Source organism: Geotrypetes seraphini, chromosome 6 (assembly GCF_902459505.1).
Source record: "Geotrypetes seraphini chromosome 6, aGeoSer1.1, whole genome shotgun sequence".
Taxonomy (NCBI): Eukaryota; Metazoa; Chordata; class Amphibia; order Gymnophiona; family Dermophiidae; genus Geotrypetes; species Geotrypetes seraphini.
In genome coordinates this window covers 214,939,249-216,092,681 of record NC_047089.1, presented here as the reverse complement: position 1 = coordinate 216,092,681, position 1,153,433 = coordinate 214,939,249, and the positions used below count along the sequence as shown (strand labels likewise).

Sequence of the window (1,153,433 nt, the reverse complement as noted above, 5' to 3'; positions counted from 1 at the left end):
AAAATCACACTGGTCATTCATTAGAATCTCAGCTTTAATTAGCAAACACCTGTTTTCTGTTTAACGTTACACTGATATATACTATATGCAATTTGCTTTGTTTAGTGTAAGCAATTAGATAGCCACGACAGTAATGGTTAATCTAATTAGAACACAAACGCTCTGGGATTCAGCCTTCAGCTTCAAGATCTTACATACATGATTTCAGCTATGCTCTCTCATATGCGGAGGGTGTTGGTGTAGAGCAGTGTTTCTCAACTCATTCCTGGCACAGTACTCTACACCAGTGTTTCTCAACTCGGTCCTGGAGTACCTCCTTGCCGGCCAGGTTGTCAGGATATCCACAATAAATATGCATGAAAGAAATTTGCATATAATGGAGGCAGTGTATGCAAATCAAGTTAATGCATATTCATTGTGGATATCCTGAAAACCTGACTGGCAAGGGGGTACTCCAGGATCGAGTTCAGAAACACTGGTGTAGAGTACTGTGCCTAACTCCAAAACTCTTTGGGTTTGCTCATTTTGAAGCAAGCCAGTTGTAGGATCCCCACCACTTGCAGATGAGGGGTTGCACTGGGAGTGCGTGTCTAAGGGTCAACCTTTGGGCCTATTTAGTTTGTGTCTTCTATTAAAAACTCCTTGACTTTTTGTGTCACGTCCAGCATGAAAGCGAATACTCAAAATAGAAGTTGTGCCCATACCCCTCAAGCTTCGCCCTCAATCTGAAGGGACAAGGAAGGAGGGAAGCCCCACTCAAGAGATTGGCAACCAGATGAGGAACAGTGTACAAGATTATTCTTATTGGAAAGAGTCTGTGTGGAAGTGGAATCCAGAAAGGAAATATAATAATAATAATAACTTTATTTTTATATACCGCCATACCACAAACAATTCTAAGCGGTTTACAAGGGAAGAGACTGTATACAGACAGCGACATTACAGAGAACGTTCAAAATTACATTGCCATGCTAAGTTTAGTCAGGTTTATCTGGAAGTGCTTTGGAAGTACATCAGGTTGAGGTACATCAGGTTGACGTGGGGTCAGAGAAATTTGTCAAAGAGATAAGTTTTTATTGACTTCCTAAACGCTGGGGGAGCAGGAGGTCTACACATGCAACAGCGTGAAAAAAAACCCCCAAAAAACCAGGACTTCATGAATCTGTTTATTCTGTTTTAGATAAGTTTGTTGTGCAATGCTTTGGACAGATCTGATTTGGGGAAACAGTCTCTAGGTTTATGAAATAAAAATAAAATTAACATGGATCCAGTTGTTTTGCTTCTGTAAAGTAAGAAAGAGCATCACTTTTTTCTCATTATTTCCTTCATTTAAAAAAAAAAAAATCCTTTCAGTAGTTGACCTTCAGAAATGATGAGAAGATTCATTGATTTCGGACTCTTCTGTGGTATACAAGAGAAAGCCTCCTGTGACTGCTTCTGGCAAAACAGCAGACTGAAATGAGTTAGCATTTTCCTTGGTTTCCATACTAACCACTTTTTTCCTAACCTAGGAGTCCTTTTACTAAAGCGCGCTAGCCGATTTAGCGCGCTAAACGCTAACACGCCCATTATAGTCTATGGACGCATTAGCGTTTAGTGCACGCTATTATTTAGCGCATGCTAAATCGGCTAGCGTGCCTTAGTTAGTTGGTTTATTGGCTGCAGCAAGAAACATCTGTGTGAAGAAAAGTCAATATTTTAAGTATTCTTGACTCAAGACTATAGCCACGGGTGGGCCCATGTGGTGTCTTGGCACCCAGCAGTGGTGCACCTTGACAGTACTGGCTCCCAAGTTCCTGCATCCCGGCAGCAATTCCCACAATCTCCCCTCTGCCACATCCCACCTGCTTCTGTCACAACTTCCTGTTTCTCTGCCTGGGTGGAAAGAGGCAAAGGGGAGGCTTCCAGATTGGTGGCAGGTTTCATGTGGGAATCGCTGCCACTACTGGGGATCTGTTAAAGTGAAAGGAAGAGATGTGGGTGGAGAGGGATGAGGGAGGGAAGGAAGGAGACATTCTGCAGGTGGAGGGAGAGAGAGGGAGACCTGTTGGACATGGGGGGAGGGAAGGAGAGTAGAGGTACAGCAAAGGGGTGGAGAGGGGTAAGAAAGAGATACATCTTGCATATAGGGGTAGCGTGCAGAGAGAGGGGAAGGGATGAGGGGTGAGAGAGGAAGAAAATATTGAGCATAGGGGAGGCGGAAGAAAGATGTTGAACCCAGGACACAAGAGAGGGAGAGAGAAATGTTGGACATGAGGGTGGATGAGAGGGAGGGAGAGATGTACAGGAGATGGAGAGGGGAGAAATAGAGCACACCAGTGCAATTGTGGACACTAACGTGCTTAGCACCCCCAAAATCCATTAGCACACTTTAAATAATAGGGTTCCAAAGTTAGAAGGGTAAATGCTTTGACTATCAGGCCCAAAAGCGACATAAAACATAAACAGCACACAAATAAAATTAATTTTAAAAACATGTTAAAATAATAACCCTCTTTACCTATCCATCAAGCCTCCTGTCTTGCTCATTATGACACTCTACAAGAAAAAAATAAATCATCTTTTTTTTTTGTAATATATTTTTATTATTATTTTATAAATCATTTTGTCAATGCTAGTTTCCTGAATGTATGGCAATTTTGCACATTTACTTAAAGCAGAATTCCAGTTCTGTAGTGCCATACAGGATATGGTGTGTCTCTGCTTTTCAATGTACTTGACCTCAGGTCAAGAAGACAAAACCATTAAGAGATATCATAAGAATCCAAATAAACCCCCTAGAGTGTAACATTTTGATCTGTCTCTAAGGTAGCCTTTAGAGGCAGATTCTATAAAGGGAGTTTAAAGCTAGGCGCCTTACTTAATTGGCAAAATGCCCTTGACAGCCTCAATAATTGGTTAACAAAAAAAATTAATTGGGCGGTAGGCACCTATCACAATGTGTCTGGCAGTCCCTAAGTGGGCGTTTCTATGGGTGGAGCTGAGTTAGGCACCACTAAGCGCAATTCTCATTAAATTTTGGCACCTCAAATATAGGCTTAATAATAAATTAACTGATGCTGGTTCTGGTGAGTCCTATTAAAGACTTGTTCGACAAATCTCTGGAGACGGGAGTGGTTCCTGGGGACTGGAGAAGAGCGGATGTGGTCCCTATTCACAAAAGTGGTCACAGGGATGAAGCGGGAAATTACAGGCCGGTAAGCCTCACTTCGGTTGCTGGAAAAATAATGCAAGTGTTGCTGAAAGAAACAATACAGTATAATCCCATTATACCGGACTCTCTTATAATGGAACCTCGCATATAGCGGACGAGGTCTGCTGGTCCCGTCCGAGCGCCATTATAAACATACAGAAAATCATCAGATATAGCGGACTCGCATATGACGGACTTTCGGATATACCTCACCTACATTTCAGGTGTCTAAGTTTTTACATAGGCACCGCTAGCCGTAATTCTGTAAAGGGTGCCTAAGTGTGATTGACAGGTGGCGAGTGCCTGTTTTTAGGCCGATTCAGGCACAATTTATAGAATCAGCTGCTAAGTAGGGTTATCAGATTTTACTCCTGTATAATCCAGGCCCATAGCTCCGCCCCCAGGCCCATCCAGTTCCACCCAGGCTTGCCCTGTTCTGCATAAGTCACGCCCCGTTCTGCCCTAGCCTCGCCTCCCAACCCCGCCCCCCTCAACCAGTTATCTCATCATCGGGACCGCATGCCAATAAGGGAGAAAAAGCAGGAAGGGACAACTCAGACACAGGAGGGGACGACCACACAGCAAACAAAGGTGATAACACAGGAGCAGTAAAGGATACCGTAATTGAAACTACAGGGAAGGCCAAGAGTAGAAGGTCCAAAAAGGTAACACGAAGGGAACTTAGATGTATGTATACGAATGCTAGAAGTCTGGGTAACAAAATGGGGGAACTAGAGACAATAGCAAGACATGACATATTGGATATCATTGGCATAACAGAAACATGGTGGAATGAAGAAAACAAATGGGACACAGTACTACAGGGATACAAACTGTATAGAAGAGATCGCGTAGGGCAGAAAGGTGGAGGTATTGCTCTATATGTTAAGGAGGGAATAGATTCTGTTGAAATGGTTACAACAGAAATGAAAGAGAAGCTTGAATCACTCTGGATCAAAATTCCTGGTCAATATGGCGCAGATACGAAAATTGGCCTTTACTATCGTCCACCAGGACAGGCAGAGGAAACTGACTCAGAAATGATGGAGGAAATCAAACAAGAATGCAAGACAGGCAATGTAATTATATTGGGAGACTTCAATTTCCCAGGGATAGACTGGAAACTAGCAACCTCCAACTGCGGCAAGGAAGCCAAGTTCCTGGAGGTGCTAGGGGATTGCTTCCTGGAACAAATGGTAAAAGAGCCGACAAGAGGCAACGCCACCTTGGACTTGGTCCTAAATGGCCTCACGGGACCGATAACAGAAGTGGAAGTCATAGTTCCACTGGGAACGAGTGATCACAATGTAATCAACTTTAAACTTGACATCGGGAAAGGGAAACATGCCAAAACCTTAACCACCACCTTGAACTTTAAAAAGGGTAAATACGATAGCATGAGAGCCATGGTAGAAAAACGACTCGAGAAGATGGTGGACAAACTTGAAATGGTTGATCAGGCATGGACCCTACTGAAAAATACTATCACAGAAGCACAAGATCTCTACATTCCGAGGATTTCCAAAGATCGAACAAAGAGCAAAAGAGAACCGGCATGGCTTACCATACAGGTGAAGGAAGCCATAAAAGAAAAGAAGGACTCTTTCAAAAAATGGAAATGCATAAAGACAACCGAAGCCTGGAACAAACATAAAGATGATCAGAAGAAATGTCACAAGGCGGTGAGGGATGCAAAACAGGAATATGAGGAAAAAATAGCCCAGGAGGCCAAAAACTTCAAGCCCTTCTTTAGATACGTGAAAGGGAAAAAACCTGCAAAAGAGGCAGTGGGACCCCTGGACGACCAGGGAAGAAAAGGGTACATCAAGGAAGATAAACAAATCGCAGACAAACTAAATTCCTTCTTTGCGTCCGTCTTTACGAAGGAGGACACCTCAACAATACCTGAAGCGGAGAAAGTGTTTGCAGGAGAAATAGAAGACAGCCTCACCACAGTTGAAGTGGACTTAGACCAGATATACTATCAGATCGACAAACTTAAAAGTGACAAATCCCCTGGACCGGATGGGATTCATCCGAGAGTCTTAAAGGAATTGAAGTTTGAAATCGGAGAGTTATTGCAAAAACTTGCAAACCTGACAATCAGAACTGGACAGATACCGGACGACTGGAGGATAGCGAACGTCACCCCAATTTTCAAAAAAGGATCGAGAGGGGAACCGGGCAACTATAGACCTGTTAGTCTTACGTCTGTCCCTGGCAAGATGGTTGAAGCACTGATCAAGGATAGCATAGTCCGGCACTTGGACGCATACGACTTGATGAAACCCAGTCAACATGGATTCAGGAAAGGGAAATCATGTTTGACTAATTTACTCCAATTTTTCGAGACCGTGAACGAGCAAATTGATAGTGGGAAGCCGGTGGACATAATATACTTGGACTTCCAGAAAGCGTTCGACAAAGTTCCACACGAAAGACTTCTCAGGAAACTACAAAGTCATGGCATAGAGGGGGATATACAAAGATGGATAGGCAAATGGCTGGAAAACCGAAAGCAGAGAGTGGGCATAAATGGGAAGTTCTCCGACTGGGAGAAAGTGACTAGTGGTGTACCCCAGGGCTCGGTACTTGGGCCGATCCTTTTTAATATTTATATCAATGACCTGGAGGAAGGAACATCCAGTGAGATCATCAAGTTTGCAGACGATACAAAACTATGCCGGGCAATCAGATCGCAGGAGGATCGAGAGGAACTCCAGAGCGACTTGTGTCGGTTAGAAACATGGGCGGAGAAATGGCAGATGAAGTTCAATGTGGAGAAATGCAAGGTAATGCATTTAGGCAATAAAAATAAGGAATACGAGTATACAATGTCAGGTGCAACTCTGGGGAAGAGTGAACAAGAAAAGGACCTGGGTGTACTGATAGATAGGACCCTGAAGCCGTCGGCACAATGCGCGGCAGCGGCAAAGAAGGCAAATAGAATGTTGGGCATGATAAAGAAAGGAATCTCGAGTAGATCAGAGAAAGTTATAATGCCGCTTTATAGGGCAATGGTCAGACCACACTTGGAATACTGTGTCCAACATTGGTCCCCCTACCTAAAGAAGGATATAAAGCTGCTGGAGAGGGTGCAGAGACGAGCAACAAAACTGGTGAAGGGTATGGAGAAACTGGAATACGAGGACAGACTTATAACACTAGGATTGTTCTCCCTTGAGAAAAGGAGACTGCGTGGGGATATGATCGAGACCTTCAAAATACTGAAAGGAATCGACAAAATAGAGCAGAGAAGATTATTTACATTGTCCAATTTGACACGGACTAGAGGACATGTAATGAAGCTGAGGGGGGACAGGTTCAGGACTAATGTCAGGAAGTTCTGCTTTACTCAGAGAGTGGTTGACACCTGGAATGCTCTCCCAGAGGAGATTATGACAGAATCGACCATCCTAGGCTTCAAGAGCAAACTAGATGCATATCTCCTTAAGAGAGGCATATAAGGATTTGATGGACTATAAATTACGCCAGGTGTACACCTGGCAGGGCCTCCGCGTGTGCGGATCGCCGGACTTGATGGACCAAAGGTCTGATCCGGAGAAGGCAGTTCTTATGTTCTTATGTTCTTATATCACTCATGCGATATCACTCATGCAATATCATGTGATATCACTCATCGGGACTCATGCGTGTGATATCACCGCATTGCATCCGCACAGGCGCAGATGCCCTCCCAACGCAGTCCCAAAGCGGAAGCTCTTCATAACCCGGACAAAGTGCCAGATTTCGAAAAGTCGTCCGGACATGTCCTCTAAAAAGAGGACATGTCCAGGTAAATCCAGACGTCTGGTAACCCTACCCCTAAGGGCCTGCATGGACAATGAGAAACTGAGGGCTAGATTCACTAAGATCACCGATCATGTTTTGATCAGTTGGCCAGCCTTCTCCTACCCGATTCGCTAACCTTTTGCCCGATCCGATCCGCGCATGCAAATGGGGGGGAAATGGCGAGCAAAATAGGAAGGCAGCGATTCACTAAACTGGAGAAAGAACACCAATTGGGCTGGCCGATCCAAAAAGAAGCGCCTGTTGAGGACCAGTCACTCAAGTCCTTGCCGACTGTCCTGCTCTCTGCCGCCCTGAAATCCCAGTATAAACACATCTCCTGCTCTCTGCTGCCTTGTCCCTGCCAGCTCTCCTGCTCTCTGCCGCCCTTCCCTACAGTGCGAGCCCGTGGTTTTAACGCACGGTTTTAACCCGCGGGTTAAAAGTGTGTTCTGTTCCATAAGTACAAATAAAAAAAACAAAAGGAATTGACCCCAAAATATCCACAAAGAAGAAAATCCAGAGAAAACAAAAAAAAACTCTGTGGAGTGACGATGCTCCTAAATTGACTATTTGAAAGTGTCAAAGTTCCAAAGGTACACTGAAATCATCCACATAAAATAATTCCATCCACATAAAAATAAATCATCCACATAAGAGCCTTAAAGGACCTAGTCCGCTAGGGATACAGGACCCAACACAGTCCGCGTTTTGACAAAAAGTCTTCTTCAGGGGTCCAATTGTGTGGTGAGCCAGGAATTTTGTTTTCCGTCTTCACATGTTTCTTACAGGGCTGTCCCGGTTTCTCTACTCTTTTTTTCAGAAGCCTAAAATCGAGTTCTGTTCCAACCCCCTTGTTCTGACCTTGTGCGGAGAGCCAGCGCATTGCGCGGACCGCATCTACAGGCAAAGAAGATGGTCTGCGCAGGCGTCTGGATCGCTCTGCAGCGATCTGTGCAGTCTCTGTGGGGCGTGCCTCCGATTGCATTAATTTGCATGAGGAGGTGTAGTGAGTCGGTCGCCCGGGAAGACTCGGCCACGGATCGGATCGGATAGGTTAGTTTAGTGAATCTAGGCCTAAGGTCACTTTTCCTCTATTAAGCATAATATAGATCTCTTGGGAAACAAGGTTTCTAGAAATCACATGCACTGCACTGATATTGTGCAGATATTTAACATTTCAATTGAGCAGAGCTTTGAACTAGGTGACTACCTGTCATCCAGCACTATAATCATCGGAGCAATAAAACAAAGCTTAACAATGTTTCTAATCCAATTATCATTTTAACAATGTGCTTGATCTTCAAGGTGTGATTAGTATTCAAAGCAACAGCTTCAGAAAGCATTTCTCATGCAAGAAACAGAAGCTGAAGGGTCTCTCTGCAAGATCTCTGTGATTTTTGTCATCCCAGCTGTTACTCCATAAAGCTTGACGTATCTCAGCACGCTCAGCTGCACACCAAGGAGCAGAATGATCACATCTTCTCGGGAGCAGTCCACAAGGCAGCCCTCAGTCAGCACTTCACTGTCATGAGTCTTTCTTAAGCTGGAGCAGTTGCTGTTGGGGAAGACCATGAGGGGAAAGCACTTTTGTGTGGGTTATGCTAGTGCAGGGGTCTCCAACCTTTCTCACATCAAGGGATGTAAAGTGGTCACAAGAAAGCTCAAGGGTTATCAAAACATTTCAAGCTTTCACATTTGACTTTTAAAATAAAATCATTTTTCTTATCTTTGCTGTCTGGTGATTTCACCTTTCTAATTATCCTGTTCCTCCTTCACTTCCTGCCATATATCCATCTTTCAAATTTAATTGTATTCAATTTTTCTCCCTTCTTCTCTATCTAGTTTCTATCTTTTCCTTCCTTTCCCTTTCCCTTCCCCTTCCCCTTCATCCATAGGCACAGTCCTGATCTTGCTTCCCTTCCCTTCCATGGGCACCACATCCTGCTTTTTGTCTCAACCGTCCTCTCCTCTACACTATTTTTCCCTTCTTTTTCTTCCCTCCAGCATTCCTGAACCCTCCCTTCATGGTCCTCATCCTCTTATTCTCAGCTCCTTACACCCACCCATCTCAGCCCTCTAAACCTGCTTCAAATGTTGCTGCACTGAAGACATGATGCTTTTCTGTGCCACCAGTGGCCTCTCTGCACCGTTCCACCCTAAAACAGCAAGTTCTGTTAAAGGAGGTGGGACGTGACACTGCAGAGAGAGACCTCAGGCGGTGGGAGAGGAAGCATGCCTTTGGTGTGGCAGCACTTGAGGCAGGTTCAGAGGGATGAGGTGAAAGTGGGAGGATGCCAAATTGGGTTGGGGAGCCACAACAGAAGGTTTGTGTGTTGAAGACCACTGCCCTAGTACCTTCTTGAAAGCAGGGCTGGCTTAAATCATTCGCCAAACTAGGAAGTCACTTAAAGTGACAAATTTCCAGTGGGAGGAAAAGATCAACTGCATTCAGTGCAAAACAATAGATCTTGACAACCAGAAAACTCAAAACCCATCATGTAACTCTACCCAAAGAGCAGACGGATAATTTTCATATAAATGGTTGTTGGGAAGTGCCCTAATTACATACCGAATGCCCTAGAAAGTTTAATATTAAAAAAATGTGATGTCTATCTGTGCATTTATACAGCACTGGATTTCAATCCAGTCCTTGCCAACACTTAGTCAGTCAGGTCAAGATATCCAAAAGGAGAAAGATTTGCACACAAAAGAGGCAGTGTATGTAAATCTATTTCTTGCATATTCCTTGTGGAAATCCTGAAAGCCAGATTGGTTAGGTGTGCTCTGAAGACTAGGTAGAGATAGGGTTAACAGACATCCGGATTTCCCTGCACATGTCTGGGGATCCGGACAGCTTTTCAAAACCTGGCACGTTGTCTGGGTTTTGAAAAGCTTCTGACAATGAGCGACGCTGGGACGGCATTCGCAGATGCGCAGATGCAATGCGGTGATGTCATGCGCATGCGCGTGACATCATCGTGTCACACCAGTGAATGCGCGAATGCCGTCTGGCGTCGCTCATTGCTTGTGTGATTTGAGGGGCTGGGGTGGGCCTGTGGGCGGAAAGGGGTGTGGTCGGCCGGAACAGGGCATGGCCCTGGGTCCGGATTTTCTGTTTGGAAAATCTGGTAACCCTAGGTAGAGAGTCAATGCTGTACAGGATTGTTCTGGGATAGGTGATTAGAATAATGATGATTGTTGAGCTTAATCCTGAAACTCTGAAGGGGTGGGCTTAGGGGTGTGAAAGATAATTAAGTGAGGGTTACAAAAGTGAAAATCTGCCAGGGCATATACACTTCTCCCTCATTCGCGGGGGATAGGGGCAGAGCCAGGCCGCGAATGGCAAAAAACCGCAAATATCTGGCTCTGACCCACCCCCACCTCCCTTCCGCCTTCCTCTGCTATCCCGGCCTTACCTGGTGGTCTAGCTGGTTTTCGGGGCAGGAGCGATCTTCCTACGCTCCTGCTCCGTGCAGATAGCCATTAGGAAATGGCTGTGGGGAGTTCCCGTACTCTCTCGACCGGCAAAGCGCACTATCCCACAGGCCGGAATTCAGCTCCTGCGCACTACCACGGACAAGCGCACGCCCGATGCCCGAACTCAAACGGCCAGAAAACAATTGCTCCCTCGTTCCCCGTGCCGCTGATGCCTCTGTGTCTACAGCAGAGCGAATGTCCCGAACAATGAGGCCTGCACAAAATGGAACACAAAGCCCAAATGGCTCATCCAGCTATCCTGCACAACACAGCCAGATAAGGCCGGGATGCCGGGGGGGAAGACAAAAATATGGGGGGTTTTTTTCCTCCTCCCCACCCAAAAAAAAATTGCGATTATGTGAAATCGCAAGTAGGGAAACCGCGAATGGGGAGGGGGAAGTGTAGAGTAATCACCTTGCACTGACTCTGCTTGAAAGCACAGGTGATTATGAACCTGACAGCAGTGATGTGGTTGTATTGGGCTCTCAAGAAGGCATCAAGGCAACCTACATAGAGTGACCATGATTAAATCTCAAACATGAATGAGCATGGAAAGGCCAGGTGTTTAGGAAAATGGTATAGCTAGTTTTGGGAGCTGTTTGACTTATTAGAAAATTTGGTAATAACACATAGAAGAGAAATCCAGGTATTGGATTAATGATCTCGTAAGAATCATAAAGACAGATGGCAAAGCCTGATATAGTTTACCAGAAGTGGTGGAGGCCTGTGCTTGAAATTCTGGGCATTCTTGGGACTGAAATGGAGGGCAGTGCTCAGAAAGAAGTTAAACGTTTCAGTAAGGGTGGGAAGGGAGTTGAGGGTGGGAAGTTGAATTGGGTTGAGTTTTACAGTGGTAGATTGCCTCACCTGGGTGGGAGAGGGAGACATGCGATCTGCCCACCCAACTGGGGTCCTGGCCCACCCCAAATTGGGTATCTAGTTATGCCCCTGCTTTTAAGCATTCAGGTGAACAAGAAAGAAGTACCATCCATGTCCTACACATGTGAGATCCTATTCAACACTCCCCTCCTCAGCTGTTGAGACTTCTTGCAGAAGCAACATCTCGGTACTTTGTATTATATATGTTCACTATATCTACTCCCTGGAAGCAAAGCTTTCCAGCAATTTAGTATTGAATTTATAGCCACATTAAAAGTGAGTGGCATCCACTCAGAAAAGGTACACATGTATTTTAAAAGCTTCCCGAGGCTTGTGTTTAATTTAAATTATAATATTCTTTGTAAGTTGCAGATTACTTGGCCACACAAACCGACAGTGCAAAGTAATGAAGAGAGAGGTTAGCTTAGTAAATAATTAGGGCCAATGGTTTGTAAATCACTGGTTTAAGGAATTTGAAGCTCTATATTTCCCTTTGAAACAATGAGACTAGTTGGAGTAGTACCAGGGATACGACAAAAATGTTTCAGTCCTTTCAGCCTACTAATAAGGGCTGGGATGAGATAACAGTGAACCGAGAATCAAATAAGACTTGTATTTTCCAGAGCATTCAAAGGCCCAGAGGATGTTGCAATTATACCCAGGGCTTCTATTCTTTGGTGTTGATAAATTGTAAATTTGGGTGTTTATTTTCTAGAAAATAAGTTCTTTGAAGTTGTTTTCATTTCAAAGGTGCTATTGACAGGTATCTACTCCACTGGAGTCAAACATGTTCATTTGTGTCATTTAGGTGTGCTAAGTGCAGAAAAGGCACAAAAAAACTGAGTGGAGGATACAAGACAGGACAGGGGAGGGGTGACACAGTACTAAGGGATGTGATGTTTTCCTGGTATTTATTCAATAAGGTCCAAATTCTATAAATGGTGTCCCGTTTGTAGGCAGCAGTAGGTGTCCTACCGCTGTCTAACCAGCCAATTGGGATGGTTCATAGTTAGTGGCGCTCGAAACACCAGTACGCCAACAATCCAGCGCTGATATTTCAGCGCAAGAAAGAAGTGTGCCGCAGAAAAACTTATTTTTAAAGAGCTCCAACGGGGGGTGTGGAGGGGGAAAACCCCCCCCACTTTAATGCATAGTGTTTGCGCTGCTGTTTGAGGGGGGGGGAGTTTGGGGGGTTGGAACCCTCCATTATAGAGAAAACTGAACTTTTTCCAGAAAAGTTCTATTTTCTCTATAATGTGGGGGGTTGCACCCCCACACCCCTCCCCAACAGCAGCGCAAACACTATGCAGGCCACCTACACTGTAGGCGTCTGTCGCGGATGCAGGGAGGTGCCTAGGGATGCTTAAGCTTACCCAAGGCTGGGCATGGGCGTAGTTCTGCCCAGAAGTGGCCTTAGGAGAGCATAAGCAGCCCTAGGCATCTCCCTAGGGCCGCAATAGGCACCTGAAATGTAGGCCAGCAAATTGCTGGCCTACATTTCAAATAGATGCGGCCGCTAAACTGATCACGGCAAGGAAATCTCCCTGCCACGATCTGCTGAGCGCCTGCAGCGGGGAACCCAGAACCCCACTGCCACAGGGGTTCCCTGCTACTGTCGCTCAGCGGATCGCAGCAGGGAGATTCCCTCGCCGTGATCAGCCCAGAGGCAACGTGATTCTCTAAACGGCGCCTGGGACATGGACGCTGGTTAGAGAATCGGGGTGGTTAGGTGGGGGTTAGGCATCTGTTTATTGGGTAAGATGCGATTCTGTATAGGACGCTTGTGTGTGATTCTCAAAAGCCACTTAGGCGGCTGCTGAGACCAGGCGTCCTATACAGAATCAGGCCCTACGAACTAGATTCAGTACATGGGTTGACCTGGGTTAGCCACTGTTGGAAACAAGATGCTGGGACTGATGGATCTTTGGTCTGTCCCAGTATGGTCATTTTTTATGTTCTTATGTAAATGTGGCTCAGTTAGGCACCATTATGATCTGCGCTAAGCTAGCTAACTGTAAAGGTTACTCTGTGCAAAGCAACCTTTATAGAATACTAGTTTAACATGCATTTTGGGCCTCATTCTATAAACAGCACCTAGTCCAGGGGTGTCCAATGTCGGTCCTCGAGGGCCGCAGTCCAGTCGGATTTTCAGGATTTCCCCAATGAATATACATGAGGTCTATTTGCATGCACTGCTTTCATTGTATGCTAATAGATCTCATGCATATTCATTGGGGAAATCCTGAAAACCCGACTGGATTGCGGCCCTCGAGGACTGACATTGGACACCCCTGGCCTAGTAGGTGACTATCTCTTAAACACCGGGGTCAGTGCAGTTGTCAACCACTAGGCAACATTTACAAAATCTTGCCTAGTGGCGCTTAACTTGACCTAGACGTCACGAGGCACCCTAATGTTAGGCCAGCGATTTCCTGTCCAAATTTACCGGCATCTATCACAGACACCTAAGTCATACCACACCTATGCTCCACTCCCTAACCACATCTACTTTGCAGGTAGGTGCCATTTGGCATCTCGATTTAAGGCGTTGATTGGCGCCGCTCCGATTTCTGCGTGGAGCTCTTAATCAATTGGTTTTTTATAGTTCAAATAGTTTTATTGATTTTATAAAAGAAGAAATACAAAGCCAACAATATGAGTGCTCCAACAAGGAACACAGTATAACAATATCATTAACAAATGTGAAGTGCGTCCATAATTAAACAAGAATCACAAATGAATAAATGCATCGGAAATAAAATAGACATGAGAGAAGACATAAGTTCAAGAAAAGGAGATAAAACACATTAGGAGACATGTTCTGGTTTTTTAATTTATTTTTTTAAAAAATAAGCTTTCAATATTATGGTCAATTACCAGGCCAATTAAGCTCATTAATCAATTTTGAATTCCATGCGGAACTCAGCTAGGCGTCCCCTAGCCTAAGCGCCATTTATATAAGGTTACCAGATGTCCAGGAAAACTCGGACATGTCCTCTTTTAGAGTACTGTCCAGGGTCCTGGACAGACATTTCAAAACCCAGCAGTTTGTCTGGGTTTTGGAAAGCCCCAACGAGCTCCGTCCGCATCTGGAAGGCATCAGGGAAGAAGAGAGTAGGTTTGTGGGGTGAGGCTGGAACCTGAACTCGGAGGGAGTGGGGTGGAACAGGGTGGGGCCATGTGTCCGGATTTTTGCAGCCTGAAAAAATGGTAACCTACATTTATAGAATCTGGCCCTTTGCGTCTAACTTTTGGCATGAACACTTATGCCTGCCAAAAGCTACTGTAAATGCTGGTTTCCAAATGACGGTGGTTAGGTGCGCAAATGCAGACATTCTATAACATGGCACACCACTGACCTGCCCATGCCTCTCCCATGGCCACATCCTCTTTGGAATTGCTCCTTGTAAAATTTAGGTGGGTATAAGAGAGTGACGTGAGGACACAGATTCATCCCCATCCATTCACCATCCCTGCAGTAAAACGCATTTTTTAAAAATCTCTGTTCCCTCACTTCCCCACAGTCTTAATTTTTTTTTTACCTGCATCTCCCCGTTCAAAGCAGAAAGATGATTTTATGCAATTTTATGGACCTAAGGCATTGCAAATAGGCATTGCAAATAAACATTTAAAGCCTATAGTGTTTATGTGTGTAGGGGGGTATTCTAACTTTTATTTTGATTGAAAGAACATAAATAAAAGTGCAATTTGTGAGGCATGCTAGGATCCACATTGCACACAGAAAAATGTCAAAGTGCTACTTTATTATGGGGGCGCTAGTGAGCACCACAGTAAATGGTAGCGTAGCGACATAGCTCCGCAGCCCAGATCACTAAAAAGCTTCTTTTTCCGTTGATAACGGGTCCCTGCAGAGGTGACAAATCGGTCGTCCGTGATTGTGAATGATGTCGGCTTCTAAATCTGGCAAGCGTAAGAATGTGGAGCCAGTTTCGCCGCAGAAAACCGCCGCCGCGAAGGAGGAGAATGACTCGCTGCAGACTGTCATGGTGGAACTGCGCACCATGCGGGAATTGCTCACGGCCACTAATCAAAACACGGAGGACATTAAGACCGACCTTGCCTCCCTCACAGTGGAAATGGCAGTATGCCGGTCTCGTCTAGACATGGCAGAACAACGGATTGAGGTAAACGAATCTAATATTAAATCTATACAACGCCAGCTAAAGAAAATTAACATATTAGAACAAGAGCTGGAAGATGCCCAGAACCGCTCCAGAAGGAACAACTTGCGAGTTCTGGGGGTGCCTGAGACGAGAGAAGGCAAAGATGTGATTGCTTTCTTACAAATGCTATTACCAAAGCTTCTTGGCATTGAATTCAAACATGATCTGGAAATAGACCGTGCTCACCGAGTACCGACGAATAAACTTGAAGTGGAGGCCAAATATCCTCGGCCTATAGTGGCTCGTCTCCTGCGTTACACACAGGTAATGGAGATCATGCGCCAAGCGAAGTTACACCACCCACTAAAGTTTGAGGGGCACAATATCCTCATAGTCCCTGATCTTGCAAAACAGACTGCGAAGAGACGAAAACAGCTATTGGAATACAGACCTAAACTCAAGCTTATTGGAGCCAAATATTGCATGTTTTACCCTGCCATCCTTCGGGTCACTTACAACAACACTACGAAGAATTTTACTCACCCTCACGAGCTGGCAGATTATTTGGAGACACTCAATGGCTAAAGTAGGCAAAGTCTTCTTTACCAAAAACAAGCACAACAATCAAAACTGAAGACCAGCATAAAGCGGAGTTCTTGCTAATATCACAATACCGCTCTCAGAAACCTGTGGTGGTTAACCATCACAGGTTTCTGAGAGCGGTATTGTGATATTAGCAAGAACTCCGCTTTATGCTAGTCTTCAGTTTTGATTGTTGAGATTATTTGGAGACCCAAGCTCCAAGCTCTATTGATTCAACTTGATTTTGTTCATGACCATCCATGTTGTTTCTCTCTCAGTTAGAAGTTACTACTACTGGTTATGACACTGTTTGCAGCCCCTTGTGATTCCCGCTGCGACCATAATTCTGTATCTTTGCTTGCAGGATTTATTCCTGTATCATATAAAATACCCACGACATTGTTTATTGTGCCACTGCAGCCAACTCAGATTACACTTTATGGTTCTTTGACATTCACTTTTAGAATTTTCTGGGTTGTGTTGAGCTGATCGCTGTCTGCCTTTGTGGCCTCACTATCCCTGTCTTTTTTGATGATCCTGAGTCTGTTATCTTCTCCTTACTCTGATGGGACAGATCCTCATGACCTACATGATGCGGTTTTTATTTTGCTTTCTTCAATACTTTTGATTATGTGCAACTCTATGAATATATTGCTGACTCCTGCTTTCCCTCAGAACCAGTATATTATTCCGATGACAACCATATTACATTGTATACTGTATGAGCCTAGTAAATATTGCCTTTATCACTGTATTGCCAAATTAGTTGATAATAGCAGAGCCTTGTTCCCAGCTAGCTACTTCTTTTCTGCAATATTACTAATGATTGGGCAGTATTGCATTTCCTACCTATACATTGAGATTGTTCCACATGATGATTATCTGCTGCTTTCGCTAGACAGTAGTGATAATTGATCTCAGTTATAACTTTGATGCCTCATATACTTGTACTTGCTGATTTATTATGACACTAACTTTTTGCTCCCTTAATGTGAAGGGCCTTAACAATCCTGTTAAGCAACAGAAAATTTGGGATTATATATTCCGTCTTAAACCTGATATTACACTATTACAAGAAACCCATCTGTCAGCTAAAGATTCTGCTAAACTTAATTTTTCATGGGCTATTCCAATTTTATATTCTCCTGCTGTCGATAAAAAGAATGGAGTTATAATAATTATCAAACGACGGAAAGATATTAAATTGCTATCTCATTCCACAGACTTAAATGGTAGATGGATTTCATCTCATCTGGATATTAATGGAGTAATTATTACTTGTCTCAATGTCTATGCCCCCAATATTGATACTCCTGATTTCTTTGATGACTTGGCCATGCAACTTTCTGCCTCTCCTGATAACCTCTATGTGCTAGGGGGAGATTTCAATTTAATCCTTGATCCAGTCTGTGATCGAAAGTCCCATGCTCCATATAAAAGATCTCATTCTTGGTATAAACTGCATGATTTGATTATTCAATATGATTTGGCTGACCCCTGGAGAACTACTCACCCCAAAGATAGTACATTTACATTCTATTCACCGCCACACTCAACTTATTCTAGAATAGATTACTTTTTAGTGAGTGCTGCCTTGACCACATACCTCTCCTCTGCCATAATTAAGGAAATAGCTATATCTGATCATGCTGCTATTTTACTACACTTTCATAATATCACTAGGACCACTCCCTACAAACAATGGAGATTTAACAACTCACTCCTACTAGAAAATGAATTTGTGGAATATATATCTGCAGCAATAACTGACTTTTTTATATTTAATGGTCCTTCTTCCACAAATTGGATAAATTTATGGGACTTTTTTAAGGCGTTCATTAGGGGTGAAATAATCTCAAAGGCGGCATATATGAAGCGTGAGCGAATACGTGCTACAGAGGAACTAGAATTTAAGATCAAACAGGCGGAGGATTATCATGTGGCTCACTCTGCCGATTTCGCTGCTTTGATGCGTCTTCGGTCCCTTAGAGTGGAGTATAATACACTTTTAAGCAAATCTGCATCACATACAATTTTGCTTAAAAATGCCTCGTATTATGCGGAAAACAATCACTGTGGACATCAGCTAGCTCAGTATCTCAAAGGTAGATCTTCTAAAACTTACGTCGCCGCTCTGCATGGTGATAACAATGCTGTGATTACTGATTCAGCTACTATTGTCTCCTGTTTTCATACTTTTTACTCCCATCTTTACACCTCAGAAGTAAATGACTCTTCTTGTACAAAGCAATTTCTACACTCTCTCCCCCATACACCAATTTCTATCACTCAACAAAAAGATCTCTCAAGTACATTACAACGGGACGAAATAGAAATAGCCATTCGGCAGCTGGCTAAAAACAAGGCTCCTAGTCCAGACGGACTAACGGCTGAATTCTACCGTACCTTTTTACCTCACTTATTGTATCATATTCATGCCTTCTTTACGTCTATAATCCAGTCTGGCGAAATCTCAGGTTCCTTTACGGAGGCCACCATAATTGTTCTTCCTAAACCTGACAAATCCCCTTTATTGGTAACGAATTATAGGCCTCTTTCCTTAATCAATACTGATGCTAAGATTTTTGCAAAAGTTATAGCTAACCGTTTACTTCCCAGTCTACATCATATTATCTCTCCTGATCAAACAGGTTTCATGCCAGGGCGCTTATCCAGCGACAACACTAGGTTGCTTGCAGATGTTATACATCAGTCAGGTATTGGCTCAGATCCCTTGCTAATTATGGGTTTAGACGCCGAAAAAGCTTTCGATCGGGTAGAATGGAGTTACATCTTCCAAGTCTTGCAGTGGTATGGATACCCGTCGTATTTCATATCCATGATTAAAATATTATATTCCTCCCCTACAACTAAACTGTTTATTAATGATCTATATTCTGCACCCTTCCGCCCTAGTAGAGGCACTCGACAGGGTTGCCCACTGTCCCCTCTTCTTTTTAACATCGCCCTTGAACCTTTGTTGACGGCGATCCGTACGAATGATAATATTACGGGATTCCGAACAGCTTATGCTCATGTTAAATTATCAGCATACGCTGACGATATCCTTTTATATGCGACTCTATCTTCTATCCCTTTTATTCTTGAGACGATATCCACTTACTCTGCTATATCGGGATATAATCTTAATTTATCCAAAACAGAAATAATGCCAATACATTGTCCCGATGGTAATGGAGAACTCGCTCAATATGGTTTCACTTGGACCCCTACTAAACTTAGGTACCTTGGTATTTACTTTGGTCCTACACTAGAAGATACAGTCGCATATAATTTGGATTTCCTAATTTCCAAAATCAAACGACTTACATCCCAATGGTCACCCCTCAAGCTTACTTGGTGGGGACGACTGGATACTATAAAAATGATGCTGGTGCCAGTGATTAACTATACTCTTTCCATGCTACCTTGTCTACTTCCAAAAACAGAATATAAAAAGATAGAGAGAACTTTAGTTTCATTTCTTTGGAATGAAAAAACCCCCAGAATTAGTCTCCAAAAACTTAAATGCACTAAACAAAACGGAGGTGTAAACTTTCCTAGTATATTTGATTACCATGTGGCTTTTTTGCTACGTCAAAGTATGGTGTGGACTGTTCCTTCCCAAGTTGCTTATATTCCACTATGGGCTACTCTGGAAGCGAGAGGTGATTCCCATTGCTTGAAACATGCAGCTCCTATGTTAGATCTTCCGAACTTGGAACAAAACCCAGTGGTCCTGTCCACCCTCACTGCTATTAGATCTTTTGATAGTTTGACAGAGACACCATGGTCATCATCATTATCTACACCGATTTGGAACAATCCATGTTTTAAGATTCAGAACAAAACAGTTTCCTGGAAATTGTGGCAGTCCCTTGGATTATGGTGCCTCTCTCATTTGTTTGATGGTAGAATTTGGTTCTCATTTGAGGATATTTGTAGAAAATATAATTTACCTCCTTCGCAATTCTTTAGATGGCTTCAGTTGACCCATTGTATTAAAAAGGCAATGGAAACTAAATCATTTACGTTAGATGTACCCTCCTACATCTCGACCTGCGTCTCTATTGCAGCTACAGGGAAAAATGCCTCCAATTGGTATAAATTACTCCAAATGTACAAATTTATCCCTGATGGGACCACAAAAGAAGTAAAGAAGTGTGGCTCAGAGAGCTTTCTATTGAATTAGAGGAGATTGACTGGGTTCATTTATGGTGTTCTGCTAGTAAAGCATTACACTCCGCCTCTACACTTCAGTCTGCCTATTTTTTACTACATAGAGCCTACTGGACACCTTGCAGACTGGCTAAATTGGACCACGCTGCATCTAAGTTATGTTGGTCTTGTAAGATGTATGATGGTTCTTTAAGACACATGATTTTTGAATGTCCGATGTTGGATAAATACTGGAAGTCTGTATGGTTAGATATATGTGATATACTTCATATCAAGGAAGACTTTACCTACGCTATTCTTATTTTAGGAGTATCTGCCTTTAGGTCTACTCTGTCGGTTACTGAAGGCATACTGATACGGGCCCTTCTCCTATTGGCTCTACGGACCATTTTCTCCAACTGGAAAAATTTAGCTGCTGTCTCACCTGCTCTATGGTGGGCCAATCTTACCATAACTATTAAATATGAATCTCTGTATGCTCGTAAAAATGGCTCCTTACATCGATTTCATGATGTGTGGGATCCTGTATTACAATACTGTTCTCATCGCGAATTATCCTACTAGGCTTACATTGGTTGTTTTTCCTGCACTTTAATTTACTGTTATATTGTTTTTCTGAGGCTCCTTTTTTGCCTAAGCTTATATTAGGTACCCTTAATGAGTGTTATAGCACAATTGTGAAACGTTTATTTCTGCTTGTATGATCTGTCTCCTTCTTATCTTACATATGTACAGATGATGGTTGACATGTGTTGTGATTTATAATGTTGAAATCTGTTTTTTTTTTGTACTTTGTTATAAATATACTCAATAAATTTTATTGAACTAAAAAAAAAAAGTGCTACTTTATGCTGATATTTGGATTTCTTTCTTTTTTGAATATGAGCCCCATTGTTTTCACTGCTCTTTCCCTTATTTTTCATGTGAAGTTAGTATGGTCCCCATTCCAAACTGAGCTGTGATTGGCACAGCAACTGGACAGGTTCTGCCACTACTTTCCTTACTCCTTCGCTCCGCTGTGCAGTGTCTATGTTTGTCAGTGTGACTAGCCAGGCTCCGTGCCTGCCGTTGTCCCTGTCATTTTCCTAGTATCCACCAGGGGAGCCCTAGAGAGACCCAGGTAAGATCCAGCTGAGCCAGAGCAGGGCGTGGCTCCCCACATAAAAAGCCAGTAGATTTCTCTAGGCTGTTAGAGAGGGAGGAGACATAGGTCTCTTCTTAAGGAGGAGGTTTCAGGCTCAAGCCAGGGTAATGCTTTAGACATGGAAGAAGCTGGGTCCACACCAGAGTTTGCAGCCCTAGTTCAGGGAGAGTCGATGGAGCTGCAGGAGGAGCAAGTTGCAGAGGAATCATTTGCAAGTACTGAATTAATGGATGTGAGTTTGGCTACCAAACAATAAACTAAACTAAACTAAACCTATATACCGCATCTTCTCCACAACGTGGAGCTCGGCACAGTTTACAGGAGTTGGGATAGAACGGAACTCCAATGGAATTATAGAAGTAAGTATAAAGAGAGGTTAGAGGGCTTAGTGAACCAGAGAGGGAAAGAAAAGTTACAATTTAGAGAATAGCCAATACTAAAGATAGTGCTGTACTTTTGATTTGCTGAATTGTTGGGACACTTGAATGAGACTGTTTTTGACTACTGCTTATTTTACTGAGGATATTTTTTTCCTTTGCATTTACTGCCAGAATGGTGTGATTTATAGTGGCAGCATTAAAGACTCAGTTTTAAAAACCCCAAGTGTTTGCTTTTGACTTAGTGTAGGGGTGGGGCACCAGTTGGTGCCTGCATAAGAAACTGAACAGAAACTGTGGATTTTTGATTTCTATGTTTTTTTCTCAGCCCAAGCTTGTAGGAAGCTGAGATTGTCTTTTGTGGGAGAGGTTTGCCACTATCTGGGAGGGAATTTTAAAAGATGATATTTGAGCTTTACTAAGGCAAACCTTAGGCAATTCTCCCGGCCCTAGTATTTCTTTTGTTGCTGGAGGCTTCCGTGTTTTTTCTTTGATGGTTTAAATGCTTGGACTGCTACAGCTAAGGAGCTGGACTTGCCTGTTTCCTGCATTGGACAGACTAGGGAAAAGAAAAACTGTTTATGAGAGAAAGTAAAGTTTTCTTTATGAGCAGGAAAATCCTGAAAGCTGTGCAGGAATTTTCTCTTTTGCTTTATTTTGTCTGAACTTGAATCTATTGAAGCGCTCTGACACATTCTGACAATTAAAACTCTATTGAGAACTTTTACAGTAAGAATTTTGTGTTTGGATTTTTATCTTATTTCAGTCCCTGCAAGGCAACTCCTTCCTGAGTAGCGCACCTAGGTCAGTTCATGCTATGGCCACCAGGGGCACTGCTTTTCACTCCTTAAAGACCCCAATGGTGGCTACATCAGCGACATGTTCCTCTAACACCAGTAGTACTGTGGCCAAGGGAGCAGAAAGCAATATCCAAACTAAACTAAAGCTTAACTTTATATACCGGGCTATCAACCTAAGGAAGGTCGGCTCGGTTTACAACAATTAAATAAGAATTGAAAAAAGAAAGAACAGAGGTTTCAAAACAAATTAATTTTCAAAATGTTTAGCAAATAAAAAAGTTTTTAGAAATTTATGAAAGATTGGAAATGACTGGGGCTCCTCAGAGATAAGGGGAGTTCATTTCATAGTTGCGAAAGTTTAAAAGCCAGAGATTGACTAAAGATTTAAGTCCTTTAATTCCTTTTCTGGAAGGAAGGGTAAGTTTGAATTGTTGGATGCCTCTTGCATAGGAGAATAAGGGAACGAGGGGAATAAAAATATCATATAAAATTTTGAAAGAGATACAAGCATATTTGAATTGAATTCTAAGATAAACCGGGAGCCAATGAAGACTCACGAGCAAAGGAGGGTCACATGGTCAAATTTACTTTTTCCAAAAATCAACTTTACAGCAGTATTCTGGATTAATTGTAATCTTTGGAGACAGATTTTTGTAATGCCAAAGTAAATAGCATTGCAATAATCTAGTTGGGATAATATGATTGATTGGACCAAAACAGAGAAACATCTCCCACAGTTTTGGTTTCTACGTGAATCTACTCCTACTACTGTTATTCTTCTTACTAATAATAAAAGAGAATGTGGAACCAATGTTCTGGATGACAAAGTTTATTGATGTAAAAATAATGGTTAAAAATCGAGAAATATAATAAGTCAAAATCACTGCTGTGCAGAAGGATGCATATCCAAACACGACACAGTCTGTGTTTCGGCTATAAACAGCCTTCTTCGTGGCTCCAAACTTATGAAAGTAACAGTCCTACTTGAAATATGAATTAGATTGCAATGCAGACCACTGAAACAATAACATCCAGCGCTCACTGTACTGCCATGATTTTAACTTATTATATTGCTTGATTTTTAACCATTGTTTGTACACCAATAAACTTTGTCATCCAGAACACTAGTTCCACATTCTCTCTTGTTTTTGACACCACCTTCTTCTGTGGAACCCTTGGTGGTTTTCGTTGTTGCTGATTCTTCTTACTAATATCATTAATTCAGGAGAGTCAGCCCTAGTTATAGAAACTGCAAGAGCTTTCCAAGTCAAAAGTTCACAAACCCAACACATAGTAGAGGTAATAGAGGGGCAGAATCTGAGAGGAATATCAATTTGTCGACTTGCTGAACCTTTTTTCTTATACAGTAGGCAGTCATTGATCTTAATCAGTGATAGAAACTCCAAAAATTTCAATTGTTTCTTAGATATGTCCTTTGGCATTGACTCCAAGGCCTCTTGAAAGTTCACAAATCTTAAATGAAAATGCCTAGCAGTATTTTCTATCTGTTCAGCCTTTCGTTACACTAAGATCTTCTTAACTAAATTAACATTGATTTCTGTAATGTCTTTCACCTTTAGTTCCAAATGTTCAGCCTTGTTAGTTACCTCTTGAAGCTTGCAGGACTGGTTAGTCACAAACAATTCCATGTTGTTGTTTTTTTTGCCATCAGGAAAATAATCTTTTCATCTTCATCAGTGCTACCCAGACTGTCTAGGATCTGTGGAGGCTTCTACATAGGGAAAGAAGGCAAATGCTTCTCCCTCCATATTCGCTGTGATAGGGATTAACAGAACTGCAAATACAGAAAAATCGCAAATAACTTTTTCATATGTTATTCGCTGTTTTCTATCATAAACCTTCATGAATATGGTGAGAGACCTGGCCTGTTCCTGAAGGAGAGGCAAAACACGGTGAAGAAAGTGCTGGGAATCAGCGATTTTCTCTGTAAACGCTTGGAATCAGCAATTTCTCTAATCAAGTTGATGTAATTTGGGGGGAGGAGCCAGCAAGCTAAAAAACGTGAATAATTGAAACCATGATTGCTGAAACCGCGAATACAGAGGGAGAAGTATACGTGCCAATAAACCTGTCACCAATTAAACCTCTGTAACAAGGGACTAGGCAGACGTCCTTTTGGGGGGCGAGGGCAGCTGGGAGGAATACATGTCCTCTCATCTCTTGCCTCCCTCCCCCTGCCCGGGAGGCATTTTTGCTGGTGTGGATGACAGAGTCCACCAGCCAAATGTCTTCTGCCTGAGCTTTTGCAGTGCTGTTTGAGTAGCACAGAAGTTGGCAGGGTGCTTCAGCCGCCGATGCCGGCACTCTCATGCACGCTCAGTTCATACTACTAAACTGATTATGCGTGGAAGTGCTACTGAGTTTGCCAATCAGGCAGCATGAGAGGTGGCTTGGGCTTGGGCAACCCTGTAAGCTCTTCCTTAACTGTACAAGCCTCGAACACTTATGATTTCAAAGTGTTTGAGGCTTGTGCAGATGAAGACAGAGCTTGCAGGAATGGGGCAGGGACAGCAACAAAACTTGCAGGGACAGCATGGGGAAATTGAGTCTCCTTGTCATTCTCTACCTCAGACCCAGGCTCTGATCAACAATATTCTCCAATAATATCATCCAGTGATCTCTAAAACAATAGCCGGTGTACAGCCCTGCTGCATAGTAGAATGATGCAGGGACAGGAAAAGAATTCTCTGGGACGGGAAAGTGATTTCCTGTGGGGACGGGGAAAAAATTTGTCCCCGTGTCATTCTCTAGTCTGAGGGGAGCCAACATGGCTATAGGAGTCCAAAGATAACCCTTCCGATTCTTAGGCACTGCATAAAAGATAAAAGTGCAATGGAAAACCCCCCAAATCATTAGCATGAATGGGCTCCCATATAATGCATGCCACCATCTTGCTCCCCTCCCCCAATTACTTTCAATTCATGATAGGTTTTAAAGCATCACCACTTCAGTCTGGACTGGCATCACTGTCCTGTTTAGTGGCCTTCTTCCAAAGCAGCTGCAGCTGTAGCAAATCCGCATAACAAAATTCAGCCTAGGGCCTGTGAGCCTTCAAGCTCTGAAAAGTTCTGTGGCACCCCACCCATGTGCTAGAGGAAGGGCAAGTTACTGTAGAGCCAATCAGAGTGTGAGGGCTCATCATTTCCACACTATGTAGAGTGAATTTTCTGCTTGGGGATTGGGCTAAAGATTAAAGAGGGATGCTGAGACTGAGACAGGGTAGGATCAAGAGGGGGAACAGAGTATTTCTTTCTCCTTTTCCCTCCTTGTTGCCTATAGGCACCCAGGATGGAAATCCAGCCCTAAGGCAAGGATCTCTAGGCCGTTAGGGTCTCTTGGTGCTAAATGTATTTGTTCCAGGAAAACCTTTTTCACTACGAATGGCAGGTTTTGCTGCTGAGACATTGCATTCCTTTGAATTTGTATTCTACTACAGTTTTTCTGTACTTTTGTTGCACTAGCTGTGAGACTGATAGTTTGGCTTTGTACTTTTCTCTTTAGCACACTGTCAGGCTCATAATCATAAAACATAGACGTCCAAAAAGCATCCTAACTCAGCCTGGATGTCCAATAATTGAAATAAACTAAATATATAAGCCCACGTGGTAACAGTCACCAAAAATATAAGCAACCGGGACGGAAAGAGAGGAAGTGAGAAAAGTCCCTAAAGTTGGCTCGATCCTGTCTATCGCTCCGCGCTGCCCACGGATCTGGGAAGTTAGAGAAAAGTAAACGATGCAACACGGCGTTATTATTACTAAGATTAAATGCTAATCCAGAATAGTAAAGAGGAAATAGAGAACTGGATGCCTTAGTGCTGGCGCTGAAGCAGCGGACAGAAATATAGTCCGCAAAACGCTGGCCGCGTCGGCATATCTTGAGACAAGCACTGTTTAAAAGAGGCATTTCTAGAGACAAGTATTGCCTAAGATAAGTGGCTTTTGTTGTCATTTTTTTCTACATACTGGATAAGTGGATTTATTTTTAAGAAAATGGAGGGATAATGAAATGATAAAGTTGAAGACACTGGTGTTATTTGTACAAGCTAGTATTTAAACATTTATTATAAAATACTATAAAAAACGACAAAAAATAGTGATAAGGGATAAAATAAATGTTAGCACCAGGTCCTGGAGCCAATGATTGGAGCAAATAGGAGCAGTACTACGCTGATTTCCCCAGTTTGTGATTGTACAACTGTGCATAGGCTCCAACTCTGAGGCCTTTTTGATAGTAGACTCACTTTTCTGGTTGAGTGGTGGTACATATATTGCTTATATTTTCAATAATTGAAATAGCCAGGATGAGTGTGGTAAAGGTGTGTTATGGGTGGGCTTTGGGTGGTCTCAAAGGCGGGTTAAACATGGACGTCTTGCAGTGAAAATCAAACATTTTGCAAGACATTCTGGACGGAACTTATACGTTTGGAACTAGACCCATTTTAGAAGGGTACAAGTGTCACAAAGGTGCCCAAACTGATCAGATGACCACTGCATGTATCAAGGTAAGACATCCCCACACAAAAATGAGAACAAAAAGGTACATACCTGTCTCTACAACAGCAGCATCTGGTATGGGGAAGCCTAGTAGAGTTGCATACTGGTGTCTTAAGTAGCCTGGTGGGTGGACTAATGAACCATAGAGAGGAGGACCCAGACCCATAAGCCATTCTAACCACTAATTATATTCTAACTATATTTATGGTAGAACATGTGAGCTTACCCAAACCCTACTATACTGTCATATAGGTGCCACCTGAAGCTATAAGTGCTATTGGGGTGGTACACAGGAGGGTATAGAAGTTTTTGGGAGTTTTTTGGGGGGGATTGGGGGACTCATCCTAAATTATAAGGGGGTTATGGTGAGATATACAGCTGGCACCCTTTATGTGAAGCACAGCAGTGCCCTCTAAGGTGTCCCATTGCTCTGTCGGGATGACTATGTTGCCAGTCCGTTATTATGCTGGTCACACCCACGTCCAAATGGTCGGGATTAGGATGTTTTCTACCTGGATGTTTTTCTGAATGAAAATGGGGTATAAAGTTAGATGTTCTAGCGGCCTAGATGTCTCGGTGGCCAAGATGTCTAAGTAGACAATTTTTTTAAAAAAATTATATTTAGATGCCCATTTTTGTACCTCCAACTTTGGACGTTGAACTAGAAACATCCAAGTTGGACTTAGATGGGGTTTTTTTTTTCGAAAATGCCCCTCTGTGGATACTATCAGATGCAGATTCTGCTCTTTGACATCTTTTGACATAATACATCGATAGAGTATTGGTGACTTCTGAAATAGGCAGTTATCTGCCAAAACACGGCTTCATGTCTGGTCTTATCTGTCAGTGCTTTGCTAATAAAAGAGTGCTTTATATTTTACACTCATGTACAGGAAAGTTCTTGGTTCACTCCTACTTCAGTGTGTTCTTTGGTTTTGCTCTGTATTTTATTTATTTTTCTTTGTCCATCAGAGTTCTGTACGCAGAAACCCTGCTGAATTGAAAAGTGAAAAGTCAGGTTGGGCAAACTGGATGGACCATGTGGGTCTTTATCTACCGTCATCTACTATGTTACTATGAAAGGAAGTAGGGTTGCTGTTGGATTAGGCAGGGAGTAGGAAGGGACCAGTGAGCTGCTGCTTCACTAGAAGCTTGTACAGTGACCTGTGATATCCCTGGGGGTCCTGTTGAGAAAATACAAGTAGGTTGGGAAGCAGAGGAGGAAAGGAGACAAGCTGGAAGGTGGCAACACAGAGTAAAGTGGCTTCATGATATCTACAGCTTTTTTTGGAAGGTACATATTGGATTTTCTACTGAATGTTGAGTGGATAAGCGGGAGGTGGGGAGGCTGGAAAGGGCTAAAACAAACATGAGAAGAGTTGTATTTGTTAGTACTCAAAATTTATTGTTTATTGTTCTCCAATGAATTATTTTGATTAAGAAAAAAGAAGGTGCCCTGATCGCCCAACCCTCATAACACTAGAAGAACACCGAAGCGCCATTGTTGACTGAGAACTAAAGGAGTTCCTTTTATTCTCCTGGCATTAAATCCCCTTTCATCCAGTGCTTTGCTCCTGAAGAAGGGGGCCGTGAGCCTCTGTAACGGAGCTCGGTAGAGCTGAAAATCTAGCACGGACTTCAGAAGTGAAACAACTCATTATGGACATTATCGCTATTGGAGATAAGTACTCCAATATTTTTTTTGATGAATTGTGAATTTTGTCACGGACATTTATAAAATCATGCTTCAGTGGGCTCTATTGCACTAGGACAGGGGTAGGCAATTCCGGTCCTCGAGAGCCGGAGCCAGGTCAGGTTTTCAGGATATCCACAATAAATATGCATGAGATAGATTTGCATCTCAAGGAGGCAGTGCATGCAAATCCATCTCATACATATTCATTGTGGATATCCTGAAAACCTGACCTGGCTCTGGCTCTCGAGGATCGGAATTGCCTACCCCTGCACTAGGAGATAGGATCTCCTTTTTGATTATTTTTGCGCTATACTACAGAGTAAAGTCTCATTTTGATTGGGTTCACGTTGTGTTGACTTCATTTACAGCACTTCATTTAACTAGATCCAGGGATGTATTATGCTTAATATAACCCTTCTGGGTTTCCAAGCTTACAACTCGCCAAACAAAAAAATGTGTTGAGCTGTATATACTGAGGACCACAAAAATTGATATGCTGGTATGCAATCTTTCACATAAACTTATCTTTATCTATTTCCTTATTGTGGACTTCTCTGTGGGATGAGAAGATTACTGCACAGGTCCTGGATCTGTTGGGCCACCGCATGAGCGGACTGCTGGGCACGATTGACCTCGGGTCTGACCCAGCAGAGGCATTTCTTATGTTCTTATATTAGTTTTTTTTGTACACTGTTTTCTATTCTTTTTGTTTTTGGGTTCTTATCACTGGAAGAACACACCATAGGGATGGCATAAGCTTGGTTTTCTGTTATTTGATACATGTGTACAAATTTGATTTTAAATGCATAAAAATGTATTCATGTGCACAGTGAAATAAGCATAAATAAATAAAGCAAACCAAAATGAAATATAAAAATGTGATTGCTTCCCCTTAATACTGTTTTTTCTTATTTCTCTCTTATTTTACAAGAGAAGAATGAGCTGCCGGGAGAGCTGTACAGCAGAAGCAAGGCTATGGTCATGAAGAGCAATAACAGGACAGAGAAAGTTCTAGAAGTGAGGACAGGAGATGATGTGCCTGGCGCAGACACAGAAGCAGCTTGACCAAAACTTGACCAAGTGTGAAAGAGGCAGACGGGCAAAGAGACAAAGCTAGAAACTAGTTTTCCCTTGAGATGCTTTCCGCATCTTTGTTTTTGCTTGTTTTTCCTTGCATTTAGATTATATTGGCTCTGTGTTATTTTAGAGACCTCGTTTAATTCCACTCCCAGGTGGCTTCAAATCTGCAACAGCAGGCAGCAAAAGCCAGAGCACTGATGGTGTTACATTAGATTATCTTAATATTTCCTACTGTGCCTGGGGGCCATCTTCACTATAATATGGTGCAATAATAATATACTGTAATATAAAAATAAATAGATAATACTACAAGGGAAAAACAAACATAAAAAAATGTCATTTATTTAAAATACTATATTTTTATTCCAACTTCTGGAAATATTCAATCTTAGCTTTACGTAGTGGCTTTAAAAAACAACCTAATAATGTAATATAAAAAATGTTTTTTCTAATGCCATCAAGACGGTAAACATTTTAACAACAAAGGAATGAGCTGAAATCTGAGCCAGAAAGTGGTCTTTTTGTTATATGCCTAAATCTACTAGGTTTCAAGGCCCTTCTACTCTGCAGTGCTCAGGTCAGGCTAGATAAGCATAAGCAGAGGAGGACACAAATTTGAACTTATAGTTGATAAATCTGATTATGATGAGTTATTACTCTAAACAAAGCTAAGAACAAATTGAAAGATCTTTGAATTAGGCTCATAATCGTTTAGTACCCCAAGGAGCAGTCATGATAAATCTAAGTCATCTGCATTTTCATAGAGCATTGGTTCTCCAACCTGTCCTGGGAGAGATCCCTGGCCAGTCAAGATATCTCTAATAGAAACATAGAATAAACATGCAGATAAAGGCCAAATGGCCCATCCGTAGTAACCATTACCTTTTTCTCTCTCTAAGAGATTTCATGTGCCTATCCCACGCTTTCTTGGATTCAGACACAGTCTTTTGTCTCCACCACTTCTTCCGGGAGACTGTTCCACACATCTACCACCCTTTCTGTAAAAAAGTATTTCCTCAGAAAACGCCTGAGCCTCTTAACTTCATCCTATGCCCTCTGATTTCAGAGATTCCTTTTAAATGAGACTTGACTCATGCGCATTTACGCCATAAAGGTATTTAAACATCTCTATCTTATCTCCCCTCTCCCACTTTTCCTCCAAAGTATACATAATAAGATCTTTAAGTCTGTTCCCATATGCCTTATGAGAGGAGACGTGATAAGCTCTGGAGTAATCTAAGGAAATACATTTTTACAGACAGGGTGGAAGATGCATGGAACAGTCTCTCAGAAGAGATAGTGGAGACAGAGACTGTGTCTGAATTCAAGAGGGTCTGGGATAGGCATGTGAGATCTCTCGGAAAGAGAAAGAGATAATGGTTACTGCGGATGGGCAGACTAGATGGGCCATTTGGCCTTTATCTGCCATCATGTTTCTATGCTTTTAAGACCACACACCATTTTAGTAGCCTTCCTCTGGAATGATTCCATCCTATTTATATTGTTTTGAAGATGCGGTCTCCAGAATTGCACACAATATTCTAAATGAGGTCTCACCAGAGTCTTATACCTCCATTTTTTTACCTCTCCCTAAGCACCTTAGCATCCTTCTAGCTTTCACCATCACCTTTTCAATCTGTTTGGCTACCTTAAGATCATCACACACAATCACACCCAAGTCCCACTCTTCTGTCATGCACATAAGTTCTTCACCACCTAAATTGTACTGTTCCCTTGGGTTTTTGCAGCCCAAATGCATGACCTTGCATTTCTTAGCCTTAAATTTTAGCTGCCAAATTTCAGACCATTCTTCAAGCTTTGCTAGGTTTTTCTTTATGTTATTCACACCATCTGAGGTGTCTACTCTATTGAAGATTTTTATATCATCCGCAAAGGGGCAAATCTTACCTCACAGCCCTTTAGCAATATCGCTTATAAAAATGTTAAAAAGAAAAGAACCTTAAGGCACACCACTGGTAACATTCCTTTCCTCAGAGCAATCTCCATTGACTACTACCCTCTGTCGCCTTCCACTCAATCAGTTCCTAACCCAGCATGTCACTTTGGGGCCCACCTTGAGGGCATTCAGTATATTTATTAGATGCCTGTGTGGAACATTGTCAAAAGCTTTGCTAAAATCTAAATACACCACATCTAGCACACCCCCTCTATCCAATTCTCTGGTCATCCATTCAAAGAAATTGATCAGATATGTCTCACAAGACCTATCTCTAGTGAATCCATGTTGTCGCCTGTCCTGCAATCCACTGGATTTCAGAAATTTCACCATTCTCTGTTTTAAAAGTGTTTCCATTAATTTGCTTACCACAGAAGTCAGGCTTACCGGCTTGTGATTCCCTAATTCTTCCTTACTTCCACTTTTGTGGAGAGGGACCACATACGCCCTTCTCTAGTCCTCCAGTACCATTCCCGACTCTAGAGTAGCATTGAAAAGGGTCAGACAGTGGAGCCACCAGAACTTCCCTAAGTTCTTTCAGCACCCTTGGATGTACATCAACTGGCACCATTGCTTTGCTTACCTTTAATTTAGCTAGCTGCTCACGAACACAACCCTTTGAAAATCGATCAGGGTCTATCGCTCTTCCATTTCTATTTGCATTTGTCTTCTGCGGTCCCACTTCCAGTGCTTCAGCCATGAACACAGAACAGAAATATTTGTTAAGCAATTCAGTCTTTTCTTTATCAACTTCTACATATTTCTCCCTTTCACCTTTGAGTCTCACAATGCCACTTTTGCCCTTCTTCCTATTGCTGATTTATCTAAAAAAATATCTTGTCTCCCCATTTTACCGTGTCAGCTATTTTTTCTTTCCTTTTGTATCTTTGCTTTCTCGAACCTTCTCTCCCATGTCAGAAATGACGTCAGGAGAAGGCTTGTGGGTACGCGCCTGGCCCTTCCCTTCGTTGCGGCACCAGCGGGGCTGTAAGTATATATAGTGGGTGAGTGGCGGTGGTAAGCAGACGGGTGGGGAGCAAGTGGACGGACAGACGGGCAAGTGCCGGACCGGGATAGGGAGGAGGAATCGGCAGCGGGTCGGCTTGGGGGCAGGCAGGCTTTGGTGCGGCTTTGGGGGATGGCAGAAAGTAATTAAATGCAGCTGGTACAAGTCGGCTTGGGGGGAGCGAGGAAGTGGTCACTAAGGACATAGGAAGGAGGCACTGGGGGCATTAAGGACATAGGAAGGAGGCACCAAGGACGTAGGAAGGAGGCACTGGGGCACCATGGACATAGGAAGGGGCACGAAGGCCATAGGAAGGAGGCACTTGGGCACTAAGGACATAGGAAGAAGGCACCAAGGACATAGGATGGAGGCACTGGGACACCAAGGACATAAGAAGGAGGCACCACGGACATAAGAAGAAGGCACTGGGGCATCACGGACATAGGAAGGAGGCACTGGGGGCATAGGAAGGTGGCACTGGGGCATTAAGGACATAGGAAGGGGCACTAAGGACATAGAAAGATAGCACTGGGGCATTAAGGACATAGGATGGAGGCAATGGGGCACCAAGGACATAGAGGGAGGCATAATGCACAAACAGAAAATTTGTGAGGATTCAGCAGCTGGCAGCCGCAGCAGTTCCTCCTGTATTTTAATGCCTATATTTTAACACCCTATATACAACTACAATAAGCTCATAAGCACTGTCATACTGGGACAGACCAGAGGTCCATGAAGTCCAATATCCTGTTTCCAATAATGGCCAAGTGTTAGTGAGAGTCTCATATCAGTACCCATTTCTTCTCTTTTGTGGGAGCATGAAGTAACCACAACTGTTTGTTGTTCTCTTGGAAAGGATTGTGGTAATGTGAGCAAGGGTGGTCTGGAGCCAGGACAAACTGGAGCCATACAATGAGTGCAGGTAAAGGAACATACTGCTTATTATAAGTTTCAGGTAGGGGTCCCCTCCTGACCGTAGTGGTTGCAATTCACACATAAATGGTGGTGGCAAATGCAGTTGGGCATCACTGCTTCTCTCTGGGCCTCCTTAACCTAGTACAGGGATAGGCAATTCCGGTCCTCGAGAGCCGGAGCCAGGTCAGGTTTTTAGGATATCCACAATAAATATGCATGAGATAGATTTGCATCTCAAGGAGGCAGTGCATGCAAATCCATCTCATACATATTCATTATGGATATCCTGAAAATCTGGCCTGGCTCTGGCTCTCGAGGACCAGATTTGCCTACCCCTGACCTAGTAGAACCCTGGGCTTTTATTCTTCCTAGACCAGGGGTGTCAAAGTCCCTCCTTGAAGGCTGCAATCCAGTCAGGTTTTCAAGATTTTCCCAATGAATATGCATGAGATCTATTAGCATACAATGAAAGCGGTGCATGCAAATAGATCTCATGCATATTCATTGGAGAAATCCTGAAAACCAAACTGGATTGTGGCTCACCCGTACTCTGCCACTGCGTACAGCACCGTAAGCTATGGAAGAATAAAAGTGATTCACCTGATGATGACTCTCCTTCCCCCTCCCATCACAACCCCTTAAGACACCACTTGGCTCTGTAAATGTCCTGGGAACAGTATGGGAAGCAGTAGTACACATTTCCCTGATGTGAGCGCATCCAGACACTTAGGCCCGGATTCTCTATAGGACATCAATCCCGGGCGTCCTATACAGAATCGGGCCTACACCCGCCTAAAGTTAACCCGATTCTGTAACCAATGCCATATTGCAGACGCCAGTTACAGAATCGGGTTTAACTTGCCCAACATCCCTCCCCGGCCCCCCCCCCCCAACGGCCCCCCGAAGTTCGCTGGCAGGAGGGTGCCCAACCCCTCTTGCCGACCCCCAACGGCCCTCCCGACCATCACGGCAGGAGGTTACCCAACCCCTCCTGCCGCCCCCCCAACGGCTCCCCCCTAAGATCACGTATTGTGGGAGGGGCCTTAGGCACCTAGACCAATCAGGTCCTAGGATCCTGTAGGTTGGGCAGGGTAGGGGTGGGCCTGCCTCATTTGGACGGGGGGGGGGGGCCTGCTGGACGGACGTGCGAGGAGCCGTCCGGTCTAACTTGCTGGTAAGGTCAAGGGAGATTCCGGGGTGGTGGTGTTCACTGGGGGGGTCCGGCAGGAGGGGTTGGGTACCCTCCTGCTGGCGATCTTATGGGGGGCCATTGGGGGGGGTCAGCAGGAGGGATTGGGCACCCTCCTGCTGGTGATCTTAAGGGGGAGCTGTTGGGGGGTCGGCAGGAGGGGTTGGGTACCTTCCTGCCGCGATCGTCGGGAGGGTCGTTGGGGGGTCGGCAGAAGGGGTTTGGTACCCTCCTGCCGCGATCGTCGGGAGGGCCATTGGGGGTCAGCAGGAGGGGTTGGGCACCCTCCTGCTGTGATCGCTGGGGGGAGGGGAGTCTTTTGCGGCCTTAGCCGGGCCGCTATACTAATCATAGCAGGGAGATCCTTGCCGCGATTAGGTACAGCAGCCGCGTCTACTTACCATGTAGGGCAGCATTTTGCTAGACTACATTGTAAGCATCTCCCGTTCTGCTAGGGAGACGCATAGGGCAGCCTAGGTTCACTTAAGGCTCCCTGAAGGCGCCTTCAATATAGGCGTCCTGCCTGGGGAGCATTTTCTTTTTTAGAAAAAGTGCCTCCCGATTGGCTGATTAGACAGCTGTAGGACGCCTACAGCTGCCTACAATCAGGAGCACTTTGCAGAATCAGGGCCTTATAGCCCCCACCACTGGAGAGGTTGCTCCTTCCCCGTCCCCACCATAATCTGCTTCAACATAGAATAATTACTTTTCAGTGTTGTTTCTCCAACTTCTGAATCTCTCTATCAAAGCTGCCTTCTTCCCCTTCCCAGGGTCCTCTGCAGAGCTTTCTTGGCCTTCAGTGACCTGTGCCTCAGTTCTTTCAAAGGCACAAGCTATTTTCTCGTCTTCCAGATAGCTTTGCTTTGCTCCCTGCATGTTCACAGCCTCAGTCCTTTCCAGCAGGTTCCTGCTTGACCTGGCTTTGCCCCAGATATAAGCAGACTGAAGGTAGCAAGGGACATGGATCACAGAGAAAAGCAGGGCTATGATACTGTATGTGACCTTAAAGGATTGACATGCTACTGCCCCTTTTTCTCACTTTATTAGAGCTGACACAGTTCACACTTTCACGTTTCCCCATAGAAAAAAAAAAAATCCTCCTGAATAACAACTCATATGTACAGATAGGTATATCTCTGCACACAAATGTATTTCAATGCATAGGCCACGGCCTCCCCCCCCAAATTGGCAACCGGAGGTATGGCTCTCTTGACTCCCCCACCTGCCACCGTAATTTAAAACTTTTGGCAGCCAGCGGCGTAACGAAGCAAGCTTCCTGTCCTCGGCCTGCTCCAGAAATGTTCTTTCTGTAGCTTCCTGCCCACGTGGGAAGAGACCGGAGGCTTGCTTCGTTACGCCATCGACAGCCTAAAGTTTTTAAATTACAGCAGCGGGGAGGTAGTAGGTTGGGGAATCGGGAGCTGGGGAGGGATTGTATCACAGGATCCAGCTGAGAGGGAGGAGGGTGGTGGTTGCTGGGGTTGGGAAGGAGAGAAGGACAGATGCTGCACAGGGGGAGGAGGGGCTGGGAAAGCAAGAAGGACAGGTATTGGAAGGGATTTGGGAAGGCAGGGAAGGACAGATGCTGCATGGGCTGGGAAGATAAGACCACATCAAACATGTAAAAGAGTATCGTGACTCGACACGGGCCGTGTGTCAGCTAACAAGCCTTTTTCAAGGGTCCAGTTGAAGCAAGTAGTTGATTAAAGGGAATTGATTGCAGTCACGAAGAGTCCAAAATGAAGTTTGAGACACAGTTGTATTGTGCATCAGAGCCCAGCACTCGTCTCAAACTTCATTTTGGATTTTTGTGACTGCAATCAATTCTGTTTAATCAACTACCTGCTTCGACTGGACCCTTGAAAAAGGCTTGTTAGCCGAAACACGGCCCATGTTGGGTCACGGTAGTCTTTTACATGTTTGATGTGGTTTTATTGTACCCTTGTCAGAAGATATCTCTAAGAAATAAAGGAAAGTCAAAAACATTGTGGTTTTCCACAGGTTGTTTTCTTTTGAATTGCTCCTTTTTCTGTGGAACATTGGGTCTTCTTGTTTCGTGCTTTACAGGGGGTTGGGAAGGACAGATGCTGCACGGGCAGGGGGTGGTGGTTAGGAAGGGAGGGAATGTGATGCATGGGTGGGGTAGTGGAAAGGGAGGGAAAAAGAGATGCTGCTGGTGGGTGAAGGAAGAGAACAAGAGAATTGTTGAGCATAGGTGTGTGGAGTGGGAGGGAAAGAGAGATGGTATACACGGGGAAAGGAAGAACGAGGGAAAATTGTTGGACATGATAGAGGTGTGAGGAGGGAGGGGGAAATGTTACACTAGAGGGAGGAGAGATGTTAGATTCCGGAGAAGGGTGATGGATGGAAGGAGAGAAGAGAGAGCTGCTAGACCAGGGAATGGAAGGGAAGAAGAGAGATGCCAGACTGCAGGAAGGAGAGGAAGAAGAGGAGAGATGTTAGACCACAGGAAGAGGGAGAGAAGGAGAGAGAGATGCCAGACCATGAGAGAGGAGAGAGATTGCAGGCTATGGGAAGGAAAGGAAAAAGATGCCAAACCATTGGAGGGGGGAAGGGGAAGACACAAATGTCTGACCACAGGAGAGAGAGAGAGAGGGATGAGATGGTGCATTGGGATGGAGGGGGAAGGGGAGACAGAGGGAGGAGATAGTGCACAGCAATGGGTGTGGCAGGGAAGCGATAAGAAATGCTTCTTATTGATAGATGGGAAGGGAAGATATGGAAAAGTAGATATGACTGTAAATAGTTGCAAAGAGAAATCATTCCTTGTTATTTTCTTTCTCATCCGAGCTGAGCAAACCTTTGTTTGAAATTGCCTCTTCTGGCCTGGACTGGCTTTGTGGGTGAGTGGAGTGTGTGTGGAATGAGAGGAACTGAGATGCCTTTTGGCCTTCTAGCTTGTTGGTCCTAGCTCTGACCTAACAGTCCTTAAAAAGTTTTAATACTAAGCTGCCCTGATGTTCACCAGGCAACAAGGGGTTACAGGAGTTTTAGGTACATCAAATAAGGTAGAAAATCTGATCTACATTGATTTTGCTGATGTAGGGGACTTGGACTCTAAGGTGCCCCTTGCATGGTATTCTGGAATATCTATTTCCTCATTCTTTATGTGCTAAAGCCGGTGTTCGATAACAGTGTTTCATTCACCTGATAAGAATCAGCATGCGCATCCTGCTTGTTTTTCCACTGCTGAAGAGCACAAGGTCTCCAATTTTTGTCTCTTACACACACACACACACTCTGTCACAGTCTCCCTCTCATCCATGCACCCATCCATTATGTTTCACTCAGGGACAGATTTATATTTTAGGCATCCATAGTTCATCGGAGATAGGATCCTTCCCAGTCGCCCCTGCCCAGATATTCCCCTTTCTTGGTTGTCCCTTTACCTTCTAGTCCAGAGTTTCTCAAGCTGTGAGTTGGGACCCCAAATGGGGGGGTCACAAAACCTATGTTTGGCATCGGGACCTAGGTGGGCTCTGCCTAGGTGCATCATTATTCTTCTCCTCCAGATGGGTCACACAATTTGATTTGACTACAATCATGGTGTCTCAGCCACAAAACAATTGGGAAGCACTGTTCTAGTCCCTGCTTTGCTTATGGAGAACAGCTGGTCTTAGCACCGTAGAACCGAACAACAGAACAAGTCATTTCTATAAAGCATAACCGATAAATTCGATGAGGTTCACAAAATTTTACAAATAATACAAAGAAAATTGATTAACTTGCAAACAAATGTGTCTTCAGTTGCTTTCGAAAATTATTGTAAGACATGGAACTCAATAACAAAGGTTTCAGTTCCTTGTCCCAGAAAGCTGCCTGATAAGAAAGCAAAAATTGGTGATATTTTGTGAAACGACAGCCTTTGACGGATGGAAAAGTGAAAAGGTGGTGTGAACTGCATGAATACTTGGATGGAGTAAAGGAAAATAATTCAAACAAGTAAATGGGCGCCATGCTGAAGAGGACTTTGCAACAAAGGCAACCAAATTTAAATTTAATTCGAGCCTCCACAGGAAGCCAGTGCAATTCTCGATAGTAAGGACTCACATTTTTCAATCCGTAGATCAGGCGAACTGCTACGTTCTGTTAAGAAAATTGAGCTTGGGACATGTGGGCTTTCAAATGCGACCAGCCTAGTGAAGTCCCACCCACTGTCATCATGACAACCTGCGCGAGTGTTGAAGTATCACATGGACTCTAAGCAGGTGAGAGCTTGCAGGCACCATGCTGCATTTTTTTCACTGTTACCGCTGCTGCCGTGGCGCCAAAAGCAGTTGTTCCCCGAGACAAGCAACACCGTAGTGGATGGTTCCGATTGATGCAGTGGTATTGAAGCTCTGGTGCTATGTTGCTCATAGACGATATACACTCTCACCTACACCAATACTTCACACACATATCTCTCTGACCTTGTTCACACACACGCATGGTAAATGTTATCAGTTAAGAAGCATTTATCCCTGCCTGCACTAATATAGGAAAGTATAACTTCCAGATATCACCAGTTCAAACTTGACCATCTCTATCCTTTGGCTATAGATTTTGTGTTACAATCCATATGTCATTTCAGTAGTCCTTCTGGTATCTGCTTCAGTCCTCTCGATGTGCCCATGGTGGTACATTCTCCAAGAAAGAAACAAAGTGGGATCTGGTTTTAAGAAAGGTTAGGACAAGTTCCTGGAGGATAAGTCCATAGTCTGTTATTGAGAAAAACATGGGGGAAGCCACTGCTTGCCCTGGATTGGTAGCATGGAATATTGCTACACCTTGGGTTTTGGCCAGGTACTAGTGACCTGGATTGGCCACTGTGAGAACGGGCTACTGGGCTTGATGGACCATTGGTCTGATCCAGTAAGGCTATTCTTATACTGAAGGCTCCTTTCCAGTCCTTATACACATAGCTTTAATCTCTCATTCTTACACCGCACCCTTTCTCACTCTCTGTTTTTCATGTGCTCTGCTCTTCTTCTATTGCCAACCTTTCTACTGCTTCTCTCTCTCTTTCTCATATCCTTTTCACAGTCCAATGGAGATATCATTCTTTTAGTCTTCAAATATTTATTTGGATTTCGTTCACACCCTTTTCAGTAGTAACTCAAGGTGTGTTATATTCAGGTATACTAGGGAAGTGTCCCTGGATGGCTCACAATCTCATTTTGTATCTACTACTATCATTTCTATAGCACTGCTAGATGTACGCAGTACTGTACATTAAACCATTCAAGAGACAGTCCCTGCTCAGTAGAGCTTACAATCTAATCAAACAGACAAACAGCACAAGTAGGGGGTTACAGAATATCTCAGGAATGGGTACTTATACAAGCAAGTGGGGATTATGAGTTAAAAGCAACCTCAAAAAAGAGGTCTTTTAGCTGGGATTTGAATACTTCTAAGGATAGAGCTTGACATACTGACTCAGGCAGTCTGCTCCAGGCAAAAGGTGCAGCAAGAGAGAAGAAATATAGCCTGGGGTTGGCAGTTGAGGAGCTGCAGAGTGAATGCACTTCTAAGTCAATAACATGTTTAATGGAAAAGTTATTTGTATATTGTTTTGTTTTATACTGTTTCTTTTTGGTATTTTTATCTTATGATTATGTTTTGCTTTTTTTTTTTTTTGGGGGGGGGGGCTGGTTGTAATCCACTTAGGAACATTACATTACATTACATTGGTGTCTTCTATCCCGCATGAAAGGGTCTTTATGTTGTCTCTGCAGTGGTTATCTGGCCACTTTTGATACCTTTTGGCCACTTATACCTGTCTTTACATTACATTAGTGATTTCTATTACATTACATTAGTGATTTCTATTCCGCTTGTGCCTTGCGGTTCTAAGCGGATTACATTAGAAGATGGCTGGACATTTCCAGGCGATGACAATACAATTATTTGTATAACTTTACAAACTTTGCAAACCTAACTTTACTTAACTTTTCGTACATAACTTTACATAACTTTACGTACATAACTTTACATAACTTTACGTGGAGTTACTTTGTGTTACTTTACATTATCCTTACCGTGCTTGCATAACTTGCATTAAGTTTACATAATTTATCTTACATAATTTATCTTACATAACTTTACAAGACTTTACGTAGAGTTATTTTATGTTATTTTACCTTATTATTCCAGTACATTGCATAACTTACATTACATGATATTACAAAGCATAACCTTATGTTATATTACAACGCATAACCTTATGTTACTTTACATAATATTACAACGCATATTCTTATGTTACCAAAAAATCGTCTGTTCCTAGGTTGCTATATCTGATTTTTTCGGTATTTGGGGAGACTGTGTTTCTAGATATGAATTGGCTTTACGCCCGATGCAGCTAGATTAGATGTTGCCTATGGGGACGAAGTTGCAGTTGGTTGTGAGTTGCAGTAGGTTATGAAGGGAGAGAAGATGATGGTAGATTATAATATTGGGATGTGTTTTTTGAATAGTATGGTTTTTATATCTTTTCGAAACGCTTTGTAGTCCGTTGTTGTGGTCAGCAGCTTGGATATGGTGGGGTCAGTTTTCGCGGCCTGTGTAGCAAGTAGGTTGTCATATAGCTTTTTGCGTTTTGTGCCTTTGAGTGAGGGGTAGGTGAATGGAGTCTGGGTTCTCCTTACTCTAGTTGAGAGGTTTCGGGTTAGGCGGCTGTTTAGGTAGAGAGGTGCTGTTCCGTTTAGTGCTTTGAATAATAAACAGTATAGTTTGAATTGAGTTCTTGCTTGTATCGGTAGCCAGTGTGAGTCGAGATAGGCATTAGTGATGTGATCGTATTTTCCTAGCGAGTAGATAAGTCTGAGTGCTGTGTTCTGTACTGTCTGTAATTGTTTGGTCATGTAAGCGGGGCAGGGTAGATAAAGGCTGTTGCAGTAGTCTACAAGTCCTAGTACAAGTGATTGGACTAAGATCCTGTATTGAATTTTGTCAAAGAATTTTCTTATTTTTCGCAGGTTGCGCATGGTGTAGAAGGCTTTTTGGATGGTTTTGTTAGTATGAGTCTGCATTGTGCATCTCCTGTCTATTGTTACTCCCAGGATTTTGAGTGCTGGCTGTATTGGGTATGTGATTGCATTTGTCGTCAGATCAGTTAAGGTAGGTTCTTTGTCTTTTTCTAGCAGCAGGAATTTGGTTTTATCCGTGTTCAGTTTCAGTTTGTGGTTGGTCATCCATGTTTCTACCGTTTCCAGAGTTATTTTCAGTCGTCCTGATGAGTTGGGGTCTTGGGTATTGAAGGGGAGAAGGATTGTTATGTCGTCTGCGTAGCTGAATGAGACTATATTTAGGGAGTCTAGAGTGGTGCCCAGTGAGGATACGTAGAGGTCTAACTCACAACCTTTCAGTTCTAGGTGGTTTACAAGAGTTGGCCTGGGCATTTCCAGGGAAAACACATGGTTAATAGATGTAGTATGTGGAGGGTCGATCAGGTTTAGTTAGATCATTTGATAAATTTCTTGAATAGAAAGGTTTTAAGTTCTTTCCTAAATATTTTGTAGTTGGGCATTATAGTTAGCAGATTGGAGAGGTGGCAGTCTAGTTTCGCTGCTCTGGTGGCTAATAGTCTGTCGTATATTTTTTTTCTTTGTAAACCTTTGATTGGGGGGGTAAAGTGTGCATGAGTTCTCCTTGGTCTGAATGTGTTTTTCCTGTTTAGGCGGTTGCTCAGATAGCTTGGTCCATTTCCATTTAGGGCTTTGAATAGGGTGCAGTAGAATTTGTATTGTATGCGTGCTTGTACTGGGAGCCAGTGTGAATCTCGGAAGGCGGTGGTAATGTGGTCATATTTTTTCAGTGAGTAAATCAGTCTAAGAGCTATATTTTATGTACGTTTTTATTCTGAACTTTGTGGGGGTGCAGTCGGATCAGTGAACATGGGGTGGGGGAGTATGAGAGGGTCTTTATGTTGTCTCTGCAGTGGTTATCTGGTCACTTTTGATACCTTTTGGGCACTTATACCTGTCTTTTCATCGTCTAACTCACAACGTGTAAGTTTTGCCTAGGCAGTCTCGTCAAACATTCGATTCCTGCAGGACCACTAAGTCTAGGTTTGCCCACATCCCACCCACATCCCGCCCTAACCACTCCTCCAAAAATGCCCCCTTTAAGCTCTGGGCGCACAGCGGGATTCAGAGGCCTAAAATGTCCCTGGATACATCCAAAAAGCTGTTTCAATTATCGGCACTTGGACGACCTGTCTTTTAGATCGTCCAAGTGCCAACTTGGACGGGTTTTTAGACGTATTTAAATTTTGACTATGAGCTCCATAGTGTTGAAAATGACCTCTGAGAATGTTTTTTTCCTGCCTGGTCCTAAATGTACTCCTTTCCATGTAGATTAAAAAAAACCTATTTGTGGAACAACCCACAGAGTTTTGGCCACATTAGGGAAGCCAGTTTTCAGATGCTCAGGTAAGATGGATATAATGCTTTACTTTCTCATTTTCCCACCACACAGGATTCTCTGATCTTGTTCCAGGATTTATCTTTTCACTTTCACAACATTATGGATCCTCTGAGCTTGTCCAAGGTTTTTACCACCTTACCACCTTACTTTCCCAGGCTTTACCTGGGGTGGATGGAAACGTACATAGATGGATCAGAAACTGGTTGGCAGGTAGGAAACAAAGGGTATGGTTGAAGGGCCACTACTCTGACTAGAGGAGGGTCATGAATGGTGTTCCGCAGGGCTCGGTGTTCGGGCCGCTGTTATTTAATATATTCATAAATGATCTAGAAACAGGGACGAAGTGTGAGATAATAAAATTTGCAGATGACACCAAACTATTTAGGGGAGCTCGAACTAAAGAGGACTGTGAGGAATTGCAAAGAGACTTGAACAAACTAGGGGAATGGGCGACAAAATGGCAAATGAAGTTCAACGTTGAGAAATGTAAAGTATTGCATGTGGGAAGCAGAAACCCGAGGTACAACTATACGATGGGAGGGATGTTATTGAATGAGAGTACCCAAGAGAGGGACAGGTGGTGGACAGGTCAATGAAGCCGACGGCACAGTGCGCAGCGGCTGCTAAGAGAGCGAATAGAATGCTAGGTATAATCAAGAAGGGTATTACAACCAGGATGAAAGAAGTTATCTTGCCACTGTATCGGGCGATGGTGCGCCCACACCTGGAATACTGCGTCCAGTTTTGGTCACCATACCTTAAGAAGGATATGGCGTTCCTCGAGAGAGTTCAGAGAAGAGCGACACGTCTGATAAAAGGGATGGAAAACCTTTCATACGCTGAGAGATTGGAGAAACTGGGTCTCTTTTCCCTGGAGAAGAGGAGACTTAGAGGGGATATGATAGAGACTTACAAGATCATGAAGGGCATAGAGAGAGTAGAGAGGGACAGATTCTTCAAACTTTCAAAAAATAAAAGAACAAGAGGGCATTCGGAAAAGTTGAAAGGGGACAGATTCAATACAAATGCCAGGAAGTTCTTCTTTACCCAACGTGTGGTGGACACTTGGAATGCGCTTCCAGAGGACGTTATAGGGCAGAATACAGTACTGGGATTTAAGAGAGGATTGGACATTTTCCTGCTGGAAAAGGGAATAGAAGAGTATAAATAGAGGATTACTGCTCAGGTCCTGGACCTGTTGGGCCGCCGCGTGAGCGGACTGCTGGGCAAGATGGACCTCAGGTCTGACCCAGCAGAGGCATTGCTTATGTTCTTATGCTTCTCCTTCCCGCCCCCCCCCCCCCCTAGGATCCTCTGAGCTTGTCCCATATTTTAACCCCCTCACTTCCCACCTCTGTGACTCCTCTGAGCTTTCCAAGGCCTTCCTGAATGCTGTTACTGTTTTTCTCTCTACTTGCTGTTGTTGCTTTTTTCCTCAATATCTCACTGAATACAGCTTAGGATCATGGTGGGCTTGTGTAAAATAGAATTTCTGACCCTGATATAGATTGTGGGCCCAGTATTCAAAGGGGTTTAACCTGGCAGGAGAGGCTCCTGTGGTGTTGCCATATTTGCTAAGTCAAAAAATCGGACACTTGACCCTGCCTATGCCATACCCTGCCCAACCCACAGTGCCCTGCCCCCACCCCTGCCTCAAGCTAGTCTTACCCCTAAACCGCTTCACTCCGCCAGCACATCCTCTCTCTCTCTCTCCAGCCCCCCCCCCCCAACCTGGGCCATCCCGGAATTGGATGTGGCTTTTGTGAGACTCCCCTGTCCCTAGTATCTTCTTTGTCATTGCAATTTAAAAACTTTGGGCAGCCGGCAGCATAATAAACATGATCCTTCTGCCTTGTGACACTTCTCTTTTAGTCTTTTTTTCTCTTTTTCTTTTTTCTCTCCTTTCCTTTTTCTTCCTCTTATTTTCCCCTTTTTTCTATTCATTAGGGGCTCCTTTTACTAAGGTGCGCTAGGGCTTTAATGCGCGGGATAACGCACGCTACATTGCCGCACACGCTAGACCTTAATGCCAGCATTGAGCTGGCGTTAGTTCCAGAAGCGTAGCGCGTGGTAATTCCCTGTGTGCACTAAAAACGCTAGCGCACCTTAGTAAAAGGAGCCTTAGGTCTTTTTTAAAGACTAAAAGAGACATGTCACATGTTTGTGTATTCCTAAAATATCTTGTTTTCCTCAGTTTACAAAATCAGGTATTACTTGTTGCAAATTCCAAGTTTTATATGTTGGTGACCTTACATACCGTATTTGCAATGTTTAATTCAAGTTTTGTTCATTTAATTCAACGTTTGCATCATTTTCTTATTTTTCAAAAGCTCAAAAATTGATGTGCATGTTTCCTTATTGCTATTTCATAAGTCACTATGGGGTCCTTTTACTAAGGCGCGCTAGCCATGTTAGCGTATGCTAAATATTAGCGCGTGCTAAATGCTAACGTGCCATGTTGATTGATCCTCGATACATATTAGCCCTATGCAAATTTGAAAAATGGTACGTCCTCATTTAAATGTTCTTTTAGATATGGTGTTTATACCTTTTATCATTGTTTCATTTGTTACTAATGTTGTTTTATTTGTTTATAATATAAAAGGTTTAAATTTGCTTGTCCATCCACATGCACTTCTTAATGTATTTTTTAGATTTTACTTTGCATGGTTCTGTTCACTTCTCATTATAAATTGTCATGTATGTTTTTATATGGTTTTAAATTAGTTTCTTATCTAAATGTTATTCATGATAGGTTCATTGTGTTATACTTGTTTTTTTTACATGTTGTTTTTTTATTATGTAATTATATAATTGCATTCTATATTTTAGATTCCTGAGGCAGGCCTTTTTAGGCCGAAACACAATCGTGTCTCGTCAGTGTCATATTATCTAATAAAGGAGATTGGGCACCAACCGGTCACCTTCTTTGTTTGTTTTTTTTGCCTTCCAGAAAAATGTCCATGTCATAAGCCCTAGTGCTACCCTCTAATAGGCCCCCTTGAAATTTAGATGAACTGCAGATGAACAGCATAGATGGATAGGTTTCGAAAAAAATAAAATTGGAATTGTTTGGTAATAAAAACACCCATCTGCCTCTTTATGCCCCTTTTTGAATATTTATCTTTTATGAAATTGAGCCCCAAACTGTTGGGGGAGAGGTTGGGGGGTCCAGCTTGATTTTATTAATCTCACGTAAACATTTACTGTGTCATTGCTAGAAAATGACATAAGGACAAAGTTTGTCCCCATACTTACTCTGTCTCTGCAGTCTTTGCCCCCATCCCCACCCCATCCCCATGGGTTCTGACCCTGTCCTCGCCCCTTCCCTGCAGACTTTGTCTCCATCTCTGACCCATTCCCACGAGCTCTGTCCCTGTCCCTGCCCCATCCCCGCAGACTCTGTCCTCATTTGCACAGGCCTCAAACACTTATGATTTTATATTTAAACTAGTCTTTAAGCCCGTTACATTAACGGGTGCTAGAATATATGTATGTCTGTCTTTCATTCTTTCTTTCTCTCTCTCTCCCCTTGGCCGCTTTCTGTAAATTAACGGGTGCTAGAATATATGTGTGTGTGTCTCTCTATTTCTTCCTCTCTCTCTCCTTAGCCGCTTTCTTTCTTTCTTTTTCCTTGCCTGCTCCCCCTGTCCATTCTCCCTTCCTTTTACCTCCCCTGTGTCCACCACCACCCCTTCACAGCTCTCCTTATGCAGCAGCAGCCCTTCTCCCTTTGTTTTACCTCCCTCCTGTCCAGCAGCACCTTCCTTCTCCCCCTGTCCAACATTAGGCCTCCGTTCATTTTTCTTCACACCCCCCTGTCCATCAGCACCTATTTCCTTCTCCCTCTGTCCAGCAGTAGGCGTCCCTTCCTTTTTCTCCCCCTCCTCCTTCTTATCCCTAAGATACACTTACCTTGCTCTGCCTCTGATCAGAGGTTCCCGACAGCCGCCCAGTTGCACCCATTGGAAACGTTCCCTCTGCGGCATCCCGCACCCCTCCTGACGCGACTCCCGCTGTCTTTCTTTCTGTCTGTCTCTGTTCCTGGCCCCCTTTGTCTGTTTGTCTTTCTGTATATCTCCCTGCCCTTGTCGTTCTTCTTTTCTTTCTGTCTCCCTTCCTTCCTCTGTCTGTCCAAAGCAGCATTCCTTCCCCCTCAATTTCCCTCCTCCCACACCAGTTCCCTGTGCACCTTCCCCTCTGTCTTTCTTCTTGTAGCGTTTCCTCTATCCCCTTTCCCTTCCCACAGTCGCGACTACAAACGCGGGCCCGAGACCTTTGCCGCCACCCCCCCACTTCCCTTCCCTTACCGCGGGCCCGACTGGCGATTTAAGCAGTGTGTCAGCACTCTTCACACGCTGCTTCGGGTCCTTCTACTGCCCTGATTTACTCTGGCATGTCCGGAGCAAATCAGAGCAGTAGAAAGGCCCGAATCAGCGTGTGAAGACTGCTGACACGCTGCTTAAATCGCCAGTCGGGCCTGCGGTAAGGGAAGAGGGGGGGGGGCGACAAATGACTCGGGTCCCGTGCAGCGGAAAGTTGCAGGGCTCCTCGGTGGGGGCGCTGAGTGGCCGCGAACCCTCTCCTCCCAGACCCCCCCCCCCCCGGAGGAACGGAGATCGGCGGCTACAGCCGCTGGCTTCGGCGTCTTCTATCCACTGCGGCCAACCCTAGCGGAAACAGGAAGTAGTCAGAGAGGGCGGGCCGCAGTGGACAGAAGACAGCAAAGCCAGCGTTAGTGCAGTGTAGTGCTTTTCTCTTTATTTTTAAAAGCAGGTGAGCCGGCGAGAAGGAGGAGGTGGTGGTTTTGGCAGTGAGGAACAGAGATCGTTGGTGGCGCGAGATGGAGAGCAGGTGACGTAAAACCCGCGCATGCGCACTCGTGTTTCCGCGACGGGATCAGGGAACACGATTTGTTTAGTGCGCATGCGCGGCCTATCATTTTATTATATTAGATTTTTTAATTAAAGTATAAAAAGGGACAATATTCTGTAACAACTGTTTATAAACTACAAATAGAGCCTTCTGTTTCAAACTGTTTTTGGTACAACCTTCCCAAAGGCTGAGAGCCGGATTCTCAAATATCACTAGTAAAATCCAAAGGGTTGCTGTAGCGGCCGCAAATCTAATGATTCTAAAAAGACGAGCCATTCTCAAAAAAACTGCACAGGTTCATCAAATTTACATGAGATCAGTCGCTGGTGGTAGCGATCGGCACATGTGCAGAATAATCCATAGAAAGAGGCATGGCTAGATGGGAGGGGCAGAGAACTACCAGCAATGCTATGTTGTGTCAATTATAGATGCCCCTGCTATTGGATGGAGGGGAAGGGAGGGGAAGTGCAATCGTTGACTCATATAAGACTCACCTTTAATACATGGATCTAATACACGTGCTCGAGATGTATGCTTTTGAGATTTTTTCCCCATCACTATATTGCTATATTCTATGTGAATAGTGTGGAGATGTTGTTTTTTTTTTATTATCATGACCCACAGCTAGAAACACATGCCCAAGTACGATACCAGCACCCTCCAGACTAGCCGGTAATTTTTGGCCATTAAAAGTCGGCGCTTCTTTTGGAGAATCACCCGGCAATAATAGAGAATTGTCTGGAATGCTCATTTAAATATTAATGAGCCCATTTTACTACTATTTTAATAGTAATGATCTCATTGTACTACATTTGCATGGAAAAGTTGGAGGCTGCTAGGAAGCTAGGAAAAAGATCATGGTGAGCCGTTCTGATAATCGGGAGGTAAAATACTGGCAAGTTAAACCAGCTGGAACCAATTTGGCGACCGTCTTTAAAGGCATGGTAAGTTTTGAGAATCTGGCCTTCAGTTGCCTATGTTTTTACATCATCTTGGAAAGTAATTGGATTGTCTCTCAGACATGGGTGTAGAAGAGAGCCTACACTGTGTAATGGATGAACAGGAAAATAAGTGTCTATTAAATGTTGGAAATGCTGCTTGATGTCAGCAATTGATGAATAAATCTGTTGCAGTAACAGTAAAATGCTTGAGCAGCTAGGCACTAGAGAGTTGCGCAGGGACAGAAATCCCACCCATCCCCACCCGTTCCCGCCAGGATCCTCTTCATCCCAAGAAAAATAAGAAAGTTCTTTACCAAAGAACACTACAAGATCATTGTACAATCCCTCACACTCAGTACCTTGGATTACTGCAACAGCCTCTACCTACCATGCCCAAACAACATGATAAAAAAACTACAGACCGTTCAGAACACAGCTATCAGACTCATCTACTCTCAGCAAATTTGACCACATCACCCCCGCCTATGTAGACTCACACTGGCTGCCGATAAAAGCAAGAACTCAATTCAAGTTCTATTGTCTACTATTTAAAGTAACCCATGGAACTGCCCCCTGTTACCTAAACAACCGCCTATACCGCTACCACTCATCCAGATCAAGGAGAACTCAAAACCTATTCACCTTCCCCCCCTCATAATGGTATCCGACGTAAAAAACTATACGACAGCCTTCTAGCGACACAGGCAGCGAAAATTGACCCCACCATCACCAAACTAATGATCAACACAACAGACATCAAAATGTTTCGAAAAGAAATCAAAACATTTCTATTCATAAAACACGTCCCTACTAACTAATCTCCTCCCCTTTCGCACAAGCTCTCCCTCTCTTGAATAACACATTAGTCAACTCCAGAACCTTTCCTTCCAAAAATATTCTTATTCCTAAATAAGCATCTACCTCACTATCCAACAAACTTCTTACGTCATTGTTAGGTAACTTCTCGTCTGAAACCCGTATATACTGATATTCTCCACTGTACCCGTTATCACTTGATTCTGTTATAACTGTTATCATATGATTCTCTGCTATGTAATTCTTATTATTGAATCCTCTACCACACCATGTAAAGTACCTTGTATCACTGTTATGTAATTCTCTAGATAATCTTTGTTACGAAATTCTCTCGGTAATGTCCAGATCTCTTATAATTTGTAATCCGCCTAGAACCGCAAGGCACAGGCGGAATAGAAATCACTAATGTAATGTAATGTAATCCCCACCCGTCCCCTTCAGGATCCTCTCCGTCCCCACCTGTCCCTGCCAGGATCCTCTCCGTCCCCACCCGTCCCCGCCAGGATCCTCTCCGTCCCCACCCGTCCCCGCCAGGATCCTCTCCATCCCCACTCATCCCCGCCAGGATCCTCTCCATCCCCACCCGTCCCCATCAGGATCCTCTCCGTCCCCACCCATCCCCGCCAGGATCCTCTCCATCCCCCACCTGTCCCCACCAGGATCCTCTCCATCCCCAACCGTCCCCGCCAGGATCCTCTCCATCCCCACCCGTCCCCGTCAGGATCCTCTCCGTCCCCACCCGTCCCTATCAGGATCCTCTCAATCCCCACCCGTCCCCACCAGGATCCTCTCCGTCCCCACCCATCCCCGCCGGGATCCTCTCCATCCCCCACCTGTCCCCACCAGGATCCTCTCCGTCCCCCACCTGTCCCCGCCAGGATCCTCTCCGTCCACACCCGTCCCCGCCAGGATCCTCTACGTCCCCACCCGTCCCCGTCAGGATCCTCTACGTCCCCACCCGTCCCCGCCTGGATCCTCTCCGTCCACACCCGTCCCCGCCAGGATCCGCTACGTCCCCACTCATCCCCGTCAGGATCCTCTACGTCCCCATACGTCCCCGTCAGGATCCTCTACGTCCCCACCCGTCCCTGCCAGGATCCTCTCCATCCCCCACCCATCCCCGCCAGGATCCTCTCCATCCCCACCCATCCCCGCCAGGATCCTCTACGTCCCCACCCGTCCCCGCCTGGATCCTCTCCGTCCACACCCGTCCCCGTCAGGATCCTCTCCGTCCCCACTCATCCCCGCCAGGATCCTCTCCGTACCCACCCGTCCCTGCCTGGATCCTCTCCGTCCCCACCCGTCCCCGCTAGGATCCTCTCCGTCCCCACCCGTCCCCGTCAGGATCCTCTCTGTCCCCACCCGTCCCCGCCAGGATCCTCTCCATCCTCACCCGTCCCCGCCAGGATCCTCTCCATTCCCACCCGTCCCCGCCAGGATCCTCTACGTCCCCACCCATCTCCATAAAAAGCAGCAATTACTTCTGACATGATCATCAATTCCACAGTTTCTTTTGTGCTTGCGCTGCTGTTTTCCTTCTGTGATCTCTTTGGTGGAACCCTTTTTTTGTTTTCTGTTCAGATAATTAACTTATAAATCCCCTCTTTTACTAAGGCTGACGTGTTCATTATATTATATGGACGAACCCTGCTTCCAGAGCCTCCCATCCCCGTGGGAGTCCCGTTGGCTAGAAGGGGGTCCCTGTGGGAGTCCTGTGGGTTAGGGGGGAATTCCCGCGGGAACCACGCGGGACCCGCAGGATTCCTGCGATCCCTGTTCCCATGCAGACCTCTACTAGGCACAAGATGGAAGGACGTTGCAGATGGTAAGAGTCTGAACAGCGGACAAGGACTCTTGTTGCCACATCAAAGGCAGACAAGACACAAATGCTGCCATTTAATAGCGGTTTATTTACCCCTTTTGCAAAACTGTAGCATAGTTTTTAGTGCTGGCCACAGTGGTAACAGCTCCGACGCTCATAGAATTTCTATGAGCATCGGAGCTGTTGCCACCTTGGCCAGCGCTAAAATCCACGCTATGTTTTTGTAAAAAAAAGGGGGGGAGGGGTTAAATCCAAAAACAGCTTTGGCAGAATTTTTTAATCATTGAATTCAGTTGCCTGTTGTCTAAGATGTGTTAAGTTTTAACATATTGATACCGGTCTTAAGATTGTAGAGAAAAACGCGGGGGCAAAGTTTGTCCATGACCATGCGGGTTCTGTCCCTGCCTCGTCCCCATCCCCTTGGGCTCTGTCACCCTCATCGCCCTGTGGTTAACCACAGATATCCAACCCCCGTGTCATTCTCTAGTTATTGCAAATGACAGCCCATCCCTAATAACTTTATGCATTGTCTTCCTGCTAAATACTGCTTTTAATATTTTTAACTTTGCATTTTATCAGCCTAACAAACCCTTCTCCAAAATGAGTTTTGGAAAACATGTCTTTCTTTTTACCAGAAATGGGAATGCATACTAAATCATGCTAATTACAACATCGTCAAATTTCCTTTTTTGCTCAATCCTGCTGAACTGTTTTGCTAGATAAGTGATTTACTGAGCAATAATTAAATATCAGAGAAAGAATCAGAGGACAGATATGGACATTTGATAGCATTCTGTAAACAGACTAAATGAGCCCACACAGAGGTAAAAGGCATTAATGTTTCCATAAAATCTCCTCAGAGGTCTGAAGAGAATGTTATCAGATGTAACACCAGGCAGCAGATCAAGGAGAGATAGATGCCTTATACCCTCTGTCAGAAAAGCTCTTCATTTAGGTTTTTTTTTATTCAGGCTTGTAAGAGGGAGGGAAACAGAGAGAGAGAGAGAGAAATGGAGGGAGAGACCAAGAAGGATAACAATTTTCCAAAGCTGACAGAGAAAATGCTTCCATTAAAAGACAGAGCGGGAAAAATTCAGCTGAATCCTGAGGTAAAGAGGAAAAATGCCAGGGCAGTATAGTAACCTACTAGATGAAGGCAGATAAAGACCTGAACAGTCCATCCAGTCTGCCCATTAGTTATACTCATTAAAAAATACATTAATTTGTCTCTTTTATTTGATATTTCTGGGCCACAGGCTGTAAAGTCCGCCTGGTGCTGGCTGTGGCTCACTGGCTGAGCTGCTGCCTCTGCACGCAGAGGTTGTGAGATCAAATTCTGCTGCTGCTCCTTGCGACCCTGAGTGAGTCACTTAATCCTCCCGTACCCACTGCTTTGAATGTCCGCTCTGGAATGCCAACGTGACATAAAGGCAGTATGCAAGATCCCCATTCCCTTTCCCTAGGCCTATCCGACCATCCCATTGATTGCAGGATACCTGCCGTAAAGCCATTTTCAGTGAACAGACCACAGAGGTCTGCTCAGCACTGGCCTTGTTCACCCACTACTGAAGCTGTCATCAAAGCCCTATTCCAGCTCATTATCTGTCCCCTGGGAGAACAGTATAGAAAATTGAATAAATAATTTTTTTTAAAAAATCTATAAAGGGTGCCCATCTTGGAAATTCTTCTATAAAATACTCTTCAGAACATTTTTTTCCACACTGAATTTTGAATGCCATTTACTGAATCCAGCCCATGGAGGGGCATAATAAAAAAAACACGTCTAAATCCCCTTTTGGCCTAAGGCCTTAAACGTTGAAAGTAGAAGCAGGGAAAATGTCCATTATTTAAAAAAAAATCATCCAAAAGGAGTTTTTTTACATTTTATGATGGATCAATATGTCTGATTACTATGACTCATTATTAGAACACATCTCCTGTTGGGTGTACACCCTTTTCTTGAACTAATGTTTTCTCATCTTTTTCCTTTTTATGCATTTATTCCTTTGTGATTATTCTTTCATTGTGGATGCACTTCACATTTGTTAATGCTATTGTTATCCTGTGTTCTTTTGAACACCCATATTGTTGGCTTTATATTTCTTCTCATATATAAAATCAATAAAACTTTTTGAACAAAAAAAAAAAATAATAGCCTGCCTCTGCATTCAGCTGTTTAAACGCCCAGACCACCACTACGTTTACACTAACAACAAATAATCAACCTAAAAAAGGCCTAAGTCCCAAACGCCCAAAACAAGAGCTTATAGGCGAAGGAGGAGCCAGTCCTTCGCCTAAAAGCTGGATTCTGTAACCAGTGTCTGTCAAAAACAACACCGGTTACAGAATCCAGCCCCCCCCCAACAACAACATTGGGGCAAGAGGGAGCCCAAGCCCTCTTGCCCGAGCCACGCCCCCCCACCCCCCGCCGATGACGATCGGGCCAGGAGGGACCCCAAGACTTCCTGGCCAGGTGACCCCCCTACCTCCCACCCCCAAAAAGATCCAGGCAGGAGGGATCCCAGGCCCTCCTGCCCCAGCGCAACCCCCCCACGACCGCCTCCCCCCGTACCTGAGAAACGTTGGCCAGACAGACGGGTCCCAAACCTGTCCATCCGGCAGGCCAGCCATCCCTCGAATGGCTGGCCTTAGGGCCTTATTGGCCCAGGCAACTCAAACCCCCCGGAATCGGCCCAGTAGCCTTAGGCCCCTCCTGTGGGTGGGGACTTAGGCACATGGGCCAAACCTAAGGCACGGGACCCGTGAATGATGTCAGAGAGAGGCGACGCCGACGCAGGCAGCAAGTTTGTAATGCTGCTCATGCAGGAAAAATTAAAGAGATACGCGGGAAAGGAAGGGGCTCACACGCGCTGCGGGGGGGGGGGCAGAAAGGTGGGAGAGGAGAGAAGAGGACGGGTGCCTGTGCCTTTTACAAAGATAATGCTGGGGGCCAGGCTCCCGTCCCCCCCCCCCCACACACACACACACCTTATTACGGCAGTGGAGGGAACATTGGTAGGGACAGTTGGCCCTTTTGTCAGCTTGGAGCAGAGGTAAGCAGCAAGAATCTTAAAATCTACAAGTTCTGAGTTACATACAAATCCGACTTAAGAACAGCTTTAAAAACATAACTCGCTCTTAACCCAGGGACTGCCTGTACTGAAGTAGAGGTCTGCACGGGAACGGGGATCGCGGGAATCCTGCGGGTCCCGTGAGAATCTCACCCTAACCCATGGGACTCCCACGGGGACCCCCCTCTGGCTCACAGGACTCCCATGGGGACCCCCCTCTAGCCAACAGGACTCCCATGGGGATGGAAGGCTTTGGAAACAGGGTTCATCCATATAATATAATGGACACGTCAGCTTTAGTAAAAGAGGGGGTTTATAAGTTAATTACCTGAACAGAAAACAAAAAAAGGGTTCCACCAAAGAGATTCCACAAGGAAAACAGCAGCGCAAACACAAAAGAAACTGTGGAATTGATGATCCTGTCAGAAGTAATTGCTGCTTTTTATGGGGACAGACGGGGATGGAGGTAATTCCTTGCGGGGATGGGGGAGACGGAGAGGATCCTGGCGGGGACGGGTGGGATTTCTGTCCCAATGCAACTCTCTATACTGAAGATGCCATCTAAGCATTGCTTAATTTGTTTGGTTTTCTTCTCTTTCCATACAGGATTCCACTGTATTTAGTTGTATCCCACCACAAGGTTAGATACATCATTTAACCTGCTTTATGTATTGCAGGTATTAACCCCCCACTTTTACAAAACTGCAGAAGCGTTTTTAAGCGCAGGCCAGCTCGCTGAATGCTCTGCACTGCTCCCGACACTCATGAGGAGGGGGAGGGGGGACAGTTATGGCTGTGTTCTGACCAGTTAAGATTTTAAAAAATTATTGAAAACAAAATTGTTTGTGAAATGTCCAAGGTTTTCAGTGGCACAGTGAGTTATTTAAAGAGCAGTTGTTTTTAAGCTTTTGTTTTGTGATGTTTATTCCTAAATGTTTATGTTCATACTCTGTAAACTGCCCAATTGTAGAAGGTATATCAATTTTTAAAATAAATAAACCTGAGGCAAGACGGACTGGAACTCGGGAATGGTCCTTGTTGTCCCTTCTGTGCTGCACAATATTATTATTATTATTTTTATTTTTAACCACTTAGGGTTCAGTTTTTTTTTTTTAAAGCTTGTTCAAATTTGGGTGCTATGTAAGGTAAGGTGCAAAGTGTGAATTCTATGACAGCATCTGGGCACCCAGATTCCATTATAGAATAGGGCATAAGTTGGCATTTACACATTAACAGGCGCTATCACTTAACCACATGTAAAAGGCAAGTGTAAATGTTAGCATGTTAATTTTGCATTTGAGTGTGTAACTTATAGCATTCTATAACTTAAGCATGTAAGTGTGGGACCTGCCCATTCTCCGCCCATATATTCTCCCTAAAGCAGTTGCACACTATGGGCTGGATTCAGTAAATGGCATTCAAAATTCAGTGTGGGTGAAAAAAAAAATTGTTCTGAAGAGTATTCTATAGAGGAAGTTCCAAAATGGGCACCCTTTATAGATTTTTTTTTTTAATTATTTATTCAATTTTCTATACAGGGGAGCTCAGAATGGTTTACATTAGGGATCTCAAAGTCCCTCCTTGAGGGCCGCATTCCAGTCGGGTTTTCAGGATTTCCCCAATGAATATGCATTAAAAGCAGTGCATGCACATAGATCAAGTATATTCATTGGGGAAATCCTGAAAACCCGACTGGAATGCGGCCCTCAAGGAGGGACTTTGAGACCCCTGGTTTACATGAATTTATTCAGGTACTCAAGCATTTTCCCCTGTCTGTCCTGGCAGGCTCACAATCTATCTAATGGGGGGGATTAAGTGACTTGTCTAGGGTCACAAGGAACAGCAGGGGCTTGAACCCACAACCTCAGGGTGCTGAGGCTATAGTTTTAACCTACCACTGCGCCACAATCTCCCCCACAAAGGACTGGGATCGATACTCAGCTTTGAGTATGAGGATTTACATCAGATGAAACTAGGTGTAAATTGCAGGGCACAAGTTGGACACATATCTGCATTATTCTATACACTGCATACATCTTAAGGGAACGCCCAACGCCCCGACCCACCCATGTCCCTCCCATCATTAAAAATATGTATATACAGCCTACTCTAATTGAGGGGGGGGGTCTAAAAATCTAATACTTATAAAGAGACCTGCTCTCGATTCTTTTATAAGCCTGTTGGGACTGAGGGTACCACAGTGTGTTCAACTCTTAACACTAGCTATAAATGCTGGCTATTTCCGATTACGACTGGGGTGGCCATGCAGATAACTCACAATTGGAAAACTTGTGATCGGCTTAGGGCTCCTTTTACAAAGGTGCGCTAGCGTTTTTAGCGCACGCGCCAGATTATCGCATGCTACCTGAAAAACTACCACCTGCTCAAGAGGAGGCGGTAGCGGCTAGCACGTGCGGCAATTTAGCGCACGCTATTCCGCGCGTTAAGGCCCTAACGCGCCTTTGTAAAAAGAGCCCATAATTTTTCTTTTGTGGGGGGGCGAGCTTATGCTTAAGCTATAGGTATGAGATAACGAATGCCGACATACTAGGACATTCTAAGATATTTAACTTAGTTTGGGGTCTATTGACGTCTTTTGTACAATTGTTATGGTTCTTTTATCCTTCTTTTTGCTGGTATAATTCAGGGGGGAGGAAGGGGAGGGATATAACTTTAGTGTGATTCCTTGATGTAACTGTGGGGTGGGGGAGGGCTTATATTGTTGCAATGCTATTGATCAAATTTAAGTGCTTAGTTGTTATTGCTACTGATATGAATATTGTGTTCCACTTTTTGTTAGTAATGGAAAATCAATAAAGACTTAAAAAAAATAAATAAATAAATACCACTAGCTAAAGCGTTTATGATACTGGACCAGGTGTGCAATCAGTTAATGGGAACCTTTTTCAATCAATCAAAAGTTCGCCTTGGCATTTCCTATAATGTTACACCGAAGTTCTGAGCCGGGTTAACCCACAAACATCACAGTGCTCACCTGGAGATTAATTTACTTAATTTTTTTGTGTATAAAATATTTTTATCATTTACCAATAATTAATAATAAATAAATTTGACGGTACCCAAAGTGCCAAGCGCATAACAAGCTTTAAAGAATCCAAAAACATTAAATAATGTACGATCATTAACAAGAATGGTCCAGTTTCAGGTCAATACCTGGGAATCAGTAGCGGTCATTGGAAGTAAAAATTCAACCATGAGGACTTATCTTGAAGAAACCGCCCATGTCCACCAAACAAAGGAGGTCCATGAAAGGGAGTGCCTCAACCGATCGCCCTACAGAGCCCCGTGCCGTTTCCTTCGTCAGGGGCAAATTCGGGGGCAGCTCCCGCTGTATAGTAATCCAGTGCTGCTTCTTTTTCACTTTTCTAGATCCATGCAGAAACAGGTGCTATGCTATAAATCAGGGGTCTCAAAGTCCCTCCTTGAGGGCCGCAATCCAGTCGGATTTTCAGGATTTCCGCAATGAATATGCATGAGATCTATATGCATGCATTGCTTTCAATGCATATTCATTGGGGAAATCCTGAAAACCTGACTGGATTGCGGCCCTCAAGGAGGAACTTTGTGATCCCTGCTATAAATGAAGGTGTTTGTTTTTCCATGCTAAAATAGCACCTAACATTAGGCTCCATATATAGGATTCCTTCATGTATGGGTTGTGCTCTGAGACCTGGATTCTCTAACTGGCGCTGATAATCGCCCAAGCTCAGTAAAAAGCACCATTTAAATGACATTTTAAACTGAGTTTCAAGGTTTATATTGTCCAGCCGTGGAGGGGGGGAGGGAGGGGCGGTCCGCCCCAGGTGTGGTCTTTGTAAGGGGCGCAAGCACCCGTCCTCTTCTTGGCCCCCCACTACTCCTTCCCGACCCTCCCCCCCCTACTGCGTGCTTGCGCCCCTTCATTTCCTTCATACCACTAATTTTCCTTGCGCGAGCAGCATTACCAACTTGTCGCCTGCGTCAGTGTTGCCTCTCTCTGACATTACTTCCGGGCCCTGCGCCCAGGAAGTGACGTCAGAGGGATAGCTGACACAACGCGGGCAGCGAGTTCATGCTGTTGCTGGTGCTTGGAAAACGAGAAAGGTATGAGGGAAGGGAAAGGGGGCCTCTGCACAACAGGCGGGGGAGGGGGGGAAGATAAGGAGAAAAGGTCAGAGGAGGGGTGCCACTCGCCATCGCTATGCCACTGCTATAAGCACCTAAAAATCAGAATCGTGCCTCCATAGGTGCTTCAGGTCACCTAAGGCTACCGTAGGCGTGACTAACGCCAGAAGTGGATTTAGACATCCTAAAGCGCCTAGGAGGAGCGATTCACATCAAAGATAGATGCCGAAAATCTAAGCCTGAAAAACCCTGGCCTATATTTCCATCACCTACCTTTGCCGGAAGCACATTTCTGTACCTGGTGTGGGCGCTTTAGGCCGCCTAGCGCCACTTCTGGCGTTAGCCACGTTATATACACACCAACAAATGCAAGCCTTCAAGAATCTTAGCGGCTAGCGCACAAACGGAGTTCCTCTTTAGGCATTACGATTATAGAATGCAGAGTTTATGTATTATTTAAGCAGAACATGTACAAATTGTCAAGCCAAGAATTTTTCCTGAATCTGAGAGGGGGAGAGAGAGAGAGAGAGAGAAAGCGAGTGAGTATATAAAGAACTGAAAATGTGAGTGGGAGGGAATTTGGAAATGCCACATCAATAATATTTTTGTAAATTAAGTGCACGAACACACTGACACAAATAATCCTCATTAGAACGCCAGTCAGTAAATGTTTTCTCCCTCCTGCACCATGTATAACAATCTCTTTTATTACTGATGCAGGAGCCAGAGAAGAGAAACTATTGCAAATTCTGTTTGCTAGTACGCAGGCAGTTGTTTAATATACCATCATTTATTCACTCCTAGGTTTAGAAAAAAAACCAAAACAAAACAGGGGAGGGGGACATTTTTGTTAGCATAGAAGACCTGACTACAGAGACTCCTGCACAGCCATGTCTGGATGCTACAAAAGTTCCTATTTCATATGAAGGGGGAACATGAGGAATTTCTCCCTCTCACCCCTTTTATGGATTGCACCCATAAAAGAGAACATGCAACACATATCCTTTTCAGGTTATTTCATTCTCCTGCTTTTCCAACTGTAGCTTTCTCCATTGGGGTATATTCTTAATCCTCTCAGGACCTTTGATGTTCTAATACTGCTGCTATCCTGCTAAAGGTTGATGTCTTAGGACCTCTTCTTTTCTCTCTATACCTCTTCCCTTAGTGTCCTGATCTCCTCTCATGGCTTCCAGTATCATCAATATACTAATGATTCCCAGATCTACCTCTCTATATCTGAGATTTCACCTAAAATCCAAGAGAGAGTCTCAGCCTGTCTGGCTGATATTGCTGCCTGGATGTCTCGCTGCCATCTGAAACTAAACCTGTCCATGACTGAATTGTTCCTCTTTTCTCCTAAACCCTCTGCTCCTCTCCCTCCATTTTCCATTTCTGTAAATAATACTGTTATCGTTCCTGTCTCCTCTGCTCATAACCCTGGCATCATCTTTGAGTGCGACCTCTCATTTTCTACCCACATCCAACAGACTGCTAAAGCCTATCGCTTCTATCTCTACATCATCACCAAAATTTGTCCTAAATGGGATAGCAGTTGTAGCTTTCTTTGTTAGGGTTACCAGATCTTTGTCCAGAGAAACGCAGATACATGGCCCCACCCCATTCTGCCTCTAGCCATGCCCCATTCCAACTCTAGGCCCACCACCACAAAGCCTCGTCTTTGTGTTCCAACCTCTGGGCCACGTATGGAGGGTCTCTGAGCATGCGCAGATGCATGTGACATCATCCATGCATGCTCAGAGGCCCTCCAGACGTGGCCGGGAGGTTGGGGGCTTTCCAAAATCCAGACAAACTACCGGGTTTTAGAAAGTCCGTCCAGGAACCCAGACATCTGGTAACCCTATTCTTAGTCCCCTGCCAGCCAAGCTGCTTCCCGCCAAGAAAAATGCAGCATAAATGCACAAAGACCCTGTCTAATTTGTGTTGCTGATAGATCTACCCCTTGGAAAAAGGAAGTTCATGTCAGGAGTGAAACTAGCAAAGTCAACAGTGCAGCCTAGATAGCAGCTCTACACCTTTATAACACTTTTTTTTATTGTTGTTGTTGGAAGACGTAGTGGTGGTATTAGGGGAGGAAAAGGAAGGAAAAGGCTAAATCAAAGTGCAGAGATGCCAAGGATGGCTCATTCCAAAGAGTGTGATTTACTACTCCTATGAGTGGGAGTGCAGGCTAATGAGTGTGTTTCTCATGGTATAAATTTGGCATGATGGTAAAGGGTCTGAGGCTTGAGGAAGACCAAGTATTGGCTTCACACACATCTAAAAACGGATTCCTGCATCTTGAGTGACGTTACATATTTTAAACTCAATTATTTCAAGCACTTACCAGCATTAAACCACATACACATCTTTGGAAATAATTCCTTTGTATTTAAAGATCCTTTAAGAAGCAATGTTCCTTAATTTAAAACTGATCATATACAGTAGACGCCCGCTAATTTGCGGTATGCAAATTGCACTCAGTCCTTCTTGGTATTTTCTGACTGCCTCTTCCGGTCAGAAAATACAGGGAATGACTGAATCCGTGAATCATCCTTCTGCACAGCCGTCGATTCCAATCAGCCTTCTGCACAGCCGATTCCTCCTCCTCTTCCTCCCCCGGTCAGCCAATCAGCCGGGTTTTAGAAAGTCCATCCGGGAGCCCGGACAGTCCTCTAAAAAAGAGGACATGTCTGGATTTTCCTAGATGTCTGGTAACCCTAGCCCAGTGTTTCTCAACTCGGTCCCGGAGTATCCCCCACCTTGCCAGTAAGGTTTTCAAGATATCCACAATGAATATGCATGAAAAAATTTGCAGAGGGTTGGAGTAAAGGGTCAATATTCTGACTGGCGGGGAGTCACGAGCGGTGTGCCACAGGGATCGGTGCTGGGGCCTTTACTCTTTAACATATTCATCAATGACCTGGAAAAGGAGGCTAAATGTGAGGTTATAAAATTCGCAGACGATACCAAACTGTGCGGCAGAGTTAGGACCAGGGAGGAGTGTGAGGACATGCAAAGGGACCTGGACAAGCTGGAAGACTGGGCAAACAAATGGCAAATGCGCTTCAACGTGGACAAATGCAAGGTCATGCATATAGGGAAAAAGAACCCGTTGTTCAACTACAAATTGGGGGGGGTATTGTTGGGAGACAGCAGACTCGAGAGAGACTTGGGTGTGCTGGTGGATGCATCACTGAAGCCATCTGCACAGTGCGCAGCAGCCTCGAAAAAAGCCAACAGGATGCTGGGAATCATAAAGAAGGGCATAGTAACCAGATCACGGGAAGTCATCATGCCATTGTATCGAGCGATGGTGCGTCCACATCTGGAATACTGCGTTCAGTTTTGGTCGCCACACCTCAAGAAGGACATGGCGGTACTTGAGAGAGTCCAAAGGAGAGCAACGAAATTGGTAAGAGGGCTGGAACACTGCTCATACGCCGAGAGGCTGGATAGGCTGGGGCTCTTCTCTCTGGAGAAAAGGAGGCTCAGGGGAGATATGATAGAGACCTTCAAGATCATGAGGGGCATAGAGAGGGTGGATAGGGACAGATTCTTCAGACTGAAGGGGAAAACAAGTACGAGGGGGCATTCGGAGAAACTGAAGGGAGACAGGTTCAAAACAAATGCAAGGAAGTTTTTTTTCACACAAAGGGTCGTGGACACTTGGAATGAGCTACCGGAGGAAGTGATCAGGCAGAGTACGGTACAGGGATTCAAACAGGGATTGGACGGATTTCTGAGGGATAAAGGGATCGTGGGATACTGAGGGAGGAGCTGGGATGTAACACAAGTATAGGAAGTTAACCAGGTAATGAGTATAAACCAACCAGGTCGTGCATGTGCAAGACCGGAGGGCTAGGACTTCGATAGGAAGGCAGGACTTAAATGGGAAACCAAGGTGGCAAGGGAGCCCCTTCTGATGATTCAGACAGGTCTTGACCCGGCAGAGGCACTTCTTATGTTCTTATGTTCAAATCAAGTTTATGCAAATTCAATGGGTGTATCCTGAAAACCTCACTGGCAAGGGGGTACATAAGAACATAAGAACATAAGAAGTTGCCTCCGCTGAGGCAGACCCTAGGTCCATCCTGCTCAGCGGTCCGCTCCCGCGGCGGCCCATCAGGCCCATTTCCTGAGCAATGGTCTATACCTATCTATACCCCTCAATCCCTTTTTCTTCTAGGAATCTATCCAAACCTTCTTTGAAACCATTTAATGTTTTCTTGTCTACAACAGCCTCTGGAAGCGCGTTCCACGTATCCACCACCCTCTGAGTGAAAAAGAACTTCCTAGCGTTTGTTCTAAACCTGTCCCCTTTCAATTTCTCCGAGTGCCCCCTTGTACTTGTGGCGCCCCTTAATTTGAAAAATCTGTCCCTGTCTACTTTTTCTATGCCCTTCAGGATCTTGAAGGTTTCTATCATGTCTCCTCTAAGTCTTCGCTTCTCCAGGGAGAAAAGTCCCAACTGCTTCAATCTTTCGGTATATGGAAGTTTTTCCATTCCCTTTATCAGTCTAGTTGCTCTTCTTTGTACTCCCTCAAGTACCGCCATGTCTTTCTTGAGGTACGGTGACCAGTACTGGACGCAGTACTCCAGGTGCGGCCGCACCATTGCACGATATAGCGGCATGATGACTTCTTTCGTCCTGGTTGTAATACCCTTCTTAATGATACCCAACATTCTGTTTGCTTTCCTTGAGGCCGTGGCGCATTGTGCTGATGCCTTCAGTGTTTCATCTACCATCACTCCCAGGTCTCTCTCCAGGTTGCTGACCCCTAGTGATGTTCCCCCCATTTTGTATGTGAACATCGGGTTCTTTTTCCCCACGTGCATGACCTTGCATTTCCCCACGTTGAAGCTCATCTGCCATTTTTCGGCCCACTTTTCCAGCTGTGTTAGATCCTTTTGAAGATCTTCGCAGTCTTCCCTGGTTTGAGCCCTGCTGCATAGTTTGGTGTCATCTGCAAATTTAATGACCTCACACTTGATTCCCGCCTCTAGGTCGTTTATGTAGATATTGAACAGGAGCGGTCCCAGCACCGACCCCTGCGGAACTCCGCTCGTGACCCCTTTCCAGTCTGAGTAGTGGCCCTTTACGCCAACCCTCTGCTTCCTGTTTGCCAGCCAGACCTTGATCCATCGGTGGACCTCCCCTTGTACCCCGTGGTTCCATATCTTTTTAAGCAGTCTCTCGTGTGGCACCTTGTCGAAGGCTTTTTGGAAGTCAAGGTAAATGATGTCTATAGATTCCCCTTTATCCACCTGACTGCTCACCCCCTCAAAGAAGTACAATAAGTTAGTGAGGCATGACCTACCCTTGCAGAAGCCGTGTTGACTCGGTTTTAGCTGCCCATTTTTTTCGATGTGCTCACAGATGCTGTCTTTGATCAGTGCCTCCATCATCTTTCCCGGGACTGAGGTCAGGCTTACCGGCCTGTAGTTTCCCGGGTCTCCTCTTGCGCCCTTCTTGAAGATGGGCGTGACATTTGCTATTTTCCAATCCTCCGGGATCTCACCGGTTTTTAAGGATAGGTTGCATATCTGTCGAAATGGCTCCGCTATTTCGTTTTTTAGCTCCTTGAGTACCCTTGGGTGAATGCCGTCTGGACCTGGCGATTTGTCGTTCTTTAGTCTGTCAATCTGCTTAAGTACATCCTCTTGGCTTACTTCTAAATCGACCAGCTTATCATCTTGGTCTCTTATTACGATCTCCTCGGGTTCCGGAATGTTGGTTATATTTTCCATTGTGAAGACTGACGTGAAGAACTCATTTAACCTGTCAGCTATCTCTTTCTCTTCTTTTACTACTCCCTTTCTGTCACCATCGTCCAATGGTCCCACTTCTTCTCTCGTCAGTTGCTTCCCCTTGACGTATCTGAAGAACGACTTGAAGTTTGTTGCTTCCTCTGCAAGTCTCTCTTCGTATTCTCTTTTTGCTTTTCTAACCACTCGGTGACACTCCTTCTGGTGTTGTTTGTGCACTCTTTGGTTCTCCTCTGTTTGGTCTTTTTTCCATTTCCTGAACGAGCTGAGAAACACCGCCCTTGCCAACATGAAAATACAAATGGTTCCCTTTACATACCACAGCAGCAGCTCTCTCCTTTCCTCAGCCACAGTTTTATTCACCAACTGTAGAAGAGGATGCTTGCAGCAGGATGCTGATGAATTGTAAGAAACTGGACAAGATAACAGTGAGAGAGTGCAGAGGCTACATCTTTCATTCCACAGTGGCTGCTCCTTCCTTCCTGCATTCAGTACCAGCAGGTCAGAAAACAGAGGATAGTAGCAGTCAGCTTTTTTAAATTGGGGAGGCTAGTTTCAAGTCAGATCAAATTATTTTTCTCATTATTTTTTTATGTTTCAGATATAAGTTTATTGAAAAATTGATATACCTCTCGCCAATTCTTCTCCTAAGCAGTTTCAGTCATCCAATGTTGACTAAAACAGGGAGAAGATACAAAAGTAGAAAATTCAAGACGCAAGCTATGGGAATGTTATCTATTTCATTAGAGAAAAAATGTCAAAAGGCAAAAATAGTCATCCTGTGTGTCCCAGGCCTGCCTCTCAACCTATATCCCAGCAGTAGTGCTGCCCAATTTGCCGAGTCAAATCGATTCACTTCGGTGAATTGATTCAAATCGATTCATTGTCCCAAAAAATCGGACTTAACAATTCAGCCACCAGCACCCCCCACCCACACCACCCCAGTGAGACGCTGAGGCCTTCTAAAGCAGCAGTAGTGGCGATGCTCTGAACAGGCTGCTTTGTGGCCTGCCCCTCTGCTGCATTACTGATGAAATAGTCAGTGTCATGGCAGAGGGAAATCCTAGTGAGGCAGGCCACGAAGCAGCTCATTCAGAGTGCTGCCACTGCTGCTGCTGCTTTAGGCAGCCTCGGAGGTATGTCAGGTCTTATGGTGGGAGGGTCAGTGGGGTTCTGCTGCACAGGGGGATAGGAGGGGAGGAAAGATGCTGCACGGGGTGTTGGGAGATGAGAGAGAAAGATTGGGATGGAGGAGAGGTAGGGAGAGATGAAACAAAGAGATTGAAAGGGGTGAGAGGGAAATATCCTGCATATGGCGTAGGGGAGGGAGAAATGCATGGAGAAGAGAGAGGGAGAAATGTTGGACATAGGGTGGAGGGCAGGGAGAGATGATGCATAGGGAGAGAGAAGGAAATGTTGCACATGATAATGGAGGGGAGGAAAGGAGAGATGCTGCATGGAGGGGACTAGGTTTGACCCAGGGCACAAGGCAGGGGGAGAGAGAGAGATGGTAGACAGTGGGAAAGAAACAAATGTTGGATGTGGCAATGGCAATAATTTTATTTTGTGATTACAATATATCAGATTTGAAATGTGTATCCTGCCAGAGCTGGTGTTAGATAGCGAGCTTGAGTTAGGACCTAACAGAGAAAGGAAAAGTATTTTTTGTTTACATCATAGCACCAGCATGGGAATAGAGAGGGCAAAGGGGGATGGGGTGGGTGGAAATACCACAAAATAAAACCACCAGGACTTTTGAAAAAACATGCCCAATTAGGCGGGAAAAGCGAACTGAATTGAATTGAATTGAAGCGAATTGAATTGAATTGAAAAATCGATTCAATAAGTCGAATCAAATCTAAAACTTTTTCCGTGCATTGGGCAGCACTACCCAGCAGTAGTGCTGCCTAATTCACTGATTTGCATTGATTCACAGATTTACTTTGGTGAATTAATTTGTTTCCTTAAAAAATCTGACTCACCGATTCAAGGAGTCCTGAATCTCCTCCGGGTCTCCTAAAGCAGTAGCAGCAGCGGTGAACAGGCTGCTCCTGGTCTGCCCGTCGAGGCCTTCCCTCTGCTACATCACTGATTACATCACTGATAATGCAGCAGAGGGAAACCCTGGTGGGCAGCCTGTTCACCACTACTGCTGTGGTTAAGGTCTCAGGGAGGGAGGTCAATCGGGAAGTGCTGGGGAGGGACAGATGAATAATTACTTCACCAGGGATGGAAGGGAGAAATGGAATTCCCTTTTCCTGTGTAGAATCTTGCCGCGCCAGTTGTGTCAGCATCGAATCTCACTGTGTCCGGTATTGGTAGCAATTCCCACACACTGTCTGCCACTGACCCGGAAGTCTCTCCGCAGCATAGGGGAGACTTCTGGGTTAGCAACAGGCAGCATGAGAGTCACTGCCAATACCGCGACCCAAAGAAGCAAACTTTGGAGTACAGGAGAGGAGGGAAAGTTGATGGCACAGGTGGAGGGGAGTGTGAGAGGAAGGAAAGATGGCATGGGGAAAGAGAGGTGAGGGGAGAGGATGAAATTGCACATAATGGAGGGGAGGAAGGCAGAGATGGTGCATGGAGGGGGATAGAGAGATTTGACTTAGGGCACAAGAAAGGGAGAGAGAGAAGTGTTGGACATGGGAGTAGATGAGAGAGAGAGAGAGAGATACACAGGAGGTAGAAGGGTAGGAGAGAAGGAGGGAGATGTATCCAGGAACAGAATGGAGTGATGGAGAGATGGCTGGAAATGGGAGTGAGGGAACAGAGTGGGAGAGTGCAGCAGGGAAGAGATAGGGAGATGTCTGGCTACAAGGGTGGGCAGGAATTGCTGGGCTTTAAAGGTGGAGGAAGATGCTAAGAATGGTAAAACCCTGAGGGGATGAGAGGGTGGCAAGGAAAGGTGTGAGAGGATAGATATAAAAGAGAGTAGAAATATGGTAAGGATGGGGAATGGGAGAGAAGATGGAAATTTGATAGGTAGGAGAAAGAGGCAGAAAAGAACTAAAAAGGAATGATCAATATGTCTGAGGCAAGTGTAGTGAGGGAATAGACAGGAGAGAGTAGAAAAGACAAATGGATAGCAACCACTTGAAAGAGAATTAGCAGACGACAGGAAAGCAGAAACTGGAACCAACATGATGGAAAAATAAAACATCCATACAACAAAGGTAGAAGAAAAACAATTTATTTAACTCTTTAAATGGAATATTGTTAATTTTGTGCTCAGAATTTTGAATTTTTTTGCACAGAATTCTTGCAGGAGTAAACAAAGAGGTAGAAAAGAGTAAGAGAGAGAAATCTTGGTGGAGGGGATGGAGACATACATGGATAAGAGAGAAAAAAATGTTGGACATAGGATGGAGGGCAGGGTGAGATGGTGCATGGGGAAGAGAGAAAGAAATGTTGCACATGATAATGGAGGGGAGGAAAGGAGAGATGCTGCATGGAGGAGAATAGAGAGGTTTGACTCAGAGAGAGAAATGGTAGACAGTGGGAAAGAAACAAAAATGTTGGATATGGCAGTGGAAGGAAAGGTACAGAGATGAAAGATGAATGGGGAGCATGGGAAAAGAAGAAAACATCAAATGGGTAGGAGACCCTGGTGAGCAAGTTAACAGAAGACAAACAGAAACCAGAGACCTGGGACCAACACGATTTGAATAATAAGATGACCAGATAACAAAATGTAGAAAAAATAATTTAAGTTTCTATTTTGTGATTACAATATGTCAGATTTGAAATGTGTATCCTGCCAGAGCTGGTGTTTGCGAGCATGAGCTAGGACCACACCACACCACAGCACCGGCAGCGTGGGGTTAGAGAGGGCAAAGGGGGGTGGGATGAGTGAAGAGGTTAGAAAAATAAACCCACCAGGCCATTTAAAAAAAATTGCTCAATTGGTAGGAAAAGTGAATCGAATTGAAAAATCAATTCAATAGGCCAAATCAAATCAAATTGAAAAAAGTTACCCTGAATTGGACTGCACTACCCAGCAGTTGCAATATTGTCTCTAAAAGTACCCTATCAGGGGTAAAAGAGATGCATTGTAAAACCATTCTTAAATTTCAGAAGGATTCTTCAAATTATAAATGTAAAGGCAGATTATTCCATAATGTAGGGGCCAGCAAGCTGAAAATTGAATTTCTTACCCATCCTTGGACATAATCACGGTGCTATTCCCAGATGTATGGAATCATGAGCACTGAGCAGTCTCACTGTTCCCGGATGTTTCTAACTGTAATAGACTGAGGAATTCATCACTAAGGAGTGTTACTGAATCCTCTGTGCTCTCACTAGTGTATCTCTAGAGAGCAGTGCTTACTGATTGGCATTTCTTTCAGTATGGAGGCCTGTGTCCTCTGTTCGAACTCTGCTTCTTGGTACCTGCCAGGAAGGAGTGGGTATCTTTCAAATAGGGTAGAAAACTCAAGAATCTGGTAACACCTTGGGAGTGCCTATTACCAGTGAGAAGGATTTGATGGCAGCAGAAGCTACCCCACCCTCCCCTGATTATATAATACATACTCTGCCCAGAGACAATATCTTTCTTAGGTCTCATCTCCCACCTCTGATCCATGCCATCCAGAGAGATGCCTTCCTGTCTGGCTGAATAAATGTAAGATCCTCTTAGCCTTGCTGAACCACCTTAGATAAACACTAAAGGGTGGACTTGGTAGCGAGAAGTGGGAGGTTTGGGGTTTTGGGAGCCTCCTGGATTTACTTCCAGCTCCAAATGAGAGACTATTAATTGGAAGTAAAGTGTGCAGGAGCCAGTAAGCCTGTCCTGCCTTGACCTTCAAGGGTTTGGGAAGCCCTCTGAATATCTTCTATTCTTGGGGAGCAGGAAAAACACATAGAACTTTTATCTACATAGTAACATAGTTAATGATGGCAGATAAAGAGCCGTGTGGTCCATCCAGTCTGCCCAAAAGTCTTTTTTTTTAAAAAAAAAAATGTCTGCCTTAGAAGTCTGCCTGGCACTGTCATTAGGTTCCAACTACTGAAGTTGCTGTCCAAGCTCACTCCAGCCTTTCTAAACCATCCCAACCATATAGTCATATACGGTACATTGATCATGCAAGTCTGCTCAGTTCCGGCCCTAGTTCTTCAATTTATAGCCTTCACTTTCTGATTAGAGATCCTCTGTGTTTGTCCCACACTTTTTTGAATTCCGTCGTGAATTGATAATGATTGTGGCTGTTAGGCAGATTGGAAGGACAGTTCAGGTCTTTGCTTGTATCTGCTGAAAACTCAATTATTTGCCAAAACCTTCTTATGCTAAGGTATATTTTAGTTGATAATCGCCTTTTAGAATTTTTCTGACGTGAATGTATGATTTAAAGCTTGCTTGTATTTCTGAATTGATTGAATTTGTGCTCTATCCCTATTATAACAGGGACGATTAACGATGTTGTTTAGACATGTCTATGTTATATGTGATAATTGGAGGGGAACATCCATATCACATACAAAAACCACCAGTTAGGTTGTGTTAACTTGCCAAAAACTCCACTTTCTAATGGAAATTACAGACAAAAGCTGGATAAAGGAAAAAGCCTCAGAAGTCACAAGATGCAAAGAACCACCAGGGCTATGAGTGAGAGCTAGAACTAAATCTTGGCTCCCCCCATGCTTCGATCATCAGCCAGAAAAACCCTTAACACGCTACAACGATTGTACTGTGTATCAACAAAAGAATTCAGTTGGACAAAAAAGAAGCAAAAAAGATCTGAACTTATCTTTATGCTGTATCGCTGTTCTTAATGCTATCGGCTCCTGTTATCACTGTCCATTCCTGGGCCAAAGCACAGCTGAATTCTTGAGTGCTGCCACTGTAATGAAATAGCCGATGATGGCCAACGTTTCACGATCTGAATATCGTTTCTTCAGGGCTCTGAAAATGCAGGAAAAATGCCTGTCCTGCTTTCAGTACTAAAGTGGAGTTTTGGGCAAGTTAACACAGCCTAACTGGTGGTTTTTGTCTGAGTTGTATGTTTTATTTTACCCCAGTTCCTCTATTGTTGAAGGTAGTTTGTGATATGGAAACCGCATAGTTGTATGCGGTATATAAATTTTTAAATAAATAAATTAAAACTATGTATATGTTACATGTGCAATTGCCACCAGTTTCTATATAGATCACACAAAGTTGGGCATGCAATTTTTGGCACAGATCGCAGTTCTGCATGTAAACTAATTAGCTAATTAGGTGCTAACAACCAGTAATTAGCATCAACTTACATGTGGATCTGCCCTATTTTATAACATGCCTCCCTAAAGTTTATAGTGCACAACCCCAAAGTGAGCATGGTCTTGGGGGGGGGGGGGCGGGGGTAGGTCGAGGGCATTAGAGAAAATTAAATAAATAAATTTACAGAGTATGGCTCTCAGTGCCTAACCATATTTATTTAATTTGATTTTTATCACATCCTCCCAGAAGAACCCAGAACGGGTTACAAGTTTACATACATAATAAAACATAACAGGGTACAGTGGCGTAGTGAGGGTAGGAGGTACCCGTGGTGGTGGCAAACCCCCCCCCATGCCATCCTCTCCAACCCCTGTCCTTCTCTGCCCCCACACCATGCTCGCACCTTCCCTTCCCACCCCCGTACCTTTTAAAATCTTCACCAGAGTGAGCATAACGGAACATATCATAACATAACATAGCATTTTTATCTTGCAAAACCTTTCAGATCCATGTGGCTAACAATTAAAGAACAGCCGAACAGAATAGCAAACTACCAATGATCTAACATTGATCTTTACAAAATATCTTGCATGCAAGGTTTCATGAGAACTTGCTGAATAAATAGGTCTTTGATGATTTCCTAAAATTCATGCAAGATGCTGATGGAATAAGAAGATTATGAATAATTGGATCCCAGAGCGCTGATTGATAAGCAAGAAGTCGATTGTGCTGTCTTTTATAGCGGCAGCCTCTTACAGAGGGGAAGTCAAACACGGCTGAAATCCGCGAGGAGCGTCTTGAGACAGGAAAAATAAAATGTTCCACCAAATAATGGAGGGCCATGCCGTGCAAGACTTTAAAACATAAATAGCCTAGTTTAAAAAGCATTCTGGCCTCCATGGGGAGCCAATGCAGAATCCTATAAAAAGCCAAGATAAGTTCTGATTTATTCAGTTAAAGATCAGGAGAATAGCTGTATTTTGCACTAAGCGTAAACGATCAAGATTTTTGTGTAAACCTCCTAGATGAACAATGTTACAGTAGTCCAAAATGCTCAGTACCAATGATTGAACTGTCTTGGGCCAGGCTATTATACTGGATGAATTAAATTATGTCAACACTCTTTATATTTGCTTAAGTAAGTGAAAAGGCTACAACTTATTCAAAGCACGGCAGCCAAACTGATATTTGGCAAGGGTAAATACGATCATATCACACCTTTGCTGAGAGCTCTTCATTGGCTTCCGGTTTATTGGAGAATCCAATTTAAATGTGCTAGTGTAATATTCAAAATCTTGTATGGGTTTTTTTTTTCTCTCTTGGTTACTGTCTCTTAGCTCTTGAGATCTATCAAATGTTAGGAAAACTCCAAAATATAAACTTGCCTTTCCTTCTGTTAAAAGAATCAAAACTTTTGACAACTAATGTCGATCTTTTGCTTTCCTGGTTGCAAAAATTTGGAATGAACTTCCTTCAGAAGTTAGACTTCTTCCTTATTTATGAACTTTTCGGAAAGTATTGAAAACTTGTTTCAGAAATTCTTAACAGATTCTTCTATTTTAAATTAATGATCATATAGGTTGAGATTTATAATTTAATACTCCTTCTATGTTCTTTAATTATTTAGTTAACCGAGTCGAGCCCTATTGGAGGGATGAATCGGTATATAAAACCAAGGATTGGATTGGATTGAAAGCACTGTCATTGGAAAATAATCTGATTGCCCGGAGTTTCCAAAGTGCATAAAAGCATTTCCAAACTAGACCTGTTTTGTCATCGATAAGTCTGAGTCTAAATGGAGTTCCAGTATTTTGATAATTGAAACAATAGGATAGGGGATTGTGTTTATCGTTAAGATTTCTTCATTGTTTTAAAATGGGGAATGTAGAAATGATGGAAAAGATGTAATGGGATACTGTATGTAATTGAGAAGTTAAAGGGATGATGATAGTAATATCAGCAGCATAAATGTATAATTTTATTCCCTTATCCGATAGTTTTTGTCCAAGTAAGACAAGGTAGATGTTAAAAAGAAGTGGTGAAAGAGGGCAGCCCTGAGGGACCTAACAAGGATTGCTCCATGCTCCTGAGTAAGATATGTCAAAAACGGACTTGTTAGGTTCTGGATTGAAGGAAATCCTTAAACCAATTGAGTACATTACCTGAGATGCCAATATTGTCCAAACAATTCAATAATATGCTATGATCCACGAGATCAAAAGCGCTATCAAGGTTGAATTGTATAATGAGGGCTTGATGACCTTTTGAAAACAAAGTTAGCAAATAATCCAACAGAGATGCCAGAATAGTCTCTTTACTATGTAGGGAACGAAATCCAGATTGTGACTCGTGCAGGCTTGGAAACTGATCCTGCGTAAGCAGCTTCTCTGGCATGCTTTCCCTCTGACATTACTTCCTGGTCCCGTGACCCAGAAGTGATTTCAGAGGGAGCCAGGCCAGCGCAAGCAGCAGGCTAGAGTAGTTGCTTGTGCTGGTGAAGATTTTAAAGAGGTATGGGGGGAGGGAGGGCACAAGCTTTGGGGGGGGGGGAAGAGAGGTGCCAGCACCCCCACCAAGATGGCGCCCAGGGCAATCTGACCCCCTTTACTGTGCCACTGACAGGGTATAGTAATGTAGAGCATGACAGTATATTTTAGATCATGACATGATAGGACAATACATAGGGGAGCATGATAGTACTCAAAATGAATGACATTACTTAATAGGATATGACAGGATAAAACCTTATACAGCATGGGGTGGTGATGTTATGAGTTTGGTATGACACTGCGGTAACTAATACAGCTTGACAGTATATTATAGTGCCTGACAGTATGATGTGTTATGATGCACGACAGTACATGGTATGGCAGACAATACATGCAACTTGTTATAAAATGAAGGGCAAAGCCTGGTTCTGCCTGTGTTTATCCATCTCCAATTCACAGGAAGTCTACGGAAGCCCAGTTGTAACCAAACACTCTTCACATGCCATCATGTGCATCAGACCCAGACAATGCCCTGCTGTTTGAGTTTTAAGAGTGGAGGTGATTTAATGGCTGGTTATTATAAAGTAATTTATAAATCCTGGCAGGGCTTGCAACAGAGAGGCATTTCTGTATGACCTGGGTGATTACCCAGCCTTAAGGTATCAAGGGGCTATCAGACAGCTGAGAAGCAGAACTTGAAAGGCTGGGAGGCAAAGGCTGGTGAGCAAAGGCCTGGTTGAACTTGGCAGCAAGCTCCTCCACTTCAAAGCATGGAGAGTGGGAAAGGGGGAGAGGATAACATAAAAGATGGAGGTAGAGACAGAAATGAGAAAGTTAGCCATGGTACTATTAAATGAAATGGGGACGAAATACTTGAGAAATAAATGAAAGTGGGCAGGAAAATGGAAAGAATAGGGGCAGAAAGAAAAATAGGGCCAGATCTTTTGTGCCAAAGGTCCATAGCTGTGGGATGCTCTCTCAGAAAAGATATGAGCTTTAAAAGATCTAAAGGTATTTATGACCATATTAAAGCCTTAGTATTTCAAGAGGCATTTAAACTTGATACCTGACAGTACAATGAGCTGGTTATGACCTAGAGTAGGGTCGACAATCTGCGGCTCCTTGCATGTAGCTACTGTTCTCCAGGCCTTGACCCTTTAATATACCTCCCAATCCCATGATCCCCCACCCCCCACCCTCGGCCCTACTGAGGTACCTGGTAGTTCAGCAGGAGTCTTTGTGCAAGAGTGGGCCCTCTTGCTCCTGCCTCCTCGTGACTGCCTTCTAAAATAACTGCAGTGACCTCTTACAGCTGCTCGCGGCATTTCCTGTAGTACCTTGAGCTGCCGCGAGATGTCACGGCAACCATGTCTTTTACTTTATGTACTGAAATTAACTGAGTACTGGTTTGACTACACTGGTCAACAAAAAAAAGTTTTTCTTTGCTACTAAGAACTTAAGAAGTGTTCTTAGTTAATTTAATGATGCTGATTTCAGATCGATAATTGAAATTCAGCTAGCACGACAGGTTTCTGAGATGCACGTTACTTATTCTTTAGACAGTTTGCCATATCGGCACAATAGTGCGAGTATGAACTGTGTCCCACCAAACTTGTGTTAAGGAGTTTACTCTGAAAACAAACACGAAAACAATAAGGAGACATGTTAATAGCATATATTCATGTTTCTCTTAACTTACACAAAAGTGATGTCAGCATGTTCAGAAATGTTTGAGACACTTGCTTTTACACTTGTACTGTACATTTGTCTCTCTTTGCAAGAACCAACAATAGTCTCCAATCATACTGGGATTGATATCTGCTTTCCATCACCTTAATATTTTGATGAAATCTTTCCCCATGCTCATCGCTGACATCACCAAGACTGGGTGGGAAAAAGTCGAGGTGAGAAGGGAAGAAGTGCATTTTAAGTGACATTCTGGCATTCATTAGCTGATAGCAAGACCATTAATATCAGTACAGAAACAAATGTTCCCTTCTATTTGGTAAAAGGAAGCCAGGATGGTGTGACGATCACGGAAAAAAAGATATTTTGGTGTCCTGCCTTAAAAGATTCCATTGCTTCAGCCTTGAATCCAAAAATTCTGATTTCTCCTTTGACAGTCACAAGTCTCTAACCAGATCATTAAGATCTTCTTGAATTAGCAGCTGAAATTATTTTTCATCCACTTCAGGTTCATACAAGTCCTCCACAGCAGCAGAGGCACATATTCTTCAGCTGAACTTTCGGCACATTGTGCTGCAAATGTGGAAGGAGGATTTGGAACTGGATTCTCCGAGTCATGAGGAACGGGTTTAATTGCTGATGGGCAATCAGGATACACAATTTTTTATTTATGCGCTGATCGTGTGTAGTAAATTGTCCACAGGCATAACAGAAATTATCAGAATGGTTAACAGAACCTCGTCTGTTCATAATAATATCTTAAACAAAAAAAAACAAAATATAAAAATTAATAGGTAGAAAAAGCAACACAATCACTTTTTAGTATAAACTTTCAAATTACTGGTCTATGTGATCGATGAACTGTCCTAAAATGCAATATTGTTTTACAGAAACAGTAAAATACCGATGCTTCACGGAACCGTTATGATGAAAATGATATAAACACAAACTGACGCATAGCTTAAAAAAGGATGTAATAGCCGAAAACTTTTCAGATTTAAGAGTCAGCATGTGGCCCTTGTTAAGGTACAGGTGACAGAACTCAAGTAGTAAAATGCTTGTTGGTTGGTGTCCAGTTAACTTCCGGGTGGTCGCTGATACCCAGATATTCAATGCTGGAAGCCATACATGCGACATGCCCCAGCATTGAATATCCAGGGTGAGTTCAGCCTACAGCTATGAACAGCTCATACGCGGTGTACCGCCATGAGCTGAATATCGGGTAGGCTGTATTTATTCATAGTTAATTAATCATACTAATTATACTCACTATTTTGCATTGAGCTAGTATAGCAAGTGACTTTGGGAGGTCACGGTTTTCTGCTTTGTCTTAAAAAAAAAAAAAATCTAATCTGTGTTTATAGATTCTACAGTGCACAGTTGATCAATGAGACGGGGGGGGGGAGAGGGGGGTGGAAGGGGGATGGGAAGAATATCACCTTGAGGGAAAGGCAAGGGAAAATTGTTCTAGGCCAAGGGACTGCTACAGCTCTTCTGTACCTAGCAATTCACTTCCATCATACTGACATGTAAAAACCAAACCAACCCCTTCCCCTCATTTAAGTTTCTACATATGAGTAAAATGGTGTGTTAGTCTATTTGAAATGCAATAAAGAAATAAAACAAAGCATAAATGGAAAAAGGTGATACCTTTTTTATTGGACTAACTTAATATATTTTTGATTAATACATCAAAAGATACAATAAGCTAGTCACCATTTTTCCCTTTCATATTTTGTTTTGTTTTATTTTCTTTTTATTTTCCCATGCTTGATGGTCCTTGGAGCTTTTTGCTCTCATTCTTTGTAGTGTACGTTGACCTTCTTTGTCACTTGATTATGATTTCTACCTAGTCATCGTTAACTTCTCTTCTTCCGACTGGTCCTTGTGTGTGTGTTTCACAAAGATTGCAAGAACTATCCAGTGCACTGATTGGGACCCATAACAGGGATTTACAGCTGCCCCTACAGCAGGCATATAGGGCTAAATTCACTAAGCAAACCGCTCGGTTTGTGACCGCTTTAGGGCCCGATTTCCCTCCGACCTGATTCACTAACCTCGTGGCCAATCACCTCTGATCCGATTCCGATCTGCACATGCAAATGAGGGGAAATGGCATGCAAAGTAGGAAGAGCCGCGATTCACAAACAAAAAGCAGGCACACCGACTGGGCTGCTCAGGACCAATCACTTGTGCATGAACCCCCCCTCTCTGCCCCAATCTCCAGCTTCTCTCTGCCCTGATCTGCTGCTCTGGCTGCCCTGCTCTTGCCCTGAATCTCTCCTGCCACCCTGACTCTCCTGCCCTGCCCCGCACTGCAAGCCCGTGGTTTTAACCCACGGGTTTAAAGCGGATTAAAACCACGGGCTTGCTGGGCTAGTTAAAAGTTTGTTTTTTTTAAGTCGCTGCTCTTTGACGCATGCTGTGACAGGGACACCCAACTAACTCTCCCCGAGCCGGCTGGAACCCTGTCCGGCTGAGTAGCTTGGTGTGTGTCTTTAATTATGCGACCTAAGATTCAGTGCCTCCCATACACACTGCTGGACCTGGCTTTACTTGGATAGGTTTCGCAAACACTACACAGTCTTTAAAGATGAAAAATAAAGGTTTCAGCTTTTATTTTAACTGGTCAGAAAAACAGTTTACTAGTCAGGATTACAGTTCAGTTCCACTCCATGAGGATAGCAATCGCAGAGCTCAAAACAAAACTCTCAACAAAATATTGCAGCTCATTCCAAAACAAATAATGTAGAACCAATGAATCAAAATAGTCCTTTTCTTCCAGGGAGAATGAGAGCTTTGGCCTCGCTGCCTCTCCCCTCCCCCATGCCTGTGGTACACACAAAAAAAACCCTCCAAAAGGCAAAAATCCTTTTCCTGCTCTCCCAAGCAGGGAAAAAGAAACCAAACTTTAATGCTGGCTTAACCCAGAATGCTAGGCCTTTGCTATTCCAAGCAGCATCGGGCCTGGATGCCACTTGCCTGGACTGGGTAGGCTGAATCCCAATTCTTAAAAAAAGAACAACACAAACCTGCCCACCCAATAATTATGCAGGGTGTATTTTGCACACTACAACCACTTCCCTGTTCTTCCTCAGGCAAAGTAAAAATGGCAAAATAGTCCCTTAACACTTGTGGGCCTCTCTCTCTTAAACACAGTCTCAAACATTAGAGGAAAACAAAAAAAAAAAAAACATTAAAAAAACAAGCTTCTCTTAATGTCCCCAAATGCATGAAACGTCTGGCTTTGCTTTACACAGTTCAGCTGAGCATGTTTCAAACGGCAACACTCATGTGCCAAAGCTCAGGTTTCAGCACAGTCAGCAAACTTTCCCCATTTTAGCTTTAAAATTCTGACCTGCTTTAAGAGCTCTATTGCAGTCCATGTCCTCCGGTGATGGCTGTGTTACAGGAGCCTTTTCTCAGTCCATCTGGCTTGCCTCCAGCACAGGCAACTCCCCAGCAGGAAAATCTCCATCACAACTGTTACCAGTCAGCTCCCATGTGTCCTGCTCCTGAACTCTTTTGACCTCCTCCTCCCTGGCTTTCATGGAGGATAAGGGCCCAGACGTTTATGCCCCTCCCCCCTGATTAACTTAGGTGAATAAGCAAGGTTTCCTGGCTTGAAGCCAAGGCAGTTTCTTTGTCTCTTTTTAAAGAGGCAGAATGGGAAAAGGTGCAGCCCAAGTTTGTTTACCTCTAGACTGCACTAGCTTTGGGAACTGACACAGGGATAGGACTTTAGTCTAGCTTTGGGAACTGACACAGGGATAGGACTAAAATGCTTCAGATCTTGATCTGCCTTCTGCATTTCAACATCATGGGAGCACAGCGCAGTACCCCTGTCACAATGCGCAGATCATCTACAGATGGTCTGCATATGCTTCAGGATCGCTACGGAGTGATCCCAGTGGTGGATTGGAGGCGTGATTCCAATCACCCTCATTTGCATGAGGGCGATTCGTGAATTGGCCCCCTGGACATGGATCAGATCGGATCCATGCCCTTAGTGAATCTAGCCCTTAGTCATGCCTTGAAGCAAGTCTAAATCCCTACATATGCATTTCCCACTGCAGACATGGATTCTTTATGTGAAATAGAGAATGTATATCTGTATTTTTGTCCTACCTAAACCACTCTCTCTCCTCATTCTCCCCACGCCTCTTTGCCATGCAGAAATACTTAGCTTCCCCAGGTCTGAATATCCCCTGTTCAGAAATGGCATTTAAATGCCTGGGCCTTTCTAGATTTTTTAATGTTTATATTTTTTCAAATTTGATATACTGCCAATTCCTACAACTGTTCTTAGCAGTTTTACATAATAAATAAATATAATAATAAATAAAAAAAAATAATAATAAAAATTCAATAAAAACAAGGAAAAGGAATGCCATTTAATAGCTATTCCAGGGAGCATTGAACGCCAGGCACTTGACCGGTTACCCTTCTCCTGTGACTGTGAGGGTCCTTTGGCAGATGGTACATCAGCGCGTCCGCTCCAAGGAACGCGGTCGTGGGCGCATGTCTGAAGGGTGCATGCTTCAAAGGCGCATGTCCAAAGGAGGACACACCTTTAGAGCACCTTCGTTTGGAGTTTTGAGCAGATTATTCTGTTCAAGTTTCAAGTTTCTTTATTTTTGATATACCGTCTATCAAAATAAGTGTCTAAACGGTGTATAATATAAAAAGATTGCAAAAAAAAAAATTAAAAATAAATAAATAAAAGCAGTATTTTATCAGATATTAAAAATCCTAGACAAATTCAGATTAACGTACATGAAACAGAAGGAAATTAGGGGAGGGAAAGGTTTTTTAAAATACATCAAAGTAAAATTAATAAAAAGAGGATGCTGAATGGGGAGTGGCAAAACATATAATAATTTGATGGGTAAAAGGAAGGGAGGCTGGTCCTTTATATCCCTTGGACTTTTCTCTGTCAACAGGGAGGCCTATCCTTCCACCTTAACCGACAGGAGGTAGAATCGGGACATCAGACACCGACCAATCCAGTTGGTGATAGAGCTTGAGTCTGTAGAAGAACAAGATGGAACTGATATATCTCAGGTCTCTCATCCCACTGGGACTAATTTGAGTATAACTTCTGATTTAATCCCTGTCGGTCTTAAATATCATTCTATAGATAAGCCAATTTCAGAGGGAAATGATATTACATTGAAAAATATGCAAGCAATTGTAAAAATGGATAATACATTACAGAGTAATTCAAAGAGCTTTGCGGAATTTCAGAGAATGTCTCTGTAAAATTTTAAGTAGTGGGAGAACTATTGGAAAAAATGGAGGCTCAAGTTAAGCTCTGTCAGTCAGCGCAAACGTCTGATTCACTCTAAACTTGAATTATTAGAAAACTCTACAAGGGCTCTTAACATGAAATTTTTGAATTTTCCTGTAACACATTTCTTGTCGCCCAGAGAGTTTCCAAAAATTTATTTAAAAGAGGTTTATATTCCAGTGAGTAAGAGAGAAATAGCTCCAGAAGGAGATATGGATAATATCTTTTCACCTGACAGCTTAGATTTTATGAGGTTTTTGGAAAATTTGCAAGAATTGATACCTAAAAGAGCCACCTTGTTATTGACATTGTCTTCTTTGAAGAAAAAAAAACCTCATTATGAAAACTTATTTTCCAAAAAAACCACTTCTGTTTTATGGTCAACCTACATCAATTTTCCCAGACATTTCCAGGCAGACTCAAATGTGACGTAAAAGCCTTTCTGCCGCTGAGACCTAAAGCCCAGGCAATAGGAGGCACTTTCTTTTTAAAGTTTCCCTCTAAATGCCTGGTCACGAGGGAAAATAATTCTTATGTGTTTTTGGAACCAAATCAGTTAGAATTGTTTCTTGTGAATAATCATGGGAAAATTTCAGTATAATCTACTCTATTAGGTTTAAATGGGATTAAGCGGTCTCACAGGGCTTGGAAACAACGTTAAGCCCCGACGCAAGAGCACCTCCCCCACCTCCTGCACTTCCCCCACTTCCTCAGATTACCAGCTCTCCGTGAATGGAGGACCTTTTGGAAGACGGCAGGCACCTCCCCTTGGAGGCCAAGGAGATCCTAGAGGGAAGCATAGGGATGGACTCCCTTCATTTGCAGGAGAGTCTGAATGTAGAATCTGGGGATATAACAACACTGGGGGAGTGACAGCCCAAGAAAATCAGCTGGTGAGCAAACTGAACTAATAAAATCATTGTCTTCTATAGAAAAGCCCCAAGAGGCCACTTTAGATTCCCTATGGGATCTCATGGCTAGTCTGGCTAAAGCTATAAACCCCCAGTTTGTACAGCTGGAAGATAAACCTAAAGTCCAGGAAACAGATATTAAGAAATTGAAGGTTGAAATTGGGGACTCTAAGTCTTCCATGGAAAACATACACCAAGAATTAAAAGTTTCTAAGCAAATTACAGACACTGGTTAAGGATAATATTAACCTGAGAAGAAAATTGGAATCCTTAGAGAACTTTTCCCACGATAATAACCTCATATTGATTAATTTCCCTAGGGTTACTATGGTAACTCCTAGGGAAATGTTGAAACGTTATATGATGGAGGTTTTGGAAGTGTCTGAAGATCAATTACCACCGTTTACTCAGATTTATTATTTACCGGTTAGGAAGCAAGAACAACCACAAGAGATTAATGAACAATCACTTAATATCTCAGCACTGTTGGAACTTTCTGATAAGGAAGTAGCAACAGCAGCATTACTTGTAACTGCTGCTTTGGCACCAGATAAAAATAAACGAAAAGTATTTCTGGGTCTTAAGGTACAAATGTTCCCAGACTAAGCGCGGGATACCCAGAGGCACAGATGTGAATTTTTGCTTCTAAAACCATCTGTTATTGCTCTGGAGGCAACATTCTATCTCCGCCATCCATGTAAATGTATACATTATCATATGCAAAAATAAGTCTTTTTTTGACCCCTTCCAACTGACAATTTTCTTGTTGGTATCACGCCTGGAAGAGGGAAAACTTGAGTGCTCTTTGAATGACTAGATACCCTGGCTCAGTTAATTGGTTCTTTGTCTTAATTTTTCTTTGTTCCTCTGTATTATTATCTCACTTTAATATATCTTGGATTCTAATTGAGGACTTGGGCTGAATTTAAGCTTATTAATTTTTTCCAATGATAACTTTACTTATTGTGAATTAATAATCTTTTTCCTTCCCTTTGTATATTGTTAATATTGCTTTATACCTAGTTAAATAGCTTAAAATGGCTTTCTGTACAAGTGGATACTTGCTATATATATAATTGAAAATGTATAAATTTAAAAAATAATAATAATAATGTTTGAGCCAAGCCAATGTATGCTGAGTTTTATTTTTTCTTAATTTAAATATTTCTTAGCTCTCTCCCTCCCCGAGATATGGGCTTGATTGGATGAATATTATGTTGTTAATGTGTTTATAAATGTTTCTTTATGCCCATTGCTTGATTTCTAATATGTATTGTGTTAAGAAATATTCAATAAATATATTTTAAACATAGCTATTCCTTAAGAGGACTAGTCATAATATCAACATACAACCATATGTCCCAAATTCAATAATTTCATATATCTAATATTTTAGATCCTCAGCTGGATCTCCAGGAACGATATTCATGCATTGTTTGTACGAGCCACTTTCGTCATAGGATCATTATTTTTGCTTTTTTAAAAAATTCTTCTTATACTTTATTTATTTCTCCTTCATTATACTTTATATATTACTAGTCTTATAGCCCGTTACATTAACGGGTGCTAGAATATATATGTGTGTGTATGTTTTTATTTTTTTTCTCTCTCCTTAGTCGCTTTCTGTCTGTCTTTTTTTTTTTTTCCTTGGCTGTCCACTACCACCCCTTGCCTGCTCCCCCTGTCCATTCTCCCTTCCTTTTACCTCCCCTGTGTCCTCCACCACCCAATCACTGCTCACCTTATCCAGCAGAAGCCCTTCTCCCTTTGTTTTACCTCCCCCTGTCCATCATCACCTCCTTCCTGCTCCCCCTGTCCAGCAGTAGGCCTGTCTTTATTTTTCTGCCCCTCCCTCCCTGTTCATCAGCACCTCTTCCCCTGTCCATTAACCCCTTTTCTGCCCTCCATTTCCGTGTGTTGCAGCATTTCCCTCCCACCCCACTTCCCTGTGCAGTATTTTCCTCACCCCCATACATTCCTTCTGAACTGTTTTCCGGGTTTTCCGGATTTGGCTGCCGTGGCCTGCAGCCACCGACAGCCGCCGTGGCCAGCAGTCGCCGCAGCCGACATTTGACTCGGGCCGCCGCGGCTATCATCTGACTCGGGCCGCCGCGCCGCAGGAGAAGCAGTGCCCAACTTAAAATCGGGAAGGGTTGGCTTTTGATGGCCTCGGGGGGGGGGGAGGAAGAGAGAGAGCGGAGAGGCGGCGACCGCTGCGTCTTTCAACAGGGAGCAGGACAGACCGTAAGCCGCGCATGCGCACTTCCTATGTGTCGCTACAGCTCAAGGAAAACCGGCGCACACATAGGAAGTGCGCATGCGCGGCCTAGCGTTTTATTATATTAGATAATTGTTTATTCTCAATAATTTTCAAATAAACTTATCTGTTCATTTCTTGATTTTGTAGCGGAAAGGCGCTCCACTAAAAAAATCAAGAAACAAATTCTACCACAGCAGCTAGAGCTAAAAACCATGCTATACAAGAAATATCTGATAAACTCTCAATTAATGAATGTGATCAGTTGGAAAAGATTCCATTCCGAAAGCTAGATGAAAAAATATGTCTTTAACAATGTCTTGAATGCTTTAAGATTTATTTCAGACTGAATATGGTTCGGAAGCTGATTCCAAAGACTAATCGCCAAATAAAAGAAAGCTTTATGACGAGTGAATCTCCATCTAGTTCTACATACTGCTGGCAGACCTAATCTGTTATCTTGCAATGATCTTAATATACGCCCTGGAGTGTAAGGGATAGTCAATGAATTCAGGTAAGTTGGTACGGTGGTATGAAATGCTTTGTGAGTAAGTATTAATATTTTAAATTGTATTCTAAAGCTAACCGGTAACCAATGATGAGATGCTTGGAAAATAAGGATCTTAGACACCCAGTTCCCCTTTCTTGCAAGACACTCTTGGAATTTGTCACACTCTTTAAGTATTGAACAACATTGAATGATGTTGTGTTATCTGTGGATTTGATCACCTCACATGTCTCCAATTTCAGATCCTTTGTAAGTGGGGTTACCAGATGGCTCCAGAATAAAGAGGATGGATTGTCTCAATCTGGCCTATTTACTTTCATTGCTTTCAATGGAAGTAAAACCTGGATGTCTCAATCCGTCCTCCTTTTTTTAGAGCCATCTGGTAACCCTATTTATAAGTACCGTATTTTTCGCTCCATAAGATGCACTTTTTCCACCCCCAAAGCCAGCCGTCCAGCAGGAGAGCGCGCTGGACCACCACAACTTTAAAAAGGTACTAGGGGGCTACAGGTGGCTTCGGACTGTGGGTGGCTTCGGACTGTGGGCTGCGGGCGGGCTACTTCGGGCTGCTTCAGGCTTCCAAGCACCAGATGTACCAGACCATCAGACGCACCCCCCTGTATAGGAGGACATTTTTTTTCCTTGGTTTTTCCTCCTCTACAGGGGGGTGCATCTTATGGATGGGTGTGTCTTATAGAATGAAAAATACGGTATGCTAAAAAGTATTGGTCCCAGTACTGATCCCTGGTGCACTTTTCTATTAGCATTCACCTTTCTTTATTGAGAAAACTGACCATTTGCTTGCTTTTAACCAGTTTCCAATCCATAATAACATATTGCTCGCCTCCTATCCCATGGCTTTTTAATTTCCTTAGGAGTCTTTCATGAGGAATATTATCAAATGCTTTCTGAAAATCCCCAACCCCCAGAAAAAAAGCCAGCTCTGGATTACCTGGGTGGCTTTTTTTTTTGTCCTAATTGATTTACTGGCTGAATTAAAGTTCATTTGCTGGAAACAATCAATAGGACATTCCTCTGTAATTCAATAAAATGCAGAGAGGGGCAGAAGCTGTGATCTTAATGTGTTTCGGACAGAGCTTAGAGTTTCTCTCTCTTCAGCTTTTAGATCAGAACAAAAATAAATTGGCTGAGTTACATATTTATGCCTGTGCTTTACTGTAATTATGTAGCAGATCCCTTAGGCACCTGTTTTTATCAAGGGCTACAGTTTGTGAAGAGGGAGCCTCTCTCCTTACCTTCCGGGACCTTATGGATGGAGAAAGACAACTTCCAAGGCTCCTTGTTCATTTGCTCTTTTACAAGGAAGCTCTCTCTCCCGCCAAGCACTGTCATCTTACTCACCCAACTGAGGTCTTGGTTGTATACACAGAGCTTTATTTGTAGATAAAAAAGAAGTGGAACTGTGGAGTCAAGAGAGGCTTTGGGTGAGCCAGGAGCAACAGGAGAAGAGAGGCAGGATTAGGAGTAGTGACTGTTTTCTATTCTGCTCTAGGCTCACCACTTCCCTTCCTCTTCCCTGCAGGCTGCCAGGAAGAGAGGGGATACAGCAAAATACTCTTTCTGATGTGGAGTCTGAAAATAAATGGTGGAACTATGTTCCAGGCCATTCGCCCACAAATTAAGCCCTGTGTATGCCAAAAGTGAAGTCTTTACTAGGTGGTTGATTATTTATTTAAAAAAATTTCTATTCTGCTTATATTCTAAGTGGGTTACAATGTCCACATACATAAATGAATAAAAATGACAAATACGTACATAAAATTCACAATTCTACAAAGTCAACAGAAAACCTAGATATTAAAAAATATCAAACTCCCATATCAAATTCAGTCCTAATAGGAAAAAAAAGGATATTGACATCTACTTTGATATGACTAGCATCACAGAGATGGGCTTGTAATTATCCAGATTCTCTGGATCCATAGTCTGTCTTTTTAGTATTAGTTTTATTGTTGCAGTCTTCCATTTTGCAAAGATTTATTAACATCCATATACATGTATGGATGTTGATATGGTTTTTCATTCTCTGCATATGGGAGGGGTGGGTGGGTTTGGGGACAGTTCATTCTAGAAATTTCATGGATATCCTTTGCTTTATGATGATATAGTGAACAAACTTTTCAGAATTTATATTTATATTCTCTCCTTTTTGAATGTGTGTTTATTTGTAAAATTTCAAAAAAATCTTGGAACTGACACCCCCCCCCCCCAATCTTTATTAAGAACATAGCCATATCATCTATGATTATTTTTACTAACGCAGATGAGCAAGAATCAAATAAGGATCTTGGTGGAGTCAATCCTTTAACAACTCTATTCACTTTTTCCTCAGTAACCTCGTCAAATTTCCACCACCTTCCTATATCATCGCTGTTATCATCCTCTGTCTGAATCTTTTCACCTTCATCCTTCAAATTAATCAATCTTTCAACCTTATCAATCAAACACATAGCATAATCATTTGGACCAACATTCTCATTTTCAGCTTCCTCATATCTTTTCACTAGATAGGCAAATCGACTGTTATCTTTAAGGGCAAGAAAGAGAAAAAGAAAATATGGTAAATTTTAAATAAATAAATAAATAAATAGCCTAGGCATTTTAATACTAAGTATATGACACAGCCTCAAAGTTGCAATTCCAGCCTTAGCCAGTCTGGGAATTTTTCCATGAGTTCTGGGAGGACCCAATACATACCTTGGCGCATAATATAGGATTGATGATACCTATAGAAATTTGGAAAATTTACCCCTCCCTCTGTAATTAATTTTTGTAAAGTCACTAAGGCAATTCTAGCTATTTTACCTTGCCAAATAAATTTTGTGAGAATACTGTTTAATTTTTTATAAAAAGACCCCTGAAAAAACACTGAAAAATACTACTTGACACCTGGAAAACTTTAAAATATATAGATAATTTAACTTCTAATCCAATTCATAAATCTACAAATAAAACTATATGGCTTAACTCCAAGATTCGAATAGGCGGATTTAAGATTGTCTGGAAGCAATGGATAATAGCAGGAATACGTACTCTTGAAGATGTAATGTCCAATGGTAAACTGCTTGATTTTTCAAAGTTGCAACAAAAATTTGGCTTGAATAAATTGCAAAGGTATAAATGGCTGCAACTGAAGCAGGCCATTCAGGCGGGGTTCACTGAATGGAAAAATCTTAATAATCAATATAGTTTAGAATTTCTATGCTTCCAAGCGGACTTTCTGGGACACCAGGCCACATAGTGGTACAAATTAATATCTGGATTGTTGAATAAAAAACCAAGGACTGGTCTTAGAGACATTTGGAGCATTGAGATTAAGCACAAAATTACGGCATCTCAATGGCCACGTATTTGGTCTTGGAGGATGAGATGTACAATGTCAGCATCTATGAAACAAATGTGGTTTTTATTACTACATAGAGCTTTCTGGACCCCTGCTCATTTAAAAAAATTAGATAGCTCTAAATCTGATAGATGCTGGCATTCACATCTTGAAGCAGGGACTTTAGATCACTTGTTATTCTATTGTCCAATCATTCCAGCCTAAACCTAGCCAGAAGAGAAAGAAGAACACATCTTTGCTGTTTCTGCCTGATGCATTCTGGGTATGTACCAGAACTGTATTCTAGTCAAGGACATCCAGTTATGCCTCCATGCTCAGCCTGTGTGAATCTTGGGGGAGGAATTGCTCCTGTGCTGGTCTTATCTAACGAAGGCGCCTCTGTCTCAGCCTGTACGAGACTCTATACAGAAAGGATATTCATCTACGTTCTGTTTCTGGATTGGTCCGGAGAGGTCATCTGATGAGATCCAAGTGAAAAGGTGCTAATTATAATTATTCTGTGTTGGGATGTGAGGGAGCTTCATCTTAACATTGGATTCTCTGCACATCTTATAATAATTAAGACCTGAAAAGTTACCTTTTGTGACTCTCTGCCTGAGAGAGAGATCCAGACCTTTAAACAGATCTGGATTCCATCACATCAAGGAAACCTTTGCTGCCAACCTAAGTTACAGCTTCTCCAGTGGCTGACGAACTCTTGTTCCGGTACCAAAAGAATTCTTATCTTCAGTGCTGAGTAGAGGACGTCTTCCCTTTCACCTGATTTTGTGCCAAGGCCTAATTGGATGGTGAGAATATGGAATTCTATTATCTTATCAGCTGGGGTTAGATAAATGAATCCTATTGTGGTTCGGGATAAGGAGAAGTGAAGCTACTCTTGGTGATAAGCAATATATTTAGTTTGCTGCTAATCAGGAATTATTATTATAAGGAATTATCTAGTGTGTAAGAAGCAGTTATATTCACTCATTTACATAGGGATTATTTTGTAATAATTATGTAATGAGATATATGTATGTACAGAGACATTGTGAACAATAATTAGTTATTGCTGCTGGCTTATGAATTATATATTTTTATATTTCTAATAAAATTCTTCATATAGCCTTGGTCTCTATTCTTAGTATAAACTGGCAAAATAACGAACCTTGGGTAAGGAGATTATGGTTTTCCCCTAGAAAACGAAGAGACACGTAACTTATTTATGTTACTTTAATTAGTCAACTATAAATCTTTCTACAGACCCTGGGTAAGTCACTTAATCCCCATTGCCCCAGGTACATTAGATAGAGTGGGAGCCCACCAGGACAGATAGGGAAAAATGCTTGAGTACCTGAATAATTTGTAATCCACATAGAATTGTAAGATATAATAATAATAATAATTTTATTCTTATATACCGCCATGCCCATCGAGTTCTAGGCGGTTCACAACAATTACATTAGGATCCGCATTGACATGCCGATTTACAAACAATGTATTGGATTTACAACAGCTTCCGCCGAACATGGCTGAAGAAGCGGAAGAGGGAAGGAGAGAAGGAGGAAAGCAGTCAATAGAGGGGGGGGGGGCAGGGCCGAACGGGCTGATTTACCATAATTTATTGGATTTACAACAACTTTAGCCGAATTTGGCTGATGAGGAAGGAGGCGGAAGTCAGCGATCAATAAAGGGGGGAAAAGGGTCAAACATGTGGCCGGGTGATTCTGGGGAGGGGGCGTTATGGGGCTTGTTTGTTGAATAGATAAGTTTTGAGTGTTTTTCTGAAGTCGAGGTAAGTGGGAGTCTCAAGAATCATTTGGGCGATCCATGGGTTCATCTTGGCTGCTTGGAAGGCGAAGGTTTTGTCTAGGAATCTTTTAAGATGACAGAGCTTTAGCGAGGGGTAGGCGAACAGTTGAATTCTGCGGGATTTCCTGTTGGTGCAGTAAAGGTTAAAGAGGGGATTGATGTATCTTGGTGAGAGGCCATTTACCGATTTGTAGCAGAAGCATGCGAATTTGAAGAGCACTCTGGATTCGAAAGGTAGCCAGTGAAGTTGGTGGTAGAAAGGGGTGATATGTTCCCATTTCTTTAGGCCGTAGATGAGGCGAACGGCGGTGTTTTGGATCATTTTTAGTCTTCTGGTAGTTTTCTTCGTGGAGTTCAGGTAAATAATATTACAGTAGTCTAGAATGCTGAGAATGGAAGATTGCACTAGAAGGCGGAACGAGGAGTCATTGAAGTATTATTTGATAGTGCGGAGTTTCCAGAGTACCGCGAAGCATTTCCTGACGCTGAGGTCGGTGTGAGTTTCTAAGGATAAATGTCTGTCCAGCGTATATATATATATATAAAAGACCTCAGACTGCAGTACTGATCAAACAGCAGTGTTACTGACCCACATCTGATTTTAATCATAGGGCAAAATAATCCTCTGATGTCTTCAAATGTGCTATAAACCGCACAGTAAAAACCAGCACTTATTTTATGTCCCTACAGATTGTCTCCATTTCACCAATGACATCTTCAGGGAAATTGGACGGCTGTGAGTATAACTCTATCTGGTGCAGTTATAGTTTCTGAAAAAAAAAAAAACCCAAAAAATTAAAACTGAAGAGAAAACAAGGCATAGGGTCAATTTTAATTTTACAACCATGGCATATGGAACATTGTATGGCTTACTTATTGGCATGCTCAACTCTGGTCTAAGGTTCCCCCATGCTGCGTTGAAAAATCGCTGTGGGCAAATTTAAAACACCCAGCTGAGCTTTGGCACAATTGGGAAACCAATCATAAATGAACACATCATGGTGACATCACCACAAGAACTATTGAATGAAAATGTTAAGGAGGTGTCGCCAAAAGGCAGACCATTGGATGTTGACATTCAGGCCAGATGGCTCAACTGAGTTGAGACGGAATATCCATCTGTGCTCACATTGTATGAGTTATTTTTGTCACAATCCCCATCCCATATACTGGTGGGGATATAATCAATCACAAAACATTTGAGATCAGAAAAAGCGTGGTTAAAACTGGAGCAATGAGCAACCAGTGGGGCTCCTAATTTTTGCCGTGTGATACAAGATTTATGTTCAATCACCCGTGTATGTAAATTTCTGGACATTTTGCCCTCAAAACACTTCTTACAAAGACAGATGATCACATAGACAACAGAGCCACTCTTACAAACGGTGTGGTGTCTCAATGAAAAATCTTTTACGGGGAGGGAATCGTGACAAAAAAACTCATACAATGTGAACAAAGATGGATATTCCATCTCAACTCAGTTGAGCCGTCTTGTCTGAATATCAACATCCAATGGTCTGCCTTTTGGTGACACCACTTGACATTTTCATTCAATAGTTTTTGTGGTGACGTCACTATGACATGTTCATTTATGATTGGTTTCCCAATTGTGCCAAAGCTTAGGTGGGTGTTTTAAATTTGCCCGCAGTCATTTTTCAACAATGTTCTGTATGCCATGGCTGTAAAATTAAAATTTACCCTGTGCCTTGTTTTCTCTTCAGTGTTTTAATTTTTTTGTTTTTTTTCAGAAACTGTAACTGCGCCAGATAGAGTTATACTTACAACCATCCAATTCCCCTGAAGAAGCTGTAGGTGAAATGGATGAAACGACAAGGTCCCAATTTATATTAGCCTGTTATGTTGTCCTGACTACAGATGCATCCGGGGACAGAAAACACACACACACAGATAGCCAAAGAGATGATGATTTAATTCAGAAGAACCACGCATATTTATAGCCCCCCCCCCTTTGTACATGCGCAGTCACAAGCTAATAATGGGTGTAGTTTATAGGGAAAGAAAGTTTAATTTCTCATAAAAAACAGGGAGGGGGGAGGGAAATTCCACAAACAGTACACATAAGATAACAAAAAGAGACAATGGTTTCTTGTGATTTCTTGTATAGCAAAATAAGCTTATAAAGAATATACCCTTACAATCCCCCCTTATGTCATGAATATGACATCATAAGCGTACAACAGCAGCGTGGAGAGAAAGGTACTCTACTAAGGTGTCTGAAATCACATATATAGAGAGAAAACCTTGGAAAAGAAGTATAAAGAATAAATAATTCCTTCACATGTGCAAATCACCAAGAACAGCAAATATAGACATGGGGGTCAAAGATGCCAGGAAGGTCGGGGGCTGTGGTAGGGACCGATAGGTACTAGCCAGGGCTACAGTAGAGCGAGGAATAGCAGAGTTGACAATAACATGGAATCACAGGAACCAGGCAAGGCAGGCAGCCAAGAGCGAAAGAGTCAGTCAGGAGGGAGGCCATGCCAGGTTCAGAGAGGAACATGAGCCAGTGTGGTGATGCGGTCCACATCTTCCTCGAGCACGGTACCATCATCATTAAGGTCAAGGCAGTAGTTAGAAAGGTGGAACTTGCCACAGACGCCATCTTCCGCAGCCAGCAAGTAATCTAGAGACAGGCGATTCTGGTACATGGCAGTGCAAAAGTTCAAGAACAGCCTGCAAGTGAAGTATGCAGTTGAGCAGGTAGATTGGGGTCCGACAACCCCAAGAGCCATCTTTGGCCCACGTAGCAGGTCCATAAACAGCAATGATCCATTCAGCAGGCTAATTGTCACCCCAATTTCCAATCTGTATGGAGTAGAGAGTGCTAACTGCTTCTGGCAACCCCTAGTGTAGAACACAGGGGCTCCCAGGCGTTCGCCGTCGGCCAGCAGTAGCAGAAAGGAGCTGGGATGGATCCAAGTACACATGTAACAGTCCGGTGAGCAGGCAGGCAAGGGTAAGCAAACAGGCGACAGAGTCAATATCAACCATCAGGAGCTGACCATCAGGTGTAGGAAGTTCCATGGAGCAGGTGCTGAAGAGGAGGTCCTGGTAACTTGAAGATGCAATAATGGAAGTCCGCAAGGCCCACAGTGGAAGTCGTGGGGCTGACATGAAAGAGAGGTTCTGTGAAGGCAGGTCTAGCATATCCAGCCGTGTTCATAGCCACTGTTCTCCCATACCAGTCCCACCACAGACAAAACAATTGCTGACATTAAGAGTCTGGTCTATAGATTCAGCAAACTGTCATTTTGCCTAAGGTTTGAGCAAAGGTTTCATTCTTAGCAAAATGTGTTTTTTCTTATCTACAGGAGAAGCAGGAGCGCTCAGCTGTGGGGGGTTCAGGACATAAGGAGGAATGACCTTGGCACAAGTAGCTAGCTTCAGAACAGGATGTAAAACGCAGAGCTCAGAACATGACCTTGTAGCTGTGCAGCAGAATGAAAACTGTGTTTTGTTTTATTTTTTTAGACGCCCCCCGTCTCAGCAAGGATTATATCTAGGGAGTGGGGCCTAACTGATCAGCAATATCTTGCAAGGCAGCCCTAGTGTAGTTCACAAAGCATTGCTGATTAAAATAAATGTAATTAATCCAATCAACATACTTATTGATAGTAAGAAGGGGAATAAAAGACTCGAACCCAGCCTAGTTGTGATAGGAAAAACAAAATCTACTTTCATATGTGCAGAAAAGCATGGGAAACATAACAGAAAATAGCACATGAGACACATTCCCATAAAGGACAGGCTCCTCCATGAGTGAAGGTGTTCGCATAAGGACATTATTGGAAAGGCATTAAGCTAGAGAACACATTGGAGATAATGCTGCCAATTGAGGAACAGTATAAGGGGCAGTACCATGACCATAAGCAACATCAAATAACATGCATGCATCAAAATATAAAGGCACTGGGCATGGAGGGTAATGAGGGGGCCCTCAGCACCTGCTAAAGGCACCAGGTGGGGGTTGCGATAAACCACAAGCTGCCAGTTACAGTCAAACACTTGTAAACAGTTCCAGTCCAAGAAATGAAAAGGTTAAGATGTGGTGTTGCAGGGGTATCAGTCTCTTTAAACTGGTAAGGTCCATACTCAGAGAGAAAGGTGTCTTCACAGACAGGGAGAGATACACCAGCCTAAAAGAATTCAGGTATCATACACAATGTTCATAAGAGGACAGGGTGATAAGTTGGTATGGGTTGCACACAACTAGTAAACAATTCAAGAGAGACCATAAAGATATACTCAGTGTAGGGCACATAAAACCCCATTATGCCAGAAATGTGTGAATTGAGCAGATCCAGTGGGCACCATGGAATAAACACTGTATAGAACCTTTGTCTTAATAATATAACCCCTAACTAAGTAGCGCTCAGGCCATGAAAACAAGAACCAAAAAAGATATTGTGCAATTGAGATAGGAAACAACAAAAATGCAAAAAATGGAGATAAAAAACTCCAAAAAATGGCCAATGGTATGTTTTCCGGGGTACCCCACAAACCAAACAGACAGACAACACAGAGATTACATGGTATAAACAAACATAGAGCTCCAGTAGGCCTTAAACGTGCTTGCATCCATCACGGAGGCAGGGCTGAACTTACATCTGTAGATAAACACGATTATGAAAACAACATCATAGAACATAACACTAGCAAAGAAATTTGCATGTAACACATGGCATAATAATCAATAATCAGAAAAGGGTCTGGAGTCTAAACGTATGCTTGAACTTCTGAAAGAGAAAACAAACAATTTAGTCAATGGGCTCCATTGCTCTGCCTATTTTATTCATAGTATAATCAACTGAGAGTATTTTTCTCACAGCATTACTACTTCATTCACACGTGTAGTTAATCATTCACTGTTCCTCAGCGGGCCACCATGCGCTCAAACAATCTCATTGAGCATGGCTTTATGTCCCCCCTCCTCATCGGAACCAGCGTGTTTTCTCTTATTTTAAATCTTATTTAAGTTTATAGATAAAGTTTAAATACTTAAAGTACTTAGCTTTGTGCTAGATGTTAAACCGGGGAGTTTTAGTATGTACCACCGACATGTTTCGCCCGTATAAGTTGCTGGGCTTTATCAAAGCTGCTCTGCTACGTACGAAACCCTGACCCAGAATCAGGTCAGTAATGCTGTGAGAAAAATACTCTCAGTTGATTATAATATTAATGTGGGCTTCATTCTAAGTTACCTAGTAAATAGTGCTGAAAGTTATTTTATTCATAGGGCATGTCTTCAGTCAAGCCACACAGTCATAAGAGATAATGCAATCAGAGACACAACTGGCTTCAATCTACAGAAATATGAAGATCTTACTAGGTAAAGCACAATACAGTGTCCAGGGTTAGGGACAGAGGTAATATGAAGTATTGCAGTGTCAATGCTAAGAGGAAAAAGAAACATTTTACATCTGAAAGTGCAAGGTCATTTCAAGGTTACTTGAAGCACAACTTGTTCTTCCTGTTTATTTTATGTATTCCAGCTGCCTGCCTTCACATCATCATAAGGAAACACATACCCACTGGTGAGAAAAAAGAAAAGTGATAGGGGAAACGCCCCTTTCCAGATACTGGTGGTAAATCAGTCACAAACTGCATCTCCCAGACCCATAAAAGAGACTTGTACAGTGTAAATTGCACTTTCCACTAGAACATATGAATTAGTATCAAAAATTATTCTCTCACTGCTGAACACATGCCCATAAACCCTTTTCCTATCTTCTCACTGATTCCTATTTAAAACATCCTATACGCTCAGATCAGTAACACGTTGCACAAACTTTCTTTCACATGCCTGTACATTCTTTCTAAATACTAACTTCCTGCTTTGAAACAGCCAGACATTTAAACTATCTAACTATTCAAACTTTCTTTTGTCCATTCATTTATGGCAAAAATCCACCTCGTTTCATATCACTTTCTGATTCCTTACTGCCTCGTCTAAAATCACATTCCTCATTCTCGTTCATCAGTCTGAAACACTTTCTTAATTCACATTCATTCCAAGCATAACTTGCAATAAGCTTGCAGCCAGTTCTAACCAATTTCCCAACCCCTATTCTCTCCATGCTTTTTTCTCCTAAACTAGTAGTTCAACAGACTTGTTTTGTTTTCAAAACTGCAAAATGTGCACAGTGCTGTAACTTTTAGCAATAATCCTATGCTTAGATTTTTTTGTTTATATGCAGGCGATAGTGTTCTTGCTGTATTTCTTCCTGAGTCCTATGCTGAATGACCCGTTCAGCTCCTCCCATCTCTGTGTAAGGCACCGTCTCAAATTATTTGCTCCGAACATCCCCTCTCCCCCGAAGGTTTTACAGGGAGGAGATAAATAGTTTAAGGGGTCTTATGGGCAGATGTTTTATCTCTTTGCAATCCCGTTTGTTTTGGACATAGCCAATTGTTGCTCTATCCCCCCTTCCTCCTAGAGAAAAAAAACTCTGTGAAGAAAAAAAGGGAGGCGGCCAAAACCCCGCCTTCTGGGAAAGGAGGGCAGGTGAAAACTCTCATTGTGTTTTTTCCAGTGAACAAAAGAAAACCCAGAAGCCCGTTTAACTTAAATCAACATAGTCAAACTACACAAAGTCTCAATAAACCCTTTTAAAATGCAAATAAACCTGAGTTCCAAAACTACTTAAAAAAGAATCCTTTGTTCTGCATGCCCTCAGCCATGCAATCAATCCTCTGTTTATCTCACATAAGGGCACACGCTTCTCTGTTCAACAGAGAGCAGATGGGTTTATTTTTCTTTCTCCTGTTTCATGTTTACAAGGCTCGTCTTTCTTAGGAAGGGTAGGAACCTTGACCCATAACAAAATACAACGTACTAAGACACAAGACAATGGTATAGAAAGAAAAAAAGCGCATGCGAGAAAGTTTCCTCAAAACAACAGAACAGGCGAGTCTGTACATTTGAATTAGTTTGATCAGTCCTTCCCAAAAGGACAGGTAATTAGTTAAAGCAGTCCTTCCCAAAAGGACAGGTAATTAGTGAAATCAGTCCTTCCCAAAAGGACAAGTACTTAGTTAAATCAGTCCTTCCCAAAAGGACAAGATATCTGTGGGGTTGCCAAAACCACCACAATCTCAAGAGACTTGCCAAAAAGCCTCAATAATCAAATAAGGGCTTGGAAGAGGGCAGAGACCAGTGAGCACTAGAAAACAAATACTCACTTAAAATCCTGGCACCATCTCTATCCCGGATGAGCCCCCAGCTGAAATGACAAGGTCCCAATTTATATTAGCCTGTTCTGCTGTCCTGAGTACAGATGCATCCGGGGACAGAAAACACACACACACACACAGATAGCCAAAGAGATGATGATTTTATTCAGAAGAACCACACATATTTATAGTCGTCCCCCCCCCCCCCTTTGTACATGCGCAGTCACAAGCTAATAATGGGTGTAGTTTATAGGGAAAGAAAGTTTCGTTTCTCATTAAAAAACAGGGAGGGGGAGGGAAATTCCACAACCAGTACACATAAGATAACAAAAAGAGACAATGGTTTCTTGTGATTTCTTGTATAGCAAAATAAGTTTATAAAGAATATACCCTTACAATGGAGACATGCTGTAGAGATATATGATAAATGCTGGTTTTTACTGTGCAGTTTATAACACATTTAGGGGTCCTTTTATTAAGGTGCACTAGTGCGTCTTAGCGCACGCTAAGACGCACTAGCGTGCCTTAGTAAAAGGACCCCTTAATTGGATGTGGTTCAGTAACACCTCTAAATGATCAGTACTGCAGTCTGTCCCTTTCACTGAGGTCATTTTTTCTCCATAAAGAATATTTATTTATTTAACATTTATTGAATAATATTGACAGCAAGACAATTGGGGTCATAACGTTTCCACTGTTGGTGTGTATAGGAATATTCTCAAGTAAAACAGGTTTTATGCTGCTCATTCTAGAAATAAGCAGTGGATTTTTCCAAGTCCATCTTAATAAAGGCTTACGGGATTTTCTTTTAGGAAGTTATCCAAACATTTTTTAAACCCTGCTAAGCTAACTGCTTTTACCACAATCTCTGGCAATAAATTCCAGCGTTTTATTGCACACTAAGTGAAGAAACCTTTCTCTGATTTGTTTTAAATTTATTACTTAGCAGCTTCATTACGTGCCCCTTAGTCCTTGTAATTTTTTGGAAATGATAAACAAACAATTCACTGATTTCAATCTCATATCTCTTTTTTTTCTCAATCATTTTGCATTACTTACACATAGTCAGAATACAGACTTTTATTCAATGAGCTATTGATTTTCTTGTTATCAATTAATGAGCAGTTATAATTAGTATCCTGCCTGGCTTTTGTTTTGAAAATGTGCCTTTCCATGGACATGTTGTTCTTCAGTCCAGGTGATCATGGTTAGAAAAACTGTAACTCTAAATACGATAGAGGCTTTTAGGGCCACTTTTCTTAAAGGGCATTAAGCCCTTAACTCACAGCATGCACCAACAGGCTACCGCAGAAACACGTTAATGTTTTTTTGCAGTATTTTCATGCAGTAGTCTGTGCGTTAGAGGATGTTTAAAAATATTTTTGGGAGCGGCAAAGAGTGGGCATGTTATCCAGCTAGTGTTAATGGTGGAGCACTTACAGCCTGATTCTATATATTTCACCTATAAACTTGGTGTCAACTAGTTCAGCATTAAGGCTCCTATTATAGAATCATGCTTAGCACCACCTAAGAGTGCTTAGGCAGTGCTAAGAGTGCTAACATTTAGATGCACCCTATTACATGGATTACTGCACTGCGCTATTCGACAGTCTAACAGCAAAGAACATATAATGTCTCAAGTGTGTACAAAACACAGCAATCAGACTTCTAAAAAACCTCCGTGCTTGTGACTCTGTCTCCCAGACTCTGTTGTTGGCTGCCCGTAGTCAAATGTTGAGTCTTCAAGGACCTGATGCTAGCATTAAAATCCTTGCATGACATGACACCAGGCTATGTGATAACCAAGCTACCTCTTTACACACACAGGATCCTCCACTCCCAGGATGGAATACACCTCAAAACGTCCCCTGGCCATGCCCTACAACTGAAAACCACCAAACGATGTTCCTACTCCCACTTCATACCAAGCCACTGGAATCAACTGCCCTTGAAGGACTCCTCAGCTTTAGGAAAGCAATAAAAACATACCTCTTCATCTAACTCCCCCGCCCATGACCAATGGATTACAAAGAAAGTACTGTATATTGGTACTAGATCCCATTATGTGTCACATTAGAATAAAAACTTGAATTGAAAAATCATCCACAGTAACTATGGAAAATTTAACCTGTAAATTGTACATTATGTATATTGGTATTAGATCCCTAGTGTATGTCCAAGTTAGAATAACAACTTGTATTGAAAAAAAAAACTTGCACTGTGAGGATAATTATGGCAAACTGTAACCTATAAACTGTATATTATGGGGCTCATAATAATAATAAAAAAAAGTCTAAAAAGTGGCCTAAATGGGTACTTGGATGATCAAAAAGCCTGATCGTCCAAGTACCCATAACCAAAGCTGATTTTAGACGTAACTAAAACCAGCTTAGGCCTTTCCCCTGCCTCTAAATGCATAGAGTGAAAAGAGGCATTTATAGAGGAGGGTAAGGGCGGGAGGTGGGCAGGAAGTGGGCCGACCTACACCTAGGCATACAGCAGGTATAACCAAACCTTTTGACAGGTTGCCTAGTTGGCACTTATACGTTTTGACTTAGACCAAGTCAAAACAGGTATAAGTGCCGAAAAAGGGCCCGCTAAGCTTATGGCAGCTGGCGCGATTAGCTCAGCGGCCCAGCAACCTACCCACCCCCCACTGCAACCATTGCGGCAGGAGAGATGGTTCATCTCCCCTGCCGCGATGTGATCACCCCTCTACCCGAACTGCTGCAACCCGCGGAAGGAGAGATGTCCAATCTCTCCTGCTGCAGTTTATTGCAATTTGGGTAGAGGGGTGATTGCATTGCGGCAGGGGAGATAGCCAATCTCTCTTGCTGCGATAATGATCCAAAGTGATGTGGTTGACAGCACTTCGGGATCGTTATCACGGCAGGAGAGATTGGCTATCTCCCCTGCCACTATGCGATCACCCCTCTACCTGAACTGCTGCGACCCGCGGCAGGAGAGATGCCCAATCTCTCCTGCCGTCAACCACATCACTTCGGATTGTTATCGCAGCAGGAGAGATTGGCTATCTCCCCTCCCGTGATGCAATCACCCCCCCTCGACAAGATCGGCAGGAGGGAGCCCAAGCCCTCCTGTCCCGGCAAGCCACGACCCCCCCTCCACAACAATCGGGGCAAGAGGGAGCCCAAGTCCTCCTGGCCAGGTGACCCCCCCTACCCTCCACCCTCACTAAGATGCAGGCAGGAGGGATCTCAGGCCGTCCTGCCCTTGACGTACTTTCCTTCCATGATCACCCCCCCTGCCGACCTGCAAGACCCCCCTGCCGACCCCTTGACCTCCCCACCCAATCCCCATCCCTGTATCTGTACAACAAGTTGGCCGAACGGACAGGTCCCAAGCCCGTCTGTCTGGCAGGCCACCCATCCCTGGAATGGCGGGCCTTAGAGCCTGATTGGCCCAGGCAGCTAAAACCCCACCCAAAGGCAAATAGAATAAATGTTTAACCAATGCTCTTTCTTACCAAACTATTAGGAAGTCAATCAAAACTTATCTCTTTGACAAATTTCTCTGATTCCATTTCTACCATGCTGTACTTCTAAAAACACTTCCAGGAAAAATTGATTAATCACCATGTTAATGTAATTTTGAAAGTTTTTTGTAATATCGCTGCCTGTATACAATCTCTTCCTCTGTAAACTGCTCTGAACTGTTTGTGGTATTAAGATATATAAAAATAAAGTTATTATTATTATATGACCGTTTTGTATAGAGCCTAACCAATTGAAAAAGCTCTTTACTAGGATTAGAACTCTACCTAATATTCTCAGTAAAAAATGTGTGGGGGTTTTTTTTGGCAGCATAATCTTTTGTTTATTATGGTGTATACACGCTTTCCAAGTTGCAAAATCCTCTTCTCATAGCCTTTGCCTCTCTTCTCTTATTAGCGATTTGGAGGGTGGTTGCAGTTAACTAGTTCCTGCCACGTACTGGCTTCTTGTATGTCACATGCTTTTGAGCAGTTTCAGTGATGATTCCTTGGATCTCTGTCCACAATTCGTCTGGGCCCCCTCCTTCCTGCCTGAGCAGGTTGAACCTATTATTCACTTTAATTGTATACTACACATACTGACATCAAACTTTCTCTACATGTCTGGTTGCTTGATCTTGCATAGTCTGACCCTCACTTTAGCAACAAGGAGTTGGTGATCAGATCAATAGTCTGCGCCTGGTAGTGTTTTTGCTGAGAAAACGGATCCCTTCCATTTTGCTGGCAGATAATGTAGTCAATTTGGTTGCAATGCTGCCCATTTGGGGATGTCCAAGTGTAGAGGCGCTGCTTCAGCTAGGTGAAGGAGGTACTGGTGATTCTAAGCTTGCTCTCTTGGCAGAACTGCACAAGGCGTTCCCCAGCTTCATTCCTCTCCCCTAGGACATGCCTGCTGACCATTCCTGCATCCTTTCCTTCTCCAACTTTGGCATTGAAGTCGCCCATAGGGTAGATGTTGTCCTTTCTTGGGGTTCTAGCAAGCACACTTTGGACCTGTGCAAAGAAGTCCTCAATATCCTGCTTTGATGCATCTGCTGCTAGTGCATAGACTTGGATGATGGTCACAATCAGAGGTTTCCCTCTGATGCGGATGATCATGACCTTATCATTGATGTATTGGGAGCTCTGTACACACCATGCAATCCTTTGATTGACCACAATTGCAACTTCCTTTCTTCTTTCTGTCTCTTTGCCTGAGTAATACATGGTGTGTCATCTGACCTGAAGTCCCCAGATCAAGTCCAGTGCAGTTCATTGACTCCCACTAGGTCCACACATGTTCTTTCCATTTCCCACTTGATAATGTCCAGCTTTCCAATGTTCATCCCTTTCACATGGCCCTTTTCATCATGGACTACATCAGCAAACGGGCCCCCATACGGGTTTCCCCCTCTCACATTATCTTTGACCTAATTACTTTGGATCCACCTTTGCTTCTCCCCAGTTACTTGAACGATACTGTCTAGCCCAGGGGGCCCACTGTCGAGCACCATATTTAAAGCATATTGATTCTGATCCATAGAGTTTTATGGTGAAGGTTTTATGGGGTAGGTCACCAGGTCTTTCCCCAACTCATAGCACTTAGTCACATGACCACTTCAGTTGGAATGTCATGTGTTGCCACCCTCCCGGCACTTTGAGCTGGTTATATAGGTCCTCTTAAATATTGAGTCAATTATTTTTCAGTATAAGTAACTCTATTAAATGCTCCCCCCAATATAGGAAATACACAGCCTTTTCTCCAAGCAAGACTAGAAAAACAGTACTGCTGGTTCTAAATCCTAGGGCTTAAGGTTCTCCCCTATGTTCTTCCATGTTTTCTTTTCTGGAATAATTTCTAAGCTGGCATTTTTTTCTTCACACACTCTCTTTCTTTTTTACTTGGACCAAATTCTCCTTGGAGGGTTAGCAGATTCCTTTGGACATGACTATCATTTGAATAAGGGAAACATTTTATAAATTTGCTTTGTCACAACAACAGTAATACCGCAATATTCTCTATTCCCTTTAACAGAGGGGTATATCTCAGCAGAGCTAGTGCAAGGCTGGTGAGCTTCCCAGAGAACCCTTCAGCTTTATATCCCCCTTAATGAATTTTCAGGTCTCTAGTCTGCAACCGTTCTACCCAAGATCATCACACAAACATCCCATAAAAATGCACATTAACACATGTGCTGATGGTTCTTTGAGTTTGTTTGGCTGTTAGGATCTATTTGTTTGCTTTGACTGGTATTATACTTTATTGTTCTTGAACAAGCTAATGGTTGAGCTGGCCCTGCCAATATGGAGATATGCTTTGGGCGATAACCTTGCTCTCCATCCCCATAGCTGGAAACACTCATCATAGCTGGTTGCGAAAATATGACTGCTGAAAAAATAAGTACAGAAAGACATAATAAGGTGAATGTCTCATCTGTTGGTAACTTTGTAAACATTACAATATCACTGTCGCGGAAAAGGATTGGGATCTTGACCCTAAGCAGATTAAAGAAAGTGATGATATGATCACTTGGGAAATTCCAGTTCCAGCTGATAAAAGGCTCAATGCAAGAAAACCAGACAATTTGGTAAAGGAGAAAAGCACCAGAACAGCATTGATTACCGAGGGGTCAGCGCCAAGCAATTATTCAGTGAATTAGTGGATCACATAGTACATCAACCAAATTCCACAGACAGCAAAACATAAGAATCAAAAATTAAGCTTTTGCCCCTGGACAGGTAGGTAAGGGAATCAAGTCTCTTCCTTTCAGCACTGAGCTCCTTAGGGCTCCTTTTACAAAGGCGCGCTAGCGGTTTCAGCGCGCACTAAAATGCCGCGCACGCTAGCCGCTACTGCCTCCTTTTAAGCAGACGGTAATTTTTCGGCTAGCGCACGCTAATCTTGTGCGTGCGCTAAAAATGCTAGCGCACCTTAGTAAAAGCAGCCCTTAGTTTCAAGTGTATTTCTAATTTGATATACTGCCTATAATTACATCTAAGCGGTTTAAAATATATTTAAAATAATTATATAGGAACCCAGCAAATGTACCCTTGGATTTACACTTCGTTGGCTGCACTTACTCTCAGATATACTATTGTAATGCACTATTCTTGCTGCCTAATGCTCTGCTGGACATTGGATATCTGACATGCTGTTCTCTTACTCAGTGTTACTTTGTTTATTTTATTGTTCATTAAACCTAATAAAGATATTGAACATAAAATAATTATATAAGAATGAAAAAGGGTTAAAAATAATCATAATATCAATCACGTAAAAGCACTGACTTGATACAAAAGGGATGGAGGGAGAGAAAATTACAATTAAAAAAAGGGGGAAAAAACTAGATGGGAAGGAGTATAATAAATGCTTCATGTTTATCATCGTTGACTGACCCCCCTGTTTTACTAAGGTGCGCTAACTGGTTAACGCGCTGCTAATTGATTTAGCACGTGCTAAATGCTAACACATGCATGTTAGTCTATGGACGCATTAACATTTAGCGCACACTAATTCTGTTAATATGGAAAACTGTGATGATCTGGATTTCCCTGCTTACTGCTTGTTTGTTAATCTTCTACAGCATGCTGTTCTGTTTTATTATCATCAATAAAAATTGTTTAAACCTAAAAACAGGTACTGTGTGTGTATGTGTGTGTGGGGGGCCTGCCTGCCTACCTGCTTGCTTGCCAGCCACTAGACCTGCATGCCCTGTGCTGTGTCCCTACCTGCCCTGTCCCTACCTGCCTGCCAGCCACTAGGCCTGCCTGTCCTTTGCCCTGTCCCTGCCTGCCTGTGCCCTGTTCCAGCCTACCACTATATCACCAGGGGGGGACAGAGTACAGAGCCTGGCAGGGAGAAGGAATAGGGTGCAGAGCTTGGCAAGGAGTGTGGGGTTAGGTGCAGAGCCTGGCAGGGAGAATTTGGTTCAGAATGGATTTTTTTTCTTGTTTTCCTCCTTTAAATCTAGGGTGCATCTTATGGTCAGGTGCGTCTTATGGAGCAAAAAATACGGTAATTCTCTGTGCATAATATTTTCTTTTCCTAATAGATCTCTTCTGATCTTTATATTCCTTCTTTACCTTTAGTGCAATTCTCTACAGATCAAGTTTGGATGATTTGGGGTGTCTGCCTTTCAGTAGCTAGTAGCTAGGTGGATACCTTAGGCAGTTGTACTCAGGGTTTATGGGACCCCATATAATGAGCACAGTCAGCCCTTTTCTTTCTCATTTCCCCTGTGAAGAAAGACCTTGGATTTTCAGTGATAATATTCAGTTATGTGCTGTTGAAAATCCAGGGGTCACCCAGTCAGCAAGAGATAACCAGGTAGAAGCTTCTCCTATCTGGTTATCTCATGGCGAATATCAGCCCCTGCCTACTAAAATGTGGTGATAAAGTGTTTTGGGGATGCTCTGTGTATTTTCCAGAGTAAGAACAGGAGTGGATGCCTATCTGGAGAACTAGAGAAATTGACATGGAAAGTGTGCCTGAGGAGGGTCACATTACAGATCAGAGTTCCAGAGGATTAGCTGAGAAGCAGGTGGTGGAAGTAGAATTGGTCGTGTGTGGACTTTATCAGTTTGTTTTTGCCATTTCTTTTTTGTTCTTTGATTTTGTAAAAGTTCACCTTGTACAAGGTCGGCTCAAGAGTTTTCAAGTTTCAAGTTTTATTAAAAATTTGATGCAATCACTTATCTGGACTTCTAAACGAGTTACAAGTATAAAAAGGGAGTAAACATCAAAAAAAGTACAGTTCAAATTTTACAAAATTTAAAAATAGTCAGAAATTAAAATGAATGAACTGACATAACACAAAAGGTATAAGGGTAGAAATACAATTTGAGATAGGAGAGAAGGACAATTAAAGGGAAAAATGAAAGGTAAGGGATTGCAGAAGATCATTAATTATGATAGATAAAAATAGAGTGGAAAAAGCAGAAATCATGCGTTGAACGTTTCCTTGAATAGGTGACACTTGAGATGGCCTTTAAAATGGTCGAGATTTTTTTCTTCCCCTGAACTTAAATATTAGTGAACTGGTGTTTTTTGTTTGGGTTTTTTTTTTTGTAGATTAGCATGAACTGTGTTTTCTTTTTGTGTGTGCACTGTCAGGGCCTTGGAACATCTGCCTCCCCTATCCATCAGAATACCACTGGCAGTTTTACAAAGTTTTCATGTGTTGCCAAGATAAAGAACCATAGGTTACAGATTTACATCTCATACTATAATGCTTTTTTCATCATTGCTTCCATGTACCGTAATCCTTCTTTGGGGTATATAGGCTCCAATCTTTGCATGGGTTACTAAGCTCTTAAGTGGTTATGGTCGAGCAGGCTGTCTAATGGACTAGCCTATAATATAATTTTCAAGACAAGTGAATGAACTTTCTTTTCCAATCAAAGTTTGTTTGTTTTTTAGAGTCTGTTACTAGTGTGTTTCTTTGAAGTGGCAGTGCCTGTTGGGAAACGTCCATCTATCAGTCTGAATGACTGTGTCTTGCACACATGTATAACCCACGTGTACAATAATAACAGGAGGAGCCTAGAGCAGTGGTCTGCGATGTGTGGCCCCAGGGCCGCATGTAGCCCCCAAAGTCCTCTACTGCAGAGCAGTCCTCAAACAGTTGACTGAAATGCTCATCAAATCTTGTAAACGTGTTAATTTCAGTCTTGCCCACTTGACTGCAAGCTGCAACTGCAAAAAATCTCTTGAGTGTGTTATTCGGGTGTTTCATTTATGGAATTTTCTACTGTTGACAATCCAAAAAAGTGAGTTTTTAAAATATATACTTGAAGTGCAGTAAAATCAATATTAGTACTAATTTTTAAGGTTTAATACCCAGTCTGAACAAGCATGTCAAGGCAGTTTCCAACATTAGTAGTCTGTGTAAGCTTGAAATCTTTAGGGGGGCCCTCAGAGCTTTCTCATATTCACAGTAGGATCCTTTTACTAAGGCGTGCTAGCAGATTTAGAACATGCTAAATGCTAACACGTCCATTATATTCTATGGACGCGTTAGCATTTAGCATGTGCTAAATCGGCTACTGTGCCTTAGTAAAAGAGGGACGAGTATTATTTATTTTAAAAAAAATTTATGCCGCCAAAAGTCTCAGCGGTTTCCAAAGTAACATACCTAAAAGCATAAAAATACACACTCTGAAGATATTAGCCATTCCAAATAGAGAATGACATGGTGACAAAATTCATTACCGCTTCCGTCCCCGCGGATAACCGCGGGAAATAATCCCATGTCATTTTCTAGAGTCTATTTCAACCTCAGTCCTTCTACACCAGCTTTCTTAAAGCAAAGCTTGCGGGTCAGTGGTTGTGGCCATTTATACTCTGATTCTTATGTGAGCCAAGGATAATGAAGACATTGTGACATCACTGATGTGATTGGCTCTTAGGCACTGGTGGAATGAGGCATTATGACATCACAATATCTGCTCTGGATACCAGAGACTGTCATTCTGTAGTGTCTATCTCAACTTCAATCCTTCTACACCAGCATTCTTCAAAGCAAAGCTTGTGGGTCAGTGGTTGTGGCCATTCATACTCTGATTCTTCCCTCTCTCCTTAAAGAATGAAATGAAGATGGTTTCCCGCGGTTATCCGCGGGGACGGGAACGGTGATGAATTTTGTCACCGTGTCATTCTCTAATTTCCAAACTTCCATCCCACCTTTCTCCCCCCCCCATTTACTTCTATACCAATCAGTATAGAGAGACATAGTATACAGACCAGCAAGATATATAATGAAAAGATCCTACCCCCTTGATGTGATGAGGATACTATGTAGAGCTAAGCAAATCCAGAAAGAAGAAAAGAAAGAACGAAACACAACAAAAGAAAAAACCCAACAACATTGTCTTTTCTCTTACCTTACTTGTCCACCCCTCTGGTTTAGAAATCCCCACCCCGAGGAAATAACAGACCTGAAGTTTAAGCAACCAGAAACGAAGGATCCCCTAACTCAGGGGTAGGGAACTCTGGTCCTCGAGAGCCGTATTCCAGTCGGGTTTTCAGGATTTCCCCAATGAATATGCATGAGATCTATTTGCATGCACTGCTTTCAATGCATATTCATTGGGGAAATCCTGAAAACCCGACTGGAATACAGCTCTCGAGGACCGGAGTTCCCTACCCTGCCATAACTGATTCAAAATATGCCCTCGGAATCTCGGATGCAACGTGTGGAAATATGGTCCCTAGACGGACAGAAACCGTTTTGTCCACTTAAAAGTCAACTGCAAATCCTGAAATTCCAGCAACAAAAGAGTATGAAATTTGTTCCTCCATTGTCAATGAGATGGGCCGCTGGGCGGCGTTCAGCACTGAAGTATACTTTTTTTCCCCCCCTACAATAAAGGCCTTCATTACCCAAAGTTTTGGGCCCCTAGTTTTAATGACCTAAGTTGAGAGAGTGCAAGGGAAGGTGAGAGATTAAAGAAGCAAGTGCAGGAGGAAATGCAAGGGAGAGAGGGATAAAAGGGAGAGGCGATAGTGCATTGTGGGGGAGCAGGGAGAAAACACCTGTATGCCAAGTGCCACAAAACATATTGTGCAAAAAACATAGAAAGAACACACACTTACTCACACCCTTTTACTCTCCACATAGACACTGGATGGGTGAACACGAAAACTCCTCCATGCCCACAAGGTCATATATAAGGATCAGTGTAGGCTGAGACTATACATTCCTTGAGCTGAAGGGGTACAGGTTTCATAGAGATGTATTATACACATACAGCTTCTATCATAGGCCATCTGTCATACTTAACAGGTTTGACAGGCCCAAATATGCAAAAAATATTGAAGCATGAAAATAAATTCCAGTAAATAAATAAGTAAATAAATAAAATGTCCTGAATCTGTCTCCATCATTAAACTTGCACAAGCATTACGATGAATAGAAGGAATAAATGAGAATCCAACAGTGCATGCAGGGAAGGAAACAGCTGAATCTGTGAAACAAGAGAAAAAGCTCTTTACAGAATTAGATTTGCAGACAAGGAACAATAAGTGGCAAGGGCACAAATACAGTGGGAGATACAAAATGTTACTGTAGGAACCATGCATTGATCCAACCTAGAGACATGAATGGCTACAGAGGAGTGAACTGAAACCTAGGGATGCAAGATTGATAGTTGTAGCCCACTACAGTGGATTATGAACAAAATGGTTTGCAGCAAATATACAAAAAGCCTGGAAAACAGACATATGTAAATGCTATCAGAAAGAACTGAAAATAGTTACTTATCTCATAGCTGGCTGCAAAGATATGATTGCTGAAAATTTCAGTACAGGAAGGCATAACAATGCTGGGCCATTTCCAATAACTGGCATTTGAATATCCGGGGGTTTCTTGACCAACTATAACTAAACTGGTTAAGTCAATATGCAGTACTAACCAGTTAGGTTATAATGGGCAAAGATAGGACTGCTATTTAGGAGGTCCAATTTGCCCACTAAGCCTAGCCAGTCAGTGCTGAATATTGCCGGTTAAATATTTGCAGTTAGTTGGTTGACTACTATTTAACCAGTCAGTGGCCGTTTCTGGCTAGTTACATAGCTTTGGTTACTGGGAGGGGGAGGGGGAGGGGGTATAAATACCACTGTACCAGAAAAGGATTGTGATCATGACCCTATAAAAAATAATCTTCTGGGAAATTTCAATTCCAGCTGATAAAAAGCTGCATGCATGAAAACTAGACACTGGGTTAAAAACACCAGAACAGCACTGATTACAGAGGGGGTCAATGACAAGTAATTATTCAGTGAATCGGATGGAGAGGGAAGGGATCCCTTAAATAACAAGACATGTAGTCACAGACCAAGAAAATGTGGTTGAAAGATACAGAAATATTTCCCATTGTATTGGGAACTTTCAAAGCACACATGGATGGGTTACATATACATAACATGACCATATATCCTGTTTTGAACGGGACCATCCCGTTTTTAGGCAGCCTGTGCCAGCTTCAGGACGCCAAAATATCCCATTTTCAGGGGCCCGCTGAAGAAACAAGTCCCTTAGCAAATACAGCTCCCCTGTACCTTTTTTTAATCCCGGTGGCTGCTTCCTATCCTGATGTATTCTGGCACGGCAGAGCGGTGCGCCTGCCTGATCCCTCACCACTCACTGAATGGCTGCCGTCTCACCACTCACAGGACTTGCGATAACTGACAGCAGCCATTCAGTGAGCGGCGCGGGACCAGGTAGGCGTGCCGCTCTGCCACTGCTATAACACATAAGGACAGGAGGCAACTGCTGGGATTAAAAAAGGTACCGCGGGGAGATCTGGGGAGGGGGTATCCTGTCCCGTTTTGTGTGAAAAAATTAATGGTTACGTTACCTATACATGTTACATTTTAATGAACCTCCGAAGGAAGATTTTTTTGGGGCATGATGCAAGTACTACAGCAAGTGTTTGCAATAAATTTGAGAGACTGAGATCGTAGCTTAAGAGTGAGGTTTATTACTGTCATAGTATGCACAAAAGTAACACCACAAAACACAGTGGAGATGACCATTTCAGTACTTCCAGTGAAACTCTAAGACTCAGTTCGGCCATGTTTCGGCCTCCCAGCCTGCAACCAGAGTCTCGGATGTGTTACAAAGATATGCCTATAAGAACATAAGGCAATCACTTATATATCCAGTATTATTTTAAATTTCTAAGTAAACTTATTCCAGGAATCAATCTTCAGTATAAATTAAACTTCACATTTAAATCTTTTGGAATATACAACTCTTATATTATGCTTATAGCATATTATAACTCCTCCAAAATAACTTCTTCTTAATCCTTAAAGATATATGTTAGAGAAATAACTTATTCAATATTTAGGGTTTTTTTTTCATTTGGAGAAGACCTCAGTGGCTACACCTGAACAAACATATTTCATCATATAGCTAGCCTCCTCATTGGTCAGCCCTCCACTCCATACCTTATCAAACTGATTTTTTTTTTTTTTTTGCTTTTTACTTGTAACTTTATAAGTTCTTATTAGCAGACTAGTCATTAAGCCCGTTACATTAACGGGTGCTAGAATATATGTCTGTCTGTCTTTGTGTCTCTCTCCCTGGCCCCCTTTCTCTGTCTTTCTGACCCTCTCCCTTCCCCTCCAGGTCCCTGTGCAGCAGTAGCAGCATTTTCACCCACCCCCCTTCCCTACTCTTACCAGATGTGGCCTGCTCCTTTTGGTCCCTCCCCCTTCCCTCCCGCAGTCTAGTCTGATCAAAGGGCCCCCCCTTCCCTTATCGAGTTTCCCGCAGGCAAGCCAAGGTTCTTACTTTTTTTTTTTTTCAGTCTGTTTCCCTCTCTCGCATGGCTCGCGGCTGGAGTCTCTTTGGCGCATCCCTGCCCGGCCTGCGGTCTGGCCTAATCCGGGCAAGTATCGCTGCGGCTCCTCACAATCCCCACCAGCGTCGGAAGCCTTCTCCGACGCTGGTGCGGCTCATGAGAGGAGCCGACACCGCTGGTGCGACTCATGAGGTAGTCCAACGCTGGCAGCGCACTCCTGCGGCCACGGAACTACATCTCACAGATCAGAGATCTTGGAAGCGCGCAGTATGAGTACGCATGCGCGGCTAGCTTTTATTATATAGGATAGACACCAATCATATAAATCAGAACTGTTTGGTGCTCTGACATGAATTCTGGTTTTGCGCGTGAGCTTTCTCAAGGAGCAATACCTGCAGAGCATCAACAAAAGAAATAATCAGAAGAAAGTTATATAAAAAGAAATAAAAACATTTCACTAATATATTTAAGCAGTTTGATCAGTAATTTGGCTTACATGTTCACCATTTAAAGCAGCCCGTCATCAGCTCTGTAGATCTCTAAAGATGGCGGTGGTTACGCGCATCGCATTTAAATAGCAAATGTCACGTGACAGATCTGCAGGGATGGAACTCCTCTCGTATAAGGAAAGACTAAAACGGTTAGGGCTCTTCAGCTTGGAAAAGAGACAGCTGAGGGGAGATATGATTGAAGCCTACAAAATCCTGAGTAGAGTAGAACGGGTACAAGTGGATCGATTTTTCACTCCGTCATAAATTACAAAGACTAGGGGACACTCGATGAAGTTATAGGGAAATACTTTTAAAGCCAATAGAATATTTTTTTCACTCAGAGAATAGTTAAGCTCTGGAATGCGTTGCCAGAGGTTGTGGTAAAAGCGGTTAGCGTAGCTGGTTTTACGAAAGGTTTGGACAAGTTCCTGGAGGAAAAGACCATAGTCTGTTATTGAGAAAGATAAGGGAGAAGGCACTGCTTGCCCTGGATCAGTAGCATAGAATGTTGCTACTCTTTGGGTTTTTGCCAGGTACTAGTGACCTAGATTGGCCACCGTGAGAACGGGCTACTGGGCTTGATGGACCATTGCTATGACCCAGTAAGGCTGTTCTTATGGTTTTATGTTCTTTCTTTGATGGGATTCATTATTTATTTATTTATTTTTATATCCCATCCTCCCAAAGAACTCAGAACAGGTTACAGTTTATATTCATAGTGTTACAATATAGGGTTTACATATAGTGTGTTGCAATATATCTTCATATTGGATTACTTTCTGATGCTGGTGAAGGGTTGAGGGAGTGACTAGGCAAAAAGGTAGGTTTTTACAGCTTTTCTAAATATAAGAAGTCATTTAAGGGCTCTGATTTGAGGAGGTAGGCTGTTTCAGATGTTTGGTAAGAAATGGAAATAGGATTGTTCCCAGGCTATCTGGAATTGGGGAAGTGCCTTGATGGTGTACCTAGGAGTATTTCATCTTGGGAGCATAGCATTCTTTTTGGAGTGTAGAGAGGAAGTTTGTCTGAGAAGTATTTGAGTGTTATGTTGTAGAGGGATTTATATGACAACACTAGGCCTTTGAAAATGCAGCATTTGGTTATGGGCAGTCAGTGGGCCGATATTAGTGTTTTTCAGTAGTCTTATTGCTGCATTTTGAACTCGCTGTAGTTGTTTGGTGTTTTATGCTATAAGACCATTGAATAAAGCATTGCAGTATTCCAGGCGTGTAAAGACAAAGGCATATAGTAGTTGGGTGAAGTCTCTTTGCATGAAGTAATTTCTTATCTTTTGAAGCTGGTGGAGGTAGTAGAAGGATGAAGAGACTACTTGTGAGATGTGTTTAGTGAGTGATAGGTTTGAGTTGAGAGTAATTCCTAGGCTCCGTACATAGTCTTTTGCCATCAAGGTAGTTGATTCCCAAGTTAGGGTAGGGTGGGTGTAGAAGCATTTTTCTTTCCTAATTCATAGCAGTTCAGTCCTGGAGGCGTTCAGTTGAAGTATGTTTGAGGTCATCCAGATAAGCAGTTGTGCAGGGTTGTCTTCTGGGTGTTGCGATTTGCTCCTAGTGGTAGGTATAGTTGAATGTCGTCAGCGAAGGAGTGGATTTTGATTTGGTATTTTTAGGTTATATCAAGTATTGGTTTGATGTAGAGATTGAAAAGAGGGGATAATAGGACCCCCTTTGGTACTCCATATATGATTTGTTTTGGTTTGGATAGATTAGAGTTGAGTAGTACTCTTTGGGATCTTTGACTCATAAAGGATTGGAACCAATGTGGTGCTGTATCACGGATACCGATTTCTATGAGGCGGGTGAGGAGGACAGAATGATCAATTGTATTATAGGGATTTTGTGTCCTGGTGCTCCCATGGATAGATGGATTCCATTGTTTTTCTCCTTAATTTCTCCTATTAGAGGCAGTGTGATGCTCTGATCCCTATCCATACACATCTGGGAAACTGGAGTACCTTCACTGTTTCCCTCCCCTGTGCACTGGCTATGTTATTTACATGCTTCTATTGGTCTTAATGGTACAGCAGCAAGGAAGTAAAAAGCATAAAGATGGCTGCTCCCTTGGACTAGCTTTATACAGTAGTCCTTCGGTTTTCTACCATAGCCCTGATTTCTATAAATGCAAGAACTTTTCAACTCAATATAACTAACCTTAATAGAGGCAATAGGGATCACTGCCCAGCCTTTTTTGATAGGGAGAATCTGCATGCCCTCTATAATTCTAGCATAACCACTAACATACCGGGATATAGAGCTGGGGCATGTGTACTCCCCTTTTAATGTATAATGTGCACCATGCCCAGGCTCTGTCCAGAGTGCACACCCACATATAAAATTCATGTTATGTAAGATATACAAATATTCACAGAATAGCACATAAGTGCATATCTATCATGTATGAATGTGGAGGGGCATAATCAAAACAAATGTCTAAATCCATTTTGTGTCTAGGGCGCTAGTCACCCAAAGTCGCCAGCATTCAAAGTCCATTCTCAAAAAATATGTCCAAAATTTTTTTAATGAAAATACATCAAGCAGTTTAATCAGACCACTAATTCATATATCTTTATACTACATTCTTATCCAAAAAATTGTCCAAGTCCCAAAACCCTAGAACTAGACCTTTTTGGACATGGGAGGGGCCAGCAACCCACCCAGATATGGCAACAGAGTAGTGGGGCACCTTACAGAGCACTGCTGTGAACTTCACAAAAAGAGTGCCACATAAACATCTCACCACAGCTCCCTTGAGCCCCCCCAAACCTACTTTACCCACCTGTATACAACCCCAATAGCCCTTATGGTTGCAGGTGCCACCTATATGGTAGTACAGTAGGTTTTTGGTGAACTCACATTTTCTACCATTAATGTAGAAGTTAGAGTGGATTATAGGCCTGGGTCCTCCTCTCTTTGATTCACTAGACCCCCCCTCCCAGACTACTTAAACCACTTCTTTGAAGTTCTATTAGGCTTTCCTATGCCAGGTGCTGATATTCTGAAGGCATGTATGTACCTTTTTATTTTGATTATTATGGCGGTGTGGAGGAGTCAATGATCACTGGGGGAGTGTGTGGGGGTCTATACTTTGTGTCTGCAGTGATTATCTGATCACTTTGGACACCTTCTGGGAACTTAGACCTGTTTTTAGATTGCCTAAATCACAACGTATGAGTTCCATCCAAGCAGCCTTGCCAAACTTTCAATTATCCCTGCAGTACGACTAAGTACCACCTCTTCCCTGCTCCCCCTGTCCCTCTTCCCTGCTCCCCGTCCATCAGCACCTTTTCCGTGCTCCCCCTGTCCCTCTTCCCTGCTCCCCAGTCCATTAGCACCTCTTTCGTGCTCCCCCTGTCCCTCTTTCCTATTCCCCCATCCATCAGCATCTCTTCCGTGCTCCCCGGCCCATCAGCACCTCTTACCTGCTCCCTCTGTCCAGCATGTTCATTTGCAGCCTGGTGAGGATAGCGGCCACTATAGCGAACCTCACAGGTCGCTATGCACCTCAGTAGCAAGTTCCCTCTGACGCAATTGCGTACGTCAGAGGAAACGTGCTACTGAGGTGCTGAGCGGCCTGCGAAGTTTGCTACAGGCGGCCGCTATCCTCACCAGGCTCCTTTGAAGAGTGGCGTCGGCAGCGGTACTAGGCTGAGAGAGAGCTTGCCTGCGCTTCCTTTAACAGCAGCGGTTGGTGAGTGAGGGCGGGAGGAGGGGAGTGGCCAGTGTTCCCTGCCGCCGGGTTCTAAAATGGAACACGTCCACGGATCACACACCACGGTGGCAGGGAACATAGAAACATAGAAAACATAGAAGATGACGGCAGAAAAGGGCTACAGCCCATCAAGTCTGCCCACTCTGCTTACCCACCCCTTGTCTATGCCCTAATGACCCCAATTTCCTTATTTTGACCCTCGTAGGGATCCCACATGGGTATCCCATTTATTCTTAAAGTCTGGCACGCTGTCTGCCTCGATCACCTGCACTGGAAGCTTGTTCCAATGATCAACCACTCTCTCTGTGAAGAAATACTTTCTGGTGTCGCCATGAAATTTTCCGCCCCTGAGTTTGAGCGGGTGCCCTCTTGTGGCCGAGGGTCCCTTGAGAAAGAAAATATCATCTTCCACTTCGACACGTCCCGTGAGGTACTTAAATGTTTCGATCATGTCTCCCCTCTCCCTACGTTCCTCGAGAGTGTAAAGCTGCAATTTGTTCAGTCTCTCTTCGTACGAGAGGAACATGAAACCTTAAGTGTGCATGCGTGCTTAGGGTTTTATTATATAGGATGATACACAGAAATATCATGCTAACAGAATACTGCAGTCACACATGACAGGAATAGTGTTAGGGGAGTGCAACTAGGGCAACTGCCCCCTGGTCCGAGAGAGCCCTAAGCCAGCTGGAAGCTAAAGAAGCACTGCCTGGGCTTTGCAGTCCCCAGTTATGTCTCTAGCAGGATATATATTTCAAATCTGATAAATTCTAATGACAAAATAGAAATAAAATGATTTTTTCTACCTTTTGTTGTCTCTGGTTTCTGCTTTTATCTTCTTTTCACTCTTTTCCTTCCAGCATCTGCCCTGTCTCTTTAATCCAGCATCTGCCGGTTCCATCCACTGTTTGCCTCTTCCAGAAACTATCTGTCTCCCCCTGCCATCTCTCCTCTAGACCCCCCCCTTTTGGTCTGGCATTCATCATCTTCCCTCTGTTCCTTCATGGTCTGGCATCTTTCTCCTTTCATCTCTCTTTCCCTCCCCCCCTGTGGTTTTTAGCATCTCTCTCTTCTCATTTCCTCCACTCAGATCTGATATCTCTGTCTCCTTCCCTGTTCTCTGGCATCTCTCTCTCCTCTCTCTCTTTCCTTTCCTTCTCTGGTCTTCCTTCTTTATTTTCTGCCTCCGTCTAAATTAAATTCTTTCTTACTATGCAGTCCTCAGTTTTCCTCTTTTCACTATGTCTACCCACAGCATGCCACCCCTTTCCTTCACCCTTCCACTATCTCACTAACTCTATCTTCTTCCCCCATCCAGCATATGTCCTTTTTCTTTATCCCTCCTTCCATCCAGTATGTGTTCTCTTTCTCCACTTCCATTCAGCATTTGTTCTCCATCATCTGCCCTCTTCTCTCTCTCCCTTCTCTCCACTTCCATCATCTGCCCCTTCTCTCTTTCCACCCACTTCCATCATCTACTCTCTTCTCTCTCTCCACTTCCATCATCTGCCTCTTCTCTCAATCTCTCCATCCACCACAGACCCCATCTTTCTCTCTTCCTCACCTTTCCGATTTTGGCAACAAGATCGGCAATGACCACCCCCCCCCCCCCCCCCGCGATGACACTTAAGATCGGCAACGGGCCTCCTTCTACTCCCGGCATCAACAGAACTTCAGATCGGCAACGCGGTGCTCAGTCAAAAGCGGAAACAGGAAGCTGAGTCCTAAGGAAGCTTTTGACGTGAGCACTAGAGAATAACACGGGGAAAAAATATGTCCCCGTCACTGCACCGTCCCCTTCACCGCCCCGTCACCGCCATCCCATTCACCACCCCGTCACATCCTTGCAGCATCCATACAAGCCTCAGTACTGCAATATTAGCTTATTCCTTCCTTATAAATCAAAGTTCTGGCTGCTGAACTGGAGAAAGAGATGTTCAGCTGGCAGGGCTTTGTTTATAAATTTTTATCAACACAGCTAATATATTACTTTATCCTGAAGCCAAAAAAAAAAGAAATATAATTTTTTTCTACCTTTGTTGTCTGGTTTCTGCTTTCCTCATCTTCTCATTCAATTCCTTCCATCCACTGTCTCTCTTCTCTCTGCATCTTCCATTTGCTCTGTTAATGTGCCTCTCCCTTTCTCCCCCCTTCCAAATTGGTCTGGCACCCATCTTCTTCCCTCCGCTCCCCCCATAGTCTGGCATCTCTGTCTTCTTCCCTGCCAGCGTCTTCTCCCCACTCTCTCTTCCCCATTTCCCTTCAGTGTCTTTTCCCCACTCTCTCTTTCCCATTTCCCTTCAGCGTCTTCTCCCCACTCTCTCTTCCCCATTTCCTTTCAGTGTCCTTCTCCCACTCTGTCTTCCCCATGTGCTTTCAGCGTCTTTCTCCCCACTCTGTCTTCCCCATGTGCTTTCAGCGTCCTTCTCTCTCTCTGTCTTCCCCATGTCCTTTCAGCGTCCTTCTCCCCCTGTCTTCCCCATGTCCTTTCAGCGTCCTTTCCCCCCCCTGTCATCCTCATGTGCTTTCAGCATACTTCTCCCCCTCTGTCTTCCCCATGTGCTTTCAGCATCCTTCTCCCCCCTTTGTCTTCCCCATATCCTTCATTGTCCTTCTCCCCCCCCCTCTGTCTTCCCCATGTCCTTTCAGCATCCTTCTCCCCCCCTCTGTCTTCCCCATGTCCTTTCAGCGTCCTTCTCCCCCCTGTCTTCCCCATGTCCTTTCAGCATCCTTCTCCCCCCTGTCATCCTCATGTGCTTTCAGCGTCCTTCTCCCCCTCTGTCTTCCCCATGTGCTTTCAGCGTCCTTCTCCCCCCTCTGTCTTCCCCATGTGCTTTCAGCGCCCTTCTCCCCCCTCTGTTTTACCCATTTCCCTTCAGCATCTTTTCTTCTCCCACCCCACCTTTTCTCCCTTTCTCCCTCCCTGCCCCCTTACCTTCGTGGCGCTTCCCCCCCCCCCCCCCCCCGACAACAGGCCCGATCCGACAAACCTCTCTGCCCTGTGGCCGGCGATGTCTAAACTGCCTTCTTACAGCAGCTGGAGCGTTGTAGTTGCATATGGCTGCAATAAAGGTCATTTCTGATGCAACTTCCGGTTGCATCAGGGATGACATTTACGTCAGCCACACGCAGCTTCAACACTCTGGCTGCTGTAAGAAGGCAATTTAGACTTGCGGCCACGAAGGTAAGGGGCAGGGAGGGAGAAAGGGAGCTGTTTCAAGTCCATTCACCGCTGAATTTTCCGGACCTGGCCAGCTGTGCACTCCCCCTAAGGTCTGTGCACCCCCCTAAGGCTGCAACCCCCCTCTGCCCTGCCCTTGGTACGCCACTGTTATCGGCACTTGAACAGCCTGTTTTTTTAGGTCATCCAAGTGCCAATTTGTTTTGATTATGAGCCCCATAGTATTCTAAACATTTATGCATATTACTTGTGTATGGTATAGAAATATTAGCGTCTCCTTAATAGAATTACCCCTATACCTCTCTCACTCATACCCACACATCTAATTGAATAAAGAGGACAATTAGCACCAACTATTAAGCAATTATTAATACTAATTTACATGCATATATTTAGATGCAACTGTGGGGGATCAGGGTGGATCAGGGGCATTCCTTCAAGTTACACATGCAGTTATAGAATAAGGAGGAGCCATATCTAATTTAGGAACAAGGATTTATACCATGTCTCAGTTGGTGTAAATGGCCACGCCTAATATTCCTGGTGCTGAATGTTATTCTTTAAAAGGCGTCTAATTTTGATACCCTTGTACAAAGATGCAGTAGCAAGTCCCCCGCAGCAAATGCACTGAAGCCCATTCAGTTCCTGTGGGCTTTGGCGCATTTGCAACGGAGGACTCGCTACCATAGCGTTGTACAAGGGGATCTTTGAGCACTGTTTATAGAGTAGCGATAAGTGTTATTTTTTGAGCCAGTTTCTTAGGCACCGTTTACAGAATCTAGTCCATCATCGGTGACCAGGCACCCCACACAGCCTTCCCCTATCCACATAGCCCATGCCAGCCTACAAAGACACACTTTAGCATGTGCTTTCCCACTGAATTCCCCACACAGGGGGGCCTGAATTCATGAATGGGGGATGGAAAAATGCACCATTGTGTCACACTGTTAAGTGTGCACTTTTCAACTTGTTATTTTGAAAAGGCAGGGGTATGTATGAAGGCCTTTAAAATTATGATGCATGCACAACACAATGAGATTGTGATGAATATCACTCGGTTGTCAGTCTTCACCTCAACAGCTGTGTATGCAAAATCCCAGTATGGACAGAAGTCTGAACTATATCACTTTGATAATAATTCAGATCTATAGATGGAATGAATTGAGTCATTTCTGGTTACGTTTAAAGAGTGTGCAGGGATAAAGATTTGTTTTTTTTTTTCCGAGCATATTTGGAAAAGAGCAAAATCCAGCTAAATAAATTAATGGGAATTTAGTTCTGTCTTTTGGAAGAAAATGATAGAATTATAATAAATTTTGTTGCTGTGATTTCTTTAATCTCTGTATCCTTCTTAATGTGTTATCTTTTTTTTTTTTTTTAAGTTTTGTTTTAATGTCTAGCAGAGCTGTTAATGTATCAAGCCTTTATAAACCTCAAGCAAATGAACAATCAAGTATTACATTAATAAAACATCAGAAGCTCTTGTGTATGAGTTGTCAAGGGAAATCTTGCAAGCGGCTGTAACTTTACACAGTATCAAAACACAGTCAGATCCACCAGTCTTCCAATGAGTTCACAATGTGGACTTCGCAGGTCTGCCACTTTTCCTCTTCTTCCTCCTCATGGAGTGGGACAAAGCTAACGAGAGACCCCCCCAGTAAGAATCTGGCAGGTTATCAATGTTCATCGCAGAGAAGAAGAGCCTGCTCCCCTTACGACATTCCTTCCGTCCGCACTGACTTTAAGACACTCAATACAGCGAGTCTATCAGCCGTATGACTGTAGTCTGCTCCATCTCCGATGACACAGGCTTAGTGGCATTTTCAAAAGTAAAGGAGGGTTTTATAACTCCATCAGAGGAAGGATTTGTAAGAATTAAGGAGTATAGTCTTGATATAAAGAATAAATCCTAGGATTTTTCCTAATTAGATTTTATGAAGCCCATGATCCAGTTTATAAGTGTTGAGAAGAGAGACAAATTGACTCGGGTCCATAGCAGCACCAGACCAGGCATCACATGTAGAGGAATCTGAGAAGGGTGAAAAGTCAATTTGCAATAACAAAGCACAGGCCAATGTTATTAAAGCCACATTAAAATCTACAGTTTGTCTTACTTCCATGTTTTTCTTTCAAATGCGATAAGAGAATGATATGCATAAGCCAGTGACGAACAAAATAGCTCTAAACTGGAAGTCAAAAGGTAAACACTTACCCTAGCACCATAGCAAGACCCCCCATTTCTTTCTCTCTCTCTCTGCCATCCTTAGTTCTCTCTACCCACTATCTCATTAAGACCTCCAGAGCTCTCGGCCGACACCAGTTTGTGCTCTATAAATCTTAGCTATAATCCTAGTTCTCTTTGTCCCTAAACTTTTTCTCCCCCATCCCGTACTCTTCCCTCTTGAGCTCTTTCTTCCTTCCACTCACATATACTCCATCCTTTCCCCCATGCACTCCTCATTTTGCTGTTTCTAATCTAATCCAGTATTCTGATGTCACACAATGTTTAATTAGATTTAGGGTGACTTACAATATAAGAAATTATAGAATGTATAAGCTACATTATATTATAGCAGTTCAAAGAGAACCGAGTTGTGAATGGAGTAACGGGGAAGGGAATGATTGAGGTTCATGACTGTACATTACATTAATGATTTCTATTCCGCCATTACCTTGCGGTTCAAGGCGGATTACAAAAGGAGTTATCTGGCCATTTCCAGAGGAATTGAAGAGTAGAGCAAGTTGCTTCAGAGAATTGCGGTGTTAGTTTGTCTTCAAGGATTTCTTGAATAGGATGGTTTTATTTCTTTTTCTGAATGATTTGTAGTTTGGGGTCGTTATCAGTAAATTGGAGAGTTGGTGGTCCAGTTATATGCTGCCTGTGTGGCTAGAAGGCCATTGTACAATTTTTATCATTTGACTCTGATTGGGGGATGCGTGAAACGGTTTGTGGGTTCTCCTATGTTTGGTTGAAGTAGTTTGGATTAGTCGGTTGTTTAGGTAGGCTGGGCTTATGGTTTTAAATAGTAGGCAGTAGAATTTGAATTGTACTCTTGCTTGAATTGGAGCCAGTGTGAATTGAGGTATGCCGCCATGATGTGGTCATGTTTCCTAAATGAATAGATAAGTCTTGTATACTGTACTGGTATAACATTTTAGTTAAGTATGGGAGGTGTACAAAAAGCAGCAATCAGACTTCTAAAGAACCTCACGCCCATGACCCTGTCTCCTAGGCTTTATCATCAGACCACTGGCAACCCATAGCCAAATGCTGTGTCTTTAAGGGCTTGATGCTAGTGTACAAATCAATGCACAACATGGCACCAGACTACACGTCAAGCAAGCTTCCTCAATATGTGCCCAACAGACCACTCTGCTCCCAGGGGCAAAACATGTCTCCAAACACCCCCTGTTGTGCGCTTCAACTGCAAAAACACCAGACAATGATTCTACCCCCATTTTATAACAAGCTACTGGAATCAACTACCCTCAAATATCAGATCCCTCGAAGGGCACCTCAACCATAGGAAAGCTATAAAAACTCACCTCTTCACTAATACCCTGCCAATTGCCATATGATTAAAAAGAAACATATAGTAAAACTAGAACCTTTGTATATGCTGTTAGGATAACAAATTGTATTGTAACCCATTGACAATACCAGGGCTGCTCAATTCCGGTCCTCGAGATCTACTGGCAGGCCAGGTTTTCAGGATATCCACAATGAATATGCATGGGAGAAGAATTGCCTACACTGCCTTCTTGGTATGCAAATCTCTCTCATGCATGTTCATTGTGGATATCCTGAAAAACTGGCCTGCCAGTAGAATCTCGAGGACCAGAATAGAACAGCCCTGGGACTATACGTATATTATGTAAGTATGGCAAAATGTATGGTGAAACTAGAACCTCCGTCTGTGCCAAGTTTAGGATACTTGTTAATATGGCAAATTATAACCCTTTGACTATATAGACCAGGGATCTCAAAGTCCCTCCTTGAGGACCGCCAATCCAGTCGGGTTTTCAGGATTTCCCCAGTGAATATGCACTGATAAGCAGTGCATTCACATAGATCTCATGCATACTTCACTGGGGAAATCCTGAAACCCCGACTGGATTGTGGCCCTCAAGGAGGGACTTTGAGACCCCTGATATAGACGTATGTCAACCTGTAACCTGTTCTGAACTTTTTGGGGACAACGGAGAGAAAAACAAATAAATAAATTCAGTGATACTAGGTATTTGAGTTAATTATCTATAGTGCTGATAAAATTGAAAAATGAACTTGGAGAGCTATTCTTAGTAATTTTGTAATTTTTCTTTAAAAATCCAGTGGAATTAGAAAAGGTCCCGAGAAGGGTGACAAAAATGACAAAGGAATGGGACGACTTCCCTATGAGGAAAGGCCTAAAGTGGCAAAGGGATCTTCAGCTTGGAGAAGAGACAGCTCAGGGGTGATATGATAGAGGTCTATAAAATACGGAGTGGAGTGGAAAGGGTAAATGTGAATCATTTGTTTGCTCTTTCCAAAAATACTAGGACTAGGAGGCATGCGATGAAGCTACTAAGGGCTCCTTTTATCAATGCGCGCTATGGGGGTTAGCGCGTCGGATATTTCTTCACGCACTAATCCCCGCGGCAGCATAAAATCCTAAAACCTCGTCAATGGAGACATTAGGTACTGGCATGGCAGGCGGTTTTAACGCGCGGTATTCCACGCATTAAACCGCTACCGCGCGCCTTTGTAAAAGGACCCCTAAGTAATGGATTTAAAACAAACCGGAGCAAATAGTTCTCTTTCTTATCTAGCTAGGTGCTTGGGGCCTGGGTTGGCCATTACATAATATATCTTGATTTTAGAAAGCAGATTAAAACTCAATTATTTAATAGGCTGAATTCTTAACACATTTTATATTCTATTATTATAATCTTTTATTCTTTTAAGATTGTTGTACCCTCCTTTTATGGCATGTATGTATTTTTCTTATATTATATGCATATAACTTGCTGATTTCAATGATTCGCATTGTTTGTATTTCTATTAATTGTTGTGAACCGCCTAGAACTTCCTGGGTATGGCGGTATGCAAAATAAAATTATTAATTATTATTGTTGAAAAACGGGATACTGGGCTTGATGGACTTTTGGTCTATCCCAGTATGGCAATTCATATGTTCTTTTTTTATTATTATTATTTCTTTATTCAATTTTAAATTGAAACATAACATATTCATGCATTAGGTAATTAGAATCAATAAGCCACATCAAAGATTCCATAACAAAAGTTAAATAAAGAAAAATTTCATACAGTACAAAATTTAAGGGCTCCTTTTACTAAGGTGTTGCTAGCAGTTTTTAGCGCACACTACAATGCCGCGTGCTCTAAACACTAACGCCTCCATAGAGTGAAAGCACCGGATTAGCACACGCTATAGTGCGCGTTGGCTAAAAATCTACCGCCTACTCAAAAGGAGGCGGTAGCAGCTAGCCTGTGTGGCATTTTAGCGCGCAATTCCACACATTAAGGCCCTAACGCGCCTTCGTAAAAGGAGCCCTAGGAGTGTAGATTTTACACACTCTTCTTCTAAAGATGTTTCTAATAATTTTTTCACATTTAAACTGTCCATTAAAGGTTCTTCTTAGGCAAGAGTCTGACGTTTTTTCCCTGAAACAAAATAGGAGCGGAGGCACAACTTATTTGGGGACCACTAGAATCTCCATTAGATATTTCTTAAACGATTCAAGGGGGGCTAAGTTCTTTGATTGAGGAAAGCTGACAAACCGCAGATTTAACCTGCGAGTATAGTTCTCCATCTTCTCCATTTTATTCCTCAATCCTGCCAAACCTTGAACAAAAGTCAAGGAATTACTTCTAATTTCACCCAGATCTTAATGTGCGTACTCCATTTTCCTCTCCAGTTCCATACATCTTATTTCCTGAGCAGTGATTGTGTTTTCTAAAATTTGTAGGGGAAGTTCCAACCATAACTTTATTTCCCACTAGCTGATGCCCCGGCGTTGCACGAGTATTTAATTATAGCAATAACACTGTAAATGGATTCAAATAAAGATACTTTATAGTGGTGAATGAAATTATTTTTTTACAGCTTAATAAAAAGTACAATATTCAAATTATAATGTGAAATATTTGACAAAAATGAATAGAATACAAACTAACACAAAACGTGATATAAACAACATTTTTAGTTTCACCTCCAGGAGCAAGAACATATAAATTGTTGGGTGAACCCACTCTTGAGCAAGCAACATAGAGTTGTGGGCCGAGAGACCCCCAGAACATATCACCCCAGGTAGTGAGGGATCTGCATACCAAGTTTCGTTCAAATCGGTCAAGCCGTTTTGAATTACTGTGAGAATGGCAGCTTTTTACATTTTTTCATTGACATGAATGGGTGATATCTGATTTTATGTTTGTAGCTCCGCCCACGTGTGCAGGTGGGCGCGCGACCCCCAGAACATATCAGCCCAGGTAGTGAGGGATCTTGCATACAAAGTTTCGTTCAAATCGTGTCAAGCCGTTTTTGAATTACTGTGAGAATGGCAGCTTTTTACATTATTTCCATTGACATGAATGGGTGAAATCTGATTTTCTGTTTGTAGCTCCACCCACGTGTGCAGGTGGGCCGCAAGACCCCCAGAACATATTCACCCCAGGTAGTGAGGGATCAGCATACCAAGTTTCGTTCAAATCGGTCAAGCCCATTTTTGAAATTACTGTGAGAATGGCAGCTTTTTAACATTTTTTCCATTGACATGAATGGGTGAAATATGATGTTCTGGTATTGTAGCTCCGCCCACGTGTGCAGGTGGGCCGCGAGATCCCCAGAACATATCACCCCAGGATGTGAGGGATCTGCATTCCAAGTTTCGTTTAAATCGGTCAAGCAGTTTTTTAAATACTGTGAGAATTGCAGCTTTTTACATTTTTTCCATTGACATGAATGGGTGACAATATGATTTTCTGTTTGTAGCTCCGCCCACGTATGCAGGATGGGCCGCGAGACCCCCAGAACATATCATCCCAAGTAGTGAGGGATCTGCATACCAAGTTTCGTTCAAATCGGTCAAGGCCGTTTTTGTGTGAATTCGCGGCACATACACACATACACACACACATACATACACACATACATACCTCCGATTTTATATATATCTATATATATAAAATCGGAGGTATGTATGTGTGTGTGTATGTGCCGCGATCACGCAAAAACGGCTTGACCGATTTGAACGAAACTTGGTATGCAGATCCCTCACTACCTGGGATGATATGTTCTAGGGGGTCTCGCGGCCCACCTGCACACGTGGGCGGAGCTACAAACAGAAAATCAAATTTCACCCATTCATGTCAATGGAAAAATTGTAAAAAGCTGCCATTCTCACTGTAATTCAAAAACGGGATCTGCATACCAAGTTTCGTTCAAATCGGTCAAGCCGTTTTTGTGTGAATTCGCGGCACATACACACATACACACACACATACATACACACATACATACCTCCGATTTTATATATATCTATATATATAAAATCGGAGGTATGTATGTGTGTGTGTATGTGCCGCGATCACGCAAAAAACGGCTTGACCGATTTGAACGAAACTTGGTATGCAGATCCCTCACTACCTGGGGTGATATCTTCTGGGGGTCTCGCGGCCCACCTGCACACGTGGGCGGAGCTACAAACATAAAATCCGATTTCACCCATTCATGTCAATGGAAAAAATGTAAAAAGCTGCCATTCTCACAGTAATTCAAAAACGGCTTGACCGATTTTAACAAAACTTGTTATGCAGATCCCTCACTACCTGGGGTGATATGTTCTTGGGGTCTCGCGGCCCACCTGCACACTTGGGCGGAGCTACAAACAGAAAATCAGATTTCACCCATTCATGTCAATGGAAAAAATTTAAAAAGCTGCCATTCTCACTGTAATTCAAAAACGGCTTGACCGATTTGAACGAAACTTGGTATGCAAATCCCTCACTACCTGGGGTGATATGTTCTGGGGGGTCCTCTCGGCCCACCTGCACACGTGGGCGGAGCTACAAACATTAAATCAGATATCACCCATTCATGTCAATGGAAAAAATGTAAAAAAGCTGCCATTCTCACTGTAATTCAAAATCGGCTTGACCGATTTGAACGAAACCTTGGTATGCAGATCCCTCACTACCTGGGGTGATATTTTCTGGGGGGTCTCGCGGCCCACCTGCACACGTGGGCGGAGCTACAAACAGAAAATCAGATTTCACCCATTCATGTCAATGGAAAAAAATGTAAAAAGCTGCCTTTCTCCCTGTAATTCAAAAAACGGCTTGACCGATTTGAACGAAACTTGGTATGCGGATCCTCACTACCTGGGGTGATATGTTCTGGGGGTCTCGCGGCCCACCTGCACACGTGGGCGGAGCTACAAACAGAAAATCAGATTTTCACCCATTCATGTCAATGGATAAAAATGTAAAAAGCTGCCATTCTCACTGTAATTCAAAAACGGCTTGACCGATTTTAACAAAACTTGGTATGCAGATTCACGTCACTACCTGGGGTGTTATGTTCTGGGGGTCTCGCGTCCCACCTGCACACGTGGGCGGAGCTACAAACAGAACATCAGATTTCACCCATTCATGTCAATGGAAAAAATGTAAAAAGCTGCCTTTCTCCCTGTAATTCAAAAACGGCTTGACCGATTTGAACGAAACTTGGGTATGCGGATCCCTCACTACCTGGGGTGATATGTTCTGGGGGTCTCGCGGCCCTCCTGCACACGTGGGCGGGGCTACAAACAGAAAATCAGGATTTCACCCATTCATGTCAATGGAAAAGATGTAAAAAGCTGCCATTCTCACTGTAATTCAAAACGGCTTGACCGATTTGAACGAACCTTGGTATGCAGATCCTCACTACCTGGGGTGATATGTTCTGGGGGTCTCGCGGCCACAACTCTATGTTGCTTGCTCAAGGGTGGGTTCACCCAAGAATTTATATGTTCCTTGCTCCAGGAGGTGAAACTAAAAATGTTGTTTATATCACGTTTTGCGTTAGTTGTAATTGTATTCATTTTGTCAAATATTTAACATTATAATTTGAATATTGTACTTTTTATTAAGCTGTAAAAAAAATAATTTCATTCACCACTATAAAGTATCTTTATTTGAATCCAATTTACAGTGTTATTGCTATAATTAAATTACCCGTGCAACGCCGGGGCATCAGCTAGTAGATTACTATTTTTCCAAGCGAGCCACAGCATCCCACATAGAGTGACATGTGCTGGGTCTAACCAAAGGGGCAGCGAAGAAAGCATCACCATCATCCTGGCGCCGAACAGTTCTTTCCAGCTCGGTTTACCGTATTTTCACTCATATACAGCGCATCCGTGTAAAACGCGCACCACGGGTATAGTGCGCGGGAAACTGTAAATAAATTTTTATATACCGCACACATCCGTATACCGCGCATGCCGCCCCGACTCTCCCATCGCTGCCCGACTCTCCTTTTGCCCGCCCCAACTCTCCTCTGGCCACCCGACTCTCCTTTAGCCCGCCCCGACTCTCCTCTTCCCCACTTGAAGTCCTGTCCCCACCCTGAAAGCCTGATGCCCCCCCCCCGGCCCGTCCGATTCACCCCCCCGCAGGGACCGCTTGCACCCCCACCCTGAAGGTCCGCTCGCAACGCACTCGCACCCGCACCCCCACGCCCGAAGGACCGCTCGCACACACTCGCACCCGCACCCCCACCCATGACATCAGAGAAAGGGCGGACCGACCGCCGAAGAGGAAGCAGCACAGACGCAGGGCTCACAGAAGGGCCGGGACCGCCGGCAGATGAAGCAGCTGGACAACGGTAAGGAGCTTTTATATGATGGGGAGGGGGTCGGGAGGCTGAGGGGTATGAGCGGTCCTTCGGGTGGGGGTTGCGGGTGCGAGTGCGTAGTGCGAGCGGTCCTTCGGGGTAGGGGTGCGGGTGCGGTGCGTTCGAGCGGTCCTTCGGGGTGGGGGTGCGAGCGGTCCTGCGGGGTGAATCGGACATCGGGGGGTGGGGGAACTATGTAAAAAAAAAAGTGTAAAACGCCTCACGCGTATAACGCTCATGGTTATGCACTGTTTGTAAAATCGTGTATAACGCGTGCGTTATAATGCGTGAAAATATGGTACCTCCTACAACTACTCCCTCCGATTCCAAGCAGCATTCGGCGTCTCTTCCATGGTGGCGGGTGATTCTTCCTCTGCACTCTCCATACTCCGGTCACTCCCCTCGGACGATGACAACCGCCGCATGATGCTGCCTGCTGCACGCAGTGTCATCGATTGCTCTGGATGAGGCTCATTCCTGGAATCGATGGTGGAAGCCTGTCCTCCGGGCTCACTGTGGTATTGAGCTCGGGTAAGGCTGCCTTATTGCCAGCATCCGCTCCCAATAGGATGTGCTATTCGGACAATGAATCTTTCAATGGTGTAAAGGGGAAGCAAAGAGGACTCCAAGGGGTAAGTCCTGGTTTTCCCTTCCTCTTATCCATTTCTCAAAAGGTTTCAGGTAAAATTCAAGGTATTAGATAGTAAGAATCAGAGCCTATTTCAGTGTGACTCAGTCGGACGCCATATTGAATATCTCTTCCTCCATTCATATGTTCTTATACAACGTGTAATTAAATTTCTGAATTTGTTGCCGGATGAATGTGGTAAACTCAGTTAGCTTAGCAGGGTTTAAAAAAGGTTTGGATAATTTCATGAAAGACAAGTCCCATAGGCCATTATTAAGATGGCTTGGGGAAATTCACTGCTTATTCCTAAGATAATGAGCATGAAATCTGTTTTTGTACTTGGGATCTAGCTAGATACTTGGGACCTGGTGTTGGCCACTGTTAGAAACAGGATACTTTACTTGATGGCCCTTCGATCTGTCCCAGTATGGCAGTTCTCATGTTCCAAAATGACCTTCCTTTGTTTGCCATATTATGGCTTCTGGGCTCCTGAAAAAAGTCATGGTAGGTAAGCTATATGTGCCCTCTTTTCCATGTCAGTCTTACCTATCCCTGTCCTGTACTGTGCTTCCCTGTGTGGGAATATTTCCTTTATATTGCTGTTCTATTACAGCTGCTCCAGGACAGTGGTGGGTTAACTGATACATTCCATGTAATTTCAGGAAAAAAAATATGCCATGGTGATTGTATTTGCTTTTATGTAGTTGGGATGACCTGATATTTAGGGATGGGGCTCCTACAATCCCTAGGGTAGTGAATTACGAGGTAAAGTGTTTGTAAACTGTCAAGAGTGGTATTTGAAAAGACACGAGCTGATGAAAACTGAAGTAAATATGCCTTTCCATTACCTGACAATGTTTGTTTGACTTGGGAGCATGTGCAAGTGATGGCTTGAAATGTAATACTTAAAACGCATGGCTGCTTCTTGGGTTGAATTACTTTTTACTCCTAAATGGAGAAAAATGTTCACTGATAAAGCCATAACTATGAAATAATTTATATCAGGAGTTTAGAAGCCATGATAAATCATAGAGAGGAGTGATAAAAGGTTTTAGTAGCGATAGAAGTTTGCTTTGGAAAACTGGGGAATAAGAGGTAGTCAATGTGCAGTGGCTCAGTGACTGTTTTAAAAATGGCTAAGTACGTTGTTCCAATGGGGGGGGGGGGGATTCCTGATAAAAAATAAAAAGTCCATGGGAGAGAGATGAAATAAGGCAACAGCATGCAACAGGACCATTCTCAAAACAAATATCAACAACCTTTGGAAATATATTTATCTTAAATTATGTTTTAGGCTAACTTAGGGGTGGGCAACTCCGGTCCTCGAGAGCCAGAATCCAGTCGGGTTTTCAGGAGTTCCCTAATGAATATGCATGAGATCTATTTGTATGCACTGCTTTTCAATGCATATTTATTGGAGAAATCCTGAAAATCCGACTGGATTACGGCCCTCGAGGACTGGAGTTGCCCCACCCCTGGCACTAGCTAGTCATATTTTTATTTGATTGACAATATACATATATTTATACAGTAATCTGTTCATGGACTATTGATCCATTTTAACAGCTGGATGGTTTATTTTATATTTGACCCATATGGTTTGGCATATCTTCAAGTTATATCATCAGCATATTCAACTCCTCTTTTTTGCAAAACCGCAAATGCTCTGCACTGTTCCCGACATTCATAGGAACTCTATGAGTGTCGGGATCGGCGCAGAGCATTTAGTGCGCCAGCCGGCGCTAAAAACCACTTCTGTGATTTTGAAAAAGAGAGGGGGGTTAATTATCTCACTAGTTATTCCCATCTCTAGATCATTGATAAAAATGTTAAAAAGGAGCGGTCCCAGCACAGACACCTGGGGAAACCCCACTATTTACCCTTCTCCAATCAGAATACTGACCATTTAAACCTACTCTCTGTTTTCTGTCTTTCAACCAGTTCTTAATCCATAATAGGATATTGCCTCCTATCCCTTGACTTTTTAATTTCCTTAGAAGTATTTCATGAGATACTTTGTGAAATGACCTTTTTGAAATCCAAAATACAGTGGTACCTCGGAATTTGAAACTTAATCCGTTCCAGAAACCCCGTTCAAGTTCCAAAATGTTCAAGTTCCAAGGCAATTTTTCCCATTGAAAATAATAGAAACCGGATTAATCCACTCTTTGGTCCCACAAACTCAGATTTTCAAATAAATTTAACAGTAAACACACTGGATTGGGCCCCACTGGCAGAGACAGCAGAATCGTGCCCCACCAGGCAGAGACAGCAAGATCGGGCCCCCCAGGCAGAGACAGCAGAATTGGGCCCCCCAAGTAGAGAGAGCAAGATCAGCCTCTCCCCCCAAGCATAGACAGCGAAGATCGGGCCCCCCCCCCCCGGCTTAGACAGCAAGATTGGTAATGGTAACTGCAAGTGGTGCTCAGCCCAAAGCTTCCCTCTGACGTGAACCACCCAGGCAGAAACAGGAAGCTACGTCAGGAGGGGAAGCTTTGGGCTGAGCAACGTTTGCAGTTCCCGTACGTTCAGATTCCAAAGCAGCGTTCAGATTCCGGGACAAAATTTAATTTTAAAAAATAGTTTGGATTCCAAGTTGTTCAAGTTTTGGGGCGTTCGGATTCCGAGGTACCACTGTACACAACATCAACCGGCTTCACCTTATCCACATATTCATTTCTCCTTGTGTTGTTTAAGAGTTGGAAACAATTCTTTAGCATTATAGTTATGTATCAACCACAATATATTCCCATGCATGGTTCTTTGTTGATGCAAGTTTCACAGCATTTTATTCTGCTTTCAATGTGCACCTTTTGTATTTTTTTAGTTTTTTTTGTGCTGGCACACAATGGTTTCACACAATTGCACTTTCATATATTATCAACACTCTTATTATTTCGTGGCATTCTTCTTATCACACAATCAGAGATGTCACCACTTATCATCACTATATAAAGGTTTCTTTTGTATACATTACATACACATTATCATAAATGGTTCAATTTATCTATTAAGATATATCATCATTTTTCTGTTACATAGAGCATTATGGATCCCTGTTCGGTTACAAAAATTGGATAGCTCTAAGTCTAATAAATGTTGGCACTGTCATCTCGAAGCAGGGTCTTTAGATCATTTATTATTCTATTGTCATTTATTATGAATTTCTGGAAATCAATTTGGGACCAAATTAATTGTTTATTAGATAACCCAGTGGCATTATCATATGATACTGTGCTATTTGGTATGGCAATGAGAGCAAAAAGTCAGATTTCTACAAATAATAACAAATTATTACTTATAATGACTGGGGTTGCCATTCAACAAATTACGTATAATTGGAAAAATTGGAGTAGATTAAATTATAATTTCTGGTGGAATTCCTTATATCATGTTTATAAAATGGAGAGATTTATTGCAATACAGCGGGGGGTTTTCAGGAAATTTCAAGTTGTGTGGAAAGCCATTTACAAAGTATCTGTACTGATTAGATAACATTTTATTTTTTTATTTTTCCCTTAAATTTACAAGTTCAATTATGAGGGGGGGAGGGGAGGGTAAAATTCATTGTTATATATTGTATAAGTGTATTGATTATATGATAAAAGAGGATGGGAAGGGTGGGAGATAAGAGTATGTCATTTGTACCATTGATGATTATTATAGTGTTATATTTATTGTTAATTTGTTTGGATATATTGTTACACTTATTGTAAATTTGAAAAATGAATAAAGAATTTTTTTAAAAAAACCAATTTGATCACTTTCTCCCCTTTTACAAAACCACGATAGCGTTTTTTAGCGCAGGCCGGCATACTGAATTGCTCTGCACTGCGTCCCACCCTATGAGCGCTGGGAGGGAGCATAGAGCATTCAGCGTGCTTTTCCTGCACTAAAAACCACTATTGCGGTTTTGTAAAAGAAGGGGGTTTAATATTTGTACTCGTGTACATTACTTATGGTATTTTTATTTATTTTTTTTCTTTTGAGGAATTTCTAGCATGCATTTTTCAGCCTCCACATGCTGAGGAAAGTAAGATCCTACTTTTCACCAAAAACATTTCGCCGTCCTCGTCCAATCCATCTCCTCTCCAAACTTGACTACTGCAATGCCATTTACTTATGCCTAACAAAAAAAAGTCTTCAAAGACTCCTGCTTTATCCAGAATACTGCAGCCAAGTTGATCTTTGCAAAACGCAAATCTGACCATGTCTCCCCACTCCTGTCCAATCTTCACTGGCTCCCAATGATTTCCAGAATCCATTTCAAATGCTCCTGCCTGGCTTTTAAGATCATTCACGGCATCCTTCCTCCCCTAATCCCACTATCCTTTAACTCCTTGAGTCCTGACTCCACCGGACCCGCCCAAAGATATAAACTATCCTTCCCCTCTCTACGCGGTATTCTCTATGCAGGTAAACTGGGAAAAATCTCTTCTCTTCAAAATCACAGGTCTCCATTTGTGCTATTCTTCCATTTGTTAGACATGCCTTTGGTCTGTCAGGATTCATTTTAATCCTGCATATTGGGAAGTTTTCCCTTATTTGAAAATTTAATAAAATATATTATGGAAAAAAAAAAATGTGGTGCATGCAAAATCTATTAGCACTGTTTAACCTCTGAATAGAAGTATGTAAAGTTAATTTGTATGTGTTAAATTTTTTTTTATTAATGTTTAAAATGAACCCAAAATCTCAAAATTGGGAAGGAAAAGCCAAACAAACTAAAACCAATTTCCCTATGCATATCCGTAGTCATTATCAGCTCATTATGGATAGAACCATATTCAACTACCATATTGAACAGTTCAAGAAAGGATGGTGTAGGGGAGAAAGAGGGACCCCTCCATCCCCCCCCCCCTTCCTCACACTTACTTGCCACACTTTTGGTAATGGAGGTTAATGATCAGTCAACTGTTTACTTGATTATTTACATCCTAATTAAAGTAATTTTGAATCATAAATCAAATGGCAAAGGGAAATTAATCAGCATGCCAGTTCAGTACATCCCGGGTGCTTTCAATGGAGCTAAAATATCAGAAAGGAAGTAGCTGTTGCCATTACCTCTATTAATGAAACATCAAATGTGTCATTAAAAAGAGATGTCACTTTCATTTTGAGATACACATTTAGAAAGCTACATGTGCAGTTAATCTCTGCCATGTCATCTATATATATAAAATCGGAGTATGTATGTCGTGTATGTATGTGTGTGTGTATGTGCCGCGATCACGCAAAAACGGCTTGACCGATTTGAACGAAACTTGGTATGCAGATCCCTCACTACCTGGATGATATGTTCTGGGGGTCTCGCGGCCCACCTGCCACAGTGGGCGGAGCTACAAACAGAAAAATCTGATTTCACCCCATTCAAGTCAATGGAAAAAATGTAAAAAGCTGTGGGACCGATTTGAACGAAACTTGGTATGCAGATCCCTCACTACCTGGGGTGATATTGTTCTGGGGGTCTCGCGGCCCACCTGCACACGTGGGCGGAGCTACAAACATAAAATCTGATTTCACACCATTCAAGTCAATGGAAAAAATGTAAAAAGCTAGTGGGACCGATTTGAACGAAACTTGGTATGCATGATCCCTCACCTACCTGGATGATATGTTCTGGGGTCTCGCGGCCCACCTGCACACGTGGGCGGGAGCTACAAACATAAAAATCTGATTTCACCCATTCAAGTCAATGGAAAAACTGTAAAAAGCTGTGGGACCGATTTGACACGAACCTTGGTATGCAGATCCCTCCACTACCTGGGTGATATGTTCTGGGGGTCTCGCGGCCCATCTGCACACGTAGGGCGGAGCTACAAACAGAAAATCAGATTTCACCCATTCATAATATCAATGGAAAAAATGTAAAAATCTGCTATTCTCACAGTAATTCAAAAACGGCTTGACCCGATTGAACGAACCTTGGTATGCAGATCCCTCACTAACCTGGGGTGATATGTTCTGGGGGTCTCCGCGGCCCACAACTCTATGTTGCTTGCTCAAGGGTGGGTTCACCCAAGAATTTATATGTTCTTGCTCCTGGAGGTGAAACTAAAATTGTTGTTTATAATCACGTTTTGCGTTAGTTGTATTGTATTCATTTTGTCAAATATTTAACATTATAATTTGAATATTGTACTTTTTATTAAGCTGTAAAAAAAATAATTTCATTCACCACTATAAAGTATCTTTATTTGAATCCATTTACAGTGTTATTGCTATAATTAAATACCCGTGCAACGCCGGGTCATCAGCTAGTAAGTCATAAAAGATGCAATATGTGTTTGCGTTGCTATACAGAACAATTAACACAGAAGACTGAAATGTGTGAGAACAGACTGGCCCAAAGACGGAAGAACTTACAACTTCCTGAAGGAAAGAGAGGCATCACTCACAGCTTCCTGGAGGACACAGAGGAAGTTGCTATCGTTTGTAAATGACGACAGCTAGAAGCTAGACTTGAGATGCATAAGAACATAAGAATTGCCGCTGCTGGGTCAGACAAGTGGTCCATCGTGCCCAGCAGTCCGATCCCGTGACGGCCCTTAGGTCAAAGACCAGAGCTCTAACTGAGACTAGCCTTTCCTGCATACGTTCCGGTTCAGCAGGAACTTGTCTAACTTTGTCTTGAATCCCTGGAGGGTGTTTTCCCCTATAACAGCTTCCGAAAGAGCATTCCAGTTTTCTACCACTCTCTGGGTGAAGAACTTCCTTACGTTTTAAAATCATTAGTTTGTACGGAATCTATCCCCTTTTAACTTTAGAGAGTGCCCTCTCGTTCTCCCTACCTTGGAGAGGTGAACAACCTGTCTTTGTCTACTAAGTCTATTCCCTTCATTATCTTGAATGTTTTGATCATGTCCCCTCTCAGTCTCCTCTTTCCAAGGGAGAAGAGGCCTAGTTTTTCTAATCTCTCACTGTACGGGCAACTCCTCCAGCCCCCTTAACCATTTTAAGCCGCTATTCTCTGGACCCTTTTGAGTAGTACTGAGTCCTTCTTCATGTACGGCAACCAGTGCTGGACGTACCATGGCCCCAGTACAGCGGCATGATAACCTTCTCGATCTGTTTGTGATCCTCTTCTTAATCATTCCTAGCAATCTGTTTGCTCTTTTCGCTGCCGCCACGCATTGCACAAACGGCTTCATCAGTACTCATAAGTCCCTTTCCTGGGGGGGTCTCTCCGAGTACCACACCGGACATCCTGTATTCATGTATAAGATTTTTGTTACGAACATGCATCACCTTACACTATCCATGTTAAACCTTATTTGCCATATCATGGCCCATTTCTCGAGCGTATTTATGTCACATTGCAGGTCATCGCAATTCTTCTGTGTCTTCACTACTCTGAATAACTTTGTATCGTCTGCAAATTTTATCACCTCACTCATCATACCAATTTACAGGTTGTTTATAAATATGTTGAAGAGTATGGGAACAAACACCGAACCCTGCTGCACTCCACTCTTGACGCTTTCCAGTCCGAGTATTGTCCATTTACCTCCACTCTTTGTTTCCTATCCGCCAACCAGTTTTTAATCCACGTATTTCACCCTCGATTCCATGGCTCGCAATTTTTGAAGTAGTCATTCATACGGGACCTTGTTGAACGTCTTCTGAAAATCCAGATATGCAATGTCGACCGGGTCATTCTTGTCTATCTGCCTGTTAACTCCCTCGAAGAAGTGCAGGAAGTTGGTCAAGCAAGATCTTCCTTTGCTGAAGCCAATGCTGGCTGGTCCTCAATCAGACTGTGTCTGTCAAGGTGGTCACTGATGCGGTCCTTTATCAGTTCCCTCTACCATCTTTCCTGGTAGCGAGGGTCAGACTCACCGGTCTGTAGTTTCCCGGATCTCCCCTCGAACCTTTCTTGAAGATCGGCATATACATTCGCCACTTTCCAATCTTCCGGAATCCTTCCTGATTTGATCGACAGATTGGTTATTAGTTGAAGCTGTTTAGCTATAACCCCTTTCAGTTCCTTGATGACCCTCGGATGGATGCCGTCCGGTCCAGGAGATTTATCATTTTAAGCCTATCAATCTGCCTGCATACCTCTATCTAAACTGACTGTCATCATAGTCAGTTTCCCATCTTCGTTTCCTGCGTATAGCCTGTCTGCTTCTGGTATGTTGTGTATATCCTCTTACGGTAAATACAGATGCAAAAAATGTTGTTCAGTTTTTTCGGCAATGGCTTTGTCCTCCTTTAGCACATCCAACGGCCCCACAGCTTCCTTTGCGGGTTGTTTCCCCTTAATATATGGAAAGAACAGCTTGAAGTTTTTTGCCTCATTAGCTATTTTGGTCCCCTTACCGCCTTATGGCACCTGCTTTGATGTTGTTTGTGCTTTTTTCCAGTTTTCCGTCCGATTTTGACCTTTTCCATTCTACTGAGTTCTGGGACATGGGAGTTTGTGGGGGTTGTGGTCTGTGGCTCCTGGGCAAACCATGAGCAGAAGAGTACTTCTGACCTGAGTTATCCACTAGTGGAAAGAGGATACTGGGCTTGATGGACCTTTGGTCTGTCCCAGTATGGCAACTCTTATGTTCTTAGTAGTCCAATGATTAGAGCAGCTAGCTCAGAGCCAGACCTCAAATCCAGCTCTTCCTCCTCAGTGTTTCTTGTGACTTTGAGTATCTTCCATTTTCTCACTTACAAAGTGAGGTCTAGATTTACAATAGGTTCTATCGAAAGCAATGGGATCTGTGTGCATTAGTGGTGGTTAGTACATGCTAATCCAGTAGTGACCTTAGTAAAAGAAGGAAAGGGATTTAGCTCATGCCCTTTTTAGTTGTAGCCAAGCACAAAAAAAGGAGAAACCGACTTGACCACAAAGAAGCAACAGCAAGGGAGGAAGGCAGGCAAGGAAGACGTCCAATTCCAGCCAGCCCTAGGAGTTCCTATGGTATGATAACTGCAGGGATTGAGACCCTAGAAGTTCCTATGGTATAATAGTGCAGGGACCAAACTTTCGCAGTTCCTTCTGTATAATGTGCACAGATATGGGACCTCCAGGAGTTTTCTTCTATAGATTAAATGCAGGGAATGAGCCTCTGGGAGTTTCTGCTGTATAATAAGGACAGGAACTGAGCCCTCAGGAGTTCCTGTGCTACTCGTATTATAAGTTCAGGGACTGAGCAAATTGGCAGTTTCTTCTGTATAATAAGCAGAGATATGGAGCCTCTGAGAGCTTCCACTGTATAATAAAAGTCATACCTGAATTTGTGGGAGCTCTTACTGTATAATAAGGACAGAGAAACAAGTCCCCAGGAATTCCTGCTGTATAGTAAATGCAGGGATTGAGCTCCTAAGAGCTCTGGCTCTCACTGAGGGCTTAAGCATATGTTTTTGTGGGCTTAGATATTCTTTATCCGACACAATTTTATGAAGTACACCAGGGATATGACATCTCTACTGATTTAGAACTTCTGCATTTGACTGCTGAAGAAGTTAATTTTATATTGTGTTATACAAAATTAACTTTTTAATATAGTGGGGGTATATTGCAATTAACTTCCAGCCTTACTGGGCAATCAATTGTTTACAACATAAAGATCTCAAACTCAATATCTTTGGCTTGGAATGCTTCACTTGAGTATGAAACTTAATAAATATAAATAAGTTCTCATTAAGTATTAATATATCTCATCTGAGCTCCGTATTCACAAAAGGCAGCTAATACAATGTTAGAACACCTTCCACCCCCTCTACCACCTTAACAACATATAGAACTGGCATTCAAATGAAAGCCAACAACAGTCGAGTTCAACATTCATTTTTATCTGTGACATTTCTCTTCTTTTGTCTTTCATGCTGTGTGCATGGTGTGTGAACAAAGGCAAATGCTAAGAAATGATTTGATGATGATGACTACGCATCAAATATAAGGAATTTGTGTTCAATTGAACCTAGCACACTTGTAGAAAAGAATCCAAGACTTCTCATAGAGAGTACAGTCAACTCTACCTAAGTGTTTGTCGGTTAAATGCATGCCACGGTTATCCGCAGCATTACCACCATGGTCCCGGTTTTTTTTTTTTTTTACATTAAAGTAAATGGACATAAACTCCCGATAATTGCAATTCGGATAAGCACACAAACCGCTTATGCACACTGATATCATAGGTCTCACCTGCATTCTTTCACGTAAAGTTCATGCCAGTTTAAAAAGCAATCACGTAGATGAGCCGCCGAGGCCTGGCCATGTGCTCAAACTTTCGGAAATGCACCATGGCGTCGCGTGGACAAAATCATTGTCTTTGGCTGAACGGGTCCACTATGCTGATGTCATGCACCGCTTTGGCGTTGTTATTACAGTATACTTGTACATAAATTGGAAGGTCCTGTCCCCTGAGAGTGGTTTAGTCTCAGGTCCTTCTGCAGTTGCTAAAGTATGTGTCTCCCAATTAAAGCGATAAAGACCTTATACACCGCTTTCCAAACGTAGCAAAGCCGTTGGCTTAAGGTGCCTTGCATGTTGAATATGTAAAGCAACAAAAAACAAGGGATAATCGCAAACTTCAAATGTGATTACAGGTTAGACAAAGGCACGGTGAGAAAATTCATCGCCATTCCCGTGCCCGCAGATAACTGCGGGAAAGCATTCCATGCCATTCTTTAGTATCTATCTCAACCTGTCCTTCTACACCAGCGTTCTTCAATGCAAGGCTTGAGAGTCAGTGGTTGTGGCCATTCATACTCTGATTCTTATGTGAGCCAAGGATAATGAAGCCATTGTGACATCACTGATGTGATTGGCTCTTAGGCACTGGTGGAATGAGGCATTATGACATCACAATATCTGCTCTGGATACCAGAGACTGTCATTCTGTAGTGTCTGTTTCAACCTCAGTCCTTCTACACCAGCATTCTTCAAAGCAAAGCTTGCGGGTCAGTGGTTGTGGCCAATTATACTCTGATTCTTCCCTCTCTCCTTAAAGAATGACATGGTTCCCCACGGTTATTCCATGGGGACGGGAACGGTGATGAATTTCTCACCGTGTCATTCTCTTATTACAGGTCACTCGTCCTAAGATATGGTGATGGCAGTGATTGATGCAAGAATGGAATCCTGTCCCCGAGCTGCTGAATCTCGTGAGAAAAATGACGGTGCTCGACTCTTTTCACATGGTATTCTGATTAAGCGCACGCTCCGTTTAAGCGTACGTGACAGGCCGGTCCGAGGGGTCTTTGTCGTAGCCAATGAAAAAGCATCTTATCACCTGTAAGCATCTTCAGTCTTGTAAGCCCTGCCCCCCTATCACTTTAATTCTCTTTCAGTCAAATAGCCTAATGATTAGTGCAGTGGGGCTGAGAACCAAGGGAAACCGGGCTCAGCTCCATGTGACTCTGGGCAAGTCACTTAACCCTCTCTTACCCCAGGTACAACACAAGTACTTATATATAACTAGCTGATGCCCCGGCGTTGCACGGGTATTTAATTATAGCAATAACACTGTAAATGGATTCAAATAAAGATACTTTATAGTGGTGAATGAAATTATTTTTACAGCTTAATAAAAAGTACAATATTCAAATTATAATGTTAAATATTTGACAACAATGAATACAATACAACTAACGCAAAACGTGATTATAAACAACAATTTTAGTTTCACCTCCTGGAGCAAGAACATATAAATTATTGGGTGAACCCACCCTTGAGCAAGCAACATAGAGTTGTGGGCCGCGAGACCCTCAGAACATATCCACCCCAGGTAGTGAGGGATCCGCATACCAAGGTTCGTTCAAATCGGTCAAGCCGTTTTTGAATTACAGTGAGAATGGCAGCTTTTTACATTTTTCCATTGACATGAATGGGTGAAATCTGATTTTCTGTTTGTAGCCCCGCCCACGTGTGCAGGAGGGCCACGAGACCCCCAGAACATATCACCCCAGGTAGTGAGGGATCCGCATACCAAGTTTCGTTCAAATCGGTCAAGCCGTTTTTGAATTACTGTGAGAATGGGCAGCTTTTTACATTTTTTCCATTGACATGAATGGGTGAAATCTGATGTTCTGTTATGTAGCTCCGCCCACGTGTGCAGGTGGGACGCGAGACCCCCAGAACATATCACCCCAGGTAGTGAGGGATCTGCATACCAAGTTTTGTTAAAATCGGTCAAGCCGTTTTTGAATTACAGTGAGAATGGCAGCTTTTTACATTTTTTCATTGACATGAATGGGTGAAATCTGATTTTCTGTTTGTAGCTCCGCCCACGTGAGCAGGTGGGCCGCGAGACCCCCAGAACATATCACCAAGGTAGTGAGGGATCTGCATACCAAGTTTTGTTAAAATCGGTCAAGCCGTTTTTGAATTACTGTGAGAATGACAGCTTTTTACATTTTTTCCATTGACATGAATGGTGTGAAATCTGATTTTCTGTTTGTAGCTCCGCCCACGTGTGCAGGTGGGACGCGAGACCCCCAGAACATATCACCCCAGGTAGTGAGGGATCTGCATACCAAGTTTCGTTCAAATCGGTCAAGCCGTTTTTGAATTAATGTGAGAATGGCATCTTTTTACATTTTCTCCATTGACATGAATGGGTGAAATGTGATTTTCTGTTTGTAGCTCCGCCCACATGTGCAGGTGGGCCGCGAGGACCTCCAGAACATATCACCCCAGGTAGTGAGGGATCTGCATACCAAGTTTCGTTCAAAATCGGTCCCACAGCTTTTTACATTTTTTCCATTGACTTGAATGGGTGAAATCTGATTTTCTGTTTGTAGCTCCGCCCACGTGTGCAGGTGGGCCGCGAGACCCCCAGAACATATCACCCCAGGTAGTGAGGGATTTGCATACCAAGTTTCGTTCAAATCGGTCAAGCTGTTTTTGAATTACTGTGAGAATGGCAGCTTTTTACATATTTTCCATTGACATGAATGGGTGAAATCGGATTTTATGTTTGTAGCTCCGCCCACGTGTGCAGGTGGGCCGCGAGACCCCCAGAACATATCACCCCAGGTAGTGAGGGATCTGCATACCAAGTTTCGTTCAAATCGGTCAAGCCGTTTTTGAATTACAGTGAGAATGGCAGCTTTTTACATTTTTTTCCATTGACATGAATGGTTGAAATCTGATTTTCTGTTTGTAGCTCCGCCCACGTGTGCAGGTGGGCCGCGAGACCCAAAGAACATATCACCCCAGGTAGTGAGGGATCTGCATACCAAGTTTTGTTAAAATCGGTCAAGCCGTTTTTGAATTACTGTGAGAATGGCAGCTTTTTACATTTTTTCCATTGACATGAATGGGTGAAATCGGATTTTATGTTTGTAGCTCCGCCCACGTGTGCAGGTGGGCCGCGAGACCCTCAGAACATATCACCCCAGGTAGTGAGGGATCTGCATACCAAGTTTCGTTCAAATCGGTCAAGCCATTTTTGAAATTACAGTGAGAATGGCAGCTTTTTACATTTTTTTCCATTGACAATGAATGGGTGAAATCAGATTTTATGTTTGTAGCTCCGCCCACGTGTGCAGGTGGGCGGCGAGACCCCCAGAACATATCATCCCAGGTAGTGAGGGATCTGCATACCAAGTTTCGTTCAAATCGGTCAAGCCGTTTTTTGCGTGATCGCGGCACATACACACACACATACATACACACATACATACCTCCGATTTTATATATATATAGATACACTAGTCTTTAAGCCCGTTACATTAACGGGTGCTAGAACATATGTGTGTGTGTCTGTCTTTTTTTCTCTCTCTCTCCTTAGCCGCTTTCTTTCTTTCTGCCTTTCTTTTTTCCTTGGCTGTCCATCACCACCCCTTGCCTGCTCCCCCTTTCCATTTTCCCTTCCTTTTACCTCCCCTGTGTCCACCACCACCCCTTCACTGCTCTCCTTATGCAGCAGCAGCCCTTCTCCCTTTGTTTTACCTCCCCCCTGTCCAGCAGCACCTCTTTCCTTCTCCCCCTGTCCAACATTAGTCCTCCGTTCTTTTTTTCTTCACCTCCCCTGTCCATCAGCATCTCTTTCCTTCTCCCCCTGTCCAGCAGTAGGCATCCCTTCCTTTTTTATCCTCCCTCCTCCTTCTTATCCCTATGATACTCTTACCTTGCTCTGCCCCTGATCAGAGGTTCCCGACAGCTGCCCAGTTGCACCCATTGGAAAAGTTCCCACTGCCGCATCCCGCACCCTCCTGACGCGGCTCCCGCTGTCCTTTCTGTCTGTCTCTGTCCCTGGCCCCCCTTTGCCTGTCTGTCTTTCTGTGTATCTCCCTGACCCTGTGTCTTTCTTCTTTCCTTTCTGTCTCCCTTCCTCCCTCTGTCTGTCTGTCCAAAGCAGCATTCCATCCCCCTCCCCCCCCACCAGTTCCCTGTGCACCTGCCCCTGTGTCTTTCTTATTTTCTTTGTGTTTCCCTTCCTCTCTCTGTCTGTCCAGCATTCTATCCCCCTCCCCCCACACCAGTTCCCTGTGTATTTCTTATTTTCTTTGTGTTTCCCTTCCTCTCTCTGTCTGTCTGTCCGTCCAAAGCAGCATTCCCTTCCCCTCCATTTCCCTCCCCCCCCACCAGTTCCCTGTGCAGCAGCATTAGCGTTTCCTCTACCCCCCCCCTGTCCCTTCCCCTTCCCCTTCCCCTTCCCGCGGGCCGGACTACAAAGGTGGTGATTCCAGCAGCGCTTTTATCAGTCTCCACACGCTGCTTCGGGCCCTTCTGCCCTGATTTACTCTGGCACGTCCCTGATGACATCATCAGAGACGCGGCAGAGCAAATCAGGGCAGAAGGGCCCGAAGCAGCGTGTGGAGACTGATGTACACGCTGCTGGAATCGCCATTCGGGCCCGCGGGAAGAGAAGGGGGTGGGCAGCAAAGGCGAAACGGAGATCGGCGGCGGCGACAGGAGAAACGGAGAACGTCGTCTGGCTGCGGTCCGGCTTGTGGAGGCGATCGGGTGGTGACGTATTCGCGCGCATGCGCACTCCTTCGGCCACAGACCTACAGCGCACGGAACACGCAAATAGAACTGCGCATGCGCGAGTTAGCCTTTTATTATATAGGATAAATCATTTTCATTGTAACTACAGAAAAGACAGTATATGTTTATGACATCATCAGTAATGCGGCAGAGTGAATTCCCCGACGGACAAGGCCAAAGCAGCCTGTTTAGAGTGCTGCCGGCCCGACGCTGCTTTGGATGAAGGTAGGGCTCGCTCGCAGTCAGCGGGGGAGATAAGGATGGAGGGTCAGCAGGGGTTCGGCTGCGCGGTGGGGGATGTGGCGGCGGTGGTTGAGGCGGGTTGAGGAATTACTGCTGGCAAATACAGGGACTAGGGCTTATTTTCGGGGAAACACGGTAGGTGCTTGTGAGGTCGCTCTCATGGAGTTGCTTGCATGCTTTTTTTTTTCTGCTCAGAGATGCCGCTTAAACGAAAGGGTAGCGTGAAGGCTGTTTCCTCCTTGACGCCTTCGCTCCCAGCCAGTCAACAGACCATTGAGCGCTTCATCCCTGGCATCTGTTCAAGATTTAAGGGAGCTGATCCCCATAGCAAGAGAGGGTGGAGAAGGCCCAATCTCACAGGGGCATGAGATCTCATCTTCAGTTCCACCTCCCTGTCCGGCAGTCGCCACTACCGCAGAGGTAGAGAATCGTGCTGCTGGAGGAGTAACACGTAACTCTGCAGAGGAGAGTTCTTCAGTAGATGAGCTTCTGCTGATGGAAACCATTTCAGGGGATTTAAGCCCCTCCAATGATGTGATGCTTGTGGCGATATGGAAAATGCTCCAGAAATTGGTTGCAGTAACACTGAAGACATCTAGTGAGGTACTTGCCCTTGGGGGGAAAATTGACGAAATTCCTAAAACTTTAGCCAAACTAATACCGAGACAAAAATTCAATTTCATAAATACAAACTGAAGTCCAGTCTGTTCAGGACTATAAGGTTTTGGCGATTAAAGATAACACAGCGCTGCATAGAAAAATTGAGAACATTGAAAATTGTAATCGAAGATTAAATGTACGTATTTTGAACATCCCCAAAACTTCTGGGATCTCCCTGTATGATATGTTTAAACTTTAAAGGATATTTGGTGGAAATATTAAAGGAATCCTCTGACCTTATTCCTCCAGTTAACAAGATCTACTATCTTTGACTATCTTCTAAACAATCCCAAGAAGTTATAGAGGGAGGAAATACTCAATCTTCTCAGATAGATTTGGAAAATATATCAGATATTCATGAGAAATCCATTTTCAGACTCCTCAACCAGAAGGTCTTGGAAGGTTTTATGAAACAATATTTTCGTTCTTCTTTTTATCTTTTTGAATAATTTTTTATTAAAGGTGGAAAAGAGAGCACAAACAGGTATCCAACAGAGTAGATTATATCCACAATGCAGTTATACAAACATTTCTGAACAAGCCAAAAAGCAAACACATTGGAACAATGAGGAAGGAGCAGAGAACCCCTAGGGTAAACATGAAATACTACTGTATTCTCCACACACCAAATTTTGTCTATTAAAATCTACACAGATACCCATCTCCATCCAACCAGGGCATAGCCACCATTCATACTACACACTCACACCCACCCACCCCTTCTAAAGAACTATTTCATGTAAAAAAAAAAATTGGGGCTTCCTTAGATGTTACCAAAACTACGCAGGACAGAAGAAAGCAGTTTCTTTCTATGAGACAAGAAACAATGGCCTGGGGGCTACTTTTTTTATTGGCCCTACCCTAGCAAGTCCATTGTAAAATATGCAGATGTGAAGTACGTTGCCCCGAGCAGTTTAAACATTAAGATAAGTGCTCATTTTCAAAAAATACTATTTATTAAAAAGCTAAAATGAAGTAATTGGTTAGGTAGGTGGCGATAATGACCAATGAGGACGCTAGCTACTAGAATGAAATACGAGTTAGTTCGGTGGTAGCCACTGAGGTCTCTTTCTCCTTATAAATGAATTTCCTCAGATTTTGTCATGAAATAATTGTTTGAATTAAGTAAAAGAAGATATTGGAGGGACAACTGAATATTATTTCTATGAACTTTAAATGCTGTGTTAAATTTATAGTGGAGATATTCTGAAATGAACTGCAAATTTAGGTTGTGCATATTCATTGTGGATATCTTAAAAACCAGACTGATTTGGTGTGAGCCAATAACTAGGTTGTGAACCCCTCATCTTCCAATGTTAATCAGCCTTTTAGAGACTCTAGAGTTTTGCTCTCTTTAAGGTTTTGCAGAGACCTCTAGTGCATCTTCTTGAGTATTGGAATCTGACTTTTCCACATTCTCACAGTTTCAGGAACAAGTGGCAACAGTGCGGAGAGACCCCATTTGAAGGGAAACTGTGATAGTATACAACCCCAGCCTAGTTTCAGATCTCTTGCCTTTGGTTTCTGCTTACCTGGTCTTTGCACCATTACTGGAATGAAAGTGAATTTGGGCTTCTTAAAAAGGCTAGTGAATACAGGCAGCCCCCGGGTTAAGAACGAGTTATGTTTTTAAAGCTGTTCTTAAGTCAGATTTGTATGTAACTCAGAACTTATAGATTTTAAGGTCCTTGCTGCTTACCTCTGTTCCCAGCTGACAAAAGAGCCAACTGTCCCTACCAGTGTTCCCTCTAAGGTACAGCATGCACAACCACACATTGTTCTTGTTCTAAACCGCCTCGAACTTCCATGGCTTTGGCGGTGTATAAAAATAAAATAATTATTATTATTATTAATGTGGCCTTGCATCACTCCTGAATCTGCTACAGGAGAAGTGTAGGAGTCTATGCCACTGGAAATACTGCTCAGTGAAATCAAATGGAAGCCGCACCTGTGTTCTTAAGTACGAGTTGTACTTGTTGGGCGTCTGTAACTTGGAGACTGTTACTGCCTGTACATGTTGGATTAGTTCACTGTGTGTGAGTGACATTTGTTGCTGATCACCAGCACTAGCTGCATAGCATAGCATAGCATTTTGTATTTGTAAGGCTGTAGTTTTCCATTGTTACTGTCTTATTATTATTTTGGATATATCAACCAACAGCCTGAATAAAACTTCTGGGCACAAAACTTGCATTTTCATATAAGGACCTCCATGCACTGGAAAATGCTAAAATACTGTTTTATTTAGAGCCAGGACAATGGAGAATGACCATAATGAAACCTACTAGAGAATATAGTACAGTCAGAAGGCAATTTATGAGTGGGCTTACACTTCTTCTCTGTCCTTCCATCTCTCCCAGCCTCCCTACCAAATTTAAAACAAATACCTAAGTTAGGGGGTATCCCCAATCCCCACCAACTGAAAACATCAGAATAGGGTTACCATATTTTTGTCCGGTGAAACCCGGACACATGGCCCCGCTCCGTTCTGCCCTAGCCACGCTCCATTCCACCTCCAGCCCTGCCCCATTTGGCTGCTAGCCAGGCCCCATTCTGCCTCTAGCCCAGGGGTAGGGCACTCCAGTCCTCGAGAGCCGTATTCCAGTCAGGTTTTCAGGATTTCCCCAATGAATATGCATGAGATCTATTTGCATGCACTGCTTTCAATGCATATTCATTGGGGAAATCCTGAAAATCCGACTGGAATACAGCTCTCGAGGACTGGAGTTCCCTACCCCTGCTCTAGCCCCACCCCTGCAAAGCCTCATCTTTGCTTTCCGACCTCCGGGCTGCATCTGGAGGGGTTCCGAGCATGCACAGATCCATGTGATATCATCAACACATGCTCGGAAACCCTCCAGACACAGACGGGAGATTGGGGCTTTCCAAAACCCAAACTACTGGGTTTTGAAGTCTGTCTGGGCATGACCTAAAAAGAGGGCATGTCCGGATTTTCCTGGACGTCTGGTAACTTTAGGTCAGAAGCTTGCAGAACCCCCACCAGAAAACTGCAACAACCAACTGCAATGCTCCAAGCTGCCAACACCAGCACCCAGGCATATTTAAGCTAGCCCTGTTTTTTGTGCACATACATAGAACTGACCTGCCAGTTTCACCTGTCTCCCTGTTCTTTCTTTATGCTACTCTTGATTTGATTTGGCCTGTTGTAGGATTTATTTCCATGACCTCGCTGTGCCCTCTGCAGAGAAGCTGAGGTTTCCATGTGTGAGAGTGATGCGGCCATTGTGCTTTTATTGAAATGCCCTAATAATATTCTCTGATTCTGCACATTCCTGTCAAGGAATAATCTAATTTTTAGCCACCCAGCTCTTTTCCTTTAATGTCCTGAGATCAATAGTTGTGGGAACTCTTAACCTGCCGGTGCTCTGGAGTGGCTGATGTACCTAGAGGAGCAGATTATGAATTCTGTTGCAATATTAGGTTAAAGTGTCAGTTAGGCTGTGAGTGACTGATACGTCTTGTCACTGCTCCCTCGTACACTTTATATTTGCTAGTCATATAGAGAAGATCAAGGGGGCTGAGGGTAAGAGTGTAAAGCAGCGTTTATCAATCGTTTTGAGGCCATGACCCCATGATCGTAATCAAATAAAAGCGTGCGGCCTTCTGGATGTGCCTAATAATGACGTACCTAGGGTGAGCACATGAAGGGTGTGACCCCAAATGTGGATTTTGAGATCTTGTTTGGGGTCCTGGTTAATAATTTTGGGAAGCTGACTTTTAAAGATTTAATACCACTAAAGCACTTCACACTCAACGCATTTTCAAAATGTCACCTAAAGTTAAGCGCCTGAAGTGTGTGCGTGCTGAGTGCAAATTCTAGAATGGCAATCACACGTGGAATTGTCTACGGAATACTGGCTTATGCAATTGCATGACATTTACATGTACCTGCATATAGTGGCATAGTAAGGGGGCGGCAGCCAACCCTGGACGCCGTCTTGGTGGAGGTGCTGGCACCCGTCCTCCTCTACACCCCCACTCCTGCCCGAATGCCCCTTCCCTTCCCTTGTGCCTCTTTAATTTTCCCTGCATGAGCAGCATTGCGAGCTTGCTGCCAGCATCAGTGTTGGCTCTCTCTGTGATGTCACTTCCAGGTCCCCTGCCTAGGAAGTGACATCAGAGGGAGGGCAGATACGACGCAGACAGCAAGTTTGGCATGCTGCTCGCGCCAGGAAAATTAAACAGGTACGGAGGTAAGGAAGGGGTGGGTGCACGTGGCAGGGTGGTCAAGAAGGAGCGTGGGGGGTGCGGAGAAGAGGGAGGGGAACGGCGCCACTCACCCTCACTCTGCCACTGCCTGTATATACAGTAATATGTGTAACCATAGGTAGGTGTATGAACGGAGTGTTTGGAGTAATTGGTGCATAAAACTCCCAAGATTCCTAATGTGGAGTTTGAAATTATCAGTGCTGTATGCTTCTATGGCTTGGTTGGGTGCAGGGTAGCTCTAACTTTAGAGCTGCATAGAGCAGTGGTCCCCAACCCTGTCCTGGAGGACCACCAGGCCAACCGGGTTTTCAGGATAGCCCTAATGAATATGCATGGGGCAGATTTGCATACCTGCCACTTCTATTATATGCAAATCTCTCTCATGCATATTCATTAGGGCTAGCCTGAAAACCCGATTGGATTGGTGGTCCTCCAGAACAGGGTTGGGGACCACTGGCATAGAGTGTGTGGCGTTTGATTTGCAGAGGAGGGTGATAAATGGAAACAATAGGAGGATTTGAACTTGTGACCTGGATATTTGAAAAATAAAAAAGCTGTCTGCACCTGGATTATTACCAAGGGAACAGGAGAGCAGGTACAGACTAGCAGGCACCTCTGAAACTGTCAGGGACTCTAGCCATTGGGGTTCTAGCAGTTTCCAGAAGCCTAAAGGAAAGTGAGAAGCTAAGCCTAGCTCTTGAACTTCCTGGAAGGTAGTCTTAGGCAATGTGACCTCACTCCAGAGGAGATTTAAGACCTAACTCTTGGCAGGCTAATTGTCTTTTAGTCAGAACCCACTAATTGGCCAGTGTGTAAGATCTGATTTGGAAGTTTGGCTCTCTTGGTCAAATCACACCAACTGACCCATTGGAGTGGAAACTGTAAAGTCATCTTTCTGGAGTGTAGGAGAAACGTACACAGTTGGACTGTGTCCTCAAAGCCACCTTTTCACCATTCATGAGTGTGCCTCTTCATGTTTGCTAAGGAGAAATAAAGTTTGAGGTTAACTGTTCAAACCAGTGTGGTCTGCAATTATTTCGGAGTGAGAGTAGAAATCTGGAGCAAGCTTGCTGTGGGACTTCACCATATAGGTAAGTAGGTCCCAGCTCTGGTCCCTAAACCAATAAATACTTTGTGTGCCCCTTTCCAGCTACCAGGTAAAACAGGGGGTTACGCATGTAAATTGCTTTGGTTGTACTCAGGGGCATAACCCCTCTAATTGGTGGTGGGAGGCGGTGCAGAGGTAGACTACGGGACAATGCATTCCTCCTCTCACTTTTCTCTTCACACACATGATTGATCAATTAACCGATCTATCGTGCATTTCTTTTTTCTCTCTTCCATCTTCTATGATTTAGTTTCTCTTTCTCTCCTTCCCCTCCTCCCTATGGTACCTCTTACTTCCACCCCTCCATGAAGCCGCTGTAGTTCTCCAACCTCTCAAGGCAACCTCATCCTTTCCAGCCCCAGAAGTTTTCTTTCAACACAATTTCCTGTTCCCAGTAAGAAGGATGCTGTAGAGAGAAAGCTTCCAGGGTTGGCAAGGAGTGAAGCTGCCTTGACAGCTGATGCCAGGAGGTTGGAGAACTGCAGTGGCAACAGGGGGGGGGGGGCAGGGAGTTGGAGGAAAGTGAAAGAGATGCCTGACCACAAGAGGAGGGAAGATTATGTGACTATGCCCCTGGTTGTACCACAGAAAAGCAAGATATCAAATTCCTTATCCTAAATTTAGGTTGGTGCTAATGCTTTAGCCTAACTGCTATAACTTTAGCATGTAAAGCTAGGTGACTTGTCAATGCCTCCCCCCCCCCCCCAATACACACACACACTTCCACATCCCCAGGCAGCTGCATACTAAAATAATTACATGCTAATGTTATAGAATACCAACTGAGTGCATTTAACTGCAAATTATTAGCTCCAATTATAGCCAACTATTGATTATCAATGCCAATTAGAACCTAATTTAACAATTAATTTATGTGCATAATCTATAAACTGCACCTGTAATTTTGCAGGTTACGCACAAAAATGCATATGCAAGGAGACTGCGAGGGGATCTGATCGAGACTTTCTAAATACTGAAAGGATTCAAGAAAATGGAGCAAGGAAAGCAGTTATTTACAATGTCCAATGTGAAACGGACAAGAGGACATAGACTAAAGCTGAGGGGGGACAGGTCCAGGACGAATATCAGGAAGTTCTGTTTCACGCAGCGAGTGGTGGACACCTGGAATGCTCTCCCAGCGGAGGTAACTGCGGAATCCACCATTCTAGGATTTAAGGGTAAACTAGATGCACATCTCCTTATGAGTGGCATATGGGGACTAAATCTATGCCAGGGCACACCTGGTGGAGCCTCCGCGTGTGCGGATCGCCTGACTTGATGGACCTAAGGTCTGATCCGGAGTTGGCAATTCTTATGTTCTTATGTTCAAGATTATACAATTAGGGGCCATGAGCCTATTAAAATCTCAAGATCTGAGTCTGCATCCTTCCCCACCAAAATTCAAATTGGTGATCAATGGACTTTCCTGCCTCTTTTACCTCAAGCTCCAACCAATCAGGTTTGAGGACTGACTATATGTAAAGACAAATTGCAAACCTCACAGCATGCCCTGAAGAAAGCCACCGCAAGATGACTGAAACATTGGTTCTAACTGAACTAGACGCGTCAAGACCTGGAAAACTGCAGCAAGCATGATGCCAGCCTCAGAAGCCTTAGAGAGCATATCACTATGTTTTTCTCTCTGACAATCAAAGTCTTGAATAGACTGGAGTTACTTTGCAGCTGAACGTCATATGAAAACTCCAGGAGCCATCACAGGAAAGCCAGTCACACGTTTTCTGAGTTGGTGGGGACTCATCAAATATGTCCTTTCCCTGGAACAGTAAAATCCATTATCCAAGCAATATTGAGTTTAGAAAGATGATGGCTGGGGTCAAAGTAATGACCGAACAATATGGCACCCCAGATTGCTTCCTTTGCTTATGATCTTGAAGATGTGTAAGCTAACTCAAAAGATCAGGAGGGTATCCTCTCTTCCCCCCCCCCCAACACCCCCACTAGCTTGGTGCCCAGGCCAGTTGCCCTTCTTGCTGCCATCTCCTTGCTCTGGCACTGGCTATGGGATTTAGCTGGGCCTGAGCCTTCCATGAGCCTTTCACAGTTTCTATGAGAAACCTGCAAGTCACCTTCTGTCTTCTAGGAAATGGCCGCAACCTCCCCCCCACCCCAAACACACACACACCACACAGCTTAATGATACCAGCCAATAAGAAAACTATTAAACTGGATTCAGGATGTCAGCTTGTCTTTCCTGGAGCAGAGACAACACACATAGGGAGGGGTTCAACCTTACTTTCCTGGACATTTGCTTTTGGGTGTGGGTTGGGAGTGGGTGAGAGAACATTTCATTATAATTTTATTATGCCTATCAGGTCCTGTAATACAAGCTTAAACTGAAAAAATCTTTTCAGACTTGCTAGTCTGTGTTCTTTATAATCATCTTTCCAATCCAAACAGATTTATAAGCCAAATGGAATCTTTAATAGCTACAGTTGTGGGACTGATTTTTCTGGCACTTCTAGCCTAACCCCTCCCCCCTCCTCCCAGCACACACATAGACATCCCCCCGCCCCCCATCTCCTCCATGCTTCCTACTTCTGTAGGCTAAAGAAGGTTTGTGAAGCAGAAAACATTTGATTCAGAATTAGCAGATGAAGGTGCAGATCTGAGAGAACCCTCCAATGCAACATGCCCCCCCCTACGGCAGCCCACGGCAACATTTTCAAGAAAAATGTATTCCTCTTCATTCCCTAAGTGCAATCAGCAGCATCTTTAGATTTTGTTTCTAGAACGTTTGTTTCTAGAACATAAAAGGGAGAAGAAATAAATCAGAAAATGGGCAGAGAAATAGAAGACTAAACAGAGGAAAGAAGAGAAATTCAGGAGAGATTTTTTTTTTTTCTTGCCCTTTATTGATTCTTTTCACTTGGAATGCATTAAGGTTACACAGACATCCAGGTTTGACTTCAATTGCTTTCAATGGAAATAAAACCCGGATGTCTCAATCCGTCCTCTTTTTCTGGAGCCATATGGTAACCCTAGTTCAGGGGGTCTGGTGTGCTGCCTGCTCAGATGACATCCGTGTACATGTCTCCGGGCCCGGCTCTATATGTCCAAGTACTGCCTTCTTCATTAGTCAGTGCAGTCGAACTTGCAGTCCTCAAAAGCCCGTGAACAGCGGTTCCTACACACTGCCCACGGCTGACCCAGAAGCCTTTCCTCTGATGCTGGGATTTTTTTGTGGTGCTGAAGCTCGCTTTTGGAATTCTTTACCGTTTGATTTAAGAAATATACTTTCTTTTTTACAATTCAGGAAACAAAGCTTTTTACTTGATTTAGCTTTTAAATGAGTTTATAAGTTTTGTTCCGATTCCCAGTTTTGATTTTCAGTCTTAACTGTTATCGGAATTTTTAAAATTTTTCAGAAAGCAATTGAAAGGGTTATTTTTTTTAAGTTAAGTTTTCAGTTGTGCTATAAAACTTAGGGCTCCTTTTGCAAAACTGTGGTAGAGGTTTGTACCGTGGACTGGCAAAGTAAATTCTAAGTGCCTTGCCGGCCCACGGTAAAAACCTTTACTGCAGCTTTGTAAAGCCAGTGTTAATGTTTTGTTTGTTTTTAGTTTTACCTAAGGTGTTTTGTTGTATCATAATCCCCCTCTTCTATTATACTGCGCTAGCAGTTTTTAGCGCAGAGAGCCGCGCTGAATGGCCTGCGCTGCTCCCGACACTCATAGGAATTCTATGAGCGTCGGGAGCAGGGTGGGCCATTCAGCGCGGCTCCCTGCGCTAGAAACTGCTAGCGCAGTTTAATAGATGAGGCCCTATGTGTTGTGATATGATATTACTGTTATTTACAAGGGGATGCTGAAATGTTCTCAGCCCAACCAACCAACTTCTTAATTTTGAGTATTATTTTGCCACTATAGCTGCAAAGACTGTTATCTTATTCCCCTCCCCCCCCCCCCTTTTACAAATTGGTACTTAACAAAATAACCCTCCCTGTTCGGGAGCAGCGCAGAGCATTCAGCGTGCCAGCCTGCGCTAAAAACCGCTATTGCGGTTTTGTAAAAGGGAGGGCTATTTTGTTAAGTACCAATTTGCAAACATTTGCCATTTGCAATGTTTTTGATGTTGTTTCAGATCATTGATTGAGCCATACCCACATCATTCTCTTCTTGGTTGGGGTGAGAATCTTTCGTCACCGCCTCGTGGGTATAATTTGAAGATTATGTATGTATATTTTTGTTATCAGCCTCATACCATGGATGGAACAGGCTATAAATATTGTAGAGAAATAAAATATTATTTTTGCACTAGATTGAAGCTGGCAAAGGAGTCGGCAGATAGAGGTCAGAAGTGGGGAGGGAGGGATAAACGAATTAACCCCACCCTTTTTTTTTTTTTTTTTTTTTACAAAGCCGCACTAGCGGCAGTCATGCACAATGGCCCTGAAGCCTTTTAAATCCCTATGGGCTTTGGGGTAACTACCGTCATGGCCTGTTCTAAATGATATCTATTTATCTAAATATTCCCATATAATTAAGAGAAGGTGTATAACACCAGTAATTCAATTATACTTAGGAAGAGACCTCAGTAACGGAGCCCACGTACAGTCGTTTTTCATAGACCGAAAGTTCAACGTGGTTGTATGCTCCTTTGCTCCAATCATCGGTCTCCTTCCCACGTGTATTCTATCTTCTATTCTAACTATCTTATAAATATTTTAAAGAGAGTATAGCTACTATTTATTATTAATATTTATTTTTTTATTTCTTTTTTAATGAAATATCCTCTTAACTTTTACTTTAAAATGATCATAATTCATCTAATATAATAAGTCAGGTGTCTACACTCACTCTTTAGAGACCAAACTGACATCATTCACACATTTCTAATTTCAAATTGTTGTTAAACATTCGGTGTTAATCAATAATATTTTTGAAAAAAGTACTTAGCTTTCTTATTTAGATTTTAGCTTTCATTTTTTAGCAGCGCTCGTATATCATGTGATACCAACGTGGCCAGCGTTTCGTAGACTTAAATGTTTGTCTACTGCTTCAGGGCTGTTTCTCACGTATAACAAGCTATTGTTTAACACACACTATCAGTCATCTCAATCAGTGTGTGTGTTAAACAATAGCTTGTTATACGTGAGAAACAGCCCTGAAGCAGTAGACAAACATTTAAGTCTACGAAACGCTGGCCACGTTGGTATCACATGATATACGAGCGCTGCTAAAAAATGAAAGCTAAAAGCTAAATAAGAAAGCTAAGTACTTTTTTCAAAAATATTATTGATTAACACCGAATGTTTAACAACAATTTGAAATTAGAAATGTGTGAATGATGTCAGTTTGGTCTCTAAAGAGTGAGTGTAGACACCTGACTTATTATATTAGATGAATTATGATCATTTTAAAGTAAAAGTTAAGAGGATATTTCATTAAAAAAGAAATAAAAAAATAAATATTAATAATAAATAGTAGCTATACTCTCTTTAAAATATTTATAAGATAGTTAGAATAGAAGATAGAATACACGTGGGAAGGAGACCGATGATTGGAGCAAAGGAGCATACAACCACGTTGAACTTTCGGTCTATGAAAAACGACTGTACGTGGGCTCCGTTACTGAGGTCTCTTCCTAAGTATAATTGAATTACTGGTGTTATACACCTTCTCTTAATTATATGGGAATATTTAGATAAATAGATATTAGTGATTTTCTTCCCATTGGGGGACTCTACTATAGTGCTGTTCTAAATGATGTCATAAAAAAGGCCTTAAGTGAGGAAGAGTCATGGGGGAGGAAAGGAGAAAAAAAGACTCACTTGGGGAGGGAGATGCTCTAGGTAAGGTGATGTGGTCCTGGCCCCCATATGCCCTCTAAGGGCAGCCCTTTACAGCCGCGTAATGTGAAATACTGCACAGAATGCTCACTGTCATTTAATTCTCTGCAAACCAACATCTTCTGGAACTTAAGCATTTGGTTGTCATAAGAATCTTATCAACACTGAACATCAATCCCAAGTGAAAATCAAATAGAATCCCAGTGGCAGAAACCACATTAGAATGCTAATATTGGCAGTTGGAGGTTACAGGAATCTAGATTATCATATATAACCTACTCACAGGAACTAATTTGACTTTTATTGTGCTTCAAAATGAAATTAGTATATGATCTATAGATTATTAAACCCCATGGCAGTAGGGAATGGTATCCTGATTGCAAGACTTATAAATACACTTTTGTAACATTGCCATTTAAGTGAGAGTGAGAGAAGAGACTCCTGCTGTTTCAGCTCCAGCTGCGATGGGGCAAAGAGGGAGGAAGTCATTTACCTTCTGCAGTCAGCAAAGGAGAGATGCACTGAAAGGCCTGCTTGTCATCAAGCAGAAAAAGAAATCCCAAACTGGCACAAAGCAGGATGGGTTTAAGCTCAGCACATTAGTGGCTGAATTATTTGACTTATTAAACAAATATAACAAGCAACACAAGCAATGGATTAAAAGAGTGGTGATGAGTCGAAGCATGAACTCAGCCACCTGAATATAGGCACTTGAATGGAACAGGAACAACACAATTGTTCATTTTGTGCAAAAGCCTGAACATAACGGGTCTTTGGAAATACACTTTCAATGACATCAGAACCCACGGAAACACTGAATATAATGACAGATAGTCTAGTCTGCATAATGTGCTTCTTTTCTCAAAGTCTAAGACCACTACTACTACTACTATTTATCACTTCTATAACGCTGTACATCTAATATAATAAAGAGCTAGCCGCGCATGCGCACTCCTATTTGCGTGTTCCGTGCGTGTAGGTCTGTGGCCGAAGGAGTGCGCATGCGTGCTAATACGTCACCAGCCGATCGCCTCCACAATCCGGACCACAGCCAGATGACGATCTCCGTTCCTCCTTTGCCGCCTACCCTCTTCTCTTCCCGCGGACCCGAATGGCGATTCCAGCAGCGCGTGCATCAGTCTCCACACGCTGCTTCGGGCCCTTCTACTGCCCTGATTTGCTCTGCCACGTCTCTGATGATGTCATCAGGGACGTGCCAGAGTAAATCAGGGCAGTAGAAGGACCCGAAGCAGCGTGTGGAGACTGATGCAAGCGCTGCTGGAATCACCACCTTTGTAGTCCAGAAGAGCTTACAATCTGACTTGGATAGACAGACACGATATATAGGGTTGGGGAAGCAGAGCCCAAGGTGAGAAGAATTAGAAGTTGAAAGCAGTCTTGAAGAGGTGGGCTTTTAATTTGGAATTGAACACGGCCAGAGACGGAGCCCGCCATAGGGATTTGGGAAGTTTGTTCCAGGCATACGGCACAGCGAGACAGGAGGGACAGAGTCTGGAGTTGGCAGAGGAGGCGAAGGGCACATATAGGAGGGACTTATCAGCTGAGTGGAGCTCGGTTGAGGGGGGGACATAGGGGGAGATAAATGAAGAGAGATAATGAAGGGCAGCTGAGTGAATGCATTTGTAGGACAGTAAGAGGAGTTCGAATTATATTCGGAAATGGATGGGAGGCCAATGAAATGACTTTAGGAGAGGGGTAACGTGAGTAAAGCGTCTCTCAGAGAATATGAATTGTGCAGTCAAATTCTGAATGGATTGAAGTGGAAAAAGATGTCCAAGCGGAAGACCCGAGAGTAGCTAGTTGCAGTAAACTAAGCCTGAGGTGATGAGGGCATGGATAAGGTTTTTGCTAGTATGCTTGGAGAGGAAAGGTCAGATTTTGATAGCATTATAAAAGAAGAAGTGGCAGGTTTTAGCAATATGTTGTATCTGAGTGGAGAAGGAGAGAGAGGAGATAAAGATGACCTGAAGACCAGTCTTGGGAGACCCTCAATCAGTCAGGTTTTCAGGATATTCAGGAAATACATCAGATAGATTTGTGTACAGTAGGGGACAGCGTATGTAAATCTATCTCATACATATTTAATGTGGGTGTCTTTGAAAATTTGAGAGGCTGGGAGTGTAGTAATGACCTTTGCCCCACAAGTAAAGATCGTCTGGCCTCCATCATGCTCTGTTTTAAGTAAGGCTCCACTGCTAGCCTGCAGGTGGCTCAACTCCTAGGACAGTTTTACTGAGGCAAATGTCTGACCTCTTACCAGTTGCTGTCGCTGTACCTTACCAGGTAGGCTGGTCATGACTCTTCATACCATGACCGCAGTTTCCTGCCAGAGGCCATCTTTTTGCTCTCTGGACTCCTACATAAACCCAGTCACTGTTTATTTTTTTTTTGCTAGAGCTTGGTCTTCCTTTTATTTCGTCCACCTTTCCCTCCTCTCCCCCAACCCCAAGCACCACCATAATTTGTGTACGAAGTGTCTATTACATATCATGTTATTTTCAGGAGTCAGTGGGGTGCCATCAGCTGCAGAAGAAGTAGCAGCCACATCCCAGTTGAGGCAATTAAGAGTGATACATTCAGCTTTAAGTCCCCTAAGTTTTCATATCATTGTTTGAGCTATCTTACCATACCCCATCTTACCATACTTGGGGAGTGTGTGGTACAATGATTAGAACTACAGCCTCAGCACCCTGAGGTTGTGGGTTCAAATCCCACAATGCTTCTTGTGACCCTGGGCAAGTCACTTAATCCCCCATTGCCCCAGGTACATTGGATAGAGTGTGAGCATACCAGGACAGATAGGGACAAATGCTTGAGTACCTGAATGTAACCTACTTAGGTTATAAGTGGTATATAAATACTGAAATAAATAAAAATTATTGTAATTCATTATATGGATGGAATTACAACTAAATTGCTTATAAAGTTTTACAATTTTTACAAAATGTTATGCTATTTGTGGTTTTATATCCCACAAATCCTAAGTGAAGTTTGAGGCGGGTTGCAACATCCATCAATGCAGTTTGAATACTAAACTTAGTACAATAAACCCAAATTGCAGACTCAGTAATTCGCGGTATTTTCCGACTGCCTCTTCCTGGTACTAAAATCATGGTTACATCAATCAGGAGCTGCTTTGACACGCTATCTGGCGTATCAAAGCAGCTCCTGATTGGTGTAACCATAACTTTAGTACCAGGAAGAGGCGGTCGGAAAATGTGCCCGGCTTCTTAAGTACAATTTAAGCACCCCAGCTGCCCTCTCCTGCCTTCAATCAGCTGAAAAACCGTATTCGCGGTTTTTCAAAGTTCGTAGGTGTTCCTGGAATGGATTTTGGGGGAGTACTGATCTATCATTGCAGTTAACAGCAATCGGTGTAGTAATAACAGTAAATCAATCAATATAACACAGCAGACAGACGTTGCAACAACACAATAATCAGACAGTCAATGTAGAATCATCATTGTTGAAAGCAGCAGTAACAGCAGTCGGTGTAATGTGAGTAGCACGGTATTAATTGTTGTTATACAAAATACTGCAGCAAGGATGATATTTGGTTGGGTTAGAGTTGCCAGATTTTCCTTTTGGAAAATCAAGACACCCTAGTCCCACCTCAAGGCCCGCCTAGTTCTGCCCATCCCCGCCCTAATCCCGCCCTAAGCTCACCCTAGCCCCGCCCCCACTGCCTGCTCTTGTCGGGCAGGGAGGAAATCCTTGTATGCGCATATGCTATGTAATGACATCACACGCATGCATGCATGAACATGATGTCATTGGATGCTGGCCGCGCATGCATGGACTTCCTCCCTGCCTGACACAGTTTTTCAAAACGTGGACAAAGTGCTGGGTTTTGAAAAGCCGTACAGAGCCTGGACATGTCCTCAAAAGGAGAACATGTCCAGGGAAATCTAGACGTCTAGTAATCCTAGGTCGGGTAGAACTGAGAGGTCTTCTCCTTTGCTGGGTAAACTGCATTGGCTTCCAGTGCATCTCAGAATAAAATTTAAACTTGCTTGAATAATTTTCAGATCAATTTATGGATGTAATTCTAGCTGGCTAGTTTGAATTTTCCTCTTTTTTTTTTTTCACATCTCGGAAAGAACGATCTTTAAAATTGAATTATTTATCTGCCAAGTTTGCTCGTATCAAATCATGTCTAGAGTCCTCTTTTCTATATCAGGGAGTTAAAGTGTGAAATATCTTCCCATTAAGTATTCGGGAAATCCAGAGTTATATAGCTTTCCATAAGGCTCTGAAAACTTATTGGTTCAATGAAAATAATAATGTCTAGTTGGTTTTAAATGATTCTCCTTAAATGTAGGACTGCTATGATTCACTTAGCATCTCATTGGAATTTAATGGATTATAAGAATTATATAGCATGGCACAATAACACACTTCTGCAGTAACCATTTTCCTGCACTGCTTCATATTCTTCCACCCCTATCCCCACCCCACAACACCCTCTTTTTTCTCTCAGGTTTTCCCTTCACTTTTACTTTGGCTTTACTTTAACACACATTGGGCCAGATGCTCTAAAATTGCCGTTAAAAATCCTGTGTGTCGCTGTGGTGCCGGTAGCTTCATGTACCCATGTTCCATCAGATCTACTTTAAGAACATAAGAACATAAGCAGTGCCTCTGCCGGGTCAGACCACAGGTCCATCCTGCCCAGCAGTCCGCTCCCGCAGCGGCCCAAACAGGTCAAGACCTGTCTGAATCATCAGAAGGGGCTCCCTTGCCACCTTGGTTTCCCATTTAAGTCCTGCCTTCCTATCGAAGTCCTAGCCCTCCGGTCTTGCACATGCACGACCTGGTTGGTTTGTACTCATTACCTGGGTAACTTCCTATACTTGTGTTACATCCCAGCTCCTCCCTCAGTATCCCACGATCCCTTTATCCCTCAGGAATCCATCCAATCCCTTTTTGAATCCTTGTACCGTACTCTGCCTGATCACTTCTTCCGGTAGCGCATTCCAAGTGTCCACTACCCTTTGGGTGAAAAAGAACTTCCTTGCATTTGTTTTGAACCTGTCTCCCTTCAGTTTCTCCGAATGCCCCCTCGTACTTGTTGCCCCCTTCAGTCTGAAGAATCTGTCCCTATCCACCCTCTCTATGCCCCTCATGATCTTGAAGGTCTCTATCATATCTCCCCTGAGCCTCCTTTTCTCCAGAGAGAAGAGCCCCAGCCTATCCAGCCTCTCGGCGTATGAGCAGTGTTCCAGCCCTCTTACCATTTTCGTTGCTCTCCTTTGGACTCTCTCAAGTACTTATTTGTGCAAAGATTTTTAATGTTAATGGTCCACAACTCTGGAACTCATTACCCACTTACACTCGTACACCACAAATTAAATCTAGATAGATTAACCCCCTCTTTTACAAAGATGCGCTATGCTTTGTAGCGCACACTAAACACGCACTAAACGCTAATGCGTGCATGTTATCCTATGGACACATTAGCGGTTAGCGCATGTGTTGATTTAGTGCGCGCTAAAACGCTTAGCGCACCTTTGTAAAAGAGGGCCTAAATCTACTTTAAACCCTTCTTATTTAAGGATGCCTTCTGACCCGATTGTCTTTGGTCTACCTACTCAGCAGGGCTGATTGGTCTGGGTGCCTGTGCCGCCCACTGCATCCGTATGACAGAGTCCCTTTTCTGTACTTGTATATGCTTTCCTGCTCTTTTTTCCTTTCTTTGTTTTCATATTAACATTGTAGTTTTTTTTCCTAATTTCTTGATTTTATTATTGTGAACCGCTCCATTGATATTATTTATAAAGTTGTATAACAAATAAAAATGAAGCCTGAATATGAGCAGAAGAGGCACACCCTCTGCATCTTTGGGAAGTGGCAAGGTTTGGAAGGGGGAGCAGCCCCACTTTAGATCCTCAGCATTTTACAACCATAGAAGCAACTCAGGCAGTGGTGTAGTAAGGGTTGCTGTCTTGGTGGGGCCACCAGCACCCGTCCCCCTCTCTGCCCCCCGCTTCTCCCCCATTTCCCGCTTCCGCGCACGCACGCCTCTTCCCTTCTCCCATACCTCTTTAATGTTCTGGGTGTGAGTCACAATCCCAACCTGCTGCCCGTACCAGCTCATCCTCTGACATCACTTCCTGGGCCTGTGTCTAAGAAGTGACATCAGAGGAAGAGTTGACGCCGGTGCGAACAGCAGGCTAGAATCGCTGCTTGTGCCGGGAATGTTAAAGAGGTACGGGAGGAAGGGAAGGGGCACATGTACATGCGGCAGCAGGGGGGCAGGGAAGAGAAGTGGGGGAGGGGTGGAGAAGAGGGCAGGGAAGGGGTACTGCCACCCTGGGCGCCTTTCACTTTCGCTACGTCACTGAACTCAGGTTTGTCTGCTTCTAAAAATCCAAACATCTTACTTTGAGCTCAAGGCGAATTTAATCTGCAAAGCCAGCATCTTCTCTGATATGCGCAGTGCCCGTTATTGGTGGCCGCCTAATAAACAGAGGCCGATCGCGTGTCAGTTACACAATGGTGCCGTTTACAGAATCACGGTTGTCAAAGGTAGATGCCAAAAACGTAAACCAGGGTTTTAAAGGCCTATATTTAAGGTGCCTGCTTTGATGATAATCACATGAATGCCTAAGATTGCTTTTGTTGTTAACCACGCCTACTTTGACCTTAGGCGTTCTAAGGCGCCTTCATAGATGTGATAAAGGTGCTGTTTTTCTCGGTGTCAGTAGGCGCCTATATTTTTTAAAATGATAGTTTAATCATTTTAAAATGGCTTTTATCACTTAAGTTAGGTGCCGTTAGGGCTCCTAACTAAAGGCACCATTTTATAGAATATGGGCCAAAGCTGCTGAATCTAAACATGATAGCAGAGCGACAGGTTTCCCCCAGTTCTACAGAACCTTAAGTGGATTAAATCCAGTGTTGTATAATAACTAAGAAAATATAACAAATGACTGTACTTAAGTAAAATTGTGTTACTTTTACTTGTAAAGAAGTACAGGATGACATTTTTTAAAATTTTACTTTTACTGAAGTAATAATTTTACTCATTTTCACTACTTTTACCTAGTTACATTTAATGCTTGCAGTTGAGAGCAAAACGTTAAAGCAGAAGCAAGATGATTCCTCAGTAAACCAAATCAAACAGCAAAACCTGAAACAGGATTTTGCTATTGCAAACCTCATCATGCAAACAATGGATCGTTTCATCTTAATTTTGCAGTTCAGTGGAATTGCCTGTGTGTGTTGAACTGGTTACTGGTCTTCAGCCAAACAGAACAGTGATGAGTTGAGTCACTTTGAAGTGGAGGCGAAGCTGAATCTGGTGCTAGTGAACAGTCATATGTCTCAGGTCATCCCAAGGAAAATTTTACATTGGAGTGACAGTCTATTGGATTGATAGTCTTTAGAGAGGAAGCCTGTTCTGCTAGTCTGGCCCCCAAGACTGAAGGGTTCCCATAAATTTGCCATTCCTTCATCCGTTCTCAAAGATATTCAGAGTTTGCCATCAAAGGAAAAATTGTCAGAACAACAATAGACAATGAGTCTAACTTTATGAAAGCCTTCTCTGTAATTGGCCAGCATGATGATGAAAATGAAGATGAAGATTCAAGTGATGAATTAGACTTACTGCTTCTAACGTAGATGATAATGACAATGATGATAGTAAAGTATTATTTGTTATACAGAAGTCAAGTACAGTCGACTCCACCTAAGAGCACGTCGGTTAAGCACACACTTCGGTTATCCGCACCCTACCACCACGGTCCTGTTTATTTTTTACATTAAAGTCAATGGACGTAAACTCCAGATATTTGCTATTTGGATAAGCACACAATCAACTTATGCGCACTGATGTCATAGGTCCCACCTCTATTCTTTCATGTTACCTTCACTCCGGTTAAATGCAATCACGTTCTGACTGGGAGGAAAGCCAGTTGGCAGAACAGATGGGCCACAATGGCTAGGCTTTGCACAGCGCTGGGACAGCTGGGAAAGTGAGAGCTCTGCTTCCACTCAAGCTGTAGGGCGTAGCTTTCCTGTACTTTAGGCTCCACAGCCCACGCGCCATATTTAAACTGAGCTGGCTTAACTACAGCCTCCCCCCTTCCCCCATTCCTATTAAGCGCACACTCTGTTTAAGCGCACATGGCGACCCGTTCTGAAGGCCTTGCACTTAAGCGGGGTTGACTGTATTTCAGAAAGAGATTTCCTTAATCAATATCTGCAGCCCCAGTCAAAAGACATCAATAATATTGCAGCCTGGTCTGATTTGAAAGAACCTTTTACTCAGACTGAGCATCCACTTTCTGCCATTACAATTGTTTAACTCCTTTTTAGTTGTACTGGTTTAATAATGGCTCAGAACAAGCACACTCCCAAGAGTGACTGTTATTTTCAAAATTTAGTTTTACTAACAGCAAAATGGATTAAATTGTAGAGCAATAAAATTGGAGTAAAAATGTAGCTATAATACATTAACCCCCCTCTTTTACTAAGGGCTCCTTTTATCAAGCCCCGCTAGCGGGGTTAGCGCGCGTGACTTTTCATCACGCGCTAACCCCCGCGCTGGCCTATAAGCTACCTCAAGAAGAGGCGGTAGCAGCTAGCGGGGCGGTTTAACGTGCGCTATTACGCGTGTTACACCGCTAGCGCGGCTTGATAAAAGAAGCCCTAAGGCGCGCTAGCCTATTTAGCGCATGCTAAATGCTACTGTGTCCATAGAATATAATGGATGCATTAGCATTTAGCACGCGCTAAATCGGCAAGCGTGCCTTAGTAAAAGGACCTCTAACTTATTTACTCAAAAAGTATAATATTAGGCAATAACTTTTTTATTTTTATTGAAGTTCATTTTTAATGTGTTCTTCACTGTACTTTTACTTAAGTATTAAAAATACATGTATTTATACTTTTACTTAAGTACTTTGACCAAGTGCTTTGAACAACACTGAATATATCATAGCAGAGGAAGTGTGAGGTATCACATCTTGGGTTCACAGTAGTAAAGGCCACATGTGTGAGTGTCAAAAACAGCTTTCAAAGCCCAGAGGGCCAACTCTGACAAGTACACTCAGCTAGAAGCTATGATAATGAGAGGTGATGGTGGGGTTGCCAGCACGCTGATTTTCTCATATATTGCAAGACCTTTCTTCTCTTATTATTCCAGACACAGGTTTATGTCCTGGGCTTTGCACTGACAAACCATTTCTTTCTTTGCGACAATCAAATACTCTTTACTATTGAACACCATTTCAGGGTACATAACCACAGAAACCTCAATAAGTCAGAGAAATCTATAACTGTGCTGTGAATGCAGTCTTCCTACTCCATGAATGAAGACATTTTCTTGGAAAAACCATTTGGATAAAGTTGTATTGGATTGAAAAGCAAGGGTATAAATACAAGATGAGATTAGAGATATTGCCGAAACTGTACAGCCCATTCTGCATGAGTGCAGTAGGGTTCTACACAGGGGTTGCACTTGCCTATAGGTGAGAAGAAACAGGTCATTGTTGACTTACTATGTTCTATTGTATACAGAGATTTTTAATTCTGACTTACTTGGAGTAGGAGAGAGTAGGAATCACAATTGTAGGATCCTTAAATTCCCTTGCAAATGTCTGGTCACGTATGGGAATAATAGATATATCTTTGTTGATTCTTCTCAGTTGGAAACATTTGTAGTAGACAAACCTATACTTCAAGGGGAAAATATTTTCTTTAGGTTTGGGAGGAATAATAAGCAGACTTATACTGTTATTGGCTGCCCCTTGTGAATTATAACTATGCTTTGGAAACAAAATTTCTCTCTTAGATGCTAGTTTTAAAGGCTCCCTAGATGTGGACTAAATTGAAAAGGCATTTTTTAAATTCTGGATTTTTCTTTTATTTTTATTTCTTCCTATCTGTCCTAATATTATACTGATTTTTTTCTTAATTATGTCTTGAGATTATATATTATATTCTTATTGTCATAGTATGTTTTAATTTTTTAATAATTTTTAATATTTTACTTGAATGTTTTTAACAATTGTATTAATTTTATTATATAATTTTAGATTGTATATAGATAGTGTGTTCTAGGAAACTGTACCATGTGCTGAAGTTTCTCAGTATTCTCCTGTTGTGAACCACCCAGAACTACTGGTTGGGTGGTATACAAGAAAATAAATTATTATTATTATTATTATATAGCAATTTAACAAAAGAAAATTGTAGAATCCTGGATTAGATGGGACACAAGGACAAATTTAGCCTGTTGCTGCTTACCAGATGGCAACCCTGAAAGGTGGTGGAAAAGAATCACCCCTTATAAATAGGTAATACAGGGTGGTCCACAGAAAAGTAGCCCTGGAACAGCGAATAGTGATTGTGGAAGACTATGTGCAAAGTGGATCAATTAAGGGAACGCAAGAGGCCTTCACCAACAAGTACCCAGGAACAAAACCACCAGCTAAACATATTCAGAGGCTGGTTCGGAAATAGCGTTAAACTGGCGCTGTTGCAAACATGAAGAAATCGAGGCCTCCATCAATCCGGACGCCCAAAGTTGTCCATGACATTTAGCAGTGGATTGCAATTAGCCCCCGAAAATCAACTTGAAGGCTCTCTCAGCAAGTTGGTGAATCACGAACGACATGTCGGTGAGTGCTGAAATCTCTGAACCTCAAACTGTACCGAATAACATGGGTGCAGGAACTGATACAGCCGACAGAGCTAAACGCGTAAATTACTGTACATGGTTGCTGACTATGATTGCTGATGGACATTTGGACCCATCGCTGTACTTCATGACAGACAAAGCTTGGTTTCATTTATCAGGTCATGTAAATTCCCAGAATATGAAGTACTGGTCTGCTGAAAATCCCCACTTAACTCATGAAACACCACTTCATGACTAGAAAATTGGTGTTTGGTGCTCGGTGTCAGGAACACGAATAGTGGGCCCAATTTTCTTTGAACCAGCTGTGAATACCGAGGTGTACCTGGACATCTTTGAAGAATTGTATGACTAACTAACACCAGAAGAAAAAAATGTACTGCTTTTTCCAACAAGATGGGATAAAATGCCACCCCTCAAATGACTCACTGGCACGGGTTCATGAACTGTTTACAGAGGAACGAACTGTGAGCAAGGGGTTATGGCCACCCACGTTCCCCAGACTTGTCCACATGCGATTTTTATCTGTGGGGAAATTTAAAGCAGAAAGTGTACGCCAACAATCCACATACCCTGGATGAACTCAAGGAAAATATTACGAACAGCATCATTGTTGAAGAGGAGCAAGCAGTATCAGCCAACATGATCCGACGTGCCCAAAGGTACATAGACATGAATGGGGACCACTTTCAACATCTGTTATAACTTTATAACTTGTAGGTAAGTGAATAAAAATAAACCACTTGCTCGTTCATCTTGTCATACTATTGCTGAAGGTGGGCTACTTTTCCGTGGCCCACCCTGTACTAATAATTACTACTATTGTTTCTAGAGAGCTACCCAGACATACACAGCGCTGTACAGAGTCACAAAGGAGACAGTCCCTTCCCCAAAGAACTTACAATCTAAACAGACAAGACAGGCAAGCAGGATGCCAGGGTGGGGCATACAGTTAATAATCCTAAAAGAGAGAGCCATCCAACTCACTGGCCAACTCCAAAATATCAGAGACTGTCCTGGTGCCAGTGACAGATAGCTTCTGTCGCTAAGTATCTTAGGATATGAAATCTTTTATTTTTCCCTGATCATTATAGGCAGAATAGCTGAAGATGTAAGTTTGATGAAATGGGACTAGCCTAGCACATCCCTGATGAGTTAGATATCAGGTCTGCATATTTTGGCCTCAGCTGTCAGTCCTGTCAAGCCTCAGTAAAATTATTCTATTTTGACCTAATAGCACCCAAGAGCCAGGCAAGAAATGTGTTAAGATATTCCAGTAGGAAGTTATCACATTATATTTTTTTTATATTGTCCTTTATTTATGGCCAACAAGACTAAGATCAGTCCTGTTTTGCTCATCTCCATCTATAGATTAGAAATAAAGGTTAATAAATTAATAACAAACCAGAAGCGTACAAAAGGTAATGTTGCCTTTTTATTGGACTAAATTAATACTGGTTTTGATTAGCTGTTGGCGATAAAATGCAAAATGAGCAAAAGATGACGATACTAGAATATGAAAGTAGTGAGGAGGTTTTTGCTCTCGAAAGCTAGTCAAAAGTGTATTATGTTAGGTCAAGGGTAGGCAATTCCAGTCCTCGAGAGCCGGATCCAGGTCAGGTTTTCAGGATATCCACAATAAATATGCATGAGATAGATTTGCATCTCAAGGAGGCAGTGCATGCAAATCCATATTATACATATTCATTGTGGATATCCTGAAAACCTGACCTGGCTCCAGCTCTCGAGGACCGGAATTGCCTACCCCTGTGTTAGGTCATTAACTATTACTACTACAACTACTACTATTTCAAGAGCGCTACCACACATCTGCAGTGCTGTACAGAGTCACAAAAGAGTCTCTGCTCGAAAGAGCGTACAATCTAAGCCAACGGTCTCAAACTCAAACCCTTTGCAGGGCCACATTTTGGATTTGTAGGTACTTGGAGGGCCGCAGAGAAAATAATTAATGTCTTATTAAAGAAATGACAACTTTGCATGAGGTAAAACTCATTATAGTTGATAAATCTTTCATTAATTGCTTCTGATCATTTCAGCTATACACAGCTGAAAGCAGTTCAACAGAAAGTGAAGTTTAGATAGTTTTTCACTTTCTGCATGTTGCACTGCTTTCAGCTATGCATAGCTGAAATTATCAGAAGCAATTAAGGAAAGATTTATCAACTATAAAGAGTTTCACCTCATGCAAAATTGTGATTTACATTCTAAAGTATCAACTCTAGGCTTTTTTGTAGAGGGGAGAATCAATATCCGACTTGTGCCTGGAAAACTCGTGCCTTGAGTGTCCAGTGGTCGTGTCCGTAACCGCCTTCAGCTCTCACCTCCTCCAGCACCGGACATAACCGCCATCTTATATCAAGCAATCACCGCCGAATTTCACGAGAGTTCACAAGATTACATACACAAGCACAAGCTGCACTGCCTCCAAAGGTTACTTTGCGTTCTGGAATGTTGCCCATCTCACTGCTGTAACCTCACGCAAGCGCTTTCCTGCGTCTGAACACGATTGTCCTCTCCACTCCACCTCAAAATCACATACCGATGTAGGAAAGTGCTTGCGTGAGCTTACAGCAGTGAGGCGGGCAACATTCCAGAACAATGGTAACATACCGAGGACCTCAAAATAGTACATGGCGGGCCACAAGTATGAGACCATTGATCTAAGCAGACAAGACAGACAAAAAGGATGCCAGTGTGGAGAATACAGTTTTTTGTTTTTATATTAATTTTTATTTCTGTACTTTCAAGTGAACAGACATAACCATACTGGAATCATAAGCTTAGAGATGCAACAGGCCAAAACTAGTACTAGTTCAACCTATCCTAGCTACTATCATTGATATCCATTCATTTGAAATGATATGGGAAATGTAAACAATATTTCTCTTCTAACCAGGGGTAAAAAATAAGATTTTCCTATTTTCTAGTGTTGTTAAATTTCTGTATTTATTTTTCATTTTTCTTGCTAGCTACTATTCATAAGCCAGCCTCAAACCAGTGCCTTATTGGGTAGAAGAGCACCTGTTTTCCATGAGGAGCCATTCTGTCTCCTAGAGATCTTGCCTGTAGTCAGACCATTCCTAGCTGTGTCTTGTATTTCTAGTAATCTTAGTTTCTATTTCCTGATTGGCTTATCAAGGAGCAGCACTGGGCAGGCTTGTGTATGTAGCCATACTTCTGAAGTTGTACCCTGCTGCTTCAGTGTTTACTTTTCCAGCCCTGAATTTGGTTCCTCCTTTTCTCTGGCTTCCTGATAGCTTAAGATTTCAGCTTGTGGTCAGACTCTTTATTTTTAGTAATCCTTAAGTCTGCCTTATTGTATTCGATGCCCTTCTTGTAAGTACAAAACTTATCTTGATCAATCTTAAGAACATAAGAATTGCCATACTGGAACAGACCAAAGTTCCATCAAGTCCATCATCCTGTTTCCAAGAATGGCCAACCTAGATCCCAATTACCTAGCTAGATCCCAAGTAATAAAACAGATTTTATGTTGCACATCCTAGGAATAAGCAGTGGATTTCTCCAAGCCATCTCAATAATGGCCTATGGACTTCTCTTTTAGGAAATTATTCAAACCTTTTTTAAACCCTGCTAAGCTAACTGATTTGTTCTTGTCTAATATTAAAGCCTTAGGAGTCCCTGTTTAGGAGCTGCCCACACCGTGACTAGGAACACTGTGATGGAATGAACCAATCAAATTAAAAGTACTCATTCACCTAAATAAAAAATGTGATAGAAGTATTCAGCTAAATTTGAATGCCCACCGCAGCTTAAGCAGAGCTGCCAAGTTATTCACTTCCAAGAGGCAGATTTTAGACCATTTCTGGCTTTCTGACAAGCCTAAAGGAAAAGTGAAGAAGCAGCCAATTTCACAGATAATGAAGCAATTGGATAAAAAAAAAGTAAGAAGCATGGAACCCAAGTGAGTTAGATGTATAGATAAAACTTTATTGGAGTGACTTGACACAGCCATGTTTCAATGATTATACCTGCATTATGAGTTGATCTGCCTGAACATATATCAACATAGGAAACTAAACAGAACTTTTGTGTGTGTGTGCAGACCCCTAATTACCATAAGATCATCATATTTAACCAGGTCTTCTGCAGTATCCATACAGTTAGCACTTGACTCAGGTCAATCCTGACCAGCTAGTTCTGGTTTTGCATCAGTGCATCTATCAACTTACAGTTCCTATCTTCCCTGGAGAAAAAAGAACTAGAATTTCAGGGATGCTCTGAGGCAAAGTCAGAACTGATTGAGCTTTTGAGGCCTGACCTGGGTTAAGTGGCATCCCTAAACAGCCAGAAGTCTTTCAATGTGCACATTTTCTGCTTATGAAGCTGTTCAGAATCTGTTTTCAGTTTTGTATTTCCTTCTCAAACTTAGATTAATAGGACTGCATAGTGAAGTAATACTGTGTTGCTGAATATTTTATGTGTCAATATGGCATTGGTCATTACATAGATCCCTTGGCATGCCTTATTTACAACCAGTTAATGCTAATTGCAAGTGGATCTTGAGGGTAAAAGAACAAAAATGCTTTGTGAATATATGAGTTATAAAGGAAAGCTGATGCTCATGGACATTACAGAGAGTCGCAAAATGAAACAGGGGAAACAAAACCACAAACTCAAAAGCACAGAACCAGAGTGGAATTGTCCCAATCAGAATGGTGCACACCAGAAAAAAAAGTGTCCTTCAACTCATCTGATAAATCCAAATGCTTTAATTCATCCAAAGTCTCATAATTCATCCAATGACTCAATGACCCGACATGCACATGTTTCGGTCTAACCGGCCTGCCTCAGGAGTCTTGCGAGTCTTCAACAGGTGTATTAGAAAAACCGTACAAAGTATAAAGATGCACGCACCCTCTAAAGCGCAGCTTCTATACTTAGCCTGATGGAATCGCAGCAACGAACAGTGAGAAAAATCTCTTGAAAGCTCAGCCTTAGCAAAGCCTTCAAAAAGATTTAAGCAGGATGGAGTTTGTCCAGAGGAAGGTCACTAAAATGCTCAGTGGTCTTTATCATAAGGCGTAAGGGGACAGATTTAAAGATCTCAATATGTATACTTTGGAGGAAAGGTGGGAGAGGGGAGGTACGATAGAGATGTTTAAATACATACGTTGCATCAATGGGCATGAGGCGAGTCTCTTTCAATTGAAAGGAAACTCTGGAATGAGGGCGCATAGGATGAAGGTGAAAGGGCATAGATCCAGAAGTAACCTTAGAAGATACTTTTTTCACAGAAAGGATAGCAAAAGCTCAGCATGGCCTCCCAATAGTCATACTCATTATACATTCATGGTTAAATTGCCTTTTCTTTAAAGTTTCTGGGCAATAGACCATAGATGTCCACCCAGTACTGTGTTTAGATTGCCACTGCTGGAGTTGCCATTGAAGCCCACTCCAGCTTATCCTAACCATCCTGTCACTGGAACTTCTATCAAAGCCCTCCCCAGCTCATTCTAAACCAAATCACCATTTATGGGACACAGACCGTGCAAGATTGCCCAGTACTGGCCTTAGTTTGTTTTACACCATTCATTTTCTAATTAAAGATCCTCTATGCTCATCCCACACTTTTTTGAATTCCGTCACCAATTTCCTTTCCACCACCTCACTAGGGAGGGTATTCCAGGCCTCTACCACCCTCTCCACGAAAAATAATTTCCTAACATTACTCCTAAGTCTTTCTCCTTGCAACCTCAAATTATGCCCTCTAGTTTTACCATTTTCCTTTTCTCTGGAAAATATTTGTTTCTATATTAATACCTTTCAAGTATTTAAATATCTGTATCATATCTCCACTGTCCCTCCTCTCCACATCAGGGAGACAAGATAGATGAGTAAAATATCAATGTAGAGGTAAAAATTAACATTAAAGGACTTAGAAAAGTGGCCAAGGGATGTAAGGTAATATTGAAAATCAAAGGTATACCTGATAGCACAGAGGAATTATGAGGGTGATCTACCTGCATACGTTACTGAAAAAGTGTGTTCTTGCATTAAAAAAGTGAATCATTTTGCCATTTAACTTAAGAACATAAGAATAGCCTTACTGGGTCAGACTAATGGTCCATATAGCCCAGTAGCCTGTCCTCACAGTGGCCAATCCAGGTTACTAGTACCTGGCAAAAATCCAAAGAGTAGCAACATTCCAGCATCTCAAAGAATAGCAAGATTCTGGAACCCAATGAGAGCAACATTCCAGAGCTGAGATTGTGATGTCATAATGCCTCATTCCACAGTGCCTCAGAGCCAACCTTATCAGTGATGTCACAATGGCTTGATTGTCATATACTTGGCACATGTAAGAGCATAAGAACAGCCATACTGGGTCAGACCAAAGGTCCATCAAGCCCAGTAGCCCATTCTCACGGTGGCCAATCCAGGTCACTAATACCTGGCAAAAATCCAAAGAGTAGCAACATTCCATGCTACCAGTCCAGTGCAAGCAGTATCTTCCCCCATGTCTATCTCAATAACAGACTATGGACTTTTCCTCCAGGAAAATGTCCAAACCTTTCTTAAAACCAGCTACGCTATTCAGTCTTACCAAAACCTCTGGCAATGCATTCCAGAGCTTAATTATACTGAGTGAAATAATATTTCCTCCTATTGGTTTTAAAATAATTTACCTGTAACTTCGAGTGTCCCCTAGTCTTTGTCATTTTTGACGGAGTGAAAAATCGATCCACTTGTACCCGTTCTACTCCACTCAGGATTTTGTAGACGTCAATCATATCTCCCCTCAGCCATCTCGTTTCCAAGCTAAAGAGGCACAACTTTTTTAGTCTGTCTTCATAAGAGTGAATAGTTCTGCATTTTCAGAAGAAAAGAAGGGAAGCTCTTGAAGGAAACTCCTTTAGGAAGAAAACTGGAACTGGTATAAAACCTCGGGTCATTTCAATTCTATGTCATTGATTCCTGATTCCCGGCCAATGCACTGCTCTGCAAGGGGATCAAAGTGTTTGGCTAGTTCAGCCATGGTACCAAAAAGACCAGCAGGAAGGCATGGTCCTGGAGAAAGAGCGGATTTGTGGAAATAATAATAATAATATTAATAATCTTTTATTTATATACCACAACAACCAGTAAGTTCCATGTGGTTTACAATAAGAATGAACCAGTACAATATTGGGAACATATAACCTCAAAGAACATTAAATAAAGGATATCAACACCTATTATAAATACACCTATTTTTTTATACAGAAAAGTTTTTACCTTACAAGTAAATATGATTCAGTACCATAGCAATGATCCAGTATTGAACAGCTTAATATGCCAACAACGTCTCTATATATCGTCAATCTGATCAACCATAATAATAATAAACTTTATTCTTATATACTGCCCTGCCATAAGTTCTGAGCAGTTTCCATGAAGAAGACTGTACATTCAGTGAAGTATATAGTCAATAAAAATAAAAATACATATAGGATTTCACAGTTTTTTTAATAATTTAGTCTTTTGCACCTTTCTAAAAGTATAATAAGATTCAGCTTGAGGAATAAGGGAACTCAACCAAGAATTCATTTTCCCTGCCTGGAAAGCAAACATCCTTTTGAGAAATTTCTTGTATCGAACAAATTTTACAGATGGGTACATGAACATGTTATTGTTTTGAGTGTTCCTGGTAGAATTATATAGTTTAAACTGTGAGGAAAGATATTTTGGGGCTAAGCTAAACAATGCCTTAAAACAAATACAACCAAATTGACGGTAAAGCAAAATTATTAATATTGCGAGTCACCCTTGAATGGCATGTAAGAGTAAACTGCTCAACTAAATAAGATGGTGTCAACCCATGCAAAACCTTGAAAAGTAGTACTCTCGCCAATACCTAAATCACCAAATGTGGATCTCTTCAATCCCTCAAACTATAGACTCATTGCTGCTATACCCATACTCACCAAACTACTAGAAAGCCATGTAAGCAAACAGCTTGCAAAATATATTGAAGAACACTCCTGCTTACATCCTTACCAATTCTGATTCCAGCCACAGCATAACACAGAACTCCTCCTTCTAACGTTGACCACAAAAATCAAACAGTTACTAAGCATAGGCCGGCAAGCAGTTCTTCTGCAATTCGACATAACTGCTGCCTTCGACTCAGTAGATCACCACCTCCTCCTAACGAAGCTCTCTGAAATAGGAGTGACAGATACCACACTAAAGTGGTTTAAAGATTTCCTCATAATGATAGAACATCTCGTTAAGAAGAATGACACCTTATTCAACAACTGGAAGGCCTTCTGGAAGACCCCCAGGGCTGGGATACACTGGGGAGGTCTCTAAGGCTCTGATTGGCCCAGGTACATAAGGCCCCTCCACATGGTAGCGATTGTTCTGCGACAAATGCACCAAAGCTCATAGTACCTGAATGGGCTTTAGTGTATTTGTCACAGGGGAGTTAAAGTTTTTTGAGTCTTCAGTAGATGTCATTACCCAAAGGACTACACTATTGGGAACTAATTCTATAAATGATGCTTAACTCCTCAGAGAGTTAGGGAGTTAGGGAGAGTTGGATGATATCAGCGGCACTGGGAGTTCCTTGAAAAAGTAATAGCAAAACATGTTGGACTCCATGTCTCTCAGGTCGTATTTATTGTTAGCAGTGAAGCTACAAAATTAAGATAAGTTAAAACTTTATTCTTAAAAAATGCAAAATAGGGCTAATTCTAAAGTTTTAGATTAAATTATTTGATGGCCGGTGAGGATTTAACACCCGAAGTTCCCCGCTATAAGATTATGGTTAAGCGGTGGAGGTGGTGAAACTGAGGCCAAAAAAACATACAAAGATAAAGTTATATGAGGTTGGAATTGACTCGACGGATATATCATAAATTGATTACCTTATAACTCACGAGTATAAATGAATACAGTCAAACGTTGGTTTGCGGACATAATTCGTTCCAGAAGCATGCTTGTAATCAATAGCACTCGTATATCAAAGCGAATTTCCCTATAGGAAATAATGGAAATTCAGACGATTTGTTCCACAACTCACAAACTTTAATACAAAAAGCCACATGTACTTGTATTGCAAGACCTCGCTCATTTAGAACAGTCACTACACTCCCGTAGCGTCAGAGAGCAAAACCCTCGGCTCAGTTGTGATGATGTGACGCGTGTATACTGTATATACTCGTATTGCGAGACCTCGCTCATTTAGAACAGTCACTGCACTCCTGCAGTGTCAGAGAAAGAAGATCTATCAGCTCGATTGTGATGTGTGTAAACTGTATGTACTTGTATTGCAAGACATTGCTTGTATATCAAGTTAAAATTTAATAAAATATTTTGTTTGTCTTGCAAAACACTTGCAAACCAAGTTACTTGCAATCCAAGGTTTTACTGTATATGAAATTGACCATCTTAGGAAGAACAGTGTACTTCCTCTAGCTGGCAGGCCCGCCTCATCAGAATGGTGGGCCTTCCCCTTCCCAGTGCATCCTGGGATGCATCAGGGATGGGCCTAAGGGCCCTCCCATAGGAGAGGCTTTAGGCACCTGGACCAACCAGTCCTAGGTCTCCTTCCCTGGTTAGAGAATTGGGGTGGTTAGGCGGGGTTAGGCATCTGTCCATTTAGACAGATACAATTCTATAATGGACACCCATGATACATTTCTATAATGGATATAAGATACCAGTGTGCGATTCTCAAAAGCCATTTAGGTGGCTGCTAAGACCAGACATCCTATACAGAATCAGGCTCTAACTCCCTCTTCTATTAAACTACGTTAGCAGTTTTTACCATAGAGAGCCATGCTGAATGGCCCGCGCTGCTCCCAATGAGCGTCGGGAGCAGCGCGGGCCATTCAGCGCAGCTCCCCACGTTAGAAACTGCTAGCACAGTTTACTTGAAGAGGCCCTAAATGTATAGCCCTTCATGGAGACTGCCTCAGCTTTGTTGGTTAGGCTGAGAACTTTTCATCAGCCCCTTGTATAAATTTTAAGAACAACAAACCCCCCCCCCCCAAAAAAAAAAAAAAAAGCTAAATACTGCATTTGTTGTCTGTTGAGTCGAGTTAGTTTTAAAAAGTTAATCTTTATTCATAAAACTTTGAGACAGAATTCAGCAATACCTTTCACCCACTGATTTATAAACCAAGCAGACTTTTAAGATCAAATGGAACGTTACCTGACAATCCTTATTTTGTGATATGTAAATTTTGAAGCAACCAGAAAGAGCATCTTTTTTTTTATTTCTGACCCCAGTGAATTTAAGCATCTTCCATCCAAAATTAGAATGTTGATTGACACTTTAGCCTTTAAAAAGCTATAGAAGGCCTATTTATATATTCAAGTATTTGGAGCACAAATACAGTAGTATTTTGTCAAATGATATTCAGTCACGTGCTCTGTGTTGGACATTATTTATAGAATAATGTTTAATGCCTGGATCGGCACCCAATTTTGGATGTGGGGATTTACAGCAACTGAAGCCTTATACCTAAACTAGTTGCAGATCTCCTATACAACAGTTTAATCCACTAAAAATAAAACCCCAAAAAAACCACCAAACTTTTCTAATGCCCTTAAAAGATAATCCCACTGATTTTTGTCAAATGTCTTTTTTGGCATTTATACCAGGCAAGACTCTGTTGACTTCCTTCTTTTCTTTAGTATTCAAAACCAGTAGGGCTATAAACACATTTGTCAAGGCATACCTCTCTGCCACAAATCTCACTTGATTTTCATGAGCTAACCCAAGCAAAATGCTGCTCAACTGGGCTATCAGCTACATTTAAAAATTTTTTTTGGTTTAAAAGAAAGACATGTTTATATGACCCTAGTTGATCTCTGTCTCCAGCTTCGGTATAGCTACTATGTATGTATTGTTTTGCAATTTTTTTCCCCACAGCATGTGTCAACTAAAACTCTGGTAATTTTTTTTTTTTGTAGTGATGCAGATATTAGATCCATCAATGTCTTTAAAATTTCCCTCCCAATCTGTCCGACTTTGGTATTTTCAGCAGGCTTCATCTTCTCTACTCACGAAGGCTCACTCAGGTATTTCTGCTGCTTTTCGCTTGGAGTAGTTTTAAGTAAAAAAAAAAAAAAAAATCCTCTATAAGAGGTTTCTTAGAGGTTTGTGATGGGGCCATTCTTACAAAGATTTGTTTACGAGGGGCTGCTGAAAAGTTCTCAGCCCAACCAAGAAGAGAATGACGTGGAGCCATGAAACTTACAAGTTATTCCACACTTTTCTTGACAATATGTTTCATTTCATATCATTGAAACAAAATGTCAAGAAATGTGTGGAATAACTTGTAAGTTTCATGGTTCCACATCATTCTCTTCTTGGTTGGGCTGAGAACTTTTCAGCGGCCCCTCATATAATACCTAAGACTCTGTTCTATTACCGTATATACTCGAATATAAACCGGGATTTTTGGGCCCAAAAATGGGGGTCCTGGTTTATATTTGAGCCAATATACCCCCTTCCAAAATTATTGCAGGCCGCCACCGCTGCCACAAGGCTCTGCGCCCTGCCGCCCTCCCTGCCCTAGCCTCATACCTCTACTGCCGATCGTCAGTGAGGTGCAGTGGGCAGGAGCGAACTTTCCAAGTTCCCACCCCGCTGTTAACTGACTGCCATGAGTGTCTTCGGCCGCTAAGAAGCATGAGCAGGCGCTCGATTTGGCACTGCTGCTCAGTGCTGAGCAGCTTCCTTAATGGTTCCTGTGAATTTTGTCTTTCCGAGTCAGCCAGTTTTCCTCCTTTTGGGGGGGAAAGGGGGTCTCGACTTATATTCAGATCGACTTATTTTTGGATCGACTTATACTCGGGTATATATGGTATCTCACCGAATTCTGTGAATTCCACTCATTCTGCATCCTCATAATGAGGGACTTTGCTGCTCTAGGCTTCACCAAGTTTTGCTACAAGCTTTCCAGTCCAATTTCCCTGTTTGTACAGTTTATGCTTGTAGATTCTTACACCATTGCCCTCTGTTTTAACAACTCATCTATCTTCTTGCTGATCGCTTCAATTCTTTGTTTCTTTTCTTCTGTCATTTGAGAGATACACATCTTGCAACATCTTTGTATCTCCCTAGAGCAGTGCTTTCCAATCTTTTTGTGGCTGTGATTCCATGATTACAGACAAATAAAATTGTGTCCCACTCCCCCCTCCCCACCCACGGTGGCACAGAATAATGATGAACCTATTGAGATCCCGCCTAGGTCATGACCCCGAATGTGGGTTTTGTGACCCCATATGAGGTCACAACCCACAGTTTGGGAAGCTCTGCCCTAGAAGGTTTTAAAAGCTGTCCGTCTCTGACCCTTCTCAGTCCCATCACATGAGCAATGATCTTCCACCATTATGGCATTCTAATAGATTACTATTGAACTCTATTTTCATAAAAATTTGGTCTCATCCTCCAAATAAAATTGTCCCCAAACCCTACTTCTATCCCTACTGCTGATACTTTGGCTCCTCTATAGTCATTTTATGCAATTTAAAAAACAAACTTTCTGTTCCAACATCTAATCCAAGCACACATATATGCCATGCACTTTTGAGTACTGTGTGTACTCCACCTTCATAGGGTTCAGATCTGCCAAGTATCTCTTAATTCCAATTCTGGCATCACCACATGAATTCCCCTCCCCTTCTGTCATTGTTCCTAGGCACAACCCTTGAGGGCTTGCAATTTACCTTCAGATCCACAATGATACTAAAAATCATCTGCTATATTTTTTTGGTATGATCATTCCATTCCATTAGCTTTGCTGCCAGAGAAAAGAAAAACCCGTGTGAAGTTTAAATTTGGTTGCTTCTGCTTTAAGGCTTTGTTTGGACTTACTCCCAAATATCTAGTTGACCTCTTTTTCTTTGCGACTAATAAACACAAGAGAAGTTCGCATTTGAATTTTGTCTTTCCGCCTTTTAAAGGTTGTAAATACCATCAACACCTTTTGTCATATCAGGCAGCTTTATGGGGTAAGGATTTGGAACATCTGATAATGTCCTCTAATTCCTATGAAGAATTTAGGAGAAATTTAAAAACATATTTGTTCTACAAGCACTTGGGTAATTAATTTGCATACACATGGAAATTAAAATCTCAGTAACTTGTTTAGTTGTAATTATCCGGTCATTTAATCCTGATTCTATTCAATTGTATATCTTTTAAGTAAATTTTTGTTAACCGCATAGAACTTCACGGTCCTGCGGTATATAAGCTGATTGTTATGTTATGTTAAACCTGTGATCATAGATATTAGGAGTATAAATATCGCAAAGGGTCTTATTTTCCAAAAAACATGTACTGTATGTCCAAAAGACTGGCACTTGGACGTCTTGCTAATCAAGATGTCCAAGTGGACATTTTCAAAACTGACTTTTTAGATGTCTTTCTGGTTGTTATGTCTCCAGTGCATCTAACTTTGATGTAATCTGCCTTGAACCGCAAGGCATTGGCGGAATAGAAATCACTAATGTAATGTAATGTAAATTTTAAAGGGGCATGTTAGATGTGTGTTTTGATTGGGATTAAGGCGGGTTTAGTACGTGGATGTTTGACGATCAAACATTTTACAAAACATCCAGGGCACAATTTGGACGTTTTAAAACTAATAAGAGCCAAAAAGGTACCCAAACTGACCAGATCACCATTGGAGGAACGAAAATGGCCTCCACACAGTCTCTCAGTAGCCACTGACCCCTTCCCGTCCCCCAAATATCTGCATGAAAAAGTACATATCTGTCTCTATGACAGCTGTAGATACTATGGCCAGTGCCAGTGCCAGTGCAGCTGCAAGCAGGTCACTGGAGTAGCCTGGTGTGCAGTCCAATGGACTGCCGAGAAGGGAATCCAGACCCATATGCCACCCTAACTAGTACACTTGTGGTGGAAAGTGTAAGCCCACCAAAACCCCACAATACTGCCATATAGGTGACACCTACTGCTACTACTATTTATAATTTCTGCAGTGCTGAAAGAGTACACAGCACTGTACATTTAACAAGCAATAGGTGGCCCCTTCTCAGAAGAGCTTACAATCTAATTTGGACAGACAGGACATATAGGGTTGGGGAGTTTCTTGCAGAGAGAATGATAGGATGGACATAGGTATCTTACAGTGAGTGGGAGTTAGATGTTGAAAGCAGCCTTGAAAAAAATGGGTTTTTAGCTTGGATTTCAATACTGCTAGACACGGAGCTTGACATATTGATTCGGGGTGTCTGTTTCAGGCATACAGCGCAGCAAGATAGAAGGGGCGGAGTCTAGAATTGGCAGTGGAGAAAAGTATGGATAAGAGGGACTTACCTGATGAATTAAGTTCATGGGAGCAGTAGCCTAGTAAGGGGGGCAGAGGGCCTGCTGTTGTGCCAGCGTCCGTCAGCTGGAGAAAAGTATGGATAAGAGGGACTTACCTGATGAATTAAGTTCATGGGAGCAGTAGCCTAGTAAGGGGGGCAGAGGGCCTGCTGTTGTGCCAGCGTCCGTCAGCTCTTCCTCTGACATCACTTCCTGGACCTGTGCCTAGGAAGTGACATCAGAGGAAGAGCTGACATTGACGCAACAACAGTTTGGGGATTGCTGTTCATGCCAGGAATGTTACAGAGGTGGAAGGGAAGCAGCATGTGCATGGCAGGAGGCCCCCAAAGAAGTGTGGAGGTAGAGGGGGCAGAGAAGATGGCAGAAGAGGGACACCACCACCCCGGGCACCTCTCACCTTTGCTATGCCACTGCATGGGGGGGAACAAGGGGGAGATTATTGAGGAGAGATATTGGGGGCTACAGAGTGGATGCACTTGTAAGTTTGTAAGAAAAGTTTGAACTGTATTTGGAAATGAATGGGGAGCCAATGAAGTGACTTGAGGAAAAGGGTGATGTGATCATAGCGTCTCTGGTAGAATATAAGTTCTGCAGTAGAATTCTGAATGGATTGAATGGGAGAGAGATGGTTTAGTGAAAGACTTGAGAGAAGCTAATTGCAGTAGTCTAAGTGAGAGGGGAGAAGAGTGTTGATAAGGGTTTTGGTTGTGTGCTCGGAAAGGAGTGGTTGGATATTGAAAATATTATAGAGGAAGAGGTGACAGGCTTTAGTGGTTTGTTGAATCTTGAGTTGAGAAGGAGAGAGAGTCCAAGATGACACCGAGGTTGCAAGCTGACAGGGCAGGGAGGCGGAGAGTGTTATTCACAGAAATTGAGAACAGGGGTCTGGGAAGGTGGGTTTAGATGGAAAGATAAGGAGTTCAGTCTTAGCCATATTCAGTTTTAGGTGGCAGTGAGACATCCAGGTAGCAATGTCAGACAGGCAGGCTGAGATTCAGACCTGGATTCCTGTACAGATGTCTGGAGAGGTAGATCTGGGAGTCATCAGCATAGAGATGATATTGAAAGTGTTGGGAGTAGATTAATGCTCCGAAGGAGTGGGTATATGTGAAGAAAAGAAGAGGGTCCAAGACAGTCTTGAGGTACACCGATTGAGAGTGAGATAACAGTGGTGGAGGATCTACCTATGAAAACACTGAAAGTGCGATGGGAGAGATAGGATGAAAATCAGGAGAGAACAGAACCCTAGAATCCCAGCAAGGACAGCATATCGAGGAGCAGGTGGTGATCAACAGTATTGCAGACAGCAAATAGATCAAGAAGGATGAGGATAGATTACAGCCCATTGGATCTGGCTAGGAACAGATCATTAGAGACTTTAGCAAGGTCAGTTTCTGTGGAATGGAGTGGGAGGAAGCCCAATTGAAGTGGGTCAAGAATAGCTTGAGATGAAAAGAAGTCCAGGCAATGGTGGTGAACAGCACATTCAAGTAGCCTGGAAAAGAATGGGAGGAGGGAGATGGGGTGATAGTTGGAAAGGGATGTGCGGTCTAGTGAGGGCTTTTTGAGGAGAGGTGAGACTATGACATGTTTGAAGACTTCAGGAACAGTTGCAGTGGAGAGGGATAGATTGAGAATGTGACAGATAACAGGGATAAGAGTGGGAGATATAGCACTGAGTACCATATATACTCAAATATAAACCGGGATTTATGGTCCAAAAATGGGGGTCTCAATTTATATTCCAGTCAGCGCTGACCCGCCTCCCTCCGGAACCTGTTGCAGGTCTATGCTGGGCCTGCTATGAGACTTGGTGGTCTAGTGGTGGGCCAGAACAGGAGAGATCCTTCCCGCCCCTGTTCAGTCAATTCTAAGAATTTTTACCTCCCCCGCATACCTTTAGAATCCTTGGTGGTCCAGCTGTGAACCGTGGCAGGCGCAGCCTTCCTTTGCTCCTGTTCTCGCAGAGCCGCTAGCTGATTGGCAGCCATGAACTCATGGAAGCCAATCACCTAGCAGCTCTGCAAGGGCAGGAGCAAAGGAAGGTCGCTGCTGCTGCGGTTCACTGCTGTACCACCAGGGATTCTAAAGGTATGCGGAGGAGGTGGGAGGGTGGTAAAAATTCTTAGAATTGACTTGGACAGGGGAAGGAGGAATCCCTCCTGTCCCAACACATAGCTGGACCACAAGGTCTCCTGGCAAGCCTGGTGGAGGCCTGCAAGGCATCAGGAAGGAGGGAAGACAGGGTACAGAACCTGGCAGGGCAGGGAGGAAGGGGGGCTGGGTGAAGAGACTAGCAGGGCAGAGAGTGAATGAGGAGGCTGGATACAGAGCCTGGCAGAGCAGGGAGGGAGGGGGAACAAGGTTCAGAGTCTGGAAGGACAGGGCAAGGCATTGCACTTGAATATTAACCCCCAATTTATATTCAAGTCTTCCTTTTTTCCTCCTTTCTTTGGGAAAAAAGTTACCCACTTTATATTTGGGTCGGTTTATATTTGAGTATATCCGGTAAGCTGGTGGGAATTGGGTCAAAGTAGCAGGTAGTGGATTTGGAGGAGGGGGGGGGAAATGTGCAGTTTCCTCATCAGTGGTTTGAAAAAGAAGGAAAAGGTAGCAGGGGTTGAAGAGAGGGCAGAGTGGACAGCTGGAAAGAGAGGTTGGAGGGAGGTGACCTGGTTGAGAATGCAAGGTGAATCTTGTCAATCTTGTTGCAGAAGAACTCTGCCATTGTTTGGGGGGGAGGGGAGTGGAGGGAGTATTGGAGGTGGGGGAACTTTGAGTAGAGAGTTGAGTGTGCCAAAGAGATGGCGAGGATTAGAGCCAAGAGAGTTTGTTAAATGGGTGTAGAATTCTTGAATTTTCAATCTCTTTATTGAAATTGTCCAATAACAATACAAACAATGAGAACAAAAAATATGGAAGAACAATACTTCATAGTCGATTATTCGTACATGAGTAAAGTGAAAAAGAAGTGGCTATGAAGAGGCATAAGCCAGATAAGAAAATCATGTCATTTTTCATGACTATAGAAAAATGTAATATATTAGCCATACAGTAAGGTCAAACATTGTAACATAAGTCGTTGTCACACTCCCAGAACATTACATAATAAATAAAAGTAGACATCTTCAATTGAAGTGTGCTAATATAATATGCAGTGGTATCTTGGTTTACAAACCTAATTAGTTCCAGAAGCATGCTCGTAATCCAATGTACTCGTATATCAAAGCGAGTTTCCCCATAGGAAGTAAGGGAAACTCGCTTGATTCATTTCCCCCCTCCCCCCAAGCCACCGGTTCTGCTCCACCTTACCCTCCCCCCCCCCCCCCCGAGGCTACTGGCTCCACACACCCCCGAGAACCGGCATCACCCCCCTGCAAACACCCCCCCAAGACCCGGCATCACCCCCCCTGAACCGGCATCACCCCCCCCCCACGCTCACGTCGCCTCCCCCCACAAACCGGCATCCCCCACTCACTCAAACATAATCCCTTACCCCGATCTGGCACCGGCACCAGCACCAACGCACAGATATCTGAGAATCTCGGCGAGAGCGGGAGCCAGAAGGCCTTGAGCATGCGCAGATGCTCAAGGCCCAGCCCATGCAAGAGGCAGGATCTTCGAGCACCGGCACCGGCATGTCCTGTGCGTTGGTGCTGGTGCCAGATCGGGGTAAGGGATTGTGTTTGGGCACACTAGCAGCGGATGCCAGATCGTGGGGGGGGGGGGCCAATGCAAGCGTGGGGATGCCGGATAGGGGGGGTGATGCCGGATCGCGGGAAGGGGTGCTCACAAATCGAGTCAACGCTCGGTTTGTGAGGCACGATTTGTGGGAATGTTTTGCTCGCCTTGCAAAACAGTTGCAAACCGCATTACTCGCAAACCGAGGTTTGACTGTACGCAGAACTGGGTGTAGCATTCTTGTTTGGCACGTGAGAGAGCAGCCACAATCTACGTAGCATTTTCAGTCTAAAGAAAACTAAACTGAGAGTACAGGACAAGAAATAGAACTTGAAAATATGATTACTAAACATGCCTATGTTATGTAGATAACATGGACCGACAAATGAATATTATAATATGACAGGTAGAACAGCACACAACCCATCCATACTTCGATGGAACTGGAAAAAAATTAGTGTGAGAAAGCTGAGATGCCGTTCTCCCTCAGGAATGCGTCTCTTTACTGGTGGCTGGTGTCAGGAAGCAGTGTGCGACAACCTCGTATCCTGACTCAGGGCATTACAGAACTGTTTCAGTACACAGAATATTAAGTGCTCCTTATTCTTATAGTGTAAAATAATAAAAGCCCGCTGATTTCCTTCCCACCCCTAACAGTAAATTCATTTTCAGTAAATGCTCCCGTTGGACGCCTTTGCAAGAAGGAATGCAAGAGAATGGGCCCCTTTAGTGCAAACTGAATAGGAATTAGATGTTCCGTAATCAGCCTCTCAAGTTGTAGCTGTCAACGAAACTTGTTTTTCTGAGATAAGGCATTTTCCTTGAGCTCCTTGGAACTTACTTAACAATAAAAGCAATTCCACCCAGAGTTGCATGATTGACAATTGTAAAACATTTCTGTAATTAGTATTGACTTTGGGGAGGATTTCAGTTGTTAATGCTGCCAGCGTGGCGCAGTTCTGATGAGCTGAAAGGGAGGCCTCCCCCAGCTTTTAGATCCTGAAGAGTTACTCACCGACAGGTAGCACAGCTGTTAGAGACCACAGTGACAGATGACTTGGCAGAGGTCCCCCAATCCTGTGCAGAGAAGCGCATGTCTTTATTATTGGTAGGAATAATTGCACCTTAGGGTGGTTGTACTACTTGTGGGCTTGTGCTTTCCTTCATCTGCTCCTCAGAGCGGCAGAAAGGTGGCCCGTGTGCTCTCAAATTTTGAATGTATGTGGGGAGTGGGGACCCTTAGCTCAGGTAAATTGCAGCCAGTTTTAAATGTGAAACCCGGTCATGCATTTTCTCTTTGAAAATTAGCGGCTGCAAAGTAGGTGCACTGAAATCGTCTGAAGGTGTAAGTTGCATAGTTGGTGGTGGCTATTGCGTGAGCTGATAAGCAGGAAAAAATGTAGCATGTAGTGTACACATCTAAAATCTGAGTATGCGCAGATAATGTCATATGCACCCACGCATGCTCGGAGACCCTCAAGACACGACCCAGAGGTCAGAAAACAAAGATGCGGCTTTGTGGGGGCGGGGCTAAAGGCAGAACGGGGTGGGGCTAGAAGTGGGATCTGGTATGGTGCAATGGGGTGTGGCTAGGGGGTGGAACAGAGCAGGGCCATGTTGTCCGGACCAGGGGTAGGGAACTCCGGTCCTCGAGAGCCGTATTCCATTCGGGTTTTCAGGATTTCCCCAATGAATATGCATTGAAAGCAGTGCATGCAAATAGATCTCATGCATATTCATTGGGGAAATCCTGAAAACCCGACTGGAATACAGCTCTCGAGGACTGGAGTTCCCTACCCCTGTTCTGGACAAAAGTCTGGTAACCCTAAGCTGGGGAATGGAAATTATGGGGAAGTAATTTAATATAAAGAGGACAGCTGAGTAATTTAAAGCAAAAAGGAACCTGAGAAACAACAGCTTTTAGTTAAAATAAAACAGTGGTTCCCAACCCTGTCCTGGAGGAACACCAGGCCAATTGGGTTTTCAGGCTAGCCCTAATGAATATGCATGAAGCAAATTTGCATGCCTATCATCATAATAATAATAATAATAACTTTATTTTTCTATACCGCCGTAGTCAGGTGACTTCTAGGCGGTTTACAATGTAAGAAGGCTGGACATTCAGCGAATAACAAGCGGACTCAATACAATACAGTAGGTCAACATACAATACAATACAATACAATGAGTCTGTATACAATACAGTACCGTGCAATACTACTAGTTTAAATACAGTACAATATAATAAGTCTGAATACTATATAATACATAAGTCTAAGTACAATACAGTACCTGAGATTAAATACAGTACCATACAATAATTCTCAATATGATATGATGCAATGTGATGCAATATGATGCAATCGTGTAGAAGGGGAAAGTTACATATAGATTGGGATCCATGGGTCATGGGTATCTGAGTATATCTTTAGAATTTCCATTTGGATTGGAGTTCTATGGGTAGCGAATAACTGAATATATGAGGAGCATCTTGAGAGAAGAAGAAAGGCGTTTACAGGGAGGGGAGTCCTAGTGAAGGGAGGGGACATATTTATTCAGTGAATTTTGCGAATAAGGCGGTTTTGATCGATTTGCGGAATGCACTGTAAGACAGATTGGGTTTGTTTATGTAGTTTATCAGCCAAACTTGCTGTCTGTTCGCTTGGAACTTAAAGGTTCTGTCCAGGAATGATTTGTATCTGCAGCCAGACATCTTAGGGTATGCAAAGATGTTTTTGCTTCTGGTCGCTCTTGTGGGGTTGTGTAGGATGAAGTGAGACTGTAGGTATGAAGGTGCTAGACCCCAGGCTTGCCTGAAACAGGTGCAAGCAAATTTGAATAATATTCGCGCTTTGACTGGAAGCCAATGCAGCTTTTTATAGTAGGGGCTGATGTGGTCGTTTTTTCTTAGTCCGAAAATTAGCCGAACGGCGGTGTTTTGTATTAATCTCAGTTTTTTTATTGTTTTTTGTGGGATGCCCAGGTAGATGATGTTGCAGTAGTCAAGAATGGATAAGATCAGTGCCTGTACCAGCAGCCTGAATGATGTTGGGTCAAAGTATTTTTTTATGGTCCTTAGTTTCCATAGCGTGTAAAAGCATTTTTTCACTAGTGAGTTTGTGTGGTCAGTCATAGTTAGGTGTGTGTCTAGAGTGATACCGAGTATTTTTATGTTTTTGGAAATTGGGTAATCGTGGTTGTTTATTGTTATCGATGTTCTCGTAATTTTGTCATTAGGACTAGCCAGAAAGACTTTTGTTTTCTCTGCGTTTAGTTTTAGTTTGAAATTAGTGGTCCATTTGTTGATTTCGGTCATTATGTTTGAGAGGTTGTCTACAATTTCTTTTGTGATGTCGTTTAAGGGGATTAGAATGGATATGTCGTCAGCGTAAATGTAGTGTATTAAGTTTAGTTTTTGTAGAAGGTGACCTAAGGAGGCGATATAGATATTGAAAAGGGTGGGCGATAGGGGGGAACCTTGAGGCACGCCAGATGGGTTTTTCCATGGTTTGGAATAATTTCCATTGTTGATTACTCGGTAGGATCTGTTTGTTAGGAATTCTTGGAACCATTTTTTTGCCTTTCCAGAAATTCCCATCACTTCAAGGCACAGTAGCATGATTTCATGGTCTACCAGGTCGAACGCGCTGCTAAGGTCTAATTGTAGAATTAGTGCGCTTTTGCCTTTGCTAAAGAGATCATAGAGGTGGTTTAGTAAGGAGGCTAAGACAGTTTCTGTGTTGTATCACTTCCATCATATGCAAATCTCTCTCATGCATATTCATTAGGGCTAGCCTGAAAACCTGATTGGCTTGGTGTTCCTCCAGGACAGGGTTGGGAATCACTGAAATAAAAGACCCATGAGGATTTTCTAAGTAAGTGCTGTGGGAGCTGAAATGAATACTAAAGTGCAAAGACAGCAGCTTAACAGTGGGTAGTTCATTTATTTGTGTGTTTTAAGAATGACAATATTAAAACATAGGAATACATACTTATTTTATTTTCCATACAAGTCAGTGACACTTAGGGAACTTTTAGTAAGCAACCTAAAAAGTAGCCTGCAATAGGCCTAACATGGATCATTTCCATGCAGTAAGGGTCATTTTTAGCACTGCCGGTAAATGGCCAGTTTTGACATTTCTGCAAAAAGACACCTACAGTTAGACGCCTAGATCAGCACACCTAACCAATCTAGGTGCATTAACTTCATATTTTTAATTGGCTTAATCTGCGCTGATAATTGAAAGCGCTATTAAAAAAACAATTTGAAAAAAAACAATGAATTTGCCCCGATGAGCCCCTACCACTTCGAGGTAGGAGTCTACAACATGGCACCTATTAACACCTACATGGCATGTAGGTGTGGTTAAGAGCAGATTTAGGGAGGAGTTTAGGCATGAACTGGCTTAGGTGCCAGTAGGCGCCTACCTTAGACGCAATCATTTAGGCCAAGAAAACCCCTGGCCTAAATGTTAGTGCGCCAACGGATTCAATGTCTATTGGCACCTAAGAACAACTAGGACCGCTAGGCATGATTCTACAAACAGTTGATTGGCAACTGCACAGAAAGGCGCCTAGAAGTTAGACACTATTTATAGAATCAGGATCTAAAAGCCATATGCTAATTTTCTCATTAGCATGTGATCACCTATTTTGTAGGCGGCAAGAGCTTATGCGCAAATCCTGCACTAACTGCTTAGCATAGCCACACCCATTCTCCTCCCCCAAACACACCCTTGATATTAATACATAAATTGTATTTTTTTTTTTTTTAGCATGTTGGTAGCGCGCGCACATGCAAAACTTAGGGCTCCTTTTACGAAGCCGGGTTAGCGGTTTGAGCACACGCAGCTTTTTAGCGCGCACTAAACCCACACTACACAGCTAGAACTAACGCCAGCTCAATGCTGGTGTTGGCGTCTAACGCAGCCGGCAGTTTAGCGCATGCCATTTCGCGTTTTAAACCGCTAACACGGCTTTGTAAAAGGAGCCCTTACCATGAGACACCTGAGAGCCCTCCTCAGTAGGCCATTTTAAGTAGGGTTACCAGCCATTTGTCCGGGTTTTGGAAAGCCCCGATGAGTTTCGGCCGCATCTGGAGGATCTCTGAGCATGTGTGGATGACATCACATGCATCCGCACATGCTCCAGGCCCTCCAGACTCGTCTGGAGCTCGTCCGGAAGAAGAGAGGAGTGTATGTAGGAGGTGGGGCTGGAGGCAGAACTGGACAGGGCTGGGGCGGAATGGGGCAGGTCATGTGTCCGGGGTTTCCCGGAGTAAAATATGGTAACTTTAATTTTAAGGTGCATTAAGCATGAATTAGTGCTTACTGCAGCTTAGTAAAAGGGCCCTTCAAGCTCTAGTGGAGGAGGGAAGTAAAAATTATATACTGCTGAAGATTTCTGATTTTTATTTTATAATTAGAAAGACAGATACTCCCCAGCAGCCACAGGACCAAAGGACAGCCTTGTCCAGGAGTACTATCTTTCATCTTTGGGATTCTCTAGACACTGAACCTTCAAGGTATACGGGCTCACTATAAAAAAGATATTTTATTTCTGTCCAGATGAGCACGTTTCTTTACTGAAGTAAATGTGTGTTGCATCATGCAAATTATTAGTGTATTTGTACTCTTGAGGTGCTATATTTATATTTGGGAAGAGGAATTACCTAGAATTTAAAACTTTGGATGACTGGCAGCATTCCCCTCAGCACTCGTAGATGGACCCGTTTGCGTGGTCTTTATATCAGTGCCCCTGGAGGTTACAATTCAAAACCACTCTGTTGGACATGAAATGAGGTCTCCTCTTTTATTCGGCTCTCATCACAGTAAGAGATGGCTTCTTCTCTTTGTTATACTTCAACTAGATTTAAAGATAGCCCAATTAATCTAGGCAAGTAGAAGAATGGCTTTCACAGTTCCTGAACACAGCTAGTGTATGCTTTCCTTAAGTCCCAGTTGGCACTGAGCATTTGTGCAGGGAATTCAAACAAGCAGAATGCCTTTTACGGTTTAGTTTTATAAACTCAACTTATCTCCAAGGAGCAGGATCACCAAAATGTGCCCTCTGTGTCCTCAAGGAAGAATGTTCTGGAATCCTTTCTATTTAATTTACCCTTTCAAGCACTATGAAGTAATGGGGGAGGGAATAACCCACATTTCTGGTGTTTGCTGTCTTTTCTGCCTCCAGGTGGCCATTGATTGATGGGCAGGTGATCTCCACCACACCTTCTGTCTTTTCTTCTAGAATAAGGACTCTAGTTATCTGCTTGATTATTGCAGTTGCTCTGACTTTGCATCCTACTCTGAAGCCTTTTTTTATTTGCCACACAATAGCATAAGAATTGCCCTACTGGAACAGACCAAAGGTCCATCAAGCACAGTATCCTGTTTCCAATAGTGGCCAACCCAGGTCCCAAGTACCTGGCAGAAACCTAAATAGCAACATTCCAGAGCTAAGAATGTGATGTCATATTTATTTATTTAATTCAATTTCTACCCCGTCCTCCCAGGAGCTCAGAACGAGTTACAAGCTAACATTCACAGTATGTTGCATTGGACAGTACGTTTGGCATAAAGCCTCATTCCATCGGTACCTAAGAGCCAAACTCATCAGTGATGTCACAATGGCTTAATTGTCCTATACTTGGCTCACTTAAGAACATATGAGTTGCCATACTGGGACAGACTGTAGGTCCATCAAGCCCAGTATCCTGTTTCCAACAGTTGCCAACCTAGATCCCAAGTAATGAGCTAGATCCCAAGTACCTCCTCTGTACTTTATCCCCCAGATTCTATATAAGGCATTCAAAGTTTCAATATACCATACAAACTCATAAACACAGGATGCCTGGAATTCTCCAGCAGTGCTCCTAAGTTGAAACAAGCAATCATCTAAGAGTTCTAACAGTCCATCACAATGAAGGAGTACTTATCTCTTAAAAGTTCTTATCTGAAATTCTTATCTTCTGGAGTCATCGGATCATCCTGGGCTCAGCTGCATCTTCCAAAGTGCTCAGTGCTCTCTCACAAAATCGCAAATGAAAAAAAAACCACAAGTGAAAAAAGTTCATTCCAAAACTCAATTTTAAAACAGTCATAGTCCAAAATCATCAATCCGACACATCTTGTTCATAAATCCAAGAGGTCAATACAATTCAAAAACCTCGAAACTTCCTCAACACAGTATGCAGTCTCCGGTAGTTCTTTGACGTCATACGTGTTTCCCTTCCAGCTTTTTCAAGAGGAAGATATATGTAACACTGAAAAAACAGGCAAGAGCAAAGTGGAAATGTCCAATCAGATTGGTGCACAAAAAAGTGTCTTTCAACTCGTCTGATAAATCCAATGGTCTTTATTAATCCAAATTAGCTCATACATCCAAAGCAACTCAACGACTCAACATGATCATGTTTCGGCCACCCGGCCTGCATCAGGAGTCTTAGGAGTCTTCGGGTATCAAAGTCTCAAATGGTCTAAAGCAAAACGAACAAACCGTTGCTCCGAATCTGTAACACCACAGAATAACACGACTTTTTTTGTGCACCAATCTGATTGGACATTTCCACTTTGCTCTTGCCTGTTTGATTTTGTGGAATTGCTTCCCCTGTTTTATTGTGGTTGACACTGAAAAAACAGCCATATATCAATATATAGTCAAACTTTAAACAGCAATATCAAATATTCTAACATATCATTAAACACATACTTAGCAAACAGCAGACGGCCTCACATTGGGACAGAGTCCCCTGCAGAACTTCACTCCCATACTGCAGTACTTATACCACATGATCACCACGTGTTATAAGCTGATTGGCTACCTACTAGCAACCCAGAGACAATTAGCTTAATTTAAAATTAATTGGGTGGTAGTTATCCTAAATCGGTAGGCGCTTTTCGATTTCAGGTAGGCTCATAGCTCAAGGCGCCTACCAGAAAGTGGGTGTGATTAAGGGTGGATCAGGAGCAGATCTTGGGTATGTTTTCCATGCAGAGAATGACACACGGACAAATTTGTCTCCATCCCTGCGGGATCTGCCTCCAACCCCGTCCTGTTCCTGGAGTTCTGTCCCTGTCCCTGCCACATCCCTGCAAGTTCTGTCCTCATCTGCACAAGCCTCGGACACTTTATAATCATAAGTAGCAACATTCTAGAGCTCCGACTGTGATGTCATAATGCCTCATTCCACCAATGCCTAAGCTCTGTCCTCATCTGCACAAGCCTCGGACACTTTATAATCATAAGTAGCAACATTCTAGAGCTCCGACTGTGATGTCATAATGCCTCATTCCACCAATGCCTAAGCTCTGTCCTCGTCTGCACAAGCCTCGGACACTTTATAATCATAAGTAGCAACATTCTAGAGCTCCGACTGTGATGTCATAATGCCTCATTCCACCAATGCCTAAGCTCTGTCCTCATCTGCACAAGCCTCGAACACTTTATAATCATAAGTAGCAACATTCTAGAGCTCAGACTGTGATGTCATAATGCCTCATTCCACCAATGCCTAAGCTCTGTCCTCATCTGCACAAGCCTCGAACACTTTATAATCATAAGTAGCAACATTCTAGAGCTCCGACTGTGATGTCATAATGCCTCATTCCACCAATGCCTAAGCTCTGTCCTCGTCTGTACAAGCCTCAAACACTGTAGACTCATAAGTGTTCAAGGCTTGAGCAGATGAGGACAGAGGTTGCAGGGATGGGGCAGGGACAGGGATGGAACTCTTGGGGTTGGGATGGGGATGGAGATAGATCCCGCGGGGATGGGAACAAATTTGTCCTTGTGTCATTCTCCACATGTAGGCACCTAAAATGGACTTAGGTGCTGGTATTTAGGCTAAACCCCCCCTCCCCCCCCAACACACACACACAACAAACTCATAGCATAAATAGGAGGTGCCTCATGTTCAGATGCCTACTGGTGCCTAAATCCATTTTAGGCTCCACCAGGCATGATTCTATATATACAGCACCTAACTGAAGATTGACAGGTGCTATGCACCGCATTCATTGGTGCCTAATATTTAGGTGCTGTTTATAGAATCGGGGCCTAATTGACAACAATTTGGACCGATGCACATATATGCATTATTCTATAAAGATGCATTTGTAAATCTTTTCGCAAGCAACTGAAAAGGGGGGCGTAGCCATGAAAGGAGCATGGTCGGGTCAGGGGCATTCACTATTATAGAATTTGGGGAATCTACGCCTCATGCATGCATGAGGCTTTACAACAGATTTCAGTTGTGCCCAAAGTTGAGTACAGATTCCAGCGCTATTCGAAGACACCCAGTGCAGAGTGGTGTTTATAGAATACCTCTCAGCACTCATTTTTTTGGGGGGGCACCGAAATTTGGGCACTTTTTACTAAATCTAGTCCTAAATGGTTGGAAATTTTATCTGTGCTTTAATCAGGTCTCTGTGGCTTTAGATTATAATACTATCTCTCTCTATAATCCCCACTTTTAAGTTGTAGGGTCCTTGGCTGGTGAAATATTCCAATTCAAAATCTTTTCCTAAATCCTTTAAGACTGATCTGACTGAATTTATTGGCAGAAGTATTGAATGAACTAAAAGACGGGGTGCCAAGTAAGTTGTGCCCTGATGTAGCAGATATAATTTTTTTTAAAAATGCTGGCCACGTCGGCTTTGACTTCAATGGCACAGAAACCCGATTTTGACTGAAGCGGTACAGAGAGCTGAGTCAGACGAAGAGCACGGCTATTTGGATACAAAGTTGTGAGATAAGTCAAGTTTGTTATATTGTTACCTTGAAAGTGATATAAAGTGTATATATGGACTTCTGATAACAATAAACTGTGTCGACCCCTTTGGCCATGAGATGAAAACAAAAATATCCTGATCTGGCATAATTAACAGTAAAGCTTTAAAAAGAATTTTGAAAAGCTATTTTAATGAAATATTGAAGAAAATACTAAATAAATAATAAATAATTTGGGGGGAAAAAAAGAATAACAAATATAAATAAATGGGGGGGAGGGGTATTTGCCAATAACTGCAAAAAAGAGCAAAGTAAGCAAATTATGTTGAATATCCTGACAGTGCATACTGAATATCTTCACTGCGCAGAGGGCTCCAGAATCTGAGGCTTTTCCCCTCCTAATCACGGGAGAAACACCTCAATGTCTTTGGGGGGAGGGGGGGTGTCTCAAAAACTCTAACTCTCCCACAAACAAGCCTGTTTCAACACTTTGTTGAAGCAGGCAGACATCCTTGGTCATAAAAACTCCAAATAATTTATGAGTCACTATAATTTCAAATCTTTAAAATCAATTATTTCTGTTCTCCATACAAAATTAGCATATCGTTCAAGGGGAAAAAAAACAGCAAACTTTATCTGCATAAATGTCCAGCCTCCCACAATGCTGAGTAAAGAAGCAGAATACTCACTGGTCGGAGCGCAAACACTATCTTCGCGGCTTTAAAAATACCACCAGTGCAAAACGCCTCGATCTTCTTCAGAGCTCATAATTTCGTACGGTTGTAGAAATCTCCATGGTTGGGCATAGGTGATACATAGAAATGGTAATGACTTGTGTGATAATTAAATTTACTGATGACATACAGTTGTTCAAAGCTGCTAAATCACAAGAGGATTGTGAAAAATTGCAAGTGACGCAGCAGAGAGAAGGCCCCAGCGGGGAAGGCTGTGAAGCAGCCCGTTCAGAGCTGCTGCTGTTTTGGAGGCCTTAGAGCTGCTGCACAAGGGGATGGGTGAGAAGCGAGGAAAGATACTGCACATGAAAGGGGGGGGGGGAGAGATAAAGGAAAGAGGAAGCATTGGAGTGGAAGAGAGGAAAGGAGAGATGATTGGCAAATCGGGCAGCACTAGTGTCAGGGATGGAGTTGGGGAGTGTTGGGGTAACATCAGGAGTCGATCTTAACTAGGATGGCTTTTCTATGGTCAGCACCAGACATTTTTTAATATGAAGCCCTTAATAATAAAATTGAAAGTAGGGATAGTCACGGAAAAAAAAAAATAACTGACCCCTTAGAAGAACTTTTTCAACATTGTAGGATTTTATTGTGTTTGTTTCAAATTTCAAATTAACCCGTTAAAAATATTTTACATGCCAAAATCCTTAGGTTTGGCATATATTAAAATCAATTTTGCATTCACACTTTTTGTACATGTAGTTAAAAAAACTACCCCTCCCCCCTTTTAACAAAGCCGCAATAAGCTTTTTTATTGCCATCTGTGGCAGTATTAGCTCTGACGCCTATAGAATTCCTATAAGCGTTGGAGCTAATAGTGCTGTGGCCGGTGATACAAAAGCCTAATGTGGCTTTGTTAAAGGGGGGAGGGAATAAATGTGAGCAACAAATGCCCATTTCTGTTTGACCTGTCTTCTCTGAAGAAGCATTTTGTTAGGTCACACTGCAAAGAGTATTAGAAAAGGCTCTTGAGCATAAAACTCCAGTAGTTATAAATTTAGTGGATTTTCTAAAAGCATTCAACAGCATCAACAGAGATAGCTTATGGAGTATTATGAAAAAGGGATTCCTGTCAAGTTCACCAGAGTTATTGAAAATCTTTGTGAGAACAGTGAATACAGTGTCAGAGTGGAAAATGGCTCCACAGATTGGTAAAAAAATAGTAACTGGGGTCAGGCAAGGTTGTGTATTGTCACCAGTGTTATTCAGTATATCCATGGACTGGTTAATGCAGTACCTGAAGATTGGAGGGTGGCCACTGTTATGCTAATTTTTAAAAAGTATTCCAGGGGTGACCCGAGAAATTATAGACTGGTAAGCCTAACTTAAGGGGTTGGAGGAGCTGCCGTACAGTGACAGATTAGAGAAACTGGGCCTCTTCTCCCTCGAACAGAGGAGATTGAGAGGGGCCATGATCGAAACATTCAAGATACTGAAGGGGATAGACTTAGTAGATAAGGACAGGTTGTTTACCCTCTCCGAGGTAGGGAGAATGAGAGGGCACTCTTTAAAGTTGAAAGGGGATAGATTCCATACAAACGTAAGGAAGTTCTTCTTCCAGAGAGTGGTGGAAAACTGGAACGCTCTTCCGGAGGCTGTCATAGGGGAAAACACCCTCCAGGGATTCAAGACAGAGTTAGACAAGTTCCTACTGAACAAGGACGTACGCTGGTAGGGCTAGTCTCAGTTAGGGCACTGGTCTTTGACCAAAAGGGCCGTCACGTGAGCGGACTGCTGGGCATGATGGACCACTGGTCTAATCCAGCAGCGGCATCTCTTATGTTCTTATGCTCAGTGCCAGGCAAAATAGTGGAAACTATTATAAAAAATAAAAATGATGGAACACGTAGACAAATATGTTTTAATGGGAGTCCCAGTGTTGGGTAGTAACTAGTTACAGTAATCTAAATCTAAACCTTGATCTCATATACAGGCTCATTCCCCCAAACTCAAACTGGTTAACAAAAACATAATCATAAAGATCAATGATGAACAATAGAAAAGAAAGAATCGATAGATATCAAGATATAGTGATCAGATAAGAATTTTATCAGTTATTTGTAAAGTATTTCTTAAGCACTGAGGCCCAGATGCACTAAAGTCAGCGATTGTCTAACTATCGTTGTTAAACCAGTTTTATCTGGTTTAGCGACGATCGCATTTGCCGACCCAGTACAGAAAATGGCCCACCATGTGTTTTTCAGCACGATCGCTCATTCTCCGATCGGGCCATGCAAATAAGGTCATTAATACTGAAATGCCTTGTAAACTAGCTGAACAATTGCACACACAAAAAAAAGCAAATACTTTTAGTGATCCGAAAAAAAATAACTGGTCAAGGCCAGTCGCTTATGTGTCTTACTGATAGTTCAGTCCTGAAATTAATATAATATTTATAACATAAATACATTATAAATACAGTTTTTACAATAGCAGGGAAGTAGACGTGTGTTGTGAGAGCGTATGTTGAAGGCGCATCTTATGCGTGCCCGTTAACAGCATAAAATAAGAAAGAGAGGGCAGCAAAAAGATGGGGCCAATGAGAGAAGGCTAAAATTTTCATTCCTCAAGATTAAAATGTGTACCATATACAGCACCACCCTCATTTGTGCCCCGCATTTGCGTAGTCTGCTGCATCCTCTTCGCAATGCATCAAGGGATTGCCCTTGCTGTACTTTTTAAAAGCGTGTGAAATACCAGCGTTTGTTAACCACGTGTGCTTTGTGCTCCAAGGGACGTGAGTCCTTGTGCTCTAACAGTCAACATTATGGACGGCAGCTGTAGGCTCATAGTAACTTAGAAGATGACGGCAGATAAAGACCCGAATGGTTCATCCAGTCTGCCCAACCTGATTCAATTTAAATTTTTTAATTTTTTCTTCTTAGCCCACCTACACCCTCCCAGCCATTGAAGCCCTCCCCAGCCCATCCTCCACCAAATGGCCATATACACACACAGACCGTGCAAGTCTGCCCAGTACTGGCCTTAGTTCAATTTTTAATATTATTTTCCGATTCTAGATCCTCAGTGTTCATCCCACGCTTCTGTGAACTCAGTCACAGTTTTACTCTCCACCACCTCTCGGGAGCGCATTCCAGGCTCTGATTTATACAGGCTGCTCTTTCCCTGGAAGGAAGAGGAGACGATGATGGCGATCGAAGTACGGAAAGACCAGCTGCCATGGAGGAGTCTGACGTAGCAAATCTGGCGCATGCGTACATTTTCGCGGCATCACCTGGACTACGCTGTGCATGTGTGAGAGTCGCTCTCACAGCGATCGATCAGACAGGATCGAACAGAGATTACGACGAATCTCCAAGCGAATCATTTGCATGCAAACTTGTTTGAGCTTCGATTGCTCTTTCGGAATCTTCCCAAAAATCGTCCCCCAGCGATCCACACGGTCTTATCGAGCCATATCTAGCCCTGAGAAGACTGTAGGAAAATACTGAATGGACCATTAACATCTTAAGGGTAGGACTGCTCCCCAAAATATTCTGAGAGGTCCCTGGAGTCAGTCCAGACAAAGTTTATCCTTCTTTCTGATGGGCTGTAATAAACGCCAGCTCTTCTGCAGCCTGAGTCCTACTTATAATGTTGCCAGCAAAAGAATCTGTAAATAGTAGCAACACTCTGCTTTATTTAAATGATTTATTCTCTTCTCCTTAGCCTCTGTACCGAACACAGGGCTCGGGTACTGAAGACAGTGTAACACATTATTAAGGTGTATCCCCAAGGATAGCCAAAAACAGCTGAGTAGCCTCAGTCCACAACTCCATGACCTGCTTACAGTTCAGCTTTTCTGAGCTAGCTTTTTTTTTTTTTTTTTAGTTTAGTTTATTTTTAATCCAGTACTAGAGGAAACATTTTAATGCTGCTTAAACACATTCATTCCAAGCTGACACCTCCCTCTTCTTTGCCAAAATGTTAAATTCTTGGCTTTTTGTATTGACGTTCCGCTACGAGGTCCTGCGTTCCAATGCAGTACAGTGACAGATGGGGACGTTTTCTAGTTTTTGCCCCTGAAATTTGCCTATCGGGGCTTTGAAATGTTGAAAATTGCACCTTTCCTCAACTCTCCCCCCTCACATGGTCACTATTAAGGGAATCTCTCTTCATTGCTTCATTGTGCCAGTTCTGAAAACATAAATCCGGAGCCTAGGGGGGGGGGGGCACCTGAGCTGCAGATGATGAGTTCCAAAACCCAGCAAAACGTCTCCTTTTATCTTCACCTATAAGGGCTAACAATTAGGGAAACCCCTCCTGGATTCCTTCTTTCAGACCCATGAGATACAAACGAGGGAATTATGAAAGTAACTAGCTGATGCCCCGGCGTTGCACGGGTATTTAATTATAGCAATAACACTGTAAATGGATTCAAATAAAGATACTTTATAGTGGTGAATGAAATTATTTTTTACAGCATTATAAAAAGTACAATATTCAAATTATAATGTGAAATATTTGACAAAATGAAGACAATACAACACACACAAAACTTGATTATAAACAACATTTTTAGTTTCACCTCCAGGAGCAAGAACATATAAATTCTTGGGTGAAGAGACCCCCAGAACATATCACCCCAGGTAGTGAGGGATCTGCATACCAAGTTTCGTTCAAATCGGTCAAGCCGTTTTTGAAGTACTGTGAGAATGGCAGCTTTTTACTTTTTTCCCATTGACATGAATGGGTGAAATCTGATGTTCTGTTTGTAGCTCCGCCCACGTGTGCAGGTGGGCCGAGAGACCCCCAGAACATATCACCCCAGGTAGTTGGAATTACTGTGAGAATGGCAGCTTTTTACATTTTTTCCATTGTCATGAATGGGTGAAATCTGATTTTCTGTTTGTAGCTCCGCCCACGTGTGCAGGTGGGACGCAAGACCCCCAGAACATATCACCCCAGGTAGTGAGGGATCTGCATACCAAGTTTCGTTCAAATCGGTCAAGCCGTTTTTGCGTGATCGCGGCACATACACACACACACACATACATACATACACACATACATACCTCCGATTTTATATATATAGATTCATTTGAAAGGAGAAGGCACAGCTATTGCCTACCACATTTCAGCATTCTTAAGAGAATGAAGCCTTTGGTTTTGATTTTCTTAAAAAAGAAAAACACACTAAAAAGAGAAATGTATCTGGGGACAGATGTTAGTGTGCACACATTAGCTGATAGAGAAAAGCAGCTGAGTGGACAAGGTTTTCAAGTTTCAAGTTTATTTATACTTAATTAATCGCCTATTTTAAATTACTAGGTGATGTACAATACAATTAAACATATAATTAAAACATGGGTGGTAATATATGAATTAACTTTTGTTATACTTTAAAAGAAAAAAATTAACATACAAGAATACATACATGATAAGAAAATATTAGTTTAGGACAAAAAACATACAAGAGATGTGAGGATAGATAGGGGAGAAATTACAATGTTTGAACAGAGACGAAAGAATTACAACAATGGGAAAAACAAGTGGAAGGGAGATATAAGCATGCCGGAAAAATGAAAAAGAGATACAATCTTAAGAATCATAGGCATCTTTAAAAAAAAATGTTTTTAGAGTTTTTTTAAATACGGTAAGATCTTTTAAATCTCTGATGTATTGAGGTAAGAGATTCCAAGATTGAGGGGCCATAATGGAGAACATGTCATTACGCCTAGTACCAATAATCTTCAGTGAGGGGACCGAAAGGAGGTTAGAAGAAGAAGAGCGGAGCGGTCGAGTAGTATTATAGGGGATCAACCATCTATTGACAAATTGTGGCTCACTAAAATTTATGGTTTTAAAAACTAAGAGTAATAATTTAAACGTAATGCGATGAGTTATTGGGAGCCAGTGAGATTTGATTAGCAGGGGAGTGACGTGGTCGTACTTTTTAGCGTTATAAATTAATTTAACGGCAGTATTCTGAATCAATTGCAGCCTTCTTTTTTCTTTTTGTGTGATGTTAATAAAAGGGGAATTACAGTAGTCTAGTTTAGAAATTATTAAAGAATGAATGAGAATATTAGTGGATTCGGGTTGTAGAAACTTGGAAAGTGAATGGATTAGACGTAATTTATGAAAACATGTTTTAACAGTTTGACTGATATGATCGTGATAAGTAAGTTTGTCGTCTATCCAAATGCCTAGGTTAGTGTTTTCAGTAAACAGCTTGGATATGAAATCACATAGGGATGGATTAAACTTCCTCCCTCCCCTTCTTCCTCTTTCCCTCTCACTCTCACTCGCTTTGTTAGGAGAAAAACCTCTTCCCTGAAATCAAAATCCGAATAAATTTGATTTGTACTCTAAGGGCTCCTTTTACTAAGCTGCGTTAGCGTTTTCAGCGCCCGCAGCATTTTAGCGTGCGCTAAACCTGCGCTACACGGCTAGAACTAACGCCAGCTCAATGCTGGCGTTAAGGTCTACCGCGCGCGGCAATTTAACGCGCACTATTCCGCGCGTTAAAACCCTAACGTGGCTTAGTAAAAGGAGCCCTAAATCTGTGATATTTTTTAGGTTCAAACAATTTTTATTGATGCAAACAACAGCAAAGACAACGCCAGGGCACCCCAAGGGTGCACAGTACAAACAATGATGCATCATATACAATAATATAACAAGTATATACAGAAGAAGAGTAACAGGTACCAAATTCCCCCCCATCCTACTCTACATAGGGCGAGCGAGATTAATGAGGCAGAAAGGATCTGTGATTTTTTTTAATAAACTTAAACTATGTAATACGATTTTTGTTCTTGGGCAATAAGAAGCCATTTTCGATAGGAAATTTAAGTCTGACTTTGGATGTTTGATTCAAGATGTCCAAAGTTGGAGGTGGATAAATGGCCATTTTCGAAGCTGGCAAAACTGCTAGATGTCCACTTTTTTTTTTTTTTTTGGGGGGGGGGCAGGGGGGAGAATCACCTTCTTAGACGTCCTGGCCTCCACAGAAACACCCAAATACAAAACGTCCACATCCAGACCATTTGGACGTGGGAGGGTTCAGCATTGTAATGGACTGGCCACACAGACATTCCAGCAGAGCAGTGGAGCACCTTAGGGGACACTGCTGTGAACTTCACATAAAGGGTGCCAGATATACATCTCACCATATACCTCTTATAATTTATGTTGAGCCCTCCAAAACTCACCCCAAACCTACTATATCCACCTGTCTACCACCCCAATAGCCCTTATGGCTGCAGGTGGCACCTATAAAGCAGTTTAGTAGGATTTTGGCGGGCTCATACTTTCTACCATAAATGTAGTCATTAGAGTGGCTTATGGGCCCACTCACCAGGCTACTTAAGATACCTATGTGGTGCTTTACTAGGCTTTCCCATACTAGGTGTTGCTGTTCTAGAGACATGTATATACTGTTTCATTCAGATATTTGGGGGTGGGAGGGAGTCAGTGACCACTGAAGGAATGTGGGGGTGTCATAACCTAATCCCTCCAGTGATCATCATATTAGTTTGTGTAACTTTTGGGCACTTAGGTGCTTTTAAAACAGGTCTAGCTCACAACATTTTAGTTCCATCCAAGACATCTTGGGAAAGGTTTGATTACCGCAAGACGTTCAAGTCTAAGCCTGCCCAAACCCTGCCTAGAACATGACTCCAACACACACCCCTTTTGTTTTAGATGAACAGCGGCTGAGACGCCTCACAATACCTCCAGAAATATGGTTTTGAATATTGGCACATGGACAGCGTAGAGTTTTGAAAATGCCCCTGTAAGTGTAATTTCCTAATTGATCATGCCTAAAAAGTATAGAAAATGACTGTTATTTCCTTAAACTTTGCTTTTTGACCAGGATAGTCAAATTTTGCAATTTATCTAATTAAATCGTGAAAATGCTGAATTTTCATCTTTTTATTCTTATAAAGTCATAAAAAGCAACATATGAATCACAATTACTGTAACATGTATTTATATTGAATTTATACAAAGATGACCAGAGAAGATTCAAGTTTCAAGTTTATTTAAGAATTTTATAAACCGCCCAATCGGTCTTCTAGGCAGTGAACTTTACATTAAAAACGTGAATACATCCGTTAAAACAATAATCATTGTTAAAAACATTTAAAAACAATACATAACAAACAGGAACCAAAAAAAGGGAAAGAAGGGTAGAACTACAATTTATCAAGTAAAAGAGAGGACATATAGGGAAAGAATAAGGGAGGGAATAAAACTATGTAGCCCTAAAAAGGGCATTTATGTCTCAAAAGCATCAAGAAAAAGAAATGTTTTTAAATTTGTCTTAAAATGGTGAAGAGTTGATTCTTCACGTAAGTGGACCGGAATATTATTCCAAAGAGATGGAGCGCTGACAGAGAAAATGGTGGACCTCATTGTGTTGATAATCTTCAAAGATGGAACAGATAACAAATTTGGGGCACTTAGACGCAACTAAAACAGGTCTAACTGCCAGCATCTAAGTTCCCTCTAGGAAAGCTTTGATTATCACTGCAGTACATCCAGGTTTAAGCCTGCCTGATTCCTGCCAATAACATACCTCCCAAAACGCCCTTTTGAGCTCTGGATGCACAGCAGCTTAGAAGTGCTACTGCATGTCCAGAAAGTTGGTTTTGATTATCGGCACTTGGTCGTCCCTGCTATTAGAAAGGCCAAGTACTGACGTTGCCTGGTTTATGGACATTTCAAAATTGTGATTATTAGCCTCATAGTGTATCCAGATTTTCAGAAAGCTTTTGACAAATTTCCTCATGAGAGACTCCTGAGAAAATTAAAGAGTCATGGGATAGGAGTCAAAGCTCATTTGTGGATTAGGAATTGGTTATCAGATAGAAAACAGAGGACAAGGTTAAATGGCCATTTTGTCTCAATGGAGGAGGGTAAATAGTGGAGTGTCACAGAGATCTGTACTGGGACCAGTGCTATTTAACTTATTTATAAATGATCTTGAAACTGGAACGACGAGTGAGGTGATTAAATTTGCAGATGACACTAAGCTGTTCAAAAATGTTAAAATGCATACAGATTGTGAAAAATTGCAGGCAGACTTTAGGAAATTGGAAGACTGGGCATACAAATGGAAATTGGAAGACTGGGCATACAAAAGGAAAATACCTTTATAACTAAAAGGAGGAAATATTTTTTCAGTCAGAGAATAGTTAGGCTGTGGAACACATTGCTAGAGGTTGTGGTAAGAACTGTTAACATAGCTGTTTTTAAGAAAGGTTTGGACAATTTCTTGGAGGGAAAGCCATAGTTTGTTATTGAAACAGACATGTGGGAAGCCACTGCTTGCCCTGGATCGGTAGCATGGAATGTTTGGGTATTTGGGTTTTGGCCAGGTACTAGTGACCTGTATTGGCCACCGTGAGGACAGGCTACTGGGCTAGATGGACCATTGGTCTGATCCAGTAAGGCTATTCTTTGAGTCTCTTTCATTTGAAAGGAAGCTTTGGAATGAGAGAGCATAGGATGAAGTTAAGAGGTGATAGGCTCAGGAGTAATCTAAGGAAATACTTTTTTACAGAAAGGGTGGTAGATGCATGGAACAGTCTCCTGGAAGAGGTGGTGGAGAGAGAGACTGTCTGAATTCAAGAAAGTGTGGGATAGACACGTGGGATCTCTTAGAGAGAGGAAGAGATAATGGTTACTGCAGATGGGCAGACTGGATGGGCCATTTGGCCTTTATATGCCATCATGTTTCTATGTTTCTATGTTATGTTCTTATGTTCAACAGTAGCCAACCCAGGTCACAAGTACCTTGCAGGATCTCAAGATTTTATGTTGCTTATCCTAGGAATAAGCTGTGGATTTCCCCAAGTCCATCTTATAATGGCTTATGAACTTCTGTTTTAGGAAATTATCCTAACCTTTTTTAAACCTTGCTAAGCTAATTGCTTTCACCACATTCTCCAGCAATAAATTCCAAAGTTTAATTACATGGTTTGTTTTAAATTTACTACTTAGTAGCTTCCACTGTGGGGCTTGGGGATCCCTACCAGCTACATGTAGATGTGCTGCTACTGGGTGGACCTGGGCTTACTCGGGTCAACCTGTTGCTATGCCACATAAACTCAGATATTCAATATTGGTATCTGGACTTGACATGGCTTTAAATATCGAGGCATAAAGTTGGCAATGACAAAAAAAAATGCTGACCACTGCCTTCATTTTTATTGCAAATTTTTTATTTTCTAATCATTATACATGGTTTACTGATGGATTCTCTTGCTATGTGGCAGTGACAGGGGAACACAAGGTTTCATTAGGCCTTGCACAAGGATCCAGTGTAAATTAAAACATTCCTTACTATGGAAGCAGATTCTCTTGGGCATTCTATGCTAATTCGGACTAATTATTAAAACATTAAAACGGAGGATGAAACTATGCTCTTCTCTTAAATGTGTGATTTTGATAATTAAATGAAAATCAGCTGCCTAGAAGGGCAGCTGGCTGCTGGGTCTGTAAACAAGATTAATTAATAAAATAATATAATAGCAAGTAACCTGCATAAAACAGCCGGTTTCATAAGTCCTTAAATGTTTGCCTTCCTAACCTGATTAAATAGAAGGAGGATGAGCGGCAGAAGAGATTTCTCTTTTTCTCTTCTTAATTCCCATCAGGTTCCAGAAAAAATATCCTTTAGTGATGACATCTAATTGGGTTTCCCAATAAATTGGGGCTATTATACGAATTATCCAGGCACTCATATAATTGCCTGGGTGTGTTCTCTCTGCCAGAGTTGGTTATCTGATAGTGTCTTAAAGATGGCTCACTTAATCATAGATTTGCTATAAGCACTTTAATCAAATGCTCGCTCACAGTTCTTTGCCTCATATTAGGTAATTAAAACAAGGTGATTGTTGCAGTTGTCCTTCAGAAAGAGCTAGAATATACCTAAGAAAAGAAGGAACTCCTGGCAGATTTTGTGAATTCCGCCTCAAAATCTACTTTATTAATAATCCTGCCTTAGAGTCAACTGGAGTTCCTTTTTCTCCCAGCATCTATTCCTGTCTTCTGGTGCGTTTGCTCCTGAAGAAGGAGGCCGTTGCCTCCGTAACGGAGCTCTGTAGAGCTGAACACACAGCACGGATTTTGAAAGGCATATCTACTATGGACACTACGCCAACGGAGATAAGTATTACTCTTTCTTCTATGAACTGCAAATAATTTCCCCTCACTTTAGGGCGTTGGATTAGGGGACTGGACCTCCCTTTTGACAAACTTTTGAAAATATTTTGCAATTAGCCTCACAGGGTAAAGATTACATGCTTTATTTTGGTGTCTTCATTTTGTGTTGATTTTTATACTCATTTAGCCCTTTGAAACATGGTCTAAGGATGTATCACGCTTAATATACCCTGCTGGGTTATTATAAACTGTCAACTCTACAAATAGGAATCTTCCGACTTGAGTAGTGAATACTGAGGACCACATTCACACCATTACATAAATATATATATATTTTTTCTTTTGATATATGATAATTTCACTTAAGAAAATTTATACAAGTGAACTTTGGCTATCTTCCTGTGAGTTCTATAAGAAATAATAAACTTTATTTTTGTATACCGCCATACCAATGAGTTCTAGGCGGTTTACATCAAGAAAAGCTGGACAATCAGCAAATATTATAAATGGACCATATGACATATCATAAATATAATACTAAAACAATCAAGATATGAATTTATCAAACAAGTAGGTTTTCAGTGTTTTTCTAAAAGTATGGTAAGACTGAGCTTGAGGAATTAAGATACTCCACCAGGTGTTCATTTTACTAGCCTGAAATGCTAAAATTTGATCAAAAAATCTTGTACAACGTCAAGCTTTAGGTGATGGAAATGCAAACCAGTAAGATTTGCGTGTATTCACATTTTGTTCTGTGAAATTCAAAATGAGAGACAAGATAAGCTGGAGCTAAACAGAATAATACTTTAAAGCAAATGCAAAGCAGCAGCTTGTTGGTTTTTTGGCCAAAGGAAATGTCTTTTATTTCAGAAAGCGTGTATGATTGGGCATAAATATATTATGCAATTTTGGCTACAGAATCTCCAAGTTTCTGGCATTGGAGGAATCAACTGCATCGTTTATTTTTATTTGAGAGTTGGGAGGTTAGATGTTCGCCTAGAAAAACTCATCTTTTTATGGAGGTTTGGGATCCTTATATTCAGAATCTTTCACCAAGAATAAGAAGTTTGGTTCTTAATGATTTACAATGAAAATTAGGTTTTTAAATTACATGCCAGTTATTTATTTTATTTCTTTATTTTTGTCAACTTTCATTCGGGGTGAGGGATTTCATTTGGGGGGAAGGTAGGGGGGTAGGGGATGGAATTAAAGGGGGTGTAGATAAGATTGGATTAGTTCATATGAAAATTTAATTTGAAGGAATGATATAAATTTGTGTGTATTATTATTATTGTGATTCTTATTGTATTGAATGTATTTTTGTATTATCTTATTGTATTGATTATTTGATTCTTTCAATAAAAATTGTTATAAATTAAAGCAGATGCAACCAAATTTGAATAATCCCTTTTAATACTCAGTTCTTGTCATTCTTTCTATTTTGGGTTCTGTATTTGTGACTCAGTGCCCTCATCATGAGCCATTAGATCCCAAGAACATAAGACAAAGGTCCCCTTTTACTAAGGCGTGCTAGCCGTTTTAATGCGCTCTAAATGCTAACGCATCTATTATAGTTTATGATCGTGCTAGCGTTTAGCGCATGCTAATATTTAGTGCACACTATAACAGCTAACGCGCCTTAGTAAAAGTACCCCTAAGTTCAGTACCCTGGCACTGCCACTGACCAAGGCTGATCATTGGAAAGCACTTGGCACTTGCTAAAAGGTACATCTGTTATTTAGGTTCATAGTCAAAAGCACGTGCCGACAACCGAGCGCCGACAACCGAGCGCAGACAACTGAGCACAGGACTTAATCGCGCTGAAGAAAAACCGTATTTTAAAGGGGTCTGACGGGGGGTATTGATGGGGAACCCCCCCACACACACACTTTACTTAATAGAGATCGCGCTGGCCCCCTCATACTGGAAACCTAACTTTTTCCCTGTTTTTTAGGGAAAAAGTTAAGTTTTCAGTTTAATGTGGGGGGTTACACCCCCCACCCCCCAACATGGCAGCGTGAGGCAGCCATTAAGTAGAGTGGGGGGGTTCCCCCCCACCCACCCCCATCAGAACCCTTTAAAATACGGTGTTTTTTCAGCGCGTTCAAGCCCTGCGCTCAGTTGTCTGTGCTGGGTTGTTGGTGCGCCTTTGTCCTCGCGCGCTTTTGACCCATCACCGTTAGTCAGACGGAAGGAATAGCCTTAAAATTATTAGAAGTTACCCTTGACAGTAAGTTCAGCTATCACGCTCATACCAGCACAGTGGGACAGAAGCATTTTTTTCACCGACTGAGAATGATCCGCTCCCTCTCTAAATTTCACGAACCCTCATCTTTGAACACCCTGATTCACTCACTGGTAATCTCTTGCATTGATTATTGCAATGCTCTGTATAAAGGCATAACAAAAAAAAGAAAGAAGGTGGCTTCAGATTGTGCAGAACACATCAATCAAAATTGTTCCCAATGCTAAAAAATTTGATCACATCACCCCCCTCCCCCCTTCTTACTGAAGTGCACCGGCTACCAGTTGAGCACAGAATCAGTTAAAAAATTTAAAACTTGCTTAAGTAACCAGCCAGAATTCATCAACAGGACTAATACAAAGTGCAGTCAAAGGGAGTCAATTCATCTTCTGTTGTTTTAGATACAAATTCAGATGATAAAGCTCTTTGGAGACAGGAAAATCATTGAGAAGGATCATAATTGGCTGGCAAATTTGCACACGAGAATAGAGTGGATACTGCACTATTCACTGAAGAAAGTGTTTATGAACCACTTGGAAAATTGAAGGAGGACAAAGCCATTGGACCAGACAGGATCCATCCCAGGATATTGAGGGAGCTCAGAGAGGTTCTGGCAGGTCCTCTAAAAGATTTGTTCAATAAATCCCTGGAGATTGGAGAGGTTCTGTGGCACTGGAGAAGAGTGGATGTGGTCCCTCTTCACAAAAGTGGTTGCAGAGATGAAGCAGGAAACTACAGGCCGGTAAGCCTCACTTTGGTTATTGGAAAAATAATGGAAGCGTTGCTGAAGGAAAAGATAGTAAATTTCCTAGAATCTAATGGATTACAAGATCCAAGACAATTTGGTTTTACTAAAGATAAATCATGCCAAACAAATCTGATTGAATTCTTTGGGCAAAAAGATAATTGGATCGAGGACGTGCGATAAATATAATTTACTTAGATTTCAGCAAAGCCTTTGACACGGTTCCTCATACAATGTACCATAAGATAAATCCTTTCCTATCTATTGAAGATCACTCCCAGAGATAAGCAATAGTTTTCCCTAAGTTTACATGGCTAGTAATTGCTTATGGCCCTTTTAAACAGCAGATATACTAGATGCTTTGATCACATCTGACAACAAATTCCACAGCAAAACTCTGTAATGAATTCGAAAAAAAAAACTTGCCATAGTTATCCTGCAGTGCAAGTTTTTTTTCAATACAAATTATTATTCTATCTGGACACACATTAGGGATCAATTCTAATTTACAGGTTAAAATTTCCAAAGTTACCGTAGAAGAATTTACAATTCAAGTTTTTATCCTAATGTGGACCTAGTACCAATATACATTTCTTCATAATCCCTCGGTTATGGTAAGGAGAGCTAGGTGAAGAGGTATGTTTTTATTGCTTACTAAAGTTGGGGAGTCCTTCAAGGGATCTGATTTGCAGGGACAGTCGATTCCAGTGGCTTGGTAAGAAGTAGGAGTAAGAACGTTGTTTGGTGGTTTGCAGTTGTAGATCACAGTCAGGGGGTGTTTTGAGTCATATTGCATCCTGGGAGCAGAGGGACCTGCTCGGCATGTACAGAGGAAGCTTGACCTTCATGTAGCTCAGCGCCATGTCATGTATGGATCTGAATGCTCACAAAATAGAACCCAAAAATGTATAGGGAGGAAAAATATATAACTGCTGCAAAACCTCCCCAACCCCAAGAAAACCAACTGACAAGGGGGAGAGACAAGAAGAAACCTCAATCTAAATTAATCAGCAAATTACACATAGTGTGAAACAGGAGAACCCTCAGTAACACAGCCACCCACTAAGGGAAAGGCTGTCACCGGCTGACACTCAGAAAGAGTGTAAACTGTGAAACATCCCCGGGGATGTTTCACAGTTTACACTCTTTCTGAGTGTCAGCCGGTGACAGCCTTTCCCTTAGTGGGTGGCTGTGTTACTGAGGGTTCTCCTGTTTCACACTATGTGTAATTTGCTGATTAATTTAGATTGAGGTTTCTTCTTGTCTCTCCCCCTTGTCAGTTGGTTTTCTTGGGGTTGGGGAGGTTTTGCAGCAGTTGGATCTGAATGCTAGCATCGTACCCTTGAAGACACAGCATGACTCACTTTGGAGAAAAGCAGATTATAAATGTTTTAAATAAATAAATAAGATAGAGTCTGGGAGGCGGAGTTGTGGGCATAGAGGATTTTTAGAACTCTGATTGTCGTGTTTTGTACTCACTGGAGACATCGTACATTCTTCGCCATAAGACCGTTGCAGTAATCCATGCAGGAGAGTACGAAGGCAAAGAGTAGTTGGTGAAGTCAGACACTGAAAAGTAGCTCCTTATTTTTCAGAGTTGTCACATGTAGTAAAATGAGGAGGAAACCACCCGAAATATATAGTTGGAAAGCGACAGGTTGCCATCAAGGAGTATTCCTAGGCTGCGCGCTTGATCTTTCGCAGTTATGCTAGTGAAGTGTGAGGTCTTCTTAATGTTAGGCCCTAAGCTGTAGTTTGTCTATTTTATATGTAAACCCTAGCCTGATTACCTGCATATATTACCTTGCTACGTTTGCATAATTCCACATAATTTAATTTAATTATGAATTTATAATGCATGTAATTAATGAGCCCAAGTAAGAGATTTTTTGCATTTACTATATCAAGTGGGCAAGATTGAAATGAACACATTTACAGGATTTGAAGAGCATTTCAACCAACTGTTCGAGGGCCGCAATGGAGGACATAAGGGGTTGCATGCGGGTCTTTATCTGCATTCGTTTACTATGTTACAATGTTACTCTCTGTTGTAATTTAAGAGGAGAACCTGAGCTAATCAGAAGACAGGGAGTGGTTTCAAGTTAATACCTCATAACGTCTTACTTCTCTACTATGAACTTACAGAAATTAATGTTGTAGCCCATTTGAAAATCTGTGGCTTCTGATTGACTGACTCAGAATACAAGTAACTATCATAGCTGTGATGCTTACCATCTGGATTTACAACACAGAAGCAATTTGCTAGAATTTATTTTTCTTTTTTAGCTTATTTTGTAAGGGTACTATAAAGTCTCTATTAGCAGCATCACTACATTTAGGTCTGATCATCTCTGGCTGTGACACTCTCCATCACCTCAATTGCAGCTGGGAACACTTAACATAGGGCTCATTTTACTAAGCTTTTTTAGCGCGCTAAACCCGCGCTACATGGCTAGAACTAACGCCAGCTCAATGCTGGCGCTGAGGTCTAGCGCACTCGGCAATTCAGCGCACGCTAAGCGCGTGCTAAAACCACTATCGCAGCATAGTAAAAGGAGTCCATAGAGTTACAATACAGTTTAGTTCAGGTCAGTACTAGCCTTGTGTTCGTACTAAAATGAGAGAAGCCTGCTAATTTTATTTCTCAGCATTATTAGATTATTACTTACCCTTTTACATTATTTTTATGAAGCGTCTTTGGTTAATTTTAACTAAACTTAAAACTTCCAACTTTGAGTGCACCTAATTAAGAGAGAATGAATTCATTTTCCATGCAGTCAGCAGGTGGTTGTCAGAATGACTATTCAAAGCCTTCTTAGAATGAAAAAATATTATGGGCAAGAAAAGTACAAAGCCCCTATATGCTTACTTACATAAATATGATGTGTTTAGAAATATTGTCAACTTTCCCAACATAATCCTGTTTGGTCTTATTTAAAAGTATTCAGTGAACCGAGAAGAAAAGAATTCTATAAAGCTTGGTGGATGTCATTTGCATCTTCCAGATAATGCTACTCGGATCAATGACATGTCAGCAAAGAGTGTCAGGAGGGACCATTTCATTTTGAGCCAAAAAAAAAATTCTATTCAGTCTGAAATCAGATGGATAATGCTGATAAAGTCTATGGGGCCTACATATGACACACGTGAGAAAAGGAAGAAGGAGGACACAATAATACAGTGGTCTAACGCATGACCCCCAGGGCCGCACGCGGCCCCTTATGTCCTCCATTGCGGCCCTCGAACAGTTGGTTGAAATGCTCTTCAAATCCTGTAAATGTGTTCATTTCAATCTTGCCCACTTGATATAGTAACTCCAAATAATCTCTTATTTGTGTTACTCAGGTGTCTCATTTATGGGATTTGCGACTGTTGACAATCCAAAATAAAAGTGAGGGTTTTTTTTAAATATATTCTTGAAGTGTTGAAGAATCAATATTCATATTAATTTTTAATGTTTAATATCCAGTCTGAACAAGCAGACCATATCAGCTTCTAGAAGAGGAGGTATATTAAAACTGGGATGCATTGATTCCAATGGAGGTGGTGATGGCAGTGATAATGACTGTGGTAGAGGTGATGATGATGGTGACACAATGTGGTAACGATGATGGCGGTCATAGTGATGTTGACGATCGTCATGATAGCTTTGTTGGCTGTATAGCTGATAATGGTAGTGGCTATGACAAAGAAAAAAGGTTTTGTGTTTCATATTGGTTTAAAATATTTTTATTTCTTATGTGTTGCATTTTTTAAAAATTTTATTGATTTTAATCCATGCATTTGCAAGTGGGGGGTAATTCCATAAAGTATGCACTAACATTTACATGCCAATTATGCATGCAAATCACTGGAATAATGGCATATACAGTACATGCATAAGCGTGCACATATGCATGAAAATATCAAACGTCCACCTAAGTACCATTCTCTTAATGCATGTGTACAAATAGGCAGAGTCTGAGCAGAGTATGGGTGGGATTCATATTTATAAAGCAAAATAAGTTATTTAGGCGCCAGAAATGTAAGTGAGGGTTTTAAAGGCCTATATTTCAGGCACCTAAGTTTTTGGAGATTCGCGCTTAGTGATGCCGAAGTCATACTCTGCCCATAGAAATACCCACTTAGGCATTAGGCGCTGCTAAGTGCCATGTGATAGGCACCTATCTGTTATAGAATCGGCTAGCTGCCTATTTGCCCAATTATTCTTTTTTCCAATTTTTGAGGATATTAAGGGTATTTTGCCAATTACATTACGCACCTGACTTTAAGCATCGTTTATAGAATTTGGTTTATGTGCCTAGGTAAAGAAGGGTTTATGAAGAGTTTTAAGAAAAGTTTGGACAACTTCCTGGAGGAAAAGTCCATAGTCTCTTATTGAGAAAGACATGGTGGAAGCCACTGCTTGTCCTGGATCAGTAGTATGGAATGTTGCTACTCTATGGGGATGCTGCATGGAATGTTGCTACTATTTGGGGTTCCGGAAACTTGCTTACTCTGAGATAATGGAATGTTGCTACTCCTTGGGTTTTGGCCAGGTACTAGGCACCTAGATTGGCCACCATGAGAATGGGCTACTGAGCTTGATGGACCATTGGTCTGACCCAGTAAGGCTATTCTTATGTTCTTATGATTTTTGCTGATTTTATATCTGATTTTTATGTTCTTATTGTGAATGTTTTTATTAGAACTTTCCTAGTTAATAATTGAGCTCTAAATCGGAAAAGAAATACAGCACCAGCAGGGCAGGAGCAACTGAGGATTACTGCTTCCCTCTTTGGATTGGGTAAAAAGTGCAGGCTTTAAAGGAGTGGAGAGACAGGAGGCAGCACTGGGGAGGGACTTTTGTAAAAACTGGAAGAAGTACCGTATTTTTATGCATATAACGCGCACACTATACACGATTTTACAAACCGTGCAATAACCATGCGTGTAATATCCGTGAACGCGGTATACAATTTTTGAATGTAAGCGCACCTATTCACCCGTTCGAACTCAAATTGCCCCGCTAGGATAGAGTTGAGACTAAGTTTTTCAATTCAGAAGTTTTTATTTGGCAGATTTTAATATTTAATCAGTGGTCCAGCGGGTTACTTATAGAACATTCGAATCCCCTTCCCACAAATGGGGTGGCAGGAGGAGTTTCTAGTTCAATGAGGAGTATGCGCGGTAAACGCATGGGTGCGCTATAAGGAAATTTTTTTACATAAATGCTTTGTTCCCGCACGCTATACACGTGGGCGCTTTATACACGTATGCGCGTTATATGCGTAAAAATACGGTAGTTATTCAACAAGAGCTGGAAGGTGGGAATTTATTTCAGTATAGTGCATTCTATTTCTAAATAACATATAATAAAGCAAAACAAAATAGTGCTTCTGTGACAGTTATTTTAAGAAAATGGCTGCACATCTTTAACATTTAATATAAAAGTTTTAAAAAGTCATGCCATCTGCTATTTGAATATTTTTCCCTGCAGTAATTGTCTCTTGCCTAGTATGTCTGGCTTATTCTTGCTATACACCATCAGGCAAATTTCTTCACAAAGTCAGTAAATAAATCCTAATAATACATAAATAAGATACTAAATTTAGATTTAAATCTGAGGCAAAACATTCAGTCAGCCACAAAACATTGGGGCTTGCCCAGATTTAAACTTACTTACTTTCATCCGTTTGTAAGAATCGCTCATGGGGGGAAATTCTTTAAATGGCAATCAAAAATGGATGCCAAGAAAACTGGTGCTAGTGTTATTCTATAAATATCGCATGCCCTATATAGAATAATGCTTAAAACCAGGTTTTATGCCTGCACATTAGGTGCTTGACTTACGTTTACTGAAACGTGGTCTAAATGCTAGCACTCCTATAGTCGTATGTGTAACTTTTTGGAATGCTGCCGACATGCCCAAGCCCCTCTCTGACCACATTCTCTTTTGAGATATACACTATAGAAGTTAGATGCCCTGACTTATAAGGGGGTGGGATGGGACTTGATATATCGCTTTTCTGTGTGGTTACAATCAAAGCAGTTCACTTGTTTTAGACAGGTACATATTTTGTATCTGGAGCAATGAAGTGTTAGGTGACTTGACCAGAGCCACAGAGAGCTGCAGTGGGAATTAGGCAGCTACTCTAACCCTCTAACCCACATGTGTCAAACACAAGGCCCGTTTATGCGACCCGCAGCAATGCTCCCGAATTGCCCCTTTTCACAGCCCAGCATGTCCTCCCTCCTGCGCTGGTCCAAAGTCGCCATCACGCCTGAAAGTCTGCCGGATTTGGCAGTATTGTTTGTGGCTCTTCCTCCTGCCCTCCATCCGCCGCGGTCCACCCGGGCGGAAACAGGAAGTTGCGTATCATTGGAGACAGACACAGCAGGCAAAAAGCAGGAGGGGGAGCCACATACACCACTGCTGAATCGCTGAGGCCGGCAGACTCCTCGGCTTGGCAGCGACATCGGACCTTTGCTGGAGGGAAAGACACCGGGCTATGAGGAGAGAAAGGGACCAGAGCTGGAGGGAAAGGCATGCTGGGCTGTGAAGACAGCGAGATGAAGGGAGAGAGGTTGGACTTGGGGTAGTGTGGAGAAAGGGGGGAAAAAGATACTTGAAGGGAGAACCATTGGGAAGAGAAAGTGAGAAATGGTGGACCGGGGGGAGGGAGGGAGGCAGATAGGCAGACAGGAGGAGAGATGGAATGGGGGCAGTTGGGAAGAGAAAGGGAGAGAAGTTGGATCTGGAGATGGAAAATTGATAGGTAGCTGAAAATTTAAAAAGGAGAAGGATGAGAAAGAGGGTGAGATTTGAGTAGAAAGAGGCAAAAAAAGAAAAATGAGAAGTTGAAAGGGAAAAATCAATATGTTGGAGACAGGGACTGGAGCAAGAGAGAAGAGGAGAAAAAAAATGGACAGCAGACACTGGAAAGAGAATTAGAAGACAGACAAAATCAGAACGAGAAACTGGGACTAAAAGCAAAATGACCAAACAACAAAAGGTCGATAAAATAATTTTATTTTCTATTCTGTGATTACAATAGGTTAGATTTGAAATGTGTATCCTGCCAGAGCTGGTGTTAAACAGCAAGCGTGAACTAGGACCTAAAAGAGGAAAAGTCTTTTTTATTTATTTTGTAGCCGGCGTTTGGTTAGAGAAGTTGTACCCCTATATTTCTACTAAAACTAACCCCCTCCTTTGCTGGCACGCAGCATGGGTTTTGGTGGCAGCGGCAGCAATTGATCAGACGCTCACAGAAGTCTTGTGAGCGTCAGAGCAGCTGCCAGCGCTGGGGCCCACGCTGTGCATCAGCAAAGGGGGTATTTTAATTTTAAAAAATCCAGCCCACGACTTAGCCTGTGTTTTAGATTTTGGACCCTTATGTGATTTGAGTTTGACACCCCTGCTCTAACCACTAGGCAGATGCATGCATACATTTTATTGAGTAAAACTGATCAAACTTCCAGTTATAAATTTGCTGGGTACTAAATGCAAAGTATATACCTTGAATAAAAAAAAACAGTGAAATAACTTCCAAAGTTGTTACAAAAACTATTTTATAGAGGGAAAATAATAATAATAATAGTTTATATACCGCAGGACCGTGAAGTTCTATGCGGTTTACAATGATTAAAAGGTATTACAGATCGAGTGGAATAAACAAAGTTCAGAGTTAGTGAATAACAGTTCTTTTTTTTTTTTTTTTTTCAGTTCAATAATTTTTATTAAGTATTTTAAAGGATACAAGAATCATTTAAAGTACATAGAAACAAAATAAAGCTTTCTGTATATAAAATATATAAATCTATGTTTAACTGTATAGGAGCAAAGGCTCCAGTTATTAAAAATGTATGTAAGGGATATATAAGATAAAGATGAGAGAGAGCAGTAAAGAAAAAGGAAAGAAAAATGAAAGAGAGAAGAGAGGAGAAGAAAAGGATAACAGGAGTGTCTAAGAAGATGAGCGTACATAGGAGTCTAAGAATGACCATGGAGATTTGTTGTATTTCAAGTTCATGCAGGTTCGGAATGTAACTCTCTTCTCATATGCATAGGATTCAAATCTATGATACATACTCAGAGAGTTCCACCAAAAGGTATAATCTAATAGCGAGGGTGATTTCCAATTTTTTAGAATAACAGTTCTAAAGATCATTTGTTGAGGACTAAGATTGAATAGGTCAGTTACCTAAGTACTTCAGGAACAGATGTGTTTTTAGGCGTTACCTGAATTCCCTATAAGTAGTAGGCACGAGCAGTTGTTCCAGGTCTTTACCCCATAAAGCTGCTTGATGTGAGAAAAGATGTTGATGATGACTTTTTAATTTACAACCTCTAACCGGTGGAGAAACAAAGTTCGGATGTGAGGTTCTCCTGAATCTGTTGGATGTGAAGGAGAAAAGGTCTATTATATATTTAGGAGCTAAGCTTAAAGTACCTTGAAGCAAAAACAACCAAACTTGAATTTCACACGTGCCTCCATCGGCAGCCAGTGCAGAAGTCGATAGGAAGGTATCACATGATCAAACTTCTTCAGTCCACAAAGCAACCTAACCGCTGCATTTTGTACCAGTTGCAATCGCCTCAGAAGCCACAGGGCAGACACCTATATTGGAGCTATGAGAGAGAGCGAGAGAGCACAGCGCTCAACTGCTCTCCCCCATGCTTCTGTCATTGGCCAAAAACCCACTAGCGTTGCAGAAAAGTTTGCCGTTAAAGTGCACTGATTAATCATATAGCAGTGTCTAAGCACAGTCCATTCGGTGAAAAATTCAAAGAATTCAAAAGCAAATGCAAGTTATCTTTGGGTGTTTTATACATGCTGCAAAACGCTGCTCTAGATTGCTGTCAGTAGGCAGAAAGAACTAAAAGCGGGAGTAAATCCCTACTGTGAGTAGCCGACAATGGCCAACGTTTCACGATCACACAGATCATTTCTTCAGGGTTCTAAAGTGGCAAAATTGCTTGCAGTCCATTTTGCATCAATCATTGCTTGTTAGCACTCAGTTATTGATAGTTAAGAGCATTTTAGTTGATTAATTTGCACACAAATTTGTGTATGCAAATGTGGACACTGTATATAGATTCTGGGGGGAAATGTTCTCGTAGACTTCCATCGCTGGTATCATTGTTCTTCTAGTTAGCCAGGTGGTGCTACATCTGAGTTTGCTTGACTGACAAGTTATGTATCTTGCTGTGGATTTCTTCAGCTTATTGATGTGTGGTTGGTCTGTATCCAGGTTTTTATGTAGCAGTTGCTGTCTGCTTAATGCTATTTAAATTTTTGAATGTGGGAAAAGTCGTTGGTCTCTGTCCAATGAGTTTAAATTCTTGAAAGCAGGAAAAGTAATTGGTCTCTGTACAATCAATTTAAACAACTGTGCCTGCCTTTAATTTCTTACAGAAGCCTAGTAAATTTTGCTCTTGTCCTAAGTCCAGTGGCAGGTTGTTTTGAATATGTAGTCCTACCGTGAAAAGGATATAGAAACTGAAGGAAGTTCTATGAGAGGAGTCCAATCGGGTAAGTTCATGTTTCCAGCTGCAGGCACTAGGGAGGATATCTCTGTTCTGAAGCCCCTCCTTTACCATCTGTAAAAGAGTGTCCCTGTCACGGAGTTGTGAGTACGATTGGGTGAGCTCCTGTTTCTAGCTACAGGCACCAAGGAGAACATCTCTGCTTGTCAGGTATTTGGCTGAAGTCCCTCCTTTACCATCTGTAAAAGAGCATCCCTGCCGCAGTACGTGGCCATTTTTACTTGACCCAGGTTGAGTGCCCAAAGGGATGTGACCTAAGGGACAGGTCCTGCCCCTTCGGGGCCGTATCGAGGTGGAAGAGGATCTCTTTTTCCTTAAAGGACCCACGGCAACAAGAGGGCATCCGTTGAAAATCAGGGGTGGGAAATTTCATGGAGACACCAGAAAATATTTCTTCACCGAAAGGGTGGTTGATCGCTGGAATAATCTTCCACAACAGGTAATTGAGGCCAGCAGCGTGCCAGATTTTAAGAAAAGATGGGATTGGTATGTGGGATCTCTTCATGGAGGTAGTTAGGGGGTGGGCCATTAGTGTGGGCAGACTAGATGGGCCGTGGCCCTTTTCTGCCGTCATGTTCTATGGTTCTATGTTGGAATGAGGAAACTCTCCTTAGTGAAATGGGAAAAAGCAAAGGAGGCCTGAAAAAGGCGATAACAACAATCAGGGCTAAGAGGCCTATGGATTTTCATCTTCAGCCAGCTTCGGTTCCTGTGTTGGGAGCAGTGGAAGCTAATTCGCCATCGGATGCCTCTCTTTCCCCTGGAGGCCCTATCCCTCTTCCTCAACCTGTTGTTTTAATGGAGGGACTAAAGACTACCAAAAGGGTGATTTTGGAAGTTCCTGTGATTTCCTTAGCATCTGAGAAGGACTTTAAAGGAGAAAGAGTTGTTCTTAAAGTCCAGGTACCCAAAGCTGTATTACATCTACATCAGGACTGCGACAAGAAATATTCATTAAAGATGATTTTAATTTATACCTTCTTTTATAAAGCCACACTAGCAGCTGCCGTGTGGCAACAGCACAGGAGCCCACTAATCCTCAATGGGCTTCAATGTGATTACCACGGGCCACCGTGCTAATCGGCTTTGTAAAAACGGGCCTTAGTGTCCAAGGTGGACCAAAACGTACAAGAAAATCTTCTTAAATTTAGTAAGTTAACGGAAGAGACAGTGACGTAGTAAGGGGGGGTGGAGAGTGAGGGGCACCAATTCTCCTTTCCGCCCCCTGCCTCTCCCATTCCTCCCCTTTATGGGTACGCTCCCTACCCTTCCCCCCTACCTCTTGGTGAAGTTGTTGTTTATGGCAGTCAGCAATATGCTCTTCGCGACCCCGTCGGCTCTGCCGCTGATGTCACATCTGGGTGACGCGCATAGGAAGTGATGTCAGAGGGAGAGCTGACAGGGTCATGATGAGAATGTTTTTGACCGCCGTGAGCAACAACTTCAACTAGAGGTACAAGAGAAGAGAAGGGGGGGGGGCGTGCAACAGGCAGGAGTGGGGATGGAGCTGGGGGGGGCATGCGGCAGGCAGGATGGGAGTGATGAGGGTGGGGAAGGGGCACCACCTTCCCGGGCCCCTCTCACCCTTGTTATGCCACTGTGAAGAGACAGTGACAAAACCCAGGGATCAAGACTTAAGGTTAGCTCATTTGGGTAAAGAAATGGAAAAGGTGCAGTCCACTGTCAGTCTGCTTTGCCAGCAAGTACAACAGACTATCTGATGATTCATTTGCAATTGGAGGTTCAGAAGAATAATGTTAGAGCCTCCAATTTAAGATTCTTAAATTTTATTCACCGTCTCTCCCCTCTTCAAATGCTAAAAAAAATATTTTAAAGATCTATTGCATTTGAATTTTGAAGAGATTGTGGTTAAGAGTGCTTATTATACCCCCACTTATACAAAGCCACATTGCAGTAAAAGCCCCGAAGCCCTTTAAATTCCTATGGAAGGCTGGGTGTCAAAATGGCAGATGCACAATGTAAAGTGCAAAGTGATGCATGTGGAAAATAGGAACCCAAACTATAGCTATGTGATGCAGGGTTAAGAGTCACTACCCAGGAAAAGGATCTAGGTGTCATCTTTGAGGATACGGTTGAAACCCTCAGCTCAATGTGCGGCGGTGGCTAAGAAAGCAAATAGAACGCTAGGAATTATCAGGAAAGGAATGGAAAATGAAAAATGTTATACAGTACTCCCCTGAAATTCGCAGGGGTTCTGTTCCAGAAACCCCCGCAAATTTTGAAAAACCATAAATGCGGTTTTTTTTGCCTGTCAAAAGGTAGGGGAGGCAAGTGAGGGCAGCTGGAGCACTGGAGGGTGAAGAAAATCACTCACGGTCTGCTCCGACTGCCTCTTCCTGTAGTAAAGTCGGGCTACACCAATCAGGAGTTGCTTTGACACGCAGCTCCTGATTGGTGTAGCCCAACTTTACTACAGGAAGAGGCGGTCAGAGTAGGCCATGAATGAGCGAATCCACGATTCGCAAACTGCGAATTCATGGGGGAACACTGTAATGCCATTGTATCATTCTATGATACAGCTGCACATTGAATACTGTGTGCAATTTTGGTCGACGTATTTCAAAAAGGATGTAGCAGAATTAGAAAAGGTACAGAGAAGGGCAACAAAAATGGTAAAAGGGATGGGACAACTTCCCTATAAGGAAAGGCTAAAGCGGCTAGGGCTCTTCAGCTTTGAGAAGAGGTGGCTTGGGGTGATATGATAGAGGTATATAAAATATTGAGTAGATTGGAAAGGGTAGATGTGAATCGCTTGTTTACTCTTTCCAAAAAATACTAATAGTAGTAGATTTAAAACAGATCAGAGGCAATATTTCTTCACACAACATGTAATTAAACTCTGCAATTTGTTGCTGGAGAATGTGGTGAAATCAGTTAGGTTAGCAGAGTTTAAAAAAAGGTTTGGGCAATTTCCTAAAAGAGAAGTCCATAGGTCATTATTGAGATGGCCTGGGGAAATCCACTTCTTTTTTCTAGGATAAGCAACATAAAATCCATTATACTACTTGGGATCTGGCTAGGTACTTGAGACCTGGGTTAGCCTTTGTTGGAAACTGGGCTTGATGGACCTTTGGTCTGTCCCAGTATGGAAATTCTTATGTTCTTAAGTTCTAACTGTACAATTCTGTTTTACCAATATATGTTAAAGTTAGATATAATGGATACCAGAGCTATTAAGATGTCTTCTTTTCTAATTTAATAGTGTATGGGGACTTATTTAATTTCTTTGCAGTCGAAAATATGGGAGTGAAATCTTGTTTCTAATATCAACGATAAACCAATTCTAAATTCTTTTAAATGACTTCTTTTATTTAACAAGAGAAATAAGAATCATTTCAAGGACACTTAAAATAGAACTTGGCTGAGAAGCTTCTTTTAATTAGATAACCAAATAAAAATTCCTTGTAAAAGTTATACAATAATGATTAATCATATTCTTCTATTGTCTTGAGGAGCTTCTATCCCTACTGTATCAACAACTACGAGGCTTAGAATGAATACAGGAACCCTTAAGCCATATGTGCTACCTTGTATAAAAATTGCAAGAGACAGACAAGAGAGAGAGAGAGAGAGGGAGTCTATATTTGAATGCTGAAGCTTGAAATGTTCTACATTTCTTTCCCAGCAATACTGAGCAAAGATACGATTTAAGCAGTATATGTTTTTCAGCACTAAAATATAAGGCTGGCAATGTCACTGAACTAACTGGGAGAAGGACAGAATGAGAATTCTCTCACTAGACGTTAGCAGGTAGATTATTTTGGATGAGCCCCACTAAGGTGCTATAGCATCACGTAGCAGTGTGCTGCGTGTGACTAGTAGATTTGCTAGAGGTTATGAGGGCATTCGGTCCTTCAGAAGAAGGAAAACCTGAAAGAAATGAGCTAACCCTATGGAAGAAAGGGGACAGGTTCAGAACAAATGCTAGGAAGTTCTTTTTTACCCAGAGGGTGGTAGACGCATGGAACGCTCTTCCAGAGGTTGTGATAGGCCAGACCACAGTACAGGGGTTCAAGGAAGGTTTGGATAGGTTCCTAAAGGATAAAGGGATTGAGGGGTACAGATAGAAGCAGAGGTAGGATATAAAAATGGTCAAATCACTTCACAGGTCAAAGGACCTGGTGGGCCACCGCGGGAGCGGACCACTGGGCGGGATGGACCTCTGGTCTGACCCAGTGGAGGCAACTTTTTATGTTCTTATGTTCTTAAGAAGATTGCGCAAATTAACTGCACTCAGGCTCTCTTTACCAAATTATGGTAAGTTATTGCGATTACCACATGCTAATTATTCAAGGCATGAATCTTGGTGTTCAACTTTTGGGTAATCTCCTGTTCCATTAACGGAGAGAAAGATGTTGTAATGCATGTTAACTGCGTCACAGATAATGCAATGCAGTTAGCCATTCAGGAGGCAATAACCCCCTTAATTCTATAAACTTCCAAGCTCAAAATTCTGACTAGCATGCACCTGTGCCTGTTTGGCTGATTTTGGCTGCCCGCCTTCCTCGAATGAGGGGTAGAGACAGTTTTTTGCAATCACAGTAGATTTAACGATATTGAAGTTCACTTTTAGCACACTGGTTTGTGCATTGGTTTATCACATTTAATTTATATAAGGTATAAGGTGAGCCCAGGGATGTTTCACAGTTAATACCCTTCTTTGGGTTATACTTGTGACAGCTGAAGCTTTAGGGGTTAGTCCCCGTGCAAGCTGTGTGACTGAGGGCTTTTTCCTTATTATAACTTTTGATTTCATTAGTGCTGTTTTGTTCTACTCTGTCTCTCCCTCTCATTCTGTTATTTTTGGGGCAGGGGAGATCATTATTTTGGACTTCTGTCTCTACAACATGACCAAAATTCACTCCTTCCTCTCTGAGCATACTATCTGGACCCTTGTCCACCTTGTAACCTCGTGCTTAGATTACCCAATATACTTCTAACAGATCTCCCACTGAACCACCTCCTCCCCCCTGAAATCGGTGCAAACTCAGCTGCATGACTTATCTACTTCCAACCTCACTACACTCACCTGACTCCTCTCCTCAAATCACTCCACTGGCTCCCTATACACCTCCACATATACTGTAGTTGAAACTCCTATTACTAACCTACAACTGTGTTCATGCTGCAGCCCCTCAGTATCTCTCCTCTTTTCTCTCTCCTTATATACCTCCCCGAGAACTCTGTTCCTCAGATAAGCTGCTATTATCTGTACTCTTCTCCTCCACTGCCAATTCCAAACTTTGTTCCTTTCATCTAGCTGCCCCGTATGCCTGGAATAAACTACCTGAGTTCATCCGTCATGCCTCTTCCCTTACCTCCAGACTCCATCCATTCAATCTTGCTATGCCGTATGCATGGAACAAACTGCCTGAGACATTACATAAGGTGCCGTCTCTGGCAGTATTCAAATCCAAGCTAAAAGCCCATTTTTTTCAATGCTGCCTTCAACTCCTAACATCCACTCACCATAATATTACCTATGTCAATCCAATCTTTCTCTCTGCAAGAAACTCCCCAACCCTTACATGTCCTGTCTGTCTGTCCAATTAGACTGTAAGCTCTTAAGATAAGGGACCATCTATTATGTGTTGATTGTACAGAGCTGTGTATGCTTTTCAGCACTATAGAAATGATAAATAGTAGTAGTAATAGAATCAGTTATAAACATTGCTTCTTCCACTTAGGTGTGCCCATATATATCTGCCATTGATCTGGCATACATGGTGTCTTACTGCTACTACTATTAATTATTTCTAGAGCACTACCAGATATACTGTACACAGTGCTGTACAGAGTCATAAAGGAGACAATCCCTGCTCAAAAGAGCTTACAATCTAGACAGACAAACAGGATGCCAGGTGGGGATACATACAGTTAGGGGGATGGTTAATCTGTTGGCTAAAGCAGTTGGTAGTAGGGTTAAGGACTGAAGGCTATATCGAAAAGGTGGGTTTTAGAGGAGTGATGAGCTCAGGGCTGTGTCTAGAGGGCCCCAAGCATGTGTGGATGTGATGCGATGACATCACGTGCATGGGCGCATGCATGTGACTTCATGGCATCGCATCTGTGCATGCTCAGAGGCCCTCCAGACGCAGCCTCACGCTCGAGGAAAAAGAGAAGAAGTTTGTGTGTGGGAGGGACCAAGGCAGAACAGGGCGGGGCTGGGGCGGGGCCATGTGTCTGTTTTTTTCTGGTAACCCTAAACTGACATATCATCATAAATTTGTTTGGCTGAGTTCCCTTTTAAAAAAAGATATTTCATCGCCACTCGGCACTCTTTTGCAGTGAAATCTCCGTTGTTTTGCATCGTTTTCATTTCAGATCTGCAACAAGAAAAATCTGACTAAAATTATTGGGTCAGGCACATACAAAACAATAAACTTTGATGTGATGAAAGTATTATTAGTTTAATAATAGGTGGTCAAATCTCGTAACCCTAGCCATGTGTGGGCTACTATTTCGAATGATTTTAAAATTGAAGAGCTGCTTTCTTTTGCAATAGTGTTTTTGAAATCTACTGTCCTTTTTGCAGGATCAGCCATTGTGCTTGGTGGGAAAGTGCATGCCTGACATAGATATGAATTGTATTTGGCTATTAGAGCTCATCGCTACTCTGAGGGCCAGATTCTATATACGGCAACTTAAGTTAGGTAGTTGCCGTACCATCACCTAAGTTACCCCCTCTTTTATGAAGTTTCAAGTTTAATAAAATTTTGATTAATCGCTTAATCTTGATTCTAAGCGATGTACATAATAAAAAATACAGTGTTGGGGAAACAAAACAATGCATGACAAAAACGAAGTCCTATGGGACTATTAACAAATTTGACAAAACTAAAAACAGGAGGAAAAAGGAAAAGAAGTACAAGTTATTTGACAGAAAGCGAGACATTCAGGGAAAAAACATGGGGGGGTGAAGTTAAAAAGCTTCAATAAAATAATAGAGTCAGATTAAAATTGACTGGATAACTAATTTTCAAAGAAAACTCTTCAATTTACTCTTAAATTTTTCCAAATTGTATTCTTCCCTCAAGTAAATAGGAAGAGAATTCCAGGCTTGGGGAGCCATAATAGAAAAATAAATTGTCGCCTTGTATTAATAATTTTGAGAGAGGGAATCGTTAGCAAATGCTGTTCATTGGATCGATTGGAAGTATATGGAATTAATAATTTATAGATGAAAGTGGGAGTTTTATAGAGTAATGATTTGAATGTGAGCAAACATAATTTATATGTTATTCGGTGAGCTACCGGAAGCCAGTGTGCTTTTTTAAGGAGAGGTGTTAGGCTTTTTATCGCCTGCCGCAGTGATATTAGCTTCAGTGCTCATAGGAATTATATGAGCGTCTGAGATTTTACCGTTGTAGCCGGTGATTTAAAAAAAAAAATTTAACGTGGTTTCATAACAGGGAGGGTTAATTGCTTTAATTGGTTATACTAGGCATGGTAATTGACCATGCCATTAAAAACCGATTAAAAAGTTGTTAAAAAAAAGTAGTAGCCTATGAAGGTGGACATTGCAATCGTGTGTAAGGAGGCATCAGAATCTGAGGAGCTTTGCAATGAAAAGATGTGACTTTTTCCAAACTCTTTTGGATCTTTATTGACTAATTTCTGCCTATATGTTGGATAAATTGATGTAGTAGCCATGTCAGTTCATTTCTAAAGGTAATAAATAGAAGATAAAATGAACCCTTTTTGTTGGACTAACTTAATACATTTTTTGACTAGCTTTCAAAGGCAAGATTGTCTTTGGGTCAGAAATGAGCAAAAAAAAAGGCATATCTGGATGTTTATATAAATGAAATATAAAAGCATTCCAATAACAGCCTCAGGGGGAAAGGGAGGAGGAGAGATGAAAAAGAGAGAGAGGGATGGGTTTTCAGAGTATTATTTTAGAGTTCATAATGTGATAGGAAACCCTGTCTTTATTAAGATGAGATCTGGGTTTCCTATCACATTATTTTAAAAAGTGAAATTATACTGTTTTGTCACTTTCTGATCACCCATCCATCTCTCTTTCTTTCCCCCACCCCACCCCAGATCTGTCTCTTTCCTCCTGAGACTGTCATTGGAATGCTATGTTTCACTTATATATTCTGATATTTTTCATCTTTTGTTCATTTATGACCCAGAGAAGAAGGTATTGCTTTTGAAAGCTAGTCAAAAAAAATATATTAAATCCAACAAAAAGGGTTTCGTTTTAATTTCTTTTCTTTTTCTTTTTGCTTTGTTTTATTTCTGTTCATTAGCCTACATGTTGAAAAAATTTCAACAGACTGCAAAATCACAATTCTTGAGGAATTGCCGTAAAGACTTTCCCCGTTTTTATATTTGTGTCTAATCTCTTTTGAAAAGATTTCCTAGGAATCTCTCTCCGGTGTTTCCAACTTTCATTCCAGGAAGTTCTTCCAAAGTCTGACTCTTTCTTCAACCCAGGAAGATTTTACCTTTATTCTGCAAGAAACCTATCCCATTCTTGTCAGACATCTTTGCCTAGAAAAAGGACCCTCCCTAATAACTTTATGGTGTGTTCCTTCCATCTTTCCCATATGAACACTCATTACAGGGAATTCTGTAGCCCTGTCCATACCCTATCTCAGTAATAAGAAGGGATAATGGAAAACTGAATTCAATGTCAGTGCCTCTGTATGTACACGACATTGACACACTTTTATTCTGTAGAGTGGGGACATCCTCCATTTATCTTAATGGGGATAGGAGTTTGACACTACCCATCCGTCTCAATAGAATGCACAAGATGAGTCATTACATCAGTACTTTTTGTGTATTACTCAGCAAGATTCCTATCATTTTTCTCAGAGAAACAGCCGCAAAGTACATGAAACAGAGAAAAACTGCTAAATGTCATCAGTATTAGCTCATAACAAGAAGAGGCCTTTGGACTTTTCCCAAAAATACATTAACAACCTATTTAAACACTTAACACAGTGCTACTAGCATCATCAAAAGTAAATGCCTAGCTTTAACACTCAGACAGCTCTCCATGTAGGTTTGTGCAACTAAAGATATCCGCACCGACGTTTTTACACAAATACATTTTGGGGTCAGTATTCAGAAGGGTTTGGTTAAAACCCCACAGAGCTGGCCAACTGCTGATATTCAGTGGCATTGAATCAGGTATTGCCACTGAATATCTCCACTATCTAGTCATTTCCTAACCAGTTAGGTTAGTGTAACCATCCTGACCAAATTTCAAGGACTCTGGGTGCACCTCTACCACATACACGTTAAAATTAAACCCGGAAAAAGACCAAAATATTTATGGCCTCCCTGACAAACAAACCAACTAAATCTACTGTCGACCTAAATGGAAGAAACTAGAGAATGACACGTGACAAAATTCATCACCGTTCCCGTCCCCGTGGATAACCGCGGGAAACCATCTCGATGTCATTATTCAAGGAGAGAGGGAAGAATCAAGAGTATGAATGGGCTCAACCACAGACCCTTAAGCCTTGCATTGAAGAATGTTGGTGTAGAAGGACTGAGGTTGAGATAGACACGTAAGAATGACACAGGATTGTTTCCCGCGGTTATCCACGGGGACGGGAACGGTGATGAATTTTGTCACCGTGTCATTCTCTAGAAGAAACTTCCCAATCAACCCAACCATCAAAGTCCTAGGCGTAACCCTTGACAAGCATCTGACACTCGAAGCCCATACCAACATCCTAATCAAACAATGCTTCCACATACTGTTGAAACTCTGCACGCTAAAACCATTATTCGACTTCACTTCATTCAGGCTGTTGGTCCAATCTCTGGTCCTAAGCACACTGGACTATTGCAACAGAAACTACCTAGGATCTCACAAAAAAAAACAAAACATCAAGAAATTGAGACTTATGTAGAACACAGCTGTCTGACTTATCTTAGGCTTGAAAAAATCTGACTACATCACCCCATACTACAAAAAACTCCACTGACTACCTATAAAAGCAAGAATAATTTTCAAATGTGGCTGCGTCTGCTTCAAGACTCTTTTTGGCACTGTACCCACCTACCTCCTGAAACACCTCACCCTGCAGGACAAACTCCGCTTCTCCCACAGAACACTGCTGTTCGCATTCCCTTCTCCCAAAGGATGCAAATTCAAAAGATTCCTCAACAGAACACTCTCCTTTCAAGCACGGGGCTTGGAACAACACCTTAAGTGACCTAATCCTGAACTCTCTAGCATACCACTCTTTCAGAAAATCACTAAAAACCCACCTATTCGACAAATTTACCTGATCCTCCAAAACTGCGCGACACCTCATCTTAAACACCTCTTCTTCCTACCCTATGCCACCTCATCACACATCTGTCTTTCTACCCCTCCCTAATTCTAATTGATGTTACCTCGCTGTCCTTACAGCACCTCTTGTTGTACCCCGTCTTGAACTGAAAAGGTAAGACGGGATATAAATAAAGCTATTATTATTACACCAGAAAACTTACATGTATAGTTTTCACACTAGTAGGTATTTTTTATGAGGTATTTTACAGTGTGAATGGCCACTTAACCACATAAATACCATCATTTACATGTGTTCATAGCACCTAAAATTGCAGAAAAAATATTTGGCATTTTTTTAAAATCTACACCGATGATATTCATCTTTTGTTCCACTTGACTCCTCTTCACCTGACATCATGACTATAGTCTCTCTGCTCACTAAAATTGCTGATTGGCTCGTATACATCAAAGGAAAATGAATCCAAATCTAAAGCCATTATTTTTTCTATTCAGTCCCCAGTTCCATTGTTTCCCTCTCTGTCTATTCATAATGTTAGCATCTCCTATTATTTATCTAATCTAATCTGGCATTTGTGCGTCGTGCAATGCCTGTATAGGTTCAAGGTGACACAGCAAAAAAAGAGAACTGAGGACATATTTAAGATTCATATGAACAGGGAGGGTGAGAGAGGGAAATAGCGGGAGATGGTGAAGGACCATAAATAGATATTAAGATAAGAGAAATCTTAAAATTAGGTAGCTATTTCTAAGGAAGGGCAGAAAAACTACATAGTAACATAGTAGATGATGGCAGATAAAGACCCGAATGGTCCATCCAGTCTGCCCAACCTGATTCAATTTAAATTTTGTTTTGTTTTTTTAATTTTTTTTCTTCTTAGCTATTTCTGGACAAGAATCCAAAGCTTTACCCGGTACTGTGCTTGGGTTCCAACTGCCGAAATCTCTGTTAAGACTTACTCCAGCCCATCTACACCTTCCCAGCCATTGAAGCCCTTCCCAGCCCATCCTCCACCAAACGGCCATACACAGACACAGACCGTGCAAGTCTGCCCAGTACTGGCCTAGTTCAATATTTAATATTATTTTCTGATTCTAAATCTTCTGTGTTCATCCCACGCTTCTTTGAACTCAGTCACAGTTTTACTCTCCACCACCTCTCTCGGGAGCGCATTCCAGGCATCCACTACCCTCTCCTTAAAGTAGAATTTCCTAACATTGCCCCTGAATCTAGGTCAGGATTTTTGGAATGGAGATAGAAGACTGTTCTCATTGAGATGTTTTTTAGCTGTCGAGTAGTGGCTTCGATGGGAGGAGTAGGGTTCAGGCATCAAAAAGAAGAGTTTTAAGTTTCTTCCAAAATTTGATGTAATTAGGTTCTCTTCTGATAGTTTCTGTGAGGTCGTTCCAGGTTGGAATATTCATTTGTACTTGAGACTTTTTGTAGAGGAGAATTTTAGATTTCTGCATGAGGCAGACCATGCCGTGGTGAAAAGCTGAATAAGTGTGAACAGAGTTTCCATAGAGTATGCGCTGCATGATGCATGATGTTTTGAATTTTATTCGGGATGGGATGGATAGCCAGTGAAGTTCTTTGAGGTAAGTGGAGACTGAGTCATATCTTTTCAAAATGAATATGAGTCTTATAGCAGTGTTTTGGATGAGCTGCATTTTGTAGTGCTGAAAGGCATATGCAGTATTGTACATTTGACATTTAATAGACGGTCCCTGCTCCTAAGAGCTTACAATCTAACTTAGACAGACAGACAAGACAGACAGGATTGGGGATGTAGGGCCCAAGGTGAGAGGAGTTAGGAGTTGAAAGCAGTCTCGAAGAGGTGGGCTTTTAACTCGGACTTGATTGCCGGATATGGAGCCCGTCGTACGGATTTGGGCAGTCTGCTCCAAGCATATGGCTCAGCATCCCTTTCAAAGACTCTGTTAAAGCCCTTGGAGTTATCCTTGACATAGCTCTATCATTCCTCTCTGAAATCTCCTTGTTGAGAATCATTAGGGTAAGTCATCAGTGTTATCAGACACCGTGTGATGTTCCCCGAGGATCTTTATTGTCACTATTGCTATTTAAAATTCATTTGGCACCTTTGGTGCACATGATTCAGCAATATGGGAGTTTGTGTGTATGCACATGATATTTTATTAGTAAGATATGGCTCCCCACATGCTCCTGATTTCTCATCTTTACGGGATTGCCTTGTTACTATTGCAGATAGGCTGAAACAGCATAAATGATTTTGAATGCAGAGAAGATTAGGGCTTGCTGTCTGTCTTTAACACCAAAGCTTGTGGAAGGTCTGGTACAGTTATGTGATTCTTTTTTGTACCAGGGGGTACCTGGGGATACCTTTGGACTCTGGATTGCGATCTGAGTAGCAAGTATCACAGGTGGTTGGCTCTGGATTTTATGCACTGCTGATGTTGCGAACATTTCAACTATAGGTTGATGAAACTATCTCACATGTTCTTTGACATTCATTACTTATTTCAAAATTGGACCATTTTATTTATTGACTGCCTTTTCATAAAGAGAGTCACCCAAAGCGGTTTGCATAGTGAATAGTAATCAGGTACTCTTAAGTATTTTCCCTATCTGTCCCGGAAGGCTCACAATGTAACTGTAGTACCTGGGGTAATGGGGGGGAAGTGATTTTCCCTGGTATTAGTCACTATCTTTTGAAGCATTTGAGGACTTTGTCGAATGTTGGGATCACTGTTCCCTCTAAGCCAGTGGTCTCAAACTCGCGGCCCGCCAGGTACTATTTTGAGGCCCTCAGTATGTTTATCATAAATCACAAGAGTAAAACAAAACAGTTTCTTGATCATATGTCTCTAGCTATAAATTACAATATTATTATTAAGACTTAGCTAAAAGGAAATATTTATAAACTATAAAGAGTTTTACCTCATGCATTAACTATTTTTTTTCTGAGGCCCTCCAAGTACCTATAAATCCAAAATGTGGCCCTGCAAGTGGTTTGAGTTTGAGACTACTGCTCTAAGCTGAGCAAGCATCCTCCACCTTCAGTACTGCCAGTGGGTGGCGATGTTTCACTATTGCATTTTTCAATAGTGAGGAACAGGCAACCTATGCAGGACTCCAGGGAGCCTGCCTCTCCCTAGCTATTGAAAACACAATATTGAAGTGTCAGTTGAAGGACTTCCACTCAGCTTAGAAGGAACAATGGCTGGCATTAGACTATTAGAGGACGTAAAGCGATAGGAGAATGGCACTCCCATCTATGTTCAATATCATTGGCTTCCGGTCGAATATAGGTTTCTTTATAAGATTTTGTTTCTGATACATAAGGTACTGTATGGGCATGGACAGGGCATAGGCAGGTTAGGGGAGGGGCATGGGTGGGGTAGGGCTGGGGGGGGCCCAGCGTACTTGGGTGCCTAGGGGCCCTCAAAGAATTAATCCTGCCCTGGGTGGAGTCAATGGCCACACAGAGCACATCACAGTCCCGCGGCTTCTCCTTGCATCCCCTAACTGACTGCACCAAGGTAAAGCCAACTCCACTGTCCCACCTTTGGTACACTGCCCACATCCACCTTCCTTTGATATTTTTGTCATGGCTCTGCAAGATGAAAACAACAGGAACATACAAAAGGAATAAGAATAAAACTCTTTATTCTTATTCCTTTTGTATGTTCCTGTTGTTTTCATCTTGTCTTCCCTGTTTGTCCTATGTTGTGTTTTATTATTTCTAGCCATTAAAAAAAACATTTTGTTAACTACATAAATGTACATTTATTTTATATATCTTTATTCGATTTTCAAACTACAATTGTGGAACAAGTAATTCATATACATAAAATATCGCAAGACAAGCACAATAAACTTTCAGACATTAACATACAATTAAATCTTTCCCCACCCTCCCACCCAATACTCAAATAAAATAAAACCCACAAGAAACTATCCATATATATGCTGAATTTATTTATATGATTTGCAGTAAATCAAAACTAAGCTAAAACTTGAAACATATGTGGGCCTTTGTGAAGATGCTGAAAGAGATTATAGGTGACCTCGTGGTGTAGTGAAACAGGGGAGATGCTGCCCAGTATATGTGAAATGCACTTCCTGCAAATCCTTATAGACAGATGCTGATGTTTCAGAGGAAATTATGCATACAAATACCTATAATCATTAAAAAATGTAATTAATTTTTCATTAGACCTAACAACACCAAGGTCACATTCCCCAATTATATTTCATTTACATTCCGTTTTGAATTTCACTTAACTTTCCCCTGGCATGTTCTTTAAGGAAAAAAGGAATAATGAGTGTATATCTGTGTTTTATTTTGGAATGGGTCTTCAGTACAGTGAATATGATTAATGCCAATGATCACAATAGACAGCAAGAAGAGGAGGAAATCACTTCTTATTACTGTCTATTCCAGGGGTAAGGAACTCTGGTCCTCGAGAGCCGTATTCCAGTCGAGTTTTCAGGATTTCCCCAATGAATATGCATTGAAAGCAGGGCATGCAAATAGATCTCATGCATATTCATTGGGGAAATCCTGAAAACCTGACTGGAATAAGGCTCTTGAGGACCGGAGTTCCCTACCCCTGGTCTATTCTATAGCTAGCTATTGGCTCGGTATAGTATGAAGCCATCTGATAACCCATGATGGTTCCAGTGCCTCACACCTAAAATACAAAGCTATAAAACTTGCAGGCCCCAATGCCAGCACCACCATTTCTAGCTCTATCTGGTTCAAATGGTCATGACTGCTCAGTTGCTTAAACCTGGATAGTGGATCATTGCAACCTAAAATATTATCACCCTGAGTGGCCTAAGTAATCAATATAGCGTGGTATCCAATTTTCCACTCAATATAGGAGGTGCATCTATTGTGTTCTATATAACTACTCTTTATTCAGGAAAAGACCTCAGAATTGGAGCCTACGCACAGTCTTATCATAGACTTAACAATCAGCGTAGCTTTTTTTGCTCCATGCTCCAATCATTGGCCAAAAAACCTGAAATTTATATTTATTTTCAATATCTTAATTATTCTTACTTTTTTCTTTTTTTAATTTTTATACCTTAATCCATGATTTAAAATATCATCTATCATTTAGAATCACCGAAAATGCATTACTCCCTTGATTTGAAAAACAATTGACAGCTAGTTACTGGGACTAAAGTTCTTCTATTAGGAGATGACTTTAAGGAGATGTTACATCAGCACGTTGTAGAGTACGCTGACGAGAGAACATAAAGTGAACGCCGGCGCCATCTTGCCGTTGTTTCAGAATCATTGGCAGTCAGTAGCAGAAAAGTGAGTAACATTCTGTTTAGCTGAAAAATGGTTTGGTAGAATATTAATGAGTTAATTTTGTTATAGATGTCTTGATGCTTTGATACTGGCACTGAAGCAGTGGATAAAGAACAAAATCCGCGAAAGCTGTCCATGTCGGCATTATACAACAAATATTGAAAAAACATTGAACAAACACTGACTAAGATAAGTAACTAGCTGTCAATTGTTTTTCAAATCTAGGGAGTAATGCATTTTCGGTGATTCTAAATGATAGATGATATTTTAAATCATGGATTAAGGTATAAAAATTTAAAAAAGAAAAAAGTAAGAATAATTAAGATATTGAAAATAAATATAAATTTCAGGTTTTTTGGTTAATGACTGGAGCATGGAGCAAAAAAAGCTACGCTGATTGTTAAGTCTATGATAAGACTGTGCGTAGGTTCCAATTCTGAGGTCTTTTCCTGAATAAAAAGTAGTTACTATATAGAACACAGTAGATGCACCTCCTATATTGAGTGGAAAATTGTATACCACGTTATAGTAGATTATTGCAGCCATATTATTCAGATTGCAGATTAAAATAATGCATTTAGCAATCTATGGAGGTGCATTCTAGCAATGGTCACACGGTGGTAGTATCCTAGTATTATTACAACAGCAGATGCTGACACCTTATGACCACTGCTAGTACTGCATCCTCTCATATTTCCTGGGAAGAAACAACGATTAGTCCTGAATATATATGCTGGCAATTCTGAACTAATATTTTCAGCAAAAGCAGGTCACCAATGTGTCAGTAGCAAATGAGCTGCATTAAAGCCTTAGGCAGTGGTTTGGGAGCATGGAAATACTATCAGCCAGTGGTTATAGCCATAAGTTCAGAGCATGGGTAAATGTCATATACAGAATCAGAAAAATTCATTGGCAGCGTGAGCCTTACTCACTGTGAAGATGATTGTAAGGCAGCAGGCTGCAAATGAGACTTAGGCAGGTAGCTGAACGCTGAAACGGCAGAAGAAACTGATTTTCAGTTTGGTAACATTGAAAGGAAAGAAAAGTAAGGGAGAAGTGAGTAGGAGGGATTAAGAGATGAAAGAGAAAGTAGTTGAGGAAGGCCACCAGTCACTCTAAAGAGCATGGTTTAGGACAAAGTATCTTTAAAAGATATCATTATAAAAGAGAAGACAGAGCATCCCGATACTGAGATTGTAATACAGATCACAGTAGACCAGTTTTCCTTAAATACAGAGCAGGCTGATTTTAAAGATTGCAAATCATCTATGCCAACTGCTGAGCAAATTGTAAATAGATATGACAAACACTGTTTGAAATGTCTGTATGCAAATGCCAGAAGCCTAAGAAACAAGATGGGAGAGTTGGAATATATTGCACTAAATGAGAAGATAGATATAATAGGCATCTCTGAGACCTGGTGGAAGGAAGATAACTAATGAGACACTGTCGTACTGGGGTACAAGCTACATCGTAGTGATTGGATGGATCGACTCAGTGAAGGCGTAGTGTTATATTTTAAAGAGGGTCTTGAATAGAATGGACTGAAAATTCTACAGGAGCAGAAACATACTTTGGAATCACTATGAGAAGAAATTCCATGTGTAAGGAGGGAAAGGATAGTGATAGGAGTGCACTACCCTCCACCTGACCAGGATGAACGGACAGATGCTGAAATGTTAGCAGAAATTAAGGAAGCTAACAAATTGGGTAACACAATAACAATGGGTGATTTCAACTATCCTGATATTGACTGGGTGAATGTAATATCAAAGCATGCTAGGGAGAAAATTCCTTGATGAAATCAAGGACTGCTATATGGAGCAGCTAGTTCAGGAACTGACAAGAGGCGAAGCAAGTCTAGATCTAGTTCTTAGTGGAGCACATGAATTGGTGCAGGAGGTACGAGTGCTGGGGCCACTTGATAACACTGATTATAACATGACCAGATTTGAAATGATCCATGGAATAAGTTTGCACAGTACTACTATATTGCACAGTACGCTTATAGTGCACTGAAAGGCATACGCAGTGCTGTACATTTTGCCATTTAAAATATGGTCCCCGCTCAGAAGAACTTACAATCTAACTTTGACATACAGACATGACATATAGAGTCAAAGATGCGGAACCCAAGGTAAGAGGAGTTAAGAGTTGTAGGCAGTCTTGAAGTGGTGGGCTTCTAATTGGGCCTTAAACACAGGAAATCTAAAACAGTGCTTAACTTTAAAAACGGTGATTACGATAACATGAGGAGAATGGTAAAAAAAGAAACTTAGAGGTACAGCTGCAAAGGTCAAAAATATACATCAGGCATGGATGTTGTTCAAAAATACCATCCTGGAAGACAAGATTAGATATAGTCCATGCTTTAAAAAAGGAAGAAAGAAGACCAATTGGCAGCCGGCATGGTTAATGACTGAGGTGAAGGCAGCTATTAGAGCAAAAAGAGAATCCTTCAGAAAGTGGAAGAAGAATCCGACTGAAAATATTTGCAAACAGCACAAGGAATGTCAATTCAAATGCAAGGCGCTGAACAGAGACCTTGAAAAGAAGATTGCGCTAGAAGCAAAAACACACAGTAAAATCTTTTTTTAAGTATACAGTATAATCTCGTTATAACGGATTCGCATATAAAGGACCCTCACCTATAGTGGATGAGGTCTGCTGGTCCTGGCCTTGCGCCATTATAAACATACAGAAAATCATCGCATATAGCAGACTCGCATATAACGGACTTTCAGATATAACGGACAATCAATTTGGTCCCCAGAGCCGCTTTTAGGTGTAATTTTCTTGGGCTATAACGGACATGCAGGTTCCGCCTACGAGGCGCGTGACATGCCGGTGATATAATATCAAAATGCAGCCCAGAAGAAAATGACAGATTATTTTTTCTTTCCAGTACAGTAAGACATAATGCTTTAGAACAGTGGTCTCAAACTCAAACCCTTTGCAGGGCCACATTTTGGATTTGTAGGTACTTGGAGGGCCGCAGAAAAAATAGTTAATGTCTTATTAAAGAAATGACAATTTTGCATGAGGTAAAACTCTTCATAGTTTATAAATCTTTCCTTTTGGCCAAATCTTAATAATAATATTTTCATTTATAGCTAAAGAGACATATGATCAAGAAACTGTTTTATTTTACTTTTGTGATTATGATAAACATACCAAGGGCCTCAAAATAGAACCTGGCGGGCCGCATGTGGCCCCCGGGCTGCAAGTTTGAGACCACTGCTTTAGAACATCTTGTAGTGTTCTGGTTTTGCAATCATTTCATGCCATACCAATGTTTTGCTGAGTTTTGTTCTTGATGTTGCTGATATGGTTGTGCATTGATTGAACATTGTTTCAAGTTAACCTAAATAAAGTTTTGTTTTGGTTTTGGTTTTTTTTTATAAATTCTTTATTCATTTTCAGACTTACAATAAGTGTGACAATATGTCCAAACAAATTAACAATAAATAAATCACTTAATAATCATCAATGATACAAATAAAATGTCCTTATCACCCATCCTTCCCCCCCATTCCTATCCTATAGTCAAATAACATGTACAATATGTGATCATAGAATTATCCCCCCTCCCCCCTTACCATTGAACTTGTAAATTTAAGGGAAACAAAGTCATCTACTCAGAACAAACCTTTTTTAAAAATGCAGCTCTGGATATAACGGACCGTTTTTCCAGGTCCCTTGAAGTCCGTTATAACGAGATTATACTGTATTATGAAGCCGGGAAGAGAATTGGTTGGACCACTAGACAACTGAGGGATAAAAGGCCTGGAACTGAATATTGAGCCCACTGTGCACAGTCCAGTGTCTTAGTGCACATGGTACAGAATGAGTGCATTGTCTTCACTGTATTTGGTTGCATCTTATATCAGGTGGAGTTTGGAGTTTTAAGTTCAGAAGTAGTTTGAGTTTTTATTAATCTTGCTTTTGACATATTTGTCTGGTCCTTGCAGAATCAGTTTCCTTTCTTTTAGATTTCTTGAACTTGTTTACAAGCATCATTCATTGAATTGTTAAAGGAGACCTGCCTTTCCCCATGCTGTCATTTGGTTAACTGAGAAAGAGACTTGCTCTGTTTTCAGGAGATCATCAAGTGGAGATTTAGTGAAGTGGTTATCAAGGTGTATTACGGCGACAACGTGTGCTATTTGCCCTTTAACGCTTATTAAAGGACTTACGAAGCCACGTTAGCGGTTTAACGCGCGTAATAGCGTGCGCTAATTTGCCGGCCATGCTAGCTGCTACCGCCTCCTCTTGAGCAGGCGGTAGTTTTTCGGCTAGCGCGGGGGTGAGCGCGCGCTAAAAGGGTGCCTGCGGTGCTAACGCGGCTTCGTAAAAGGAGCCCTTAAAGTATATGATCTGCAGTCATGGTACATGGGCTTATCGTGCGCCAACAGGGCCTCCCGAGACGGACAGGTTTCAGCGGAGATGTCAGACTAATGATGTACCACCCATCTGGGCAGCAGCAGATGGGCAGTGTTGGAGGCAGAGGATCGGATTTAATGTGACAAGGGAGACAACATCAAATTTATACTGTGCAGACCAAAGGCCCGGCAATCTACTGCTGCATTCTGCCACGAAAACTTGATGATGTTCATCAAGTCGCTAGGATTCGAACACGAGTCGAAGGCACTTAACAACAATGTGTATTATAATGTGAACCGCTTAGGTCAGGGGTGTCCAATGTCGGTCCTCGAGGGCCGCAGTCCAGTCGGATTTTCAGGATTTCCCCAATGAATATACATGAGGTCTATTTGCATGCACTGCTTTCATTGTATGCTAATAGATCTCATGCATATTCATTGGGGAAATCCTGAAAACCCGACTGGATTGCGGCCCTCGAGGACCGACATTGGACACCCCTGGCTTAAGTGTTAAGCTGGTGACACATTTTGGAAATAAATAAATAAAATAATGAATGTGCATTTCAATTACAGTGGATTACATACTAATGAGATGCAAAGCATGCCAAACAGCTCAATAGTATGTAAATTTAATAACGCAGCTTGCAGTGAACACCGCAAGCCACATTATTCCTGGTAATATATTGCCAGCAACATGCCAACTGTGCGTATTTTTTCCATCTTGGGAGCGTCAGGCCACAAAACCACGGCCTGATGCTCCGAGGCAACGCCTTAAGCAATGTAAAACAAAAACAAGGAGACAACACCCCATGAAGAGCAAACAATCACAGAGTGCGGATGGAACTGTACAGAGATAATCTTATAAATTTATTATGACAAATAAAAACAGTCTATAGTACAGTGTTGGATCAAGCCCACTGAAACAATTCTACATTGCAATGTTGTATCCCCAAGAAGAGCTTTCTCCCATCACTTATCCCCTCAAAAATGTTCTCGCACAATGAATTTCCCCAGTCTCTGAAGCTCAGTAAGTATACACGTGTGAAGTATTTGATAGGTAAATCTTTTGAATATGTAGGAACCAAACTTTGAAATGATCTTCCTACAGAAAGGAAAGTTTTGTCATATTATACCTTTCAAAAATGTTTGTATTAAAATTAGTCTAATAAAAAGATGGCCTTATTTCCATTTTCTGTTTATAAACATTTATCAATACAGCTACAATATTACTTTATTCTAAAGCAATAAAAAAATCTTTTTTTCTACCTATCATCTCTGGTTTCTGTTTTCCTCATCATCTCTTCACTCTCTTCTTTCCATTCAGCAACTGCCCTCGCTCTCCCTTCCATCCACTGTCCACCCTCTCTCCCCCTTCAAAGTGGAATCTTCCCTTTTCCATGCTCCTTCCATAAACTGTCCACCCTGTCTCTCCCTTCAATCTGGCATCTTCCCTCTTTCCATGCCCCTTCCATAAACTGTCTACCATCTCCCCTTCATCCAGTATGGGCCCTTTCTCTCCTTTATGTATAATTATGTTCAATTTCACCCCTCATCATTTTTATCTCTCCTCTCTCTGCCTCCAATCCTCCCCCCATGATCTGGCATCTCTCTCTTCTCGTCTTTTCTTTTCTTTCCTTCCATTCCCGCCCCCGGTATCTCTGTCTACTTCCCTCCCCTCCTCCCTGGCATCTTTGTATTCCTTCCCTTCTGTTCCATTCCCCCCCCCCCCCAAACATCTCTCTCCTCTCACACTCCATATTATGGCTGGTTGGCTGGCATCCATCTCTCCCTACTCATCCCTCCCTCCCTGCTCTAACATCCATCCTTCCTCACTCCCTGCTCTGGAAACCCTCCCTCCCTGCTCTGGCATCCATCCACTCATCCCTTCCTTCCTGCTCTGCATCCATCCATCCTTCCCTTCCTCTCTCTCCCCCTCCTCTTTGGTACATCCCCCTCCCCTGTCCCCTACCTTTACATCCCTAATATCTAATAGCCTCTTCAGGGGCAAGAAATAACCCAACCATTTCCTGCCTCTGCCGCTGCTATAGCTGTCACACTGCTCCAAAGATTTTCAAGATGGCTGTAGAGAGTTTGTGAAGTCTTGTAAGGCTGCTGCACGGTTTCAGTAGCCATTTGAAAATCTTCAGAGCAGTGGTGGCGGCGGCTATAGCAGTGGCAGGGGCATGAAAAGTTGGGTTCTTTCTTGTCCTCAAAGAGGCCACTAGACCACCAGGGATGTTAAATATCTCCATTGCCGCAGTATTACCATAGCAGTGGTTCCAGTTCCTGTGGTACTACCCTGGAACGGTCTACCACTATCGCAGTAATACTGGGCAAGGTGGCCTAAGTCTAAGAAAGCTACTTAGGAGTGGTGGGAAAGAGGTATGCAAGACTTTTTTTTTGAAACACTGACCGGAATCATCAGGCTGCACAATTGCGACCTGATACTTCCTTGATGGAAATAGAGCTAGAACTGGTAATATTTTTCCAGGAATAACGTGGCTTGCAGTGTTCACTGCAAACAATGTTATTAAATTTGCATACTAATGAGTTGTTTTGAATGTGTTTGCAAGCTTTGCAGCTCATTAGGATCTAACCAACAGTAATATAATGCACATTAGTGTCTTTTAACATGCCGGGTGGAGGCATTTGGGGAGGTTATAGGGAATGGGAGGGTCTACATGAGTGGAGAAGCTTCTCTGGGGGAGAATGTAATGATGGTCAGCTCTCTCAGGGAAGGGGAAATGTGATGGGAGAAAGCTCTTCCTGAGAATGAGGGGTAAGCAAGGCTCCTATAAGGTGCTGCCTGGGAAGACTGGGCCACGATTGAGGTCTGATACTCTTGGTTTAATATAATAATGCTACTTGTAAGGTTGGTTACAAGCAGTGTTATTACTTAGTGAGAGTGACTAACCTGTGGTACTGAGCTAATTACTCCCATAATGCATTAAGGTGAGGTAAAAATCTGACCTTTACCTCTGCTTAATAAATATCCACCCTCGAGCAGACCAGTCCTTTCCTCCTGCTTTCATCTTCTATATTGTTTTATGTAATCTTTTCTTTGGAGTAGAGCATCGCTGGGTTACACAAATCTATTTATTTTGACTAGTTGAGGACAGAGCCAGGGTTAGCAAAGCTATAAGGGAGGCTGACACAGCATCCAACTCACTTCACTTTCTGTCTCTCAAACAATAAAGCAGTCACACAGTAAGGATTGCTTCCAGCTCAACAAGATTTACTGCAACTTGGATAGCCGAGAGGGGTAATATCTCCAACAACTATTTGCAGTTCCTTGTATATTCTGGTAAATGTAATTACAGCGATAGGTAGCACTTACCGTTTCTGTGTAATCTTCTTCTTTATTCTCCTTTATCTATGTACACTCTCAAGTATAGATGGATCCTTCTAGAGGGAAGTCTGGAGAATAGCAATGTTTTTACCTTGAGCACAGTTCTTATCTTACAGCTGGATTATTTAACGCCTCTCGTCTCTCTCCCTTCCTTCTGCCTAGCTCACATAATATTAGAGAACAGGATCCACATACCTGTGATTCATGGAAGCAGTCCAGCAGCTTGGTTGTCGCTGATGCTGCCATCCCACTCTTGAATTCTTTAAGTTAGTGACTATCTTACTTTCAGACTAGTTTTTTTCCCCCCAGTGAAGAGGCTGCTACATTGCTACAGCATGAAGGATAATAATGATGATTAGTTCTTGAGTTCTGAGACCATCCTGGTGGCCATTCGCTGAACCGACTCAACTCTCCGCACATCTTTTTGATAATGCGGCCTCCAGAATTGTACACAGTATTCCAGATGGGGTCTTACCATGGATCTGTACAATGGCATTATGACCTCGGGCTTACGGCTGGTGAAACTTCTACGGATACAGCCCATGATTTGACTAGCCCTGGATGAAGCTTTCTCCACTTGATTGGCAGTCTTCATGTCTTCGCTAATGATCACTCCCAAGTCATGTTCTGCTACAGTCCTTGCTAGGATCTCACCATTTAGGGTGTAAGTCCTTCATGGATTTTTGCCGCCAAGGTGCATGACCTTGCATTTTTTGGCATTGAAACTTAGTTGCCAAGTCTTTGACCAATGCTCCAGCAGGAGTAGGTCCTGTGTCATACTGTCGGGCATTGAGCTTTTGTCGGGCACTGTGCTTTCATCTGTTGTGCGGTTGCCTACCATGTTGCATAGTTTGGCGTCATCGGCGAATAATGTAATTTTACCTCGAAGCCCCTCAGCCAAGTCTCTTACGAAGATGTTAAATAGGATCGGGCCCAAGACCAAGCCCTGCGGCACTTCGCTGATCACCTCCGTCATTTCGGAGAGGGTACCGTTTACCACTACCCTCTGAAGTCTACCTCTAAGCCAGTCCCTAACCCATGCAGTTAATGTTTCACCCAGTCCCATCGAACCCATCTTGCTTGTTCCCCCCTACCCCCCACCCCTCAAAAAAGAGGGTTACTTTGTAACCCTCAAAAAGCCAAAATAGTATCCAGAATTGCATGACTCTCTTTACTGAAAGGGTTCCCATAATCATAATGTAAACCTTACTCTAACACTAGATAGCAAGTGAATCTGTTGAGTGTAGTGGGGGGGATTCCCCCCCCCATGACTGTCTTTACTGAAGGCATGGGAGTGCAATTGTTGGGGCGCAATTGTCGGGGTATAGTATCTACATAAGTTGTTGGGGTGCAATTGTCAGGTCACCTCCCATTCAGTGTGCGCATTTGTTGTGCGTGCAAATGTCGGCATGCAATTGTCCTGGGTGCATTTGAGGGGTCACCAATATGTACAGACAATCTATCCAGTTGTGCATGAAAATTCCTTGGAATCAATTCTATGGCACTCAAAACAATGGCAAATATTTCTGTAATCATTTTGCCACCTTTTCTTGGTCTCTGACTGAAGGCCATTTTCACAAAGCTACGGTCGTGATGTTATGGCGATAAGTGCACAAAAAGCCCATTCAATTCCTATGGGTTTTGGTGCATTTACCAAGGCAGCATCACTACCACGGCTTTGTGAAAGGGGCCCAGAATTTCTTGGGGTTACACTATGATCAACGCAATTTTGGTATTTTTTTTTCTCTTTTGTCTGGTATCCTTGAATCCAGCTTTTTACGGGTCATAATAGGAAAATAGCAGGTGATTATCACTTCTTATTTTAGGGTCAGAATCCCAATGCTTTTATGGTACTGCAACTTGGTAATGTTTACAAATTTTTCACTGAATGAGACATGCCTCCTTGTTGAGCTTCTCTGTAAAGAAATGTTTTGCCACCAGAACTTTACAGCCAGCTTCAAGCTGAGTAATCATTTGTAGCTAGTTCTGTGTGGGCCTTCCTGTGTTTTTAGGTAATACCACACCTAGATATTCTGGGATCAATATTCAGTGCACGGAAGTAAGCGTTAATAACACATATTACTTTCATAATTCTGTGAATTACACACACAACTCGGAGAACCATCCATGTTTCACCCATGCACTTCTCCTATGTATGTCTCCCCTTCCATTTACAGAGTAGCACTTAGTGCCCTGTTGGCATATTTGTGGGTAAGTGTCCTGGAGGACCACCCAGCCAGTCAGGTTTTCAGGATGTTCCTAACGAATATACAAGAGATCAATTTGCTTATTACTTAGGTGACAGGCATCTCTTTCATGCATATGCATGAGGGATATCTTTAAACAAAGTGGCTGCCAGAAGAAAGAGCATTTGCTGTTCCTGAAGTGATAATTACAATCTGAGTATTTTTGTGTGATGAATTTTAAGGGGGGGAAGCTTCATTGTTGTGGAATATGGAGGTTGTAATAAAGAGCTGGAGCTTCAGGGTTTGTATTGAGATTTTGTTCAATTCTGTAGAGAATCCAGACTTCATTCATACAAAGTGATGTAGTCAATTATAATGGTGGTTTTACTGGGTAGCTGGAACAGGCTGGAGGGGGAGGGTTTCTCTATGCATGGTGTCTTATATTACTACTACTACTAATTATTATTATTTCTATAGTACTACCAGACACATGTAGCACTGTACATTAAACATTCAAGAGACGGTCCCCACTCGAAACAGCTTACAATCTAATTATGACAGGACAAAAAGGGTGAATCCATACACACTGCTCAAGGTAGGGAATTGCAAAGGAAATGATGATGCGGTATAAGATAGGGGACTATAGAATGAATGACAAACAGATATGGGTGCTGAAAAGTTCTCAGGCCAACCAAGAAGAGAATGACGTGGATATGGGTCAATCAATGATCTGAAACAATGTCAAAACATAGAATTTCATTTCTGCAAATTTGCACTTAACTGGCACTTTGGCACTTTTCGGCTAGAGTGGCAAAATAACGTTCAGAATTTAGGAAGTTGGTTGGTTGGTCTGAGAACTTTTCAGCACCCCCCTCCTATGTCATAAAAGTGAGAGGCGTAAAGGACAATCAAGCCATTGTGAAATCACTGATGAGGCTGGTTCTTATTGGTGGAATGAGGCATTATGACATCACAATCTCAGCTCTGGTTACCAGAGACTGAAAGTCTTCATACTACAAAGGAGTGTTGAAAAGTTCTCAGCCCAACCAAGAAGAGAATGACATGGATATGGGTCAATCAATGATCTGAAACAATGTGAAAACCTAGAATTTTGTTTCTGTAAATTGGCACTTAAGGAAACAAGATAACACTAAAGTGACAAAATGACACTCAGAATTTAGGAAGTTGGTTGGTTGGGATGAGAACTTTTCAGCACTCCCTCATATTGCTATTTTTAAGAAGAGTCAGTATGTTGAGCTATGCTCGAGTGTTGGGATCTACAAGTATATTCATATGTTTACTATACTATCCAATACTACATACAAGCTTATATTCTGCTTATTTCAGAGCAAAATTCTAAGCAGATAATACCAAGAGAACTTCTAACAAATCTTTATTATGAAAGTTTTTTGAGACTGAATCAAGCAATATTCTGTGGAGTTAGTGATCAAAGTTTTTATAAAACAACAATGACTGGAAGGTGAACTCTTCACCCAAGGGAGGTATTCAAGCCTTCCTTACAGAGTTCCACATCTCTGAGTATTTTTATAAACTTTATTTTGATCACTCTCCATGAATTTTGTTACTAATGTGGGTCAGTTGAATGATTTGATATCATAGCCTATTTCTGACCTCAGGTCTGTAATTATTATCCCTGAATCTTACAGCAATCAGAATCTTAAGCTACTCCCAGCACATCCCAGAATGCACTGGGAGTCAGGCCTAAGATTGCAGTTGGCCCAGGTGCCTAAGGCCCTCTTATGGGCCAATCAGGGCCTTAGGCCCTGTCAGTTTTGTTAGTGGCCCCCCCCCATTATTAGGTGGTAGGGGTTAAGTGCGAGGCGTACTGACAAACGCTGGTCCCAGGTTCAGTTCCCTCACTGAAGTTTCACCAGGAAGTAGAATCAAATAATAGGCACAGCCAGAGGTGGTTGCATAAAGAATATATTATAGAAATAGTCTTATAGATAAGTAATATTTATAAGCATTACAATGAAGCATTACAATTAAGTAGAGAGCAAAGCAGTTTCCCTGCCTTACAGAGTCCAGAAACAAAGAGACAGAGAGTCAGAAGTTCTAGGAAGAGCCAGAGAGAGAGAGAGAGAGCCAAGACCCCTCTCCTCCAGAGATAGAAAGATAGATTGATAGATAGATTGATAGAGCAGAGAGGAGGCTTTTATACCTTGGCTGAATATAGAAACTTGTATGTCCCAGTATCTTTCTGTTTAGAATTTGTAAACTGTTTGAAACAATGGTTAATTTAATTGCTAAGGAGGGTGTGATATTTGCAGGCATGCTAGATGGGATTAGTCTCTGGCTTCTTTGTTCTTGATCTGTGCACCTGGACCCATTGTCCTAAGCACCCTCTTAATCAGACATTAACACCTTTTAGCTAGTCATGATTCAATCAGGGCTACTTAAAACATATCAGGGATACTTAAAACAGTTTCCCTGCCCTCAGGGTCTATCTGCATTCCCATGCCAGAGTCAGATTGATATAATTTCCCATAGGCCTTCGCTGACATAAGTAATGTCAACTAAAAATGCTGAATGGTAGCGATAGCTAGGCTGACAGGCCCCTGCCCAACGCATCCCATGATGCACTGGGAAGGGGAAGGCCCACCATTTTGGTGAAGGTGGGCCTGCTGGCCAGAGGCTGGAAGGTCCCTCCGGTTGGTCAACTACAAAAGATAGTGGAGGTTTTGGGTGGGCTAGGGTTGGGGTTCAGGTGAGCTAGGCAGGGTAAAGGGGTTCCAGCTGGGCTAGGGAGTAGGGGTCAGGCAGCTTACCTTTGCTGGGGTTCGGGGTGTCCTGCAGGAGTGACTGGGCATCTCTCCTGCTGGCGATGCTTGTGGGGAGTTTCAGAGTGTCCAGCAGGAGGGATTGGGCATCCCTCCTGCCATGGAAGATTGTGGGGGATCACAGCAGGAGGGATTGAGCATCCCTCCTGCCAGGGAAGGTTGCGGGGGATCGCAGCATTTTCAGGCAGGAGGGAATGGGCATCCCTCCTGCCGTGATCATTGCAAGGGGGTGGGGGAGCGGTACAGTTCCATAATTCTCTAACCGATGCTTATGACAGTTGCCGATTAGAGAATCATAGTTTTAGGCAAAGTACTGGTTCCTCACATGCCTAAAAAGTCTTGTTTTTGGTGTTTGGGACTTGGGCAAATTATTTTTCAGGAATAGAGCTTAGAGACAGATGTAGAGGCAGTGTGGGTGATTAAATGCCTGAACGTACCAGTAGGTCATTCTCAAAAAATAAACCACATTTTGGATGTTTTTTTCCGAGAATGGACATTTCCCTACTGCCTACCTAGGGTGCCTAGGGCCTTAGGCCAAAAAGGGACTTAGACCTTTTTTTTATTATGCTCCTCCCCTTTTACAAAAGCGGTTTTTAGCGCAGGATGGCATGCTGAATGCCCTGTGCTGCTCCCGACACTCATAGAGTTCCTACGAGTATCGGGAGCAGCTCAGAACTTTCAGCGCAACAGCCTGCGCTATAAAACGCTTCCACGGTTTTGTAAAATGGGGGGGGAGGGGTTTATTGAATATCCAAAGGAAGTCAGAAGTGCCCGCATACATTGGCAACTGTTCTTTTGGGCCTAAATATGAGCTTTTCTAAATACTAGAGCCACACACCCCTAATTCTCTTTCCTGTTTTATCCACACAGGTCTCTAAAATGCTACCTCATTTCCTTCCCTCACCCCATTCCTGTCTTCCTCAGCCCAACTGTGATAGGTGCTATGTAACTGCCTGCCATTGATGAACTGGCAAGGTTTTGACCTTTCATTATCTGTGCACAGGTTGTCCATACATATTCATTATGCATTATGCGATATGTGTTATTTTAAATGTAAATATCTTTGCTCAATTTGCAGTACAAGTTTCTGTGCATATAATTTGAGTACATTTAGCTTTCTACGTGTGATGAAGTGTTGGGTGATATAAACACTTTTCTTCTGTGCCTAACTATGAGCCTCGTCAAAATTTTATGTGTAAGAAGTTTAAGCAAAGCTCATATTTAGGTGCAAAAGAACAGGTGTGGATGTGTGCTGGTTGTTTTTTTGTGCTCATATAATTTAAATACATTTAGGTTCCCTTTTATGAAGCTGCGTTAGAGGGTTTTTTTTTAAATCACAGGCCACTGCAGTAAAAGCTCAGATGTTCATAGAATTCCTATGAGCATTAGAGTTTATACCGCTACGAATAATTGATAGTATAATAGATGTGGAGTTTTTAACAATCTAGGTGCGATTCCTGTGGTTTACCCAGTTAGTTAACTGTGTAGCAGGCTGACTACCCTCTGAAGCTCCCCAAGAGCATCACCGCTTCAAAAATCCCTCCTCAAAAGCATCCATTCTCCCCCAAAGCCTCCTCAGAGCATCCAACCCCTCTCAAACACTCCCCTCAAGAGAATCCCCCATCTTGAAGAGTCCCCTCTCCAGAAATAGATCACAGCCTCCATTTTTAACCCAGAGCTGGCACAGGGAAGAGCAACCAAGGTTTGCTCCTGCCTACCATGTCGTAGACCACAAGAGCATCCTTAAGGTAGACCTGGGAGCTTCAGGGGGAGGGCATTTGAGAGGAGGGTGGATGCTATCTGTGTGTGTGTGTGTATGTGTGTTGGGGGGGGGGGGGTTATTCAGCATTAATGACATACTCTTGCATGCACTGCATTTTGGAGATCTTCACACAGATTTTTAATAATATTCAAATTTAGGACTATGAAAGCTATTCCAAAAATGTAATTTTTCTTTCCTGCCAGTGTCTCATGCTTGATGTGAAGTTATGTTTCCACTGTTCTACTGCTGCATTATCCAAATTCCTTTCAGCTTCAATTTATTTATTGACTGTGAGTGAGATACTAGCTTCATAATATGTTGATAAATGCATTCTTCCTTCCATCTGCAGAGTTGGCTGTGCTACTGGCTGCAACACAACCCCAAAGTATAACAGATCCAACCTCATGCTTAGCAGTTGGCAAGGTGCTTTTTCCAAATACTTTCCCCTTTTTTCCCCAAATATAGCTTGAGTGGTTGTGCATGACAGAAGAGTGGGACTTGGGTGCGATTGTACGTGATGATCTTAAGGTGGCCAAACAGGTTGAAAAGGTGACAGAAAAGCTAGAAGGATGCTAGGTTGCATAGGGAGAGGTATGGCCAGTGGGAAAAAGATGGTATTGATGCCCCTGTATAAGACTTTGGTGAGATCTCATTTAGAATATTGTGTACAATTCTTGAAGCTGCACCTTCAAAAAGATATAAAAAGGATGGAGTCAGTCCAGAGGAAGGCTACTAAAATGGTATGTGGTCTTCATCATAAGGCATATGGGGACATACTTAAAATCTCAATCTGTATACTTTGGAGGGAAGGCGGGAGAGAGGAGATATGATAGAGACATTTAAATACCTATGTGGCGTAAATCCACATGAGTCAAATCTTAATTTGAAAGGAAACACTGGAATGAGAATGCATAGGATGAAGTTAAGAGTTGATAAGCTCTGGAGTAATCTGAGGAAATACTTTTTTATGGAAAGGGTGGTGGATGTGTGGAACAGTCTTCCGGAAGGGGTGGTGGAGACAGAGACTGTGTCTGAATTCAAAAGGGCCTGGGATAGGAACGTGGGATTTCTCAGAGAGAGAAAGAGATAATGGTTACTGTGGAGGGGCAGACTAGATGGGCCATTTGGCCTTTATCTGCCATCATGTTTCTGTTTCTAATTTCCATTCAACATGTGTCAGGCTTATTAATGGGATATTTTGTTGTTTATTTTAGATGATGTATTTTGTGTTGAGATCATAGAAAAGGTTTTCTTCTGAGAACTTTCCTATGGTTTACAGATCACTGTTGTATAAGCAACACTGTATTATGAACCTGTGGCCATCTACTTTAGGTCCCTTTTGACAAAGCAATGGTAGCACTTCTCCCGCAGCAAATGCACCGAAGCCTGTAGGAATTGAATGGGCTTCAGTGCATTTTACACAGGAGAAAAGCTACCATGCTTTGTAAAAGGGGCCCTTAATGTCCGCTAAACTCTGTTTTGCAGATCTGACTAGTTTACGGGCAGTTCTATTAGAGATTTTCCTTGGGGTTTTTTTTAGATCTTGCCTTGACTTCAACAGTTTCATATAATTCCATTTCGTAAGTGTTTCTGACAGTGTAAATTGCTACCTAGTTGCATTCAGAGGTGTTTTTTTAATAGCCTTCACCTGTTTTGTTAGAGTAAATTATCTTAATTTTAAATGCTTAGATGGCAGCTTGGAGGAGTCCATGTTCACTGAAAAAAGACAAAACAACAATCACGAACTGAGACGTTAAAAGGTCATTCATTCTACCATGGAATTGTCTTCACCTTACAAATTTGTGCTCAATCTTTTGAGTCATATTAATAGCAGATCAACTAGAAGGGTGTCCAAGCTTTTGCATTTGCTATATTCACTTCTATATGACTTACAATATGATAAAATCGGCAAATTTTGAATACATTTATGTACGGATTACAGAAAGATTTGTACTATATCTAGGTTGCTTCAGTCTCTGTTCAATGCACAATTTAATCATAGATACCTAAAAATTTAGGGGTTGATACTCAAAATGATTTCAGCATGCAGGAAAGGCTTCTTCACTAGTACCATGAGACTGCCACAAGAGGTCGCAGCAGTCATTTTGAGGTTGGAACTGGTTGAAAAAAGGCCAAGTTCTGCATAAATCCTGGCAGGAATCTCTTGGCCAATCTGATCTGGATATTCAGTGCCGGTGCCTAGACATGGCAGTCAGCATTAAAAAAAAAATAGACTGCTGCTGGCTGATATTGACTTGTTAATATTTAAAAGTAATAGCAACATGGGGATGATCTTGATGGTCGAGTTTACTTATAATAATCTCCAGAGGGACCAAGGGTTCGGAAAGTCAGGAGAGTACAAGTTTGCAGTATTCTGGCCCTGAAAAGTGCTCATTCAATGAAATGTCAACATGGTCTGCTTTATTTTTAATTTATGGCCTGTCTCACAGATTTAGCATCTTTCTTTACATTCAAAATGGACTACTCTATGGAAAGAGTTAGTTTTTGGTCACCATGGGGCCTATATTCAAGCCACAGGAAGCAGCCTGGCTATCTCTCATGGTCACTGGCGATCGCAGATATTCAATGCTGGGACTGTATCTAGCCACTGGCATTGAATTTCCAGGTTAAATGCAGCTGCCAAAGGCTTAGCCGGCCAAGACAGATATTTATCAGCTGGCCGGCTAAGGCTAGCAGGTCTTAGTAAAAGGACCTCATGGCTACATTGAAAAAATATTCACGAAAAGGCGATCTCTCTCATTTTCCTCCAATGTATTACATATTATTCAGTGCAGAAAATGTAAAGATTGTGGCTTTGTTGAAACAGACCAGATTTTAAGACAAGAATCAACTTTCAAAGACATAAGGTCACTTACTACAGAGCAGACCAAGATGGCACCTTTATGAGGGAGCACTGCTTACAACTAGACGGAATGTGTGCCTTTGGGCTGTCTTCTACTGGGGTTCCAGTGTTTTTGCTTCTGCTCTATGCCTTTCTTTGTTGTGGATGTTCTGTTTTTTGCTCTAATAAAGATATTTTAAAAAATAGAAAAGAACTAGACCACCGCATCAATGATCTTATGATAAAGAATGCAAAGGAAATTTTTTAATAATTTAGGAACTTTTGAAGTTATGACGATCAGACTCTTTGAAAACTGACAAGAAAGAACTGAACATAGATACCGGATTTCTAATTCGTTAATAATCATTAAAATTCCACTGTCATCTTCTGATTACTGAAAAATGAAGAAAAAATAGAGGAAAGGTCCCCATAGATTTGCAAAGAAACAAGGAGACCAATGATGGATAATGAAAGGAAAAACAGATGAGTATGGAGTCCTCCAGAAGTCAAAGATTGTATTTATTTTTCTACACTATTCTCGCAGGAGAGCTCAGAATGGTTTACATGAATTTGTTTAGGTACTCAAGCATTTTTCCTTGTCTGTCCTGTGAGCTCACCATCTTTCTAATATACCTGGGGCAATGGGGGGATTAAGTGATTTGCCCAGAGTCACAAGGAACAGTGTAGGTTTGAACCCACAGCCTCAGGGAACTCAGGCTGTAGCTTTAACCACTGCACCACTCTAGAAATCAAAATGTAGAAAAGGCGAGCCAAGCCATTGTGACATCACTGATGAGGTTGGTTCTTAGGCATTGATGGAATGAAGCATTATGACATCACTATCAGCTCTGGTTACCAGAGGCTGAAGCTTTTCACACTATTCATTCATTCAATTTTCTATATTGTTCTTCCAGGAGAACTTAGAATGGTTTACATGAATTTATTCAGGTACTCAAGCAGTTTTCCCTGTCTGTCCTTGCGGGCTCACAATCTTTCTAATGTATCTGAGGCAATGGAGAGATTAAGTGATTTGCCCTGAGTCCTAAGGAGCAGTGAGGGGATTGAACCCACAACCTCAGGGTACTGAGGCTGTACCTTTAACCACTGCACCACACACTCCCTGAGGTGTCAGTTGGCTGAGTCATAATTCTCTTGATGACCCAACACGGCCGCATTTTGGCACAACCTGCCTGCGTCAGGGGTCTGTGATCTGCCAAAGTCTGCACACCAATTGGTGGTGATTCCCGGATACCTCTAAAACGCAATCTTTGTGAAAATAAACTCGTGTATGCCCTGAAAATATTCACTGACCCTGACCCAGACAGATTGTGCTGAAATGCAGCTATGCTGTGTCATTAAAACCGCGATGAATTAACCAACTGATACTTTGGTTTTATATCCCGCCAAATCCTTACCAGGTGAGTTCGAGGCAGGTTACAGTCGGTGGTCACAATGGAAACTCTGAATTCTGGTGAACTCCAGACTCACCTGTATTAATACCACTAATCACTTATATAGCGCTGAAAGGCTAATGCAGCGCGGTACATTTTGAAATTTATAGACGGTCTCTGCTGAGAAGAGCTTACAATCTAACTTGGACAGACAGACATGACATTTAGGGTAGGGGATGCAGAGCCCAAAGTGAGAGGAGTTAGGAGTCGAAAGCACTCTCAAAGAGGTGGGCTTTTAACTGGGCCTTGAACACTGCCAGAGACGGAGCCCGCCGTAGTGATTCGGGCAACTTGTTCCAAGCATATGGTGCAGCAAGGTAGAAGGGATGGAGTCTGGAGTTGACAGAGGAAGAGAAGAGCACCGATAGAGGTATAGAGGGACTTACCAGCTGAGCGGAGCTCACGGAGGGAGGGGGGGGCACAGGGGGAGATAAGTAAAGAGAGATAGTGAGGGGTAGCTGAGTGGGTGCATTTGTAGGTCAGTGAGAGGAGTTTGAATTGTATTCGGAAATGGATGGGAAGCCAATAAAGTGACTTTAGGAGAGGAGTAATATGATGAGTACAGCGGCTCTCCCAGAATATGAATTGTGCAGCCAAATTCTGGATGGATTTGGAGGGGAGCGAGATGGCTAAGCTGTCCTTATTACCTTCTGATTATTCATTACACTTCCCCTACCCCTCACACATTTTCCCTTCAGATTATCATTGGATTGCTTTTAGGATTTATATATATTTTCTGGAACTTCCGTCTTTTGCTCATTTTGTTTTCGCTTGAGGAGGGGGTTTTAGCCTTCAAAAGCTAGTCAAAAAATGTTGCTCCAATAAATATATATACATAATTTGATACACAGTCTAAATAGATACCTTTTCATGGTTGTGATTTTATTTGTTCATCTTTATTGCTGTGTATCATAATTCACACCAATAGGGCTAGATTTAGGCATGGGCAGTACAGGGGATCAAAAAAAATGTGACCCCCCCCTTCCCCCCTTCTTGCTGCTGTGTGATTTCTGGTGGTGAAACCTTCATCTCGAGTCTGCTGCCTTTGGGTGTGATAGAGAATATGACAAAGACCATGTGGCCTATCTAGTCTGCCTATTCATACCATTTACTAACTCTTCCTCTATCTTAGAGATCCTGCGTACTTGTTCTATGGTTTCTTGGATTCAGATAAAGTCTTTAGGGCCAATATTCAGACCACGGGCGATAGCTGCCAATCTCCTGCAGTCAACAGTGAAACCGGATATTCAATGTTGGTGCAGAATCGGGCAACTTAGCATTGAATTTCCGGGGTACTTTGGCTGGCCAAGACATAGCCAGTTAAGCCAATATCCATTGGCTGGCCCATTAAGTCCTAGTGGCCAAAGATAGAGCTGATTTTTTAGGTGGGTCTATCTGGCTGCTGAACTTAGCCAGTGAGCTGATGAATGCGTATTTTTTCAGTAACCAGCAATGTTGCACAACATAGCCGGTTACCAGCCAATCCACTGAACAGGATATTCAGCAGGAGATAGCTGACCATTCCCCACTGAATATCAGCGGATGGCTATCTATGCGCTTTTTGGCCTTCTATGAACAGTTCCTAGCCAGCCAAACAGCGCTGAATATTGGGTGGTTTGTTTCCATCATCTCCACCAGGAAGCCATTCCATGCGTCCACCACCCTTTTCATGAAGAAGCATTTCCCTTAGACTACTTCCGAGACTGTCTGCTTTCATCTTCATCCTATGCTCCTCATTCCAGAGCTTTCCTTCAGTTGAAATAGACTCATCTCCTGTGCATTTATACTAAAGAGGTATTTAAACATCTCTAACATATATCTCCCCCCCCCCTTCTCCTTTCTTCCATACTGAGATCTTAAGTCTGTCCCCATACACTTTATGACAAAGACGGTACACAGACATTTGAGCGCAGGACAAAAGCGCTCCGACAAAGCTGCACCAACAATTGCGCACAAGGACAAATGTGTGCTGCCGCCTGAAGCTGCTCTGACCGTTCCCATTAGCGCTGTGAGGGGGGGGGAGTAGAGGGAAAACCCCCACAGTACAGTGAGAAATACTCACGCTTACGTTGAGGGGGGTGGGGTGGAGGTTCGCCCCCACACCGCCCCTCAGAGAAGATGAGCCAGTGTTCGGGAGGAGAGTGGGACTTTCGGTGTATTGGGGGGGTTCCCCCCACTCACACCCCCTCAACATGAGCGTGAGTATTTGTCAATGTAGTGGGGTGTCCCCCTCCCCACACCCCCTCGCAGCGCTAATGGGAATGGTCAGAATGGCTTCAGGCAGTGGCGCGCATTTGTCCCTAAACGCCATTGTCGGTGCAGCTTTGTCAGTTCGCCAATATCTGGCACGCTTTTGACGGGTCACCGATAAAGACATTGACCATTTTAGTAACCAATCTCTAGACCGACTTCATTCTGTTGATGTCTTTTGAAGATGCAGTCTCTAGAATTATATTCAGTACACAGTAGAGTTTCACTGGCATCCTATTACATAGATAGTTAAATTCAAAAATTTAGTGTAAACCTTCAAAGCTCTACCTCCAGGCAGCCAGCCTATTTTTATAAAGGTCTGATCCCCCTTATTCATTCTAGGGTCTTGTGGTCGCAAAATGCAGCTTGATTCCACACATAAATCACATTCTATATGTTTGCCCCCAGTGGCAGGGGCACCACACAGCAGCTCAGCAGCTCTCCTCTCCCCCTCTCCCCAGTGACAGAGAGTTCCTTAAAAGCACTCCCTTACTAATACTATTAATTATTTCTATAGCACTACCAGATGTACGCAGCACTGTACAGAGTCACAAAGAAGAAGAAAACAGTCCCTGCTCAAAAGAGCTTACAATCTAAATAGACAAGACACACAGGATGTCATGGATACAGTTAAGGGGAACGGTTAATCAGCTGGCTGGGATGGAGGGCAGAGGATTAGGGTTAAGGATTGAAGGCTATATCAAAAAGGTGGGTTTTAAGTCTGCCTCCAGTACCTCTTAAAACAGAGGTAGGGATCTCCGGTCCTCGAGAGCCGTATTCCAGTCGGGTTTTCAGGATTTCCCCAATGAATATGCATTGAAAGCAATGCATGCAAATAGATCTCATGCATATTCATTGGGGAAATCCTGAAAACCTGCCTGGATTGCGGCCCTCGAGGAGGGACTTTGAGACCCCTGTTAATGTAATTTCCTGTTCACAGGACCAGGAACTTGCATCAAGGGGATGGCTCAAGCTGACATGAGCAGTGGGTAGGAGACCATATACACTGCCGGTGATGAGCAATCATTTAAGAGATCCTGGGAGGAGGGAAGCTAAGAGTCCCCCCTCCCCCTATCATGGAGGGAGGTTTGTGGGGTGCCAGTGCTATTCTACTGCTTACTCTACCTTTTTTGGAATTCTATACCTCATTATTTCTGTATGAAGATGTCTTGTTCAAAGTTCAAGGCTGGATTGAAAGTCTTCGTTTTCTTGCACACTTTTGGGGTGTGTCGTGTCTTGGGCAAGGGAAGGCAGCTCTAGGTCTTTTTTAGAAAAATTCTGTTCTTACTCTACTTTTTCCTCACTTATTCTCTGCCTCTCTTTTGCTGATCTTATATAGAATCATTATTGTTCTACTGCACTCTGTGAGGGAAAGTACATAAAGTCTGAATATGAGCATTGGCTTAAATCCGGGCCTGCATGTCAGTGTGCCATATGTACAGAGCAGACATTGATCTATGTTAAAGAAACAAATGAAAAGCTCCATAATTGTATCTGCTAGCAAGTAATAATTGAAACCCTTGTTATGATACATATCTTATACCAAAAAACTTAATTTGAGAAGCAAGAATTTTGTTTTGTTTTTCCCTCGGAGCTATTACATCTGGGATTTGTCCAAGAAAAGGCCCATTGCTTGTCACTTAGATTGATAAATCCCAGAGCACTCAGCCCGCCCCAATCTTTTTAATGCAAACCTTATCAGTGTGAGCTAGTGACAGACACATAGCTGGTTCATGAGGTAGTGTGCGGATTAGCTAAGGCATGACAAGGGCTTTATTTCATATCTCCGGAAGGAAAATAAAGAGATGGATTGAAGATTCATTGTCCTGCACCACAGATTCAAAGCAGTGAGACTAGTTACTGTTCCTGTCATACTATTACCGTGTTTCCCCGAAAATAAGACAGTGTCTTATATTAATTTTGGGTCCAAAAAACACACTATGGCTTATTTTCGGGGATGTCTTATTTTTTTCATGTACAGCAATCATCTGTCCCTCCCTCTCCTCTACCTCAATTCTACCTCTTTCCTTCCCCCCCCATGTGCAGCATCATTCCTCTCCTCTCACCCATCCCCTTGTCCAGCAGAACCCCACCAACCCTCCTACCATGAGACTGACATACCTCTGCTCCAAGGCTTCCTAAAGTAGCAGGGGTGGGGGTTGCTGAATTGACGAGTCCAATTTTTTCAGCAAATCAGGCAGCATTAGTGTCAGGGATGGAGTCAGGGACATTTAGGGGGATCTTCGGGGGTCGATCATAACTAGGGCTTATTTTGGGGGTAGGGCTTATATAAGAAACATCTTTAAAAATCATGCTAGGGCTTATTTTTGAGATAGGTCTTATTTTCGGGGAAACAGGGTAATACTGGCCTCTTCAGTCTGACCTGGAATAATGCAGTACAGCAGGAAATGCAACATCCTTGGGTGTTCGGTGCCATGGGAGGGAGCCACTGGGAGGCGCTGTGCTATTTTATAAAGCAACATAGAGTCTACCGCTATGCCATATCTCTCCACTTCAATCTATTCAAAACGCTGCTGCATGCCTCATATTCCACCAGGGCTGTTATGCCCACATTACTCCTCTTCTCAGGTCACTTCTCTGGCTCCCTGCCCGTCTCCGCATACAATTAAAACTCCTCTTACTGACATTCAAGTATACTTGCTCTGCATCTCCTCTCTTGTTACTCCCTATACTCCCCTCCGGGAACCCCACTCATCATACAAGTCCCTCCTCTCTGTACCCTTCTCCTCTACTGCCAGCTCTCGTCTCCATCCCTTCTATTTTGCTGCGATGCACGCTTGGAACAACCTGCCTGGCTCACTAAGTCAGGCTCCATCTCTAGCGGTATTCAAAGCCAGACTCAAAATCCACTTATTTGAAGCTGCGTTTAAATATTGTCCCAGCCAACATACTTTTTAGCCCCTTCTGTGTGTTTGTCATAATTAGATTGTAAGCTCTTCTGAGCAGGGATCGTCTCTTGCATGTATAATGTACAGCGCTGCATGCACCTGGTAGCGCTATAGAAATAATAAATTGTTGTGTCTGTGTGCCTTTTTAAAATAGCTGCCCCAAACCATCTCCAATATTGCAGAAATTCACAAGCTTCCCATTACACACCGTATCACTTATAAAACTATTCTGCTCATTTTTAAAATCAGACTTTCTCACCTGCCTTCATATCTAGACAAGCTCCTCATTCCTCAACGCTCAATACGTCTACTGAGGTCAGCCGATCAGAAACTCTTGTCAATTCCTTCTATAAAAGATTTCTTCTACACTAGGAAAATAAACTTCACAGTAGTAGCTCCAACTTTGTGGAATGCCACAGCCACTACGATCTGAACTTCAACTTGATAAATTTAAGATAAGCCTGAAGACTTTCTTATTTAGCGATGCCTTTTCCTGTGTTTAGACTTTCCCTCTTATATATATATTTGTTTTTTTTCCTTCTTCTTTTTCTCCCCTTTCTTTCATTCTTCGTCTTTTTTCTTCTTTTCATATTCAACCAACCGCTTTTATAAAGCGATCCCCACCCTATTTGTTTTACCCTCTTCCCTCTTTCTCCCTTTCTTCTTTCAACATGTAACTTTCCCCCCATCCTTCCTACTCTCCCTCACATTCAAGTCTGTCTAGTTTAATGTCTTTGGTGTGCACTTTTTATTATTTTTTTATATATATTATATTTATCTTCTTTTTTAAAATTTTTTTATTGTAAACCAGCCAGATACTTGTTGATGGTCGGTATATTAAAAGTCAATAACTTGAAAACTTGAAACACAATACACTTGCTCTTTAGATGATGTAAAAGAGGGCACACATTCTATGTGTATACCCATGTATTTTATAAGATACATGCATATATCACAATTCCACCCTCCACCCAAAACCACTCCCCCCAAGAACAGCATGCTACATATGATATCACATAAAAGTAAATTCATTCTATTTGTGCATTTTTTTTACACATTGTATGGAGTCATGCGGTTTTATAAAAGTTATTTTCATTATGTGTAAAGCTTTTTAAAAGTGCTCCAAATTTTAAGGTCTTCTGTACATTTTCCCCCCTCATTCTATAAATGTAGCACCCAAATGTATCTACCATGCGCGTGCTAATATAAGTTTACACACATGAATACTTACTGCCATCAAATACTGTGTGCAATTCTGGTCATTGTATCTCAAAAAAATAAAAAGCAGAATTAGAAAGGTACAGTGAAGGGTGATGAAAATGACGGAATGCAGAAATACTGTCTGGCAAAATTTGTCATTTTGAAGATGATACCAAGCTCTGTAATAGGGTAGAAGATAGCATGAAGGCAGGATCTAGCAAAGCTTGAAGAATGATCTGGTAATTGGCAACTAAGATTTAAGGCAAAAATCCAGGAGAATAGTATAGTATGGGAGGCGAAGTACTTCTGTGTATGAAAGAAGTACAGGACTTGGGGGTGGTCTCAGGATGGCAAAACAGGTAGAGAAAGAGATGGTCAAAGCCAGGAAGATGCCCTGGGTGCACAAGGAGAAGAATGGCCAGTAGGAAAAGGGAGGTAATAGTGACATTGTTTATGTCTCTGATTAAGGCCCCATTTGGAATACTGTGTGCAATTTTGGAGACTGCACCTTCAAAAATAGGCTGCAATCAGGCCAGAGGGCTGGTACAAAACTGGTTAGTGGTCTTTGTCATAAATCGTATGGGGACAGACTTAGAGACCTTAGTATGTATACTCTGGAAGAAAGACAAGAGAGAGGGGGTATGATAGAGACGTATAAATATCTCCATGGCATTAATGTACAGGATATGAGTCTTTTTTCAAATGAAGGAAAATTCTGGAAGGAGAGGACATAGAATGAAGTTAAGAGATGATAGACTCAGGAATAATATAAGGAAACACTTCTTTACAGAAAGGGTGGTAGATACGTGAAATAGTCTCCCGGTAGAGGTGGTGGAGACAAAGACTGTGTCTGAATTCAAGAAAGCATGGGAGAGGAGGAGATAATAAATTCTGTAGAAGGGCAGACTGGATGGGGAATTTGGCCTTTATCTGCCATTATGTTTCTATAAAGGGGATAGGACAACTTGCTTATGAGGAAAGGCTAAGGCTCTCATTACTTTTCAATCCGCCCTCATAGAATCACTCCCCCCCTCCCCTAGTGTCCAGATTCAGGATCCAAAGATGCAAAGTTAGGAAGGCACCCTGGGGGTGAGCTGAGTATGAGGAAAGGGGAAAGATATAAAACAGGAGAAAAAATAGAACAGTTTTGCAAATAACGAAACTGGAGATGCAGAGCAGCAGGAAATTGTCAGGACAGAAAAAGTGAATGTACCATATTTTCACATATACAGTATAACCTGCACAGATGTATACTCATGTGTACCCTATAGAAAAAAAAGCTAATTTCATAAGTAAACTCGTATATACCCCGTAGCAATGTATATCCCACATTTATTGCAATGAAATGTACAATTGTATATTACTCCTATTGAAAAGTACTGATTTTATAAATATAATTGTGTATAATCTGCACCTCTTGCAAAAAAAAAAAAGTAAAATCATGTATATCAGGGGTAGGGAACTCCGGTCCTCGAAAGCCATATTCCAGTCGGGTTTTCAGGATTTCCCCGATGAATATGCATGAGATCTTTTTGCATGCACTGCTTTCAATGCATATTCATTGGGGAAATCCTGAAAACCTGACTGGAATACGGCTCTCGAGGACCGGAGTTCCCTACCCCTGATATATAGCCTATAGGTTATATACACAAAAATATGGTATGTACTAATATGAAGCAGCACTAAGTATGATTCTATACTGTGCACCTAACTTTTATAGAATTGTACTTAGCACCATATTAGTCGGCAATCTATATATAACTGGGACCTTAATACATAGGCACCATGGAGAATAATGGTGTTTATGCTAAATCATATCAATGTACAATAAAGCACTAGTCGCCGTACATGAAGAAGGACATGGTACTACTCGAAAGGGTCCAGAGAAGAGCGACTAAGATGGTTAAGGGGCTGGATGAATTGCTGTACAGCGAAAGTTTAGAGAAACTGGGCCTCTTCTCTCTCGAACAGAGGAGATTGAGAGAGTACATGATCAAAACATTCAAGGTACTGAAGGGGATAGACTTAATGGATGAGGACAGGTTGTTCACCCTCTCCAAGGTAGGGAGAACAAGATGGCACTCTCTAAAGTTGAAAGGGGATAGATTCCGTACAAACATAAGGAAGATCTTCTTCACCCAGAGAGTGGTAGAAAACTGGAACGCTCTTGCTACTACAGGGGAAAACACCCTCCAGGGATTCAAGGCAAAGTTAGATAAGTTCCTGGTGAACAAGAGCATATGCTGGTAGGGATAGTCTCAGTTAGGGCGCTGGTCTTTGACCAGAGGGCCGCTGCGTGAACGGACTGCTGGGCATGATGGACCACTGGTCTGACCCAGCAGCGACAATTCTTATGTTCTTAAAGATTAATACACATAATGTTTTATATGTTTTTATGATTATGGAATAATATGGGTGGGAGGGATGGGGAAGGGATAAGAATTTATGAAATGTACCAAATGATTGTTTGTAAGTGATGTATTTATTGTGAATTTATTGTAATTTTGAAAATGAATAAAGAATATTTAAAAAAAAAAAAAAGATTAATACACATAAGTTGCAGTCTAAGAATTAGATTTACTAATTTTAAACAGAGGTGTGGACAGGTGAGTAACTAAATCCAAATCCCTTGCTAATGCTCTCTCCTTTTGTTAATCGTTATACAATTGTCAACAAACAAGTTGTAGGTGAAATCTTTTTGCAATTGCCAATACGTGCAGGAAAGATGCTATCTGTTGTCTTGTTTTGCAGCTGTGCATTGAATGCACTCCAAACACTCGGAGACATGTCAGTGACCAAGAGCTAATCACCACTGGCGTTTCTGAAGATGGGGCAGCTGTGAAGGGTCAGTGCTGAGAATTAGCCACCTGCAGACAATCCAGCGCTTGCATGTCTAAGGACAAAGTGATCAATGAGTATAAATTAAACATGGCAGAGGTTTCTCTTGTCCTTTCCAGACAGAGGCGCTCCAAGTAAGTACAGCTGTGGTGCCCAGCATGATCGAAAAACATAACCATTCCAATCACTTCAGACAATGGTTTCCAAACAAAACCTCATGATTGCTCATAAGAGCTTCATATCCGGAAACTCTGAGAGTCTGTGTTTGCAAAGATACAAGCTGTGACTTGGTGCACTGTCTAGGCCCGACTTTGGTTTTCAACCAAGTTTAGACTATGGTTTTGAATTATCAATAAGCTTGGTTGCTATTTAGGGTTTCGTATAGCATTTCTCTGTCATACCAGTCTGTCGATAAGTTATGATATGGCCAGTGGCATAGAGCGGTGGCGCCACTCACTTCTTCAATGCCCTGCCTCCGCTCCTTCATGAACGCACGCCCCCCTTCCCTGTACCTTTTTAATTTTCTAGGCAAGAGCAATTGCACAAACTTGCTACCCGCGTCGTGTCGGCTATCCCTTTGATGTCACTTCATAGGCGCAGGGCCCAGAAGTGACATCAGAGAGAGGCGACAATGATGTGAGCAGCAAGTTTGTAATGCTGCTCTTGCAGGAAAAATTAAAGAGGTATGAGGGAAGAGGCACACACATGCGGCAGGGTGGATGGGGACGAAAAGGAGGACGGATAGGGTTACCAGATGTCTGTATTTCCCGTGACATGTCCTCCTTTTCGAGGACCTGTCTAGGGGTTCGGGCAGCTTTTCAAAACCGGGCACTTTGTCTGGGTTTTGAAAAGCTTCCTGTCAAAATCGCGCCGGGAAGGGGTATCTTTGCATGTGTGGATGCAACGTGGCGACGTCAGGCACGCACGCGTGCAACATCATCGCGTCACACCCGCGCATGCACGGATGCCGGCTGGGGGTAGAACGGGGTGTGACACAGGCGGAATGGGGCAGAACTGAGTGGGTCCGGTGGGCGTGGCCATGAGTCCGGATTTTCCTTCGGGAAAATCTGGTAAGAACATAAGAACATACGAACTGCCATCTCCGGATCAGACCCATGGTCCATCGAGTCCGGCGATCCGCACACGCGGAGGCCCAGTCAGGTATACACCTGATGTAGTTTTAGTCACCCATATCCCTCTATGCCTCTCGTAAGGAGATGTGCATCTAATTTGCCTTTGAATCCTAGCACAGTGGATTCCTTAATAACCTCCTTTGGGAGAGCATTCCAGGCGTCTACCACTCGCTGCGTAAAGCAGATCTTCCTGACATTTGTCCTGGACTTGTCCCCCCTTAGCTTCAAACCATGTCCTTTTGTCCGTGTTGCGTTGGACAATGTAAATAATTTATTTTCCTGCTCTATTTTATCAAGAAGAATGTGTTTAATCTGTCCGCTACTTCTTTTTCCTCCTTTACTACTCATTTCCTGTCCCCCTCGTCCAGAGGTCCCACCTCCTTCCTTGCCGGCTGTTTCCCTTTCACATATCAAAAGAAAGGTTTAAAGTTCCGTGCCTCCTTTGCAAGTCTCTCTTCATACTCTCTCTTTGCTGTTCTGACTGCGCAGTGACATTCTTTTTGGTGCTTCCTGTGCTCTTTCCAGTTTCACCTTGCACTTATCCATGTTGAACCTCATTTGCCATTTCATAGCCCATTCCTCGAGTGCGTTTATGTCTCGTAGGTCTTCGAAATCCTTCTGCGTCCTCACTACTCTGAATAACTTTGAATTGTCTGCAAATTTAATCACCTCGCTCGTCGTACCAATTTCCAGGTCGTTTATAAATACGGTGAAGAACACGGGCCCGAGCAACAGATGCTGCGACACTTCACTCATGACCCTTTTCCAGTCCGAGTATTGTCCATTTACCCCCCACTCTGTTTCCTATCTGCCACTAACACTAAGGATGGGTGCCTGCGCCCATTACAAAGACCGCACCCAGGGCTCAGGGGATATATTTTATTTTATTTCTTATATACCGCTATACCGTGAGGTTCAAAGCGGTTTACAATAAAGATGCATTAAAGATACAATAAAATAAAAATAAATAAAGTTAGGTACTTGAAAGTTCTCTAACTGTCCTGAAGGCTCACAATCTAACTAAAGTACCTGAGAAAACAATAATTAAAAATGGCAAAGATAGAAAAGATAAACAGAAATAGAGACAAGATATGAACATCCCAACAATTTCAGTCAGACAATAGGATCTGATGTTAGAAGTTCTTAAAGACGACATGCCAAGGAGTAAAGCCGGTATGCTCCTTGAGTCCTGAAATATGAAGCCCAGCCACCAACCAATTGCTGATAAAGGTTACAGAATTGATGTTCAGAATACAATACATAGAAAAATTAAATCTGTATACGTTACATAGGAAATTATTTCTGGTTCCATTACATAAGAAATTACATTAAATAAAAAGTTACATTTTATAGGAAATTACATTACAAAGGAAATTATTTCTGGTTATGTTGCATAGAGGATTATCTGGTTTCCTTACGATGATAGTTAGATGGTATTAATAGGAGATGTTAGGAATCAGGTTGATTACTTGGATTACCGGTTACTTTTTTGGGACGTTGAAAAGATGGTGTCAGAAGGGGGACTATACTTGGGAAAGTTATAGAGGTGATAGGAGGAGGGGGAGTTTAAGTAGATTGAATATACTTTTTGAATAGGAGAGTTTTTATTTCTTTACGGAATGCTTTGAGGTCAGATGTTGTGATGTATATGATAGAGGTTTATAAAATACTGAGTAGAGTGGAAAGGGTAGATGTGAATCACTTGTTTTCTCTTTCCAAAAAGAATAGGGACATGCAATGAAGCTACTAAGTGGTAGATTTAGAACAAACCAGAGAAAATATTTCTTTGTACAACATGCAATTAAACTCTGGAATTTGTTGCCGGAGAATGTGGTGAAGTCAGTTGGCTTAGCAGGATGTAAAAAATTTTGGACAATTTCCTAAAAGAGAAGTCCATAGGTCATTATTGAGATGGCTTGGGGGAATCCACTGCTTATTCTTAGGATAAGCAGCATAAAATCTATTTTACTACTTGGGATCTAGCTAGGTACTTGGAAACAGGATACTGGACTTGATGGACCTTCGGTCTGTCCCAGTATGGCAATTCTTATGTTCTTAGGTGATAGTAAGTGCTTCTGTGGTAATATTTTTAAATGAACAATACCACTCCCTCAAAAATACCACAGCATACATACACTCATGATAAGCATAACTGGGTTTCCCAAAGGACATATGTAGTGACAATGTTCAAAAACCAAAGATCTAGCACCTAGGCCAACTTAGAAAGCCAAAAATCCCATGAGGTAGGAAAAAACCTCAGAACCCCTCCCCACCAGCCAATAATAAGACTATAAAGGTGGGAAACTGCACGGGGATAACTTACTTCATCGGCAAAAAAAACCCTCTTCAAGTGGGTGTTTAAACAAGAAAAAAGACCTTGTACAATGCAGAGTTTCTGGTATTGAACAATTCACCACAAGATAATTTGAAAACAGAGAATCCACCGCAAACTGACGATGGCCAGTGTTTCGCTAAATTCCAGCTGCCTCAGGATGTGGAGGTGTTAATTCTTCCTTCTCAAGAAACTCCATATCTCATCATGGCTGCTCCCCAGAATATTTTTAAATGGCCATAATAATCTAATGCTAACATTTGCGTATGACAATATATTTTTTTTAAAAAAATAGTAAATAGCCCTTTTTCATAGCCACTCTAGAAATGACCTGTGTGTGGGAAGGACCTGCTTAAGGGTGCACTATGGCCATTGTTTTCTGCTGATTAGGTGGAGAAGGGAGGGGCTCTGTTTTACTTTTACTTCTAAGGTTAATTGCATTATCTTTGGGACATTGCTGTGAACAAGGCTGCCCTGTGAACTTCTAAAAGCTAAGTTACTCAGCATTTCATATTCTGCTCCTTTCACTGGTTTTCAGTATTATATCTGCTAAATTTCTCTTCCCTTCCTGTTTCTTACTAAAAAAAATATTTAAAAAACCTTTCTCTTACTAAAAAAAAATATTAAAAAAATAAGCCCTTCTCTTTCCTCTGTTAAATCTTATTTCCTCTTCCTCTTCATAGGAAAAAGGGTAAGACTTTGTTAACTCTAATTAAATCCTGGTGCCTGCGGCTCAGGGTGACTAAAGTAGGGAAAATCCTGTTATAAATCCTGTGTTTTAGGGTAGCACTGATAGAACCTGCATTTTTGATTAAAATACTGTGTTTTAGGTGGTATAGAGCCTATATTTCTGTCTTACTAGTATTCAGCCATTGTTTTCTGCTGATTAGGTGGAGAAGGGAGGGGCTCTGTTTTACTTTTACTTCTAAGGTTAATTGCATTATCTTTGGGACATTGCTGTGAACAAGGCTGCCCTGTGAACTTCTAAAAGCTAAGTTACTCAGCATTTCATATTCTGCTCCTTTCACTGTTTTTCAGCATTATATCTGCTAAATTTCTCTTCTCCTCCCTGTTTCTTACTAAAAAAATATAAAAAAACACAAAAAATAAACCCTTCTCTTTCCTCTGTTAAATCTTATTTCCTCTTTCCCTTTCCCTTCATAGAAATAAGGGTAAGACTTATAGTCCCACCAACCCCAGGAACCACTATTCATATATAGAGACCCATATAATCAGGACTACTCAAATCAAGTCACTTCACAACCAATCAAGATGACCTTTATTCTATGCAATCACTGTGGTGCTTTAATTCCAAGACATACTATTTGGAGGCTTAAGGCTTGCCCCATCTGTCTTCAACTTGCCAGTATTAAGGAGGAGCTCTGCAAACTTAAACAGGAATTGAATACAATTAAAGTAGCTTCCATCACTCCACAAAATCATACCAACTTACCACCTCTACCTCAAAGAATAAAACAGCCCAGGAATAAATGGGTCACAGTAGGCTCAGGAAGACTGCGACATGTAACACAGAAACATCCACCTTCACTAATATTACCTCTACAGAATTCCTTCGCTCCACTAGTGCACTGCGATACTCAGGAAAACAGAAGGGAGGTGGGACTGGAACCAATGAAGGTAACTCAAGAGAACAAACGCACCCTAAGTACAAATAAAAAAGCCAAAAACAGAAAACTATTACTGTTGGGGGATTCCATCATCAGAGGCATTAACCTTGGAACACAGGGCGAGGAGACCAAAATAGTGAAATGTCGTCCAGGATCCTCAGCTACCAGGAGTTCCAGGCAAATACTGACAATAATTAAGGAAGAAACTAAGGATTTTAACACTGATGTTGTTATCCATCTGGGAACAAATGACCTGGCCAACAACTCCAAACTTGCAGCACAGAAAGCTTTTCGGGAGGTTGGTGAGGGCGTGAAACCTTTTGTAAAGACTTTAGCTTTTTCTGAAATACTGCCTGCATATGGAAAGGGAGAGCAAAGAGTGAAAAACACAGAGGACTTTAATAGATGGCTCAGAACCTGGTGTCATCAAGAAGGCTTCAGGTACATTGGAGGATGGGGAAATACATGGAAGGACAAGAAGCTATATTGCACTGATGGGCTACATATTACTACAGCAGGAAAAAGAAACCTTGCAGAGAAATTTAGACAATATTTTTCTAGGCATTTAAACTAGAAGGTGGGGGTGGTGTATGTACGAAGGACAATTAGAGACCACCCCCGGCAAAAGAAAAGATGTGATAGTAGTAAAGGCTGCAACATAAGCAATATCAGCAACTCATTTCTTAGTATTGCAACGGAAAGTGAAATGACACAAAAATCCATACGAAAAAGGAGATTATCGCTGAAAAATAGCTGGAAAGCGTGACCACAAATGCTCGCAGTCTAAGCAACAAAGTTCATGACCTGCAAGCCCTGATATTAGAGGCAGATCTAGATATTGTTGCTATCACAGAGACATGGTTCAGTGAATCACATGGATGGGATGCAAACATACCGGGATGTAATCTTTTTAGGAAGGACAGAGATGGTCATAAAGGTGGAGGAGTAGCTCTCTATGTAAAGATCAATATCCAAGCGACCGAAATGCAAGGGACCTGGGGAGAGGAAGAAGCGATATGGATTGCTCTGAAAAGAGAAGATGGAACTTCTATCTACGTGGGTGTAGTCTACAGACCTCCGACTCAATCGCAGCAAATTGATAAGGATCTGATTGTGGATATCCAAAAGTTTGAAAGGAAAGAGGAGGTTCTGCTGTTGGGAGATTTCAACCTGCCGGATGCGGACTGGAATGTTCCGTCTGCGGAATCGGAAAGAAGTAGGGAGATTGTGGATGCCTTTCAAGAGGCACTGCTCAGACAAATGGTGACGGAACCCACAAGGGAAAAAGCGATATTGGATCTGGTCCTCACAAATGGAGAGAGTATCTCTAATGTTCGAGTGGGTGCTCACCTGGGTAGTAGCGATCATCAAAAGGTTTGGTTTGATATAACGGCTAAAGTGGAGAGCGGCCGCACAATACTTAAAGTCCTAGATTTCAAACGTACGGACTTTAATGCAATGGGAAAGTACCTGAAGAAAGAGCTGATAGGATGGGAGGACATAAGAGAAGTGGAAAGACAGTGGTCTAAGCTGAAAGGAGCGATAAAAATGGCTACGGACCTTTATGTGAAGAAAATCAATAAAAACAAGAGAAAAAGGAAGCCGATATGGTTCTCCAACCTAGTAGCTGAGAAAATAAAGGCAAAAGAGTTGGCGTTCATGAAATATAAAAAAACCCAAGAAGAGGAGAGCAGAAAGGACTACAGGGTGAAACTGAAAGAAGCCAAGAGAGAGATACGTTTGGCGAAGGCACAGGCGGAAGAACAAATGTCTAAAAATGTAAAAAAGGGAGATAAAAATTTTTTCAGATATATTAATGAAAGGAGGAAGATAAAAAATGGAATTGCTAGGCTAAAAGATGCTGGGAACAAATATGTGGAGAGTGATGAGGAGAAAGCAAATGTGCTAAACAAATACTTCTGTTCTGTGTTCACAGAAGAAAATCCTGGAGAAGGACCGAGATTGTCTGGCAAAGTTACACGAGAAAATGGAGTAGATTCTGCGCCGTTCACGGAGGAGGGTGTTTATGAGCAACTTGAAAAACTGAAGGTGGACAAAGCGATGGGACCAGACGGGATCCATCCCAGGATACTAAGGGAGCTCAGAGAGGTTCTGGCGAGTCCTATTAAAGACTTGTTCAACAAATCTCTGGAGACGGGAGTGATTCCTGGGGATTGGAGGAGAGCGGATGTGGTCCCTATTCATAAAAGTGGTCACAGGGATGAAGCAGGAAACTACAGGCCGGTGAGCCTCACTTCAGTTGTTGGAAAAATAATGGAAGTGTTGCTGAAAGAAAGGATAGTGTACTTCCTTGAATCTAATGGGTTAAAGGATCCGAGGCAACATGGCTTTACAAAAGGTAAATCGTGCCAAACGAACCTGATTGAATTTTTTGATTGGGTGACCAGAGAGCTGGATCGAGGACATATGCTAGATGTAATTTACTTGAATTTCAGCAAAGCCTTTGATACAGTTCCTCATAGGAGGCTGTTGAACAAACTTGAAGGGCTGAAGTTAGGACCCAAAGTGGTGAACTGGGTCAGAAACTGGCTGTCGGACAGACGCCAGAGGGTGGTGGTTAATGGAAGTCGCTCGAAGGAAGGAAAGGTTACTAGTGGAGTCCCTCAGGGTTCGGTGCTGGGGCCAATCCTGTTCAATATGTATGTGAGTGACATTGCTGAAGGGTTAGAAGGAAAAGTGTGCCTTTTTGCAGATGATACCAAGATTTGTAACAGAGTAGACACTGAAGAGGGAGTGGAAAATATGAAAAAGGATCTGCAAAAGTTAGAGGAATGGTCTAATGCCTGGCAACTAAAATTCAATGCAAAGAAATGCAGAGTAATGCATTTGGGGATTAATAATAGGAAGGAACCGTATATGCTGGGAGGAGAGAAGCTGATATGCACGGACGGGGAGAGGGACCTTGGGGTGATAGTGTCCGAAGATCTAAAGGCGAAAAAAACAGTGTGACAAGGCAGTGGCTGCTGCCAGAAGGATGCTGGGCTGTATAAAGAGAGGCGTAGTCAGTAGAAGGAAGAAGGTGTTGATGCTCCCGAGAGAGGTGGTGGAGAGTAAAACTGTGACTGAGTTCAAAGAAGCGTGGGATGAACACAGAAGATTTAGAATCAGAAAATAATATTAAATATTGAACTAGTCATTGGTGAGGCCCCACTTGGAGTATTGTGTTCAGTTTTGGAGACCGTATCTGGCGAAAGACGTAAGAAGACTTGAGGCGGTCCAGAGGAGGGCGACGAAAATGATAGGAGGCTTGCGCCAAAAGACGTATGAGGAGAGACTGGAAACCCTGAATATGTATACCCTAGAGGAAAGGAGAGACAGGGAAGATATGATTCAGACGTTCAAATACTTGAAGGGTATTAACGTAGAATAAAATCTTTTCCAGAGAAAGGAAAATGGTAAAACCAGAGGACATAATTTGAGGTTGAGGGGTGGTAGATTCAGGGGCAATGCTAGGAAATTCTACTTTACGGAGAGGGTAGTGGATGCCTGGAATGCGCTCCCGAGAGAGGTGGTGGAGAGTAAAACTGTGACTGAGTTCAAAGAAGCGTGGGATGAACACAGAAGATTTAGAATCAGAAAATAATATTAAATATTGAACTAGGCCAGTTACTGGGCAGACTTGCACGGTCTGTGTCTGTGTATGGCCATTTGGTGGAGGATGGGCAGGGGAGGGCTTCAATGGCTGGGAGGGTGTAGATGGGCTGGAGTAAGTCTTAACAGAGATTTTGGCAGTTGCAACCCAAGCACAGTACCGGGTAAAGCTTTGGATTCTTGCCCAGAAATAGCTAAGAAGAAAAATAAAAAAATATATATATATAAATTGAATCAGGTTGGGCAGACTGGATGGACCATTCGGGTCTTTATCTGCCGTCATCTACTATGTTACTATGTTACTATATTTCTTCCCACAGTTTAAGTGGGGTTCTCTTGTCAATAGTGAGCACTCTTCCTCAATATAGTTTATGATTTATATTCCACATTTATATAGGTGGATCACAACTGTACATACTTAATTTAAAAAAATACAAAAATATAAACAACGTACAAAATGCATTACAAAAACAGGCATGTACTTTTTCTCAACAGCGTACACTGTTCCTCAAAAGCATGCACGCTTTCTCAATAGCATGCGCTGTTCTTCAATATTGCACATTAAAGCCAGCTCTGTGAGTGTCAGTGGGTAATCCTCCCCCCCCCCCCCCCCCCGGTCTCCCGCAGTATGGAGCAAGTTCTTTCACTGTGTCTAAGGAGAGCTAATTTGTATTGGCAGAAAGGTAATATATCAAATCCCTTTACCTGCTGATCTGTGATAGGAAAGGATTGAGTATGCATTCTTATCTTGTCTGCTAGGGGGGGATTCATCACTCAAAGACCACTCTGTGAAGAAGAATATGAATAAGTAGGACATTTGCAGAACAATTCTAGGAAGTACATGCCAATACTTATATGCCAGTTATATGCATAATTCACTAGAATAAAAGCATGTTTGCAAATGTGTATCTCAATGCCAAAATTTCCCCTACTGAAGGTATTATTCTACTGTTACTACTACTAATCATTTCTATTGCGCTATTAGACATATGAAGTGTTGTATATCAAAATATAGAAGAGATAGTTCCTGCTCAGAAGAGCTTACAATCTAGTCAAGACAGACACACTGGACAAGAAAGTGTATCTATACACAGTGCTCAAGTGGGGTTAATTACAGAGGGAATGACAAAACAGATATTGGCTTAGCAGGTGGGTTGGAGTTTGGAACTGGAAACATCTTCAAAGAAGTGGGCTTTGAGTCTGGATTTAAATACTGCCAGTGACGGAGCTTGATGTACCAAGTCAGGCAGTTTGTTGCAGGCATATGGTGCAGCAAAGTAGAAGAGACGGAATTTGGAGTTGGCCTTAGAGGAGAAGGGTACTGATAAGAGAGATTTACCTGATGAGTGGAGTGTCTGGGGGAAGGGGGGAAGAAGTGCGGGAAGAGAGGAGAGATACTGAGAAGCTGTGAAGCGAATACACTTGTAGGTCAGTAAGATGAGTTTTAACTGTATGCATAGACGGATAAGGAGCGAATGAAGTGAGGGGTGATGAGGGCATGGCGACATTGATGGAATATGAGGCGTGCAGCAGAGTTCAAATAACAACTGTATGTTACAGAGTGGTGAACATATGGATAGAGTCTAAGTAGAACTCATATTTATGTGTATAATTTATACAATGCTATAAGTTATTCAGGTAAGAGCGGATAGCGTAGCTGGTTTTAAGAAAACTTTGGACAATTTCCTGGAGGAAAAGTCCATAGTCTGCTATTGAGACAGACATGGGGGAAGCTACTGCTTGCCCTGGATTGGTAGCATGAAATTTTGCAACTCTGTGAGTTTTGGCCAAGTACTAGGAACCTAGATTGGTCACTGTGAGAATGGGCTACTGGGCTTGATGGACCATTGGTCTGACCCAGCATGGCTGCTCTTATGTGTGCCAAGCATAGGACAATCAAGCCATTGTAACATCACCGATGAGGTTGGCTCTGAGGCACTGTGGAATGAGGCATTATGACATCACAATCTCAGCTCTGGAATGTTGCTCTCATTGGGGTTCCAGAATCTTGCTATTCCTTGAGATGCTGGAATGTTGCTACTCCTTGGGTTTTGGCCAGGTACTAGAGACGTGGACTGGTCACTGTAAGAATGGGCTACTGGGCTTGATGGACCATTGGTCTGACCCAGTATGGCGATTCTTATGTTATGTATCTCCAGCACTTAGCTAGGTCTATGACTGCTACAATATATGTGTATGCACCTAACTTACAGGTACATATTTTCACTGTTACACCAGTATTCTGTAAGGAAAGTAAGCGTCTTATATTCCTAGCAAGCACCCTGTTGTAGAATTGCTTTATTTTGTAAGCTTGTGAATGACCTTTTACAATGTATTCTTGACATTTGATCACATTTGTAATTGGTGATCAGGTTGTTGCCTGGTTCTCTGAAAAAGACATCTACTGCTATCCTCACAGGAGCCCAACCCACAGAAAGGACGGTGACTTTCTCTTTAACAGTGTCCTGCAAACGTTCTCGAGCCGCGGCGCACTAAAGTTAGTGGCTGCAGCTCGAGGCACCCGGAGGTGCGTGGATATCGCCGCGATGACGTCACATGTGTGGACGTCATCACGTTGACGCTCACACATGTGCGAAAGCCCTCCAGACAGGCCCTGAGAAGCCAGTAAGGGAGTACCAGTAGGGAAGAGGGCCAGAGAGAAGGAGAAATGCTGAAGCCGGCTGATTGAATTCAGGACGTGCCTTTCGCCTCTCGCCACGAGAGGCATGTCCTGTAGGCAGTCAGCAGTCGCTTCTCCTCCTCCCCAATGTGCCACGGCACACCTGAACTCTCAGGAGGCACACTAACATAGAAACATAGAAATGATGGCAGAAAAGGGCCACGGCCCATCCAGTCTGCCCACACCAAGACCCACCCCCTATCTACCTCCATGAAGAGATCCGACATGCCAATCCCATCTTTTCTTAAAATCTGGCACGCTGCTGGCCTCAATTACCTGTTGTGGAAGACTATTCCAGCGATCAACCACTCTTTCGGTGAAGAAGCATTTTCTGGTATCGCCATGAAATTTTCCACCCTTGATTTTCCACGGATGCTCTCTTGTCGCCGTGAGTCCTTTAAGAAAAAAGAGATCTTCTACCACCTTCTTCCACTAGTGTGCCACGGCGCACAATTTGTGATACACTGCTCTATAATCATCGGATTGATAGTCAGTAAGGCCCGGATTCTCTAATAGGAGCAGATTTTTTTTAGACGCCCAAGCTAAGTTAAAAAAATGACATTTTTAGAATGAGTCCTAAGGCGCTTTCCAGCACCAGAATCATGCCTCCATATTAAATCCAAATTCTCAACAAGAGGTCTTGCAAGTCCTTGTTTCGCAGATTGCTGTGTCAGGAGAATAACCTCCCTCAATGTCCAAACTGCTCCATGAATGGCAGTGCAAGTGGACAACAGAAGACTGCTCATGAGCTAACCCTTGAACTTTGATAACCTTTCATTACTGTTTGTGCTGAGAGACAAGTCCGAGTATAGGATTTAAGCCCGGTTTTTGAACTAGAGAACTTTTTCTCCTGTAAGTAGGAGGGGTTTTTTTTTTCTCTCTGGTGTTTTTCCGGATGAGAGCCAATGATTATAACATAAATCTTTGCTCTTTTTTGAGTGTTTATCTGTTGGATTTTGAGGCTCATTGGGTAAATAAGTTGGTTACTCAACTGCCTCCTTTTTCTGGAGCCATATGGTAACCCTATATCTGGGCAAATTACATGTGTTGGGAAAATGGAACCTGAAGAAGGTAGCACAATTCCATGACACAAAACAGCATGGGCAAGGACAATGAAGCTTTGTGTCTGCACACAAACAGAGGTTGCTAGTATAAGAAATCGTTAACAGCTCTGCCCTTTTGTTCTTTGATGTTTGAATAGTCATGCTTAGCTGTATAAAGCAGAATCTGATGAATTAATTTATGAAAATCTGGCATTCAAAACTTGGAAAGTGTGTGCACAAAATGGGAGATAAGCTCTGTGCCGAGAAGACTCTGAATTTCTGAAGACCGATAAGAGATTGGAATTATAAAACCTTGCTGCTGGGGGACCAGACTTTCTTGGAAGAGCAGGGCCTCACTATGCTGCAGCGGCGTTTTATCTACATGGCACTGCTAACAGTTAAGAAAACTATTTTACAATATTGGACGCAGGACGAGGTCATCCCTGTAGAGAGCTGGCTTAACCAAATGTCTGCTGTAGGTCATTTTGAGCTCTGCTACTATAGATATTCCAACAAACCTGACATCCTAGCATATACCGCACTGTGGAAAGTGTATTTCCATCTTCCTCTGGACTCTCATGAAGGGGGGATGGGGGATGCATGAATGGGGCTTTGTCTGATTCGTGTATGTTGTGATGGATGGTATGCGTGTGTACTGTTCTCCTTGGCGGAGGTGTGCTGAGGAGATTTGGGGGTTTATTATACGGAGAAAAATGGGGTTGGGTTATTCCTTTCTGTTTCCTGCTTGTTTTGCTGTATGTATCATTGAGCGTTTTCATGCTGTTTGCACATATGCCCCTTCTGCATAAGAACATAAGAATAGCCTTACTGAGTCAGACCAATGGTCCATCAAGCCCAATAGCCCATTCTCACGGTGGCCAATCCAGGTCACTAGTACCTGGCCAAAACCCAATATTCCATGCTACCGATACAAGGCAAGCAATGGCTTCCCCCATGTCTTTCTCAATAACAGACTATGGACTTTTCCTCCAGGAACTTGTCCAAACCTTTCTTAAAACCAGCTACATTATCCACTCGTACTACATCCGTTCCAGAACTTTACTATTCTCTGAGTGAAAAAAAAATTTCCTCCTGTTGGTTTTAAGAGCACTTCCCTGTAACTTCATTGAGTGTCCCCTAGTCTTTGTCATTTTTGATAGAGTGAAAAATCGATCCACTCGTACCCGTTCTACTCCACTGAGGATTTTGTGGACTTCAATCATATCTCCCCTCAGCCATCTCTTTTCCAAGCTGAAGAGCCTTATCCATTTTAGTCTTTCCTCATACGAGAGGAGTTCCATCCCCTTTACCATCTTGGTCGCTCTTCTTTGAACCTTTTCTAGTACCACTATATCTTTCTTGAGATAAGGAGACCAGAATTGAACGCAATACTCCAGATGAGGTCGCACCATGGAGTGATACAGGGGCATTATAATATTCTTAGGGGGCATTAAAATATTCTCTGCTGTTTTGTTGTTCCTGTTCCTTGTTGATTCCTTAATAAAAATGATTAAAAAAAGAAAGAAAGCTAGGCTGGAGGGAAAAAAAAAGACAGATTTGTAATGTTTAAAAATTCACCTTGGGTGTTCCCGGTATTTTATTGTTTTAAATAGGAACAATGAGTTTGTTTTGTTCAGCAGAGATTTTTCTAACCTCAGTTCTGTCCATCAGCCATCTTCAGTGTTCCTCTCTTCTTCTGGAAGAGGCGGAGATTGAGGAGTTCTCAGGGAGTCTTGTTGTTTGTTTCTTCTCAGTCCTCCTGGTCCTGCTCCATCTCTTTTTATATTTCTTTGCAAAAGAGAGGGCTCTTTTGTATTAAGATCACCAGCTTTTACAAGGAGTTCAGATAGACGACGAGGGTCCATGAGAACTCCAGGATCTCCACCCCTTTCAAAAGAAGGGAGGAATACTGAAGGCAGAATTGAGGCTGGTACAACCACTGCCAAACAAAACAAACTCAGTACTCCCATTTACAACAATAAACTCCTAAGAATACTCAAGAACACGCTTGTAGAGACTCACCCAAGGTGAATTTTAGACAATACAATTGTCTCCATTCCAGGGTTCTTCAGAAATTCAGAGTCTGCTCTTCAATATGCAAATCCCATTCTACTAATCTAAAGGCAGCTCCATACATTATCACCCAAAATTGCAGGGATTTTTTCTGTGACTCCTTGGAGCTGCAAGATACACTATACCTGATGTCAAGCCTTTAGAACATTTGCCTTAACACACTGGAAACACGTAAAACACATTTACATTATGCAGCATTAGCTTCCTCTCTATTTATTCTTCCTCCTGGGGCTATGGACTCAGCTTTCTGCATAATCCTTTGTTGTCTTTTCATGTCTCTTCCTAAGTAGAGGACCCAGCAGTGCAATTAAGGGCAGCGCTGTGGGAGGGAGGGGAAGGGGGAGGGAGGGGGGCACATGTCTCTGATATGGGTGCACTTTTTACTTAACTTATCTCACACTGCTTGTCAATGAATATTTAAAGGGACGCTGGGCTGGAACCAGACAGAATTCAATGACAGTCAGCCAGTAGAAAAGAGAGGAAATTTTATCATGGACACCCTTTGCACTTAGCCAGGATCTAGTCCAGAGACATGGGAATGTATGGCAGGGATCTACACTGTACCAGTTCAATAAACCCTCCCTTCTCCTCCATTGCCACAAACCATTGTAAACACATTTGCTTTGCAATTTAAGAGAAGAGAGTCTAACTTCCATTTTATGGGATTGCAGTTTAAGAAAGGCGGGCAGGGGATTTTTGATAAAGGAGTTTGTTATGGTCAACAGATGTCATCTGTTGATTAGGATAAAGTTTTGTGCTTGCTGTGTTAGGTTACTTTATTTATTGGGATTTATTAATCGCCTTGATGAAGAGATTCACCCAAGGTGGTGTACAGCAAGTACAATTCAATATAAAGCTTACAATTTTGAAAACAGCATAACAGTAATAAAAAGATCAAATATAAACAAAAATAAATGAATGAGATACACTCAAAATCAGCAGATTGAAACTTAATAATAGGAGTACCATGAAACAGTTTAAAACATAGAAACATGATGGCAGATAAAGGCCAAATGGCCCATCTAGTCTGCCCATCCGCAGTAACCATTATCTCTTTCTCTCTCCGAGAGATCCCAAGTGCCTATCCCAGGCCCTTTTGAATTCAGACAAAGTCTCTGTCTCCACCACCTCTTCTGGGAGATTGTTCCACACATCTACCACCCTTTCTGTAAAAAAGTATTTCCTTAGATTACTCTGGAGCCTATCACCTCTTAACTTCATCCTATGCCCTCTCATTGCAGAGTTTCCTTTCAAATGAAAGAGACTCGGCTCATGCACATTTACATTACGTAGATATTTAAACGTCTCTATCATATGTCGCCTCTCCTGCCTTTCCTCCAAAGTATACAGATTGAGATCTTTAAGTCTGTCTCCATACGCTTTATCACGAAGACCACATACCATTTTAGTAGCCTTCCTCTGGACCGACTCCATCCTTTTTATATCTTTTTGAAGGGGCGGCCTCCAGAATTGAACACAGTATTCTAAATGAGGTCTCATCAAAGTCTTATACAGGGGCATCAATACCTCCTTATTCTTAGCCATACTACTTATAACAGTACTAATATTTCAATAAGAGAGATACAGTATAATACAATGTCAGCATAAAACTTATGAAACACCTATATAAGCACACATTAGAGCATTCAGATAACATACCCCCTCCTTTACAAAGCCACACTAGTGGCTGACACGCAGCAAAAGCCCCAAAGCCCTTTAAATCCCTACGGGCTTTGGGACAGCTACCACAGCAGTACCCACTAGTGCAGCTTTGAAAAAGGGGGGAGGGGGGTAGATATGATGTGCATATATAAAGTTTAGAAAGCAATAAATAAAGTTGATACCTTTTTATTCACCTAAGGAAGTTACTTAATAAATAAATTTATTTATTTCAAAAATTTCTTAACCACCTATAACTAAGCGGTTTACAGCGTAAAACATTCACGATGAGTCAAAGAACAACATATAATGATACTTTCTGGTCGTCCAAGTATCGATAATCAAAGCTGGCTTTAGACGTATCCAAAACCAGCTTAGGCCTTTTCAGTGCTGCTATATGCCCAGAGTGAAAAGGGGCGTTTTAGGAGAAGTGGCTAGGGCGGGAGGTGGGCTGACCTAGACTTAGTCATCCGGCAGCCATAACCCAAAAACTTTGACAGGTTGCCAGATGGAACTTATACATTTTGACTTAGATGAAGTCAAAACAGGTATAAGTTCCGAATCGGGCCGCTGAGCTGATTGCAACTGCCGCTCAGTACTTGCCGCTCAGCGCCACCTGGTGATGGTAGAGAAAAAAACTTTTTGCAGTATTTAACTTGTAACAATAACACATGAAAAGTCGTAAAATATTAAAAGTAACTTTGAGCCATTGCTGCAAAGCAGACTCAGAAATTAACACTGGGGGCATTTTGACCCCACTGGGTCTTTCAGAGTTAACTTGTTTTTTTTTACTAAAGTTTTCAAACCACCCTCGTAAAGATTCTTTTACTCTGGTATATGAAATGTTTAAATAATACTGGATTTCACAGCATGCAAAAGTCATCCACACTTCATAAAAAAAATCTCCAGTTTGAAGCATCTGCTGTAAGCATGGCAACACGGCATTCATAAAACGACTTTGATAAATTGGTCCTGTTCTGGGCTGTGGATTTTGCTTTTTTTTATGCCGTGTTCTAGTTTATCAACCAAGACATTCTTAAAGCAGAAATTGCTCTTGTGCTTAAAAAGTCCTTTGCACACAGAGACAATGCAATGCAAAACTCAGTTGCCAATGTCATGTGTGTCAGATTAACAGTAGGGTTGAACAATGCTATGTGATGATGACATAAGCTCATGTTAGTTTCTAAGAGGACAACTTTCAAAGCCATTTACCTGAGCAAATAGTAATTTACCTTGTTAAATGACTTGGCTAAAAATTCCATTCAGCCAGAAAAACAGGAGAATGATTCTGCTTCAGTAAAATCTGGTAATCTGAGAATAAAGTTGTGAATCCAGAAATCATGAAAAAAGGAGCCAGGCAGCAGAAATGTAAAGACTTTGTTACCTTATAAATGAATAAATGAAGAATGATGGCCAACAGCCACCATGTTTCAGCTATGCCTGCATCAGAGGTCAGTTAATTACAATTCTGAAACTATTATTATAATTACAAGACAACAAATAGTTTCAGACATTGTTCAAGCTCAGTGCACTGAAGAGAATTTCAATGCTATCTTTACTGATTCCAGTAAGGGATTGTAACTGACTGATCCCCTGACGTAGGCATTGTACCAAAACATGGCCATGGTCCGGTCTTGGTCTTCATTTATCCCTTTATATGATAGCAATAAAGGCCCAGATGCTCAAAACAGCGCCGTAGTTTCACTGATGTGTGACTAGGGCTGTTTTTTTTCAGGTGTCAGCCAATTCTGGCGCCAATTAGAGAATCCGGGCCATAGCATTCAACTACTATTGCTATTAATTATAAAGTGCTACCAGATGCACGCAGAACTGTACAAGAAGCACACAAGATAGTTATAGTTTATCATACCTGATATACTGCCTTTAAGACAAAACTCATCAGTTTACATAGTAAAAACAAATAAAACCCCAGAAAGGAACTACATGAATAATGTAACAGACCCCACCCAAAGCCCATCTCATAAATACATACCCTTAAGAAAGTTTCAATATGTTTATTCTCTGCTTTCACGAGCAAATGGCTGGAAAACAGATTGCAGAGGGTGGGCATAAATGGGAAGTTCTCGGACTAGGAAAAGGTGACGAGCGGTGTACCCCAGGGTTCGGTCCTTGGGCCCATCTTGTTCAATATCTTCATAAACGATCTGGAAGAAGAAACAACAAGTAATTTAATCAAGTTTGCTGACGACACAAAACTATGTAGGGCAGTTGGCTCACAAAAGGACAGAGAAGAACTCCAGAGAGATTTGAACCAGCTAGAGAAATGGGCAGAAAAATGGCAGATGAAGTTTAACACAGAAAAATGCAAAGTGATGCACCTGGGTAAGAAAAACAAGGAACATGAATATAAAATGTTAGGTGTAATATTGGGCAAGAGCGATCAAGAAAGGGACCTGGGGGTACTGATAGACAGGACCCTGAAGCCGTCAACACAATGCACAGCGGCAGCAAAGAAAGCAAACAGGATGTTGGGCATGATAAAGAAGGGAATCACGAGTAGATCGGAGGACATCATAATGCCGCTTTACAGAGCAATGGTCAGACCACACTTGGAGTACTGTGTTCAACACTGGTCTCCCTACCTAAAGAAGGATATAACCCTACTGGAGAGGGTGCAAAGACGAGCCACGAAGCTAGTTACAGGTATCAAGAACTTGAGCTACAAAGAACGCCTCGGAAAACTGGAATTGTTCACCCTCAAGAAGAGAAGACTGCGAGGGGACATGATAGAGACTTTTAAAATACTAAAAGGATTCGACAAAATAAAGCATTCAACTTTGCATTCAACATATAAGATTTGAAATTGGTCTATAATCCTCTAGGCATAAGGGATCAGCATCAGACTTTTTCAATATAGGACATACAATTACCCTCTTCCACAAAATACCCTCAATCAAACTTTTATGAATCGTCATCAATAACAGTGGAACTAACCAATGTTTGGGCAACATTATCTAATCTGTAGGTGCAATATTCAATATAAGATCTTCTATTACCCTTGTTATGAATCAATTTTTCCAATTCCATCATTGTTGGTAACCTAAATTAGACCCACCTCAAAACATTTCATAGACTCCTTCTGATTTAACATCACAATACATAAGTTATCACTTTGGAACAAAAATAATCAGCTAAAACACCTTCATCCGGTTTCAAAGCAGGCAATCTACAAACACAGTTTGTTAAAGAATCCACTAAAGTAAACAGCTTTCTTGCTGGACACCCAAATCATCTTACACCTGGCTTTTGCTTCTATTGTGGATTCTTTCCACCACAAACATTCTGCTCTCTGTACAGTACTCCCCTGAAATTTGCATGGGTTCTGTTCCAGGATCACCCGTGAATTTCAAAAAACCGCAAATGCGGTTTTGCATCTGTCAAAAGGCAGGAGAAGGTAGCTGGGGCGCCGGCGGATACAGAAAATCATTTGCGGTATGCTCTGACCGCCTCTTCCTGTTTCTAAAGTCAGGCACGCAGCTCCTGATTGGTGTAGCCTGACTTTAGTGCAGAAAGAGGCGGTCAGAGGATATCGCGAATTACTGAGTTCGTGAACCACGAATTTGTGGGGGAACACTGTACTTCAGTAAATACATTCCAGAATGATACCATTTAGTCTTCTCTCTTAATTTCTTTCCAAATTTTTTCCAAGGCACAAACTTTTCCACTTCTCCCTCCAATGCTGTATTCCACAACGCCGCCTGCTCCTCTAAAGCAGAGGTGTCAAACTCAGTTACATAAGGGGATGAAATCTAAAATACAGGCTAAGTCGCGGGCCAAATTTTTTATTAAGATACTTAGTCTTAGTAGAAGTATAGCTCCTTCCTCACCCTGAGACATCATTCCAATGATCTACCTGGTTATTTTCACCTCATAGATGTTACCATACTTAATCCCAACTTTATTCAAATAGTCATTCTAGGCCAGGGGTGTCAAACTCAGGCCCGCGGGCCAAATTTGGCCCGCAGGGTAATTAGATTTGGCCCGAGATTTGGCCCTCTGTTCCTTCCCACCCTCCATCTAGACTTCCCGGTCTCACCTTCAAAGAAACCTGCAGAGGATCGCTGGTCAGCTGTAGCGAACCTAGCAGGCTGCCATAACCTCCACAGCACGTTCCCTCTGCCGCGTTCCTGTACATCAGAGGAGGGGCGGGACCAGGGCAGAGGGAACATGCTGTACATTATACCACTGGAGGTGACTTGGTAGGGTAGAGCATTACATGATGGGCAATATAAAGTGTGACAATACATGGCATAGTAGGATGAAGCACATCAATATTTGAGACTCGAGACAGTGGCGGGCCGGTTCCCTTTTTCATAAGGTCCAGTAATTTGGGTTAAGAACATAAGAATAGCCTTACTGGGTCAGACCAATGGTCCATCAAGCCCAGTAGCCTGTCCTCACAGTGGCCAATCCAGGTCACTAGTACCTGGCCAAAACCCAAGGAGTAGCAATATTCCATGCTACGATACAAGGCAAGCAGTAGCTTCCCCCATGTCTTTCTCAATAGCAGACTATGGACTTTTCCACCAGGAAATTGTCCAAACTCTTCTTAACACCAACTACGCTATCTGCTCTTACCACAACCTCTGGCAATGTGTTCCAGAGCTTAATTATTCTCTGGGTGAAAATTTTTTTCCTCCTATTGGTTTTAAAAGTATTTCCCTGTAACTTCGAGTGTCCCCTAGTCTTTGTAATTTTTGATGGAGTGAAAATCAATCCACCTGCACCCATTCTACTCTACTCAGGATTTTGTAGACTTCAATTATATCTCCCCTCAGCCGTCTCTTTTCCAAGCTGAAGAGCCCTAACCGTTTTAGTCTTTCCATCCCCTTTATCATCTTGGTGCACCCTCAAAGATGGTCAAGGGAAAAGATGGTTTTATTGCCTTCCTGAAGCTCAGTAGACTTTCTAATGATCTTATGTGGGTAAGTAGTTTGTTCCAGAGGCGTGGTAGGTAGTGTGAGTAAGATCTTTTCCAGGCAGTCTCAAGGTGGGGGGTATGAACCAATGGCATGCATAACTGGTTTTCTTCTTATGAGCGGAGCAGCTAATTCATGCTGTAGGGTAAAAGTATGTTGGCCATATAGGCTGATACCATGTCATGGAGAAGTTTGTAGTCCATTACTAGACCTTTGAATATACATTGTTTGTCAATCAGTAGCCAGTGGGCAGCGTGTAGCACCGGGTTGATTGGGTTTCGTATGTGAAGATTCTCAGGAGTCAGATGGCAGCATTTTGTACTCGTAGTCGATGGGTGTTTTTTGTAATGAGTCCATTTAGAAGCATTCATTTATTTAAAAAATTTATATATCACCTAAAAATCTAGGCAGTTTACAATCAACATACAAAGTATTTAAAAACAATACATCTCATGTCTAATAAAAGTTGCTGCTACCCACACTTCTATCCACTTTTATTATTCACATAATACCATAAACAAACAATCTCATCCAGATTCTAAAGATATCACAGATCTTACATAACTACTAATCATACACAATCCACTCACATAAACGCATCAACAAATAATTGTATCTTTAAGTTTTGTAAAGATATCTCTAGGCTTACATAAGCGCAACTGACCTGCTAATGTGTTCCAGAATTTCACAACTTCGAACATTGAATTCCTAACTGAAGCATGCATTACATTCCTCTCCTTTTCTGTAGATAATCTCAACATTTTCAGATCTTAATGCCTTTCTTGGACAATACAACTCCAGCTGATTTTCCTTAGCTGCCAGAGGTGGTAGAATGAGGATACTAATTGGATGATATGGTCAGAGAGCGAAAGGTCACCATCAAGGATCAACCCTAAACTGTCCTTGTCTTTGGCCATCACCTGGACATTTCATTGCCAGAACACTATTATTGAGACATATCATCACTGGATCATTGAACATTTCATCACTGGGACACTTAATCAGCAGGACATTTCATCACTGAGACATTTTACCACTAGGACACTTCATTACCTGGGCATTTCATCACCAAGACACTTCATCACTGGGACACTACATCACCGGGACACTTCATCACCGGGACATTTCATCACCGGGACACTTCATCACCGGGACATTTCATCACCGGGACATTTCATCACCGAGACACTTCATCACTGAGACATTTCATCACTGAGACATTTCATCACTGGGACACTTCATCACTGGGACAGTTCATCACTGGGACAGTTCATCACTGGGATACTGGGATTCATCACTGGCCATGTTGTGGCCCATTTCTCAAGCACGTTGCAAGTCTTCGCAATCCTTCTGTGTCTTCACTACTCTGAATAACTTCGTATTGTCTACAAATTTAATCACCTCGCTCGTCGTACCAATTTCCAGGTCATTTATAAATATGTTGAAGAGCACGGGTCCAAACACCAAACCCTGCGGCACTCTACTCATGACGCTTTTCCAGTCCGAATATTGTCCATTTACCCTCACCCTCTGCTTCCTCTCCACCAACCAGTTTTTAATCCATGTGAGTATTTTTCCTTCGATTCCATGGCTCACAATTTTTCAAAGTAGTTATTCATGCGGGATCTTGTTGAACGCCTTCTGAAAATCCAGATATACAATGTCAACCGGGTCACCCTTGTCTATCTGCCTGTTTACCCCCTCGAAGAAGTGCAGTAAGTTCGTCAAGCAGTTTATATGCTGAAACATGAGACTTGTCAGGTCTTGCCATAAAAATCTATTTGCTATCCCAATTCTTGAATATCAATGGTGGTTTTCTTTTTGCTCTTCCTAGGATCTTTGACAAGGTACACCTATGATGGGAACCTGGGTCCTGTCTCCAGCATGGAACTGGACTGGGGGACCCGTATGCTAAGTTTCCACCAACGCTTATATCATGGAAACGAAGTCCCATTAACCCCAGCTTTTCCTCAGACCAGATATCTGTTGACAGCACTGGTAGCAGATAGACAGATTATGAACCACAGGGACAAATCACTACAGAGTACAGTGGTGATGTAGGAGGGCAGTCTGCCCCAATGCTGTTTCTCTGAACTGCTTTTTATTCTAATGTCCAGGTGACTTTAGCTACATTAGAGGATAATCTGCTTTGGTTATTTCACCTTTATGGTAAAATGATTTTTATTAGAGCAGGTAAAACACAGGTACCAAGATTCAGCCTAACAAGCACTGCTCCAATAACAGTTTAATAGAAAACATGTTTTAGACAGGTATTTCTTTTGTACCTGGGGCAATGAAGTGTTAAGTGACTTGCCCAGAGTCACAAGGAGATGCGGTGGGAATTGAACTCACAACCTCAGGGTGCTGAGGCAGCTGCTCTCATCACTAGGCCACTTCTCCACTCCAGCTGTGCTTAACATTAGGCATGGTTTATAGTATAGCGCTTATGCCCAGGAACTGCACCTAACTTCGACCATTTACACCAATGAAAACATGGCACAAATGCCCACGCCTAAATTTAGGCTTAGGTGCTCGTATTCTATAATTATGCATGTATCTTTCTGCAACCCCATTTGTGACTCGCATGTAAAATTTAGGCACAGATCCCATGTCTATATTTACACATATAACTTCTGATTCTAATTATCACCAATAATTGTTAAAACATCATTTATATGTGCTAATTAGTTTGTTATTCATTGAAATTGTGCATGCAAATCAGGTGCACAATTGCACTCACAGTTTTCAGCATTTTCAATAGAATTAGGCGGCAAATGACAATATTCAGTCATCCTGCCACTTTGGCAATCTCATGTGATCTCAGGTAGTGAACTAGTGCTTGGAGATCCACAGTATTGTCAAAGTTGTGCATGAAATTAGTTTGACTTGCAGGGAACATCCTACTTTCGCCATATTTTTGTAAAGTCTTTTTGCATAAAAAGAACATAATCTAAACTCTGTCCAAAGTTCTCATAACTACAAAACACCAAAGCCTATTTGGAATTCAAGCTAATTTCACTAACCACACCTCGTGTTCCATTATTTATTACTCAAAGCACAATAACAACATTTTTATAAAAAGTTGTGTCTTCTCTCTGCAGATTCTTTTTTTTGTTAGCTTTCCGAGTCCAAAATCAGGCTATCTCTCTTTTATTTCACCATCTCACTCGGTGCCTGTCTCTCCCTACTTGTAAGAACATAAGAACATAAGCAATGCCTCTGCTGGGTCAGACCTGAGGTCCATCGCGCCCAGCAGCCCGCTCACGCGGTGGCCCAACATGTCCAGGACCTGTGCAGTAATCCTCTATCTATACCCATCTATCCCCTTTTCCAGCAGGAAATTGTCCAATCCTTTCTTAAACCCCAGTACCGTACTCTGCCCTATTACGTCCTCTGGAAGCGCAATCCAGGTGTCCACCACACGTTGGATAAAGAAGAACTTCCTAGCATTTGTTCTGAAACTGTCCCTTTTCAACTTTTCCGAATGCCCTCTTGTTCTTTTATTTTTTGAAAGTTTGAAGAATCTGTCCCTTTCTACTCTCTCTATGCCCTTCATGATCTTGTAGGTCTCTATCATATCCCCTCTAAGTCTCCTCTTCTCCAGGGAAAAGAGACCCAGTTTCTCCAATCTCTCAGTGTATGAAAGGTTTTCCATCCCTTTTATCAGACATGTCGCTCTCCTCTGAACCCTCTCGAGTAACGCCATATCCTTCTTAAGGTACGGCGACCAATATTGGACGCAGTACTCCAGATGCGGACGCACCATTGCCCGATACAACGGCAGGATAACTTCTTTCGTTCTGGTAGTAATACCCTTCTTGATTATACCTAGCATTCTATTCGCTCTTTTAGTGCCCGCTGCGCACTGTGCCGTCGGCTTCATTGTCATGTCCACCATTACTCCCCAAGTCCCTTTCTTGGGTACTCTCATTTAATAACATCCCTCCCATCGTATAGTTGTACCTCAGGTTTCTGCTTCCCACATGTAATACTTTACATTTGTCAACGTTGAACTTCATCTGCCATCTCATCACCCATTCCCCTAGTTTGTTCAAGCCCCTTTGCAATTCTTCACAATCCTCCTTAGTCCAAGCTCCACTAAATAGTTTGGTGTCGTCTGCAAATTTTATTATCTCACACTTCGTCCCTGTTTCTAGATCATTTATGAATATATTAAATAGCAGCGGCCCAAGCACTGAGCCCTGCGGAACACCACTCGTGACCCTCCTCCAGTCTGAGTAGTGGCCCTTCACCCCCAACCTCTGTTTCCTACCGGCCAAACAGTTTCTGATCCATCCATGTACATCTCCGTCCACCCCATGGTTCTTCAGTTTCCGGAGTAGACGCTCGTGAGGCACCTCGTCAAAGGCTTTTTGGAAATCAAGGTATATGATGTCTATGGGGTCTCCTCTGTCCATCCGCTTGTTAATTCCTCTCAATTGGGAGTTGTACACAAGGCATAGAGAATAATTAATCTTAATACTCAGGGCAGGATGCACAATGCTCCTTCAACATGGTACAAAATATAATGTTGTGAGCGATTTACTGTTACAGGGCTAAACTCGAACAAATAGCATGCACATACCAGATGTCCGGATTTCCCCAGACATGTCCTCTTTTTGAGGACATGTACGGGGGTATGGACGGTTTTTCAAAACCCAGCACTTTGTCTGGGTTTTGAAAAGCTTTCCTCCACATTGCATAGGGCATGAGGTCATCTGCTCATGTGCAGATCCTGTGGATAACCTCCTGCCCGATGAGAGCAGGCAGTGGGGGGGCCTGGCTGGGGCAGGAGTGGGGGGCGGGAATGGGGCGTGACGGGGTGGGGATGGGTGGACCTTTGTGGGCCTGGGGCGGGTTTAGGGGTCTGAATTTTCCAAATGGAAAATCTGGCAACCCTATCATATGCAAGCTATTTTTGCAGAGTTGCCCTGTACAAGAGGAGAGGAACTGTGGCACCTGCTCAGAAGAGCAACATCCTCCCCATCCTGCCACTGCTGCTCTCCCTCCTCCTAGCTCGTTTGATTGCAGCTCTGGAGCCTTGATCAGCTGATCCAGCAGGGGAATCCCCGATCAGCTGAGCCGGCAGGACTCCCCAAAGCCGCCAATTGAGTACTTCCGGGCTTACCTGCCACTCAGCTGTTCAGGGCTTCCACTTCTGCTCAGCTGATTGTGGTATTGAAGCTGCGATCAGATGAGCCGGCAGGGGAAGCCCTGAAGAGCTGAGCAGCGGTGGAAGCTCCGAAGCCACCAGTGGCTTCAGAGAGTCATGCAACTCAGTTGATTTGGATCGCCCTGCCAGCTCAGCAGATCATGGCTCTGGACCCACAATCGGCTGAACCGGTAGGGAAAGCAAGCGCTGCCAGCTCAGCTGCAAAGGACTTTTCAAAAAAAATGAATACAGCTGTTGTGCGTATGTTGTGTTCCTCACACAACATACACATACAACAGCTAAGGGGGGCATTCCCTTTTGTGCATCACAGGTAGAGCTCATTTAAATACTAATGAGCTCCTTGTGATGCATTTGCATAGGGTTCTCGGTAGCTGCTATGAAGATCATTAACAGCCCCCTGAAAACCTTTTTGAGCATCAACAAGAGAGCTTCTATGACAATAAGGCTGCTTTAATGAGTCTTACTGGTATGGAAAGCTTTTGAGCATCATGGCCTCAGTCTCTTAATTAAGTGATGCAAGCACAGTATCACTAGTCCTTTGTCCGAGGACAAACATTTGAAATTCACCAGTTTGAAATACCACAAAGTCTTCTAGAACCAAACAGGAAAGAATGCATGTCTGCTTCTTGTTTCCCCTTTGAAGTGCACATTAATTTGTGTTGCTACGGTAATTCAGCCATAAACCAGGAGTTTATTAGCTGAGGTCTTACGTTTTTCAGAAGAGCACTGTAACAACAAACTCTCTGTACCTGCAAATTGGTGCTAGACAGCCCAACATCCAGATAATTATTGTAAATACTTATGTATTACGATACTTCATAACTTTGCAGTTAACTTTGCAACCTGGAATGACTAAGAGCAGCTGGTTTTCTCTTTTTATTTTTTGAAAGCTCACCTCTGAATTCCTCATAACAAGTACTAATAGAGATATATAAAATCCCGATATGCAGTTCTTGCCTCCCATCAACAGGGATTTCTGTGGGCTTGCAGGACTAGTTCTTCGTCATTCTAGCTCTATGGCCCAGTGGTTCACACTGTCTGTTAGTGGCCATGTTGTTTACTGTATAAATGGGAAAACCTGGCCACTTCCTGTACCATGTTCACGGGAATTTTGCCTTCAAGATCTTCCTCGTTTCTGTGGCATTGCCTTGTTTGGGCTCCAACTCCTCCTTTCTAGTTCCACTTAGCCTCTCCTGCTTAATTCCTGTCAGTTACCAGGAATTAAGCAGCCACCTGCAAGTTCAACTCGAGGGGATGGTGGCTTCTGCAGGCAAAAAATACATATGTCCTCTGATCTAATAAGAACCCTTCAGATCTATCTTGACATGTGCATACTCACCCATGTACTATGGTAGCAAGTTCTGGCCCTCACCGAGCTGTCTGCTTATGAGGCTGCCCATAGGACAACATCCCCATAAGAAAACCAAATGTTTTTCATTTCAAAGGAGAGACTCATTTGAGCTCCACAATTACTATATTCAGGGCTCTGTAACTATGGATACATATCCATGGACATTTGCATGGCTTGCACCATAAGGATAAATTATATTAAAGTTTGTGTGTAGAAATGTGGTTGATCTCTCTGAAAAAGCATCAGACTTGAAATAATTAGCTCAATAAATGATTCTTAGTCTCTTGACTTACATAAACAACCGCATGAGTGCTCGGATAGAGTCATGTGATGCCTTAGAAACAAACTTCATTCTAATCTCAAAGGTACTTTGAGAAAGCTGAAGAATTCACGTAGTACGGCACAGTCATATCCACTCTAAACCCCACCTTGAATATTTCCCTAATTCCTGTTCTTTCCCCATGTCTTCCTAAAATTACGGTACCATCCTATGTGTACAGTCCTAATGGCATTATCATCCTTCCATCTTTGAAGCCAGCTCTTTTCGAGCTCACTTTCCTTGCTACAGTTCTTGTGTTTCCAATGTAATGCCCGCAGCACTGGATGCCGGTTCTAGAATCCAGTGATCCCACTGTCTTAGAAGAAAGGTTCCATCTGTTTCTGTCAAATCTCAGAATGTCTTTCCCTGACATTTTCCAAACTGAAAATAAAAGCCTTTTTGCTAAAGGTTGACACATGGAGGATGATTATATAAGAGAGTGCCTTTGTCTTTGCATGTGAGCAAAATGCTAGTACTGTACCTAGATCAGCGACATATACATGTATGCTGTAGTATTCTATAATTTATATGCATTAAGGCCCAGATTCTATAAATGCCTAAAGTTAGGCATATTGATTGGCACACTTAGCCGATCTAGGCATCTAACTTAATCATGTCAAAAGCTTACCGTATTTTTCACTCCATAAGACGCATTTTTTTTCCACCCAAAAGTGGGTGGAAATCTCAGTGCGTCTTATGGAGCGAAGATCCAAAATTGTCCCATCCCCCCGTAGTGTTGTAAAACACCCTCCCACTGCTAAACCTTTTCAACCCCTCCACCTCTCAGCACCACCGCCGCATCTTTTCTAAACACCCCCCTCCTCTCAGCACCGCCGCCGCATCTTTTCTAAACACCCCCCACCTCTCAGCACTGCCGCCGCACCTGTTTAAAACAAACACCCACCCGCCCGTCGCTGTCGGTACCTTTATTAAACAGCTTGGTGGTCCAGCGGTATTCCTCCCTCGCTAGACAGCTCTCATATTCAGGTCAGGAGCAAGCTTTACGTGCTCCCGCTTGGGCCCGCCTCCACTTTCTGAATGGCTGGCATCAGTTCTCGCGGGACTCGTGAGAACTGACGCCAGCCATTCAGAAATCTGTGCAGGGCCAGGCAGGGAACACAGAAAGCTCGCACCTGACCTCCGCGTTGAGTACAAGAGCCGTCTAGCGAGGGAGGGAGAGATGCCTTTATATTAACGCATGGTGATAACTTTCCCCCTTAATTTTCTGTAAACCACTTAGAATCCTAACGGAGTTTAGTGATATATAAGAAATAAATTACATTACATTACATTAATTATTTACCGGTAAGTAAATTCTTGGTTCAGAACAGACCCTGGTCTGGATTCTTGATTGTGAAAGTATGTGTGAGGGGTAAGGAGAGTTGATCTAGGAAGTCTCCTAGCTAAACTACTGTACTCCCGGCCTGGGACCTCTAACTCTAGTGAGCTAAACCTGAAAAGCACAGTTACCTTCCTGAAGATGATCTCTTGAATGGAAAAAAAAAGACAATGAGGGATCCACCAAGGTAAGACTGCAAGTGTAGCCTTACCTGATATCTTAGCTCAAATAAACAAGGGTTAGTTTCATGAAACCTAGCCAACCATTTTTCACTTTGTTAATTTTTGCAGAATTAGTCTGAGCCTATATAATGCCCTATGATTCTCATTTTACCTTTTTAAGTACTGCAGGAGAAAGCAAGGGATCCATTCTAGTAATGGCAAAGCCAACTGAAATATACCTTTTGTTAGAGAGGCCCACCAGTCTAGACTGGTGGATGCATAACATTGGCTGAACCCCTGGCACCACAGGGGGGGAGGAGGAAGGAGAAGAGAGAGCTTGGAGATGAGGAAAAACTGAGGAGACTACAGATTGGTGGAGGAGATGTACTAGGGAGTAAGGAAGGAATGGGTGAGAAGAGTGATATGATTGGGCAAGGATGAGAGGTTGATGATTGAATGGAGTGAATAGGAGTTTTGGCAGGCTGAAAGGCATTTGGGAGGTGGCTAGGAAATGTGAGTAAGGGGAGCTTGAAAGGTGATTTCCTCCCACCCGCTTCATTGTAGTTTATTGGGTGTCTGTGAGGTGGATGTGGGTTTAAGCAGGGTGGTTGTAGCAGAGTTCAGTAGTGGGGTTTTGCTTTGGCTAAGTCTTGGGTTTTGTCAGGTACCTTTATCTGCTTTTTAGATTAGGGGGTTACATAAAGAAAAATACCCTAATTCCCCTCCTTCCACCATCTATTCTGTGAAACAGCAAAAGGTAGAACACAACATTTCGGGAGCCAGTTTTCTTAGGACCCCTGGAGATCAAAAGATACCCCCCTAAGAATTTGGTTCAGAATGTTTTTTTTTCTTGTTTTCCTCCTCTAAATCTAGGGTGCGTCCTATGATCAGGTGTGTCTTATGTAGTGAAAAATATGGTAATTGGCACCAATAATTTGCAATTAACAACTTGTAATTGATATTAATTGGATGATAGGTGACTGACTTGGTAGGTGCCTATCATTTTCAAGCAGGCGCCTAGTCCAAGATGCCTACCAAGAAGCAGATGTTGTTAGGGGATGTGGTAGAGGTTTCTACCATGGCCTGAAGCACTAAATGCTCCGACGCTCATAGAATTCCTATGAGTGTTGGAGCACCATCTGAGCAGTTAGCATCCCAGGCTGTGGTAGAAACCTCTATGTGCCTTGATTTAATCCAGAATATATATGTTGGAGACAATTCTATAAAACAGGTTGCCTCCATATAAGTGTCCCAGTGCAAAATGGCACCCAGGTTTCCTGATTCCATCAAAGAATGCTAACCTAAACCCCACATGGCTGATGTAATAGGGCACATTTAAGAGCACCATGAAATACATTAAAATTATAGAAGCCAATATTCAGACCGTAGGAGATAACCCAGCTACCTCCCATGGTCAGTAGCAAACCTGGTTATTCAATTTTCTATACCGTTCTCCCGGGAGAGCTCAGAACGGTTTACATGAGTTTATTCAGATACTCAAGCATTTTTCCCTGTCTGTCTCGACAGGCTCACAATTTATCTAATGTACCTGGGGCAATGGGGGATTAAGTTTCTTGCCCAGGGTCACAAGGAGCAGCATGGGTTTGAACCCACAACCCCAGGGTTCTGAGGCTGTAGCTTTAACCACTGCGCCACACTCGCCAGCTAAGGCATAGTGGCCAAAGAAAGACCTGTTTTTTAGGTGGGTCTATCTGGCTGCTAGACTTAGCTGGTTGACAGTGAATATTGGAGGTGACCACTGGCCAATCCACTGACCTGAATATTCAGTATGAGATAGCCAGCATAGCAGTATTTAGTTGACCGGGAGCCATTCCCATTTGGGTAAATACTACCGAATACTGGGCAGATCACAGGTATCAGAATGGCACCCCCAAAAATCTGCAGTATTTACCCACCAACACCATCATCACAATGCTGCCCGTGTGAAACAAAGACAAAGAAACTGCATGGCTGCACTCTTCCTCCTCAAGGCTGCCGGTCTCACCAATCTCTGATGTCACTTCTTGTTCCGGGGTAGAGCGGGCAGGACAGGAAGGAAGACTGCAGGCCCATGGTTTCTTTTTCTTTGTTTGCCACCACTTCTAGTCTGGAGAACAGCAACAGTGATAATAGGGTCATCAGTAGGGAGGGGGTAGATGGTGGATGTGGGAGGGGAAAGCAAAGGGGCAGAAACTGGATTGGGGTGAAGAAAAAAGACAGATGCTGGATGAAGGGGAGAGAAGGGGTAGATAACGAACACTACCTTACAGAATAGTTGTGTCGCTTTTCTGCAGTTTCACATGCAAAGCATGTTATAGGATAGCTTTTCACCATTCTCTCATTGTCTATTTTTCTCAAGTAGTTTTTGTGTTGTGTTTTCTCTCTCCCTTTCTCCATATCACCTCTTCCTTGCTGCTTCTTGTGAATTCAAGTCACTGGGTGAAGGGTAGAGAGACAGGAAAAAAAGGGGCATGCTGAATGTGGGAGGGGAAAAAAAGGAGCAAACATGATGTAGGGGTCAAAGGGGAAGAGAAGGGACAGATGCTGGATGTGGAAGGGGGGAAGAAAGTGGTCAGATGCTGAATGTAGGGGAGGGGAGACAGATGCTGGATATAGGGGAGGGTAAAAAAAGGGGACAGATATTGAAAGAGGAAATAGGAGAAACATTGGATGTAAAGGGGGGAGAAAGGTGGCAGACACTGAATGGAAGGGGGAGAGGAGGCAGACGTTGGGTAGGAGAGAAAGAGAGAGGGGGGCAGATGCTGGGTGGAAGGTGGGAGAAAAAGAGAGGGGGCAGACACTGGATGGAAGGGGAAAGTAGAGGAGGGACAGCTACTGCTCCTGCTCTACCTCTGCTCCCTGTCACACGCACACCCCTTCCCCTATACCTCTTTAACTTCGCTGGTGCGAGCAGCATCTCCAACCTACTGTCACACCGGCTTCGGCTCTCCCTCTGACATGACTTCCTGTGACAAGGAAGTGATTTCAAAGGGAGAGCCGCGGCCGGCGTAAGCAGCTTGTTGGAGGTGCTACTCATGCCAGCATAGCGTTAGAGGCACGGGAGAAGGGAAGGCGTGCTTGCAGCTAGGAAGGACTGAGAGGCAGAAAGGAGGAGAGGTGCTAGCACCCCCACCAAGATGGCTACTGGGGTGGTCTGCTTCCCTGCCCCCCCTTACTATGCCACTGCAAGACAGAGTATACTATCCTGACCCAAGGCATGAAGGTTTGGCCTCCAAAGGGGAGAGTGGTGCAGTGGTTAAAGTTATAGTCTCAGCACCCTGAGGTTATGGGTTTAAACCCATGCTGCTCCCTGCGATCCTGGGCAAGTCACTTAATCCCCCCTCCCATTGCCCCACATACATTAGATAGTTAGTGAGCCCACCAGTACAGACAAGCAGTACCTGAATAAATTCATGTAAACCATTCTTAGCTCCCCTAGGAGAACAGTATAGAAAATTGAATAAATAAATTAAAGCTAATTGAAAAATATGTTTAGACTAATAGAACGGTATCATATTACCCAAATTTTGTTTTATTTGTATTTGTTAATCTATAGTGCAGTGGCCTTCACTAATTTTTAAGTCAGAGCCACTTTGAACCCAAATGAGCTGAAGGAGAGCCACCACATATTTTTCCATGCAAGGCTGTGACACTGCTGGCCCCACCAGCCCACCTTCAAACATTTTATTAAGGGTACCTATCCTCAAGGAGATAGGCATTTTAAAATGTATTCTCTTCATCTAATGAGAAATGCCTTATTGTTCGAGCAGGCAGCTTTTTCTCCTATGAGCTTGGGTAGAGAGGCAAAGAGTAGCAGATAAAAAAGCCAGAATGATTATGAGGGCCATCATAGAGGCTGCCATTGACCCTTGGGCCTTGCATTGAAGAACACTAATATGTCAGGTTTTGAAATTTACTTCTGCTATCTTTATATTTGCACAGTACAGGGGAACATGCGTCACTTTTTCTGTTTCTCCAGTGTTGCACTGTGACTTCTTAGGAGAGCATTGGGGAGGGGGCTGGAGAAAATGGGGGGGCTATAGAGGAAAGCATGGCAGAGGGGATTGTAGAGCATGGGGGAGGCTGTCCTAAATGTTGTTTATGGTCCATTATCAGTAGTAAAAGAAATATTTTAGTAGCTTGACAATTTTCATTTTCATTTTTCAGGTGCTACGGGCACCTTTTTGAGTTAATTAGATATGGAATGGTACAGCTGAATTAAATATTGTTAAACTAGTAGATGGGATTCCTATTAAAGCAGCAGTCATTGGGGGCTGAGAAAGGAGAGGCTTTTTTATGTGACAATCCTGGTGTTTGATTTTTATTACATTCTAAATAGAGGTAGAATGGGGTTGATTAGCCTTGTTGTATTAACTGCTTTAAGAGAAAGAGGATGTAAAAACCTTTCACAACATGGCATTAAGGAATGCTGATGCTTTGTGTAGTTTAATTTTGTGGTTATCATTATATATTGTTAATACGATTATATTGCATGTATATGAAGAATAGTGCTGCCCGATTCACCGATTCAAATCGATTCACCAATTCACTTTGATGAATTGATTCAAATCGATTTGTTTCACTCAAAAATCAGACTTACTGATTCAGTGAACAGCCCTCCCCCCGGATAGGCCTGACATACCTCCAGGACCTCCTAAAGCATCAGCTGCAGCAGTGGCGGTGGACGGCTAGGAGATGCAAGCTCTGTACAACCTTGTTCATGGCCTGCCCCATCGGGCCCTTCCCTCTGCCACATTACTGATGATGTCACTGATGACATTGCAGAGGGAAGCCCTGGCGTGGCAGGCCGCAAACAAGCCTATTCAGAGCCTGAGTCTGCTAGCCATCCACCACCGCTACTGCTGATGCTGCATTAGGAGACCTAATGGTTTGTCAGATCTCGGGGGGAGGTCGTGAAGTGCTGCACAGGGCAGGGGATGGGCGGGATGGAAAGTTGCTACACAGGGGGATAGGAGGGAGGGGCAGAAAGCTGATGCACAGGGGAAAAAGAGGAAGAATTGTTGGACATGGGATGGAGAAGAGGAAGGAAATGCAACAAAGAGGTAGACAGGAGTGAGAGGGAGAAATCCTGCATATGGTGGAGGGGAGAGAGACATGTTTAGAGAAGAGAGAGGAAGAAATGTTGGACATAGGGTGGAGGGCAGGGAGAGATGGTGCATGGGGAGAGAGAAAGAAATATTTCACATGATAATGGAGGGAAGGAAGGGAGAGATGCTGCATGGAAGGGATTAGAGAGGTATGATCTAGGGCACAAGGCAGGGAGAGACAGCGAGAGAGATGGTAGACAATGGGAAAGAAATGTTGGATATGGCAGTGGAAGAAAAGGTGCAGAGATGGAAGATGGATGGTGAGCACAGAGAAAGAAGAAAACGTCAAACAAGCCGGAGACTCTGGTGAGCGAGTTAACAGAAGATAAACAGAAACCAGAGCCTGGGACCAACATGATTTGAATAATAAAATGACCAGATAACAAAGGGTAGAAAAAAAAATTTTTGTTTTCTATTTTGTGATTACAAGATGTCAGATTTGGAAATGTGTTTCCTGACAGAGCTGGTTAGACAACGACCATGAGCAGGATCTAACAGAGAGAGGAAAAGTTTTTAGTTTATTTTGTTTACACCACAGCGCCAACGTGGGGTTGGAGAAGGCAAAGGGTAGGTGAAGAGTAGGGTTACCAGATTATCTGTTTGGCAAATCCAGACCCCCTAGACCCACCCCCCAGGCCCACCCAGTTCCACCCATTCCCGTCCCATCACGCCACAGTCCCACCCCCCAATCCTGCCCCCCGTTGCCTGCTCTCATCGGGCAGGAGGACATCCGTGCATGCGCGGATGCCCTCCTGCCCGATGCAATGGGGAGGAAAAGTTTTCAAAATCAGGACAAAGTGCCTGGTTTTTAAAAGCCATCTAGACCCCCAGACCCCTGGACAAGTCCTCAAAAGGAGGACATGTCCGGGGAAATCTGGACACCTGGTAGCCCTAGTGAAGAGGCTACAAAATAAACTCATCAGAATGTTTGAAAAAAAAAACAAAACACCCAGTTGGACAGGAAAAGCCACATCGATTCAATAGTCTGAATAGAATTGAATCAAATTGAATTTTTTCCCCCTGAATCAGGCAGGATTAATGATTAATGAATGGAAGAAATGGCATTACAGTTACACTTCTCCCTCCGTATTCGTGGCTTCTGCACTCACGGTTTCGCTTATTCACAATTTTTTGCATGCTGACTCCGCCCCCCAAAATTACATCATGAGTAAAGTTCCTTTTCCTTTACTGTACCGATACAAAAGTTTAGCACTTACCAACATTCACTCTGAAAATCGCTGCTTCCATGTTTTCACCCTCAAAATCGCTGCTTCCCAGCTTCCCAGTGTGCACAGAAAAAAAACGCTGCTTCCCAGCGTCCATAGAGAGAAAAGTTGCTTCCCAGCGTGCATGGAGAAAATCGCTATTACCCTGGAAATCGCTGGGAATCGCTTGCTTGTCTGAAATCAGTCTGAAAATCGCTGGGAATTGCTGTACACTACTATATTGTTATACAATAAATATTGTTATACCCCCAAAATTGAGAATTTCAATAGTAATAATAGTGGCTGTTTCCAAAAAGCATGAATAACAGTTGAAAAGTTATTCACGGTTTCAATAGTAAAAACGCTGGCTGTTACAAAAAACCGTGAATAACATGTAAAAAGTTATTTGCGGTTTTTCCATATTCGTAGCTATGTTCCGCCCGCATCCACTGCAAATACGGAGGGAGAAGTGTAGTGCTATTATTATGGGGGTGGGTTCTGGGGCGGAGCTTGGACATAGGCATTCCACTGTCCCTGGGGCAGATAGTATCTATAAGTTGCACATATGAGTTGGAGACATGGCCATGTGTATGCCCCCCTTGTAGTTGCAGACTGTAGCACTTACACTACAGACTAGATGGGCCATTTGGTCTTTATCTTCCGTCATTACATTACATTAGTGATTTCTATTCCGCCATTACCTTGCGGTTCAAGGCGGATTACATCCAAACTAAAACAAAGAATTACATTCAAAATTTGAAGGTAATAACAGTGTCGGGTAAAAATAGTTATCAACGGGAAGTAGAAGTTTTTAGGAGATAGGAATAGGGTGAATTAAGGGTTTTAGATAGTGTTTGGTAAATAGAAGAGTATTAGAGAGTATTAAGGGTATGGAGAGTGTTAGATGTTGGATTGGGATTGGTCGTACTGGATAGGTTTTATGTATTTTGTGAAGAGTATGGTTTTGGTATCTATATCATGTTTCTGTGTTAGAGAATAGTTAAGTGACACTTTTCTGCAAGGTTTCACATGCAAGGCACACATTATAGGATTGCTTTTCACCATTCTCTCATTGTGTATTTTGCTCAAGTAGTTTCTGCGGTGTGTTTTCTCTCTCCCTTTCTCCATATCACCTCTTCCCCGCTGCATCTTGTGACTTCAAGCTTGCTGAGTCCCCCAATCTACAAGCTGTAGCTGTTTCTCCAAGCAGAACCTTAGAATAGTTGTTCAGGAATCAGCTCCCAATGTTTCATGGAGCACCCTGCATTTTATTTGCTAATTTCCACAAGCAGCTGTGATTTAGTCCTTGTTCCTTGCTATAATTAAATGATAAATCTTCATGTGGACTGCATCCAATATAGAATCTGGCAGTTCTCCTGCATTCTAAGCAGAGTACAAGATACATTTAGCCAGGAAATGATCCAGCTTTAGAGGACTAGATCCTCTGGTTGGGAGCTACAGCAGATAAAGAGGTGTTGTCTTACTAAGATTTAGTCAACAACAACAAAAACCTCCTTTTTCATAGAAGATTGGGCCCCAGGCTGTCTCCATGCAATATGCTTGGAGCCAGTGGTGTAGTGGGGGGCGAAAGGGGTGCTCCGCCCCGGGTGTCATCTTGCTCGGGAGGTGCCAGCACCCCTCCTCCTCTCCCACTCCCCCCCCTGCCGCCTGCGTGCCCCTTCCCTTTCCCCGTACATTAATTTTGGCGTGACCAGCCGCCCGCATCGGCTTTGGCACTCTCTCTTAGGTCACTCCCGGGACCCATGCCTAGGAAGTGACATCAGAGCGCCAAAGCCGATGCGAGCGGTAAATTGGGGGCTGCATGCGCCAAAGTGAAAAAGGTATGGGAAGGGGCGTGCACGTGCGGCAGGGAAGAGGGCGGGGAAGGGCCCCACTGCCCCGGGCGCCACTCACCCTCGCTATGCCACTGCTTGGAGTAGAGGCCATGTGATGCAGAGTTTGATATACTATTCTCTATTGAAAGGGCATAAAGAGGGCCAAGATTTGCAGGCTTCTCTTCCAAAGGTAACGCAGGCTGAAAGTTTGAAAGGGACATTACTACTACTATTTATTATTTCTATAGCACTACCAGGCACACGAAGTGCTATACATTAAACACACAAGAGACGGTTCCTACTCACAAGAGCTTACAATCTAATTAAGATAGACACACAAGGGGGGTGGAGGAATCTATACATGTCGCTCATGTGGGAAGTAAGAAAGGGGCTAATGGCATGGAAGGGAGATAGGGAACTAATATGTGGTAGGATTAGGATTTAAATGCAGCTTCAGAAAGTGGGTATTTTCAGCCTAGACTTGGTATAACATGTATTGTATGCTTTTTATATGACTGGATGTTTGTTTTTTGTAAAACCGCCTAGTTATAGGCAGCTAAGAAATCTTTTAAATAAATAAATAAAATTGCCAGAGACGGGGCCTGATATATTGAGTCAGGCAGGTTGTTCCAGGCATGCGGCACAGCAAAGTAGAACATAAGAATAGCCCTTACTGGGTCAGACCAATGGTCCATCAAGCCCAGTAGCCCGTTCTCACAGTGGCCAATCCAGGTCACTAGTACCTGGCCATAACCCAAGGAGTAGCAATATTCCATACTACCGATACAGGGCAAGCAGTGGCTTCCCCCATGTCTCTCTCAATAACAGACTATGGACTTTTCCTCCAGGAACTTGCCCAACCCTTTCTTAAAACCAGCTACGCTATCCCCTCTTACCATATCTTCAGGCAACGCATTCCAGAGCTTAACTATTCTCTGAGTGAAAAAAAATTTCCTCCTATTGGTTTTAAAAGTATTTCCCTGTAACATCATCGCATGTCCCCTAGTCTTCGTCATTTTTGACGGAGCGAAAAATCGATCCACTTGTACCTGTTCTACTCCATCAGGATTTTGTAGACTTCAATCATATCTCCCCCTCAGCCGTCTCTTTTCCAAGCTGAAGAGCCCTAACCATTTTAGTCTTTCCTCATACGAGAGGAGTTCCATCCCCTTTACCATCTTGGTCGCTCTTCTTTGAATCTTTTCTAGCGCCACTATATCTTTCTTGAGATAAGGAGACCAGAATTGAGCGCATGCAGATGCGGAAGTTGGCAGTAGAGGAGAAGGGTATTGACAAGAGAGATGGTACTTGAAGTTTTGTGTTGTGGTGAGAATAAATAATTCAAAGACTTTGCCGACTGGAGGAGGCGTCATAGGACATTTCAGAATGGAGGAGTACCTACTCTTCACAAATGGGAAGATATATGGGTCATTGTTCTGCAAAATCCCTGAACTGCATGAACTGAATACCTGGAAAAATACACCACACGCTGCAATTACCTTCCTTTTGTACACTCTTGTACACTCGGTCAACTTCAATGACCTGTACATTTCTAAACTGTTAACTCCAACAACTTCATTGCTTGTAACCTTAATTAATTGATGTGAACCGCCTAAAGCTCCCTGGGTATGGCGGTATACAAAATAAAGTTATTATTATTATTAGCTTATTCAGTTAGCAGTAATTGCCAGCCCAGTCCATAGGCTATATCTAACAGGTATCACCAACTAATATGCATCGTATATATTGGTGTGTCACATATCCATTCATTAGGAACAGGACAACAGCTAAGGATTTCAGCATCTTGGCTGACATTGAAGAATGTGAAGAGGGCAGAGAGACATTCTTTGCCAACTTATCCAGTTTCAGGAGAACAATTTTTATCCAGTGCTGGATTTCTGACAACCTTATCCTGTCACACTATGAGGCCCACAACACTGATTTCAGTACTACAAATGCCACCCTTCTTTGCGATGTGAGTTCAAACCAGGACTGGCTGTGCCACTTGGCAGCTCAGGAGTGAGAATGAGAAATTGAAGGAGGGAGTTCTGCATCTGAAACTGAGGACCAAGAAGCTATTAGACATACCTCTTCCACATGATTAAGAGTGTAATGTTGAAGCACCACCCCTCCACCCGCTGGTAGGAATGACAGCTGAGAACTCCTGCATAGAGGGAATGGTGCTAAGAACCAAGGAAGTCAGGGTTCAAATCCTTCTCCTTCTGAAGCTCCCTATGACCTTGAGCAAGTCAGGTACAAGCTTAGATTATGCCTCTGGGAACAAACATACACTTTACTGCCGGATTCTCTACACTGTGCTGATGTCGGCGGCTGCCAATCGCATATCGATCACGCGACAATGCCATTTAGAGAATTGTACCTCTGGGAAAGATAGGCACTGAAAATGTAGGCCAGGGTTTTTCAAGATCTACATTTCCGGCAACTATCTTTAACGTGAATCACATCTATGTTGGTGCTTTACAATGCAGGCGTTAGCCATGCTTATAGTGCTAGTATAGCCATGCATTAGGGGCCAGTAGGCAGGGCAGGATTAACCAATAGGCCAAGTAGGCACGTGCCTAGGGCCCAAAATGGTCAGGGGGGGCCTGATGAAGGAGGGCATCAACATTGTTTTTTCCAAATGGTGATGGGCCCCTCCAGCATCGATCGACAACCCCGATAGGCAATGCGGCCCCCCTCCCCATTGATGGAAAGTAAGACAAGCAAGCAACGCGGGTAAGAAAGGCAACGGGAACTGTAATTGTGCAAGCGGTGCTGCTTGCCCAAAGCTTCCCTCTGACACAGCTTCCTGTTTCCGCCTTGGCACATGGTGGGGTGGGGCGGGACAGTGGGCCCAGTGTACTTGTGTGCCTAGGGACCCTCGACGAATTAATCCTGCCCTGCCAGTAGGCGCCTCCTTTTGTATAGGCGTCAGTAGGCTCTATGAATTTAAAGAGAATTGGCATTTCAAACGGCATTCCCATGTTAACTCAGGCACTGGTAGAGTGCCCACCGGCGCCTAAGTTATGGCGCCATTTATAGAATTTCCATTTTACTGTATATAAATCTAACTTGCACTGAGCTACTGCTGAAAAAGAGTGAGCTAAATCCTACATTTGGCAACCAGTCAATATATAGAGATTTATACAGTGTCCTCCAGATTCTATATATAGTGAATAAAGTTGTATGTGCAAATTTGGCTATATGACCAAGTAGCGTGTGCAATTTAATTGCATAATGAGCCATGTCCCAGGGCTGGTAATTGGCCACTAACAAGCAATTATTGGCAATAACTGGCTCTAAGGGCTCCTTTTACTAAGGTGCGCTAGCGTTTTTAGTACACATAGGAAATTACCGTGCGCTACACCGCGCGCTATGTTTCTAGAGCTAACGGCAGCTCAATGCTGGCGTTAAGGTCTAGTGCACGTGACAATGTAGCGTGCGCCATTCCGCGCGTTAAAGCCCTAATGCGGCTTAGTAAAAGGAGCCCTAAGTAGAATTTACATGCGCAGCTTTCTAAGCATGTTCTATAAAGTGGCGCGCATAAATTCTTAATGCCCAGATCTGCAAAGGGGTTATGACCACGGGAGGGGCATGGGCAGGCTATGGGTGTTTCTAAAAAGTATGTGCACTGATCCAGTAGCGTATTAAGGGGAGGAGGCGTCAAGGGGGGCGGTCCGCCCCGGGCGCCATGTTGGTGGGGGTGCTGGCACCCCTCCTCCTCTCTGCCCCCCCGCCTCCTCCTATTCCTTCCCTCCACGTGTGCACCCTCTTCCCTTCCCCCATACCTCTAGTTGAAGTTGTTTGCGGCGGTCAACAACGTGCTCTTCATGACCCTGTCGGGTCTCCCACTGATGTCACTTCTGGGTGCTGTGCATAGGAAATGATGTCAGAGGGAGAGCCGATGAGGTCACAAGGAGCACATTGTTGACCACTGCAAGCAATAGCTTCAACTAGAGGTATGGGGTAGGGGGAAGGGAAGAGGGGTGCACACGGCAGGCAGGAGCGGGGAAGGAGCGGGAGAGGGGGCGCCTCTCACCCTTGCCACACCACTGGCCTGATCTATGCGAAATTTAGGCCCAGGCATTTACACCCAGTGATTTAGCCATGATTTATAGAATAGCACTTAAGTGTGTTTTTACTCTGGTATAAATTTTTCAACATCATATATAGAATCTGGTCCTGGGCCCTGGGCAAGGTGTTTTTAGTGCAAGCAGGGTGTTTTTGGCACAGTTTAGCTCACATCTCAGGATCTCTTCCATAATATCCACACTTCCCAACAAAATAGATCATAGAAATAAGTTGCTTCTTCAATCAACACAGCTCTGGATCATGTTTTTTTTAAACAGCCAACTAGGGTGTACCGAATATTCATCTTCGATTCAATTTGGCACACGGGGCAGTGGCGTTCCGCCATGCCCTTCTCTCTGCCCTCGTTCCTTCCGTGTCCCCATGCTACACTCACACCCTCTCTTCTCACTCCCGTACCTCTTAAAATCTTCACCAGCATGACCAGCTTCTCTGTCCTGCTGCTCGCGCTGGCATTGACTTTCCCTCTGATGTCACTTCCTGGTCCTGTGACCTGAAAGTGATTTCAGAGGGAGCCAGACAGGCATGACAGAAGGCTAGAGTAGTTACTCGCACTAGCAGAGATTTTAAAGGGAAAGGAGGGTGTGAGCATGGCATGGGGGCATCCCCAAGACGGTGCCTGGGGTGGTCTGCCCTCCCCGTCTCCCCCTCCCTACTATGCCACTGTCTCTCTATCACTTTCCACTCTTTCCCCTGCCAATACCAACACCTGTTCCAGACAAAATTTGGCATGCTTACACCATCACCTCGATTTAATACCTTGTTTTTAAGTTAATCACACAGATCTCCCAAGAGGCTGGATAGAAAGTAATGGCCGATCCCTCTTCCTGCTTCCTGCTGGGTAAATGTCCTCTGTGCTACAGGCCAGAATGTAATAAACCCAGAATTGAGTGTATCAAGCATTGAGCAGGAAAGCAGATTATCACCAAAGCTCCAAAGCACTATGAGATTAAAAAAAAAAAAAAAACAACCCTGTAAAAATGTTTTGCTAAACCTAAATTGGCTCTTGGCATTAAACTTTTATTACCATTAGCTTTAAATTCAACTTCTGTATGCATTCATTATATTTTGCTTTGAATGTAAATATTAAGTTAAAGTAATGTGGGCTGTGCAGTCAGAGACACTGTTTGTTCCATAAATATTTTGTGTTCCACAATAAATTAATTACAGGTTACACGAGAAATATGTTTTATTTAGTACTTATAAACATGTAATGGATGAGGCAATTATTAGCAAGAAAAAAAGTATGTATATATATATATATATATATATATATATATATACACACACGAGTGGGAAGTAACAATAAGGGACATATTAAGGAATTAGCCTGAAGACCCAGGGATCTCTTAGCAGCTCAGGCAGCTCTTTCCTGGTTCTTGCTTTATTGCAGGTGAGACGCAGATTGCAACTACAAAGGTCTCCTTTATTAAACCGTGTTAGGGTTAAAAAAAAAAAAAAAAATCATCCGCCGCTGTAGTAAAAGCTCCGATGCAGTCAATCACTAGTGGCTCTTCACGGGGCTGGAGTGCGGAAAGGCCACTCCTGCTCTGGTTCACCGCTGGACCACCGGGGATTGTATATGATACACGGGGGAGGTGTGAGAAGGGATAGGATGCAGAGCCAGGGAGGGAGGGGGGCTGGGGGCAGAGCCTAGCAGGGCAGGGAGGGAGGGGGGCTGGGTGCAGACCCTGGCAGGGCAGGGAGGGAGGGGGCTGGGAAGTGGTGTACCAAGGGAGGTGCGGGGGGTGTGGACCGCCCCGGGTGCCATCCCAAGGGGGGTGCACAGCCGGCAGGGTCCGGAACCTCCCACGCTTCCCTACATTACACCTCAGCACGGCTGCCATACTTACTCTGGAGCAGAGTTGGCAGCCGTACTGAAGTGCAGGAAGGTCCCACGATGCCTGCGTCTACCGCCTCTGCTCCGGAAGAGGTAAGTGACGTCGGAGGGGGTGGACCGGCAGCTGCAGTCATCGTGGGACCTTGCCGTAACTCCCTGTGTTTGCCAGCCCATCCCCTCCAATATCACTTACCTCTTCCGGAGCAAAGGCAGCAGAAGCAGTCATCGCGGGACCTTGCTGATTTGAATGGAGAAAGAAAGGAGCATAGCAGAGTGATGGAAGGAGAAAAAAGGAGTCAGGATGTTTTGGAAGGGTGGTGAAGGGAGAGAAAGGGGATCAGGGTGGTATGGAAGGGTGGTGAAGGGTGAGAAAAGGGGGTCAGGATGGTATAGAAAGGTGGTGAAGGGTGAAAAAGGGGTCAGGGTGGTATGGAAGGGTGGTGGAGGGAGAGAAAGGGGGCAGATGCTGATGGAATTGGTGTGCAGGGAAAGAGGAGAGAAACATGGGGGAAGGATACTGCATGGAATTGAGTTGGAGGGAAAGAAAGGGGGCAGATGCTGATGGAAGGGTGGGGGGAACGGAGAGGACAGAATGAAATGCCAAACCATGAGGGTGTGGGAGAGGGAATAAGAGGAGAGGAGAGAGATGCCAGACCATTGGAGGAGGGAAAGGAAGAAGAATGCCAGACCAATGGGATGGAAGGGGGAGGCATAAAGTTTCTAGAAGGGGAATAGAAGGAGAGAAGATGCCATATAGAAGGGGAAGAGAGAGGGTAGACGAAAGGAAGAGAGTGACAAGAAGATGAGGAAAGCAGAAACCAGAGAAGACAAGGTAGAAAAAAAATTGCATTGCTGTTTCTGTGGTGTTGCATTATATGCAGAGTCCAGCTTCTTGCTGCTTCAGTTTAACCTTTGTCTATGTATTTCTATTTTATCTCCCCTTTTACAAAACTGTAGAGCGTTTTATAGTGTTGGCCGTGGTGGTAACAGCTCTGATGCTCAGAATTCTATGAGCGTCTGAGCTGTTACCTCCATGGCTAAAAATCACACTACGGTTTTGAGAAAAATATAAATATATAGAGATAGATATAAATAGATCAGTATTTGTATTTGTTTTCTGTTTAGGTAGAAAATATATGCAGGGAGTGCTTTTTTTTTCTAGGAACAGAGGTGGCAATATTCATACAGGGCTAACGCTAGGGGTCAGGCTGACAACCCATGACTCCCCTCACACAGTAGCCACACTCCTCCCCATTGCTTGCCACAGAGCTTATAAAAAAGCAGCATTGTAAATATTGCATCTGTCCCCAGAACACCATCACAGCACTTATTGGGAAAAGAACACAAGTAAGATTCTCTGCAAAGAAACAACATCAGCAGAATACTTCACCTTGGCCATATATACACAGAATATGGATGCAACCGTTACCTCAACACACACAAAATAAGTGACTGCAAATAAATCAAAATGTGTGGTAAAAAAACGAACTGGAAACCCCAAGAAGGCAGACCCTAGAGCAGGGGTGTCAAAGTCCCTCCTCGAGGGCCGCAATCCAGTCGGGTTTTCAGGATTTCCCCAATGAATATGCATGAGATCTATTTGCATGCACTGCTTTCATTGTATGCTAATAGATCTCATTCATATTCATTGGGGAAATCCTGAAAACCCAACTGGATTGCGGCCCTTGAGGAGGGATTTTGATATCCCTGCCCTAGAGCATGTATCATTAGCAGAACGTCACACCTCAGTCACAAAGGCAAAACAGACAACCGCTTATCAAAATACTCTATGAGCATCGGGAGCAGCGCGCATCATTCAGCGCAGCTCACCATGCTACAAACTGCTAGCGCAGTTTTATAGAAGAGGCCCTAAGTCTTGACATATCGCTTTTACAAACCAAAGCGGTTTACATCTTTACAACATTTTTAAAAAATAGTTAAAAATCAGGAGAATGACAAAAATAAAATGAGTTGACATATGCCAATTCTTTCGGACTCTTAGGACCAGATTCTGTATAGGATGCCTGCATTCGTCAAGCAGTAGAACATTAACTAAAGAGGGTCTTAAGCATTTATTAGATATTCAGGCTAGCAGACCTCAGAAGTACCCTACTGTATGTCTATAATCTTCAAAGAACATACAGATCAATTGGCACCCATGGTCATCATGTTATAGAGGCCTATGACGACCATGGGTGCCAATTGATCTGTATGTTCTTTGAAGATTATAGACATACAGTAGGGTACTTCTGAGGTCTGCTAGCCTGAATATCTAATAAATGCTTAAGACCCTCTTTAGTTAATGTTCTACTGCTTTATATTTAAAGAGGTCTAAAATACTCGAGCCTGATAGAGTGGACTTGCATTCGTCAAGGACATCTAGTGCTGTCTAACTTTTGAATTCGCAAACAACCTTTTTTTTTTTTTTTTTAAATTGGCTTTACTGGCATGGTAATTGATCTTGCAGGTTTTCAGCTAATCAAAAAAAAACCAAAAAATCAACCCAAAATTAAATCACCTATTAAATCACCTACGCGGAACTCTTACGATGCCTAGTGAAGCATAAGTTGAGGCGTCCTCGACACCTAATGATGCCTACCTGAAAAGTAGGCATAGTTAGGCATGGAGAACGGGCATGGTTGACTTAGGCGTTCAAATTAGGCGCTGGTAGACTAGGCCAAGTGAAGCCTGGCCTAATGTACCAGCGTCTACCTCTAGGACACCTAGTGACATCTTAGTACACTTAGGTGCTGCTAGGCAGGATTCTTAAAGGATACCTAGTGGTTGATTGATAACCGCGCTGAGCGGCACCTGCAATATATGCGCCATTTATAGAATCTGACCCTTAAGCATACTGTCCTGGATTCTACTCATTATGACAGGGGTTGCCATACAACAGATTACGAATAACTGGAAAAATTGGGAGAGACAGAATTACAGCTTTTGGTGGAACTCTATGAGCTACTTTTATCAAGCCGCGCTAGCGGGGTTAGCACGCGCGACTTTTAATCACGCGCTAACACCCGTGCTGGCCAAAAAACTACTGCCTACTCAAGGCGTAGCATCTAGCGTAACATTAGCATCTAGGCGTAACATTAGCATCTAGCGCGGCCGGCGGTTTAACGTGCACTATTACGCATGTTAAACCGCTAGCGCGGCTTGATAAAAGGAGTCCTTTGTGTTACATTTTCAGAATGGAAAGGATAATTGCCGTGCAGCAAGGCAATTTTAAGAAATTTCAGGTTATTTGGGAGCCATTTACAAGATATGGAAAGATTGAAATTATTGCATAGAATAAATATTAATTCCCTTTTGTTCATACACATCCAGGGTGGGGTGGGGGTGGAAATATTTTATGATTTCTTTTGTTTATGATTAATTGTTGGATATAAGGGAGGGGAGATATTTGATGAAAGCTATAATTTGATGATAAGTAATAAGTAATGATTGTATTTTGTGTTATACTTATTGTAAGTTTTAAAAAAATGAACAAAGATTTACGAAAAAAAAAAGCGCAGACATGTGCAATAATTTCTATAAAGTATTAACCTTAGCATACCAGCGTGCACAAGAAGTCTTTGTCTTTTTCTGAAATTTACTTTATTGAATAAATGTAGCTAATATACTCACAATTTAGATTCTCAGAAACTTGTTGCCCTAAAACAAGAGACTTCATTGTAGTAGGTGAGGATGGAAATTTTGGAGCGAAAGAGGTTTTATAGCAGAAGTTGGAGAGTCATCAGGTGGATTAAAGTAGTTCCAGAGGTTAAATGCTGAGTAGTGCATATGTGCGTTATATGTGTGCATGCATGGTACAAAGACAGGTTCGGTTCCAGGGGAGGTAGAGAAGCACATGTGCTTCTGAGACAAGGTGAAGCTGTCTGACCTCACTCAAGCACAAAGGTCTAAAAGGAATGCCCACAAGGCCAGGGGGATGGTGAGGTGAAGTGACCAATGGAGGACAGAGCCTGACACCAGGTTACAGAGATCATAGAAGGTAGTCTTTGATTGGAGAGAGGGGTCAGACTCTTGCTGACCCATCGGAGCAAAGATAGTAGTACTCATAGTAACATAGTAGATGACGGCAGATAAAGACCCGAATGGTCCATCCAGTCTGCCCAACCTGATTCAATTTAATTTTTTTTTTTTTTTTTTTTTCTTAGCTATTTCTGGGCGAGAATCCAAAGCTTTACCCGGTACTGTGCTTGGGTTCCAACTGCCAAAATCTCTGTTAAGACTTACTCCAGCCCATCTACACCCTCCCAGCCATTGAAGCCCTCCCCTGCCCATCCTCTTCCAAACGGCCATACATAGACGCAGACCGTACAAGTCTGCCCAGTAACTGGCCTAGTTCAATCTTTAATATTATTTTCTGATTCTAAATCTTCTGTGTTCATCCCACGCTTCTTTGAACTCAGTCACAGTTTTACTCTCCACCACCTCTCTCGGGAGCGCATTCCAGGCATCCACCACCCTCTCCGTAAAGTAGAATTTCCTAACATTGCCCCTGAATCTACCACCCCTCAACCTCAAATTATGTCCTCTGGTTTTACCATTTTCCTTTCTCTGGAAAAGATTTTGTTCTACGTTAATATCCTTTAAGTATTTGAACGTCTGAATCATATCTCCCCTGTCTCTCCTTTCCTCTAGGGTATACATATTCAGGGCTTCCAGTCTCTCCTCATACGTCTTCTGGCGCAAGCCTCCTATCATTTTCGTCGCCCTCCTCTGGACCGCCTCAAGTCTTCTTACGTCTTTCGCCAGATACGGTCTCCAAAACTGAACACAATACTCCAAGTGGGGCCTCACCAATGACCTGTACAGGGGCATCAACACCTTCTTCCTTCTACTGACTACGCCTCTCTTTATACAGCCCAGAATCCTTCTGGCAGCAGCCACTGCCTTGTCACACTGTTTTTTCGCCTTTAGATCTTCGGACACTATCACCCCAAGGTCACTCTACCCGTCCGTGCATATCAGCTTCTCTCCTCCCAGCATATACGGTTCCTTCCTATTATTAATCCCCAAATGCATTACTCTGCATTTCTTTGCATTGAATTTTAGTTGCCAGGCATTAGACCATTCCTCTAACTTTTGCAGATCCTTTTTCATATTTTCCACTCCCTCTTCGGTCTACTCTGTTACAAATCTTGGTATCATCTGCAAAAAGGCACACTTTTCCTTCTAACCCTTCAGCAATGTCACATCTAGCATATGTCCTCGATCCAGCTCTCTGGTCACCCAATCAAAAAATTCAATCAGGTTCGTTTGGCACGATTTACCTTTTGTAAAGCCATGTTGTCTCGGATCCTGTAACCCATTAGATTCAAGGAAATACACTATCCTTTCTTTCAGCAACACTTCCATTATTTTTCCAACAACTGAAGTGAGGCTCACCGGCCTGTAGTTTCCTGCTTCATCCCTGTGACCACTTTTATGAATAGGGACCACATCCGCTCTCCTCCAATCCCCAGGAATCACTCCCGTCTCCAGAGATTTGTTGAACAAGTCTTTAATAGGACTCGCCAGAACCTCTCTGAGCTCCCATAGTATCCTGGGATGGATCCCGTCTGGTCCCATCGCTTTGTCCACCTTCAGTTTTTCAAGTTGCTCATAAACACCCTCCTCCGTGAACGGCGCAGAATCTACTCCATTTTCTCGTGTAACTTTGCCAGACAATCTCGGTTACTCTGGAGATAACAGAAGGAAGACAACGGAATCAAGCTCAGCTGAGAGAAAGAAGGAAGAGGTGCAGGAGAAAAGACTATTAGTAGTATGTATGGCTTATACAGATAAGCAGGGGTAGTTGCAGTTTGCAAGAAACTACATTCCACATAATACACTGCTCACATATCAAGGCAGGAAATGACTGCAGTACTAAAGTTCTAGGAAATCAGAATAGCATTAACACATCTTAGAACTATATCATAAAATTAGCATAAGGCTGCTGGGGCAGTACACCAATTAATAAATGAAAAATAAAATGCTTTCTACCTTTCTTATTTTTGCATTTTATGTTTCCAGTTAGGTCAGCCACAGTCTCTCTTGTCTGGCTTCCTATTTTCTACTAATTCTTTCCAGGGTCTGATGTCCATTTGCCACCCATTTTTTCCATCTCGTTCCTGTTTATATTTCCATCTCGTTATCGTTTATATTTGGTCTTGTTCATTTTTTTAGAATGGGCTTGATTCCCCTCATTTTATTATTATGTAAATCACGTAGAAATTTTTACAAGCGTTTTTATCAAATTTTAAATAAACTTGAAACTTGTACCATAGGCCTCTGCAACCCAGCAAAGAGGCAGCTCATATTAAGGCCCTCTTGCCGCAGTAGAGGTTTCTGTCATAGACCAGGGCACTATTTAAGAACATAAGAACATAAGAAATGCCATCTCCGGATCAGACCTTCGGTCCATCAAGTCCGGCGATCCGCACACGCGGAGGCCCTGCCAGGTGTACACCTGTCGTAATTTATAGTCCACCATATCCTTACATGCCTCTCTTAAGGAGATATGCATCTAGTTTGCTCTTGAAGCCTAGGACGGTCGATTCCGCAATAATCTCATCTGGGAGGGCATTCCAGGTGTCAACCACTCTCTGAGTGAAGCAGAACTTCCTGACATTAGTCCTGAACCTGTCCCCCCTTAGCTTCATTACATGTCCTCTAGTCCGTGTCAAATTGGACAACGTAAATAATCTTCTCTGCTCTATTTTGTCGATTCCTTTCAGTATTTTGAAGGTCTCGATCATATCCCCACGCAGTCTCCTTTTCTCAAGGGAGAATAATCCTAGTGTTATAAGTCTGTCCTCGTATTCCAGTTTTTCCATACCCTTCACCAGTTTTGTTGCTCGTCTCTGCACCCTCTCCAGCAGTTTTATATCCTTCTTTAGGTAGGGAGACCAATGTTGGACGCAGTATTCCAAGTGTGGTCTGACCATTGCCCTATAAAGCGGCATTATAACTTTCTCCGATCTACTCGAGATTCCTTTCTTTATCATGCCCAACATTCTATTTGCCTTCTTTGCCGCTGCCGCGCATTGTGCCGACGGCTTCAGGGTCCTATCTATCAGTACACCCAGGTCCTTTTCTTGTTCACTCTTCCCCAGAGTTGCACCTGACATTGTATACTCGTATTCCTTATTCTTATTTCCTAAATGCATTACCTTGCATTTCTCCACATTGAACTTCATCTGCCATTTCTCCGCCCATGTTTCTAACCGACACAAGTCGCTCTGGAGTTTCTCTCTATCCTCATGCGATCTGATCGCCCGGCATAGTTTTGTATCGTCTGCAAACTTGATGATCTCACTGGATGTTCCTTCCTCCAGATCATTGATATAAATATTAAAAAGGATCGGCCCAAGTACCGAGCCCTGGGGTACACCACTAGTCACTTTCTCCCAGTCGGAGAACTTCCCATTTATGCCCACTCTCTGCTTTCGGTTTTCCAGCCATTTGCCTATCCATCTTTGTATATCCCCCTCTATGCCATGGCTTTGTAGTTTCCTGAGAAGTCTTTCATGTGGAACTTTGTCGAACGCTTTCTGGAAGTCCAAGTATATTATGTCCACCGGCTTCCCACTATCAATTTGCTCGTTCACGGTCTCAAAAAATTGGAGTAAATTCGTCAAACATGATTTCCCTTTCCTGAATCCGTGTTGACTGGGTTTCATCAAGTCGTGTGCGTCCAAGTGCCGGACCATGCTATCCTTGATCAGTGCTTCAACCATCTTGCCGGGGACAGACGTAAGACTCACAGGTCTATAGTTGCCCGGTTCCCCTCTTGATCCTTTTTTGAAAATTGGGGTGACGTTCGCTATCCTCCAGTCGTCCGGTATCTGTCCAGTTCTGATTGTCAGGTTTGCAAGTTTTTGCAATAACTCTCCGATTTCAACCTTCAATTCCTTTAAGACTCTCGGGTGAATTCCATCCGGTCCAGGGGATTTGTCACTTTTAAGTTTGTCGATCTGATAGTATATCTGGTCTAAGTCCACTTCAACTGTGGTGAGGCTGTCTTCTATTTCTCCTGCAAACACTTTCTCCGCTTCAGGTATTGTTGAGGTGTCCTCCTTCGTAAAGACGGACGCAAAGAAGGAATTTAGTTTGTCTGCGATTTGTTTATCTTCCTTGATGTACCCTTTTCTTCCCTGGTCGTCCAAGGGTCCGACTGCCTCTTTTGCAGGTTTTTTCCCTTTCACGTATCTAAAGAAGGGCTTGAAGTTTTTGGCCTCCTGGGCTATTTTTTCCTCATATTCCTGTTTTGCATCCCTCACCGCCTTGTGACATTTCTTCTGATCATCTTTATGTTTGTTCCAGGCTTCGGTTGTCTTTATGTATTTCCATTTTTTGAAAGAGTCCTTCTTTTCTTTTATGGCTTCCTTCACCTGTTTGGTAAGCCATGCCGGTTCTCTTTTGCTCTTTGATCTCCGATCTTTGGAAATCCTCGGAATGTAGAGATCTTGTGCTTCTGTGATAGTATTTTTCAGTAGGGACCATGCCTGATCTACCGTTTCAAGTTTGTCCACCTTCTTTTCGAGTCGTTTTTCTACCATGGCTCTCATGCTATCGTATTTACCCTTTTTAAAGTTCAATGTGGTGGTTAAGGTTTTGGCATGTTTCCCTTTCCCGATGTCAAGTTTAAAGTTAATTACATTGTGATCACTCGTTCCCAGTGGAACCATGACTTCCACTACTGTTATCGGTCCCGTGAGGCCATTTAGGACCAAGTCCAAGGTGGCGTTGCCTCTTGTCGGCTCTTTTACCATTTGTTCCAGGAAGCAATCCCCTAGCACCTCCAGGAACTTGGCCTCCTTGCCGCAGTTGGAGGTTGCTAGTTTCCAGTCTATCCCTGGGAAATTGAAGTCTCCCAATATAATTACATTGCCTGTCTTGCATTCTTGTTTGATTTCCTCCATCATTTCTGAGTCAGTTTCCTCCGCCTGTCCTGGGGGACGATAGTAAAGGCCAATTTTCGTATCTGCTCCAAATTGACCAGGAATCTTGATCCAGAGTGACTCGAGCTTCTCTTTCATTTCTGTTGTAACCATTTCAACAGAATCTATTCCCTCCTTAATATATAGAGCAATACCTCCACCTTTCTGCCCTACTCGATCTCTTCTATACAGCTTGTATCCCTGTAGTACTGTGTCCCATTTGTTTTCTTCATTCCACCATGTTTCTGTTATGCCAATGATATCCAATATGTCATGTCTTGCTATTGTCTCTAGTTCCCCCATTTTGTTACCTAGACTTCTAGCATTCGTATACATACATACATTTATTGATTCATTCATTTATTTAGCCCATCCTCCCACAAGAACCCAGAACGGGTTACATACACAGTATGGTTGAGACAAATGTGGACAAGACATATTTGGAAAGTGGATGGTACAATGATTGAGTAATGCTCTGGCACTACCCCAACGCTCATAGGAATTCTCCGGGCCGCAGTAGAAACCTCTACCATGGTTTTGTAAAGAGGGGAGGCAAATTAGGTAAATGCTGTATTTGTTTGCTGCTGCTGCTCCTTCTACCACTGGGTTTTCTTACATCATTGATCATCTGCCATTGGTTCCTTAGAGCTGCCATCCATAAATTTTGCTGCTCCAGCTTTGGGTCATTTTTGGCTGGCATGAAAAAAAGTGTCAGTACACAGTACTGGTGTGTACAGGCTCAAATAAAAGCTCTGTACAGTATATATCTATATTTAAGTATTTTATCTATATCTATATATCTTAATGATGTCCCTTAATTGCCAAATATTAATGAGAATCAGTGGGTATGGGTGAGGGAGGCTCTCTGGTGAGCAGTGACAGAACTGATAATTTTGTGAATTGTATCATTAATAAAATGTATTTTATTCCATTTGATGCCAACCAAAGAAAGTTTCTGTATGATTCCTGCCTTTTTTTTAAGTTCAGCAATTCTCTTTCTAATGGCTTAACCTGAGACTAAAGTTAAATCTGATGGATAATTCTACATAACATTGGCAAAAACAGAATTAACATTTTCAGTTCAGGCTTTGTCTTTGAAAGGAAGGAGGACTGTGGCATGATAAAAAGTGAGTGGTACATGCCCAAAATTATCTGAGGATCAGCTCTCTGTGGTACTTGAGGATAGAAGCACTTCACCTAAGGTGTCTAATTTATATACGGTAATAGCTGTGTCCCATAATGACACTTCACCTTAGGTTGCAGTCCACCTTCTGTTTTCAGTCTGTTTTTTTTTTTTTTTTTTTTCTTTAGGTTCCTCAGACCTTATGAGAGCTTTTCCCCATATTGTTAGGATTTGTTTTTCCTTTCTTTCGTTTTTTTATTGATGAATACAATCACAATAATAAAACAAGGACATTGTGGTAACTTATCCGCAAAGTCAACAACTCTTATATAATGGTTCCATAGAATGCAAGTCGGAAGAATAAGAAAAAGGGTACAGAGAATAATTTGGTTGGCAAAATTTCATCTTTTTTATGACTACCTATAACAAACATCCTTTCCCTATCAATCTCTTAATCATCAATCAGTTATGGTCAGACCACTACTTGTTTGAATTCAACATAAACTGCCAGCAAACAAGAAAAAAAAACAACCTATGGTCTCGCCCTCAGCTCTAACCATGACCAGAGGCCCAGTAGATGAATCCATCTTTTTGGGCCAGCTACGATGCTAAGTTTGCACAGACCACCACAGAGGACTTCTACTCCACCTGGGAATCCTTCAGTCAAATCACTACACATCAACTCGCACCAAAACGATTAAAAGTCAAACGCCAGAGAAAATCAGACAAATGGTTCGATATGGAGCTACAAACACTGAAGCAACAAGTAAGATGCTGAGAGCGTGCATGGAACAAGAATAAAGGGGAGGAAACCAGGCAGAGATGGCGAGACAAAGCGTGTGAATATAAACTCAAACTGAAAGAGAAACGTAAGGGCTACTATTCCAACCTGATCAGCCAGAATGAGCTTGACACCAAAGAACTATTTAAACTAGTTGCCAACCTGACAGACATCGATCCTCTTACGCGTTCTACCCAAGACCTTGGATGCTCATGCCCACTACTTTCAATCAAAAATACAAGCCTTAAGAGACTCACTTAGCAATAAACCCACCTGCTACATCAATCCAGTAAATATGATGGAAAACACAGTCCGTGCCAACATGACATGGAGCTCATTCAATAAACCAAATTGGACATAATTTCACCGAGTTAGGTGCCTACCACCCAATTAATTTTAATTTAATCTAATTATAAGATGATGATTGCCAATTATTGGTGCCAATTTACCTTATTAAATAATTAAGTTAGACACCTAGATTGGCTAGGTGTGCTGATCTTGGTTCCTAACTTTATTATTTATTTATTTAATTTGATTTCTATCCCGTCCTCCCAGTAGCTCAGAATGGGTTACAAGCAGGGGTTTCAAAGTCCCTCCTTGAGGGCCACAATCCAGTCGGGTTTTCAGGATTTCCCCAAGGAATATGCATGAGATCTATATGCATGCACTGCTTTCAATGCATATTCCTTGGGGAAATCCTGAAAACCCGACTGGATTGTGGCCCTCAAGGAGGGACTTTGAGATCCCTTGTTACAAGCAAACATTCACAGTGGAATACATTTGGACAGTACAAAGACTATGCAGCAACTTCAGTATAGGTTAAGAATGGAGAAGTGAGTACAGGAGGAAGGGGGAATTTTAGGGGGCGGTGGGGGTTGATTGCAGTTTGAATTGTAGTTGAAGAGGAGAGTCTTTACAACTTTACAGAAGGTCATCAATGAGTTCTGTAATCTGATTTACGGGTGGGAGTTGGTTCCAGAGTTGGGGGATGAAGTGGCTGTAGGAGCGTTTGCGGGCAGTTTCTGACAGGACAGACCTTCCTGGGGGGATGCATAAGTGTTTCTCCATTTCAGAGTGGAGGAGGCTGGTGGCGTAAATTTTTTTATGCACCATTACCAGGGCCTTGAATGTGCAGTGTTGGTTAATCGGAAGCCAGTGCTCTGCGCGGAGGGCTGGGGAGATGGGGTTGCGGTAGTTGAGGCTTTCTAGGAGGCGAATTGCTGTGTTTTGTACACACTGGAGGCGTTTGAGATCTTTTTTGGCCACTCCGTTAAATAGGGAGTAGGTGTCTTTTGTAGAATCAGGGCCTTAGCGTGTGAATTAATGCATGCTGTCATATCAGTGTAGTAACATATTACCACAGCCACGCACTAACAGGGCCTGATTCTCTAAACGTACGTCTCGATTGCAAGTGGCGGTAGGCATCCCACCGCGGTCTAGCAGCCAATAGGGATGCATGCTTTTAAAAAAATTGTGTGAGGAAGGACGCTTACATTGTAGGCATCTGTGGTGCATCTATAGAGACACGTAGGGATGCTTAAGCATGCCCAAGGTGGGGAGTGGGCATGGTTCACCCAGAAGTGGCCTTGGGCTTGCTTAAGTGTCCCTACGCAGCTTCGTAAGTATGATACAGATGCCTTAAATGCTAGCCTACATATAAGGCATCTGTTCAGCAATGTAGATGCAGTTCTGCAAAGGATGCTGATGCATGACTGACATGCGATTGGCAACTGCTTCTTAGGCAGTCGCCTGTATCAGCGTCCTTAACAGAATCAGGCCCACAGTGTTACCCAAATGTTTAATTTTTTTTATATAATTGAAGTATTAAAAAATTTAGCTAAAAAGCCATTCACCCCCTATATATATAATAGATAGAGTAGATAGATACTTCTGGCATACTTGACTTGTAAAGCATATTGAAATTCTTTCTGGAGGAAATCATTAATGTAAATTGTTTCAAATTAGTATTGGTCAGTGCCCTTTCTTTGTACTGCACAACAGATCCAACAGAACTAAGCATTCCTATATGTAATCCATACCACCCAAGGGTGCTCACCAAAGCTACGAGATATCTCTACTTGTCTTGGTATACCACCTTTAGAGATAAGCTAGCAATATGTTTACTAATTTAAAACAATAAAAAGAAAGGAATGCCTGTCAAATTACTGAAAATCAAAAGATAGAAAAGGGTGGGTGGTTGGGTTCATGTTCTATAGGTGTTGGGCCTCAGGGTATATTCCATGTCACACCCACGCTCTCTGAGAACACCTTGAGCCGTCGGGTAGTGACATGAAGCTTGCTACTGGCGTGGTCCCTTTAGAATTAGGGTAACCTTTCAAGTTGGTAGTCGCTGGCAAATGCCCCACTAAGCTTATTCTCCAAGGATTTTGAAAAAAAATCACACTTTGTCAGAATGGCCTTGGTGAAAACATAAGCTTTTATTCGGCCACCGGCCTTGGAATTACTGTGCCGCTCCAGGTTTTCCTGGTAGCATGAACATCATACAAAAACAACCGAAAAAGTTCATTTCATTCCTGGTCCCCAAGCAAGCAACTCTGGACTTGATTGGTAAAACACATACAGTCCTTAATATGCCATGAGGCTAGGCAATGAAATAGTTAACACAATTAATTCTCCATTGTAGCTTTACAGGAGAGACATTCTTGTTCATGATTGAGAAATATGTTGTGCTGTCCTGCAGTGCATAACACTTCCCTCTAGCTGGATTGAACTTTCTCCCTAGTCCCGAGCAGGCTTTTCCCTGAGAGGGTTAATTTCACTCTTCCTACGAGGCAGGCAGACTAATTGAATTAGTTAGTTGCTAAGGCACTATCTTAACAGCTGGTCACTTCCACGGAGTGTGGAAGTCAGGAAATTCTGGGCTTTAAACTAGCCAGCATGGCGTTTGGTTCAGCTGTGCACATAACCTGCAGAGGAGATTACTGTATCCTTTCCATACTTCAGCAAAACAGCATGTGAAATTGCAGTACAGGATTAATTCCCTAGTAACTCCCACAGTCATTAGCTCAAAGAGCAAACAGCAAAATACCGCCAAAACAAAACTCTGTTCACAGACCTTTTCAGGATATTCAGCTCTCCATCTCCTCTGGCCAGCTTTCCTGTATAGCCCCACTTTCCTCCAACACCATGGGTTCTGGGGGAAGGAATTCAGTGGCCAAATTACCAGCCTGTTCCTCAGTCATTTCCCAGTCAGTGCTGAGGAACTGCTCAGCTCCGTCCTGCCTCTGCTCTACTGCCAAGCCTCGTTCTGCTCCTCCTCCTTCCTCCTTCTGCTCTCTAACGAGCCTGGCTTTAAGCTGAGGGGAAGAACCACTCCCCCTTGGCTTTGGATGGGGGAAGGGAATTCCTTCCTCAGCCCATGCCTTACAGGCAATGGACAATAGCAAGGCAGCTTCTTCCTGCCTGGCTCTGGAGCTGCTTCAGGTAAGTCTAAGCCTTCCTGTTCTATTTCCATTTCATTGTCACTCACCAGGTAGTCAGCTAATTTATTGTCCTGGGCACTGACCTGGTCAGCTCTTCTGCACTGGGGTTTATATCCTTTCCTTAATTTCCCTGTGGCAAACCTTGGGGAAGACGTCCGTTTGTCACATCCATTAGCTACAGTCTATTCAATTAATAATAATAATAATAATAATAACATTATTTTTCTATACCACCAACACCTAAAGAGTTCTAGGCGGTTCACAAAATAAGAGAACTGAACAATTCAGTGGTGAATTACAGACTATATGAAAAGCAACAGTACAATATACAGTTTTATACTATTATAGCGTGAATAAGCTAGTAAAAGGTATGGGAAATTTGAGCTACAAAGAATGCCTCGGAAAACTAAGCTTGTTCACCCTTGAGAAGAGAAGACTGAGAGGGGATAGAGACTTTTAAAAGGTTTCGACAAAATAGAGCAAGAAGCATCATTATTGATGTTGTCAAATGTGTCTCGTACGAGAGGTCATAGACTGAAATTGAGGAGCGACAGGCCCAGGACAAATGTCAGAAAGTTCTGTTTTACACAGCGAGTGGTGGACGCTTGGAATGCTCTCCTGGAGGAGGTAGTGACGGAAGCCTCCATTATGGGATTCAAGTGCAAGTTGGATGCACACCTCCTTGCAAATCACATTGAGGGATACGGGAAAATAAGGTCTTCATCGGGGAACACCTAGATCTTAAACAGGGAACACCTGGATTGGCCTCCGCCTTGGACTAGATGGATCAAAGGTCTGATTCGGTGAAGGCATTTCTTATGTTCTTATGTTCTTATATAGTCACTAATCAAATAACAAATTTCTTGAACAAATAGGTCTTTACTAATTTCCTGAAAGTGCAATAGGATGTAGTTTGTCGAATCATATCATCTAACCAAGCTTAGACTTTACCTGCTTGATAGGCCAAGGTTCTATCAAAATGTCCTAGCAAAAAGAAGGTTTGTGAGTGTGACCGTGAGTGTGAGTGTGAGCATTCAGTGCATGAAGAAAAGTAGCAAAGATTTCCACAATGAAGGGTCAGTGTGGGAAAAAGCACATTGCCGAGTAGATTCGAGCCAGGCTCTGAGAGAGGCAGGAATAAGGAGAGATGAGAATCATGTAGATCACATCCAGAATGGTGGGGGGAGGGGGGATAATTAAAGTTATAAATGGTACCCTAGCAAGACATGGTACATGGTTCAGGAGTGTTTTTAATTTATCAAGCATTTGTGTACAATAAATCAGGGAATAAATATTACTTTCCTGATGTCATTTAACTCCCAGAATTCGTGCTTGTTGGGCGCAGGGCCAGCCTTCAAAAGGCATCATTATTTTTCCTTTTCAGGAGGGAACCATGAAGTATTAGCTTCTCCATTCCAGCTCCTTTCATTTTAAAGTCCAATTTATCTCAGAGCAACTGGTCCTCTTTAAACTCACCTTCTTCAAATTGCAAAACAGCTGCCTGAAAACTGTGAATCCTGTAGTTCAAGCTTGGGCTTTGAAGTGAACAGCTTTCATGCACATAGTCATAGGTGAACTTGATAATGGGGCTCATTTTCTAAAGGGAAAAAACGCCCCCCAAAAGTCATAAAGTGGTATTTGGATGTTTTATTTGCTAAAACATCCCACATTTTTTTTCCGATTATTTTCTATGCTGTTTGTCTGCAGTGCATCTAAATCTCAAGGGGGCATATTGGGAGAGGGGTGTTTTGGAGAGGATTAGGGTGGACCACAATGGACTATTTTGTTGAGTTGGGAGGAGGAGGCAGGAGGTCCAGGAACCCATGGGCCACCTGGAATCTTGGGTCATCTGAAATGAAGTACTGCATTTTCACTCTTGCCCAGAGCTTATATTGTATACTAGTATTTTAGTCCGTTACATTAACGAGTGCTAGAATATATGCCTGTCTGTCTGTCTTTATTTCTGTCTCTCTCTTCCTCCCGCTGTCTTTCTTTCTGTCTGTCTCTGTTCCTGACCCCCTTTGTCTGTCTTTCTGTGTATCTCCCTGCCCCTATGTCTTTCTTCTTTTCTTTCTGTCACCCTTCCTCCCTCTGTCTGTCTGTCTGTCTGTCCAAAGCAGCATTCTCTCCCCCTCCATTTCCCTCCCCCCACACCACTTCCCTGTGCAGCAGCATTAGCGTTTCCTCTACCCCCATTTCCCTTCCCGCGGTCCCGACTACGAACCTGGTGATTCCAGTGTGTGCAGCAGTATTCGCACGCTGCTTCGAGTCCTTCTACTGCCCTGATTTTCTCTGACACGTCCCTGATGACATCATCAGAGACGCGGCAGAGCAAATCAGGGCAGTAAAAGTGCAGGAGGCGCTCTTTGTGCCCCAGTCCCGGCTTGTGGAGGCGATCGTCGGCTGGCTGGGAGCGGGCTTGTGGAGGCGATCGTCGGCTAATGACGTACAACGCGCATGCGCACTCTCGCCTAGCGCGAATGATCAGATCTCAGGGAACACGCGGCGAGAGTGCGCATGCGCGGCTAGCATTTTATTATTATAGATATATATTCAACACTAGGATAAAAGTAAGAAACAGCACTAGATTTAAGCATGTATTTTCTTTACAAGAATAGCAATCTGTTAGTCTGTGACATGAATGCTTTTATTTATTTTTCTCTACTCTTCTTCCAAGGAAGCTCAGAATGGTTTATATGAATTTATTCAGATACTCAAGCATTTTTCCCTGTCTCTCTTGATGTGCTCACAATCCATCTAATGTACCTGGGTTAACGAGGGGATTATGTGACTTGCCAAGGGTCACATTTGTCAAGCTGTATCACAATGCACTGCTAGCCGAGATTCTGATGGGACTTAGATGCCAGAAATGTAGACCTGTGAAATCCTGGCCTACATTTCTGGTGCCTAGGGTCAGGGCAGGATTAACCAATAGGCCAAGTAGGCACGTGCCTAGGGCCCGAAATGATCAGGGGGGCCCGATGAAGGAGGGCATCAACATTGTTTTTTTTCCAAATGGTGATGGGCCCTTCCAGCATCGATTGGCAAAGCGGGCCCCACCACGATCAGCAACGTGCCCCCCCCGTCCCCATCGACGGAAAGTAAGACAAGCAAGCAACGTGGGTAAGAAAGGCAACGGGAGCAGTGCTGCTTGGCCAAAGCTTCCCTCTGACGCAGCTTCCTGTTTCCACCTGGGCGCATGGTGGGGTGGGATGGGGCATGGGGGTCCAGTGTACTTGTGTGCCTAGGGGCCCTCGATTAATTAATCCTGCCCTGCCTAGGGTCTCATCAAGTTGCAATTCTGGATGCGGTGCCTGTCGGTGATTGGCACTCAGCAGAATCAGCCCCTTTAGGATTAGGTGACTTGCCCAGGGTCACAAAGAGCAGTATGGTTTTGAACTCACATCCTCAGGGTGCTGAGGCTGTAGCTCAGTGGTCTCAAACTCAAACCCGTTGCAGGGCCACATTTTGGATTTGTAGGTACTTGGAGGGCCGCAGAAAAAATAGTTAATGTCTTATTAAAGAAATGACAATTTTGCATGAGGTAAAATTCTTTATAAATATTTTCTGTAACAGCATTCCCCCCCTCCCCTCTCCCGTGCAGCAGCAGCAGCATTTTTCTTCCCCCCCTCTCTCCCTCCCCTTCCTTGGACACGATGATCGAGTGTCGGCTCCCTTGCTGAAGTCTTTTTCGTTCAAAGCCATGGGTGGTGGCTCATCACGCGATGCACGCCTGTGTTGGAAGCCTTCGACAGAGAGGCTTCCGACATAAGTGCGGATCGCATCAGGAGCCACCACCCATGGCTTTGAATGGAAAAAAACCGCAGCAAGGGAGCCGACACTTGATCATCGCATTCAGACTGTGGGTCGCAGAATAGTACCTGGGGGCCGCATGTTTGAGACAGATGCTGTAGCTTTAACCATTGCACCACTCTAGAAATCAAAATGTAGTAAAAGCGAACCAAGTATAGGACAATCAAGTCATTGTGACATCACTGATGAGGTTGGCTCTTAGGCATTGGTGGAATGAGGCATTATGATGTCACAATACCAGCTCTGGAGGCTGAGATTTTTTACACTATTTATTTATTTATTCATTCAATTTTCTATACTGTTCTCCCAGGGGAGCTCAGATCAGTTTACATTAATTTATTCAGGTACTCAAGCATTTTTCCCTATCTGTCCCAGTGGGCTCATTATCTAATATACTTGGGGCAATGGGGGGATTAAGTGACTTGCCCAGAGACACAAGAAGCAGCATGGGTTTGAATCCACAATCTCAGGGTACTGAGGTTGTGGCTTTAACCACTATACCACACTCTCTCCCTATGAGTGTCAGAGCATTTAGTGCCCCAGACCATGGAAGAAACCTCAACTGCGGCTTAGTAAAAGACGGCCTAAAAGAGCACAGCTTACTTATTTGTTTATCAAATTTATATCCCATATCCTTGTATCTCAATCACTGACTGTATGTATCTCTGTTGTAAACCGCTTTGAACTTCTGGTATAGCGGTATATAAGAAATAAAATTATTATTATTATTATTATATCCCATATTATCCGTGCAATCTAAGTGGATCACAGGAAAACACACACAAAATTTAAAATACAATAAAATGCAAAAATTACACCATTAATCATTTTAAAACAATAAACAAACAAAAAATTATGAAATTATAATCATCCAACTGCCAAAACAAAATCATCAAGCAATATACAGCCTCTTTTACCAAGCTGCGCTAGAGGTGTTTAGCGTGGGCCAGCACAGTATGTGCTCAGACAGTCATTGAATTCCTATGAGCACTGGAGCACTTACGTTGCTGGCTCGCACTAAAAACCTCTAGCGCAGCTTGGTAAAAGAGGCCCTTAGATAAGCACAGCTCATTTAGCCAAAGTGGCAAAGTCAGTACATTTGCATTTGCCCATCTGTAGGCAATAACCAAGAAAAAATAAGCAGGGACACTCCCTAGGCATATCACTGCATCTTGAGTGTTAGAAAATGGGGACCAGGGACTCATTGTATGGGAGTTAAGGGGAATGGGTAGATTTCCAATGGTTCACTTGGGCCACCAGAAACCATTTTTCTAGGGGTCAAGGGAAAGCGTGGCCTGAGATCCACTAGCGAATATCTTTGTGGCATTGGAATACACTGGCAGGGGTCTCAAAGTCCCTCCTTGAGAGCCGCAATCCTGTCGGGTTTTCAGGATTTCCCCAATGAATATGCAGTGCTTGCACTGCTTTCAATGCATATTAATTGGGGAAATCCTGGAAACCCGACTGGATTGTGGCCCTCAAGGAGGGACTTTGAGATCCCTGGAGTACAGGAAATCTGGTGGGATTGTGGGGCCTGGGAGTCTGGGGTTCACTGGATCACAAGGGAAATTGTGTTGCATAGGGTTAGGAGATGGGAACAGGGGTTAGAGAATCCAGCAGCCCAGTATTTTAACATATTCCTGGAAGCATAGCCCCTCCCCCTCCACTCTTTGCTTCTCAGTTCTGGAAAACTCCACAGAGCTCATTGATCCACTTTTAGCCCCGGCCTAGACCATGTTCCTTTCCATTGAAAGTGCCAATGAATGTGAAAATTTCATACCCACCTGCCAGTATTCAACATCTTGGGATTTTCTGGAGGCAGGATTAGTGGAAACATATACTTTCACTTCGAAAATTGATTAAATGATTCATGGGTATAAAAGAACCTATTTGTGTCAGTAGGTTTTCAAAGAGGAAACTACATAGTCATATTTGAAAATGTAATTATTCATGTACATACATTTTCCTCCTCACCCAAAGTACCTCTGGAACACATAGGTTTACCTCTTTAGCTATATTTAGGGGGAATTCATTAAGAGGCACTAACCAAATTAGTGTATGCTAACCTATTTAACGTGTGCTAATGATTTTCACGTGTTAAATGCTAAGACGTCCGCAGGAACACGATGGGTGTCTTAGCATTTAGGGTGCATGCTGAATCAGCGCCTCTTGATTTCCCCCTTAGTGCATGCTAACCAATTTAGCAAGCGCTAAGTACATAGACACCCATAGAAATATAATGGTTACTGTGCACTAATTAGCATACACTAAAATGGTTAGCACGCCTTGATGAATTTCCTCTTTAATCAGACTGCCCAAAGTAAATTTCAAATGTGAGAAATCTAGCAATCTAACCCCAGCATTAGGTTCCTATATCCTGTATGTAACTGGCCTTGAGCTTCTACTGAAAAAGGTGTGAGCTAAATTCAAGCCCCTTTTCCTTTTGAAAAGTATGCTATAAACATGTTCACCTTCCTATCTTAAATTGCTGAGGCTATGTGATCATAAAGCCCTTCCTCTGTTTTGAGGGAGAAATCTAGATTCCAGCAGATAAAGTATTTCACATTCAAGTCATACTTGGTCTATATCAAGGAGACGGTCAGCAGAAGGATTCATTTGCCCAGGGATTTGATTAATTTCAGGGTTTGATTAACTAGATAACATCTTTTCCAGGTTTTATTGTCATAAATGCACATAGCTCTGGGATCTGACATAAGGTCAGGCTGTATCATTAGAAGCAGACAGTGCTGCAGGAATGTGTTAATTGCATAACCTTGGTCTGTGAAGAGAAGAGAATCAAGAGCTGGGACAGAAAAGAAGGGGATAGAGGAGAATGAAAGGGAAAGTTCTAGAACCCAAGAGCTGGGAGAAACAAAACTGTCTAGGAGTCCATGTAAATTCTGTAGCCCAGCTTCTGAAGTTCTGGATTCCCTCTTTCTTTTATCCGTTTCCCTTAAGAACCAAATAACAGCCACTGAGAAAATGTAGAATCACTGACTCCCTTCATTGGAGGGGAAAGATGATCCAGAAACCTCCCATTACTGAAAGGAGAGGGATACAACTGAACTAGGGTTACCATATTTGTGAAGTCAACAAAAGAGGCCACATGATCACGTCCCTGCCCTAACTCCACCCCAGTCCCACCCCTGGCCTGCCTCCCACTAGTCTCACCCCTAGCCTATACCTTTCACCAGTCTTGCCCCTGTCCCACCCCACCTTTCTATCCATTTCCTTAGTCCCCCTTCCCATCATCTGTACCCTTTTAATGCTTTTCTCTTTCCCTCCTTCCAATCCTCCCACTGCAGGTGCTTCTTTCCTCTCGCTCTCTCCTCTCCCTCCCTCCCCCATAGGTGCTTTTCTCACTCTCTTTCTCTCTATAACCCCCCTCTCCCAAGGATTCCTCTCTTTCTCCCTCCCTCCAACTCCCCTCCCTTTGGTTGTTTCCCTCTCTCTTCTTTTCCTCCCTCCAAAACACCCCCCCTCCCCCCATGGGTCCAGTGCTTCTCTCTCTCTCTCTCCCCTGTCCCCACCTACCAACTCACTGAAAGTGAATCCTTGGGCCAGCTGGCAGCAGCAGCGAGATGAACCTGCTGCCATCAGCCCTGCCCGGAAGCCGCTTTTCTGGAGTGACTTCCTCTTCCTGCGTATGCGGGGACACTCCAGAGAGGCGGCTTCCAGGGTAAGCCAATGGCAGCAGGCTCACCCCACTGCAGCTGCCGGCCGGCCTGAAAATTCAATTTCAGCAGAACCAGAGGTAGATGGGGGCAGATAGATTAGGGCTCTAGACACTTTTTTCCCCTGGACAGAATCCGGGGCCTTAGGGCTCCTTTATGAAGGTACGCTTAGCGGTTTTTAGCGCAGGCATTGGATTAGCGCGTGCTATAGTGTGCGCTAGCTGAAAATATACCGCCTGCTCAAAAGGAGTGTGGTAGTGGCTAGCACGCTATTCCACGCATTAAGGGGGCCCTAGCGCACCTCATAAAAGGAGCCCATAATGCATTATTGGAATGGACAAGATTGAATTTATGATAATTTGCAGGGACCTGAGGAACATTTCAGCCACTGTAAGAGGACCACAACTCAGGTACTTTGGGAGCTAAGTACAGGGGACCACTGGATCCATGTAGTTGCAAAGTGCATAAGCATTTTTACTGCATGAACGTAGCAAATTTCAAAAAGTAACTTCCTGGATAGTGTCTTATTTTGAAGGTTAGCTAGGTGCCTGTAACAGCCAACACTACATATGGCCCACTTCCTGCTTTCAAATCTGAAAGTCTAACATTTTATTCTGCTGCCTTTTTAAGACTCTGTTTGTTGTATCTTCACTGCCTGTTAAAAGACTCCATATGTTGTATCTCTCTGCCTTTGTGTAAGACTCTATAGGCTCTTTGTCAGACCCTACACGCTGTATCCCGGACTTTTTTGTAAGATTCTATATGCTTTTGTAAGTTTCTATATACTGTATCCCGGATTTTCAACACATTGCAACTTCTCTGATTGTCCAGCTCTCTTCGGTGTGAACCGCCTAGAAGTCTCACGACTAATGGCGGTATAGAAGAATAAAAGTTATTATTATTATTCTACATAAGAAACATAGATGCCTACTTTCTATTATAGGATACTAGCCTAAACTAGGACCTATATGCCTAAAATTTTGGCAGATGACATTTAATGTGACAAAGTGCAAAGTGATGCATGTGGGAAAGAGGAACCCAAACTATAGGCTACGTGATGCTGGGTTCCGCGTGATGATGTCATCATTGAGGATACATTGAAACCTTCAGCTCAGTGTGCGGCAGCGGCTAAGGAAGCAAACATAATGTTAGGAATTATCAGGAAAGGAATGGAAAACAAAGATGAAAATGTTAATAATGCCCTGGTATCGCTCTATGGTACAGCCACAACTTGAATACTGTGTGCAGTTCTGGTCGCCGTATCTCAAGAAAGATATAACAGAGTTAGACAAAGTACAGAGAAAGGCGACAAAAAATAATAAAAGGTTTTGGGACGCCGTACCTGAGGAAAGGCTAAAGAGGTTAGGGCTCTTCGACTTGCAGAAATGATGGCTCAGGGATGATTTGATAGAGGTTTATAAAATGGGCGTGGAGTAGAAAAGGCAGATGTGGAATTGCTTGATTTTCTCTTTCCAAAAATACTAGGATTTAGGGAGCATGCAATGAAGCTACTAAGTAGTAGATTTTAAAACAAACCAGAGAAAATATTTCTTCACTCGACATGTAATTAAACTCTGCAATTCGTTGCCAGAGAATGTGGTGAAAGCAGTTAGCTTAGCAGGGCTTATAAAAGGGTTGCATAACTTCCTAAAAGAGAAGTCCATAAGCCATTATTAAGAAGGATTTAGGGAAGTCCACTGCTTATTCCTAGGATAAGCAGCATAAAATTTGTTTTTCTGTATGTTGTTAGGTACTTGTGACATGGGTTGGCCACTGTTGGAAACAGGATACTGAACTTGATGGACCTGTGGTTTGTCCCAGTATGGCAACTCTTCTGTTCTTAGGTGTGAGCTGGTGTAATTGTTATCACTTAAGTGCTTAGAGCCACAACCAGGCTCTGCCCAAGCTCTGTCCATGTCCATGTATACATCTCCTTGAATTTACATGCTATATAAATTACAAGGATGTTTACAGAATAGTGCTTAGGTGGAATTTTGGCAGTTGTACACATATGTGTGTATATAGAGAAGTACGATATCGTTATTCTAAACATCAACACATGTAAGGGGTGTACAACTGTTAGCACTTATGTTATTGAGTTGCCCCCAAATTATGAGCAGTACATAGACTCATCCCCACCTGCTTTAGAATATCCCAAAAATATCTACTGTTTTCCTCTCCGAAGGTAACATACCTCTGTGAGTTGCTCTTTGCAACCTGATTACAAATGCACAGGCAGTGCACTTCTGGCAAAGTAAAGGAAAGCAATTTTCGCAGACCAATTCCCACATGGAAATTGCCCTTTATGGGGGATAATTCTATAAATGACGCTCAAAATTCAGCACCCAAAAATATTGGGGTTGAACAGTGTTCTGTAATGGGCATTCCGGGATCTGTACCCTTTATACAATAAGATGTTTGGCCAGGATTTAAGCTCAGCTTTGGGTACAAGATGTTACACCAACTAAAACCAGGTGTAAATCCCAGTGCTTAAGCTGGGCTCATCCCTTGAATTCTATAATTCTGCATGAATCTGAAGGGAATGCCCCCTAGTCTGCCCATTCCCCGCCCATGGCCACGTCCCCCCCCTTTGCAGATCCATGCAGAAACACTCGGGGCTCCTTTTACGAAGGCACGTTAGCGGTTTAACGCACGTAATAGCGTGCACTAAACCGCCGGCCACGCTAGCCGCTACCGCCTCCTCTTGAGCAGACGGCAGTTTTTCAGCTAGCGCGGGGGTTAGCGTGTGATTAAAAGTCACATGGCTTCGTAAAAGGAGCCTTTAGGCACGCACATTTAGAATTTCCCTCTATGTCAGCATACAAATCATTGAAACCCGGAGGTGTGTCATCATACAGCAACTGGTAGCAGTGGCAAGTTTAGAATCTGGCTCTCCTGGACTCAGCTCACTGTGCTCCTCCGCACACCAGACTCCACTGGTAGCCCCCAAGACTATAGCACTAAGCTGGCACCCCTTTGGATTGGGCATCATGATCCAGCCAAGTCTTATCTCTCTGCAAGCCTCTAGTACTGTCCATCTAAGTCTACTGTAAAATCCCTGAGCAAGGAACTAAATCACAGCATGATCAGTGGCAATAAATAACCCTAGGTTTAACTATGGTAGTTTTACCCTCAATTCTTAGGACTGCATTCTAGCTATTACTTTTGTTATGTGCTTCTGTTCCAGCCACCCACCATCGCCACCACCACCACCAATCTGCTTTCCTTCCCTGGACAATCACTTAGAGGGGATATGATAGAGACTTATAAGATCATGAAGGGCATAGAGAGAGTAGAGAGGGACAGATTCTTCAAACTTTTGAAAAATAAAAGAACAAGAGGGCACTCGGAAAAGTTAATAGGAGACAGATTCAAAACAAATACTAGGAAGTTCTTTTTTACCCAATGTGTGGTGGACACCTGGAATGCGCTTCCAGAGGACGTTATAAGGCAGAGTACAGTACTGGGATTTAAGAAAGGTTTGGACAATTTCCTGATGGAAAAGGGAATAGAAGGGTATAAATAGAGGATTACTGCACAGGTCCTGGACTTGTTGGGCCACCACGTGAGCGGACTGCTGGGCACGATGGACCTCGGGTCTTACCCAGCAGAGGCATTTCTTATGTTCTTATGTTCATCCACCTACCCTCCCCCCCCCCCCCCCCTTTTTCAAAGGTGCGTTAGCTTTTTTAGCGTTAATGCATGCTAAATGCTAACGCGCTAAAACGGCTAAAGCACCTTTGTAAAAGAGGAGGACAGCTTGTTCCTGCGTTGAAATCTAAATGCTGCATTGCAATTTAAAGCATTGGTATCCTGGGCCCTCGCCCATTTTTGATCCAAGCTTGAGGTGATGTTCAAATCCAGACTTAAACCCCACTTATTTGAAACTGCGTTTATTCGTTTGCAAAAATTAGATAGTTCCAAATCTAACAGATGCTGGCACTGTCGTGCTGATATAGGGACTTTAGATCACCTGTTATTTTTTTGTCCACTGATATTTAGTTTCTGGAAGTCAATTTGGGGACAAATACCTATTGTTTTAGAATCGGATATTCCCTTAACATATGAAGCCATAATTTGTGGCACTATGTTACATATTAAACCTCCCCTTGATAAATATAAAAGCCGTCTTTTCCTGGTTTTGACTGGAATAGCTGTTCAATTGATCACGAAAAACTGGAAAAGACATGACAGATTAAACTAAACATTTTGGTGGACAAATGTATGTAATACATACAAATATGAGAGAATGAATGCAGAATGTTTGGGGTCCAGTGTTTCATTTAACAAAGTATGGAGTCCATTGGCTTTATTTGCTGCTTCACATTAATGGTTTATGTATTCTTCTGTAAGTTTTTCCTTACACATCCGGGGGAGGGAGAGGTAATTGAGAAATTGATATTGATTCTTCATATCAATGTAATAAATAAAGTTGTCTTGTATTATATTTTTTTAATATTCTTTATTCATTTTCAAAATTACATTAAGTGTAAAATATATTCATTCACAGTAACAATAAATATATCACTTATAAACAATCATTGGTACATTATATAAATTTTATCCCTTCCCCTTTCCCATCCCTCCCATCCATATCTTCCATTATTATATAATATATGTAATAAGAAAAATACCCCCTCCCTATATCCTGAACTGATAATTAAAAGGGAAATAATTTTACTTAATCCTTACAATATTTTGTTAATGGTTTCCACACATCCTGAAATTTCTTAAAGTATCCCCTTTGTAAAGCAATAAATCTTTCCATTTTATAGACATGGCATAAAGAATTGATAGAAGGGTAGGTGGGTAAAGTTATGGTTCTATATACCACTTGTATAAATGGTGTAATCTCTGTAATATTTTTCTGTATTCAATCAAATGTATTACACTGTTGTAGTTTTTAAAATAATAACATTTTTACAAAAAAGAAACTGTGTTTATATTCAATCCTACCAACTTGTAAAGCACCCATATCTGTTGTCATTCCCTCTTTACTCCCCTACCTCGAAGTCCTTTATGTTTTCCCACCTGAATTACATGTATAAACCACTTTTGTCCTGTATGTCTGTCATATTTAGATTGCAAGCTCTTTGTGCAGAGTTCGTCTCTTGCATGTCTGTTGTACAGCGCTGTGTGCAACTGGTAGCACTTTAGAAATAATAAATAGTTAAACATCATGTACATTATATAGGAAAGATGTGTAAATGGACTGGATCCAGGGCTGGAGCCTTAATGATCGCTGCTACAATTCATGTGTTTTAAACTCCTGCTAATTCAACTTCTTTTTTGTCTTGGGCACTGAGGAAAGTGGTTAATAAGAAGAGCATGAACTTGTACTATCCAGATGACCTTTAAAAGAAACAAAATATGCTCTGAGAATTTTATTTCCTGCATCATAAACTTAAGGAAGGAACATTCCTCTAACAGAAATATCTGTCGGGGAGGGGGAGGGGGGAAAACACATTTCTCAAGCAATGGAAACTGCTGATTTAAGGCAACAATTCAGCTCAGCACAAACCTGTTTTCTCATCAGCGACCTCTCCCGCTGACATTCAGAAAGCCGCCTGTTCTTCATAGTTTATAAGCACAGTGAATGCTCAACTCGATTCTAGGCAATCTGACTGGCTGTAATGCAGAATTATTAATTCCCTAGTAATAGCACTCCTGCTGGGAGTCTTCATGGCTCCTGCTGCTACTTCAGTAATGTCATTTAAAAATCAGTGCCATTAGTGACAGAGTTGGTTCAATGTTTGAGCTTTGGTTTCTGTTCACAAGCCCAACTGGGGTTAGATATGCTCATGGCTGCTGGCAGAAGGGGGATATTGCTGTCATTGCACAGTTATGACACTAGGGGGAAATTAATCTAATCTAATCTAATCTAATCTAAACCTTAAATTTATATACCACATCATCTCCATGAGAATGGAGCTCGACACGGTTTACAAGAACTTAAAATAGTGGGTAGAGAAGAAGAAAAAGGATTACATGAACTTATGTGTAGAAGGGGGGAGAGAAAGGGGGGAAGGATAGAGCTACAATTTGCTGAAAAGCCAGGTTTTCAGTTGTTTGCGGAATAACTGAAGGGAGCTCAGGTTCCGCAGCGGGGTGGTGAGGTCATTCCAAAGACCTGTGATTTTGAAGAGAAGGGATTTTCCCAGTTTGCCTGAATAGTGGATGCCGCGTGGAGAGGGGAAGGCTAGTTTAAGCCTTTGGGCAGTTCTGGAGGAGTCGGGATTGGAGGAGTTGAAAGACAGTGGGATAAGAGGAGGCAGGATTCCGTGAATGATTTACTAGGATAAAGGTGGGAATATAGGGTCCCTTTTATTAAAGGGGGTTAAGACCCTAACATGCTTTTTAGTGCATGAGAAAAAGCTTACCACAAAACGAGTTAAAGTATTTTGCTTTAATTTTCCTGTTTGCATGCATGCATTAAGAGCCAGATTCAGCAAACCACACTCAAAAATCAATGCCGGAAAAAAAAAAATCAGTTGCTCAGCATTATTCTATAAAGGGCTCGATTATTGCAACGCCTTATACTGTATAAAGGTTTAACTCAAAAGAGCTTAGACGTCTTCAGATAGTCCCACAACACTGCGATAAAGCTGGATTTCAAATGCTAAGTAATGTGACCACTGTTGATCAAGGCCCATTGGCTCTCAGTTTCTCGAGTCACATATAAGATTCTCTTATTGACCTTTGAAACACTTACAACAAATATTCCTGAATTTATTAATAGACTCCTAATTCCGTACACCCCTACACGAAGCCTACACTCAAATAATCAACATTTGTTATCTATTCCCTCACTGAGACATCTTAGTATGACCCAATCAACTATCTTTTCAGTTATAGCTCCTATGCTTTGGGAATGCTATGCCAATTCAATTACATGAGGAAACTGTATTGGAACAATTTAAAACTAAGCTAAAAACTTTTTTATTTAGAGATGCTTTTTTATAGATTTCGCTTACTAAGTTCTATTTCAGATGGGTTCCACCACCTTATGTTCTGACCCTTTTAGGCTTTCTTTCTTATCTGTGATGTAGTTCCTCCCTCTCTCCCTTTTTTTCATGTACGTCCATGTGTCTTGTTAAATGTTTTCCAAATTATTTTAGTAATGTACGCCACTTAGAAAATTGATAAGCAGCTTATCAAATTTTAAATGAAACTTGGAAAACTGAGCACCGATCCTGTGCCCAACTTTGGGTGCAAGGTCTTCTGCCTGTTGAAACCAGTTGTAAATCCTGGTATACTGTACAAGTTGAGTGTGCATCCCCAGTAATCTATAACACTGCACCCCAAATTTTGGAATGTCCTAAACCCACCTGTGCCCCTCATATGGCCACTCCCCTTTGGGGATGTGCACTATGGGATTTGGGAACCCAATGTTATATAATAGTTTGCAGTTAAATCCATTTGGCTCTCCTAATTAGTGCTAATTATTGTCAATAATTGATTGTAAGGGGATAATTCATAAAAGGGCGCTAAGCGCATTAGTGCGCCCTAACCACTAAAGACACCCATTATATCCTAAGGAAGTCTTTAGTGGTTAGCATGTGCTAACGCATTATCACATGCTAACATGCTTAGTACCCTTTGTTGAATTTCCCCCTTAGCATCCAACTATGGCTCATTAACCAATTAAATTGCAGGATCACACCAAAATTTGGGTGACTCATAAAATCTGGGGAGAAGTATGCATTAACTAGTTTTTTAAACACATTTTTTTTCAGGGGACATGTCATGAGTGGAGAGTGGACATTCCTGTGTGATCCAGCTAACGTGTTAGGATTACATAGAAACATAAAAATATGACGGCAGAAAAGGGCTATAGCCCATCAAGTCTGCCCACTCTTCTGACCCACCCCATTAAGTATGAGTGCTAATGACCTAGTTCCAATGGCCAAGAAACCCCTGCTTCGTAAAAGGGGGGCCTTAGTTTTTTTAAATTGACTTAATTGGCGCTGATAATTGAAAGCGCCATTAAAAATCAATTAAAAAATGGTTTGCCTATCTCAGTAGGCACTTACCACTTCACGGTAGGCGTCTACACCAAAGTGCCGACTGGCAAGTAAGCATGCTTAGAGGCAGATTCAGGACAGAGTTTGGGTGTGGATTGAGTTACTACTTAAGCACTCTCATTTAGGCCAAGAAAACCCTGACCTAAAGGACACTGTGCCTAAGTATTTAACGCCTACTGGTGCCTAAGAATTCTTAGGCACCGCTAGGCGTTACTCTATAAATGGTACCTAGAAGATGATTGACCACTGTACCAAATAGCTCCTAGGAGTTAGTTGCTGTTTATAGAATCAGGGCCTTAATGTCCCATTTATTCTTAAAGTCAAGCACGCTGGTGGCCTTGATCACCTGCATTGGAAGCTTGTTCCAGTGATCTACTACCCTTTCTGTGAAGAAATACTTCCTGGTGTCACCATTAAATTTCCCTCCTCAAACTCAGAGGAGGGAAATTTAATGGTGACACCAGGAAGTATTTCTTCACAGAAAGGGTGGTAGATCACTGGAACAAGCTTCCAATGCAGGTGATCAAGGCCACCAGCATGCTTGACTTTAAGAATAAATGGGACATACACGTGGGATCCCTACGAGGGTAGAGTTAATGACCTAGTTCCTTAACTCTACCCTCGTAGGGATCCCACGTGTATGTCCCATTTATTCTTAAAGTCAAGCACGCTGGTGGCCTTGATCACCTGCATTGGAAGCTTGTTCCAGTGATCTACTACCCTTTCTATGAAGAAATACTTCCTGGTGTCACCATTAAATTTCCCTCCTCTGAGTTTGAGCGGGAAATTTAATGGTGACACCAGGAAGTATTTCTTCACAGAAAGGGTAGTAGATCCTTGTTTTATTGTTGCTTTGTAGTTCCAGGCAGAGAGACTGAGGAGAGGTGAGCCGGGGACGCTGAAGGGGAGAGGACTAAGGAAGCAGGCAGATTGGGGTCGCGGCGAGAGTTAGCTCCGCCCACCCCCGCGCGTCACAGGTCGCATCGGCCCGGGCTCCCCTTAAGAGGAAGGGAGCCAACGGCGCCCAGCCGTTCGGCGCGCAGCGAAGGCGAGCGGTAAAGGCGCTCGCCTTAGCGAGAGCGCCTTTGCGAAGGAGCCTTGAGAAGTAGCCCAGGCAGCCCAGCAGCAAACTTAACTTTAACCCTACATTTAAAAAAAAAAAAATATTTTCTTCTCTCCACTTTCTTCTTTCCCTACCCTTTCGGCTTCTCATTCTTCTCTCTCTCTCTACTCATTTCAACTAGCTGCAAGCCGAAAGCCACTCTCAACCACCGAGGGACCGCAGGAGCAAGGAGAAAGATATGGAGGCTACAGGAACCCAGCAGAGCTACCCAGTTTACTGCGTCGAGTGTCATATGTATGACTACCTCCCCTCCGGGAGGCGGGCATACATATGCAGTCGGTGTCAGGAACTGGAAAGCCTGAGGATGGAGGTCGGCAGATTGAGGGTCAAGGTCCAGGAACTGGAGGGACTGCGCAACACAGAGGAGACGAGCTGGTCAACCAAGGACACAGACGGAGCAGGCCTCATTGTGGACCAGGTGAGGGACCTCGAGAGATTCATCGAGGAGGCCTATAGGAAGGCAGAAGGACAGGACCAGCAGCTGCACAGACGGATGCCGGCAGACGAGACCCAGGATCCACAAGACGACACCGGGGAAGGACCCTAGCGGAGGAACCACACAAGAGGAGGTGACCGTGACTCACCGAGACCCCGAGGGTGAGATACCGCACTACACCGAGGACACGGACCTGAGACAGAGGAGATTGCTGAGGAAAGGAAAGTCTGCTATTGTGGTGGGAGACTCGATCTTGAGAGAGGTAGATAGTCAAGTAGCTGGAGGAAGGGAGGACCGGCTAGTGACTTGTCTCCCAGGGGCCAAGACACGAGACATCACTGATAGGATCGAGAGGATCCTGGACCGGAGCAGAGACAGAGAGAGACTGCGGTGATAATCCACGTAGGAACAAATGAATGTGAGCCGGAGGAACTTCAGCATGGCCACGCTGACTGACCAGTCCAGAGTCCTGGGACGAAAACTGAAGCGGAGTACCCGGGAGGATAGCATTCTCAGAGATCCCTGCCTGTTCCGAGAGCAGATGCAAAGAGGCAGGCAGACCTTCAGGCTGTGAATGCATGGTTGAGGAGATGGTGCCAGGAGGAGGGCTTCCACTTTGTGAGGAACTGGACGTCCTTCTGTGGAAAGAGTAAGCTCTACCGGCGGGACGGCCTGCACCTGAGCACGGAGGGAACTAGACTACTGGCTGCCAATGTGAGGAAAGAGATCGAGAGGGCTTTAAACTGAGGAGAGGGGGAAAGCCGACAGCTGATCTGATGCTTCGGACAACAGTATCCAGAACAGATGCTGAATGGGCTGACTGCACGGAGGAAGTAGAGAGACCAGTGGATCTTATGATCAGACAGCGAGGGAAACAACAGGTAAAGGGAGCTTGCTGGGAGGAGGACTAAAGGGCAATGGAGACACAGGGGACTGTGGTGGCGCGGAGGGCGAAAGCTGAGGGCATTATAGGGGCTACACAAGGCGAGGGGTATCGAACAGAGGCCGGGGCCCAGGAAGGGGCAAGATAAACCCAGAGGAATAGCGGGGAAGTGGGGTGGCGGAAATGTGGGGAAGATGAAAGCTACAAGGGAAAAGGCTGAGGGCAAAGCAGAAGTACAGGGAACAGGAGAGGCGGCCCAGGTGAATGCAGAGATGAATGCAGAGGTGGAGGAAAAAACAACGGGCCTGCGGTGGCTTATACGCAAATGCAAGAAGCCTCATGGCCAAGATGGGTGAACTAGAGGTCGTGGCCAGGGGGGAAGACCTGGATATAATTGGAATTACAGAAACATGGTGGACAGAGGAGAATCAATGGGATGTGGCGCTGCCGGGGTACAAGCTCTACAGGAGAGACAGGACTCACAAAAAGGGGGGAGGCATAGCACTATATATAAAGGACTCTATCTACTCGGTCGGGATGGATATGGCAACGAAGGCAGAGGGGCTGGAATCGCTATGGGTCAAATTGCCGGGAAACAGGGGTGCAGGCATAAAACTGGGGCTGTACTATCGCCCACCTGGTACGCCGGAAGGAGTCGGACACGACTTGGAAGCTGAACTGAGACAGGAGTGCAGGACTGGAAGTGTAACAGTGATGGGAGACTTCAACTACCCAGGGATAGACTGGAGTACGGGTCACTCCAACTGCACTAGGGAAACAGGATTTGTAGAAGCTGTGAGGGACTGCTTCATGGAGCAACTGGTCAGGGAACCGACGCGGGGGAGTGCCACTCTTGACCTCATCCTGAACGGATTAGGAGGGCCTGCAAGAGGGGTAGAAGTGGGAGGACCACTAGGCAACAGTGACCACAATGCGATCAGATTCACATTAGAAAGGGGGACACCCATAGTAAGGAGGACCGCATCAACTGCGCTCAACTTCAAGAAAGGGAACTATGTTGATATGAGGGAAATGGTGGGGAGGAAGCTCAGAAATATCTTTAGGATGGAGACTGTGGAAAGCGCCTGGACCCTATTTAGGGACACCGTGCAGGAAGCACAAAAAATGTACGTCCCCAGTTTCAGGAAAGGCTGCAAGAACAAGCGGTCAAGGGACCCGATTTGGATCTCAGCAGAAGTAAAGAAGGCAATAAACGACAAAAAAGTATCCTTCCGGAGATGGAAAAAGGATCCAACGGAGGAAAATCACCAGGCGCACAGGAAATACCAAAAAGAATGCCACCGAGAGGTTAGAAAAGCAAAAGGGAAATACGAAAGAGGAACTGGCCAGGGAGGCGAAAAACTTCAAGGCATTCTTCAGTTACGTAAAGGGGAAACGACCAGCGAGGGAGGAGGTGGGGCCGTTGGACGATGGGGATAGGAAGGGAGTGATTAAGGAGGATAAAGAGGTAGCTGAGAGGCTGAACACGTTCTTCTCGTCAGTTTTCACGAGAGAAGACACATCTAATATACCGGACTCAGAGGATCTCATGAGTGGGGAACAGGCTAAAAAATTGGAGCACATAGAGGTAAGTAAGGAGGATGTCCTCAAACAGATAGACAGGTTAAAATGCGGCAAATCACCGGGTCCGGACGGGATCCACCCAAGGGTTCTGAAGGAGCTAAGACAAGAAATAGCGGGCACAATCCAGCATGTTTGTAACCTATCCTTGAAAACTGGAGAGGTACCAGAGGACTGGAAATTGGCAAATGTCACAGCTATCTTCAAGAAGGGATCGAGGGTGATCCCGGGAACTACAGGCCGGTGAGCCTGACTTCAATTATAGGGAAGATGGTGGAAGCTATGATAAAGGACGGCATTTGCGAGCACATCGAGAGGAATGGCCTACTGAGAACAAGCCAGCACGGATTTTGTAAGGGAAGGTCGTGCTTAACGAACCTTCTATACTCTCTTTGAGGGAATAAGCAGTCGGGTGGACAATGGGGAACCCATCGACATCATTTACCTCGATTTTCAAAAGGCTTTTCGACAAGGTGCCACATGAAAGGCTGCTTAGGAAGCTGTGGAACCACGGGGTGGGAGGGGATGTGCACAGATGGATCGAGCACTGGTTGTCGGGTAGACTGCAGAGGGTCGGAGTAGTAAAGGGCCAATATTCTGACTGGCGGGGAGTCACGAGCGGTGTGCCACAGGGATCGGTTCTGGGGCCGTTACTCTTCAACATATTTATCAATGACCTAGAAAAGGAGGCAAAGTGCGAGGTTATAAAATTTGCAGACGATACCAAACTGTGCGGAAGAGTTAGCTCCAGGGAGGAGTGTGAGGACCTGCAAAAGGACCTAGACAAGCTGGAAGACTGGGCAAACAAATGGCAAATGCGCTTTAACGTGGAAAAATGCAAGGTCATGCATATAGGGAAAAAGAACCCGTTGTTCAACTACAAATTGGGGGGGGCATTGTTGGGAGACAGCAGACTTGAGAGAGACTTGGGTGGATGCATCACTGAAGCCATCTGCACAGTGCGCAGCAGCCTCGAAAAAAGCCAACAGGATGCTGGGCATCATAAAGAGGGGCATAACAACCAGGACGCGGGAAGTCATCATGCCATTGTATCGAGCGATGGTGCGTCCACATCTGGAATACTGCGTTCAGTATTGGTCGCCACACCTCAAGAAGGACATGGCGATACTTGAGAGAGTCCAAAGGAGAGCAACGAAACTGGTAAAGGGCTGGAACACTGCCATACGCCGAGAGGTTGGATAGGCTGGGGCTCTTCTCTCTGGAAAAGAGGAGGCTCAGGGGGTGATATGATAGAGACCTTCAAAATCATGAGGGGCATAGAGAGGGTGGATAGGGACAGATTCTTCAGGCTGAAGGGGACAACAGGTACGAGGGGGCATTCGGAGAAACTGAAGGGAGATAGGTTCAAAACGAATGCAAGAAAGTTTTTCTTCACCCAAAGGGTCGTGGACACTTGGAATGCGCTACCGGAGGAAGTGATCAGGCAGAGTACGGTACAGGGATTCAAACAGAGACTGGACGGATTCCTGAAGGATAAAGGGATCATGGGATATTGAGAAAGCTAACCAGAAAATAAGTATAGAAACCCAGGTATTGCATGTGCAAGACCGGAGGGCTAGGAAGGGAAACCAAGGCGGCATGGGGGCCCCTTCTGGTGATTTAGACAGGTCGTGACCTGTTTGGGCCGCCGCGGGAGCGGACTGCTGGGCAGGATGGACCTGTGGTCTGACCCGGCGGAGGCACTGCTTATGTTCTTATGTTCTTATGTTCTTATCACTGGAACAAGCCTCCAATGCAGGTGATCAAGGCCACCAGCGTGCTTGACTTTAAGAATAAATGGGACATTAAGGCCCTGATTCTATAAACAGCAACTAACTCCTAGGAGCTATTTGGTACAGTGGTCAATCATCTTCTAGGTACCATTTATAGAGTAACGCCTAGCGGTGCCTAAGAATTCTTAGGCACCAGTAGGCGTTAAATACTTAGGCACAGTGTCCTTTAGGTCAGGGTTTTCTTGGCCTAAATGAGAGTGCTTAAGTAGTAACTCAATCCACACCCAAACTCTGTCCTGAATCTGCCTCTAAGCATGCTTACTTGCCAGTCGGCACTTTGGTGTAGACGCCTACCTTGAAGTGGTAAGTGCCTACTGAGATAGGCAAACCATTTTTTAATTGATTTTTAATGGCGCTTTCAATTATCAGCGCCAATTAAGTCAATTTAAAAAAACTAAGGCCCCCCTTTTACGAAGCAGCGTTAGGCTTTTTTTTTTATTACTGGCCATGGTAGTATTAGCTCTGACGCTCATAGAATACCTTTGAACGTTGGAGCCAATACCACCGTGGCTGGCAATAAAAAAGCCTAATGTGGCTTCATAAAAGGGGGGGGGAGGAGTAATTTAGGCACCTAAATTGGCTAGTCACACCAATCTAGGCACCTCACTATAGGCATATTTTATATAATCAGGACCTAACTGTATAATGCTAGGTTAACACAGGAACACTTGGGGCTGGATTCTGTAAACAGCACCCAAGTCAGTGGCTGCCTTAAAAGCAGCCGCCAATCACCTGTCAATCATTTTGAAGGCGCCGGTAACAGAATCACACCTATTCAGTCAAGATAGGCACTTGAAATGTAAGCCAGGGTTTTCCAGGCCTACATTTTAGCCCCCTATCCAGGGCTGTGGAGTTGAGGAGTCGGAGACAATTTTGGGTACCTGGAGATGGAGTCAGAGTCGTGAGTGCCAGAAACTGAGGAGTCGGAGTCAAAGGATTTATCTACCGACTCCACATCTTGTCGTGATTCGTGGCTGGGTAGCTGCTTTAGCCTGCCTTAATGCCACTTCCGGCTTTGGCCACGCCTACTTTGGTGTTCCGTGGCTTAAAACGACTACCTCGCTACGATTCCAGCAGCCATTTCAACCGCCTTTTATTTAGGCGTCGGTAGGCGCTTCAACACTGCTGTTTCTGGCTGCATTTTTCACTTAGGCATTGGCAGGGTGTCTACTGATGCCTAAATTTAGGCGTTGGTTATAGAATTTCTCCCTTAGTGCCTTCTAAGTAGGAGGGTGGTAAGTGGTCATGTGTTATTTTTATTCAGGTATCACATGCTAATTGCAAAATTGGCACATGACCTACAACCTCCCCTCCCCCCTCCCCTCTCCCCACGAAAATGCCTGACTTTAATGTCATGGCAATTCTGGACTTAAAGCACAGGAAAGTCTTGTGTTAGAAAGTGCTAAGACCAGATTTCACCATAACTTAATATAAGGGCCCTTTAGCATGCTAATTCTAACTGGTTAAAAATAATACCCCTCCATCCAGCTAAATTTGTTTAAGTAAAACTGCAGACTATGAAACTAGCTGTCAAAAGAAGCAATCAGCCAGAGGCATTCCTAGCATAAATGCTTTCCAATTAGCATCATATTCCATACTATCAGCTACATTTTTTTCATGAATCTAGCTTTACTATTAAAGGATGACCGAAACTAAGCTGAAACTGCAATCAAAATTCACCACAAATTTGAATCTCAAACAGAAACCTGGCAGCATGACCCCCTGATAGAAAGTGGGCCTCCCCTGGCCTTTGGTCCCCAAAAGAAAGTAGGCTGTATGATTCCCTTGGCATAAAGTAGGCCTCTTGTCCCTGGCCGAAAGAGAGCCCCAACCCCAAGTCCCCTTGACAGTAAGCCACCCACTGTCTTCCCCAAGCCTACCTTAGATTAGAAGCCCTGATGGTCTAGTGGTCTAGTTGGGTCTAGAGTGGTCCTCAGTCGCTCCTGCCCATGCTGGCTCTGCATTCAAAATGGCTGCTGGGACTCACAATGGCAGTTTCAGTAGTAGGTTGCCTAGACTCACCTGTGACAGAGTTAGTGATGTAGAGGGGAGGGGGAATTGGGGTTAAAATGAACCATTATGGGACTGGACAAATTTCAGATTTTGTGGATTAAATTGTGCCAGTTCTCCCCATCTTACTGTGAGAGGCCTCTGCCCTCATTCTTTCCAGACTCGAATTCATTCGCAATTTGATTCTGCAAAACTAATTAGACCTGCCCCTCACTGTCGGTGCCATAAGGCTGCATGGTCTGTTGCAAAACAGAATTCATTATTACAGTGTTAAAAGCTCATTAGCTTAGAGGAAGTGTAAAACCCCACCAAGAAGGAACAGATGGAAGGGCAGAGAAATGCTTACTGGAAGATATATATTAAGAAAGAAAAAGAAGAGCGTGAAGATGTAGCTAAAAAAAACAAACATGCGACCCAGACGAGATGGTATTAGCACGAATTATTAACCCAATTTCAAATGATCAGACAGCAAATTCTATGTGAGTCTGTAAATATCTGCACTGACCATTTTTTGTATAACCAGTTCTGAGAATGCCATTTACTGTTTTCCATGGACAGGCGAGTCAGGAAAGTTGGGGCTGCCAAATCAGATTGAAGCCAGGCAGGATAAGAATGAAAGATGGAGATCGGGATGGTAGGGGAAGCTTTCGGCTAGGATCACCTTGAATATCAGCACATATTCCATGCAGGCATTTACACCCTGCACAAATATACTCTCGTATACACATTCTGTCATGCGTACGTATAGTCTCTCCCTTGGAGAAAAGGTCAAAGGCCCAGATTCTGTTAACGGCAACTAAATCGGTGGGCGCCTTCAAAAACAGCGCCAGCCATGTGTCAGTCATGCATTGGTGCTGTTAACAGAATCACAGCTAATAATACCTAAGAAAAATCTTAGGTGCCGGTAATGTAGGCCAGGGTTTTAAACGCCTACATTACTTTTTTTTCATGAGTTATTAATTGGTTTTAAACAATGCGGTCAATTACCCCGCTGATTAAGGCCAATTAAAGCAATCAAGTTAGGCACCAATAGGCGCGATCGAGGTACCTAACTTATGGTGCCCTTGCAAAATATGGGCCAAAGTATATACAAGAAACAGTATATCGAGGACCCGATTGAAGGTTTGGGAAAAGTGGGCGCACAGATTAATCACAGCACACATCTTTTTCAGCAAGGTTGAAATTTTGGTGCTGCATCTTCTGTAAAGGAGGAAAACATCAACAGGAAGGAAAAACAATAAATTTGCAGAAGTTTTTTTTTGGGGGGGTTTCTTTTGATAGCTAAAAACCTTGGGTCGGCTTGAGTAAATGCATTACAAAGTGAGGGAAAACATTTCAGCACTTGAGAGCTTGGACAGCGATCTCTGTTTAACTTACCAAAGCTTCTCCAGCCAGCAGACAACACCAATTCCCATCATTGCTTCAGGACAGGAGAATGTATGGGCAAACTGCTGGACCTCAGGGTGCTACTAATAGCTCTCTGTCTTAGTGAGAGCTAAAGTTGTGAACTTCCCCAGCTTTGCACTACTTTAGAACTAGATTGCAAGAGTAAGGAAGTTGAGGCGCCCCTTCGAGGGCAGGCAAGGGATCCCAGGATGCACGGCACAGACTGAAATTCTTCAGCAGCAGCACTTTTAATCTCTGGTTTCTCCTAGTTTGTGCAAAAAAAGAGACATAAAACTGTGTTTATACTGAGTTTCATGCCGCTTTTGATCAGAACACAAAGCAGATTGCTGTAAAGTTGCAGGTTTATGTGAGAATATGACAGCTGATATAGACCCTGCAGACATCTGAGCTGCCAATGAAATCCCATGTTCTGTTAGCCTCTACTCAGTCTTTGTGCCTTTTCTGCACTGATTTCCAAGTAATACAAAGATACATAATTGATTCCATCAGGAAAAGTACCAAGCAATAACACCTGTGGTGGAAAAACACCAGATAAACACTGATTCTTGAACCATCAAATCCCCCCTAATTAGCTGGAAAATTAAGCACCTAATATTAACAATTCATAAATGCAAAAAAAAAAAGAAACCCTAATTATATTTCTCTTCTTGTTTCTGTGAATACTAAGAGAACGTACTATAGCAACACTGCACGATGAAAGATAGAGAACCAGTTGGCCCATTCAGTGTAGCCAATTATTCTCATTAAAGGTATATCTGATCTGTTTGATCATTTCTAAGATGTTACCTCTTTTCCATGTAAGTTTCTGTTGTCTTTCTTATTGTCCTAGCGTTTTTGGTGCGATTTTCATTGTGTGAGATGCCTTCCCATATCAGCTGAGCCACTGTTTGTTTTAAACAACCCTTTTGCCTATAACAGAGATGCAGGTCACCAGGTGATCACTGGATTCTTTCAATTGCTTGATGTCCATTCTCATTTCTTTTATAATGGTATCCAGCCAATGGGTCTTTGGTCTCCCCTGTTTCTTTTTATCATTGACCATTCCAAGTAGCACCTTCCTTTTGTAATGAACTCACCCTCACCACATGTCCAAAATAGATCAGTTTCTATCTAGTAATCTGGGAGAACTCTGGGCTTATATGATCAAGAACATCTTTGTTGGTGATCCTAGCTGTCCATGGGGTTTGTAGAAGCTCAATTTTACTTCTATCTGCTTTCATGAATATCCATGTCTCGCAGCCATATGTCATTATTGGGAACACAATGGCCATGATCAGTCTTTGTTTGATGGTGACTGAAATGTCCTTACACTTCCATATTTGGTCCATGCTCACCATGGCTGCACGCCCCAGTACTAATCGATGTTTGATTTCTGCTGTCAAACTGCCACTGTGATGGAGACTGGGGATCACCATTCTGTTAGACTAGATGAGTAGGTGTTTAAAAGACTGTAGAGGAGGATAGATATGATAGATTACCTAAGTGAAAGACTTTGAAAACCACAAGTAATATTTTAAATTTAATTCTATATGAAACATAGAAACATGACGGCAGATAAAGGCCAAATGGCCCATCTAATCTGCCCATCCGCAGTAACCATTATCTCTCTCTCTCTCTCTCTCTGAGAGATCCTACATGCCTATTATCCTAGGCCCTTTTGAATTCAGCCACAGTCTCTGTTTCCACCTTCTCTTCTGAGAGGCTGTTCTGTAAAAAAGTATTTCCTCAGATTGTTCCGGAGCCTATTACCTCTTAACTTCATCCTATGCCCTCTCATTACAGAGTTTCCTTTCAAATGAAAGAAACTCGACTCTTGCACATTTATATTATGTATGTATTTGAACGTCTCTATCATATTTATTTATTTCGATTTCTATCCCATTCTCCCAGAAGCTCAGAATGGGTTACAAGTAGACATTCACAATCGCGTGAAAACAGACTAGTCATGACAAAAAATAGGTTACAGTAGACAATAAAAGAGCTTATTCTAGAGACCAGACTGGTCATAGCGAAGAGTACTAGGAGAAGTATATTGAGGAGGCAGTTTTTAATGGCCCAATTTGGTGGAAGAGGAAGGTCTTTACTGCTCTGCGGAAGGTCATTAGTGAGTGGGTAGTCAGTTCCATAGCTGAGGTAGGAAATGGCTGTAGGATCTTTTGTACGCCGTATTCATTCAGAGGGATCTCCCTGCGAGAATGCTGAGTCATTGTTCTGCTTTGAAGCGGGGAAGGGGGCAGTTAGGGGTGTATAGGCGTAGCTTGGATGCTATGTAGGCTGGGTTTTTTGGTAGAATCTCTTGTGTTCCCTCTCCCGCCTTTCTTCCAAAGTATACAGATTGAGATCTTTAAGTCTGTCCCTATACGCCTTATCACAAAGCCTACACACCATTTTAGTAGCCTTCCTCTGGACTGACTCCATCCTTTTTATATCTTTTTGAAGGTGCGGCCTCCAAAATTGTATACAATATTCTACATGAAGTCTCACTAGAGTCTTATATAAAAGCATCAGTACCTCCTTTTTCCTACTGGCCATATCTCTCCCTATGCAACCTAGCATCCTTCTAGCTTTCACCCTCACCTTTTCAACCTGATTGGCCACCTTAAAATCATCACATACAATCACATCCAAGTCCCACTCTTCCATCGTGCACATAAGTTCTTCACTTCCTAAACTGTACCGTTCGCTCTGGTTTTTGCAGCCTAAATGCATGACTTTGCATTTTTTAGCATTACATTTTATCTGCCAGTGGAGTTGACAGAAAAGAAGAGTTATCAGTGATCATACTTTCTTACTTTACAAAAAAACATGCAACACAATTATGTAAGGTTTAAAGACATATGATTTGTGCCACAGGTAGCCCTATATAAACCACATTGCAATAGTCCAATTTTGAAATAAGAAGAGTGTGTACTGCTGTATGCAATGAAGCAAAGTCCCCAAAATTTATTAATGTACACAAAGTATGTAATAGTGTAAAACCAGATTTAACCACTTGAGATATACGATGCTGAGAAAATATAATCCTGGAGTCAATATAAATATTGAAAACTAGACACTGGAGTAATTTGTGAGAAATAGTGTGGCAGCTGTGTTAATCCACTTTTAAAGACAATATGTAGAAATAAAACAAAACAAAAAGAATCCAAGTGATACCTTTTTTATTGAACTAACTAGAGCATGGTTAGATTAGCTTTTAAAGGTAATCCTTCTTCAGATCAGAGATAGACAAATGAAGACAGATATCAGTATATAAGAGTAAAACATCAAAGTATTCAAATGACAGTCTTATAGGAAGAGGGAGGGAGAGGAGAGGGGAGGTGGGAGACAGGGAGATAAGGAAGGGTGATATGAAGGAATCAGAGCAGTACAAATTATGCTTTGTAAAGTGAGAGAAAGCCAATGATCAGTTTGATCTCAAAAGTCTTGCATTCCAGGATTGTCTTAAAATTTCCTTTTAATTTTTTCACCATAAAATCATTGATGCAGTATTCTGGTTTTCTGAAATGTTGTCCCACGGAGGTGATATCCTGGTTGGCATTGCAGAAACTGGAGAAGAATGCAGTCCATGCACACAAGAGAATGACATGCTTCCTTGCAGCAAAACTAACTGCAAACTATGCCAACATATTTCACAAGATCCCACAGTCACCTACAAGGGAAAAACATTCAGCATAAGAGGATCCTTCACATGCTCATCTTGAAATGTAGTTTATACCAGTCAATGCGAAAGGTGTAGAGAAGGATGCTGTATTAGAGGGACAAGCCAGATGCTAAAGACTAGGATTAATTTACACATACTGTATATCATATTAAAAATTTCAATGCCAACCAGGATATCACCTCCATGGGACTCCCTGCCTCTAGACATGTTGGAATAGAAGGAAATATAGACTATCTTTTTCTAAGCCATGGTAAAGGTTTCTACCAAGGCCCAGATCACTATATGCTCCGACACTGCTCTGACGCTTATAGGTCAGAACATATAAAGTTCCAGGCGATGGTAGAAACTTTTGCCGCAGCTTAGAAAAAAAATAAATAAATAAAAAGAGTATGGGGGGAATAGTTCTTGGCTAGTCTTCCCAAGCCATTACCTTTCCATATTACATGGGACTGAGGAGCCCGTTTCAAGCTTCACAAAATATGTGAAATTAATCCTAATTGTAGGTACCAGGAAAAGAATTATGGCCAAATGTTTGAAAATCCCTAGCTCAATATGCAGAGGCAAGCAAAGAAGCAAAAAATCTGAGCAGAGAAATGAGAGGAGTTTATAAAATCACAGATAGGTTTAAATCAGAGAATAGATGTCTACCCTTTTAAATAACGCTAAAATGAGAGAATACTTCACCAACCAACAGGCAGCACAATTAAAGCAAACTGTAGAAAACATTTTCAACTCAATTTACAGTTATGCTGCAGAATTTGTTGTGGAAATGAATGGTCAAGGCAAGTAGTACAGCAGGGTTTAAAAAGGAGTTAGACAAATTCCTTAGGAAAAAAAAAAGTCCATAAATCATTGTTAGGCCTGGGAAAATCACTGCTTATCTCTGGGTATAGGAAGCATCCTGTCAGGTATTTGTGACCTGAGCTAGGCTTGATGGACCTTTGGTCTGAACCAGTACGGCAGTTCTCATGTTCTGACATTTATTTGAGCTGAATCCATTTGCTGTATACAATCAAACTAATCTTTTCTTTTTTTTCATTGTTGTTTGTAATGAACACACACTCCTAGTATACATATTTAAAAAATATATATATTTTATAAGACACACACACAAAAAAACATTGCCATCACCGACCCACTTCACTGATTTCAACATTTTTGTTCTGAAACAGTGATCCAGCAGGGCTCACAGTAATAACACCCTTGAACAGCAGATAATCACAGAACAGCCTGAATACGCTTGTGGATTTTCTGTTCTCTCCACGGCACGATGTTATCAGGGTGGATGGACATTTGCTGGTTTCTGCCGTAGGACAGGGCTTTAATTAAAATGCTGAGAGCAGAAATGAAGAGCAGGTGGGGTCAGATCCTGATAATCTGACGTTTATGTAATGTCAGGCAGAGAACAGGATAGAGTTGAAATGAGAAAATGTCTTCTTTTTTTTTTCTCCAGCATGGTGCAAACAGAAGTTTCAAGACTCTGAAGCTTGGATGAGCTGCGAATCACTGTCTTGATGAATTGAAGTGAGATGAGATATCTTGATGCAGCTAGAACCAAAAGACCTTTCATATGGTAACCACATCACTGGAGGAAGGGGAGGATGAATAGAAGAATCCATCTAATCTTTCAGGAATTAAGCTTCTTCTAAAAATCTGAGGTATGGGAAGGTGGGTATGATAAGAAGAATATCTTACCTAGCCAGAGATGCAGAGGATGATGTGGAAAAACAAACAAACCCAGTGCAGTTAGGGAATATGCTGTTTTAGAAGAAAAAAAAAAAAAAAAAAGCTAGACTTGGAGTTAGTTACAAAAGGAAGAGGTAATGCTACTTTAAACAGAGAAGCAAAAAAACAGGAGACTGCTTGGAATTTTAGTCACTGGGAGACTTTAGCTTAAAAAAACAGCCAGGAGTAAAGGACTGATGGCACAGGAATAAGACTAACTGCGGAACTCAGGTGAGGTTAATTAAAGATCTACTTAGGGAAAAGTTAATAGGTAAATTAATTTTAATAATGGATTGGATTGGATTAATTACTTTATATACTACTTATCACAATGTATTTAAGTGGCTTAGAAAAAAATATTAAAAATACAACTGTAGCTAAGTATTTCAACTAAGTGTTGTGAACAAGTCTGCCCTGTGAACTTCTAAAAGCTAAGTTACTCAGCATTTCATATTCTGCTCTTTTCACTGTTTTCAGCATATCTGCTTAATTAATCTTCTCCTCCCTATTTCTTATTTTTTTTAAAAACAAAAAAACACAAAAAAATAAACCTTTCTCTTTCCTCTGTTAAATCTTATTTCCTCTTCCTTTTCATAGGAATAAGGGTAAGACTTTATTAACTCTAATTAAATCCTAGGAGGAGAGAAACTGATATGCACGGACGGGGAGAGGGACCTTGGGGTGATAGTGTCCGAAGATCTAAAGGCGAAAAACAGTGTGACAAGGCAGTGGCTGCTGCCAGAAGGATGCTGGGCTGTATAAAGAGAGACATAGCCAGTAGAAGGAAGAAGGTGTTGATGCCCCTGTATAGGTCATTGGTAAGGCCCCACTTGGAGTATTGTGTTCAGTTTTGGAGACCGTATCTGGCAAAGGACGTAAGAAGACTTGAAGCGGTCCAGAGGAGGGTGACGAAAATGATAGGAGGCTTGCACCAGAAGATGTATGAGGAGAGACTGGAAGCCCTGAATATGTATACCCTAGAGGAAAGGAGAGACAGGGGAGATATGATTCAGATGTTCAAATACTTGAAAGGTATTAATGTAGAACATAATCTTTTATAGAGAAAGGAAAATGGTAAAACCAGAGGACATAATTTGAGGTTGAGGGGTGGTAGATTCAAAGGCAATGTTAGGAAATTCTACTTTACAGAGAGGGTGATGGATGCCTGGAATGCGCTCCCGAGAGAGGTGGTGGAGAGTAAAACTGTGACTGAGTTCAAAGAAGCGTGGGATGAACACAGAGGATCTAGAATCAGAAAATAATATTAAAAATTGAACTAAGGCCAGTACTGGGCAGACTTGCACGGTCTGTGTCTGTATATGGCCATTTGGTGGAGGATGGGCTGGGGAGGGCTTCAATGGCTGGGAGGGTGTAGATGGGCTGGAGTAGGTTTTAACGGAGATTTCGGCAATAGGAACCCAAGCACAGTACCGGGTAGAGCTTTGGATTCTTGCCCAGAAATAGCTAAGAAGAATAAATTTAAAAATTTAAATTGAATCAGGTTGGGCAGACTGGATGGACTATTCAGGTCTTTATCTGCCGTCATCTACTATGTTAACTAGAAAAATCTAAATACAGAAAAACTATTCCAAAATTCATATATCTTCGTGACACTTTTTGGTTCATTTCATAGCATTGAAATGAAAAGTGTGGAATAACTTCTGAATGTCATGGCTTCACATTATTCTCTTCTTGGTTGGGCTGAGAACTTTTCAGTGGCCCCCTCATATTGTGATGTCATAATGCCTCATTCCACCAATGCCTAAAAATAAAACTCATCGGTGATGTCACAATGACTTGGTTTCCCTATACCTGTGCCCATTTACTAAATGCATTTGCCTCATTGAAGCAAAGTGTCAAGAAAAGTGTGGAATAACTTCTAAATGTCATGGCTTCACATTATTCTTTTCTTGGTTGGGCTGAGAACTTTTCAGTGGCCCTTCGTAATGTGTTCTACAACGAGTCAAATAACAGTATGACCCTTAACTTAGATGAACTAGGAAAAGATACAAGTAAAAATTTAAACCCTCCCCCCCCTCCCTTTTACAAAACCGTGCAAGAGGTTTTTCGCACCCACTGGCATGCTGAATACTGTGTGCTGCTCTGACATTCATATGAACTCTATGACCATTGGAGCAGCACAGAGCACTCAGCATGCCAGTGGGCGCAAAAAACCTCTTGCACGGTTTTGAAGGGAAAAAAAGGGGGGGAGGTGTTAGATTGGAAATCTTAAAGGAATAGAAAAATAACTAACGTACCTTTATGTAACTTGCCTTGAACTACTACTGAAAAAGCATGAGAGAAAAATCCAAATTACATAAGTGAATAAGTGAGATGTATCAATGATGATTTTTATTATAATGAAACTAGAATGGGCACTTTTGCCTAAGCTGGGATAGATATTGGTGATAAAACAGAAAGATACATACTGCCAGGGAAGAAAAAGACTGCTAGTCCTATAAGAGGACTAGAGAACCTAAAATCTGGGTCTGGCAACATGACAGAATAAGAAGAAAAAAAAAAAAAAAATCCCCAAAAAACAGAGCAGCGACTCTAAGTTACCCATTTCCAGGCTGGAGATTTTTAGACAGTCCTGGATTTCTAACCACCGCATCCTTCTGCATTATGAGACCTGCAGCACTAATTTCAATGGGCAGGATCAGGCACTACAAATCCCACACTGCTTTTAGATGTAAGTTCAAAACCAGGACTGGTAAAACGTCTCCAGCCTGGAACTGGGTAACTTGGCATTTCTGGAAAAGTGTTTTTGTTGATGCGAGTTTATGCCAAAACATGCAAAGAGGGTTAAAGTCCAAAAAAATGCACAAAGAGCTTCAAGGAAATTAGGACTTGTCTTTATTGGGACAAGTCCTAGTTCACTGAAGCCCTTTGTGCATTTTCTGTGTATTTAGAGTTTATGCCAGACTATATTTAAATGCTTGCTATACATGTCCAGAGAGTTCTGGATGTTTCAATAGCAAGGAATTAATTGCTAAAGTTAGAGGGGAAAAGATTGTACAAATGTAAGGAAGTTCTTCTTCACTCAGAGAGTGGTAGAAATCTGGAATGCTCTTCTGGAGGCTGTTATAGGGGAAAACACCCTTCAGGGATTCAAGACAAGGTTAGATAAGTTCCTACTGGAACAGAACATATGCAAGTAAGGTTAGACTCAAATAGGGCACTGGTCTTTGAGCGAACTGCTGGGCACAATGGACCACTGGTCCGACCCAGCAGTGGCAAATCTTATGTTCTTATGATATTGTTGAAGGGACATAGTATAAAGTTGTCAACAGGTGTTTGGAGCAAGCCATTGTCAATGAGCAATCTTCGGATGCTATCCAAGAGACATTTTGGAAAATGCGACATAGGATGTTAGGAGAGGGATCCTAAATTACCCTTCTTTAGAGAAACAGAAACCAGTATGCATTCACTTGAGCTGGTTAAAGCCAACCCTCTTGCTGCTGTGTCTCATACAAACTGCAGACCCCACTGAGGACATTCTTCTTTTCAAGATGTCTTCAAGAACTGATGAGTTAGAGTCAACTAGTTTGTTCTCAATGCCCAAGCAGTACAGAGGAATAATAGACATTGATTTTCTCTTATTATTGGTGGCAGTGGCTTGTAATTAACAAGAGCTATGAGCTCTGTCATCTTAATGCTCTGGAAGTAAAAAAATGATGAGCTGTTTCTTGTCAACCTTTGATTGGTGAGACTTAAGACAAACTTCCTAAGACTCTAGTCTAAGGGGCAGATTCTGAAAACGAGCATCCCGATTATAGGTAGCTAGCAGCCAATTGGGGTGCACAAAAAAAAACAACAACCCCAAGCAAGGCCGCCTACACTGTATTTGTTTGTCGCAGTTGAGGGAGATGAAATCTGTCCTGGGGGAACCTCAGCTAGTCAGGTTTTCAGGACATCCACAGTGTATCTGCAAGGGATCAATTTGCATCCCAGCATATGCAGAGTGACCTCATGAATATTAATTACTGATATCCTGAAAACTTGACTGGCTGGTGTTTCCCCAAGACAGATTTCATAATCACTGCTCCAAGGATTGTAATACCATTCATTGGATCAACATAACAATTGTCTAGAGAAGAGGCTCTACAACAGCTTTTGAGATCATGCAAGCCCTTTCTACAGATATGACCTCATTGACAGATAGGAAGCCATCTTTGACACAATCCAAGTACTAAGGAAAGCGTTAGCATCGAATGTGAAGGACTGGGAATCATATTCCACAAACCATGGCTTAGTATGAACAAAACTAACCCACTTGAAGACAGTTGCCATGACAGAACTCTTTTTGTCCTGGGTGTATTTAGGGATTCTGGAGGTACTAGTGGAATAGGGCTGCTTGCATTCTTTCATTGATTTAAATTGAAAGCCCTAGTGAAGATACATTTTTTACAGCACAAAGACCTACATTGAAATCAATTCTCTTCCCTGTTATTTTGCATCAGCGAGTTTCTTCTTCTGAAAGACTCAGAACTTGAGCATCGCAGACTGAGGGCAAAGATTAGCTCAAATGAATGATGACCTAATACTTTTATTGACAAAGCCTAAGATTTCTCAAAAGGTAGTTCTGCACATCAATATATGAGACCACATATTGGTCTTATTGGCCAACAGTTTAGCAAACATCTAAAAACATATCTGTTTTCTAGATTTCTGGGCAATTACTGTAATATGTTCCTCTTGATTGTCTTATTCTTTTGTAAACCGCATGGATCCTCATGGCTATGCGGTATAGAAACAATTTTTTTAAATGTTATGTTATAGAAACATGATGGCAGATAAAGGCCAAATGATCCATCCAGTCTGCTCATCCATCCTTGTTATATCACAAGGGTCTACATCTGCCTAAGATAATTCTCTTTTAGATCCAGGAATTGCTTGAAATCCTGTGGTGGCCCTGAGTTTTCTCATATTCACACACTGCAGTCCTTCACTAAAATTGTAACCAAAGCAAACTAAGAGAAAACAAGAAACAAATGGATCAATAGTCAACCCCAATGGGCAGTATCTGCTTTAAAGGCAGACCATTCTGTTTAAATTGTCCACATATATTTAAGGTCACTATCCACCAAAGTTATGATGCTGAATATACATAATTCAATGGTGAACAGCACTAGCTAATCAGAACACAAAACAAAGAAAATGAGGCGCAACCCCTATGAATGTGCAAAAGCCCATAAAACAGGAGGGGGAGGGCAGTGTGGTGTAGTGGTTAGAGCTACAGCCTCAGCACCTTGAGGTTATAGGTTCAAAACCTCCCCATGACCTGCTCACCATGATCCCAGGCAAGTCACCCGATCCTCCACTGCCCCACCAGGATACATAGGGAGAATGCTTGAAGTACATACATGTAAACCACTTTGAGTGTGGTTATAAAACTACAAAGAGGCAGTATACAAGTCCCAATCCCCAGGGGTGGCCCAATGGGTTCCAACAAGCCACAGAAGATAGGATCAAATATTAGAAAACTTTATTGAAAATCACCCAGGGTAAAACATTAAAAGACATACACAATAACCAATGATAACTAGCTTTTGCAGCATCACCAGTGTTTGTGTTTCACTCAAATACACTAGCGTGCATACCGTATATACTCGAATATAAGTCAATCCAAATATAAGTCAAAATCCTCATAAGAACATAAGAAATGCCGCTGCTGGGTCAGACCAGTGGTTCATTGTGCCCAGCAGTCCGCTCACGCGGTGGCCCTTTTGGTCAAAGACCAGCGCCCTAACTGAGATTAGCCCTACCAGCGTACGACCTTGTTCAGCAGGAACTTGTCTAACTTTGTCTTGAATCCCTGGAGGGTGTTTTCCCCTATGACAGCCTCCGGGAGAGCGTTCCAGTTTTCTACCACTCTCTGGGTGAAGAAGAACTTCCTTACGTTTGTACGGAATCTATCCCCTTTCAACTTTAGAGAGTGCCCTCTCGTTCTCCCTACCTTGAAGAGGGTGAACAACTTGTCCTTATCTACTAAGTCCAGTACCTTGAATGTTTCGGTCATGTCCTCTCTCAATCTCCTCTGTTTGAGGGAGAAGAGGCCAAGTTTCTCTAATCTTTCGCTGTACACAGGCAGCTCCTCCAACCCCTTAACCATCTTAGTCGCTCTTCTCTGGACCCTCTCAAGTAGTACCGTGTCCTTCTTCATGTATGGTGACCAGTGCTGTACGCAGTACTCCAGGTGAGGGCGCACCATGGCGCGGTACAGCGGCATGATAACCTTCTCCAATCTGTTTGTGATCCCCTTCTTTATCATTCCTAGCATTCAATTTGCCCTTTTTGCTGCCGCCGCACATTGCATAGACAGCTTCATCGACTTGTCGATCAGAACTCCCAAGTCCCTTTCCTGGGAGGTCTTTCCAAGTACCACCCCGGACATCCTGTACTCATGCTTGAGCTTTTTGTTATCCCCCCCCTCCCAAAAGGAGGAAAAATGGTTGACTCGAATATAAGTCGGATAGCTTAATATTCAAGTGCTCTTCCAGGATATGTACCCAGTGCCCCCTTCCTGCCCTGTCAGGCTCTGCACCCAGTCTCCTCCCTGCCAGGCACTGCACCCAGCCCCCTTCCCTCCATCCCTCCCTCCCCTGTCAGGCTCTGCACCCAGCCCCCTTCCTTCCTTCCCTCCCCTGTCAGGTTCTGCACCCATCCCCCTTCCTTCCCTCCCTCCCAGGCTCTGCACCTTGCCCCCTCCCTGCCCTGTCCGTCATACCTCCTCTGCCGATCCCTGGTGGTCCAGAGGTGCTTTCCACACTCCTGCCCCACTGCTAACCCGGCTGAAACTAGTTTAGCAAGCATGTTAAAGACAGATTTTAGTTTTGAGAATCTGTCCCTAAGTGCTATTCTACAAAGGGCGCACACCATTTATAGTGCTTAGTACCAAGCTTTTCCAGCGCTCCTTTTTGAGACCCATTTATAGAATTCCTCCCAGAATGCTCTGCTCTTGCTTTGCCCTGGTTCTATCTGGATAGTGGCAAGGCACCTGTTATACCTCAGCATATTACTGACATGTTCAGCATATTACTTACTGACATGTTCAGAATATTACTGATATGTATCAAGTCTGCTTACCTGACATCCTGACCTCCAAAGAATAGTAAGACCAGATGGTCTCTACAATAACCTTGCTTATTTGAGATCCTGACTTCCTTTATTTGAATGACAACTGGATAGCATCAAAGAGACAATAAACTGCAACACCTCCTTGCTTATTTGAGATCCTGACTTCTTTGATCTCCACAGGACAGTAAGACCAGATGGTCTCTACAATAACCTTGCTTATCTGAGATCTGACCTCATTGATCTTCAAAGGACAGTAAAACCAGATGATCATCAGTAAAGACAGATGGGAAAATACATCAAAAGAAAGGGACAGTGACAAGTATCTGCTATCTTGACCTTTTTGACCTAGGAGTTGCCAAAACAAATAACAAAGGACCAGTACCAGCTGTCTTACTAAGAGGCAAGCAGTTTTCCCAGCTTTTCACCCAATATAAAAGACGGGACTTGCCTCTAACCTTAGAATCCAAGACGTCTCTAGGAACGGAAACCAAAAGAGGTCTAAAGGGGCAGTCTCCCGTGTCCTACTCGCCTATCCATTGAGGGATTCCGAATGGTGAAGGGAGGGTTTACGTGAGATACAGTGATGCTATTTTATTCTTATATATATATAAGTATAATAAAGTGTTATTGTTTATGTTTGATATTGTCTGTGTGCTTTTCTGAGTGTCACTGATCATCCCACTTGTCAGAAATTAGTGGCAGAACAGCACCCTGTAAGAATTTTCAGCAGCCTCCATATAGTGCCATTGAAAATTCATGGATACAGCAGCCTCTTTCCAAATAATAATATTTTTTTTCTTAAAAAAAAAAAAATATTAGGCTGTCAGAATGGAAAATGATCAGAATTTGACACTTGTGGAAAAGGTTAGTCTTACGGTCGACATCTGTGAAGCTCAGAGTAAAACAAAGGTTAGGTGCTAAATTCGGAAAGAAATATGAAAATAAGCCACCGGCAGTAAAATGTTCTTTTGGAATAATCACAGATGTTTAAAGGGTTTAGTATCATGCTGCATTCATATATTTAAAGTATGAAAAATTTCATTAAAAGATCTCAGGTTAAGAGTTAAAAGCTCAGCTGGTGCATTTTCTTGATTGAATTTAATAAAGTATTAATGTTTTGTTTTATCACCGTTCGTTTGTTTCTGAGCAGGCACCAAGTTTGGGCTTTGCAATTGTGCAGTTATTGTTTAAATTCATGAGGCTTATGATTTCAAATGGATTAGCAGAGTTCCAAAGTTTGATTATCCGACTCACACTCTAATCCCCGGATTTCCTTCCTGATGGAAACGCATCCTCTTTCCTCTTCTTTACTTCTTTTTATCAGCTTAACTGTGCCTGATGGTGCTTGTCGGCTGTAGAAAGTATAACCAGGCGGAAAAGTGCAAACACTTCTATCACATTTTATCTCTGCTAAATCAGCTTAAAAATTTTTTTTATAGATTTTATCTCATCAAAGATGTAGGCTTACCATTTCCTATCCTGCTCCTGTGCTTTGAAATGTGGAATGAAGAAGCAGAAGAAGCAGTCACTTGCTCTCCATCATGAGCTATGGTAGATGGGAATCTTGTTGAATGAAGGGGTGAGGTCTGTTTTAATGAAAAATAAAATCAACCTGCAGAAAGTTTAAATGAAAGGCTTTAGGCTGTATCACTGGGGAGATGGAAAAAAAGCACTAGAGAACAGAAGGGCAGCATGAATTTCTTTTTTACCTAGGATGGGAAACATGTTTTCAGCAAGAGGAATTGTGAACAAAGATGTTAAACTGATGTCGTCTCGATGTCCCCTAAAGTAAAGAGACAAAACAGTGGGAGTCTAAGAAGAAAGTGATGTTGAAAGTGCAAAACATCTTCGGCAATCTGAGGCCCAGATGCACTAAAGCCAGCGATCATTGCTAAACCTGTTTTGAGAGCTTTAGCAACGATCGCATTTGCCAACCCGATGCAAAAAAATGGCTCACCGCGTGTTTTTCCTCTTGATTGCCCATTTTCCTGTCTGGCCATGCAAATTAGCTAAAACCCCATGCAATCTAGCCAAGTGATTGATGCATCTGTGCCCATTAAAAAAAAAAGAAAGAAAAAAAAAGGTTTCCTGCCCCAAACAGCTGAGTGACAGGAGATTTCCCCTGCCAGCTCTGTGCATGTGTGAGAGTCACTCTCACGGCGATCAATCGGACGGGAGAGTCAGAGGTTATGACGAACCTTCACGTGAATCATTTGCATGCAAACTTTTTAGCACATCAATAGCTCTTTTTGAATCGGCCAAAAATCAGATCAGAGCAGACCCATCCAGTCTTACCGATCCTCTTTAGTGCATCTAGCCCTGACTGAAGTTAGAGCTAGGGGTCAACTGAAACTGGGGTTTTTTTTTTCAGTTTCAGCTGAAACCAAAATTGCCACTGAAACTGTCTAACCACTTTCATCTAAAACCCAAAACTGCAGCTGAAACTTATCACCTGTTTCATCTAAAACTAAAACTGAAAACTACGGTTTGGTTGAGAATGAGAACCAATGAGGCCCACCGGGTGTTGTCAGAACGGTTCATAGACAGTGGCGCGCAAGACGCCAGCACGCTGACAATCCAGCGCCGACAATTCAGCGCAAGACAGAAGCGCACAGGGGAAAAAGTAATTTTTAAAAGAGGTCCGATGGGGGGTTTGGGGTGGCAACCCCCCCACTTTATTGGTTAGTGTTCGCGCTGCTGTTGGAGGGGGGGTTCCGGGGGTTGGAAACCTCCATTATAGCGAAAACGGAACTTTTTCTTATTTTTTTCAGGAAAAGTTCCATTTTCTCTATAATGTGGGGGATTTCACTCCCCACACCCCTTCGCAACGGCAGCGCGAACACTAACCAATAAAGTGGGGGGGTTGCCACCCCAAACCCCCAGTCGGAGCTCTTTAAAAATTACTTTTTCCCCCGCGCACTTCTGTCTTGCGCCGAATTGTCAGCGCTGGATTGGCAGCGTGCTGGCGTCTTGCGCGCCACTGTCTATGAACTGTTCTGACAACTTCATTGTGTGCCCCCTAATCCTAGTATTTTTAAAATGAGTAAACAAGTGATTCATGTTCACCCATTCCATTCCATTCAGTATTTATGGACCTCTATCATATCTCCCTTCAGATGCCTCTTCTCCAAGCTGAAGAGTCCTAGCCTCTTTAGCCTTTCCTAATAGGGAAGTTGTCCCATCCCCTTTATCATTTTTGCAGCTCTTCTCTGTACCTTTTCTAATCTTGCTATATCTTTTTTTGAGATGTGGTGACCAGAATTGCACACAATGTTCAAGATGTGATCATACCATGGGATGATACAGAGGCATTAATTCCTAACATTCTATTTGCTTTCTTAACCTGGTAACAGGTTGATTATCCTATTCTGCTCACCTAGTGAATCTGGTCCATTGTGGTAAGAATACAGTTCAGCTGCTATCCATAAACTAAACTTGACCACTTAAGCATTGTCATACTTGGACAGACTGAAGGTCCATCAAGCCCAGTATCCTGTTTCCAACAGTGGCCAGAAGGTTTCAATGTATCATCGATGATGACATCTGGATATTTTTCCTGGGTGCTGACTCCTAATATGGAAACTTGAATCAGGTTCCTTTTTCCTACATGCATCTCTTTGCACTTGTTCACATTAAATGTCATCTCCCATTTGGATGGCCAGTCTCCAGTATCATAAGAGCAATACAAAAAGCAATATTGATGTACTCTTATCCAAGTCTAGAGAAAGTTCCAATTCAACAATTCCAATTCAACAATTCACAAAACCAATTCAACAATTCACGATCCAACTACAAATCTTATGTGGTAGGATAAGCCAAAGAGCTTTCCAAACTTGATAAAGTTTCTTCCAGATACCTGGGTGGTTCCAGCCTACCTCATGTTGTTCTGGAGTCATGACAACATATGCCAGATTATCTTCTTGCAATGTAACAACTATTAACAACTTTATGTCATCAACAAATTTAGGGGTCCTTTTACTAAGGCATGCAAGTGGTCTTAGTGCCCGCTAAAAATTAGTGCACTAAATGCTAACATATGTGAATACATCCATTATATCCTACGGATGTGTTAACACGCATTAGCATTTAGCGTGTGCTAAGATGCACCTGTACACCTTAGTAAAAGGATCCCTTAATTACCACACTAGTTATTCCCATTTCTAGATCATTGATAAATATGTTAAAAATCAGCCTTCCCACCACAGACCCCTGAGGAACCCCACTAGCTACCTTCTTCCAGAGAATACTGACTATTTAACACTACTCTCTGGTTTCTATCTTTTAACCAGTTCTTAATCCATAATAGGACAATACCGTCTATCCCATGACTTTCTAATTTCCTCAGGAGTCATTCACAAGGTACTTTGTCAAATGTCTTTTGAAATTCCAAATACACAATATCAACCAGCTCACCTTTATCCACGTTTATTCACCCCTTCAAAGAAATGTAGCAAGTAGGCTGATGAAGCAAGATTTCCAATGACTAAATCCATATTGGGGGGTGGAAATAAGGGTGCATCTTATGGAGTGAATAACCTCCCCCCCCCCCCCGTAGGCAGCTCCTCACCGGTACCTTTTTTAAGTCCCCTTTCTGCGCTCCTGCGTCTCCCTCACCGAATGGCTCTTCTTCAGTTTGGGCAGAGAGGTGCAGAAGGCAGGTGCGAGCTGTCTATGTTCCTGCCTGGTCTGGCGCTGCTCCCCTATTGGCTGCAGTCAGTTCTCACAACTCGTGAGAAATAACTGCAGTCAATTGGGACGCGATGCCAGACCAGGCAGGAACGCGAAGAGCATGCGCCAGCCTTCTGCGCCGCTCCACCCGAACTGAAGAGCCGTCCAGCGAGGGACACAGGCAGGAGCGCGGAAAGAGAACTTAAAAAAGGTACCTATGGGGGGCTGCCTACAGGGGTGTGTGTCTCTGCTGCCTACGGGTGTGTGTGTGTGTGTGTGTGTATGTGTGCCTATGCTGCCTACAGGGGGGGGAGAAGGGGGCTACGCTGCCTATGGATTTTTCATGCTATAAGACTCTGTCCCGGTCTACCACTAGACTACTAGAAGGGGTACAGGGCAGGTCAGTGGAAATTTTTTTTCATGGGTATTCCTCCTCTACAGGTGGGTGTGTCTTATGGTTGGGTGCGTCTTATAGAGCAAAAAAATACGATAATCCATGCTTATGGAGTAGAAGAATAGCCTGTTAATTCAGCAGCATGAGAACCAGGGAAACTGGGTTCAAGTCCTACTGTAGCTCCATGTGACTCTGGGCAAGTCATCTAACCCTCCTTTGCCCAAGGTACAAAATAGGTATCTGTATATAATATGTGAATAATGTTAATTGTAGCAACAGAAAGGCAGTATATCAAGTCCCATCCCCTATTCCTATGTATATGCACAGTAGTTTTTTCTTTATAGTAGTCTCTGCTATTTTACCTGGCATCAACATCAGGCTTAACGGTCTATAATTTCCCGGCACCTCTGGAACCCTTCGTTAAAACTGGCATTACCATTGGCCACCCTCCAATCCAATTGTAAAGATAAATTGCCTATTAAAGTAGCTCTGCAAGTTCATTTTTTTAGCTCTATTACTGGGACGTACAGCATCTAGTCCAGGCAATTTGCTACTCTTTAATTGATCAAATTGCCCCATTACATCTTCCGGGTTTACAGAGATTTGTTTCAGTTTCTTTGACTCACAGCTGGATGATCGACTCACTTTGCCTTGGTGAGCTACCGGTCGATCGCGATCGACCTATTGGGCACCCCTGGACTGACACATCTGGGTTTTACTTCCATTGAAAGCAATGGAAGTAAACCCCAAATATCTCAATCTGTCCTTTTTCTGGAGCCATATGATAAACCTATACCTTCCTTATCAGGGCTTTCCATTTGACTTGCCATTCTTTAAGCTGTTGGATCCTTCTTCCTTTTCCTGAAGGATATTCTTTTAGCTCTAATAGATTCCTTTTCTTCACTCATGCTGGCTGTTGTTTGGCCTTCCTTTCACATTTTTCCATAAATGGAATATATCTGGTCTGGGATTCCAGAATGCTGCCTTTGTTTCCCAATCATCTCAGAAACGCTGCAGTCCGTCTCATTTATGGCCTCAAGAAATCACACCATGTAAGCCCATATTACAAAAAACTACACTGGCTGCCTGTGGAAGCAAGGGTCATTTTTAAGTTTGCTTGCCTTTGCTTCAAAACCATGACAGGTTCATCCCCAACCTATCTGTCTCACCAATTCGAATTCCCAGGCACAACTAATACACGCAGTACCTACTTGTTCGCTTTTCCATCCCTAAAGGGCTGCACCTACAAGAGATACCTCGACAGAATACTATCATGCCAAGCAGGCAAATGGAAGAAATGTTTAACCAACTTCATCTCAAACGCACTTTCGTACCAAATGTTTAGAAAGTCAATAAAAACCTATCTTTTGACAAATTTCTCTGACCCCATTTCAACCTGATGTACTCCCAATACACTTCCAGATAAACCTGATTAAATTTAACATGCCAATGTAATTTTGAAAGCTTTTTGCAATATCGCTGTCTGTATACAGTCTCTTCCCTTGTAAACCGCTTAGAACTGTTTGTGCTATGGCGGTATATAAAAATAAAGTTGTTATTATTATTAATAATATGAATTCATATATTTAATTCAACCCTCAATCCCTGCCCCCTCCTTGGCCTACATTTTACTTTCAAGCTTGGCTAATGTAAACAGTTAGCCAAGACCAGTAACCTTGAATATATGACTACCTAGGTAACCGTAGCCCTGCTGGATTGTAGTAGGCCACCACTGGTGAAAGTAATAATAATAATAATAATTTTATTCTTGTATACCGCCATACCCAGGGAGTTCTAGGTGGTTCACATCAATTAATTAAGATCAGAGATTACAAGTGAATTCACAGCATTTTATCAGAGTTACAAGCAACGATGTAGTTGAGGTTAGAAGGAATGGGAGAAGAGAGAGTCAAAGGGGAGGGGAGGAGGGGGAAGAGCAGTAAGAGGGGGAGGAGGTTGTTTCGGTTCATTGCAGGACGGGGGGGATTAAGGGTCCTGTTCACGGAATAGGTGAGTTTTGAGTAATTTTCTGAAGCCGAGGTAGGTAGGGGCTTCGAGCACAATTTGGGCTAGCCATGGTATGACTAAGCTAGAACCAAAACCCAATAATCTCTAACTTAGGGTTACCTATGTTCGGATTTCCTCGAACATGTCCTCCCTTTGAGGACATGTCTGGGGTTCGGATAGCTTTCCAAAATCTGGCACTTTGTTCGGGTTTTGACAAGCTTCTGACATTGGGGATGGCATCCTCGAATGCGTGGGTGCCACATGGTGATGTCATTGCATCACATGCGCACGACATGATCGCATTGCATCTGCGCATTCGTGGATGCCATCTTGAGGCATGAACAGGTTAAGGGGTTGGTGCTGGGGGCGGGGTTGTCCATGGGTACGGATTTTCCTTTGGGAAAATCCGGTAACCCTACTCTAACTGCTGATCTTGACAATCATATCTGAAAAATTTACTATGACCATACAAAGGCGTCAGAACGGGGGAAGCTGCACCGGCCATGGCCTCCCCATAATTTAGCGGTCAGAGTCAGTTATGGCTTTACTCCCCTACCTATCTCCTCCAGGTTGCTGTAATTTTAAATCTTCTGGAAGCCGCCTCTTAGCGTCGCTGCAGAATGAAGGCTTCGGGGGCAGGCTCATTGATGCTGCACGGCGGCTGCTGGAAGATTTAAAATTATAGTGACTGGAGAAGGTATGTGGAAGAGTCAGGAGCTGGAGAGAGAAGCCATGCCACTGGATCCTGCTGGGTCTAGGGTGGAGCCTTTACCCCCCTCTCCCCCCAATGAAAAAGCATTCTGCTGCCAATGCCCTATATTGCCTAGGACAGTGTTTTTCAACCTTTTTACACCTATGGACCGGCAGAAATAAAATAATTATTCTGTGGACCGGCATCAGTCCATGGACCGATGGTTGAAAAACACTGGGCTAAGTCGTGGGCCCATCTCTACCCAATCTCCACCCCAGACCCCGCCCCCATAATAGTACTAATTGCACCTTGCGCGTCCCGTGCCTCATCTGGAAACCTTCCCTCTGACGTTGCAACGTCAGAGAGAAGGCTTCCGGTTCAGGCGCAGGACGCCCGTAGGAGCCACTGCCCATGGATTTGTGCACCGAATCAGTGAGGAAGAGGGAGCTGGCTCGAAGATAATGCCGCATCGATCGCACCGTGGACCGGTGGTTGAAGAACACTGTTTTGGGCCTGATGCACGTGCTGGCCCTGTGGACCGGCATGAAATTTCTGTGGACCGGTGGTTGAAGAACACTGGCCTAGGACTTGGGATGTATCTTACTAGGAAACAAATCAAATGATTTAAGGCCATAAATGTCATCTAGGATAGCACACGCTATATAGGGCTAAATAAAAGGTTGAAATGAGGTTGTATGTGTTTCACATATACACAGACATTGACTGATACAAACCTTTAAGGTATTTTGAACTCACCGATTCTTTCCTTGCTTATGTGTGAGCTGCCAATTCAACACAAGGATATTTCCCAGGCCACAACCAATTCTGAAGCAAATATACATGCTGAAAAAAAACATCTCTAGCCTACATGGAAGAAGCTTCACAAACTTTGTACTCTGCATTTAATTGGCGATCTTACAATGTTTTGTGTTATTTAATTGCACAGTGATAGAAATGTTTAGACAAATAGCAGATGTTATATTTAAAAGCATCTTACACATGCAGCTGTTTATCCATTGGAAAAAGCTTCGAAAATTACCCTTCCTTTTACTATCTAAGTTCTTTCCAGGCCAATAACTCCCACAAGGGATACAATTAAGGGCAAAACGTTAAATTTATTATCATTTGTAAGAAGGTTATTCTCTTGCTAACTCACGGCCTTAGACAGTATGGCCCAAATTCTATAAACGGTGCGTAGTCAATATAGGCGCCTAATTTAATTAATTAAAAAGTTTAATTGGCACTGGTAATGAGCAATAATAAGCTTATAACTGTCAAAAATGAAAATTAATTGGGTGGTAGGCACCTAGCACTTTCAGGTAGGTGCCTAGCCCATGATGCCTATCAGAAAGTAGGCATGGTTAGAGGCGGGTTATGAGCAGATCTTGGGTGTGTTTTGCATTTAGATATCTTAACTGGCCTTAGGTGCCGGTATTTAGGCCAAGAAAACCTGGTATAAGTAGGGGCGCCTACAGTTTTGATGCCTACTGGTGCCTAGGTCCGATTTAGATGCCACTAGGCTTGATTTTATAAATGGAACCTAACTCATGATTGACATATGTTGTGTGCCGCATTCCTCAGCTCTTATCTTATCCTGCACGGGTACAAGTGGATTGAATTTTCACTCCGTCAAAAATTACAAAGACTAGGGGACACTCGATGAAGTTACAGGGAAATACTTTTAAAACCAATAGGAGGAAATATTTTTTCACTCAGAGAATAGTTAAGCTCTGGAACGCATTGCCAGAGGTTGTAGTAAGAGCAGATAGCGTAGCTGGTTTTAAGAAAGGTTTGGACAATTTCCTGGAGGAAAGACATGGGGGAAGCCATTGCTTGCCCTGGATTGGTAGCATGGAATGTGGCTACAGTTTGGTTTCTGGAATCTTGATATGCTTTTAGATTCTGGAATCTTGCTACTCTTTGGGGATTCCGTATGGAATGTTGCTACTATTTGTGTTCCGGAATCTTGCTACTCTTTTAGATTCTGGAATGTTGCTACTTTTTGGGGATTCCACATGGAATGTTGCTACTCTTTGGGTTTTGGCCAAGTACTAGTGACCTAGATTGGCCACTGCGAGAATGGGCTACTGGGCTACATGGACCATTGGTCTGACCCAGTAAAGCTATTCTTATATTCTTAGGAGCCATTTATAGAATCAGGGACAGCTCAGCTGCTCTTTTAACATATTAATTGACACCATTACATTACATTACAATGTACTTGTTAACCGCATTACCAAAAGTTCAATGCGATTTACAAAAAATTATTAATTATAACATATTACATAGAAAGAATGGATTAATTGGTCAAATATTTAAAGAAAAAAAATAGGTTTTTAATTTTCTCCTGAAATGTTTGTAAGAATCAGTGGAAAGCAGCAATGAATGAAATTCCTTTTCATGAGAAGCTGCCTGGAATGCTAGAATATGATTAAGGAATTTCTTACTTTTACAACCTTTTACGGGCGGGAAATTAAACAAAGTATGTGTTTTTCTACTATTTTTATGTATGGCTATTATGACGCTGTCAATCAGATAGATTGGGGCTGAGCCATAAAGAACCTTATAACAAAAATAGCCCAGCTTAAACAAAATCCGAGCCTCCACAGGCAACCAATGAAGTTCATAGTAAAACGGCGTTACACGGTCGTATTTTTTCAATCCGTAAATCAGTCTAACTGCTGTATTTTGAATTAATGATAGTCTTGATAGCTCTTCCTTAGTGAATGATAAGTAAACGATATTACAGTAATCAAGGAGACTCAGTAAAAGTGATTGAACCAGTAGCTTAAAAGCAGAAAATTCAAAGTAAGGTCTAATTGTTCGCAATCTCTATAAAGTAAAATAACTTTTGTGTACTACGGCTTCTATTTGACTTTTCATCGTGAGATGTTGATCTAAAAGGATTCCTAATATTTTAATCATAGGATGAATTTTGTAAGATGTTGAATGGATTGTAATAGAAGGTTCATGAGTAATATTACTAGGGGATGCTACAAAAAATTTTGTTTTATCAGAATTAAGCTTTAGTTTAAATTGCTGTTATTGACCCTTCTCCTTACTTCTGGTTCTACTGGTAGACCCTGAATACATGTTCATAGCAGGCTTTTCTGAAAATTCAATTATGTCTAAAACTCATTGTCAAATTGCTTTAACTGATGAGTCACAGACTCTCCAGTGGAGTTCTCTCCACATCACACCTTGTCCTAGCTAAGGCTTTTCTTTTCACACCATCCCTACTCTCTAACACATCCACATTGATATTCACCAAGTAGGACGTGCACATCTTTTATCTCAATCCATAGTGACAAAATATCATTTGACTTGACAGGTGAAGAAATGAGCACAAGAAAATTATTTTATTTACTCTTGTCTGAATCTGTACTTTCCTGCCCTGTTGCACTCAGGGATTTTAGCTGAGTATGAGAAGCAGGGAAGGGCACAAGAAGGTATGGAGAGATATTTTTCTGGGAGGTCACAGGAAGTTTTATATTTCTGTACTCCATCCTGAACCCTTCTGCCCCTCATGGAATTCATTAACACACTGCTCTCTGAAATCAACTGCAAACCAGTTTCAGATGCCCCATAATGAGAATTAAATGTGGACTATGCTCAAAGTTTAAGATAGGAAAAGGAATGAGTGCATTTTCCCCACTTTTCTTGTCTCCTCCATCCTACCTCTCATCTTGCTAGGCCATACCTGTCTTTTGCCACACCATTCAAGTCAACCCAAAGAAGTGATTCCAGTATTAGTTTTCCCTCAGCTCAAGCTCTTCTGTTGGATGATAAATTTATAATTGCAATTCCATGCATACTATGGGGTATCTCCATGTCTGGATTTGCTTATTTGGCTTGACAAAGGTGAGCTGACAAACCACTGTTCCCTCTAAACTGAGCGGGTCATCCAACCGCCAATGGTAGGTGTGCTTCAATATTGTTTTCAATCTCTAAAAACTGGGATTCTGCAGAACTTGCTTGTTCCTCACTTTGGGAAATGTGACAGTGGAACAGCACCCCCACACACACACTAGAACAGCACCCCCCCCTCACTAACTGGAGGACTCCAACTCAGCTTAGAAGGAAACTCAATGGCAGCACTACCCATGCCTGTCTTTCCACCTCCTTCCTTCATGCTCTGTCACCACCTGGTCGAAGAAGATAGAGGATGAGATGATCGAGAAGAATAAGTGGAAATTAAGTGATGTAAAATCCAGGAAGGCTGGCACAGAGTAGTTGTTGTATTGGTTATTTATTGTTCGCCTTATACAAAGCGAATCACAGGCTAACTCATATAATAAATAATAAAGAATTTGCCAGATGTGGAGAATACCCTATTGCCCCTGTACTAGAGAACAATCGCTGGAAATTAATTAATTTATAGCAACTTCACATTTGAAAGGAATATTCAACTTCCAGTCAGCAGAAGAAGCTTGTCTAATAGAGTCATTCCACAACTGTATATAGATATTAATACAGTGAAAGTCCAGATGTGCATTACATAATAATAAATGCTTATAATGTCTTAAAAAAAAATAAATTGTAACATACAAAACGTACAAACATCAATATAAATCAAATAATAAAATACAAAGCATTAAAAAAATTGTCATATTCAGCAAGACCCAAAATCAGGCGCACTGCGTTACTTTGGATCCTAACATAACATATATCTGTTCCAGATGAGGTTCCTCCCAATATATGCAAAGACAGCAGCAAAACAAATCCATACAAATTGAATTCTGACCGAAAAAGGACTCCCTTCAGAAACACCTTTGATTGAATATTCCCTCTGGAAATCTTTCATCATAGAATATTCCATTTCATTGTGTTTCTGAGGGCACTGATTGAAGTTACCAGCTGTTGCCGTTTTCAACTTCAGTTTTCCTTTTTGTTTTAAGTCATAATTATATTAATAGAGGCAACTGGTATTTTCATCAGGGAGCATCAAACATGCACCATTACAGTGTTATTATCTTGCATGAAAATGAATGTTGCATTAATTTTGTACCATATGAATCATTTTCATGGTGTGTGAAAGGAGTAATGTGGCATCTGAACAACCCCATAGAGTGCCAAAAACACTCACACAAAAAAAGCTTCTGCAGTGCCAGTTCACCATCTTAATAATCTTCCAAAGATGCAAAGAACTGAGATCGCTACTGAGGTACTTCATGAGGGAAAGGATTTTGGGCTGGTCTTTGGGATTAAAAATTGCTTTCAGCTGAGGACTTCATGGCCTAACCAGTTCAACCACAGAAACAGAGAAATAAAAACATGAAAGCAGATAAAGACCAGGTGGCCTATCTAATGTAGTATGCCCATCCATGCCATCTACTATCCTTTCTTTTCTCTTATAGATCCCATATACTTAGGGTTACCATTTTTCCAAATGGAAAATCCAGATTCCTAGACAAGCCCCCAGGCCCGCTCAGTTCCACCCATCCTCGCCCCATTATGCCCCAGTCCTGCCCTAGCCCCGCCCCTGCTTCCTGTTCTCGTTGGGCAGGAGGGCATCCGCGCATGTGCTGATGCCCTCCTGCCTGACGCCAATTTAATGGAAGCTCTTCAAAACCCGGACAAAGGCCCACTTTTTTGAAACTGCTTTCAACTCTTAACTCCCCCTCATTGCTGTCAGATACCTATACCCACTATAACCTCCCCAACCCTGAAATGTCCTGTCTAAATTAGATTGTAAGCTCTTCTGAACAGGGACTGTCTATTGTATGTTAAAATGTACAGCGCTGCGTACGCCTTTCAATGCTATAGAAATAAGAAATAGTAGTAGTAGTAGTAGTTTTGAAAAGCTATCAGGACCCCTGGACATGTCCTCAAAAGGAGGAAATCCGGACGTCTGATAATCCTACATATACTTGTCCCAAGTTTTCTTGAATTCAGATACACTTTTTGTCTCCAACACCTCTACCAGAAGGCCTTTCCAGAAATTTACTATCCTTTCTGTGAAAAAGTATTTCCTCAGGTTTCTTCTGAGTCCATCCCCTTTCACCGTCATCCAATGCTCCCTCATTTCAGAGCTTTCTTTCAATTGAAAGAGACTTGCCTCCTGCACACATATACCACGTATGTAGGATTACCCGATGTCTGGATTTCCCCGGGCATGTTCTCCTTTTGAGGACATGTCCGGGGGTCCAGATGGCTTTTCAAAACCCGGCACTTTGTCCAGGTTTTGAAAAGCTACCTAACCTAATCGCGTCGGGAAGGGGAATCTGCACAGGTGCAGACGCAATGCAGTGATGTCACACAACATCATTGCGTTGGGGGTGGGGGGCGGAACAGGGCGGGAAAGAGGCAGAACTGGGCGGTCCTGGGGGGGCGTGGCCATGGGTCCAGATTTTCCCAAAGGAGAATCTGTTAACCCTACACATGTGAATTGAAATATCTATCATATCTCCCCTCTCCCGCATTTCTTCCAAAACCAGATGCATCTACATTCCGAGAATCTATCGTTTCCATTGGCTGTGAGGCCCGGATTCTGTAAATGGGTGCCATTATCAGCAGCCGCGACTGTGTGTCAATCATGCAATAGCCAAGAAAACTGGGAAATACAAATCTATCTGATGCCAAAATAATAATAATGGCCAAAAATTGCCTCTCTACAGGCCAGCGTTCAAAGTTATACAAGGGGTTGAGAAGTGCTAAGAGATTTCAAACAGGTGAGACCGCCAATGAATTATCTCCACCTTAGGGTGGAGACTGGTGGTCTCATTTGTTTGAAATCTCTGAGCGCTTCTCAACCCCTTGTGTAACTTTGAACATTGCCCTGTAGAGAGGCAAGTGATGTCAATTATTATTATAATCATGCAATAGCACCATTGACAGAATCGCGGCTTCATGAAAGGTAGGAGCAGGAAATGTAGGCCAGGGTTTCAAAGACCCGCATTAGGCATTGTAAGGCACCACCATGTAGGCAGGATAACAGTTGCCTTTTTGGAAGCGTCCTTAGTCACCTCCATTTTTTTTAAATTGAGTTTTAATTGGGCTACATAAGACAATATTAGCATATAGTACAGCTCCATTCATCTTTGGGCGATTTTCCTCGGATTGCTTACTCTAGGGGAAGAACTATAGGACAGAGATGTGACCCTTTGAAATATAGTAAGGGGGAAGTGAGGGCGAGAGGCCACCATAGCCCATGTGGGAAATGTCAGTGGTGTTCCTCCACCATCACAGGTGATTCGTGGAGGGTCCCGGGAAAAGCATTGAGTCTCTATTCGAATGAGGTTACTGACTGTGCTTCACAGGATGTGATATACGCAATTGTATGCCCATGTGAGCTGGTATACATAGGTAGGACTAATCGCAAGATTAAAACCAGGCTCAATGAACACAAATCGCGTATTATTAACAACGTTACTCAGGCTCCTCTAGTTGCTCACTGGCAGAGATATAAGCATGGGGTTGATCAAATCAGATGGCGAGTGATTCAAAGGGTTACGGAGAGGGATGGTGGGAAAGATTTACGGAGGCTAAATGAGGCAGAACAAAGGCTGATATTTACACTAAATACGGTAGAACCAGGGGGATTGAATGGAGAGATTGACTGGGTCACGCTGATTGGTGGATGAACGGTCCAATGGAATCCCTGGGGGGAGTGGTTATCACTTGATTTTGAACTTAAATGAGGGCCGAGAACGCCGGCGACATCTTTCACAGAATCTGCACTTGTGAGTCGGATGACAACGGCGGCCTCAGTAAGCATTTATTGAGGATGGGATGAAGTAGTTGTGAACTTGTTCTGCGGGGGGGGAGGGGGAGGTAGTGTGTAAAATATTCCACTGCAGCTTCCCTAAGTATTGTTTTTTACTTTTCTGACACAGGGAGACCCTTGAGACAGCACGGTGTGTGCGAAACATGTCAGGTCAGACTCCCAGGTTCAGCTGTGTATAAAAGCTAAGTATATACTTTTGTAATAATTTCTTGACACTATTGTAGTTGGAAAAAAAAGGCATCTTTATGAACACGTTTGAATTATCACAGCGTTTAAAAAAATCATTTACCTATGATGAGCTACCACATAAATCTCCCGCGTTTTTGAAATTTAACATAGCGGTGGAGTGGTGGGGCTGAGGTATTTCTGAGAAGATGCTTATATGCATAGTACGCCAACCTAGCTGCTTATTTAATTAAGTTTTACATAGGCACCGCTAGTCGTGACTCTGTAAATGGCGCCTAAGTGTGATTGACAAGCGGCCAGCACCAGTTTTCTAGGCGCCGGCTGATTTAGGTGCCATTTACAATATCGGTCCCTAAGTGTTTTCTTTTGGGTACACCTTTTGGGCCTCTTCCCTCTTCCTTAATATTGTCTTTTCTTTCCCAAGCTTAGTTGAATTCCAATAAATTTTTAAAACATAGAGCTCTTTTCACTAAACGGTGGTAGAGGTTTCTACCGTGGACCGGCGTTGTACATGTACATCGGAGCATTTAACTCACAGGCTCACAGCAAAAACCTCTACTGCCGTTTAGTAAAACCCAGCGATAATTAGCTGTTTAAATGCTGAATAGCAGAAAGACTTCTTCAAAAGACTTTATTCTCTCTTTTTCCTTATAAAAAAATAGATGTTGTCTTTGTCCACCTGTTTTTGTTAATGTCTCATCAAACGCCCACATAAAAAAATATAAATGAGTGTTGGACAGATGGATTCTTAGAAAATAGATTATTAAAAAAAATATATAACAATAGAGATAAATAAACAAAAGAATATAATTGAATTATAAGGTGGGAGGGAAGAAGCACAAGAGGGCAAGGGACAGATGGGAATTATTTAAAAATTTGCACTGACGATCATTTTAATTATAAAAAGAAAAAAAACAACATCCATACACTGAAAAAGAACAAGAGAATTTTTGTTTTCACAATCACTATTTTAATTTTACTAGATGTATGTATACATCTAATAGCACCATAAAGAGTAGTTCTATAACAAGGTGCTCAAGGGTGTGCACCATTCTGCATGCCTAAATGCACAAAATTGCACATACATGCTAAGTGCTACAATCTCTGTTCTACAAAGTATTCTATTCTACCAAGTAACTTTGGAAGGAATTCAATAAACGGCACAAAAAAAAATATTGAAGCACTCTTCTATAAAGCGAGAGTACCCTTTATAGCACAGGTGTCAAAGTCGGTCCTCGAGAATCCAGTCGGGTTTTCAGGATTTCCCCAATGAATCTGCATGAGATCTATTTGCATGCACTGCTTTCAATGCATATTCATTGGGGAAATCCAGAAAACCCGACTGGATTCCGGCCCTCGAGGAGTGACTTTGACACCCCTGCTTTATAGAATAGCATTTGACGTGGATCTGGCATCTAACTTTTGGGCAACATACGTATGCCTGCTGAAAGCCAACACTCAACTTAGACACATTTCAGATGAAAATTTTAATGCCATTCACAACTTTTTAAAATGCCCTGACACACGCCGCTGTCCACACCTTTTCAGAGATGCGCTATGAGAATTAGGCGCTGAGGCCTAGATTCACTAAAGAAAGCGATTCAGTCGCTGTTGGCCGACTCTCAGGCTGATTTTCAAACAGTGATTGATTCATTATCAAGTTTGCATATAAATAATTGGCACGGAGGCCCCTGATTTAAAGGCATGGGGAGGTGCGACGGAGGGGGGCTGTGACCCGACCCGATGGCAGGAGGGAGTGGGCATCCCTCCTGCTATATTTGCACAGGGTCAACCATGGGGGGGATTGTCAGGGGCAGCGTTTGGTAGCAGGAGGGAGTGGGCATCCCTTCTGCCATTTTTTTTGGGTTCGGGGAGGGAGCTTTGTTGGAGGGGCTTTTTTTTCATTAGGCAGATATTTTGCGTATGTAATATACGCAAAATATCAGTGCCATGAAAAAAAAAAAGGCAGACTTAAAGTGGTCCTACTGTCGGGTTTTAGGATTGTAAAATGTTAGCGAATCAATCGCTTGGCTATTTTGCATGGAATTTTACATTTCCATGGCTGGATCGGAAAATGGGCGATCGAGGGGGAAAACACTGGTTCAAAGGCCCCCCCCCCCCCCCGCCCCCACCTTTTAAAATTTAAGGGCAACCCCAAGCGCTGGCTAGACATTGAGGAAGTCCTTTCCTTCTTCCCCCAGTCTGGACTCCGAAGGCCCCCCTGCCTCACTTTTTAAAATTTAAGGGCATCCTTGGTATGGCAGCAGTTCTCAAGTGCTGTCTGGGTATCCTAAGCATTCTTCCTCCATCACAGTCTGCCTCCTTTATGATGCAACTTCCTGTTTCCAGTTCGGTGAGCCGCAAAGGAGGAAGAATCCTGAGGCACCTAAGTAGATAATTGCTTCAATAGAATCTAGTGGATAGAGCGACTTGACCAAATTCACAAAAGAGACTGAATTGTGGTCCTGGCTAGAGAGTTGCACGGGGACAGAAATCCCACCCATCCCCACAAGGATCCTCTCCGTCCCCGTCAGGATCCTCTCCGTCCCCACCCATCCTCGCAAGGAATTACCTCCATCCCCACCCATCCCCATAAAAAGCAGCAATTGCTTCTGACAGGATCATCAATTCCACAGTTTCTTTTGTGTTTGCGCTGCTGTTTTCCTTGTGGAATCTCTTTGGTAGAACCCTTTTTTTGTTTTCTGTTTAGGTAATTAACTTATAAACCCCCTCTTTTACTAAGGTTGACGTGTCCATTATATTATATGGACGAACCCTTCTTCCAAAGCCTTCCATTCCCGTGGGAGTCCCGTTGGCTAGAGGGGAGTCCCCGTGGGAGTCCTGTGGGCCAGAGGGGGGTCCCTGTGGGAGTCCCCTGGGTTAGGGGGGGATTCCCATGGGACCCCCCACGGGATCTGCGATCTCCATTCCTGTGCAGACCTCTAGTCCTGGCTTTAAAGCATAAGAACATAAGAGCTGCCATACTGGGACAGACGGAGGGTCCATCAAGCCCAATATCCTATTTCCAACAATAGTTGATCCAGGTCACAAGTATCTGGCAAGATCCCAAGGTGCTTCTTATCCTAGACATAAGCAGTGGATTTCCCCAAGCCATCTTAATAATGGCTTATGGACCTTTATTTTAAGAAATTATCCAAACCATTTTCAAAAGCTTTTGAGGATTTCTGAATTGCGCAGTGTTTCATCTAGATTTGTTTTTAGCCTTGGATCCACGAGCCTTTGTATCAGGACCTTTAGGGACCCCTGAGGAAGAAAGTTTTGTCAAAACACAAAACGTGTTGAGTCCATAGTCCCCCCAATGATTTGGGTCCTAGGCATTTCTCATGTGGATTATTGGACTGTACTTTTAATTAAGCCTGCATCTTGAACATCATCTTCTCCATAGCGTTTTTGTTCTAGCACCCACAGCCATGTGTATAATGCTGCTTTTCCTAGGTAATTCTGTCTTGTGTGATGCCCAGAATATTTGTTCTATACAAGGGGTGACCAACCGTTTGGCTTCCCTGGGCCGCATTGGCCCCCCCAATTTTTTTTTTCTGGGGCTGCACAAACATGCAAACGCTGCAGCAAGACAGAGGAGGGAGCCGGCAAGACGGTAAACACCCAGGGGCAGCAGAGGAAAACACTGCATTGCCCTCGACCGGGGCCGCACAAAATACTTCACGGGGCCACAGGTTGGACACCCCTGCTCTATACCTTCTGAATGACTCCATTATTCTCATGATGCTCATTTTACTGGAACTGTAACCATTGGAACCAACCTTTCCAAAACTCAATACTGATACTTCTTCCTGGACACTTTGAAGGAGTTTGCCTAGTGCTGGGGGTGCTCAAATACCCACTGCAGACACACACCTGGCTGCTATGATTTTTAGCACCTAAATGTTACAGTTTGCCAGGACCTCTCTGCCAGTTTTAGTCCCCGAGTTAATGAAATACACCACTATACTTGTAAATCACAGTGCATGCATATAGTAATGAGTTTATCTGAACGCAACTCGACTTAAACCACTACGAAAAGATATGAATTAAAAACATATATAAAGAGGAAGAATGAATGAAGCAGCAGCAGCAGTCTTTAGCCCTGTCTCTTGGTCGGTTCTAGGTTTACCAAAAGTCACTTGACTCTCCCAAAATTCAGCACAGAAGAGGCCGTTGAGACTAGACCAGAGGTAGCCAATTCCGGTCCTGGAAAGCCGGAGCCAGGTCAGGTTTTCAGGATATCCACAATAAATATGCATGAGATAGATTTGCATCTCAAGGAGGCAGTGCATGCAAATCCATCTCATACATATTCATTGTGGATATCCTGAAAACCTGACCTGGCTCCGGCTCTCCAGGACCGGAATTGCCTACCCCTGGACTAGACAGTTTAGGGCTCGGCAAAAAAACATTTACCCAGAGCTCAGCGCCGCTCTTTGGAAAGCGAACTCTTACAACCTGCCCCATCGCCTCTTTCCCGCAGGAAACTAAACCATTGCCACCAGCTCTACAGGAGCGTCGCACTCCGGGTAAACTTCCTACACCACGCTGCTCCTCCCCCTTTCCCCTGGTAAACCCCGCCTCTCCCGCTCGGCCGCTCTCATTTGCTGCCTCCGGGTTCAGGGGCGGGGCCAGGGGGTTGGTGCTTGGGTTGGCTGCGAGCACGCCGGCTAGTGCTTTCTGAGCCGGGGCGGGGAGCGTGGCGCCGATAAAGCGGCGGAGGCTGCAACCTCCTGCCGGCCGCGGGGCCGCTCCGAATCGCTGGACTTACAGTCGTGCGGTTGGCTTTTTGGGACGGAACGGCGTTGCCCGTGGAGGAGCATGGGGAGGACGAGATGCCGTCCCGGTCCCGATGCCCGGGCTCTGTGCCTGCAGACGTTGCTGTTGCTGGGTTTCGGCTCGGTCCTGAAAGGTAAGGAGGGCAATAGCCACTTTTACGGCGGGCAAAAGCATCGAACGAGCCAGTCTGTCTTTGCAGCACTTCGGCAACTCTGTGCAGTGCCCAAGAGAAACCTTTGCCTCTTTTGTTGTGTTTTTTTTATGTTTGCACTTGCTGCATTTGGGGTCATTTCTCTTTCTGCTTGTGGAAGTTTAATGCAGCTTTGCCCTTCCGCATCCTACAGGTTGCATTTGCATCGGACCCAAATATTCTGCTGCTTGATTTCGCCCTCTTGGGTTGTTTTTTTTTTCCTCTCGATGTTGATGCCGAGCCGCAGTTATTCTGCATGGAGTCTGATTCTTGGCTCCCCCATTGCTTCGAGCTGGTGAGGGATCCAGGGAAGGTTCTATAGAACGAGGCTGCCATTGGAAAGACAGGTACATCGAGGGGTGTTCCACGTTATTCGGAGTTCACGGGGAAGCTCTGCTGAAAAGATTGGTGAGCCTGCTACCCCTCTGCCCCAGTCTCTTTTGTGGAATGCTTGCAAGCTTCCTCTACTGGGAATTTAATTGGATTCTGCCAGATGCAGATGCATGGTTTATTTGGTCGACCGCTTTATTTTATGTTTGTTGGACTTGTTTGGGTTAGGAAATCTCCAGCGACCCCTGAGAGAATCAGAACTAGTACCTGGCACTTTCCAGGCACTTTAAGTGGGAGCTTTAGAATTTAATTGTTCTTTTCTTTTTTTTCAAAAAAAAAAAGAATAGGTGCACATAGCCTTTGGAGCTGTAAGGCTGAATACAGAGAATACAGTATTTATGAGGTGCTACTTAAAGCAAACCTGGAGCTACTTCCCCAGGCTTTGCTGCAGAGAGAGAGAGATGTCTGGTTAGTGCTTTCAAGAAAATAGTCTCCTCTGGGCTAGAAGAACAGTTCACCAGAGTACAGGGACGGCTCTCTTACTCATTCCCCCAAACGTGAAATCAGGCTCCCTATAGAAGTTGTAGGCGATAACGTGACATACAAGAGACTTTACAAAACTTCTGCCGTGAAATGCAGGGGAGAAAAACGTGAGGTACAGGAGCGCAGGGATGCTAACCTCGATGCACCGTGAACGAGCTTGCACAATCTCGGGCACATCGACAGAGATGACACCTATAGCCTGCATCCTTTAGGTGTAACAGTTTAGTTCTCTGTAAACAGCGCCATACAAGGCTATTCTCTCTCTTTCCCTGGCTTCAGGTTTCCTGGACCTTGGGAATAAGGCACTGGTGTGCAGTTAATTATAATTGCCTAATCTCCATGGGTAGGCTCCCCATTCACTTTTTCTTGGCTACCTGTCAGTTCGTGCAGCCTAGAAGACTACGATACTCTGTGCCTGCAAAGCTTTGGGCTGTCTTGGACATGAGAGGTTTTGTAGAAGGTTGAATGCCGCTTCGTACGGTTGTTTTTAGTGATTTTTGAAGATAAATGTGTCTCTTGTCTAGCGTTTTATGTTTCTTTCCAGGAAGAACATAGAAAATATGCCTGAAAGGGGGAGGGGGGGGGGCAGAAAATATGCCACGTTTCCCACATCCTCCTCTCTCATCAGGCAGCATTTGGAAATTGTAGGGAGCCAATGCTTTCTAATCAATAATTGGAACCAAATGCACTCAGTTAATGTTCAAAGATACATGTGTATATAGCATAAAATGATTTTATTAGCAAGCTAATTTGTTAGCGGTGACCCCTCTACCCCTTTAACTTTGGGATTTGATTTCTGCTTCAGAAATTAGACCCCCCCCCCCCCCCCCAGTGGTGAACGACTCTTTTGCTAAACCGCAAGGTGCACCCAGCCCCAAACACTTCAAGACACCGCCGGTATAAGGTTTGAACAACAACAAAAAAATCCTGAAGTTTGTACGGATGCTTAACTGTGAGGATGTCACCAGTATGACTGAACTACGTTTCTGTGCGCTGATATTAATTTCATGAAGATCAGTTGTCAATCTAGTGCATTTTTGTTTAGAGAGTATGTCTCTGCTCTCATGTTTATATGCAGTAGCCAGTGGTTGGTATCTTTAACTCTTTCACTGCCCTGAGCACTCTTACATCAGAAAGGGCCCTTCTGATTGCATTTTTTGCTGACACACAGATGTTTATTCTACCTTGCAAAAAAAAAAAAAAAAAAGTGCACATTTTATTGTCTTTTTCTTTTTATTAAACATGATAGATGAGTCAGCGTGCCTTGAGAAAGAGAGATTGGGGAGGGGGTATTTATGTATACTGTAGTTCTTAATTATTTAACACCTCCCCCTTTTTTACAAAACCGCAGAAGAGCTTCCGACCCTTAGGGCTCCTTTTACGAAGCTGCGTTGGCGGTTTAACGTGCGTAATAGTGCGCGCTAATTTGCCGGCCCCGCTAGCCGCTACCGCTTCCTCTTGAGCAGGCGGTAGTTTTTCGGCTAGCACGGGGGTGAGCGCGCTCTAAAAAGGTGTGGGCGATAAAGCCGCTAACGTGGCTTCATAAAAGGAGCCCTTAGTAGAGCGTTGGGAGCAGTGCAGAGCATTCAGCGCACCGGCATGTACTAAAAACCGCTTCCACGGTTTTGTAAAAAAAAATGTGGGAGGGGCAATTTATTTATCACTTTTTGAAGGCGCTCGCTCAAGGCAGTGTACAGCAAGAATAAATTAAACATAAGCAATAGACAATTATAGCAGTAAAAATTTATTTTTTCAGACTGTAATATAAAGTGTGGTATAGTATGTTACAAGGGTGGTTTAAAAAGTTTGGTTAAAAAAAAAAAAAGCAAGTTAAATAACGTTGAGGTCCTTTCAGTAAGGTATGGTAGCCCATTTAGCCTGCACTAAAAATTAGCACGCGCTAAATGCTAATGTGTCCATTATATCCTATAGACATGTTAACATTAGCGCGCGCTAAATCGGTTACCGCACCTTAGTAAACGACCCAGATAGTCTCCATCTAGGTCTGTACACTTAGGCTCTCTTTTATTAAGGTGCGCTAAGCATTTTAACGCACGCTAAATCAACGTGTGCGCTAACCGCTAACGCGTCCATAGGATAACATGCACACATTAGCATTTAGCGTGTGCTAAAAAGCATAGCGCGCCTTAGTAAAAGAGGGGGTTAGACCAGCAAGTTTCCAGGTTTTTTTTGTAACGTAGATAAAATAGCTTACAAAAGAACTGGAAACTCGCTGGACTTAAGCGTGTAGCCCTCGATGGAAACTCCGTCATTTAACTTGCTTTTTAACCAAATTTTTCATACCACCCTCGTGCATTGCCGTGTCAACACAATATCGATAAAACATTTAGAAGGTAGCGAGGTACAATATTGTGCTTGGCCTTTGCTAATTAGGTCTTGCGGAGCTTGGGTCCATTGACTTCCAGTCACAGAGAAGGGGGGTTCACAAAAAATACTGCCTATTGCTCTTGGTCAGGCTGCAGCAGTCTTCTGTTTTGGGGAGAGGCAAACAAAACAACCTGTAGCCAGTGGTGTAGTAAGGGGGGGTGAGCGGGGGGGGGGGGTGCCAGCACCTTTCCTCCTCTCCGCCTCACCCCCGCTACTTCCCCTGCGGCATTCGCCTTCCCTCCCACCTTTCCTCTAACTCTTTTCCAGCACAAGCAACAGCTCCAACCTGCTGCTCATGCTGGCCTTGGCGCTCCCCTCTGACGTTACTTCAGGGTCCCATGACTAGGACGTGATGTCAGAGGGAGAACCCACGCCAACGCGGGCAGCAAGTTGGAGGTGCTGCTCGCTCTGGGGAAGCTAATCAGGCATGGGGGAAGGGAAGGGGTTGGGGGGGGTGGCTGGAAGGCACGGGGCAGAGAAGAGCACTGCCTCCCCCACACTACCATTCCCTAAATTTGTGATGATGGGTGGGGCCCCTCTCATTCTGCTACTTATATATTGCAACATTTATAATCTGCTTTTCTTCACATCCTTTTAACCTGCCCATCCCCCTCCAATTCCTTATATTACCTCCTGCCAACCCGTGGACCATCAGTCTTCATTCACAGCCAGTAGAGAGTCCCTTCCCATCCCTCCATCCCTGTCATAACCTGCCAGTTGCACCTTCACTCCAGTTTCTCTGTCTTTAGTGAAGGTACAGGTGAGCCATCCTGACTTTAACCCGAACTCAAAAATGGACCCTCTTGCTGCCTCCAGCTTGCAAGATATGATACAGAAATTGAGATACCTGATCCTTTTTGAATTTTGGGCCTACGGAGCAGTGCTTCTCATTCCTGTCCTTGGGGGCGCAGTCAAATTTTCAGGATATCCACAATGAATATGCATGAGATAATTGCATGCACTGCTTCCTTGGTATGTAAATCTATCTCATGCATATTTATTGTGGATGTTCTGATAAACCTGACTGAATGGGTGTGCCCTGCAGACTGGGTTGAGGACCACTGCCATAGAGCATTTTTAGACAATGTAAAATATAAATGACTCGGAAAAAAATTGTGAGAAAGAACACAGTGGGAGTAACTGGCACAGAGCGATAGGTAAACCCTAAAAATGGGTGGGGGGGGGGGGGAAAAGCTGTAAATTAAATGCAGGAATCACATCATTTTTAGAGGAAAGTTCTTTCTAGAACAAGAGGATGCAGAATGAGGCTCCACTGGGGTAGACTGAGACTGAACATCAGAACTTTTTTTTCACAGAAAGGGTGGTAGATACTAGAGGTGTATATTATAAATTGTTTTGTTTTTCACGATACAGTAAAACCTTGGTGTGCGAGCATAATTCGTTCCAGAAGCATGCTCATAATCCAAAGCACTCGTATATCAAAGCGAATTTCCCCTAGGAAATAATGAAAACTCAGACGATTCGTTTCACAACCCAAAACCTTTAATACAAAATACTATACGTACTTGTATTGCAAGACCTCGTTCGTTTAGAAGAGTCACTACACTCCCGCAGCGTCAGAGAGAGAGAAGAACCATTGGCTCAGTTGTGGTGATGTGACACGTGTATAGAATATGTGCTTGTGTTGCAAGACTTTGTTTAGAACAGTCATTACACTCTTACAGCGTCAGAGAGAGAAGAACCATCGGCTCAGTTGTATACTGTATGTAATTGTATTGCAAGTGTTGCTTGTATATCAAGTTAAAATTTAATCAAATGTTTTGCTTGTCTTGCAAAACACTTGCAAACCAAGTTACTTGCAATCCAAGGTTTTACTGTATTTTATTTTACAAAAATTCTTTATTTGGGGATGTCATATCATCAATAGCATGCACTATTTTTAAATAATGTGTACTGTTGATGACCTTCCATATTTCTTTTTAATATGATATGAAACGATGTCAGATATATTGATTCAAATGAATGCACATCCTGAGTGGATGCACGAAACTGCTTTCCAGGGTACAGGAAATCATTTTTCAAAAAAAGGGGACAGGAATTTTGCATAGTTTGGAATAAGCACAAGGGACTGCTAGTTGTGAATAAATAAAGGGACATCTAGGGCTCCTTTTATCAAGGCACGCTACGGGGGTTAGCGCGTCGGACATTTCATCATGCCCTAACCCCCGCGGCAAGCCTAAAAACTAACGCCTCGTCAATGGAGGCGTTAGCGACTAGTGCGGCAGGCGGTTGAATGCGCGGTATTCCGCGCGTTAACCGCCTACCGCACCTTGATAAAAGGAGCCCCTAGAGATCAATTGAACTCTAACCCCCTCTTTTACTAAGGTGCGCTAACCGATTAGCACGAGCTAAACGCTAATGTGTCCATGGACTAATGTGCACGTGTTAGCGTTTAAAGCGCACTAATCGGTTAGCGCACCTTACCCTTGTTTTACCAAGGTTAGCGCTTAGCGCGTGGTAAGCGCGCACTAAGGGCTCCTTTTATCAAGGTGTGGTAGGCGGTTAACGTGCGGAATACCGCACGTTCAACCGCCTGCTGCGCTAGTCGCTAACGCCTCCATTGACAAGGCGTTAATTTTTAGGCTTGCTGCGGGGATTAGCTCGTGATGAAATGTCCGATGCGCTAACCCCGTAGCGTGCCTTGATAAAAGGAGCCCTAAAAAGCATAGCGCACCTTAGTAAAAGGAGCCCTTAGTAAAAGAGGGCCTAAAATACTGTACTAGCAAATAACAACGCAAACCCAATGGTTCTTAATTGCCGCATAGCAGGGATCTTCAAATCCAGTCCTCAGGGTCCACAAACCAGGCTGGCTTTCAGAATTTCTACAATGAATATGCATAAGATCTGTTTATATTACATGTACATTTATTTATATTAGAGAATGACAGGGTGACAAAATTCATCACCGTTCCTGTCCCCGCGGATAACCGCGGGAAATAATCCCATGTCCTTTTTTAGTGTCTATTTCAACCTCGGTCTGCTCTGGATACCAGAGACTGTCATTCTGTAGTGTCTGTTTCAACCTCAGTCCTTCTACACCAGCATTCTTCAAAGCAAAGCTTGTGGGTCAGTGGTTGTAGCCATTCATACTCTGATTCTTCCCTCTCTCCTTAAAGAATGACATGAAGATGGTTTCGGGGCCGGGAACAGTGATGAATTTTGTCACCGTGTCATTCTCTAATTTATATATCTGTTCTACCCCAGATTTTGTACTGTACAGGTCTAAGAGGCTTACAGTCTAAGAAAGAGATTCGATGGGTTAGGAAAAGAACACCAATATGTAGGTAGAAATGAAATGGAAGTAGTGAATGCACATACTGTAGATCTCATGCGTATTTTAGGACCCCTGCCACTGGGCTGACAACTGGGGAAGCTCGATTCAAATCCCACTGCAGCTTCCTGCCTCCTTGGACAAGTGACTTAACTTTAGGCACTAACCCCCCTCCCCCCATTCTTAAAGTTTGCCTAACATTAGATGCCTACATCAGTGCGCCTAGCCGATATGGGCGCCTAACTTGATTGATTAATAGGCTTAATTAGCACTTAACACTTCATAAGTGCTGTTAATTGGACTTAATTGAAAATTAAGCACCTAACTAACCCCCCCCCCCCCCCCCCCCCCGCAATCCTCTAAAAAGTGGGCGCCTAGTCTAAAGCGTGTAGTTTAAAAGTAGACATGGTTAGGGGCAAACTGTAGGCATGCTTTTGAGTTAGCGGCCTGTTTTTGACTTAGGCACTGTTGTGCGCTTAAGTTGTGTGCAGACCTTCAGGCCAAGGAAACCCTGGCATAATTACAGTTTGCTTAAAAGTTAGGATGCCTAGTGCATAAATGCCACTTCACATTATGGAAATTGCGAACAATTAGATCTGATTTTGAATCTACTGCTTTTAGATTACTGGTTCAATCGTTACTACTGAGTCTTCTCGATTATTGGTCGCCGCGCCTCAGGGGGGACGTGGCGGTGCTTGGGGGAGTCCAGGGGAGGGCAGCGGAACTGGTAGGGGGGCTGGAACACTGCCCATATGCCGGGAGGTTGGATGGGCTGGGGCTCTTCTCTCTGGAGAAAAGGAGGCTCAGGGGAGATATGATAGAGACCTTCAAGATCATGAGGGGCATAGAGAGGGTGGATAGGGACAGATTCTTCAGACTGAAGGGGACAACAAGTACGAGGGGGCATTCGGAGAAACTGAAGGGAGATAGGTTCAAAACAAATGCAAGGAAGTTTTTTTTCACCCAAAGGGTCGTGGACACTTGGAATGCGCTACCGGAGGAAGTGATCAGGCAGAGTACGGTACAGGGATTCAAACAGGGATTGGACGGATTCCTGAGGGATAAAGGGATCGTGGGATACTGAGGGAGGAGCTGGGATGTAACACAAGTATAGAAAGCTAACCAGGTAATAAGTATAGAAACCCAACAGGTCGTGCATGTGCAAGACCGGAGGTTTAGGACTTCAATGGGAAGATAGGACTTCAATGAGAAACCATGGTGGCAACGGAGCCCCTTCTGGTGATTCAGACAGGTCGTGACCTGTTTGGGCCGCCGCGGGAGCGGACTGCCGGGCAGGATGGACCTATGGTCTGACCCGGCGGAGGCACTGCTTATGTTCTTATGTTCTTATTGCAATATTATCGATCTGACAGTCACCAAGAAAGAATTAGCAAGACTTCCAATAATACAGAATACAGCGGTCAGAATGATTTATGGCCTGAAGAAATTTGATCGTGTTACACCCTTTTATCGCGAATTGCATTTGGCTGCCAGTGGAGGCCCGGGCATTGTTTAAACTAGGCTGTTTATAGTACAGCTCCTTCTTACTTAGGGATCCTTATACAAAGGCGCGGTAGCGGTTTAATGCATGGAATACCGCGCATTAAACCGCCTGCCGCACTAGTACCTAACGCCTCCATTGACGAGGCGTTAGGATTTTAGGCTGCCACGGGGGTTAGCTCGTGATGAAATGTCTGATGCACTAACCCCCCGTAGCGCGCCTTGATAAAAGGAGCCTTTAGTCAATAGATTTTCTTTAGCATCATATAGACATACTAGAAGAACTCATCCTTTGTTTAATTTTCCATCTGTCCAGGGTTGCAGGTGTAAGAAATTTCTGAATCATACTTTGGCATCTCAGGCAGCCCTTCATGACAACGAATTCCGAATATTGTTGCTTACTACCCATTCCTATGGCCATTTTAGAAAACAATTGAAGACCTATCTTTTTTTCTAAATATTTGACTGTTTAACGAACCATCTTATTTCATGTAACATGTTTACTTTTATAACTTTTTGTAAACCGCGTTGAACTTCTGGTTACGCGGTCAATGAGCACTATGTTATGTTATGTAGTAGGCAGCACTAAGCTTTTATAAATTGTGCTTGGCGTCACACTAATCAGCACCATTTTTTTTGGGCGACCCGAATGAAGGGATAATTGCTAATTGAGTACGCATGTTATAGAATATTGGTTCATATGCACATGATCGTTATAGGTACATGCAGAGGTGCTAGCTATAAGCTCGTTTTCATTTCCAAATTTACATTCCCCAAAATTGGAGACAAACAAGAAATTCCTGAAATATAATAAACCTCCAAATACATTGAAAAATATTAACAACTTTCGCCCACAACATTCAGGCAATTGTGGTCCAAAATTTAGGAAAAAAAATAAATCTCAATAAGTCCATATAAGAACAAAAAGGCATTGAAAGGATGCCCCGAGACCCTTCCCCCAGCCAGTCTGCAGCGAACGTATGGAATTTACTCTATGACATTAAATTCTTCTCTAGCACATAGAAATTCCTCAAGCTGCTTAGGGTAAAAAAATTGAAATTGCTTGCCTTTGTGAACAACGGGGTCCTTTTACTAAGGTGCGCTAGTGCATGCTAAATGCTAACATATGCTAATGCATCCATAGGATATAATGGACGCATTTGCACGCGCTAAGATGCACTAGCGTGCCTTGGTAAAAGGACCCCTATATAACAATTAGGAGGAAATCTTAACACAAAATTAGCAGATATAGCCTGAACCCTAGCCTTAAGGGCCAGGAAGGCTTTTTGCTGTACAGTGGTGCCTCACACAACGAACTTAATTGGTTCCAGGAGCAAGTTTGTTATGCGAAAAGTTCGTTATGTGAAACGCGTTTTCCCATAACAATACATGTAAAAAAAAATAATTCGTTCTGTAGCATAAAATATGCTAAGATGACATAAAAAAAGATAAATTTTTTGTTATTATTTTTATTTAGATACATCTAAAAACATACATCTCCCTGTCCTTTTACTTCCACTATCTTCCTATCCCATCTCTATTCCCTTTTGTCCCTCTCCCCTATGATCAATCATCTCACCACCTCTCTCTGCCCTCACCCTCAGGGTTCAAGATTGCTTCCACTCTTTTTCCTGTTGTTCTCTCTGCCTGTCACCCTATGATTTAGCATCCCTTCTGCCCTTGTCCAATATTTCCCCTTCTCTCCCTCCCTCTCATCCCCGGCTCCAACATACCGTATTTCGACTGCCCTTCCATCCCCAGGCCTGCCAATTTCCACTCATTTACTGCTTTCTCCCACCTCTGCCAAAGCCCCCCCCCCCCCCCGCAGTGATCGGCAACACCAGGCACCCCCCCTCGATTGGTGAAACAGGGCCCCCCCCCTCGATTGGTGAAACAGGGCCCCCCCTCGATTGGTGAAACAGGGCCCCCCCTCGATCGGCGAAACAGGGCCCCCCCTCGATCGGCGAAACAGGGCCGGCGACTGCTTTCTCCCGCTGCTGTTGAAGTCTGTAAACAACTTTAACACAAGCCACGGGGCTCTAACAGTGCGTATGCTGCCAACGGCTTCCTTCCTCCTTCCTCTCCCCTCATGATGTAACTTCCCATTTGGTTGATGGAGGAGGAGGATGGTAGCCGGTAGCGTCACGCACACTGCGCGGAAGGATGCAGCTCGGGCGACTTCGTTGTGTGAAACGAAGTCCGTTGTACGAATCAAGACAAGAAGTTCGTTGTGCGCAGCATTCGCTGTGCGAGGCGTCTATTATGCGAGGCACCACTGTATATCTTTGCCAAATCAGGGAATACTGATACAAGCTGCTTCTAAATCTTGGGTCAGGAAATAGTAATCTAATGAAAGCTAAGACCCGGGTAACCTGGTCTCAGAGAAGCAAGAGATGTTAAGACCAGCCGTTGTGACACTTGAATCACTGCGGGATGTCATTGCTGGCATACAGGACTTGTTTACAGAAGTTAGACAAAATATAAGCTCTTTTTAAATGTATTTTTTTTTTAAATTATACTTGAACACTTGTTCAAGCAATGCAGGACTATATAAATTTAAAAAACCCTAAAAGATGAAGGTACTGAAGTAAAAAATCACAAAGCAAACCAACTTGTGTAACTCCAGTAAGCTGGGTGCAACTGCCTCTACAATTCTTATCCTATAATGGCAGGCTACTTCAAAGAGTAGGGGAAAGGCCTCAGAAGCCACGGGGCAAAACGTTGCACCGGAGCTGTGAAAGGGAGCAGATAATCAGCAACAGTTCCCTCTCAAACTTCTATCATTGGCCACAGAGCCCCTCTCTGCTTGCATTTTCTTTTTAAATATTTTTTTTCTTTTAAATTCTAAGGCGCTGGCTGATACAAAACTGACTGAATATCAGTCAGTTTAACAAAAAAAAAAATATACATGAATAAAGCAAGCTTGTCTTATCTTTAGACGTGTGCCGCTTGGTTTGCGACTCTCCACTTCCTTCTCTCCGTCTCTGTGCAGATCAAATTATTAGCAGGATGTCCTCCCGATTTCTGTTCTGCTTCAAAGCTCTGGTGCAACGTTTTGCCCCGTGGCTTCTGAGGCCTTTCCCCTACTCTTTGAAGTAGCCTGGCAAATAGGATAAGAATTGTAGAGGCAGATATAACCAGCAAAGTTTACTGGAGTTACACTAGTTGGTTTGGACTATATGCACAATCCATTATAACAGGAAAAAAAAAAAACAATTAGGAAACAATTTAAAGTTCTTCCTTAGACCCCAAAATAGAAGGGGGCATTCTAAATAATGAGAAAAAGAAAGCAACAAATCTATAAGAAAAGGCTTTAACGTGATACATTCCTTAAATTTTGCAATCTGAATACCTTGAACTTCAGCCGGACAACGTCTTTAAATTAATAAACGCCCTCAGATGGTCCTACTGATAGTAAACATAAGTTATACCCAAATATTTTATATGACATTTACAGGGATAAGCCAGCAAAAATTTTGCTCCCAGTGAAAGAACTTCCTGTCTCATTAAAAAAAAACAAAAAAAACCCTCTCCTAGTATTTTGTGTCTGTCGTGTTACATCTGGACAAATCCATATTTTCCCCCCCCCCACAAAATATAACTTCATAATTAAATTCATATCTTGTTCAAATACAAACGAGACCGCTAGTGTTGTCCTTTCAGAATTCTCTGTTAAAGAAGATTCTAAGTTTTCTGAAATATTGAGATCATTGTTCCTCATAGCTTGCTCATTACTCTCTAAAGGATCTCCTATCTTCTTTGGGGAAATATAGTATGTTTTATTCACCAGAGGTATATTTTGAGAGGACAATTTTGCTAACTATAAACTCAATGGTATTCTAGAACTTTGGCGTGCAACACAGTTATCATGGAATTGCAAAGGAGATTACACATGGATGGGATGAGGACAAGGGCCACGGTTATGTGCATAACTTAAGAATACTGTAAGCTATGCGCTAACGTGCCGCATTTCTGTCTGCTGTTGACATAAGTGGGTTCATCTCTGTAGGTTGACCTGTAACTGCAACTTCTGCTAATATTCTATGACAGAATCTAGGCACTTAGGTCTAGATGCTATACCTGAAATTAGGTGCCTAGATCGGCGCTCCTAGCCAATCTAGGCATCTAGCTTAATTATTTAATTAGGCTTAATACGCACCATTAATTGAAAAGTGCCATTAAAAACAATGTAAAAAAATTAATTAGCTGGTAGACATCTAGCTCGGTAGGTGCCTACCACTTTGAGGTAGGTGTCTACTCCGAGGCACCTACCAGAAAGTAAGAGTGGTTAGGGGCGAATTCTGGTCATAGTTTGACTTAGGCGCACTCGTTTAGCAAGAAAACCCTTGCATATATGGGAGTGTGCCTAAGAATTCAACACCTACTGGTGTGCTAATTGTGATTTTATAAACGACATCTAGCGGTTGATTAACTCTTGCACTGCTCGGTACCTAGAGGTTAGGCACCATTTATAGAATAGGGGCCTTAGGGCTGGATTCTGTAAATGGCACTCAAAATTCTGTGCCGAGAAAAAAATCGGTGCTGAATGATACTCTGGGATCTGTGCTCAACTTCGAGCAAAAGGAGTTACACCAACTAAAAACAGATGTAATCCCGACACACGTGCATTGTAAGACAACACCCCTGACAGGGGGGGAAGTCACTGCTTGCCCTGGATTGGTAGTATGGAATATTGCTACTCCTTTTGGTTTGGCTAGGTACTAGTGACCTGGATTGGCCACCGTAAGAACGGGCTACTGGGCTTGATGGACTTTTGGTCTGACCGGGTATGGCTGTTCTTATGCTCTTACATGTGCCAAGTATAGGACAATCAAGCCATTGTGACATCACTGATGAGGTTGGTTCTGAGAAACTGTGGAATGAGGCTTTATGACATCACAATCTCAGCTCTGGAATGTTGAGCTCATTGGGGTTCTAGAATCTTGCTATTTTTTTGAGATGCTGGAATGTTGCTACTCTTTGGGTTTTGGCCAGGTACTAGTGACCTGGATTGGCCACCGTAAGAATGTGCTACTGGGTTTGTTGGACCATTGGTCTGACCCAGTAAGGCTGTTCTTATGTCCATGTTCCTCCCATCATTACAACCCCCCTTGTAGATCCAATTAGGCACAATTGTATAAATGGGCACATATGTTTTCACAGGGATCTGCTATTTCTGTTCCGTTTTGGGCCCTGCATCCGTTAGAATGCTTTTCCGTGCCAAAAACTCAGCATAGAAGTAACTCCTGATGTTAAGGCACCATTTCTAGAATTTCCCTATTGGTCTTGTGCATCTTGGCACCTACTTCTGGTGTCCTTTATAGATTTGCCCCCATACCCTTCATTGTTTCAGGTCCAACCCCCCTCCCCCCCCACCTTTTATCAAGCTGCGCTGCTGAGCAGTACGAGCTAAATGCTGAGCAGCCCATTCAATTCCTATGGGCTGCTCGGCATTTAGCTCATACTGCTCAGCAGCGCAGCTTGATAAAAGGTGTGTGTGGGGGGGGTTAGATTGTAAGCCAGGGACAGGGAAATGCTTAGTGTACTTGAATTACTGCTGAAAAAAAGTGTAAACTAAATCCAAATAAGTATAAATGAATAACTATTCTCGGTTTCTTGATGAGGACATATAAAAAAAGAGCACTCCACACCTCAGTTTTTCATGTAGAATCAGAGCTGTATCGAATACAAATAATGAAAAATGTTATTCAACTGAAAACGAAGAACAAATACAATTAATGGACACTCAGCTTTAACATAACAAATAAAAGAAACAACATGAAATCAAAGATCAACTGTTTATTTCAGTAGCATTTAGCACAGTAGAGCCCCAAATTAGTCGTATTCATATTTCAATCACTATTTGACCCAAGAAATTCCTGAAACAGCCCTAACTTCAACCTTACCGTCCTTCCTCCCTCCCTCTTCCCGCCACACAGAAACTACATAACCTACTCTTTACCTCTCTAGAAACGACAAATGTTCTTCCATTGTAACCCACCATTTTTTAATCTCTTTTGTAATCCGCCTTGAACCGCAAGGTAATGGCGGAATAGAAATCTCTAATGTATTTGGGGCACTATTTGGAGTCGGAATTGAATATGATTATTTGGTACAGCCCTACTTAGAACTAACTCAGGAGGTAAGTTGGACTTGCCCATTTTGATGAAAATATTAAGCTAAGGTTAGAAACAAGGCAGGACCCTTAGACCAAGGGCTTCTTTAATCAAGCCGCGCTAGCGGGGTTAGCGCACGTGACTTTTAATCACACGCTAACCCCCGCGCTGGCCCCCCCAAAACCTACCACCTGCTCAAGACAGGTGTTGGCGGCTAGCACGGCCGGCGGTTTAACGCATGCTATTACGCGCACAAGGCAGGCGTTTGCGGCTAGCGTGGCCGGCGGTTTAATGCACGCTGTTACGTGCGTTAAACCGCTAGCGCAGCTTGATAAAAGGAGCCCCAAGTCTCTCTTCCAGCTTGCCATGTTATAAGTGCATGAGCTTGTACATGGTAAAAACCAAGGCAAGGTTTCTGGCCAGTCTAATAATTCCTGAGAGTAAAACCCTGCTGTGCAGAACCTACCTCATGTAGAACAAAGTTCTTCTACCACAAAAGTTGGACTCCCTAGTTCTTAGGGGAAGACACAAGATACAAGTTCACATAAAGGTTGGTTGTGGGCAGCCATGGGTTGATCCTTGAGGCTGCAATCTGCATTGATTCTCCAACTGAATTAAATTGGCAAGGACTTTGCGCAGGAAACCCAGAAGGTTACTTACCATTCTTTGAGGCCCTTGGTTATGTGCTTACAAGGCCATTGTAATAATAGTACCCCCCCCCCCCCCCCCCCGCGAAGAATCAGATATTTGGGCTACATAGCAAGCAGATAGCAGCTGATGGGGGCTGTAACCCCTCTTAATTAACATCAGTGCCCTTGAGTTGAACTAACTCCTGATAGCCATAGAGTGAGTGACCCCCCCTCCTTGTAGCTTTTGTTGCCACTGCCTTCTCCTGTCCGGTATGAACCATCACTATGTTGCTGCTGGCCAAGATAAGGGGGCATGACCCAGACTGGCTCTGCTGCCAGAACCTGACCAGCAAGGCAGTGGTGGTTAAGTGACTTGCCAAATGCCACAAGAGCTGCCATGGGATAGAGCCTGCCAGTTTCCGGTGCATTGCTCTGTTAGATTCTCCCTGAACGCCAATTAACATTGGTAGAGGAGGAGAAAAGGGGAAAGAGGAATTACCAAAATAGGGATGTACTTGAAGCTCTTTGTATCGGTTCTGATATCGGAACGCACCAGTCTGTGGTATTTGTATACTCGCAGAACAAAGCCAAAAAGTCACCACAAGGCTAGGTTCTGCCACAAAGCATACAAAAGACTGTGAGATTACTGTAAGTGTGAATTGCTCCATGCAATAGCCAACTCAGTCTTTTGTATGCTTTGTGGCAGAACCTAGCCTTGTGGTTCAATTGGATCGGACCCCAGAGGAAGGTTATCATTAACCGAAACACAGACCGTGTTGGTTCCACACCACACTCATAGCTGTGTGTTATATGCATTTACAAACTGATTTGCATCGGTTCTATTTGTGAAGACTTATTGCATTGTATTACTTGCGAAGAACATTAGAATAGCCTTACTGGGTCAAACCAAAGTCTATCAAGCCCGGTAGCCCGTTCTCACAGTGGCCAATGCAGGTCACTAGTACCTGGCCCAAACCCAAGGAGTAGCAACAGTCCATGCTACCGATCCAGGGCAAGCAGTGGCTTCCCCCATGTCTTTCTCAATAACAGACTATAGTCTTTTCCTCTAGGAAATTGTCCAAACCTTTCTTAAAATCAGCTACCCTATCCGCTTTTACCACAACCCCTGGAGCTTAACTATTCTCTGAGTGAAAAAAAATTTCCTCCTATTGGTTTTAAAAATTTCCCTGTAACTTCATCGAGGGTTCTCTAGTCTTTGTAATTTTTGACAGAGTGAAAAATCAATCCCCTTGTACCCGTTCTACCCCACTCGGGATTTTGTAGACTTCCATCATATATCTCCCCTCAGCTGTCTCTTTTATTGAATTTGGATTGTTTTTTTATTGTGAAGACTTTTATTAAACTTTTCACATTAAGAGCATCGGTTCCACAGCCTTGCTTGTTATTTTGTATATTCACACACATGTACTGAATTGTAGCTTTCCCTCCATAGACGATCATCAGGACAACAAGTGTGCTAGAGAGATTGGAAGTTTGGCATCAACCTAGAAGACAGTCCTTTTCAATTTCTACCTTTCCGAATGCCTGGCCCTAGGTTAGATGTGCTTCAGACATGACCATGTTCAGGAGATGCGTTCTGTCTGCATTTGGATTACAAAAGCTGAATATCTTATCGTGTGATATTAGCAGGTACCAATCAGTCACAGAACATCAGCATCCCAGGGCGTCAACATTCATTTTCACCAGAATCTTCAGGAAGTGATAAATATGATAATACATTCATGGTGGATTATGGAAAATATTGTGCAGATACTTTGCAATGATATTTATAGCATCATTCCTGGGATAAAAACAGTTTTCGTGTTCTAGGGATGAGTCATATTCAGGATGGTCACTAGGATGAGGCAGATAAGATGTTCTGCCATAATGTGTTATGATAGATTGTGTTTGGCAGGAATGCATTTTTGGTCAAGTGTAACCAGTGGCATAGTAAGGGGGGGCGGTGTGTCCCAGGCGCAGTCTTAGTGGGGCGCCGGCACCCCGACCCCCCCCCCCTGTTGCGCGAGTGTGCCTCTTCCTTCATACCTTTTTAATTTTCCCCATGCAAGAAACATTACAAATTTGCTGCCCGTGTCGGTGTTGCCTCTCCATGACATCACTTCCGGGTCCCGCACCTTGGAAGTGACGTCGGGGGGATAGCTGACACGACGCGGGCAGCGAGTTTGTGATGTTGCTCACGCCTGGAAAGTGAAAAAGGTACCGGGGAAGGGGCGCGCGGACGGCAGGAGGGGATCAGGAAGGAGCGGTAAGGGCGGAGAAGAGGGAATGTAATATTAGCGTTTGGCTATAAGGGCTGCACAAGCTTACAACTGTTAGAAGTAACTTCTCTGGATAGTTTGCTATGGCTTCAGTTTTCCGCATACGTGCGTGTGTAGTTCTTTGTTCCCCCCACCCCACCCCACCCCCCCCTCCCTCACGATTTGTCTTGCATGGTTAGCGGCTGATTGGAGCCTGAGAAATGAGTGTTAACACCAGCGGCTGTTGTTCCTGCTAATCTGGATTCTCGTGCTGCTTCTGCTGTGTGCAGCAGATGGCTGGATCTAGATATAGAAAGCAGAAAGTAGCGATCCTCATTTTTTTGCAATTTCTTTATGGTCTCGGCTCTCCACATGCAATGCACTTTTGTTGAATAACTAGAGGATAAGTCAATTAAAAAGACAGGGACTTGTCGTCCCCCCTCCCTCATTTGTGTGTAATCTCATTGTGCCAACCTCCTGTCACCTCTGGAAAGATGCTATCTCTGGGGATCACATTAGCCATGAATGTACATGCCATAGCTGTGAGAGCATGCATCCTTATTACCTGCAGAGTGGCTGGATGGTGTTTGGAAGTATGGCATAGGTGTGTACGCATGACACTTCCACACATGGAGGAAGTGCAGAAAAGGGACTTTTTTTTTTTTTTTAAATAATTCTTTATTAATTTTCAAAACTTCAACAGTGCAATACAACAAATGCAACATATAATGATACGACAAAAGCACGTTCAACTTTCACATAAGAACATAAGAAGTTGCCTTCGCTGAGGCAGACCATAGGTCCATCCTGCCCAGCGGTCTGCTCCCGCGGCGGCCCATCAGGCCCATTGCCTGAGTAATGGTCTATACCTATCTATACCCCTCAATCCCTTTTTCTTCTAGGAATCTATCCAAACCTTCTTTGAAACCATTTAATGTTTTCTTGTCTACAACAGCCTCTGGAAGCGCGTTCCATGTGTCCACTACCCTCTGAGTGAAGAAGAACTTCCTAGCGTTTGTTCTAAACCTGTCCCCTTTCAATTTCTCCGAGTGCCCCCTTGTACTTGTGGTGCCCCATAATTTGAAAAATCTGTCCCTGTCTACTTTTTCTATGCCCTTCAGGATCTTGAAGGTTTCTATCATGTCTCCTCTAAGTCTCCGCTTTTCCAGGGAGAAAAGTCCCAACTGCATCAATCTGTCGGTATATGGGAGATTTTCCATTCCCTTTATCAGTTTAGTTGCTCTTCTTTGTACTCCCTCAAGTACCGCCATGTCCTTCTTGAGGTACGGCGACCAGTACTGGACACAGTACTCCAGATGCGGCCGTACCATTGCACGATACAGCGGCATGATGACTTCCTTCGTCCTGGTCGTAATACCCTTCTTAATGATACCCAACATTCTGTTTGCTTTCCTTGAGGCCGTGGCGCATTGCGCCGATGCCTTCAGTGTCGCATCTACCATCACTCCCAGGTCTCTCTCCAGGTTACTGACCCCTAGTGGTGTTCCCCCCATTTTGTATGTGAACATCGGGTTCTCTTTCCCCACGTGCATGACCTTGCATTTCAAAGGGACATTTTTATAAAGGGGTTTCTGCATGTAAAGCCTGAGTGTGGCACGGCAGTTAAAGCTACTGCTTCACTGCTCCTTGTGACCCTGGGCAAGTCACTTAATTCCACCATTGCCCCAGATACATTACACAGATTGTGAGCTCACTGGGACAGACAGGGAAAAATGATTGAATACATGAATTAATTCATGTAAACCATTTTGAACTCCCTTGGGAGAATGGCATAGAAAATTAAATAAATAAAATAAAAGTGCATGCATGGAAAGTGTGTGCTACTTTTATGCAATCTGCATTTAAGCATTTATTAGGAAAAGGGGCGTTTTTGGAGGGGTGGATAGGGCGGGAGGTGGGTGGGATATGGGTCGACCTAGACTTAGTCCCCCAGCCTTAACCAAAAATGTTTGACTGGTTGCCAGATGGAACTTATACGTTTTCACATAGACAAAGTAAAAACAGGCATAAGTTCCAGATTGGACATCTCTCCTGCCGTGATGTGTTGGGGGGGGGGGTCACAGCGGGTGGCGGCAGGAGAGATTGGGTCCAGGCAACCCGTCCCCCTGCATCCATAATGATCACGGCAGGAGAGATGCCACCACCTGCTGCGACCCCCCCCCCCCCCCCCCCGACACATTGCTGCAGGAGAGATGCCCAATCTATCCTGCCAGAACTCCTCCCAAACCGGCACGCTCTTCACCGGCAAGAGGGATGCCCTGTCCCTGCTGCCGAACACCCTTCACGAACCGGCGTTCTCTTCACCAGCAAGAGGGATGTCCAGTCCCTCCTGCCGGATGCCCAGCCCACCCCATGGACCCACCCAGACCCCCACCCCCAACAGGCATGGCAGAGAGTGTGATCGTTTTTAAAATTGGAATCAGAAGAACAGAAGGCTAGGTCAGCCCAGCATCTTGCCTCAGAGGGTGACCAAAGTCACTAAGAAATACCGAGCAGACCTCAAAGAATAGATCCATTTCTTGCTCCTTCCCAGGGATGAGCGGTAGCTTTCTGAGGTCTAGTTGGGCAATAATTGTGTACGGACTTCTCTAGGAATTTCTCCAAACCTCTTTTCAACCCCGCTGTGTTAGATCTCTTTACCACATCTTCTGGCAACAAATTCCACACCTTGACTTTTGATCAAGTAAATAAAAGCTGCTTTCTAAAGTCAGTTTCATGGCATGCCTTTAAAGCCTATACCTCAGAAAAAGTAAAGGAAGCTCATTGCACTGATAGCTCCTGAATAAAAGGTGTTCATACGTTAGAAAAAGTCTAAAAAAGGAAAAGTGTAGATAGATGAAAAGCTCCTATGCTCCAAACAGCAGAGACATGTGTGAAGCTAAGTTGACAGAATCCTCTTTAAAACCCATCTGTGGTTTCCCTTCCTCAGAGGCTCATTACAGTCATGTCTTGGGATGCTGCTGCTGGAGCCATGCAGAGATCACAGATGTTCAGGCATGAGATGGGGGAAGTAAATGGATGTGTAAGGTTTGAGACTTTCTTTGTCATCTGAATAATTTTTTTTTAGACCTAATGTTGTTGCTTATTCTGGCTTCTTGTTTACAGGTGGATGGAAAGCATATGAGGGGGAGACATGTTTTGTTTTTAGATGGCAAGACACTTTTCCAGAAGCATGCAGTGCTTACAGTAGACACTAGGTGGTGCAGGTGTTAACACACTGCTGCTTTGCTCAAAATTGGTAAGACCAGCTCTGGTGCTGGAGTCAGTAACTGGTCACATTTAAGGTTACATAGAAGGAATATTTTTGAGAAATTGTATATGTACTTGGGTTAAGGTCTGGGAGGTTTTCTGTGTGCTGGCTGCTCTGAAAACTTGATCTGTTTTCTGTCTGTAGAGGCCAGCACTGATCAATCTGGGTGAGGAGTAGCCTCATAGTGCAGTGGTCTGAGGACCAGGCTCAAGCTCCTTGTGACCTTGGGCATGTCACTTAACCCTCTTTTGACCAATGTACAAAAACTTTGATTGTGAGCCCTCTAAGGACAGAAACAGTACCTGCATATAATATTCAAACTGCTTTGGTTATACTACTGAAAGGTGATATATCAAATCCATTAACTCTAACCTGCAGGATCCTAAAGTGGGCAAAAATTGCGCACTTGACCAAATCTCCATTCAGCACCAGAGCTGACAGTGGGTCATGTTTTATGACCCATATAACCCATCACGCCTTTGATCCATGACCAGTATCCCAGACTTCAAGAATAAATGGGATACCTATGTGGGATCACTGCGGGAGTCATACCAATAAATAGGGTCGCTAGGATATAGACTTAATAGAGTAGAGTTAAGGGGGCCAGTAGACTTAAAAGGGGGTCAATGGTATGGACAGACTTGATGGGCTGTAGCCCTTATCTGCTGTCATCTTTCTATGTTTCTTACCCATGATCTTTGGTGAATTATCCCAGCTCCAGACGCAGTGTCGGGCTACAATTGACGAATACGGGCCTCTTGCTAACTGGTACTGCGTTGTTAACTGCCAAACTATTTCTAATTGTGACAGCAATGGTGCAAGTTTTCTTCTTTTGTTTTTTATTTGTATTTATTTTTTTATGATTACCGTATTTTCACATATATAACGCGTGCGTTATACACGATTTTTACAAGCTGTGCATAACCTTGTGCGTTATACGCGTGAGCGCATTTTACAATGGTTTTATTTACATAGTTCCCCCCCCCCCCCTGACGTCCGATTCACCCAGCAGGACCGCTCGCACCCCCCCCCCCCGACGTCCGATTCACCCAATCCCCCCGCAGGACCGCTTGCACCCCCACCGCCTCCCCAATCCCCCCCCCCCCATCATGGAGAAGCTCCTACCGTTCTCCTGCTGCTTCCTCTGCCGGCGGTCCCGGCCCTTCTGTGAGCCCTGCTCTGAAATGCTTCCTCTTCCCGGCGGTCCCGGCCCTTCTGTGAGCCTGCGTCTGTGCTGCTTCCTCTTCCGGCAGTCCCGCCCTTTCTCTAATGTCAGAGAAAGGGCGGGACCACCGGAAAGAGGAAGCAGCGCAGACGCAGGGCTCACAGAAGGGCCGGGACCACCGGCAGAGGAAGCAGCAGGAGAACGGTAGGAGCTTCTCCATGATGGGGGGGGGAGGCTGTGGGGGTGCAAGCAGTCCTTTGAGGTGGGGATGCGAGCGGTCCTGCGGTGGGGGGTGAATTGGACGTTGGGGGGGGCATCAGGCTTTCAGGGTGGGGACAGGACTTCAAGGGGGAGAGGAGAGTCGGGACGGGCCAGAGGAGAGTCGGGGCGGGCGAAAGGAGAGTCGGGGCGGCGACGGGGAGAGTCCGGGGGCAGCATGCGCGGTATATGGGTGTGCGCGGTATATAAAAATTTCTTTACATAAATTACAGTTTCCCGCGCGCTATACCCGTGTGCGCGTTTTACACGGGTGCACGGTATATGAGTGAAAATACGGTACTGTATGCAATTTCCATTCATTCATAAATGGCAGAAAGACACACAAACCAATTGTAATGGTCACATTCCTACCACATGCGATTTGTGTGACTGCAGCAACAAAGACCACTGCATGCACTATCTGCCTGAGCCAGTCACTTTTCCAAAATCACTTGATCAGCTTATTTTTGTACCAGCATGATCGAAATAGTCTCAACAGTTTCAGAATATATGCTTCTGCGTTGTGATGCAATTATGTGTCCAGCATTGAATGCGCTAACCCATCTCTCCCCCCCCCCCCTTTTCAGTCTGTTCAGAATTCTGCTGCGCGCCTTGTGTTCCGCCAGGATCGTTAGGCCCCTCTCAAGTCGCTTCATTGACTCCCTATCTGTTCCACATACAGTTCAAACTCTTCTTACTGGCTGACAAGTGCACTCACTCTGCAGCTCCTCAATATCTCTTCTCTCTCCCCACACCCCGCCCCGTGAACTCCATTCTTTGGGTAAGTCTCTCTGGTCTGTATCCATCTCCTCTTCTGCGAACTCCCAGCTCCGCCTCTTCTGTATTGTTGCGCCGTATGCCTGAAAAAACCTGCCTGAATCAGTACGCCAGGTTCCATCCTTGCCGGTATTCAAATCTATGTGATTCTTAAAAAAGTCACTGCAGGACAATCGGACAAATGTGAATTCAAACGATAATCATTTGTTTACAAATCTTTTCTTCGAACTCTGCTGATTTCTCCGCCTCACCACCCAAATCTAGGCTCAAAGCCCATATATTGATCTCCCCAATGTTCTCTGTGTCTGTCATAACTTAGATTGTAAGCTCTTTCGAGCAGGGACCATCTCTTGCATGTTTAATGTACAGCGCTGTGTGCATCTGGTAGCACTGTAGAAATAATAAATATTTGTAGAAGTACTCTTTCACACGGGGCCAGACTGCTTAGGCCCACCCAATCACAGCTCAGACCGCCAATCAGATTCCTACCTGCAGTCAGTCCAGTTCTGCACAGCTGCACTCAGCCACCCTTGGCCTCAGCTACCAGTGCACAGAACCAACATTTTGGTTTTATTGTGAAGAGTGTGTGTGTGTGTGGGGGGGGGGGGGTGTCCGCACTGGGGTTGGACTGTCTGCTCAGTTGTTTCATTGCGGGTTTCTTTCTCCCCGTGGGTGCAGCTAAGTTGAGCAGGTATTTCCCACGGCAGCTTTGCAGATCCGCGGTAAATTCTTTCCTGCAGCCGCAGGCAATTACATTCTTCAGCAGGCAGCAGCAGCACTCCTCTCCCATGCCGTGGCCCAACGGGCTTTGTAGGAGGGCCAAGCCACAAGCACACACTGCAACGATCATCAGGGCCACTAACCTCCAGAGAGTACGGCAAGTTCAAGGAAGTAGATAAACAAATATAATTTTATTGTGCTCAGTGGGTCACGGACATTGACCCACAACCCATTATCAGCTCTGTTCAGCACAGAGCCAGAAATATTGGAATTGGGGGGTGGGGGAGGGGGTTTCCCAGCAGGAGATGTTTGCTGCAAACATGGAATCACATTAAATTAGAAGTGTTAAGAAACTGAAAAGTCTCTCATCCATGAAGGTACTTCAGGCATGGGTTTCATAGACACTTTCCCATTGCATTCTGGGATTGGTAGTAGAGGATAACAAAAGCCTCAGGAAACATTGTAGTGAGGATGGGACCAGATTTATCTGAAGGCTTGACTTTGGTCAAGCAACAACCCTTATCAGTAAATTTCCTTTTTCCATTTTAAAGCCCTGGAGCGAAATGTACTTTTTTTTTTTTCCTCCCCTTTATAAATAGAAAGTTCCATTCTGGTGGTTTCTAGTTAGTATGTGATTATTGTTGCAGTGCGAAGCTGGAGAGCGGATGCTGCTGCTTGTTCCATTGATCAGCAGCTTCTCACCAGCTTCCTCTTATCACTACAGAGTTAAATGGCGGGGTATCTATTTAATTAAATGCATACATATTTCAGACCACCTTATCTCCAGAAAATAGCAGTCAGGAATTACAGGTGACACACTGAATTCTCTGGCTAGTTCTTCAGTAGAGGATATGGCCTATGCATTCAAGTCAGCATCAGAAAGTTTCTAGGGTGAGGGGTATAGAAGACTTCCTGGTTTTGGATATAACCTGAACTACTAGCACAGAAAAAAATAGAGGTGGTCAGAAGAGATGATGGAAAAACAACTAGGTCGTCACCAAAGCTTTATTGTTAAATGGACCCAACACAGCAGGGTTTTGGCAAGGCTGCCTGCATCAGGAGTCGCAGTTCCTTACAAAATTTCTTTAAAAAAAAAAAAATCTTTATTGATTTTCCATTGCTAACAAAAAGTGCAACACAATATTCATATCATTAACAGTAAAAAATAAGCACTTAAATTAATTCAGTAGAAAAGCAACAATATAAGCCCCCCCCACCCCACAATTACATCAAGGAATCACACTAAAGAGATATCCTCCCCCCCCCCCCCCCCCCCCGGATGTGTCTGAATTATTTCAACACAGAAGGATAAAAGAACGATAACAATTGTACAAATGACGTCAGTGGACCCCCCAAAGTTAAATATCTTAGAATGCCCTAGTATTTCGGCATTCATTCTCTTAAACATATAGCTTAAACATAGGCTCGCCCACCAAAAGGAAAAATTGTCGATCACAATTTTTCCAATTGCGAGTTTTCAGCTGTATAGCTATCAAAGTCATAATTAGAAAAAGCTGGCATTTATAGCGATCCATAGAGGGCTTAATATACAGTAATGTTCCGCTGTGGCAGCATCAGTAATCAGAATAGCGAAACTGAAAAGAAACCTCCGCGGTAGCCAAGAAGACGCAGAGGTTTCTTTTCAGTTTCGCTATTCTGATTACTGATGTGGCCACGGCGGTTACAGCAATATCACCAACGCACAGCTTCTGTGTTCGCGGGTTTTACAGGGCCCCTGAGGAAGGCTTAATTTGCCGAAACACAGCCCGTGTTGGGTCTAGGCTCCAGCGTTCACTGGTGTAGTTTTAATTTGAAATAAAGCATTTGAACTCTATACTCCTGTGTCCAGGAACTGGCTCCCCGTGCTGTGCTTTGATAATGCCAATATCCAACAGGCTGCTCCCTGAAAGCTCTTAATGAAAGCATTTTCTACAAAGTGTGCAAAATGCATGGATATTATTAGCTGTACTTTCTGTGCATGCTCCCTTATTTTCATGTTTGTGTTTTCCCTAGCTGAATGCTTCTTGCATTTTTGATAGGCAACATTTCAAAGCCCTGTAAATACGTGGCAATATTCTGTGCCTAGGATTTTAGGTTTTCTATTTCCTCCTCGGATCGCGATGTTCAGACTGGCTTGGTGGGAGAATGCAGAATTGTCCGTCCACCTTTGCAAACTTCTTTTAATTGCTTGCATATTCAAAAAAAGGCTGAGCTGCTGTATCTAGGAGGCCTGCTGTATGTAGGAGGCCATTTGAGAAGCATCTAGACCTGTCATTGAATAGCTTTGGCGAATGTGTGGCTCTTGTGGCCCTTAGTTGGTGTTTGCTTGGCTATCATCTTTAAAGGACAACTCTCTATAAAGGGTGTCTAAATTTAGGTGTCAATTGCCTGCACTCCTACAGAGAATTGGGGTACATAGATGAAAATGCGTGGGACAATTGCGCGCGGACAAAGCTGCGTGCAGGACGTCAGCGCGCTGGATTAAAAGTTAAATTTAAAGCGCTCCGAGGGGGGGGGGAGGTTTTGAGGGTGAACCCATCTCCCCTTACAGAGGAAAGTGTAATTTTTCCCTGTTTTAGGAAAAAATTACACTTTCCTCTCTAAGTGGAGGGGAGGGGTTGCTCCCCCACCACACTCCCCCTCGGAGCGCTTTAAATTTAACTTTTAATCCGGCAATCTGGCGTCCTGCGCGCATTTGTCTGAGCTCCTTTGCCTGCGCACGATCGTCTGGCGCGCTTTAGTCCCGTCACCCAGAATAGGCGCGCTTAGGCGTGTGTATGACATCACAAAACAGCATTTAGGCAAGCATGTGCTAGGCGCTCTTCTATGAAATTGGTGTGCTAGTCACAGGGGGCCAGATTCTGGAAATGGCGATGAAAATTCGGTGCTGATTATTCTATAAAGGGCTGCTTGCGATGAGCACGCCTTATAGCACTGTGTTGCAAACTTTGTCAAGCCGCAGCTCACTAAATGTGGGGCTGCGGCTAAAGGACCTCCAGGCGTATGCTTACGTTTTGACGTGAGGACATCACACGCATGTGTGACATCATCACATCAACATCCGTGCATGCGCAGAGGCCCTCAGTACGGGGCCCTGAGCTTGCTCAAGCTGAGATTGGTATGCCATTCGGAGGGGGGGGGAGTGCGGAGAGGAGGCGAGGCGCCGGTGCTGGCTGACTGCCTATGACAGGAGAGTCAAAGTCCCTCCTCGAGGGCCGCAATCCAATCGGGTTTTCTGGATTTCCCCAATGAATATGCATGAGATCTATTAGCATACAATGAAAGCAGTGCATGCAAATAGATCTCATGCATATTCATTGGGAAAATCCTGAAAAGCCGACTGGATTGTGGCCCTCGAGTAGGGACTTTGACACCCCTGGCCTACAGGATTTGCTTCTTGCAGCGAGAGGCAGGTTCTGTAGGTAGTCAGCCGGCACCGGCACCTCTCCTTATTGCTGGCATCTCGCGGCACACCTGGAATCTCGCCGTAACGCACTAGTGTACTGCAGCACACAGTTTGTGATACACTGCCTTATAGGATAGAATTGAGTACCGAATTTGGTGCTCAACTTTGGTGTAAATCCTGGGGTGCAAATTGGACACAGATTTCCTCTATTTTGTAACTCATTGTGTATGTCTCTTGTGAATACCTTTTCCATGGCCACACCACATTTTGAGTTGGGCAGAATCCAATTTAGGTGCCTGTTGTTACATGGGCCACTCCTCCACTCGATAACCTTGCTTTATAGCTAGTTTTCAGCCCTGTTTCTAAACTTGCACTGGTCTGCTTTGACTATGAGCACTGCATGCACTGGAGTGCTGACTATGTGGAGCCTGAAAGAAAACAAAGGAAGTGCCAGGAGCAGCTGAAATGTAAATGCGCTATGGATGGGTTTAGTGATAGCTCTTCCTGATGGACGCTACAGGGAGTCTGAAGCCTCGGCTTCTGTGATATAAATAGATTGCATCCAATTCTGTCAGTCCTACATGTGTATTGGAGCAATGCTAGTGGGCTTGGGAAGGTGTGCCACTTCCAAAACACAGCAGAAGCATATCAGGGAAGAAGGCTTGTGTTTTGCTTTAGTGGGGTAATGCTATATAGCAGGGATCTCAAAGTCCCGCCTTGAGGGCCGCAATCTAGTCGGGTTTTCAGGATTTCCCCAATGACTATGCATTGAAAGCAGTGCATGCACATAGATTTCATGCATATTCTTTGGGGAAATCCTGAAAACCCGACTGGATTGAGGCCCTCAAGGAGGGACTTTGAGCCCCCTGCTACATAGTACAGTGGTACCTCGGTTTACGAGTGCACCAGTTTGCGAGTGTTTTTCAAGACGAGCAAAACATTTGCAAAATCGGTGCCTCGGAAACCGAGCATGGCTCGATTTACGAGCACCCCCCCCCCTGCGATCTGGCACCCCCCCTGCCTCAAACCGGCACCCCCTGTCGCTTCTTACCCTCATCTGGGCACTCTTGAAAATCAGCCTTCTCCTCTGCTGGGCCTTGAGCATCTGAGCATGCTCAAGGCCCAGCAGAGGAGGAGGCCGATTTTCAAGAGTGCCCAGATGAGGGTAAGAAGCGGCGGGGGGTGCCCAATTGTGTCGGGGGGGAGGATGTCGGATCGTGTCAGGGGGGTGCACAATCGTGTCAGGGGGGGGGGGGTTGTCGGATCGTAGCAGGGGATGCCCAATCGGGGGGGGGGGGTCGGATCGTGGCGGGGGGTGCCGGTTCGAGGCAGAGGGGGGTGCCGGATCGCAGGGGGGGGCCTTCGAGGGGAGCAATGCCGGTTCTTGGGGGTAGGGGGGAACACATCAAAGCGAGTTTCCATTATTTCCAATGGGGAAACTCACTTTGATAAACGAGCATTTTGGATTACGAGCATGCTCCTGGAACGGATTATGCTCGTAATCCAAGGTACCACTGTATATATGATACTCTGAACCAAAGAGAATATTCCTTTAGTCTTTGCATTCTCATTGACTGGAACACAAGGTGCTTGAACCGTAGAAATGTCTTGCTGCACTGACTCTATGTGTGAGGCTCAGCTTATTATTTTACTACAATTATAACTAAAAAGGGAATTGATTTTTAACATTTTAACTTATTGGTATCCATCATGCCTTATTACAGAATTTAAAGCAGGAGTTTAAAGGCCAGATGCGAAGCAGATAGGACATTCTCTGGCTACAATTTGGCAGCTAAAATTCAATGCAAAGAAATGCAGGGTAATGCACTAGGCTGCAAAAACCCAAGGAATGGTGCAGTTTAGGGCGGGGGTGTCAAAAGTCCCTCCTCGAAGGCTGCAGTCCAGTTGGGTTTTCAGGATTTCCCTAATGATGTCATGCATATTCATTGGGGAAATCCTTAAAACCTGACTGGATTGCGGCCCTCGAGTAGGGACTTTGACATCCCTGGTTTAGGGGGTAAACAATTTTTGTGTACGAAAGAGGAGTGAAACAGGCGTGATCATATGTAATAATCTTAAGGTGGCCAAACAGGTAGGAAAAGTAATGTTGAAAGCTAGAATGCTTGGGAAAACAGTGGTAGGGTTACCAGATTTTATTCCTGTAAAATCCAGCCCCATAGATGTATGAAAACCCGAGTCATATGGTCTTTATCTGCCTTCATTTTTTCTGTGTTTCTCCTGAGATTAGAGAAAATTGCATTTGCAAATTTGAAGCAATAAGAATTATACTAGAGTTTTGGTTGTTCTGACCATGCAGTAAAATAGTTGCAAGTGGGAGCTTTGAATGAACCCTATATGAACTGGTAAAGAGGTGCCTGGATGCTGCAAGCAATCTGTAGGTATTATCAAGCACCGGCAGACAGCTCCTCTCCCCCTCTCCGTACACAGTTCAGTGACCTTCTATCTCTATTATGCGTCTTTTCCCCCACTGTATTTCTGTATATACAAAAGAGGCGAGGCAGCCCAGCCACAGGGAACAGAATCGAGAATAAAAGAGTGATCGGGAGCGGCAAGTTCTTTTCTCGACAAAAACCATATTTTTTTAAATGAAAAACACAATAGCTAAGCAGTACTGCATCAAATGGTAATAATAACAGACACACTCAGCATGTACTACTGATGAGTAAGCTCAAGGCAAACTATTGTTAATATGGCTGTGTTTCAGGGTAAGAAGATAGCATGTAAAGTAAAAATAGAGAATACAAGAACACACTGTACTAATACAATTCTTTAAGCCAGGACCAGCTTCGGATACGAGTAAGATGAGGTGCTTGCTCAGGGCGCCAACAGCCTGCCTCACCAGTTCACTCTTGAGCAGTGGCGTAGTGACGGTGAGAGGCACCTGGGGGTGGGTGGATGGCGTCTCTCCTCTGCCCTCTTCTTTGCCCCCCCCCTCCACATGCTCCTTCTCCACCCCCTCCTGCCGCGGATGCACCGCTTCCCTTCCTCCGTACCTCTGTACCTGGCACGAGCCAGTTCTATTTGAATCAAATTAAATTAGTGCAATATTTGTTATTTATTATGGGGGAGGAAAAAGATCTCAAGCGCCTGAAGCTGCTTGCCTTTAGAATAGAGAATGACACGGTGGCGGTTTACCCGCGGCCACCGCATTTTAGCTGCGGGTCACCCGCCAAAAACGGGGAAGAAAACTAGCTGTCGCTGCGGCGACGGGGACAAGGCCATTCACCGCCCGCGGGGTGGTGAATAGTCTTGTTCCCCGCAGTGAGGCATGAAGGATCGCGCGGTCCCCGCAGCTCACACCCGCCTGCCCAATCGATTCTAGGGTTTAGCCAGCTCTCTCCCTTCTCCTCGCCTTAGTTTGTAGAATTTCTTTTTCGGCGACCCGCACGCTATCAGAGAGCCGCGCACCCGCTGCTGCTCAGTTTCGAATCGATCTTCTGCTCTGACGCAACCGGAAACAGGAAGTTGCAGCAGAGCAGAAGATTGAACACTGAGCAGCCGCGCGTGTGCGGCTCTTTGGGAAAGCGTGCAGGTCGCCGAAAAAGAAAACCTATAAACTAAGGTGAGGAGAAGGGAGAGAGCTGGCTAAACACTAGGATCGATTGGGCAGGCAGGTAGTGGCTGCGGGGACCGAGCGATCGCTAGTGTTCCTGGCTCAAATTGGAAGGAGGGAGTGAAAGGGAAAAGGATTCTGGGCCAAGGGGATGAAGTCGGAAAGAAAAACCCACAGCAGGAAAGAAAGGGAAGGACTGGCAGGTGAGCCAGATGCTAGAAGCAGGGGGGGGTGGGGGAAGAAAGAGGGAAAAAAGCTAGATGGGGTTGAAAAGAAGAGACACACTGGTATGGAAGAGGAAGATAGGGGAATAGAACAGATAGGGGAATAGAACAGACATTGAAGGAGGGTGGAGAGGAACAGACCCCCAAGGGAAATGTGGAAGACAGAGTGGGAAGAAGACAGATGCCAGACTATGCGGGAGTGGAGGGAAGAAGATGGGTGCTAGACCAATTGGGGGGGGGGGTTAAGGGAGAGGCACAGTAACAGCAAATGGAAGACGCAGAGAGAAGACACACAGTGGATGGAAGGAATTCAATGAGAAGATGCGGAAAGCAGAAACCAGACAACAAAGGTAGAAAAAAAAATTATATTTATTTATTTATTTTTTGCTTTAGGATAAAATAGTATATTAGTTGTGTTGATAAAAATTTATAAACAAAGCCCTGCCAGCTGAACATCTCTTTCTCTAGTTCAGCAGCAGGAACTTTGATTTATAAGAAAGGAATAAGCTAAATATTACAGTACTAAGGCTTATATGGATGCGACGGGGACGGGGCGGTGAATGGGATGGCAGTGGCGGTGACGGGGCGGTGAAAGGGATGGCGGTGACGGTGACGGGGCGGTGAAGGGAACGGCGGTGACGGGGCGGTGCAGAGGATGGTGGGCCGGTGACGGGGCGATGACGGGGACAGATTTTTTCCCCGTGTCATTCTCTACTTTAGAACTTGTCTTGACAGGTCAGCTGAATGTGGGCTATCGCTGGTGACCCCCCCCCCCTTTTTTTTGTTTTACTATTTTATCTACTTTTTTTCATTATTTTTTTCTATTTTTTGTTTATCTAAATGCCTGTATGTTCATACATAGAACTTCACGGTATTGCGGTATATAAGCTGTTATTATTATTATTATTATTATTATTATTCATAGGTTGATAAATGTCCTCTGTAGGAGCCCATAATCAAATACAGTCAAACCTCGGTTTGCGAGTGTTTTGCAAGACGAGCAAAACATTTTCGCAAAACTTGTCTCGCAAACCGAGTGTTGACTTGATTTGCGAGCACCCCCCCCCCCCCCCGATAACTGGCATCGCTCCCCCCCGCTTGAACCGGCACCCCCCTCCCGAACAACTTGAACTTAACCTCCCATCTGGCACCGGCATGCAGCCCCGGTGCCGCTAGAAGATCTTCCTGCCTCTGCCGGCCTTGAGCATGTAAAGCTTCTTCCGGCGTTTTCCTCTCCCATAATAAGTAACAAATATTGCACTAATTTAATTTAATTCAGATAGAACTGAATAAAACATCCGTGCAACATAGAAGAACATTGGCCAACTCGATTCAGTTAAGTCCATGTACATTAATGGAATTGGTCTATGACATATTATTGATAGGGTAACACTGGGCACTTTATACATCCCATCTAGACTGCTTGTCTTTGTAAGAGGAAAGCACACAATGAAGATCTTTACTAGACCAACAACGTGACTAATGTCAGATTTACACAGACCCACAAACTGGCCTAACCAAACGTGGCTTCTGGGACTACCCAGAAAGTTAGTCTAACTGTAGGCCTCTGAAGGTATTAGTGCCCTGACTCCTCTGATGTAGAGAGTTGTGCGGGGATAGAAATCCCACCCGTCCCCGCCAGGATCCTATCCGTCCCCACCCATCCCCGCAAGGAATTACCTCCATCCCCATAAAAAGCAGCAATTACTTCTGACAGGATCATCAATTCCACAGTTTCTTTTGTCTTTGCGCTGCTGTTTTCCTTGTGGAATCTCTTTGGTGGAACCCTTTTTTTGTTTTCTGTTCAGGTAATTAACTTATAAACCCCCTCTTTTACTAAGGCTGACGTGTCCATTATATTATATGGATGAACCCTGCTTCCAAAGCCTTCCATCCCCATGGGAGTCCCGTGGCCAGAGGGGGGTCCCCATGGGAGTCCCGTGGGTTAGAGGGGGATTCCCGCGATCCCCGTTCCCGGATGTCAGCATTTGCTTTGTGATTCACATGTTAGAGGTCCAGGGCTCCAATCTTGAAAAAAAAAAACAACAACCCACAACACTTTTATTCCGCACTATCGGTAAGTTTCTAGGCGGATCACATTCAGGTACTCAATCATTTTTCCCTATTTGTACCGGCGGGCTCACACTTATCTAAAGTGCCTGCAATTAAAAAAAAAATAAAAAACAATAACTCTATTCTGGAAAGATATTTGTATTTCCTTCCGGAATAAAGAAACAGAGACTCGAAGACACAGGGCTCCTTTTACTAAGCTGTGCTAGCGGTTTTAGCCCACGCTGCAATGCCGCGTGCGCTGGACGCTAATGCCTCCATTGAGCTGGTGTTAGTTTTTCCTCGTAGTGCGGGGGGGGGGGGGCAGCGCGCGCTAAAACCGCTAGCGCAGCTTAGTAAAAGGAGCCCTATGTCTAGGTCGGCTCACATCCTGTCCTAACCACTCCTCCAGATAGCTCTGGGCACACAGCGGCTTTCAGAGGCCTTAAAAGTCCCTGGATACGTCCAAAAAATAGGTTTGATTCTCAGCACTTGGAAGACCTGACTTTTAGGTTGTCCAAATACTGACTTGAGCGGGTTTTTAGATGTGTTTAAGTTTTGATTATGAGCCCCATAGAGTATAGTCAAGTCAGGTTGCAATTGCTCGGTTTACAGAACAATATGTTCATCCTAGCTTGATTTATACAGAAGATCTAGTTCCAATATACATTTCATTTTTAATTATATTTCATTTTTACTCGTATAATAATATATGTTCCTTTCTTCATTATTGCTCATATAGCAATAAGTAAGGGATTAGGTCAGGGATGTCAAAGTCCCTCCTTGAGGGCCGCAATCCAGTCGGGCTTTCAGGATTTCCCCAATGACTATGCATGAGATCTATTTGCATGCGCTGCTTTCATTGTACGCTAATAGATCTCATGAATATTCATTGAGGAAATTCTGAAAACCCGACTGGATTGCGGCCCTCGAGGAGGGACTTAGACAACCTTGGATTAGGTAAAGAGGTAAGTTTTTTTTTGTTGCTTTCCTAAAGTTCAGGAGTCCTTCGATGGATCTGATCTGTGGCATTCCTCTCCTTGTGCACTCGAGCATCTTGCTGCCTTTGACTGTCACCTTTTCTATCTGTTTTATAGACACTTTAGTGCATGCACATACAGTACGTCCAACATTCTTCAAGCCCAAGGCACTGCACTGGACTGCAAGCGCCTGGCAGTGATGTTCCCTGCTGTTCTGCTAATCGAGAGCTTCCAGCTCTAGCTAAGGCAGGTTGACCTGTAGGGAGCACTGCTAATCCACTGGGACTTTGTAATTCTAGGGTTCGTTAGGGCCTTTTTTTTTCTCCCATTTTCAGTTTATTTTGCATATTTGCTTAAAATCTTTTTAACATGTTTTGGAACTGTATAATGCACTCTGATTAACTTAAGGCATGTTAATTCATACATTAACTTGTTAAATCAATTTTGTACACACTAACAAAGTAATGGGGTTCTTTTATTATGATTAAAGCTTAGTACATGCTAAATACTGAGGAGCTGGCTTCTTAGCATATAGTGTGCGCTAATTCTGTTAGTGCACGCTGAGCTGTAGTAAAGAGGTCTTTAATGTGTGCTCACAAATGCACATCACTTCTTTCATGCCTGTTTCTAGCTTTTAACACCCATATCAAAGGATAAAGGGCGCTGGTAGTGTTTTTGATAAATCCCGTTGACCCAGTGACTGTTGCTAGCAGTCATGACTATGGGAAAGGCAGCTTATGTGTGAACTGTAAAGCTTTGGCAGCCACTGACTCCGTCATGCTGGTGCTAAACCGGAGGGTGAATTTGCACATTCATAGTGTCCGTTCGTGTAATGTTGCAGCACACTGTGCTGTCGTGCTTATATCCGTCCCCATCCACAGCACTGCACAGACCCCTGGCACTGCACAGTTCACGGAGATACCATTTTGCAGACACTCCCCTTGTGCTCTGTGTCATTTTCTTTCCTGATGAAAATGTTTTAGAGTGTACCCTGGCTTTTCCTGAACTAAAGGCAGGGTCAATTCATTTCCCAGGGACAAAGTGGAGCTCGTTCAGTATGGAAAATGATTTGGTAAATGGAAAAGAACTGCACATTAGGGAGTGGGGGAGTGGTATTTTTTTTGTGTGTGTGTGTGCTTTTTTAATAGATGACCACAGAGGAACGAGTCTTTGTAAAAACAATTTTAGTTTGCTTTCGTCTCTGACGGTCTAGCCTGCTAAATTGCTGTTTAAAATTCATATGCTGTAGCCACCGTGGAGAAAATGCCTGAGACTCGTAAATAAAGCAGGCCTTTCCCTAATTTATTGCCTGTACCCTCTCTGCCCAACGAGCTTTTTTTTTTTTTTTCCACGGAGTCTTATGCAATTGATGTGGCTTTACTCCAGTTATTCCTATTGAAAAATGAACTCTTTTTTTTTTATGCTGCACAAGCAAGGCTAATAAACCCAGCTACTTGCTGCTTATAGAAGAGGCAGGCTTGTCACCTGCTAAAATATGGAAGTGTCCTGGTAAGATAAAAAAGAATAAAATAAATAAATAAAAGCCAAGAAGGAGAGTTTAATGGTGATGAGCAATATTCCGATACACGTAGTAGGTCCTTAGTTTTCAAAAGCTATCTACCCAAGTAAATTGACCTGGCAGAAAACTGGCATTCTCTACCCAGCTTCCACAGCACATGCACTTGTAGCTGATTTTAAAAAAACCCACAAAAAAACCCACCACCACAACAAAAAAAACATATGTGCAAACAGAGTGTTCACGTTGAGGGAGGAAACCAGTGTGTATGCATTTGATTTTCCATTCCAAAGTACACATTTTATTTCCAATATTCAGTGCGTACAAATAGCCATTGCAAAGTAGCCAGACACTTTTTTGTGTAATTAAACTCTGGAATTCAATGTCAGAGAATGTGGTAAAAGCAGTGGCGTACCATGAAGGAGCGGGGGGGGGAGGAGGGGGTCCACCCCGGGTGCAGCCTTAGGTGGGGGTGCATAGCCGGCCAGGTCCCCTTACCTTCGTGGCGCTTCCCTCCGCCCGCCTGCCCAACCGACAACAGGCCCGGTCCGACAAAACTCCCTGCCCTGTGGCCGCGAATCTAAATTACCTTCTTACAGCAGCTGGAGTATTGAAGCTGCGTGTGGCTGCCGTAAAGGTCATCTCTGACGCAACCGGATACTGGCAATACTTATGTTCTCGTGTGCTTTTACACCAGGGGTTCTCAATGCAGTCCTTAGGATACTCACTACTCTGGTGGCTAGTTTAAGTCTAATAATTCTTTATTTGAAAATTTGTGCACAATTTAGATTTTGAGTCCTTAGGATACAGCAGTCCAGTCTGCGCTTTCATTATATCCATAGCGAATATGAATGAGGGTCATTCCATATCACATGGACCAGGGGTTCATCCTTGACCTCCTCCAAAATGAACAAAATTTTGTGTTGATGTTCCCTAGGGTCTCAAACAAAACCATTCTGACTGGATCTTTGGTCTTGGAAATGTATTATATGTTGTTATTACACATTTTTAGTTTATCAGGTACTTTAGCTAGATTGTGAGCATTCGAAACAGATAGGGTAGTTTTTCTCAAGTACCTAATTTCATTTTAGTTTGATACTTTGTAAACTGCTTAGGTCAGTAAAATGCAGGAGCGGTATATCAAATCTTAAATCAACATAAACATCTCTATTGGTTCATGACTTACAGGCATCAGAATGGAGGTCACCTTCAGAGTGACACACTCCGCATAACAGAAAAAAGCCACTTTATCCAGACGCTACAGCCCAACAAAACCTGTCAGGGGACTGAAGTTGGTTTTTTTTTTTTTTGATTAGTACAAACTTCCCTGTGCACAGTTTGGAACCTAACATGTCATGCTGGGCAAGTCACTTAGGCCACCTTTTATTAACAATAATAATAACTTTATTCTTTTATACCGCCATAACCAAAAGTTCTAGGTGGTTTACATTAAAAAGAGCTGGACAATCAGCGAAATACAATAATACAGTAAAAAATACAAATATTTGTAAAATAGAATTTCAATAATAAAACTCTCATTAAGTAATAAACTTATTGAACAAAGTGGTCTTAATTAATTTCTGAAAACTGCAATAGGATAACATAGCTTGCTGAATACATTTATCTAACCAAGATTGTTGCCTACCAGCTTGAAATGCTAGGATCCTATCTAAGAAGGTCTTATATCTACATCCATTAATTTTTGGATAAGCAAATAAGTAGAAGTTTCTAGTTTCTCTTGATGGTTTATGCAACACAAAATGAGGAAAAAGGTAAGCTGGAGACAATCCCGATATCAGCTTAAAGCAGATACAGGAAAATTTGAATAATACTCTTGCCTCCAAAACAGTCAATGAAGTAAACGATAATATGGACTAATATGGTCTTTCTTTTTTAAACCAAAAATCAATCGGACAGCTGAGATAAAAGCTCCAATGCTCATAGGCTTGATAAAAGGGGGCCTTAATCCTCCACTGCCCCAGGTACATTAGATAAACTGTGAGCCCACTGGGACAGATAGGGAAAATGCTTGAGTACCTGATTTGTAAACCATTCTGTGCTCCTTTGAGAGGATGGGCTAAAAAAATCGAATATTTATTTATTTAAATGACTTAGCCCCCCCCTCCCCTTTTGAAAACCATAGCGCAGTTTTTAGCACTGGCCGCAGCGGTAACAGCTACTACGCTCTTAGAATTCCCATGAGTGTTGGTGGCCACTGCGGTAACAGCTCTGATGCTCATAGAGTTCCAATCAGCGTTGGGTTACCACCATGGCTGGCGCTAAAAACTGTGCTATGTTTTGTGTCGGCTTCAGAGCTCTCTCTGATGTCACTTCCTCCTGGAAATGACATCAGAGAAAGTGCCGAAGCTGAAGTGGGCTTCAAGTTTGTCGCTGCTCCTGCCGAAGTTAAAAAGGTATGGGAAAGGGGAGGAAGTGACGTCATCGAGAAGTATGGCTGCTTAAGTCTCGAGCTCCGGAGGGGCTCGATATCGTCAGTATAATCTAACCTCTCTACAGCCTAGTGGGAGTCCTGTAACAGCTACATACTACATGTGAATGGATGGCGAGCAGGAAAAAGCTCGCGAAATTCCAATACTCGAGCGCAGTGAATGTGAAAACGAGGTCGCATGCTCTGGAGTCACCCTCGGCCTCTGCTAAGATGGCGCAGCAACCTGGGCCTAAATCAGCGGAAACCACACAGGCATGCGCCGAATCGGGAGAAAGCTTACTGGAAGGGACTTTGGAGAGATGGTTTCGAGAACTCAAAGAAGAAATGGTGGGGCTACGCTCGGATGTTCGAGTGGCTCTGGCGGAGATACGCTCCGAAGTGAGCGAGCTGGGTACTCGAGTGACGGAGACTGAGAGCCGATTGACTCACGTGGAATCCACGGTACAGGGCTGCTCCACAGACTTGCATGGGGCGGTATCCCAGCTTGAAGTCCTGCAGAATCAAGTGGAGGACTTAGAGAACCGATCGCGGCGCCATAATTTGCGGTTTAAAGGGTTTCCGGATACAGAACAATATAAGGATGCAAAATCAGTGATTCAGGATTTTTGTACAGACCTGCTGCGAGAAGAAGATCAGGCTGACAGGAGTCTTATAGTTTTGCAACGGGCCCATCGGAGTCTAGGACCAGCTCGAGGCACGGCCAATAGAGACATTATAGCTTGCTTTGGAGACTTCCCGATCAAAGAACGGATCCTCCAGGCTGCACGGCGTCATCCTACCTTCACGTGGCAAGGAGTAGCGGTGGGGGTATACCAGGACTTGGCGGCAGTGACCCTTCAAAAGCGGCGTGCCTTTAAAGAAGTTACTCAACTTATGCGAGCCGAGGGGTACCGATATCGCTGGCTCTTCCCATTTGGACTGCTGATCACAGTGAATGGGAAACATCGCCGGGTGGATTCATTGGCAGATGCATGGATCGCATTGAAGGACTTGGGGTGCAGATTACCAGTGGTAGACCGCAATCGGAGCTCGACAGAGACGGAAGATGGAAGATCGTGCAGGGACATGGGGGTTCTCGCTGAGATTTCTCAGCCCTCCACATCAGGCACCTGAATTGCTGACCTATACCCGGAATTGATTGTTCTGGGGCTGCTTACGTTTGATATCTCTCTCTGAGATAGAATGACTGTGGGCTTGTTGTTGTGGAATTATCTGGGGCAGGAGGTAGCATGTGTCTGCTTTACCCTCCTGTTGAGACCTTGTTGAATGGTTCTTATTTACTTTTCTAGCTTTAACACCTGGATTGCATGTTTGCTTGCGAAAAGGAGAATGATGGGGGGTGGTGGGTGTGGAGGGTGGATCATTTGTTTGTTTGAAGGATTCTTTAGTAGTTTAGGTATCACTGTAACATGCCTCGTACTGATTCCATTAGTTGGGAGCAGGTTTTTCACTAGTCTACCTAGTATTGTGATGTTTAATTTTAAGGGTCACCTGCATATGTTCTTTTTTCCTTGTGATTTGGGATTATGTTTTAGCCAAGTATTCTTATTGTGCTATTACTGAGAGTGTATGTAGGTTTGCTGAATATAGAGTTATGAAGGGGGGGGGGGGAAGGTTGAATGTATGAACGGCTTGTGAGACTGTAGAGACTATGTAAGCAATCTAAATGAGCCTCTTTGAAATGACGTACATTTCTAGTAATGGCTGATTCCAATTTGGGTAAATCGGCTAATTGGAGGGGGGAGGGGGGTGGGAGGGGAATGGCTAGACGGAGGGAGCAGACCAGGCAGCAGGTAAGGGATAAGGAACCGGAGATTCTCATAGGATCCTGGAATGTCAATGGGCTAAATAGTCCTGGTAAAAGGAGCATGGTGTTTCGGGAGTTAACACGTATGAACTGGGATATCTGTCTGTTACAAGAGACACATTTGAGACCCCGTGATGTTGGTCTGCTTCAAAGACCACAATTTGACTTAATCTGGACACATCAAAGTGAGAATGCTACTAAAAGGGCAGGTGGGCTGGCCATTCTGGTGAGAAAAGGGTTGGGCCTTCAAGTGGATAACATATATCGGGACAAAGGCGGGCGCTGCTTGGCTTTGCAGGGAGTGCTGCAGGGCCAACAGGTGACAATTATTAATATTTACGGGCCATGCTCAGCTCAAGTGGCTTTTTTTAAGGGCCTTCAATCTAATTTGAGATCTTTCGTTAGAGGGGCTATCTACTTGGGGGGTGACTTTAATGTTCCGCCAGACCCAGTGTTGGACCACTCGGGCGGGGGGCGTAAATCCCTGAAAAGTCCAGCTAGGGCACTAGGCAAATTGATGACTTCATTGGGTTTAGTGGATTGTTGGCGCTTACTTCATGGATCACAGAAATCGTTTACATTTTACTCTCATGCTCAAAATACCTATACTAGACTGGATGGGTTGTGGACTCATCGCAATCAGATGGGAGGGATCTCCCGAGCTGAGATAGAGCCGATGCATATTTCTGACCATGCACCTGTCTGGGTGGCCTGCACTGGGATGCTGGATCGGGGGGGGCGCAGATACTGGAGGCTTAATGAGTCTCTCTTAGGCTCTCCAGTGGTGCACGCAGCGGTGGAACACACGATAACAGACTATTTAGCACAGAATGATAATGGGGAAGTTACTGATGCTGTATTGTGGGATGCCTTAAAAGCAGTGGTGCGTGGGGAACTTATCAAATGGGGGACCAGATTCAAACGATGCAGAACCCAGAGATTCCTCCAGTTGCGCCAGAGGTTGTCTCTACTAGAGCGGACCCATCAGGGATCCCGGGATACGCAGGTATTGATCCAGTTGCAGAGGGTGAGAGATGAATTATACCAACTTCAGGTGGATGAAATTGACAGGATGCGAGCACGTTTCCGACTTCAAATTTACGAACATAGTAATAAGGCGGGAGCTCAATTGGCTAGATATATCAAAATAAGGCAGAATAGAGCAACTATAATACGGATACGGGGGGTACAGAGGGGGGATATACAGGTGGTGGACTCGGAGATTAGACGGGAGTTCTTGGCGTTTTATTCTGAACTGTATAGTAAACCGGATCTGGTAGATCAGGAAGTTCAGGCTGCTTTTCTGGACTCCATTCCTTTGCCGCGATTATCAACGGCGGACCAAGCGTATTTACAAGAACCAGTTACAGTGGCGGAAATTTTGGGAGTAATTAAGAAGTTGAAGAATGGGAAATCACCGGGACTAGATGGGTATACTGGCTGTTTTTATAAACAATTTTCAGGACAGTTGGGGCCACTTCTGGCGCGAGTGGCGAATGGGATCCCACAGGGATCCAGTCTTCCGAATACTATGGGGGAGGCTGGGGTTACTTTGCTTTTAAAGCCGGGGAGAGACTCTTTGTTATGTGGGTCCTACAGACCTATTTCACTGCTGAATCTAGATGCTAAAATCTTAGCCAAAGTGCTTGCTTTGCGCCTGGGTAAAGTACTGCCATCAATAATTCACCAGGATCAGGCAGGATTTATACAGCGTAGACAGGTGAGCGATAATATTAGGCGGACCCTTAATCTGCTATGGGGAGCGGGTCTTCGGTCAGATAAATCGGTATTGATGTCAGTAGACGCGGACAAGGCCTTTGATAGGGTGCTATGGGAATTTCTCTGGGATGTGATGGACCGCATGGGGTTGGGCCACACCTTTATTACATGGATTAGGGCTCTTTATAAGGACCCGCGGGCTTGTCTACGTATTAATCAATCTTATACTGATTTTTTTTCTATTGGTCGAGGGACTAGACAAGGGTGCCCGCTTTCACCCTTATTGTTTGCTCTTTCTATTGAACCTTTAGCGTTGAGCATTCGGAATCATCCAGACTTACGTGGATTTGAGATGAATGGAGTTGAACACAGGGTGGCGCTGTTTGCTGACGATATTTTACTCTATGTGGGAAGGCCTGAGGTTTCCGTTCCACACCTGGTGCAACTCTTTGGGTCGTATGGGGGAGTCTCTGGGTTCCAAATCAATCTGGATAAAACGGAAGTTTTGAATTTGACTCTCACGCCCACGGAAGTGGAGAACATTCGGGGTGGTTTTCCTTTTAGATGGGTAACTTCTGGACTTAAATATTTAGGCATCTATATACCCAAAGATATAACCTTACTTTACGAGAAGAACTACCAGCCCCTTTATCGTCGAATAAGAGCTGACTTGCAAAGGTGGCATGGCCTTTGGTTAAGTTGGTGGGGTAGGATTGCTTTAGTTAAAATGAATGTGCTTCCAAGGTTGCTGTTCCTGTTCCAGACATTACCAGTGCGGGTTCCAGCTCGGGAGCTCCGGGGGATAGGGAAGGAACTGCGCAGTTTTATTTGGCAACGAAAGTCTCCTAGGATATCCCAAACGGTGCTGTGGGCGGCTAGAACTGAGGGTGGGAGGGGACTCCCGAATCTGGAATGGTATTATCACTCAGCTCAGATGAAAATGATCCTCGAGTGGGACTTGGGAGAATATAAAAACGGGGTTATGCTCGAACAGACCTCAGGGGGCGGATTGAGGTTGAAACATAGACTTTGGGTCTCTGGGTCCCCTAGCTCGTGGATCCAAGGTATACCTAATCCATTTGTACAACACTTGGCTAAGGTGTGGAGTCAAGCTCGGGCTCGGTTGGGTAATGGTACATTGATTTCTTCTTTGGCTCCGATACAATTTGAACCTAAATTTCAGGCTGGGAGAGATAATAGGGTTTTTCATAGATGGGCCCAGAGTGGATTGAGGGTGTTTCGGGATTTGTTGGGAACTACCGGGATACTGTCCTTTGCCATGCTCCAGCAGACATATAACTTACCGGACCGGGACTATTTGGCCTATTTTCAGATCAGACACTTTATGCAGGCTCAGGGTTGGGGAAGGCCTTTGAGCATTGAGCAGGAATCTCTTGAGAATCTCTGGTTGCTGCTTCGGCAGGTGCCCCGACCCCTTTCAGTGTTGTACCAATATTGGAGAGGTCACTTAACTGTTCAATTCTCCTTTCAGAAACACTGGGAGCGAGATCTAGGGTTTTTCTTCACTACTGCACAGTGGGAAGCTATCTGTAGGGAGGTGTCCTGGGCTTCTACTTGTGCTCTGGTCCAAGAAAATGCTTACAAAGTACTTACTAGATGGTACTATACTCCAGTGCGGTTACACAAAATGTTTCCCGGGGTCACTGCTACTTGTTGGAGATGTGGGACCCACGAGGGTTCCTTCCTACACATATGGTGGGATTGTGAGGTTCTTGGTCCATTTTGGAAAGAGGTGGCAAGCACTTTGACCTCCCTGCTTGGAGATCTGGTAGAGGTGTCTCCTCAGTCGTGTCTTCTGGGGCTCTTTAATGAAAGAGAATATCCTTGGCAGACTAAAATACGTCGTTGGGGCCTGGCTGCTGCCAAATGCCTCATAGCTAACCACTGGAAAAACACTGCTGCACCCTTATTATCTGATTGGACGACTAGAATTTTGTCCATTGGGAGGATGGAGATGGCAGTGGCTACTCGTCGTCATAAGTTCCTGACACGATCTGTAACTTGGATCAAAATTAGAGACCTGTTGGATTCTTTATAGGGTATCCTCGGTCACTTCTGCCTGGTCTGCTCATTGGATGATGGGAGGGGTTCTGAGGGGGGGTCTACTAGGGGTAGGATGATGGGGAAGTGTGTGTTGCGGGGGGGGGGTTAGGGTGGAAGGGGGGTTTGGGGCGCACTTAGTGTGGAGCAAGAGCATTTTTCTGTGATGAGCCTTATTAATAGTTGTTGACTTTGTTACTGAAGTGACTGAAGAATGCTGTATACTGATAGTTGTATAATTTGAAAAATTGAAATAAAAATTTAAATATTAAAAAAAAAAAAAAAGGTATGGGAAAGGGGCGTGAGCGCGCATGCGCAGCGGAGGGAGGAGTAGGAAGGGGGGGCAGAGAGAAGGGGTGGACCGCCCCCTTCGCCCCATTACTACGCCACTGCCTCCATTGAAAGTCTTATTTCAATGCGGTTAATGTGTGCACTTTATGGAGGAGATAGGCAAATTCACTTAGAAGAGTGTCTTCTTATTTCCAGACTTTCTGTGGACACACATACGCTTTACAGAAAAAGTTCAGTCTTACCCCCTCTTCTATTAAACTGCGCTAGCAGTTTTTAGTGCAGAGAGCCGCGTTGAATGGCCCGCGCTGCTCCCGACGGCTCACCGTGCTGCAAACTGCTAGCACGGTTTAATAGAAGAGGCCCTAAGTCTTGTTAGGCTTCCAGGAATACAGTTGTGATGAAGGCTTCTAGAAGAAGGTGGTGGTTGGGTAGGCAGCATGATTTTGGTATTAGATGTGAGCATCTCCTCCCACTTATCAGAGATGAGGCTCACCCAGAACGAAATAGGCAGTAACTACATAATTTTCCTGCTCACACCAAGGCCCGTGAGTTAGTGTACAGTGTGATCATGAATGTGTGAGCCTCTCTGCCTACAGGAACAGAGTTACAAAATTAGGGGATAAGAGTGAACTTACTAAATTTTTTTTGGGGGGGCAGTTCTGTAAATGGGTGCCTTTGTTTAGGTTCCTCTGATGCTGTATGGCGAGAGCCTCTTGTATAACAGTGTCTGGGTGCCCAGAGTCGATTACAGAATGCTAATGCAAGTGCTACCAGTGTGCCTAAAATTTAGGTGCCATAGACCTGGCATAGCTACAGTTGCTTAAGGGCACGTAACGTACAGCATTCTGGAAGTTATACATCTAAGTGGCAATTCTGCCCATGTGAATGCCACCTTGCACTATATATGGTACTCAGATTTGGGCGCTTAAGTTTGGGTGCGAGCACAACTTCATTGGCTAACGCGCCATTAATAAGCAGTCACTGGCCGCTAACAACCAATTATTGATCTCCATTGGCACCCATTAGGATTTGCATGTGCATCTGGCTGCAAGCTACTTTGTAAAGTTTAGTTCCCAAATCCCATAGTGCACAACTTAAAAGGGGGCGTGGACACGGGAGGGGCATGGGCGTGTCAAGGGTGTTCTGAAAAGATAAACACTTTATTACAGAATAATGGGTCACCGTGCCCATCTTGGGCACCAGCATTTATACCAGGCTTCAGCAGTTTCACCCCAAACGTAGGCTACAGGAATTGGTGCTAGATGTGATTCTTTAAAGGGCGCATGGCTTTTATAGAAATGCGCTTAGCCCGGTGCCCATTTTTGGGCGCAGTTTATAGAATCCAGGATTATGTACACCCTTACTTGGTCACATTGCTGCTACTTCTGTGCGTAAGGGAACAGTTACCCGCAGAAGGACTGATTCTGTGCATTTATAGGGGGCAAGTGGCATTTAAATGTGGGAGGCCAGTTATAGAATCACCTTTCACAGGGATGAGTGTACGTTCTGTTTGTACAGTACTGTCTATGACCCTAACAGTCCTGTCATGCTGACGGTTTGCAATACACGCCAATAAATTGCTGATTATTGGAAGTGTGCAGGATTTAACGATCAGAGATCCACCCTTTTATACGATTAGGGACATCTCAGTTTTGGGTTAGAGCATGACACGGTGACAAAATTCATCACCGTTCCCGTCCCCGTGGATAATCGCGGGAAATAATCCCATGTCATTTTCTAGTGTCTATTTCAACCTCAGTCCTTCTACACCAGCATTCTTCAAAGCAAAGCTTGTGGGTCAATGGTTTTGGCCATTCATACTCTGATTCTTATGTGAGCCAAGGATAATGAAGCCATTGTGACATCACTGATGTGATTGGCTCTTAGGCACTGGTGGAATGAGGCATTATGACATCGCAATATCTGCTCTGGATACCAGATACTGTCATTCTGTAGTGACTGTCTTAACTTCAATCCTTCTACACCAGCATTCTTCAGAGCAAAGCTTGCGGGTCAGTGGTGGTGGCCATTCATACTCTGATTCTTCCCTCTCTCCTTAAAGAATGATATGAAGATGGTTTCCCGCGGTTAACCGCGGGGACGGTGATGAATTTTGTCACCGTGTCATTCTCTATCTTGGGTTGTTTTATTTACCATTTTTCCCTAAATTTTGTTAATTACATTCAAGTTTGAGCAACCACAGTTTGTGGCTATGGGGCATTGGTATCTATATGAGCTACCATTTAGGGTAATCAGATGTCCGGATTGACCTGGACATGTCTTCTTTGTAGAGGACATGTCCAGGCATCCAGACAGCTTTTCAAAACCCAGCACTTTGGGTTTTGAAAAGCTTCCAGCTTGGGACCGCGTCGGGAGGGCATCTGCGCATGCGTGGATGCAACGCGGTAACGTCACGCGTACGTATGTGATGTCATCGTGTCATTCCTGCGCATGCGCAGATGCCCTCCCGATGCGGCTTCGAGCATGAGAACAGGTTGAGGGGGGGCGGGGCTGGGACGGAATGGGGCGGGGTTGGCTAGAATAGGGCTGGCATGGGGGGTCAGAGCCATGGGTCCAGATTTAGTATAATCTGGTAACCCTACTGCCATTAAGATGATTTTACCACAACACATGCTTTTTAACACAGGTCCCATTTTATGCCACAAGGCCTAGTTACTAATGATCTGGTTTAACAGTAATATAATCTGACTTAATGGTAGCCCACGTTGATAACTTCCCCCCTCTCCCAAGTCACTTGACATCAGGCTGGCTTAGTAAAATGAGAGGGGGAATGTTGACGTCAACTGTGCTCTTAAGTCCACAAAATTCAGATCCATTCAAACCTGTTCTGGATGTTTCCATGATTCTCAACTGCATGTGTGGCCCACCGAGTGAAAAGATACCAAAAGTGGGGTTACAAATAACAGAGATATAGGCTATAAAGGTTTTGAGGAGCAGCTTTCATATTTGAACGTTTTGTGTACTATAGGGTCATTAGAATGGGAATATGCAGTTTTTGTCACAGTTTTGATGTTTTTCATGTTCTGTAGCCTAAAAACTCTGGGTTCCTATAATGGGGTATGTCTGTGACTTCTGGGGTTAATTATTTTATTATTGATTTTTAAAGATGTAATTAGCTCATATCTGAGGCTGAAATTTTGTAGACTTATTCACTTGATATTCCTCTATCTTGTGGTATAAATAAGTCACATATCCCACTTTTGGTACCTTTTGGCTGAAAAACTACATAAATGAACCCAATCTGACTTACAGTGCATTCCGAAAATCAATTAAAACCGCCCTATTTGCCAAATTCATTGACTAAAACTGTCCTCTCCCTCACTAGGAATTCCCCCCTCTGTAAACGCCTTTTCTTTCTCTCAAGAAGCACCTTTCATGTATTCCTTACCCATAGAACTCCAATTAGTATGTAAGTTTTCCATTTAGACTTATTGTATTGTATTTAGACTTTTGTTATTCGCTGAATGTCCAGCCTTCTTTCAATGTAGAAGTCGCCTGACTATGGTGGTATAGAAAAATAAAGTTATTATTATTATTATTATTTTCCCTTAGCAGGTTACGTTTTTGTCCTGCTTTAGCAATCAATTCTGCTCATTTCTCTATGAGATTCCACCACATCTGTGACACAGTCCAACACTTTGGCCTTGAGAATCAGAAAGACATTTTATTTGGAAGAACTGATAGAAAGAATTAACGCCAATCCCTGCTCATTGGAGTAGCTGGAAGAAGAAAATGATAAAAATACTATATTTGCTTTTGCTGGGGGAAAGGGAGGGGGGGTCTCTACTTCTAATGCAAGCATAAAAATCAATTTCTCACAGGCTGTAAATTGCTCCCAGCCTGCATCAGCCTTTTCAGAGTCCAGATTTAAATTGGGAACGGTTGCAGTAAGTTCTGTGTGATGTGTATCAGAAAGGGAGAAGAACATGCTGAGGAGCAAACTGGGATTTTTTTTCTGCCATCCTTTGGACCAGTTAATAACCAGTGCTACCTCATTACAGCCCCCAGCGCTTCTTGTTTCGTGCTTTTTATTTATTTCTTTTCCCCCTTTCATATTTTTGCAGTAACCGTTCCTCACGGTGACCTTGCTATGTTTCAGTTCAGTGATAAACTAGGGTGAAGGCGTGCTGCAGGAGCTGCTGGCTTTTCCCCTAGGTAGAGCTCCCTGGTTCCCAATTAGCTGCAGAAGAAATCAAGTTGTCAGAGGGAGTTTGTACAGTCAAGGCCTAAAACAATACCCTGGGCCTGGCTGCAGCTGTTTGAACCTTTTGCTGCAGCCAGGCCTGTCACATCTCTTTTTGAAATAGTCTGTAGAAAGACGCCTTTTGTGCAGTATCTTTAAGCTCATTACTCCCTATACAGCTCTTGGGCTCTACACCATGTGAAAGAACAGGCATTGTTTTTAAATGGGGATAATCGTTGGTTGTGATTGTGGTATGTGGTGTAGGCCCAGCAGAGAGATGATGAAAAGCTGTATAGTACATATAGGCTCATGAGGCCATGTAAGTCCCTTCATCTTTGCAATGGAAAAATCATGGAGTGTGAGTAATATTTTCTAACCCTGCTGAAAGTATTTGCCTTGATGGACACTCTAGGGCAGTGGTCTCAAACTCGCGGCCCGGGGGCCACATGCGGCCCGCCAGGTACTATTTTGAGGCCCTCGGTATGTTTATCATAATCACAAAAGTAAAATAAAACAGTTTATTGATCATAAGTCTCTTTAGCTATAAATGACAATATTATTATTAAGACTTAGCCAAAAGGAAAGATTTATAAACTATAAAGAGTTTTACCTCATGCAAAATTGTCATTTCTTTAATAAGACATTAACTATTTTTTCTGAGGCCCTCCAAGTACCTACAAATCCAAACTGTGGCCCTGCAAAGGGTTTGAGTTTGAGACCACTGCTCTAGGTTATTACTGTATAAACAAAAGGGGACACGTATTTTCTGTGGTATTATGGTACACCAACCAGTTAATCATTAACAGCTGCATTAATTTGCTGTTGAATGAATTAATCAAGCTGAGGGGGTCTACAGAATATTCCTTATGAATATTAATAACTACTATATGGTGAAATTGACAGCCAAATAGCTTTTAAGAATTAACCACCCTCTTTTTTTTTTTTTTTTTAAATATAATTAAAGCAATTTGATATAAATGTAAGAATATATGTAGCTTAAAAAAGGGGTAATGAATATTAATGAGAGATTTACATGCTTGCCGCTTCCATTTTATTCAAATCACTTTCATGCATATTCATTAGGGATATTCTGAAAACTCAACTGACCTCTGGATCCTTTTGAGTATCCCTGTGCAATTACATGATACTTGAATTTAAAATGCTTATGATATACATAGGTAAATGAGGCTGCAGGACTGGAATTTGGGGGGGGGGGAGGGCTTGGCCATTTTTTTTCTTGTTGTTTGGACTTCCTGCTCATTTGGAACCAGGACTGGTGTCTAGTGCCATGGGCCTTCACTTGTAACTACTTGAAGTTTTTTATCCATATTTGCCCCCCTCAACTTACATTAGTTCAGACATTGTAGTGATGGGCCTTGGCTGGGGGAAAGAAGGTGGTCACATAAGACTTACTTCCAGAACTCTGCAGTCATGGACCCTAAATCCAGCCAAGATGTCTGACTCTTTTTCTTTGTAACTGTGAGCACTGCCTTTGCTACATCCTCATTGCCCACTGACCTGGAAGACATGGGCCAGTGTGGTCGTGGTCCCACCAATAGTTTACTCAACATGGTATCAGCAATTGGGAGACCTTGGGGGCTCTGCTGCAGATTGGTTTGCCTGACTCCTTCAATCAGAAAGTTGTTCTGCTGCCTCTGAGGCATAAAATCTCACCTAGAAATCAAAGTATGATACATAATTTAGTTAGTTAGTTAGTTTTATAGCCCGTTCTCCCCAGGAGCCCAGAACGGGTTACAGAGTTAAATTCACAATTGTACTCAGTGATGTATTAAGGGGGAGGGGCAGTCTACCCTGAGCACTGTCTTGGTGGGGGCTCGTGCAACCGTCCTCCTCTTCACACCCCCCTCCCCGCTCCTTTTCTCCTGCTCGCGCCAGTTTCAGCTGTTCCTCTGATGGGGTTGCTGCTCGCAAGGGGAATGTTAAAGAGGTATGGGGGAAGAGGGTGTGCATGTGCGGTAGTGGTGGAACGGGGAAGGAGCGGTTGGGGGTAGAGAAGTAGGCATGGGAGGGGTGCCACTATCCCTGTCCCTATCGCCTCTCACCCTTGTGATGTCACTGATCGTACTGAAGATATTAGACTAATAAGACACCGGTAGATGGTAGAACTTTAAATGGTGTAAAAGCAATAAGTCTCTGGCGGCCATGTGTACCGTATTTTCGCGGATATAACGCGCGCGTTATACGTGATTTTACGTACCGCGCATACCCCTCGCGCGTTATATGCCTGAGCGCGGTATACAAAAGTTTTTAAACATAGTTCCCACCCCGCCCGACGCCCGATTCACCCCCCCAGCAGGACCGCTCGCACCCCCACCCCGAACGACCGCTCGCACGCGCTCCCACCCGCACCCGCATCCACGATCGGAGCAAGAGGGAGCCCAAGCCCTCTTGCCCGGCCGACTCCCCGACGTCCGATACATCCCCCCCCGGCAGGACCACTCGCACCCTCACCCCGAAGGACCGCCGACTCCCCAACAATATCGGGCCAGGAGGGAGCCCAAACCCTCCTGGCCACGGCGACCCCCTAACCCCACCCCGCACTACATTACGGGCAGGAGGGATCCCAGGCCCTCCTGCCCTCGACGCAAACCCCCCTCCCTCCAACGACCGCCCCCCCCCAAGAACCTCCGACCGCCCCCCCAGCCGACCCGCGACCCCCCTGGCCGACCCCCCCACCCCCCTTCCCCGTACCTTTGGAAGTTGGCCGGACAGACGGGAGCCAAACCCGCCTGTCCGGCAGGCAGCCAACGAAGGAATGAGGCCGGATTGGCCCATCCGTCCTAAAGCTCCGCCTACTGGTGGGGCCTAAGGCGCGTGGGCCAATCAGAATAGGCCCTGGAGCCTTAGGTCCCACCTGGGGGCGCGGCCTGAGGCACATGGGCCAAACCCGACCATGTGTCTCAGGCCGCGCCCCCAGGTGGGACCTAAGGCTCCAGGGCCTATTCTGATTGGCCCACGCGCCTTAGGCCCCACCAGTAGGCGGAGCTTTAGGACGGATGGGCCAATCCGGCCTCATTCCTTCGTTGGCTGCCTGCCGGACAGGCGGGTTTGGCTCCCGTCTGTCCGGCCAACTTCCAAAGGTACGGGGAAGGGGGGTGGGGGGGTCGTGGGGGTCGGCCAGGGGGGTCGCGGGTCGGCTGGGGGGGGGGGGGGTTTGCGTCGAGGGCAGGAGGGCCTGGGATCTCTCCTGCCCGTAATGTAGTGCGGGGTGTGGTTAGGGGGTCGCCGTGGCCAGGAGGATTTGGGCTCCCTCCTGGCCCAATATTGTCGGGGAGTCGGCGGTCCTTCGGGGTGGGGGTGTGAGTGGTCCTGCCGAGGGGGGAGAAGAATCGGACGTCGAGGGGGGCATCAGGCTTTCAGGATGGGGACAGGACTTCAAGGGGGGACAGGCAGATCTTCAAGGGGGACAGGCAGACCTTCAAGGGGGACAGGACTTCAAGGGGGGACAGGCAGACCTTCAAGGGGGGACAGGCAGACCTTCAAGGGGGGACAGGACTTCAAGGGGGACAGGCAGATCTTCAAGGGGGACAGGCAGATCGGGGCAACCAGAGGAGAGTCGGGGCAGTGCACCGAAAGTCAGGGTGAGTCGGGGCAACCAGAGGAGAGTCGGGGCAGTGCACCGAAAGTCAGGGTGAGTCGGGGCAACCAGATGAGAGTCGGGGAGGGCGAAAGGAGAGTCGGGGTGGCCAGAGGAGAGTCGGGCAGCATGCGCGTTATATGCCTGAGCGCGGTATAGAAAAGTTTTTGTACATATCATCGTGATTTCTGCGCGCTATACCCCTGTGCGCGTTTTACAATGGTGCGCGTTATATCCGCGAAAATACGGTAATTACGGTCCGCCATAACTTAAGTCAGGTTTGTGATGGTTTGAGAAAAAGATTGTCTTCACTGCTTTCCGGAAGGGTAACAGGCTATCTGTAGCTTGGATGGCAGGGAGGAACTGGTTCCACAACTTGGACACACTAGGGTTCTCTTTCCACTTTTTAAATGTTGATTCTCATTGGTTTCCGTTAGACGAGTCACTAGGCCTCCTTGACTTAAGTTTGGCTCAGAACAGTCCTGTTGAGATTTCTCATGCTGCTTAAGAGGCTGCTGCATTTGACAAGATCTGCTGAGCTGCAGGGGAATGTTGAAGGGAGGAACAAGGGCAGGGAATTGGATACGTACAAAGTTTTGAGATGGATAGAGGAGCCATGACGCGAAGAGAGCTGAGTTGTCCAGTAGGAGATAGTCAGGGGCAGAGAAGTAATAGATATGTTTAGAAAATAAACTGTAGAGGTTTTCCAGAGTCAGTGGCAGACAAGAAGAGAACTTAACAGTTTCTAATTCTTGGTCTCCTGCTTTTATTGACATCTTTACCTATCTTTATATTTGCCAACTAATTTATTCTGACATTAATATAAAAATATACTTATTAACTGGATTTTCCACTTCTGGGTTGTTTTTTTTTTAACGTACTAAGCCATCAGACTCATTATCAAAAAAAACAGACATCCAAAAAGCATCCTAATCGCCAGGATGCCCAAGTGCCGATAATCAAAACCGTTTTTCTCTACATCTAGCCTCCATAAGCACGAGATGGGCGTGGTGGAGGCGTGTTATGGGCAGGCTTTGGGTGGGATAGACATGGACATCTTGCAACAATAATCAACTGTTTTGCAAGACATCCTGGATGGAACTTACATATTTGGAACTAGACCGGTTTTAGAAAGGTCTAAGTGCAACAAAGGTGTCCAAACTGACCAGATGACCACTTCATACATCAAGGTAAGACAGCTCCACACTCCCCCCAGTGCTCACTGACCCTCTCACACCCTCACAAAGATCAGATTACAAATGTATATACCTGTCTCCAGAACATCAGCATCTGGTATAGGAAAGTCTAGTAGAGCTGCACACAGGTGTTGTAAGTAGACTGGTGGGTGGGCTAGTGAATCATAGAGAGGAGTAGCAAGTCCCATAAGCCACACTAACCACTACACTTATGGTAGAAAATGTAAGCCCACCAGAAGCCCCCCAAACCCTACTCTACTGCCATATAGGTGCCACCTGCATCCATAAGGGTTATTGGGGTTATAGACAGGTGGGTTGCTCACAGGGGGGTGGCTCACCATAACCTATAAGGGGTTCTGGTGAGATGTTTATCTGGTCCCTTTAGGCGAAGTTCACAGCAGTGCCCTACTGCTCTGTTGCTATGTCTGAGTGGCCAGTCCATTACAGGACTGGCCCTTCCTACATCAAATGGTCTTGTTTTAGGCGTTTGGGACTTGGATGAAATTATGGTCGAAAATGTGGTATAAAGATAGACATCCTGACAGTCTGGGCATCCCAGTGGCCTTGACATCCAGATAATAATAATTTTTATTCTTATATACCGCCATGCCCGGTGAGTTCTAGGCAGTTTACATCAATTAGAGTAGTATCTGCGTTGACAAGCAGATTTACAACAATTTATTAGATATAAACAAGTTTTAACCAAACTTGACAGAGGATGACGGGAGGTGGTGGAAGAAAGGGAAGAGAGAAGCTATTTTGGGGGAGGAGAAGAGCGGGGGGGGGGCAAATGGTAATGTAAGCGGGGGGGGGGGTCGTTAGGGGTCTTGTTTGCTGAATAGGTAGGTTTTGAGTAATTTTCTGAAGCCGAGGTAAATGGGGGCCTCGAGTATCATTTGGGCAAGCCATGGGTTGAGCTTAGCTGCTTGGAAGGCGAAGGTTTTGTCTAGGAATCTTTTAAGATGGCAAAGTTTTAGCGATGGGAAGGCGAACAGCTGAATTCTACGGGATTTCTTGTTTGTGTTGTAGAGGTTAAAGTGAGGATTGATGTAACTTGGTGCTGAACCATTTACCGATTTGTAGCAGAAGCATGCGAATTTAAAAAGGACTCTAGATTCGAATGGCAGCCAATGAAGTTGGTGGTAGAAGGGGGTGACGTGTTCCCATTTCTTTAGGCCGAAGATGAGACGCACGGCGGTATTTTGGATTATTTTTAGTCTCCTGGTGGTTTTCTTCGTGGTAATGATGTTGCAGTAGTCAAGGATGCTTAGGATGGAAGATTGTACAAGTAGGCGAAAAGAAGTGTCGTCAAAGTATTTTTTTTATGGTGCGAAGTTTCCACAGTGCAGAGAAGCTTTTTCTGACCATGAGGTCGGTGTGGTTCTCTAAGGATAAATTTTTGTCCAGAGTGACTCCCAGAATTTTTAGTGTGGGTTCAAGGGGGAAAGTTAGTCCTTTAGTTGAATTGTAGTGTCCAGAGAACTTGGGTAATTACAGGCCTATTTCTGTGATGCCAGTTGTCTCAAAAATTATTATTGAACAAGTGGTATTAGAAGATCTCGAAGAATTTGTAGGAAAAAACAACTGGTTAGATGTCCACCAATATAGGTTTAGAAAAGGGCATTAAGTTGAAACCTTATTATTATCAACATTTGATGTTCTCTGAAGAGGTATGAATTCGGGTCAGACATACTGTGTAGTCTCATATCTTTTTGGCTTTTGATAGTATAGATCCATTGATCTTGTTGCATAAATTGCAAAAAGAGGCATTGGAGGCTCAGTATTGAAATGGGTTTGAATCATTATTGACTAATCGTATGTTTGTGGTGAAAAGTGGGGCTGGCACTTTTGCTGCCTTATCATCGAAAAGGGGATCAACATTATCAGCCCTATTATTTAATGTGTACATTGCATCACTGGGGCAGGTTTTGGAGGAATTAGATATTCATTACAGAATTTATGCAGACAATATTTGTTTCTTTTTTCCAACTGAAACAGGAATTGATTATGTGCAGGCAAAATTGACAGATTGCATGAAAAAGATTAAGACATGGATGGATAAAAATATGCTGATGTCAAATTTACAGAAAACAGAATTGATGTTTGATGGCAATGATGACTGATTATTGCAATTGCAGGATATAGAAATACAGAATGTGAAACTGACAGTTTCGTCATGTATGAGATTGCTAGGTGCCTACTTAGATCAGTGTATCGCAAACTGTGTTCCTCCTGAGATTTCAGGTATGCCCTGAAGAGGAGAGTCGTCCACGCCAGCTGACTTCCTACAGGACGTGCCTCTCGTAGCGAGCCGGTGCAAATAACTTTCCTGCTGGCTGGCGTCTCTCCTCTCCCCGCACCTCCTGGATCCCTCCGCCAAAGCAGGTTGCAACCAGATGGGCCTCCACGCATGCGCGTGATATCATCACATCAACGTCCACGCACTTCCGGGTGCCTTCCGGCCGGAGCACTGGATTTAGTGTGCCGTCGGCTGGAAAGTTTGCGAGACACTGACTTAGTCATTTGACAATTCAAAATCATATTATGCATGTTGTTAAATGTTCTTTCATGCAGATGGGGATACTTTTGAGAGTGAGGCCAATGCTATCAGCATTAGATTTTCAAATAGTGATCCAAAGTCTTGTCATTTCCAAAATAGATTTCTGCAATGCGTTGCTCTTAGGTATTACGAAAGCTAGGATGTATGCCTTACAAGTGATACAGAACACGGCTGCGAGGTTAATTACTGGGTTATATGATCTTGTTATGAATGATCATGGTATTTGATCCAAGCTTTGAGAAAATATGTACCAAACCGTGCTCTTAAGATCACAATTGGCAATGAGACTGACCCTGGAAAATACTCACAATGTACAGTATAGAAAACCATGGATGGCAGCAATTTCTGTGGCATGTCCAAGGCTGTGTAATGCAAAACACGGTTCATTAAGATTATGTGCAGACTTTAAATCCTTCGAAAAATCATTAAAGACCCATCTATTTGTAAGAGCTTTTTTAATATATATATATATATATATATATATATATATATATATATATATATATATATATATATATATATATATATATATATATATATATATATATATAAAGGAAGAGAGGATAATAACCTTACCAATGAAGACTGAGTTTGAAGTAACAGTGATGTGCTTAATGTTCTGTGTATTTGTTGCATTGTAAATCTTATGAATTTGTTGTTTTTACTTATTTATGAATGTGGATATTGTAACCCGCTTAGTATATATGTAGGATACAAAATTTTAAAATAAAGAAATAAATGGCAGTTTGCCTTTTGAAAATAGGCATTTTCTTACTACAGACTTTGGACGTCTAGCACCGTACGTCCAAATCGGACCTGGACGTCTGTTTTGAAAATTCCCCTCCATGCGTAGCAGTGTTTTCTGTATCTCATACCTATATGGGCAGACTGGATGGACCATATGGTCCTTATCTGCCTTCATTTTTCTCTTTTCTATACTGCTGTTTCATCAAAACGGGGACCTAAATGATTTCTGCATCTCCCTTTATTATAATTCAGCAGTATAAATTGTTGCATTTCAGACCCACTGTGGGTGTGAGAATGAGTGTGTAATTTTAAATATTTGACATGGTCTAAATTGGCTGAACTATGTATGGCATTTATTAGGGCTTACCAGGGCTGGCATTAGGAGTGGGCAAACAGGGCAGTTTCCATGGGCTCCCATATCACATAGAAAAATGACGGCAGAAAAGGGCCACAGCCCATCAAGTCTGCCCACTGTAATGACCCACCCCCTCGACTTTACCCCCCTAGAGATCCCACATGCGTGTCCCATTTACTTTTAAAATCTGGCACGCTGCTGGCCTCAATCACCTGCATTGGAAGTTCATTCCAATGATCAATCACCCTTTCAGTGAAGAAATACTTCCCCAGGGTCCCAAGCTGGACCCAGTTCAAACTCCTCCTCCGAGCCTCGGCAATGATAAAGTCTGCTGAATCTACAGGGACACCTGTCGTGGCTCAGCAGTCAGAGCGCTTGCCCTGTAGTCCCCTGGGTCCCAGACTGGACCTGGTTCAAACCCCAGCTCCGCCAGTGAAATTCAAGGGGGTGGAAAAAAAACCCAATCACCTCTGAGCCTACGACAGGAACTCAAAATCTGCACGGGGCAGGAGCTTAGGAAGACTTGACTTAATGGGTTTTTTTTTTTTTCTTTTTTCCCCCTCCCCAAAAAATCGCAAATATGTGAAATTGCAATTGCCGAAACTGCAAATGGGGAGGGGGAAGTGTAATTTCTGTGTTTTTGTTTTCTTAAGTGGAAAATCTAAAAAAAGCAAACCGCTGGATCAGCTTTTTGGTAGAAAAAAACAAAAAAAACCCTTAAAACCAGCTGACAGCTGTAGCTGGGGTAGAAAAGGATAAATTCAGAAGAGGCCAATGGGAAAGTTAATACTGAGTTGGGGGAAAATGAAGTTAGATGTGACAGAGGTAGAGACAGAACTTGAAGCACTTTAATTACTAAATCAAAGTGAGGTTTTTGTGTTTAGCAATCTAGCTAAGTACCAGCTGAGAAAACAGAATAAGTAGGCCAGTTATGGGGTTTTTCCCCCCTTTCATGGTAACGACAGAGCTTGCTGTTTAAGACAGGATTAAAAATAATTTTATACACTTCTCCCTCCGGATTCGCGGGGGATAGGGGCAGAGCCAGACCGTGAATGGCGAAAAACCGCGAATATCTGGCTCTGACCCACTCCCGCCTCCCTCCCGCCTTCCCGGCCTTACCTGGTGGTCTAGCGGGCTTTCGGGGCAGGAGCGATCTTCCTACGCTCCTGCCCCATGCAGATCGCCATTAGGAAATGGCTGCTGTGAGTTCCCACGGGAACTTCCTACAGCTATTTCCTAATGGCGATCTGCACGGGGCAGGAGCGTAGGAAGATCGCTCCTGCCCCGAAAGCCCGCTAGACCACCAGGTAAGGCCGGGATGCCTGGGGGAAGACTTAACGATGGTTTTTTTTTTTTTTTCTTTTTTTCCCCCTCCCCCCAAAAATCGCAAATATGTGAAATCGTGATTGCCGAAACCGCGAATGGGGAGGGGGAAGTGTAGTCTGAACACATGTGGTTAGGAATGTAACCCTGTGAGCACGCAGGCAGAGGCATTCCAGCAGTACAAATGTCCAGTTTCTCTCAGATGAAACTGTAAGGAAATTATGAGATACGAGTCTCCAGATTTGTTAGCTATTTTCCGCAGTGTGTTAAAAGGTGTGTATAGCAAAGCTTTTTTTGTTCGATTCATCTTCTCTGAATTATTCAGTTCTTTCTGTTCATTAAAATTATTGGAGAAAGCAACATTGCACTCAACAATGAGGTTTTTAAAAAAATCTATTTTTCATCAAACTGCCTTAACATATTATGGCAAAAAAAAAAAAGAGAGAGCACCTGGCCCTACCCCATTCTGCTCCCAGCCCCGCCCTCATATGAACCTCTCTGATCCCGGGGCCGCATCTGGAGGGGCTCTGCACATTCGTGGACTTCGTCGTGATGCCACGCGCATGTGCGCTTGCATGTGAAATCATCACGTCTGCGCATGCGCAGAGGGCCTCCAGAGGCGGCCCCGAGCGCAGGGACTTCCAGAACCCGGACAAACTGCCGGGTTTTGGAAATCCCTCTGTGCACCCGGGGTGTTCCAGACATCTGGTAACCCTAGCAAGCACCTGACACAGAAGCAGCTGTACACTAGGACATTAGAATGGCATGAAAACTCTCATAGAACCAAAAGAAAGGCAAATAGTTCTAACAGTGGCATGGAGATTCCAAGCTATTGTCAGAGGGGCATAGCAGAAAAAAATAACAGGACAAGGCATCCCTCTACTCCGTGCAGTGTGGGATGGTGTTCCCACCCTAGTACAGTAAAACCTTGGATTGCAAGTAACTTGGTTTGCAAGACAAGCAAAACATTTGATTAAATTTTAACGATATATAAGCAATGTCTTGCAATGCAAGTACATACGGTATACACACATCACAACTGAGCCGGTGGTTTTTTCTCTCTCTGACGCTGCAAGAGTGTAGTGGCTGTTCTAAACGAGCAAAGTCTTGCAGTACGAGTACATACAGTATACATGCGTCACATCATCTCAACTGAGCCGATGGTTCTTCTCTCTCTGACGCTGCGGGAGTGTAGTGACTTCTAAATAAGCGAGGTCTTGCAATACAAGTACGTATAGTATTTTGTATTAAAGTTTTTGGGTTGTAGAACAAATCGTCTGAATTTCCATTATTTCCTATAGGGAAATTTGTTTTGATATACGAGTGCTTTGGATTACAAGCATGCTTCTGGAATGAATTATGCTCACAAACCAAGGTTTTACTGTATGTGCACACTCCCTTGAACCTAGCTCTAAAAGGTATTTATACAAATGGCGCATTATGCCAGTTTGAAAGTTGGCCTTTTGGATTTTCTTTATTAATGGTCTTCTGACGGTACATGCATTCTGCATTACATGGACCCCCCCCCCCCCCAAGCACTTTAAAATGCCTTCACACCTCTGAGGTGGTATGGGTCTCCCTGTCTTCTTCCTTGGGGGTTGTTGGGCCTGCTGGAACCGAGGCTGAAAGAGGGACAGAAGATGTAAAGCTAAAAGGTATTCTTCATCCGTTGCGCTTTTTATGTTGGCTGCGGGGTGTGCTAGGTCCTATCAGTGTAATTTCCTGTCTCCTTATCACGTAGCACACTAGCACCTGGATTTTCAAGACCTCTGTCAACTATAAAACTTTCCAAAATCTGATTCTAGAAATCCCTCTCATGGGAATTCATCAGATTCTATATTGGTCAAAATCTACTCTGTACACTTCTCAGCAGAGAAGAGAGTGTGCATGCTTTCAGCAGTGACTTTACCTGTTGTTGGCTCCTGTCTCCCACCCTACATTGCCCTCTTTCTTTGCCCCTTTGTGAAGATAGCGGGAAACAGCTGTGATTTCACATTTTCACTGGCTGTTGGGACTCCCCTCTTAAATAACTCTTCACTTGGGCTGGTGAACGGCAGTGGATTGAGGACAATCCTTTCTGTTCTTCTGCACTAGTGCTGATGTTAATACTGGCCTTAGATCCATTGGGAGCAGCAGCTATCTTTCCTCCTCTGCTTCTCTCACTATTTCCACACCCACCCCTTCCAAGAATCATGATTCATTCAGACTAGATTGTAAGCTCAATGGTGCAGGACCTGCTTCTTATATGCTTATGCCTGGTAGTAGTTGACTGTCTGCCTCTGATTATGTGCTCTGTCTGTGCTCTCTTTGTGTTCCTTTCCTTTTTGTGTTCCTCCGAACTTTAGAACTAGAAAGCCTGAGAGGTTTATTTTTTTTTTAAGTCTTTCTTTTCTCTGCCTCTGTGATAGATGTGGAGGAGCATTTTGGATCTGACATTCAAATCCGAGTTCAGATGTTTTGCAGAACATGTACAAAAATCCAGTAGTGATGATGACCATTTTTGAAACAGAAAAACATCTATCTTTGTTTCGAAAATGGCCATGGCTCAGATGAGCCATTGGGTTGTAGGAGAAGGCAGCAATTTTAGTAGACTGGCCTCACAAGCCACCCCAGCAGAGCAAATAAAGGGTTCCAGGTTCACCTCTCACTATAATCCTCTTTATAGTGTATGTTGAGTCCTCCAAAACCAACCTAAAACCTATTCGACCCAATTATATGCTACACCAATAGCCCTTATGCCTGCAGGTATCGCCTATATGTAGGTATAGTGGGATTTGGATGGATTTTAAAAGGCTTGCATAATCCACCATAAGTGTAGTAATCAGAATGGGATATGGGCCTGGGTCCCCATCTCTGTTGTCCACTGCACTGCCCATTAAGCTACTCCAGGAATCTGCTTGCTGCTGTACTAGGACTAGCTATAACATATGAAGCTATCATACAGGCAGGTATGTATTATATTCACATCTTTGGGGGATGGGAGGGCAGTCATGCCTTCATCCCTCCAGTAGTCATCTCATCAGTTTGGGCACATGTTTGGCACTTAATTTGTTGTTAAAAGAGGTCTAGCCCAAATATCCAAATTGTGCACTGGACATTTTCTAAAATGTTCAAATATTGCAGAAAAACATCCCGATCACAAGTCCGCCCTAGTTCTGCTCAAACCATGCTTCAAACATGCCCCCTTCAGATTTAGATGCACTGTAGACAAGCAGTATAAAAATCTGTCTAGAAAACAGGTTTCAAAAATAGCGAATTGAAAGTGTTTGGCATGAAAACCGTCCATCTGCCCCTTTTTGGATGTTTTTCTTTTTCAAAAATTAGCCCCATAGTATTTTCTCTTTGTCTGTGAGCCTTCTCTTTGCTAAATGTTTCTGGCTATGCAGTCTGTTGGCTCTAAAGCCAGAGAGCCTGAAACATTTTTAGAGTGCAAATTCTCTGCCTCTGTAACAGATTGAATATTGCTTATATTTATCTTGGAGCTTTATATCGATCTTTGGATGGTTTCTATATTTTAGTCCTTTTGCATTTCAGTGAAGCATCAGTTTGTAAATTTTTTTTTTTGTCCTTTCTGAACGGAGAAAACAGTGCTTTGTTTGATGACATCAGTCATGGGATTTGGGAGAAAAGGCTAGGCTTGTTTGACTGCTTATTCACAGCAGATCAACTGTGCTTTAGCTTTTGTTTGCTTTCTCCACATTGTGGTTTTGTTACTTGGAAAATCCGTTAAACAATTCAAAAAAACATTGATAATTGGACTCTTGAGGAAGGCTCTTTAGCCGAAACAAAGTCTGTGTCGGGTCTGTTTTATTCTATTTTATTTCAATATGATCAATGTGGACAAGTTTTTATACTGTTTGAAGACTTTGGGAAGAAATAAAAATACAGTCAAGAACATTGTGTCTTCCACAGTTTGTTTTTTCTTGGATTGATCCTTTTTCTGTAGAATATTGGGTCTTCTAGTTTTGCTTTTCCCTGTCAACAAGTTACAACATGATTTGGAGGAATAATTCATGTTTCTGCCTTCTCCTTTTCCTAGGGTTACCATATGGCCGCAGAAAAAGGAGGACGGATTGCTTTCAGTGGAAGTAAAACCTGGATATCGCAATCTGTCCTTTTTTTTTTTCTTGGAACCATATGGTAACCCTACCTTTTCCCAACCTAACTCCACTATGCCTGCTTTCTCTAGACTGCCTTGCTGCCAAAAATGAGTGACAAGAATGAGTATTCAGTTTATTCTATAACTTGCTCATTTCTTGGATTGAACAGTATATGAACTAAAAATGCCCTAATTTGTCACATCTTACTACAGTGGAACCTTGGTTTGCAAGCATAATTCGTTCCAGAAGCATGCTCGCAAAGCAAAGTGCTCTTATATCAAAGCACATTTCCCCATAGAAAACAATAGAAATGTGGGCAATTCATTCCACATCCCCCCAAAAAAGACACCCCCACCCCCTGAGGCCACTGGCACGTTTCCACCCCACCCCTAGGAACCGGCTTTGCCCACTCCTGAGAACAGGCATTGCTCCCCCGAGAAACGTCATCACCCCCGCCCGCCCAAACCTTTACCGCAATCAGGCACTGGCACACAGCACCAAGCCACAGGACGTGCCAGTGCCCAAAGAGCCTGCCGCTGCTGCTGATTCTGCTGGACCTTGAGCATCTTATTAGAATCTCGGAGAGAGCGGGAGCCAGAAGGCCTTGTGCATGCTCAGATGCTCAAGGCCGAGAAGAATTGGCAACAAGCGGCAGGCTCTTTGGGTACCGGCACATCCTGTGAGTTGGTGCTGCGTGCCGATGCCCAATCCGGTAAGGGTTTGGGGGGCGATGCTGGTTCGCAGTGGGACGATGCCAGTTCTCGGGGCTGATGCCTCACATTTCGAGTCAACGCTGAGTTTGCGAGGCAAGATTTGCAAGAGTGTTTTGATTGTCTTGCAAAACACTCGCAAACCGCGTTGCTCTCAAACCGAGGTTTGACTGTATTTGTTTGAAAGTGGATGTACATCCCTCTGCCTGTCTTCCTTGTAAGCCTTCCCTTCTGTGTGCTGGAATCATTAATAGGGGGGGAAAAAAAATAAAGGACACAGAGAAAAAGATACTCATTGTGGAAGTCAAAGGACAAAATATCAGATGTGTACAATATTTAGTCCAATCATCAAAAGCAGAATTGATATCCTATAAATGTTCAACACAGAAAGGTCAAGGGATGAATATTTCAGATAAAAGAGTAAATATCAAGACAGTCTACTTTTGTACGAACAAGCAAACGCTGAAAAAGTGGAACACTTATGAGTAAGACAAGTCAAGTAGCCACACTCAGAGCTGTTAAAACAAACCATAAATGGAATTCTTGAAGTTGAGCAAGCGGGATAGATGTACAGAAAAGTGTGCATTGGAAGCAAAGGTAGCATAGCAGAAGAGCCCACTGCTGGGTTAACAGTATGGTAGTGGGTGGGGTGGGAGAAGCCAATATCCAATCTGGACAAGGGGACTGCCCTGCAGTAGTGTATGACAAACAATGCAGATATTCAGGACAGTCCGTGAAGAAGAATGTAATATGCAAAAGTAGAGAAGAGCATAGCAAAGCGATTCCCCCCCCCCCACCCATGAAATAGAGGTGTGGTTTTTTTTGTTTTGTTTTTGTCGGTGTTTTCACCAGGTACACATATTCAATCAGTTCCTAATTTTATTTTTGAGCGATAAATTCATCTTCACAACAACCCAACTTACTGTAAAAATGGCTCCCCCACCCGGGGCCTGCCTTATCATCATAGGCCCACGTTCAAACCATCTTTAACAGCTGAAAAGAATGCGAGCAACAGTTCACAGAATAGAGTTAATCAGAGAGAACTCATGAATATCATGCGTTGGGTTAGAAATACGGTTGTGGAAGAGAGGGGTGAGATCCTCCTAGCAAATCACAAGGCAGCTGTGACTGCCATTTCTCAGCTTGCAGAACCAGGATTGGCGTGATACAGAGCTGGGTCCCAAATGGATATGCTGGGCAGAGGACAGAGATTCTGTGCAGAGTTCATGTGATTGTATCGATCTTGGAGTCATAGGGGGAGCTCTTCTGACAGCTTCATGTATTTCCATTACGGCTGCAGAGAAAGAGCTGAAAAAAGTCAATGTCTAAACCCTCTTTTGGCTTTTTGCATGGTTTGCACAGTACTCATAATACATAAAAGGTTACCATCAGGCCTCTCCCCCCATGACCCTATGAAATTGAAGTTTGGCATTATTATAGGACTTAATTTATTGGTTGCCTTAACCTGAACCTATACAATAAGAAACACTTTGCCCAAAGGGTCCATTAACTGCAGATTACCATCGTATACTGTGGTGTAATGAGGGTAAGTGGCGCCTGGAGCAGTGGCACCCCTCTCCTGCCCTTTTTTCCACCCCCGCCCCTTCCTGACTGCCCCTACTGCACACGTATCCCCCCCTTCCCTTCCCCCGTACCTTTTTAATTTTCTAGGTGAGAGCATCGGCACGAACTTACTGCCTGCATCGTGCCAGCTATCCCTTTAATGCCACTTCCTAGGCTCGAGGCCCGGAAGTGACATTAGAGAGAGGTGACACCGACGCGGGCAGCAAGTTCGTAAAGCTGCCAGTGCAGGAAAAATTAAAGAGGTACGAGGGAAAGGAAGGGACGCATGCAAGTGGCCAGGGGTGCAGGGGGGGTGTCAGGGGTCAGAAAGGAAGGGGCGGAGAGGAGGACAGGTACCTGCACCCTTTAACAAAGACCACACCTTGGATGGAAAACCCCCCCCACACACACACATACCTCGCTCTCAGTAGGTTATTACCCAGTTATCTCATGGATCATTTTAAATTTGCCAATAGAAAACATCTACGCAGTCTTCGGATCTTTGACTTTCCTTCTGTAAAAGGACGTGCGTATAAAGGTTTCTTTAGTGAGATCTTAGCGTATCAGGCAGCATTATGGGATAAACAAGTTAGCATGCATCTTTCTATCTCTACTTCTTATCTGGCATTTAGAAAATCTTTGAAGACTGATCTATTTGGCAAATATTTTGATTCATTAACTGTGCTTATACCGCGTACACTTGTATTTTAATTTTTGTTAACCGCACAGAACCGCGAGGTAGCTGCGGTATTTAAGAAATGTTGCTACGTTATGTTGTGCTCCCCTCTTGGCATCTGAGCAGTCACTCAGTCTTCCACTCATATACAATCCATCCATTATCCATTAACAAATCAGGGCACCACCCAGCAAGGGGACCCATTCCTGAGGCAGTTCCCATACCTAACTCCCACCTGCATACCCAGCGTGCCTTTACCCAGAAACGTAGCCAGGTTTTGTTGTCAGGGGAGCAGACCTTTTGTAAAATAGGCACTGGTGCAAGGCTGAAGGGCTGATCTGCATAGGCACCATTTCATTCAAAATCCATTTGTGGGGGGGAGGAAGGACTTCTCCCCTTGTACCCCCAACTAACTATGCCTTTCTTCACCCCCAAACATCACATAAGAACATAAGAATTGCCGCTGCTGGGTCAGACCAGTGGTCCATCGTGCTAGCAGTCCGCTCGCGCGGCGGCCCCCAAGTCAAAGACCAGTGCTCTAAATAAGTCCAGCCTCACCTGTGCATGTTCCAGTTTTGCAGGAACTTGTCCAACTTTGTCTTGAATCCCTGGAGGGTGATTTCCCCTATAACAGCCTCCGGAAGAGCGTTCCAGTTTTCTACCACTCTCTGGGTGAAGAAGAACTTCCTTACGTTTGTACGGAATCTATCCCCTTTCAACTTTAGAGAGTGCCCTCTCGTTCTCCCTACCTTGGAGAGGGTGAACAATCTGTCTTTGTCTGCTAAGTCTATTCCATTCAGTATTTTGAATGTTTCGATCATGTCCCCTCTGTCTCCTCTTTTCAAGGGAGAAGAGGCCCAGTTTCTCCAATCTCACTGTAGGGCAATTCCTCCAGCCCCTTAACCATTTTAGTCGCTCTTCTCTGTACCCTTTCGAGTAGTACCATGTCCTCCTTCATGTATGGCGACCAGTGCTGGACGCAGTACTCCAGATGAGGGCGCGCCATGGCCTGGTACAGCGGCATGATTACCTTCTCCGATCTGTTCGTGATCCCCTTCATCATTACTAGCATTCTGTTCGCCCTTTTCACCGCCGCCGCATATGCGCGGATGGCTTCACCTCCTGGAGAGCATTATGATTACTTTCAGTGTCAGTACAAAAGGAAGTGGGAGCGGACAATGAACACTCCACTGAAGATCACTGATGTAAAACCAACTTGTTTATTTCAGAAAAGGACACAAGCAGAAGCTGTGGACCCGACACAGCACTGTGTTTCGGCGTCTGAGGAACGCCTGCATCAGGGGGTCACTGTGGTGTATATGTTCACAGATGACAGGTCTGGGATAAAACAAAGCTAGGTCCAACTAATAAGCCAGAGTAGCCAAAATCACTGAAAAGCTATGGAAGCTTTTCAGTGATTTTGGCTACTCTGGCTTGTTAGTTGGGCTGGAAGTGGAGCTGGGCATGGCTGGGGCAGAATGGGGTGGGGCTGGAGGTGGGACGGGGTGTGGTCATATGTCCAGGACTTACTGGGTCAGACCAATGGTCCATCAAGCTCAGTAGCCCATTCTCACTTTGTTCGTATCCTCAGACAAGTGTTATATCAGATCCATGACCAATATTATAAGGTATGCACTCTTCAGGGTACAATTAGGCACCAATGATTAGAACTGCCATTGACTTGGCATAAGTGTTGGCACCTAACCTATTCCCCGCTTTTACGAACGCATAGCGCGAGTTTTAGCGCCGGCAGTGGCGGTAACTGCTCCGAAGCTCGTATAAATCCTATGCGCGTCGGAGCAGTTACCGCCGCTGTCAGCGCTAAAACCCGCGCTATGCGTTCGTAAAAGAGGGGCCATAGGCGCACCAATGCCGGCTTAGGCTAGTGTGCTATAACAGAATCGTGGTGCCAAGATGGCATTGGCACACCTACATATTGGCACAGTTTATAGAGCTGTCGTCGGTCATGCATACTTGCATAATATTGTGCCAGGTTCACTGTTGAAGAATAATGCACAGTAATAATAATATGCACTACTGTCTGCCTTGAAACAAACCCAAAAAACCATAAAATGAGAAATCCCACAAATGACATGGCAAACTAAACAAAAGAAAAACTGTAGACCTCCACACCCCTACTGTATAAATACTTAACTCCTACTGTATAACCCCTACTGTATAAATACTTAACCATTATTTTTCAGAAGGCTCTTATAGGAGAAATGCATCTCCAAATACCTGTTACTTGTGGCACTGTTGCTCTCGATAAGCATCAAGTTACGTAAAGCAGCCGTTTTCACCATCTGCCAATTAAAGGGTTAAAAGCCTGTTCCTGGCAGGAGGCAGAGGAGCAGCAGAAACCCTTGTTACTTCTCTGCATTTAACATTCATGAGACAACCGTGGCAGTTCTTCTGAAGGCAAAAAGAGTACATAAAAAAAAAAAATGGTCCGTGCAAGAGTAGCCCCTTGCTAAATTATTTTAAAGGCTGGAGGTGATTGTAGAATAAAAAGAAACAAGGGCCTTGCTATGTCTGTGGCTGGCAGCATCTATGAATAAAGTGCTACTGTCAGAAGGAAGAGTAGCTGTCTCTTGAGTTGCAGATGTAATGACAGGTATGCTAAAGGGCTTGAAATTATGGAAGCAAACATGTCTTTGAAAGGAGTATCTGCTGAGATGTTTTAAATGTATAAACAATCATGGACGTGATGGAGGTTTGAAAGGTGATATGTAGCCAACAAAATAACATCCTGCCTTCCGTGCTTTTCCTGATGGCTCAAAAGGAATATGAGGTCAACACGCTCCTGATGAGACTGTGGGAGTGGCATATGCTGTCAAACAGGAATGCTAAGCTTGAAACTACCACCTTGGGCAGATGGGGGCTAAGAATGCAGTCAGGGCATGCAGTGGTGTGCCTGGCATGGTTGCCACCCCAGGACAGAGTACCACTTGCTCCAGTGGAGTGAGGAGGTGGGCAATATGTCTCCACCTGGGTAAGAACTCCTTAAACATCAGTTCTGCCCAAAAGACAGTACCATAGGAAAATCACCTGTAACTAAGCCGAGGGCCTGAGCAAAGAATTGGCCTCTGAGCAAAGAATTTCTTTGGCCTCAAAGGAAAGGGAAGACCGTTCTGGCAGAGGGAATCACTTGCAGAAGGCTGCAAACTGCAAAGCAGCCTGTTTAGAGTGCTGCGACTGCCGACGAGTGCTGGAGGGAGGTTTGTCGGTCGTCTCGCAGTGGGTCAGCGGGGTTCAAATAGGAGGGAGAGCTAAATGTTCCTTTTAAGAGGGGCCCCGGCTACAGGGAGAGAAGCGGTCTGCCCTGGGTGCTCCAAGGCCTGGCATCTTTAACTTCTTCAGGCAGCAACAGCGTTTACAATTAGCTGCTTTTGCCGGCTTCGGGCCTTCCTCTCTGCTGAGTCCTGCCTACTTCCTGTTTCCATGAAGGCAAGACCCAACAGAGAAGAAGGCTCGAAGCAGGCGATAGCAGCAAATTGTGAATGCTGCTGCTGCCTGAAAAAGTTCATGACACCAAGCCTTGGAGCACCCGCTTAGGGGCTGCACTGCCATCTAGGGACGGGGTGACAGAAGGAGGAAAGGGAGCGGGGGGGGGGAGATAATTGCTGCACCCAACTGGAGGGAAAGGAAGGAATGAAAGATGCCAGGGCTTGGAGGGAGGGAGGACAAGATGCCAGGGCATGGAGGGAAGAAAGGGAGGGAGGGAGGAAGAGATGCCAGGGCATGGGGGAAGAGAGGGAGGGAGATATGCCATGGAGGGAAGGAGCAAGATATGCCAGACCAAGGGAAAAGGAAGGTGGAGATGTCAGAGCATGGATGGGGGAGGAAGAGATGAAAGGAAAGGAGAGAGATGCCAGGGAATCAGGGAAGGGAAGGAGACAGATGCCAGACCGTGGGGTGGGAAGGAAAGGAGAAGAGAGAGATGCCAGAGCATAGGGGAGGGGGTGGTGACAGAGAAAAATGGAGAGGTGGCAGAGCTGAAATGAATCATGTACAAAGGAGAGAAGGGGCACAAGATAGACAGTTTATGGAAGGCGCATAGAAAGAAGGAAGATGCCATATGGAACGGGGAGATGGCAGACAGTGGATTGCAGGGGCAGAGAGAGAGGGCAGACATGGAAGGGGCTGATGCTGCATGGAAGAAAGAGAGAGGACAGATGCTGGCTAGAAAGAAGTGAGTGAAGACAAGATGATTAAAGCAGAAATAACAAGGTAGAAAAAATTTTTTTTGCTAATAAATAAAATTATTATTATGATATCTGGTTTTATTTAATGTTAGTAGCTAGTTTAAACCGACTCCTAAAAACTTGGTTCTTGAAAAGAAATTTGGCTCTCAAAAGAAATCTGCTGATCTTTGGTTCTTTTGACTAATGAGTTTGCCGACCACTGCACTAGACTGTGGGTTTCTCTGCTTATATGTGGAAGCTAGAAGATGTTATAGAACCTGAGGGTCCCCTGACCCAGAACAGGAAGATGATGTCAGAGAGGGTGGGGCCCAGCAAAACCAATGGCTACATGTGTGTAGACTGTGGCTTTTCCTGCACCCACCTCCCTGCTATTGATAAGTGGGGTTGTATAGATAAGGGCCTGTGGTGTAGCTTCATAGTACTATCGCCTAGTTTCAAGTATACTTGCTTCCTTCTAAAACAGAAAAAAAACAAGCTTTACCAAAGGGGTTTACAAAATAAGTAGGGGAAAGGATTGAGCACACATGAGAATGCTGATAATGAAAAGAGGGACTAGTAGCTGTGCAACTGGAAACGTTAGGCTGAATAGATGAGCTTGCTTGCTTTTTTTTTTTTAATTCATTCATTATGATTTATTAACCACCTTTATTAAGAGATTCACACAAGGTGGTGTACAGCAAGTACAATTTAACATAAAATTTACAATTTGTTAACAGCATAACAATAGTAAAATAATCCATTATAAACATAAATGCAATAAAGAGGTAAATTTGAAACTTAATAATAGGACTACAATTTAACAGCACTGAAATTCAAACAGATATAATAGAATGTCAACATAATACTAACGAAACACCTAATAAGCACGCATTAGAACATTCAAATAACAGTGATAGGATGCTAATGGGAGGACATCTCTGACCTTAGAGGTAATGGAGGATAGTGACTTCCACAGGTATAGGGGCAGTGAGAAAAAGGCACAAATGCCTTGTTGAAAGAAAGGTGTGGACAATTTCCTGGAGGAAAAGTCCATAGTCTGTTATTGAGAAAGATACGAGGGAAGCCACTGTTTGCCCTGGATCGGTAGCAAGGAATGTTGCTACTTTTTGAGTTCTAGAACCTTACTAGTCTTTGGCATTCCGGAATCTTGCTACTTTATGAGATTCTGGAATGTTGCTACTCCTTGGGTTTTTGCTGGATTGGCCACTGTGAAAATGGGCTACCGGGCTTGATGGACCATTGGTCTGACCCAGTAAGGCTATTCTTATGTTCTTATGAGTCAAGACAGGCTCAGGTTGTGGGCGGGAGGGTAAGATGATAGTCATGTAATGAGCGTAGGGATCTGGGATGGTGACAGAGTACTCCTGCAGAACAAAGATAAGAAGGGATACCAATATGTACGATTTTATGCGTCAGGATCAAAGTCTTGGACTGAATATGATACTTTACAGGGAGCCAACGGTGGGCATAATGTAGTGGCATGACATACTATGTTAGTGATATATTTTTATTGGATGAAATACATTTTTGAGCTAGATTTTAGGAATGATAATGTTTCCTCAGGTCAGAACAAAATGAGCAGAAGATGGCAGTACTTCAAAAATGTATGTGAATCATTGAAAACATTCCAGTGATAGTAGGATGGAGGGGGTGAAAATGATGGATGATCAGATGGTGACAAGTGGTAGAGTTCTATTGCTTGTAATATATTAGAAAGCCAGTCTTCAGGTCTTTTCATGTTAGTTTTAAAGTCTGTGATCATTTTAACTTCAAAATCATAAGCTCCTGGATTGTTGTAAAGTTTCAATTGAGAATCCTTATTGTAAGTACATAAGCATCGTCATAATGGGAGAAACAGAAGGTTCATCAAGACCTATTTGCAATAGTCCTGTCCAGCAGTAGCAAACACCTTTGTCTCTAAGAGATGGTTTAGAGACAGGCCAAGCTTTTTTCAGACACAGAAGTCCATCCGTAGGCCTCCTTTCTGGACTCTGTTGCAGTCAGGGTGAGAACAACGCTTCTCCCCTTTAGGTATCAACTACTGATGCTTGGAGGCTTAGCTTCACATATACTTCCCGATTCTTCTTCTCACACAAAGAGAACTGTATTAACAGTCAGTTTTATCAGAGCATTAGCATATGCAAATAATTTTGCTGCCCTCTCTCCAGAGTTTCACTTCTGCAGCTCTAACAAGACAAGGGAGTATTTTCTTTTATCAGCCTCTACTCCCTGACTGGTACCATTGCTCTTTGAACTTGCTCGCTCACTATCCCTCCATCCCCAACTGAATTTAAAAGGACATTCCAACCAAAACTATTGAGCTGAATCCCTCTCTCTCTCAGCATTTAGGTTGGTTCTCTATGTTTTAGCAATATTTGCTTAACTCCCCCCAAATAATAACTGAGCTTCTTCTTCCTGATTCCACTTTAGGTCTGAAAAATCAAGCATTCCATAACTCTTTTAAAAGTCCTGCCTTGCCAAAGCATACTTCTCCCTTTGCAAGGCACTAGGTTCAGATGTTCCTCTACAAACAATCATTCCATACCTTACTTGTGGGTCTTTTTAGTTTCCCAGGGAATTGCAGTCTTTGGAACACTATTTTGGGGTCCTGTTCTCTGCCCAAGGGGTTGCAACCTATATGTGTGTTCCTTCTTCTTCTTTTAGTTGCAGACAGGCATCTTCAACCCTCCCTCTCTGCCTACCTCCTGGGGGGAACTTTTATGGGGCTGGGCCCTAAAAGCTGTCTCCTGCTTCAAACCTAACCACCAATCAAAGGGGAACCTTCCTCCAGCCCTTCCAGGAGCTTCCCTTCCACTCCTTCTAGTGAAAGCTAAAACCTTCTTCAGCTAGGCTCCTATCTTAAAAGGACAAAGTTCTCTTCCCTTGGCAGCATGGGCCCACTAGGGCTGAACCTCTAACTTCAAGGCCAAAGTAAACCCAGGAGACTAGGACTCCCTTTAGTGGTCTCCTATAGAGATTATCTGCCCAAATCCTTTTCCCTCCACTCACAGGACCCTGGTCCCCCCTCCCCCCTTTGGTTATTCCAGGAAATGGCATCCCCTTTTAAAGGTCATTTGGAACGCAACCTTTCTCACTACTTAAATATATAGTACCCTTGCATTCCCTTATACCTGAATGAAGGGTCCCAAAGCTCATGCTGGGGTTTCTACCTGTGCTGGCCCCCACTTCTCTGTCTGACCAGTCTGGCCCCCGCTTCCCAGCCTCACCCTGTCACAATACATGATTTTATAGATGTATTTTGCTTTAATGATAGTGCCTTAGGAAGATGGTCTATCCATTTCTGTATTTGTCTGTCATCCATCCATAGGCATTTGTTTGCACATGCATTAAGCCTTGACTCCCACTGAAAAGAGCATGACATGAAGTGTTGGCAGGAGTCCTATGGTCCACCAATGAAGATTAGAGAGTGGCAGTGGCTGAGAATAGCTAGTGGGAATTCTTGGGTCCTGACAATATAGATTAGAAAGGCTTCAGGGAAGGGGGAGAGGGGGAAAGCATAAGGGAACAGACAGGGTTAGAGAAAACAAAAAGAGAAGAAAGGAGGGAGTGGAAGAGAAGTGGGAGGAAAGGGAGACAAAGTGCAAATTTGGGTGGAGAGGAAGGAGGGGAAGAAACTCGGTGGGTGGAAGAGAAGGACGGAGACTGCAAGAGGAAGGTTGATGAATGGATGGGGGAATAGTGAAGGGAGTAAGAGGGGCAAGGAATTGGGTGATGAGAACAATGAACACACACACTCATACTCACACTCACACTCTGTTACTCTAACCACTAAGCTACTTCTCCACTCTAAAGGTTGATTAGAGCTGTTCCTTTTGATAATCTAAGGTTTACTGATTGCTTTATCTCAAAAATAAGGGCCAAATCAGTTTGCAATTAAAAGCATAGCCAATGTGATCGTTGGGAATTACCATAATGATAAAACTTAAAATGTTCAGGTAAAAAGAAACATTTTTATTTTTTTTTAATGAAAAAATAAGTACCCTACTCTGGGTTTTACTAAATGACGCTAGAGGATTTTAGTGCGGGCTGGCAAAGTAAATGCTCCGATGCTCATAGGAATTTTATAAGTATCGGAGCATTTACTTTGGCAGTAGCACTAGAGCTTTTTAACATGGGCCAGTATTTAGTAAAAGGAGCCCTTAAACCTTTTTTAATGATCACAGGTAGATAGATATGCTCAATATGAAAAAGGAGAAAAAACTGATAGAGTAACATTTGTGTATTTACGTAGATTACATTTTGAACATTTAAAAAAAATATACCCCCTCCTTTACAAAAAACGCCAGCGTGGCTTTGTAATTGAGGGAGGATAATATTTATTAATTATCCAATTGGTCATTTATTATTTTTTTGATATGACTTTATTTACAGTTTGCCATACTCCTCATGGATCTTCACAGTGAAACATGGCTATGTTGGGATTTAATTTCCGAATTTGTCATCTTTGAATAAAGATTCTTTTGTTTGTTCTTCTCACTTTTTTGTTCCCTCATCCTCTACACTTCTGCTACAGCTAGAGAATCCCCCTTTGAATATGACTGTGTAAGAGAGCTTGTTATGGTCTCAGTTATACTCTGATCTCCTGTGAACAGAGTCCCTCAGGTGGACTTTTCACAGCTAATTATTTACAGTTTTGACAGATTGGGGGAAGGAGTGATACCTGCCTCCTTCATAATTAAGTATACCTCTAAACCAAAGCATGAAAAGAAAACCCCAGAATTGATCAATCTACTCGTATATGCAGACTATTCTAGTTAATTCTGTAATAGCTTAATCTATGTCAGGCAGAATAAAAATTAATCAAATTTTTAAATAGAAAGGATTTTTAATGAAAACAGCAACAGCGCATTGAATTCATCAGCATCTTATTAGAGACTAGGAGAGGAAACAGAGGTGATAACCTCAGCGGTGCATTCTGGGAGGTTTTGTTTGTAATAAACCGCATGAAAACTCAGATGTGAAGAAATCGGTTTTTTTTTAATCACACTATGTGGTGTATTGGATTTTTATTATAATTTTTTTAAATGTCAGTTCTGCCCTGTGATAGTGCACCATCAGACCGTAAGGTTGCCATAACTGCATTCTATCTGATCGACTGGGTATGAGAGGCTACTGAAAAGTTCTGAGCCCAATGAAGAAGAGGATGATGTGGAGCCATGAAACGTAGAAGTTATTCCACACTTTTCTTGACACTTTGTTTCAATGAGATAAATGTTTCTAGTAAATGGGCACAGGCATAAGGAAACCAAGCTATTGTGACATCACCAATGAGGTTGGCTCTTAGGCATTGGTGGAATGAGGCATTATGACATCACAATACGAGGGGCCATTGAAAAGTTCTCAGCCCAACCAAGAAGAGAATGATGTGGAGCCATAAAACTTAGGGGTCCTTTTATCAAGCTGCGGTAGGGGTTTAACCCGCGTAATACTGCGAGTTAAACCGCCTGCCGTGCTAACTGCTAACGCCTGCATTGAGCAGGCATTAGTTTTTTAGCCGGCCACGGGGGTTAGCGCGTGATGAAATGTCCGACACGCTAACCCCGCTAGCGTAGCTTGATAAAAGGACCCCGTAGAAGTTATTCCACACTTTTCTTGACATTTTTTTTGTTTCAATGATATAACTAGTTTACCATTCCTTTTCTAATAATTCCTACCATCTTGTTTGCTTTTTTGGCTGCCACAACACATTAGGTGGAAAGTTTCATTATATTGTCTACAATGATATCCAGATCTTTTAACTAGGTGCTGACCCCCAAAGTGTACCCTAGTATCTGGTAACTATGATTTGAGTTATTCTTCCCAATGTACATCACATTGCATTGGTCCATATTAAATTTAATCTGCCATCAAGATAAACCTAAATTGGACATATTACCTGTAACTAATGCAGAGGTTGAGATAGAGTGAAAATGAATATTCATTTGCCTGACTCTAGAGCAGGGATCTCAAAGTCCCTCCTTGAGGGCCGCAATCCAGTCGGGTTTTCAGGATTTCCCCAATGAATATGCATTGAAAGCAGTGCATGCACATAGATCTCATGCATATTCATTGGGGAAATCCTGAAAACCCGACTGGATTGCGGCCCTCAAGGAGGGACTTTGAGACCCCTGCTCTAGAGTGTATTAGTATACTTCTTGGTTTTATTTTTTTCTTTGTCTTTTTAGAGACTTCTACAGGATAGCCAGCCCCCATATAATATGGACTTGATAAAATTATTTTTTTCTTAGCTTGATTTATTTTCTTTATATCTGTTTATATTACTTGAAGTTGTTATATGTTGTAACAAACCAATAAATTTATGAAAAAAATAAAAATTCATCTGCCATTTGGATGCCCAGTCTTCCAATTTCCAAAGGTATGCCTGCAATTTTTCACAGTCTGCATATGTTTTAACAACAGTTTAGTGTCATCTGCAAGTTTAATTACCTCACTCGTCGTTCCGATTTCCAGCTCATTTATAAATAAGTTAAATAGCATCAGTTCAAATATGGATCACTACAGCACTCCACTATTTACCCTCCTCCATTGAGAAAAATAGATAAAATCATAAAACATTGACACCCACCAGATAACTTAAAAAAATATATTGGTTTTCTATCTTATAAACCATATAAGTATATTGCTTTCTCACCTTCTTATCATGCATCCATGTTTCCCTGAATCTCACCACCCAGCTTTCCCTGTTTTCCACCCCATACCCTCTCTCTTCCTGTGAGACTGCATTTGGAATGCTTTTATGTTTCACTTATATATTCTGATTACTCTTCCCCCTCCATATTTGCGGTGGTTAGGGGCAGAACCGGCCTGCGAATATTAAAAAACCACAAATAATATTCGGGCCGGTTCTGCCCCTAACTCCCGCTTCCCCTGACTATTTTAAGCCCTGAAAGCCTCCCTTAAGTTTTACCTTGTGGTCTAGCGGGTTTTCATGCAGGAGCGATCTTCCCACGCTCCTACCCCATGCAGATCGCTCACAGGAAATGGCTCGAGAGACTACAGGAGCTCAAGGCAGCCATTTCCTGTGAGCGATCTGCACGGGGCAGGAGCATGGGAAGATCGCTCCTGCATGAAAATCCGCTAGACCACCAGGTAAGGCTTAAGGGGAGGGGGGGTGCTTACAGGGCTTAAAATAGCCTGAGAAATGAAAATGCATTTTTTGGTTTAAAACCGCAAATAAGCGAATCCGTAGATTCGGAATTGGCGAATAAGGAGGGGGAAGTGTATTTCTCATCTGAAAAAGGGTTACCTTTGAAAGCTAATCAAAAATGCATTAGTTCAATAAAAGAGGCATCATCTTATTTCATTTCTGTTTTATTTCTATATGTTATATATTGGTCAAAAAATTAGGACTGGAAAAGGATCAACTTGTTTCGGGGCTAGTATAATTCTGGGCAGGCAAGGCAATAGCTAAAGCTATTAAGTCCCGGTTAATCTGCCAACCTGTTTGTGTTCCCTCTGTTATTTATTATTTTTTTCGTATTTGTGTTGTTACCTTTTATTTTTATCTTTCTGGGAGTGTGTATTTTTGAATGCCATGTTGAGCCCCACCATTGAGCTGTGTTATCATCACATTGGCTGATTAACCGGGACTTAATAGCTGTAGCTGCGTCTCCTGTTCCTCCCTCTGTGCCTTGCCTGCCCGGGATTTTACTGACCTGCGGTTGTGACATCTGATCCTGCTCAGTTCCTGAGGAAGGGGGCCTTGCCCTGAAACCCCACTGGGTTGAATCGTGTGTAAATGGGACTTTACCCTCTTTGGCCTATGAGCAAAAGGACAGGGCTACTACTTAACAACAGGACTGTGTATTCAGTTAAGTACTCGGAGAACATACAACCTAAGAACATAAGAATAGCCTTACTGGGTCCATCAAGCCCAGTAGCCCGTTCTCACGGTGGCCAATCCAGGTCACTAGTACCTGGCCAAAACCCAAAGAGTGGCAACATTCCAGACCTGAGATTGTGATGTCATAATGCCTCATTCCACAGTGCCTCAGAGCCAACCTCATCAGTGATGTTACAATGGCTTAATTGTCCTATACTTGGCTCACGTAAGAACATAAGAATAACCATACTGGGTCAGACTAATGGTCCATCAAGTCCAGTAGCCCGTTCTCACGGTGGCCAACCCAGGTCACTAGTACCTGGCCAAAACCCAAGGTGTAGCAATATTCCATGCTACCGATACAGGGCAAGCAGTGGCTTCCCCCGTGTCTTTCTCAATAACAGACTATGGTCTTTTCCTCCAGGAACTTGCCCAAACCTTTCTTAAAACCAGCTACGCTAACCGCTTTTACCACAACCTCTGGCAACGCGTTCCAGAGCTTAACTATTCTCTGAGCGAAAAAAAATATTTCCTTCTATTGGTTTTCAAGGTATTTCCCTGTAACTTCATCGAGTGCCCCCTAGTCTTTGTCATTTTTGACGTAGTGAAAAATCGATCTACTTGTACTCGTTCTACTCCACTCAGGAATTTGTAGACTTCGATCCTATCTCCCCTCAGCCGTCTCTTTTCCAAGCTGAAAAGCCCTGACCGTTTTAGTCTTTCCTCATAGGAGAGGAGTTCCATCCTCTTTACCATCTTGGTCGCTCTTCTTTGAACCTTTTCGAGCGCCACTCTGGTCAGTGAGCTCAGGCATTCGGGGCATTACTTGATTGTTGATTCCCTGTTTATTTCATTACTCCACTTGTTGATTGTGCACTTGTTTGCCACTTTAATTTGATTAATACACATTATGCACACTGGAGCACCCAAATAATGGTGTGCGGCTAGCATTGAGTTATATTTACTGTTTTATTGTTTGGTGGCTTCAGTGTTCTCCCCAGGGCCTTACAGCCAGGCGTTGCGCCCGGCTAATTTAGATGACCGCCCAGCTAATCCTGCTGCTGCCGCCGATGCTCCTTCCCGGGCTGACTCGCCGCCAAAAATTTTGTTTGACACCTGCCTTTTTTTTTTGCCAGCATGCTTTTACTTGTTTCGGGCCTTCCTGTTGCCGGGTCCTGCCTAATTTCTGTTTCTGTGAAGGCAGGACCTGGCAGCGAGGAAGGCCCGAAGCAAGTAAAAGCAGTAAGTTGTAAGCTTCCCTCCGGGGCTATGTGTGCATGCCGGCTTCCCTTCTCTTCCCTCCCCCCCACGGGACGCAACTTCCGGTTTCGGAGAGAAGGGAAGCCAGCACGCACACAGAGCCCCGGAGGGAAGCTTACAACTTACTGCTTTTACTTGCTTCGGGCCTTCCTCGCTGCCGGGTTCTGCCTTCACAGAAACAGAAAGTAGGCAGGACCCGGCAAAGAGGAAGGCCCGAAGCAAGTAAAAGCAGCAAGTTGTAAGCTTCCTTCTATCGCTGATCTATGAAAGATAGGTCATCGATGGAGGGAAGCTTACAACTTGCCTAGCGACTACCGGGTTTGTGAGCTGGGAAGGATGGGAAGAGAAATGCTGTTCCTGCACCGAATAGGGGAGGGGAGGGGGAAGAAAAATATTCTGCTGCTGCACCCATTTTGGGGGGAAGGGAAGAGAAATGTTGCTGCTGCACCCAATTTTTTTTTTTGGGGGGAGCTGCACCCAATTTGGGGGGGAAGAGAAAAGCTGCTGCTGCACCCAATTGGGGAGGAGAAGAAAAGTACAGCAGCAGCACCCAATTGGGGAGGGGGAGGGGAAGATAAGTGCTGCAGCAGCACCCAATTGGGGAGGGGGAGGGGAAGATAAGTGCTGCAGCAGCACCCAATTGGGGAGGGGGAGGGGGATGAGAAGTGCTGCTGTAGCAGCACCTAATTGGGGAGAGAGAGGGGAGAAGGAAGACTAGGGAAGGGAGAGGAGAGGCAAGAGATGCAAAGACCATGGGAGGGAGGGAAAGGAAAGGAGCTACCAGACCGGGGGGGGGGGGAGCGATGTCAGCACATATGGGGGAGGAGGGAGATGCTAGGGCATGGGGAAGAGAAGGGAAGGAGATAGAGATGCCAGACCATGGTGTGGAGTGGGAAGGAAGGAAGGAAAGGAGAAGAGAGAGATGCCAGAGCATAGGGGAGGGGTGAAACTGAAATGAATCATGTACAAAGGAGAGAAAGGGCACAGGATATACAGTTTATTGGAGGGACATAGAAAGAGAGAAGATGCAATATAGAACAGAAAAAGGGCGGACACTGGATGAAAAGAGCAGAGAGGGTGGACAGAGAATGCAAGGGGCAGAGAGAGGGTGGACAGTAGATGGAAGGGGTAGAGAGAGAGAGTGCAGAGGCTGGGTGGAAGGGGCAAAGAGAGGACAGATGTTGCATGGAAGAGAGCGAGGATAAACGCTGAATAGAAGATAATTAAAGCAGAAATGACAAAAGGAAGAAAAATTTTTTTTTTGTTGCTTTACGTAGAATCAAGTAGCATTGTAACTGTATTAATTAAAGTTTATAAATAGGAAATTGAAATAAGGCAGTTTTTTTTGGGACTAAACCCCTTTCCTCAGGTCAGGACAGGATACCATAACAGCAGGGGTGCCCAAATGGTCGATCGCGGTCAACCAGTAGATCACAAAGGCAATGTGAGTCGATTGCTTTGCCTTTGCAATCTTTTTCTTCTTGCCTCCCCGAGCCAGGCCAGGCGCCAGACTCACAAGACTTCACCTCTGACGTCAATTCTGACATTAGTGAGGTAGTTCTGGGCCAGCCAATCGCTGCCTGGCTGGCCTGGAACTTCCTCTCTGATGTTAGAATTGACGTCAGAGGTAAAGTCTTGTGAGTCCGGCGCTTGTACATGCCTGTCCTAGCTCAGGGAAGCAGCAGGGAGAAATCGGCGTGGTGGCTTAGGGGGTAGGGAAAGAATGGGGGAAGTGGATAAATTGGCGTGATGGCTTGGGGGGACAGGGGGAGAGAGAAAGAAAGGCAGAAATAAAGAGAGAGCAGGGGGAGAGAGAAACAGGCAGTCAGGGGGGAGAGAGAAAGAAAGAGAGACAGAAAGAAAAGGGAAGTGGCAGAAATAAATAAATATTGGATTTACAGTCAGAAGAAGGAAGTGCAACCAGAGACTCATGAAATCACCAGACAAAAAGGTAGGAAAAATGATTTTATTTTCAATTTAGTGATCAAAATGTGTCCATTTTGAGAATTTATATCTGCTGTCTATATTTTGCACTATGGCCCACTTATACTAAACCGCAATAGCGGTTTTTAGCGCAGGGAGCCTATGAGCATCGAGAGCAGTGCAGGGCATTCAACACATCTCCCTGCGCTAAAAACCGCTATTGTGGTTTAGTAAAAAGGGAGGGGGTATATTTGTTTATTTTTGTACAGTTGTTCCTGAGGTGACATTGCATAAAGTCATCTGTCTTGACCTCTTTGAAAACTCGCGGAATATAAATGATAATTAACATTTTCTCTGCGTACAGTGTGCTTTGTGTTTTTTAAAATTTTATTGTTGGTAGATCATTTTGACTTGGTTATTTTAAAAGTAGCTCGCAAGCCCAAAAAGTGTGGGCACTCCTGCTGTAGAGCCATTCTTGTATGACTGGATGAGCTATATTTATCTTTTTTTTTTAGTTGTTTAAATTCATGCAGAAATAAATGGCTAAATTGAACCTAATGACTTCATTAACGCCTTTCCCTTTTTTAAACCTCTATACCAGGGGTCTCTAAATCCCTCATTGAGGGCTGCAATCCAGTCGGGTTTTCAGGATTTCCCCAATGAATATGCACGAGATCTATGTGCATGCACTGCTTTCAATGCATATTCATTGGGGAAATCCTGAAAACCCAACTGGATTGCGGCCCTCAAGGAGGGACTTTGAGATCCCTGCTCTATACCATTTGAAAGAGGGCAAATATCTAATTATTCCCTTCTAGCATTGGATGCTTCTTAAATTAAGTAAAAATATTCTGGCACAAGTGTCAAACCTTAAAAAAGGAAGTCATATTGAGCATTGGAAAATAATAATAATTAACTAATAAAAATAGTACACATTTAGGGCTTCTTTTACTAAGTTGCAAAAATGGTTTTAGAGTGTGCTTAGCACACACAGAATTACCACACGCGCTAGACGCTAATGCCAGCATTGAGCTGGCGTTAGTTTTCCCGTGTAGCGCAGGAGTTTGTGCGTGCTAAAAATGTTAGCGCACCTTAGTAAAAGAGGGGGTTAATTTTCCCCACCACCAAATTTTCCCATCGTGCCCCACCCGGCTACTTTTTCATGCCACCCGGCTGGAAAAAATGTCTGGGGAGAACACTGGGTGGCTTTGCTTTTGTTAAGCATCAGAGCGGCTCCGTTGAGCTACTCTTAAGAGCTTTCAAACCCACTCTGAGGGGTTCATAGACAAAACCGCGGAAGACAAAGGCGCGCGCCGACAACTGAGCGCAAGACGGAGGCGTGCGCCGAAGAAAATGACAGTTTTTAGGGGCTCTGACTGGGGGTTTTGTTGGGGAGCCCTCCCACTTTACTTAATACAGATCGCGGTGGCGTTGTGGGTGGTTTGGGGGGTTGTAACCCCCCTCATTATACTGTAAATTTAACTTTTTCCCTGTTTTTAGGGAAAAAGTGAAGTTTTCAGTAAAATGTGGGGGGGTACAACCCCACAAACCCCCCCCAACACTCCCACAACGCGGCGCAATCTGTATAAAGTAAAGTGGGGGGGGTTCCCCCCACCCCAACCCGTCAGAGCCCCTAAAAACAGTTATTTTCTTTGGCGCGCGTCTCCGCGTTGCGCTCAGTTGTCGGCGCGCGCCTTTATCTTCCGCGGTTTTGACCTGACACCACTCTGAGGGTGCTCCCACTTTAAATGTTTAAATGTTACGTCTTGTTAGTGTGGATATCGTGGAATCTAAATGCTGGTAATGCCCTAGGGCAGGGCTGCCCAAATTCGGTCCTCGAGATCTACTGGCAGGCCAGGTTTTCAGGATATCCACAATGCATATGCATGAGAGAGAGATTTGCGTACCATGAAGACAGTATAGGCAAATCTCTCTCATGCATATTCATTGTGGATATCCTGAAAACCTGGCCTGCCAGTAGATCTCGAGGACCGGACTTGGGCAGCCCTGCCCTAGGGCATACCCTACCTGCTTCTCATATCTAAAATGAAGAAATCAGCTATTTTCAACCATTGAAAAAGTGGCCTTAGCACATAGGAAAGACCCATGTAAAGTACTAAAGCCCCAGAGACACTAACTTATAGAATAAAGTCTTAAGTGCGGTTAGGCACTTAACTGCCATTTTCTTTTTACCTCTGTTTGGGCACTTAACTTCTGTATTGACTGCCTGGAGTGCTTAATTGGTGCTCTATACATAACTAGGGAGTTGTCACAAGTATCTAAGTGCTCACGCCTAAAGCACATACACTTGTTAATATTATCTAAAGGAAAGTAGGCACCTACTACCAAGTGCCTTCTACTACTTCTATTTTGGTTGCCAGTTGTATTTAGAATCAAATATAAAGCAATTATGTTATGTCACCCATTTCTATATATTCAAATGGAACTCAATTTTTATATATAAATGTTCTTGTGAGGATCACCAATCAAACTCTCACCAAGATATATATCACTCAATATATGCCTCAAACTTCTCACCTCTAATGTATAATCCCTAGCTCCTCAGAAGTACTACCTGGGCTCAAAAGCTTTCACAGCCCTAAGCTTTATGTACTACCTCCTCACAAACTGTTATAAATTTTTACTCGCTGACGTCAGAGAAAGGGTGGGACCGCGGCAGAGGAAGCAGCAGGGCTCACTGGCATCGCGAATCCATGGTAGGCTGCTTCTCCACCGCAAATGGTGCAGGGGAGGGCTGGGGGATAAATCGGACGTCGGGGGAAGGGGGTGCGAGTGGTCGTTCAGGATGGGGGTGCGAGCGATCCTTCAGGGTGGGGGGCCAGCGGTCCTTAAAGATGGGGCATCAGGCTTTCAGGATGGGGACAGGACTTCAAGGGGGGACAGGCAGACCTTTAAGGGGGGACAGGACTTCAAGGGGGGCAGGCAGACCTTTAAGGGGGGACAGGACTTCAAGGGGGGCAGAAGGAGGTTTTAATTCAATGAGCAGCATGCGCGGTATACGCATGTGCGCGCTATATATTAATTTATTTACATAAATTTATTTTTTCCGCGCGCTATACCCATGTGCACGTTTTACACAGGTGCGCGTTATACGCATGAAAATACGGTAATCGTATGTAGCTTGTATTATTGTCTTTCTTCAAAATAGATAAAGACTAAAAAACAGCATATTTTCATTTTTTACTTATCATATAATGCAGTGTCTCTAGCATGCCCTGACGGGACCCGCCCATAAGGGCTTTTTCAAGGGTTCTTTGAGGATTGATATACTGGTGGCTTATTTGCCACATTGTAATTGAACCCTAACCAGTGAGGTTCATGGTCGTTGTGGGAGTTTCCAAATTGCCTCACTTTTCATCTTCATCATTTTTTTTTTTTAGTGACGCAGCCCTGCTCCCTTTCCCCTCCTTGGTTTTATTCTCATGGGCCTTGATTTGATGGACTCCGTGTGGCTCTCCGGACTTTTATCTATCCAACATGCTCCAGATCTCAACTGAGCAAGCAGAATGAGTTATTTTTGGTCTTTTTCTGCTGTCATTCACTACTTTCTAATGCAGCTCTGTTTGGAAGCCCAAAAGGAGAACTTAGGCCCCCTTTTACAAAACCATGTTAGGCTTTTTTTTATTGCCAGCTGTGGCAGTATTAGCTTCATAAAACGGGAAAAATAGAAAGTGCTGGCTTATTAAAGTGGAAAGGCGGATCACAGGGAGGATCTCAGAGGATGGGGGAACTTTGAAAAACTGATTTCCTCAGCTCCAGTAAGAGCTGATTGAAGTTATGTGAAACTACTCTTAAACTGTCAAGAGTTGGATCCAAGATGGCCGAAGGTCCGTTGGGCTGAGCTGTACGCAGTGAGAGCTTGCTTCGATAAATGCTGTGAACCCTTTGGGGAAACTCCTTACTTCATTTCATTATGCCGAAGAGAAGAGGCCATAGCGCCGCTGGAGCCTCGCGACACTTTGGCATTTCCTCCTTCAGCAGCATCGAAAAGCTCCTGCGCCGTATACAGGATATCCCGGCAACGGCAGGGTCGGTATCCCCATTGGAGGTGCCTCAGAGCAGCGAGACTGTAGCGACTTCCTTGGGTTTGGTGACATCACTAAGCCCCAATGCAAGGGCACCTCCCCCTCGTATAACTAGTTCCCCACGAGTGGAGGTGCTACCGATGGATGGTTCACACTCCCCCTCGGAGGCCAGGAAGAGCATAGAGGGGAGCAGAGAGATGGACTCCCTGTATTTCCAGGAGAGCCCAGGAGAAGATGAGGACCTAACAACTTCGGTGGGAAACCGAGTCTAGGAGAAGGACAGCTGGAAATTGCTCTCAGCTGGTGAGAACATTCAAGTTGTTAAAGGTACCTATATTATTGAAAAGCCCAGGAAGGTAACTCTGGACTCTTATCTGGGGCTGATCTGGCTACATCTATAAAACCTCAGCTGGTATTGCTAGAAGGTAAATTGAAAAATCAAGAAACTGATATTAAGAACTTGAGGGTTGAAATGGACGATTCAAAGAACTTTATAGTGAATATCCAACAAGCCTCTAAATAACTTAGTGAAACACTAGTAAAAGACAATTTAAATCTACGTAAAAAAATTGGAATCCTTAGAAAACCTTTCACGTAATAATAACTTGCGATTGATTAATTTCCCTAGGATAGCGGCTGTGCCTCCTAGGGATATGTTAAAACGTTATACGATAGAGATTTTGGAGATATGATTCCACCATTTACTCATGTCTACTATTTGCCATCAAAAATTAAGGAACAGCAATTACAATCGCAGGATGACAATAAACCGCTCAATGTATCAGCACTGCTGGAACTTTCTGATCGAGAGGCCGCAATGGCGGTTACATTACTTATCACAGTAGCCCTTACACCAGATAAAAACTGGTTGCTTTGGCTCTTCTTTAAGAACAAACAGAAAGATTTTCTTGGCTATAAAATATTAATGTTTCCAGATTTGGCACGGGACCCACAGAAAAGGAGATGTGAATTTCTTATGTTAAAGCCAGGGGTTATCTCTCTTGGAGGGACATTTTTTTTTCTTCTCATCCATGTAAATGCATAATACATTATCCCATCTGATCACTTGCTTAGAAACCGGCTCTCACACATGCGCAGAGCCGGTATGGGGAAACCAAACAGCTGAGCGGCAGGGAAAGTCCCTAAGGAGACTCCTGCCACTCAGCTGTTGGGGCTTTTCTCTTTTTTTTTTTTTTAATAACACAGATGTTGTGCATGTGTTACGCACGCACAATATCTATCCCCATTTAAAAATAAAAATGTGAGCGGTGTTCCCCCCCCCCCCCGAAGACCTCCAGAACCAGTATAGAGGCAGGAAGGATGCCCACTCCCTCCTGTCATTGCAACCCCCCCCAACTGATCCCCCTCATCAGGACCCCCTGAACCAAACCCTCCCTCCCCTTCCCCACTTTACCAGAAGTTGGCAGGAGGGATGCCCCCTGGCCCCCTGCCACAACTTCAAACCTCCCCCATACCTCTAAATTACAATGACAGCAGGAGGGATGCCAGTCCCTCCTGCTTGCAGGCCTTCCACTCCAAAATGACAGGCCTTTCACTTCCCAGTGCAGCCTGGGATGCACAGGGAAGGGGGAACTAAGGCCCTGATTGGCTCAGATGCCTAAGGCCTCTCCCACTGGAGGAGCCTTAGGCATTTGAGCCCACCTTAGACCTCATTTTAATAGTAATGAAATCATCAGCATGCCAGAATCAGAGAATGTACGACTGCACGGAAAACCACGTGGTGAGCCATTTTGAAAAATGGGTTGGCAAATTCCGTTGGCCGCTAAACCAGTCAAACTTGTTTAGCGATAAATCAGTACCCGATCGAAGCGTTTAGTGCATCTAGTCTTGGGTTCAGAACCTCTGTTCTAGGGTTTGATGCACAGCATGGCACACGATGCTGCAAAATAAATCAGACTTACTGCTCCATCTATTAGGGATTCAATTTATCTCTGGAACGTTTGTTCAGCTTCTCTCTTGCAAATAATGCCAGACATTCACATTTTGATGAATATCGACTATTGTAGATTTTATTGTGTGTTCATGTGCAGCTAAGCACAACCTGTAAAGTTTCTGTTCTTTTTTTTTTTTTTTTTTTTTTGCTTTTGTTTTCCATTTAAAGGCTAATGGCTCCATGTGCTAAGGAGCTTTTCCCACTTGTCTGTCAGAAAAATGCTTAGCACTTCTGGCCTAGAGCATGTATCGATAAAACAAGAAGAAAGTGCTATAAGACTACAACTATGTAAGTAATTTGATGCAGAATCTTTACAGGGAACCAGAGCATAGGTAATAGGTTCTAAACCTGTGGCTCTTCTGCTCTTGAAGTTTGTTGCAGTAATTCCTTCCCCTCAGCATTGATCAATATGAACATGTCCAACCGTGGAAGCCTTGCACGGTTTCCTGTTTGTCTTCATATCAACGTTCTTGGCTGATTCTGCAACGGGCAGGAAAATATTTGCTGGCTATGGAAGACATAGGAGAAGAACTGCCATCAAATATCGGAAAGAGGTGCATTGGATACTCTCTCCTTTCCCTTAAGGCAAATGTACATGGCTTCACCTTCGTCAAAGTTCACCTGTTCCTGGAGATGTGAAGAAATTGTAAATGGAAAGTGAAGAAATATATTTTGTGGGCTTTACAATAGAATACCTGAATTTCCTTTGCCAAATCTAATGTAATTGTGTAGGTTGCAGGCTTTGAATGATGATTGATAAAACATGGCATGACAGGTACATAACATTGAAATTGCCCTCTCATTACCCTTAATAACACAAAAAGGGATCTCCATCAAAATAAAGACTTCAATCTAAATGGCTTGTGGCAAACCTTCGGCCACAGCTTTTATTAACTTCCAATTAATCCTTTTCCTTTCACCTCCCCACACATTCCAGCCAAACCACAGGGCTAAATTCACTTTTAAACATTATAACATTACATAATAACATTTAACAGTTAAGAATTTACCAGACAGATGGTAATGAACTAACTGAACTTAACATGGCTGGGTTTGTTGTAACACCAAACCCTGTCCTTGAATCCCCAGGGCTCATGGCAGTATCACACACAACCCCATAGCTCCTCAGCTTCAAAATACACAAAATGCCCTCAATCAGCACCATTCAGTGTGGAATGGTCAGAAAATCTCCACTGTAACAAACTGTCCCACCCCCCTGCCCAAACCCTCAAATTCTGTTAACCCTGAGAGACATAGGAATCACAATGCCTCCTGCCCGGGTTCCCAAAGCCTAAAACTCTCAGCATCCCATTTTGCCTGCCCAGGTTCCCTGCCCTGGTTCCCAGCACCCCATTTGACCCTACTAAATTTCCTCAGCCTTCACGTCCTTTCCCCCTCTCCCTTTAATTTAAATTAAAATGAAGGGGAAACGGGAGGGATTGGCTTAGCAATGTTAGGGTGCAAGGCCTATGATGCTTCTACAAACTGATTCTCACCACAGCTCCTCAGAATTCTGGGCCAGTCACTTATTGCACTAACAATATCTCTCTAGAAGCACTTTTAATTCTGTTTATGTCTCTGAAAAATGGAGAATCTTCTTTCCTATAATCTGCTTAAAGATCAGTTTACTCGAGGAGGAAAAGAGCCTCAGAACCCCGTATGCTGCTGATATTTGTATTTATTAAGCAGACATACTAGAAAGGGGTAAAGACCTCACTGGCTCAAAAACCTCCTGTTCCGACCTAATTATTAATAATGTAAACTTTAGTAGTTATCTGCACATCAGCTATTCAAACATTTTATAATAGCTGTCCACATCATTCAAAAAAAACTTTGTAATTGCAATTGCAAAAAACTTATCTGGATCGAGACTTTTGAATATTCTCTATTTGCGCTGTCGCTGCCCAGTCCTGTTCTTGCCAACGAGAGCTAGCAGGCGTTTCGCTGTTACAGCTGCGTCAGGGCAACGGACTTACTCGGCGTGTTTTCACTCGCTCATTCTAGGCTCATTCTGTATATTTTTTTTGCAAGCCACTTATTGCCCCAGGTACCTTTCCCTACTGCATTTGTTCCAGAGTTCTGATCCCTGTCTCAGACACTGTACCTGTCTAATTCAGTGCTCTTTTCAAAGCCACAGAGTGGGGCACTTACAACATGTGAGCCTTGCCAGAATTGATTTATAGGAGGGCACCCTGTAAATTTAATAGAAAGGTCAGATGAGCGCTAATGGAAGTGATCATACATTTTAATCAAACCAGAGCATAATTATACATTTTATTAAAGCCTTGATCTCAGTTGTGGTCAGGCTATCTTCTTACATCGTTTGATCTTGTCTTCTATGACCTCTAGTAAAGCTGTTGAATCTTGCATGCGGATTAGCTTTTAGCTGCTTGCAGGTGCCCTTAAAGTGGAAGGACAAAGATGCCACATGTACAAGAACAATGAGAATGCTGGGAGAATGCTGGCTTCAGAATGGGAAGATTCCATCATCTTGGGAAGAATAATGTGAAGTAGTTAATGGACCATTCATACAGCATGACTGAAGGTTTATTATTATTATTCAAGGGTCCATTTATTGACAGCACCAATATGCAGCCAGGTCATTGTCTCTTTAAAAGCCGATATGCCACTTTTATACTCGCTAAATTGTATGGAAGGCACAATAGGCCCCAAACTCAGTGATTTGAGCTCATGTTTGCCCGAGAATAAGCCCTACCCCAAAAATAAGCCCTAGCATGATTTTCGGGGTAGGTCTTAATAGCCCTACCACCGAAAATAAGCCCCAGTGCTTCTCCCCACCGCCGCGCACCCCCTCCTCCCCCCCCCCATGACCCATCTCTCCCATCCGAACCACGAGACAGGAATACTGTATAACAGCATTGGCAGCAATCTACACAGGCTGCTTCACGGCCTTTTATCTCCTGGGTGTTCCTCTGATGATGTCATCAGCATGCTGAGTGCTGACGCTGTCGGTTAGTTATAAGGTATTCCTGTCTTGCGGTTCAGATGGGAGGGAGAGATGGGTCAGCGTATGGAAGGGGAGAGGTGCACAGCGGCGGCAGCGGGGGGATAGAAAAATGCTACATGGGGTGGATGGGAGGAAGGGAGGGATAGAAGCTGCAAGGGTTCTGCTGCACAAGGGATGGGAGGGAGAGCTAGAAAGATACTGCACAAGGGGATGGGTGAGAGGGAAGGAAAGATGCTGCACATGTGGGGGAGAGAAAGGAAATTTAGGAAGAGTTGGGGTGGAGGAGAGGAAGGGAGAGATGATCATTAAATGATCCCCGAAAATAAGACGTGCCTTTTTTGGGCACCAAATTAATATAAGACAGTCTTATTTTCGGGGAAACATGGTAGTAGTACTCCAGATAGACTGAAAGCTATGGATGTCTGTTGGAGATGTCAGACTGTTTAGGGTACCTTCTTCCACATATGGTAGGTTTGTGTTAAATTATTAGTATTCTGGATGGGTATAACAAAACTGATATCGAGAGCTCTGGGGACTCATTTTCTTTGTGAACCTAAATTCTGTTTATTGGGGTTGGGTAATGCAAGGGGTTGAAAATGACAAACTTCTAGGCCCTCCCCCACTGCCTTTGACAAGCTGACTATAGCCCCTCCCAAGCAAGCACTCAGGAAGGACAGCAGGTTAATTTCTCCATTTGAGAATGACACAGTGAATGTTACCTGTGGCTAGCCGCGGGTAACCCGCAGGAGCGTGGGAAGGGACAAGGCCATTCACTGCCCCGTGGAGTGGTGAATGGCCTTATCCCCGCAGTAAAATATCTGCCGCGAGTTGCTTCCCTTCCCACATCTCCCGGTCACAGCCTTCCTCGCGATCGTGTGTCCAGCAGCCCTCCTCCCTATCGCGGGTCCAACAGCCTCCCTACCGATCGGCAACGGCAAAAAAAAAAAAGACTCGCTTGGACTGCGTCAGCCCCTTCGCGCCTCCCGGACTGAGCCTATCAGCCTCTTTGAAACTTCCTGCAGGCAGGGCTGCTCAGACCGGAACATTCTTGCCATCAAGTCCATCCTTCCGATGTAACTTCCAGGCTAGAAGTTACATTGGAAGGAGAACTGGGCGACGAGAAGGTTCCGGTCAGAGCAGCCATACCTCCAGGAAGCTTCGAAGAGGCTGGTAGACTCACCCTGGGAAGCGTGACGGGGACGACCCAGGCAGGACCGATCGTTAGGGGAGGGTAGACAGGGCAGCTGTGCTGGGCCTCACAGCTCCAGCAGGACTTGCAGTCTGGGCAACTCTTCCCATCATTGGTCCATCTCCCTCCCTTCCCCTCACCTTCGCTTGCGCTTTTCAGTTTTCTCTCTTTAAAGGGTCTGAACGCGACAACCGTTCTCACAAGTTGTGCACTACTGCCCTGAAACTTCTCCTCTGACACGAGCTGCCCAGGCGGAAGCAGGAAGGTGCATCAAGATCCTATTGCTGACAAAAGTGTGTTCATTTTGCTTCTCCTAAATATCTCCAGAGAGGACACATCCAATATCCCAGAACCCGAGGTGATTATAAACGGAGAACACGACGAAAGGCTGGTACAACTAGAGGTAAGCAAAGAGGATGTCCTCAGACAGATAGACAGACTAAAGAGCGACAAATCACCAGGCCCGGACGGCATCCACCCAAGGGTACTAAAAGAACTGAGAAACGAAATAGCAGAGACACTTCGCCAAATATGTAACCTCTCCCTAAAAACTGGGGAGATCCCAGAGGACTGGAAAATAGCAAATGTCACGCCCATCTTTAAGAAGGGATCAAGGGGTGACCCGGGAAACTACAGGCCTGTGAGCTTGACCTCGGTTCCTGGAAAGATGATGGAAGCAATGGTAAAGGACACAATCTGCGAACACATAGAAAACAATGGACAACTGAAGGCGAGCCAGCATGGCTTCTGCAAGGGAAGGTCATGCCTCATGAACTTGCTGTACTTCTTTGAGGGAATAAACAGTCAGATGGATAAGGGTGAATCCATAGACATCATTTACCTTGACTTCCAAAAACCCTTCGACAAGGTACCACACGAACGGCTACTTAAAAAACTGTGGAACCACGGGGTGCAAGGGGATATCTACCGATTGATCAAACACTGGCTAGCGGGCAGGAAACAGAGGGTTGGAGTCAAGGGCCAATACTCAGATTGGCAATGGGTCACGAGCGGAGTTCCGCAGGGGTCGGTGCTGGGACTTCTACTATTCAATATATTTATTAACGATCTGGAAACGGGGACAAAATGTGAGGTTATCAAATTTGCTGATGACACCAAACTCTGCAGCAGGGTTAGAAACATGGAAGACTGTGAAGACCTACAAAGGGACCTAACGAGACTGGAAGACTGGGCAAAAAAGTGGCAAATGAGTTTTAACGTAGAGAAATGCAAGGTCATGCATGTAGGGAAAAAGAACCCGATGTTCAACTACAAAATGGGGGGAACACTGCTAGGGGTGAGTAACCTGGAAAGGGACTTGGGGGTGATGGTCGACTCATCACTGAAACCATTGGCGCAATGTGCGACAGCCTCAAAGAAAGCAAACAGAATGCTGGGCATCATCAAAAAGGGTATCACAACCCGGACGAAGGAAGTCATCATGCCGCTGTATCGCGCAATGGTGCGCCCGCACCTGGAGTACTGTGTTCAATACTGGTCGCCGTACCTCAAGAAGGACATGGCGGTACTCGAGGGAGTGCAGAGGAGGGCGACTAAGCTGATAAAAGGTATGGAAAATTTTCCATACGCTGACAGGTTAAAAATGCTGGGGCTGTTCTCCCTGGAGAAGAGGAGACTTAGAGGGGACATGATAGAAACCTTCAAAATCCTTAAGGGCATAGAGAGAGTAAATAAGGACAGATTCTTCAAACTGAGGGGAGCCACAAGCACTAGGGGTCACTCGGAGAAATTGAAAGGGGACAGGTTTAGAACAAATGCTAGAAAATTCTTTTTTACGCAGAGGGTGGTGGACACATGGAACGCGCTTCCGGAGGAAGTGATAGGCCAGAACTCTGTACAGGGGTTCAAGAAGGGTTTGGATAGGTTCCTGGAGGATAAAGGGATAGAGGGGTACAGATAGAACTTGAGGTAGGTTATAAAAGTGGTCAGAAACCACTTCACAGGTCGCAGACCTGATGGGCCGCCGCAGGAGTGGACCACTGGGCGAGATGGACCTCGGTCTGACCCAGTGGAGGCAACTTCTTATGTTCTTATGTTATCTCTCCTCTCTTTTTATACACCTCCCAGAGAACTCCGTTCCTCAGATAAGCTGCTCTTAGCTGTACCCTTCTCCTCCTCTGCCAATTCCAGACTTTGTTCTTTTCATCTAGCTGCCCCCTAAGCCTGGAATAAATTACCCAAGTTTGTCCACCAAGCCCCTTCCCTTCCCTTGTTTAAAAGCAGACTGAAAACCCACCTTTTTGATATAGCCTTCAATCCATCACCCTACTCCCCACTGCCCACCAACCCAGCCAGCAGATTAACTGTATCCATGACATCCTGTTTGTCTGTTTAGATTGTAAGCTCTTTTGAGCAGGGACTGTCTTCTTTGTGACTCTACAGTGCTGCGTTCGTCTGGTAGCGCATAGAAATAATTAATAGTAGCAGTAGTGGTCGTATTAAATGGGTTTGTTGGCAGCGACTAAGGGCAAATACCTGCAAATTGGAAGGAACTCATTGGTCCCACAGTGAATGACTGGGCAGCTCGCCTCTGAGCGGTTCAGGATTTGGAGCGATTGACCAATCATCACAAAAGCCACTCTGATCCTAATCAAGAGGACTGGATTCAGGGAATGGAGAAGGGAAAGCAGTTATTTGCAATGTCCAATGTGACGCGGACAAGAGGACATAGACTGAAGCTGAGGGGAGACAGGTCCAGAACCAATATCAGGAAGTTTTGTTTCATGCAGTGATTGGTGGACACCTGGAATACTCTCCCAGAGGAAGTAATTGCAGAATCCACCGTTCTAGGATTTAAAGGTAAACTAGATGTGCATCTCCTTAAGAGTGGCATAGAGTGATACGGGTAAGGGTAAATTAGATGCACATCTCCCTTGAGAAGCATACAGTGATAATGGGGACTAAAACTATGCCAGGGTACACCTGGCGGGCCTCCGCGTGTGCGGATCACCGGACTTGATGGATCCAGGGTCTGATCCGGAGATGGCAATTCTTATGTTCTTATCCAATTTGCTTTCCAACTCATATTATTACTTAAAACACAATTGTTTGTAAATGCATTCCTTTAAGTATTTGATTTTCTGTGTCTGCTGATTTCCTGAAAGAATTGGATTCTCTCCGTCCCCACCCATCCCCGTCAGGATCCTATCCATCCCCACCCGTCCCTGTCAGGATCCTCTCTGTCCCCACCCGACCCGCCAGAATTCTCTCCGTCCCCGTCAGGATCCTCTCCGTCCTCACCCATCCCCCATCAGGATCCTCTCCGTCCCCACCCATCCCCGTCAGGATCCTCTCCGTCCCCAACAGGATCCTCTCCGTCCCCACCCATCCTCGCAAGGAATTACCTCCATCCCTGCCCATCCCCATAAAAAGCAGCAATTACTTCTGACAGGATCACCAGTTCCACAGTTTCTTTTGTGTTTGCGCTGCTGTTTTCCTTGTGGAATCTCTTTGGTGGAACCCTTTTTTGTTTTCTGTTCAGGTAATTAACTTATAAACCCCCTCTTTTACTAAGGCTGACGTGTCCATTATATTATATGGACGAACCCTGCTTCCAAAGCCTTCCATCCCCGTTGGCTAGAGGGGGGTCCCCGTGGGAGTCCCGTGGGTTAGGGGGGGGATTCCCGCGGGATTCCCGCGATCCCCGTTCCCGTGCAGACCTCTACTCCCAAACTCACTCAGCCTGATAAACATGAGATCGTGATTCACTAAAATGAAGGTGATGGTGAGATCCAGCTTCATTAAACTACCCTTTTTGATTAATTTAATAATGCGGCTTTAACTGTTTCAGTAGAATGCAGGCTCCTTAAGGCTGACTGTGATGGGCCTGGCAAATCATGCTTATTTAGATTATTCTTCAAGTTTCCATTGTAACCTCCAAGAATGGAATACTGGCAATGAGGCGATTACTTATAGCAAATTAGAAATTTTGGCAATTACTATAGCAAATTTGAATTTTTTTTTAGGATAGCTAGCTGTAAACACAATCTGGCTCAAGGATGGCAGAAAACAACCCTTTCATTGCCAACTTATTAGACATCATTAATTGCAATTTGCCTCCATTATTGTGTGCTCTTTTCTTGGGTAGTGATGGAATGAAGAGTACATATGTGAATGCGTATTCTGTATTTGAAGTCACTGCAGTTTCTGCACCCTTCGTGTAGATGGAGGGGAGGAGTAGCCTAGTGGTTAGAGCTGCTGCCTAAGCACCCTGAGCTTGTGAGTAGAGAATGACATGGGGACAAATTTTTCCCCGTCTCTACGGGAGCTCATTTTCCCCGTCCAAGTCTCGGCAAAATCTTTTCCCTGTCCCTGCCCCTGCCCCATTCCTGCAAGCTCTGTCCTCATCTGCACAAGCCTCAAACATGTTAAAATCATAAGTAGCAAAAGAAACTCGGATATGTGAAATATCAATAATGTAATGTTACACACTTTCACAAAAAATGTATTAATGTCATAAATAAGTGTAGGCAGTGCTGCTTTAGTTCAAGGGGGTGTGTGTTTCACAAAACGGAGGAAAAAGCCTCAGGCAAATACCCTCCCACCACCACAATGGTGGAAAAAGGTGGTTGGGTGGTAATCTTCATTGGCAGAAAACCTCCATTGCACTCCCTGTTAAATAAACTATAAGCAGGGCTGTCTATGCAATCGATAGATGAAAAAACTTTCAACTTATCTATGATCGGTACACCGACGATGGCCAGCGTTTCACCAACTTGCTGATCAGAGGAGACGTTCTTCACGTCCCGGTTAAAAGTTGATCGGATTCTGTTACACCCTGAGGCAGCAAGTTGGCGAAACGCTGGCCATCGTCGGTGTACCGATCATAGATAAGTTGAAAGTTTTTTCATCTATCGATTGCATAGACAGCCCTGCTTATAGTTTATTTAACAGGGAGTGCAATGGAGGTTTTCTGCCAATGAAGATTACCACCCAACCACCTTTTTCCACCATTGTGGTGGTGGGAGGGTATTTGCCTGAGGCTTTTTCCTCCGTTTTGTGAAACACACACCCCCTTGAACTAAAGCAGCACTGCCTACACTTATTTATGACATTAATACATTTTTTGTGAAAGTGTGGCACATTACAAAATCATAAGTAGCAACATTCTAGATCTTAAACTGTGATGTCATAATGCCTCATTCCACCAATGCCTAAGCTCTGTCCTCATCTGCACAAGCCTCAAACATGTTAAAATCATAAGTAGCAACATTCTAGAGCTCAGATTGTGATGTCATAATGCCTTATTCCACCAATGCCTAAGCTCTGCCCTCTTCTGTACAAGCCTGAAATGCTTTAAAATCATAAGTGTTCGAGGCATACTTAGTTAAGGCAGAGCATACAGGAATGGGACAGGGTCGTGCCAGCATCGGCTCTTCCTGTGACATCATGCCTGGACCCATGCCTAGGAAGTGGCATCAGAGGAAGAGCCGATGCTGGCACGACCACAGCTTGGGGGTTGCTACTTGTGCCAGGAACGTTACAGAGGTACATGGGAAGGGAATAATAATAATAATAATAATTTATTTCTTATATACCGCTATACCTTAAGTTCGAAGCGGTTTACAGTGAAATCGTGTCTAGAGGGAGTACAGGGTTAACAGAAGGATACAGGATATTACAAAAGTGGTATGTGTGCAACAGGAGGGGGTGGGGAAGGAGGGCAAGGGAAGGGCACCACCGCCCCGGGCACCTCTTACCCTCGCTACGCCACTGTTATCAGAACAGAATAGAGAAAATACTTAAATGTACCTGATTACTATGCAATATATTGTAAACCACTTTGGGTGAATCTCTTCATGAAGAGGCAGTTAATAAATCCCAATAAATAAATAACATCTGGGTAACTACATTTGGCTGTCAGTGACATTACCAGGTTCATCCTTTATTTGCATTTTTTTGAATTTAGCTCACGCATTTCAGTAACAGGTCAAAGGTATGTTGCATTTAGCCATAGTAAGTGGTTGGTTGGCCATCGAAATAACCTGTGATGACTTAAATATGTGACATATTCTTATTTCAGGGATAGGGAATAGGCTGGAGGATGACAGCCTGATATCTTTAAATTATTTTCAGTTTTAAAATAGAATATTAACATCAGTGGTATAGTAAGGGGGGGAGCGGTCCGCCCCTGGCGCGGTCTTCCTAAGGACATGGCACCCCCTCCTCCTCTCTGCCATTCCCCCCCCTCCTCGCCGTGCACACACCCCTTGCCTTCCCCGTACCTTTTTTTAGTTCCCCGGTACATAGTTGCTGCCCTTGTTCGTGTCGGCGCTGTCTCTGACGTCACTTCTGGGACCTGCGCCTGGGAAGTGGCATAAAAGGATGAGCCAATACCGACGTGAGCAGGCCGAAGTTAAAAAAGGTACAGGGAAAGGGAAGGGGAGCGCGGGGACGAGGGCAGAGGCCGCTCACCCTTACTAAGCCTCTGATTAGCATAAGAATTGTTCTTTGAACAGTGGTACCTATGCTTGACTCGCAGTAGAAGTGGGACATATCGCAAGGAAGAAGGATGGAAATAACTTTAACCTTTCAGGCACGGTGTTTTGATAAATACAACAAGTTCAGAAACAGCTCAGAGAGGTGCTAAAGCAGCAGTACAGGTTTAGCATATCTGAGTAGGAAGATGATGGCTGTAGGCCGAAGTACACCGCTTTATTTTTAACATCACGAAATGTGGCATGCACGATGCAGTTGCGCTGCAGTCAGCATCTCTTGAAGGCAGGTGCCCAGCATCCTCTTCCCAGCTCCGAGTAAGTGGTAACAGCTTGGGGTTGATAAAGCAACAATAATGTCGCACCACTTCTTCGCACTGTGTTCTCTTTCGCCACATGCCTGACTCCTTGCTATTTCCATCATAGGAGTGGCGCTGTGGAACAAGTTAACTGGACCGCCAAGGGCTCGATCCGATATTCAGACGTTCAAAAAAAAAAATGTTTAAAACAACACTTTTTATAGAGGCATTTTAATGAAAAATGTTTTGCTTAATGCTGGATTTAGGATGATCATAAGATGAGGATCTGTGAACCGTATCTGGCGAAGGACGTAAGAACCTTATCTGGCGAAGGACGTAAGAAGACTTGAGGCGGTCCAGAGGAGGGCGACGAAAATGATAGGAGGCTTGCACCAGAAGACGTATGAGGAGAGACTGGAAGCCCTGAATATGTATACCCTAGAGCAGTGATGGTTAACCTTTTTGAGCCCGAGTGCCCAAACTGCCGCACAAAACCAAAGAATTTCCTCAAAGTGCCAGCACGTCAATTAAACCTTAATAACAAGATTTTAGTATCTAAAAACTCTTTATAAAGTTGCCTGAACTATGTAACATCATTTTTAAAGGTTGGAATCTTTGTATTGTCAGAGAATCAATTTGATTCACAATCCTTTGGTTTTCATTTCAATTTATTGGCAATTTATAATGTTTTAATGATTTCATTCATGGGCCGAATACACACATACTTTTCTCTGTCGCCGCACTCTTTGACCAAAGGATTTGTAAGCCTGCAACCACGTCAAGGTAGACTCTTTCAGCAGCTCCCCTCCCTCCCCCTTACCTTTGTGGCCAAGTCAAAATGATCTACCAACAATAAAATTTTAAAAACACAAAGCACGCTGTACGCAGAGAAAATGTTAATTATCATTTATATTCCGCGGGTTTTAAAAGAGGTCAAGGCAGATGACTTTATGCAATGTCACCTCAGTAACAACTATACAAAAATAGACAAATATTCCCCCTCCCTTTTTACTAAACCGTGATAGCGGTTTTTAGCGCAGGGACCTGCGCTGAATGCCCCACGCTGCTCTTGAAGCTCATAGGCTCCCTGCGCTAAAAAACGCTATTGCGGTTTAGTAAAAGGGGGCCATAGTGCAAAATATAGACAGCATATATAAATTCTCAAAACGGACACATTTTGATCACTAAATTGAAAATAAAATTATTTTCCTACCTTTGGTAATTTCATCAGTCTCTGGTTGCACTTTATTCTTCTGACTGTGCATCCAATATTTCTTCCCTTTTTTCAGCCTCCTGTATGCTTTCTCTCCTCCAGACCTCATTCCCTCCCCAAACTTTTTCTTTGTTTCACCCTGCCCCCTTCTTTCTTTTTCTCTCTCTCCATACCCCCTTTCATTCTGTATGTCTGTCTTTCTCTCTCTCTCCGTGCCCCATTTTTCTTTGTTTCACCCAGCCCTCTTTCTTTTTTTTTTTTTGGCTCTCTGTCCCCCCCCCTTTCTTTCTTTCTCCTTGCCCTCCCCTATGCCACCACCATTGGGAAAATGCTGCCACCGCCACTGGGGAATAGGCTGCCACTGCCGCTATCGGGAACAGGCCGGCGCCGAGTTCGCCCTGCTTCTCTTCCCCACGGGGCCGACCAACTCTCGCCACTCGACGTCAATTCTAACATCGGAGAGGACGTTCTGGGCCAGCCAGGCAGCGATTGGCTGGCCCAGAACGTCCTCTCCGACATCACAATTGACACGGGTGGCGATAGTTGGTCGGCCCCACAGGGAAAAGCAGGGAGAACTTGGCACCGGCCTGTTCCCAATGGCTGCAGTGGCACTCAAGTGGCTAAAGAGATGCAGTTTGCCAGCCTAGGGAGAACACTGGAGGGTGGCCAGCTGTGCACCCCCTTGGGACGTAAAACCGGGGCAGACCGCCCCCACCCCCACCTTGGTATGCCACTGTCTGTACCTCACTCCCTCCCTATGACCAAAAATTCTCCTTTCTTCTATTCCCCGTGTACACAACCATCTCTTTCCCTCCCTTCCTCTCTCCCAAGTCCTTGCCTTCTGTGTCCAAAAACACATTCCCTCCCCCACCTCAGCATCTTTCCCTCCCTTCCTCTCTCCCAAGTCCATGCCTTCTGTGTCAAAAAACACATTCCCTCCCCCACCTTAGCATCTATTTCCCTCCCTTCCTCTCTCCCAAGTCCATGCCTTGTGTCCAAAAACACATTCCCTCCCCCACCTCAGCATCTATTTCCCTCCCTTCCTCTCTCCCAAGTTCATGCCTTGTGTCCAAAAACCCATTCCCTCCCCCACCTCAGCATCTATTTCCCTCCCTTCCTCTCTCCCAAGTTCATGCCTTCTGTGTCCAAAAACCCATTCCCTCCCCCACCTCAGCATCTCTTTCCCTCCCTTCCTCTCTCCCAAGTTCATGCCTTCTGTGTCCAAAAACCCATTCCCTCCCCCACCTCAGCATCTCTTTCCCTCCCTTCCTCTCTCCCAAGTCCATGCCTTCTGTGTGCAAAAACCCATTCCCTCCCCCACCTCAGCATCTCTTTCCCTCCTTTCCTCTCTCCCAAGTTCATGCTTTCTGTGTCCAAAAACCCATTCCATCCCCCACCTCAGCATATCTTTCCCTCCCTTCCTCTCTCCCAAGTCCATGCCTTCTGTGTCCAAAAGCACATTCCCTCCCCCACCTCAGCATCTATTTCCCTCCCTTCCTCTCTCCCAAGTCCATGCCTTGTGTCCAAAAACCCATTCCCTCCTCCACCTCAGCATCTCTTTCCCTCCCTTCCTCTCTCCCAAGTTCATGCCTTGTGTCCAAAAACCCATTCCCTCCCCCACCTCAGCATTTATTTCCCTCCCTTCCTCTCTCCCAAGTCCATGCCTTCTGTGTGCAAAAACCCATTCCCTCCCCCACCTCAGCATCTCTTTCCCTCCCTTCCTCTCTCCCAAGTCCATGCCTTCTGTGTGCAAAAACCCATTCCCTCCCCCACCTCAGCATCTCTTTCCCTCCTTTCCTCTCTCCCAAGTTCATGCTTTCTTTGTCCAAAAACCCATTCCATCCCCACCTCAGTATCTCTTTCCCTCCCTTCCTCTCTCCCAAGTCCATGCCTTCTGTGTGCAAAAACCCATTCCCTCCCCCACCTCAGCATCTCTTTCCCTCCTTTCCTCTCTCCCAAGTTCATGCTTTCTGTTTCCAAAAACCCATTCCATCCCCCACCTCAGCATCTCTTTCCCTCCCTTCCTCTCTCCCAAGTTCATGCCTTCTGTGTCCAAAAACCCATTCCCTCCCCCACCTCAGCATCTCTTTCCCTCCCTTCCTCTCTCCCAAGTCCATGCCTTCTGTGTGCAAAAACCCATTCCCTCCCCCACCTCAGCATCTCTTTCCCTCCTTTCCTCTCTCCCACGTTCATGCTTTCTGTGTCCAAAAACCCATTCCATCCCCCACCTCAGCATCTATTTCCCTCCCTTCCTCTCTCCCAAGTCCATGCCTTCTGTGTGCAAAAACCCATTCCCTCCCCCACCTCAGCATCTCTTTCCCTCCTTTCCTCTCTCCCAAGTTCATGCTTTCTGTGTCCAAAAACCCATTCCATCCCCCACCTCAGCATCTCTTTCCCTCCCTTCCTCTCTCCCAAGTTCATGCCTTCTGTGTCCAAAAACCCATTCCCTCCCCCACCTCAGCATCTCTTTCCCTCCCTTCCTTTCTCCCAAGTTCATGCCTTGTGTCCAAAACGCACTCCCTCCCCCTTTTATGTTCCCCGTTTGTCTCCCAGCCCATCTTAGCAACTTTCTCAGCAAAATGTAGCTCGAGCCGCGTAGGCTTGTCTTCTATTTCCTGCCTGTCCCGCCGCGCACACATAGCCGATCGGAAATCTTTGCTGCCCTCCCTCCGACGTCAGCTCTGACGTCGGGGAAGATTTCCGATCGGCTGTGTGAGCGGCAGGGCCGTCGAAGTAGAAGACGAGCCTCGCGGCTCGAGTTATATTTAACCCCGCGGGTCCCCCATCGTCCCCGTTCAGCTCTCTCTCCTGTGCACCCCCTGGTAGTACTGCCCTGATGGCGGCCCTGCGCGTGCCAGCTGCAAGGCCTTCGTGTGCCACAGTTGGCACGCGTGCCATAGGTTCGCCATCGCTGCCCTAGAGGAAAGGAGAGACAGGGGAGATATGATTCAGATGTTCAAATACTTGAAGGGTATTAACGTAGAACAAAATCTTTTCCAGAGAAAGGAAAATGGTAAAACCAGAGGACATAATTTGAGGTTGAGGGGTGGTAGATTCAGGGGCAATGTTAGGAAATTCTACTTTACGGAGAAGGTAGTGGATGCCTGGAATGTGCTCCCGAGAGAGGTGGTGGAGAGTAAAACTGTGAAAGAAGCATGGGATGAACACAGGAGATTTAGAATCAGAAAATAATATTAAATATTGAACTAAGGCCAGTACTGGGCAGACTTGCATGGTCTGTGTCTGTATATGGCCGTTTGGTGGAGGATGGGCTGGGGAGGGCTTCAATGGCTGGGAGGGTGTAGATAGGCTGGAGTAAGTCTTAACAGAGATTTCGGCAGTTGGAACCCAAGCACAATACCAGGTAAAGCTTTGGATTCTTGCCCAGAAATAGCTAAGAAGAAAAAAATTTAAAAATTTAAATTGAATCAGGTTGGGCAGACTGGATGGACCATTCAGGTCTTTATCTGCTGTCATCTACTATGTTACTATGTTAATCTGCGTCTCAAGTAGAAGTTGGATGAGCAATATTATCAAATTTAAATAAAAACTTGAACAGGGCAGGGCCGGCCGGAACAGGGCAGGACTGGGGGTGGGGGGGTGGAGAGCATGGGTCCGTATTTTCCGTTTGGAAAATCTGGTAACCCTAGCCTCACTGCTCTGCTGGTGTGACTGTGTGGCCAGTGTAGTATAAGTGGTGGCCCTGCCTATGTCCAAATGGCTTGGTTTTGGACATTTTTAATTTGGCCAGTTTTTTTGTAATGAAAATGGCCAAAAAAGTTAGACTTCCTAAGGGCCAAAATGTCTAAATAGGTCATTTACGACAAAAAAAGTTGGACGTCTTGCAGGTTTGAAAATGGTTGATTTCTCCGCCCAATATTTGAACATTTTCCAGGCATAGAGGTCCTATTGAAAATGCCCCTCCACATGCCTTCCCAGCCTTGACACTTTGGGTCCAATATTCAGTACTACTTGATCAGAGAGGGGAGAGGCTTTCACTAAGTTAAGTAGCACCAACTGGGTCATATCCACATAACTTGTTCCACTGAAAATCCTGGCCAACCACTGTGGCACTATCCAGTTACTGCTGGGGGCGGTCTGGGGACAGAGTATGGGTGGGTGCAGGCACCAGTAGCAAAGAAATGGGGGAAGGGGTGCGGACCGCCCAAGGTGCCAAGTCAGTGGTGGCGCTGTCACCTCACCGCCCCACCCGCCACACCATGCCACCCTCACGCCATCCCTTCCCTCAGCCCATACCTCCGTATTATCTTCACTAGTGCAAGCAACTTCTGCCTGTTGCTCGCGCCAGCCTGGTTCCCCTCTGAATCACTTCTGTGTCACAGGGCCAGGAAGTGACGTCAGAGGGAATCCAACGCTGGCGCGAGGAGCATGCTTACAGGAGCCACTCGCGCTGGTGAAGATTAAGAGGTAGGGAGGAGGGAGAGCGCAAGTGTGGAATGGGAGGTGGGGTGGGAAGGAGTGAGGATGCGAGGGGGGCACCACCGTCCCGAGCGCCTCCTACCCTTACTACGCCACTGCCAGGCAAAGCCCATATTCAGCACTGGTAGCTGTTTGGTTAACTTAGAACAGCAAAAAAGATTGTCCTAGATTAACCAGACAACTATGCAGCTGCCGCTGTTGAATATTAGGAGAACCTGGTAACTCTTGGCAGCTGTCATGTGCCTGGATATTCAGCGCTGGTACCAAGATAGTCACAGACTATCTGTGCTATTATATCGTTTTCACAAAAATGTTTCATTAACTTTGCATACTAAGATGGTTAGAAGGTGCAGAACAGCAGTCTCTGCAATCTCGTCATGTGTGTTAATGCTTTTTCTGCAAGAGATAAGGTGAAACTTCTCTCAATTTACAACATAGTTTTTTTTTTTTTTTTTTTGCTTATAAAATTTGCTGATGGTTGTAAATGCAGTGGCTTCTCTACTCATGACCTTGGTTTTTTGTATTGTCCAGTGTCACTGTTACGCTCCGGCTTGGCCCAAGGGTATTTACTGCCCTAGACAGACCATTGCTATACGCCCCTGCTATGCCCGTAGTCCAGCATCTCCTCTTCTCTGTCCCCCTTCAGGTGCCCAACATTTCTCTCCTTTCCTCGCCCCAGGTGGGTCAGCATCTATCGCCTTTCATTGCAAACTTTACGAGCTGCGGCGCATGAAACTGGCTGGCCCTCGGAAGTGTGCGGAAATCACCGGGATGACTTCAGACGTGCGTGTGACATCATCACATCGACATCCGCATAGGCGCGGAGGCCCTCTGGACGGGACCCTGAGCCGCCAGTATGGGGTTGCTGAAAAGGAGAGGCGCTTAGAGGAGGAGAGATGCCAGGGAGGAGCAGAGGCTGGCGGCGGCTGACTGCCTAGAGGATGTGCCTCTTGTCATGAGAGGCACGTCTTGTAGGCAGTCAGTCAGCGCTGGTGCCTCTCCTCTTCCCTGGCATCTCACTGCACATCTGAAATTTCATGCAACACACTAGTGCCGTGGCACACAGTATGTGTTTATTTCTAGCTTCTGTACCACTAGTAATGACTGGGGAGTCAACTCAGAGCGGTTTACATTAGAGAATGACATGGGAACAAATTTTTCCCCGTTCCCACGGGACCTCATTTTCCCGTCCCCGCAAGTTCTTTTCCTGTCCCTGCCCCATTCCTGCAAGCTCTGTCCTCATCTGCACAAGCCTCAAACACGTTAAAATCATAAGTAGCAACATTCTAGAGCTCAGATTGTGATGTCATAATGCCTCATTCCACCAATGCCTAAGCTCTGTCCTCATCTGCACAAGCCTCAAACACTTTAAAATCATAAGTAGCAACATTCTAGAGCTCAGATTGTGATGTCATAATGCCTCATTCCACCAATGCCTAAGCTCTGTTCTCATCTGCACAGGCCTCAAACTCGTTAAAATCATAAGTGTTTGAGGCTTGTGCAGTTAAGGCAGAGCTTACAGGAATGGGGCAGGGACAGGGACAGAACTCGCAGGGATGGGGTGGGGAAATTGAGTTCTTGCTGGGACGGGACAAATTCTCTAGTCTACATGAAGTTCTGCAGTGGTGTCACAATACAGGACTAGACTGTTCCCATGGTGGTTTTCTACACATCCTCAGATGGTACACACTGATGCTTTAGTGTACAGTTTATATGCACTGCCGCTACAAAAGGTTCCTGGACAGAACTTTTGCCTCCCAGGCAGGTAAATGGAACGACTGGCTGGCTAACATCATCAACCATTCCTCATCTTACCTCAATTTTAGAAAATCAATAAAAACAGATTTGTTTAACCGATTGTAACCTATGAATCTAGTGTATCTCCTCCCAACCTGTACCTTATTTTCGATGACTTTGCATTGTAACTTCTTCAACTTTTGTATTGTAACTACTTCGCTGATTGTCCAGCGCCTCTTGTTGTAAACCGCCTTGAACTTTCATGGCTTTGGCGGTATATAAAAATAAAATTACAGTGGTCCCTTGGTTTACGAGCATAATTCGTTCCAGAAGCATGCTCGTAATTCAAAGTACTCGTATATCAAAGCACATGTCCCCATAGGCCACAATGTAAACTGAAACAATTTCGTTCCACAACCAAGTTTTACTATGGTGGCCCAGGGGTGGGTACCTGCCTGTGGGTGCTGCAGCCCTAGTAGCGTGGTGGCTTCCTTTCCACGGGGTCTCTGTGCAGCTCTCCTCCCTCTTCGGCCGATGCCTTTTCCGTTCACCAGCGCCTCCCGGCTTCTGATTCAAGCCGGCCGCCATCTTTCTGACGCATGTGCAGGACCTCTGTCTGAACTCCCCCTTCAAGCCAGCGCCGCTCCAACAACACGCGCACCACGTACAACCACGCAGGACGTCCTGCGTGCTTGTACGGGGTGCGCGTGTTGGGATGATATGTTCTGGGGGTCTCGCGGCCCACCTGCACACGTGGGCGGAGCTACAAACTGAAAATCAGATTTCACCCATTCATGTCAATGGCAAAAATGTAAAAAGCTGCCAACGCAAAAACGGCTTGCCCGATTTGAACGAAACTTGCAACACATCTTCCTTTTCAGTTTAAGAGCTTGCAAATTCCAGTGAGACTTGCATTCTCTATCACAATCAACAAATCACAGGGACAGACTATTACATACTGTGGAGTGGATTTAAGATCCCCCTGTTTTTCCCATGATCAACTCTATGTTGCTTGCTCAAGGGTGGGTTCACCCAAGAATTTATATGTTCTTGCTCCTGGAGTTGAAACTAAAAATGTTGTTTATAATCAAGTTTTGTGTTAGTTGTATTGTATTCATTTTGTCAAATATTTCACATTATAATTTGAATATTGTACTTTTTATAAAGCTGTAAAAAAATAATTTCATTCACCACTATAAAGTATCTTTATTTGAATCCATTTACAGTGTTATTGCTATAATTAAATACACGTGCAACGCCGGGGCATCAGCTAGTATATATATATATATGTATGTATGTATGTATATATGTATATGTGTATATGTATATGTATATATGTATATGTATATGTGTATATGTATATGTATATATGTATATGTATATATATATATATATGTATATATATATATGTATATGTATATATATATATATATATATATATATGTGTATATATATATATATATATATATATATATATATATATATACACACACACATAATACTAGCATTGTGTACTATGCTCATTTTAATGCTTACTTATTTACTCACGTAGTGCCTGTTTCGTTAGGGTTACCAGACGTTCAGATTTACCCGGACAGGTCCTCTTTTTAGATGATATGTCCGGCGGCCGGCTTTTCAAAACCCGCACTTTGTTCCGGATTTGAAAAGATTCTAGCTCAGGACTGCGTTGGGAAGGCATCTGCGCATGCACAGATGCAACACGCTGATGTCGCATGCATGCGCGTGGCATCATTGCACCACACCTGCGCACGCACAGATACCCTCCCGACGTGGCTCCGAGTATGAGAACAGGTTGAGGGGGCGGGGTGGGGCTAGAATGGGGCGGTGCTTGATGGAGCTGGGTTGACCTGGGGGGGGGCAGGGCCTTGGGTACGGATTTTACAGTAGTAAAATCTGGTGACCCTACGTATTGTATACTCTATTCATCCTAGATTCATACATCTCCTGATTATTACTGCCGCCCCCTTGCCACTGCTGTTGCTGCCTCTGTCATCAAAGCTGAACCTGCAGTAGCAGACTTTTCAGCCTCTGTGAGGACACCTGGCATATCCTGCCCCCTGTGACGTCTCTTGGAGGGGCTGGGATGCAGTATTTTATAGTTTATTTAAAATGTGCTAAACTGCCTAGGCCAGGGGTAGGCAATTCCAGTCCTCGAGAGCCGGAGCCAGGTCAGGTTTTCAGGATATCCACAATAAATATGCATGAGACAGATTTGCATCTCAAGGAGGCAGTGCATGCAAATCCATCTCATACATATTCATTGTGAATATCCTGAAAACCTGACCTAGCTTCGGCTCTCGAGGACCGGAATTGCCTTCCCCCGGGCCTAGGCTATACTTAGTAGATTTTGGTGGTTTACAACACTAAAATAAAAATAAAATAACTGGAATAATGACAGGATAGAACACATTCAATCTAAAAAGTAAATTATAATAAAAGAAGACAGGACAGAAAAGAGGAGGAAAGGGGTAGGAAAACCCTGCTCTGAACAGAAATCAACCAGGGCTTAAAATTCACTCTAAATTTAGTTTATATGCAGTATTAAGGCCCTTATTCTATAAACGACGCCTAGCAGTAGGTGCCTAGATTGTCACGCCTACCAATGTAGGTGCCTAACTTAATTTTTTTTAATTGGTTAATTAGCACTGATAATTGAAAGCACCAATTTAAAAAAACAATTAAATAATTTGCTGATAGGCACCTAGATCTTGGATGTAGGCGTCTACATCAAAACACCTACTGGTGCCTAGGGACACCTATCCGAAAAGTAAGCATGGTTAGTGGCAGAGTTTGGGTGAGGATTAAGTTAAGCCCTGGTATTTTAGGCCAGGGACCTAATTTGATTTAGGTGCCACTAGGTGTGATTCTACAAATATTGCCTAACTTGCATGACATGCGGTAGATGCCGATTTGCTAGGTGCCTACTGAATTAGTCGCCGTTTATAGAATCAGGCCTTAAGTGTGTTCACATGGATGCTGAAAGGCCCACTGCAGATAGTGGCTTTACTTGTGGGGGTACCGGCATCTCTCCTGCTCTCCATCTCCCGCTCCTTTTCCGCCGCACGCATGCCTTCAATTACCCATCACAGTACCTCTAGCTCTTGCCAGTGCAAGCAGCAGCTCCAACCTGCTTCTCGCACCGGCCTTGGCGCTTCCCTATGATGTCCTTCCGGGTTCCGTGACTAGAGAGCCTGTGCTGCCGCGGGCAGCAAGTTAGAGATGCTGCTTGTGCCAGAGAGCTAAACAGGTAGGGGGAAGGGGAATGCAAGTGGCAGGAGGGGAGCAGGGGTTAGAGAAAAGAGTGAGGGGCGCCTCCCACCCTCGCTTCGCCACTGAGCAGACCTCTCCACTTACTTTTTAAAGCTTGGTCTAGCGGTGAAGCGGGGCAGGAGCGATCTTCCTATGCTCCTGACCCATGCAGAGCCAGGAACAAAAATGGCTGCCGTGAGTTCTTGCGAGACCACGGGAACTCACGATAGTCATTTTTGTTCTCGCCAATTTAAAATAAGTATATATTGGATAAACATCACTTCCTCTCTCTACTCTCTCATCTCTCCCTTAGACATACCATCTATTCAGTTTTTGCACATTTTCAAGTCTGACAACACCTAGTGGCACAGGGAAGGGGACATAGATTTAGCTCACATCTCTTCAGTAACAGCTCAAGCTGAGTTTCATTTAACTATAGTAGATATCATCCTGTGTCCAGAACAGTGGTTCCCAAATCTGTCCTAGGGGAACCGTAGGCCTAGCCAATCAGGCTTTCAGGCTATCCACAATAAATATTCATGGAAGACATTTGCATAGGAAGATTGCTCCTGCCCCACTTCACCATTAGACACCAGGCTTTAAAAATAAGTATGTGGAGAGGTCTGGGAGGCGTGGTGGGTCAGCGAGATGAAAACTGCAAATAATCAAAGTCACGAGTTCAAACCCGCGAATATGGAGGGGGACCTATAAATGTTTTTTTTTTAAATACCGCATAACTGGGATAGGTTGAACTACACATTCTGGTGGAAATCCCTGTGTTATACATATAAAATGGAGCGTTGTATGGCTATACAACAGGGAAGATTGAAGAATTTTATAGAGGTGTGGGAGCCATTGACTAAATACAGTAAAGAGGAATAATTTAATTTATTTTATTGTATAAACAAGTAAATGTACACATTCTGGGCTGAGTGGGGTAAGGGAAGGGGTTGGAATTTTATGATTTCATGAATGATTTCATGAAGGTTTGATTTATTTGTTTGTACGTTAGCTGGGAGGGAGGGGGAAATTCCTTTGTTGCAGTAATATTTGAAAGTTTGCTGTATATATATGTGATTCATTTATGGGTGCATTTGTAGTTTGAAAATCAATAAAGAAAAAAATAATAAAAAATACCGCATTGAGTCTGGGGTTAGCGTGTGGGTACAGCCATGTTAAGATACACTAAGGCCAGATTCCAACACCCTTTGGTAATAGGGCCCCAATGTGTGTTAATGTATGGTAACATGGTTAGCTTCTTTTCATATATCTTGCATATAGTTTGAGATGGCTGAAAATCCTTCTAATGCATTCAGGTTGGCTAACTGTGTTTGATCCCTGACTGTGCTTTGGAAAATTTACCCCTAGAAATACATTTTTAGCCGTTGCATGCCTTCCATTTTTTCATAAAGAAGCATTTATTTTGTTAGTTTTGGATTTCACAGCATTGGTGCTTTGATGCAAGTTTTTGCGAGAAAGAAAAAGAAGAAATTGAGGTCTGAGTAGAGGGGCTGTGCCATTCTGAACACAAACCACAGAGCTATGGTATATTTGTCATTTTATATCGTCTGCAGTGAAAACCAATTACTGACTCTGAGATCAAAACAGTGAAACTTGACCTAGGGGAAGATGGCGGGTCACCATGCTTACTGATCTGTGTTTCGCGTTTCCAAGTAACCGTAGTCAATTATACTTATTCCTTGGATAAAATATCAACCAGACCATTGAGTGGGGTGAGTTTGAAGATGAACTCCCTACATCGTCCGCCTGCATTGGTTTCCAGCTGAGCATATTTCCCCCCAAAATATTATGCATCTTATTTTGAGCAAAATATAAGATTTGCCTTTATGAAAATACTGGTATATGTCTTTTGCTCAGTGGCGTAATTACAGATTGCAAACCCAGAATTAATGAGTCCAGAGACATAGTGGCCTCCACCTTTTAGTGGGGAAGCTGCTTATAGAATGGCACCTTGGTGGCTGGATGCCATAAGTGCTCACTTTTGAGCAGAACATGCAAAGGAATAGGAAATGTCCCATGGCACTAGGGGTGTGTGTGTGGGGGGGCGGGGGGGGGGGTAATTCTATAAGGATCTGTCTAAATTTGTCAAGGGTGCTCAGTGTTGGACCTCGAGGTCCACAACCTTGCCAAATTTTCAGGATTTCCCAAACGACTAAACCAGGGCTGCCCAAGTCCGTTCCTCGAGATCTACTGGCAGGCCAGGTTTTTTGGATATCTGCAATGAATATGCATGAGAGCGATTTGCCTGCACTGCCTTCTTGGTATGCAAATGTCTCCCATGCATGTTCATTGTGGATATCCAGAAAACCTGGCCTGCCAGTAGATCTTGAGGACCGGACTTGGGCAGCCCTGGACTAAACATTAGATCTGCTTCAACACACTGCCTCCATTATGTGCAAATAGATCTCATGCATATTCATTGTGGAAATCCAGAAAACCCCATCATGATCTCTTGTTCTAGAACAAGCGTTCTCAACCCAGTCTACTGGACATACCTAGCCAGTGAAGGTTTTCTGGTTATCCCACAATGAATATTCATGAGAGATTTGCATGCACCTCCTTCATTGCAAGCAAATCTCTTCAATGAATATTCATTGTGGATAGCCTGAAAGCCTGATTGTCTAAAGGCTCCCCCTGGACAGATTTGAGAACCACTGCTCTGGATACAGGATGATATTTACTATAGTTAAATGAGCTGCTACTGAAAAAATGTGAGCTAAATCCATATCCCCTTCCCTGTGCCACTGGGTGTTGTCAGACTTGAAAATGCCCCAAAACTGAATAGATTGTTTGTCCAAGGGAGGGATAATAATAATAATAATAATTTTATTCTTGTATACCGCCATACCCAAAAAGTTCTAGGCGGTTCACATTCAATTAATTAAGGTCCGCGCTGACACACGGATTTACAAAATTTTAACAAAATTATAGGCAATGAAGAGGGGGGCGTGGGGAACTATATAACTGAGATTGAGCTGAGGTAGGGTAAGACAGAAGGTAGGGTTGGAGAGCGATAACGAGAGTGAGACCAAGTGTGGAGGGGGGGGAGGAGAGGGAGCGGAAGGAACGGTGGAGAGTGGGAAAGGGGAGAAGCAGGGGGCAAGGGGAATTAAAAGCCCTGTTTGCGGAAGAGGTGTGTTTTGAGAAGTTTTCTAAAACTAAGGTAAGAGGGGGCCTCGAGTATCATTTGGGCAAGCCAAGGGTTCAGCTTAGCTGCCTGGTAAGCAAAGGTTTTGTCGAGAAATCTATTGAAGTGACATAATTTTAGGGATGGGAAAACGAACAGCTGGATTCTGCAGGATTTCTTGTTGGTGATATTCAGAGTGAGTAGAGAGTTTATCCAATATATGGTTCCATGTCACTGGGGATTAAGTGAAGGAGATTAACTGGCTGGGGACTAAAGGGCAAATTCTATAAGATGCGCCTAAAAGTTAGGCACCTAATTAGGCACTGTTCAGCGCGATTCAAGTAAAATCGGGTGCTTTTTAATGAATCACGCTGAGCGGAACCTATTTTGGAGGCGCCCAAGAAATAGGCCAGCTCTAGGCACAACTAAAAGGCGCCTAGCTGAGCGATTAAGCACGCTTAAGAGCAGCGATTCAGCAACAAGGCGCCTAAGATGTAGCCACGCTCACGCCTAACATGCATAGCGCCTATTTTTTTGAAGGCCACCTAAATTTTTATAGGCGCCTTGTTACAGAATCGCGCTTTCTTCATAGGTGCCCATGTTTCAATCAGTGCCGATTAAAAAGCTTAATTGAGCTTGCTATTCAATTTAGATAGGCCCCTATCTAGTTGGGCGCCTCCGAAATAGGCGCTGGTTACAGAATTTGGGCCTAAGTGACTGGGGATTAACTGACTGGAGACCCCAATATATACTTTTTTTTAAAAAATTGTTTTATTGGTGTTTATCAGTTGAAAACTAAAATCAGAAGCCCTAATTGTAATGTAGAATACAACTGAATATTTCCTTCTGATGTTCTCGTCATTGTCGAGGTTTTAAAAACAGAGGCTGCCTGTTGAGGGTCTTCTAGCAGGAGATCTGTAGAAAATAATTCAGTCTTTCTTTTTGGTTTCTCTATATAGTAGGATAATTATATTTAATAGTAGAGTGTGATGTAACATTACAGATGGAAAAAAATCAAATCCACGGAGAAGACTTGAAGTGATATGTGCTAATTTTCTACATAGTCAGACACGGCAGACATGTGGCTATGTTTACAGACAACCATAGGTTGGGGTGGTACTGTAGACTTCCCCTAGATACCTTCTATTAGTGTTCAATTTATATCTTGCTTTGTTTCACGGCCCTCAGAGATGCCACCAAGGGTTCAATAAATGATCATGACCCTTGGCTTTATGCACCTAATCGTCACCGGGTCGATATTAGTGTAAAATGTGAGTCAGTTCTTGTAAGGGATTGTAGCCCTGAGGAAACCCCCTCCACGGGTGAAACATGTTGGCGTACTCATCCCTTGTCAATCACTACCACCCCAGTTAAGCTAAGTATTGACTCAAATACTATTTAAAGAGCATTCATTATATTTAATTAAAGTTAAAAATTTGTAAAAAAGTATAAAAACATTCTAAAAAAATATTCTGAAGACTTAACTAGTTTTACACTAATATCGACCCAGTGACGATTAGGTGCATAAAGCCAAGTCATGATCATTTATTGAACCCTTGGTGGCATCTCTGAAGGCCGTGAAACAAAGCAAGATATAAATTGAACACTAATAGAAGGTATCTAGGGGAAGTCTACAGTACCACCCCAACCTATGGTTTACATTCTATCAGCCAAGTCTACCATATAATTCATATGTTTACAGACAGGCATCATTATGATTTATTAATTAACAAACTGTTTGTTAAGCTTGTACTGGGGTTCCACCCCTTGACCTGCATGAGCTGTAGAACTGATAGGGGATAGCCAGAGTTCACCGCAGGCTGTTCAGTGCCAACTACCGAAGAGGGAAGGTCAAATATGACCGCATCTGTAAAGCCAACATACAGCCTACTAGCCAATTAGCAAACTGGGTATAATTACTTGTTGCAGGTTTCCGGGTCTCGCTGCATCTTGTCAGGTAGAAACTGACATTTCAGGGTATGCTGTGAGGTCTGCAGTTTGTCTTTGTAAATAGTGAGTCCACCAACCTGAATGGGAACAGGGCAGTCAGTTGGTCACCAATTTGAATTTTGGTGGTAAAATCAGTTGGTCTCTCTTTTTTTTTTTTTTTTTGTCTTCCAGAGAATGGAAAAGTCTCTGGTGAGTTTAAAGATGTTCTCCCGATGAAGCTGGATTATATGAGTATAATTAGGCCAGTCTTTTTGAATATTGGGTGCTGAGTTTTTTGTTTTTCAGTCTGCTGATTTAACCACTAAGGGGCTCATAATAAAAAAAAACAACGTCTAAAAAGTGGCCTAAATGGGTACTTGGACGTTCAAAAAGCCTGATCGTCCAAGTACCCATAATCAAAGCTGGTTTTAGACGTATCTAAAACCAGCTTAGGCCTTTCCCCTGCCTCTTAAAGCACAGAGAGAAAAGAGGTGTTTTTAGAGGAGGGGGAAGGGCGGGAGGTGGGCCGACCTAGACCTGGGCATACAACAGGTATAACCAAAACATTTGACAGGTTGCCTAGTCGGTACTTATACATTTTGACTTAGACCAAGTCAAAACAGGTATAAGTGCCGAAAAAGGGGCCGCTAAGCTGATCGCTGCAGCTCAGCGGCCCCAGCAACCTGCCTATCGCTGCAGGAGAGATGCTCATCTCTCCTGCCGCGATGATGATCGCCTACACCCCTCCAAACCACGGCACTTCGGGGTGAGCATCGGGGCAGGGCATCTCCCTTGCCGGTGATGCTCATCCCGAAGTGCCGCGGTTCGGAGGGGTGTAGGAGATCATCATCGATGATGGAGAGATGAGCCATCTCTCCTGCAGCGATGAGCCCTCCCCCTTACAACAATCGGGCAAGAGAGAGCCCAAGCCCTCCTGCTTGGCGGCACCCTCACCCCCTCACTGGCCGAATCCGATGGGGCCAGGTGGGTGCCCAAACCCTCCTGGCCCAGCGATCTCCCTCCCCCCTCCCCCCCCACAATCCAGCCAGGAGGGAGCCCAAGCCCTCCTGGCCCGTGACACCCTCTAACCCCCCACCCCTCACTAAAATACAGGCAGGAGGGATCCCAGGCCCTCCTGCCCTTGACGAAACCCCCCCACGACCCCCCACCCCCCTTCCCCGTAGTTTAAAAAAAGTTGGTTGGACGGACGGGTGCCAAGCCTGTCCATCCGACAGGCCAACCATCACGGGAATGGCTGGCCTTAGGGCCTGATTGGCCCAGGTGGCTCAAACCCCGCCCACAGGTGGGGCTTGAGGCGCCTGGGCCAACCGGAATCGGCCCAGTTGTCTTAGGACTCACTTATTTGTCAAAGTTTTTTTCCAGAATGAAAATTGGACAGCAGTCCCTTTCTGGGTTTTAATGACTGAAATGAGGTGTTGGTATCTAACGGTTTGTAATGAATATGATATATTGTCATTTGTTAAGTAACATTACTGCAGCTAACAGTCTGTAAATTTGTGAATTATTTGATGTTTGGTTTTATCTGTAATCCACTTAGGTTTAAGCTGAATTTAAATTTTTAACATACATAAATAGTGAGGAATGCTTTCCATTCCTATTAGAAGTGAAGAGATATGTGGAGTTTCATACCTGCAAGATCAAGGTAATACCTGAATGTAAATTTACCTTGAGCTATTTCTGAAAAGGTGTGAGATAAATATAAGTGAGTAAATAACGGAACAAAACATTTTTAAAATGATTGGCAGTGCCAGACACAATGCAGATTACCCCTCCAGGATACAATGAAGGAGCTTGATCAATTTTGGGGTGCTCAGCACCCACCGTGGGTTCCACAGATTTGGCTCCTATTAGTCTGTCAGCGCTGCTGCTTGATTTGTTGCCCAGCAGTGGCAGAATATAAATGATATTCATAAGGAAGTTGAGATGCCTTTAAATATTGAGAAAATGCTGACTTTGACACATCAAGGATAATGATGCAGAAACACTCTGCTCCTTTGTAAACTGTCTAATGGCAACAATTTTCTAAATCAAAGCAATCTACACTTCTCCATTTGCAATTTTATCTATAAGTACCGGAGGCTCATAAAGGGGCCTGCTGCACTGAATCTCCGGCCTCTGCGTTCAGATATGCTTCACCGTTTGATGCGATGACATTAGCTTTGAGGCTCTTGAATGTTATATCTCGGAAGTTATATTGAAGAGTCTGGAGGGTTTGTTCTTTCCTGTTGATGTTGCAATGCAATGCTGCCTTCGCTGACGCCAAAATTTAGGCTTCTCAGATGTACAGTAGAGTTCATTTATGCAACTTGAGTCTGAAGGTTTGCAGACAATTAAAGTCTCTTCCCAACTCTTCGGTGCTCAAGATAAATACTTATGCTCGTGAATGCAGGTATATGAAATAAACCACATTTTGCACTGATTTTTCTATAGTAATGACCTACTTGAGATGTTTCAACATGAGTATAGAAGCTTATTAACGTGGCGGGGCAAGGTCAGCAAAGTGATGGACTGGTCACTCAGACATGACAACAGAATAGTGGGGCACCTTACAGGGCACTGCTGTGAACTTCACAAAAAGGGTGCCACGTGAACACCTCACCACAACTCCCTTGCAGGTCATGGTGAGCCCCCCCCCCCAAACCTACTAAATCCACTTGTCTACGACCCCATTAGCCCTCATGGCTGCAGATGCCATCTATAAGGCAGTACAGTAGGGTTTGGGTTTTTTTTTGGTGGACTCACATTTTTCACCATAAATGCAATGGTTAGAGTGACTTATGGGCCTGGGTCCTCCTCTCTGTGGTTCACTAACCCACCCCCCAGACTACTTAAGCCACCTCTGTGCAGCTGTACTAAGCTTGATGCATAATTAGACAATTTAAAAAAAAAAAAAATTGGGGGACGTATTTTTTGAGAATGGACTTTAGACGCTGCCGACTTTGGGTGCCTAGCACCCTTGGCCTAAAACGGATTTAGACCTTTTTTTAAATTATGCCGCTCCATGTTTGTCTCTGTACTGTCAATGGAAAAATCTATGCACTGTCCACATAACATTGAGAAGCATAGTGGGTTTTGCGGTAAAGCATATCTGGAAATTGTAGAAGACGTCTACTTTATCAACGATGATTTTACAGTATAGGCCAGATGTAGGCATCTCCTGTGCGACTATACCTTGGATTATTTGTTCCCTTCCCCTTCAAGCCAGTCCTAATAACTTCAGCCTCAGTATAAAGTCTTTATCTGCCTATTACATAACATTTAATCTGGAAGATTGGTACCAATAAAATCCCAATCCACTTATTTAGTCCTCACTGCCTATGCTGTATTAGTAATTAATGTGTACACATTTTCTATTATTGTGTTTGGTGAGTGTTCAAGCAGGCACTTTTTTGTTGTTTTTATTTAAGGCATGCATTTAAGGAATTCATTAAATCAGACTTATGGAAGATCTGGTCCCTGCAAATAGCGATTGTCTTTATAATACCATTATTAACTTACTGTACTTGGGAATGCCGCCTGTGCCTGAGCATTATGCAATCTGTCTTCTTTAATGCAGTGCCTGTGGGTTACCAGTCATTATTGAGGAAGAAAATTGTTCTGGCTTCTGGTCTGTCTATTTATTTGCAATCTCACTGCAGTTTACCGGCCATATTCGGCCATGCTTGGTTTATTCTGTACATCGACGGCTGTTTGTTTCAAGGACTGATTGAGAAAGGAGGTACTGCATTTCCTTAGTGTATAAACACTAAGGAAAAGCAGTACCTCCTGTATTGTATAGGTCTGTATGTATAACAAAAGAGCTATTTGTATTTTGGAAAGGATATGCACATGTAGCATTTGGCTATTGTACTGTATATCTGGGAGGATAACCACAAAATATACATGTAGTGCAGCTACCCAGCAAAATAATTTTATGGTGAAATTTTTAATACAACAAACATTTAAGTTTTAAGCATTTGCCTGAGCCCAGAAACTTTGGTGCAATATATTTAATTTTAATTTAATTTAATTCTTATATACCGCTAATAACCGTGAGGTTTCTAAGCGGTTTACAAAAATGATGCATTAAAGATACAATAAATAAAAACTAAATAAATAAGATAGGTACTTGGAAATTCCCTAACTGTCCCAAAGGCTCACAATCTAACTAAAGTACCTGAAGAAACAGTATGAAAAATAAAAATAAAAAGACAGAGGTAGAGATAGAAATAGAAATGAAATATTCCAACAAGTAACAAATAAATAATTTAAAGATAGAATTAAAATAATAATTAAAGTAAACAAAATAGAAATAAAAATAAGCATAGAGAGAAACAGAAACACACTCCAAAAAAGCATCAAGATCTTTGACTTGTAATTATTATGATCATTTAACACCAGATCTTAAATGCCTTTCCGGAATACATCATATCCCTATCCCTCTCCATACCCACCTCCATCTCCACCCCAATTCACTTCAACCACTATTCCCATTCTATTCTTTAACTACCGTCAACCCCAGTTCCGATGGCTATCATTTGGGTCCCGAGTTTCCTCCAAGAACAGGCGACATCTCTGGCAAGGTAATCACCACCGCTGCCGCACATGATGCGGGATCCTCAGAGGTAGACCCTTCGGAATAGGGGCGGAGTGAAGATGGTGTCGGGTGCCCTGCTGGAAAGGGCTCCCGATCTGGCCGTTGGTGCCGAGCGCCGTCAGCGCTGCTCCTCCTGTAGTTCTCTCCCCTGCTGGAAAGGGGGAGGGGTGTAGATGATGCTAGGTGCCCCGCTGGATAGGGCTCCCGATCTAGCCACTAGTGAAACTGGCAGTTGGTGCCGAGCACCGTCAGCGCTGCTCCTCCTGTAGTTCTCTCCCCTGCTGGAAAGGGGGAGGGGTGTAGATGATGCTAGGTGCCCTGCTGGAAAGGGCTCCCGATCTGGCCACTAGTGAAACTGGCAGTTGGTATCATACACACACATACACATGGAAGGATCGGAAAGAATTCATGACCCATGTTCCTCATGTTCTCCTTACTTGTTTTTTTTGTCATTAAAGAATCGGATTGTATCACACGCTGGGTTGGCAAACTAGGCATCCACCTAGAGTGGCAGTGCAACACTGGCAAAGCAGTCCTTTAAAGCTACTGTTAACAGCTGGCCTTGAACGTGTGCACAGATGATCAAAGCCCTGCTGCCATGGTTTATTTTCTGTTAATATATACTGTAGACTCCATTCTGACTGGAAGGAGGGGAGATACTGGATATCTTGGGAGGGGGAAAGAAGGGGAGGAGGATACCTTGACAGGAAAGAAAGAGATGCTAGACATCTGGGAGGAAAGGAAGGGGAGAGGGAGATGCTGAAGACTTGGGAAGTGGAAGTAGCTGAAGACCTGATTGAGGGGTGGGGGAAGGGAGGGAGGGAAAGGGAGATATTGGTCTATTGGAGATATTGGGGTTATATGGTTGATGCTTTGCTTAGGTTGTCAAATATCCCTGGGCCATCCCTGATCACACAAATTATTCCATTCAATGGCAGTAATAATATAAATGGTTTTTCATGGGTAAACCTTGCTTTACATAGGATATGGCTTTTGCAACGTTACCCAGGGGTTTCATGTGTACAGTACCATAAGCACAGAGGATGTTCACACCTACTTTTATGTAACCCAACTATAGACATGTTTTGAGGAGGAGTTATGGTGGAGCATGGGCAAAGTCACAAGCATACTTCAAGCATGTTATCTCTCCTTTTACAAAACGGTAGTACGGTTTTTAGCGCTGGCTGCAGCAGAAACAGCTCTGACGCTCATAGGAATTCTATGAGCGTCATAGCTGTTACCGCCATAGCCGGCGCTAAAAACCATGCTACAATTTTGTAAAAAAAAAGGGGGGTAACATAAGACTAGTCCTATTGGGTAAGACCAATGGTCCATCTAGCCCAGTATCCCGTCTTTGCGGAGGCCAATCCAAGTCACAAGTACCTGGCAAAACCCCCAAATTGTAGAAGCCTTCCATGCTACCATCCTATGTCTGTCTCAACAGCAGACTATGGATTTTTCCTTCAGGAACTTGTCCAAACCTTTTTAAAAACCAGCTACATTAACTGCTCTTCCCATATCCTCTGGCAACGCATTCCAGAACTTAACTATTCTCTGAATGAAAAAAATATGTCCTCCTTTTGGTTTTAAAAGTATTATCCTGTAACTTCCTTGAGTGTCCCCTAGTCTTTGTAAATCTTGGTGCAGTTAAAAAAAAAAATCGATCCACTTGTACCTATTCTACTCCACTCAGGATTATGTAGACTTCAATCATATCTCCCCTCAGCCGTCTCTTTTCCAAGCTGAAGAGCCCTAACTGTTTTAGTCTTTCCTCATACGAGAGGAGTTCCATCCCCTTTATACTCTTTGAACTTTTTCTAGTTCCTGAGCAGGTGTAAACATACACAGGTAAATTATCACTGATGTCTATAGATTTTGTGAGGCTATTTTATAAACACACATAGATGGCTATGTTATCTTTATAAATTAGCTCCAAAATAGACAACTGCTATAGGCGACCTATTATGAACTTACCCTCTAAAGCCCCGATTCTCTAAAAAGTGCCTGCTGTTAGGTACCTAGGCTGGCACGCCTAGCCGATCTAGGCACTTAACTAAAATTTTTAATTGGCTCAATTGGTGCTGTTAATTGAACTGCACCATTAAAAAAAAACTATGTAAAAAAATTAATTTTCGGGTAGGTGCCTAACTTGATAGGTGCTATGTGGAGATCTATACACCGTGGCGCCAAGCTGCACTTACCTCAAAAGTAGGTGTGGTTAGGGGCGGAGTTTGGATATGAATTGTGTTAGGCCCCAGTATTTTAGGACAAGAAAACCCTTGCCTTATATACCTGTGCCTAATTTACAGATGTGTACTGGCACCTAGCTTGAGTTAGGAGCAATTCTATAAACGGTACCTAACTTTGAATGACACTCAGTAAGTGCGATTTCCCTAGAGTTATCAGTCCGGGAAAACATAGACATGTTCTCTAGACTTTCCAAAACCCGGCATTTGTCTGGGTTTTGGAAAGCCCCGACGAGCTCCGGCCGCATCTGGAGGGCCTCTGAGCATGTGTGGATGATGTCACACACATCCGTGCATTCTCCAGGCCCTCCAGATGTGGCTGGAGCTCATCCGGAAGAAGTGAGGAGGCTTTGTGGGGGTGGGACTGGGGCGGGGCTGGAGATGGAACGGGGCATGATTATGTGTTGGGTTTCCCGGAGAAAAATATGGTAACCCTACGTTTTCCTTAGGCGCCTGCCTAGGGAAACAGCAACTATCATGTTATTCAAAGATAGGCACCATTTATAGAATCATGTCTAGTAATGCCTAACTCAAGCTAGGTACCGGGAGATTGTGTAACTTAGGCGCCTGTACATGGGCACTGGCAGTTTTCAGTACGGATACTTGCACAGCTAACCTGGCATGTATGACCACATAAAAAGCAGTCCTATTGAATTATTACCTTTAAAAGTGGACTAACATGGCAACCACACCACTTATCGAGTCTATGAAGTCACAACTTTTCTCGGCCTTTCAGATTAGGAAGCCAGCTAGAAGATCCCAAAGTAGTTGGAACAGGTCTGTCAGAACAAGTGACGTCTGCACTCTATTTCAGAGCATTGCAATTCAAGTTAAGGCAACTTTTTATTAGTGGGGGCAAGCGGTCTGCCCATCTTGATGGGGGTGCCGGCACCTGTCCTCTCTGCCCCCCCTCCTTCCCGACCTCTCCTGCCCTTGGCATGCACCCCTTCCCTTCCCTCGTACCTCTTTAATTTTTCTGAAGCGAGCAGCATCTCTCTGATGTCACTTCCTGGAAGTGACGTCAGAGGGAGAGCCGACAAGACACAGGCAGCAAGTTCATGATGCTGCTTGCGCTGGGAAAATGAAAGAGGTACGGGGAAAGGGAAGGGGGCGGAGAAGGGGGAGGGGTGCCTCTCACCCTTGCTAGGCCACTCTGTGTTGCCAGAGTTGGTACATTCAGCACTTACGATAATAAAGGAGAAAGGAAAACCAGAAGGACATCATTTATAAAGTAATAGAAACAACAGTAAGATAGGATCACAATATACAGGCCAATCCCAAGAAGGTTCTGGTCCTGGTCTGTATTACCCCTCAGGATTATATTGAGTTTTTCCTGCTCATTCTTTTGTGGGAAATTTTTGATTTTTCTCTGATAGTTTTGGGATATGGGATATTTTGCACAGTACGGGAGGAAATGCATTCCTGTTTCTAGTTCTCCACTATTGCATTGTATGCAGAGTTTGACATCTTAGGTTTACAGTTTAATTTGTGTTTGCATCTTTTTATTTCTAGTCTCTGATCACTTATTCTGCATCTGGTGAGAGTCTGTCTTTTTTTATTTCCATGTATGACCAAGGTCAGGTATTCCGTGAGTGTATAGTTTCTGTGCACTTCCTAACATTGGCGGTACACAGAGCCCAGTTTTTAGAAAGAATGTGGAGGTGGGAAAATGAGACATTCAGGCTGCCTTTACAATAAATGTTTTTATCCCAGGACAAGCAGGCAGCATATTCTTAACGTATGGGTGACGTCACCGACGGAGCCCCGGTACGGACACTTTTAACTAGAAAGTTCTAGTTGACCGCATCGCGCATGAGCGGGTGCCTTCCCGCTCGACGGAGGAGAGCGTGGTCCCCAGTTTCTTCGTTTCCGCGGAGCGAAGAAGACGCATGTGCTTTCAACGGCTGTTGAAATTTTCTACTTTGCCTTCCCGCTCGCGTAATTTTCTTCCTTTTTTGCTTTTTTCCCTTCGGGTTTCTTTTTCGTCTAAAAAAAAAAAAATTCTTTAATTTGTCTTTTCCTTTATTTTTCTGGCTGGCCCCGGCGGGGCCTGTTGCCATCATACAGGCCTCCGGGTTTGATTTTGCGGAGGCCGTGTTTCCATTCATGCCCCCTCAGCCGGGTTTTAAGAAGTGCCAGCGGTGTGCATGCCCGATCTCTCTCACTGACCCGCACAATTGGTACTTACAGTGCCTGGGTCCAGAGCATCGGGCTGACACCTGCACCCGCTGTGCTACTCTTAAAAAACGTACGTTAAAGAATAGGCAGATCCAGCAGAACATCCTTTTTGGCACCGGATCTGCCATGGAGTCTACCACACCATCGACGGCGCCGCTAAAGTCGGCACCGACTACCTCCACACCGCCTGATCCTTCCTCGGGGTCGATGGCGTCAGGTAAGCCGGCTAAGAAGCCTTCCACTTCCCTTGAGCGCCCTCCTGCCACGGCGGCGACACCGGTCCTCCCGGCATCCAGCCGACCCCGTAAACGCTCCGCCCCGATTTCGGTGAGTGCCTCGTCATCGGCCTCCTCATCGCCGGGGCGTAGAGCAGTACCTATGGTACCGAAAAAGAAAAAAGCGGTACCGGTGCCTCCTCTGGACGACCGCATTGCGGCCATACTCCAAACTCAATTACAGGAGCAGCTACAGCAACAACTACAGCACCTGTTGCCAACAATATTGGCCCCGCTCCTTCCGGTACCAGATCGGCCCGAGCCTCGCACCATACCACCGGAGTCGACTCCATCGGTACCATTAAACACGTCCATGCCGGTGCTCGCGGCGGAACCCATCAACCCTCTCGTGCAACTGCACTCTGATGCCGATCCTCTCCGACATCGGGACCGTCGCCAAGCCGACCGAGACCGGCACCGCTCCTCTTCCCCCGGTACCATCTCCATGTGTTCTGGCAAATCTCTCTCTAAGACTCGCCACGCAGAACCATCCACACCACCGTCCCGTCCTATACACACCGACGTCAGGGACCCAGACCTCTGGGAAGAATCCCAACCCGGTACCGACGATGAGGCTTCTTCAACCGACGAGGAGCCCTCCACAATCGATACCGGTTCCAAGCCTGAACAATCCTCGTTCACCAAATTTCTTCGGGAAATGTCAGCGGCTCTCTCTATCCCATTAGAATCTGACTCTAAGAAGTCACAGGCTTTATTAGATGCCCTAGACTTCGAGCAACCCCCCCAAAGAATTCCTAAAGTTACCCGTCCACGACATCTTACGGGAAACTTTCTACAAGAATTGGGAGAACCCTCTCTCGGTACCGGGGGCCCCTCGAAAACTGGATAGTCTCTACAGGGTCATCCCTATCCCGGGGTTTGACAAACCCCAACTACCCCATGAATCTCTTCTTGTCGAATCCACCTTGAAGAAAACCCAGGGATCCAGTATTTATGCTTCTACCCCTCCTGGCAGAGAGGGCAAAACGATGGATAAATTTGGCAAGCGCCTTTATCAAAATTCAATGCTTGCAAACAGAGCCAATAATTACACCTTTCACTTCTTCTACATGAAGCATCTGGTTCAACAACTCTCTTCATTACAAAAGTATCTTCCTGAACGTAAGGTCCCTCTGTTCCAACAATACATTTCCAGTCTGCTCCAACTCCGCAAATTCATGGTGCGCTCTATTTATGATTCTTTCGAGCTCACCTCTCGAGCTTCTGCCATGGCGGTTGCCATGAGACGTCTGGCCTGGCTGAGAGTTTCCGACCTCGATGTTAACCACCAAGACCGCCTGGCTAACGCACCTTGTCTTGGTGATGAACTTTTCGGAGAGTCCTTAGACTCCACCACCCAGAAACTCTCTGCTCACGAGACCAGGTGGGATAATCTCATCAAACCAAAGAAGAAGACTCCGCCTGCTCGCCCCTATAGACAGAGTCTTCATACCAACGCAGATTCTCAGCCAGACCTCTTCATCCACCTCCGCAACAACCTCGCCGACCTCGTCAGCAACAGCAAACTCAGGCTCGCTCCCAATCTCATCAACCTGCCAAGCCTCTCCCTCAGTCAAAACCTTCTCAGACCTTTTGACTCCTTTCTCCAGGGCATAGCCAGTCTCTCACCAGCGTTACCTCTTCCTCAACCTATCGGAGGACGCCTGCAACTTTTTCTCAGCCATTGGGAGGTCATCACGTCAGACCAGTGGGTCCTTACCATCATTCGCCACGGCTACTCTCTCAACTTCCAGACTCTTCCACCAGACAATCCTCCCATAGAGTCTGCTTCTCACTCCTCTCAAACCCTCCTCCTCAAGGAGGTTCAATCCCTCCTTCTTCTCAATGCCATCGAAGAAGTCCCCCAAGACCAAAGGAGTCAGGGATTCTACTCCCGCTACTTCCTGGTACCCAAGAAGACAGGAGACCTACGTCCCATCCTCGATCTCAGGGACCTCAACAAGTGTCTGGTCAAGGAGAAGTTCAGAATGCTCTCCCTAGCCACGCTTTACCCTCTTCTCTCTCAACACGACTGGCTATGTTCCCTAGACCTCAAGGAGGCCTACACTCACATTCCAATCAATCAGACTTCACGTCGCTACCTCCGGTTTCAGATACAGCACCATCACTACCAGTACAAAGTGCTACCCTTTGGCCTCGCATCATCGCCCAGGGTGTTCACCAAGTGCCTTATTGTGGTGGCGGCCTTCCTCAGGTCTCACAACCTCCAGGTGTTCCCCTGCCACTCACCACACCATCTCTTTCCTCCATCTTCTGGGGTTCGAGATCAACTACCCCAAGTCGCATCTGCTTCCCACACAGTGACTTCAGTTCATTGGAGCAGTTCTCGACACCACTCTGATGAGGGCGTTTCTCCCCTCCGACCGTCAACAGACCCTGCTCCATCTTTGCCGCCAGGTGCTCCTTCATCACTCCATCCCTGCTCGGCAGATGATGGTCCTCCTGGGCCACATGGCTTCCACGGTCCATGTGCTCCCTCTGGCACGACTCCACCTCAGAACACCTCAGTGGGCTCTAGCCAACCAATGGTCTCAGACCACGGACCTTCTTTCTCATCCCATCTGTGTGACATCGTCTCTTCAGCGATCTCTTCAATGGTGGTTGAACTCCTCCAATCTTTCCAGGGGTCTGCTTTTTCATCTACCCCCTCACTCCATGGTCATCACCACGGATGCCTCCCCTACGCATGGGGAGCCCACCTGGGAGAACTTCGCACACAGGGTCTCTGGATCCCTCAGGAACGTCAACATCATATCAACTTCCTGGAACTCAGGGCCATGTTCTATGCACTCAAAGCTTTCCAACACCTTCTCTACCCTCAGGTTCTTCTCCTGTGCAAAGACAACCAAGTCGCCATGTATTACATAAACAAGCAAGGCGGCACCGGTTCTCCCCTCCTCTGTCAGGAGGCCATCCGCAACTGGACCTGGGCCACGGCCCGCAATCTCTTCCTCAAGGCTGTCTACATCCAGGGCGAACAGAACTCCCTGGCCGACAATCTCAGCCGCATCTTTCAACCTCACGAGTGGACTCTGGATCCGACCACACTCCACTCCATCTTCGATCGGTGGGGCACTCCTCAGGTGGACCTCTTTGCAGCTCCTCACAACCATCAACTGCCCCTTTTCTGTTCCAGACTCTACTCTCCTCATCGTCTGGCCCCGGATGCGTTCCTGCTCAACTGGACGGGTCGGTTTCTCTATGCCTTCCCTCCACTTCCTCTGATGTTGCGGACGTTGTTCAAACTCCGCAGAGACAATGCCACCATGATTCTCATCGCTCCTCGGTGGCCTCGCCAACACTGGTTCTCTCTCCTGTTCCAGCTCAGCTCCAGGGAGCCCATTCCTCTTCCTGTGTTTCCTACTCTACTTACGCAGCAGCATCAGTCTCTACTACATCCCAATCTGTCCTCGCTCCACCTGACAGCTTGGTTTCTCTCGGGCTGACCTCTCCACAGAATCTGTCTCAGCCTGTCCATCGCATTTTGGATGCCTCCAGGAAACCGGCCACCCTCCAATGTTACCATCAGAAGTGGACCAGGTTCTCCTATTGGTGCCTACTGCATCACCACGATCCCACCTCATTGGCGGTGGAAACTATACTGGACTATTTGCTCTCTCTGTCCGACGCTGGCCTCAAGTCTACCTCCATCAGAGTCCACCTCAGTGCCATCACCGCGTTCCATGAGCCTATCCTCGGAAAACCTCTTACGGCTCATCCCCTGGTTTCCCGGTTCATGAGAGGCCTCTTCAATGTCAAACCACCTCTGAAGCCTCCTCCAGTCGTCTGGGACCTGAATGTGGTTTTGTCAACCCTCATGAAACCTCCGTTTGAGCCTCTTGCCACTACTTCACTCAAATTTCTGACATGGAAGGTGCTTTTCCTCATTGCCATCACCTCTGCCAGGAGGGTTAGTGAGCTGCATGCACTGGTTGCCGACCCACCTTTCACTGTTTTTCACTATGACAAGGTGGTTCTGCGCACCCATCCTAAGTTCCTTCCCAAGGTGGTCTCGGATTTTCACCTCAACCAGTCCATTGTTTTGCCTGTCTTTTTTCCCAAACCCCACTCTCATCCTGGCGAACAGGCGCTGCATACGCTGGACTGTAAGCATGCCCTTGCTTACTATCTTGATCGCACCAGGGCTCACCGCTCATCCCCTCAGCTCTTTCTATCTTTCGACCCTAACCGTTTAGGTCGCCCTGTCTCTAAACGGACGCTTTCTAACTGGCTTGCTGCCTGCATTGCCTTCTGTTATGCTCGGGCCGGTCTCTCACTGGAAGGTGCTGTCACGGCCCACAGAGTCAGAGCTATGGCTGCTTCCGTGGCTTTCCTCCGTTCCACGCCCATTGAGGAAATCTGCAAGGCTGCCACTTGGTCCTCAGTTCACACGTTCACTACTCACTACTGTCTGGATGCCTTCTCCAGACGGGATGGACTCTTCGGCCAATCTGTGTTACAAAATTTATTTTCCTAATGGCCAACCATCCCTCCTCCCCCTCTGTTAGCTTGGAGGTCACCCATACGTTAAGAATATGCTGCCTGCTTGTCCTGGTATAAAGCACAGTTACTTACCGTAACAGGTGTTATCCAGGGACAGCAGGCAGATATTCTTAGGACCCGCCCTCCTCCCCGGGTTGGCTTCTTAGCTGGCTTATCTTAACTGGGGACCACGCTCTCCTCCGTCGAGCAGGAAGGCACCCGCGCATGCGCGGTGCGGTCAACTAGAACTTTCTAGTTAAAAGTGTCCGTACCGGGGCTCTGTCGGTGACGTCACTCAAACGTTAAGAATATCTGCCTGCTGTCCCTGGATAACACCTGTTACGGTAAATAACTGTGCTTTATGGCTCAGCTTGTCAGAACTGGGTTTTCACAGGTGTGGTTTCTGCACAGTTTAGCTCCTTTTTGAAAAACAGATGTTATTGAGTAATTAAAGATGGCATTTTTTTCTCTCCAAGTTGGACCCCCCTTGTGGGGGTACCACAGGGATCAAATGTTTTTTTCCAATTTTGTTTAATGTGCATATGAATTTGTTGGAATCTATTATTTTAGAGTTGCATTCTGTTCATCATGGCGATTTGTCTGTACCGTCTATAAAGGATTTGAGGTTGAACTCCTCACATGTGACTATGTTCTCTTGTAGGGGACTCCAGGAGTGGAATCTCCTACCTTTGTACATCAGAAAGCAATGTAATTGTGTTGGATAGGCGATATCAAATTTTAATAAAAACTTTTAAAAACCTGAAATTAGAAGATCATATATATTTCAGGTTGCTTGTAATGGTTAAGGTGACCATAAATCCCATTTTCAACTATTATTGGACCAACCGTCCCGTTGTCCTGACCCACTGCTTCGAGACGTCGAAATGTACCGTTTTCAGGGACAGCGTCCCAAAGCTGTGTATGAGGACAATGGTACAGGCGATCGCTTCCCCTCCCTGCCGCGCCAAAGCCAGCCTCCCTCCTTCCCTCCCTCCAGCGCCGATTCAAACCCCTCCTGCCGCCACCGCTGCGCCTTCTTCCCGACGTCAATTCTGACATCGGAGAAGTTCTGGGCCAGCCAGGCAGCATATAGTGTGCTTGTGGGTTTTTTTTAATTTTATGGTTACCATTATAAATTAATAACATATTATGTGCACATGAAAAATGAATGGAAGAAATTGGGGGTGGGATTGGGGGGTGGGGCTAGGGTGGGATTGGGGGCAGGGCTAGGGCGGGTTTGGGGGCGGGACTGACAATTAATAGCTGTCCCATTTTGATGAAAAAAATAAATGGTCACGTTAGTAATGGTATATCTGTGTTTGAATGGTTTGGCTCCCGCAAGTTTGGAGGGTACTATTTATGCTTATGTTCCTTTGTCAAAATTGTGTTTTGTTCATTTTGGCGATTTGTCTATGCTCTCTATGAGGGACCTGAGATAGAGAGTTGCGCGGGGACAGAAATCCCACCCATCCCCGCCAGGATCCTCTCCGTCCTCACCTGTCTCCGCAAGGAATTACCTCCATCCCCGCCCGTCCCCATAAAAAGCAGCAATTACTTCTGACAGGATCATCAATTCCACAGTTTCTTTTGTGTTTGTGCTGCTGTTTTCCTTGTGGAATCTTTTTGGTGGAAGCCTTTTTTTGTTTTCTGTTCAGGTAATTAACTTATAAACCCCCTCTTTCACTAAGGCTGACGTGTCCATTATATTATATGGATGAACCCTGCTTCCAAAGCCTTCCATCCCCGTGGGAGTCCCGTTGGCTAGAGGGGGGTCCCCTTGGGAGTCCCGTGGGTTAGGGGGGATTCCCGCGATCCCCGTTCCCGTGCAGACCTCTAACCTGAGATTGAACTCCTCATGTGTGACTATGTTCTCCTGTAGGGGACCCCAGGAATGGAATCTCCTACCTTTGTACATCAGAAAGCAATATAATCTCATTGGGTTTAAGAAACTATTAAAGAGGCATTTATTCTGTCATATGAAGTATGGGCATTAAGACAGCTGTTTAGGTGCAAGTGTGGGTCGCTTATTTGTGTGACTGTTTTATATGTATTTTATGTATTTTTTTATTGTATGTTTATACTTGTGAGCCGCTTTGGGAAAAGTGGGTTATAAATAACAAAAAACAAATATGATCCCCTTTCTTTTACAAAGCCATGTTAGCAGCTGCTGCATGACAAAAACCCCAAAGCCTTTAAATCCCTGTGGGCTTCGGCAGTGGCGTACCTAGGGTATGTGGCACCCAGGGCCCATCATTTTTTGACACCCCCCCTATGTAAAAAAATATTTTTTGTAATGACCATGAAACAGAATAAATGGTCAGAATAGAAACAGGCAGTGAAAATTTTCTTATATTCCAAACATAACATAACATAAATTATGTCTGAATTGTCATGACATCAGAAGTACATATGGAGTAGTTGCAGGTGATGCTTGGGACAGTTCTGATTGTGTTAGTTTGGTTTTATGTGTTTTTTGAATAGAAGGGTTTTTATTTCTTTTTGAAGGTTTTGCAGTATGTGGTCGATGTCAATTGGTTGTAGGGTTGGGGGTCGAGTGTTGCAGCTCGAATGGCTAGGAGGTTGTCGAACAGTTTTTTTCTTTTGACGTTTTTGGTTGGAGGGTGTGTGAATGGTGCATGAGTTCTCCTATGTCTGTTTGAAGTGGATTGAATTATTTAGCTGAAGAAATTAGTTACCCCCTCATCCCACACACATTAATTCTCTTCCATTTTTGTTCCCATTATAAAAAACACTGATAAGTTCCCAGAAAAAAAATACATTAAAATAAGAAGTGAAAACAAAGGCCCCTACAGATGAGAACATAACATAAGAATAGCCTAACTGGGTCAGACCAATGGTCCATCATGCCCAGTAGCCCATTCTCATGGTAGCCAATCCAGGACACTAATACCTGGTCAAAACCCAAAGAGTAGCAACATTCCATGCTACCGATCCAGGGCAAGCAGACACTTCCCCCATGTCTTAATAACAGATTATGGACTTTTCCTCCAGGAATTTGTCCAAATCTTTCTTAAAACCAGCTACACTATCTGCTTTTTCCATAACTTCTGGCCACTTCATTTTTAAGTTTAGATCTTTCCTTTCAAACAGAGACCTTGCTAGATGTCAAATACAGCACAAGGTAACTTCACATGGACTTAGCTGTGCAGGAAATGTGAATCTCCTCATACACCCACCATATAGTGCAAAAATGTGCAAAGGTCTGTTTTTTTCTTTCGATCACTACATAGCCTAATGCCACACAAGCAGCGCTGTTATAAACATATTCTGTAGGTCAATGCTAAGGATAACAAAGTTTCCTTCCTTGGACCAGAAGGAGATACTGATAAACCACTGGAAGAGATCCCAAACAACACCCAAAGACCCACTCAGTGTGTGAACCAGTTGAGTGGAGTGGACTAACTGGGGGATGGAAATGGGCCCGGAGTTTGCTCAGCAGAATTTCCCAGACCACCTCTTCCTCTCAACACATTGACACGCTGCCACCATCACCACTAGGAACACCTCACTGGGTAGGCCAGCTATGCTATAAACTTTATAAAACACATTATTATATTTTCTTATAAAGCACATATTTTAACTGAACTCTCTGACATCCTCAGCCTTTCCATTCACAAAAATAGAAGGAAGAAAAGTTCCCATTTCCTGCTGTCTCATGTCCCCGGCCTATACAATATTTTTTTTCTGCAGACCCTTCAAAAGTCTGACCAAATCCTCATTTCACTTGCATTATAAAGTACTGAGGATGCCATCTCTCCCCAATCCCAGGTCCTAAAGTCTAAGACAGTAGCGCAAACTAATGCTGCCAGATACAGGAAAAAAAATTTTTTTGATTCGATTCAGCCCTATTGAATTGGTTTTTCAATTCGATTTTCCTGCCCAGTTGGGTGATTTTTTTCAAAACTCCTGGTGGGTTTTATAGCTTTTTCACCCTCTTTGGCTTCTCCTAACCACACTGGCGCTGTGGTGTAAATAAAATAAAGAAACAAAAAGGACTTTTCCTCTCTCTGTTAAATCCTAGCTCACGTTTGCAGTCCAACACCAGCTCTGGCAGGATACATATTTCAAATCTGACATATTATAATCACAAAACAGAAAATAAAATTAATTTTTCTACCTTTTGTTGTCTGGTTATATTTCAAATCTTGTTGGTCCAAGGCTCTGGTTTTCTTCTGATAACTTGCTTGCCAGGGTCTCCTTCTTTCTGCATGCTAACCATCCATATGCCAACTCTGTCCTCCCTTTCCATTTCCCTTCCCTTCCCAGGAAGTCTGGTATCTTTCCTTTTTTTCATCTCCCTCCACAGATCCACCTTTTCTTAAATACCCTTTCATCCGGCATCTCTCCCTCCTTCCCCACCACCCGAGTCCACCATCTCTCCCTTTCTTTTCCTAATTACCCTCCTATCCAGTATCTCTATCCCTCCTCCACACCATCCCTTGTGTCCAATTTCTCTCCCTTTCTGTTCCTTCCCTCCCTAAATCCCATGGTCCATCATCTCTCTCCCTCTCCTCTATTTTCAGACCCATTATTTCTTCCCCCCCCCCAAAGTTTGGCATATGCACGTCTCTTTGAACACCCCCTTCCCTCCGTGTACTTCTAAATCATGGTCCCCCCCAAAGGCCTGTCCCCCCTTAAAGGTTTGCCTGACCCTCCTTGAAGGCCTGCACCCCCCTTGAAGGCCTGTCCCATCCCCTTGTAGGCCTGTCCCCCCCTTGAAGGCCTGCCTGCCTGTCCCCCCCTTGAAGGTCTGCACCCCCCGAAGGCCTGCACCCCCCCGAAGGCCTGTCCCCCACTTGAAGGCCTGTCCCACCCCCTTGTAGCTTCTCCCCCCCTTGTAGGCCTGTCCCCCCTTGAAGGCCTGCCTGCCTGCCTTTCCCCCCCTTGAAGGCTTGTCCCCCCTTGAAGGCCTGCACCCGCTTGAAGGCCTGCACCCCCCCCCCCCCGAAGGCCTGCACTCCCTTGAAGGTCTGCACCCCCCCCCGAAGGCCTGTCCCTTCTTGAAGGCCTGTCCCACCCCCTTGTAGGCCTATCCCCCCTTGAAGGCCTGCCTGCCTGCCTTTCCCCCCCTTGAAGGCTTGTCCCCCCTTGAAGGCCTGCACCCCCTTGAAGGCCTGCACCCCCCCCGAAGGCCTGCACTCCCTTGAAGGTCTGCACCCCCCCCCCCCGAAGGCCTGTCCCTTCTTGAAGGCCTGTCCCACCCCCTTGTAGGCCTGCACCCCCCCTTGAAGGCCTGCACCCCCCCTTGAAGGCCTGCACCCCCCCTTGAAGGCCTGCACTCCCTTGAAGGTCTGCACCCCCCCGAAGGCCTGTCCCCCCCTTGAAGGCCTGTCCCACCCCCTTGTAGGCCTGTCCCCCCCTTGAAGGCCTGCCTGCCTTTCCCCCCTTGAAGGCCTGTCCCCCCCCTTGAAGGCCTGCACCCCCTTGAAGGTCTGGACCCGCCCAAAGGCCTACACCCCCCCGAAGGCCTGCACCCCCCCCTGAAGGCCTGCCTGCCCCCCCTTGAAGGCCTGCACCCCTTGAAGGTCTGCACCCCCCCGAAGGCCTGTCCCCCCTTGAAGGCCTGCCTGTCACCCCCTCCCCCTTGAAAACCTGCCTGCCCGCCCGCCCGCCCCACCCTGAAGGCCTGATGCCCCGACCCACCCCGAAGGACCGCTCGCCCCACTGGCCTCCCCGCACCACCTATGAAGCAGCCGCAGCAGCATCGCGAAGTCAACGTCAGCGATCCCTGCGCTGCTTCCTGCACCACGGTCCCGCCCCTCCTCTGACATCAGAGGAGGGGCGGGATCGCGGCGCAGGAAGCAGCGCCTAAGCAGCGCAGGGATCGCTGACGCTGACTTCGCGATCCTGCTGCGGGCTGCTTCACAGGTGGTGCAGGAAGGTCAGTGGGGCGAGCGGTCCTTCGGGGATGGGGGGGGGACTGAACGGCAAGGCCGGGAGCACCTCCTTAGGGCTGGCACCCGGGGTGCACCGCCCCCCCCACTCCCCCTTGGTACGCCACTGGGCTTCGGGGCAGTTACCGCTGCGGCAGCAGCAGCTTTGTAAAAGGAGGAGGGATACTGTATATTCTTATGCCGATGACATATTTTTGTCCTGATCCCTGTTGATACTGACTTGGTAAAAGCTTCAGCTCCCATAAGCAGATGTATCTGAAACATCAATAATTGGTTGTCATCATATTCCCTTAATCTTGTGGTTTACTCCAAATCAGAATGGTACCATAGCTAAAGTGTGCCGGACATTGGCCCGCAGGACTAATGCGTGCCACGGCTTCTGCCGGTTTCAGGTCTTCAGGTTTGCGCTCTGAGGGGAGGTGTTGGGGGGACCCCCCCAGTACACTTAGAAGTCCTGGTGCTCCCATTGCATGTGGGGGGGGACCCTCCCCTTCCCCTCCCCTCCCCCTCCCCTCCCCACTACACTGAAAACTCCCGAAGAAAGGATTACAGGAGTTTTCAGTGTAGTAGGGGAGTGACCCCCCTCCCCCCAATTGGAGCGCCAGGACTTCCCCACCCCCCTTCAGAGCACAAACCTGAAGGCCTGAAACCGGCAGAAATGGTGGCACACATTAGTCCTGCGTGCAAATGTCGGCACGCCAATGTCCAGCGTGCTTTTCAAGGGTCGCCAATCTGAATAATAGTCCCAATTGTATTTTAAACATTGAGGGGATTTTGTTGAAGAATGGAAAAATCTCAAGGGCTTTAAGTAGTAATTCTAGATTCTACATTAAGCGGAGAACTACTGATTAATATTTTGATTAAAAAAAAAAACCAAAAAAACATTTAAAATTTAAGCAACTTTAGGTTTGGTTTGTTCTTATTTTCCCGAAAAACCCCCCACATTACTGTTATTGTTCAACATTTCTGCTTTCATAACTTGACTATGGTAATACTGGCATTTCGGCAAATGTATTACATAGAATTCAATTGATCCACTTTATGTATGTTAACGTAAGATGATAAAAGCTTATGTTAAGTGAAGAAGATCAAATTGTTTGCTAAACTTGATTCTCTCTAAGTATGTTAACCTAAGGTGATCAAACTGTACTGTACACCTAAATTTATAACCCGTTTGCCTATGCATTATGTGTATCAACCTTGTAACCCTTTCTGAGCTCGTTAGGAAGGATGAGATATGAACTGAGCCAAATAAATAAATAAAACACTGCTGCTTGACTGATATTCAGAAAACCAAGAAAGGATCATGTGCTGGTTATAGCTCAAGTGCTGTTAAGATATGCTGCTGTGCTTCCCTGAAAATAAGACAGTGTCATATTCATTTGGGGCCCAAAAAAGGCACAAGGTCTTATTTTCGGGTAGGGCTTATTTTTTTTCATGTACATGATCATCTCTCCCTTCTCCTTCACCCCAATTCTTAGTCTTTCCTTTCCCCCACATGTGCAACATCTTTCCTCCCCTCTCACCCATCCCCTTTGCCTTCCCTCTGCAGCATCTTTCTATCGCTTCCATCCTTCCTCCTTCCCATCCCTCGTGCAGCAGAACCCTTAAGCAACAGCTATGAGCGTCGGGAGTAGCTTGGGCCATTCAGCGCGGCTCTCTGCGCTAAAAACTGCTAGCGCAGTTTAATAGAAGAGGGGGTATGTGGCACACCGCTCGCTTATCCTGTGCTCAGAGATATGTTGAACAGTGAGACCATAAGTAAGCAAACAGCCCACTTTAAACAGCTCTTTTCCCAATCATCGCAGTATTTCATGGTTCCTTTCACTTTTTTTAATAAAACCTTATTTCTGAATGAGTGATGATACTCTTAAACACGCTCTAACAAGTGAACTTAACTTGTGAATTTGAATCGTTTGCTCAAGGGTCCTGGCGCACTTCGCCGATTGCTGCTTCAGAGAACCCATTTGTTCACACACTCTCTACAATAAAGCCCTCTGTGAATAGAAAAAAAAAATACCTACTGTATCTGAATACTCCCCTTGTCAGCAAAGGTATTAACATGTCGGGAGAGGGGAAGGGAGGAGAGCATGTGTTGTTACTCCAGTCCACTTCTGGATCCCCCCCCCCCCAAATTGGAGGGTTGGCTACAACCCTGCTTTCAGGAGAGAGAGCGAGGGGGGATAGCAACCACTGGGGACTTAATACCTCCAGTGGACAACTACTCAATCGGAGCATCTTTCTGTAACTTGGACGTTCCAAGTATCTGGTCCAAATAAGGATGTCTTTTTTTTTTGTTGTTGTTTTTCAGGCGTGGGCATTTCTTCCCCCTCGGTAATCATTGTTGAATGCCCAGATTTCAGGCCCCCTGAACATGCCCCCTTGCTATTTGGAACTATTGCAGCGTTGGACATCCCTATTCTGCCTTTCTAAAATTTAGGGCTCCTTTTATCAAGCCGCGCTAGCGGGGTTAACACGCGCGACTTTTCATCACGCGCTGGCCAAAAACTACCGCCTGCTCAAGAGGAGTGCGGTAGCGGCTAGCGCGGCCGGCGGTTTAGCGAGTGCTATTACGCGCGTTAAACCGCTAGCATGGCTTGATAAAAGGAGCCGTTAGATTTGGATGTTCCAAGCACATAAATGTCCATTTAAGCCTTTTGAGATGTCTATATACAGTGGTGCCTCACACAACGAACTTAATTCGTTCCAGGAGCAAGTTTGTTATGCGAAAAGTTCGTTATGTGAAACGCGTTTTCCCATAACAATACATGTAAAAAAAAATAATTCGTTCTGTAGCATAAAATATGCTAAGATGACATAAAAAAAGATAAATTTATCTTGTTAGAGCTGTTAGCATGATATAGAGGGGATATATGTGAAGGGGAGGGGAGACAGGGGTTTTGTTGATCCTTGCTGTGTATTATAATCACCCCCCACATACTCCCCAGTACCTTTTTTAATTCCTCCCATCTTTCCCAGCCAGTGGCGTACAGGCCAGAAGCGCAGAGATCAGGAGCAATTCCTCTGCACGCCTGTGTGGGCCCATGCCGATCTCCGAATGGCTGCAGTTAGTTCTTGTGAGTCCCGCGAGAGCTGACTGCAGCCATTCAGAGATCAGCGCAGGCCCAGGCAGTAGCACAGAAGGCTTGCTCTTGATCTCTGTCTGCGCTTCTGGCTGCTAGACCACCAGTTCGAGTGAGCGGGTGAGATTAAAGTTGCAGCAGTGGTGGCTTTTTTAAAAAAATATGTGGCGGCGGGGGGAGGTTTAAAAATATGCGGTGGCGGGGGGAGGTTTAAAAATATGCAGCAGCGGCGGCAGGGGGGTTTAAAATATGCAGCAGCGGCGGCAGGGGGGTTTAAAATATGCAGCAGCGGCGGCAGGGGGGTTTAAAATATGCAGCAGCGGCGGCACAGGGAGCCAGGCGGAGAGAGGGCAGTTAAGCGATGCAGCTCGGGCGACTTCGTTGTGTGAAACGAAGTTCGTTGTGGGAAGCAAGACCTGAAGTTCGTTGTGCGCAGCGTTCGCTGTGCGAGGCGTCCGTTATGCGAGGCACCACTGTAATTTGAAATCAATGCCAAAATAAGCTAAACTAGGTGCTTATTTCACCATCACTCATAGGTGACCTATTATAAAATTGTCCTCCACGTGTCCACCATGAAGGTTTCTGGACTGAGATTTCAATAAAAAAGAAAACAAAAAACCTAGAATAAGTCAGTTACTACCTGGCATATGGTTACCTTTTAAGATAAAGACAGAACAAGTTTATAAGAACAGATGGATGTGAGCTATATTTGGATCAGCTGATACTTTTTAATATTTAATTCATAATGAATCTCAAATACTGCATTTAGCCAGGGGTTTACTCACGTGCATTTCTAGAAACGGAGTCTTTTTTTAACACAAACATAATTACAGCTGGAAGGTTTTCAGTGCTTAAAATTAAACTTGTCACTGACGGGGAAAATAAATGTTATTACATTGAGTTTGTTCACTGCATTCGTTGTTCTATTCATTTACCATATTCTGAGACCAGGTTTCAAGGGTTCTAGTAGGCTCACAGATAGGGTTACCATATGTCTGGATTTCCCTGGACATGTCCTTTTTTTAGAGGACTATCAAGATAGGTTTTTTCAACGGGGGAAATTTCTATTTGTCCAGGTTTAAAAAATCAAACTGAGCTGAGCTGCCCACAAACCCAACCACTTTGGGCTCAACATAATGCATCCAACAAACCCCCCCCCCAAGTCTGTCTTGTTTTCATCTCCTCCTGGCATTTTCCCTCTAGTCTCTCCCCTTCTAAGCCTTGGATTTATTGCTGGTAGTGTCGTTGATTGAGACACCCACTGCCAGCTGGCTTCTGAACTCTTTTCTCTGCTGCATCCCACTTCCTGTGATGCAATTTCCTGTTCTCCCACAGGTGAGACATGGCAGAGATAAGAGTTCAGGAGCTGCCGGCAGCGGGTGTCTCAATCACTGACATTACTGGCAAAATGTCCGAGGAGTGGAAGACCGTGGGGGGGGGGGGACTAGATATAGCTCAGAAGTTGTCATAGAGTGGTGCTGCCCTGGAGAGGATGGGAGACCTCTTTAGCATCTAAACCCAAAACATTGCTGAGTCCTGTCCCTCAACCTTTCTCTCTGCAAGGTCATGCATTTGGGCTGCAAAAACCAGAGGGAACAGTTTAGGAGATAAAGAACTTATGTGTACGATGGAAGAGCGGGACTTGGGTGATGTGATGATCTTAAGGTGGCCAAACAGGTTGAAAAGGTGACAGCAAAAGCTAGAAGGATGCTAGTATGGCTAATAGGAAAAAGAAGGTATTGATGACTCTGGTGAGACCTCATTTAGAATATTATGTACAATTCTGGAGGCTGCACTTTCAAAAAGATTTAAAAAGCATGGAGTCAGTTCAGAGGAAGTCTACTAAAATGGTGTGTGGTCTTCATGATGAGGAGTATGGGGACAGACTTAAAGATCTCAATCTGCATACTTTGAAGGAAAGGCAGGAGAGGGGAAATATGATAGAGATGTTTAAATACCTACGTAATATAAATGTGCATGAGTCGAGTCTCTTTCATTTGAAGGAAAACTCTGCAATGAAAGGGCATAGGATGAAGTTAAGAGGTGATAGGCTCCGGAGTAATCTGAGGAAATACTTTTTTATGGAAAGGGTCGTAGATATGTGGAACAGTCTCCCGGAAGAAGTGGTGGAAGCAGAGACTGTGTCTGAATTCAAGAGGGCCTGGGATAGGCACATGGGATCTCTCAGAGAGAAAGAGATAATGGTTACTGTGGATGGGCAAATTAGATGGGCCATTTGGCCTTTATCTGCTGTTATGTTTCTATGTAATAACTGTCAACACCACCTGAGGAGGTGAGCCCATAGGCTAGCCAGAAAGGTGAGTGGGCAGTGGAATGAGAAGGTAATAGGAGCCCAGAAACCTGCCAGAAAAATGAATGGGCAGTGGAATGGAGAAAATAGTTAATGAATAAATTGTGGATTTGGAAAATTGTCACTAGTGGTTTCAAGTGGATTAGAGCTTTGGAGGTGGTAAAAGTGGAATGTATGGAGTGGCTGCCTGAGAAATATGAGACCTCAAACATGCAGATTGTCATTATGGCCACTGAAGACAAGTCCCAAAGAAAAAATGTCAGATGGATCAGAAACCCTGGAAAGAGCAGAAGATGGATAGAGCTCAAGGATGAGGGAACCAAGCAGAAAATGGATGGGACGGTTGGAAAATCAGTGGAGAAGTTGGATGGGACTCAGTGGTAGGGTTACCATATGACCGGATTTCCCCAGACATGTCATCCTTTTAAGCGCTCTGTCAGGCATCCAGGCAGCATTTACAAATCTGTTGTTTTGTCCGGATGTCAGGACAGCCGCCTGAGAGACACATGCACGGTGCTCCAATCCCTTCCCCATGCTGAAGCCTGCAATCTTCAAGCTGCTGGCAGCTTTAGTGAGCTGAACACACTTCCTGCAGCGACTCTAATAACTATCCCTTTGCAGCATCCTGTCTCTGTTGAGACAGGAAGTTAAAGCAGAGGGAAAGCTTCCAGGGTCACTGGAGGCAGCATGGTCAGCTCACTGACGCTGCCGGTGGCCTGAAGATTACAGGCAGCAACCTAAGCCTGCAGGAAAGAGAAGAGAGAGAGGTACCCATCCTGTGGGGGAGGGAGGGATAAGGAAGAAAGCTGACAAATTGGGAGAGGGAGGGAGAAAGAAGACCAGGGAAGAAAAGAAAAGGAAAAGAAACATGATCCACATTTATAGAATAGCGCCTAAGTAGTTCTGTGTGGACTTGCAAAGGGGACGAGGGTATGGGAGGGGCATGGGCAGGCCAGGGGGCATTCCCTTAAGACGTGCTTAGTTTACAGAATTTGGGGGATCTATACTCAATGCGCATCAGGATTTATACCTGGTTTCAGCTGGTGTAACTCCTCCCACCCAAAGTTGAGCGCAAATCTCGTAGGGAGATTTTCACTTTGTTCCATGCCCTATTTTCTTTCTACTTAAACACCAGCCACCCACTTTTCTTTCTTTTATGTATGACCTCTAGGATTATCCTTGCCAAATACATAATGGAGAAACAAGGGTTTACAATATTATAGAACTGTACATGTGGAGGCTGAGGCTCTTACCTTGAGTGATGGACAATGTAATTACACGCTTCACATAAATAGGTACATGGAAATTTGCATGTAATCCTCAAGGGCAGACAGGAAAATAAAGTGCCCCCCCCCTTTCCTCCCTCAGATCATACTGCAATAGGGATTCTCTAACTCAGAGGTGAAATTATGTACCATTTTTGCAAGTGAAGCCACCACAGCCATAACACTATTAAGTACAGTAGAATCTCAGTTATCCAGCACCCATGGGGATTGTTGGATGCCGGATAACTATTTTTCTGGTTGCTTGAGAATGCTGTATTAGAAATCTTGTCTAACCCAGATCTCAATTCCCCACCCACTGCCTTGAAGCACCAGCGCGGCAGTGGTCCTGAGCCACAAACCACCCTCCCTCCATCCGTCTTTTCTTACCCGAAACGGTAGCCGGTCAGCAGGAGGCAGCGCTCAAAATAGGCTGCTCGCGGCTAGACCCAGCAGGGCCTTTTCCTCAAATGCATCACTTGTCAGAGGAAAGGCCCTGCCAGGGCTGGCCATGGGCATCCTGTTTTGAGCGCTGCCTCCTGCTGACTGTCTGCCACTTCAGGTAAGGGAGGGAGGGAGGGAGGGGGCTCATGGCTCAGGACCGCTGCTTGCTTCTGTTGCTTTGGGGCTAGAGGGAGGAAGGGAGAGAGGGAAATGGAGTTCACGGCTCAGGACTTCTACTGCTTTGGGGCTTGAGGGAGGGAGGGAAGTGGGGTTTGCTGCTCAAAACCACTGCTGAGCTGGTGCTTCAAGGCAGGAGGAGGGGGAGGAGGGTTAGCAGTACAGGATTGTCGCTGCTTCTACTGCTTCGAGGCTTGAGGGAAGGAGTGGGGTTCATGGCTCAGAACCACTGTTGCTGGTGCTTTGGGGGTCCTATTTATTTCCCAGCAATTTTTTTTTGTCAGTTGGGTGAGAGTGACGATTGATTGAATGCTGGTTAACTGAGATTCTACTGTAAAACTAGGCTAGGTTTTGGTAGAAAAAAATATAAAGCGTTGGGAAGAACTGCTGATCCAACTTTTCTGAGCCATTTGCCAAATTGTGAATGAAAAAAGGAATGTCTTGTTTGCTGAAGAATTGGCTACATGTATTCTGGGTTTTTTTTCCCCATTTTCCTCTAGGTTACTATAAAATTAGAAGGTTAGGCTCAGTGGACCTCTAGATCGTGATCTTTCAATTCAATCCACTTCTAACTAGGCAACTGTAAACCAATCTTTTACTAAAAGTTGTCTGTCTCTCTTACAGAGGATGAAATAATAATCGTGAAATACCTTAAAAAAAAAAAGAGAGGAGAATACTGTTGCACTGAGATGTTGGAAGGAGGGTGGTCGTCTTTTATCACATGGGTCATTTCTGAAGCTTACCTTTAGGATGGTGCACTGAAGGAAGAAGACAGCAATTAAGCAATTTTCTGATAGGAGATCTTTTCCTTGCCTTTTATCAGGAAATTTTGAGCTCAGCGAAGTTCTGCTGTATAATTCTAGTCAATTAGTGGCCCGGCCTTCCTACGTGAGCCCTGCTACATTCTCAGATCCTGTTCCCAAAGTCATGCCACTCAGCAGAAAATGCCAGCACTGCATTCTCTCTGTATTTTTTTTTTTTTAAACCAATTATCAAATCTAATGAAGAGGGTAGCTTTATAAGGTGGAGAATGAAGTCTACACTTAAGCTACAGCTGCAGTTCCCTCCATCCCAGCAAAGCTAATAAGCCCCAGGTGTCAAAATCAGGATAAAGATGCAGAAACCTAACCTCACTGTTGTTCCAAGTAGAGATGTCAGGAGGCTTTCTAACTGACGATTTCTCCCTCTTAACTCATAAGAACATAAGAAGTGCCATCTTCGGAACAGACCCTAGGTCCATCAAGTCGGGCGATCCGCACACGCGGAGGCCCCGCCAGGTGTACCCTGGCATAGTATTAGTCCTCATATCACTCTAAGCTTCTCATAAGAGATGCACATCTAGCTTACCCTTACCTATGTCACCTTAAGCCACTCATAAGGAAGTGTACATCTAACTTACCCTTAAACCCTAGAATGGTGGGTTCCGCAATTACCTCTTCTGGGAGAGCATTCCAGGTTTCCACCACTCGTTGCGTGAAGCAGAACTTCCTGATATTTGTCCTGAACCTGTCCCCCCTTAGCTTTAGTCCATGTCCTCTTGTCCTTGTCACATTGGACATTGTAAATAGTTTTTTATCATGCTCTATTTGGTCGATTCCTCCATTTTAAATTTAAAACTTAAAAAATGTTGATAAATATTTCAGCAGGTAATTAGAGGCAGTTACATAAGGGAGTCTCTTATGATGGGGTGTGGCATCTTGGCATTCACTAAGATTTGACTCAGTTGCAGTGCTACAGTGCCAGTGTGAGGACCTCACTAAAAATGAGTCAGTCCCCTTCAGTTTATAAAAAGCTGCACACAGTGGCATAATAAGGGGAGAAGGGGGGTGGAACGCCCAAAGCACCATCTTGGCAGGAATGCCAGAATCCCTCCTTACTTCTCTCCTGGCAATGGGGGAAGGTCTCTTAAATGAACTCCCCTCTACCTCTTCTTGTCGTCATCAGCAGCTAGCAGGAACTCCTTCCCACTGCTCACACCAGCCTCAGACCTCTCTCTCTGACATCACTTCCTGTTCACGGGACCAGAAAGTGACAACAGTGGACAGGCTCTGTCAGCATAAGCAGCGAGTAGGGGGCCCTGGTTGCTGCCAGTGAAGAAAATAAGACTTGGAGAGAGTGAATCTAAGAAGCTTCACGGACACCCCCCCCCCCCCACTCACCCCTGCTCCAGGCTCAAGCTACCATCATTACTTGCAGACTGCACATTAACCTTGCCAAGTTCTGGAGGTTTATTTCCCTGGTTAGAGTAAAACCAGAAATAGAGGTAGTGCTGTTTGCTGTGGGTCTCAAGCAAATTCTGCAAGCAGTCAATTGGCAAAAACCTAGATTTGATTCATTCATACCATGTCAGTGGAACTCATAGGAGGTTGTTAGACTCAATCTGCTCCTGCCTTCAGTGATAGGGTTAATTCCCTTTGTTGCTAAACACCCTGTGATGCCTTCATGTGAGTCAGCCAAAAATATATACTGCCCAAACGCAGATCAGGGAAGATACGGGGAGCTGGATCTCAGCAATTCACAGGAGGGGTTCCTGATTTTCTAAAACTAAAGCAGCCAGAAGATTAAAAAAAATAAAAAAGGAGGAGCTGGATTACCCCAGAGCTTCAACAGGAAAAAAAAAAAGATATCTTTCTGCAGGGCAGACAGAGAGGTTCCTCTAGTTGAGCTAAAGTATGAAGAGAAAGGATAGACATAGGGGGACATTAAAAAAAAACAAACCTTTTCACTAACCAGAGATAATCTGCATAGATTTCATTGCATGACTGGGAGAAGAGTATGTTGTGGGACTAGTCAGCTCAGGAAGAATTTCAGGTCGAGCAGGGCTCTGAAAGACTTGTTCAATAAAAGAGAGCATTAAAGTTAAAAAGTTGTAAAGCACTTAAGGATCTGCATAAGGGAGAACTAAAGTCCCCAAGCCTCACAGTGACCATCAGTGAACTGCACACCTTGCAGAATATGCTTGTTTTGGATGCTTTATCCATTTTGATTGCTGTTCTTCTGTTTTGGTTAATTTGGCCTAGGATTACAACTGCATAGTGCTTCCTAGCCAGGGTTCTTAATGTTGAAACTATCATGTAGGGTTTCCATATGGCTCCAAAAAAAAGGAGGACGGATTGAGTCATCCGGGTTTTACTTCCATTGCTTTGAATGGAAGTAAAGCCCAGATGTCTATCTGTCTTCCTTCCTTCCATTGGTTTCAGTAGAAGTAAAACTCGGATATCTCAATCAGTCCTTTTTCTGGAGCCATAGGGTAACCCTAAAACTATATATACATTGAATGCTTTTATGTTACTTTATGCTTAATTTTTAACCTGAAAGCATGTAAAAAAAAAGAAGAAATCTTGTACAGTACAGTTAATAGAGAATGACACAGGGAAAAAATTTATTGCTGTTCCCGCCCCGTCCCTCTGAGCTCAGTCCCCATCCCCGTCCTGCAAACTGCCAGATCCCATCCGCACAAGCCTCAAGTAGTTATGAGTTTATACTGAACTTATTTTGTTAAAGTATAAAAAGAAACAATATTCTGTACAATTGTCATTTTATAAACACAAATAATACAGATCAAGGATCAACAAAACCCCTGTCTCCCCTCCTTTTCACAAATATAGAAACATAGAGTATGACGGCAGAAAAGGGTCGGCGGCCCAACAAGTCTGCCCACTCAAGAACCCTCCCTCCCTTGAGAATCAATCGTTTAAACATTCCGCTGGAGCAACCCCACCTGTCCCATTATCCCTTGAAGTCGAGCGTGGTACTGGCCTCGATTACCTGACGTGGAAGACTATTCCATCGATCAATTACCCTTTCGGTGAAGAAATATTTCCTGGTGTCCCCATGAAATCTCCCCCCCCCCTGAGTTTTAGCGGATGCCCTCTTGTTGCCGTGGGACCCGTAAGAAAAAAGATTTCTTCCTCCACCTCAATGCGGCCCGTGATATATTTGAATGTTTCTATCATGTCCCCCCTTTCACTGCACTCTTCGAGAGAATATAAGCGCAGCCTGCTCAAACGCTCTTCATATGGGAGATCTTTAAGTCCTAAGACCATCCTGGTGGCCATTCGCTGAATCGACTCCATTCTCTTCACATCCTTTTGATAATGTGGCCTCCAAAACTGAACACAGTACTCCAGATGAGGTCTCACCATGGATCTGTATAACGGCAGTATAACTTCAGGCTTTTGGCTAATAAAGTTCCTTCTGATGCAACCTAGCATTTGTCTAGCCTTTGCTGAAGCTTTCTCCACCTGATTGGCAGCTTTCATATCTTCCCGGATGATTACTCCCAAGTCCCATTCTGCTACAGTTCTTGTTAGGTTTTCACCATTCAGTGTGTATGTTCTGCAATGGATTACCGCTACCAAGGTGCATTACCTTACATTTTTTGGCATTAAAATTCAGTTGCCAAGTATTGGACCATTGTTCCAGTAAAAGTAGGTCCTGCTCCATAGTGTCGTGCACGGTAGCGCTGTGAACAAACCAAATTACTACAGAATGCTACATAGAAAAATCAAGCTAACAGAATAATACTTCAGTCACTCATGGCAGGAATAGTGTTAGGGGAGAGCTACTAGGGCAACTGCCCCCTGGTCAGAGAGAGAGCTCTAAGCCAGCTGGAAGCTAAAGAAGCACAGTCTGGGCTTTGCAGTTCCCAGTTATGTCTAATACCAGCTCATAGAAACATAGAAACATAGAAATAGACGGCAGATAAGGGCCAAGGCCCATCCAGTCTGCCCACCCTAATGTCCCTCCCCTACCATTGCCCTGTGAATAGATCCCTCCTCTTCTTTTGCCCTGTGAATAGATCCCACGTGACGATCCCATCTGGCCTTAAAATCAGGCACGCTGCTGGCCTCGATCACATGTAGTGGAAGACTATTCCAGCGATCAACCACCCTTTCTGTGAAAAAGAATTTCCTGGTGTCAGCTCGTAGTTTCCCTCCCCTAATTTTCCACGGATGCCCTCTTGTTGTCGTGGGACCCTTGAAGAGGAAGATATCTTCCTCCGTCTCTATGCGGCCCGAGAGATACTTGAACGTCTCGATCATGTCCCCCCTCTCTCTGCGCTCCTCGAGTGAGTATAGCTGCAATTTGTTTAACCGTTCCTCGTAGCAGGATACGTATTTCAAATCTGAAATATTCTAATCACAAATATAAAATAAATTTATTTTTTTCTACCTTTTATTGTCTGGTAATTTTATTCTTCAAATCACATTGGTCTCAGCTTTGGTTTTGGGTTCCTTCTGTCTTCATCGTGGCATGGCTGGCTTCTGAAGGTAAAAAAGGTGCAAGAGGAGTTGGGGAGGAGATGCTGAGTCTGACACCGGCTCAATTTTTTTTACCACAGCAGCAAGACTTTTCACCGCTTCCATGGGGCAGTGAAAGGTCTTGTCCTAAATGGCATAACTGGGCAAACAAAAGATGTAGAAGTCACGGTCCCGCTAGGAACGAGCGACCACAGTATGATCTACTTTAAACTCGACATCGGGAAGGGGAAGCGAACAAAGACCCTAACCAAGACCTTTAACTTTAAAAAAGGAAGATACGATAACATGAGAGCCATGGTAAGAAAACGGATCAACAAAAGGATATCCAAAATCGAAACGGTAGAACAAGCATGGTCCCTACTAAAAAAAACTATCACCGAAGCACAGAATCTATACATCCCGCAGATAGCCAAAGGAAGGAAAACTAAAGCCAAAAGAGAACCAGCTTGGCTAACCAAAGAGGTGAAGGATGCAGTTAGGGAAAAGAAAGACTCATTCAAAAAATGGAAGCGCGAGAAAACAACTGAGGCTTGGAACAGTCATAAAGACGACCAGAAGAAGTGCCACAAGGCTGTGAGAGAAGCCAAAAGGGCCTATGAGAAAAAGATAGCCCAAGAGGCCAAAAACTTCAAACCATTTTTTAGATATGTTAAAAGGAAGAAACCTGCAAAGGAGACAGTGGGCCCTCTCAACGACCAAGGAAGAAAAGGATACATCAAAGAGGACAAACAGATTGCAGACAGATTAAATTCCTTCTTTGCTTCTGTCTTTACCAAGGAAGACACCACATCAATACCCGAAACAGTGAACGTTTTCAAGGGGGAAATAGAGGAGAGCCTCACCACAGTGAAGGTGGATCTGGACCAGATATACTATCAGATTGACAAACTAAAAAGTGACAAATCCCCTGGCCCAGATGGAATTCACCCTAGAGTATTAAAAGAACTAAAGGTGGAAATCGGAGAACTACTGCAAACCCTCGCTAACTTGTCAGTTAGAACCGGACAGATACCAGAAGATTGGAAGATAGTGAACGTAATACCAATCTTCAAAAAAGGATCAAGGGGAGAACCGGGAAACTATAGACCAGTGAGTCTCACATCGGTCCCTGGGAAAATGGTTGAGGCTTTGATTAAAGACAGCATTGTACAGCACCTGGATAACCATGACCTGCTGAGAGGTAGTCAGCATGGCTTCAGGAAAGGGAAGTCATGCTTGACAAACTTACTTCAGTTTTTCGAGGGAGTGAACAAACAAGTCGATAGCGGAGAACCGGTTGACATAATATACTTGGACTTCCAGAAAGCGTTCGACAAAGTACCTCATGCGAGACTTCTCAAGAAACTACAAAGTTATGGAATAGAAGGGGATATACTAAAATGGATAGGAAAATGGCTAGAAAACAGAAGACAGAGAGTGGGCATAAATGGGAAGTACTCAGACTGGAAGAAAGTAACTAGCGGTGTGCCTCAGGGCTCAGTTCTTGGGCCTATCTTATTCAATATCTTCGTAAATGACCTGGAAGAAGAAACGACCAGTGCTATCATCAAGTTTGCAGATGACACAAAACTATGCCGAGCAATCAGGTCACAAAAAGACAGCGAAGAACTCCAGAGAGATTTGAAGCAACTTGAGAGATGGGCAGAAAATTGGCAGATGAGTTTTAATGTGGAAAAATGCAAAGTGATGCACCTGGGCAGTAAAAACAAGGAGCATGGGTACAAACTGTTAGGTATAACATTGGGGAAGAGCGAACAAGAAAAAGACCTGGGAGTACTGATAGATAGAACCCTGAAGCCATCGGCTCAATGTGCAGCGGCGGCAAAGAAAGCTAACAGGATGTTAGGCATGATAAAGAAAGGAATCACGAGTAGATCAAGGGAGGTCATAATGCCGCTTTATAGAGCAATGGTCAGACCACACCTGGAATACTGTGTCCAACACTGGTCTCCATACCTGAAGAAGGATATAACACTACTGGAGAGGGTGCAGAGGAGAGCGACGAAGCTAGTAAAAGGTATGGAGAACTTGAGCTACAAAGATCGCCTCAGAAAACTGGGACTATTCACCCTTGAGAAGAGAAGACTGAGAGGGGATCTGATAGAGACTTTTAAATTGCTAAAAGGGATCGACATAATGGAGCAAGCTCACTCACCAGCAGGGGGAAAGGATGGTGAGCAAGAAACAGCGTTATTCACATTGGCAAATGTAACCTTGTCTCGGACCAGAGGTCATGGCCTGAAGCTGAGAGGGGACACGGCCAGGACAAACGCCAGAAAGTTCTGCTTCACACAGCGAGTAGTGAATGCCTGGAACTCTCTCCCGAAAGAGCTGGTGGAGGAAACCACCATTCTAGGATTTAAGGGAAAATTGGACGCACATCTTCTTGCAGAAGACATTGAGGGATACGAGTGACCATTGTATTCGCCAGGGTGTGCCTGGCTGAGCCTCCGCGTGTGCGGATCGCCGGACTAGATGGACCCCAGGTCTGATCCAGTGCAGGCATTTCTTATGTTCTTATGTAAATGTCCCTATTACTGTGGATTTACTGCGGTGACCACAGTTTACCGCAGGAAATGGTCCCCGTGTCATTCTCTAACAGTTGACTTGTACACGGTGCAAGCAAATTTTATTTTGACAAATAAATATTAACTAAAAACCTTTTACCAGACAGGGGACCCAACACGGTCCGTGTTTCGGACAAACCTTCATCAGGGTCCATGGTAATAAAGGTAAAAAGAAATATATCACAAAAAGAAGCCTGGAAAAATAGCGTTTGGTAGCACACCAGTGAATCTCCGAAATGCACTACAAGTTCGTCACAGTTACCCTCCTTGTCCAATCCATCATCCTTTCCAGATTAGACTACTGCAACTCTATCTACTTAAGCCTAACTAAGAAAAACCTTCAGAGACTTCAGCGGATTCAGAATGCTGCAGCCAAGCTCATCTTCGCTAAAAGTAAATTTGATCATGTCTCTCCGCTCCTGTCCAAACTTCACTGGCTTCCAATAATCGCCAGGGTCCACTTTAAATGTGCCTGTCTAGCTTTCAAGATCCTACACGGTATCATCCCTCCCTTTATCCCTCTTTCTTGGAATTCTTCAAACCCTAATACCACCAGACCCTCCCACAAATTAAAACTATCCTTCCCCTCGATAAAAGGCATTTCCCATACAGGAAAGCTAGGGACCTCCCTCCCCTTCAAAATCACTGAGCTCTGGAACAACCTTACCTCCCCTCTTCCGCAAACATCTAAAACATCTAAAAACCTGGCTTTTCTCAAAAATGTAAGTCTCTCTCCAACTTTGGTATCCCAAGTCCTCATAAACTCTTCTTATCTGGCATCCCAAATCCTCTAAATATTCTTCATGCTTCGACCCCTAACCCGTTATTGTAGTTCCTTCCTATTTCATCTCGTGTAAACCATGCCGTGCTCTACAAACGTGGAGAAGATGCGGTATACAAACCTAAGGATTAGATTAGATTAGATCTGAGGTGTATATTATGCAGTGGAAAGATGACAGCTGTCATTCTCGGATCCAAACGCTTTTGTCACCCAACTTTAATATATGGCAGTCATATTTTGTCCATCCTTGGTGGCTGCTACTGCTTAACTGTACACACATAGGACTAGATCAGGGCTGCCCAAATCCGGTCCTCGAGATCTACTGGCAGGCCAGGTTTTCAGGATATCCACAATGAATATGCATGAGAGAGATTTGCTTGCACCGCCTTCTTGGCATGTTAATTGTGGATATCCTGAAAACCTGGCCTGCCAGTAGATCTCGAGGACCGGACTTGGGCAGCCCTGGACTAGATCATCTAAAGTGCACAAAATTCACACTAATGCCAATGACATTATTATCTACTAACCTGCTCAGGTCCAAAGCTATCTTGCCAGTAGGGGCAACCTCTCAAGCTTCACCTCCAGCATTGTAAGCTCCTGTCAGCTTGCAGAGTCAGATATACAAGTAGACTCTCAGTTAACTGGCACCCATGGGGATTGATAGATGCTGGATAAATGTCATTTCTGGTTGCTTGAGAGTTACTATTAAAAATAGGCCTAACTAATACTATACCCCATACAAACTACCGGACATGTGGTAGGCAAAGCGTGGGCACACTTAGGTGTGACATGCCAAATTTACACTTAAATTTCTGCCAGAAATTGATTTTATTTTCATTTTTATTTAAAGTATTACAGTATTTCTTTGATTTGATTTTTTTTTTTTTGCTGGTTGCTTGAGAGTTCTGGTTGCTTGAATTACGGTTAACAGATATCTACTGTATAAACATCTCGTACTTGGGTTTTCTTACAACTAATTCATTTCAGCTTTTGCACCCCTCTAAAGTTACCAGATTTTTTTTTTCTGTGAGCTAAAAAAATGTATCTTGTGTTGCTGGCTTTCTTCTGAACCACCTTCTTTTTGGTATTGGAGGAATCGCCTTCATGAACTGCTGGGTTGGGAGGCCCGTTTGGCCTGTTCTTCTCGACGCCGGAGCAGAGACTTTGTTTACACTTGGACTCCGTATTTGAACATTTTGACTCCTGAGAGTCGTAGCCGTGTTTTGAATAGACTACACCTTTGATTCTGTGCTTCTCAGTGTCTTTGCTGATCCCTGCCTCTGAGTTTCTGTATCTGTGGGGGGATGGGACGGGAGGGTGGGGGGTTGGGGCTTCTTTGCTGTGGGGTGGGGGTGAGGTGGGTCCGGGGAGGGCATAAGAGTCCAGCCCTCCGCGGTTGTTTGATGAAAATGTAAACCATAGTTATTCTTGCTGTTGAATTTCCTTCTGCTTAATAAAATAGATTTGAACATAAAAGTGCCCTGGTCATAAGAATAGCCTTTTTGGGTCAGACCCAGTAGCCCGTCTTCAGGGTAGCCAATCCAGGTCACTAGTAACTGGCATAAACCCAAGGAGTATCAATATTCCATGCTACCGATCCAAGGCATGCAGTGGCTTCCCCCCTGTCTGTCTCAATAACAGACTATGGACTTTTCCTCCAGGAAATTGTCCAAATCTTTCTTAAAACCAGCTACGCTAGCTGCTCTTACCACAACCTCTGGCAATGCGTTCCAGAGCTTAACTAATCTTTGAGTAAAAAAAAATATTTCCTCCTATTGGTTTTAAAAGTATTACCCTATAACTTCATTGAGTTTGTATATTTTTATTCTTTGACTTGTAAAAATCTGGTTTTATTTGCTGCTCCTCTGTCCATTTGCCTGGAACATTTAATACCATCTGAGAAATCAATCTGCCCTGTGCTGTACATTATTTACAGAGTGACACGGTTTGGGGCCACCTGGAAAAATAGCAGTGGTGCTACATCCTACCTTCTCAAGATCACTGATAAAAATATTAAATAAGAGTTGTTCCAGAACAGATCCTGCTGGGACCCCATTTGTCAACTTATTTCAACTGAAATTGTGCTATTAGTTAAGATCTCGTGCTGCCAGCTCTTCAGGCGTTTGTGCGCGCATACACAAACAGTATCTTGAAATCCATCTTCCACAGTTTGAAAAACAGCCCTTTTAGCCTATTTTCTGGAAGAAGAGTAAGGGCTCATTTTACGAAGCCGCGTTAGTGCAGTGGTGTACCTAGGATATGTGACACCCGGGGCCCATCAATTTTTTACACCCCCCCCAATCTGTACGAAAAACATGATTTTTAGTAACAAGCCACACGTCACACATGAGTACCTAGGAAAAGGAAGCATCTTAAATACTGCAGTGAGCAGTACAACATCAATACACCCATTGTAAAACTAAACAAGTCAGATTAGTACAGATCAATCCTACACCGTCAATCCTAACAGAAAACCATGTCTTTCGAAAACACAGAACACAGAAAACATCTTCGCCTAGTATGGAATATGTATCACAAACTAGCCCCTCCCCCTTTTACAAAATTGTAGTGTGGATTTTAGCCATGTTAGTAACAGCTCTGACGCTCATAGAATTCTGAGCATCAGAGCTGCTACCACCACGGCTGGCGCTAAAAAAAGCTCCAATTTTGTAAAAGGGGGGGATAAAATAGAAATACATAGACAAAGGTTAAATTGAACCAGCAAGAAGTTGGTCTCTGCATACAATGCAACACCACAGAAACAGTGACACATGTCTCCTAGAGTAATAAATAAATAGAAAATTTTTGTTCTACCTTTGTCTTCTCTGGTTTCTGCTTTCCTCATCTTTTGGTTACTCTCGTCCTTCCATCCACTGTCTGCCATCTCTCTGCTCCTATATGGCATCTTCTCTCCTTCTATGCCCCTTCCATAAACCGTATGCCTCCCCCTTCCATCTCTCCTTTCACCCCATTGGTCTGGCATCTCTCTCCTCTCCTTCCCTCTCCCACACCTCTCCTGCAATCCCTTATTTCCCTCATTTTCCTTTACAATTTATTTTCTGCATCCATCTAGATTACGTTCTTACTATCCTCTCATCAATTTTCTTTTTTACTGTCTACCTACAGCTCGCCACCTCTTTCCCTCACCCCCTCCAGTATTTCCCTAACTCAATCCTTTCCCCCCCCCATCATGTGCCCTCCTTTTATTTATCCCCTCCTTCCATCATGTGCCCTCTTTCTCTACCCCTTCCATCTAGCTAAAGAAGCACTGCCTGGGCTTTGCAGTCCCCAGTTATGTCTCTAGCAGAATATATATTTCAATTCTGATATATTCAATAAAATGATTTTTTTTACCTTTTGTTGTCTCTGGTTTCTGCTTCTATCTTCTTTTCACTCTTTTCCTTCCAGCGTTTGCCCTGTCTCTTCAATCCAGCATCTGCCCCTTCCAGAAACTGTCTGTCTCCCCCTGCCATATCTCCTCTATCCCCCTCCTCTTTGGTCTGGCATCCATCATCTTCCCTCTGTTCCCTCATGGTCTGTCATCTTTCTCCTTTCATCTCTCTTTCCCTCTCCCCCTGTGGTTTTTAGCATCTCTCTCTTCTCATTTCCTCCGCTCAGATCTGATATCTCTGTCTCCTTCCCCATTCTCTGGCATCTCTCTCTTCCCTTTCCTTCTCTGGTCTTCCTTCTTTATTTTCTGCCTCCGTCTAAATTAAATTATTTCTTACTATGCAGTCCTCAGTTTCCCTCTTTTCACTGTGTCTACCCACAGCATGCCACCCCTTTCCTTCAACCCTCCATTATCTCACTAACTCTATCTTCTTCCCCCATCCAGCATATGTCCTTTTTCTTTATTCCTCCTTCCATCCAGTATGTGTTCTCTTTCTCTACTTCCATTCAGCATTTGCTCTCCCTTCTCCCCACTTCCATCATCTGCCCTCTTCTTTCTCCCCACTTCCATCATCTGCCCTCTTCTCTCTCCCCACTTCCTTCATCTGCCCCTTCCCTCCACTTCCATCATCTGCCCTCTTCTCTCTCCCCCTTCTCCCAACTTCCATCATCTGCCCTCTTCTCTCTCCTCCTTCTCCCCACTTCCATCATCTGCCCCCTTCTCTCAATCTCTCCATCCACCACAGGCCCATCTCTCCCTTCCTCTCACCTTTCCAATTTTGGCAACAAGATCGGCAACGCCCCCCCTCCCCCTGCGATGACACTTAAGATCGGCAATGGGCCTCCTTCTACCCCCAGCATCAACAGAACTTAAGATTGGCAACGCGGTGCTCAGTCCAAAGCTTCCCTCTGACTCAGCTTCCTGTTTCCACCCAGGCAGTTCAGTCAGAGGGAAGCTTTTGACTGAGCACCGTGTTGCCGACCTGAAGTTCTGTTGATGCCGGGGGTAGAAGGAGGCCCGTTGCCGATCTTAAGTGCCATCGCGGGGGAGGGGGGGCATGTTGCCAATCATGAATTGCATCATGGGGGCCGCCGATGCCGCTCATCGCCGTTGCAGCCCAGACGCTGCCGATGGCCCCAATGCGATCTTGCTGGCCCTGTGCGGACCTGCACCAGACGACCCGGACCTGGCCGGCTGTGCACCCCCCTAAGGCATGCACTCGGGGCGGACCACTCCCCGTCCCCTTTGGTACACCACTGCGTTAGCGGCTTTATCACATGCACCTTTTTAGCGCACGCTAACCCCTGCGCTAGCCGAAAAACTACCACCTGCTCAAGAGGAGACGGTAGCGGCTAGCGCAGCTGGCAAATTAGCGTGCACTATTACGCACGTTAATCCACTAACGCGGCTTTGCAAAAGGAGCCCTAAGTTTATGAGATCAGCCTTTCTGTATGTGTGTCCCTTTAATACCATTTGTTTGCTGTTTTTTTGTTTCCCACATCAGAGTTTCAGGACTTGTCAAGAGATCTAACAGAATTATGAAGGGCATTTGGGGTATCTGCAGATACATTTTGGACATTTGCAAGCTTGCACATTCTAGAAAATAGGTGCCATTGTGTGAACCTTGTTGTTATAGGACCAGTAATGTAGTGAGGGTGATTGGTGCCCCTCCCCCGCCCCCCGTACCTTTTTAATTTTCAAGGTGCAAGCAACCTCACAAACTTGCTTCCCACGTCGTGTTGGCTTTCCCTCTGATGTCATTTCCGAGACGCAGGGCCCGGAAGTGATGTCAGAGAGAAGCGACAGTGACACCGAAGTGGTCAGCAAGTTTATAATACTGCTCGCTCAGGGAAAATTAAAGAGGTACGAGGGAAGGGGCAAACACACATGACGGGGGGATCGGAAAAGTGTGGGGGGAGGGAACGACGCAGAGGATGTTGGATGCCGATGCCCCGATGAAGACCATGCCTGGAGCGGACCGCCACCCACATGCACCCCCTCCTTGCTACACCACAGCATGGGACACTGTCCTCCAGATTCTATAGAGCAGGGTGTTCAAATGTGCACCCAATTATAGAACAGGGTCAGTTACATGCATGACAAGATTATCCTCTCCCTTTTATAAAACCGCGCAAGAGGTTTTTAGTGCCGGCCAGCATGTCGAATGCTTTGCGCTGCTCTGATGCTCATAGGAACTCTATATCCATTGGAGCAGTGAAGAGCATTCAACGTGTCAGCTGGCACTAAAAACCTCTTGCGCGGTTTTATATAATGGGGGTTGCTAATAGGCACTTAATTGGAGCTAATTGCCAATAATTGTCCTTAAGCACTAAGGATAGGGTTTCCAGATGTCTGGGAAAACCCGGGCAGGTCCTCTTTTTAGAGGACTGTCCAGGTGCCCGGATGGATTTCTAAAACCTGGCAGTTTGTCCGAATTTTGGAAGCCTCCAGCTCGGGGCCACGTCTGGAGGCCCTCTGCGCATGCGCAGACATCAACGCGGTGATGCCATATGCACACGTGCATGCGCACGATTTCATCTTGGGGAAGGAGGCAGGAGGTTTGAGTGGGGGCGGGGCTGGAGCAGAACAGGGCGGAGCTGGGGCGCAGCAGGGCGAGGATGGGGGCAGAACAGTGCTGGGCTAGGTGTCCTCTTTTTTTTTTAAGAGGAAATCTGGCAGCCCTATTCCTTCACAGTACTGGGTTGGTGAATGGGGAATCCATATCTCTGTGAAAATTGTACAGGGGTCCTGCATGTAGTAGAAGATGATGGGCAATAATGTTAAATCTTAGACTCTGTTTCATTTTTTTAAATTTTTTAAAGCAAAAGAAGGAAGAAAACCTCATCTACAAAATTAAGGGCTCCTTTTACGAAGCGCGTTTTTAGCGCGCGCTAGCCGAAAAACTACCGCCTGCTCAAGAGGAGGTGGTAGCGGCTAGCGCAGCCGGAAAATTAGCGCACGCCATTACGTGCGTTAAACCGCTAACACGGCTTCGTAAAAGGAGCCCTTAAGTTTCTGCAGAGTCGTAAAATGCAGGGCCTGGAGTCTGCCTGCTGAGAATGGAAAGTCAAATTCTGCTTCTTTTAAGAAAGCCACACGTGTTAATTTTAAACAGTTTCTGAGATATAAGACGGAAATATAGCTACATATTTTGTTGTTCCATGTTTGCTTTCTCGCTTTCAATAAAGGTCACCAACTTCATCCCCTCCCCTTCCCCTCCAAACTATTGATTCTGCTTCTTTTTGACTGAAGCTGCACTTCCTAGCATAGAAGAGAAATTGCTACACTAGCAAATTGGATTGGTACTATCTTGTAGCCGGTGTACTTTGGAAAATAGGGATTCGTGGCTTTAATCCATCTTTTAAAAAATGTAGAAATGTGTAATAGTTTTTTTTTTGGAATGGAAAATGTATGCTTTCATGTTTTAGCTTGATAGAAGAGCTCCATATGGCAGTCCCTTGCAGAACCATTCTTTGTAGTATTAAATTGAATATGGAATGATAATTGTATTAAAAATAGTAGCTGTAAATTGGCTTTCTTCACACCTCGTAGAAATCCACCCTTCCTCCTCTCATATACTGAGCAATAAACAGTCCAGAAAGTAGAATATTTGAGCTGAGAATATGAAATATTGGATAGGAATTACAATGGCATGGTGCTCCCGGATGGAAAGCTTTTCATTATTCGGTGGCATGTTCCATTTTCAGACTTATTAAAAGTCATCATGCTATGAATGTCTTCAGAATGGAAGTCTTAATGACACTTTTTTTTTTTCCCCCTTCGTAATAAAACAAATTGGGTTTCTCAACATGATATCAAACGAACGGGGAACCATGAGTATTCAAAACATGATCTCTGTGCTATAGCCATGTTAAATATTGGGAACAAAAAATAAAATTAAATAATCTTCTGTACAGGACTGTGTACCTGGGATAGACAGGTTTAAGAACACATTGATAATGCATAGAAACATAGAAATAGACAGCAGATAAGGGCCACGGCCCATCTAGTCTGCCCACCCTAATGACCCCTCCCCTACCTTTGCCTTGTGAATAGATCCCATGTGTCGATCCCATTTGGCCTTAAAGTCAGGCACGCTGCTGGCCTCAATCACCTGCAGTGGAAGACCATTCCAGCGATCAACCACCCTTTCAGTGAAAAAGAATTTCCTGGTGTCACCTCGTAGTTTCCCGCCCCTGATTTTCCATTGTGACCAGACCTTCCTTTGAGATTAGAATACAATAGAGTGCTCTCAAGGGCCATTTTTGATAGGACGTATAAGTCCGACTTTGGACGTTTCCCCCAAGATGTCCAAATACTGGGCAGAAAAAAATGGCCATTTCTTAACCCATAAGACATCTTTTTTTTTTTTTTCATAAATGGCCCAGCTCGAGGTCTACGATTTTTGCTATTATATATTAAAAAAAAAAAAAAAGAAAATCAAATTTTAAACAAGCCATTTGTGTGTAGGAGAGGTCAGCATTTATAATGCACTGGCCACACAGACATGGCAGCAGAGCAGTGGGGCAATGCAGGGGGCACTTTACATTAAAGGTTCCCGGTACACATCTCACCATAACTCCCGTACATTATATGATGAGCCCTCTAAAACTCCCCCCAAATCTACTGTACCACCCCAATAACCCTTATGTCTGCAGGTGTCACCTATATGGTAGTACAGTAGGTTTTTGGAGGGCTCACACCTTCCACCAGAAGTGCACTAGTAAGGCTGGCATATGGGCCTGGGTCCACTTCTCTGCAGTCCACTGCACTGCCCAGCAGGCTACTCCAGAGACCCACTTGCAGCTCTACTAGGACTGGACATCGTATCTGCAACTGTCATAGAGACAAATATGTACTATTTCATGCAGATATTTGGGAATGGGGTGTGTGAAGTGGCCATATTTTCATCCCTCCATAAGAATAATCTTATTAGATCAGATCAATGGTCATTCCAGCCCAGTATCCCATCTTCATGGAGACCAATCCAGGTCACAAGTACCTGACAAAACCCCAAATAGTAGCAGCATTACATGCCACCGATCCAGGGCAAGCAGTGGCTTTTCCCATGTCTGTCTCAACAGCAATTTATGAACTTTTCCTCCAGGAACTTGTCCAAACTTTTCTTAAAACCAGCTATGCTATCTGCGCTTACCACATCCTCCGGCAATGCATTCCAGAGCTTAACTATTCTCTGAGTGAAAAAATATTTCCTCCTATTGGTTTTTAAACGTTTTACTCTGTAACTTCGAGTGTCCCCTAGTCTTTTTAAATCTTGATGCAGTAAAAGATCAATCCATTTGTACCTATTCTACACCACTCAGGATTTTATAGAATTTGATCATATCTCCCTTCAGCCATCCAGTAGTCATCTGGTCAGTTTGGGTGCCTTGTAAGCCCTTATTTGTTTTAAAAATAGATCTAGCCCAAAGGAGCCTGATTCTGGAAATGGCGTCTGCCATGGTAGGTGCCTGCAAAACGGGCGCCTACCATGTGTCAATTATCGGTAGGCACCATGTCCAGAATCGCGTCTCTTTTATGTACAGATGCTTTAAATGTAGGCCAGCATTTTACACACCTACAGAAGTGCCTGGGCATGCCTACAGATGCCTAAGGCTACTTGCGGCATAATCCATACCCATGCCAGCCTTAGGCATCCGTAGGCATGCCTAAATGCTTGCATAGGTGTGAATCAGATGCCTACATTGTAGGTGTCGTTCACCGCATCAATTTAAAAAAACAAAAACGTGCAACCCAATTGATCCGTTAGTGGTAGGATGCCTACCGCTGCCACAATCAGGATGCCGTTTTGAGAATCAGGCCCAAAACGTCCAAATTGTACCCTGGACATTTTGTAAAATGTTTATCGCTGTAAAACATCCAACCCGGAGTGCTAAATGCTCTGATGCTGCTCTGACATTCATAGAATACTTATGAGCATTGGAGCAACATCGCAGCATTTAGAGCTTCGGGTCATGGTACAAACCTCTATTGCGGCTTAGTAAAGGGGTGGGGGGATTAATTGGTAAAAGCCATTTTTAAACAATTTAAAAATCATCAAAAAGAAATGTAGGCGTCCACCGGTGACTAGAAAATAGTACTTTTCATTGCATCTATGGAGGCACCTTAAAAAACCTAAGATCAAAATAGGTGTGGTTAATACCAGAAATGAACGTAGGTGTTCTAAGATACCTTCATAGACGTGATTCTCATCAAAGGTAGGCGCCGGAAATCTAGGCCTTTAAAACCCTGGCCAGGATCTCTCTCTCTGCCTTTGACGAAAGCTGTGGTTCTGTACATGGCACTATTGCGTGATGGACGTGCAATCGCTGGCTGTTTTTTTTAGGTGGCCGCCGATTTACAGAATCTGGCCCTTAGTTTGTATGCACAGGATGGGGGAGGGGTAGAGTTAATTACCTCATTGCATTCACTAAAAAAAGCAAGACTACAAGTCCCTGCATGCAATGGGGTAAACCTATGGCTGGATCAACTCTGTTGAGTGAATCTGATTAAGTTGGCAACCTTAATGGAAGGTCGTGTCTTTGTTTCTCTATTATTTCCCTTTCCAGCCATTTCCCCAAAGATTAGGTTTTCTGTTCAGAACACACTTGACAAAGATATCCTTACTGTTCATAACACAGGTTGATATTGTAGAGAATACGAGTTCTCTTCCATTTTATGTGGTGTTAGGATTATTGGTATGTGATTAAAATTAATCTTTAATTAGACTGTCTACTGCAATCCTTTCATTACTCTGTACATTTGTGTTGGAATAAATTAGACACTTTGCACATGTCTTGTTTTTTTTCCCCCCTAAGTAAAGAAATTAATTAGGTTGAGAAATTATCAGCATATGAGTACAGGTTTATAGGATGGAGATGTTATCTTCACAATTACTTGCTAATGGACAGAGTAACATCTTTGAGTAGCGGAGATGGTTCTGTAGCAGGTAATTCCTGAGAACATTATTTTTTTGCCATGTTTTGAGAAAAGAAAGATGAAATTGTTTTTATTTAGCACAGAGGCTTGATCAGTGGGCATTGGAAGAAGTCCACGTGTGGTACAGTGGCATATATATGAGGGGCCACTGAAAAGTTCTCAGCCCAACCAAGGAGACAATGATGTGGAGCCATGAAACTTACAAGTTATTCCACACTTTTCTTGACACTGTGTTTCAATGAGGCAAATCTAGTACATGGGCACAGGTATAGGGAAACCAAGCCATTGCGACATCAGCGATGAGGTCGGCTCTGAGGCATTGGTGGAATGAGGCATTATGACATCATAATAGGAGAGGCCGCTGAAAAGTTCTCAGACCAGCCAAGAAGAGAATGATGTGATGCCATGAAACTTACAAGTTATTCCACACTTTTCTTGACACTTTTCATTTCAATGATATGAAATGAAACGAAAAGTGTCAAGGAAAGTGTGGAATAACTTGTACGTTTCAGAGCTCCACATCATTCTCTTCTTAGTTGGACTGAGAACTTTTCAGCTGCCCCTCGTATGAATATGATTAATGAAGATGTTGTTTTAAAACATGAAGATATATAATGGAGGACCACGAAGGACAAAAAAACTGAGTGCCTTCAGGACTGTAACAAAGGGATAGGAGTGAGTCCTCCTAAAGTGCCTTAATGCTGTTATGAGGGGGTCCTTAAATTGCTTCATTTTAAGGCCTGCCATGTTGCATTAGTGATTTTCACATCACAAGATAATCTCATTCGCCAAACACACCGCGGCTCTTACCTGCTAACAGCCTCCAGCACAGCTCTGTAGGTTTTACACCATGCTAACATTTACAGTGCTGTCAGGTGTTTTGTCTGAAATAATGTACCATAGAGTTAAAGTAATGGGACATGCAGGTAAATCAATCTTTCCACGGAGAGGCTGGGCAGATCATTAGAATATCACTCAGTCATCTTCACTTGATGAAGCTTTTCCTGTTTTGTGTTCAGCCGTGATGCTCTGCCATGCACAGAGTGGAAAATGGAATCCGTGGACAGTAACAAATTCAGCTCTTGTCTCATCTGTTATTTAAGCCCTGTCACTAGTCAACAGATAATTGTTAAAGGAAAATTATGTTTTCCCACCTCCAGCCTCCCTGACCTGCTACTAAGAGGCAAAGCAGGTTCATTGCTTCCGCCACTCTTGTTTAGCTACTTTGCATGTGAAATCTGTGTAGAGATTGCTAAGTTTCTTCTCGTGAAGCGGCATCGGAACCATCAGCTCTATGCCAGAATAGAAGCAGATCTGACCTTTCACTAATGCCGGCATCTTCCAGAACAGGAGCTGCGCTTTCCCTGCCTGAGAGGGAGGATCCAGCCCTTGGAGGGGAAATTAAGCTAGGGGAAGGTCTCCAGCAACTGTACCAGAATACTGTTAGGGGTTCAGGTTCTGATTAGAGGTCTGCACGGGAACGGGGATCACGGGAATCCCACGGGAATCCCCCCCTAACCCACGGGACTCCCACGGGGACCCCCCTCTGGCCCACGGGACTCCCCGGGGACTCCCATGGGGATGGAAGGCTTTGGAAGCAGGGTTCGTTCATATAATATAATGGACACGTCAGCCTTAGTAAAAGAGGGGGTTTATAAGTTAATTACCTGAACAGAAAACAAAAAAAGGTTCCACCAAAGAGATTCCACAAGGAAAACAGCACCGTAAACACAAAAGAAACTGTGGAATTGATGATCCTGTCAGAAGTAATTGCTGCTTTTTATGGGGACGGGCGGGGATGGAGGTAATTCCTTGCGGGGATGGGTGGGGATGGAAAGGATCCTGACAGGGACGGGTGGGGATGGAGAGGATCCTGATGGGGACGGGTGGGGACAGAGGGGATCCTGGCGGGGATGGATGAGATTTCTGTCCCCGTGCAACTCTCTAGTTCTGATCTCACCAAGGTCCAGCTGATCAGGGCTGGCTCAGCCTATGAACCAGATGGAATACTGGTCCAGGGCACCAAAATCTCAATCTTGTCTACAATGGCGTAGTGAGGGTGGGAGGTGCCCCGGATGGCGGCACCCCCCACACTCTTCGCCCTCAGTCCTTCCTCGCCTCCCCCCTGCTATACATGCACCCCTTCCTTTCTCCTGTATCTCTTTAACTTCGCCTGCATGAGCAACGTCTCGAACCTGCTGCCTGCACTGGCCTCGGCTCCCCCTTCTGATGTCACTTCCTGATCTGGAGGTTGGTGTCAGCAGCAGGTTGGATATGCTGCTTTTGCCAGCATAGAGTTAGCGACACGGGGGTGGGGGGGGGGAGGGAAGGTGCAAGCATGGCGGGGAAGAAAGATGCTGGCACCCCCACAAAGTTGGCGCCCGGGGCAGTCTGCCCCTCCATTCCCCCTTATTATGCCACTATTTGTCTACCTTCAGACTCTAAAAGGGTAAATGCCAAAGGTTTTAGCACCCTTTATCATTAGTGCTCTAAGCCACTGCCTCGCATGGTCCAGCATGAGAAAGGGACTTGAGAGAGAGGGGGAGCTACTAGATTACAGATGCTGGTAGGTAGAGAATGACACGGGGACAAATTTGTCCCCATCCCCGCAAGAACTCAATTTCTCCATCCTGTCCCCGCGAGTTTTGTCGCCATCGCTGAACCTGTCCCATTCCTGTAAGCTCTGCTTTAACCACACAAGCCTCGAACACTTATGATTTTAAAGTGTTTGAGGCTTGTGCAGATGAGGACAGTGCTTAGGCATTGGTGGAATGAGGCATTATGACATCACAATCTGAGCTCTAGAATGTTGCTACTTATGATTTTAAAGTGTTTGAGGCTTGTGCAGATGAGGACAGAGCTTAGGCATTGGTTGAATGAGGCATTATGACATCACAGTCTGAGCTCTAGAATGTTGCTACTTAGGATTTTAAAGTGTTTGAGGCTTGTGCAGATGAGGACAGAGCTTACAGGAATGGGGCAGGGACAGGAAAAGAACTCACGGAGATGGGACGGGAAAATGAGTTCCTGCGGAGACAGGGAAAAATCTGTCCCCGTGTCATTCTCTAGTGGTGGGGAACAACACTCCCTCTAAGAAGCAGCTGGGTGCAGGCAAATTTTTTTTTCATGAGAGCGAATATTAGGAATGTATTTATGTATATAGCATAAAAACCCAGCACACATATGGTAAATGATATAGCTTAGTTTAATTATCCCTCCCCCTGCCCTTTTACAGAACCGTAGCATGGTTTTTAGTATCGGCCATAGTGGTAATATTTTTGATGCGCATAGAATTCCTATGAGCATTGGAGCTGTTACTGTCGCGGCCAACGCTAAAAACTGTGCTACGGTTTTGTAAAAGGGGGTGGGGTTAATTTTTTTTATAAGGTTAATTTTATTTGAAGGTCGGGTCAGTATTTTTAAAAGCAATCATGTTTTAAATTATGCATGTAATTCTGTAAACTGTTTAGTTTTAAATAGTATAGAAATTTTTAAAAAAATAAAATAATAAATAAATAAATAAAATGTATGAGTGATTGCTCATATGCTCCGCTTAGACGGCATATGGGGGGAGAGTGGTGGCTGAGATACAAGATTGAGGGGGGTGGGGCGCCAAGTAAAAAGTTGGCTCAGGGCACACAGTTCCTTAAGCCTGCCCTGCTTATAATTAAGAGAGAGAGAGATCCTGGCCACTCAAGAAAAGAACAAGGGGAAGAACAGGAGTTGTTGCGAGATGTCCTGGTGGCTATTTGAAAGAATACTGTGAAGGGACAGAAGTGAGGGGGCTGTGCTCCTGCTTCCAAAGACCCCTGTCGGGCCACCAGGTACATAGGTAGGCCCAAGGGAACTTACCTACACTTTGGGTGGGGGGGGGGGGAGTAAGATGGCATGATTGTGGGGAGTTGGGTGGGGTTTAAAAAAAATAAAAATTTTAATGTTATGTGTGTGCCAGCCCAATATTTAGTGCCAGCACTTGCATAACCTGGGGCTCCTCCCTAGTGATGCCCCCAGCACTGCCCCTGACCTGCCTACTTTTTATTTGGGCAGTCTGAGGGGATATTCAGCAGTACTATCTGGTTAAGTGCCACTGAATATCCCCTCTTAGGCAGACAGAAACTATTTAAGTGGGCAGGAGAGCTTCCTGCCCAATTAAATCACTCTAAATATTGGCCTCATTTAATTTTTTTTCTAATTCTTAGTATTATATATCGTACGTCTCTCTTTATTTGAGGACTGAATAATATATAGGTTAATTATTATTATTACTATTATTTTTACTATAGTTCCATATTAACTGAACTGTTTCTCTAACTTATCTCTTATATACTTGTTTTCATTTACTAAAAAAAAAAAAATGTGTAGCCCCCTCTGATGTTCATACTTAAGCCAGGATTACGTATGATTCATAGTTTGTTCACAGATAAATCCATTTGCCATGAATAGCTGCTCTTGGTAGTTTGCCTGATTGGCATCCTGGCATGTCAGGTGCTGTGTGGATTTTCTACAAATGCATCTTCATTTAAGCTGGTATGTCACATGGCTACTGCTCATACATGTATAAATACCATCGTGGAAGCCCAGATGTATTCCACGTATTAAAAAGGTGGAAAGAAGAGAAAACAAGAGCTGACAAGGTTAAAATTTGAAGGGAAAGAGGCTATAAGAGCCAAAAACATTTTCTATGCGTACAGTGTGCTTTGTGATATTTTTTTAATTTTATTGTTGGTACATCATTTTTACTTGGTCATTTTAAAAGTAGCTCGCAAGCCCAAAAAGTGTGGGCACCCCTGATATAGTGTAACTATGATTTGGCTTATTCTTCCCCAATGTGCATCACTTTGCATTTGACCACATTAAATTTCATCTGCATTTCGACACCCAGTCTTCAAATTTCCTAAGGTCTGCCATGCTGAGCATCTCCCATCTCTGCGCCCTTATTCTTAACCTGTCAAACATAACTCTTGTGTGTCCCTGTACACACCTCCCCTTGCCCCTTCACGTGCCAGCATATCTCCTTCTCTTATCCTTCCCTCCTGTCTCCCTCCCCAGGTAGGTATTTCTCCCTCTTTCTTCCCTCCATTTGCTCCCCCTTCTAGGAGTCTAGCAAGAGTTATTCTCTCTTCCCTTGTTCCTGTTCTGGTTCCCCTTTGCAGGATCAGCACCTCTCTCTCTCTTCCTTTTTTCCCCATAGTTCCTGGCACCTCTCTTTAAACCCCCCCCCCCCCCCAGTCCAACACTTCTTTTCTTTCTGCAACCCCTATCTGCCTTTCTCTTCCCAGACCCTTCTGTCCAGTACTTCTCTTCCTCCTCGACCCCCTGAATGCAGCTCCTCTCACCCTCCTTGCCCCCATTCAAAACTGCTCTCCCTCATTCTCCAATCTCCAACCCCAGTCTAGCACCTGCCACTTATTCTTAAACTCCCCTAACCCTGTATTCCTCCTTCCAACTTTATCTTGAGGTTGCCTGTTACAGGCCCTGCAGCTTCCCTTCTTCAGCATCAACCCCCTACCCCCTCTCCCACTGATAACACAATTTTCAGGGTTTTTTCCATCAGGGCAGGACACAATCGAGATAGAGAAGTTGGATCAGAGGGGGCGGGGTGCCATAGAAGGAAAACCGCAGGGGACTTCAGGTACGAGTTTGAAGGTAAGGGAGGGGGGGTGGCAGATTGATGGAGAGGTGCCAGATCATGGACAGAGAGAAGAGGGGATGATATGCTGGATCAGGGAGAGTGTGAGAGACAGCAGATCACAGGGGGGGACCCATCCCCAAATGCGTATGAAAAGGGTGATTGACATGTGAGTTTGTGAGGGCAGCCAAATACATGCATCACACGCCAAATGCATTTGTCACAAACTAAATGCATGTGACTTGGAATCTCTTCAGGCCTAAGTTTGAACTGATGTGATATTGTGAGCATACTTACGGGTTTCTTCCATCTCATTACAGGTATTATTGATGGTCACATGAGCAGTGGTGAGGGTTTTTCAGAGGATTCAGTGAATCCCTAGCTCTACAGCAGGGCTGCCCCAAAGTCCGGTCCTCGAGATCTACTGGCAGGCCAGGTTTTCTGGATATCCGCAATGAACATGTATGAGAGAGATTTGCATACCAAGAAGGCAATGCAGGCAAATCTCTCTCATGCATATTCATTGTGGATATCCAGAAAACCTGGCTTGCCAGTAGATCTCAAGGACCGGACTTGGGCAGCCCTGCTTATTTATTTTTGTTTACTTTTCGATTGATGCAGTTTGATTTGTTGTATAGGCATCCTGCTCAACCAGCCAAACTGCATCAAACAAAAATTAAACAAACCTCTGAGCCCCCATGAAGGTACTGATCTGAATTTGATTGGTTGAGCAGCAGCTACCTGTTGACTGCTCAACCAATAAAATTCAGAGCCCTCAGGGCCTTTAGGGGATGGGGCACATCCCCTGAAGGCGCTGACCACACACCACTGCAAGTGAGTCACTTTGCGTGGCTGAAAGGTTGCTGAGCCTCAGTCATGTTGGAATGGAATGTATCATTCCATATCTGCTGGAGTTCCCATGTTCTGCATTTTGGGAGGAGTCTGAGACCTGCTTCTTTCTCCTTTGTTTGCTGTACTCCTCTCATGTGGTACAGCAGATCTATTCTGATTTTAATTCTGTTAACATTTCTTCAGCCGGGCAGGTTACAAGAAAAACAGTTTCTTATTTGGCAAGACTTTGGTGAGAGAATGTTTTACTGTTCTGGAACACGATATTTTGGAACCCAGAGCATATAGAATTTGCATGGTTTGGAACAAATATTTTATTAGGAGGGTAAAGGTGGCACAAAACCAGGCTGGTAGCTTTGGGCGTTGTGCTGCTGTTCCTTCATTTGGCACACACTCCAGTTTTTGGAGTTCTGTTTACTAAATCAACAGAAAACAATTCCGATGACCTTTTCCAGCTCTTCACAGCTGGAACTAGAATCCACCACGATGATACAAGCCATTAAGCCTGACAGACTGAAACACTTTATCTTTCATTATTTTGTGATGTAAGCTGGAAGCAATAGCATTTAACATTCTTTTCGTCTTTCGTGTTAGTGAAATGTCAGAGGCTACTTTTATAAAATTAGGTCGTATGCACTTCATACAGTCCCTGTAATCATTACACATTTATTTATTTAATACACTCTTCCAATAGAAGCTATTAGTAAATATAGACATATATTTATACAAATAGTTTTTTATTTATATTTAATAATAATGATAGCCATTGCTTTTTCATCAATAAATATCCCCACATATAGACATATACATAAAAAAAATCACAACAGGAGCCTCTTCCTACTTAAAAAAAAACATATAAACTAATTCACATGTGCAAAATTCACACTCCATTTTCTTATTCTCACAGACGTCTCAGTTTAATCTTGCATAGTTCAAGCTTGTTGGAGACCTGAGTCCACTTGATAACGTTCTCGTTATCAGTTTTTTACTTTCTCTATCTTTTTTTGTCGCAAGTTTTTCATTAGTTATATTCCACAGACACCAACTGATTGCCCGGTAGCCCAACAGAAGACTGTGTTTCGCCTGAAAACGTCTTCAGGAGCTGAGGCAGTATATGGCTCCCGATGTATTCTGAGAAACTTTCTTTATCATCATAAATGCAACAGCAGGGAGGAACCAACTGCTGCTGTGATGGAACCAACCAACCAACCAATCAACTTTCTTTATCATCAACTGCTGCTGTGATGGAACCAACCAATAGCCTGTGATGGCCTGACGGTTGGTTCCTCCCTCCGAGGTCCCGGCTTTATGACCTCCGCCCCGATCCCTTCTCCTATCAGGAGGCAGCCCCGCGGCGGGAACTTCAAACCCGCCTATTGCTGAGCTGCCTCCTGCTCGTCTATACCTCCCCCCCTCGCGCGGAGCGCTCGTCTCCATGGGAGGCTGCGCGGGCCCTCCATCCCCGAGTTACAGCCGCCCATCGAGACGAGACTCTCGGGCTCTCCTATAAGTGAGTGCAGCTCCATACAAGAGAATATTTGATTTATTTATTTAAGAGACACATAGTTTGCCTAAAAACTAAGCAGAATACCACCATACATACGTAAAATATTAAACATAGTATACCTAAGAAACACTTTGAAAGGTACTGTAAAACTGTATGTCCATTGTAGAAACTACATGCAATCCACTGCTTTCTCTAATGGTTGCTGCAGCAACGAATTATATGCCATGTAATGAGACTAAGTCCAGGAGCTTTTCAGCAGGCAGCACCTTAGCTTTCAGTTGCACTGGCACAGATAACGGAGCCGAAGAATACTGGAATATACTGTTGAATTCGAGAAAATGACTTTCTGGCGAGCTATATTCAGATCTGATCCCATTCTCATGTATGTAATCATTGCACATGTAATATGTTTCTTGTTTGGTTTTGCTGTTCCTTTTGTGTTGCAGTGGGGATTTTTCCTACAGCCTAGCCATGTCTCTTGATGTTGTTTACTTCCCCCAGCTCTGTAATTGCTAGTGAGAAAAATGCTCACAGGAAAGAACATTGAACCATGTGTGCAATGGCATAGAGAGGGTAGGAGGTGTCTGGGGCAGTGGCGCCTCCCTGCTCCTTCCATGCCCCCCGCCCCCCAGGTACCTCTTTAAATTTTTGCCAGCACGATCAGCTTCTCCAGCCTGCTGCTCGCGCAGGTGTTGGCTTTTCCTCTGATGTCATTTCCTGGCCCTGCGACCCGGAAGTGATTTCAGAGGAAGCCTGGCTGGAGCGAGCAGCAGGCTTGCGCTGGTGAAGATTTAAAGAAGTTAAAGGGAGGGGGAAGGGTAGGGAAGGGAGGGCACAAGTGTGGCCTGGGGGGGCAGAGAGGTGCTGGCATCCCCACCATGATGGTGCCACTGCGAATATGCTGAAATGAACAGTAGATACAAAGCAGCATCGTTGTACCTCTGGGTGCACACTCTCTGCTTTAGAACTAAAATACAAAATAAGCAAGGGATATATTCTCAAAAGGGCACCAAGTATTCAGCTATTATGTTCTTCTGTTTTACTCTTTTGAGATCTTGCCAGGTACTTGTAACCTGTATTGGCCACTGTTGGAAACAGGGCACTGGGCTTGATGGACCTTCAGTCTATCCCGGTATGGAATGGTTATGTTCTTATGACTTTACCAGCTAATCTTCAACCAAACACTAGCCAACTGGATCTGGGCCCAGGGTTAAGTCCGATACACCCTCTAGGTTTTCTGGATGTTCCCTCCCTGTAGTTTATCATGGAGTATGTGTCAGCTGTCTCACATTTTGAGTGCATATGAGATCTTCCAGTCCAGCGAAGCTTAAACTAAGAGCTGCAGCATACCCTGAGGTTGGAATGCAATTATGGACTCCAACACAACTTAGATTAGGCATGTCAAACTGAAGTCCTGGAGGGTCATTTATCAGCTAGGTTTTCATGATGTCTGTAATGAATATTCATTGATAACCTAATACACGATAGGTGGGACGAATCTCTATTAAATTCTAGCTTCAATTAATTCTATACAGTGTTCCCCTGTGAATTTGCGATTCGCGGACTCAGTTATTCGCAGTATTTTCTGACTGCCTCTTCTGGTCAGAAAATACAGGGAATGAGTCCGCAAATCAGCCTTCTGCACAACCGATTCCTCCTCTCTCTCCCCCGAGCATACCAGTATGATTTACTACATCCGCCGGCACCCCAGCTGCCCTCTCCTGCCTTTTTACAGGCTCAAAACCACATTTGCGTTTTTTTTTTTTAATTTGCGGGTGTTCCTGGAATGGAACCCCCACAAATTTGGGGGGAGTACTGTACTTCGCATACAAAGAAGCTATCTACTGCTACAGATTCAGATATAAACTGTTTTATTTAACGATTTTAACTCATTCTATACTCTAATCTTCAATAAATTTCAATAAATATTCTTAAACATTTCAAATACACATGCACAATCACATTGGAAGCCCTTCCCCCCCCCCCCCCCATAACTTTAAAAAAACATTGCCAAAGTCCATCGTGAACGATATCACCATTTGCCGATAAAAACACCAGCGTTATCCAAAGGCATATGTCATAGTTCATTCATCCAATGCTCTAGCAAGATTTCCTTATTAGTAGACAAGCCCGACACAGGACTGTGTAATCCCCCATCCGAGCAAAGTTTGTTTTTTAAAAGTCTAGACTCTTTACTTTTGAATGAGCCCTCTCTCTACCAGTCTCAATATTTAACTATACCATGCAATGATCACTGGATGCCAGATGATCACCCACTATAACATCAGAAACACTTTCCCCATTTGTAAGCACTAAGTCCAGTATGACCCCATCCCACGTGGGTTCCATTACCAACTGCTCTTAGTTAGTTAACTCAGGAACTACACGAAGTGTTGAAAAGTAGGGGTGACAAATTCAGACCACGCTTCAGCACCATGATTTTCTGGGCTGGTGTTGGAATTCTCACTGTGTGTTATTCATGCATGGATGTACAGATTTCATATCCTTTCACCTATTATTTTAATCAAGCATATATACAGGTATACTGAGATCATGTTGTACCCCTGACGCAGGCAGCTTTGCCGAAACCATGTTGGTTTCTTGCTGGCCTCTGATTACAGTTTTCTTGCCAGCTTGAAACTTGTGGTCAACTCTGCTGTTGTTTTCTTTTTATTGATATTTTGTGCAGAGGTTGTTTTTCTTGTGTCTGCCATTTGTAGTGACATGGGAAATATCAATGACATAGCTGAGGACGTTGCATGATGTTAACAGATGCAAATGAACAGATAAAATAACTACCACTAATCATTTTGGTTCATTGACAAAAGCGCGCGACGACAAAGGTGTGCCGACAACCCAGCACAGACAACTGAGCGCAAAGCGGAAGCACGCCGAAGAAAAACAGTATTTTAAGGGGCTCCAACGGGGGGTGTTGGTAGGAACCCCCCCACTTTACTTAACAGAGATCGCGTCGGCGTTGTGGGGGGCTTGGGGGGTTGTAACCCCCCTCATTTACTGGAAACTTAACTTTTTCCCTCTTTTTTAGGGAAAAAGTGAAGTTTTCAGTATAATGTGGGGGGTTACAACCCCCCAAAACCCCCCACAATGCCGGCGCGATCTCTGTTAAGTAAAGTGGGGGGATTCCCCCCCACCCACCCCCGTCAGAGCCCTTTAAAATACTGTTTTTCTTCAGTGCGCTTCCGCCTTGCGCTCAGTTGTCTGCGCTGGGTTTTCGGCGCGCCTTTGTCGGCGCGCGCTTTTGACCTGTCACCATCATTTCTGTAGCACTACTAGATATACACAGTGCTGTACATCAAAATGTAGAAGAGACAGTCCCTGCTCAAAAGAGCTTACAATCTAGTGAAGATAGCCAAACTGGACAAGAAGGTGCATCAATACACAGTGCTCAGGTGGGGGAATTACAGAGGGAATGAAAAGACAGTTATTGGTGCTTAGCAGGTGGGTTGGAGTTTGGAACTGGAAGCATCGTCAAAGAAGTGTGCTTTGAGTCTGGATTTAAATACTGCCAGCGACGGAGCTTGACGTACCGCGTCAGGCACTTTGTTTCAGATACCAGTAAGAGTGTGTACTCTCCCTGGAGTGCGTGCATGTATAAACCACTGCGTGTGAATTCACGATCGGGAAAGAGAGCACAGGCCCAAATATTGTATATGGCATCCTAAGTTACACACGCAACTCAATTGTTTAACAAGCCAATCAATGCCATTAATTTGCACTAATAGAAGTTACGCACACAGCAGGTCCTTTTGAAGTTAGATTTGTTATTTTGAATCCGTATAAAAGATACTTTACATCAATTCATATGGCTCAGCACCAACTTTCGTATTACTCTTACCCCAATTTTTTGGCCGTCATCCTGGATCAACTGTGGAATCAAACTTTGTTTACTTTTCAAGATGCACAAAGTCAATTTCATTTATTTGATTTAGCATCTTATCAATGGTTACAATTACAACAATGTTTGACTAAGAGTATGTTGTTTTTTTCAGCTCAGCTCCAAGACTTATATAAATATATAGATACCTTAATTACAGAGCAACATTTATCTTCACATATATATAAAGATCTTAATAAGTTTGATGATGTTTCTCCTCATTCTTTATATGCTGTTTGGGAAAATGATGTTGCCGGACATTTAACTTCATCACAATGGGAGGACTTTTTGATTAGTACTTTTAAAATATTAATGTCCACAAATTTGATAGAGTTATTTTTTGTTCATCATTTATTTATTCAATTTTCGATACCCTTCTCCCAGGAGAGCTCAGAACGGTTTACATGGATTTATTCAGGCACTCAAGCATTTTTCCCTGTCTGTCCCGGTGGGCTCACAATCTATCTAATGTACCAGGGACAATGGGAGGATTAAGTGACTTGCCCAGGATCACAAGGAGCAGCGTGGGTTTGAACCCACAACCGCAGAGTGCTGAGGCTGTAGCTTTAACCACTGCACCACTCTAGAAATCAAAATGTAGTAAAGGTGAGCCAAGTAAAGGACAGTCAAGCCATTGTGACATCACTGGTGAGGCTGGTTCTTAGGCATTGATGGAATGAAGCATTATGACATCACTATCAGCTCTGGTTACCAGAGGCTGAAGCTTTTCACACTATTTATGTATTCAATTTTCTATACTGTTCTTCCAGGGGAGCTCAGAACGGTTTACATGAATTTATTCAGGTACTCAAGCATTTTTCTCTGTCTGTCCCGGTGGTCTCACAATCTATCTAATGTACCTGGGGCCATGAGGGGATTAAGTGACTTGCCCAGGGTCACAAGGAGCAGTGTGGGTTTGAACCTACAACCCAAGGGTGCTGAGGCCATACTCTCCCATCAAGCTCTTTGGACTCTGAGGAAACAGGGGAGAGTGTGGCACAGTGGTTAAAGAATGTAAACCGTTCTGAGCTCTCCTGGGAGAATGGTATAGAAAATTGAATAAATAAAATAAAAATATTTAAGATTGGACACGTGATCATCTGACTTTTGTTGGCACTGTAATTCTGAAAAAGGTACGTTAGTACATATGATTTATGAATGTTCTAGTTTAAAACCTTTTTGGTCTTCAGTATGGCGTATTATTTCTCGCATCTTATCGCTTACTGAGGAGCTCTCATTGGCCATTGTCTTTTGGAGAAGCACTGTACTGCGATTTCCCCTTTCTTAGGGTCAGTCTCATTTGTTTGATATTTTGTTGGCCCTTGCTATAAAAGTAATCCCTAGAAACTGGAAAATACATCATGATTTACATGTGGCCGCCTGGTGGAATTTAGTTTGTTTGACCCTTAAGTTTGAGAAGGAAAATGCTTATTCTACTCCTCGATTTCGTTCTGTGCGTAATATGTGGGCCACTTTCCAATCTTAAATTCGGAATGCAGATGTTTAATTTTGCTGTTCCTGAATGCCGGATTGTGCTCTGTGAATATCGCTGTATTGGTTTTCTCTTATTGTGTGGTTTGACACGATGTTATTGTTTAAAAACTTGAATAAAGAGTGTTTGAACAAAATAAAAAAAGAAGTTATGCACACAGCTTGATAGACACATCCTATAAAGTGGTGCATATCAGTTCTAGTACAGAAATTTCAAAAGGGGGCATGACCATAGGAAGAGCATGGGTGGATCGTGGGCATTCCTTAAAATTAAGCGCACTCTTACAGAATATGCCTGATAAGTAATAATAATAATAACTTTATTTTTCTATACCGCCACAATCTTGCGACTTCTAGGCGGTTTACATTCAAGACAGCTGGACATTCAGCGAATTACAATATGCATATAGTCTGAGGAGATACAGAGTACATCAAACTTTAAGAATGCGAAAGTATACAGTATATAGTGTACAGTGCGCTAAGACATTTTCGAGAGGACCAGTTAGGAAAAAGGTCGCGAATTAACAAAAAAATACATCGAAAATTACAATATATAGTTTAAGAGATTTCAGGGAGACATATTAGAAGACATGTCCCGAATTGCAAAATATGGTTTGATTAGGATTTCAGAGGCGGGAGGAGGGGTTTGATTAGGATTTCAGAGGTGGGTGGAGGGGAGGGGGGGTATATTGGGAACGAGAAAAGAAAAGAAGTGTTTGGAGAAGATTCTGTTTAGGTGATATATTTGTCGAATAAGGCAGTTTTTATGAGTTTTCTTTGTTTGTTTTCTTGGTATGCAAAAGTTCTATCCAGAAAAGTTTTATATTTACAATTGGTAATGCTAAGTAGTGTAAAGATTGTTGGTCCACACCACACCAAAAATGGTAGCCTGCCCAGCCACAAAAATAATTTTTTTTAAAAAGTCACACTAAATAAAATTAATGAACATAGTTCACACGAACACCATGGATCCTTTGGCAGGGGCATTTGCGTTTCAGAAAAGTAGGGATTATTCAGCACCTTTCTGAAATCTCCAGACAGGAAACATTTTACAGCACAACCAGGGACCAAAAGTGGTCGTGGCTGGTATTTAAAGCGAAGCGGCAAAAGCTCACAGACAGCGTAGTGACCTTTAACAGTCATTCACAACTGAGACCAGAAGAGTGTATTAATTTCCTATATATAATTTTTTTAAACCCTTTTGCATAGACCGGGGAGGAGGAGGTGGAGAGAGAGAGAGAGAGAGAGAGAGAAACGATGTGCATATCCAACAAAAGGTTTGAAAAACATCCCGAGTAAATAAATAATGAATGTTTGCTGAATTCCTCTCCCCTCATCAACAACAAAACATTAAGGGCTCCTTTCACGAAGACGCGCCAGCATTTTTAGCGCACGCGCCGGATTAGCGCGCGCTAGCCGAAAAACTACCGCCTGCTCAAGAGGAGGCGGTAGCGGCTAGCGCCACGCTATTCCGCACATTAAGGCCCTAACGCGCCATCGTAAAAGGAGCCCTAAAATACAGCAATACTAGACCTCTTTACCTAAGCAGGTGCTACATAAGCCCAAAATCTGGAGGGCGGATGCTTAATCTCCTGCCATGCCTGATAAGGAATCTACGTACATAAACAGCAAAGGCAGATAGCAGCCTACAGACACTTTTCCGTAGAAGGAGAAGTTTATCCAGTTATGACAATGCCTGAAAACTAGGAAGGGGCCTAAAAGGTGTTGCATTTAATCACATGCATGTGGTTAGATATTGACTGGTGGATCTATGTCTACAATGTGGACGAAAAAGAGGTTAATTTTCAAAGCACTAAGACACACAGGCAGAGATCACCAGAAGCGGCTTCAGCGGTGGGGGGAGGAGGGTGGGTAGGAACGCGAGATTCCCGGTGGGGGGAGGAGGGTAGGTAGGAATGCGGGATTCCTGGTGGCGGGATTTGGAGGCCAGGCTGCGTACCCCAACAAGTGGCCTGCGTACACCCAAGGGTGCGCGTACAACATGGGTTTCTGGCAGTAATATTTCAGAACAAACCTATTTGTGCATGTTAGCCATTTTAGAAACATATGTTTATTTTTATTAGAATTTAAGAACATAAGAGTTGCCATACTGAGACAGACCAAAGAAGGTCCATCAAACCTAGTATCCTGTTTCCAGCAGTGGCCAACCCAGGTCAAAAGCATCTGGCAAGATGCAAAGGAGTAAAACAGATTTTATGATGCTTATTTTAGGAATAAGCAGTGGATTTCCCCACATCCATCTTAATAATGGCTTATGGACTTCTGTTTTAAGAAATTATCAAAAACTTTTTTTAAACCCTGCTACGCTAACTGTTTTCATCACATTCTCTGGCAATGAATTCCAGAGTTTAATCACACGCTGAGTGAAGAAATATTATCTATGGTTTATTTTAAATTTACTACTTAATAGCTTCATCGCATGACCCCCTAGTCCTAGTATATTGGGAAAGAGTAAATAAGTGATTCACATCGTCCTGTTCCACTCTACTCAGAATATTATAGATCTGTGTCATATCTCCCCTGAGCCATCTCTTCTCCAGGCTGAAGAGCCCTAGCTGCTTTGGCCTTTCCTCATACTACTAATTACTACTATTATTAGTTATTTCTAGAGTGCTACCAGACGTATGCAGCGCTGTACAGTCGCGAAGGAGACAGTCCTTGCTCAAATGAGTTTGCAAGCTAAACAATCAAGACAGAAAAACAGGATGCCAGGGTAGGGGTTATGGTTGGAGGGAATTGTTAAACTGCTGGCTAGAGCAGAGGGCAGTGGGGAGTGGAGGTATGAGTTGAAGGCTATCTCAAAAAGGTGGGTTTTCTGCCTACTTATGAACAAGGTAAGGAAAAGGGGTATGATGGACAGACTCAGGTAGTTTATTCCAGGCATACGGGGCAGTGAGATGAAAGGAACAAAGTCTGGAAGTAGAGAAGAATTCTCGGGGAGGCATATAAGGAGAGACAAGAGAAGAGACATACTGAGGGGTTGCAGAATGAACACACTTATAGGTTAGTAATAGGAATTTGAATTGCATGCGAAGGCAGATAGAGAGCCACTGAAGTGATTTGAGGAGAGGGGTAAGGTGAGTCTAACGAGGTTGCCAGAAGGAACAGAGGAAAGAGGAACAGTTCAATCTTGGACATGTTTCGTTTCAGGTAGCAGTGGGACATCAAAGCAGCAATGTCAGCCAAACAGGCTGAGACTTTTTCTTGGATTTTAGGTGAAATCTCGGGTATAGAGAGGTAGATATGAGAATCATCAGCATATAGGTGATACTGGAAGCTATGGGAGGAGACCAGGGCACCAAAGGAAAAGGTGTAGAGAGAGAAGAGGTCCTAAGACAGAACCCTTGGGTATTCCAACCGCTAGCGAGATAGCAGCAGAGGAGGATCCACCAATGCATATATTAAAAGTGTAATGGGAGAAGTAGAAGTTAAACAAGGAGAGGACAGATTTGCGGAATCCATGCGAGGATGGAGTATCGAGGAGTAAGCAGTGATTAACAGTATCAAAAGCAGCAGACAAGTCAAGAAGAATGAGGATCGAGTCCCATTTTTAAAATCATTTTTGTTGCCCTTGATGCTTGATCTTTTGCCTTTCTTAAACAATCAAAGCGTGTGGTGTGTGGTGCAGTGGTTAGAGCAACAGTCTTGGCACCCTGAGGTTGTGGGTTTGAATCCTGCACTGCTGTTTGTGACCTTGGGCAAATCACTTAATCTCCGTTGCCCCAGGTATGTTAAATAGAGTGGAAGCCCGCCAGGACAATTAGGGAATAATGCTTGAGTACCTAAATAATTTTTAATCCACATAGAATTGTAGGATCTGCGGAACAGAAATTTTAAAAAAAGAATATAATGTCAGAAAGGAACTACAAATTCAATAGAAAACAAAAAAATAACAGGAAATAAAAGCAATGTAATAATAGGAGAAAAGGAGAAGCTTCAGTTCAAGCCAGCACTATCGTGACCTTGCGTCTGGAAAGACCTCGGTAAAGAGGATTTCGAAAGCAATTCTAAATTTTGGATAAGAAGGTTCTTCTAAAATAGAACTAAACTAAACTAAACCTTAGGTTTGTATACCGCGCCATCTCCGCAAGCGCAGAGCTTGGCACGTTTTACAGAGTTAAGAGGAAAGGAACTACAATGAAAGGATATAGGAGAGGGACAGAGAAGATAGAGAGGGACAGGATACTAGAGAATGAGAGGTGATTAGATTTTTGAGAAGAGCCAAGTTTTCAAGTGTTTGCGGAAGGATTGGAAGGAACTTGAATTTCTGAGCGAGGATGAGAGGTTGTTCCAGAGTTCTGTGGTTCTAAAGGGGAGGGATGTTCTAAGTTTTCCTGCGCGGGATATACCTTTTATAGAGGGGAATGATAGTTTCAGTTTTTGGGAGGGTCTGGTGGAGCCATAGACAGCAGCAAAAAAAGGTCTAATGGACCTTCAAAGTAACTAACTTTTTCCAGCACTGGACTAACAATCATATACAATAAGATATGTATAAATAATTGAAGAAGGGGGGAGGAAGTCTCAGTGTGAAGGAATAGCGAAGGGAGAAAAAATCTCCAGCACTCACATACTCAGGTGCTGCTGTTTTCATCTTTAGCCTGCAAGCTAAGTTTTTCCTTTTTGATTCTGGGAGTCAGCTGGGGGGACCTTCAAAGTATTTTTCTTTGTTTCAGCACTGTGAATATGTGATTTATTACTATCACTGTTGCATTTCATGTTTTCACTTTATTTTGTGATTTGGTTGGTGGGTGCACACAGGAGGGACTCGATGATGGTGTGCAGGTGGAGGTTATTAGACCTTCACCAGAGTATGTGAGTGCTGGAGATTTTTTCTCCCTTCGCTGTTCCTTCACACTGAGACTTCCTCCCCCCTTCTTCAATTATTTATACATATATTATTGTATATGATTGTTAGTCCAGTGCTGGAAAAAGTTAGTTAGACCTTTTTTTGCTGCTGTCTGTGGCTTCTATTTAGTATCGTGTGCAGCTTTTTTGTTACTAGTGGAGTTAGTTTTGTTTCCTAAAATAGAAGCAGGAAGGGAATTCTAAAGAAAAGGACTGTACAAAAAACAAACATACCATAAACAAGGCACTAATCATATAGATTGTAATTTAGCATGGAACACCGAAGGAAGGGCTGCATGACATTTGTAGGCAGAACCAAGAGTGCATGAAGGATAGTAAGGAGTTATCTGAGTTTTGTTAGAGTCAAAATCTTGTGTTGGATAAAGAGGGGTGACCCCGTCAGATTGAGTAGCATGAGAGAGAGTCCTAACAGCCATGGTCTGGACAGCCTGATGTTTCAAAAGGGAAGAAGATAGACCAACTATGCTATATACATCCATTTACGGTATTTATTTATTTAAGCTATGTTTTCCGATGTTGTCACAGAGCCCACTATCCTTGGCTGGTATTAATTTTGAGGGGACAAGAAACATGGAGGATTAAGGAGGCAACCTCACCTAATTCCTCAGGGAAATCCCCAGTCGTGCCTGCTAAACCCAACAAAGCAGAAACTTCTTCTGTAGCCCTACGAATCCACAACTCCAAATAGAAGGTTCGACAATGATAGCTTTCTGAAAGGTTCCTGCTTGGAAGTCTTCGTTGTTGAACTTCCTACTTGGTCTCCCAGAGGCCCTAAGTTTTTGTTTGCCCACCTGGATATCTACACTAGTCACGGGGTACAGCAGTGATTCCTCTCAGGTAATATGAGTGTGCGTTACCTAATCGAGGCTGAAAATATTTTAGCCAGTCCCAATGAGCAATAGAAGAAAGTTGATCTGACCCCCAAGAACATTTCATTCCCCTCTTGTGGTTCATTCCCATTCGTACCATAAATTTCACAGTAATATACCATAGTATTCAACTACCTCACATAGTTGATATCAATAGATAAAGCTGGAATTTTGCTCTCTAGTTTTTGTGTATATGATTTTTAAGCTGTCCTCCGTCCTTCTTACCTCAGGACAGGTCTTTGTTTTCTTCCTTTCCAATCCCACCCCCCCACCAAAACTAGGTATGGGAGAGGGAGGGTACCTAGCTGATCAATATTCAGAATATGGACTAACAGCACAGATGCATTCAGCCAAGATACGCTAGAGCTGATGTACAGAGGGTTTATAATCCTGAGGCATTCCAGCATAAAAACAGACAAAGACTGTAAAGATGGATTGCAGTTCAAAATGCCTGAATGCTAAATTTTGTGCAGGTATAATATGCAAACAGAACAGAATTACGAGGAAAAAAAGCTTACGGGAGCTGCACAGCTTCTGCGGCTTAGTCTTATGCTACTGGGGGTGACAAAATGCAATATAATGGAGTGACCTGTGTCAGAATCAGAGCTCTGGTTGTTCTATATCAAAGTGCTTTTCTCCCCAGTCCCCCTCCTCCATTAATTTTTAATGAAGATGCTGAAACATGCCAGCGGGATTCTAAAGGAAAAGTCATTAAGACGGCTCAGACCTTAAACCAACCACTGAGACAGCTGCGGGGAGCCACAAACCCCTCCCGGAAGAGATTATCACAGTATAAATGAGTGAAATGTGCCAAGCGCCTTTAGCAGAGGAACAGGTGACTTTAAAAAAAACTTCCAGGGAGGCGGGAGGGGAGAAGGTGGTAAAGGAAGGGACGATACAGTTGCAGAGGACGGAGAGAGATTGATCCTAAGTGCCATCCCGAGTCTGCATTATTACACCTCAATTGGCTACGTAGTCAGGCCAGAATAAAACTGTGTGCAAAGCTTAGCTTACCATTTTAACTCGTATTTTAATGCACCTTTTTGTGCGGTAAACTATACTCCATGATTTAATAACAATTTTAGCACACAGAAGGTTAGAGCATCTCCATCTAAATCCCATTTAAATGAAGAGAGAATCCATTACTCCCCAGTGCAGGGAGATATGTCCAGTAGTGTATCTAGCGTATTTGACATCCAGGCTGATCATTTTTAACACACACTCCTCCCCATATGAAGAAATTATTCTAAGTATTAATCCATAAGTCATGTAACAAGGGTGTGCCTAGGAAAAGGCAGAATCTTAAATATTGCAGTGAGCACTAGAACATCAATATACCCATTGTAAAACTAAACAAGCCAGATTAGTACAGATCAATCCTATACAATCATTGCTAACAGAAAACCATGTCTTTTTCATACACACAGGTACCCTCACCTAATGTGGAATAAGCAATCACAAACTAAAAATAGAAATATATAGACAAAAGTTAAACTGAACCGCCAAGAAGCCAGACTCTGTGTACAATGCAACACCACAGAAACAGTGATTCCTGTCCCCGAATACTGCACAAAATATAAAGATAGCAGATGTAAATTTGGAAAAAACTGGCAAGTGCGAATCACAATTTTGCAAATTAACAAATAGAATTAAAATGGAAAGTAAGATATGAAGATACTACCATTTTATTGGACTAATCCATTTTTCAATTAGCTTTCAGAGGCCAAATCCTCCTTCCTCAGGTTAGTAGAGTATGCTGCTGTTATGGTATCCTGTCCTGACCTGAGGAAGGAGGTTTTAGTCTCCTTAAGTTAGTAAAAAATATATTAAAATTAGTCCAATAAAAATATCATCTTATTTCCATTTTCAATTTATAAACATTTATTAACACAGCTATAATACTACTTTATCCTAAAGCCAATATATATATATATATATATTTTCTACCTATATCTCTGTTTTCTGCTTTCCTTATAGTCTCTTTATTCTTTTCCTTCCATCCAGCATCTGTCCTCTCTCTCCTTTCAATCCTGCATCACCTTTGACTCTGCATATGCTTTTCAGTGCTAAAGAAATGATAAATAGTAGTAGTATCTGCCTTCTCCCCCTTCCATATAGCATCTGCCTTCTTTCTATTTCCCTTCCCTTTTTATGCCTCTTGAGGCTAATTAACACCCATTGAAATTTGCATGTATCTGAAAAGGGTGTGTGGCCATGGGAGGGGCATGTCTGTATGAGGGGCATTCCAAAGAGGTGTATGCTTACTTAAAGAATATGGGGTCAGCACATTCAACTTGGGCTCCAGCATTTATACCAGGTTTCAGCAGGCATAAATCTGGTGCCCAAAGTTTGGGTGAGTGTAATTTATACAATGTCCCCCATAGAGACTAATACTAAAAAAAAAGACGCCCAAAGTTAAGCGCCAGGATAAAACATGCCAAGAAGAAATTCTATATCAGCAATTGGATGCATCACTGCAGATACAGAATGCTATACTGTAAGTTCATTTACAGCCTAACTTTATGTTCTCAAATGCTAATGTTATATAAATTGTTCTTGTTACTAGGCATTCCCCTGACATGCCCATGCCTCTCCCAGGTTAATACCCGTAACCCCCCTCTTGTGTTGCACACAATAGATCTTATACACAAACACAACTTGTGTGCATAATTACCATTAGTCAGTATTCCAGTACTGCTAATTAGTGCCAATCAACACTGATTATAGCTAATAATTGGTTGTTAATGCCAATGAGCAAGTACTTAAGCAATTAGACCAGGTTTCTATAACTGGCACCAGTACCAGTAGAGGGGGGGAGGGCAGCCCATCCCGGGCGCCATCTTAGTGGGATCACTGGCCCCTCTCCGTCCCACCAAGCCTTGCTCGCGCCCTCCCTTCCCCGAACCTTTTAAAATCTTCGCCAGTGTCAACAACTACTCTAGCCTGCTGCTCTCGTCAGCCTGACTCCCTCCGAAATCACTTCCAGGTCGCGGGGCCGGGAAGTGATGTCAGAGGGAAAGCCAACACCAGCGTGAGCAGCGGGCCAGAGATGCTGCTCATGCTGGCGAAGATTTAAAAAGGCATGGAAGTGGGAAGGGAGGGTGCGAGTGTGGCGTGGAGGTGCGGAAGCAGTGGGGTGGGAGGAGATTGGTGTGGAAGGTGTGGTGGCAGAGAATAGGGCATGATGGTGTGCCACTGCCCCGGGCACCTCCTACCCTCACTACGCCACTGACTGATTGGCACCCAAGCTCAGTTATAAATGACATTTAAATGATGTTTTTAACTGATCTTCAAGGCGCCTGCTGGCACCTAAAAAAAATTGGCACCAGAATCACGTCTTTGTAGGCGTTTTAGGCTGCCTAATGCCACTGTGGCTAGTGCCACACTGCCTATGGAGGTGCGATTCACATCAAAGATAGGCACTGGAAATGTAGGCCTGGAAAACCCCTGGCCTACATTTCTGGTGCCTACCTTTACCGGAGGCGCAATGCTCTACCCAGCACCATCGCGTGATTGACACGTGATTAGCGGCTGCTTTTAAGGTGGCCACCAACAATGACACCAGTTACAGAATCCGGGCCTTAATGTGTGCACCTAACTGACACAATGCTATAACTTGTGTCCATAACTTTGCCTATTTTGCATCAATTTGTGCACACATCATTATATAATTAGTGGGACAGTATTAAACATGCCATCTCCAGACTTTACTCTTTCCCTTGTGACCTCCAGACATCCCCAAGAATAACACCTTTGAGTCCAGCTTGAAGTGTGGACACTGTGAAGTGTTGCACGGATTTTTAGCTGCACTGAGGGACAGCAGTTTTTAGACAACTGCCTGCTTTGGGTGAAGTGCTTCTCATACCCATAATGGCTTTGGAAATTGCTCTTCATGAATACAGCCAAAGGCTTCATCAGTGGATTGGTCTAGCATTACTTTTTCTTCTTTTATTTTAAGTTGGGCTTTTCTTCTTGACAAAATGCATTTGAAGATAATCATAGAAACACAGCAATACAGCGTCAGCAACAAAAAGAAATAGACTGACTTATACATGGAGAACAGACATCCAATAGACAGTAGAATTTTCCCCTAAGTGTGTGTGGTGGTGGTGGGGGGGGGGGGGGGAATTTGCCTAGTTTTGTCTTAGTTGATGTTATTGAGATTTTCTCTTTGTAATAAAAATATATTGTTACAAAAAAAAAGTCCTAAAAGAGATGCTGCAGTGAATCCAAGCACAGTGCATAACAAAATTCCACATTAACCACATATTAAGCCTGGATTTTACTGCACTTCAGTTAAAGGCCCCCCTCTATCTCCTGTTGCCTCCAGGAGCCACCTAGATTGTAAACTCTTTGAGAAACAGACTTATTAATAATTGAGAAAATAAAAGTATTAAATTTCCGGGAGCTAAAACTGGAAAGCAGTTTAGAAATACAAACATTCGAGCCGAAATTCAGTACCACTAAACCAGGTATGAGAAGCCTCGTCCTTGTTAACTAGTGCTGACTGAGTCCCCACAGGATAGTCAGTGGCATATACCTAGGGTTACCTGGGCTCCTTTAACTTAGGTGCGCTAGGACTTTAAAGCGCGGAATAGTGCATGCTACATTGCTGCGTGCGCTAGACCTTGAGCTGGGGTTAGTTCTAGAAGCGTAGTGTGCCGTAATTTCCTGCATGCGCTAAAAACGCTAGCACACCTTAATAAAAGGAGCCCCATATTTTGAGCTGCAAAACCCCAGACACATGGCCCAACCTCTATCACTAACGACATGCATCATAATGGGATATCACTCCTGTCTGTTAGAGTTAATTCAAGTTGCTTCATCTTCTAGAAAATGTTCATCACTAGAAAAGGTTCAAAGTAGAGCGGCCAAGATGATAAAGGGGATGGAACTCCTCTCGTAAGAGGAAAGACTAAAAAGATTAGGGCTCTTCAGCTTGGAAAAGAGACGGCTGAGGGGAGATATGATTGAAGTCTGCAAAATCCCGAGTGGAGTAGAACGGGTACGAGTGGATCGATTTTTCACTCTGTCAAAAATTACAAAGACTAGGGGACATTCGATGAAGTTATAGAGAAACACTTTTAAAACCAATAGTGGGAAATATTTTTTTCACTCAGAGACTAGTTAAGCTCTGGAATGCATTGCCAGAGGTTGTGATAACGTAGCTAGTTTTAAGAAAGGTTTGGACAATTTCCTGGAAGAAAAGTCCATAGTATGTTATTGAGAAAGACTTGGGGGAAGCCACTGCTTGCCCTGGATCGGTAGCATGGAATGTTGCTATTCTTTGGGTTTTTGCCAGGTACCGATGACCTGGATTGGCCACTGTGAGAAAGGGCTACTGGGCTTGATGGACCTTTGGTCTGACCCAGTAGAGCTATTCTTACGTTCTTAGTCTACATCTTCAGAAGTGCAGCCTTTCTATTGGCCCCAGGAACTTCTAGCAGTTGGGGGTGTGGCATTAATGAGTGGACAGGCCTTTAGCTAGAGAAAAATCCAGGTCTTTGTTGCATCAACGTTGGTGTTCTGGTAAGCATGTGCGATGATGTGCGAAACAGCTTTTAAACAGCAATAGTTGGGGAGCCGGGAGGAGTAGCACACTGTAGCCAGAGGGCAGCTGCCTCATTTCAGCTTAATAGAGTGTGGGAAATCCTTGCTGTGGCATGGGAAGGACCTTCATCAAAGGCAGAGGTTCACGTAGGCAGGGCTTCAGGGAGCTGTAAAAACTTCTCAGTGTGTCCAAACTCCATAGAAAAGCAGAACATTCATGAATGAGGGGACTGTTAAAAAAAAACAAAAAAAAACACAAATTTGATCAGAAAGTAGGGCTGAGGAGAGTAACTTTTTCCCAGTGTGATAGCAGTGTGGCACATCATTCTTCCCCCCCCCCTCCTTCCCAAATAAATCTCTGCGAAGTTACTGAGGCGTGCATTCCATTTTCTCAATTCTTTATCAGTTCCTCTTTATGGATTAAACACTGATGCTCCCAGACAGAGCCCACAGCCCCAGCTGACGAGAGTAATTGGCCTTTAATAGATTTTTGCTGCTGTTCATTGTCATCAAATCTGACAAAAATACCCTATCCAACTGTTTTCTCTGTCCATTTAGGGGAACTATAGAAGGAGGGAGCGAGTGAAGCCCACTGGATAAGATGTGGAGCTTTCTGAGTAGTCCAGAAGCCCAGCAGGAGCTGGACATGCATTTTCAGCTGATGAATATTTGGATTTAAGTAGAGAAGTACTTTACACCCATACATGGAGCCCAGTGTAGCTGCATGTCAGTGGTAAGGGCCAGCAGCATATCGTCACTAACCACTGTTTCTTCTAAGTAGGAATCCTCCACCTACATTCCTGCCAATGGGGGGGGGGGGGGGTGCTGTTCCACTATCACATATCCAATAGTGAAGGACGAGCAAGCCCTACAAGACTCCAAAGAACCTGTTTGCCCCTCGCGATTGAAAACACAATAGTGAAGCACTGCCACCTACTGACTGTAATACATTTGGAGGACTCCTGCTCAGCTTATAAACCACAGAGCAACCTGTAAGAGAACAGGTGCAGAAGGGATAAAGGGGGTGATTCTGTAAGATGGGTGCTGACATGCACTCACTGATTATGTGCATTATTGTTTAAAATAAAGGCATTTATGCACATATGTATGCAAATATATGCATAACTGCCCACATTCCATGTAAGCACTATTCTTCGGATTCCTATTATGGCACCAAAATATTGATGCAAATCCAAGATGCCACTAACATAAGAACATAAGTAGTCGCCTCTGCCGGGGCAGACCAGAGGTCCATCCTGCCCAGCGGTCCGCTCACGCGGCGGCCCATCAGGCATATTGCCTGAGCAGCAGTCCCTGACTAATTTTATACCTACCTCTACACTTATCTCTAAACCTTCCACTGCTCTTATCTGTACCCCTCAATCCCTTTGTCCTCCAGGAACCTATCCAGGTCTTCCTTGAAACCCTGTACTGTGCTATTTCCTATCACGGCTTCCGGAAGGGTGTTCCATGTGTCCACCACCCTCTGTGTGAAAAAAAATTTCCTTGCGTTTGTTCTAAACCTGTCCCCCTTCAATTTCATCGAGTGGCCCCTTGTTCTTGTGGTTTCTTTCAAATTGAAAAATCTGTCCTTGTCAACCTTTTCGATGCCCCTCAGGATCTTGAAGGTCTCTATCATATCTCCTCTGAGTCTCCGCTTCTCCAGAGAGAACAGCCCCAGCCTTTTCAGTCTGTCAGTGTATGTAAGGTTTTCCATACCCTTAATCAGTTTAGTTGCTCTTCTCTGGACTCCTTCAAGCATTGCCATGTCCTTTTTGAGGTACGGTGACCAGTACTGTACACAGTATTCCAGATGGGGGCGCACCATAGCCCGGTACAGTGGCAGGATGACTTCCTTCGTTCTGGTCGAGATACCCTTCTTAATGATACCTAGCATTTGGTTTGCTTTCCTCGAGGCTGTGGCGCACTGTGCTGACGCCTTCAATGTCGTGTCTACCATCACTCCCAGGTCTCTTTCCAGCTTACTGACCCCTAGCATTGTTCCCCCCATTTTGTAAGTGAACATCGGGTTCCTTCTCCCTATATGCATGACCTTGCATTTCCCCACGTTGAAGCTCATTTGCCACTTTTTCGCCCATTCTTCCAGTGTCGTAAGATCCCTTTGGAGATCCTCGCAATCTACCGTGGTTTCAACCCTGCTGAATAGTTTGGTATCATCTGCGAATTTGATGACCTCACATTTTGTTCCCGCCTCCAGGTCGTCGATGAATATGTTAAACAAGAGCGGTCCCAGCACTGACCCTTGAGGAACCCCGCTCGTGACCCCTTGACAGTCCGAGTAGTGGCCCTTTACACCAACCCTCTGCTTCCTGTCTGACAGCCAGTTTTTGATCCATCGGTGGACCTCCCCTCGCACCCCATGATTCCATAGTTTCCTGAGCAATCGCTCATGTGGTACCTTATCGAAGGCTTTCTGGAAGTCTAGGTAAATTATGTCTATGGGTTCACCTTTGTCCACCTGGCTGTTTACCCTCTCAAACTATGAATTAATTGACCTTAACAATCAATTGTTGATATTAACTGGCATTAACTTGGATTTGTGCATGCATCTTCCTGCACGCCATTCTATCACACCTAAATCCCATAGCGCAGAATTCAAAAGGGGGCTTGGCCAGGGGAGTGGCCTGGGCGGGTCCCAGAAATTTGCAAGCAGTGTTATAGAAGTGCCATTTATGCACTGGAATGGCTCGAGCTGGCATAAATTCTGGAGCTCAATTTTAGGCGCAGGAATCGGCTCCAAGTGCTATTTCATAAAACACGCTCATTGCAGAGCGCCCTTTATACATCAGTGTTTAACGCCAATATTTGAGCACCAATTATAGAACTCCCCCCTTGGTGCAAATGCCCACGTAACTTACATACTGCATAATTGCAAGGGGCTGTACAAATGGGCACAGCTTGAGCAGAGCATGGGCAAGACTGAGTCTTAAGGCAATTAACTTATAGAATACAATAAATTGAGTAATTGCCTAACACCCCAGCTTAGAGCTACCAGACATCCAGGAAAACCCGGACATGTCCCCTTTTTAGAGGACTGCCCAGGTACCGGAACAGACTTTCCAAAATCCGGCAGTTTGTCTGGGTTTTGGAAAACTCCAATGAGATCCAGTTGCATCTGGAGGGCCTCTGAGCATGCACGGATGACATCGCACACACCTGCGCATGCTCCAGGCCCTCCAGACACAGCCGAAGCTCATTGTGGAAGAAGAGAGGAGGCTTTCTGGGGCTGGGGCCTGGGCTGGAGATGGGTGGGATTGGGTTTGGACAGGGCATGGCTGGAGGCTGAACAGGGTGGGGGCCATGTGTCTAGGGGTTTGTGGCCCAAAATATGGTAACCCTACCCCAGCTCTGTGGGTGATACAAGTACTTGAATCTAAATGTTACAGTATGAAATTGTAGCTGAGTGCACTGAGATGCAATCACACGACACTTGTTAAAAGAAGGGTAAGAAGTGATGTGGAGGAGCAGTTTAATAGTTAGTGTAATGGGCTGAGAATCAGGGGAACTGGTTTTGATTCCCACTGTGGCTTCTTTTGACTTTGGGCAAGTCGTCTAACCCTCCATCGCAAACTTAGATTGTGAGCCCACAAGGGACAGAGAAAACATTTGATATACAGAGCTGGCTGAAGGGACTGCGACATCCTGAACCAACCTTTCCATTGTCCCCCACCCACTCATGATTGAGTAGCTTCCCCTCTGTCTCGCGTTTCTTTCCCCTTAATGCTAGTGATATGAGTAAACATTGCCAAAATCCAGAATCCCAATCTAGCATTTCGCCCTCCCCACCAGCAGAGGATGGAACGGGATTTTGGTACCCTTTATCACTGGCGTCCTGGGCCACAGCCTCACCTGGTCCATAGATTGAGCCAGCCCTGTGCAAATAATATATGAGTCACTTTAGTTGTACCATTGAAAGGTGGTATATCTAATCCATAACTCTTAAGGGGAGGAAAGGTTACACATCCAAAGTGGTTTACATACTGCATATACAGATACTTACTTTGTACCTGGGGCAATGGAGGATTAAGTGACTTGTCCAGGGTCACAAGGAGCAGTGCGGGATTTTAACCCAAAACCTCAGGGTGCTGAGGTTGTAGCTCTACCCTCTGCGCCACACTCTCCGGTCACTGTTGGACAGACTGCATGGACTGTTCAGCTTCAGCAGTTGGAGAACAAGGCTAGAGCCAGGCAGACTTCTACAGTCTGTGCCCTGAAAATGGCAAGGACCAATTAACATCAAGTACATCTTTTTCTTAATAATTTCTAGAATCCTGTTTGCTTTATTTGGATACTGCTGCACACTGGGCAGATTTCAGCATAGGGTCTACAATGACACCCAGGTATTTTTCTTGAGTGTTGACTCCTAAGATGGACTCTAGCAGTTACATGCTAAAGCACTTAGGTGCTACCTTCTATGGGGCTACCATAGTTTTCTCCGGTAAACCCTGGACACATGACCCCGCTCCGTTCTGTCTCCAACCCCACCCCATTCCACCCCCACATAGCCTCTCTTCTTCCGGACGAGCTCCAGCTGCGTCTGAAGGGCCTGGAGCATGCGTGGATGTGCGTGATGTTAACCGCGCATGCTCAGAGGTCCTCCGGATGCGGCCGGAGCTCGTCGGGGCTTTCTAAAATCCAGGAAAATGCCAGGTTTTGGAAAGTCCATCCGGGAGCCTAGACAGTCCTCTAAAAAGAGGACATATCTGGGTTTTCCAGGACGTCTGGTAACCCTAACCTTCTAGAATGATTCCATAACGAAAGTGCGCGGGACATTGGCGCGCTGACAATCCCGCGCAGGACTTCAGCGTGCTGCAATCAAAAAGTTCCTGTTACCACTGTGAGTAGGGGTCCAGGGGTAATCCCCCCAGTAAACTGACAAGTGTTTGCACTCCGATAGGGGGTGGTGTGGGGGAGGGAACCCCCATTACATTGTAAACTGCTGTTTTCCTTTGGTTTTCGGGTAATCGGAAGTTTTCAGTGTGGTGGGGGGTGGGGGTGAGCGTGAACACTTTTCAGTTTACTGCGGGGTTCTCTCCCACCCCCCTCTCTGAGCACTAACAGGAACACTTTTAATGCGGCACGCAGAAGTTCTGCACGGGATTGTCAGCGCGGCAATGTCCCGTGCGGTTTGGATGCGTCACCTATAGAATAGTGCCTAAAGTGCAGTTAAGTATCTAATTGACATTTACCCCTGGTTTTGAGCTTAACTTCTATTTTAGTGCCCAAGCATAGGCATCTAATTGGCATCTAACTTGTGTCGCACCATATAGAATTTCTTCCAATATGCATATAAAATAATGTAAGCCTATAAGTAAAAGTATGTATATACTAATTATGCAAGCGATCAGTTATTCAATTACTTCCTGTTATGTAATAAATTACCTAGTACGCCGTACATGCCCTGATACTGTGTGCTAGCATATACTTCATAGCAGAGCTTGGAGCCTTCTGCCTGGGGTGTCCTTTGTCAGAGTCCTGTAGCAATCAGTGCCTTGCTGAACAGAAAAGCACTTGAGATGTGCATGTGCTTAGCTTCCGAGATTGTTCTGTGAATTCAGACAGTTTGCAGGCCTAGAGAAGTGTGTGTTCATTTAACAGATTTGTTTCTTCCGCAGATCAATTTGTTTTGTGTTTGAGCTTCAAGTCAGCTGGGAGCGAGTTTATTGTAATTTCTTTGTTCCTTTGCCGGCCCCTTCCTTTTAAGCACTGCACTTCTGGAAGCTCGCGTTGAGTGAGTCACGCTTTGCTGCACAGAAATTGTGTGCTTTATATTGGGTCTGTTCATGGTCCTTTTCACTCATTCATAGCTTCTGGTTTCTATTTTACATGATAAAGCTGCCACTTCCATAGGCATTTGTGTACTTGTGAGGTAGAATATTACTGGTGGTTGGCAGAGAAATGTCTGTTCAGCTTCTAAGCTTGCTGTAATCGAAAGTGTTTTGGTATTAAAAAAAAAAAAAGTGTTTAATGTGCTGCTTATAAACAGGTATTAAATATACTTTTGAATAAGGAGGTGCCTGCCTTCTTTGAAAGGATATTGGGGAATTAGAAAAGGTTCGGAGAAGGGCAACAAAAATGATAAAAGGAGTGGGATGACTTCCCTATGAGGAAATGCTAAAGTGGCTAGAGCTAGAGGAGAGATGACTCAGGGGTGATATGATAGAGGTCTATAAAATACTGAGTGGCATGGGAAAGGTAAATCGCTTGTTTACTCTTTCCAAAAATACTAGGACTAGGGGGCATGCTATGAAGCTACTGAGTAGTAGATGTAAAACAAACCGAAGAAAATATTTCTTCACACAATGTGTAATTAAACTCTGGAATTCGTTGCCGGAGAATGTGGTGAAATTAGTTAGCTTAACAGGGTTTAAAAAAGGTTTGGATAATTTCCTAAAAGAGAAGTCCTTAGTCCAATATTGAGATGGTTTGGGGAAATCTACTGCTTATTCTTAGGGTAAGCAGCATAAAATCTGTTTTATTACTTTGGATCCAGCTAGGTACTTGGGACCTGGATCAGCCACGGTCGGAGACAGGATACTGGACTTGATGGAATTTCCATCTGTCCCAGTATGGCAACTCTTATGCTCTTATGTGAGCCAAGTTTAAGACAATCAAACCATTGTGACATCACCGAAAAGTTTGGCTCTTAGGCATTGGTGGAATGAGGCAATAAGACATCACAATCGTAGCTCTGGAATGTTGCTATTTGAGTTTCTGCCAGGTTGGCCACTCTTGGAAACAGGATAACGGGATTGATGGACCTTTGTTCTGTCCCAATATGGCAATTCTTATGTTCTTATAATTATCTCTCCCAACAAATATATTGTTTCCTGCTTGCTCCCTTTCTTCCAGAGCAAATTAGTGCACACTGAAGACACTGTCCCTGCAGAGCGATCGTGACCCACGCGCAGACCATCCTGGTTGGCTGTAGATGCAATCCGCGCATGCGCTTGCGCTCCGCCCAAGCGAGGTCAAAACAAAGGGGGAGGGGTGGCATAGGTACAGGGCAGCTTCTGAAAGGAATCATTTAAATTTGTGCAGGCAGAATGGAACAGAACACGCTTTGAAGCCAAAACAGAACAGGCTTTAAACCCACGGGTTAAAACCAAAAATAAAAACCACTGGCTCGCAATTTTGCACAATATATAAAAAGGGGGGAGTATGCATATGTACAGTTTTTTTTATTTTTTTATGTTGATGGTTGTTTTCAGGGTGGCAGAGAGCAGGTAAATTTCAGGGATTTCAGGGCGGCAGAGAGCAGGAGAGTCGGCAAGGACTGTAGTGACTCGTCCTCAGCTGTCACTTCATTTTGAATTGGCAAGTTCCTTCTTCTGTTTAGTGAATCGCTGCCTTCCTACTTATGCACACCATTTCCACTCATTTGCATATGCAGATCAGAGATTGATTGCACAGCTGTTTCATGAATCGGGTCGGGAAATGATCGCAAATCCATCGGTACACAATCAGTAAGTTTTGTGAATCTTGCCCAAAGAGACTTTGGTATGGTAGGGTGGTGCTGCTATTAGGAGTGACCTAGAGAAAAGTGAGATAGGACTGGAGTCCCAGACGTTTTCACCCCTAACAAATTTCTATCTTTGGGATGGTATAAGCCAACCTGTGCAAGGCTGGTGTAGCCTTTAGCTTTAGGCAAACCAAGCAGTTGCCTGGAGCGGCAGCTTCTAGAGGGCATAAAAAGGAGCTGCAATCATAGCCAAACAACAGATCAAGTTCAAGTTTATTTAAGCTTGATTATACCGCTTTAAATACCAAAGCAGTGTACATTGTACAAAATTTAAAATATATAAAAAAAAGGAAAAATTATAACATAAATTACAAGATATAACTGATGATATATGCTACAAAAGGGAAATGGATTGGATACATTTCATAACAGTGTTTACTTTAACACATTTATGAATTTTATTCAGGATAGTTGTAGTAGTGATTGCACTGAGGCGATCATAATTGTTGAGTTTAAATAGTAGAATCTCAGGGGGAGGAGCCTAGAGGCTCAAAGATGATTGAAAGGGCACAAGGCTGAAGGTTTGTCAAGGGCAGTGTTTCCCAAGTTGGTCCTGGAATACCCCCTTGCTAGTCTGGTTTTCAGGATATCCCCAAATGAATATGCATCCGATTAATTTGCATACATACCCTCCATTGCATGTAAATCTCTTTCATGCATATTCATTGTGGATATCCCGAAAACCTGACTGGCAAGGGGTATTCCAGGACCAACTTGGGAAACGCTGGTCTAGGGTATCTTGCAGCTGTGTGGAGCGTGGATTGATTCTGCCAATGGACTACTGCACAAGGTTTATCCCTAGTCTAAGTAGTACTTGGCTGATCAAATTGTGCCTTTTTCCAAGTGCAGCAACTTACTTGCACTTAGGGAGAGGAAAAAAAAATTTCAGTTTTGTTTCTGACTGAGTAGCTCTTGTTTATAGTGAATCAAGCAAACCTGGCGTCACACATTGTTAAAACCAAGGCATCTCCAGTACTATTCTGTTCACTCTGATATTGGCCCTCTGGGATAATCCTTTCCCACTCTGGCTAATTATGCAAATATTACTACCTGTTCCTGTTCCGTAATCTAACATCTCCCCTGACACGGCACTGTATCAAATGATCTTTTGTGAATAATGACCTGCATTTAGCTTTATATACTGAGCTGTCATATATATCATTTTCATTAATACCTAGCAGAAATGAAGAACCATCCCCCGATGCATTGTTCCAATGGCTCTTCACAGGATGTAAAGTGGAAGCAGCACAGTTTGCAATTCGGCAACAACAAAATAATTGCTTCTTAAAATCCAGCTATTTGCATTCGTTTAAGGCTGTAGTACATCACACCAGTCAATTAGTAATCCTGTTTAGCAGCAACGCAAGTGTGATAGAGATTCTCGCATTCTCCACCTCTTACCTGCCAGGTGGACCATAGACCATAGCAAATCCATAGCAAATTGGCGTAATGCTTCCTAGACCTGCCATGCACCGTGGAGGGTAATCTAATGGTTTATACGGTGGGCTGAGAACCTGGAAAAACAGGCTTGATTCTCACTGCAGCTCCTCGGACAAGTCATTTAACCTTCTGTTGCCCCAGGTTAACCCCCCCCCCTAACAAAAAAACAAACAGATTGTGAGCCCATGGCAGAGCTTTAGATTCTTGTCCAGAAATAGACAAGAAGAAGAAGAAGAAGAAAAAAAAACAAACAAAATTTTAGATTGAATCAGGTTGGGCAGACTAGATGGACCATTCAGGGTTTTATCTGCTGTCATCTACTATGTTACTATGTTACTATGTTACTAGAGACAGAGAAAGTACCTGCATATACAGTATAATCTCATTATAACGGACTTCAAGGGACCTGGCAAAACAGTCCGTTATATCCAGAGTCCGTTATATCCAGAGTTGCATTTTTTTTAAAAACTTTATTTAGGTCAACTTGAAACATTTACAGAGGTATCCTGGGGGGTTGGAGAGGAGAAGAGGCACCGGAAGCGACAGACTCGTGTGCATGCCATTTATTCTTGAATCCCTGGTGGCACACCCGGAATCTCTTCGTGGCACACAGCTTGCGATACACTGCTGTAAATGGTGCGCAAAGTTAGGTGCTGCTTATAGAATAGCGCTTGGAGCCAGGAACTGTGCCTAACTTTAGGTGTGGCCATACATAGGGTTATGCTTTGCCATTGGCTGTGTCAAGGAATCCCCCTTATTTTTGCCGGTGCAATGTTTCACGTGTTCCCAACTTCACAGCCCATATAAATTGGGCATTTAAATTATGATGCCCATTTCTAGCGTACTAAGAGCAGGAGGGTGGGAGTTGTCCGCCCCAGGTACATTGAGTTGGGGGGATGCTGAAGTGGTCATGGTCCGCATGAGAGTGGCCAACGACTCTGCCAGCCCCCGCCCCCTCTGACATCAACTTCCTGTTTTGGGATGGGGACCCTACGAACATTCTACGCCTGATGCCTGGAGAAGGGGGTACTCTGCCCCAGGTAGCCAGAAAACTGGGTATGCTTCTGGTGCCCAGAAATAAAATTGTACCCACAGACAGACAAGTATCACAAAGCCACTAGGATAAAATATAAATCTGTCTGGACATGTCAATAACTCAGTTTAGATACAACTTAGATAAAGTTTTAAAACAAGAATAAGCTAGAGAGTAGATTTAATTAGCATCCCTTCTTTTTCCTCTCCACATCCCCACCTCATTCCTACATTAATAATTCTTTTTCAGATGCTTCCGTGCAATGCTTATGTAATTTAGTGATTGGTACCTCCAAAGGGCGACTGAATTTAATAGCCAAGGTGATTTGGTGGCTGCATGTTTTTTTTTACTGCTTGGATCATCAGAATTATATCTGAGTTTGCTTTGTTCCAAATAAGACAGAGAAAAGCAGCTGGAGGAGAAATATTAATCTGGGTTTAAAAAAAAAGAAAATCATATTCTTCCATCCCATTAATGAGGTATCAGAAGAGTCGTTTACTGACAGATTTAAGCCTCACAAATGGTCTCACCTGGCATTTGCTTAAGGTTCGAAGGGATAGGCAGTTTTTTGTCTTCTAAGACATCAGTCTTGGTGAACACTTAATGACTCACCCAAACACAAAAAAACAAGTTTTTGCTGCAAGGGAAAGAAAATCAATTTGAGGCTAGCCATTGATTTTTATAAACAGTATGAAGTAGTCTGCTGTTAAAATAATCATAAAACACATAAAAAAAAAAAAAGAATTCTGAGCTCGGCCGCAAGAAGAAAACAGGATGCCACCAACGGGAGAGATTTCACTGACAGGTTGGCGCTGGAGTTAAGTTCTCATTGAACTGGTGTAGCACCTTTTCTCCTTAGCTGATCAGAATCACTATCTGTGTTAGAATATTGGAAATCCAGTAGACTGGAACAGAAAATGTTGTTTTATTTTAAAAAATTTTTTTTTAAAAAAACCAAACCCCGGGGTTTTCATTTAACTCGGACATTGTTCTTACGGCTAGGGCAGGGGAGGACCACGTGAATGTCAGTACTCTCCCTAGCGCACCACAACATTACATAATGCCAGAACAGTACGTGCACAGAGCCCCACAGGCCTTCTGTAATAAATAAATAAACTTTTGACTAAAAATGATGGAAATAAACTGCTAGTGAGCACTGCGAAAATATTTGCGGAATACAATGTTGAAAATTGCTAAAGTTCTGGTTAATGAGGTTTTCTGTGCATACCCCTCATGGTCTCGGGGGGGGGAGGGGAGTCATACAATTCAATGACATGCCACATGGGCCACGGGTTGTCCACCGCAGGGCTGGAACCAACTCCTCAGGGATGTGCTATTACTTGCTATTTTGGAGGGAAGCTGTAGGCTAGCCTTAGCTTTATAGTCCCCCTCCCGCTAACAGTGGTGAAGAGATTTTGTGAAAATTTAGGGGGAAATTCTAGAAACAGTGCTTAAATTTAAGTGCCAGTAGGCACTCTACCAGTGCCTAAGTTAAGTAACAGACACCATTTAAAACGGCAAAAGATGGCGCCTAACTGATACACACTAGAAGACAGGCGCCGGAAATGTGGGCCTGGAAATTCCTGGCCTAAATTTCCGGTGCCTGTCTTTCATAGTGGCACGATTCTGTATAGGGTGCAGTCGCGTGATTGACACACGATCAGTGGCTGCTTTTTAGGTGGCCTATAGAGAATCTGGATCCTAGCTTAGTATTAGTTCAAAGCATATTATATTCAGATACAGGAGGTATTTCCCTGTTCTTAGAGGAAATAAGGGGGTCGATAAAGCAGTTTAACTGGCTGGTTAAATCGCTTATATGTGGTTAACTGGTCATATTCAGTACACTTAACCAGTTAGTGCCACTGAAAACGTCCACTTAGCACCCAAGTCAAAACTGGCTTTTTGGGGGGCAATCTGGGAGCAGAGTTAACACTTGGCCACTTAAATTACTGATATTCAGCATTTAACCAGCCAAGGTAATCTCATAAATAGAATGGCATAAAAGTCAGTTTAATCTTTTTATGTTTTACCATAGTTGGTTAAATGCTGAATATCCTGGAAATTAAATGCCAGAGCAGTGGCATAGTAAAGGGGAGGGGGCAGGGGGAATGCCATTTTGCTCAGGGTGCTGGCACCCTCCTCCTCTCTCTTTCTCTATTATATCTGATACTTCCGCTCTGAGCCTACCACCAAAACCCTTATCTACACCCTTATCACCTCTTGCCTACTTCTCACTGGTCTCCTGTTAAACCAACTCTCTCCCCTTCAATCTTCAAAATGCTGCTGCACAACTTACCGTATATACGCCAATATAAGTTAATTCGAATATAAGTCGAGACCCCCATTTCTCCCCCTAAAGGAGGAAAAATTGTTAACTCAAATATAAGTCAGGCGGCTTAATATTCAAGTGCCCTGTCCTGTCAAGCTCAACACCAAGCGCCCTTCCCTCCCTCCTCTGTCAGGCATTGCACCCAGCCTTCTTCCCTCCCTCCCTCCCTCATCAGGCACTGCACCCAGTCCCCTTCCCTCCCTCCCTCTCCTGTCAAGCTCTGCACCCAGTCCCATTCCTTCCTTCCCTCCCTCCCTCCTCTGTCAGACTCTGCACCCACTCCCCTTCTTCCCAGGCTCTGCACCCTGTCCCCCCTCTCTGCCCTGTACATCGTACCTCTTCTGCCGATCCCTGGTGGTTCAGAGGTGCAGCAGGCAGGAGCGAGTTTTCTGCGCTCCTGCCCCGCTGCTAACCCGGTCAGTCGGTGGCTGCCGCCGCGAGTTCTGGTTTCTTCAGCTGCTGAGCTTTGGTGCTGAGTGGCTTCCTGACTGGCTCCCGCAAAGGGACTGGCTCCCACAAAGGGGTCGCAATCACAGCAATGATTCTTTAGTGCTGCTGGTGCCTTCCTCGGCACTGTTCCTCTGTTGTGGTCTGCCCCCTCTGATATAGTTTCCTGTTTCTGCTTGGGCAGACCATGGCAGAGAATGATGCTACTAGCGCTAGAGAACTGCTGCTACCTGACGATCCCTTTGCTTTGAAAAGATGACAGGGATTCAGAATGGAGTGGGGAGAAAGGAGAGACATCCTGGCCTATAGAAACCCCCTAGAGCAGCTGATTTTTAAATGAAGGGATACATGCTGAATGGAAGGGAATGAGGTGGACCCAGGGGTGTGATGGAGGAGGGAGGGGAAGGAAGGTGAGAGTAAGTGAGTGATACTGAACGGGAAGGCAATTGGTGGGTGGAGAAATTGAGGGAGGGGACAGGAAAGAGAGGGATTGGAAGCCCTCTCCTTAATTTCTGCTTTGGGCCCCAGCATGTTTAACACTGGCCCTGGACTTAAATGTAGGGTGGAAATCTGTAAATCCAGATCAAAGTTCAAAGACCCAAACCTGGCCAAAAGTTTCTAAAAACTAGCTTCCATCACATACCTGTAAGTTCCACATTATACAGACTAGATCTTTGAAGTTACTCATCTGATACCCCTTCTGTGTTCGAGCTGTGTTTCAGCATTAAGCAACTGTGTTTTGCCTTTCACTCCCTCCAGATGACTTTTTGAATAGGGCAGACTGCTGTGTCTCATTAAGTGACAGCATACACAGCACAACTAGGGGGAAATGTACCTCGTTAGTAACTCAGTTGGATGAGAGGTACAGGCTCCGAATCACCATTGTTGCAACAGAAAATGCAGACGTTAGGAGATGTCTTCCAAGTCATCAAAGTGCTGAAGGGGGGGGGGGGATCTCAGCTGCCTTTAATAATCCTGAACCTGGAAAGAACATCCAATCCCCCTCAGGTGCCACAGTGACATTGAGACAAGGCTGCTAATGAAGAAGATCTGGGAAGCAGCTTTTGTCTGAGCGAATCTTTTAATAATAAAAAGATCAATTCTTTTCATTCCTCTTCCCTCCAAGACTCCACAGAAAGCTTTGGGGACTTTCAGACAGGCTAATATCCTGAATGATAGATCAGAAAAGGAGACCAAAGCAAAACCTGGATCCTTCAGGGTACACAGCATTATTCATTATTTACTTAAAAGACAAATCTTCATTTTATTTGGTAGTATACAAGGTACAATGTGAAGGAATCTGGCACCAGGTTCAGGGATGCAGATTTACATTTTTTTTTAGTAGGCCGGGAGTTGGATTGATAGTGGAATTCTTCTAGACGTATACAAAAAGCCACTCGGTCAGATCACACTAGAAGAGCCTTAGGGAGGATACAGTTGACATTCACAGTACTAAAGAGGTTTCCTTAAAACAAATTAAAAAATGAAAAAGGGGTGACATGTGGCCTGTGTGCTACAGCCCCCAGAGTTGTAAACAGCTTCAATTAACCTTTACCGGGAACTGTTCTCTCTCTCCACCTTTAGTAACCGCCCACTTGTAGGAAGCACCATCTCTGCTTCAGAAATAGTTCTCCCATTCTGATGACAGCTGGGGGAAACCCCCCCCCCCCAACAAAACCCTGCTGTTATTGATCCTATAACAACCTCTGCTGTGGTATACAAATTCAGAAAATTCAGTGTGCATATAGACATAGCTGCTTTCTTCAAAAGCCTTCAAAGATTATTGAGTTTTATAAATAAATATAACACAAAACTGCCATGTAATAGAAAACATAATAATTTGCTGTACCCTTGAGAGTCTGAATCTGGATTTAATGAATTGTCTTTCTTAAACTCCAGCCCAGTGTCCTTCAAACTTTCTCGAGCCGTAGCACACTAAAGATAGTGTCCGTGGCTCGAGGTACCCTGAAGTGTGCGGACATCGCTATGATGACGTCACACGCATGTGCGTGAAGGCCCTCCAGACAGGGCCTGAGATGCCAGTGGGGGGTGCCAGAAGGGAAGAGGGGCCGGAGAGAAGGAGAGGTGCTGGTGCCCGCTGATTGCCTACAGGACTTGCCTCTCACTGCTAGAGGCATGTCCTGTAGGCAGTCAGCTGGTGCCTCTCCTCCCCAGTGTACCGAGGCACACCTGAAATCTCAGGAGGCACACTAGTGTGGCACACAGTTTGCGATACACTGCTCTAGGTCAAGGCAAATTATATTCAGGCACAGTAGCTACTTCCGTGTCCCAAGATGACTTACAGCCTAAGCCCCTATTTACCAATCCATGGCAAAAATCACACATTTGTGTATTATTTTATCATAGGAAAATTTGTTGAAAGATTCCCTAATCCACTGTACTTCGGGACCATGGGTTAATGAATCCCGCAGTGAATTTGTTTGGTGCTGCTATGAACATCGTACAATCCCAACTTTGAAAGGGGCCCATATCACAGGCCTACTAACTTAAAAGTCCCTTCCCCATGATCATTTTCAAAATTATGCTAGCTTTGGGCCCACCCTATTGCCAACATGCGCTATTTATGTCTGGGGGGTCTATGCAGGAGCAGATTGACTTAGAGTATTAGCATTGTGAGACTACTGCGTGGTGCTTGGCCAATGCCTTTTTTGGATGAGGGAACTAATTGTGGACCCCCATCCCTTAATAGACCCCAAGCAATGGTGTAGAAATTTCTCATGGTGGCTTTAGATACGATTAAATCATTATATACATCTATCCCTCAGATGGAAGCCTTGGATATAATTGAATTGACATTAGAGATGTGTCAAAAGCCTCATGAAGGTTCTACAGAGTTTCTGATCACTTTAGATAAAAAATAGCTTTATGTGAAAATATATTTTTTTTGTTGAAGGACAAGATTTACTTGCAGGTTTCAGGAGTAGCAATGGGAGCTACATTTGCTCCCATCATTGCAAATTTATACATGTCCCGATTTGAAGATCAGTGGATCACCAATTCTCCTTTTAAAGACAAGATTATTTTATGGTGAAGATACATCTATGATGTATTTTTGTTATGGCTGGGGGATCAAGCTTCTCTAATGGTTAAATTTTTGTAACACTGCAATACAGTTTTCCATGGTGCATTTTTTAGATGTGGAAATAAGTCAAGTGACTATATAGTTCAACATACGATTGTTCAAGAGCCCTATTGATTGTAATACATTGTTACAATATGGGAGTAATCATAATAATAATAATAGCTTTATTTATATCCCGTCATACCTTTTCAGTTCAAGACGGTGTACAACTAGAGGTGCTGTAAGGAGAACAGCACGGTAACATCAATTAGATTTGGAAAGAGGTAGATAGACAGTTATGTGGCAGGGCGACATAGGGTAGGAGGAAGGAATGTGAAAGACGAGATAGGTGTTGAAAAATAGTATCCCTTATTCCCAGTTACTACAAATTAAAAGGATTTGTTGTAGTCAGGTTGATTTTCAAAATCAAGCTAAAATATTTTTATTAGGTCTGCAAAAAAAGTTATTCTGCCCAGGTTTTGCGCTCGGCTTACAAATGAGCTAAATTCACACACATGGAATGGCTAGGTAAGAACTCGTCAGACAACAGTTCATCTGGTAATATTAACACTTGTGTATTAAGATATTCGTCAGAAGGGGGAGAGTTGGACAAAATTTTAAGGAAGAACTGGGAGATCATGGCTTTCTCTAGACATGTTACTATCAAGGAGCAAAAGACACCCTTACTTACTAGTAATCAGAGAACAAGATTGAGTGTCAAATTTAATGTCATGGGTTATAGAGCCAGCAATTCAATCTGTGTTTGTTAAATGGACCTCAAAATCCACAGGATATTGCTCCCTAAGACTTGAGACAGGGAGGCTTACAGATTATCACTGGTCCACTCTGGGTAGACAATTAACTAGGGAGAAAATCCAAAGAGGGGAAAAAACTCCCTAGGCTTCTAACACCCAGGCTAAATTTAAGTCAACAAAAGGCTCAAGAACTCCTGCAATTAAGGGGAGTAGTTTCAGGAGGTGAGTTGAAAAACCTCCAGGGAAACAGCTCAAAAGCAGCGCTCTAAAAATACAAAGGAAAGGCAGCTAGTGGATGCAAAAATGTACATTTAAATTAACTTAGCTGCTGTCTTTATGTAGCAAATAACACGGCTTTCCAACCAAAGTCCCAAACAGTGTCGTGGGCTTCATGGCAGGAAGTCAAAAGTCAAAGAACGCTTTCAGCTGCTGGTAACCCGGGATCTCGCGTCTTCAACAAGAGAGACCTTGTTTCGTTATGCGTTGCTGCGTCAGGAATAAATGACCTCTCTGCTAACAACTATCCAAAGTCTTCAATCGTAAATACTTCCAGGAAATGTTCTAACATCCCAGAGACAGCGGCGCACTTTTTTGACCTCCACATCAGATGTTAGAACATTTCCTGGAAATATTTACAATTGAAGACTTTGGATAGTTTATGTTTACTGTTGCATCATCCACATACAGACTCCCGAGGCAGGCCCGTTGGGGCCGAAACACGATCGTGTCGAGCCATTGAGAAAGAAGGAAAGTGAACGTCTATCAGTCACCTTCGTTGTTTGTTTTCTGCTTTCACATTTGTGAAGGTAGTATCTCCTGTTTCCGGAGACGTTTTAGAAAGTTTACCATGAGGATTCAGCATGCAATCGTTGTTTTCACAGGCACAGCACTCAGATATCCCCCTGAAGAAGCAGCAAGTGGAAATCACTTCCATTGCTTGCTGAAGATTATTTTGCCATATTTGCAACCGATTAAGGGTTCCTTTTACTAAGCCGCATTAGGGCTTTAACGCGCGGAATAGCGTGCGCTACATTGCCACGCGCGCTAGATCTTAACGCCAGCTTTGAGCTGACGTTAGTTCTAGAAGCGTAGCGTGCAGTATAGCACGTGGTAATTTCCTGCGTGCGCTAAAAATGCTAGTGCACCTTAGTAAAAGGAGCCCTAAATTATTTAGTACATTTTTAATATTTGGAAGGTTTTTTTTGCCTATGAATGATTGCCAGTCCTGATATATGTTAGCAGCATATGTAAAATATAACTGCACAAAGATGATGGATTTCTAAAGCTTTTTTCATCCATTTTGTGTATGGTAATCTCTAGATCTCTATATTGGTGTTTTTGCTTTTTTAGTCTTAGCCACTCCTTCAATCTTGTCTCTGAACAGATCATCACCCTTGCAAAGAACATCTGAAAGATGCTCCTGGACTGAAGTTTCCAGATCAGAGACTCAGCTAAGATAAACAGCGCATAGCAATTGCCATTGTAGATGTTCTAGAAGAAACGTCAAATGCATCAAAGATGCCTCTAGCTAGGAACTTTCTCATAGTGAACAAGTTCTTGGATATCTGTTGGAAGTCTTTAAGCTTGTCCTGAGGGAGGAATTTATCATACTCTGAAACTTGTTTTAGAAAGGATTTTAAATAAATGGAAGAACAGAACTGGTAGTCTGTAATTCTCTTTATGAGCATGAACGATTGAAAAATGTGTTTACCAAAAGAGTCTAGTGTTCTGTTTTTTCTTCCAGGAGGAGCAGAAACATAAGACCTTGAACTGTGCGAGTATTTTAGAGCAGATTCCACAACTAGAGAATGATGAAGCTGTGTTCCCCTCAAACTCTGGACTCTTTTGCATTCTGTACATTGTATCAAATTTTTAGGAGCTACCTGGACTGATTGAAGGCTCTCCCAACTCTTAAATAGGGTATCTTTCATGACCCTATGTAAAGGTTCCTTGATACAATCATTTGGTGGTGACTCTTAGTCAAGAAGCTCAAAACACTCTGAACGAGGTTCTTCCTCTGTCTCCATTTTAGTGGGAAAAGCTTGACCCATTTGCCTTATAAAGCTCTCTGATGGAGACTTACACCTTTGAAGTGGAGGAGAAGGATCAGAAGGTATGTCATAGAATTCCTCTGTTGACAAATTTGCTAGATCCTCTTTAGTGTGGTTTAAAATATCTGATTCAGACTCCTCAAAATGCTCTCTCCTTGGTGAATCTGGAAGTATGTATAGAGAAGAATGTTGACTGTGCGTTGAGGAGCATCGAGGCAAGGGTCAATACTCTGACCCAGCAGATACTTTCTCTGTGACAATGTATGTGGTGAAAGGGTCTTTGCCGACCTCAGTAGTCAATGTTGAATAGGGGATGGTCCGTTCACGTCTGCCCTCCTCTTCAAAGCAGCCTGCTGAGGATTGCAGCCAGCTGTAGCGAACCTCACAGGCCACTCTGCATGTCGGTAACACGTTCCCTCTGATGTGATCCCATGCGTCAGAGGGAACGTGCTACCGAGGTGCAGAGCAGCCTGCAAGGTTCGCTGCAGCCGGCTGCGAACCTCAGCAGGCGGCTTTGAAGAGGAGCAGCGGCAGCAGTTGGTGAGTGAGGGTGGGAGGGAGGGGGTGTCGCCGGCGTGTTCCATGCCTCCGTGTTTGAAAATGGAATTCGGTACGGACCCAGAGACCATGGTGGCAGGGATTACGCCGTCCTAAGTGTGCATGCGCGCTTAGGGTTTTATTATAGAGGATAAACAAGTATATATATATATTTTTTTTAAAAATCATGCTCCTATTTTGTGGAATGCCCCTCCTATCCAATTATGGGCAGAGAGTTTTTTATCTTATTTTTCAAAAATGCTCAAGACGCATTTGTTTTATCAGGTTTTTGCTGGTTCACTCTCTGGAATCTGTACGTAGGGAATACTGACTCAAGAGCTATGGGATAGATTTCTTTTAGCAGGATGGTTGTATTTATTTATTTATTTTAAATCATGGGTGAACTCTTTGATGGGCTTTTCAGTTGGTTTGATGGAGTTCCTTTTCCCTCGATGTGTGGATATATTTTTAAATTGTAAACCGATTAGATTGCTTTTGAAATGAGGTGGTACATTAAGTCAAATCAATCTGTAATCGAAGAACTGATGGTCCCATGAGCTGATGTTGGGCAGGAAGGCATCAGCACACATTGTATGGGCACTGCCTAAAGATTTAAAGTGATAATAATAATAATAATAACAATTTATATACCGCAGTACCGTGAAGTTCTATGCGGTTTACAAAAGATTAAACGAAGGTACAAATTGACTGGACTTAAGAGAGGTGGAAGAAAGAGATTAATAGGTCAAGAAAACTATTATTGAGGAGAAAGAGATGTACAGGTGATAGTGCACTTGAAAATGTCTAGTGGCATTGCGAGGGTGAGAGGTGCCCAGGGCGTTGGTGCACCTCCCTGCCCTCATCTCTGTGCCTCCCCCGCTCCTTCCCCAACCACCCTGCTGCACGCACACCCCCTTCCCTTCACCTGGACCTCTAGTTGTTCATCTTCAATGTGCTTCTCGCGACCGCGTCCTCTCCCTCTGACGTCACTTCCTATGTGCGGCACCCGGAACTGACATCAGTGGGAGCCAACGCGGTCGCGAGGATCACATTGAAGTTGTCGCTCATGGTGGTTAGCAACTGGAAGTGTGGGGGAAGGGAAGAGGCCATGCGTGCGGCGGGGCAGGAGTGGGAAGAGGCAGGGGTAGGAGAGGAGGAGGGATGCCAGCGCCCCCACCATGATGGTGCCCAGAGCAGACTGCCCCTCAACCCTTTACTACGTCACTGAAAGTGCCCATACCAGATTCCATGGATGACATTACCTACATGTGAGAATATTATGCCTGCTTTTCCTTGGAGAATACGTGCTGTTACCATGATGTAGTTTAGTTTAAGGAAGCACTGCAGATGATCTCGAATAGCCTGCCACAGGGTCTGATCTACAAGAGTGTAAAGAACGTCCCAAAGCAACTGAAGGCCTATGTTAAAGTGGGAGGGGAGTAGGGGGAGACTTTGAGCATGCACAGAGACTGTGAAATTCTGACGCATTGTTAACTGTATTGTTCGAATGACATTATTTTACTGTGTTTTAGCTCGAACATTTTTTAATGTGCAAAAATCACTAGGTAGAAATGCTAAAATGTTAGTAATATCAACATAGTTTGAGATAATTAAATGTTGTTTAATAGTATTACATAAGTATGATGACTAAATAAGTATGTAAAATTTCTCGTTGAAAAGCAAAGTGGTTGTTGAAAAAAATGGCAAAAATCTCTAGGAGGTTACTTCCTCCCCCCTTCATTCTGTGTATCTATCTGCTAATTCTGGGTGATTAATGAGAAGCTGTTTGTGGTGCCTTTGTAGTTTTAATTGCCCAGACCACTTCTCTGTATTTGATAATAAAACTAGACTTTCTCTTCAATTTATCATCTATGATATATGTGGACAGTGCTCTCATTCTAGGGGACAAATGAACTGAAGCTGAAGTAAAGAATGTACTGATTCATTCCACTTTTGTGGTATTATTTGCTTTCGTGCAGAAGTTAATTAGTTTGGTTATCCCAGTAAAAGAACTTAAGATATCACAACTGCTCCAGAACAAAGCGGCTAGACTGATCTTTTGCCTGAGCCGGTTCGAAAGGGCCAGTCCACTTATGGCAGAATGACACTGGTTGCCAATAAGAAACAGAATCTAGTTTAAGATTGCCCGTATGGTTCATAAAGTTATATACAGAAAAAACTCTATTGGACTGACATCTGCCATTTAAATGATGCATTCCTTCTATACTGCTGCTTTTTTTTTTTAATTCTTTATTCATTTTTATAACTTACATCAAGTGCATTGAAAAATAACACCATTTTGACTTAAATACATCACTTGAAATTCTACATGTTTTAAACTGGCTTTTCCTTCTCTGTAACAAGCCTTACGTAAAACGCTCTTCGAGTCTACCTTTGAATTTCAAGGTCCCAAAATAAGGAAATCTCTTCCAAGTAGCTTGCGACAAATCTCTTCTTACCTTCAATTCAGGAAATCACTAAAGACATATCTGTTCTCTCTGTAATCCCAGAACTTAAACTCAATATGATCTATATTGAGGAAGAAACTATGGATTGCTTTGAAAAGAGAAAATGGAACTTCTATCCACTCGGGTGTTGTCTACAAACCTCCAACTCAATTGCAGCAAATTGACAAAGATCTGATTACAGATATACAAAAGTTGGGACAGAAAGGAGAGGTGCTGTTGCTCATTGATTTTAACCTGCCGGATGTGGATTGGAAAGTTCCGTCTGCGGAATCAGAAAGAAGTATGGAGATTGTGGATTCCTTTCAAGGGGCTCTGCTCAGACAAATTGTGACAGAACCCATGAGGGGAAAAGCGATACTGGATCTTGTACTCACAGATTGAGAAAGAGTTTCTAAAGACCGAGTGGGGGCCCACCTGGGAAGTAGCGATCATCATTCGCTTTGGTTCAATATAACAGCCAAAGTGGAGGATGGCCACACAAAACTCAAAGTCCCGGATTTCAAATGTGTGGTCTTTAATAACATGAGAGAGTACCTGAAGAAAGAGCTGATTGGATGGGAAGACATAAGAGAAGTAGAAAAACAGTGGTTCAAGTTGAAAGGTGCAATAAAAAGAGCTACTGACCTTTATGTGAAGAAAATAAATCAAAATAAGAGAAAAGGGAAACCAATATGGTTCTCCAGACTAGTGGCAGAAAAAATAAAGGCCAAAGAATTGGCATTTGTGAAATATAAAACAACTCAAAAAGAGGAGTACAAAAAGGAATATCGGATGAAACTGAAAGAAGTAGATACATCTGGCGAAAGCGGAAGAGCAAATGGCTATAAATATAAAAAAGGGAGACAAACATTTTTTTCAGGTATACAGTATTAGTGAAAGGAAAAAGACAAAAAATAAAATTACAAGACTGAAAGGAGAGTGATGAGGACAAAGCAAATGTGCTAAACAAATACTTCTGTTTGGTATTCACAGAATAAAAACATGTTTAGCAAAGTTACACCTGAGAATAGAGTGAATACTGCACCGTTCACGGAAGAAAGTGCTTATGAATAACTTGAAAAACTGAAGGTGGACAAAGCTATGGGACCGGATGGAATCCATCCCAGGATATTGAGGGAGTTCCAAGAGATTTTGGCGGGTCCTCTTAAAGATTTGTTCAATAAATCTTTAGAGACGGGACAGATTCCGTGGGACTAGAAAAGAGCGGATGTGGTCCCTCTTCACAAAAGTGGTTGCAGAGATGAAGCGGGAAACTACAGGTCAGTAAGCCTCACTTCAGTTATTGGAAAAATAATGGAAACGTTGCTGAAGGAAAGGATAGTGAAATTCTTGGAATCTAATGGATTACAAGATTTGAGGCAACATAGGATTACTAAAGGTAAATCGTGCCAAACAAATCTGATTGAGTTCTTTGACTGGGCGACCAGAGAATTGGATCATGGACATGTGCTATATGTAATTTACTTAGATTTCAGCAAAGCCTTTGACACGGTTCCTCATAGGAGGCTCTTAAACTCCAAGGGCTGAAGTTAGAACCCAGAGTGGTGAACTGGATTAGAAGCTGGTTGACGGACAGATGCCAGAGGGTTGTGGTTAATGGAATTTGTTTGTAGGAGGGAAAGGTGACTAGTGGAGTGCCTCAGGGATTGGTGCTGGGATCAATTCTGTTCAATATGTTTGTGAGCGATATTGCTGAAAGTTAGAAGGTAAGGTTAGCCTTTTTACGGTTGATACCAAGATTTGTAACAGAGTGGACACCCCAGAGGGAGTGGAAAACATGAAAAAGGATCTGCAAAAGTTAGAAGAATGGTCTAACATCTGGAAACTAAAATTCAATGTGAAGAAGTGCAGAGTGATGCATTTGGAGGGTAGAAATCTGAGGGAACTGTATGTACTGGGAGATGTGAGGCTGATAAGCACTGACGGAGGGACCTTGGGGTGATTATTTGTGAGGATCTAAAGACTTCTAAACAGTGTGATAAGGCAGTGGCTGTAGTCAGAAGGATGTTAAGCTGTATAGAAAGAAGAATAACCAGCAGAAGAAGGAAGGTGTTGATGCCCCTATATAGGTCATTGGTGAGGCCACACTTGGAGTACTGTGTTCAGTTTTGGAGGCCGTATCTGGTGAAGGATATAAAAAGACTTGAAGTGGTCCAGAGGAAGGCAACGAAAATGGTAAGAGTTTGAATCAAAAGAAGTATGAGAAGAGACTGGAAGACCTAAATATATTTATACTCTGGAGCAGAGAAGGGACAGGGGAGATAAGATACAGATGTTTAAATACTTGAAAGGTATTAATATAGAACCAAATATTTTCCAGAAAGAGAAAATGGAAAAACTAGAGGGCATAATTTGAGGTTGCGAGGAGGAAGACTCAGGAGCAATGTTAGCAAATTTTTTTTTTCACGGAGAGGGTGGTAGATGCCTGTAATGCCCTCTCGAGGGAAGTGGTGGAGAGGAAAACAGTGATGGAATTCAAAAAGCGTGGGATAAACATAGAGGATCTCTAATTAGAAAACAAAGGATGTACGTTAAAGAACTTAGGCCTTTACTGGACAGACTTGCACGGCCTGTTTCCCATATGTGATGATTTGGTATAGGATAGGCTGGGGAGGGCATCAATGGGAACTCCACTAACTTGGAACATGAGGATGTTACTGGCCAGACTTTATGGGAGATATCCTGCAAACAGGATGTTTGGATAGGCTGGAGTGAGCTTGGACGGCAACTTCAGCATTTGGAACCTAGAACAATACCAGGTGGACTTTACAGTCTATGACCCAGAAATATCAAAGAAGAGACAAGTTAAATTAATCATGTATTTTTAATGGGTATAACTAATGGGCAGACTGGATTGACCATTAAGGTCTTTATCTGCCGTCATTTACTATGTTACTATGTTACCTGGCAGAAACCCAAAGAGTAGCAACTTTCCAGAGCTGAGTTTGTGATGTCATAATGTCTCATTCCACCAATGCCTAAGAGCCAGCCTCAGCAGTGATGTCACAATGGCTTAATTAGATGTCAACTTCAACAGTTGGAACCTAGGACAATACCTGGTGGACTTTACAGTCTATGACCCAGAAATATCAAAGAAGAGACAAGTTAATTTAATCATGTATTTTTAATGGGTATAACTAATGGGCAGACTGGATGGACTGTTCAGATCTTTATCTGCCATCATTTACTATGTTACTATGATTCATGATGTAACAGTCATGAAAATCCATTAATCTTATTGTTAGCTGTATGGTATGGTAATGTTGCTGCTGTTATTACATATAGAGATTTTGAATTTGTGTAGTGCTTTTCAACCAAACAGGACTCCAAAGTGCTTGTATTGCAGCTTTGAATTCTATGTACTCAGGGGAGTGGAAGGGAGGGCAAAGTGATTTATAGGGCTTCTCCATAAATCCATCACTAATTTATTTATTGAGGATTATTGATCACCTCCACAGCAAGCTCTAGCTGTTTTACAATGTCCAATATTGTTCTTTGCAGTTTGAAAAATAATCTAAATCTCCACCCACCCGCCCTGCTGTCACCTGATCTAAGGGAGCTGACAATTTGTGTTCATTTAGTTGGAATTTAACCAGTCTTGAGGTCTTGACCCATACATATCAGATTACAAGGATATGTGGAGAAGCTTTTTTGATATGATGTCCATATCCGATTTTGGATGTTTTACAAAAAATGTCGAAAAATCCAGTGCCAAACATAATCATTTTCGAACCTGACCAATGTCTATCACCCTATTTTAGATATTTTGGTGCTCAATGCGCCTTTTTGTAAGGGCCATTTTCAAACCAAAAATGTCCAAGGGAAAATCATACAAAAATAAGCCACTGGGATGTCTGGGGCCAGCTGTCTTACTAGAATGGCCACAGAGATCCCATCAGAGCAGTGGGACAGCCTAGGAGCCATTGCAATGAACTTTTCATAAAAGATCCCAGGTACACATCACAACATAACCCACTTAAATTATATGGTGAGCCCTCCAGGAATAGCAAAATATGTACTGTACCCAGCTGTACACCATTACAATAGCCCTTATGCCCGCAGGTGCCACCTATATGTAGGTTTGGGGGCACTCATACTTTCCACCACAAGTGTACCAGGTAAAGTTGGATATGGCCTGGATCCCTTTCTCTGTAGATCACTAGGCTTTTCCAGAGACCTGCTTGTTACTGTAAGTGGAATGGACGTTATATCTGCAACTATTATATCTACACTAGTCGTTAAGCCCCTTAACATTAACGGATGCTAGAATATATGTCTGTCTGTCTTTTTCTTTCTGTCTCCCTCCCCCTCCATTTCCCTGTGTAGCGCTGTCTCTGCTTTCTTCCTCACTCTGCTCCTGATCCTGTGTTTCCTTATAGGTGTCTCTTCCTTTTTTTTTTATTCCTTCTTCAGTCTCAGTTCTTTATCTGAACTTTCCCTTCCTCAGTCTCTCCAACTGCAGCTCTCTTGCCCTCTAAGCCCCTGCTGTGCATGTCGCTCCTGATCTCCTTTCACTGACCCTTGAGACTTCATCATTTTTGTTATGCCGGCTGGGTTTCCATGGCAACCCTGCTCGCTAATGCCCCAAACTCTCGCTTATAGTGATCGTGGTCTCCTTGCCACCTTGGGGTCTGTGAGTGTGGGGCCATTTTCTTATTTCCTCGTGGGAAGCTGTTTTGCAGGCTAGTGGGTGTGAGCGGCCGGGATCGCGAGCAATGCCCAATGTTCTGTTGCCGACCTTTACAATCGGGGCCTTTGGAGCCATGATTCCCTTAGTTCTGGCCGAAGTTATTTTTAAGTTCTAAGCCGCGGCAGTGGCTTCTCTCACGATCCCTGCCTGCGTCGGAAGCCTTCTCCGATGCAGGTGAGGCTCGTGAGAGGATCCGCCGCTGCCGCCGTGGCTTAGAACTTAAAAATAACTTTGGTCAGAACATTACCTTGGGTTCCGCGAGTGTGGTACAATTTTTCCTGGTCTCTGACCGGGCCCTGTTTGGTCTGCCACTGCCTGGAGGAGCTGAAGAGCAGGGAGGCCTGTGTACAGATTCTCTGTCGGCCACTGTCACAGCTAGGCGCGCCTGCGCACTCCTGCAGCCACAGACCTATGGATCACGGAAGCACGCAGTTAAGAGTGCGCATGCGCGGCTAGAGTTTTATTATATAGGATAGAGCCTGGAATGTACTGTTGGGAGTCAGTGGCCAATAGAGATTTAAGTGGGGTCAGTCCTTTATCTGTCCAGTGTTCATCTGGTCAGTTTGGTCACCTTTTTGACAGCTGTTATTAAAACGGTTCATAGTCTAAAGCGCGCGAGGACAAAGGTGCGCCGACAACCGAGCGTGGACAACTGAGCGTAGGACTTCATGGCGCCGAAGAAAAAACCGTATTTTAAAGGGCTCCGATGGGGGGTGTTGGTGGGGAAACCCTCCCCCCACTTTACTTACTAGAGATCGCGCTGGCGTTGTGGGGGGTTGGAAACTTAACTTTTTCCCTGTTTTTAAGGGAAAAAATTTAGTTTTCAGTATAATGTGGGGGGTTGCTCCTTCTGCCTTAAGTGGCACTTGTTGCAGGGATGCGCGGGCAGCGGTTCTTACACACTACATGTGGCTGACCCACAAGCCTTCCCTCTGATGTTGGAGGTCAGCCACGTGCAGGTGATGTCCAGGTCAGCCAAGTGCAGCATGAAAGAGCTGTTGACACGTCCCTGCAACAAGTGCCGCTGAAGGCAGGAAGAAACAGCCCACCTGGACATCGAAGGGAAGCCTTTTAGTTCAACTTCGTTGGAGAGGGATGGTCAGGAAGTAGGGAAAGGGATCCCCTGTGGTGGCAGCGGCAGCTTCGGCAGAGAGGGGTGGGTGAGCAGGCAAGGAGGGCATGGGATCTTCGGTAGCAGTGGTGGCCATTAAGGAGGAAGGAGACCCCCGCAGTGCCATGTACCCCAACAAGTGGCTTGCATACCACTAAAGATATGTGCACCGCGTGTTGAGAAACACTGATCTAGAGGATATCCTTGTTCAGTGGCTCATAGGACATTTTTGAGTGCAATATGCCCTTAGGGAATGGTCATTACAAAATGGTTCAAAAGATGCAGAAGATAGACTGGAGGCAGTGTTGCCCTTCTCCACCCTTGCACCATAGATCACTAAGATTTTGCACAATTTTACAATGACATCAAGGATTAACAGAATGACCTACAATTGCTTATTGGATGGTATTAATGAATTGACTCATAATGGACATGAGAAATATAACAATTGACAGTGCTGTGAGTAGACATCGGAGGGTGTGCGTTGGATGGACCCTCTATCTGGCAGACATTTTTTTTCACCATGCATAGCGAGGGTAGGAGGCACCCGGGGCAGTGGTGCCCCCCCTACGCCCCCTCTCCTTCCCTGCCCCAAGCCACACTCGCACCCTTCCTTCCCCCATATCTCTTTAAATCTTTGCCAGCATGAGCAGCTTCTCTGGCCTGCTGCTCACACCGGCATTGGCTTTCTCTCTGATGTCACTTCCTGGCCCTGTGACCAGGAAGTGATTTCAGAGGGGAGCCAGGCCGGCACGAGCAGCAAGCTGAAGAAGTTGCTTGCATTGGCAAAGATTTAAAGAGGTACGGGGAGGAATGGAGGGCACGAGTTTTTGGGGGGGGCAGATAGATGCCTGCCCCCCCCCAAGATGGCACCTGAGGTGGTCCACCCTCCCACCCCCTTTGCTAAGCCACTGCTTAGACACACAAAATACCATCGAACCTGTGGAACCTTGTGTGTCTAAGAGCTTTGAAAGTATGCTTTGATGTCACCTAGATACTTGTAAAAAATGCTGATAGAAGAACTCAGCTAAATTTGAGACTAACCCCAAAGGACATGAACACTCCTCCCCTCTCCAATGTCAAATTTCAGCAAGCCTTGAACTGTAATCTGGGGGTTAAAAGGCAGTTGCCTTTTAGAAAAATATTCCTGAGAGTTTCCTATAGCCAGTCCATGCCTGTGTCCTGTTTTTTTTTTAGTAATCTTTGTTTCTGTTTCCTAATTGGCTCTTTTCTTTCAGTAATCCTGGAGTGCTCTTTTGTGGTGGATGCATTTCTTACATGTACAATAACATTAAGACTTACCTTGAATAATACTAGTAGTTCATGTCTTGTTTGACTCTAGTATTCAAGCCTCAGGACTTGAACCAAACAAAGTAAGTTCCTGAAAAATTGATTCAAATAAAAAAAAGTTGATAGACTCAAATTTAGCTGAGTTATTCTAAACTGAAATGACAGAAAATCTGGCCCTCACCCCCCAATGATGGGCTAATTGCTAACATGTGCAAGCCAGTCTTGAAGTTGTGACCTTCTGTTGGAAGGCAGCTATCTCTGAGGAGGGGGCTACTCTGCTTTTTGAGAGCCTGCCAGTTTATGTCTAGCTGTGTCTTGTATTTCTGGTAATCTGAGTTTCTGTTTCCTAACTGGTGAAGCAGGATAAGAGAGCCAGCAGGAGCCAGCTCAGGAAAGACTTGGATATTTCGGCCTCATCTTTGGGTTTGCTTTCTGTTGCTCCAGTGTTTGTGCTGCTCCCTGTGACCCTGGGCAAGCCACTTAATCCTCCACAGCCCCAGGTACATGCGACAGATTGTAAGCCTTCTTGGACAGATATGGAAAATGCTTGAAGTACCTGTATGTAAACCACTTTGAATGTGGCTGTAAAACTTCAAAAAGATGGTTTATATGTCCCAATCCCTTTCCCTTTTTGTTTAGATGTGCACTAAATAAAATTTATAAAAACCAAAGCATGCAAAAATAGCCCACAAACAACACTGTAAACAACCTTTTTTTTTTTTTTTTTTTTTGCATGCACATCCCTATTTGGTGAAATTATATGCTTGGTCAATCCCTGTGAATATGTTCCATAACTTTGTTCTCCACATGCCTGTGAATTCCAAATGCAGGCTACTCAGCTTAGATGCTCAAAGTCGTCTTCCTGCGATAGGTCAGGCAATTTCTTTTTCCACTTAGGGTGATAGCTTCCAGTAGGCAGCATAGAGCAGCTGCAGTTAGGAAAGCCAATAGACCCTGACAGGTACACAAACTCAAAGTACCACAAGTCTGTAACGTTGACCCTCCGAGAGCATATGCAATTTCTTTTCAATTTTCAAATAGTTCGCTCACTCGGCTAAATGATTTTTTGGGGGAAACTTTCCTCACTGGGGGGCAATCCTATAACTGGGCACCTCCATTTAGACATCATGAGGGTAGAAAGTAGGAATTTATTCTATAAAGGCAGCTAGGTTCCGTGATAAAATTCTAGTATAACCCAGTTTCAATATGCTTAACGGGCATTTGCACTTACACCAGCCACAGAGCTGGTGTATGTGTGTAACTAGGGTTACCATATGGCTGCAGAAAAAGGAGGATGGATTGAGACATCCGGGTTTTTACTTCCGTTGCTTTCAGTGGAAGTAAAACCCGGATGTCGTGCCCTTCAACTGCAAACCGCCAAATGACATTCCTACTCCCACTTCATACCGAGCCACTGGAATCGACTGTGGGCAGAACAAATTTCCCCTTATCACATTGTTCATCCCTTCCCTTTCTCCAACCTTTTTTGTTTGTTTGTTTATTGTAACTAGAGAATGACACGGTGACAAAATTCATCACCGTTCCCGTCCCCGCGGATAACCGCGGGAAATAGTCCAATGTCATTTTTTAGTGTCTATTTCAACCTCAGTCCTTCTACACCAGCATTCTTCAAAGCAAAGCTTGCGGGTCAGTGGTTGCGGCCATTCATACTCTGATTCTTATGTGAGCCAAGGATAATGAAGCCATTGTGACATCACTGATGTGATTGGCTCTTAGGCACTGGTGGAATGAGGCATTATGACATCACAATATCTGCTCTGGATACCAGAGACTGTCATTCTGTAGTGTCTGTTTCAACCTCAGTCCTTCTACACCAGCATTCTTCAAAGCAAAGCTTGTGGGTCAGTGGTTGTGGCCATTCATACTCTGATTCTTATGTGAGCCAAGGATAATAAAGCCATTGTGACATCGCTGATGTGATTGGCTCTTAGGCTCTGGTGGAATGAGGCATTGTGACATCACAATATCTGCTCTGGATACCAGAGACTGTCATTCTGTAGTGTCTATCTCAACCTCAGTCCTTCTACACCAGCATTCTTCAAAGCAAAGCTTGCGGGTCAATGGTTGTGCCCAATTATACTCTGGTTCTTTCCTCTCTCCTTAAAGAATGACATGAAGATGGTTTCCCGCGGGGACGGGAACGGTGATGAATTTTGACACCGTGTCATTCTCTAATTGCAACCTACCGACTCCATCCTTTCCTCTTATTTCCTAGCTGGTTTGATGGTTTAACTGTATTTTACGTTCCCTCTCCAATCTGCTGACTGTAACGCCCAACTACAAAACATTCAGGAAAGAACTTGAAACCTTTCTAGTCAAGAAATTTATCAAATGATCTAACTAAACTTGATCGACCCTCCACAGATCCCGACGCATACTGCATCTATTAACCGTGCATTCGCCCTGGAAATGCCCAGGCCATCCCTTGTTGTTAACCGCCTAGAACGGAAAGGTATTGGCGGGATAGAAGACACCACTGTAATGTAATGTATTTCATTTTTATATTTACTTAGTTTAAACTTTTATTGTAAACCGCTTAGATTTACCCTTAGTTTTATATTTGCGGTATATTAAATAAATTGGACTTGAACTTGAACAAGCAATAAAATCATACCTCTTCACCTAACTTCCCTGCCCATGACTGATGGATCACAAAGAAACATATGTGTCGCATTAGGATAAAAACTTGTATTTAAAAATCTTATACTGTAACTACAGCAAATGTAACCTATAAACTGTATATTATGCATATTGGTATTAGATCCCTAATATGTGTCAAGTTAAGATAAAAACTTGTATCATAAAATTTGTACTAAATCTAGGGCAAATTGTAACCTTTTAATTGTAATTGTACCATAACAGGATAGAAAATGAATTAAATAAATAAATGCCTCTATCCGTCCTCCTTTTTCTGGAGCCATATGGTAATCCTATGTGTAATTCTGAGCCCTGCCTATGTCCCACCCATGCCCTGTCCCTGTGTACAGCAAACTTGTAAATATACACAATATTGATTGATTGATTGATTGTTTTAAAAAAGTGTATTACTCGCGATCATCCAACAATTATGTGCAAGTTACAATATAAAACATATATAATTAAAAAAATCAACAAACTAATCCCCCCTTTTACAAAAGCGCGGAAGAGGTTTTTAGCCAGGTTAGGTTTAATAATCAGCTTTCTTCTATTTGGAAAAATCCATGCGGCATCCCTCAGGGCTCCCACTTTTACCTACACTATTCAATGTATATCTTTCTTCTTTGGGTTTTGCTTGAGTAATTTGGTAAAGAACTATTCAGCCTCGCTGATATCATGATTGTTACCCCTTGTAACACAGTTTTGTCCCATGTTACTCATAAGATTGAGTCTGTACTGAAATTGATGAATTTTTTGGATGAAGGAATTCAAACTCAAACTCAATCCCGATAAGACAAAGTTTTTTTGTTGCGTCACCACATAAAATTTCTCACGAGCCCTCTATTAGTATAAACTCAACATTGTATACAATTCATCCAACAATTAAAATATTGGGAGTCGTTCTGGATCAGCATCTGACTATGGAAAAACAAACAGACGCTGTGGTGCATAGAGGTTACTATACTTTGTGGAAACTACGCACCATTAAACCATGCTTAGAGTTTTCCGCTTTTAAACTCCTGGTTCAATCTTTGTTACTGAGTCGTCTTGACTAGTGCAACATTGTCTACCTGACAAGTACTAAGAAAGACATGGCCAGACTCATATTGATCCAGAATACAGTGGTTAGATTGATCTATGGTCTGAAGAAGTACGACCGTGTGACGCTGTTCTGTTGTGAGTTGCATTGGCTCCCAATGGAGGCTCGTGTCTTCTTTAAGTTGGGCTGTCTTTGTTATAAGGTTATGAATGGCATCGCTCTGTTCTATAGATTTTCTATAGCATTGTATAAACATAGCAGAAGATCTCACATCCTGTTTACTTTTCCTTCCGTATAGGGTTGTAAAAGCAAGACATTTTTTGATCATACTTTAGCATTTCAAGCAGCTTCCCACAATAAAGAATTCCAGTCGTTATTGCTTATAGCTTGTTCTTATAAACATTTTAGAACTCAGCTGGAAACCTATCTTTTCTCAAAATACTTGGTCAAATAACTCTTCTTGTTCTTCATGATATTGTTTATTGTTTATAATCTTTTGTAAACTGCGTTGAACTTATGGTTATGCGGTTAAGAAACACGATGTTATGTTATGTTATGCTATGTGAATGCTCTGTGCTAGGCCGATTTTGAGCCAATCAGGGCCTTAGGCCCCTCCCACTGCATCCCAAGATGATGATGTGGGTGATGTGCGGGGCACTTAGATTATCCCTTATTGTGTATACTTATATAAATGAATGTTGCCCAATTATATGTATGCACAAGATTGGGGGGGGGGGGCATGACAGGGACCTGAAAATTGAGAGGGATGTAAGGCTAAATGTTGAGGACACCTAATACCCTTAAACTGGTTGTGACATTAAATTCTAATCTGTCTAAAATGAATGGGAAAGCAGGATTTGAAACAGAAAAATGAGCAGCTTTTAAGTTCGGGACGGAATAGAAGCCATGCCATGGTCGGATGCAGTTGCGTAGCGAGGGTAGGAGGTGCCCAGCGCGGTGGCACCCAACACGCCCTCCTCTCCATCCCTGCTTCTTCACCCACCCCCACGCCACACTCACGCCTTCCCTCCCCCCGTACCTCTTTAAATCTGTCAGTGCGAGTAGCTTCTCTAGCCTGCTGCTCGCACTGGCGTTGGCTGTCCTTTTGACATCACTTCCTGGCCCTGTGACCTGCAAGTGATTTCACACAAGAGCCAGGCTGGCGCAAGCAGCAGGCTGGAAAAGTCACTCATGCTGGCAAAGGTTTAAAGAGGTGGGGAAGGGAGGGCGCAAGCATGGTTGTGGGGGTTCCACCCCTCTTTACTACGCCACTGGATGGATGATGCTTTCTAGAGATGATCTCCTTGTCCTGTATACATTGAATTAGTAAGTGCACCCTTTAATATTAAGATCAGAGTTCAGCATCTCTCATTTGTGCTGGTACAGACACCCGGCGTAGTGCAATTTCTGTGACTTCTCTGCCTTGTATTGATTCCTCCAACCTCTGTGGCAAGTGTCCAGACAACCACTTAACACGTACGGATTGATTTCTTTGCAGTGGTGACCATAGCTGCACAGGTGGTCAGAAGTAGCAGTGACTGTACTATCTATGGCCTGTCCTTCTGTCCTTCCCTCAGCCATTCATATCCTGGTCTCTCTTAGAAAATCTGAGAGGCTAAAAAGGGCTTTTGGCCTCTGCCTAGGGTTATAACATTTGTGGAGATAGAAAAGAGGACAGAGAAAATTAAAAAATGATTACTACCTTTCGCTAAAGAAATATTTAATTGTAGCAAATGTGTAAATGGCTTTCAGTTAATGAACACACATTACACAGTGACTGGCACAGTACAGCAGTAGACAGTAATCTATGAGGGCTGATTGAAAAGCAATGAGAGTGCCTTTGTTTTTCTTTCCAAGAAGTAGACATGGCAACGGTGTGCCGATTCTCGTGAAGCTCATACATCAACGTTTCTGAACCTGCAGTTGGACTGCTGTAGGCAGCAAATATTCTAATAAAAAGAAGTCCCATTGTGGAGTCTCACAAACGTTTTGAAGCCACGACACACTAAACTCGGTGCAAGTTCTGGAGGGCGCGGATGTTAACGTGATGACATCACATGCATGTGCGATATCATTATGTCAGCATGCACGGAGGCCCTCCAGATGGGGCCCTGAGCTTGCTATTACTATGCCAGTGGGGGTGGTACGAGAGGCACATCATGTAGGCAGCCGGCACCAGTGTCTCTCCTCCTCACGGCACACACAGAATCTCACCGCGGCACACAGTTTGCAATACACTGTTCTACTGGAAATTAAGGGAATAACATAGCTGGGTCTGTCTGCCAGGGATCTACGAGGTCTGATGTTCAGGCAGCAGTTGTGCTGGCTTTAGTAGCCATTTAACATGGATACAAATATGTGTGGTAAGATAAAGGAAAGAAGGGGAAATAGGTGAGAGATCTCCATATCATCATCAGACTTAGACAAATGAGGCACATCAAAAACTGGCCTATAGGGGGAGAGGTTCTGACCAGTGGTCATGCTGTTTTGCTGGCAGCTAGGGTAGATTCTTAGCCAGTGTTTTGTTTTGTTTCATAGAAAGATGGGTGCCAGTGCTTAGAGAGCCCCTGTTAAAAAGGGATTCAAATTGGGATGGCTTATTGAGATGGCTTGGGGAAATCCATTGCTTTTTATTAGGATAAGAAGCATAAAATCTGTTTTACTACTTGGGATCTAGCTAAGTACTTGGGACCTGGGTTGGCCATTGTTGGAGACTTGATGGACGTTCGGTCAGTCCCAACATGGCAGCTCTTATGTTCTTATGTGAGCCAAGTATAGGACAATCAATCACGTTTTAATGATGTCATTCCATAACTCTTTGGGCTCTCTTTCTAATCTAATCTAATCTTCTATTTGTGCGTTGCTCAAGGGACTGTAAAGAGAGGTAAGAGGGGAGAGAATCTCTATCTCCTGTATCAAGCGAGGCAAACCTGTTTAGTTTTATCCAATAGTCTGATGGAATGTTTTCAATGTCGTATTATGGGAGGTCTCTAATGATCTTCTTATTGTGAAGCTACACCTTGATTTTGCATGTCAAAAGCTCACGGCCGCTTCCACAATCAGATGTAGTCAATTTGAGTTCAATACATGCCATTAGGAGAGATCCATGCTTACTGGTGACGTTTGTGGTGTTGGAAATGTGTATTCATGATTGACAGTTAGTTTGTTTTGCAAAACTGTACTGTTATCACTAGTAGAGAATGACACGGTGACAAAATTCATCACCGTTCCTGTCCCCGCGGATAACTGCGGGAAATAATCCCATGTCATTTTTTAGTGTCTATTTCAGCCTCAGTCCTTCTACACCAGCATTCTTCAGAGCAAAGCTTGCGGGTCAGTTGTTGTGGCCATTCATACTCTGATTCTTATGTGAGCCAAGGATAATGAAGGCATTGTGACATCACTGATGTGATTGGTTCTTAGGCACTGGTGGAATGAGGCATTATGACATCACAATATCTGCTCTGGATACCAGAGACTGTCATTCTGTAGTGTCTATCTCAACCTCAGTCCTTCTACACCTTCTACACATTTTTCAAAGCAAAGCTTGCGGGTCAGTGGTTGTGGCCATTCATACTCTGATTCTTCCCTCTCTCCTTAAAGAATGACATGAAGATGGTTTCCCGCGGTTATCCGCGGGGACGGGAACGGTGATGAATTTTGTCACCGTGTCATTCTCTGATCACTAGCTGCATTTCTTTCTCCTATGCCGTGCTTTCCAACCACTGCCTCTTCATATGTACTTCCTACTTTTGCATTGAAGTCCCCCATAATGATCAGTAGATCTTGTTTCGGCATTTGACCTATTACATTTTGGAGTTGTTCATAGAACAATTCTACATCCTCATCCTCTGCAACTGTCAGAGCATATACTTGGATCAAAGTGACATTGATCGATTCTCCCTGTAGACTGTATTAGAAGGTGACATTTTACAGCAACCCTTTAACTTCCCCCAGATGTATTTTGTGTTTTCATAATCCAAGTGGAAAAAAATTGAAAGATAGACAGGGCAGTTCTGCAACTTGGATCCTCCAAATATGCACCTTGATGTTGCATGTTGAATGTCAATTCTATAATGACATCTTGGTGCCAAGATTCCATTATAGAATTCTACTATAAGCCAGCATTCACATGCCTACATTTAGGCATGACCACTTATGCCATCCTGGTTGGCAAAAATTGGTAAATTGGCACATCTAAATGTGGCATGCAGTGAATGTAGCTTATAGAATTCTATAAGTTACATGTATAAGTTGGCATCTTACCATGGCCCAGCATGCTTCACCCATATGTACCTATATCCTTTCACACTTATGCACTATTGTGCTTATATGCTACCCCAAAAAATATCACCTCGCACCCCCCTTACTACGCCACTGATCCAGTGGTTCCTAAACCTGGAGACATCCTAGCAAGCCATGTTATCAGGATATCCACAGTGCATGCCGGTCTCGTTCATGAATATTCTTTGTGGATACCCTGAAAATCTGACTGGCTTGGGCGCCTCCAGGACTGGGTTTGGGAACCACTGGGTTAACCGTTAGAAATGTTACATTCAAAAAATAATCAAAACCATCTGTAGTCCAAATGAAGCAATCAAAGTGTTAAGCCCATATAACAGAAAACCAGTTTGTTTGTTTTTTTGTTTTTTAAGATCATAGATTTGACCCAGGTGGCAGTAAAATACTTGAGCTCAGTAATTTATAATGGATGGTGCAGAATAACACAGTTGCAAACATTTTGTCTGTTTGTATTTGCTTTTAGTGAGTGCATTGAAACAGCTGAATGGGCCAATTGGCATTCATTTTGTGGACCTGGCTAGAAAAATCAGCTTCTAGATTTGTTGTCTTCCTGTACTGAATGACAGTATTTAAGGGTCAGCAAGCCCAGGGTCATTTTTACTGATGAATATCAGAGAGATATGCATTCTGCATGTACTTTGGAGATAAGCAATGCAGCACAGAGCCAATCAATGCTGTAAGTAAAGAGACAAATAGGTACATATGTAAATAAATCACAGGACTGCCAATTTTCCAACTTTCAGTGGGAGACCCCCCCCCCCCCTGTTTTGGGTCTTCTTCCACACTCCTGCTGACGAGCTGCGATCTCTTGCTGGGTGGCCTCCCTATCCTGCAGCAACTGCTAATCCCACAGCAGCAGGAGATATTTTATGAAGGTGTTTCTTGCTGTCGCGGAACAGGGAGGCCACTCCTTTTGCCTCTGGTTGCCAGTCGGCTGTATCAGGGGTGGAGCAATGGGTGTGGCAATAGGCCAGGAAGGGCAGAGAAATGAGCAGGACTAGGTGGAGCAATGGATGGGATTGGGTGGCTCCTGAATCTCAAGTTGAGTGGGTTGGCCCCCTTGGCAGCTCTGAGATGATCTGCTTTGAAACTGGATAAAGTTTCTTGTAAGACATGTATATGAAATCATGGCATTTTTTACACTCATGATTTCAGGTGAGTACAGTTCTGGCAGCTCTTGCCAGATCATAATTGAATGAGCCTCACATAGGTAGAAGGTAGGGATATGCAATTATTTGAAACAACACAAAAAATGTTGGCGATATTTCTTATGTTCTCAAAACAGGAAAATCCTGACAATTTGGATTTTTTTCCAGTGTTGTAAAGAGTCTTATGGAAGCACTATTTGCAAAGAGGGTGCACTATAAGGAACAAGTCTTCCCTATTCACGAATAGTATGTGAAACCCCTCTGGAGAGAGATTTTGAATAAGCCAGGATTTGTTTATTGAAGGCATACTGACAGTTGGGCTAGTTCAATGGCAGGCAGAGAAAATATCCAGAAAAAGAGAAGTCATGTATTTGCCTCACGACTTCCCCTTTTCTGGATTCGCCTTCGCCGTCGTTGAGATCCATACCTGGCTCTCTTTTTGAGAGGCAGAGAAAATATTACATTACATTCTGAATTCTTAGTATGGAACTGGGTGGAAGGGTCACAGCCATATCCAAATTATTGAACTTACTGTGGAAAGAGAGAGTCACTAAATGTGATTATTTAAACATGTAAAATAATCATAACTACTAAAGGTAAAGGATCAGTGTATATTCAGAGAAAAGCACATAGGCCTGGATTCTGTAACCAGTGTCATTGTCGGTGGTCGCCTTAAAAGCGTACGCCAAATATCATAGAGCAGCAATAACATATCCTGACATATTTTCTGAATAACAAGGTTTTTATTTTATTTTGGAAAGTTCTATAATCTGGCACTGCAAATTGAAGTCTAATGATATGATGGTCCAGTTTAGCTGCCTGGAAAGATAAAAGACCCTCCAACATTTTCTTTCATCTAATGCCTTTAATTGAATCAAGCAAATGTAGACATTGTAGGGATCTTTCTCCAAGAATGTTCAGCATTTCAAAGTTGACGTCACAAGAGCAAAAGACCTGGGTGAAACCAAGGCTGGGATGAGCGGCGAGGAGAAATTAATTTAGGAGGGGCAGTGATGTCAAGAACTGTTCAAAGAGTGCTATCTCACATTTTAACCTGGTCACATAGGTCAATGTCTTGAAAATTAGCAGGGAATCGATCACAGTTATTAAAGAAATTCTTTATGGTTAAAGATTGAAAGTTTCTAATGTATTTTCAAGAAGTAGGTGCAGAAGCAACAGATAGTGGAGGAATTGATCTAGCAAGAGAAAACTGAACAAGAGAATGGTCTAACCAGAGTTCAGGCATAGTACAGTGATTCAAAATATTAGAACAAAAGTACAAATTAGTAATAACTACATCCAACAGATGCCTGTCAGAGTGAGCAGGGCCAGAAACCAACTGATGGAGAGAGCAATCATCAAGAAAAGTAAAAAAATTCACCAGTGAGGTAATTAGAAGGTCCATTGAGATGAATGCAAAGCAACAAACCAAAAGAGGAAAAAACCAAAGGTCCAACTTCGTCTGCAGTGAAAAACAAGCGAGAACAAACAAACCAAAAACTGCAGGCTTTGTACACGGTGCAGGCAAACTTTATTGGTGACAAATAAATCTTTATGTAAAAACCTTTTACCAGGCAAAGGACCCAACACGGTCCATGTTTCGGACAACCTTCATCAGGGGTCCATGGTGATAAAGGAGAAAAGGAAAATGTAAAAAGGAGCCTGGGAAAAATAGCGTTTGGTGACACGCTAAAAAAACCGCCAAAATTCAGTGTAAATTTTTTTTTTTTTTTTTACTCCGACGGATTTACACTGAATTTTGGCGGTTTTTTTAGCGTGTCACCAAACGCTATTTTTTAGCGTGTCACCTAAACAACTGGCGACAGTTACAGAATCTGGACCATATTGTACAGGTGTAAAGGAAGCATTTTTGGTGGCAAGAGAAAATAATTCACCCTCTAATAAAGAGGGCAGTTGAGGTAGCCCTAAGTGATCTATTTAGCTTTTGGGTAACAGGTATAAAAAAAAGTGATGGAAAAAAAGGGGATTAGATTAGATTATTGCTAGAGCAGATTTTGGTTGAAAAGAAAAATTAAGAGCAGGGTTTAATGGAAAGGCTGCAATTAAAAGACTTAGCCTACAGAAGGCTGGAATTCCAAAGGAGCTAAGACAGAGGGAAATTCTCAGCGTTTCTCTGTCTATATGAGGAGAGGGGTTTTCTCAATGCTGGAAAGGTTGTAGATACAAATCACAGACAAAAGAAGACTGCTAAAGGAGCTAAATTGCAGGGGCTCCTGTTCTCTACAGCGCCAAAAAATAACTTTCTGATGTTCAACACTAATAGCATGCAAATCATGTGCACGCTATTAATGATGAGCATTGGGAAATTTCAAGTGGGGTGCCGCAGGGCTCGGTGCTTGGACCCGTGCTCTTCAACATCTGTATAATCGATCTGGACATAGGTACGACGACTGAGGTGATTAAATTGGCGGACGATACGAAGTTGTGAAGACACAGGGGGATTGCGAAGATCTGCAACGTGACATAATCAGGCTCGAGGAATGGGCATCAACATGGCAGATGAGGTTCAATGTGGATAAGTGTAAAGTGATGCATGTCGGTATCAAAAATCTCATGCACGAATACAGGATGTCCGGGGCGGTACTTGGAGAGACCTCCCAGGAAAGAGACTTGGGGGTTCTGATCAACAAGTCGATGAAGCCGTCCGTGCAATGTGCAGCGGCGGCAAAAAGGGCGAACAGAATGTTAGGAATGATAAAGAAGAGGATCACGAACAGATCAGAGAAGGTTATCATGCCGTTGTACTAGGCCATGGTGTGCCCTCACCTAGAGTACTGTGTCGAGCACTGGTCGCCGTACATGAAGAAGGACATGGTACTATTTGAAAAGGTCCAGAGAAGAGCGACTAAGATGGTTAAGGGGCTGGAGGAGTTGCTGTACAGCGAAAGATTAGAGAAACTCAGCCTCTTCTCCCTCGAACAGAGGATATTGAGAGGGGACTTGATTGAAACATTCAAGGTACTGAAGGGAATAGACTTAGTAGAGAAAGACAGACTGTTCACCCTATCCAAGGTAGGGAGAACGAGAGGGCACTCTCTAAAATTGAAAGGAGATAGATTCTGTACAAATGTAAGGAAGTTCTTCTTCACCCAGAGAGTAGTGGAAAACTGGAACGCTCTTCTGGAGACTGTCATAGGGGCAAACGCCCTCCAGGGATTCAAGACCAAGTTCGACAAATTCCTGCGGAACCAGAATATACGCAGGTAGGGCTAGTCTTAGGGCGCTGGTCTTTGACTAGAAGGCCGCCGCGTGAGTGGACTGTTGGGCAACATGGACTAATGGTCTGACCCAGCAGCGGCTATTCTTATGTTCTTATTTTAATCTTGATATACTGCACATTATGTCTGATCAGTTTTACAATTATAAAAATATCTTGAATTAAAAAAAAAGTCCGGGGAGATAATAAAACAAAAAACCTGAAGAAAGATGGGAGAGGACCTTGGGGGAAGGAAAATAGGGGAGAAATACAAAATCATGATAGGAAAGAAAACAAAGATAAGTAATAAAAGGATAAAGGGGAGGGCGAAAAAAGGCATTTCCTATTTTTAGGCTATTAAAAATATTATAAAATCAGCTCTTATAAAATATCATATGCATCTTTAAAAAGGAAAGCTTTAAGATTAGATTTAAATCTATCTAGAGAGGTTACATGTTGAGTATAAAATGGGAAAACAATCCAAAGTGTAGGGTCTGTTACAAAAAATATAGATTTCTGAATAGTATTATAAATAATTTGATGGGCTGATGGAATAATTAATACATTTTGTTGACTAGAGCAAAGGGCTCCTTTTACTAAGGTGCGTTAGCATTTTTAGCGCGCGCTGCATTGCCGCACATGCTAGCCCCAAGCTACGTGCCAAGAACTAACGCCAGCTCAATGCTGGCAGCGTCTAGCGCGTGTGGCATGGTAGCGCGCACTACTCCATGCGTTAATGCCCTGACGCACCTTAGTAAAAGGAGCCCAAAGTGTCTGTATGAGAATATAAGTAGGGCCCAGATTTTCCTGGACATGTCCTCTTTTTAGAGGTCATGTCCTCCACTTTGACCAGGTTTGGAAAAGCTTCCACCTCAGGACCGCGTTGGGAGGTGCATCTGCGCATGCGCGGATGCAAAGTGGTGATGTCACGTGCGTACGTTTGATGTCGTCGTGATGCATCTTCGTAGGCGCAGATGCCTTCTCAATGTGGTCCTGAGGATGAGAACAGGTTGAGGGGGGCGGGGCTGGGGGCAGAACATGGTGTGGCATGGACGCAACAGGGCAGGGCTGGGTGGAACTAGGCGGGCCTGGGGGGCAGGGCATTGGGATTTTACGGGAGTAAAATTTGTCAACCCTAAATATAAGGAATCTGTCTATAAATGCTGGTGTGTGATCTTGTCTAGCTTTAAACGTAAGTAGCAGAATTTTGTATGTCAAATGGTGTGTGATTGGCAACCGATGTGCTGCAATCAAAAGTGGGGTTACATGATCAAATATTTTTGCTTTTGTTAAAAGTTTCACTGTTATTTTGTATTATCTGTAATCGGCGAAGCTCTTTTTGCTTAATTCCTTGATAAAGGGCATTGCACTAATCAAGATGTGAAGTGATAAATGAATGAATCAGAATATTAAGAGATGAGGGCTCTACTAAGGATGAAATTGATTGTATCATTTGCATCTTATCAAAGCATTTTTGTAAAACAGTGCCTATTTGTTGTTCTTTTTCAGTAAGGAGAAGGAACATGCCTGGCTCAAGCGCACAGAAGCTTAGCGTAATCAAAGCTCCTGGTGCACGCCTGGTCAGAGTGGGGAGCAGAGTTTTGTCCTACTGTGCTATGAAGAGAACGTAAGAATTCCGCTTCTGGGTCAGACCAGTGATCCATCGTGCCCAGCAGTCCACTCACGCAGCGCCCCTTAGGTCAAAGACCAGTGCCCTAACTGAGACTAGCCTTACCTGCGATCGTTCTGGTTCAGCAGGAACTTGTCTAAATTTGTCTTGAATCCTTGGAGGGTGTTTTCCCCTATGACAGACTCCGGAAGATTGTTCCAGTTTTCTACTACTCTCTGGGTGAAGAAGAACTTCCTTACATTTGTACGGAATCTATCCCCTTTTAACTTTAGAGAGTGCCCTCTCGTCCTCCCTACCTTGGAGAGGGTGAACAACCTGTCTTTATCTACTAAGTCTATTCCCTTCATTATCTTGAACGTTTCGATCATATCCCCTCAGTCTCCTCTTTTCAAGGGAGAAGAGGCCCAGTTTCTCTAATCTCTCACTGTATGGCAACTCCTCCAGCCTCTTAACCATTTTAGTTGCTCTTCTCTGGACCCTTTCGAGTAGTACTGTGTCCTTCTTCATGTACGGTGATCAGTGCTGGAGTAGTATTCCAGGTGAGGGCGTACCATGGCCCGGTACAGTGGCATGATAACTTTCTCCGATCTGTGTGTGATCCCCTTCTTAATCATTCCTAGCATTCTGTTTGCTCTTTTTGCCTCTGCCGCACTTTGCGCGGATGGCTTCATTGACTTGTCATCCAGTAGAAACATAGAAACATAGAAACAGCGGCAGAAAAGGGCTATAGCCCACCAAGTCTGCCCATTCCAAGTATCCCCCCCCTGAATTTACTCCCTTAAAGATCCCACAAGAGTATCCCATTTTTTCTTAAAATCCGTCACGCTGCTGGCCTTTATCACCTGGAGTGGGAGTCTGTTCCAATGATCCACCACTCTTTCGGTGAAGAAGTACTACTTCCTGGAGTCGCCATGAAACTTCCCTCCCCTGATTTTCAGTGGATGCCCTCTGGTGGTCGAGGGTCCCATGAGCCAGAAGATATCATCTTCTGACTCGATGCGTCCCGTGATGTATTTATACGTTTCAATCATATCTCCCCGTTCTCTTCTTTCCTCGAGTGAGTACAGTCGCAACTTCTTTAGTCCAAGTCTCTTTCCTGGGGGGGGTCTCTCTGAGTACTGCACCGGACATTCTGTATTCGTGTATAGGATTTTTGTTACCAACATGCATCACCTTACACTTATCCATGTTAAACCTCATTTGCCATGTCGCAGCCCATTCCTCAAGCGTGTTTATGTCACGTTGCAGGTCTTCGTAATCCTTCTGAATAACTTTGTATCGTCTGCAAGCTCTGCCTCTAGCCTTGCCTAGATTCTCCTCATTGCCCCCGTTTTGCAGCCACTATTCTGACTCCGTAACATAAGCAAGAAAAGAAAGGTCCAGCATCCCTGTGGTTTACCATCAAGGAGGACAGACTGACTACTTTATTAAGAACATAGGAATTGCCATGCTGGTACATCAAGCCCAATATCCTGTTTCCAACAGTGCCTCCACCCAGTGTGGAGCCTGCTTGGAGAGACTATTGCCAGGTTGAGCCCTGAACCCACGGACATGTCACCCCTTTTTTTCATGAATTGCGTTGGTTGCCAGTTGAGGCTCACGTGAATTTAAATTTGGTCGCATTAGTTATAAGGTATTGTTCGGCCTTACACCTAATTATCTTGTGGATTCGTTCAAACCACTCTCGACGCACGCATGCTATATTTACCTTTCCTTCAGTCAAAGGTTGTCAGTATAAAAAATATCACCAACGTCTCCTGTCGTTTCAAGCTGCAAGCAGTTGGCAAGTCCCGGTCCCGGTCATTCGCGGTATTTTCCGACCGCGAATGACCGGGCAGGAGAGGGCAGCCAGAGAGGCAGGAGAGAGCAGCTGAAGCACCAGCGAGTGAAGGAAATCACTCGCCAGCGCTCCGGCTGCTCTCTCCTGCCTTTCCGGCTGCCCTCTCCAGTCTCCCCTGCTAGAAACCGTATTTGCATTTTTTCAAGATTTGCAGGGGTTCCTGGAACGGAACCCCCCGTGAATATCGGGGGAGTATTGTACATTCAACTGTATTTGTGCAGTTTTTGAAATTCTATTTTGTAAACCACAAAGAACTTAATGGTATTGCAGTATAGAAATAAAATTTTATATTATGTTATGACACAAAGGGGGTGTTACATGCATACTCTAACTGGAGTACACAGTAGTTATAATCAGGGCTGTGGAGTCGGTAGATAAATCCTTCAACTCCGACTCCTCAGTTTCTGGTACCCACGACTCTGACTCCAGGTACCCAAAATTGTCTCTGACTCTGACTCCACAGTCCTGGTTATAATAGCGCCCCTGAAATGAAAAAAAAGATGTTACTAATCTAAATTTCCTCTAAACAACATGGGAAACTAAACAAAAATATTTTGGCTACACACCCATGGAGGGGCATTTTTGATAGGATGTCTAAGACCGACTTTAGATATATTGAGAACAACGTCCAAAAATCAAGTGGAGTAAATGTACATTTTTGAACCCACAAGACGTCTTTCTTTTCTCCGAAAATGGTCCAGCTAGATGTCTAATTTATTTTACTAATATTGAAAAAAAAAACCCCAACCCCATCCAAAATAAGCCATTTCCATATAGGAAGGGCCAGCATGTTTATTGAACTGGCCATACAGCGGTGGGACACCTTAGGGGGCGATTCAGTAAACGTCACATTAAGGGTGTCACGTACACATCTTACTTGAACCCCCATACATTATAATGTGAGTCCTCCAAAACTCTCACAAAACCTACTGTACCCACCTGTCTACCTCCCCAATAGCCCTTATGCTTTCAGGTATCACCTATATGGCAGTACAGTGTGTTTTTGCTACATTTTGGTGGGCTCAAACTTTCCACCAGAAGTGTACTAGTTAGGGTGGCATATGGGCCTGGGCCTCCTTCTCTACCCACCAGGCTACTCCAGAGACCTGCTTGCAGCTCTGCTGGAACTGTCCATACTATCTATAGCTGTCAGAGAGACAGATACCGTATTTTTCGTTCCATAAGACTCACTTTTTCCACACACACCCCCGTAGGCAGACCCCCTCCTCCCCCCCCCAGTACCTTATTTAAAGTCCCCTTTCCGTGCTCCTGCCTGTCTCCCTCACCGTACGGCTCTTCAGTTCGGGCAGAGCGACACAGAAGGCAGGCAAGTGCTGTCCGTGTTCCTGCCTGGTCTGGCGCCACTCCCCAATTGGCTGCAGTCAGTTCTCGCAATATTTTTGAGTGATATTGCTGAAGAGTTTGAATAAAAAGTATACCTTTTTGTGGATAGCACCACAGTTAGGAACCCCAAACTGAGTGGAAAGCATGAGAAGTGATCTACAAAAATGAAAACCTTGGACTACAGTAATGTTTGAATAAATATAGAACAATACTTTGGGGTTCAGAAATCTAAAGCAGTTGTTTGCAAGAGGAGAGGCCGATGTGCACAGACCAGGAAAGGTTTAGGCTTCATTACAGAATCATTTCTGTACTTAGCTCTCCTGTTCCTTCCTTATTGAGATGTATTTTTTAAGAGCCAGCTGGAAATGTATAATATTAGTAGCTGATGGAGAAATGAGAAGGGACAGAGAGACTTTTAAGACATACACTAAAAGTGAGGAAGTGGTTAGGGCTGGGGCATGTTTGGATTTTACAGCTCTTACTCCCAGATGTTATTGGGAACCCATTTAGGAGCTGCAAGAAAAATGATGAACCGCCAAATGAAACCACGGCTGTGAGCACGGTCTGCTCAATGCTCACAATGAATACAATGAATTGTAATCTACAGTCTCTTGTCCTTCATTGTATCTTGATTTTCCTGTCAAGGTCACTCAAAGGGGCTTCGTCTTGAGGGCTTTCCTCAAGCCTTCTCAGCTCCTGTAACTGATGCAGACCAATAGTAAGCAAATCTGTTTATTTCAGCACCCTGGGAAGCCGGGTTCCTGCTAGCAACTGGAAGGCTTCCAGTTTTTTGTGAGTTTTCAGTCTGTGAGCAAAGTCTGAGATCTGTGCATTATAAAGCGTAGGGCTGTGATGCATTAGTTTACATCTGTATTTCCCTTAAAGATCTGGATTTCAAGGGATCAGACTAAACTATTGATCTAATGGTAAGAGCCTGATGTTGTGAGTTCAATTCACACTGCATCTGCTTGTGACTCTGGGCAAGTTACCGTATTTCTTACTCCATAAGACACACTTCCCCCCCCCCAAAAAAAAAAAAAAAAGTGGGTGGAAATGTCTTGTGTCATATGGAACAAATGTACTTTTAAATTGTGGTGGTCCAGCAATGTATCGGCAGGAGCAATTTTTCCACGCTCCTTACCTTCCCTCGCTGGACGGCCGCCTCCTCATTATCTCAGCCAGCGACGCACAAGGCAGGAGCGAGCTTTTCACGCTCCTGCCTGGCCCCGCGCCTCTTTCTGAATGGCTGCCATCAGTTTTCACAAGTCCCGCGAGAATCGACAGCAGCCATTCAGGGAGCGGCGTGGGGCGCAGACTGGAGCGCGAAAAGCTCACTCCTGCCTTGTGCGCCGCTGGCCGAGATAATGAGAAGGCAGACTGTCCAGAGAGGGAGGGGCAGGAGCGCAGAAAGCTTGCTCCTGCCGATACACCGCTGGAGCACCAGAATTTAAAGGTGCGAGGGGGGAGGGGGGTGCTGGGACTGCCTAGGGTTAGGGTTTTCCTGGACTTCAAGACCACACCAAACTCCAGCTGTTCCATGACAGATTCAGGGAGCAGCCCTCGCATCTGGCACTCCCTCCACCCCATCCCTAGCCAAAGTTGCATACACGTCTTTCTCTTTCAGAACCATGCTCAAAGTTTATTGAAGGCCTTTGACCTATGGTGGTGGAGGAAGAGGCTGCCACCGCTCAGGGCTAAGAGATTATATCAATCCTAAAAAAATAGCACTGACAACAAAACTGCCTACCACTTAGACCTGCCCTGTACCCTGTCCTGGCCTACCACTAGACCACCAGAGGGGGTACAGGGCGGGGAGGGGGGACTGGCTGCATAGCCTGGTAGGGCAGGGAGGGAAGGGGGGCTGGGTGCAGAGCCTGGTATATATTAGTATACAATTTGGTTCAGAATGTTTTTTTTTTTTCATCTTGTTTTCCTCCTCTAAATCTAGGGTGCATCCTATGGTCAGGTGCATCTATAGTGCAAAAAAATATGGTATTTAAAACTTCATTTCTCCAGGTACGAAATAAGACCTGTCTAAAATATGTAAACTGCTTTGAATGCGTAAACCACACAGGAAACGCAGTATATCAAGTCCCATCCCCTTTACCCTTTCTTCCATTCTCACACACAGAAGTGCATCATTAGGTCTGAAAACCAGATCTGATGGAGGGTGAGGAATGGGCGAGAGAGGGGTGGGGGTCACCAGGACCAGATTTGGACTCCACTCTATTCTGCGTATTGAGCATCACTAGTTAATTTCTGCTGTCTCTGGGGTTTGTTTGTTTTTTTGTGATTTGTTTGTGAAAACATCCTCCGGCTGAATCCATCTGACCCTTGAATGTTGGCATGGCATTTATTATCTATCCCTTTCAAAAGGTTGAGAGAATGAATTTAAGGTAAAAAAAAAAAAGCACTCAAAGCTTTCAAGTTCTGTTCTAAATGTAACAAAACGGAATTATTTTCTCTTAAGGAATTTTGAGGAAATTGGTTGCTTGAGGTCAATGAAAAAGAAGCCAGTGGCACCAAAACATAGACATTGGCGTCAATACCATTGATTTAAGGAGAATAACAATGTTATGCTCGATGAACCAGAGAGAGAGCAACGGATAGATTTATGTTTGATTTAAATGAAGAAGCGTTCTTCTTTGATGCCTTTGTTTATCCAGGGGTTCGAAATTAATGCTATCTCTTTTTGATTTCCTCTCTAGTTTTCAAGACAAAAAGCCCAATTCTGCAAATGTCATCTAGTTAGGGAACGAGATGTCCAAGACATGATGTTCACAATGTACACTACAAAAGGCTTGCTGAATGCAAATGTGGCAGTTCTATAAAGTGGCCCCAAAATTAGGTGCCACAAAAGGTCATAAGAATATAAGAGTTGCCATTCTAAGACAGAACGAAAGTCAATCAAGCTCCTGTTTCCAAAAGTGGCCAACCCAGGTCACAAGTACCTGTCAAGATAAAATAAGCAATGGATTTTCCCACATCCATCTAAATAATGGATTATGGACTTCTCTTTTAGGAAGTTAGCCAAACCTTTTTTTAAACCCTGCTAAGCTAACTGCTTTCATCATGTTTTCCAGCAATAAATTCCAGAGTTTAATTAGATGTTGAGTGAAGAAATATTTTCTCTGTCTGCTAGTCCTAGCTTTTTGGGAAAGATTAAACAAGCATTTCACATTTACTCTTTACACTCCACCCAATATTTTGTGGACCTCTATCAAATCTCCCCTGAGCTGTCCCTTCTCCAGGCTAAAGAGCACTAGCCGCTTTAGCCTTTTCTCATAGGGAAGTCATCCCATCCCTTTTATCATTTTCATTACTCTTGTCTGTACCTTTTCTAATTCCGCTATTTTTTTTTTTTTTTTTTTCAGATGTGGCTACCAGAATAGCACACAATAATCAAGGGCGACAGAAAGTCAACATAACATTCTCATCTTTGTTTTCCATTCCTTTCCTGATAATTCCTAACATTTTTTTGGGGGAAAAAAGCCCCTACCTCCTTTAAGGTTATGCTTTTTGAATGGATCACATGTTTAATGCTTAATGGAAAGTTTCCTGAAGAATTAGGTCACATTGCTATTACTCCCATTGTAAAAAAATCATAAAGAATCCATCTCAGTGATAACTAATTACAGACCTATAGCTAATATTCTTTTTTTTCTTTTTTTTTTTTGCTAAATTGATGGAAGGTCTGGTCAATACTGATCTGCTGGACTATCTAGAAAAATTTGATATTTTGCATGAAAGCCAATCAGGTTTCCATGCAAATTACAGTACTGAAACTATTTTAGCATCGCTGGTGGATTATATTTTTTGCTTGTTTAGTACAGGAAAGAGTGTATTAATTCTGCAATATGACTTGAGTAGTGTGTGTGACTTAGTAGATCACGATATTATGCTTGAGTGTTTAGATGCCATAGAAATTTCTGGCCATGTATTGAATTGGTTCAAAGGTTTCTTAAAAAACCGTACTTACCAAGTCTTTAATGAAGAAGTTTATTCTTCAGCTTGGAGTAAAACCTGTGGATCTCCATTGTCCCCATCTCTTTTTAATCTCTACATGGCTTTTCTGGGTTCAGAATTATCTATACAGATGATATTTCTATTAATTAATTCTATAGCGCTACAAGACACATGCAGCGCAATACAGAGTCACAAAGAGTAAGAAAACAGTCCCTGCTCAAAAGAGCTTACAATCTAAACAGGCAAGACAATCAAGATGTCATGGATACAGTTATACCTGTTATATCGCTGTCTTCCGAGACAAATAAAATCATATTGTGTCTATATTTGATCTCGTGGAAAAATGGGCCAGGAATTTCAAACTTAAACTGAATTCATAAAAAAACAAAAGTTTGCGTAGCAAGTCCGCTTAATAAAATCAAGGAGACTTCTCTAATACTTTTTGGTTTGAAAAAATCAGAACATATCTCCCAAAATCACAGCTACCAGATGCTAGGGTCCACCTTGGGGGTTAGCGCCCAAGAAAACGATCTGGGTGCCATTGTGGACAATACGATGAAACCTTCCGTCCAATGTTCTGCAGCAGCCAAAAAAGCAAAAAAGGAATTATTTAAAAAAGGGATAGTTAATAAGAATAAGAATGTTATAATGCCCCTGTATCGCTCCATGGTGCGACCTCACCTGGAATGTTCAGTTCTGGTCTCCTTATCTCAAGAAAGATAAGGCACTAGAAAAAGTTAGAAGAGCGACCAAGGTGATAAAGGGGATGGACCTCCTCTTGTATTAGGAAAGACTAAAAAGGTTAGGGCTCTTCAGCTTGGAAAAGAGACGGCTGAGGGGAGATATGATTGTAGTCTACAAAATCCTGAGTGGAGTAGAATGGGTAGAAGTGGATTGTTTTTTCACTCTGTCAAAAATTACAAAGACTAGGGGACACTCAATAAAGTTACAGTGAAATACTTTTAAAACCAATAGGAGGAAATATTTTTTCACTCAGAGAATAGTTAAGCTCTGGAACACATTGCCAGAGGTTGTGGTAAGAGCAGGTAGCATAGCTGGTTTTAAGAAAGGTTTAGGCAATTTCCTGGAAGAAAAGTCCATAGTCTGTTATTGAAAAAGATATGGGGGAAGCCACTGCTTGCCCTGGATCAGTAGCATGGATTGGCCACTGTGCGAATGGGCTACTAGGCTTGATGTACCATTGGTCTGACCAGTAAGGCTATTCTTATGTTCTTATATGTCACGTACAGACTCATAGACTAAGACATACAATGTTATACATGGAGTGAGGTAGGGGAAATGCAATGATTGATAGGACAGAGATACAAAAAAGAGATCCCATGTGTCTATTCCACACATATCAACTTTTGTATCCTGCAAATGTCAGCTAGGAATCATTTTGGCTTACACAATATTAGAATTACTATAGAGACATAGATATTACAAATAAATTTCATGGAAAATATCATGCAGGGGACTGCATGGGATAGGGACAATGCATTAAGAATAATAGGTTTTCTGTCATCTAGGGCAGTGGTTCCCAATCCTGTCCTGGAGGGCCACCAGCCAGTCAGGTTTTCAGGCTAGCCCTAATGAATATGCATGAGGCAGATTTGCATGCCGGTCACCTTCATTATATGCAAATATCTCTCATGCATATATTCATTAGGGCTATCCTGAAAACCTGACTGGCCGGTGGTCTTCCAGGACAGGGTTGGGAACCACTGATCTAGGTTGGGCTATCAACGCAGGCACCATTTATCACCTTCACCCCCTCCTCTCTCTATGATGACCACTTTTTCTGTCCTCTACCCTGCCCTCTATGGTAACCAGTATTGCTCTTCTCCACTCTGAACGCCCCCCTCCCCCAATCACAAGATTTCTCTTCTTACTTTTCCTCACAGTTATGATGTTGTGCCGCTGCAGAACCTTGAGCATCTATACCATGTGTGCATGTTCAAAGCCGTATACCTGTCCAGCATGAGAGAACCGGTCATCACACAGGTGGGGTGAGGGTGGGGGATAGAGGGGCGGGGAGGAATAGAAGGTGGAGGAGTACCAGTTACTACAAATTGTGGAGGGGGGGAGAAAAGGGGTGGGTTGCTATTGGTGGAATCTAAATTTGGCTTTTAAGACAAAATTTACATTATTAGAGGTAATCTATTATTTGAAACAATGCAGTATACATGAGGTTTTGGGAAATACATGGGTCTTAAGCAGTATGTATAGTAGAATAGCCATTTTATAAAATATGTATTTAAAAAAGAGAGGCATCAGTTAGGATGTTGTAGGTGTGAACAATGGTGCCTATAAGTGTAGATGAAGGCATTTTGTGACAAACCCAGCACCAGCACTTGTCCGGTCCCTGGTAGGATCGGATGCAGAAGAGCAGACCAGATCGATTCTGGCACTCACCTTGAGGCTGACCTCCCTTGCCCCCATAACCAAAGAGATAGTGAACTGGAACAGAGGCAGGCAGATTGGCAACAACAGCCTCCTGTCTTTAGAGCAGCTAGAGAAGCCACGAGGAAGGTAGCTGCAGTAGAAAAACCTAGGCAGAGAAAAACTGCTGTAGAGCCAAAACCCATCCCCCGCTACAGGCTGAAGGGGATTGGCTCTGATCTGTTTAAAAGCAGGCTGAGTCAAGCAGGAGGAGGGGGAGCGAGTGACCAGGGTGAGTCACTCCCACAGCTCAAGGCAGGTGAAGAGCTGTGGAACAGAGCAGGAGAGGAAAACGTGCTGGATTATCCCATGCAGGATTTGGAGGAAATCCTGCCTACTTCAAACTACCAGGTTCTAGATCGTGTGGAAGGCATGGAGATAGAACTGGCTGGCCCTATGGTAGGAAGCCAGATGGAAGGTATGGAAGTTGCATGAAGGAATGCAGCAACTGAGAAACCATTAGTGGTTTGTGTTTCTTTCTTTCATTTGCTGATGTTTGGTTTGTTTCTGCTGTGCAAACTATGCCTGCAGAAGTTAAGATATGTTTGAACTTTATAAGTATTTTGAGAGTAAGAATAATACTTGCTTCAAACTGAGGAATGGATTTAAAAGCAAGTTTATGAACCTGAAGCTCAAACTGACATAGTTAAGTTTGGTTTTTGGAACTTTAGAAATCCTGCTGTGACTCCCGTTCTTGAAGCTAATTAGATTATCTGTCTCAGCTGTGTGATTTTGCCTGCATGTGTGAGCTGAGAGAAAAGCTGAACCGTTACCAGAGTTTGCTGTGGCTATGTTTGCCTAAGGAGTTTTGATTTATTTTGAATTTGCAGTAAAGCTTTATTTTTGCAAATCTACTATTTTTGTTGAATGACCTGCAAAAGTGATGTTTGTTTTCTGTTGCATACTTTTGACCTGTGGGTCAGAATAAACAACTTATTCTTTCCTAAAGAACTTGTTTTGGCTGGTGATATGGTGAAACCTTTTTACTTACCTTGCATCTCTTAGGCCCAGGCAATTGCCCAGGGCCACCTGAAAAAGTCCTGAAGGTACCCCTGGTTGGAGGGGACACGCCAGAATCCCTGTGTTTGTCACCCGACAGCCCTACTCTGCGGAGGGTTGGTGACAATTTACAGCTTGCAAGTTTGGAGTGACGGTATTTACACATGTGCTAATAAATTGTGCAAAACTTTAGGCCCTAGTCGAGCCATTTACGCTGCAAAACTTGCTTTTGGATTTTTTTTTTTTTTAAAAGGTGGTTTCAACGCAGCGAAGTAAGCACAATTACCCCCTTGTTCTCTCCTCCAAAATAAGCAGTTAGCTAACGTTTGTGCATGCCTGAAAGACTCTCACACTGGGAGTGCCAATCTTTCCTACTGTGATGCTCCTTGCCTTTGACTCTGACAGAATAGTTCATCCTGAATGTGTTTTTTTTTTTTTTTTCAGTTCAAAAAATTTTTTTATTGGTTTTGTTGAAGAGTGGATCAATCGGACTCCTGAGAAAAGGCGTCAACTGCCCAAGCATGGCCCTGATTCTATAAAGTCTGTTTAAAGTAAGGTGCTGATATCAGCACCGGTTCTGATCACAAGTAGCGTCACCTAAGCGTGACCTTTAGGCATCCCGGGTTTTCTTCACCTAAAGTGAGGTGCCAATGTTAACGGCTCCTAATTCACAAAGAAGTGCGTAGCTCGAAAACATGCTAATGAGAGCTAAAAGTCAAATATCAGCTCGAAATAATAAACTTCTCTTTATAATGACAGGGTTTGCCATTCAACTCATTTTGAAGAATTGGAAGAACTGGGATAGGTTAAATTACACTTTCTGGTACAACAGGGACGGTATAAGAAATTTATGGATGTTTGAGAACCATTGGCTAAGTTCTGTAAGGAATGATAACTGATTTTATTTTATTGACGCTTAAGCATACACATCCAGGGTGGGTGGGAGGGGGAGGATTTTGTAATGGAATTTCAGTCGGGAAATATATGGATGGTTTCCTGTAGGTATGTACTTTTTATGATTATTTGGAGGGGGGAGGGAATAGTTGTGCATTAATGTCTATAAGTTTAATGTGCATTTTGTGTAATATTATGTATATTGAAATTGTTTGCACAATGGTAGCTTGGAAATTTAATAAAAGATTTAAAAAAAAAAAGATTTAATAAAAGATTTAAGATAGAGAATGACACGGTGACAAAATTCATCACCGTTCCCGTCCCCGCGGATAACCGCGGGAAACCATCTTCATGTCATTCTTTAAGGAGAGAGGGAAGAATCAGAGTATGAATGGTCACAACCGCTGACCCGCAAGCTTTGCTTTGAAGAATGCTGGTGTAGAAGGATTGAGGTTGAGATAGACACTACAGAATGGCAGTCTCTGGTATCCAGAGCAGATATTGTGATGTCATAATGCCTCATTCCACCAGTGCCTAAGAGCCAATCACATCAGTGACATCACAATGGCTTCATTATCCTTGGCTCACATAAGAATCAGAGTAAGAATGGCCACAACCACTGACCAACAAGCTTTGAAGAATGCTGGTGTAGAAGGACCGAGATTGAAATAGACACTAGAAAATGACATGGGATTATTTCCCGCGGTTATCCGCGGGGACGGGAACGGTGATGAATTTTGTCACCGTGTCATTCTCTAATTTAAGATTTAATAAAAGATTTAAAAAAAAAAAAAAGAAAACATGCCCATGATCTGCCCCTAACCATGCCCACTTTTAGTGTAGGCACTTTGATATAGGTGCTTACTTTTTTTTAGAATAGAGTTTTTCGAGTTAGGCGCCTAATGTTCAATCGAGTTCAATTAAAGCTGATTGTGAGGTGTTGAGTGCCAATATAAGCACTGATTAAGCCTGTTAATCAATTAAGTTAGACCCCCAAAACCAGCACCTAACTTTAGGCAGCCTTTATAGGATCAGGGCCTAAATGCATATGAGGCAAGTCTCTTTCAATTGAAAGGAAACTCTGGAAGGAGAAGGCATGGGATGAAGTAGCCTCAGAAAATACTTTCTCACAGGAAAAGTGATAAATGGCCAGCGTCGGCTCTCCCTCAGACGTCACCTCCTAGCCGCGGGGCCTGGAAGTAATGCCGGAGGGGAGTGCTGAAGCCTGAGCGAGCAGCAGGTTGGAGATTCTCATCGGCGAAGAGGTATGGCGGCGGGGAATTGAAGACGCACAAGCAGCAGGGGAGGAGTGGGAAGGGAGGGGTGGAGAGGTGCCAGTGCCCCCACGAAGATGGTGCCCAGGGCGGTCCCCCCCCCTGCCCCCCTGCTGTCCAGGCCTACCTTAAACATGCTCAGAACACACACTCTTTAAAACTGTGCAAGATTTGAGTTCTTGGGCAAGCAGGCATATCTTCTAAAATTGTTATTTATATGTACTTGGTTATTTACACATATAAATTGTATCTAACCCTTTAGAAATGCTTTTGTAGATTGCATTTCTGCCATCCATTGAATTGCACATTTCTGTTGTATATTTATTTTCTTAATTTGGACCGTGTTTTCATAGTTTAGCAATGTAAATATACTATAGGCTTCAAAGTAGACTTTAATATACATATGTATATCACACAACACAACTAGGGGCCCAGTAAATATGAGGAACCCATATGAAAACTAACTAGAACCTAGACACCTTTTCTTCCTTCTACCAACGGCCTTGATAAATTTAATGACATCTAGAATGGCTTTCCCAAAAGCAAAGGGGTTTCCATCAGTAGAGATGTAAGTTCAGGCAAGCAAAACTTTGCAATGGAATCAGACTGTTAGGAAAAGTGGAGATCTTACTGCACATGTATGTTGAACTGTTTCAGGTTGATATTCAAAAGCACTTACGAGGTGTGTGATCAAAACATATGGTGAAACGTAAATAAAAATCAATTTATTACAGTAAAAGACACCATCACCCTCAAAATATTCCCTCTCATGTCTTGCCACTTTCTGAAGCAGTTCTGGAAGTCCTTTCATGAGTGTCTTTAGTTGTGCTGTCATGGCTGCCTTGATGTCTTGAATCGATTCAAAACATTTACCTTTCATGGTCATTTTGACTTTGGGAAAGAGCCAGAAGTCGTACGGTGCCAAATCTGGTGGATAAGGACACACCATAATGGTTTTATTTGACAGAAATTACCGTACCAGAAGTGATGTGTGACACGGAGCATTGGCATGATGGAGAATGAAACTGTTTGCCCATTTCTCAGGTCGCACTCACTCTCCTCATGTTCAAATTTGTTGTTAAAATGTTATGAATAGAACCATAAGAGACGCTCAGATCCTCAGAAATTCTCGTAATAGTCAGTCGCCTGTTTGATCAAATCATTTTGCTTACTCTTTCAACATTCTCTTAGGTTTTTGATGTTGAAGGATATCCCAATCTCTCCTTGTCTTCAACCGATTCACAGTCATTATAAAATCACTCAAACCATTTATAACCCATCCTCTTGGTCACTGCAGCATCACCATAAACTAATTTTAACATTTTTTGTGTTTCTTTAGCACTTATTTGCAGCTTGAAACAAAATTTCATGTTGTTCGTGATCCATGATTTATGGCACATTTAAAAACACACCTTCTCTCAACCGTAGCTCACAACCAACTGACTGCATCGAACAAGTTGAAACTTGTCACACACTTTTACTAAGGCTTCCCGTATTTGATCACACCTTGTATATGGTCAGCATTGGGTGCAACCCAAATCAAGGTTTACTGAAAGAATAAAAGCAAATGAAGTAGTACTATAAAAAAATCATCAGGGACAATTTGTAGAGTGAAACAGTCCAGACAGAGAAAGAATACACAGTTCAAGTGAATAAAGGTGAAGAGTCCAATGCTCAGCTTGTCATACCTCTTGAGTGAATCTTGCAGGAAAACCCAGAATGTCCCTTGGATTCTCCTGTTCTTTATAAGAACATAAGAAGTTGCCTCCGCTGAGGCAGACCAGAGGTCCATCTTGCCCAGTGGTCCGCTCCCGCGGCGGCCCATCAGGCCTATTGCCTGAACAGTGGTCCCTGACTAATTTTGTAACTGCCTCTAATCCTCTAATCCTATCCCTATAACCTACCTCTACTCCTATCTGTACCCCTCAATCCCTTTGTCCTCCAGGTACCTATCCAAACCTTCTTTGAAGCCCTGTAGCGTGCTCCTGCTTATCACATCCTCCGGTAGCGCGTTCCATGTATCCACCACCCTCTGGGTGAAAAAGAACTTCCTGGCGTTTGTTCTAAACCTTCCCCCTTTCAATTTCTCTGAGTGCCCCCTTGTACTTGTGGTTCCCGTAATTTGAAAAATCTGTCCCTGTCTACTCTTTCTATGCCCTTCATGATCTTGAAGGTTTCTATCATGTCCCTCCAATGACTTCTTCTACCACTATCCCAAAATAAACAAATACCATTTTCTATCTCTAGCTTTAGCACAGACCTCTGTTTCCTGGGAACTAAGGACAGGTGCCTTCTGAGGTATTCTTGTCTTGAGTCCTTCTGGGAACTCCTTTTACCCTTTGCAAAAAAAACCTTTTTCTTTCTATGGAAACGCGTTCCAATCTGTCCTTTCTTGCCTGGAGAGCTACAGCATATTGCAGCCTCTTTTTTTTTATTCCCTGCTCACCCACCCTACCAAATTTTTTAGCGCAAATCTTTATATAAGGTGATATCTTTGATATTAAATTAACTTAATACATTTCTCAACTAGCTTCTGAGAGCTATCACTCTCTTCTGAATAGAAATTAGCAAAGATATTACCATAAAATATAAGAGAATCATAAATAGCATTATAATGATAGCATGACGTGGAAAGCTGGAGTGAATGGAAGCTGATGGGTGACAGGCAGCAGAATTTTATGACTCATAATCACTTAAAAAGGCCAGATCTTTGTTCAGTCCTTCTTGTCATTTCCAAGATGTATGATCGTTTTAACTTAAAAAATCTCACGGTTTGTTGAATTTTAGACACAGAGCAAAGATAGGGCTCAGTGAAACATCAGTTAGGGGAGCCCTCATTGACCATTAGGATTATCTCAAACTTTCCTTTCTATCTTAGGGCAGTGCTTTTTAAACCTTTCCTGGAGGCAGGCCCAACTAGTTGTGTTTTAAGAACTACCATAATGAATATACATGAGATAAGTTTACATACGAGGAGACCCATTATACCCCTAATGCTATGATCTTAGAGCCTGATTTTCAAAACGTGCGTCCCAATTGCAGGCAGCGGTAGGTGTCCTCCCGCCTTCTAGAAGCTAATCGGGATGCACGGTTCTTAGAAAAAAATTAAGTGAGGACGGACACCTACATTGTAGGTACATTGGACTAACCAAAAATAATCTCAAACGCCTCCAACGCCAAATCCATCCGCCTCCTACACAACCTCAACTACCACGATCCCATCTCCCCAGCACTCCGTGCTGAACACTGGCTCCCAATTAGTCAACGCTGTACTTTCAAAGCCCTGGCAATTGCCCACAAGAGAATCTATTCCACCACCCCCTCCTACATAAAATCCAAGCTTCCCATCTACAACCCCACTCGCACCCTCCGCTCAAAGTCAGAGATACGCCTATGCACTTCCCCCGGAAGATCCCTGCTCACAGAAACTGCCCACAAACGATCCTACAGCCACTTCATTCCACACCTCTGGAACCAACTCCCCTCCCAACTCAGACAACAGAACTCATTATTAACATTCCGTAAATCGGTAAAGACCCTCCTCTTCAACTAAAGACCTCCTCTGACTACTCCCCCCCTTAAGCCCACCCCCTCCTCTCTCCTATCTCCTCCCCAAACTCCAGTATAATCCTCTCTTAGTCTTTCCACTGATAAATTGCACCTAAACACATATAACTATCCTTAAACTAAACTACTGTATTTCCCCCTCTCTCATTCTGCTGTATTCTCCCTGTACTAATTCTCTTCATAATCTATAAGTCCAATCACTTAAACCTGTTGTATTACTTATATGTCTAGTTACTCTCCACTGTGTATGTTCATTTGTAGACCGTATGTTCATTTGTAGACCGTTCTGAGCTACTGGGAGGACGGGATAAAAATCCAAATAAATAAATAAATAAATAAAAATGTAGCGTGTCTATGGAGATGCGTAGGGACGCTTAAGAACGCCTAAGGTGGGCCATAGTTTCACCCAGAAGTGGCCTTGGGTGTGCTTAAGCATCTTTATGCATCTCCGTAGGTGCGAGGCAGATGCCTTAAATGAAGGCCTGCAAAATTCTGGCCTACATTTGAGGTGTCTCTTAGCAATTTAGACAATATTTTCTTTTGGACGCTGATGAGTGATTGACACATGATTGGTGGCCGCCTCTTAGACGTCCGCCGAGATCAGCATCCTATAGAGGATCAGGGGAAGTTTGGGGACTGGGCTTCCTGCAGGAGTGTGTGGGCATTCCTCCTGCCGGGGGTTGTTTCAGGGGTTCCAGGAGGAGGGAGTGGGCATCCCTCCTGTGTATGTATGTGGGGTGGGGGTGGAGGTGGGGGAGTTCAGGGGTGGCAGTGGGAGTGAGTGAGTATCCCTCCTGCTGGCTGACTTGCAGTGGGGTTCGAGGGTTCCCTGCCACAGCCGCTCAACTGATCGCGGCAGGGAGATTTCCTTGCCATGATCAATTTAGAGGCTGATCTATTTGAAATGTAGGCCAGCATTTTGCTGGCCTACATTTCAGGCACCTATTGCAGCCCTAGGGAGACGCCTAGGGCCGCTCAAGCTTGTCTAAGGCCACTTCTGAATGAAACCACATCCACGCCCAGCCTTGGGTGAACTTAAGCATCCCTAGGTGTCTCCCTGCATCTGTGACAGATGCCTACAGTGTAGGCCAGGGGTGTCTAACGTTTTGGCTTCCCTGGGCCGCATTGGCCGAAAAAAAAAAATGTTTCTGGGGCCGCGCAAACGCTGCAGCAAGACAGAGGAGGGAGCCGGCAAGACGGTAAACACCCGGGGGGCAGCAGAGGAAAACACTGTATCGTCCTCGACTGGGGCCGCACAAAATACTTCACAGGGCCACATGTGGAACCTTGGACCGCAGATTGGACACCCCTGGTGTAGGTGGTCTGCCTCGGCTGTTTTTTTGTTGTTGTTTGTTTAGAAAACATGCATCCCAATTGGCTGGTTAGACAGTGGTAGAATGCCTACCGCTGCCTACGTTTGGGATGCCGTTTATAGAATTTGGCCCTTATGCTTAACATGTAAGTACCATTTCCACACCCAGATTATAGGATAGCAGTACTTAGGTATTTGAATGTAACAGTATATACCAGCTAAGCACTAATGGATATTCTGGAAACTTAGTTTGCAACCCACATAGCATGTATTGCAAGGAGGACATACAGGGAATATGAGCAGCAGAACCCACCTTACACACATACAAGGGAATTCTATATATAGTGCCGAAAATTAGGTGCTGTTTGCGCTTTACATTTTCAGCATAGAAACACATTCTGATGGCTATAAGGTGCTGAAACAATGCAGAAACAGTAGATCTGCATGAAAACACACTCGTGCCCTTTTATAGAATGGCGCCTCAGTAGTTCTACTCCTCCCACCTAAACTTTTGTGCAGATCTCGGCACGCCATGCCATTCTATAAAGGACACCATTCCTGGAACACCTGATATAGAATACCATTCAGTGCCGATTTTTGGGAGGGCGCCCGACTTTGAGCGCAATTTGCTGAATCTAGGGCGCAATGTGATGCCAGAAAGGAGCCGAGGCCGGCACGAGCAGCAGGTGGAAGATGTTGCTCATGCCAGCTAACCTTTAAAGAGGTACGCAGGGGCAGAGAGGAAAAGAGGTGCCGGCGCTCCCGCAAAGATGGCGTCTGGGATGGTCCGCCAGCCCCCTCCCCCTTACTAAGCCACTGTCTGGGAATAAATCATAAATCAATTATTTTTTTGTATCCAATTCCTTGAGGTGGATAGTAGTGGACTGTTATATTTTAAATGGGATGGATGTGGACAGCAGCTCTGTGAAATTACAGTATTTTCTCTAGCTGGGCCATGAAAAATAATCCCCTCCCCCACAAAGATAGATATAAGAAGGTTAGCATATACCCCCCCCCCAAACAAACAATTTTGTGTGGAATAAATGTAGGACTGTGGCATACTACATTTGTTTTCTTAAAAGTAGCAGGTCAGTGAATTATATTTATTTGTTTAATTATAATAATCATCTGTCGGAATTTGCATGCTGCTGCAATAATTCAGACATTCATTCTGCTCAATTTTTGATTCAGTTGTTCCGATTGATGTACTTGCTATTCCTTTGGGATGGAGGTGTGCATTTTCAAAAGACCAATGCACAAGTTATATTTCTGTTCATATTTCATCTCAAGTACCAAATCAAGAGCTAAAGGATTTTTCTTCTATTTTGCTTTGTCTTTTTTTTTTCCTTTGCCTCTTTATGATCAATACATTATCGAGCACAGGATGGAGAATTTTTTTTTTTTAATGTACCATGGCATGACTGAGTGGATTAAATTGGATACATTGTAAGCAGTGGCAATTTTCTGTTCTATTTTTTTTTTTTTTTTTTAGAAAGGTTATATGTCAGGTTCGGCTTGTGGTGCTGGTGTTGAGGAAGAGAGAGAGGTGGTCTTTCTTTCTTTAACTTTATTTAGGGGTCCTTTTACAAAGGCGCGGTAGCGGTTTAACGCACGGAATACCGCGCGTTAAACCGCCTGCCGCGCTAGTACCTAACGCCTCCATTGACGAGGCGTTAGGATTTTAGGCTGCCGCGGGGGTTAGCGCGTGATGAAATGTCCGACGCACTAACCCCCATAGCGCGCCTTGATAAAAGGAGCCATTAGTTTTTAATGCCAACAAAAAGTGCAATACAATTTATATACCTTTCCTGATGTTGTTCTTCCTTAAATGTTTTTCTTTTGGTTTTTTTTTTTTTACTTTAAACAAATGTAATTTTATCCCTGTATTCCTTCACGTATTTTTTTATTTATGAATATGTTTTTATGTCTATTGTTTAAAGATTCATTTATTTTCCCAATTTTATTTTTGTTATACGCATTGAAAATATTTGATATTGTGTGTAAATCAAAATTTCAATAAACTTGAAAACTTGAAATAAGCACTTATAATCAGTCAGTATCTATACAAAAGATAAAAATTCCCTCCCCCATCCATCACATTACTATCAGGAATAATACCGAAACAAAAGATATACTCCCCCCTCCCCCACTCCCACCCCATTCTAGCTGCAATATGTCAAAAGATGATAGTTCAAAAAAGCTTCCAAGTTGATGACCTAACAGAAAATTGTCCCTGAGTAAAAAACTGTTTAATATTTGAACTTCCACGCTAAGGCCATATTATTTATTGGACGTGTCACAAAAGAGAGGATGTTTTGCTTCTAATAATCTTGAATTTTTGGAATGCTATCGGGACCTCAGTTCTGGGCTTTTACTGTACAGGATATACAAATATTTGGACTCTTTTCCAAGAGCTTAAGCCCACTGGACTCTGAATCTGTGAGCTTGTTTTTGAAGACAAACTGGTGGCCCCATTCTCAATCCACCTGTGCTTTCTAAGAGTGGCATCTACACATTCTATAGGACCCCATACCATACCAACTCTTGTATCCCGCAAATGTCAGCTAGGAATCATTGCGGCTTGCACAATATTAGAATTGCTACAGAGACATAGATATTGTATAGGAATTGCATGGAAGATATGCAGTGGACTGCTTGGGAATGGGTCAATGCATTGAGGATAAAAGGTGATTTTTTTAGTGCTTTCCTGAATTGGAAGGATGTGGGTATTTGCCGACTACACTGGTATGGAAGTCGGAAATCAAGTTGACTAGTATCTTGGGATGACATGAAATTGGGCTGGGCATGGGCACGTGATTTTATGCAGGGCTTTCTGGTGATCAAAGTCCATTGTGCTGCTCAACACTATAAGGATAACCAGTAAAGAGGACCCTGAATACCCTATGCTGCATTTCTAAACATAGTAACATAATAAGAAACAGCAGATAAAGACCTACATGGTTCATCTAGTCTGTCCAGTAAGCTGCCTAGAGTTGTACTTACTGCTCTGTGCAGAACATGCAGGCTATCTTGTTTGTCTGTCTTGCCTGTTTAGATTATAAGCTCTTTCGAGCAGGGACTGTTTTCTTACTCTTTGTGACTCTGTACAGCGCTGCGTGTGTCTGGTTGCGCTATAGAAATAATTAATAGTAGTAGTATCTGCCAAGCTGTGTAGTAGTAGTAGTAGTAGTAGTATCTGCCAAGCTGTGTAATAGTAGTAGTAGCTATCAAGCTGTAATAGTAGTAGTAGTAGCAGCTGTCAAGCTGTGTAATAGTAATAGTAGTAGCTACCAAGCTGTAATAGTAGTAGTAGTAGCTGCCAAGCTGTGTAGTAGTAGTAGTATCTGCCAAGCTGTGTAATAGTAGTAGTAGCTATCAAGCTGTAATAGTAGTAGTAGTAGCAGCTGTCAAGCTGTGTAATAGTAATAGTAGTAGCTACCAAGCTGTAATAGTAGTAGTAGTAGCAGCTGTCAAGCTGTGTAATAGTAATAGTAGTAGCTACCAAGCTGTAATAGTAGTAGTAGTAGTAGCTGCCAAGCTGTGTAATAGTAGTAGTAGTAGTAGCAGCTGTGTAATAGTAGTAGTATCCGCAAAGCTGTATTTAGGTAAGCGCCTACCAAGAAAACCCTGACCTAAATGGCAGTGTGTCTAAAGATTTAACACCTGGTACCACTAGGCATGATTCTATAGATGGTGCCTAGTGCTTGATTAACAACCGCACCAGGAATTAGATGCCATTTATAGAACCAGGGCCCCAGCTGCCCACATTTACATGTCAAAACAAAAAGAGACTGCAGACGAACGTACAGGATGCAGGCTATGTTTATGACAACAATTATTTATTGCGGTTAATGCCAACACCTTTTTACAAACCAGGGGACCCGACACGGTCCGTGCTTCGGTTAACACACCTTCATCAGGGGTCCCTAATTTGCAAGGTATTGAAATTAAACCACAAATAGAAATAAACATAAGCCTGTATAGTCCGAAAATAATTGCTGACCAAAGGCCTCTGTGTGAGCTTGTCCCCTTGTGTGTGTAAATGTCTAGAATACTAGAACCTATGTGCATAAATGTACACGTGCCCGCGAAAGTGCCAGCCGGGTGTTTTAAGTGCTATTTTATAATGGCCCATATGTGGCATAGTATTTAAATGCAAGGTGGTATATACATGAGTAAATCATGGGCAGAATATGTGCAGGGCTCCCACTTACACATGCAATGTATGGAACACTGTACGTTATAAATGTCCCTGCGTTATAATTGTCCCTCCGTTATAATTCTACCTGAGTTATAATTGTACCTGCAGTTATTCTAGGTCTGTAACTGGTGTAACTGCAGGCACATAAATTTAAGGCAGATTGATGTTGCGTTATGCTAATGTTCTATAATAGAATGAGGGTGCCCAGATGCTGTTATAGAATAGACTCTTATCCGCTTCCTTGGAGCACCTTTTTTTTTTTTTTAATATCTTTATTTCATTCCTTGAAAATGCATACAACAATCAACATGCCAAATTCAACATAGACAAACTTGTCCAAGGTGTACACTGTCAACTCCATAAGAAAATAGGAACTTTAGAACAACAGTATATTGAGATAGGAAATAAATCCCTTCCTCACCCCATCCCTCCCTCCCCAGCAGAGATGCTCCAAGAGATATAAAATAAAGAATCAGCTAATCAGTTTCAACATTAAGGGGCTCATAATCGAAAGAGAAAAACGTTCAAAAACCGGCCTAAGTCAACACTTGGACGAACATTTCCCAAATATGTCCAAGTGCCGATAATAAAACCGGATTTTGGATGTATTTCTAAATGACCTAGGCCTACAAAGTGCCGCTCAATGACCAAAGCTAAACGGGGCATTTCAGGAGGAATGTCGAGGGCGGGAGTTGGGCGGGACGTGGGCCGGCTTAGACTTAGTCGTACAGCTTGTATAACTGAAAGTTATACAGCCCACGATCGACGGAACTTGGACATTGGGACTTAGACCTTGTAAAACACGGTCTAAGTCACAAAAACCCACCTAAAGTCACCAGATAAGCACTGAAAACACATAAAACAGACCCCCCACACACTACCCCAGTGATCACCGACCTACCCCCCCCAATAAAAATATTAATCACACCTTTAAAATTCAGCCTCCAGGCCATCATCACCTGGCCGCCTGGCATAGGAAAGCCTAGTTGTCCAGCACAGAGGTGGCTTAAGTCATCTTGGGGGTGGGTTAGAGACCCCTAGAGAGGAGGACCCATGTCTATAAGCCCTGTAATCACTGCATTGATATTGAAACATGTGCACTGCCCTATACACTCCAAAAACCCTATTTTACTGGCATATAAGTGGCTCCTGCACACATAAGGTCTATTAGGGTGGTAGATAAGTGGGTCTAGGGGATTCTGGAGGTGGTTTGGGGGGCTCATCATGACCTATATGGGAGCTGTAGTGAGGAGAAACCATGGCACCCTTTTTGTGAAGTTCACAGCAGTACCCTGTAAGGTACCCCACTATTTAGATGGCATGTCTGGATGTTCAGTCTATCACTTTGCAGACCCCTCCCACGTCCAACAGGGCTTGTTCTAGGCATTTTTGACTTGGATGTAAAGTTGGACGGAAATGTGGTATAAAGATGGACAATTTAGCGGCTTGGACGATCAGATCGGCAAGACTTATAATTAGACGATTTTCAAAACAAAAGAAATTTTGGACATATTTTTCGAAAATGTGTCTTAGGCTGTTTTGTACTTTGGACGACTTGCGAGTTGGATGCAAACGGACTTAGACGTCCCTTTTGATTATGCCCCTCCACGTGTTCAACAGATGACTTTTTACCATTGGTGTTAAGGTATTCCAAAAAGGTTCCCAAATGTCAGTAAACTGTTTCCCTTTTTTGGAATCCAGATCTATGACATCCCTCTTTTCCATCGAAGCCTTTGTAATCATCAAAGAACGCCACTGGGCCAATGTCGGAACCTGTGATATAATCCAACATTTCAAGTTACACTTTTTGCCCAGTAATATAGCTTGTAAAAATCCTTCAAAGCCTTTTGGTGCTATATTGGCCAAATAACATCAGAGGAGTTAGTCGCCACAAGCAGCACCACAACTTAGAAACCTTTGATACCAATAATGTCCAGTATGCCAAAATCAAGGGACAGGTCCAGAACATTTGTCCCAGAGATGTCTTAGCAGCAGAGCCCTTAGGGCAGCAATCAGATGGTCGAAAAGTTGTTGAATTGTCCCTTGAATCTTTTTTTTTTTTATCCCTTGTAATGTGTTTCTAAGCTAGTGCTTTAATCATGGACTCTCCAAGGGGCAAAATTTTTCTGTTTTGAGGCACTTTACAATTGTCTAAGAAATGTTTGGTACACTTGATGCTGCTTATCTTTTCTGAGGCTAATTTGCCTTCTATTTTTGTAGCATCATCATTTTCCAAGGCAGAGAAGGCATTTTCAGAGGTATCCTTGGGGTTATTGGGTGTCTTGGTGTTACAGGTTGTACGCTGTTAGATCTCACCACAATCCATCTTTTCCTGGGTTGTTTGATTCTATGTGGGAGTGGGGATGGATTGTTAATTTCTGTTAACCTGGGGGAAACCATTATAATTGCAGCTATTTTTTTCCTGAACTGTCGGCTTTTTCTTTTTTTTTTGTAAGCAGAGATCTGAAGACACATGGGGCAAGCTTTAAGATTCTTAATCGGGATCAGGCAACCTCTGTCCTTGAGGGTGGCCACCAAGTCAGGTTTGTACGATTTCCACAATTAATTTGCATGAGATCTTTTTGCACATAACGCAGGTAGTGCATGCAAATAGATATCGTGCATATTCATTGGGGAAATACTACTGAGGTTGCCTACTCCTGCTTTAAATGGTTTGTCTTAGGATCAGAGCACTGAAGGGATTGCATTAAATACTCATTTTGATTATTGGGGCTAGATAGATTAGTTGTCTTATCAAAGAAAAAAAATCACAGGTGCATTTGCAAACAAATTGAAGTCTTTTGATTATGGGGCTCATTCTCAAAAGAGAAAAATGTCCCAAGAAATGGTATAAAGTGACATTTGGATGTTTTTCATGCTAAAATCATATCGCCATGGGTGACATTTGATGTTATAGCTATATGTATGTTGATATTGAGTTTTTGTTCATTGTCAAGTTTAAGTTTCAAGTTTCAAGTTTATTAGGTGACTTGATCGATCGCTTATTCAAATATTCTAAGCGATGTACATTTAAAATTTACAATTAAAATAACAAAAAAAACAACAACAATATAATACATTACTATACATACAATCTTAAATAAAGGATTAAATCTTCTTAAGCATTAATAAACATAAGGAAAGGAGGGATGAAATACAATTTTTATAGTAAAGAAGAAACATTGAGGGAAAATACAAAAGGGATATAGTTAGAACAGGTATAACCAAGTAAAATAATTCATGTAGAGTAAAATTATGTTAAAAAGGCATCTTTAAAAAGAAAGGTTTTTAGTTCAGATTTAAATTTTCCAAGTTCTTTCTCCTCCCGTAAAGATATAGGGAGGGCGTTCCATGTTTGCGGTGCCGTACAAGAAAAAATAAATTGTCTCCTCGTATTGATAGTATTTGATTGTATTTGTGTATTTGATAGTATTGATTGTATTTGTGTTTTATATTTTATGTATGTTAATTTTGTAAACTACTGACGGCTCCTTTTACTAAGCTGTGTTAGCATTTTTAGTGCACGTATCATTGAAGTGTGCACTAAACCTGCGCTATGTGGCTAGAACTAATGCCAGCTCAATGCTGGCATTAGCGTCTAGCGTGCATGGCAATTTAGCGCGCGCTATTCCACACATTAATGCCCTAACGCGGCTTAGTAAAAGGAGCCCTGAGTTTCTGGCGGTATAAATTTTTTTAAAATAAATAAATAAAATGTTCAAATCACTATTTTCAAAACCCATATTTTAGACGTTTTAACAGGCTGTTCATCCCTTAGTCATCTAAAGTCCAAGGGTGTGTTTAGGGCAGGCTCAGGACTTGGATGTTTTGCAGTGATAATCAAACATTTAAGAAAACGTGCAGGGCACCATTTAGATGTTTGGGGCTAGACCCACCCAAAGATGTGAAACAAAAAGTATGTTCTAGCCTGAATGACAGCTTCAGATGGCCACACAAACACATCTCAGCAGAGCAGAGGGGCGCTCTATGGGATACTGCAGTGAACATCATATAAAAAGTCCCAGGTAATCTGGGACAAAATAGAGCAGGAAAAAAATTATTTACAATGTCCAATGTGACACGGACAAGAGGACATGGACTGAAGTCCAGGACAAATATCAGGAAGTTCAGCTTTACGCAATGAGTGGTGGACACCTGGAATGCTCTCCCTGAGGAGGTTATTGCGGAATCCACCGTTCTAGGATTTAAAAGCAAACTATGAGAGGCATAGAGGCATATGGGTGACTTAATTTACGCCAGGTGTACACCTGGCAGGGCCTCCGCGTGTGCGGATCGCCGGACTTGATGGACCATAAGTCTGATCCGATGATGGCAGTTCTTATGTTCTCAAAACCCACCTAAAACCTACAGCTATTATTGTGGTAAACATATGGATATAGTAAGTTTTGGGTGGGTTTTGGAGGGCTCACTATATAATATAAGCAGGTTATGAAGAGCTGTGTACCTGGGACTTTTTAATGTAACGTTCATTGGAGTACCCCCCTAGAGTGCCCCTTTGCTCTGCTGAGCTGTCTGTGGTCAGTTTGCTAAGAATGTTGGCTGTTTGTACTCCCACTGACTTGTTTGTGTGCATTTTTCGTCTGAAGGTTTCTTTTTCAAAGATGGTCCTAAAAGACACTGAGCACAAAAATTTCTAGAAATGGTCATTTTCAAAATTAAAACATATTTTGTTGTTTTGAAAATGGTCATTTTCTCTACAGGGAACGTGTTTTCTCCAAGGGAACGTGCTGCGTGTATTGTCCACGAGCTGCTGGGTATGTAGACACTGTCAACCAAATGGGTGCCCAAATGTTTAAATGATGACAAGAAAAGGCATTGAGTGGACATTTCCAAGCTGATTATGCAACATTTTCAGCAAGCTGGTACCATCTTTTTTGAATGATCAGTTACTGTTGATGAAACATGGTTATACCACTATGATCCTGAGACAAAACAACAGTTCATGCACTGGCAGCACTCAGGTTCTCCAAGACCAAGGAAATTCAAGACCCAAATGTCAGCAGGAAAGGTTATGGCCACAGTGTTCTGGGATCAGAAAGGTGTTGTAATGACTGACTATCTTCCTACAGCCTATTGCTGAATTTAGGGCAATCATATTTATAATGACCAAATAGGTTAAATAGAGAAAGTGGAATTTCTAAAGCTAAGAGTCAAGTATTTTCAGCAATTTGCCAGCAAAGGTCAGCTACCCAAAAAGACACTATTAACTAAGCAATATGGGGCTCATAATCGAAAGAGAAAAACGTCCAAAAACCGGCCTAAGTTGGCACTTGGATGAACATTTCTCAAAAACGTCCAAGTGCCGATAATAAAACTGGGTTTTGGACGTATTTCTAAACGACCTAGGCCTTCATAGTGCCGCTCAACGTCCACAGCTAAATGGGGCGTTTCGGGAGGTGTGTCGAGGGCAGGAGTTCGGCGGGACGTGGGCCGGCTTAGACTTAGTCATACAGCATGTATAACTGAAAGTTATACAGCCCACGATCGACGGAACTTGGACATTGTGACTTAGACCATGTAAAACACGGTCTAAGTCACAAAAACCCACCTAAAGTCACCAGATAAGCACTGAAAACACATAAAACAGACCCCCACACGCTACCCCAGTGATCACCGACCTACCCCCCCATAAAAATATTAATCACACCTTTAAAATTCAGCCTCTAGACCATCATCACCTGGCCGCCTGACATAGGAAAGCCTAGTCGTCCAGCACAGAGGTGGCTTAAGTCATCTTGGGGGTGGGTTAGGGACCCATAGAGAGGAGGACCCATGCCCATAAGCCCTGTAATCACTGCATTGATATTGAAACATGTGCATTGCCCTATACACCCCCAAAACCCTTTTTGACTGGCATATAAGTGGCTCCTGCAGCCATAAGGGCTATCGGGGTGGTAGATAAGTGGGTCTACCGTCTAGGGGATTCTGGAGGTGGTTTGGAGGGGCTCACCATCACCTATAAGGGAGCTGCAGTGAGGAGAAGCCATGGCACCCTTTTTGTGAAGTTCACAGCAGTGCCCTGTAAGGTACCCCACTATTTAGGTGGCATGTCTGGGTGTGCAGTCCATCACTTTGCAGACCCCTCCCACGTCCAACAGGGCTTGTTCTAGGTGTTTTGGACTTAGACGGAAAGTTGGACGATCAGATCGGCAGGACGTATAATTAGACGATTTTCAAAAGCCAAAAAAAGTTGGACGTCTCTTTCGAAAATGTGTCTTAGGCTCTTTTTAACTTTGGACGACTTGCGTGATGGACGTAAAAAGACTTAGTCGTCCCTTTCGATTATGCCCCTCCACGTGTCTGAGCAATACAGTTAGAAATACTGTAGGTAACAAAAACACTTAAAACAAACCATAGTCAAGCAGATACATATTCAGAAAGAATCAAGACAAAGGTGTGCTAAGCGTTTTAGCGCACGCTACAATACCACACGCGCTAAACGCTAACACTTCCATAGAGCTTGTGTTAGTATTTTTTTTTTTTTTTTAGCACGTGGTTAGCGTGCGCTAAAAACGCTAGCGCAACTTAGTAAAAGGAGCCCAAAGTTATTAATTTTGATTTCCCTTTAGCACCCTACTCAGCTCCACATGCAGAGGAGCAGAAAATGTAGCCTGTGTCTAGGACCACTGAAAGCAGACAGCGGCCACCCAGGATCCTTGATCAGAGTAGAGAACTTCAAGTTTTATTTAAAATTTGATGAATCGCTTAATCACATTTCAACGCGATGAACAATGATAAAAACAATTTTTTTTTAACAACAATAAAGGGGACCAGATAACAGACGAACAAAAGACACATAGGACTTACTGTACCAAAAAGGAAGAGAGGGGAGGAAATACAATATTAGATAGGAAAGAAGACAAATAGGGGAAGGACAGCAGGAAGGGTAAGAAAGAGATGAAAAGAACAGAAGGCAGACTGCCTCTACAAGAGGAATAATCATCAAATGAAGACCTGGTTATTTGAGCTAAAGGTCAAAGGCATCTTTAAAAAGAAAATATTTTAAATTGCCCTTAAATCTATCCAGTTAACGTTCTTCTCTTCAATGGATTGGTAGAGAATTCTACGTTTGTGGTGCCGTGACCGAGAAGATACACTGTCTACGAGTGTTAATAATTTTAAGAGAGGGAACTGTCAATAGATATTGATCATTGGATCCGAGTAATCTTGTGGAGGCGTATGGGATAAGGAGTCGATCGATAAAAGCTGGTGCATTGGAAAGAAGAATTTTAAAAGTAAGTAAGCATATTTTGTAAGATATACGATGAGCAACTGGTAGCCAATGAGATTTTTTAAAAGAGGTGAGACGCGGTCAAATTTTTTAACTTTCATGATAAGTTTGATAGAAGCATTTTGTATAATCTGTAAGCGTCATATTTTCTTTAGCGTGATTCCCTTAAACAGTGCGTTACAATAGTCAATCTTAGCTATTACTAGGGAGTGTATCAGTATATTAAGTGATTTAGGCTCCAAGAATTTAGAGGCTGAACGGCTTTGACACAATCTGTAAGAGATTGATTTAACTATACTGCTGATGTGATCAAGTGGTGTACCAAGAGCAAGGCGGGGGTGCGAACCACCCCAGGTGGCAGCCCTAGGGGGGTGAACAGCCGGCCAGATCCGGAACATCCTGCGCTGCTCTAAATGGCACCTGCACCTCAGCTTGGCTGCCGTTCTTATTCTGAAGCAGAGTCGGCAGCTGCGCTGAAGTGCAGGAAGTGACTGTGTCTGCCGCCTCTGCCTCCGGAAGACGTAAGTGACGTCAGAGGGGGTGGACCGGCAGCCGCAGTAATCGTCGGACCTTGCTGCAACTCCCTGCATCTGCCGTCCCACCCTCTCCGACGTCATTTAAGTATTCAGAGGCAGAGGCAGCAGTAGCAGTCATCGTGGGACCTTGCTGGTTTGGAGGGAGAGGGGAGCATAGAAGGATGGTGGAAGGAGAAAAGGGGTCAGGTTGGTATGGAAGGGTGGTGGAGGGAGAGAAAGGGGGGTCAGTGTGGTATAGAAGGGTGGTGGAGTGAGAGAAAGGGGCAGATGCTAATGGAATTGGTGTGCAGGGAAAGGAGAGAGAGACAAGGGGGAAGAATACTGGATGGAATTGGGTTGGAGGGAAAGAAAGGGGGGCATATGCTCATGGAATTGATGTGCAGGGAAAGGGGAGAGAGACAAGGGGGAAGAATACTGAATGGAATTGGGTTGGAGGGAAAGAAAGGGGGGCAGATACTGATGGAAGTGGGGGGGGGGAAGGGAAAGGAGAAAGTGAAATGCCAGACCAATGGGGGTGAAGGGAGAAATGGAAGGGGGAGGCATAAAGTTTCTGGAAGGGGAATAGGAGAGAAGATGCCATATAGAAGGGGCAGAAAGAGGGTAGACAGTGGATGAAAGGAAGAGAGTGACAAGAAGATGAGGAAAGCAGAAACCAGAGAAGACAAGATAGAAAAAAATTATATTTTTTTATTTTTTTGCTTTAGGGGAGATGCATCGCTGTTTCTGTGGTGTTGCATTGTATGCAGAGTCCAGCTTCTTGGTGGTTCAAGGGCTTAGGGGAAAGGTATCACTGTTCGCCGATGACGCCAAAATTTTCAACATAGTAGGCAACAGCTTATTACCTGACAATATGACACAGGACTTACTGCTGCTGGAACGATGGTCAACGACTTGGCAGCTAGGCTTCAATGCTAAAAAATGCAAGGTAATGCACCTGGGTAAGAGAAACCCGCGCAGAACTTATGCACTAAATGGAGAGACCTTGGTTAGGACCACGGCAGAACGTGATCCAGGAGTGATCATTAGTGAGGACATGAAGGCTGCCAATCAAGTGGAGAAGGCTTCCTCCAAGGCAAGACAAATGATGGGTTGTATCCGTAGAGGTTTTGTCAGCAGGAGACCTGAAGTCATTATGCCGTTGTACAGATCCATGGTGAGGCCTCACTTGGAGTACTGGAGTTCTGGAGACCACACTACCGTAAGGACATGCTGAGGATCGAGTCGGTTCAGCGAATGGCCACCAGGATGGTCTCGGGGCTAAAGGATCTAACGTATGAAGAAAGACTAAAGAAGTTGCGGCTGTACTCACTTGAAGAACGAAGAGAGAGAGGAGACATGATTGAAATGTTTAAGTTACATCACGGGTCGCATTGAGTCGGAAGATGATATCTTCTGTCTCATGGGTCCCTCGACCACCAGAGGGCATCCACTGAAAATCAGAGGAGGGAAGTTTCATGGAGACTCCAGAAAGTACTTCTTCACCGAAAGAGTGGTGGATCAGTGGAACAGACTCCCACTGCAGGTTGTTGAGGCCAGCAGCGTGAAGGATTTTAAGAGTAAATGGGATGCTCATGTGGGATCTTTAAGGGAGTAAATTCGGGAGCGAATACTCTGGAATGGACAGACTTGGTGGGCTATAGCCCTTTTCTGCCACTATGTTTCTATGTTTCTATGTATTTCTGTTTTATCCCTCCTGTTACAAAACTGTAGAGCATTTTTTAATGCTGGCCATGGTGGTAACAGCTCTGATGCTCAGAATTCTATGAGAGTCAGAGCGTTTACCACCATGGCTAAAAACCACACTACAATTTTGTAAAAGGGGAGGGGTTAGTTTGTGATTACATATTCCTTACCAGGCGAAGGTGTTTTCTGTGTTCTGTGTGTTCGAAACATGGTTTTCTGTGAGGATTATCTGTGCAAGATTGATCTGTACTAGTCTGGCTTGTTTAGTTTTACAATGGGTGTATTGATGTTGTACTGCTCACTGCAGTATGTAAGATGCTGCCTTTTCCTAGGTACACTCTTGTGTGCAGTGTGGATTGTTACTAAAAATCATGTTTTTCATATAGATGGGGGGTGTCAAAAAATGATGGTCCCCGGGTGTCACATATACTAGGCACACAACTAATGTGATCATAGTATGAAAGTTTGCGATCGAAAAAGACACCTAATATCTTAATAGAAGTGACTAGATCAAGCGATTTAAGTGAAATGGGTGAGTCAAATTGCAACCCAAGGGAAAAACATTACTTTTGACTTGGATACGTTAAGAGCAAGCCTATTGCTGTCAAGCCATTGATGGACTTGCTAAAGCTTACCAATGATCGTTTGGACATCTTGATGACTGTTGGAATCTATAGGATGTAATAACTGAATATCATCAGTGTATGCAAATATATTGAAACCAATAGATTGACAGAGGGTCATTAGTGGGGCCATGAATATGTTAAACAGAAGAGGTGAGAGGATGGACTCTTATGGAATTCCATAGTCGGTGGTGAATTTATCTGAAGAGGAGTTATTGAATAAGACCTTAGAGCAGTGTTCTTCAACACCTATGGACCGGCGGAAATAAAATAATTATTTCGTGGACCGGCAAACTAATAAGACTGAAATTTTTTAAAACCCCATTGCCGCCCTGTCCCCGCGAGCTCGGTCCTGTTAACCATCTGATCCCATCCGCACAAGCCTCAAATAGTTATGATTTTATATTGAACATATTTTATTAAAGTATAAAGAGAAACAATATTCTGTACAATTGTCATTTTATAAATATAAATAATACAGGGCAAAGATCAACAAAACCCCCGTCTCCCCTCCCCTTCACATATATCCCCTCTACTATCAAGAAAACTGAATAAGCCAAATTATTACAGAATGCTACACAAATATCATGCTAACAGAATACCGCAGTCACACATGGCAGGAAAGGTGTTAGGGGGAGTGCAACTAGGGCAACTGCCTCCTGGTCAGAGAGAGCCCTAAGCCAGCTGGAAGCTAAAGACGCACTGCCTGGGCTTTGCACTCCCCAGTTATGTCTAACATCAGCTCTAGCAGAATACATATTTTAAATCTGATATATTCTAATCACAAGATAGAAATAAAATTATTTTTTTCTACCTTTTGTCGTCTCTGGTTTCTGCTTTCATCGTCTTTTCACTCTCTTCCATCCAGTGTTTGCCCTCTGTCTCTTCAATCCAGCATCTGCCTCTTCCATCCACTGTCTGCCCTCTACCCCTCCCCCTCCCATATGGTATCTACGTTCTTTCTATGCCCCTCTCTCCTACACCAGATCTAGCATCTTTGTCCCTCTTTCCTTATTTTTCATCTGACCCCCCTTCCCAGCATCAATCTCTCTCTACCTTGTCATTTTTCTGTCTCTCCCCTTTCCCTCATCTGATCTCTCTCTACCTTGTCATTTTTCTGTCTCTCCCCTTTCCCTCATCTGATCTCTCCATTCCATCCTGACTCCTTCCCCTCCTCTAATCTCCCTGCCAGCTGTTTCCTTCCAATGTTCCTCCTCCCCTGTCCAGCAGTACCTTCTTCCTTTCTTCCTCCCCTTATCCAACAGTAACTCTCTTCCCTTTCCCTTTTCCCCTGCCAGCAGTAGCCCCTTCCCCTCCCTTGTCCAGGAGCACCCATACTCCTTTCCCTCCTTCCCTCTCCAGCAAATGTTTCCTCTTTGTAGGCTAGCGGCAGGTCTATGTGCTTTTAACTTCGGCACACAGCTGCCCCTAGGCAGTATTATAGCGCGGTTTCATGAGGCAGCCTCGGGGCCTTTGGTAGGCCGGCCCGCTTCGATGATGCGATGTGGGCCAGCCTACCAAAGGCCCCGAGGCTGCCTCATGAAACCGCGCTATAATACTGCCTAGGGGCAGCTGTGTGCCGAAGTTAAAAGCACACAGACCTGCCGCTGCTTTTCTGGGGGTGCAGAGAAGTCGGTGGTGGCAGGCAGAAGTGCCGGCATAGCGACGGCAACAGGAAGTTGCACGTCAGCTGACGCTGGCACCTTTTGCTGCGGCGGGGTCTTAATCCTTCGCGGACCGGCAAGATTTTTTTGCGGACCGGCACCGGTCCGCGGACCGACGGTTGAAGAACTGTGCCTTAGAGTAACGTGAAGAAAAATAGGACAGAGAGAGAATGTGAAGTTTAGAGCAGTAATATGGAGTTGCGTCCTGCTGCAATGTTTCATTAAGGGCTTCCATTACAAAGGCGCGTTAAGGCATTAGCGCGCAGAATAGCACGCACGCTAGCCGCTACCGCCTCCTCTTGAGCAGGCGGTAGGTTTTCGGCTAGCAAGCGCTAATCCGGTGCATGCGTTAAAAACGCTAGCGCACCTTCGTAAAAGGAACCCTAAATTGATGAATGGATTATATTGCAACCGGAACTAACTTCAGTACAGATTTTTTTTTTGTTTTGTTTTAGAACACATCCACATCTTTTGTGTTTTGTGATAATATATAGAATATAAAGAAAAGAAATAAAGGTAATACCTTTTTTATTGAACAAACTCAGCTACCACACCATTTCACGCCAGCTCTTTTGTGGAAACATCCCCTCCCCACATCAAAGGATCTATAATATATCAAGTTTTGCTTGTGATACGAAGTAAAAAGCAGAAAAAGAAGTGACTATTTATGCCCAAGAGATGGACGGGGAGGGGGGAGTTATATTTAATTTTTTTCTCTGCATTTTTATTAGCCTTTTTCTTTTCTTCTCTCCCCCCCCCCCCAAATTCCTATTTTGGATTCCGTTGCTCTGTTCTTCTTGCTGATGCTTTTGTGTACAGCTATGCCCAAGGGTCCTTGACAGGATGGATGAATCCTTTGCATACTGCACTGTGCAGCAAAAAATACAAAAAAAAAAGATGTGTGGAAGTGAAAACTTATGGGGTTTTGTAATCCCAGTTAATTGGGATATAATTTGTGCAAAATCTGCAAGAAAAGGAGTTCAGTAATGAAGAGCAGATGGATCTGAAAACACCCTCTTTTCTCTAAGGATCCAACCCAAGCCCCATATTCTCCACCCTCTAAAAATGTGTGATATAAATATACATGCTTGCCAGTTATCCTGAAGTACACTGTGTTAAATGATTTTGAAAACTAGCAGTTGTAATTGTTTTTGCATCCACCGTTGTATTCTTTTGAGCTTCTCTACACAGGTTATAAGGTTATATGCACAGAATCTGCCATACTGAAGAATGTAGCATCTGGCTGTCCTTGCCATCTGTTAATTTTATTCTCGGCCTGGAAAGAATACTGAAATAAATACTTAGAAAAACATGCCAACCTGAGTAAGAAGCAATCCCTCGAAATTACATGGAAGCAGGGAGGTTATAAATTGTTGCCTTAATTTTGCCATTAATAGTGCACTTAATTTATAGAATAGTAATGCTTACATGTGCGATTGGTGTCAATAATAGGCAGTTATGTAAATAGAGAAAAATGAAGGTAGATAAAGACCATATGGCCAGTGGCATAACAAGAGTAAGACTTGCCCGGGGTGGGGGCATCCCGCCCTGCCTCCCGCCACATGTGCATATCCCTTCCCTACCCCATACCTCTTTTAACTTCTCCGGCACGAGCATCACCAGTTGCAGCCCATGTCGGGTCGGCTCTCCCTATGTCATCACTTCTTAGGCGCTGGACCCAGAAGTGACATCAGAGGGAGAGCCAACGCTGGTGCAAACAGCAGGTTGGCGTGAAGTGAAGGCATGTGTATGGTGGGGGGAGGAGTGGGAAGGAGCGGTGGGGGGGCAGAGAGGAGGAGGGGTGCTGGATCCCTTACCAAGATGGCGCCCAGGGCGGACTGCCCTCCCTTTACTATGCTGGTGCATATGGCCTGTCTACTATCCCTTCCTCTCCCTCAGAGATTCAGTGTACTTATCTCAAGATTTATTAAATTCAGATACATTTTGGCCCTGATTCTACAAAGTGCGTCCCGATTTTAGGCAGCTGTAGGCGTCCTAAAGCTGTCTAATCAGCCAATCGGGATGCACGTTTTAAAAAAAAATGCTCCCCAGGCAGGCCGCCTATATTGAAGGCGCCTCCAGGAGCCTAGGGAGGCCCGCTAGATGCCTAAGCTCGCCTAAGGGCCTTAGGCGGGCCTTAGGCGAACCTAGGCGGCCCTACACGTCTCCTTAGTAGAGGAAGAGACGCTTACAATGTAGGCCAACAAAATGCTGGTCTACATTGTAAGTAGACGCGGCCGCTATACTTATTGCGGCAAGGGATCTCTCTGCCGCTATAAGTATAGCGGGCCGCGGCCGCCTGTCCAATTGCAGGCAGGAGGGTACCCAAACCCTCCTGCCAGAAGATGCCCCCCCGACACTACCAACCGCTCCCCCTGACACTACCGATCGCTGGCAGGAAGGTGCCAAACCCTCCTACCGCCCCCCCCCGACACTATCGATCACCGGCAGGAGGGTGCCCAATCCCTCCTGCTGGAAGATGCACCCCCTCCGCACCCCCCCCATGCTAACAGCCCCCAAACCTTCCCCCCACCAAACTAACCTTTCCTTGTTGGCCAGACGGGATTTGCCTGTCCAGCCGGCAGGCTCGCCTCGTCGAAATGAGGCGGGCCCGCCCCTTCCCGGCCCATCCTTCCGAAGCCTAAGATCTGATTGGCCCAGGCTCTAGAAGCCTGGACCAATCAGGCCTTAGGCATAGCGGGTCCGCCCATCCCCACTTAATCTAAGGCCTGATTGGCCCAGGCTCTAGGCGCCTGGGCCAATCAGGCCTTAGACTTCAGGTCCCCCCTTCACAACTTATTCTGCACCATCATGATCCACATAGAAATTTTTTTGGGATAAGATCTATGTGGATCGGGATGGTGCAGAATAAGTTGTGAAGGGGGGACCTTTTCTTGAAGCAGCCTGTCGGCGAAACATGTCGGATATGACAGGTCCCTTTCCCGATGAGATAAGATCATCAAGAAAAAGAATATAATAAGATAAGTTTTAACCAGTTTTTATAACAGTTAAGTTATTGATATTAAGCACTTTAATAAGTTTGAGATATAATGAAGCACTTTAAAAAAAACCAAAAAATTGTGAAACATATTGAGTAGGGGCTAGTGAAGAAGCCATAGCCAGTGAGAAGAATTTTGGCAACCAAGCAAACACAAAAAATTGTGTGGTGACCAAATGGCATGTCTGAAGCCCTGATAGTTTGACTAAAGCAATTTATTAAGAAGAGAGAGCGGCATTGAGAGATATAGTTGTGGTATTATGAATGGTTTACCAATGCCAGAGTATTGACTGAGATTATAACGTGCACACCATTATAAGGCATACCTTGTGTGCTAAACAAATTCAATTTGTCCACAAATAGTGAGTAAATCAAATATCAGTGTACATATGGGTATGTTTAATATGCAAGAATGCAGCAGTCCTGTATGGAAAAGACAAAATCAACAAAGCATAGCAAGTTACAGTAGTATTCTGTTTTAACTGGCCCCTTGGAAGATAGTTATTACATCACCTTCCTGATCCCAAAACACTGTGGCCATGATCTTTCCTGCTGACATTTGGGTCTTAAATTTCTTTAGTCTTGGAGAACCTGAGTGCTACCATTGCATGGACTGTTGTTTGGTCTCAGGATCATTGTGGTATAACCATGTTTATTAACTGTAACTAGTCGTTCCAAAATGTAGGCACCGACAAGCTGAGAATGTTGCAAAATCAACTTGGAAGTGTCCACTCAATGTCGTTTCTTGTCAGCATTCAAACATTTGGGCACCCACTTGGCTGACAGCTTCTGCATACCTAGCTGATCTGCCTAAATCGGGTCATGGACATGGTCAACAATTTCAGGAGTTGAGACCGTTTGAGGCCTCCTTGACCTCGCTGCATCTGTGGTCTGAAAATCTCCCTGCTGAAAGTTTGCATACCACTTCACTGTGGAGTACGATGAGCGTTTGTCAATGTTTGCAGCATTTATTCATAGATGTTCTTTGGCGTTTTCTTCTGCAGGAATAGGAACTTCCTGATGGCTCGGAGTTCCACACTTGAAAAGGCCACACTTTTCTTTGTCATGGTTCAATCAATGATCTGAAACAATGTCAAAGCATAGCATTCTGATTCTGCAAATTGGCACATTGCAAAATATAAAAACAAAACACTTTTTTCAGCTACAGTGGCAAAAATAACACTCAGAATTTAGGAAATTGGGCTGAGAACTTTTCAGCACCCCCTCATATCTGTTTCTCAATCCCTCTGTAGCCCCTACCCTCTCTACCTTTTCATCCCTCTATATTTCCCTTCATGAGCAGCAAATATTAATTCGTCCTGTGTCCTGTGTGTCTGTCATAATTAGATTGTAAGATCTTTTGAGCAGGGACCGGTTCTTGCATATTTAATTTGCAGTGCTTCATGCATCTTGTAGTGCTATAGAAATGATAAATAGTAGTCTTCCTCTGGACTGACTCCATCCTGTTTATATCTTTTTGCAAGTGCAATATTTTTGAATTGTCCACAATATTCTAAATGAGGCCTCACCAGAGTCTTATGCAGAGGTATCAATACCTCCTTTTTCCTACTGCCCATTCCTCTCTCTATGCACCTAAGCATTCTTCTAGTTTTCGCCATTGCCATTTCTACCTATTTGACTACCTTAAGAACATCACATATGATAACACCCAACTCCCGCTCCTCTTTTGTGCACTGTGTCCTGGATGCTATTCTCTAAACCAGGGCTGCCCAAGTCCGGTCCTCGAGATCTACTGACAGGCCAGGTTTTCAGGATATCCACAATGAATAAGCATGAGAGAGATTTGCCTGCACTGCCTTCTTGGTATGCAGATCTCTCTCATGCATGTTCATTGTGGATATCCTGAAAACCTGGCCTGCCAGTAGATCTTGAGAACAGGACTTGATCAGCCTTGCTCTAAACCAGGGGTCCCCGAAGTCCCTCCTTGAGGGCTGAATCCAGTCGGGTTTTCAGGATTTCCCCAATGAATATGGTCTATGTGCATGCACTGCTTTCAATGCATATTCATTGGGGAAATCCTGAAAACCCGACTGGATTCGGCCCTCAAGGAGGGACTTTGGAGAATCCTGCTCTAAACAGTGTTCCTAAATTGCTTAGCATGCAGCTGTCAGGGGGTGTATACATGTGTGGAAACCTGTCATGGGCATGTTGCCAAGTGATGTGAACAACTCATAGAATGCTATCAATTGCGCCCATGGCATGGCACACATAGGCATACCCATTAATGCCGCCATTGACCTGCTGTAAGTAGATGCACCTAACCTTTGGTGTGCCAGTTCAATTTTGAACTAATACTCTATAACAGCTAAAGTGCACCCTTAAGCTATTATAGAATTGGAACTATGTATGTCCCTTTGTAGCACCTAAAGTGAGGTGCAAATTTATAGAACTGCTGTCTTCGTAGCTAAGGCACAGGTGTGATATTCTCTAATTTACAGATTTTAGTCTTCACCCTCTCTTAAAATCATTTGCTTCTTTCTTATATAATTTTGTTGTGTCAAAAATGTTTTTATTTTATTTTTAAGATTACCTGAATTCCCAGGGGATGGAGAAGATTTCTATGAGGTTCTGGGCATGAGGGTCATTACAATTGTGTATTGAGTGCAATTGGGAGCATTCAATGCTCGGAGCTAGGCAGACAATAGCAAGGAAAAGCCCCAGCTTGTGATGAGGCCTGGGCTGGTTGGTAGACTCTACCATGCAGGTGCAATAACATCACTGTGCCATGTGTATGCAGAGGAATCTTAGAGACCCAGCTCAGACCTAGGTCCAGAATAGGAGAGTAGGCCCGTGCTGGGAGTAGAAATGAAACCAGTGAGAGCTGGAAGTGCTGAAGGCATGTGGGGGAAGCATGGCGGCTTAAAGAGCAAGAGAGATAGAGGGGAAAATATTTTACTTACCTGCTTGGAATTCTATGGCAGGGATAGAATTTGCTTGTGCTATAATTCTGAAATCTTTTAATTAGAAAATGGATGTAGTATTGACATTAGTTGGCTTGGGAGAAAATTTATAATTTACATTTAGTTATTCACGGTGTAATACATATTATTAATGTGACATTAGTCGGCTTGGGAGAAGATGTATAATTTCTATTTCGTTAATCAGGGTATAATATATATTATTAATGTAAATGTTAAGTTCTGTTTGGTGTCAGATTTTATTGGGAATCTCATTATCATCGGCCTTGACTTGTTAACACCAATTTTCCTTGATTGTAGTACCATCACTCCACCAGCAAGGGGTAGTACTAAACCCTGCCTCCTCTCTGTCTGTAATTTGGTAGCAACTGTACGTAACATGCATGCCAGTGTACCTGACCAGAAATGGTGTAAGCCGGTAATTCTATTCATACAGGAGCTTAGCCTGGAACCACAGTGGGTGTGGCACCCGATGTTCAAGTTGCCTTCTTGATTAGGATGAATGTGAAGGATGGAAGGTATAGATGTGCACAGGCCAAACATTTTGGGTTTGTTTGGCTTTTATTTTCTGGATTTTTTAGGTGTTTTTTCACCCCCATTTATTTACTTGTTTTAATGGAAAATTTTACATACACTCTGTAACTTTATAGAGCATTTCTATAACAGAACACCTCCATTTAAAGGACACTTGCGGGTCCCTTTTACTAAACTGCAATTTAGGCCCCGATTCTATAAATGGCACCTAAAAGATGGGCTCTGAGCAGCACGACTCATAGTGGCGGACAATCTTCAGAGAGGCGCCTTTTACAGAATCATGCCTAGCGGTGCGTAGATTGGACATAGGCACTGGTAGGCATCAAAATCTTAGGCACCTCCTATTTATGCCAGGGTTTTGTTGACCAGTTTAGTTGACTGGATGCAAAACACGCCCAAGATCCTCCCACGATCTGCCTTTAACCATGCTCACTTTCTGGTAGGCACCATTATTAAATATGGTAACCCTACTCCTGGCCATCATGGTTTTGACATTACAATGACCTCTAGTGGCAGTCTCAAGGAACTTGTTAGTACTGTAAGGCTACATCTAGAGGTGCCTGCCTGAGAGTAGTAAGTGCCTACAGAGTTAGGCGCCTACCACCCAATTAATTTAAAATTTTGCCAATTATAAACTCATCATTGCTCATTATTGGCACTGGTTAAGCTTTTTAAATAATTAAACCCCACTTTTTAGAAAACCACGCTAGAGTTCACGCTGGTCGAGGCGGTAACAGCTCCGATGCTCACAGAATTCCTTTGAGCGTTGGAGCTGTTACCGCCACGGCCAGCATTAAAAAACACTAGCACGGTTATGTAACAGGGGGATAAGTTAGGCACCTAGATTGACTAGACGTGCTGATCTAAGCGAATAACTTTAGGCATCTTTTTTTATAGAATCTGGGCCTTAATGTGTGTTTAACCGAGCATCAGCTGCTAGTGCAGACCCACATTAAAGAACTTTGTAGTTTTCAGTTAGTGCATGGCAAACCAAGCATTAGTCTCCAGATTCTGTAAATGGGGCACCCAAATAAATGAGTTAATGAGACATTAATAATCAATAATTGGCTGCTAACAATTATTGACATTAATTGTCATTAATTTGGATTTGTGCACAGATAAGGCTGCATGTCGTTCTATAATGATCCGTGCCCATATCCTCTTGCATGCAACCCCTAAAGGGGCCTGGGAGGGTCAGGGGTGGGTCAGGGGCATTCCAACGAATTCTGCACAGTGTTATAGAATGGGAGGGGGGGATGTGTGCTAGGATTTGTACCAGGTTTCAGCTGGCCTAAGTCCTCACGCTTAAACCCCCCCCTTTTACTGAGGCGCGCTAGCCGATTTAGCATGCGCTAACGATTAGCATGCGCTAAATGCTAACACGCCCATTATATTCTATGGGCACGTTAGCATTTAGCGCGCGCTAAATCGGTTAGCGTGCCTTAGTAAAAGACCCCCAAAGTTGGGCATGCGAATCCCCACTAGGTGCTATTCAATAAAGCGCCATTCATCCCAGAGCGCCCTTTCCAGAATAGTTCTGAGCACTAATTTTTCCCGGCACTTAAGCCCAAACTCTATAAGCAGCGCCTAAAGTTAGGCGCCGACTGTGGAGGCGGCTAACTAGATAGGCGCCTATCTAAATTGAACAACAAGCTCAATTAAGCTTTTTAATCAGCATTGATTGAAACATAGGCGCCTATCAAGAAAGCGCGATTCTGTAACAAGGCGCCTATAAAAATTTAGGCCCCCTTCAAAACAATAGGCACTATGCATGTTAGGCGTGGGCATGGCTACATGTTGGGCGCCTTGTTGCAGAATCGCTACTCTTAAGCGTGCTTAAGCGCTCAGCTAGGCGCCTAAGTTTTAAGTGTGCCTAGAGCTGGCCTATTTACTGGGCGCCTCTAAAATAGGTGCCGCTCAGCGTGATTCACTAAACAGTACCCAATTGTGCTTGAATTGCGCTGAATGGCGCCTAATTAGGCGCCTAACTTTTAGGCGCTGCTTATAGCATTTGGGCTTTAATTTTCATTGTCATTTACTGAATCTGACCTTAAGTGATTTTCGTATCAGGTGCATGGCACAGGTGGGGAGTGGGCATGTTTGGCAAGTAACTAATTGGGTTTACTGCACGCTGCCTAAAAATGTTAACGTAGGACCACTAGCTGCCTCATAAATAAAATCTGCTAGTGCTTCCGTGTTAATTGGGAGCAGATACCAAGCATTAATTTGAATGTTGACGTATGACCTACAATAGAAAAGAGTAGGAACACCGCCACTAGGTGTTGCATTAAAAGATGCAGTTACTGCAGGATACAATCCCACGTTAAGCCACAGTAGCTAAAAATGTTACCCCTGTTTAGTAAAATTTTCCCTTGGACATAAAAGTACTATGCCTTTATAGTATGCTAATGTTAACCTGGCATCAGCACAGCACAATAAGGCATGAACATTTACCAAAATACATTTCTCAAAAACTAACCCAACGATAAATTGAAGAAAAAAAAAAAGGATTGTATATTTAAAATTTTCTACAAAAAATATGTATTATCAGTTAAATAATAAAACATATTTTTGTGTGCTAAGGGCAGGATTCGATAAAAAACACTGAAAGTTAGGCAGCGGTAGCTGCCGTACCGCTGCCTAACATAATCCCTCCCACTTTCAACCCCTCTTACTTTTCCCTCTACTACCAGCCCCCACCAACCTTTCTTCTGTAACTTTCATGCATCTGTAATTCGCTGAATGCCCAGCCTTCTTTCGATGTTGAACCGCCTAGAAGTCGTCTGACTATGGCGGTATAGAAAAATAAAGTTATTATATTATTATTATAATTGCCTTTAATTGACGCGAACAGCACTGGAACCGGGTGCCTAAGAGTAAAATAGGCCTGTCAATATTCAGAGTGATTTAACTAGGTAGCGGTAATAGGAGTTTCTGGTGCCCCTCCCCCCCAGATCAAGATCTTTCTTCAGGTCTACCAGAGGGTGTCTTGTAGACAGGAGTGATACCCATTCACTTCTGACCATCATGGCTTTGGCCTTAAAATGACCACTACGGCCTCTAGTGGTAGTCTCGAGGAACTTGCTAGTACTATGAGACTGCATCTAGAGGTCACAGTAGCTGTTTTGAGACACAGGTCATGAAAAGGAGGAGTAAGTGGGCCTCACTTCTGATTTAGGACCCCATACATCACCAAGGTTATCCAATGTGGGTCTGGAAAGACCTACAGGGTTAGGTGGGGCAGGGGAGAGAGGACTCTTCAGGGGCTTCTTGCCTTTGGAGATTGGAAAGAGGTAGATCCAGGGAGAGAGGACTCAGAGGTGGTGAGAGCACATGCTTCTCTGTATGTGATTCCCAGCAGAATATTTACTGGGAGTCAGGGACCTACATAAAACATGGCTGCTAGCAAGTGCCAATATGGCCCCATATATTGAAAACAGGTACCTGGACATGACCAATAATTAAATATGTGGGCTTATTTCTGTCTGTGACAGCATTTTAAAAAAAACTGGAACATTTTTTTGAAACTTAATGAAATTTATATTTTATTAATTTGTCGATGCTTCAGTTCATTGCTTCACTGAACTGCAATATATAATTATCCATCCATTATTAATTCTTTTAGTTACATGTACTTTAAATTATTGCAAACCACATTTGTTTTGGGATAATAAAAGTAAAGCTCAGATAAAACAGCTCACTTAGCAAAAACCTTACATCTGTACTGTATTTTGATTTTGGTTGTGTGATTTTAAATATTACCAGAAAAAGTGGAGGAATGAGCGATGATGAAAGAAAGCCCAATTTACAAGAGAGTAACATAGTAACATAACATAGTAGATGACAGCAGATAAAGACCTGGATGGACCACCGGTGGAGATGGTTAGGAAATATTTTCAAGAGACTTTGGCCATACCGTTGGAAAATTTGCCCCCTATTGTGAGTGCTTATTACTTCAATATTAGGAATTCTCAAAGGGAATCTACTCCAGCTGAACTGCCTGTAGATAGACAGGCGGATATGAATTTATCTTCATTTTTGGAAACTTCTTTAGAAGTAGTTACTGATAGAACTACCGTGCTTATGACTCTTGCTTTGGAAAGTGACAGGGAATTTGTTCTTCGTTTATATTTCCGTCAGTTTTTAGGCTCAAATGTTAGAATTTTTCCAGATTTATCTCATAAAACCCAGAGACGTAGGAAAGAACTCTTGGCCTTAAGGTCTAGAGCTCTGGCTCTGGGGGCAACATTTCTTGTTCAGTATCCTGCAAAATGTTTTGTTACCTATCAGAATAAAAAAATTTTTGTTTTTTGAGCCTAAACAACTTATAGAATTTATTGAGTCGAGAGAAAGGTTGGTAACCATATCCAATGTTATATGATTTGCCAGCGGCTGTAGGAAGGTGTATCTTTTGCCGTCTCTTTTGTATTAGATTAATAATGTCCTCAGTGTTTAATTTATTTTCTTGATCTCTTATATTGTGGACTAAATAAGAGTTATATTTTCTTTTCTTTATACTTTGTATCTATAAATTTATATTCCATGTTCTGTAACAAGTTATGTATATGCTTGTAAAATTGAAAATGTTATAAATAAATAAATATATATATATATATATATATATATATATATATAAAAAGAGTAGATACAATCATGTTACTGATTGTCTCCCGGTATATTGGAGGGTTCAATTTAAGTGTGCTAATGTTGTATTTAAAAGTTTATATGGGATCTTTTCCCCATTGCTTACTCTTTCTTCTAATTCTCAACAACCTCTTTCTACTAGAGGAATACATCAATTTAAATTAGTATTCCGTTCTATTATTCAAACTTTAGGTAGGCTTTCATACTCTATGGCAGGGGTGTCCAATGTCGGTCCTCGAGGGCCGCAATCCAGTTGGGTTTTCAGGATTTCCCCAATAAATATGCATGAGATCTCTATATATGCTAATAGATCTCATGCATATTCATTGGGGAAATCCTAAAAACCCGACTGGATTGCGGCCCTCAAGGACCGACATTGGACAACCCTGCTCTATGGCATTTGCCTTGGTAAAAATTTGGAATGCCCTCCCCTCAGAAATTAGACTCCTCTCCTCTTTGACATGTTTTTAAAAAAACTTTGAAGACGTATCTGTTCAATACATTTTTTAACTGACAAATAAGGGTTTGTAATAGATGAATCTTCTATCCAATTATTGTTTTCTTATGCTCTTTGAGATAATTTTGTTAACCAGATCAAGTCCCTTTTGGGAATGACCCGGTATATAAGACCAAGGATTGGATTGGAAAATGTTAAAAAGTGTGTGAGGAGGGGGGTGGAAGCCTCAGATCAAAAAGAGCAAGGTCCAATAAAAACAAAAGATCAGTTCACATTCTGACATTGGCCAAAAAAACCCAACAACTCCACATATGCAAATACTGCTTTGCATCTAACGCTTACAAAATTCATTACAGAACTGTGTCACCATAGTTATGCTCTTGACCTTTTCACCCGAAACTAAGTTGTAAATTGGCTGGTCTCTCAATAAATATAGGGCTCCTTTTACGAAGGCGCGTTATAGCGTGCGCTACAATGTCATGCGCACTAGCCGCTACCGCCTCCTCTTGAGCAGGCGGTAGTTTTTTGGCTAGCGTGCGCTATAGTGCGCGCTAATCCGGTGCGTGTGCTAAAAACGCTAGTGCACCTTCGTAAAACGAGCCCATAGTGTTCTCCATACATGCAATAATTCAAAATCTTCAAATGTTCAAAATCCAGAAAGTTCTATAAAACACCTATCTGTAAAAGGTACTCCAGCTCCATATGAACCTGGGCAAATCACTTAACACTCTGGTGCCTCAGGTACAAAAACAGTTGAGCCTGAGTAAGGGGAGATGGCAGTAGACCAGAGAGGAAGAAGAGATCAAACCTGGAGAACAAGTTTAAGTCAAAAGAAAGGGAGAAAGCTGGGTGTAGGGCAGTGGTCTCAAACTCAAACCCTTTGCAGGGCCCCATTTTGGATTTGTAGGTACTTGGAGGGCCTCAGGAAAAATAGTTAGTCTTGTTAAAGAAATGGCAATTTTGCATGAGGTAAAACTCTTTATAGTTTATAAATCTTTCCTTTTGGCTGAGTCTTAATAATATTGTAATTTGTAGATAAAGAGACATACGATCAAGAAACTGTTTTATTTTACTTTTGTGATTTTGATAAACATAACGAGGGCCTCAAAATAATACTTGGTGGGCCGCAGGTGGCCCCCGGGCCTTGAGTTTGAGACCACTGGTGTAGGGGAGGGTGAGAATAGTCGGAATAGGAGTAGATGTTATGATGGGAAAAATGTACACAAAGAAATACAACAATACATTTTTGAGTAATAACTTTTCTGAATTGTTTTATAAATTATTATAGTGATTACACTGTTTTATCTTAGCACACACAAGCAAAAAAATTGACCCCGTAGAGTCCAAAGAGAAAAAAAATCCAAGAAAAACCAAAGAAACACTGGAAACACGATGTTCCAGATATGGACTTTATTAAAATATCAACATAGCAATCCACATAGTAAACTTAGCAATCAACATAGCAATCCACATAGTAAACTTTCAGGATCCAGTCTGCTGGGATCGTTGGACCCAACACGTGTTTCGACACAATGTCTTCCTCAGGGATCCCTGCTAGTCCTGGAGTGGAAAAGATGTGGAAAAGCAGTGGGTTTATGCAGAGCTTCTGCATTTGCATTTTTGGATTGTTTAGCTTTTCCACGTCTTTTCCACTCCAGGACTAGCAGGGACCCCTGAGGAACACATTGCGTCAAAACACCGTGTTGGGTCCAATGCTCCCAGCAGACTGGGTCCTGAAAGATTTCTATGTGGAATGCTATGTTGATATTTTAATAAAAGTCCATATCAAGAACATTGTGTTTCCACAGTGTTTCTTTGGTTTATCTTAGCCCGCTACAGAATTTTAAAATATTGTCTACAGAATCTTTAATTTCTGTAATTGCACCATATTCTCTCAGGACTAATTAGACCTCCATTCCTTTATGCAATGATTTATGCGTCTGTGAAATCAGAAGGACTGAATGAGAACATAAAATCATTTTTGTGGTTTTATTTTACTTTATTTTTACCACTGTGGTTTTCTCCCCCCCTCCCCCCTCCCCGTGTACCTACCTTTTAAAGCTAGGAATTAAACAGCATGGGAACTTTGGCTGAAATGTTTCTAAGCTTTGATTCTGAGTTCATTTTGGCTCTACAGCCCTGAAAGAGCTCTTAATCCATACCACTGCCTGGGCCTTGGGGTATGCGACCAGTGGAAAGCATTCATGCACAAATGAAAAGCCCAGCCAGCGAAAGCGAAGGGAATTATTCAAAGTGCATTTATTGACTCCTGTCCTTGCTACCATTTGCTAAATTTCTCAGTGATGGAGGATGATGAACCGGTTACCTCATGCAGTCTGTTAGCTTCCCACGAGGTGAAATAAACCTTCCAGGATTTATTCCTGAGACTGCGGCAGAGCAGCACTTAGTGAAACCTGAGAACAGTTTGAATCCAGCATTTGTCAACCTGGTTTATTTTGCTTTCCTGTCAAGTTATTCAAAGGCCATTTTTTTTTAACAACCTGCCAGGTTTAGTTGGACTGCAGGACAGGTTTATATATTTTCTGATTTAATGGCTTGCGATTTGCATTATTTTCAGATATCAGTGAGGTAAAATGAGAGGAAATACCAAGCTAGGTCAGATCAAGGTTCATGAAACCCAGCATCCTGTTTCTGACAGTAGCAAATCCAGGTCACAGACACCTGGAGTATTCCAAAATGTAAACCCCAATCTCTTATAGTTCATTTCTAAGGGGCAGTGAATGGCATAAGTGGGTTTTCCGGATATCCCAAAATGAATATGCATGAAATAAAGTTGCTTACAAAAGGTAGGGTTACCAGATGTCTGGGAAAACCCGGGCATGTCCTCTTTTTAGAGGACTGACCGGGTGCCCGGATGGATTTCCAAAACCCATCAGTTTGTCCGGGTTTTGGAAAGCCTGCGCTTGGGGCTTGCAACATTGTGATGTCAAATGCATGCGCGCAGTATCATCGCATCTGCGTATGCTTGAGGCCCTCCAGACATGGCCCCGAGCTCAGGGAAGATAATGAAGGTTTGTGTGTGGGAATGACTGGAGGCAGAATAGGATGAGGCCAGGGGTGGGATGGAACTGGGTCAGTGGCGGAACGGTGCAGAATGAGGCGGGGCTAGGTTCCCCTTTTTTAACTTAAAAAATCTGGTAACTGTAGCCAAGGGGGCAGTGAATGCAAGTCTAATGCATATTCATTGTGGATATCCTGAAAGCCCAACTGGCTGGGTGTGCCCCTCGGACTGGGTTGAGAAGCTCTGGCAGGCTTTTATTGCCGAAACATGGGTCCATGTTGAGTCTGGTACTGCGTCGTACCTCTGGACTTTCTAAAGCAGCGGTCTCAAACACGCGGCCCACGGGCCGCATGTGGCTCTCCAAGTTTTATTTGCGGCCCGTGGTCTGGACGCGATCATTCTCTTCGTTTTGGAGCAGCAGCGTGTCTGGCCGGCTCATTCTGTTCAAAGCCGCGGGTTGGCGGCTCCTTGCGCTATCCACGGAAGAGCCGGCCAGACACGCTGCTGCTCCAGTGGCGTACCAAAGGGGGGAGGGGGCGTCCACTGTTCTCCCTAGAGTGCGGCTCGCGGCTCATCTAGAGCAGTGGTGCCCAACCTGCTTCCCTTCTCTTCTCACCGCTGCCATCAGGGAACAGGCCGGCACCGTGTTCTTTGATCTCCCTGCTTCTCTTCCGCCTGACGTCAATTCTGACGTCGAGAGGACATTCTGGCTAGCCAATCGCTGCCTGGCTGCCTGGAACGTCCTTTCCGACGTTAGAATTGGCCCCGTGGAGAAGAGAAGCAGGGAGATCTCGGCCTGTTCCCGATGGCGGCGGCAGCAGCAGCAGCCTATTACCCGGCGGCGGTGGCATGGGGAGGGCAGGCAGGAAGGAAGAAAGAAAGAAAGAAGGGGGGGGGGGACAGGGAGCCAGAAACAAAGCAAAAAATGGGACACAGAATCAGAGAAAGACAGACATAGAGAAAGAAAGAAAAGTTGGGGGAGGGAATGAGGTCTGGAGGAGAGGAAGAATATGGGAGGCTGAAAGAAGGGAAGAAATATTGGATGCACAGTCAGAAAAATAAAGTGCAACCAGAGACTGATGAAATTACCAAACAAAGATAGGAAAATTATTTTATTTTCAATTTAGTGATTGAAATGTGCCTGTTTTGAGAAAGAAAAGATATTAAACTTTAAATGTGAGTGCTGCAGAAAAAATAGAGTACTTGGAGGGCCGCAGAAAAAATAGTTAATGTCTTTATAGGTAAAACTCTTTATAGTTTATATATCTTTCCTTTTAGCTCTTAAAGAAAAGTTTTATAAACTATAAAGAGTTTAACCTCATGCAAAATTGTCATTTCTTTAATAAGACATTAACTATTTTTTCTGCGGCCCTCCAAGTACCTACAAATCCAAAATGTGGCCCCGCAAAGGGTTTGAGTTTGAGACCACTGTTTTAAAGGAACTTTTACCTTATACTTTGTATCCCAGCTACATTTAATCCCTGGTTGGATCCACTAGTCAATCCCTACTTCCCTTTCTTATGGCTCTTGGAGTAATTCATATAGATTTTCACTCCACTGTTCTTTGAGATGTCCTAAAAACCAGACAGATTTGGTTACCTCTTCCATAGAGCATTGGCATGCTGTCCAGATAAATCTTTACCTTGACTTACAGAAGAAAGCATGAAGAAGGACCATATAGAAACTGTAATGAACCGCCATCCTTAGAAAGAAATTGAACAAATAACCCCAAATTTCTACATGGCTTTGGTTAGTGTACCTATTTGCAGCAATGTACTGAATGACACTTGCACCCTATGTGACTCACCTACTGGTGCCATCCACCCTACTTGCTTTGCCACTGCCAATGAGATGGGATGGTGGCTTGGGAACAATTTTTGCAGCCCTCCATTTATACATCTTATGTAGCTTCACCGCTTGCACAGCCCTTGGTGTGGTGCTGCCTATTTTGGTATTTCCTAGGGATGGGCAGTCAGAAAATATTTGTTTTGTATCATTTCCCATGTCATGGCTGGGAATGTTGGTGTTATTTGTTTTCATTTCATTCTTTTTCTTTATTTATATCCCGCCTTTCTCAAGGCGGGTTACAACATGTGACCTACAGTACATAATCAAAAATTGTGCTTCAAAATTGAACCTTAACTCTTCTGTTAGGGCATTAACCCCCTCTTCTACGATAGTAGTTTCTAGCATGGGGAGCCGCGCTGAATGGCCCGCACTACTCCCGACGCTCATAGAGTTCCTATGAGTGTCGGGAGCAGCGCAGGCCATTCAGCGCGGCTCTCTGTGCTAAAAACTGCTAGCACAGTTTAATAAAAGACGGGGTAAGTATCTAGCATTTATACCACGGGTGTCAAACTCAAGGCCCATGGGCCAAATCCAGCCTGCCTGGTCGTTTTATGTGGCCCGCGGTCCAACGCCCCCAGTTTTACCTTGTGGCCAGCTCCCTCCTCCTCACAGCTGGAATGTGCACGGAGCCGCATGAAGCAGCTCCTCGCACGTCCCACACCTCATCCATAAGCATTCCCTCTGATGTTGCAACATCAGAGAGAAGGCTTCTGGTTTAGATGCAGGATGCACGAGGAGCCGCTGCATGCGGCTCCTTGCACACTACGGCTGTGAGGAGGGAGCCGGCCACAAGATGACACTGGGGGTCATCGGACCACGGGCCGCATAAAACGGCCAGGTTGGAGCCGGTCAGAAGGTTAGACACCCGCCGGAGGGAGGCACAGCATGGAGGGAGGAAGGCAATAAAGGTAGGGGGAATGGTTTTATTTTCAAGTTAGTGTTTGAATTGAGTTTTGAACATTTTAATCTGCTGTCTATCTTTTGCACTGCTCAGGAAGAAATACATTTGTTTCTTTTTCTCTGGGGGGTTGTACTGCATGCAGAATCTTGAATCTTAGGGTGTTTTTAAAAATATATTAGTACTTTTAGTTTGTGGTCCCGTGTTTGCATAGGGGGTTATCTGTATTCTGGTAGGAATGAACGTTGAGAAGCATACAGTGTGTAGTTTAATTTTGAGGTTAACCATTACCAATTTGTGTTAATAAGATTATATTGTGTGTGTATATATGAAAAATGAATGGAAAAAAATGGTGTTATAATTAGTATTATCATTGCGGCGAGGTCTGGCCCAGCGGAGATTGGGCGGGGTCTGGCCCGCGACTTAGCCTGAGTTTTGGATTTTGGCCCCTTAATGTGATTAAGTTTGACACCCCTGATTTATACAGTGAAAACACCATACCATAGTATCATACCGTTCAAAAAAACCCTATAACAGCTTCTACACAGATCCTCAGCGACACCACTCTAAGCTCAAGTCATTTCAAATCGTCACCGGATCTTATTTCATTTTCTCATTTTCCCCATCTTTGAAGAAAGCATAGCACGGGTTGTAGCAATGGCAGCGGCGGTAAGTATAAATACTCTTTAAATACTTCGATGACTTATCTTTAAATAATTTATTTTTAGCCAGTATTTAGCTTAAGAGTGGTCTCAAATAGAGACAGTCTTGCCAACATGTTTCGCATTATGCTTTATCAAGGCTTGGTACCTAAAAAAAGGAAAAACTGACTTTCAATTTCATTTAAATTTCTCCCAGTTAATAAACCAGCACCAGCATATAAACATATATAACTTGGCTTGAGGGGAGTGGTGTCACTGAGGATCTGTGTAGAAGCTGTTATAGGGGTTTTTTTTTAACGTGACGATACTATAGTATGGTGTTTTCACTGTATAAATGCTACATACTATGTAATTGCAATGTAATTTGAATGCATTTTGTAAATGTACTGTACATGAACTATTGTGAATGTTTTAACTGTTAACCGTTTAGGTATAGGCGGTTTAGAAATTGTATAAATAAATAAATAATACATAATCAAAAACATACATAACAATAATCATAAAAATTACAAAACATACACACTAATGAAAGCCTCTTTGCTAATAGTGTGCTCCCAGTTAATTCCAAAGCCCACTTCTCCTGGTAAAGGGAAAACCCAGAGAGGGGGGTGGGGTAGAATCAATTACGCCTAAGGACGCACCGGGGAAAGCTTTAGTCAAAGCAGGCGGGCTGGTTAAGGAACAACCAATGAGAGCCTTAGCTGTCCCTGCAGGTGTGGATAAACATAGGTGAGAGCTGAAGATAAGGAGAAATGGCTTCATTCCCAACCAAAGCTTCATTCGTGTCACAGCACAGAAGCCACAGGGCAGAAGCCTATTGCCCTCAGGAGGTCTAGCTACTGGGAGAACTAAAGCTGATCCAGGACTTCTGGCAAGAAACTTTCCAAACCCAGCTTTGTAGAAAGGTCTTATCAGGATTTAGCACAAGCAGCAGGTGGGCAGGACATAGACCTAGTTTCTCTATCTGGGGAAAGTACTATTCAGCCAGTGTGTGATGTATGCATGAGTGAGGAGGAATGCAATTCAGTAAGTTTGCTGGAAGATGACGAAATACAGTGAGAACCTGGGACTGAAACATAAGGTATGTTTGTGTGGGTATGAATGTTGTATTACAGTGGAAAATACTGAGGAATAGAGCTGACACATCTCAAAACAGTTTCAGTTGACCATGAGGAGAAGGAATGAATGTTGTATTACAGTGGAAAATACTGAGGAATAGAGCTGACACATCTCAAAACAGTTTCAGTTACTGTGTGGAGAAGGAATTCCTTAACTCTTTCCTGTTCTAATTGGCAAACACAATTGCAGCAGTGCTAGAATTTAAAGTTAAAGCCCTAATCTTGATTGAAGCTCTCAAAGGGGTTTGCTTATGGGAGGGATACAACCTGGGAGGTTTGCCCCATTCACTGAGTCCAGGAAATTCCAGTGAAGGACTCAGGCATAGATGCACTAAAGCAGGAGTCTCAAAGTCCCTCCTTGAGGGCCGTAATCCAGTCGGGTTTTCAGGATTTCCCCAATGAATATGCATGAGATCTATGTGCATGCACTGCTATCAACGCATATTCATTGTGGAAATCCTGAAAACCTGACTGGATTGCGACCCTCAAGGAGGGCCTTTGAGATCCCTGCACTAAAGCCAGTGATCATCGTTAAACCTGTTTTAACAGCTTTAGCGATAATCGCATTTGCCGACCCGATGAAGAAAACGGCTCAGGATTTTCTGCAAGATCACTCATTCCCCGATCTGACCGTGCAAATTTGCTGATTAATATTAAAATGCCATGTAAACTAGTAGAGCGACTGATGCTCTAACATGGCTTCCCGATGCACTAAAAAAGTGATCACTTTTAGCAATCTAAACCTTACCTGTCTAACCTTCTTTTTTTTTTTTTTTAATGGGCACGGATGCTGTGCATTTTACACATGCACAATATCTGTTCCATTAGAAAAAAATTTTTAAAAAGCACCTCCTCCCCACCAATGACAGCCCTTCCTGATGAAAAGGCACTGGGAACCAATCCCCCCCCCCCACACTCGTGCCAGCAAAACCGGCAGAAGATATGCCCACTTCCTCCTGCCATACAGACCCCACCTCCCCTACGTGAGATAAAATAGTAGAAGGGATTCCCTCCTGCCATGGTGACTCTACTCCCCCCGATAGCAGCAAAACAGCAATATGGATGCCCACTCCCACGCCAGGCACCCCCCAAACATCCCCTCCTCCTACCCCCACAAAAAAAGGCAGGAGGGATACCCACTCCCATCTGCCACAGGAGGTCCCCTGAAACCCCACCCCTACCTGCAAACCCCCATACCTTTTCAGAGAAGTTGGAATAGGAGGGAGCCTCAGTCTGTCTCGCTCATAGACCTGCCAGTCCAAAAAGTCGGGCCTTTCCCTCCCCAGTGCATCATGTGATGCACGAGGAGGGGCCATATGATTAGACTTGGTTATCGTTTGCTCCATTACCCAGAGTATGGAGAAATAAAAAGTCTTCAGTTTTTGCACATGTGTGTTTAGTTTTTTTTCCCTTTTGAGTTTGTAATCCACTTGGCAACTCCAGTAAAACCGCTCAGCTGGTAAAGTGCTGAGGACTGAGGTCCAGCTGCCTGCTGTCCCTGCTCCCTGCCACAGAAATCATAGAAAAGTTACATTACCACTTTCTTTTTCTTCACCTCTAGCATGATACAAAAACGTTGAGTGACCTCTTCAATATTCTACCCAAGTTTCCTATTCTGTGCATAAAGTCTCCGCTATATCGGAGCTGTAACTGATACAGCTTGGCCTGCAAAATTACATTTTCAGCAACTAGAAGAAAAAAGTCCTTTCTCCCAACAGATGAATGCCCTGGAATTTACTAGGTTTTTCCGCACTGAGAGAATTCAGCAGCGGAGGATGGTTTGTCTTTCATTGGTCATTGGAGATTTAAAATGGATTTATTATCTGCACACTTTTTGTCCTATGACGGGTAAGGCAATGTTTTGTTTGTAGGCTTCTGCTTGAACGGTATCAAGGGGCCACTTGTGGGCAGTCAGTGCCGTGAGTGCAGCCAGAAAACTAGCTCTTTTTACATTGTGTTGGCACTGGGTACTGCAGTGTGCATATTCGGAGCTAACGGCTAAATAGTTACCTTGCTGATGAAGTGTGGGGACCTGTAGGCTGCTGGGCTTTTGAAAGAAACTGTGGATGGAAAAGCCAGAACACAATATGCACGCCTCCAATCATAGAAAAATGTAGGATTTTGTTCTCGTGCGTGTACCGCAAGGGTTTTCTTTTTAAAGATGCATTCAATGATTAAATGAATTGCTTATGGCTCTTAATCAATCTTTAGATTTTTTTGATAGTTTTTATTTCCCTTTCCTATTGTTTTTAACCCTAATTGTTTTTCTTTATAACCAGATTGTATTTCTTTCCTAGTTTTCTTTGTGTTCGATTGTATGTGCAAGTTAAGTTATTAATATGTTTTAGTAGATTTAGCACTTGTCAGTTATGTTTGTCTTCCCTAACTTTGTCATTTTTATCAATCTGTACATCGCTTAGAATTTGGAATAGGCGATTAATCAAATTTCATAATAAACTTGAAACTTACCTAAAAGACTGACGTGAAAACACCAACCAATCCATATCTGAAGGCATAGGAGCCAGCTTTTCAAAATGATCGGGGGGTGCTAAACCCAATGGAAAGGACCCCTCCCTGAACACAAAGAGTTTGCTCAATATTGCGGGTGCTCAAGCACCCACAGAACTGGCTCCTGTACCTGAAGGAAACTCATATGTGTTTACTTCTCCTTTCAAGTTGTGTTTCTCTGACTCCCTCCCTGCCTTGTATCCCTGATATGTGTCCGGATATTCCTGACTACTCTCGACTTGCTAAGCTAATCTGAATGTCTTGTATGTAACATCGCTGTCTGTGTACAGTCTCTTCCTCTGTAAACCGCTCTGAACCGTTGTGGTACTGCGGTATACAAAAATAAATTTATTATTATTATTATTTTATTTTCTTTGCCGTTCCCTTTCCACTTCTCACAGTGTAGCAGGTAATGCCAGTCTCATGAGGCAGACTCAGGTCACATGGATCTATTGAATTTTGGGTTACACTATGTAACATGGTTTTTGTTCATGGGCAGTGGATATATTTGAGAAGATGGTGTGATGGGGAATGCTTGTTTCAGTTCTGGGTTGGGTGTGGCTAGTAACTGGCAGGGGAGGGCAGAAGGGATGGTGGCATAAAAGAACTGAACCCCAGAGAGACTGAATTTTGGTCTCAGTTTCAATGATTCTCCAGTAATCAGTTATCCCTGCTCTTCCCAGGCCCAGGCACCCATAGGCCATTTTATTTTACTGTGAGCTATTCCCAAAGGCCTTTGTGTCTTGAGCAATACTCCCAAGGACCGCTTCTTTTCTTCAGTAGAACCTCTAAAAATACTCATCTGTTGGGGTTCAAAATTACCAGACCTTATAAGGACTCTGCAGCCACCAATAACATGGTTTCCCCACTGGAGGGCTACCTTTCAGCAGCAGACATTCTTTTCACCCATAGTGAACTCAGAATCAACTAAGAACCTGCTGTCTGGGAAGTCCACCCATCCCCTTCGCCTCTAATCTTATGGGGAACAGGTTTTCTACTTCCCTTATTCTGATCTAGCTCTCTCCATTCACTATATCTGCATCGTTTATACCCCTAAGCTATCTTAGTAAGCGCCTACAACTTTGCGGTAGTCATCTACGCTACCTACCGGCAAGCAGACATTCTGAAAGGAGGAATCTGAGTGGATTTGGGATTTGGATTCACTTAGGCACACTCATTTAGGCCAAGAAAACCCTGTCCTAAATGGCACCGTGCATAAGCCTGCCGGCACCAAAGAAAGCTTAGGCGCCACAAGGCGCAATTCTAGCAGATGATTGACAGCCATGCATAACGACGCCTACAAGTTAGGCACCATTTATAGAATCAGGCCCTGAGTGCTTACCGTAGATTGAAAAGCACTACCGCAGGGTGCGCTCAGATGTCCCACAGTAGTTGTTAGTTGTGGGATCGGTTCATACTAGATACAAAATTACTTCCTGATGGTTTTGCAACAAATTTAGCCGTGCCTCAGAGCCCGTATCATCCAGCACAAAAAGATTGATAGTTTGTGGCAAGTCAACGGCTTAAGTCTCAATCATTGGCATCAGGCTGTATAAATTATTGATTATTTTTGATGTTTTTAAACTTTTTTTTAAATATTTTTAGTCTTTTATCAAAAACATTAAGAGATAGTGCACAATTTCAAAAGCACTTATCGATAAATATGAACATTGAGAGATAGTGCAAAACTTCAAAAGCACTTATCTTATTTCATGGAGCACTGTGAATCCCAACGGGGCCACCGTTTCACCCTCCGTGGCTTCGTCAGGGGATCAAGTTACAGTGCCTAAAAGATAATAAATTGGTTAGCTTTAAACTATTGTAACATCGTGTAAAATGCAAAATTTGTAAAGCAAACTCAATTGAGCAACTTACGGAACACTTTTCTCTTGGCCCTCACATTAGTAATGCTTACTGCAAATGGCGGCGACCCGTGGGAACGCCGAGAATTTAAACTTATTCAAATGACCTGTCGGAACTCACGTGATTTACGTGGGACACGCACAAAACGTGCTGAATATACACCTTTAAAGGGGACCAGGTGATCCCTTGTTTTTTTTGTATGGTTTAACAAGGGATCACCTGGTCCCCTTTAAAGGTGTATATTCAGCACGTTTTGTGCGTGTCCCACGTAAATCACGTGAGTTCCGACAGGTCATTTGAATAAGTTTAAATTCTCGGCGTTCCCACGGGTCGCCGCCATTTGCAGTAAGCATTACTAATGTGAGGAGCCAAGAGAAAAGTGTTCCGTAAGTTGCTCAATTGAGTTTGCTTTACAAATTTTGCATTTTACACGATGTTACAATAGTTTAAAGCTAACCAATTTATTATCTTTTAGGCACTGTAACTTGATCCCCTGACGAAGCCACGGAGGGTGAAACGGTGGCCCCGTTGGGATTCACAGTGCTCCATGAAATAAGATAAGTGCTTTTGAAGTTTTGCACTATCTCTCAATGTTCATATTTATCGATAAGTGCTTTTGAAATTGTGCACTATCTCTTAATGTTTTTGATAAAAGACTAAAAATATTTAAAAAAAAGTTTAAAAACATCAAAAATAATCAATAATTTATACAGCCTGATGCCAATGATTGAGACTTAAGCCGTTGACTTGCCACAAACTATCAATCTTTTTGTGCTGGATGATACGGGCTCTGAGGCACGGCTAAATTTGTTGCAAAACCATCAGGAAGTAATTTTGTATCCAGTGTATTTTGGCTATACTTCCAGTAGTACTTGTTGATTGGCTATCGGTTCATACTACCCACACGCTAAAAAATTTTTTAGTGCTCAGGGTATGTCTGGGGGCAGAGAGTAGACATGTGCTAATCAGTGCAACTTTTATCACCACACGCTAATCTAATTAGCTCATGAGCCCTTACTGTCTACAAAACAGGTGGCGGTAAAGGTTTACGTGCTAATGGGGAAATTAACGCATGGCCATTAATAATTTTTTAAAAAAATGGACAGTGGGATTATTTTACTGTCATGCTAAAAATGGCCTCTGTGCAAGAAAGACTTGTGCTGGGGATAGCATTGGCCATTGTTTAGTTTGGCTTGGTAAAGGGACCTCTCTTTGTTTTGCTTTTAAGGTTTTAGATGGACATTGTCCTTTATATTTGTCTTACTTATTGAAAGTTCAGCCTTGCTCGGTATCTCGGTGTTCCGTACATTTTTAATAAATTTGAGCTGGTGCCATATTCTTTGATTAAATTAATCTCATCAAGTAAACGAGTCTATAATGTAGTTGTTCCTTTAATATTGAATTCTTTGTCCCTGCATATTAGATGTGAAACAAAACACTTGAGGTTTTGAAAGCTGTTAAAGGTTTGGTTATTTACTGGGTATATAAATAGTTTTTTTGATAGTTTTTTGATGAGCGGCACAACTACGACATGTTTGAAGGCATCGGGTATAATCGCAGTAGAGAGTGATAGGTTGAGGATATGACAGATAGAGGGGATGACAGTAGGAGAGATGGTGATGAGTAGACAACAGGGAATGAGATCAGAGGAACAGACTGAATAGCTGGACTGTACCTGTCAACAGGAACCTTGGACTGTACCTGCCAACAGGAACCTTGACCTCAACTCGACAGAGCTGCTGCCAGTGGCATAGTAAGGGGGGAGGGGTGGACCACCTACTACTATTATTTATTATTTCTATAGCGCTGAAAGGCTATAGAAATCTAATTTAGACAGGACATTTCAGGGTTGGGGAGGTTATAGTGGGTATAGGTATCTGACAGCAGCAGGGTTGGGGAGATTATAGCGGGTATAGGTATCTGACAGCAGTGAGGATTGAAAGCAGTTTCAAAAAAGTGGGCCTTTAGCTTGGATTTGAACACTGCCAAGGACGGAGCATGACGCATTGATTCAGGCAACCTGTTCCAGGCATACGGCGCCCCAAGAAAGAAGGGATGGAGTCTGGAGTTGGCAGTGGAAGAGAAGGGTACAGATAAGAGGGGGCTTGCCCAGCAAGTGGAGATCATGGGGGGGAGGGGGAGCATAGGGGGAGATAAGCGAGGAGAGATATCGGGGGGGCTTCAGAGCGAACTCACTTGTAGGTTCAGCAAGAGGAGTTTGGAAGAGGAGAAAAAATGTGCAATTTCCTCCTCTGTGATTTCAGCACAGGAAGAAAAGGTAGCAGGGGTCGACGGAGATTTGGCAGGGCAGATGGAAGGAGGAAGAGGTGGAGGCGATTGGGTCAAGAACTCAAGGTTGATCTTGTAAACCTTATCATGGAAGTATTCTGCCATAGCCTCTCCCTCCTGGTTAAACCTTTTTGAAAATTGAGCAGGTTATGTTAAAATTGTTTCTGTTGTTAATGGGAGGAGGTTTATTGGATGGGATTGTGTGTATGATGTATCGTTTCAGCTTTGTGATGCAGTCTCTTTTCATCCCTAGTAAGAGTGAGGAGTGGGTCAGTCTGTGTTAGGAATTATTAATTTTACTGTAAACATGTTAGGTTCCATTTTGGGGCAAAAGATAATATAACAAGAAGAGATGACTTAAAAGTGAAATAAGAGGACGGTAAGGCCCACCTAGGCCTTCTGCATTTGCTGCCTGATCACAATGCGCGACTGCTCAACATATTGATATTTCTAGCCCTTAAAAATATATTACATTGCTGGAAAGACATGTCTAAGGTGAACTACAACGCATGGTGGAATACGCTATGACTTACAGTAAAATATGAAAGCGTTATAGCGGAAAAACACAAGACCATGAGTTCCTATACTAAAATATGGAGTCCGGTTAACTCCTATTGCAACACAGGCTGACGACATTCAGCTCATGTGCGGAAACATGACTGTCATCATTTAAATCTGGCTCTTACTTTATGGCCCATTCCCAATGTTTGTATAGGTGTGTGGCTCCGGTGTCTCTCTGTGTTTTGGATATTACATGTATTTTTTACTGCATGTTGTGCTGCTCTTTCTAGATAGGCATGGGTCTGCCTGCTGTATCACATTATGTAGATAATTTCTTGTGACTCATGGCACTGGTGCAGCGTGCATTTTTCTTGTCTTGTTAACATTTATCGCACTTAATATACCAAACTCCATAAAATTTTTTGAACTACAAAAAGCCAAATTTATGTCCTGAAATAGGCCTGGCTGTTTTATAATGTAGACGATATGCATGCTTTTTTCTTTTTTCAGTTTTTGACATTTGCACATCTTAAGGCACTATCCCCCCTTTTACAAAACCGTGGCACGGTTTTTAGCGCCAGCCACAGTGGTAACAGCTTTAACTCTCATAGGAATTCTGAGTGTCAGAGCTCTTTCCGCCCTGGCCGGCACTAAAAACCGCGATACAGTTTTGTAAAAGGGGGGTATATTACCTCCCTGCTGTGATTTGTTTTTGTTCTTTCCTTCTTCCTTCCATGTTGTGCTTCATTTTCACCCAACTTAGGTCGAGTGATCTAAAATGTAGAGACGTGGAAAACTGTTCCTCGCTATGCTGCCAGCTGGAGCTGCCGCGTTGGTGATGAATGACTGCAGCTCTGTTGAACTTGCCACATCTTCCGTTATGCACTTATTGACTTGTTCGACTGTTTTAAAATTAATAGCACATTAATGAAGGGAGTCTTAGAAAGATATTTATTAAATTTAGCATGTTCTTAATGAGTGTGGCACAATGCGATGTGCTCTAAGCTCCACAGGCGCTCTTAAAGCCATTTGGAAATGGCACAGGAGTAAAACCCTGCATGGCTACGATAATAACCGCCGTGGTGATTACTGAAATGCCTGGGGAGTGGGAAGAAGAAATTCAGGATTTATTTTTAAAAAAACAGTTACAGTACTGCAGCCTTGTGGAGTTCTTTCCCTCACATTTAAGTACATTATTCCCTTAATACACATGTGTATTAAGGGAATAACGTATTATACGAGTTTTGACATGTGTTAAACATCAGAATCATGTCTTCTTTTCCTATTCTATGGACAACATAATAATGCGATGCAAAACATGCAGGCGCATGCAAAACATCTCATTATTATGTATATAATTTTAACTGCATTGAACTCACAAGCTGCTTTATTCCAGGAAAAATGCAGCTTTTGCCCTTATATGGCAGCCTGAAACTTAGCTTTACTATTGCAAGAGGGTTGTAGGTGCCATTTTGAAACTGTCATTGGCAGGGGAAGGAGTAACTGGACCTGTACAGATCTCTGAGGTATGTGTGCGTGTGTATGTGTGTGCGTGTGTGGGGGTCGCTACAGGGGATGGAGGGGGGAGGGGCGGGGCTTGAACGTTGCATACCCCATGTGTTTTTAGAAGTGGGGGGATTCGGGGGGGGAGGGTTTGGGGTGATCTTTGCTGGGGAGAGGGGGATCTAAAAATCCTGGATCACTTAAATTTCACAGTGCTAGCCCTTCTAAGAAAGGCTCTCCAGAAGTAGCAGGTCATGTGTTAGCAGGCCAGGTGTCATTGTTGAGGATACGTTGAAACTCTCTCTCAGCTCAATGTGCGGCGGTGGCTAAGAAAGCAAATAGAATGTTAGGAATTATCAGGAAAGGAATGAAAAATAAAAATGAAAATGTTATAATTCCCTAGTATTGCTCTATGGTACGGCCACACTTCGAATACTGTGTGCAGGTCTAATCACCGTATCTCAGAAAAAAATATAGCGGAAATAGAAAAGGTGCAGAGAAAGGTGACAAAAATGATAAAAGGAATGGTATGACTTTCATATGAGGAGAGGCTAAAGCAGCTAGGGCTGTTCAGCTTGGAGATGAGACGGCTCAGGAGTGATATGATAGAGGTCTATAAAATACTGAGTGAAAAGGGTAGATGTGAATTGCTTGTTCGCTCTTTCCAAAAAATACTGGGACTAGAGGCCATGCAATGAAGCTACTAAATAGTAGATTTAAAACAAACCAGAGAAAATACACAACATGTAATTAAACTCTGGAATTTATTGCCGGAGAATGTAGTGAAATCGGTTAGCTTAGCGGGGTTTAAAGAAGGTTTGGATAAATTCCTAAAAGGGAAGTCTATAGGTCACTATTAATATGGCTTGGGGAAAGCCACTGCTTAGTCCTGGGATAAGTAGCATAGAATCTGTTTTACTACTTGGGATCTAGCTAGGTATTTGGGACCTGGGTTGGTCACTGTTGGAAACAGGATACTGGGCTTCATAGACATTTGGTCTGTCTCAGTGTGACAATTCTTATGTTCTTATGTTCCCTGGAAGCAGAATGTATCTTGCTAAAAGCAGTGTTTACCTTAGGTTAGTGACTTCCCACCTTAGTTTAGTAACTTTCCGCCTTAGTGGAAAATAGGAACATTAGGACACATAGAAGAATCTAAAACAGTCTAAGGATTCCACTCTTTAGCACATGGGGATCCTTTTACCATGCATTGCTAGAAAGTGACCCGTTTAACCCCAATACAGGTTTTTCCTATGCACTGAGGTCACTTTTTTAGCGGTGTCAGGTCAAAAGCGCGCCGGGACAAAGGCTCTAAATTACTGTTTTTAGTGCTCTGACCGGGGGGGGGGGGGTGTGGGGGGGAACCCCCCCACTTTACTTAATAGACATCGTGCCGCGTTGTGGGGGTGTGGGGGGTTGTAACCGCCCACATTTTACTGAAAACTTCACTTTTTCCCTGTTTTTAGGGAAAAAGTTCAGTTTACAGTAAAATGTGGAGGGTTACAACCCCCCAAACCCCCCATAACACCGGCGCGATGTCTATTAAGTAAACGGGGGGGGGGGGTTCCCCAACACAAACCTCCGTCGGAGCCCCTAAAAACTGTAATTTAGAGTGGCGCCGCAGCACGCGCTGCGCTCAATTGTCGGCGCGCGCTTTTGTCTTTCACGCCCTTGTCTATGAACCCTTTTAGCGCTGCTGGTAAAAAGGTAGCATTTTCAATTTTTCCGATAATATCATATGCTAATTCTTCCATTAGCGCATGACCATTAGTGTATGAGCCTCTAACTCCACTTATTTTATAGGCATTAAGGGCTATATAGTAACATAGTAGATGACGGCAGATAAAGACCCGAATGGTCCATCCAGTCTGCCCAACCTGATTCAATTTAAATTTTTTTTAATTTTTTCTTCTTAGCTATTTCTGGGCAAGACTCCAAAGCTCTACCCGGGACTGTGCTTGGGTTCCTACTGCCGAAATCTCTGTTAAAACCTACTCCAGCCCATCTACACCCTCCCGGCCATTGAAGCCCTCCCCAGCCCATCCTCCGCCAAATGGCCAGCATGCATCGATGTTGATGTGCTAACCAGTTAGTGCAGAACACGCCTACTCTCCACCCACCCCTACCCACCCCCAATATTTTTTCGTGCATGGGAAGCACACACAGGATGCCAAAATTACTGCGTGGCGCCCGAACACACTCCACGTAAGGCATGCTAAGCTGCGGTAAGCATGCATTAATGCTTACCGCGACCTAGTAAAAGGACCCCCGTGGATTCCTGACGTTTGAATCTCTGAGTCACAAAGATACTTTGGGCCATGATTCAAAGTGCAACCTGTGCTTCCTTAACCACAAGAATCCAAAGTACAAAGGACCAGTGATGAATTACTGCATTGGGTAGCAGTGCGTTACTCTGCTAGTTCATAAATATGATGATTGGTTTTTGTACGCTAGAATGCTCTAAAAATATGGCATACCACACCACGATAGCTGAGAAACGTGCCTTGCAAGGCAATTTTTTACAATGTAATTAGTAGTCATCTTTATTGAGAGGGCTACCTTGCGCCTCCCCCCCACACACTCTCCCCATTAGCATTGCCTAAGTCTCCTTGACAGTGAATAACTTTGGTTTCCCATGGTATCTTTTCCCTCGGGAGAAAAATTACAGACACTCGTTCATCCTTTTGTGTCAAAACTTATCAGGGAGGAGGAGAAGTAAGAACATCCTGCCCTGACCCAGGCCGACCCTGGAGAGATCAATTGCTGCGTAGTCACGTTTTGACAGTTTGCAATATATAGTATAAATTGTGAACATCTACCTTACTCCACCAATCTGCCTTGCGATCACGGAGTCATCCTTCAAACTCTGAATGGTTGCTCAATAAATATTAAATTGTTGTGTCTTTTCTCTACGAGGAGCTCAGCAGCAGAAAATGCAAAGTGCAGTTCTATTGCATATTGGTCATCTTTTAGGGGCATTTTCAAAACACTAAGACATCCCCCCAAATGGTATAAATTGGCACTTGGACTGAACCTTTTTTGAAATTGCGATTTGATCAAATTTTTTTTTATTAAACTTGAAAATAATCGCCAGAATATCCAAGTGCCAATTTTCAAAAATGTCTTTCTGAACGGCTTGTGAGGCATCCTAGCCACTGTGCGTCCAAAACTAAAATATATAGAATCCAGGGAGGTACCATAGCAGCGGCCACTGGCATAGCGAGGGTGGGAGGTGCTCGGGGCAGTGGTACCCCCTCACCCTCTTACCCACCCCCTCTGCCGCACGTGCGCCCCTTCCCTTCTCCCACACCTGTTTAGCTTCCCTGGCACGAGCAGCATCTCCAAATTTCTGCCCGCTCCTGTGTCGGCATCTCCCTCTGACACCACTTCTTAGTTGACATCACTTCCTGGAAGTAACATCAGAGGGAGGCAAAGAGCTAGAAGTGCAGTGGGGGAGGGAAGTGAAGGCTTGTGCATGGTGGGGAGGAGTGGGAAAGAGCGGGAGGGGGGCAGACAAGAGACAGCGCTGTTCTCTATCTTTGTGGAAACGCTATCCTCCTCCCTGTCTTGTCGGCTCGCAACCTTGGAGTCATTTTTAACATAAGAACTGCCATCACCGGATCAGACCCTGGGTCCATCAAGTTCGGTGATCCGCTCACGCGGAGCCAGCCAGGTGCGACCTGGCGAAAACTTAGTCACCAGTATCCCTCTATTTGCCTTCCTCTCTCTCCTTCTCTGCTCAGATCCAACAGTCCGCCAAATCCTGTCGCTTCCTCCTCTATAACATTGTCAAAATCCATCCTCTTCTCTCTGAACACATGACCAAAACCCTTGTCCACCCTTTCCCAAGATTAGGGTTACCAGATTTTCCTGAAGGAAAATCCGGACCCATGGCCAAGCCCCCCCCCCCCCCAGGCCCGTCCGGTTTAGGAACATGTACAGTGGTTGTAATGGTGTCACTAAAACATCCACTGTGCTTGGATAGCAAGAGCGGAGTTTTTGCTGAATCTTCTCCATAGCTCAAGAGGAAGGGAAAAGTGAGCTTATTAAGTAGTTCCATCTTGGCACCGCAGGATCTTCCTATTCAGCTGTACTGATCCTAGATATTCCATTTTAAACCATAGGAAGTGCTGAGAGATCCAGGCTTAACGGCGATATTAGGGGACATCCTTCAAACAGCCATGTAGGCGAAACATGTCAGGTGAAAAGAGTCCCCAGCCAACATAGAAGAAGCAGCAAACAGATAAGGGCTTTGCTTAAACATTGTTCACAAAATATGAAAGTACTGTTGAAAGTTTATTGAAGAACACTGAAAATATTGATATGCAAAATAAAAAACTAAAAACCTACAGTGAAATAGCTGGTCAATGAGGAATGCAGAGTAACGACTAACATCTTTAAATCGTTACGAAAGCAGTGCATATTTTTCCGATGATTAAGAGAGATCATTAAATGGAAAAAAAACCCACAGCTGAGGACACAGCTAATAGGATTTGCAAAGAAATAAATGATTACGCAGTTTCATGGTGAATATTCAGATCCCAGATATGGCATCACAAAAGACTGCATGAAGAAGAGCTGCAGAGATCCGCTGGCATTCATTTGATCCATGGGAACAACGTCCACCCCAGGGCCTGAGTGTCCAAAGAGAGAGATGCTGCTGCACTAATTCTCTCAGAGGCTGATGCTTATAGGTTTGCAGTAGAGTGAAACTCCACCGCCAAGATAGCACAGAAGCATTGCTGTGGCCATTGGGAGAGTGGCAAGCATGCAAATTAATGCTGTGTTAAAATTACAGCAGTACTTTGCTGCTCAGCACTCTGCCCCAATGGTGTAGCGAGGGTAAGCGATGCCCCTCTCCTGCCCTCTTCTCTGCCCCGCCCCCCCCAGGCCACACGCGTGTCCCTCTTCCCCCACACCTTTTTAATTTTCCAGAAGAGAGCAAAAGCGTGAACTTGCTACCCGCATCGTGTCGGCTATCCCGGGCATGCGGCCCGGAAGGGTACGTCAGAGAGAGGCGACGCGGGCAGCATGTTGCGTAGGAAACATTAAAGAGGTTTGAGGGCAGAGAAGGGGCGCATGTGCGCGGCAGGGGGGGTCAGGAAGAAGGGGGAGCAGAGAAGAGGATGAGTGCTTGTGCCCTTTAAAAAGACTGCGCCCGGGGCAGAACCTCCCCCCCCCCCACACCCTTTACTACGCCAGTGCTCTGCTCTAACATTCCTGTGCAGTGTATTCGCTCAAGCACTGACAGGAACATTGACGTTTGTAAAAAAAAAAAAAAATTATAAAAGCATTTCATGGCATTCCTCAGCCTACCCAAAATGCCCTGCTAGGAACTTTACCTCTATTTTCTAAATCCCTTTTTTAAAAAAACATTTCTGTTAATATTGGCACTCTTTTCTTTCTTTCTTTTTTTAAATTATTATTATTGTTAACAGCTTTGTCATTGTTAAGGAAAGGCAGTGTATGCATTAAATAAAATTAAACTAAGCGGGAGAATGAGCGGCATTTCATTTGCAGGTCCATTAAGAAAATGAGAAATCTTTTCCCAGGGAATTAATCCAAGAGGAATCTAAAGTTTGAAGAAAAGGGTCAGTGCTGGAAGGGTCAACCAGTGCGAGAAACAAAACAGGAGAATTCAGAAGAAAATTGAGTCTAAAATTCCGCTTTCTACAAATTTTCCTTTTTCCAGTTTTAGGTGCATTTCATTCAAGCAATAGTGTCTGTGAGGCGGGCGGTTCCATTTGTCTTTCTGTCTCTCCTTACACAGATTTGTTTGTGCAAACATGCAAACAACCCTGTGTGTTGTGATGAAAGCAGGGAGAGTCATTACCAGGTTGATGGGGAATCCGGCCCCACTACTGGAAGAGGCATGAACAGTCTGAATATCTGCTGTTCCATGGACTGTATCTGCCAACAGGAACCTTGACCGCAACTCGACAGAGCTGCTGCCAGTGGCATAATAAGGGCGGAGGGGTGGACCACCCTACTACTACTATTTATTATTTCTATAGCACTGAAAGGCATACACAGTGCTGTACATTTAAAATACAATAGACAGTCCCTGCTCAGAAGAGCTTACAATCTAATTTAGACAGGACATTTCGGGGTTGGGGAGGTTATAGTGGGTATAGGTATCTGACAGCAGTGAGGGGAGTTAAGAGTTGAAAGCAGTTTCAAAAAAGTGGGCCTTTAGCTTGGATTTGAATACTGCAAGGGACGGAGCACAACGTGTTGATTCAGGTAACCTGTTCCAGGCATACAGCGCCGCAAGAAAGAAGGGACTGAGTCTGGAGTTGGCAGTGGAAGAGAAGGGTACAGATAAGAGGTGCTTGCCCGATGAGTGGAGATCACGGGGAGAGGGGGAGCATAGGGGAGATAAGCGAGGAGAGATATCGGGGGGCTTCAGAGCGAACTCACTTGTAGGTTCAGCAAGAGGAGTTTAAACTGTATTCAGAAATGGACGTGGAGCCAATGAAGCGACTTGAGGAGAGGGGTAATGTGAGAATAGCGGCTCTCACGGAATATGAGTCGTACAGCAGCATTTTGAATGGATTGAAGAGGCGAGAGAGAGGTGCGCGGGAGGCCTGAGAGTAGTATGTTGCAGTAGTCTAAGCGTGTGTTCAGAGAGAAGAGGACGATTTTGACAATGTTATAGAGGAGAAAGCGACAGGATTTGGCGGTCTGTTGGATCTGAGCAGAGAAGGAGAGAGAGGAGTCAAAAATGACTCCAAGGTTGCGAGCCGACGAGACAGGGAGGAGGATAGCGTTATCCACAAAGATAGAGAATGGCGCCGTCTCTTGTCTGCCCCCCTCTCGCTATTTCCCACTCCTCCCCACCATGCACAAGCCTTCACTTCCCTCCCCCCACTGCACCTCTAGCTCTTTGCCGCCTTTTGATGTTACTTCCAGGAAGTGATGTCAACTAGGAAGTGATGTCAGAGGGAGATGCCGACACCAGATGCTGCTCGTGCCGGGGAAGCTAAACAGCTGTGGGAGAAGGGAAGGGGCGCATATGCAGCAGAGGGGGCGGGTAAGAGGGTGAGGGGGTACTACTGCCCTGAGCACTTCCCACCCTCCCTATGCCAGTGGCCGCTGCCAAAGCTACAGTGCTATGGTACCCCCTGGATTCTATATATGGTGCCCAGAATTGCATGCCCAAGATGTGCCTGAAAGTTTATTGAACCTTTAAGGACCGATAATTGGGTGCTAACAATGAATTGTTGAAGTTAATTGGCACCAATTAGGATTTGTGCCTGCATCTGGCTGTGTGCTATTCTATAAAGCATGGTGCCTAACTCTACTACCATATGACCCAAAAGGGGCATGGCCATAGGCATGTCTGAAAAGTTACGCACGTAGTTGCAGAATACTGCCTCAGCACACCTAACCCGGGGAGGCCAGCATTCATATCAGGCTTCGGCAGGAGTAAATTTGGTGCCTACCGTTAGGCATGGGAATCGGTTCCAAGCAGTGGAGTAGTAAGGAGGGTTGGACCTCCAGAGGCACCGTATTTGCAGGGGCACCGGAGCCGGTGCCTCTCCTCCTCTCCACTGTGCACATTCAATGCAGGTCAAAGGATACAGAGGATGGGAAGAAGGACTAAGGAAATGAGTGAAAGGTGGGGGTGAGGCAGGGCATGGTGAGGTGCGGTGGAGTAGTGCCATGGGTGAGGTGTGAAGAGACTGCTAGCCCCTCCAATGTATTTAAATGACCTCACACCAACAACCCAATTGCTGTATATAATATGTTTAATAGTAATAAACAAAAGACAGCTTACCTAAAAAATAGTATCCAAATAGGGTATAGTAACAGCAGTTAGGCTAACGGAGTGCTAACACAGAGTACCAGTATGTCATGCGCTGCCCGGTTCATTCTACCTTTTAAGGAACTAAGTGGACCTTTTATAATCAAGCTTAGTAGCCTGGGGTCCAGAGTCCTGCATAGCTGCTAATTACATACTTAATTTCTATTGGTTTTTCACACTTTATCATATTTAATGATTGGATGATATACATAATGTAGCTTGGTGTCAAATATGACTTCTCTATTTCCCCTGACAATGCATTCTTGATACTAAGGTCAATGACCCCTAAGGGTGGGGTGGACACCTTCCCTCCTAATCTTGCTTGTAGATTGTCAGCAGCTTTATCTACAGTTCATTTTGACCATGTCATCTTGACCTGATATTGTGACTTTCTTTTGGCCCAAGCATTTCTTGGAATGTCCTTTAATAGAATAACTGTCAAGTGTCACAATCGGCAGATAATTGTCAGTTTGTAGGGCAAAGATGAAGTCCTGCAGAAATATTCATTTGTGCTGAAAGAAATGCATGCTCTGTCCAGCTCATAGGTCTCATTATAAGTCATGTCTCATTAACACAATGTCTCTCCTAAGGGTCTTTTTCCCCAATCTTTCCTCAGGTGTTGGAGGGGCCGGGGCAGGTGTCCTCTGTTTTATCTTCACAAATATGGTATCCCTACTGTAACCTGAACCTGTGAAGCAACAGGGCCACGACTGGTCATTAAATAAACTTTTCGTTATATGCAAAGCGTGGCCATCAACACGGACTATCCTGCGAAAAGCCTGCTCTGCCTTTGTTACACTCGCCTAACTCATCTGAGACATGTAAGGTAGACATTGTTTACCAGTCCACCTCAGTTGAATGTGTTTGTCAGGCTGAGGGAAGAGCTACATAAGAACATAAGAATCGCCTCTGCTGAGTCAGGCCATAGGTCCATCATGCCCAGCAGTCTGCTCCCGCGGCGGCCCCCTAGGTCAATGACCTGTACGTGATCTATTACTCTAAAGCATTTGTACTGTACAGTACCCTCTAATTATACCCTTCAATCCCCTTTTCCTTCATGAATTTGTCCAGTCCCATTTTGAAACCCAAAATCGTACTCTGCTTTACTACCTCCTCCAAAAGCGCATTCCAGGTGTCCACCACCCTCTGAGTGAAGAAGAACTTCCTGGCATTTGTTTTGAATCTGTCTCCCTTCAATTTTTCCGAATGCCCTCTAGTTTTTGTTGCCCCCGCCAGTCTGAAGAATCTGTCCCTCTCTACCTTCTCTCTACCTTTCATGATCTTGTGGGTTTCTATCATATCCCCTCTAAGCCTCCACTTCTCCAGGGAAAAGAGCCCCAGCCTGTCCAGTCTCTCAGCATACAAAAGGTTCTCCATGCCCTTTATCATTTTTGTTGCTCTTCTCTAGACCCTCTCCAGTATCGCCATATCCTTCTTAAGGTACGGCGACCAGTATTGAAAGCAGTACTCCAGATGCGGTCGCACCATTGCCCTATAAGCGGGAGAATAACCTCCTCGCTTCTGGTAGCGATACCTTTCTTGATAATGCCCGACTGTCATGATTGCCCTCCACAAATCAAACTGAAACTACACCATCTGAGAACCGCTGCAAAAAACAAATCTGACACAGACTGCAATCCAAAAATAGATCCGTACCTAGAAAATATTTCAAGCAGACCCCCCAAAAAAGAGCTCGGTTGCATTTAGGAGTCCTGTGCTGATTTACATTGGAGATAATTTAATGTTGAATGACTCCAAATCAGCTTGTTCTGTCACTTACCATAAAATCTCTCTACCTGCTATCCAAATGTTTGGCAGGCACCTCTGTATAGTTCTCAGTCTCTCTGGATATCAAAAGGGTAAGACAATAGTGCAATTGCATCACATCCATATCTGTGTGTTTTTTGGGGGGTTTTTTTTTACATCTAGTAAAGCTCCACTTCTCTTAGCAGTTGAGGGATTGAATTTAAACACCATGTTTGTGTTGTCTGAAAGGCTCTGGTTTTATTGCTGTGCTGTGCAGTAAATTTTCTGTGCATGCTGAGCAACTGTAGACAACCAAAGGTTTGTGCCTGCTTTATAGTGGATATGGACTGCTGAGGTTTGTGAGGCATACAGCTTGGGAGATTAAGATGTTGCAATAAGCTAATACTATGCCCTATAGGAAAAACTAAAGGGGATCCCCTTGAATGCTGTAAGGCCAACACACCTCACAAAGAAGTGGAGAAAAAGCCTCAGTTAAACGTCATATGATTAAAAAAAAAAAAAAAACCCTCCAATGGACAGTAAAGAAAAGAAGGTGAAATCACTTTCAAAGGTGTGGCTGATTTCAACGGTGGAAAAGAGTAAAGGCACTATTACAGCCCTTAGGGGAACCACTCTTGTACAAAAAAAAACAAAACAGCATGCCCCCCAAAAAATATATGGAAGTTTATGGAAGCAACTGTACATGTATAAAGTCTCAAGCAATTTTTTAAAAAATGTGAGCAGAGAAACGAGACATCAAACTTAGCTGCAAATCAGTGTCCAGGCTTTCTTTAAACACCTCCGCTGTGTGCTGCCACACCCGAACGCCGCACCAGTTGCACCCAACTGTGAAATCGTCAGGGGTTGAATGCGCCAGGGGTTGAATCTTCCTGCATCACAGGCGGAATCCAAAGGCCATTCGTGTACAGAACACAAACCACATCAAAACAGGAAAACTTCTGGCATGTTAATTCTTGCTTGGCTATATGAGTATAGAGAGATGGGGTATCTTTCTCCAAGGGTCAACCACAATGATTGCTTGGTGCCCAATGGAGGTTACTCAAACTGGGCAGAACTACCTATCTTCTGTTTTAGATCAGTGTCTGTCAAACGTTTTAAGCTCTGTCACACTAAACGGAGCAAATGTTTATCATGGCACATTATAATTGAAATTATAAAATTGCAAAACCAACAAAAAATAAAATTTGAGAGTTATTTATTTAAAGTTCTTTAAGCTATGTATGGGCAATTGTAACAACGGTGGAACTAAAGTATATAGAAACAAATTGCTAATCATTGCGATGGATGTGCTTGTTGTTGAGTGCAAATTAACTCAAAATGCGACTCGATAGTCAACAAGCAGATACATATTTCATCATCCACCATCTGCAGTCGTTCTCTTCTTTTTTTTAAATTTAATTTCTGTCAGAGCTGAAAATCCAGGTTCGCAAAGATAAGAAGATCCAAACCTCAACAAAGCCGTGATTGCTTTGTTGCTCAAGTTAGAATAGAAATTACGTAAAAACATTTTTTTTAAAAATTACTTGTTGTTAGTTTTCAAAGGACAATCACATCAAAGAGTGCCATGATAAACATTTGCTCCGTATAGTGTGACAGATCAGTTGTTTCCTTACGTACACAGACGCTTATAACATTGACACACATTTCATTTATTCTAGTGTATATTTACAAAGGAAATTTTAAAAAATAAAGTAGAATTCTGGAATCTCTAGGGGCACAGCCGGAATCTTTTCGGAGCACACCACTGCTGTGGCACACAGTTTGAGAGACGCTGTTTTAGATATTAGTGTGTGTGTCTGTTACATGGTAATAGCTTTTCGGATACAGGAACAGGATCAATGTGGTATTGAAACCTTAGGCACTGCATTATCTCTGGATTGTTTTTATGTACAATGAAACTGGTTATGGTCTTCAGTGCACCAAGGTTCCAACCCATAAGAACATAAAAATAGCCAACAGTGGTCCGTTCGTCTTTTATACAATTGAGGGGTTTCATTTCTACCATTATTTGAAGATATTTTGAAGAAAATAAAGGAAAGTCAAGAACATTGTGCTTCTCACAGCTTGATGTTGTTTTTTTTTGGATTGCTCCAACAGTGGTCAATCCAAAGCTAACATAGTAACATAGTAGATGACGGCAGATAAAGACCCGAATGGTCCATCCAGTCTGCCCAATCTGATTCAATTTAAATTATTTTTTTATTTTTATTTTTTTCTTCTTAGCTATTTCTGGGCGAGAATCCAAAGCTTTACCCGGTACTGTGCTTGGGTTCCAACTGCCGAAATATCTGTTAAGACTTACTCCAGCCCATCTACACCCTCCCAGCCATTGAAGCCCTCCCCTGCCCATCCTCCTCCAAACGGCCATGCACAGACACAGACCGTACAAGTCTGCCCAGTAACTGGCCTAGTTCAATCTTTAATATTATTTTCTGATTCTAAATCTTCTGTGTTCATCCCACGCTTCTTTGAACTCAGTCACAGTTTTACTCTCCACCACCTCTCTCGGGAGCGCATTCCAGGCATCCACCACCCTCTCCGTAAAGTAGAATTTCCTAACATTGCCCCTGTTCAATGTTAGGAGAGGAAGAAGCGATATGGATTGCTCTGAAAAGAGAAGATGGAACTTCTATCTACGTGGGTGTAGTCTACAGATCTCCGACTCAATCTCAGCAAATTGATAAGGATCTGATTGTGGATATCCAAAAGTTTGGAAGGAAAGAGGAGGTTCTGCTGTTGGGAGTTTTCAACCTGCCGGATGCGGACTGGAATGTTCTGTCTGCGGAATCGGAAAGAAGTAGGGAGATTGTGGATGCCTTTCAAGAGGCTCTGCTCAGACAAATGGTGACGGAACCCACAAGGGAAAAAGCGATATTGGATCTGGTCCTCACAAATGGAGAGAGTATCTCTAATGTTCGAGTGGGTGCTCACCTGGGTAGTAGCGATCATCAAACGGTTTGGTTTGATATAACGGCTAAAGTGGAGAGCAGCCGCACGATACTTAAAGTCCTAGATTTCAAATGTATGGACTTTAATGCAATGGGAAAGTACCTGAAGAAAGAGCTGTTAGGATGGGAGGACATAAGAGAAGTGGAAAGACAGTGGTCTAAGCTGAAAGGAGCGATAAAAATGGCTACGGACCTTTATGTGAAGAAAATCAATAAAAACAAGAGAAAAAGGAAGCCGATATGGTTCTCCAACCTAGTGGCTGAGAAAATAAAGGCGAAAGAGTTGGCGTTCATGAAATATAAAAAAACCCAAGAAGAGGAGAGCAGAAAGGACTACAGGGTGAAACTGAAAGAAGCCAAGAGAGAGATACGTTTGGCGAAGGCACAGGCGGAAGAACAAATGGCTAAAAATGTAAAAAAGGGTCACAAGTAGCTGGCAGAAACCCAAAGAACTGTACCATGACAAAAGCACACAACCACTAGGTCGCAGAATTATCTACTTGTACATAGCATAATCAGCCAGGCACAAAACCATGGCATGAAAAACATAAGCCCCCAAGCATGACATTTTCAGAGGAAAAAGGAGGGAGAGGATGGGATACCATCAACTACTTCGTGAGATCCATTTTACTGTGAAGAGGCCTCCGTGTCTGGAACTTCTCTAGTTAAAACCAACCCTAGTGCTTATCTTTAATGCTGCTATGAATCTGATATCTGATTTCTTCATTTTATACATGAATGTTGCTTCGTTGTTACCTTGTGATTTCTCTCCGTGTCTGGGATCACAGCCTGTGCAGGTGCCTGGAGAGATAGGAATATCTTCCTATCTGTTAAAGCCCTGCTCCTTCCCTTAACCTTTAACACTGGGAATCTATCCCCTCCCCCCCCCAGGCTCTCAGATGTCGAGGATTTAATTAATGACATTAAAATCAAAATGAGTATAGAACAGTGGCAACGTCCAGTACTCCACTGCATGCTGGCAATGTAATGAGAAATGTGTGCTGGTAATTAACAGTTTCCCGTAATCTGCTAACTTCTATATTTCACAAATTACAGCCGGCAAATCATTAAATAATATTTACTCTTTATTAATAATGAAGGCACTATAACAGCTAAATCAAATCATCATTTTACTCAGTAGGCATCCAGATAAGAAACTTGCATAATGATGTTGACGGAACCTGAATGGAAGTTGGAAGAGAAGCGCGGACGTCAAGGGATTTCAAGACTGAATCCCCTGAGGGCAGTTCAAGAGCTTGCGGTGTTCTCACGGGACAAAAGTTATCCAGGGGGAGTTGTGATGTCACTGCACAAATATGAGAGAGGAATCTCAATACATTCAGTCAAAGAATTGTGTGAAGGTAGATTTAGGAATTGATGAAGTAGGAGCCTTGTCAGAGCTGGGCAATAATTCTTCTTGGGCATTTATTGGTGATTGAATAGGCCTTTAAACACTTAGATAGCAGTGATCAATCAGGGCCCTGTCCTTCAGTGAATTATTTCTAATAATAGCTTAAGAATGTTTTGTGTCACAGGAACTATCTCCTGCTAGTAAATATGCTGCCCTACACTCTATAGATTTTTGTCAACACTTTTTAAAATACCTTCCAATATTCATCAGCCCTCCCGGAGTATATTTCTTATCTAAGGATAGTATTTTTGCATGTTTGGTTTATTTTTGCTGGACAATATCCCTCTAACCACTTCAGTGCTACTGCTATCCAAATAATCCAGGAGTGGAGCAATGATGGAACCATTAGATATGGAGTTCATTTTAAAACAAGGACATCCCCCCAAAACAGTATAAAGTGGCACTTGGATATTTGTCTTGCCAAAACGTCCAAATTTCCATTTTCAAAACCAGCTTTCTAGATGTTTTTGCTAGGCTTTCTGTATCTAAATCTCAAAGGCGTGTGTTGGAGGCGTGTTATGGGCAGGATTTTGTGTGGGCCTACACATGGATGTTTTCCAGCGATAATCAAACTTTTTACAAAACATCCATGACACAATTTGGATGTTTGGGGGCTAGATCTCTTTTAAAAATGAATAAAGGTCAAAAAGGTGCTCAAACCGATCAGATGAGCACCGGAGGGATGAAGGCATGCTCTACCCCACTTTCTCCCAGTGGTCACTAACCCTCTCTCAGCTTCCCAAAAATCTGAACGAAACAGTACAAATCTGTATAACAGCTGCAGATAGCATAGCCAGTCCTAGTATAACTGCCTGGTGGGCAATGCAGTAGACTCCAGAGGAGACTCAGGCTCATATTGCACCCTAACTAGTACGCTTGTGGGGGAGAATACGAGCCCAACAAAACCTACTGTACTGACATATACAGTAGGTGATACCTGCAGCCATAAGGGCTATTGGGGTGGTAAACAGGTGGATTCAGTAGGTTTTGGAGGGCACAAAAGGGTTCTAGTGAGATATGTACCTGGCACTTTTTACATGTTCACAACAGTGCCTCTTAAGATGCCCCATTACTCTGCTGGCATGTCTGTATGGCCAGTCTAGTATAGACAGTGGTCATGCCTACATCCAAATGGCTTGGTTTTGGTTTTGGACATAAAAAAAATAGATGCACTAAAGGCTAAAATATCTGGATAGGTTGTTTTTGGGGAAAAAAATAAAATATATATACAGTATATATATACTGTATATATGTCTTGCAGTTTTGAAAATGGATACGTTCTCCACCTGAATATCTGGATTGGTTGTTTATGAAAAAAAAAAATAGAAAGGAAATAAAAACTATACTCTTCAAGAAATCCCTGAATAATGTTTAAAACCATGAATACCTTCCTTTTACCATCCTCTCCCTAACCTCTGATCCTACCTGACCCACTCTTGGAAATGATCTTTGATCTAACTTTGTAATCCTCCTTCTATAACTCTTTTTGTAATCCGCATTGAACCGCAAGGTAATGGCGGAATAGAAATCTGTAATGTAATGTTTTATATATATATATATATATCTTGCAGTTTCGAAAATGGATACTTTCTCCACCCGATTTTTGAGCGTTTCTCTCAAAACGTCCAAGTCAAACTTAGACGTCCTATTGAAAATGCCTGTCCAAATATATAAGGCGATAATTGGTGGTTGAACACAGCTGTGGTGAGTTTATTTACGTTTGTAAATACTGTAGCTAGCATTTAAATAAAAAGGCAATCACTGCATTTGTGTTTGTCCTACCCACATTAGGGGATAGTTGCCAATATTCACTAAGGCAATAAAGGAAGCCCACTGAGTTGATAACATTGGCCGATAACTATGGCCAAGCCCAAGCACGAAGGAAATTATTTAGAGAAGGGGTTGTTTCAGAGCTTTTTGGTAGGAAAATAGGGCTAAGGTATTGAATGAGTAATTTGTGATTGGGAGGGATGTTGCTGGGTAGAATATGTAAGGAATTGTGATGTGATTGGATGGTCTGGGAGGAACTCTGGGTGATTTGGGCGGGAGTTTGTGAGGAAGACGGGAGGTTGTGTTTGGTGGGAGATGGGGGGATAGTTTTGAATGTAAGAAGGGTGTTTGTTGTTTTTAGTTTAAAATCAGGGGTTTAGACTGGCTTTTGGGATTTTCTTCCTTACAATGGTTTTTTGGCGAGTTCGGGGGTTAGTTCTGAGATCTGTTCCAGTGTCCGTGGCGAGCTTCAGGTTTGGTGAACCTTTCGGACCCATGGCTTAGCAGGAGTGGTTTCTGTGTTAAGTGTGGTGGGTGCTAGGGGGTATATGGGGATGGGGGGTTGCAGGTAGAGTGAGAGGGCATGGGGATAGATCTTGGCTAGATGTCTGCGGGATAAAAAATCTTTATGGTGTTTGCAACACGTTGTACAGCATTTAGACAGGGAAAAGTTGTTGGGTATTGTCCGGAGATCTTCTAACAGTTTGGGAATCATCTGATTCTTGGGACTCTTCTCATTCTCCATCTTCTTTTTTTTCAGAGGTTTTGCCAGTGAATAGTCAAACTGGGTCTGCAGTGAGTCTTGTGGCTTCGGTGAATGGTGTGGCACAGTTTTCTAGGTCTTAGCACACTCTCTGTGAGATTGCTCCATCAGATGGTCAGCTGTCATAGAAAGTTAGACAACAGATTTTGCTCATTGAGGTTGCACATGATGAAAAATAGCCGATCACAAAAATACACTTTTACAAAAACTGCTATAACTCAGAGACGAAAATAGATATCAACAAACAGATAGAAGGAGTTCACTCATAGGTTTCAAACTACTCAACACTGCCTAACATGTCTCATAAGAACTTCCTGTTGGCATGTAATTCAAACTGTCCTGGAACTTTATGAACAGACCTTGTATTGGTGCTATCAGGTCTTCATTTTCATTATAGGCTAATAGAAGAGCTCTAGATTTTTGAGTATTTAAAGCAAGTTTATTATTACATAAACATGAGCAGATCTGCTCCAGATTCTTATTGATTTTCAGAATATTGAGAGGATTCTGTGGGTCTAAAGAATAAATTAAAACTTAAAAATGTAAACTTAAAAATTAAAAATGTAAATTTCTGCTTCCCCCTATCACTAATTCCCACTGTACTGCCCTTTTAATTTTTGTAAACCGTGCCGAGCTCTATATTTATAGAGAAGATGTGATATATAAGCTTAAGATTTAGATTAGTTTTAATTGGATGTCGTCGGCATATGCAAATACTGTTCATCCAATAGATTGTGCTAGAGTAAGGAGGGGAGCAAGAAAAAGGTTGAAAAGAATTGGAGATAAAATGGAACCTTGAGGTACACCAAAAGGCAAGCTGTAAAGGCTTGCGATTGAGATCAAAGGTGCCGATGTTGGGTTTCAGGAGAGTCATTAGTGAATGGCAGGTTTAAGGAGAGGCATTCTAGGGAGTGGGGGGTGTTCACTTTTGCTGCACTAGTTACAGTATAGAAGGCAATAAACCCATCTATGCTGTTTGCAGTGATGACAGCATGGTAACTTACCTTGTGCTCAATGCAAAGAGTTGCCTATGCCGATAACCCACCCGCTCTACAACTATTTCTCACTCCTTTCTATAAGGAACACATGAGAGGTAATTCCTTATCAGTGTATCTATATTTAGGTCCCTAGATGTTGCCTATGTGACGCTTTTTCTATAAAGGATAGCAGGAGCCTACTGTTCTTTTTTTTTTTTAGATAGGCGGTCTAGCAAAACCTAATAAACTTGAATATACAGGCATATATTTTAGGCACAAACATTTACATCAGCCATAGAGTTGATATAACTGTACATGCCTAAATGTCAGGTTAAATCTCCCAAAGTTTAACCCTCCCCCTTCCCCACACCCCTTTGGTAGGACCCCCATTCCCTGAATCCTTACGAAAGCAATAACCCATAGCTCCTGTCATAAGCCTCTGGCCCTTTAAAATAACTACAGACACCTCTAGTAGTAAAACTACAATGTTTTTACTAGAGGTCTCAGTGGCCATTTTGAAGAGCTGGAGGCTAGAGACAGGAGGAGAGAGTGAATGGGCATCACTTCTTCTCCAGTAACCACTGGGAATGGGGTTGGGGATGTAAGATAGAGGAGCTTGCAAGGGGAGGGGGGAATTATGTTAGAGGGGGGGCATGGGCCCAGGGTGTGAGGGTTGTAACCCAGGTGTAAGATATTGGTGAGGGTCTGCTCACATGGCCTGGTTGTATCCAGGACACTGGAATACAGACTTTATAGTATGGTAGCATTCTGGTTTATGAAATTTCTGTTTATCTATATTTGTCTGTATTCCCAAAGAAATTCAGCACCAAACCCCCTGTGCCAATAGGATTACTGACAAGCAAATAGACCAGGCTCGGTGTTAGCAAAATAGAGAATTTATTTATATTGCAAGTGGTAAATAATAATAATTAGGTATGAGACTGTCTAGTACTTAGGCTAGAATGCATAGAGAATATAGTTACCCACTATAGTTTTGGAATATTCGGAAAGCAAACACACATTTTCCCTACAGGTGAATAATTGGGCCTCCTAACTATTTACACTCTATAGACAGAAGAGGTTGGCTCCAACATGTACCATAAACCACCACTGTCCAATCATAACCACTTATTTATGCATTCAATCAAAAAGTGGAGAAAAAGCCTCACGTCTAAAGAGCCAAATCCTGTTGAACCTCATTGGGGATCGTAAAAAAGGCAGGCTTACCTTCAATTATAGGCTGAAAAAAACTCCACAAAAGACATGTATGTAAAGCATCCTAATTAACTTCACTACTTTCTAAACAGCATACCCTAAAGTTTCTCAAATCTCATATATCCATGCATTCATAATCAGTGCAATGCCAAATCTATACATATATCATAACACGCTGATTAGTTCTTAACATATATGTAGAAATTTTTGGGAAAGCATAGGGAAATATTTCAGGAGGTAAGCACAAAGAGTTAAAATGAGCAAACCCAGTGTGCTGCATAGAAACAAGTTCAAATTCTGCAGTACTTATCCGCTCCAATAGCGCTTCTCCTTGATGCTGTTTCAAAGTTGACTCCCGACAAGGCTCCTGTTTTGTGGGTCCATCCACTGCGTCAGGAGAGAAAGAGACCCAAAATGCCTTCTACAAATGTTCTCCAGCTGAATAAAAATGCCTACTACTCCCACTATCACACAAAAAGCAGATATGACCTGAGCACACAGGGAAATGTCCTTCCTCATTCAAATTGGACTCCGGCACAGTACAGGGTCCCAGGTACATTGCCCAACATGGTCTGTGTGGGAGAGATGCCTCTCGGGCAGCAGGAACTCTGTATGTGTTTTGTAGGACACCCAGCACTGGAACAGCTGTAGTCTTCAGATCTCAGTCACATACCTGAAAGGCAGCAGCTCAGGCATAGCATAGCAGCATGAGCATGGAGTCCACTCTTAGAGAGTCTTTGCTGGGAGCCACCAGCATGAGGTCCCTCAGAGAATGGTTGCCAGGAATCATGAGCCCTTTTGGGAGTTCATTCTTACAGTCTTTTGGACTCATTTCCCATCTAGGAAGATGATGCTTTCCACGCCTTCTGTTCCGACCTCTTGATCTGATCATTTCCAGAAATATCCTTTAGACTTTACTTCAGGGAAATTCCAGGAACCTTGGCGGACCCTAGAATGTTTGGGCATCAAGTTGTCTAAAAGGGCTGGCATGCGCCAGATAAGGCTCCAAGCTGGAACATATGCTAAGTCCCAATTGCTTCACTTCAGTGTGTCACTGATAAGACACTGAAGGAGCAGATGTGAGCCAGAAAATTGTCCTGCTTCAGGCACAGTCTCTGAACTAGCAGGTAACATGTATTGAGATTCTGTGTAAAAATCTATGTGCAGGCCTAACTCTTACACAGGGGTAAACTGCCATGTGTCAGGCTCTTTCCCACTGGTGTAGCAAGAATAGGAGGTGCCCTTGGTGGTGCCGCCCCTGCGCCTTTCTCTCTGCCCCCTGCTTCTTCCACGCCACCCCATGCCCTCCTCTCTGCCCCCTCCTTCCGCACCACACTCGTGTCCTCTCTTCTCACCCCATACCTCTTAAAATCTTCGCCAGCGCGAGCAGCTTCTCCAGCCTGCTGCTTGAGCTAGCTTTCCTGCTGATGTCACTTCCTGGCCCTGTGACCCGGCAGTAATTTCAGAGGGAACCAGGCTGGTGCGAACAGCAGGCTAGAGTAGTTGCTTGCGCTGGCAAAGATTTTAAAGAGGTACAGGAGGCGGGGAAGGGATGGTGCGAGCATGGTGGGGGCAGAGAGGTGCCAGTGCCTCCACCAAGATGGCACCCAGGGCAGTCCATCCCCCTTACTGTGCCATCACTCTTGCTCATACATTGGAGCCTCCCCTGTTGAGGAGTTCTGCTTGGAGGAAGGGGGTCAGGTGCTGCAAGAGGGGCCTCCTGAGGGTACGTGAATTTTTGGCATTGCCATTTTGGCATGGTGCCTATGAGGAAGAAAAGTTCTTCAGGAAGCCTGTTCTCTTTCACCAGCACAAGCTTGGGCAGTCCACATTTTTCTTCTGCCCAAGGACCTCCAGCTGCAGCGAGCAGGCACAGCCCTGCTCCGGACAGATACCTGGAGGTTAGTGCTGGGGGAGGGAGGAAGGAAAAATAGAGAAATTGCACCTGCGCTGCGTCTAAATTTTTGGCCACCCGAAATTCTTATTGGCCTTAAGTTCTGTACCATTATGGCGGTGCTGAAATGGCGCCACCAAAACAGAAACACTAAATTCTCATGTAACTCTCTTGCGGCACCTGACCCCCGTCTTGTAATTTTTGACTTTTTTGGTTCATTTGACAGATTTTTACAATAAAACATTTTCCACGTATGACAGAACTTCAAAACCTGTTGATTGACAATGCACATTAATTAGAAGATTAACACTCATGGAATCAATGTAGCACACACCAGGGGCTAGATTTACTAAAGTGCATTAGCACTAACACTGTTAAGGAATATTAAGAAATAGCTTTCATCGGAGTGGAGGTGTAACTTAGTAGTTAGAGCACTGGCATCTAATAAATAAACTGAATGCTCTTGGTATAGGCCTCAAAGTGACTGACTGGGTCAGGAACTGGTTGAATGGAAGGTAACAGAAAGGTAGTCAATTGAGATTACGCAGAGGAAAGGATGTTACCAGTGGTGTGCCTCAAGTTTCATTTCTTGGACCTGTTCTTGTTAACATTTTTGTAAGTGATATTGCTGAAGGGCTGTCTGGTAAGATTTGTCTCTTTGCGGATGCTACCAAAATGTGCAATAGAGTAGACACCCTTGATGGTGTGGAAAACGTATGGAAGGACCTAATGAAACAGTCTGAAATTTGGAAACTACGATTTAATACTGAGAAATGCAAGGCCGTGCATTTCGACTGAAGAAACCTGAGGGGATGGTACTGTTTAGGGGGGTGAAGAACTTTTGTGCCTGAAAGAGGAGCGGGATTTGAGTGTGAAAGCATGTGATGATCTTAAGGTGGTTGAACAAGTTGAAAAGGTGACGGAGAAAGCTAGGATGCATAGGAAGAGGAATGGCCAATAGGAAAAAGGAGGTATTGTTTGATCTCGTATGTAAAAATAGTCTTGTTAGTCATGTTTAGTCATGTTATATTATGTTATGTATTTAATGATATTTTAATATGTTTAGTAGTAATTTTGTTAGTCATGTATGTTTCCATTGACTTTGTAATTTTTAGCTGTACATCGCTTAGAATTTGGAATAGGCGATTAATCAAATCTTATAATAAACTTGGAAACTTGGTATTGATGTACCTGTATAAGACTCTGGTGAGACCTAATTTAGAATATTGTGCACAATTCTGGAGGCCACACCTTCAAAAAGATATAAACAGGATGGAGTTGGTCCAGAGGAAGACTACTAAAATGGTTAGTGGTCTGTGTCATAAAGCATATGGGGGACAGATTTAAAGATCTCAATATGTACTGTATACTTTGGAGGAAAGGCGGAAGGGGAAGATATGATAGAGATGTTTAAATACCTATTTAGCGTAAATACGCATAAGGCAAGTCTCTTTCACTTGAAAGGAAACACCAGAATGAGAGGACACGGGATGAAGTTGAGAGGTGACCCCGCTCAGGATTAATCTAAAGAAATACTTTTTTACGGAAAGGGGGGTAGATGGATATAATAGTCCCCCGGTAGAGGTGGTGGAGATAAAGACTGTGTCTGAATTCATAAAAGCGTGGAACAGACACGTGGGATATCTTAGAGAGAGGAGGAGATAGTGGATGCTTCAGATGGGCAGGCTGGATGGCCATTTTCTGCCATTATGTTTCTAGGTTTATAATCCCAAAGTGACTAGTTTAAATCCCATTACTGCTTCTTGTGATCTTGCTCAAGTCACTTAACCCTCCATTGCATCAGAAAAGAAAAACAAAAACCCTATGAGCTCTCTTGGGAGAGAAAAATGCCTTCTCTGCCTGAATGAAACTCATTAATAGAAAAGGTGTGAGAAAAAAAATAAAAAGACCTGTAGTAAATAAGATATAGTAATATAATATCATATTTTACTAAAATGATTCCTAATTTCTTTTAAACACATTAACGAATTGAATTCATGCTAACAAATACAGAGCCCTAATGGAAAGGTGTTGCAATAGCCAGTTCAGTGTAATCTTGAGAGGACCGTCACTGTGCATGTTACACAGACTGCATTCAGGTTTAACGATGTTTCTTGGTTATTAAAGTCGCAGTTCCTGAATTATAGACATTAACAGACATCAAATGGCGCTGAGCTGGTATTAATTTGAAATCTGTAGCAAGTTCAAGCTTGCGGCTGCCTTTTGCTGCGCTCACTACAGAGCCCTTCGACTTTTGGGGTCAGAAGTTTTGCATTACTGATCGTAAGGTTGTGCCATGCATTAGACGGGAAAGAATTAAGAGGACCCTGCCTCCATTACAGCAGACAAGCTGCTTGCTAACCTGCCTTATCCTCTTTCCATTATTCATCATTTGCAAAGGAGGGAAGTCTCTTGTTACCAGACACTTTGGGAGTAAATATATATATAAAGGAAATGCTGACATTTATTCACCAATAAATGATAACAAATATCATAAACACTATTATATATATATATATATATACTCTGTCTCAATCACAAGGCTCAAAATGGTTTACAAAGAAAAGTAGAGAAAAACCAAAGAAACATTTTGCCCAATTCTGCAATGGTAGTAACTAACTAAGGGCCCCTTATATGTACAAAGCCGCAGAGTATTGGGGTACCTTAGGGGGCACTACTGTGAACTTCACTTAAAGGGTGCCAGGTATACATCTCACCAGAACCCCCTTATAATGTATGATGAGTCCTCTAAAACTCTCCCAAAATCTACTATACCCACTTGTTTACCACCCCAATTGCCTTTATGGCTGCAGGTGTCACCTATATGGCAGTATGATAGGTTTTTTGTGGGCTCACACTTTTTACCATAAATGTAGTGGGTAGGGTGAGATAAGGGCCTGGGTCACCCTCTCTATGGTTCACTACACGCCCACCAAGCTACTCCAGACACCTGCTTGATGCTCTACTAGAATTACCTATACCAAGTGCTGCTGTTCTAGAGACAGGTAAGTTCCTTTCACATCTTTTTTTTTTTGGGGGGGAGAGAGTCATGGACCACTGGGGGAATATGGGGCATTCATGACTTAATCCCTCCAATGGTCATCTGTTTGGGTACCTTTGTAGCACTTAGTTTCAAGTTTGTTTATTTTTGATATACCGTCTATCAAAACAAATGTCTAAATGGTGTACAGTATAAAAAGATTGTAGAAAACTGTTAAAATGGATAAATAAAAACAATATTTTATCATATATTAAAATACTAGGCAAATTCACATTAATGTACATGAGACAAAAGGGAAGTTGGGAAAAGGGAAGTTGTTTAAAATGCATGGAAGTAAAATTAATTTAAAAAAAGGAAGGTAAAATGGGAGTGGCAAGACATTAGGAAGAGGATTGCTTCAGAAGAAGCATTTGATGTTTCAGAGCTTCACAGAGATTAGAGATTTGAAAAGCGGAAGCTGGTACTAAAGATTAAAGGCATCTTTAAAGAGAAAAGTTTTGAGCTTGGTTTTAAATTTTTCAAGCGAGTTCTCTAATCGAACATCTAATGGGAGGGTATTCCACAGAGAGGGGGCGGTGACTGAAAAAATGGATTTACGAGTAGTATCATAAAACAGTTTGCGTATTGACGGTATGGAAAGTAGGTTTTGATTGTTAGATCGGAGGGTCCTGGATGATGAGTATGGGATCAAAAGTTTACTTATAAATGCTGGTTGGTTAGAGTTTTTTGGTTTAAAGGTGAGGAGAAGTATTTTATAGGTGACATGATGAGTGATGGGTAGCCAATGTGGAGGAGAGGAGTGACATGGTCAAATTTTTTTGCATGATAGATTAATTTGCAATAGTTATAGATGGCTGAGTTCTTTCTGGGTTATACCTTGATAAAGGGCATTGCAGTAATCTATGGTTGAAATTACAAGAGAGTGAATCAGAATATTGAGAGAGAGGGAACAAGAAAAGAAGAGATAGAACGGATGAGCCTAAGCTTATGAAAACATTTATGCATAACTGCACTAATTTGTTGGTGAAAGGTGAGGTCCTTGTCTAAAATAACCCCGGGAAGTTTGACTTTACTATCCGTTTGAATTGAGGAAGAATCGATACAGATAGGTAGACATAAGTGCTCATCTGGAGAGAGCGAGAAAAGGACAGTAGTAGCTTGGGACATCTAAGTAGCATCCTGGACATCTTGGGAATTGTTTTATTATCATCAAATGAAGTCCAAGAGCTGAGCACGCCAAAATCCCATCCATAACACGCCTCCAATATGCCCCCTTGGTCTTTGGATGCACATTCCATTCTGCCTCCAGCCCACCCCATTCTGCCTCTAGCCCCGCCCCACAAAAGTCTTGCTTCTTTCTCACCGACCTCCGGGCTATGTCTGGAGGGCCTCCGAGCATGCGCAGATGCATGTGACATCATCTGCACATGCTCAGTGGCCCTCCAGACGCGGCCAGAGCTCGGGGTTTTCCAAAACCTGGACAAACTGCTGGGTTTTGGAAAGTCCATCCAGACTCCCAGACAGTCCTCTAAAAAGAGGACATGTTCTGGTTTTCCCGGACAACTGGTAACCATAGCCACAAACCCACTTCTGTTTTGCCACCCGCCCTGAACCCAAGGCAGTGGGGGAAAAGGGAAGGAGCGGGGGGTGGGTGGGGGGGAAGGCGGCAGCAGAGAGGAGGACAGGTGCTTTCCCCCTCAATAAGATGGTAGCCACTGGGTGTTAATAACTTCCTATGTGACGGTTTTTGCATTTGTCTACACAGCCACGATCACCTTTCGACAGAGTCACCAGAGGCATTTGTTTGTGTCTTAGATCTAACATTTCCATATTAGTGTCCAAATCTATGTGTACACGGAGATTAAAGCCCGATAGTTGTTTGTTCATGTCTTTAAAAATGTGTGCAATTAACTGTAGAGATTGCGATCATCCAAGGATTGATCAGAATCCATGTGGTCGTTGAGCCCTGGTAATTAGAATTCTTTGCAAAGCCTCATTGTTCAGCAGCTGGAAGTCCCATACAGTGGAAAGATTCGTAAGTCTTTATCAAGTGTAATTTGCAAAAAAAAAAAAAAGATCAAGATGGGGATGCATTCGTGATTCCAAAGCTTTAAATGCAATCTGTCTTCTTAATTGAGCACACAGTATAATTACCATAACCACAAAGCCCAGAAACATGGTCATTTGTCAAAGCCCAGGTCTCGCAATCCCCGTGAATACATGCTGTCTGTGACAGAAAAGTGCTCCAGATAGCTTGCTAGACCACAGCTTAAAGTATTTCATGTGTTCAATGCAAGGTACTGTAGATACCAATTATTTTAACTGCAGAGATAGGGGAAGAACATAGATTTTACCAGGGCAGGGGCCTCTCACTACTACTGAGTACCAGCCAGCTTTACTACTACTACTACTACTACTACTATTACCATGTTTCCCCGAAAATAAGACCTTCCCCGAAAATAAGCCCAAGTCGCTAGCAGCGGCAGCAGCAGCGCTCCCCCCTCCCGCCGACCCATCTCTCCCTCCGACCACGAGACAGAAAGAAATGTACCTTACAACAAATCGGCAGCAAGTTAGACAAGTTCCTTTGCAGCCTGGGCCGTTCCTCTGCCGCCTCACTGATGATATCACCAGCAAAACGGCACAAGAACGGCCCAGGCCGCGAAGGAACCTGTCTAGCTTGCTTCCGACACTGACGGTTTGTTATAAGGCACATTTCTTTCTGTCTCGCAGTCAGAGAGAGAGAGATGGGTCGGCGGGGGGGGGGGGGGGTAATGCGGCGGCGAGAAGGAGGATAAAAAGATGCTACACGGGGGATGGAAGGAACGGAGGGATAGAAGCTGAAAGGGATGAGAGGGAAGGATAGAAGCTGCAAGGGTTCTGCTGAACAAGGGATGGAGAAAGGGATAGAAAGATGCTGCACAAGGGGATGGGTGAGAGGGGAGGAAAGATGCTGCACATGTGGGAGAGAGAAAGGAAATAGGAAGAATAGGGGGGGAGGAGAGGAAGGGAGAGATGATCATTGTACCCGAAAAAAATAAGACATCCCCGAAAATAAGACCTAGTGCCTCTTTTGGGCCCAAAATTAATATAAGACAGTGTCTTATTTTCGGGGAAACACGGTACTATTACTAATCATTTCTATAGTTCTACTGGATTTATGCAATGCTGTACAAATTATATACAGGTATTTCTATTGCCTAATAAAATTGACTGATGGTCTCCAAAAGATAAGTAATGTCTTCAATCAGTCATTATAGGCCCACAGGTGAACATTGTGAATCTGCACCTGTCTACAGGATAATGTGGAGGTGTATGCCTTAGCCAGCACACTCGTAATAGCCCAGCCCCTGTGAACCCTGGGAGTTACAGGCTACACAGGTTGAACGGTTCAGGCAACAAAGATAGAAAAACAATGCCCTGATCATGCAATTCGACATGAGCTCTGCCTTTGACCTTGTAGACCATGCAAAATTGCTACAGTGTCTAGACGCTATTGGCATCAGAAGCGAAGTGCTAAACTGGTTTCATGTTTCCTTTTGTCCCGAACCTATCAGGTTCGCTTCAACAATGATCTCTCCAACACCTGGAGCAACCCATCCGACGTTCCGCAAGGGTCCGCACTATCCCCTCTGCTTTTCAATATCTACATGACCTCACTGAGCGTTCAATTAACCCAGCTGGGGATAAAATTATTCAATTACGCTGATGACTTCACAATTATTATCCCATTTGCCAACTCCATCTCGGAAACAATTCCAAAAGCATCAGAAGCCATAAACTTGATGGAACATTGGATGACAGACTTCAAACTCAAGCTCAATACTGAGAAGACAAAATTCTTTGTCGCTTCACCGCACCCTCTTGACACCAAAACCCCACTAGACATCAACAAACATAACTACCCCATACAGCCCACCATTAAAATACTGGGTGTAACTCTGGACCAATGCCTCACCATGAAAGATCAGGTGGACTCCCTAATCAAAAAGAGTTTTTTCACCCTCTGGAAACTTAAATCCATTAAAGCATACTTTGATAACTCTGCCTTCAGAATCTTGGTACAATCCCTCGTATTAAGTCAACTCGACTACTGTAACATCGCCTACTTAGCAATCCCCCAAAAGAATATGCGACGATTACAACTAATGCAAAACACTGCGGTCAGACTAATCTTCGGTCTAAAGAAGTTCGATCACGTGACGCCATACTTCAAACAGCTACACTGGCTGCCGATGGAAGCTCGTGTAAAGTTTAAGTTCGCCTGCCTCTGTTTTAAAGTTTTCTACGGTCTAACCCCTAAATACATCACTGACCTATTCTCCTTCTCAGCCAACAAACACAAGAGAAGCTCCCACTCGCACTTCGTTTCTCCCCCGGTTAGAGGATGCAAACTAAAAAAAACACCATGAGCATCTTCTCTCACATCAGGCTGCTCTATGGGGTAAAGACCTAGAACAACTCCTATTGCCCACCACTTATGAGGTATTCAGGAAACGCCTCAAAACTCACCTATTCCTGAAATACCTAGACAGCTGACCCACTTCCCTCCTTCCCCTCTCTTGCCCTTTCTCCCCATTGTTCCCACATCCCTTAAGTTAACTCAACTTGTACGTCAACTCAACTTGTACCCCACTAATCTTCTGTAAACCTCATAGAACTTAACGGTATTGCGGTATATAAACTGTTATTATTATTATTAGTGTTTATTGAATAGGCCAACTTCTCTGATATCATTCTATTGTGCACAGTAAAGGAAAAAAATCCATTTCTGTGTAGATTTTGTTTTAGTATTGCCTAAAATGCTAAGGCTGGCTTTTTGGAGTTTCTGGTGCAGATTTTGTCCGCATGCACCTTTCTAATGTCTTCTGCTGCTACTACTAGAATTTATCATTTCTGTTGCTGGAGGAAGTGTCGTTTGCTCCCTTGCAGCATCTTGCATTGACTGGATTATTTGAGTATACTTGTACAATATTGTTTACCGGAGTATAAGTATTACACACCCAAAGTTCTGTTGTTTGCTACTACTACTACTACTACTATTTATCATTTCTATAGCGATGAAAGGAGTATGCAGTGCTGTACATTTAACATACAATAGACGGTCCCTACTTAGAAGAGCTTACGATCTAATTTGGACAGACAGGACATCTCAGGATTGAGGAGATTCTGGTAGAGGAAATAATATAATGGGTATCTGACAGCAGCGAATGGGAGTTATGAGTTGAAAGCAGTTTCAAAAAGTGGGCTTTTAGCTTTGTTTGAATATTGCTAGAGACGGAGCATGACATATTGATTCAGGCAGCCTGTTCTAGGAATATGGTGCGGCAAGAAATAAGAGACAGTCTAGAGTTGGCAATGGAGAAGGGTACAGCTAAGAGGGACTTACTGGGGGGGGGGGGGGGGTGGAACATAGGGGAGATAAGTGAGAAGTGCTGTCACCATACTGGTTCATTTGGATTGTACCTGGTGGTAGATTTTTGAAATATCAAGGTTCTCTTAACAATTTGACTTTGTGTGTAAGTTATGATATACACTGTAAAAGTGACTGTGAGAATAGTAATTATGAGGCTAAACCAAAAAGTGAAGGCAAAAAACATTTAACGGCTTTAACAGAAGTAACTGTGAGCAATTGAACATATCACTTTCCCACAGAGTCTCCATGCAAGATGATGCATTTGTTGTATCGTTCAACTAACTTCTGTATTCCTGTAGACAAGAAGTTTTTCGGCTGGTCCCAAAGCCAGCTTAGCACCGCTTCCTTTACTTCATCATCAGAGGTGAATCTCTGACCTCTCAGTGTCTCCTTCAGTGGACCGAAGATGTGATAATCGCTAGGCGCCAGATCTGGGCTGTAAGGAGGTTGGGGGAAGACGTTCGAACCCAAGCTGTTGCTCTGTCGCTTCTGTTGTATGAGGATGTGCATTGTCATGGTGCAGCAAGACTGTCTTGGACTTGTACCAGAATAGGCCCCTTCATGTCCCCAAAGAAGGTTAACATGATTTTATTTTTTGGAGGAGGGCACTACTGCATGCTGTTCTTTGGTGGTATAATCTTGCAATGGAGCATCCATGTTTCTGACCTTGTGGGATCCACACAGCTGAAGACCGAGCACTCCACTGTGCACGAACGAACTATCAAACAAACAATGCACAAGTACACATACAGTGGCATAGTAAAGGTAGGAGACACCTGGGGTGGTGGGACCCCCCGCACCCTCCTCTCTGCACCCCCATTCCTTCTGTACCCCCACTTCTTCCCACCCTCCACTCCACACTCATGCTCTCCTCCCCCCTCCCCCCCGGTACCTCTAAATCTTCACCAGCATGAGTGGCTTTTCTCTAGCATGCTCCTTGCGCCAGTGTTGGCTTTCTTTTTGATGTCATTTTCTGGCCCCGTGACCCGGAAGCGATTCAAAGGGGAACCAGGTTGTCTCGAGCAACATGCATGAGAAGCTGCTTGTGCTAGTGAAGATGTACAGGGGCAGGTTGGGGGAGGGATAGCGCAAGAGTGGTGTGGCAGGCCGGGGCAGAGAGATGCCAGCACCCCCACCGACATAGTGCCTGGGGCGGTCCCTCCTCCCCTTACTAAGCCACTGAGTTCATATTTTGCATTTTGCTTGCTCCGTTCAGGTTTTTGCGTAATTTAACAATTGCCCTAAATTTTTGATTTGCCCTCTTATATGAATGTGATGTATGAGTGTGAAGATGTGTACAGGGTTGTGGTAGAATGTGTACAAATTCTCAGTGAATGGGTGTACGTGTGCTACTCTGGACCTAGGTAATTAGATACCTTTTTTAAAAAAAAAATTGTTCCCAAAAAATCCGACCTGTGTAAAATCTAAGATAAGTAAGCCATTCTGAGCATATTAGGGAGGACGGGATATAAAACAAATTTAATTAATTAATTAAAAGGACAGGAATTGGTACTTATTCAATGCTTATTCCATCTGATGTTTGTAAGGTGGGTGATGACAGGAAGTGGACAAATGAGCATTAACTGTTACATTTATATATGCTAAACGATATGTTGACCCGTAAAGTCCACAGGAAAAACAAGAATCCAAAGCAAAAAGTACTGTGACGACTGATGCAGACTTTATTTACATCAAGAGAGTAATCTACGATATTGGGACAACGTTGAACATCCACTACTTGTTCCAGTGAAGAGGACCCTCTTCACTGGCACAAGCAGTGCATGTTCAACATTGTCCCAATTTTGTGGAGTACTCTCTTGATATAAATAACGTCTGCATCAGTCTCCACAGTACTTTTTGCTTTGGATTCACATTTATACTGTGTATGCTACCGTTTCAGTCCTGCATTGTGGCAGCGTCACTGTAGAGTATCATATGACACAAGACTAAAATAGTTTACAGCAGTGGTCTCAAACTCAAACCCTTTGCAATGCCACATTTTGAATTTGTAGGTACTTGGAGGGCCTCAGAAAAAAATAGTTAATGTCTTATTAAGGAAACTAGTCTTTAAGCCCATTACATTAACGGGTGCTAGAATAATTGTGTGTGTCTGTCTTTCTTTCTCTCTCCTTGGCCACTTTCTGCCTGTCTGTCTTTCTTTCTTTTTCTCTCTCTCCATGGCCACTTTCTGTCTTTCTTTCTCTCTCTCTCCTTGGTCTCTGTCTGTCTGTCTTTCTTTCTTTCTGTCTCTCTCTTTCCTCGGCTGTCTACCACCACCCCTTCCCTGCTCCCCCTGTCCAGCAGCAGCCCTTCTTCTTTTGTTTTACCTCCCCCCTGTCCAGCAGTAGGCCTTCTCCCTTCCTTTTACCTCCCCCTTGTCCGTGTCCAGCAGCACCCCTTCCCTGCCCCCCTGTCCAGCAACAGCCCTTCTCCCATTGTTTTTCCTTCCCTCTGTCCAGCAGCACCCCCTTTGCTGCTCCCCCTGTCCAGCAGCAACCCTTCTTCCTTCGTTTTACCTCCCCCTGTCCAGCAGCACCTCTTCCCTGCTCCCCCTGTCCAGCAGTAGGCCTTCTCCCTTCCTTTTACCTCCCCCCTGTCCAGCAGCACCCCTTACCTGATCCCCCTGTTCAGTAGTACCCCTTCTCCTTTCCCTACGCCCCATGTCCAGCATCCGCTAGCCCGGGCAGCCTCGGGGCTTTTGCTATATAGCTTATTTATAAAGCTAAAAAATTCGATCACGTAACACCTCTCCTTAAGGAAGCGCATTGGCTTCCAGTGGCCCATAGAATAATTTACAAACTTAGTCTGCTTACTTTTAAATCTCTTTTTTTTAAAACTCCGGCTTTTATTCATAAATTATTGATCCCCTACACAGCTAATAGAACTCTTAGATCTTCCGAACAGCATTTATTAACGATTCCATCTCTTAAAATAATAAATACGCGTCGTCAGTTTATTTTTTCAGTTACTGCACCTCAAACCTGGAATTCTCTACCTAGCCATTTAAGGGAAGAAACTAATGTAGAAAAATTCAAATGTAAACTAAAAACTTTCTTTTTTAATGATGCCTTCATAAATTAACTTGCTTTAACGTGACCCTTATAATATTCACGAGAATCTTCTAAATTATTCTTTCTAGTCTCACTTTCAATTTTTATCATCTTCTACATTTTATCTTATTATTATTATTATAATTTTTACCCTCTCCTTATGTGCCCTCCCTACATGTTTCTTCAACCTTTATTTAAATTGTAACTTCTTCCCCATCCTTTCCCTTTGTTTCTAGTTTTTGTCTAATTTGTCATTATCCTTGTTAGTTTTATTAATAGTGATTTTGCTTTTATATTGTAATTTTATCATTATGTACATCGCTTTGAATTTAGATAAAGCGATTAATCAAAATCTGTATTAAACTTGAAACTTGCTAGGCCAGCCCACCTCCATTATTGAAGTGGGCCGGACTAGCAGATGCCCCGCGGTTGCTGCAGTTACTGGTCTGGGGGTGAGAAGAGGCGTCCCAGCAGCAGCAGCGCAGGAATCAAACCACCACCGCCGCTGAAATCGCCACACGTGCTGAAAATAGAATATGGCCACGGAAGCACACACCACAGTGGCAGGAATCACGTTCTCCTAAGTGCGCATGCGTGCATAGGGTTTTATTATAGAGGCTAACAATTTTGCATGAGGTAAAACTCTTTGTAGTTTATAAATCTTTCCTTTTGGCTAAGTCTTAATAATAATATTGTAATTTATAGCTAAAGAGACATATGATCAAGAAACTGTTTTATTTTACTTTTGTGATTATGATAAACATACCAAGGGCCTCAAAATAGTACCTGGCGGGCCGCATGTGGCCCCCATGCCGTGAGTTAGAGCCCACTGGTTTACAAGAATAAGAATAGCCTAAACAACCCCATTAGGAGAAAAATGATTTTTGGTTATGGCACTCTCTAAAGTTAAAAGGAGATAGATTCTGTACAAACTTAAGGAAGTTCTTCTTCACCCAGAGGGTGGTAGAAAACTGGAACGCTCTTCCGGAGGCTTTTATAGGGGAAAACACTCTCCAGGGATTCAAGACAAAGTTAGAAAAGTTCCTGCTGAACCAGAACGTACACAGGTAAGGCTAGACTCAGGGCACTGGTCTTTGAACTAAGGGCCGCCACGTGAGCGGTCTGCTGGGCTCTATGGACCACTGGTCTAACCCAGCAGCGGCAATTCTTATGTTCTTATTTGAGCTGATTTATGTGGACTGCCTAAAGACCGTGCCGTTATGGTTGGCAGGCCATGTTTTTTTTCCTCCTGAACCTCACAAGAAAAAGTGATTGTCAATTTTAGAAAAGTACAAATATTACACCAGGCTTGTGATATTGATGATCATTGGGTGTTGGCTGTGATCATCAGAAGATGTTTCTGGTTATAAATATTTATGCACCCATAGACTGAAATTGTTCAAACCTTTTTTAAACCCTGCAAAGCTAACTGGTTTCACCAGATTCTCTGGCAATAAATTCCAGAGTTTAATTACACATTGAGGCCCTGATTCTGTATAGGGCGCCGGTCTTGGCAGTCGCCGGTTTTGGTGGCCGCCTAGAATATACAAAGATAATAGTATTCTCTTTTCCACCTGGAATACACTAAAATTTATTAATAATTTAACACCTACCCAAATACAACAATCCATGTGTCAATCTATATGGTTAAACTCCAAGATTAAAATTGGTGAGTCTAAAATCCTCTGGAAACATTGGCTGTAGGCAGGTATATGTACTTTAGATGATGTGATCTCCAAGGGAAAATGCTAAATTTATTGCAACTGCAACAATCATTTGGCATCTCAAAGTCTCAAGTTTATAAATGATTGCAGTTGAAACAGGCCATTCAGAAAAGGTTCCATGAGGGGCGAAATTTAAAAAAATCAGTATAGCTTGCCGGGCCTATGTTTCCAGACAGATTTGCTAGGGCACCAGGCCGCCAAGTGGTATAAATTAATATCTGAATACTGTACTTGAATAAGAAGCCAAAAACTAGCCTAAAAGACATTTGGAGTATTGAGATAAAGCAGCAGATTTCTGCTACTCAATGGCCACGGATTTGGACTTGGAGGATGAGATGTACAGTGTCAGCATCTATGAGACAAACATGGTTCTTTTTGTTACATAGAGATTTTTAGACCCCGGTTCGTTTGCAAAAGTTGGATACTTCAAAGTCTAATAGATCCTGGCATTGTCATCCTGGTGTAGGGACACTGGATCATTTGTTGTTTTATTGTCCCTTGATACTCAATTTTTTGAAATCAATATGGAGACAAATAAATAGAATACTGGATACATCGATTCCGCTGTCCTACGATGTGGTCATCTGTGGGACAGTGCTGAAAGCTAAACCTCCATTAGATAGATGTAAATATAGGCGTTTTATCATCATGACTGGGATAGCCATGCAAATAATTACTAAGAATTGGAAAAACTGGGACAGGCTTAATTTTTCCTTTTGATGGGAAACTTTATGTTTATGTTATCGATATGAAAAAATGAATTCAGATATTTAGGGTCATAATAAAATATTTTAAATTATATGGGGTCCATTAATTAATTTTGTTAACTCTGATTAGTTGTTTATTGCCTTTATTTCCTATTTGCACAAATGCATACATCCAGGGAGGGAGGGAGGGAGGGAGATGGGAAATATATTTGGTATTATTCCTTGATCGGGTTTAGAGGAAGGGAAAGGGGGGAGGGGAAATATATTTTGTATTGTCATTGTTCGAATGTAAGTGCAGTTTATGATAATAATTATATGTAAAATGTAATGCACTTTGTACCTGAATTGAAAATAAATAAAGTTAAAAAAAAAAAGGCATCGGCAGGGTCCTACCGATGCCTAAGTTTAGGCGTTGGTTATAGAATTTCCCTGTCTCTGACTAGGTTGTTTACAGAGTCATCAAGGCTCAATATGTTGAGTTCAATAAGGCATGGAAGCTGCTGGCTAAATAGCAGTAAAAAGGCAAAAGAAATTACAAAGCAGTTATAAGAAGCCAATCTAAGGGCAATCGTATCACAGATCCTGATATTTCTGAAGAAGTTATTAATTGTCAGCAATTATTTCAGTCTAAAGTGTCTGACATAGGTAACCTGACTGAGTTCTTTCTTGCCAAACTGCTGAAGCCTCAATTAGCTGATGATCCTAGGGCAGGCCTTGCTAGACCTCTCTCCATGTTTGAAATACATGTTGGTATCAAGTACTTTCCAGCCAATAAAGATCCTGGCTCTGACTAATATACCTGCCGCTTCGTCAGGGATCCACACATGCCGTTAACCACCATCCCGGGATGATCTGACTAATATACGGCATGATTTTTTTTAAACAGTTTGCTAAACTGTTGACTCCACACCTACTTCAGATATATAAGGGAATGGCTTTCAATCCTTGGAATAAGGCTGGGTTTGCAGTAGCTCAGCTTGTTTTAATTCCTAAGCATAGAAGATATCCTACTGAGGTACAAAATTAAAGGCTTATTTCACTACTCAAAATCATATCCAAAATATTGACTGCCTGACTAGATTTGATTAAATGCCTAAATCACATTGGCTTCCATAGTCAGAAGATACATAGAGGACAATACCCAGTCTTTCCAATCTACATGCCATCACAGCCAAGTCAACTTCACCTGCATTCGGTATTTTATTGGATGCTGAAAAAGTTTTATATATAGTATTTATATATAGTATATATACTATATATACTATAATATATATATATATGTGTGTGTGTACACTATATATAGTATATATATACAATGGGGGTAATAATAAAAAAATAAAACGTCTAAAAAGTGTCCTAAATGGCTACTTGGACGATCAAAAAGCCTGATCGTCCAGGTACCCATAACCAAAGCTGGTTTTTAGACGTATCTAAAAACAGCTTAGGCCTTTCCCCTGCCTCTAGATGCACAGAGAGAAAAGAGGTGTGTTTAGAGGAGGGGAAAGGGCGGGCAGTGGGCGGGAGGTGGGCCGACCTACACCTAGGCGTACAACAGGTATAACCAAAACAGTTACAGGTTGCCTAGTCGGCACTTAGACCTTTTTGACTTAAACCCCATTAAGCTAACTGATTTCACCACATTCGCCGGCAATTAGTTCTAGAGTTTAATTACACATTATGTGAAGAAATATTTTCTCTGGTTTGTCTTAAATCTATTTAGTAGCTTCATCACATGCCCCCTAGTCCTAGTATTTTTAGAAAGAGTGAACAAGTGACTCACATCTACCCTTTCCATTCCACTCAATATTTTATAGACCTCTATCATATCACTCCTGAGCTGACTCTTCTCCAAGCTGAAGATACCTAGCTGCTTTAGCCTTTCCTCATAGGGAAGTTGTCCCAAGCCTTTTATCATTTCCGTTGCCCTTCTATGTATCTTTTTTAATTTGGAGGAGTTTTGGAGAATTCACCATACATTATAAGTGAAATTTGGTGAGATGTATACCTGGCACCTTTTATGTGAATAAGATACATAAGAAATGTATTGACAATAGTATTTGGATATTGGATCAATTATTTAAAGATAAGTGATATGTGACTTTTTTGTGGAGAGAGCAAATAATCAGGGTAGGTTACCATTATGATGTATTATTTTACTGCAAATCTCAGTTATTAGTAACTAGGTCTCATTGCATATCTTGGGACCTGTGCTAAAATAGCATAAGTTACTGGTAAAATAACACATCTTACCAGTAGTGCACATTGATAACTATCCTCCTTAATGGTAGCCTACTTAGATAACTATCCCTCTTAGTCTCTAAGAGGTCCTTTTACTAAGGTGTGCTAACCAATTTAGCACACACTCAATGCCTAGGCACCCATTCTATGGGCACCTTAGCATTTAGCGCGCAATAAATCGTTAGCACGCCTTAGTAAAAGGATCCCTAAATATCTGTCAACCAGGCCTAGATTTAAATGGTTCCAAATGCAACATTGTGTATGCAATTTCTCACTTGACCACAGTCAGTTACCTAAGGACGTAGAACTGATAAAAGTCCTGCAAGGGAATTATAATGGAAGGACACTCTATCCAGTGGCGTACCTAGGGGGGGGGCGGGCCGCCCCGGGTACCAGCCCTAAGGGGGTGTTCCCGGCCTTGCCGTTCAGTCCCCCGCCACCCCCGAAGGACCGCTCGCCCCACTGACCTTCCTGCATCACCTGTGAAGCAGCCCGCAGCAGGATCGCGAAGTCAGCGTCAGCATCCCTGCGCTGCTTCCTGCGCCGCGATCCCGCCCCTCCTCTGACGTCAGAGGAGGGGCGGGACCGTGGCGCAGGAAGCAGCGCAGGGATCGCTGACGCTGACTTCGCGATCCTGCTGCGGCTGCTTCATAGGTGGTGCGGGGAGGCCAGGGGGGCGAGCGGTCCTTCGGGGTGGGTCGGGGCATCAGGCCTTCAGGGTGGGGCGGGCGGGCAGGCAAGCAGGCTTTCAAGGGGGAGGGGGTGACAGGCAGGCAGGCAGGCCTTCAAGGAGGGACAGGCCTTCGGGGGGGGGGTGCAGACCTTCAAGGGGTGCAGGCCTTCAAGGGGGGCAGGCAGGCCTTCAGGGGGGTGCAGGCCTTCGGGGGGGGGTGTAGGCCTTTGGGGGGGGTGCAGACCTTCAAGGGGGTGCAGGCCTTCAAGGGGGGGAACAGGCCTTCAAGGGGGAAAGGCAGGCAGGCCTTCAAGGGGGGGACAGGCCTACAAGGGGGGGGGGGACAGGCCTACAGGGGGGGGGACAGGCCTACAAGGGGGGGGACAGGCCTTCAAGGGGGGGTGCAGGCCTTCAAGGGGGGTGCAGGCCTTCAAGGGGGTGCAGGCCTTCAAGGGGGGTGCAGGCCTTCAAGGGGGAGACAGGCCTTCAAGGGGGGAAAGGCAGGCAGGCAGGCCTTAAAGGGGGGACAGGCCTACAAGGGGGGGACAGGCCTACAAGGGGGTGGGACAGGCCTTCAAGGGGGGGACAGGCCTTTGGGGGGGGGGTGCAGACCTTCAAGGGAGTGCAGGCCTTCGAAGGGGGTGGTGCAGGCCTTCAAGGGGGTGCAGGCCTTCAAGGGGGGACAGGCCTTCAAGGGGGGGAAGGCAGGCAGGCCTTCAAGGGGGGACAGGCCTACAAGGGGGGGGAGAAGCTACAAGGGGGTGGGACAGGCCTTCAAGTGGGGGACAGGCCTTCGGGGGGGTGCAGGCCTTCGGGGGGTGCAGACCTTCAAGGGGGGGACAGGCAGGCAGGCCTTCAAGGGGGGGACAGGCCTACAAGGGGAAGGGACAGGCCTTCAAGGGGGGTGCAGGCCTTCAAGGTGGGACAGGCAGACCTTTAAGGGGGGACAGGCCTTTGGGGGGGGGACCATGATTTAGAAGTACACGGAGGGAAGGGGGTGTTCAAAGAGACATGCATATGCCAAACTTTGGGGGGGGGGAAGAAATAATGGGTCTGAAAATAGAGGAGAGGGAGAGAGATGATGGACCATGGGATTTAGGGAGGGAAGGAACAGAAAGGGAGAGAAATTGGACACAAGGGATGGTGTGGAGGAGGGATAGAGATACTGGATAGGAGGGTAATTAGGAAAAGAAACGGAGAGATGGTGGACTCTGGGATGGTGGGGAAGGAGGGAGAGATGCCGGATGAAAGGGTATTTAAGAAAAGGTGGATCTGTGGAGGGAGATGAAAAAAAGGAAAGATACCAGACTTCCTGGGAAGGGAAGGGAAATGGAAAGGGAGGACAGAGTTGGCAGATGGATGGTTAGCATGCAGAAAGAAGGAGACCCTGGCAAGCAAGTTATCAGAAGAAAACCAGAGCCTTGGACCAACAAGATTTGAAATATAACCAGACAACAAAAGGTAGAAAAATTAATTTTATTTTCTGTTTTGTGATTATAACATGTCAGATTTGAAATGTGTATCCTGCCAGAGCTGGTGTTGGACTGCAAACGTGAGCTAGGATTTAACAGAAAGAGGAAAAGTCCTTTTTGTTTCTTTATTTTATTTACACCACAGTGCAAGTGTGGTTAGGAGAAGCCAAAGGGGGTGAAAAAGCTATAAAACCCACCAGGAGTTTTGAAAAAAATCACCCAACTGGGCAGGAAAATCGAATTGGAAAAACCAATTCAATAGGGCTGAATCGAATCAAAATTTTTTTTTCCTGTATCTGGCAGCATTAGTTTGCGCTACTGTCTTAGACTTTAGGACCTGGGATTGGGGAGAGATGGCATCCTCAGTACTTTATAATGCAAGTGAAACGAGGATTTGGTCAGACTTTTGAAGGGTCTGAAGAAAAAAAATATTGTATAGGCCGGGGACATGAGACAGCAGGAAATGGGAACTTTTCTTCCTTCTATTTTTGTGAATGGAAAGGCTGAGGATGTCAGAGAGGTCAGTTAAAATATGTGCTTTATAAGAAAATATAATAATGTGTTTTATAAAGTTTATAGCATAGCTGGCCTACCCAGTGAGGTGTTCCTAGTGGTGATGGTGGCAGCGTGTCAATGTGTTGAGAGGAAGAGGTGGTCTGGGAAATTCTGCTGAGCAAACTCCGGGCCCATTTCCACCCCCCAGTTAGTCCACTCCACTCAACTGATTCACACACTGAGTGGGTCTTTGGGTGTTGTTTTGGGATCTCTTCCAGTGGTTTATCTCCTTCTGGTCCAAGGAAGGAAACTTTGTTATCCTTAGCATTGACCTACAGAATATGTTTGTAACAGCGCTGCTTGTGTGGCATTAGGCTATGTAGTGATCGAAAGAAAAAAACAGACCTTTGCACATTTTTGCACTATATGGTGGGTGTATGAGGAGATTCACATTTCCTGCACAGCTAAGTCCATGTGAAGTTACCTTGTGCTGTATTTGACATCTAGCAAGGTCTCTGTTTGAAAGGAAAGATCTAAACTTAAAAATGAAGTGGCCAGAAGTTATGGTAAAAGCAGATAGTGTAGCTGGTTTTAAGAAAGATTTGGACAAATTCCTGGAGGAAAAGTCCATAATCTGTTATTAAGACATGGGGGAAGTGTCTGCTTGCCCTGGATCGGTAGCATGGAATGTTGCTACTCTTTGGGTTTTGACCAGGTATTAGTGTCCTGGATTGGCTACCATGAGAATGGGCTACTGGGCATGATGGACCATTGGCCTGACCCAGTTAGGCTATTCTTATGTTATGTTCTCATCTGTAGGGGCCTTTGTTTTCACTTCTTATTTTAATGTATTTTTTTTCTGGGAACTTATCAGTGTTTTTTATAATGGGAACAAAAATGGAAGAGAATTAATGTGTGTGGAATGGGGGGGTAACTAATTTCTTCAGCTAAATAATTCAATCCACTTCAAACAGACATAGGAGAACTTGTGCACCATTCACACACCCTCCAACCAAAAACGTCAAAAGAAAAAAACTGTTCGACAACCTCCTAGCCATTCGAGCTGCAACACTCGACCCCCAACTCTACAACCAATTGATATCAACCACAGACTGCAAAACCTTCAAAAAGAAATAAAAACCCTTCTATTCAAAAAACACATAAAACCGAACTAACACAATCAGAACTGTCCCAAGCATCACCTGCAACTACTCCATATGTACTTCTAATGTCATGACAATTTAGACATAATTTATGTTATGTTATGTTTGGAATAATGGTTACATATATGAGGTTCAATAAAAGAAAATTTTCACTGCCTGTTTCTATTCTGACCATTTATTCCATTTCATGGTTATTGCAAAAAAAAAAATAAAAAATTTTTTTACATGGGGGGGGGGGGGTGTCAAAAAATGATGGGCCCCGGGTGCCACATACCCTAGGTACGCCACTGACTCTATCTCTTCGTTTTTATAAGTTCTCATGAAATAATTGTTACAGCCTAAACTGTGGATTTATGAAAGTGTTAGACATGATCACTAATAGTGAACATTATGGACTCAATGTGGAAGTTGTTCTGGATTAAAGTAGACCTTCTCAGTCCATAAGCCTTATTCACAAATAATCAAAATTTACTCTCCATACCATCAATACGGGAACTATTTTACGATACTACCTGCAAATCCATCTTTTCAGTCACTGCCCCCTCTCTGTGGAATGCCTTTCCTTTAGATGTTCGATTAATAATAATAATAACTTTATTTTTGTATACCGCAATACCACAAACAGTTCAGAGCGGTTTACAATGCAAGAGACTGTACATATACAGTGAAGATACAATGTCAGGGAATGTATTATGCAGTTGAGAGCAGTTTACAATGCAAGGGACTGTACATATTCAGCATAGGTGTTTATACAGCGAAGATACAATGCAGATTTACAATGCAAGATACTGTACATATACAGCGGAGATATTTATACAGTGAAAATACAGTGCGAGAGACTTGTAGAGCAAGATATGATGCAAGAGACTATATAATGCGGTTAAGTAGATTACTATGCAAAGATAGTTACATATATAGCGAGGATACAGAGTGGTGAATGGCCAGAGAGTGCAACCAGTATCAGTTACGGGAGGGTGCCGGAGGGAAGGGTAAGTAGGAAGGAAGGAAGTGTTGGATTGAGGGGGAGGAAGAGCTGGTAGGGTTTGGTTAATTGGAGAGGAGGGGTTCGAGAAATTTATCATTTATCATAGAGATAAGATTTGAGAGATTTTCTGAAGGATGAGTAAGATGGGGCAGATGAGATGAGGGTGGTCAGGCAATCTGTCCATTTGCTAGCTTGGAATGAGAGAGTTCTATTAAGGAATCTTTTGTAGGTGCATCCCTTTGGGGATGGGTAAGTAAACAGATAGGCATTGCGAGTTCGATTGGTGCCTTGGAACGCAAAGTGGTAACACAGATATATCGGGGACAGGCCAGGCGAATTTGAAGATGACTCTCGCTTCTATTGGTAGCCAGTGAAGTTTTCTGTAGTAAGGGCTGATATGGTCTGACTTTTTGAGGCCATAGATTAGGCGGATTAGAGAACTCCCTGGAAAAATTTAAAGCCAAACTTAAAACCTTCCTCTTTAAAGATGCCTTTTCTCTTTAGTGAAGCTTTGCAATATCTAATACTTCTTTTGAGATGATTCCCCTCCTAATGTTTTTGCCACTCCCCATTTACCGCCCCTTTTTATTAATTTTACTTCGATGTATTTTAAACAATCTTTCCCTCCCCTACTTTCCTTCCGTTTCATGTATGTTATGTCGAATTCGTCTAGTATTTTTTAATATTTGATAAAATATTGCTTTTATTTACCTATTTTAATTGTTCCTTACAATCTTTTTACATTGTACACCATCTAGACATTTGATTTGATAGACGGTATATCAAAAATAAAGAAACTTGAAACTTTTTGATTTTTGTGGTTCATCGAAGCCTGATGGAGTCCACTTTGTTTGTGGAAAGCAGGTCTCTTAGAAACCAAGACATGTTGGCACTGCAACATAGAACAAGGTGACCTTTTGCACATGCTTTATGAATGCCCATTGTGGGATGATATTTGGGATTTATATTCAAGATATGTGGTCTTTCTCCCAACCATTGACTTTTGATGTAGTGATATTTAGATCTCTTGTTCTGAAGGCTCCCCTTGAGAAATGACATCAATCATTGTTTGATCTTGTGGTTGCAGTAACTTTACAAATGATCCTCAGCAACTGGAAAGAAGTAGAATTATTAAATGCAACCTTTTGGTGGCATTCTGTTTGTTTACTTCACAAACATGGGTTGAAATTGACTGAAAAAAAATAATCATCATAATGTTACAGAGATGTGGGAGATTTGCACAAACAGTGGCCATTCCAAGCCATCCTGTATTGTCGATTTCTGCACACTTGAATACTGTCTCTTTGTATTTTTATCGCTTCAAAAAGTGTTCTCTGTTGGTATATATGCCTTTGTCTTTCTTAAATATATAAATAAACATAAAACATATAGAGGGCCATTTTCAATAGGACGTCTAAGTCTGAGTCTGGATGTCTTGAGAAAGATGTCCAAAAATCGGATGTAGAAAAGGGCTATTTTCAAAATTGCAAGACCTCTGTCTATTTTTTTTTTTTTTAATGACCTGCTAGATGTATTGGCTTAGGAAGACGTCTATCTTTGGCCCTGAAAGACATCTATCTTTTTTGGCATTTTCAAAGAATAGGATGGTCAGTTGAAACACGGCCAAAACAAGCCATTTGTATATAGGAAGAGCCAGCATTTTTTAATGAACTAGTCACACAGTCATGTCAACAGAGCAGTGGGGCACCTCAGAAGCACTGCTGTGAATTTCACATAAAAGGTGCCAGGTATACATCTCACCGTAACCCACTTATAGTGTATGATGAGACCTCCAAAACTCCCCCAAAACCTACTATACCCACCTGTCTACCACCCCAATAGCCCTTATGGCTGCAGGTTTCACCTATATGGAAATACAGTAGGATTTTGGTGGGCTCACACTTTCCACCTTAAATGTAGTGGTTAGAATGGGATATGGGCCTAGGTCACACTCTCTATGGCTAACTACACCACTCACGAGGCTACTCCAGAGAGAATGACATGGTGACAGAATTAATCACCGTTCCTGTCCCCATGAATAACCATGGGAAACCATCTCCAAGTTATTCTTTAAGGAGATAGGGAATAATCAGAGTATGAATAGGCACAACCACTGACCCTCAAGCCTTGCATTGAAGAATGCTGGTGTAGAAGGACTGAGGTTGAGATAGACACTAAAGAATGATAGTCTCTGGTATCCTGAGCAGATATTGTGATGTCATAATGCCTCATTCCACCAATGCCTAAGAGTCAGCCTCATCAGTGATGTCACAATGGCTTCATTATCCTGTACTTGGCTCAGAATCAGAGTATGAATGGGCACAGCCACTGACCCTCAAGCCTTGCATTGACGAATGCTGGTGTAGAAGGACTGAGGTTGAGAGAGACACTAAAGAATGACATGGGATGATTTCCCGAGGTTATCCGTGGGGACAGGAATGGTGATGAATTCTGTCACTGTGCCATTCTCTACAAGTTCAGATACCTGCTTGCTGCTCTACCAGGTGCAGCTGCTAGAGAGACAGGTATGTACTGTTTCATTCAGACCTTTGGGGGGAGGGGAGGGGGTAGAGGGTCAGTGACCATTGGGAGATCCAAGGCCAGTGTGAGCAGCAAATGGAAGATGATTATTCCGGTGAACATTTAAAGAGGTACTTGGGAGAAGGGGAGTAAAGAGGAGGAGAGATGGTACCCGGGGTGGTCCACCAGCTTACCCCCTTTATTACGCCACTGACTGCATCAAACAGCGCACCTTTATCCTCATGTTTATTCACACCTTCAAAGAAATTAAGCAAACTAGTGAAGAAAGAGTTCCCATGGTGGAATTCATGTTGATTATGTTCTGTTAAACCATGTTTGTCTATGTGATCAGAAATTGTATTCTTTATGATAGAAATTGTTTAAAGAATAGTGGGCAAAAGGATGGGTACTCGTAATAAGAGCCTTAAATTAGACGTTACTTGGGGCATGCTAGTGGCAGGATCAACTAGAAATACAGGCAGTCCACAGGTTACAGACACCCAACTTAAGTACAACTCATACTTAAGAACGCAGTTGCGGCTTCATTTGATTTCACTGAGCAGTATTTCCAGTGGCTCAGACTCCTACATGTGTCCTGTAAAAGATTTAGGAATGTTGCATGGCCACATTAAGAACAGTGTGTGGTTGTGCATGCTGTACCTTAGAGGGAACACTGGACTGGGGGTAGTTGGCCCTTTTGTCCACTTGGAGCAGAGGTAAGCAGCAAGAATCTTAAAATCTACAACTTCTGAGTTACCTATAAATCTGACTTAAGAACAGCTTTAAAAACTTAACTCGTCCTTAATCTGGGGACTGCCTGTAGTTGAAACCAAACTCCCTGCAAGAGGTATCTCTTATGCTTCTAGTGACACTGAATCTGGGATCTCTGTACCAGCATTTTGGGCAGTGAGCTTCCATTTGAGTTTTCGTGCCTTACAAAAAATAGAAATTTCAAGTAACTCCTAAAGAAGGCTGACCTGCCGAAACTCAGCCGTGTTGAGAGTGTCTTTAAGAGTCTGTATGAAAATAAAGTATTTTCACACATCCTACTTTTTGACTAGTTTTGTGGAAGACCATTTCCTTACCCCGCTTTGTGTGTATGTCTTTTGTATGCAAAGGTGTACCCTCTTTTTCCTTTCTGGTTTTGATTTTGGCCATATAGTTTAATGCCTTTGAATCAGAACCAAACTACTGTGTACTAAAACAAGGATCTTACCTTTTCAGACCTACCCTCCTCTTTTACTAGTGCGTAGTGCGGGTTTTAGCCCCGGCAGAGGCAGTAACTGGGCCGATGCGCATAGAATTCCTATAAGAATCTGAGCAGTTACCGCCGCTGCTGGCGCTAAAACCCACGCTACACGTTAGTAAAAGAGGGGGAAATGATCTGAAAGGCAGAGAAGGAATATTGAAATGGCAACAAGTTTTTGAGTTAGCAAGTACTGTATTTTGTAGTTCTGGAACGAATCGTCTGAGTTTTTTTCCATTATTTCCTATGGGGAAATTTGCTTTGATATACGAGTGCTTTGGATTACAAGCATGCTTCTGGAACGAATTATGCTCACAAACCAAGGTTTGACTGTATTTTGTATTAAAGTTTTTGGGTTGTAGAACAAATCGTCTGAGTTTCCATTATTTTCTATGGGGAAATTTGCTGTGATATACAAGTGCTTTGGATTACACGCATTCTTCTGGAACTAATTATGCTCGCAAACCAAGAATGAAGAAACCATTGTGATTCACAATACTAGTAGGAGGAAAAGACAAGAATTAAAAAAATATAAGGTTTCAAGTTTCAAGTTTATTAAAAATTTGTTATACCACCGAATCAAAACTTCTTAGCGGTTTACAAAACATTAAAAGGGAATCACATAATGTGAGTAACAAGGCTTAAAACATAAAGTAAAACCGACAAACTCGTAACAAAACAAAATTGCTAAACAAAACAGGAACAAAAGGAATTATGGTAGAACTACATTGTTGATAGGAAAGATAGGACATGAAAAGAGAAACACATAAATCATTTCAGAAAAGAAAAGGACCAGAATCTTTGTTGAACGGGAAAAGGGAGAAATCGTCCTTATGAGGACGGCTAGAGTCCAAAGGCGTCTTTAAACATGAATGCTTTTAAGTTAGATTTGAAATAATTTAAAGAGGAAGCTTTTCTTAAATGGTCAGGAGTAGAGTTCCACAGAGATGGAGCAGTGACCGAGAAAATATAAGCGCATAAAGCGTTAATGTGTCTTAAAGATGGAATTACAAGTAAATTCTGAGGGACTGACCGAAGACTTCTTTGTGGAAAATATGGAATCAGAAGTCTATTGATGAATTCGGGTTGGTTAGTTTCAAGGGTTTTAAAGGAGTTCAGGCAGCATCAGAAATAGAGAGGTTGGAAAAAGCAATTAGATAGGCAAAGGCTCAAACAGAGGAATATATGTATCATCCAATTAGTAAAAGCAGAGGATACAATTGATTCAGGTATATAAGTGGAACGGGAAAGACTATGATTTGTGATCGCTGTTTCATTATATTTGTTATGTAATGCCATTGATTTTATCTTTGCTCTGTGCCACCTAAAACTGTTATTTTGAATTAGGTGACTTAGAAATACAATTACATACAGTAAAGATGAATAGTAAGAAGTAAGGGGGGAGGATGGCTTCAGTGAATACAATTATAAGAAGAAAGCAGAGAGTCTTGAATAAATATTTTTGTTCATTATTCACATTAGAAGGGAAGGTAGATCAAAGGTAAAAGACAAGATAAGGGGCGGTGGAGGGAACACAGCCAATTATTGAAGAGAGAATGTTTAAGGTACTGGCACAATTGAAAGGAGAGAAGGGCTAAGAGGCCTGATGGGGTAAATCCCAGAACACTGATTAAGCTAACAGAGACACTGAAGCCAGGATTCTCAAAAAACCCATGTTAAAAAGCGACGGTTTGCTAACGCAGCCATTTTGATACCGAATCTAACAACCCGAGGCATTCTTTAAAAAATTGTGCATGCAAATAAGATCGGCGGACAGCAGCGAAGATTTCCTACATTTGCATGTGCCTATCGTTGATAGGCACGTGCGCAGAAAAAACGCCATATAAAAAAAAAACCACGCTCTCCTGCTGGCAGCAGAAGAGATTTTTATCAATCACGCATAAACATGCCTTTCTATCCAAAAAAACTACTATAATTCAGGTAAATCTTGTATTTTGTTTTTAATGTAAAATTTAATCAAGACCCACAGCCAGAAACACACAAGACAAGGGTATCGTGCACGCGCTCAAGAAGAAATGTTGGCTTTTAATAAGCGCGCATGAAACATGCCTGTCTCTCCCCAAAACTCAAAAGAAGCATTATTTTGCTACCCTCCCCTTTAAAATATATTAGATACACATTTTTTTTTTCATTAGCCACAGTCAAAACGTAAGTGCTGGCACTGTAACGGCACCCCTGGACCAGTCGCTGCTTTTTGTCGCCAAAAGCTGACACCATTCTTCGAAAATGCCTCGGCGATTTTTATGAATCCACCGGAGGGCTCATTTCAGTGTTAGAGAGCACATTTGCATGCCATTGTCGGAGACTGCTAGAAACCTCGCTAAAGACAGAGATAATCCGTTTTGATAATCTGCCGCTAAAATGCGTGCAGGCTAAACCACTGGAAAACAGTTTAGCGACGGCGTTAAAGTTTTGAGATGATTGTTGCAGTTGTACAGGTCTTGCTGCATCTGGGTGGGTAGAACCTTGGTAAGTTTAAAGATGTTCTTCCTGTAATCATGATGCCAGCTGAGGAAGCCTAAGAGGACATATAACCCAGCTGTATGGGGAGAACATTTTTAAACTCGCCAGGGTTCTACCTACGCAGATGCAGTGAGACTTGGACAACTGCAATAGTCATGATGCCAGTCGCAGAAGAGAACGGAGATGCTGAATGTTCTCATCAGAGCTCTTTTTAAACTGTCACTTGAAACGGAAGGTGGGAAGGGAAGGGGGACTTGTATACCACCTTTTTGTGGCTTTGGCATTCAAAGATGACATTCAAAGTGGTGGGGCACAGGAGGATTAAGTGACTTGCCCAGGGTCGCAAGGAGCAGTACTGGGAGTTGATCTCACAACCTCTGGCTGCAGAGGCAGCAGCTCTACCAGGGAGCCACACCTTCCAGAAGGGGATCCTAGGACTGAAGAAGAGCAGATAGTCTTCTTCACAAGGGCAAAAACAAAGAGGAAGTAGAGAGCCTTAAAGCAAGAGAATGGATGCTTCAAATTCCACTGCTGCTCCTTCTGACCTTGGGCAAGTTATTGCATTGTCTCAGGTATATAAACTGAGTCTTCTAGGGACAGGGAAATATCTAGCATACATACCTAAATGCAACTTGCCTTGAGGCGGGAAGGGGTAAAACGCGAACCTCGCGGATCTAAAACCGCACGTCCTTAAAAATCCGAGGTCCATGCATTGACAAGTCCACCTTCGCTTTCCCTGCAGCTCAGCTCAGGCCCCCGGCTCCCTCGTGGACCTCATGGATCTGAACTGCACGTCACATCCTTAAAAATCCGAGGTCCGCGCCACTTTTGAGGTCTGTGCCACTTTTAATCTCTGGCTCTGACAGAGCTCTATGACAATTTAACTCTAACGGATCCTAGCATAGGGAGGGAAAAGCATTAGGATCCGTCAGAGTTAAATTGTCATAGAGCTCTGTCAGAGCCAGAGACTAAAAGTGGCACGGACCTCAAAAGTGGCGCGGACCTCGGATTTCTAAGGATGTGACGTGTAGTTCAGATCCGTGAGGTCCGCGAGGGAGCCGGAGGCTTGAGCTGAGCTGCAGGGAAAGCGAAGGCGGACTTGTCAATGCACGGACCTCGGATTTTTAAGGACGTGCGGTTTTAGATCCGCAAGGTCCATGAGGTCCGCGTTTTACCCCTTTCCCCTTGAGGCACTACTGAATAGGTGTGAGCTAAATCCAAAATCCCTTCCCTTCCCCATGTGCCAAATAGTATTTGGAGCGGAAAGAATTAGCAGATTGCAAAACAAGGAATTTCAGGGTCATCTTTCACCTTGAGATGACCAATCAATGTGAAAAGGTGGTTCTAGGAGTTGTAGTCCCACAGAAGAGAGGGTCACTGAGCACTGGACAGAGAGGTTGCAGGAGTGCTGGATTACATTACATTACATTAGAGATTTCTATTCCGCCAATGCCTTGGGGAATACTTACATTCAGCCCTGAGGCACAGTCTCATGTGCCGGATGAAGTTCAGATCCTCCCAGCGCACATACTTGTAGTGGTGCCATAGTGACCTCTAGGTCTGTGTTTCTCATCTCGGTCTTGGCGGACCCCTTGCCAGTCAGGATTTCAGGATATCCACAATGAATATGCATAAACTTGATTTGCATACCCTGCCTCCATTGTATGCAAATTTCTTTCATGCATATTCTTTGTGGATATCCTGAAAACCTGACTGGCAAGGGGGTACTCCAAGACCGAGTTGAAAAAACACTACTTTAGGTCATGGTATACCCCAAAGCACCTGAAAGACACAAGTTGTTGAAAGATGGGGGTCAGATGATGGGTCTTCTTACCTTCGCATACATAATTGTTAGTACAGACATGCTGTGCAATGCTCCTCACATGGCCTGGGGAAGATGGCAAAAGGCTATTTGCCGGGAAGACTAAGGGGAATATCAAACAGAGTCCAGGTGGGTTGTGAGCTGGGGTGGGCCTGGGGCCCAAGGGTAACATGGTGGCCTGTTGACACTCTGACTATGTGAATGTGGGACAGGAGGGGGGAGGGAGGCGGCTTGTAGCTGTGGGCCGTGGCGTAGCGAGGGTGTGAGGTGCCCGGGGAGTAGTGCCCCTTCCCCACACTCTTCTCCACCTCCAACCGCTACATGCTCCTTCCCCCCTCCCCCCACTCAACTGTTGCACATGCACGTGCCTCTGTAACATTCCGCTTTAGTAATTATTATAGCGGTGGAGTGGTGGGGCTGAGGTATTTCGATTAAGTCTCTTTGAACAATACTATACCACCCTTATTGTTGTTGGTTTATGATATATAGTTGAGGGGGGTGGTAATACAATCATATAAAATACTGGTTTTAGACTAAAGTCTGTAACATTCCTGGCATGAACAACAACCACCAAACTGCTGTCGCACCTGCGTGGGCTCTCCATCTGACATCACTTCCTATGCGCAGATCCAGGAAGTGATATCAGAAGAAGAGCTGACACAGGTGCGCCAGGAATGTTATAGAGGTACGGGGAAAGGGAAGTGGCGTGAGCGGACGGCAGTGTGGGGGTGGGAAGGAGCAGGGGGGCAGAGAGGAGGACTGGTGCCGCGGCCCTATCAAGACCTGGATTGGCCACCGTGAGAACGGGCTACTGGGCTTGATGGACCATTGGTCTGACCCAGTAAGGCTATTGTTATGTTCTTATGCTCCCTCGGGTTTTTGCAGCCCAAATGCATGACCTTGCATTTCTTAGCATTACATTTTAGCTGCCAAATTTCAGACCATTCTTGAAACTTCGCCAGGTCTTTCTTCATGTTATTCACACCATCCTGGGTGTCCACTCTGTTGCAGGTTTTGGTATCATCCGCAAAGAGGCAAGTCTTACCGACAGCCCTGCAACAATATCGTTTATAAAAATGTGTTATTTTTAAAAACCAACACAAAGTGCAACAAATTAACAACACATTGATACAATAAACAGCACTCTTTACAGTCATATAATAAGATAAGTACTTATCACACACACCCCTCCCCCCCTTCCTGGATGTGCATAACACTCATTCAGAAAATTTGTACAAAATTTTGTTAATGGATCCCAAACCTCTTTGAATTTATTATAGTGTCCCAATTGTAACGAGTTCATACGTTCAAACTTATAAAATTGGCTTAAGGTTTCCCACCAAAAGTTATAATTTATTCTATCCCAATTTTTCCAGTTTTTCGTCATTAGCTGCATAGCAACTCCTGTCATAATCAAAAGTAATCTATTCTTATTTGCATTGATTGAACAGAACCTTAAGGCACACCACTGGTAACATCCCTCTCCTCAGAGCGATCTCCATTGACCCTCTGTCGCTTTCCACTCAACCAGTTCCTGACCAAGCCCGCCACTTTAGGACCCATGCTAAAGAGCACTCAGTTTATTTATTAGACGTCTGTGTGGAACACTGTCAAAGGCTTTGCTAAAATCTAAATACACCACATCTAGAGCAGTGGTTCCCAACCCTGTCCTGGAGGACCACCATGCCAATCGGGTTTTCAGGCTAGCCCTAATGAATATGCATGAGAGAGATTTGCATTTAATAGACGTGACAGGCATGCAAATCTGCTTCTTGCATATTCATTAGGGCTAGCCTGAAAACCTGATTGGCCTAGTGGTCCTCCAGGACAGGGTTGGGAACCACTGATCTAGAGCATTTCCTATATCCAATTCTCTGGTCACCCAGTCAAAGAATTTGATCAGATTTGTCTGACAAGACCTACCTCTAGTGAATCCATGTTGCCTCCGGTCCTGTAATCCATAGGATTCCAGAAACTTCACCATTCTCTGTTTTAAAAGTGTTTTCATTAGTTTGCTTACCTAGATCCTTTTTCTGGGCAGTGACTTCTAACACAGAACCCAGCATCACATAGCTATAGCTCGGGTTCCTCTTTCCCACATGCATTTGTTCACATTAAACATCATCTGCCATTTTGACGCCCAGTCTTCCAGTCTTACAAGGTCCTCTTGCAATTTAACAACTTTGAACAACTTTGTGTCATCAGTATATTTAATTATCTCACTAGTTATTCCCATCTCTAGATCATTGATAAAAAGCATATGTTAAAAAGCAGCGGTCCCAGCACAGGCCCCTGGGGACCCCCACTATTTACCCTTCTCTATTGAGAATATTTACCATTTAAACCTACTCTCAATTTTCTATTTTCAACCAGTTCTTAATCCATAAAAGGACATTGCCTCCTCTCCCATGACTTTCTAATTTCCTCAGAAATCTTTCATGAGGTTCTTTGTCAAATGCCTTTTGAAAATCCAAATACACAATATCTACCGGTTCACCTTTATCCACATGTTCATTCATTCCTTCAAAGAAATGTATTCATATTGGATTCACACACACTCAGTGAAAGACAGTTTTCATGGAATAGTTTACACAAAGTAATTTCCACACGACCCAGCAAACAGCCCTCTTCCAAGTGAACCGTATGCTATTTAAAAAAGAATTGTCTTCAGTGCTATTTAAAAGCTGGAAAATAATGTTAATCCTCAAACTGACTGTGGCAGATTGTTCCCTAAATTAGGGCATAAAAAGAAAAATGCTGAGTTTCTGGTAGATTCATAATAGGCTTTAGAGTAGGGGGTGGTAGGGTGGAGATCCAACCTGTGTGCCTCCAGAGAGAGGAGTGATCGAGCTGGTGTGTAGGCGGATATTAAATTTGAGAGATAAGAGGGGACACACAAGTGAAGGACTTTATGAGAATGGCAAAATAACATGATAAGAGAGATTAGAAGCTAGTGGAATGATTTAAGGAATGGAGTAGAATGGTCAAACTGCAGCTGTGTTGTATAATGTGTGTAAATGTTTTAATTCCATCTGAGATATACCTGCATAAGCCACATTACAATAGTCTAGCTGAGAAATGACAAAAGCATATACAAGATGTTTCAGAGGGCATAATCGACACAGTGCAAAGAAACCTGATTTGAGGACCTGCAATATTTGTTCATAAAACGTGAGGGCTCTATCAGTAATAACCCCAAGGTATTTGAAGGATTCCATGATTGAAACTGGGGAATCAAACAGGGTGATGGGACTAAAGCACACCAGACAATAGTGCGTGGAAAAAGGAGCTCAGACAAATGTGCGCAGTACGTCAGCGTGCTGGATTAAAAGTTAAATTTATGGAACAAACGATAACATCTGAAATGGACAGAGCAACATTACTAGTATCATTTGTCTTTGAACAGGATGTGAATATGATTATGAAATTGTTTTTCAAAAATTCCCAAAAATTATTTGGGGGACAGAAAATATGGATATATCCTGACGTAGCTAAGACTACACAAGAACGGAGGAAAGATTTTCTTGCAATGCGACAACAGACTATAAATATTGGAGCAACATTTTTATTGGTGTATCCCTGCAAATGCCTGGTTAGGTACTTAGGTGTTAAATATGTTTTTTTCTCTCCTAACCATCTGAAGGAATTTCTAGATGTTAAGCAGATCATCAAGGATTAAAGATTAAGGGATAATAATAATTGGGCGCTAGATACATTATGCCTTTCTTTTTTGTATTATTCCTTTAAATTTCTCTCTAATTTTAGTTTTGGTCAACCCCTGTTTATTGTGGTCTAAGAAGGGGTTTATTATCATCATTATGATGATTGTGGCAAAAGTATTATTGCGTTAAAAGTTTCTTTCCTGTATTCAATGTACAAGAATTAATTCTTGTAAAATAAGATTGTATAATTATAAATAAAAAAATAATAAAAAAAAAAAGTTAAATTTAAAATGCTCCAAGGGTGTGTGTGGGGGGAACCCACCAGTTTACTTAGATATATTGGCCCTGCTGTTGGGGGTGGGTGGGTGGGCCACCCTTCCCCCACACACACTTGAGAGGAAACTAATTTTTCCCTAAAACTTTGCTCTGTAATGGGGGGGGGTTCCCCCTGAATCTCCCAATGGTAGCACCAACACTTCTAAGTAAACTGGGGGGTTCCCACGAAACCCCTCATAGCGCTTTAAATTTAACTTTTAATCCGGCACGCTGACATCCTGCGCGCATTTGACTGAGCTCCTTTGTCCTCGCGCGATTGTCCCACGCGCTTTCATCTATGTATCATCAAACAGAGTTGGAATAGTAGAAGGGTGGATGGAACCAACAGACTGAAGTCATTTCCTGGTTCAAGACCAACTTGTGAAGGGCCATAGCTGTAAATTTGAAAAATCTGATGATGAATGAAACACTGGGTAGACTAAAAGGATATTGTCTGCGTAGGTATACAAGGAAATGCAAAATTCCTGTATCAGTGTTAACAGCGGGTTGAATAAGAGATTGAGCTTTAGATGTTGACCCATGCAAGTGTACGGTGTAAGAGTGATTGGTTAAAAATTGAGCGAAACTAAGACAAGGATGTTCTAGTGACACGATGTCGGCTAATCTAGATAACAGTAGACGATGATCAACCAGATTGAAGGCTGCTGATAAGTCTAAAGAAATTAGAAGAGCTGTGTTTGTGTGTGAATGTTCTGTCCCCAAAGTTGTGTATGCATGTTTACATTTTATACTGTAGTTATTACATTACATTACATTACATTAGGGATTTCTATTCCGCCTGTGCCTTGCGGTTCTAGGCGGATTACAATAAAGATGATATCTGGACATTTCCAGTAGAATTACATTACAGGAGAAGAGTAGATTACATGTAACAGTGAAGAGTTACAATACATTCAATATCGCAGCAGATAGACATAGCCACGGATTTACAATAAGGAAGATTTCTGGGCATTTCCCGTAGAATTACATTACAGGAGAAGTGTTAATTACAGGTAATAGTGAAGAATTACAGTACATTCAATATCACAGGAGATGTTACCTAGCAACTGAGACAATTTACAACTGGTGGAGAGTAAGAATTACAATATATTCTAGATTACAAAAGATGTTCCATGAGATGAGTCAAGTTTCTTCGGATGGAGAGTAGCATCATATGCCTATAAGTGGAGGTGTATTTATTGTTTTGATGATTGCATGATGTTGGTTAATTAATGTTGATGATATGGACAGTAGGGGTGTTTAGTTTGGGTTGGATAAAGAGATTCTGTTCCCAATGGAATTGGTTGGGAACTCATTAGATGGCGGTTTAGATTGATGGGAGATATTTTTTGAACAGTAGTGTTTTTATTTCTTTTCGGAACTCTTTTATGTCTGTAATTTTGATCAGTAATTTTGAGATGTCGGAGTCAATATTAGCTGCCTGTGTCCCTAGTAGGTTGTCATAAAGTTTCTTACGTCGAGTACCGTTGAGAGGAGGGTAGGTGAAAATGTTCTGTGTTCTCCTTCTTCTGGATAAGAGATAGTAGTGAAAGCGGTTGTTTAGGTAGCTGGGTGCCGCGCCGTGGGTTACATGCTAAGCCAAGTTAACAGTAAAATAGAAACTTCACAGAAAGAGTCATCAGCGCTATAGGATTGTGGGTTGTCAGTGAAACTTGGCACTACCAGGAAACTTCAACATTAAAAACGTCCAAAAGAGAAAAAATGGTCCTTGTGCCCATGAAAGTAAATAAACTTTATGGACTGCTGTCTACCTCAGAAGGCTAAGAACTTACCCTTTCTTTTACAAAGCTGTGCTAGCTTTTTTAGCGCTGGCCGCCACGGTAAAAGCTCCAACGGGGAAATCCTGGTAACCCTAGTCTAGCCTGACACCAACACCCCTGTTTTGGCCTGTGATTTCTTGATGTCAGCAGCAGTTAATTTCTGATTCCGTAGAGCCATTCTCACTATCCTTCTGTCGGTCTGAGGTGTTGTAACCTTTTACCAGCCCCTTCCATCCATGTTTTTGATGCTTCTAATCTCTTCAAAACACTTGCAGAGCTTAAGTATCTCGACCGGTGACACATCTTGACCAATTTTGGCTGCAATATCTCGATAACTGTAGCCTTCTTTTCTTATGGTTATGGCTGTTGCTTTCTTTTTAGGTGACCAATCAAGTCTCTATTGCAAAATTTAGCATACAACTGTAATTTTAGTGTATTTAGACAAGTTAATATTCATTTAATACAATTAAATTGCAATTAATGAAAAAGAATAATTCAAATTGTGTTATATTGCACAATGGGCCTTTAGACAACACCCATAAACTGTGACTACAACATCAGAGCATCAGTATGGAAACACATAAACAAGATACTGTACTTTTGCGCTCAAAATCTAAGCAAAACATTTCAAAATAAACACAACCGATTACTTCCCTTTTTGATGTTAGCTGCACCTGGAGAAACTGTAAATTAAATAACACATTCTACTCTGGATCTCTCCTTGGCCTGGTCTTCCTATTGCAGTTGGATCCAAAATACTCTTGAGTTTCCCGGTCTGCCTTTCCTAGGGTTACCAGATTTTTCATTTGGAAAATCCAGACCCCCTAGACCCGCCCCCCAGGTCCGCCCAGTTCCACCCATCCCTGCCCCAGTCATGCCTCCAGTCATGCTCTAGCCCCACCCCCTGCTGCCTGCTCTCGTCGGGCAAGAGGGCATCCATGCATGTGACACGATGACGGCACGTGCGCATTTCATCATCTCGTAGCATCTGCGTATGCGCGGATCCCCTTCTGCCCGACAGTGATTTGTTCTAAGCTTTTCAAAACCCGGACAAAGTGCCGGGTTTTGAAAATCCGTCCAGACCCCCGGACATGTCCTCAAAAGGAAGACATGTCTGAGGAAATCCGGACGTCTGGAAACCCTAGCCTTTCCTTTCTGTCAGCTTTTGCATTTCATACCGAAAACTACAGTAGATGCCAACCAGATAGAAGTGACTTCTGTTGTACCTTTGATGAAGACTGTACATAGCAGAAACAGATTGGCATACGTGTTTGTAACTGCAGAAGGAGGGAAAGTGGAGGCATGGAGAGGGGTGTCTTCTGAGGCTTTATCTAGTGTCTTCTTAGGCTTTATCTATGCTGGTTGGTTATGTTTCACAAACTGCAAAAATGTTCTCAGCTGGTGGGAGATGGTGCTGTACACCAGGCAGCTAGGATTGCTACCAATTACCTTTTGTCCGCATACCCGCTGATTCTTTGAGGAAGAATTGCTTTTTAAACACTCAAAATCTACGTTGCTTTTCTTCTGCAAAAGGCCAATGTGGTGCTTTTGCAGAAGATAGATTTACCACCAGGTTGTTCAAGTTTTGTGCTTTAAAAAAAAATAAAAAAATTATGTTACACTTATTTTAAACAAATGCTTCATTTAAGGCTATGAAGGTCGTTACTGTGTGCAGTTTTTTTGCAGTTTTAGCATATATTCCTATTATTATTTGTCTAAATACTGAATGCATAAGAACATAAGAATAACCATGCTGGATCAGACCAATGGTCCATCTAGTTCAATATACTGTTTCCAACAGTGGCCAATCCAAGTCACAAGTACGTGTCAGAAACCCAAACAGTACATAAGAACATAAGCAATGCCTCTGCGGGTCAGACCTGAGGTCCATCGTGCCCAGCAGCCCACTCATGCGGCGGCCCAACAGGTCCAGGACCTGTGCAGTGATCATCTATTTATACCCTTCTATCCCCCTTTCCAGCAGGAAATTGTCCAATCTTTTCTTAAACCCCAATACCGTACTCTGCCCTATTACGCTCTCTGGAAGTGCATTCCAGGTGTCCACCACACGCTGGTTAAAGAAGAACTTCCTAGCATTCGTTTTGAATCTGTCCCCCAAGTGTGTCTCCAGGAACTTGTCCAAACCTTTTTTTAAACACAGCTATGCTAACTGCTGTTACCACATCCTCTGGCAACGAGTTCCAGAGCTTAACTATTTTTTTGAGTGAAAAAAATATTTCCTCCTATTGGTTTTAAAAATATTTCTATGTAATTTCATTGAATGTCTAATGTTCTTTGTACTTTCTGAAAGAGTGAAAACTTGATTCATTTTTACCCATTCTACCCCATTCAGGATTTTGTAGTCCTCAATCATACCTCCCTTCAGCCATCTCTTTTCCAAGCTGATGAGCCTTTACTCATATAAGAGAAGTTCCAAGCCCTTAATCATTTTAGCCACTCTTCTTTGAACCTTTTCTAATTCCACTATGACGCTCATTTTCAAAAGAGAAAGACAACCCACAAATGGCATAAAGTGGGATTTGGATTGTGTTTTGGGTGGGACTATGGCAGTCTTATGATTCGTACATTTTTCTGCATTAATGGAATGTTGCAGAAAACGTCCAGGGCACAACGTGGACGTTTCAGGCTAGATCTCTTTCAATAAACTAACCAGATGACATTTGAGGCTAGATCTCTTTCAATAAACTGATCAGATGACCACTGGAGGTATGAAGGCATGGCCAGCCTTACTTCCTCAGTGGTCACTGCCCCCCCTCCCACCCCTCAAAGATGTGAATAAAACAGTATACACCAACCTTTATGACAGCTTCAGATGTTGTGGTCAGTCCTATTAGAACAGCAAGCAGGTCTTTGGAATAGCCTAGTGGTTAGTGCAGTGGACTGCAAAGAAGGGGATCCAGGCCCATATCCTACTCTAACTAGTATACTTGTGGTGGAATGTGTGAGCCCTCCAAAACCCACCTAAAACTTGCAAGCATAAGCGCTATTGAGGTGGTATACATTTGGGTACAGTGGCATAGTAAGGGGGGGCGATGGGGTGGTGCTTCCCGGGGGCCACCTTAGTGAGGGCGCAGGCACCCATCCTCCTCTCCGCCCCCCTGCTCCTTCCCTGCCTCCCCCTGCCCCACTGCTGCATGTGCGCACCGCTTCCCTTCCGCCATACCTCTGTAACATTCCTGATGCGAGCAGCAACCCCCAACCTGCTGTCGCACCATTCTCGGCCCTTCATCTGATGTCACTTCCTGGACCCGTGCCTAGGAAGTGATGTCAGAGGAAGAGCCTATGCTGGCGTGACAGCAGTTTGGGGGGTTACTGCTCACAATAGGAACATTACAGAGGTATAGGGGATGGAAAGCAGTGCATGGCTGGAGGGGGCGGAGAAGGAACACGGGGTGGGTGCCAGCGGGAGCAATGACGGGGTCGCATGGAGCACATTGAAGTTCTTTTTGCTTGCGGTGGTGAACTAGAGGTACGGGGGAAGAGAAGGGGGGACGCGCACGCAACAGGGGGGATCAGGAAAGGAGTGATGGGGTGGAGAACAAGACAGGGTGCCTCTCACCCTCACTATGTCACTGATTGGGTACAATAGGTTTTAGGTAAGTTTTGGAGCATTCACCATACAATGTAAGGTGTTATTGCTAGATGTGTACCTGTGATCTTTTATTATAATAATAATAATTTTATTTTTATATACCGCCAAAGCCATAGTAGTTCGAGGAAGTTTACAATAAGAAGAGCTGGACAATCAGCGAAAATAATTACAATGAGTCGTCGAATACATGTAGAGAGGGAGAATACTTGTAGGAAGGGAGAAAGACAGAGTAATAGTCACAATGTTGAGACATCGAGTACATGTAAGTAGAATATAGGAATAAGGCTTTAAGAGTTCTTGGTTACAAATTGGTTAAACAGGTTTGTTTTAACTAGTTTTCTAAAGCTAAGATAGGATGAAGAGTGCTTAATGATGTTACCCAGCCAACCGTTCTGTTGACCTGCTTGGAAAGCAAGAGTTCTGTCTAGGTATCTTTTATATCGGCTGGCTTTTATCTTTGGGTGGCTAAACATATGTATTCTGCGTGTAAGCCTGGGGGAACAATCCAAGTTAAAATGGGAAACCAGGTATATGGGGGCCAAGCCAAGATTAGATTTGAAACAAAAACAGGCAAATTTGAACAATGTGAAATTAACTGCAGTCCCCACTGCTCTGCTAAGATGTCTGTGTGGTCAGTCTGCTAAAAAAGCTGGCCTTCCTAAGTCCAAATGATTGATTTATGTGCATTTTTCTTTTCTTTTTTTCAAAAATTGTTCAAAAAGATAGATGCTCTGAGGACAAACACATCTAGGAATTAGCTATTTAAAAAAAAAAAAAAAGAATTTTTTTTCTGGTTTGAAAATGGTCATTTCCTCTACTGGATTTTGGATGTATTTCTCAAAACGTCCAAAATAGGATTTAGTGTCATATTGAAAATGCCCTTCCACAGCTTTTCTTGAGATATGGCGACCAGTACTCAAGGTGAGGTCGCACCATGGAGCAATACAGAGACATTACAAATAATGGGCATTGGGCATTGAGCCAACAAATAATTAAAGAAGCAATGTAAAATCAGTGATGTTTGTTTTAGTAATATTTAGCACAGTGGAATCCTGGATCTTTCGTACACGTCTCCCTCCATATTCGCGGAGATAGGGGGGATCAGCATGGCCGTGAATACAGAAAAACTTTTTGTATGCTATTCGCTGTTTTTCTGTAAAAAGCCCCAAAAAAGACATAAAACCGTGAATAAAATTGCCTGTTCCTGTCAAGAAAGCGCCGCTATTTTCTCTGTGTATCGCTTGGAGGATCAATTTTCTTTGAGCATCACTGGGAGCTTCCTTTGACGTAAATTTTTTTTTTTTTTTTTTTGGGGGGGGGCGAAGCCTGCGCATGAAAAATGCAAATAACCAAAACCGCGGACAACGAAACCGCAAATACGGAGGGAAACGTGTATTTGAATTTAAATTCCTATATGGCCAAATACAAAAAAAAGTATTCAGGGATCTATTCAGTACAGCCCTTTGTAACCCTCAGTTTCTTATATTCTTAAGAATACAAACAGGGTGCTTAAATGTAAGCACATTTGCACTCTTAAATTTATAGACTATCAGCACTTATGTAGTGGTGTAACTAGGGTGGGAGGCACCCCCTCCCCCTTTTATCGGCCCCTCCCCCATTGCTTCTTTTCTGCCCACCGTGCACGCGCCCCTTCCCTTCCCCGTACCTGTTTAGCTTTCCTGGTGCAAACAGCATCTCTAACTTGCTATCTGGCTTATTATTTCAAAATGGCTTTTGAACTTAGTCCCTAATAGTTAGTCACTTCGCAACTTTTGCCCTGAGTTGTGACCAGGGAATCTTTATCTCTGCAATATTTTCTCATGATTCTTACTAGGCTGTTCATTTCCTTGTAACTTTCTCATATTACGTGTGACCAGGTAGTCACTATCTAACGCTTATCTTTACTTTTTCTTGTTCTTTCTCTATCCCACCCTTTTGTTCCTATCCTGCTTGGTTTTTCCCTTAAGATATTGTAAACCTTTCCTGCCCTTTTTGTCCTCTTGTGTCTAGTTTGGTTAATTTGTTCGTGTACATTCCCCTTGTTATGTTTTTGTTTTCAATATCGCCCACTGTTTTTATTACTGTACACCGCTTTGATTTGACTTTTTTCGGTATATCAAATAAAATCACTTTAACTGTATCTGTGCCAGTGTGGGATCTCCCTCTGACATCATTTCCTAGTCATGGGACCCAGAAGGAATGTCAGAGGGGAGCGCCAAAGCCGGCGCAAACAGTCGGTTGGAGCTGCTGCTCATGCCGGCGGAGAGCTAAAGATACGGTGGTGTAGAATTGAAGGCGCGCATGTGGCAGGGAGGAATGGAAAGGGGGGGAGGGCAAAGAGGAGGAGAGGTGCCTTAGCCCCCCAAAAAAGAAGATGCCTGGGCCGGTCTGACCCACCACCCCCTGCCCCACCTGACTACACCACTGCATTTACATGTGTGAATGTACACTCACGTACGTAAGTGCTAAAAGACCACTCAGTGCTATCCTTAAGTTTTGACATGCAAGTTGTATCACACATAAATTCAAGGGGGGGGGGGGTATTCACAGCAGAGGGGCATGAGCCAGGAGTGGGCAGGTCTAATATTTACACATGTAACTAATAGAATACAGTAAGCTACCTATATAAACACCGTATTTAAGTGTTCTCGGCTATACCAGCCATAGACCTGGTATAAATGGGCATGCCCAAATGTAGGCCGATGCCAAGTTAGTCTTGAATTCTATTAGAACAGTTGCTTGCATTTGTTCTTATTTAATAATATCACAGCCCATGTAAAGTGAGCACCTAAACTGTGGCCCCCAGTTATAGAATCGTCCCTATAGTATGTATTTGTCCTGTGTACTGTATGTGTATACATTCACGTATCCACCAGCTGCCGTTCTTAGTTAACGGTCCCAAGTGCTAGCCTCATCTACAGTCCCTTTGTCATCAAAGAAAATAAGAAAATCAAGTTAGGTTTGATAAGTTCACAATTGGAACATATTCCCGTTGACATGTGGTACCAAATTTGGAACAGTTTATTGTTGCTTGTCTGCTTTAATAGCATTCAGTAAAATCCGCATGAATATAAAAGAGAGAGAGAGAGAGAGAAAACAACATATTTTATTAATTGCCCATGCAATTAGCTGGAAAGAAGCTGCAGAATTATTATTACATTCTGTAGTAAATGTGTCCAAGATTTATGCACCATTTTATTTAAATTTTAGTGATGCTGAAGGCAACATTATAGTAAGTCGGCTTTCCCTCTGTTGAAACAGTGGGAGTCCCTCCATATCCCTTCATTGCTTTTTTATTTTAGTATATGCCTCATGCCTCTCTTCCCTGTTCTCTACCTTCGGCTAAGGCTTAATTAATGCTGTGGGCATCCGTTATTCTTCCGTGATACAGCAGACTGCAACTGCACATGGTTTTCTATTTGTCAGATTAATTGTGCCCGTGGAAGGAATAACAAGCATAGCACACTGCTTTATGCAGGCAGGCCAAACTCCTTACTACTGCCCTCCCTTCTGGTTTTCCATTGAGCTTCACACAGAAACCTGGCTCAATCTTTCATCAACTATCATCTCAAACAAGTACTCTGGTACTATTTGAAAATGTCATTTTGATTTTTCATATAAACTTGAAAGGCAATGTTCAGCCTGCCACAAAATGGATAATTTTACCCGGATAATTTATACAGTTGAATATACAGGTACAGGATAACTCTGAATGGATAATTGATCCATATAAAGTAGTACCTGCTATTAGCTGAGCTTCCTGGTGGTATTCAGGAAATGCAATATTTAATGGTTGGTGTGTTCGAAAATTTTCAAACAGCGCGAAGAAACTCTGTGATGCACCCGGTGGCCTGTCATGGTTATACAGCAGTTCACCATCAGCTGGAGTTCAAGAGGACATATAGAAGCTCTGAAAGGAAGTGAGCTTTGGTGATTCTGGGAGATATATTCCGGGACATAGAAACATAAAAAAATGACGTCAGAAAAGGGCCACGGCCCATCCAGTCTGCCCACACCAAAGACCCACCCCCTATCTACCTCCATGAAGAGATCCGACATGCCAATCCCATCTTTTCTTAAAATCTGGCACGCTGCTGGCCTCAATTACCTGCTGTGGAAGATTATTCCAACGGTCAACCACCCTTTCGGTGAAGAAATATTTTCTGGTATCGCCATGAAATTTCCCACCCTTGATTTTACATGGATGCCCCTTGTCGCCGAGAGTCCTTTAAGAAAAAGAAAAAAGAGATCTTCTTCCCCCTCGATACGGCCCGTGACATATTTGAACGTCTCGATCATGTCTCCCCTCTCTCTGCGTTCTTCGAGTGAGTATAGCTGCAACTTATCCAGCCGTTCCTCATACGGGAGATCCATGAGTCCTGAAACCATTCTGGTGGCCATTCGCTGAACCGACTCAACTCTCCGCACATCCTTTTGATAATGCGGCCTCCAGAACTGCACACAATATTCCAGATGGGGTCTCACCATGGATCTGTACAATGGCATAATAACCTGTGGCTTACAGCTGACAGCCTTGAACTGAGAGAAATTGAGCTGATATTGGAGATGGACAGTCTGGAAGATGTAATGAGAAAGCAGCTTGAGTTCAGAACATAGATGATTGTAGTTGAGCTGGACCAGCTGGAAGTAGGGATGAGCTGGACCAGCTGGAAGTAGGGATGAGCAGTCAGAAAACGTTCATTTTGTGTTGTTTTGCTGTGACTTTTCTGGGAATGTTCATTGTATTCATTTGGACATTTTTCGTTATGGATGCAATATCATTGAGCGCGAACTCTTTTGAAAAAGGGTGCACAATATAGAAAGAGGGCATGCTTTTTCTGAAAGAGTGCATACATGCTCGGTGGTTGCAATGACATAGAATATGTCAATGACATTTCCCAAATAGCTTTTGAATGAAGCAAAATGCCTTACTGATTGTAGAAGAAACAGGAAGGACAGGAGGAAGGTGGGCAAATGAACTTAGTTGTCAGATTTTGAAGGTAGGAACTTCATGAAAAACTATGTATGTATTTTTAAGTACAACATATGAGTATTAAGGGACAGATTCTGTAAATGAAATTCAAATTTAACTGCCAGGAAATGTCCATGCTAAGCGCTAGTCTATAAAGGAAACACCATGCTGGGTACACGGTGAATTCCTGTTCCCAAAGTTGAGCACAAAGATTTATGTCAGCTAAAACTTGGTATAAGTTCAGGTGTGAAAGTTGGGCATGTAACCCCAGTATTCTGTAATACTGCACCTAAATATTTGGAATGTCCCTGACCTACTCATGCCCCTCCCATGGCCATGCCCCCTTTTGGGTTGCACATAATGCAGTTGCAGTGGCATGGTATATGGGGGCAGACCACCCTGGGTGCTATTATGGTAGGAGCACCAGCACCTCTCTGACTCCCACACTACACTCACGCCCTCCCTTCCTTCCCTGCACCTCTTTAAATCTTCTCTAGCGCGAGTAACTTCTCCAACCTGCTGCTTATGCTGACCTGGCACCCCACTGAAATTACTTCCTGGTTACGGGGCCAGGAAGTGACATCAGAGGGAATGCCAACAGCGACGTGAGCAGCAGGCCGGAGAAGCTGCTCCGGCCACTGGGCAGATGTAAGCATAAATCCAAATTAGTATCAATTAACGCTAATTAATGTCAATAATTGGTTGCTTCAAAATCCCCCCAAAACAAACCAGGAAAACAAAGGGGTGGCAAACCATAAAAGTCAAATCAAAAATAATTGCTTGCTAGCACTCAATTGCCTAATTAGTTTATATGAAGAGGTGGGCTCCACACCCAAATTTGGGTGACCTATATTGAATCCAGTGATAAATAATAATGAGATACAAAGCATAGAATGGTATATATAGAGACAGAAAGGATGCTGCTCCTTTAAGAATAGCAGAGACCTCTAGTGGCTCTACTAAAGTACTGGACTTTGACTTGTAAATACCCTTGCAGTTAATGGAATAAAGGAAGGTTTCTCCTGACTGGTGAAGTAATGGTGGGAGGAGATCCCTCTACAAGGGAAACTGTGGTTATAAAACCTCAGCCACTTTTGAATTTCTTTGTCTTTGTCTCCTGCTTCCTAGTTATCGTATCATGCAGCAAGGGAGAGCTAGCTAGGTAAAATTCTGGTGCCTAGGTTGGCCTTGCGAAAATAGGCCAAATATATATAAAAAAAAGGTTTAACAAAAATGATGATAAAGAGTGTGGATTTCTGAGATCCTTTATTGTATGATTTCTTGAGAAAATAGGAGCATGTGTCATCAGATTTGTGCTCCCATTTTCTCAAGGCCAACTCAGGTACCAGAATACTTCTGGCGAGTATTTCAAAAGTATTTTATTAGCGCTCATATTTGAATTTTGCCTTTTCCACACGCATTTCAATGAAGACTTAGTCCAACCAAAACATGGACCGTGTTGGGTCCGTGCCACACGTTATCCAATTTCCACCTGCTTCCACTGTTGATCTACATTATATGCATTGCATCGCTGGTAGGGTATGGTATGAAAGGTTATAACACCGAGAAGAAATAGGTCAAAAACTATAGCTCGCACCAGTCAGAGATGGGAAAAACAGGCTGAGTTATTCATCTCTTCCAACCAAGAGCACAAATTTAGAGTGTTTTACAGCTATGGGTTTCCCACTGTGCAGTATTTACTTTTATTGCATTAACATAAGAACATAAGAATTGCCACTGCTGGCTCAGACCAGTGGTCCATCATGCCCAGCAGTCTGCTCATGCGGCGGCCCCCCAGGTCAAAGACCAGTGCTCTAAATGAGTCCAGCCTTACCTGCGTACGTTCCAGTTTAGCAGGAACTTGTCCAACTTTGTCTTGAATCCCTGGAGGGTGTGTTCCCCTATAACAGACTATATATCTATATTTTTATATTTTCAATTTTTTAATAAACTTTTCCTTCATCATTCTGAGGCGACTTATTTGTTGTGGATTCTCCTGTTATAGTGTGGACATAGGTCTTCCTTTTTTGTTTTTGCTTTCACTTTGTAATTAACTTTAAAACACTTTCTAATAAGACAGGGGGGTCAGTATTCAGCAAAAGTTATCCAGGTAGGAACAGCTCCTCCTCAGATAAATCCTGCTCTGTACCTAGATTTTCAGCTCTATTGTCCAAGTAAAAATCTGGGTCGGCACTGTCTGAGTGGTGCCAGGGTGGTTTAGGAGGGGAACCTGAGTGGAGCAGGCATTTACCGGGTTAATGGTGATATTCAGTCTGCAAAATGATTATTCTAACTTTATTTGCTTATATATGCAGGTGTTGGTCAGAATACTATCACCACGGTTCCCTCTATGATGAAAGGGGTGACGGGACTAAATTGCGCGAGCCAATGGCGCGCAGACAACTGAGCGCAAGGTTGACGGCGCGCTGAAGAAAAGCACTATTTTAAAGGGCTCCGACGGGGGCTGTGGGGGGGGGAACCCCCCCACTTTACTTAACAGACATTGCGCTGGCATTGTGGGGGGTTTGGGGGGTTGTAACCCCCCTCATTATACTTAAAACTGAACTTTTTCCCTAAAAAAGAGGCAAAAAGTTTGGTTTCAAGTATAATGAGGGGGGTTACAACCCCACAAACCCACCACAACGCCAGCGCGATGTCTGTTAAGTAAAATAGGGGGGTTCCCCACCAACACCCCCCGTCGGAACCCTTTAAAATAGTGCTTTTCTTCGGCGCGCCATCAACCTTGCGCTCAGTTGTCTGCGCGCCGTTGTCTCGCGCAATTTTGTCTATGAACCATGAAAGGAAGTCCTCCGATTGCATTGTTGACAGTGGGTAAGGTTACCAGACGTCTGGATTTACCTGGAAGTGTCCTCTTTTTAGAGGACACTCCAGGTGTCCAGACGGCTTTTCAAAACCTGGCACTTTGTCCGGGTTTTGGAAATCGTCCAGCTCAGGACCGCGTCGGGTGGACATCTGTATAAGCGCGCATGCAACGTGGTAGCATCACATGCAGTTGTGCATGCATGTGACATCATTGCATCACATCTGTTCATGTGCAGATGGTCTCCTGACGTGGCTCTGAGCATGAGAAGGGGTTGGGGCAGGGCTGGGGCAGAACAGGTCGGGTCTGGGTGGAACTGGGCGGGCCTGGGGAGGGGTCATAGGTTCAGATTTTACAATCATAAAATCTGGTAACCCTTCCAGTGGGAGATGCTGCTTCAATATTGTGCTTTCCATCACCATATTGTGCTTTCCATCAGGTTCCCTCAAGTCCTAAAAATGTGAACTGGCAGGACTATAGGTGGAGGACTTAGCATAGAAGGGACAGTAATCACCTCTACTACTACTAATCACTTATATAGCGCTGAAAGGTGTATGCAGCGCTATACATTTTGACATTTATAGATGGTCCCTGCTTAGAAGAGCTTACAATCTAACTTGGGCAGACATGACATATAGGGTTAGGGATGCAGAACCCAAGGTGAGAGCACTCTCGAAGAAGTGGGCTTTTAACTGGGCCTTGAACAGTGCCAGGGACTGTCTGCCTTAGGGATAAGTACTGGTGACTAAGCTTTACCCAGATGTTCAGTGCTGCCTGGTATTTGGATTCTGGTACTGAATGTAGAGTATAAAGCACCTGTGGAAATGGTCATTATAAAAAAAAAATGGCCACTGTGAGATGAATATTGGGGGAGGGGGATAGTGTCAAAATGAAGATTAAAGAGTGTGAATAATAAGACGATAAGAGCTTCTAGCATTTCTTCAACACACCCCCCCACCCCCCTCAAAACACTCAAGTATAGTTGAAAAGGAAAGTGATAAAAGCCGTAGAGGGGGTAGAGGGTGGGACTGGCCTATTAAAGTAATGGGATACTTTCTTGACATTATAATGGTATGAAAGGTTACGACACCGAGAAGAAATAGGTCAAAAATTATAGCTCGCACCAGTCAGAGATGGGAAAAACAGGCTGAGTTATTCATCTCTTCCAACCAAGAGCACAAATTTTAAGTCTTTTACAGCTATGGATTTCCTGCTGTGTAGTCGTCTGAGTTTCTGAGGAGTAATTTACCTGAATTAACCATCTCTTCAGTGCCATGATCATTTTCGGCAAATAACATACATTTCTCACGATTTCACTTTACACTTGCTATGCTTAATAGTTCTGGCTTTTTGGAAGATGGATCATCAGGTTGAACACCTACAAGGCAGGCTGGCTGAAAGTGCCACTCTCCTTTTAGTGATGGAAGCTTTTTGCCTGCTGGAGCAAGCTGAAACACCCTGAATGTGGTCTGTGCCCCACAACTGCTTCTTTTGCTCTGTCTGCAGTGGGAATTAAATCCAGTTTTCCTGACTTGCAGGCTACTGCGGTAACCATCAAGCTACTCCTCCATACAACAGTCAAGGTACAGCCGCACCATGGATGTATACAGAGGCGTTATCCTTCCCCCCCCCCCATTTTATTTTAGCATCCGTGAGAAGCTTCACACAGTAAGCCAGGCTGGGGAATGGGTAGGTTACCAGAAGTCCGGATTTCCCCAGATGGCTTTTCCAAACCCGACACTGTCCGGGTTTTGAAAAGCTTCCAACAAACCCCCATTGGGCAGGAGGCATCTGGTAACCCTACGCTCAGGGCCGCATCTGGAAGGGCATCTATGCATGCACGGATTGTGTGGGGCCAGAGTTCGGGGGGTAGAATGGGGCAGAGCTCTGGGCGGAATGAGATGGGGCTGTGGGCAGAATGTGGCAGGGCCATATATACTCTTTTTTTCAGTATTTAGAAAGAACGTAGATATTTCATTACAAAGGTGTAAAATTTTACATCAAAGACGCTGTCCCTTGTCCACCCTGTAGTCAGATTAGCCTTTTATTTATTACAGAGGTATTCTGGGCCCTACTATATACCTTAAAACCTTTACCTTCATAATATACTATCAATGCAGTCTATAAATACTGACAAACCAGCTGTTATCAGAATATTCATTACAATTAACTTATTTTTCCTAAATATTTCAACTTCTTGCGCCTGCATTATAATCCTTCCCATCAAGATATTTCAGGTGACAGGTAGAAAATTGTTCCGCCAACTGAAGGAGACAAAAATTCATCCTTTCTAGCAATTTCCTGCAAAGAAAAAAAACCAAGGAAAAAAAAAAAATCAACTATGAAATAAATGTGCAGTAAGTTGTGTAAATAATTCTTCAATATTATCACAGAGAAGCAGGCTGTTTTGAAATGTCTGCCTTTTGAGCTAAATTCTGCTTATCTGAGTTCTGAAATGTGATTTCCTCAATATGGTGATATGTGCATAATACCAGTTTATAGATATTAAACTGGCACTGTTTTCCTCACGGTCTATAATTGGTTATAAAGTGAGCGTGGAGGCATATGAGCCTTCATAAGCTCTTAGCGCTCACTGGATCGCATGAGGATGTTTGGTTCATTGACATCAGGACAAGCTGGCTGGATGGTTCCAGGGATACGCAGCCAATTTACTGTAGATCTAGAATGGCTTGTGTGAAATAAGTTGGTAGACTTTGGCCTGTAAGGCCAGTTCTGAAACCTTCACACAATAAAGTGCATGCACCTTACAGCTGTCCTATGGCATCCCTGCTATTCCCTGAGGAACCCATTCACTGCTCTGCTGGTTCACCTCCCTCCTGTCCTGTGGCACCCTCTGCTACTCCAAAGCAGATAAACCCACTCACAGCTCTGCCAGTACACCTCATTCTTGACCCTGAAGACTTCAGGCCATAGCGAGGCCCCCAACAAAAGTGGGACCACCAGACCCCAAAAAGAGAAACAATGTAAAAACATGGAAACATGATGGCAGATAAAGGCCAAATGGCCCATCCAGTCTGCCCATCTGCAGTAACCATTATCTATTTCTCTCTCCGAGAGATCCCAAGTGCCTATCCCAGGCCCTCTTGAATTCAGACACAGTCTCTGTCTACTGTTCTATGCATTTACCACCCTTTCTGCAAAAAAAGTATTTCCTTAGATTACTCCGGAGCCTTTCACCTCTTAACTTCATCTTATGCCCTCTCATTCCAGAGCTTCCTTTGAAATGAAAGAGACTCGACTCGTGCGCATTTACATTATGTAGGTATTCTTTGGATGAGTGACAGTTTGAAGAATGGATGGCAGTTGTATGGACAAATGGCAGCCGTTTTTTGGCTGTTGCTATGACACTGTAACCCGGAAGTGCTACTGGAAGTTGGATCCTGCAGTTCCTTTTTTTAGCAAAGGGGGTTTCTTGTGCGGTGGAGTTTTCCAGCTGATACATTCCCTGAGGAACCCTTTGAGAAGGAAAATGCTTGAGTACCTGATTGTAAAAACCGCTTAGATAACCTTGATAGGCGGTATATAAAAACCTAATAAACTTGAAACTTGAGAGGCTAAACAAGGCACTTGTTGGAGGATTGGGCATGGATTCTGGATTGTACATCTGAATGGTGCCCTGGTGTTTTCATTTACAGTCTGGTCAGACATTTTCTACCAGTACAGCACGGCGTTTCAGACCATGGTCTCAAGCTAAGTAAAACTTTTTTTTGCTTTTCCTGTGCACAGTGATGGGTATATTACCATTTTGATAATTACATTTCAGTGGTGGTGGAGTTTTTTGCCAGTGATAGTACATAAGCAGCTTGGACTTTAAACAGTATCGGGGGAGTGTAACAGTATTGGGATTTAAACGTCTCTATCATATCTCCCCTCTCCCGCCTTTCGTACAGGTGGGTTTTAAAATAATTAATATATTTTACACTTTGTTACCTATGTTTATTGTACATTTGCTATCCCGCTTAATGCAAAAGGTCAAAGCGGCTTTACAAAATCTCAAAAAAACATATATAAAGGAACACCAGTAATAATAGGAAAGGTATAACAATCAGTCATAAAATCCATTCAATGAAAACAAACATTCCTGCCTTATGGCACCTTTTCCAATGCGAAGAAATCCGCTCACAGCAGTGCCAGCGTATTCACCCCTGTCCTGTGGCACATCCTGCTATTCTAATACTGAGAAACCCTCTCACAGCTTTGCCGGTGCGCCTCACTCCTGCCTTGTGGCATCCTCTGTTTTTAGATTGTAAGCTCTTTCAAGCAGGGACTGTTTTCTTACTCTTGGTGACTGTACAGCGCTGCGTGTGTCTGGTAGCGCTATAGAAGTAATTAATAGTAGTAGCAGTAATATCCCCACCACACACAGAATCCTATCCTCTGTTCCACTAGCTTTACACCTCACGCCTCGGTATTGAGATCCTCTCGCTATAGCTCTGCCACCTCAGCCCTGCTCCGCAGCACTCCCCCTCCTTCCTATTCAATTAGCTGGTTCTGTTGATTTTTTTAGTCTTTTGTGGTTGCAACCTAGACCTCCTAGGCTTGTATAATTTGTCAGAGCCATTGATAGTTCTCTGAATCTGCTGGAATAATGTAAATGGAATGTTTGCTTATTGCTCGTCTCTGCATGAGCTAAAGGGACAGGCAGGGTGGCATTTTTTTAGTCCCCTGTCTTCATGCCACCTGCTCTGCAAGGATTCTTGTGATGCACTTTCCCTGGCTGTAATTTTGCTTTGCATATTTACGCACAACAGTGTGGCTAATTTCCCAAACAATATGGCAGTGTCTCGCAAAGCGTTGGATCGTGCAATCTGTTGGTCTGAAGCTCGGTAAACAGAAAAGCGCTTGTGATATTAATTTGGGAGCCTGAAGTGCTTCTAGCGAGGGCGATGATAATGAGGGGGGAAAGTGAGTCGCTCTGGAGAGTGTCAACATCTGGCTTTGAGCCTTTTGTGTTTGGGTGGCGTGGGGAGGGGGAGGCGGGAAGGTCACGCTGTTGATATAGCACCCGGCAAAATCTCAGTGTGAAAACATTCAAGCGTGTTCCATTTCCTCACCTGTCTTTAGCCCTGAATGCTTTTGATTCTAAACCGGCAGCGAACAATTTGCATGACCAGCTTGGAGCTTTAAGACCATTTTATGAATAATTTCAGATCATTGCTATGTCAGTCCTCTTCGATCACAGAGAATTAATGGCCGGCAAACAAGCCGTACAGTAGGTGAGGCCTTTTTATGTGAACTTACTTAGCTTCCAGCTGTTGCCCTAAGGTCTCACCTACATCCTGCTGGCTGACCTTTATTTCTAAGACAGTGCTGCATGCTGTAAGGGTGTGCCTTATATGTCTATATCACCAGCGATTCAACCAAAGCACTTGCCCTGGAGTTCATCTCACCAAACTTATTACAACTACTATTAATTATTTCTAGAGCGCTATCAGATGTATGTAAACTTGTAGAATTGCGGCTGTACTCACTTGAGGAAAGAAGAGAACGGGGAGATATGATTGAAACATATAAGTACATCACGGGACGCATCGAGTCAGAAGATGATATCTTCTGGCTCATGGGACCCTCGACCACCAGAGGGCATCCGCTGAAAATCAGGGGAGGGAAGTTTCATGGCGACTCCAGGAAGTACTTCTTCACCGAAAGAGTAGTGGATCATTGGAACAGACTCCCACTCCAGGTGATAAAGGCCAGCAGCGTGACGGATTTTAAGAGAAAATGGGATACTCACGTGGGATCTTTAAGGGAGTAAATTCAGGGGAGGGGATACTTGGAATGGGCAGACTTGGTGGGCTATAGCCCTTTTCTGCTGCTTTTTTCTATGTTTCTAAAGGAGGCGGTCCCTGCTCGAAAGAGCTTACAATCTAAATAGATAAGGCAGACTACTACTACTTATCACTTATATAGCGCTGAAAGGCATATGCAGCGTTGTGCATTTTGACATTTATAGACAGTTCCTGCTCAGCTACATCCTGCTGGCTGATCTTTCCCAAAATCCTAATGTTATTTGCAATTTTAATCAATGACTGATCAAGTTTAGCAGCCAAATTGGCTCATGCAAAAAAAAAAAAAACCCACAAAAAAACCCAAGTCTATCTGGCCTGTCTGGCCAGCACTTAAAATCAACTTAGCCAGCTAAGTATGAGCCAGCCAGAGAAAGAATGGATATTCCATGCCCGACATTGAATGGCCCGACATTGAATATCCAGCTCAGCGCTGACTGTGGGAGTTAGCAGGTCTCCCTCCCACAGTCTCGATATTGGTAGGGTTACCAGACATCTGGGAAAACCTGGACATGTCCTCTTTTTAAAGGACTGTCTGGGTGCCTGGACAGACTTTCCAAAACCTAGTAGTTGGTCCGGATTTTGGAAAGCCCTGAACTCTGGCCGCGTCTGGAGCGCCTCTAAGCGCTTATGGATGACGCCACATGCATCCACGCATGCTCGGAGGCCCTCTAGACAGGGGCCCGGAGGTCAGAAAAGAAAGAAGAGTCTTTGTGGGGGGTGGGACTGGGTGTGGCAGGGATGGAGGCGGAACAGGGCTGAGCTGGACGGAACAAGGCGGAGCCATGTGCCCAGGTTTCTATGTTGGAAAATCTGGTAACCTTAGATATTGGTCCCATGGAGCAGAGGCTTTTGAGATGATCACTGCTTTTAATCGCCCATGCTATAACATAGTTGTTCTCATCTCTGACCTGGATTCAGGCTATCCATAATAAATATGCATGAAATAGATTTGCATAGCTTAGCATTCCAGCACACCCCTCTTCTGGCCCGCATTAACCCCTTAAGTGCAATTAACTCTAGCACTGAAGACCTAATGAGACCATTAGAATACATTTTATTTTAATTGAGTCATTTGCATATGAGGTTACACAACACACATACAAATGACATGTGTTGTACATGGGTATTGAGTCATGCCAGCATTAATGTGCATGAAATGCAGGCATTAAACTATATACACAGAAATCCAAACTATTATTCTTCTCAATTCTGTAGGGAAAAGAACAGAACTTTCCACATCTGACTAGAGCCAATGCTAGACATGATGGGGTCCAGGGCAGATGTTAGGGAAAGGGCCCCAGAGCTTGCTTGCAGATTATCCTTCTTTCAACTTCAGGCAGGTTTAGGGCCCCCAGTGACATGGGGATCCAGGGCAATTGCCCTGTTTGCCCACCCCTATCACCAGCCCTGCATTTTATATGTGTTTCTACTCTTGATTCCACTGGACAACAAAGTTTTTGCTTCTTCAACACTTTGGGGTATATCTTACAGATTTTTGGCTGCTGATCACGAAAATCACATTTAAAATTACGTATCATGTACCATTTTAACAACAAAAAATGTTACAATTTCTTGTTATACTTTCAGGCTAGTGCAATTAATAATTAACAACTGTCACCAAGATTAAGGAAGACGTTTTTGTTGGTCCACAGATCAGACAAGTGATCAATGATGAGAGATTTGAAGATCTGTTAGTCAGGCCAGAGAAAATTGCCTGGAAAGCATTCAAGGATGTCACTGAGAATTTTCTTGGAAGTTATATAGCATCAAACTATATTCAACTGGTTGACAAACTTTTTAAAGCATACAAAACCATGAAATGTGACATGCTATTGAAGATATACTTTCTACATTCACACTTGGGGCTCCTTTTACTAAGCCTCGTTAAGGCCTTAATGTGTGGAATAGCACTTGCTAAATTGCCGCATGCACTAGACCTTAACGCCAGCATTGAGCTGGTGTTATTCTAGAAGCGTACCGCACAGTTTAGCGCGTGGTAATTTTGTGCGTGCGCTAAAAACGCTAGTGCACCTTAGTAAAAGGAGCCCTTGGACTTCTTCCCTGCAAGTTTTGGTGCAGTCAGCGACAAACATGGCAAAAGGTTTTCACCAGGACATTACCACTATGGAAAAAAAGATATCAGGGCAACTGGAATCCATCAGTGCTGGCTGACTATTGTTGGCCTCTGCAACGAGATGCAACGGACACCGAGTACAAACAAAAATCAGCAGGAAAACACTTTTAGCCATGGCAAACTATTACAGCGTATCAGAAACTTTGTGCATTAAAATATTTTATAGTCAATTAAAGATACCATTGTGTTTCTCAAAATTCCTTTGTGTTTATTTTGAAGTGGTCTATCATAATCACCAGTTTGTTTTAAGGAAGCAACATTTTTGGAAAAATGTATTGTTCAGAGTTCTGGTTGTTAGACTGATCTATAACACACCCATCCTGGTCTTGCTCCTTGTGTTGCTTGTGTCCCGTGAATGTGATTGCAGCTCCTAATGTGCAGTTCTCCAAGAAATTGTGCTCAAAGCAGTAAAATGAGCAGTCGTGCAGAAAGAAGTCCAGAAAGTGAGGCATTCTTCTACTCAACAACAACTGGAAAATTGTTGAGTACAGAGATACCAAGTTATCTAGTTCCAGACTGGAGACTTTTTGGGCAGCCCTGATTTTGAACTTCCCAAAGCAGTGTGGGCTTTTGTAGTGCCTGATACTGTAAGGCCCATAATGCATCAGGATAGGGTGGTCAGAAATCCAGGACTGTCCCAAAACCTCCAAGCTGAAATTGAGTAACCTGACATCTCTGTGTGTGAAATATCTAATGAGACACATTGGTGCCTGCTGTTTGCAGTAGGTGGGCCTGTTCGGCTTTGCTATGTTCCCGTTTCTCTGAACATAAGCATAAGAACATAAGCAATGCCTCCGCTGGGTCAGACCTGAGGTCCATCATGCCCAGCAGTCCGCTCACGCGGCGGCCCAACAGGTCCAGGACCTGTGCAGTAATCCTCTATTTATACCCTTCTATCCTCTTTTCCAGCAGGAAACTGTCCAATCCTTTCTTAAATCCCAGTACCATACTCTGCCCTATTACATTCTCTGGAAGCGCATTCCAGGTATCCACCACTCGTTGGGTAAAGAAGAACTTCCTAGCATTCGTTTTGAATCTGTCCCCTTTCAACTTTTCCAGATGCCCTCTTGTTCTTTTATTATTTGACAGTTTGAAGAACTCCTAAGCTAAGGAACGCTTGTTTAGTAATTGGGTTTCCACCAGATTGTTTCCTTTGCATGTCATAAGAAATGTGAGTGGGAAAATTATCCCTTCATTCAAACTGGACAGTCTGGCAGAATTGAACATTAAGTGAAGTTTTATGTTTGATTCTGGAACCACTTGGAGTTCTTCCAATGAATCAGATTACTCACTCATCCTTCGTTACACATAAATATAATTATCTCGGCCTGTCCTCTCATCAGAGACAGAAATGGCCATCCACCTCTTTCTACCTTGATTAGCTTTTTCTCACAGTGCTTCCCCAGCTCCCAGAGGGCTGGGCATAGCAGTTCATAGTAAGCAAGATTGCCTCTTCTCTGCTTTCATTACCGCACACTCAGAAATTACTTCTCAGTCCTGCAAATGATAGAGTTCAGATAAATCTTATAGTCTACAAATACGGAGGAACAGAAAAAGGAATGCTACTACTTTCACTTGCCAAATACAGGGGCTGATGCAGTAAAGTGCACTAGGCTTTGTACACGGATTAGCTCGGCTTTAGCGCACAATTTATATGGGCACCCAATGCAGAGCACAATATACTGAAATTAATTGTAATGAGGCTGTTGGGTATTCAGCACAGATGCAGAGAAATGGGCAGAAGAGCGAAAGGCTGAGCACACCACAGGGGTTTTAACTCCAGGTCTGAGGAGGCATAAAAGGTTGGTTCAGAGCTTCTGAGCTAGCATTAGTGAGGATTTCATAGGGTTATCAGATTTTTGGGAACAAAAATCTGGACCAATGGCCCCGCCCCCAGGCCTGCCCCATTTCACCCGGCCATACCTGTTCCACCCAAGTCACACCTCGTTCTGCCCTCAGCCCCACCCCATGACCTGTTTGCTCATTGGGACAGCATCTGCGCATGCACTGGTGTGATGCGATGACATCACATGCATGCATGTGATATCACTACGTTGCATCCAGGCATGCGCAGATGCTGTCCTGACGTAGCTCATTGCAATGATGCTTTTCAGAACTCCGGACAAAGTACCGGGTTTTGAAAAGCTATTCAGATGCCCCGTACATGTCCTCGAAAAGGAAAGGGGGGAAATCCGGGCATCTGCTAATCCTAGGATTTCACGCCTGTGTCTTCTCTTTACTGTGGGCATAATGATTCATAACTTTTAGAAAACCTGTGGGAGATATGCTGGTAAGTGGTGGGGGATGAGGGGAAGGGGTTTAATATACAGGTCTCCCTCCATATTCAAGATTTTGAGATTTGCAAATTCAGTTATTCCTGAGTCTGCAAACATGCAGCCTCCCTCCTACCTCCACAGCTTACCTTTAAAGCCCTGGTGATGTAGCGGTGAAGTGGGGGCAGGAGTGATCTTCCTACTCTCCTGCCCCTTGCAGATCTATGATCAAAAATGGCTGCTGCTAGTTCCCGTGTCAGTCTCGTGAGTTCCCATGGTCTCGCGAGACTTCTGCAGGAATTTGAGGCAGCCATTTTGGTAGTGGATCTGCATTGGGCATGAGCGTAGGAAAATCGTTCCTGCCCAACTTCCCAGCTAGACCATCAGCACTTTAAAGATAAGGTGTCCAGGAGGCAGGAGGGAGACCAGGTGGCAGTCCTAAAGTTATTTGCAATTTTTTAATGTTTGTGAGAGAGCTGAACCCCTAACCTCTAACCTCTGCGAACATGAAGGGAGATCTGTACTTATTGCTTTTCTGTGGTACAAATCAAAGCAACTTACATATTTTTTAATATGTGGAGGATCATAATCAAAAGGAACGTCTAAGTCCGTTTTGTCTAAGTCGCAAGTTGTCCAAAGTAAAAAACAGCTTAGGACACATTTTTGAAAAATACATCCAATTTTTTTTTCATTTCGAAAATCGTCGAAGTATACGTCCTGCCGTTCTGATCGTCCAAGCCGCTAAATCATCCAGCTTTATACCACATTTTCGTCCAACTTTTCATCCAAGTCAAAAACGCCTAAAACAAGCCCTGTTGGATGTGGGAGGGGTCTGCAAAATGATGGACTGAACACCCAGACATGCCACCTAAATAGTGGGGTACTTTACAGGGCACTGTTGTGAACTTTACAAAAAGGGTGCCATGTCATCATCTCACTACAGCTCTCTTATAGGTCATGGTGAGCCCCCAAACCATCTCCAGAATCTCCAGGAAAAATTTAGTTTTGTCGGTGTTGAGCTTCAATTTGAAGTCGGTCATCCATAGTTCTATTTCCTTTAGGTTTTGAAGTAAGTTCGCCAATGAGGCAAGGTAGATGTTGAACAGAGTGGGGGAAAGGGGAGAGCCCTGCGGGACTCCGCACAAGTTAACCCAACTAATGGATTTTTTATTGTCACTGTAGACTTGATATGACCATTTGCTCAAAAACCCCCGAAACCATTTTAACACGTTACCTGAAAGACCAATTGACTCAGACAGTCAATCAGAATAGCGTGGTCAACTAGATTGAAGGCACTACTTAGGTCTAGTTGCAGAATAAGAGCGCTGGTACCCTGGCTGAATAAGGTGTGGAGGAAATCCAGTAGTGATGCTATGACAGTTTCGGTGCTGAATCCAGAGCGAAACCAGACTGAATATCGTGCAGTATGCTAAATTTCTCCAGATACATTACTAGCTCCTGGTTGACCAGACCTTCCATTAACTTGACGAAAAAGGGAGTGCTCGCAATTGGTCTGTAATTAGATGTCTGGTAAATTCTCTAGGATTTTTTACAATTGGGGTGATCAGAATCTGGCCTAGATCCTCAGGGAAAGTACCGGTTAGTAAGAGAGAGGAGAACCAGTTGTATAACTTGGCTTTGAAAGAGAGTGGCGCGACTTTTATAATATTTGGGGGGCAGCAGTCTAATCTGCAGTAGGAGACGGCGTATTTCGCGTAATATTTAGAGAATTGTTGCCAGGATGGTGTAGTGAAGTTATTCCAGGCCATATCTACCTTAGGGTCGTCTTTGTGTTGGGCGACCGGGTAGTTCAAATAGTTGGTTGAGGCTTCCGCTAGATTTGATCTCAAATTGATGATTTTGTTGTTGAAAAATTCCACCAGTTCATCTGCAGATGGGGGGGAATCAAGGGTAGAACGAGATATGGCCTGTATGTCATAGAGATTGTTGACTAATTCAAAGAGATTTCTAATGTTGGTGTTTGGCGATCCGATGTTTTGGGCGTAGAAGTTGGAGCGCTTCTTTGTTATTAGTTTTTTGTATTTGTTTAATTTTATTCTCCAATTTGACCTCCCCACACTGTCCCCTGAATTCAACCATTGTCTTTCGAGTTTCCGTAACTCTCGTTTCATATTTCCTAACTCGGTATCATACCAGCCATCCAGATTCTTGTTTCTTATTTTTCTTAGTTTAGTGGGGGCCATTTTGTTTAATAACTGCGTACACTTGTTGGTCCAAGAGTCCGCCGAGAAGGAGGCTGAGTCTGGGTTAGAAGTTAATTCATAGTGTGACCAGAATTCTATTGGGTTCACCCTCCCTCTGCTAGCAACCATTTTATTAGGTCTTTTTGCCACCTTGGGTTTGGATGGGGAGCGTCTTACCAGCCAGCTGAGTTGGAAACTGCATAAACGGTGGTCGGACCATAGAGAGTCAGTCCATATGGCTTGGTTCCAGTGAATCTTGGGATTGGCTGGTTCTTTGGTGGAAAAAGTGACTATATCTAGTTAGTGGCCTTTTTGATGAGTCTTTTCTGGGGGCGGCACAAAGAAATCAAGTAAAGAAATGAAGGAAGTTAGATCTTTGGAGTCACCCTGTTCTGTCTGCTCTAGGTGAATATTTAGATCGCCTGTTAGTAGGTTGTGTGGGCCTAGTGTAGAGTTTGTGAGGAGGCCTAGGTCGTTTATAAATACGTCCAAAACCCGTTTTTATCGGCACTTGGATGTATTTTGACAATGTTCGTCCAAGTGCCGACTTAGGCCAGTTTTTGGACGTTTTTCTCTTTCGATTATGAGCCCCATGATATCCAGAAAAAAACCCCAGAACCTTCTACATATGAGTAGTTTCAAAATATTTACAATTGTGTAAACATTTAGGGAGCCTTTTATTATAGTGCATTAACGCATGCTAAATTTTATACCTATGGGCTTCTTAGCATATAACACGCACTAAAACTATTATCCTCCTCCCCTCACTTTTACTAATCTACGATAGAGGTTTTAACCACGGTCTGGAGCACTAAATGCTCCGACACTCATAGAATTCCTATAAGCGTCAGAGCAGCATCGGAGCACTTAGCGTCCCAGGCTGTGGTAAAAACCTCTATTGTGTTTTAGTAAAAGACGGCCTTAATGTGCATTAATCCAACCTTTATTAGGCAACTCCCTTAGCAAACGTATTTAAAACTGGTTAAGTACATGTGGGATGCACAGTACACATGCACTTCCTGTTAAGTGCCCTATTGAAAATTTATCCAAGAAACATACTATTGATGTCTGTTCTTTATTTTGGGGACTTGGGTCGGGTGCTGTACTTTTATTAGTACTAGCATCTAGTATTTTTTATGTGGAAATGAGAAGATAAAAGTAATAAAGGTAGATTTTTTTTTTTACTGTGTTTCTAAAATAAGTCTCCCTTACCCTCCCGTCCCCATTTTAATAGCTTCATTGCAAAGAAAAGTCATTCTTTCTTGACTTATGTTGCAGTCATGAAAAGATTTAGAGCCCACCCTATCGCATTTTTTTTTTATTGTGTTGCATAAACTCCAGGGTTGTTGTATGGCAAGAGATGCCCCAGAAAAGAAAGATACAAGAGCGGCGTGTGATAGCTTGATCTTTGGTCGTAAAACCTGTATCTTGTGATAAGCAAGCGGTCTCTAGTCCTTGAAGCTGCCTGGCGGCCTTTTGACAAGTGATTAGGAGAATGACAGCTACCAAAAAATAAAGAAGAAAGCATTCCAGCAAATTTCAGAGGTATTAGAAAACTGGAAGCTGCAAGAAGGAAGTGTCATAGAACCAAGCAAGCAAAAAAAAAAAAAAAAAATCCAAAGCAGTCGAGTCTGGTTGTTTTTTTTTTTTTTGTTTGACATGTTATCCTTCTGGTGTTTGAATTACTTTATTTTGGAGAACTCGAGTCCTATATACTCCTGTGGTTAAGAAGATTTGGCTGAAAATATGTACAAAGTTTATACGTGTGGTTTTGTGGAGTTTTTTTGAGAGACCTATGACTGTGATTGAGCTCCACGTTGCATGACTTGATTGTGCTGAATTGTGTGGGCTTTTATATTCTGAGGTCTCTTTTTCTCCACATTTTTTGTGAAAGTCGCAGCAGACTTAACACAGGAGTCCGTACTGTTATTGCTATGAGTTTCTCACACATATAGCAACTAACAGTGTTCTGAAAGTTGCCCGCACAAATGTCGCCCCGCATATAACCAGCTCATGCCCCTCCCCATGAATGCCCTTCGCTATGCAGTTTGGGCTAGATTCTATAAAAGGCACCTTTGCCATTGTCCACCTTAAAAAAAAAAGAAACGGCCCTCAAAGCATGTCAATCACGCAATGGCACCATTTATAGAATTGCAGCTTCGTGAAAGGTAGGCGCATGAAATGTAGGCCAGGGTTTTAAAATCCTACGTGTCTGATGCCTAAATTTCATGTAAATCGCAGCTAGCCACACCTACAGTGGTGTTAGGCATCACGAAGCGCCTCCGTAGCTGTAATGGAGGTGTTGTTTTCCTAGATGTTGGTAGACGTTTACTTTTTTTTTTAAATGGCTTTTACCACTTAAGTTACTTACCAGTAGGGTGCCTAACTTAAGGTGTAGTTTAAAGAAAACAGGCCTTTGAGCATATACTTAGAGAATAGCAGTGGACAAGCCCACATACATGCCGGTATTCTATAAATTTAGTTGCGCAATTAACATGTAAGGGTCAATATTCAAAGTGATTTAATCAGCCAGAAATGGTTAATTTGCCTGTTTGGGACTAACTGTAATTTTCAGAGGCACTTAACCAGTTAGTCCTGCTGAAAATAACCGATGAACATTGAACTGTAAACCAGCTATTTGAGGGGTTTTCCAGGAGCAGAGTCGGCACTTGGCTGATTATGTGCCACTATTCAACACGTTTCCGGCCAGGTTAACCACATAAATAGGCTCACCTAAAAGTCAGTTCTACCTTTATGCTGTAAACCAGAGCTGGTAAGTGCTGAATATCACACTTAACCAGCTATGCATTAGCTGGCTCCAGGAAACATGAAAATTCAATGCTTGTGCTCAGACTTGGCTCCGCATTGAAATTCTAAGTTTAATACCAATGGGGGTTTAAACTGGAGAGTTGCGCGGGGACAGAAATCCCACCCGTCCCCGCCAAAGTCCCACCCGTCCCCACCCGTCCCCGTGAGGAATCCCACCCGTCCCCACCCGTCCCCGTGAGGAATCCCTCCCGTCCCCACCCGTCCCCGTGAGGAATCCCTCCGTCCCCACCCGTCCCCGCGAGGAATCCCCTCCGTCCCCACCCGTCCCTATAAACTTCAGAAATAGTTATTTCATTTAATTATGCTACTGAATTAAAGGCTCTGGTAGAAACCCATTTACAAATAAGCAAAAAGACTTTATTAATTTGAAAATATTAATTGGGAAGAATACATACTTTACAAACGGGTTTCTACCAGAGCCTCTAATGTTTATAAATTTTTATCAACACAACTAATATACTACTTTATCCTGAAGCAAAATTAAAAAAAAGAAATATAATTCTTTTCCTACCTTTGTTGCCTGGTTTCTGCTTTCCTCATGTTCTCATTCAATTCCTTCCATCCACTGTCTCTCTTCCTTCTGCATCTTCCATTTGCTCTGTTACTGTGCCTCTCCCTTTCTTCCCCCTTCCAAATTGGTCTGGCACCCATCTTCTTCCCTCCGCTCCCCCCATAGTCTGGCATCTGTCTTCTTCCCTGCCAGCGTCTTCTCCCTACTCTCTCTTCCCCATGTCCTGTCAGCGTCCTTCTCCCCCCTCTGCTTCCCCATGTCCTTTCAGCGTCCTTCTCCCTCTCTGTCTTCCCCATGGCCTTTCAGCGTCCTCCACCCCACCCCCGTCTTCCCCATGTCCTTTCAGCGTCCTTCTCCACCCCTTTGTCTTCCCCATGTGCTTTCAGCATCCTTCTCCCCCCTCTGTCTTCCACAAGTGCTTTCAGAGTCCTTCCCCCCTGCCCTTCCCATGGCCTTTCAGCGTCCTTCTCCACCCCTTTGTATTCCCCATGTGCTTTCAGCGTCCTTCTCCCTCCTCTGTCTTCAAGTGCTTTCAGAGTCCTTCCCCCCCCTCCCGTCTTCCCCATGGCCTTTCAGCGTCCTTCTCCCCCCTCCTTCTCTACCACTCCGGGTGCAGCACAGCCGGCCAGGTCCCCTTACTTTTGTGGCACTTCCCCGACCGACCGACAACAGCCCCGGTCCGACAAACCTCCCTGCCCTTAACCGCAAATCTAAATTACCTTATTACAGCTGCTGTAAGAAGATAATTTAGATTCGCGGCTACAGGGCAGGGAGGATTGTCAGACCGGGGCTATTGTCGGTCGGTCGGGGAAGTGCCATAAAAGTAAGGGGACCTGGCCGGCTGTGCTGCAACCGGGGTGGGGTGTGGTGGGGCGGACCGCCCCCCCTCCCTTGGTAGCCACTCGAACCGCGAGGCTACTCTCCTCCTTACCTGCACTGCCTGCAGCACAGAGCCAAACGGAAGTCTTCCCGACGTCAGCGCTGACGTCGGAGGGAGGGAGGGATTTGTTTAAGCCCTCCCTCCCCTCCAACGTCAGCGCTGACATGGGAAGACTTCCGTTCGGCTCTGTGCTGCAAGCAGAGAAGGTAGGGAGAAGAAGAGCCGCGCGACTGAGTACATTCAGCCCCGCAGGAACCCCGCGACCCTCGGAGGCGTCCCCACGGGATCCCCGCGACCCTAGGGGGCGTCCCCACGGGATCCCAGCGACCCTAGGGGCGTCCCCACGGGATCCCCGTGACCCGAAGGGGGAACCCGCAGGATGCCCGCGGGTCTCGCGGGATTCCCTTCTTCCCCGTTCCCGTGCAGCTCTCTAGTTTAAACAAGCATAGGAAGGGAATGGCCAGAGGACAAAAGGAGGAGATAATGCCCCTGTATAAGATTCCAGTGAGACCTCATTTAGAATTGGTGAGGGAGGAAATGGTGCTGGGGCCACTTGTTAACAGTGAAAATAACATGATCAGATTTTATATAATCCTTGGATATATAATTTTATATAATCCCTGGATTTTATATAATCCCAGGAAATCCAATACAACAGCACTTAACTTTAAAAAAGGAGACTATGATAACATGAGGAGAATGTTAAAAAAGAAATTTAAAGGTGCAACTGCAAAGGTCAAAAATATACATCAGACATAGATGACTAAATATAGTCCATATATTAAAAAAGTAGGAAGGAAGACCAAAAGGCAGCCAGCGTGGTTAATGAGTGAGGCGAAGGAAACTATTAGAGTTAAAAGAGAATCCTTCAGAAAATGGAAGAAGAATCCAACTGAAAATAATTGTAAACAGCACAAGGAATGTCATGCCAAATGTAAGGCGCTAATAAGGAAGGTGAAGAGAGACTTTGGAAAGAAGATTGCGCTGTAAAAAAACATCACACGGTAGCAACTTTTTTTAGGTATATTAAAAGCAAGAAGCCAGGAAGAGAATTGGTTGGACTGCTAGACAACTGAGGTTTAAAAGGAGCTGTTAGGAAAGACAAGGTCATAGAAGAGAGAGTAAATGAATTTTTTGCTGTGGTCTTCTCCAAGGAAGATGTGGGGGAGTTACTGGTTCCAGAAATAGTATTCAATTCTGATGAATCAGAGAAACTCATACAAATCTCTGTAACACTGGATAATGTAATGGGTCAATTTAACAAATTGAACAGTAGCAAATTACCTGGACCAGATGGTATACATCCCAGAGTGCTGATAGAATTCAATAATGAACTTGTAGAGAAATTGTTAGTAATTTGTAATTTTTGTTTAGAAACCAGCATAGCACTAGAAGACTGGAGGGTGGCCACTTTTTAAAAAGGGATCCAAAAGTAATCCAGGAAATTATAGACCAGTAAGTCTGATATTGGTGCTGGGCTAAATGGTAGAGTCTATTATAAAGAACAAAATGACAGAACATATATGTAAGCATGGATTAATGCGAAAAAGCCAATGTGGTTTTACGGTAATCAAGGGAAATCTTGCCTCACTAATCTACTGCATTTCTTTGAAGGGGTGAATAAACATGTGGATAAAAGTGAAACGGTTGATATTATATATTTGGATTTTCAAAAGGCATTTGACTAAGTACCTCATGAAAGACTTCTGAGTAAATTAGAAAGTCATGTGCTAGGAGGTAATTAAGAACTGGTTGAAAGATAGAAAACAAAGTAATGATCTTATGTGGGTAGGTAGTTTGTTCGAGAGGTGAAGTAGGTAGTGTGAGCAAGATCTTTTTTCAGACGTTCTCAAGGTGGAGGGCTCATCCCGAGGGCACACATAATCACTTTTCATCTTGTGAGCGGAGTGGCTGATTTGGGGCATAGGGTAGAAGTTTGGAGGCCATATAGGCCGGTCCCATGTTGTGAGAGAATTTCTAGGCCATTATTAGGCCTTTCAAAATACATTGTTTGCTGATCGGCAGCCAGTGGGCAGTGCACAACTCTGGGGTGATTGGGTCCCGTAGGTGGAGATTCTTCAGGAGTCGAATGGCAGCATTATGTATTCATTGAAGTCCCCTGGATTCTATATATGAAGCCCAAAATTGTACGCCCAAGTTATGCACTTAACTTAATTGAGTAACGAGCCATTAACTGGTAATAATCGGGTGCTAACAACCAACTATTGCAGTTAATTGGCTCGATTTAGGTTTTACTACTACTTCTTATCATTTCTATAGCTCTGCCAGATGTATGCAGCATTGTACATTAAACATGTAACAGTCAATCCCTGCTTGATAGAGCTTACCAGCTAATCAAAATAGACAGGTGGGACAAAGAGGGGTTAGGGAATGATAAAATGGGGATTGGTAGGAGTTAGGAGTTAAAAGCAGCCTTGAAAAAGTGGGCTTTTAATCTAGATTTGAACATTGCCAGAGACAGAGCTTGACATACTGACTCAGGCAGTCTGCTCCAGGCATACGATGCAGCAAAATAGAAAGGACGGAGTCTGGAATTGGCAGTAGAGGAGAATGGTACAGATAAGAGACATTTACCGGATGAACGGGAGAGATAAGAGAGAACAGATACTGAGGAGCTGCAGAGTAAATGCACTTATAAGTCAATAACAGGCGTTTGAACAGTGTGCAGAGATGGATAGGAAGCCAATGAAGTGACTTGAGGAGAGGAGTAATGTGAGCATATTGATGCGGTCGGAATATAAGGCACGTAGCAGAATTTGAATGGATTGAAGGGGAGAGAGATGGTTTTAGGCACATATCTTGCTAAGCACTTTTCTGTAAAGATCCACGTGCAGATTTTATTGCATGCAACTCAAAAGGGAGCATGGCACAGGCACAGGCTGGTCAGGGCCATTCACTAAAAACGCATGTAATATTACCAGGTGTCCACACGTAACCAAAACACCAGGATTTACACAGTTTCAGTTGATGTAAATCTTTGCTCCCAATGTTTTTTCACAAAATTCTGCTCTAAACACTATTATATACACCAGGGGTGTCCAACCTTTTGGCTTCCCTGGGCCGCATTGGCTGAAAAAAAATTTTCTGGGGCCACATAAACGCACAAACGCTGCAGCAAGACAGAGGAGGGAGCTGGCAAGATGGTAAACACCCGGGGGCAGCAGAGGAAAACACTGCATTGCCCTCGACCCGGGGGCCGCACAAAATTCTTAATGGGGCCGCAGGTTGGACACCCCTGATATACACTGTTCGCATCTTGGAGCACCATTTGTAGCATAGCGCTCCATTCACATTTTTTGTGGTACCCATTTGGGCACCATTTACAGGGAAAGGGATTGGGACTTGTATACCGCCTTTTTGTGTGTGCAGTCCATAGTATGTGCATAGTGTGTAATCTGTTCCCCATGCACAGGCGTGTGTGAAATAGAATGAACATAAGAATCGCCGCTGCTGGGTCAGACCAGTGGTCCATCGTGCCCAGCAGTCTGCTCACGTGGCAGCCCTTAGGTCAAAGACCAGTGACCTAACTGAGACTAGCCTTACCTGCGTACGTTCTGGTTCAGCAGTAACTTGTCTAACTTTGGGCTCCTTTTACAAGAATGCATGCAGAAGCTACCGTGCATGCATGCACTATTAAGAAACTGTCGCTGACCTTGTCCCTGCCCCAATCCTGTAAGCTCTGCACAGATCATAATAGCGCCTAACTTTGAGAACCATTTATTGAATCTGACCCTATATGTTCATAGTGCACGCCGTTCATATCAAGTGAATGTCCAAGACCTTCACAAATCACAAGACCTTCACCTTCACAAATCAGTGGGTAATCAGAGCAGCTCATAATAGACATATGGAGGGAAATTTTATAACAGGAGGTTTAGGATTTAGGAGGTTCAGTATGCGCCTTCATAGGAGCTATTTTATAAAGACACTTAGGTGCCTTTGTGTCCATATTAAATACTAATGTAAGCAGCAGAACTTGCACCCAGGTTGCATGCATTGACACCATACCCACACTTAAGCAGCTGTAAATGTCAATCTGTAGATTATTCACTTCTGTGGATACCTTAGATAAGAGTATGTTAGAACCTATTCACATGCAAACTCTGCCCATTCTCTACAGCAAGCTCAACCCCATACACCCCATCATGTCAAGGTTGGGATTTTAAAAGAGGCCACATAAGTATGAAAGTGACTATAAAATTATACCCAAAGAGAGCAATTTTGAAATTAGCTCATCTAAAATGTGTATAGGCAGGGGTGTAGCTACCATTGAGTGAGCCCAAGTTTGGGATCCGTACCTTTTTTTTTTCAATTGGCTTAATCGGATGGTAATTGACTGCAACGGCTTTTAGCCAATAAAAAAAAAAAACCACATTAATCAATTTAAGATTTGATGCTGAACTCTTACAACACGATAATGTCCGAAGATCTAAAGGTAAAAACCAGTGTGACAAGGCGGTGGCTGCTGCCAGAAGGATGCTGGGCTGTATAAAGAGAGGCATAACCAGTAGAATAATGAAGGTGTTGATGCCCCTGTACAGGTTGTTGGTGAGACCCCACTTGGAGTATTATGTTCAGTTTTGGAGACTGTATCTGGTGAAGGACACAAAAAGGCTTGAAGCGGTCCAGAGGAGGGTGGCAAAAATGATAGGAGGTTTGTGACAAAAAACGTATGAGAGACTGGAAGCCCTGAATATGTATACCATAGAGGAAAGGAGGGACAGGGGGGATATGATTTAGACGTTCAAATACTTGAAAGGTATTAACGTAGAATAAAATCTTTTCCAGAGAAAGGAAAATGGTAAAACCAGAGGACATAAGAACATAAGAAGTGCCTCTGCTAGGTCAGACCAGAGGTCCATCGTGCCCAGAAGTCCACTCGTGCGGTGGCCCAACAGGTCCAGGACCTGTGTAGTACTCCTCTATCTATACCCCTCTATCCCCTTTTCCTCCAGAAAATTGTCCAATCCCTTCTTGAACCCTAATACCATACTCTGTCCTATTGCGCCCTCTGGAAGCACATTCCAGGTGTCCACCATACGTTGGGTGAAGAAAAACTTCCTAGCATTGGTTTTGAATCTGTCCCCTTTCAACTTTTCTGAATGCCCTCTCGTTCTTGTAGTTTTTGAAAGCTTGATGAATCTGTCCCTCTCTACTTTCTCTATGCTCTTCATGATCTAGTAAGTCTCTATCATATCCCCTCTAATTCTTCTCTTCTTCAGGGAAAAGAGCCCCAGTTTCTCCAGTGTATAAAAGGTTTTCCATACCTTTTATCAAACACGTCGTTCTCTGAACCCTCTCAAGTATCGCCATATCCTTCTTAAGGTACGGCGACCAATATTGGACGCAGTACTCCAGATGCAGGCGCACCATCGCCCGATATAACGGCAGGATAACTTCTTTCGTTCTGGTTGTAATACCCTTCTTGATTATACCTAGCATTCTATTCGCTCTCTTAGCGACCACTGCGCACTGTGCTGACAGCTTCATTGTCTTATCCAGTATTACCCCCAAGTCCCTTTCTTGGGTACTCTCACTCAATAACATCCCTCCCATCGTATAGCTGTACCTCGGGTTTTTGCTTCCTACATGCAATACTTTATATTTCTCTACATTGAACTTCATCTGCCATCTCGTCGCCCACTCCCCTAGCTTGTTCTGGTCCCTTTGTAATTCTTCGTAGTCCTCTTTAGTCCGAGCACCACTAAATAGTTTGGTGTCGTCTGCAAATTTTATTATTTCGCACTTCGTCCCTGTTTCTATATCATTAATAAATATATTGAATAGCAGCGGTCCGAGCACCGACCCCTGCAGAACACCACTCGTGACCCTCCTCCAGTCTGAGTAGTGGCCCTTCACTTCTACCCTCTGTTTCCTATCCGCCAACCAATTTCTGATCCATCTGTGTACGTCTCCTTCTACTCCATGGTTCTTCAGTTTCTGAAGTAGGCTCAAAATCTCCATTTTCCATGTTCATGATCTTCTTCATGTTTATGTTCAATTCTAATCTCATGTTATGACTTTTGGCTTTGACTTTTCTCAGTAGATACAGCATGTCTTCTTTGCTGTTGGTGATGAGCGTTGTATCATCTAAACAACACAATTTGTTTCTATTTCGGCCACCAACTTTGAAACCAACACTCTCTTCTTCCATATTTGCTTTTCTGAGGATGGCTTCACCGTAAAGGTTGAACAGATAAGGTGGCAAGATGCATCCTTGCCTGACGCCACATTTTATTGGAAACCAATCAGTGCTTCCATATTCTGTTCTCACTGCAGCTTCTTGATTTTCGTAGAGGCTCTTTATCTGATGAGTTATTGTTTGGGTATTCTCATTTGTGCTAGAGTTCGCCATAGTTTATTGTGATCTACACAGTCAAAAGCTTTGCTATAGTCAATGAAGCAAAAGTATGGGGGCTTTTGGTATTCTTTGCCCTTCTCCAATATCTATCTAACATTGGCAGTAATGTTTCTTCTTTCTTGACCTTTTCTGAAACCAGTCTGAACTTTGGGTAGTTCTTGCTCAATGTATGATTGTAGCCTTCGTTGTATTATTTTCAACAATGTTTTGCTGGCATGTGGAATTAATGCAATTGTTCTGTAGTTGTTACAGTCCTTGGCGCCACCTTCCTTCAGTATAGTTATAAACAGTGATCTTCTCCAATCAGTTGGCCATGTTTTTTCCTTCCAAATCTGTTGACACAGTCGAGTGAGGGCCATAATAGCACCTTCTCAGCCTTTGATTAATTCAATTGGAATATCATTCAATCGGAATATCATCAGGTGACTTTGTTTTTCGATAAATTTTTCATTGCTGCTATCAAGGTCAGTTTCCAGTTCAATTTCTCCAATGTTATCTTCATTTCCTTTTTTGTATTATTTTCCTTATATTCTTTCCATCTCTTTTTCATGCTTTCTGGATCATTCAATATCATTCAATTGGTATCTTTAAGCATCCCCAATTGAGGCTAGAATTTCTATCACAATCTCTTAACCTCTTGATATGCTAATTTGGTTTTCCATTTACATATTCCGATTCAATTTTCTGACAATTATCCTTTAGATATCGTTCTTTGTCTTGCTGAACTTGATGTTGAAACACTTGGGGCTCCTTTTACAAAGGTGCACTAGGGGCTTAACGTGCGGAATAGCGCACGCTAAATTGCCATGTGCGCTAGCCGCTACCGCCTCCTTTTGATTAGGCGGTAGATTTTCGGCTAGCATGCGCTATAGCGTGTGCTAATCCGGTGCATGCAATAAAACCGCTAGCTCACCTTCGTAAAAGGAGCCCTTGGTTCATTTGTGACACTTTTTCTCTATCACTGTAAAGTTTTGCTTGTCTTTTTGTTCTGCTATTTTTCTGTTTTCTTCTGAGAACCAAGGCAATTTCTTTGCTTTCTTTCTCTTCTGGAGTGTCTTTTTAATCTTCATCATTAATTATGGTTTTGATGTCATTCTACAACTTTTCAGGCTTTCTATCTTGTGTATCATGATAGACAAATCTGATGTCTAGTTTTATCCAATAGTCTGATGGAATATTTTCAATGCAAAGCTTTACTTTGGTTTTGCATGTCAAAAGCTCATAGTTGCTTCCACAATCAGCTCCTGGTTTAGTCCTTGCAGCCCAAACTGAAGATATCCATCTCTATCCTATGCATATGTAGTCAATTTGATTTTGATATATGCTATTTGGAGGGGTCCATGTGTACTGGCAACGTTTGTAGTGTTGAAAATACGTATTCATGATTGACAGTTTGTTTTGTAAAACTGTACTAAGTTATCACCAGCTTCATTTATTTTTTTCTATGCTGTGCTTTCCAACCATGGCATTTTGAGGTGTACTTCCTACTTTTGCAATGAAGTCCTCCATATAATGATGAGTAGATCTTGTTTCAGCATTTGATCAATTTCATTTTGAAGTTATTCATGGAACAACTCTACATCCTCATCTTCCACGTCTGTCATTGGAGCATATACTTGGATCAAGGTGACATTGATCGGCTTTCCCTGTAGACAGATTGACATGACTCTGTCACTGATTAGATTGCATTTCAGTACCGTCTTTGAAAGCTTATTGTTAAGAATTAATGCCACACCATTTTTCCTGTGCGTTTCATGACCAGAGTGGCAGATCCAATGCTAATTTGATTGAAAATGGCCTTGTCCTGTCTATTTGAGTTCACTAATCCCTATCCAATGTCCAAAATAAATTAAAGGAGAAAAGTACTTATCTGCCCACAAACTATGTAGTGGCATCTTAATCACATGACTTGCTTAACAGCTCCCCTCCATGCCCGATGCCACAGGTTTCATCTCAGCAAGTACCTCAGGGACTCGGGTGAGCTCAGTGATTTCAAAGACTCTTCCATAGAAACAGTTGTCTCAGCTGTATAGAGTCCCACCCCTTAGGGTTACCATGCGGCTCCAGAAAAAGATGGATTGAGACATCCAGGTTTTATTTCCATTGCTTTCAATGGAAATAAAACCCAGATGTCTTTATCTGGCCTCCTTACTTGCATTGCTTCCAGTGGAAGTAAAATCAGGATGTCTCAATCTGTCCTCTTTTTTTTCTGGAGCCATATAGTAACCCTTCCACTGCTGAAATATGGCATGACACAGCATCTGGCTCCTGGCAAGTCTGAACAGTGAACACTTCCTAGAATGATGTCATAAAAAATGAAAAGTTAAACTTTATTGATACTGCCCAGACTATAGCGAAAGCAGCCCCTGCATAACATGTCACAAGAAGGCATTGCAAATATGTTTTAGAAGAATATGTAACAACTATGTCAACAAATGTAAAATAAATGTTTTTGTGTAAGAATACCAACTTAATAGCATATAAGACTTTCAGATGGCTATTTAAATATCAATTTAATAGAAATAGGAACTTCTTCCTTATTCCAATTAGCAATCTGATACTATAAATTTATTATTAGACCCTCAGCGTCACCACTCAGAACTCAAACATATCACCGTTCTGAGCTTTACGTGACCAATCCTCACTGGGTCTAAGTTTTACTTATTTTCACGTTTTCAAGAGCTTTATATATTTAATTACTTATAGCTTTCTAATAATTTTACTTCATTTTTACTTCATTTTTAATTAGCCTATTTTACTTAGCTTTAATGTAGATGTCTCTGGTAGAGATATTTTTAAATCAAGCAGGGTGACATAGCCAGGCTATGTCACCCTGCTTGATTTAAAAATATCTCTACCAGAGACATCTACATTAAAGCTAAGTAAAATAGGCTAATTAAAAATGAAGTAAAAATGAAGTAAAATTATTAGAAAGCTATAAGTAATTAAATATATAAAGCTCTTGAAAACGTGAAAATAAGTAAAACTTAGACCCAGTGAGGATTGGTCACGTAAAGCTCAGAACGGTGATATGTTTGAGTTCTGAGTGGTGACGCTGAGGGTCTAATAATAAATTTATAGTATCAGATTGCTAATTGGAATAAGGAAGAAGTTCCTATTTCTATTAAATTTGTGTAAGAATAAGCATTAATACGTATAAAAGATTAATATAAAAAAATTAAGAGCACTTTAAATAATGTATACAGTGCCACTATTTTGCCTTGGTTTGGTAGCAGTGACCTTTCTAAAGCAGGGACAAAATCAGCATTTTTTTGTCATTCTGTGTAGATACCCTATTATAAAATCAAGCCCAAAAGAAGCTGGTCTTTATTGCAATAGATATATCAGGCAAAGATAAATGATGCAGCATGATTTTTAAATTGTTAAATCTGTTTCACCCACTTTATTTCCGTGAGTCTATCATTCATTGCCTTTCTCAGATGCCTTATCATGGTGTCGCTGCTCTCTTCAATGTGGCAGTGGAATTAAGTGGAATTTTTTTGATGTTGGGGCCCATAGGTCATCAACTGCTCTTTGCTGGATTAAATTTTGTTCCAGCCTAGTAACTTTTATCACCAGTGTGAACTGATCATTTTGTATTCTTTTCCTCAGGCGCTGGAGGCGAGAATGGTGAAAGCCTTCCAGAGTCCATGCCGTCTGCTCCGGGGACCTTGCCGCACTTTCAGCTGGAGCCTGACGATGCCTACATTATTAAGAGCAATCCCATCAGCCTACGATGTCGTGCCATGCCTGCTACACAGATCTTCTTCAAATGTAACGGGGAGTGGGTGCATCAGAATGAGCACATGTCTGAAGAGAGTGTAGACGATGGGACAGGTAAGGAGCAGATAGAGGATGCCACTGGTCAATCAATATTTATTTATTTATTGGGATTTATGAACTGTCTTTATAAATAAAATTCACTCATGAAAATTCATAAAGGGCCCCTTTTACAAAGCCATGGTAGCGAGTTTGCTGTGGCAAATACACCGAAGCCCATTCAACTCCTACAGGCTTTGGTGCACTCGCCACGGCAGACTCGTTACCGCTGCTTTATAAAAGGGGCCTAGAGTGTGGTTCTGGCATGAATGAAGGGGTGGGGGGAAGGGAAAAATGACCAAAAATTTTCTCTAACAGAAAGCAAGAAAATTCCAAAAGAAACTTTTTGTACAGAATCGGCTCATCCGTCTCAACCATTAGGCAAGACTAATGCCAGCTTATGGACGGTTAAATTGCTTGTTCATGGGTAGGCTATTTTGTGAGTGGTCTGTGGGTGGAGTTGGCACATATGCAATTGTGTCGATATTCAATGCTTAACCGCCTACGTTTAGCGTTCAATTGGACTGCATTAAATCCAGTGGTGTCGCATATGCGGTTAAGTGTTGAATATCTCACTGAACTGCATAAGAGAGAGCAGGCCACATAAACCCAAAATGCAGTGTCAGATATTCAAGGTATTGAATATCCAGGAATAACGCCGGCAGCAGCTAAAGAAGCTGCTTATCATCACCTGCTGAATATCGACCTCATTATTTCTGCTACTATAGACAACATGCTGGATACTGTCACTGTTAGGTTGCCTTTGAATTTCTGCTATTAGTGGAGTCTGGAGTAGAGAATGACACAGGGATGGGTACCAGTGGTTAACCACGGGACGGGGTCAGAGGCTGTGAGGACATGGTGGAGACAGGGACAGATCCCATGGGGACAGGGACAAGCTATGTCTCTGTGTCATTTTCTAATGCAGGGGTGCCCAATACTTCGATCGCAATCGACTGGTCGATCGCTCAGGCAATCCCAGTCAATCGCAGAGCCGGGTTCTCTTCTCTTTTTTTCTCCTCCTGACTGGCTCGCCTCTTGAAGAATGCCGTCCAATCACAGTGCTGGCAGGTTGGGGTGAAGGTCGATAGCGCATTACAGGAGAAAGAAGCATGTTGAGGTAAGAGCCAAGGACTTCTTAGTGCTGCCTGATTCGAATCGATTCACATCGGGTGAATCGATACAATTTTTTTAAAAAAAAACCAAATTGGCCTCCCAATTCTATGATTGACCATCCCCCCTCGCCCCTAAAGCAGGATCGGCAGCGCTGCCTTTTTCTGGTTGGCGCCGCCGCTCCTGCTTTAGAGGGCGAGGGGGGGGGGGTCAGTGGTTAAGTCAGCTGTGTTGTCCGGATTTCTCCCCGGGAGGTACTTTAGCAATTCTTGCAGGTTGCCATAGGCCTCAGGAGCTGTCTTTCCTCTGCCGCGGTCCCGCCTCTCCTCTGAGTCAGAGGCAGGATCGGGGCAGAGAGAAGACAGCTCCTGAGGCCTATGGCAACCTGCAAGAATTGCTAAAGTACCAGTGATCCTCTCTGCAGGCTGCTCCCTGCAGGAATTAGGTAAATGGATTTGGGAGGGCAGGGAGGAACACGCAGGCTTTATGGGGGGGCAGGGGCAGGCCTTCGGAAAGGGGTGCAGGCCTTCAGGAGGGAATGTGCAGGCCTTCGGGGGGTATGGACCTTCAGGCGGACAGGCAGGCCTTCAGGGGGGTAATGCAGGCCTTCAGGGGTGGAGTGCAGGCCTTCAGGAGGGTAGTGCAGGCCTTCAGGGGGGATAGGCATTCAGGGGAAGAGGGCCCTGGTGTAGAAGGGAGGGAGGGAAGGGGGTTCAAAGAGACATGCCTATTCCGGACTTTGGGGGGGAAGAAATAATGGGTCTAAAAATAGAGGAGTGGGAGAGAGATGGTAGACAATGGGAATTAGGGAGGGAAGGAACAGAAAGGGAGACAAGATGGACACAAGGAATGGTGTGAAGGAGGGGGTAGAGATACTGGATAGGAGGGTAGTTGGGAAAAGAAAGGGAGAGATGGTGGACCCTGGGGTGATAGGGAAAGAGGGAGAGATGCTGGATGAAAGGGTAGTTGAGAAAAGGTGGATGTGTGGATGGAAACGAAAAAAAGGAAAGATGCCAGACTTCCAGGGGAGGGAAGGGAAATGGAATGGGAGGACAGAGATAGAAGATGGATGGTTAGCACGGAGAAAGAAGAAAGAAGGAGACCCTGGCAAGCTAGTTATCAGAAGATAACCAGAGCCGGGGACCAACAAGATTTGAATAATGACCAGACAACAAAGGTAAAAAATGATTTTATTTTCAATTTAGTCATCAAAATGTGGCCATTTTGAGAATTTATATCTGCTGTCTATATTTTGCACTATGGGCCCCTTTTTACTAAACCGCAATAGCGATTTTTAGCGCAGGGAGCCTATGAGCATCAAGAGCAGCGCAGGATATTCAGCGCAGCTCCCTGCACTAAAAACCGCTATCGCAGTTTAGTAAAAAGGGAGGAGGTATATTTGTCTATTTTTGTTTAGTTGTTACTGAAGTAACATTGCATAAAGTCATCTGCCTTGATCTCTTTGAAAAAAAACCCCCAGAATATAAATGATAATTAACATTTTCTCTGCGTACAGTGTGCTTTGTGTTTTTTAAAATTTTATTGTTGGTAGATCATTTTGACTTGGTTAAAAGTAGCTCGCAATCCCAAAAAGTGTGGGCACCCCTGCTCTAATGAGACTAGCCTTAAACAAGCTGTTCCAACTGCATAAGAACATAAGAATTGCCGCTGCTGGGTCAGACCAGTGGTCCATCATGCCCAGCAGACCACTCATGCAGCGGCCCCCTGGTCAAAGACCAGCACCTTAACTGAGACTAGCCCGTTCTTGTTCAGCAGGAACTTGTCTAACTTTGTCTTGAATCCTTGGAGGGTGTTTTCCCCTATAACAGCCTCTGGAAGAGCGTTCCAGCATTCTACCACTCTCTGTGTGAAGAAGAACTTCCTTGCTAGTATAAATATGTAAAAACTTAACACATCTTAGATAACTGGTAACTGCTAAAACCAAAATCAGTGGGTGGTCCAGGGCAGAGTAAGCTGTTATGCAGTTTAGGACACTTCAGCTTGGAAAAAGAGATAGCTGAGGGGAAATATGATCAAAGTCTACAAAATTCTGAATGGTGTAGAACGAATACAAGTGGATTGATTTTTTTTACTCCATCAAAAAGACTAGGGGATGCTCTATAAAGTTACAGGGAGATCCTTTTAAAACCAATAGCAGGACATTTTTTTTTTTTTTTTCACTGAAAGAATATTTAAGCTCTGGAACTCGTTACCAGAGGATGCGGTTAGCATAGATGGATTTAAAACAGATTTGGACAAATTCTTGGAGGAAAAGTCCATAGTCTGCTATTGAGACAGACAATGGGGGACACCACAGCTTGCCCTGGGATCAGTAGCATGGAATGTTGCTTCTGTATTGGTTTCTGTTGGGTGCTTGTGGCCTGGACTGGCCACTGTGAAAACAGGATACTGAACTAGATGTACAATTGGTTTGACCAATATTGGTTATTCTTATATTCTTATTCAGCAACTAGTCATTAAGCCCGTTACATTAATGGGTGCTAGAATATATGTATCTCTGTCTTTCTGTCTCTCTCCCTCCCACTGTCTCTCTCTCTCCCTGGCCCCCTTTCTCTGTCTTTCTGTCCCTCTCCCTGCCCCTGTGTCTTTCCTCCTTTCTTTCTGTCTCCCTCCCTCCTGCTGTCTGTCATTCATTCCCTGCATTTCCCTGTGCGGCTGCAACAGCATTTCCCTCCCCCTCCATTTCCCTGTGCAGCAGCAGCATGTATTTCCCTTCCCCTCCAGGTCCCTATGCAGCAGTATCAGCATTTCCCCCCCCCCCTTCCCTACTCTTAGCACGATGTGGCCTGCTCTTTTTGGCCCCTCCCCCTTTCCTCCCACGGTGTAGCCTGTTCCAAGGGCCCCCCCTTCCCTTATCGTGTTTCCTGCAGGCAGACTCAGCTTCTCCCTGCACATATCCTTTTTTTCCCCTACCTCGCGTGGCTGCCTGCCTGGTCCCATTGAGCAGCTCGCAGCTGGAGTCTCTTTCGGCGCTTCACTCCCGGCTCGTGGTCTGGCCTGTTCTAGGCGAGTGTCACAGGGACTCCTCTCGATCTCCGCCAGCGTTGGAGGCCTTCTTCGACACTGGTGCGGCTCATGAGAGGAGCCGACACCGCGATCTGGAGAGCAGGGAGTCCAACGCTGGCGACTGGGAAGCAGTAAGGCTGGGGACTCGCGCATGTGCACTCCTGTGGCCACAGACCTACATCTCACAGATCAGAGATCACGGAAGCATGCAGTTGAATGCGCATGCGCAGCTAGGGTTTTATTATATAGGATTAACTGCTTAAGTTAATCAGACAAATTGGACTGCATAAATCTCAGTCCTGTCTTTGATTTCACATTGATTGTTAAGTGCTAGACATTGCACATAATCAGATACAGGACAGATAGCCACACAAACTTGAATATTGGTGACCAGTGAACTAGTGAGGGTGGGGGGCACCCGGGGTGGTGGTGTTCCCTCCCTCTTCTCCGCCTCCCCACTCCTTCCCCGCTCCCTTGCCGTACACACGCACCCCTTCAACTGTGCTGACACAACCAGCCTCTCCAACCTGCTGCCCATGCTGACCTCAGCTCTCCCCCTGACGTCACTTCCTGGTCCTGAGACCAGGTAGTAGCTTCAGAGGGAGAGCCGAGGCCAGCGTGAGCATCAGGTTGGAGCTGCTGCTCGCGGCGGCAAAGAGTTAGAGGCATGGGGGGGGGAAGGCAAGGCGCACGTGTAGTGGGGGAGCAATGGGGAAGGATCGAGGAAGCAGAGAGGAAGAGAGGTACTGGTACCCCCCCACCAAGACTGCATCCATGGCAGTCTGCCCCCCCCACCCCACCCCCACTTACTCCGCCACTGCCGGTGCCTAACACTGAATATCCAGGCATAATGTTGGCGGTGGCCAAAAAAATACTGACTGCCATTGGCTGAATATTTAACCCCCTAAGTGTAAATATCCGCATTTGCAGTGTAGGACCTATTTCTGCTACTTATGCTAGTATTTTAGAAATATAAATGGGTGCCTGTATTTTTAAACAATTGATTTCCAATAGGTGTCTCAAAGTGATGCTCTTACAGTAGCCTCCCTCCCCCCTTTATAAATTTATCCCAATTAAGTTAATAGCTATTGCTTTTAATGGTGGCCACACTGTCTGAAAAAGAGGCTTCAGGTGGGAATATTCTTGTATCATGCAGTATGGTTTTCTTGCAGCACATTGGCTACCTATCACTCATCGCCTCACCTATAAAATACTCCTCTTCACCTTTAAAATAAAAAACTCTAACCAACCAGCATTCATAAATAAACTTTTGATCCCATCCCCATTGCTTATCAATGTCTACATGTCCTCACTGGGTGTGCAATTAACCAAGCTAGGGATAAAATTATTCAGTTACGCAGATGACTTTACAATCATCATCCCATTTGCTAACTCTATCTCGGAAACTATCCCCAAGGCATCTGAATCTATAAATTTGATGGAGCAATGGATAACTGACTTCAAGCTCAAACTTAATTCAGAAAAAATGAAATTTTTCGTTGCTTCGTCACATCCGCTTGACACCAAAACACCACTATGCATCAATGAACTTAGTTACCCTATTCAGTCTACCATGAAGATACTGGGTGTAACCCTGGATCAATGCCTAACCATGAAAGACCAAGTGGACTCCTTAATCAGAAAGGGTTTTTTCACTCTCTGGAAACTTAGATCCATTAAATCATATTTTGATATGTCAGCATTCAGAATCCTGGTACAATCCCTCGTACTAAATCAACTTGATTACTGTAACATCGCCTATTTAGCAATTTCCCAAAAGAATATGCGATGTTTACAATTGATGCAAAATTCAGCAGTGAAACTAATCTTTGGGCTAAAGAAATTTGATCACTTGACACCTTACTACTGACAGTTGCACTGGCTACTGATGGAAGCACGCGTAAAGTTCAAGTTCGCCTGTCTCTGCTTTAAAGTACTATACGGACTAGACCCTAAATACATAACTGACCTTTTCTCCTTCTCAGCCAACAGACACAAGAGAAGCTCACATTCGAACTTCGTGTCCCCCCCCCCATAGGATGTAAACTGAAAAAACACCATGATCACCTTCTCCCATATCAGGCAGCATTATGGGGTAAAGATCTAGAACAATTGCTTTCGTCCACTACTTATGAGGAATTCAAGAAGCACCTAAAAACACATCTGTTCCTGAAGTATCTAGACATCTCTTTCTCCTCAATAACGGTTCTCTTGACCTATTAACCACCATCTTACACCTCTTAAGTTCAATCAATTTGTATCCTTCTTTGAATCTTTTGTAAACCGCATAGAACTTCACAGTACTGTGGTATATAAACTGTTATTATTATTATTATTATTATTACTCATCATCCAGGGCCATCCAATCTAACAATCAAAATCTACTTTCCATACCGTCAATACGCGAACTGTTTTATGATATCACAGGCAAATCCATTTTTTCAGTCACTGCCCCCTCTCTGTGGAATTCCCTCCCATTAGATCTTCGATTAGAGAACTCTTTTGAAAAATTTAAAGCCAAACTTAAAACTTTTCTCTTTAAAGATGCCTTTACTCTCTAGTAGCAGCTTCTGCTTCTCAAACCTTTAATTCTTGTGAAGCCTTGACATATCAAACACTTCTTCTGAAGCGATCCCCATCCTAATGTTTTGCCACTCCCCATTTACCTTCCTTTTTTTATTAATTTTACTTTGATGTATTTTAAACATCCTTTCCCTCCCCAACTTCACTTTTGTCCCATGTACATTAATGTGAGTTTGTCTAGTATTTTTAATATTTGATAAAATATTACTTTTATTTAACTATTTTAATTGTTTTCTACAATCTTTTTATATTGTACATCGTTTAGACACTTGTTTTGATAGACGGTATATGAAAAATAAAGAAACTTGAATCTTCTCCAGAGCTCATAATTATGTCATTCCACTTGGTGCATTAAACTTTAAATGATGGGAGAAACCAAATATTGAGTGAGAGTCAGAGATCTGAAAAGGTGTCAGGATGACAGCTATAGGTTACCAAGAGAACATTTAAAGACCTGAATGGTCCATCCAGTCTGCCCAACCTGATTCAATCTAAAAATTTGTTAGTTTTTTTTTCTTCTTCTTCTTAGCTATTTCTGGGCAAGAATCCAAAGCTCTGCCCAGTACTGTTCTTAGGCTCCAACTACTGAAGTCTCCACTCCAGTCCATCTACATCCTCCCAGCCATTGAAGCCCTCCCCAGCCCATCCTCCACAAAACGGCCATATACAGACAAAGACCGTGCAAGCCAGCCCAGTACTGGCCTTAGTTCTTCAATATTTACTATTATTTTCTGATTCTAGATCCTCTATGTTCATCCCACGCTTTTTTGAACTCCATCACCGTTTTCCTCTCCACCACCTCTCTCGGGAGCGCATTCCAGGCATCCGCCACCCTCTCTGTAATGAAGAATTTCCTTACATTGCTCTTGAGTCTACCATCCCTCAACTGAAGTTATCAATTTGGGCTGCCGTTAATGCTAACCTCAGTTATTAGTAACAAGTTTTTTAAGCATTAAATGGTTCCTGTGCCAAAATAGCAAACGCTAGTGATAAAACTACACCCCTAAATAGGGTTGCTAGATTTCCTCTTAAAAAAAAAAAAAGAGGACACCTGGCCCTGCCCGTTCTGCCCATCGGCCTCCAGCTCTGCCTCGTTCCACCACCAGCAGCCTAGGTCCAGGAGAGTTGCCAGGAATGCAGTAATGTACTTAACATTTTAAAATCTATGATGTCCAAGTCTTTGCTTGAGTTGGCGGGTAGATCCATTCTGGGTTGCTCAGTTTTACTAAAGGGAAGCAACACATGACTTAGAGGCAGTGCTTCCAGTGGGCTGGACCTCAGTTCAGAACCACACAGAGTGCTCTCTTTATCCTGACAGAAGAGGATTTCAAAGATGTGGGCCTACAACTTCATACAGAAGTTGAGAAAAATGTGACCATTTTGAATATCTGGTGGAACTTTGCTCCAATGGAAGAGGTCCAGAAGAGAAAGCACATGGAAACAATATGATGCCCATTCACATTTAGGTTCTGCCAAACTAGGATTACCATATTTAACGATGAACTAACCCGGACGCATGGCCCTGCCCCGTTCTGTTTCCAACCTGCCCCGTTCCGCCTCCAGCCTCGCACCCCCAAAATCATCATCTCTTTTTTCCTGACCTCCAGGCCATGTTTGGAGGTCCTCCAGCATGCGCAGATATGTGCAACATCATCCACGCATACATGTTGATGACTCTCCAGATGCGGCCCAGAGCTTGGGGATTTCGAAAACCAAGAAAAACTGTTAGGTTTTTCAAAGTCCATCCAGGAACCAAGACTCTAAAATGATGACATGTCCGTGTTTTTCCGGATGTCTGGTAACCCTATGCCAGACTAAAGATGAGATATGATGGAGTCAGACATAAGATGTTGAGTGAAGGGATTCTTTCAGAGGTAGGGAAAACAAGAGGGCACTCTCTAAAGTTAAAAAGGATTCTTTTTTTTTTTTTTTTTGTTATTTTTTATTTATAATTATATAATCTTATTTTACAAGAATTAATTCTTGTTACATTGAATACAGGGAAGAAAATTTTTAACACAATAATACTTTTACAACAAACATCATAATGATAAACCCCTTCTTAGACCACAATAAACAGGGGGTGACCAAAACTAAAATTAGAGAGAAATTAGAGGAATAATGCAAAGAAGAAAGGCATAATGTATCTAGCGCCCATTACTATTATTATCCCTTAATCTTTAATCCTTAATGATCTGCTTAACATCTAGAAATTCCTTCAGATGGTTAGGAGAGAAAAAAACATATTTAACACCTAAGTACCTAACCAGGCATTTGCAGGGATACACCAATAAAAAAGGATTCTGTACAAAGTAAGGAAGTTCTTCTTCACCCAGAGAGTGGTGGAAAACTGGAACACTCTTCCGGAGACTGTTATAGGGGAAAACACCCTCCAGGGATTCAAGACAAAGTTAGACAAGTTCCTGCTCAACCGCAGGTAGAGCTGGTCTCAGTTAGGGCACTGGTCTTTGACCTAGGGGCCACCGCGGGAGCGGATTGCTGGGACGATGGACTACTAGTCTGACCCAGCAGCGGCAATTCTTATGTTGTTATGTTCTAAGATGAGCTCTTCCACTTCTTCTTTTCTCATTGCACTTTACTGAATTCTAAGTGACCATTGCACTTAAAATTTTCCTACCTTCTCCCCTAGGAGGACACCCTAAAGAATAGCCAAAGATTCCTCCTTCAGCTCTGCTTCCATTCTTCTCATTTAAACAAATCAATTTGACAAGAGCCATAGTTCTTTGCTTTTCTGTTTTGCTTAACACATCCAGTACAATTAATTCATCTGATGCCAGCCTTAGTCTGTCTGCAGCAAAACCATGTGGCTGCGTGCAGCTCATCAGCATATCACAGCCAGAGGCAGAAGGTCCTATTTTGTACGACTACCCAGCTTAAGGAAGAACAGAGGCTACGATCTGCACAGTAATTTGGGAGGGTGGAACTTAGTGCGTAATACAAATGTACCGCACTGGGGTATGATAAGTCTCTGTAAAGATGGAGCTGCACATTCATAAGTTAAAAGAGCATCTCCTTTACCAGCCTCCACTCAGTCAGTGTAACAAGTTCAGGACAAAATATCAGGAAGTTCTGCTTCACACAGAGAATGGTTGACACCTGGAGTGCTCTCCCAGAGGAGGTTATTGCGGAATTGACAGTCCTAAGATTTAAAAGCAAACTAGATGCACATCTCCTTACGAGAGGCATAGATGGATATGGGTGATTAAAAATTACGCCAGGTGTATACCTGGCAGGGCCTCCACGTGTGTGGATCGCCGGACTTGATGGACCGAAGGTCTGATCCGGAGATGGTGCTTCTTATGTTCTTATAAGAATAGCCTTACTGGGTCAGAGCAATGGTCCATTAAGCACAGTAGTCCGTTCTCACGGTGGCCAATCCAGGTCACTAGTACCTGGCCAAAACCCAAAGAGCAACATTCCATGCAGAATCTCAAAAAACAGCAGCATTCTGGAATCCAACATAGTAGCAACATTCTAGAATCCCAAAGAGTGGCAACATTCCATGGGGCATCCCTAAAGAGCAGCAAGATTCCATCTCTCCGATCCAGGGCGAGCAGAGGCTTCCCCCATGTCTTAATAACAGACTATGGACTTTTATTAAGTGACAGAACAAGCTGTCTTTCCCTAGTTGTCTTCTTTATGCAAATTCTGTCATTTTTATAAATACCTTGATGGAGGTTAATCAATAAAGGAGTAGGGTCACATTGGTAAACCACTTTAGGTTTCATGGAAACAGTGGCCCCGATAGCGTACCACACCGCAGGTTACTGAGCAAGATGAGTTCTATAGGATTAGGTAACACATTGACGAAATGGGTTGGGAGCTGGCTTGGAGGTAGGCTCCAAAGGGTGGTAGTGAACGGCACCCCCTCCGAAATGACGGAGGTGATTAGTGGAGTACCACAGGGCTCAGTCTTGGGCCCAATCCTATTCAACATCTTTATAAGAGACTTGGCAGAAGGGCTTCGAGGTAAAATAACATTATTCGCCGATGACGCCAAACTTAGTAATGTAGTGGGCAAATGCACAACAGACGAAGATTCAGTGCCCGACAACATGATGCACGACCTACTCCTACTGGAGCGATGGTCTAGGACATGGCAACTCAACTTCAATGCCAAAAAATGCAAAGTTATGCACCTGGGCAGCCAGAATCCATGCAAGTCTTATCTCCACTTCTAACTATAGCACAATCTATTGGATTTACTATTTTCGCCTATGCAGATGACATTCAACTCCTTCATCCAATTGACACTTCTAATACTTCTGACATTAAAAATATCAACAATAAACTGGACTCCATAAATGACTGGCTCTACACTAACAAACTCTCTCTCAATGTTAACAAATCCCGTGGACTTTTATTCTCAACTAAAAATCTTGAAACCTTACCTGAAAAAATAGCCATTAAATCAGTTCCAATCCAAATGGAAACAAAAATAAAACTTCTAGGGGTTATTATTGATAAAGATCTGTCATTTCACGACCACATCAGCTCTATAGTAAAAACTTGCTTCTATAAACTTCGTATCATCCGCTCTTTGATTTCAATCCTACCAACTGAATCTATTACAATTCTAGTCCATTCCTTGATCATTTCTCATCTTGACTACTGTAATTCCCTCTTTAACGGTCTTCCACAAAAAGAAATCCGACGTCTTCAACTGATTCAAAATACAGCAATAAAACTCATTTATAAATTAGGAAAATATGATCACGTTACCCCAATTCTGAAAGATGCCCACTGGCTTCCAGTGGCCCATCGAATTACTTACAAAATTATTCTCCTAACCTTCAAAATAAAATCTTCCCATCTGCCTTCATTTTTACACAAACTTCTCCTCCCTCAATGCTCATCTCGTACCTTAAGATCCACAAATCAAAATCTTCTTCTGATCCCCTCTATCAAAAGTTTTTATTATACACGGAAAATAAATCTCTCTGTTACTGCCCCAATGCTATGGAATTCTTTACCTCAACTTCTTCGTGATGAACAACAACTAGATAAATTTAAAACAGGCTTAAAGACTTTCCTATTCCGTGATGCTTTTATTTCTGTTTAGTAGCTAACCCTCAGTCATCCTCACTCGTTCAACATCACAAATTTTATCTAATGATTTTCTTCCCTTCCCAAATGTTGTTTTCCCATCCCCTCTTTCTCCCTTTTCTCTCCACATTGTAACTTTACCCTTCCCTAAACCTCTTCCCTCACAATCAAGTTTGTTTTGTCTATGTCTTTATATACACTATCTGTACTTCTAAATGTAGAATTTTTTTTTTTATTTTAACTCCCCTTCCCTATTTAATTTGTATTTTTATTGTAATGTACACCGGCCAGATATTTATTTGATGGTCGGTATAGTAAAACCAAATAAACTTGAAACTTGAAACTTGATACCCTTAATGGCGAGATCCTAGCAAAAACGGTAGCAGAACGAGACTTGGGGGTAATCGTCAGTGAGGACATGAAGTCTGCCAATCAAGTGGAGCAGGCTTCGTCCAAGGCAAGACAAATCATGGGCTGCATACGAAGGGGTTTCGTCAGTCGTAAGGCGGAAGTCATTATGCCATTGTATAGATCCATGGTGAGGCCCCACCTGGAATACTGTGTGCAATTCTGGAGGCCGCATTATCGCAAGGATGTGCTGAGACTGGAGTCGGTGCAAAGAATGGCCACCCGGATGGTCTCGGGACTCAAGGATCTACCATACGAAAAACGGCTTGACAAATTACAGCTATACTCGCTCGAGGAGCGCAGAGAGAGGGGAGACATGATCGAGACGTTCAAGTATCTTACGGGCCGCATCGAGGCGGAGGAAGATATCTTCTTTTTCAAGGGTCCCACGACAACAAGAGGGCATCCGTTGAAAATCAGGGGCGGGAAACTACGAGGTGACACCAGGAAATTCTTTTTCACCGAAAGAGTGGTTGATCGCTGGAATAGTCTTCCACTACAGGTGATTGAGGCCAGCAGCGTGCCTGATTTTAAGGCCAAATGGGATCGGCACATGGGATCTATTCACAGGGCAAAGGTAGGGGAGGGACATTAAGGTGGGCAGACTAGATGGGCCGTGGGCCCTTATCTGCCGTCTATTTCTATGTTTCTATGTTTCTATGATATTCAGCCAGCGGTGATCAGCAGTTTGCTGATTTCTGCCGGCGATATACTCAGAAATTCAGTGTCGGGTTGTGCCCAGGCATTGAATTTCTGGGTGTACGGAGATAGCGAAAACATAGCCATTAAGTGCGATGTTCAGCACATAACTGGCTATGGTGAGTTATGTAAAGATTAAGACTGATTTTTATATGGTCCTATTTATGTGGTAACTGGCCAAGCACTGACTCTTCCCCTGGAACGCCCCCAACATAGCTGGTTTTGCATTGGGTATTAACCGGTCACATTCAGTGACACTATTCAGATAAGTGCCACTGAATATGAATGGTTAGCCTTGACCAGTGGCAGAGCAAGAGTGGGAGGTGCCCAGGGCGGTGGCACCCCCCTCCCCGCTCCTTCTCCACTGTGCGAGCATACCCCTTCCCTTCCATGTACCTCTTTAATTTCACCTGTGGGAGCAGGTTCTCCTACCTGCTGCCCGTGCTGTCCTCGGCTCTCCCTTTGATGTCACTTCCTGGTCCAACAACCAGAAAGTAACTTCAGAGGGAGAGCATCAGGTTGGAGCTGCTGCTCACACCTGCGAAGAGCTGTAGGCACTGGGGGGGGAGGCAAGGCACATGGGGGAGTAGGGTGGAAGAGAGGTGCCAGTGCCCCCACCAAGATGGCGCCCGAGGAAGTCTGCACCCCCTCCTCCTCCCCTTACTATGACACTGGCCTTGACCAAGCGATTGCACCAGCCAAGAGCTATTTCTGGCCAAAGAAATCACTTTGAATATTGACCCATTGAAGATATCTTTTAAAGTGAGACAAAAATTGATGGACTATTTACAAAGGAGATGTCTTCCGATAGGAACATCATGGCTGGTTAGGTTACTATGTGAATAGGGGAATTCAATCGTATATATCAAAATGTATATAAGACGTATTGAAAATAATGTTTTAGCAGTAGGGAATCATTCATACCACACTAACAAAAACTCTTGACGTCACACCATCAATATAATAAAGTATAAAACAACGGAGAAAAATAAACCTCAATTGCGAGAGGCCGGGACTACACAAGTATCCGAGCCAACTCACATCATCACTGATTTATAAAAAAACTCCGTGTACATATAAATAGATAGTTTTCATTCATGCACAGTTAGTATTTTTCAATAATTATTTTCAAAGATTTTTTAGTGTGAGCAATATAAGCAGAGTCCAATATATTAGAGTATATTCATAGCATGAACAGGATCCCAAACTAACTACAAAATAGACGAGGGCTACAGCTCAACTTTACGGGTATAAGCAATTGTTGAGGCATGGAGTTTGGAACAAAAGTAAGAGAAAAAAAAAAAAAAAAACATCCACTCATCTGAAGATGCGAAGTGACTCAAAAGATTCTCAATTTTTTATCTCGACAGAAAAGTCTTTCTGTTTCGCCTAGAAGGCTACTTCAGGGGAAAAAATCCAATGTCCAAATATCTCTCGCTTCTTCCAACGCCACAATTAAAAGCTGGCTCCTCTCATAGGTTACTATGTGCCAGGTAACCCATAGGGACTTAGCTAAAGTGTGCATGGTTTGAACTTCGTTGAAACATTAGCTCCAAGTTTGGTAAAATCTGCAATGGAAGAAATCTTCAGGCCAGAAAATTTCAAACAAATAAGTGGATAGTCTGTGAGCTAGTGTAGCGTACATGACATTACAAAGCAGCCGACTGATATCCAGTGGGCATAAACTGACAACACAGCAAGGAGGTGTTCTTGTATCACCTCAGAAGGTCTGTGAAAGATCTGTATGCATCATCAGAGCAACAGCAAAACACTCACCACAGCTGTTCTTGGGTTTTTGGTTGAGGTTTTTTTTTGTGTGTGTGTTTGAATAGGCATTTGGTGTACTTTAGAAGCTGTTATAAATACCCCTTTGGCCATATGTTGAAACTGAGGTTTTTTCCAGGGTGGGGCGTGGCAGTAGTTTAATGATTAGTGCAGTGGGTTGAGAATCTGGGGACCTGGATTCAGTTCACAACACACAGCTTCACAGAAAACCTTTTCAGGTTAATCACAACAGTCTCTTTACAAAATAATAAAATAATACATTTTTTTAAAAAAATCATCTTTATTAAAGGAGTCAATGGAAAACATAAACAACAATGCCACAGAATGTCCGTACAATAATGCAAACAATAGATAACAGAATAAGCAGCAAAAGAAACAACATCAAACTTGCAGCTAGTAAAGCCCGCCAACGAACATAAATAACACTGCCCGTATACTGAAACAAGGGCAGGAAAATAAGATATTCCAGTTTTCCCAGGCCCCACTTTCCATTAAACCCTAACGGGGGCAACACACTCACCGACAAAGACACACACAAATTAGGAAAGAAAAAGCCTCAGAACCCAGTCCAAAAGAACTTTCACTTTTAGACTAAAATGGATAACACACCTCATTTAACTAAAAAAAAACAAGCAAGCCCAACTTAAAAAAACCCAACAAAAACACTAATGTGTTTCTTATAGAATCAAACTAGTGCACATTAAATTCAAAAAATTATCATAATTAATGATAAACATTTTGGATTGATTTAACTTATATGGAAATGTAAGGTCAGTTAAAAAAATATATTGGACTCAGTTCCCACTGTGAGTCCTTGTGATCCTACACAAGTCACGTAGGGCTCCTTTTACTAAGGTGCGCTAGCACTTTTAGCTCACGCACAAAATTACTGCACGCTATACCGTGCGGTATGCTTCTAGAATAACGCCAGCTCAATGCTGGCATTAAGGTCTAGTGCATGCGGCAATTTAGCGCACGTTATTCCGCGCGTTAAGGCCCTAACACACCTTAGTAAAAGGAGCCCTAAGTTGTGGTGTGGTAATTTGCCTGATAGACTTTATATTGCATGCTGGGAATTTTAAGTGGAAAAGATTTCTGGTGGAATATCTGTTGCAGGCGCCCTGGAATAGAATGGCCAACTCTCTTAGGTAGTTGAGGGCATTGCCTGTCAGGATCTTAAAGGCATTGATGCCTAATTTAAACTTGATCCTTGTGGTTATGGGCAGCCAATGTAGTTTCATATAGTAGGGCTGTAGGTGTTCTGATTTCCGTAGTCCATATATGAGTCTTAGTGCTACATTTTGAAGTAGTTGTAGATGTGGTATCAACATTTTAGAGCAAAGAACTAGAGTTACATTACAGTGGTATAGTTGAGATAGGATTAGGGATTGCACTAAGATTCGGAGAGCCTCATGACGATGATGATGGATCTTAGCTTTCTCATCTCAAGGAAAGATTGTTTTATTGTTGATTGTACATGGCTCTTCATGGATAAGTGGTTATCAATTTCTGCTCCTAAGATTTGGGATTGTAGTTCTAATGGAAAGTCTGTGTTGTCTACTGTAATCCTTGGAGGGTAGCGTGGGTCAGTTGAGGGTCCTAGCCAAAGAAATTTGGTTTTGATGTTATTTAGTTTGAGGTGGTGGTTGTGGTCCAGTTTTCTATGATGTGGACACATTTTTTGACAGTGGTGAGTGTGTTGGCTAATGCCACAGTTACCAATAGCAAAATCTAGGTTGATTCCTAAAGAATACATTAGAAGGTAAAAGTGGGAATACTTAGGGGAGGGTGCCAGCTGTCAAAAAGTTCACCATCCATACGAACAGCATAGTGCCGAGTGGTTAGGAAGCCTTGGAACCAAGAAAGGACTGGGCCGTTAAATCCGAAATCGCTGAAGATCTTGGACATTTGATCAAAGTCTACTAGGTCAAATGTACTGCTGAGGTCAAATTGGATTATGATTGCACTGTGACCCTTGCTTAATAGTTCTTTGCCATATGTCACTAGTACAATGACTAAATAAGTATGTGCATTTTCTCATTGAAATTCCAAGCAGTTGCTGAGAAAACAGCAAAAAAACCTCTAACAAGGGTTACTTGTTTTTGCCTTACCCTGTATGTACACATATGCATATATATTCCAGTATTCTTGGTTCAACAATGTTGGCGCCCTCTTTATAAAATTACCACCCATCTCCTGGATTCTATTTACATCACCCAAAGTTGGGCACAGATCCCAGGTCAGCATGCAACCTAATTAGCCAATTAAGCACTAACACAATCAATAATTAGGGTTAACAAGCACTTAATTGGTAGTAAGTAGGATGTACACACACATCTGCCCTGTGCCTTACTTTATAACATATGTGCTTAATTTTAACTGCAGACAGCTGAAATGGGGGCGTGGCCATGGGAGGGGCATGGACAAGTTAGGGAGTTCCCAGAAATTAGAATAGTAACATTTGCATGCCTAAATGCGATCAGTTGGGTGCAAGGTGCCACCACAAGCGTTTGGCTCACGAAATGCATGCTAAACTTGTATTCTATAAAGATTGTTTCGTGCATTGTACTTTTTATAGATTACAACATTAGTATAAATCATAACGGCAATTATCTTTGGGTGTCACTTACTGAATTTGGCCCTATATGTATAAGAGCTGGTACGTGTAGGCGGAAGCTGCCGAGTGATGTCACCATTTTTTGTAGCCTGCATATACTTTTGATGCTTCCTGTCTATGTGCCAGCAACTATGCCCTTTTCAATGAAAGTTACTCTTGATCCATCTTTTTTTAGACCCCCATCCCCCAAATTCTATAAATAGCTTGAAAATTTATGGCAGCTAAATTGTGCTCTGCTCTGAGATGCACACACAACAAAGGGCCTTTTTTATCAAGCCGAATAGCATGGGCCAGCGTGGTAAATGCACCAAAGCCCATTTGTTCTTTCTGTCTTTCCTAATTAGATTGTAAGCTCTTCTTAGCAGGGACCATCTATTACATGTTGAAAGTGCCCCAACGCTATGTTTGCCTTTTAGTGCTATAGAAATGATAAATAGTAAGAATTAAATGGGCTTCGGTGCGTTCTCTGTGCAGAACTCGCTACCGCGGCTTGATAAAAGAGGCCTTAAATTGTTGGACATTGGCGCGATGACAATCCCATGATAACATTTGTGCGCAGGACTGATACGTGCCGCCACTTCTGCCAGTTTCAGGCCTTCAGGTGTGCGCTCTGGGTGGGTGTTGGGGGGAACCCCCTAGTACACTTAGAAGTCCTGGTGCTCCCATTGGGGGGTGATTTCGGGGGAACCCCCCACTACACTGAAAACTACCATGCTCCTTTTTCGGGAGTTTTCAGTGTAGTGGGGGGTCCCCCCAAGCCCCCCCAACCCCCCCCCAATGGGAGCACCAGGACTTCTAAGTGTACTGGGGGGTTCCCACCAACACCCCCACAGAGCGCAAACCTGAAGGCCTGAAACCGGCAGAAGCAGCGGCGCGCATTAGTCCTACGCACAAATGTCGCCGCGGGTTTGTCGGAGCGCCACAATCCGTCGCGCTTTAGTTATGGTACCAAATTGTCTAATGACCCCAAAATAGCCGATTTTCAGTTTAACACTAACTGGTTATTTTTAGTGGCGCTAATCAGTTAAGTGTCGCTCAAACAGGTGCTTGAACCACCCAGAAATTGTTTCTGGCCTGTTAAATTGCTTTCAATATCAACCTTTACAATTACAATCACTTTTAAATTTTAAGGATTCTTTGCTCTTATTCATTTTTTTTTTCCAGATCTAATTCTCCAAATTTTTAAATGGTCTCTTCTGTCTAGACTAGACACACTGCTTCAGTTGCTGATTTAAAAGCGATTCTGATTGATGAATTGGAAGCACATTCAAGTTTTGTATGGTTATTGCTAGTTGGAAAAATAATAAAGTCGTGACGGTGAACAAAAAAGCATGCATAGAATAAAATTATTCTTTCCTGGTACTCATGTCAGCTTGCACACTCTAACCTACTCAGCTGTTAGGATTTTTAATTAGCAGTGGTATTTTGTTGTCTATGCAATTATAGCTTTACCTGGATAAAGAATGGAACTGTTTAATTAAAACCAGAGCAAGATTTGCTCAAGCTTTTCTTTGATGCTGAAAACAGAAACCTACTTGTCAGCTAATTTGTGTGTGTGTCTCTCCCTCTCACTTTTTATTATAATATACACAGGTTTAAAGGTTCGGGAGGTGTTTATCAACGTAACACGACAGCAAGTGGAAGATTTCCATGGCCCGGAGGATTACTGGTGTCAGTGTGTTGCATGGAGCCATCTAGGGACATCGAAAAGCCGAAAGGCATCAGTGCGCATAGCCTGTGAGTGGAATCAGTGCTTGTTAGATTTACCAATTCAATCCTCTTATAAAAAATATTTTTAAAAATCTGTAATTTAGAAATGTTTGAAAGCTTGTTTGGTAGTCAAAAGGTGCCTTTTGCGTCACTGGATTCAGTCTTCCCCACTAGTATTTCTACAATGGAGGAACCAGATGCATGAGCTTGTGATGATGAAGTGATTCTCTGAGGAAGACAGGGGGTCACAAGACTAAGAAATGATTTGCAAACATTTGAATCCCTTATTTGAATACACTGACCACGAGAGATCGATCTGCGCTGCTCAATCACTTGGATTTCTAATAGTTTCATAGTTGAAAAGGGCATAGGGGTGAGAGAGGGAGATTTGTTTCCCTTGGAAGAGGTGTAGGTAAGGGTTTTTTTTTTATAAAGGGCAGGAGGAGGATTTCAATTACGACAAGTTCTTGATAGTGTCACTGTTGCTCTGTAATGTATTTTCTGCAATGGTTGCTTATTATATTGTTTGTTATTATTCAATGACAATAAAGATATTCAGACATAAAAAGTTCCAGATAATCTGAATCCCTGGAGTCCTTAGGGCAATAGGGGATATGAAGGAACATAATAAGAACTCTGTAATTCTGTATCCTTGTCAAAGTTCTGCACGCCCAGGTTATGATCTGGTAAGATTATATCTGGCACATGCTTAGTAAATTCATGTCTTTCTCCTCTCTCTCTCTCTCTGTCTTTGGGATATAAATTCTCATCAGATTAAACATAGTGAGGAGCATTTTCGATAGGATGTCCAAGTCCAACTTTGGACAATTCCCACAAGCCGTCCAAAACTAGGGGCGGGGAAATGTCCATTTTTGAAACTGTTAGATGTCTTTTTTTTTTAATGACCTATTTGAACGTCTTGGCTGTCAGGACGTCGAGCCTAATTTTATTCACCATTTTCAATCACAAAAGCGTCCAAGTTCAAAACGTCCAAATCCAGACCATTTGGATGCGGGAGAGGCCAGCCTTATAATGGACTGGCCATGCAGACATGCCAAGAAAGCAGTGGGGCACCTTAGAGGGCACTGCTGTGAACTTCACATAAAGGGTGCCAGATGTACATCTCACCTTAACCCCCCTTATAATTTGCGGTGAGCCCTCCAAAACTCCCTCAAAACCTACTGTATCCACCTGTTTACCACCCCATTAGCACTTATGGTTGCAGGTGGCACTTCTATAGCAGTACAGTTTTGGTGGCCCACACTTTCCACCATAAATGTAGTGGTTAGAATGGCTTATACACATGGGTCCTCTCTATGGTTCACTAGCCCACCCACTAGGCTACTTAAGACACCTGTGTGCTGCTCTACTAGGCTTTCCCATACCAGATGCCACTATTTTAGAGACAGGTATGTACTATTTCATTCAGATCTTTGTGAGGTGGGAGTGGTCAGTGACCACTGGGGGAGTGTGTGTGGGATTATTACATAATCCGTCCAGTGGTCAACTGATCAGTTTGGGTACCTTTTTTGGCACTTAGGCACTTTTAAAACAGGTCTAGTGCCGGACATCTATGTTCCATCCTGGATATCTTGGGAAACGTTCGATTATCACAGAAGATGTCAAATGCTAAGCCTACCCATAACATGCCTCCAACAAGCCTCCCTCAACGTTTGGAGGCACAACAGCTAAGAAACCTAGCAAGACGTCCAGAAAGTTGGCTTCAAAAATCGGCTCTTGGACGTTTTGGTAAGAAAAATGTCCACGTGCCAATTTATGCTATTTTTAGACATCTTAGTGTTTTGAAAATGCACCTAAATTATTTTTTTTTCATCAGCGCAGTGGAGAAACACTGATAAAAATGAGAGAAGCTTATACAGCAGCTCTGTCATTATACAGATATTGTACAATTGTAATGTTGACCTGTTGGTGCACACAGCAGTGAAACCTGTAAAATTCAAGGTTCAAACCTATTTCTCCCCTTTCACAATATGACTTTGTCATTTGACCTTTCTATTTCATGTTTGTCTTCTCTTTTAGGCACTGCATCACTCTTTATCTTACTTCTGTTTTTGTATTTTTTTCACACATACCATCCCGTCTCTGAGTTAGTCACTGCTGAACTCAATTCTGTATTACTGTATATACTCAAATATAAATTGAGATTTTTAAGTTAAAAAAGGCTTAAAAATGGGGGTATTGGTTTATATTCAAGTCCCCTTGTCTGTTCCCCCCTCCTCCCCCTGTCTGGACCTGTTGCTGGCCTCCCCAGGCCTGCCTGAAGCCCTGGCGGTCCAACGGTGAACCAGAACAGAAGCAATACTTTTTGCATCCTGTCTTGGCCAACTCTAAACCACCCTGCCTCCCTGACACCTCTAGACTTTACCTTTAAAACCCTTGTGACTAGCAATGAAGTAGGGTAGGAGTGATCTTCCTATGCTACTGCCCCTGTGAGAGCCACAATCAAAAATGGCTGCCGTGAGTTCCCCTGGCCATGAGACTTGGAACTCACGAGACTTCAGCAGGAACTCACAGCAGCCATTTTTTATTGTGGCTCTCACGAGGCAATATGGTAGGAAGATTGTGCCTACCCCGCTTCACTGCTAAACCACCAGGGCTTTAAAAGTAAAGTCTAGAGGGGTTGGGGAGGTGGGATGGCGGCGGGGTGGTTTAGAGTTGGCTGGGACAGATGCGGAAAGGATCATTCCTGTCCTGCCTCACCACTGGATCACCAGAGCTTCAGGAAAACAAACAGAAAATTGACCATTTAGGTCCACAGAAAATGCAAGTTTCAGCAAAAACGAAAAAGATCTGTGGAGATGGTGATGTTCAAAATACAGGCTTTATTTAAAATGTACAATTGAATAATCTACATAAAATAAATCTAGGACCAAAACCATAAAGAGGTATGGACCCAGAGCTTCAGACAGACCTGCAGTGGGCATCGGGGGTCGGATAGGAAGGAAGGAAGGAAGGAGGACTAGGTGCAAGGCGGGGCACTTGAATATAAGCTCCCCAGTTTATATTTGAGACAAACCTTTTCCCCTTTTTGGGGAAGAAAAAAGTTACCTCAGTTTATATTTGGGTAAGTTTATATTTGAGTATATACGGTAGTTTATTCCCCCACTTTCAGCGTTTCCAATTTCTTATTTTATAGGGATCTACTTTTGCTAGCACACATTCAACTCATTAGTGTACCTTCAAAAATGTAGTTCAAGCTATAGTGACTTAACTTGCATTAACCTGAGAATTAGCAAATATTATGTTAATTACTCTGGGGACAATTGTATAAGTTGGTGCCTCAGTTTACCCTTCCCCCCCACCTCCGATGCCATGCACTTATAACCAATTCTATGAACAGCATCTTGGCACCAAGAATCCATTATAGAACGCTAGCATTAGGTCAGCATTGGCATATCTATGTAGCGGTGCACCCCCCACTCCTTGTCAATGTCAGGCGTAAGCTAGGGCACCTAGCATGCATGATATATAGTATTGATTTATTTAAAAAATTTCTATACCGTTTAAAACTAAACGGTTTACATAATTTATATACATAATTTTTAAATAATAATAATAACTTTATTTTTTGTATACCGCCATACCCAGGGAGTTCTAGGCGGTTCACATCAATTAAACAAAACTTAATAAGAAATTACAATAAACTATCTTTACAAGTAAAGAAGGTATTGGAACAAAATTAACAAGAAATTACAATTGATCATGGTTACAGTTGATCATAATTACAGGCAATGAGGTGATAAAGATGGGCATGCGAGGGGGGGAATGAGTAGGTCATTGGAGTTAGTGAGATGGGGGAGATCTAAAAGAGGGGGGAGGGGACCGGGCGAGTTGGGTCGTTTGAGGGAGGAGAGAGAGAAATGGAAGAGATGGGATTAGGGATATTGAGCGTGGAATAAATGCGTTTTGAGTGTTATTCGGAAATCAAGGTAGGAGTGGGCCTTGAGCAGAATTTGGGCTAGCCAAGTGTTCTGTTTGGCTGCCTGGAAGGCGAAGGTTTTGTCGAAGAACCTTTTGAGGTGACAAAGTTTTAGGGAGGGAAAGGCGAAAAGATTGATTCTGTGGGAGTTCTTTTTGTTGCAGTTCAGGATGAAATGAGGGGTGAGGTAGCTCGGAGATAGCCCAAAGACAGTTTTGTAACAGAAGCACGCGAACTTGAATAGGATTCTAGATTCAAGGGGTAGCCAATGTAGTTTGTGGTAAAAAGGGGTGATGTGGTCCCATTTGTTTAAGCCAAATATAAGGCGAACGGCGGTGTTCTGGATAAGTTTCAGTCTCCTGATGGTTTTCTTCGTGGAGGCCAGATAAATGATGTTGCAGTAGTCTAGGATGCTGAGAATGGAGGATTGAGTCAACAGGCGGAATGAGGTGTCGTCGAAGTATTTTTTTAAGGTGCGTAGTTTCCAAAGAACTGAAATGCATTTCCTGACCGTAATATCAGTATGTTTTTCCAGGGATAGATGTTTGTCTAGGGTGACTCCCAATACTTTTAAGGTTTGTTCGATGGGGAAGGCCATACCTTTCACTTGGATTGTGGTGTCTTTGATTTTGTCGTTGGGGGTAGCTAGGAAGAATTTGGTTTTGTCAGGATTTAATTTTAGTCTGTGGGATAGCATCCAGAGTTCTATCTGAGTAAGTGAGCTTGAAAGAGAGGTGAGCAACTCTGGAGTGAAGCTGATTAGTGGGATGACTATTGTAATGTCATCTGCGTAGATGAAGAATTTGAGCTTGAGGTTTTGCAGGAGGTTTCCCAGGGAGGCGAGGTAGATGTTAAACAGGGTGGGGGAGAGGGGGGAGCCCTGTGGGACCCCACAGGCATTATCCCAGCTGTATGAGAGGGAGTCATTCTTGAATACCCTGTATGATCTATTTTTTAGAAATCCGTGGAACCAATTGAGGACTTGGCCAGAGATGCCGATGTAGGCAAGGCAGTCTAGGAGGATGGAGTGGTCTACGAGGTCGAATGCACTGCTAAGATCAAGTTGTACTATCAAGGCGCTTGTGCCCTGGCTGAAAAGTGAATGAAGGTGGTCGAGTAGAGCGGCAATGATGGTCTCGGTGCTGTGGTCCTGGCGGAAGCCTGATTGGTTGTCGTTTAAGATACTGAATTTTTCTAGGTATGTGGTGATTTCGGCATTAACTAGCCCTTCAGCTATTTTGGTGAACAGCAGGATGCTTGCGATCGGTCTGTAGTTAGACGGGGTGTTGAGTGGCTCTTTTGTGTTTTTTATAATAGGGGTTATTATTATATGGCCTTGTTCTGCCGGGAAATTTCCTGTGGATAGTGAACTGTTTATCCATGCCAACATATTGGCTTTGAAATGAGTTGGTGCGGTTTTCATGATGTTTGGGGGGCAGGTGTCCAGTCTGCAGAAGGCTTTGGTATATTTATTGTAATATTTATTGAAGGTTTGCCAGTCGATGGTAGTAAAGTGGTTCCAGCTTAGGTTCGTTCTGGATCCAGAGTCAGGATTAGATGTGTCGGAGTCTACGAGTATAGGAAAGTATCCATGGGGATTGGTTGAGGATGTTATCGAAGATCTTAGATCTTGTACTTTGGAATTAAAGAAATCTGCTAGGGTGTTGGAGGATAAAGTGGGTTCTTCATGGTTGTCGATGAGCGTCTCGAGGTTGTAGAGGTCGTTGACCAGTTTAAAAAGGTTTTTACTGTTGTTGGAGATGTTACCAATTTTGTGGGCATACAAGTCTTTTCGTTTCTCCTTGGTGAGGTTTTTATAGTTTTTGAGTTTTAGTCTCCAGGCAACTCTGTGCTCCTGGGTACTGGACTTAATCCATAGTCTTTCTGATTTTCTTAGGTCCTTTTTTATTAGTAGCAACTCTGCGTCGAACCAACCTTCTAGATTTGAGGATCTGATTCTGCGGGATTTTAAGGGGGCTATTTCATCTAGGATGTTAGTGCTGTCTTTGATCCAGGAGGTCATGAATAGTTCTGTTTCTTCGTTTTGGTTTTTGATAGTCTCATAGCGGGACCAGAATTCTTCAGGGTCGATCTTCCCTCTAGTGGTGTGAGTTTTTATGGTTCTTGTTTTGTTATTTTTGTAAGAGGGTTGTTGGTAATCAATGGAGAAGTTACAAAGTCTGTGATCGGACCATAGGGAGTCTGTCCAGGTATCCTGATTCCAATGGAATTTAGGGTGGGTTGGCGTATTGGTGGAGAATGTCACCAGGTCCAGCTGATGGCCTCTTAGGTGAGTTCTGATTGGAGGGGGTATGAAGTATCCGAGTTGGGATATGAGTGACAAAAAGTCAGATGTTTCTGGTTGGTCTGTTAGCTCTAAGTGAATGTTGATGTCACCACATAATAAATAGGTTGTAAGGATTTGCTAATGAGTTAGTCAGTAGGAATTCCGCGAAGTCTTCTTTGGCTAGTTTCCATTTTTTGGGTGGGACATAGAATAGGGTGATGGTCAGGGGGGAGGCTAGGGACTTTGAAGTTAGTGAGACCGATAGTAATTCTAGGTTAGGGGAGGATTTGGAGCTCTGAACAGTGCAAGTGCAAGTGCAAGTGCAAGTAGGTTTCTAGACATGCCCTTTTCACGGCAGTTTCATATCTGACTCACCAAGGAGTTCCGTATCTTAACTCCTGCACAACAAAAAGTCATTTTACCAGTCTCAACAAGCCTACTACACATGTAACTTGTGCACATGAATTTGGGGGTCTGGCACTTAATCACCACCTTATAGGCTAGCACCTAGTGCATATAGACACATATATGAGTTGGTGGCAGCTTTGACAAGTCTAAGTGGAATCTAACTCTAGGCCAGTGTCTTGCAAACATTCCGGCCGATGGCCCGACTAGAAGGCACCTGGAAGTGCGTGGACGCTGACGTGATGACATCACGCATGCGTGTGACATCATCGTGTCGACGTCCGCACATATGCGGAGGCCCATCTGGCCATGACCCGCTTCAGTGGAGGGATCCGGGAGGTGCGGGGAGAGGAGGTGAGACACCAGCCAGGAGGAGGGTCATCCGTGCTGGCTGACTTCCTACAGGACGTGCCTCTCGCCGCGGGAGACACATTCTGTAGGCAGTCAGCTGGCGTGGATGGCTCTCCTCCTTGCCAGCGTGTCATGGCACACCTGAAATCTCAGGAGGCACACGTTTTATGACACACTGCTCTATGCGCTAGCTTATAGAATTCTTCCATGTGTGTTAAAATGCTATACTGTGCATTATAAAAATCATCATGAAAATGAATGCATGAAACCCTGAACACTGGGGAAAATTTTAGAAAAAAATAAAACTAAACTTTTTTTTTTTTGCCTATGCACATCCCTATTTTACATCAGCTGCCTGAACTCAGGGTGTCTGTCCCCAGTCCTGTGCACTTCCTGAAGACAGAAGCAATCAGATTCAGTATGCAGTTCCAACTTGCATGTGATGGCTTTATCTGTCAAGTGATATCTCTCACAAGGACTTTCCTTCAAAGTCACATGTAATCCAGTTTCCTGAAATGTCCTGATGCCAGATTAGCCATTAATGAACTGCTGAGGGCTATGATTTAATGAGCAAATAGAGCACTGACATTCTTATTTCCCTCCGTGGTGACATCCATATTGCCAGAAAACGGGAGCATCTCGTCACTTCTAAAGATCCATTTCCATTGTGTGGGAGATTATGTTGTAACTATCCACACTCTGTCATAGCACAAAGGCAGAAATTTACAGAGGCATTCATCTGCAGATCCAAGATTTTCAATTAGACAATAAATTAATCACATGAAGCTAATATGCATCATTGAGACATAACAGCTGCTTTGCCTTCCTTACAGATTTACGAAAAAACTTTGAACAAGACCCACAAGGCAAGGAAGTTCCTATAGAAGGGATGATTGTTCTCCATTGTCGCCCTCCGGAGGGAGTGCCAACAGCCGAGGTACGAAATGAATTAAAGATCCCTGCACACTGTACAGTGACATGGCTGCCACTGAGAATTCAGACTTGATTGTGATTGTTCAGAGTAATGGCCTGATTAACTGATTTGCACAGCCTCCCGCTGTTTGGTTGCCATGTGGATTATTGCAAATCTTGATGACAAGACTTAGTAGGGGGCTTGAGTTCTGGATTAAGCATGAGACTTGTAAGAACCAAAAAGGAGGGGAATAGTAGGGGGGATAGCTTACTGGTAACGATGGTGGCCAGCTTTGTAAGAGAATGTAAATATACCTGGGATAGATGCTGTACCAAGGGCAGTGGTAGGAACAGGATTGGATGCTTGGAAGGAATAGGAGAAGCTGGTGTTGGTTGAAGTAGGGCAATGTGTGTGCATAATTATTGAGGTTTATATGCATAGTACTGGAGAACCAAATGAGACGAAAAGTAGCCGTTCATTAGGTTCATTTAGGTGCCTTAAAAAAAAAAAAAGTGCGTGCAAAATCAATTTTCTGTGGTGCTTCTTTCGGATGTCTATAAACTGGCACTTAGGGGTTCTTTAACTAAGGCGCGCTAACCGATTTAGAGCATGCTAAAGATTAGCGCACGCTAAATACTAAGGTACCCATTATATTCTATGGGCGCCTTAGCATGTGCTAATCTTTAGCATGCGTTAAATCAATTAACGTGCACTAAATCGGTTACCGCGCCTTAGTTTTCTCTCATGCATAGACAGCTAGGTTCTTCTGATTTTGCAAAGCTGAGATATAGATGTGTAAAAATAAAGAATGCCCAAACAGCAAGGGGGTATGATTTGGGCGTATTTTGGACGGGGCTAGGTTTCAGATGTAAAATGAATGTCTAGGTCTAAACAGATGGACCCAGAATGTCCAGGTTTCGGAAAAGTGTTCTTATTGAGCAGCATGCCACTGGAGGGGTTAAGGGAGGTCATCTCCTTTGTTCCTTCTGAAAGCAAAACTGGCAAGGGATACTGGGCTCTCTGACAGCTTCAGCAGAAACAGACATCTCCAATGGCATTACGAGAGTGAGAGGCGCCCCCTCCCCTCCCTCGTCTCTGCCTCCCCCCCTCGCTCCTTTCCTGACCCCCCTGCCACGCACCGCCTTCCCTTTAGCGTACCTTGAGTAATACCTTTGGCGTGCCCCTCGCGTCAGCTCTCCATTGCATGCCACTTCCTATGCACAGCACCCGGAGGTGACGTCAGCTGTAGAGCTGAAGTGGTCGCGAGGAGCACACTGAAGTTGCTGCTCGCAGGTGCGGGGAGGGAAGGGGGCGTGCGCATGTCGAGGGAAGGAGTGGGAAGAGGTGGAGGGGGGCAGAGAGGAGGAAGGGTGCCGGCGCCCTCCAGCAACACGGCGCCCGGGGCAGGCCGCCCCCCTCACCTCCCTCTTACTACACCACTGGACATCTCTGTTCTTAAACTGGCTGACATAACCATTTACGTTTCAGCACCCAAATGTCTATGCTGTCATTCCATGACATAGATTATGCTGCCAGATACCTAGATATGTTAAGGACAATAGTATTTTATTTGATACTTGGAAAACCTTGACATTTATTAATAAATTAACAGATATTCCATTAGAGAAATCTACTTATCAATCCTTATGGCTAAACTCCAAGATTCAAATAGAAGGATCTGGGATCTTCTGGAAGCATTGGATGCAGGCAGCCATTCGTACATTAGATGATGTTATATCTAAAGGGAAACTGCTTGATTTTTCACGACTGCAACAATCATTTGGTATTTCAAAGTCTCAAAATTATAGGTGGTTGCAGTTGAAGCAGGCATAAGAACATAAGAACTGCCATCTCCGGATCAGACCTTCGGTCCATCAAGTCCGGCGATCCGCACACGCGGAGGCCCTGCCAGGTGTACACCTGGCGTAATTTATAGTCCACCATATCTTTATATGCCTCTCTTAAGGAGATATGCATCTAGTTTGCTCTTGAAGCCTAGGACGGTCGATTCCGCAATAATCTCCTCTGGGAGGGCATTCCAAGTGTCAACCACTCTCTGAGTGAAGCAGAACTTCCAGGCCATTCAGAATGGGTTCCCTGATTGGCAAAACTTAAAAACTCATTATAGCTTGCAGATCCTATGCTTCCAGACAGATCTTTTTAGGACATCCGGCCCGCCACACTCTCAAAATTGGAAGGTTGGCTATGCCCCTGGCACACAAAATGTTTGACTTCTGAGTGCAAGGCAATTCTCAGTTTAGTTACTCGAGCAAATCCCTTTGAAACTGCCCTGTTTGGGGACAGAATCCATTCTGTTTTCGCCCAGTACTCGTAGGGATCTATTTACTAATTCAGCATTTTAACAGTCCGTGCACATTAATTTTGTATTAATTTCCTAATGTAGAAAGTTCCTTTGGAACTTAGCAGACTGCTTGGCTACCTGTTTTTTTGTTTCTTTGGTTTTTTTTAGTATTGCCGCTATCCATAGAACCAGTGTCATTCAGTGGTCCCTATATATATTCCATGTAACTTGTTGTGCATATAGCAATGCTGAATTTATGCAGTGCATTTAAATGTCCCCATTGGTATTAAAAAAAACAAAAAACTGACCTTGAGCTTTAAATATTGACTTGCTCCATGTATATTGCCAAAAGGTAAATGTGGGAGTGTGTGGTGCAGAGGTTAAAGTTACAGCCTCAGAACCCTGTGTGGTGTGCGTTCAAACCCACACTGTTCCTTGTGACCCTGAGCAAGTGACTTAATCCCCCCCCATTGCCCCAGGTACATTAGATGGATTGTGAGCCCACCGGGACAGACAGGGGAAAATGCTTGCGTACCTGAATAAATTCATGTAAACCGTTCTGAGCTCCCTTGGGAGAACAGTATAGAAAACTGAGCACCTACGTATATTCCCGCAGACAATTATCTAAGGCCCTACCCGAGAACATAAAACTGTTCTACATGTTCAAGTCACTTCTAAAATGACTCCCATTTCATGTTTATTTAATCTCATTTATTACTAGAATTTCCATGTTCACTGGTAGCTGAGACATCGAATGCTTTTGCAGTAAGTGCTAATTGTGTGAATTAAAGTCACCTACATTTTGGTCTTTAGAGGGATGTTGATTTAAATGCTAGTATTTTGCTGTGAAATAATTAGGTGCTAATTATCGCTTGTCCTGTCCTGACAACAGCCTTCTCCCCCTCCCCTCGGTGACTTCTCACTTATTTACAGCACTTGTTTCTGTTCCCATTCTGTCTTCTCCTCTTTATAGCACCTTCTTCGCAATGTACTGCTTTTATTTCCACCTTTTTATACTTATAATTGCATTTCGAGGAACTTTTTTTGGGTCAGATAAGAAACTGGTATATTAAGGCTGTGCCTGAGAAAGGAACCTTGATCAGTAAATACAGATGTTTTTGATCCTTAAATAGTCTGTAAGGCTCCTGAATTTACTGTTGATGGATTATCAACACTTTCCTGTCCACAGTTTCCATCCCTACTTGTCCCCTTTCAAACTGTTTGTGGTTGTATCTGCACATTCCCATGTTCCTACAGTCTTACTTTGTAGCTGTGTGACTAGTGCTGGGACCAGCTTTTTCTGCATCTGGGACAGATGCTCAGAATTACTTGATGTCCTAGTGAACCATCTAGTAGAGAATGACACGGTGACAAAATTCATCACTGTTCCCGTCCCCGCGGATAACCGCGGGAAATCATCTTCATGTCATTCTTTAAGGAGAAAGGGAAGAATCAGAGTATAATTGGGCACAACCACTGACCCGCAAGCTTTGAAGAATGCTGGTGTAGAAGGACTGAGGTTGAGACAGTCACTACAGAATGACAGTATTTGGTATCCAGAGCAGATATTGTGATGTCATAATGCCTCTTTCCACCTGTGCCTAAGAGCCAATCACATCAGTGATGTCACAATGGCTTCATTATCCTTGGCTCACATAAGAATCAGAGTATGAATGGCCACAACTACTGACCCGGAAGCTTTGCTTTGAAGAATGCTAGTGTAGAAGGACTGAGGTTGAAATAGACACTAAAAAATGACATGGGATTATTTCCCGCGGTTATCCGCGGGGATGGGAACGGTGATGAATTTTGTCACCGTGTCATTCTCTACCATCTAGCTCAGCATTCTCTCTTCTTGACAGTGAAGGCATAGTTCTCCCCGAGGTTGCAGTGACTCCATTACAATACCTTCTGTTCCCTTCTTTCTCTCTCTCCTACTCAGCATCCATTTTTCCTCCCTCTCCCCTCTCTGCCTCCTCTCCTTGCCTTTCTTTCCCTCCCTTACTGCTAGCCCTCCATTTCCCTTTTCTCCCCTCTGTTCCTTGTCCAATAGCATCTCTCCACCTTTCCCATCTACCTTTTGCCCCCCCCCTTTTCCCTCATCTCTTCCTGTCCACTAGTGGGCACTGCTCTCTTTCTTCCTCATCCATCTACTCAATAGCAGCTCCCTCTGTATTATTCTACAATCACAAAGAAAAAAATTGAAGGACCCAATAATCAAAGCTTTTTAACCAGGCAGGAGGTTAAATTGCACTCAGCAGACCTGTTCGGTGGCACTTAACCATCCAGTGCTCCTGAATATTGACTGTAATCATCCATTCTCAAACCAGGAAGTACAGGGGTGGTCCAGGGGTGGAGTTGGTGAAGAGCTGGAAGTTATGCAGGAGCCAGAAATATCCAGTTCTGGTTATTGCAGAATTAAACAATCAAATAGGACTGCACAGCCTAACTGAATATCAGCTGGCCCCCACATAAGTTCTGGGGCACAGCAGCCATATTGGTGGGCCAATCTGATTCCCCCCTACCTATCTAATTCCCCCATACCCTCTGAGTTTTATCTCCCCTCACTTGAGACCATTGTCGGGGGCATTGAACAGCCCTGGTGGGCTTGGTGGGAGAGAGGAATTGGAAGTCTGTTTTTTTTTTTATTTGGTGGGTGGGGGGCAGGGAGTCTGAGCTGTCAAGCTTTACTTTCCTGTCAGTGCCTGAGCTAATTAGTGCTCAAGTACTGACCAGAAAGTAAGGCTATGACAGCTCAAACCCTGCTGGAAAATTTTGTACACAAATCTGGCACAGCTAGGTTACAGAATCACCCGGTAATGATACAGAATCACTCAGCAGTGGCGTGGTAAGGGGGAAGGGGACAGACCACCTTAGCACCAGCACCTCTCTGCCCTCCCCCCCCCCCCACACACACACCAAGCTCATTCTCTACCTTCCCCTCCCTGTACCTCTTTAAAATTTTTGCCAGTGTAATCAACTACTCTAGCCTGTTATTTGCACTGGCCTGGATCCCTCTGAAATCACTTCTGGATTGCGGGGCCAGGAAGTGATGTCAGAGGGAAAGCCTGTGTGAACAGCAGGCTGGAGAACCTACTCACACTGGTGAAGATTTGAAGAGGAACCGGTAGTGGGCAGGGAGGGCGTGAGTGGGGCAAAGAGGTGATGAGAAAGGCATAGGGGGTCGGTTCCAAAGGAGCAGGGGGGCAGAGAGGAGGGCATGGGGGGGTGCGTTACCGCCCCAGGCGCCTCCTACCCTCACTATGGCACTGTTGCCTGGTGTGCTCGTTTAAATATTAATAAACCTATTTTACTACCATCTTAATATTAATGACCTCATTGTACTACATGTGCATGGCAGAGTCAGAGACTGCTAGGAAGCTTGGAAAAGATCACAATGAGCCATTTTGATAATCGGCCAGTAAAATATTGGCACACTAAACCAGTTGGAACCGATTTAGTGTCCATCATTAAGGGCACGGTAAGTTTGGAGAATCCGGCCCACAGTGGCTGTTCTTTGGTCTGCACTACCTGTTCCAAGGTCACCTCCTCCTAAATCTTACCACTCCTGTCCCTGAATGATAGAAGGATGGCTGGATTAGAGAATGGCTTGATTATTCATTGATTGCTCTATGTTCCATATGCTGCAAAATCTACTGATGTGCATGACTGAGAAAGATCAGCTAGTCTTCGTTTTAAATGTAGTTTTAACAATTTTCATGTGATTTTTTTTCTTATATTGTGGCACACATTTGTTTGTTTTGGTGCAATGATGCACACAATACCTTTTTTGCACCTGCAATTTGATTGTGTGCAGGGCTGCACAATCACAGTAATTGGGACAGCCCTGCGTACAGAATGCAAGGGAATAAATACTCAAGGATTAGGGCCCGAATATATCCCTTATTCACTCAAAAACACGCCCCACACGGACAAACGATACACACACGCAGCAACACTACAAGGCCTTACTTACAACCCACAACATTCACACTCCCCAAAGAGAAAGGGAAAAAGGAAAAAGAAAAGAAGTGGAGAAAAAGGCCTCAGTTCAGCTTCATCTGGACAAAAAAACTCCACTTCTACAAAAGCTGTTTATGTGTAAATGCTGAAAAATAGTCCAAGAAAACAAGGCAACTAAAGTAGCCTCTCAGGTGGTAGCAAACAGCACACCTAATACAGATGAAAGTCAGTGGGTGAATGTAACAAAAGGCAGTATAGTCCAGCTCATAACATCCATAGCAAAAGCAAGAAAAAATAACTTAGCTGCTAATGGCCTCCAAATCCAGGCCAGGCAGTCCTTACACCCAACGGGGAACCCTCTGTTTCGCATTAAATCGCTGCGTCAGGGGTGTCCATATCATTGCTTCACATCCAGATATTCCAGACCCACCATACTCCTCCGTGAGGTGCACAAATCACTCCCCATCCATTGGTCCACTACAGTGGGTGGGACCAGGGTTCTAGTGGGGGTGTCACACTGTACATGATTCCGGCTCAAGATGCTCCTGATTGTGTGTTAATTTGTAGGTTTATGTGCATAATTTAAAAAATTTTGGCATCCATATCATCAACTAAATGTATATTCATGAATGTACATCCCTACTGGCCTTACCCTTTCCTTCCTGTTTCCTGCACACTGCCTCAGAAAGGAGGGTCAGGATTAACCAATAGGCCAAGTGCCTAGGGCCTGAAATGGTCAGGGGGGGCCCGATGAAGGAGGGCATCAACATTGTTTTTTCCAAATGGCGACGGGCTCCGCCAGCATCGATCGGCAACGCGGGCCCTCCCAATCGGCAACGCGGCCCCCCCCCCCATCGACAGAAAGTAAGACAAGCAAGCAACGCGGATAAGAAAGGCAACGGGAACTGTAATTGTGCAAGTGGTGCTGCTTGCCCAAAGCTTCCCTCTGACGCAGCTTCCTGTTTCCGCCTGGGCGCATGGTGGGATGGGGCGGGGCAGGGGAGGCCAGATGTACTTGTGTGCCTAGGGGCCCTCGACGAATTAATCCTACCATGGGTCTATAGCTGGAAGCGTAGGGCTGTTTTCTGCTGCCTGAGATAAGGCAAGGGGCCAACGGAGTCCTATGACCAGAAATCTATGTGCTCATGCAGTGGATCCTCTGCTGATGATGCCCAGTTTGCATTGGATGCCCTTCCCCCATTCAGTCCAGCACTTGCTTGACACATGCTGTTTAGATGACACCAATTTACTAGTTTCACAAGTCATTATTACAAACTCTTCTGCTTATCAGTTCAATGGGAGGAAAAAAAAATCTATCACAAAGTTTAGGAGTTATAGCCAATGAAATCCAGACATCTTAATGGACTTTTCTGCAGATTAAAATTGTGGAGTTCTCAATGAAATCTGATTTACTGGTGCTAGTTGTAAAAATTTTATTGCCGTTAATAAAACCAGTAAATCTTGACATGTCCGATTTGACTTGGCTAGTAAAAATTTCACATAAAGCCCTGCTTGAAGTAACATGTTATAGCCAGATCACTTGAAAAAGCCTACACAGAGTGATCCAGTGTCATGAGATCCTGGATGGTAGATAAGAAAAAAAAAATAAAAATAGATTTTCAGGTCATCTCCCTGAAACAGACTGTATAGGGCTGAGGATGGGACTGAGCACGCAGAGCGGACCAGGCAAGGTCTGGGAAGCACTCAAGAATCATTCGGAAAAGTTGAAAGGGGACAGATTCAATACAAATGGCAGGAAGTTCTTCTTTACCCAACGTGTGGTGGACACTTGGAATGCGCTTCCAGAGGACGTTATAGGGCAGAATACAGTACTGGGATTTAAGAGAGGATTGGACATTTTCCTGCTGGAAAAGGGAATAGAAGAGTATAAATAGAGGATTACTGCTCAAGTCCTGGACCTGTTGGGCCGCCGCGTGAGCGGATTGCTGGGCAAGATGGACCTCAGGTCTGACCCAGCAGAGGCATTGCTTATGTTCTTATGAAGCCAAATCAGTGCACGTAAGAATTTTACTGCTCTTGTGTGACCTTTTCCAACACCCCAAATGTGAACGACTCAGATTCCATGAGAGCCGCTATTCTCATAGTATCCCTCTCCTCAAGTTTCCGAATACAGTTCAAACTCCTCTTACTGACTTACAAGTGCATTCACGCTGTAACCCTCCCAATATCTCTCTTCACTTATCTCAGCTGGAGCTGCTCAGCTGGAGCAGGTCCTGGTACTGAAACAGGGGTTGCAGTGCTGAACTAGAGACAGCAAACACATCATTACGTTGAAGCAGGGACTAAAACAGGGGTAGGAAACCACAGACCTCAAGGACCACAACCTAATTGGGTTTTCAAGATTTCCTTAATAAATATACATGAGATTGATTTGCACGTCACTGCCCAAGAGGGTGTGAAGAAGGGCACACACACATGTTTCTATTTGTTTAGGACCAGGACTAGGATCAGGAATATCTTGTCAGTCCGGGCAAGCGCAGTACCAGACATATAGCTCTATGAAATAAGAGTCCACACCAATTGTCAACTTGAACCAAAAACAAAATTTTGATTTAGTTCCAATTGCCAAAAAAAAAAAAAAGCTTAACAGTTCATATACAGGTGGCTAATGTATTTACTCCTCTTCAGAAAAAAATACCTTTAAGTTCAATTATTAGTACCTCAATGGAAAACATGCAGCCAGCTTGATGACAATTCACAGCAGTCAGATATTAAAACTTTGCAACCTGCACGTAGCTTGCTGGTCAAATTAAATGAATTTCCCATCTGCCTTAGCTGATACAGGGTTGTGGCCTGGATGGTAAACACAATTCCAAACAATCTCCCACTCCTTTACCTGGATCCTTCTGGGGTGCAGTGGTTCCCCATACCACCACACAATGCCAGTCAGCAACTTTTTCCGTTTTGGTTCTGGTCCCAGAAACTCCCGAATCCTTATCAAGATGAGTGCCCGTGATACCTTGGTGTGTGGCTATAGGCAGGGTAATTCCTTTGCAGTTCAGAACACTGGTATTGGTATGGCAGAAAAAATAGGGGGGTCTCCTTTTGAGATGAATAATCAGAGGCGGGAGATGACCAGAAACAATTTTGACAGGCAAAACAGGAGCTTAAATTATCTTGAAAGAGTTCACTGCTGCCACCAAGAACATCTCTCAGCATAAATCCCTCCTTCACTGCCATTCCCTTCTATTGACTTCCTATAATCTCTGGAAAGCTCTAGTGCCAGAAGGTCTAAGTTTCCAAGCAGGTCCAGGAAACAAAAATTCACCAAGAGAGCAAACTAGGGGCTAGATTCACTAACCTGCCAGATCGTGACTGATCCGTGTCCGATCCGGGCAGGTCCGATGGATTCTTCAACCAGTAATATTCAAATGGGGGCAATCGGAGGAACACCCCCATCTGCCGGAACAAATCACTAGTGTGCGATCCCGACGCATGTGCAGACCATCTGTAGATGGTCTGTGCATGCGTCCAAGACCCATCCGAGCCGTGACTTTTTAAAAAAAACTTTACTTTTTAGCCCAGTGAACCCGTGGATTTAACCCGCTTTAAACCTGCAGGTTAAAACCATGGGCTCGCTGTGCGGGGAAGGGTAGGAGAGATTTAGGGGAGAGCAGGGCGGCAGGCAGGAGAGATTTGGGCGGCTATTTGGGGAGAGCAGGGCGGCAGCCAGAAGAGATTTGGGCGGCGATTCAGGGGAAAGCAGGGCAGCAGGCAGGAAAGATTTGGGGCAGAGAGCAGGGCAGCAATGGAGCTGGAGAGTTGGAAAGGACGTTTGCGACTGGTCCCCAGCAGTCGCTTCTTGGGTATATCAGCCAGCCCAGTCGGATCGCAAAATTTGGGTTGTGAATTGCGTCCCTGCCTACTTTGCATGCCATTCCCCTCATTTGCATGCACAGATCGGAATCAGATCGGCAGAGAGGTAAGTGAATCGGGCTGGAGTAAAATCGGGTCGCAAAGAGGTCACAAACCAATCGGTACACAATCGGTTTGCTTAGGGAATCTAGCCCTAGGTCAGGGGTCTCAAAGTCCCTCCTCGAGGGCCGCAATCCAGTCGGGTTTTCAGGATTTCCCCAATGAATATGCATGAGATCTATTTGCATGCACTGCTTTCATTGTATGCTAATAGATCTCATGCATATTCATGAGGGAAATCCTGAAAACCCGACTGGATCGCGGCCCTCAAGGAGGGACTTTGAGATCCCTGGTCTAGAACAGATATGGGCAATTCCAGACCGGCCAGAATCCAATCGGGTTTTCAGGATTTCCCCAATGAATATGCATGAGATCTATGTGCAGGCACTGCTTTCAATGCATATTCATTGGGGAAATCCTGAAAACCCGACTGGATTGCGGCCCTCGTGGAGGGACTTTGAGATCCCTGCCCTAGGTGTTGCAATGTTGCTTGAAAAAAACGAACAAAAAACTGGAAACAAAATGCTGTCCTAATCTACAGGCAGCCTGCTTTCATTGGCTGGACACCTAAAACAGACAGGCTGCACAGAAGTAGGCACACAGGCACAAAAAATACAAAAATCTAGAACAGCAGGGATAAATTTCTCCCAATGTTACACATACAGGAGGTTCCATAAGAAGTGGGCTGTTTAGCCTTCAGGTTGCCAAGAGCAGCTCCCTGTTTCCCATTCTGACGGGTGCTTTTAATTATCATCCAATACCTGATACCTAAGGGTATGGCTAAGGGTATGGCTATGATAACCCACAACCCTGAGGTTGTGGGTTCAAACCCATGCTGCTCCTTGTGACCCTGGGCAAGTCACTCAATCCCCTCTTGCCCCAGGTACATTAGATAGATTGTGAGCCCGCTGGGACAGACAGGGAAAAATGCTTGAGTACCTGAACAAATTCATGTAAACTGTTCTGAGCTCCCCTGGGAGAACAATATAGAAAATTGAATAAATAAATAGTGTGAAAAGCTTCAGCCTCTGATAACCAGATCTGGTATTGTGACATCATAATGCCTCATAGTAACATAGTAGATGACGGCAGATAAAGACCTGAATGGTCCATCCAGTCTGCCCAACCTGATTCAATTAAAAATTTTTTTTTTTTCTTCTTATCTATTTCTGGGCAAGAATCCAAAGCTTTACCCTGCACTGTGCTTGGGTTCCAACTGCCGAAATCTCTGTTAAGACTTACTCCGGCCCATCTACACCCTCCCAGCCATTGAAGACGTCCCCTGCCCATCCTCCACCAAACGGCCATACACAGACAGTTCAATATTTAATATTATTTTCTGATTCTAAATCTTCTGTGTTCATCCCACGCTTCTTTGAACTCAGTCACAGTTTTACTCTCCACCACCTCTCTCGGGAGCGCATTCCAGGCATCCACCACCCTCTCCGTAAAGTAGAATTTCCTAACATTGCCCCTGAATCTACCACCCCTCAACCTCAAATTATGTCCTCTGGTTTTACCATTTTCCTTTCTCTGGAAAATATTTTGTTCTACGTTAATACCCTTCAAGTATTTGAACGTCTGAATCATAGCTCCCCTGTCCCTCCTTTCCTCTAGGGCACAGGTGTCAAAGTCGGTCCTCGAGGGCCGGAATCCAGTCGGGTTTTCAGGATTTCCCCAATGAATATGCATGAGATCTATGTGCATGCACTGCTTTCAATGCATATTCATTGGGGAAATCCTGAAAACCCGACTGGATTACGGCCCTCGAGGAGGGACTTTGACACCCCTGCTCTAGGGTATACATAGTCAGGGCTTCCAGTCTCTCCTCGTACGTTTTCTGGCGCAAGCCTCCTATCATTTTCATTGCCCTCCTCTGGACCGCTTCAAGTCTTACGTCCTTCGCCAGATACGGTCTCCAAAACTGAACACAATACTCCAAGTGGGGCCTCACCAATGACCTGTACAGGGGCATCAACACCTTCTTCCTTCTACTGGCTACGCCTCTCTTTATACAGTAGCCACTGCCTTGTCACAATGTTTTTTTTGCCTTTAGATCTTTGGACACTATCACCCCATGGTCCCTCTCCCCGTCCATGCATATCAGCTTCTCACCTCCCAGCATATACGGTTCCTTCCGATTATTAATCCCCAAATGCATTCCTCTGCATTTCTTTGCATTGAATTTTAATTGCCAGGCATTAGGCATTAGGCCTCATTCCTCCAGTGCCTAAGAGCTAACCTCATCAGTGATGCCACAATGACTTGATTGTCCTATACTTGGCTCACTTTTACTATATTTTGATTTCTAGAGTGGTGCAGTGGTTAAATCTACCGTCTCAGCACCCTGAGGTTGTGGGTTCAAAGCCCCGCTGCTCTTTGTGATCCTGGGCGTCACTTGCTCCCCCCCATTGCGCCAAGTGAGCCCATCGGGACAGACAGGGAAAAATGCTTGCGGACCTGAATACATTAATATAAACCTTTCTGAGCTCCCTGGGGAGAATGGTTTAGAAAATTGAATAAATAAATGAAGTTGATTCTCATGATTATGCTAATTAATATGCTTAGCACATAACACAAAGATTTGTCTGATATCAGTGGAGAATTTAAGCTTTACCCAGAAGCTTAGGAATTATCAAGATATCACTGCAAAATGTAGCTTGAAGCCAGAAAAATAGATTTTTGTAAATCTGCTGTTGTCAAATCCAAACGTTCAAGGTTTTGCATAAATATGTCTAGCTTTGGTATAATGCTGCCTAAAGCTCCTATAGCAATCAGTGATGGCCTAACGTGGTTTTCTCCAGAGTCTTGCCATTTTTATTGCCAGGTCTTGTAAACACCGATGTCTATGTTTTCTCACATAGACTTGGATTCTCTATTTGAAATAGGGAATGCATGTCTTCATTCTAGCAAAAAAATTGTTCCAGGAAATATTAATCTCCAAACTTCATAAGGAGAACATAAGATACACGATCCTCAGAGGGTGAAACTACCCACAGGTTCAAGTGAGAAATACTCACTAAACCACGATCTTCACTGGATCACACCCGTATCTTCTTTTATCTTTTTTAGTTTTTTTTGTACTTTTTACCAAATATACTTTTTAAAGTTCTTTTAATCCATAACTTAAATAATTTAGTAGTCTACTTAGCTTGCTGGTTTATAAAGGGGAGCGCCTCCACCAACATGCCATGTTTCACAACGCTTTCCTCAGGGTTGAGGCTCCCTAATTGTATTCATGTGCAAACTGAAACTCGCTCCATTCAATTAGATTTCATATTGAACCATTTCATATTGTCTTCATTCTAGAACACTGTCCATGTGGCTAATATACTTTATCCTGTGAGAACCTAATATTCACCTTTGTACTCACAGTATTCAAATATATTTAGTCTGGTGGACTTCAGCAGCTAATTTCAGATCACACTTTTCACATCTGAAACTTGTTTCGCCAAACTTCATTAGTCCAACCAACTACCCTCTTGTAGTGTTAATTTTTATCGTTCATAAATAACTTATCAAAATAGCTTATCGAAATAACACTTATCTTAATTAGATGCTTCAAGAGGGAGCTCCCGACATGACATCATGTTTTGCCGGAAGGCTGTTCCCTATAGTGATCACAAAATTCAAACATTAGTATATTAAACCAATAACAAATCTTCATCTAACCACCTAACTCCAACCTGCCTACTTTATGCTACACACGAGTCATCTTTTAACATCTCTCAAAGATGGCCGTGGCGTTCTTCTGTCTTTAAATTTCCCCCAGCTACTTTCAGTAACCAGTCACACAGCACATAAATCTTCACATCAGTGGCATCATTTCATTCATACTCTCCAATATCACACTAAAGTTATCTATTCTATTTCGGAATTTAGACCACATGGGGGTCACTGTATTCAATTTAAATATCCATTGTTGTTCCCTGTAATTCAACCATCTTTTACAGTTACCACCCTCCCCACCCTACCTTGATAGAATCAATGACCCACCATTTCAAATCGACCACAGAATGATTAAATGCCAAGATATAATGGATGACTTTAGTGTGATATTGGAGAGTATCAATGAAGTGATGTCAATGATGTGAAGATTTACATTGTGTGTGATTGGTTACTGAAAGTAGCTAGGCAAAATTTAAAGACAGAATGCTACGACCATCTTTGAGAGATGCTAAAAGATGACTTGTATGTAACACAAGGTAGACGGGTTGGAGTTAGGTGGTTAGATGAAGATTTGTTACTGGTTCAATATACAGTGGTACCTTGGTTTACGAGCATAGTTCGTTCCAGAAGCATGCTCGTAATTCAAAGTACTCGTATATCAAAGCACATGTCCCCATAGGCCACAATGTAAACTGAAACAATTTGTTCCACAACCAAGGTTTACTATGGTGGCCCAGGGTTGGGTACCTGCCTGTGGGTGCTGCAGCTCTTGTAGCGTGGTGGCTTTCTTTCCCCGGGGTCCCCGTGCGGCTCTCCTCCCTCTTCGGCCGATGCCTTTTCCGTTCACCAGTGCCTCCCGGCTTCTGATTCAAGCCGGTCGCCATCCTTCTGGTGCATGTGCAGGACCTCTGAACTCCCCCGTCAAGCCGGCGCCGTCCAACAACACGCGCATCACATAAAAGCACGCAGGACGTCCTGCGTGCTTGTACATGGTGCGCGTGTTGGTGGAGCGGCGCCGGCTTGAAGGGGGAGTTCAGAGGTCCCGCGCATGCGTCTGGAGGATGGCCGGCTTGAATCGGAAGCCGGGAGGCACTGGTGAACGGAAAAGGCATCGGCCGAAGAGTGAGGAGAGCCGCATGGGGACCCCGGGGAAAGGAAGCCACCACGCTACAAGGGCTGCAGCACCCACAGGCAGGTACCCACCCCACCATAGAGCTCGTGTAGCGGATCAACCCTCGTTTTGCGAGACGAAAGTTTGCTGAGTGTTTTGCTCATCTTGCAAAACACTTGCAAACCAGGTTACTCGCAAACCAAGGTTCCACTGTACTAATGTTTGAATTTTGTGATCACTATAGCCTTGAAACAGCCTTCTGGTGAAACATGATGTTATGTTGGGAGTTCCCTCTTGAAGCATCTAATTAAGCTGAGTGTTATTTTGATAAGCTATTTTGATAAGTAATTATAAAAATTAACATTACAAGAGAGTCGTTGGTTGAACTAATGAAGATGTTTGGCAAAAATAAGTTTCAGATTTTAAAAATGTGATTTGAAATTAGCCACTGAAGTCCACCAAACTAACCCCCTCTTTTACAAAGGTGCGCTAAGCTTTTGAGCACACACTGAATATTAGTGCACGCTAAACATGCGCTAGATGCTAATGCGTGCATGTTATCCTCTGGACGCGTTGATTTAGCGTGCGCTAAATCCACACTAAAACGCTTCGCACGCCTTTGTAGAACAGGGTCTAAATATATTTGAATGCTGTGTGTACAAAGTGCCTTTATTCTAGGACAGCCCGCAGACTCCTTTGCCCTCCTCTCCTCATAACTCTGGCCATCTCAATGCATTGAGTTACTCCATGCGTGAATGGCCTCTGTTTTGAAATAGCACTTGAACAACTGGGCTTATTCAGACATTTAAATGCTGCCATTTACACCTAAAATAACCGCCTTAATATAGTTCCAAAGTACGCATGGACTTGACATCTGCTTTTTATGCAGGTGAAATTTCAACAGAAAATACTGCAACATCGATTTCAAAATACCGTTTGCAGTTATTTTATTTTTTCTTCTGCAGTCTAGAGATGTCTCTGGAAGTGGCAACTTGTGGTTAAACGAAAAGCATGTGCGTTATGAAGGATGTGCAGACTTTTAGCCCATTTTCTCACTGCCAATTTATTCAGATAAATGACTTTAAAAATTGCCTTCTGTGAGATAAGGGTTGACATAACTGCATGGTAGTGATAGCAAAAATTTGTCTGCAAAGCTTAGACATGAATAAGTAAGTCTGGGAGCTCTTATGAGAAAAGAAAGGGTGGCCTTTACTTAGAGAAAACATAAAGAAGAAGATCCAACCGAATCTGCAGTGAAGAATGAGAAACCAAAGCAAAGGAAAACTACAGAAATATGTACAATGGTGCAGGCTAAGTTTATTGTATCAAAAAAATGGTAAAAAACAACACCTTAAAATACACCAAGGGACCCGACACGGTCCGTGTTTCAGAAAACACGCCTTCATCAGGGGTCCCAACTAGAACGAAAGCCAATTGAAACCTCCAATAAAACTGTAGCCTGTAGGTATAACGAACGCCAAAGGCAATCTATATACAGCCTTTACTTAGAGAACATGGCAGTGTTGGATGATCATGACTGGATTTGACATGCTATACTGTGCCCGTTGTGTGTGGATCGCCCCACGGTACCACCGGAATAGATTAAACCCAGTGGTCTAGTAGGTCTCCTAATCTATAAGTGGTAAATAAGTTGCAGAGGTTCTTGAGAATACAAGCTGGAGCTTCGTCTCCAGATGCTGGCTTTGGTAGGAAATTGTAAATAACAGCAAGAATTAACAGTACAGATTACCTGAATAAGAGGGATCCTTATCATCAGCTCTTTGAATGAGCTCCATTCGATTAGATTGCTTAATGTTTTAATAGAAACCTAATGGACTCTAAAATGGATACATTTGATGAGTTAAATAGTAGTAATTAAATGTCATTGAATGTCTTTCCTGAGATCAGATGACTGCAAGTACTGTTACTGTACTGAAGGAACATAATGGAAAAGGGATAATATCAATATAAATTATTTAGCACAACTCTTTTTATTAAGTTCTTCAACAAGAATTCTAAATTTTAAAAAATCCAACATAAATCATGAGGCGTTATACATTAATAGGGGCATTTTCAAAACACTAAGATGTCCAAAAAATCGCATAAATCGGCACTTGGACATTTTTCTCGCCAATACGTCCAAGTGCTGATTTTTGAAGCCAGCTTTCTGGACGTCTTGCTAGATAGACTTCTTAACCAATGTGCATCCAAAGTTCGAGGAGGCATATTACAGGTGTATTATGGGCAGGCTTTGGGCGGGCTTAGCACTTGGACGTCTTGTGGTGATAAACATTTCCTAAGACGTCCAGGATGGAAGTTAGACGTCTGGAGCTAGACTAGTTTTAAAAGCATTTAAGTGCCAAAAAGGTACCCAAATTGACCAGATGACTACTGGAGTAATTAAGTAATGATCCCCCCATACACATTCCCCAAGTGGTCACTGACCTCCTCCCATCCCACAAAGATCTGATGAAACAATACATACCTGTCTCTAAAACAGCATCACCTGGTATGGGAAAGCCTTGTACAGCAACACACAGGTGTATTAAGTAGCCTGGTAGATGGGCTAGTGAACCATAGAGAGAAGGACACAGGCCCATAAGCCACATTGGTGGCGGAAAGTGTGAGGCCATCAAAACCCTATTATACTGCCATATAGGGGCCACCTACAGCCATAAAGGTTGTTGAGGTGGTAGACAGGTGAGTATACAAGGAGGTGCAGAAAAGTTTTCAGCCCAAACAACTTCCTAAATTCTGAGAGTTATTTTGCCACTGTAGCTGAAAAGAGTGTCATTTTATTTGGCAAAATACCAGTGTTTCAGATCATTTGTTGAACCATGTCGCTGAAAAGTGTGGAATTTTCAAGTGTGGAACTCCAAGCCATCATGAAGTTCTTATTTCTGCAGAAGAAAACTCCAAAGGAAATCCATGAATATATGATGCAAACACTGAGTGGCAAATGCCCATCCTACTCCACAGTGAAGAAGTGAAGTGGTGTGCAAACTTCCAAGTTGGAGATTTCGAGACCGAAGGTGCAGCAAGGTCTGGGAGACCTCAAACGGTCTCCTGAAATTGTTGACCATATCCATGACCTAATTTTGACAGATCAGTGAAAATTGACTGAAACAATTGCTGGGACACTACAGATATCCAGGGAGCATGTTGAGTATATAATCCATTAGCAGCTTGGTATGCAGAAGCTGTCAACCAAGTGAGTGCCCAAATGTTTGAATGCTGCTTAGAAACGACACCAAGTGGACACTTCCAAGTTGATTTTGCAGCATTTTCAGTGAGCTGGTTCCAACTTTTTGGAATAACTAGTTACTGTTGATGAAACACGGTTACATCACTATGATCCTGAGACACAACAGTCCATGCAATGGTGACACTCAGGTTCTCCAAAGCCAAGGAAATTCAAGACCCAAAAGTCAGCAGGAAAGGTCATAGCCGTAGTGTTTTAGGATTAGGAAGGTGTTGTAATGACTGCCTATCTTCCGAGAGGCCAAACAGTTAATGCAGAATACTAATGTAACTTGCTGTGCCGATTAAAGGAGGTATTGAAAGAAAAAAATGAGAGGGAAGCTGTGGAAAGGAAAAGCATTCCTTTTGCAAGACAATGCACTTGCTCACAAGGTTGGAAAAATGATGGATGCTTTGATGCAGTTGGGGTTTCAGTGCACCCTACTCACCAAACCTTGCTGCATCTGACTATTTTCTGTTTCTAAACCTTAAAAAGAGTTTGAAAAGGCAACAATTTTCAAGTGATTTTGAGGGCATTGTAACAGCAGAGCAGTATTTCCATGACCAGACATCTGAGTGTTTTTTGGAAGGGTTACAGAATCTTCAGACACAATGTGCCAGAGGATATGGTAAGAGCAGTTAATGTAGCTGGTTTTAAAAAAGGTTTGGACAAGTTCTTGGAGGAAAAGTCCATAAACTGCTGTTGAGACAGAAATGGGAGAAGTCACTGCTTGCCCAGGATCGGTGGCATGGAATGCTGCTACTATTTGAGTTTTTAACCATATAGCAAAGGGGGGGGCTTTTAACTTGGACTTGAACACTTTGCAAGAGACGGAACCCGCCGTAGGGGCTCGGGCAGTTTGTTCCAGGCATATGGCACAGCAAGACAGAAAGCAGAGGAGGAGAAGGGCACAGAAAGGAGGGACTTACCAGCTGAGCAGAGCTCATGGGGAGGAACTTAGGGGGGAATAAGTGAAGAGAGATAGTGAGGGGCAGCCGAATGAATGAATTTGTAGGTCATTAAGAGGAGTTTGAATTGTATTCGGAAATGGATGGGAAGCCAATGAAGTGACTTTAGGAGAGGGGGTAACGTAACCATAGCAGTTCTCACGGAATATGAGTCATGCAGCCACATTCTGGATGGATTGAAGGGGAGAGAGATGGCTGAGTGGAAGACCTGAGAGCAGCGAGTTGCAGTAATCTAAGCGTGAGGTGATGATAGTAAGAATAAGACCATCCCTCTGACTCTTTCCTGTCTGCCTCCTCGTATATCAGTTCCAATTCAAAATAGAAAAAAAACCCACGAAAACACATGGACTCCAGAGGTAAAACAACCAAGCTGTAATTATTTAATGAAACTTTCATTCATTTATTCAATTTTCTATACCGTTCTCCCAGGGGAGCTCAGAATGGTATGCATGAATTCATTCAGGTACTCAAGCATTTTTCCCTGTCTGTCCCGGTGGGCAATAATGTTCAACTTCAAAAACAGTGTTCAAACAAATGTACACTTCCCCCTCCCCATTCGCGATTTCTGCACTCGCGATTTCACATAATCGCAATTTTTTTTCTGGGGAGGGGGAAAATAAAAAAAAACATATTTTTAACCTCCCTGCCGCCTTCCCGGCCTTACCTAGTGGTCTAGAGGGCTTTCAGGGCAGGAGCGATCTTCCTAAGCTCCTGCCCCGTGCAGATCGCCATGAGGAAATGACTGTAGGGAGTTCCCGTCGTAGTCTCGAGAGACTACGGGAACTCCCAGCAGCCATTTTCTCATGGCGATCTGCACGGCGCAGGAGCTTAGGAAGATCGCTCCTGCCCCGAAAGCCCTCTAGACCACCAGGTAAGGCCGGGAAGGCGGCAGGGAGGTGGGGGGTGGGTCAGAGCCGGATAATCGCGGTTTTTCACCATTCGCGGTCCGGCTCTGCCCGTATCTCCCGCGAATAAAGAGGGAGAAGTGTACAAGGTTAAATTGTCTGTTTTCTGGGGATGGGAATATAATTGTGGATTATGGTGAAAACCTGATCACTCGTAAAAAATCAGTCAGCTGTTTACACCGTTCAATACAGTTCTTATCCGCCTATCCCCATCCCAACTGGCAACTCCAGTGAAGGCTGTACTCTGTCTGGCTCTCCTCCAGACAGGCATGTAAAATCAAAACAACCAAAAAGACAGAAATCCAGCAGGGCAGGATTAATTCTTCGAGGGCCCCTAGGCATACAAGTACACTGGACCCCGCCTATGTCCCACCCCCATTTATCTGTCTTCTTATTTACTTCTTTATTTCCACTTGTATTTCTTTTTTTTTTTAATTCAAAACAAACAAAGATTAGCATACCAGTGCACAGTTTTTCTTCTTCTTTTTTTTTTTGCAAATAATTTTTATTGAAAAAGCAGTCAATACAAACAATAAACTCTATGCAACCCCCAAACGTCTCTGAACAAATCCCCCTTCCTTCCTTTCCCACCTACTTACCCAGGACTTTAACTCTGAACCCTTTCCATGCATATATAAAAGTGTTCAAATATTTGTATAGCAGTAATACTATATGAAATATAAGTCTATATTAATAACCAAGTTTACAACGCCTCTCAACTGCCTCACTCTACATCAACCAACTGTAACCCGTATGTATGTATAAACAACCAAATCTGTAACTCCTCTAGTACGTTCCACTCCATGTATGTTAACTTGCAGCGAAACAACAAGGCAAGCAGTCCACCAAAGAATCCAACATGAAACAAAAGAAGATTGACAGAAAATAAGGAGATTCAAATCAGGTTAATTCAAGGTGCTCCCAAGAACCATGCCTGATGCATTTCGCCAAACAAGGCTAGTCAACGCTAACAAAAAAACATGTCTTTCATACAAACAGAACACAGAAAACACCTTCGCCTAGTATGGAATAAGTAATCACAAACTAACTTCTCCCCCCTTTTACAAAACTGTAGTATGGTTTTTAGCCACGGCCCGTACTAAAAAAATGCTCTACAATTTTGTAAAAAGAGGATAAAATAGAAATACGTAGACAAAGGTTAAATAAAACCATCAAGAAGCAGGACTCTGCATAAAATGCAACACCACAGAAACAGCAATGCATGTCCCTAAAGCAAAAAAACTAAATAAATAGAAATTTTTTTTCTACCTTTGTCTTGTCTGGTTTCTGCTCTCTCCTCATCTTTTTGTCAATATCTTCTTTTCATCTTCTGTCCTTCTAGCACTTCCAGAAACTATATGCCTCCTCCTTCCATCTATCCCTTCACCTTCATTGGTCTGGCATCCATTTTCTTCCATTCCCTTCTCCAATGGTCTGGCATCTCTCTCCTCTCTTCTTCCCTTCCCTCTCCCACACCCCCATGGTCTAGCATTTCACTCTCTCCTCTCCCTTCCCTCCACTTCCATCAGCATCAGCCGCCTTTCTTTCCCTTCAACCCAATTGCATCCAGTATCCTTCCCTTTCCCTGCACACAATTGCTTCAGCATCTGCCCCCTTTCTCTTCCTCCACCACCCTTCCATGCTCCTTTCTCCCCCTCCAAACATTGCTGCTGGCTCTGCCCTCTGAGCTCCTTTGCCCGAAAGCAGCATTATAACAGCTGAGGGCAATGGCCCCCTCCCCGCAGCAAGGGCAATGGCCCCCCCCTGCAGCAACAGCAATAGGCCTCCCTCCCGGCATCAACCGCAATGAAGCCAGATCTGTTACTGGAAGGTCCCGCGATGACTGCGTCTGCTGGTCCACCCCCTCCGACGTCACTTCTTCCGGAGCAAGTAAGTGACGTTGAAGGGGGATGGACCGGCAGAAGCAGTCATCGTGGGACCTTCAGTAACAGATCCGGCTGCATTGCGGTTGATGCCGGGAGGGGGCCCATTGCCGTTGATGCTGGGAGGGGGGCCCATTGACATTCATGCCGGGAGAGGGGCCTGTTGCCGTAAATACCGGGAGGGGGGCCTGTTGCTGTTCATGCCGGGAGGGGGGCCCATTGCCGTTGATGGCAAGGTGAGTCATCCTCCTTCAGCGGGCCCCCCCTCACAGTTTTGGGCCCTAGGCATGTGCCTACTGGGCCTATTGATTAATCTGGCCCTGCCACTCTGCGAATCTGCCAGGCCTTTCATCCAGCTGCCTGATTCAATGTCAGATCTCCCTGTCTGTCCTCCCGACTCGAGCACTCAGTTTCTCTCTCACCCACCTCCAGTCTTAATGTAGGCATTCTTGCCCTGCTCAGCTCATGGAATCGTCTCTGCTTTCATCTCTGGAGCTCACACTTGCTGCCCTCTGTTCTTCTGACAGAGGCAGTCTCCATTCAAAAAAGTACTCTTTGGTGGTACCTCATGGGACGCTTCCTCTCTCCTCCTGGTCAATGGCTGGGAGCATGGAAAACCAAAGACGCTCTCCCTAGTAACACAGGTACTTTTATCCTTCTCAGCTCTCCTACTCCCAATGACACCTCCTGCCATTCATTTAACCTAACTGTGAAATTCATAACCATTTCTGCAAACTGTATCTTTTAACTCATTAGTGCACTGAGTATGGCACTCACCCAGGCCTCCAGCACTCCTCCCCCATTGGCAGGTTCTGGCCTAACAAGCTTCAGTAATCCCCTGGGAAATCTCACTCAGACACCCTACACTCTCATTCCCTAGGTGGATTACAGTAGTATGAGGGGCCACTGAAAAGTTCTCAGCCCAACCAAGAAGAGAATGATATGGAGCCATGAAACTTATAACTATTCCACACTTTTTGTTTCAATGATATGAAACGAAGTGTCAAGAAAAGTGTGGAATAACTCACAAGGTTTGGACAAATTCCTGGAGGAAAAGTCCATAGTCTATTATTGAGATGGACATGGGAGAAGCTGCTGCTTGCCCTGGATTGGTAACATGGAATGTTGCTATTATTTGGGTTTTTGCCTTGTACTAGTGACCTGGATTGGCCACCGTGAAGACGGGCTACTGGGTAACATGGATCACTGGTCTGACTCAGTAAGACTATTCATATGTTCTTAAGTTTCATGACTCCACATTATTCTCTTTGTGGTTGGGCTGAGAACTTTTCAACTGCCCCTCGTATCATGGGTTAATCAGATCTTTAAACAAGTGGATTTCTCTATAATTGCAGCCAAAGTACTGTAGACTTTGCCAGTTTTGTCTTCCTGCCATCTTGCGTGAAGAGTCTGGCTCAGGTTTAGAACATTTGGCCATGGGACTGGCTGCTGCAGAGGATACTGAACTGAGCTTAAGCATTTCCCACTTAATAAAATCACCACAGTGACTTATGAACAGCTGCTACCGAAGCAAGTGGAGAGTGATTTAGTGAATTAGAGGGCTCTTTTCACACATCAAGTCACTCACACCACCATCTTGTTTCTATGAAAATTATTTAAATAACTAACTAATACAGTCCCTCCTGCCAATACCCCATGAACCCCGCCAATGATCAACGGCAGGAGGGATGCCCAGTCCTCCTGCTGACACTCCTTGAACCCCCCCCTGGAAAATTTGCCAGCAGGAGGAATGCCTAGTCCTTCTTGCTGACACCCCCCCCCTGAAAGTTCACCCCCACCCCTCTGGAAAGTTTGCTCCCACTCCCACTCTTGGTAGAATTAAATAAATGACTGAATTGTATGTATATTTTATTTGTATTGTACGTATTTGTATTCATTTGATCATAGGTTTTTTTTTCTTTTTTTCAAGCTGAAAGTCAAGGCATGAAAATAATTTCTAATTAATAATTTTTATTCTTTCTGATTAAAATAAAATTAAAACAGTTTTGAGGGCCCTAGGGATGATATTCAAAGCGAATTAACTGGCTGGAAACAGCCGCTGACTATCCAGTCATTTTCAGCAGGTCTGAACAATTTCCTGGACAAAAAAGTCCATAGTCTGCTAGTGAGACAGACATAAGGTAAACCACTTCTTGCCCTTAGATCGGTAGCATGGAATATTGCTACTACAAGTATATGGGTTTCTGTCCGGTACATGTGACCTGGATTGGCCACTCTGGAAAGAAAATACTGGGCTAGATGGACCAATAGTCTAACCCAATATCTCTGTTCTTATGTTACGTTCTTATATTCAAGGTTGGTGACTGGATATCTCCAAGGTGCGCTAACTTTGAATATCTGTGTTCAACACTAGTGGCACTGCTTACCGCCAGCAGAATATCAGGGGGTGGGGTGCCTATTGTGTTTATTGGTGGTAGCACTATGTTTGGGGGGGTTGCCCTGCAGTAACAAAGACAGAAAGGCTTGTGAAAATTGACGGAATGATAGATCATTTAAAGTGCAGGCATATCCTGGAGGATACCCTGTTCTGGACTGCCATAGATTTAGCACTGGGGAGAAGATTCACCTTCTAGCAAAAAAATGATCTAAACCCAATGCAAACACAACAGAGTGGCTCAGCAAGAAAAAAAGAGAATGGATTTGAGCAGCCCAGACATGAATCCTAATAGAAAACTTGTGCTAAGATGTAAAGACCACAGTTCATAGATGATCCCCAGCCAACTTGAAAGAGTTGAAGTATGCAAAACTGTTAAACATGAGGAATAACCAGCAGAAGAAGGGAGGTGTTGATGTCCCTATATAGGTCATTGGTAAGGCCACACTTGGAGTATTGTGTTCAGTTTTGGAGGCTGTATCTGGCGAATGATATAAAAAGACTTGAAGCAGTCCAGAGGAAGGCAACGAAAATGGTAAGAGGTCTGAACCAAAAGAAGTTTGAGAAGAGACTGGAAGGCCTAAATATGTATACTCTGGAGGAGAGGAGGGACAGAGGAGATATGATACAGATGTTTAAATACTTGAAAGGTATTAATATAGAACCAAATCTTTTCCAGAGAAGAAAAATTGGTAAAACTAGCGGGCATAATTTGAGGTTGCAGGGAGGAAGACTCAGGAGCAATGTTAGGAAATTATTTTTCACGGAGAGGGTGGTAGATGCCTGGAATGCCCTCCCGAGGGAAGTAGTAGAGAGGAAAACAGTGATGGAATTCAAAAAAGCGTGGGATAAACATAGAAGATCTCTAATTAGACAACAAAGGATGTAAAGTAAAGAACTAAGGCTGGTATTGGACAGACCTGCATGGTCTGTGTTCCATATATGGTGTTTCGGTGTAGAATAGACTGGGGTGGGCATCAATGTGAACTCCACTAATATGGAACAGGAAGATGTTACTGGCCAGACTTTACGGTATATGTCCTGCAAACAACAGGATGGTTGGATAGGCTGGAGTAAGCTTGGACGGCAACTTCAGAATTTGGAACCTAGGACAATACTAGACTTTATAGTCTACGACCCAGAAATATCAAAGAAGAGGCAAGTTAATCTAATCATGTAATTTTTAATGAGTATAACTTATGGGCAGACTGGATGGACCGTTCAGGTCTTTATCTGCTGTCATTTAATAATAATAATAATAATTGCTTTATTTATATCCTGTCATACCTTTTCAGTTCAAGACGGTGTACAATAAAGAAGAGGTACAATGTGGATATTGTAGATACAGGAATCGATACATGTGTGTGGGGGGAGAAAGGTACATGAGAACAGTGAAGTTATAGGGTAGGCTTAGAGAGGGGGAGGGTGGGCAACAGAGTGGCAAGAGGAGGGGAAGAAGGGAGAAATGGTCTGGAAGGTAAGGTTGGAAGATCAGACAAACTGATGTCCTCAGGCAGATAGACAAGCTAAAGAGCGACAAGTCGCCAGGTCCGGATAGCATTCACCCAAGGGTGCTCAAGGAATTAAGAAATGAAATAGCAGAGACACTTCAGCAAATATGCAACCTATCCCTAAAAACTGGAGAGATCCCGGAGGACTGGAAAATAGCTAATGTCACGCCCATCTTCAAGAAGGGTTCGAGGGGCGACCCGGGAAACTATAGGCCGGTAAGCCTCACATCGGTCCCGGGAAAGATGATGGAGGCACTGATTAAGGACAGCATCTGTGACCATATCGAAAAAAATGGACAGCTAAGGTCGAGCCAGCATGGGTTCTGCAAGGGTAGGTCGTGCCTCACAAACTTGTTGTACTTCTTTGAGGGGGTAAACAACCAGGTGGACAAAGGAGAACCCATAGACATAATTTACCTAGACTTCCAGAAAGCCTTCGATAAGGTACCACATGAGCGGTTGCTCAGGAAGCTATGGAACCATGGGGTGCACGGGGAGGTCCACCGATGGATCAAAAACTGGCTGGCAGACAGGAAGCAGAGGGTTGGTGTAAAGGGCCATTACTCGGACTGGCAAGGGGTCACGAGCGGGGTTCCTCAAGGATCGGTGCTGGGACCGCTCCTGTTTAACATATTCATTGACGACCTGGAGGAGGGAACAAAATGCGAAGTCATCAAATTTGCAGATGACACCAAACTATTCAGCAAGGTTGAAACCACGGTTGACTGCGAGAATCTCCAAAGGGATCTTACGACATTGGAAGAATGGGCGAAAAAGTGGCAAATGAGCTTCAATGTAGGGAAATGCAAGGTCATGCATATAGGGAGAAGGAACCCGATGTTCACTTACAAAATGGGGGGATCAATGCTAGGGGTCAGTAATCTGGAAAGAGACTTGGGAGTGATGGTAGACACGACATTGAAGGCGTCGGCACAATGCGCCACAGCCTCGAGGAAAGCAAACCAAATGTTAGGTATCATTAAGAAGGGTATCTCGACCAGAACGAAGGAAGTCATCCTGCCACTGTACCGGGCTATGGTGCGCCCGCATCTGGAATACTGTGTACAGTACTGGTCACCGTACCTCAAAAAGGACATGGCGATGCTTGAGGGAGTCCAGAGAAGAGCAACTAAACTGATTAAGGGTATGGAAAACCTTACATACACTGACAGACTGAAGAAGCTGGGGTTGTTCTCCCTGGAAAAGCGGAGACTCAGAGGAGATATGATAGAGACCTTCAAGATCCTGAGGGGCATCGAAAAGGTTGACAAAGACAGATTTTTCAATTTGAAAGAAACCACAAGAACAAGGGGTCACTCGATGAAATTGAAGGGGGACAGGTTTAAAACAAACGCAAGGAAGTACTTTTTCACACAGAGGGTGGTGGACACATGGAACACCCTTCCGGAGGCCGTGATAGGAAATAGCACAGTACAGGGTTTCAAGGAAGACCTGGATAGGTTCCTGGAAGACAAAGGGATTGAGGGGTACAGATAAGACCAGTGGAAGGTTTAGAGATAACTGTAGAGGTAGGCAATAAAATTAGTCAGGGACCGCTGACCAGGCAATATGCCTGATGGGCCGCCGCGTGAGCGGACCGCTGGGCTGGATGGACCTCTGGTCTGCCCCGGCGGAGGCGACTACTTATGTACTTATGTTAAGTAGGTTTTCATGTTTTTTTCTGAAAGATTGATATTGGTACTATATTATTATGGGCTCCTTTTATTAAGCCGCGCTAGCGGGGTTAGCGCGTCGGACATTTCATCACACGCTAACCCCTGCGGCCGGCTAAAAAACTAATGCCTGCTCAGGCGTTAGCAGCTAGTGCGGCAGGCGGTTAAACCCCTACTGCAGCTTCATAAAAGGACCCCTATGTTTAACTACTCATTGCCATCTGTTATTGCAGGAAAAGGGGGGTTTCACTTAACTTTGGCAATCACACTCCCAATTCTGAAGTAATAAACACAACAGCTAGGCATGTGGCAATAACCGGCCGCAGCTTTATTGAAACTTTTGAACATAGAAATATCATATCATTCCCCATATCCAACATTTGTCAAAACTGTCTTACAACTATTTATCAGTTTCCATGTCACAATTGTAATGATTAGTCAGCACTGAATTAACTGCATCACGGTCTAAAATATAGATCCACCCCCCCTTTGTACCAAGGCAAGGTCTCTTGTACCTCCAGACTTTGCTAGGTCCCTGGATTCACAACGGTACCGACCATGAACCCAACCCTCTCTTTTATCCACAGTAAATCAGCAACTCAGAACCCATATGACTCCATCCTAAGGGGAATGGCTTTTGGGACCCCTCTGCAACTACACAACCCCCACCCCAATTTTAGTACCACTGAAAACCTGACCCATAGGAAGGACGGGAGGGAGAAAATTTGACCTTTGTCCCAGGCTCCATGAAAAAAAAAGCAAAGCCCGCCAAAAACACCCCACTGTATTCTTCCCTGTGTAAAAATTTTGATTGGGTGCTCTGAGCAGAATTCTCACCCGATCAGTTTTTATCCACCACACATTTCATACTGGCTCTAACCACCTCTCCCCCCCTACACACACATTATCCTTCACAAAATTAACTTTATCTAGCCCAGAATTTGGTCGGCTCAGCCAATTTAAGACACATTCTCCTGGAAAACAGGGAATGTGGCACCAAGTACTAAGTGAAAAGGAGTGAAGACTTTGGGGCTTTTTTTTAATTTATATTTTTAATATTTCTATAATTGTTCTGTCAAGATGAAAGTATAAAGTATACCTCTTGAATTGTATTGTTCAGACAGCAGAATGTGAAAATATCTAAGGGAGTGCAGATGCTTATAAGGCACAGTATATAAACAGAGCAGAGCTCAGCATTACCACTGCAGATGGCCACTGCAGTGCTGGGTCGGAGTGCCAGTGCCTGTGTTCCTGCCGTAAAAGTAATTACTGCCCATGGCCTTAAGAGCAGGATGATGCTGTACTGTGTCACCAGTCAGCAGGTGTTCTTATCAGATCATTACTTCACTCCTCATCCTTCATCTGGAACTGTGGCCACTGCTGGCTTTTTCTGATTGTTTTCTGTTTTTCTTCAACCTGACGCGCCGGGCATTTGTTCAGAGGAAGCGGGCTGATAGCTCATAGCTGTCTTGTCATGGGTTGGTCATGTCGGATTCTACCAATGCCAGGCTTGCCTAGGAAGAGTTGGCACCTGTGAACTGTACAAATTAGGTGCAAATAATTCTTGCAAAATGAAACGTCTTTGGCACAATGACTCCTTTGTTCCCTGCCCGGTGCTAAACTTTTGTGGGCTGCTGCATAATCACCGGAGGGAAAGATTGTTGAATTGAGTGTGGAAATGTGGGTACCTGAGGCCCCGATTCTGCATAGTGTCACCAAAGTGTGCATGGGAATCTGTGTGCAATGCCAATTTGCATGTGCAACTTAATTGTTTAACAAGCTAATCAGCATTAGTAATTGGTAATTAACAAGTAATAATTGGCACTAATTAGAATTTGCGCATATAATTTTCTAAGCATACTCTATAAAATGGTGCATGTAAATTCTAGTTTGTGAATCTCAAGAGGGGGAATGGCCAGAGGTGGAGCATGGGTCGATCATGGGTATTCCTAAAAGGCACACTGTTATATGCCCGATACATGCACAACTTAGGGGCAGGTTTTTAGGCCTTGGTTTTCTTTATTCTAAATGGGTGTGCCTAAAAGACGCACGTATAGGTATACCTTTGGAGGTATTTTACAGAATCACACTCAGTGCCATCATTTTTAGGCCCCATATATATAAGGTTATCCGATTTCCTCTTTAAAAAAAGAAGAATGTGGCCCTGTCCATTCCACCTCAGACCCACCCCATTCCACCCTGTTCCATCTCTGCCCTGCCCCCCAGACATCGTGTCTCCTTCCCCGAGTTCCGAAACACGTCTAGAGGGCCTCTGCATGGATGTTAATGCAATGGCATCACGCTCATGTATGTGATGTCATCACATCAACATCTGTGCATGCGCAGAGGCCCTTCAGACATGGCCCCGAGCTTAGCACCTTCCAAAATCTGGACAAACTGCTGACAAAGATCTTCCTACTTGGGGCCATGATACAAATAATGCTTCATGGCATTCATTCCTACCAGAACACCTGGCCTTGGTCACATGCAGAACACAGATAAACCCTATGCAAATAATGGACCACAAACTAAAAGTCATAATATACACAAATGAAACCCTAAGATGCCAGACTGTGCATGCAGTCCAATACCAGAGAAATAGAAAGAGATACATTTCTTACGGAACAATGCAAAATATAGACAACAAATGTAAATTCTGAAAACTGACACATTTCATGGAACCACAAATCTCTAACCTTCGGAAAAAGACCATCTACACCATGCGTCAACTGAGACTCACTAGGCCATACTTTCACCCACAACATTTTGCTCTGATCGTCTAGATGATGGTTCTGCCTCAACTGGATTATTGCAACTTCACTTACTCAGGCATCAACACCACTCTAATCCACAGACTGGAACTCATCCAGAACACAGCCATAAGACTGATCTTCAGCCTAAAGAAATATGACTCGATCTCAGCATTACATAGAAACATAGAAATCGACGGCAGATAAGGGCCATGGCCCATCCAGTCTGCCCACCCTAATGACCCTCCCCTGCCTTTACTTTGCAAATAGAACCCAAGTGTCGATCCCATTTGGCCTTAAAATCAGGCACGCTGCTGGCCTCAATAACCTGAAGTGGAAGACCATTCCAGCGATCTACCACCCTTTCGGTGAAAAAGAATTTCATGGTGTCACCGTGCAGTTTCCCGCCTCTGATTTTCCACGGGTGTCCTCTTGTTGCCGTGGGACCCTTGAAAAAGAAGATATCTTCTTCTACCTTGATGCGGCCCGTGAGATACTTGAACGTCTCGATCATGTCTCCCCTCTCTCTGCGCTCCTCGAGCGAGTATAGCTGTAATTTATCTAACCGGCTTCCCATACCATCGTAGATAAATTTCAAAATATATTGCATCTTACACAGAAACTCAGCTGCCCCCCGTATCCAACTATTTTCAGTGGTCTGGTCCACCCGTAGAATCCTTAACAAAATTCAACTAAACATGCCATCCATAACAAACCTCCACTACAGATGAATTTTCAACACCATGCTGACATATCTGGGAGTGAAAACTTGGAACGACTTCCCTGAAGCAATCAGGATTGAAACCAGCTACACATTATTTCACAAGAAACTGAAAACTCTTCTTTTTGACAACAGATACTTTTGCCTGTTTCTTTTCACACTTTAGGACATCTCCTGTCCTTTCCCCTGTCCCTTCCCTGCCCTCTCTCTCCTCCTCCTCCTCTCCCTCCTTTTCTCTGTAAGTCGCCTTGAGCCTGATTAGGTTAGTGCGACACACAAATGGAAGATTAGATTAAATTCAATCACTAAACTGAAAATAAAATCACTTTATCTACCTTTGTTGTATGGTGATTTTATTTTTCTACTCATCTTTTCCCAGTCTCTGATTACACTTCCTTCTATCTGTGCTCTTAACTCTGTTTCCAGGGCCTTTTTATCCATTTGCTGTTTTTCTCTCCTTCACTTTCTGCCATACGTCCATCTTTTTGGCATTAGCTTTTAACATTCAACTTTGTTCCATTTTTCTGCTTTTTCCTCAGATTTATCTACTTTTCCATGTTTTCCTTCCCATCTATCTATGCGTACTATCTCCTCCCTCTCTCTGCCCTTCCCCACCATCCATGTGTGCCAACTCTTCCCTCTTTCTTCTCCCTCTTTTCCCATCTATCCATAAGTAGTATTTCTTTCATTTCTCTTCCCTTCCCCATCCCTGTGCACCATGTCCTCCCTCTATCTCCTTTTCCCCCTCCATACCTGTGTACCATCACATCTTTCTCTTTCCCTCTTCTATGGCCTGACATCTGTCTTCCCTCTTTCCTCCTCCTATGGTCTGGGATCCTTATCCTCTTCATCCCACCTTCTGGCATCTCTCGCTCCTCCTTCCTTTTTCTCCATCCCCCTTTGTGGTCTGGCATCTCTCTGTCTTTCCCTTCCCCTGCCTTAGTCTGGAGTCTATCCTTATTCCTTCCTTTCCCTGGTTTGGCATCTTCCTCTTACCACCCCCCCCCTCTACATCCAATGATGTGATATGTTTCTCCTCCCCCCCCCCCCTTTGGTCTTCCATCTCTATCTGTCCCTTCTCTTCCTTCCCTTGAAGGTCTTTCCTTCCCTTTCCTCCCAATCTGCAGTCCAGCATCTTTCTTACTCCCCCCCTCCCCCACAGGATCCGGTGCTTGCTTACCCAGCTCTGTTGTAACTCTTTGGCCGTCAGCAGCATGAGTGAAGTAATCATGCTGCCTTCGGCAACCTAGGAGCTTTCTCTCTTCTACTGCTTCCCACCTATGTGGGAACAGGAAGCAGTAGCAGAGAGAAAGCTTCCGGGTTGCCGAAGGCAGCATGTTTGCTTCACTCACGCTGCTGATGGCCCATACAGTTGGCCATTCTTCCACCGGCTTCCGGCTTCGGAGATCTGATGATGATTATCACTCTTCATGGACATTTTTCTTTTTTCTTTGAGTTTATAATACTATATTTCTCTTCTTTTTACTTTCCTGAAGACTGGACTAATACTATTATTATTTCTTTTATTAATTTCTTTTGTTATGTTAATATGTTGTATGTTAATAAATGTTTAATATGGTGCTTTAGATCAGGGCTGCCCAAGTCTGGTACTTGAAATCTACTGGCAGGCCAGGTTTTCTGGATATCCACAATGAATATGCATGAGAGAGATTTGCCTGCACTACCTTCTTGGTATGCAAATCTCTCTCATGCATGTTCATTGTGGATATCCAGAAAACCTGGCCTGCCATAGATCTCGAGGACCGGACTTGGGCAGCCCTGCTTTAGATAGATTGTGAGCCTTTTGGACAGATAGGGAAGTTTTAAGCACCTAATGACTATTACTATTATAACCCGTTCTGGGCTCCTGGGGAGGAAGGGTATAAAAATGAAAAAATAAATAAATTATATAGCCTGAAAGGCGTACGCAGTGCTGTACATTTTGACATTTAATAAACAGTCCCTGCTTGGAAGAGCTTACACTCTAACTTAGACAGACATGATATATAGGGGTAAGGGTGCAGAACCCAAACTGAGAGTAGTTGGAAGTTGAAGGCAGTCTCGAAGAGGTGGTCTTTTAATTGGGCCTTGAACACTGCTAGAGATGGAGTCCGCCATAGGGATTCAGGCAGCTTGTTCCATGCATATGGCACAGCAAGGTAGAAGGTGTGGAGACTGGAGTTGGCGGAGGAAAAGAAGGGCACGAAAAGGAGGGACTTACCAGCTGAGTTCAAAGAAGCGTGGGATGAACACAGAGGATCTAGAATCAGAAAATAATATTAAAAATTGAACTAAGGCCATTACTGGGCAGACTTGGTCTGTATATGGCCATTTGATGGAGGATGGGCTGGGGAGGGCTTCAATGGCTGGGAGGGTGTAGATGGGCTGGAGTAGGTTTTAACGGAGATTTCGGCAGTAGGAACCTAAGCACAGTACCGAGTAGAGCTTTGGATTCTTGCCCAGAAATAGCTAAGAAGAAAAAATTAAAAAATTTAAATTGAATCAGGTTGGGCAGACTGGATGGACTATTCGGGTCTTTATCTGCCGTCATCTACTATTTTACTATGTTCTCTATTGAGAATACTGACCATTTAACCCAGCTCTCTGTTTTCTGTCTTTTAACTATTGTAGTTTTTCATCCACAATAGGCAGCCTCCTATTCCATGACTTTCTAAAAGTATAAAGATAGGACTGACTTTTCTGCGGTCTCATTTATGCAATTAACCAGGTCAGTTAAGTGCTGAATATTAGTCAAATGCTGACTCCACCCTCAAACACCCCTAAAATAGTCATTTTCAGCAGCACTAGCTAGTTAACTGCTGCTGAAAATTAGTGCGTTGTTCCAACAAGGCAATTTAACTGGTCAAGCGGCCGTTTCTGGCTGGTTACATTGTTCATTGTTTTGAATATCAGCCAGCTGATTAATCTGCAACTTTGAAGTGTAAGAAATGTGCGGTAATGTGCACAAATTATTACACTACCCTGGAATTCGTGGAACAGATTTATCTTCTTTGTATACGATCTTTACTGACATGACGCAGAACCTGAGCACTGCTCTCATAGACAGCATATGAACATTCATCATTAGTAAGAGAGTTTCTAATGGTTAGCCTGGGGTTTTCAGTGATATATTCTGGACATTCCATCTACTATGCTAATGAGAATTATGACACCATCATTTTCGGACAGATGGAGCTTTGGTTAATGCTGAGTTCTTGATTGCCACTTTTACTAACAATTACTTTTGCGATGTTGAAAGAATGACTAAGATGAAAGCAGCCCTGGTCAGTTTAAGGGTAGTTCTAAAACACAGGACGTATACGTAAGCACTAGAAAAGTACGTTATCTGTTTTTTCTAGAACATTTTTCTTTAATTTTTTTTAAACATAGTAATTTGTATGTTTGCTGTTATTTTTTTTAATGTAATCTGCTTTGATGCCTTTTTAAAGCCGCTATTGCGTTATATCAAATATTAATAAAGATACTGTACGATACAAAATCAATTCACTTGTACCCTTAAGGCCTGTAGGTGTCACCTACATGTAGTTCAGTAGGTATTTGGGGGGTTTGAGGCACTAACACTTTTCACCACCTGTGTAGCAATGAAAATGGGAAATGGCCTGGATTCCCTTCTCTACAGACCACTGCATCAACCACTAGGCTACTCAATGGACCTGGTCATTATATCTGTAGCTATCCTAGAGCCTGGTGGTACTCTCACTTTTGCCTTTTAGGAGTGTGTGATGGAGTCAGTATCCACTGGGGAGTGGGGGTTAAGGGGAGAGGATAGTATGCCTTTATCTTACAAGTGAATTCTCTCTGCAGTCCCTCAATATCTCGCCTCACTTATTTCCCCCTATTCCCCCCTCAGCCACATTGTAAACACCGTACATCTGGTAAGTCCCTTTTATCTATCTCCTTCTCCTTCATTGCCAAATTCAGGCTCCATCCCTTCTATCATGCTGCATCATATAGCTGGAACAGACTGTCTGAGTCAACATGTCAAACTTCGTCTCTAGCAGTATTCAAATCCAAGTTAAAAGCCCACTTTTTTGAGGATGCTTTGAACTCCTAACTCATACTCACCATATGATACCTATCACTCTCTCTGCAAGAAACTCCCCAACCCCTATCTGTCCCATTTGTTCTGTCTGTCTGTCCTAATTAGATTGTAAGCTCTTCTGAGCAGGGACCGTCTATTACACATTGAATGCACAACACCGAGTATGTTTCTCAGTGGGGCGGGACCACACATCCTCTTTTTTGCATCAAAAATCTGGTAACCCTAGTCTTTCCCATATGCTAAGGCCATTTTTGGCGCAGCCAGAAAATGGCTAATTGTCCATTTTCCGAATGAATGGTAGCAATCGGCCATTAACAACACCTGTTTTGTAGGTGGTAAGGGATCATGCACTAATCCTGTGCTTATCAGTTAGTGCATGGTAATGGAGATGCACTAACTGATTATTGCAGAAACGCTCCACCCCGCTCCTATGTGAAAAAATAAAAATTACAGTCAAACTTCGGTTTGCGAGTGTTTTGCAAGACGAGCAAAAAATTCTCGCAAAACTTGTCTCGCAAACCGAGTGTTGACTCGATTTGTGAGCACCCCCCCAAGAACTGGCATCGCTCCCCCCCGCTCGCAAAAGCCCCCCGCTCGAACCAGCACTCCCCCCCCGCCTGAACAACTTGAAACTTACCCCCCCATCTGGCACCGTCATGCAGTCCACAGGACATGCCAGTGCCGCTTGAAGAACTTCCTGCCTCTGCCGGCCTTGAGCGTGCATCTGCGCAAGCTCAAGGCCTTCTAATTCTCGGTGAGAGCATGCATCTGCACATGCTCAAGGCCCGGCAGAGGCAAGAAGTTCTTCAAGTGGCACCGGCACGTCCTATGGGCTGCGTGCCGGTGCCAGACCGGGGGGGGGGGGTAAGTTTCAAGTTGTTGGGGCGGGGGGTGCAGGTTCGCGCAGGGGGGGGCCTTTGCGAACGGGTGGGGAGCAGCGCCACTGGCCTTGGGGGGTGGGGGGTGGGAACGTATCAAGCGAGTTTCCATTATTTCCTATGGGGAAACTCGCTCTGATATATGAGTATTTTGGTTTACGAGCATGCTTCTGGAACGAATTATGCTCGTAAACAAAGGTTCCACTGTATTTTGTAATGCATAATTTGCACGTGCACATTGCAGAATTACCGTACAATGCCTCAGTGTGCCCTGTGGTAAGCTCTTTTAAGGTGTGGCAAGCAGGTGATAGCTCAGTGTATCGTAAACTGTATGCCGCGGCACACTAGATTCCAGGTGAGAGGCACATCTTGTAGGCAGTCAGCCGGTGCCAGCGCCTCTCCTTCTCTTCGCGCCATGTCCCTTCCAGCACCCCCCACTGGCGGCTCAGGACCCCATCTGGAGAACTTTCATGCATGCACGGACGTTGACGTGATGACATCACACATGCATGTGAAATGAACATGTCAACATCCACAAACGTCCGGATGCCCTCGAGCCACGGACATGACGTTTAGTGTGCCGTGGCTTCGCAAAGTTTGCGAGATGCTGTGCTCGTGCTTACCGCAGCTGAGTTCCTTCTGTCCTGTTACACCAGACGTGTGGAATAGAGAATGACAGGGGGACAAATTTGTCCCCATCCCCGCAGGAACTCAATTTCCCCGTCCCATCCCTGCGAGTTTTGTCATTGTCCCTTTTACTGTCCCATTCCTGTAAGATCTGCCTTAACCGCCCAAGCCTCGAACATTTATGATTTTAAAGTGCTTGAGGCTTGTGTAGATAAGGACAGAGTATGCAGGAATGGGGCAGGGACAGGAAAAGAACTTGCCAGGACGGGAAAATGAGTTCCTGTGGGGATGGGGAAAAATTTGTCCCCATGTCATTTCTAGTGTGGAACAGGTCTGCCTGAGTCTGTACGTCAAGCTTTGTTTCTGGCAGGATTCAAATCTAAGCTAAAAGCCCACTTCTTTGAGGTTGCTTTTATCTCCTAACTCCCACTGGTTTTTAAACCACCCATGCCTTTTTTATCATTCCCTCTCTGAGAAACGCCTTAACCCCCTACTTATCCTGTTTGTCTGATAAGATTTTAAGCTCGCCTGAGAACGGACTATGGGCTAGATTCACTAAGGACACCAATCGTGTCCCGACCACTAACCTTATTCCCAATCTGCGCATGCAAATGAGGGGGAATGGCATGCAAATGTAGGAAGACAGCGATTCACTAAAAAATTTCATGAGCACTGACTGGGCTGGCTAATCAAAAAATAAGCGACTGCTGAGGACAAGACGGTCAGGTCCTTTCCGACCGCCCTGCTCTCTGCCCCGACTCTCCTGCTCTTTGCCGGCCTGCTCTTTGCCCCGACTCGCTGCCCTGCTCTCTACCCCAGCTCACTGCCCTGCTCTCTGCCCTGACTTTCCTCTTGCCGCCCTGCTCTCTGCACCAATTCACCGCCCTGCTCTCTGCCCCGACTCTCCTGCCCTTCCCTGCAGTGCAAGACAATGGTTTTAAGCAGGTTAAAACCACGGGTTCGCGAAGTAAAAAAGTTTTTTAAAAAAGTTTCAAGCTCTGTGAGCATGCGCAGACCATCTACAGGCAAAGAAGATGGTCTGCGCATGCGTCGGGATCGTTTGTCAGCGATCCATGCGTTCGGTTGGGGGCGTGTCTCCAATCGCCCCCATTTGCATGAGGATGCTTTGTGAATCAGCCCCCTGGCCATGGATCGGATCGGATCGGATTGCTCACGGATCGGATCACATCCATGGGCTTAGTGAATCGAGCCCTATCTCTTGAATGCTTAGTGTACAGCTCCGCGTACGTCTAGTAGCGCTTTGGAAATGATAAGTAGTAGTGGCAGTAGTAGCTTAGTGAAATGAGCCCTTAACGTTACCCATTTAATAAAATGCTCATATGACTAGTTCAAAAAAATAAAGGGCGTTTTGAATTTAAGAATGCATGAGAGGAGCCCCCAGATGGTCTGTGATCGTGAGGACATGAGGTGAAACTGGAGTTCAAAGGGCGCTAGGAAGAGAGGTCCTCGTAGCTGCTGTGCTTTCATATGCAGGTATAAAGAGAAACAGACCAGGAATGAGCTATCTTCAACTTTGCTGAGCGGTGCACCTGTAGTCTAAAGCAGCTCTCACATGAAATCTCAGATCGAAACTGCGGAAAGGCGAGGGGTGGAAAAAAAATAATTAATTCACATGACTGTACCGTGATGGTAGTGCAGCACAGCGGGGCGGCGGCAATGAGCCCAACCCAAATCAATTCAGCTTCATGAGAGTTACACATCAAACCGTTAGCAGGCATTCAAGGTGGAATGTCTGATAATCCCCCTGCTGTGATGCAGGCTGAATTAAATATAACAGTCTCTTCTGAATGGAGCTTCGTGGACTTGAAACAGTTCCTTTATCCTGTCTTATCCGTACAATGGGAGACAGTGCTGCAACTGATACTGCAGAGGCACTAATTAAGAACCACAGCAGCTGTTTACTGAGCTCATCTGTCGGCGCAATCCAGCACAAATGGCATCTGTGCAAAGCAGCAAACCTGGACTCTGTCGGTGATAAACTCATAGGTAACCAAGAGCCTAAAATTTAGCTGGCGGTGATCAGTGTTTTGCTAACCGCTGCTAGCATTATATCCGGAAATTCAATGCGGGGCCACGTCTGGGCTCCAGCATTGAATTTCTAAATATTGGGAGCCGGTGAAAACATAACCACTTAACATGAGATATTCGGCACTTAACTAGCTTCAGCTCCTCAGTATCTCTCTTCTCTTGTATCTCCTTATACTCCTCCCCAGGAACTCCGGGTAAGTCTCTCTTAACTGTACCCGTCTCCTCTACTGCCAACTCCGTACTCTATCCCTTCTGTCTTGCTGTACCATATGCCTGAAACAGACTGCTTGAGTTGCTACGCCAAGCTCCATCTCTGGCAGTGTTCAAATCCAGACTAAAATCCCAGAAAGTCAGAGAACTAGCAGGAAGCTGTCATGTGAGCAGACAGCTGCAGAGGGAGCTTTCTCCTTTCCCCCTCTTCAGAGCAGAGAGGGGTGGCTTGGAGCCTGCTAAAACGAGGCTGCTGAGACCCAGAGAGGGGGAGGATCAGAAAGGCTGGAAACATGAGCCTGAGAGGCAGCACAACTCAGCTCCCCAGCTGAATGCTGATGAGCTGGGATGAGACTGTGAGATGGTGGCCATTTCAGAGGTGACTGAACCCAGCAGTGAGAGTCAGTTGCAAAGCTGGGAACCTATGGATATTGGTATGCCAAGTATTCCTAATGAGAGATTCCTAAATTCCGACCCACTTGTAAAGTACCCATGTCTTTTTTGTCACTCCTTCTGCGATTCCTTACTCCAGTTGTCCTGTTTGTCTGTCTGATTAAATTGCAATCTCTGCTGAGCAGGAATTGTCTCAATGTAATACTTGATTCTGCAATTCCATCATCATATGAGATGGTTATATGTGGTACCTTATTGTATGTTAAACCCTCATTTCACCGGTATAAAGACAGGCTTTTCATGATAATGACAGGGATAGCCATCCAAATGATAACAAGAAATTGGAAGAGTTCTGATACTTTAAATTTTCCTTTTTGGTGGGCAAATTTGTGTTCTAGTTACAAATATGAAAAAATGAATGCATAATTTTTGGGGAATAAGGTATTTAAGTTAGTGTGGGGCCTGTTAGCAGCTTTTGTTGCATCTATTTAAGATATGTAGTTATATATTTATGTCTTATATCTCTTTTAAATTAGGTTTTGTTCCCATACACATCTGGGGGAGAGGGGATACCACATATATATTTGATGTATGTTTACATTTCTGAGTTATACAGGGTTGGGGGGTAATGATGTCTTTTAATTTCTGTAGTTCAAAAGTGCTTTGTAATGGTTTGATATGTTTCAGATGTATATATTTACTACTAGGAAGAACTGTATAAAGGGGTCCTTTTACTAATGATTAGCGCACTCCAAATGCTAACCCGCCCATTATATTCTATGGATGCGTTAGCATTTAGAGCACGCTAAATCGGTTACCGCGCCTTAGCAAAAGGACCTCCAAAGTTAGGTGCAGCTATCTTTGCCACTTAAGTGCTGAAATTGCATTCTGCCCCTAAAATGCCCCCAAATTAGCCGGTTTGGGTTTGGGTGCTAACCGGACATTTTCAGCAGCCCTATCTGGTTAAGTGCCACAGTTAAGGCCCTGTTGGCCCCAGGCTAGTGATCTAAATGGCCAAGAGCTTCTCTTGGCCATTTAAATTGCTTTCAATATCGGGCTCTAAGTCTTGAAGGGATCTGTTTGGCACACATAACATCATCCTCTGCGTTGGCCCTGAGGCATGGAACAAGCTCCCGCAGTATATATGCCAACAAGTGGGTTTGACAAATTTAAAGAAAAACGTCACCTCTTATGCGAAATGAATTACGGCTGATGGGGGGAGAGAAGGAGTGGGGGGTAGAGAGATTCAGGGCCGGATTAACGGGTAGGCCCAGTAGGCATGGGCCTAGGGCCTGGAATGGTCAGGGGGGCCCGCTGTCAGAACCACCCTCCCTATTCTGCCGCTGCTGCTTTCCTTAACCAGCAGCAGCGGCAGCAAACCTTTAAATTCCACAGCATAATGTAATGTAATGTAATGTAATGTAATGTAATTTATTTCTTATATACCGCTACATCCGTTAGGTTCTAAGCGGTTTGAAGAAAATATACATTAAGATTATAAATGAGAAGTAAGAAGGTACTTAAAAAATTCCCTTACTGTCCCGAAGGCTCACAATCTAACTAAAGTACCTGGAAATTAATAAAGAAGAGAAAATAAAGATGGTTGAAAAAAGAAACATTCTATGTGAATTTATAGGATGGAAATTAAACTGACAGTGAAGAACTGTATGAAAAATACATATGGAATGCAGTTAGAGAGGGTAGGTTACAATCTATTTATGGTATTTGTTTAATTGGAAGGTGTTAAGGTGGGTAATTTGGGGGAAGGTTATCTGAAGGTAGGTGAATCTTCTGGAGGTAAAAGAGGAGGGGTTAAGATATTTGGATGAATTTTTTGAAAAGCAGGGTTTTGATTTCTTTTCTGAATGTTTTGAGGTTGTCTGATATTGTCATAAGATTGGAGATGGAATGGTTGATTTTTGCTGCTTGTGTTGCCAGAAGGTTGTCAAACATTTTCTTGCATTGTGTGCCTTTGAGTGGGGGGAAGGCGAAAGGGTTCGAGGTTCTTCTGTGTCTTGAGGTGGAGATTTGGTTTAAGCGGTTATTTAGATAGGAGGGGGAAGAGCCGTGTAATGCTTTGAATATCAGGCAGTGGAATTTGAATTGGATTCGTGCTTGTATGGGTAGCCAGTGAGAGTCTAAGAAGGCAGTTGTTATGTGATCATATTTTTTGAGTGAGTAGATCAATCTGAGGGCGGTGTTTTGTATGGTCTGGAGTTGTTTTATCATAGTGGCTGGACAAGGAAGATATAGGGAGTTGCAATAATCCAGCAGACCTAAGACTAGGGATTGGACGATTAGTCTAAATTGTGCTTGGTCAAAGAATTTTCTGATTTTACGGAGATTTCTCATGGTTAGGAAAGCTTTCTGGGTTGTTTTGTTGATCTGGGGCAATAATAGTATTGTGTGAAAGAAAAATTATGTGGCTTTTCAGTCAGCTTGTTTCATGGAGTGTCCTTTGTTTTATTGTTTTGAAAAATTAAGTTAACAATTGAACTATTTACACCCGCTTATGATTTTATAAACGTGTTACATCCTTTCTGTTACCTCAGTGGCACTGTGGTTAAAGCTACAACCACAATCCCCTGAGGTTGTGGGTTCAAACCCACGCTGCTCCTTGCGACCCTGGACAAGTCACTTAAGGGCAAATTCTATAAGAAGTGCACTGTCCAGTGCGATTCAAGTAAAATTGGGAGCTGTTTAATGAATCACGCGGAGTGGAACCTATTTTTGGAGGCGCCCAAGAAATAGGCCAGCTCTAGGCACAACTAAAAGTTAGGCGCCTAGCTGAGCGCTTAAGCACGCTTAAGAGCGGTGATTCAGCAGCAAGGCGCCTAACACGTAGCCACGCTCACGCCTAACATGCATAGCGTCTATTTTTTTGAAGGCCGCCTAAATTTTTAGAGGCGCCTTATTGCAGAATCACTTTTCTTGATAGGCGCCTATGTTTCAATCAGTGCTGATTAAAAATCCTAATTGAGCTTGTTATTCAATTTAGATAGGCGCCTATCTACCGTATTTTCACGCATATAACGCGCGCGTTATACACGATTTTACAAACCGTGCATAACCGTGCGCGTTATACCTGTGAGCACGTTTTATAACTTTTTTTTTTCATTCCGATCCGGCATCCCCCCTGCGAACCGGCATCCTCCCCCCCCCGCTCGCGTCACCCCCCCCTCCCCCGTGATCCTACATCCCCCCCAGCACCGCAAAACATCTCTTACCCGATTGGGCACTGGCACCGGCACCAATGCACAGGACGTGCCAGTGCCCGAAGATCCTCCCTCGTTGGGCTGGGCTGGGCTGTGCAAATCTCGGAGAGAGCGAGACCAGAAGGCTTTGAGCATGCGTAAATGCTGAAAGCCCAGTCCAGCCCAGCACAGGGAAGGAGGATCTCCCTTGCATCGCACAGCCCAGCCCAGCCCAACGAGGGAGGATCTTCGGGCACTGGCACTGGCACGTCCTGTGCATTGGTGCTGGTGCCGGTGCCCAATCGGGTAAGAGATGTTTTGCGGTGCTGGGGGGGTTGTAGGATCGCTGGGGGGGGGGTGACGCGATCGGGGGGGGGGAGGATGCTGGTTCGCAGGCCAGAAGAGTAAGCGGGAGTGGGAGGAGGTTATAGCAGCATGCGCGGTATACGCGTGTGCGTGCTATATAAAAAATTTTTTTACAGACATGCTTTGGACCTGCGTGCTATACGCGTATGCGTGTTATACACGCATGCACGTTATATGCGTGAAAATACGGTAGTTGGGCACCTCCGAAATAGATGCCTAACTTTAGGCGCTGGTTACAGAATTAGGACCTTAATCCCCCCCCCATTGCCCCAGGTACATGAGAAACATTGTCAGCCCGCTGGGACAGGCAGGGAGAAATGCACGAGTACCTGAATAAATTCATGTAAAGGGTTCTGAGCTCCCCTGGGAGAACAGCATAGAAAATGGAATAAATCAACCCTGTGGCCCATTCAGTCCACCCATCAAAGTGAGCAGGGCTCTCAGTCTGTTACCTCTCTGCAGAATTGTTATGGAAGAGTTGCTCAGAACTTTATTTCCCTTCGCTTGCATACCAGAGCGTACTTCGCTGACCCCGGTGTGTTTCGTTTTTTCTCTCACATGGCAGCCCACATTAGCATTCTCCTCCAGAAACTGTTTTGTTTAGTTCTTCTTTTTAAGCTTACGCTCTGGATCTCTTTCCTTTCATGTTCTACTTCACAGGGATCTGTTTGGTTTGTTGTTTGCTTATCTTTCAGCCTCTCTTGCCTCGGTTGGTTGCAGCCTATGTATAATGCTGTTATTTTCTCTTGCGTCTTTTTTTTTTTTTTTTTCCTTTCTTGCACACACTCCTCCTTCTATTTTTCTCTGTTTCTTTATTTCTCTTTCTTTCCGATCACACACACACACATTTTCTCCAGGGAATAACATTTTTCATGATTCGAATCTCTCTTTTCTCTTTGCCATATATTTTACTTTGACACACAGATTCTGAAAAGTTGCCCTTTGTCATTTGAAGCATTTTGTCAGCTGACAGGCTGGGGTATGCTGTGTCCTTGTAGACTGCTCTATACCAGCAACCAAGAGACATTTTAAAATGCTTAAACCTACCTCCTTGAGCCACGCTTTTACTGTCAACAGCTAGAGGAAGTCTGTCAAGGAGTAGGTGGCAAGTACCCACTGTCCTTGCTTAAGAAATGCAACTTTTCCGTTCACAGCTTGCTGCCTGAGAATAGAAATCACATTTTTCTTTGCTCTCTGTATGAAAGAGCTCCCCACACCCCCCCAGTCCCACCCCAGGAACCATGACACTCTTTCTGCAGAGGGTTCTGCTGCTGCTGTTGGAGATTTAGGCCTGTCCCCGGAGGCTATGAAACAGCTGTCATTTTCCACCTGTCAGAGACACACTCAGTTACTCTTATGAGTCCATGAGGGATGTGAACGGCTTGATGCTGTCATTCTGTGTACTCTCTGTTTCAATCAAGATGGGGACGTCAAAATCAGTAGCATGGTAAACGATGGCAGTGGAGATAAGCTCGGTCCATCCGTTCTGTCTAGAAAGTCAGCCAGGGTTTTATCTGCCCTATGGAGGTTACATTCCTCTGGCTCCCCTGTCTGATCTATCTATTTTTGTATTTGGGAATTCATTTATGCTTTGCCTTGTTTGGAAATATTATCTAGGACTACTGGAGTCTGACTCTTTTGTTTTTTTTTTCCTTATTTGTCTTTCGTTCCTATCCAAATTGTATTTCTAACCCTATTTCATTTTTAATATGCCAATTATTAGTTGATGTTTCTTAGCAATAGTTTTTTTTTGTATTATGGAATTTTTATTATGTTCATGCTCTCTTTATTTTCTTGTATTGTAAACTCGCTTAGAAATTAGATAAGAAATTAAATCAAATTTTAATAAAACCTTGAAACCTTGTGACAATATACTATAGAGGATCTAGTTTCTCAGCCTTACTTTTTTTAGTTTGGTAGAGAGACATATTACCTCAGGTAACTGCCATCAAGACATATTCAAATCTAGGCTCAAAGCCCACCATTTTGAGGCTGCTTTTAAGTCTTAATCCCGTTTCAGTTGTTCAGTACCCATGTCCGTTTTAAACATCCCCACAATAAATAACTCTCGAATCCCTTATTTGTTCGGCTTGTCTGTCGTTAATAGATTGTAAACTCTATAGAGCAAGAACTGACTCTTACGTGTTTGTGTGCGCTAGTGCTGCGTACATCCAGTATCACTGTGGAAATTCTAAATAGTAGTAGTAATAGTTGTAGTGTCTAGCCAGTCCTGACCCATGGGTTTAAAGAATATTGTCCGTGTTTTCTTGGAGGCTGACATAGCACTACCTTATTGATTATAAGTGATAAAACGTAAGAAATGAAGGGTATATCATTTTAGGTTGTAAATCGTTCAGAAGGAGGTTTTGTTTTTTGGTTTTTTTTTAACCCTTGATGTGGAATAGTAAGAGTTGAATAAACTTGGAAACTTGGTATGAGAAAGAAGGAAATGGGATGATGTAATTGTCAAACTGAAGCCAAGTTAGGCCTGTCCCAGGCACTGGTATATACACAAGGTGGTTAGGGCATGATTTGAGTTGGTCCTAGGCTTTTTATTTATTTATTTTTTTACTGATTGTATTATTGAGATATAAGCGAAGTCTTAAAGATACTGCTGTATATGAACTTTGAAGATCACAAGAACCCATCCTTCAGATGCTCCTGTACTAACGCTTTTGAATAATCATTACCTAGACTGAGTACAAAGTATATTGACCTAGCTTAAAGGCAGTTCTTAGCAGAGTAGTAAAGCTCTTAGAACACTGCGGGAGGAATTCTGCATCGATCACCTAAAGTTAGGTACCAGGATGATGTGCGCTAAGCACTGAATCTATAATAGCCAGCTATGTGTGCAACTGTTGCTAGAGAATATTACTAAAAGTCCATATTTCATGCCTAATTTTTGGCACAAGCACTTACATTAGCTCAATTGTTGGCTTAAATGCAGGGCCGGTTAAGCTCTGGACCAGGTGATGCTCTGGTCCAGGATGCTATTGATAAAGGGCGCCAAATGCCTAGGGCCGTGACATCACCAGCCTGCAAATTAAGCTACCCTGTGGCTACACCTCACTCCTTCTCCCTCCTCTGATGCTACTGCTTGACAGTGAGGCTGGCCTATGAAGCCACATCCTGCTGGGCAGTTGCGTAACGAGGGTAGGAGGCGCTCGGGGCAGTGGTGCTCCTCCGCACCTTCCTCTCCACCCCCTCTCCTTCTTTGCCAACCACTCCCTGCTCCTTCCGTGTGCCCGCACCCTACTCGCACCCTCCCTTTCCATCCCCTACCTCGTTAAATCTTCGCCAATGCGAGCAGCTTCTCCGACCTGCTGCTCGCGCCGATATCGGCTTTCCCTCCGATGTCACTTCCTGGGCCCCATGACCCAGAAGTGATTTCATAGGGAGCCAGGCTGGCGCAAGCAGCAGGCTAGAGCAGTTGCTCATGCTGGCAAAGATTTTAAAGAGGTGCGGGGGTGGGAAAGGGAGGGCGCATGCGCAGAGTGGGAGGCTCGGTGTCGGCACCCCATCCAAGACGGCGCCCACGGCGGTCAACCCCCATACTATGGCACTACTGCCGGGACCAGACAGTAGCATCAGAGGACAGAGGAAGGAATTGGCTGTGGGAAGGGATGGGCCGGGGTTAGTAATCACTGAAGCTGGCTTTGCATAAATGTTTGTGCCTAACTGTAGGATGTTAGGTGCATAAATGCTTGTGTTCTATAACCTACGCGTGGAGCAGCCTGTCACATCCCCAACCCGTCCATGCCCCTCTTAAGCCCATACCTCATTAAAGTTGCATACTCTGGTATTTGAGCATGCAACTTTTAGAATACTAAGAACAGTTATGCATGAAACTGCTAATTATCACCAGTTAAGGCCAAGTATAGCACATTGCTGCTTATTAACACCAATTAACGGTGAGTGTAGTGCAGTGGTTAACGCTACGCTGTTATCTTGTGACCCTGGACAAGTCACCTAATTCCCCATTGCCTCAGGCACATTAGATAGATTGTGAGCCCACCAGGACAGACAGGGAAAAATGCTTGCGTACCTGAATAAATTCATGTAAACCATTCTGAGCACCCCTGGGAGAAACAGTATAGAAAATTGAATAAATAAATTATTAAATTACCCACACAACTGAATTTATTCTATAACTTGTGCATACAAATTTGTGTTGCACAACTGCATGCTCAGTAGTGTAGCGAGGGTGAGAGGCACCCCTCTCCCCACCCCGATCTGCTCCTTCCCCGCCCCTTCCCTGGCCCCGTGCCACTTTAACCTTCGTGGCGTGAGCGGCAACCCCCAACCTGCTGCTCACACCAGCGTCGGCTCTTCCTCTGACGTCCCTTCCTAAGCTCAGGTCCAGGAAGTGATGTCAGAGGAAGAGCAGATGCTAGCGCAAGTAGCAGGTTGGGGTTTGCTCTCGCACCGCAAATGTGAAAGAGGCACGAGGGAAGGGGCATGTGCGCATGGTAATGAGGGGGCAAGGAAAAACGGAGGGTCGGAGAGAAGGACAGGTGCCGGAGCCCCCATCAAGATGGCACCCAAGGCAGCCCCCCCCCCTTACTGCACCACTGTGCGTGTCTAAGGTTTTGTGTATTTGCGGCTCTGTGCTGCAACTATCTAGAGATGGGCAAAAAAAAAAGAAAAAGTTATAGCATATTGTAATATACATACAGTAAGAACCCAAGCATAACATCTCATGACATGGAGAATAATATCCTCCATGCCGACCATCTGTTTTTGTGCGTGGCTGTCTCCAGATATTTTGCTGGTGAAGTGATTTAGGAATCTTTCAGCCTAAGAGATGCAGAGAAATCCCTTCCAGCATTCGGTGCCCACGGCCTTTCACTGAAGATAATCTTTATTAGCACGGAGAAAGAGCTGCAGTATGTTTGTTTAATATTAAGAGCTTTCTGTTGGCTTTTTTTTTCCATTCATCTCAGGGCTCCCTCCTTTGTATGTACCTTTATTAAGATTAAGGTTTATGCTGCATCAAATATTTCTTCATTAAATTTAGAAAGAATTCATTATAACTTCTGCCAGTGGCTGATAACAAAATTCAACTAGTGTCCTTGCTATTGTCTTTTCATTTTGATGTTTTTGTCAAACAGTATTCTCCTGTGTATGAAAGATTTGTCCTCCATGTGTAGCTTTTGTGAAGTTAAAGGCATGCCATGAATGCGGTTGTTTGTGTTATAACAGCCCCTCCTGTCTAAGGGCACCCGCTATTTTCAAGGAAAATCAGTAGTGGAACAGTGTAGTCAAAATGAAGAACTTGAGGAGTGATTGAAAGTGCAGAAACAACAAGAGACTGCCATCTCATACTTATGTAGGGTTACCATATTTTTCTCCTGGAAACCCCAGACACATGACCCTGCCCATTTCTGCCTCTAGCCCCACCTACCTCCAGACCCCTCCCATTTCTGCCCCAAGCCCCACCCCTAAAAAACCTCCTTTCTTCTTCTGGATGAGCTCTGCGCAGATATGTGTGACATCATCTGCGCATGCTCAAAGGCCCTCCAGATGCAGCCGGAGCTCGTTGGAGCGTTCCAAAACCCAAATTCCGGCTTTTGGAAAGTCCATCCAGGAGCCCAGACAGTTCTCTATAAAGAGGACGTGTCCAGGTTTTCCCGGACATTTGGTAACCCTATACTTAAGGTCATCACCACTTCTCGCCCTGCCACTTCCAGTGTCCAGATAATGGCAGGCTCTGACTATCCAGTCCACTATTCAGATAACTTATCCAGATAACTTAGGACAGTCATTTTAATGTCCTAAGTTATCCGGGTAGCAAACTGAATATCTTCGCTATTTGCATAGGTTTCAGGTCTGTTCTGGCTCTACCCTGGCACTAATTAGATAGGAGGGAATTCTATAAATGATGCACACCTTATATAGAATAGCATGTAGCATGGACATCACATTGTGGGCACCAAACTTATATGTGCTGAAACCTGAAGTAAATGCTGGCACCCAAATCTGGCACACATGCATTATTTTGTCATTCTTGTGTGCAACCTTTTTTTGGAATGTTCCTGACACACCCTTGGCCACACCTCTTTTGAGATACATGCCATAGGAGTGCCTTATCAAACAGCACATATCCAGATACGTGCACAAATTTTAACGAGTACCAATTAATATCAATAATTTGTTGTTAACAAACAATTATTGATGGTTCAGAGCTCATTATCCAATTTATGTGTACATAAACCTTAGAAGCACACTCAACTTTGGGCACCATGTGTAGAATCAACAACCTTTGTCTGGATAGTACGCTTATGCTTATTAAAATTTGGTATCCCGCATTTTACAACAGATCAATGTGGCTTACAACACACAATAAAATTAGTTAAAACAAGAAAAGAACGCCATTATCAATAGGAAAAGCCTAATAGATGTTGGCATTGTCATGTAGAAGTGGGAACTCTAGATCATCTTTTATTTCACTGTCCCTTAATGTTGGCCTTTTGGAAGTCTATCTGGAAAAAGATAATTTTTATTCTTGAAGTCCCCATACCGCTATCCTATGGAGTAATTTTGTTTGGAATTTCACTTATGACAGAGTCCACTTAAAAAATATTAGGATAATCTTCTCCTTATTATGACTGGAGTTGCCTTACAATTGATTATGAGATATTTGAAAAATTGGGACAGATTAAATATACCTTTCTGGTGGGAGACTCTTTGTTTATATTACCGGTTTGAGAAAATATTAGCAGAAGAAAAAGGTGATTTCAGGAAATTTAAGGAGACTTGGGGTACATTGGAAATTTACGTAAAAGATCTTTAAAATAATTTATGTATATGTCCCTGTCAGTTTGGAAATTTAATACACATCCAGAAATAGGGAGGGAGGGAGGGAGGGGATAGGAAGAGGGTTTCTTTATTCTACCTTCATGTAAAGATTATAAGTGCTTTTATGGAATTATTGTTAACTAGTGTTTAAGCCCATTACATTAATGGGTGCTAGAATAGATGTGCAGACTTGGGCTTTTCTTTATTTCTTTCTGTATAGGCTAGATTCGCAAAGCATACCGATCGTGTACCGATCGGTTTGCGACCCCTTTATTATCAAATTTCCATCCGGCCTGATTCACTTACCTCTCCTGTGATCCGCTTGGAATCCGTGCATGTAAATGTGGTGAAACGCATGCATATTCGACAGCGACCCAATTCACTACACAAAATTTCGAGTCCGACTGGGCTGGCCGCTCAACCCAAGAAGCGAATGTTGGAGACCAGTTGAAAACGCCTTTTCGACTCTCTAGCTCCATAGAAGCCCCATGTCTCCTGCCTGCTCGTCCTGCTTTCTGCCCTGAGCTCTACTCTCTGCCGCCTTCCCTGCAGTGCGAGCCCGCGGGTTTAAAGCGGTGCTGCACGCCGCAGTGCAGCCCCACTTTAAACCCTTGGGCTCGCACTGCAAGGAAGGCGGTAGAGAGCAGGAGAGTCTGGGCGGAAAGATTGCCTGGAAGGGGGGGAGCAGAGAGTCAGCCCGCGCGAAGGAAAAGTTTTTTTAAAAAGTCGCGGCTGCCCACCCCAACACCCCCCCTCCGGTATGTAAAAGTTGGGAGCAGGAGGGGTGCTCAGTCCCTCCTGCTCCTTAGGCCTCCCTCATGTCGGCACGGCCCACCCCAGACTGGGCCACCACACCCGACCGGTCCACCCATGTTCGGGCCGGGCTGGTCAGACCCACCCCCCCTCCCTCCCTGTACCTTTAAAAATGTTGGGAGCAGGAGGGGTGCCCAGTCCCTCCTGCTCCGTAGGCCGACTGACCCAGCATGGCCCACCCCCGACACCAAAGTTGGGAGCAGGAGGGGTGCTATAATGTCTATAGGTATTGCTGTGCAAATAAATACTTTTTAATATTGACCCATATAGAATTATAATGGGGAATACTTTGCTTCCCTCTTTTATTTCATCTCATGTGTCTCTCAGTTGATAAGGAAGTTTGGTTGTGTTTTTTCCACAGAATTTGGCTTCTGCAGAATGATATTTGGACTCTCCTTCAGGCTCTTAATCTGAATCATATTGATTATAGAAATGAACTTTCATGTCCTGTCTGCTTCCTCTCTGATAATGTGATGTGCAAAATTCTTCCTCAAAAAGAAGAGTATACTAGGAGAGCTCACAGAAAAAATAATTAAATTGTGTATTAATAATAATAACACCAAAATTTTCCAATGATGATCCAAGAAATTTTTTGGCGTGTGAGCACAGGTCCTCAGTTTTCACAACTCATATGGCAGGACAAGCCTGCTCCCGGAGTTGTAAGCTGTGTTAACCCAACAGCGTTTAATAAGCGTGAAACATCCCTGGACCTGATGTGTGCAAACGTGTTTTGTGAAATTAACACTCAAAATCAAAATAGTGTCTGTGATGCTTCTCCTAGTATACTGGCTGCAGATTTTACTGCTATATATCAAATTCATTCAAAAAAGGTCCAACTCCTCTACTGTTCACCCCTTAACGTCCGACAAATGGTTGCCATAAAGCAATACAAAATAGTCCGTCGTTCATGGTGAAAAGTCACTTAGCTAAACAGAGCTCCATTTCAGAGATCCAAGCCTCCTTCCTCGGGAGCAAAAGGCACTGAACGAGTCGGCAGGAGGAGCGTGAAAACAGCAGGCACAAAGTTGAAACTCCAAGTTTCAATTAATGCACAATTTAATCATTTTTTGGTGAGCTCTCCCTTCTTTTTGAGGTAGAATTTTGCACATCATTGTATTGAATTTTCAAACCTACCAAGGTTTTTTTTTTTGTTTTGAAAATATTTGCTTCCTCTCTGAAACAGCTACAGTTTACCCAGAGCTCTGTTGTCAGGCTCCATTGCGCAACATCTGTGTCTGGGATCTTGCCACACTACTTCTATATCTGTCATTTTTTCACATCTACTGCCTGGCCTGCAGCTTGAGGTCATTCCTACGGAACTTAATGGCCATTCCCCCCCCCCCCACACACACAAAAATTCATCTGGAGTGAATTCTTATGCCACCTTTTTCCTGTCTGACTCTGGTGTTCTGAAACTCTATCCCACTGTATCTAAGAAGTGGGTATATTCATTTTGCCTTTAGGAAGGGACTTAAAACATGGCTCTAGGTGCCAAATGCTGGCGTTTAATCTCCTCCCCCCCCCCCCCCCCCCCGAGTCAACACTGATTTGTTGCTTATGTATGATTGTGTTTGTCTGCTCTGATTTTAGTCCTCTTAATTTTCATTTTGGGATTGTGCTTTACTCCCTGCTTGTCTGTGTCCTGCAGTATATTCTTTCTTTAAATTCCGAATACTTTTTTTAAAGTCTTTATTTATTCATTTATACATATACATCAAATATTATATTATATACAATATATGATATAGAGCTGTGCCATATTAATAATTAAAAGAACATATTACAAATTAGGGCAAATCAGACCATAAATGAGAAATTAACTATGCTCAAGTTCTAATAAGTTCACATTATAGGGGGAGACAAGTCACATCGACAGAGAGAATGTATATTCAGAAAGAAACAAATACAAATCAAATTTGCAGTGTTACATCTTCAATTATTACTAGGACCTTTCTATCTGGGATCAATTGGTATTACTTCACATGGAAGCACTAGGCATTATTACTCCTTAACCCTCAAGAAAAAATTGCAACTGGGAGGGTTCAAAGAAAATATAAGAATTTTGATCTAAAAGGATCAAACACTTACAGGGAAATCTTCACTGAAATTTTGCTCCAAAATTCCAAATGCTTTTTTTTTTTCCTTTCTAGACCACTCTGCCGCCATGGTGAAAGGCTGCTTACAGTGGCATAGCGAGGTCGAGAGGCACCCATGGCGGTAGCGCTCCCTCCCCTGCCATCGTCTCCACCCCTGCTCCTTCCCAGATCCCGCCTGTCATGCGCGCCCCCCTTCCCTTCCCCCTAGTTGAAGCTATTGCTCACGGCAGCCAACAACATGCTCTTTGCGACCCCGCCGGCTCTTCCTTTGACATCACCTCTTATGCGCGGCACCCGGAAGTGAAATCAGTGGGAGAGCCGATGGGGTCGTGAACAGCACGTCTTTGACCACCGCGAAAAACTTCTTCAACTAGAGGTATTTATTTATTCAATTTTCTATACTGTTCTCCCAGGGGAGCTTAGAATGGTTTACATGAATTTATTCAGGTACTCAAGCATTTTTCCCTGTCTGGCCCGGTGGGCTCACAATCTATCTAATGTACCTGGGGCAATGGGGGGATTAAGTGACTTGCCCAGATCACAAGGAGCAGCGTGGGTTTGAACCCACAACCCCAGGGTGCTGAGGCTGTAGCTTTAACCACTGCACCACTCTAGAAATCAAAATGTAGTAAAGGTGAGCCAAGTAAAGGACAGTCAAGCCTTTGTGACATCACTGCTGAGGCTGGTTCTTAGGCATTGATGGAATGAAGCATTATGACATCACTATCTGCTCTGGTTACCAGAGGCTGAAGCTTTTCACACTATTTATGTATTCAATTTTCTATACTGTTCTTCCAGGGGAGTTCAGAATGGTTTACATGAATTTATTCAAGCATTTTTCCCTGTCTGTCCCGGTGGGCTCACAGTCTATCTAATGTGGAGATTAAGTGACTTGCCCAGGGTCACAAGGAGCAGCGTGACTTTGAAACCACAACCTCAGGGTGCTGAGGCTGTAGCTTTAACCACTGCGAAGGGAAGGGGTGAAGGCATGGAGGGAAGGAATGGGAAGAGGTAAAGAGGAGGAGGGGTAACGGTGTCCTCTCACCCCGCTCTTACTACGCTACTGGCTGTGTACAAAATAAATAAACCTTAAACCACGTATTTTACCACAGAAGTCACCAGCACAGTTTTTTCTAACATCTAGATCAGTAGGATCTGTGGCATGAGTGGGAACGGCCAGCCATTAAAAGAAATAGCCGTGGTCTCTTTTACAGCCATATTCATCTCGCTAACAATGACCATCTGCCTCTTTATAATGTACCACTTCGATGTCATATTGGCAACAGTCCTAGGCATGGTACATATGCCATCTGGAGTAACATAGTTCGTGGCACCGCTTCTGGAGAAAACATGTTGCTGTATATATTTGCTGGTTTGAAGTTAGAAATAGTGATTTGTTCATTTTTCTTCTGTTGCTTGAGGGTTGAATTAAAAAAAAATTAAAAAAAATGATAATACCTTTAGGGGTGGCATAGTTCAACATTTTCCTCTGCGTTTACAATACAATACAATTTTTATATGTATACTGCCAATACCTCTACAAAGTTCACAGCGGTTCACAAACAATAAAATAGCTACTACTGTGTTTCCCCGAAAATAAGACAGTGTCTTAAATTCATTTGGGGCCCAAAAAGGCACTAGGTCTTATTTTCGGGGTATACACATGACCATCTCTCCCTCTCCTTCACCCCAATTCTTCCTTTTTCCTTTCTCTCCCCACATGTGCAGCATCTTTCCTCCCCTCCCTCCCCTCCCCCTGTGCAGCAGGTTTGCCCAGCTTCTGTCCTTCCCTCCCTCCCATCCCTTGTGCAGCAGAACCCTTGAGCCCCCTCCCTGCCCCCACCGCTCATCCAAACCGCTGCTGACCCTCCATCCTTCCCTCCCCGCCGACTGTGAGCGAGCCCTACCTTCACCAAATCAGCGTCGGGCCGGCAACAATGGGCTGCTTCGCCTTGTCAGTCAGGGATTTCACTCTGCCGTGCTACTGATGATGTCATCAGTAATGCAGCAGAGTGAAATCCCGACGGTCAAGGCCAAGTAGCCTGTTTAGAGTTCTGCTGGCCCAATGCTGCTTCGGATGAAGGTAGGGCTCGCTCACGGTCGGCGGGGAGGGAAGGATGGAGGGTCAGCAGGGGTTCGGCTGCATGGGCGGGGGGGGTTGTGGCGGGGGGGAGGCAGGTTGAACAGTTGCCGGCGAATCCCGGACTAGGGCTTATTTTTGGGGCAGGGCTTCTATTAAGACCTACCCCGAAAATGATGTTATGATTTATTTTCAGGGTAGGTCTTATTTTCGGGGAAACACGGTATTAGGTGCTTGGAAACTTCCCTATCAGTCCAACAGGCTCACAATTTAGCTAAAGTACCTGTATAAAACAATTACTTTCAATGCTAAGGATAACAAAAGAGAAAAAAAAAGAGAACAGTAAATTCAAATTAAAACCCCAGAAAGGTAAAATGGAAACAAAAGAGCAAAATTAGACAAAAACAAACAAAAAATGAAAACTAAATAAAATGAAAACTAAGACCCTGTTAGATGAGGCTATTGCATTTCGAAAAGTTCAGTTCTAAGTCTCTAAACAATCCAAGATCGTCCTTTCAACGGCTGGGAGCAGGATATCCACTGTAGATAAGGAGATTACGGTAGCTATCCAGGCTAAAGGCTAGCCTAGAAGGCTGAGCATTTGAACAAACAAAGGAAAGTTTATCGATAAGAAGTAACGGAGCCAAACTGCTTCTTAGGCTAAAAATAGGGATCATAACCGGCACCTTTATTATGCACCCTGTTATAGAAATACCCTCTATGAAAATAATTCTGTAAGAGGCTACCTATTTTGAACATTTTTATTTTGATCTGAAGGAGAATGCTTTGATCAATGAGCTTGTATCATGACAGTCTACAGTTTTCCCCTGACACAGCGATGTTAATGCCAGGAAAGGTTGGCCATGTTGGAAGAGGCTCTTTCACTAAAAAGATAAGTGTTTTGCTTAAAATAGAAAAGTTGGACTAGAAAGTAAAAATAAAAAAAAACGTGAAAGTGGTTTTGATTCAGATGGACTTTTGAAGTTAAATTGGAAAAAGAAAGGGGAAGCTTTTGGGGCCTGTGGTTGAATAATTTGACAACCTATACAGAAAATGGTTGTCTATAGTGAGGCTTTTACCACCCTGATTAGGAAAGAAATAACCCGGAAGCTCAATACAATTGTGTTGAGATGAATTGTTTTTGCATTTAAATCACAGTGGATGTTGTTTGAAGATATTATGTAGATTTAGTTCCATTGTCCTCTGGGTGATATATCCTCCAGATTTGATATATTGCTCCCAAATTTCCACACTCGACCTTATGTTTGCATCCAAGATATGCACACAAATAAATTGACTATTGAGCTTGTAAAAATCAATAACTGGGTACTATCAACCAGTTATTGATGTTAATTGGCAGCCTTAAAAATTTGCATACTATTCTATAAAGAACAGTGCCTAACTTCAGTTTCCATATCTGAAAAGGGGTGTGGCCAGGGGCATTCCAAAACGTTCCATTCACATTTACAGAATTCACACGAAGTTGGGTGCCAGTATTTATACCTGAGTTCAGAAGGTATAAATATGGCGCCCAAAAGTTAGGCACGGGACCGCACCGAATGCTATTCTTTATAGAATAAATGTCCACCATCCTTTTCGAAAACCTCTTATAGATGATTTTTCAAGGCTTCAGACATGCCATATTGGTTACCACATAATTCGTGGTTACCCAATAACTCTTAATGGCTATGGCTTCTTCACTAGCCCTCTCAGTACTTTTCTTGTTTTTAAACCATTTTGTAATTTTTAAATTTTTAAATTGTTTTAAAGTGCTCAAAGTGCTTATCCTTAATAGCAATAAGTTAATACTTAAAAACTTATCTTAAATATTCTAATAGTATATTTCACTTCTCTTATCATGTCGGGAAAGTGATCTGTCACATCGACATGTTTCGCAGTTAGGCTGCTTCAAGAACAGTCCCCCCTTACAAATTTAACTGCACCATCCCGATCCGCACGCATTTAAAAATTACAAAATGGTTTAAAAACAAGAAAAGTACTGAGAGGGCTAGTGAAGAAGCCATAGCCATTAAGAGTTATTGGGTAACCACGAATTATGTGGTAACCAATATGGCATGTCTGAAGCCTTGAAAAGACATCTATAAGAGGTTTTCGAAAAGGATGGTGGACATTGATTTAAGTATGGTTGATGTATGATATATCAATGTCATGAGATATTTACATTCTTTATAGAATGGCACTTAGGCCCTGATTCCATAAATGACACCTAAAACATAGACGCCAAGGAATGCTTATTGCATCTCAGTCTTAAGTTAGGCACTGTTTACAGGATTGTGCCTAAAGCGGACTTAGGCCCCAGTAGGTGTCCTTACCTTAGCGTTCCCAATTTATGGCAGGGTTTTCTTGGCCTAAATACCAGTGCTTAAGTCTAACACAAGTCCTACCATGCATTTTTTTTAATTAATTAAATTTTTTATTTATAAATTTTCCTCATTACAATTTCATAAATGAAATGAGAAAAGGACAAAATGGAGAGGAAGGAATCAAGATGGCGACGGAGTGAGTCGTGCTTTTTAGTGGCTCCTGCTCTTGTCGGCAATTTTTACAATTCTCCCCAGAAAATTTACCTTTTCATTATGCTAAAGCGCAGGGGTAAGCAGAGGAGTGTGCTTCCTGCCTCCTCTTCCACTTCTTTGATGCGACAAGCAGCAATAACAGCTTATGCTGTTCCAGCTGGAGCGGGCGTTTCTGCTGACCGAGGAGGGCAGACCTCGGTCTTGGAGGGCGAAGTATCGCTCAGCCCTTTGGGACCTGGAGTTCCTCTGCATCCTGGAACGATGTCAGGGACGCCCTCAGCTGCACAGGAAGCGCCAGAATTGATGTCTCTGGTGGCGTTGCAGGTCTCACCCCTGACCCCGGATGGGAATCACAGCTTGCCGACTTTCTCACAGTTGGTACTGGTGTTCGGAGGACCTGAACCTCAGAGTGTAGCAGGGAATGTGGAGTTGAAACCTTTGGTGGAGTCCCCTGGAATATCTATCCTTGCTCCCCTGATTAAACCACTGGTGATAGACATGGAGGCGATCTGGAGTGCCTTGGAGACTTTGCATAAGGTATGCTCGCAGTTTGTTTCTTCAGTACAGAATACCAATATTCAATTTAAAACTTTGAAGAGAAATTCCAACAACAGTCTGTTAGAATGGATAAATTGGAGAAATCAGTGGCAGAAGTGAAGGCTTCTACTAACTTACAATTGAAGGAAAAGGTTCTACTCACTAGGAAAATTGAAAATTTAGAAAATGCAAATAGGAATTTGAACTTGAGACTTTAAAATTTTCCTGTTTCCAAATTTCAATCACCTAGGGATTTATTTCATTCCTTCTTAAATATAGTTTTGAAAATAATATGCCACCACTACAAAAGTTATATTACCTAAACTTGCCGAAAGAGGATAAAGAAAAAGGGAATGCATTACCAGGAGAATTGGATCTCACTGGCATGCTGGAAACATCTCAAGAGAAAATTATGGTCAGAGCCACTTTACTGGTAACTTTTGGTTTTCTTCAAGATAAAGAAGCATTTCTTCGTCTATTTTATAGGACTGAAAATGTGGAATTTAATGGATTCAAAATTTCTATCGAAGTGGACGCAAGCCAGACGTAAGAAATTCCTGGCCTGTCGTCAGTCTGTTTTGAGTTTAGGAGCAACCTTTCAATTACGTTTTCCTTTTAAATGTTGCATTACATATCAGGGTAACAGATATATTTTTTTATGAACATAAGAACATAAGAAGTGCCTCTGCTGGGTCAGACCAGAGGTCCATCGTGCCCAGCAGTCCGCTCGCGCGGCAGCCCAACAGGTCCAGGACCTGAGGAGTAGTCCTCTATCTATACCGCTCTATCCCCTTTTCCTTCAGAAAATTGTCCAATCCCTTCTTGAATCCTAATACCATACTCTGTCCTATCACGCCCTCTGGAAGCCCATTCCAGGTGTCCACCACCCGCTGGGTGAAGAAAAACTTCCTACCATTGGTTTTGAATCTGTCCCCTTTCAGCTTTTCCAAATGCCCTCTCGTTCTTGTAGTTTACGAAAGTTTGAAGAATCTGTCCCTCTCCACTTTCTCTATGCCCTTCATGATCTTGTAAGTCTCTATCATATCCCCTCTAATTCTCCTCTTCTCCAGGGAAAAGAGCCCCAGTTTCTCAAGTCTCTCAGTGTATGAAAGGTTTTCCATACCTTTTATCAAACGTGTCGCTCTCCTCTGAACCCTCTCGAGTATCGCCATATCCTTCTTAAGGTACGGCAACCAATATTGGGCGCAGTACTCCAGATGCGGACGCACCATCACCCGATACAACGGCAGAATAACTTCTTTCATTCTGGTTGTAATACCTTTCTTGATTATACCTAGTATTCTATTCGCTCTCTTAGCGGCCGCCGCGCACTGTGCTGACAGCTTCATTGTCCTGTCCACTATTACCCCAAGTCCCTTTCTTGGGTACTCTCAGTCAATAACATTCCTCCCATCGTATAGCTGTAGCTCGGGTTTCTGCTTCCCAAATGCAATATTTTACATTTCTCTACATTGAACTTCATCTGCCATCTCGTCGCCCACTCACCTAGCTTGTTCAGGTCCCTTTGTAATTCTTCGCTGTCCTCTTTAGTTCGAGCAGCACTAAATAGTTTGGTGTCGTCTGCAAATTTTATTATTTCGCACTTCATCCCTGTTTCTATATCATTTATAAATATATTGAATATCAGCGGTCCGAGCACTGACCCCTGCGGAACACCACTCGTGACCTTCCTGATCAATTGCAATTTTTTCTTGAAGGTAAAACAACTATAAGAATTCCAGAGACTTCCATGGAATCAGCCAACCAGGCCATTAGTTAATTGATTCCAACTGCACTCTGTAATTTGATTTATTTTAGAATATTTCCTGGAATCCAACTACCCTTGGAAGTGATTGATTCTCTCTCCTCAAAATGTGAACTTTAGTCATAGTCACTAGTGTGGAATTATTTTATAATTTGTATTACTTGTTTCCTGTTTTTGGATTGTTATATTTTCTTTCAAGTATTGATTATTCAACTTGTAAAAGCATAAATAAATTTTTTAAAAAAGAGAAAAGGACAAAATGCAACCATAATTCAATTATGAACACATCAATCAAAAATTCCTTTCAAGCCCACATTATTGGGGAAAACATGCTTATTTGTCTTAAAGAAAAATAAAGGAAATATAAAATGGGTACCCAGTCCATTACCAAAAGGACCCTATTCCCATTTACAAATACAGGATTTTATACTTTTGATTTTAATCCTCTATCTATAGGCAAACAGTAATCATGTTGTCTCTTTAGCTACGAGAAATTGTTGTAACTGCATAGGGTCCCAGAACAAAAATTCAGTGTCTTGTAACTTAACAAGACACTTACACGGGAACTTGAGAAAAAAGGATGCTTCCAGAGCCACCACTCTATTCTTCAACTTCAGGAATTCTTTCCGTCTTAATTGGGTGGCTCTAGAAACATCTGGAAAAATCCTCATCAAATCACCACAAAATTTTGCCATACAATTTTTAAAATACATCTTCATTATTAGCATCTTTTCTATCTCGCTCATGCAGATTATCACAAGGGCAGATCGAGTCTGGATCAAATCTTGACTATCATCCAAGAAGCCAGTTAAATCTATTTCCGTTGATACCAGTTGATCCACTCCCTGATTCGACTGGGATTGTCCAATGCAGAGAATTTTCCTTTATTGAATTATTATTATGTTCCACAAAAAAGGTACCTACCATGCTAAACATGCCGACGATCCACCCCAACCATATTTACTTTCTGGTATGTGCATTTGACTAGGCGCCTACCTGAAAGTGGTAGACGCCTACTGAGTTAATCCAGTTAATTTTAATATAAGTCAATTATGAGGTGCTAATTGCACATTATCGGCCCTGATTAAGCTTTTAAAATAATTAAATTAGGCTCCTAGATCAGCTAGGCGTCTTCTATAGAATCTGGGCCATAGCGCTCAAGTTTTTCGGTACCATTTATTAAATTCCCTCCAAAGTGTGTACTTCTATTCTTAAGTGACAAGAACACATGTATTTAGATCATATTCTATAAAGAAAAGTAGGTATAATATATATGTATGGTGATAGGAATGAGCAATTATGTCACCCATACAGCTGATGTAATTGTATGTGGCTGGATTGTACAGGTATACTCATAAACAATAGTGTTCTGTAATTTGCACATGCAATTGTGCCCCCTGCCCACAATCTGCCCAAATACTGCCCATAAGGAAGCCCATCTGCTAAGTGCAGGCCATTAAAGGTTAGCATGTTTTTACAAGTAGTCAGAATATTGACATTAAAGCACATAAATGACTGGCGTTTACATTCCTCTCTCCATTGCTGTAGCTCGCTGATCCTCCTCTGCCATTTTTCCTGTAAACCGCCTCGAACCGAAAGGCTTTTGTGGTATATAATTAAAGATTTATGTTATGTTATATGAACTTGATGCTTAAATCTAGGTGGCTTCTTAGAGAATTACAAGTTTTCACATTTATTGCTTATTTGATATGCCACCCTTGAGAGACCTTTCAGGGTGGTTTACAATCATCTATCTATACATAAGCAAAAGAAAGACGTGAAAGGAGTTACAATCTGTGAAGGACAGGGAAGAGCAATAGTTCTACAGATCAAAGTAGGCAGGTGGCAAGTGGCCAGAGACTGACAATTCACTAATTAAAAGTATCTTGAAAAAAGAAGGTTTTAATTCCAGTTTTGGACTTCTCAAATGACCAAATCTGAGCCTTCCTAATAAAATTTTCTCATGGAGATGAAAATGATCTCCATGTTCTGTTCCAAATTCCCATGACCCTGATATTCAAAAAGGCCAAACTCCTAAGTTTAGGTTCCCAAATTTGCCCCTTGTTTTCAGTCAAATATAAGGGTGTGTGTGTCAAGTTTTCAGCTGAAAATCCACCTATGTTCAGTTCTTTGGACTAAGGATAGATTTGTCTCAGTCCAAGTTAGAAACTGGATAGAATTAAAGAGACCTTCCCATAATCTTACTCCAGCAAATCTGCACCCACGCTCTCAAGAGACAAGAAATAGTTGGTCTTTGGCATGATCTTGATGAGATAAGCCTGGTGTTTTAGTCATAGGAACAACACATGGCAAGGGGTGAGTTGCTGATGTCCATCAAGCAAGAATAGGATCATGAGGTAATCTTAATTTGATGAGTTCAAGGCAGCAAAGCAATCCAGCAAGATAGAAGCCAGTGCCAGATGATTTGTAGGGCACACAGGGAATTATATAAACAATGGGAAAAAGGAGGAAGCCATATCACCAAAGGGCATACACAGAATAGAAGCTGTCCAAGAATAGGCTACCAAAATGGTATGCTGTTGGTTCAATATTTAAATATGTACAATATACTCCTTAAAACAGCACAGATGGGATGATGGAGAACTTCAAATACCTCAACAATATAAATAATATAGAGTAAGCAGGCCTTTTTCTGCAGAAAGGTATGTTCTAGATGTCATGGTATGAGGCTTCAAGGGGGGTAAAAGCACGGTCAGAATTTTTTTGTGTGTGGAAAGGATGGAACAACATCCCAATTGAGGCAGCAAACACTGTAGTTCAGCAAGACCTGGGATAAGTATAGAGGAGCTCTAGTCGGTGAAGAAAAGATGGGAAATGCAGGGATCAATTGGGAATTGTGGCATTGCACCAAAATGAAATTGTGCTGAGTAGGTGAACCCATCTAAAGCTTATACACCATCAGATTCTGTTACTCTGCCATCTTAATCTTTGTAACATGGCCTGGTTGTTCAGAAAATGTACTGCAACATACATGAGTTGTTCCAAATGTACAGTATAACAACACTGATGGTATTCTGAGTAGGTTTTGCCATGTCCAGTAAAATAAAACAAAAAAAAAAGAAGTGTTTCTAAAAATCTCTGCATCGCTTGAAAATATTGTGAATATGTTTTAAAGAGACAACTTTTCAATAGCTTAACACAGTTTTTGACATTTTAATGGACTGCTGTAGATGTTCATTCATCTACATAAACTTTGATGGTGTATTTATTACTGTAATATTTCAAGAAATTCTAAGATAGCATCTTTTTCAGGCATGCATTTTATGGTAGATGTGATGGAGAGACATGAATTGCCTGTGAAACACCCATGCCTAAAAATTTTAATTAAGGGTTGGTGGTGACTAATTTCTAGATGCTAGGGCAAATGAATATGTTTACATGGCTTGATGCCGGTTGCAAATGCGGGGGGGAGGGGAATCCACAAACCAAATGGTTAGTGAGTTATTGCAGTCAATGGCACCCATTTCCTGTTATTGAATAAAAATGTTGATTGCTAAATGCAGGCAGAGTGCATTTCATATGTTCCTTTATAGATCTAGGGTTTTATGCATGTGACTGGAATACCAATATATGTTTGACTTGTAAGACACAAATATATGAGCAAAGTTGCATTTTTCATCTGGCATAGACTTGATCTCTCATCACAAATCAGGGGGGATTATATATCTTAACAGTACTGACTTAAAAAAGGCACAGATGCTATACTCCCTGAAAATAGAAACAATTTTTTGTAATCTATTGGGAAGCATCCTGAGAAAAGACACTTTTTATGAACCCTTGTAATCATACAAGAACAGAAGTTCAACTACAGTGGTGTCAGCGTTCTCTCTGTTTTATTATATTGAATTGTAACATAGAGAGATGCCTGGTGGGGCTTGTGGACTGGCTCAAACCTTGTAGCATAGTCACCTCTTTCTGACCACCTCAGGCTTGCCACATATCATGAGGCATGTTAACAGTTTACCTAGTTTAGGTCAGAGCCACAACAAAATTGCCAGGAGTAGAGAAGAATGGCTATGAACCTGTGAAATTGGGTTTGGTTCCCACTGCAGCTCCTTGTGACCTTGGGCAAATCACTTAACCCTCCATTGTCCAGTATAGACAGATTAGGTTATGAGCCCACAAGGGACAGAGAAAGTGTCTGTATATAATACGTAAACTGCTTTGGTCTGTACCTCAGAAAGGTAGTATATCAAATGCGTGACCCATATGCCACATATAAGGTCTGACTGGTCTGTGACCGTGTTTCTGAAAGCATCAAATTGCAGATCCTATTCATGTGTTAAACTGGCTGGTTAGCTCTGACTATTGGGAGCTAACTGGGCTATTCGCCCCCCCCCCCCAAACCTCTATAATGCCCTTGATATAGCCAGCTGGCACTTTGGTGCTAACTAGTCATTTTCAGAGAAGTAAATTGGTTAAGTGCCACTGAAAATGATCGTATAGTTGCTCATAAGCGAGCTAACTGGTCAGTGGCTATTCCCGGCCAGTTGTAAGTAAAGATATCCCCATCCTATCAGGAGCTGAGCTAGTATTTCACTAGTGTTACCAGATTTTGCTTCTGGTAAAGGAGGACAAGTGGCCACGCCCCGTTACACCCTCTGACCCGCCCCTAGGTCCAACCCATTCTACCCCTAGCCCCGCCTCATTTCACCTCCCAACCCCAGCCCCACACAAACCTCATCTCTTCGGGCCAGGTCTGGAATGCATCTGCTCATGCGCACATGCGATGTGATGACATTGCGCAAATGCCCGCACGCGCAGATGCATGCCAGACTCAGCCCCGATCTTGCCGGGTTTTGAAAAGCCATTTGGACGCCCAGACAGTCCTCTGAGAAGAGGACATGTTCAGGGTAAATCCAGACGTCTGGTAACCCTAGGTTTCGCTGCACTGAACTGGTGTCTTTGACCGTTAGTTGGTCTTTGAATTTTTTTGTCCTTTTTTATATGTTATATGTTTATATGGTATATGTTTATATACCATATGTTATATGTTTATATATATGTTTATTTATATGTTATATGTTATATGTTTATATACCATACATATGTTATATGTTTATATGGTATGTTTTGTTGTTGGTTTTGTGTATTTTGTGTGTTTTATGTATGTATTTTGTGTGTTTTATGTATGTGTGTTTCATGTATGTGCGACAGCTCATCTAATATAATAAAACCCTAGACGCGCATGCACACTCTTACCTGCGTGTTCCGTGATCTCTGATCCATGATCAGTAGGTCTGTGGCGGCAGGAGTGCGCATGCGTGCATACATCGCTCCCTCTCTCCATGGCCACCAGCGCTGGACTCCCTGCTCTCCACCTCCTCGGCACTTTTAAACTTAAAAAAAAACTTTGGCGGGAACAAGCCAGACCGCGGGTACGGAAGGGGGGGGGGGCCGAGAAATAAGAAAATGGCCCCACACTCACGGACCCCAAGGTATAAGCTGCGAGTCGGTTAAGCGCCCACGTTTCAGCTGCCCCACACTCACAGACCTCCAGATTTTCCTCCATTGGAGCCGGAGGGAATGGGGGTGGGGGGGGAGGCAAAAAGCTCTACAGCCTCGGCACGGCAAGTTTCTTTGCGGAACAACTCGCGGCCCTGTAGGTATTTTCTCTATCGGAAACAGACGGAGAAGGCTTCCGATGCAGGCGGGGATCGAGAGAGAAGCCACAGCGGCGGCTTTGAACTTAAAAAATAAATTTCATTTTAGCAAGATCTGAGCCTCCTTCCTCTGCTGCGGAATCGGACATATTAGGGCCTCCGCGGCCTACACAAATTGTACAATTCCCCGCTGTTCCAACACCCTTGCACTTACAAATAGTGCAGTGTTTGAGCCTGTCAAAGCTCATTGGAGCAGAGAGCTCATGGTCAACTGTAACCATGGGAACCATGGCACTCTACCCTAGGGCAAGCAGCATACTATAATCAAAACTCCAACAAAGTCGCACCCACTCAGGAAAGGGATAGAGATGGGGTTGCAAAAGAAAGGCTGCAGACTGAATCTATCCCCCCTAATATACTCCAGCAGACCCTGCAAGCATTCAAGGCTGCCTGTCTGTACAGCGGAAGCAGGAGAGAGAGAGAGATGGCCTTGGGGAAGGACGGAGGGGACAGAAAAGGGAAAGATGACAAAAGGGTCAGAGAGAGTGTGAAAGGGGGAAAGTGAGAGATGGAAATGGTAGGACCGCTGCTGCTTTGGGGCACTGAGGGAGGAGGGGTTGGTACGTCAGGGCCGCTGCTGCCGCCTCGGGTAAGTAATGGGGGTCCAGGAGGCCAGATGGAGGGCCATGGGTGGGGTCAGGGTATAGGTGAGGCTTTTCTAGCATCCACTACTGTAACAAATGTAACAGGCTAAAACACTAGTGAATAATATTAGTCCTGGGGGAATTCTGCACGCACAACAGTGCAGGACTGAATTTGTGCAGAATTCTCCGCCCTCACAGAATGGGCAGAATTCTACACTTCAGGCAATATTCTATATATGGTGCCTAAAAATTTGGCGCCGACTAGAACAGCGCACATACCTTTTATAGAATTGTGCCTAATGCCTGTGTGCAATGCATTACTTAGGCGCAGGCATTTAGGTTCGCTACGATCAAGCCAGCGACAAAGTTGTGCATGGCTTGGGCATATTCAATAGCATAAGTTTTAGGAATGCACCGCAATCCACCCCCAATCTGCCCCTGGCCACGCTCCCTTTTCAAATTCATGCACTGCAACTGGCACATACTTTTTATGATATATATGGTTATTTATAAATCGCCTAGTTACAGGCGGTGAATTGTGCTTTCTGAGTTCTGCATGTATCCTTTAATTATTCCCAATTAGCATCAATTTCAAGGTGTCAATTGCCAATTATTGGCATTGATTAGGCCAATTAAGTTGTGTGCATACGTCAGCTGCGCACACCGATGTATGCGCACAACTTTAGGCTCCATATATAGAATTTGGGGGGTTCAGGTGCAGAATTCTGCCACTTGCCAGCATCAAGTATCTCTCCCCCCCCCTTCCCCACAGAGGTTGCATGGCAGAAATAGGAGGGAGTGAGAGGCTGAATATTAGGTCACTTCCTCCCCCCTTTGCTGGCTTAGACCTGACTGTTTAGGTGAACCGCAGGGAAAGACAAGTGGGTACACTCCTGCTGATATTTGTTCTAAAACAGAAAAAAAAGTACAAGTATTTTGACTGCTCACCCTTAGAAAATGCATGTATAGCTTTGATTTTGTAAAACTGTCTGTCGACTGTCAGCTCTGCTCTACTTTGCTCTTGGTACCACCAACATGCTCTACAGCAGTGTTCCGCCAACTTTTTGCAGCCGCGACACACTAAACTCGGGACCGCGGATAGAGGGCATCTGGAAATGCACGGACATCGACGTGATGACATCACATGCATGCATGATGTCATCACTACTGTGCATGCAAGAAGGCCTTCCAGCCGCGGCTCTGGGCCTGATATTGATACACTGGTGGTGGTAGGTGCAGCAGGAGGAGAGGTGCCGGCGAGAAGGAGAGGTGCTGGCGCCGGCTGATTGCCTGCAGACCGTGCCTCTCGCCATGAGAGGTACATCCTGTAAGCAGTCAGCCGGCGTCTCGCAGCACACCCGGAATATCGCCACGGCACACAGTTTGTGATACACTGCTCTACAGGTAAAGAAGCAGATGAATTGGCAAACATGCATGTTTTTACCTGCGGACAGGGATTATAATTCCCCAGATATTACTGTTGATAGACTTCCTTGCTGCCAGTGGCTGTGAGGGAAATATTCTAACTTGCATAACATACTGTATCTCATTCCAGAGGAGTAGGATATCTTTTTGTTTGGAGGTGCCAAACAAACCAATCTTCAGCCATATCTCTAACTTCTGCATTTGTTGATAATGTGTTTGGCAAGCTATTGCTCAGGCCATAACCCTAGCATAAGAACATAAGAATTGCCATCTCCGGATCAGACCCTGGGTCCATCAAGTCCGGTGATCCGCACACGCGGAGGCCCCACCAGGTCTACCCTTGCATAATTTTAGTCCCCATATCACTGTATGCTTCTCAAGGGAGATGTGCATCTAATTTACCCTTACCCGTATCACTCTATGCCACTCTTAAGGAGATGTGCATCTAGTTTACCCTTAAATCCTAGAACGGTGGATTCTGCAATTACTTCCTCTGGGAGAGTATTCCAGGTGTCCACCACTCGCTGCATGAAACAGAACTTCCTGATATTCATCCTGGACCTGTTCCCTCTCAGCTTCAGTCTATGTCCTCTTGTCCGTGTCACATTGGACATTGTAAATAACTGCTTTCCCTGCTCCATTTTGTCGAACCCTTTCAGTATTTTTAAAGTCGCGATCAGGCACCCTCGCAGTCTCCTCAAGGGAGAACAACCCCAGTCTCCTAAGTCGTTCCTCGTAGTCCAGGTTCTCCATACCTTTCACTAGCTTTGTTGCTCGTCTCTGCACCCTCTCTAGCAGTTTTATATCCTTCTTTAGGTATGGAGACCAATGCTGGACGCAGCATTCCAGGTGCGGTCTGACCATGGCTCTGTAGAGCGGTATTATAACTTTCTCTGATCTACTCGTAATTCCCTTCTTTATCATGCCTAGCATTCTATTTGCTTTCTTCGCCGCTGCCGCACATTACGCTGACGGTTTCAGGGTCCTATTTATCAGTACACCCAGGTCCTTTTCCTGTTCGGTCTTTCCCAGAGTTACACCTGACATACTATACTTGTGATCTTTACTTTTTCTGCCTAAATGCATCACTTTGCATTTTTCCATATTAAAATTCATCTGGCATTTATCTGCCCACTTCTCCAATTGATTCAAGTCGCTCTGGAGTTCCTCGCTGTCCTTCTGCGATCTGATTGCCCAGCATAGCTTTGTGTCATCTGCAAACTTGATGGTTTCACTGGATGTTCCTTCTTCCAGGTCATTTATGAAAATATTAAATAAGATGGGTCCAAGTACCGAGCCCTGGGGTACACCGCTAGTCACTTTTTCCCATTCTAAGAACTTCCCATTTATGCCCACTCTCTGTTTTCTGTTATCTGTTATCTATTTGCCTATCCCTCTTAGTATATCTCCCTCTATTCCATGGCCTTGTAATTTCCTGAGAAGTCTTACATGTGGAACCTTGTCGAACGCTTTCTGAAAGTCCAAGTATACAATATCCACTACCAATTTGTCTGTTCACTGTCTCAAAAAATTGAAGTAGGTTCATCAAACATCATTTCCCTTTCCTGAACCCATGTTGACTGGCTCTCATCAGGTCATGTGTGTCTAGGTGCCGGACTATGCTATCTTTGATCAGCGCCTCAACCATCTTTCCAGGGACAGACGTGAGACTCACAGGTCTGTAGTTGTCTGGCACTCCTCTTGATCCTTTTTTAAATATCAGCCTGACGTTCGCTATCTTCCAGTCGTCCGGTATCTGTCCTGTTTTGATTGACAGGTTGGCAAGTTTATGCAATAGTTCTCCGATTTCAAATTTCAGTTCTTTTAGGACTCTCGGATGAATTCCGTCCGGTCCAGGAGATTTATCACTTAAGTTTGTCGATCTGATCCAAGTCTACTTCTACTGTGGTGAGGCTGTCCTGTACGACTCCCTTGAACACTTTCACTGTGTCAGGTATTGTTGCAGTGTCTTCCTTTGTAAAGACAGACGCAAAGAAGGAATTCAGTCTGTCTGCAATTTGTTTGTCATCCTTGACGCACCCTTTTCCTCCTAGGTCGTCCAGCGGTTCCACCGCCTCCCGTGCGGGTTTTTCACCCTTTTACGTATCTAAAAAAGAGCTTGAATTTTTGGCCTCTCGCGCTATTTTCTCCTCTGCTATCTACATCTCACTACGAGCTCAGTAGCCTCTTAACCACTACAGCTGTGTGTATAGTGAATTTTTTCTTTTTTTATATATCATTTATATTCCGCATATCCTATAATTCTGTGCGGATTACAAATTATTCAGATCCTCAAGCATTTTTCTCTAACTGTTCCGGCGGGCTCCCACTATATCTAATGTACCTGGGCCAATGGGGATTAAGTGACTTGCCCAGGGTCACCTCGAGCAGTTCGGGATTTGAACCCACAACCTCAGGGTACCGAGGCTGTAGCTCTAACCCCTGCATCGCACACTCCCAATTTTTCTGCTCTTTGTTTCATTCTCTTTCTGTCAGCCTGTCTGAATCTCTCTCTGTTCCACATCTCATTCTTAATGGCATCGGTTTGAAAACAGGGACACAGTGCAAGTCAGGACCTTTCCCACAATAGCAAAACATTAATCATTACAAGAGCTTTCCTGAATAGGACTCAAGGTGGTCATGCAGATAAAATAGAGTCCAGAATGGTTAGCACAGTCCATAAAGCCAATGACTTTGGGTTTAAAATGGAGGTATTCAGTGCCTCAGCAGTGGGAAAGCTGGATTTACGCATTCTCTACCCTGCATGCGACTCTGAAGTGTATAAACCCAGCTTAATATTCAGATTTGAAAATTTACTTCTGCTAAGACATTAACTTAGTTTACAATTTCTGGCGGCTGCTGTGTGTGTAATTTATACCATTCTTTTAAGCTTTATTTGTTTTTAATGATAATTTACTTTTTTTTTTCCCAGGCGGTAGCGGCAGATAATCAGATAGAATTTCATAAGGGGTTGGTTTAATCACATATATTACAGAATGATCTGCATTTCAGCAAAGAGAGGGACATGGAAGAGAAGAGAGCGCTTGCTTAATGGAGATAGTGTAAATAATACAGGCTCTTTCTGAACCCTATGAGAATCTCTCTTGCAGTGAGCAGAAGAAGAACTTCCTTATGTTTGTACGGAATCTATCCCCTTTAAACTTTAGAGAGTGCCCTCTTGTTCTCCCTACCTTGGAGAGGGTGAACGACCTATCCTTATCTACTAAGTCTATCCCCTTCAGTACCTTGAATGTTTCGATCATGTCCCCTCTCAATCTCCTCTGTTCGAGGGAGAAGAGGCCCAGTTTCTCTAATCTTTCAGCCCCTTAACCATCTTTGTCGCTCTTCTCTGGACCCTTTTGAGTAGTACCGTGTCCTTCTTCATGTACGGCGACCAGTGCTGGACGCAGTGCTCCAGATGAGGGCGCACCATGGCCAGTAAAGCGGCATGATAACCTTCTCCGATCTGTTCGTGATCCCCTTCTTTATCATTCCTAGCATTCTGTTTGCCCTTTTTGCCGCCGCTGCACATTGCATGGATGGCTTCATCGACTTGTCGATCAGAACTTCCAAGTCTCTTTCCTGGGAGGTCTCTCCAAGTACCGCCCCGGACATCCTATATTCGTGCATGAGATTTTTGTTACCGACATGTATCACTTTACACTTATACACGTTGAACCTCAGCTGCCATGTCGATGCCCATTCCTCGAGCCTGATTATATCACGTTGCAGATCTTTGCAATCCCCCTGTGTCTTCACTACTCTGAATAACTTTGTATCGTCTGCAAATTTAATCACCTCACTCGTCATACCTATGTCCAGATAGTTTATAAAGATGTTGAAGAGCATGGATCCAAGCACCGAGCCCTGCAGCACCCCACTCATGATGCTCTTCCAGTCCGAGTATTGTCCATTTACCCCCCACTCTCTGTTTCCTATGCTCCAGCCAGTTTTTAATCCACATGAGTATTTCACCCTTGATTCCATGGCTCGCAATTTTCTGAAGTAGTCGTTCATGCGAAACCTTGTCAAACACCTTCTGAAAATCCAGATATACAATGTTGACCGGGTCAAAGAAGTGCAGCAAGTTTGTCAAACAAGATCTGCTTTTGCTGAAACTGTGCTGGCTGGTCCGCATCAGACCGTGTCCGTCATGGTGATCAATGATGCGGTCGCGCCTCTACCAATGTACTTGTGCACATTATGTGGGGAATTTTTTTTTCCTTCTCATGGTACATTCATTTCTCTTGTTCAGTACCTGTTCACTTCCAGCAGGTCACCGTTTTCATAACATTCCAATAGCTTTCCATGATAGAGACTATAGACTGCAAGGTGACACAGGAACATCCATGGCACAGAGGCCATGAGAATGCATGCCTGAAGATCATTAGGCGCGAATTGCAGAAGCTCTCACATTTTACTCTTACAGGAAGAACTGTTGATAAATTGAACACTTTGTCCTCTACATAGCTGCTCTGCATATTAATTGAAATGGCAGGCAACAAAAGTGGTTTTGAATAATTCAGACTTGGGAGATACCAGGCTGAAATAACCACTGACATTCTGTCCCCTTTCCTAGTCGCGTATTTGCAGATAACCTATGAAAAATGTGACATTTCAGAAATGACATTCTTAAATGGACATTGACTAATTATGTAAATTGTTTTTTTATTCAAGAAACTTATTTTTGTTATCTGTGAGATTTTGACAGTACAGTTTCTCGCTGCCACATTGAACATACAAGACCGAAGGATTGAATTTCCACGTCAAAAGCCATTCAGTGTCTTCAGTGCATGCATTAACCACAAACTGTAAGTGCTTTGTTGCAGACACAGTGACAAATCTAACCTTCTGAAGTATTTACCTACCATAGAGATGTTTAAATACTTATGTAATGTAAATGTGCATGAGTCGAGTCTCATTTGAAAGGAAACTCTGCAATGAGAGGGCATAGGCTGAAGTTAAGAGGTGATAGGCTCCAGAGTAATCTAAGAAAATACTTTTTTTACAGAAAGAGTGGTAGATGCATGGAACAGTCTCCCGGAAGAGGTGGTGGAGACAGAGACTGTGTCTAAATTCAAAAGAGCCTGGGATAGGCATGTGAGAGAAAGAAATAATGGTTAATTAAAATGGGCAGACTGGATGGGACATTTGGCCTTTATCTGCCATCATATTTCTATGTTATTATGTTACTAAAGTTTTATGACATCACAATGCAGGTGTAAAGAGCCTTAGCCAATAGGAAGAAGAGGAGATTGTGGATGCTGTGGATGGGCAGACTGGATGGACTATTTGGCCTTTATCTGCCATCATGTTTCTATGTTACTAAAGTTCTATGACATCACAATCCTATTAACTCTCCTCTTCCCCCCCTCTTAAATTAAATCAATTTGTACCTTGCTTAATCTATTGTAAATCGCATAGAACTTAACGGTATTGCGGTATATAAGCAGTTATTATTATTATTGTGTGCTTCTGCTGCTGCGAACATTGTACTTATTTCAATCTAATTTTGTTTTCTTTGGGCAAAGTACCAATTATTTGACTACTGCTTGTTTGATCTTGTTTCTGTTGGGGGGGTGGTCTCGGTTTGTGCTCTGCAGTTTTTTTTTGGTGTGTGTGTGTGTGGGGGGGGTTGGTATGCTGTGGTTCCTTTTGTTATTCTTGGATACCAAGTCGTAGGTACTATGCAAGTGTACCACATGTTTGTATTTGGCAGTGCGAATAAAAAGTTCCAGTTCAAAAAAAACCCCAAAAACAACCTGTAGGAAAAGAAGCGTTTCAAAGGGAAAGTGAGGGACAAACTGAACAACCTGAACAAAGCTGCGTATAGACAAACTGCGTAAAGACGTTTCCAAAACTTCAAGCTCATCACACCCGCCGTGATCTTGGAGAGGCTCCAAATCAGGGGCTGTCCGGCTAGAGCTGCTCTTCGGGAGCTACTTAACAAAGGGTTAATTAAACTAGTATCCAAGCGCCGAGTCCATGTGTAGCATGATATAATCGGTTACCTGCTAAGTGCTGACCGTCAATAACCGGCAATCTCCCACTGAATATTGTCGGTTAAGTTCCATTTAACCGGCCAGGAGCCTTTCCTGGCCAATTAAATGGTTTCAAATATCGGGCGGTATAAATTTCAAGTGTGCACGTGGCACCTATTATGGAATTAGGATGTTTGTGTCTATCCCATGCAAGCTTGAAATCTGCCACTGATGTATGTTCCACGTGTCCACCATCTTCTTGATGAGAAAGTTAATTTTTCAAATCCCTTCTGTGCTTCTCTCCTCCTTGTCTTGAGTATTTCGTTCACTGAGGGCACTTTCAAAGTTCGTCTGCCCCAGTGCTGGTTTATAATTGGCTGGGACATGAGTCGCAAACTTGCTGCCCCCTCCCCTTTTGATTTTTAGATCAATCTTTGAACACATTTTAATCAAATCATGCCATACAGATATCGCTTGGTGTTTGCAAAGAAGTGAGGGTTCACAAAATTTGTGTCCTAAAAATAGGTTTTTGTTTCTTTACCTTAAAGGGTAAGAAAACACGCTATATATTGGCATATCAAGTGCCAGATGTAGGGCGTTGCAGATGGTACAAAATACAGCTGCCCACCTTGTTACAGGCGTGCCTAAGTCTGCTCACATCACCCTTGTGCTTTGTCAACTCCATTGGCTGCCAGTTTTGTTTAGGGTACAGCACAAAATATTGTCTATTGTTCATCAAGCCCTATATGCTCCTGCTCCTCTATTGTCCAAGTACAGGCAGTCCCTGAGTTACAGACGTCCAACTTAAGTACGACTCGTACTTAAGAACGTGGCTGCAGCTTCATCTGTTTTCACCGAGCAGTATTCCCAGTGGCATAAACCCCTACACTTCTCCTGTAGCAGATTCAGGACTGATGCATGGCCACATTAAGAACAGTGTGTGGTTGTGCATGCTGTACCTTAGAGAGAACACTGGTAGGGACAGTCGGCCCTTTTGTCGGTTCATAGACAACCCCGCGAAAGACAAAGGTGCGCGCCGACAACTGAGCGCAAGACGGAGGCGCGCGCCGAAGAAAATTACAGTTTTTAGGGGCTCTGACGGGGGGTTTTGTTGGGGAGCCCCCCCAGTTTACTTAATAGAGATCGCGCCAGTGTTGTGGGGGGTTTGAGGGGTTGTAACCCTCCACATTTTACTGTAAACTTAACTTTTTCCCTAAAAACAGGGAAAAAGTGAAGTTTTCAGTAAAATTTGGGGGGTTACAACCCCCCAAACCCCCCACAATGCCCCCACAATGCGGCGCGATCTCTATTAAGTAAAGTGGGGGGGGTTGCCACCCCCGCCCCCCCCATCGAGCCCTAAAAAGAGTAATTTTCTGCGGTGCGCACCTCCACGCTGCTCTCAATTGTCTGCGCGCGCCTTTGTCCCTGACACCCTTTTGTCAGCTGGGAGCAGAAGTAAGCAGCAAGGATCTTAAAATCTATAAGTTCTGGGTTCCACACAAATCCGACTTAAGAACAGCTTTAAAAACATAATTCATTCTTAACCCAGGGACTGCCTTTATATCATTATAATCTGAAAGTGCTATGTTATTATCAAAGGATAGGATGTCAGATATTCATTATGCTGACGCTTGAGCATCTACTGTTATTGCGACAGCAAATTTGTGGAATAGCCTTTACGGCCATTCGCGGTTGTGTGCTATTAGATGGAATTTTAAAAAGCTTTTGCAGGCCCATCTTTTGGCAACCGTATTTTTGTTATCTGTATAATTTGGAGACCGTATTATGCTGGCTTGTTTGTGCTATTGTAGAGATTTGTGTGTGTGTGTGTGTGTATCGATATCGCACCTTCTTTGATAGAACATTCAAATTCCAAGCAGGTAGACTGCAAACTTGGACAGGCTACTTTACTGATGCCGCCAGAGAATCATATAGTATCTTTAGGAAAGAACTAAAAACCACCTTGTTTAAGAAATTTATAACCTAACCAGACTTCTCCCCTAAAATCGGAGCCTCCTCCCATCCCAAGGAGTCCGTCTACCCTCTTCTGCCAAAATTTCTATCTTTAATTGTTACCAGTTTTTCCCACTGGTGCCCGTCCTTCGTTCAAATGTACCAAGTTAACAACTTACTTCTCATCAACATCTTATGTTATCTTTTTCACCTTCGCAGTCTTGTAACTCAAAGCGCAATCTCCTTTCTCTTCTCCTACTTATGCTCTGAATATCGTCGACTGTATAATGCTACTCATTGTGAAACCGTGTAATACACAGACCCTGTAACTCTCCTGTTACTATCACTAGATGTTCAATGCTATACTCTGTAATTCACTGTCTGTACAGTTTCTCTTCATTGTAAACCGCCTAGAAGTCGCAAGATTGTTGGCGGTATATAAGAATAAAGTTATTATTATTATTATTATTATCTGTGTGTGCTGCGTTTGTATTTGTGACCTATGATATGTACAGTTACTTTATAAACTTTTTATATTATCTTTATTCATTTTAAAGCCAAAAATAAGAGTAGAGCAGGTAGATTTGGGGGTTCGGGGGATTAGAGGGATGAAAGAAGGAAGCTTGAGAGGTTAGGACTTTTTCAGGGATTGTTTGAAAAATAAAGACTATACTTTTCAAAAAAGTATAGTCTTTATTTTTCAAAAAATCCCTGAAAAAGTCCTAACCTCTCAAGCTTCCTTCTTTCATCCCTCTAATCCCCCGAACCCCCAAATCAACCTGCTCTTCTCTTTTTTCCCCAAAAAGGACCAGAAATCTTTTTGTAAAACAGCCTCTTTAACTCTTTTGTAATCCGCCTTGAACTGCAAGGTAATGGCGGAATAGAAATCAATGAGCATATAGAAAAAAAACAAACTGATGAGAACAAGCCAGCACGGTTTCTGTAAAGGACGATCGTGCCAAACAAATCTACTGCATTTCTTTGAGGGGATAAGCAAACATTTGGACCAAGGTAACCCCATTGACATAGTATATCTGGATTTCCAAAAAGCCTTTGACAAGGTACCCCATGAGCGCCTGCTGAAGAAACTGTGGAACCACGGGGTGGAAGGGGACGTCCACAGATGGATCCAAAATTGGCTGGCGGATAGGAAGCAGAGGGTAGTAGTAAAAGGACACTACTCTGACTGGAAAGGGGTCACGAGTGATGTCCCACAGGGGTCTGTGCTGGGACCGCTGCTGTTCAATATATTCATTAACGATCTGGAAACGGGCACGAAGTGTGAAGTTATCAAGTTCGCGGACGATACAAAACTCTCCAACAGAGTAGAAACTGTTGAGGAATGCAAAGAATTACAGAGCGACCTGAACAAACTGTGTGAATGGGCAAAAAGATGGCAGATGAGCTTCAACGTGGAGAAATGTAAGGTCTTGCACATGGGGAAAGGGAACCCCATGTACAGCTATACGATGGGAGGAAGGGTGCTGGGGAAAGGCACCCTAGAAAAAGACCTGGGGGTATTGGTGGATACAACAATGAAACCAGCGGCGCAATGTGCAGCGGCCTCAAAGAAAGCAAACAGAATGCTGGGCATTATCAAAAAAGGTATCACTACCAGAACGAAGGAGGTTATCCTGCCATTGTATCGAGCAATGGTGCGACCACATCTGGAATACTGTGTCCAATACTGGTCACCGTACCTTAAGAAAGACATGGCGATACTTGAGAGGGTCCAGAGGAGAGCTACTAGGATGATAAAAGGAATGGAGAACCTTTCATATTCCGAAAGGTTAGACAAACTGGGGCTCTTTACCCTGGAAAAGCGGAGACTGAGAGGAGACATGATACAGATGTATAAAATCATGAAAGGCATAGAGAAGGTAGATAGGGGCAGATTCTTCAGACTAGCGGGGACATCAAAAACAAGAGGTCATTCAGAAAAACTGAGAGGGGACAGATTCAAAACGAATGCAAGGAAGTTTTTCTTCACTCAGAGGGTGGTGGACACGCTTCCAAATGAGGTAATAGGACAGAGTACAATACTGGGTTTCAAAATGGGGCTGGATGACTTCCTGGAAGCGAAGGGGATTACAGGGTATAGATAGAAGGTTACTCTACAGGTCATAAGCGAAAAGCGTATGACAGTCTTAGGGTATGAGCACTATCAGGTCTTGGACCTGAGGGGCCGACACGTGAGCGGACTGCCGGGCTCGATGGACCTCCGGTCTGACCCGACAGGGGCAATTCTTATGTTCTTATGTTCTTAATGTAATGTAATGCAATTTTACACTTTAACAACACTTAAATTCTATCAAATTATATTTATGACAAATACATATATCAACCTCCCCTTTTATACATACCCAACAATTGCACTCTAAATAAAAATAACTCCCCACCCCGCTCCCACCCACACTCCCTAAATGTGCATGATCAAAGGGCCAAATCAACAATCACTCCTTGCAGAATTCTGTCAATGGCTCCCAAACATCCATAAATTTCTTAGAATGTCCCTGTTGTATGGCCATCATACGCTCCATTTTAAAAGTATAACAAAGAGATTCCCACCAGAAAGTGTAATTTAATGTATCACAGTTCTTCCAATTCTTCAAAATAAGTTGTATGGCAACCCCTGTCATTATAAAGAGAAGTTTGTTATTTCGGACAGATATTTGGCTTTAAGCCCTCATTAACGTACCAAATAGGATGGTATCGTACGTCAATGCCACTAGATTTTCTAATATATTGTTCACTTGATCCCAAATAGATCTCCAAAATTTAAGTATCAAGGGACAATAGTATAGTAAATGATCCAAAGTCCCAGCTTCAAGATGACAAATGCCAGCAACTATTAGACTTTGAACTATCTAATTTCTGTAAACGAACTGGGGTCCAAAATGCTCTATGTAATAAGAAAAACCAAGTTTGTCTCATAGATGCAGACGCCGTACGTCTCATCCTCCAAGTCCAAATTCGTGGCCATTTTTAACTTTTAAAATAAATAAGCAAATCTCAGTCAACCAATGCAACCTCAAGGCCTGGAATGACAGTTATCAAATGCAGTGAGGGTATATTTCTCCGTAGGTATTTGCAGCATTCTTTGTGGCTCTTTTTCTTAAAATATTTTCCATTTCAAAGTTGCTACCTTTGGACTCGTAAATCCTGCAGATTCAAAGAACATTTTAGCAGCCTGCCCACTGCTTGCTATGTGGGGAGGAATGGAGATGGGCAGAAAAGAATTCCCGGAGAGGCTGTTAATTTTATGACAATAAAATGTGTCTGGCTGAATGGAGCTATGACAGTGTGAACCCCAGGATAAGAAACTGGCAGCCCATCATTGCAAGGGGCTAGTGGGAACTCATTAGTCTTTCAGCACTTACAGAAAGCGCTGGGCTTTTTTCTCTTCTTTGTATGGTGTGCAACTCTTTAGACTTCCACTTCACGAAGGAGATTCAAGTTTTCAGGGAGAGTTTTCCGTTCAAGTCCCAGTGAGAGAATGACATGGGGACAAATTTTTCCTCGTCCCCGCGGGAACTCATTTTCCCGTCCCATCCCAGCGAGTTCTTTTAATTGTCCCTGCCCCATTCCTGTAAGCTCTGTCCTCATCTGCACAAGCCTCAAACACTTTAAAATCATAAGAGGCTTGTGCAGTTAAGTTAGAGCTTACAGGAATTGAGCAGGGACAAGAGACAGTGACAAAACTCACAGGGACAGGAAAGGGAAAGTGAGTTCCTGCGGGGACAGGGACAAATTTATCCCCGTGTCATTCTCTACACTGCACCACTCTAGAAATCAAAATGTAGTAAAAGTGAGCCATGTAAAGGACAATCAGCCATTGTGACATCACAGATGAGGATGACTCTTAGGCATTGGTGGAATGAGGCATTATGATGTCACAATATCAGCTCTGGTTATCAGAGGCTGAAACTTTCCACACTATTTATTTATTCAGTTTTCTGTATGGTTCTCCCAAGTAGAGAATGACACAGGGACAAATTTTCCCCATCCCCGCAGGAACTCATTTTCCTATCCCATCTCAGCGAGTTTTTTTTCCTGTCCTCTGGCCTCATCAGCACAAGCCTCAAACACTTTAAAATCATAAGTGTCCGAGACTTGTGCAGTTAAGACAGAACTTACAGGAATGAGACAGGGACAGTGACAAAACCCGCGGGGACAGGACGGGGAAATTGAGTTCCTGTGGGGATGGGGATAAATTTGTCATTCTCTATCCCAGTGCTTCTCTTTGTGATCTCGAGCAAGTCAAGTGAAGTTGCTGGGGAGCTGCCTGTGAGCTTGCCCTGCCTGCACAGTGCCCTGAGTGTGGCCCCTTCTGCCCTAAATATTTGCATGCTTGCCATTTGTACATAGGCAACACCACTCATAGGAGTAATTTTATAAATGTTTTAATGCGAAAAGTATTTAGCACCTGTATATTCTGTAACAATCCGCCTAACTTTTAGGAATGCCCCTGCTCCATCCATGCTACTCCTCTGACCACACCCCCTTTTGAGATTCATGCAGTAGAATTTACATGCAGTACTTTTTTGTGGCATGCGCTTTGAAAATTGCGAGCGCAACTTCTAACTTAAGAAACTTTTACAGTAAAATCTGTTCATTAGAGCTTATCATATAATGTAACATTTAAAGTTACAGGTAGGCATGTGATTTAATTTAAGTCTGTGACAATGAATGAAGTGGTTTATCATAGGGACAAGAAGAGCTAAGAATTATTTTTTGTTTTTAAATATTTTATTAAGTTTCAAAAATTTAACATGTGAAAGCATATAAAACTTACAAGTATTCATGCACAATCATTTTATCCCATCCACCCCCTTCCAATAAATAATCATCATAAATAATAAACATTTTAACCCACCCTGAATGTGCATAGAACTAACCAATTAAAACTATCCTGATGTAATATAAGATGCCAATGGGCCCCAAACCAATTTAAATACATTACCATGCCCTCATTCCTATATGTGGAGCATAAATTTGCCCACCAAAAAGAGAAGTTAAGACGATCATAATTCTTCCAATTCTGTGTTATCATCGGCATTGCTACTCTAGTCATAATTATGAAGAGACAACATTTATAGCGATCTCTGGGGGGTTTAATATGTAACAACGTATCACATATGACTATATGGCTTGTTTATATGTACTGCAATAATACTGGAAATGTCCAGTCTTCTAACATGTAATCCGCTTAGAACCGCAAGGCACAAGCGGAATAGAAATCACTTATGTAATGTAATGTAATGTAATGTACTATCTCATATGTTAATGGAAATGATGACTCAAGTATTGCATTCATCTGTCCCCATATTGACTTCCAAAAACTGAGAATCAACGGACAATAGAATAGAATTGTTAGGAAAGGGATGGAAAATATGATGAAGAATATTATAATGCCTCTGTATTGCTCCTCGGCATGAGTTCACCTTGAGTTTTCATGCAATTCTGGTTACCATATCTCAAAAAAGATATAGTAGAATTAGAAAAGGTTCAGAGAACGGCAACCAAAATGATAAAGGTGATGGAACTCCTCTCATATGAAGGAAGGCTACAGAGGTTAAGGCTGTTCACTATGGAAAAGAGACAGCTGAGATCTACAAAATCTTGAGTGGTGTAGAATGAGTAAAAGTGAATTGATATGTTTCGAAAAGTACAAAGACTAGGGGACACTCAGTGAAGTTATATGGTATGAAATATTTTTTTACTCAACAAGTAGTTAAGCCCTGGAACTTGTTGCCGGAGGATGTGATAAAAGTGGTTAGCATATCTGGGTTTAAAAAAGGTTTGGATAAGTTCCTGGAGGAAAAGCCTATAGTCTGCTATTGAGATAGATATGGGGAAAGCAACTGCTTGTCCTGGGATTATAAGCATGGAGTGTTGCTACTATTGTGGATTGTGCAGATCTGACCTGTATTGGCCACTGTTGGAAGCAGGATACTGGGTTAGATGGACCATTGGTCTGACCCAGTATGGATAGTCTTATGTTCTTATATAGAAGAGATTGATGTGTTATGATGTAGAGTTTTATGCACATTTGTTTGTATTTTAATGTTTGTTTATGTCAAGTTTTGATGTTAACTATGCATTTCTTTTGTACTCTACTTACGTATAAGATGACTAAAAGTGAATGAACTGAACTAAATTCAACTAACCCCCCCCACCCCACCCCACCCCACCCCGTGCTTAAGTTCTAGTTGATATAATCTGTATTGATTGGCTGTTCCAGGCATTTACCAGCAGCAAAATAATATTTTTCCTGCTTCTTCTAAACCTACCCGCCTTGTGAATTGTTCCAGCAGATGAAACTCCATCATAATCTTTTCATTCTCCCATGTTTGACCTGTAGTAAGTTTTGGTTTTGCTCAGTCTCTGTAGAACGAGCTGTATTTTTTATTTTTTTTTTGTTTTGCATTCCTGCCAGAACAAAATATTTTAAATGCCTCCATTTTTCCCCACAGATAAGATGGCTCTTTAAAGTACTAGTTTAACCCCCAAGCCTTTTTGCACTCTTCCTAGATCTTGGATTAGGTGTAACAAGAGAGATCCTAGATCTTATTATTAGGTGTAACAAGAGAGACCATGGCTTTAAGCCTGAAGAAATCCTTTTACTTTAACAGAAGACTCACTTTCAGAAGGGGCTGTGATCCTTCATGTTTGCAGAATTGGTTTCATGAATGTGCTTCCTTTGATTTATTTTTAGACTGTGATTGCCCTCATGTCATGGATGGATAGAGCCCAGATTCTGTGTATATCACCCAAATTTGGTTGTGGATGCCAGAGGTGCCGGTAAACCAATTAGTCAATTACCATACAATACAATACAGTGTCTTATATACTGCAGTTTTCTACAAGGAATCTATGTGGTTTACAATGGTTTAGATCAAGTTTTCAAAGTTACATTTTTCGAGTGAGAGGTGGTTGTTAGGAGGAAGGGGTGGAAGATAAGAGAGTGGTTATAGGGAGAAGAGGTATGTCTTAAGTTTCTTCCTGAAGTCAAGGTATGTGGTGGGTTTTCTTAGTTGTTTTGTCAATTTGTTCCAAATGAGGGGACCTTGGTATTCAAAGATAGCCTCAAACATCTTCCGCTGTACTTTTTGAGGTGATGGGAAATGTAGTTTGAAGCGTTGTGATACATGTGTGTTGAAGGAGTGTGGGACTTTAATATCAGATTTTAGTCCCTCCGAGTTTACTCTATAGATCACTTTCTGAACCATTCAGGCTACCTTGAACTGGATTCTCTTGTTCATCGGTAGTTAATGCAGTTGTTCTAATAGTGGACTTGCTCTCATATATCGATTCTTTATGAGAATTAATCTTGCGGCCATGTTTTGTAGTAGTTTTGTAGTAGTTGAAGTACCTCTCCAAGGTAGGGAGAACGAGAGGGCACTTTCTAAAGTTGAAAGGGGATAGATTCCGTACAAACGTAAGGAAGTTCTTCTTCACCCAGAGAGTGGTAGAAAACTGGAACGCTCTTCCAGAGTCTGTCATAGGGGAAAACACCCTCAAGGGATTCAAGACAAAATTAGACAAGTTCCTGCTGAACAAGAACGTGCGCTGGTAGGGCTAGTCTCAGTTAGGATGCCGGTCTTTGATCAGAGGGCCGCCGCGTGAGCGGACTGCTGGGGATGATGGACCACTGGTTTGACCCAGCAGCAGCAATTCTTATGTTCTTAAGTCTCTTGCGTTCTTTTTCTGCAATATCAATAGAAGGGAGCAAAGTACTCTTGGTCTTCAAACCCATTTTATTAGCAATCAAATATAAAATTTATATGAACAATCGTCTGTAGCAGATCATGGACTCGAAACAGGCCTTGGTTTGGCTAAATAGCTTGCATCAGGAGTCCAACACTGGTAAATGACAAACCAAAATTCCAATTCAAATCCAAAAAGATACACTGTGAAGAGCACTGTGCTATTTAACGTGTCTTTTATATTTGGTTGCTAATAAAGTGGGTTTAAAGACCGGGCGTACTCTGCTCTCTTCTATTGAACTTTATGGTTAGTCATAAAGAGGTTATTGTCTCTTTCTTTTCTGCAATATCACCAGAGATGTCAGATTGTACAGTTGATATCTTATTTTGGACGTTAGTTCAAGCAACAGGGATTCGGTGCTTTGCCTTGGTCTGAAGCCATGTTGTGATTTGTGGAATCCATCTGTTTTGATGTATGAAGTTAGCTAGTTGCATATTTACACAGAATTCTAGTAATTTTGCAGGTCCTGGAATCCTCGCTATCGGCCTGAAGTTTTCTGCTTTGGTTAGGTCATGATTTGTAGCTTTGGGTATGGGTGTCAATACTATAGCTGATATAGTTTGTTTGTTTGTTTTTTTTTAATTCAGTTTTCTATACCGTTCTCCCAGAGGACCTCAGAACAGTTTACATGAACTTATTCAGATACTTGAGCATTTTTCCCTGTCTGTCCCGGCAGGCTCACAATCTATCTAATGTATCTGGGGAAATGGGGGATAAAGTAATTTGCCCAGGGTCACAAGGAGCAGCGTGGGTTTGAACCCATAACATAGTAACATAGTAACATAGTAACATAGTAGATGACGGCAGATAAAGACCCGAATGGTCCATCCAGTCTGCCCAACCTGATTCAATTTAAAAATTTTTTTTTTTTTTTTTTTTCTTCTTAGCTATTTCTGGGCGAGAATCCAAAGCTTTACCCGGTACTGTGCTTGGGTTCCAACTACCGAAATCTCTGTTAAGACTTACTCCAGCCCATCTACACCCTCCCAGCCATTGAAGCCCTCCCCTGCCCATCCTCCTCCAAACGGCCATACACAGACACAGACCGTACAAGTCTGCCCAGTAACTGGCCTAGTTCAATCTTTAATATTATTTTCTGATTCTAAATCTTCTGTGTTCATCCCACGCTTCTTTGAACTCAGTCACAGTTTTACTCTCCACCACCTCTCCCGGGAGCGCATTCCAGGCATCCACCACCCTCTCCGTAAAGTAGAATTTCCTAACATTGCCCCTGAATCTACCACCCCTCAACCTCAAATTATGTCCTCTGGTTTTACCATTTTCCTTTCTCTGGAAAAGATTTTGTTCTACGTTAATACCCTTTAAGTATTTGAACGTCTGAATCATATCTCCCCTGTCTCTCCTTTCCTCTAGGGTATACATATTCAGGGCTTCCAGTCTCTCCTCATATGTCTTCTGGTGCAAGCCTCCTATCATTTTCGTCGCCCTCCTCTGGACCGCCTCAAGTCTTCTTACGTCTTTCGCCAGATACGGTCTCCAAAACTGAACACAATACTCCAAGTGGGGCCTCACCAATGACCTGTACAGGGGCATCAACACCTTCTTTCTTCTACTGACTACGCCTCTCTTTATATAACCTCAGGGTTTTGAGGCTGTAGCTTTAACCATTGCGCTACATTTTCTAAGCATAGCAGACAGTTAGGGGAGGGGGGGGGGATGGCATGAGTTAGCAGGCTAGCTGTACATATATCTAAGTAGCAGTGTTTTCTGGCTATTCTCTTCATCCAGTTTGTGATCTCTTGTATGTTGACTGTGGTGAATTTTGACCAGCATCTGTCAGCTGGGATCCCTTCATCCTCTTTGTATTTGGTTGGGTAATGATCTATGCTATCTACTGGGTCTTGTGTGAATGATGTCCTCACGATTCTGATTTTTTTTTCTTGAAAGTAATGTACTAGGTTTTCTATTTCTGGTTGTTGGAACTAACTATCAATTTAGTTAGTTGGCACTTAATTGCTACTAATTGGGAATCACACAGGCATCTGCCCTATGCTCTGTTCTATAACATACCCACCTTTTCATAGTGTGCAGCTCAAAAGGGGGCGTGGCCATGGGAAAGGTATTGAGCAGGTCGGGGGCATTCCCAACAATTATGCGCAAAATTATAGAATACTTGGATTTGAGCCATCAGTTGGGCGGGAGGGTTTATGCCATCCTTTGGCAGGTGGCAATCCTTGCGCTCAAAGTAAGATGCGGGAAGCGTGCTAAGCTAATATTCTATATGCAGACCACGCTTTACAGAACACTATCTTAGCGTGGATCTTAACAGCACCTGACTTTGGACATCATTTACTGAATCCAACCCACACCTTCAAAGTTGTTAGGAACATAAGGATCACCAGTATCCTGTTTCCACCAGTGGTCAACCCAAATCACAAGTACCTGGCAAGATCCAAAAGAAATGGTTTTAAACTGTCTTAAAATTTTTTTTTTTTTTTTTTAAATAAATCCCTCCCTATCCCACACTGGTGCCGGCTAGACAGTCTGTGGTAAAGAATGGTGACATGTTGACATGCATCTTATGCTTGTCATGAGCCTCCTTTGGCCCCTTTAGGCTCATCGTCAGAAACCTGATTGTTGTCGGAGTGTGCATAATCCGTGACCATGCTGAAGAAACCAAACAGTCTGTCACAGCACAATTATTAATCCAGGTTTTTGCTTCCTCTGGATCAAAGCAGTTGCCTCCTGTCACCGCTACTAAATTCTCTTTATGACTGAACTGAGATGCTTCCGTGGCAGACACTATCACTTCTACATATCAGCTAAGCAGGCTCCCAATGTCTCTCTGTCTGTCTGTCTCTCATTTCCATTAAAATGTGCCTCTGCTCTTGTAAAGACTTTTAGCGGAAATTAAAAAAAAAAAAAAAAAACGAGAGTGAAGTTATTGGAATGAATATTGTTTTGGGTTCATCCTGCCTTCATCTACAGGAAATAGGGGGAGGGGGCGGGTCCTTCCTCCTGGCCCTTTGCAACAGAAGCTTGAGAGAAGTAGCCTAATGTTTAGTGCAATGGGCTGCAAACCCAGCAAACAGGGTTCAATTCCCACAGCAGCTCCTTATGACAGAATAAGTACAGTGTTCCCCCACGAATTCGCGAATCGCGGACTCAGTTAGTCGCAGTGTTTTCTGACTGCCTCTTCCGGTCAGATAATACAGGGAATGAGTCCATGAATCAAGCCTTCTGCACAGCCAATTCCTCCTCTTCCCCCCCTCCCCCAGAGCATACAGGGTATGATTTACTGCACCCGCCAGCGCCCCAGCTGCCCTCTCCTGCCTTTTTACAGACTCAAAACTGCATTTGCGGTTTTTCAAAATTCGCGGGGGTTCCTGGAACGGAACCCCCGCAAATTTCGTGGGAATAATGTAGTTGCATATAATATGTAAACCACTTTGATTGTATCACGGAAAGGCAGTATATCAAATCCCATTCCTATTTTTTCCTTTCAGGAGGATGGATTTCTCCATAAAGTATCATGACAATTTGTTGACCTCAGAAATTTTGATTCGTAAATATTTTAAAGAAGTTTCGGGGTTGTCAGAAGCAGATACTTTGCCCTTAACAAATTTGTATTATATCCCACAGAAAAAGAAAATTTCGGCAGAATTGGGAGTAGACCAGTTGGAACAGATAGAATTTGATTTAACAGGTTTCTTGGAAGATTCACAAGATATAATCCAAACTAGGTCTACTCTATTAGTAACTTGTGCAAGGGAATTAGATAAATCTTTAATTATGAAAGCTTATTTTCAAAATAAGCAAGCAAAGTTTTGTGGATACAATGTATTAATATTTCCAGATGTAGCTCAGGCAACACAATTGAGAAGAAAAGCATTTTTTAATTTAAAATCAAGGTTGTTAGCCTTAGGAGCTACATTTTATTTAAAATTCCCATGTAAATGTCTAGTGAAATTTAAGGAATGTGATTATGTATTCTGGGATTCTATGCAGTTGGAACAATTTTTACAGCTTAATGAAACTAATAAGTAGTTCCCACTTGAATTAATTATAATTGGAGTTTAGTAGAATTTTGCACTGTAAATTGGATCTTAGTTTAAGATCTTGATTATATGTTATTTTATTTCTTATGTCAAGTTCAGGGATATTCTCCCGTAATGTGGACTAGAGGAGATTTATAGTAATGTAAGACTAAGTCTTAATATCTGTAAAATTGTGTTATTCTTTTATTTATTTCTTCGCTCCTTGAATTATTATTTGTATAAATGATAATGTTTAAAATTGATAAATAAAAAAAAAAAAGTATCATGACAAGTGTAGCTAGAAAAGAAAAACTTCAGATTTTCATAGATTTAGCTTAAATGCAACAGGACTGGTATTCTTGACCATTGGGTTAAACCCTCATTAGTTGTGAGGGTTGTAAAGAACCTACTGTTTGTTTTCTTGCTCCACCTCCCATTACTCTAGGATAAACTCCACCCCCTCAGTCTTACTACAAACGAGGAGTAGGGAGCCTGTCTGTTCTGCTCCAGTTTGATCTTTATTATTTTGGGTTTTTTTTATAATCTGGTCAGAGGCTTTCGGTGCTGCAGAGGATCCCGGTTACCCTGAGGCATCTCTGGCTGCGAGAAGATACAGATTATCAGGGCTGAGGTTTGTAGCCTCACGTGATTTCTGTTTGACAAGTCTACATCAGTAGTTCTCAGAGTTCAGGCTCCGTATCCTTGGAAGCAATTTTGCCCCAGGTTCTGTCTGCAGCGGGTTTGAGCACAGACTAAGCGGGTCCTGTGGTGGTTTACCCAGGATCAGGGCAGACTGCTTTACTCCCCTATGAGGTTGTGCGGCTTTGGTGGAGGTCTGAGGGTTCAGTTGCATGTCGGGAACTGGACAGCAGTCCAAAGAAGCAAGCCATCTGTTGGACTCCAGGCTTGTCTGAGGCAGAAATTTTCTCTCACCTCTGATCTGAGGTTTCCCTATGCAGTTCCAGCACAGCAACATGACATAGTGAGTAAGGCTACTGCAGCCAATGAGAAAAATTGGGAGTGTGGGTTTCTAAAGTTAAGGATCAGGTCTCCTACCTCCTAAAATCATTTCCCTGCATTTTATTTTCTCCATGGGCCATTTTTGGAGCCAGAATTGCTATTATGTTGGCCATCTTGGATTTCCTGATTTTATTTTAAAAGCCTCCATCTGCCTCAATATCTCTTATTTTTGTCAGAAAACAATATAGATGGACTCCTCAGGTGGAGATACTTTGGATTCATGTCAGATATGTGGCAGATGCCTATCTAAAGGGGGCCATTTCATGCGCTACATGGCTTGTGAGGGGGAAGGGTGGGAGTTTCAGGCTTCACCTTCCCTTCTGCTTCTGGCCATTTAGGTACTCAGCTAGGCCTAAAATTCTGGCAGAATCCAGAGAAACCAGACTTGGCATTCCCAGCGAAGCACAGCAGCATGCCGGTAGACAACACCAAAAGCCAGCACTGGAGATCCTGCCAGGACCCTCTGGGCAACCTGGGCAGTGGTTTGCTCCCAAATTCATACACATGATGTATGAAGCCTTGTTTAGGTTTCAACAGCCAACCTAACCCTGTGAAGGCCTTGGTGGAAGTAGTACCAGGATTTTTAGTGACAGGCACAGTGTCCACCCCAAAAAGCCATTCAGATTTTACAGGGACCCAAGCTGTTTTGGACTCAGAGGATGAAGGTTCTAAAGTCATTGCCTTTAAGAACATAAGAATTTGCCACTGCTAGGTCAGACCAGTGGTCCATCGTGCCCAGCAGTCCACTCCCGTGGCGGCCCCCAGGTCAAGGACCAGTGCCCTAAGACCAGCCCTAACTGCATATGTTCCGGTTCAACAGGAATCCATCCAACTTTGTCTTAAATCGCTGGAAGGGTTTTCCCCTATAACAGCCTTTGGAAGAGCGTTTCAGTTTTCAACTACTCTCTGGGTGAAGAAGAACTTCCTTATGTTTGTATGGAATCTATCCCCTTTTAACTTTAGAGAGTGCCCTCTCGTTCTCTCTACCTTGGAGAGGGTGAACAACCTGTCTTTATCTACTAAGTCTATTCCCTTCAATATCTTGAATGTTTCTATCATGTCCCCTCTCAGGCTCCTCTTTTCAAGGGAGAAGAGGCCCAGTTTCTCTAATCTCTCACTGTATGGCAACTCCTCCAGCCCCTTTACCATTTTAGTCGCTCTTCTCTGGACCCTTTCGAGTAGTACCGTGTCCTTCTTCATATACAGCGACCAGTGCTGGGCGCAGTATTCCAGGTGAGGGCGTACCATGGCCCAGTACAGCAGCATGATAACCTTCTCTGATCTGTTCATGATCCCCTTCTTAATCATTCCTAGCATTCTGTTTGCCCTTTTCGCCACCGCTGCGTATTGTGCGGACGGCTTCATTGACTTGTCGACCAGTACTCCCAAGTCTCTTTCTTGGGGGGTATCTCCATTCAGGGTCCTCAGCTTTGGGAGATTCAGCATCCCAGATGGGAGGGTCTGACCACAATCAGGTGGCAGTCCTGGATCTCGGAGAGGATCCGAGGGTGTAAAGGTTATTCAAACCCTCCATCCTGCAAGCTTTGATTGTGTAGGCACTCCATGAGCTAAAATTGGAGCTGCCTCAAGCCTCCACGGCTCAGTGCTTGCTCATGAGCAACAGCAAAGAACAGAATGTCTGTTTTCCCTTGCTTACAGAGATTACTAAGATGTTAATAGATCACTGGAATGTTCTTCAGGGACCCTTAGGGATAGCTAAGTCCATGGCTAAGCTCTGCCCAAATGATGCTGAGTTTCAGCAGTGGTTGCTACACCTAAAATGGATTTTCTGGTGGTGCAGATTACGAAGCACACTTTATTCCCCAGTGAATATACTTTGTCCTCAAAAGACAATTTGAAGCAGCTGCACTAGAACTGAAAGTGGCAGTAGTTGCATCTTATATTGCCTGGGCATGCCACTTTTGGTTAAGCCGGGCTTCGGATCTAGACAGCAACTCTAACCGCCTGTTTCTCTTGGAGGGGGTTTATTATATTGCAGATGCTCTGTATGACTTTTTCAGGGTCCTGAGCAAGGTTTCAGCTTATGCTGTCTCTGTCCACGGAATGCTCCAAACGCAGTGGGAGAAGCAAAAAGCTCTGATTGGCTTAAAATTGTGATTTTGAGCCAATCAGGGCCTTCGTCCCTCTCACTGCATCTGAAGATGCATTGGGAGGTGGAAGCCCTGTCATTGCAGAACACGGAGGGAGGGAGCTCCCTTCCTGTCATTTGCTGTTCCAAAGGTACGGGGGGAGGGGGTTTCAGGGATGTGGGTGGGCCAGCAAAGTTGGGGGGAATGTGGGGGGCAGAAATGTTAGGGGAGGTACGGGATATCAGGAGGATGTCAGGATGTGAGGGGGAATCTGGATATCAGGGGGATGTGGGGGATGTCAGGGGGATTTCAGTATATGAGGGAGATAGGTATGTCAGAGGGAGGGGTGTAGGGCTCTGCGGCTCAACTGATCCTGGCAGGAAGAATCCCCATCAGCTGAACAGCCAGGAATCCATGAAACCAGATCAGCTGATAGGAATTCCTTCTGCCATGATCAGACAAGGTAGTTGGTGGGTACAACTGTAAAACTTGCTTTTGTACATTTCTTGCGTGGATATTTTTATTTTTGAAAATGGATAAAAAAAAGTAGACATCCTAAAGACCAAAACATATACCTTGCTCGTTTTCAAAAATAAAAGAGAGACGTTTGGCAGCTTTGAAAATGGACATTTTTCTTGCTGGGTTTGTGGACAACTTGCGCAAAATGTCCAACCTGAGACTTAGGCACACTTTTGATTATGCCCCTCTATGTAAACAGGCAAGGAGGCACCAGAAGTGCACTGCTGAGATTGGAAACTCACCTGCTCTTTTGGTGGGTGGAAGCCATCTTGGCAGCTCACATATCTGGAATAGAGAATGTGCAGATGAACTTCATATGTCGGCAGACCTTGGATACAAGGGAGTGGTCTCTCTTTGGAAGGCCTTTGACTGCATAGTTAGGTGCTGGGGGCATCCAACGTTCAACCTCATGGCCTCAGCATCCAACAAAAAGGTGGCTCATTTCTTAAGCCGAAGATACGAGCAAGAAGCACTGGGCTGGATGCTGTAGTCCAAGCCTGTTTCTCCCATGACCAATGATAGGCAAGAGTACTTTGGAGGGTCAGAATGCACCCAGGTCAAGTGATTCTTGTAGCTCTAGATTGGCTGTGGTGGATATGGTATGCAGACTTAGTCTGCAGAGGGGCAAGGCTCTCAGGCTTCCTTGTCATCTGAATATTCACTCACAGGTTCCAATCGTCCTGGAGGATCTGGAGCACTTTGGTCTTGGTGCAACACAAACAAACAAAAAGGGAGACCCAATGATCCACATTAAAAACAACCCAAAGATAAAAACAATAGATTGCGGATGTGGATGTCCTGAAAGATGAGTTTCATTCGCTCTTCACAATAAAAATACAAATAAAAGTCTGAATAGTAATACATGTATGATTGTTCTGACGGACCCTACACAGTCTGTGTTTCAGCGAAACCGCCTTCCTCAGGGGTCCGGATGATATAGGGTACAAAGATAAAAATATGAGCAAAACAATGTACGTGTCTATGAGCATAAAACCTGAAAATGGCTTGAAACAAGCAGAGTGGCGTGTAAAATCGCCATGCTCCTGAGGCCTGCAGTATGTGAAAGCCTGGAAGTATTTCAGGAACTGGTGCGAGCAACAATGCTCAGATCCGATGATCGCACCAGTTTCAGCGGTGCTCAACTTCCTGCAGGAAGGTCTGAAGAAGGGCCTGGTGGTTGGCTCTCTCAAGGTACAGATAACCAGACTTTCCTGCTAGAGAACACTGGTCAGAAAGCGCTTGTTGGCGTCCCATCTAATGTATCCAGATTTTTGAAGGGAGCCTTACATTTAGTGCAACAGTCTTTCATCTTTGAACATTAATCTGGTCTTGCGGGCCCTTGTGAAGGCTCCTTTTGAGCCTTTGGAGATAAATCTGACAATTAAGACAGTGTTCACATATTGAATACTGTGGGCTGATCTGGTTGTCCCATCAAAGAATGTACTGCAAATAGAAAAATGTTCAAAGAAGGGCAACAAAAATGATCCCTTCTTGATCATCTTTTCTCCAAGCTAAACAATCTTAACCTTTTATAACCTCTCTTCATAAGATCTCTATTGTGAACACATCCCTTATGAAGAGAGGTTATAAAGGTTAAGACTGTTTAGCTTGGAGAAAAGATGATCAAGAAGGGATATGGCAGAAGTTTATAAAATTATGAGTGAATGAGATATTAAATAGGGAATGATTGCTTAACCTGTCAAACAAGACAAAAATAAGAGGACATTCCTCTATGAAACTAATGATCAGCAGGTTGAAAACAAAGTCATAGAGATTTTTTATAACAACACATAATCAAGATGTGAAATCACGGTCAAGGTAACCTACATAGTGTGATTCAAAAAAGGATCGGCCAAGCTCTGGAGGAAATGTCTACTGGCAGAGACAGGATGCTGGGCTTGATTGACCTTTGGGTGATCGTGTGACTCAGCATGGCATTTCATGTGTTCTTATGTACCTCTTTTAATGTAGAAAGCAACGAAGGGCACTGCCGGAACTAGACTTGGTGACGCCCTAAGCTGTATAAAGCTTGGAGGCCCCTTGTTAATAAGTTACACCATATTGCATACCCTAGAAATAATATGTAAATGGATATTAAAAACATAAATAATTTTAGCATTTATTGATAGTCTAGAGGTGAAGAACCTTTGTGCATGAAAGAGGAGCGGGACTTGGGTGTGATAGCATGTGATGATCTTAAGGTGGCCAAAGAGGTTGCAAAGGCAAAGGATGCTAGGGTGTATAGGAAGTGCTATGGCCAGTAGGAAAAAGGAGGTATTGATGTCCCTGTATAAGACTCTGGTGAGACCTAATTTAGAATATTGTGTACAATTCTGGAGACCGCACCTTCAAGAAGATATAAACAGGATGGAGTCGGTCCAGAGGAAGACTACTAAAATGGTCGATGGTCTTCATCTTAAGGCATATGGGGACAGACTTAAAGATCTCAATATGTATAATTTGGAGGAAAGGCAGGAGAGGGGAGATATAATAGAGATGTTTAAATACCTACGTGGCATAAATGTGCATGAGGTGAGGTACTTTAATTTGAAAGGAAGGTCCGGAATGAGAGAGCAGAGGATGAAGATAAGAGCTGATAGATTCAGGAGTAATCTAAGGAAATATTTTTTTTGCAGAAAGGGTGGTAGGTGTGTGGAATAGTCTCCTGGTAGAGGTAATGGAGACAAAGACTGTGTCTGAATGCAAGAAAGCATTGGACAAATGGGATCTCTTAGGGAGAGGCGGAGATAACGGATGCCAGATGCTGTGTATGGGCCTGCCATCATGTTTCTATGTGTCTATATCTATCTATCTATCTATCTATCTATCTATATATATATATATATTAATGCTCACAAAAATTAGTAATTTGGATCACTTTTATTAATATAAGTAATAATGAACTTGTTTGCAAAATCAGAAAACTGATAAGCCTGAAAACAGAAAACGTATGCTTAAAATATTACTTAAATTCATTATGTATGAAGCCATTTTAAAAGTACAGATAAAAGTAATTCCACCTCTTCAACATTTAAGTAAGTTTGATAAAAAGCCTCATAAAAGTTTCAGAGCCCCCCGGAAAATCCTGAACTTTTGTGAGGCCCTAAGCTGTGGATTATTTAGCTTATAGGTAAATCTGGCACGGGGCAAGGCTGATGCCCAGAGACACAATAATATAATCATGGACAATGGGGCAGATGCATTATACTAAATGGCCCTTCTCATGACAACCTCTAATGTTTTATATTTGTTTGCTTTGGATTTAGCTCAGATCTTCCCATTGGCAGCTCCAGGTGAACTACATTCAGGTATATTGGATATTTGCTCTCTCCAGAGGACTTACATTCTAATTTTGTACATAAGACAATACATGGTTAAGTGATTTGCCCAAAGTCACAAGAAGCAGTAATGGGAGGTGAGCCCTGGCTTCAGTAGTCCCTGGCCTGCTGCACTTACCACTAGGCAACTCCATTTCTTTCTAATAGCTTGTAATTGAATATGTTATGTTAGTATGTTAGCACATATCTTGGTCTTTTGTGAGTTGTAGCCACACGTCATTGCATTGTAGAACATGAACACCTTACAGGGTGAGGATGAAGATCAGGGGCAATGGGCCATGAGCAGAAACTAACAAAAAACCCAGCATCCCAGACCTTAGTGCCACTTGAAAAGGTTCAAAGAAGAGCGACCAAGATGGTAAAGGGGATGGAACTCCTCTCGCATGAGGAAATACTAAAACTGTTAGGGCTCTTCAGCTTGGAAAAGAGACGACTGAGAGGAGATATGATTGAAGTCTACAAAAATCCTGAGTGGAGTAGAACGGGTACAAGTGGATCAATTTTTCACTCCCTCAAAAATTACAAAGACCAGGGGACACTCGATGAAGGTACAGATTAATGTCTTTAAAACCAATAGGAGGAAATTTTTTTTCACTCAGAGAATAGTTAAGTTCTGGAACGCGTTGCCAGAGGATGTGGTAAGAGCAGATAGCGTAGCTGGTTTTAAGAAAGGTTTGGACAAGTTCCTGGAGGACAAGTCCATAGTCTGTTGAGAAAGACACGGGGGAAGCCACTGCTTGCCCTGGATCGGTAGCATAGAATATTGCTACACCTTGGGTTTTGGCCAGGTACTATGACCTGGATTGGCCACTGTGAGAACGGGCTACTGGGATTGATGGACCATTGGTCTCACCCAGTAAGGCTATTCTTATGTTCTTAAGAACGACCAAGGCAAGAAAATATGCTCCAAGCTCAAAAATGAAAGAAGAAATTGCTTTTGGGAATGATGAAAAAATGGTAGATGACGTGTATTTCTTCCAAGTTTATTTCGTATTTGATATACCGCATTGGCAAATGCATCTATGTGGTTTACCAATTAAAAAAAAAAAAAATTAAAACAGAGTGAGAAATGAAATTGAATGAAATGACATCATAAACAATTAAACGAAAGACGAGAGAAGAAGATTCAAATATTTATTTGAGTGAAGGTACTGAAAGAACGCTATTAATGGCATGTTGGCCAACACAGAGGTACAAGTTCTAGCAGATGTGATCCCAAGTATATATATATAATCACAGAAGCCCAGTTCCCCCAAAACTAAAGTCCATCCAGTTTACCTTTTAGATGAGGGTCAGGGGAGACCACAGCCTCTGTACAGTGGAAAAGCATCAGAAGGAGAAGGGAATGTGTTTGTGTACTCCTGCCCAAGCACATCAGAATGTTTGCAGAATATTCAACAAGACAGCTGCTAATGGCTACAGTATATATTCAAAAATATAATAATACACACAGGGGAGAAATCATTTGCTAACTGTCTCATCTCATCAGAGCTTTAAGTCATGTCCCATGAAGGGCCTGTGCTACCACCTTGTGATCGCATAGTGAAACAGCGTGGAAGCCTTTCCTATGCAGAGCTCTTGCTCTGTCTGGACAGCACACAAAGGGTCAGAGATAGCAGGGATTAACGGGCAACCTATTCTGTGGCATCAAATGGCCCCAAAATGAACATCCTGTGTTGTAAAAATGAGATTTTGAATAAACCAAGCAAGTAATAGAAAAAAAACCATAGAAGAATTAAGGTAGATAAAGACCGAATGGCCTATCTGGTCTGCCTAACCATGTCATCTACTATCCCTTCCTCTCTCTTAGAGATCCAACGTACTTGTCCTGTAGGATGCCCATTGGATTTTTAGCCTGGGCAATACTTCTCAAATTGGCCAGTCCTGAAAATGTGAAATCATGGCCTGTTTGTGTTGGTTTCCCACTAGTATAAATGTGGTAAATTTTTCACAGTTTAATTTGGTGTTGGTGTCGGTGTAGTGTTGGTGGCATTGCGGGTGTATGTTTCCACAAGCAATAATCCATGCTGTAGTGGCATCAGCCAAAGGTCAAAGTTCATCCAAGCTGTGCTATGATATTTGTAGATATAGAACATATGTTAAAGAATATGCTTACCATGTGCTACAAATGAGAAAGAACATTGTGATTTATTGGGCAGCATCATGGAGCCCTGCAAAAAAATCCATTTGGTATATGATGGCTCCTTAAACCTTACCAGCACCGTTCTCTCTAAGTTGAGTGGGAACCACTCTTAGCTGTACCCTTCTCCTCCACTGCCAGTTCCAGACTTTGTTCCTTTCATCTAGCTGCCCCCTATGCCTGGATTAAATTACCCGAGTTTGACTGTCGAGCCCCTTCCCTTGTTTAAAAGCAGACTGAAAGCCCATCTTTTTATATATAACTTTCAATCTTTAACCCTACTCCTCTGCCCTCCACCCCAGCCCACTGATTAACCGTTCCCCTTACTGTATCCATGACATCCTGTTTGTCTTTGGAAAGCAGAGCTGAGATTGTGATGTCATAATACCTCATTCCACCAATAAGAGCCAAACTCATCAGTGATGTCACAATGGCTTCATTGTCTTGTACTCCCCTCTGCCCTCCAACCCAGCCAGCTGATTAACCGTACCCCTTAACTCTATCCATTGCATCCTGTTTGTCTTGGCGGTTTAGGTTGTAAGCTCTTTTGAGCAGGGACTGTTTTCTTCTTCTTTGTGACTCTGTGCAGCGCTGTGTGCATCTGGTAGCGCTATGGAAATAATTAATAGTAGTAGTAGAGTCCTCCAGTTGCACTGCTGCCTGTAAGGGGTGGTGCTTCAATATTGTGATTACAATCACAAGGGACAGGCACGTTCCTTGGAGTCCAGCAGAGCGTGCGCAGCCAAGCCGGAAGGAAGATGGACACGTGCTTGCAGGGGACACTAATTCTTTGCGGACCGGCACCGGTCCATGGACCGGTGGTTGAAGAACACTGCTCTAGAGCTCAGCCTTTTAATGGGACTCTGTTAGGGAGCGTGCTTAAGGAAGACTGGCAGTTTCCTATGCACTCTATTACACTTATTGTATGACTTATACTTTACATGGTCATTCGGGTGGATTAAGCCTTTTTTCCTTTTGGTCTTGTCTATCTTCCTGGTTGCATGAAGCAACTGGCATGACATCGTCGCCATATCCATTTCTACCTCACATGTTAGTGGATAGGGCATTTCCCTTCTAAAACAATCCAGTGCTTCTGTCTTCACAGTATCTGGATTGTCCTGTTGTAGCACAAATACAAGGAAGGTTAAGAAAACATGGCATTTCGGCTGTGTGCAGGAAGCATAGTTCAGGTTTGGGTATTTATTGTGGACTCACAAGTGCTAATACTTCAGGCTGTCAGTTGAATGGGCCAAATGACGGATGCTTTGTCAGTGAGATCCAGCATTAGCTCTGCTGACTGGTTGCTATTACAAGACGTAGGAAACAAAAGGCACTTTGATAATATCTTGTTGCAAGCTGTTTACTTATTGGAATTATTATAAACACTTTAACTGTGTTTTACATTTTTTGATATTGAATAAATTAGCTTTCTGTGTGAGTGTGTGGCTGGGCGTATGTGTGTGGGTGTTTTTATGAGTCTCACACTATATGACTTAACACATTACTGTCTATGGGTAGTATGTTCTGGAAAAGATAGGACTATCTGGGTGTCTAGGTATAACAGTGGTTTTATATTCAAGTACTTCATCATATTTCTCTTTATGTCCTGGTGGGCTCAAACTCTATCTAATGTACCTGGAGCAATGGGGAGATTAAGTGACTTGCCCAGGATCACAAGGAGCAGTGAGGGATTTGAGCCCAGAGTGCTGAGGCTGTAGCTCTAACCACTGTTGTAGTTTCAAGCCTTGCATTAGACAGAACTGCAAACTTCTCTTTAGGTCCTTTGCAGACCTCTCCTTATATCCTTGGCAATATTCTTTCTGACAAGTCATAAGCTTAACTTCCTGCCTTGCAGGATACCAGCTGTAAACCCCTCACTAGGTGCTTGCAGTCCTAGGTCAGTCCTGGAGGCTCCTTCTTTTCTCTCTGGGCCTCTTCTAGTTTGTCTCTGTTCTGGGGTTTTCCCTCACTGGCTGAATCACTTCCTCCCCTCCTTATATCCTTGGCAATATTCTGGGTGCTGCTGTTAATACGGTAATCTTCACTATTTCTTGAGCATTCATCTCTGAAGAGTCTGTGGATTAGAGGTCAAGGACAGAGACAGTTATATAACTAGAGGTCACCAGGCTTAGGTGCTCCTTACCACACCCTCGGTTATAGAGCGGTTGGAAAGCGATAGTACCCCTCTCCTGTGCTGAAACAGTAATGAAAAATGCTGAGAAGCCCCACTAGATGAGAAGCAAAATTCTAGCTAAGGGATGCAAAGCCGTCATGTGTTGCGGTAGTTTTTTTTAATTCCATTGACTGCTTATGGAGTTATTCAGTATAGACAGATGATACTCTGAGGGCAAAATGTTTTGTGTACATAGAAATATACCTGTTGCTATTCAGCATGTGACAGTCAGCATTTTTTAAAAATGTTGACCACCATGGGCATAATTAGTCTTGGATATTCAGTTCCAGGCTATGCCCAGGTGCCGACATTGAATATCCAGGGCTAATTACGGTTGTGTTGCGTGCCAGAGTTTATGCAGGCCCTGGCTGATATTCATCAGAGTAACATAGGAGAATCAAATCCACAGAGACAACATAAGCACGAAGGAGTAGAAAAATCCAAAAAAAGACTGGTGAACTCCAGATATTTCACAAACAACATTCCTTTATTGTCCAATAAAACATCGACTTGACATGCGCATGTTTCGGCCTGACGGCCTGCCTCAGGAGTCTCAATAATTTGTGGAAAAATAAATGGATTCATATCCGAGGGTTAGTTCGACCACACAAAAGTGGATCAAAATAATTGCAGAATGAAAATCGCTGTGAAAAGCGCCACCAATAGCAATCTGCATATGTGCATATGGTGTCTCCTTGAGTCCCGATACTACCAGGTCCACCCAAAAATTCTAACTATCTTTCCCCTCGCTAAAAGGTATCCTACATGCGGGAAGATTAGGGAAATCTCTCTTCTTCAGAATCACAGGGCTTTGGAATAACCTTTCTGCCCCACTACGGAATCTGGGCTCCTTCAAACTATTCCGAAAGCATCTAAAAACTAGGCTATTCACAAAAATTTAAGGCTTTCTTCCTCCTATACTCAACCTCCATCCCATTATGCTGTTCCTTCCTTATACAGTGGAACCTTGGTTTACAAGCATAATTCGTTCCAGAAGCATGCTCGTAAACCAAATTGCTCGTATATCAAAGCGAGTTTCCCCATAAAAAGTAAGGGAAACTCGCTTGATTCGTTCCCCCCCACCCCCCCGAGGCTAGCAGCACTGCTCTATCCCCCCCGAGAACCAGCATTGCTCTCCCCGCTCAAGAAGGCCCCCCCCCCCCGCATGATCCTGAATGTCCCCCGCCACGATCCGGCATCCCCCACGCGATCTAGCACCTCCCCACGCCGCGATCTGGCACCCCCCACCCACCCGAACACTTCGCTTACCCTCCATCTGGCACCCGGCACCAACGCACAGGAAATGCTGGTGCCCGAAGATCTGCTGAACCTTGAGCATCTGCGCATGCTCAAGGCCTTTGAGTTCCCGGTCTCTCCGAGATTCTCGAAGGCCTTGAGCATGCACAGATGCTCAAGGCCCAGCGAAAAGGACTGCAGATCTTCGGGCACCTGCACCGGCCGGTGCCGGGTGCCAGATGGAGGTTAAGTGAAGTGTTCGGGTGGGTAGGGGGTGCCGGATTGCAGCGTGGGGGGGTGCCGGATCGTGGGGGGGGGTGGTGCCGGATCACGGGGGGAGGCGCTCGTACATCGAGGCAAGCTCAGTTTGCAAGGCACCAATTTTGCAAATGTTTTGCTCGTCTTGCAAAACACTCGCAAACCACTGCACTCGTAAACCGAGGTACCACTGTATTAAGCTAACCGTGCTGAGCTCTATAATTATGGAGAGGATGCGGTATATAAACTTAAGGTTTAGTTTAGTTTTTTAAGCCTATTCTAGATACCTACTTTCTTTACAGAATACTAGAGCAAGCGACAGAGAACATGGATACCTCTAAATGTGACAATGTGACCACGTATGCCAGCCTATAGCTGGTATTAATGCCTACAGCACATACACATATAAGACCAAATTCTATAAATTTGCACCCCCCAAAAAATGCTAAGTGCTGTTCTATAAACAGTGCTCTAACCCCCCCCCCCCTCCCCTCCCCTTTATATAAAATTGCATTAGAGGTAAATGCTCCAACGCTCATAGGAATTTTATGAGTGGCAGAGCATTTACGGCACCGGCTCGCGTTAAAGCTTCTAGCGCAGCTTGATAAAAGGGGCCCTAAATTAGGTGCTGTTTATAGAATAACACAGTGGGATCTGCAACTAACTTTAGCAATGAGATTTCACGCCAGCTGAACCCTGGGGTAAATCCTCGTGACTAATTAGATGTGAATTCCTTTTGTTCTGTAATAGTGCATTGTAAATTGAAGGAATGCCCTGAACTATCGCTGACCTACTCCTGGCAGTGCTCCCCCCACCACCCCCTTTTTGAAGCCACATGTAAAATTTACACATGAATCCTGACACCTAAATTTACATGCATAAATTTAAATTAAAGCCAATTAGCACTGATAATTGATTATCAGGGCCCAATTATCAGCACTAATTGGGTCATTATTCAACTAAATTGCACCCAAATTTGCTCATGTCGTTCTTAGCACCATATATAGAATTTGAGGGATAATGTTCACTGCTCACTGGCAAGATATACATCATCAAAGCATGACGCATACTTTTCTATATGAGGTCTTCTGTAAGAGGTCACTTATAAGAACATAAGCAATGCCTCCGCTGGGTCAGATCTGAGGTCCATCGCACCCAGCAGTCCGCCCACGCGGCGGCCCAACAGGTCCAGGACCTGTGCAGTAATCCTCTATCTCAGGGGTAGGGAACTCCGGTCCTCGAGAGCCATATTCCAGTCAGGTTTTCAGGATTTCCCCAATGAATATGCATTGAAAGCAGTGCATGTAAATAGATCTCATGCATATTCATTGGGGAAATCCTGAAAAAACGACTGGAATACGGCTCTCGAGGACCGGAATTCCCTACCCCTGCTCTATCTATACCCCTCTATCCCCTTTTCCAGCAGGAAATTGTCCAGTCCTTTCTTGAACCCCTGTACCGTATGCTGCCCTATTACGCCCTCTGGAAGCGCATTCCAGGTGTCCAACACACGTTGGGTAAAGAAGAACTTCCTAGCATTCGTTTTGAATCTCTCCCCTTTCAACTTTTCCGAATGCCCTCTTGTTCTCTTATTTTTCGAAAGTTTGAAGAATCTGTCCCTCTCCACTCTCTCTATGCCCTTCGTGATCTTGTAAATCTCTATCAGATCCCCACTTGTGCTCAAAAATATTCGTTTACATGTGTAAATGACTAGCATACCACCACCTTCCTGCTTAAAACACTCATGTGGCCAGAATTACCCCCTTAGGGCCAGATTTATTTAAAAAACTTAGGGCTCCTTTTACTAAGTTGCGTTAGCGTTTTTAGTGCACGCAGCATTTTCGCGTGTGCTAAACCCGCGCTACGTGGCTAGAACTAACGCCAACTCAATGCTGGCGTTAAGGTCTAGTGCGCGCAGCAATTTAGCATGCGCCATTCCACGTGTTAAAGCCCTAACGTGGCTTAGTAAAAGGAGCCCGTAATATACCGCCTGGAATCACAGCGGTTTCCAAATAATAATAATTTTATTTTTATATACCGCCATACCACATAGTTCTAGGCGGTTCACATACAGTACTAAAAATATACAAGCAGTGAATAAAAGTATGATCTAAAAATGACTAAAATTATACAATCATTGAATAAAATGAATTAATGAAAATAGATAGATATGCCTTAAAAAGTACATACATAGATCAAAAACAATACAAATCTTTCTTCAAAATAATATCAACACATGTGAAAACAAAACCTACAAATTCTTCAATAACGTACAAAAATGCCCAAACAATGTTAGGAAAGACAGATCATAAGTATGCGTCTATAAACAGCTTGGTTTTCAACAATTTCTTCAAGCCGTAATGGCCTGGGCATAATCTTAATTGCCCGGTAAGATTGTTCCAGTATGATATTCCAGCAATGGAAAACATTTGAAGCTGAGTTGCCACATATCTTAACATGATCAACTGTCAGTGCTACAAGTTTCATTTCCCCCTCTGAGTGCAATGCCCTTGGAGGTTTATAAATCTCCCAGGAAGAATCTGTGCCTAGTACTGTTCTATAAAGGGTTCTTTTGTGGCGCAGTGGTTAGAGCGATATGCACAGACAGGAGATGCATCCTTTCTGTTTAGTGGAGACATGGCATTGTTCTTATATTCAGAAGTTTGGCTTTTAAAGGTCTTCTTTTTGAACCATTATTCGATCATTTAGATTCAAATTGTTTCACTATACAGTTAGAGAACAATTGCAAATAAAGTGCTTCGCATTGAGGATAGGACCCCTGAGACAGGCCATACGGCCGAAACACGTACGTGTCGGGTCTTGAATGAATAAAAGGATTGAGCCTCACAGGTCACCTCTTTTGTTTTTCTTTGCAGTGGTTAGAGCTACAACCTCAGTAGCCTGAGGTTGTAGGGTCAAACCCCAGGCTGCTCCTGGTGACCCCGGGCAAGTCACTTAATTCTCCACTGCTCCAGGTAATTAGATAGAATGTGATCCCACCAACACAGATAGGGAAAATGTTTGAAGTACCTGTATGTAGACTGCTTTGAGTGTGGTTGTATAGCTACAAAAAGGTAGTATACAGTACACTGACGTCATAATGCCTCATTCCACCAATGCCTAATAACAACCTTATCAGTGATGTCACAATGGCTTCATTGTGCTATACTTGGCTCACTTCTGCTATTGCATTGGAGGAGAGTGTGGCGTAGTGGTTAGAGCTATAGCCTCAGCATCCTGAGGTTGTGGTTCAAACCCTGTGCTGATCCTTGTCACCCTGGGCAAGTCACTTACTCCTCCACTGCCCCAGTTACATTAGATAGATTGTGAGCCCACCAGGACAGATAGGGAAAGTGTCGGAACTACCTGTATGTAAACTGTTTTGAGTGTGGCATACAAAACCCTTTCCCTTTCTTTATAGAATACTGCTTAGCGTGGATTCCCACACCCAACTTTGGACCTGAGGACTTATGCCCGCTGAATCCTGGTGTAAATCCTGGAGAACAAGCTGGGCACATAACCCCCCATATACTATTAACACTGCACCTGAATTTAGGGAATGCCCCTGCTCCGCCCATGCCCCTCCCATGGCCGTATCCCCACCCCCCTTTGGGGTTGCATGCAAGACAATTTAGACATATAGCGTTATAGAGCAGGCAGATCCGCGGGCAAATCCTAATTAGTGCCAATTTTTCATGAATAATTGATTCTTTAAACAGCTCGTTAATTAGTTTGTGTGCCCGATCTGAAATCTATGTCCAAATTTTGGGAGACCTTTATAGAATAATGACCAGAAATAGAATTGTGTTGTAATAGTCCACAGTTTTGAATGCTTTGAATATTGGCTTTGCTGCTTTTCAGTGTGGAACAATGGCTGACAGGGTCATATTTTTCTCAACAACATATCTGCTGAGTGCTCTATTACAGTTTATTTACCTCTGGCATTCCACCAGGCAATAGAGTCACTTCATAGAGCAACTGCCTAGTAAATGCTGGCAAAATGATTTCATTAGGAGGACATAAAGAGATGTTTTATTGGCTACTTGACTCCACTCGTTTCTTGCATGTGACAGTCTTCATCACGAGGAATAGCTGAGTGAAGGCGGCAAGAAGCAATCTATCCCTTCTGCATTAAGCAGTTTCTTTGAAAACCGATGCACAATTCCTCTCACTAAAATACTCACTGCAAACACATTGAAAATGCTGCTGAAGGTTTTGTACCAGAGACTACACCTGCAACGGGAGTATTTATTGCTTCAGCCTACGATACATTTATCACCATGCTCACCATGGCACTGAGCTGGTAGACACAGGTGTATGTAGGGTCAAATTGTGTTTGAATAACTATTCCCCGCTTGGCCTCAATTTTGCCTATACTTGAATCTGATTGCATGGTAAGACAGCTCATGCTGCAATAAATTTATAGACCATAGCAGCAACATTGTAGAGACTTTTCTCCTGTTAGACCCGCAGGCTGATTTGAACGGCGTTCCGAACTTAAGGTATATCTCAGTGTCGGCAATAATAATTGGACTAGCGAGGACCCCTAAGCCATCATTTTAGAAATATATGCACCTGGATATTTAAAGGGCAATGCTATAAATTTGCACGCCAATTCTAAATGGTGCACGCATATTTAGGGTGCGCCCTTGTACACCATTGGCAATGGCAGGTGTAAGTTGGCGCATGTTTATATTTGTAGTATTCTAGTGAAACAACAAACAAGGGACTTCAAAGTCCACTGAACAAAAGGAGAAACCACAAAAACAACACTGGCAAGGGCCGGCAGAGTGGAGTTGATGCACTGGAGGCGCTCAGGTTTTATTAAAAAAAAAATAATAATAATAAAATATAATATATATATATATTATATATATATATAAATATATATATATATGACAATAAAACCAGTAACAGCTGGCAACAAGTGCAGTAAAAGAAGCAAATAATCCGAAAAAGTGTATCAATCCAAGTAGGGATTAAACAGTCATCTACATATAGAGAATTCCACCTTAATGTAAACAATGGTAACAAAAAGATGATGACTTCAAATGCAGCAAAACAAATCAGCTGACAAGTGGTATAACAGTAGAAAGGACTTCAATTGATGAATCTAAACATGGGATCCTACACAGTTCCGTGTTTTCACATGCATAAATGTCTTCAATAGGGGTCCATAGCTGAAAGCAATCAGCCAATTCCAAACGCAAAAGCTTAAAAAACTCGCAAAAAAATGCTATCCGCTTTTACCACAACCTCTGGCAACAACGTTCCAGAGCTTAACTATTCTCTGAGTGAAAAAATATTTCCTCCTATTAAAAATATTTTCCGGCAACTTTCATCGAGTGTCCCCTAGTCTTTGTAATTTTTGACGGAGTGAGAAAAAATCGATTCTCTTGTACCCGTTCGAGTACTCTCTGGATTTGTAGACTTCAATCATATCTCTCTTTCTGTGATCTCCTGTAATTTATGAAAACTACCTTTCTTTTCCCCTTGCCTTTTTAGCTACTACTTCTGAGAACCAAAGCAGCCTTTATTCTCTTAATTTTATATACTTTCCATATACCCTCATCACCTCTCGCCTAGACCATGGCATTTTGCTTATCAATCTGTTCAGAACTCTGCTGCACACCTGACATTCCACCAATGTCACCATGCCCCCATCACCCCTTTTCTCAAGTCACTTCATTGGCTCCCTATCCATTTCCGCATACAGTTCAAACTCCTCTTAATGACCTACAAGTATATTCACGTCTCAGCTCCTCAGTATTTCTCCTCTCTCCTCGCTCCCCTCACCCCCCCCAAAAAAAAAAAAACACTTACCTCATTGGGTAAGTCTCTTTCCTCCTCTACAGACAACGCCATCCCTTCTACTTTGCTGCACCGTATGCCTGGAACAAACTGCTCGACTTGGTATGTCAAACTCTGTGTCTGGCAGTATTTAAATCCAGACTCAAAGCCTACTTCTTTGAAGCTGTTTTCAATTCCAGATTCCAACCAACCTGTTAAGCACCAACATCTGCCTGTGCAATTCCCTCACCTGAGCACTGTGCATAGATGCACCTTCTTGTTCAGTTTGTCTGTCTTGACTAGATTGCCTTTTGAGCTGGGACTGTCTCTTCTAAGTTTTGATGTAGAGTGATATTAGTGATGCCTGTTAATCCAAACCGTTGCCAGCAAAGTGAAATCTATATAAACAAGGCAAACTGTAAACTTTCAACACATTTAATATCTATCGATATTTTATGAAATTTTTTAATAAGTCTTCAGTATTTGCCTACCACCAGCCTAACAATTCATGGCTGAGGTGTTTGTTGCCAAGTTCATCCTCATCAGACTTATTTTTTATTATTTTCTTGATTTTTCAAAACATTTTTTTTTTTAAATTTTCATTTCATTTTCGTAAGTGCTAAAAACAATTAAAAATTTTTTCAAAAATTGTACTTAGCTTTTGCAACTTTTATAGCTTTATGTAGTAAACGTCAGGTAGGGACCTGTCTACTCCGACATGATTCTCCAATAGGCTTTATCAAGAAGAGATCCCCCTTCAGTAATGATCCGCTGCATCCCGATAAGTTTTTAAGTAGCCGTTGACAAGGTACCTCACGAACGGCTACTTAAAAAACTGTGGAACCACGGGGTGCAAGGGGATATCTACCGATGGATCAAACACTGGCTAGCGGGCAGGAAACAGAGGGTTGGAGTCAAGGGCCAATACTCAGATTGGCAATGGGTCACGAGCGGAGTTCCGCAGGGGTCGGTGCTGGGACCTCTACTATTCAATATATTTATTAACGATCTGGAGACGGGGACAAAATGTGAGGTTATCAAATTTGCTGATGACACCAAACTCTGCAGCAGGGTTAGAAACACGGAAGACTGTGAAGACCTACAAAGGGACCTAACGAGACTGGAAGACTGGGCAAAAAAGTGGCAAATGAGTTTTAACGTAGAGAAATGCAAGGTCATGCATGTAGGGAAAAAGAACCCGATGTTCAACTACAAAATGGGGGGAACATTGCTAGGGGTGAGTAACCTGGAAAGGGACCTGGGGGTGATGGTCGACTCATCACTGAAACCATCGGCGCAATGTGCGACAGCCTCAAAGAAAGCAAACAGAATGCTGGGCATCATCAAAAAGGGTATCACAACCCGGACGAAGGAAGTCATCATGCCGCTGTATCGCGCAATGGTGCGCCCGCACCTGGAGTACTGTGTTCAATACTGGTCGCCGTACCTCAAGAAGGACATGGCGGTACTCGAGGGAGTGCAGAGGAGGGCGACTAAGCTGATAAAAGGTATGGAAAATTTTCCATACGCTGACAGGTTGAAAATGCTGGGGCTGTTCTCCCTGGAGAAGAGGAGACTTAGAGGGGACATGATAGAAACCTTCAAAATCCTAAAGGGCATAGAGAGAGTGAATAAGGACAGATTCTTCAAACTGAGGGGAGCCACAAGCACTAGGGGTCACTCGGAGAAATTGAAAGGGGACAGGTTTAGAACAAATGCTAGAAAATTCTTTTTACGCAGAGGGTGGTGGACACATGGAACGCGCTTCCGGAGGAAGTGATAGGCCAGAACTCTGTACAGGGGTTCAAGAAGGGTTTGGATAGGTTCCTGGAGGATAAAGGGATAGAGGGGTACAGATAGAACTTGAGGTAGGTTATAGAAGTGGTCGGAAACCACTTCATAGGTCGCAGACCTGAGGGGCCGCTGCGGGAGCGGACCGCTGGGCGAGATGGACCTCGGTCTGACCCAGTGGAGGCAACTTCTTATGTTCTTATAAGTAGTAGTTGTAGTAAATGTTTTGTTGTTGCTGCTAAAATAATTCCTTTAAGTTTTGCCCACTGCATCTCTACTTTCTCCAGATATTACCATCCAGCTAACAACTCTTTGAGTTATTCCCTCAAACTTGATAAATTTAAAAGGGGGGTTGGGTTAAAATCTAGAATCTTCACTTGAATAAATCCTCTTCATACATCTTAAGGACATAAGAACATACTTACTGGGTCAGACCAATGGCCCATCAAGCCCAGTAGCCTGTTCCCACAGTGGCCAATCCAAGTCACCAGTACCTGGCCAAAACCCAAGGTGTAGCAATATTCCATGCTACCGATCAAGGGCAAGCAGTGGCATCCCCCATTCCTTTCTCAATAACAGACTATGGGTTTTTCCTCCAGGAAATTGTCCAAACCTTTCTTAAAACCAGCTACATTATCCACTCTTACCACAACCTTTGGCAATGCGTTCCAGGGCTTAAGTATTCTCTGAGTAAAAAAAAGTCCTTCTATTGATTTAAAAAGTATTTCCCTGTAACTTCATCGAGTGTCTCCTAGTCTTTGTAATTGTTGACGGAGTGAAAAATCGATCCACTTGTACCCGTTCTACTCCACTCAGGATTTTGTAGACTTCAATCATGTCACCCCTCTCCCTGCGCTCCTCTAGAGAGTAGAGCTGCAACTTGCATATCTCCCCCCTCAGCCGTCTCTTTTCCAAGCTGAAGAGCCCTAACCTTTTTAGTCTTTCCTCATACGAGAGGAGTTCCATCCCCTTTACCTTGTTGGTTGCTCTTCTTTGAACCTTTTCTAGTGCCACTATGGGCTCCTTTTACAAAGCAAATAGCGAGCTAAATTGCCGCGCGCGCTAGCCGCTACCACCTCCTTTTGAGCAGGCGGTAGATTTTCGACTAGCGAGCGCTATAGCATGCGCTAATCCGGTGTGTGCACTAAAACTGCTAGCGCGGCTTTGTAAAAGGAGCCCAATATCTTTCTTGAGATAAGGAGACCAGAATTGAATACAATACTCCATGTGAGGTCGCACCATCTGGTAAATATAGACCCATCCCATGTTGGTTCCCTTACTAACTGCTAGAACAGTTCTCTCTGTAGAGAATCCTCAGTCAGAAAAAGTTAGTAACGTTTGAATTTGATCATACAACTTTTCTTAAGGATTGCCAAGATTTGAAGCATACACGCTTTTGCTTACTTGTTTGAATGACAGTGATAAGTTGTTAATTATGAAGACATCTTTTAAGAAGACAGATGTAGGTTTTTTTTGTGGAGCTAAAGTTGTGATGTTTCCAGATGTGGCCACAGCTACACAGTTTAGACGCAAGGCCTTTTTGGCCTTGAAGTCTAGGGCTGTGACTCTGAGAGCCACATTTAAAAAAAAAAATTATCTGTAAATGTTTGTTGAATTTTCATACTAAGGATTTTGTTTATGGGAATCTACCAGAATTAGAAGAGATTTCTTAAGTTTCATGAGATTTCTTAAGTTTCATGAGAAATGACTTTATTTATTTATTTATTTTAATTTCTAGACTGCTTAAACCTAAGCGGTTTCCAAACAATACATTGCACATATTATTTCTTATAGCATAATCTAACAAAATATAATCGGCATAAAAGTTCAAGGTTGAAGTAGGAATATCGAAGGGGAAGAGAACCACAGTGATGACTTTGAACGTCAAGAAAGGAAACTACGAGGCGATGAAAGTAATGGTAAGAAAGAAACTTAGGAACAGCTCAAGGAAATCACAGACTGTAGAGCAAGCCTGGTCATTATTCAAGGACACGGTGAGCGAGGTGCAAAACCTGCATATCCCCAGATTTAGAAAAGGATGCAAAAAGAACCGAACAAAAGACCTGGCGTGGATAACTAAAGAAGTGAAGAAAGCAATAAGAGACAAGAAATATTCATTCTGGATTTGGAAAAAGGACAAAACCGGGGAGAGCTGGAAAGAGCACAGGAAGCATCAAAAAGAATGTCACCTCGTAGTCAGAAGAGCAAAAAGAGAATATGAAGAGAAGCTAGCCAGGGAAGCGCGAGATTTCAAACCGTTCTTCAGATATGTTAAAGGGAAGCAGCCAGGAAGGGAAGAGGTGGGACCGCTGGATGATGGAGATAGGAAAGGAGTGGTGAAGGAAGAAAAAGAAGTGGCGGATAGACTAAACATGTTCTTTTCATCATTATTTACGTGCCGGAACCTGAAAAAATATTCACAGGAGATCAAGCAGAAAAATTAACATCAATGGAGGTAAGCCTCGAGGACGTACATAAGCAGATAGATAGATTAAAAAGTGATAAATCTCCGGGCCCGGACAGAATCCATCCTAGGGTTTTGAAGGAACTAAAGGAGGAAATAGCAGAACTACTACAGTGGGTTTGTAACCTATCTCTGAAAATAGGCGTGATCCCGGAGGATTGGAGGATAGCTAATGTTACGCTCATCTTTAAAAAAGGATCGAGAGCTGACCTGGGAAACTACAGAGCGGTAATTCTGACCTCGGTTCCGGTGAAAATAGCGGAAGCACTGATAAAAGAACGCATTAATAAACATCTTGATAGAAACAAACTGATGAAAACAAGCCAGCACGGCTTCTGCAAGGGAAGATCGTGCCTAATGAACTTCTTCGAAGGAATTAACAAACAAATGGACAAAGGGGACCCCATAGACATCGTATACTTGGATTTCCAAAAGGCCCATGAATGCCTACTACGGAAACTGAAGAACCATGGGGTGGAAGGAGACGTTCATAGTTGGATCAAAAATTGGTTGGCAGGTAGGAAGCAAAGGGTAGGAGTGAAGGGCCACTACTCTGACTGGAGGAGGGTCACGAGCAGTGTTCCGCAGGGGTCGGTACTTGGACCACTGCTGTTTAATATATTTATAAACGATCTAGAAACAGGGACGAAGTGCGAAGTAATAAAATTTGCAGATGACACCAAACTATTTAGTGGAGTTGGAACTAAAGGGGACTGTGAGGATTTACAAAGGGACCTGAACAAACTAGAAGAGTGGGCGACGAGATGGCAGATGAAGTTTAATGTAGAGAAATGTAAAGTCTTGCATGTAGGGAAAAGAAACCCGAAGTACAGCTATACGATGGGAGGGCTGGTAATGGGTGAAAGTACCCAAGAAAAGGACTTGGGGGTAATAGTGAACAAGACAATGAAGCCGTTGGCACAGTGCGCAGAGGCCTCTTAGAAGGTGAATAGAATGCTAGGTATTATTAAGAAAGGTATTACAACAAGAACGAAAGAGGTTATCCTTACATTGTTTCGGACGATGGTGCGCCCGCATCTGGAGTACTGCATCCAAGGTCGCTGTACCTTAAGAAGAATATGGCGATACTCGAGAGGGTTCAGAAAAAAGCAACGCGATTGATAAGAGGTATGGAAAACCTTTCATATGCTGAAAGATTAGAGAAACTGGGGCTTTTTTCCCTGGAAAAGCGGAGACTCAGAGGGGACATGATAGAGACTTACAAGATCATGAAGGGCATAGAGAAAATGGAGAGGGACAAATTCTTCTTCAAGAACGAGAGAGGGGATAGATTCAGAACCAATGCTAGGAAGTTCTTCTTCAACCAAAGGGTGGTGGATGCCTGGAATGCGCTTCAAGAGAGTGTGATAGGACAGGGTACGGTATCAGGGTTCAAGAAGGCATTGGATGAATCCTGAAGAAAAAAGGGATAGAAGGGCACAGATAGAAGAAAAAAGGGATAGAAGGGTATAGATAGAGATCATTATACAGGTCCTGGACCTGATGGGCCGCAGCGTGAGCGGATTGCTGGGCAGGATGGACCCCTTGTCTGACCCAGCGGAGGCACTGCTTATATTCTTATGTTAAAATCAAACTATAAATCTCTTCATGCCACACATAAGAATGTACCATCAAAGTTCTATTTAATATGTACCAACGCTGAGTCATTCTTCAATGCTATTTTATTTTTAAAAAGTGTCAACAAATAATTGTGTTTTCAGCCTTTTTTTTTTTTTTTTTAAATTGCAGGCGATCCATACAAATTCTTCAGAGGAGTGTTTGAAATAATTTTGCACTATTTGCTATGGGATTAATTACCCTAAGATTTCCTTGACTATTATTTAATATATGTAACACTTACCTCCTTAATGTGGGCTAGATGGAATGGCCTAATTGTTTTGCTTTTCCTTTTTTTTGGTTGTTGTATATTTCCATATCTGTTTGCTTCTATGCTGTTCTGCAGTGTTTCTAAGTCTAGTCCTGGAATACCCCATAGGCAATCTGCTACAATGCATATAAAGTAGATTTAGCACTATGAATGTAACCCGTTCTGAGCTCTTAGGGGAGAACGGGATATAAATCTAAATAAATACTGAAATTGCAATAAAAAATTGCTTATTAATAGTACTTTCCTCTTTCATAGCTATATTGTGAATGTCTTCCATCAGCTGTCCTCTACTTCTGCCTGTAAAGTGTAATCACACCAGTGTGAATTGATTTTCCATTATCTCTTTCCAGATTAACTAACAATGCCTCCTTCTTACCCCATAAGTCCTGTAATTCTGTTGTTGTAATGATATCTTTAAAATATAACACTCCTCCTTCCTTCTTCCTACCCTGTCCTTCCTGACTAGATTATAGCCCGATATAAGTATATTCCAGTCATGGTTCTCTATGATCCACATCTCTGTGACCATCACTAAATCCAAGTCATTCTACATCCAGAATCTTACTGCCCATACAATGGGCATTAATATAGTCTGCTGTTGGGGTTTTGCCAACTACTTGTGACCTGAAGAAAAAAACTCCACCGTCAAAACAGAAACAAACAAACCACAGTAGAGATATGCAGGGATGTTGGTGTGCAATTTATTCATCAATAATGGAAATCTGTGTGATGACTCGACACGCAAGCATGCCGGACATTGGCGCGCCGACAATCATGTGCTGACATTTATGCCCAGGACAAATGCAAGCCACTGCTCTGACCACTATCTCTGAGGGTGTGTGTGTGTGTGTGTGTGGGGAACCCCCCACTTCACTTAGAACTCCTCATGCTCTCGTTGAGGGGGGCCTGGGGGAACCCCCAGTACACTTAAAACTCTTCCGCTCTTCCGCTCTCAGGGTGTGTGTGGAGGGGGGAACCCCCCACACACACACTACAATCGCGCTCTTGTCTAATGTAGTCTAAATCTTTGTATTGCCGCAAACACCTCCCCCCCACTACACTTACAACTGCACCCCAAAAATCCCGCTCCCTTGATGTGTGCACTATCTCCTTCTTTCTTCTCAAATATGTAACTTTACCCATCCCTTTATTCTACCCTCACTTTCCAGTATGTCTGGTAAATGTCTTTTTTATGTTCACACATTATTATTAATCTACCAATTTTTATTTTTCTCAGTTTTCCCTATCTTTTTAATCCAATTGTTAACCGGCCAGATATTAATTTGATGGTTGGTATATCAAAATCAATAAAACTTGAAACTTGAAACTTGATGGAGCGCAATTGTCCTGCTCGCTACTGATGGTATACGATAAGGCCTGCCTCAGGAGCCTATAACTCTATAGCCTATAGTTCTGGGCTATTAATGATCACTGTGGAAACATGTTATTGGGCTAGATGGAACATTGGTCTGACTCAGTTTGGCTATTCTTATGTTCTTATGTCCTGAGACCCTATCTACTGTAGCTTCAGCTCAAATTTGGAAAGACAAATGAATAAACCTAAAATCCAAATCAATAGTAATAACTAAAACTCAGCCCTTTTCAAAAGTTAATTGAGTTGAAACCATGCTAGAGGTACCATGTTTCCCCGAAAATAAGATACTGTCTTATGGCCCAAAAAAGGCACTAGGTCTTATTTTCGGGGATGTCTTATTTTTTTTTTCATGTAATGATCATCTCTCCCTTCCTCTCCTCCACCTCAATTCTTCCTATTGCCTTTTCTCCCCCACATTTGCAGCATCTTTCCTCCCCTCCCTCCCATCCCTTCTGCAGCAGAACCCTTGCAGCTTGTATCCCTTCCTCCCTCCCATCCCTTCTGCAGCAGAACCCTTGCAGCTTGTATCCCTTCCTCCCTCCCATCCCTTCTGCAGCAGAACCCTTGCAGCTTGTATCCCTCCCTCCCATCCCTTCTGCAGCAGAACCCTTGCAGCTTGTATCCCTTCCTCCCTCCCATCCCTTCTGCAGCAGAACCCTTGCAGCTTGTATCCCTCCCTCCCATCCCTTCTGCAGCAGAACCCTTGCAGCTTGTATCCCTCCCTCCCATCCCGTGTGCAGCAGAACCTTGCAGCTTCTATCCCTTCCTTCTTCCCATCCCGCCAGGTAGCATCTTTCTATCCCCCCACTGTGCACCCCCCACCCCCACCCCCGCTGACCCATCTCTCCCTCTCATCCGAACCGCAAGACAGGAATACTTCCATCTCCCGGACGTTCCTCTGCCGCGTTGCTGATGACATCATCAGTGATGCAGCAGAGGAATGTCCAGTAGATAGAAGGCCGCAAAGCAGTATGTGTAGTTTGCTGCCGACACTGTTATAAGGTATTCCTGTCTCGCAGTTCAAATGGGAGGAAGAGATGGGGCGGGGGGGGGGGTTCTGCTGCTGGCAACTAGGGCTTATATTAAGACCTACCCCGAAAATCATGCTAGGGCTTATTTTCAGGGAAACATGGTAGCATAAGCCTCCCCCTCCCCTTGCTCCTTTCCTAAAACACATTGAGAATACATTGTCTGCAGCAAAGATGAATTATTTTTGCTGAGTTAATGAAATAAATGTTGAGCATAAAGGTGCATAAAACAAAACAAATTAACAAACCTTTTGTTTAGTTTGGTTTTGATTAATCACCTCCAATGTGTTTTATGCTGACAGCAGATTTCTCTATGCTTCTGGGTTTGTTTATTAACTAAATCAAGGAAAAAAATGGAAAACAATACCTGATACCAGTGTCATACAAAATGGCTTACTGGGTATGCAGAAAGCTTTCAGGACAGGTACTCCTCACATAACAACCTACCTGTTTAATGACTGCTTGGACTTATGACCAGTTCTTTGACCAGTGTCAAGTGGGCAGGAGCTATATTCCTACACTCCTGCCATGTGAGAGCTGCAATTAAAATGGCTGCCGCAAATTCCTGCAGCAGTCTCACAAGTTCCCCATCTCGCAAAACTATCATGGGAACTTGCGGCAACCATTTTTAATTGTGGCTTCACAGGACAGAAGCATAGAAAGATTGCTCGTGCCCCGCTTCACTAGACCACCAGGGCTTTAAGCTGTGGAGGGGTCTGGAACTTAAGGTTTGGGGGGCAGGAGCGATGTTCAGACACTCCTCTCTTAATGAACAATTTGCACGAACGGAACTCGGTTGTTAAGTGAGGAGTAGCTGTAATAGAAACCGCAAGTCAGCCACAGAAAATCTCCTGTGTTAAGAAAATGTTGCCTGAATTGGCTTGGGGGATGGGGGATGACTCTGTTCATTGGTACAGAGTGATAAGAATATTTTCATGCAAAATTTCTTCATGTTTGGTGTTGCACGTGATTTAATTAGTTTTTCTGCACAAGCTCAGATTGTGAGTACAGTCTTGAAGCTGTGGGTTGTCATGAGAGTAATCACTGGTGTGTACAAGATAAACTTGACAAGGCATCAAGATGCACAGTGCCTGCTAGTCTGTTTGCTAGACCTTAGGGTGTCCCACTGTTTCTTGCCTACTGCCTGGTGTCGAGTACTGTGTTATTTGTTTGAAGAATGAATATATTAACATCACACCTTATTACCACAGCAGCGCAAAGATAATCCACCCAAAACTTTTAACTCATCTACTGTAGAGCCATGAGAAGCTTGTAAATAAACCAACATCTGGCAATTGAAGAGAAGGGCACAGGTAGGAGGGACTTACCAGCTGAGCGGAACTCAAGGGGAGGATCATAGGGGGAGATAAGTGAAGAGAGATAGTGAGGGGCATCAGATCCAGGGAGGCTAGAAACTCCCCCAGCGTCACCAATGCTATCACTGAGCACACCGTCTCCATGCAGAAGCGAGGCATTTTTTGCGCCAGATTGACCACCTTGAAGTCCAGGATTGGTCTCCAATCATCAGATCCATCCCCTGGGAGAACGGTATAGAAAATTGAATGAATAAATAAGTATATCGAGTAGCTCCCAGAGCCCGAGTCTCGCTCTGATATGGCCATAATATCCTGTCTGTGGACTATGGCTTGCACCTGAACCACTTTCTCGGGGCGGCCCACAGGTGAATGCAGAAAATTCTCAGTCAGAGGACAGAGAAACTCCAGTTTGTAGCCATCCCTAAGAACCTCCAGGACCCAGCAGTCAGAGGTAATGGCCTGCCATTACGCCCAAAAAGCTAACAACCCCCCCCCCCCCAGGGGAGGAGACACTGGCCTCGGTTCAGAACTGTTTCTTTTACAAAAGCCTCCGGATGACTCCCCATGGACAACTGATGTTGAAACCTGATGAAGCGCAGTCTGGCATATGAAGAGGACTGTTGTCTCATGGAAAAGCCTGAGTACGGACATTAGCGCCTGAGGGAACAAATATTAGGATGCCCTGAACCCCTAGAGGGTGGGATCTATTCACAGACAGCGACTTAGGCCTGCAATCCTACACATTGGCCATTTGGTCATCCAGACCCTTGCCGAACAGCGGCTGTCCCTTAAAGGGCAACCAGCTCACGATCGCTTTAGGAGAAGAGTAGCCAGACCACTGCCAGATCTATAGCATCCTGCAAGCCAAAACGGAATAGGTGGAAAGCTTAGCAAAGACTTGCAAAAAATCATACAAGGCATCAGCCATATAATCCACTTTTGAGGTTATAAAAACCATAGTGACAAGATCATGGTGCAGTGCGGAATGGCATGCACGAGCCATGAAGAAGAGGCTGATGCCGCCTGAACACCAGCAGCCGCCAAATCAAACAGACGCTTAAGGACAAAATCCACACTGGGGAGAGAAGTGCGCCTGGTGACCTGCGCCACCGAGGAATCCACCTTCGGGGAAGCAAAGTGTTTGTTAAAGGCATTCACCAGGGAATAAAGCTGCTCCACAGCGTGAACAAGGTGCAAGAGACCCTCAGGAGTCTCTTCAATGTCCTTATGAATCCAAATGAGGTCAGAATGATCAGGAAAATAGGCAGACCGTGGCCTCCGGTCACTCATGGGGACACATTCTGCAGTGGCAGGCAGCTGAGACTGCAGCTTTAATGCCTGTAGACTAGATTCAGAGATCAAATCCATAGCGCATGTTTGAAAAATCTGCACACAGAGGGATCCTCTTCCAAATCAGGGGCTCTGCAGTGATCTGGATCCTGGAGAACCACCAGATCTGCCACATCTCCGGGGGTCTGAATGACTTTTCAAAACCCGTCACTTGGCCCAGGTTTTGAAAAGCCTCCTCAAATCATGTCAGGCAGGAAGAAAGTCCGCACATGAGCGGACTTCCTCCCTGCCCGACAAGAGCAGGCAGCGGGGGGGAGGGGGAGGGAAGAACTGGGTGGGCCTGGGGGGCAGGTCTAGGGGTCCGTATTTTCCAATTGGAAAATCCAGCAACCGTAAGAAAGACTGATGTTTACCGAACCAGTGATGAGGTATGAGGGGGAGGGGTTTAAGTCTCTGAAATTTAAGGCTTCCTACAAAGTCCTAGCGGGTAGACGGAAATAACCTACTGGTCCTAGAATATAGTGGGATTGTACAAGAAACACGTGTTAGTGTTTACCGCAGCTTAGTAAAGGGCCCCATATTTTGTACACTGCTTAGCTTTCCAGCTGATTTGGGTATTTTTTTGCTCTGAAAGTTAATAATTACCGTATTTTTCACTCCATAAGATGCACTTTTTTCCCTAAAAAAGTGGGTGGAAATAAGGATACGTCTTATGGAGTGAATACCACACCCCCACCTGTTTTTAATCACAGCAAGGCCTACCCCCCCCCCCCTCCCAGTACCTGCTTTTAATCCCGGCACTTCCCTCGCTGGATGGCTGCAGCAGTGAGGCCCACCCCCCCGGCAGTGAGCTGCCCCCCTCCTGTACCTGCTTCCTGCTTTTAATCCCGGCGCTACCTTTGTGAGACGGCTGCGGCAGCGAAATGCAGAGCAGCGAACAAGGCACGCCTGCCAGGTCCCGCGCACCTGCCTGAATGGTTGTAGTCAGTTCTCGCAAGTCACCTTGTTCGCCGCTCTGCCTCTCCCTGCTGCAGCCGTCCAGCGAGGAAAGTGCCGGGATTAAAAACAGGTACATTTTTCTCTTTTGAAAACAAGCCAACACCCCATGCTTTCTACATTATTTCCCCACATACAGTCACTCACCTGTACATATTACCTTACATTCCTCCTCTCCCCAAAGTACATTAGGGGTGAATGGAGTATGAATTCATCTCAATTTTGTTCCATATTTCTATACACTTAAAATTGTAATTGTGAGACTGAAATTGATTTTTTCTATTTGAGGGTAATAAGTGTCAAGTTTAGTTCAAATTTGTTATACCGTCCAATTAGCAAACTTTCTGAGCAGTTTACAGTGTACAGTAAATTAACCTAAAAAAGAAAAGGAATTACATCAGTAGAAAAGTAAAACATAGGCAAGAGTCATGTAGGAATTCAGCAGCCTTCCCCTCAATAGCCTAAACCTGGAAACCAGAGAAGTCCACAAAGATGAATGGGTGACAGTGGCTTAACCCAGGAACTCTGCTCATTGACTTTAATAGTCAGGCAATAGGAAATTATCGAGAGGGTAGTGGATGCCTGGAATGCGCTCCCGAGAGAGGTGGTGGAGAGTAAAACTGTGACTGAGTTCAAAGAAGCGTGGGATGAACACAGAAAATTTAGAATCAGAAAATAATATTAAATATTGAACTAGGCCAGTTACTGGGCAGACTTGCACGGTCTGTGTCTGTGTATGGCCGTTTGGTGGAGGATGGGCAGGGGAGGGCTTCAATGGCTGGGAGGGTGTAGATGGGCTGGAGTAAGTCTTAACAGAGATTTTGGCAGTTGGAACCCAAGCACAGTACCGGGTAAAGCTTTGGATTCTTGCCCAGAAATGGCTAAGAAGAAAAAAAAAAAAAAAATTAATTGAATCAGATTGGGCAGACTGGATGGACCATTCGGGTCTTTATTTGCCGTCATCTACTATGTTACTATGTTACTATGTAAAGCAGAAAGAAATGAGAGCATAAGAATAGCCATACTGGGTCAGACCATTGGTCCATCTAGCCCAGTATCCTTCTTCCAACAGTGACCAATTCAGGTCTCAAGCACCTGGCAGAACCACAAATAGAAGCAAGATTTCATGCTGCCAATCCCAGGGCAAGCAGTGGCTTACCCTATGTCTATCTCAATAGCAGACTATGGATTGTTCCTCCAGGAACTTGAAAAAGACATGACCATCTTTGAAGACTGGAGATATATCAGTCAGGCAAGGTCAGCAAGCTAAGGTATGCTTTAAGTTAAGAGTTTTATGTTTAAATGATTTTTTATTAGAGCCAACAAATCAAAGGTACAAGAGTTCAGCCAGATAAACAAGGCTCCATATAACAGGTTAAAAAAAACACTCTCCCCCCAGTCCAGAGTCCCCTACACTGTTCATAGAAAGGAAAAACAGACTTCTTTGACATGCTGCTTTTTCGTATTCTATTGCCCGGCATGCCTAGGAATGGTAGGGGCTGCTCATAGAGGTGGGGAGGGGGGTTGGGGGAAGGTTCTTTAGGTGGGGGAGAGAGAAGGGAGGGCTGGGGGTTTGTAGTCTCCAGGGCCCATCAGAGTCCAGGGCACTGGTGTGCTAGGTATAGTCTTAGATACTGTATTGCATAGCTGTATTCTGGCTTGGGGGGAGGCGGACAGGGTGCAGAGCTTGGCAAGGAGTGTGTGGTTAGGTGCAAGATCTGGCAGGGAGAATTTGGTTCAGAATGTTATTTTTCCTCCTCTAAATCTAGGGTGCATCTTATGGTCAGGTGCGTCTTATGGAGTGAAAAATATGGGTACTAATAAAAAATTAAATCACCAATTTATATACAGAGGTTTTTAAAATCTGTTACTTTTAAGATTTAAAAACCTGTAACATAACAGTAATCTTATATACCGCTACAACCTCACAGCTCAGCGCGGTTTACAAGAAAGAGAACTGCGCATACGCAGGGAAATGACAATTCTATATAAAGAATTCAAGGAGAAAAAATGGAAATATAACAGCTGAGAGACTAAGATTGCTTCGTAAAGAGATGAGTTTTTAATAATTTCCTGTAGTTAATGTAAGATTGTGAACTGAGAGATCAACTTACCAAAGATCTTATCCCAAAGGGCGGCTTGGTAAGCTAAACTTTGGCTGAAAAATCTTTTAAATCGGCAACCCCTAACCGCAGGAAGAGCAAAAATTCTATTTTCACGAACAAGGCATCTACCATTGCAAAGAGGAAATGCTCAGAGATGTCAGTTGGAATTAAACCACGGAGAGTTTTATAACAAAAACACCCAAATTTAAATATAATTCTCAATTCTATTTGCAACCAGTGAAGTTTCTGATAGTAACCTGAGACATGATCGAATCTCTTAAATTTGCTGTGAACAATCAGCTGCCTACTGACTTTTCTTCTAGTCTGCTGCCCAGTGCCCAAAGCACCTTTACTGGTTTTATGCTTAAGAGGAGCCAGCATCGAGCTCCATTGTGTGCGAACCGTCTAGCGGCCGTATCAGACAGCTAAACATTGTACTTAAGGAAAAGAATAGTTGAATCCAAGAACAAAGCAGCACATTTTTCAGTCTTCTGAGCTATGCTGTTTTATATCTTGGCAAGAAACCCAGCGTCTGCAATCTTCTTGTTTTAATTACCATTTAGGTCTCTCACTTTTACTGAGTGAGGAAGGTCAAACAGAGGAGACATAACTGTACTGCAGTGCTTCTCAATCTACACCTGGAATACCCCATAGGCAATCTAGTTTTCATTAGATTTTAAAACCCCCATAACCTGATCCTGTGTGGTTCTAACTGCAGACAAAGCAATAGCCCATAAGAAGCATTGCTCACCAAATTCTGACCAGAGGGCGCTGCACGGTTTGGGGTGGGGTGTAGAAGAATGAACAGATCTTTGTAGATATTAGTGGCTCTTGGTTCCCTTATTCCCCTGACTCCCACCCCACCCCCACCCTCACTCTTCTTTCTAATAGCTGCCAGTTTACCAGTGCAAAAATCTGCATTGGGAGCCATTGAATGAATGCATCTGAAAGAGATTCCTTTACATGTAACCCTTGTTTGCTCAGAGAAGCATTGGGTAGGTTACTTTAATATAATTTAACAGTTTTGTAGAGAGGACAAGGCTGGGACCAGATTGAGCTGGAAGGCCAGTACCATAATAATCCATGCACTCAACAATCTCAGTCAAATAAGGCAAGTCCAGGCCAGAATTTATGCTCTGCTAGAGAATGACCCGGGGACAGAATTTGTCCCTGTTCCCGTGGAAAGCATCCTGTGTCATTCTTTAGTGTCTCTCTCAACCTCAGTCCTTCTACACCAGCATTCTTCAATTCAAACCTTAAGGGTCAGTAGCTGTGCCCATTCATACTCTTCCTCTCTCCTTAAAGAACGACACGGGGATGGTTTCCCACGGTTAATCGCGGGAACGAAGATGGAACCAAATGGTTTCCTTAAACTTGGATTACTCAGACAAAAATCAATGGATTGTGCATAGCATATCTATATCTATATATATACACACAGAGAATAGAAAAAAAAGCAGTTTCTAATACTTTGGGGTCCTTTTACAAAGCTCCAGTAGAAAGTGGCCAAAGTGCTCCCTTACAAAGGTCTCTCTCACTCGCTAAGGCCATTCCGCTGGCAGAAATTTGGCTATTTTCCAAATTAATGACCATGTGGACCAAAACTAGAAATATCCACAGAACCTTGTACCTCAGCTTTAAAAATTACATGACATTGCTTCAAATGCCACATGGGACAAAGAGGTATTGCTGCAGTCTCTTATGGTCACACATTTAGGGTTACCAGATGTCTGGATTTACCCAAATATGCCCTCTTTTTTGTCCAGGTTTTAAAATGGGTTGAGATTGGGGCTGCGTCTGAAGGGCAACTGCGCATGGGCGGGTGTGACTCGGCGATGTCACCCGCATGCACGCGATATCATTGCGTCACCACCGTGCATGAGAAGATGCCCTCCAGATGCGGCCCCGAAGAGACGAGGTTTGTGTGAGGCTGGGGTTGGGAACGGAACGAGGCAGGGCTGTGGGTGGAACGGGGCGGGATGGATCAGAGCAGGACCACATGTCCTCTTTTTTTTTTTTTTCAAGCAAAAAAAATCTGGTAATCCTACACACATTGACTGTGCAGAAGGCATCACAGTCTGCTAAGACTTCAAGTTTCTCTAGGGCCAGCACACTTCCTAAATCACTGTATGCTCATTAGCTTTTCAGTTACCACCACGGATGTTGGAACATGGCCTCCCCTCCCCTTCAAAGAAAGAACAAGTGGGGCGTGGGATAGAACATGTCAACCTTGAGACAATCTTTTATTTCTATAAACTCAACATAAAGTAACACATATATAAAAAGTCCTAAATAAATGATAAGAAACATCAATAGACTAATGATATTATAATGACCATTATAATATCATTAGTCTATTGATGTTTCTTATCATTTCTTATATATTTCTTATTTTTTATGCTATCTGATATAATTCTTACTTTTTATATAGAATGTTGGTTTTATTTATGCAGTCTTTGTATTCATGTACAGTGTATTCTTTTTAGACCATTAGACATACCCCTGAGGCAGGCTTCTAACCGGGGGCCGAAACACTGACCTTGTCGGGCCATCAACTGGATCCTTTCCATATAAGAACATCAAGTTTATAGGACTTTTTATACATGTGTTTGTATTGTCTCAAGGTTGATGTCTTCTATCCCACTCCCCGCTTGTTCTTTCTTTGTTGGACTTTACATGGGGTTTATGTTCCCTTCACTTTGTTTTGTATTTGCTCCCCTCCCATTCCCCAGTTTCTAGGGGACCTTTTGTAGCCGTGAGTAAGATACACTTCACCATCTGTATTCACGGTTTCTACAATTGCAATTTTGGTTATTTTTGGGTTTTAGAGTGCTAGCTCCTCCCCCCCCCCCCAAATTACATCATCAATGAGTGTAGAGCAGGAGTGTCAAAGTTCCTCCTCGAGGGCCATAATCCAGTCGGGTTTTAAGGATTTCCCCTATGAATATGCATGAGATCTATTTGCATGTACTGCTTTCATTGTATGCTAATAGATCTCATGCATATTCATTGGAGAAATCCTGAAAACCCGACTGGATTGCGGTGCTCGAGGAGGGACTTTGACATCCCTGGTGTAGAGGGAGCGCGAGACAGAGAAAGAGTGCAAGGGAAAGGGCTGGAATTGTTACCTGGGGACAGGGAACGGGCGGGGAGCCTTCCACTTATCCGGTTCTCACGGGACGAGCAGGGCGCTGCGGCAGCTGCGGCTGCTCTCCTAAAAGCCAAGCATGGTGCAAGCTGGTGGAGCAGACTCGGAGCTCAGTGCTACCGCCTCATTTTCCATCTAGGAGCGCGCGCTGCCGCCTGAAAGGATGGGTGGATGAGACCAAGCCCGGCGTGCACACAAGTACGGAGCTAGGAAGGGGGGGGAGAGTGGGTGGACTCTGTGCACGCTTGGTCTTGCTCCAGAGCCCTGGACTTTTTGTCACGGTTGGTCGTTGGGGGAGTGCAGATTGGAAGTTATTCGCAGTTTCATCATATTCCCGAGAATTTTTAATAGAAAACTGCAAATAACTTCTGAAAAAGTTATTTGCGGTTTTTCTGTATTTGCGGGTCTGGTCATCCCCAATCACTACAAATACGGAGGGAGAAGTGTACTGCATTCCTCCATGTCCCTTTTTAATATGTGGAATGGGTTACTCTAAATCAGGGGTGTCAAAGTCCCTCCTCGAGGGCCGCAATCCAGTCGGGTTTTCAGGATTTCCCCAATGAATATGCATGAGATCTATTTGCATGCACTGCTTTCATTGTATGCTAATAGATCTCATGCATATTCATTGAGGAAATCCTAAAAACCCGACTGGATTGCGGCCCTCGAGGAGGGACTTTGACACCCCTGCTCTAAATCAATATGATTTTCCCCCCCTTTTTTTTTTTTTAAGTTCAATATGTTTATTAATTTTCAGTTTAACAGAAAAGCAATACATGACCGAGTCATACATAATGATAACAGGTCAAAGTATAGAACAGTAAAGTGACAGTCATAGGGAGACAAAATTATAGTCGAAAGTACAAGATGTTAATAGTACAAGTATGCAATCATTGAGCAAGTGCAGCATGAAATAGTAGTAACAGCAGTATATCGTTTCAGGTTAGTTGGGTTAAAGAGTCACAATAAGAAGACAATAAATTCCTAATTCTGATGTCTCTTGCTGTTGGTCGTGCAAGTCTCATAAGGGAACTTTAGATCACATGATATTTTATTGCCCTCCGGTTAATACGTTCTGGATCAGAATCTGGAAAACTGTTTCTGTGATCTTTGGATTTCAGGAAGAGATATCCTTGGCAATAATAATGTATGGTAGATATGGATTGCATACTCAGCTTGTTGACTCTGATGCCAAATTGTTGAGATGCTTGTTGATGGTTGCCCTAAAGCTTGTGCTCACTAATTGGAAGCATGCTGACAATTTGTCATATAACCTATGGTGGAATAATGTTTGCTTAATAATGAGATATGAAAACCATTTTGCTGAAAAAAGAGGTACTTTACGTACACATGATGCTGTTTGGCATTTATTGTCCCCCCCTTTTTTTAAATGTGTGGTTTCCATCCATAAGCTGCCTGCACTGTACTTGAGTGGGCAGAGAAGATGGATGAGAGAGAAGATCCTCCATTAACTTCCCTAAACCTATGCAGAATATGGTGCACACACAACTGGTTTCTTGCCGAGAAAGCTGCAAAGATGGGCTCTGATAATTACCTTCTGTAATTGGAACAAATGCACGATTATGCTAATTCGTCCTTTGCCAACCTGTGCATGGAAGCCGAGCTAATCCATATTTGTCCTTGCATTACCTTTGGAGATTATTATGTGCTTACCCTTTGCTTTGTTTGACAGGAGCATTCTCATTCTGAGCAGGCTTGGTTTCTGGCAGGGAATTGTTTTTTAATGTAAGGAGCATTATAGACAGGAGGTTTTCAAACTCAGTTCATGATATGAGCATTAGCAATTTTCACAAGCTTCTAATCCGCACAGTGCTGCTATTTTGGGCATGTTTAAAGCAATTGTACAGCATATGTTGATCAGACATATTAAAGTGAATTCTAATGATACTTAATCTCAGGCTTTGCAGACCCCGGGTGAAACTTAATGGGCTATTTCGAAAGCAGTGTGAAAATGTTCTAATTCATCTTTTAGACTTTTTTTCTAATGCTGGAGATATGTTTTTTTTGCTGCTAAAGTGTACCCCATCTACTTATTCAATAGGTACTGAACTCTTATGGAAGCCATTTTAGTATTAGGCAATACACTTGATATAATGCCTTTCTGTGGTACAATCAAAGTAGTTTACATGTTATATGCAGGTACTTTAAAGGGACCGATTTTCAGACTATGGGAGGCAGCCCAGGTACTTCCTGCAGTTAGCAGCAGAGCAGGTATTCAATGCCAGGGCCATGTCTGACCTCCAGCATTGACTCTCTGGGTTACGTTTTGGCTATGCAGATTTAGCCAGACAATCTGGGCAACTAAGGCCTAGCAACCAAAGACAGACCTGTGTTTTAGGTGAATCTATCTAGCCACTAGACTTAGCTGGGGAGCCGATGAGTATTGGTGTTGATCTGCTATGCTGTGCAACATAACGAGTCACCAGCTAATTAGCTGAACAGGATCTTCTTTTTTTTTTTTTTTTTTGTAAATCTTTATTGACATTTCAAACTTTATAATGTATACAATTAAAGAATCAGAAAAAACTGTATGAAAATACATTGTTATCATCACATTATTACATTGAACAATTTTTTTAACCCATTCTTATCTTAATTATAAACAATAATATTATATATTATACTATCAATATAATAAAAACAGGATCTTCAGCAGAAGACAGCCAGCTGGCTGACTAAGGCCCAGATTCACTAACCTGCCTGATCGGGTCCGATCTGGGCAGGTCCGACAAATTCAGAAAAGTGAATTATGCAGATGGGGGCGATCAGAGGAATGCCCCCATCTGCCTGCCTGGATCGCTAGTGTGCGATCCCCATGCATGCGCAGACCATCTGCTTTCCCTGCAGATGGTCTGCGCATGCGTTTGTGTCTTTTTTTTTTTACTGTTTATTGGGCCCAACTCTCCTGCTCCTATATTCGGCTGAGGTGGGCTGATCAAGCCGGGAGCGGCGAGCAGAGACTGCGGGGGTGGGGACAGCGAGGCGGAGGCTTCCGGGCTGAAAGGCTCTGCCTGCCCAAGCGCCCGGGTCGAAGCCTGCAGCTCTTTTGTAAAATGTGCTGGTAAGTGGCCTGCGGACAGTGCATGGCCGGGGTTTATTCCATGGGTGGGACGCATGGTAATTGTGACTCTTCCCTCTGTCCCTGCAGTGCGAGCCCGCAGGTTTAAAGTGGGGCTGCCCTGCGGCGTGCAGCCCCACTTTAAACCCACGGGCTCGAACTGCAGGGAAGGCAGCAGAGATCAGTCAGCTCTACCCCCTGCCCCAGGGCTTCTGCAGCCCCTGAAACAGGCAGCGAGATCGGGGCAGCAGAGAGCAGGGCAGAAGCGGCACTGGAGCAGGAGAGTCAGTACAGAGGTGTGCGACTGGTCCCCAGCAGTCGTTTTAGGAGTTGATCAGCCAGCCCAGTCGGATCGAGAATTTTGTGTTGTGAATCGCTACTTTTGAATGTCCCTCCCCTCATTTGCATGTGCGGATCAGAGGATGGTCGGCAGAGAGGTAAGTGAATCGGGCCGGAGGGGAATTTGGTCGCTAAGGGTCGCAAACCAATCAGTACACGATCGATTTGCTTTGTGAATCTAGCCCTAATTACCCACTGAATATCAGCAGGTTGTCACTTATGAGCTCACAATCTAAGTTTTGAGCCTGGAGCAATGGAGGGTTAAGTGACTTGCCCAAATTCACAAGGGGCTGCAGTGGAAACTGAACACAGTTCCCCAGGTTCTCAGGCCACTATACTAGCCACATTAAGCTACTCCTCCACTCATGACAATATGCCTTCTCTGATTACAAGAAAGCCACACATTTTAACCACTTTATCTTATTGCTGATTTTATGCCCATGGATTAGGGGAAACAGCAACTCTGGCCAAAGAAAAATGTGATGTTAGCAGGTACAGCACAAGCTTCCAGTGCATTATGTCCAGGATTGTTTGACTCACTAGCTCCCTCCGGTACATAAACCACTGGAGGAATTAACCCTCCACTCCCACCCCATCACCCTTTTACAAAATCATAGTGTGGTTTTTAGCGCCGGCCACAGTAGTAACAGCTCTGACACTCATAGAATTCCTATGAGCGTTGAAGCTGTTACCGCAGCGGCTGGCGCTAAACACCGTGCTACAGTTTTTTTTATATAAAAAGGAGGGGGGGGGGGGTGGTAAATGTGGTGCTATTATGGACAAATGGGAAAAGACTTCAGTAGGTTGATTTCAACCAAACTTGTCATATCTGGAGGGAGCCTTTGGGGGTATTTCTCTCTCTTTTTTTTTTTTTTAAAATAAGTCTTTATTCGTTTTTGACATCAAATGCAAAGTGCAAACACATGAACCAGGGGTCCCCAAAGTCCCCTGCATGCACTGCTTTCAATGCATATTCATTGGGGAAATCCTGAAAACCCCGACTGGATTCGGCCCTCAAGGAGGGACTTTGGGGACCCCTGAGAACAGTCAAGTAATATAACCTACTGCACTCTATTCCAACAAATAATATAAAGTTGTTTATCCCCCTCCCCCACCCTAACCCTCCTCCCGCCCCCTCCTTGATGTGTATAACAATCTATTTTGTTAGCGGGCCCCAAATGTCCTTGAATTTACTATATCCAATTAATGCAAACCAGAATAAATTGCTCCTCATCATGACAGGAGTAGCCATGCAGCTGATAATGAAAAATTGGAAAAGTTGGGATAACCTAAATTATAATTTCTGGTGGGAAACGTTATGCCAGATTTATAAGTTTAAAAACATTAATTCTTTGCAGAGGGGGTATCTCTTAGACTTGGAACCCACATACCTTCAGATGTGAGTAATTTTGAGAATGGCTTCTTGGGTGCTTAGCAGAAGAGGCTGGCAGACCCCAGGAGCAAACAGGAGCAAAGGACAGACGCATGGAACACTAACAGTGTGCAGAAAAAATAAACATGTTGTTTTCTTTCATCTCCTGTGTTGTGTGCAGGTTTTTCATTTTGGGTTTTTGTTAATTAGGAAGTATTTAAGGCTACTGCCTCTCAGCTCTCCCCTACAAAACTGTTTGTGCCAAATCACCCCAATCCCCCAGTCACAACCCAAACCCTCAATGCAATATGTACCCCCCTAAGAACATCACCCAAACCACCATTGAACCCCCTGGCACAAGAACTAAGCAAAGTATCTCCCCACCACCAAAAAGGCAGCCAGTCCGGTGGTATAGTGTTAGCACAGGGACAATCCTCTTTCACTCCCAGCCCTATTGCACTGAATGACGGGTAGCTGTGGCCCCTGGACAGGAATACCGAGAGCTGGAGTTCTGGGAGAAGAAAACACTCCAGTAAAGATAGGTGTAACCTGGACTTCCCAGGAGTTGGAGCCTTGGAAATATGTGGCTTACAGAGCTTAAAGCCACATATAGGAATCTTTAGCGCAAGGAATGGCACCCCAAACCTAAGGATCATTGCAATTATTTATTGGGATTTCTTAACCACCTTTACGAAGAGATTCACCCATGATGGTATATAGCAAGTACAGTTCAACATAAAATTTACAATTTTGTTAACGGCATAACAGTAGCAAAAAGACAAAATATAAATGCAGTGAATAAGATACACTCAAAATCAACACAATTAGACTTAATAAAAGGACTACCATAAAACAGTTTCAAATATACAGCTCCCCTCCCCTCCCCCCCACCCCACCGATTCGCGGTTTCCCTAATCACGAATTTAGTTATTTGTGATTTTTTTGCCCCTTGATTTTTATTCAGAAACGCTGCCCAAGACATCCCCCAGACCTTACTTGGTGATCTAGCGGTGACGCGGGGCAGGAGTGATCTTCCTAAGCTCCTACCCCGTGCAGAGCCGTCATCAAAAAGTACTTAGCAAGTTTAAAAGTCTTCTATCCCCCATTCAATTTATTCTCGCATTGAACACTTACTCACCTCCTTTTTATGGCAAGGCAAGCAGCCTCGGATTGCACTTCGTAAACTGAAATGTTCTAAGGAGCAGGGAGGAGTCAATTTCCCTAGCTTTCGTGAATATCACTATGCATTTTTGATGTCTCAGGGCTCCTTATGGTTGAATGTTGAGTCTATGCGTGTAACTCCTACGTGGCTACCTTTGGAGTTCTCTTTGGTTGATTCTTATATATTGTGTCATGCTCCTGCCATTCCTCTTCCCCAACTGGCAAAACAAAACCCAATTCTGTTAAGCACTTGGCAGGCGCTTAATTATATTGACTCCTTTTCAAACAAGAAACTGACTGATTCAGTATTTGCACCAATCTGGCGTAACTCCAAACTCAAGATAGGCAACGCGGTGATGGTTTGGAAAACTTGGCAACAGCGAGGAATTTGACATATTTCCCATCTTTTGACTAATGACAAATGGATATCTTTCTCGGATATCATGGCCAAATTTAATATTCCTCCTTCTCAATATTTCAACTGGATTCAACTCCACCATTGCCTTTCTGCGAGGTATCCTTCTCCAACATATCTTCATACCACTTCTGACCTACACTCTATGGCTCTCTCCTTCTCTGCACCCCGGGGGACAATCATCTAACTGGTATAAATATATACATTCGAAATGTTTTCCTGCAATCCCAGCTTCCCTGACAAAGTGGGATTTGGTGTTGCAATCTCCATTAACTGATCATATATGGGAGGAACTGTGGATCAGGATTTTCAAATCGCTCCACTCGGCCTCCCATAGACAATCTGCAATTTTTCTATATCATCGAGCCTTCTGGACTCCGTCCAAAACAGCCAAAATTAAGAGGTCCACGGATGGCTCCTGTTGGACCTGCAAATCCTCCGAAGGCTCCCTACGACATATGTTATTTGATTGTCCCCATTTACAGATTTTTTGGTCCTCTATATGGAATGTGATCACCAAACTTTTTATTATTAACGACCCCTTCACATTAGATGTCTTACTTCTGGGATCCTCGGCACTGTCCTCACCTTTATCTATGTATCATGATCGCCTTTTGACCCTTTTGTTATTTATAGCTCTGCAATTAATTCTACAAAATTGGAAAGACTTTTCTAACCTCAGCCTTACTCATTGGTGGAATTCAGTATCCCTCCATGTTAAATATGAGAGGCATATGGCAGAACGCTCTAAGTCACTATCCACTTATGATAAAACTTGGTCGATACTTATGGACCATTTTACTTAAGACCTTTGAACTAATACGTATGAGATCACTTATTGATATAACCATCACTCATTTATTTGTTTTACTTCTTTGCACTACCATTGATATCTCTATCTAATGTATCTTAGGAATCAATATGACCCTCTCCACGTTTATAATATTGGATTTTACTAAGCTTTTATATTCTCTATGGCTTTATATAATCGCCTGCATTATGGCATTATACTTTTTTCATGGCCCTGTCACTCTATCTTGCAATGTACTCTGGCCAGAAGACTGTATTAATATTAGATTTATTATTATTATTTGTTGATTCTATGTTTAATTCCGATATAATATCTTATTGTGATATGATGTACCGGAAAGGAGCTGTCACTTGTTTTTTTCTTGTTGGGCTTTCTCGGAAGCCTCTTGTTGTCTTTTTTATATCTATAAAATCAATAAAAATATTTTGAACAAAAAAAAAGTCTTCTAAAAAGCTGGCTTTTCAAGGACGCTTTTAACTGATTCATTTAAATTTCACCGTAGTAGGATATTTCAGTGGCCCAGAAGTACTGTTAAATGAAAATTAAATGGGTATCCTTCCCCAACCTCATGTTTCATTACCTATCCCTTTTTATTTGTTTAAGAATTGTATTTATTCCTTTTTTTTTCTCTCCTCCCTTTTCAAACGTATTATTTTATAAAAATTGTATTGTCTTGTTTTTTTTATTTTCTGCTTTCACTTAATTTTTAACTAAATGTAAATCGCATTGGATTTAGATTTTGCGATCAAATCAAATATTTTAAATAAACTTGAAACTTGAAACCTTAGAAAGTCTTTCAAATTGTACAGAAGTGGACTGTTCTTGTCCATAAGAACATAAGAACTGCCATCTCCGGATCAGACCCATGGTCCATCGAGTCCGGCAATCCGCACACGCGGAGGCCCAGTCAGGTATACACCTGATGTAGTTTTAGTCACCCATATCCCTCTATGCCTCTCGTAAGGAGATGTGCATCTAATTTGCCTTTGAATCCTAGCACAGTGGATTCCTTAATAACCTCCTTTGGGAGAGCATTCCAGGCGTCTACCACTCGCTGTGTAAAGCAGAACTTCCTGGCATTTGTCCTGGACTTGTCCCCCCTTAGCTTCAAACCATGTCCTCTTGTCCGTGAAGCAGAACTTCCTGGCAAGGGAATAAGCCGACATCATTTTTTTTTTCTTTGAAGAACATGTAGATGAGTCTACCTGGGCCTCTTCCGTAAGAACCTCCTGTGTTTGTGTACCAGAAACCATTGGAAACGCTCCAGGAGGAACCTCTCTATTGCAGAGCTGCCAAGTTACCCAGTTTCAGGAGAAATATATTTTGGCCAAACCTGGTTCTGAACTTACATTCTAAAACTCTGGGTTATTTATATACCCTGATTCTATCCAGTGAAGTTCATGCTGCAGGAACCATAATGCATCTTGATAGACATTGCCAGAAACCATGACTGGCCTTAAATCTTGTTGGAACTGGGTAATTTGGCAGCTCTGGTTAAACTGCTGTGGCTAAAGTAGTACGGTTGCCTTCTTTGCCCATCTTGTCATAAATTCCAATAAATAAAGGTAATAAAAATAAATAACAACCCCTCCCCCCACCGCCCCCTTTACCAAACTGTAGTGTGGTTTTCAGCACTGGCCGCGGCGGGCGGTAACAGCTCCAATGCAAAATAGTGTTCAACTTTTTGTGTGTTTGTTATGTCTGTTTATTAACTTTAACTGCCATAGGCACTCAGATTTAGCTGAATCCTGTGCCTTTCTTTGGGCTGGTTCTAGACAGGTCAGTTACTATACAGGGACTCGAGGTCTATATAAAAGACAAGAACAAGATGAGAACTAGGATTGTTCATGGTAAGTTTGAATATAACTGTACCTTGAAGGCGTCGGCACATTGCGCCACAGCCTCAAGGAAAGCAAACAAAATGTTGGGTATCATTAAAAAGGGTATCACGACCAGGACGAAGGAAGTCATTCTGCCACTGTATCGTGCAATGGTGCGCCCGCATCTGGAATACTGTGCCCAGTACTGGTCGCCGTATCTCAAGAAGGATATGGCAGTACTCGAGGGAGTCCAGAGAAGAGCAACTAAGCTGATAAAGGGTATGCAAAATCTCTCATATACTGACAGACTAAAAAAGTTGGGGCTGTTCTCCCTGGAGAAGCGGATACTTGGAGGAGACATGATAGAAACCTTTAAGATCCTGAAGGGCATAGAAAAAGTAGACAGGGACAGATTTTTCAAATTATGGGGAACCACAAGTACAAGGGGGCACTCGGAGAAATTGAAAGGGGACAGGTTTAGAACAAACGCTAGGAAGTTCTTTTTCACCCAGAGAGTGGTGGATACATGGAACGCGATTCCGGAGGCTGTGGTAGGCAGGAGCACGTTACAGGACTTCAAAGAAGGTTTGGATAGGTTCCTAGAGGACAAAGGGATTGAGGGGTACAGATAGGCGTAGAGGTAGGTTGTAGGGATAGGAGTAGAGGTAGGTTATAGAAATAGGGACCACTGCTGAGGCAATAGGCCTGATTGGCCGCCGCAGGAGCAGACCGCTGGGCAAGATGGACCTCTGGTCTGCCTCAGCGGAGGCAACTTCTTATGTTCTTATGTTCTTAAGTGCATCCAACACAAAAGGGTAAACAGGGATTACTAGAATAAAGTGCTTGGCAAGAAGCTGGAATCCAGAGGCATCAGAAAGCAGGGCCAAAACAGGAACCCAATGCAAGTCTGGATAAGAAAACAAAACTGAAGCAACAAGGAACAAGCAAAGAAATGAAGCAGAAATACTCAAGCCTACCCTGGACTGGTCCCTGCTGGGCCAATCAGGAAATAGGAATTAAGATAATCAGAAGTACAAGACACAGCTAGGAAATGGCTGGCTAGAGCTGGAGTCCCAAGAGGCAGATTAGCTCCTACTGGAAGATCGGAAGATTGTCCAGTGCAAAGAATGCTGGTTCATGCTTGGCAGGTGCTAGCAGTAGTTGGGGGGGGGGGATGCAGAAATGTTCCAGCTGATATTCAGTTAATGCCGATCAATGTGTTTATGTCCAACACCAGCTCTGTTCCTAGATATTCAATGCTGGGTCATGTCTGGGAACCAGCATTCAGTTATACATTGACTGCTTAAACCTATGCAGTTAAGTGCAATATTCAGCCCATAACCACAGAAGATAGGACTGTTTTTTTATGTGGCCAAGTTTATGAGGTTAAGGGCTAAATATTGACATTGACCTCAGAAGTGCCAACTCCACCCCTTTAACACATACTTAAGCACTAACCGTGAATACTCAGCAGCACTAGCCAGTTAAATGCCACAGAATATTTGATGATAGCCATAGGCTAGATTCACTAAAGCCCCCTTACCTGTCCGATCCTGTTCCGCTCCGTTTCCAAGTCTTGCTGGGCGACCAATTCACTAAAGGCTCCCCATGCAAATCACCTAATCATAAACACGCCCACAACCAATCCCACGGATTGCTGAAGAACGATGCGATCCCACATGCGCCACTCTCCTGCACCAGTGGGAGAAGGGAGAAGGGTTGGGGAAGTAATGGCAGGCAAGCAAGGCAAAGGCATCCACAGAGCCAGCGCCTATGATCACCAACATCATCAGGGGGCGGGGAGGGGGAGCCTGAGGTGGAGACTGTCGGCTAAAGGCAGGAGCCGGCAGTGAAGAGGAGCCCTGATGTGCAGGCTGCTAGTGGTAGTGAGGATAAGCTGGCAGCTGAGCAGGGAGAACAGGCAGCAAACTTCAATCTCCATGAACCTGAAAGTGGCGCATGTCACAACTGCAGGAAGGAAGAGCAGGCAGGGCAAAAAAAAAAAAAAGAAGAAAATTAGCCAGCTGAACTCCCAAAGATCCAGGGATGCCAGGCTGCGAGCCTTGGGGAGAGCCAATTGGTACTCGCTGCAGCCTCTAGAAGTCTCTCTTGCTCTTCCGGCCTCCTGTGATACAATGTGGGCCTTAGGTCCCACCCTGGTGCATAATGTGATGCACAGCGAGGGGTCTAAGGCCCTTATTGGCTCAGGTGCCTCGGGCTCCTCCCTTGGGAGGGGCCTGAGGCGCCTGAGCCAATCAGGGATTTCCTTAGGTCAAAGGAGAAAGAGATAAAAGCAGTAGTAGACAGAAAAAGATTGACGAGAAACTATTAACATTTCTGCTGCTGAAGAAAAGAGATAAAGAAAGAAGACAGTGAACTGAAACTAAAAAGGAAAAAAAAGAGGAGGATGCCAAAGAGATAGAAAATGAAAAAGGAATAGAGACAAGCACAGAGTATGAGCCAGTAAACCAAGCCAGAGATATCAAAGATGGTAAACAACATTATCCAATAGATACTAAAATAAAACACACAGAAAGTAGTTCCTAGAAGTGTGGGGGTAGAAGCGAGAGGCTTCAGCCTGCCCAAACAAGTTAGCCATCAGCCATCTGTGAACAATTTCTTTATTTACTTATCTCTTTAATTTATATTCCACCTACATTCATAGGTGGATTACAAGTACACATACATAATTCATAAAAATTGGACAAAATGAACAACAACTTCAGAACTAGAGAAATATAATGATTTTTTTTAGCTAGCAGCACTCAGTTGCAGTTGTGGACCATTTACAATGCTCAACACTGATTTTGAGGAAAGCATGGTGTTACTGTAATAAATATTGCTAAGCTCATAAAAAAAAAAATATATAGCGGAATTAGAAAAGGTACAGAAAATGGCAACAAAAATGATAAAAGGGATGGGACAACTTCTCTGTGAGGATAGGCTAAAGCGGCTAGGGCTCTTCAGCTTGGAGAAGAGACAGCTCAGGGGTGATATGATAGAGGTCTATAAAATAATGAGTGGAGTGGAAAGGGTAGATGTGAATCACTTATTCACTCTTTCCAGAAATACTAGGACCAGGGGACATGCGATGAAGCTACTAAGTACAGTAATAGATTTAACACAAACCAGAGAAAATATTTCTTTACACAACGTGTAATTAAACTCTGGAATTCGTTGCCAGAGAATATGGTGAAATCAGCTACCTTAGCGGGGTTTTAAAAAGGCTTGGATAATTTCCTAAAAGAGAAGTCCATAGACCATTATTGAGATGGCTTGGGGAAATCCACTGCTTGTTCCTAGGATAAGCAGCATAAAATCTGTTTTACTACTTGGGATCTAGCTGGGTACTTGGGACCTGGGTTGGCTACTGTTGGAACCAAGATACTGGGCTTGATGGTCCTTCGGTCTGTCCCAGTATGGCAGTTCTTATGTTCTTATTGAACCATAGTCTGAAAGCTAGAAATGCATTGCATTATTTCAGTTGATCGCATCTTTGACTGCATGGTAAGCTCCCCAACAAGATCATAGCAGACTAATAACTTGTGATAGTACAGTTAGAACATAAGAATTGTCGTTGCTGGGTCAGACCATCGTGCCCAGCAGTCCGCTCACGCAGCAGCCCTTAGGTCAAAGACCAGCTGGCCACGTCTACTTTTAACATTTCAGGCATCTGTCGCTGCCCTAGGGAAACTCCCAGGGCCGCTTAAGCTCGCCCAAGGCCACTTCCTGGCGAAACCACGCCCATACTCAGCCCTGGCGAAACCACGTCCATGCTCTATGCATCTCCCTAGACCCATGACAAAAACCTACAGTGTAGGTGTCCTGCTTTATTTTTTTTTTTTATTTTTTTTACGTGTGTCCCTATTGGCTGCCAGAAGGTGGTAGGATGTCTTCCGCTTGCTACAATCAGGATGCCCGTTTATAGAATCAGCTCCTAAAAGTCTCCTTACTATGGGAACTACAGAACCTGTATTGATAAGGATCTATTAACTGGACATGTTCCACACGTTTAACCCCCTTTGATAGACAGGGTAGAGACCTTCCAAAACACTTAACAACCTAGGAAAAAGGAAAGTACAATGTGCCGTTCCAAACAAGCAAGCACAGAGCTCTCAGTTATACATCATTTTAATGCATACACCCAAGTCCATTCACATTTGCATTTGATATGTTTAATGGTGTTTCCCTTATGTCTGATCATCATTCTTTTCAGATGCTCTGAAGCATGATCATTTTTCATTATCATTGCTTCAGTGTCTTGCTAAGCCATGGATCAACCCTCTGTTGTTCACAGAGACTATCAGCTAGCTAGAAAAAAAAAAGATACAAGCAAGGCATAGATAATTTTCCGAAGTGAAGCTGAGACAATTAAGGGAACCTCAGCTAAAATTGTTCGCTAGGTAAATACAATATTGAAAGAAGGCCAGAGCATTACAGAAGTGTTCACCATCTGACTCGGTTTTAGATATTCTTCCTGTTCTAATTAAACTAAGAGCCATATAAATATTAATTATTCCACAGACAGATAAATGACAGGCCCTTTACTATATCCGGTCATAAATGTTTGGTCATCTCAGTTACTGCACAATTATCTCAGATGCAGTCAGGTCATAAAAATATACACATTTTACAATTGTGAACTTTATTTCTTGTATTTAAGGATACATAAGGGGGAGTGACCTGGACCTGGACCTGGACATAATTAGTCATGTTGACCCTGCACGGGTTTCTCAAAATAGGAAAAATATATTTATTCAATTTTCTATACTGTTCTCCCAAGGGAGCTTAAAATGGCTTACATTCAGGTACTCAAGCATTTTTCCTTGTCTGTCCTGGTGGGTTCACAATCTATCTAATGTACCTGGGACAATGGAAGGATTAAGTCTCTTGCCCAGGGTCACAAGAAGCAGCTAAGGCTGGCTATCTATAATCTTTAACCAATGTGCCACTCTCTCTGCTGTATCCTATACAAGTTCCACAAGATGGCAGAATTCCGCTCCCATAAATAAGGGCATCTTTTATATAAGAACATAAGCAGTGCCTCTGCTGGGTCAGACCAGGGGTCCATCGTGCCCAGCAGTCCGCTCACGCAGCGGCCCAAAAGGTCCAGGACCTGTGTAGCAATCCTTTATCTATACCCCTCTATCCCCTTTTCCTTCAGAAAATCGTCCAATCCCTTCTTGAACCCCAGTAACGTACTCTGTCCTATCATGTCCTCTGGAAGCGCATTCCAGGTGTCCACCACCCGTTGGGTGAAGAAGAACTTCCTAGCATTGGTTTTGAATCTGTCCCCTTTCAACTTTTCCAAATGCCCTCTCATTTTTGTAGTATTCGAGAGTTTAAAGAATCTGTCCCTCTCCACTTTCTCTATGCCCTTCATGATCTTATAGGTCTTAATCATATCTCCTCTAAGTCTCCGCTTCTCCAGGGAAAAGAGCCCCAGTTTCTCCAATCTTTCAGTGTATAAAAGGTTTTCCATACCTTTTATCAAACGTGTCGCTCTCTTCTGAACCATCTCGAGTTCGCCATATACATTTTTAAGGTACAGCGACCAATATTGGACGCAGTACTCCAGATGCGGACGTACCATCGCCCGATACAACGGCAGGATAACTTCTTTCGTTCTGGTTGTAATACCTTTTTTGATTATACCTAGCATTTTATTCGCCTTCTTAGCGGCCGCTGCGCACTGTGCCGACGGCTTCATTTTCTCGTCCACCATTACCCCCAAGTCCCTTTCTTGGGTACTCTTACCCAATAACAGCCCTCCCATCGTATAACTGTACTTCGGGTTTCTGTGTCCTACATGCAAGACTTTACATTTCTCTACATTGAACTTCATCTACCATCTCGTGGCCACTCCTCTAGTTTGTTCAAGTCCCTTTGCAAATCTTCACAGTCCTCTTTAGTCCTAACCCCACTAAATAGTTTGGTGTCATCTGCGAATTTTATTATTTCACACTTCATCCCTGTTTCTAGATCATTTATAAATACATTGAATAGCAGCAGTCCAAGCACCGAACCCTGCGGAACACCACTCATGATCTCCTCCAGTCCGGCGATTAATCAGTTTTAATTTTTCTATCTGTCTGTGTACGTCTTCGAGGCTTACTTCAATGGATGTTAATTTTTCTGCTTGGTCTCCTTTGAAGATTTGCTCAGGTTCCGGTATGTTGGATGTGTCCTCTTTTGTAAATACATACGAAAAGAAAATGTTTAGTCTTTCTGCCACTTCTTTCTCCTCCTTTACCACTCCCTTCCTGTCTCCATCATCCAGTGGTCTGACCTCCTCCCTAGTCGGCTGCTTCCTCTTAACATATCCGAAGAACAGTTTGAAATTTTGTGCTTCCCTGGCTAGCCTCTCTTCATATTCTCTTTTGGCTTTTCTAACCACAAGGTGACATTCTTTTTAATACTTCCTGTGCTCTTTCCAGTTTTCCTCAGTTTTGCCTTTTTTCCATTTCCTGAATGACTTCTTCTTATCACTTATCGCTTTCTTCACATCTTTAGTTATCCATGCCGGGTCTTTTGATCAACCCTTTTTGCACCCTTTTCTGAATCTGGGGATATACAGATTCTGCGCCTTGCTCACTGTGTCCTTGAAAAAAGACCAGGCTTGCTCTTCAGTCTGCCATATCTTTGAGCTGTTCCTATGTTTCTTCCTTACCATTACCCTCATCGCTTCGTAGTTTCCTTTCTTGTAGTTTAAAGTTGTCGCTGTGGTTCGCTTTCCCTTCGGTGTTCTTACTTCAACTTTGAACTTGATCATATTATGATTGCTGTTTCCCAGTGGTCCCACTATTTCCACTTTCTTTGCCGGTCCTCTTAGCCCATTTAGGATTAGATCCAGAGTGGAATCCCCTCTTGTCGGTTCTCTGACAAGCTGTTCCTTGAAGCAATCCTGTATAGCCTCCAGGAATCTGGTCTCCCTAGTGCATTTTGAGTTTCCAAGACTCCAGACTATCCCGGGCTAGTTGAAGTCTCCCATAATAATCGTGTTACCGCTTTTGCATTCCCGCTTAATCTTGGCTTCCATTTCTTCATCAATAGTTTCGGTTTGCCCAGGTGGACGATAGTTCAGGCCCATCTTTATCTCGGGACCTTTCCTTCCCGGTATTTTAACCTATAGCAATTCCAATTTGTTGGTTGTCTCTGCTGTGTCCACTCTGGCTGAGTGTATGCTTTCTTTTATGTATAGGGCTATTCCTCCTCCTTTCTGACCTGACCTGTCCTGGTGATAGAGTTTGTACCCCGGCAGTGCTGTATCCCATTTGTTTTCTTCATTCCACCATGTTTCGGAGACCCCAATGATGTCTATTTTCTCAGTTTTGGCCATGACTTCTATTTTCCCTATTTTGTTCCTTAGGCTCCTTGCATTAGTACAAAGCTGTGGTAGGGATTCCCCCGTGGCAAATGCATTGAACCCCCATTGCATGAGTTTCTGTGCATTTGCTGCAAGGAAATCACTACTGTAGCTCTTTTAAAGGAGCCCTAAGATATAATTATTCTAGAAGACACGTGGATATAAGAACATAAGTCGTGCCTCTACTGGGTCAGACCTGAGGTTCATCATGCCCAGCAGTCCGCTCACGTGGCGGCCCATCAGGTCAGGACCTACATACTAGCCCTCTATCTATACCCTTCTATCCCCTTTTCCTTCAGAAAATTGTCCAATCCCTTCTTGATCTCCAGTACCGTACCCTGTCCTTTCATCCAGAAAAGGTTCCTGGCCATTTAATTTGCTGGCCTGTGACTTGCCCTTACTAATTCCGTCATCAACTAATATTGCATATTTGGACCTCCCCCCTCCTCCCCCGCCTCACCCATTCTCCCCTTCCGTACCAGTCTCTCATACCCCCCCTTTTCTCCTCAGCCAAGCCTTTAAACCATATCAAAGCGGACCAACACCACTCATCTCCAGGACAATCTGTCAGTCCATCAAGTCACACATGTACATTACCTTTCCTTTAGTTGCTGTACTAATCTCCCCATGATTGTTAATATATTTATGGATTATTTAAAATATATATGTTCAATGTTGACCTAAAAATGTTTGCTCGGGCTTTAGCGGGTAGGCTTGCTTTATACTTATCTGCGCTTATTGGTCAAGAACAAGTTGGATTTGTCTGTGGCAGGCAATCTGTATTACATGTTTGCAAGGTTTTGATGGCGTTGTGTACTCTATTTATGCAGTCTTGACCTTTATTTATGAAATGTGTATACTTTTTCTAGACCAACAATCACACCCCTGAGGCAGGCCTCCATTAGGAAGCCGAACCACGGACCGTGTTGGGTCATCCACATTACATTGGTGTCTTCTAGCCCGCCAATACCTATCAGTTCTAGGCGGTTAACAACAAGAGTTGGCCTGGGCATTTCCAGGGCGAATGCACGGTTAATAGATGCAGTATGCGTCGGGATCTGTGGAGGGTCGATCAGGTTTAGTTAGATCATTTGATAAATTTCTTGAAAAGAAAGGTTTTAAGTTCTTTCCTGAATGTTTTGTAGCTGGGCGTAATAGTCAGCAGATTGGAGAGGTGGCGGTCTAGTTTCACTGCTCTGGTGGCTAATAGTCCATCGTATAATTTTTTGCTTTATAAACCTTTGATTGGGGGGTGGGTAAAGTGGACATTTTTGCATAATAGGACTTTTTATTCATGTACTTTTATATGTATTTTACTTTGAGTTTATATAAATAAATATTGTTTATCCCAAGGTAGACGTGCTCTATCCCACACCCCACTTGTTTCCTTTTATTTGCTGTACCTCCAAAGGAAGCATTTTCTCTGCTCATACATATTTAGAAGTCGAGAGAGAGAAAAAAAAAAATTCCAATGGAAACAAACACTAAAAAGGGTGACAGGATAATTGCGCGCCAGACACCAGCGCGCCGACAATCAAATGCTGACAATTTGGCGCAAGAAAGAAGCGCATCGCAGGAAAACTTAGTTTTAAAGAGCTCCAACGTGGGGGTGTGGGGGGACTCCCCCACTTTACTGCATAGTGTTTGCGCTGTCATTGGGGGGAGGTGTAACCCCCCACATTATAGAGAAAATGGAACTTTTCCCGAAAAAAATCAGAAAAAGTTACATTTTCACTATAATGGAGGGTTCCAACCCCCCCCCCAAGCCCCATCCACAATATCAGCACGAACACTATATAGTAAAGTGGGGGGAGGGAGGGTTCCCCACTCACACCAAGGTTCGGAGCTCTTTAAAACTAAGTTTTCCCGTGGCACGCTTCTTTCTTGCGCTGAATTGTCAGCGCTCAATTGTCGGCGCACTGGTGTCTCGCGCGCGACTGACTATGAACCCTAAAAAGTGTTCATTTCATACTCAATAATCAACTATCATTACACCCCCACGTTGGAGCTCTTTAAAACTAAGTTTTCCTGCGATGCGCTTCTTTCTTGCGCCAAATTGTCAGCATTCGATTGTCGGCGCGCTGGTGTCTGGCGCGCAATTATCCTGTCACCCTTTTTAGTGTTTGTTTCCATTGGAATTTTTTTTTTTTCTCTCTCTCTCTCTCGACTTGTCTTAGGGCTCCTTTTACAAAGATGCGTTAGGGCCTTAACGGATGGAATAACGTGCGCGAGCCGCTACCGCCTCTTGAGCTAAAAACGCTAGCGCACCTTTGTAAAAGGAGCCCTTAGTTCATGAACAACCCATTTTTCAGTCATTCTCTTTCAGTATTAGGACCAGCACATTCCCATATTCCTTTTTGTGTGTTTGTGTGTGTGTGTGTTTGTGTGTGTGAGAGTGTGTGTGTGTGTGTGTGTGTGTGTGTCTGCACTGCCTTTGTGCTCCTCAAAGCATTTGTCTGTAACTATGAATATTCCAGCCACAGACCAATACCGTCTGTCTCCAGCTAACCAGAATGACTGATGATACTGGAAGGATTTGCTTCTCTGGCATGCCATCTAATTGGCTCTTCATGGACTACTTTTTACAGATTTTTTTTTTTAAATATAAACTGGAAAACTCATGACATTGCAAACCATCTGTAGCTGGTTAGTATGTGAACAAATGTGTATTTCCAATCCATAAACTCATTACCATTCAGACACTAGCCGTAGCGCAAGTTCCAGCCTTAGGTTATCCATCTGAGCTGAACAGTAGAAGGTTGACTTCATGAAAAAAAAAAAAAGCTAAACTATTCAGAGCTGTAAATTCAACACTCAAATGAGATGCGTGCGGTGATTACATGGCAGGTCCACTGTATCTTCTGTGTGCCGATCCTATCAGTAATTGCTTAAATGTCACCTTAGCAGGTTCTGTTAGGGGCCCTATAGTATGATACAGATATGCGTTGCTAACAAGACAGTTTTGCCAGAGACACAGAATAGAACAATCCCTTTTAAAAATCCTGCTTTTAAAACTCTTTCTCCTTCGTTTGCTCAGTGAAGATGAACATTGTGAACTCATATGTTTCAGCCTCAGCGTATGGAGCTCAGGGCATTGAGGGGGCAGCTGTCACCACGGCTTGATACATTTTACTTTATTTTTTTTTTTTTGGTCTGAAGAAATGATTTGGGTGCTAGCAGCATGGCCCGCAAGCAGCAGTGTGTATACGCTTTGAGTTTGCTGTCACAGTGAAGAGTTAATGATGTGCTTTCAATATGCATATCATTACATTCAAACAAGCTGTTGAGTTCTGCTAAGGGAATCTCTTCCCTTGCTAAGCTATGTTTTGATTGAGGTCCATCAGTCTGGGGGGCCACGCGTTCTTCTTGTTGCTCCCCGCTACTCTTCTTGCTTTGGTATATTGTGATTCTTATGCCCCTCGCTGAAGGATAAATAGATGTTTTAAACAGCCTTGTGCTTAAATGACTACAACAGTGAATCAATAACAATCAAGGAAAGAATTGAGCAAAAGAACAAAGCTAAAACGCGATCCCCGCAGGAAACAGAAGGTTGTAATAAAGAATTTATCAGTAGAAAATGTAAAGTCAAAGATTTTGAAGGGGGAGGAGGAAGGGAAGAATCTGGCACAGGGAAATGAGTTATCAGGAACCAGTGAAGTGGATTTACATCTGGAATTATGATATTCTAGCTCTTCCAGTTGGGTCTGGTTTTCAGCTTTATGGATGGTTGTGTTCAGAATTCTTATCGGTAGTTATCGCCTAAATGTTTGACAAAATTAAGGTAGAAACTTTATGCCACCCAATTTTTTTTTTTTTTTTTCAAAATAAACGACAGTAGATATACTTCTACATGACTCAGTAATGATTATTTGCAGATTCCTCAGAAGCGCCTTTAACCAGCCTATCACTGTGTTCACGGCTAGGGAATAATTTTATGGCACACATGTTATCGTCAAATCTGTTTGTGAAAGTGCTTTGTGCTCACATTAATATTATGAAAATGTAAACTTATCCCATTAAATAACTTTAAATCAAATAAATATAGGGCTCTTTTTACTAAGGTGCGTTAGGGCCTTAACGTGCGGAATAGCGCGTGCTAAATTGCCGCACGTGCTAGACCTTAACGCCAGCATTGATCTGGCGTTATTCTTTTTTTTTTTTTGCCATGAAAATTTTAATGATAGTTTCCCTTCCTTGATGCCGCCTTTTTACTTTCTTCAGCCTGTTGATGGGGAGAGTGAGCTGGCGTTATTCTAGAAGCTTACCGCGCGGTATAGCGTGCGGTAATTTTGTGCGTGCGCTAAAAAAGTTAGCGCACCTTAGTAAAAAGAGCCCATAATGGGCGCCTTAGCATTTAGTGCATGCTAAATTGGTTAGTGCACACTAAATCGGTTAGCACGCCTTAGTAAAAACACCCCTTAGCTTTTTTAGCTTCTTTTCATTCATTCAAGCTTTTTTATCTGCGTTGGGAAGGGACCCATTCGACATGTGTCGCCACCTGGCTTTTTCAAGAATAGCCCTCCCCCTTCAGTCACATTTCACACCATCCCGACTTAGCACAAAGCAGATTGGACGATGGCGTGTGTGCCATAAAATTGTTCCCTAGCCGTGAATAAAGGGATTGGCTGGTTGGAGGCACTTCTGAAGAATCTGCAAATAATCATTATTGAGTCATGAAGAAGCATATCTACTGTTGTTTATTTTGGTGTCACATAATTGTGGCAAACAGTAATAACATATATTAGGCTATATTGAACAGCACTAGATGTTTTTTTTTCAGCATGTTGACTAACTCCTGGACATCCCATTCCGCACTCAGAACCCCCTTCTCTATCTTCTCCCTAGGTGGAATGGCTAAAGAACGAAGAAGTCATAGATTCGCTCATAGATGAGAACATTGACACCAGAGCCGATCACAATCTGATCATCCGCCAGGCTCGTCTCTCGGATTCTGGAAATTACACATGCATGGCCTCCAACATAGTTGCTAAGAGAAGGAGCAACTCTGCCACTGTTGTGGTTTACGGTACGTATGATCTGATGGGGGGGGGGAAGAGCTGTTAAACCCATCCTTTCCCTCATCACCACCTTACTATTGAACATAATTATTGAATAGAGGAGTGGCCTTATGCTACTAAGATGTATGTATGTTCAAGATGTAGGACTTTAAAAAATAACACCACAGTTTACCAATATTAATACAAGATCCTCTCAGGGTAAACCACAGGACTTATCTGCCTAAGTAAAGGAGAAAGGTCTCAGCACCACACCAAGGATCATATGCTTTTCTCCTTTGGTTCTCGTGGTGATGGGTATCTTCCATAGACCAAACAACCTTCACAATAATATTGCTGCCAGTTGATAATAGAAGCTGTAATTTGCTTACATTTCTCCCGCTATTACGAATATTAGTTGGGTGTTTGATTTAATAATAAGTTGTGAAAAGCCATAAAAAATAAATAAATAATTTGATAAGCCCAAAATATTAAGAAGTAGATCGTAATAATAAGTGTGTAAAAAGCTGGTAACTGAGCAATATTATTGTGCAGGTTGTTTGGTCTATGAAAGATACCCATCACCACGATAACCAAAGGAGAAAAGCATATGATCCTTGGTGTGGTGCTCTGAAACCTTTCTCCTTCACTTAGGCAGATAAGTCCTGTGGTTTACCCTGAGAGGATCTTGCTTTTCAGAGGCAGAAGGGAATGTATGAGCTGTCCTGGTAGCTTATATATAAAGTTGCTGGTTTTAGGATTCAATATATTAAAAAAGTTGCTGACTTTAGGTTTCTATATAAAAAAAAATAAAATAGATGGTTTTGTTTTTACTTGAGCACTGGAAACACACCACTTCATCTAATACTTTGTCATCCCTCCCCTGCCTTGTCTTATATCAGCCCCTCAGTTTCTATGCCTTTTCTACACTGATGACTCCAAAGTGATGAAAACGTAAATATTTGATAGTACTGTAAAAGATACCCAGTAAATAGGGACTGTGGCATGACAACACTGGTGTTATTGTACCATCAATTAGCAGGAAATTGTACAATTGTGCAATTTATAAATGTCTAATGACAGAAACCCTACATATAGGGCACGTGTTATATACTATCTTGTGGAAGGGCTCTGGTTCAGTTCTCAGGTCATGACCTCTGCTCCCTGGGTCAGTTGAAGCTGGGGTTGCTGTGATGGCCATGTTTATACAGAGAGGGGTATGGTTGTGGTTGTGGTAATTTTGTATGGAAGGGATCCCTAGATGCTCAAAATCAGGACCCATGATTTTAAGGTTCTGAAGGGAGTTGGACTACCTGATTCGGGACACAGGATGGTCACTGCAATGATCCAACTAAGGTTTGGGGACATGGGGATTTAAAACACAGGGGTAAAATCCCTAGGTAGCAGGAATGGGGGGTTCATGGTGCCAGATCTTAGTCTGAAACTGATTTGAACTGGAGATTGAAGAAGTAGGAGAGAACTGCACGGTCATGAAACAATCTGGATGGCATCTCCATACCTATTAAAATCCTCCAGTACTAAATTCTGTGCTCTCCTCTTACAATGGATACAAACCATGCTTGCAGAAGGACTTTTCCCACAAGACCTCAGCAAAATTGTCATCACCCCAATCCTAAAAGACCCTAAAGAAGCAACAGATCAACCATCCAACTACAGACCCATAGTCTCAATACCACTTTATTACCAAACTAATGGAAGGCCTAGTAGCCCTTAACAACTACCTAGAAGACCACAACATACTCTACCCTACACAATCTGGTTTCAGAACCAATTACAGCACAGAGACACTACTAGGTCCCCTCCTGGACACAGCTAGACAATACCACAGCACAGGTAGAAAAATGCTGATTATACAGCTGAATCTCACCGCAGCATTTGACCTGGTGGACCATAACATCCTACTACAATAGGAATCACAATAAGAATACAATAGGAATCACAGATAAGGTACACATATGGTTTCAAGGATTCCTACAGTCAAGAACTTACAGAGTAAAGTTGAACAAAGAAAAATTAGAACCATGGTCAACCCATGTGGCGTACCCCAAGGATCTCCACTATCCCCAACTCTCTTCAATCTCTACATTGCATCCCTCGGCACCTGCTTGGACAAATTAGGCTTAACCTCCTATAGCTTCGCAGACGACATCACCATTCTCCTCCCTTTTGACCAACCAATGTCCTTCATGACAGACACACTACACAGAACACTTGAAGCAGTAGCAACATGGATGAAAAATCACAAATTGAAACTGAACCCAGACAAGACAAAATTCATTCTCCTTGAAAATAACAAAACTCCAACCATAACAAATCTAGTAATAAACTCAATCGCATACCCCATACAACCCACTCTAAAACTTCTAGGAATGACGATAGATAGATGCTGTACCATGCAACCACAAATCAGCAAAACAATACATAAATCATTCGCGGTCATGAGAAACTTAAGGCAAGTTCAAAAATTCTTCGACAGAACACAATTCCAGTTCTTGGTCCAGTCCCTAGTCCTAGGTCTTCTAGACTACTGCAACATTTTCTATCTCCCCTGCCCCGCAACCATGACAAAACAACTACAAACTGTTCAAAACATAGCTCAAAACACAGCTCTAAGACTTATCTATTCTACTGAGGAAACATGACCATATCACTGCAGCATACCTCAACTCACACTGGTTCCGAATACAAGCAAGAATACTATTCAAATTCTACTGCCTACTATTTTAAATCATACACGGAGACAGCCCAGCCTACCTGAACAACTGCCTAATCCTAACTACCACAACCAGACATAGGAGAACCCACACACCATTCACGCACCCCCCAATCAGAGACATCAAATGAAAAAAACTATACGATGGCCTTCTAGCCACACAAACAGCAAAACTGGACTACCAACTCTCCAATTTACTGATAACGACCCCAGACTACAAATCGTTCAGAAAAGAAATAAAAACCCTGCTATTGAAGAAATCCTTGAAGACAAACTAACACCGCAAGACTCGTCCCAATTCTCTGAAGCAATCTGCTCTACTCTTTAATTCCTCTGGAAATGGCCAGATAACTCCTTTTGTAATCCACCTTCAACTGCAAGGTAATGGCGGAATAGAAATCACTAATGTAATGTAATTATTGTCATTCATCGTGATTTTTCATATTACAGAAACTCATCAAACAAACAAACAAAACTATTTCATAGCCCTGAACTCTTTGTAAGAGAAGGAATATGTAGCTGGTCACCCAGACTGTGAAGTACTCCTGGAAGAATTCTGCACACAATATTTCAAAATTCTGCAAAGTTTATTTGTTATATTTTGCATATAATTCTCCTATCCTGAGGCCTGGAATTTCTTCCTGCCTTTTCCTTTCTCAGGTTCCAGCCCCCTCAGCTCCCTCTCTCACTCCAACTGCAATTCTGTATCCCTCTAATTCCCACCCCTCTCTCACTTGCATCCTGAATCCTCCCCTTGGCCCACATAGTCTGGCATCTCTCTCTCCCTCTCTCTACTGACTAAGAATCTCTTCCTCCCTTCCCATCTCCTTTCTGGTCTCGGTCACTGTCTCTTCTTCTCTCTACCATCCTCCAACCCCCACTTGCGGGTCAAGCATCCATGTCCCCTCACCACACCCGCCACCTCTCTCGCTTGCACCCTGAATCCCTTCCCTACTCCCCATGGTCTGGCATCTCGCTCTCCCTCTCTCTGGTCAAGCATTTTTCCCTTCTCATCCCCCTTTCTAGCCTGGGTTTCCTTCTCATCTCCTTTCCCCTCTACTTACAGGTCCAGCATCCTTGTCCCCTCCCCTCTCCTCCTCCCCCTTCAGGTTTTGCATCCATGTCCCCACCTCAACCCCCCCTCCCCCACTTGCAGTGCAGATGTCCCCTCTCCAATCCCCTCTTCCTCCTCCTGCAAGTCTAGCATCCATCTCCCCTTCTATCCCCCCCTACTTGCAGTCCAGGATCCATGTCCCCTCCTCCCCCCCCCAAAAAAAAAATAATAAATTGTGGCCTAGCATTCATGTCCCCGTCCCCGTCCCTTTCTCCTCTCCCGCATGGGTCTGACCTCTCTCCCTCTGACCGACCCCCCCATGAGATCAAACATACCTGCAGGCCTCCCAGAGCAGTTGGCAGAGTTAGCGCTATGAACAGGCTGTTTGCAGTCGGACCTGCCAGAGCCTTCCCTCTGCTGCATAATCTATCTACAGGAAGTGATGCAGCAGAGGGAAGACCCTGGAGAAGTTGACCGCAAGCAGTCCATTCACTGTTCTGCTTCTGCCAGCCGGCTGCCACCACTGCTGCTTCCTTGGGTAGCCTGAGGGTTGGCTGATCTCATGTGTGTGTGTGGAGTGGTGGGTAGGGGGGTTGTCGGTCAGAGGGAGAGAGGCCAGACTGCCAGACTGTGAACTGAACTAGAGTCCATGACCTGAGTACTGAACCAGAGCCCTTCCACAAAATAGGAGAGGAGGGAGGGGACGCGAATAGGGACAGGGGCTGAATTGAAGGTCTGCATAGAATTCTGCACAGCAAGTGCAAAATTCTGCACAAATTCTGTGCTGTGCAGTTGCACAGAATTCCACCAGGAATACTGTGAAGGTACTGAGGCATATGCATTGCACCTGTTTTGTAAAGGAAATATAGGGGGTAATTTATAAAGAAGGTATTAACATTTAACATACAGAAAAGAAGAGGAGGAGGACTGAATAAAGAATAAATAAAAAATAAATTGAAAGGAACTAAGTAGTAAAGGAATGACAACAAGCATTTTATTATGATGGAAACTAGACTGAAAACACCCTCTGGGTGCTTATTTCTAGGTGCACTATAACTTCAATTATTCTATAAAATGTGCTTGTGCCAGACATGCCCCAACCCTCCCAGGTCCACACCCCCCTCGTAGTTGTATGCTATGGAAATTGCATGCACATTTTGTAGAATTCTAAAGACAGATACATGCAAATTATTGCCAATAATTGATTGTTAAAACTGTCATTTATTTAGCATGTTCTTATCCCCCTCAATCTAAATACTTGGGTACCCAACTTGACAATTAGCACGCAGAGTTGTGCTCCCAGCTCACAGACAAGGTCAGTTACATGCAGGATTATCAGTTGTCCGGATTGCCCCAGACAACTTTTCAAAACCCGGCATTTTGTCTTAGTAATTCTAAAATGGCAATTAAGCATGCAGTTGCTATTAGAATTGCACTTAGCATACAGCCTAACGCTACGCAACCTATAGAGAATTCTACCATATAACTTCATAGAATGGTGTCCCTTCCCTTGTACCTCTGTAACGTTCCTGGCGCCAGTGTCGGCTCTTCCTGGATCCTTGCCTAGGAAGTGACGTCGGGGAAAGAGCCGACGCAGGCGCAACAGCAGGTTCGGGGGTTTCTGCTCATGCCAGAAACATTACAGAGGTACGGGAGAAGGAAAGAAGCACATGCGCAGCAGGAGGAGGCGGGGAAGGAGTGTGTGGAGGTGGGGGGGAGGGATAAAGAAGAGGGTGGGGGAGGGGTGCCACTTCCCCGGGTGCTTCTCACTCTCACTATGCCACTGTCTGGCCACATTCTATTTTGTAATGCCTGGCGCCCAAATCTGATAGCATGTGACTCCGAATGGGGAATGGCCATGTCATGGGCATGGGCATGGCCATGTCATGGGGCATAGAAATATCAGGGGCATTCCAAAAAGTTTTATGCATTGTTACAGAATAATGGGTCACTGTTTGCCCAACTTGGGTGCCAGCATTTGCACCAGGTTTCAGCAAGTGTAAGTCTGGTGCCCAAAGTTAGGGTGGGAATGGGCAATAAATACGATTCTTTAAAGGGTGTGTAACCTTAATAGAATCTCACTTGGCACTGATCTTTTCTGGCTCCTTTGTTTGAGGGCCATTTATAGAATGCAACCCTAAATATCCATCAGTGCATGCTAAGCTTATAAAATTACCTCAAGTCGCTAATAAAATTAGCCTTATAATTGTTTCCCTATACAATGGAAACGCTCCACAAAATTATCAGTGAGAAGAAAAATATTAGTAAGTAAGAGCTTAATGCAGATTGCCATACTTCTCTGGCAGTGAACGGAGGTTGGTCGTCTTGGACGGAGTGGTCATCGTGCAACGTGCGCTGCGGCAGAGGATGGCAAAAACGATCGCGGACCTGCACCAACCCCGCGCCACTCAATGGAGGTGCTTTCTGCGAGGGAATGTCTGTGCAGAAAATCACTTGTACTTCGCTGTGTCCTGGTGAGATATGCACGGCTACCTATGGCAAAAAGGTAGACAATATAAAACCATATCATACAGTGATGAAGAAAACTTCTGGGCTTGATGCACTGCATGTGAGGACATCTGATTCGTACATACAGCTGCAGTCTTGGGCCCTGTTTTCGAAAAGCCATGAAACAAGTTCTCTCTTTATTTTTTTTTTAAATATCTTTAATTAACCAATAGGTAAAGCATACATTCCAATCAGTATCCAATCAGTTAAACAGCAGAATAAAAGTCAACCAATACAGTAGCCAATCAAATAAGTCATATAGCAATCCTGTTTCATTTTTTATTTCCAATTATCTCCCAACCCAGAGGTATGGGAGATAATAGAAAAAAAAATTATTCTTTTAACATAGTTGTGACTTGCCTCAGCCCCTTGCATGTTTGTTGTTAACTAAGGAGTAATTCTATTACCGTGCTCTTATATAGAGATGCCCAGAGGGTGCATGATTGGCTTTTTTTCTGTAAAGAAAAATAGGTACCTATTTTCCTTTATAGAATGTTAACATAGAAGGGTATATATGTGCGTATAAGGTTAGGTGTGAGCACTGATGCCAGCCATACAGGTGGCACAAGTGTGTATACTAATATTCCACGGATATTTCTGTAACTTATAGTCGGTCCAGAGGAAGGCTACTAAAATGGTCAGTGGTCTTCATCATAAGGCGTATGGGGACACATTTAAAGTTCTAATCTAATCTAATGCTTGGCTTTATATACCGAGACATCAGTCCAAGAAAGCTCGACTCAGTTTACAATAATTAACTTAACAAATAAAAACCATAAAGAATAAGACTAAGTTTCGGAAGATTAATTTTCAAAGTGTTTAGCAAATAAAATGTTTTTTAAAGATTTACGAAAAAGTTGGAGTGAACCGAAACTCCTTAAAAGGAGTAGAAGATCACTCCAAGGTTGAGAGATTCTAAAAATCAGAGACTGAATAAAAATCTTGACTCCTTTTATCCCTTTCTTGGAAGGAAGAGATAATTTATACTGTATATATACTTTGGAGGAAAGGCGTGAGAGGGGAGATGTGACAGATGCTTAAATAGCTACATGGCATAAACGTGCACGAGGCAAGACTCTTTCAATTGAAAGGAAACTCTAGGATGAGGGAGCATTGGATGAAAGTAACCTCAGAAAAATACTTTTTCACGGAAAGGGCAGCGAATGCTTGAAACAGCCTCCTGGCAGAGGTGATGGAGACAAAAAGTGTATCTGAATTCAAGAAAGCTTGGGACAATTACGTTGGATCTCTAAGGGGAAGGAGGGGATAGTAGATGGCATGGTTAGGCAGATTAGATAGGCCTTTTTGTAACATAACATAGTAACATAGTAGATGACGGCAGATAAAGACCCAAATGTTCTATCCAGTCTACCCAACCTGATTCAATTTACATTTTTTTTTTTTTTTTTCTTCTTAGCTATTTCTGGGCAAGAATCCAAAGCTCTACCTGGTACTGTGCTTGGGTTCCAACTGCTGAAGTCTCCGTCAAAGCTCACTCCAGCCCATCCACACCCTCCCAGCCATTGAAGTCCTCCCCAGTCCATCCTCAACCAAAAGGCCATATACAAACACATACAGTGCAAGTCTGCCCAGTACTGGCCTTAGTTCAATATTTACTATTATTTTCTGATTCTAGATCATCTGTGGTCTTTATCTGCCTTCATTTTTCTCTGTTTCTATGTGGTATTCTATAATATACATGCACAACTTTGCTCCCCACCTACTTTCCACCCTAGGTCCAGGGATATATACAGTTACAGAATAGTGCATAGGCAGCACTTTGGCACTTAAGTGCCAGTATTTTAATAATTTGCATGCATAGTGGCTTATAAATATAGGCTGCTCAAACATTCACCGTTCTCAGTCCTTTGGCCATGGATGCCCGCTGATGGTTGCAAAATCAGATTACTGGTGCAAAAAAAAAAGAGGGTACAGAACTGCACCCGCCACAAAGCTCATGCATGGCTGTGGAGAGCATTTCTGGTGAATAGACGAAAAGAAACACAGAAGCAGTAGGGAGTCTTCAGCTCTCTGATGATCTGTTGCATTCCACTAGGGATAACAGTACAGGGTTTTGACTGCCTTACCTGTCCACATTGCTTGACTTTTGCAGTGGATGGTAGCTGGGAAGTATGGAGCGAGTGGTCCATCTGCAGCCCAGAATGTGAGCGCCAGAGGAATCGAGAATGTATCGCCCCATCTCCCAGGAACGGCGGTAAATTTTGTGAGGGCTTGAGTCAAGAGTCGGAGAACTGCACCGAGGGGCTTTGCATCCAAGGTAAAGAAGCAAGCACTCCAGAAACACACAGCCCAGGCAACCACTAGTTTCAAGTTTTATTAAACATTTGATTAAATCGCTTAATCTTGCTTCTTAGCAAAGTACAAAGGAAAAAATATTAAAAACAATTAGGGAAGTGCAAGACTTGACCTAATATACACTCACAGAACCAATAGGGAAAAAAGGTAAGAAATACAATTAAAAATAGGATAGAAACAAATATAGGGAAGAAACATGAGGGAGGGATTAAAAGAAAAAATTCAACATAGAGGAAGGGAAGAAAGAGAAACAAACTGCTTAAAATGTAGAGATCAGATCGGTAAGTAGCTCATCCCAGTTCAACGAGTTAAAGGTTGAAAGCATTCTTAAATAGAAAACATTTAAGGTTACCCGTGAACCTATCGCGAGAACATTCCTCTCTCGAATGAATTGCAAGAGAGTTCCATGTTTGAGGTGCTATAACTAAAATAATACTTTGTTGTCTTGTATTCATAACTTTAAGAGTGAGGACTGTTAGTAAATGTTGATCATTTGATCTAAGTGCTAGAATTAAGTGTGTTCTTTTTTTTTTTTTGAGAGACATCAGCTCGCATGCTTTGCGTACCTAGATATAGTCTGTAGTTTCTTTCCTTTGAGGGAAAATCAAACCTAACAACTTTAGGACAAATGTAGAGTGTTAAACACTACTTATGCCACAGAAAATGGCATCTAGAATGGTGCGTGGCATTCTACCACTGTAAGATTCTCTGCCTAGACCAGGGGTGCCCAAAAGGTCGATTGCGAAGGCAACATGAGTCGATCGCGGAACTCATCACCGTTCTACCTGCTTCCCGACCCTGTAAAGAGGATGCTGAAGCGCCAGGCCAACCAACCTTTCTCACTCGACATCAATTCTGACATCAGAGAGAAAGTTCCGGGCCAGCCAATCACTGCCTGGCTGGCCCGGAACTTCCTCTCCGAAGTTAGAATTGACGTCAGGTGGGGAAGGTTGGTCGGCCCGGTGTTTCAGTGTCCATTTTACGGTGGCAGCCTGTTCCCTAATGGCAGCGGCAGTGGCGGCCTGTTCACTGATTGTTGCGGCGGTGGTTTGGGGGAGGGCAGGGAGACAGAAAGCCAGACAGGGAGACAGACAGAAAGGGGGCATGGAATGAGAAAGACAAAGAGACAGAAAGAAAGAAAGGGGGCATGGAGAGAGAAAGACAGACATTCAGAAATAAAGGGGGGCAGGGGGACAGAAAGAAAGACGAGAAAGAAAGAAAGGGGAGGGGGCAGGGAGAGAGGAGGAAAAAATTGGGGGAGGGAATGAGGTCTGGAGGAGAGGAAGCATACAGGAGGCTGAAAGAAGGGAAGAAATATTGGATGCACAGTCAGAAGAAGAAAGTGCAACCAGATACTCATGAAATCACCAGACAACAAAGGTAGGAAAAATGATTTTATTTTCAATTTAGTGATCAAAATGTGTCCGTTTTGAGAATTTTTATCTGCTGTCTATATTTTGCACTATGGCCCTCTTTTACTAAACCGCAATAGCAGGTTTTAAGCACAGGGAGCCTATGAGCATTGATAGCAGTTCAGGGCATTCAGCGCAGCTCCCTGCGCTAAAAACTGCTATTGCGGTTTAGTAAAAAGGGAGGGGGTATATTTGTCTATTATGTGTATAGTTGTTACTGAGGTGACATTACATAAATCAGCTGCCTTGACCTCTTTGAAAACCCGCGGAATATAAATGTTAATTAACATTTTCTCTGCGTACAGTGTGCTTTGTGTTTTTAAAAAAATTTTATTGTTGGTAGATCATTTTGACTTGGTCATTTTAAAAGTAGCTCGCAAGCCCAAAAAGTGTGGGCACCCCTGGCCTAGACTGTTATGCCTCTCAGAGCTTGTTTGCAGTGTAGCCTTTGAAGAGTGCAAGATTTTATTAAATGCCTGGAAGGACCTGTCGGTGGAGGTGGTAATGATGAAGTCAGTGGACAGCAAGGGTAAGAGCAAAGGAAGGAGACCTGGAGATGGAATAGCGAAGAGCTTCCTGTACTATATTAAATTGTATCCATTTACATTGCATTGCAAGTCGCCTTGAACATTTTAGGTATAGTGTGACTCGTAAATCTCAGATTAGATTAGAATAGCGTATGCAGAGGCAACTCTGCAAATTGAATGGGCTAGATAGTTTTTGCTTGCTAATGACTGCAGTGTTTCTGTATCAGGTTTCCTGTCCCAATGTGACTGGATATGGCACTTTGTCCTTCAAACACTCATTACAGTATGCTCATCAAAACCATACATAGGCAAGTTTATTTCCCCAAACAATGAATTAAAATGCAGATTAGACTGATTTGCCACAGTTTACTAGAAGGGAACAAGAAATGTAACAATAATTCCTCTAACACGAAGGCGTGGGTCCAGTGGCATAGTGAGGGTAGGAGGCGCCTGGGGTGATGGTGACACCCCGTGCCCTCCTCTCCCCCCACTGCTCCTTCCACGCTCCTCACTTCACACTCGAGCTCTCCCTTCCCCTCCACATACCTCTATAAATCTTCGCCAGCACGAGCGGTTTCTCCAGCATGTCGTTTGTGCTGGCATTGGGTTTACTTCTGGCATCACTTCCTGGCCCCCGTGACCTGGAAGTGATTCATAGGGGAACCAGGCCGGCGCGAACAACAGGCAAGAGAAGTTGCATGCGCTGGCGAAGACCTACAGCAGTACAGGGTGGAGGAGAGGGATGGCGTGAGCATGACATGGTGTGATGGGGCAGAGCGGTACCAATGCCCCTATCGAGACAGCGCCTGGGGTGGTCCCCCCCCTTACTATGCCACTGAGTGGGTTTGTTTCTTAATGCTGTAACTTGTAAGAACTGCCTTAGAGCTTCTGTTGAATCACGCATGGACAGTGTGGGCAATGGGGATAAAAGAGGATCTTTCAGTGGAGCCTGTTCTACGGTGGCCTCAGTGAAACAATTTCCTTCGTTGTGGTGTGTCAAGGCATATCAGCCATAACGATGGCTGACTGCAGGAAAACTGCAAGGTACAGAATTAAATTTCACTTTGATCTCCAAAGTAAACCAAAGAGTTAATTATTTTCCATTAAAGTCTGCTTTTATTACATTAGACTAAATACTCTTGCGGATGAAAAGAAAATGATTTTTTTTTTTCTAAACTTCTAGCATGAGTTGAATGCACTGGTAAGAGCTAAACTAAAAAAAAAAAAAAAAAAGATAATCCTATATGCTGATTATACCAATGTATTGCATTCTTACAATATTCCGAATTCTCAGACTTCTCTCTATTTATTATTGCTTATTTTGATAATCCTGATGACACTGAAACACTGAGAAATCAGTAGCAGATGTAGTGTTAAAGCATAGTACAGATGGAGTCTTGTAGGAGAACTCTTCATTGTATACAGAACATTCTGCTGTCTCAACTTGGAGTCACAGTTGCCTTTCTGACATTTTGTTCGTCAATATTTATGGGATGGTTTCTTAAAAGCAGCCCTTTTTGTTCTGTTCTTCAGGCCAGTGTAAAATGAGCAGAGCTTTTCACAGAGCTAAGGAGGGGTCTACAGTGTTCAAAGCAAGTCACGGATATCCAGGAAAGAGCCATTACCAGCAGCAACTCTTATTCTCTTTTTGTTAATGTCCATTAAAATTGACAAGCAGAGCGATCCTATTACCTCTTTAGCATTTAGGAACTATTCCCCCCCTTTAGCAAAACCATGATAGCGGTTTGTAGTGCACACAGGCACAGTGAATGCTCCGCGCTGCTCCCGACGCTCATAGAGTTCCTATGAGCGTTGGGAGCAGCGCAGAGCACTCAGCACGCCGGCCTGCGCTTAAAACTGCTATCGTAGTTTTGTAAAACGGGGAGATAGACTATTTATAACCTCCCAACCTATGGGTCAGTATTTTCACACTATTAACTACTTATGCTTTCCTGTAGGCCAATGCTTTTTATAAAGACTACAAAAATACCCCCCAAAAACATGCTGATAGCATACCTATGCTGCTCCTTTCTGCTCAAGGAATGGTGACTGATCAAACATCTTCAAAAGCAGCTTGTGTTATTGCATGCATATCATTTTTCTGTTCTGAAGAGTCAATAATAAAATCAGTTTGTATTTGCTATATGAAATCTTTCAAATGCTTGCAGGAAAATAGACTAAAAAGATCTCATGAAGACTAGCAGCTCCTGCAAGAACTGTTGATTATTGGGACAATTTCGAAACTGTTTGTGCATTCAAAATAGTCTGACTAACTATTATACTCTACTGTATAGTTGTAGCTAAAAGCACACACGGGCCTATTCACTGAACCATGTTAGGTGTTTAATAGATATGTTCATTCATTTGAAATGGTGTTTTCCGTGTTATTTCATGACAGATTAACCTTATCCTGCAGGAAAAAAACCTCAGGAATTCCAAGGGGATTTCCTCCTGTGTCATTACATTGCTCCAAAACAACAAAAACGGAAACAAAAAAAAGAAACAAAAGAATCCAATAAGGGCCGGATTCTATAAATGGCGTCTAAGTGCATTTACATTGTAGGCGCTGCTTGATGTAGTTGCCAATCAACCGCTAGGCTTCCTTTATAGAATCCCACCTAATGCCACCTAGCCGTGCTTAAGCGTTGCTAGGCATCCTAAAAGTAGACACCAGTATATTAGGCCAGGTTTTACTGGGCCTAATTTACCAGTGCCTAACTCAGATACATAGCGATGCCTAAGTCAACCATGCCTATTCTCCGCCCCAACTGTGCCTACTTTTCAGATAGGTGTTGGAGGGCGCCTCAACGTAGGTGTCACTAATACTACCACTACTACTACTTATCACTTATATAGCGCTGAAAGGCATACACAGCGCTGTACATTTTGACATTTATAGACGGTCCCTGTTCGGAAGAGCATACAATCTAACTTGGACAGACAAGACATGACATAGAGGGTAGGGGATGCAGAACCCAAGGTGAGAGGAGTTAGGAGTTGAAAGAGGTGGTCTTTCAAATGGGCCTCGAACACTGCCAGAGACGGAGCCCACCGTAGCGATTCGGGCAGCTGGTTCCAAGCATATGGTGCAGCAAGGCATCCTAAGAGTTCTGCGTGGCACTCTGGTGATTTAATTTTATTTTTTGGGATTGACTGAAAACTGGCACAGTTAATTATTTTCCATTAAAGCCTGCTTTTATTACATTAGACTAAATACTCTTGCGGATGAAAAGAAAATGATTTTTTTTTTTTTTCCTAAACTTCTAGCATGAGTTGAATGCACTGGTAAGAGCTAAACTAAAAAAAAAAGAAAAGAAAAGATAATCCTATATGCTGATTATACCAATAAATAAATTTAAAAAAGGTGTGCGATGATTCCAAAGCTAGCTTAGCAGCACCTAATGTAGGCATCCTACACAGAACCAGGCCCTAAGTGACATGGGAAACTAAATGAAAACAAAATGTATGGCCTGCATACTCCTATTAATGTGGATGTCAACTTATGTTAACTGTTATGTTAACGTAGTACAAAATCATTTCCAGAGAAAGGAAAATGGTAAAACCAGAGGACATAATTTGAGTTTGAGGGGTGGGAGATTCAACATAGAAACATAGAAAAATGACAGCAGATAAGGGCCACAGCCCATCAAGTCTGCCCACTCCACAGACCCACCCCCTAAGTCTGCTCTAGAGGGCTCCAAATAACCCATTCTTAACTCCACCCTCTCAGGGATCCCACATGGGCATCCCATTTACCCTTAAAATCTGGCACGCTATTGGCCTCGATCACCTGTATCGGAAACTTGTTCCAATGATCAATCACTCTTTTGGTGAAGAAATACTTTCTGGTGTCGCCATGAAATTTCCCTCCCCTGAGTTTTAGTGGAGCAATGTTAGGAAATTCTACTTTACGGAGAGGGTGGTGGATGCCTGGAATGCGCTTCCGAGAGAGGTGGTGGAGAGGAAAACGGTGACGGAGTTCAAAGAAGCATGGGATGAACACAGAGGATCTAGAATCAGACAAGAATATTAAATATTGAACTAAGGCCAGTAGTGGGCAGACTTGCACGGTCTGTATATGGCCGTTTGGGGGAGGATGGGCTGGAGAGGGCTTCAATGGCTGGGAGGGTGTAGATGGGCTGGAGTAGGTTTTGACGGAGATTTCGGCAGTTTGGACCCAATCACAGTACCGGGTAGAGCTTTGAATTCTTGCCCAGAAATAGCTAAGAAGAAAAAAATTTTAAAAATTTAAATTGAATCAGGTTGGGCAGACTGGATGGACCATTCAGGTTTTTATCTGCCATCATCTGTTATGTTACATGTTGCTAACTGCATGCATTAATTGCTGTGTTAAACAAATGAAGGGCAAGTTTATAGCTGGGTGCTCACATTTCTGAGCCACTTGAGTGTGTAAATTACCAAACATTGGCACTCTTGTGGGCAAGTGGATACATACACGTGTAAGTGACAACACGACGCCTAAGTGTTATTCTGTAATGGTGATTAAGTGGTGTAGTATGTATATGAAAGGGGGGGGGGGGTTTACACGGGTGGAGCATGGAAGGGGCAGCCACATACGCACATATTCCCCCCTCTCAAGTCTACATGCTGTGCCCAAATCTGTGTGCATTGCTGATTTACGTGTGCAACTTTATTGGATAGCAATCCAATCAGCACCGAGAGTTGGCGATTAGCAATCTACACGCACAACATTCTAAGCGCGTCCTATAAAGTGGTGTGTGTACATTCTAGTGTGTGGATCTCCTTTCCTAAATGTTAGGCGCACTATTATAGAATGCACCCAATTCACGCACACTTTAGGTGCAGGCATTTAGGCCTGGTTTTCACTGGCGTAAATGCCTGCAAATAAATGTTAGTTGTTCGGATGGGCTCTACATATGAGTTTACAGTATAATCCAGTGGTTCCCAACCCTGTCCTGGAGGACCATCAGGCCAATCGGGTTTTCAGGCTAGCCCTAATGAATATGAATGAGAGAGATTTGCATATAATGGAAGTGATAGGCATGCAAATCTGCTCCATGTGCGGTCCTCTGACCAAAACCTTTTCTCAATACCATCTCTTAAAGTTATCGGCACGAGACGAGCAGAAATATTTTCAGTAGCTTCGTCTCAATTATGGAATTCTTTGCCTGGATATATTAGAGGAGAATCCGCTCTAGATAAGTTTAAAAGTTTTTTGAAAACGTTTCTTTTTAAAGATGCTTTCGAAAATTAAAATTCACCAATCCGATGTATTTTTGTAGATCTTTTGCTTTTAAACATTTTTGCTTCGGCTTTTAGCCCCTCCCTATTATGTCACCCTTCACTGTTATCTTTTTCTAAAAATTTTTGGAGTTCTACCCCCTCTCCCATTGTTGTCTGTAAGTCTGTCTATTTTTGTTAACATATGTGTGAAAATGTTCCTGTTACCCCTTGTTATATTTGTAATTCGCTTTGAAACCACATTATAAGTGCTTACATCAAATTTTAATAAACATGAAACATTACCAATAATTGGGGATGACAGTAAAATAATACATCGTAATGGTAGCCCACAATTCCTCCCTCAGTTTTCTAAATTTGCTTTTGCTGAAAGTTTTGCAATGAACAACCTTAGGGAAATGAATACTGATTGTCTTGTTTTTGTTTTTATTTTTTTTTGGGGGGGGGCTTTGGTATTTTTTGCTAAGCTAGTTCATTTGAAATTATTAGTGCCCTTTCTTAGATCTTGGATCTCCATCTTAGTAAGCTATATCTAAGTATTGGTATGGTTTCTTTGGGCTCCTTTTACAAAGGTGCACTAGTGTTTTTAGCGCACGCACTGGATTAGTGCACGCAGGGCAGGATTAATTTGTCAAGGGTCCCTAGGCACACAAGTACACTGGGCCCCCTGCCCTGCCCCGCCTCACCCCACCTTGCGCCCAGGCGGAAACAGGAAGCTACATCAGAGGGAAGCTTTGGGCAAGCAGCACAGCTTGCAAAATTACCGTTCCCGTTGCCTTTCTTACCTGCGTTGCTTGCTTGTCTTACTTTCTGTCAATGGGGAGAGGGGCTGCGTTGCGGATCAGGGGGGGGCCCGTGTTGCCGATTGGGGGGGGGCCCGCATTGCCGATCGATGCTGGAGGGGCCCATCGCCGTTTGGAAAAAACAATGTTGATGCTCTCCTTCATCGGGCCCCTCTGACCATTTTGGGCCCTAGGCACGTGCCTACTTGGCCTATTGGTTAATCCTGACCTGAACGCACGCTACCTGAAAAACTACCTCCTGCTCAAGAAGAGGCGGTAGTGGCTAGCGCATGTGGCATTTTAGTGCACGCTAAAACCGCTAGTGCACCTTTGTAAAAGGAGCCCTTTGGGATTTTTTTTCACATTTTTTGTGTATTTTTATGTTGGTACTATAGATTTCAATTTTTTTAATGCAAATGGTATCTTATAATTGAAAAATCACATAAAAAAACAAAACAGGATGCCTGTGACAAAATCAGCTGGACCATTTAGATCCTCAGGGAGTAAAAGGGCACTGAAACCATAATAGAGAAATGAAATGAATTCTTTTCTTTGGTCTTTCCTGTGGAGATTGTAAGGGAGATATGCATGTCTGAAATGGTATTTAAAGGTTATGATACAGAGGAGTTGAAATAAATCTCAGTGAACCTTGAAAAGATATTAGAGAAAACAGAGAACTTCAGTTACTAGCTGTTTGCAAATCCCAACAGTGGTACTATGCTTTTTTTTTATCGTAAAAGGGCTAAAAAATATTATTTTGCTAATCTGATCAAATATTCACAAAATCTTGCCCATAAGCTTTTTTTAACTTTCACACATTGCACCATGTCTTTGTCTGTGCCTTCCACTGATAAAGCTCCATCTGTAGAGTCTTTTGCTCAATTCTACTCTTTGAAATTTAAAGCCTTGGACAAGACATTTCCTTATGTTCTTCAATGAAATGGTGAGGTGGCCATGTTAGTCCACTTTCCAAGGTGATACAGTGCTCCCCCGTTCATTCGCAGTCCGCGATTCGCGGTCCCGGTCATTCGCGGTATTTTCCAACCGTGAATGACCGGGCAGGAGAGGGCAGCTGGAGAGGCAAGAAAGGGCAGTCGGAGTGAAGGAAATCACTCGCAGTATTCTCTGACTGCCTCTTCCTGTGCTAAAGTCGGGCCTCACCAATCAGGAGCTACGTGTCAAAGCAGATCCTGATTGGTGAGGCCCATCTTTAGTATAGGAAGAGGTGGTCGGAGAATACCGCAAGTGATTTCCTTCACTCACCGTCGCTCCAACTGCCCTCTCCTGCTGCTCCAGCTGCCCTCTCCTGCCTCTCCTGCTAAAAACTGTATTCGCAGTTTTTCACCATTTGCGGGGGTTCCTGGAATGGAACCCCCATGAATATTGGGGGAGTACTTTATATAGAAATAAAACAAAAGAAATAAGGTAATACCTTTTTTATTGGACTAACTCAATGCATTTTAGTATGAGCGTTCAAAGGTAACCCTTCTTCAGATTAGAAATAAGCAAATGTTGACAAATATCAATATAAGGAAAACATAAAAACATTTCAGGGATAGTTTCAGAGGGAGTGGTGGGTAGGTAAGCAGGAGAAAGAGATAACAAAGCGGTTTTAAATGTCTTTTTGTAATGGGAAAGGAAACCAAGATCTTTGTTAAGTCCTGTTTGGTAGGTGTCAAAATATTTTATCATTTTAATGTTCTTTGAAATCCTCTTACTCTATAGCAAGGGTAGGGAACTCCGGTCCTCGAGAGCAGTATTCCAGTCAGGTTTTCAGGGTTTCCCCAATGAATATGCATGAGATCTATTTGCATGCACTGCTTTCAATGCATATTCATTGGGGAAATCCTGAAAACCCGACTGGAATACGGCTCTCGAGGACCAGAGTTCCCTACCCCTGCTCTATAGTTTCAGCTTCCTGGCATTTGTTTAATTTGTTCTCCTTGATTTCTGGTTTTAAGTGTCTTGCATTGATGAATGCTATGTGCCTTAGACCTCATACCACCTGATTGGTTATAATTTCTTATCTTGGTCTATTGGCACTTGCCCTTGATATGGTGACTCTTATTTTCTCGTCAGGTACTGTTCCATCATATTGGAAAAATTTCTTTTTGACATCCTATTTTTGAAAGACCCCACGTTGGATATTACCTCTCTGACTAGCTATCAGCTAGTATTCAACCTCTGCTTTCTTTCAAAACCGACAGAAAAAATAGTATTTTCCCAATTGTTTACCTGTGCTGAGTCCATTTCAGCTCTTCATCTACGTCAATCTAGTTTCTGGACTGGCTACAGCAGAGATAGATTTATGTCATCTTCTCAGTGAACATCATAGCAAATTTGATAATGATCAAATTGCTCTGGTAGGTTCATTTGCCCTCTCAGCAGCATGTGATTTGGTAAACCGTATCCATCTTCTTTGCAGATTCAGACATTGGAGTGACAGGCACAGTTCTCAATTGGTTTCATTCATTTTTCCATGGTTGATCATTTTCAGTAGCAACTGTACCTAGCAGTCATCTTAGGCTTCGTTCTGTCACTGCTGCTTTGCGATCTTCTCCTAAGTCCGTCGATGACCATGGCATCAGCGGTCATTTTTATGCTGATGGTATTCTATTTATTCATCACACCGATAGTGATAACCCTTCCCTGCAGCCCGTGCAGGTTTGTCTAAATTCTTGGTTGTCCTCATGTCATTGCTTACCCAACCCCGCCAAAACAGTTGCGTGCTGGTAAACTGGCAGGGCACATCAACCCTCCCTTGCTCCATGCCTGCTTGCCTCTCCTGTTCAGCTTGTGGAGTTGTTTCACTCAAAAATTGCTGCAGTTATTAAGGCTGGATCGTTCCTAATATGGAAACTGCATTTGATCTGTTTTCATTTTGAAAACTTCTCCTTAGTTCATGTTCTTCTTTATTTGCAACTTGATTATTATAATGCAGTTGATGCTGGCCTTCATAGTTATAGACTCAAGAGACTAAAACTCTGCAAAATATGGCTTCCCCCTTTCTTTGTCAAACAAACAAAAAAATTAACCTCATCACTCTCCTTTTGACCCACTTACATCGACTTCCAATTGCGTTTAGAATATGACAACTCCAGACTCTGGGCAAGATTCTCAGAAAACTGCGTTAAAAAGCGACGGTCTGCTAACACAGCCATTTTGATAGCAAATTTTTAAAAGAGTAAGATATTCTCCCCAAATCTTGCATGCAAATGATGTCGGCAGACAGCAGGGGAGATTCGTTAAATTTACATGCGTCGAGTTGCTGGTGCCAGTGACCGGCACATGTGCAGAATATTCAAGGAAAGAGGCGTAATGTACACATGTGCCGTAATCGCGGAACAAATTCCGGCATGCTTTGTGAATCTTCCCTGTCGTAAAGCATCATTGGTGCCATATAAGCCATAAGCGGTGTGTCAATCATAGGCATACAAGAGCTATTGGATGAATGGGAGGAGAGAGGCAACATCGACTTTTATCAATCGCACATAAAACATGCTTTTCTCTCCAAAAAACTACTATAATTCAGGTAAATCTTATAATTTGTTTTTAATGTAAAATTTAATCAAGACCCACAGCCAGAAACACACAAGGGTATCATATAGGCGCTCAAGAAGAAATGCTCGCTTTTAACAAGCGCACATGAAACTGAAGAACCATGGGGTGGAAGGAGACGTACACAGATGGATCAAAAATTGGTTGGAAAACAGTTTAGCGACCGCGTTAACATTTTGAGAATCTGGCCCTCTATCTTGCTGCACTGTATACCTGAAATAGACTTCCCGAGTCAGTATGTCAAGCTCCATCTCTAGCTGTATTTCATTTTTGTCTAAAAGCCTAACTCCTACTCACTTGTAAAGTACCCATTGTCTATTTTAGTCATTCCCACTATAAACAATTCCCTAATCCCTTATTTGTCCTGTCTGTCTGTTTTGATTAGATTATAAACCCTGTCAAGCAGGAACTGTCTCATACATGTTTAAAGAACATCTAGCTTCTATAAGGAGCTTCAAGTTTCAAGTTTTATTAATTTTAATATACCGACCATCAAATTAATATCTGGCCGTTTAACAATAAATTTAAAAGATAGAAAGACTTAAATAAAATAGGTGTATTAATAGTATAATGTGAACATGAATGACATTACAGGACAAACTGGAGAGTGAGGGGAGAGGGGAGGGGAGGGGATAAGTTACATATTTGAGAAGAAAAAGGAGATAGTGGGGTTTTGATAGGACATAAGGGGTGGGGTCGCTTTATCAAAGCGGTTTGTTGCTGGTAAGAAGAAGAGAAATAATGAAGAAGAAATAAGAAGAGAAATAATGAGTCTAAACATTAGCGAAAGCATCGCGGAATAGGAAAGTTTTTAGGCCTGTCTTAAATTTATCTAGTCGTTGTTCATCGCGGAGTTGCTGTGGTAGGGAGTTCCACTTATCTCAAGGGCGTGAAAAACTGGTTGCCCGACAGAGTACCTGAGTTGGTACACAGACATGGCAGAGGGCAATCATCTTCAAGTTCATTACAAAAGGAGATTGTGAGCCTGCAATTGCCCCTGATGAATGAAATAAAATAGGGTACTCTGTCGAGCAACCAGTTTCTCATGCCCTTGAGATAAGTCCCTCTTTGTTATAGATATATTTTTTTTTTTTTGCACATTCATTGTATTTGATGATCACTTGGAAAATTGTTTTCAGTGACTTTCTTTATTTTTCAAGTTTATCAAAAATTTGATATACTGCCTAATCAGACTTATAGGCGGTATATATTAATAATAGAGAGTTACATAAATTAATAAAATCAGACGTTAAATAAAATACATATAAAAAGACTGAATTAATAAAAGCAGACCTTACTGGGGAAATTAATTTAACAAACCGACCAATTAAGACAAACTCACAAATGAAATAAGTCTGACAGTGGGTGAAAATCTCTGTCCATCTTATAGAGTGAATATAATTAAAGTACTGCTAGGGTAACAGTGAGACCGCAGCTCGAACTTCCGTGTCAGTCCACGTGTGCTCTGGCTGGGGGAAGCGCTCGGTCAGTGGCACCAGTCAGTCGTGGCTAGCGCTGCGCGCCAAGTGGATTGGACTGTGAGGTACCTGTGGGGAGTGAGCGAGCGAGGGGATGGGCAGCGAGCATCGGAGCCTCTGCCGCCAAGAAGGGCTGCTGCAAGGAGCTCAGCCTCCTGTACCGTCTCTGCGCCGGGAAGAAGCAGTATGCTGCTGCCGCACAGCTGGCCGATCCCTGGCTCAACATGCCGCTGGTCCAGCACGACCCAGAGAATGGACAGAGTGGAGCTAAAGAAAATGTTAAACATTCATCAAAGATAATGTATTACAACAACACAAGAGGAATCCAAGTCAGCCAGGAACAGAAGGCAGACTGTACAGGCAATAGGATTCAGGCAAAATCAGAAAGAGCACTATGGTTTCCTGGATGATCTCTTGTGTTTTGTGTAAGTATGGCCTACAATAGCAGCACAAGGGTATCCATTGTTCCATGACCATATTTTCAGCCCTTTTATCTTTCTTTTTAGAGTTCTGAGGGACTGGCGTGGTTCTCATTTAGGTGGGCACTTCTAGGACATAGCTGAGTTTTACTTCCCGGTTAGAGATTTTTAAATGAGCCTGTCCCAGCCTACCACTAGACCACCAGATGGGGGACAGGATACAAGGCAGGGAAGGAGCTAGGTGCAGAGCCTGGCAGGGAAGGGGGCTGGGTGCAAATCCTGGTAGGGAAGGGAGACAAGGTGCAGAGCCTGGCAAGGAGTGAGAGGGGTTGGGTGCAGAGCCTGGTATATTTTATTAAATATATTAGTACACAATGTGGTTCAGAATATTTTTTTTCTTGTTTTCCTCCTTTAAATCTAGGTGCGTCTTATGGTCAGATGCGTCTTATAGTGCAAAAAATACAGTAGGTCTTGTAAAATGAAGGCCATAGTGTATCTTGGTTTTCAGAAAACTGTTGACAAAGTCTCTCATGAGAAACTCCTGAGGAAAATTAGAAGTTATAGCATAGGAGACAATATCCCAGAAAGGAATGGGAACTGTTAATAGAAAGAAAACAGAAAGTAAGGTTAAATGACAAATTCCCTTATTCTAGAGGAAAGTGAATAGCGGAATGCAGGAGCAGTGGAATGCCTAAGCTCTGTCCCAGACCCTGCCTCCATAATAATAGTTCTAATTCGAATACCATTTCTTCCATATGCATGTAATATAATCTTATTAGCAATATATAACGATAACTACAAAAATTAAACTCCACAAAGCATCTGCATTCCTTAATTCCATGTTCTGAAAGGAGTTTTATTCTCTCTCTCTTGAAGCAGCTAATACAAGGCTAATCAACCCCATTCTACCTCTATTTAAAATGTAATAAAAATCAAACATCCAGATTGTCATGTAGAAAATCATCTACTTTCTCAGCCCCCAATGACTGCTGCTTTAATAGGAATCCCATCTACTAGTTTAACAATATTTAATTCAGCTGTACCATTCCATATCTAATTAACTCAAAAAGGTGCCTGTGGCACCTTAAAAATGATAAATGAAAATTGTCAAGCTACTAAAATATTTCTTTTACTACAGATAATGTGCTGTAAGCAACATTTGCGACAGCCCCCCTCATGCTCTACAACCCCCTCCCTGATGCTTTCCTCTATAGCCCCCTCCCCCCCCATTTTCTCCAGCTCCCTCCGCAATGCTCTCTTAAGAAGTCACAGTGCAACACTGGAGAAAGAGAAAAAATGATTCACGTTCTCCTAGGGTTGTCCAGAAAAAACTAAAGTTGGAAAAACTGCAAATTGAAGTTTTTCCCATGAATTTGATTGTGCTTGATTAGAAAATAGTTTAAAAAAATGTTTAAAGCTCATCATGGGGTCCCTCAAAGCTACTGATTACATGTAGCTCTGGTTTTCTTAAAATTTGCTATTATTTTTTGCTTAATGGAGCAACTCGCCCTCCTCCTCTTTTACAAAACCATAGTGCATTTTCTAATGCCGACCGCAGCAATAACAGCTCTGATGCTCATAGGATCTGTGAGCATCAGAGCTGTTACTGCCACAGCCGGCACTAAAAACTGTGCTAGGATTTTGTAAAGGGGGGAATTTCTTGGTGTTATAGGTATAACTTTTATATTTTCACACTCAGCAGTGATACATTGATAAAAAAGACATTTTGATCCAGATTCTCTAAACAGAATTGTTTTTATTTTAGGTATCGGTAGGCCACTAAGCTGTTTAAACACTATTTTTCACTGATGCCTACAAAATCAGCACCATTTTTCACTGGTGCCTAAAACTTCAGTGCCGTAAGCACGCCTCCTTAGGCCTCTGTGGGCATGGCTAATGCCAGAAGTGGCAAGTTTATGAAAGTACATATGTGCTACTCCTGGTGGAATTCTGTGCAACTGCGTATCACCGAATTTGTGCAGAATTCCCCATTCCCACAGGGCATGTCCACAGGGCATGCAGAATTCTTCAAGAAAACATGGAAGTAACCCGCTGCACAGTGGGTCACTTCCTCCTCCTGTGCCGGCTTAGACCCAACTGTTTATGTGAACCACTTGTATGTAAAATGATCTCTTGCTTTGCGGATACTGTGAAATCCTGATCACAGAGTGGTGCATGAAAATCAGCACCATCTGCCCTTGAGCACTGGGGTGCTATTTGCTGAGCTTCACTCATTGACCCATATTAGCGTGCTGATATTTTTATGCTAGGAAGACACTTTAGGGCCTGATTCTCTTTTGGACGCAGTCATCGACAGCTGCCTAAAAAGTGGCTGCTGATTGCATGTCAATTACACATTGACGTCAAAAAGAGAATTGCATCTACAGTCCCGGTCAGATGCCTGAAATGTAGGCCAGAATTTTGCAGGCCTACATTTAAGGCGTCTGTCTCATGCCTACGTAGACCCGCCACTTCCGGGTGAAGCCATGCCCATGCCCTGCCTTGGGTGTGCTTAATCTTCGCTACTCATCTATATAGATGTGCTGCGTATCACCGTAGATGCGCTCTGGAGGCCCATAATGTGAACATCCTGATTGGCTGCCAGACGGCAGTAGGACACCTGTCGCCACCTGCCATCGAGATGCGAGTTTTCGAGAATCAAGCCCCTAGTTGTTGATGTGATGGGTAGAACTGTCCTCCCTTCACTTCACTCTCCCCTCCAAAGAATGAGGTCCTTTGTTTTGACTGCTCTATACTGGGGTCTTGAAAGCATTGTCCTTCTTTTGTCATGTGGCAATCTCACAATTTCAAATGCAGCAGTCTGTGTTTTCTTCCACCTCTTCAAGACTTCTCTATGCTCTCATAAGTATCTCTCTCCTTTTGTATAACACCTCCATCATCTCCTTGCCAAACACATTCATCCTGGGGTTTAAATCTAATCTCACCAGTTGCTGTAATAGGTAATACATTTCTGGTATACATTTGACACAAACATTTGCATTTTTCACCCTTTTTCACTCTCTACTGTTCTCTGTGTGGAAGCATAACCCTCTTGCAACCCTGATATCTACCACTACTACTATTTATTTTTTTTATTTATTCAATTTTCTATATCGTTCTCCCAGTAGAGCTCAGAACGGTTTACATGAGTTTATTCAGGTACTCAAGCATGTTTCCCTGTCTGTCCCAGTGGGCTCACAATCTATCTAATGTACCTGGGGCAATGGGGGGATTAAGTGACTTGCCAAGGGTGACAAGGAGCAGTGTGGGTTTGAACCCACAACCTCAGGTTGCTGAGGCTGTAGCTTTAACCACTGCACCACTCTCTCCCCACTATCATTTATATAGCACTGAAAGGTGTACACAGTGCTGTATATTTAATATTCAACAGACGTCCCCTGCTCAGAAGAGCTTACAATCTAATTTGGACAGAAAGGGCTTCTCAAGGTTGGGGTGTTTCTGGTAATAGGAATGATACGAAGGGTATAGGTACCTGACAGTAAGTGGGAGTTAAGAGTTGAGAGCAGCTTCAAAGAAGTGGGCTTTTAGTTGGATTTGAATACTGCTAGAGACGGAGCACGACGTAATATCTATTGAATGTTTCTTTTGTCATATTATGAGAAATAATCAAATGTAGCTCATTGGAGATTTCTAGTTTTGGCCCATTTATAGATTTTTCTTTTCAAATTAGTATTTTTTTTCTCCCTGTTAGAAGTGTGATAACACCAAGCCTACATACTGCTGACTAGCATCGATGGTGATGCATAACAGAACTCTACTGGTAGAGCGTGGGTAGAAGCACTGAACCTAGGGTATTAATAGCAATCTAAGTATAACCAAATATCTAGCTATTAGTACCTTGGTGCTTTTTGCTAAGCTTTGAACCACACACTTTTTTCACCTTTCTTCAAGGGACTTGATCTTGATGTAGATTATCCCTGTCAACCCATGAGGTCTTGAAAAGTGTTGGCCGAACTCGTATCTAGATAACTGTCCATTCTTTAGTCTATTCCAGTTCTGCAGATTTTTTTCTATCAAGCAGTTTAAGTTGCACCAAAGCCACCAAAGGAATTTCTGATCTGTATTAAATTGTGCCCAGTTCCTATTACTGGAAAAGGGGCCAGTTTCTAAATGATGCCATTATTTTCTACACAAAGAGGCATAATCACAATTTCTTCTTTAGTTCAGAGATTTATTTTGGGGTATCTGTATATCATATTCTGGTTTCCTAAACTCTTCCTTCCCAGTCAACAAAACAGCAATCCTCCTCCTAGATAAAAATACGAACAGTTGGGCTGGGCTTTTCCAGCAGAAGGGTCATTGCATTCTCTCCGCTTAGCATGAAAGAGGGCTCTAGTGTATTTTATTAATAAAAATAGAAGTAAAGAAAACCAGCCATTTTCTGAATTAAAATTCTTAAGAAATGGTTCAACAATTGGAAGGGAAAAGCAGCCAAAGCGGCTTCTCAGAATAAAGTTGTAAAGATGGGCGAATCAAAAAAATACTTAACTTCATCTGTACTTAAAATACTTAACTTCATCTGTAGAACTGGGTTAAAAACCTGATTTTTGTATAGCTATAGACTAGTCCTATATAATCTACAGCACTTCTACAGAGAAACATTATTAAGTACTATTTTCTTTCTCTGTCTTTTTCTTTTTCTGTTTTTTAGATAAAAAACCTCTCCATGAAATAAAACCTCAAAGTAAGTTGCTTTTCCTCTTGTAAGTTATAATTTATTTGGTATCATCTTATTTTGCTGTGTATGAAGAGTTGGCTGCCTCTTATGCCAGAAGAGATGGTAGTGGAACTTTGTTGACTTGCCCCAGGAGAAACAAAGGAACGCTGTGAACTTCCCAAGTTAATTACCAATTAATGTGCAGGAACATGGAATTATTATATAACTGCCCATTATTGAATGAACAGTACCCATCTTATTACCTGAGGGAAGAAGGAAGTCTGAAGGTGGACCATGGGTTTCTTCACCTATTAATAATAACAAAGTTGCCTCTCACTGTCCTTTGCCTGTACATATTATACCTCTTGAAATGCAGAAGCAGACCGTTTGGAACAATGTAAAAGCTGAGTCAATTTTAGAACTATAGCAATATCTAACATATACCCTGTCATGGGGTGAGGTTCATTTTCTGTTATGGTATGTGCAGAAGTAACCCATACCATGTCACCTGCTCATATACGCAGTGGTCCTCGCCTGCCAATAGCTGACTGGTCATGCCGCTTATCTGTCCATTATACCAGACAATAAGGGGCTATTTTTGATATGATATCTAAGTCTGAGTTTGGACATTTTGGGAAAAACATCCAGTAGAGAAAAATGACAATTTTCAAATCAGAAAAATGTCTTTTTGCTTCAAAAATGGCCATTTTCTAGATGTTTTTGAGTTTAGTGTATCTATCTTTTGGGACTATTTTTTTGGGGGGGGGAAAAATCCAAAAGAAAAACACATACAAACAAGCCATTGGGACATAAAAGCAGCCAGCATTCTTAGCAAACTTGCCACACAGAGGGGCGCCCTAGGGGTAGTGCAGTGAATGTCATATAAAATGTCTCGGGTACACATCTCACCATAACCTGCTTATATTGTATGGTGAGCCCTCCAAAACCTACCCAGAATTACTGTACCCTCTGTACACCACCACAATAGCCCTTATGCCCACAGGTGTCATCATAATGTAGGTTCAGAAGGTTTTGAGTGGGTTTTGGAGGGCTCACACAAGTGTACTAGGTATTCTGGGATATGAGCCTGGGTCTCTATCTCTATAATCCACTGCACTGACTACTAGGCTATTCCAGAAACCTGCTTGCTGTTGTAATAGAATTGGCCATAACATCTGAAGCTGTCATATAGGCTGATAAGTTCTGTTTCTTTCATATCTTTGGCTGGTGGGTGATGGGAGGGGGTTGGTGACCACTGGAGAAGTAAGGTAAAGATCATGCCTTAATCTTTCCAGTAGTCATCTGGTCAGTTTGGGCACCTCTTAGGCGCTTAGGGGAGACTACTATAATCGGCGGTTCATAGACAAAATTGCGCGAGACAATGGCGCGCCGACAACTGAGTGCAAGGTTGACGGCGCGCCGAAGAAAAGCTCTATTTTAAAGGGTTCTGACGGAGGGTGTTGGTGGGGGTTTTATTTTTACTTAACAGACATTGCGCTGGCGTTGTGGGGGGTTTGAGGGATTGTAACTCCCCTCATTACACTTGAAACCGAACTTTTGCCTGTTTATTAGGGAAAAAGTTCAGTTTTAAGTATAATGTGGGGGGTTACAACCCCCCAAACCCCCCACAACGGCAGCGCAATGTCTGTTAAGTAAAGTGGGGGGGTTCCCCCCCACACCCCCCATCGGAGCCCTTTAAAATAGTGCTTTTCTTCGGCGCGCCGTCAACCTTGCGCTCAGTTGTCGGCGCGCCATTGTCTCGCGCGATTTAGTCCCGTCACCATAATCGGCACTGCTGGCCACTGATAGCTTGTCAATCATGAATCGACACCGATTATAGAATTTCACCTTTTTTTACGCTAATGTCTTAAATGTAGGGCACCATTTTAGAAGCCTATATTTAAGGCACTGGTGTGATGCTTATGGAAGCACCTAGAGTGCCTAATGATGCCTAAGGCTACTTCCTGCACAAGCCATGCGCACGCCATCCCAAGGCATTCATACATGCCCCCTAAGCGCTTCTGTAAGTGGATGCCATCTGGTCCCGGGGATTTATCGCTCTTAAGCCAATCAATCTGCCTGCATACCTCTTCTAGACTGACCGTTAACCCTGTCAGTTTCCCTTTTTCACTTCTAGCATATAGCCTGATGGGTTCCGGTATGCTGTGTATATCCTCTTCGGTAAATACAAATGCAAAAAACATGTTCAGTCTGTCGGCGATTGCTTTGTCCTCTTTTAGCGCTCCCTTTATTCCTTGGCCTGATGAAGAATGAGGTGAGCCATAAGCCGTTGTGAATATGCTCATGTGAAATGAGGCACAAATACAAGGTGCATTATGTAGGAACAGTGCACAGATTCCATTAGCAGCATGTGAGGTTTTGGATATAATATTCTTTGGTGTTGGAACATCACAGCAAACTGCATCCACAGCGCAAGGAACATAGGTAGCTCAAAGCAAACAGTAAAAGAGCATGGAAAAGTCTAGTATTGGACGCTGCATCTCTGCTCTTTCATGGGTAAGTATAATAATGTCTGTAGCCATTAAATTTAGAAACTAAATAGACATAAGAACATAAGAATTGCCACTGGTGGGTCAGACCAGTGGTCCATCCTGCCCGGCAGTCCGCTCATGCGGCAAACCTCAGGTCAAAGACCAGTGCTCTAAATGAGTGCATACATCCCAGTTTAGTAGGAACTTGTCCAGCTTAGCCTTAAAACCCTGGAGGGTTCCAGCTCTCCAGCACTCTCTGGGTGAAGAACTTCCTTACGTTTGTACAGAATTTATCCCCTTTCAACTTTAGAGAGTGCTCTCTCGTTCTCCCTACCTTGGAGAGTGTCAACAGTCTGTCTTTATCTACTAAGTCTCTTCCCTTCAGTATTTTGAATGTTTCGATCATGTCTCCTCTCAGTTTCCTCTTTTCAAGGGAGAAGAGGCCCAGTTTCTCTAATCTTTTGCTGTATGGCAACTCCTCCATCCCTTTAAGCATCTTAGTCGCTCTTCTCTGGACCCTTTTGAGTAGTACCATGTCCTTCTTCATGTACGGCAACCAGTACTGGACGCAGTACTCTAGATGACACAGCGGCATGATAACCTTCTCTAATCTGTTCGTGATCCCCTTCTTTATCATTCCTAGCATTCTGTTCGCCCTTTTTGCCACCGCAGCGCATTGTGCAGATGGCTTCATCAACTTGTCGATCAGAACTCCCAAGTCTCTTTCCTGTATCAATTTCTATCCTATGTTCTAAAGCACCTCACAGGCATCATGCAATGCAGTGGAATATTAGAATAAATCCCACAAAGAGAGAGATGAGACTGAGAAGGGAGCACAGTGGAGTGATGAAGTAAAAGGTTAAAATACCACACTGTGAAAATAACTTGTACTCGGAGAATAATCAGAGACCAGAAGGAAAACAAGTTTCACCAAGCTCTTCATGTGGATAAATAACAAGTGATGGCCATTAAATGGCTCTAAAAATGGCCCTACCTAAGTAGAGCTAAAAGCGTGTATAATGTTCCCTGGGACATGTTTTGCTTGTGATCAGAAACGTTTTACTTTCCATCTGTTTGAAAGTAAAGCAGATGCAAGTTTTCAAAAAATACAACAGTTATTCATAGTTAAACAGCCATTTTGCATGATCCTTAATCCTTCCCACTGTAAAGGCAAAAGAAGCCTAATTTTAAATGAAAGATGACAAAAACATGGGTATAGGAATAAGCAATATACGCATGTGTCTAGGATACTAAATTGTAAAAGGCACCCAAATCTTGGGCTCAGGACCACCATTCTCCAATTTCTGAGGACTTCTTTCTCTACTGGCCCTTTGCCTGCAATACTACCATCTAAAATCTGGCCCTCGTTCCTGCAGCAAATTGAAGTTTGGTGCAAAATCTGGGGGGGAGGGGGGTGTCAAAATCTGTGAGTTTAGTTGTAACATGCATAGTTGTTTTTTTTTGTAAATCTTTATTGACATTTCAAACTTTATAATGTATACAATTAAAGAATCAGAAAAAAACTGTATGAAAATACATTGTTATCATCACATTATTACATTGAACAATTTTTTTTAACCTCTTCTTATCTTAATTAGAAACAATAATATATATTATACTATCAATATAATAAAAATTAATTTTACTCTTCCAAATAAATATTCCACCCTCCCACCCTCCCTGGATGTGTAAAGGAATCTAACAAAGGGGAAAAAAAATCATAATTATAATGTAATAAAATTAGTCAACGGACCTCATACCTCATTAAAGGACTTGCTCGTACCTAAACGTTCTGCCATTATCTTTTCATATTTATATGTTGTACACACAGTTGCCCACCAAAAATTGAAATTAATCCTATCATGATTTTTCCAATTGCAAGTAATCATTTGAACCCCTATTCCTGTCAAAATCATTAAAAGGCGACTTTTATTTTTATCTAAAGTGGGTTTAACATGGAGAATCATTCCACATAGTATCGCCTCATATGTCAAGGGGATAGATGCTTCAAGAATAAGATTACTTATGAAGAATTTAGGAAACGTCTGAAAACACACCTGTTCCTAAAGTATCTAGACAACTGATCCTCTCTTCTCTCTCCCCTCTATAGCGATTAACTTGTTCTATTGATCACTCTCTCCTCAAAAATGGATTTCCTATCCTATTAATCCTCTTTCTTCCTCCCCTCTTAAAGTCAATCAATTTGTACCTTTGCTTAATCTTTGTAAACCGCATAGAACTTCACGGTATTACGGTATATAAGCTGTTATTATTATTATTATTATTAATTTGTCCCCAAACTGACTTCCAAAAACTAAGTATCAATGGACAAAAATATATCAGATGATCCAAAGTCCCTATATCAATATGACAATGCCAACATCTAAATAAAATAGAATAGATAATTCTAAACATGCATAGTTTTAAGATTGCCCCTCCTGCTTTAGGAGGGAGGAGGGTTGGTCACTGAACGTTGGAACACAACCCGATTTCTTGGTGCAGTAAGGGATACTGTAACCTTGCTACACTTCAGTCTAATAGGTTCTTCATTTAACACTATATGAATCAACGCGGAAGTAAAATCAAAGGCAATTATGAAGATAATTGAAAAACAGGCTGTTCTAGTAAACAGCCATACACCTTTTAATAGCTCTAAAGGATCCTAGGAAGCAGTCATTCAGCAAAGAACATTAACATGCTTGCAGGAAAGCCCCCTCCCCCTACCTGCTCCCTTGAAGTTACCAAAGGGAAGAGAGAGCAGTGAGATGGAGGGAAAAGAGAAGCAGAGAGAAAAGAGAAGAAGAAACAAAAAAAAAAGAAAGGAAAGGAAAAACAGAATCCCTTTTAGCAGCACGGGGAGTTGGGGGTGGGGGGTGAAGTATGTGCCCTGCATGGCTCATGAAAGAACTTATTGTAAATGAGATAATTTAATCAATTATGTTTCCTAATGCACTAAACAGAATGTTTCATTTTCTGCTACTGCACATCTTAAATTATCTTCAGGTGCTTTCTGAAATATAATCATATTTAATAGAAACTTCATTACCATTTAATATGCTTTCCATAAGTGTTGTGTAACTGTGGCAGGACCTGAATTAGGCAAAAAGACTCAACATAGCTTGCCGATAATGGGGTGCTGTTGCAACAGACTGTCAGTTCCAGAAGATGAAAGAGATTTTCCAAACCAACCACACTGCATCTTTCCTAGACAGAGACTTTGGGCTAGATGCACAAAACACGGTCGTTAAGACCGTGTGAGTCGTTGTTGGCCGACTCTGGAACACCGACTGATGTTCCAACAAGTTTTCATGCAAATGATTTGCATGGAGGCTCGCCGGAATCCTGTCTGATCAGTCACTGTGAGAGCGACTGAGAGAGCGACTAACACATGCGCATGCCGGTTTGGGGAAGCCCGAACAGCTGAGTGGCAGGGGAAGCCCCAAAACAGCCCCCAATGATGGTCCCTCCCGCTGACACTGTGATTAGCAGGAGGGATGCCTGCTCCCTCCTGCTGCTTGCCCCTGCCCTCCTGAACCCCCAACACCCCTGAACTGACCCCCCCACCCCACCCCCAATTGAAGATCAGCAGGATGAATGTCCACTCCCTCCTGCCACTGGCCCTCCTGAATCCCCAACACCCCCCCCCCAGCTGAAGATCAGCAGGATGAATGCCCACTCCTTCCTGCCATCGGCCCTCCTGAATCTCCTATACCCCTCAAACTGATCCCCCCCAACTGAAAATCAGCAGGAGGGATGCCCACTCCCTCCTTCCACTGGCCCTCCTGAATCCCCGAACCCCCTCAAACTGATCCCCCCAATGAAGATCAGCAGGAGGGATGCTTACTCCCTCCTGCTGAGATTACACCCTTTGTAGCATACTAGTACCCACTCAATCGCCAAATACCCTATACAATAAATGAGTCTTTAAAAGAGTTATAGGTGGATTGGGACAGGAAAAGCATGACCGAGGAAAGGCACTGGACAATAGAAAGTGCAATTCCTAATTGAATCAAGTCTCACAGGATAAACTGATGGGATGTGTATGTGATGGCCATTAAGGGATCATTTCACTAAGGCGCGTTAACCGATTTATGGTGCGCTAAATGCTAAAGCGCCCATTATATTCTATGGGCACCTTAGCATGCGTTAATCTTTAGCGCACGCAAAATCGGTTAGCGTGCGCTAAATTGGTTGGCGCGCCTTCGTAAAAGGACCCCTAAACGAGCTGAGCAATGCTACGAGTCTAAATTCCATGCCAAAGTATGGTGCCCGACTCTGATTCTCAGCGGTTGCTCAAGGCTCTGATTTCCTAAACATCTTCAGTGAATTTTCATGAAACATGGAATTCTGGCCGGGAACTTGGGCAGATCTCAACCAGAAGGCTGAACATTTTTGGAGATCAGAAGCACTTCTCATCACGTTCAGTTCTTTGGCAATTGCTTTAAAGTCTTTCAGGAGCGCAGTAAATACGCCCGTGTCATTTCTCTGTCGGCTTTCTCTGATAGAGCCAAACAGGGGTGACTGTTCTTCCCCAAGGCTCATGCAAAGACCATTATTTGCTAAGGTGCCATGTGCTGTGATGTCCTAAAGTGGATTTTTTTATTTTATTTTATACGCTTTACATTAAATATGGAAATTGTGGATGTACTAGTATTGGACACGGTAAAATATTAATGAGATCCAGCTGAAACACAAGGGACCACTGCTGTTCCTTATTATGTAAAATCAAAAAGAAGATGAGTTTGAGTAAAAGCAAACCTTGATCGACTAAAGTAACCTCTGACTGTCAGCAAAAATTAATGGAAGATGAGTGCACGGGTGTTTGCACAAGTAAATTTGTTTGCTAAATGACTGCCTGGCCCACCTTCCCACCCCCCTGTGACGGTTGCTTTTTTTCCCTCCCCCTCCTTCAGTTTGTTTTCATGCTTTTGAAAAGTCCACATTCTTTGACATTGTAGTTTTCATTTTTCCTCATAACTGGATGGATCCGTTGCGCATGGATGTGATAGTCTAATGAACCTTACAACTTAGATTAATGACAGTAATTTCACATTTTGCAAACAAAACCCATAATAGAGAGGCACGCCTGGGCGGCCAAAACAAGACTCAACAAAGTGACTTGCTTATTTACATCATGCTGCGTGTCTTTGGATTTTATAAGATCAACTGAGTCTCTTTGTCCCACACAGTAGATAAAACAGAGAAGCGGGAAGAGACTTCTGTGTGAACAATGCAAACATTTCCTTCCTGTTCACTGACAAGAAACAAGAACTCTTCTGCTTATTGGGTTCATATAGGAAGCAATTTACAAACATAAAGGACTGGACAGAAAAAAAAAAATAGGCGCTAAGTACTATTTGGTAAAGGATGTACTGTGCCAACATGGCAGCGCGAACAGTATTAAGTAAAGTGGAGGGGCCCCCCCCCCCGTCAGAGCCCTTTAAAATAAGCTTTTAGAGCGGCACGCTGAAGTCTTGCGCTCAATTGTCCGCTTTCAAATGTCGGCGCACGTTTGTTTTGCACGCTTTTGTCCCGTCACTTAATAAGTCTCTTCATGCTGGCATCTTGGCTCTAGAACAAACCTATTGTCAGGTGGGATGTTGGGGGGGGGGGGAAAATCCGCAAGAATGTAGGGAAGACAAGTTGACAGCCACATACATCGTTGCCAGGCCATGCCACAACAGAAAAGTGCAACTTCTGGATTTTGCCACCATTGTTTCATTAGTATTGTTGGTTACCGATTACATATATGATCCAGCATGAGATACTCTGGTGCATTTGACTTTCTTTAGGGAAACGTCCAGGTATCACTCTGATACTTTGCCTTTGGTTGTTCCATCTAAATGTTTAAATTCTCAACATAAGAACATAAGAAGTTGCTTCCACTGGGTCAGACCAGAGGTCCATCCCGCCCAGCGGTCCGCTCCCGCGGCGGCCCATCAGGTCTGTGACCTGCAGCGGCCCATCAGGTCAAGCATTGGGTCAAGCATTGGGTAATTTTGTGGTTCCTTCCATGATTGGGGCATGACCTGGCAACTACCCAAGATACATTTTTTTTTTTTTACATGGTTCTTATATTGTGGAATCATTACCTCTTTATCTTAAGATTAAATCTAGTCTTAATAAATTTAAGGCTGAACTTAAAACTTACTTTTTTTTTTGTTCACTGGCCTTTCTGCAAGATGGTACTGAAATTAGATAGGCATTGCATATTTGATACAGAGGGTAGGGCTGTGGACTGTGGGACAGAAAGCAACACTATTGGTTTTTGCTTTGTTTCAATTTGGATTTTTTTTTTCCCGTTATAATTATATTGTGCATTTTATTAGGTTTATTGTAATGTGCTGTGGTTTTGGATGAAACCGTATCAAATAAATCTAAAACATGCAAGGTCTGTGCCTGGAAACAGTAACCGAGTGCCCCCTTTTCATCTCCTTCTCCCTAGTGAGCCCCAGGAAGATTTAGACAACCTGGTTATGCCAGGTGCCAAATCTACAATGAAGTTTTGAAGAGTTTCCAAACAAACCAATGAAAAAGACTCGAGAAGTTAGAAACTCAGTGAAAATCACTTTATTGCATATAAAACACGATTGGGGCTGATTTTCAGCCAATGGCAGGCAGTGCGGTTAAAGCCCGCTACTGGCACTGAACCTGGAAATTCAATACTGTGCTGTATCCGGTGATCGGCGTTGAATTTCCGTTTTAATTTTTGACCACCAGAACTTAGCTGGTGGGAGTGTGTGGTGCAGTGGTTAGAGCTACAACCTTGGCACCCTGAGGTTGTGGGTTTGAATCCCGCACTGCTCCTTCTGACCCTGGGCAAGTCCCTTAATCCCCATTTGCCCCAAGTACATTAGGTAGAGTGGGAGGGAGCCCGCCAGGACAGTTAGGGAACAATGCTTGAGTACCTGAATAATTTGTAATCCGCGTAGAATTGTAGGATAGGCGGAATATAAATTATGAAAAAGAAAGCCGATTATTCAGCACTAACCGATTAAGTTCCTAGTGATTAAAGATAGTACTACTATTTATGTGGCCCTATTTAACAGCGCCGAATATCAGTGCAAACCAGTTTGAAAAAAAAACTGGTATCATCCTCATTTGATAACAAACCACATGGCCTTTTGGAAATCAATTTGGTCTCAAATAAATTCTTTGTGACCAAATTAATAATTTATTAGATAACCCAGTGGCATTATCTTATGATACTGTGATATTTGGTATGGAAATGAGAGCAAAAAGTCAGATTTCTGCTAACAACAATAAATTATTACTAATAATGACTGGGGTTGCCATTCAGCAAATTACATATAATTGGAAGGATTGGAGGAGATTAAATTATAACTTTTAGTGGAATTCTTTATGCCATATCTATAAAATGGGAAGATTTATTGCTTTACAAAGGGGATACTTTAAGAAATTTCAGGATGTGTGGAAACCATTAACAAAATATTGTAAGGATTAAGTAAAATTATTTCCCTTTTAATTATCATTTCAGGATATAGGGAGGGGGGTATTTTTATTATTACATATATTATATAATAATGGAAGATATGGATGGGAGGGATGGGAAAGGGGAAGGGATAAAAATTTATATAATATACCAATGATTGTTTATAAGTGATATATTTATTGTTACTGTGAATGAATATATTTTACACTTAATGTAATTTTGAAAATGAATAAAGAATATTAAAAAAAAAAAAAGAAAAAAAGAAAACCATGTAGCATTATCATATGATACAATTCTGTTTGGTATGTTAATGAGAACAAAAAGTCAAATTTCATCAAGCAATAATAAACTTCTATTGATTATGACAGGAGTCGCCATGCAACATATCACCAGTAACTGGAAAAATTACAATAATCTTAGCTATACATTCTGGTGGAATTCGTTGCGCCAAATTTACAAAATGGAAAGAACAATTGCTATGCAGAAAGGGAATGATAATAATTTTAAAAGGATTTGGGGGTAGGGGGGCGCTGTTGAGCCCACGTGTGATGGCAGCTTAAACGTGGAGCTCCTGCACCCGAATGAAAAATCGCAATTTGCAGCGCTGCGTCGGCTCTCAACGCTTCAAAAATAAAGTACAGGCAAGTTCCCGGTGTCCCCGTTCGGAATCGCTACTTTTTTCTCGGCGAAATGACAGATAGAAAGGTTAATAAGTGCCACAAACCGGACCCCCCGTCGCCCTCCAAAGTGCCGCTGCCGGGTCCCGATACCGGAAGTGCATCGGAGATACTCGCTGAACTTCGCGAGTTAAAAAATTTAGTCTCTGACACTAAAACTGCAACGGAGGAAATAAATGAAAAGCTAACTACCCTGACAACTGACTTTTCTCTGCTCCAGACCCGAGTTCAGACTCTGGAAAACAAAATGGAGGCCACCTCTCAGCACATGGCTGAGCTGAAAGCTCATACAAGGAAAATTGCCTTCTTGGAGTCTGAACTGGAAGATAATAACAACAGACCGCGTCGCTGTAATATTCGTCTCCTTGGGCTTAAGGAAGGATCGCATGACAACAATTTGGTCACATTCCTGGAGGATTTAATCCCAAAACTGCTGGACCTTACCTTCACACGCGAGTTTGAAATAGAGAGGGCACGCAGAGTTCCTTCTGCTAAAAATCCGAATGACCGCTTCCCTCGACTGGTGGTTATTAAACTCCTCCATTACCAGCATGTCTTAGACATTATGCAGCGTGCCAAAATCAGAGCACCTATTAAACACGACGGTGCCACCATTCTTTTCCTGCCTGACCTGAGCAAAACCACGGCTGCAAGGAGAAAGAAACTGCTCTCTTATCGGCCTCAATTAAAGCAGCTCAATGCCAAATTTGGCATGCTATACCCAGCCAGGATGAGAGTCACTCTCTTCAATCAAACCAAAGATTACACTAACCCAGAGGATTTAGCTGCCTTTATTGAAATGCAGTCTCCTACCCCCATCCACCAGGTTTAACTGCTACGCAAGGGCTGTTTTCTGTGTCATCTTGTTTGTATTATGATATCTTGCTGATTGCAATAGTTCATTAATTGTTCTGACTCATGTTCTGGTATATCTCTCATTGCACAATGTTTATTACATCATGTTGTTCTTGTTTTTTTTCCACTGCATATATTGTACTGTTTCATTCATATGGGTGCTTCGTTTTCACACCTGCTGTTTCACTCTCACAGTGCACATGTGTTTCATAATGTATGGCTTTAGGTCATTTCTTAGTTACTTTGGTCCTCTATTGTCTCAGGCACTGCAGGGTATTAACTTGTCTTTTCTCCATAGGATGTGCAACAGATATTTACAATTACTCCATATTACTGCCTTCATGAAGCTAGTCTGTCTCCAACTTTCTGTAAATCCATATACACATTCACATGACCCTTAAATGTATTTCCTTAAATACTAAAGGGCTAAATAACTCGATCAAACTCAAGAAAATACTGCTATATCTTGAACAACAAACGCCTGACATTATTATGCTACAAGAGACCCATCTGGACAGTGTGGCTTCTGATAAAGTTCGATTCGGGTGGTCTCTGCCTGCATTTTACTCTCCTGCCATAGAGAAAAAGGGTGGGGTGTTGACTCTAGTTCAGAACAATCAGAATATTAAAGTTATCGCCTCCTCGCATGACCTACAGGGCAGATGGGTCAAGGTTTTGATTGAACACGGAGGTCGGAAAATAACTCTATTTAATGTATATGGCCCAAACATAGATTCACCTGAGTTCTTCAACGGAATCTCTTCATCGATTTTACAGGACTCTGATTCCCACCTGTTATTGGGAGGCGATTTTAACCTGGTTTTGAACCCTGAAATTGACAGAAACTCCCAATTCAGATACAAAAAATCTAAAGCGTGGTTAGCTCTTCACCACATGATCACAGACCTACACTTAGTGGACATTTGGAGAACTACCCATGGCTCTGATAGAGGCTATACGTTCTACTCCAACCCCCACATGTCGTACTCTCGCATAGATTACTTCTTACTCGACAGAGCTTTGTGCAACTCTGTTAAAACTGCTGACATTTTACCCATATCTGTATCAGATCATGCGGCCATTTCACTCCAACTCCAGTGCAGTACGCCTCAACCACCACACCGACAATGGCGCTTCAATGCTTCCTTGCTCCAAGATCCACAATTTAAGATTGATGTGCGCAAGGCTATTGAGGAATACTTCTCCTTCAATACCCCGGAACATACCTCCTGGATTACTTGTTGGGATGCTTTCAAAGCCTACATCAGAGGCGTCATCATTTCTCACACAGCGCGTACACGTAAGTCCCAGACGGAAGCTACCCTTCAGATGGAACGAGACATTAAAGATCTGGAAAAAGTTCATCAACGGGATCCGCTGGACGTCCCCACTCTCACTCGACTAGCTAAGGCTCGTTATGTATACAACTCCATGCTTAGTAAAACAGCTGCTAATTCGGTGTTTCAACAATCAGCCTCATACTTCGCTGATAACAACAAGTGTGGACACTTGTTAGCTTCTTACTTAAAGAAGAGAGCGGATAAAAAGAACATAGTTGCTATTGAGCTGGAAAATGGGGACACTTTAACCACCAACCAGGACATCTCTCAAGCCTTCAAGTCATTTTATGAGAAGTTATACACTTCAGAATTGGATAATAATGAGATTGCTTCAAAATTTTTGGATGCTTTACCTCATCCCACCCTTTCACAGGAGGACAATATACCATTGGATGAACCCTTGACTGTATCAGAACTTGATCAAGTGATTGAAGACATGGCTCCTCACAAAGCACCCAGGCCTGATGGTCTAACAGTCGAGTTCTATAAGGAATTTAAGGATGTACTTAACCCTTATTATCTACAATTTCTTAACTCAGTTATTGAGTCAGGGCAAGTGCATGGTTCATTCACCGAAGCTCACATCATTGTCCTCCCGAAACCTGATAAAAATCCTCGCTCAGTAACGAACTACAGACCTCTATCTCTCATAAATGTCGACGCGAAGATATATGCCAAACTCCAATCTAACAGGTTACAGAGTGTTATAACCACCTTGATCAAATCAGATCAGAGTGGTTTTATCACTGGGAGGTTTTCCTCTGACAACTCCAGAACCTTTTCCCATATCATTGCACAATCTCAGATCCACCATCAAGAACTTATTGCGGTGGGGCTGGACGCAGAGAAAGCCTTTGATCACGTGGAGTGGGCTTTCCTATTCAGAGTCCTAGCCTGGTATGGATTCTCAGCGGATTTCATCAAAAAGATTAAGATCCTGTACTCATCTCCATCTACCAGAACTTTTATAAATGGAACGTTGTCCTCTACATTTCACCCGACACGTGGTACCCGTCAAGGATGCCCTTTGTCTCCACTGCTGTTCGATCTGGCGCTGGAACCTCTACTTATCTCCATCCGTACTAATAAACTCATTGAAGGGTTCAAAACCAGTAGGGCCGAGATCAAAATCTCGGCATATGCCGACAATATACTTCTATACATCTCTCCTCCATCTTTTCCGCACTTACTCACAACAATCATGCAATACTCTGCGTTGTCTGGTTACAAACTGAACATGAATAAAACACTGGTTATGCCTCTTAACTGTCCAGAGGTCAAGACTGACGTGGAATCATATGGAGTCCAATGATCCGCTACTACAATGAAATACTTGGGAGTCTACTTTGGACCCACTTTGGAAGAAACAATACAACTCAATTCTGATTACTTATTACGCATAGCCCAACATACAACATCTATGTGGTCCCCTCTCAACCTTTCTTGGTGGGGCAGACTAGAATCGATACGTATGATGATTGTTCCCAAAATCAACTATGTTTTGAACATGTTACCATTCTTTCTACCTCGTTCCTTCTACAAGAATCTGGACTCTATTCTCACGCAATACCTCTGGAATAAGAGACAGCCTCGTATTGCTTTAGGAAAACTTAAATTAGCAAAGGTGGAGGGGGGGGGGTGAATTTTCCAGATTTTTATAAATACCACAGCGCTTTTCTCATAAGGCATTGGTCTCAAGGGCATGCTGCTAACAGATCTCCAGATAGACCTGGCTGGATTGATTTAGAAACCTACTTGTATGGGGTGTCCCGCATGAAATACCTTCCTGGTCATACTCTATCTCGCCTAGATAAAGTGGATTGCATCCTTCTGTCTTATAAATCTGCGATACAAGCTCTAGACACTATACTGCCTCATAGCTGGGAAACATCTTCTCTAATACCGATTTGGAACAACCAAAGATTTTTGATCCAAGCTAAATCTTTTTGTTGGCCTCTATGGCAGCAGAGGGGTATTGAGACGATCAAGGACTTAACTAATGCGAAAGGATGGATGTCCTTTCACGAACTCGCAGCTGCTAGAGATATCCCCAAAAATCAGTACTATGCGTGGCTCCAACTCACTCACTGCTTACGGGCCGCCCTTCCTGATCTACAGGCCCTAGTTGATGAACTGAGCCTAAGTACACTTTTGGACAAGTCCTCTGTGTTCAATTACAAGGCCTCTGTCTGGTACAAGTTGATTCAAAAGGCCTCCGGCAAAGATCCCCTGTCTTCTGAAATTAAATGGCAACACGTATTAAATTTACCTTCAGATGCCATCGACTGGTCTAAGATATGGCTAACATTCCACAAATCCATAAGATCAGCTTCTGTGCTACAGTCCATATTCTTCCTGTTACACCGGGCTGTTTGGACCCCTCAATTATCACACCGAATAGATCCATCAACTCCTTCTAAATGCTGGTCGTGTGACAATGTTGATGGGTCCTTAGAACATCTGTTATTCAACTGTAAACACCTTGGGATTTACTGGAATAAGGTGTGGGCACAATATGCTCAATCTTAGACATTTCAGAGCCTCTCTCTCTCAGAACTCTTATACTAATGTCTCATAGTTTGACTGTTCCCCTAGATAAGCATAAAGATTCTCTCCTGACAATCATGTTGTCGTTAGCAATCCAAAATGTTCTTTTTAGTTGGAAACATTGGAAAATGTTGAATACCATGCTTGGTGGAACACACTGTGTCTTCATAGTAAATATGAACGAGTTATAGCAGAAAAAAATAATGCCCTTGTAAAGTATAAGAATGTTTGGTCTCCTATACACCATTACTGTTTGAATGTGTGAATTGATATTGTATCTTCTTATTGAATTCATATAGCTCTTCTGCCACTGGAATCTGATATATCTCTACTGCACTTCCTTAGACAAGTTCTTTCTTGTCACCTCTTACTTTACCTTGATAGTATGCCTGCTTGATACTTGACTTCAATATTTTGTTTTTTCTGTACAGTACTCTCTACTGTATTTATGTTGTCCTTTGTATTATGTTTTTGGAAACTTAATAAAACATTTTTGAACTTAAAAAAAAAAAGATTTGGGGGCCATTGACAAATTATTGTAATGATTAGACATCATTTTCCACTGACAATATATTTATACATAGGGGGAGGGGGGATGGTATAAAGTTCTATCGAAGGTTTAATCAATAGATAAGAATACAATATTTATATGATATTTTTGATTGAAATTTTTGTAGGAAGGGTGGGTGGGGAGGGAATAAATTTATGTATTTACGATGACAATAGAAAGAAATTCAAGTGATGTGTAAAAGTTTTAAATGATGTAATATTGTGTACTTGTTGTAAGACGAAAAATGAATAAAGAATTTGAAGAAAAAAAAAAAAAATAACGCACAATAGAGCCAGTTAGCCACTGTGCCCCCAACTGTACATATTCAGTGGAAATAACATGTTATTTCCTATTGAATATTCACGGATAGCCAGTTAAACACTATTTCAGTGGTCAATGGTCATTTCTGATTGGCTGAATAGCGTTTAATGTCAGGGGAAATTGTGTTTATTTTCAGTAGACTCAATTGCCTCCAGTCAGTAATACGGTAGTTCTTTACTTTTCCTCAGCAACTGTATCTTGTCTTTATTTTTTTGCCTAACACAGTGACTTCTCCTCAGGTTGTGAAATATTTTACTGACACAAAAGATAAGTAATTTTCCAAACTTTCTATACAAGAGCTTCAGAGAGCAAGCAAGATTTTTCTTCAGACCACCTAGGACTCTCTCAATAAGCAAAGAAGATATCCTATGTGGTCTCAAGTAGACCTTATCTTCTGAGAACTCTTGTGTTTGTCCAAGAAGAGATAGTAATATTGGCAAAAAAATCCAGTTTTCTCTGCTATCAATTTGGCCACTTGAACTTGATATAGGCTTACAAAGTCAGATAGCAGATTCTGCAGAATATGCAATTTTAATTTACCAGTATGCTAGTGAGGTATCTAATTGTCTGGTTCCAGCCTTAGCTAGTACGGTTTTCAGATATGACTTATGAGCAATTAAGAGACTTACCATTACCTTTGCTTGTTTTTTTCCCACCTTCAGATATCGAGAGTGCCAGCGATATTGCTCTGTACTCTGGCCTGGGGGCTGCCATTATTGCTGTGGCTGTGCTCGTGGTAGGCATCACACTCTACAGAAGGAGCCAGAGTGAATATGGTGTGGATGTCATTGACTCATCTGCTCTTACGGGAGGCTTTCAGACTTTCAACTTCAAAACCGTCAGGCAAGGTTAGCCCCGCTTTCCCGCAGTCCTCCCCTCAAACCTTTACAATTTCTCCTTCACTGTGGGGAACCACAAGTACAAGGGGGCACTCGGAGAAATTAAAAGGGGGCAGGTTTAGAACAAACACTAGGAAGTTCTTTTTTACCCAGAGGGTGGTGGACACATGGAACGCGCTTCTGGAGGCTGTGATAGGCCAGAGCACGTTACAGGGCTTCAAAGAAGGTTTGGATAGGTTCCTAAAAGATAAGGGAATTGAGGGGTACAGATAGGAGTAGAGGTAGGTTATAGGAATAGTCAGGGACCACTGCACAGGTGCGGAGGCAAGTTCAAGTTGGGCCTGCTATCTGTATCTTGTTGCAAACAGAAAAGGCACAATATTCCTGGCTGTGACACCACAAAACTAAATTTTGCATAGCATTCGCTAACCTACCGTGCAATTGTAGTAAATTTTCTTTCTGTAAACTATTTCATACAATTTTACCGCAATTTAGTAAATAACGGACCTAAGTTTGTACCTGAGGCCGGAATATAATCAGAATCGGCCAATTAAAAGAGACCTTAGTAGCCAGTCAGAGATAGGTATTCACTTCCACTGAGGAAAGGAGTAATGCCCTGTGCTGTTTGCTGCAGTTAGGAGAACTAGGGTAATACGTAGATCCCAGGGGAGAGAGTGCAAAGTCAGCACGTGCACAGACAGAAGGGGGGAACGAAATCAGTGCTTATTGAGGGGGGTGAGACTCTGTGATCTAAATTCTAAGTATTATAGGTCCAGAAAATGGATAAGTAACAAAAGTTGATTCAGGATGCCATAACCCTTTGTGCCATCCCTTCCCGAGGCAGTAGAGAGTGAAGTGACTTGCTGAAGGTCGCAAGATCTCCTAATGCACCCCATGTCATCCTTTCCATACTTCATCCTCTCTGAGACCTCCCCACAAATCTGCCAAAGTACTTCACTAATGTCCTACCTCACTCAAAGCTACGCAAATTTCACCAAATTTGCAATATAATCCACTCTTGCCTTACCATGCCCCTTCTTGCCTCTCCACGGAACCAGCGGGCCTAGGATGTGAGCAGGCATCCCCTAGAAACTGGAGCTCCAGCACCACAGGATTTGTTTGGTCTGAACAAAGTGTTTTGCTGTCCGTGCCCTTCTAGAGACAGTTGCATTCTATTTCTGTGCAATAAAATCATGCCACTGGTAGTTTTTGTTTTTTTTTTTTTTGCTGACAGTGCTCTTCATACCTTGGAGGCATCCAAGATAAATTTACAATCAAATCTCTGGAGGAGGAAAGCAAGCCTACAGACTCCCCTGTGTGACCTAACCTCCAAAAACATACATAAACATCAGCATATATTATTTAACACATTCGCCTACCTATAAGTAATCACAGTTTTGTACTCTCCCTCCGCATTCAGAGAGCTCATACTTTCCTTGGGGGGGGGGGGGGTTGTTTTTTTCCCAGTTAGGTATGGAATGTATATACAATTTAAAATTTCACTAGTAAACAGAGGTCCTGATTGCCAGTCATTAATGGAAGAGTTGCTGTTACACATTGTACTTTGGCAAGAAGGAAGAATAAATAAAATATCACTCTTCGAGAAGCCCAGAGGCATAAGATAGTTAAAAGAAATTTTAAAAGAATGGGGGATTTGGTATATTTTGATAGGCCACCTCAATGTCTGTGAAGTCTCAGGGGACAAACGAGATTAAGACATGCGGAAAACTCATCCCCCCCCTACCAACTCCTTGTGTTTAAGCATTCTGATGTTCCCATGTTTTGTCAGAAAGCTCTGCCGTACTCTCCCACCACCAGATAACGAAGCTATAATCTGATAGCGTGTGCTGAGGCTTCTGTGAAAGGGAGAGGGAAAAGTTTTGAATGTTGCCTAGTGGCCTCCGGTCTGCTAAATCATTTATAGCTTTGGGGGAGGGACGGGGGTACAGTTTTGTTGTTGTTTGCTTATTTTTTAGAAAGCAAGCTCAAAATTTGGAACCCTTTCAGAGTTCAACAGCTGGTTGGAAGGAAAGTAAATGGACCACACTAGATCTGATATTAACCAAGTCAAAATTTTATTAGCAATGCCCAGAATGGTAATTAGGGAGGTAACATGGTAAATGCAAACTCATCTCAGAGAAGACAGGAGATTCTGCCTTCCTGGATTGTGGAAGGCAAAGAAACAAACAAAGAAGATGAACGGTTGGTGCTCGATCTCCTTTAGTAGATAATATGACATTGACTCGACACGATCGTGTTTCAGCCTAAAAAGGCCTGCCTCAGGAGTCTGATATTATGACCTGAGGAGAATGATATTTGGGGATTTACGAACATGTGATACTTCTCTTTTAGTCTTTAAAAAGACTTTTATTTGTTTGTCTGTCGGCAAAAAAAGACGTTATGATTATTTGAGGTAAAACAAGGTTCATGTGTCCATCTTGTAACCCACATATAGTGGCCGAAGGCAAACCTACGATCCCCGATGAAAACAAAACTAATAAAGGACATTGAGCACCAACTAGTCATCTTCTTTGTTTGTTTCTTTGAATGCAAACTCATCTACATAATAACATGGTAGATGGTGGCAGAGAGATACTGAAATAGGCTTTCTAGTCTACCTGGCAAGGTGGTTAGAGATGTACCTGTCACTGCAGGCTATGCCGGATCAGTGCCTTTATTTAGGGTTGTCAATGCTCTTGCAGGTTATTTCCACCTCATCTTTTTAGAAGTACAAAGAAATCATGTTGCTGCTATTAGGAGTTGAAGTATTGCCTTAGTGTGCTTGGTTTCCATCCTTTTACCATTAAAGGATCCTCTATATTACACTGCCACATTCATATCATGTCCCTATAATTTTACAAGTTCCTTTCCCCTTCCAGGCATTTACACATCTGTGTCATCTTTCCCCTTTCTTCTAGCCTAAACTTATAAGTCCTCAAGTCTCTTCTCTCATATTTTTGAGTGCAACTACAGCACCATTTTGGTTCTTTTCCTCTGTACCGACTCCAGCCTCTTCATATCTTTACTGAGATACAGCACCAAAACTAACCAAAATAGTCAGGTGAAGCCTCACTTATAGCCTTTTAAAGGAACATTATCACATTCTACGTTCTGATACTTTTGCCTTTCTCTATGCAGTCCACCAGCCATCTGGCTCTGGCGACCACCTTATAACACTGTTTAGTTATCCTGAGATCATCAAACACTATTATATTGAGGTCTCTCTCCTGGTTCGTGTGCATCAGCCTTCCCCCACCCCCATCACATACAGTTCCCTGGGAGTTCTGTACCCTGAATGCATCACTCTGTACTTTTTTTTTTCCATTAAAGTTTAACTGCCAAGCACTTGATCAAACCTCTAGTGCTTCTTATTTTAGAGCACTTTTCATTTGTCTGCTCCCTCAGGGGTGTCCACTCTTAAAGATCTTTATAGCATCTGCAAAAAAGACAAACTTTGCTTTCTCACCCTTCCAACAATATTGCTCACATCTGTGATGGAATAAAACCGTTCTCTAAGGCAATTATCTGCTCACCTTTCTCTCTTCTAAGTGACCACCACTGCCTTCTTTGTCTGTTAGAGATTTTTAATCCATTTCAGAATGCTAAGACCTATTCCCCCGGCTGCTCAGTTTACTCATAAGTAGGGCTGTGTTCTTCAGCGCACTTCATGGTGTCTTGTGTGGGGGCGGGGGTAGAAAAGCACCGCATCCTAAGATGTGTCTTACTTGGCCCCAAGGCTCTGTTCACTTTCATATTTCATATATAGTCCTCCAGGAACTTTGTCTACACCATTTTAAAACCCAGCAACTGCTACGCAAACTGCAATTATCACATCATCTGGCAACGAGTTCCAGAGCTTAACTATTCTGTGAGTGGAAAAAAAAAAAAAATCCTCCTATTTGTTTTAAAGGTATTTCCAGGTAACTTCACTGAGTGTCCCAGTAGTCTTTGTAAATTTTGAAAGAGTAATAAAATCAGTTCGCTTTTACCCATACTACACCACTCAGGATTTTGTAGACCTCAGCCGTCTCTTTTCCATACTGAAGAGCCTTAACCTCTTTAGCCTTTCTTCATATGAGAGGAGTTCCTTCCTCTTTATCATTGTGGTTGCTCTTCTTTGAACCTTGTCTAAGTCAGCTATATCTTTTTTGAGATATAGCGACCAGAGCTGAGCGCAATACTCAAGGTGAAGTCACACCACTGAGTGATACAGAAGCCTTATAATATTTTTGGCCTTATTTATCATCCCTTTCCTAATAATTCCTAGCATCTTCTTTGCGTCACCACTGCCCATTGGGTGGAAGGTTTCAGTGTATTGCCTAAGACGACACCTAGATCTTTTTCTTGGGCGCTCACCCCTAAAGGTGCACCCCAGCATCTGGTATGATTTGCATTCTTCTTCCTAACGTGCATCACTTTGCATTTGTCCACATTAAGGCCACCTTTTACAAAGGTGTGCTAAGCGTTTTAGCGCGGATTTAGCATGTGCTAAATCAACGCGTGCGCTAACCGTTAACCGTCCGTAGGATAGCATGCACGTGTTAGCATTTAGCGCGTGTTCAGCGTGCGCTAAAAAGCTTAGCGCACCTTTGTAAAAGAGGGGGTAAATGTTGTCTGCCATTGGATGCCCCGTCTTCCAGTTTCTTAAGGTCATCTTGCAATTTTTCACAGTCTGCATGTGTTTTAACAACTTTGAAGAGTGTAGTATCATTTGCAACTTTAATCACCTCACTTGTTGTTCCAATTTCCAGATCATGTATGAATGTTAAACAGCACCAATCCCAGCACAGATCCCTGTAATGCTCCTCTTTCATTGAAAGAAGGTTCATAGACAACCCCGTGAAAGACAAAGGCGCGTGCCGACAACTGAGCGCAAGACGGAGGCGCGCGCCGAAGAAAATTACAGTTTTTAGGGGCTCCGACGGGGGGGGGTTGTTGGGGAGCCCCCCCAGTTTACTTAATAGAGATCGCGCCGGCGTTGTGGGGGGTTTGGGGGGTTGTAACCCTCCACATTTTACTGTAAACTTAACTTTTTCCCTAAAAACAGGGAAAAAGTGAAGTTTTCAGTAAAATGTGGGGGGTTACAACCCCCCACGCCCCCCACAACGCGGCGCGATCTCTATTAAGTAAAGTGGGGGGTTTCCCCCCCACGCCCCCCCCGTCGGAGCTGTAAAAACAGTAATTTTTTGCGGCGCGCACCTCCACGCTGCGCTCAATTGTCTGCGCGCACCTTTGTCCCAGCAAGCTTTTGACCTGACACCTTGAAAGAAAGGCCATTTGGCCCTACCCTTTGTTTTCTGCCCAATAACTAATTCCTAATCCACAACGGAACATTGCCTCCTCTCCCATAACTCTAATTTTTCTCAGGAGTTTCTCATGAGGAACTTTGTTAAAAGTTTTCTAAAATCTAGATATACTGCGTCAGCTAGCTCACCTTTATCCATGTGTTTGTTCACAGTTTCAAAGAAATGAAACAAGTTGGTGAGGCAAGACTTTCCTCGGCTGAACTCATGCTGACTCTGACTCACTGAGCCATGTTTGTCTACATGTTCTGTAATTGTATTCATTATAATAGTTTCCATTATATTGCCTGGAGCTGAAGTCTGGCTTACTGGTCTGTAATTTCCCGGATCATCCCTGAAACCCTTTTTAAAAATCAGCATTATATTGGTCACCCTCCAATCTTTAGATAATATGGGTTATTTTAATGACAGATTACAGATCACTAACAGCAGCTCAGCAATTTCATTTTGAGTTATTTCAAGTTTCAAGTTTATTCATGTTTTTGATTAAACGCTTATTCTAAGGTACAAAGCGTTGTACAAAGAGTAAAAAAATAAAAGGACACTAACATTTTAAAAAATTAAATATACATTATACAATATAGGACATACTTGGGTAACTGCTTTTTAAAGCCACAAGAAACAATAGGAAAGAGGGGGAGAACTACAATTTTAAAGAAAAAGTACATAGAAGGAAAGTACATAAGGGGAGTGGAAAGAAAAGGATTGCTGGCAAAGATATATGTCAAATTTGGAAAAACTGCTAAAATTGATAAGTAATACATTTTAAAAAGAAAGCTCTTTAAGCTGCTTTTAAATTTCTGCAAATATTGTTCCATTCTTAGATATAGGGGAAGAGAATTCCAAGTCATTGGAGCAGTTACAGAAAAAATAAGAGCACGGCGAGTTCCGATTATTTTTAGGGATGAGACGTTAAGGGTAAACTGTGAAATAGATCTAAGAACTCTCGTGGGGTCATACGGTATCAATAGTCTGTCTAAAAATGCTGGGGCGTTGGTTTGTATAGTCTTGAAAACTAGAAGAGCAATTTTATATGTTACACTATGTGTGACAGGCAACCAATGAGCTTTTTGTAGTAACGGAGTGACGTGGTCAAATTTTTTAGAGCCTGAAATTCAGTACCCTGGAGTATATACCATCCAGACCAGGTGATTTATCACTGTTTAACTTGTCAATTAGGCTCAGTACGTCTTCCTGGCTCACCAAGATTTCTTTGAGTTCCTCCATATTGCCACCTTTGGAAACCATTTTTGTTTCAGGTATGGCTCTTACATATTCTGTAAAGGCTGAAACAAATAATTCATTCAGTCTCTCTGCAATGGATAAGAAATTGTAGATTGCAGTATTTTCTATTGACCATATAATAAAAAAGGAGGGCAAAAATACTTCCCATCATAATCAGTTTATTTAAGATAATCTATGCAACCAGCAGAAATAGGGGATAAGTTTCCTGTTACTCATTATAACACATTACCTTCCCACTCAGGAAATGCAATGACCTGCATAGTCACTTTGCCACATGAGGCATGCACAGAATTTTGACTGCATTATTAAATATGGAAAATATGGCCGGCAAATATTCCACCCTAATTCTTTTGATCCCAGGAGACTGCTTAAATGAAAAATTAGGCATTGTGTTATGCATAGATAATTATCATGTTATGTTAGCGTTATGCATTCAGAGGACAGACTTCTATTTCCTCTTGAGGACTACAAGAATAGTGATTTGTTTTAGGTCAGGGAAGTTTCACTGCCACCAGTTACTGACAGTGTATGAGATAACGACTTTTATGGTATTACCACAAAGGACTAATTTCTAGCATTAAAGACTTTGGCATGACAAGCAAATTATTTCATAGATCCTTTAATAGGATAATTATTTACTTACAGATTTCTTTTTTTTTTTTTTTACTTTACAAACTAGGTTTCCATCAAAGGTGCAGTGGAATCATAGAAGGCATCATTTCTTTTCAATGGACAACTTCTTGGAAGAATTTGAAGTGTGGGTGGGTGGTGAGAATCTCAAATCCCATATTAACATTCATGATCTACAGATATCAAGCATTGAAGCAAACCGTCTAGAAAACAGCAGTTGGTTCAGGCTCCAAACCCTAAAGGTGATCTGAATGCAGATTAATTTTTTTTCGTATCACAGTGGATGCTGTGTGGCCATTTTTCATGTTTTCTAAAACCTTGACTGAAATATCAATGGTAACTTCAAACTGATATATGATGATAGGTTTGGTTAAAGACCTTTCACGGGATCTTTAGCTAAAGAATTGCAATTTCTTTCTGCTGTTTCTCTCTGGATGTGAAGTGAATCATATAAGTGAAACTGTTTCTCATGCAGAAGGAACAAGGGGTTGGTGGAATAGGAAACAACATTATTCCATCATGGAATCCAATTGAACATATTTTCACTCAGTGCTACAGTTGTTTACAACGGCAAATTCTTAAAATCTCTAAAATGAATCTGTAAGGGCTCCTTTTATCAAGCCGCGCGTGACTTTTCATCATGCGCTAACTCCCGCGCTGGCTAAAAACTACCGCCTGCTCAAGAGGAGGCAGTAGCAGCTAGCGTGGCCGGTGGTTTAACGCACGCTATTACGCACGTTAAACCGCTAGCACGGCTTGATAAAAGGAGCCCTAAATCTGCTTCACACAACGAGTGGTGGACGCTTGGAACGCACTCCCGGAGGAGGTCGTGATGGAGATCCATCTGGGATTCAGGGCAAGTTGGATGCACACCCTCTCGCAAATCACATTGAGGGGATACGAGTAAACAAGGTTTCTCAACAGGGAACACCTGGCTGGCCTTCGCGAGTGAGGGTCGCCGCGCGGATGGACCTAGGGTCTGATCCGGCGAAGCATTCTTATGTTCTTATGTTCTTATCATTTCAGAATCTGATACTGTTCTTTTTGGTTAACTTTTATTTCTGTATTTGACATGTTTTGCCCCAACACAGTCTTTTTTGAATGTGCAATGTGGCCATGTTTGGGCACCTTGAATAATAATGCCTTTCTCGTAAATCTGTTGTTCTGCTCTGCTTTGCCGGTGATGTTCTGTTGACAATTTCTCAGCCAACCAACAAAGTTTGGGGCAGTCTCCATTGAGGCTTTATACTTAGTCCAGTGATTTTTTTTCCACTTTTTTCATTCCATATTTTTCTGACAGAATGAAAAAAGTGAAAATCGCTGGACTAAATGTACAGCCCTCAATGGAGACTGCCACAACCTTGTTTGGTTGGGCTCAGTGGCGTAGTAAGGAAGGGCGGGGTTGTTGGACCATCCGTGTGCCATCTCAATGGGGGCATGGCATCTCTCTGCCCCGCCACACCACACCATGCTCATGCCATCCCTCCCCCACCCCGTACCACTGTAGACCTTTGCCAGCACAAACTTCTCCTGCCTGTTGCTTGTGCCGGCCTGAATCATTTCTGGGTCGTGGGGGCCAGGAAGTGACATCAGAGAAAAAACCCAACGCTGGCATGAGTGACATGCTGGAGAAGCCGCTCACGCTGGCAAAGATTTACAGAGGTGCATGTGGGGGAGGGAGAGTGCAAGTGCAGAGTGGGGATAGGAAGATGCGGGGGGAGGAGTAAGGGCGCGGGGGGTTCCACTGCCCTGAGCACCTCCTACCTTTGCTACACCACTGGTTGGGCTGAGAACCTTTCAGTGCCCCCTCGTATGATGGCAAGGTTCTGAGAAATTGCAAAATAGCATTAATCCAGCCATAGATGGGTGTGCCTAGTGAACAGGGCTGTGGAATCACTACACCAGACCTTCAGCTCTGAATCCTTTATTTTTCTAGTCTGACCCCGAATCAATCTTGTACCTGGACTCCTACTCTGTATGGTAAATCTAAGAGAAATTTGATTAATGACAGAAACATGAGTTATTTCTTTATGTTAAAAATTAGGCCTAATAGACCACAACATATATTTATTTGAAAAATGAACAGAGGCCAAACAAAAAAATAATAATAATTGCTGTCAGTTTTTGTGTAGAAGCTGGAGTCAGAGCTTTTTTTTAACCAATTCTAACTCTTGACTCCACACAGAATTGCTTATGACTCTGACTCTGAGTTGATTACTAAATCAGTATTTTCCTTTTGACAGGTAATTCCCTTCTTCTGAACTCTTCCATGCAGCCAGACCTAACAGTGAGCAGGACATACAGTGGACCCATCTGCTTTCAGGACCCCCTAGACAAGGAACTGATGACTGAGTCTTCAATCTTCAACCCTTTGACAGACATCAAAGTAAAAGTGCAGAGTTCATTCATGGTTTCCCTAGGAGTAACAGAGAGAGTGGAGTATCATGGCAAGGCACACTCTGGGACATTCCCCAACAGAACTAGCCAAGGTTTTGGCACACTGCACACCAGAAATAAAACACCATACATCCAAAATCTCTCATCCATCCCATCAAGGCCTGACCTGAGGATATCCAACATTTTTGGTCACCATGGGGGGAGACTGATGATGCCAAACACAGGTGGGTCTGTTAAAACTTTGGTCTGATGTCAACATTCGTGGACTCTTTTTGTCAGTCTTGCCAACTTTGTAGGCAGTGACACCTTCACATTCAAGGAAAGAACATAAGACCATAAAAATAGCCATACTGGATCAAACCAATGGCCTATCTAGCCCAGTATCCTGCCAAGTATCCTGCCCAGTATCCTGCCCAGTATCTAGCCAATCCAGGTCACAACTACCTGACAGAAACCCAGAGAGTAGCAATCTTCCATGCTACAGATCCCCGGGCAAACCGTGGTTTATTCTGCCAAATCTACTGGGCCTTTGGAAGAAGGAATATTGTTTTTATTAGTCTGTTTCCACAGAAGATTGGACCTTTGAGGAAAGTATTATATGCTGAAGCATGGACCCTGTTGGATCCTGTCTATACTAATTGCTTTACAAAGGAAAGCCCCGGACACATAACCCCACTCTGTTCTGCCTCCGGCCCTGCCCAGTTCTGCTCCCGGCCTCGCCCTAAACAAGCCTCATCTCTTCTGCGACAAGTTCCCAGTCATACCTGGAGGGCCTGGAGCATGTGCAGATGTGTGTGACATTATCAGAGGCCCTCCATATGCAGCCAGAGTTCATCAGGGCTTTCCAAATCCCAGACAAATGCCAGGTTTTGAAGCCCACTCCAAGAGGACATGTGGTAACCCTAAGTTGTACATATATCATTTGCTGCAATCATGGTTGACAATTGTGAATGATACTGAGTTTTATCTGACCCACTCCTTTTTGTGGTTTGGGTACCTGAAGTAAACCATAGATTGCCCTGGGAATGGTAGCAAGGACTGAATATTTTGTGAAATGGTGACTGTAGCCTAAACCTCTATCAACACAACGCAGGTACCTTAAGTGAAAACAAAAAAGGAGAGGGGACATATGCCCACATAAAAGGTAATCAAACCATAAAAAGGAGTGGGTCAGGTAAAATTCAGTATCCATACGACCTTTATTATCATTCACAGTTGTCAGTCTTGACTGCAGCAGATGATATATGTACAACATCAACTGAGATGTAAACAATTGGTCCAAGTTTCGGCATATAAGGCCTTCCTCGGGAGTCCAATTTTCTGTAGTAACAGACTAATAAAGACAATACAGTCAAACCTTGGTTTGTGAGCATGCTTGTAATCCAAAGCGCTCGTATATCAGAGCGAATTTCTCCATAGGAAATAATGGAAACTCGGACAATTTGTTCCATGACCCAAAAACTTTAATACAAAATGCTATATGTAATCGTATTGCAAGACTTTGCTCGTTTAGAACAGTCACTACACTCCTACAGCGTCAGAGAGAGAAGAGCCATCGGCTCAGTTGTGATGTGTGTATACTGTAATAATAATAATAACAGCTTATATACCGCAATACCATGAAGTTCTATGCGGTTTACAGAAGATTAAGCAAAGGTAACAAATTGAATTGACTTTAAGAGGGTATGTAACCTATATGTACTTGTATTGCAAGACATTGTTTGTACATCAAGTTAAAATTTAATCAAATGTTTTGCTTGTCTTGCAAAACACTTGCAAACCAAGTTACTTGTAATCCAAGGTTTTACTGTATTCCTTTTTCCAAAAGCCCAGTAGAGTTGGCAGAATAAACCATTTCAGAAAATATTCAGTCCTTTCTGCTTTATTGGCATAAAGCAACAGATATGTTCATCAGGTACCCATTTAGGGGCATTTTTTTTATTTTTATTTTTTTTTACTAAGATTACATAAGAATTGCCATACTAGGACAGATAGAAGGTTCATCAAGTACAGCAACCTGTATCTGATAGTGGCCAACCCAGGTCCCGAGTACCTAGCTAGATCCCAAGTAGTAAAACAGATTCTATGCTGCTCATCCTAGGAATAAGCAGTGGATTTCCCCAAGCCATGTCAATAATGTCCTATGGACTTCTCTTTTAGGAAATTATCCAAACCTTTTTTAAACCCCGATAACCCTACATTCTATGGCAACGAATTCCAGAGTTTAATTACACGTTGTGCTAAGAATTAATTACACAATGTGCTAAAAAATGGAATTAGTGCATTATAACATGGAACTTTCCTGTGCACTAAGCCCATTTTGAGCAGGTCCTTAAAGTAGAGCTTTTTTCTTTTTTTTCCAGAACCCACGCTAATCTGCAAAAATACTAATATGGGAGCACTTAGCACCTCCTAACTGATTCCTATGTAGAAAGAGCTAAGCGTTCGTGCATTAAATCAGCATTATTCAATTAGCACAAGCTAACGCAAACATACTTGCTAGATAATGTATCAATGCCCATTCCCTGCCCATGATGCACCCCCCAGCCCCCCCAAAAAATTAAACAAAAATACATTCCTAATGATTGTTGTGTGCTGGCAGATAAATTACTACAAAATACGTTAGTGATTTGCATTAAGCCTTTCATGTCTCATTAATCCCCAGATTCTATATACTGAATCTGGTGCCCAAGTCTTGACTAACGAGTGCTTAACCATCACTAATTGGGTGCTAACAACCAATTATAGAAGGCAATTGACAATCATTAAATATTGCATGCTCATCGGACTTCAAGCTATTCTGTAAGGTAGGGTTCCTAACTAACAGCATATAACTCAAAAGGGGGTGTGGCCACAGGTCTGTCAGGGGTGTTCTGAAAAGTTTCACATGTGGTTATAGAATACTGTCTCAGGGGCCTAACTTAGGTGCCAGCATTTATACCAGGTTTCAGCAGGTGTAAGTCTAGCACCTGAAGTTAGGCGTGAGAATTTGCATTATGTGCTACTCTATGAAGAGCTTGCGCCCTTTATAGAATAGCGCTTAGGCCCAGATTTTATAAACTGCGCCTGAAGTTAGGCACCTAGATTGGCAGACCTAGCCAGTCTAGGCGCTTAGCTTAATTAGCGCTATTAATGAACAATAATTGGCAAAAAATAAAATTAATTGGGTGGTAGATGCCTAACTCCATAGGCATCTATCACTTTTGGATAGGCGCCTAGCCCAAGGTGCCTACCAGGGTTCATAGTCTGTCCCGCACGAGACACCAGCGCGCTGACAATCCAGCGCTGACAATTCGATGCAAGAAAGAAGCGTGCCAGGGAAAAACTTAATTTTAAAGAACTTCGAAGAAGGGTGTGAGTGGGGAACCCCCCACTTTACTGCATTGTGTTCGTGCTGCTGTTGGGGGGGGGGGGTTTGAGGGGTTGGAATCCTGCATTATAGAGAAAACAGAACTTTTTCTGATTTTTTTCGGGAAAAGTTCCGTTTTCTCTATAATGTGGGGGGTTGCACCCCCCACACCCCCCCCCCCAACGGCAGCGCTAACACGATGCAGTAAAGTGGTGGGGTACACTCCCCGTCGGAGCTCTTTATAACAAAGTTTTCCCGCGGCGCGCTTCTTTCTCATGCCGAATTGTCAGCACTAGCTTGTCGGCGCGCTGGTGTCTGGTACGCGATTATCCCGTCACCACCTACCAGAATGTAGGCATAGTTAGAGGCTAATCATGGGCAGATCTTGGGTGTGTTTTGTGTCTGGCATGTCTAGGCATATAAATTGAGCAGGCATTAATAGATACCTAAATTAGGTGCCAGTATTTAGGTCAAGAAAACCCTGGCATAAATAAGGGGCACCTAAGCTTTTGATGCCTAATGGTGCCTAAGTCCAGTTCTATAAATTGGATTCTATAACTGGTGCCTAACTGAAGATTGTTCTATGTCATGTTCCATGGCGCCTACCTTTTAGATGCCATTTACAGAATGAAAGCCCTAGTGCAATGTCTCATAAACTTTGCGAAGCCACAGCACACTAAAGCTCGAGGGCATCCGGATTACGCGGATGTCAACCTGATGATGTCATGCACATGTGTGATGTCACCACATCGATTTGTGCACGTGCGTGAAGGCCCTCCAGATGGGGTCACAAGCCGCCAGTGAAAAATGCTGGAAGGGAAGAGGTGTGGACGGGAGGAGAGGTGCCCGAGAGGTGCTGGCACTGGCTGACTGCCAAAATCTCAAAAAACCCACACTGCTGACAAGTATTGGGGGGACTGCCACACTCATTCAAACAAAAATCAAATCATAAAAAATAATAAATAACTTGTAAAGAAAAACAAACCTCAATACAGTGGTTCCTGGGCCGCAAGGCACCCAAAGGAGCCTGTGTCGTCACGGGAATGAAAAACACTCCACAACATGAATATGATTCAATCATTCAAAATAGAAGAATTTTCAATACAGTGAACTTGTCGTATTCAGGGCTCCACACTGATAAACTCATATATGGAAACCACAATAGTGAAAACATAATAGAAGTCCAAAGAAATACGTTGCAGCTGGCATGAAACCCATATAGGTTTACTGAGAGCACTGTCCAGAACTAAATATATCCAAAAACACTTTTCTTGATTAACTGGAACAGATTTTCTAGGGCACAGCCATTGAATTCAGCTCTGTCGTCTTTTCATGTTGTGAAGTTTTTTTTTTTTCATTCCAGTGATGATACAGGCTTTTTTGGGTACCTTGCGGCCCAGGAACTACTGTGTTGAGGATTGTTTTCCTCCACAAGTTATTTATTATTTTTTTATGATTTGATTTTTGTTTGAATGATTGTGTCAGTACCCCCTCAATACTTGTCAGCAGTGTGGGTTTTTTGATGTTTTGGTTTGTGCTTTAAGACAGTGGTTCCCAACCCTGTCCTGGAGGACCACCAGGCTAATCGGGTTTTCAGGGTAGCCCTAATGAATATGCATGGAGCAGATTTGCTAGCCTGTCACTTCCATTATATGCAAATCTCTCTCATGCATATTCATTAAGACTAGCCTGAAAACCCGATTGGCCTGCTGGTCCTCCAGGACAGGGTTGAGAACAACTGCTTTAAGCTATACCACTGCTCCCATTTTTTTATTTTGTTACTGGCTGACTGCCTTCTCGCAGTCAGCTGGCGTCGGCACCTTTCCCCCCCCCCAGCATCTCGCGGCACACCCAGAATCTTGCCGCAGCACACAGTTTGCAATACACTGCCTTAGTGCCTTTTTTTTTTCAGTGCCCATTTTTGATTGCCATTTACTGAATCTGGTTCTAAGTGCTTTAGTACTTAATGAAGTTTAGTAAAAGGGCCTCTTAGTTCTTTGGTGCATAATGCTTACGTTGTTCAAATCGATCCAGTGTATATCCACCAAACAAAACTGATAACACTTGGTACTCTTTTTACTAAGGTGCGCTAGAGTTTTTAGCGCGCGCATAAGATTAGCGCGCGCAAACCACGCGCTAAATGAAAAATACTAATGCAAGCTCTATAGAGGCGTTAGCGTTTAACATGCGTGGCATTGTAGCACGTGCTAAGCGTGCTCTAAAACCGCGAGCACACCTTAGTAAAAGGAGCCCTTGGTGTATTCCAAACGAGACATTCTAATGCAATAGTTAAATTGCCAACACACCATCATGATGTAACATGACCTTCCATGAGTTCCCTCCATAGCAGTGACTAAGCCAGATCTTTCTCTAGGCCTCCAGGTCAAATGATTTGCGATCGATCATGCATTGTTAGAGAGTGAAGCCTATACAACTGAAAAACTGCAGCTTTCAGCCACCAAATGTAATCTGTCCAGAGCAAAGTTTTAACTTGCCATTAGCCAATTACCTGCTCAAACAGCCCTGCATAAAACTGTCTGTTACAGAGAATGGGGCTGCCTAAAAGAGCTTACGCTACTTGAGTTGCTTATGTCAAGCTACGGCATGCAATAATGAAAAATGGGACTTAAATGGACCCTATTAATATTGTGAAATACGTGGCTTTGTCACCATGGTGCACACAATAAAGAATACATTCATCAAACTTGTAGATAGGGGGAAAAATAGCACACAGGAAAGAAATTGGAATTCAATGTTCTTGAAAATGATGTGTCTGAAGCAGGGCTGCTGCTGCTGTCAAAGGGATGGTAGCAGTGTGACTTATTGTGAATATGGTATCTTCTTTATAATCCATGTTCAGTCTCTGGCAATGAGCCAACTGCTTAACTCTCATTGACTAGGGTATCAATTTCCTTGTTTAGTGCTTTTCCGTGTCCCCTCCTATGGATGGAAGCTTTTGCTGAGAAAACAACATCATAAGAACATAAGAAACGCCTTCACCGGATCAGACCTAGGTCCATCTTGTCCGGCGATCCGCACACGCGGAGGCCCAGTTAGGTGCTCCTTGGAGTTTCAGGCTATGACCTCTTGTCCGTGTCACGTCTGAAAATGTCAGTAATGCTTCTTCCTGGTCTATTATGTCAAATCCTTTTAATATTTTAAAAGTCTCTATCAAATCCCCTCTCAATCTTCTCTTTTCGAGGGTGAACAGTCCCAGTTTTCTGAGGCGTTCCTGGTAGCTCAAATTCTCCATACCTTTGACTAGTTTCGTGGCTTGCCTCTGCACCCTCTCCAGCAGAGTTATATCTTTCTTGAGGTATGGAGACCAGTATTGGACACAGTATTCTAAGTGTGGTCTGACCATTGCTCTGTAAAGTGGCATTATGACGTCCTCCGACCTACTCGTGATCCCCTTTTTAATCATACCCAACATCCTGTTAGCTTTCTTTGCTGCCGCCGCGCATTGAGCCGATGGTTTTAGGGTTCTGTCTATCATGACCCCCAAGTCCCTTTCTTGTTCGCATTCGGTTAATGTCACTCCCAATAATCTATATTCCTGTTCTTTGTTCTTCTTTCCCAGATGCATCACCTTGCATTTGTCTATATTGAAATTCATTTGCCACTTTATCGCCCATTTTTCCAGCTGATTCAGATCCTTCTGAAGATCCTCGCAGTCCCTTGGAGAGCCAACCCCCCGACATAGCTTTGTATCATCTGCAAACCTTATTATATTGCACGTCGTTCCCTCCTCAAGGTCATTTATAAAAATATTGAACAAGATGGGCCCAAGAACCGAGCCCTGGGGCACGCCACTAGTCACCTTCTCCCAATCCGAGAATTTCCCATTTATGATCACCCTCTGTTTTCTGTTCTCTAGCCATTTGCCGATCCATCTGTGCACTTCTCTTCCTATTCCATGACTTAGTAATTTACTCATAAGCCTTGCGTGCGGGACCTTGTCAAACGCCTTCTGGAAGTCCAAGTAAATTATGTCCACCGGGTCTCCACTGTATACCTTCATCGTATACCTTCCTCTGGAATGATTTACTAGGCCTTATTGAACAAAAAATGCACTTGGTTCCACATTGTCCACCACACCTAGGGGTGGGGGGTTATTAAATCAAATTTCTTTAGCTGTTCTAAGGTTGTATGAGATGGGAAACTAACATATTACTCTACTGTTCACCATGGTGTGCAGAGATCATCCAGCTGAGGAGAAAAAAACAAAAAACCCAGAAAACTTATGGACAGAGTAAAATTGATTTTTTGAACATGAGTTTGTCATAGTTCTATGTTCTCGATACATTTGAGTGCTGGATGGTGTTTATATGTAACAAATGTGTTGCCCATGGCCTTGTAGTTGAGAGTTGGAACAGGTCTCCAGGTCAAAAGAACAGGTAGAGTTTTTAGGTGGAAAGGCAGTACACAACTAAGTAAACAAGAACTCCTAGCAACGACATGCATGCTTATCAAAAATTAAACTCTAAAATCATGTTACTACGTTATAATTGTCTTTATCTTCAATGTTTGGGGATCTGCACACATCCAGGGCGGGGAGGGGAGAAGGATATCTCTTTGATTCGTTTTAATCTTTGATTGAATATATTGGAAGAGATAGGGGGGAGGATATATTATTTTGTATGGTTATTGAATGAACATAAGTGTTTACTTTATGATTCATATTTATATACTGTTCTGTACTTTTTGTTATCTTTGAAAATTATTCACAGGAGTCCATACATTAGGTGATCAATCCATGCTTGTGAACCACTTACAGAATGGTGTCAATCACATCTTTCAGCTCCTCCTCCTTCACCAGTGAAATATAGCTTCCTCTTCAATTTTTTCTTCTGCAAGTGAACCAAGAAGAGGTGTTCTGATCTGCTCTGTTTGGTTTTGATTATTTTCAGGTCTTTTTACTCCATTTTGGAGGCTTTGGTGATGGAGGACCCCATATGGGGAGCTACTCTTCCTGAGATAGGACACAGATGCAGCGAGGGCAGACTGCAGCTCGTAGGGCAATCCCAGGTATACCGATGAGCCAACCTGCTTTGTGTTACTTTGAGGCTTGGGGTCCGTTCCCCTGGGATCCTGCTCGTTTTCTGATTTATTAGATCCTCAAGGTCTTGTGTCAATACATAGAAAACATAAGAATTGCCGCTGCTGGGTCAGACCAGTGGTCCATCGTGCCCAGCATTCCACTCATGTGGCAGCCCTCTGGTCAAAGACTAGCGCCCTAACTGAGACTACAACCTCCGAGAAGTCACAGTAATGCCAGGTTGGCTGCTGTGTTCCCGCACATTGGTGGGAGAATGTTGGCATTCTGGAGATAATGGAAGACAATTTCCTTTGACTGCTGGGTTCCGGATCTTATTCAAGAGAGTCACAAGATCAAGTTTTTTTGCCCTCCTTCATATCTGCTTATCGACTCTCCAGCTAGACAGCCAGAAAAAAAAGCCAGAGTTCAAGCGACGGTGCAAAGGCTATTGGATATTCAAACTATAGAACCAGTTCCAGAAAAAGAATCAGGTTCTGGGAGATAATCCATAGACTTCATAGTGCCCAAGAAATGCACCGAAAATTGGAGACTGATCCTGGACCCAAAGTTCATAAATGTGTCTCTTAGAGTACCGTGATTCCATCTGGTGATGATTTGGTCCATCATTACAGTGGTGGCTCCAGGGAAGTCCTAGCCTACCTAGATTTGATGAAGGCATACCTTCATATTCCCATTTTCCTGGACTACAGGAAATATTTGAGATTTCATGTACTTCAACAAAATGTTCAGTTTGCAGCCCTATCTTTTGGTCTGGCAATAGCCCCACACACCTTCACCAAGGTGATTGTGGTGGTTGCACTTTACCTCTGCAGCATGGGAATACAGGTGCACCCATACCTGGATTATTAGCTAATCAGAGCACCATCAAAACAGGAGGGCAAGCAGGCAGTGCAATAAGTTGTGGATCTCCCACAGGATCTAAGCTGGATTGTCAGTTTCAAGAAGAGGCATCTGGAACTGGCCCAATGCCTGGAATATCTGGGGATCTGCTTTGACATGGTGAAAGGCTGCACACATTTCTTCCCAAGCCAAACAAATAGAATCTTAGGAAGCAGATTCCGGATCTCTTAGCGATGCTGAATCTCATAAGCCTGGTATTACCTTCAAGTGCTGGGCTTTTTGGCAGCCACCCTGGAATGGTTTCCTGGGTGAGGTTTTCCCTGAAGAGGCATTCCTTATAGCAGCAGCTTCCCTGGACAGGGAATACAAGGAACAGCTTGCATTAGTGGCTCTAAGGGGAATCCGTATCAAAGGGCTTACCCCTCTGAATCTCCACATTGATGACCCTAACAACCAATGCCAGCCTGTTTGGTTGGGCAGCCCGTTGTGGCAGTCATCCAATATAGGATCAATGCACCCTCCCCCAGAGGAATTAGTCTATAAATTTCCTGGAACTCTGAGCCATTCACCTAATAATGAAAGCACTGGAACAGTACTAGCTCAAGTATTTTATGATAATTCTACCATGGTAGCTTACGTGAACAGACAGGGGGGCTCCAGAACTGCATCTGGAGGCTCAGATGTTTAACCAGTGAGTGGAAGCCCATCTTCAGGCACTCTCAGCAGCCCAAGTAGCAGGCTGACTTTAGACTCAGGGGTGTGGTACCTGTTCCAAAGAGCATTCAGTCTCATTATGCAATGTTGGAGAAGGCCATAGATGGACCTGATGGTATCAACCAAGAATGCAAAGTTGAAACGTATTTACAGTTGAAGAGGCAAACCAGAAAGTGCAGGGTTGGGCATGTGTTTCCCCCCGTGGCCCATGGTGCACCAGGTCATCTGCAGAATCACATCTTACCGGGGACTTGTGAAGTTGGTAGGCCCAGATTGGCCTCGCTGGCCTTGGTTTGTGGATCTTGCGCATCTCCAATGGGTCAGATGCCTCAAACTACCGGTGCATGCAGGTCTTCTCAATCAGGGTCCAGTTACCATAGAGAACCCAGATTGCTTTGATATTATGATGGCTATTGAGCATGCAACCTTGACTCACAAGGGCTATCCTGATATAGTCATTGCTACTCTCCTTCAAGTCAAGAAGCAATCAATGTTTGCAGCCTAAGCTAAAGCCTGGGAAGCTTTCCAACTCCAGTGCATCAAAGATCAGGTTGAGCCTTTCACGGCTCCAATTCCTATGATCCTGACATTATAAAAGGGCCTAGCAGTGAGCTCTCTCAAGGTTCAGGTGGCAGGCCTCTCATGTTTCCAGGCTCAAGGGGTCGCTCAGATTGTGATTTCCCATACGTCAGCCTTTTCTGTCCTGGAATCTTAATATTGTTCTGAAGGGCCTGTCTAAGCCTCCATACTAGCCTTTTCATGAGGTATCTCTTCTAGACCTCATGGTGAAAATGGTGTTCTTGGTGGCAATATTCTCCATGAGATGGATATTTAAATTTCAGGCTCTTTCTTGCAAAGAGCCCTTCCTAAAGATCTCATAGAATGGGATTTCTCTGTGCCCAGTACCTTCTTTCCTATTGAAGTTGTGTCAGGTTTTCATAACAAAAGATTCATTTACTCGCTTTTTATCCTATGGGTTCGAACAAGCAAGATGAGATATTGCAGAGGCTAGATGTGTGAAGAGTTCTACTCCACTACCTGGAAAGGACAAATGAGTCTCGCCTTTCCAACCATCTTTATGTGCTACTTAGTCAGTCTGGACTAGGCAGACCAGCTTCCAAGGCTTTTATCGCCAGATGGATTTGCATGGCAATTTTGTCAGCGTACATTGGCTGTGGCAAACAGCTGCTTATTTCTGTCAAAGTTCATTTGACCAGAAGTGTGGCATCTTCATGGGTGGAGTCCCGGGCAGTTCTGTCCAAAGAGATCTGTTGAGCAGCTACTTGGACTACTATCAATACCTTTACAAAGGTCAACAAAGTGAACGTGGCAGCTCAAGAGGACACCACTTTTGGGTCCTCAATCTTGCACTCAGGCTCATCTGTCCCTCCCTAGACTTCTGGCACTGCTTTGGTACATCACCTAATGTATGGACTTCTGTTTAGCAGAATGAAAGATTAGGTTCTTACCTGGATAATCTTGTTTCTTTTAATATACACTGGAGTCCATACAACCAGCCCTGTCAAATTTGAATCTATCTCCTGTCAGCTGGATGAGCATTTACTGATAGACTGCAAATTCAATAATATGTTTCCTCAGCTTTCAAAGCTCCTTATGTGTTAGTGCTAGTTGCACACAGCAGGTTGGTTCATTTATACATCTATGTTTCCAGTTCATGATAACTATCAGTGGCGTAGCTAAGGAGATTAGAGCCTGGTGTCATGTGCCCCCCTTGCTCTTCTCCGCCACTTGAGCGCCCTCGCCGCTTGAGTGCCCACCCTCCTGTGTACCTCTTGAAATGTTCGCCAGCATGAGCAGCATCTTCCACATGCTGCTCATGCCAGCCTCAGCTCCTTTCTGACCAGGATGCGACATAAGAAGGGAGCCATGGCTGGTGCAAGCAGCAGGTAGAAGATGCTACTCATGCCATACATTAGGTGAGGGAGGAGAGGAAGTGGAGGGGGAGGAGAGGAGGAGAGGCGATGGTACCCCTGTGAGAATCAACTTAAATAGAAGAAAACAACAATTTGTTCAAACAATCAACAATTGTATGAACCAGAGAACAAATTGATATCAAGTCAAATTGATTAACCAGACCTCAAATACCCAAGGCACTACTTTAATAATATTTATGCCCTTACTGGGGGTAGTAAATTCATCATTGGTCTTGGTAAAGTGATATGTGCTCAAATATTTTTTTGTAATTGATTTGATAACATTTAATGAATATAAAGTGCATTTAGTGCTTAAGGTGCTAAAGAAAGGAAGGCACTTATCTTTTGCCCCCGACAGCTGCTCAACCGTTTCACACTCGGTTTCGTCAGGGGCTATGCCTCCTTTTTGTATATGCACCAAAAATTGTCAAGAATGCTCTGAATACACGAAAATAACCAGCCAACACACAACAGTTATGTAACACACCAAACAGTATAATTCGCAGTTGAACAAAGCATGCCTAAGTATTTCATTGTTTAACTGTAGGTTTAGGCCCTCTTTTACAAAGGCGCGCTACGCGTTTTAGTGCGGATTTAGCACGCACTAAATCAGCGTGTGCGCTAGCCGCTGATGCGTCCGTAGGATAACATGCACACCTTAGCGTTTAACGCATCTGTAGCGCACCTTTGTAAAAGAGGAGGTTAGTATGAATTTGCCTATCCCATATTGAAAAGCTGTATGTTTCTTATGGATAGATCAAGTCAAGTTTCAAGTTTATTAAAAGATTTTTTAAACCACTTAATCAGGTTTCTAAGCGGTGTACAATATAAAGTTACATAAAAACATATTAAAACGTAAAAACATTTAAAAACAAAGGATGCTGGATAAAATCCAAGTGTCATAATAAAGCACAGATAAGACGTTTGGACCTACTTCAAACAATAGGAAAGTGGGGAAGAACTACAATCGTTATAGAAAAGTGCAACATAAAAGGAAAGTACAATAGGTTAGGGTAAAAGGTAAGTTTACTTTAATTTTGTCCTTATAAGGACAGTTCTCCAAAGGCATCCTGGAACAAGAATGTTTTTAGTTTTACTTTAAATTGTTTTAAATCGGATTCACCACGCAAGTGGTTAGGCAGCGAATTCCAGAGAGTAGGGGCAGTGACGGCAAAATTATTGGAGCGCAACGTATTAATCAAACGTATTAATCAATTTTAAAGAAGGTATAATGAGAAGATTCTGAGACGTTGAACGAAGAGATTTTAATGTGTTATAGGGAATTAAAAGTCTGTTGATAAAATCTGGTTGGTTGGTTGATTTTGTTGTGAATGTTAAAAGTAGGATTTTATAACTGATTCTGTGCTAAACTGGTAACCAATGTGCGCTAATCAAATGGGGTGAAACGTGATGGTATTTCTTTGTGCCACAAATGCGAATAGGGGAGAAGAAAGAGAGAGGAGATGGTACATATGGATAGATGCATTTGTTTCTATTTCTCTGGGGTTGTACTGCATGCAGAGACTTGAATCTTAGGGCTTTGTTTGTATAAATTAGTACTTTTAGTTTGTGGTCCTATATGTGCATAGAGATTATCTGTGTTCTGGTAGGAATGAATGTTGAGAAACATACAGTGTGCTTTGTGTACTTTGTGGTTAACCATTATGTGTTGTTAATAAGATTATACCGTGTGTATATATGAAAAATAAATGGAGGAAATGGTATTACAATTAGTACTATTTTGAGAGCAGGGTCTGGGGTGAAGATTGGGCCAGGTCTGGCCCACGACTTAACCTGTGTTTTAGATTTCAGCCCCTTGATGTTTGACACCCCTGCCCTACAGTATTGCTTTCATATGGATGGTCCATCTATTGTCTCTTTATCTGAAGCATATTTCTGTGTTTTCTGCTCTTCTTGAGGTATGAGTGTCTCTCGGGCTTTAAAAGATTATAATACTTTTTGTTATGCATAAAGTGATGGCAGTCCTTTTTGGAGCATAGCAATGTGTGGAGGTTATCCAAGAATATATTGTAAATCTCAAGTTTTTCTATATGTTTAAGTATTCAAATATTATTTCATGCCTAGAGCCAGATTGAAGTTTCCAGTAAATGCCAGAGCTCTATAGGTCAGTTTACCCTTAGACTTTTCAATCTGAAGTCCAGGGGTATAATTTTTTACAACTTTTTTTTGAGGTAGGAAGGAGAGGAATTCACAGGTAGAAAACTGTACAAGCGAAGTCATTTAAAAATACATCCAAATGTACTCAATTGTTCAAAGCTTGTTCAAAGATGTAACTTTTTGTACAATATTTTGAATGCACGAGTTCTTAATTTTTTCCCCTCCATTTTTCCCTCTTCTGATCACAAACTAGCTTTTGATAAGTAAAGTCAATCATACGTGAAGAGCTGTGATTAATAATTTCAGTCATAAAAATATTAACTTGTATTTTAGGGGTCAGCTTACTGATACCACATGGGGCTGTTTCAGAAGAGAACTCCAGAGAAATCTACGTGTCCATTATCCAAGAAGAATCCAGGTGAGATGAGACTGGAATATACAGGATTGAATGTGAATGATACGCCTTTTCTCTCTTTAAAACTATTATCTGTTACATAGGGTATAATTAGGAGAGCCAGTTATTTGCATTGAGATGAACAACTTTTCCTATTCGTGCCTGGAGAAATAGGGGTCATCAAATATATGGAATTCTTTCCCATCCAGCAGATGTTAAACCGAACTTGAACATTAGGAATCGAGAATATCTCTAAATAACTTTGAAAATGGAACAATATTTTCCTGGATACACTTTACATTTTTCACACTTACACACAGAGCAATCCATACTGGCTGCCCTCCACATTTAGCATCTCTCATCATTCCCTACACATCCTCGCGTCTGCTACGCTTCTCAACTTGTTTTTTGGCTGACAACCCCTTCTGTCACCATCTCTTGCCTTGACTCTGCATGACACAATACTTTCCCCTGGCCCTTCAACTAGAAACCTTTTATGCCCCATTTAAATCTGCTTTGAAAATTCATCTTGTTAGTCATGCCTTTGCTGTGTCTTAGATCTGCAGTGTTCTGTCTTAAATTTCTGCCTGGCCTCTTTGCCTTTTGCTATGCTCTGCTTGTCTGTCTCTTTTTCCTGTCTGTATTTGATGGAGCTCCTTTCAGCCTCTTAACTCTACATTTTTATTGTACACTGTTTTGCTCTGCTATTGTATGAAAGCGGGTGTATTAAATTATAATAAACTAGTCTTATAGCCCGTTACATTAACGGGTGCTAGAATATATATGTGTGTGTCTGTTTTTATTTTTTTTTTTTCTCTCCTTAGTCGCTTTCTGTATTTCTGTCTGGTTTTTTTTTTTTTTTTTTTTCCTTGGCTGTCCACTACCACCCCTTGCCTGCTCCCCATGTCCATTCTCCCTTCCTTTTACCTCCCCTGTGTCCTCCACCACCCCATCACTGCCCACCTTATCCAGCAGAAGCCCTTCTCCCTTTGTTTTACCTCCCCCTGCTCCCCCTGTCCAGCAGTAGGCCTGTCTTTATTTTTCTGCCCCCCCTCCCTGTTCATCAGCACCTCTTCCCCTGTCCATCAACCCCTTTTCTGCCCTCCATTTCCGTGTGTTGCAGCATTTCCCTCCCACCCCACTTCCCTGTGCAGTATTTGCCTCCCCCCATACATTGCTTCTTAACTCCATGCCCTACTTATGTGTTTTCCGGGTTTGGCTGCCGCGGCCTGCAGCCGCCGACAGCCGCCGTGGCCAGCAGTCACCGCGGCCGACATTTGACTGGGGCTGCCGCGGCCGACATCCGACTCGGGCCAACATCCGACTCGGGCCGCCGTGCCGCAGGAGAAGCAGTGCCCAACTTAAAACCCGTAAGGGCAGTCAAAATCCGACTCGGGGGGGGGGGAGGAAGAGAGAGAGCGGAGAGGCGGCGACCGCTGCATCTTTGAAGAGGGAGCAGGACAGATCGTAAGCCGCGCACTTCCTATGTGTCACTACAGCTCACGGAAAACTGGCACACACATAGGAAGTGCGCATGCGCGACCTAGCGTTTTATTATATTAGATATAAACATACAGGTTACTATGGGGTAGGGTTACCAGACATCTGGATTAACCCAGACACATCCTCTTTTTAAGGGCATGTCCGGGTGGCTTTTCAAAACCCGGCACTTTGTCCAGCTTTTGAAAAGCAAATCGCGTCAAGAGGGGCATCCACGCATGTGTGGATGCAACGTGGTGACATCATATGCACGCGTGTGACATCATCGAGTCACAGTTACGCATGCGCAGATGCCCTCCCGACCTAGACGAGCACGCTGAGGAGACGGGGCTAGTGGCGAGGCTAGGTTGTGGCATGGGCATAATGAGGCAGGGATGGAGCTGAGCGGGCCTGGGGGGGCAGGTCTAGGGCCTACTATGGGGGAATTATATAACTGGATGCTACCATATGTTTCTATCTTTCTATTTAGATGCCCCAAGACCGCATAAGTGGGTAACTATTCTATAGCACAATGTAAGCACCTATATTCCATTATAGAAAGCATGTGTAACCTGGTGTTGATGTGCCTAACATTTAGGCATCTGAAATTATACCAACCATAGAGTTGGTGTAAATGCAGGCACCTGAATGTGGCAGGGACATATATAAGTCCCAGTTTCTATATATGGCAACTAAAGCTGCAGGTGCAAATTTAGCCACATGGCAAAAATGCGCGTGCAGCTTAATTGTATAATGAGCCGATCGGCACTGATAATTGGCTACTAACAAGCACTTATCAGCACTAATTAGAATGTACACACTCAACTTTCTAAGCGTATTCTGTAAAGCGGTGCGTGTAAATTTTAAGACATGACCATGGGAGGGGCATGGGCGTTCCTTTAAATTACGCATACTGTTATATAATACGCCTAATCCGCACAGAATTTAGGTGTGGGCATTTACACTGGGTTTTAGTTGACATAAATGGTCACGCCTAAATTTTAATCTTGGCGCTGGCCACTATGCGTAGAGGGAAATTCTACAAAAGACGCCTAAAGAAGGTGCCAAGTAGATGCCTAAATAAATAGCTGCCAAGTAGGCACCTAACTTAATTAGCATATTGGCTTCAGTTATGAGCTTTAATAAGCTCATAATTAAAATATATATATATATTAATTACCTATCTTCTTATGTACGATTCTACATAAGATAAGCGCCTATCTTTTTAGGCACCCAATTACAAAATCTGTCCCATATTCTATAAACCACACTTAACTTTAGGCTGGGTTTATAGAATAGTGCTAATAAAATCTGGCCTATAATGTGCAGTATTCTGTAAGTTATAGACCAAAGAGCACTGCCTGTGTCCTGTCAAAACTCTGCCCCTTGGTGCTCTCTCTTGTATATACCCGCTTTGTAAGTCTCGAGTGGATATTTGCAGAATACCACATAGACACCATTAACATTCATTCAGGTGTATGTACACATAAGCCTATAAGATCTAGTGTTCTAAACATTGTCGCATGTAACGTGAAAATAAATGTGGATGTTCAGGGCAAGATTCTATAAATGGCACCTAAGTGAGCCTACATTGTAGGTGCCGCTCTGCACAGTTGTCAATCAACCATTAGGCACTGTTTATAGAATCATGTCTGGGAGTACCTAAGTGGACTTACACATAGCTAGGCACCATTGAGGCAGGCACTGGTATATTAGGCCAGGTTTTACCAGGCCTAATTTACCAGCACCTATCTTACACACCTAGCAATGCCTAAGTTATCATGTCTATTCCCCACCCCTACCTATAATTACTTTTCAGTTAGGTGTCGGAGGGAGTCTCATCTTAGGCATCGTATTGAGTTCTGCACTGAACTCTGAATTAATTTTTTTTTTTTTCTTTTAATTTATATCAGTTAACGTCAATGGCACAATCAATTACCATGCCCTTTAAGCTAATTCACATAATTTAGGTTGCGTGCAGATTTTTGTTAGGCATTGCTAGGCATCATTTACGGAATCTGGCCCTCATTTCCTAGAATTGGCCTTCATATGTACTTATAGTCTCCTTGGGCTCCTTTTACAAAGCCGTGCTAGGTCCATAACACGCGGAATAGCGCGCACTAAATTGCCGGGCACGCTAGCCGCTACCGCCTCCTTTTGAGCAGGCGGTAGATTTTCGGTTAGCGCGCCCTAATCCGGTGCCTGCGTTAAAAACGCTAGCGCACCTTTGTAAAAGGAGTCCCTAGTGGTGGAGAAGCACTTTCTGCATTAAGACAGCAGCACTCTCTGGTTAAACTGTAAATTCCATCCTTTGAAATCTGTTGATGATGATATCTAGAGCCAGATTCTATAAATGGTAGACAGAAATGAGTGTTGGAAAAGATTGATGCTAAGCCCAATTCTATAAAGGACACATGCTCTATATAGAATCATGTTTAGCCAGTGGTGTGTAGTAAGGGCTTTCTCTCCAATCCTGCTTTTTTTTGTTTGTTTACTTTTTGCTTGATGCAATTTGATTTGTTGAATAGGTAGCCTATTCAACCAGTGGGGAAAGCATGCTGAGCATGAACCCATGGAGTCGTACTAAACAATCAGCTGGTTTGGAAAGAAAAAATGAAACCAAGTATGATAACATATAAAATCATTAGCCCCCATATTTTAGATATGGTGTCCAGAACTGCATCAACCAAAAAATAACCCCCTCCCCCCCCAAAAAAAAAAAAAGCAGGGGATTCTCTGAACTCCCTGAAGGCTCTGACAGTACTGATCTGAATTTGATTGGCTGAGCAGCATCTGCCTGTTGCCTGCTCAACCAATCAAATTCAGAGCAGTGCTTTCAGAGCCTTTAGCTCAATGGGGGTAGGGCAAATCCCCTGAAAGCCCTGACTGCATGCCACTGTGTTTAGCACTGATTCCTGCGCTTTAACTTTGGCCACCAGACTCAGGCCTGCTGAAACCTAGTGAAAACGCTGGCACCCAAGTTGGATGCACTGACCCATTATTCAATAACAATGCATGCAACGTTTTGGAATGCCCATGTTACGCCCAGGTCTCTCCCATAGCTGTAAGGAGATAGATTCGTTACAAACTGTCACAAGCCCGATCCCAGTTCCGGCCTTGCACCAGTTAAGAGCCCCAGAAATTGCCAGGTAAAAATGATTAGAGCTGATCAGTATGTTCCTGCTCAGCAGGAACAGGACCAGGAAGTGCAGGCTGTGTTTAGGCAGGACTCAGTACATAGCCCTAAGAAAAACAGTTTGGTCCCTTTAAATCCTTCATCTTGTAAACTGCTGACCAAACAGGTTAGAAAGCAGCCTCAGGTGCAAAGAGCCCTTCCCCCGCGTAGGGCTGGGCGTGGCACAGCAGCTCTTGAGCACTTGGAGAGCTGGCTGTCGAGGAGGAAGGGAGAGTCAAAGGAAGCTCTCTTGTGGAAAGAGCCTCCACCTCCTCCAGAGCCCACGGATGTGGAAATGCTGAACCCAGAGTCAGAAAAAGCAGCCCTGATAAACCAAGAACATGAGGAAATGGACTGGAGTGCTTTACCAGAATTGGGGCTTGCTGAAGAGATGGAAGTAAGCTGATTGAATTGTGGGCTTATGTTTTGAAAAGCTTTCTTTTTGGTGAACTTCCCTGTTTGAGGGTTTTTTTTTTTTATGTTTGACTTCTGAGACAATAATTTAAATTGTGGTGATGGTGTGAAGAAAGTCACTACTGTATAAGTAAATGCTCTGTGCATGTTAGCAGAGGGAAAGTGTGCTGGGAATTTACTCTACTTATTTGGAAATTGTTGTTTTTTTTTAAGCCAAAATGGCTATTGCAAGCTGAGGCTTGGCTGCAGTAAGGGAAAACTTGCAAGGACCTTCCAAGAGTATAGAAAAATCCTGAAGGCTGGGGCAGGATCTGCCCAACATCTGTGTGGAGGGATTTGTGGGCTAATTTTTGCTCCTTGTCTTGATAAGGAGCCGTTTTGGCAAATCCGCCAACCTTCTACTCTAGAACTCTGAGGAGAAGGCAAGATCCACGACAGTGCAAGGTGATAAGTTTTTTTTTATTTGCATTGGGGACTATAAGAGACTGAACTGGGTATTGTTGCAGTATTGGTACAAGGAAGAAAGACTTACCTGTGACGCAAGGTGAACTGTTTGAGAATTAATCAGACCAGGCTGATAAGTGCAGCATTATTGAACTATCAATTGATATTACTGTTGTTTTGCACTTATGTTCTTTTTTCTCTTGCATTCTTTTCGGTCCTGATTGGATAACAAATAAATTTAAGTTTATCCTTTTTGAAACTTACCTGTGTGAGGCCATTCTGTTCAGTGTGCACAGTGTAAGCTATCCACCACAGGACTTCCACCCTTTTGAGGAAGCACGCCAGGGCTATTTTGCGGTTGTGTGCCGGGCCCTGCTATGCCCTAAAGGATAGCCAAGCTACAAAACATAAGGAAGTTCTTCTTCACCCAGAGAGTGGTAGAAAACTGTAACGCTGTTATAGGGGAAAACACCCTCCAGGGATTCAAGACAAAGTTAGACAAGTTCCTGCTGAACCGGAACGTACGCAGGTAGCAGCAGAAATCCATGCAGAACATACACCTTGAATGGAGAAACACTAGCTAGGACTTCAGAGGAACGGGACTTGGGAGTGATCATCAGTGCAGACATGAAGGCTGCCAAACAAGTGGAGAAGGCCTCATCCAAGGCGAGGCAAATGATGGGATGTATCAATAGAAGCTTCGTCAGCCGTAAACCTGAAGTCATAATGCCACTGTATAGAACCATGGTGAGACCTCATCTAGAGTACTGTGTGCAATTCTGGAGGCCACATTACCGTAAAGATGTGCTTCGAGCTGAGTCAGTCCAGCGAATGGCCACTAGGAAGGTCTCTGGACTCAAGGGTCTCTCATACGAGGAAAGACTGGGCAAATTGCAGCTGTACTCTCTAGAGGAGCGCAGGGAAAGGGGTGACATGATTGAGACTTTTAAGTACGTCACAGGTCGTGTCGAGGTAGAAAACGATATATTCCTTCCCAAGGGACCCTCGGTCACAAGGGGGCACCCGCTCAAACTCAGGGGAGGGAAATTTAGAGGTGACATCAGGAAGTATTTCTTCACAGAAAGAGTGGTAGATCACTGGAACAAACTTCCGACGCAGGTAATCAAGGCCACAAGCGTGCTCGACTTTAAGAATAAATGGGACATCCACGTGGGATCCCTACGTGGGTCGAGCAGCACTCAGAATTAATGGGGTGGGTCAGTGGAGTGGGCAGACTTGATGGGCTGTAGCCCTTTTCTGCCGTCACCTTTCTATGTTTCTATGTTTCTAAGGCTAGTCTCAATTAGGGCACTGATCTTTGACCTAAGGGCTGCCGCATGAGCGGACTGCTGGGCACAATGGACCACTGGTTTGACCCAGCAGCAGCAATTCTTATGTTCTTATGAGATATGCGTGATAGGATATAGGCACCCAACATTATAGAACAGCATGCAACTGCATGTGTGTGTAGTTCCTAGTTGGTGCTAATTAACCTCAATAACTGGTTGTTACAGTAGCATTCAATTATGGATGGTTAAAAGCTTGTTAGCCAATTCAGTTGTGTGCACATTTCAGGAGCACACCCGATTCTGGACACCATATATAAATATGGGGGCTAATGATTTTATATGTTATCATACTTGGTTTCATTTTTTCTTTCCAAACCAGCTGATTGTTTAGTACGACTCCATGGGTTCATGCTCAGCATGCTTTCCCCACTTGTTAGTTTTAATCAGGGCTTAATTTCTGGAGACGAAGAATGGCTTGAAATACAGTTCCACCATTTCTTCCCAAACTCTAGTATCAGGGGGGGGGGGGTCTGCTGCAGTCTCTGTCTTCTAGGCAGCATACAGGAAAAAAAGGGGTGGGGGAAGGGCTGAACCTGGAGAAGAGCAAAGAACAGCCACTCTGCTCCTTAAGCTAGCTTCTCTTCTTCTGTTGCTTCTGACCCAGTTCATCTACCCCTCCTCTCCCAGCTACACAGTAGAGAATGATATGGGGACAATTTTTCCCCGCCCCCACAGGAACTCAATTTCCCTGTCCCGTCCCTTCGAGTTTTGTCACTGTCCCTGTCCCATTCCTGTAAGCTCTGCCTTAACTGCACAAGCCTCAAACATTTTTAAAGAGTTTGAAACTTGTGCAAATGAGGACAGAGCTTGCAGGAATAGGGCAGGGATAGGAAAATAACTTACCGGGACGGGATGGGAAAATGAGTTCCCGCGGGGACAGGGACAAATTTGTCCCCGTGTCATTCTCTATTCCACAGTTCCACTTCCTTGTCGACAACAAATTGAGCCCTAGATTTACTCAATACATCTGTTATTGTATAGAAAACCCTTATTTTATTGCAAAGGTGCTGTGTCAAAATCAGTGTTGTAGACTTCCATACTAGCAGGAGATTAATGCCTCACACCTAGTTTTCTTTGGTGAGAACAGTGAAGATTATTCAGGCCCAGAACTTGATGAGGCTGGCAGTTCAGATAATTAAGCCTGGCCCAAGATGCCTTGACAGTCGAGAAAAATTAGTCTGGGAGTTTGATGAGAGGCAACTGTCTCCTTGCTTTGATTCTGCTAGTAGCAGTGTTGAAAGGAAATGTGGTGAGGCTCTGAGGGTAAGACTAGTGTGAAATGACGACCACTATGTTAACAAGTCCATTAACTGGGTAGGTCGTGTAAAGTCGAGCCTCGTGTTCTGGTCTCTCTCTGCCCATTCCTATCAGAAAGTACACAGAGTTCACCTTCTGCTTCCCTGCTGTTTTTCGACAGATATATATATTTTTTTGTCACTGTAATAAACCGCTTGAAGCTGTAACAGCCAGTGAAACAGATGGTTCAAACAGATTTGGATTGCTGTTTCCTTAAAAGAATTTGTTGGTTTGGAATGGCTTTCGCTTTTCAAAGGAGATGGAAGGAAATCAAACTGATATAATCGACCTTTAATTTCCAGTGGATGGGCTGGGCGCATTATTTCCTTTCCCGCTGGTTGTGAAAGCTTGGGGGCAGGTTGTGCGCAGTTTGAGTGAAGCAGCAATGAACATACAGGAGCAGTGTAACATGAAGGAAGCAAATGTAAGCAATACATAGCACCACAATAAAAGAGATCGCTCTCTGGTTATAAAGAGATTTGGTGTCTGTGCGTGCATGCTTGTTTATGGTTTCTATGATGTCTCAGCACTGTGTTCTTTGCAACGTGAATCACCAAGGGACAATTTTATCAAACTGCATTAAGCTAACAGGTGCTTAACGCAGGAAAAATGGTCAACTGCAGGAGGCGCTAAAGTGTTTTGCATTAGTTTTTCCATTTGAGTGTGCTAACCAAATGGTATTTATTTATTTGGGGGGGGGGAGAGGGCATGTCCAGAGAATGGGCGTGAAAGCACTACTCAGTTATTGCGCTGACATTAATGGGTGTTAACTGAATAATGCTGACAGTGTGGGAGCCCTTAGCACCTCTGACAGGTTAATCTTTTTTTTTTCAGTGGCCATGTGCTAATGCTAAAATTAGTGTGCAGAAAAAAAAAAAAAAACCCCCCGCTATAAATGAAAAAGGCCAAATTTATGACTGTGCTAGAAAAGGGCTTAGCTCAGGGGAAAGTCCCACGTTAGGACGTGCTAAGCTCATTTACAAATGCAGCATACTAAAAATGACCCCTAAGGGCAGTAGATTCTGGTTATATGATACATAAATGCATTGGCGTAACAAGGGGAAAGGGGTGGACTGCCTAAGCAGGGGTGACGGCCTCAGCTTTCCTTCTGACATTACTTCCTGGTCGCAGGGCTAGCACCTTCACTTGCTGCGCTGCATAAATGATAATATAGAGCTAAAAAAAATATCACTTTTTATGTGAGAAGGGAAATACTCTTAAAACCAATAGGAGGAGATTTTTTTTCACTCAGAGAATAGTTAAGCTCTGGAACGCATTGCCAGATGATGTGGTAAAAGCGGAGAGCGTAGCTGGTTTTTAATAAAGGTTTGGACAAGTTCCTGGAAGAAAAGTCCAGAGTCTGTTATTGAGAAAGACACGGGGAAGCCACTGCTTGCCCTGTATTGGTAGCATGGAATATTGCTACACCTTGGGTTTTGGACAGGTACTATTTACCTGGATTGGCCACCGTGAGAATGGGCTACTGGGCATGACGGACCATTGGTCAGATCCAGTAGACTATTCTTATGTTTTTTTGAACTGAAAAAAAAAAAAGAGAAGTGTGAAACTTCATGTGAACCCCTCGAATCTTGAGGAGTACCGAATTAGGTTCCTCAGAGGGGAGCAGAAGGTTTTCTAAGGGGTCCTTTTCAAAGCCATGGGAAACACTAGCACACACAGTTTATGTTCAAATCTATTTTATTAAGCAACAGTAAATACAACAACCAGAACAACCATGGTATGCAATTTCAACAAACATCCGCGGAGGACTGGACTCTTATGTCCTCCCCGGACCCACCATACCCCCACCCCCCGACAGAGAAGCCCCTCCCCCCCACCCACCCCTCCCCATCCCCCCACAGATACCGAAAAACTCGTAAGCAGGGAACAGCACACACAGTTTAAACTCGGGTGTCCTGCAGTAAATTTGGGATCTGTGTGTGCTCTCTGCACATTAATACAGCATACAGAGAAAGGGAGTCCAAAAATGCAACAAAAAAACACCATCCAACAAAGGGGGAACTGCCTCCAGAACTGGGATAAAAAAATGTACATCTTGGTCATATATTGTGAAATAAAGTATATTTTTTAATCCCAGGTCTGGAGGCAGTTCCATCTACACACTACAGAATATTTTGTAGTTTTTCTGGGAGGGGGCATGTATGGGACCAGAGAGTGGGCGTGTCTGCACTAATCAGCATATCTACGTTACTGCGTGCTGATTAATACTGGATTACTGTGCGAGCCCTTATCCCCTACAAAATGGGTGGCGGTAAGTGTTCACGGAGTAATTATTTTTAATGGCTGTGTGCTAATGGCAAAAATGCCACGATATGGGCGGCGGCATTTTGGCGTAAATACTGGTGCTCAGCTTTGCATGTGAGAATTGGCTCTATGTGCTATCCTACAAAGGCACTCACTGCAGAGCGTTCTTTATAAAAATAACGCTTAGCAATGATTTTTAAATGTCATTTAGACAAATCCCCCTCGTATATGTTAAAACAGCCTGAATGGACATTTTGAAAATCTCCTTTTCCTCTCCCCTTGTATTTTTGGTTTTGACTTCCCTTTTGTTTTCCAAGCACATACGTGTCAGAGCTATTTCCACTATGATATTCTGGGTTGGAGGTTGCTGCCGTCTGCACCCTGGCATGATCCACAACGTGTGAGACATTTTCCAACAACTTTAATTTTGCATACTGTATATGAAAATCAAAGCAACGTTAGTAGGGAATATGTATTTTTAGACGAATATTTATATATTTTAATTTGTCTTCAGCTCAGCAGCTGCTGTTACCATCCTGTCATCTGTGTTTCCCTGTTTTATGGGGGGTTTTTTGTCTCTGTATGCCAGAACACGACTGTTAATTTAATAGATGTCTGGCTGAGTTTCAGTGAATGGTGCCTGATGAAACGAGAAATATATTTTATTATCAGATTTCAGAAATGGTTCCCCACCCACCCACTGTGTTTTTTAAGCCTTATGTTGAATTGAGATTACCAGGTTTCTTCACACCTACAACACCTTAGGGAGTTAAGTCATTATAACATTTAAAATAAAGTAGAAAGAAGTATTTTTAAAAAACCAAAAAAATCTGGTGCTTGTTGAGATAGCAACTGTGCTGTTGTAAAATATTTTTAATGATATGACAGCCAAATAAATCTTGAAAACAATATTTTCATAAAAATATAAAAATGTTTGTCAGCAGTGCAGTATTTAAGAGCATAAGACGTGCCAGGCTGGGTCACTGTATAAGGGGAAGAGGGGATGGAGGAAGAGATCCTGGACAATGAAAAGGGGAAAGGGAAGAAGGGAAAAAGAGAGCGAGAAAAAAACCCCAAAGGGAGATAATGGACTTGAGGGAAGGGAAGGAAGAGAAAGGGTGAGATGTTGGGATCTGGGGATGGGAGTGAGGGAGATTATTAGTCCTTTATGGAAAAAAAAGGGGGATCAGATTTAATATACCACCTTTCTGTGGTTACAATCAAAACAGTTTACATATTATATACCCGGTGGCAATGAAGGGTTAAGTGAATTGCCCACAGTCACATGGAGCTGCCTTATGAAATAAATAATAACAATTAATCATGATTAAAATGTTAAAAAAATGATTACAATTCTTAATCAAAATATAGTTATTCTATAACTATAGCATGTAGCTCCTTTAGTGCTCACCTTCTAGGGCAGGGGTGTCAAAGTCCCTCCTCGAGGGCCGCAATCCAGTCGGGTTTTCAGGATTTCCCCAATGAATATGCACAAGATCTACTAGCATACAATGAAAGCAGTGCAGGCAAATAGATCTTGTGCATATTTATTGGGGAAATCCTGAAAACCCGACTGGATTGCGGCCCTCGAGGAGGGACTTTGACACCCTGTTCTAGGGGGTGTTGAAGTGGAGGTGAATGGGCAGATTAGGGCACGCATAGTACTGAAGTGTTAAAGTTATAGAAGGCTGTCAGTTAGACATGAGCATTTATACCAGCCATTGAGCTAATGTAAGTGCTCACACCTATAGTTAGGCACAGGCTTTACGCTAGCAGTTGTGCACATAATTGTCATTATAGGATTCATATTTAGGCCCAGATTCTCTAAATAGTGACGTTTAGAAAATCGTGCTTCCGGCAAAGGTAGGGGCTGGAAATATAGGGGTCCTTTTACAAAGGCACGCTGGTGGTTTTATCGCGCGCACCGGATTAGTGCGTGCTATAGCGTGCGCTAGCCGGAAATCTACCGCCTACTCAAAAGGAGGTGGTAGCGACTAGCACGTGCGGCAATCTAGCGTGTGCTATTTCGCATGTTAAGGCCCTAGCGCGGCGTTGTAAAAGGAGCCCATAATGAATCAGAAGCCAGGGACAGGCCTGAACGACGAGACAGGAACACATCCATCAATAAAGTTTAGTTTTATTGAGCGCATCCATCAATAAAGTTTTTTTGAACCTTACACCTCCTAGCTGATCTTTTGACATCTTATCCTCACGACTCCTCCTCCAGGATTTTCAAGGCCTACCTTTGACGTGAATCCATCGGCACGCTAAGGCACCTAACGCCACTTCTGGCATTAGCCATGCCAACAGCATTTTTCACTTAGCTTGGGTGCCTACCGGTGCCTAAAAAAAGGCTCCATTTATAGAATATGGCCCCTAGTGCACAAACTTTAAGAGCCTACATTTAGGTAACCTTTTGGGAATTACCCTCTGATGGATATCAGAAATTTTGAGAATTAAGGCCCTCCTTTACAAAGCCGCACTAGCGGTTTTGGTGCTAGCCGCCACGGTAATAGCTCCGACACTCATAGAATTCATATGGGAGTTGTTACTGCGGCAGCAGCGCCAAAAATGCTAGTGTGGCTTTGTAAAGGAGGCGGTAAATTTTATATTCCACATCAAGGTAATATCATATGCCCCAGAAGCGGGCACAAGTCAAAACGTGGCTCAGGCAGATGACTTTCATACCAGCAAATATACTCGTACATTACTGAAGAGTTTTTAGACCATATTGCTTTGTTTTTTAATTTTTTTTTCCCAACTGTGGACTATCTATTGTTGGTTTTTTAAAAAAACCTCTGATTTTTTTTACTTCATATGTATAACACGACGTAGCATTTCTTGATATCTTTCAAAGACACTGGGAGTTTTTACATTTTGTTGTTTTTTTATTTATTTATAATTTTCACAACAGTTCAATAATTTTAAGCTCATACATCTTAAAGGAAAACCAAAATCATTAATTATCTAACAACTTCCACATTCCGAAAGGACTAGCTTCCTTTATAAGGCAATATTTAAAACAAGAAAACCGAGGATTCCCCTTAACAGAAAAGGTCATAACATAATAATTTATAAACATAATTAAACTCTAAGAAAAGGAAAAAATTCCTCAATACAATTCTCCTAAAAAATATAAGTTAGTTTAACTCTTATGTTCATTCATATTAAAAAAAACAAAACAATTCTCTAATTGGATCGAATCCCAGAAAATGTCTTTGCCCTGCAGTTGCACTAGGCACTTGCAGGGGAACTTTAAATAAAAAGTGGTTCCAAGAGCCAAAACTCTAGATTTTAAAGAAAGAAAAGCCTCCCTTTTCATCTGAGTGGATCTAGCCACATCAGGAAATATTAATACTGTGTCACCACAGAATTTTGCTTGTTTAGTTTTCATGATTATACTTTTATCTAACTCATTAACTTAAGTTATTAAAAGAGTAGACTGACTTTGTATGGTATCTAAAGAATCTTCTAAGAATTCAGTAAGATTTAAATCAGTTGATACCAATTGGTCTACTCCTTTTTCAGAACCTACTTTTTTTCTTTTGTGGGATATAATAATTGGAAATAGCCAAAGAGTCTGAGTTTGGAAGTTCCAATATCTCCTTTAAATATTTACGAAGATTGATGGAGCGATGTAAGTTCTCTTTAGCTTCAAATTTTGAATACATTATTTGTGAGTCCTTAATTACATTCTGCAATGTAGAAATTTGAGTTTCTGATATCCCCAAGCACTTATCTAAAATACATATTGTTTTTTAATATTTATCTTTCACAAGTGATTTGTAAAAGAGACAAGGCACTGGTTTGTCAATATGTCTATAACAATTTAATGCTTTTTTCCTTTTTTTTTTCTTCCTTTTGCAAAAGGCTTTTCTACAGTGGGTCGGCAATGGAAATGCTCTGACGTTCATAGGAATTCAATGAGCATCGGAGCATTTACTTCGCCAGGCAATGGTAGAAACCTCTACCCCAGCTTTGTAAAAAAAAAAAACAACATTAAACTGTTACCGACATATTGACAAGCCAGTGCCTTGTTTTGTTCTTACATTTTTTAGGCTCACCTGTTATATTGCCTTCAAATTGCTTCCACATTTCAATGTCATGGAGCCCTGTTCACCATCTCATTTTCTCAATTTTCATGTCAACTTTTGTGAGACACTTAGCAACAATCTCTCACATATTGCACATGTATTGACGTATTAATTTAATATAGATTTATCACTTCAGTAGTTTTTGGGCATGCCATTTTTCTCTTTCTACATCTGTTTATGTTAGTTTATCATCTTTTACGGTGAGTCCTGTTTTTCAGTCTTGTCCCATACTGGTTTTAATTGAGCCAGAGCTGACGGCAGCTATTCAGGGAGTGCCGCGGGGCCAGGCTGGCTCACTCCTGCCTGTGCGCCACTGGCCACATGATATGAAGAGGCAGCCATCCAGCGAGGAAAGGGCAGGAGCACAGAAAGCTTGCTCCTGCCAATACACCGTTGGACCACTAGAATTTAAAGGTACCGTGGGGGATGGGGGGGGGGGCGCTGGGACTGCCTACCATTTAGACCTAACCTATTCTGCCTGGCCTACCACTAGACTACCAGAGGGAGGACAGGGTGCAGAACCTGGCAGGGAAGGGGGTTATGTTCAGAGCCTTGCAGGGCAAGGAGGGAAGGGGATGGGTGCAGAGCATGGCGGGGAGGTGGGGACAGAGTACAGAGCCTGGCAAGGAGTGTAGGGTTGGGTATAGAGCCTGGTATATTTTATTAAATATATTAGTACACAATTTGGTTCAGAAAAATTTTTTTTTCTTGTTTTCCTCCTCTAAACCTAGGTGCATCTTATGGTCAGGTGTGTCTTGTAGTGTGAAAAATATGGTAATTTAAATGTTTCAGTGTGTAAAATGGTTGTTCAGGACGGATGTCTCCAGCATAAGGGTATCCTTCTCAAGTATTTTTGAACAGGAAATCTGGATGCCTTTCCTTTTAAAAAATTGCGGTGAGCTCAGTGGCATAGTAAGGGGGTGCAGGGGGGTGGTCCACCCCAGGCGTGGTCTTTGTAAGGGGTGCAGGTACCCATCCTCCTCTCTGCCCCCTCCCATGCGCGTGCGCCCCTTCCCTTTCTTCGTACCTCTTTAACTTTCCCTGTACAAGCCGCATTATGAACTTGTGGCCCGTGTCAGTGTCACCTCTCTCTGATATCATTCTGGGCCCCGCACCTAAGAAATGACATCATAGGGATATCCGACACGACGTGGGCAGCAAGTTTGTGTTGTTATGCACAGCCTAGAAAATTAAAACGTTATGAGGGAAGGGAAGGGGGGCTATGCCATTGTGTGAGGGATGTTTTTTTGGATGTTATGAGCAAGACGTCCTAATTCTGACTTGGATGTTCTTTCAGAAATGCCTCTCTACAAATACTGTATCTCGTGAACTCCAGAAGAAAGCTCTCTTTGGTACTGTGCAGGTTCTACAGTCACAAATGCAGTCATTTTAAAATATCATGCGCCACATACTTTGGTTTCGAAGCAAGGTTCATTATTGTCATGGTATGTGCATACCTAAAAAACTAAAACGAATGAGAGAAAATAAATATAACTAAATTCTCATGTAAAATAAATGATAATAGCCCAAGAGAATTTAAATAAACTATATTAGAATTAAATTAATATGTGCTCAGTGACGTGAACATCCATGAATGCCACTTGAAGGCTGAAGAGATGTTCAACTACTTACATCATTGCACTGGCCCTCTCTACCTCCATTATGGATAGAAGCATTGAAAATGTCACCACAGATAACGTAATAACTTGAAAAATTATTATTATTTTTTTTTAAACTTATCTCGACAGATCTTTGCAGTTCTTCAATGATCCAATCAGGAAGGCACTGAAATGTTAAAGTGTCGTGATGTCCTTCACCAGCTGGCAAAATAATTGTGTGTTCCCATTTCCCCAAATGTCCACAGTGAAACCTCAAATACACAGTCCAAAATCAAAAAATCTAAACAAAAGAACTCCAAACTTTGCTCTGCACACCTAACCCATATGTAGACCTGCCCATTCTGTAAACAACCCTGACCTCTTCCTTATTTCTTCCCTCTGTATTGCAACAAAATTTTCACCTTTTCTCGTCGGTAAGCTGGGCTCTGCTTATATTCCCCAGTTGTGTTTTGTGGCTGGGGGACTTGGGCTAGGCCGGTGTGACTTATCCGGGGCCCCGTGCTACAAGGAATAGAGATTGTTTGTGACCGGATCCTGCCAGTGCATTGAGCAATATTTCATGATCGTTAGCCTAATTTCAACTCCCCCCCCCCCTCTCTCTATCGGTGCATGGGCATAAAAGAAGACCAGATATGAACCACTGAGTAAAACAGTAGCAGTTTAGTCATTGCTTTTTGACACAGCAATTCTTGATTGTACCGCAGGTCAGGGTGTGTCGGGTATCTGAAGTGAGGAGAAGTTAGCAAAAATCCATTCTGGCCTCCACATGGCTTAGCACTGCCAAGCTACTGCTGCCTTTTCTGAGACAGAATTCAGTTTTGTTTTGTTTCCCCCCCTCCCCAGTATTCCATAATCATGACTTCCGTATTCTCCGAAACTCAGCCGTCTCTTGCAATAGGAGGAGGGGATAGAGAGAAGAGGTGGGTAGAATTATAAATGACTGTCATTTTGATCAAATACATTGTAAAACTGTCCTGCTTACAATGTGAAAGTGATTAGAAGCGCACAAATGAGCCTTAATTAAAGATGCCTTTGAAAAGATAACAATGATTTGTGAGTGTTTGCTAATAGATTTGAATAGTGCATGTGTCTTGTTTCACCGGCGGTGTTCACGCTGATTTGATTGCATATTGTAAAGGAATGCCATATAATTATTTTTATTTGTATGCACCATTTCTTTTATTACTGGCTCTATTAAGATGTTTATAAGGAATCATCGTCTCCACTCTGGTTAATTACCGCGTAGGAGCAGTGTTCTGCGAAAGTAGTGTTGGCCATTATATGCCACAGTTATGCCTCCTTAAGGAAATGTATGGAGACACCAGGCAAGAAGGTATTGCTAAGCAGTCTAGCATTAGTTCCTGGAGCTCTGTAAATATTCCTCATGCATTATTCTATAGGCAATAAGACTTGAATTTGGTTAAAGCCTGACTTCCTATTTTGGATGTACTGTACCTTGTTTCCTCAAAAATAAGACAGTGTCTTATATTAATTTTGGGCCCAAAAAACGCACTAGGTCTTATTTTCAGGGTATGCACATAATCATCTCTCCCTTCCTCTCCTTTACTTCAATTCTTCCTCTTCCCTTTCTCTCCCCCACATGTGCAGCATCTTTCCTCCCCTCCCTCCCTCTCATCCCCCTGTGCAGCAGAAGTTTGCCCAGTTTCTATCCTTCCCTCCCTCCCATCCCTTATGCAGCAGAACCCTTGACCAGCTTCTATCCTTCCCTCCCATCCCTTATGCAGCATAACCCTTGATTACACCCCTGCCCCCACCGTGCAGCCAAACCCCTGCTGATCCTCCATCTTTCCCTCCCTGCCGACCGCGAGCGAGCCCTACCTTCATCCAAAGCAGCACTCTAAACAGGCTGCTTCGGCCATGTCCATCATGGAATTAAATCTGCTGCGTTACTGAAGAGTTGCTGCCGGCGAATACCGGGACTAGGGCTTATATGTGGGGTAGGGCTTATATTAAGACCTACCCCAAAAATGATGCTAGGGCTTATTTTTGGGGAAACACGGTATGATCTGCCTATGTGCAGGACCATCTATTAAGGATTATGGGAGTCCTGCAGGTTAACTCATATAATTGCAAGTTTCAAGTATGATGAAAATTTGATATACCGCCGATCGGTCTTCTAAGTGGTTTGTACATAATAAAGATAATGAAATAGGGCAACATACATGAAAACATACTGGACCTACTGGAACGATAGTATTAAGGTAAAGAAGTACATTATAAAATGGGGAAAAAAAAGAGCCATATAGGGGAAATTCAAAAGGCAGGGGGATCCCATCTAGAGAATAACACGCTGACAAAATTCATCACCGTTCCCGTCCCCACGGATAACCGCGGGAAACCATCTTCATGTCATTCTTTAAGGAGAGAGGGAAGAATCAGAGTATGAATGGCCACAACCACTGACCCGCAAGCTTTGCTTTGAAGAATGCTGGTGTAGAAGGATTGAGGTTGAGATAGACACTACAGAATGGCAGTCTCTGGTATCCAGAGCAGATATTGTGATGTCATAATGCCTCATTCCACCAGTGCCTAAGAGCCAATCACATCAGTGATGTCACAATGGCTTCATTATCCTTGGCTCACATAAGAATCAGAGTAAGAATGGCCACAACCACTGACCCACAAGCTTTGAAGAATGCTGGTGTAGAATGACCGAGGTTGAAATAGACACTAGAAAATGACATGGGATTATTTCCCACGGTTATCCGCGGGGACGGGAACGGTGATGAATTTTGTCACCATGTCATTCTCTAATCCCATCTGATAACCAAAGCAGAAATGAAGATAATGTTTCATAAGGTAAGTGCATTAGAGATTGAACGCGTCTTTAAAAAAGAAACGTTTTTAGTTTTCCTTTGACACGATCTAGCATGGGTTCATCCTGTAGTTCCGGGGGGAGGGGGATGGGTAATGAGTTCCAAAGAGATGGGGTTCTGACGGAAGTTTGTTATTCGTGTACTGCTAATAATATGGAGAAATGGAACCGTTCAAAGATTTTGCAATTGTGATCTCAGTGTTCTAGCTGGGGTGTAGGGAGTTAGAAAATTGTTTAAGAATTCTGCACCCCCCATGCCCTCCTTTCCACACACACACCGCGCTCCTTCCCGCCCCACACTTCACACTCACACTCTCCCTCCACCTCCACCTCTAAATCTTCACCAGCATGCTCCTTGCGCCAGTGTTGGATTTCCCTCATGACGTCAATTCCTGAGCTCCGTGACCCAGAAGTGATTCAGAGGCAAACCAGGCTGGCGCAAGCAACAGGCAGCAGAAGTTGCTCGCACTCGCGAAGATCTACGGGAGGTATGGGGTGGGGGACGGGATGGCATGAGTGTGGCGGGGCATGGTGGGGTGGAGAGGTGCCTGCGCATCCCTTGACACAGCGCCCCAACCTCCCTTACAATGCCACTGCCTTCAGGTTGGTTAAAGTAATGCTTCCCAACTTCCTTTCCTGGAATCTCCAATAGACCAATATGAGTCTTTCCTCGGAGGTTAGGTCAGCATTCCACTCTTGAGCAATTACTCTGTAATTGTTACAATTTTTGTATAAGATGAACTGCAATCACTGTTCCCTCTAAGCTGCGTAGGAGTCCTCCATCTAAACTGCTGACAGTGGGAGGTAGTGCTGCAATTTTGATTTTACAAACTCTAAGGACTGGCAGTTTCCCTGGAGTCTTACAGATCTTGCCTGTCCTTTACTATTGAAAACGTGATAGTGAAACAACACCCTCCACACTTCTGGTGTAGCCACAGGTGGGTCTGGGTGGGCAGGGGCCCACCCAGTTTCTCTTCAAGCCTACCCAGTGGTGATGCACATTGTTAATGCAGCTGGCAGAGATCCCCGGCCCCCATCAACTGAATAGCCCTTTCTGGAGAACATAAGAACATAAGAATTGCCAAAGCTGAGTCAGACCAGTGGTCCATCATGCCCAGCAGTCCGCTCACGCTGCGGCCCTCTGGTCTAAGACCAGCACCCTAACTGAGACTAGCCCTACCAGCGCACGTTCTTGTTCAGCAGAAACTTGTCTAACTTTGTCTTGAATCCTTGGAGGGTGTTTTCCCCTATAACAGCCTCTGGAAGAGCGTTCCAGCTTTCTACCACTCTCCAGGAGAAGATGAACTTCCTTACGTTTGTACGGAATCTATCCCCTTTCAGCTTTAGAGAGTGCCCTCTTGTTCTCCCTGCCTTGGAGAGGGTGAACAACCTGTCCTTATCTACTAAGTCTATCCCCTTCAATACCTTGATTGTTTCGATCATGTCCCCTCTCAATCTCCTCTGTTCGAGAGAGAAGAGGCCCAGTTTCTCTAATCTTTTGCTGTACAGCAGCTCCTCCAGCCCCTTAACCATCTTAGTCGCTCTTCTCTGGACCCTTTCGAGTAGTACCGTGTCCTTTTTCATATACGGCGACCAGTGCTGGACGCAGTACTCCAGGTGAGGGTGTACCATGGCCCGGTACAGCGGCACGATAACCTTCTCTGATCTGTTCATGATCCCCTTCTTTATCATTCCTAGCATTCTGTTTGCCCTTTTTGCTGCCGCCGCACATAGTGTGGATGGCTTCATCGAATTGTCGATCAGAATTCCCAAGTCCCTTTCCTGGGAGGTCTCTCCAAGTACCGCCCCGGACATCCTGTATTCGTGCATGAGATTTTTGTTACCGACATGCATCACTTTACACTTATCCACGTTGAACCTCATCTGCCATGTCGATGCCCATTCCTCGAGCTTGATTATGTCACGTTGCAGATCTTTGCAATCCCCCTGTGTCTTACTACTCTGAATAACTTCGTATCATCCGCAAATTTAATCACCTCGCTCGTCATACCTATGTTCAGATCATTTATAAAGATGTTAAAGAGCACGGGTCCAAGCACTGAGCCCTGTGGCATCCCACTGGTGACGCTCTTCCAGTCCGAGTATTGTCCATTTACCCCCACTCTCTGTTTCCTATGCTCCAGCCAGTTTTTAATCCACGTGAGTAATTCACCCTCGATTCCATGGCTTGCAATTTTCCGAAGTAGTCGTTCATGTGGAAACTTGTCGAACGCCTTCTGAAAATCCAGATATACAATGTCGACTGGATCGCCCTTGTCTATCTGTCTGTTTACTCCCTCAAAGAAGTGCAGCAAGTTCGTCAAACATGATCTGCCTTTGCTAAAACCGTGCTGACTGGTCCTCATCAGCCTGTGTCCGTCAAGGTGATCAATGATTACATTACATTACATTACATTAGTGATTTCTATTCCGCTTGTACCTTGCGGTTCAAAGCGGATTACATAAGAAGAAGCTGGACATTTCCAGGAGGGTACGTGACATTTAGGTAAGACATAGTTACAGAATGAGTATAGATTTGGTAACATTGGATGCAAGCAGTTATAATACATTACATATCAAATCATTTTTCCAGGCGTTGGTAGGTAATATGAATCGGTAGGATGAAATTAGGTTGTTTTTTTTTTTTTTGGTCGGATGAGGATATGGTGTCAGGGAGTGGGTAACCTGGTCAGAGTATGTGGAAGAGGAGATTAGGTGTTTTGAATATGCTTTTTGAAAAGTAGCGTTTTGATTTCTTTGCGGAATGCTTTGAAGTCAGATGTTGAGGTTAACAATCTGGTTATGGAGGGTTCGAGTTTTGCTGCATGCGTTGCTATGAGGTTATCGTAGAGCTTTTTACGATGAGTGCCGTTGAGTGGAGGGTATGAGAATGGTGTCAGTGTTCTTCTTATTCTGGGTGGAAGGTTACGGTGTAGGCAGTCGATTAGGTAGGCAGGTGCTGTACCATTGAGTGCTTTGAAGATTAGACAGTATAGTTTGAATTGGATTCTGGCTCTAATCGGTAGCCAATGTGAGTCTAGGTAGGCGTTAGTTATGTGGTCATATTTTCCGAGGGAATAGATTAGTCTGAGAGCCGTGTTCTGAATGGTTTGTAGTTTTTTGATCATTTTTGTAGGACATGGTAGATATAGGATATTGCAGTAGTCCACAAGTCCTAGTACCAGGGATTGAACAATGATCCTGTAGTGTTCTTTGTCGAAGAATTTCCTTATTTTTCGTAAGTTGCGCATTGTGAAGAATGCTTTTTGGGTAGTTTTGTTGATTTGAGTCCTTTATCAGTGACTCTACCATCTTTCCCGGTACTGAGGTCAGACTCACCGGTCTGTAGTTCCCCGGATCTCCCCTCCCAAACAAACTCATCCGGCAGTCAACAGGTGATTTCTAGCTGCCAGTGCCGACACACCCCTTCCTCCCGCACATGCTCAGTTAACTTGGACACCCCCCACCCCCGCACACGTGTGCACGGGGAATGACGGTTGAACTGAACATGTGCAGGGGGTGGAGTGCTAGTGTCGGCAGCTGGAAACTTGCTGTCAACTACTGGGAGAATGAATTCACTTGGGACCCCAGAAAGGACTCTTCAGCTAGTGGGGCCAAAAGATCCCCATCACCCAAGGTATTTATTTTTACTATTTTGGCTTGGTTTGGTTTGGCTCAGCTCATTGGGGTGAGGCAGGGCAGGGCAGAGGGTAGAGCAGAACTGTGTGGGTCAGTTCCACCCAGTTCACCCCCCAAGGCCTACCCAAAAACTGAGCTCTGTCTACGCTTCTGCCCCCACTGACAGGAATGTAGGTGGAGGACTCCTGTTCAGTTTAGAGAAGAGTGACTGCGATCCTAATTCAGTACATTGGAGAGAATTAGGTCAGCGCAACTACCTACTTAGGGTTGCCAGCTCTTCCAATCGGAAAATCTGGACCCCTTAGACCCGTGCCCAAGCCCACCCAGTTTCATCCATCCCTGCCCTAATCCCGCCCCCTAGTCCCACCCTAGTCCCGGCACCACACGATGACGTCACGTACTTCCTGCCCGACGCGATATGAGGAGGCTTTTCAAAACCTGGACAAAGTGCTGGGTTTTGAAATGCCATCCGGACCCCCGGACATGTGCTCAAAAGGAAATCCAGACGTCTAGTAATCCTAAACCTATTCATGTATACCATTCTTTAAAAAAAAAAAAATAGATATAGCTATATCAGAATTGGAGTTTGACACTGCCTGGCATTCATAAATCACATCCTTCCTTCACCTTTGCCCAAATTGCAAAAAAAAAAAAAGGCAAAAAAATTCAGTTTGCTTTCTTTAATGCTGCTTTGCTATGATTAATATTTAATAGCTGTTTGTTTTCTGCTTCTTGGATGCATTCAGATTGTTAAGGAGAGAACAGAGCAGTGCTAGGAAGCAAGGCAGACAAAGGCAGTGAATTCTGCCAGTGTAAGTGCCCAAACAGACTAGGACAAAGCAGCACTTGGGAGGAAGATAGCTTTGCCTGCTTCTTTTTACCTTCTAATTACACAACATCTCATACCTGATGGTAAAGATAGAAGAATGGAATGCAAATTACATTCCAAGCAGGAAAGAGAGAGAAATCTCTGCGTCCTTGTTACTAAAATGTAGCGTACGTTGATGGATACATATCGTAGGCAACGGAACTTTTTGGTTTTGTTGGTTTTTTTTTTTGGGGGGGGGGGGCAAAAGCTCTACCCCTTACCCCGTTAAATATCGCCGCGCCACTGGTCATTGCTGATTCCAAAATAATTTGGGAAAAAAGTAAAAAATTAATTGGATGATAGGCGCCTGTTTTCATAGGCGCAATTGTACAAAAGATAGGCGGCTATCACATTGTGCCTAACTCCAAAACAGACGGGTGTAGGGGTGGAGAAGGACTTAGACGCCACCAGGCATGATTCTCTAAAGGACTTAGGTGCCTATAATGTAGGCCTTTAGAACCCTGGCCTACATTGCAGGGACCTAAGTTTTAAGTTAGGCATGATTCTGTAATAGGGGCATAAGCGAGATTGGCAAAAAATAGGTGCCTATATTATCAGCCCTAGGCAGCTGGTTTTAAACATGCTGGAACCCAGGGCAGAAATTAAGGAGAGGGCCCATGATCCTCTCTCCTCTCTGCAGCCCCTGCCCCCCGATATCCCCACTTCCCATTACTACCGCACATAAAACAATTTTAAATGACTTGTTTACACACAAAACACAGACAGACCTTTACCAAAGGATCACAAATAGAAATTGAACTGGGAACGCCAAGAAATTAAACTCAGCAAATATTACAACACTAGAGAAATAAAAACAGATGTGCACTTCTTTCTGTACTGAACACACAGGGATCCCAGGCCCAGGTCCACCAAGAATTAGCTATTTCCCTTGCTGTGGCTGGTGGGGGATCCCCAAAACCCTGCCAGTTGAAGACCACCTCCTCCAGTCTGGCAGCCAGTAATCTCCAAGCTCTGCAGCTAGCGATAGTGTCTCTGAGCTGCAGAGCTTGAAGAGTTCTGGCCACCGAACTAGAGAAAGAGATCTTCAGGCGGCAGGACTTTAGGAAGCCCACCAACTTAGGTATTTATATTTTGCATTTGGGTAGGAGGCATGAGGAAGAAAAATTAGTGCCAACCATTTTATCGGACTAATAAATTTCTCAATTAGCTTTCTTCAGGTCAGTAAAGTATACTGATGTTACAGTATCCCTGTCCTGACCTGAGGAAGGGGGTTTTGGTCTCTGAATTAGTCAAAAATGTATTAAAATTAGTCCAATAAAAAGGATCACCTTATTTCCATGGTCTATCAATACAGCTAATATACTACTTTATCCTAAAGCAAAAAAAAAAAAAAAAAGAAGAAGGAAAAAATAATTTTTTTTCTACCTTTGTTGTCTGGTTTCTGCTTCCTTCATCTTCTCATCATTCTCTTGCTTCCATCCACTGTCTGCCCTCTCTCTGCCTCTTCCATATGGTATCTGCTCTTTTTCTATGCGTCTTCCAGAAACTGTCTTCCTCTCCCTTCCATCTCTCCCTCCCTCATCCCCCCAATTGGTCTGGCATCCATCTTCTTTCCTTTGCTTCCCCCATGGTTTGGCATCTGTATTCTAACCTTCCATCTCTCCCTTCCTATGGATTTTAACATCTCTCTTCTACTTTCCTCCCCTCAGATCTGGTATCTGTCTCCTTCTTCGTTTTCTCCCCTTAGAGCTGGTATTTGTCTCCTCCCATCCACCCCTCCCCCCCCCACACACACACACACTTGCTCTGGCATCTCTCTTCTTTCCCATACCTTTCTTTTTCTTCCATGGTCTTCCTTCTCAATTTATTTTCTTACTGTCCAGTCCTCAATATTCATCTTTTCATTGTGTCTACCTACAGCTTGCCACCTCTTTCCCTCACCCCTTTTCACCCCTTTCAATATCTAACTCTATCCTCTTTCCCCAATCCAGAATGTGCTCTTTTTTCTCTCTCCTTACCACTTCCATTCAGTATCTGCTCCTCTCTCTCTCTTCCCACTTCCAGGGTCTGTTTCCCTCTCTATCCCCCCTTCCATCCAGCGTCTGTCTCCACATGATAAACTTAAAGTGCCACTCAACCTTTTACCTTTGTTGGGCCATCTCCCTCCCTTCCCCTCACCTTCACGGATGCTTTTTCAAATCAAAGTTTTCTCTTTCAGAGGGGCCCTGACGTGGCAGCCATTTCCCTAGGTTCATGCAGCTGCCCTGAATCTTCTCCTCTGATGTGATCCAGTAGAAACAGGAAGTTGTGTCAGAGGAGAAGCTTTGTGGCAGCTGCATGCACCTAATGAGAACAGCTGCCACATCACGGCCCCTCTGAGTGAGAAAACTTTGGAAGAGATGCCCGGACTGTGGGGCCCCCTGGAGCTGTAGGGCCCAGGGCAGCTGCCCTGTTTGCTCTCCCCTGCTGGCCCTGGCCCTAGAAAGAATAAGGGAGAGGCTGGGTGGCTTTAGATTGGAGAGGGTCACTTCACTGCTTTGAATCCTGTCAGCTTAGCCATGTTATCAATAATGTATTGAAGCACAATGCATTATTTTTGACAATATTATTTGATTAAAGATATGAATTGTAATGAGAGTTGTTTTGAGAATCAATGAAAGATACTATCAGTCAGGTATCACAAGCACTATAATTTCATGTGTGCTGTGTTAGGGTATTCTTGAAATCCTTTTTTTTTCTCCCATTTTCTCATGTTGATTCACAGTTATATTTCAAGGTTTCTTGAGGTGGACTGATTGTTATTTGTGATCTTTGACATCCTCTTATTTTTGGTAGCCATTTCTCTAAACCCATAACCACATTAGTCTCTCTCTTTCTCTCAAACCTAGTGAAATTAGTTTCTCTGAAGTCCTTGGAGTATTTTTTGGTCCATGCCGCAGAGATGGACATCTGACATTTCTAGCTAATTTTGGAAAAATGAGAGTGTCTCTGAAGGCTGTTTTCATCCTCATAGCATTTTAGCATTTAGACCTGGATTCTATAAATGGCGCCGTTGGTAGAAAGCCACCTAAAATGGTGCTGTTGCATGTTAGTCACGCAACAGCACCATTTATAGAATTGCAGCTTCATGAAAGGTAGGCGTCGGAAAAGTAGGCTGGGGTTTTCAAGGCCTACATTTTCAGCACCTGCCTTTCATGTGAATCTAATCTAATCTTCTATTTCCGCGTCGTTCATACCTAGGTAGGTTCAAGCGACTTATAGAGAGGGGAAGGGAGGGAGAAGAGAAGAGGAGGGTAGGGAGAGGGGGGAAGGGGGCTATGGAGGCACTTTTCAATACCTAATGCCACTTCCAGCATTAGCCACACCTACAATGGTGTTACGCAGAGCAAAGCACCTCCATAGCTGCAATACAGGTGCCATTTTCTAAAAGTGATATTAATCGTTTTTAAATTGAATTTTCCACTTAAGTTAGGCACCATTTATAGAATATGGGCTTTAGTGCATGCTAATCATTAGCATGCACTAAATTGGATAGCGCACCTTGGGGTTATCATATTTTGAGCCTCACAAACCTGGTTGCATGACCCTGGCGTGTTCTACCCCATCCCCGCCTTATTCCGCCTCCACACCCTCCCAGTTCTGCCTCAAGTCTGTCCCTGTTATTCCCCCTGCCCTGCCCCCTCAAAACCCCGTCTTCTTCCCCCGATGAACTCCGGCCGCGTCTGGAGGGCTTCGAGCATGTGCGGATGTGTGTGGCATCATCCGCGCATACTCAGAGGCCCTCCATATGCGGCCAGAGCTCATCAAGACTTTCCAAAACCCGGACAAACTTGCCTGGTTTTGGAAAGTCCATCCGGGAACCCAGACAGTCCTCTAAAAAGAGGACTTGGCTGGGTTTTTCCGGATGTCTGGTAACCCTAACCTTAGTAAAAGGAAACCATAGCCTTCTGAAAATCATCTGAGGTCCACCTCACTTTCATTCATACGTCTCATTATGTTTGTTTCTAAAAGAGCATTGTTTAAAGAAAGAACCAGTATAGAGAGCTCTTAGATTGCAAAGGTCAGTATCCTGCTGTCATTTATAGGAAACCAAAAGTCTGCCTTAAGTTGTTCTTTGTGTGTGTGTGCTGCATTTGGGGACATTTGTAAATCCTCTTTGCCAACTATACTTGTGGTTTAGGTCTTTGAAACAACCTGGCCATGAGCTTAGCTCGGATGTAGTCATAGAAAAGCTACAGAGATTGCTGAGTGTGTGTGTGTGTGTGTGGGGAGGGGGGGGGGGGTTCACAGCATCAGTTAAATTTCATTTCTTATATCTCACACTGACATTTTCCTTTTCACCTATTCTTCCTTTCTGGGTTGGCACTTTGCTTTGTTCTTGTAGCTAGCGTCCCATGCTCTGCACATGCCCTGAATCAAGCTCTCCCTCCATCTCACAGTTGGCTTTTCTTCTTTAAAGTTTACAGCTGGAAGCAACCGAGGTTCTACTAAGCCCTGAAGTTAGTTGTGGGCCCCTGGACGTGGCCTTAACCACCCCTACAGCCTTGACGATACCACACTGTGCCGAGGTTAACGCAGAATCCTGGACTATCAGATTGAAAAGGCGAACACAGCAAGGAAAGTGGGAGGTAAGTTAGGGATGGGTTGAATTTTGCCAGTTGAAGGGTTTGAGCTGTGCATACTCAGGCACCCTGAGCTCCTCTGGAGACCCGGAGAAATCATTTATTGAAGTGAGAGATTAGAGAAACTTCTCCCTTGAAAAGAGGAGACTGAGAGGGGACAAGATAATGAAGGGAATATACTTAGTAGATAAAGACAGGCTCTTCACCCTCTCCAAGGTAGAGAGAACGAGAAGGCATAGGTAGATTCCGTACAAACGTAAGGAAGTTTTTCTTCACTCAGAGAGTGATAGAAAACAGGAACGCTCTTCCGGAGGCTGTTATAGGGGAAAATACCTTCCAGGGATTCAAGACAAGGTTAGACAAGTTCCTGCTGAACCAGAACGTATGCAGGTAAGTCTAGAATCAATTAGGGCACTGGTCTTTGACCTGGGGGCCGCCACGTGAACGGACTGCTGAGCACGATGGACCACTGGTCTGACCCAGCAGCAACAATTCTTATGTTCTTATGGTATATTTACTGCAGCGGCTGATGTGAATAGGACAGTTGTACAAAAACAGCGCACATTACAAAATATTGCAAATTCTTCGGCCTTCTGCATCACTGTCCCCCAGACTGTATATATGGTACAGAAAATAGTGTATGCAAATTTGGTTGCACTCCAGTTTGCACATACAATTTGAGTAATGAATCAATTAGTGCCAATAATAATTAATTATTGAAGCTAATTGTCAAAAATTAGAACCTCTGCGCATATCTTGCTAGGTGCTGTTCTAGAAAGACGTAGAACAAAAACAAGGAAACAAACCCCACAAGGAAATGTGACTGGTTATTGTTGCACGATTGCTGCCAATTTTAAATGCTGACCAGCCAAATTTAATGGCTAAATTAGTTTGAGCTGGCCAAAGATAGGCCGGATATTCAATGTTGATCACCAGAAATAGCCTGGCATTAAATATTGGTAGTTAGTGTCAATTCCCTTCTTGGCAATTCGTGTCAATATCGGCCCCTTAAAATTTAACTGGAATATTTTTTTTAGAATGGATGAGTGGTTGTTTGTATCTCGTTATCTTGATTTTGGAGTTCCTTTTTTTTTTTGTATCATATTATATTGCACACCACTTTGATCTTTCTTGAATAAGTGAAGTAAATTAAATATAAATGAACATAAGTTTACTTTCTGTTTTCTTTCACACATCTCCTTCCACAGGAATTGATGTCAACGGAAGATGAAATTGCTTCTTGTTACTGCCTGCTGGACCCCTATGTTTGTCACGTTCTCCTGGACAGTTTTGGGACTTATGCTTTAATTGGCGAGCCCCTCACGGACTGCGCTGTGAAGCAAGTGAAGCTGGCAGTCTTTGGCTGCATGTCCTGCAACTCACTGGACTACAGTCTGAGGGTGTATTGCATGGATAATACACCTTATGCATTTCAGGTAAGTGAAGTTCATCGCGTCATGTTGCTAAGTTCAGTAAACATTATCTGGCTGATATGCAAAGTGAGTTAACTGGCTGTTGACCGGATAACTCACTTGTCTGCAGCTATCTGGTCATTTTTAGCAGCAGTTAACTGGTTAATACTGCTAAAGAAATGACTGGTTAGCGCCAAACTTCAAGCTGGCTATATCGGAAGCTGTCCAGGGCAGGGTCTGGTTATGTCTCATATGAAGAAAGACTAAAATGGTTAGGGCTCTTCAGTTTGGAAAAGAGACGGCTGAGGGGAGATATGATTGAAGTCTACGAAATCCCGAGTGGAGTAGAACGGATACAAGTGGATCGATTTTTCACTCCCTCAAAAATTACAAAGACTAGGGGACACTCGATGAAGTTACAGGGAAATACTTTTAAAACTGATTGGAGGAAATTTTTTTTCACTCAGAGAATAGTTAAGCTCTGGAACACATTGCCAGAGGATATGGTAAGAGCGGATAGCGTAGCTGGTTTTAATAAAGGTTTGAACAAGTTCCTGGAGGAAAAGTCATAGAAACATAGAAAGTGACGGCAGAAAAGGGCCAAGGCCCATCGAGTCTGCCCACTCCATTGACCCACCCCCCTAGTTAATCGCTCTCTGATGACCTTTTCTCTCGTAGAGATCCGACATGAGCATCCCAACTGTTCTTAAAAACTGGCACGCTGCTGGCCTCAACCACCTGAACTGGGAGCTCTTTCAGTGAAGAAGTACCGTACTTCCTGGTGTCGCCATGAAACTTCCCGCCCTTTATTTTCAGCAGGTGTCCTCTTGTGGACGAGGGTCCCCTAAGAAGGAAAACATCATCTTCTACCTTGATGCGACCAGTGACATACTTAAACGTCTCAATCATGTCCCCTCTCTCCCTACTTTCTTCGAGAGAGTATAGCCACAATTCGTTCAGCCTTTCTTCATATGATAGATCTTTGAGCCCCGAGACCATCTTGGTGGCCATTCGCTGTACCGACTTGATTCTCAGCACATCTTTGCGGTAATGTGGCCTCCAGAATTGTACGCAGTACTCCAGATGAGGCCTCACCATGGTTCTGTACAAAGGCATTAGGACGTCGGGCTTCCGACTAACAAAACTTCTCCGGATACAACCCAGCATTTGCCTAGCCCTAGATGAAGCCCTCTCCACTTGTTTGGCCGTTTTCATGTCTTCGCTGATGATCACCCCCAAATCCCGTTCTGCGGCAGTCCTTGCTAAGGTTTCTCCATTCAATGTGTACGTTCTGCACGGATTATTGTTGCCAAGGTGCATGACCTTGCATTTGTTAGCGTTGAAGCTAAGCTGCCAGGTCGAGGACCACTGTTCCAACAAAAGCAGGTCTTGCATCATGCTGTCGGACAGATTGCCGTTACTAACAATATTACATAGTTTGGCATCATCAGCGAATAATGTTATTTTACCTTGAAGCCCTTGAGTCATGTCTCTTACAAATATGTTGAACAGGACCGAGCCCTGCGGCACTCCACTGGCTACCTCCGAAGTTTTAGAGATGGTACCATTAACAACCACCCTCTGAAGTCTACCACTCAGCCATAGACTGTTATTGAGAAAGACACGGGGGAAGCCACTGCTTGCCCTGTATCGGTAGCATGGAATATTGCTACACCTTGGGTTTTGGCCAGGTACTGGTGACTTGGATTGGCCATCGTGGGAATGGGCTACTGGGCTTGATAGACCATTGGTCTAACCCAGTGAGGCTATTCTTTTTTTTATTATTTTATTTTCCCATTAAATCTTTATTGATTTTCAATTTAAATTTCAAGTATTACACTTGTACAGAAAGCAATAATAGAAGACACATTAAATACAATGTAATTATAACTCATTAAATTAACAAAATTTTAACTATATATGCTCAAGTCCTCAACTTAAGATCCAAGACTCAAAATCGGCGAAACGTAAAAAAAAAAAAAAAAAAAAAGAAACTGAAAGCTCTGAAATGAGGTCATCTAATAACAAATTATAGGACTCAAAGATTTCTTCCATCCAGACGAGACATTGCCACAAAAGTTGTCAATTGAGAAGGTTCAAAGAATACATACTTAACAGTACGGTAATACACAATACATTTACATGGATGTCTCGAATAAAAAGTCACCCCAAAGATAAAACCCCAGGTTTCAAAAGAAGAAATTCACGGCAGAGCTTTTGCGTCTCCCGTGCTAAGTCTGGAAACATTTGTATTTTATGACCAAGAAAAATTTTTTGTCTATTTTTAAAGTAAAGCTTTAACAACCATGTTTTATCAATTGGTAAAGCTAAAGTAATAATCAGAGTGGCTGATGATGCTAAGTCCTTCTCAGATGTTTCTAAAATTTCTGAAATGTTTAAGGATTCTTGATATGAGGGTTTTTCTTTTTGTTATTGGTTTTGTCCTTTATCAGGCAGGTAATATACCCGTGAGAATGGTGGTAATAATTCTTCAGATATCTCCAAAATTTCCACTAGGTATCTTTTAAGCATATCTCTCGGTGTTACCAGATCAAGCCTAGGAAAATTAATTAACCTTAAATTATTACTATGTGAGTTATTCTTAAGCATTTCAATTTTCCTCCTTAAATTAATGTTATCTTTAACTAAAGTCTCTTGCAGATGTTTTGATGTTGTCATTTCCTTTTCAATTTTCTGTATTGAGGGATTAGAGGTATTTATATCTTTTCTTATATCATTTAATTCTTTGTCATGTTCCTTAATTTTTCTTTCATTTTGTTGAAAAGTAGGAGTAATGGTCTTAACTAAGTCAGCCATTAAGTCCCATAGGGAATCTAAAGTCACTGTGTGAGTATAATAATAATAATAATAATAATTTTATTTTTATATACCGCCAAAGCCATGATAGTTTGAGACGGTTTACAACACGAGGCGCTGGACAATCAGCGAAGTAGTTACAATACAAAGTCAAAGAAGTTACAATGCAAAGTCATCAGAAATAAGGTACAGGTTGGGAGGAGAGATACACTAGATTCATAGGTTACAATCGGTTAAAAAAATTTGTTTTTATTGATTTTCTAAAATTGAGGTATGATGAGGACTGGTTGATGATGTTAGCCAGCCAGTCGTTCCATTTACCTGCCTGGGAGGCAAGAGTTTTGTCCAGGAATCTTTTGTAGCGGCAGTCCTTTAACGATGGAAAGGAGAACAAATGAATTCTGCGTGTGGACCTAATGGAACTGTCCAGATTAAATTGAGAAACCAGATACATAAGGGCCAGGCCAAAAACTGATTTATAGCAAAGGCAAAAAAATTTAAACAAAACTCGTGCTTCCAAGGGCAGCCAGTGAAGTTTTTGATAGTAGGGGCTGATTTGTTCCCATTTTCTCAACCCAAAAATCAGTCGAACTGCTGAATTTTGAATGATTCTGAGTCTTTGTAGGGTTTTTTTGAAGGTACCCAAATAAATGATGTTGCAGTAGTCAAGTGTGCTTAGAATGGAAGATTGAACCAATAAGCGGAATGATACTGCGTCGAAATATTTTCTGAGTTTCCATAAGATCGAGAAGCATTTCCTAACCAAAAAGTCCATGTGTATATTTAGAGTAAGGTGTCGGTCCAGGGTCATTCCCAGAATTTTTATGGAATCTTCAATAGGGAAAGCCTGACCATTCACAAAAATTGTTCTGAAGATTTTCTTCGGGGCATGTCTTCTGAGCTTCCCCCTCCTGCAAAGATGAATCTGCCCCAGATATCTCCATTAGGGCCTTTGTAGAACGAGCCCCAAGCACCAGGCTCTCCTCGGAATCTTTACTTGCCTCTGGAGAAGAGAATACCTCAGTTTCTGGGGTTTCCCCACCCCTGGGGGAGCTAGTAATCTGAGGCTGCGGAGGCGGTGCCCTGACATCGGGGCTGAGAGTTGTATCGGGCCCAAGAATGTCCACCGCGAGTTCGCCTCCCTGTGTCCTCAGCAGGCCGCCATCCGATGACGCTGAGACCTCCTGCATGCGCCTTAGGAGCTCCTGAATATTAAAAATGTAACCCCTTCCTCTTTTAAAACTCCCTATTTTCAGTCTCTTAAGAGGGAAAAGTTAAACATAAAATCTAAAATTACCTTTAAAAAATTTTACAAGAAATAAGAGTTTTTGTTATTTTATTATTACAATTCTAAAAGATATAATATCCAAATAACTTTAACATAAAATCCCAAATAAACTTTTCCTCATAGAATTTAGTTCTTTCAAAAGATTTTTCTCACAGATTTCAAATGTAAATTTTCTTACAGGACTCCGTTGTTTATTTTACACCGCCGTTGGGTACCAGCGCTTCTTTTTTCTTCTTTTGAGATTCAGTTATGATCAACAGCAAACCTACTTCCTAACTTAAATAAATCAAAGGGAGCAAAACCCTAACACCCTGAAAAATATGTTTGTTGCTTTAATTTTCTCTAACTACCCATAGAAAAGAAAAAATAATTGATGTATTTTAAACTATTCTCAAACAAACCCCAGACCAACCTGTCTTTCAAACTGAACTCTTCCCAACTCTTTTTTCTTCCTCTGGCAGTTATAGAATCCTGACCTGGACTGCTCACTGCTACGTGATCTCATCAGACCTGATGCAGACATAAACATTCCAGAATTCTCACTCTCAGGCAGGCAAATACAGCATTAAATTACCCAGCTAACAAACAAAACTTTTTCACTTCAAAATAAAAACTTCTATCAGATCTTCTGCCCTATAAACCATAACATATTTCAAACTTATTTTTGTAACCCATGGTTACAACAAGACCCGGAACTCCAGAGCGCCGCGAGACAGAAGCTGCACTCCAGCCCCTTCTCTTGGGCATCGCGGTAAGTGCAATTACCACTTAAGCAAATTTAATCGAAAAAGATAGATGTCCTGAGACGAACGACTCGGCGCGTCTTGCTTTCAGTCGCCATCTTGGATCCTCTTTTTTTTATTATTATTATATATTTATTAGTTTTTTCAAGCTTAATTACCAAGCATAACTTGTACAGAAAAAACATATTAGACATATAGTTATTCCATCATAATAAGCAGTGTTAACAATAAGAATAATTTTGGCTAATTTGCTCAAGTCCTCAAATAGGATCCAAAATTTTATAGTCCAGTGAGAACAAAAGAAATTCAATAAGGATTAAGGCTGGTTAATGCGTTGAGTGAAGGTGTATATTCCATCTAAACAGGGCTTAAGTTTTTTCCTTTTTCAAACAGGACAACGACAGAAAGGTTGTCAACTGGCAAGGCTCAGAAAAGACATATTTAACAGCACGATATAAGACAATACATTTACAAGGGTGCCATAAATAAAAGGTGGCACCCAAAGATGTAACCCCGGGTTTCATCAACAAAAATTCACGGCGATACTTCTTTGTCTCTCGTGTCAAATCAGGAAACATTTGTACTTTAAGAACTATAAATTCTTTTTGCCCGTTTTTAAAGAAAAGCTTTAACAACCATGTTTTATCAATTGAAAGTGCTACTAATATAATCAAAGTGGATGACAATGCTGCCTCTTTATCAGATATTTCCAACATTTCAGATACATTTAAAGGGTCTTGATCTGGTAAGGTTTTTAAAGCTTGATTTTTTCAGGAAGATAATATACATGAGAAAATGGGGGTAACATTTCCTCTGAAATTCCCAATATTTCTAGTAAATATCTTTTAAGCATTTCCCTAGGTGTTACAGATGTAAGCCTAGGGAAATTAATCAATCTTAAATTGTTATAACGTGAATTGTTTTCAAGCATTTCCACTTTCCTTCTAAGATTGACATTGTCCTTTATCAAGTGCTCGTGCAGTTGTTTAAAGGTTATTATTTCCTGGTCATGCTTCTGAAGCAAGACATTAGAGGCAGTCACTTCAGCTTTCATATCTTTTAACTCTTTAGAATGTCCAAGTAGTTTCCTTTCAATTTGTTGAGGATTGGGACTTATGGCCTTCACCAAGCCAGCCCTAAGATCCCATAAAGAGTCCAGGGTTACCACTGCAGGTTTTTCAAGTGATATTAAGGATGTAGTAGTAGAAAATTGCTCACCAGTCTGTAAAACTTCTTGTTGTCCGTACATTTGGCCCAATCCGTCCACCGAAGTTGGAATTGACCCAGACATTCCAGTTGGGCTCCCTTGAATTGGGGTTCCAACCTCGCCACCAAGATGTTGCTGCCTCTGGGGAGTGAAACACTCCGAGCTCCGGGATTTCCTCACCCCTGGGAGAGCTGGTAATCTGAGGCTGCGGGGGCGGGGCCCTTACGTCGGGGCTCAAAGTTGTTTCTAGCCCAGGAGGAACCGCAGCGTCCTCAGCAGGCTGCTTCCCAACTCTGCCAACACCTCCTGCATCTGTCTCAGGAGCTCATCAATACTGCCGAAAACGGGCAACCCAGTGCACTGTGAGGCGGCAGCGGCGCTCCAGCCTCTCCATTTCGACATCTTAAGTAAGAAATCCTATTGCAGGAACTCTGCTCTAGAGCGATCCTCTCAGCGCGTCCAGTCAGTTGCCATCTTGGATCTCCCCAGTGAGGCTATTCTTATGTTCTTATGTCCCGATATGCAGATGTAACTGTGCAGGTTTAGCGGATAAATAAGTCTGCGTAAATATCTGTCCTATAATCTATGGCCAATTAAGCCTGAATATTAACCAGTCATGTGCCAGCTGGATTTTAAAAAATAACTGGAAATGTAGTGCTGAAGCCTAGACAGTGCCTGACAGTGCTGACAGCGGACAAAATTTGCTGTTTGCCACTGCCTGAATATCAGGGGGGGTATAGATTTTTAAAAATAGTGCTCAACATATTCATAAATGTCCTAGATGAGGCATTACTTAAATATCATTTGCAATTCTCATGCGCTAATGACAGTATTTTATTTAGGAGACACTAAAGACTCCTGTATTAACCCCTTCCTTTACAAAGCCGCACTAGCCAACACGGTAACAGCTCCAACGCTCACAGAATTCCTATGAGCGTCCGAGCTGTTACCGCTGCTAAAAATGCTAGCGTGGCTTTGTAAAGGAGAAAGTGAATCAGTGTTCTTTTGTTTGTATGTGCTAATGTCAGTGCGCTAGCTGACTAGCACTTCCATGCTGACACACCCCTCCAAAATACTAAAAAAAAAATTCAGACCGCCCGATATTCTGTGCTAATTCCCTACATGAGCACTATGCTCTGACTCCCCTTTTGTTCTGTGTATCTGTCATAATTAGATTGTAAGCTCTTCAGAACAAGGACTATCTCTTGTGTGTACAGTGTACAGTGCTGTGTGCATCTGGTAGCATTATAAAAATGATAAATTGTTGTTGATGATTTAACCTGGCAGAAATGGCTCCTAGCCAGTTACATAGCACTTAGGTGCACTTTTACAAAGCTGCACTAGTGATTCCCAAGCAGCAAATGCAACGAAGCGCATTCAGTTGTTGCATTTGACACCCAGGAATTGCCAGCACTGGTTAAGTTTTCATATTAAGAAAGAGATGGCCACTAAATATTAGCGCATAGCGGCTAGCCTGGTCACCAGCCATGTCACATAATGTAGCCGGATAGCAACAGTATTCATTGGCTGACTGGCTAAGTTGAGCAGCCAGATAGATCCACATAAATAGCAAGATAATCTTTGGCCGTCATAACAGCCGACCAGGGAAAGAATATTGGCTTATTAGGCTATATTTTTAGTGGCAAAAAAATAGACTGTAAATTCAATGCTGGTCGCCGGATACGCCGCTGACCGCAAGAGTTGGCCCAGCTAACTCCTGTGGTCTGAATATTGGCCCCAGAATGGCTAGTACAGTGGAACCTCGGTTTGTGAGTAACCCGGTTTGCGAGTGTTTTGCAAGACGAGCAAAACACTCAGCAAACTTTTGCCTCGCAAACCGAGCATGTTCTGGTGTACGAGAACGCCCCCCCTCGCGAGAACCGCAAAGCACCCCCATACTGAAAGCGGCATTCGCCCGCCCTTCCTCCCAAGCACGGTCCTTACCCCTTCTGCGCGTTGTAAGGGTGAATGCGAGCTCCCACCTCTTGCCTGTGCTGGGCCTTGAGCATCTGAGATCTCAGAGAGAACAAGAGCCAGAAGGCCTTGAGCATGCGCATCTGCTCAAGGCCCAGCCCAGGCAAGAAGCGGGAGCTCGCATTCACCCTTAAAACGAGCAGAAAGGGTAAGGACCGTGCTTGGGAGGAAGGGCGGGCGGATGCCGCTTTCAGCACGGGGGTGCTTTGCGGTTCTCACGGGGGGGGGGGGCGTTCGCGGGGTGGGGGGGTTGCGATGCTGGTTCAGGGGGCTGCGATGCCGGTTAGAGCGGGGAGAGGGGGTGATGGAGCAGCGCCGGTAGCCTCGGGGGGGGGGGGGGAGGGGTTGGTGGAACAAATTTTTCAAGTTTCCATTATCTTCATTGGGGAAAGTTGCTTTGATATACGAGTGTTTTGGTTTAAGAGCATGCTTCTGGAACGAATTATACTCTTAAACCAAGGTACCACTGTATATGCAAATGGCAAAAGTAATGCAAAACAGTTTGCTGTATCTTATGTTAGGCCATTTTTCTGCATTAATTGCACTGTAGCTCTTAATGCAGTTCAGTAAAAGGGCCCAAATGTGAGATGCTACAAATTTGTCCCTCTTTCTTTCACTTTAAATACAAGGAAATGCTTTCAAAACTGACTTTTTTTCTTTTATCTTGTAAGAAATGCTTCGGTGCCCTCTGTTTTCACTTGGAGCGGCTTAACCTGTAGTCCATTAAGGTGGATTTTCTCAGTGTCTGAGCATCATTATAGAAAGAAGCTTTATCTAAAATTCTGGGAGCTTTTAAAAAATGATTTTTGCTTTGTTGGTTTTAATCAGTGAGTGAACGTCTCAGGTCTCTTCAGGGGTTGCCCTGGCCTGTTATCTGATTTTTCTCTCTGGGCCAGATGGTCAAGTTGGGAATTATATTGTACAGGTTTTTCTAAAGATAAAGAACATGGTGACATCTCTGGCACACAACGGCAACCAGATGATGTGTTTCTTGCTTTGATGTGGGGCATCTATAATACATCTATAATACTCCCCCTGATGCTATCAGGTATCTCTTCTATTGGCAGAGAACACAGTAAGAAGAGATGATGGAAGCAGGGAGAAAATCTGCCTTAGTACCCAGTCAACCCTGATACCCAGAACTCAAACAGCTAAAATCCAGGCCATGAAATGAGGCAATGCAATAGGTGCCCCAGACCACCAATGCATCTATTGGGAGACGCAGATTGGAAGACAGGGCAAACATGTTTAGTCTACATTCAGTTTGTTTCAGCTTTTTCTCCAATTTTCAGATCTTTTGTGGTTTATTCCATACATTTGTATTAATAAATACATTGTTAACATGCTTAAAAACTTTGCAATGCACATTAACCTCCAGATTTGGGATGGATGGATTATGCTACCAAGTTGGCCACTGACTCATGGCAACATGCACAGTGAGGAATCCTCTCTGTGATGTTGCACGGCAGAGTACAAGAGTGCTTTGCTTTTGCCTTCTCCTGTGCAGTGTTTTCTCCACTATATTGCTGCTGCCCAACATGGGGCCCCTCAGCCTTCAGCACCTGGTGTTCCCAGATGGCCTCCCATCCAGCTACTAGCCAGGTCTGAACCTGCTTAGCTTCCAATAGTAAGAGCGGGCCTACTCAGAGCGGCCAGGCCATAGGCTCCCAGATTGTGTATAGGTCACACAAATTTGGGTGCCGGTCCCAAATCTACATATAAACCAATTAGTCAATTAGACGCTAGTAATCAATTATTGGAGTTAACAAGTACTTAGTTGACAGTAATAAGTGCAGATCTGATCTCCACCCTATTCTATAACATGCACACCTACATTTCATAGTACACAACTTCAAAGAGGCGTAGCCATGGAAGGGGCATGGGTGGGTCAGGAGTGTTCCCAAAATTTAGGTGCGATATTATAGAAGACCAAACTTGAATGTCTGCCATTTTTCTTTTTCATTTATTTCCATTTTTATTCCACCTTTACCCAAGGCGGAGTACAAAAGTAAACATATGTAGAGGGCTATTTTCAATAGGACATCTGAGTCCGACTTTGGATGTTTCCTGCAAGACATCCAAATATCGGGTAGAAGAAATATCCTACAGCCATTTCCTACCTCAGCTATGGAACCGACTACCCACACAGATCAGGTCGCTAGACTCACTAATGACCTTCCACAGAGCAGTAAAGACCTTCCTCTTCCACCAATCGGGCCATTAAAAACTGCCTCCTCAATATACTTCTCCTAGTACTCTTCGCTATGACCAGTCTGGTCTCTAGAATAAGCTCTGTTATTGTCTACTGTAACCTATTTATTGTCATGACTAGTCTGTTTTCAAAAGATTGTGAATGTCTACTTGTAACCCGTTCTGAGCTTCTGGGAGAACGGGATAGAAATCAAAATAAATAAATAAATACATTTTTGTCCAGCTAGACATCTAAATTTTTTTTACCATTAAAAAAAAAAAAAAAAAGTCCAAATTTTTAAGTCCAAACCAAGCCATTTCCATGTAGGAGGGGCCAGCATTTTAATGGACTGACCCCACAAATTTACCAGTAGAGCAGTGGGGCATCCTAGGGGGTACTGCTGTGAACTTCACTTTAAGGGTGCCAGGTACACATCTCACCATAACCCTCATACGTTATATGGTGAGCCCTCAAAACTTCCCTAAAACCTACTGTACCCACCTGTTTACCACCACAATAGTCCTTATTCCTGCAGGAATAATATATGTAATCAAAAGTTTAAAATGTCCAAAAACCAGCCTAAATCAGCATTTGGACATCCTAATAGCAGGGACGTCAAAGTGCCGATAATCAAAACCAACTTTCTGGACGTGCTGCAGCACTTCTAAGCTGCTGTGCATCCAGAGAGCAAAGGAGCATGTTGGGAGGTGTGTTATGGGCTGGAATCGGGCAAGCTTCAATCTGGATGTACCCCAGCCATAATCAAAACTTTCCTAGAGGGAACTTAGACACCGGCAGTTAGACCTGTTTGAGTTGCGTCTAAGTTCCATATAGGTGCCCAAACTGACAAGACGACCACGGAGGATTTAAGGCATGATCCCCCTTACACCCCCAGTGGTCATGACCCCCACCACCCAAAGAATGAAAAAAACAAAAACGTAGGCTTCCCATTAGCTGATCATGGCAGAAGAAATCCCCATCAGCTGAGCTGGTTTCAGGGATTCCTGGTGGCTCAGCTGATGGGGATTCTCCCTGCCAGGATCAACTGAGCCATGGAGCCCTAACCCCTCCCCCTGACATCCCCTATATCCCGACATCCCCCTGATATCCTATACCTCTCCTGATATCTCCGCAGAGAATGGGCATGGAAGTGCTAGTCAGCTAGTGCACTGATATTAGCACATACAAACAAAATAAGTAAAATGTTTTTAGATGAAATAAGATTGGAAGCCCCAGACCCGAGAAATCAGGTCAAAAATAAACTAAAAAACAAAAGAACAAAGTATTAAATAAAATGTAAGCAAGGCAAATGGAAAAAAAACCCAATAATAAAATAAGTGGGGTGAGGGAAGCACCACAGCTGATGTCCTTGCCAGACATCATCTTGAAAAAAAAAATCCAAAGATGCATTGGAAGCGGCCAAAGACTCTGATTGGCTCAAAATCGCCATTTTTAGCCAATCAGGGCCTTCAGCCCCTCCCGCTGCATCCATTTACTCTTACAAAGGTTCGGGGGGGGGGGGGGGAATGTGAGAGGGAGGCCCAGGAATATTAGGAAGGGGGATGGGGGACAAAGATATTAGAGAGATGTTGGGATATGAGGAGGAATGTGGGGGATATCAGGGGGTTGTCGGGATGTGAGGAGGATGTCAGATGGAAGGGTGTAGGGCTCCTTGGCTCAGATGATCTTGGCAGGGAGAATCCTCATCAGCTGAGCCACCAGGAATCCCCTGAAACTGGTTCAGCTGATGGGGATTCCTTCTGCCATGATCAGACAAGGTTGGTGGGTACGTCTACAAAACTTGCTTTTGTACGTTTTTCACATGGCTGTTTTTATTTTTGAAAATGGGGAAAAAAAAGGTAGACGTCCCAAGGACCAGAACTTATACCTTGCTCATTTTCAAAAATAAAAGAAAGTTGTTTGGCAGCTTTGAAAATGGACATTTTTCCTGCTGGGTGTGTAGACGTTTTACACAAAACGTCCAACCTCAGACTTAGACACATTTTTATTATGCCCCTCAAAATGTTTAAATAATAATTGTTTATATTGACTGAACCATAGAAGCATGAAGGCAGATAAAGGCCAAATGGCCCATCAAGTCTGCCCATCTACAGCATCCATTATCTCTTCCTCTCCCTCTCCCTAAGAGATCCCATCTGCCTGTCCCACGCTTTCTTGAACTCCACCACCTCTACCGGAAAACTCTCCATGCATCTACCACCCTTTCTGTAAAAAAATATTTCCTTCCTCTCTCTGGGATGCTCTCATCTCCTCCACTTTCAGGGCCGCATGCTGGTTCTTCACTTCAAGGGCAGGTGGAGTTATAGTATCAAACCTCAATCTCCACTGCCCATCAACCTAGCCAGCAGATTAACCATTCCCCTTAACTGTATCCATGGCATCCTGTTTGTCTCTTTTGTCTGTTTAGATTGTAAACTCTTTTGAGCAGGGACTGTCTTCTTTGTAATGTAATTGTAATGTAATGTAATTTATTTCTTATATACCGCTACATCCGTTAGGTTCTAAGCGGTTTACAGAAAATATACATTAAGATTAGAAATAAGAAAGGTACTTGAAAAATTCCCTTACTGTCCCGAAGGCTCACAATCTAACTAAAGTACCTGGAGGGTAATAGAGAAGTGAAAAGTAGAGTTAGAGGAAAAATAAAAATAAAATAAACATTTTAACAAGACAGCATTGATCTAAATACTTTGGAAGGTAGAAGAGAGGAGAGAAAGGAATAGAAGCAGAAGGGGGAGCCGTTGAACAGTAGAATTCTGGAGAAATTTAAATGATAGAAATAGAACAAAACAAAGACAAAAGGCAAAACAATAGATAAGATTAAAGATAAATCATAAGCTGAAAAGAAAAATAAAATAAAACTTTGTCTTCAATCCACGGTTTCAGCGTCAGTGATGAAGTGGAGCAAGTAAGTTTAGGAGGAGCGATTGACGTTTCCAGAAAGGGCTTCTTCAGGGAAGAGACTTGGCAGACAGTCCCAGGATGCCTATGTCTCCTCCCCTGCGATGTTCTCCCATCCATGCATTCCCTCCCAGACACACTGCCCGTGCCCCAGCCGCTCCAAGGAGGCTGCCCCAGATGAGGCCCACGGTGAATGCAGGATTCTCTCCTCTGCGGGAAAGCCGCCCGGAGCCGACAGTCGATCTTCTTAGCGGATTGCATGGGGGGAAGAGTTCACACTCTTGGTAGGATCGGGTCTGTGTGCTCTCGGTGGTTGCGGCTGGTCTCGTTGCGTACATCTGGTAGCGCTATAGAAATAATTAATAGTAGTAGTAGTAGTAGTAGTAATCCTGCAGGGTCCCATAATCTGAGTCCAGCTGTCCTCCTTCAGCACGGCCTCTTCTTTCTCACTGCTGGAAATCTTTGATGCCTCATGAAGCATTGCATGGATGCACCTCTTATTCTCAGTCTTGCCACCTCCTCTTTTAGTTCCTTTACTTCCTTCATGAAGGATTCAAGCCGAAAGCAGCTTGCACATGGAGCCACTCCTTCAGCTTGGGTAACATTTTCTGTCTGCATAAAGACAGAAGCTGTAACCTGAGCAACAGCTTTGATGGCACAGTTTCCCAGCCGTACTGTGGTTGCAGAAGTACTCACACCTGATGAAAATAGAAAAAGCAGAAAAAAAGAAGTGGTACAGATCATCTGCAGTCTTCATCTCAGGGAGCCCCACAACCCTCAAATTATTACGCCGTTGGTGGTTCTCCGTGTCGTCCAGCTTTTCCTGGAGGGCTGCCACCTGATGCTGCAGGCCATCTACCCGCCGCTGTTCCTGAAGGGCCTCATCCTCCCGGGCAGAGACACGTTGTTCCACCTCCACCAGCCGCTGCGCCTGGACCTCAAATTTTTCATGTATGCCGTCCACCGTCGACTGCAACTTATTGAGGCGGTCCTCCAGGGCAGTGGTTACCAGTCAGGAGATCTCCTGGGCCCACTCACCCATCTCCGGCGACGCAGGGGTAGGAGCCGACGCAATTTTGGATTCCGGCGTGCAGGATTTTCCCTTGAGTGATTTTGCTGCTTTAACGGGCATGCCGGGGCTCATCCGTCTCCACAAACCACCGCCAAGTCTCCCAGCAGAGGTCGAGTTGCACAGCCGGCATAGGCGGATCCCACGGAAGGGCAGTTAGTGGCTAAATGGCCGATGTTTATGAGGATCGGAGCGCGTAGCCCAGCAGCGCACGTCTGATCACCTCGAGCGCATCAGATCACCTCGAGCGCATCACGTGACCCCCCAAGATTTCTAAAAATTATTTCAACCACTCTATGTATACATAAACATATTTAACTTTGACTCATGAGATCTATTTATTTAAAGAAGAGCAAAAAATGCCCTTTTTTAGTTCTGTCTATATTTCTGAAGAATATTATATAGAAAAATAAAAGGAATATCACTAAAAAAAAAAAAAAAAGAAAAAGCAGAAAAAATCCTACCAAAGCAATACCCTGCTCCTAATTGGCTGAAGAGTCTATAAATCAAAAGATCAACCCTTTGATGGGTGGGAGTTGAGGAGGGTGGGAGGAAATTTAACATTAAATAGAGACTTTCCTCCACTGCTATCTGTGCTCTAATCTGATTTATTTATATACCACTTATAGTCTAAGTGGTTTACATTCCAGTACTCAAGCATTTTTTTCCCCTATCTGTCCCAGTGGCCTCACACTCTACCTAATGTACCTGGGGCAAATGGGGAATTAAGTGACTTGCCCAGAGTCACAAGGAGCAGCATGGGATTTGAACCTACAACTTCAGGGTGCTGAGGCTGTAGCTCTATCCACTGTGCCACACACTGAAGTGCAACCTAAAATACTAATCTAGACTAAAACATGTTTTATATAAATCCATAATAGAGACTCTAAATAATAATAATAATAAAAGTTTATATACCGCAGTACCGTGAAATTCTATGCGGTTTACAAACGATTCAAAGAAGGATACAAATTGATTGAAATTAAAAGAGGTGAAAGATAGTGGTTAATAGGTCAAGAGAACCGTTATTGAGGAGGAGGAGATGTACGGGTCAGCTGTCTAGATACTTCAGGAACTGATGTGTTTTTAGATGCTTCCTGAATTCCTCATAAGTAGTGGGCGAAAGCAATTGTTCTAAAAGGCTACACTATTGCCTAAACTGACTTTGCTGACCCCCCCTCCCGAGTACTGAACTATAACCCACTGAAGCCCAAGTTTACCTTTTCTCAAGTTTGAATTCCAGCAAGTAAGATATTCCTAAATGGAGTTTTTCTTCCCCTTAGCAGATCCTCCCTCAGCACCTCTTCAGGACAAGCCATCAGTAGTGCTGTAAAATGTTTATATTTCTGATACCATATCATGTTAGTCCTATTGCTAATTTGCCATCAAGTTTACCTCATTGATTTTATTTATGCTTATATTTTATCATTTTATATTGTTAACAAAATTGTTTGTTTTATGCTAATCTGTACCTTCTGAACACCACCACATAAAACAAAAAAAAACATAATTTTTTTCATAAAGATGATGAATAAATCCCAATAAATAAAGGCACAGATAAGTCATCTATTTAGTGTTAGGACTGCAAATTACATGGATAGGGTTTCTGAGTACCAGGCTTAAAGATAAGTTTGTAATTATCTGCTTATCTTAATGTGACAAACTGGCTTTGAATATTGATCCCTATAATTGTATTTGCTGTTATTACCATTGTCTACATATTTTTTCCCCTTTGGAAGTGATATTCAAAAGTATTTGTGCGGTGAGCATTGGGATATTGACTGCATAAGTGCCTTTCTTTAAATTTATGAAAATTTTCATATATCTTGCCTTAGGTGTTTTCAGAAGAGCAGGTGAAATATTGAAATAAATGAAATGGAATGAAGTTTCCCAGGCTGCAAAATGGACAACCGCAATTAGGCCAGGAGTTCTCCGGAGAGGAGACCTCAATTTACCCAGTGTGGTGATAGTAAGCTGCTATCTGGATATATTTATCTGTGTAAAGTAGACTCTATAAATAGCAGTCTTTGCCTTAATATGGATAACTGAGCCTTATTTGTTTTCTGAAGGCTGAGCCAGCAATTCAGATTTTACAGATATATTGGCAGGAAATCTGTATAAATAGATAACTTGCCCAGTTTTCTATATATGGATTTGTCCCTGTGGTGGGGCTTCTGAAGCTTGCTCTGGGGCTTTTCAAGCCTGTTCTGGATGTCCCTCCATTATCTGAAACTGAACATGGCCAAAATGAGCTTCTAATTTTTCCCTAAACCCACCTCTCCTCTTCCCCATTCTCTGTTCTTTGTTGAAAATACTCTTATCATCCCTGTCTCCTCAGTTTGTAATCTTAGGGTTATCTTTGACTCCTGTCTCTCTTTCTGTATACACTGCAAGCCTTTTTTTTTCATAATAACAAACTGATTTACATTCATTTCCATGTTTCGCACTCATCACTGTGTAACCCTCGTTGACCTAAATATCACCACAGTAGAGCCAGGCAAGCTTCATTAGAGCTTTTTGAGTCAAATTAAAGGGGCAAATAATGTGACTTAAGGCCCTCACGCAGCTAATTCCCCCCTTATTATTTAAGCTCATCTATGGGCTATAGCAGTGGTTCTTAAACCTGTCCTGGAGGACCCCCAGCCAGTCGGGTTTTCAATATATCCGTAATGAATATGCATGAGGCAGAATTTCGTATAAAAGAGGTAACAGGCATTTAAATCTGTCTCTTGCATATTCATTAGGGATATCTTGAAAGCCTAACTGGCTGGGGGTCCCCCCAGGACAGGTTTAAGAAAAGTGGACTTGGTGTAAATATGTGTATGCACGTTCTCCCTGCTTTTATTTAAAATAATGTACATCCAGTGGCATAGTAAGTGGGGAATGAAGCACCCCAGGCACCATCTTCGTGAGGGGTCTGGCAGCTGTCCTTCCCCCAGGCCCTCTTCCAGGCTTCACCAACAGTGAGCAGGAACTCCTTCTAACTGCTCACCCTGGCCCCAGCCTGCCCTCTGACATCACTTCCTGTTCAGTTCACACGATCAGGAAGTGACATCAAAGGGTCAACTCGGGTGGCACAAACAACAGGTAGGAGAACCTGCTCACTGCCAGTGAAGAAAAACAGACTTGAAAAGGTACCCGGGGGTGGGGGGGTGGAGATTGCATTTAACAACCCCCCACCCTTATCACTGGGGAGGATTCTACGCATCTCTGCCAGGGACACGAGCATCAAGCTTCCCTGTGCCAATGTGCAAATCCTAATGTTTCCTCCACACTACTCTAAATATGCCCTCTAGGAATGCCTACATTCATAAAAGAAAATGTTCGCTTTAAGGGCATGTTTTTTAAGCATCACATACACATGTAGCTTATAGAATACCAGCACTTAATAGAAACATAGAAACATAGAAATTGACGGCAGAAAAGGGCCATAGCCCATCGAGTCTGCCCATACCAATGACCCACTCCCTGATTCTTACTCTCCTATAGATCCCACATGAATATCCCATTTTCTCTTAAAATCTGACACGCTGTTGGCCTCAATCACCTGCTGAGGTAGCTCGTTCCAATGATCAACCACCCTTTCGGTGAAGAAGTACTTCCTAGCATCACCTTGAAATTTCCCTCCCCTGATTTTCAGCGAGTGTCCTCTGGTTACCGTGGGCCCTGTAAGACTGAAGATTAATGCACACCATTGGTGCCAATAGTTGACATTTACAGCATAAGAGCTGTTGTATAAAGCTTGTGCAACATTCGCTTAGCTGGCAACTACATGTGGGCAGAGCATGGATGGGCCATGTGTGTCAACACATGAAACACAGGACTTATAGAATGCTATCAGTTGCTCTTGTTGCATGGCGCACGTGGTCACACCAACTTAAACTAGCCATTGACCTGCTTAAGGCCCAGTATCAAACATATGCCAAATTAACATTAGAAAATTCAATACCAGCACTCAAACGTGGCCCTGCATTTGAATATCCATGGTTATTTCTGCTTGCAATAGTCAGTATTTTAAAGAACGCTGACCGGCATGGGCTAATATTTTTGTTTTTTTTCTTTTTAGAGCCAACAATTTTATTGAACAAAGTAAAGAAACTACAGACCAACAATCAGTACACGGTAGTTCAATTATTTTCCAATAATACAACCCTTAATCTCCCCCTTCCAGAGCTTCTCCAAAGCTCAGTAACATTTGTCAGAGAACAGTGTTATTAAAATTCAAGAAAATAACATACAAGCAACCAATTGACAAAGCCGTTACTTTTTAACCCCTCACACATTACACCAATCCCCTCCCCCTAAAGCAGAAGCCAACTAAAAAGCGCTAATTCCACCCCTCCCCCACTTTTAACCTCAACCATCCCAATCCAGCAGAATGTACTTGTGTTCTTACAGCCCCTCACTGAAATGACCAATCTGCCCCCTCTCCCCTTTATGCTAGTATTTCATAATGGCTTAGGTGCATCTAACCGTTATTCTAGAATTGGTGCTAAGCATACCCCATTGCGGCGCCTAAAATGAAATGCCAGGTTATAGAATTACCTCCTTACTGTACAGATATTTTTTTTATGCATATGCATAGTAACAGAGTAAATGTTGGTAGATAAAGACCCGAATGTCCATCTAGTCTGCCCATTAGTTATACGCATTATAAATTCATGTCGTTTTCCTTTGTTATTTCTGGGCCATAGACCTTGGAAGTCTATCTGGAATGCAGTCGTGCAATTTTATTAAAGTCCTTTTCTGTTGTTAACACAGGCTGTATTTGTGGGAAAACCTTTCGTAGTGCATATGAAACTGTCATGCCATTAACATTATTTATTATTAATTACATTACATTACATTATAGATTTCTATTCCGCCATTACTTTTCAGTTCAAAGCGGATTACAAAAAGAGTTATCGAAGAAGGGTTACAACGTTACCTCATTGAAGGTTTCCAAGAGAGAGAAAAGTAGGATCTGGGGTTAGGGATGGGATGGTAAGAGGGGGGGTTAAGCTTTATCATGGTATTAAGCTTTATTAAGGGATTTCTTGAAGAATATAGTTTTTATTTCCTTTCTGAACATCTTGTAGTCTAGGGTTGTTGTCAATAGGTTGGAGACTTGGTTGTCTATCTTCGCTGCCTGAGTGGCCAGTAGTCCGTTGTATAGTTTTTTCCGTTTTACTTCTGTTATGTTATGTTATTATTTGATCCTTTCTTGGAAAGTGGAGAGAATTCAGTAGGATCGGACTGTTGCAGTGAGTGATGGATAAAGGAATCAAGGTGATAGGCAGTAGCATAGCCAAAGAGGGTTCTTGGGGGCATGGGTCCATTCCAGAACTGAAGAACCTCTTTAAATGGCTAGCCAAGATGCCAAAACTCTGCCAGCCAGTCCCTGAGCTTTTCCCCTAAGAACATATGACTGGGACAGACCAAAGGTCCATCAAGCTCAGTTTCCTGTTTCCAACACTGGCCAGCCCAGATAACAACTGTCTGGCAAGATCCCAAGAAGTATAACAGATTTCATGCTGCTTATCCTAGAAATAAACAGTAAATTTCTCAAAGTCCATCTTAATAATGGCATATGGACTTTTGTTTTAGGAAATTAGCCAAACTTTTTTTTTTAACCCTGCTAAGCTAACTGCTTTCACTACATTGTCCGGCAACAAATGCCAGAGTTTAATTACATATTGAATGAAATGTTTTTTCTGGCTTGTTTTAAATCTACTACTTAGTAACTTCATCACATTTTTGGAAAAAATAAACAAGCGATTCACATCAACCCGTTCCACTCCACTCAGTACTTAATGCAGAAGTCAGTGGCATGTTTTGCAGACACCGTTGAGACTTCTTGCACATGCTTAAGTCCCAGTGGCAGCTAAAGAAGCAGCACAAAGATGAGGGAAGAGGCTATTTCTTTGGATGACAGGGCCTTGGCATCCCCACCAGCAAAGGTATATTTAGCACACATGCACCGGGTGGGGGAGGAGAGGGAGGAATGTGTTTCCCCTACCCATCCCTGAGTGCCACCCAAATTAGAGGACTGGCTATGCCCCTGGTGATAGGTTGTGTGTATATGGAGGTAGGGGTGTAAGATGCTATTAAGGTGCACTACTTGCTGTGCTACTTTGAAATCGGATGTGAAATGAGTAGGTAGGGGAGGAGGGTCTCAGTCACTTCCCAGAAAATTCATCTTCCTATTCACTAGTGAAGCACCTTCACGGCCGAGTCCCAGTGGCATGCTTGATGGCAGTTCCTGCAGAAATTGATTAGGCAAGGAATGACAGCAGGGTCTGGGGCTCATTGGCTTGAATTGTACTATAGATAAATAAAGAATTTCATTTATTTATTTCTAAAATTTCTAGACCACCTATAACTAAGCGGTTAACAATAAAAACATTCATAATAGTTCGTGGACAATACAGTTACAAAATGCCTTCAGTTAAATCGCAATCACATAATAACTTAATCCACTTAAGTTACATCAAAAGCTCAACAAATTTATATATTATCAATCCCCACTTAATAAGGTGCAGTAATCACAATTCATATCAAATATACCTACTAGCAAAGTTTCAGAGGAAAGCCTCCACATACAGTTGTGTCTTCGACATCTTTCTAAACTGTAAATGGTCGGAACATAATAGCATAAGATTTGCCGCTGCTGGGTCAGACCAGTGGTCCATCGTGCCCAGCAGTCTGCTCAAGCGGCGGCCGTTAGTCAAAGACCAGTGTCCTATAAGAGTCTAGCCTTAACTTGCATATGTTCTGTTCCAATAGGAACTTATCCAACCTTGTCTTGAATCCCTGAAGGGTGCTTTTCCCTATAACAGCCTCCAGGAGAGCGTTCCAGACCTCCACCACTCTCTGGGTGAATAAGAACTTCCTTACGTTTGTACAGAATCTTTTCTCTTCTAACTTCAGCGAGTGCCCTCTCGTTCTCTTCACCTTGGAGAGGGTGAACAATCTCTATGTCTCTACTAAGTCAATTCCCTTCAATATCTTGAATGCTTCGATCATGTCCCCTCTCAGTCTTCTCTTTTCAAGGGAGAAGAGGCCCAGTTTCTCTAGCCTCTCGTTGTACGGCAACTACCCCAGCCCCTTAACCATTTTTGTCACTCTTTTGTGGACCCTTTCGAGTAGTACTATGTCCTTTTTCATGTACGGTGACCAGTGTTGGGCACAGTAATCCAGGTGGAGTCGTACCATGGCCCGGCATAACGGCATGATAACCTTTTCAGATCTGTTCATGATCCCCTTCTTAATCATTCCTAGCATTCTGTTCGCCCTTTTTGCTGTCGTCGCACACTGCACGGACGGTTTCATTGACTTGTCCCACAAGTACTCCAAAGTCTTTTTCCTGGGGGCTCTCTCCGAGTATAGCACCGAACATCCTCTATTCGTGCATATGATTTTGGTTACCGACATGCATCCACAGGTCCTCAGAATGTCAGGGAGGGAATTCCATAATTTTAGCCCCGCCACAGACAACATTGTTGTTCTGGATTTAGCATACTAAACAGTTTTCTCCTTAATGGAAGTCAATCTCATAGTACCCTCAGACCTCAGATTCCTCCTCGGCTGGTATACCTCCCACAAAGATTGAAAGTTCAATGGAGCAAATCCATACAAACTCTGATGTATTACTGACAACATAAGAACATAAGAATAACCTTACTGGGTCAGATCAACGGTCCATCAAATCCAGTAGCTTGTCCTCACGGTGGCCAATCCAGGTCACTAGTACCTGGCCAAAACCCAAGGTGTAGCAATATTTCATGCTACCAATACAGGGCAAGCAGTGGCTTCCCCCATGTCTTTCTCAAAAACAGACTATGGACTTTTACTCCAGGAACTTGTCCAACATTTTATAACAAACTCTTTGTGCCACTGGAAGCCAGTGCAGATGTTTTAGCACAGGGTTAATATGTTCCCCGCATGAAATTCCCAAAATCAGCCTCGCAGTAGAATTAATCAGTTGCTGTAATGCCTTACATTTGTTGATGCTGTCAAGTCTAACTACTTTTGCCAGCACTAAATTCAGCACAAAATGGGAAAATTAAAAACTGTTTAATTTGCGCTGTAACAGCTTAAAAGGACACTTAATCCCTATCCAAGTTCACACCTGTTTCACAGGAAATGCATTAGCTAAGCTTTCTTTTGGCCTAATATTGAAAAATGCAGTAGTTCACTATACATTTATATTTCTATTCTTGTCTGGATAATTTACAAATTCATTTTATGCTGATTATATTTATTTAACTTTCTGATTCTATTCTGTCCTATTCTTTGCATTCGTTAGTCACTTAATCCCCAATATTTGAGTTCTACAGCAAACGACATACATAAAGTAAGGCTGGTGCATACTGAAAGAAAATTTAATTATTTTTAGCATAATACTTAGCAAAATAAAACATTCTCATAGCTCGACAAAAGCTTAGACAAGAAGATATTTGTCTCAGATATTAAAATGCTCATTTTTGAAGTCTTGCTTCCTATTCCTTCCTCACTCTTCCAGGACCCTTTCTCAGTCAGAGGGCACATGGTGCATGGAGTGGTATGAGTGATCTGCCAAAACGGTTGCTGCTGACCCCTAGCAATAGGGTTGGCATGGTCATTTCCAAAAAGGGTGCCACTGAGGCTGGAGTGAGTGGAGATTGGATTCATTGGATCACAGCAGTTCATTATTGGCTAATGTAAATAAACATATGTGTATAAGTTTAGTCCTGCAAAATATATTTTTGTGAAATGAATTTGCAAAAATGTACTTCGTATCTAATCTAATCTAATCCTTAGGTTTGTATACCACATCATCTCCACGTTTGTAGAGCTTGACGCGGTTTACAGTAGGAGAAATAGGAACGAACTACAACAGAGGGTTAGAGGTAGAAGTGTGAAGAAAATTTAGAGGACTTGGGATGCCAAGATATAAGAGTTTCCTTGATTCCTAAATTGGAGGGAGACTTACATTTTTTGAGAAAAGCCAGGTTTCTTTAGCACTCTCCAGACCCGTAGAGGTTAATCTTTACGAATGGGTATATATCCAATCATGACCAGCAGGTGGAGACTGAAAACAAAACTGTGGGACAGTATATAATATACTCCCTTCTCTATTTACATCAGTCTTCTTTCAGTCTCCAGCAGGTGTTGAGTGATCTGTACCCATCTCCCTTGGTAGGGCTGTTGGAATTTGTTTAGGGGGTTTCTAGTCCCTGTTTTTGGCCGGACAGAGCTTGGGCGGGCCCTGTTTGGGGGTCCGTCCGACCTCGGGGGTGTCAAACCCGGCGGGTCTCGAGCGGGGTCCCTCCCCCCACTTCCTCCACCTCCCCACATTTGTTTAGAGGAGCCTCAGCAGTAAGCCTTGCCCCCTAAATCAAGCAAGGCATATTGCTTCGAGAGCCTGTGGAGTCTGTTCTGTAAAAAAAAAAAAAAAATCCTGAGGTAGTGCCGGTCTGCAGGGTTGCTTCCCTGTCAATTTAATGGTTTTTACTGTATTTTTTCATCTAACCGGCACTTTGTTTCTAGCTAGGTCGCGTATGGAGCAATTGTGTCCTTCTCCGGGGGAGTGGGACACAATTTGGTCCAGCCGCGAGGCACTCGCGGCCGGACTGAACTTGGTAGTTTGGGCCGGTGAGGTGGTGGAGCTCCGTCGGCAGCGGCTGCAGGTGCCCAGAGCTCCCCGCCGATGGTGCCTCGCGAGTCGGCTGGGAGCAGTGGCGAAGCCCGGTCTTCCCCAACCGCCCACGGAGGGATTCCCCGAAGGATTCCCTCTCAGCTGATTTTTTGACAGCTGATGCCGACTTGCCTGTTTTAGCGGCTGGGACTGTTCAGGCTTCTCAGCCGCTACAGGCCATGGAGGGAGCTTTTTTGGCGGGAACTTCGCCATTTTCTCTGTCTGGCCCCTCCATTTTGTCTGCAACCTCAGGTGACCTTCCCCCTGTATTGCAAACACAGGGGCAGGTTTCAGCAAGGACCCCTGCTGGGGCAGGGAGTCCCTGGGGACCCCCAGAGGTTTTTTGCCCCCAATTTAATTTCTTTCTTTGTGCAGACAATTGGGGGTCCCACGTGCACCTGGGGGGTTTTGGGGGTGGTTTCCCTCCGCGCCCCCTATGGCTTTGCCTCCCTCTTTTCGTTTGGTGTCCCCTCTTCCTCCTCCCTCATCTAAGCGCCCGGGGGGGGGGGGGAGGGCTTGGATTGCAAATTGGTGGTCGGAGGAGCGTGTTGGCATGATTGAGGACCTGGCCGCTTTGGCGGGCTTCCAGGATCCTCTAGAGGGGACGCCCGCTGGCAGCGGGGCGGCGGGTTTCCCGTCTTCCAGAGCAGATGCGTCCATGGTACGCTTTTTATTCAGAGGGATGAGCTTTTAGACCTGATGTAGCAGGTCTCCTTGGTGCTGCATTTTTTAAGTTGCGCCACCGGAGACCCTGCGTATGGGGGCCCCTCTGCTTCAGGGGGTCTGTCCTGTTTCCCGCTCTTTTCCTGTGCGTCAGGATTTTCAGGATTTTGTCCTGGCGCAGTGGCCTATGGGTGCCGTTTTGTTTGGTGTGCGCCTTGGCTCATGGGTATCCCATCCCGGAGGGGGATAGGGCTACCTTAATTTCGCCAATGGGGGACGCGGTGGTCTCGGCACTTACTAAGTGGCATACCGTGCCTGTTATGGACGGTTCTGATCTTAGGGTCTCTGAGGAGAGTACGTTAGAGACACTTCTTAAGTATAATTTTGATGTCTCTGCCTTGGGGATCCAGGCGGCTATTTGTGTGGGGCTGGTGGCTCGCACCGTGTTTCGGTGGTCTGAGCGTGTCCTGGATCGTGAGTCTGATGACTGGTCCTTAGTGGATCAGGAGGTGGTGAAGATTGAGATGACTGCCTCGTTCCTCTCGATTGTTCTTTGTGACTTGGTGCGGCTAAGTCTGGGACTTTTGGTGGCCGCACGCTGTAATTTGTGGCTTCGCGCTTGGTCGGCGGTTGCCGCGTCCAGAACTAAACTTCCCAAAATTTCCCTTTCGGGGGTTGTTTTTGTTTGGAGAGGACTTAGATCCGGTGGTTCAGACTCTGACAGACTCTGAGGTGCCCCGTCTGCCTGAGGACCGTGCCCGCCCGGCGTCTCGGGTTGGCATTGCCCGGGGGCGTCTGCGGGAATTTCGCAAGTTTCGCCTGGGGCATGGGACTGCTTCTTTCCAGGCTTCCGGTTTTTCCCCGGGGTCGGTTGGCTTAGCGCATGCAGTCCTTTCAAGGGGCCCGTCGGGGGTCTGGGAGTTCCCCCCTGTTCCCCTGCTGCCCGTCCTGCGCGATGGCTCTTTGCTGGCGCCCCCTTTGGTTCCCGTGGGTGCCCGGCTTCGCAACTTGTTTCCCAAGTGGGCCGAGATCACGTACGATCAGTGGGTCCTGGTGGTGGTGCGGGACGGTTATGTACTTGAATTTTGCCCGCTCTCTGCCAGATCATATCTAGCCTCTCCATGTCAGGTGGCATGGGAGACGCTAGCCTTTCGCCAGACCCTTCAGCGCTTGCTAGATCTCAAAGCAGTTGTCCAGTGTCCCCTCAGGAGTGCGGTCTCGGCTGGTACGCCATTTCCTTTGTGGGGCCCTAAAGGGAGGGGACCTTTCAGCCCATCCTTGGTTTAAACCGAGGTCAACAGGACTCTCAGAATTCCCTTTTATTCGCATGGACACACTGCAGTCTGTCCTTCTGGCGGTTCAGCCGGGGGAGTTCCTGACTTCTCTCGCTCTGGCGGAGGCCTACTTGCCTGTTTCCATTCGGAACTCTCCTCAGCTCTTTCTTTGCTTTGCGATGTTGGGTCTGCACTATCAGTTCTGTGTGCTTCCCTTGGGCCTGGCCACGACTCCCCGGACATTCACCAAGTTGATGGTGGTCGTCACGGCGGCATTGCAGTCGGAGGGCATTCTGGTGCACCCCTACTGGGATGACTGGTTGATTCGGGCGAAGTCGTTGCAGGAGAGCACCCGAGTTACGGCTCGGGTCGTTGAGTTTCTCCGGTCACTGGGCTGGGTGGTCAACCTTTCCAAGAGTCAGTTGGTCCCCGCTCAGCATCTGGAGTACGTTGGGGTTCTGTTCGACACCTCCTTGGGGAAGGTCTTCCTTCCAGAGGCCCGGGTAAGCAAATTGCAATCTCAGATTCGCCTTCTTTTGGCGTCCTGGTGTCCTCGGGCGCAGGATTTCCTCCAAGTCTTGGGGTCGATGGCAGCGTTCCTGGCTGTTGTGAGGTGGGTGCGGGCCCACATGTGTCTCTTCAGTGTGCTCTGCTCCGTAGATGGTCACCCCAGAGCACAGTTTGGAGGTCCCTGTCCCTCTGTGAGGCTTGGCTCGCTGCAGTCTTCGTTGGTGGCTTCAGACCTCTCATCTGGTCCAGAGGATGAGTCTGGATCTATCGCAGTGGACGGTGCTTCTCACGGATGCCAGTCTCCTCAGTTGGGGGGGCTCAGTGTCTAGGTCACTCAGCTCAGGGCACCTGGTCCATGGAGGAGGCGTCCTGGTCGATCAACGTGTTGGAGACCAGAGCCGTCCCTCTGGCGCTGTTAGCCTTCCGCTCCCTCTTGATGGGCAAGTCGGTCAGAGTCCTGTCTGACAATGCCACAGCGGTGGCTTATGTCAATCGTTGAGGCACCAAGAGCGCTCAGGTGGCGGAGGAGACGGCTCGGCTCATGCTTTGGGGCGGAGTCACGCCTTCTGGACCTCTCGGCCTCTCACATGGCCGAGGTGGAGAATGTTCAGGCGAACTTCCTCAGTCAAATCTTAGCTCCCAGAGAGTGGTGTCTCAGCCCCGTGGCTTTTCAGTTGATAGTGCAGGCTTTGGGTCAGTCCCTGATGGACCTGATGGCTACGAGTGGCAATGCTGAGGTGTTCCGCTTCTTCAGTCGTCGCAGGGATGGACTGGCTGAGGGTCTGGATGCTCTGGTTCAACCATGGCCAACAGAGGGGCTGTTGTGCATGTTCCCTCCGTGGCCATTAGTGGGCAGAGTTCTTCTCCGCATTGTTCGCCATCCGGGTCTGGTGGTTCTGGTGGCTCCAGAATGGCCTTGACATCCGTGATACGCAGATCTGGTGACACTCTGGTGGCGGATCCTCTTCCTCTGCCTCCCTTGGACGACCTTCTGACGCAGGGTCCCATTCCCATGTTTGACCCGTCTCCCTTCTGTCTTACGGCTTGGCTTTTGAAAGGGGTAGCTTTGGTAAGAAGGGGTATTCAGATAGGGTGATTTCTACACTCTTGGGGTCCTGGAGGCTTTCTACCTCTCAGGCTTCTGTGTGGATTTGGCACTTCTTTGAGGGGTGGTGCCAGTCGCGGGGAGTGGTCTCTCTTCGCGTTTCTGTGCCTAACATCCTAGAGTTCTTGCAAGGTGGCCTGGATAGAGGCCTGGCTTCGGCTTCTCTCCGGGTTCAGCTTGTGGCCTTGTCAGCCTTTCGGGGGTTTGTGACAGGTCAGCGTTTGACAGCCATTCCTGATGTGATTCGCTTTTTGCGGGCAGCCAAGTTGCTCAGGCATCCCGTGCGGCCCTCTGTTCCCTCTTGGAATCTCAGTCTGGTTCTCTCTATTCTGATGCACCCGCCCTTCGAACCGTTGGGCGGCTGCTCTTTGAAGGACCTTACTCTGAAGACGGTCTTTTTGGTGGACATTTCTTCCGCTAGGCATGTTTCTGAGCTACAGGTTTTCTCTTGTAGGGCTCCCTTCTTGGAGTTTTCTAGGGAGCAGGTTGTCTTGAGGCCTGTTCCTTCTTTTTTCTGCCGAAAGTAGTTTCTCCTTTTCATGTCAATCAATCTGTGGTCCTCCCAGTCTTGGGTAGTTAGGAGGGCTCTTCTGAGCAAAGACTGCTGTGCAAGTTGGATGTTGGTCGGGTCCTTCGCTCTTATGTGCAGCGGACCCAGGAGATCAGGAAATAAGATCATCTCTTTGTCCTTCTGACTGGTCCTCTTAGGGGGGCTGGCGCTTCTAAGGCTACTATTGCTCGCTAGATCAAGGAGACTATTGCTTCCGCTTCTCTTCTGGGGCAGAAGCCCGTTCTGGAGTTTCTCAAAGCTCATTCTACTTGGGGTCAGGCGGCTTCTTGGGCTGAGTCGTTGCTCGTGTCTCCAGTGGACATTTGTAAGGCTGCGGTTTGGTCTTCCTTGTATTCCTTTGTCAGACTCTTTCGGGTAGATGTTCTGGCGCGTCAGGACGCGGTGTTCGGTGTGTGTGTTCTGGTGTCAGCCCTTCGGGGGTCCCGCCCGTGTGAGGGACTGCTTTGGTACGTCCCATTCGTAAAGATTAACCTCTACTGGTCTGGAGAGTGCTAAAGAAGGAGAAATTAGGTTCTTACCTGCTAATTTACTTTCTTTTAGCTTCTCCAGACCAGTAGAGGTCCCCACCTTGTCTGTTGTTGTTGGGGCTGTTTCGCGGGCAGTTTTTGTTTTTTGCTGCGGGTTCTAGTATTTTTCTAGGGCCGGGGAGAATTAAAGAACAGCGGCTGTGGCTCAGCTGGCTTAGCTGGCGAGCTGTGGGGACATTTTCCTTCTGGTATTTCTCCTCTGCATTTTCCAACAGCATTTGGGTATGTTAGTTGCTACTCCTGTTCGGAGTATTGTTTATTTCTGTTTCCAGTTATTAGTTCTGCTTGGCTATTCGGCAGACTGATGTAAATAGAGAAGGGAGTATATTATATACTGTCCCACAGTTTTGTTTTCAGTCTCCACCTGCTGGTCATGATTGGATATATACCCATTCGTAAAGATTAACCTCTACTGGTCTGGAGAAGCTAAAAGAAAGTAAATTAGCAGGTAAGAACCTAATTTCTCCTTCTTTAGCACTCTCCAGACCAGTAGAGGTTAATCTTTACGAATGGGACGTACCAAAGCAGTCCCTCACACGGGCGGGACCCCCGAAGGGCTGACACCAGAACACACACACATGGTCAAATTTACTTTTAGCGAAGATGAGCTTGGCCGCGGCATTCTGAATCCGCTGGAGTCTGTGGAGGTTTTTCTTAGTTAGGCTTAAGTAGATAGAGTTGCAATAGTCCAATCTGGAGAGGATGATGGATTGGACAAGAGGGTAAAATGTTTTTGATGGAAGCAGGATCTAACTTTCCTCAGCATGTGAAAGCTGAAAAAGACCAAGGATTGGAGGTGGTCATTGAAGGACAATGTGGAATCAATGATGATGCCCAAGACATTGCTCGAGAACTCAAGCTGCAGAGAGGAGCCAGAGGGTAGTGGGATGGAGGTGGGTAGGTGATCTAGTTTTGGACCGAGCCAAAGAAGTCTTGTTTTGGACTCATTCAATTTCATTTGCACAGTGTGGGCCCAGGATTGTAGGTTTATTATACAAGAGGATATGTTCTTAGACAGGTCGGTGAGGTTCGAATCGGTCTCGAGGAGGACGAGGATGTCGTCTGCATAAGTGTAAATTGTTTCAAGGGGGGGATAGGTGGAGGAGTTTTAGGGAGGACATATAGATGTTGAAAAGGATAGGGGATAGTGGAGTAACAAAAGTACTACTACTGCTATTTATTATTTTTATAGTGCTACCAGATGCACGCAGCGCTGTACATTAAACATGCAAGAGACAGTCCCTGCTCAAAACAGCTTACAATCTAATTATGACAGACAAACAGGACAATAAAGGATGAATCTATACATGCTGCTTGGGTAGGGAATTACAGAGGGAATGACAAACAGATATGGATGCTTTACAAGTGGGTTGGACTTAAAAGCAGCTTCAAAAAAGTGGGCTTTTAGCATTGGGTGAATCTACACAGTCTGCTCAGCTAGGGAATTACAAAGGGGGTGATAAGGCGGATAGGATAGGGGACTATAGAAAAAATGACAAACATAAGGGTGCTTTAAAAGTGGGTTGGGTAACTGTCCCAAGTGCCATTCAATGCCAGCTGGTCTTTTCCATATGTTTTGGTCTTGTGACCGATTGCAAACCTTTTGGTCATTTGTTGGTCTTCACCTGCAGACAGTTATGCAATGGCAAATTCCATTACAGGCGAATGTCCTGCTTTTTTCTCAAATTTCTTCTTTGGGGTTGTCTAAGGGTAATTCTTTGTTAATGCAAAAAGCTTCTTTATTTGCTGTGGCGCCAGGAAGAGGTACCCACTATTACTATGTGGAAAAATGAACTGTTCACTCTGTTACGGTATGAATATTTGGAGGAGTGTGTGGCGCAGTGGTTGGATCTACAGCCTCAGCACCCTGGGGTTGTGGGTTCAAATCCCGCGCTGCTCCTTGTGACCCTGGGCAAGTCACTTAATCCTCCATATCCCCAGGTACATTAGATAGATTGTGAGCCCACCAGGACAGAGAGGGAAAATGCTTGAGTACCTGATTGTAAAAACCGCTTAGATAACCTTGATAGGCGGTATATAAAATCCTAATAAAACTTGAAAAAAACATGTTAAGAATTTGTGGACCTGGTCGTTGGAGAAAGTTCCAGGCTATTTGGGCTCCCATTTGGGATAGTTTGTCCCATGGAGCCCGAAGTATCCTGTTGAATTTTTGAATTTCTTGAGTTTGACACTGGAGTGCTGCGGAGGGTATAGGGTGGGATTGGGATCGGGAGTTGATTTTTGAATTGTCTTGTAGAGTTTCTTAGTCTCCGTGCAGAGTCCCCGCGGAAGACTCTCTTATCTTCTGTTTTGTACAATTTTGTATATATTCTGACTCTTGTATTTCATTTGTATGTGTCTTTTTTCAAATAAAACAAATTTTAAATTTTTTTTTTTTTTTTTTTAAAGTGGGTTGGGTTAGGACAGCATCTCACAAACTTTCTGGCCGGCGGAACACTAAATTCAGTGCCCCAGCCGGAAGGCACCCGGACATCGCCGCGATGACATTACGCGTGTGCGTGATGTCATCGCGTCGATGTCCGCGCATGCGTGGAGGCTCGTCTGTCCGCGACCCCGCCAGTGGAGGGATCCAGGAGGTGCGGGGAGAAGAGGAGAGACCCCGTCCAGGAGGAGAGTCATCTGCGCTGGCTGACTTCTTACAGGACGTGCCTCTCGCTGCAGGCAGCCTGCATGGACGACTCTCCTCCTCGCCAGTGTGTCTCGGCATACCAGAAATCTCAGGAGGCACACTGCATCCTGTACATTTCCCTGCAGTTTTGCCTTGAAACATAAATGCATGCATAATCAATAGGACAGGCAACAGGAAGTATTGGAACACATAATAAAACACAGACTGAAACTGAGACAATAAGGAAAATAAGGGAGAACTACATTAGTTAAAGAGTAAAGAGGAATCCAGAGGGAGAGCTGTATTTGTTTTATATATCTTCAGATTGGAAGGGTATATATTCTCTTACCCCTCCTAACTCTCTTCACAGTGAATAATACAATGTTTATAGATCCTCAGAAGTACCACCTAGCACTCATACAAATTCATTGCATCAGGCTTTATGTACTACTTCCTCTCCGGATCTTCCATACTTTGCTATTAAATTTATAAATACTTTTTTCCACCTTAGTGTATAAATAGTTTAAATACTTAGCTTAAAACTTGTGGTCATGCTTTCAGGAATTTATACCGACAACATGTTTCACCCAAAGGGATCCCCAAAGTCCCTCCTTGAGGGCCGAATCCAGTCGGGTTTTCAGGATTTCCGCAATGAATATGTATGAGATCTATGTGCATGCACTGCTTTCAATGCATATTCATTGGGGAAATCCTGAAAACCCGACTGGATTTGGCCCTCAAGGAGGGACTTTGGGGACCCCTGCCTAATAGAATCAAAACAAACATTTTAATACTCGCATATCTAAACTATGTTACTATCTTAGACTTGGGGCGCCTTTTACTAGCGTTTTTAGCGCACGCTACATTGTCGCACGCACTAACCCCGCGCTACGTGCCAAAAACTAACGCCAGCTCAATGGTGGCGTTAGCGTCTAGCGCAAAGTGCCCGCTAAAACCGCTAGCACAGCTTCTACCATATCCCAACACCGTGGGAACACTTTTTACAGATGGTTCTTTAATAAAAAAAATGCACAGACATTCAAACCTTTCAGCTTACCTTTCTAAAGTTTAACACCGCTGTACCCGCCCACTGAATAGTTAATTCAAAATGGCCGCAGCTTGTTCCTGTCTCACTTAAATACACTCACCCAGCCTGGACTGCTGATGATGATGTCATCATAGGGGCGGCACCAACATTTAGAACAGGGAAGGGAAAATTAACTGGAAAATCTTAGTTACAAAATGCTATGTTATGCTCTCCATAAAAGCTTACCCCAGGATATTAATGACCCGAGTTATTGTAACCTGAGGCCCACCCGGCTGAAACCATTCATATTAATGTAGTCCATTCGAGTTCCAAATTTAACCCAGAAGGGATCACCATATTAAGCCGGTAGATCCATCTTTGTTCTATACAGTTAAGTTTTTCTTCCCAGTTACCATCCTCCCTCCCTTCTTGTAAATACTCTATTATTCTCCATTGTAACTGTTGTATTGTATGTTGGTATTGAACCCAGTGTTGGACTAAAGGAGCTTGAAGAGCCCCTGTGTTGATAATGAGATTTATGTTCATTTAATCGTATCTGAATGGGTCTTTTAGTACGGCCAACATACACCAATGAACAAGGGCAAATGATCACATATATAACCCTACTTGTTCTACAATTAGTCATATCACAGGCTTTAATGATCCATTTTGTTTGGGGGTCTTGCCATTGGGGTCCCTCTATAGTCATGTCACACCACTGACAATGCTGACATTTTAAATGCTCTCCATTTGCATCCTTCTCCCTTCTCCGTTGTTCCAGGACCTGTCTTATTGATCTCCCTTTGGTGAAAGCAAAAACAGGGGGGGCTCATTGAACCTCCTCAATGACTGTAAAATGTGCCAATGATCTTTAATAAGAGAAATAACCAATTTAGTGGCATCTGAATATGGTAAAACACATATCAGTCTTTCTTCATCCAGCATAGGATGATTGGAGTAAGACCTCTCTTCTAGTAACAGTTCACGTTGTGCATATCTGGCCCGTATGTACACTCTTCAAATAGCTTTATCAGGATATCCCCTTGCTTGAAAGCATTCCTGCATTTCACCTGCCCACTGTCTTAAACTCCTTAATTGTAGAACACGCTCTTCGAGCCCTCAGAAACTGACAAATAGGCAGACCATTGGAAGATTCATTAGCAAAATTTTGTGACTCCATTAATCTGACGAAGATCAAGAAACTGAAGCGTGATGAGCGTGACTACCAAATAGGGAAAGTATATACATGGAACAAAAAGATCTTTACTAACATCACAAAGAAACGGGTAGCTTTTGGAGCCATTTCAGATGAGTCAGAAGCTACAAGCGGTGAATCCACGGATGCCTCCTCAGCCAAGGTGTCGGTTGACGAGGCTCAGGTCCAGCGGGGAGCCTGATCCAGAACCATAGGCCTGGTGATCTGGTGCTAACAGGCATGACCCAGTTGGAGAAAAACTACAGACCTCCCCTCCTGACCCCCCATATGGTCAACCCCCACCCCTCTTACCTTATCCCTGGTAATCCAGTGGGATATCCCAGGCAGGAGCAAGCCCTGTTCTCAGGAATGGGTTCTGATCCCAAGGACAAGCTCAGGAGGGGTATGACTGATCATGGAGGGTTTGGTGGGGGATAATCATGGAGGGAGTTCATCAAGATGAATCAGTGGGGGAGGGGGGAAGAAACTGACAGATACAGTTATGTGGGTCCCAGCTGATGATGAGATTGACATATGATTGACATATGATTGACATATGATTGGGCGGCCAGCGGCAGTTCAGTGAGGCAGAGATATTTAATGCCAATGCCCAGACATGGCCTGGCATGGAATATCTGGGGAGAGTGTGGCACAGTGGTTAAAGCTACAGCCTCAGCACCCTGAGGTTGTAGGTTCAAACTCATACTGCTCCTTGTGACCCTGGGCAAGTCACTTAATCCCCCCAATGCCCCAAGTGCATTAGATAGATTGTGAACCCACTAGAACAGACAGGAAAATATGCTTGAGTACCTGAACAAATTCATGTAAACCATTCTGAGCTTCCCTGGGAGAATGGGATAGAAAATTGAATGAATGAATGAATAAATGAATAATTATAATTAACTAACTAACTTTGGTGTTAACTGCCCCCATCTAAATTGCCTCCATATTAACCTCTAAAGGGTGAGACAACAGAATACAAGCTGGCGATGGTTCCAGGGAATTGTAAATACCAAGATGCCCCACTACAAAAGTTGACCCCAAGAATTCCACAGAGAAGAAAGTCCAAAAGAAACCAAGTTTCCAAGTTTCCAAGTTTAATTCAGTTTTGATTAATCGCTTTATCTTAATTCAAAGCGATGTACATTAAAAATTACATTATAAACAAAGTAATACGTTGAGGATAGTTGACTGAACTTAGGACAAAATGACAATACTAGAAACATATGGGAAGGAGAAGGTAAGAAGTTACAATATAAAATAAAGATGGGGCTCACATTTAGGGAATGAACATGGGGAAGGGGTGAAGCTTGGTCCTGAAATTGATTTATGATGAAATTATTCTTAATTTATGAAGGCGTCATTGAATAGAAAGGTTTTCAGGTTGCTTTTGAATTTCTCTAAATTAACTTCTTGTCTCAGGTAGTAAGGTAAAGAATTCCAGGTTTGGGGAGCAGTGACGGAAAAAATATATTGGCGTCTTGTGTTTATGATTTTAAGAGATGGGATTGATAGTAGATGTTGGTCGGTAGATCTTAATGTTCTATTCGTGGTGTAAGGGATTAATGATTTATATATAAAAGCCGGAGTTTTGAGAGAAAGAGATTTAAAAGTAAGCAAGCTGAGTTTATAAATGATTCTGTGATTAACAGGAAGCCAGTGGGCTTCCTTAAGAAGTGGAGTGACATGGTCAAATTTTTTGGCTTTAAAGATAAGCTTGACCGAGGTATTCTGTATGATCTGTAAACGTTTGATTTCTTTTTGAGCTATGCCTTTAAAGAGTGCATTACAATAATCTATCTTAGATATAATGAGAGAGTGGATGAGAATATTAAGTGAACTATTGTTAAGGAATGGTGAAACAGAACGAATTTGTCGAAGCCTAAAGAATGATGACTTAATGACATTGCTGATGTGGTTATGAAAGGAAAGTTTACGGTCGAAAGTAACGCCTAGTATTTTAATATTATCTACCTCTTGTATAGGATGATCCTTAATGGCAATAGGAAATTTAAGCTTTGGGTTATCTTTCCAGGGAAAAAGTAATACATTGGTCTTATTGATGTTTAAAGCGAGTCTATTATTGTTTAGCCAAAGATGTATTTTTTCTAATTTTGCATTGATCTCAGAAGTATCTGAAGGATTTTCAATATCAATAGGGTGTAAAAGTTGTATGTCGTCAGCGTAAGCGAAGACATTAAAGCCGATTGATTGGCATAAGGTTAATAGTGGAGCGAGAAATAAATTAAATAATAGTGGAGACAGTATGGAGCCTTGAGGGACGCCATTAGTTAGAGTAAAAGTATTAGAAGTAGAGTTATTAAAAGAGACTGATGAGGAGCGATCAGAAAAATATGATTGAAACCAGGAGAGAACTTGATCTGTAATTCCTATTGATTGAAGTCTATGAAGTAGAAGTTCGTGATCAATTGTGTCGAAGGCGGAAGAGAGATCTAAAGAGATTAATAGAACGGATTGATGATGGTCTAAGAAGTAATGAATTACAGTGGACATGCCTATTAGTGAGTGTTCGGTAGAGTGATGTTGTCGGAAACCGGTTTGATTGGGGTGAAGAATATTTGTTTTTTCAATGAATTCTGAGATCTGATTAAATACGATCTTCTCTGTTAGTTTTGACAGAAATGGTAAGTTGGCAATAGGCCTGTAATTTGACATGTCTTCAGCGCTAGTTTTGGGGTTTTTTATTATAGGATGAATGATAGAACTTTTCCAAGCTTTGGGGACGATACCTTGTTTTAAACTTTCATTTACCAGAGTAAGAATTGCAGAGCCAAAGATACTAAAGAAGCGCTTTAGAAAAAAAGGGGGAATTGAGTCGATTGGAGAACCTTTTGTATTGATAGATTTAAGAGTGGATTCTATCTCTGTCAAATTGGGAATTTTGAAGGTGGAACATTTTGAAGAAAATATGCTAGACTCGAGTGACTCTTGACCAGAAGAATTTGAGGTAAAAGTAGATCTGATCTTATCAATTTTCTCGGTAAAGTAATTAGCTAGTTCCTGGGCAGAGAGGTTAAGTTCGTTTTCTTGGCTTTTCCGTTTATTTGAGTATGTAATGGAGTTTAATATGCGATACAGAGTAGAAGAATTTGAAGCTTTTTGGATCATACCTGAATAATATTTTGTTTTTGCATGATTTATTTTGGTTTTGTAAAATTTTGAGTGTTCTTTGAATAATTCCAAGTTACATAATGATTTGTCTTTTCTCCATTTTCGTTCTAATGATCTTAATTGTTGTTTTATAAGTTTAAGCTCTGTTGTGTACCAAGGATTGGTGGATTTTCTTTCAGGAATAGTTTTAAATTGAAGAGGTGCGACTTTATCTAATAAATGATAGATATTTGTAGTCCAAAGGTGGAGAGAGTCATCCAGAGAAGTAGAGATGAAGTCAAACAGATGTGGAGAATATGATGTGGAAATAGTCTCGGACGAGAGGTTATTGAAATCTCTAAATTTAACTTTTTTCCTAGCGGTTTGAGATTTTTTAGATGTAAGAATATAAGATATTGATATTAAATGATGATCCGACCAAGGTACTGGTTTACAGAAATTAAAATGGTAGTTGTCAGTTTGGGAATTTGGAATGAGTACCATGTCAATAGAATGTCCTAAATAGTGAGTTGGATCTGATATTATAGGGAGCATATCTAAGAGTTCAATATGAGATAGGATATTTTTAGTTTGAGTATTATTGGCATCGTCAAAGTGTATATTGAAGTCCCCTAAAATTAAAGGGTTCAAAGTAGAAGAACAGAAATCAAATAAAAGAGATTGTAATTGAGTTAAATTTTCACTATTTATTGGGGGAGGTAGATACAGAAGTAAAGCGTCGAGCTTAGGATTGGTGTGAAAAGAAAATTGCAAGAATTCAATGGGAGAGCTGGAAGAGGAATAATCAGTACCTATTAGTAAAGATGAGCGAAAAATAATAGCTAGTCCTCCACCGCGTTTAAAATAACGATGGTTGAATAAATAAGAGAATCCGGAGGGGCAACAATAAGAAAGATAAGCTTCCTCACCGTCTTTTAACCAAGTTTCTGTTAAGCATAGTACGTCGAAGGAGTCTTGAGAGATTAGATCTTTGATTAGATGATGTTTGGTTTTAATTGATCGGACATTAATTAATCCTATACTGAGTGAAAGGCTATTAGAGACTGAAGGCAAACTTTTAGAGGCTGTTAGAGGAGCGATATGATCATTGACGATGTTTTTAGATGAAGTTAAAGGAATAGAGATTAATTCAGAATAGAAGGGGTGAGCTGAAAGTTTGGTTGTGTTGAGGGGTCTGTGACCCCAATGAGCAGATATTGGAGAAATGAGTTTGTCCATTTTTGTTAGTAATAAATCAGGAGCTAGTTGATTTACAACAAAGGTATAGTTAGAATTTAGTATAAGAAGTTGGGTAGGTGAGTTAGGAAAATAGTAGGGCTCAGTAGACCAAAGTGGTAAGGTGTTATGTTTAATAAAAGCGCACTGTAGCAGCGCACAAAGGAGCGCATTAAGGAGCATTATATGCGTGCGCCGCAAAGTGGGTATTTTTATAGTGCATGTACCGGCAAGGGGGGTGGAGTCCACAGCGGGCCGCCGCTACGCGGCGGCAGAAGGGCCTTGAGAGAAACTGCAGGAGACAAGAATACACAGGTAAAAATAACTTCAGTAAAACTAATAAAAGAATAGGTAGTTAAAACAAGAGCAGCTAAAAGTGCAGTGCAAGGTGTCCAAGTCTTCAGTGTGCAATAGCGTGCGCCGCAAAGTGGGTATTTTTATAGTGCATGTACCGGCAAGGGGGGCGGAGTCCACAGCCACTGACCCCACCCCACTCCATGGTCTGGCATCTCTATCTGCTTCCCTTTCCCATGCCTGACATTGCTCTCTTCTCCTTCCCTTCCATCTATCCCTCCCCCTCCATGCTCTGGTATCTCCTTTCTTTCCCTCCCTCCCTTCCCTCCCAATGGTCTGGCATCTCTGTCTCCTTCCCGTCCATCTCTCCCTCTCCCCTCCACCATGCTCTAGCATCTCCTTTCCTTCCTTTCTCTCTAGTCTGGCATTTCTCTACCCCCTCCCCAATGGATACCTCTCTCTCTCTCATTGATGGCAGCCTTTACAATTTGCTGCTCTTCCAGGGTTGGGCCTTCCTCTCTGTAAGGTCCCATCTACTTCCTGCTTCTGTGGAGCCAGGACACAGCAGAGAATAACACTAATGCCTACAGAGCAGCAAGCTGTGAAGGCTGCCACTGTCAGAAAGAGAAGTTCCTGGACCACATTGCCAACCCCTGGAGTATCCCCTTATGCTCTACACTCAAGTGGAACACCCTTCCCCCAATATGATACACCACTGCTTCTATCTTTCCTGACTGAATGGCTAACACTTTGCACAAAGGCATTTTCTTCACAGGTAGAATAATCTGACTCTGTAGCACCTCTCATGTAAGCAGAAATATAGGGCTCCTTTTACAAAGGTGCGTTAGGGTCTTAATGATTGGAATAGCGCGTGCTAGCTGCTATCGCCTCCTCTTGAACAGGCGGTAGTTTTTCAGCTAGTGCGCGCTATAGCACACTCTAATCCGGTGCGTGTTCTAAAAACGCTAGCGCACCTTTGTAAAAGGAGCCCATAGTCTCATTGACAATTTCCTGTTTGAAAGATTAGCTTATGGTCACCACTGGAATGAATGGCCTGGCCTGATATTTCTCGTGACTGGACTGCATGAAGGTACACTTCCCCCTCCCCATTCGCGGTTTCCGCACTCGTGATTTCACATAATCGTGATTTTTTTGGGGGGGGAGGGGGAAAAAAGCAAACCCATATTTTTGCCTTCCCCCCGGCATCCCGCCCTTACCTGGTGGTCTAGCAGGCTTTCGGGGCAAGAGCAATCTTCCTACGCTCCTGCCCCGTGTAGATCGCCAATAGGAAATGGCTATGGGGAGTTCCCGTCGTAGTCTTATTTTGTTACTCATTTTAGATTTTTTTTACATGTAAAAAAATAATACGTACATCCGGTTGGTTTTATTTTCCTTCAGCAAAAACGTGCCGCTTTAAGAAATTCTTAGATAGGACTCTGGCGTTTCAAGCAGGAGTAATGAATTCATGTTTCAATGCTCTTATTTCTCCAGCCCTCACTTATTATCAATTTCAGAAAGATCTTAAAACTTGTCTATTTAAACAATACAATATTTAATCGATTTCAAAATTATCATGATAAGCTTATTATTTTTATGGAACAAGGTTTACAATTTTTTATCTATTTTAGTATAAATAATTTGTATTGTGCATATTTTACTTTGAATAAATTAGGGTTGCATTTTGTTAGTTAGTATCTTTTATTGAATTGTGTTACCTTCTTTTATAAGACATTGGGCTCCTTTTATCAAGCCGGGCTAGTGGTTTAACGCGCGTAATAGCACACGTTAAACCGCCGGCCGTGCTAGCCGCTACCGCCTCCTCTTGAGCAGGTGGTAGTTTTTGGCCGGCCTGGGGGTTAGCGCGTGATGAAACGTCACGCGCGTTAACCCCGTTAGCGCGGCTTGATAAAAGGAGCCCATTGTTATTTGGATCTGTATTTTAATTACATGTTGTAATTACTATTGTGTAAACCGCCAAGAACTGATGGTTTGGTGGCATATAAAAATAAACTATTTTTATTATTATTTATTATTATTCTATAATATCTCCACAATAGGCACCTACTTCGACTTGCAGCCTAGACAACCTATTATAAAATTGCCTCCCAATATTTAAAAATGCATATGAAATGCTACAGTTATACAAGCACACACAGAAATCTTTCAAATCAATTTCCAACATATACCTCATCTCATGCAAAAAGAGATGTACTTTCGAGAGATTAGGCATTTGTTAAATGTGGCAAGATGGAACTTGCAGAGAGCGAGAAATTTTCAAAGACACATGCTGAGCATCTAAGTAGAACTGCAGAACTAAAATGGAGATGACCTTCTAAACCACCTTGGAAACCCCAGAGCGAATTGTTGTATGTGCAAATTGTCCATATGTCATTGCACCAGGTATAACAATGTTTAATCAGATCCTCACTCGAGCATCCAGTCTGATATTGCTGATTTGAAATATGTAAATTGTTTGTAAAATCTGTCTGTGTTAACAATGCTTGATCACATTATGATGCTAACGAACATTAATTGTGCTTTATGGAGATCAGAGCAATTATTAACAATTAGAAGCACTTTACAGAAAGTGTGGTAATGAGTATTGAATATCTGTTCAACAATTTTACTATTAATCTTCTCTATAAAATATTAATCAACAGCCTGTAGTAGCTGAAGAGACTCTCAAGACTTGCAGTAGATCTTGGCCGAGTCCAATATCATTCTACAACATAAGTACAATAGCTAGGTTTGTTAGGCAGTGAAAGATTAGAGAAACTGGGCCTTTTCTCCCTCAAACAGAGGAGATTGAGATGGGACATGATCAAAACATCCAAGGTACTGAAGGGAATAGACTTAGTAGATAAGGACAGGTTGTTCACTCTCTCCAAGGTAAGGAGAACGAGAGGGCACTCTCTAAAATTGAAAGGGGATAGATTCCGTACGAATGTATGGAAGTTCTTCTTCACCCAGAGAGTGGTAGAAAACTGGAACGCTCTTCCGGAGTCTGTCATAGGGGAAAACACTCTCCAGGGATTCAAGACAAAGTTAGATGAGTTCCTGCTGAACCAGAACGTACTCAGGTAGGGCTAGTCTCAGTAGGGCACTGGTCTTTGACCAGAGGGCTGCCACGTGAGCGGACTGCTGGGCACGATGGACCACTGGTCTGACCCAGCAGTGGCAATTCTTATGTTCTTAAGTCATTTAGCATCTCTGACCCAGAATTCTTTGGAACACTGTCAATCACATTAAGGCCCTCTTTTACTAAGCCGCGGTAGAAGATTCTAGCATGACCCAGAGTACTAAATGCTCCGATGCTCATAGGAATTCTTTGAGCATCAGAGCATTTAGCACTCCGGGCCATGGTAGAAACCTCTCCTGCAGCTTAGTAAAAAGGAAGAGGGGGCGGGGTAAATGCTTCTTATGGAGGCACTATTTATTAATGCTGAGCAGCCCCCCAAAATGTAATAACATAGTAACATAGTAGATGATGGCAGATAACGACCCGAATGGTCCATCCAGCTCAACTTGATTCAATTTAAATTTTTTAAATTTTTTCTTCTTAGCTGTTTCTGGGCAAGAATCCAAAGCTCTACCCAGTATTATGCTTGGGTTCCAACTGCCAAAATCTACGTGAAAACCGACTCCAGACCATCTACACCCTCCCATCCATTGAAGCCCTCTCCAGCCCATCTTCTCCCAAACGGCCATATACAGGCAGACACAGACCGTGCAAGTCTGTCCAGTACTGGCCTTAGTTCAATATTTAATATTATTTTCTGATTCTAGATCCTCTGTGCTCATCCCACGCTTCTTTGTACTCTGTCACCGTTTTCCTCTCCACCACCTCTCTCGGGAGTGCATTCCAGGCATCCATCACCCTCTCCATAAGTAGAATTTCCTAGCATTGCTCTTGAATCTTCCACCCCTCAACCTCAAATTATGTCCTCTGGTGACATTTGTGGGAATTTTCATTTTGTTTATTTTTACTTGCTATTTCCCATTTTGGGGGGCAATGTTGGAATTAATGTGCACTCTGGATCCACGTAGAATGCACAGTTTTTCAATAGCTCCTTTTACAGAGTGCACTCTATTTGTGATACAGGGGAAAAAAAACCCTGGCATTTTAGGGGTTTTCCTGTCATTTCTGGCTAGAAATGATATGTAACGTCATTGACCTTTCCTATGTTGTTTCAAATGAATGCATATTCCCACTACAGATGGATATCCAGTTTTTGTCAGCAGTTGCACCAAACAAGTTTCTCTTGAATCTACATTTCCAAATGGCTTCTGTGCTTATCATGATGAAATGAACCTCACTCTTAAGTCAGGATATATTCGGTATCAGTCTTTCAGTTTTAGTTAATGCTTGCATTGGATCAAAGACAGCTTCCTTCTAGAGCTCGTAAAATGAAACATTTTGAAGAGATCATGGAAGTTTTTGTCTATAAATTTACCAAACACAACCATAAACTCATTGATGCTTATCAGAATATTATAGAGTTTATATACATTTTCTCCTGTTTTCTCCTTTTTTCCCTTCCCCTCTACTTCCTTTCTCTTCTCTCTCCCCTACCCTTCCATCCTTAATGGTCACCTTCATTGCATATTTGTATATACTAAGACTAAGGTCAGTCTTCAATTCAAAGCCAAAAACTTATGTAAAGGAGAAGCAAATTACAATTTATGTTTTTTGTATATCACCAGTCTTTCTATGATAAATAAAAGGATCTACTGTATATAGGCATGGCCATCTATTCTATAAAAGGTTCCCAAACCTTTAAAAAATGTTCAGATCTCTCATTTTACATTAAGGCCCTCTTCTATCTGCGATAGGAGTTTTTAGCGCAGGGAGCCGTGCTGAATGGCCCACGCTGCTCCCGATGCTCATTGAGTTCCTATGAGCATTGGGAGCAGCACGGGCCATTCGGAGCAGCTCCCCGTGCTAAAAACTGCTATCGCAGTTTGATAGAAGAGGGCCAAAGAGCGGCGCATATCGTAGGCAGAAACAGAGGGGCATTACTGGTTGCCGCTCGTTTTCTTTAATCATTCAGAGTATGCATATTGAAATATAAAATTAAGAATTAAAGATTGAATACCCACACAAATATCATCTCGTCACACATTCGGACTCATGAGGCAGGCCCGCTTGGGGCCGAAACACGATTGTGTTGAATCTTTCTATTTAATAAACGAGATTGCACACCAATCAGTCACCTTCGTTGTTTTTCTTCTGCTTTTACTGTACCATTGCCACATTTCTAGTAGGTTACTTCTCTTCCAAGCTGCTGTTGTTTCATAGCACATGAAGGATATGTATCAGAGTAGTAATAGTAGGTAGATAGTCAAAGAATGAAAACATTTGAATCCCACTTCGTTGTTGTGCCTTTCTGTATAGAAATTTTTTGCTATATTTCTTGTTTGTTCTACCAGTTTTTTTATGCTTCCTGAATACAGTCTCATCCATATTCCACTATCCTGGGCTGCAACTGTCAATCTCTTTCCTGTCCTTAATCATTCATGCTTCTGGTTTTGATCCACATATAGTTATTGAAGTATATTTCCCACTGTATTTATGCATTTGCCATTTATTTTTCCTTGTTTTTCCTGCATTGCATATTCTGTTGGTTCTGTTCCTGTATGTAGAGGTAGATTTTCACTCATTTCTACTAGGTTCTGTGAGATGATTGAAGAAAATGTTTCCCCTCTAGTCTTGAAAGTATCAACAGGTCGCCTAGGCTTATGTCTAGAAAGACCCATTGGACACTGCTAGGGCCCTCTTTTACTAAGGTGCGCTAACCAATTAGCGGGCGCTAACTGCTAACGTGTGCATGCTAGTTTATGGACGCATTAGCGTTTAGCACGCACTAATTCAATTAGCGCACCTTAGTAAAAGAGGGGGTAGGTGTTATCCATCAGACTTCAGTAATGGTCAACAAACTGATTTCTTTGAGTTCACTTTATAATTACAGAGATGATAGCTCATGATTTTTATAACTTTCTTCAGTTCTGGTGATGTTCCGTTCTGTTAATCAGGTTTTCTATACCGGCTTTATCTATTCAGTTCAAGGTTGGATTGTATTACAAGAGGTTAGGTCAGTTATCCAGGAAGTTGCAATTAGAGAATGACACGGTGACAAAATTCATCACCGTTCCCGTCCCCGCGGATAACCGTGGGAAATAATCCCATGTCATTTTTTAGTGTCTATTTCAACCTCGGTCCTTCTACACCAGCATTCTTCAAAGCAAAGCTTGCGGGTCAGTGGTTGTGGCCATTCATATTCTGATTCTTATGTGAGCCAAGGATAATGAAGCCATTGTGATATCACTGATGCGATTGGCTCTTAGGCACTGGTGGAATGAGGCATTATGACATCACAATATCTGCTCTGGATACCAGAGACTGCCATTCTGTAGTGTCTATCTCAACCTCAATTCTTCTACACCAGCATTCTTCAAAGCAAAGCTTGCGGGTCAGTGGTTGTGGCCATTCATACTCTGATTCTTCCCTCTCTCCTTAAAGAATGACATGAAGATGGTTTTCCGCAGTTATCTGCGGGGAGGGGAACGGTGATGAATTTTGTCACCGTGTCATTCTCTAGTTGCAATGTACAGTTTGACATGGACATTTAATATGGTTGCTAGTACAGGTAATCAATACAACTGTTAATACACACACACATACCTCAACCCTTTTATGAAGCCACATTAGGGTTTTTTTATTGGTGGCCATGGTGGTGAAAGCTCTGAATTCCTAAGAATGTCTGAGCTTTTACTGCCACGGCCTGCAATAAAAAAAATCCCTAATGCGGCTTCATAAAAGGGGGAGACAGCTAAGTCATAGTTATAAATTCATAATTACAAGTACAAGTAGGTCATCTTTGGTTCTTTGTTTTGTCCCAGGAGTTGCTTAGACAGTTTAGAAATGGACTTTTACAATTGCCATTCAGTTACTTCAGGGTTGGCTCCCTGTCTTGGTAGAGAAATACTTTTAAAAGTTTTCTGAACCTGAGATAATGGTCACAAGATCATAGTGTAAGTGGTAGTTGGTTCCAGCATTTTGCTAATTGATATTGGATGGATAAGGTAATTTGCCTGGTAGACATTATATTGTTGCATGCTGGGAATTTTAAATGGAACATATTTCTGGTGGAATATCTGTTGGAAGCACCCTAGAGAAGGGTGGCCAACCCTGTTAGGTAGGCAGGGACATTCCCTCTTAGTTTCAAGTTTATTATATTTTGATATACTGCTTATTAAAACTTAAGCAGTTTCCATACAAAATGTTTACAAAAATATAAAATTAGGGAAAACTTACAAGGATTATTAAAACTCTAACAGACAAACTGGACACAAAAGGAAAAAAAAACAATAAGAGGATACATCATATTAAAATAACAGGAGCTGGGGAAGGGAAAAAGAAGAAAAGTAGATGAATAGAAAAGAAGGAGAAGAAGAGAGAAGAAAAAACTCGACAATTTTAAAGAATTGGAATCAGGGGTACATGTAGAGAACTAGATATCAAAAGCATCTTTGAAAAAAAAAGGTTTTGAGACCTGATTTAAACTTCAAGACACAATGTTCCTGTCTGAGGTTAATGGGAAGAGAGTTCCACAATGTAGATGCTACCACAGAAAAGATAGTTTTGCAGGTGGTGTCGTATACTATTTGGCACAAGGAGAGAATATCAAGAAGATATTGTTGGGTGGATCTAAGCCCTCTTGTTGTAGTATATGGAGTCAAGAGTCTATGAATGAATGCTGGCGAGTGATCCGATTGTACCTTGAATGTAAGGAGTAATATCTTAAAAGTAATCTGGTGCACTACAGAGAGGTGTAACGTGGTCATGTTTAAGAGATGGTAACGTGGTCGTATGTTCTGGCTTTATAAGTTATTTTAACCACCATATTCTGTATGATTTGAATTCTATGGATCTCCTGTGTGAAACCCTGGTAGAGTGAGTTGCAGTAGCTTAAATGGAAGATTACTAATGAATGAATAAAGATATTGAGGGATTCGGTGTCCAAAAGAGAAGGTAGAGAATGGATCATTTTGAGTTTGAAGAAGCATTTGCAGATGACTGAACTGACTTGTTTATTGAAAGAAAGCTTATCATCTAAAATGACACCTAAAAGTTTTAGTGTCATGTCAAATTTAATTGAAATTGACTTATTATGGATAGGGACTTTCAAAGATTTGTTATTTCTTGTTGGAAATAAGAGGGCTTTGGTTTTATCAATATTTATTGAGAGCAGGGCAGGATTAACCAATAGGCCAAGTAGGCACGTGCCTAGGGCCCAAAATGGTCAGGGGGGCCTGATGAAGGAGGGCATCAACATTGTTTTTTCCAAATGGTAATGGGCCCGATCGGCAACGTGGGCCCCACCTGAACGTAATGCGGCCCCCCCATCGACGGAAAGTATGACAAGCAAGCAATGCAGGTAAGAAAGGCAACAGGAACTGTAATTGTGGAAGCGGTGCTGCTTGCCCAAAGCTTCCCTCTGACGCAGCTTCCTATTTCTGCCTGGGTGCATGGTGGGGTGGGGCGGGGCAGGGGGCCCAGTGTACTTGTGTGCCTAGAGGCCCTTGATGAATTAATCCTGCCCTGAGTGAGAGCATATTTTCTGTAAGCCAATCGCAAATTATATCTAGTTTTTGGTTAATATCATGGATCCTGCTAGCGTTCTGAGTTTGAATCAGGTGAAGAAGCTGGATATCATCTGCGTTAATGTAAACAGTAAAGCCAATCGATTGAGCTATTGTCAATAGTGGGGCCAGGAAAAGATTAAACAGAAAGGGGGAAAGTACGGTACCCTGGGGGACACCAAACTTTTGGACTTAAGATTCTTATGATAAGTCTTGAAGATTAACCTGATAAATACGTTCTGAAAAATGTGACTGGAACCACTCCAGAGCTGTTCTTGAGATTCCCAGTGATTGTAGTCTCTTTAATTGCAGAGAATGATCAATGGTGTCAAATGCCGCTGTTAAGTCTACAGATAGAGGATTTTAAAGGCAGTGATGCCTAATTTAAACTTGATACTTGTGGTTATGGGCAGCCAATGCAGTTTCATATAGTAGGGCTGTAGGTGTTTCGATTTCCATAATCCGTATACGAGTCTTAATGAAGACGCAATAGTAATGTTTTAGATCAGAGAACTAGTGGCGGCGGATAAGAAACAGAGAGTGGGGGGTAAATGGACAATACTCGGATTGGAAAAACGTAACCAGTGGAGTGCCACTGGTGGGGTGTTTGGACCCGTGCTCTTCAACATATTTATAAACGATCTGGAAATTGGTACGATGAGTGAAGTGATTAAATTTGCGGACAATACAAAGTTATCCAGAGTAGTGAAGATGCAGGAGGACTGTGAAGACCTGCAACATGACATAAACACGCTCGAGAAATGGGCTGCGACATGGCAAATGAAGTTCAATGTGGATAAGTGTAAAGTGATGCATGTCAGTAACAAAAATCTTATACATGAATACAGGATGTCCGGGGTGGTACTTGGAGAAACTCCCCAGAAGAGAGACTTGGGAGTACTGGTCGACATGTCGATGAAGCCATCTGTACAATGTGCGGCGGTGGTGAAAAGGGCAAACAGAATGCTAGGAATGATTAAGAAGGGGGATCACGAACAGATCGGAGAAGGTTATCATGCCCTAGTACAGGACCATGGTATGCCCTCACCTGGAATACTGCATCCAGCACTGGTCGCCTTACATGAAGAAGGACATGGTACTACTCGAAAGGGTCCAGAGAAGAGCTACTAAAATGGTAATGGGGCTAGAGGAGTTGCCGTTCAGCGAGAGATTAGAGAAACTGGGCCTCTTTTCCCTTGAAAAGAGGAGACTGAGAAGGGACATGATAGAAACATTTAAGAAGGGAATAGACTTAGTAGATAAAGACAGGTTGTTCACTCTCTCCAAGGTAGAGAGAATGAGAGGGTACTCTCTAAAGTTAAAAGGGGATAGATTCCGTACAAATGTAAGGAAGTTCCTCTTCACTCAGAGAGTGGTGGAAAACTGGAACGCTCTTCCAGAGGCTGTTATAGGGGAAAACACCCTCCAGAGATTCAAGGCAAAGTTAGACAAGTTCCTGCTGAACCGGAGCGTACGCAGGTAGGGCTGGTCTCAGATAGGGCACTGGTCTTTGACCTGAGGGCCGCCACAGAAGTGGACTGCTGGGCACGATGGACCACTGGTATGACCCAGCAGTGGCAATTCTTATGTTCTTATGTATTCTGTCTACTTTTGACAACCACAATTCCTCTAAACAATTTTTTTGTTCATCTAAAAATGAAGTGATTCATTCTTAAAAAGCAAAGAAAGGCTTTAACAAATTTCTAAATTTCAATTTCAAGAAATTATAAAACTGCCCAAAAATTGTCTAGGTTTACACAACAAACTCACATCACTGCAAGTGAACTGAAATAATTGACACTGGCATAGATGTCCTCAGAGAATGGCACAGTAACAAAATTCATCATCGTTGCCGTCCCCACAGTTAACCACAGGACACAATCCCATACCATTCTGTAGTGTCTATCTCAAGCTCAGTCCTTCTACACCAGCATTCTCCAATGCAAAGCTTGAGGTCAGTGGCTGTGCCCATTCATATTCTGATTCTTATGTGAGCTAAGTATAGGATAATGAAGCCATTGTGACATCACTGATGAGGCTGGATCTTAGGCATTGGTGGAATGAGGCATTATGACATCACAATATCTGCTCTGGTGGTCTCATGTCTGGACTGTAGGGAGCATGAGGTAACACATCCCAGCCATATTCATGTAGTTTTTCCAATGACATTCCCTATGTGCGGATGAGCGTTGTCATGAAGAATGAGTGGCCCTGCCATGAGTAACTGAGGTCGGGTTTTGTGCATTTTTCTGCAAAAAATCACGATAATACACTGCTGTGACACTTCTTCCACATGGAACTTTGTCTGTGATGATGATGCCTTCATTATCATAAACAAAAATCATCATTTGTTTGACTTTTGATTGAGCTCATTGAAATTTTATTGGTTATGGGGAAGATGGAGCTCTCCACTCTTCACTGAAAAACTACGCAAATGTGGCTGGGAGGTGTTACCTCATGCTCCCTACAGTCTAAACATGAGTCCACCTGACTTCTACCTTTTTCCAAAGTTGTAACAACCTATGCATGGACATCGTTTTGTGTATCTGGAAGAAATTTCTTCCGCCGGTCCCCGAGCCATTCGGCAACTGAACAAAACAGTATCATGGATGGACTAATTACAAAGCAGGGAGACTATATTGAAGGATTGTAAAGAATTACTTGGAAAAAATAAAACATGTAAATTTTAAAAAATAGCATGCATTATTTATGAAATGACCCTCGTCGAAGGAAGAATAGATTAACTAAATAACATACCTTAGAAGCTAATGTCCCACAGTCAGTGAAGAAATTGAAGCTGAAAAGAGCATGGTTATTTCAGCAAGAACAATGATCAGAAACATACCTCAAAATCAACAAAGCACTTATAGGAAAGAAAGATTAAGGTTTTGGAATGGTCTTTACCCTCTCCAGACTTAAATGTATTGAAAATTTGTAGAGAGATGGCCAGCAGGCAGTGTTGCAAGAATGCCTAAGAATATTTCTGTGCTAGAAGAGTTTAGCGGGGGGTGGGGGGGGAGTTTAAAAGCGAGAAAAGAAAATCTTCAGGCTACAGGAAACATTTGGAAGCTGTTATTTCTGCCAAAGTAGGTGTTACAAAGCACTGACTAAAAGGTTACACAGACTTCTGCACCTGCCATATGTACTATTATATTTGAATTTAGTAAAACAAAAACAAAAAAAATCCTTCTCCTATATAGTGTTTCTGATGTTAAGTGCCAATTGGTCATGTAATTTTCACACTAAAATGGCAGTTTCATGACTAAACGATGGGAAACTGACAGACTCGTATTTAGCAAGAGCTACTGTACTCATGTTACCCCTCTCCTAAAGTCACCTCATTTCTTCCCATCCGTTTCCGAATACAATTCAAACTCCTCTTACTGGCCTAAATGCATTCACTCAGCAGCCCCTCATTATCTCCCTTCACTTATCTCCCCCCCCCCCCATATGAGCTCCGCTCAGTCAGCAGGTCCCTCTTATCTGTGCCCTTCTCCTCCACTGTTAACTCCAGACTCCGTCCCTTCTGTCTTGTTGCGCCGTATGCCTGGAACAAACTGTCCAAATCCCAATGGCGGGCTCCATCTCTAGCAGTGTTCAAGTTAAAAGCCCACCTCTTCAAGACTTTTTTCAACTCATAAGTCCTCTTACCTTGGGTTCTGCATCCTCAACCCTATGGGCTCTTTTTACTAAGCTGCGCTAGACGCTAACGCCTCCATTGAGCTGGCGTTAGTTTTTCCGCGTAGCGCAGGGGGGGGGGCAGCGCGCGCTAAAAATCGCTAGTGCAGCTTAGTAAAAGGAGCCTTATATGTCAGGTCTGTTTGTCCAAGTTAGACTGTAAGTTCAACTTTTTTTTTTTTTTTAATTGGCTTAATCGTTGTGGCAATTGACCATGCCGGTTTTCAGCCAATGAAAAATTAAAATTAAGCAATTCCCCCTAAATTCTGTATATGGCGCTTTAAGTTGTGTACATAAATCAGTACGCACAGCTGATTCGTGCACACAAATTAATTGATAAATTGGCATATTGGCACCAATAATTGGTAGTTAACACTTCATAATTGACGTTAATTGGCACTAATTTCAAGTTACATACACAACTTGGAAAGCACAATTCTGTAAAATATATGCGCCAGTTGCAATGCGTAAATTTGAAAGTTATGTGCATTGTTATAGAATACACCCAATCCATGTACAACATAGGCGCAGGCATTTAAGCCTGGTTTTAGCCGGTCTCAATGGGTGTGCCTAAAAGTTATGCACACTGGTACTTAATGTGATTCAATAAAAGGTACGCACGCCTTGTAGGATTATGCCAACCTTCTATTTGGCGCCAATGTTGTAGGCGCCACCTGTAGAGTCAGGCATTTAGGTCCTGATTCTATAAAAGATGTCTAAAATTAGACGCCTAGATCGGTGCGCCTAGCTGATTTAAGCGTCTAACTTAATTTTCTTAATTGGCTTAATCAGTGCTGATGATTGAAAGCGCCATTAAAAACCAATTTTAAAAAAACATTAAAAAAAATCAATTAGCTAGTAGGCGCTTAACTCGGTACCACTTCGAGGTAGGCATCTGGTTAGGGGCAGATTCGGTTGGATTTTGAGTGTGGTAGGCACCTAAATTAAGCGCACTCATTTAGGCCACGAAAACCCTGGTCTAAATGGCAGTGTACCTAAGGATTTAACGCCAACTGGTGCCTTAGACAGCTTAGGCACTATTCTATAAATTGTGCCTAGCGGATGATTGACAACCGCTCTCAACAGCAGTGCTTGAGGGCCACAAACCAATTGGGTTTTAAAGGTATAGTAACATAGCATATGACGGCAGATAAAGACCCGAATGGTCCATCCAGTCTGCCCAAACATACGCTCGCTATAATTTAATGATTTAATTGAAATTGTTTTTTTTCTTACATATTTGTGGACCAGAAACCTAGAGTAGAGAATGACACGGTGACAAAATTCATCACCGTTCCCGTCCCCGAGGATAACCGCGGGAAATAATCCCATGTCATTTTCTAGTGTCTGTTTCAACCTCAGTCCTTCTACACCAGCATTCTTCAAAGCAAAGCTTGAGGGTCAGTGGTTGTGGCCATTCATACTCTGATTCTTATGTGAGCCAAGGATAATGAAGCCATTGTGACATCACTGATGTGATTGGCTCTTAGGCACTGGTGGAATGAGGCATTATGACATCACAATCTCAGCTCTGGATACCAGAGACTGTCATTCTGTAGTGTCTGTTTCAACCTCAGTCCTTCTACACCAGCATTCTTCAAAGCAAAGCTTGAGGGTCAGTGGTTGTTGCCATTCATACTCTGATTCTTCCCTCTCTCCTTAAAGAATAACATGAAGATGGTTTCCCGCGGTTATCCATGGGGACGGGAATGGTGATGAATTTTGTCACCGTGTCATTCTCTAACCCAGAGCTCTGCCCGGTACTGTGCATCCTCTGGAGTCTCCGTCAAAACGCACTCCAGCTTATCTAAACCATCCCAGCCCATCCTTAACTGAATGACCATATAGGGGACACAGGCCGTGCAAGTCTGCCCAGTACTGGCTTAGTTCTTCAATAAGTCAAACCTTGGAGAGTGAGTAACGTGATGTGCCAGTGTTTTGCAAGACGAGCAAAACATTTTCCTAAATTTTAACTCAATAAACGAGTGTTGTCTTGCAGTACGAGCACGTATACACACGTCACGTCAACTACGCACAATATACACGTTTCTCATCGCATCACTGAGCGCGGCTGAATGTAATACAAGCACCCGCAGTTTGAGCGCATACAACATACGCACATCTCACACTGAGCGCGGCTGAACGTAATAAAAGCATCACGCCCAAGTCACCCAATTCTTATTTGTTTTACTGTATATATTTTTATTTTATACAGTACAGTATTTTGTATTAAAGTTTTTGGTTTGTGGAACGAATCGTCTGAGTTTTCATTATTTCCTATAGGGAAATTTGCTTTGATATACGAGTGCTTTGGATTACAAGCAAGGTTTCGGAACGAATTATGCTCGCAAACCAAGGTTTTACTGTATATCATTATTTTCTGAATGTTGTTACACCCTGGTGGTGGCATGCTGCAATCCTACCATGATGGGCAGAGGTCTGTGCAAAGCTGTACAGGACTTTGAAGAAAGTAGAGTAGTGTCTTGCAAACTTTTCCAAGCCGTGGCACACCAAATTCGGGGCTGCAGCTGGAGGGTCTCTGCATAGGTGCAGACATCGACATGATGATGTCACGTGCATGTGTGACATCATGTTGACCTCCATGTATGCACGGAGGTGCTCTAGACAGGGCCCTGAACTCGTTAGCCCTGAAATGACTATGCCGGTGGGGAGGTGTGGAGAGCAGGAGAGGTGCCGGTGAGGAGAAGATGTGTCGGCATCGGCTAACTCGCCTACACGATGTGCATCTCGTGGCACACTTCGAATCTCACCACGGCATACAGGTTGTGATACACTGAGGTGGAGCATCAAGAATTCAGAAAAGACACAATGCTGCATGGCTATGCTATAAATAAGGGCTCCTTTTATCAAGGTGCGCTACGGGGGTTAGCGCGTCGGACATTTCATCATGCGCTAACCCCCGCGGCACACCAAAAAACTAACGCCTCATCAATGGAGGCGTTAGCGACTAGCGCGGCAGGCGGTTGAATGTGCGGTATTCCGCGTGTTAACCGCCTACCACAGCCTGATAAAAGGAGCCCCAAATGTCTTTATTGCACAAATTCTTTCATGGCCATCCAATGTAAATATCCACTGTGGAAAATATAAAACAAAACATTCTGTTTCTGGTTACAATAGCTTCCATAAAATAAAACTTGACTGATTGCTCCCCCCCCCTAATATTCAACTGGCTTTGGCATTGTATATCTTTTTTGTTTCTTTGTTTGTGCCATCTAAAACTTGTTTGGTTAAGTCAATACTCAGCCCTTCACCGCTAAGCCAAATTGTTTAGAGAAGCTGGGGCTCTTCTCCCTAGAAAAGCAGAGACTTAGAGGGGATATGATAGAAACTTACAAGATCATGAAGGTAGAGAGGGACAGATTCTTCAGACTGGCCGGGGAAATGAAAACTAGAGGGCACTCGGAAAAGTTGAAGGGAGACAGATTCAGAACAAATGCCAGGAAGTTCTTCTTCACTCAGAGGGTGGTGGACACCTGGAACGCGCTTCCAGAGGAGGTGGTAGAGCAGAGTACGATTTTGGGGTTCAAAAAGGGATTGGACGAATTCTTGAAGGAAAGGGGAATTGAGGGGTATGGTTAGAAGGGATACTATACCCTGAGTGAAGAAGAACTTCCTGGCATTTGTTCTGAATCTGTCTCCCTTCAACTTTTCCGAGTGCCCTCTAGTTTTCGTTTCCCCGGCCAGTCTGAAGAATCTGTCCCTCTCTACTTTCTCTATACCCTTCATGATCTTGTAAGTTTCTATCATATCCCCTCTAAGTCTCTGCTTTTCTAGGGAGAAGAGCCCTAGCTTCTCTAATCTCTCAGCATACGAAAGGTTCTCCATGCCCTTTATCATTTTTGTTGCTCTTCTCTGGACCCTCTCAAGTATCGCCATATCTTTCTTAAGATACAGCGACCAGTATTGAACGCAGTACTCCAGATGTGGTCTCACCATCGCCCTATACAGCAGGAGGATAACTTCCTTGCTTCTGGTAGTGATACCCTTTTTGATAATGCCCAACATTCTGTTCACCTTTTTCGAGGCCGCAGCACATTGTGCCGCTGGTTTCATTGTTCTATCTATAATAACCCCCAAGTCCCTTTCTAGGTTGCCTTCCCCCAATAATATCCCCCCATCGTGTAATTGTACATCGGGTTTCCTTTTCCAATGTGCATGACTTTACATTTCTCCACATTGAAGCTCATCTGCCATTTATTTGCCCACTCACTCAGTTTGTCCAGGTCCCTTTGAAGTTCTCTACATTCCTCAACAGTTCTAACCTTACCGGAGAGTTTTGTGTCGTCCGCAAATTTTATAATTTCACACTTCGTCTCTGCTTCCAGGTCATTAATAAATATATTGAACAGCAGCGGTCCCAGCACCGACCCCTGCGGGACGCCACTCGTGACTCCTCTCCAGTCAGAATACTGACCTTTCACTCCTACTCTCTGCTTCCTGTTTGCCAGCCAGTTCCTGATCCATCTGTGTATGTCCCCTTCCACTCCGTGGTTCCACAGTTTCCTTAGTAGGCGCTCATGGGGCACCTTATCGAAGGCTTTCTGGAAATCCAGGTACACTATGTCTATGGGTTCGCCTTTGTCTAGTTGTTTGCTTATCCCCTCAAAGAAGTGCAGTAGGTTCGTTTGGCATGATCTACCATTATAGAAACCATGCTGGCTAGTTCTCATCAGTTTATTTTTTTCTATATGCTCATTGATGCTGTCCTTGATTAGCGATTCGGCCATCTTCCCCGGAACTGAGGTTAAGCTGACCGGCCTATAATTCCCTGGGTTGCCTCTGGATCCTTTCTTGAAGATGGGCGTAACATTCGCTATCCTCCTGTCTTCCGGGATTACCCCTGTTTTCAGGGATAGGTTGCAAATCTGCTGTAGTAACTCTGCTATTTCATCTCTAAGCTCTTTCAATATTCTCGGGTGGATTCCGTCTGGGCCCGGAGATTTGTCCGATTTTAGTTTATCTATCTGTCTGAGTACATCTTCGAGGCTTACCTCCATGCACAATAATTTATCTTCTTGGTCCCCCTTGAAGAATCTTTCCGGCTCCGGCACGTTGGATGTGTCCTCTTTTGTGAATACCGACGAGAAAAATGTGTTTAATCTGTCCACCACCTCCTTTTCCTCCTTTACCACTCCCTTCTTGTCTCCCTCATCCAGAGGTCCCACCTCTTCTCTTGCCGGTTGTTTCCCCTTCACATATCGAAAGAATGGTTTGAAATTCCGCGCCTCCTTGGCAAGTCTCTCTTCATACTTTCTTTTTGCTGATCTGATCACGCGGTGAAGATAACTGGTTAAGTGCTAGGGTTGCAAGCAAAATACTGCAGTTTTCCATAGTTTGCTTTCTTCATCTTTCAGGGCTTAGTTTCACCACCACCTACAAGGCACTTTTTAAGTTTAATTACCCCCCCTTTTCCTTTTCAGAGTCTTGCACATGCCCTTATGTAGGGTTACCAGACACCTGGGAAAACCCCTTGCCCTAATTCTAGTCTGATGTCATAGCTACCTAATTCACCTGTTTGTGGAAATGATAGAACTACATTTCCCAGGATTCCTGGAGCCTCCTTCCTCCATCATGCATGATCTATCTTGTTTGCCCTTTTTGGGGGGATTTTCCTGCAGCTTGCTCACACCCAAGAATCACTACCTCTCCTTTGCTAGGAGTTTATTCTGGATCTGGCTTCTGATTCTTCTCCCTTTAATCTTAGATAGGAATAGATTACTATATGGCTCCAGAAAAATGAGGACAGATTGAGACATTCGGGTTTTACTTCCATTGCTTTCAATGGAAGTAAAATCCGAATGTCTCAATCCATCCTCCTTTTTGTGGAACCATATGGTAACCTTTTAACCTGCTTTTATCCACCATTCTCCCCTACAAGCATGAGTTTAATGTGTCTTTGCAATCCATTCCCCTCTATGGAATCTCTCCTTAGTAGGGCTCCAGTGCCATCTTCATTAATTTAGATACATTAATATACAAGTCAACTAATTAGTCATAAGTATAGATATGACAATTTTCAAAACTTCCTGCTTTGATGCAAAGTCCGTGGTATTTTTCCCCATTGATTTTGTAACCTTTGAAAATTGGCTACAGTGAGTTGGACAGAGTTGGTTAATTCACTAAATCATATATACAGCAACTCTCTTCTACTGAAAGAGAAACTGGTGGCATCCAGAAAGGAAATTGACCAATGGAGAGAAAAGATCTCACCTCTACAGGGGAAATTACAAATGGCACCTTTCCCTCTACTCCTACTTATCACTTATATAGCGCTGCAAGGCATACACAGCACTGTACATTTTGACATTTATAGATGGACCCTTCTCAGAAGAGCTTACAATCTAACTTGGCCAGACAGATGCAGAACTCAAGGTGAGAGGAGTTAGGAATCAAAAGCACTCTCCAAGAGGTGGGCTTTTAACTGGGCCTTCAACACTGCCAGAGACGGAGCCCACCATAGGGACATGGGCAGCTTGTTCCAAGCATACGGCGCAGCAAGGCAGAAGGGATGGAGTCTGGAGTTGGCAGCCGAAGAGAAGGACACGGAAAGAAGGGACTTACCAGCTGAGTGGAGAGTAAGGGGGGGAATCATAGGGGGAGATAAGTGAAGGGAGATAGTGAGAAGCAGCTGAATGAGTGCATTTGTAGTTCAATAAGAGGAGTTTGAATTGTAGTCAGAAATGGATGGGAAACCAATGAAGTGACTTTAGGAGATGGGTAACTTGAGTAAAGCAGCTCTCCCAAAATATGAGTTGTGCAGCCAAATTCTGGATGGATTGGAGGGGAGCATATGGCTAAGTGGAAGACCTGAGAGTAGTGAGTTGCAGTAGTCTAAATGCAAGGTGATGATGTCGTGGATAAGTGTTTTGATAGTTTGCTTAGCATCTGCCCCCAGGTGGCCAGCACTTCATAACTTCTTTCCTACCCTCACCCTATGTCCAACATCTCCCCACCACCACCCCTTTTTTCAGCCACCACTGCCATACTTTCTCCCAGTCTGGCCTGAAACTTAAAGAAGATTGATTACCGCATAGGCCTGCACTGAACTATTGCCATGTTCTGTCCTGCTCTGACATGAAGTTTTCCTCAGACAGAGGATGGAACATGGCAGCACTTGAAGGCAGCCTATGCTTAAAGGATCCATGCAGCACTAAGTCTTGGTTAAGCTTCAGCGTAACCCAGGAGGAGTTAGGGTCATGGCAGTGGAAGTCCCAGTGGTCAAAACAAAGTGGGAGAATTATCCCCACTTGTCAGAACTGCCCTAGGTGGATACCTAAACCACATAGAGGCAGGGACAGCTATGGATACAGGCCCAGATTCTATAAACAGCACCTGGAGTTAGGTGCCTAGATCGGTGCCTAATTTAATTTTTTTAATTGGCTTAATTGGTGCCATTAATTGAAATTACCATTAAACCAATTTAAAAATGATTTTAAAAATGAATTAGCTAGTAGACGCCTAACTCAGTAGAAACCTACTGCTTCAGGGTAGGCATTTATTCCAAGGCATCTACCAGTAAGTAGGCATGGTTAGGTGTGGATTTTGGTTTGACTTAGGTGCCCGTAGGCGCCTAAGTTAGGTACACTCATTTAGGCCAAGAAAAATCTGACCTAAATGGGAGTGCGCCTAAGGTTTCAACGCCTACTGATGCCTAACATCACTTAGGCACTGCTAGGTGTGATTCTATAAACAGCGCTTAGTGGCTGATTGACAATTGCACTCAAAAGCGCCTAGCAGTTAGATGCCATTTATAGAATCTGGGCCAAAGTGCACATATTTTCCTTGTACTGAGGGTGGGCATTTTTCAAACTGCCTTTTTACCCAAGCTGAAAATTGTGCTTAGTTAGTCCGACAGGAAGGAATCACCTGAAACATTTTTCAGAGGTACGTAATAAGCTGGAAATCCTAATTTAGTTGGGGTTTTAGAATTGGCCAAACTAGGGTTGCCAGATTTTCCTTTCGAAAATCCAGACCCCCCTAGCCCCGCTCCCAGGCCCGCCTAGCCACGCCCATCCCCGCCCCAAGCCCACCATTGCTCCGCCCCCTGCTTCCTGCTCTTGCTGGGTAGGGAGGAAGTCTGCGCATGCGCAGCCGTCACATGATGACCTTCCCTGTCCGACACAGCTTTTCAAAACCCAGACAAAATGCCAGGTTTTGAAAAACTGTCTGGAGCCCCCGGACATGTCCTCAAAAGAAGGACATGTCCAGGGAAATCCGGGTGTCAGGTAACCTTAGCCTACACATACAGATGCATCTCCTATATGATCTCTCCAGACACATTTGAAGATGGGAGTTGAGGACCACCAAGAGACGTCGTTGGGGCTTCTGCAGCAGACAACTAGTTGATGCTAAAACCAGGAACTGTATTCAGCACTGCTGTTTTGCTTCACTGATATGGGACTGGGTGTTTTTTCATTTTTCTTCTTCTTTTCCTCCTTATAGGAAGTCATTGCAGTTGAAAGGCTTCAAGGTGGACAGCTGCTGGAAGAACCAAAGTTGTTGCACTTCAGAGGAAATGCTTGTAGCCTTCAGATTTCCATCCTGGATATCCCCCCCTTCCTCTGGAGAATAAAACCATTTACGGCTTGCCAGGTAAGGGCCTATACTGTCTCTGATTCGTGCAGGCTATGTTTAAGCAGCCCTAGCTGTGTGTAAACAATACAGCAAGCCCAGCCAGCTTCGAAAAGTTCAGCTGTAATCTTTTGAGCTATTCTGACACAAGGGAGTCTATGGACTAAGCAGTTTCCCTTTCCTTGATCTGGTCTATTTTATTTATTTAACACCTAGCTCCAGTGGTAGTTCGAGGGGAATTATGTTCAGGTACAGTAAGTATTACCCTGTTTCCTATACCTGTGACTTGCCCAGGGCATATTAGTGGGATTCAAACCCTCGTCTCTCGGTTTCCTAGCCTTTTGATTTAGGCACTAGACAACTTCTCCTCTCCTTTCTATAGTGGGGTTACTAATTGGACAACTAGGTTGTACAGTAAGGGCCGGATTCTGTATAGCATGCCAAGTCTCAGAAGCCATCTAAGTGGTTTTTGTAGAATCTCTATAGTTATGGTTTGTCATTAGATAATATGCACATCCAGGGAGGGGGGAGGGATGGGAGCTAAATAAGGTTGGGAAAATGGTTGGAAAATTTTGGTAAGTGGGAGAAGGGTATTAATAAGTATGAATTCTTGAGAATTTTAGGCGATGTCTATATTGTATAATGAATAATTTACTTTGTATTTCACTTATTATATATGTTTTAAGAATGAATAAAGAATTTTACATATGTTATGGTAGGGTTGGGAGGGAAAGGGTTAAATTTTATGTATTATTGTTAAATATGATAGAAATTCAAGTGAGGTATATAATTTCAATTGTTAATTTATTGATACACTTGATGTAAAATGTAAAAATGAATAAAGATTTTATTAAAAAAAAAAAAAAAGAATCGCTTCTGTCCTCATGGACAGATTCCTAAGCCTACCTAACAGCATGATTCTCTAAACAGCGTCCATGTTGCAGGCACCGGTTAGAGAATAGGGTTGCTGCTAAACTGATCGTGGCAAGGAAATCTCCCTGCTGAGATCAGTTTAGCACCCATGGCAGGGACCTGCCCTCCCCCCTCCCCGAAGACCATGGGCAGAAGGGATGCCCAGTCCCTCCTGCCAGAACCCCCAAAGCCACCTTCCCTCCAAATGGCCACAGCAGGAAAAGTGGGGTTGGGGGATAGCCTGAGGGATCTGGCCAATTGGAATCTTAGGAGGCTACTTCTAACGCATCCCAGAATGCACTTGAGAGAGGCCTAAGATTCCAGTTGGCTCAGGTGCCTAAGGCCCCTCCTATGGATATTCGGTGCTGAAGCCCAGTTGTGACCCAGCTTTGGATATCCTGAATTAATGCTGGTGGTGGTCAGCAAAAAATGTTCACCAATAGCAGCTGAATATTTACCCCTTAGATATTTTTATCTCGCCATAGTCTCGTTCATATTTTTTTATTCTATAAAGTAACATAGTAGATGATGGCAGATTAAAGCCCGCATGGAACATCCAGTCTGCCCAACCTGATTCAATCAAATTTTTTTTTTCTTCTTCTTAGCTATTTCTGGGCAAGAATCCAAAGCTCTGCCCGGTACTGTGTTTAGGTTCCAACTACTGAAGTCTCCGTCAAAGCTCACTCCTGCCCATCTAACTATCCCAGCCATTGAAGCCCTCCCCAGCCCATCCTCAACCAAATGACCATACACAGATACAGACCGTGCAAGTCTGCCCAGTACTGGCCTTAGTTCTTCAATATTTACTATTATTTTCTGATTGTAGATCCTCTGTGTTCATCCCACGCTTTTTGGTTCAACTCGGCACTTATGTCACAAAAGAACTTGCTGACAGGCCGAGCGCTACACATCCCCATAAAACAAGACTAAGTGGTACCAGAAAATTCTAGAATATAAATCACTATTGACGCAAAAGAAGAGAGAGTACTACGCTAAACAGATCAGCACAGAAGACAATCTTAAAATCAACAAACTGTTCTCAATATTAGACATAAGAACATAAGAATTGCCGCTGCTGGGTCAGACCAAGGGTCCATCCTGCCCAGCAGTCCGCTCACGCAACGTCCCCAAGGTCAAGACCAGTGCTCCAAATGAGTCCAGTCTCACCAGTTTAGCATGAACTTGTCCAACTTTGTCTTGAAACCCTGGAAGGTGTTTTCCCCTATCACAGACTCCGGAAGAGCGTTCCAGTTTTCTACCACTCTCTGGGTGAAGAAGAATTTCCTTAAGTTTGTACGGAATCTATCCCCTTTCAACTTTAGAGAGTTTCCTTTCGTTCTCCCTTCCTTGGAGAGGGTGAACAGTCTGTCTTTCTTTATTAAGTCTATTACCTTCAGTATTTTGAATGTTTCGATCATGTCCCCACGCAGTCTCCTCAGTTTCTCTAATCTCTCACTGTAAGGCAACTCCTCCAGCCCCTTAACCATTTTAGTCGCCCTTCTCTGGACCCTTTCGAGTAGTACCTTCTTCATGTACGGTGACCAGTGCTGGACGCAGTACTCCAGGTGAGGGCACACCATGGCACGGTACAGTGGCATGATAACCTTCTCAGATCTGTTTGTGATCCCCATTTTGATAATTCCTAGCATTCTGTTCGCCCTTTTCGCCGCCATAGCACATTATACAGATGGCTTCAAGGACTTGTAGATCAGAACTCCCAAGTCCCTTTCTTGGGAGGTCTCTCCAAATACCGCCCCGGACATCCTGTATTTGTGCATGAGATTTTTGTTCCCGACATGCATCACTTTGCACTTATCCACATTGAACCTCATTTGCCATGTCGATGTCCATTTCTCGAGCTTGATTATGTCCCATTGCAGATCTTCGCAATTCCCCTGTGTCTTCACTACTCTGTATAACTTCGTATCGTCCGCAAATTTAATCACCTCGCTCGTCGTACCAATGTCCAGATCATTTATAAAAATGTTGAAGAGCACAGGTCCAAGCACTGAGCCCTGCGGCACCCCGCTGGTGACGCTCTTCCAGTCTGAGAATTGTCCATTTACCCCCACTCTCTTTTTCCTATGCTCCAGCCAGTTTTTAATCCACATGAGTATTTCACCCTCAATTCCATGGCATGCAATTTTCCGAAGTAGTCGTTCATGTGGAACTTTGTTGAATGCCTTCTGAAAATCCAGATATATAATGCCAACTGGGTCGCCCTTGTCTATCTGCCTGTTTATTCCCTCGAAGAAGTGCAGCAAGTTTGTCAGGCAAGATCTGCCTTTACTGAAACCATGTAGGCTGGTCCTCATCAGATTGTATCCATCAAGGTGATCAATGATGCGGTCCTTTATCAGCGCCTCTACCATCTTTCCCGGTACCGAGGTCAGACTCACCGGTCTGTAGTTTCCTGGATCTCCTTTTTTGAAGTCTTCCGGAATCTTACCAACACAAACAAGATCACAGATAGAAGCAACCCCTCTAGTTCAACGGCTTCAGAACTAGCCAACTATTTTAAAACAAGGATTCAATCCACACGGGACCAGCTATCCCCCCACCATTCCATACCCGCTGCAATAAAACCACTTATGGAAATACCATCAGACAGATTTTGGAATGATTTTGAAGAGATTATATTCAAAGACACAAAATGACTTCTAAAATGCTTTAAAGAATACTGTAGCCTGATCAAAGCAGCCACCCCAGCAGCCATAGAAAAAAAAATAACCCAGTGGCTCATCAATCACCTAAAAACTATCCTTTTCCCCGGAATCAGGAGGAGGAATTATCTTAACACCCATTCCCAAGAACCCTAAACTCAGTCCCTTTGATGCGACCAATTATCGGGCAGTAGCTTCCATCCCCTATTTATCAAAATGATGAGTGATACATCACAGAGCAACTCGAATGCTACATACAATGCTTCAGTATCCTCCACCCTTCAAAATTGGGATTTAGGAAAAATCGCAGTAGTGAGACGGTGGTCGCAGCACTAGTAACATACAGCAAAGAACTACTAAGCAAGGGTCACAGTGCAATCATAATGCAATTCGACCAAATGTCCGCAATCTTCAGCGATTTTAGATTTAGCGGCCCGGTCCTCTCCTGGTTCGAAGGCTTCCTAACCACCTGGCACTAGGCTGTAAGGATGGTGAGCTCTCTGATAGCTGGTAATCTCCCAGCAGAGTCCCCCAAGCATCCCCACTATCACCATCAGTGTTCTGAAATTGTAACTGTAAAAGCCCATTCCTAAAACAACTCCTAGGACAAAACAAAGAGTCAACAATGGCCTACTTGCACTTGAAACTATATATTTTAAACTAAGATCCTAACTGTATTAACTGATCTACCTGTACTAGCAACCCTATTGAATGCCCGTGTCAATCTATCCATTGTAACTGGGCAACTGATCCAACCTCTTTAAATATAATCCGATCTTGAAATGAAAGACGGAATAGAAAACCTGATTAAATAACATTTCGAGGTAGGTGCTTAATCCAAGATGTCTATCATAAACTCACAAAGTAGGAATGATTATGGGGCAGATCGTGAGCATGTTTTGCTTGTAGGTGCCTGTTTTGGACTTAGGTGCACACAGTTAGTCCAAGAAAATCCTGGCATAAGTAGGGTGCGCCTAAAGAAGACTTAGCGATGCCTAAGGCTGCATAGACAGTGCTAAGTGTGATTCTATAAAGTGCACCTAACTTTTATAGCGTTGCACTTAGCACCACACTAGTCGGCACCTAATTTGTAGTTGCCACATATATAATCTGGCCCCTATTTTTCCTGTTTCCCCTACTTCCTTCTATTATTTGAAGAGAGTTCCGTTCCTTTTCTTCTGATTTTAAATTTTCAAATTTCCTTGGTACATTAAACTCAAATCATAAACCTGGACTGGTCATTGTTTGATATAAAATGCTGGGCCCAATAGACCTTGGTGTGACTCAACATGGCTTTTCTTATATTTTTATGTTCTTTTTCTAAATTCCTAAAGGAGAAGTCCATAGGCCATTATTGAGATGGCTTGGGGAAATCTTCTGCTTTTTCCTTGGATAAGCAGCATAGAATCTGTTTTACTATTTGGGATCTAGCTAGGTACTTGGGACCTGGGTTGGCCACTGTTGGAAACAGGATGCTGGGCTTGATGGACCTTCGGTCTGTCCCGTATGGCAACTCTTATATTCTTATGTGAGCCAAGTATAGGACAATCAAGCCATTGTGACATCACTGATGAGTTTGACTCTTAGGCATTGGTGGAACGAAGCTTTATGACATCACAATCTCAGCTCTGGAATGTTTCTATTTGGGTTTCTGCCAGGTACTTGGGACCTGGGTTGGCCACTGTTGGAAACAAGATACTGGGCTTGATGGACCTTTGGTCTGTCCCAGTATCGCAGTTCTTATGTTCTCCCCTTCTCCACATTTCTTCTGTACTTTGAAAACCTGATGATTGAATTATATTATTGCTGCATTATTCAGTGCAGCTGAATTCTACAATCAAATCATGATACCAGTGATGTGGTCAGGATTTGGAGTATTAGCCAAGCAGTAGATTTTACAAGTCTGGATGCTGCAAATGAGGACTAGAGGGCTTTCAGGCTCTAAAGAAAGGCAGTAAGAGCAGAAATCACACAGCTAGAGCAATCTTTTGATTACTTGAGTGGTGCAGAATCACCTTAAAGCCTGAACCAGGAAAACCTGTTATTCTGCAGGATAGGAAGCCTTTGAATAGCTTTCCAATTGAGAAGCAAGGTGACGTTTTACTTCTCCTGCCTTTAGTGTGGCTGCTAAAGGGCCTCTGCAGTTTGTATTAAGATATGTGTCATTCTTCCCATCGGCTCTAGGAGAAGAAACAGTAATAATATAGTAAACAGAAATGGTGCTTGTATTAGCCCCAAAAAGAGTTGTTAAAAAGAAAGCCAGTGCCATAATCTATTGAGGGACACCACAAAAGCTTGCCCTTGCTGGTCTACAAAAGGCACTTTTCTTGTAATAAAAGAACCTCACTCCTAGTTGATATTACATTTTCTTACCCAGCGTACTGTACTGGGGCAGCTGGGATTATTTGTGATTGCATTCTGGTGTAATGACACAATGGATGGTGTTTTCCCCATTCCTTGTTGATTATACTTCAGTGTTTTTCCTGCCACTGGAATTGAGCATTGTCTGTCCCAGCACTGTCAGAAAACAGCAGCTGTTTCACCTCTGTTTTGTCTCCCTGTCATAAAGTTTAATCTCCATCACACTTGTCCTGAGCTAAATAGGCAGAGGAACGCTTTTTTGTTTGGGGAGGGGGGAGGCCAAAAGCTCCGCCTACATCCCCACCCCATAATAGTACTAATTTTAATGCCATTTTTTCCATTCATTCTTCATAAACACACAATATAATCTTATTAACAATGCATAATGGTAACCACAAAATTAAATTACATATGCAGAGAAAATTTTCATTAACATTTATATTCTGCTTTTTTCAGAGGTCAAGGCAGATGACTTTAAAATATTCAATGTCACCTCACTAACTGCTACAGAAAACTCTCCTTCAGTGTCAAACAAGTACATCAGCATACATCAAGAAGTAATACAAAGCCCTGCAAAGTGCATAAAAACAGAAACAGCATTTTTTGTCCCTCCCCACCATCCCCATGCCCAAAAAATTCTCCTTCCATCAACCCTCTCCAACATAATGCTGCATCTCTTCCTCCCCTTCACACCTTGTTCAACATTGCTCCTTCTTACATCCCTTTCCATCTATCCATCCTTCCCTCTCAACATCCAATATCTTCCCTCCTTCCTCTCCACCACTATCATGTCCAATAATTCTCTCTCTTTCTTCCTTTCCCTATGTACATCATCTCTCTTTCCCTCTCACTCCACACACCTGTATCCAACAATTCTCCCTTCTCTTTCCCTCCCCCACTGGCAGCACTTCTTTCTCTCCTTTCCCACTACCCTACCTGTACAGCATCTTTCCCAAACCCCCAATCCCTAGGCCCTGAGCATCTGTTCCCCCCTGCCTTCCCAACACCCTACCCTCAGCCCTTGGCATATAGCATATGTTCTTTTGAAATCTATACCTTGTCCTCCTTATTCACAATCCTCAGACATTAGGCCTAGCATTCAGATTCCCTCTACTCCTTTTGCATTTCACCTCCCCTTTCTTTTATTTTAAGCATTGTATCCTCTCCCCACTTGCCCTTAAGTATCTTGTTATGTCTGTACTGTTATTGTGAATTGTTCCCCTCTATTTTATATTTTTTAACATTTTTTTAAATACTTTGTATAAAATATAAACTGCTTTGTACATAAAAGCGGTATGTCACGACTTAAATAAACCTGAAACTTCTTCTTCCTGTCCCACCCCCAGCGGGATCCTGCAGCATGACCTTTCTCTTCAGCTGCTGACTCCCCCTCACCTACTTCCTCCCTGGTTGTTGTTATTTTAAACATTTTGGAAGCCACCGGGCAGCATTAATGAGATCGGCGTGCTGCCTTCGGCCTACCAAAGAACGCTTCATTCAGCAGCAGCCTGCCTATGTGGAAACAGGAAATCGCTGCTGAATGAAGACTTCCGGGGCACGCTGACTGCAGCACGCTGCCTGAAGATTTAAAATAACAAACACCAGGGAGGAGGTGTGGGGGAATCGAGAGCTGAAGAGAGAGGTCGAGCGGTAGGGTCCTTCTAGAGGGAGGGGGGAAGGAAGTAAAGAAGAGCACTGTGGCCAAAAGAGTCAGCTGTTGAATATTGGCTTAACCAATTAAGTTTTTAGCGGCCAAAAATACCCTGGATAGTCAATGCCGGTTGCCAGAAAGAGCCCAGCTTTCAATATCTGGGTTTAACACCAGTGGTGGGCGCTGCCAGCTGAATATTGATGGGGTGTGTGCACAAATGACATTTAATAGAGCCTAGAATGAGGATGCCTAGCCGAGTTTCATACGAAACTCAAAATTGATTTATGAGCTTAATTGGTGTGGAAATTGTCATTGCCATTGAAAGCTCATAAATGTTTTTTTAAACAATTAAGTGTTCCACGCAGAATGCGGAGCAGTGCCTACCGATGCCTACCTGAAAAGTGAGTGCCTACCTGAAAAGCCTACCTGAAAAGTGAGTGTAGTTAGGGGGCAGAGAATAGGTGTGGTATGACTTGTGCTGGTAAATTAGGCCAGGAAAACCCTAATATAGCGATGCCTACTGGCATCTAAGTCAATTTAGGCGCTGTTGGTGCAATTCTGTAAACGGTGCCTAGCTGTTGATTGACAATTGCACTGAGCGACATCTAGGAGATGATAATAACTTTATTTTTATACACCGCAATACCACAAGCAGTTCACAGAGGAAGAGACTGTATACAGACAGCGATATTACAAAAAACTTTCAAAATTACATTAGCATGTTAAGATTGATCAAATTTATCTGGAAGTGTTTAATTGCTGTTGGTTCCTTGGATTTCTCGGGGGCACAGGCGTCATTTATAGAATCAGCCCCTAAGATTTTAGCATGAGAGGGATGGTGTTTTAAAAATGTAACTATTGCAGTGAAAACATACAACTTCATATGAAAATAACTGCCAATAAACTGGTCCACTCAGCTAATCCCTGCATTAAAAAAAGTATTTTGGTGGTGAGGGGGGTGGGAGGGTTATTTTGGAAGGAAAAGAAGTTGGGTTTTTTTTTTGTTGTTTTTTTTAAGTCTCTCTTTTTTGTAACCTATAATGATATTTTAAAAAACTCAGGATGTTAAGTTACAGAGACTATAAACTACATCATGCAAGCCAATAATTGTAAAAGAACCACTTCAAGACAACTTGCACCTGTGCTGAAAAAAAACCCCACTTAAATTAATTACACCAAAATGATTAGCTCTGATGGTCCACTGAAATCATTTCACAGCCTGATTTTTGAAAGCAGGTGCAGGTTGTCTTAGATGGTTGCTTTCCCGTTAAGGACCAACATACAGTAGTAACACAATACTCCGAGAAATCCAAGGGATCAACAGCAATAAAAAAACCACTTGTGATTCTTCTAGGTTAAACACACACGCACACACACTCACACTCTCTCACATGCGCGCTTACACACGCTCACACACACAGGCTCACACACCGCACGCTCACACACGCATGCTCACACTCACACACACACATGCTCACACTCGCACACACACAAGCACACACACGCTCACACACGCACAAACTCTCTCACACTCTTTCACATGCGCACACACACACGCTCACACACACAGGCTCACATACCGAACACTCACACACGCATGCTCACACACGCACACACACACTCTCTCTCTCTCTCACACACACACACACACACACATACACACACTCTTTCTCTAGCTTGTTGTTGCCGGAATCCTCCACTGCAGTTAGGTGAAGAGCCTCTCTCTTGCTTAGAAACGATTTGCATTTTTTCCCATCTGCCAACAGCCTAATTATAATAAGAATCAAAATAATAACATTTCCCGACTACGTTAAGCACTCATCGCTCTGCTCCGCTTTGTCCCATCATATTGCCTTTTCCATCATTCTTCTCGGCTGAGCGAACGTTTGCAATAGAAAGCGATGATGATGGTGCCGGAAAAGTGCTAATTACGTCTGCCTGACTGTTATTACTTTTAATGTCACATGCACTCTTCCACTATCAGTGCTGTTAACTGACAATAAGCATTAATGCTTGTGCGGGAGTTACTTAGCTAGAGCAGTGGCTGAGCCATTGGGCTAAAATATAACCACATCGGAAAACAGTATTGGATCTGAAGATCTACAGAGATGAACCTTATGGCTAACAGATAAAAATGTTATATTTGGGAGGGGGGGGGGTGAATGAGGAAATGAGTATCAACTTTTAATCCACTGATTTGGGCATTGTGTTAAAGCAGTGGCCTCAAACTCAAACCCTTTGCAGGGCCACATTTTAGATTTGTAGGTACTTGGAAGGCCTCAGAAAAAATAGTTAATGTCTTATTAAAGAAATGACAATTTTGCATGAGGTAAAACTCTTTATAGTTTATAAATCTTTCCTTTTGGCTAAATCTTAAAAATAATATTGTAATTTATAACTAAAGAGACATACGATCAAGACACGGTTTTATTTTACTTTTGTGATCATGATAAACATACCGAGGGCCTCAAAATAGTACCTGGCGGGCCACATGTGGCCCCCGGGCCATGGATTTGAGACCATTGTATTAAAGTAAGACTGTAATCTGTCTGTCTGTACCAACAAGCTGAAAGTTTCACTTAATCTAGTCACTGAAGAGATATTTAAGAAGTGATGAAATGGGGTAGGCAGAGAAGGGTTCTGTTTCATTGTTTGGCCAGACCCAAACACCATTGATTTGCCCATGCCCCTCCCAGGTCCATGCCCACATAATTTATAGAATACCAACCAATGGTAGTGATCCATGCAACAGCTAATCAGTGCAAATTAGGCACAGTTTAGACCATTTATAACCCCAAAATTGATCATTAATGCCAATTAGCCTCAAGTGTGTTTCGTGCACAATGACACTGTTCTATAACATATACATGTATCTTGAAGTGCTAAGTGTAAAATTGTCCTGGCTCGTATAAATTCTTAATAAATATGACAAAAATAACAATAATCAGAATGAATGCTCCATATAATAATATCCAAACAAAAATGCATTCGTATAAACTCTTAACATTTATAAGAACATACGAATTGTCCTACTAAGTCAGACCAGAATTCCATCTAGCCCAGTTTCAAGTTTATTAAAAAGTTTCTTATACTGCCAAAACGGGCTTCAAGGCGGTGTATATCTAATAATTAAATTTAAAATAACAAAGGGGTATAACATAATTCATAATATAACAATAAAACGTAAAAACCAAGCATTATTCTATACATATTAATACAGAGACAAATAACAAGGAAGGAAAACATACAGAAAACGATAGAGAAAGGGGGAGAACTACAATATATTAGAGTACAGAAAGGAGAAGGGAAAACCAAAAGTTACGAGCTGAAAGAATTAATGGTGGAAGACGTCCTTAAGAGGACGGTTATGGCCCAAAGGCATCTTGAAACAGAAAGGCTTTCAGTTTTGATTTGAAGTGATTTAGGGTTGTTTCCTCTCGTAGAAGGGTCAGGGCAGAGTTCTAAAGCGAAGGAGCAGTAGCTGAAAAGTTATTATTACGCATGGTGTTGATGTGTCTTAAGGATGGTATGGAAAGCAGGGTTTGTGAAACTGAACGGAGAGTTCTATGAGGAGCGTACGGTATTAGTAATGTATCTTCTTTCCAAGAATGACCAATCCAGGTCACAAGCAGTGGTGTAGTAAGGGGGTGGGAGGGGTGGGGAAGGAGCAGGGGTGGGGGGTGGAGAGGAGGGCACGGGGGGGGGGAGACAGTCTCGGGCGCCTCCTACCCTCAATACACTACTTGTTGCAAGTACCTGGCAGAGTCTAAGAAGCTGGCAAAATTTCATGCTATGTAATCTCAAGGGTAAGCAATCCATGCATCTGCCTTAATAACAATGGACTTTTCCTTCAGGAACTTGCCTAAGCTTGTTTTAAACCCAGCTACATTAATTGCTTTTACCACTTACTCCAGCAATGAGTTCCTTTTATACTTCCTGGCTCCACCCCTTCTGTGTCATCTCCCCTTTGGGAGAGACTATGAAACTTATGGTGGCTCCATATGGCTTCAGAAAAAGGAGGACGGATTGAGACATCTGGGTTTTACTTCTGCTGAAAGAAGCTGTCTACCTTGTTTCCGGATGCCAGCGAGCCCGGCTGTTTCCTCTGCCGGCGGTCCCGCCCCTTCTCTGAGCCCTGCTGCGCTGCTTTTTCTTCCGGCGGTCCCCCCCTTTCTCTGATGTCAGAGAAAGGGCGGGACCACCTGAAGAGGAAGCAGCGCAGCACAGGGCTCTGAGAAGGGGCAGGACCGCCGGCAGAGGAAGCAGCTGGGCTGGCACCCGGAAACAAGATAGACAGCTTCTCCATGGGGGAGGGGGAGGGGCTGTGGGGGTGCGAGCGGTCCTTCGGGTGGGGGTGCAAGCGGTCCTTCGGGGTGGGAGTGCGAGCGCTCCTTCCGGGTGATGAATCGGGCGTCGGGGGGGGGAACTATGTAAAAAAAAATTGTACAATGCGCTCACGCGTAAAAACGCGCAAGGGTATGCGCGGTTTGTAAAAACCACGTATAACGCGCGCATTATATGCAAGAAAATACGGTAGATTCAATAAATGGTGCTCAACAATCAGCACTGAAAATATATTGACACTCAATGCTGTTCTATAAGGGGCACTCAAAGATGAGCTGGGTCAGACCAATGGTCCATTAAGCCCAGTAGCCCATTCTTATGGTGGCCAATCCAGGTCCCTAGTACCTGACCAAAACCCAAGGAGAAACAACATTCCATGCTACAGATCCAGGGTAAGCAGTAGCTTCCCCATATAATACAGATGTGTGCTGGGGTTCCTGACCATATCAGGGATTTGAACCCACCACCTTGGGAAGATGGAAGAAGTGCCTTTAACCACTGCATTGGTGGAGTCTGGCAGAGCATAGAATACTATCATTTATCTGCATATTTTGGCAACCTAGGTGTAAGAATTTACTCCAGCTCTATGGCTGGTATATAAGTACTCACATCTAAAATATAGTGCACATTTTTCTTGTTTAAATCTTTATTGATTTTCAAACTTTGATAGTGCAATACAATTGATAAATCATAAATACTGCATAAAATGCACTATTGATGGTGCAATACAATTGATAAATCATAAATACTGCATAAAATGCACTATTAACTATACAATTATTACATTAAACAGTCATTTTCCTCCATCCTCATTTTAATTATTAATACAAATAATACATATGATGTGACAACAATATTATAATTAAATAGTTTAACTCCTCAAAGTACATTTCCTTCCCTCCAACCACCCACCCTCCCTGTTTGGGGACTAGTACCGTATTTTCACGCATATAACGCGCGCGTTATACACGATTTTACAAACCGTGCATAACCATGTGCGTTATACGCGAGTGCGTTGTACAATTTTTTTTTACATAGTTTTCCCCCCCGACATCCGATTCATCACCCCGAAGGACCGCTCGCACCCCCACCCCGAAGGACCGCTCGCACCCCCACCCCGAAGGACCGCTCGCACCCCCACCCGAAGGACCGCTCGCACCCCCACAGCCTCCCCACTCCCCCTCCCGCATGGAGAAGCTGCCTACCGTTGTTTCCGGATGCCAGTGAGCCCAGCTGCTTCCTCTGCCGGCGGTCCTGCCCCTTCTCTGAGCCCTGCGTGCGCTGCTTCCTCTTCCAGCGGTCCCGCCCTTTCTCTGACATCAGAGAAAGGGCGGGACCACCGGAAGAGGAAGCAGCTGGGCTCACTGGCATCCGGAAACAATGGTAGGCAGCTTCTCCATGCGGGAGAGGGAGGGGGGGAGGCTGTGGGGGTGCGAGCGGTCCTTCAGATGGGGGTGCGAACGGTCCTTCGGGGTGGGGGTGCGAGCGGTCCTTCGGGTGGGGGTGCGAGCGGTCCTTCGGAAAGGAGAGTCGGGGCGGCGAGAGGAGAGTCAGGGCGGCGAATGGAGAGTCGGGGCGGCATGCGCGGTATACGCGTGTGTGCGCTATAGTAAAATTTTTTTACATAAATTTCTGTTCCCCGCGCGCTATACCCGTGTGCACGTTTTACACAGGTGCGCTGTATATGGGTGAAAATACGGTAAGTCCTTTAATGATGTATGGTGTCCATTAACTACTTTTGTTGCATTACAGTAAGGGTCAAGTTTATTTCTTTTTCATTAGATTTCTTTACACATTTTTCTTTAGATAAGCTCGAAATGGATGTCTAAAAAATAGGTGCCCTATTATAGAGTTACCTCCATATATCTCATGCATATTCAATTCAGAAATCCTTTCAGAAAATAAAAAAACAAGAGGACATTCGGAAAAGTTGAAAGGGGACAGATTCAAAACAAATGCTAGGAAGTTCTTCTATACACAACGTGTGGTGGATACCTGGAATGCAATTCCAGAGGACGTTATAAGGCAGAGTACGGTACTGGGGTTTAAGAAAGGATTGGACAAATTCCTGATGGAAAAGAGGATAGAGGGGTATAGATAGAAATTTACTGCACAGGTCCTGGACCTGTTGGGCCGCCGCGTGAGCAGACTGCTGGGCGCGATGGACCTCAGGTCTGACCCAGCGGAGGCATTTCTTACGTTCTTATGTTCTTAAAACCATATTGAATGAGCAGGTCTGGAGGACTGGTTTGAGAACCACTGAACAAGGCAACTTAGCACTACTTCCATCAAATTAATTAAGGGGGCCAAAAAGTTTGATCATGTCACCCCGTTACTTCAAAAGGCACATTGGCTCCCTGTGGCACACCGCATTCTTTATAAATTATCTTTACTCACCTTTAAATCATTGCTATACAAAACTCCATCATTTATTTACAAAGTTTTAATTCCATATTCTTCTCAAAAAACTTTAAGATCGAATGAACAACTTTTATTGGTTATTCCCACCCTTAAAATGATTAATACACGAAGGCAATATATTTTTACCGTTACAGCACCACAAACTTGGAACTCTCCCCCACTTTACTTAAGACAGGAGAAAAATTTTGATAAATTTAAAAGCCAACTTAAGAGCTTTCTTTTTAAAGACGCTTTCAATATCTAATTGAAATGCCAATTGCTCTTTATAGCTGCCGTTCATTTTGTTCAATTGTGTATTATACTCCCAATAAACTATTTTGTTTTCCCTTTCCCTTTGTATATTACCCTTAAATGTTCTTCCTTTCCTATCATAAAATGTATTTTGTTCCCTTCTATCCTAGTGTTTCCTGTTGTAATTTGTCTATTTTTAAAAGATTTTTATTATTTTTATATATTCTTGTTATTGTTTACCTTATATTTATAGTTTATGTACATCGCTTAGTAACTCTGATAGGCGATCAATCAAATAACGAATAAACTTGAAACTTGAAACTTGACTCAGATTTCTAATCAACATTACACATGGCAAGGAACAAGCTGACAGAGACCTTCAGAATGGAAGAGTAGCCTAGTGGTTACAGAAGTGAGCTGAGAGGCAGTGAAGCCAGCGTTCAAATCTTCCTGCTTCTCCTTGTGACCTTGAGCAAGTTGCTTAACCTTCTAAGCCCTCTGGGAAGATATCTAGTGTACCTGAATGTAATTCACCTTGTGCTATTACAGAAAAGGTGTGAGCTACATCTAGATTATAAAAATAGATTTTGGGAAGTTTCCATCATGTGCAGTTTTATTCTACCATCCTGATTTGAAATTTCAGATGGGGAAACCATGCTTTTCCCTCCTGAGATCAAGATTAGCAACCATGGATGAACATTTCTAAAGCTTTTTTTGTCTGCTGTGCACAATGCATTTCTGACCACTTTCTCTATCTGCCGCAGGAAGTCCCTTTCTCCCGCGTGTGGTGCAGTAACCAGCAGCCATTGCACTGTGCCTTCTTCCTGGAGCGCTACACCCCTGCCACCACACAGCTATCCTGCAAGATCTGTGCACGGCAGGTCAAAGGCCACGAGCAGATTCTCCAAGTGGAGACATCCATCATAGAGGTAGGTCATGTTTTTCCAAAGCTCCTCTGTTCTGTATTTTTATGAGAAGCTCCAAGGGATGAAGAGAAGAGCAGAGACAGGGCACCAACGTTTACACATTACATGAGCGCCAGTGTATAGAATGCTGTTGCTTTTGCAAGTAAGCAAACAGCTATACACATACCTGGCAGGAAAAAGCTAAGCGCTATTCAGTAACTGTGCGCATAAGTTACATAGGGGCAAATTCTGTAAACTTGCGTGAAAAACTTTTCGCACAGCATGCAAAATTTTGGCGCAAGTTGCAGAATAAGGTCAATTGCACGCATAACGTGATATAATATTGAGCTGATCATTGAGGTTAATTACCAATACTTGGCACTAAACCCTAGATTCTATAAAGTGCAGCTTTTAATTGGCACTGAGTTAATTGGAAGTTAGATGCCTAACATGGTCAGCGTCATTCTACAACACTTAGAGGGGCATTTTCAAAACATACATTTAAGTCCAATTTGGTCGTATGGTGTTAGACATCCAAAGTCGGCAGTAAGAAAATGCCTATTTTCAAAAGGTAAACCAGCATACTTCTATAAATATATATATATATATATATATATATATATATATATATATATATATATATATATATATATATATATATATATTTATTTATTTAAATCCTCTATCTGGATGTCCAGGCCACCAGGCCATCTATCTTTTTACCACATTTTCAACCAACATTTTGTCCAAGTCCCATATTCCCAGAACAAGACCATTTGGACATGTGAGGGGCCAGTCCCGTAATGGACTGGTCACCTAGACATGGCAATGGAGAAGTGGGGGCACCTTAGAGGGCACTGCTGTGAAATTCACATAAAGGGTGCCAGATAAATATCTCACCAGAACTCCCTTATAGGTTATGATAAGCCCACCAAAACACCCTAAAAACCCATTATACCAGTGGTCTCAAACTCGTGGGCCGCATGCGCCCCCCCCCCCCCGGCTGTTATTTTGCAGCCCGTGGTCTAGTACCTGAATTCGCAATCTGGGCAACTGCAACTGGGCAACCCGATCCCACAATCTGGGCAACTGCCTACTGCCGTCGCGTTTGCCAGGACTCCTGCCTTCGTGTATCTGCCTTCGTGCTGCTTGCCCAAAGCTTCCCTCTAACGCAGCTTCCTGTTTCCACCTAGGCGCACGGTGGGGTGGGGCGGGGCAGGGGGCCCAGTGTACTTGTGTGCCTAGGGGCCCTCGACGAATTAATCCTGCCCTGACCACACCAGCCTTTGAGCTTGTACCTAAAGTTAGGCATAACAATCTGGAGTTGTGTTAATGTTCTATAACCACAGTTCTGTGTGGAGCTGCCATTATAAAATTGACACATACCCCAGATTCTATATGCAGTGCCCAGATTTACATACCCAGCTATGTGCGCATGTCCGAGATGTACGTGCAAATTAATTGAATAGCAAGCTCTGACCCTTCAATAATTGGGTGCTAACAACCAATTATTGAGGTTCATTGGCACCTATTAGAATTTGCATACACATGTGTCTGCGTGCTATTCTATAAGGCAGGGGTGCCCAATACGTCGATCGCGATCGACCAGTAGCTCAGGAAGGCAACATGAGTCGATCGCGGAGCCCATCCCGGGCTCCGTGATAGACTCGTGTTGCCGTCCTGATCTACGGGCCAATCAGCCTTCCTCTCCAGTGTTCTCTCTAGAGCCTTTTAGCTGGGCGGTCTGCTAAACATTAAAAAAAAACCCAAAAAACCGGCTTGGAGATTTCAGCCCGTAGCGAACTTATGCTCCGGGCTCTAAAGTGTGCGTGCCGGCTTCTCTTCCCTCTGAAACCGGAAGTTATGTCCGGGGGGGGGAGAAGGGAAGCCGGCACGCACATGTTGAGAGCCCTGAAGCAAGCGTTCGCTACGGGCTAATGCGGGAGACAGGTTAGTGAAGCATTTGTTCTTCTTCCTGCCGGGTCCTGCCTACTTTCTGTTTCCGCGAAGGCAGGACCCGGCAGCATTTCCCCCAATAGGTTGATCACGATCTTGGGCTGATCAGCCTTCCTCTTCCCGACGGCAGAATTGACGTCGTCGGGGAGAGGAATGCTGGTTGGCCGAAGCAGGGAGAGCTTGGGGCCTGTTATTGGTGGCGTTTGGGTCCTGGTCCCCGATGGTAATGGCAATGGCAGTGGCTTGGGGGAGGGCAGGGAGAAAGAAAGAAAAAGGGCAGGCAGGGAGACAGAAGGAAAGAAGAGAAACAGAAAAAAAAGAAAGGGAGGCAGAGAAAAAAAAGGGTAGGGAAGAGGAAGGAAAAGTTGGGGGAAGGAATGAGGTCTGGAGGAGAGGAAGCATACAGGCTAAAAGAAGGGAAGATTGTATGCAACCAGAGACTCATGAAATCACCAGACAAGGTAGGAAATATGATTTTATTTTAAATTTAGTGATCAAAATGTGTCTGAATTTATATCTGCTGTCTATATTTTACACTAAGGTCCCCTTTTACTAAACCGCAATAGAGGTTTTTAGCGCAGGGAGCCTATGAGTGTCGAGAGCAGCGCTGGGCATTCAGCGCAGCTCCCTGCGCTAAAAACTGCTATCGTGGTTTAGTAAAAAGGGAGGGGGGTATATTTGTCTATTTTTGTATGGTTGTTACTGAGGTGATAGTGCATAGAGTCATCTGCTTTAACCTCTTTGAAAAACCCTGAAATAGGAATGATAATTAACATTTTCTATGCGTACAGTGTGCTTTGTGTTTTTTTAAAAAATTTTATTGTTGGTAGATCATTTTGACTTGGTCATTTAAAAAGTAGCTCGCAAGCCCAAAAAGTGTGGGCACCCCTGCTATAAGGCATGGCGCCTAACTCTACTAACACATAACTGAAAAGGAGGCCTGGCCACGAGCGTGTCAGGGATATTACGAAACGTTGTATGCATCGTTGCAGAATACTGCCTCAGTGCTCCTATCTTGGGTACCAGCATTTGCACTGGGTTTCAGGCAAGGTAATTGACGCTAAGCGCACCCCTTATAGAATCATGCTTAGAACCAATTTTTTATGGAACTGCCATTTATAGAATTCTCCTCCAAATGTTCAGTGCCTAACTTTGGCCGGCATCTCTTGAATTAACTCTATAGCTTGTAATTAAAAAGGGGCATTTACTTGGGTGGAACATGAGAAGGTTTAGAGTAAGGCTGCCACTTATGTATGTAACATACAGAATATGGTATAAGAACATAAGAGTTGCCGCTGCTGGGTCAGACCAGTGGTCCATCATGCCCAGTAGTCCGCTGACGCGGCGGCCTTTTTGGTCAAAGACCAGCGTCCTAACTGAGACTAGCCCTACCAGCGTATGTCCTTGTTCAGTAGGAACTTGTCTAACTTAGTCTTGAATCTCTGGAAGGTGTTTTCCCCTATAACAGCCTCTGGAAGAGCATTCAAGTTTTCTACCACTCTCTGGGTGAAGAAGATCTTCCTTACGTTTGTATGGAATCTATCCCCTTTTAACATTAGAGAGTGCCCTCTCGTTCTCCCTACCTTGGAGAGGCTGAACAACCTGTCCTTATCTACTAAGTCTATTCCTTTCAGTACCTTGAATGTTTCAATCATGTCCCCTCGAAGTCTCCTCAGTTTTTCTAATCTCTCACTGTAAGGCAACTCCTCCAGCCCTTTAACCATTTTAGTCACCCTTCTCTGGACCCTTTCGAGTAGTACCGTATCCTTCTTCATGTACAGCGACCAGAGCTGGACGCAGTACTCCAGGTGAGGGCACACCATGGCCCGGTACAGCGGCATGATAACCTTCTCGGATCTGTTCGTGATCCCCTTCTTGATCATTCCTACCATTCTGTTCGCCCTTTTCTCCGCCATAGCACATTGTGCAGATGGCTTCAAGGACTTGTCGATCAGAACTCCCAAGTCCCTTTCCTGAGAAGTCTCTCCAAATACCGCCCTGGACATCCTGTATTCGTGCATGAGATTTTTGTTCCCGACATGCATCACTTTGCACTTATCCACATCGAACCTCATTTGCCATGTCGATGCCCATTTCTCGAGCTTGATTATGTCCCGTTGCAGATCTTCGCAATCCCCCTGTGTCTTCACTACTCTGTATAACTTCGTATCATCTGCAAATTGAATCACCTCACTTGTCGTACCAATGTCCAGATCATTTATAAAGATGTTGAAGAGCACAGGTCCAAGCACTGAGCCCTGCGGCACCCCGCTGGTGATGCTCTTCCAGTCTGAGAATTGTCCATTTACCCCCACTCTCTGTTTCCTATGCTCCAGCCAGTTTTTAATCCCCGTGAGTATTTCACCCTCGATTCCATGGCTCACAATTTTCTGAAGTAGTCGTTCATGTGGAACCTTGTCGAACGCCTTCTGAAAATCCAGATATACAATGTCGCCCAGGTCACCCTTGTCTATCCGCTTGTTTACTCCCTCAAAGAAGTGCAGCAAGTTCGTCAGGCAAGATCTGCCTTTGCTGTAACCATGCTGGCTGGTCCTCATTAAAATGTATTCGTCAAGGTGATCAATAATGCGGTCCTTTATCAGTGTCTCTACCATCTTTCCCGGTACCGAGGTCAGACTCACCGGTCTGTAGTTTCCCAGATCTCCCCGAGTACCTTTTTTGAAGATCGGCATAACGTTCGCCACCTGTGCCTTTGCTGTCCACATCTTGTGTAACTATGACTGCCTACACCAACACTTTGTTTCATTAGTATTTTGTAACGGAGTTTACTCCAAGGAATGATCTCTGTGATAGACCCAAGTCTCATCTCCAGTCATGGGCTGGGGAGGGCTTAAATGACTGGGATGGTGTAGATGGGCTGGAGTGAGCTTTGACGGAGACTTCAATTAGTTGGAACCTAAGAACAGTACTAGGCAGAGCTTTGGATTCTTGCCCAGAAATAGCTAAGAACCCCCCCCCCCCCCCCACCAACAAATTTTTAGATTGAATCAGGTTGGGCAGACTGGATGGACCATTTGGTTTTTAATCTGACGTCGTCTACTATGTTACTATAAAAAGGATGTTGTTAGTGGAGTGCCACAGGGATCTTTCCTTGGGCCGGCTTTTTTTAGCATCATTGTGAGTAATATTGTGGAAGGTCTGGCTGGTAAAGTTTGTCTTTTTGCAGATGATACCAAACTCTGTAATAAGGTACTGTAGCTGTTACTTAGTAAGGGGAAGGGGGCAGTCTGCCCCAGACACCGTCTTGGTGAGGGTGCAGGCACCCATCCTACTCTCTGCCCCTCCCCCCATTGCCTCACATGCGCTCTGCTTCCCTTCCCCCGTAACTCTGTAATATTCCCAGCACGAGCAGCAGCCCCCAACTTGCTGTTGTGCCAGTGTTGGCTCTTCCTCTGATGTCCCTTCCTGGACCTGCATCTAGGAAGTGACATCAGAGGAAGAGCTGACGTTGTCACACCAGCAGCTTGGGGGTTGCTGCTCATACCAGGAATGTTACAGAGGTACAGGGGAAGGGAAGTGGTGCGTGTGTGGCAGGAGGGGGGCGGGGAAGTAGCATGTGGAGGTGGGGAGGTGGAGAAGAAGGTGGGAGAGGGGCGCCACCATCCCGAAAACTTCTCACCCTTGCTACGCCACTGACTACAGATACCCCGGAGGGTATTGTGGGATCTAATGAAGCTTGAAGAATGGTCCAGTAAATGGCAATTAAGACACCACCTTTAAAATCCTTGTTTGAATCTTGCATATCAGTTCCCTGACGAAGGAACAAAACGAGTCATGTCGGAACCCTCAATAAAGATAAGTTCTTTTGTTGCAACTAAACCAATTAAGTATATAATCATTTAGACTGCTTAAGCAGCGAAGAAAGAATCTTTTTGATGTTTGTTCAATCATATGCAATGATTGGGTGGTGAGGCAATATTTTTGGGGTTCGCCCCTTGATTTTGCCTCTATGTCTCTGAGCATATTTTTGACTACATATGAAGACATACTCAGTACCTTAAGGATTTTTAATTACCTATAGGAGAGTGATTTTTTTGTAGGTTTTAAAAAATAAAAAAAGCAGGGTCATGAACTTAGGGTGCAAAAATACCAAAAAAACAGTATAGTATAGGGAGCAAAGTACTTCTGTGTATGAGAGAACGGGACTTGGGGGTGATTGACTCTGATGATCTTAAGGTGGCAAAACAGGTAGTAAAGGCACTGATCAAAGGCATGAGGTTACTCGGATGCATAGGGAGAGGAATGGTCAGTAGGATAAAAGGTGATAGAGCGCCGTTGTATAAGTCTCTGATAAGGCCTCATAGTTAGAATGCTGTGTGCAATTCTGGAGTACGCACCTTCAAAGAGATAGGATGGAGTTGGCTCAGACGACCCCTACAAAAAAATGGTTAGTGGTCTTTGTCATAAAACTTATGGGGACAGACTTAGAGACCAACTAATAGCGATTGTAAGTGCAAAAATCGAATAGTCACAAAATTCTCACAAAGCACTGTAATATGACTCATAAATGAAACACATAGATAATAGAGAGGCGTGTTTAAAGACAGAACCATATATAATTTCACGGGCAAGAGTAATTTAATCCCCTGAGGAAGCCAACATGTGTTGTGTATATCAGTGGTGGTCCCCGTTGGGAATTTAAGCTAAGTGCCTGACTGCATTCATTTCAGTCAGACGGCTTGTTCAATAGTAGTTTGAAAAATTGTGATTTACACCTTTGTAATAAGAGAGAGAAACCCCCCCCCCCTGTTTTTGAGATATTATGGTTTTTGTTGAGTTATTACTGTAATAGAGAGTTTTTTTTTCAGTGAGACCGATGAATGACACTGGGAACTTGTATTGAAAAGACAAGTTGCAGGTCTTTCATTAAGGTCGCTGAGGTCTCCTTTTTCTCTCTTTTACTAAGGGCGCGCTAGCCGATTTAGCGCGTGCTAACGCGTCCATAGAATATAATGGACGTTTTAGCATTTAGCGTGCGCTAAATCGGTTATCGCACCTTAGTAAAAGGATCCCTAAGTGTTTCATTTATGAGCCATATTTTTCTGAGAGTTTTGTGACAGACTTAGAGACCTCAATATGCACTGTCAGTGACGTAGCGAGGATGAGTGGTGCCCCGGGGCGGTGGTTTCCTTCCTTCGCCCTCTTCTCTGTTCCCCGCTCCTTCCCGTCCTCCCCTGCCACACGCGCACCCCACCTTCCCTTCCTCCGTACCTCTTTTAATTTTCCCAGCGTGAGCTATCTGCATGTCACTTCCTAGGCATGGGACCCAGAAGTGACATCAGAGAGAGCTGTCATTGACACGGGCAGCAAGTTCATGATACTACTCATGCTGGGAAAATTAAAGAGGGAAGGGGCACATGTGCACGGCACAGGGTGTTGAGATGGAGCTGGGGGCGGAAAGTACAGTTGCTAGCACCTCCACTAAGATGGCGCTCTGGGCGGACTGTGCATCCCCTTACTATGCCACTGTGTACTGTATACTCTAGAACAGGGGTGTCCAACCTGCGGCCTGAGGGCCACATGCGGCCCTGTGAAGTATTTTGTGCAGCCCCGGTCGAGGGCGATGCAGTGTTTTCCTCTGCTGCTCCCGGGTGTTTACTGTCTTGCGGGCTCCCTCCTCTATCTTGCAGCAGCATTTGCGTGTTTGTATGGCCCCAGAAACATTTTTTTCAGCCAATGCGGCCCAGGGAAGCCAAAAGGTTGGACACCCCTGCTCTGGAAGAAAGGCGAGAGAGAGGGGATATTCACAGGAGGTGAGTCTTTTTCAAATGACGGAAGGGAGATCTACATGACAATTCCTTAGTAAACCAAATGAAGCAGCAAAACTGGGAACAGGATTCTGCTATTGCAAACCTCGTCATGCAAACAGTGGATCATTTCATCTTAAATTTTGCTGTTCGGTGAATACAAAATCACAAACTCAGTGGCGTACCTAGGGGGGGGAAGTCCGCCCCAGGTGCACGAGCCCAAGGGGGTGCACAGCTGGCCTGCCACCGGGGAAAGGCTGCCATTGCAATCATCTGAAAGAAGCCGGCGCCAGTTCTCCCTCCCTCCGAATTTGCCCTGCTTCTTTTCCCGTGGGCCGACCAACTATAGCCGTCCGACGTCAATTCTGATGTCGGAGAGGACATTCTGGGACAGCCAATCGCTGCCTGGCTGGCCTGGAACGTCCTCTCCAACGTTAGAATTGACGTCGGACAGCCAGAGTTGGTCAGCCCGCGGGAAACAAAGCAGGGCAATTTCGGCGCCAGCCTGTTTCCGATGGCCAGTGACAGCCTTTCCCCGGTGGTGGTGGCAGCATGGTTCTGGTGGTGGCGGTGGCATGGGGGAGGGCAGGGAGAAAGAAAGAAAGGGGGGAGACAGAGAGCCAGAAAGAAAGAAAGGGGGTGGGGATAGGGATCCAGAAAGAAAGAAAGGGGGCAGGGTGAAAGAAAGAAAAATATGGGGCATGGGGAGAGAGAGAGAGAAAGACAGACATAGAGAAAGAAAGGGGGCATGGAGAGAGAAAGAAAGAAGGGGGCAGGATGAAAGAAAGAAAAAATGGGGGAGGGAATGAGGTCTGGAGGAGAGGAAGCATACAGGAGTCTGAAAGAAGGGAAGAAATATTGGATGCACAGTCAGAAGAATAAAGTGCAACCAGGACTGATGAAATTACCAAACAAAGGTAGGAAAAATGATTTTATTTTCAATTTAGTGATCAAAATGTGTCTGTTTTGAGAATTTATATATGCTGTCTATATTTTGCACTATGGGCCCCTTTTACTAAACTGCAATAGCAGTTTTTAGCGCAGGGAGCCTATGAGCGTTGAGAGCAGCGTGGGGCATTCAGCACAGCTCCCTGTGCTAAAAAATGCTATCGCGGTTTAGTAAAAAGGGAGGGAGTATATTTGTCTATTTTTATATAGTTGTTACTGAGGTGACATTGCATAAAGTCATCTGCCTTGACCTCTTTGAAAACCCACAGAATATAAATGATAATTAACATTTTCTCTGCGTACAGGGTGCTTTGTGTTTTTAAATTTTTATTGTTGGTAGATCATTTTGACTTGGCCACAAAGGTAAGGGGGGGAGGGAGGGGAGCTGCTGAAAGACATCTAGTAATCCTTGCAGGCTTGACTGTACAGGGAATTATTTTTGTAAAATCATGTTTTGTTATGTGACTAGCATTATTTAGACTTTAATTTCTATGAATGAATAGAATGAAAATGATATAAAATTACTTGCTTGTTTTTATGTGCGTGTGCTGAAGGAAAGTGGAGAGAGAGTGGGCTGAGGACGCTGAAGGGAAATGGGGAACAGAGATGGGGGAAAAGACGCTGATTTATAAATTGACAATTGTACAGAATATTGTTTCTTTTTATACTTTAATATAATAAGTTCAATATAAAACAATTCAAGGCTTGTGTGGATGGAATCAGGTGGTTTGCGGGGATGGGGACCGAGCTTACGGGGTTTAGTCCAATAAAATGGTATTTTTTTATTTCTCATTATTTGTTTTATTTTTATTTGTTAATTTGTAAAGTGGTGATTGTTATGTATCAGTTTTTCAAATTTACATCTACTGTCTTTATATTTTGCACAGTATTAGAGGACATGTATTACTGTTTTTGTGGTGTTGCATTGTATGCAGAGTCTGGTTTCTTGGCAGTTCAGTTTAACTTTTGTCTACATATTTCTATTTTTAGTTTGTGATTATTCCATATTGGGCAAGGGTATATCTGTCTGTGTGTATGAAAGGGACATGGCTTTCTGATAGCATCGACTGTACAGGATCAATTGACTGTGCAGGATCTGGTTTGTTTAGTTTTACAATGTATGTGTTGGTGTTCTAGTGCTCACTGCAGTGTTTAAGATGCTGCCTTTTCCTAGGTACACTCTTGTTGTGCGATGATTGTTACTAAAAATCATATTTTTCATATAGATGGGGGGGGGTGTCAAACAATGATGAGCCCCGGGTGTCATATATGCTAGGTACGCCACAGCACAAACTATATATTTATATTCCACTCATCTGGAGAAGTGCATTAACCATATATCAATTATGTGCAAAGTAATATAATCACTTTTATACAGGAAAAGGCCTCAGAAATGGAGCCCACGCACAGTCATGAAATCATAGACTGAATTGATCAGAGTAGTTTTTAATACTCCTTGCTCCAGTCATTGGCCAAAAAACCCGTTTACTAGTGTCTTGCTTTACCATAAATAATTTTAACTTTTTTCTAACTATTTTGAAGTTCAATTTAATTATTATATGTTCTCATACTTTCAATTATTTATCTTTTTTTTTACTTTTTATGAAATTTTTAAATCAAATTCTTATGCACTACTCCATTCAATTGAAAAAAGGACCTCTATATGACTAAAAGAAGGCTATCGCACGAGTTACATCAGTCACGATACTTTTTACTTTTACTTAAGTATCAAACTATGCATTTATCTTTACTTTTACTTAAGTACTGTGACCTAGCACTTTAAACAACACTGCCTAGCAGAGCCTAGGCAGGCTTAGGTATCACTAAGCATCCTTGTGGTAGGGGCCAGTACATTAGGCCAGGGTTCTCCTGGCCTAACTACAACGTCTAGCGAAGCCTAAGTCAACCAAGCCTATTCTCTGCCCGAACCATGCTTACTTTTCGGGTCAGTATCATTAGATGTTAGAGGGCACACCTCAACTTAGGTGTTAGGGTAGACTGTAAGCAGGGACTGACTCATATATGTTTGCAAACAGTGCTGTGTAGATTTAGTAGTGCTGTAGAAATTAGAGGTAGTGATAAATATCTGCATATTTAAATAGCATTTCCTCATCTAAACTGGCTACACACATAAGGCAGAAGCAATTCCCAGTCACTCCTGCCCTTGCTGGCACTAAGTTCAAAATGGTGCCAGCAACCCCTGCTCTTCTGGTACTACTGCTAGTGGTCAGGTGTCTGTACAAGGGCTTTGGATTATTTTTCCACCTATAGCATGACTTGCAGTATAATGAGGTGTTCTGTGTGCATTTGCATACATTGCATCTTATTGCTGTTTACTCCGTGGCGACCTAAAAAAATACTGTTACAGCACTGAAATTTGTATTAGAGCCCTGTAACGTGCATTAAGTGGGAAATTTGCAGCATCCATCTGTGTGTTTTCACCAGAGTCTTTTGTAAAATACCAAAACTGTGAATTCCCCTAATGTTCCATTTCCTCCCTGAGCATCCTATGCAAAATTGTACTTTAGGTTTCTTTTCAATGGGGTTCACAGTTCATATACCATGTGATTTGGGTATCCCTCCTATGGACCACTGCTATGTAGCCTATATCATTTTGGAAGTACAGCTGAATATCTAGGAGAGATCTCACAGCCATGGGGTGATCTTTGACTCCTCTCTCGCCCAAACCTGTCACTTCCTCCTCTATAATACTGCCAAAATCTCCTCTCTGAACACACTACCAAAACCCTTATCCATGCTGTCATCACCTCACTCTTAGACTACTGCAACGTAATTCTCATCCACCTCTCATCTCTTCAATCCATTCAAAATGCTGCTGCATGACCAATATTCTGTGAGAGCTGCTATTCTCACATTACCTCTGTCCTCAAGTCACTTCATTGGCTCCCCATTTAATGCACATTAAAGGGCTCTAATATAAATTTCAGTGTTGTAATAGTATTTTTTTAGGCCGCCACGGAGTAAATAGTAATAAGATGCAATGCATGCAAATGCATATAGAACACCTCATTATACTGCAAATCATGCTATAGGAGTATAGGTGGATTGTACAATTTTAGCTGACAACCTCTTGACCATTCCTTGAGCTTTGCTCTCCTATCAGAAATTCAGAACTATCGTATATTAAATACAATCAGACCCATGCCAGAAGATATGTACCTTCTAGAGAAGGCTATAAATATTTTGAGTGGAAGAAGAGAATGTTGAATGCCATGGACCTAATGAAAAAAAGAAAGAAAATTGAACTGTGCCACTTTCCCTAACTTTCACAATTGCAGTGGAGTGGTATTTAAAGTGCCGACAAGATAACAAGCATGACAGTCTGAAATGGAAGTGATGATCGTGCCAAAGATATCATTATTATTAAGTGTCAGTCTCTGCTGTTGCATCATAGCCAAAAGCAAGCTCAGAATTACTGCTGAGAGCAGCTGAAGGCAGACATGGCCCTGTCCCTGGCGATGCTGTGCTGTGTGAACTTTACACCATGATCATACCCAGAATCCACGCAGCCTATCCCACCTACAGCTGAACTGTGAATCTGCTTTGCTGGAGCTGCAGTTCACAATTTTCCTTTTGAGCTGAATTTGTTCAGAAGAGGAAATGCTTCCTGAGTCGTGCCTGCATACGCGGGAGAGCCAGTATTAGTGGCCAAAGTGTGCCTGAATGAATTAAGTGTTGCTGCAGGTGCGACATGGTTTTTCACCTTTCAGTTAAGTCTTTTTACTTTTTGATTTTCATTTTGATTGATTTTTGTTGGGGTTTTGGCTAGCAGGGTTCGCTCTGGGGTCACTCAGGTTTCATCTGTTAATTCACCTGTTTTGATTTGGTTTAGATTGGTGGATATTTTCACTTTGATTTATAGCACACTTGGGTGCTCAATGATGGTGTGCGGGTGGAGGTATTTCACCTCTACCCAATTCGTGAAGTATTGGAGCTTGACTCCTATCGCTGTTTGTTCACACTGAGAGCACCCTTTAACTCTTTAATCCGGTATTGTCCATTATAGTTTTCACGGGGTTTGCGTGGTGTGCACAGTATTGGTCCTGAGCGCCCCCTTAGTGAACCCTGGTGTGACTATTTCTGCCTTTTTTGTTGGTTCTAGCAGGTGCGACCCAGGCAGGATATTGCAGCGGGCAGTGGGTAGCTGGGAGAAAAAGAATTTCAGGATACCCCAGTCCATTTTTGGGAACCCCTAAAATAGAACTTCTTTCAGACTATGCCTCTGCCTTGCAGTACTTTGCTAGTACCGCGAGGCTGCCACAAGCATTCGTTAAGGAGTCGCAGACACTAGGGGAAGGAGCAAGTGGGCTTTGCTTCTTTTCCCCTCACTCATGGACTACCAGAGACTTCAGATAGGCCCAAGTGGGCCTATATTGTGTAATGGGATGGTTAGGGGGTACAGCAAGTAGTTCTGAATGGGTTTTTATAGAGTAGCACTCAGTGTCCATAAATCTGGCACTTACTTTCTAGCACTCAGTTATAGAATTGCTGTTTCCAATTCCTCCACACACAACTTGGTGACATGGAGTGGGGTGGTTGGACATGGCATCAGGTTTTCTGTGGCGATGAGTTGGATGTGGCATCAAGTTGCTTGGGAGGGGAGGACTGGACATGGCATCGGGTTATGTGGGAGAGCTGGACATGGTATTGGGGGGTTGGGGGACTCAGAGGTGGTATTGGGTGGTGATCGGGGATGGGTGGGAGCAGGTGCATCACCACAGGTATTTGTACTGCAGTCTCTGCATTACATACACGGGGCCTTGAACTATTGGCCCAGGGATGTAATGTGACTGAGCAGATATTAGCCACGCCCCTGCATTTACCCCCTGCGTTTGCTTGCTGCCCATTAATTTGAGTTATTAATATATGCAGTAAATGCAAAACTTACTACAGTTTAGTTAAAGGGCCCCTAAGGAATCAAATACACACAAACAAATGCCACACCTACTATTTACTTCCTGATACGTAACACAAAGGGATATTACTACGTGCATGATGTCTTCCTTAGGAAGGTTTCCATTTGTGATGATGTAATAGATGTGGTGGAGGTAGGAGAGTTTGGCACAGGGTGGGCAAAGAATCTAGAAGTCTTTGACCTGGGGGCCGCTGCGGGAGCGGACTGCTGGGCACGATGGACCACTGGTCTGACCCAGCAGCGGCAAATTCTTATGTTCTTATGTAACACTAGCTCATAATGCTTAGAACAAAAATTTTCCTCTAGGAAGGAAGAAATCCTGTAGCCATTCCCCCTCCCCCCTAAAATTGACTGGCAAATGCCATTCCACCCTCTTCTCCCTCTGCAGAAGACAACAGCCTGATTGCTTCACAGCTTCCCTGAGGCAGCTACCAGGAGCACACCACAATTGTAGACATAAATAAAAGTCATTGTTCTCCTGTGGATTTAATTTGAACAATCAGAAACTGTGATGCATCTTCAACAGTTCCATTACCTTTCGATTGATGCATCAGGGAGATGGCGAGAGGCAGAGACAAATTATTTGACTAATCAGAAAGGGGGTGAAGTAGGGAGGGGGAAGAAGCATAGAGAGCTATCATGAAGCAATGAACTTTGTTAATGAAATGAATACTGCCTGAGGGAGTCCAAAGGGACAGACGAGAGAATCTCACACGCTGTGGAGACTGGCCCGACTCTTTGTCGATGGGAAAGAAGCTCTAAGAGAAAGAGTCTTAAGTAGGGAACTGAAAAACCAGAGTACAGTACTCCCCCGATATTCGTGGGGGTTCCGTTCCAGGAACCCCTGCGAATGTTGAAAAACCGCAAATACGGTTTTTAGGCAGGGGAGACAGGAGAGGGCAGCCGGAGCACCGGCAAGTGAAGAAAATCACTCGCTGTATGCTCCGACCACCTTTGACACGCAGCTCCTGATTGTGAGGCCCGACTTTAGTACAGGAAGAGGCAGTTGGAGCATACATAAGGTGACCATACGTCCCGTTTTCAATGGGATCATCCCGTTATTGGACCGACCGTCCCGTTGTCCCAAGTCACTGCTTTGGGACGCCAAAATGTCCCGTTTTCAGGGACAGTGTCCAAAAACTGTGCGCGGGGACAAGGGGACGGTCATTCCAGCACCAAAACCCCGCAGTGTTCTCTGCATCTGCTTGCTGCCATGTTCTCTGCGCCCCAATCCTGCTGCTGCCGCCGATGTTCCTTCTCGGGCTGATTCCAGCATGCAAATTGAACCCACGCTCTGGGGCTCTAACGTGTGTGTGCCGGCTTCCCTTCTCTTCCCTCCAAAACTTGAAGTTACGTCCCGGGGGGAGGAGAAGAGAAGGGAAGCTGGCACGCACATGTTCGAGCCCCGGAGCAGGAGTTCACTACGGGCAGCAACAGAGGGAAGCTTACAACTTGCTTCGGGCCTTCCTCGCTGCCGGGTCCGACTCCTGCCTACTTTCTGTTTCCCGGCAGGACCCGGCAACGAGGAAGGCCCAAAGCAAGGAAGAGCAGCAAGTTGTAAACTTCCCTCCGTCGCTGACCTATGGAAGATAGGTCAGCAATGGAGGGAAGCTTGCGGCTCTGCCGATGGGAGGGATGGGAAGAGAAATGATGCTGCTGCACCCAAGGGGGGAGGGGGAATAGAAAAGCGGCTGCTGCACCCAAGGGGGGAAGAGAAAAGCTGCTGCTGCTGCACCCAAGGGGGGAGAGGGAAAGAGAAAAGCTGTTACTGCATCCAATTGGGGAGGGGATAGGGGAAGAGAAGCGCTACTGCTGTACCCAATTGGGGAGTGGATAGGGGAAGAAAAGTGCTGCTGCTGCACCCAATTGGGGAGAGAGGGGGGAAAAGGAAGACCAGGAAAGGGAGAGGAGACGAAAGAGATGCCAAGACCATGGGAGGGAGGGAAAAGAAAGGAGCTACCAGACCATGGTGGTGGGGGGGGAGAGATGTCAGTGTATATGGGGGGAGGGGGAGGAGACAGATGCCAGACCAGGAGGAAGGAAGGAGAGAAAGGAAGAAGAGATGCCAGATAATGGAGTGGGAGGGGGAGATGGAAGGAGAGGAGAGAGATAGGAAGGAGATAGAGACGCCAGACCATGGGGTGGAGTGGAAAGGAAGGAAGGAAAGGAGAAGAGAGAGATGCCAGAGCATAGGGGAGAGGGTGGAGACAAAGGCTGGAAGGCAGTGAGGGGGACATAGGAAGGAGGCACCAAGGACACTAAGGATATAGGAAGGGGCACTAAGGACATAGAAAGGAGGCACTGAGGACATAGGAAGGAAGAAGGGAGGGAATAGAAAGGGACAATTGTTGGGTCTGTGTGCAGAAAGAAAGAAATGAAAGAAAGGATGCACAGTCAGAAGGAAACGCAACAAGAGACTCATGAAATCACCAGACAGCAAAAGTAGGAAAAATGATTTTATTATTTTTTTTAAAAAAAATCTTTATTCATTTTCAAACTTACAATAAATGTGTCAATATGTTAAAACAGATTTACAATAAATATATCACTTAATAATCATCAATAATACAAATGATATGCTCTTATCTCCCACCCTTTCCTATTATATATTATATTAGTCTATTTTTCTATAGTTACTGAGGTGACATTGCATATTTTAAAGTCATCTTTGAAATCCCCTCAAATATAAATGATAATTAACATTTTCTCTGCATATAGTATGCTTTGTGTTTTTAAAAAAAATTTTATGGTTACCATTATGAATTAATAAGATATTATGTATACATGAAAAATGAATGGAAGAAATTGGGGGGTGGAGCTGGGGTGTGGCTAGGGCGGGGTTGGGGAGGGACTGAATATTAATAAATGTCCCGTTTTGATAAAAAAAATAAATGGTCACATTAAGCATACAGCGAGTGATTTCCTTCATTCGCTGGAACTCCGGCTGTCCTCTCCTGCCTCCCCTTCGCGGTTGGAAAAAAACCACGAATGAACGTGACCGCAAATTCACGGGGAGGGGGGGGCACTGTACTGTAATATCAAGAAGTATTTCTTCATGGAAAGAGTGGTGAATAGATAGAATGGTCTTTGCAGATGAGTAGGAGCAGAAAACTCCTTCTAGCAGAGATGTACACAGGCCAAACATTTTTTGATTTGTTTTGGGGAGTTTGTTCCTGATGTGGGACCCTTTGTACAAAGCCGCGGTAGTGAGTCCCGGCATGGCAAATGCATAGGAATTGAATGGGCTGTGTTGCATTTGCTGCACAGAAATCGCTACCGCAGCTTTGTAAAAGGGGTCCATTGAGGTCTCATACATTTGTTTTAATGAAATTTTTTTAAATGTGCGCTATAGATGTTATCAAACACTAATGGACTTAGCACATATTAATTCATCTGTGAGCGCATGTTAAATTGATTTAGGGAGCACTAACATTTTTAAGGCACACTAACAGATATACCCCTCTGCAATCTAACATAGTATTTTTTAACTACTACTTTTGTGAAAATATAAAATAAAATCTGAGATCCTTCTTTCCTGATTTCCATACTGTTTCTCTTCTCGTTTAATACTAGCAATCATAGAATTAACCCATTATAGGTCCTGCACTAAAAAAGACACTGAAGTTATGATTATGGAGAGCAGGTTTTAAATGTAGATAATACTCCAGGATGTGCCAGAGGGATTCACTACTCTGGAAGTGATTAGAAACATCCCCCCCCCCCCCCCCGCCTGATATTCATCCAGTGGACATAATTATGGGCCAGCCAATATTCAGCCAGACCCACATACTTTTGTGGGCCCCAGCTGAATATCAGACTGGGGCCTGCATAAGTATGTTTCTCTTTTTTTAACCGTGCTCTCTCCCACCCCCATTCGAATGTCTCCTCTGTCCCCTCCCCACCTTTCCTACCAGTTTCAAAGCTCCCCTTCCACCTGATCATCCCTTTCCAATTTCTAGGTAGCCTCCCCCCCCCCCGGCCTATCCAAATACCTGCTGATCCAGCAGAAGTCTTCAGGGGCAGGAGCACAGCCCCTCACTCCTAGCCCCTTGGCGTGCCTTTTCAAAATGGCTACCAAGACCTCTCTCAGCAGCTTTAAGGGAGGATAAATTTATGAATTCTATTGCTTGCAAACTGGGAAGGGGGCTATAAATTGTTTTTGTATTGTTTGATTTGATGTTTTTTTGCTGTTACTATATGTTTGTTTGTTGTAAGTTACCCTGGGTTCACTGGCTTAGTAAGAGAGGGCAGAGGGTAGACTGCCCTGGGTGCAGTTGAGGTGGGGGCACACCACCTCCTCTCCTCTCTGCCCCCCTGCTCCTTCCCACCCTTCCCCTGCCACATGCATACCTTCACCGCCCCCTTCCATAATTCTAGCTCTTCACCAGCGCGAAAAGCAGCTCCAACCTGCTGTTCGTGACGGCCGCGACTCTCCCTCTGATGTCAGTTCCTGGTTACAGTGCTCCCCCCCCCTCCGCATGTGCATCCCCTTCCCTTTCCCCGTACTTTTTTAACTTCTCTGGCATGAGCAGCAAGCCCACATCACCCTTTGACTGGATGCCGACGGAGGCAGCAACCTCACGCTAGGGAGGTAAAATAGGTACAGAGGAAGACAAGGGGTGCGTGCGCGACAAGGAGAAGAGCGGGGGGGGGGGGGGGCCAGAGAGGAGGAGGGGTGCTGCCCTTAGGAAGACCATGCCATCCCCAACCCCCCCTTACTATGCCACTGGAAGCAAGCTATTGCGCAGTTGTGTTAAAGGGGTTTGCAGTAGTTTGCTTGTTTCTGTGCACTAAACCACACAATAGTGCATTTTGCAGACTTTGTCCCTCAGTGGGCATAGCATGGGTAGAAGCATTTGCCAGCTAGTGTGTTATACTTACTGCATCCTAACTGGCTAATGCAAAGTTAAGGTGGGACTTTCAGCCAATACTGAAAACTTTACTGCATTTTAGTCAGAGTCCCTAAATTTGCTTTTATCGAGCTGCCCTAGAGGTTTCGAGCACGAGCCAGCATGGTAAATGCTCCGACACTCATAGAATTCCTATGGGCGTTGGAGCACTTACTTTGCTGGCCCATGCTAAGAACCTCTAGCGCAGCTCAATAAAAGGGGCGGGAGTGGGGGATAGTTTGACCACTGTAGTAAATGGTGTGGCTTTGCTTTCTGAATTTACTAATTACCGTAACTGTCTTCTTGTCTTTTGGTCCAGAACGAAAGAGATACCACAGCTTTCTTTGCACACGACGAGAGCACTTTCCCTCCACAGACTGGCCCCAAAGCCTTCAAAATCCCTTACTCCATCCGACAAAGGATATGTGCCACATTCGACACACCCAGTTCCAAAGGCAAAGACTGGCAGCTGTTAGCGCAGAAGCTCAGCATAACCAGGTACTAAAAGAGCGGGGGAAAAAATACAAAGAAGCCAGGGAGAATGCCACCATTTTGTATTAACATTATTGTATAATAAATTCACTCCAGCTGCAAATAGAGAGTGGAAGGACTAAAATCTATGCAGTGAAACAAAAAACACCCAAGAACATAACTGTATGACCTCGCTTGCCATTGGGTAAAGGATTATGGATTTGATACATAGTATTGCCTTTCTGTGGTACAATCAAAGAGGTTTGCTTATGTTATATGCAAGTACTTACTCTGTTCCTGGTGGACTCACTATCTAAGGGTGTGTGAGGGGGGGGGGGGTTGGGGGGGAGAGAGAGTTGTACCTGAGGCCATGAAGGGTTAAGTGACTTGCCAGAATCACAAGAAGCTGCAGTGGGGATTGAACCCGGTTCCCCAAGTTCTCAGCCCTCTGCACTATTAGGCTACTGCCATCCCAGGATCTTTCCTAAATCACTTCCACTTAAGATTCTTTCCACAGGTGCAAAGTGGCAGGAACCCATTGGCTTCTGCAATTAAAACAAAAGCCTTTTATCCATGCCTCATTTGCTCAATCCCGTTACCGTGACAGTAAAATTCTATCTATGCCCATATATGGCAACTTGACCTTCCAGTGGTTGTACCACAGGAATGCTGAGGAGGACTTCAACGCAGCAACAGCAACTGAGTAAATTGTTCTTGCTCCCCACTAGACACCAAGCACCCTCGGTTTGAGCCAGGGATGGGGGGTCTTTATCTGGGGAGCGGAATAGAAGGGAGGCATCCTTCTCTGGGGTAGGGGGAGACCATAAGAGGGCTTGTTAGTGTTCTTGGGTGAGTGTCCGGGTTGAGGGTGTGGCTAAAGTTGGAGGCTGCATGTTCAAAAGGCTTCTCCTGTGGGTGGGTATGATAGTATGTGTTTCTCCATGTGCAGTTTTTTGAAATGGGTGGTCCCGTGGGACTTGGAGTGGCCTATGTATACACTTCTACACATCGTTACACTTACTTTATACAGGGAACGGGACTTATTTACCACTTTTTTGTGGTTACACATTCAAAGCAGTTTACATATTTTTATGTTATGCAAGCTTGTATGGAAGCTGCCTTGGTTCTAGGCGGTGAATAGATAATAATAATAATTATTATTATTTATATATAAATATATATACACTAGTCTTTAAGCCCGTTACATTAACGGGTGCTTGAATAGATGTGTCTGTCCGTCTTTCTCTCTCCTTGGCTGCTGTCTGTCTGTCTTTATTTCTTTCTGTGTCTCTCCTTGACCACTGTCTGTGTGTCTGTCTTTCTGTCTCTCTCTCTCCTTGGCCACTGTCTGTCTTTCTGTCGCTCTCTGTGTCTGTCTGTCTTTCTATCTCTCTCTCTCTCTCCTTGGTTGCTGTGTGTCTTTCTGTCTCTTTCTCTCTCTCCTTGGCCGCTGTTTGTCTGTCTTTCTGTCTCTTTCTCTCTCTCTCGTTGGCTGCTGTCTGTCTTTCTGTCTCTCTCTCTGTTGCTCTGTGTGTGTATCTGTCTTTCTATCTCTCTCTCTCTCCTTGGATGCTGTGTGTCTTTCTGTCTCTTTCTTTCTCTCTTTGGGCTGCCTACTGTGTGTGTGTGTGTCTGTCTTTCTGTCTCTTTCTCTCCTTGGCCGCTGTCTGTGTGTCTTTCTGTTTCTTTCTCTCTCTCTCCTTGGCCACTGTCTCTCTCTCTCTCTCCTTGGCCGCTGTCTTTCTGTCTCTCGTTGGCCACTGTCTGTCTGTCTTTCTGCCTCTCTCTCTCTTCTTAGCCGCTGTCTCTCTCTCTCTCTCTCTCTCCTTGGCTACTGTCGGTGTGTCTGTCTGTCTCTTTCCCTCCCTCCTGTTCCCCGCCTGCGCCCCTCTCCCCTTCCTTTTGCCGCCCCCACCCCACCCGCCTCTCTGCGGCAGCGCCACCAGCCTCCAGCGCCATGGCAGCGAATAAACAAATCTTCATCCTCGACCCACCCAACGAACTCAAATTCTGAGAAAAGGGGTGTTGGTTCGCCACCGGGCAGGCAGAGAGCGCGGCTCCTGCAAGCTGCAACGGTGCTCTTACCCAGAGCGAGAGTGGAGGCAGAAGAGAAGGCCGTGCGACCTGGGAGCAGCAGTGGTTGTGACCTTCCCTCCCCTAGCTCCGTAGCTCGGTCGCCGCCACCTCCTTCTCTCCCCAGTGTCAGCTCCGAACGTCTACATGCAAGTGCTCCGAACGTCCATGCGCACACGCCACACTCTTTAATATTCTGCAGGCCACGGAGCTACGGATGCATGGAGCTACCAGGTTTGAAGTGCGCATGCGCGCTAAGGGAATTATTATAGCTGATAATTTATTTGTTTTCTATCCTGTTTTCCCCAAAGAGCTCAGAATGGGTTACAGGTTAATATACATAATATACAATTAACAGGTTACAATTTACCATAATTACAGTACAAGTTTTTATCCTAACTCGATACATGCTTAGGGATCTAATACCAATATTCATACCACATATACTCGAATATAAGTCAATCCGAGTATAAGACGAGGTATTCTTTTTCCCCAAAAAAAGGAGGAAAAAAGGTTGACTCAGCTTTAAGATGGGTGTGTGTGTTAATATTCATGTTGAGTTACAGGCTTCAAAATTTATACCCCACCTTTTTTTTACAAACTGCTTGGCTAGGTGGTATATCAAAAAATAAAATAAAATAAACTAACCATAAACCATAGTGTGGGCATTTTCCATGTCCAAATATGAATGTCTTAATTCCCCTTGCCACCCCGTCTAAAATATAACGCTATATAAATTCAATTAGCATTATATATTGCAAATGAATTAAGCTTGAAACTAGAGAGGTGGCTTTGTGTATATGCTCCTAAACTGATAAATAATGGATAACTAATTCTGGAGGCTCAGAGGGCTACCTGGGCTCCTTTCCCAGCCCAAAACTCTGTCAAGGTTCTGCTGAGGCAGTGCTCATAGCCCATGGGTATGGCCAGTTGGCAGAACTTCAGCCTTCATGCAGTGGTGACACCTTGTGGCCAGACCTAGGTTGTATACTTACCCGGAAGGAAGTGTGATTTATGGCCCCTTCCGGAGCGTGGAGAGGTTATAAAATGGGAAAAACCACCCTGGGTAAATACAAAAGAAAGCTCATAGTGGCATAGCCCAGTGGAGAGGCTGAGCATGATTGATAAGGAAGCCTTAAATTAGGAGAGGAAAGTACGGAGCCAAATACCACTCTCCATCCCTGCTTCCTAACACATCCAATTATGAGAACTCAGCCTGAACCAACTTAACAATCCATTTGGGCCGACGGCCTCAAGCACATTGTGATGCTTAATGGAATACTCTTTGTGCATCTGTGACTTCACTTTTTATTTATTTTTTTCCAAACCTTGACATACGCTTGTAGTCTGAATTGTCTTTCATGTTTTCCATTTACAAAAATTGTTACATCGTATCACTTGTTTTCATTTGAACGGTTCTGGCTTTGGAGAAAAAAAAAATGTCCCTGAGATATTGCTAGTAGGGCTCACTGGCAGTTTTTTGAAGTGTTTTCCACGTCGCCTTTAGATTCTATTATTTCTGATGATTTGTTTGCCACTGCATGAGCTTTTATGGGGAAATGGATGCTACAGCTGTCATCCTGTGAAACTGGTGGATGGGTGCATGTGTACGGTATATATATATATATACAGTATATCTGCATTTGTGAGATAGGATGGGCACAGTGCGCAGCGTTCCTGCCTCTGTGATTGTTCACTTGAGGCCAGTTGATGAAACAGGACTACTGTTTGCTTAAATCAGTGGTCTCAAATTTGCGGCCCGGGGACCACATGTAGCCCACCAGATACTATTTTGAGGCCCTCGGTATGTTTATCATAATCACAAAAGTAAAATAAAACAGTTTCTTGATCATATGTCTCTTTAGCTATAAATTACAATATTATTATTAAGACTTAGCCAAAAGGAAAGATTTATAAACTATAAAGAGTTTTACTTCATGCAAAATTATCATTTCTTTAATAAGACATTAACTATTTTTTTTCTGAGGCCCTCCAAGTACCTATAAATCTAAAATTTGGCCCTGCAAAGGGTTTGAGTTGAAGACCACTGGCCTATAGGAAGAGGAGATGCAAATGCTAAGAGCCTTAGCCAATAGGGAGAGGAGGAGATAGTGGATGCTGTGGATGGCCATCGTGTTACTATGTTTCTATAACCATAAAGTTCTATGACATCACAATGCAGGTGCAAAGAGCCTTAGCCTATAGCAGTGGTCTCAAACTCGCAGCCCGCCAGGTACTATTTTGAGGCCCTCTGTATATTTATCATAATCACAAAAGTAAAATAAAACAGTTCCTTGATCATATGTCTCTTTAGCTATAAATGACAATATTGTTATTAAGATTTAGCCAAAAGGAAAGATTTATAAACTATAAAGAGTTTCCCTAATGCAAAATTGTCATTTCTTGAATAAGACATTAACTATTTTTTTCTGAGGCCCTCCAAACACCTACAAATCCAAAGTGTGGCTCTGCAAAGGGTTTGAATTTGAGACCACTGGCTTAAATGGAATCCTGGACAACTGAGGAGGAGGACCCCCCCCCCCCCCCCTGCTGGTGGCTCAGCCGGCCGGTGGTCCTCCACTGGCACTGTGGCGGTGGAAGTGCCACTGGTGAATGCTCAACTTGCTCTCCCCCTTTCAGGACCCTAAAACAGCTAGCCGTCCTCTGATACGCCTGAAAAGAAACATTAATAGTACTGGCTCAAGCAAGGCATGGTGTCAGTACTGCCTGCTAGTTCATTATGGCAAACAATTTATTTGGCGTCAGTGCACACATGTAACCAGCTGCATCACCCTCTCCTGTACCAATAATGAAACCCCCAAACACATTTCTGTGAGTGCACCTCACTCCTGCCTTGCAGTGGCCACATGTTATTTCAGTGCTGAAAGTTCCTAATGCATAGCTCTGTCAATGCACCTCACTCCTGCCCTGGAGCGCCCACATTACCTGCTGTTCTAGTTCAGAGACCTCCATAGACAAATGCACACACGCATGCGCGCTTGTACATGCGCATGCACAGAGTGGCATAGCGAGGGTGAGAGGCGCCCCCTCCTGCCATATGCGCATGCCCCTTCCCTTTCCCCATGCCTCTTTAACTTGCCCGGCACGAGCAGCAACCCCCCAACCTGCTGCTCACGCCAGCGTCGGCTCTTCCTTTGATGTCACTTCCGAGCTGCAGGTCCAGGAAGTGACATCAGAGGACAAGACGACGTTGGTGCGAGCTTCAGCTCATGCCGAGAACGTTAACGAGGTATGGAGGAAATGAAAGGGTTCGCGCGTGCAGTAGTTGGGGGGGGAGGGCAAGGAAGGAGCAGGGGGGGCAGAGAGGAGGATGGGTGACAGTACCCCCACCAAGACAGCACCCAAGGTGGACCGCCCCTCCCCCGTACTACACCACTGCACACACACGCACAGAGCTCTGCCAATGAACCTCACTCCTGCCCTGCAGCAACTACCTGTTCTTCTACCCTGTTTCCCTGAAAACAAGACCTATCCTGAAAATAAATCCTAGTTAAGATCGACCCCCACCCCCCGAATGTCTCCAACACTCCCTGACTCCACCCTGCTCAATTCACTGAAAAAAATTGGACTCGTCGAGTCAGCAACCCCCTCCCCGGGTGAGACCTGACATACCTCCACTCCGAGGCCTCCTAAAGTAGTGGCGGTGGCAGCGCTCTGATCGGGCTGCTTTTCGGCCTTCCCCGCTAGGGCCTTCTCTCTGCCGCATCACTGATGACTGTTTTTTGAGACCTCGGAGGTACAGTATGTCAGTCTCACGGTGGGAAGGTCGGTGGGGTTCTGCTGCACAGGAGGATGGGAGGGAGGGATAGAAAGATGTTGCAGAAGGGGATGGGTGAGAGGGGAGGAAAGATGCAGCACATGGGGAGGGGGGAGGAGAAATAAAAAAGGAAGAATTGGGGTGGAGGAGAGGAAGGGAGAGATGATTGTTATACATTTAAAAAAATAAGACATTCCCCCCAAATAAGCCCTAATGCATTTTTTGAACCCAAAATTAATATGATACTGTCTTATTTTGGGGGAAACACGGTAGTATTGAGTCATCTATGAACAGAGAGAGATGCACTGGCAGAGCTCAGTACTGCCCTGAACTATACTTAGAAAGAACCACAGAGGTCAGATCTGAATCTACTGCCTCTGCATTAGATGTAAAGATGCTTTGAAGCTTTTGTGAATTACACACAATAATTCTCGACCACAGGGATGAAGTGTCTGTAGAGCTGGGGTTTAGAGTGACTTCGGTACCCTGGAGGGCAGGAACTCATTTCCACTGCCTCGCTTCGCTGCTTAAATCTGCTTTGATTATGAGAGATCTAGCTTTGCACAGAGCTCAGGCTTGAATCAGTCTCTATTTTAGACTCGAGCGCCCATGTGCTGTGCGTCCTTAAGGTATGTGTCTGTAGGCTCCTGTATTACTGTTGGAATCTCTTCAGGGGAAACCTCGGTGTTAGGGAAAATGTCTTTTCCTATCCTGAATGGTGCAAACAGATGGCAGGGTATAAAACCTGCTTAGGAGATGGTGTCTGAGATAACTATGTGACCACTATGGGTATCTTAGCTATGTTACTGCACATGGTTTACATGTAGCCATCTACTAGGTATTATCAAGAAGGGTATTACAAGCAGAACGAAAGACGTTATCCTGCCGTTGTATCGGGCGATGGTGCGCCCACATCTGGAGTACTGCGTCCAATATTGGTCGCCGTACCTTAAGAAGGATATGGTGATACTCAAGAGGGTTCAAAAAAGAGCGACACGATTGATAAAAGGTATGGAAAACCTTTCATACGCTGAAAGATTAGAGAAACTGGGGCTCTTTTCCCTGGAGAAGCGGAGGCTTACAGGGGACATGATAGAGACTTACAAGATCACGAAGGGCATGGAGAAAGTGGAGAGGGACAGATTCTTCAAACTTTCGAAAACTACAAGAATGAGAGGGCATTCGGAAAAATTAAAAGGGGACAGATTCAGAACCAGTGCTAGGAAGTTCTTCTTCACTCAAAGGGTTGTGGATGCCTGGAATGCGCTTCCGGAGGGTGTGATAGGACAGAGTACGGTATTGGGGTTCAAGAAGGGATTAGATAATTTCCTGAAGGAAAAGGGGATAGGAGGGTATAGATAGAGGATTACTATGCAGGTCCTGGACCTGATGGGCCACCGCGTGAGCGGACTGCTGGGCATGATGTACCTCTGGCCTGACCCGGCAGAGGCCCTGCTTATGTTCTTGTGCAAGTCAATTCCCCATCCATAGCCTTGGAAACGAGCATTTTTCCCCACCACGGATGCAAAACCTGAATGCTACAAAGCTTGAGTTACTACTGGATTAAGAATGCACCTTTTCAAACAGATGAAGCTCATTCTGAGTAGCAGAGGTGGGATTAGGACCCACAATGTATTTCACAGATACCACCGAGAGCACATCCATGCCCTGCCTTGTAACTTAGGTCTATTCTTGTCACAGAACAGGGTCTGTTTTACATTTATATTGTGAAGTTATTGCTCCGAGACATCCTATATCTAAGTTCAACAAGTTACTATCTCACTCAGTGGCTTAGCGAGGGTAGGAGGCGCCCGGGCCAGTGGCACCCCCATGTACCCTCGAGATGGCAGATGAAGTTTAATGTAGAGAAATGTAAAGTCTTGCATGTAGGAAACAGAAACCCGATTACACCTATATGGTGGGAGGGTTGGTAATGGGTGAAAGAACCCAAGAAAAGGACTTGGGGGTAATAGTGGACAACACAATGAAGCCATCGGCACAGTGTGCTGCAGCCTCTAAGAAGACGAATAGAATGCTGGGTACTATCAAGATTGGTATTACAACCAGAACGAAAGAAGTTATCCTGCCGTTGTATCGGGCGATGGTGCACCCGCATCTGGAGTACTGCGTCCAATATTGGTCACCGTACCTTAAGAAGGATATGGTGATACTCAAGAGGGTTCAAAAAAGAGCGACACGATTGATAAAAGGTATGGAAAACCTTTCATACGCTGAAAGATTAGAGAAACTGGGGCTCTTTTCCCTAGAAAAGCGGAGACTTAGAAGGGACATGATAGAGACTTACAAGATCACGAAGGGCATGGAGAAAGTGGAGAGGGACAGATTCTTCAAACTTTCGAAAACTACAAGAACGAGAGGGCATTCAGAAAAATTAAGAGGGGACAGATTCAGAACCAATGCCAGGAAGTTCTTCTTCACCCAAAGGGTGGTGGATACCTGGAATGCGTTTCCAGAGGCTGTGATAGGACAAGAAGGGATTAGATAATTTCCTGAAGGAAAAGAGGATAGGAGGGTATAGATAGAGGATTACTATACAGGTCCTGGGCCTGATGGGCCACCGCGTGAGCGGACTGCTGGGCATGATGGACCTCTGGTCTGACCCTGCAGAGGCACTGCTTATGTTCTTATGTACTCCCATCACACACTGAAGATATTAGCATTTTTCAGTGGGATGGGCTGTCGTATGTCATTAAGAAATGAAAATGAGCAGAAAAAAAAGCACATTTTCTCCCTAATTCTATACAGTTGAGTGCTCCTTGTACGTCCCACTGCAGTTTTGGGTTTGTTTTCTGCTTAGCAGTTTTTGTTGGTTTCTTTTGTCGAGGCTGTAGCTTTAACCACTCTGCCACACTCTCCCCCTAATCAATAAATATCAGTAATTGGCACTTAGGCACATAACTGACTTTAGCCAGTATTCTTAGGGTTACCAGACTTCCGGATTTACCTGGACATGGGTGGCTTTTCAAAACCTGGTACATTGTCCGGGTTTTGAAAAGCTTCAAGCTTGGGACGGCATCGGGAGGGCATCTGCACATGTGTGGATGCAACACGGTGACGACATGCTCCTTCATGCAGGCGTATGATATTATCACGTCACACCTGCGCATGCACAGATGCTCTCTTGATGCAGCTCCAAGCACAAGAACAGGTTGAGGCGGAATGGGGTGTGACTTGGGCAGAATGGGGGCGGGGCTGGGTAGAACTGGGTGGGCCTGAGGGCGGAGCCATGGGTCTGGATTTTACAATAGTAAAATCTGGTAACCCTAGTTATTCTATAATGTGGGAATGCAATTTCCAGACTACAACTGTACGGGAGCATGGGCAGGTCATGAAACAAAGGCCACAACACAAATAAAAAGCAAGTAGGCCTCAGAAATCGGTGTAAAGAGCAATCTAAAGGAAAGACCTGACAAGGGCCGTGTTTCATGAAATGCTTGCTTCAAGGGTCTCCAAAGTAAACAACATAGTCTTGTTCTAAACATCACATAAATATAATGATTCAAGGCAAATGCAGATCAATAAAATCAGCCAATAGAATACAACTTAAATTCAAAATACTGATGAGGTGTAACAAAACTAAGAATTGCAAATGAAATGAAAAGTTCTGATATGGAGGGCTAAAAGAAATACCTGGAAAAAAGTGATCGATTTTCCAGGGCCTTGACTTGGGGCTAGATTCACTAAGCCCACCGATCAAGTCCCGACCATTTAGCAACCTCTTTGCGACCCCGACCCGATTCACTAACCTTCCTCCCGGTCTGATTCCGATCCGCGCATGCAAATGAGGGAAAGGCAGCGATTCACAATACAATTTCAGGAACACCGACTGGGCTGCCCGATCGGAAAAAACAAGCGACTGCCGAGGACCAGTCGCTTGTGCAAAAACCCTGCTCTCTGCCCCGATTCTGCTTCTCCTGCCCCGATTCTACTTCTCCTGCTTTCTGCCCCGACTCCGTGGTTTTAACCCGCGGGTTAAAACCACGAGCTCGCGAAAGCTTCCAGCTCTAAAAAAAAAAAAAAAGTTTCCAGCACTTCCTTCGCAGTGAGCATGTGTAGACCATCTCCAGGCAAAGAAGATGGTCTGCGCATGCTCAAGGATCGCTCTCCAGTGATCCGTGCGGTCGGTGGGGGGTGTGCCTCCGATCGCCTTCATGTGCATCGCCCCCATTTGTGAATCAGTCGGCCTGCCTTGGATCGGCCACGGATCGGACAGGATTGAGCAGATTGGTGAATCTAGGCCTAGGAGTTTTGCACATGGGTTACAGAATACTAACGGCTTTACGAGCGGCCACAAAAAAGTTCTCAGCCCAACCAACAAAGTTGGGGCAGTCTCCATTGAGGGCTATACACTTATTCCAGTGACTTTCCACTCTTTTTGCTCCGTTGGAACACATCCTACTCCTCCCTTCCCCATGCCATTCCTCAGGTGGGGAGCCACAGCTGCTCCATTTGTATGCCTTCAGCGCTCCTCACCTCCAGTAGCAGCAAGACCTGAAATCTGTTGCCCCAAGAGGTGTCAGCTCTCACAGTGTGGTGTTTCCTCTGGTAGAGGCTACATGCTGAAGGTGGGCAGGAAACATGGCAGTGCTTTGCACAGGCAGTTAATGTGCGTCTCCCTCCGGCACTCTTATGAGCTCATTGCAGTGTACAAAGGTGCCATGGCACACAGTTTGAGATGCATTGCTCTAGATATTTACCTTTACAAGGGCATGTGAATGCGGGTTACTAGATTACAGAATTGCTTTTCATATTTATATTTCTTTTTTTGCCACCCTCATCCTGTTCCAGAATGACACTTCTTTTCCAGAAGAATAAATGGGACTGTTCCACATATCACAGCCAAATTTTTCTGTAGCATCACCAGAGTTTAAAAAAAGATAACTTTGCAGCTGGTTTGGAAATGTCAACTTTCCAAAGATATCAGGGAAAAGAGACTCTCTTGTTATATTGGGTTTATCCTAGCACCTCATTTTTGGAGGTGAGGAACTTCTGTGCGCGGAAGAAGAATGGGACTTGGGGGTGATTGTGTCTGATGATCTCAAGGTAGAAACAGGTAGAAAAAGCGATGATCAAAGCCAGGAAGATGCTTGAGTGAATAAGGAGAGGAATGGCCAGCAGGAAAAGGGAGTTGATAATGCCATTGTATAAGTCTCTGGTGAAGTCCTATTTGGAATACTGTGTGCAATTTTGGAGACCCCACCTTCAGAAAGCTATAAAGAGGATGGAGCTGGTCTAGAGGGCTGTACAAAATTGGTTAATGGCCTTTGTCATAAATCATATGAGGACAGACTTAGAGGACTTAATACATATACTCTGTAGGAAAGATAGGAGAGCGGGAATATGATAGAGATGTTAAAATATCTCCGTGGCGCTAATGTACAGGAGGAGAGTCTTTTTGAAATGAAGGAAAACGCCGGAAGGAGAGGAAATAGGATGAAATTAAAAGGTGATAGGCTCAGGAGTAATGTAACAAAATACTTCTTTACAGAAAGATGTAGATGTGTAGAATAGTCTCCCAGTAGAGGTGGTAGAGCTGAAGACTGTATCTGAATTCAAGAAAGTGTGGGACAGGCGTGTGGGATCTCTTAAGGAGAAGAGAAGATAGTGAATGGTGTAGAAGGGCAGATTAGATGGGTCATTTGGCCTTTATCTGCCATCATGTTTCTATTTATCTGATTGACCCCTGACGCAGACAGTTGCACTGAAACACGGCCTGTTTCGAGCCCATCAATAAAATAAAGCTTTTGTTGCTCCATACTTGAAGGCCCTTGGTGTGCATGGAGTGTGTGGCATAGTCGGTTCAAACCCCGCGCTGCTCCTTGTGATCCTCCACTGCCTCAGGTACAGAAGATAGATTATGTGCCCACTGGGACAGATAAGGAAAATGCTAAAATACCTGTATGTAAACCGCTTCGAGAGTGGTCGTAAAACTACAAAAAAAAGGCAGTATACAAGTCTCTTTCCCGTTTTTTTAATTACTTTTGTAGCCGGACCATATAAGCATTTTTTTATAGCAACCTACAAATCTTTCAGACACTGAAGCACTTACGATCAACTGAAAATCATTAACAACTGAAAGCAGTTGAATTACAAAGAAAACTATGTGCAGGAGATATTCAGCACTTCTTCAAAGAACAAAGGACACGCTATTTTGCAGTAGATTGCATGAGTGGGATGTTCACTCCATGTCCTTTCTGAAAGCACACCGACAAATGTGTGTTATGGTTAGCATATAGCACAATGCCAGACTCACTCCCCTTCCACTATCCAGAGACTAATGGATTATTTTCTGTGCACATGGCATCTCATCTACGAGGGAGTGAGGAAAAGTTCTCAGCCCAACCAAGAAGAGAATAACGTGGATATGGTTCAATCAATGATCTGAAACAATGTCAAAACAGAGAATTTTGTTTCTGCAAATTGGCACTTAATGAAATGACATAACACTCTCTTCAGCTACAGTGGCAAAATAATGCTCAAAATTTAAGAACTTGGTTGGTTGGGCTGAGAACTTTTCAGCATCCCTCATATGTAATAAAAGTGAGCCAAGTATAGGACAATGAAGCCATTGTGACATCACTGATGAGGTTGGCTCTTATTGGTGGAATGAGGCACTATGACATCACAATCTCAACTCTTTTTCAGCTACAGTGGCAAAATAATGCTCAGAATTTAGGAACTTGGTTGGTTGCGCCGAGAGCTTTTCAGCACCCCCTCGCACTTAGTATGGGCTATTTAATCTGAATCCTTGAGTGTAGCCACTGCAATAATAGTCCTGGACTGCAAAACAACTCTATCTACATTTTCCATATTCCCCACTCCGCCTTCATAGTTAGTTGCTTGGTGTTTGTTAACCTAACCAAACAGGTGCATGGTGCATGCATGATCGTTATATGTATGTGTGTGTACAAACTGTGCTTGATGCTTGTTCAGTGCATGAAATACACTGTGAAATTTAAGACTTATATAAGTTGAAAACATAAAACCGAATCTCAACCTGATGGCTCTGGGAAGTTTCTCGTAACGGGTATGGGAAACTCTGATCCGTGCATTTGTACAAAAGCAATAAACCATGCAGCACTCAATGTTCTACCCCCCCCCCCCCTCCGAGCCCTACCTCAAACAAATTAGGTGATTCCTCTGCAGAGGCTAAACTAGTGTTTTTAGAAAGTAATGTGCAATGTAGATTTCTATGTAGAAACATGATGTAAGATAAAGGCCAAATGGCCCATCTAGTCTGCCCATCCACAGTAAGGGCTCCTTTTATCAAGGTGCGCTAGCGGGGTTAGCGAGTCGGACATTTCATCACGCGCTAACCCCCAGGGCAAGCCAAAAAAACTAACGCCTCGTCAATGGAGGCGTTAGCGACTAGCGCGGCAGGCGGTTTAATGCGCTGTATTACGCACGTTAAACCTCCAGCTTGATAAAAGGAGCCCTAAGGCTTTTCAGTAGATAGAGTCAGGATATGGCACCAAAAATTATGCACCAAAAATATGAGCGCTAAGCACTGAGGGGGAAATTCTATAAATGGTGCCTTGACTTAGGCGCCAGTGCCTGTTAAGAGGGAAATGTTGTTTCAAACGGTACTTAAATAACATTTCAAAGCGTCTACTGGTGCCAAAACAAATGGCGCAGAAATCACGCCTCCAGAAGTGCCTACAGGCACCTAACACAATGGCGTGGCGACCGCTTTTGTGGCGCCATTTAGAGTATTTGGGCCTAATTCTATAATGACATCTGCGTTAAGGCAAATTGGCGCTTAATGTAACAACCCCCTCCTTTACAAAGTCGCGCTAGCATTTTTAATGCCATCCGCGGCGGTAACAGCTCAGAATTCTGTGAGCGTCGGAGCTGTTACCGTGGCAGCCGGCACTAAAAACGCTAGCGCAGCTTTGTAAAGGAGGGGGTAAGTTAGGCACGCAACTGGAACTATTCTATAAACTGTGACCCCAGTTGTATAAATGGCACCTAAAACATAGATGCTGAGGAACGTGATCAGACTTATCTTTGGTTTAAAGAAATTTAACCATTTCACTGCCTTCTGTTGTGAATTACATTGGCTGCCTGTTGAGATGGTGTCAGGTCAAAAGCGCGCCGGGACAAAGGCGCGCGCAGACAATTGAGCGCAGCGCTGAGGCGCGCGCCACAGAAAATTACAGTTTTTACGGCTTTTTACGGCTCCGACGGGGGGGGGGCGTGGGGGGGAATCCCTCCACTTTACTTAATAGAGATCGCGCCGCGTTGTGGGGCGTTTTAGGGAAAAAGTTAAGTTTATAGTAAAATGTGGAGGGTTACAACCCCCCACAACGCCAGCGCGATCTCTATTAAGTAAACTGGGGGGGCTCCCCAACAAAAACCCCCGTCGGAGCCCCTAAAAACTGTAATTTTCTTCGGCACGTGCCTCCGTCTTGCACTCAGTTGTCGGCGCGCGCCTTTGTCTTTCGCCGAGTTGTCTATGAACCGTTGAGACATGTATCTTATCTGATTAATTCATTTTCATTTGCTGCTCAAAACCATTCTCGTGCAGCTCATGCTTTTTTTTGTTTATCCATCACGAAGGGCTGTAAGTTCAAAAGATTCCATGAGCACATGTCAGGCTGACATCTGGGATAAAGAATTCAAACAATTATCACTCGTGTCTTTTTTCATATCTGGAATTCCGAAGGCGTTTGAAGACTTATTTGTTTTCTAGATTTATTTTTTTTTTTTTTTAGGGGGGGGGGGTACAAATTTTTCATGATGAGCGTTCAGTTGTGAGTTTATTGCAATCTTTTCTAAACCACATAGATCTTCAAGGTAATGTGGTCTAGAAGTTGATTTTATGTTATGTTATGTCAATCTTGAGTTAGGTGCCATTTATAGAATTGTACCTACTTGTGTCTAAAGTGGACTTAGGTGTCAGTAAGCATCCAAACCTTAGGCGTACCCTATTTACGCCAGGGTTTTCTTGGCCCAGATACCTGTGATTAAGTGCCTACATGAAAAACACGCCCACGATCTGCCCTTAACCACACCTAATTTCTGGTAGACTCCTTGGACTAGGTGCCTACTTGAAAGTGATAGGCGCCTATCAATCAAGGCACCTACAGTCCAATAAATTTTAATTTAAGCCAATTCTGAGGTGCTAATTGCTTTGTTATCGGCGCCAATTATGCTTATAAGAAAATCTTCAAAAAACTAACAGTTTCAAAACATTGTTATCCGACTGATTTTCGGTCTGAAAAATAATAATAATAATAATAATTTATTTCTTGTATACCGCCAAATCAGTAAAAGGTTCTAGGCGGTTCACAGCAAGATAAGGCTGAACATCCAGGCGAATTACAATACAAGAAAAGCTATTTTTAGAAGATACATAATGCCTATAGATTAAAAGCATTAACATTAGAACACTTAAGTTACAAATTTATCAAATAGTTGTGTTTTTAGTAATTTTCTAACATTATAGTAAGATGGAACTTCTAGCATAATTTTGCCAAACCAGGTATTCAATTTAGCTGCCTGAAAAGCGAAAGTTCTCTCTAAAAATATCTTAAAACGACATATGGTAATATGACAGGAGGGTATGCAAATAACTGGACTTTTCGTGTAGGCTTGTTTGAGTAATATAAGGAGAAATGGGAAACAAGGTAGAAATGGGAAACAAGGAGAAATGGGAAACTCCTTATTACCAAAAATTACACTGGCTACCGATTGAGGCTAGAGTTTTATTCAAATTCGCATGTATTTGCTTCAAATCAATCTTCGGTATGTCCTCAGGTTACCTTGTTTCCCATTTCTCTTTAAATCACTCCAATAAGCCCACACATAGAGTCCAGTTATTCACATATCCTACTGTCAAATCATGTCGTTTGAAGAGATTTCTCAAGAGAACTCTCTCTTTCCAGGTAGCCAAAATGAACGCCTGGTTTGGCAAAAGCATGCCAGGAGTCTCATCCTATTATTTTTTTTAGAAAACTATTAAATACACAATTATTTGACAAATTTGTAACCCAAGCTTCCTAATTGCTTTTTAAATATAACATGTATTGTGTACATTCTAGAAATTGATGTATCTTTTTGAACTGTATATTCACTGGATGTTCAGCCTTATCTGCTGTGAACCGCCTAGGACCATTCGTGGTCTGGCGGTATATAAGAATAAATTATTATTATTATTATAAAGTCTAGGCGTGCTGATCTAGGTGCCTAACTGTAGGTATCTTTATAGAATCTGCCAGTGTATGCGCAAACTTCAGAATGCCTGGGCCAATCAGGCCTTAGGGTTAGTGGGATGGGCGAACCCGCTATGCCTAAGGCCTGATTAGTCCAGGCTTCTAGAGCCTGGGCCAATCAGGCCTTAGACTTAGCGGGGATGGGCCGGGAGGGGCAGGCCAGCCTCATTTTGACGAGGCGGGCCTGCCAGCAGGACGGCAGCAAGACCCGTTCGTCCGGCCAACAATTTAGAGGTTAGTTGGGGGATAGATTAGTTGGGGGGAGGTTAGGGGGGTCATGGGGGGGTGGTAGCGCGGGGCGGTCGTTAACGTGGGAGGTCTGGAGGGGGTGCGGCTTTCCGGCAGGAGGGGTTGGGCATTCCGGCAGGAGGGATTGGACACCCTCCTGCCGGTGATCAGACAGGCGGCCGCGACCGCTATACTTATTGCGGCAGGGAGATCCCTTGCCGCGATAAGTATAGTGGCTGCATCTACTTACCATGTAGGCCAGCATTTTGCTGGCCTACATAGTAAGTGTCTCTTCCTCTACTAGGGAGACGCATAGAGCCGCCTAGGTTCGCCTAAGGCCCTTAGGCGAGCTTAGGCATCTTGCGGGCCTCCCTAGGCTCCCGGAGGCGCCTTCAATATAGGCAGCCTGCCTGAGGAGCACTTTTTAAAAAAACCTGCATCTCGATTGGCTGATTAGACAGCTGTAGGACGCCTACAGCTGCCTAAAATTGGGACGCACTTTGCAGAATCAGGGCCTTTGGGTTCTGCAGTTGTGCTCACTATTTATTAAGAAATGTTAAAAAGCCAGGGAGAGATGAAATCTCGTCTTTTAAAGGGCCAGCAAGATCCGTTAATCCAAGACCTACCAAGACTAACTCCCTTACTCTGTCTCTTTCAGGAACTTGGCTTACTTTGCCACTCAGAACAGCCCCTCGTCTGTTATTTTGGACCTATGGGAAGCTCGACACCCCTATGACGGGGACCTGGATTCTCTAGCCTGTGCGCTGGAAGAAATTGGAAGGACACAGTCCAAAATCTCTCTGCTTACAGAGACTCGGACTGAAGAGTCCGACTTCAGCTACAACCAGCAAAACCCACTCTAGTGAAATGTCAAAATCTCTCTGTATGCGAGAATCTGGGGTCAGCAATCAGACTTTGTGCTCAGAGCTGAGCTTCTGAGAGAGAAAGAAAGGAAGCCGTTCTCCACGTGCTCATTGGGTGTCGAAGAAGAATCGCTTCCACTGAGGAATATTTTGTGCTGGAGGGCAGAGGAAGCTTACTGAATGGGACCAACAAACACCGTTGCCCTTTTTTTCTGCAAGAGACAGGGGTTCACTCGAGGTGATGGTTTGTCGTGCTCAGAAATTAACCTACGCCTCTCTGTGTTACAGCAAGTTCAGTCTTGTAATGAATGGTTTGTGGTAGGGGTGAGCTCGCGTGTGGTGCCTCACGGTGTCACGAGCTGACCGTTAAGTTGGCAATTGAAAATTCAAGAGGCGTGGATGGACCCAGTTGTGGTTGCACAGCCAGGTGGAACGTCACAGTGGCTTTCACCTTCAACAGCTGATGCCACCTAAAAGGCACTGATGTGATCTGCAAGCACAGCTGGACACTTGCATGAGAGGTTATGGCCATAGAAAGATGTTACAGGGTTTAGGTAACTGCTGTTGAGGTGCATATAATCTCCTTAACGCCAAACATATGCTGACTGGATACGTTTTAGATGTGTGGTATTTTAGTACAGTCCACCCCCAACCTTCCTGTTATGTTTCGTTGGAAGTGATTATAAGGATGCTCTTAATACAGCTTGATGACACCACATCAAGGTTTGTAACATGAAAGCGAACTGATCATTACATGCTGCGTTTAAGCAGTTAACACTTTCTTTGCCAATTTGTCTTGTTATAACACACATAGCCTAGCGATGGCACAAGCTCAGTAGAAGGGCAGCTGGGAAGGATCCTCAAGAGGTTGAGGTTCCACATCCGCCCATGACTTCTTCACCCATTTGCCCCAAAGATGGCCATGTTCCACTCCCCCGTTCTTTCTGCCATACTCTGTCGCAGTGCAGAGCAATGTGGGCAGCCAGGGGCTAAGTGGGGCCAGTCCTGCCTCCAAATTTGGCAACAGTGAGTAAGGACAGGGGAGCCATTCATTCTGCTGCACCCGTTGTAAGGAGAAGACGGCATTAAGGGAGAAAGGTCTCGATATGTTGAACACAGGCCCTCCCCAGACCATGTGGCTCCACAGGGGTCATAATGCCATATTTCAGGTCACAATGTGTATGGAGATACCCAGCATCTGTCTGTGAGGGGCTCCTCTGGGGTGCTAAGCTGGAGGATAACAGCCAAAATGATTCCTGGGATGTTCTGGCTATCTCAGACCCATCCTTTATTAAGGTTTCTAAAAATAATCCTTCTGGAACACTGTGTTACCCCCCCCCCTCCCACACACACACACACATACATACAGGGCTCCTTTTTCAAAGGTGCGTTAAGGCCTTAACGCGCGGAATAGCTTGCGCTAAATTGCCGTGCACGCTAGCCACTACCACCTCCTCTTGAGCAGGCGGTAGTTTTCGGGTAGCGTGTGCTAATCCGGTGCGTGCGCTAGAAATGCTAAAAGGAGCCCACAGTGTTTCTCTTTCCAGTAGTACTTGGCTTTCATTTTTCAGTCAGAAATGTCTTTTTCTTTTTCTTTTGCTGCTAAAAGGTTAAAATGAGTTGTTTTGTTTATCAGATTTCCTTAAACATGTAAAGGACTGTATACTGAAAAATGCTGACTACATCCATACAGAAGGACTAAGAGACGGCCATGGAGGGCTGTGTGATGCGACTAGTGTCGCAGGATACAAAAAACACAGCTTTGAGGATTCCGTTTCCGGAATCTAGAAGGTTCTCTGTGGTCACAATCTCTCATTTCTCTGATTGTAGCTAAAGCCTTTATCCATCCTCTGTCTAGGGGGGAATAAGCTGAGTAAAACGAGCCCTTAGCTGTAACTGTGAATATGGTGTGTTACTTTTGCTATGATTTCTTTTATGGTTACTAGCTAGAGGAGGTTTGCCTAACCATATTAAGGCCTCATCTCTGCAGTCGGTGTGACTTTTGACAGATTAAAAGGAGACTTAGTGGGGAACTGGAGCCCATTGCATCTGGCCTGACATGTTGCATTGTCCTTCCTTAGAGGTTATAAATATAGGAAACTGAGATAAAAGGTAAGAACTGGTTATAGGTGTGTTTCACATTAGAACAGTAGTTCCTAAGCCTGTCCTGGGGAAACCCCCAGCCAGTCAGGTTTTCAGGATGTCCAAAATGAATATTCATGAAAGATATTTGCATGCGTTGGAGGAGGTGTAAACAATCTCAGTCATCAGTGCTTTCCCTCATTTATATTAAATATATATGTATGTATATATAATCCTCAGTAACCTACTAAGGATTCATTCTATCTATCTATCTATCTATCTATCTATCTATCTATCTATCTATCTATCTATCTATCTATCTATCTATCTATCTATCTATCTATCTATCTATCTATCTATCTATCGTATAAATGAGGGAAATCACTGATGACTGAGATTGTTTGCCCTCATATGGTAGCCTAGGATTGTATATCTTCATTTAGTGGAGGAGGTGCATGCAGATCTCTCGTGAATATTCAATGTAGATATTCTAAAAACCTGGTTGGCTGGGGGTACCCCCCCCGGGACAGGTTTGGGATCCACTGCCTTAAAAACTCATGTCAAAATCAGTGTTCTAGTAAGCTGATGCTTCAATGTACCAGGAGCATCCTTCTTCACATGCAGCAAATAGCCTTTCTAGGGGGTTTAAGAAAATTCATTTTTTCTCAGTGCTGGAGGACCAGTCTTAGGACAATAGCATCACTATTTTGAATGACCTTGGTCTGAAATGTCACCTGCATGACATTACACTGAGAAGAAAGTCCAGGGAGGGTCACAACAGTGCCCACATGGCGTGACCTTAGTGCATTTCTCATTTTATAGAAACTTATCTCAGCAACAGAACAGGATCCCTGTAAATCTAACACCTGCAGTTATGCCGTTAAGAGCTAAGCTGCGAATGATAGAGATAATATTTTTTTATTATAAGAGGAAAAAATGCTAAGCATTTGCCACCTGCTTCAGCATCCAATTCCAAAGAATACAATTTGCTTTTACATCCCTAAGTAGAACTAATCTTTGCGGCGCCCCTTCAGATTGTTTTCCGGGGATAGGAGGAGGTCAACCAGGAAGATAAATCTCTATTGTGCTATAATACCACATGATCACATACTTTTTTATTTGTTTTATGTTTATATAACACCCTGAAACAGTGTATTTTTACTAAAAATAAAATCTACAGGTATGACTGTCTTCCCCAGGGAACTTAATCCCAGATTCTGTACAGGTCAACCAAATTTGGACACAGATCCCAGATCCATGCAGGACAATTATTGGAGTTAAGAAGCATTTAATAGGCAGTAATTAGGAGTTATGCATGGATCCACCCTAGGCCGTATTCTACAACATGTGCCCCTAAGTTTCATACTACGCAGCTCCAAAGGGGCTGGGGCCATGGAGAGTCGGAGTCATTCCTAGAATTTAGGCGCAATGTTATAGACTACTTAGATTTGCGTACCTAACTACCATCAGTTGAGTTCCAGCATTTACACCAGCTTGTGGCAGGCATACTGTAAGTCAGTGTATCACAAACTGTGGTGCGTGTGCCGCGGCGAGAATCTAGGTGTGCCAAAAAAGAGACGAGTCGATCACTACTGGCACTGGCACCTGAGCCTCTCCTCCACTCTGTCCCCCCCCCCCCCCGAGGGATTTCCAAAACCCTGCAGCCCCCCGAGCCAAGAGCTGAATCTACAGTGCCTCTAAGCATGCATGGACGTCAACATGATGACATCACACAAATGTGTGTGACATCACTGGCCAACATCCGCGCATGCTCAGAGGCCCTGTAGATGCTGTCCTGAGTTTAGTGTACTTCGGCAGAAAAAGTTTGCAAGACACTGCTGTAAGTTTTCATGTTCAAATGTAGGTACAGAATGTGCACCAAGCTTAGGCGTCAGAACGGGGGAGGTAGCAGGGGCCATGGCCTCCCCGAAGATTGGTGTTCTCGTGTGGTGCCCACCCTTCCACCCGCTTCCTGGTGTTCTAAATTAAATCTTTAGGCAGCTGCCCCGGAGCACTTCATTCTACTTCTGAGGCAGGCCTGTTCGCTGACGCTGCGTAGTAGCTGCCTGAAGACTTACAATTATAACGCCGGGAGAAGGTGGGTGGGGAGTCGGGAGATGGGAAGAGGCTGTGCCTGCGCTGTAGGGTTCCACTAGGCCTAGGGCGGAGCTCCTGGACCTCCCCAAATCATACAGCGTTCCGAAGTCTCTGGCGCCAAGCTAATGTTCCCCAAAGGGCACTCCACATTGATCACGCTTTACAGAATCTAGCCCTTAGCACCTGATTCTTAAACAGGAATCTTTTTGCCAGTCAATCCTGTTTAAACAATGTCTCAAAGGTGTCCATTAATTACATTCTATAAAAGACGCCTAAAGTTAGGTGCCTGGATCAGCGCACTTAGCCAATCTAGGCACCTAACTTAATTATTTAAATAGCCTTCATTGGTACCGTTAATTGAAAATTACAATGAAAAAACACATTGCAATTAATTAGCTGGTTGGTGCCCACATTTTGAGGTAGGTGTCCACTCTAAGGCACCTACCAGAAAGTAAGCGTGGATGGGGGTGGATCTCGGGCATGTTTTGACTTAGGTGCACTCCTGTAGGCAAAGAAAACCCTGGCATAAATAGAGTGCACCTAAGGTTTTAATGCCTACTGGTTCTTACTCAGCACGATTCTATATACAGCGCATAATTGTAATTGACGGTGTCAGGTCAAAAGCGCGCCGGGACAAAGGCGCGAGCAGACAACTGAGCGCAGAGTGGAGGCGCGCGCCGAAGAAAAAGACTGTTTTTAGGGGCTATGATGGGGGGTGTGGGGGGGAACCCCCCACTTTATTTAATACAGATTGTACCACGTTGTGGGGGGTTTGGGGGGTTGTAACCCCCCACATTTTACTGAAAACTTAACTTTTTCCCTGTTTTTAGGGAAAAAGTTACGTTTTCACTAAAATGTGGGGGGTTACAACCCCCCAAACCCCCCACAACGCCGTTGCGATATGTATTAAGCAAAGTGGGGGGGGGGGGCTCCCTAACAAAACCCCCTGTCGCAGCCCCTAAAAACAGTCTTTTTCTTCAGCGCGCGCCTCCGTCTTGCGCTCAGTTGTCGGCGCGCACCTTTGTCTTCCGCGTTACTGTCTATGAACCGTAATTGACACATGCGCTCCTCAGAGCCTACGTGTTAGGTACCATTTATAGAATCAGGGCCTTAGTTTCTAATTGGACACCCAAAACAATGGATTTGCCCAAGACCACAATGAATGGCTAAGGCGGGATTTGTACCCAGGTCTTTTTGTTCATTAATGTGACCACAAGGCCATCTGCTTCACCTAAATCACCATAGACTGCATAAAGTTAAGTGCCTAGAAATTAACTCCATAGCTTAGTCAGGACCTCTTTCGTCATGCATAAACTTAATGCCTGGGTTTCCCAGATTAGAGTGTCTGGAGTACTGCCACCTAGTCCCAGGACTAATTCTAGGAGTGAAAGACTGACCAAGCATGACTACCCCATCATGACAAGGGTCCCCATAGCAAAGTTGACTGCTGTCATTGAGGTAGAGCTTCAGCCTGGTACTGGCTGGCAGAGCAAGCAAAGGGTCATGGGTCGTTGGATTAGAAAAGGAATGGGTTGAATTGGTCTGTACATTCAAAACATATAAACACTAAAAGGTATAGAAGATGAAAAAGTGAGGCCGACTGGAAACAACCACAGCGACCAAATTCCTCACTGTTCGGATTCAACAACAGGATGGCAATAAGGCTTTCAAAGTCATCAATGTCAATACATGTCTGGCTTTGGCTTATCTCATTGCCGCTAGACCTAAACGAGTAAGGAGGTCGTATGTATGCTCCTCCACGAACCCTTGAGAAAGCCTTTTGGGCAAAACTGGTCCCGTCGGGGCATGCTATAGACACTGCATTAAAACGATAAGTAAAAAGAACTTAAGCTGTCAACTAGTTTTTATTTCTGGATAAGGAGGCAATGAGGTGAGCCAAAGCCAGACATATATTTGTTTGATGTATTGACATTGATGACTTTGAAAGTCCAATTGCCATCCTGTTGTTGAATCCGAACAGTGAGGATTTTGGTCGCTGTATTCAAAACATATCCCATCTATATTAAATAGGAACCTACAGATTCAACCTCAGTTTCAAATTTTATTTCACAAATTTAAAGGGGAAAAATGTGGGAATGGCATTCCTATGTTAGCAAGCGGCAGAATGCTTGGCAATGGCGTTCTCCTTATTAAAGGTCTAGGACTCTAAGTAGTGCAGCTGCTGAATTAATTGTCATTGATTATATTCAATATATTTTGGTGGGTCATGGATAACGGGTCATGGATAACGGGTCACATAATCAGTGGGTCATGGGTCACTGATAACATGGGTCATAGGTCAGTTCTGCTGGCTGTCCTCTATCCTTAGTTTCTGACCTGGGTCCCAGTATTTTAACACTGGCCTTCCCCAAGCTATCAGATTCCATCTGGCCTGAAGTCCCTTGTAAACAAGTCACCCAACATTAATTCTTGCCACTGTAGTCTCAAGCCATGAACAGTCAAGTTAGTGACGCTGACAGCATCACATGTTTAAGGCCATGGCATTGACAGGTAATGCATGTGACTGATGGTGAAGAGCAGTGACTTTGGCTACACTTTCACTTGTAACTTGCAAGAGTTTCTGGTTTCACTTCAGAAAATTCTATGTGCCTAAACGCATACTAAATTGCTGGCATGCCCATAAAAACTCCAATTTAATGCACATGTAGTTGATTTAAACACATTAAAACATTTTTTAATGTAATTTAATTAAATTTTGCATGCATTCATTTCTGAAACAAACTCTAAAATGGCAGAAAATTGGCCAACGCTGCCCCCCTTCGAATGATTCAAAAATAAATGAAAAATGCTTTCCATGCCTATCCCTATAGCTTGCAATAGTGAGGATAAACATGAAGGTGTGAGCAGGGTGGGGGAACACAATTTATCAAAAAAGTAAAAGTATTGTCCCCATGTCAAACCAACAGAAAAACAAGAGTAGGGAGTCTAACATAATGTCTTCCAGCCAATATAAAGTTTATTCAAAACAAAGCTTTAGCATAAATGATGTATAGGTTCGACACGGAGCCTTATTTTGGCGGACATAGTGACATAGTGATATAGTAGATGACGGCAGATAAAGACCCAAATGGTCCATCCAGTCTGCCCAACCTGATTCAATTTAAATTTTTTAAATTTAAATTTTTTTTTCTTAGCTATTTCTGGGCAAGAATCCAATGCTCTGCCCGGTACTGTGCTTGGGTTCCAACTGCTGAATTCTCCGTCAAAGCCCACTCCCGCCCATTTACATCCTCCCAGCCATTGAAGCCCTCCCCAGTTTGCCCAGTATTGGCCTTAGTTCTTCAATATTTACTATTATTTTCTGATTCTAGATCCTCTCTGTTCATCCCACGTTTCTTTGAACTCCGTCACTGTTTTCCTCTCTACCACCTCTCTCGGGAGCACATTCCAGGCATCCACCACCCTCTCCGTAAAGTAGAATTTCATAACATTGCTCTTGAGTCTACCACCCCTCAACCTCAAATTATGTCCTCTGAGTCACAATATCCAGTTCATCTGCTCCTGTCTAAAGCGGCCACTACAAATCTTTAGACCCCTAAGTTATGCGCACACCATCAAGTGCGTACATATATTACTTCTATGTGACTATGGATTGAACAGATTTGATTCTGGTTTTGTCTACAAGCAAACACCTGACACGGGAAAGTAATCTATGTACGCAATGGAGGGTGTTCACATAACTTAGGCATCTAAAGAATTGCAATGGCCATTTTAGACAGGAGCAAACAAACAGGATATTGTGACCCCTGGTGCAGGCGGTGGTCCGTTGAAACACGGCTCTGTGTCGAGTATATGCATCATTTATGCTCAAGCTTTGATTTGAATAAACTTTATATTGCCTGGAACACATTGCATTAGAAACCTAGTCTTTTGTTTTCTTTTCGGAACAAAATTTATGTTATATCAATCTCATTCCCAATACTGTCAGAAGAAACAAACCTACCTAACACCCAGTTTGTAGAAGTTTTCAGTGATATAGGAAAAGACGAGATGTCCTAAAACTGGCCAGGTGGACACCAAAGAGAAATTTCTTTGAGATTTGCATTCCCCCCACAAATATTCTTTTTCCTGCTTTACAGGGTACACTAGATGGACTAGTTCAGTGTCTCTCAAACTATTTAGCTCCGGCACACTAAATGGAGCAAATGTTTTTCTTGGCACATTATAACTGAAATAATAAAATTGCAAAACCAACAAAAAATTTAATTTGAGAGTTATTTATTTAAAAATTTTTAAGCTATGTATGGGCGATTGTAACAACGTTGAAACTAAAGTAAATAGAATAGATTTGCTAATCAGTGCGATGAATGTGCTTGTTTTAGAGCGCAAATTAACTCAAAACGAAACTCAATAGTCGACAAGGAAGCACACATTTCATCATCCACCATCTGCAGCCGTTCTCTTTTTTTAAATTTAATTTCTGTCAGAGCTGAAAATCCAAGTTCACAAAGTTAAGAAGATACAGACGGTAACAAAGCCTTGATTGCTTTGTTGCTCAAGTTAGGATAACTACTGCATAAAAAATATAAAACTAAAATTACTTGCGGTTAGTTTTCGAGGACCAATCACGTCAAAGAATGATGCTTTTCTGGGCAGTTGTATCCTTACGCACACAGACACTCATAACATTGACAGACTGTTGTGTACACAATGTACATGTCATCTATTCTAGTGTAAACGTATGAAGGGAATTTTTAAAAATAAAGTATAATTCTGGAATCTCTCATGGCACACCTGGAATCTCTTCAGAGCACACCACTGGGCCATGGCACACAGTTTGAGAGATACCGGACTAGTTGATCCTTATCTACCAGCTTCTGCTACAGTCGCCTCAATGAATCCATTGATCAATTATGTAACAGACACAAGAGAAGCACACACCTGATCTTCGTTTCCCCCCAAGTTAGAGGATGTAAGCTCAAAAGACACCACCAATACCTTCTCTCCAACCAAGCAGCACTATGGGGTAAAGATCTAGAACAATCGCTCACGCCTTCCACTTATGGGGAATTTAGGACACGCCTAAAAACACATCTGTTCCTGACGTATCTAAACAACTGACCCGTACAATTCTTTCTCTTCAATATCGGTTACCTTGAACTGCTAACTCGATCTTTCTCTTCTGTTAAGTTCATTCAACCTGTACCATCTTTTAATCTTTGTAAACCACATAGAACTTCACGCTCCTGCGGTATATAAGCTGTTATTATTATTATTATTATTAATCCATTCATAGGTTACTCATTACTACTACAGTGTTTCATTTGGATGACATTGTGATCCTCAGAAATCATAAGGAAACAATAACGACTGTGCATGTTCACCACATCTACGGTAGTTTTATTGTTTCACTAGCTGATGACCCGGCGTTGCATGGGTATTTAATTATAGCAATAACACAGTAAATGGATTCAAATAAAGATACTTTATAGTGGTGAACAAAATTATATTTTTACAGCTTTATAAAAAATACAATAATCAAATTATAATGCGAAATATTTGACAAAATGAATACAATACAACAAACACAAAACTTGATTATAAACAACATTTTTTGTTTCACCTCCAGGAGCAAGAACATATAAATTCTTGGGTGAAGAGACCCCCCAGAACATATCACCCCAGGTCGTGAGGGATCTGCATACCAAGTTTTGATCAAATCGGTCAAGCCGTTTATTATTTACTGTGAGAATGGCAGCTGTGTACAATTTTTCCATTGACATGAATGGGTGAAAACTGATTTTATGTTTGTAGCTCTGCCCACGTGTGCAGGTGGGCCGTGAGACCCCCAGAACATATCACCCCAGGTAGTGAGGGATCTGCATACCAAGTTTCGTTCAAATCGGTCAAGCAGTTTTTGAAGTACTGTGAGAATGGCAGCTTTTAACTTTTTTTCCATTGACATGAATGGGTGAAATCTGATGTTCTGTTTGTAGCTCCGCCCATGTGTGCAGGTGGGCCAAGAGACTCCCAGAACATATCACCCCAGGTAGTTGGAATTACTGTGAGAATGGCAGCTTTTTACATTTTTTCCATTGACATGAATGGGTGAAATCTGATTTTATGTTTGTAGCTCCGCCCATGTGTGCAGGTGGGCCGAGAGACCCCCAGAACATATCACCCCAGGTAGTGAGGGATCTGCATACCAAGTTTCGTTCAAATAGGTCAAGCCGGTTTTGATTTACTGTGAGAATGGCAGCTGTTTACATTTTTTCCATTGACATGAATGGGTGAAATCTAATTTTCTGTTTGTAGCTCCGCCCACGTGTGCAGGTGGGCCGCGAGACCCCCAGAACATATCACCCCAGGTAGTGAGGGATATGCATACCAAGTTTCGTTCAAATCGGTCAAGCCGTTTTTGAAGTACGGTGAGAATGGCAGCTTTTTACTATTTTTCCATTGACATGAATGGGTGAAATCTGATGTTATGTTTGTAACTCCGCCCACGTGAGCAGGTGGGCCGAGAGACCCCCAGAACATATCACCCCAGGTAGTTGGAATTACTGTGAGAATGGCAGCTTTTTACATTTTTTCCATTGACATGAATGGGTGATATCAGATTTTCTGTTTGTAGCTCCGCCCATGTGTGCAGGTGGGCCGAGAGACCCCCAGAACATATCACCCCAGGTAGTGAGGGATCTGCATACCAAGTTTCGTTCAAATAGGTCAAGCCGTTTTTGAATTACTGTGAGAATGGCAGCTTTTTACATTTTTTCCATTGACATGAATGGGTGAAATGTGAATTTCTGTTTGTAGCTCCGCCCACGTGTGCAGGTGGGCCGCGAGACCCCCAGAACATATCATCCCAGGTAGTGAGGGATCAGCATTCCAAGTTTCGTTCAAATCGGTCAAGCCATTTTTGCTTGATCGCGGCACATACATACATACACACATACATACCTCCGATTTTATATATATAGATTAAATTTGAGGAAGTCAGGCATCTACTTTGTAAGTGATCTTTGTAGGGCTGTTTTGGAACTTTCTCTGAGTTTGAAATGTGCTCTGATGGGCTCCTGTTCTCCTCTGCAGAGTCAATAAATGCTGAAACAAACACAAGTCGGGAGAAAAGCGAAAGACCCAGTGCCACCAGCAGAGAAATAAATTATGGATGGAATGTGCTGCAGTTCCCTGAAATACATAATGATAGGTTTGCAGCCATTAAATAACAGGTTATTCAAGGCTCTAGCCATTGGGGTGGTGTGTTTTCTTCTTTTTTTTTCTTGACGATTGCTGCATTTCTAATTGCTTTAGGTTCATTAAAACAAAGTTTTTAGAGGCTTATTGGATTTGCCATACTGTGTTTAAGTCATTAGGGGACTTCTGAATGTGTTTTCCGCATCTCCCACTCATCTGCAAATCTCAGTGAGGGTATATTTGTACAAAGCCAGGTGCAAGACCGAGGGTGAACCGCTCAGATGTGTGCAGAAGGCTTATGCTAGGACTGCCAGGGCCTGCCTGATTGTGGGTGGAATTCATAGAGAGCAATTGGACCTGCTTAGCTTGGGGAGTGGGGGGTGGGGGGGGGGAGAGACACCTAAATAAGAGGGATGAATATCTTGTCAAGAAAGAAGAATGCAAACATAGCTTGAAGGCAAAAAGTTGAGGAGGGCTGATTAGTGGTAGGGTCACATCTGCTGAGCTGTCACTAGATATTAAGGAAATTCAGAAAGCAAAATTGAAATAAATTGCTGTGACTCGTAGCTTCTGCCATTTTTAATTATCCAGAAATTTGCAGTTGCTTCCTTTTCCTGCATAGTCATTATATACCATAAAACTGTACAGTAACACCACTGGCTTCCAATGTCCCTTGAAACAGGAAGATATAAGGACATTTTTGTCACAAATGAGGCCTGGCTGCGTTTTCAGTACCTCTAAGGGTTTCTGGTATCCATGAATACAGAGTAAGATGGGTGGTCTATATTTTCATTTGGCACTGATGGCGGAGCATGGAAGTCCATCAAAGATTGTGCTTCATAAAGGACATCAAATGGCTTTACAAAAGAACCTCTTGTTGAAAAAAAAAAAAAAAAAAAAACCACACCAATTTATTTGCCAAACCCAAGCAAAATTAGAACTATTCAGTCATTTATTTAACCTTAATATATCTTTTCAAAGGCATAGTTTGAAGTGTGTATGGAGGAGGCAGTGTTTTACTCCTCTGTCCACCAAAATGCTCCTGGTGCTAATGCTACCTTGGTCCCCCTGCCCTGCCCTCCCCCCCCCCCCCTTGCCAATGTGACTTCCTAACTCTTCTCCCCCTGAAATTGACCAGGCAAACTATTAAGAGTGTGCAGCTAAAAAGCACGTATCAAGAAGCGGGGAGTGGATGTTCCACAATCAGGCAGGCCCTGGCAGTCCTAGCATAAGCCTTCTGCACACATCTGAGCGGTTCACCCTCGGTCTTGCACCTGGCTTTGTACAAATATACCCTCACTGAGATTTGCAGATGAGTGGGAGATGCGGAAAACACATTCAGAAGTCCCCTAATGACTTAAACACAGTATGGCAAATCCAATAAGCCTCTAAAAACTTTGTTTTAATGAACCTAAAGCAATTAGAAATGCAGCAATCGTCAAGAAAAAAAAAGAAGAAAACACACCACCCCAATGGCTAGAGCCTTGAATAACCTGTTATATGCTACTCAACACAGCTACCTTACTTGAGTGTTAACTGATTAGCACAGGAATAGTATATGAGCCCTTACTGTGTGCAAAATGGGTGTTGGTAAGTGCACAAATGCTAATTGTTTTTGAATAGTAACCTGACTAGGGAGTGTGATCAGAAAATTTTTAAGTTGCTCAGAGACGTGAAACTCTACAAGGAAGGTATACACCTTCCAGAGTTTACCTTCCAGTCATTGCAACTGTTTCAATGCTGGTCACGCTCCAAAGCAGGATGCAAAAATAAATAAAGGAGAGACAGGGGAGATATGATTCAGACGTTCAAATACTTAAAGGGTATTAACGTAGAACAAAATCTTTTCCAGAGAAAGGAAAATGGTAAAACCAGAGGACATAATTTGAGGTTGAGGGGTGGTAGATTCAGGGGCAATGTTAGGAAATTCTACTTTACGGAGAGGGTGGTGGATGCCTGGAATGCGCTCCCGAGAGAGGTGGTGGAGAGTAAAACTGTGACTGAGTTCAAAGAAGCGTGGGATGAACACAGAAGATTTAGAATCAGAAAATAATATTAAAGATTGAACTAGGCCAGTTACTGGGCAGACTTGTACGGTCTGTGTCTGTGTATGGCCGTTTGGAGGAGGATGGGCAGGGGAGGGCTTCAATGGCTGGGAGAGTGTAGATGGGCTGGAGTAAGTCTTAACAGAGATTTCGGCAGTTGGAACCCAAGCACAGTACCGGGTAAAGCTTTGGATTCTCGCCCAGAAATAGCTAAGAAGAAAAAAAAAAAAAATTTTTTTAAATTGAATCAGGTTGGGCAGACTGGATGGACCATTCGGGTCTTTATCTGCCGTCATCTACTATGTTACTATGTTACTATGTAACAATCTTTCAAATGCTTCAAAGTATGCAGGAGCTCTTTCTTCATATATTTTATCAAACGAACATCACTTAAAATAAGTAAGTTATAATATGATGACTTAGCTTCATGAAGGGTTAGGGGTCCCAACGTGGCCCCGTTTCATTTACTTCCTCAGGAGACCCAATCATAAATATAGTACAAGTCCTTTTAAAGCGTTCTTCAGCGATGTTCACACATCACGAAGTCCAAAACAATTATTGAAAGCTTTTAAAATGACTTGTACTATATTTATGATTGGGTCTCCTGAGGAAGTAAACGAAACGGGGCCACGTTGGGACCCCTAACCCTTCATGAAGCTAAGTCATCATATTATAACTTACTTAAGTGATGTTCGTTTGATAAAATATATGAAGAAAGAACTCCTGCATACTTTGAAGCATTTGAAAGATTGTGACAACCTTTATTTATTTATTTATTTTTGTATCCTGCTTTGGAGCGTGAACAGCATTGAAACAGTTGCAATGACTGGAAGGTAAACTCTGTATCATCTCTAGGAGGGTGTATACCTTCCTTGTCGAGTTTCACGTCTCTGAGCAACTTAAACATTGTTTTTTAATGGCCGCATGCTGAAGGCTATAACATAAACCGATGGAAGTTAAAACACACTCATTCATACAAAAATTGGAGGAAAAAGCCTCAAAAGTCCCAATGTTCACAGCCTGATAACTGAGTTGCAAATACTAAGAACATAAGAACAGCCTCATGGGTCAGACCAATGGTCCATCAAGCCCAGTAGCCCGTTCCCATGGTGGCCAATCCAGGTCACCAATACCTGGCCAAAACCCAAGGTGTAGCAATATTCCATGCTACCGATACAGGGCAAGCAGTGGCTTCCCCCGTGTCTTTCTCAATAACAGACTATGGACTTTTCCTCCAGGAACTTGTCCAAACCTTTCTTAAAACCAGCTACGCTATCTGCTCTTACCACATCCTCTGGCAACACGTTCCAGAGCTTAACTATTCTCAGGGATAGGAAGAAATAAGAGACACCGAAGGGCTGCGGCATGAACACACTTGTAGGTTAGTAATAGGATTCTGAACTGTATGTGGAGTGGATAGGGAGCCAGTGAAGTGATTTGAGGAAAGGAGTAAGGTGAGTGTAGTGAGGTTGGCAGAAGATAAATCATGCAGCTGAGTTCTGCACTGCTTGCAGGGGAGAGAGGCAGTTCTGCAGGAGATGTACATTGCAGTAGTCTAAGTGTGAGGTTACAAGAGTGGGGGGCAAGGGTTCAGGTGGCGTGCTTAGAGAGGAAGGGGTGAATTTTGGAGACGTAGAGATAGAACCATCAGGTTTTAGTAGCCTGTTGGATGTAGGTAGAAAATGAGCGGTTGCAAGCAGAGAAGACTTACAGGTATTTCTCTTAGTTTATCCAGTCGATGATTTCAAAAACTGGAAAAATGTTTAGTACATCAGCAGCTTAATTTCAGAAGCAACAGCAATTTTAACTTAATTGCATCCACAAGAAAGAATTAAAGACTTGTCTTACTAATTTAAGACTCAGCCTAAATTTTTTTTTTTTTTTTTTGGCTTTGGCTGGTGTTCATATAAGACCTAAATAGTCCACTCAATATAAAGTGAGATCTGACTCTGCTGGGCTTTCAATGTAACAAACTGCTCTGATATCTTTCAAGCTCCATTAATTATCTGCCTTTCACTTTCTGTGCTATAATAGTATCAGGCAGTGCTGAGAACAGCAGACTGAGAATCAGGGAAGCCTATGTTCAACTCCCACAGCTGCTGTTTGTGACTGTGGCAAGTCACTTAGGGGGGGGGGTATTTTTATAACCCGACACCTACAATTAGCATTTGGAGGGTGCACAGTAGGAGCCTATAGATGGTTTTAGGTGTCAAACATTTAGGCACAAGCACTTATGCCAGCCTTAGAGCTAGTTAAGTGCGGCAGTTAACTATGTAATTTGCAGTAGGTTATAAGTTACATATGCAAATTGAAGCTCTGCCTATGTCTCACTCATGCTCTGCTGCTATGTACATCTGTACCTTACAAATACATGATATATAAGTTTAGCAAGTTTTTGCAGAATGAGGATAACATTGGGAAAAGAAGAACCAGCTATTTTAAAAGTAGTAATAGCAGCAATTAAAGCTTTATCGAAAAACAAGTCACATGGTATCGATGGTATTCCAATTGAAAGGTTCAGAAGGTGTTATCACGGCTCAAGGGAGATATGATAGATGTCTATTAAATCCTGAGTGGAGTGGAACGGATAAGGGGATGGGATCTGAGATACTACCAGCAGTTTACATATTATATACAGGAATATATACCATATCATATTGTTTCTTATACCCCGCAAATGTCAACTGGGAATCATTGTGGCTTACATAAGATTAATAAGGTTAGCAACATAGACATTATGAATCATAGCAAGACTAAAATGAAAACAGATGCATTTTTAGCACCTTTCTAAATTTAAGGTAGGAGGAGGTTTGACGTAAACAGGTTAGGAGTTCCAAATTTTGGGGCCTTGAAACTCGAAGGTGGGTTTGAAAAATGGCTTCCTCCAAACTTGAGGGACGAGATAATTTATAACGTTGAGTCATTCTTGAGTTATAGAAGGAGTGTGAAACTTGGATGGCTGAAGTAAGAACAGTCAAGCTTACTCCATATGTAGCCTTGCGAATCATACATGCAATTTTAAAACTGAATTCTATACTTGACTGGCAGCCAGTGTAGTTCTATCAGCAGCGGATTGGCCCTCTCAAATCGAGCCTTACGTAAAATCAGTCTAGCCGCTTTGTTCCGGAGTAGCTTCAACCTCTGAAGTCCTTTCTTTGTGATGTTGCAATAATCTAGGTAGTCTAGAAGTGCTTGAGTCACTGTCCGAAAACTAGTCAGGCTAGATAGGCATCCGGGAGGGGGGGGGGGGAGGGTTTCATATGTTTTCTGTGGCTGCTATAGTGGTGTTGTAGTCCTAGAAAGATTCTTAGCCCTAGACATAACTGATATTAACAAAGACTTACTCCAGTGTTTCAGTATTAGCTTCAAAGTTCCCAGACTGAGAAGAGCTAGATGTGACTACATGAAATGTTCCTAGTTAACATTGTGGGTAGAAGCAGCTGTCCTACTTCTGGTTGTCACCATTTAAAATAACATCACTGCTGTCAAATTATATTTTAAGAATATAAGCAGCTAAAATCCAGTTGTATGAGCTCTATGTTG

At 43.3% G+C, this 1,153,433-nt stretch overlaps 1 protein-coding gene across 2 annotated transcripts; it reads left to right on the top strand.

Moving 5' to 3' along the window:
* Window positions 1-376,810: 376,810 nt before the first annotated feature.
* On the top strand, window positions 376,811-1,137,866 carry UNC5D (unc-5 netrin receptor D). 2 transcript variants are annotated; one of them, XM_033949938.1, is made up of 17 exons: window positions 376,811-377,070; window positions 757,470-757,694; window positions 776,569-776,712; window positions 784,502-784,605; window positions 928,584-928,764; window positions 934,827-934,994; window positions 937,142-937,306; window positions 955,416-955,448; window positions 972,319-972,504; window positions 981,917-982,294; window positions 996,418-996,502; window positions 1,024,377-1,024,545; window positions 1,025,748-1,025,975; window positions 1,084,747-1,084,896; window positions 1,100,223-1,100,387; window positions 1,119,180-1,119,358; window positions 1,136,304-1,137,866. In XM_033949938.1, exons 1-17 carry the CDS (start codon window positions 376,980-376,982, stop codon window positions 1,136,506-1,136,508), a joined length of 2,856 nt encoding a protein of 951 aa, XP_033805829.1. In that variant the 5' UTR covers window positions 376,811-376,979; the 3' UTR covers window positions 1,136,509-1,137,866. The 2 variants fall into 2 exon arrangements, with proteins under 2 accessions (XP_033805829.1, XP_033805830.1); XM_033949939.1 differs by lacking the exon at window positions 955,416-955,448.
* The last annotated feature ends 15,567 nt before the right edge of the window (window positions 1,137,867-1,153,433 follow it).

Bases quoted from the DNA above. Each gene is read 5' to 3' on its own strand.
- UNC5D (XM_033949938.1), top strand. From the start codon at position 376,980: ATGGGGAGGACGAGATGCCGTCCCGGTCCCGATGCCCGGGCTCTGTGC. The intron at 934,995-937,141 runs GTGAGATATGCA...TGACTTTTGCAG, and splicing joins TTGTACTTCGCTGTGTCCTG to TGGATGGTAGCTGGGAAGTA. The intron at 972,505-981,916 runs GTTAGCCCCGCT...TCCTTTTGACAG, and splicing joins CTTCAAAACCGTCAGGCAAG to GTAATTCCCTTCTTCTGAAC.